The sequence below is a fragment of the Ambystoma mexicanum genome, chromosome 3p (assembly GCF_040938575.1).
Source record: "Ambystoma mexicanum isolate Mex_15411 chromosome 3p, UKY_AmexF1_1, whole genome shotgun sequence".
NCBI lineage: Eukaryota > Metazoa > Chordata > Amphibia > Caudata > Ambystomatidae > Ambystoma > Ambystoma mexicanum.
The window spans coordinates 1,235,380,514-1,236,533,946 of NC_090925.1; the positions used below are offsets into that span (position 1 = coordinate 1,235,380,514).

General features: G+C 48.7%; 2 protein-coding genes across 7 annotated transcripts; one reads left to right on the plus strand and one right to left on the minus strand.

Moving 5' to 3' along the window:
- Positions 1-63,373: 63,373 nt before the first annotated feature.
- Positions 63,374-63,733, plus strand: LOC138580048 (uncharacterized). Its single transcript, XM_069650284.1, has one exon. It carries the CDS (start codon positions 63,374-63,376, stop codon positions 63,731-63,733), a length of 360 nt encoding a protein of 119 aa, XP_069506385.1.
- Positions 63,734-158,972: 95,239 nt separating this feature from the next.
- ATF7IP (activating transcription factor 7 interacting protein) lies at positions 158,973-972,121 on the minus strand. Of its 6 annotated transcripts, XM_069652711.1 has the most exons (18): positions 971,927-972,121; positions 896,092-896,171; positions 849,463-849,512; positions 685,480-687,449; positions 581,874-581,954; positions 541,538-541,683; positions 541,165-541,299; positions 540,872-540,937; positions 514,629-514,711; positions 478,819-478,904; positions 427,327-427,476; positions 356,253-356,879; positions 356,040-356,110; positions 309,138-309,204; positions 283,246-283,401; positions 231,819-232,010; positions 189,767-189,876; positions 158,973-163,216 (listed from the first exon to the last, which is right to left on the minus strand). In XM_069652711.1, the coding sequence occupies exons 4-18, from the start codon at positions 687,440-687,442 to the stop codon at positions 162,800-162,802; spliced, it is 4,350 nt and encodes a 1,449-aa protein (XP_069508812.1). In that variant the 5' UTR covers positions 687,443-687,449; positions 849,463-849,512; positions 896,092-896,171; positions 971,927-972,121; the 3' UTR covers positions 158,973-162,799. The 6 variants fall into 6 exon arrangements, with proteins under 6 accessions (XP_069508812.1, XP_069508811.1, XP_069508809.1 ...); XM_069652710.1 differs by lacking the exon at positions 896,092-896,171; XM_069652708.1 differs by lacking the exons at positions 849,463-849,512; positions 896,092-896,171; positions 971,927-972,121 and adding an exon at positions 730,180-730,495.
- Between the last annotated feature and the right edge of the window lie 181,312 nt (positions 972,122-1,153,433).

Genomic DNA, 1,153,433 nt, shown 5'->3' on the forward strand with positions numbered 1-1,153,433 from the left:
GGACGTGGCAGCGGTGGGCGATGTGGGCAGGGTGGCCTACGTGGGCAGTGTGTCCAGGACCATTCAGGGACAGCTATGCCCCCCACAGTGGGTCAGGGAGATGCAGCTGACACCACTCCAGCTCAGGGCCTGCTAGACCGGCCCAGATTGGTTACGGTACAGGCACGGGATGACTCACAGGCCGACTTCCGTGTCACGAAGTCCAAGCCATGTGTGGCGGTGAAAGTTGCTGTCACCAGGCCATGTGGATTTGGGGCAGCAATGTCATCTGCTGCCCCGAGCAGCCAGGTTGTGGATGCTGCAGGGGCAGCTGCAGCTGACACCACCCCGGCTGTGAGTCACCCAGCCAGGATAGTGTTGGTCCCAGCCACTCACACAGAGGCAGTTGTGGCGCTTGGTCCTGGCAACAGCACCCAGCAGCCAATGCCTGCAGTGAGACCTTTGGTCATCATGCCATTGCCTGCTTCCAGTGGCAAGTCCACCTGCACTTCAGCCCCTACTGACTGGAGCGGCGTAAGCCACTCAGAGTCTGCACCACCTCTCAAGAGGAAGAAGCGTGCTCTTGTGGAACAAGCTGGAACCCCAGACACAGCTCGGCCAACCGGCACATCAAGGAAGCAGAGTTTTAATAATGTGGAACTCGACGCACTTGTGGGCTACTGATCGGAACATGGCCGTGACATGCTGGTGATGGCAGGGTGCAAAACTACGCCTGCTCAGCGTAGGGCCCACTGGCAGTGCATCGCGGACCACATTAGTGCCTTGAGATTTGTGAAGCACACAGCCGATGATTGCTCGAAGTGTTGGAATGACCTCAAATGCTGAGCTAAAAACAAGTGGGCTAATTACGCCTCTACTCTGGTGACTGGCAGTGGGACACCACCAGAGGACGATGAACTCACAGAACATGAGGCGATCGCTGGAGGGTTCATCGCAGAGGATCAGATCTAAGGCGTGGGAGACCTCCCGGATCTTGAGACCATGTCCGGTGAGTGTCCATGCGCGTGTGTCCAAGCCATGTGTATGTTGCTTGGGTGATGTGATGTGTTGTGACTGACTGCCAGTTCAGGCTGCGCAGTCATAACTGCCATGTGTGACCCGTGCACTGCCTCCAAGCCATCCCCCGCTGTTGGATTTGGGGTTCACTGTGTCCCTACAACCCAAACACTTTGCACATGATGACTGCACTTGCCCTTACACTGCCATCATGACACGACATTGTAATTACGGTTGTTGTCTTTTTATTGACAGTTGAGGACCTACACATGTAACACACTGCACCTGCTTACTTCTGAGCCCTGTTTCAACCTGCCTATTCACTTGTGTCATGTCAAAGTGACCTACCATTGATGTATCGATGTGCTTCCCGTCACTGTATTTGAACACACTGGCGTTGTTGCAGCGTGTGACAGGTGTGTTTTGTCACAGTGATTTCCATGTACTATTTGATGACATGCATTTTACACGAATGGGAGACAGTAGTGTTTCACTCTCATCTGGGCCTGCTTGTCAGTTCTGCCATGACTATGCTACGTGCCATCTGTGTCCTGGTATCTGCCATGTTTGTTGAAGGTCCATGCCAGTCACAGGCTTCTGTGTGATGCAGGCGCTATGCACCATGCAGCACATTTGTTGCTTTTCCATTTTAGACTAATCAGTGTCTGCTTTCAGGGTCCCCTTCCACTTTATTGGCACTGCGTGCATGGCTGAGTTTGTGTCATGCGTAACATGTCTGATTAATGTGTTGGATGTAAACACTGTAATGTCTATGTGTGTGGCCTATGCTGTTAACATGTGTGTTCATTACTTCTTTTTTGTTTTGTGCAGGTGATGAGGCACTGGAAGCAGTGGAGGAGGAGGAGATGGCGCAGGGGGAGGAGTATTCAGAGCCCCAACCAGGCACCAGTGGAGGACGTGGGTGGTGGCGCACGAGAATCCATTGGTCCTACAGACCATCCTGTCCATGGGTGTCTCGGAGTACACCTCTGAGGATCTCTATGACTCTGGTGCTGAATCAGATATTGACCCATATGTCCCATTGCAGGTGAGTGATTCTGGCAAGGATGCTGTTTTGTCCAACACACCTGCACTGGGGGTAGACCCATCAAGGGCCCATTCATTGTTGGAATGTCCACCTGTGGCGGTTACGGATGCTGGGTCACGCTCCACACTATTTGCTCCTGTTCCTGGGGCAGCAGATTAAAGGAGGAATGCAGTCCTGCAGCCACAGGCAGCGCCAGCACAGCAAGGTCCACGTCTCCTTGGGCCCGACAGGTGTGGTGTCCAGCAACGCAGTGGCTGTGCGCCACCGGGTAAAACTGTATGGGAGAATTCTATGTATGCCATTGCACAGCAACAGGGGGCATCATGTGAGATGAAGGCTTAGGCCATGGAAAGGGTGGCCACTTCGATTCTCCCACCGAAAGGCAGATGGAGCTCCAGCAGCAGGTAACGCGGTCCACGTGCCGCTCACACAGGCAGGACATGTTGGCGGCCAACAGGGACTGGACGGACTGAACTGGGGTCCCTGCGCACAGCCATAGCTGCAAAGGCAGAGACCCACAGGGATGCCCTGTGGGAAGATAACAGCTCCCTCAGAGCTACTCTGGGTGCACTTGAGATGGCCCAGAGTAGACGTGCAGAACAGCAGATAGAGCAGCTAACACACATCATCTCGGCTGAGCTCCAGGCAATCCGTGAGGAGATCCGTGCATCACACGAGGGCTTGCAGGCGGAAGTACGTGCAACACGTGAGGCCTTGCTGGCAGAACTCCGTGCTACATGCAAGGTGCTGCATGGGGACCTCCGGACCATCATCCTGCAGAACCAAACCTTTCAGACCTGCATGCTTGCTGCCATGGAGTAGCATGCCATGTGTATGCATGGTCAGCCTCCTGTACCACGCACACCTTATTTTTGCACCAGAGGTTGACGACAGCGACGGCAGTTCTCCGACTATAGGCTAGCCGTTCAGGCCATGAGCCCATGGAGGGTTTTTTTTCTCAACATCCACGCATCTGGGTGTTGAGGTGCACCCTACACCTCCTCCTTCCTGGGTGTTCCCCCACCCCCCCTGGTCAACCATGGCCAGTTTTGATTTTTGAATTTTATTTTAAATGTTTCACTTTTTTGTCTATTGTGCATTCATTTAACAGTGCGTTGCTTTGTGTGGCATCCGAAGGCATCCACTGTGTGTTCCAGCTGGGCCCATACAGGCTTGTCTTGTGTTTGAGGCTTGGGGTCCAGAAACATTTGCCACTCCTGCTTCCCCTTTCCATGGGCTTGCAAGGAGGGCACCATGTGACAGTAACTTACATTGAGGGATTGGGCTTCCATCAGTTGTGTGACCAGTCTGAAGCCCAAACTGTGTATACACCCCTAGTGGGGATTCATGATGGTTTCTCCAGTGTATGGTTGACATGTATATTGGTTTTAATATTGTTTATTGTGCATATTTACATGTTGCATCTTCATGTATTAACTTGCCTGTCTCCATTGTTGATGCACTTCATGCTGTATGCAGTACCCTGCCACATTTAGCTACCAGCAACACACTGAAGATGGGAGGGGTCCATGTGGTGGCTTTGTCAGATTGGGACACTTGGGCTATTGTGATTCGTCACTGTCTGACGTTGGCACTGTTGGGGCCTGTGTTCATGATTTGTTATGCTGGTAAATACATGTTCATGTGTACAGTTTCCTTTTGATGTGCGAGAGGGAATTGTCTCTGGCCTGTTTCCATTTGTCACAGTGCACTTTGTGACAGTTGTGTCATGTGTTGTGCATTAATTTGGTTGCCTTCACATAGCATGGCATGGTGGGTCGGGCGGGTGACATACCAGTATTTGGATGTGCTGTTTTGCAAGGGGGTAGTGGATTATGCACCATGAATGTGTGCCTTTTGGTCACACGACATCGGGTTTGTTTAAGTAGCTAGGGATGCACACAATGTAGCACTTCCAGGGACACATTCTCAGGGTGGTAAGGTTGTGACAGTTGACTGTCCCTTTGTCATTATCGATTGTCACCTTGTATGTGCCAGGCCTGTATGCGCACCGCAGGGGTGTGATTTTAGGTGAAAAATTTAGCCACAAGATGGGTACGGGCTGCCTCGCCATGTGCCCTTTCCCCTCCCATGCGCAGTGCCCGTGCGTGTGGTTGGGGATTTGGGGGCAGCACCATGTCCATTGGTACGCCCCTCCAGGTTGCAACGTTGTGCAGGACACATGCTGCCACAATGATTCTGCACGCTACTGGGGGCGCATATAGTAGCTGCCCACCAGAGTGGTCAAGAGAGCGGAAACATGACTTTTCAGCACTCTGAATGTGCGCTCCACTATGCCCCGGGTTGCAATATGGGCTGCATTGCATCTTACCTGGGGTGGGGTGGTGGAGTTCTGTATTGGCGTCATCATGTAGGTGCTCAGAGGGAGGTGATAATGGTTGTGATTAGTTGGGTTTCTCTATTTCTGTGTGTGTGATATGCACGCATGTGCACAGATATTTGTACTCACCAATGAGTCATGTGTCACCATGCCTCCCAGCTTCCAGGACCCGGTTTAGGGGTGACAGTCTGAATATGAAACTATCATAGGTGGACCCTGGATAGTTTGCGTAGACAGAGGTGATTCCCTTGGCATCGCATACCACCTGCACGTTGATGGAATGCCAGTGCTTGCGGTTGCGATAGATGTGCTCAGTGGCCCTAGGTGGACGTAGAACCACATGGGTGCAATCAATGGCACCAAGCACTTTGGGGAAGTGTGCCACCCCGTAAAAGTCCTGGACCGCGGTCTGCCTTTCTGCGGGTGTTCTGGGCATGTATATGTGCCTGCAGACAGAGGGGCGTGCAGTCATGATTGCCAACACCTGGTGTAGGCAGAGTGACTGCGTGGGCTCTGAGACGCCCCCAACTATGGCAGTTGTCCGCTGAAATGACTCAGTGGCCAAAAAATGCAGTACATTGAGCACCTTTTCCAAGGGGCTCAGTGCTTGCGAGCACAGGGTGGGTGATGTGAGGTCATCATCCCACTCAGTGACCAGGTCTAGGATGATATGGGGTGGAAACCTGTTCCTGCCATAGAGCTGGTCATCAGGCAACCCAAAAAGGCTGGTCCTGGGTTAAAAAAAAAAAAAAAAAAAGGCTTTCCTCCTCCTCCTGCGGTGTCCCACAACCACTGCTGCGAGGAATGGTACATTCATCGTATCTGTATGAGCTTGTTTGTTGTTTATGTGCACTTTTATGCTGAGTGTTTCCAGTTTAGCGTGTCTTTTGGCGCGCATGGGTTTGCCCTGTTCGATTACATGAATATGTGTTAGCGTGCGTGTGGCCGTTGCAAGGATTTCGCAGCAGTACTTCCCCCGTAACGCCCACATTTTCGCGTGTTGTTCCCAATTCTGCGTGTTCCGCCCCCTTTTTAGGTGTGTGCGCTGGGCAGTGTGTGCCTTCACTGGGTGTCTCACGCACAGCCTTCGGGATGTCGCAGTGATGTGTGCACCACACACTGATTCAGCGCAGGTCCCAGGTAAGCCATTCGCAGTGCCTTCCATGAATCGGGAAACGGCTCTTGCGTGGGTTTCAAACACGTGCGCTGTGATTTTCACGCTTGCGCCCCAGTTTTCGGCGCACATTAATTCCATGAATTACCCTCTTAATAGCGGCAGTGATATAATCTACAAAATGGATGAGCCATAACTTCAGGAAAATGGAACCGAAAAAAGCGGAATTCAAGCATGTTAGTGAACATATCTCGTGTAAAGGAAACTGGAAAATGCCTGAGAAAATGGGAAAGGTTGACAACACTAATGGATTGAGGGAAAGGCGCCCTAGACTGGAGTCGACTGGTGAGAAAGAAAGCACAGATACACAAGTGCAAAGTGGGACTAATACTCAAGGAATTATCAGACTCCCAAAAAGCACAAAGGGTGAGGTAAGATCGAGTCAACCGGATAGAAGGGAGGATGAAACAGAAATAGAGGGTGGTATGCCCATGAGACAACAGGTAGAAGAGCATAAACTTAGGGGCCGTTTAACACAATGGCCAATACCAAAAGCGCAACAGCAAATGATACGTCTCTAACTCCAGTGGAAATGACGTACATAATCCCTTTTCAATCACCAAGGCTATTATCCCTCAAAATTTGGGCATTTTCACAAAACATAATGGAAAAGCAGTGATGAAGGAGAGCTCAGGGGAAATCAAAATCAAAAGAAAGTTAATCAAAATAAAGCAAGCAAAAGAAAGCATAAAAAAAGGGAAATCAAATGGATCTAGAAATTCATAAGAAACCTGACGACCCCACCGCAAACACCTTTATTTCGTCATGCGAATACCAAACAGAGGCCAGACAACACTATTACCTCCAAAGAATCAGCCGCATTGGATCAGTCCAAAACTGATCTGATTGCTAACGACAAGAAAAGACCAAGGATTGAGGAGGATTGTGAAAAAAGCCAAACGGATGAAAATGAGTTACTTGAAATTTTGTCAATATATTTAGATTATGTCGACGTGGCGGCCATCTCCGTACAAGATTCAATGGAGAGAAGGACATCCATGGTCTTAACAGCAGATGAACAAAAAGTCAAAAGGAAAGTTGGGAAATCCAAAAATGGGTCAGGAAAAGGCCAATGACCATGGACATGTGATGGAGATAAGACCAAACTTGCTGCAGCTCTTGCCAGCAAAGCGCAGAAGGGGGCAAACGTATCATGAAGCAAAACGAGAAAGGGAGTGCATCGTTGAAAAATCAATATCGAGTCTAAATCCAAAATGTACAATGTCACAAGAACTGAGAAGAGGAGAAAAACATGAAGTTGGAAATCCCCTAGGAAAATATGAAAGAGAAGTAAACGGAAAACTACATTTGGAAAAAGAAAATAAATCTAAACCGACAGAATGTAATGAAACTATTACACTGCGTCCCTAGTTTAAGAACATTATCATCAGATGATATTGGCATAGTTGAATATGTCTCAGAAGCATGTTCAGACAGGATAATTCTGCACGTTAGCTCATCAATCATTGAATGTACTCTATTGGATGCAAGACCAGCTCTGCTTTGTCTTGGCTATGATTTAACCAGACAAACCGAAAGTATATGAACATGGAAGAGTATAAAGGACCTGAGCGAAATGAGGAAATTGGGAGATCAAGAAACGAGCAAAGGAGAGAGAGCTTAAATGAATGGTTTGATAAAGGACATAAATCAAAAGATATTGGTCAACAAAAATATAATAGAGATGACGAAGCTCCCCATCAGTACTAGCTAAATGTCTCTGGGCGGACCACTGAAATATCCCTCATTTCTTGGAATACACAAGGATTTGTGCACTTGTTTAATAAGATGAGCGTAAACAAAGAAGCTCACAACATCATCTGCCTACAGGAAACCTTGTTGTGTGAGCCCCTGGTGAGTGATGGATTCATAACTCTACTTAAGGCGGCTGGTAAAAATCAAAATGGCTGGCCATTTTCAGGGCTCATAACAATGATAAGAAAAACATAGGTTTAGTGGCGAACAAGTGTACAAATCCAAATATATTTGTTCAAGGGACTGTACTGCAATATGAAAACAATGAGAATAACCAGCATGGCTGTATACTAATTATCAATACCTAATGGAATCCAGCAAAAATAACAACGAGATGTCTAATAGATTCAGTGACTAAGCTGATTGATGAGTGTGTCTTGGAATTTCACAATCCCTACATCATACTCTGTGGTGACTTAAATATAAAACGTATTGACGCAAAAGGTAAACGCATCGAGCAGATGATAAAGTTGAATGTTCCAAGTAAAGATAGAGGTGAGCGATGGGCCCAAGAAATGGAGGCAAGGAGTTGTATGATGTCAAACAGACAGCCCAGTGGAGACATTACCGCAAAGTTGACGTGGCACCGCAATGAGTGCCAAGCTACGATAGATTACATCTGGGCCTCGAAAAATCTCCAGCATAATATAAGAGACTTTTGAGTAATTGCAATGGCCAGTAGTGATCATGATGCGGTAAACCTGAGATGGGAGATGAAGGGGCATAAAATAGCGCAGAGATACAGTGGTGATCTCAAACTAAACCCAGGACAAAATCGCCTATGGTTGAACCAGAGAGGCATTGAAAACCGAACTAAGAGCTTTAACAACTTAAACAAGCCTCTGTCATTCCTGCTCAGGCCTACTCATCTTTCGAATGCCTCATCTGCAGGCTCGCTCTCTCTCTCCTGGCCATTCCCTTACTGTGGCTACTATCTATCGGCCACCTGGTCAGATCTCCTCCTTCCTCTCTGAGTGGGCGGACCTCTTCTCGTCCCTCCTGGTCTCGACCACTCAACTCCTTCTCCTTGGAAACTTTAACATTCACCTGGATGCTTCCTGTCCTCCTCTGGACTCTTTTGTGACCTCTGCGACTATCTCGTTCTCTATTCTCCCCTCTGGCCCGACTCACTCTTCAGGGCACACTCTGGATGCTCTGATCTCTTCAGACCTTCCCCTTTCGATCCCTCTCACCACTCATCTCTCCTGGAGTGATCACTTTCTCCTTTCCTCCCAGCTCACCCTCTCTACTCCCCAGGCCAAGCCAACTCCAGCACTGCCACCTACCTTCTCGGTTATCCTACCCATGAAATGTGTGTCAATTGAGGCTTTCACCGCCACTATCTCACCCCCTCCCCCCCTTGGCTGACTCTCACCCTGACACAGCCCTTTCCATGCTCCACTCTGCTATGTCTGATACTCTCGATGTTCTTGCCCTGGTCATGAGGATCCGCTTGAAGCCCAAAGCCAAGTGCAACTCTTGGTATGACTCAGACCTTGTCACCCTTAAACACAAGTGAAGGGTGGCTGAGAGGAAATGGTGTGCTTCCTGTACACCCTCTGACCAACTGGCCTGCCGCCTGCTCCAAAGGCAATACCGGCTCTCTGTCCGCACCAAGAAGAGAGCCCACATCCAAGCCCACGTAGCTGCGGCATCTAACAACTCGGCCGAACTCTTTAAAATCTGAAAGGAGCTGGCCAATCCTGCTGCAGTCTCTACCTCTCCTGTCCCCTTCCAGGCCCCCTGCACGGCCGTGGCTTCTCATTTCATCTCCAAAATTCAGGACATCCTGTTCTCTCTCTCTTCCTCTCCCCCTCTTCCCTCTACTCTACCGCTTTGCCACTCTCTGCCCCAACTTCCAGTGCTATGCGGATTACACTCAAATCCTTTTCAGGCTCCCTTCCACCACCTCTTCTCCTTCTCTCATCTCTGTCTGTCTGCCATCTAGGAGTGGTGTGCCGGCAATTATCTCTGCCTTAATGCCAGTAAAACAGATTCACCTCATCGGCACACCTGCTCCCTCCTTTCTTGTCACTCTCTGGCCGGCCTCTCTTGGCCCTCTACCTGCTCCCACCTGTGAGGCTAAAAACCTCAGGGTCATTTGCAACTCCACACTCTCCTTCTCTCCTCACATCTCTGACGTCTCTAAGAAGTCACACTAGCAGCTGCACCTCTTCAGAGGTATTCTTCCTTTCCTCTCCTGACGGGCCCCTGGGGGACCCTCGTGCATGGAAACAAGGCACACTCACCACACACGAACTGATACGCCAGACACGAGGTTCAATTCCCAAAATCTGGGGTTTATTGCAAAGTAAATAGTCTCAGTCGGCCGACCGGATCTCACGTCCCGCAACGTGTGTTACCCAGACCTCGTGGGACGCAAGAGAGCAAACATTTTACATCAGTTATATATATACAAAAAGACCATCATATTATCAGTAGTGACACATCCAAAACCGCCCATAATGTATCTTCTTTATCAACGGTTCGATGATTGACAATTATGATGAATATGACAAATATGACACCCTTAAAGACATTCATTCAGCAACAGTTGCAATCTGCGAAGGTGCAGACACTATTCTTTGTTACAGAGAACATAGTGCTCTTGTTCCATAAGCAAGCAGTGTTCGTAGGAGGGACACATTCCAAGCCCTGCTATCTCTTGGTTTTCTTTATTAAAAACTTTATTTATTTGGCTTGACGACATACAAAACGACAGAGATGCACATAACACAACAACAGTATACACCATTACAGAAATAGATACTTCACAATAAAGTGCTGGCTTCCGGGTGTCAAAAGGGTCAGGGAGCTGTGTGAAGGCATGGGTGTAAAGCTTAAGAACCATTATTCATGGGATGACAACCGTACGGGGGAGAGGCCAGAGATGGAGGATTCATTGTCCGAGTTAGAGGTCACAGCGGACATGTAATTGCGAAATCTCTGCCAGATGTCACTTGGTCTTGAGTGCGGATGTTGCAGTGTTCCCCAGGCCTCCTCGGTGTCATGTGCCCATGTGACCGTCCTGACCACTGTGTACACGTGGGTGCACTGGGCCGGAGCCAGTTCATCAGGATGCAGCGTACAGCCAGTAACATACAAAGTCCAGCCAGTTTTCTGGAGTCACGGCCCAGTTTAGGGAAACCATGGAAGAGGCATCACATTGGGGATGGGTCTGTGGTGTAATCTAGTATGGCAGACAATGTGGTGCATATTTCGGACCAGTATTGTTTGAGCCGCGGGCAGCTCCAGATCATATGGATGTAGGGGGCTTGATCCGCACTGCATCTAGGGCAGCTGGAAGAAAGTTCACTAAACATATGGTGTAGTCTGCCCGGAGTGTGATGATACCGGTGTAACACTTTAAATTGTATTAGTTTGAACCGGGAGTTATAGGATACATTGTGGGTGCGAGCACACATCTGGGACCAGCGCTCATCAGTGATCTCCACTGCAAGGTCCTCCTCCCACCTACATCTCAATTTACCAAAGGAGGAGGTAGCCCTAGTTTGCAGTAGGGTGTAGAGCCTTGATACCTTGCCTCCAAAGCAGTCAAAGTTGCACAACTCTTCGATTATGGGCTCGTCTGGCGGTATTGTGGGGAAGTTGGGGTATCTGGCTTTGAGATTTTTCCAGAGGGAAGAGTATTGTAACCATGCAGAAGGCTTCCGCTTGACGGGGGTTGGGAGGTCTACCCATTCAAGGAAATTGCCCTGTTTATAGATATCCCGGAGTACCAGGAAGCCTGAATCAGCCCAGCGGGACACTACAGATTGTGAGATATTGGGGACATCGGGGAAGAAGTTCCAGAGGGGGAGGTCCCCGTGGAAGGGGTGAAGTGTTGCAACCAGCTTCCAGATCTTAGTGTGAGCCAAGGATGTACTGGCGATGGGATCAGCCGAGCCTGGATCAGCTGGCACCGGTTTAAGTATAAGGGACCCAATTTCTCGGTCACTGACCGTGCTCTTCTCTAAACGGATGTGTGGAGGGGGGTCTGTGGTGGTAAACCAGTAGGAGGCAAATTGTGCTTGAGCCACTAACCAATATCTAGTGAAGTCGGGGGCGTCAAACCCACCTAGTTCCTTAGGGGTCGTCAGTGTGGTCAGCTTGAGTCGGACTGCACCTGAATGCCATAGGAAGGTGTTAGTTATACGCCGCAGCGAACGGAAGAAATCATTGCCTGGCCACAGGGGAAGATTCGTAAAGCGGTAAAGGAGTTGGGGTAGTACCACCATGTTGAGTATGCCTATCTGACCCGCTAAGGAGATAGGGAGTCTAGTCCAACTCTTTGTTTTAGTGTCCAAGTGCGTGAGGTGATTACAATAGTTGTCTTCACGTAGCCTCACCACATGCCGGGAGACCACCACCCCCAGGTAAGTTATGTTGGATTGGGACCACGTGAATCCACCCAGGTCGGAGGGGGGCAGTGTGGCGTCTGTGAGTGGGAATAGGACAGATTTAGAGCAGTTTACTCTTAGACCCGATATGTGTCCGAAGCAGACCACATCTTCCAAGATAGGGGCAAGGTTGGCTTCTGGGCAGCAAATGTAAAGGAGGGCATCATCAGCATAGAGGGAAACAATGTCGGTCTGGCCGGCAGTACGTAGGCCCCTATGAGAGTGTGATTGGCGCAGCATGTCGGCAAAGGGTTGCATGGCTATAGCAAATATCAGCGGTGAAAAAGGGCAGCCCTGCCGTGTTCCCCTAGCTATCTGAAAGGGGGAGGAGCATCTATCTTCCGTGCGAACCCTGGCCGATGGACCAGTGTAGAGCAACCTAACCCAGGTGCGGAAGTTGGGGCCAAATTTGCACCTCGAGGACTCGCCATAGATATTCCCATGACACAGAGTCAAATGCCTTTTGCATGTCTAGGGTGGCCACCACCGCCTGCACTTCCGGACCAATCCTACTGATCACATTAAAGAGCCTTCTCAGGTTCAGGGCATTGGATCTACCAGGAACAAATCCTGCCTGATCAGGATGGATGATGTGAGGCATAAATGAGGCCAGTCGAATAGCCAGTACTTTGGCATATATTTTAATGTCACTGTTGATTAGTGAAAGAGGGCGGTATGAGCCACATTGGGTGGGGTTTTTGCCAGGTTTAAGAAGAACCGTTATCATTGCCTCACGGAGAGAGGGAGGGAGTATTCCCTTCTCACATGCCTCTTCCCAAAGGGTTAATATATGTGGGACTAGGAGCGATCTGAAGCATTTATACAGATCAATAGGGAGCCCGTCTGGGCCAGGGGCCTTACCCGATGCCAATGATTCAATGGCTTTTGTGAGTTCTTCTAGTGTAAACGGCTTCTCCAGGAAAGAACTAGCATCAGTGGAGAGGACCGAGAGAGGGAGGTTTTCCAAATAGGAGTCAATTTCCAATACCTGGGGCCATCAACATTAGAGTATAATGATAGGAATTCCGGGTTGATGTGTTGTGGGGACGTAGCTAGTGTTCCGTCTGGTCGCTCTATCGCCGGTATGTTGGGGGCTCCGAATTCTCGATGAATCAACCTGGCGAGCAGTCGCCCTGGCCGTTCTCCCTCGCCATATTTCCTAAGTGCATGTGGGCTGTCTAAGAATCTGACTTCCTGTTCTGCTAGAGTGCGGAATGTGTCTAATGCCGACCCCAGCCGTGCCAACGTTTCAGGAGCTTGATCGAGGGCATATTGGGCCTCAAGGGTAGCCAGGGCCGATTCGCTACCAGCGATTTCCTCATGGATTCCCTTCAGGATACCACACCCTTTGCAGATGGCAATAACCCTAATGTATACTTTAAATTATTCCCAGAGGGTGGCCTGTGATGAGACATAGTTAGTGTTAATCTCGAAGAAGTCCTCGATGGAGGATTCAAGTTCAGATGCGAAGGCTTGGTCGAGTAGGGCGTGAGGTCTCATTCTCTACTGTCTTGTTTTATTATAGACGGGCCCCCAATTGAGCGACATAATCACCGGTGAGTGATCAGATAAAGTTCTAGGGAGGATCAGTAGGCGGGATAGGCACCTGACCAATATGTCTGATACAAGCCACCTATCTATCCTGGAGTGTGAATTGTGCACTGTGGAATAGTAGGAGTATGTATGGGAGTCAGGGTACATGAGTCGCCAGGCATCTACGACCGCCAAGCGAGGGAGCGTAGTCAAAATTGCATGGGCTGCCTTGGATAGTTGGCGGGGTCTAGAGCCTGATCAGTCTAGGGTGACGTCAAGAATAGTATTAAAATCACCGCCCCATATGATCGGGACCAGGGGGTAGCTCTCCAACACTGAAGCTAGGTGTAAGTAGAAATCGGGGTCATCGATGTTTCGGACCGTATATATTTAAGATGATTACCTCTTGATTTTGTAGTTTACCATGGATCAGCACATACCTCCCTTGCGGGTCTATTAATGAGTGAGTGCATGAGAACTTTAGGCTCTTGTGTATCAAAGTTAGGACACCTCGACTTTGGGTGGAGTAGTTGGTGAAGTATCTCTGAGGCCCCATTGTCTAGTGAACGTTTCGCATTGTTCCGAGAAGGCATGGGTCTCTTGTAAGCATAGGACTTTAATGTCATGGCGCTCCGCGTACAATTGTATCTGCCTCATTTTTTTTGTAGCTACCCAGGCCTCTTATGTTCCAGCTCATGAATGCCAAGTTACTATCAGCCATTTGTATGGAGGCGTCGGTTGATTTCAGGGGTGCGGGGTGGCAGTAGTCATAGCCAGCCCAACGGGGGCAGGCACAGTGTGCCATCTGCAAGCCCGTGACATATTACTGTGGTGTGTGTGTGTGTGTGGCATCTTCTGTGGTCGTCAAGTCCTTTTTAACATAACTCCCGATTCCCCCTCCCCCACATCCCTCCCCCAACTAGAGGAATGACAACCCAATAGAACCATAGTAACAACAAACTCGTTGGCATCGCCGCCGGGGGCCTGCTGGCTGGCCTGGCGGTGACGGCTCGGACAAGGGGGTCTATAAGGAGATTTTCAATACCGCAGTCTTGCTTGAATGATATTAGTAATATCTGCGTAAACGGAGGGTCAACAGTTCGGAGGATGAACAAGATTGAGTTGCCGATGTGTTCCCTGCAATATGGCTTCAGCTGTGTGTGAGTGCCTCTGTGGGCATGTTTCCCGGCAGGGAGTCGGCGCAAGGTGGTCGAGTTACATAGGTGCCATGATAGTGGTTAAGTATCAGCCTTGGAAATGTTCATCTATAAACTTTGAGGCCTCTTCCGGGATCGTGAAGAAGAATGTTTGATTAGAGTGTTCTATTCTCAATTTGGCAGGGAATAGCATGGAGTATTTGACTCCATGATCACAGAGTCTTCTTTTCACTGCCATGAAGGTCTTACGTTCCTGCTGCACCGTCACAGAAAAATCAGGGTAGAGATGGATCCTCGCTGCCCCTATCCACAACTCCCCTTTGAGTCTTGCCGCTCTCAGAAGAGCATCACGGTCGCGGAAATTTAAGATCCTGGCGATGATGGGGTGTGGAGGCGCACCGGGCTTAGGTTTCGCAGTCAAGGAGCGGTGGGCTCTTTCCACCGCGAACTGCGGGGAAGGTTTTGGAGAATCAAGAACCGACAGCAACATGTGCTCCACAAAGTCTTCCATGGGTTCGTTAATATTGTCCTCGGCACTCCAACAATGCGTAGGTTGTTGCGCCGTGAACGGGACTCTAATCATCATTCTTTTTTTCCACTGCCAGCATACGACTAGAGAGCGAGTAGACAGTGGCCCATAGGGAGCCAAGATCATCTTCAGCGGCACCCATTCTTGTTTCAATTTCTGCCACCCGGCCATCTGTTTTCTCAATATGCGCCTTTATGAGTGAGATGGTACCATTCATGTCATCCAGCTTGGTGTGAAGAGTGGTGAACCCCTTGCGGATATATTCTAACATTTTTTGCGAGTCATCGGGGGCTAGTGGGGCCGATGTTGAGGGGGTCTCCTCAGTTGATTCCACTGACGGTTTGGCAGGTGTCTTGTCGAACATATTCAGAGAGCTCTGTTTCTTGCCTGCACCCGCTCCGTTAGTCATGGCGTTGGAAAAGGATGGGCCCTGGGGGTGTTGGCTGGTGTAAGTGGTTGTCTACGTCCAACCACCGGTGTCCTTCTCCGAGCGCAGGGGTCCCCCGGTCCTGAGTTCAGCTCACCAGTCACCAGACCACCGGGCGCGGCCTCACCTTGCCAATTGTGAGTCTCCGGGCAAAGTGTAGTGCAGTCGGCTCCATCCAGAGCGGTTACATGGTGTTGGAGTCTTATCTTAGCTACTGCGTTCTAGTTATGCCGGGAGCACAGCAGTGGGGTTAGCGTGGTAGATACGCCTATACAGCTGTCGGTACCGTAGGCAGTGAGGGCACCGCACACAGTGTCTCAGCACCCGGACACCGTAGTACCACTCCTGTGTTTAATTGGCGGGATCACTGTTGTGGATCGCAGGGTAGCCGTGGGCCAGCTGAGAGGGGAGCCCTGCCCAGTCGGCGGGGGGTATGCCCAGGTGAGTGTCGAAATGTAGGAGTCTCCGGGCAGTATGGAGTGCAGGCCAGTGGCACATTAGGTATCAATCTTTCATTAGGTGCAGGGCGAACCGCCAGCAGTGGACTCACAAGGTCATAGGAAGCTGGGAGTAGGACAGTGTGGAAGTCAGGCTGCTGGATGAAGCACAGTGCAGCACGGGCCAGTCCAGTACTACACCGGTATGTATGCTTTATTATATAGCCTTTAGTGCTCTAAGAAGTGTTGACAGGTTCAAAGTTGGCACCATTCCCCCTGAGCGGCAGCTTGAGGATTGACTTTACATGTGGGGGCCCCCATACCTTAAGTCTTGATGGAGAGGGGGTTGTGCCTCCCCCCGCGCACAGTCCTGGTGCGGGATAGCGCCCACGGAGCTCTGGGCCCCAGCACATCATAGGAGCTGACAGCCGGGGGCTTGCCTGGTCCGTGGTGCGCCCAGGAGACATCAGGGTTCGGGCGGTGCCTCCGAGGCCGTAGCACCCGACCGGTGGAACAGGGCAGGATCTCAGCAGGAGCTGAGGGAGAGAGAAAAAAGGGTCCGTAGTGGCGACTGTTGGTGGAGGGGGCGGAAAGGGTCCAGCACTGCAGCCGTGACGAGCAGTTTGCCAAGAACGCGCCACGCTGAGTGGCAGTCTCCCCTCCCCCCGCAGGCCTCCGGATCCTCAGTGCCTGCATGCCTAGGAGTCTGCCCCTTGTGGATGCGTGTGGCGCGGTGATGGAGTGCTTCCATGCTGGGTCCCGCTGCACCACAGGGATCTCTGCATCGGTTCTTCTCCAGAAGATGCCGATCGAGCAGGGGGCTCAGTAGATCCTAGGCGAGTGATCCTCCAGTTTGCTGCATAAACCGCAGCGGTATTAAGGCAGATTTAGCAAAAAGGATTCTCCCCATCTCGGAGCATCGCACTCAGGCGGCCATCTTAGTCAAGCGCAACAGCGCCCCACTCTTGGTTTTCTATTTGTGAGCTAGATGTCGGCTCGATCTAAAGGGGCCCAGGAAAGGGGGGCCGTGAAGGAGAGTATAATTCAAGCCATTAACACTCTATTTCTACAGTTTCTGCCATTTCAGCGAGACTAGCTGGCACCTGCTTGGTGATTAAATGCCTTTCTGCTTACTTCCAAGGACTTGTGAGGGAGGAAAACAGTGTATTGCTGTCTGGGCTAGTCTCAGCATGTAACTTGTGCCTTGCTCTATGCATGAGCAGAACAAAATAGAATTCACTTTTAGCAAAGCGCTAGAACAGAAGAGCAAGAAAAAGCAAAATCGCAAAATGGTGAATTCTGTCGGTACAAAATGGCCGCTCTATGGTTATGCTGACGATTCTGTACTGGCGATGCTAGACATATGATGCGGTTGGTTTTCGGCCAACATAATATACCGTCTATGCTATGGTAGGGTATTTTCTAGACTAACAAACCCTCCTCTTGGTCTTAAGCCAAACGCATCAACCATACATCGAGTCTTCCTCTGACCATTAATATTAATAGACATGAATTCTTTCATAGTTTGCATTTCATGATTCGTATTCACTTTGGGAGTTCTTTTTTGTGTCACCATGTGTATGCATTCATCACTTATTTCAGTGCAAAATATTGGTAGACAGTGTATGCAACAACATGATGTCAGGAAGATTCCGACGACTGCTGCTAAAATTGCAACTAATTTCCATCCCCATGAGCGTAATAATTCCCAAAACCAGGAGCTTATGTTCGGTTCCCAACTACCCGCTGGGGGGTGGAGGTCAGAGCTCAGGACGTGTAACTTTTTTATTGCCTCAAAAATCGTAGGGGAGGAGTCACTTACACAGCACGATGATGCCACGATTTTGCAGACTCCTCCACGGTCAGCCAAAACTATGTCAAGAGTCATTCTATTTTGAAGTGTCATTAGCCTAATTGCCTTCTCTTCCAGAGTCATATTATAAAATATAGCCATTGTTCCATTTATTGTTTTTTCCAAATTTCTGGACAATTGTCTTATATTATATGAATTTATTGCTTGACCCCAAAATGCTATAAATGATTTAGCTATATCGTCTGCAATAAATACTGCTTCCTCATCCCGTTGTGGTCTTGATCTGGATACTTTTGCTATGTCTGGAGTTTTTGAAAGGAATACCCCTGGGAAAAGGATCGCCTAAGTAACAAGTACCTCCCCGGTTTCTAGGCAGCCAGGGATATGCTTTTTCTCCACATATGAATGAAATAGACGGGATCACCTACATAAATTGGTTCTTCCTCTCTCTTGAGTATTGCAATATTCATGCATCTATTAAATGTCCCTATTGAATAGGAGCCTTTCTTTTGCAAGCAAAACGGAACAGCGCAAGGACTGTAATTTATTGTATATGAGGGGGGCACTACATCTTTGTTCCCTACCGGATTCATGTGAAACGTGTTTACAGATGATTTATAAGGCACATATAGTCTATCTTGTGGCGTTACTATTGGTTTTATCACCCTTGCTCTGTTAAATATAAAATAACCTACAAGTTCCATTACCACTTTCTCAAATTCCTCCATGTTCGTCCCATCTAATTGACCTGTGTCTTATCCCACTTCCCATAGAAAAGTGCACTCAGTGACACATAGCATTCTGTGTTAAGTGGTAATGGCTGTACATACCACCCTATTCCCTTTCCGCCATGTTGCGGTAAATGTTTGCACATCCAACAATTGCTTCTGTTCAAGATTGAGGGTGTCATGTTCATTATCAAAAGTAATGTGTTATTTCCATAACCTTCCCTGTGTCTTTCTTCCATTGGGGAAAGAGTATAAGAGATTACATGGACTGGACTTTTGGTGCCGGAGATATTACTACTGGGCAAAAATGCACCTAATGGATGTATTTCCTCTAAATACCATAATATCAAGACTACTGATATTGGTGCAAGTATACTTATAATGCACAGAAATGTGACAATTACCATACATCTTTTTCGGCAACTCTTTCTAGGCAATTTTATAGTCTCTATATTTTCTACATCGGCATTGGTGCAGGAGGGGGCAGAAGCAGGTATAGGCATCATGCTTGATTCTGCTTCTCCAACAATGTTCATCGTGTATACTTCTCACAGCCGCACTCGTTGAAATATCAGCAAGTTCGAAAAAAGTTAACTAAGTGTTTAGGCCAGCTCTCAACAGCCTGGATGGCTAAGCGTAAGGCAAGATTATTGGCTCCTGCACATTGCTCAAAAGATTCCAGAGCAAACATCAATTGTCTTAGTACCATATGCGCCCCGGGGTGATTAACAAATGGATTTTTTATTCTCAAAGATAGCACCGGGAAGCCACGTTCCATAGCTGCCAGATTAGTACAACCCCCACGCTCCACTTCCCTAGGCCTCCGATTCCCACTTCATCCGTGATGGGAATAGAGGCACCAAAATGAAACACGAAGATCAGATCACTTTCGATTTTGAGAACATAGGTTGTACCGTATTGCTCCAGGTACTGTGATATCGATGAATAGTGCAGGTGCACTTCCAGATTCAGGCTCAGAGTCAGCCTGTGCCGCAGCAAGCGATGGTGGGCGCCAAAGTGATGATGTAGGTTTCGTGTCAGCCTGTGGCGATGCAAGTTCAGCGGGGCAAAGTTGGGGTACACTCAGCCCTTTCTCCTTTTTAGCAATCCTCTCAGGCTCAGGCAGAATTTGCGGCAGAGAACTGGCAATGATGTCCGAGTCGGATGCAGCCGTTTCTTCCTGGTCGTCTGGATCAGGCAGTTCTTTCAATGGCGACGGAATTCTCTTCGTGTGGGGGGCATGGATCCACGCCTTACCACCGTCCACACGGACGGCTGTTTGTGTTGCTAGGAGTACCTGGTAAGGGCCACGCCGTCTTGGTACAAGTGATGATTTCCGTACAAAGTTCTTTATGATGATCCAGGTACCCAGCTGCAGACAATGCCTCGGGCCGGTATATCCGATAGGAAGAGCCTCCTGCACCTGCTGATGAATCAAACAAAGCTTCTGTATTAAAAGATTACAATATGTACTAAGCACAGGGTATTCAACTTCAATGAAACGCCTGGGTTCTGGGGCACACCAAACATTTGCAGGTCTCCCCATCACAATCGCGTATGGGAAGAGTCCAGTCCTTGCTTGCACAGATGTGCGCATGCACAACAAAGCTAAAGGCAATGCATCTGTCCATTTCAGCTTGCTCCCTGAACATATCTTGCTAATCTTATTTTTTTAGTATGTCGTTCTGGCGCTCAACAAGCCCAGCACTCATCGGGTGTCTTGCACAATGGAATCGTTTATCAATCTGAAGGCCTGCACAAATCTAATATCACGGCGGCAACAAAATCGGGCCATTATCTGACCATATGACCCGTGGCAGGCCGAATCGGAAAAAGTATTCTTTTGACATTACTTTAGCAGTGCTCATGGCTGTACAGTCCTTCAGCGGATATGCTTCCAACCATTTACTGAACACACACACTACCACCAGGATATATTTTAGGTTCTGACATCTTTCCATATCTATGAAATCAAAATGAATCACCTCAAAGGGCATGGGGTGGGGGCAAAACTACCTGTTGGAGTAGCTGTTCCTCTTCCAATATTATGTTGCAGACATGTTATACAATTCTGAACTAGTCTTTCTGCATTTTTTCTTATGTGTGTGTTCTGCCATACTGTATCCAGATGCTGAACCATCTTTTTCGCACATATGTGCGTGGGTCTGTGGGCCATGGTGACCATTGCAGTTACGTAGGAGTTGGGCAGCATCCACTTTCTACTTTCCTTGTCCACCCAGCAACCTTCCAAGTCTAATTCTGCAGAGCCCTTAGCCCACCCGTTCATTTCATCAGCAGTTGCATCCGCCTGCATTTCTCTGACTGTGGCAATCCCATTCTCTATCATGAAGGGCACTTCTTCTGACTGTACTATCAACATTTTTGTGCCTAAATCAGTGGCAGTTTGTTTTGCAATTTTGTCTGCAAATGCGTTTCCTTCTCCCACCTTACATATTTTCTTATGCGCTTCGCATTTCATTATTGCCAGTCGCTTTGGACACGTAAGTGCAGACAACAATCACGCTATCAAAGGGCCATGTTGGATTCTAGTTCCATGTGATGTTAGGACACCCCTCTCAGCCCAGAGTCAGCCAAAATTGTGTACCACCCCGAATGCATACTGACTGTCAAGTATATATGTTTACATTCAGATTTTCAGAAATTTCACATGCTCTTGTTAATGCTATTATCTCTGCTGCCTGCGCTGAATTATATGGAATCCTTTTGCTCTCTACAATACTCTTTAGTGTTGTGATGGCATAGGCAGCAGTTGACGTGCCATCGGGTAATTTGAAACTGGAACCGTCACAAAACAGTTCTCCAGCTAGCTCTTTCTGTGGGATGTCTGTTAAATCAATTCTTCCTTTCGTTTCTTCTTCAGTAACCATTGAACAATCATTGGGAGGCGATTCATTCTCACCTACTTCTTTACTGGGAAGGGGCATTAATTCTGCAGGATTCAAAGCGCAACACCTCTAAATATGATTATGTGTTGCACACAGGACAATTTCATATCTAGTGAATCTAGATGATGTGAGGTGTTGCATCTGCGTTCTGTTTAAGAGAACATCTATAACGTGTGGCACCATGAAAATTAAGGTGTGCCCCAACACCATCCCTTCAGTTTGTTTCAATGACGCGGCAGCTGCAGCAACAGCACGCAAACAACGCGGCAAGGCGCATGCTACAGGGTTCAGCGCGGAAGAAAAATAACCGCATGGTCTATTTCTTCCTCCTTGTTCCTGTGGCAAAACAACAGCCAGCACGCAGCCTTCATTCTCATGCACAAATAATTTGAAACCTTTTTCATAATTTGGTTTGCCCAAAACTGGAGCTGAGCACAAAGCAACTTTGAGCAGATCAAATGCATTCTGACATTCCTCACTCCATGGCAAAGGCAAGGCAACATCCTTTTTTGTCAATGCCACCATTGGTTTCACAATCATAGCGAAATTCGCTATCCATTGCCGGCAAGATGAAGCCATGCCTATTATGGCTCTGACTCCTTTCTGTTTCTTTGGAATAGGCATACCAGAGATACTTTAAATTCTTTCTGGTGTCAGTCTTCTTCCCTCTTTCGAAAGTAGGTAGCCCAAATAGGCCACCTCCTTTCGACAATACTGGAATTTTTTTTAACAAAGCTTTATGTCTATGTTTTGCTAAATGTCTCAACAACAAAACTGTTCCCTCTTTGCAAATTTCTTCTGTGTCGGCAGCAATTAACATCTATGTACTGCAACAGTACACAACCCGCTGGTAGTTCTAGCATATCTAGTTGTTCTGTTAATGCTCTGCTATAAATGCTTGGGCACCCAGTGTAACCTTGTGGAATTCGTGTGAATGTAAAAGAACGCCCTCCTAGTGTGAAAGCAAATAGGTATCTGCTATCTTGTTGCATTGGAATGCTAAAAAACGCATTCTTAAGGTCGACTGCACTAAAATATGCAGCCGAAGCTGGAATCATTGTCAGAATGGTAGTGACATCTGGGACCAATGGAAATTGGGGATCTACTTCTTTATTCAATGCCCGTAAATCAGTTATAAAACAGAACGGTATTTCATTACCTCCTTTTTTATATGCTGGAAGAATGGGACTGTTACAAATGCTTCCAGTAATCTCTTCAATTACGCTTCTTTTAACCAAATCTGAGACAATACATTTTAATGCTTTATCGCCCTCCACCGAAATGTTATACTGGGGAATGCGTGGTAATGTTACTCCTTCTTTCAGAACAATTCTCACCGGCTCTATTTTCAAACAACCAACATTATCATTCATCGCCCATATGCAAGTCGGTACGTTACTTAACTCTGTTGGCAGCGGTTTGGACAGGAATTGGGACACTGGTATTTTTTGTGGCGATATTGTCAGAAACACTCCATCAGGAGAACAATGAATAACCGCACTTAGTTTCTTTAACAAGTTCAAACCTAATAGATTCTCGCCACAATTCTGTCTCAACAGAAATGGGCAAGACTCAGTGAATGGTCCTAATGTTATTGGTACTGACTGGGACACGGGACTAATTACTGGGGTGCCTGCGAACCCTATTGAGACATTCTTCTGCCCTGACAGTGGTATTTCTGGAACCAAGTGGTGGTCTATTGAGCACTTTTGGGCACCTGTGTCCACAAGAAAAACGTGCTCCTTAATCCCAACTTTCATTTCTACGTAGGGTCTTTTCTAATCAACGGGAATAGACACTGGTTCCGACCCCTGTCTTGGGCTGTCCAGCACAATACTACATCATGTGATGTACAGTCACCAGAATAGTATGTATTTGATTGAGTATCGAAAACATTCCCATCCCCACCTCCATTTTGCTGATTCCGATTTTGGTTCTAATTCTGATAGTTATTTCCTTGATTATTCTGATTTTGCTGCATACTATTGTCTCTATTCTGCCCCTGTACTCCCGGGCGACCTCTGTTCTGTCTTCCCTGTCCATTCCCATTTTGTAGATGTGGGCACTGTGCTCGCCAATGACCATCTTCCTTACAGTATGCACATTGGTTTAGTCCAAGTGGACCTCCATGCATGTTCTAATAATTTCCTCTTCCTTGTGCATTTCCTCTACCTTTATTATGACTCGCTACCTGCTGTAGTAACACTCTTGTTTTTAGATTCACTCTGTCTTTTACCTCTTTCTTTTTCTGTATTTACTCTATTTTCATAATACTGGGCCATGTGTAATACCTCACTCTGTGATTTTGCTTGCCATGCACTTTCAGATGTCATTATCAAATTTTGGATTTGAGGTAACAACCCTCTTACATATTTGTCAACAAATAGTCTTTTCCCAGGCTCAGTGCTTAAATCTTGTCCACTAAAATCTGTATACACTTCTTCAATTCTATAAAATAGTCCGTAGCCAACTCATCTTCGCCTTGCACACATGCAGTTAGTTTGTCCCATATAATTCTCTTTTCAGGAACTATAACTTTCAATTTCTGTACTATCCGTGTCGGTAACGCTGACATATTTAACGATGGCTTTTCGCCTGCTTTTCTGTCCGCATCCTCTTTTATTAAATTCTCCCATGTAGCACCCAAACTATCCTTATCTGTATTCCTTATTTGTTTCCATATATCCACTGGGAGAATTACAGGGAATAATAAGTTAATATCGCTCTTTGTAAAAATGGACGATTTCAAACAGGACTCAATTTCTTTATAGAATCCCACCAGATTTTTTCTCAAATCAGGGATCGTTTGTTTTAGATTATTCACCTCTTGTCTGGAGAAAGGGACGTGTACATATTGTGCTGTATAATGCGCTTTTGTTACCTGCTCTGGTTGTCCATTAATACCAGGAATTTCTACTTTCGGCACAAAAGTGGGTGGGACCTCCTGCATGGCAAATATCACATGTCGCTCTTCCTTCTTCCTCTCTCTTATGAAGCACTATAGCTAGATCAAGGAATAAGGCAGTCTCTCCCGTATCCCGTGAAAATGCTCTTTTATACACTACCATTATTTCAGGTGGGCAGCACTGCTTTTCATCTACATATTTGTCTTGTAAATATTCAACCATTACCTGCAATGCCTTTCTTTGCATTCCTAATGTATACTGATCAAATGTCTCATGCACCTCCATTGTAGGGATGCTAGCATCTGTAATCCATCTAAGCGCCTCTCGCATACATATTTTCATTTCTTCACTAACCCGTTTTGATGGCGGGAAAAATCGCCGTTGCACATATGGTGCCGTCTCTTGTCTCCCTATTCTTATCTTTGTACCGAAACCCAGGCACAGAAAACATCTCTGAATACAATTCTATCAAGTTCATTTTTAAACTCAAAAAGCCTGTCCTCGTGCTCCATCTCTGAATCACTTTCTCTTATAAGCGAAAAGGCATTCAAGTCCCGCAACTTCTGCGGCGGCACCATCCCAGTTAATCGCTTCCATCTTTCCATAAGATATTCTCCCATGCATTCCAACAATACCTGTTTTTCACTGAGCTTCTTATAATCATACATCAGCCCCAGCGTCGAGGCCTCATCATTTCCTTCGATATACATTTCTGCCTGTTCTTTCAACTCCTTCCTCCTCTCCTTGCTGAACGCACTACGGGTGATTCTAGCATACACACTTTGTGCAGGCACCGCTCCTACCATACTGTCTTCTGTGATAGCTGTGGATCCAATCTCGGTAGGAGGAGGGGGGAGTGGGATCACATGTTCAGGGGGGGCCGGTGCGGATGGAACAACTGGAAGGGGGAGTGGTAAACTGTGAGGCTGGCCAGTGGGGATGGGCTGGGGCTGAAGCTGAACAATGGGTGCTGGTGCAATTATGTCAGTCTTACTTTTGGGACGTTCTTGTCTTTTCTCATTTAGAATCTTATTGATTAGTTCATCTGATGCATGCAATTCTTGTTGAGGATAGATTTTATCTATGCCCATTTGGAGACTCCGGTCTGCCTTTCTAATTTGCTCATCCCATTCTTTTTCTTCCTGTTCTAGCGCTCTATCTTAATTAGATTTGTGCCTACGCGCATGTTTCTCTCTGCTTCTTAAGCGGAGGTTAGCCTCCTTCCTCCAGTCTCTAATGACATCAAATGTCCCAGGGCGTGCTTTCTTGTTCAGTAATACTGATTCCAAATGCTCTATTCGCGCTCTCTCAACTCACATTTTTAGGCCATTGCAAATCTTCTACGTGTCTGGTCTGCCTATGCCAAATTCACAAAACATTATTGCCCCTATTCCATACTTCACATACATCTCAAACGCTGGTGACCCTGCGGTTGGCGCAGCCTGGCTAGTTTCCAAAGATTGTCTACCGCAGTGGAAAAATCCCACTAGGCAGGAAGACAATTTCCCAGGCATGTTTGATCTTATTCGTACCTTACCCTTGGTGTTTGATTTTGCAAGAGCAACTCTCAACCAATATCGGGACTATTAAGAATCGGGGCACAACTCGCCTGATCAATCAGTTTGTCTCTCAAGACGCAATTCGTCCGTATACAGACGCAATCAAGGATTGTCGTGTCTGCGTATCTGGCTCAATCTGCGTCATTTGGGGACCCTCACCTTCTTGCTCTCTGGCCGGACGCGTCGATCAGGGACCGGTTGTGTACAGATGTGCAAAGGAGTCTCCTCACTTTCACAGGGGCGCCCCGAACACCTCTCGATCCCGGCTCGACGGCCTCGTCCTTGATTCCTTTTTTCCGCCTTCTTCAAATTTCAACGTACACGATGGAGCAAATGGGGGGAGGGTCCCTGTTTGGGTGCCATTTTTCGACGGGCCCCTGGGGGACCCTTGTGCATGGAAACAAGGCACAATCACCACACACAAACTGATACGCCAGACATGGGGTTCAATTCCCAAAATCTAGGGTTTATTGCAAAGCAAATAGTCTCAGTCGGCCGACCGGATCTCACGTCGCGCAACGTGTGTTACCCAGACCTTGTGGGACACAAGAGAGCAAACATTTTACATCAGTTACATATATACAAAAAAACCATCATATTATCAGTAGTGACATAAAAAACCACCCATAATGTATCTTCTTTAGCAAGGGTTCGATGATTGACAATTATGACGAATATGACAAATATGACACCCTTAAAGACATTTAATCAGCAACAGGTGCAATCTGCGAAGGTGCAGACACTATTCTTTGTTACAGAGAACATAGTGCTCTTGTTCCATAAGCAAGCAGTGTTCGTAGGAGGGACACATTCCAAGCCCTGTTATCTCTTGGTTTTCTATTTGTGAGCTAGAGGTCGGCTCAAGCTAAAAGGGCCCAGGAAAAGGGGGCTGTGAAGGAGAGTATAATTCAAGCCATTAACTGTCTATTTCTACAGTTTCTGCCGTTTCAGCGAGACTAGCTGGCACCTGCTTGGTGATTAAATGCTTTTCTGCTTACTTCCAAGGACTTGTGAGGGAGGAAAACAGTGTATTGCTCTCTGGGCTAGTCTCTCAGCATGTAACTTGTGGCCTTGCTCTGTGCATGAGCAGAACAAAATAGAATTCACTTTTATCAAAGCGTTAGAACTGAAGAGCAAGAAAAAGCAAAATCGCAAAATGGCGAATTCTGTCAGTACAAAATGGCCGCTCTATGGTTATGCTGACGATTCTGTACTGGGGATGCTAGACATATGATGCGGTTGGTTTTCGGCCAACATAATATACCGTCCATGCTATGGTAGGGTATTTTCTAGACTAATGGCCTCCTTACGAGGTTGGAGGTAAGGGAAAAACGATGCCGGTAAAGGATTACCGGCATCGCTTACCGCTCCGGTCTATTATGACCTGCCAACCCGCTATTAGCGGCACCCTAAACAACGGTGCCTCTAACAGCGGCATGGCCGCGTACACACGCCCCTTCGTGCAGCAAATACCGGCCTGCCGGTAATAGGAGGACATCACAACCCACACGGACATGCAAATACCGGCATCCCGAAGACGGTAATCAGGGGCAGCACGATGCCGGCCATACAGGCATCGCGGACCACCCGCAAACAGCAATCAGCAATCAAGCCAACTTCAACAGGTGCACACAATCACCACAGGTGGAGTCAATGGCGGCTGGTCCGGTATTAAAATGAGTACACCCACACACCACACCCCTTCCTACACCAAACTGCTACCACTAGCTGCTGCAATCATGGCGCTGGAGGACATGCCTACACTACTACAACTACAGCAACAACGCCAACTACAACAGCAACCACAGGCAGCACAGAGGAGACACAGGAGGAGAAGGAGGGCGAGACAGGGCCAGCAATCAACACCAGCACAGCCAGCAGTGCCTCGTAGGCAGCCACCAATCCCTCGCATCAGACCCAGTCCATTCAACCTAATCCCTGAGCAGATCCACACCCTGTACCGGTTGAACTGGACACCATCACCACCATAGTGGACATGATACACGACGACATTAGCAGCCTCATAGAAATACACACTGCCATCCCCCTGCTACTAAAGGTGGTGTCTGTGCTCCACTTCCTGACCACAGGCACCTATCAACACACAGTGGGGCAGCTGCATGGCATTTCGCAACCACTATTTTTAAGAATGCTGAACCAAGTGCTGCATGCCCTCCTGAAGCACGCAAGCACCCACATATCCCTACCACGGACTGCCCAGGAGATGGCCGACACAAAAAGTAGCTTTCCAAGCACTGGCAGGCATGCCCAATTGTGTTGGTGCCCTGGACTGCACCCATGTGGAATTGGTAGTCCCCCATGCCATTGAGGTGGTGTACCGCAATTGCAAGGAATACTATTCCATCAATGTGCAAATGGCATATGACTCCGGCAAGATCATCACACAATGCTGCGCCCGATTTCCCGGATCAACACATGATGCCATGGTGCGGTGTAACTCCACGCTACCCCGTCACATGGAGCGACATGCTGGACCACGTGCCTGGCTGCTTGGTGAGTTGCCCGAGTGGGCCATGGCAGTGCAATGGGCTACTGATGTGTAGGGATGCATACTCCACCTGGGTGGCAATTGACAGTGATTGGTGAATGCATGCAGAGCTAGGCACTCCTGACCTGAATCTCCCAAACCCAAAATGACATCACTGGCAAACATTTTACCAATTATGCATATCGATGACAACAAGTAAGAGGCACAACCATACCACCATGGGTATGTCAAGCAAGGCATGACTGAACAGGATTGCAACTGTGGCAATATGGTTGGTGTGACCATGCACAGTGTATAATACACAGCATACATGGGAGGCTAAACATTGTTGTACAACCACAGTACATCCGCCTCAGCATGCATTATTTCACCCTGCATCATCTATTGAACGCCATCCAGACTACCACACCTCATAGCAGTATAGTATGCATCTAGTTAACATTCTTGCATACGTACAGGGACATGTACATGTCCACACCAAATAGCTGCGGCCATGACTGTGCCTCCTGAAGGTGGCAGCTCAGAGTGACACACACCTATTTATATTCACTTGCAGGTGATGGAGGACATCCCTTGATGCCGTGGCTACTTACCCCTGTGTGGAACCTGCAGAAAAGCCATGAAGAAGAGTACAATCGTGTTCACACACATACCCGTGTTGTGATTGAGCAGATGTTTGGCCTGTTGAAGGCGCATTTCCACTGCCTAAGCAGGTCTGGTGGGGCACTCCTTTATAGGCCTGAGAAGGTTGCAAAGATCCCCATGGCCTGTGTCATGCTGCACAACATGTGCGTCCGGAGAAATGTACCACTGACACCTGACATTGACATGCATGCATCGGGTGAGGATGAGGAGGATGGAGACGGAGGTGAAGTAGCCCCCCTGCCAGGTCGTGATGCATGGGATGGCCATGCAGTATGCTAAGCACTGATTCACGCATACTTCTGAACCACAGGGACTATGATAGACATGTGTCAGTGACACACTTGGTCCATGTGGACATGCACACAGGGATTGTTGGGAGTCGGCCACTGAACACCGTCACACATTAAATGGATACACACAAAATGAACAATGTCCAGCCATTGAATGTTTTTTCACACAACGGGTGTATTTATTATTATTTAGTTCAAACAGCAAAAATGTGACCACTCCCCCCCAACCCCCAGTGAACTCCCAAACCCACCCAACAAACCCCAAAAACCCCCAGTGAACTCTCAAACTCACCCCACAAACCCCCCCCAAAAAACCCAATATACTCTATAAAATGCTCCCCTTCACCCCCAACCATGTGTCCCACTCCCATTGTCTGCCCATACTACTTCCGGGACTTTTTGCTGTCCGGGGGCGGCATCTCGGGTCTGGCGCACAGGGCTGGTGGGGACTGAGGATGCAGGTGTGGTGGCTGTTGAGTCGGAAGCAGGTTCCACGCCTGCTCCAAGGCGTGGTCGCTGCATGTGGAGTAGGATTGAAGTGAGTATTTGTGTTACTGCCCCCAGACAGTCCCTCATGAGCACAGCCGACGCATTCACAGCGGCTGTTTGCGCTGCAATGGCTGCTGTGGTCCCCTCAATGGCAGTGGCGATTCCCCGCCTGGTCTCCTCTCCATCGGCAATGTACTGCCGCAGGAGGTCCAACATGGCCTCCTGTCGAGCCTACACCCTCGACAGACGTGACTCGAGGGTGTTGGTGGGAGCTGGAGTGGTGGGTGGTGCAGTCACGGGGCCTGCATTCTGGGTGCTGTCCTCCTCAATGGTGCTCAGGTCCGAGTCATGGAGGCAGGGATCAGCACTGCTGTAGGTGGGTGAGGGCTCGATATGGGGGGCGGACTGGGGGCTTGGGCTAGGTGGACATGTCACTTCTGTGACTCCCTCCTGGTCCACATTGCCATCCAAATCATCCTCGGTGGTGGCCGGCACATGTAGGGACTCCGCTCCAACTGGTGTGGGTGTGGGCTGCTGGGTCTGAAGTGTGTCCGGCACACTGGCAGCAGGTGTTGTTGGCTGTGTTTCGGCTCTGTCAGGCACACTGCCTGTGGGTGTGGTGTGCTTGTCTGCCATGGAGGTGGTGGTGGCCCTTTTCTTTGGGTGGGACGTGGATGCCGACGCGGTGTTCTCTTGCCTGGCATCTTCCTCATCGGTGTCTGGGGGGTAGAAGAGATGCAGGGCATCACTGATGGAGTTACATGCTGGAGGCATACAATTGTGCTGTTCAATATTCATTAATTCATGCATTCATGTCTTAGAGGTGTGTCACACAGGGTGTTCTGAGGGGGCATTTTGGCATTCACTGCATGGCGGGTGGCATGCCGTCGATTTGGGGTTTGTGTGATGTGTTACATGGGCACGGTCCAGGTGTGTTAACCGTGTGTTGGTTATGGGATTGGCACTCAGCATGCATTTCTGTGTAGCAGGGTTTGGGCCGCAATCTGGACTTGGATATGTCAATGTGGGTGTTGGGACATGCATTGCCTTGCCTAGACTCTCTTCCACATCACTTGCGCTACGTCATGGTTTCCCCTACAGGGATGTGCAGGGTCACTCCCTCCTTCTGGAGATGATGCCGCACCCATCTCCATCTCCCTGAATCCCTCGATCGACTCTGGATCTATGAAAGTGCTTGCGGTCTCCTCCCAGGGCATCAAATTTTGCAGGAGAGTGTGGACCCACGCCTGTGGCCATGGCCGCCATCCTGTTGCTTGCCATGATGTTGCGGACCCTCAAGCGGAGGTTGTCCCACCTCTTACGGCAGTCCCTGACAGTACGTGGGGTGGTCCACACAGCCGACACCTTGCGGGCTACCTCCTACCAGATGTCCTTTTTCTTCTGCTGGACCTCACGCTTCATGTCATGGGATTTAATGAGGTCTGCATGTGCAGCAAGAGTGTCCGCTAACATTCAATTCAGCGTCGGAGAAACGCTGTTTCCGCAGCCAGGGGGTGGTCTTCCGGGTAGCCTTGGACATCCTCAAAGTATTGCCACAGAGCTCAACAGGAATCAACTGGTGGTTAGGGAGGATGGCAATGGCTTGTGTTTTTAAAGATGGCCGCCGGGCCATTTCCCGTTCCGACGCAATGACGTTATTTCCGGGTACGGTTTTACGAGCCCGGTATTAGCATGTTGGTATTACCGGGTCGGTATTTAGGGGTTCCTCCTAGGCGGTGCCGGTATCGGCGGGTCCCGTGATGGCACTATCGGGGGGTTGGAGGGCCTTTTGCGGCATGCCAGTATGGCCATTAATGGCATGGGGGTTCGCACGTGCTCGCTCACTCACTCACTCACTCAATCACCCGCTATTAGCGGGGTCATAGAAGCACGTACCCGTTCGTTTCGCCATGCCGGTAATGACCCTGTTTTTACCGCACTACTCGTAATGAGGCCCTAACAACACTCCTTCCCCCAGAAGCTCACTGTCTCCAGAGCTCTGGTTCTCTCTAGGCTGGACTACTGCAACAGCCTCTTCCTAAATCTGCCTGCCTATACACTCCGCCCTCTGCAACTCATCCAAAACAGGATTGCAAGACTTGTCCTTGGCCTCAAGCCCAGGGATCGTATCTCTCCAGGACTGAAATCTCTGCACTGGCTCCCAGTGATGGCAAGGATTAAGTTCAAAACCCTCTGCATTGTCCACAAGGCCTCCTGGGGCCTCAATACCTTCAAATCTCTCTTCCTAAATATCTTCCTTCTCGAGCTCTTCGCTCATTCACCTCCAACTCCCTCACGGTCAGTTGCTTCTCCAAGCAACAAGTTGGTGGTAGATCTCTTTCTTCTGCTGTGGCCTTCCTCTGGAACAGCCTCCTGCCTCTCTGAAACTTGAGGAGAACCAGCTCAGGTTCCGGAAGCACCTCAAGACTTTCCTCTTTGCTTATGCCTTCTCTCCTCCTCTCCCCTGCTGATCTGGCTGAAACTAACTGCACTGGTTACTTGGCTACCCTCTGATCTTGGGCCCAGGTCCCCTCCCCGCCAGCTGCACACCTACACTGCCCCCCTGGCAATCCTTGCACTTGGGGACTGTTCTGGATCCCTAAAGCCCCCCACCAGCACTTGACACCTGATGGCTGCACCTGCTACCAGCTGGCATCATTTTTATTTGTCTTTATTTATTTTTACTGTTTATCCTATCCACTGCACTGCCCCCTTCCACTTCTTCCTGCACATTTCCCCCTGCCTCCTCCGCTGCACTTGCGCAATCTCAATATCACCAGGTCTAGTAAGATCATTGTCTCAGTCTTCCCTCTGTTCCCCCTCCCTTGCCTCATCGCGCCTTAAAACACTTGTGTCTAGGCGCTTTATAAATGCCATATCATATCAAAGCTCACAAGAATCATATTATGTGCCGCTACTGGCGATGTACAATACAATAACTACTGGATTCAAGCAATGTCATCAAAAACCAAAATATATGTACAGCTAGGAAGTAGTGACACAAAAGAAGATAATGCAAAGAGACATCAGGAAGATTAACAAGGACAAGGTCCAAAATTGGATCTAACAGATAAAGAAAAGAAAGCAAAGATACTGTAATTGACACATCTCCTTCTAGACTATACGGGACAAAGAACAGGCAGAAAAAAATGCTAAAGTCCATCTACTTTTACAACGCAAGAGAAACATGAGCAATAATAAACGAAGGCACATTGACCCAAAATGCGTCACTAAGTAATAGTGTAAATGCGGAAAATTGGATCAAACACTTCACAGAGGTATTCGCAAGTCCAATCGTGTACCCGGAGGAGCCATGGAAAGCGACCACAGTTTCATGGGACTATAATTTCAAGAAATATGAAATTCAGGAAGCAATAAAAAAATGAAAGAACTCAGGAGTAACTGGGACCAATGGGGTGACTAACATTATGCTAAAGAAAAACAGGGAGGCTTGGGATCAGTTAATTGAAACTCTGTTTCATCAAATCTCGAAGGAAAGAAACATTCTGGCGTCATGGAATTTGGCGATAGTTGTTCCAACATTCAAAAAAGGAGATCGATTGAATCCAAACAACTATCGGCCAATCGCCTTGTCGGATGTAATTGGAAAGGTTTTTGCTTCCTTTTTACAAAAAAATATCAAAATGGGCAGACCAAGAAAAGATAATTGATGTAAGACAGACTGGATTCACTAAGGGAGTAGGGACAGACCTAAATCTCATGTTACTGAATCTCATAAAACTAGAAACATTGAAATCAAACAAGAACTTGTTTCTTGCATTCATCGATCTTCGTCAAACATTTGACAGTGTCAATAAATCAATATTATGGAAAAAATTGAAGACATGGCAATGTACGATGGACGTGCTTCAAGCAATAATGGCTCTCCACTCTGACACAAAAATGCATATCTGACTAAATGCCAAAGGAGACCTAACGGAAGAGATAAGAAGAGTGAAAGGTGTGAAACAGGGCTGTCCCTTAGCTTTCTTGATATTCAAGCTTTAGCTAGCTGACTTCCCGGATACATTTAAAAATGCGAACATATTTCCCCACCAAAATAAATGGTGTTCCACTCTCCTGGGTCATATACGCCGACGACCTGGTGTTACTTGATATGACCCAAGTAGGATTACAGTGGAAGACAAACCTTATTCATGAATACTTCAAGAGAAACAAGCTCGAAATAAATGCGAGCAAGTCAAAAATCATGTTGTTCTGTCACAAGGTGGGGAAAGTGAGGCGGAAGTTTCAATGGAGAGTCGGCAATTAAATAATTGAGACCACCTAGGCTATTAGATATTTGGGAATCATATTCAACAAATCTGTAAGAGAATGGGAATGGTTACAAGATCTGAAGATCAAAATGTTGACTTCTCAAGGAGCCATATTACAGGCTAAATATGGCAAATTCACAATGAAACCCATAATCATTTTCTATACACAGGTGACAGCAGCAATAACCTTCGATAGTGAATCAGGTCAGAATTTAAGTTGGTCCATATGGAACATACTGGAGGGCTATTTTTGGAGAAAAGTATTGCGACTCCCAACATGCACACCCACTAGCAATTCGATATGAAATTTGGGCTACAATCATTGCAATCTGTAGTACTATGGAAGACTGTCCTTTATGCGCAAAATGTCACTGTCATCTGCCAAACCGTATCATATATTAGGACCATCACCAACTGGAGCATACACGGGACTTAGAAGTATATGGTACAAGAAACCCTTAGAACAACTCGATCATTTGAATGTATCCATAGAAACACTAAAAGAGAATCCTTGTGCCGTCAAACGGAAGTTAATCCAAAATGACTGGATAAAGACTATTGATAGAAGGTTGAAATTTAGCTCATCATTGAATCTAATGGGTGAAGCTTGTGCAGTGAAGAGCTCTATGAAATACCTAGTTAGATTCCCAAGCCGATATTACCGGGACCAATTTCTTCAGCTGAGATTCAACTATCCAATAAAAAAAATGCTGCACATGAGACACTCAAAGTTGAGAACAATCGCTGCAGATTCTGCAAAAAAGAGGTGGATTCAGTACGACACCTAATAACAAGATGTATGAATTTGAACATAAGAAGAAAACACCTGGGGAAATATGCACCAATAGGTCTAGAGATGGACGACTGGTGGCAGCAAATTCTGCAGGGGGAAAATAATATACGAACATGTGCGATAATTGATTTCTTGGATGAAGTGTTAAATATGAAGATGAACTGCAGGAAGAAAGGATGGTGAACTATAGGAAGACCTATAACTCTGATTAAGCTGGAAGCGGTGGAGACAATAAAAAAATTGATCGGCTGAAGTCCACTTCGAACAATATATTACCCTGGCAGACAAAGGGGAACCAAAAAAAAGAAATGAAGCAAAGGATAGGGGAAGAAAAGAGAAAATGAAAAAGAAAAAAAGGAAGTTATGAAGCGAAATCTTAAATGCATTTACACAGTCCCTGGACAGACAAAAGGGAAAATGTGTGCGTTTGACTTTTTCCAGTTTTTTAGGGTGGAAGGAGTGGGATTTTTCTTTCTTTTAAGGGAGCAAAAGAAAGGGCGATAAAGTAGGATAATGGAATAATGGGAAATGTAATATAAAGTGTGTAATAAACTAATGTTACAATAAAAAAAATGTTTTTTAAAAAGTATGTGGTACTTGTGATCTTCGAGAAATCCAAGTCGACTTTGACGACCCAAAGAGTTTGGGGATACAAGGTCATTCTACCAAACGCATCGATATAAGTGCAGTGTCACCTAGTCAATCCTGCAACATTTGTAGCCGACCAGTGAAACCTGATGATGCTGTTCATGATTTTGCAACCTATGGGGGAGAAGAGGAAGAGAGGATAAATGTTAAAGAGGACACCTTGGAGGACGGTGAGGTACGCTTTGTCGATGGGTCTTCACCAATGAATTGGGACACTAGTGAGAGGCATACGGGTGCCACTGTTGTGGGCTTGTGGACGGGGAATACTAGGTCAAATTAAAAAGGGGGTTTCCTTTGCATTTCTCCAGGCAAGCAGCAGAACTAGTGGCACTTATAGAGGCGCTAGAAATGAGTATGGGGAAGGCAGTCACTATTTATTCTGACTCTGTGCATGTCACCTCCACCATGCATTCAGGGTTACCTAGGTGGCAGAGAAGATGGTTTAGGAGATCAGATGGGACCCTTACCCAGCATGATGTGCTGCTACCCAGACTAATCATAGCGTTAATCATGTCTGCAGAGGTAGGCATAGTTAAATGCGCTGCGTACACTAACCGTACTAACTCTATAGCCCTTGGGAATGATGCTGCAGACAAGGTGGCAGAGGAAGCTCTGTACTTAGCATTTACAGATTAGCCCCTAGAATAGAACAGGAGCTCTGGAAAAAGAGAGGATGCGTTCTCTTGTTTATGGATTTTCTGTGGAGACAGGCGTTGACAGGGAAGGTAGTAATGCCGCTTCTTGTGGCTCTAGAGCAACAACATTTCCTGTTGCACACTTCTCGATGACAAATTGCAGCAGAGCTCCAGGAGGAATGCTTTATACCGAACCTCCAGGAACAGCTAAGTAGGTTAATGGGAAACTGTTTAGTTTGCAAAGAATCAAATGCCGGAAACACCATGAGATCAGTAAGGCGAGTCTTATTTAGACCCTCTGGGCCATTCAGGGAGCTCAAAATAGACTTTGTGGACATGATCACAAGGTGCAACAATTATCAGTATCTGATTGTAATTATTAGTCCATTCTCCCGGCGGCTTGAGGTTGGTCCCTGCATACATCTTGGTGCTAAGTCTGCAACGGATTTCTGGTGTGGGAGGTATTTCCATGGTGGGGAATTTGTGAAGACTTAAAATCTGACAATGTAACCCACTTTTTTAATGCCTCGTTCGCAGAAATTACTTCGCTCTTGGGAATCAAGCACAGGCTGTGCTCTGTAAACAACCTGCAGGCCAACAGGATTGTGGAAACATTAAACGGGGTTCTTAAGGCCCAGTTTGTGAAAATATGCAATGATTTTAAAAAGTCATGGTATTACTGCTTACCGCTAACACTTTGAGAAATCAGCCAGGAAAAGAACACCACTTGAGCCCCCATAAGATCATGACAGAGCATACGTTATACACACACTTCTCTCACCTGCACACACTGCACCGGACGCACACAAGACCCCAGAGGTCCTAGGTGAGGAGTTTAGGGAGTACCTTAGGGGTTTAATCAAAAGTGTCAAGATGACATCTTCACAGGTTGTCAAAGAATAGTCATAGGGGCCCCTCTGCGAGAACAAAAACAGCTAAATGACCTATTCTTTGGGAAAGTACCCACTCGAGAGTCCGCAGCCACACTTTAGCTCACTGTACCTTTCACAGAAGGGAAATATCCATTTGCATATCAGTTGTCCAGCCCACATGGAGAGTCCAACACCGAAATGCTATGGCAATTCTCTTCTGAATGAGAGTACTAATAGCAACCCCAGACACGTGTTTCAGCCTTGTTGGGCCTCATCGGTGAGGTGGAGCTGTGTCTCTCTGAGCACAGTGAGCAAGGGGTCCACGTCTGGATGACCCTAGGAAACTTAGGGTGACTAAGCCTATGTCCCTTAAACAATCTTCTCAATGTGTATTCTCATTAACATTCCACAGGATAAAGCAGCAAGGAAACCGATGACAAGCACCAACTGCTCCCTGGAGACCAAATTTACGTCCCGACCTTCGTACACCATTGGAATATCGGCGTTTCCAAGGGCCGCATCAGGTTATTCATGCGGCTCCAAATGCTGTGAAGGTTGAGGGCAACAAGAGCTGGATCCACGTCAACGATACCCGAAGGGATACTGGTACCCCTCCACCGGCACAGCAGCAGGCTCAAAGTTAAGTATGCCCTAAGGATCTGCCGTTCATTACAGTTGAAAAGGGGGTGAGAAAAGAAATCTGAGACTTGAATGTTTTTTGATTATTAAAGAAAGAAAATAGTGAAATTCATAATATATGGTAGAATATTTATATTATTTGAAGCTATTTGGCCTTCAAAAAGAACCTTAAAACCCACCTTTTCAAATAGAATAATTTAAGTTCCAGGTTTTCGCCATTTGCTTTGTCCCGTTTTGGATTCACGTGTTGGATGTGATGCGCCCAAATGCCTGCAGGCTTTTGGCGCTTTATAAGCATGTAAACAAATCAAATGAGTGTTCCCTATGGTTTTTGTGGTTCTCTTGTCATCGTGTTCGAAGATGGCAACAAGTGTAAATGTAGTCAAGAGTAAGAAGAACTAATGATGTTGATTTCTTGGACAATGGGGATGATGAAACAGATCCAACCATAGATGCATATGGTTTTGCAGCAGACAATGTATGGCACAGCCATATGAGGAAGCTTGGGGGAGAGAACGAGATCAGTAGGATATTGCTACATTTGCTCTCTCATCCCCCTCATGCAGAGTGAAGTAGAGGCAGCAGATGCACTGTGTCTAGTGCACCTAGCATTGTGCAGGATCCGAGGGTAGCTTAAGGGTAATAAATTACAGCATCTATTTTGCCCATCGATGAAGAATGTTCAGCTACAGATCGTAAAGAGCAGAAGAATGTTCGGTGTACACAAAAAGCACAATTGAGTTTAAAAGGGGCTATTCTTTTTTACCAAAAATATCAATGCGAGCAAGGGTGAAGAGTTACAGAGCTGGAGGAATGAGGGGATTCTCAGAAGTAGAGGTGGCACTTATAAACCAAGAATGTGTAAATGTGTGGGAAGGTTAACTGCACCATTTGATGTGGCTGAGGGAGCCAGAAAACGCTGTTAAGATACAGCAACATACCCATTTTTCTCTGTGTTTTAAGGGCAATGGCACAGTGCCCGTTGGAACAAATGGGAACTGCAGCTGCACACTTCACATCGCTGATCTGGCTGGAGGTACAGCTGCCATTTTGGACGTTATTTGGACATGTGGATTGTCTGCCTAGAGGCATTTGCCTCCAGCCTGGCAAAGTGTGTGCAGTTTTACCACACTCCATGTGCCAATCTTCATTATCCCATTGGAACATTTGGTTCTGGCCCACCCAATGCCCTAAATCACATCTGTGCCCCCTTTGTCACTTGTGCCCCTTGCGTCCCCTTCATTATCACAAATGGATAAATCAATGACTGTCATGGCCACTGGTCCGGAAACACAGACCCTGTACCATCAGGGGACGAGGGCAAGAGGAGACACAACCTTTAATTGTCCCTTTGGAACAATACAACATAGGAAGTCCTGGCGCCTTTGGGGCCAGGCTCATGAACAGATTTAAAACGGACACACTTTATTTTGTGCAAAGTACTTTATTTTCCTGCAAGAACCTCCATGTGCGTTTATTTGGATGTGGCCACAGGGGAAGCTGGATTACACGTGCAGCATCTTTTAGGAGTGGCAGGGTGGGGCTGATGAGCCAAGGCTAATGGGCGTGGCCAGAGCTAGACTATTTAAGCCCACCCAGTCTTCATGCAAGTGCTTTGCGGTATTCTGCACTGATGGCATCGTAACGCTCACCGCTGCCTGAGCGCATTTTACCTTGTTTCCAGCTACAAGCTTCACCATCTTACCTTTGTCTCCAGCTACTAGCTTCAGCACCCGTTACCAGCCTCAGCATCTTATCTTTGTTTCCAGCTACACGCCTCAGCACTTACCTTGGAACCTGCTTTCATCGGCACGCATCATCGTTGTCTCTGGTATTTTTCATCCATCTCCAGACCTCTGGAAAGCAGCGCTCCAACCCCGACATCGTGGCACGGAGGGCAATTCATCCGAAGATGGTGCCTGCAAGGGAAAAAGACAATTCATTAAGACATAACGTTTAAGGTCGCGTTTTTGACAAATCTTCACGCTCAACCTTAAACCAACACTCACCTTCAGTCAGAGCATCGTGGACTCCATTCTTGTCCAATTTGGCCTCGCTTCGTGCACCGCAACTACCGCAGGGCCGTATTTCATCTGTTGGGAGAAAGCAGAGGATAGACATCATTAAAAGATACAATCAGGAATCACCATCACAATACTTAAAAGCCAAAAGACACTTACCATCAGAAAGGTTGTAGAAGCAGGATGGAGAGCTTATCATCATTAATCAACAGGTGAGACTATATGGGTCGGCACATGCTCACCACACTTTGGGAAGAAGGGTTTGAGAGAGACAGCAGTCACATAACAGCATTTTCACATCTCATATATCCACGCAGGAGCAGTGTCATCAACTGTCACAGCCAGCAACATAGGTACAGGAGAAGAAGCCTGACAAGGGTGATCCACTTCCAGGGAGGGCTGCAACCATGCCCCAACGTCCCCGCAGAGACCAGGTGAGCGTAACATAACGCGAAGCCACTACGAATCTCTGCCTGGGCGTTATGGAAACCTCGGAAACAGACCAGTTGGCCCAACTATTGGGGGAATTACGGGCTGAAGTCCATGCCTTCAGACAGGAAACCAATGCTTTAAGGAGGGATCTTATTGTAGCTTGAGAACAAACTGACGACTTGGCAAGACAGATGCTTCAGACCCACGCGGGTCAGGTCCCACTACCTGGACTTGCCCAACCTTCCATGCCGCAGCCATCAACACCAGTTCAAGTGGTTCTTCCAGGTGCAGTGCCACTGGCCCTGCCCGAATGCTTTACTGGCGACCCAAATAAGTATGCTATATTCATGAACCAATGTCACCTTAATTTTTTGTGCCGGCCTGGGGCTTTTCCTAATGATCAAGCTAGAGTTACATTTGTACTATCATATTCGGGAGGCAGCACAACGGACTGGTCGATAACGCTAGTAAACCACAATGATCCACTGCTTCGAGACTTTGGGGAATTTCAGCGGGAGATGGAGACATTTTTTGCAAGGCATACTCAAGGACAAGCTTTGGACAATGAATTATTGTTACTCAGACAGGGAAATCAAGACCTATTGACCTATCCCACAACCTTCAATCGTCTCGTAGCACAGACAAAATGGCCAGAAGAAAAGAGGACTACCCTCTTATCAAGGGTTGCGTGGGGAATTTAAGGATGTTCTAGCCCAAGTGGTAAATTCCCCAGAGGGATGTGCGGAATACATCAACTGGACTGTGCAGCTCGAACACAGATTGCAGAATCAAAAAATGGACCGCACGAGAGTTGAGGGGAGGTCGGTCTATATGCGACCCCGGGACAATCAAGCCAAATCCCACAAACAAGCTGAACCAATGCAGATTGGTGGATTACCGAATCCAATCACCAAAACAGAAAGGGAGAAAAGGAGGCAATAGCTCTGCTTATACTGCAGGAGAGCAGACACTTCCTCTGAGAATGCCCAGTGAAACCACTGAGATTTGTTGGAGCAACGGACAAAGACGACGAGGAAAAAGAACAAGATTCGGGAAACTTCAAAGCCCAGCAAGCGTAGGTGTCCACTTGTCGAGCGAAAAGAAGGAATCTGCACAGACCTCACATCTAGTCATCCCCGGTACTTTTGGTTAACCACAAACAACCGTCAAAGATACATGCCTTTGAGGCATACATTGATGGCGGAGCCGTGGGGAACTATATTGATCAAGATCTGGTTGCATGAATAGGCCTTCCTCTTCGACAAAAGCTGAAGTCGGAAAATGCCACAGCAGTATACCGAAAAAGTCATGCTTATGTGTCAGGACGGTCATCAAAAAGACATTACCTTCGATCTCATCAGTGCGCCTCAGTTCCAGATGATATTAGGAATGCCTTGGCTGGAAACCCACAACCCTAGGATCAACTGGCGGATACAAGTTCTGACCTTTCTTCAAGAATGTGCTAACACCTGTTACAATAAAAATGTGGGCAACCTGAAACCAAAAACGAAAACTATTCTGTGACTCACTAGTTCCTTACCACCTGAATATCTGGATTCCCAGAATGTTTTTCAGAAGGAAAAAGCGAATATCCTGCCTCCGCACAGGCCTTACGATTGCCAAATAGATCTGGAGCCCAGATCCCCTGTAGTCGGATTTACGCCCTAACGGAGCAGGAAAACCAGCATCTAAAAACTTACTTGGATCAGTATCTAGCTAACGGCTTTATCCGCCCGTCCAAGTCCCCTGCCTCCTCGGCTACCTTTTTTGTACCTAAAAAAAAAAAAAAGAGGGCGATTTAAGAACTTGTATTGACTATAGAGCGTATAACCAGATCACAGTAAAAAACAGATATCCACTGCCACTTATCCCAGAGCTTTTGGATCAGGTAAAGAATGCTCAAATTTACACAAAATTGGATATACGAGGAGCCTATCATCTTGTAAGAGTAAAAGAGGGGATGAGTGGAAGACAGCCTTCGGTACAAAGTATGGTCTTTTAGAATACCAGGTTATGCCCTTCGGGTTATGGAATGCCCAGGCGCGTTCCAATTTTTTATGAACGGTGTGCTTCGTGAATTGTTGGACGTTTACGCACTTGTCTACATTGATGACATTCTCATCTACTCAGCTTCCAAGGAGGGCCATGTCGGCCATGTACGAGCAGTATTGGAAAAGCTTAAACAGCATCGGCTGTTCACCAAGTGAGAAAAGTGTTTCTTCCACGTAACAGAAGTTGAATTTTTGGGCTTTATGCTCACACCACGAGGAGTACACATGGACACATGCAAGGTGGATGCTATCCTTCAATGGCCATCACGACATCCACTAAAGGAGTACAAAGTGTGCTCGGATTTGCCAATTTTTATCGTCGGTTTATTCCTAGGTTTTCGCAGATAATACATCCAATTACCTCCCTGCTGAGAAAAAACAAGAAATTCCTTTGGTCGCCAGAATCAGAGAAAGCCTTCCAGGAGCTGAAACTTGCTTTCACCACAGCGCCAGTTCTTCGACACCCTCGACCGGACCCGCCATACGTGGTCGAACAGATGCCTCCAACGTAGCCATGGCGGTAGTGTTGTCACAAAGGGACCCCTAAACAGGAGAATTACATTCCATAGCATTCTGGTCCCGTAAATTTTCGCCACCAGAGTTGAACAATGCAATCAGAGACAAAGAACTGCTAGCAATTAAGGCAGCCTTCAAAGCTTCGAGACACTACCTTCTTGGAGCGAGACATACAGTTACTGTCGTCACAGATCACAGCAACCTGCAATACTTGAAGACCGCCAAAGCCCAATCCTCACACCAACTTCGTGGGGCTCTTTTCTTTGCGGAATACGATTTCATCATCACCTACAGAACCGGAGTATGCAATGGAAAAGCAGAAGCTCTGTCACGCATGAATGAGGGCAAAGAAGCTTTTGCCACATCTGAGCCCGTGGCCATCATTCCTGAGGAATGAATCCAAAACAAGATCGCCGCAACCACTTGTTTGGACGACTTGAAAACCGATTTCCGATCTCAGATGAATCAAGTAACAACAGGAATGGCTATCAAGAGGAGACCAATACACCATTGAAAATGATCTACCGTAGTTTCAAGGGAGATTACACATTCAGGACAAAGCACTGCAAGATCAAATAGCAAACTATCATGATGAACTCGAGTTATTGGTGGCCAACTTGGAGAAAAGACATTGCCCAATTTATCGTGACATGTGGTGTCTGCACACAACATAAATCTCAAAAACTAAATCCAGCCAGTTTATTGCATCCATTGACGGTACCGCCAGCACCATGGCATACGTTGTCAACCGACTATCACAGATCTTCCTCCCTGCAATGGATATAACACCATTTTAGTTGTTGTGGATTTGTTCACAAAAAAATGGCTCATTTTATCCCATTAAAAGGACTCACCACTGTTTCCGCCCTCGCCACCATGTTTTTGGAACAGATTGTCAGATTACACGGGTTCCCATCAGTACTAATATCAGATCGAGGAACCCAGTTTGTCTTGGCACGCTGGAGGCGATGCTGCAAGATAGCCAAAATCGACCTCCGCTTATCCACTAGTCACCATCCTCAAACCGATGGACAAATCGAACGGACCAACCAGACGTTGGAGCAATATCTAAGATGTATGTTGCAACAAACTAAGGAATCCTGGAAAGACATACTTTGGTTGACCGAATATGCCTACAACAATTCCATTCACACTAGCACCGGACAGACTCCATTCTACATGGTCGACATCCTCGAACATCCGCTTTTGATTCACTTGACGAATTGGAAATGGCAGCAGTGACAACTTTACATAAAAACCATCACTCGGATTCTTAAAGAAGCAGCGGAACATTTGACCAGAGCTAAGGAAAAGCAGAAAAAGTTTGCAGATCGACACCGAAGGGAGGCCCCATATTATCAGGTTAGAGACAAGGTTTGGTTCGCCTCCAAAAACATTCCCCTGAAAGGACCACGAGCCTTCAGTCCCCGATATCTGGGGCCTTATCCCCATCAAAGCCGTGATAAAACCTGCTGCCCTGAAATTTGGAACTACCACCTAACATGCGAACCCATCCGGTATTCCATATTTCACTCCTGAAACCAATGTAACCAGGAACTCTGATTGAAACACCACCCAAGCCCGACATCATAGAAGGAGAACCAGAATACGAGGTCAAGGCTATTCTGGATTCCAAGATAGTGCGATCTAAATTGTACTACCTTATAGACTGGAAGGGTTATGGATCTCAAGATCGTACCTGGGAACCTAGTGAATTTGTCCATGCTCCACGACTGATTAGACAATTCCATCACAACAATCCCACCAAGCCAGGACCAGGAGAAAGAACACCCATGAGAGGGGCCTTGAGGGGGAAGTGCTGTCATGGCCACTGGTCTGGAAACACAGACCCTGTACCATCAGGGGACGAGGGCAAGGGGTGACAACTTTTAATTGTCTCTTTGGGACAATACAACATAGGAAGCCCAGCTGGACTGTGTGTTGGCGCCTTTGGCACCAGGCTCATGAACGTATTTAAAACTGACATACTTTATTTTGTGCAAAGTACTTTATTTTCCTACAAGAACCACCACGTGCGTTTATTTGGGTGTGGCCACAAGGGAAGCTGGATTACACGTGCAGCATCCTTTAGGAGTGGCAGGGTGGGCTGGTGAGCCAAGACTAATGGGCATGGCCAGAGCTAGACTATTTAAGCCCGCCCAGTCTTCATGCAAGCGCTTGGCATTATTCTGCATTGATGGCAGCGTAATGCTCACCGCCACCTGAGCGCATCTTACCTTGTTTCCAGCTACCAGCTTCAGCACCCTTTACCAGCCTCAGCATCTTACCTTTGTTTCCAGCTACCCGCCTACGCACTCACCTTGGAACCTGCTTTCATCGGCACGTATCATCGTTGTCTCTGGTAGTCTTCATCCATCTCCAGTCCTCCCGAAAACAGCGCTCCAACCCAGACATCGCGGAACGGCAGTCAATTCATCCGAAGACGGTGCCAGCAAGGGAAAAAGACAAGGTTAGAATTCGTTAAGACATAACATTTAAGGTCACACTTTTGACAAATCTTCAGGCTCAACCATAAACCAACACTCACCTTCTGTCGGAACATCATGGACTCCATTCTTGTCCAATTTGGCCTCGCTTCGTGCACCGCAACTACTGCAGGGCCACATTTTATCTGTTGGGAGACAGCAGAGGATAGACATCATTAAAAGATACGGACAATAATCAGGAATCAACATCACAATACTTAAAAGCCAAAAGACACCATCAGAAAGGTTAGCCACAGCTGGTCTGGGCTGCCATGTACAATGGGCCAGTGAAGGAACTAGGTCCATCAAGAGCGCCTCTCCAGTGAGAAGCAGGACTGAGAGCTCATCATCATTAATCAACAGGTGAGACTATATGGGTCAGTGCATGCTCACCACACTTTGGGAAGAAGGGTTCGAGAGAGACAGCAGTCACATAGCAGCATTCTCACGATCTTATATATCCACGCAAGAGCAGTGTCATCAACTGCCGCAGCCAGCAGCATATGTGCAGGGGAAGAAGCCTGACAAGGGTGATTTACTTCCAGGGAGGGCTGCAACCGTGCCCCCAACTTCCCTGCAGAGACCAGGTGAGCGTGACAATGACTTTACTAAACAACGAGAAGCAGAAACTATTGCAACAGACTAAGCGTTCTAGCTACCTTTTGACGGCATCATAAAAGGCTTTCATGCACATTCCTAAGCAGTAGACTGTTACGTCATACAGAAATATTTTCTTCCCCTCTCCTGGCCCCTGGTGTCAAAGCTGCTGTTAATACCAAGTGGTTCAGGTATGAACATTTATTGTTTATCAATACAGCCAAGTCTGCATTCAGTGCCATCAAAGTGGAGCAGCAGGCCCTGAGGCTCACAGGTTTACAGAATTGCTACATCCTCGACCTCTTAACAGCTATGAAGGGAGGGATTTGTCACACAATTGTGAGTATGGGCTGCACATTTATGCCTCCCAATGACATTGCTGCTTTGCATAAGCTCAGAGTGGTCATGGAAAATGAGGCAGGAATTGCAAATGATAGCAATTAAGGCCAAGGGGAGAGCCTCGCAGAAGGGGTGGTTTGATGAGGCCTGTAAAAGGGGCGAAGAGAACTCTACTGCTGACACTTAAGGACCCAGCATCCAGTAGAAGAGTAATAACTCAGGGTAGAGTACTTTACCAAATAGAGCTCAAGAGAAGAAAACAGGAAACTGAAGGGGTGGCCTGGGAGGGCTTTTTGGACGCTGCCAAAAGAAGGGATCAGAAGGCATTTTCGGAGTTTGTGAAGGGTGGTTCTGTCAGGTGTTGGTCTACTGTGGGTAGTGGGACCTAAGTGGAGGAAGGGGCATGGTTAAAGTATTTTGGGAGTCTGTTTGGGGCAGTGAACATTGAGGGATGCGTAGCTCAAGCTGCGTCCTGTTTAAAATTTGAAGTGGAGGAAGTTAAGAAGGCCATCAATCAACAAGCCCATAATCGGGCGCCGGGCCCGGATATGATTCCATCAGACTTGTTTCAGGACCCCTTGGATATGTGGGCACCACTTAGCGGTGGTGTTCAATGCATGTATGAAATCTGGTAACTCTCCCTCCTCGTGGAAAAGGGCAATCCTTTTTCCAATTTTTAAAAAGGGGGATAAGGCTAGCCCCAGTGCCTACAGACCAATTTCACTGTTGGACTCTTCCTTTAAAACCTTTGGGAGAGCCTTGTTAGTATGTATTGAAACGTGGTTGGCGGAACAATCATTTTTATCAGACATCCAGTTTGGTTTCCGCCCAGGGGCAAGGGCACAGTGTTTGCTGGCCTCCTTGGGTCCTCTGGTGTTGCTCCTGTCTTTGGCCATGCCCACCCAGATATATCCTTCTCACCACAGCCCGCAGCAGTGAAGCCCGCAGCGGGGCAAGGGCGCGGTGTTTGGCGCTGCGGGTGTTCGGCGCCTAAGGTGCCATGCTTGTCTAGTCCGGACCGTGGATAAGAAGATAGAAGATCATGTAAGTGCCTGCACGAGGCCTGCACAAGGGACTGCAACTGCAACTTTAACTGCTCTGCCAAGGGCTAGTAGTGAACATTGGCGTGGTCAGCCTGCCAAGACACTTCTAAAGTCTTTAAGGTCCCTAAAGACCCATGCTGTACCAAGGAAGGGCCCGCCTGTTTTGCCCCTCCCCCACCTCTTTTGTGCCCCGAGCTTGCTCCCCATGACAACGGTCTGAAACCGGAACGTAAGGTCCTGGTTGTCAAGAGGTGACGACAGCAGTGTCAACAGGGTGAACCAGCTAAAGCCCCTACTTTGGTCGTTCGGAACACTGATTTAGTACGTGGGGGGTTTCTTTCAAGTTCCCTCGCCCCCCTAGTGCCAAAAGCAGGGACCCACCAACTTGTGGAGAGCAACAAAGATGCCTGTGGAGTGCTTTGTGAAGGAACAATATCCACCAATCAGGGGGGTCTGTCTGGCCCTCACAGGGGAGGTGGTTGCATAGCAAAGACCCAGGAGGTTCTACACTACAGAGGAGTACCCAAAGGAGGAGGGCCAACTCGGGGAAGGTTTTTAGAGTCAGTTCAAGGCCCGGTTGGTCCGCTGGCCAGCCCCCCTCCCAGTGCAGTCAAGCTCCCTGCCCCTCCTGCCTATCTGATACCCAGTGCCTCAAATGGGTTCCCCCCACCCGGTCATCTCTGTCTCGACCCGGAGGGGGAAGCTGCCGGGACAGTAGTATTGGATAGCAGCCGCCCATCATACCCCTGAAATCCCCAGCATGGTTTTTATCCCAGCCTTTGGCTCCAACCGTGGCGCCTGTACGGAGGTGGCCCCGTCTAGCTCCACGCCTGACTGCTCGCTCAACGAGGGCAGTCAGGCATTTCAACGTCCCTCTGCTTAATCTCCCTTCTGGCTCCAGAAGTTTCTGGAGCGAGCACTTGTCACCGAAAAGCCCATCAGCTAGTTCGTATTTTCATCTATCTTTACTCAGGGCTCCTAAGCAACAATGTGATGACCTTATCTCTGCTGCAGGACTAGCCATCGACTCCTTAATTGGAGGTGATCATACATCCATGGGGTGAAAATATGAATGTATCCCAGTGTTGGCTGAGTTGGCAGTTATTAGAAATCTGCTCTCACTCCTCATAGGAACTCAGGGGAAAGAGCAGTGGGAGGGGGAGCCCTGCAATATTCCAACTGCTCGCAAGGGGCCCATTGACTCACTCATGGTTCATCCCCGGTACACCTCCCGGAACAGGCCCCCGTGACATCTACGTCCACAGAACCATGTCCTAGCAGGGTGCTTGGGAACATACAAGCAGTCAAGGTAAAAAAACTCAGTACATGGGGTGCCGAGTCCAGAGCGCCAAATGGGGTGCCCAAATCTAAGGCAATGTCTACATCTCTTGATGTACCAAGCAAAACGGGCTTAAATAGCCCTAATACTGGAGAGAAGAGAGCCTACGGCTCGCGGTGTAGAGAGAGGTCATCCCCACCCTTTGCCCAAGGTCAGACCAGACTTGTTATGTACCTTCATGGTGTACCCGAACTGGCAAGGGATATGAAGGATTCAAGGGACGGCCTCTTAAATAAAAGCTTACATTGGCTATGGTCCGTAAGAGGATGTTCTTTTGTGTCCAGGGAAACCTTGGCGGGATGTTGGAGTGCCAAGACTGGGCGATCAGTCGTGTGACATTGTGGATCTGGCATTTTGGGACTGAAGAGTGGCAAAGGGGGTCCTAGGAAAATGTGGGGGGGCAGTTGGTCACCCAGGAGTGGAATTCTAATTAGCACACATTTCCACAGACTCGTGCCTCACGAGGTCAATTATGGTGCTAACCTTACCCCTTTGGGACGTGATTGGTCAGGCCCCTTGGAGGACAGGCCCTTGCAGTGGGGGACATCTTGAAGATAATGGGGCCCTCAGGTTTACCTATTTTCTTCCTCAGTGACTCTTAATGGGGTGCATTTGGTTATTATATTTGGATTATTGATTGTAATTGTTTTTGTATGATTTTTTGAATCTGAATAAACTTATTGACTGACTGGCAAATGATTCATGGTTAGACGCACTTTTCTCTTGGGTGCTGTCTTGGATGACCCTCATTGTGAAGATTTTTCTACCTATTTTTGTCTTTTTTCTTATTATCTTCTATTCCTGCGAAATGTTCTCACGATGCGGTTGTGCCCAGGTACCGAAAGCAGCTGACTCTGACCCTGTCCAAATCTAGTATCAATACCCTTTTATCTCACATGGGTACCCAGATTGAAGCTGTTTTGTGTCCTCCACCAACTTGGGATGACGGTGTGGAGCAATGGGTAGATTGCGCAAATGGTGGGGAATGAATTGGGTTTGTTCAGCGGAGGAGTATGCCCATATTGGGATCAGTATGGAAGATGACTGAAGGGTTGTTCACCAAGAAGATAATTCGTTAAAGTATTAACTAAAGGGGAAATGTTGGGGTGGTCAGGAAAGGTCCCCATGATAAAGAGGGCTTCATGTTGTGTGTGCCATATTTGTGACAGGGTGCTAGGAACTGGGAGCGATGTTGCTATTTCATATGTATCCAGTATAGGCAATTGTGAATTCGATATGCCACTTAGTGTTTCTTTTTGCTTAAAGATAAAGTGCTAAAACCGCCAAATTAAATAGAAATGCGATTCACACATGGTATGAAAAGCGAGTGCCCAGAAAGAGGCAATGTGGGGCTTTAAAATGCACATATCAGGAAGGGGGGTTTGTCCTAAAGAACCCACTGTAAAGGAGACGATATATTTATTAAACATGCATGCACAATGAGGAACATCCAAAGGGAATTTATAAATCTGTATGTAGAGAGCTTTTATAAATTCATTTAGACTTTGCAGCCAGAAGTTTGTGCAGTGAATTTCAGGTGGCTGGGAAAATCTAGGTCTGCAGGATGCAGAGCTGGGGAAGGAACAATGATTAACCAATCAGATGGTCAGCCGTTAAACAGGACACAATGTTTATGGCTTGCTAGTTCTGCGGGAGGCAGATGTAATCTTGGTATCCAGTGATTGCATCGAATACAAAGCATTGAATGACAAAGCATCGAAAGAAAATGCATCGAAAAAAAAGCATTGAATGCATTTTTTTAATAGGTACAGGTTTTATTTTAATTATAATGGATTTTAAGGGATAAAAAACAGGGCTGGGGGGGACCCCCCCATTAAAAAAAAAAATGCATTTGATGCTTTTATTTCGTTGCTTTTATTAAAAAAAATTTTAGATGCTAAGGCATTCGATGCTTTGGCATTCAATGCCATCACTATAAACCCTAATCTCTATAAGTGGATTGAAGTTTTGCAGAGGGACCCAGCCTTTTGTTTTGACCAGCAATAAATATGGCGTGAAGTAACACTCAAAGATAAAGTGATCAATTGCCAGGAGTTTCATTTGCATTCTCAGATGTGCTGTGTGTGTTGAAATGGTAGTTATTGAGACTAGAATGTTTCAATGGCGCCAGTAAACTGGGTGGCGGATGAGATAGTTATCGTCAGTTTAAAGAGAACTTCTTTATTCAGCCTTCATCATGTTGCTCAAAAGTATCTATACAAACCATATGCAAATATCTTTAAGGTTAAAGGGCTCAGTCCACTTGTCACTTGCAAACGAATTATGTTTTTACACAAATGTTTTATTATGTCATGATGTTACGACCTACGAAGGACGAATTCCCAGGAGTGTGCCATGAATATGATCAGAAGATGTTAGTTAAGATAACAAGTGGCCCAAGAGAGTAGAAGACATGGAGAAAGATGGGATTTCTTTGTGTATGTTTTGTCCAATGATGTGTGAGGGTTGGATTTCAATAAAATATATGGGAGTGTTAACTGTTTCATAAATGTATATGTTAGTTTGACTCTGCAGCTTCATCTAGCTCCTCCCCGGACCATTGTACAATAAACTTGCTGTACATACAAACGTGCACTCATTCCTTAAGTGGTGGGCCTGATTGGGTGAAGGTGATTATGGGCCCATCCATACAAGTTTCAGGGCATCCCCCTAAAGAGCAATGCTGGGTTGGGGAATAGAAGTGGCAGGAGAGGTGGCAATCCCAGCAGTAGAATCTGTAAACCCCAGGGGCAAGGTCCCCATTGGAATATTACCACTATTCATCAAGAGTATCACAATTAGTCTGCTAAACTCGGTCCTAGATTTATCGTCAAAGTCTAATTCTCTCTCTTCACAAGCACTCTGTAGAAACTATAATCTCATTCTAGTCAATTTACCATTAGCGATAGGTTCCATTGTTTGTAGTATACCACAACACTTTTAAGTGTAGATATTTTGTAAGTAGCAAGCTTAACCACAGAGTCCTAAAACCAGTGATTCCCCCCACTCGGCCATCAGTGTAAAGACTGGAGGGGGAATCTGTACTTCTGCCTAATATATAGCTGGGGTGTAGAGAGAGCACCCCAGTCAAGGTTCTCTAATGGTAGCTATGGATGAGCAACCAAGGCTGAGACTCAAGGGCGGATATGCAGGCTGGTTCTTAAGTACAGTTAATTCCCAAGCTCCCCACAATGGAATGTCCACACACTGTTAGGTGATAAACTGTCCTTTTAATAAAGGATAAACGTCAGGTAGATATACACAAATAAATAAGACTCACTTTTTACTAGACATCTAAATAGGTAACTTAACTTGATATATGCAGAGGGACTCCCAGGACCCCTCCCCCCCTTGTTTTTTGCATTTCTATGTAGTACCACTGTTACCTTCAAGTTCAATTGTAATGCACCAACTGCTGACAGACAGTTATTAAAAAGCAGTTACATTATTAGGCAAGGGTTACCTCATAAAACATTTTAGTAGGAAGGCATGTAATCATTAGAACATAGGCAGAATGCTTTATTTAGGATAAAAATGCAATACTGTACGAGGATCCCCCTAACCCCCACCTGGGCAACCTTTAAGGAAACATTAAGGTGTACTTTATGTTGTATATGGCAGTCCAGTCCAAATATGTTCATCAATAGTCTGCTTCCCTTTCTACAGATTCCACTACCTGAAAATACCTGGGAAGCCAAAGGAGAACGGGATCAAAGACAAATCTGGGACCCATGGATGAACCCTGAAGTTGTAAGATGCTCTTCCAGGTCACAGTACCTTGGGTGCCTAGGCAGGCAAAGTGGTGGAGTTTCTTAGCTGTACTCTATAAGACCCCTCGAGGATGGACCCCCCCGCCCTCGCCCTTGGGAGGTGTCGTCGCTGGGATGTCAGTGTCGAGAAGAAGGGAAGCAAGCAGTGTCAGAAAGGCAGCAATGCTGGGCCTGCACGGTGGTCTCCGAGGTCTGGTTGCTACAGCGGCTGTGGACATCCCACAAAGGGGGAAACTTGCTGTGAACCTGGACAAGGCTTGGTTGAAGAAGATAAGACCTGTGTTAGCCATGTTTCACGGTTCACCGCCTTTCAGTTCTTCCGTGCTGTAGCTGCAGCACAGACCTCAGGATGGCTTCTGGTGACCTGGACAAGACCACTGGCCTGATTGTGGACCCTCAACAAGTCGGGACCCTCGGGATGCCTTCTTTGGATTTTGGTGGCAGGAAACCCACCAGCGGACACTTCTGCAGGCAGTGGCCCTGCACGATTGCTGGTGTGGAAAAGTGGGTAGATGTTGTGGCAAGGATGCACCTTAAATATTTCTTTGGATGTCGGAGCTTTTCACAGCTCCTGGTGTTAGGCAGCACTATGTCCGGTGTGAGAAACCTGAAGGTGTCTCTCTAGCTAGTCCCAGGGGATCTGTCATCCAAGTGGCCAGGATACAGCCATCGCTATTGGATCCAATTCCTGGGAGTGGACCAGTGAGGGAGGATCACCTGGATGGGGGTCCTTGGGGAGTGGGACACTGACGGGTGACACGCAGTATCCCCTTCTTTCAATAGCTTTTCCCCATCCTACCACGTAGGATATTCCAAAACACTGCCCCCCCTTTTCTGACACACACACCTGATAGCCTTTTCCCTTCCCCACAGGGATAAAAGGTGGCGCACGAGAGCACAGGACGAGCAAGGCAGACCGCACGACATGAGCTAACCCAGCAGGGCAGTCAAAGAGGAGGTGAAAGATGGCACATAACGAGACGGTGATGGGGAGAGAAGCGACCTTGACCTTTCCGATCAAGGCCCATGAAACCTTTGCAGGTGGAAGCATAAAACCACAAACAATAGCCAGCGCGTGTTGCAGCAGGTGTCAGCGGTACCAAAGACCCTCCTCTGCTGATTACCAAGCCAGGGAGAGGCGCTTGTCTCAGAGGTACAAACCTTGACTCAGAAGAGAAAGAAAGCCAAGCGGTTCCTCACAGCCGGTGAGTCGATGGGAGAGTCGATAAGAAACCGAACTGTGTTGAACAAAAAATTACAAACGGCTAATTTGAACTTTGAAAGGTTTAAAGTAACAACTGATGAAAGAGGGGGGAACAACACAGCAAGAGTGGCGTCCAGCACCACGTGGGTCCTCACGCAGGAAACTCTGGGCGATTACCCGATGGTAGAGACTACCATAACCAGAAGGCCTTGAGGAGAGGCAAAGAGAGGTCAAAGTGGTCATACAGGGGCATTGTAAAATCCTCTGTACCGTCGAAAGGCTTTGACCGACAGATGATTGTAAAAGCTAAGGGAAATGAATCCTGCATGGTGAAATTAGTAGATAAACAGTGCGTTGCAAAGGTTGGCAAGAGTGAACCCGGCGGAGGGATGCTAACAAGAAGGGACGAAGTCTGAAGTCCCATGAACAGTGTGTTGACAGGAATTAACCAGACGGGGCGATGTCCACAGGGAATTCTTTGAAAAGACATTAAGGTTCATGAGTGCGAGAAGGATTGTAAGACCAGGGAAAGTGGAGAGGGAGATCCAGGGGGTGGAAAGGCATCCCCCAAACTTTCACTTAGAGAGGAACTTTTTGTTTGTTTGTTTAATTGAATGCATCAGGCCCTCGAAAGGCAAGAGACTTTTACTGAAAAGAGAATAAACCATTGAAGAACCTGATAAGCTGTTACGGAACGGTCAACTCGTGCTGGGAAGGCTCGAGTGTGTGCTGTGCTCAGGAGATCCACCTTGCCCCGTGCTCAAAACATGGGGAAGGGAGACCCCTGGCAATCACATCCAGACTTATTATTTGCAAACACTCTTTTTCTACATTGAAAGCCCTATCCCACACTGTTTTTATAATTAGTTGTAAGGATTTGGCAATAGTTCTTTTTTTAGTATAGGCCTTTTTACTTTGACAAGACACCACAAGGACTGCCTTATTTTTCATTTGATGTTCGAAGCGTGCTCCCATCTTAGATTTAGGTTTAGATTAGGCATTTTTCTACCAGTTTTTAAAGTTTAATAAGGAACAAGTTACTTACCTGTAACTGTTGTTCTCCAGCATGGGTCTGGCATGGATTCACATGCTCATGAATATTCCCCGTGGTCAGGCTGGGAATCCTCAGTAAAGAAAAAATCAGTATCAGTTTCGTTTCTGATCTTAGTAGTAACCAATCACTGATCTCTGGGTCATACTGCCCCCAGCCAATGACTGCCCTCTCCCTAAGCCCCGCCATCGGCAGCCATACTCAGATTTGGTAGCACGCCAAGTGGCAGTATGACCAAGTGAAGAGCCGCAGAGGGGTAGGTGGGAGGGTTCGCATGTGAATCCATGCCAGACCCATGCTGAAGAACAACAGTTACAAGTAAGTAACTTGTTCCTTCTCCAGCATGGGGTCTGGCATGGATTCACATGCTCATGAATAAAAGAATACATAGCAGTATACACATGCACAACCACGGGAGGTGGCAACAGGCTCAACATTAAGCAATACAACAACTCAACATTAAGCATCTCTTGCCTCCTCACCAGGCTCACCTTAAGCGAACATGTTGCGAAGCACTGCTTGGCCGACCCTGGACACCTCCCTAGAGTATCGATCGACGCAGTAGAATCTTGTGAAGGTGTGCGTCGACCTCCACGTAGCAGCCCTGCAGATGTTCTGCAGGGGTACACCAGACAGGAACGCCGTGGTAGCAGCGATCGCTCTGGTCGAATGGGCTCTCGGATGTCCGGGGAGCGGTCGGTTTGCCAACCGGTGACAATGCATGATGCAGCCGGAGAGCCATCTGGAAATGGTAGTCTTCGAGACGGCCTTCCCTTGATTCACAGACCCAAAGTTCACGAATAGCTGTGACGTCTTCCGAAAACTCATCGTGCGGTCCACGTAGAACTTCAGCGCTCTGGCTACATCCAGCGAGTGCAAAGTCCTCTCGCCATCGTCGAAGGCGACGGAAGGAAAACTGGTAACACCAAGGGCTCGTTGAGGTGGCACCTTGGACATGAAGGAGGGGTGTGTCCTAAGCACTACCCTTGTGTCATGAAAAGTCAAGTATGAAGGCTTGCAAGATAGGGCCTAAATCTCTCCCACTCGTCGTGCAGAGGTGATGGCCACGAGGAACGCTGTCTTCCATGACAGGAACTTCAAGGGCGTCGAGTGCATAGCCTCGAATGGGGCTCCCATGAGCCTGGTCAGCACTGCATTAAGTTCCCACGCCGGGGCAGGAGCCTTCACCGGCGGGAATGAATGGAATAGTCCCTTCATAAATTCCTTTACTAGGCGATGAGACCACAAGGACGCCCGTTCCGTAGTCCTGGTATATCGGGAGATGGCAGCCAGATGTATTTTTATGGAGGCCTGAGCCAGCCCAGCTTTGGCCAGCGACAGTAAATACGGCAGCACTTGAGGGGCCGTAATCCGCAGAGGGTTAATCTTCTGTGCACGGCACCAGACAGAGAACCTCTTCCATTTATGACCGTAACACTTGAGAGTTGAGGACGCCCTGGCCTTTGCAAGAACCTCTCTGCAATCAGCCGGGATATCGTACCCCCCAAACTCTAGCGCTGCAGGAGCCAAGCCTGCAAGTTCAGCGACTGTGGGTCATGGTGTAGAATGGCGCCTCTTTCTCTGGAGAGAAGATACGCGTCCGCCGGCAGCCTGACTGGCAGGGACGTTGACAAGTCCAGAAGGTCCGGGAACCAGATCTGCCTCGGCCACGCCGGTGCGACGAGGATCATCCTGCACCTGGACATCTTGAGCTGGCTGATGAGGCGGAGCAGTAACGGCAACGGAGGGAACGCGTATAGAAACAGGCCGTCCCAAGGGAACGAGAAAGCATCGCCCATGCTCCTCTGCTGTGGGAACCTGCTGGCGAACCTCTGGCACTTGGAGTTCATCGCCGTCGCAAACAGGTCGATCTGGGGTTTGCCCCATCGTTGTTTAACCGACGCAGGTCTAGGATGGGGTGCCAACCGCCTGTCTTCTTCCTGACGAGGAAGTACCTTGAGTACACTCCGGAGCCCCAGAGCCTCCTGGGGACGAGCTCGATGGCACCTTTCTTGAGCATCGCCTTTACCTCCAACAGCAGTTGAGGGACACGATTCTCCTTCCTGGCCACGGGAGGAATGCGAGGGCACTTCTTTTGGAATTCCAGCGAGTCCCTGTTGGCCAGGGTGTCCAACACCCAACGATCGGTGGAGATGGACTCCCACACCGTGACGAACTTCGTCAGTCGGCCTCCCACTGGGGTGCTTCGGTGGGGGCCCGACCACCCGGCCGGGTCAGTCTTGCTTGGACGCGGTCTTGCCACCTTGGCCTCCTTGGCGACGACGGCGGGAACCCCCTTGCTTGCCGCGACCTCTGTAGGCCTACTGGGAAGAGGAGCGAGCCGCCTGGTGGTAGGAGGAGGAGCCACCGCTGGATCCTTTGGAGGCACCCTGTCTGCCTCCAGCGCTCCGAAAGGGCTGTCGCTGCTGAAGCACTCCAAGGGCCCGAGCCGTCTCCGAGTCGGTCTTGATGGCCTGTAGAGACTCATCCACCGCCTTACCAAAGAGGTTGTTGCCGTCGAACGGCATGTCCAACACTCTGGTCTGGACGTCCTGGCGAAAGTCTGTTGCCTTGAGCCATCCTCGTCGTTGGAGGCAAACTACGTTGCCCAGTTGGCGAAATCTGGTATCGGCAATGTCCGTTGCCACCGTAATGGCGTGATCCGACGCCACCTCGCCCTCCTGCAGAATTTTAAGGGCCTCTGCCCTTTTTTACATCAGGCAGGAAATCTAGCAGGGGAGCTATCTTGAACCAGAGCTCCCTGTCGTGTAGCGGGCCACGATCGCTAAGGCATTGGCCACCTTAATCGTCGTCGCCGCCGACGAGATGACTCGTCGTCCCATAGAGTCCAACTTCTTGCCCTCGCTGTCCGGCGGGGAAGTGGAAGTTGAAGACGCCGCGCCCGCTGCCTTCTTCTTAGCCGCTGCCGAGACGACAGAGTCCGGCGTGGGCTGGGCCCTGAGGCACAAGGGGGCGGTATCGGGGACTCGGTACTTCTTCTCGTACCTGTCCCTCTTGGCGGGTGTCATGGCAGGGTTCTTGAGGACGGCAAGCTCCTCGTCCCAGATGTCATCGAGTAAAGGCACCGCGAGGACTGTCTTCCTCTTAGCCTCTCGTCGTTGGTACAGAAACCCCTCCTTTTTCTGTTCTTCAGGGCAGAGCTGGAAGAGCTTGGATGCCCTGGTTATCATGGCGTGGAAAGAGCCAACCTCATCAGATGGGGATGCCCGCGGGGGGGGTGTGGCGACAGGATGTCTGCTGCGTCATCGCCGTCGTCGTCCGTCCCCGTCGCCGCATCCGTCGCCGTATCCTCTCCCGGCGAGGGGGATGAGGGGTACACTGGCCTCGCAGGCACGAAGGGCGGAGAGGGTTGGACTCTTCTCTGCTTGTTCGGAGGGTTTCCTGACGGGCCTGGTTCTGGATCCTCCGTCGGGGTCCGTGGTAATCTCATCCTTATCTCAGTACATAAGGATTGGATTGCCAACAAAATGACCGCCGAGCTATCCTGGGGCTCGGGCAATGGCTGCGACGGACGGGAAGGCAGTTCCACTGGGCCCTGTTCGTCGTCCTCGTCTCTATCTTCGATCACGTCAGCAGGGACCGTCCCCTGGGATCGAACCTTCTCGAACCTCTCGTTGAGGTTTATGAACCTCTCGTTGAGGCCTATGGACCTTTCGTTGAGGCCCCTCTCGGTCTCCACCGGTTCCTCCTCAGAGGCTGATTCAGAGTTTGTAGCGGCTACCGCCCCCCCCCCCCCTCTTTTTCAGCCAGGGGTTTCACGGGGGTCTTAGTGGTGGGCTGGAAAGCGGATTCCCTCTGCGGCGGCAGGGATACTCTGGGCCCAGAGGCCGTTTCCATTGGCGTAGTCTCAGCCGGCTCTGCCAGGGTCGCAGAGACCACTCCGGTAGAGGCCTTAGCCGGGTGGATCAAGGCCCTCACCACCTTAGGTGCGTCCTGGGCCTTCGCGCCTTGAGGGGAGGGTCAACGCCTCGCTCCCCCTCCGAGATCGACCGGGTCCGCTTAAGCAGCCTAGCCGGGTTCTCGGACTTCTTCCCCGAACCGGAGCGCTGGCTCGTGGTCGAACGTGCCGGGGAAGTAGCGCCCTGCTTGGCAACCGAAGAGCCCGACGTATCGGCGCTCCCGGAGCCCGCAGACTCGCGGTGCTTGGCCTTCTGTTGGGCCCCCGTCACCAGGGCGCCCTCAAAGGACTTAGAAGCCCGCTCAATCTTCTTCGTCTTCTCACTTGCTGTGCCCTTCTCCAGCCAGGAGGCGAGGCGGGAACGACGATCTTGTTTGGTCCGTTCCGAAAGGTTCTTGCAGAACGCACAGTCCTTCTCCACGTGCGTCTTGTCCCCATGGAGGCAGTAGAGACATCGCGAATGCTCGTCCTCCTTGAAAACATAACATAATCCGCATCCAGGGCAGTTCCTGAACAGCTTGGATCCGGCCGTCGAGCTTCCTTTGTCCTGGGCCATGTCCGTTGAGGTAGGGCGCAGATCTTCCGGAATCCTCCAAGAAGTGTAAACTCGACAAAAACTTCACCCTTGAGGGGCGTAGAAGAATTCCGAAACGGGTCCCCGTTATCGGAAGTAGAAACGGTGGAGCTTGATGCTCGATTAAACCTAAAAAATGAGAAAATGTCCTGAAAAAACGTGAAAACGCAGTAAAAAACTCGAGAGCTAAACACGAGGACTCCCAACACTTGAGCGTGCGGTAAAAATCTGAGGATGGCTGCCAGAGGCGGGGCTTACGGAGAGGGCAGTCATTGGCTGGGGGCAGTATGACCCAGAGATCAGTGATTGGTTACTACTAAGAAAGACAGATCAGAAACGAAACTGATACTGATTTTTCTTTACTGAGGATTCCCAGCCTGATGACGGGGAATATTCATGAGCATGTGAATCCATGCCAGACCCCATGCTGGAGAAACACTCTTGAACTGAGACCACTTGTGTCTGTCTTTACTGTTGCCACCATGAGTTCCTTACACAGGATACCCCCTCTTCTGAGCGATACCCAGCGGTCATGAACACTCCTCTGGATCCAGGGCGACACAGATTAACTTTTTGGCTTCAAGATGTTCAGGCACTTCTCTTCTGGACCCATGAAGATCCCTTTTCTAGATGGCAAGCACACATGACTGGCTTCCAGGACACTTCGGGTGAAGAGCAGCAGATGCACAATGTTCCCGCCTAGCTACGGGAGAGGTTGCCTACCCAGGTCCTCTCTGGTTCAGTCCTTGAATCAGCATGTCAGCTTTTGGATTAGATGAAGAGATGCAGCAGCAGGCTTCTTCCTCCCGCTGGACTCTAGGATGCAAGCTTAAGAAGATTTCAGCTTCAGGTTTCTTGTTTCAGCATCTGACAAGTTCAGTGTTATGTCCCCTGTTATACAAAACACTCCCCATTCACTCAGGCTGAGGCAGGCTCAGCCAGCCAATCACACACAAGTGCAATCATGCAGGGAGCGCCCAATCAGGCACACAGGAATTCAGGCCATTCACCAGAAACCCACAACACAGGATGTGGATTGGGGGCTACTCCCCAGTATTTCAGTGCACCACACTGCATTCATTCCAGTTTCAGAGTACAAGTGTTGTATAGTGGCACACCCAGTACTACTAAAATTAGTAAAAGACTAAGACAATTTAACAAAAACTTGGGTTTGGGGGAGGTAGCACTACCCTGACACAGAGTAAGATATTGACATAGAAGAATACAAAATGGTGTCCAAATAATCTCGGGCACTCCCGTCCCTTGCACACCTTTGTGCTGAAAATCAGCCAGCAAACAGTATTACGATTTGTGTATATAGATTAAAACGTATAAATGTCTATGTTATAATCTATGTACACAAATTGTGGCAATTTATAAATGCGAACCCTTTGTCAAAAGAAAGTGGAATTTTTAATAACCATACTTGCAAAGTAAGCGCAATGCTAGCTGCACAACATCTTAATTATCACTGGAAGTGTGACAATGGCAGCAATCTGATTTAAGAGACAGCGTGATTGATCAGATTGACTGCAATGCTAAGGCTTTGGGCCCTTTTTTTCACCCATATAGCCTTGACTTACATTTTCAGTGCTGCAAAAAATATACAAAGTGGATGGTACAAATGTTTAGCTCAGAGCACACCTTGGTGGACCTGGCCTCCAAGAGGAATAGTGCATTATTTATACAATATCACATCAGGAGCACCAAAGTTTCCCTTTATAGCTTATCCTTTCCCAATAAAAAAAAAAAAACGATGAAACTATTTAAAAATCAAATGCAAACAAGTGGACTCATCGGGCAATTAGTGGTGCCAGGCATAACATTACTTGATCGGCTCACACCTGTAGATTGTAACAATGCTCTAGAAACTAGCAAGCATTTGTTAGTAGAATGTGAAAGCCTTAAACTTGAGTGTAGACGGGCATTACTGGCATATGGCAATGTGAAAACGTATCCATTTGGGGGAGGTTATTTTTGGAATAGTTATATGATGGGTGATGATATCAATTTGATCTACCATATTACTAAACTCTTTCGCAAAGGTTTACTTGGTGACATCTGCCATAATTGACTGCCTGTTATTTCATATTTTGCATTTTCTGCTTTACCGCACTGTTTTAACAAATTGTGCTCCTCATTTTTTCCTTTTACATATACGTCTTTTGACTGTGGTATATGGTTAACAGTCTTCATCTACAGATTTTTCACCGAGGTGATGTTTCATCGAAAAATGCTCATTAAAAGATTTTTCCATAAAAAAGATCTATCAAAGAACATTCTTTATTCTGAAAATAGTTGTATGGATGTTTGGGTGGGGGAAAGGGTTACATTTTGAAAACCAAGGGTTATGCTTGTTATGCATGTTTTAGCTACTTTCCATAAAAAAAATGAAAAGTGTTTATATAACGAAACTCTATTCAATGAAAGCGTTTAGATCTATAAACACTTTCCACTTTATGTATGGAAATTCTTTGAAACATCTCACTAAAAATCACGGCGGAATTCGGGTGAGCACACACATGAGTAGACTCTTGTAAGTGATAACAAGCTGGGGACAGATGAATGGGGAAGTGTGAGAGGTGTGAACACATGGAGAGCAAGGTTGTTAATATGACGTGTGCGTGGTTTATGTTATTTCTTGTTGGTGTTTGTACTGTGAAGAGATTATTTAGGGAAGAAATTATTTAGGTAAGGCATTAGAAGGTAAGGCATGGAGACTCTTCTCGGAAGGCCAAGGAAGTTGGTACCACGACAACAGATTATTTAATGGAGGGATACGGAAATAAAAGTAGTGGTCTTGTATAAAATATAGGCCTGGAACAAGTAGTGGTTGTTATTTTAGCTTGTTATTTCAGTTTATTGTATTTGTGTTTCACTGAATGAACAGGCCCTAGGAGGGGCATTGTGTGTGTCCCGGCGTGCTGCGTCATTGAATGGTTGTGCGAAGTAGTGTGTGTGTGCAAGAAGGAGGGGAACACAAAAGGGTGGGGGTTGATTTTCCTTTTTTTTTGTTACAAGCAGCAGCGTGTGCATCATATTAGCGTGGCTTTGCAGGAGTAGTAAGATAATAGACAGCACTAGTATGTATGTATGTATGTACAAGGCCCTGCCACTGTATCGTGACAGGGTGGAGAATAACAAAGCTACTCACCGCAGTGACTACCTTACTCCTAGTCCATAGTCCCCTTTCCTCCATACTTGTGGGACATTCCGTCCTTCAGGACAAGACTGGAGCACGTTTGTCAAAAAAGCATCAAAAATGAAATGTTTGGTTTTTCCAAGATGGCGGCGTGATGGGGAAGACGCACTACCTGGAGCTCCCGTCCCGAACATGCTGATCAGCACAGAAAAATTACCATAATAGTGCAATTGCCCTCCCCGGGAACTGTTACGAGAGGTGCGGGAGCGCAGGAGACTGTGGAGCCCCCACGTCAGCCCTGGAGAAGCCGCTGGAGCGGGAGTGCAGGAGACTGAGGAGCCCCCACATCAGCTCTGGAGAAGCCGCTGGAGTGTGGCAAGTGGTGGAGAGCACGGAGGCCCGCCACCTGAAGTGGGGGCCCATCAGCGGACCCAAGCGGCGCTGGGGCTCGGCCCGACTGTAGGAACTGGTGTGGCCCCCGTCGCACATAGGCGGCGGGTGGAGGAGAGAAGGAGGGCACAGCTGAGGTGGCGACCTGCTCCTTCGGGTCTGGAGGACAGATTCTCGCGGCGGTTATGAACCAGTGCCGGTCCCGGGGGCTGCAGCAGAGTGGCGGAGCGCAGAGACGCGGCCTCCTGTGGGGTGAAAGGGGCCTGCCGGGACCCAGATGCAGACCCAGCCTCGAGAAGATCGAGACGGGAGGCAGATCACCGTACATTGGAAGTGCGACAGCAGACCGGAGGTGGATCTGAGGTTGGAGAGCCATTTTGTATTTCCCTGGCTGGAGGGAAGTGGTGCCTGCCTTGCACTGGAGCTCCAAGTAAGTGGGGGTTTGCGGGGGGGGGGGGGGCACAGAGTCAACAGTGGTGGTGGGGCGGGAGGAGGAACCCCCAGGAGGAGCAGTCTTGAGCCCCTGCACCCTACGCCAAATCTAGCCCCCACGGAGTGGGACAATCGCGGTACCAGTAAGGGAGCTGGAGGGCCCATAGGGAGGACCAACAGTAACCAGGGATAGCGAACTGGAGGGCCCGGAACAAGCTCAACAGGGAGCCCATTACCCACACCATAAGAAGTGCTCACCCTCCAAGGGCGACTAAGTTAGTGAAGAAGTCTTTGAGAAGCCTGCCAGCTGTCGGATATTAAAACAACTCCATCACCTCAGCCACAACACTGGGGAGTGCTGGAACACGCAGAGAAGATCACCACAACCTAGACACCGATACCCCACAGCGGGAGAGTCTGCATCAGTAATATGTCTAGAAATAAGAATAAGGACACTCCAAGCACCTCCAAGATGGTGAAAAAATTCAGGAGGGGTCACTTGCCCAGATCTGGGCCAGGGATCCAGACGAGCGGAGGCCCCGGGACCCTAAGGAGGGGGCCATGGTAGCAGAGCTGGATCTCAACCAGGAGCCACAGGAGCTGCCCGTCACCCGCTCAATGCTCAAGACCCTTCTTGGAGAGATAGTAGAGAAAATCACAGAAGCAGGGCAGAAGCAAATGGATGCGTTAAGGGAAGACCTGGCCGAGATCAAAAGAGACGTCAATATAATTGTAGAGAGGGTGGATACGAATGAGAGGGCCATACAGGAGATGACGGACGATGCGCGGAAAGTGGACGTACTTCTGGAAACCTTGGCCACAGCCACGCATAATCTAGAGTTGAGGGCTGAAGATCTGGAGAACAGATCCAGAAGGTCCAATGTACGTGTTAAATCCTTGCCAGAAGCTGTTCATGATTAGAGTTGGCTGAAACAATGAGGGCAATGTTTGGAGACCTATTAGACGAAGACCAGAACAGCGATCTCAGATTCGACAGGATCCACAGAGTAGGGCTGAAACGCCAGGAACCGGGAGCGAGGCCACGAGACGTCCTAGTGACATTTCATAGTTACTCACAGAAAGAGAGGGTCCTGCAAGCAGCCAGAAAGGTGGGCCAAATCTCCCACAATGGAGTAGAAATCCAGTTGTTTCAGGACCTGTCCCAAACCACACTGAATAGGAGAAGGCGCATGGCCCAAATTCTGGTTCACCTAAGGGAAAAACAAGTCAGATTTAGATGGCTCCATCCATTTGCCCTCTGCTTCATATGGCAGGGGAAAATTCATAAAATCATGACATGCAAGCTGGGAATAGCTCTACTTGGCCTGGAAGACAATAAGACGCAGTCGCGTGCGTCCCCGATTGGGCGAGTAGCCCCCCGGAAGCCTTGGGAATGGACAGGTGCGGGTTCGAAGAAATCAAGAAAGGAACGAAAACAGCTATCCGGCAGATTTCATATCCAATTCCCGGTGCCAGACCAGGGAGATCAATCTGAAAGGAAGGCCAATTAAACTGTTTAAGGAGCATGACCCAAGCCTTTTTTGATATCCCTGGGGAGGGCGTACACTTGCAGAAAATGAAGTGCTTAAAAGAATAGAAGAGGCGGAAGCCGTTACAAGGGCGGGAAACAATGTGGAGGAGATGGCAACCCAGCTTCTTGGAATGGGAGTTCCTGCGTGGAGACAAACCGGGCTGTTATTAGGATCTGGCTCTCGGACTCTCCGAGAGGGGCTAGGTGCCAGCTGGATCCACCCGGTGGAATGGGAAGTGGTGAGGGTATAGCATATCCAGAAGCTAGGAACTAATGAAAGGCTTTCAGAACCAAATGTCAAGTCCCACCTATCAGACATGCGGAGTCTCATTCTTGTTAGTGTTAAGGGTACACCTAAAATGATCCACCAAATGGTTTAATACGGATCAACTCAATGTTTTGACCTTAAATGTCAACGGCTTAAACTCCCCGCTCAAGAGGAAAAAAGTCAAGAGATACCTCAGCGGGGAAAGCCTGCATATAGCCACACTCCAGGAGACCCATATTCAAACTAGGGATATACACAGAATCAAAATCTGGGGATATAAAAGGTTGGTCCAGGCCATCCAACCTAGCAAGAAAGGGAGAGTAATAATAGCACTGAGGGACGGGCTAGATATGGAAATCAAATCAACACAAAAAGATGAACAAGGAAGGTAGCTGGCGGTTCAGTTAGAGGGCAGGGGCGAGCATATCACAATTGCAACAATATATGAACCCAATAATGGCCAAGACTCCTTTATTCGGAAGTCCCTAACCCGAATAGGTAATTTTGCTTGGGGTAGCATCATATTAACGGGGGATTTCAACATGGCATGGAATCCCACGACAGGAGTACGGTCACATGGGGGCAGCAGGGGGCCCCATCAGGAGGAAAATGGGAGAAGTAGCCCTAATAGATGCTTGGAGGGAAACCAAAGGGAGTACACCAGGGTACACATTTTACTCATATGCGCACAAAACCCACTCCTGCATAGATTACATATGGATGTCATCCCTTTATTGGGCTCCTTAACAGATATTGATCTAGGGTCAATCTCGGACCACACATCAATAACCTTGACTATTGCTAGACCACGCGGACCAATAGGCCTGTGGAAATGGCGATACCCAACACCAGTGTTCCGAGATGTAGTACTGGTCAAGGAAATAGAACAAGAGCTGGAGCATTTTGTCACCTATAATAGCTGGGAAGACACATCGCCCCAGGTATGGTGGGATGCCCGTAAGGCCACGATACGGGGTAAGATTATCGTGATCAAGGCTAGGCGGGAACGAGAGATGAGGCTTGAGGAAAAGAACCTGGGGCGGAAGCTCAAAGAAGCAATGACGCAGATGGCTGTGAAACATACGAGAGCAGCTGAGAGGGAGGTCCGTACCCTGAGGGGACAAATCAATCTCATTCAGATGAGGGCAGCGGAACGTAATCTCCTATGCTTGCGTCAAAAATACTATGTTAAGGCCAACAGATCCGATCACCTTCTAGCGAAAATGCTAAGAAAGGAAGAAAATGAAAACAATTTTAAGAATCAGGGGAGAGGGAGGCCGGGCCTACACACAAACCCACGAGATACAAAGGGAGTTTTGCAGATTTTACACCAAACTGTACCCTTCTGGTAACCCAGACCCGGCAATGCAAAAGGACTACCTGGACCAAATAACACTCGTGGCGATATCAAGCTAGGACAGGGAAAGTCTAGAGGAAGATATAACAGACGAGGTCAGGAAAGCTATTGCCTCATTAGCAAGGAATAAGGCTCCCGGGCCTGACGGCTACGTGGCCGAATTCTATAAATTGCACAAAGTTTCTAATCCCGCACCTGACAAGGCTGTTTAACCAGATAGGGCCCACCAAGGTCCTACCTAGATCTATGGAAGAAGCAAAGGTCATCCTTATTCACAAGAAGGGGAAAGATCCAGAGACGTGTGGCTCCTATCGCCCGATCTCGTTAATAAACGTGAATGCTAAGATACACACTAAGGTTCTCGCGGCTAGGCTAGACTCGATCATGCCCAAAATAGTAAGATCCGATCAGGTGGGATTCATTAAGGGCAGGCAAACAGCAGATCATGTGCGGAGGATATCCCACCTAATTGAAAAAACACAGCGGAAGCAGGTCCCTGCCCTCCTACTTGCGATAGACGCCGAAAAGGCCTTTGATCGGGTGCAGTGGAGCTTCCTCTTCACCACAATGGAAAGGATGGGATTTGGGCCTAAATATTTGGACAGGATTAAGGCCAATTACCAAGTCCCGATCCTTCGATTGACAGTTAACGGTCAGTTATCCGAACCGGTTATTGTAGAACAAGGCACTAAACAGAGATGCCCTCTTTCCCCGCTGCTATACGCCTTGCATCTTGAAGCATTCCTGATGGCGGTGGGAGGAGCAGCCTCGATATCTGGCATTCCATTCGGGGGACAGGAGCATAAAGTGGCCGCTTTTGCAGACAACCTTCTTTTCACACTGACATGCCCCAACCAGGCCCTGCGGGGGGTTAGCGAGGAACTTGCCTAGTTCAGACAAGTAGCCGGATTGATTGTGAATAGAATGCCAATAAGTCAGAAATACTTAGCCTTAACCTCCCCACATGCACTGAACAACAAATCAGAGAGACATACGAGTTTTGATGATATGATATGATATGGCATTTGTAACGCGCCTATACACAAGTGTTTCAAGGCGCGACGAGGCAGGGAGGGGGGGAACAAGGGGAAGACAGACAACGATCCTAATAGGCCAGGTGTCATTCAGATTGCGCAAGTGCAGGGGTAGGGGGAAGGGAGAAAGTGCAAGGGGGGGGGGGGAAGTGCAGTACAAGGTAAGAAGAATAAAATCAATAAATAAAGAGGGCCAGCTGGTGGCAAGTGCAAGGTAAGTGCAGACAAGTGCTGGGAAGGGGGGGCTGTAGGGATACAGAGACAGTCCCGCAGTGCAGAGGTTGCCAGGGAGGCAGTGCAAGTGGAGAGTGGCTGGGCCCAGGACCGGGGTCGGTGAGTGGCCCAGTTGCAGATTCAGGGCAGTTTCAGCGAAGAATTAGCAGGGGAGAGGGAGAGAGAAAGCAGAAGCAAAGAGGAAGGTTTTGAGGTACTTCCGGAACCGGAGATGGTTCTCCTCAAGTTTCAGGGAGGCAGGAAGGCTGTTCCAGAGGGAGGCCCCTGCCGCGGAGAGAGATCTACCCCCAGCTCGTAGCTTCGAGAAGCAGCTGACCCTGAGGGAGTTGGAGACAGATGAGCGAAGGACTCGGGAAGGAAGATATTTAGGAAGAGAGAGTTGAAGGTATTTAGGCCCCAGGCTCCAGAAGGCCTTGTGGACAATGCAGAGGGTTATGAACTTTATCCTCGCAGCCACTGGGAACCAGTGTAGAGATTTCAGTCCTGGAGAGATACGGTCCCTGGGCTTGAGGCCAAGGACAAGTCTCGCAGTTCTGTTCTGGATGAGTTGCAGAGGGCAGAGAGTGGAGGCAGGCAGATTAAGATAGAGGCTGTTACAGTAGTCCAGCTTTGAGAGAACCAGGGCTCGGGAGACAGTGAGCTTCTGGGGGAAAGAGAGGAAGGGAAGAATACCTCTGAGGAGGTGCAGTTGGTAGTGTGATTTTTTAGTGCCGTCAGATATATGAGGAGAGAAGGAGAGTGTGGAGTCGAAGATAATCCCGAGGTTTTTTTGTCTTGCACGTAGGAGCAGGAAGAGGGCCAAGAGAGGCCAGCCAGAGAGCTGCAGGGAAGGAGGCGGTGGGAGTGCCGATGAGTAGAATCTCAGTCTTACTGGCATTAAGGTAGAGGTCATTGGCGGCACACCATTCCAGGATAGCAGACAGACAGTCAGAGATGAGGTAAGGAGAGGAGGAGGCCGAGGGTAGCCTGAAAATGAGCTGGGTATCGTCCGCATAGCACTGAAAGTTGGGCCAGAGAGCGGCGATGCGCTGGGCAAGGAGTGCCAGATACTGGTTGAACAGCCAGGGGGAAAGATTAGATCCCTGGGGGACACCACAGGTGGAGAAAAAGATGTCAGAGAGGAAGGACCCCAGTTGGACCTGGGTGGGTCGATTGGAGAGGAAAGAGGTCAGCCACGCCAGAGCATGACCAGTGATACCCAGGTTATCACGGAGACGGTTGAGCAGGATGGCATGGTTGACAGTGTCAAAGGCAGAAGAGAGATCGAGCAAGATGAGAACACACGGAGTGTTGGAGTCGAGATTCAAGAGCAGGTCCTCACGGATGTTCAGGAGAGCAGTTTCTGTGCTTCTGGCGGCTCTGAAGCCAGATTGATGGTCATGAAGACTTCCAACAGATTCAGCATGGAGGTTAAGCTGGGAGATGGCCAGTTTCTCCAGGAGCTTTCCCAGGAAGGGAGTGATGGAGATTGGGCGATAGTTAGCCGGGCAGGAGGGGTCAGAAGAGGGTTTCTTAAGAAGAGGGTGCACAAGGGAGTGCTTAAGGGGGGATGGGAAGACTCCAGAGTTGAAGGAGTGGTTGCAAAAGTCAGCCAGGGCTGGAGCCAGGGAGTCGATGTGGTCCTTGATAGTTTTGGAGGAACAGGGGTGAACCTGTTTAGATGAGACTTTCATAGATCGGACTTGTCTGGAAACCTCGTCGGCAGAAAAAAGGGGAAAGGCAGAGAAGGAGGGAGGAGGGGTGGCTGTAGAAGGGCCAGAGGAAGAGCCGGGAAGAGAGGGAGGGAGGTGATAGGATGGGAGTGAGGACAGGATGTCCTGTGTTTTAGAGATGAAGTGAGAGGCCAGTGCAGTGCAGAGGGCCTGGGAGGGGACAGGAAAGGTAGAGGCAGCAGCAGGGTTGGCAAGCTCCTTGCAGATTTTAAAGAGTTCGGCCGAGTTGTTAGATGCCGCAGAGATGCAGGCTTGGATAAGGGCTCTCTTCTTGGTGTGAATGGAGAGACGGTATTGCCTTTGGAGCAGGCGGCAGGCCAGTTTGTCAGAGGATGAACATGAAGCACGCCATTTCCTCTCTGCCACCCTGCACTTGCGTTTAAGGGTGACGAGATCCGAGTCATACCAGGAGTTACATTTGGCTTTGGGCTTCAGGCGGATTCTCATGACAGGGGCAAGGATATCAAGAGTATCAGATATAGCAGAGTGGAGCATGGAGAGGGCTGTGTCAGGGTGGGAGTCAGCCGAAGGGGGAGGTGGGGGCGAGAAGGTGGCAGCAAAAGCCTCAACTGACACGCGCTTCATGGGTCGGATGACCGAGAAGGTGGGTGGCAGTGATGAGGGTGGCTTTGCTTGTAGGGTAGGGAGGGTGAGGTGGGAGGATAGGAGAAAGTGATCACTCCAGGAGAGAGGAGTGGAGAGGGACGTAGAGGGGAAGGTCGGAAGAGATCAGAGCATCAAGAGTGTGCCCTGCAGAGTGAGTAGGTCCAGACGGGAGAATAGAGAGAGAGAGAGTCGCAGAGGTCACGAAAGAGTCCCGTGGGGGGACAGGAAGCATCCAAGTGGATGTTGAAGTCACCAAGAAAGAGGATTTGAGTGGTTGAGGACAGGAGTGAGGAGGAGAGGTCAGCCCACTCAGAGAGGAAGGAGGAGATTTGACCAGGTGGCCGATAGATAGTAAGGGAATGGCTAGGAGAGAGAGAGAGACGGCAGACAAGGCATTCAAAAGAGGAGTAGGTCTGCGTAGGAGTGACAGTGGCAGGAATCCACTCAGGGAAGATAAGGGCTACACCCCCCCCCCTGCACGGTTGGGTCTGGGCACGGAGAGGATCTTGTAACCGTCAGGTAGGAGTGTGTCAAAGCTGGTGACAGAGCTGGCCGTGAACCATGTCTCAGTGAGACCGAGGACGTCAAGGTCCAGTTCCTCAAGAAGGTGACAGATATCAGAAGAATGCTTGATGGCAGAGCGAGAGTTAAGAGTGGCAATGTGGAGAAGGTTGCCATCCTTGAAGGACTTCCGGGGAGGGGTACAGATCAGAGGTACGCCCTGTGGAGGTGTAGAAGAGGGAGGTGAAGAAGGAGCACGAGAGGGGGCAGGGAGGGAGGGTAGAGGCAAGGTAGCCGAGGACAGAGGAGGGGGGACAGCAGGAGTGGAAAGGAAGTTGATGAGGCGAGGGAAGCGTCTATCAAAGAGGTGAAGGTTGGCCTGTGGACCTTGGACCAAGACGGTCCCATTAGCGTAGACATTAATGATGGCCTTAGAGGAGTGGAAGGAGGCCAAGAGGACATCCCAACGGGTGCCACCATTAATGGGAGAAGAGGAGAAAGGAGAGAGCACAGAGACCATATGAAGGGTCCATAGGTCAGGCGAAGGCACGAAAAAGAGGATGTCAGTAAGAGTTTCCTTGGAGCAGGAACTAGTGTAGGTGTCAGCGATAGGGAGGCCTGGGTTGGAGACCAGGATGTCCTTTTTAAACTTTTTTCTACCAGATTTAGTGAGGAGAGCAGGATAGTCAATAGAGAAGCAGTTAGAGAAGATAGGCGAGATAGAGAGCACCATGGAGTAGGAGGGAGTGGGAGGGGAAGACAGACGAAACGAGAGCACGCAGGCAGGAAGTTAGCGGCAAGCCCAAGCTTACCACATTTCATAACAGTGAGTGCGTATTAGGTACAGAGGCCACCTAAGTTTGAGAATCCTGCGAGGGGGGAAAACCCTAGTTTACCACAACTGTGGTACACAGTGAGGTGAAGACACCATGCAAACGAAGTGACCAGGAAAAAAGATGGGGTGGGCTGGGAGAAGGTGGAGATAGAAGTACAGGCGCCTGGCATCCCCTGCGGACACCTGCAGACACACAGGGAGCCGCAACCGTAGGAGCCACCCTTTGCCTAAGGGGCCCTTAGCCGAGAGGGCTGCCGGGCAGGGGGGCTGCCCAGGAAGGGGATGGATATAGGCAGAGGGAGGAGGGGAAGGGGAGGGGGGAAGGGAGAGGAGGACCAGGAAGTGGGAGGGGGTATGCAGGCACAACAACGCGCTCAGAGCGCGAATGCAAAATTACAATATTTGCTCAGCAAATATACTCACGGAGGCCCGCAAGGGCCAGGCAGGGCTTCACTTAGCCCGCAGATCCCTCAGGCGACTGCTCTCCCATGCTCGGATGAACAGATGGGCAAGTGATAACATAAAATATTTGGGAGTACACTTAACTAAAACTATAGAGAGAATATATCACGCAAATTATCCGCCTCTACTGGAAAAGATTAAATCAAAGCTAATAGACTGGGGACCACTCAATCTCGTGGCTGGGACGGGTGAACGTCTTCAAAATGGTGGTACTGCCACAGTTGCTCTATTTGTTTGCAGCTCTGCCGGTAGACATCCCATTCTTCAGGTCCCTGGAGAAGGCGACTAGTCACTTCATTTGGAGCCATAAACAGCCAAGAATCTCCGCAACCCTCATGAGAACACTTACCTCTCGTGGGGGTATGGGAGTGCCAGATTTTAGGAGTATTATATAGCGGCGCAAATTAGGATACTGGCAGAGGGATGACAGGAATAAACACTGGAGATGGATGGATACAGCGGTGGTGGCGGGACACTTAGAAGGAACCCTATGGAAACCGAGGGAAGATAACCTCCCCAAATGTATGCCAGTAAAATTACCTCGACATTGGGGCAAGCCTGGGACACTGCAGTGAAGGAGGCTCAGATTACCACATTCCCGTCCCCATATACACCACTATGGGGAAACCCTCAATTTACCCTGGGCACTGACACACTAACATTTGGGAAATGGTACCAAGGCGGGTGCAGGATGGTGGGGGATATGTTTGTGGACGGAAAGGTTAAAGACTTCGAGTGATGCAAACTAGATTTTGGCTTAGACGAGAGACAAAGATATGGATATATGGAACTGCGCCACTGGTTGTCACATCAGACTCTGAAAGCCGCAGGAACGCATCCCCTGACCCCTTTCGAAAAATACTTAGATACCCACTCCGGTGACAAGGGGCTGATGACCAATATCTATAAGTATATCAAGGAGGGGGAAACTATCCCCATCAGGCCCTACATGAGAAAGTGGGAATTGGACAGGGGTAAGGACATAGGGGAACAAGAGTCTGAGACTGTGGAGCCAGATTCCTAAACTTACTAGATCTATACAGGTCTGTGAGACCCGGCTAATGTTCATGTTTCAGTGGCATTTGACCCCGGTCAAACTGCATAGGAAGTTCCCAAATTATTCCCAACTGTGCTGGAGAGGCTGTGGTGGGGTGGGAACCTGGGCTCCCATTTGGTGGGAATGTCCAAAGCTGGATGCATATTGGGGCTATATACACCAAGCCACATTGCAGGTACTGGGGGAAGTGGGAGGAGAAAATAAGGGTCTGGATATCCTCTGTATGTATGAGGCTCTAGTGGCTATTCCTATGACTTCTCTTTGTAAAATATATGTATTAATGATGATGCCGGCAGTAATGGTGGTGGCTCGTAGGTGGAAAATGAAAACGCCCCCTCAAGAGCACGAGTGGATTGCCAAAATATGGTCTGTAGTATCTATGGAATGGCTCACGCACTCAATACAGGGAGCCCAGATGAAGTTCTTAACAGACTGGTTGTAACGCTCACCTGATTCCCGTAGAGGCGCCGGTCTTGACTGGGCGTATACCGTATCTGCAAAGGTGATGTGTAACACACGGCTGGCTCTTTGGGCTGGACCTCTGTGCACTGTATGTCTGACTTGAAGGGTAAGATGTCTGCAGATAGAAAATATGGGATTAAGGAACTGGGTTATTGAATGTCTCTCTCTTCTTCCCTTTCTCTTCTCCTGTAGAACCCCAAAGGTTAACGCTCTCACCTTAGGTAAGTGAACGCCGTCCTCTCCATCTGCCTCGGGGCAGGGTGCTGTAACCAGTTTCTTCACTGGATAAGGGGAGCAGGCCTCTTGACTTCAGAGGACTGCTGTCCGTCGTTTACTGCACGAACGGTAAGTTTCGAGTAATCCTAATGTCTTTAAAGTCTTTAGTAATGATGTTTCTTGTTTTGCAGGGTTCCGGCGATGGCGGATGACGGGCTGAAGTGAGTTGAAGATGGAGCCCGTGTGATGAATAGAAGCGCCTGGAAGCACGTAAGTAAGCGCTTGTTGCCTGCTTCACGATGCGCTCTAACTGTCTTTTTATTTTGCAGGTACAAGTTCGGAGCGGCTGCAGGGTGCCGGAATACCCACTGGGTTAGATGTGGAAAGGAGTAATGGCACGTGAGTATTAAAGTTCCCCAATGTCTTTAAACGCACCTTGTTTTGACTTTCAGATGCGGTATGCAGCACCGAAGGCCTCCGGAGCGTGCGAAGAGTTGGTAAGCTTTTGTCTTTCAGATGCCGGAATGCAGCGCGAGGCGTTGGTGACAGCCGATGGACCAGGTAAGTGAAGAGCTGTCACTGAAGACCGTAATGCTAACCTGTTCTTTCTTGTCTTTATAGGTGTTGCTGAAGACTGGATTCAGGATGGTAAGCCTTTTTCCTTAGGCCCAGGATCAGATGCAGAAGACACGATGAGCGTTCTGCTGCAGAGGATGCAGAATAATGCAAAGCAAGATTCATCCATCGGGTGTGGTTTAAATAGCCTCCTGTAGTGCTTAGGTCTCTCCTTCCACAGACACGCCTAGGTAAGAAAAGAGTTCCTGCTTTCCAGAAGAGTTCCAGTGTTCTGAATCTAGGGAGTGGCTCCTGCCCCACCCAACAGGAAAAGTAGTTCCAAACAGAAGAGGATCAGAGGCTCAACTGGCAGGCAAGTAAGCAGCATGGTCTGCTGAAGGTAAGTCCACCCAAGCATTATGAGCCCGGCGCTTCCAGCGCTGGGACTGGGCATATTTATGAGCCTGATGCCACTTGCGCCAGGACTGGGTCCAAAAGGTCCCAATCGGGACTTGTTGGCACTCGGAACCTGGGTTATGGATCTGCTTCCAAGGGAGTTGGGAAAACCCTGACCTTTTGGAAGCAGGGATCATGACACTGGTCCACCCTGCTTGCATTTCTTGGGGGTGGCGAAAATAGGAGATGGTATCCCAAAGCAATGACCCTGTTGGGCATGATCGACTCACAAGAGGACTCTGACCCATGAAAGGGAATACACAGGGGGGGTTCCGGAAGCCCAATGGTTAACGCAATGAACGCAGCAAGGATACGTGAGCTCACATTTGGCGTCGTGCAAAGGGAGGAAAGCTAAGTGTCCGGCTACTGGATCAGGGGGGTTGGGGGGGGGAGGCGGGGGAGAGGGAGACGGAGGGGGAGGGAGGGAGGATTGGGGGTTTCCCTATTTCTTCCATGTTGACTGTTTGGCTTATAATAAAAAATGCTAATAAACAAATGTAAAAAAATTAAAATGTTTGTCCTTTTATTTTTTTACTCAGTGTATCGCACATGGCCGTAACCCCGCCCTCCTGGGGACTATGGACTAGGAGTAAGGTAGTCACTACGGTGAGTAACTTTGCTATACTCCTACGTCCCGTCCACTTTCCTCCATACTTGTGGGAGATTCCCAAGCACACACCATAGGTAGTACGGGTGGATGGAAAACCCCTTTACAGGAGTAAGTTCTCAAGAACAGCCTGGCCAAATTGGGCATCAGCCTTGGAGCTCAGGTAAAGCCTATGGGGAGGCCCACAAAGCCACCTTGGCGATGGTCTACTTTTTGGAAGGCAACAGCAGTCGCTTTGCCATAGACTAGATGTGCATGGATGCTCTTCGGTGGATGAAGCCCTTAAATGCTTTAGGCTTCTGAAAATTATGCAGCAATCCAGCGGGGAATAGGTGCTTTGCAAGCTGGTTTCGCCTTCAGGTCTCAATGTGAGAAAGAGGTATGAGGAGCTTCTGAGTTTACTCGTTCTATCGAGGTAAAACTTCAGGGCTCGCCTGACGTCCCAGTTGTGTAAAACTTTCTCGACATGAGATGCCAGGTTAGGAAAGAAGAGGGTAAGGAGAAAGTTTGGTTCAAATGAAAATCGGCAACCACCTTAGGCAGGAAGGAAGGGTGAGAGCGGAGCACAGCCATATCCCTCTGGAAAGTGAGGAACCGATGTTCCATGGAAAGAGCTTGGAACTCTTTAACTCGCCTTGCATGTTATTGCGAACAGAAGGCAACCTTCCAAGAAAGGTACTTAAGATCGATAGCGGCCATGGGTTCAAATGGCTTATGGCATAACGACCCGGCCGGAAGAGATGAAGAGACCTGCAAAATGCCTTTTGATGACTGTATTAGTCAATGAAAAGGAACAGCTGTCCATGGACAAATAGACCGCAATAGTGGATAAGTAAGTTCTGCTTAACAGAACATGGATGCTAAACACCAATGGAAAGACGAGAGCCATTTACTCCTTTACTGAGCCCTCATAGAAGGCTTCCTGGCCTCTTGGATAATGTGCACATTGTCCTTTGACAGATCGAACTGTGTTAACGATTTGAACTCGGGCACCAGGCTGCCAAACTGAACGAAAGTGGGGAGGGGTGCCACATCTGGTGAATGCTCTGGTGAAGCAGGTCGAGAATATGCGGCAATCTGATTGGAGGAAGTACCCACAGATGCTGTAGTACCGAAAACCAGAATCTGGCTAGCCACAAGGAGCCTTAAAGAGCAGAGTGCAATTCGATGAGCTCCTGAGCGAACGATGGATAAGAGGCAATGATAGGCAGCATAAGCTTTCATGTTGTTCCACGAGACCTCGAGGACGTCCCCCACGGAGGATGCTCCGAGCCTGTCTCTGGACGCATAAAGAGGCAGCTTCTTGTTTGAAGAGATTGCAAAGAGGTCCACCTCTGAAGTGTCCCATTGATGGACAATGTTGGAGAGGACGTTGCTGTTCATCTCCCACTCGTAACTGTTGCAGACTGGCGACTGAGTGAATCTATGGCCACATTGATGTGACCCGGGATGTGTACAGCCTGGAGCCAAACATTGTGCTGGATGGCCCAGTGCCAAATTTTTATGGCAAGATCCACAAGAAGGAGACTTTGTGCAGCACTGCTTGTTGATGTAAAACATCGCCACCAAATTGTCCATGCGAACACGAACTACACTGTTGCTGTAAGGGAGGTATTCAAAATGGCCACCATGGTCCACAGAGGCTGGGCCGCCATTTTGTGAACACCTGGGGCGAACTGCGTCACAGGAGCAAGTGAGGCAATAGTCTCCTCAGGGGAGTCAGGGTCCTTGCGTGCCATCTTAGCCTTTAAACAAGGAACCTCGGCAGAGCCGGTACTGGCATCTAGGGTGTTTACTCGACACGTTAGGGACTGCCCCAGAATTAGCCTCTAGTGGAGGATCCTCGGCAGAGCAGGTAATGGAAAGTCTGTGGTGTGTGACCGCCTTCTTTTGCCCCTCACCAGAACTGTTATCACCACGGTCGTGTGTGTGGGAAGGCTGAGGGATATACCTTACAGCCATGACCCTCGACGAGGGACCCTAAATTCTGTTGGTGTCCAATTTAGCCCCAAGAAGGGGGACCTCAGGTTTAACCCCGGTCCATATAGCCACCTCGAGAGGGGCCTCACGCCAAGTCTCGGTAGAGTTAGCTCCAGATGTAAAAGCCTCAGGGCGAACCCTGGCATCCAGAGCCACAGAAGAACTGGGCTCAACCTTAGCCCCAAACAGGGAACCTCAGAAGATGATCTGGTTTTGGCAGACCTGCTGCGGGGCCGAGGATTCTCCGGTGCGCCGAGCTGAGACCAAAGGGGAGCACACAGAACTGGAAATGTTCCCTTCCCAAGGAGAACAGCAGAAATTTCTGATGCGGCCTCCATTTCAGGATGTGCATGTATGCGTCCTGAAGGTCCACTACACTGAGCCAGTCGCCCTTCCGAAGAGAGGACTTTATCTGGCAATGCGTGACCATCTTGAATTTCTCTTGGGGAAGAGAGGTTGAACTGGGAAAGATCGAGGTAGTGCGCAGACAAGCCTGGTTGGGTTTGGGCACTTTGAACAGATAAGAGTAAAAGCCCTCCCCTTGCTACCTGAGGGGAACAGGCTCTGCTGCTCTGAGGTATAGAAGTTTCTGTACCTCGGCTCTGAGGGAGGGTGACCCCATCTGCTGGGAGGGTTGAAGGGTGGGGTAGGAGCAGAGGGGCAAGCGAAAGCCTGCCTGAGCGATGGACAAAACCCACCGGTCTTCGTTGATGTTCTGCCACGCTCCAGATGAGATTCGTCCTCCCGCCGGAGTCTTGTGCGACCGACCAGATACATTATTTGGATGACTTGTCGGTAGGGAGACTACCTGTCCCTGGAGAGGAGGCTGATGGGCGAAAGAAAAACCGACCACCTTGCCGTTGTTGCTTTCGATGGGGCCCGCCAACAGAGTGGGGCTGCTCATCGCCATCCTGATCCACTTGAGGCTCCTCCAGCGAAGTGGAAGCAGAAGACTGGTCCACCACGCAAACTGCCCAGGTTTTGAGGTGGTGTCTCTCTCTGCCGGTGTCTTCTCAATAGGCGACAGCGGAGGGAGTGCTGGCCGGGGCCCACTAGGAAGCGGTGGAGGGAGTGGAACCACCGGGACCTGCATAGGAACTGCCAGGTGGGGCAGGAGGATCAGGGTACATTTCCCTGAAAAGACATTTAAAGTACGCCTTCATGGGGTCAGAATGCATGAGCTTCTGAAACTTCCCGGAAAACTCATCTTCTGAAGATTTTGGCTCTGGAACAGGCAGAGGCCGCTTATGAGGGGCATACCACCATGAGCGCAAGGAGGCTGGTTGCCAGGGGGGCCCACCACCGGCTGGATCCACATATATGAGAGGAGAGGAAGCAGGAAGGAGTGAGACTGTATGAGGCAGCAGTGTCCAAGCATGCCAGTCACAGGGAGGGCGGAACAGATTTTTGTTGTCCACATAGCGTGGAAAAGGCTGCTCAGCTCATTCTGACCCTGAGAGTGGTACAGTTGAGAAACAATCCTCACAGACAAGACCTTCAAAGAGGATCTCTTGATTCTGTCGGTACTGGCCTTCGCCTCAAGAAGCAGAACCTCAGGTTATAACCCAGAACGGATAAGTCCCTCAAGGGGAGCCTCGAGTCGTGACTCAGTGTGGAAAGCTCCAGAAATGGAGACCTCAGGGCGTACCCCGGTATCTGTGTGGAAAGCTCTAGAAGTAGAGACCTCAGGGCGAACCCTGGTAACCACAGGCCCAGAAGAACTGGGCTTAACTTTAGCACCCAAACAGTGAACCTCGGACCAATGTCCGGTTTAGGCAGGTCCACTAAGAGAAACCTCAGAGAAAACTCTGGTCCGCCTATTAGGCCCTTTCGGCACCCCAGGGGTACCCCTGGTAACAGAGCTACTGGATCACCTCCCGGTCCTGGAAGACCCCGGAAAGGAGTCCCGTGACCAGGGTGCCCTAAAATGTAAGGAATTTACCAGGTGTTTCTTTTTGTCGATGAAAAGCTGTAAATGAGGTGGAGGATCACGCTGAAAAACTTCCTCCCACCGAAGAAGACGACGTTGGAGTGCCCGGACAGAGAGGGAGTCGCAATAAAAGCACGAATCCCAGCAATGTTCCGGCCTAGACACTCCAAGCAGAGAGAATGAAGATCTGCCCTAATGAAACAGCATTTGCATGAAGAACAGGACACAAATCCCAGATGCTCCGGCATAGACGGAGGACTAGCTGACCGTGGAACTGGAGCAAGAGGAAGGACAAAGGGAATAAAAATATTCCCGGTGATGCTAGTGTGTCCAGCCCCGACCATGCAGAGAAAAAGAACTGAAGGGCGATGCACGGGGCGGAGCTCATGGGGGGCGGGGTTATGGCCACGGACAGTACCCCGCCTAAAAATAAAAGGACCAACATTTTATTTTTGATGCTTTTTGACAAAAGTGCTCCAGTCCTGTCCCGAAGGACGGAATGTCCCACAAATATGGAGGAAAGGGGATGGGCCGTAGGAGTAATACCATAAACAGTGGATTGCGGAAACGGGAGGAGGGGAGGATGCTCTGCCTGTGGCCAGAGCAGGGCTCCCATAATAGGAATATCTAGGAAAATATGTCTACATGGTTAGTAGCTAAGTATAAGGGTAAACTGCTACAGAAGAGAATAGAAATGTTGGACCTCTGGCGCATGTTCGAGGACACAGAGGATCAAGGGGACAGAAGAGGGGCACAAAGAGAGATGGAAAGTTCAGGAAGTGAGGTGGAGAGGGCATGGTGCTAGTGCAGCAGGTGGGGGGGGATTATATTCCTTGACAGCATGTCCCGCAGAGGGGTACACAAATCCAATCTCTGTACCCACCAGGATAGGGACCCCATCAACAACAACAACACTGCAGACTACCGCTCTCCCACCCCCATATGAAAACCCACCTAAAACGTCATCTGCGTGTGATAGGTCAAGAGAGTTCAAAGACAGGTTGTCAGAGTTGTTAGCAGAACTGAACTGGATGCAAGCATCCTAAAGAGAGGTGGGGAATGTAGGGGCACCGGAAAACATATCAGGGGAATGGAAATCAGGAGTTTTTTGCACAGAATGGATAAGGGAGGAATAAGAAATTAATGTGTTGAAAAGGAAGGAGGCAGGGGTAAGTGGATGCTCTTTAGACAAGAGGATACAGTGGTGAGAAATGTTGAGTGGGAGGATGATAGTGACTCATTTGCTGAGGAACAGGGTGAAGAAGGAAGGGGTGAATAGACAGCAGAGAATACCCCCCCAAGCAGCAGGCACGTGGCGAGGGGACATTTTGAGGAGTAGGGCTGGCCAGATGGCGTTAGCCAAAAAAAAGGGGAATTGTGAAGAAGGGTGTGGGAAGTGGGGCAAAGATGCAGATGCCCCTGATACGTAAGGGAGCGGGGAGAACACAGTATGTGCTCTGGCCCCAGATGGATACAAATAATTTGCTTAAGGCTCTCCCAAAGCTCACAGCAGGGGCGAGCAAGTAGATGAACAAGTTACTTCTTACCTTGTAACGTTCTTTCGATGGGATGTTCCTCCGACGTATTCCTTATCTTTGATAGATCATCTCCCAGCTTGCTGGCCTCAATTTTTTTTTCAGTCGAGGGCGCTGCGCGTAGACGTCCCTCGAGCCGATGTCCCTCGACGGCCTCCGTATCTGCGCCGACATCACCACGCGTATAAATAGACTCCCGCACCGTCCGTTGCTCAGTTCCGTTTTGACGTTAACAGTTGTTTTATATGAATTGGTTATTGACCTTGAAGGAGAGTAAGCTGCAACCACAAGGGAAGTATTACTGCGGGGATGGATGGGAGGGGCGATAAGGAATACGTCGGAGGAACATCCCATCGAAAGAACGTTACAAGGTAAGAAGTAACTTGTTCTTCGAAGGGATTGTGTCCTCCGACGTATTCCTTATCTTTGATAGACTCCCATAGCAGTGGTGTGCAATTGGAGGTGGGAGTAAAACGCTATGTTTCCTTTTAGGAATGAACCAAATGTAATACGGCTTTGCCAAACCTAGTCTCTTGACTGGAGGAGGAATCCAGGTTGTAAAATCTTGTGAAGGTATGTGCGGACGACCATGTGACAGCCGCACATATGTCTCGAACCGGAAACCCTCTTTGGAGGGCCGAGGAGGCTGCGATACCCCTGGTTGAATGAGCCCTAAGATTTTGAGGAGGCTCTTTCCCTGCCAGTTTGTAACATTCCAGGATGGCCAAAATAATCCATCTGGAAATGGTTTGTTTTGTTATCGGTAGTCCCAACTTGTGCCCCGAGTAACCCACGAACAGTTGGTCTGCTTGCCTAATCCTAGCAAGTCTGCTGATGTAGAAGCTTAAAGCCCACCTTCGGTCCAGCCTATGTAGCCTTTCTTCCTCTTTCCCAAGATGGGGAGGCGGATAGAATGAAGGTAAAGTAATTTTCTGAGTGATGTGGGATTCAGAAACCACCTTTGGGAGGAAATTAGGCTTCACCTGTAGGACAACCTTGTCTTTATGAAAAATTATATGAGGGGTTTACAAGATAGAGCTTGTAATTCGCTCACCCTTCTAGCAGATGTTAAAACCACTAATAAGACAGTTTTAAGGATGAGAAATCTTAGCGAACAAGAGTGGAGTGGTTCGAAAAGAGTACCCATCAGGAAATTTAAGACTAAATTTAAGTCCCATAAAGGAACCTGGAAAGGTTTTGGAGGGTAGACATTAGTTAATCCCTTTATAAATTGTATTACTAAGGGTAAATTGAAATACGAAGGTTCTTCCGCAGTGCGCTTGAAGATCGATAGCGCTGTGAGATAGCCCTTGATAGTGCCAACTTGAAGGCCTGAATTTGCCAAGTAGAGTAGAAAGGATAACATCGTTGGTGTACCACATGAAGAGGCCGATATTCTCTTCTCTACACCAGCTGCAAAACTTGTTCCAACGGCAGCGGTATAAAGACTTTGTTGCTGGCCTTCTGGCCGAAAACAACACTTCCATGACATCATCAGAGAGATCCCAATCATCAGGGAGGTCCCAATCCTTTTATCTCAACCTTTCAGAAGCCAGGCGTGAAGGTTGAGGGTTCTGATGTCTGGATGGAGAATCTGACCTCCCTTCTGTGAGAGAAGATTCTCCTTGAGTGGAAGACGAATTGGAGGGCAGATGGACATGTCCAGAAGGTCCAGGTACCACGTTCTCCTGGCCCAGTCTGGGGCAATTAGGACCATGGTTCTCCGGAATCTTCTCAACCTCCTGATCATTTGAGGAATGACAGGGACTGGTGGACACACATATGGGAGTGGAAACTCCCAGTCCACTACGAATGCGTCCCCTAGAGCTCCTCTCGGGGGAAATTCCCTTTAACAAAACAGATTGCACTGTCTGTTGGTACTGGTGGCAAACAGATCCACTTGAGGGGTTCCCCAAAGGGCGAAGATCTCCTGAAGGACTTCCTGAGCTAGTTCCCACTCGTGGGAGACTGTGCCCTGCCTGCTCAGAGAGTCCGCCGTCAAGTTCTTCTCTCCAGCTAGATGGACTGCCGATAGAGAGATTCCTTCTTGGATGGCCCAAAACCAGAGCTTCATTGCCTCTCTGCACAGCGGTAGTGATCCTACGCCTCCTCTTTTGTTGAGGTAGTGCATGGCCACTGTGTTGTCCGTCATTATCAGGACATTTTTCCCCTGTACAGATGGCAGGAAAGCTTTCAGCGCTAGTCTGATTGCTCTCAGCTCTAACAGGTTGCTATGTAGTCTGGACTCCGATGGAGACCAACGACCGCTGATGGTCAAGTCGTTGGTATGGGCTCCCCATCCCGTGAGTGAGGCATCTGTGACTACTGTTATCTCCGGCCATGGTTGCCAAAACAGTTCCCCCTTCAAGATGTTTTTCTGGCAGGCCCACCACTGAAGGTCTCGAGCCACCTTGTCCGGAATCTGAAGGAGGTCTGTCATTCTCCCTGAGAATTGCGACCATTGAGTCCTCAGTGCCCACTGAAGAGATCTCATTCTCAGGCGAGCCTCTGGCATAAGGAAGATGCAGGATGCCATGAGGCCTAGCAACCTCAAAAAGTCGAAGGCTGGGAGACGTTGGGCATTTTGAAACTTGGTGACCATCTGCAGAATATCTTGAGCCTTCACCTCTGGTGGCAAGGCTTTTCCCAGGGAAGTGTCCAGGACCGCTCCAATGAACTGGAGTCTCTGTGATGGTATCATCTGTGACTTCTTTAAATTGAGGGAAAGCCCAGTTTGTGAAGGAAGAGGCAGACATAATCTAGCTGGATCTGAGCTTGTTTCGAAGATACAGCTCTGATCAGCCAATCGTCCAGGTAGGGGTAGACGTGGATCCCTTCCCTCCTTATACTTGCAGCCACTACCAACATTAGCTTGGTGAAGACCCTCGGGCGGAGGTCAGCCCAAATGGCAAAACTCGAAATTGATAATGAGAGCCACCAATTGCGATCATCAGGTATTTCCTGTGTTTGAGATGGATTGTCACATGGAAATAAGCATCCTGTAGGTCCAGAGATACCAGAGAGTCCTGAAGCTGGAGGGCCTGAAGGATCTGAGAGAGAGTTACCATCTTGAACTTGTCCTTCCTGAGGAACTTGTTAAATTCTCGTAAGTCCAAGATAGGTCTCAGTCCTCCGTCTTTCTTCAGTATGAGAAAGTAGGGGGGGGGGGGGGTTAGGTGGTGGGGGGGGGGGGGTACCAGCCCTTGTTCCTCTCCGCTACAGGTACCGGTTCTATGGCACTTTTCTCTAGCAGGTCTACAATTTCCTGCAAGAGGAGCGGATCTGGAACTCTCAGAGCTGTTCCCCGGTGTGGATGACTGAGGGATGCTTAGAAAAGGCAGGCAGTAACCTTGGGCAACTGTTTCCAATGCCCAAGCATCTGACGTAATAGCCTGCCATTCCGTCAGATGTTGAGTTAACCTGCCCCCTAATGGTGTATTGTGAAGAGAGTCCTCAGAGCGGTTTGGAGGCGGCTGATGCAGATGCCGAGGGTAAAGAGGCACCTGCTGCTGCTGCAGCTTTTGTGTTTTTACCCCATCCACCTCGGGTGAATTTCTTCTGACCCCTTTGAACCGGCTGTCCTCTGCCCTTTCCGAATGCGGAATAGAAGCAAAAGGACTTACCTCTACAAGAGGTTCCTGAGGGGCGATATGGTGTCTGACGGATTGCAGCTCCTAAGGATTTTGCTGCTGCCTTTGATGTTTGTAGTTTTTCTAAACTGTCGTCCGCCTTCTTACCAAACAAAGAAGAGCCGTCAAAGGGCATATTCAAGAGTCTGCTTTGCACATCTGGAGCAAAACCAGACTTTCACAACCAAGCAAATCTCCTGGTTGTTGTACTTGCCGCCATGGCCCTGCTGATACTGTCAGCAGAATCGATGCCAGTCTGAAGGGATTCGCACATTGCGTCCTTACCATCCTTAATGATGTTGAGAAATGCTTCCCTTTCTTCTCCCTCTGGGAGGCAGTCAGCCGCTGAAGAAGCACACTCACAAAGTGTGTGGCTGAACCTTGCGAGCGTACAAGTAGCATTGATGGATTTCAAAGTCATGCTACATGCGGAAAATACTTTTTTGGCCATAGAGTCACATCTCTTATCATGCCTGTCCTGTGGAACAGTAGGGTAAGCCGATTTACTACCTGCTGAAGTAGCTGCCTGAACAACCAGACTCTCCGGAGTTGGGTGTTTGGATAAATATTCAGGGTCAGCAGAAGACACCCGATATTTAGCTGATAGTTTCTTGTTAACTGCCGGGATAACCACAGGTGTTTCCCAGTTTGCCAATATTCTCCTTTGTAATGCCGCATGAAATGGCACTACAGTATCCTCCTGTGGACCTTTGACCAAGATGTCTGTGAGGTCGTCTTGCTGAAAAGCAGATGAGGTTGTGGACCATCCCATAAACTCTATTATCCTTGCCATCAAGGGTCTATAAGGGGTTTCAGCATGTTCCCCTAGGTCTGGTGTGGCAAATTCCAATTCTGGGGAAGTGTCCAACCCACTTGCTTCCTGTAGGGGTTCATGGAGGTCTTTCAACCTACCTTCCTCAGAGGTAAATTCCTCTAGTGCAGGAGTTGCAGATCCCTGCAACGCAAAAGGCCTTTCCTGATCTGAATCCTCCCCTTCTTCATAAATAGAAGATAAGACCCTGGAGTGGTCAGGTCTTGAAAATGGTATAAATCCCATTTCCAGAGCAGAAGGAGCCAGATTTGTCATGATTGACTGAGAAAACGTCGACGACGCAGACGTTAAATGCTTCAAAGCCATCGAAAAAGGCGTCGAGAAAGGTGGTAGAGGCCTCGAACTCCAGAGTATCGGGATTCTACTCGAGGTTGTCGAAAACATTCTCGTGCTCGAGGCTCTGGGTATGGCCACTGGCTGTGAGGTGGCCGTGGGTTTGTCCTTTCTCGGCGTCGGCTTCAACTGACCTGTGCGTCAAAGAACCCTTCGATAACGGCGTCTATGACGCCGATCTATGTGTTGAAGGGATCCTCGACGACAGCGTCGAAGACGCAACTTTGCCTTTACTCGAAGGTTTGTGATGCTCTTGAGTGGCTTCTTTCGCCGGGTACTGCGACTCGCGGCTTTTTGATTTTTCGGGTCTTTCACCCAGGGTATCACCATCAGCAGTCTTCGAGGGGGTCGAGGCCACTTTCTCGAAGACGCTTAACATCTTTTTCCTGAATTCCTCCCACTCAGCCTGAGAGCTATGTTTTGTGGGACAGGAGACCCTCTTTGGGGAAACGGAAGACGAAGACGAGGAAGGGGATCTTTGACGTCTCTTTTTTGAATGCTTAGATCTCGAAGAGTGATGGGAACTGCTTCGAGATCTAGAACGAGAATGTCTTATGATGGCGAGGAGACGAATGTCTCGACTCCGCCAAGGAAACTTTCAAAAAAGTTTTAACTGCCTTAACTCTCTCGAGCTTCCCCTTACGCTCCTTCAAGGCTTTCGCCGTCATGGACATGCAGTCCTCGCACTCCGAAAAATGGTGCTCGATTCCCAGGCACCACAAACAGATCCTGTGAGGATCCGGCAATGACATTTTCTTTCCACAGTCTCGACATTTTTTGAAGCCGGACCGGGGAGTCGTCGGTTCGGGTGAGGAAGCCATCGAGTACGAGTCGGTATTCACGAGGAATATATCGATATATTTGACTGAAGAACTGAGCAACGATATTCCGCGGGCCCCACGAAGCGCGGAAAAACGGAACTGAGCAACGGACGCTGCATAAAGTCTATTTATACGTGTGGTGACGTCAGCACCGATACGGAGGCCGTCGAGGGACATCGGCTCGAGGGACATCGGCTCGAGGGACATCGACGCACAGCGCCCTCTACTGGAAAAAAAATTCTGAGGCCAGCAAGCTGGGAGATGATCTATCAAAGATAAGGAATACGTCGGAGGACACAATCCCTTCGAAATGTGAGTTTGAGTAGCAAACAGCGGGGGTGCCCCTGGAAGTGGATGACATTAAGAGCTTGATGGTTGCTATAATTGGGGACCAGGCTGGAGATGTGTGGGTCAAAGCTGGGTATTCGGGTATAACCCTGGAGGACGAACAGGATGGAGCATTGTTTAACAGAATTGGAGCACAGGTGTGGGATGCGTTACGAAGGGCCTTCCCGGTTTTGCAGTCCCTGATGCAGTGTACAATGGATGATGAGGATCAAGCTAAATTCATTCTTAAATAACAAGGGATTTGGAAAGCTGAAACAGAAGGACAGTGGGATTGTGCAATATCGTTTTTCTATTTTATTGTAAAGAGAGGATTGCCAAAGGAAGTGCAGAAGGCATTAGATAAGACTGTTTTCAGGCAAAGGGGTGGCCGGAGATACAGAGAATGATAGTTCATCACTGTAAAAGGATTAAGAAACGGGAGAGGGAAACAGCTCAAAGGCATTGGACGGAGGAAGCAAAATTGGTAGAAGAGAAATTGGCATAGGTTTTTGTTTAGGTACCTGTGTCAAACGCCTGTACAGGTGGAGGGTACAGAGACTACCCAACAAGTTGTGTGCATCACCATCGCTGTGTTCTGAACAGAAGGGGGACAAGGACAGGAGTGGAGGCTTCAGAGGAACAAGAGGAAGAGGATTTGGACCCAGAGGAGGTGGGTTTGGACCATCACACTGTTGGAATTGTTTAAGGTGGGGGAATTTTGCAAGGGGGGGCAGGAGTAGCACTGCAATGGGGTACAATTATGGGTTACAGCTGCAGGGCCGGGCCCCAAGGGCTGGGGTGTCCGTAACAGGATCAACAGTATCCACAGGGGCAACACCAAACATATAATCAACAGCCTCAAACATCATATATACAGGTGCAGCACCCGCCACAGCAGCAGTAGAGCGGTGCTGCCCTGGTCAATAGGGTACCAAGTGGGACCATCGCTTCCTTCGGAAGAGCAGCAGTAATGAGGGGCAACCCCTTCTCGTTCCATGGAACAAAAACATATCCTGATTAGGACAGCCCACAGAGAGCACTTGCATGTCCGGTCTCGTCAACGACCATCCACCCTGAAGAGGAACCCTAGGTTGGGGCGAAGATAGGAAATAGCAGTTCATATTTATGTTGGACTTCGGTTCAACGAAATAATGCATCATGGAGGGGAATTTTCCATTATCAGGCAAATATCTTGACACACAGGGATTTTCTGGGGCTATTTCCGAGGTTCCATACACTGAGGAGCTGGACGTGAGGGAGGGCGGTGCGGGCTCCCTTGCTATGTTCGGAAAGTTCCCCTGTCAATTTTCTAGGCAGGGACCAGCTCAGCAGATTAACCATGACAATATAATTTACAGATCGCAGTATAGTTTGCTCCACACCTGGGATAGACGTGATAAGGGCAATGCTGATAATACACACAATGACAAGGGAGGAGGTGGTTCTCAGGATTTCCATGGACCCAGTCCTGTTCATTTAAGATATTACTGTGCTTATGGAGGCGGTGCCTCAGATTGCCAAGCAGTGTTGGCGTGTGCCCACAGATTTTATTTTTCATCCAGTAGCATCACCCGATGTGGTGGCGGGAACAATATTGTTGCTGGATTTCCAGGGATTGTTGATCTGACAAAGGGGTTGGCCTGATAGGAATTGACAGGGAAGGGCATGAGAAGACACAGTGCTTTGTATGGATCCAACAGTACAATTAAAGGAGGTGACGGATGACAATTTGTTTGAGAACAATGACATAGATGGGGAAATATTAGAGATTTGTATTCCCTTTGAAATAATGGTACAATACATCTGATGGCAGTACTAACCCCACCTCCATTTCTTGATGAAGACTCGCAACACGTGCCTTTGCATTTGTGGACTACAAATCCACATGATGTGGGACCACTAAAAGAAGTGCCCCCTGTACGTATATCATTGGCCAGGTGCGGTGCTACCCAGGATAAATCAAGGAACAAGTTACTTACCTGTAACTGTTGTTCTCCAGCATGGGTCTGGCATGGATTCACATGCTCATGAATATACCCCGTCGCCAGGCTGGGAATCCTCAGTAAAGAAAAAATCAGTATCAGTTTCGTTTCTGATCTGTCTTTCTTAGTAGTAACCAATCACTGATCTCTGGGTCATACTGCCCTCTCTCTAAGCCCCGCCCCTGGCAACCATCCTCAGATTTGGTAGCACGCCAAGAGGCAGTATGACCAAGTGAAGAGCAGCAGAGGGGTAGGTGGGAGGGTTTGCATGTGAATCCATGCCAGACCCATGCTGGAGAACAACAGTTAAGGGTAAGTAACTTGTTCCTACTCCAGCATGGGGTCTGGCATGGATTCACATGCTCATGAATAAAAGAATACATAGCAGTATACACATGCACAACCACGGGAGGTGGCAACAGGCTCAACATTAAGCAATACAACAACTCAACATTAAGCATCTCTTACCTCCTCACCAGGCTCACCTTAAGCGAACAGGTTGCGCAGCACTGCTTGGCCGACCCTGGACTCCTCCCTGGAGTCCCGATCGACGCAGTAGAATCTTGTGAAGGTGTGCGTCGACCTCCACGTTGCAGCCCTGCAGATGTCTAGCAGGGGTACACCAGACAGGAACGCCGTGGTAGCAGCGATCGCTCTGGTCGAATGGGCTCTCGGACGGCCGGGCAGCGGTCGGTTTGCCAACCGGTGACAATGCATGATGCAGCCAGAGAGCCATCAGGAAATTGAAGTCTTCGAGAGAGCCTTCCCTTGATTCACAGACCCAAAGTTCACGAATAGCTGTGACGTCTTCCGAAAAAACTTTGTGCGGTCCACGTAGAACTTCAGCACTCTGGCTACATCCAGCGAGTGCAAAGTCCTCTCGGCCAGCGTCGAAGGCGACGGGAAGAAAACTGGTAACACCAAGGGCTCGTTGAGGTGGAAGTCCGACGGCACCTTGGGCATGAAGGAGGGGTGCGTCCTCAGCACCACCCTCGTGTTATGAAAAGTCAAGTATGGAGGCTTGCAAGATAGGGCCTGAATCTCTCCCACTCGTCGTGCAGAGGTGATAGCCACGAGGACCGCTGTCTTCCATGACACGAACTTCAAAGGTGCCGAATGCATAGGGTCGAATGGGGCCCCCCATGAGCCTGGTCAGCACCACATTAAGTTCCCACGCCGGGGCAGGGGCCTTCACCGGTGGGAATGATCGGAATAGTCCCTTCATAAATTCCTTTACAAGGCGATGAGACCACAAGGATGCCCGTCCCGTAGTCCTGGTATATCGGGAGATGGCAGCCAAATGTATTTTTATGGAGGCGTGAGCCAGTCCAGCTTTGGCCAGCGACAGTAAGTACGGCAGCACTTGAGGGGCCCTAATCCACAGAGGGTTAATCTTCTGTGCACGGCACCAGACAAAGAACCTCTTCCATTTACAACTCTTCTGTGCACGGCACCAGACAAAGAACCTCTTCCATTTACGACCGTAACACTGGAGAGTTGAGGACGCCCTGGCCTTTGCAAGAACCTCTCTGCAATCAGCCGGGATATCGTACCCTCCAAACTCTAGTGCTGCAGGAGCCAGGCCTGCAAGTTCAGTGACTGTGGGTCGTGGTGTAGAATGGCGCCTGCTTCTCTGGAGAAAAGATCTGCGCCGACTTGCGGGGACGTTGACAAGTCCAGAAGGTCCATGAACCAGATCTGCCTCGGCCACGCCAGTGCGACGAGGATCATCCTGCACCTGGACTTCTTGAGCTGGTTGATGAGGCGGAGCAGCAACGGCAATGGAGGGAACGCGTATAGAAACAGGCCGTCCCAAGGGAACGAGAAAGCATCGCCCATGCTCCTCGGCTGGGGGAACCTGCTGGCGAACCTCTGGCACTTGGAGTTCGTCGCCGTCGCGAACAAGTCGATCTGGGGTTTGCCCCATCGTCGGAAGAGTCGATCCACTTGATCCTGGCGCAGTTCCCACTCGTGGCACGAGCGTAGCTCCCTGCTGAGTGAGTCGGCGATGGTGTTTTTTTATTCCTGCCAGGTGGAAGGGAACCAGAAACATCCCCTGGGCGACGGCCCAGTGCCACAGGTCCTGGGCCTCCTTGGATAGGGCTGGGGATATGGTGCCCCCCTGCTTCCGTATGTAGAACATTGTGGTGGTGTTGTCGGTGAAGATCCTCACCACTTTGTCCTTGAGGGACGGGAGGAACGACTTGAGCGCCCAGAACACTGCACGGAGCTCCAAGATGTTGATGTGAAGAGACCTCTGCTCTGGGAGCCAAAGGCCTCTTGCATGGAGATCTCCGGTGTGGGCCCCCCAACCCTCCAGAGGGGCGTCCGTAGTCACCGTCTCCTGAAACGCCGGGGTTTGAAAGTCTGTGCCCGTCGTGAGATGAGACCGGGTGCCCCAGCATAGGATCGCCCAATGGAACTCCTCATCGAGGGTTATCCTGTCCTCGAAGCAGCCCCCCGCCTGAGACCAGCGGGCGTCGAGGAACTCCTGCAGTGGACGCATCCGAAGTCTGCAGAGGGGTACAAGGTAGATGCATGAGGACATCAACCCGAGAAGGGACTTGATGGACCTCACCCTGGCCATATCCGTGGCTAACAGTCGCCGTACCTTGCCCAGGATGGTATTGGTCCTCTCCTCTGAAGGGGAGGCCAATTGCTCCACTGTATCTAGCTTCGCCCCCAAAAACAGTGCTACTTGCGACGGAACCAGGTGGGATTTGGGGTAGTTCATGGAGAACCCCAGCTCCGTGAGCAACCGGACGGTCCTTGCCGTATGATCGACGGCAAGTTCCCTTGACCCTGCCCGGATTAGCCAGTCTTCCAGGTAGGGGTAGACGTGGATCCCCTGCAGGCGCAGCCGCGCCGCCACTGGTGCCAGGCACTTGGTGAAAACCCTGGGTGCCGACTTTAATCCGAACGGTAGGGCTCTGAATTGGTAGTGGCGTCCTTGAACCACGAACCTGAGGAACTTCCTGTGCCTTCTTAGAATGGGGATGTGGAAGTAAGCATCCTCCAGGTCCAGCGACGATAGGAAGTCGCCTTCCTCCAGCTGTCCCAGCACGTGCTGGAGGGTGACCATCCTGAATTTCTGTGCCTTGATGTACTTGTTTAAGCGGCGCAGGTCCAGGATGGGGTGCCAACCGCCTGTCTTCTTCCTGACGAGGAAGTACCTCGAGTACGCCCCGGAGCCTTCTCGGGACAAGCTTGATGGCACCTTTCTTGAGCATCGCCCTTACCTCCAACAGCAGTTGAGGGACGTGATTTTCCTTCCTGGCCACGGGAGGAATGCGAGGGCACTTCTTTTGGAATTCCAACGAGTGCCCGTTGGCCAGGGTGTCCAACACCCAACGGTCGGTGGAGATGGACTCCCACACGCCGACGAAGTTCGTCAGACGGCTTCCCACCGGGGTACTTCGGTGGGGGCCCGACAACACGGCCAGGTCATTCTTGCTTGGAGGCGGCCTTGCCGCCTTGGTCTCCTTGGCGACGACGGCGGGAACCCCATTGTTTGCCACAACCTCTGTAGGCCTCCTGGGAAGAGGAGCGGGCCGCCTGGCGGTAGGTGGAGGAGCCACCGCTGGATCCTTTGGAGGCACCCTGTCTGCCTCCAGAGCTCCGAAAGGGCCGTCGCTGCTGAAGCACCCCAAGGGCCCAGGCCGTCTGAGTCGGTCTTGATGGCCTGTAGAGACTCATCCACTGCCTTACCAAAGAGGTTGTTGCCGTCGAACGTCATGTCCAACAATCTGGTCTGGACGTCCTGGCGAAATTCTGTCGCTTTGAGCCATCCTCGTCATCGGAGGCAAACTCCGTTGCCCAGTTGGCGAAATCCGGCATCGGCAATGTCCGTTGCCACCGTAATGGTGTGATCCAACGCCACCTCGCCCTCCTGCAGAATCTCTAGGGCCTCCGCCCTTTTGTCATCCAGCAGGAAATCTAGCAGGGGAGCTATCTTGAACCAGAGCTCCCTGTCGTAGCGGGCCACGATCGCTAAGGCATTGGCCGCCTTAATCGTCGTCGTCGCCGCCGATGAGATGACTCGTCGTCCCATAGAGTCCAACTTCTTACCCTCGCTGTCCGGCGGGGAGGTGGAAGTTGAAGCCGTCGCACCCGCTGTCTTCTTCTTAGCTGCTGTCGAGACGACCGAGTCTGGCATGGGCTGGGCCCTGAGGCACAAGGGGGTGGCATCGGGGACTCAGTACTTCTTCTCGTACCTGTCCCTCTGGGCAGGTGTCGTGGCAGGGTTCTTGAGGACAGCAAGCCCCTCGTCCCAGATGTCGTCGAGTAAAGGCACCGCAAGGACCGTCTTCCTCTTAGCCTCTCGTCGCTGGTACAGAAACCCTTCCTTTTTCTGTTCTTCAGGGCAGAGCTGGAAGAGCTTGGATGCCCTGGTTATCATGACGTGGAAAGAGCCAACCTCGTCGGCTGGGGACGCCCGCGGGGGAGGCGACGACGGGATGTCCGCTGTGTCATTGCTGCCGTCGTCGTCCGTCGCCGTATCCTCTCCCGGCGAGGTGAATGAGGGGTCTGCCAGTCTCGCAGGCACGAAGGGCGGAGCAGGGTGGACTCTCCTCCGCTTGTTCGGAGGGCTTCCCGACGGGCCTGGTTCTGGCTCCTCCGTCGGGGTGCGTGTTAATCTCGTCCTTATCTCGGTACATAAGGATTGGATTGCCAACAAAATGGCCGCCGAGCTATCCTGGGGCTCGGGCAATGGCTGCGACGGACGGGATGGCCGTTCCCGTGGGCCCTGTTCGTCGTCCTCGACGCTCTCATCAATCACGTCAGTAGGGACCGTCCCCTGGGATTGAACCGCTCGTTGAGGTTTATGAACCTCTCGGTGAGGCCTATGGACCTTTCGTTGAGGCCCCTCTCGGTCACCACCAGTTCCTCCTCAGAGGCGGATTCCTAGTCTGTAACAACCACCCCCCCCCTCTTTTTCATCCGGGGGCTTCACGGGGGTCTTAGCGATGGGCTGGAAAGAGGATTCCCTCCACGGCGGCAGGGATACTCTGGGCCCAGAGGCCATTTCCATTGGCATAGTCTCAGCCGGCTCCGCCGGGGTCGCAGAGACCACTTCGGTAGAGGCCTTAGCCAGGTGGATCAAGGCCCTCACCACCTTAGGTGTGTCCTGGGCCTTCGCCTTAGGGGGAGAGTCAACGCCTCGCTCCCCCTTCGAGATCGACCGGGTCCGCTCCAGCGGCCTACCCGGGTTCTCGGACTTCCTCTTCCCCGACCCAGAGCGCTGGGTCGTGGTCGAACGTGCCGGGGAAGTAGCACCCTGCTTGGCAACCGAAGAGCCCGACCTTTCGGCGCTCCCAGAGCCCGCAGACTTGCGGTGCTTGGCCTTCTGTTGGGCCCCCGTCGCTAGGGCGCCCTCAAAGGACTTAGAAGCCCGCTCAGACTTCTTCGCCTTCTCACTTGCTGTGCCCTTCTCCAGCCAGGTTGCGAGGCGGGAACGACGATCTTGTTTGGTCCGTTCCGAAAGGTTCTTGCAGAACGCACAGTCCTTCTCCACGTGCGTCTTGTCCCCATGGAGGCAGTAGAGACATCGCAAATGCTCGTCCTCCTTGAAAACGTTATATAATCCGCATCCAGGGCAGTTCCTGAACAGCTTGGATCTGGGCGTCGAGCTCCCATTGTCCTGGGCCATGTCTTGAGGTAGGCCGCAGATCTTCCGGAATCATCCAAGAAGTGTAAACTCAACGAAAACTTCACCCTTGAGGGGCGTAGAAGAATTACGAAACGTGTCCCCGTTATCGGAAGTAGAAACGGTGGAGCTTGAGGCCCGATTAAACCGAAAAAATGTGAAAACGCAGTAAAAAACTCGAGAGCTAAACACGAGGACTCCCAACACTTGAGCGTGCAGTAAAAATCTGAGGATGGCTGCCAGGGGCGGGGCTTAGGGAGAGGGCAGTCATTGGCTGGGGGCAGTATGACCCAGAGATCAGTGATTGGTTACTACTAAGAAAGACAGATCAGAAACGAAACGGATACTGATTTTTTCTGTACCGAGGATTCCCAGCCAGACGACAGGGAATATTCATGAGCATGTGAATCCATGCCAGACCCCATGCTGGAGAATATCCATTATCAAGCGAGGCAGAGGAGGGTATTTGAAAGACAATACAGGCCTGTAGACAGGTCACTATTTTAACTTTATAATAAATACACTGAGACAGGAAGTAGGTGTTATTTTGTTACAGAAACAACTTTTATTTAACATAACTTGCTTTTATTTCTCTTTTATAGTAAAGGATACGTTTCTTCTTTGCAGCAGGCTCGAAACTCAAGATCTTCTAAGAGAGAGAAAACTCTTGGACTGTTCTCAGGTAAGTCTTTAAATGTCTTTTCAATGTCTTTTACTCTCTTTCGTTTGTCTCTGTTCTCCTTTTCTTTACAACTCAACTTCTTGTTATGTCTCTTTAGACGTTATTCTCTCTTCTATTGTCTTTCCAACATACTTTGTTTCTTAAGTGATGTGGTTTCACGTTCTCAGATAGTAGGTTTATCCTTTATTTGCAGACGTTTAACCCGGCTCTATGGGCTGATGTGTTGAACTTTTCTCATCAATCTTTCTTCCTTTCTATACTTTCTATACCAACTGCCTTATAAGGTTCTCCCTTTCAATTGTCCATTTTACAGTCTATTTATCCATCCTACACTAGCAGACTTCTACTTTCTCAAGCCTTCACACATTCCGTTACTCTTTCAGCTCGCTCTCTTTCTGTCGTTACACGGCTTACCCGTGATCTTCCTCCGAACAGCTGGTAAAGGCAACGGCCTTTGAAGAGGTGGCGACTCCACCCCCTTCATACGGAAGCGATCGGCAATGTTGTCAGTTTTCTGACTCCACCCACTCAGCTGTGTGAATAGACGAGCCGCGTCTCTTGCCTCGACGTTGCTCGCTCGTTTCACACATTTATATAGAGGATTGTAGGGATCAAGGGTCTGACCGCTTCCCGCCGCTTCGCATAACTCACCAGCAGCGGATCATTCTCTCTCAACGGCTCCGACGCTGCGTAATACAGTTACATCTGTGAAACTGTGCCTCCGTACCTTCTGTAAAGTAACGAATCAGCCGATCGCTGTAACTGCTTATTAAACAAACTCTGAATTCAGCGCAACGGTGCCACTTGCTTTCTTTAACTTTTATAACTATGTTTCTTTCTCTTCATGTCGCTCAGTAAGTCCACTCATAACCGTCAAGCTAACTCTCGTCCTCCTCTGTTTCCTAGCAACCACAGAAAACAATCATTGTCAGATGAAGTACACGTAGTGATTGGCCAATATTCCTGTCAATCACCTCCCTCTGTATGAAGGTTAGAATTAACCCTTCAGGTGACTGATCAGCCGGGTATTGACAGAGCCAGAGGGAACATTAGATGAGTGGAAAGTAGAGATGCACACCTATTGAAATTAATAATTGTCAACCTTTTGATCAATTCACAATATAGTTAGTCTACTCATAAACCGACTTTAGGTGCTCCCAGAGAGTAAAGTGCTACCTCTACTGAAAAATACTGATGCTGGGAAGATTCCCTGCAATCACACAGTGAATGAACTGGGGCACAGCAATTAGCAACTCAGTTGCACTAATTAGATTCAATATCAGAAAACATGTATTATATATATTCCAGCTGGGATCATTAAAGTAATTAAAACAATGTACAGTAAATTTACCTTGAGATCTTTGAAGATCCAACGGAAAGAGTGAGAACTGTAGTTAACAGAATTCTGGATGAAGCTATGAATTCAGACATTACTGAAAAAAATGAAGATTCTTGAATAATCTATATCCGATCATGCCAGTGATTTATATATTACCAAAGATTCACAAGAACCTTTTAAACCCACCGGGACGGCCTATCATTGCAGCAAACAATAGTCTTCTAGAACCGATTGCACAGTACATAGTCAAGGTTATTCAGCCACTGACCTGTATTTGTAGCACTTATATTCAAGACACCAATCATTTTCTAAGAAAATTGGAAACTGTTAGCTTTAATCCAGAAACAGATTTTTTGTTCACAATGGATGTCACTAGTTTATATACCAACATCACACATCAAGGAGGACTGGAAGCAATGGAATGGATGTTATTGAAAAGTGGAGAACTGGTGAAGATTGATCCCCTATTAATTCTTAAATTACTAAGCATAGTATTGGAGAATAACTCTTTTTGCTTTGAAAAGAGGCACTTTATTCAAATTTCTGGGACTTCAATGGGTGCAGCGATGGCACCAAGTTATGCCAACAAATATATGGCATATTTGGAAGAAACTAAGGTTATCAATAATCCAAGATGGAACAAGCAGCTGAAATGCCTTACTAGGTTTAGTGACTACCTATTTGGAATTTGGCAAGGGACTGAAGATGAAATCTAGGAATTTTTTGTTTACATGAATGCATTGGCACCAAGAATCAAGTTTACACATAAGATCAGCAAGACTGACATTGACTTTTTGGATGTTAAGATATATTGGAAAATTGGCCACAACAATCTATACTAAAGAAACAGACAGGAACAGTTTACTTTTGGCTACAAGTTTTCATCCAAGGAAAACTATTACCAGTATACCCTTGGGTCAATTCTTACGAAGAAGATTTTGAGACTAAATCAATGGAGCTAAAAGGTAAATTTATAAAAAGAGGATACAGTGAGCAAGTTCTGTCTGAGCATTACTCGACGGTGAAGGAGACGCCAAGAACAGTGGCTCTTAAGCCCAAAGTAAAATCAAAGGAAGATGAGACGGTGTATGTTACCACTTATTCGCAACAAAGCATCAAAATTAAAAATATCAAACAAAAATTGGGAGGTGCTGGCGTTGGATCCAACACTTGAAAAATTATTCTCAACCCCTCCTTTATTCGCTTATAGCAAGAGTAGGTCGTTGAAGGACCACCTAATTAAATCTGATTTCACACAAAAAACAAAAGCGAAAAAGACTAACGTGCAATAATTGTAATTGCTGCAATAATGTATTGAAAGGTGATTCCATCTGCCATCCGCACAGTGGCAAAAAAATTCCACTACTGCACACATCAACGTGTGACAAGAAATGTAATATATGGAATAAAATGCCCCTGTGGCATATACTAGGTGGAACTTACCAGTAGAAAAGCCAAAGTTAGATGGGTGGAAAATAAGTCAAATGTAAGGAATTGTTCTACCAAATCACCTGTGGCACAACATTTCACCACAAAAGGACATGGCATTGCACAAATGAAATTTGTTATTCTTGAATCGGTGAAACTCCCGAGAAGAGGGGGGAATTTGATGAAACTGTTATAACAGAGGGAGGTCTTTTGGATCAAGAAACTTTATACTATGCATCCTCGTGGAATGAATATTGATTGGGATTTGAGTTTTCTGTGAGATTTTAAATAATGTGGGAATTGATGTGACAGTAACATTTTACTTTAATTGGGTGAATGTGGTTCTAACAACCCGTGATGTAATTGTATATGTAATCTACATTACTGTGCCCTTTGTATGAATTCATCAACATCAAGAATGTGGGTCCTACACCCTTTAGATTCTGAGCTTAACTACTGTGCTTAAGAGTATGATTCCTGAAATAAGTTACCTGAGATTTAACACACAGTGTTAATATGTATTTCTTTGTTATATTGATTTACCATATACAATTTCAAATGTAGAAGTTTGAGCTTTAAGGTGTCAACATGTCAAATTTACCTTTAATTTGAGTACCTTCAGAAGTACCAATATAACAAATATGATAGCGGCACTCAGGATGAATAGCGCTTTAGACCATTCTAAGATGGCGCCCGAATTCGAGCGGCCATTGAAACAATAGAAGGACATTTAGAAGGGAGCAGTCTCGTGGAATCTGCGTTTCCTTTACCGAGACGGCAGTGGAAAGCTGGCGGAGGAGGCATTCATTGAGGAGATTGGAAGAGCAATACTGAGGTACATAGATATTAAGGGTTCCATACGTACAATTTATGTTGAAGGTGACACTTAGAGTGTGTATGAACCTGATACTTCACTTTGCTATTGTTAACAGAGAATTGCATATAACACACGCTCTCGTGTGATTTAAGTGAGTGAGCAGAAAAACACACCGGGTTAGAACGGGGGCACGCTGAATACAAGACAGGTAGGCTGCATCTCTTACAAACTACTTCTTTCTGATGAATTTAATATGAACAACCCCTGAATTATACATATAATATATGTTACAGGAAGGGAATGGCATAACTACCCAGTACATCGCAAATGTATTGAGCCTTCACTACTGATCTAATCAGATTGGTTACTGTCACGTAATTTTAGGTAAGCAACAGATTATATTCTTTGAGTTACTTACTATATTCAATTGAATCCTGTGTGGCGACAGGGGGACCCAGCGCTAGGTTTTGGCGCTTTCTCCCCCTGAGCCACACGACCTTTGATTCTTGTCTGACACTGATGTACACATATTTTTCAGTGACTTTGTAATCCACCTCCTGAATGGAAACATTCGGACTACACTCCAGGTCCATCACTAAGGTTAGTGCCACTATATACCTTTAAGTCATCCAGTACTTATATCCAAGTAATTACAATTACCACACTGATTACATTTTTCTTTATAATTAATTGCAGGAGAGATAGAAAGAACGATTACCCAATATTTATAACCTGAAGAAGGGCGTTTATCGCCCGAAACGCATAGTTAAGAAGAGGGGACAATTGTCATATTAACACCGAACAATTTATGTCAACTCCAATATTGGGACTCATTTCATGAATTTTGTTACGAATTGTTTTTTCGTTGAGAAAGACGTGTTGAATACAAATGTATATTTGTCAGGTGAAGGAGAAACTTGTATCTTTTATCTTTGGCAGAGTTTTGTTGAATCAATTGAATTTGTGTATGGTGTAAAATACACATATATGTTTTTCACATGAATTGAGAAAATGAAAATTTACTGTACATTGTTTGAATTACTTGAATGATCCCAGCGGGAATATATATAATACATGTTTTCTGATATTGAATCTAATTAGTGCAACTGAGTTGCTAATTGCTGTGCCCCAGTTCATTCACCGTGTGATTGCAGTGAATCTTCCCAGCACCGGATGGAACATTAACCTGGGTCAAAAGAATAGATTTCTCACAAGGCCTTACTTGACCAGGGGATCATTTTACCATCTATGTATACATGTTAAAAAATCAACAGGGGGCAATTGGAGAATGCATTTTTCAGGTCCACTACAGTGAAGTATGTAGCTTTTTTAGGGATACTGCATAAAATTGTCGCAGGATTAAGAACTGGAAAAAACATTTTGTACCACGTCATTTAGGGGGCACAAGTCCTGGATCATTCTTCTCGATTCCACTCCATCCTGAATCAAGGTACCTCACAGCATTTACACAGGGCCAGATGCAGTTGTAACATACTAGTTTACCTCAGGGGTACTGTGAGAACCTGAGCATCGTTAAAGGGATACTGCACACTGATTTAGGGAATATTCAGGTGCCCAGTAAGATCATCCAGTACGTGTAGGATCTGTTAGTGTGCAGTGACAGTGAGCAACACTTCCGAAAAGATTCCATTACGCCTCGACAATTGCTGGCCTATAATGGGTACAAGGTTGATCATGCGAAGTTGCAATATTGCCAACAGGAGGTGCTCTATCTAGGGAAGTTCATATCAGCGAATGGTAAAAGGATACTACCAGATAGGGCAGCATCAGTACGCGCCACCCCCAGTTAAAGCGATGCAGAAGTTGTTGGGACTGTGCAATTATTGTAGGGCATGATTTTAGAGAACATGGCATACACAAGACCACTTTTGCAAGCCGTTAGGGAAGCACAAGAAACAAAGGATCATAAGTTACAGTGGACTGCCGACATGACCAAAAAGTTCAACGATTTAAAAGAAGTAATTGTTTGGCACCCGTACTGGCCAGCCTAGACTACATGCAGGAATTTTACTTATTCTCACATTCAGAGGGCCAGCTCATGATAGCGGTATTGATACAGAAGAGCACTATGAGACATAAGACATTGGCCTATTACAGCAGCAGTCTGAATTCAGTGATGCAGGGGTAGTTCCCGTTTGAACAAGCTTTAGCAGCTGCTGCTTCTGCAATAGAGAAAAGTTCTACAATTGTAATGGGGCTCTCAGTTACATTGCATGTGGAACACTCTTTGTTTGCTATTCTGGAGAGGTCAAAATCTACCCTGACTACACAAAGGTCTTCTGCGTATGAGATTATAATTTCTAAAACAGCAAAGCAGTTGATCATGTCACTTTCTTAACAGGCATGCCTACTACGGAGGATTTAACGGTGCACAACTGTGCCACATATGAGGGGGAAGCAGATGACATCCCCAAAGCGAAAGACTGTGCATTGACGAAGGGTGAGATACTCTTAGTTGACGGGAGAGTGGACAAAGACATACTGGGGCAGTGGTGGTACGACTTGAGGAAGGGGAGTACAAGACGTTGGTCATGAAAAGTTTGCCCATGCATAATTCTGCACAGATGGCCGAACTCATAGCACACATTGAAGCCTTGAGGGTGTCCCAAGGGTGCCATGTCACAATATATTCAGACTCGACGTACATCACAACAATGGTGCACGCCGTTTCTAGCCCGCTGGAAGAGGAGGGAGGTTTTGGAGGACGGATGGATCCCTGGTGCAGCATGCAGCACTGCTAGAAATACTGATCGAAGCATTATCCCAGCCATCTGTTGTGGCAGTCATCAAGTGCGCGCCCACAGTCGTGGGACAGAGACGAAATATCAATGGTGAGCACAGCCGACGATGCGGCAGCCAAAATAGCGGCGTATCTGCTAAATGAAATGCCTGCTGAGTACATTGTGACCACCCCACCAGCAAGCAGACATCCGATACCTTATACAGCATTGTCCATATCGAGATTAACGAGTTACAAGGAAGGGCACCAAGAAGGGAGAAAGAATTATGGCTATGAACGGGTTGCAAGCAACCTCCAACAAATCTGTTATGGAGACAAGAGGGCCCTGTGAAAACAGTAAGGCCCCAGGAGCTGCTAGCAGTAGCATTTCAACATTTACACTACCCATCTCATAGTTCAAAGCAGCACATTGCAGCAGATATACAGGACGACGGGGTTTATACCAAACATCCAGGAAAGCATTACAGAAATGATCGTACATTGCACCATATGTCAAAGTTTCAGTACAGTGATGACACTACGGGGAACATTGCCTTGCCCTACTGGGCTGTTATGTGAATTACACAGACTATTCTGATATGGTAAGTGTTGCAATGGCTCCCGGTACCTCATAGAAGTGGTTTGCCCTTTGGCAGGGTGGGTGGAGGCAGGGCCGTGTGCTACTGTGTTGCTAGATTTCTGGTACGTGAGGTTTTCCCTTGATGGGGTTTTCCCTCGATGGGGTGTGTGTGAGGTTTTAAGGTCAGACAACAGCACACCCTTTTCCAATGCACTGTTTCAGCACATCACAGCACTACTTGGCATTAGCACCAGATGTGTTCAATTTACCACCCACAGGCCAACAGCATTGTGGAGCGGATCAATGGGCTCCAAACTATGTACCACGTTGAAGAATAAATAGGTGCACTATTTGCCCCTGGCCCTCTTCAGTTTACGTACACAGCCAAGCAAAGACCACTAGTTGTTACCTCATGAAGTGTCACTGGTCGGCGTATGCACAACCCCATACCCCCTGTCAGAAGAACTTCAGGCACACACAAGGCAGCAGAAGTGTTAGGCGATGAGTTCAAAGATTATTTGACCACACTAACTAGGACAATTAAATGCGTCTGACAGATTGCACCTCCCAGGATTGAGACAGGAACACCGGACAAAGTAACCACAACGGCGACAGATACCGAGCGCATGACGCTGCTGCCTGGTGATTTTGTGTACATTCACAATTTTGTGTGCAGGTGGAACAACCCTCGGTTCCATGGGCCCTACGCGGTGGTGTTTTGCACTCTCATTACAGTAAAAGTAAAGGGCTTGCGATATTGGGTCCACCTCTCCAACGTCCGCAGGGCATCTCCAGAAAGCTCGTTGGCACATCAGTTATCTTAAAAGGAGGGGCAGCAATACCTGCACCCCATCTACCTTACCGGCCTGTCCAGGCGCAATCCGTGTGCAGTGTCACACACCATTGGCGGGCCGAAACCCAGCCTTTTTTCAGGAGCTCTTTCTTTCTGCTCTCTCCCCTTCTCCTTTTGTTTCTTTCTCTCTCCCATCTCTCTCTCTTTCTCTGTAGTATGTCTTGTACGTCTCTCCTTTTTGTTGTTTTGTGTGTCTGTGCTTTCATTTCAGGAGACAAGAAGATGGCCGTGACTAATGTAAATCATTGTTTAACTAGGGATCTGAGGTGTAGATGCACAAATGACAAAATATGGACCTATGCTTACTATTGTGGGTTGACCATTATTGCAGGTCTCTGCGTGATATTGATGGTACTACTGCAACTGTATTTTGGGGAGGCTGTTATAGGGGAAGGTCCTATAAAAGGGGCAATGGGATTGTATATCATCCAAATGGACAGTACATATAAATGTTAATATTAGTGGAGTTACATATATTAGCAACAATGTGAATGCTAACAATAATAATGGAAATGAATATAGGAGTAGCAATAGTGCTGATAGAAGTGTTAGTGATGATTAGGACAGGTACAGCACGACAGCGTGCACAGTTGGCAATGGGGGAAACAATTAAAAGGTTTTCAGCAAGTAGAAGATTGTCTTAACAATTCGAAACAATGTTATTTTCAATGGCACTGTTAAAAGCTGGCACCCCTGAGAGCGTTTGTAGAATGAAGAGAAGTACGAAAAAAGTATGATACATATGAAGGGCTGGGTTTGGATGCGATTGAAGATATTCATCATCCCGAGTTTACCAACCCATTGTATACTGACATGAGTGGTGTGGGAAGAAAGAGTGTGAATGGAAGCTGTTGTTCACTCATTCTGCACGCGTCAGGGGCTCCCAAGGTTGTATTACTGCAAGCAGTCAAAATTATAGAGGCACAATGCCCAGTTCATCTTGCGCTATGCAGAATAAATGGAATGTTCCAGGCACATAGTGTGCCACTCCATATGGTAGGTCCAGATCTTGTGAAGTGCAACGATGATCCAAAAAACATCAAGTGTGTGGAGCTTCCCTATCTAATAGTAAAAGGGCATACACATGTCAATAACAACTAGCAGGACACCACATCACCTTGCTTGGCAGAAGGACTGGTAACATACAGAAAGGAAAGGATAACATGTGCACAAATCTGGACAGAGCATATCACAAAGCTGATGTGTATTGCAACAACGGAAAAGCTGGTGTGAGTGCACAATGAAGAAGAATATAGACCATTTCCAAAGCAAGGGCACAGTTTTTGTTGGTTTGAACAAACGTTGTAATAAGATTCTCCTGATCACAGACAGGATGGTGGTAGCAGCAGTGATGGATTACTACTCGGTCTGTGGCCGACAAGCTTACTTGCACCTTCCACCATCATGGATGGGCTGTTCGCTGGCCACATTGCACTCAGCGCTATTAGTAATCCCAGAAAAACACCTGAAGGGGGGGGGGAGCACTGCCTGTCGAGGAGCCAACTAGGCCTCCTGCATTTGAAAATGAAGAAAAGGGTCCGTTGCCCACATAAGAGCTCCACATCTTGCCAGGAAAAGGACAGTTCCAACAACTAAAAAGAGAACGAAAAGATGGAATTACATATACAAAGACTCTTCCGCATTGCTTGCTGAAATACCAGAAGAATACTGGCTCTTCTGCTCAGCAGAATCCTTTTTGCATCTTTACTTTTCCCGGGAGTGCAGACTTCAGGAAATGCCAAATGGTTGCACAATGTGAGTTGGGAGCTGGTCCAGCTCGCGAACGATACAGAGAACTGTTTCAATGTTGTCAAGGTTGAGTTACGTGCATTAAGACTTATGACGATGCAAAACCGATATGTGTTGGACATGTTAACAGCAATGGAAGAAGGGGTTTGCAAAACATTTGGCGATTCCTGCTGCAAATGTGTGCCTCCACAGGATGCAGAGAACGCATCGTTATTCCACATTATTGCAGCTGTCCATTGCCTCGGTGTTCGCATGAAGGAGGAGGGAGGAGTACAGGACAGTGATTGGTTTACCTTGGAATTCAATTGGGCCCCGTCTTGGCTCAGAGCAATATTGAAGATGTTGATGCCCATTATTGTGTTCACCCTAGTTATCTTTTGCACCTGCCAACTAGGTCTTTGATGTTGTGCTAGTGTGGCACCCCATAGCGCAAGAATGATGAGTGGGGTTCCAAAAGCACCTTGCGAGGCAAAAGATAGCAAAGCACAGACTGATATCCCACAGAGTGGCTCAAAGTATGAAATGTTCCCACTCTTGTATGGAGATGAAGCTGACCATCTATACCCCACCATCATTATTCCACCCCCTGATCTAGAGAATTACACAGAGGTTTGGGTGGACCTGGCGGGGGAAGCATCTATATGACTTGCTCACCTGGGGAAGAGTCTGCGGTCAGTATGTAGGGCCTGGGTGCCAATAAAGAGAACGCAGTCATATGTGGAAGCAGAGAGGAGGGAACGAGAGTGCAGAGGTATTATGGAGTTTGTTACTGTAGAAGTAAAAAAAGGGGGAATGTTGAAGGGGCAAACCAGTCCCACCCACCTAAGCACTAAGAGTGAGGAGGGATGCATTTGAAGCACTATGATGGGCCAAGAGGGAGGAGCGATATGAAGGACCACCCCCAATATAAAGGACCCTACCTCAATATAAAATATAATCAACCCCCATAGAGTAGCGCAGGGCATGAGCAACATTGCTATTTTGCATAGATGTTAGTAACCAGAGTTAAGAGACAAGGCCTGCGTAGTAAATGTGGCATTAGGCCCAAATCGTGAGACGAGGGAAATCTCCAGCCATGCCCGAGCTCCCATGAGGACAGCCCATACCCCAACCACCACAACGCCTATTAATTGTTCCAACAGTGTTGAAAAGATGTGTTTTTTACTCGAGAGGAATATGCCCTACAAGGCAGCAATCAGAGACCAGCGCCTGGTGTGCACGTTATCTCACACTGGCCAAAGCATGACCCGGCCCATTCCCAGGCGACCACGAGTTATAGTCCATATAACTGACTGAGTCCTGAGACCACAGAATTCCATGGCACCAGGTGTCCTGTGACCACCAACCCTAAAAGTAACAAGTCTTGAATGTTCAAAGAGTATGGACATTGCATGTCTTTGAAATACAATCATGTGATTTGAATTGCGAGGTGCTGGGAGGGATACATTATGGTTCAAAACGAGGGTGGAGACCTTGGAGCCGGATGGCACGGAAAGGAGTGAGTGAAATGTGTGTCTGTGGATGTCAGAGTGCCCCAGAACCTCCTTTAAGCCAGCCCTAAAATCTGTTAGGTGCACAGTATAATGACAAAGTAGGAGTGTAGTTAATTTGTTCTTTAACCTTCGATGGGAGAAGAAGAGGATCTCTTATGGAGCAGGCGGATCATGTATAGCTGCACACTAACCAGCCGTGCGGGTTTCTACTGTATATATTGCATCAATAGGGACAACGTTTTTCTTTATCTTTATAAGATTCTGCTTGTACTACTTTTCGGTAGAACGTTCTTGTTTCGTTCATCTGTGTATGAGATTAAAACTGGTTATCCTTGCAAGGTCGTCTTGGGCCGGTCTTCCATAGCGGGTGTGAGTGTTCAGGTACTTGCCTGCATGGTCCAAGAGCCAGAAATGTGATATAGGATTTGCAGGGCATTGGTTCCATTTTGCTTAGGTTCAAGATTCACTGATGGAACGGGGTCATGGACAAAAGAGCTCTTCAATATGGTGTAGGTTAGATTCCTATTAGAAATGATAGAGCAGTCACACGCCACCATTCATTTATGATAATCATTATCATAATTTGTGTTCTTATCCAGTGCCCAATGCCGTATGGCCCATATACACGTCCTTAAGTGATGTGTCATTTACGAGGTAATGCTCTTTAGGGGTGTGGAGGCAATTCCCATTGAGAATGAAAATTGGAACATGTGGGACACATAGGCTGGAATGAGCAGAACCTTTTGTATGTTGTACACTGTCCGTGAAAAAAATAAACCCCATGCAGAATTCGCCTGATCCTGTCTTGCATGTATCCCTTGGAAGGAAACCAATCCCAACTGGGAGAAGTTACCTTGACATTACTGTGCTCTATACGAATACCGAACTTGACACAAACTCATAATTCATCTTTAGTAATGGAGCAAAAAGTATTGCCTCATTTAATCACATGTAGCCAATTCTCTGCCCTGCCCCATCCAGGCCATTTTGGATTTAGGCATTGCTTTCTAAAGGGCAGTTGTTATTGATGCCTTAGGGATGGAATAACAGGGTATCCGCCCTAATGTCTCAAGCAAGACTTCCCTCTCCAATAGCGGTCATGGAATACATCACTGCCCACTCATCCATTGCCCATCTTTGGGAGAACACTGGCAAGGTGCTTTGACACTGGAAAGAGGCAGATGCTCCAAAGTGGATTCCAAATGGCAAAATGAGATAGGGAGGTGTGCGATTACATGGTAAGAGGCTTAAGGATGATTGGAGACGAAGCATAGGGTTACAAATACCAGTGGATGAGGATGGAGAAGGGTAACATGGTCCCATCAAGAGAAACATACCATAGGAATAATTGTTTCTATGTGCATACACCCTACCCGAGAGTCCTGCTCCCCACCGTTTCCTTCCCTGGTTGCTTGTAGATCCCTTACTACCAGTTGCTGCCCTTCCCCAATTAGCTCCCTGCTCCTTTATTCTCTGCTTCCCTTACTATGTTCTTTCCCCTATGATTGTAAAGCGCTCTGTTTCCCAAAGCTATGTCTGTGCTCAATAAATACCCTAATAATAATACACCTGTCCATTGTTCGAACACACAACACAGACCCTAGTTTGTTTTTCCTATGCATTCTGAGACTTGCAGTCTTGCATTTATAATGTCAAAAAGCAAAATCACAATTATCAATATGCAAATAAAAGCAGAACTGGATGGGATTCATATTTATAATATATGAGAAAAAAGGGGTTTTACCCTGGATACCTCACATTTGTTTTTGGAAGAAGAAATAGATTTTCCATGCAGTTTCCTCACGGTTTGTGCTTGGTGAAAACAGGTTTTTGTTTTATTTTGTCATGTTGTTTTGACTTTTTTATAAAAGAAAACTTCTCATAAATATAGTGTGGACTCTTATGTCCCAATTGAGGTCAGTCGACATGTCTTTCGACCCATAGGTCCTTTTTAAGGCTGATGCATGTTTAAAATTACATACATATAGTGACATTTTGTGTGTTTGTGTGACGTTAGTGACAAGACGTATGTGCAATTGTGCAAGATGCATGGTGTTTGGTGATAAAAACAAGGTCATAGCATATAACTTAACATATATGTTGATGTTTAGTTGAAGCATCGTTTTGGGTCATAGTTTGAAGAAAAAAGGGGGGGAGAGTGAAAGAGAGAAGGGAGAGTGGCAAGGTCAGCAACTGGTCTAGAAATTGGTCAAGCTTGTTATTATAGTGGTACTGGCATCCTCCTACCTATTTAATGCGGTCCTGAGCCCACTATGGTGTCCTTGGTGGGATGTAACGATTGTTTCTGTGAATACAGCTGTGCTCTTGTTGGGGCCCTGTAATGTGATGATTTGGTGGTTTAGACACATCCCTGTGAATGTCTGGTGTCCTTCGTGAGGGGTCTCAGGAGTGGGGGCAGTTAAGCCTGGTGGCGTCTAGGGAAGGGTTTCAGTGGCCAATTTTCCCCATGGTGTCTACCTTGCAGTAGGTGGTCCTATGGCCGATAGAGAGCACGGAATTGTGAAAGCTGTATTCCTGTCATGGGGAGAACTGTGTGGCCCGTTCTCTATACGCATGCAGGCTAGGTATAAACCCAGTCGGTGTCTATTAGCTTGGCTGGTGGCTCTTTTGTTCTAAGTGCCAATGCTGCCGAGCCATCTATAAAAAGCCCTGTGGCGGTGATCAGGTGCAATTGCAGTATGAGGATGGATTATGTTGGGATCTAAGTTAGCCCGTCAGGTGTGCCTGTTATGTTATCTATATCGGGGGTCGGTTTGCTCACCTGGTAACCGTTGTGCTCTGCGTAGTTGTGTCCTGCTCCATTGTCTACCACGTCTGAGCGCCATGTCTGTATATTATAGCGAATTGCTGGTGGAGAGCACGCGCGAAAGGCAACCAACTAGTCGCGTTCCATATGCGCATTGGTGCTTGCAGCCAAGGAGTCGCGTTACCATCGCGCAAGTGCATTGGGGCTTGTCGCAGTGATATGTCCTGTGTAGACACGTATGCGCATCCTGATGTAAACAGTGTACTAAGGGTATGTGGCCTTAACCAGAGCCTAATCATGGTCCCTTTGGTCCATGGGCAATGTGAGGTTGATTAATTAAGGCCAATGGGTTGAGAATTGGATTATCTGCTAGTGTTAGCTGAAAGGGGAGGGAACCCAGGTTCCAAGCTTCCTGGTAGTGGAGAATTATAGGAGGTGGAGACCCATTAATGGGCAGGAGTTCCTGGCTCTGTATTTGCCAAGTGTGTTTGGTCATGGGTCATGCTCAGGTTGTAACACAATCTGTGGTTCCGTCTGGACCAAAGTGGTGGGGGATACCTTGGCTATGTTGCCAAGTGTGTTTAGTCCTGGGTCATGTGTAGTTGTGACAAGTGCCTGTGGTTTTGTCTGGCGGGGGTGGTTACATGTCGCATTGTGCTGGTTAGCTACACCTTACTAAGTCTTTAGTCATGGTACTGAATTATTGCGAGAATGGGGAGCTGGTGGGGGCAAAAAAGTAGCTGTTAAATGTGGAAAAGTGAGCATTACAGAAATACATTGTAATCATGATCACTATTTAGGCTATTTTTTACACATCTGTAGCGGCAGATGATTCTTGCTTCTTCCTGTCGTAGTTTAAGTATTCTACTGCCTCCTCTTGTTCCCATCTTCACTGTTCGGAGTCCGATAAACCGTATCTGACTCCTAGATCAAAGATTTAAGAACAGGGATACTCCAACAAAAACCTTATGGAGGCCAAATTGAAAACATCTGCCATACCAAGAGAAACATTGCTAATGCCAAAAGAGAAAACAACAACTGCAGATACAGTTATAAGATTTGTGACCAGAAGCAATATGAACAGCTACCAAATACAAAAGATCCAAGCAAAACATTGGGATCTCCTACTAATGGGCGAGCACATTAGATCCTGCCTCAAACCTTATCCTAGCCTATCTTTCAGTAGAGCTCCCACATTGCGTAAAATACTGAGCCCGTCATTCCTATCCCAAAAAAACATAACGGCAAAAGATTGGCTCAGTAGCCAAGCACCAATTGGCTTTATAAAATGTGGCTCATGCTCCATGTGCAGATATGCCACACAGACACAGACCGCAACATTCAAAGGCTGTTCGCCATTTAAAATCCCTGAACATTTGAAATGCAGAACGAAATATGTAATTTACACCCTAATACGTGTATGTGACAAAATACACATAGGGAGCACCATTGGAGAGGTCTGATCAGAATAAGGGAACACCTGAACATTATCCATTCACAGGACCCCAAACTGCCCCTGGCCAACCATTGGCAGAAACACCACCAAATGGAGGACAAGAATCAGATCCGGTTTAACAGACTCCGAACAGTGAAGATGGGAACAAGAGGAGGCAATAGAATGCTTAAACTACGACAAGAAGAAGCAAGAATCATCTGCCGCTATAGAGGTGTACAAAATGGCCTAAACAGTGATGATGATTACAATGTATTTATTTAATGCTCACTTTTCCACATGCTACTTTTTTGCCTCCACCAGCTCCCCATCCTCACAATAATTCAGTACCATGGCTTAAGACTTAGGATGTACCAACCAGCACCATGCAACATGTGACATGTGACCACACCCGCCAGACAAAATCACAGACCATTATGTCACAACTAGATATGACTCAGGACTAAACACACTTGGTAAATACAGAGCCAGGAACTCCTGCCCAATAATGGGTCACCACCACCTATAATTCTCCACTACCAGGAAGCTTGGAACCTGGGTTCCCTCCCCTTCCAGCTAACACTATCCAGTTCCTGGACCTCTAACAAATATTCCAATTCTCCAACCCATTGGCCTTAATTAATCAACCTCACATTGCCCATGGACCCAAGGGACCATGATTAGTCCCTGGTCAAGGCCACATACTCTTAGCACACGGTTTAAATCAGGATACGCATGCGTGTCTACACAGGAAACATCACCACAACAAGCCCCAATGCACTTTCGCGATGGTAACGCGACTCCTCGGCTCCAAACACCAATGCGCACGCGCATAGATAACGCTACTCCTCCGTTGCCTTTTGCGCGGGCAAACCACCACCAGCAATTCGCTATAATAAACAGACAGGGCGCTCAGACGCGGTATACAACGGAGGACGACGTAACTACTCATAGCACAATGGTTACCAGGTGAACAAACCGACCCCCGATATAAATAACATAACAGGGTCTCGGGACTGGCTAACTTAGATCACAATATAATCCATCCCCATACTGCAATTGCACCTTATCAACACCATAGAGCTTTTTATAGATGGTTCGGCAGCATTGGCACTTAGAATAAAGAAGAGCCACCAGCCAAGCGAATAAACACAGTCTGGGTATATCCGTAGCCTGCAAGCGTATAGAGAACAGGCCACACAGTTTTCCCCATCAACACGGGGCACTCATGACAGGAATACGGCTTTCATAATTCTGTGATATCTATCGGCCATAGAACCACTTACTGCAAGGTAGACACCATGGGGCAAATTGCCCACTGAAACCCTTCCCAAGGCGCCGCCAGGCTTAACAGCCCCCACTCCCGAGACCCCTCACGAAGGACACCAGACATTCACAGGGATGGGCACAACCCTTGCCGATCTGCTACAATTTTCACAGCAGGTCAACTGTCTAAACCACCAAATCACCACATGACAGGGCGCAACAAGAGCCGAGCTGTATTCACAGGAACAATCTTTACATCCCACTAAGGACCCCATAGAGGGCTCAGGACCGCATTACATAGGTAAGAGGACGCCAGTATCACTATAATAACAAGCTTGACCAATTTCTAGACCAATTGCTGACCTTGCCACTCTCCCTTCTCTCCCCCTTTTTTATTCAAAATATGACCCAAAACGAAGCTCCAACTAAATATCAACATATTTGTACAATTATGGTTCATGCTATGACCTTGTTTTTGTCACCAAACACCATGCACCTTGCACAATCGCACATAATTCTTGTCACTAACGTCACACAAGCACACAAAATGTCACTATATGTACGTAATTTTAAACATGCATCAGCCTTGAAAAGGACCTACGGGTCGAAACGCGTGTCGGCTGATCTCAATTGGAACATAAGAGCCCACACTGTATTTATGAGAAATGTTTTCTTTTATAAAAAAAAAGTCAAAACATGACAAACAAAAAAATGTGTTTTCACCAAGCACAAAACGGGAGGAGACCGCGTGGAAAATCTATTTCTTCTTCCAAAAACAAATGAGGTATCCAGGTTAAACCCCCTTTTATCTCTCTACTAAAAAAGTAAGGTATGGGCTTCACCTCAACACAAACCTGTGACCTTGCCCCCACCCCCATTTTTTTTTAGATATAAGCTTATTTAAATATAGGTCAGCAAGGTTGGCTCCACTTCTAGGGCCCCTGTACTTTCTTGCAAATACTAGGGAACCACCACTGCTCCAGCTCTAGGAAGAAATTCCAGCAACTATACAAAAGATGGCCGAATATCTGATGTCGAGAAATGAGGACATCAAGGCACTATTTGCCCCAAGAGGATCCACAGACAATGCCTTCAGAAATACCAATACACAAGAGGATTTGAAACAGACATTCATGAGATTAGAAAAATTATCCAGAAAAGAAATAAAAACATTTTGGGAAAAAACAATGATGCAAGAATATGCTGAACAGAAGAAAATCCTGAGAGGCCCAAGAATCCTTCTCTTTCCAGATTTCAATGACCCCCAAGACTCAGATCTTGCTTATGATTGGGAGACAAGGCTAAGATTACGATGCACCCAAAACCATGAAAGAGAAAAATTACAAAACGATGTACACAATCCTTAAATCTCACCAAGATGAGGTGAAAATGAGAAAACTACACAAATTCTTCTGAGATGACAAGGACTACAGGGAAGTTAGGGTCTTTACCTACCAAGCAAAATACGACCAAGACAAACCAAAATCAAAGTAAAGCACGCCAAACAGCTCACCAGGAAGCTCTGAAATAGACCACGACCCAGAAGAAGGAGCTGAGCAAAGTGAAAGAGCAACAGATGAACAACCAACTAAACTCTTTTTTAGAGCAAATAAAAAGGCACAAGAAAGCAAACCATACCAAACCCCAAACAAGGAAAACTGTGCGTTTCGTAGTACAACTAACGGAAACAAGAACCCAACTAGAAGAGAGAGGAGGAAGAACTGGCAAACAACGCAAGAGAACTAGAAGAAGAAATCGACCAAAGACGAACAAGATCACAATCTCTGAAGCCAACGGGACAGGGGAGCAACAAAGTCTAGTTATGAATCTATCTAGTAAAGAACTGACACCAACCAAAATTAGAGTGCTCAACAAGTGACTATCTTTCTCACCCTCAAGCAACAATGACTTTGTAGACATTCAGGTTGACCTTTTCAAATTCACTCGTCAACTAAAACTGACCAGATTCTTTGCAACAAAACAGACGATATATAGACCACAAGAAGAGAAACGAGAACCAAGCTCCTTCACACTACGTGATCTTGAAGATATACGTACTGAGCACACTGGAAGAAAACACTGCCAGTAAAAAAAGACTGCGTGAGAGAACTTAGAATTGAAAATGTGGCAATGAATATCCCAGACCTTAAGAGCAAATCCAAATTTACGCTCCAGTTGTTTGCAGAGAACTATATTGACACGTTCCAGCAGGCAGTCATTAATGATCTACATAAACTAGAAGACCAAGGATACCACAAACAAGCCAATGAGGACAACCTCTCCAGAACAGAACTCACCACTCTAAAACAACTGCTCAATGAAGACAGCATTATAATAAATGAGGTAGACAAAGGTGGAAACATTGTTGTAATGAACAAAGTTGACTATATCAGAATGGCAGAAAACCACCTGAAGACACCAGGCAGCTATGAGAATCTTGGCAACAACCCCTAAAAAAGGATGCTGGCAGAACACAAGGAACTACTGAAGCAATACCAAACACAAGGACTCATCACGTATGAGGAATATGATCTCAAGACAGACTACCCCACATCATGCCCACTCTCTACTTCTTGCCAAAAATTCATAAAGCTTTTGACCAAATCCCAGAAGGAAGACCTATTATGAGTGGAATAGGTGGGCTCACAGAAACTCTTGCAAGACACAATAACGTCAAACCCCTAGTCACCAGGATACCAACATACCTGAGGGACTCTATGCATACTTGCGATACTCTCAAAAAAAGAATGGGAGCCCAATTTCCTTCTAGCTACCCTCAACGTAAAAACGCTATACAAGTCAATAGACCATGAACTGGCTATCACAAACCTGGGATTTTTACTTACCCATGAATCTGCTTCACATTACGAACAAGCAGAAATGACCAAGGAATTATTTGTAATTTTCACTAACCAACATATTCATCTTCAATGGCGAATACTATAAGCAGATGAGGGGAATCGCAATGGGAGCCATCCTTGGCCATCTGCTTTATGTACTCATAAGAATGGAAACATGCCATGCGAGAGACAAGATTCACAGAACTAATCGTCCAGTGGTCCCGCTATATAGATGACGTTATCCTAATATGGAAAGGGACACCAGAAGAACTAAGCCAATATGTCAACTACCTAAACCACAACACCTATGGAATGGAATAGAACTAACAAGTCATGTGAGTACAGACCAGATTGATTTCCTGGACTTGACAATAATGATTGAGGAGAACAAAGTAATTACAAAAACATTCCAGAAGCCCACAGGGTGAACTCTGGGCTTCATGCAAACAGCTGCCACAGAAAAAGTGTGATCCATAACATCCCACAAAGCGAATATATTAGAGCCAAACGAAACTGCAACACCAAGGAACACTTTGAAAAAGAATGTAATCTCCTAGATCAAACATTTAAGAACAGGGGATACTTCAACAAAAACCTTACGGAGGCCAAATTGAAACCATCTGCTAAACCAAGAGAAACCTTGCTAATGCCAAAAAAGAAAACAACTGCAGATACAGTTATAAGATTTGTGACCAGATACAACGTGGACAGCTACAAAATACAAAAGATCCTAGCAAAACATTGGCATCTCCTACTAAAGGACGAGCACATTAGATCCTGCCTCAAAACTTATCCTAGCCTATCTTTCAGTAGAGCTCCCACATTGCGTAACATACTGAGCCCGCCATTCCTATCCCAAAAACACAATGGCAAAAGATTGGCTCAGTAGACCGGCACCAATTGGCTTTACAAAATGTGGCTCATGCTCCATGTGCAGATATGCCACACAGACACAGAGCGCAACATTCAAAGCCTGTTCGCCATTTAAAATCACTAAACATTTGAACTGCAGAACGAAATCTGTAGTTTACCCCCTAATGTGTGTATGACACAAAATATACATAGGGAGCACCATTCAAGAGGTCCGGATCAGAATAAGGGAACACCTGAACAGTATCCATTCACAGGAACTCAAACTGCCCCCGGCCAACCATTGGCAGAAAAACCACGAAATGGAGGACAAGAGTCAGATACGGTTTATCGGACTACGAACAGTGAAGATGGGAACAAGAGGCGGCAACAGAATGCTTAAACTACGACAGGAAGAAGCAAGAATCATATGCTGCTACAGATGTGTAAAAAATTGCCTAAACAGTGATCAGGATTACAATGCATTTCTGTTAATGCTCACTTATCCACATGTAACAGCTACTTTTTTGCCCCCCACCAGCTCCCCATCCTCGCAATAATTCAGTACCATGACTTAAGAATTAGTAGCATGTACCTAACCAGCACCATGTGATATGTGACTACCCCTGCCAGACAAAACCACAGACAATTATGTCACAACTAGACATGACCCAGGACTAAACACACTTTGCAACATTGCAAAGGTATCCCCCACCACGTTGGGCCAGACGGAACCACAGACTACTATGTCACAACCTGAACATGACCCAGGACCAAACGCACTTGGCAAATACAGAGCCAGGAATTCCTGCCCATTAATGGGTCACCACCCCCTATAATTCTCCACTACCAAGAAGCTTGGAACCTGGGTTGCCTCCCCTTCCAGCTAACACTATCCAGTTCCTGGACTTCTAACAAATAATCCAATTCTCCAACCCATTGGCCTTAATTAATCAACCTCACATTGCCATTGATTTTAGGCTTTCCCCTTGGCGCCCACGTAGATGCACTCACGTGTGAGGTACCGCTGTCATCGGGACACATGTGGGAACGCGGGAAGGTAGACCATGTGTTGTTGGCGGCATGTTTCGGTGGGTGAACTGAGTTAAATATGTGGAAATTGTATTTTTTTTAACCACATTTTGGACTTTGCCAGGGTTTCTGGGTAATACATTGTGGGCCGATTTACGCTAACACTATCCAGTTCCTGGACTTCTAACCAATAATCCAATTCTCCAACCCATTGGCCTTAATTAATCAACCTCACATTGCCATTGATTTTAGGCTTTCCCCTTGGCGCCCACGTAGGTGCACCCACACGTGAGGTACTGTTTTCATCGGGACACGTGTGGCAACGCGGGAAGGTAGGCCATGTGTTGTTGGCGGCGTGTTTCGTGGGTGAGCCGAGTGACATGTGTGGAAATTGGGAGTTTTTTGCCACATTTTGGACTTTGCTGGGGTTTCTGGGTAATAAATTCTGGGCAGATTTGCGCAAGTCAGACCTCTGCGGATTTCCACGGGTATCCTCTTTTCGGAAATGCATGGGGTTCCCCGTTTCCCTTGGTGGATGGGTGTGTACAGAAGGAACAAGTTACTTACCTGTAACTGTTGTTCTCCAGCATGGGTCTGGCATGGATTCACATGCTCATGAATATTCCCCGTCGTCAGGCTGGGAATCCTCGGTAAAGAAAAAATCAGTATCAGTTTCGTTTCTGATCTGTCTTTCTTCGTAGTAACCAATTACTGATCTCTGGGTCATACTGCCCTCAGCCAATGACTGCCCTCTCCCTAAGCCCCGCCTCCGGCAGCCATCCTCAGATTTGGTAGCATGCCAAGTGGCAGTATGACCAAGTGAAGAGCTGCAGAGGGGTAGGTGGGAGGGTTCGCATGTGAATCCATGCCAGACCCATGCTGGAGAACAACAGTTACAGGTAAGTAACTTGTTCCTTCTCCAGCATGGGGTCTGGCATGGATTCACATGCTCATGAATACATAGCAGAATACACATGCACAACCACGGGAGGTGGCAACAGGCTCAACATTAAGCAATACAACAACTCAACATTAAGCATCTCTTACCTCCTCACCATGCTCAACTTAAGCGAACAGGTTGCACAGCACTGTTTGGCCGACCCTGGACTCCTCCCTGGAGTCCCGATCGACGCAGTAGAATCTTGTGAAGGTGTGCGTCGACCTCCATGTAGCAGCCCTGCAGATGTCCAGCAGGGGTACACCAGACAGGAACGCCGTGGTAGCAGCGATTGCTCTGGTCGAATGGGCTCTCGGACGGCCGGGCAGCAGTCGGTTTGCCAACCGGTGACAATGCATGATGCAGCCGGAGAGCCATCTGGAAATGGAAGTCTTCGAGAGAGCCTTCCCTTGATTCACAGACCCAAAGTTCACGAATAGCTGTGACGTCTTCCGAAAACTCTTCGTGCGGTCCACGTAGAACTTCAGCGCTCTAGCTACATCGAGCGAGTGCAAAGTCCTCTCGGCCGGCGTCGAAGGCGACAGGAAGAAAACTGGTAACACCAAGGGCTCGTTGAGGTGGAAGTCCGACGGCACCTTGAGCATGAAGGAGGGGTGCTTCCTAAGCACTACCCTTGTGTCATGAAAAGTCAAGTATGGAGGCTTGCAAGATAGGGCCTGAATCTCTCCCACTCGTCGTGCAGAGGTGATGGCCACGAGGAACGCTGTCTTCCATGACAGAAACTTCAAGGGCGCCGAGTGCATAGCCTCGAATGGGACTCCCATGAGCCTGGTCAGCACCACATTAAGTTCCCACACTGGGGCAGGAGCCTTCACCGGCGGGAATGAACGGAATAAACCCTTCATAAATTCCATTACCAGGCGATGAGACCACAAGGACGCCCGTCCCGTAGACCTGGTATATCGGGAGATGGCAGCCAGATGTATTTTTATGGAGGCGTGAGCCAGTCCAGCTTTGGCCAGCGACAGTAAGTACGGCAGCACTTGAGGGGCCGTAATCCGCAGAGGGTTAACCTTCTGTGCACGGCACCAGACAGAGAACCTCTTCCATTTATGACCGTAACACTTGAGAGTTGAGGACGCCCTGGCCTTAGAAATAACCTCTCTGCAATTAGCCGGGATATCGTACCCTCCAAACTCTAGTGCTGCAGGAGCCAGGCCTGCAAGTTCAGCGACTGTGGGTCGTGGTGTAGAATGGCGCCTCCTTCTCTGATCCGCATCCGCAGGCAGCCTGACAAGTCCAGAAGGTCCGGGAACCAGATCTGCCTCGGCCACGCCGGTGCGACGAGGATCATCCTGCACCTGGACTTCTTGAGCTGGCTGATGAGGTGGAGCAGCAACGGCAACGGAGGGAACACGTATAGAAACAGGCCGTCCCAAGGGAACGAGAAAGCATCGCCCATGCTCCTCGGCTGTGGGAACCTGCTGGCGAACCTCTGGCACTTGGAGTTCGTCGCCGTCGCGAACAGGTCGATCTGGGGTTTGCCCCATCGTTGGAAGAGTCGATCCACTTGATCCTGGCGCAGTTCCCACTCGTGGCACGAGCGCAGCTCCCTGCTGAGTGAGTCGGCAATGGTGTTTTTTTATTCCTGCCAGGTGGAAGGGAACCAGAAACATCCCCTGAGCGACAGCCCAGTGCCACAGATCCTGGGCCTCCTTGGATAGGGCTGGGGATCTGGTGCCTCCCTGCTTCCGTATGTAGAACATTGTGGTGGTGTTGTCGGTGAAGATCCTCACCACTTTGTCCTTGAGGGACGGGAGGAACGACTTGAGCGCCCAGAACACTGCACGGAGCTCCAAGATGTTGATGTGAAGAGACCTCTGCTCTGGGAGCCAAAGGCCTCTTGCATGGAGATCTCCGGTGTGGGTCCCCCAACCCTCCAGAGGGACGTCCGTAGTCACCGTCTCCTGAAACGCCGGGGTTTGAAAGTCTGTGCCCGTCGTGAGGTGAGCCCGGGTGCCCCACCATAGGATCACCCGAAAGAAATCCTCGTCGAGGGGGATCCTGTCCTCGAAGTAACCCCCTGCCTGAAACCAGCGGGCGTCGAGGAACTCCTGTAGCGGACGCATCCGAAGTCTGCAAAGGGGTACAAGGTAGATGCATTAGGACATCATCCCGAGAAGAGACTTGATGGTCCTCACCCTGGCCACGTCCGTGGCTAACAGTCGCCGTACCTTGCGCCCAGGATGGTTTTGGTCCTCTCCTCTGAAGGGGAGGCTAATTGCTCCACTGTATCGAGCTTCGCCCCCAAAAACAGTGCTACTTGTGACGAAACAAGGTGGGATTTGGGGTAGTTGATGGAGAACCCCAGCTCTGTGAGCAACTGGACGGTCCTCGCCGTATGATCGACGGCGAGTTCCCTTGACCTTGCCCGGATTAGCCAGTCATCCAGGTAGGGGTAGACGTGGATCCCCTGCAGGCGCAGCTGCGCCGCCACTGGTGCCAGGCACTTGGTGAAAACCCTGGGTGCCGACTTTAATCCGAACGGTAGGGCTCTGAATTGGTAGTGGCATCCCTGAACCACGAACCTGAGGAACGTCCTGTGCCTTTCTAGAATGGGGATGTGGAAGTAGGCATTCTCCAGGTCCAGCGACGATAGGAAGTCGCCTTCCTCCAGCTGTCCCAGTACATGCTGGAGGGTGACCATCCTGAATTTCTGCGCTTTGATGTACTTGTTTAACCGACGCAGGTCTAGGATGGGGCGCCAACCACCCGTCTTCTTCCTGACGAGGAAGTACCTTGAGTACACTCTGGAGCCCCGGAGACTCCTGGGGACGAGCTTGATGGCACCATTCTTGAGCATTTCCTTTACCTCCAACTGCAGTTGAGGGACGTGATTCTCCTTCCTGGCCACGGGAGGAATGCAAGGGCACTTCTTTAGGAATTCCAGCGAGTGCCCGTTGGCCAGGGTGTCCAACACCCAACGATCGGTGGAGGGGACTCCCACACCCTGACGAACTTAGTCAGTCGGCCTCCCACTGGGGTGCTTCGGTGGGGGCCCGACCACCCGGCCGGGTCAGTCTTGCTTGGAAGCGGCCTTGCCACCTTGGCGACGACAGCGGGAACCCCCTTGCCGCGACATCTGTAGGCCTCCTGGGAAGAGGAGCGGGCCGCCTGGTGGTAGGTGGAGGAGCCACCGCTGGATCCTTTGGAGGCACCCTGTCTGCCTCCAGAGCTCCGAAAGGGCCGTCGCTGCTGAAGCACTCCAAGGGCCCGGGCCGTCTCGGAGTCGGTCTTGATGGCCTGTAGAGACTTATCCACCGCCTTACCAAAGAGGTTGTTGCCGTCGAACGGCATGTCCAACACACTGGTCTGGACGTCCTGGCGAAAGTCTGGCTCCTTGAGCCATCGTCGTCGGAGGCAAACTCCGCTGCCCAGTTGGCGAAATCCGGTATCGGCAATGTCCGTTGCCACCGTAATGGCGTGATCCGACACCACCTCGGCCTCCTGCAGAATTTCTAGGGCCTCCGCCCTTTTGTCATCAGGCAGGAAATCTAGCAGGGGAGCTATCTTGAACCAGAGCTCCCTGTCGTAGCGGGCCACGATCGCTAAGGCATTGGCCGCCTTAAACGTCGTCGCCGCCGATGAGATGACCCGTCGTCCCATAGAGTCCAACTTCTTGCCCTCGCTGTCCGGCAGGGAAGTGGAAGCCGCCGCGCCCGCTGCCTTCTTAGCCGCTGCCGAGACGACTGAGTCCGGCGTGGGCTGGGCCCTGAGGCACAAGGGGGCGGCATGGTGGACTCAGTACTTCTTCTCGTACCTGTCCCTCTTGGCGGGTGTCGTGGCAGGGTTCTTGAGGACAGCAAGCCCCTCGTCCCAGATGTCGTCGAGTAAAGGCACGGCGAGGACCGTCTTCCTCTTAGCCTCTCGTCGTTGGTACAGAAACCCCTCCTTTTTCTGTCCTTCAGGGCAGAGCTGGAAGAGCTCGGATGCCCTGGTTATCATGGCTTGGAAAGAGCCAACCTCGTCGGCTGGGGACGCCCGTGGGGGTGGGGGGGGGAAGAGGAGGTTGACGACAGGATGTCTGCTGTGTCATTGCCACCGTCGTCGTCCGTCCCCGTATCCTCTCCCGGCGAGGGGGATGAGGGGTCCACCGGCCTCGCGGGCACACGAAGGGCAGAGAGGAGTGGACTCTCCTCCGCTTGTTCGGAGGGTTTCCTGACGGGCCTGGTTCTGGATCCTCCGTCGGGGTCCGTGGTAATCTCGTCCTCATCTCGGTACATAAGGATTGGATTGCCAAGAAAATGGCCGCCGAGCTATCCTGGGGCTTGGGCAATGGCTACAACGGACGGGATGGCCGTTCCACTGGGCCCTGTTCGTCCTCCTCGTCGCTATCTTCGATCACGTCAGCAGGGACTGTCCCCTGGGATCGAACCTTCTCTTACCTCTCGTTGAGGCCTATGGACCTTTCGTTGAGGCCCCTCTCGGTCTCCACCAGTTCCTCCTCAGAGGCGGATTCCGAGTCTGTAACGGCCACCCCTCCCCCCCCAGCCGGGAGTTTCACGGGGGTCTTAGCGGTGGGCTGGAAAGAGGATTCCCTCCGCGGCGGCAGGGATACTCTGGGCCCAGAGGCCGTTTCCATTGGCGTAGTCTCAGCCGGCTCCACCAGGGTCGCAGAGACTACTTCGGTAGAGGCCTTAGCCGGGTGGATCAAGGCCCTCACCACCTTAGGTGCGTCCTGGGCCTTCGCCTTGTGGGGAGGGTTAACGCCTCGCTCCCCCTTCGAGATAGACCGGGTCCACTCCAGCAGCCTACCCGGGTTCTCGGACTTCCTCTTCCCCGAACCAGAGCGCTAGCTCGTGGTCGAACGTGCCGGGGAAGTAGCGCCCTGCTTGGCAACCGAAGAGCCCGACCTTTCGACGTTCCCGGAGCCCGCGGACTCGCGGTGCTTGGCCTTCTGTTGGGCCCCCGTCGCCGGGGCGCCCTTAAAGGACTTAGAAGCCCGCTCAACCTTCTTTGCCTTCTCACTTGCTGTGCCCTTCTCCAGCCAGGAGGCGAGGCGGGAACGACGATCTTGTTTGGTCCGTTCCGAAAGGTTCTTGCAGAACGCACAGTCCTTCTCTACATGCGTCTTGTCCCCATGGAGGCAGTAGAGACATCGCGAATGCTCGTCCTCCTTGTAAACGTTATATAATCCGCATCCAGGGCAGTTCCTGAACAGATTAGATCCGGCCGTCAAGCTTCCTTTGTCCTGGGCCATGTCCGTTGAGGTAGGCCGCAGATCTTCCGGAATCCTCCAAGAAGTGTAAACTCGACGAAAACTTCACCCTTGAGGGGCGTAGAAGAATTCCAAAACGGGTCCCCGTTATCGGAAGTAAAAACGGTGGAGCTTGAGGCTCGATTAAACCAAACAAAATTAGAAAATCTCCTGAAACAGCATGAAAACGCAGTAAAAAAAAAGAGGCGGGGCTTATGGAGAAGGCAGTCATTGGCTGGGGGCAGTATGACCCAGAGATCAGTGATTGGTTACTACTAAGACAGACAGATCAGAAACAAAACTGATACTGATTTTTTCTTTACCGAGGATTCCCAGCCTGACGACGGGAAATATTCATGAGCATGTGAATCCATGCCAGACCCCATGCTGGAGAACTCCAGGTTGCCGCTTTGCTAATGGACTCGACAGGAAAATTTGCAATGAATGCTATGGAAGCCCCAGTGCCTTGCATAGAGTGTGATCTAGGTTTGAAGGGCAGTTCTCTCTTGGCAAGAGTGTAGCAGAGTGTGATGCAATTGACAATCCATTTAGAGATAGCTGATTTGGAGATAGGATCCCCTTCTCTACCAGCTGCCACTGAAACGAAAAACTGGTCTGTCTTCCTTAGTGGTTTAGTTCTTTCCAGGTAGTACATGACTGCCCTGCACACATCCAGTGTGTGTAAGCTTCTTTCCGCCACGTTAGTGGGGTTCTGGAAGAAAGTTGGTAGTTCTCTTGACTCATTCACATGGAACTTAGAATTAAATTTAGGCGTAAACCGAGGGTGAGTGCGCAGAACCACCTTATCTCTGAATTGTGACAAAAGGGTCTAGAATTGAAAGGTCCTGTAGTTCACTGACTCTCCTTATCAAAGTGATTGCCACTAGGAAGGCAGTCTTGTAAGAGCTTTGAGACTCGCCTTATGCATAGGTTCAAAGGGAGACCCCATATGTCTGGTTAATACCACATTTAGGTAACATCCGGGAGCTGGGTTAGAAATGGGGGGGAATGAATTCTCTTAACCCCTTCCATGAAAGCTTTAATAACTGGGATCTTCCACCACAACACTTTACGTTGGGACGTGGCATAAAGTGCAGTAAGTGAACCTTCAGGGAATTAAAAACCAGAGCCGAGTGTAGTGATTGAGTCAGGTATAACACAATATGAGTAGGAGAGCAGTCAATGAGATTGATGCTCTTGGAATTGCACCAGATGACAAAGCGTTTCCATTTATTTGAGTAGCAATGTCTGGTGTTAGGCTTTCTTGCTTCCCTAGGTCTAGCCACGCATATCTGAGCAAGTTGGATATGCCTGAATTCTATGATGTCAGGAGCCAGGCTGCTAAATTGAGAGCCCGCGGGCATGGATGAAGTGTTTAACCCTTGTCCTGAGATAGTATGTTGTTGTTACGCTCACCTGGACCCCACAGGGGTGTCGATCGGACCGGACAGCTGCGGTCTCCTTCAACGTGATGCGTAGTGCAGAGATGACTGTCTGGACTGGCCCGCCTAGTCTTGTCTGCTGGACCCGAAGAAGTATTTTCCTGCAAGTGGAGACAGGGATTAACCACTTGTGGGTTTTAGTGATGGCCTCCCAACTGTTCTCGCTCTCCCCCACTAATCACCTCTGATATCCCCTTAGTAACCTCACCTTATGTTCGTAAAAGATGAGCTCTCCATCCTGCGTGTCTTGCAGGGGCGCGTAGATACCAGTTACTTCACTGGAGTCCCTGGCGGGATTGGTAAGTATCAAGTTCAAAGAGTTCAATGTGCCTGATGTTCACTCTTGTCCCCTTCCTTCCTTAAGTTGCAACTGAGTTTGTGAGAAGAAGTTCTCGTAGCTGCTGCTGGCGTTCAGGTAAGAGTCCGCGTTACCCAACGCTGTCCGGTAACTATTGCATGTGTTAACGTGTTGTTTTTCTCCTCCTTTACAGATGTGGCATATGAAAATGTGGAGAGTTATGGAATAATACCGCCGGTGGTAAATCAGGTAAGTCTATGGTGGTAAGAGGTTGTATTTGTTGATTCCCTTGGCTCACCTTTTTTTTTCGTGTCGCCTAGGTGCCGGATTACGGTGAAGAAATGATGGAGACAGTGCCGGATCGAAAGATGCTGTGAGAACTGGCGAGTATGGCACTGTGCTGGAGCTGGCGAAGCGACGCGTGCAGGACTGATGTACTTTCCAGGTCCGGAGATGAAATGGTTCTGGAATTAGGTGAGGAATTTGAAATAAGTTCGTTTTGTAACCTCGTCCTTTTCTTCTTTATTCTAGGAGCTCTGGATTTTAGGCGGGCGTGGCAGAAGACTGGATGCTGGCTGCAGGCACGCGGGCGTGGCAGAAGACTGGATGCTGGCTGCAGGCACGGTGAGCGTCACGCTGCTGGATGCAGAATAACGCGAAGCATGTGCTGCTGTTCGGGTGTGGTTTAAATAGCCTCCAAAGTAGTTCCAGGTAAGAAGTTCCCTAGAGCCACGCCCGGGTAAAAAAATAGTCCCTGTAACAAAATAGTCCCATCCAGGCCTCATGTAGGCTTGGACTCTTTTGCAGCATGGTCTGCATCAGGTAAGTAAAGTCTATGAGCCTGGCGCCTATAGCGCCAGGACAGATTTCTATGATGAGCCTGGCGCCTAAGGTGCCAGGACTGAACCCAGACAGCTCCTAGCCGGGGCTGCTGAGGTTTAAAAAAATGTCTGGATGCCTGCTCCCGGAGCTGAGGGCCTTGGTCCTGATGCCCGGGGGTAGGCATCATGACAGCTGTATGGGCAAGGTAGTTTCATCGGAGGAGAGCAACATATCTCGATCAGATGGGAGTACCAGATTTGGCGTGCCCACATCGGGGCCACCACTATCATGGTGACTGGTTGCTGGTGCAATTTGTGCACAATCTTGTTGAGTAGGGCAGTCGGGGGGGGGGGGGGCGTAAACAAATTTCCCTGACCATGTTATCCAGAGACTGTTCCCCTTGGATCGTTTCTGAGGCGTAATCTGGGCATTGTGAGTTCTCCAGAGTTGCGAACAAGTCGATCCCTGGAAAGCCCCATTCTGCAAAAACATTGGAGACTATGTCTTTGTGTAGTCACCGTTCGTAGCACATCTGTCAGAAGATTGAGTTCCCCTGGAACATGTTGAGACAATAGAAATACCTTGTGTTTGAGAGACCATTTACAAATGTTCTGCGACAGCCTGGACAGCCCTGGAGAGTGTGCGTCCCCTTGCTTGTTCAGGTAGTACATGGCCGTGGTGCTGTCTGTGAGGATCAGTACTGTCTTTCCCGGCAACTGTCTGAAAGGCCTTCAGTGCTTTCAATACCGCCAACAGCTCCAGCAGGTTAATGTGGTTGGATCGTACTGCTGGGGATCAAACGCAGTGCGCCGTCTGTTGAAGGAGGTGAGCCCCCACCTCCAACCCGTGAGAGATGCAGTCATGAGAGTGGTTTCTACTGCGGGGGTGGTGAAGGTCTTCCCCTTCAAGAGGTTTTCCCTCGACCACCACTGCAGAGAGAGAACGAGGGCTGCCGAGACAACCACTTGATCATCCCATTGTCTGCTGGCCTGACACCACTGGCTGTTGAGCCACTCTAGCATGGGGCACATGCGCAAACATCCATGAGGAACCAAGTAAATGCAGGATGCCATCATCCCCAACAGTCACATGGCCTTGCGTACTGTCACCTCGCGACTGGCTACAAACTGAGGGATCTGAAACAGCATGTTTTGAACTCTCTCGGAGGGGAAGATGAGGCTGTCTTCTGTCCGAATTAGAGCCCCCAGAAACCGCTCGACTTGGCTGGGGTCTAGGATGGATTTCTTCTAATTTATGGAGAATCCCAGAATGAATAAGGGGTCTATCGTCTTTTTAGTGTTCGACAGGCATGTTCCTAAGGAGTCCCCTTTTATGAGCCAGTCGTCGTGGTAAGGATATACTGGGATGGATTGCCTGCACAGGTGTGCTGCTGCAACTGCCAGTACCTTTGTAAATACCCTTGGGGCTAAAGCAATGCCGAAAGGGAAGGACCTTGAACTGATAGTGTTTGTCCTCTATCATGAACCTTAGGTATTTCCTGTGTGCCGGCAACATTGAAATATGAAAGTATGCATCTTTCATGTCCAATGTTGCCATGTAATACCATGCGTCAGAGGAATTACCTCTTGCAGCATTACCAATCGAAACTTTTGTCGTTTGACAAATGTGTTCGCTGGGTGCAAGTCTAGCACAGGGCGCATGATGAGATCCTTTTTGGGTACAAGGAAGTACACAGAATAAATACCCTTGTTTACCTGTAGAACGGGGACAACTTTGATTGTGCCTTTTTCCTGCAGTATCAACCTCTTGCAGCAAGATCTTCAGGTGTTCTCGCGTTAGGCGCCTGGAGGTCTGAATCGAGGTGGCCAGCTGAACTTAATGCAATAACTGTGTGACGGTCTTGAGCACCCACTGGTCTGTGGTAATCCCCTTACATGTGGGCAGGAATGATGTTATATGTCCCCCGACCAGGAAGGCATGGGAGGGGACCTGGATTTGAGAGCCATTTCTGGCCAGGGAGCCTCTGGGGGTGGCATTGCGACCCCTTCCTTTCCCAGAGTTGTCCTCTAGTGGATGTGGGTTTGAGGAGGCAGACCCCTGTCCTGAGGACCAATTGTTACTCGAGCCATTTCATTAAAGGTTTTCAAAGTCCTGTGTTCCTTCTTGGCCGTCTTCAGCACCTCATCAATGGCCCTGCCAAAGAGGTTAGAGTCTTTCACCGGTTTGTTGATTAATGACGCTTGTGTATCTGGTTTGAACCCTGAGATCTTCAACCAGGCGTGGCATTTCAAAAGAGTACCCTGGGCTAAGGTCCTCCCTGCTGTCTCAGCAGCATCTTAAGTGTTTTTGAGGATGTTGTGGTTTACTTGCTTACCCTCTGATGCAATTGTAAGCAGGCAAGAATGCACGGGTTGAGGGACCTACTGTAGGCCCTCCTGCAGCAGGTTCCATTGATCATCAGAATAGCTGGCCAACAGCATGGTGTTCGCTATCCGGGTAGAATATGCTGCTGCAGTAATGATTCTCTTCCCAAGAGCATACCATTCTTTACATTCTTTGTCCAGCGGTTCCTCGCCTGTGGACAAGGGGACCCCTGCCCTTTTCCTTGTTGTGACTACAAGAGAATCTGGGGTGACATGACCCCTAATATAGAGGGTCAGAAGGGGCGGGGAGAAAGTTTTTCCACCCATGGGTTTACAGCCCTGGTTTGTGAAGGAGTTAATAAGGAATGGGAGATGTGCCTTTTGTGAATTAAGTTAAGGGATAGCCTGGCTGGCAGGAGGTTTCTCCTTTAAAATGTCCTCCACGAAATCTGAATCTGACACCGCCTCTTGCGTGGCTATCTGAAAGTGTTCGGCTGCCTTTTTCAGAATGGTGTTAAACGCCATCTGGTCATCTACAGGTGATGCCTAACGCAGATAGGAGGGGGGTCTGTACATATGCTACCAGGGTCCGGGGTATGGGTAGGGGACAGCCAAAGCATGTTATCTACCTACTTGTCATCCCCCCAATCCTGGGTCTGATCAGCAGGATCCTCAAAGGGACCATCCTAGTGTAAATAAGGGTCAAGAGGCTCTTCTTGATCAGTAAGGTCAAAGACCTCATGAAGTGGGCAAGATGTTTTCTGGAATTTTGCCACTGCAGGATAAAGGTCGTCTTCACTAGCCCTTTTAGGAGTGAATCTCTCGGAGAAGTCCACAAATTTAGCCAATCTGTCCATACACCCTTCACATTTTTCGTTGGTCCATGGAGATGAGCCAGAGGTGTCCAGAGGGGGAAAGGGCTCCTCCTGGTGATTTTCCAGCCTAGGACGCAGAGGTCTGTCAAGGAGGGTCCTAGATAAGGACTGGAGACTTTCAGAATAACCCTCCCCTTTTCTGGTCATTTAGACGTGTCTTTCGACGTATCTTTAGACCTGTCCCTTTGCTTACTGTCCGCCAAAACGATCTTAGCGAGACTCTCGCTGATGTTCGGCGTCACTGGGAGGGGTTTAGGCAGTTGCGCTGTAGATCTTGACGCAACCGGAGCTTTATGCGCTGGGTGCTCTTAGGAGTCTCGACAGCCTTGTGAGTTTTGGTGCTGGCGCCCTTACTCAGTATGCCCGGACGCATGCAGCTGACGTGGTTGCAGGGAGGGCTGCAGAGCACACAATTTGGTGGGTGCAGTCGAGGAACTAGACGTACCCATTGGCACCTTGGCCCGCTTCGACTGATCCACCAAAGCGGTACCGGGGGTTGTGTGCTTGTGTCTGTGGGTATCGTGTGCATCCCTGTCGCTGGGGTGTACATTCCCCATAGCAGCACTATCATCGTGCCTGGTGGGGCTGGGAACGGGCGCAAGAGCTCAGATATGAGGTCAATGGCAGCCGGATCGGAGCCATGGATGTCGCTTAGATCCTCACTCGGCAGCTGCAGCGGCGGGGGAGCTACCCTCGGCCTGCGACATGGCATAGGCCGCCCACCGCTTCACTCAACGCTCCTTGATCGTCTTAGGACGTAGGAGCTGGAAGTACCGACAGGATGCCACATCATGATTCGGGGGGTGGGGGGGGGGGAAACCCTTATTGCACCACCGGTGCTAGTCTTTCCAGGGTTATTTTCCCTTACAGGAAGGGCAAAATTTAAATGGTGGCCTGTCCGTAGCTCAGGTGTGTGAAAGCAACGGCAACACCAAAAGGGCAAAGAGAGGGGAGAAGGAAAGGCATTCTTGAAAAGAATAGAAACCCCCAGACCCAACTCTCCCTACTATATAGGCTGGCCAGAAGGCCCGGCCACGCTGTCGGCAGCATCGACCATAACACCAGCCGTCCAAGTCTGTTCTTTCGTTGTCTTCGGCAGTGGTTAGGAAGTAATCGTTGAAGAGGGGATGAATAATATAAACGACCAGAGGTCGGGAAGGATAACAATTTTCCAATAAGAGCTCTGCATAAAGCAACCAGCTAGCCGGGCGGGAAAAAAAACCAATCTGAGGAACCTCGACACGTGAGGGATTTGGGTACACTACACGTTTCGTTAGGGGTAGTGTTACAGGCACGCCAGTGTTGACGTCCCCTTTCGATATTCGAAAGACAAGATGCAATATTCCGCGGTTACCACTAGATGTCAGACTAGAAGCACAGCATGTGATTCTAAGGAGATTGACACGCATCAGAAGAACAAGTTACTTTCTTACCTGGTAACGTTCTTTCGACGGGATGGTTCCTCCAACGTATTCCTTATCTTTGATATACGTCTCCAGCTTGCTGGCCTCGGAAATTTTTTCTGTAGAGGGCGCTGCGCGTCGACGTCCGCCGAGTCGATGTCCTTCGACGGCCACCGTATCGGCACCGACATCACCATGCCCATAAATAGACACGCGCTGCGTCCGTTGCTCAGTTCCGTTTTGTAGTATTAGAAAAGACATGCCTGAATTGGTTAGTAACCTTGAAGGAGCGAAAGCTGCAACCACAAGTGAAGTTATCACTGCAGGGATGGATGGGTGGGGCGAGAAGGAATACGTCGGAGGAACATCCCGTCGAAAGAACGTTACCAGGTAAGAAAGTAACTTGTTCTTCGAAGGGATTGTGTCCTCCGACGTATTCCTCATCTTTGATAGACTCCCATAGCAGTGGTATGTAATTGGAGGAGGGAGTGATAGTGTTATGTATCCCTTTAGGTATGGACCGAGTGTAATACGGCTTTGCCAAATCTGGTCTCTTGAGCAGTGGAGGAATCCAGATTGTAAAATTTTGTGAATGTATGTGCGGACGACCAGGTGGCAGCCGCACATATGTCCCGGACCGGTACCCCTCTCTGGAGAGCCAAAGAAGCTGCGATACCCCTGGTTGAATGAGCCCTGAGGTTTTGGGGTGGCTCTTTCCCTGCTAGTCTATAACATTCCAGGATGGCCAAGATAATCCACCTGGAGATGGTTTGTTTTGTTATGGGTAGTCGCAACTTGTTATCCCAGTATCCTACAAACAGCTGGTCTGCTTGCCTGATTCTAGCCATTCTGCTGATGTAAAAGCTGAGAGCTCGCCTAGGGTCCAGCCTGTGTAGCCTTTCCTCCTCTTTCCCCGGATGGGGAGGAGGGTAGAATGAAGGCAAGGTAATTTTCTGAGTAATATGGAATTCAGAAACTACCTTTGGGAGAAAATTAGGCTTCACCTGGAGGACAACCTTGTCCTTGTGGAAGATTGTATGTGGGGGTTTACAGGAGAGAGCTTGTAGCTCACTCACCCTGCTAGCAGATGTTAGTGCTACAAGTAGGACAGTTTTAAGTGTGAGAAATCTCAATGCGCAAGAATGAAGTGGCTCGAATGGAGTGCCCATTAAGAAGTTTAAGAATAAATTTAAATCCCATAATGGAACCTGGAATGGTTTTGGAGGGTAAACATTAGTCAGACCCTTGAGAAATTGTACCACTAGAGGAATTTTGAAATACGATGGTTCCTCCGCAGTGCGCTTGAAGATATAAAGCGCTGCGAGATAGCCATTTACAGTGCCAACTTGAAGGCCTGAGTTTAACGGGTAGAGTAGAAACGATAGCACCGTTGGTGTATCACATGAAAAAAGAGTCGATATTCTCTTAACTACACCAGCTGCAAAACTTGTTTCAACGGCAGCGGTATAAAGACTTTGTTGCTGGTCTTCTGGCCGAAAGCAACACCTCCATGACGTCATCAGGGAGATCCCAATCCTTGTACCACAACCTTTCAGAACCCAAGCGTGAAGGGTGAGGGTTCTGGTGTCTGGATGGAGAACCTGACCTCCCTTCTGCGAGAGAAGATTCTCTTTGAGTGGAAGACGGATTGGAGGGCAGATGGACATATCTAGAAGGTCCGGGTATCACGTTCTCCTGGCCCAGTCCGGGGCAATTAGGATCATGGTTTTCCGGAATCTTCTCAACCTCCTGATCATTTGAGGAATAACAGGGACTGGTGGAAACGCGTAGAGGAGTGGAAACTCCCAGTCCACTACGAACGCGTCTCCCAGAGCGCCTCTCGGGGGAAATTCCCTTGAACAGAACAGATCGCACTTCCGGTTGGTGCTTGTGGCGAACAGATCCACCTGAGGGGTTCCCCAAAGGGCGAAGATCTCTTGAAGGACTTCCTGAGCTAGCTTCCATTCGTGGGAGACTGTGCTCTGCCTGCTTAGAGCGTCCGCTGTCAAATTCTTCTCTCCGGCTAGGTGGTCTGCCGATAGAGAGATTCCTTCCCGAATTGCCCAAAACCAGAGCTACATTGCCTCTCTGCACAGTGGCAGTGATCCTACGCCTCATCTTTTGTTGAGGTAGTGCATGGCCACTGTGTTGTCCGTCATTATCAGGACATTTCTCCCCTGTACTGATGGCAGGAAAGCTTTCAGCGCTAGTCTGATCGCTCTCAGCTCTAATAGGTTGATATGTAGTCTGGACTCCGATGGAGACCAACGACCGCTGATGGTCAAATCGTTGACATGGGCTCCCCACCCTGTGAGCGAGGCGTCTGTGACTACTGTTATCTCCGGCCATGGTTGCCAAAACAGTTCTCCTTTCAAGATGTTCTCTGAATAGGCCCACCATTGAAGGTCGTGGGCTACCTTGTCCGGAATCCGGAGGAGGTCTGACATTCTCCCTGAGGATTGTGACCACTGACTTCTCAGTGCCCACTGAAGAGATCTCATTCTCAGGCGAGCCTCTGGCACAAGGAAGATGCAGGATGCCATGAGGCCTAGCAACCTCAAAAAGTCGAAGGCTGGGAGACGTTGGGCATTCTGAAACTTGGTGATCATCTGTAGAATATCTTGAGCCCTCACCTCTGGTGGTGAGGCTTTTCCCAGGGAAGTGTCCAGGACCGCTCCGATGAACTGGAGTCCCTGAGATGGTATCATCTGTGACTTCTTTAAATTGAGGGAGAAGCCCAGTCTGTGAAGGAAGAGGCAGACATAATCTAGCTGGGTCCGGGCCTGTTCCGAAGATACGGCCCTGATCAGCCAATCGTCCAGGTAGGGATAGACGTGGATCCCTTCCCTCCTTAGACTCGCCGCCACTACCGACATCAGCTTGGTGAAGACCCTCGGGGCGGAGGTCAGCCCAAATGGCAGAACTCGAAATTGATAATGAGAGTTGCCAATTGCGAACCTCAGGTATTTCCTGTGCTTGAGATGGATTGGCACATGGAAATAAGCATCCTGAAGGTCCAGAGATACCAGCCAGTCCTGGAGCTGGAGGGCCTGAAGGATCTGAGAGAGAGTTACCATCTTGAACTTGTCCTTCCTGAGGAACTTGTTCAATTCTCGTAAGTCCAGGATGGGTCTCAGTCCTCCGTCCTTCTTTGGTATGAGAAAGTAGGAGTACCAGCCCTTGTTCCTGTCCGCTACAGGTACCGGTTCTATGGCACCTTTCGCTAGCAGGTCCATAATTTCCGGCAAGAGGAGCGGATCTAGAAATTTTAGGGAGCTTTTCCCCGGTGGATGACTCTGAGGGATGTGTAGAAAGGGTAGGCAGTAACCTTGGGCAACTGTCTCCAACGCCCAAGCATCGGACGTTATAGCCTGCCATTCCGTCAGATGGCGAGTTAACCTGCCCCCTACAGGTGTCTTGTGTGCGAAGGCCTCAGAGTGGTTTGGGGGCGGCTGATGCAGATGCCGAGGGTAAAGAGGCACCTGCTGCTGCGGTCTTAGTACCTTTGACCCGTCCACCTCGGGTGGATCTTCTTTGGCCTCTGTGAGCCGGCTGTCCTCTGCCTTTTCCGAATGCGGAATAATAGCGAAAGGACTTTCCTCTCCCAGAGGTTCCTGAGGGGCGAAAAGGAGTTTGGCGGATAGCAGCTCCTCAAGATTTTGCTGCTGCTATAGAAGTCTAACTTTTCCAGACTGTCATCAGCCTTTTTTCCAAATAACAAAGCCTTCAAAGGGCATATTCGAAAGTCTTTCCTGTACTTCTGGAGCAAAGCCAGACTTTTGCAACCACGCATGCCTGCGGATTGTTGTACTAGCTGTCATGGCCCTGCTGATACTGTCAGCGGAATCAATGCCAGTTTGAAGAGACTCGCACATGGTATCTTTGCCATCTTGAATGATGTTAAGGAAGGCTTCCTTCTCCTCTCCATCAGGTATGCAGTCAGCCGCTGATGAAGCACACTCCCATAATGTGTGACTGAACCTGGCGAGCGTACAGGTGGCGTTGATGGACTTCAACGCCATACTACAGGCAGAGAAGACTTTCTTTGCCATAGAGTCGTACCTCTCGTCATCCCTGTCCTGTGGGACAGTAGGGTAAGCAGTCCTACTGCTGGATGAAGTTGCCGCTTGAACCACCAGGCTCTCTGGGGTCGGGTGTTTTGACAGGTATTCAGGTATTCAGTCGACAGTCTTTTATTGACTGCTGGGTTGACTTCGGGAGTCTCCCAATTGGATGCAATTTTTCTTTGTAGGCTGCATGGAAGGGGACCACCGGGTCCTCCTGTGGGCCTTTGTCCAATATATCTGTTAAATCATCCTGTTGAAAAACAGGTAAAGGCGTAGACCAACCCATAAACTCAATTATTCTTGCCATCGGGGTTCTATATGGTGTTTCGGCATGTTCCTCTGGGTCTGGCTTTACAAATTCCACTTCTGGGGAAGTGTCAAGTCCACTGGCCTCATGAAGTGAGTCCTGTAGTTCCTTCAGCCTCCTTTCTTCAGAGGTGAAATCCTCTGCAGCAGGCAGTGAGGATCTCTGTAAACCAAAAGTTTCTTGGTCAGAGTCTTCTCTTTCTTCATAAATTGAAGAAAGACCAGGGTATTCTGATCTCTGAAATGGAGTAAAGCCCATCTCTAGGGCCGAAGGAGCCAAACTCGTTAATGGACGTGAAAATGTCGAAGTCGTCGACGCCGATGTAACCGGCCTCGAAGGCGCCGAAAATGGCATCGAAAAAAGTGGAAGGGGCCTTGAAGAATTCGAGAGGATCGGGATCCTATTCGAGGGCATCGACGACGGTCTCGGCGTCGTGTCGGAGGCCCTTGAAAACACAGTTGGCTGTGGAGCCTTGGTCCTCTCTTTCATCAGCGTCGAGTCGATCGACCGATGCGTCGAGGAACCCTTCGACAACGGCGTCGATGGCGCCGACCCGTGCGTCGATGGAATCTTCGACGACGGCGAAGGCAGTGCCTTCTTACCCGATGGCTCATGGCGCTCTCGGGTGGAATGTTTTGCCGGGTGCTGCGACTCGCAGCGTTTTGATTTTTTGGGTTTTCACCCGGGGTATCACCCTCCGCTGTCTTCGAGGGGGTCGAGGCCGCGTTCTGGAAGACACTTAAGAATTCCTCCCACTCAGCTTGAGAACTGTGTTTGGTGGGACAGGAAACTCTTTCTGGGGACACCGAAGACGAGGAATGGGACCTTCTACGTCTCTTTTTTGAGTGTCTAGATCTCGACGAATGGTGGGAGCTGCTTCGAGATCTAGAATGGGAGTGTTTTCGATGGCGAGGAGACGAATGCCTCGACCGACGAAAGCTTCGAGGAGGATTTGGCTGACTTACTTCTCTCGAGCTTCCCCTTTCACTCCTTCAGGGCTTTCGCCGTCATGGACATGCAGTCCTCACACTCCGAACAATGGTGCTCGGACCCCAAGCACCATAAACAGACCCTGTGTGGATCCGTTATTGACATTTTTTTACCGCAGTCTCGACATTTCTTGAAGCCGGATCGCGGCGGCATCGGTTCTGATGAAGAAGCCATCGAGAACGATAAGGAATATTAGTCGAAATAGATTTAGATAAACCTGACTGAACTGAGCAACGACGTTCCGAGGCCCCACAAAGCGCGGAAAAACGGAAATGAGCAACGGACGCAGCGCGTGTTTATTTATGGGCATGGTGACGTCGGCGCCGATACGGTGGCCATTGAAGGAGATCGACTCGGCGGACGTCGACGCGCAGCGCCCTCTACAGAAAAAATCTCTGAGGCCAGCAAGCTGGAAACGTATATCAAAGATAAGGAATACGTCGGAGGACATAATCCCTTTGAAATAATTATATCAAGAAACCTTGAGTATAAGTGTTATTTGAATACATGTTACTGTGAATCTCTAGGTTACAACCCTACAGCTTACATTGATCCCCTCTGGAGATAAGCCTGGCTTCTCAGTCACTCTACCAACTGGTGCAGTACAGACTTATACCAAAGGTTGGGTTACCTATTGCCAAGAGGACAAGGGTGGTGTAGTCTCCCACAGGGTTACTACATACAATCTTGTTAACAGTGGAGCCTCAGGCTTTGACTAGTGTTCAGATCTGTATGATCCATACCACTCTGGGGTCTTCCCTGGAAAGGAATCGCCCGTTGTGGGATGCTTTTTTGAATAAGGTACTTACCTAAGGACTTGACATTCTGCGTATGCACTCTTCAACTTCTCCAGCGGTGATCTTGAGAAAAGCTCCTGCCACCTGGCAAGACGGTTCTTTAACAATCGTGGGGTGAACGCGTCGCAAGCGGAACAACCTTCCCAGATGGCAGAGCGTGTGTGGATCAGACACAGGACACGACCAGTCACAGGAAGGGCACCGGTGGAAGCCTGCCTGGACTGACATGCGCCGGACCAGATTACGAAGGAAAAGGCCTCAACCACTAGCGCAGCAAAAGTAAGTCTGCTCCGGTCGTCGCGGAAAAGAGGACTGGGGCGAGGCGCTAGAGAGCATAGTCTGCGGAGCGCACGTTCCTGGAACCACACCTCTGCGCGCATCTAAAATTAAAGGGAACAGGCTTTGTGAAAAGGGGTTCCATTCCTGTCCCTGACTAGGGAGGCCCAAGCAGTATGGAGGAAAGGGGATAGGACATAGGAGTACTACTTACACTTCGTGTTGGCCTTTGTGGCAAACAGATCCACCGCCGGTATTCCCCACAGGACAAACGTTTCTGCAAGAACCTCCAGGTATGCCTCCAACTCGCGGGAGACTATGCGTTGCCTGATCAGGAATTTGGAAGCCTTCCCTGGCCGGATGTCAGGACTACTCCTATGAATTGGAACTTCATGGTTGATGTGACCGGACTTTGGGACTTTCAGGGAGAAGCCCACACTGTGAAGCAGGAAACTGGAGTCCTCGAGCTGCTTCAATATCTGTTACGTAGAGTTTTCTCGGATCAGCCAGTCGTCCAGGTAAGGGAACACATGGATGACGGATCTCCTTAGATAAGCCGCCACCTAGTTGTGGAAGGTAGGCCTAAAGGGAGCACCCTGAACTGATAGTGTCCCCAACGCCGGATCAGCACATGGAAATAGGAATCCTGAAGGTCCAGCAACACCAACTAGTCCTTGAGTTGTAGAGCATGGAGAATTTCTCTTAACGTCACCAGCCTGAATTTTACCTTCCTCAGGAATATGTTCAAGGGCCCGAGGTCCAGGACGAGATGGAGTCCGCCCACTTTCTTAAGATACCAAGAAATACAGAGAATACCAGACGTACCCTCTCTTTGGGTGGTACTTCCTCTATTCCACTTTTTTAAAAAGCAGGCCTCGGAGTTCCGTGTGGAGCGATTGATACAGTTGCTCGGGAGGGAGTGGTCTGACTGGTGGTCTCTTCAAGAAGGGGTGGCAATATCCATGTCTGCAGTTATCTCCTTCCACCTGTCCCACTGCTTGTAGACCCTCCCTCCAACTGGGGAAACATGGAGGAAAAACACATAGCAGCTTAGCAGGGGAAGCCTGCCCCGGATGCGGATTAACTTGATGGAACATATTGCCTGTAGCCTCTGCCTGCAGCACAAGTCCCAAGGGCTTCACAGCTAGCTTAGATTCCTTAAACCGTTTCAGGGTTTCATCGGCCTTCAGGCCCGAAGCGGTGCTCGCCATCAAAGGCCATATCAGCAACTTGGCTTGTAGATCCGGGGAGAACCCCGAATCGTAGAGGAATGCCGCCTCCCTGAGCACCGAAGATGTCCCCATGAAGCAGCCAACACAGTCAGCAGTGTCGAAACCCGCCTAGAGGGCTTGACGAGCCACTTCCTTTCCATCATTGATAATTTTGATTAGTGCCACTCTCGGACGCAAATATCTTTTTGGCAACAGCGTCAGTCTTTATAGATTCGATGTGGACAATGCAGGCTATGAGGTGACCATGGTAGCTTGGACCTCAAGCAGCACCGGGGTAGGATGGGCTGATAAAAGAGGGCAAGTCATCCCTTGCCAGTTTGCATTCCTTTGTTAGCAAACCATCAATAGCGGGTAGTTGAAAGTCGTTGCCATAAAGCCCAAATGGGATCAGATATGGCTGTGTTGAAAGGCAATGCTATTTCAGACTACAGACCCTTATCGAGGATATCAGTAAGGTCATAGACCGGCAGGGGCCCTAAATCCCAGAGCCAGGACCCTTCTCAGCTCCACCTGCTGCATATCAAGGTCTGGTGAAGTGTGGCCCACTTGCCTCGTGCAGCCACTCAGCCAAGGCTATGTGGACAGCCTGGTCTGTGAAAAATCAGCAGCTCAGTCCCCAGTGGCTCTATTCCAAAGAGTACTGGGTCCCCTCTCCCTGTCAAACAAGGTCATCATTGACTCCAAGAATTCTGCTCTCGATTCCCAAAGGGGCTTCTCGATGCAGACGCCCCTTATGCCGTAGTCGGTTTCGAGCCGGAGGGCGTGAGAAACTACACAGCTACCTTGGCGCCGGAACCTCAGGGGCAACTGGTGCCAAAGTAGACTGGGCATTGAGACTGGAGCCATACACGCCACGGCTTTTAAAGACAACTGGGGCATTTGCATCTTAAATGCCACCAACTCCTCTCTCTCTAGGCACCCTCACTCAGGTACGACTTCCCCCTTTCCTCCAAAATGGTGTTACTCCTGTGCCGACTTTTCTTTTTCTTGTGGGACGACGAATGGTGGGACCCACACCGTGAACGCGAACTGCTTCTTTGCCTTCTTACGATGTCTGTCCTTCTTGGGCGTAGGTCCTTTGGCCTCGGGCATGAGGATATGGTGACTGATTGAGCCAGCAACTTTGAAAGTGGGGGGTGCCCGAGCACTAACTTTGCCGATTGTTCCCTGACAGAGTTTGGGATTCATTGGCGACAAGAATCGTACTGCTAGACGTGTTCGACACTGAGACACCACACACAAAAGTTGTGTGGGTTCACGATGGACATCAAGCTGCAATCCTTGCAGTGGTTTAACCCAAAAGGTTTAGGGACCAACAAATCGGTCACAAGTGCAGATGTTTTTCCCAGTCATGAAGACTGCGTTCCGAACAGGATGCATAGAAAAAAAGGAAATGAGCTGTGGAGCGTTGTGACGGGATATATACTACAGACATGTCCAGTGTTGAGGAATGGCACAGTCAAGACATGACTGAGTCGAGGGATGATGCTGAGCCACACTATGCCCGCTATAAAAATAATTTCAAAGTAGCTGGCCCTGGATGGGATATTGATCAGATGAGTACTGCAGGAGAATGCAATCCATAGAAGCTCAAGTCTCCCCTATGTATCACGGGTGGATGAGGCTGTAGCATGGCCCATCTCGGCAAGAGTGGACAAAGAAGGAATGGCAGGACAATCAGGTGAAGGGTTCTCCTCATGCCATGCCTGGCATGTTAAACCGAGGAGCTGCATTATCATTCACACTTGATCAGGTCCAGACTCTGCGATTACTGATGACTCTGTGCCCCCACTGTGAAAATTAACATTTCGGCACAGACTGATCCATTTCTCTTACCAGTTTAATACATAGTAATTAAACAAAGGAGGTAAGATCCCAATCCGCCTTTGGGTCCCAGCCACATGGTCGCTAATGCAAAGGGCTGTTGAATTTAAGACCTCCTCACTGGGCTCACAGCATCCCGTAAAAAGTCCCAGCCCCTGTTAGGCAAGATTGTATGTATTAACCCTGTGGGAGACTACACCAGCCTTGTCCTCTTGGTAATAGGTAACTCAACCTTTGGTATAAGTCTGTACTACACAAGTTGATAAGAGTGACTGAGCAGCCAGGCTCATCTCAAGAGGGGTCACAGTGACATGTATTTAAATAACACTTATACTCAAGGTTTCTTGATTAAATAATGATTTATTAATTTAACAGTCAGTCTTCTTTAGAGAGGAGCAATATGCAACACTTAAAATATACTTCAAAATACACCCCTTCAGTTCAATAAATAAGTAGATACCCATTTGGGATGGCACACAGATATTCCTACACCCCGAGGTGACTTCAATTGCTAGGACACTGGACATTAATATGACATGCATTACTTACCGTAAAAGCATTTCTGATGGTTGTATCTGCTTAGATTCACATGCTGTGCATATGGTCTGGCATCCAGTGGTAACTGCAGAGTATTGCATCTTGTCTTTCGAGAATCGAAAGGTGACATTGAGATGGCCATGCCTGTAACACTATCCCTACGTGACGTGTAGTGTAGTGCAGTGTACCCAAGATCCCTCACGTGTCGAGGTCCCTTCGATTGCATTTCTTCTGCCGTGAGGGAGCCTTATGACTATCATGAGTGAGTACAGAAAAGCGAAATTATTAAGACGACTATGTTCCTTCCATCCGAACAGGGAGGAAGGGTGGGCGCATGTGAATCTAAGCAGATATAACCATCAGAAATGCTTTTACGGTAAGTACTGCATGTCTTCTGATATTTGTTAATCTGCTTAGAATCACATGCTGTGCATAGACTAGCAAGCAGTACCCAGAGTTGGAGGTGGGTTGTGAGAAGGAACAGTAGTGAAAAGATGTCTTAGTACTGCCTGTCCCATCTGAGAATGGGACCTACAATGAGTTTCTAGGCAATAGGGTTTTGAAAAGGTGTGTACAGAACTCCAGGTTGCCGCTTTGCAAATAGATTCAAGGGGAACATTTGCAATGAATGCTATGGACGCCCCAGTGCCTCGAGTGGAATGTGCTCTATGCTTGAAGGGCAGCTCTCTCTTAGCAAGGGTGTAGCAGGGTGTGAGGCCTTTAACAATCCACCTAGAGATGGTGGATTTGGAGAACGCGTCTCTTCCTGTTGCCATCGATACGAAAAACTGATTAGTCTTTCTAAGTGGTCGAGTTCTTTCCATGTAGAACATGACAGCTCTGCGTACATCTAGTGTGTGCATGGTTCTTTCTCCCAGGCTTGAAGGATTCTGAAAGAACGTCAGTAGTTCTATTGACTGGTTCACATGGAACTTGGAAATGAATTTAGGCGCAAATCTAGGGTGAGTGCGCAGAACCACCTTATCTTTGCGAACTGTTACAAAGGGATCTACGATTGAGAGTGCCTGTAGTTCACGGACCCTCCTGATGGAGGTAATCGCTATCAAAAAAGCAGTCTTAAGGGCGAAGTCTTTAAGACTTGCCTTGTGCATAGACTTGAAAGGAGCCCCCATAAGCCTTGTCAACACCACGTTTAGGTCCCATCCAGGAGCCGGGTTACAAATTGGATGGTGAATTCTCTTCACTCCCTCCATGAAAGCCTTAATAAGTGGCATCTTCCACCATGAAACTTTGTTGTGATGTCATCTAGGTGCTGTAAGTGCAGCTAGGTTGACCTTTATGGAGTTGAAGACCAGGCCTGAGTCAAGTAAATGAGTTAGGTATAAAACAATGTGTGGGAGAGCAGTTAATCGGGTTAATGCTCTTTGAGTTGCACCAGATGACAAACCGTTTCCATTTACTGGAATAGCAGTATCTGGTGCTCTGTTTTCTTGCTTCCCTGAGAATGTCCATACATATGAGGGAGTTGCAGGTGTCCAAACTCTATGACCTCAGGATACAGGCCGCTAAGTTCAATGTCTGCGGGCATGGATGAAGCGCCTCCCCTCTGTCTTGCGACATGTTGTGCGGGCAAGGCAGTTTGACCAGAGGAGATAGGGGCATCTCCTTCAGATGAGCAAACCAGGGTTGGCGGGCCCACATGGTGGCCACCAGTTTCTTCGTGACTGGTTCCTGGTGCATCTTGTTGAGAAGGGGAGTCTGAGGTTATCCAGAGTCTGTTCCCCTTGGAATGGTTCTGGGGGTACCTGGAGGCATAATCTTGGCATTGAGCGTTCTCCAGAGTTGCAAACAAATCGATCTCTGGGAAGCCCCATTCTGTGAAAACGATGGAGACGATGTCTCCGTGTAATCGCCATTCGTACTCCTTGGGCAACAGAAAGTCTCTGCTGAGTATGTCTGCCAGAAGATTGAGTTACCCTTGAACATGTTGTGATAACAGGAACATGTTGCATTTGAGAGCCCACTTCCAAATGTTCTGGGACAGTTTGGACAGCCCTGGAGAACGCGTGCCCCCTTGTTTGTTCAGATAGTACATGGCCGTGGTGTTGTCTGTGAGGATGAGGATCGTCTTCCCCTGCAGTCGTGTCTGGAAAGCCTTCAGTGCTTTGAACACTGCCAATAGTTCCAACAGGTTTATGTGGTTGGATGCTACGTCTGACAACCAAACTCTGTGCGCGGTTTGTTGAAGCAGGTGAGCGTCCCACCCTGTAAGAGACGCATCTGTGGTTCGAGTGGCTTCCACTGCGGGGGTGGTAAAGGATTTCCCTTTCAAGTGGTTGTCCCTCGGCCACCACTGCAGCGAGAGGAGGAGGGCCGGCGAGGCGACCACTAGATCGTCCCACTGTCCGCTGGCATGACATCACTGGCTGTTGAGCCACTCTTGCATTGGGCGCAGGTGCGCGTGAGCGACCAAGTAGATACATGACGCCATCATTCTTAGCAGTCGCATAGCCTTGCATACAGTCACCTCTTGACTGGCTACATACTGAGGAATCTGAAACATGTTTTAGACCCTCTCGTTGGAGGGGAAGACAAGGCCGTTCTTTGTTCGACTTCGAGCCCCTAGGAATTGTTTGACCAGACTGGGGTCTAGGGTGGATTTTTTCTCATTGATAGAGAATCCAAAACTGAATAAAAGATCTAGCGTCTTCTGGGTATTTGACAGACACGTTTGGTAAGAGTCCCCTGTTATGAGCTAGTCGTCTAGGTAAGGGTAGACCAGGATGGATTGCCTGCGCAGATGTGCTGCTGCCACCGCTAGTACTTTTTGTAAATACCCCTGGTGCAGATGCTAGGCCGAAGGGTAGTACTTTGAACTGATGTTTGTCTTTTATCATAAATCTGAGGTATTGTCTGTGTGCTGGCAACATTGAAATATGAAAGTATGCATCTTTCATGTCCAGTGTTGCCATGTAATCTCCCTGCGATAGCAGTGGGATTACTTCCTGCAGTGTGACCATGCAGAACTTTTGTGGCTTTACAAATGTATTCGAATGGTGCAGTTCTAAAACAGGGCGCATGGTTCGATCCTTTTTGGGCACAAGGAAGTACACTGAATAAGTACCTTCTTTTACCTGTGACAGAGGTACGATTTCTATGGCTCCTTTCTCATGTAGTGTCTCAACTTCCTGCAGAAGAATGCGAAGATGGTCTTGTGTTAGTCGTCTTGCTCATGGACGTCTGAATGTTGGGGACTGGTTGAACTCGATACACTACCCGTGGGCCACGGTCTTTAGCACCCACTGGTCTGTAGTTATTCCCTCCCATGCCTGAAGAAACAATGTTAGCCGGCCCCCGACCGGGGAGGCATGGGAGGTAACCTGAACCTTCGGGTCATGTCGAACCACAGGCCGGGGAGCCTCTGGGTGTAGAGTTCCAGCCTCTTCCTTTGCCAGGTCGCTGACCCCTTTGGGGATACGGGGTGGTGTATCCGCTATTTCCCTGGGTAGAATTCCAATGGTTTCCCGATTAATTTTGTTGAGGGAAGTGCTGGCCACGAACAAGCGGTTTTGACCCAGATCCTCTTCTTGTAGAGGGTCTTGTGTAATCTGGTCCAGTGTTTTTAAGGTTTCATGCTCCTTTTTTGCAGTCTCAATGGCCTCATCGACCGCCTTCCCAAACAGATTGGATTCTTCCACTGGTTTATCAGTGACACATGTGTCTCTGCCTTGAATCCAGAGTTCCGTAGTCACGCATGTCTCTTCAAGAGTGTGCCCTGAGCAAGGTATCGACCAGCCGTTTCTGCAGAATCCAAAGTATTCTTAAGAATGCTTTGGTTTACCTGTCTACCCACAGTGACAGTGGTGAGGAGATGAGAACGTAGGGGTCCGGGAACCTCCTGTATGCCTTCCTGCAGTAAGGCCCACTGGGCATCGGCATAGCTGGGCAACAAGGTATTATTGGCAATGCGCAATGAGAACGCTGCTGCAACCGTGATCCTTTTCCGAAGGGCGTAAAGTCGCTTACCCTCCTTATCAGGGGGTCCCTATTGACAAAGGGACCCCTGCCCTCTTTCGTGTCGTAGTCACCACCAGGGAGGCTGGGGTGGAATGACCTCTGATATACAGAGGGTCTGATGGAGAAGGGAGAAAGAGTTTTTCTATTCGTGGGTGGGCAACTCTTGTGAGAGCAGGTGTTTATAAGGAGGCTGCTAGAGGTTTGATAGAATTGAGAGGAATAGTCTGGCTGGCCGGCGGTTTCTCCTTAAGGATGTCCTCCATGAAGTCAGCTTCGGGGACCGCTTAATCTGTAGCAATTTTAAAGCAACATTACGTTAAAAGTCAAGTGGTTATCCACTGGCGAGGGTTGTTGCCTAGTGGGAGTGGACTGCGGAAGAGTCCTGAGACAGGGCATCAGGGTCTTGATGATCCAGTGACTGCCATGGCTGAGGGACACCCACATCTGGGTTTTCTTCCCAGGCCTCTATGGGATCATGCATGTCCGCAGGGTTGATGAATTCCTCATCCTGAGTGTCAGCAGGAATGTCATCCTCAGTTAGGTCGTAATTGTATATATCCCCTTCTAGGTAGAGGTCAAAAAGTCTTGGAAATTTTAGCTTTGGGGTCCATAAGGCTCTCATCACTTGGCTTCCTTGATGTAGGTTGTTCTGAACGGGAAACAAACCTGTCCAGCCTTTCCATACAGTTCTCAAACTTTTCTCGAGTCCAAATTGAGGACCTAAAATGGTCTAGGAGGTGGAAAAAGGTCTTGATCGTGTTCATCCGTCGAAAAGCGTCGAGATTTTTTCTCATCATCGAAAATAGACCTTCACCCTCAGAGAACTCCTCTTGAGGTACCGACAGAGGCGAGACGTCTGTGCTTCTCTTTCGTCTTATGGGTGGGTTCCAGTACCCCCCCCAGGCCGGCCTTGGACCTCAGCGGATCCTTGGGCGTTTCCGTGGGCCTCGGCACATCCCCGGGTTGCCACTTCTGAGAATTGGCGGTAACAATCCTAGCTAAGCGGTCGGCGACGTCCTCCGCGGTCGGGGGGCACGTAGCTTCAGCCTGCGATTACAGGGGGGTCCTCTTTGTCTGTGCCTTGTCCTCAGCGGCTGCCTTTTTCGGCGGAAGATTGACTTGGGGTTGTTGTGTGCGTTGTGCTGTGTACATGTTCGTCTTTGTCACCGGGGTGTGACTTCCTCATAGCAGTGCCTAGCGGGGCCGGGGACAGACTATGCGGAACGCGAGCATTCCGTCGAAAGGTCAACAACCTCCGGTTCGGCAGTATGATCATCACCCTCGCTGTCGTCACATTCGGTGGCTGCGGCAGAAAATTCTGCCTTCGGCATACCGTAGGCCGCCTACCGCTTGACTCTACGATCCTTAAATGTCTTAAACGGAGGAGTTTACAAGCCGCGCATCCTTCCTTGTGATCGAAGGGCAAGCACTGGTTGCACCGTCTGTGCCCGTCTTTCAAAGGGAATTTGCTCCTACAATTAGGGCAAAACCTAAATGAGTACTCTCCATAGCTGAGGATGTGTAGATGTGATGCTGGAAATGCATTGGAGGGACAGGGCCTCCCTGTCCTTGTACTGTAGTCCTTTTTCATTTGTGTTCTGCATTGTTTTCTGCTCAGGAGTCCATGTGGGACTCCTGGCAGTGCAGCTCTTCCTGTTTTTAGTTTGGTGTACAGACCCATGGGATACCCCTATGGCACCCATGGGAGGGGGTACAACCCTGTGCCCCTAGTGTATGTTTTTGGGCACCTGTGTGTGGCCCACAGAGCAGGGTATGGGCTGGTGGCAGCTCCATGCTGAATTTGACAGGTGCTCTGAGTATCCTCCATTTTGGGATACCCAGGCCCTGCCATTGGAATCCGTTGATTACTGATGGGAATCAAGATGGCCCCTGTGGCCTCTTGCTTTCTATTGCCTGTTACCTTGTTTTCCCAAAGTCCTGGGAAGCCCCGACTCTGTCCTTTCCCCCTGACTGGCTGTTGGGTGGAAGTTCCATATATGGTGGTGTTGTGAAGTCCAGGCCAGACTGGCTGGAGCCTTCCCAGTGACTGTATATTATGGGTACACCCTGTGGGTGGGACCCGGGTGACTGGAGTGTGTGACCAATATGCACTTCTTGTTGTGACCGTCTGGTTTCTGGTATGAGTGACAAAGACTGAACAGCCCTGCCCAAAACTGGCCTGAATGCAGTTTGTAGTGTTGAATGGCTGGGTAATTGTCCCAATACACATTCCTTGTTGCGAGTGTCTGAGAGGGAGGAGTATGGCCTGCATGCACTGTATGCCCGATTGGCTGACTGACTGCATGAATGACCTTCTGTATGATTGGCTGCTGAGTGTGACTCAGTGTGGATGAGAGACAATAGTATATCTGGGGTCCTCTGACCACTGGAAATTGTTCAGAAGCTGTGTCTACACTTGAAGAGTAACTGGAATTGCTGATCCTTGACGCCCAGCTGGAAGAAGAAATGCTGCTGTATTTGCTTCGACCTGATCCGAAAGCTGTCAAGTTTGTCGAGGACTGATCCGAGAGGACCTGGTAAGGCGCCCTCTTCCCGTGCTCCGAGGGACCATTGAGCACCGCTAACCTTCGCCGAAGCTCCCTGGAAGTCAGACCCTCGAAAGGCTGCCGATCGGAGACTGGGACCACTGAGGAGAACAAAATGGAGCACCCGGACATCGCCGCCGCCGAAGTCCATTGCCGTTGCCCAGGGTTCGGAGCATCGCCTTAACCGCTGGAGGCCCGTCGAAGCAGTGTTGCCCCAGAAGAGGGGACCGCTTGACGCTGCGCCGATGACGACCGGAGCTGCCTGCTCCTTTGCCCAAGACTGTTGAATCGAAGGACTCCCTTGTCCGCACCGACAACCGCTTTATCCTGCCGGAGAAAGTCGAGGACGCTGATGCGCCGAGGAGAATCTGCCGGTGGGTTTCCCGCCACCTGAAGACCAAAGACTTCGACGACTCGACGCCCTTGCCGGGCTACAGTTCTTCAGAAACTCTTTGCAGTCCAGAACTATCAAACGCCGAGGTGCCCCTCACACCTCATCCTGAAGGGTGTCGCCGACGAGAACCACCTGGATTGACGCCGTGGCTCAGCACCCTCGAACTTCTCATCGATGCCGTCGACGCCCAGTTCGCCTTCTTCAACGATCCGTGACTCCTGCTTTAAAGGGAGTCTCTCAAGAAGGATCCCTAGACGCTTCTCCGAAGAACTCTGCTCCACCAGGAAAATTGGGAAGGGGGGGATAAAAACATTATAGGAGAGAATAAGACTATTGATCAATATATGGACTGGGCTTGTGCTATATCTTTATTTTACAGGTTGCCCAGGTTGGGGGGGGGGGGGGCGCTCCACACAGAACTGTGTCTAGTGGTAGGGGCCAGTAATGTTATGTTAACGGTACTTATATAGCGCACCGTCACCAACGGAATTGGTCCCCAGGCGCTCTGGAGGATCTGTAAATGAGAAGGTGGGATGGGTTAGTAAGGTGAAGAGGGAGTAGGATAGTGAGAGGAGTGGTGTACTGTTGGCAGCTTCAACTCGGTAGACACCGGGTGCTGAGCTTTGGTGCGAGTATTGGATCGGTGTCAGTCCGCATGTGCTGTTGGTGCGACTTGCGTTGTTGCAGTGTGGTGAAGTGCGTGCAGCTTGTTGTGCGAGAGATGGTTGTGAGAGTTTAAATGTGCAGAGAGTTTGAGTTTATATTGGTTAGTGGGTTATGTGACATTTAACATGCAAGCATTCACAGTTCTGTCTAAGTGTAGCACCCGCTGACCTACTCAATTCAGTCAGTGTGGCACTCAATTATCTTCACAATATTATCCAAATACGGCACATGCCAATGTTCACAGTTCTATCTAAGTGTCAGACATGTTAACATTCTCATTTCCTTCTAAGTGTTGTGCTTGATAATCTTCATGGTCCCATACAAGTGTGGCACTCGCTAACCTTCACAATATTATCTAGATGCGACGCAGGGCGAAGTTAGGAAATCCGTCTAAGTGTGGCACACACTAGCATTCACAATCCTGTCTAGATACGGTGCAGGCTAATGTTCTCAATTCTAAGTGTGGCACATGCTAACATTCAAGTTCCATCCAGGTGTGGCATATGCTAACATTCACGATTCTGTCTAGATGCGACGCAAGCCCAAGTTAGGAATTACGTCTAAGTGTGGCACATGCTAACAATCTACCAATTGTTCAACCATCTTGCTTTCCTTCCTCTCTCTACTGTTGGTTTCCTCTTTATTGATCTGTGTGACATTTTGACAGTATAGTTGATGCACTTTAATGAGATCTAATAATATTTGTGGTACCACTGTAGAACTGTATATATTTACCATTGTTGATTTTCTGAGTACAAGGTGAGTTATTGTGATAGTGTACATAACATTGAATATTATATAAAGACTGATTTCAGTAATACAGTGTATGGACATTCCTTTGTGGGGGCTTGGGGACTACACTGTACTTAAGAACCAGCCTGCATCACCACCTGAAAAGCTAAGCCTTGATTGCTCGAATATAGCTACCGAATAGAGAATCTTGGCTGGGGTCCTCTGTGCCTCTCCCTCTGCCATATAGAGAGCAGAAGTACAGACACCCCCCCCTCCAGCCTTTACAGTAGTGTGACGAAGGCCAAAAGGGAAAGAGGAAGGAAAGGGATTTGTATAGAAATGTCCATCCCGACCCCACTCTCCCTACTGTATAGGCCGGTCGAAGGCCCGCCCACGTCGTCGGCAGCGCCGACTGGAGCACTGTCCGTCGAGTTCTTGAAGGTCTTTGGCAGAAGTCTGTAACAGCTGTCGAAATAAGGGACGGATAGGCTGATATGGATATTTTATATAATTATTTGACCAAAGGTCAATGGGACAATAAGCAAGTTTTACGAGCTCCGCATCAAGGCGACCAGTATGCTGGGCGGGAAAAAAACAATCTGAGGGACTTAGACGGATGAGGGATCTTGGGTACACTACAATTCACGTAGGGATAGTGCTACATGCACGCCCATGTCAACGTCCCCTTTCGATTCTCGAAAGACAAGATGCAATACTCTGCGGTTACCACTGGATGTCAGACCATATGCACAGCATGTGATTCTAAGCAGATTAACAAACATAAGCAATCATTTTTCATACTTAAATGGTAATAATGAAGTTGTGGCAAAAAGGAAAAGGTTAGGGAAGGAAACAATGGTTAACACGTTTCTCAAACAGGTAAGCACATCTGAATCCCCCAATGCAATGTAGGTTAACCCTTTCCCATCTATACAAGGTACGAATGGCTTTTTGGAGGGACAATTAAACACAAAGTCCGATGGTAAGAAGAGTCTGCAGGGAGCCAGGACAGCTAATGTCACTTGAGCAAATTCTAGGGGAGATGAGGCACTTCTTGAAGATCGGCAAGTCATGTACAATGTTAGAGTTTTGTTGTAAAAAGAAATCACTGTTGGGCCACAAGCTGGGAGGCTTGTGAAGGGCAAAGCTGCAAGCAACTCTGCAAGGGGCAGCCAATGCAAATCTCCAGTGAGAGCAAGCAAGCAAGCTACACACAACAAGTACTCCTCAGTTTACAGTACCTTAGGTCTGAAGAAATGATCCCAGCTGGTATCTGTTCCTGTTGTAGTTCCTGCAGATCCTGTTGTTCCTGGGCCTCAGTCGTGGGGACAAGAGGGAAGACATCTGGTGACTCCTACACTGCGATTCGAAGGTTGGCGGCAGCAATGGGCACAATTCAGATCAGCCACACTTTGCGGTTTCAGCTACTCACAAATAGCACCACTGCGGTTCTTGGATACCTTGTGGACTTTCCTTGCTTCTGGGGTCCAGCACTCTGAGATGGCTCAGGCTTGGTCAGTCCTGCTTCGAGGGAGACCGGAGGATCTTCCTGGAGCTCGGGTCCGGTTTTAAAAAACGATGCCCTCGATTCAGGTGTTCCTGTCCCCTTTCACTCTGTTCCTGCAGCAGCAATGGATGTACAGCCAGCAGAGAGGGGTTTGAGTCGAGTTAGTCTTGGGGTCCATTGGTCCCACCAACCCAAGTGGAGTAGTCATCCTTTCCGGGCTTCTCTAGTCTATGTCGAAATTGGAGCTTCAGCACTGCAGCAGGGCTTCACCAGGCAAACCAACGGTCCAGGAGGTGCAGCAAGCTTCTTTTCCAGTTTCTTTCTTCGGTTCCTTCGTCCAGTGGTCGACTCTCCCTTCCGTGCAAAAGACCTGACCTTTTATGCAACTCGTTCCCATTCATTCGCAGCCTAGCTGTCACTCACACAGAAGGGTGGCTGTCCTCCAAGGACAGCGAGCCGGCAATCACCTTTGGGTGCATTCCTGTAACCAAGGAGACTAAGCACAGGGAGTTTCTGTCAACTCCCCTGCTTCCTGCCCAGCCGGACACGTGCTTCAGCACTGAAGCCCGCCAAAGACAAAACTAACGAAGAGACCAAGCCTGATTTGGCACGCAGAGTAAATCTCAAGAAGAATCTTTCCAACAAGAAATGGCAAAAAAAAAAAAGACCGGGGCCATTTTTGATAAAATGTGCACCCACGGGTACTATACTGCAGCTGCGAACGCAGCATGCGGTAAAAACAAAAGTAAAAGTAAACCACTGCCACCAGCCATTAATTGTAGAAATGGTAAAAATGTTACATGAGGAGATAGACAAAAGGGAATACTAACACCTCTAGCACCCTATTGTAAGAAATTGTGTGCTGGGTCTAAAAAGAGAAAAACTTGAAGTAATGTCAATTTCACTTCACTACTCTTGGAAACAGTAGTTTATCCAAGAGAAGAACAAGTTACTCTCTTACCTGGTAACGTTCTTTTCGATGGGATGGTCCGACGACGTATTCCATATCTATGACAGGTAATGTCCACAGTTGTGCTGCTTCGGAAAATTTTCGGCGTCTGCGTCCTGCGTCGATGACGTCGATGCGCCGTCCCAGAGGACCTCCTCCGACGGCCGATGTCACCCGATGTGATAAGTAGGACGCACGACGCCCGTAGCCTCAGTTGTAGTTTTTTTCCCCCCAGAACGTGTGACACCAGTTTTCTGCCAGTCAGACACACAAGGCCTTGCGGAACGCAAGCTGCAATCGCATAAGAAATTCTGCAGCGGGGAAGGTAGGGAGGGAGCGATATGGAATACGTCGTCGGACCATCCCATCGAAAGAATGTTACCAGGTAAGAGAGTAACTTGTTCTTCTAGGGGATTGGGTCCTCCGACGTATTCCAAATCTATGACAGACTCCCAAAGCAGTACCAAGCAAGGAGATGGGAAAAGAATTTAGAACACAAATTTAGCATGCCCAATCAAATTGCGGAATAAAGGACTGCCTTGCCAAAGGCCAGATCCTGCCCTCGGATAGAATCGAGGGAGAAGTGACGTACAAAAGTATGTACCGAAGCCCAGGTGGCTGCATCACAGATGTGACAAATAGGAACACCCCTCTGCAGGGCAGTAGAGGCAGCCACTCCCCTGGTAGAATGGGCCTGCAAGCCAGCCGGAGGGTCCTTACCCGCCAAGCGGTAACACTCGAAGATAGCTAAAATAATCCAACGAGACAAAGTATTTCGTCACAGCATGTCCCAAACGCTTTCCACCGTAACCAATGAAAAGTTGATCGTCCACTCTGACCCGGCACATGCGCGAAATATAAAAGCTCAACGGTCTCCTAGGATCAAGCCTATGGAGCCTCTCCTCTTCCTTACCAGGATGTGGAGGATAGAAAGCCGGAAGAACAACCTTCTGGCCCAAATGAAATTCCGAAACCACCTTTGGAAGAAAGGAAGGACGAACTCGAAGGACAACCCTGTCCTTATGAAACACAGTGAAGGGTGGCTTAACTCAAAGTGCCTGTAACTCACTCACTCACTCTGCGAGCGGAAGTAACTGCAACCAAAAACAGTTTGAGTTAACAGTCTCAAAGGGCAAGAATGCAAAGGCTCAAACGGAGCACCCATAAGAAACTTAAGAACAAGGTTCAAATCCCAACCAGGCACCAGAAAAGGTGGCGGAGGGAACACATTAGTGAGCCCTTTCAAAAACTGAGAAATTAAAGGAATCTTAAAAGAGGAACATTCTTCAGACGAGCGTTTAAATATGGACAGCGCCGCCAGGTAACCTTTAATGGTCCCCACTTGCAAGCCCCTGTGGGCCAAGGAAAGCAAAAAAGACAGAACCATGGGAATGTCACACTCAAAAGGATCCACATTCTTAACTCTGCACCAGTCGCAGAACTTACGCCAATGGTACAGAGACTTTGTTGCCGGCTGCCTGGCCGAGAGCAACACCTCCAACACGTCTTCAGGGAGGTCCCAATCCTTATACCTCAACCTTTCAGAAGCCAAGCGTGAAGGTTGAGGGATCTGACCTCTGGATGGAGAACCTGACCCCCCCCCCCCGTGAGAGCAGATCGTCTCCGTAGGGAAGAGGACGCGGAGGGCAGATGGACACGTCGAGAAGGTCCGGGTACCATGTCCTCCGGGCCGACGCCGGAGCAATGGCGATCCGGGAACCGAACCTCCGTAACCTCCGCAGTACTTGCAGGATGACGGGGACTGGAGGAAACGCTTACAGCAGTGGGTATAACCACTCCACCACGAACGCGTCTCCTAAGGCTCCTTTTGGAGGAAATTCCTGCGAGCAGAACCTTTCGCACTTCCGGTTGACACTGGAGGCGAAGAGATCCACTTGAGGGGTCCCCCAAAGGGCGAAGATCCCCAGGAGAATCTCCTGAGCCAGCTCCCACTCGTGACAGATCGTGCTCTGCCCGCTTAGAGCGTCCGCCATCTCGTTGTCGCCTCTGGCCAGATGAACAGCCGAGATCGAAACTTCCTGCTGGATGGCCCAGAACTCGAGCTGCATCGCCTCCCTGCACAGAGGAAGTGACCCTGCCTCCCCCTTTTTGTTGAGGTAGTGCATGGCCACCGTGTTGTCCATTAGAATCAGGACACTCTTTCCTCGCACAGTCGGCAGAAAAGCCTTCAGGGCTAGCCTGACGGCCCTCAGCTCCAACAGATTGATATGGAGTCTGGACTTCGACGGAGACCAGCGACCGCTGACTGTCAACTCGTTGGCATGAGCTCCCCATCCCGTGAGGGATGCGTCCGTCACGTTCGTCACCTCCGGCCAGGGCAGCCAAAATGGGGGCCCCCTTCATCAGATTGCCTTTGATGGCCCACCACAGAAGGTCCTGGGCGACCAAGGGCGGCACCTGAACAGGGTCCGACATCCTGCCGGAGAACTGAGACCACTGGAGCTTGAGTGCCCATTGCAAAGATCTCATCCGCAACCTGGCCTCTGGCACCAGAAGAATGCAGGATGCCATGAGGCCGAGCAGTCTCAAGAACTCAGACGCTGGGAGAGTCTGGGCAAGTTGAAACTTGTGCACCATCTGCTGAATGTGAAGAGCCCTCACCTGGGGAGGAAAACACAGCCCCAGGGATGTGTCGAGCACTGCTCCGATGTACTGGAGCCGCCGTGTTGGCGTCAAATGGGACTTCTTTAAATTGAGGGAGAAGCCCAGCCTGTGAAGGAAGTGGCAGGTGACGGACATATGATCCAGGACTTGCACGGGAGAGCTCCCCCTGACCAACCAATCGTCCAGGTAGGGGTAGACGTGAATCCCCCCTTTCCTGAGACGCGTTGCCACCACCACCATGAGCTTGGTGAAAACCCTTGGGCGGAGGTCAATCCGAACGGCAGGACCCGAAACTGAAAGTGCGAGTCGCCAACCGCGAACCTCAGGTACTTGTGCTTGGGATGGATCGGCACATGGAAGTAAGCGTCCTTGAGGTCGAGAGACACCAACTAGTCCTGAAGTTCAAGGGCCTGGAGGACTTGAGAGAGTGTAACCATCTTGAACTTGTCCTTCCTGAGGAGTTTGTTCAAACCGCGCAAGTCCATGGTGGGTCTCAATCTCCAGTCTTTCTTCGAAATCAAAAAATAAGGGGAATACCATCCCTTGTTCCTCTCCGCAACAGGCACCAGTTCTATGGCGCCTTTCTCCAGCAGGGCTTGAATTTCCTGCACCAGGAGCGGATCCGGACTTTCAAAGAGGTTACCAGGTGGATTGTCGCGAGGCCTCTGCCGAAAGGGAAGACAGTAGCCGTGGGTTATGATCTCCAGAACCCACACATCTGAAGTAATGGCACGCCACTCTACAAGATGCTGCGCCAGCCTTCCCCCAACCGGCGAACCATGGGACCTGGCCTCATGACTGAGTGGTAGCGGCTGCGGCGTTGCCTGAGGGCAAAGAGGCTACTGCCCGAGCGGCCTTGGCACCTCGAGTACCCTATTTTCCACCTCTGGCACTCTTACGGTGGCCTCTTTGACAGACAGCTCCTCTTGCTTTACTGAAGGACGAGTAATAGCGAAAGGAACCTCCCCTCCATTGTTGTCCCCTAGGACGAAAAGGCGGAGGTTGTCGAACTGCAGCGCCCAACCACTTCGCTGCAGCTTTGGAGGTCTGCAACCTCTCAAGGCTCTCGTCAGCCTTGCTGCCAAAAAGATGTTCACCGTCAAAGGGCATGTTGAGGAGCCGGAACTGCACATCAGGAGCGAACCCCGACTTCTGCAACCATGCAAACCTGCGTATTACGGTGCTCCCCGCCATGGACCGGCTGACACAATCTGCCATGTCCAAACCCGACTGAACGGCCTCATACATGGCATCCTTGCCATCCTGAACCATAGCAAGGAAACCATCCCCTTCGGGAATATGTTCAGCCGCTAATGCAACACAGTTCCACAGAGTGTGTGTGAAACGAGACAAGGCACATACGAGTTGGCCGCCTGAAGCGCCATACCCCCTGAAGAAAACACTTTCTTCGCCCAGCCATCAAAATGTTTGTCGTCCCTATCCGGAGGGATGGTAGGCTACGACGCCTCCTTTTTTACCAGGGCCATAGCCGCCTGCACCACCAAACTCTCTGGAGTGGGGTGCCTGGACAAGTAGCAGGGGTCGCTACTGGCTGGACGGTATTTTCGTGACAAAGACTTGCCCACTGCCGGGAGACTCTCCGAAGCAGTCCAAGCTGCCACCACCCTTCACTGCAGAGCCATATGAAACGGCAGTACCGGGTCAGTGGGGGGACCAAGATCGAGGATGTCTGTGAGATCATCCTGAACAAACTCCCCTGGGGGAGCCGACCATCCCAAGTACTCGGTGACCCGAGACATCAGGCGCCGGTACGAAGAATCGGCATGAGTGCCAGGCTCAGGCCTACTAAACTCCACCTCAGGAGAGGTGTCCAGTCCACTGGCATCATGCAGTGACTGCCTCAGGTCATCAAATTGGCTATGGCCAGAGAGAAGCTCATCTGGCATCGTAACCGGAACCAAGCCCTCATCAGAGCCCTCGTCACCCTCTGAAATGTACTCCAGGCGGTGAGAGGAAGACACATGGGGACCAAAGCTATGCCTGACCTTAGCCACAGCCTTTCTAGGGGCTAAACCCGTGCCACGGGGCCCCTCCGACACCCCCGCCTCGAAAGGCGTTGAGGGCGCCGAACGAGTCGGTGCCGGCGTCGAGTAAATCGGCGTCGTCAGCCGCAGCGCCTCCAGCATCGGCGGTGTCGACACAGGCATCAAAGCCAGAGCTCCGAGCGTGTCCTTCGACGACCTAGGCGCTGTCAGCGTCGACGACCCCCTCGGAGGCGGAGCCTTGAGAGAGGTCGTTGATGACCTCGGCGCCAAAGGCATCGACGTCTTCCTCAAAGACGACACAGGATCACGCGGTCTCGAGCGCGTCGAGGACCGGGACCTGGAACGGGCATGGCGAGAACTGTTACGCTTGTCCGAGCGGGACCTCTCCTGCGAACCGTGCCGACCACCCGAGCCCGAAGGCTTGCGAGCGGTGTCTCTCGACCGATCACGACCGACCCCACTCGGAGGCGTGGACGGACCGGTGCCCTGCGATTCAAGAATCGCCAACATCTTCTTCCCGAAGGAAGCCCATTCCTCCCGTGTCGCTTGCATGGTGGGATAAGCGACCCGCCGACGGGCGGAGTCCTCGGAAGAGGACTGGGAAGGCGACCGATGCCGGCGCTCCCGGGAATTCCATCAAGAGGCAGAGGAGTGGCGAGAGACTCCTGGAAGGAGGCCCACTGGACCTCCGACGATGACGCCGAGAGTCGCCTCTCGAATCATCCGTCGAAAGCCCCACAGACCTCGACTTCCTGGGCTTCGACACCCTACCTACTGACAACTTCTTCTTGCGCTCCTGCAAAGCCTTGGCCGTGAGCGACTGGCAGTCGACACAGTTGTCTGTGTCGTGGGCCTCCCCGAAGCACCAGAGGCAGGCGTCGTGCGAGTCCGTTACCGACATCTTGGACCCACAGTCCCCGCATTTGTTGAAGCCCGGATGCGGGGTTGAAGACGAGATAGACATCGTCACGAACAGGTTTTCGCAAAAACCGAACAGGTTCAAAGAACCGAGAAGAATACAACAAACTCCAAAGAGTCAAGGCGTACCGTGATTCAGGAAGCGAACACGTTCGCGGAAAAAACAGAACTGAGGCTACGGGCGTCGTGCATCCTACTTATCACATCGGGCGACGTCGGAGGAGGTCCTCGGGGACGGCGCATCGACGCAGAAAATTTTCCGAAGCAGCACAGTTGTGGACATTACCTGTCATAGATATGGAATACGTCGGAGGACCCAATACCCTCAAAAGTATTTTAACCTTAGCAGAAATCCAAAGGATTTCTATGCGACACTGCCCTGAAGGTGCTGTGTGTCAATGTAAAAAGATGCCGCCTATGGAGTTTGTCAGATTCCAAAACCAAAAGAAACGGGGTTCAAATTAAAGAAAAATACCTGAGTGAGAAAAAGGTCTCATTCTCTCCAGGATGAAAATTAAAAGTCCTAAAGTCCAGCAAAAAGAGCTGGAGGTCTCCAAGGTAGATAGAAGAGAATTGGTACATTTCTGAGAATTTTCCCCCAAGCGATCAGCTCCACTCGGCACATAGGTCCACTATATATTTGTTCCTCTCCAGGGGGACATGAGAGATCAGGGCTCAGCCACTCCATGATGGTACCCCCCCCCGCCGCATGATGGCCAAGGCCATGGGCAGAAACACAGATGTGCGCACTGTGTGGAAGAGCCATCTTGGGGACGGGTGGATTCACCAAGCGGGATGGGGCGTGCTTTCTAGGCCAGTGTCAGGCACAATCCACCACTCACTCAAACGTCAGCGTGTCACTACACAAGCATGCCTTTGTGTGCCATGTTCCTGCCGGCTCAGGAAACGGGCCCCATTACTGTCTAGCCCAAAGGAGAATCCATAAAGCACGTTGTCCACGTTAGCCACGCCCCCTAACTTTTCTATGTACATTTATTGTTAGGGAGAATTCTAAGAAATGTGCTAATTCCTCTCTACCTTAAGAGACCCGTCCCCAGCAACTTTGTTGGATATTGAGGACTTGAATTTTTAACCTGGAGAAAGCGAGACCCTTCACCCCCCTCCACCACTCTCTCATGTATTTTAATGATTTTGAACACTTTCTTTTGGTTAAGGAGTCTGAAACCCCATAGGCATCTTTTTTCTTATTGTCACACAGCACCTTCAGCGCAGTGACACAGGAAAGTATTTTTGGATTTCCCAAGGTTTAAATACCTTCTTTTGGATTAACTACTGTTTCCAAGAGCAGTGAAGTGAAATTGACTTTGCTTACACGTTCCCGTTTGTCTAGCTTCACATGTAACAATTTTATGTTGCCCTTCCCTCGAATGGCTAGTGGCAGTGGTTTACTTTTAACTACCGTGGTGTGCATTTACAGCGGGCTGCGGTCGCAGCTGCAGTCAAAATGACCCAAGTCGTCTTTTTTCACCATTTCTTTGTGGAAAGGTCCTTCTTGAGATCTACTCAGTGTGATAAACCAGTTTTGGTCCTTTTGTTAATTTTGTTTTTGCCGGTATTCACGAGTGAAGCCCGCCTCTGGCTCCAGGGTGTCTGGTGGTGGCAGGAAGCGAGGGAGGTGCCCGAAACTCCCTGTGCTTAGTCTCCTAGGAGACCAGAATGCACTCTTAGGTGATTGGCCGGCTGGCTGTGCTGAGTGACTGACAGCTATGCTGGAATGAATGGGAGAAACCTGCATAAAAGGCAATGCTTTTTGGTTTAGAAGGCAGAGTCAACCACTGGACGAAGGAATCCGAAAAAGAACTTGAAGAGGACGCCTGCTGCAACTCCTGGACCGTTGGTTTGCCCGCTGAAGCCTTGCTGCTGTGCTGAAACTCCAAATTTGTATCGACAGACCCCCCTGCAAGGACGACTTCTCCCCTCGAGTTGGTGGGACCAATCAACTCCAAAGTAAGCCACCTGGGCATCCTCTCGGAGCTGGTTGAAGTTCCACTGCAGTTGCTGCTGGAACCGAATAGCCAGGGAGAGGACCACCAGATTGCGTGCGTTGCTTTTAAGCTGGTCATGAGCTCCAGGAAGATCCTCCGAACTGCCAGGAAGGAGGACTGACAGAGCCTGAGCCACCTGAACAGTGCTGGACCCTAGATGCAAGGAAAGTCCATCTCGACAGCCAGGAACCGCAGTGTTGCTATTTGCGGTAGACGCGAGGAGCTGAAACACTGAAGTGCCACTTGTTTGAAGATTGCCGGTTGCAAGCGGTGACCATCCCATTGCAGTGCACGAGTCCCCGGTAGTCCTCCCTCTGGTACCCACGATTGAGGCCCAGGAACAGCAGGATCTGCAGAGCTGCACAGGAACAAAAGTCATCTGCTGCACTTTTTCTTCAATCTAAAGGTACTGTAAAGTCTGAGAGAAGTTATCTCTTGTTGAGTCACCTTGCTTGTTCTCGTTGGAGACTTGTCTCAGTTGCCTCTGTAGAGTTGCCAAAAGCTTCTTTAGCTCACAAGCCTAATCAGCTTGTGGCCCTACTTTGAATTTCTTCTCATTCTACAAAGACTTCTAAAACATTGTGCAAGACTTACTTACCTACAAGAAGTGCTTCAGTTCACCTAGACTTTTGCTAACTTAACCGTGGCTGGCCTAGGCTCCCTGAATGACTCTTCTCTCCTCTGCTTAGGTGTTGTGCCCTCCTTCCAGGAAGGGGTTAACTCATTTTGCACCGCGGATTACCAAAAGTACTTATCTGCTTCAGAATACTTGTGCGATCTCTTGTTTTGTTCCAATAACCTTTTTCCTTCGACATATTCCCAAATCAGATCCTAAATGCAACGGTGATATATTAATGTCCCCAGCACCCCAACTATTGAAGTCATCGGAGGGTGTAGGAAGTGTCTTTGGGTCATCCCAAATGGGTACTTGCGGATTTAGAATTATTAAGAGTATTTTTGAAGTGCATTTGTGTTACTATTATATTGCCCCTTCTGGAGAAGGCTTACTCTGACAAATTAATAATTGTTTCATCAAGAAACCTTGTGTAAGAGTTTATTTGAATACTTGTCACTGTGAATCTATGTGCAACTCCCCTACAGCTCACATTGACCCCTCTTGAGATAAGCCTGGCTGCTCAACACGCTACTAACCTGTGTAGTACAGATTTATACCAAAGGTTGGGTTCCTATTGCCAGGTCAGGGTTGTTGTAGTGCACCCAATAGGGTAATGCATACAGTCTTGCCTAACAACTATTTCCCCCTTGGGGTATGTGTAATGTGAATTTATCATAAAGTGTATACTTTATTATATATGTGCTGGGAATTCTCTAGGAATATTATTGGACCTTACTGTACTTCACCCCCAGCCAACCTCGATCCTTGAGTTAAGCTCAACTGTGCTGCCATAGCCACCACTTTAGAAAGTTTGGCCTTCCTTTTGGTTGAAACCCTGTCTTGCCTTTAGATGCTTTACACCCTTCACCAGAGGGCTGTGAAAAAATCACCCCCACAAGGACAAACACCAAGATGGGAGAACACAGAAGGTAATGCCACCATTCTGGCTTCAAAGCTCCATCACTACGCTGAAGACATTTTCTGGTCTCATGAGAGGATGCCCAATTATCAGACTGAAAGGGATTGGAGGTTTCCCTCCTCCAGCTGGAAAAAAAATTCCAATAAGGAGTTTAAACAAAAGTGGACACAAAATATATTAAAAACCCAGTAGTTTATTTCAAAGTATAAATGTCAGGCTTGTTTGACAAAATCCCATTACAGTTACACTCCTACAGATACTAATCTACATAACATACAAAAGAACAAGGAAAACTCACTCACCCAGTTCAAATTGGACACTCTGGCCACATCACACATTTACTATTTACAAGTTCAGCTTTAAAATTGTTTCAGATTGTACATTTCCCAACAATGGATGAAGATATCCATTTATGCTAAACGTTGTGGCCCATATATTACACAATTGAGTGAACAAGGAGAAGACAGAGGCAGGGAAACTAATATACAGACAGAAGAAAAGAATGGGGTGTGGAGGGGGAACTCAGTTCCAACTATTTACACATTTTAAAAGGCTGACAGCACTTACATGTAAAAACAAATGCTTTGCAAAACACCAAACAAAATTACCAACCAATCTGTGTTTTAACGACTTTGAAAAACACATGGAAATCAAGTTTCTCGAGAAAAGAAATGATAATTTACTTTCAGATCTCCTGTGTTCATCAGGGGTGTAGAAATAAAAAATAAAGCTCTCTAGACATGTATCTTTTGTATAAAACGGGACTCCACCTTTAAAAGTTTTAGTTTTTAATTCCTTGTGTAGCCATTATGCCACTAAGCAATGTGCAGTAATTATTATCAAAGATCAGTAGCTGGAACACTGTTGCAATCATTCTGAAGAAAGTTTGCACTCCGCATGAAACTCAAATTCTTGAAACTTTTTAATCAAAGGAAATTGTCCTGGGTCTTGCAAAAAGAACAAGACATAGACAGCTAAAAAGCAGCTATGAGTTGAAACAGCCAGATGCACATATGCCCATTCTGTTAACAGAGATTTAACTGGTTCTTCCGTCTTAATTAATGGGCAATGGATCACGCAGAATAAACCTAGGAATCGCTGGAACACATGTATTCATCTCATAACTGATTTTGAAACTGCCCACACACTGAAAAAGTTAAGAATTATTTTTAATCAATTACGTAATCTAAACAGATGCATCGCAATAAGGTGCCTATGAAAGCAACTGTGCAAAATGTTTTCAGAAGCTGGGGGAACCTATCTTGGGCACACAGATCAGCACGAATTCTAGGCATGAGGAACTGTTCCAAGACCAACACAGTACAGCTGTTGATAGTTTTAAATAATGTAAGTTTCAATTTCATGTAAAAATGCAAACTGTACAACAGATACGGAATTGGTTACAGAAACCAAAAGGTTTTACTTGCCTAATCGGCACAACTCGCTGCTTCTAATTCGAACATATTTAAACAATACCACCTTTGCTAACATCACACAATGCATTAGCCACCTTACCAGTTTGCAACACAATTTTAAGTCGAAAAAGATATTTGTCCAAGTAACAGTTTGCTGTATTGGAGAGTGATAGATAGCTTTGATGGGAATAACAGGTTTACATCTCACTCCCAAAACCCTTGTTCTCCATTCCACAAATGTATTCTGCAAAAAGTGTGCCGCTTCTACTGAGGGGAGAGGCTGTAAACTGTTTTGAAGGTCAAACCGAAACAGTCATTGGGATCCACAATGAGACATCTAAGAGAATGACTTGTAACAAGCTCCTCTATGCACTTTGGAAAAGCAGAGTATAAGGAATACTGACTTATGCGCAACGTGTTCGACAGTTCCTCATGATACGTAACCTTCAGGGAAGGTTAAAGAGAACTCTCGGCAGTAACCTACTTAACTTTCACAAATGCCTTACTGCTTTGCCTGAGGCCACTTGACGAATATCGACTTGGTTGGATAAGTGGCCAAAGATTTCCATCCACTTGCCTGATGTGACCAAATAATCCTAAACAAGGATGCAATGGCAGCACTATCAGAATTCCCTTTGCCATGCAAGAGGCCGTCCAGTCCAGTTTTTACTTGGTATTCTGGGACTTGTTTTCCTAAATTTAAAATGGGAAAGAAAAACGTTCTAGAATTCAAAAGGAGAAAAACTGGAATGCCTTCTCATGCATGGCAAAGGGAAACAACAAAGCTCAGCAATGAGTGCTGAGAGAAGAGACTGTAATAGCACACCACAGCAAGGCACTCTTTAGTCATTTCCAGAGCATACCACTTTGGTCACTCAACAATGCTCAACGGTCTGGAATGGGTTTGGAAGGGTAGGAATTAGGGCAGTACCGTAACATTACATCACAACACGTTCAAATTCTGTATTCCAAGGGTGCCGATATTTCGGGAAGGTAAATAAAATGTGAAATTATTGGCAAGCTCAAGTGTCAAACTGTTGTTGCCCTTAATATTTTCTTTTGAAAGTCCACTTTGGGGAAGCTGGGGCAGAGGAAGGGGAAGGAGCCTTACCTTTGTAAAAAGACCCAAAAAATGACATTTCATTGGCACAATTTATAATAATATTCACTCCCATGGGTGGGGAGAAATCTCACCACAGTAACCTGAAAGGTGGTATTCCTCGCTTTAAACAAAATAAGCCCCCCCGGTCCATGCATACTCAAAGGACATACTATTGCAAACTGCACAAAGCAGACTGCTTTCAACATAAATGGTACAACAGTGACTAATCTGAAAAATATGGAGCTGCTCCTCAACAACACTAATCCTAGGGTGCCAACGGAACAGGAGACACTACCAAGTGCAAGCGTGCTGTGGGAATAGGAATAGTCGTATAATTGTCAGAAATCTAGAACAGTCTTGTCCAAAATACTGATATAATTTTACAAAATATACAAATATTCGTACATTTTGCCCCTTTCTAGACCTATATTTGTAAGAACAGATCGCTAGTGCAGATCCGCACAGCGGGCCTATTGAGAACAATTGAGAGTCCCCAAATTGTCAGACACAAATGGAACTGTCATTGCCATGTTTCGTGTTGCCACAGTTCAAAACCAGCAGCCGCCAACCAGCCAAAGGGGATTGGAGCCAGCCATGTTTTCTGCTCGACAGACAGAAAGCCAGTTAGCACAACTTGAATGTTTGCATTTCCTCCTTTCTCATTAACCGTTTGGCGGGAGGCAAGTGGTGTCAAGTGTTAAAACTGTATTGAAGGAACGGGCTGTTGCATATCACAACTTGTTCAAGGAGAAGGAAGAGGAAAACAAATGTCACATGTAGTGAAATTGAAATAACGTGTTCTGGATGTATTAAGGCACAAACAAATTTTAAACAAATATTTGTTGGAAGGTTTGAGGTCCTCTACCAAGAAGTTCTCCCACCCGAATGAAAGTAATATGAAAATCCTACAACCCAGGCAGCCAACTGTAAACTTGGAAATAAACAGCATTAGTTGGTTCTGTGTCAGGTGAGAGGACAGGAAGATAAGGGCAGGAATAGTACTATAAATTCACCACAAAATTCACACAGACCAGCAGTGCTCACGGTGCAAACTGGCCAATATAACAAAACTGTCAACCGTGTACACATCCATTGTCCAAGAGCTTGTGGGGCTGGACTCGCGTGTGCAGACACCTTCCAGTTCAAGTGTTACTTTTCCTTCATGGGAGGTCCAGTACTGCCCAAATAGCAGCAGGTATAAATCCTGATTAGGTGGCAAGGTGCTTTGCAAGCCCATGTCCACACCCAGCTCTGCAATGACATCCATGTCTGTGCAAAGACCTATCCTGGTGATAGGTCGAAGTGGTTTTACAACTAAGAGCCAAGCTTGAACTGGTCCAAGAAAATGTCTTCTCTATGTTGATACTTTACGTACTTTTGGTTTTAGATGGTGTACTTTACACCCACCTATCATGCACAAGGATTTAAAAAAAAAACAGGAGGGTTTAAAGCTGGGTCAGAAAAGGCTTCAGAATCTCATTCTTTAACTGTTCTGTGTAGCAATCACATCTGTAGACTGTGGGTCGCAAAAAACTCCAAATCGTCCATAAACATCCTTGGCTCGCACAGCAAAATAGTACTTGCTTCCAGAGACAAACTGGGTTAGAGTGCAGGCCATTGGGAGGGGAAGTGCCTTGACCTCGCCAATTTTCTTCCACTGGGAGGGAGTGGAGGCTGTGGGGTCTTCATGGTATGCATACAGGTGGTAACTGTCTACGCTGGCACAGCTTCGATCAACCTCCAAGACACTCCAGGATAGAACAATGCCATTCTGGCTCTGAACCCTGGCCAGTTTCAAATGTGGTTTCTGTGGCGGGGAGGTGCTGGCTGCTTCTGGGGGAAGGCGCTGTGGTTGCGGTGCTTCAGGCAGTGGTGCTGGATGGATAGTCCGGAGTGGCTCCTGCAAGATAAATAGACAACTGTCATCACAGGAGTATGGTCGAGCTGGGTTAGGGCTACAGTGGGATTATAGCTTTGAAAATGATGGGCTCACTTCCTTGCTGCACCCAAACTCTGCTGAAATTAAAGTCTATTACTAAAAATTAAATTATCTTACTAAAATAAAATCCTGATATGTTCTCCTAGATGCACTATTTCGTATTAGCCACAACAAGGCTGTTTTTGTAACTCAGTTAACTATGTGAGGTCACAAATAATGAAATCACAAGAGCAGAGCTGCCAGATTTAGCCAATACCTAAAATTATTCTATCTGCACACAACAAACCAAACTGTAGCAGACTGAACAAATGGGGGTTGGAATTTCTGTCTAAGTGGATTGGAGCGGAAAAGGTTCTTGCAATCCTAGTTCAACATAGATATCCTAAATTCATAAACACCAAATCACCAGCTTAACAGGGAAAAGGAAAAAAACAAGTATGTTTTTATTGTGACCTTTTTGGGCATTTTAAAAGGTAGCCAAGCTACCCCAGAGTTGCATAATGCATCGAAGTTGGATTCAGTTTAGGCTCCAAGTACTACAGAGGTGTGTTAACCTTGGAGAGCCCCAGCTCTTTTGCTGGACTCAGGGCTTTTTTAATTTTAACTCCTGAGTGAGTGGGACTTTCTCACCCTCATGTGTTTTTTTCTGACTAGGATTTTTGTGTTTTACTGTTTAATGGAAACGCATGTTTTGCATTGTGACACAGCCCCTTTTGTGCAATGCCTCTGTGTAACTACATTTTCTTGTGTAAACTACTTATTTTCCCAAGATTAGTAAGATGACTCCTGTCTTACCTTTTCTTTTGTGGTTCCAGCACACGCCACCCTATGTGGAGTGCTGGGGGGTTACATACTAACTCCTTAATCCCACTTCTCATGTAACATTCTGTTACAGCAACTAACGGGAATGGCTGGTGGCAGTGGTTTGTTACTTAATACCTTGTGCCATGTGTTCGGCAAGAATTGATGTAGTAACCCCATGGAAGACTAACCAACACTTGTCCTCTTGGTATTAGGTAACCCACCTTTTGGTATAGGCCTGTACTACACAAGCTAGTGTGACTGAGAAGCCAGGCTCATATCAAGATGGGTGAATGTTAGCTGTCGACTTGTAGCAATTAAATCCACAAATACAAGTAGCCAATTAACACTTACACTCAAATAAATAACTAAAACCTTACCATCAATTTTTAAGTAAGCATTCTTTAAAAAGGGCAATATATGTAACAATCAAATATACTTTAAAATACTTTTCCCGAATCAGCACAATGCTAGTAGATACTCTTGAGATGCTTTTTACACACTTCCTACACCTGGGAGGTGACTTAATTCACTAGGACAGTAATGGCATTTATATACCACTAATACAATTTGTAGATTCTGCGGTTTGCAGAAAGGAAAAAGTCACAGGTTCTTAAGGCATGTGAGTATATTTAAATCTTCCAATGAAGTTTAGACAAAATCATTCCCAGCAATAATAGTTAAAGAAAACGAAGAAATGACCTCTGAGGGACAGAAAATTTCAAAGTCAATTGGAGCACAGTCCATGGAGCTGAGGCACTTCTTAGATAACAAAGTATTGCACAAAGTTAGAGAGTTTAAGAAAAATCACTGTAGGGTCACAAGCTGTTAGACCTGTGGAACAACTCCAACAAAAACAGCCACTGCAAATCTCAGAGAAGAGCAAAGCTAAAGTCACGGCAGTTAAGTACCCCAAGTCTGAACAGCACCTCTGGTTTGAAGAATCGTCCCGCTGGCTTCTGCCTGGTTGCAGCGATGCAGATCCTGGGTGCCTGAGCCTCAGTCGTGGGGAAAAGAGGACGTCTGGAGGACTCCGGCAGCAGCAATTTGGAGGTCGGCTGCAGCTACGGGCTCTTTTCGGATCAGTAGCACTTTGCAGTTTCAGCCCGCGGTAAACAGCACCAATGCAGATCTTTGATACCGGTTGGGCTTCCTTTACTCCTCGAGTAAAGAACTTGAGCTGTGGTCGTCCTCCTTCTGGAGGGTCCTTTGAAAACGCCTGGCGCTTCTCGCCAGATTGCAGACATTGCACTACTATGGATTTCTTGACCCCTGGCACTCAGTTCCTGCAGCAGCAAAGAAATACAGACAGTCGTGGGAAGATGGTCCAGTGGAGTTCGTATCGTGGTTAGTTGGTCCCACTAACCCAAGGGAAGATGTCGCCCCTTCTAGAGCTTCTCTCGATCAGAAAAAGCTGTTTCAGCACAGCAGTAGGGCTTCACAGGCCAATTCAAAAGGTCCAGGAAGATGCAGCAAGCTTTGTTCACGGTTTCTTCATTGGTGTTCTTCCCAGTGGTCGACTCTGTCTCTAGTCCCAAATACCTCGCCTTTTAAGCAGGTTTCTCCGATTCATGCACAGCCTAGGCTGTCGCTCAAACAGCAGGGTGGCTGTCCTTAGAGGACAGCCAGCCAACCAATCAGGACTGGGGGCATTCCTAAAGACAAAGGACAGGAGTTTTTGGGAACCTCCCTCACTTCCTGCCCTTCCAGGCACACTTGAGCTAGAGTCGGGTTTCAGTACTTAAGCCCACCACATGCAAAATGAACAAAGGGCTCAAACCTGGCTTAACACCCAGAGTAAAACCCAAGAAAGACCCCACAAACAGGAAATGGCAAAAAAAAGAAGACTGGGACCATTTTGACAAAACGGTCACCCATGGGTGCTATACTGCAGCTGAGGATTCAGCCTGCGGTAGAAAAGCACAATGGTAGGAAAACTAAACCACTGCCACCAGCCATTTAAAGTAGTGAGGGCAACATAAAAAAGGTTGCACAAGTAGGTTGGAAGAGGTGCTACTAAGTACCCCCACACACCTGCCCCCCAGCACTCCAGTGTGTGCTGGACCTACAAAGAGAAAAGGTAAGTAAAGTCAATTTCACTTTACTATTCTTGGGAACAGTAGTTCACACAAGAAAAGGTATTTAAACCATATGAGAACTCTAAAGGATTTCTCCGACACTGCACTAAAGGTGCTGTGTGTCACCATACAAAAAGTAGAAGCCTATGGAGTTTGTCAGACTCCACAAACAAAGGAAACCTAATCCAAATCAGGTCAAACACATGAGTGAGAAAAGGGTCTCACTCACTCCAGGGTTCAAATTAAAAAGTCCTAAAGCCCAGCAAAAGAGCTGGCGGTCTCTAAGGTTGAAGGGAATTAGCACAGAAATTAGAATTCTCCCTAACATCATGTATCTGCAGGTTACCATTTACCCAAAATGGTCTGTCTTCTTTTGTCGCCATTTCTTGTCAGTTTGTTTCTTCTGGGCTTTTACTCAGTTATTTGAATCGGGCTGGAATCCTTTGTGCATTTTGCCTTTGGCAGGCTTCAGTCCTGAAGCCCACCCAGGATCCAGTGGGTCTGGAAAGGCAGGAAGTGTGGGAGGGCCACAAAACGTCCCTGTCCTCTCTCTCTAGGTGCGCCTGAGTGTTAGGGAGAATTCTCATAAATGTGCCAATTCCTCTCTACCTTAGAGACCCAACAACTTTGCTGGATTTTGAGGACTTGAATTTTTTACCTGGAGAGCGCGAGCCCCTTTTTCCCCCACTCTCTCATGTATTTTTAAACGTGATTTGAACTCCGATTCTTTTGGTTATGGAGACAAACTCCATAGGCATCTTTTACATTGTGTCACACAGCACCTTCAGTGCAATGACACAGGGAAGACTTTCAGATTTACCCAAGGCTTAAAGGCATGGTCTAGTAAAACATTGTATTTAAAAAATAGATAGGAAACATAAAAAAAAATACTAGCATTCTCTTTTTTAAAACTTCCTATGTAAAATTTTGAGCTATTCAAGCTCAAAATTCGCAAAAGCAAGCACATGGGCGCATCCATTTTGTGAAATGGATGCCCTCCTGTGCTGGCTTTTGCGGCACTAATGAAGGCAAAGCCAGCCAGCTGTAGTAAACAAAATGGTACCGCTGGGTGGCTTTCCCTTCATTAGTGCTGTACGCGGAGGACGGGGACCGGAGACCAGAGCAGGAAAGCTGCAGCTGAATCTCGGTAAGTGCTATTTATTTTGGTAAAAAAATAAGCACTAGCTGGGGTTTTTTTTCTAAGTTTTCCAGGCTGGAGGAGCCCGGAAAACTTAGAAATAAAACCGCAGCTTTAAAAACGCGGGCTGCGTTCGCAGCTGCAGTAAAGCACCCAAGGGTGCCATTTTTGTAAAAATGGCCCTGGTCTTTTTTTGCCACTTCTTTGTGGAAAGGTCCTTCTGGAGTTTACTCTGCGCGCCAAAACAGGTTTGGTCCCTTGGTTTGCTTTTATCTCGGCAGGATTCATGAGTGAAGCCCGCCTCTGGCTCCAGGGTGTCTGGCGGGGCGAGAAGCAAGGGGGGTATGGGGGGGGGGGGTGCCCGAAACTCCCTGTACTTAGTCTCCTAGGAGACAGAAATGCACTCTTAGGTGATTGGCCAGATGGCTGTCCGGCAAGGACAGCCAACCTGGGGGCGGCTGACAGCTAGGCTGGAATGAATGGGAGAAATCTGCATAAAAAGGCGAGGCTTTTGGGCTTGGAAGGCACAGTCGACCACTGGACGAAGGAATCCGAAGAAGAAGTTGGAAGAGACGCCTGCTGCAACTCCTGGACTGTTGGTTTGCCCGGTGAAGTCCTGCTGCTGAGCTAAAACATTTGTTTCGACTAGAGAAGCCCTGTAAGGATGACTTCTCCCCTTGAGTTGGTGGGACCAATCAACTCCAAAGTAAGCCACATGTACATCCTTTCAGAGCTGGTTGAAATTCCACTGCAGTTGCTGCTGGAACCGAATAGGCAGGGAGAGGAACACCAGATTGTGTGCGATGCTTTAAAGTTGGCCAAGAGCTCCAGGAAGATCCTCCAGACTCCCAGGAAGCAGGGCTGACCAAGCCTGAGACACCTCAACAGAGTGCTGGACCCAGATGCAAGGAAAGCCCATATCAACAGCCAAGTGTCCGCAGTGGTGCTATTTGCTTAGACGCGAGGAGCTGAAATCAGAAGTGCCACCGAATAGAAGTTGGTGTTACGCTCACCTGATATCCCTGGGGGCGTCTGGAAGGCTCCGAGATCTGAAACCCTGGATCTGTAGTTGCCCAGTGCTGAATAATGTATCTTAAGTTATTTGTAGGGTGAGCTATCCGTCCTGCGTTTCTTGTGCAGGGGCGCTTGACGTTTGTTGGCAAGCTGCCCGAGTTGCTTCACTGGTGCAGTACGCCTTCCTTGGGCCCAGGCCTGCTGTGACCCCGAATCTGCTGGTAGGCAAGTAGGTTTGTTAATTGTAAGTCTTTGTTCCGTTTATGGTGGGAATTCGTTAATGTCTTTATTTCCTTCTTTTCAGGTGCGAAGGTCTTGATGCTGGCGTGCCGGATGGAGAGGCACGTTTTCTAGGTAAGAGAAAGCACGAAGCGTAGCGCCTTTATTGTCTTTTAAAGCTAACCTTTGTTATCTTTTTCTCCTCACAGCCGCTGTGGTGCTGCGAGTGGATGAGAGCGTGATGAAAAACAGGCCCACGGAATCCGTTAAGGCAAGTACAGCGCTGTGCGGTTGTTTAATATTGAAAGCGAACCTGAATATGTCTTTTCCTTTGCAGATGTTGCTGTGGTGCTCCGGATGGAAGCGTGGCGTAGCACGATCGAATTCAGGTAAGACTAATGGAATTCGATGTTTTGCAAGCGCGCCTTCCAATAGTTTTTCCCTTTCTCGTTATTGCAGGTCGCAATATTCGAACAGCAGCTGTGGTAGCGGTTCGCCGAAGTCCTTAAGCTAGTACTCACAGGTGAGTGATGTTTCTTCTTCTCTTGGTTTCCACAGATTGCAGCCCAGTTGAGATGCTGAGTGCTGGAGGGTGTTTTCTCAGGTAACACAGAATAATCTTGTTCTTGCAGGATTACAGGAAGATGCTGAAGACCAGGAGCTGGACACAGTGAGCGTCACGCTGCTGGTTGCAGAATAACACAAAGCTTGTCCCGCAGTCTGGGTGTGGTTTATATAGCCCAGGTAAAGTAGTACCAGGTAAAGTAGTTCCAGGCCTGCCACACCCAAAACACTAGACCGCATGGCTTGGTTCTTAGAACCAGACTGTGTGGGATTTAGAGGCCCATGTACATATATGGGACCTACTTTGAACAGCCCTTCCTTCCTACATATGAGCCCGGTGCCAAAGGCACCAGGACTGGCTCCAGGAGCCCTTTTGCAGTGGTTTTAAGGCCCTCAGAGTTCTGGTGGGAACCTGCTTGTGGCACAACTTGTGCCCCCCTCACAGTGGTCATGACAGTTGGTCCTTGTCGGTCACCGACCATCCCGTTGCAGTGCAGGAGTCCTCCAGACTTCCTCCCCCTTGTCCCCACGACTGAGGCCCAAGAACACAGGATCTGCAGAGCTGCACAGGAACAGAAGCCAGCCAAAACCCTTTTCTTCTAACCAAAGGTACTGTACAGTCTGAGAGAACTTGCCTCTTGTCGTGTAACCTCACTTGTTCTCTGCTGAGACCTGTCTTGGTTGCTTTGTAGAGTCGCCAAGTTGCTTCTTTACTTCACAAACCTAAACAGCTTGTGTTATTGATAGATTATTTATAATGCGCTTAATACTCAGAAGTAGCCAAGCGTGGACCCCGGGATCGAACCTGTGCTGCTCCGTGTCATCTTGCTTCCAAGGCGAGCACGTAGCTGCTGAGCTATCCTCCCGACACCTTGTGGCCCTACTTTGATTTATTCTCTTCTACAAAGACTTCTAAAACACGGTGCAAGACTTTGACTACCTCTAAGAAGTGCTTCAGCTCACCTAGACTTTTGCCCAATGGACTTCGGCTTAGACTGGCTCCCTGAATGATCCTTCTTACCTCTGACATTGTGCTTGGTCTTCCTCCCAGGAAGGGGTTAACTAACTTTGCATTGGAGCAGGGGTGGGGGGAATGTAGTTCAAAAGTACGTACCTGCTTTCAGAATATTTGTGAGATCTCTTGTTTTATCCGAATAACCTCTCCCTTTGACAAACTCTTAAGTCTGATTCTAAATGCTAACAATGATATATTAATGTCCACAGTGTCCTAGTTACTAAAGTCACCTGAGTGTGTAGGAAGTGTGCGTGCCATCCCTACAGGGTACTGATTTAGGAATATTAAGTGTATGTATTTTGGAGTGTATTTGTGTTCCTATTATATTGCCCCTTCTGAAGAAGGCTTATGCAAACTGACTGTTAAATAAATTAGTAATTGTTTAATCAAGAAACCTTGTGTGTAAGAGTTTATTTGAATACTTGCCACTGAATCTCTGTGCAACTCCCCTGCAGCTCACATTGATCCTCTTGAGATAAGCCTGGCTGCTCAATCACGCTACCAACCTGTGTAGTACAGACATATACCAAAGGTTGGGTTCCTATTGCCAGGAAATCAGGGTTGTTGTAGTGCACATCAAGGGTAGTGCATACAATCTTGCCCAACACTGAGTGAAACCAGTTCCGATTGGCTGGCTGCTGCAGGAGTCAGACGTCCTCCCTCTTGTCCCCACGACAGACTCAGGAAACCAGGATCTGCATCGCTGCAAACAGACAGAAGCCAGCTGGACCACTCTTCTTCTAAACAGGGGAACTGTTCAGATTTGGGGTACTTACCTCAGTCTTTGGCTTTGCTCTTCTCTGTTGAGACTTCCAGGTGCTTTTTTGTTGGAGAAGATTTCAACTCTACTTTCCACAAGTGTAACAGCTTGTGACCCTACAGTGATTTTTCTTCAGAAACTCTCTAACTTTGTGCAAGACTTATCTAAGAAGTGCCTCAGATCCATAGACCGTGCTTTAATTGATTTTGGCTGTCCTGGCTCCCTGCAGACTCTTCTGGTCCATTTGACTGACATTTTCTGTCCCAGAGGCGATATCTTAGTTTTTAACTATTATTGATGGGAAAGGTTTTGTCTAGACTTAATTGGAAGATTCAAGTATACTTGCATGCCCCGAGAACCCGTTTAACCTTTTTCCTTCTTCTAACCTTTTCTTTCGGCAAACCACAGAATCTACAAAGTGTATTAGTGATATATAAATGCCTTTACTGTCCTTGTGAATAAAGTCACCTCAATGGGTAGGAAGTGTGTAAAAAGTATGAGTATCTACTAGCATTGTGATGATTCTGGAAAAATATTTTAAAGTATATTTGATGTTACATATATTGCCCTTTTTAAAGAAAGCCAATTTAAAAACTGATGTTAAATGAACAAAATAACTATTTATAACTGGAAACTTGAGTATAAGTGTTACTTGGCTACTTGTATTTGCAAAATGTATTGCTACAGCTCTACAGCTCACATTTACCCCTCTTAAGATATGCCTGGCTGCTCAGTCACATTACCAGCTTGTGCAGTGCAGGCCTATACCAAGAGGACAAGTGTTGTGTAGTCTCCAACAGGGTTACTACATCAATTCTTGCCGAACACCATAGGCCCCCGTGAGGGAAGGTGTACCTTGCGTCGCCGACTGAACCAGTCGTCATGCCGAGGGACAGCACAAATAAAGACATCCCTACCTGGGGTACGGAGGTCCACTCTGTCAGATGAACGGATGCCATTGTAACAGCAACAGGATCCGGACTAGGGCCCGCACAAACGGGGCTTGCAATTTTACAGGGATGTCAACGGCGGCTCAGGCAGGGCATACCATACTAACCAGTTTAAGGGACAGTCCAACATGGAGGTGGTTGATTGGCAAGTCTGTGCCGAAACGGATAAAAGGAGACCAGACTTGCACACAAGTGGTCGTTTCTTCTCCATTGTAGACCGCAGACTGCAAGACTCAAAGGCAGAAGACTGGTGGGCCTACCCATGGGCGAATGCATGGAAGAACTCAGACGAGGCGAGACATTAAGAGACTAAAACCCCACAAGGGTGAAGAAACCATGAACTGCAACATTTATGTTGAAGTCTCTAAATAAAATGTATCTTACTACAGCAAGAACATGGTGGTAGTCTGATTTATACAGGACCTTTTGCCTAGTAAATGTACCGAGTGTTTAAAAATTACTTACTTGTAATAGAGTTGATTTGGTAACTGAACCTCTGAAATACGAGCACTTACAAAAGTTCTTAATATCCTTTGAATGTGTTTTCCCATTCTGAAAAGTTTATATAAAAGCTTACATTACTCACCTGTGAATTGGTTCCCGCACTTCCTGTTAAGGAAGAATTTCCAAATGTGCCAATTCCTCTACCTTGGAGACCCCCAGCTCTTTTGCTGACCTTTGGGATTTTGAACTTTTTAATTCTGTGTATTTTACTCTTGTGTTCTTTGATTATGGAATTTTAGATAACTCCCATCTATTCATGTGTGTTACATAGCACCCTCAGTGCAGTGACAAAGGGATGTCTTTTTAGACTTCCAAAAGGTCTAAATACCTTCACTGGGATAAACTGCTGTTTCCCAGAGAATGTAAAGTTAGGAACAAGTTACTTACCTGTAACTGTTGTTCTCCAGCATGGGTCTGGCATGGATTCACATGCTCATGAATATTCCCCGTCAGGCCGGGAATCCTCAGTATAGAAAAAAAATCAGTATCAGTTTCGTTTCTGATCTGTCTTTCTTAGTAGTAACCAATCACTGGTCTCTGGGTCATACTGCCCCCAGCCAATGACTGCCCTCTCCCTAAGCCCCACCTCTGGCACCCATCCTCAGATTTGGTAGCACGTAAAGTGGCAGTATGACCAAGTGAAGAGCCGCAGAGGGGTAGGTGGGAGGGTTCGCATGTGAATCCATGCCAGACTCATGCTGGAGAACAACAGTTACAGGTAAGTAACTTGTTCCTTCTCCAGCATGGGGTCTGGCATGGATTCACATGCTCATGAATACAAGAATACATAGCAGTACACACATGCACAACCAAGGGAGGTGGCAAGGCTCAACATTAAGCGTTACATAAACTCAACATTAAGCATCTCTTACCTCCTCACCAGGCTCACCTCAAGCAAACAGGTTGCGCAGCACTGCATGGCCGACCCTGGACTACTCCCTGGAGTCCCGATCGACGCAGTAGAATCTTGTGAAGGTGTGCGTCGACCTCCACGTTGCAGCCCTGCAGATGTCCAGCAGGGGCACACCAGACTGGAACGCCGTGGTAGCAGCGATTGCTCTGGTCGAATGGGCTCTTGGACGGCCAGGCAGCGGTCGGTTTGCCAACTGGTGACAGTGCATGATGCAGCCGGAGAGCCTTCTGGAAATGGAAGTCTTCGAGAGAGCCTTCCCTTGATTCACAGTCCCAAAGTTCACAAACAGCTGTGATGTCTTCCGAAAACTCTTCATGCGGTCCACGTAGAACTTCAGCGCTCTAGCTACGTCCAGTGAGTGCAAAGTCCTTTCAGCCGGCGACGAAGGAGACGGGAAAAAACTGGCAACACCAAGGGTTCGTTGAGGTGGAAGTCCGACGGCACCTTGGGCATGAAGGAGGGGTGCGTCCACAGCACCACCCTCGTGTCGTGAAACGTCAAGTATGGCGGCTTGCAAGATAGGGCCTGGATCTCTCCCACTCGTCGTGCGGATGTGATGGCCAAGAGAAACGCTGTCTTCCACGACAAACTTCAACGGTGCCGAATGTATAGGCTCAAATGGGCCCCCCATGAGCCTGGTCAGCACCACGTTGAGCTCCCACGCCGGGGCAGGGGCCTTCACCGGCGGGAATGATCGGCACAATCCTTTCATAAATTCCTTCACCAGTCGATGAGACCACTAGGACGTCCGTCCCGTAGTTCTGGTGTATCGTGAGATGGCGGCCATATGTATCTTGATGGAAGCGTGAGCTAGTCCAGCCTTGGCCAATGACAGTAGGTACGGCAATACTTGAGGGGCCGTAATCCTCAGAGGGCTAATCTTCTGTGCACGGCACCAGACAGAACCTCTTCCATTTATGTCCGTAGCACTTCAGAGTTGAGGACGCCCTGGCCTTTGCAAGAACCTCTCTGCAGTCGGCCGGGATGTCGTACCCTCCAAACTCTAGTGCTGCAGGAGCCAGGCCTGCAAGTTCAGCGACTCTGGGTTGTGGTGAAGAATGGCGCCTCCTTCTCTGGAGAGAAGATCTGCGTCCGTCGGCAGCTTGACTGGTGTGGACGTTGACAAGTCCAGAAGGTCCGGGAACCAGATCTGTCTCGGCCACACCGGTGCGACGAGGATCATCCTGCACCGGGACCTGTTGAGCTGGTTGATGAGCCGGAGCAGCAACGGCAGCGGAGGGAACGCATAAAGAAATAGGCCGTCCCAGGGGAACGAGAAAGCATCACCCATGCTCCTCGGCTGGGGGAACCTGCTGGCGAACCTCCGGCACTTGGAATTCGTCGCGGTCGCGAAGAGATCGATTTGGGGTTCGCCCCATCGTCGGAAGAGTTGATCCACTTGATCCTGGCGTAGTTCCCACGCGTGGCACGAGCGCAGCTCTCTGCTGAGTGAGTCGGCGATCGTGTTTTTTTATTCCTGCCAGATGAAAAGGCACCAGAAACATCCCTTGGGCGACGGCCCAATGCCACAGATCCTGGGCTTCCTTGGATAGGGCAGGGGATCTGGTTCCGCCCTGCTTCCGGATGTAGAACATCGTGGTGGTGTTGTCGGTGAAGATCCTCACCACCTTGCCCTTGAGGGACGGAAGGAAAGACCTGAGGGCCCAGAACACTGCGCGGAGCTCCAAGATGTTGATGTGGAGTGACTTCTCCTCCGGGAGCCAAAGGCCTCTCGCGTGAAGATCTCCGGAGTGCGCTCCCCAACCTTCCAGGGAGGCATCCGTCATCACCGTCACCTGGTGAGCTGGGGTCTGAAAGTCCATGCCCGCTGACAGATGGTACCCCACCACCGGATCGCCTGACGGAACGTCTCGTTGAGAGGGATCCTGTCCTCGAAGTTGCCCGTCGACTGGACCCAGCGGGCATCGAGGAACTCTTGTAAGGGGCGCATCCGAAGCCTGCGAAGGCGCACCAAATAAATGCAGGACGTCATCCCGAGGAGGGACTTGATAGATCTTACCCTGGCTATGTCCGTGGCCAGCAGACGCTGCACCTTGCCCAGAATGGTCCTGGTCTTTTCCTCCGACGGCAAGGCCAGCCGCACCACTGTGTCGAGCTTGGCTCCCAGAAACAGGGCTACTTGCGACGGAACCAGGTGGGATTTTGGAAAGTTGATGGAGAATCCCAGGTCCGTGAGCAGCTGGACGGTCTTCGCAGTGTGCTCCACGGCGAGCTCCCTTGTCCTTGCCAGGATGAGCCAGTCGTCCAGGTAGGGGCAGTATGAACCAGAGACCAGTGATTGGTTACTCCTAAGAAAGAGATCAGAAACGAAACTGATACTGATTTTTTTCTATACCGAGGATTCCCGGCCTGACGACGGGGAATATTCATGAGCATGTGAATCCATGCCAGACCCCATGCTGGAGAAAATTGACTTTACTAGTCTTTTTAAATTCCTAGATCCAGCATACACTCTCTTCCTATAGAGTGCTGGAGGGATTACCTAGTATGCCATGTGTCTAAAATACTCCTGTAACAGTCAAATGCTACCCTTTTCTAACGAAATGGCTGGTGGCAGTGGTTTTACAACGAACTATCATGATTTTTCCCGACCGCAAACATTGGTATCTGTTTAAACAGGTCCCGGTCTTTTTTTTGCCATTTCTTTTTGGAAAGGTCCTTCTAATGTTTGTCTCTGCGCGCCAAACCAGGTTTGGTGCGCTTTGTTTCTATGCCTTTGGCGGGCTTCAGGACTGAAGACTGCCTCTGGCGTCCGAGTGTCTGGGATGGTTAGGAAGTGAGGGAGGTGCCCGAAACTCTCTGTGCTTAGTCTCCTAGGAGACCCAAATGCACTCTGGAGTTATTGGCTGGCTGAGTGTCCAGCAAGGACAGCCACCCTGCTGGGTGAGTGGCAGCTAGGCTGGAATGAATAGGAGAAAACTGTTTAAAAGGAGAGTCTTGTGCTCTGGAAAGCAGAGTCGACCACTGGAACGAAAGAACCAAAGACGAGCTGGAAGAGGACGGCTGTTGCAACTCGTGGACCATTGGTTTGCCCAGTGAAGCCCTGCTGCAGGTCCGGATTGCCAAGTTTACCTCAACAGAGAAGCGCCTTCAAGGTCTTCCTTTGAGTTGGTGGGACCAATCAACGCTTAAGCCACCTGGATACCATTCTCGGAGCTGGTTAGGATTAACCAGGGGGGAAGGACACCAGCTTGTGTGCTTGATGAACAGCTAATCTAAATGAAGTGACTCCATTTTGTCAGTGTTTTCCGACGATCCCGTGCAGTGCAATAGTTCCCTGACGTCCTCCCTCTTGTCCCCACAACGGAGGCTCAGGAACAGTGAGATCGACAGGAACTGCCAGGAACCAACATCTTCAGCTGCATCTTTTGCTTCATACTAAGGTACTGTGCCAACCCGATTGAGAGAACACTTCTCTCGCGGTGAAATTTCGTAAAACTTTCCCAACTTGCAGGCCTAATCAGCTTGTGACCCCAACATATGATTCTTTTTCGTACAAACAACTTCAGAGAACTTTGGCAAAGACTTTCCTGTTTACTTCAAGAACTGCTCTTTCCTATCCAAGACACAAGTCCAGTGAATTTGGCCTAGGCCTATTCGACTGAATCTGGACCTCTAGTGAACTGTAACTATTTGCACTGCCCAAGACAGTATTTGTGATCTATTCTGCTAACTTGTGCCTTTTTACTCCCATCGAAAGTAACTGAAATGCCATTTTGCTCCTATTTCAGGGGAGCCTAATTTGTTCAGAAACATGTTGGTTTGCTATTGAAGTGTTTGTGTATAATATTAAGTTGCCTCTTTCTAGTGAATGTTTTCTAAATGATTGTGTAATAAGTGTTTTACCAAGAAACCTGGAAAGTAAGTGTCTACTTGAACCACTGTGATTGTAAGACCTCTGTGTAATCACTTGTAATGCTCACATTCCCTCTTGAGATAAGCCTGGCTGCGCAGCTCGCTACCGCAAAACTATGTAGTACAGACTTATACCAAAGGTTTGTTTTGCTTACACCTGTAGTCGTAATTGTATGTGGTGGTCCCAGAGGGTACTGCATGCAATTCTGCCTAACACTTCCCTAAAGTAATAGTAATGCTGTTGGCTTCACCCAACTATTTCTTTCAGAAGAGTCTAGTATAAGTCTGCCTTGGACTTTACTTACCTTGAATAGCTGTGTGCAATTCTTAATAAGTATATTGTGGGTTTTTCTAACATTGGTCTGCTTTGTGCCATCCTAAATTAAGTTAGAGTTATTGCTTGACTCCATCTGTGTTCCACTGATCTGAAAAGCAACTAATACTTACTTACAACATTTGGTCTTACTCACCTAGCATAACTGAGGGTTATCCTGAATATAATTATAAGTTTATACTGTTCAAGAATTTGTGTTCCACTACTCCGAAAAGTATCCTTGTAAGAGGGTTGGTTTACTAAGTGATTTATTAGCTGAGTGTCACTGCAGGACTGACCGGGTCTAATACCCTTGAATTACTTTAAGTAATTTAAAAGTAACTTGTGGTTTTACTCCCCCTGAATAAGTGTGTTCTATTGCAAATGTGTATGATTATGTCCGACTTGCTTAGGAATCCTGTTAGTTATTCTGAACAAGGTCTATGCTTTGGTCTGTGTACCTTAAGCATTGTGTTTTTATATTGAGTTTATGATTCTAGGACATAGAATTTACCAACCAAGATTTACCTTGGCCGACTTGTATTAATAATAAATCTATTTTTTTAAAAAAATTACTTCTGGGTGTTAGTGTTTCTTTGGAACCATTTGTATGCTACAGGCTCATTGTACCTTAGTACAGCCCCCCTCTCTCTCTCCTAAGATGAATCTGACTGATCCGTCTACGATACCAAATACTCGGGTGGTACAGCCTTATACTAAGAGTGGAGTTTTTTACTGCCTCAGTTGTATGGTTTTACTAAGCAAATATTTCTGGGGTTGACACATGTCAGGGATATTTATCATGAATATGAAAATCTTACCAACACTGGCCTCTTCAAGATTCTTCCTTCGGTCTTACACAGGATACTTGGCTCCTCTTCAGATTTGCTGGAATGGCTGCAGCAATCATCCTTATACCAAATGTAGGTGAGTGATCATACTCATCCCTCCAAATGGAAAGATCTGCCCCACACATGCACATCAGCACTGGTCCAATAAGGGACCACAGCGTGTCTTGCTCAAGCATGCCCATACTTACTAGCACCAGTATGTGGATTGGGACCAGTCTGTCCAGACCGTCCCCACTTCCTGGGACCCAACACACATGGCATGCACTAGCCCGCAAAAAGCATTGCTTTCCCGGGCAAATACATGACCATAAAAATAAATTCCTGACCTGAGAAGGCAAGAAGAAGGCCAAAGAACAATCAAAAAGTCTCACAGCACGGCCATCTTTGGACACTAGCCACAGTTAGTAGCCAGACGCAGTAAATGCAAGAGCGCCAACTAAAAATATATCTTGGTGAGTGGGAATCTTTTTCCCCCTCTTACCTAGTCTTTTACTCTTTTATGGGTGACCTTTTTATGCCTTTCGATAGTGTGTGATTGGAGTTATAGTTTCCTATAATATTTGGTCTTAAAATGGGCTGCCGCTTTGGGCTCCCCTGTTAATTTCTCTTTCATGTACTTCATGAATTATTGTTCCCAAGTAGTTAAGAGGGATTTTCATCCCCTTTACATTTTGTATGAGTGAGCAAGCACACCCCAACTTATGTGGAGTTCTGGGGGATACAATGTATCCCATTTCTTACTTATCTGGTAACATTTCTGTTACAATGGCGAGTTTACATGAATGGCTGGTGGCAGTGGCTTTACCTTTGTGACTTAGTCTTTATTACAGGCAGGCTGTTAATTCAGCATCGGTAATGCACAGAAGGGCTACCATTTTGCTAAAATGGTGGGCTCCTTTTTTCATCATTTCTCGTGTGCTTGTTGTTTGACGTCTTTCCTGACCATTCTGGACGGGAACGACCTCAGTGGAAGTTTTGTCGTCAGCAGGAATACTTTGGATTCCCCACCCAGGCTCCAGAGTGAGAAGGCAGGAAGCGAGGTAGGAGTGCAAAGCTCTGCAGCCTGTTGTCTTTCACCTTGCCTAAAAGGAACCAACTCCCAGTGGGTGGGGGTGGTGGTTCCTGTCCTGATTGGACAGCAGAACGCCACTTGCTGTAAAACACATGGAGATTTCAGAAGTTCTGCTGTAGTTCCTGATACTCTGAACCTGGAAGCTGCTGACAAGACCACTGAAGCTGAACCCAAATAGGACGATGAAGAAACGGTGGTTGTCGCGATTTCCAGCAACCGGAGAGTCTGCTGTGTCACCGTGGTCTGATATAACCCTTCCTTCCAACTGACCTGGGGGCCCGAACGCAATGACTCCTACCCAGAGGCTGGGTAGTCTCAAGATCACCTGCTTTTTGAGCCATCCCATGACGTGCTGCGACATTGCTGGGCTGCAATACCCCAAATACCCTGTGACCTCGAGCCATTTGAATCCATCCAAAACTTTGGTTGCCTCCTCCTGGCTTCCCAGAGACACAATTCGAATCCCTGAAGCCGCCTCACCAGAGTGCGGGACCGAGAGTGTGAAGAGAATCCGACCAGCAATATTCATTCTTCCTCTGGCTGCTGTAAAAAGGCGCCAAATCCACAGAGTCACGAGAATCCGTGAAGTATCTTTTGCTGGGAGCCACCTCTGACTGCTGCTGCAAGTTCTCATCCAGTTTTTTCGTCTCCAGACTAAGAATCTAGGGACCGGATCCAGTGCTGTTGCATCCTGAAGACATTCACTTTGAAGCTTCTCCTTTCTCCTAAGGTACTGTGTGGGCTTGGGTATTACTTGCCTTAAGTCTGGTGTGCACCCTGTGAGCCTGAGTGGGTGATTCGTGTGGTTGGCAGTTTGCCCATACCACTTGCCCAGGCCCATTTCTGGAACACATATAGGGAGCCTTCTCAGAAGTCCCTGAACACTTAACTCTAAAAGAGAATGACCTGGTAAAGAAGCTCTCCTCTGGAACCCATTTGAAACCCATCTCACTCTCCCTACAGCTGGCACATAGACCACTAGGATACCTCTTCTGCCTCAGAGTACTCATGCAATAAACTAGAGAAGTACTGGATAAGAAAAGGTTTCCATCTTGAAAAATATAACAAGTTTAAAAGTACTTACTTGCTTAAAGAATAGTGTGGTAACTATCTCTGTGAAAGAAGTTACAAAGTGTCCTTAAGTTTATGATTACCTTTGAGTTGCATTGTGGCAAGTGACAGTTTGCTTTACTTTGAGTGGTGCTCCCCCACCCCCACTATCTTGAAAAGTAATACGTGTTGGTACTGTCTTATTGCCCAACTGCATGAGTGTACAAGCTAACCAATAGGGTTTACCTACCTTGAATAACATTGTGTTCTTCTCGACGTGTACCATAAGGTGTTGCTTTCCCTGATCTGCTTTATACAGACCTAAAACAGTCCTTGAGGTAATACTTGCCTCTGAGTTGCTTGAAGCCCCTCTTAAAAGTAAATGGTTACTTACCCTGAACAGCTGCTGCTTTCTAACACTGGGTTGTGCCTCCCTTGAAACTGCTTAAAGCAGTTCTAAAATAGTCCAAGGGTCCATTACTTATCTTGAATGACCATGGGACTCAAAGTGTGATTGGGTTTTTACTTAACTTGAATAGCGGAGTGCATTCAAAAAATGTGGCGGTGCTGAGTGTCAACATTAAAAAAGCAGATACCTATGGAGTTTACCAGACTCCATTAAACAGTAAGAAACACAAAACCATGAACAACTTGAAAATTAGTAAATAACCATTTTTGTTTTACTACAGGTCTCCTTCATTTGCTCCTTACGGACATCAGCTGTTCAGTGGGCAATTAAGTGTTTTCGCTGCATGCTGGCTGCATGTCTGGTGCTTTTCTGGAGACTTTTTAATGCACCCCAAGGAAGCCGGTTTGTCACACTTTAGGCAAGAGGGTCCCCACAAGCCATACTTTCCCCTTTTTAGGGCCCCACCCAATGTAGAAACGGCACTGATGGGAGAGGGACAAGCCTGCCAGCTGCCATCTCCCACCCTCCCAAACTGCCACTCTGCACAGTCAACCTTGTGAACAGTCCCAAGGCTCCCCAGCCCACAGTCTCTCACACCTCTACACCCACAAACAGCTCCCCACAAAGCCAGAAACGCACAGGAGCAAGGCACCTGCCCAACACAGGAATCCGAAACAGCTTACTTGGCCTGCTTCTCTGCCTGATGAACACACCTGTAAGCGCACTCTGGAAATGGACAGAGCATGCTTCCAGGGTATTTGATAGGTCAGACACCCACTGACCATTAGCATGACCGTGAGCATGTGCTTCCGGGGCTACATTCGGATGGGATATGCACAGGTTTGCATCGTATCCCACAAATATCCCCCATCCACAGAGCCCCCACTCCCGGCATCCGTTAGCGCAACCCCCCCCACACCTCAACAGGGCATACTCTCTAGTTTGAAGACTGCGGGTGTAGTGTGCGCTTTTGGGGCATGTGTGTTAGGATAGTTTTTCTAAAGTCCACACAAGGGACTTTATAAAACTATGCCTTTAGGCAATACAGTAAACTTCAACTCTTAGTATAGACCTGTACTACACAATTTGGTAGCGTGAACAGATCAGTCAGGCTTTTCTTAGAAGGGAGAGCTGTACGAAGGTACAAAGAACTTGGAGCATACATATGTGTTATGTAAGATTTTCAATATTTGTGATAAATCTTCCTCTCCTATGTCAACCCCAGAACATTTTACTTTTTTCCTGGGTGAGTGGGAATTTTGTTACTGTTTTTTTATGGGCAACCTTTTTATGTCTCTCCATAGTGTATGTATGGACTTGTAGTTCCCTATAACCTTTAGGCTATATGCATTTAACTATGGCAAGCACAAGGCATCTTATGTGAAGTGTTGCTGGGTTGCCTTCGGGCTTCCTTTTTTTAATTTCTCTTAACTATACCTTGCGGGGGGAACTACTATTCCCATGGGTAAAGTGGGATTTCCACCCCCTTTACTTTTTATATACGAGACCAGCACATACCACCTTATGTGGAGTGCTGGGGAGATAAATGGTATCTTCTTTCTCACTGACCGGTTAACATGTTTGTTACAATGGCAAGCTTACTCTGGTACCCGATGAAGAACGAATGCCGCCGGTCGGATCCTCTTCACACTCTCGGTCTAGCACTCTGGTGAGGGGACATCTGGGATTTGAATTGTCTCTCTGGAGGTCCACCAGCGTTTCGGCGTGAATCTGACTGTAAAAGGGTGCCAAATCCACAGAGCCACGAGAAACCTGGAAGAATCCTTTGCTGGAAGCCAACTCTCCAACTGCTAATGCAAGTTGCCAGCCAGTGTCTATTTTTTCAGTCGCCAGACCAAGAATCCAGGGACCGGGTCTGTGCTGCTGCATCCTGAAGGCTGCCACCCAGAAGCTCTCCTTCTCTCCTATGTTCCTGTGTGGGCTTGGGTAATACTTAACTTAAGCTTTGTGTGAATCCTGTGAGGCTGAGTGGGTGATTTGTGTGGTTGGGAGTTTGCCCATACCGTTCGCCCAGGCTTAATGCTGGGACGGATTTAGAGAGCCTTCTGTGAAGTCGCTGAACACTTCTGAACCCTATCCTGACCACACTACAGCTGGCTCCAAGAAAAGGGAAGGACTATAAAAGATAAGGCTTCTGTTGTGAAAACTATAGCAAGTGTGAAAGTACTTACTTGTAAAGGAGTTAGTGTGGTAACGGTATCTCTGAAACAGAATAAGTTACTAAGTGTTACAAAAGTTATTACTCATCTTGAAGTTCCTGGTTGCGCCTTTAGAAAGTATATACATTGCTTTACTTACTTTGACAAGTGTTCTACTCTTCTTAAAAGTAAGTGTGTTGGTACTGTTTTATTATTCTTAACTGAATGAGTGTAAAAGCTTACCAATAGGGTTTGCCTACCTTGAATTATTGGGTGTTCTTAAGTGTACTATTGGGTTTTGCTTTCCATGATCTGCTTAGTGCATTTCTAAAACAGTCTTGTAGTAATACTTAACTATGAATTGCTCTTAAAAATATACTAGGTTACTTGCTTACCTTGAAATACCTTGCGTATTTCTAAAAGTGTATAACTGGGTTATGCTTTCCATGAACTGCAATAGGGCACTTCTAAAATAGACGAACAAGTTACTTTCTTACCTGGTAACGTTCTTTCGATGGGATGGTCCGACGATGTATTCCATATCTATGACATGTAATCAGCACAGCTGTGGTGATTACATGTCATAGATATGGAATACGTCGGAGGACCCAATCCCCTCGAAATAAGAGTTCTTGCTTCCCTCAGAAAAGTATCATTGGTGAAACTGTCTATTCCTATGATTAGAAATAGTGTACTAGGTTAAACCTCAATAGGTTATACTGACCTTGAAGTACTGCTGCTCTTCTAAAACTAATACTGGTCTGTGCTTTCCCCAAACTGTTCTAGGGCACTCCTAATAGTTTACTGTATTCATACCTAGCTTTAGGCCTCTAGGTAGTATACAGGTTAAGTTACTGCCTTTGAACTGTGTTCTTAAAAGTGATATTGGTCAGGTAACTGTATCCATTCTTGAAAGAAGAAAAGTTACACAGGTTGCAAGAGATACTTGTAACCAATGTTGGTATAACAGACTCTGAAAATGAAGAACACTGTTATAACACATAGGGCCTAATAGCCTTAATTAAATTAATGTAATCTAAAAGAAACCTACTGTACTTCCCCCTCCCCCCCTAAGAATAGCTTCATGCCATTCCGAATGTGTTATAGGTTTGACTCACCTTGACTGCTTATGATAATCTAAATAAGGTTATACTTTGGATTGTATACCATAAGTATCAAGGTGTTTTTTTAAATAAAACTTTTTTTACGGTATGTGATGGTAATTAACTTTCCCAAGATTGATCTGGGCATACTTGCGGGCCAGCTGATAACGCACAACACCATTGGGTTGCAATATGGGACACAAGCTATTCCAGAGGCTCTGGTATCAGAAGAGTCAAGGATGAAAGATCCATACGAGACGCTGCAAACTGCAAGTGGGATAGACACTTCTCCCGAAATTGAATTTGGAAGACCAGACCCCCTCAGTCCATGCTGATGGGTAGTACAGACAATTAATGTCTGCAGTAATTCAATATCTAGGATGGAGTAGACCTGCACCACATTTTGAGCAGGATGATCTAACAGATATTTTAGATAAGGGACCCGAGGACCACCATATTCTTCCTTTCCATATAGCCTTACAAAGGCGGGTCAGTGCCAATTGTCAAGCAAATGCAGGACTTCAAAGCAATGACCCCCTTTTATATAAGCAAGCATCTCACTCCAGAAAGTATAGTGGTACAGGCCGCCACATCTACATCAAAATAAACTGCATACCAGACGATTTGTGAGAGGACACAATCCATTAAGTTACTTACCTCGTGGTAACTTTCGTTTGGATGTTCCTCACACTTATTCCTCAGCCCAAACCTATCCCGCAGTACAATTTTCTTTTTATTGCAGTTTACATACTTTCAGGGTGAAACACTGCCTTACGTAAGGTACACCCAAAAAGAATACTGAAAGTATGCATAAAAACTGAACTGAAGCCAACGGTTGCAGCACGTGCTATATGTACAGTGATGACGTCAACATCGAGTCGACAGGCATCGACACAGCACCTCGGTGGAATCCTTTGCATTCATTCACCTGTACCATGGAGTCTGTCCCCTCCATAGCTCTTAAAAACATTGGTGTTTTATACTGCAGCACACAGATCCTTATGGGCAGTGTTGCTGGGAACCCTTAGGGTCCTCCTTTAAGATTCTTTTTCTAAATTCTCAAGTAACTACAGTTACTAATGAGAGATACTCAGTGTCACTCCCAAAACTCTATGGCCCGAGAAATTAGCACACACCACCTTCAGTGGAATACATTATAAGTTACTCACCGTAATGACTAAGGCACTCTTAGTCCATAGTCTTCTTTCCTCCATACTGCATGGGCGATTACAACTGAATGTAGCCCCAGGGTGAAGTGGAGACCCCCCTTAAGCAAATAGGATCCTGAGAACCGCCTGTCCGAAAGCTGCATCAAATATAGAGCCGGCATCCAAACAGTAATGCTTGCAGAAAGCTGAGAGAGTGGCCCAAGTGGCCGCCCTGCTTATGACTTGCTAAAGGGACATGGCGCTGGAATGCGATGGCTGTTGCCTTGGCCCTGACTGCGTGGGCGTGTATGGTGGCCGGAAGTGGCTTGTGCTGGCCCTCGTACGCCTCTTTGATGGCAGAGACCATCCAGTGGGATATGGAAGACCTAGAGGCCCGATAGCCTGGTCTTGAGCCTCCGAAAGTGAGGAACAGGGCGTCCGATTTGCGGAAGCTTTTGTCCTGTCCAAGTAAAATTTCAGGGCACGTCTGACATCCAGGCACTGCAGCACTCTCTGTGCTTCGTCCTAGGGATCAGCAAAAAACGTAGGAAGGACTATTTCCTCATTCAGTGGAAAGCAGACGGACCTTGGGCAGGAGTGCTGGTGTGTCCGCAGGACTACTTTGTCCTTGTGAAAGGTAGTATATGGTTCAGAGGCGACCAGCGTCTGGATTTCGCCAATTCTACGAGCCGAGGTGAGTCCGACTAGCAAGGCCATCTTGATGGTGACCAGCCTGATGTCAGCGGACACCATTGGCCCGAACGGTTTGTGCGCCGGGGCACCCAAGACTATGTTGAGGTCCCACACCGGGTGCAGCCTCTTGACGGGCGGGTAGGGCCTCATTAGCCCCGTCAAATGTTTGATGATGGGATTGGAGGAGAGGATCCCCCTCCTCAGAGTTCCTGTAAGCTCCGATGGCTGTGAGGTATGTACGGTAAGTGTCAACCTGCATGCCAGAGTGGGCGAGGTGCGCCGAGAAAGAGCACGTCGCTCAAAGTACATGCCAGTGGATCAATGCCTTTGGAGTCTGCCCAGTGGCAGAATCTGGTCCATTTGCTTTTATACTGGGCCCTGGTAGCCTTGCTCATTGCGCCCTGAACGATTTCCAGATTAGCCTGCGAGAGGCTGAGGTGCAGCAGCGTTACTTGCTCAGAAACCACGCTGTGAGGGCTAGTTTCTTTGACATTGGGTGGATTACCTTGCCCCCCCTGCTGCGCAAGAAGATGTGCGGGGCCTGTCGGGAGATGAATCAGGGGCTTCTCCGAGAGGCTGAAGAGCTCCAAAAACCATAGCCTGGCCGGCCACCATGGAGCCATCAGAATGCTGAGTTGGTGAGACTCCTTGATCTTGCAAATTACTCTGTGAATCAGTGGAGTGGGCGGAAAGACGTAAGCCCTCATGCCGTTCAACTGAAACCAAAATGCATCGCCCAGGGAGCCGGGACCCTGTCCCTGCCAGGAGGCGAACTGAGAGTACATCTTGTGCCAGGTGGCAAAAAGACCCACTTGGGGATGACCCCACTTGTTGAAGATCTCCTGAATAACAAGGTTGTTTAGCTGCCACTCGCAATTGTCCGCTCCCAGCCTGGTGAGCCTGTCCGCCACCAGGTTGGATTCCCCCGGGAGATGGACTGCCGTGAGGTAGATGTTTTCCAGGGCCCATTCCCACATGCTGATTGCCAGTCTGCACAGAGGAGGGGATCTGGTGCCTCCCTGCTTGTTGACATAGTACATGCTGGTCGAGTTGTCTGTCTGGATGAGGACAACCTTGCCCCTGAGAAGTGGTAGGAATGCCCCGAGTGCTAGCCAGATGGCGTTCAGCTCTAGCCAACTGATGTGGCATTCCTGTTACTGTCGAGTCCAGGGGCAGTGGACAGAGAGATCGTCCAAGGTGGCTCCTCAGCCCTCGAGTGAGGAATCTGTGGGGACGGTGCCCTCTGGGGTGGGCGTCCAGAAGGGCTTGCCTGTCCGTAGGTTGCAGTCCCTGGATTACCATGTTAGGTACGGGTGGAGGAATGGAGGATCGTTGATCATCTCAGATTGAGAGGAGCTGCTGGTTCCATGAGGCCACGAAGTGCAGCTGAATCCTCCTCCTCTTCAGTCTCGTGTTCGGGTTGGCTAATAGGACCACCTCCAAAAGATCCAGGAGATGTGGGTACCACCATGCCAGGGTCGCTTTATCTGCTGAGGAAGCGGTTGGCGGCCCTCTTGATGGCACAGATCTTGTCCTCCGACGGAAACACTTTCTCGGAGCACGTGTCTACAAATCACTGGGATAGCTTACTCAAGTCTTACTGCCAGTAGGACTTTAGTAAAAAACTCTCCTAACAGTTACAAAAGAAAGTACAAGGGACAAAGTATCCGTGCAACACGTCACGGTAAGGTGATGTGTGCAGTTTAAAAATAACAGGAACTGGCTGGCTATGGTGGCCTAATGAAGAATGGGGGTGAAAGAAGTGCCGATTGGAGTCTGCTCCTTGTTGCTAGAGCTTTGCTGTTATTTGGCCTTGGATTTTTATTGGCTTTTTTTGTGGCTCTTAACGCCATCTACGCTTTGCCAAACAAAAGTTCACGATTGGTTTGTTTGACAATTATGCTTACGTTTCAGGCTTGAAATCTGCCCAACTGAGACAACCAGGTTTCATAAGGATAGCCGTCCCAAACTCCCCACTGCATCCTCTTCTGCTGAATACTCCTGCTGATCGTATGCCTAATCACCCCGTTTATATAAATAACCACGACCGTCTGTCCACGCTTATGAAAGTGCATCTGAATGTGTTCTCACTTTGGGCTGACGCATCTCAGTGCTTGCGTCTTGGCATCTTTATCGGCTCATTGTCTCCTATAAATGACAACAGTAGCCATTGCCGTTAGTCCCTTGCGTCGTGTCCTGGCAGTACACAGTGGTGGTCCAGTAGTCGGTGGGTCTGGGTGTCCAGATGTCAGGAAACCCGATCCGGGCCACCGTAGGACTGAGGTCACCTCTACACACTGCAGCCCCTGGACTTCCTCCAATGGAACCAAGACATAAATCCAGAAGGTCCAGCGATTTCAGTAATTCCTAGGGTGTTCCGAGAGAATCAGAGTACAGGGGTGACTAAACATAACCGTTTTGGTGCCAAGTCTCCTTAGGGGTGAATGGGCTACAAGTCAGAGCCCCTTTTTTCTCTTCCTGGCATAGCCATGAACAGTGGTTCTGGACTGGTTTCTGCCCCTCGGTCTCTCTAAGGTGGATGTAATTAGAGAGGGTTGTTAAATACTTTCCTCGTGTTTGTAGAAAGATTTGGAACAATTACAACTTATGTGACGTCTTCGGTACCGAGGAGCTTGATGTTGTACTTCAGTACCAGAGGTTTCACATGCAGTAGCCGACATAGCTGTGGCACATACAGGGGGTCCTGAGTGTACTGAGAGCACCCCGGAGGAGTGCGCCTCTTTGAAAGAACCCATGCCTGGTCGGTTTACCGAGTCATTAGAGCGTTTCCCTGGTACCGTAGTAATTTTGTCTGGAGTAAATAATTATTCTGCTACCAGGTGGATCTTCTCAGACCCATTCCCACCTGGAGGAACCAACACTTTCCCACCTGGTACTAGTGTTTTCCCACCCATAGGTACTCTGGTGAAGACGCTCAGTGTTTCCCTCTGAACGGTCCCGTGAAGACCTCCGAATTGAGGAGGCAGTCTTCCCTTGAAAACACATACCTCACCCGAAGGTACGACCCCCCCCTTAACAATGTCGGCCTCCCTTCTGTTCCGTACTAAGTCTTCGGTACTGGTCCCAGCTGTGACATGGAGAGAAGACGAGTCCGCAGAGACCGCAGGTGAATCCCACAGCAAAAGACAATTACTCACCGGGTGATGTATACCCAAACACCGGACGGAAGCCTTATGGGATCGGCCGAGAAATGCTTCCGGCAATGGATACTACAATGCTTGAATCCAGTCGCATACGGCATAAGCAGAGGGAGGCACCATAAATTGAAATAAAAACGAAAAGCCAATTGCTAAGGAAAAAAGGGATGGACAGCAAAAAGTAACATCCCAAAAAAAGGGAGTCACAGCGAAGTAAAATTCTGACCCGCCCAGTAGGCGGAAAACAGGATCTGGGTGTGGAATGGCGGTGACGTAGGGGTAAGGTGTGGGCACGACGCGCAGAGGGAAGCACGCGTGACGTAGGCCCCACGCCTTCAAAGTGATAGCTATCTTTTGCGGCCAGCTTTTCCGGCACGCCTGTGGATGCAGGCGTTCCCAACCAGTTGGCAAGTAAGGAGGGCCAGGACCAAAGAGAAATATGTCTCTTAGTAAACCATGTTCTGTTACCCCACTTACAACATTCAGAGATAAAAATCATGCCACAATTTTCATAAGAATATGATTATAATGAAGATGGTATGATGTAGAACTTTCTGGATGGGTCTTGGAAACAGACCATATTGGAGTTTAAGTAGAAATCGTTCAAGGAGAATCTTCTATTAAGGATGTATAAGGTCACTCAAACCTCTGTATACAGGATGATTACTGAAGACTTTCCACAGTATTAGTAGAAGTGTGTTTGTTCAGGAACACTCAACTTACAAAGCATACCTGTGGAGGTCGATGGTGTACAGTGAGTTGTGGCCCTCCAGATCCCAGGTTCATTCCATTATTCACCACATATGCAGTCTGAGGCATTCGGACAGTCACTCCTAAAGTCCCAAAAAAAACAGATACACCATATCAAAACAGAACTATGATAGAACTGGCAGGCCCTATGTAATGTTAAGCTTTGTAGTCAAATGGCCCAAATTTCAGTAGCCCTAGGGTTTAAATTCTCTGCAATTCACAAGTAAAGCAATAGTGCTGAGGTTTCCATCTCATCAAAACCCAGCCACAGGCATATATAACTTCTCTAGATTGAGCCTATTTTTTTAAAGCTATCTACTTTTATGAACAAGCTGGTAACTTCATAAAAACTATACTTTAAAAAAGAGATTGGAAAATAGTATGTAGGGACTAATATTCATAGTCTTTCCACCAAACTTGTAGGATATTGTTCCTGGGAAGGGCACTGGAAAAACTAAGCAAAGCAGCTTTATAAATTAAAATGGAAAGTATGCCCGACTCCCATCCCCAGCACCACTCCTACCTCTCGCATGCAACAAGATGTAAAAGAGAGTAGGTTTGTTCTCAGTACAATTTTGGAGACTTAATGGTGGCGTGATGGCTATATGAAGGAAAGCAGACTTGACTAGGAGTACAGTAGTTAGTTACTTTGTTTCTTCAGAGCTAGGTTTGCGCTATAAAAAAAAAATATGACTGCACTAGTCCTCGGGATAGCCCTGCTTTTCAGATGGGCATCTTTTTTGCACAACGTTAAGACAATAAAAATGCACTTGTTTTCCCGGTGGACTTTCTGAATAGAAAGGAACAGGATCCAGTACAACACACAATAGCAGTTTCAATGCATTTATTGCAGGGTTTTCTTTTTAGGGGGAAGATCCCCCCATGCCCCTCATGACCTCTGTTAAGATGGATTTTCAGAACCAGCCCTCCGGGAGGGTTCCGAGAGGTCACCCTAGTTGATGAACATGATAATTGACAGTTAAGTCCATTTTCTTTTTGCTGCTTTCCTCCCATAGACTTCTATAGGAAATCCCATATTTTTGCTATCGTTTGCTTCATGACCTGACATTTGGTGGGGGTTAAATAAACCCCTCAACGTTACTTCCCTTGCCTTATGCTTGCTCTTATGGTTGCAATGATAAGTCCCGACGATTACCAGTAATGCAAGACCATGTCTCCCTTAGTGGATTTCTTGTTTGATTAATGATGCACCCATAACTTTAAAAGTTAAGTGTGGTTAGGATACCTTGTACCCACTAACCATTTCCTTTAACTTTTTGGTTACAATAAGAATGCGCCCAGCATCGGTTGGTGGCAGCTGACATTTTTCAACTGTGAACTTTTTATTTGGGCACTTAAGCAATTTACTGCATGTTATGTAAGAGTTTTATAAATGTTAATAATCTTGCTGATCTGTGTCAACCCCAGAACATTTTGCTTGGACTTGGTAATTATTTGTCCTTGTCCCTTCCCCTCACCTAGTTTTTTGCACATGAGTTATTAAATAGACACTTATTATATACGCACAAGGGAAGGTAGGTAAATACTCTTGTAAACTAACCAATACACACAGGAATTATTAACAATACTTTTCATAGGTGACTGCTTCAATACTAGTTGGTTGCGCTTAAAATTGTTACAGAAAAAGACAGTAATGACAGTTTCACTGTTTCTGCAGAAAGGTAATGGGTTATTTAGCAGCAGTAATTCACTTCTAAGCAACACTTTTCAGGGCTTCTAATGCTCTAGCAGTCCAATTCCTAACTAGTCAAGAAATCAAAGTCAGTGTAGGATGGGAACAAAGTCTTATGCAGCAGCAGAAAAGGCAAAGTTTCTACTTTGGTTACTTTATGTAAAATAGTATAACAGTTAATACAGTGTTAAGACAGTCTTTCAGAAGTCCAACTAAGGGCTTAGTAAAACCATTCAACTGAGGCAGTACAGTACTCGACTCTTAGTAGAAGGCTGTGTTAGGTAAGAATTGGTGCAGTTCAACTGGTGTTAGGTAACCCACCTTTTAATATAGGCCTGTAACTACACAAGTTGGTAGTGTGACTGAACAGCCAGGCTCATCTTAAGAGGGGTAATGTGAGCTGTACAATGCAAACAGTAAATACAAGCGTCCAAGTAAACACACAGTTATAGTATAAATGACATTCATTACTCACCTTAATAGCATTTCTGAGGATTGTATCAGCTTAGATTCATTTGCTGTGCATATGGTCCGACATCCAGTGGTAACCGCGGAGTATTGCATCTGGTCTTTCGGGGACCGAAAAGGGACGTTGGCATAGCGTGTCTGTAACACAATCCCCATCGTGACGTGTAGTGTACCCAAAATCCCTCACGCGCCGAGGTCCCTCCAATTGTATTTTTTCTGCCATGAGGGAGCCCAAGGCTTTTGTGAGCGAGTACATGAAGAGAGAAAGTAGTAAGAAGTCTATGTTCCTTCCACCCAGAGCGGGGAGGCAGGGAGGACGCGTGTGATTCGAAGCAGATACAATCATCAGAAAGGTATTACGGTGAGTAATGCAGGTCTTCTGATACTTGTTAATCTGCCTAGAATCACATGCTGTGCACAGACTAGTGAGCAGTACCCGGGGTTGGAGGTGGGTTGTTAGAAGGAACAGTGGAGAACAGAATGAGTGTCTGAGCAATAGTGTTTTCTAAAAGGTGTGTACAGAACTCCAGATTGCCGCTTTGCAAATGGACTCTAGGGGAACATTTGCAATGAATGCTATGGAAGCCCCAGTGCCCCGAGTAGAGTGCGCTCTAGGCTTGAAGGGCAGTTCTCTCTTAGCAAGAGCGTAACAGTGTGATGCATTTGACAATCCACCTTGAGATAGCAGATTTAGAGACAGGATCCCCCTTCTCTACCAGCTGCCACTGAAACCAAAACAGTGGTTTAGTTTCCAGGACTGCCCTGCGCACATCTAGTGTGTGTAGGCTTCTTTCGGCCATGCTAGTGGGATTCTGGAAAAAGGTAGGTAGTTCGATCGATTGGTTCACATGGAACTTCGAGATGAATTTAAGTGCAAATCTGGGTTGAGTGCGCAGAACTACCTTATCCCTGTGGACTGTCACAAAAGGGTCTAGAACAGAAAGGGCCTGTAGTTCACTAACCCTTCAAATAGAAGCGATAGCCACTAGGAAGGCCATCTTGCAAGTGAGGTCTTAGACTTGCTTTATGCATTGGCTCAAAGGGAGATCCCATGAGTGGTTAAAACCACATTTAGATCCCATCCAGGAGCTGGGTGAGAAATGGGAGCATAAATCCCCTTAACCCATTCTATAAAAGCTTTAATCACCAGTATTTTCCACCACAACACCTTCTGTTGTGACGTGGTGTATGCTGAAAGAGCAGCCAGATGAATTTTTAGGGAATTGAAGACCAACCCTGTATCTAACAAATGGGTTAGGTACAGCACAATGTGTGTGTGTGAGCAATCGATAGGATTGACGCCCTTGGTATTACACCAGATGACAAACGGTTTCCATTTGCTGGAATAGCAATAGCGGGTGTTCAGTTTTCTGGCCTCCCTGAGTATGTCCATGCATCTCTGAGGGAGCTGAATGTGTCCAAACTATGACCTCAGGAGCCAGGCCGCCAAGTTCAGAGTTTGTGGGCATGGGTGTAGGGTCTGTGCCCCCCCCCCCCGTCCTGAGACATGTTGTAGGGGCAGGGTAGTTCTACTGGTGGGGAGAGGGACAATTCCATTAGATGAGCGAACCAGGGTTTGTGGGCCCACATGGGGCTACCAATATCCTTATGGTTCTTGGTGCATCTTGTGCACTATCTTGTTGAGTAGGGGAGTCAGGGGGTGGGGGGGGAGCGTAAACACATTTCCCTGACCATGTTATCCAGAGACCTTTCCCCTTGGAGCGGTTCTGGGGGTACCTGGAGGCATAGTCTTGGCATTGGGCGTTCTCCAGAGTTGTGAACAGGTCTATCTCTGGGAAGCCCCATTCTGCGAAAATGTTGGATACGAGGTCTTCGCGCAGACGCCCTTCAGATTCTACGGGCAGTGGGAAATCTCTGCTGAGCACGTCCGCTAGAAGATTGAGTTCTCCTGAAACGTGGTTCTGACAGTAGGAACATCTTGTGTCTGAGAGCCCACATCCAAATGTTCTGGGACATCTTGGATAGCCCTGGAGAGTGTGTGCCCCCTCGTTTGTTCAATACATGGCTGTGGTGCTGTCTGTCAGAACCAGCACCGTCTTCCCTTGTAGTTGCGTTTGAAAGGCTTTCAATGCCTTGAACACTGCTAATAGGTCCAGTAGATTTATATGGTTGGATGCTACTTGTGGGGACCACACTCCATGCGCTGTCTGCTGAAGCAGGTGAGGCCCCCCCTCCCCCACAACCCTGTGAGAGGCGTCTGACGTGAGTGGCTTCCATTGCAGGGGTGGTGAAGGTTTTCCCTCAACCACCACTGCAGAGAGAGAATGAGGGCTGGCGAGACAACTACCAGATCTTCCCATTGTCCACTGGGCTGACACCACTGGCTGTTGAGCCACTCTTGCATGGGACGCATGCGCAGCCGTGTGTGGCGAACCAAGTATATGCATGACGCCATCATACCTAGCAAGCGCATGGCTTTGCGTACTGTCACCTCCGACTGGCTACATATTGAGGGATCTGAAAAAGCATGTTCTGAACCCTCTCGTTTGAGGGGAAGACTAGGCCGACCTTCGTCCGGATTAGAGCCCCCAGAAATTGTTTTACTTGACTGGGGACTAGACTGCATTTTTTCTTTATGGAGAATCCCAGACTGAACAGAAGGTCGACGATCTTTTGGGTGTTCAAAAAGCATGCGTCGTAAGAGTCCCCTGATATGAGCTAGTAGTTGAGGTAAGGGTAAACCGGGACGTACAGTCTGCGCAGGTGTGCTGCCGCTACTTCCAGGACCTTTGTAAATAGCCAAGGTGATGCCAAAGGGGAACACTTTGAATTGGTAATGCCTGTCCTCTATCATGAACCTTAGATATTTCCTATGCGCTGCCAACATTGAAATATGAAAGTATGCATATTTCATGTCCAATGTTGCAATGTGGTCCCCCTGTTTCAACAGTGGGATCACCTCCTGTAGCGTTACCATACAAAACGTTTGCGGTTTTATAAACTTGTTTGCTGGGCGCAGGTCTAGAACAGGGCGCATGGTGAGGTCCTTTTTGAGTACAAGCAAGTACACTGAAAAAATATCCTTGTTTACATGAAGAATAGGGACGGCTTCTATGGCGTCCTTTCCGAACAACGCTTCCACCTCTTGATTCAGGATCTGCAGATGGTCCGGTGAGAGGTGCCGTGAGCCTGGTGGTCTGAACTGCGATGGTCGGGCGAATTCCACGCAGTACATGTGGGTGACTGTCTTTATAACCCACTGGTCTGAAGTTATCCCCTACTATGCCGTGAGGAAAGATGTTAAACGCCCCCCCGACCGGGGTGACATGGGAGGGGACCTGGATCTGAAGGTCAATTCTGACCAGAGGCTGCAGCTCCTCTGGGATTGGGGCCTCTACCTCTGCCATGTCGCTGACCCCTTGGTGGGTAGTAGGCAGGGCATCCTGATGTTTGTCCAGTTCCCGTGCTGTAGTTATTCTTATTTGCACAGGACTGCCGAGAACCACCTCCCCTTTGGGGTGAAGGTTTCTGAGTTATCTGTTGCAAGGACTTAAAGAGTCATGCTCTTTCTTGGCCGTCTCCAGGGCATCGTCGACTGCTTTCCCGAAGAGATTGGTCTCTAAGAGCGGCCTGTGTTTCAGGCTTGAACCCCAAGTTTCAAAGCCAGGCCTGCTGCTTGAGTAAAGTGCCCTAGGCCAGAAACCTGCCTGCTGTCTCAGCAGTGTCCAGAGTGTTCTTGATATTCTGGTTAACCTGCCTGCCTTCGGCCACAATAGTGAGAAGCCTGGATCTAACAGGTTCAGGAACCTCCTGGAGACCTTCCTGTACCAAGTTCTATTGAGCGTCTGCATAACTCACCAGCAGCGTGGTGTTATTCGCTATGCGTGTGGTGTATGCAGCTGCTGAGGTAACACGCTTTCCTAGGGCATACAACCTCTTGGGATTCCTTGTCCGGCAGTGCCTCCCCTGTAGCAAGGGGTACTCCTGCCCGTTTCCGGGTGGTAGTCACTACCAAGGAGTCGGGGGTGGCGTAGCCCTTAATATATTGAGGGTTCGAAGGGGCTGGCCGAAATGGCTTTTCCACTCTTGGGTTCACTGCCCTGGTTTGAGCTGGCGACACCAGGGAGGGGGCCAATCTTCTTTTAACAGAACTTAGGAGGGGAATGGCTTGGCTTGAGGGGGTTTCTCCTTGAGAATGTCCTCCACAAAGTCTTGTTCGGGTACTGCCTCTTCAGTAGTGATCTGGCAGTGATCTGCTGCCTTCCTTAAGATGGCATTGAAGGCCATTTGGTCATCTACAGGCGAGGCCTGGCGAGCCGGGGTGGATGGAGGAGAATCCAGGCATAGAACAGCAGTGTCCTGATCTTGCGTGGGGCGCGTACATGGCTCCGTTACCACTTGCTGGGTTTCCTCCCAGTTGTCCATGGCATCCGCCTGGTCCTCAGTGTAGTCCTGCAAGAAGGAAGGGTCGTCTTCTTTGCTGAAGATGTCTTGATAGGTGTCCATCTGGACCACCGCTTCCTGATGGACAGAAACCGAGAGTGGAGAGTAAGATTTTCTTGAAAACGGGAAGCCGATCTTACAACAGGTTCCCCATGAGATCTTAGGGGAAGGCTGTTCAGAAAAATAATTTTTTCAAGAAGATCCATGCACCCTTCAAATTTCACCCTTGTCCACTTAGAGGAACCAGAAGGGCCTAAAGGTGGAAAAACGTTTTCCGCCCTTTGGCATCTCCTAAGGTGCTGGACAGAGGCTCCAGACTGCCCGCATAGCTTTATCGGGGCACCATAGTGTGTCTTTAAACTTGTCTGTGGCCTCCCCCATGTGTTTCGACGGTGTAGGTATCAGCCCAACCGCCGAATAATTCTTGCAATGCTGTCTTCAATCTCTGCCGAATCGGCATGAGGTAACGGGTTCGAAGGCTTATCAGAAGATTTACTGCCTACTGCAGCGTCAGAGGGCCTAGCGGGGAAGGCTGCTGATCTACCCGATCAATGGAATCCGCCAAAATTTTCGCTGGCCCTGTTGGTGCCTTCACCTTTTGACAGAACTGTCGAAATTGATGGTGGGGTTGTGTGTTTAGTGTGTTGTGGTTTTTGTACACCCCTGTCGCCAGTGTTGTCCGTGAAGCGTGACTTGTGTCAGGCCTTGAAGGGTCGGGGACGGGCGTGGCGGACCTAGAAGTATCCACCTCAAGGTCCATAACATCCGATACGGATGTTTGTCATTGGAGGTGCCCCCGTCCCTTTCGGTGGGTGTGGCGGTGGGGGAGGAGGGTTCAGCCTGCAACATACAGTACGTGGCCCACCGCTTTACACAGTGCTCCTTAAGGGTCTTAGGCCGAAGGAGCTTACAAGCCACACACCACTTCTCGTCATGATCTAAGGGGAGACCAGAATTATAAGTTCTGTGCTCGTCTTTCCACGGGTATCTGACCCTACACTTACGGCAGAACCTAAATGGAGTCCTTTCCGTAGCGAAAGGTACAAATAAGGATGACCAGACCTAGAGGGTAAAGAGGGGGGAGGAGGAAAGACAACAAAATACATGGCCACTCGGCCCCACTCTCCCTGCTGTGTAGGCCGGCCAGAGGGCCCGGCCACGTGGATGCCTCAGCTGCTGGGTCTTAGGCGCCGAAATCCACCACCGTAGACACTTCCTGCAGTCTTTGCCGAAGTTCTTAATCGCAGTCGAAGTGACTTATAAGGGAATAACCGACAAAGTCGGTATAAAGATAAACAATGTCTCTTATGTAAGAACTCTGCTATAGGGCGAACAGTTATCTGGGCGGAAAAACAATCTGAGGGACCTCAGCTTGTGAGGCATTTTGGGTACACTACACATCACGATATGGATAGTGATACAGACACGCCTATGCCGACGTCCCCCTTCGGTCCCCGAAAGACAAGATGCAATACTCCATGGTTACCACTGGATGATGGATCATATGCAGAGCATGTGATTCTAAGCAGATTAACAAGCATCAGAAGTATATATACAAAGATATTTAAAGCATACTTTAAATAGCAGCAACTAAAAGCAACATTAATCCTAAATAAGGATTCAATTCACAAAGTGAACAATAAAGCAGGTAAGTAATTTTTCAAGTGGTATACATTTTCCAGCACCAAGTGTGACGTCATTTGAGGTCAGTAATAATACTTATTTTGTATCACGCAGTATTGAGTTATAAAGAAGGGAAAGGTTAGGGTTAGATCAGAACATACTGGTATTCTACAAAGACAGTTAGATTTGCCCAAGGGTCTTTTATCCTAGCAATAATAGTGTTCAATAATAAAAAACCTGTAAGGGAACAAACAATGCCAAAGCCTATAGGTTCAGAAGAAGAAGTTACTTCTTACCTTGTAACGTTCTTTCGACGGGATGTTCCTCCAACGTATTCCTCATCTTAGATATTTCCTTCCAGCTCTGCTGGCCTCGGAAAATGTTTTCTCTCTAGAGGGCGCTGCGCGTCGATGTCCCTCGACAGCCGCCGTATCGACGTCGACCTGCCTATAAAGGCCGCGCGCAGCGTCCGTTGCTCAGTTCCGTTTTGTAGCCCACAATAATACTTTCTGGACTAACTAATCACCCTGAAGGAGCGTAAGCTGCAACAACAAGGGAAGTAGAACTGCGGGGATGGATGGGAGGGTCGATGAGGAATACGTCGGAGGAACATCCCGTCGAAAGAACGTTACAAGGTAAGAAGTAACTTGTTCTTCGAAGGGATTGTGTCCTCCGACATATTCCTCATCTTAGATATGCTCCCATAGCAGTATTCTATTATCGGAGGAGGGAGTACTGACTTCACGCTGTCTTCTATTGATGAATAGAATGCAGTACAGCCCTTCCAAACCAGGTCTCGACTGGAGGAGGAATCCAAATTGTAAAAACGTGTAAAGGTATGGACAGACGACCATGTAGCGGCCGCACAGATGTCTTTAACCGGCACGCCTCTTTTGAGGGCCGATGAAGCTGCAATACCTCTGGTCGAATGAGCCCTAAGGTTTTGAGGGGGCTCTTTCCCTGCCAGTTTATAACATTCCAGAATGGCTAGAATGATCCATCTGGAAATGGTCTGCTTAGTTATTGGTAACCCCAGCTTGTGACCTGCGTAACCTACAACCAGCTGGTCTGCCTGTCTTATCCTGGCTAGTCTACTGATGTAAAAACTTAAAGCCCTCCTAGGGTCTAGCCTGTGTAACCTCTCTTCCTCTTTCCCCGGGTGAGGAGGAGGATAGAAAGATGGTAGAGTAATCTTCTGAGTGATATGGAATTCAGAAACCACCTTTGGGAGGAAATTAGGCTTCACTTGCAGGACAACTTTGTCTTTGTGAAATATTGTGTGAGGGGGTTTACAAGAAAGAGCTTGTAATTTGCTCACCCTTCTAGCAGATGTAAGTGCTATTAATAAAACAGTTTTAAGGGTAAGGAATCTTAACGAACAAGAATGGAGAGGTTCGAAAGGTGTGCCCATCAGGAAAGTTAGTACTAAGTTTAAATCCCATAGGGGAACTTGGAATGGTCTTGGGGGATAAACATTGGTTAACCCCTTTAGAAACTGTATTACCAAGGGTAATTTGAAATAGGATGGTTCTTCCGCAGTACGCTTAAAGATGGATAGCGCTGCGAGATAGCCCTTAATGGTGCCAACTTGAAGGCCTGAATTTGCCAAATATAGTAGGAAGGACAAAACCATTGGTGTACCACATGAAAAAGGGTCGATATTCTGTTCTCTACACCAGCTGCAGAATCTGTTCCAACGGCAGCGGTATAAAGACTTTGTTGCTGGCCTCCTTGCCGAAAGCAACACCTCCATAACATCATCAGGGAGGTCCCAATCCTTGTACCTCAGCCTTTCAGAAGGCAAGCGTGAAGGTTGAGGGTTTTGATGTCTGGATGGAGAACCGGACCTCCCTTCTGTGAGAGTAGGTTCTCTCTGAGTGGAAGTCGAATTGGAGGGCAGATGGACAAGTCTAGAAGGTCCGGGTACCACGTTCTCCTGGCCCAATCCGGGGCAATTAGGATCATGGTTCTCCGGAATCTTCTCAACCTCCTGATCATTTGAGGAATGACAGGGACCGGTGGGAACGCGTACAGAAGCGGAAACTCCCAGTCCACTATGAACGCGTCTCCCAGAGCTCCTCTCGGGGGAAATTCCCTTGAGCAGAACAGGTCGCATTTCCTGTTTAGGCTGGTGGCGAACAGATCTACCTGAGGGGTTCCCCAAAGGGCGAAGATCTCTTGAAGGACTTCCTGAGCTAGCTCCCACTCGTGGGAGACTGTGTTCTGCCTGCTCAGAGCGTCCGCTGTCAAGTTCTTCTCTCCGGCAAGGTGAACTGCCGATAGAGAGATTCCTTCTTGAATTGCCCAAAACCAGAGCTGCATCGCCTCTCTGCACAGGGGTAGTGATCCTACGCCTCCTCTTTTGTTGAGGTAATGTATGGCACCGTGTTGTCCGTCATTATTAGGACGTTCTTCCCTTGTACAGCTGGCAGGAACGCCTTCAGCGCAAGTCTGATGGCTCTCAGCTCTAACAGGTTGATATGTAGTCTGGACTCCGATGGAGACCAACGACCGCTGATGGTCAAGTCGTTGGCGTGGGCTCCCCACCCCGTGAGTGAGGCATCCGTGACTACTGTTATCTCCGGCCAGGGTTGCCAAAACTGTTCTCCTTTCAGAATTTTCTCCTGACAGGCCCACCACTGAAGGTCTCGAGCCACCCTGCCGGGAACCTGAGGAAGATCTGTCATTCTCCCTGAGAATTGTGACCACTGAGTCCTCAGTGCCCACTGGAGGGATCTCATTCTCAGGCGAGCCTCTGGCACTAGGAAAATGCAGGATGCCATGAGGCCTAGCAACCTCAAAAAGTCGAAGGCTGGGAGACGTTGGGCATGTTGGAACTTGGTAACCATCTGTAGAATATCTTGAGCCCTCACCTCTGGTGGCGAGGCTTTTCCCAGGGAAGTGTCCAGGATCGCTCTTATGAACTGGAGTCTCTGCGATGGTATCATTTGTGACTTCTTTAAATTGAGGGAGAAGTCCAGTCTGTGAAGGGAGTGGCACACGTGATTTAGCTGGATCTGAGCTTGTTCCGAAGAAACAGCCCTGATCAACCAATCGTCCAGGTAGGGGTAGATGTGAATCCCTTCCCTCCTTAGACTTGCAGCCACTACCGACATTAACTTGGTGAAAACCCTCGGGGCGGAGGTCAGCCCAAATGGCAGCACTCGAAATTGATAGTGAGAGTTGCCAATTGCGAACCTCAGGTATTTCCTGTGTTTGAGATGGATAGGCACATGGAAATAAGCGTCCTGAAGGTCCAGAGATACCAACCAGTCCTGGAACTGAAGGGCCTGGAGGATCTGAGAAAGAGTGACCATCTTGAATTTGTATTTTCTGAGGAATTTGTTCAATTCTCGCAAGTCCAAGATGGGTCTCAGTCCTCCGTCTTTCTTTGGAATGAGAAAGTAAGGGGAGTACCAGCCCTTGTTCCTCTCCGCTACAGGTACCGGTTCTATGGCACCTTTCTCTAGCAGGTCCAAAATTTCCTGCAAGAGGAGCGGATCTGGAGCTTTCTGAGAGCTGATCCCCGGTGGATGACTGAGGTATACGTAGGAAAGGCAGGCAGTAACCTTGGGCAACTGTTTCCAATGCCCAAGCATCTGACGTGATAGCCTGCCATACCGCCAGATGTTGAGTCAACCTGCCTCCTACAGGTGTCCTGTGAGGGAAGTCCTCAGAGTGGTTTTGGGGCGGCTGATGCAGATGCCGATGGTAAAGAGGCACCTGCTGTTGCTGCAGCTTTTGAATATCTACCCCGTCCACCTCGGGTAGATCTTCTTTGTCCCCTTTAAGCCGGTCGTCCTCTACCTCTTCCGAATGCGGAGTAGAAGCAAAAGGACTTGCCCCTCGCAGAGGTTCCTGTGGGACGAAAGGGAGTCTGACGGATTGCAGCTCCTAGGGATTTTGCTGCTGCTTTTGAAGTTTGCAGTTTCTCTAAACTGTCATCCGCCTTTTTCCCGAACAAACAAGAGCCATCGAATGGCATGTTCAAGAGCCTGGCTTGCACATGTGGGGCAAAACCAGACTTTCTCAACCAAGCGAATCTCCTGGTTGATGTACTTGCCGCCATTGCTCTGCTGATACTGTCAGCCGAATCAATGCCCGTCTGGAGGGATTCGCACATAGCTTCTTTACCGTCCTGTATAATATTCAGGAACGCATCCCTTTCTTCTCCCTCCGGGATGCAGTCAGCCGCTGTAGAAGCACACTCCCAAAGTGTATGGCTGAACCTAGCAAGGGTGCAAGTAGCATTAACAGATTTTAACGCCATGCTACATGCTGAAAAGACTTTCTTTGCCATAGCATCATATTTTTTATCGTCCCTGTCCTGTGGGACGGTAGGATAAGCCGTCTTGACATCGGTAGAGGATGCTGCCTGTACCACCAGACTTTCTGGGGATGGGTGTTTAGACAAAAACTCCGGGTCTGTAGAAGATACCCTGTACTTTGTAGACCGTTTTTTATTTACTGCTGGTACTACATCTGGGGTTTCGCAGTTTGTCATGATCTTCCTCTGAAGAGCTTTATGAAAAGGCACCACAGGATCCTCCTGTGGGCCTTTGTCAAGAATATCCGTGAGGTCATCTTGTTGGAAAGATTGTGAAGGTGCAGACCACCCCATGAACTCTGTGATCCTGGCCATTAAGGCTCTATAGGGGGTTTCAGCATGCTCCCCCGGGTCTGGCCTAGCAAACTCCACCTCAGGGGAAGTGTCTAACCCACTTGCCTCATGTAAGGAATCATGAAGATCCTTTAACCTGCGTTCTTCAGAGGAAAATTCCTCTCTAATTGGGGTTACAGGTCCCTGCAACTCAAATGTGTCTTCCTGTTCAGACAATTCACCCTCTTCCAAAATTGAGGACATAGTTCTCAATTGTTCTGAACTCATAAAGGGAGTAAATCCCATTTCCAAGGCAGAGGGTGCCGAACTTGTCATTATCGGCCTCGAAAACGTCGATGTCGTCGACGCCGAAGGCTTCGAAAGTGGCGTTGAAAACAAAGGCGGAGGCCTCGAAGACCTTGACAGAATTGGAATTCTACTCGACAATCTCGAAGCCATCGACGTCGAGGACCTGGGGATAGTCACTGGGTGTGTCGTAACCGTGACTTTTCTTGGCGTCGACGCCGGTGTCGAAGCCGGCGTCGAGTCGACAGACCCGTGTGTCGAAGGTCCCTTCGACAACGGCGTCGAAGACACCGACCTCGGCGTCGATGGAACCTTTGTCGACGGCGTCAACGGAACCCTCGTCGACGGCACCTTCGAGGAAGGTTTGGAGGTCATAGTCCTACTCGAGGGTTCGAGACGCGCTCGAAAGGTTTCCTTCACCGGGTACTGCGACACGCAGCGTTTTTGACCTTCGGGTCTTTCGACCAGAGCATCGCTCTCGGCAGTCTTCGAGGGGGTCAAGGCCGCTTTCTCGAAGACGCTCATATTTTTGCGGAATTCCTCCCATTCAGCCCGGGAACTATGTTTCGTGGGGCAAGGGATTCTTTTTGGCGAAACAGAGGAAGAGGAAGATCTTCGATGTCTCCTCTTCGAGTGCTTCGATCTCGAGTGATGGGACCCACTCCGAGACCTGGAGCGCGAATGGTGACGAGGAGACGAGTGTCTCGACTTCGTCGACGAAGAAGAAGCTTACCTTTCTCCAGCTTCCCCCTACGCTCCTTCAGGGCCTTAGCTGTCATGGACATACAGTCCTCGCATTCCGAACAATGGTGTTCAGCTCCCAAACACCACAGACAAACTCTGTGAGGGTCAGTCAACGACATCTTTTTCCCACAATCTCGGCATTTTTTGAAGCTGGATCGAGGAGTTGTCGGTTCCGACGAGGAAGCCATCGAGTACGGATCGAATGACTCGAGGTAAATAGGATTAATCTGACTAAAAACTGAGCAACGGTATTCCGAGGCACTGAGTAAGCGCGGAAAAACGGAACTGAGCAACAGACGCGGCGCGCGGCCTTTATAGGGAGGATGACGTCGACGTCGATACGGCAGCTGTCGAGGGACATCGACTCGGAGGACGTCGACGCGCAGCGCCCTCTAGAGAGAAAACATTTTCCGAGGCCAGCAGAGCTGGAAGGAGATATCCAAGATGAGGAATACGTCGGAGGACACAATCCCTTCGAAGGGGGCCTTTAGGGAGCCAGGACAGCCAAAGTCAATGGACCAGTTCAAAGTTCTGATGCTATCCTCTTAGAAAATGTTAATCGAACAGAAAATCACAGCAACTCAAGAGGAGTCACCTTGAAGAAGCACAAGCTGAAAGGCCAGCACAAGTGAGTTGAAGTCAAACTCAGAATAGGGTAAAATAGCACTCTCCATGGTGGGAAGCACCCCAAAATGGCAAAAGATGATGTACCCCAGGCCCCAAAGTACTTGTGAACTGAAGAATTTGTTCCAGCTGGATGCATTCTGGTTGCAGTGCAGCAGACCCTTATTCCTGGTCCTTGGTCGCGGTGACTAAAGGGAGGACATCTGGCAGGGTCCTGTGGCAGCACTTGTAGAGGGACTAAGCAGCAATGGATTCTCCTTGATTCAACAGCTCTTTGTGGTTTTGGTGCCTTTTTCTCAGCGCCAAAGAAGAACGAACAGCTCAGGTCAGAAGTTCCTTGATCCATCTGTCATGGACTCTGGTGAGGGGAATCTGCACACAGATTTCCTGCTTCTGTCGGGTCCTGTGGATGCCCATTTAGTTTTGGCCGGATTTGGACTTTCGGAAGACAATGCCCTCACAGATGGTCAAGGGACCCCAGGTATTGAGATTCTGCAGACATGGAAAAAGGCAGCAAGTAGGGGGCTTTGCCAAAATAGAGTTTGTCCTGAGGCTAGCTGGCCCCACCAGCCTAAGCGAGGAAGTCGTCCATACAGGTCTTCACAGTCGAAAAGAAAACTGGGTCAGCACAGCTGCAGGGCTTCAATGGGCACTTCACAGTCCAGGAGGGTGCTGCTGGAGTCTCTCCACGTCTCCTAAGAATGTTGTCCTTGAGTGGTCGACTCTGCCTCTAGTCTCATAAAACTCAACTTTTAAGCATTCACAGCCCTAGGCTGTCAATCTCCTAGCAGGGTCTATGTCCTCCTGGACAACCAGCCAATAACAACTGGTTTCACTCAGGCACACCTAGAGTTCTGGGACCGCTCCGTCACTTCCTGCCTTTCCAGACACACTGGAGCCTGGGCAAGCTTCAGCACTGAAGCATGCCAAAGGCAAAACGCACAAAGGATTCAAACAGAGTAAAAGCCCAGAAGAAACGGACAAGAAATGGTGAAAAAAGAAGACCGGGGCCATTTTGGGAATATGGTCACCCTTGGGGCTGTACTGCAGCTGAAGTATCAGCCTGCAGATACAAAGAACAAGATAGTAAAAAGAAACCACTGCCACCAGCCATTTACGTGTGTTAGTGTAACAGTGTGTTACATGAGGAATGGGGTAAATGAGTTACTATGTAACCCCCTCAGGACTCAACATAGGGTGGTGTGAGCTGTACCCACAAGGGAAAAGGTAAGTAAGACGGGGGTCATCTTACTATTCTTGGGAACAGTAGTGAGTTAGGCAAAGTTTGTATGCAGTACCCTTTGGGACCACTACACACAACTAGGACTACAGATGTAAACAAAACCAACCTTTGGTATAATTCTGTACTACACAGTTTTGGTAGCGGAGCCAGGCTTATCTCAAGAGGGAATGCGAGCTGTAATGACATTACACAGAGGTCTACAATCACCACAAGTGTTCAAATAAACTTACACTCAAGGTTTCTTTGATAAATACGTATTCATTTATTTATCTGTCAGTTATAAAACATAATGAGAACGAGGCAATTATATATCACACACAAATACACTTCAACACTATTTCAGAAATACTTTTCAAGAGGAGTAAAAGGCAAAGATTATTAGAACATGAAAGGTTACAGTTATTCTTAGACCGTGTAAATATTTAGAGTTCACCAGAAGAGTCAAGTCAATAGGCTAGGCTAAAGTCTTGGATAGGATAAATCAGTTCTGGTAGATAAACGGAAAAGTCTCTTCAAAAGTTCTCAGGAATGGTTTGTAGCAAGAAGAATCATATATGTTGGGTTACAAGCTGATTAGGCCTGTGAGTTGGAAAAGTTTCAAACACTTTCACCGCGAGAGTGAAGAACTCTCAGTCTGATTATACAGTACCTTTACAAATGAAGAGAAAGATGCAGCTGATGACCCCTGTTCCTGGTAGTTCGTGCAGATCTCGCTGTTCCTGGGCCTCTGTCATGGGGTCAAGAAGGACGACGTCGGGGGGACTCCTGCACTACATTGGGACTGATCAAAAAGCTGGCAACTGACAAATCTTCAATTCCGGTAGCTGTAGTCAAGCACACAAGCTGGTGTTCCTCTCCCTGGTTATTTTGTTTCCCTGTAGCACTCTGAGGAAACAACAACCAGCTCCGAGATTGGTATCCAGGTGGCTTAGTGTTGAGTTGATTGGTCCGACCAACTCAAAGGGAGAAGTCGTCCTTGCAGGGCTTCTCCGTCGAGATCAACTTGGCTAGTCGGACCTGCAGCAGGGCTTCAGCGGGCAAACCAACGGTCCAGGAGTTGCAGCAGCCGTCTTCTTCCAGCTCGTCTTTGTTTCTTTCGTTCCAGTGGTCGACTCTGCCAAGCCAAGAGACTCGCCTTTTATTCAGTTCTCTCCCATTCATTCCAGCCTAGCTGTCACTCACCCAGCAGGGTGGCTGTCCTTGCCGGACAGTCAGCCAATCACCACGGAGTGCATTTGGGTCTCCTAGGAGACTAAGCACAGGGAGTTTCGGGCACCTCCCTCACTTCCTGCCCACCCCAGACACTCAGGCGCCAGATGCGGTCTTCACTCCTGAAGCCTGCCAAAGGCGAAGGAACAAAGGGACCAAATCTAGTTTTGCGCGCAGAGAAACTCTAGAAGGTCCTTTCCACAAAGAAATGGCAAAAAAAAGACCGGGACCGGTTTAAACAAAGGGGGCTTAGACGCCATCTTGAAAAACATGGCTCCCTCTATTTAAAGCTACCGGTGTTCGTGGTCGGGAAAAATCATGGTAGTTAGTTGTAAAACCAGTGCCACCAGCCATTCTGAGAGGAAAGGTAGCATTTAACTTCTACATGAGTATCTAGACACAGGGCATACTAAGTAACCCCTCCAGCACTCTATTGTAAGGGTGTTCTGGGTCTAGGAATTTAAAAAGACTAGTAAGGTGAATTTTGCTTCACTTACTCTGGGAAACAGTAGTTTATCCCAGAGAAGGTATTTAAACCTTGGGAAAGCCTGAATGGCTTCCCTGTGTCCCTGCACTGAGGGTGATGTGTGACACAAATAAAAAGATTATGCCTATGGAGTTGGTCAGACTCCATAATTCAAAACGAAAAACACAGAAAACACATTGATTTGAAAAGTTCAAAGACCCAAAGTCTAGCAAAAGAGCTGGATGGCTCTAAGGTGAGAGGAAATGGCACATTTTGAGAATTCTCCCCAAAATAGATCACCCAAGAAAATAGCTAAAATGTAGTTAAACATCAGTGGCACTGCGCAAAAGGTGCTATGTGTCACAATGCAAAAAGCAGATGTATATGGAGCTTACCAGACTCCATAAAACAGTAATAAACACAGAAAGGGTGGGGAGGGGGAGGGTGGCAAAGCAGCAATGGATATGACCGCATAGTCGCGGAGCTCCGAGAGCGGAGGTTTTATCTTTTATAGAGGAACATGCAGTTCGAACTACATTTCATTTTTACTTGCTGCTTATGAGTGTTGCGCGGCAGCGGATTTTGATTCCTGAAGCATTTCTGAAACTGGGCTTCAAACATCATTCTTACCTAGTTGCTGCTGACTCAGTCGCGCCTCTGCATGGCGCCTGCCTTCCTCTCCGAGGTTTCACTTCGACAGTCTCCCTCAGCCGGCTGCATTCCTTGAATGGATGTGTTCTTGATACTCTCCGACAAAGAAATATCCTTTTTGTGGCCTTTCACATTGGCCACTGTTTCACTGACTCCGGCTGTGGACTATTAGACTGCTCGGCTGGGATAGTGGGCGTGGCCCACAGCAGCGGCGCTGCATCAGAAAAACAGCAGACGCGTTCTGTCAGCTGATGCAGCCTACACGAGTGAGATGATCCGCTCGCTTTAAGGAAGCAGATTTCCTTCACCACAAAAGCTGGTGTGCAATATCAAGCACTTCCATAAGGATGCAGCCTTTATTAAACACAAGTGCAGCAAACATGGTAATATTCACATATTCAACACTTTGAGCTTTAGATTCATAACCTTCCTGTGTTCCTAGACTGGACAGTGCCCCCTGCACTTTCTGCTGATTTACTGCTGCATTGTTCGGAAAACTGCTTTCCATACATAGTTGCTTGGCACTATTCAATAACTTTCTGCTCTGTCCTGATGCTTTCCTTGCCATAAATGTTTGAGTATTATGATATGGGGCAATTTGGTATTTTGAAACCCTTGCTCACTCGAAGCTTTGCCGGTTAAAGACTGCTTGGCTAAACAAAAAGAAATAAAATAATTTTTGGGACGCATAACTGCCCGGATTCCATAATAAACTATTACTATGTCATGGCAAGGTATTAAGGCATTTTAATGTGGCTGCCTGAATGATAATTAACATTACATCCTTCAAACAACTGGCTCATTCTTTTATAGTTTTCGGAAGGTACACCATATTTTAAACTTTTGATACCTTTAATCAACATTTGTCAGAACCATCTCCTTGCTTCCTCCGACGTGGAAGCTCTCTGTACATTGCTCGACCCATCATTATACATTACTCCGGGCCTCGTCAACTCAACACTACACGGCCTACTCGCTATTTACCTCCGCTGACATCTTTTACCTTTAAACATGGCTGATATCACCAAAACTGCGGCATCACCTGACAATGCACCATTTAATGCATGCATGGAAAAAAATTCTAGAGGCACTTGCCAATATTTGTTCCACTATTTCTATGCTAGACTCCCACCCCTCCTCCATACAAGAAGAGCTTAAATGTTTCAAAAATGTTATTAGAGTGGAGGGCCTTGAGAAAATGCAATTGAAACTTGCACAGCTGGAAGGTGCGGTTACAGAACTAGAAGACAAATCGTAGGGACAACCTTCGCTTCTACGGGATCCCTGAAAAAAATGGAAGGAGATGACACTATCAATTTCCATATCAATTGGATCCCCTCAGCCCCAGGGATCACTTTCACCCCGATTGGGATTATAGCATGCTCACAGGATCAGACCCCGCTGCTCCAGCAACAACTCCTCAACAAGACCCTTCATCGCTTGCGTCTTGCAAGATCAGCAAGCGCGCCAAATCCTACCAACTGCCAGGAATAATTCCCCCATCCTCTTTCAGGGTAACATCTTTATTCCCCCAGACTTTCCCAGGATTGCCCAAACCAAGAGGAAAACATTCCGAGATATGGGACCTCTTTTGAAATCCCTTGGCATCAGCTATGGCCTTCTTGATCCCCGCAAGGATGATGATTACCTTTCCAGGCGGACCTACCAAAGAATTCACTGACCCAAATAATCTTCATAATATTCAAACTTCACTGATGGATACAACTTACCTGAACCCTTCGTTCAACACTTCAAGTCTGACCCTCCAACTCATTTGCCTACTTTCAGGAAACCCAAGAATCAACACATTAAATATACATAAACGCAGAAGATCAACCTCTTCAATCCCATTTGGTGCTCCGTCCACTTCAACCCATCTGAGAGACAAATCACGATCTATAAAATCCATAGATCCTGCTCTCTCAATTTGCAAACTTGACTGACTCAACACGTAGGCAGCACTTCACCATTACCTTATCTGACTTGTAGTATATCGCTTATTTAACCATTTGGTTCACTGCTTAGTAGTTCCATTGGTTGTTCATATAACTTTAGACGTTATTCTCACCTCTAGCTCTCCGCTTCTCTTTGTCTGTGCTTATTCCGTCTCCATACTTTGGTATCCCCCAGGATAGTCTGGTCTGTTTACTTTCTAACCATTCTCACCTTTACACTTTTCCCATTACTTATTCTTATATCGCCCTTTTTATTCAACATGTCAATTCATGTGTTTTTTCCCTCTACAGTTGTGTCCCTTTCCTTATGCTTTTCTCCCCTTGTACTCCTATGCTACCACAATATTTAGTGATGTTTACTCCTCTGAAGTATTGCATTTCTTAACATTTTACTTGTGGCAGTATGAGAATGCATTACTTACCGTAAAAGCATTTCTGATGGTTGTATCTGCTTAGATTCACATGCTGTGCATAGGTCCGACATCCAGTGGTCACTGCGGAGTATTGCATCTTGTTTTTCGTAGTCGAAAAGGGGACGTCGACCAGGCGTGTCTGAAACACTATCCCTATAGTGACGTGCGTTGTACCCACAATCCCTCACGCGTCGAGGTCCCTCTGTTTGTATTTTTTCTGCCCTGAGGGAGCCTTCTAGACGTGAGTGAGTACAGAAAGAGAGAGAGATATATAAAGGAAGTCTATGTTCCTTCCATCCGAGCGGGGAGGAAGGGTGGGCGCATGTGAATCTAAGCAGATACAACCATCAGAAATGCTTTTACGGTAAGTAATGCATTCTCTTCTGATGTTTGTTAATCTGCTTAGAATCACATGCTGTGCATAGACTAGCGAGCAGTACCCGGAGTTGGCGGTGGGTTATGAGAAGGAACAGTAGAGAAAAGGTGTCGTAATACTGCCTGTCCCACCTGGGAGTCAGATCTAGAGTGTGTATCTAGACAGTAGTGTTTTGTAAAGGTGTGCACAGAACTCCAGGTAGCCGCTTTGCAGATGGACTCAAGGGGAACATTTGCAATGAATGCTATGGATGCCCCCGTGCCTCGAGTAGAGTGTGCTCTTGGCTTAAAGGGTAGTTCTCTCTTAGCAAGAGTATAGCAGAGAGTGATGCATTGAACAATCCATCTAGAAATAGTGGATTTTGAAACCGCATCTCCTTCTCTTCCTGCTGCCACCGAGACAAAGAACTGATTAGTCTTCCTCAATGGTCTGGTTCTTTCCATGTAGAACATGACCGCCCTGCGTACATCAAGTGTGTGCAGAGTCCTTTCTCCCAAATTGGAAGGATTTTGAAAGAACGTTGGTAGTTCTATAGACTGGTTTACGTGGAATTTAGAAATAAATTTCGGAGCAAACCTAGGGTGAGTGCGTAGAACCACTTTATCTTTGTGAACTGTAACAAAGGGGTCTAGAATAGAAAGAGCCTGAAGTTCACTTACTCTCCTGATGGAGGTGATAGCTATTAAAAAAGCAGTCTTAAGAGTAAGATGTTTAAGGGATGCTTTGTGCATGGGTTCGAATGGAGAGCCCATGAGTCTGGTAAGTACCACATTAAGGTCCCATCCGGGAGCAGGGTCAGCTATCGGTGGGTGTATTCTTTTTACTCCCTCCATGAATGCCTTTATAACTGGGATCCTCCACCACGACACTTTGAGTTGGGAGGTGGTGTATGCAGAAAGTGCCGCTAGGTGGACTTTAATGGAGTTAAACACTAGGCTTGAATCCAAGAGATTAGTCAGGTATAGTACCACATGTGTGGGAGAGCAGTCAATAGGGTTGATGCTTTTACTCCTGCACCAGATGACAAATCTCTTCCACTTGCTAGAATAGCAGTGGCGAGTGTTCGGTTTTCTGGCTTCCCTGAGGATGTCCATGCATCTTTGCGGGAGTTGTAGGTGTCCGAACTCTATGACCTCAGGAGCCAAGCTGCTAAATTCATGTTCTGGGGGCATGGGTGCAGAGTCCTGCCCTTGTTCTGAGATAGCATGTTGTACGGGCAGGGGAGTTTTATTTATTTTTTTTTTTTTTTATATTTTACATTTATAAAGCGCTCACACAGCCCGCAGGCATCGAGGCGCTGTTACAGGAATTGTTTGTTTTCTTAATTGTGTGTGTTTTTTTTTTTGTCTTAGTTACGTATTTATAACGCGCTTAAACACCCAGAGGTTTCTAAGCGCGGACCCGGGGATCGAACCTGTTGTTGCTTCGTGTCGTCTTGCTTCCAAGACACGCACGCTGCCGCTGAGCTATCCTCCCGGGATACTGGGGGAGATAGAGACATCTCCATCAAGTGAGCGAACCATGGCTGTCGGGCCCACATTGGGGCCACCAGTATCATGGTCACTTGTTCCTGGTGCATCTTGTGCACCACCTTGTTGAGAAGGGGAGTCGGGGGGAAAAGCGTAAACAAATTTCCCTGACCATTGCATCGATAGACCGTTCCCCTTGGATTGGTTCTGGGGGTACCTGGAGGCGTAACTTAGGCATTGAGAGTTCTCCAGGGTTGCGAACAGGTCTATTTCTGGGAATCCCCATTGTGTGAAGACGTCGAAGACGATGTCTTCGTGCAGACGCCATTCGTACTCTTCGGGCAGGGGGAAATCTCTGCTGAGTCTGTCTGCCAGCAGATTGAGTTCCCCGGGTACATGTAGTGATAGTAGGAACATGTCCTGTTTGAGAGCCCACTTCCATATATTCTGGGCCAGTTTGGACAAGCCTGGAGAGTGGGTGCCCCCCTGCTTGTTGATGTAGTACATGGCTGTAGTGCTGTCCGTAAGGACCATTACTGTCTTGCCTTGTAGGTGTTCTTGGAAGGCTTTTAGCGCCTTGAATACCGCTAGTAGCTCCAGTAGATTGATGTGTTTGGATGCTACGTTCGGAGTCCACACTCCGTGAGCAGTCTGATGGTAAAGGTGAGCACCCCATCCTGTGAGGGATGCGTCTGTGGTTAGAGTGGCTTCCGCCGCGGGTGTGGCAAAGGGTTTTCCTTTTTCCATGTTCCCCTTTGTCCACCACTGTAGCGAGAGAACCAAGGCCTGCGAGACCACCACTAGATCGTCCCATTGTCCGCTGGCCTGACACCACTGGCTGTTGAGCCACTCTTGCATTGGGCGCATGCGCAGGCGCGCGTGAGGTACCAAATAAATACACGACGCCATCATTCCTAGCAAGCGCATTGCTTTGCGTACCGTCACCTCTCGGCCGGTCACATATTGGGGGATCTGAAACAGCATGTTTTGGACCCTCTCTTTGGAGGGGAAGACGAGGCCGTCCCTTGTTTGAATTAGAGCCCCTAGAAATTGTTTGATTTGACTGGGGTCTAGACTGGACTTCTTTTCGTTGATGGAGAAGCCCAGTTGGAACAAAAGGTCTACCGTCTTTTGGGTATTGGAGAAACATGTTTCGTAGGAGTCCCCCGTTATGAGCCAGTCGTCGAGGTAAGGGTAAACTGGGATGGACAACCTGCGCAGGTGGGCCGCAGCCACTGCCAGTACCTTTGTGAATACCCTTGGTGCTGAAGCTATACCGAAGGGTAGCACCTTGAACTGGTAGTGTTTGCCCTCTATCATGAACCTTAGGTATTTTCTGTGCGCTGGCAACATTGAAATATGAAAGTATGCATCTTTCATGTCCAATGTTGTCATGTAATCTCCCTGTGAAAGCAGCGGGATCACGTCCTGTAAGGTCACCATACGAAACTTTTGGGGTTTGATAAACTTGTTCGCTGGGCGCAGATCTAATACAGGGCGCATGGTTAGATCCTTTTTGGGTACAAGGAAGTACACTGAATAAATACCTTCCGTTACCTGAGATAGAGGCACGACCTCTATGGCTCCTTTTTCCAGCAGTTGTTGTACTTCTTGAAGAAGGATGGCAAGATGTTCCGGCGTCAACCGCTGTCCCCTCGGGGGTCTGTAGGATGGGGAACTGTTGAATTCGATACAGTATCCGTGGGCTACGGTGGAAAGTACCCAACGGTCTGACGTTATCTCCTCCCATGCAGGAAGAAAGGATGTTATCCGGCCCCCGACCGGTGTTGCATGGGAGGGGACGCGAATCTTCGCGTCACTTGGAGTTGTTGGGGGCTTGGGAGCCTCTGGGGGTGGATCCCCGACCTCTCCCTTTGCCCCGGCGTTGGCCTCTTTGGCTGTACTGGCCACTATTGGCTTGGTAATTGGTGGCAGGGTATTGCTGATGGTGACCTTGTTGTTGTTGCCGTTGGCCACGAAAAAAGCGCTTGTTGCCATAGCCGCGTCTGGTAGTGGGCTTAGAGATCTGGTCAAGAGTCTTGATAGTGTCGAACTCTTTTTTGGCCATCTCTAGGGCTTCATCTACCGCTTTTCCGAAGAGGTTGGCGTCCTCGACAGGTTTATTTATTAAAGACGCCTGTGTCTCCGGTTTAAAGCCTGAGTTGCGCAGCCATACATGGCGCTTTAGGAGTATTCCTTGTACCAGGGAACGTCCTGCTGTTTCTGCCGCGTCCAGAGAGTTTTTTACAATGCTCTGGTTCACTTGTGTTCCTTCGCCAATAGTCGACAGTAGGCGTGTACGTAAAGGCTCCGGTGCTTCCTCTGCGCCTTTGCGCAGTTTGGCCCACTGCGCGTCTGCGTAGCTCGCAAGCAAGGAATTGTTGTTGGCAATTCTTGCTGAGAAGGCAGCCGAGGAAGTAACTCTTTTTGCAAGGGCATATAGCCTCTTGCCCTCCTTGTCAGGGGGTGCCTCACTGGTGAAAAGTGGTACCCCTGCCCTCTTTCTAGTATTAGATACAACTAGGGAGTCCGGTATGGAATGTCCCCTAATGTAGAGCGGGTCTGAGGGTGAAGGAGCGAAAAGTTTCTCAATCCGTGGATTGACCCCTCTGATCAATGCGGGAGTGGACAGCGACGGGGTGATCCTCCTTTTAACTGAGGCGAGGAGTGGAATGGTCTGGCTGACCGGGGGTTTTTCTTTAATGACTCTTTCTACAAAGTCTAATTCTGGAGAGAGTTCTCCCGTGTCCAGTTCGAAATGCGCTGCTGCTCTGCGCAACAGTGCATTGAAAGTAGGCTGATCGTCAATTGGAGACGTGTTCCTAACTGGAGAATTATCCGGAGGAGTTAGATTTAGGGCATCAGTGTCGGAACACACTGATGGTGATTGCCAGGGGTGCGAAGGTCCTTCTCCTGGGCTAATCCCGAAGCCTTCTTCTATAATGTCTGTTCTGTCTTCTAGACATTCCTCCTGGTTCTGTCCTTCGTTGTCCATGAAATCATCTTCTTCCTCGAAGTATTGTTCCTCCCCAGTGAGGTCATATACATCTTGGAAGTCTGAGGCTGTGTCCAGCAGGGGATCGACCAGCCTCGGTTTTTTGGCTCTGGGGTCGTCTTGAGGCCCTTCTCTAGTTCTTCTGAGAGTTAGAGGGGCTTGGGTACTCATAAACTTTTCCATCCTCTCCATACAGAGGTGGAGTCTCTCCATAGTTTCATGGGGTACCCCAGAGCGGTCTAGCGGGGGAAAACTCGAGTTGTCTACCTCGAAATGGCTCGACCTCTCCCAAAGCGTCGAGGAAAGTGTCCCGTCGCCCTCCTCAAAACCCTCAGGTGTGTCGGGAGACTCCCTGACTGAAGGGGGTAGTCCCTGCTTTCCTTCGGGTGTTTTCGGCGTATCCTTTGCTCTATGCGTAACGCTCGACGAAATCTTCGGCGTACGCTTTTGGGCGTCGGCTACAACGATCCTGGCTAAGCTATCGGCGACATTCTTGTCGGCGGAAGCTTGAGTTTTCGACGCTATGGGTATCGAGCGCTGTACGGCGGTCTGCGCCTTCTGTTGATGCGCACCGGCCGATGGTTTGGTGGTGGCGCCCTTGTTTGCCGAAAGCCCAGTCGCAGGTCGCGGCTGCGAGAGGGGCTTCGAACCCGAACGGTCCGAGGAGGCCGCCGGTGGAACCTGCGTCTCCTTGGGCGCCGAAGCTCTCTTCGACTTAGACGAAGAAGAGCCATGGGTTGTGTGCTTATCTTTATGTGAATCTTTGTGTGCGTCAGTGTCGCCGGGGTGTTCATCCCCATAAGCAGGGCGTGAGCCGAGCCCGTCGGGGCCGGGGACAGACGACGAAGCGCGTAAGCGCTCCTTAGAGGGGGTTACGACTTCCGTGGCGGAGGTCGTGTCATCGCGTTCCTCGTCACTGTCGGTGGTAGCAGCGGTGGGTGAACCTTCGGCCTTCGACATCGCGTAGGCCGCCCACCTTTTAACCCTACGGTCTTTTAGAGTTTTAGGCTTCAGAAGCCGACAAGCCGCGCACCCTTCCTCTTTGTGATCGAGGGGCAAGCAGCGGTTACACCGTGAGTGCTTGTCCTTCCAAGTGAATTTGCCTTTACAAAGTGGGCAAAACCTAAATGGTGTCCTCTCCATAGCAGAGGCAATAAATCGCGATAAACACCCCCAGGGAAAGGAAAGGGAAAGGCATTCTCAGAAAGACCCAGAGATGTCCCACGACCCCACTCTCCCTACTGTATGTGGCCAGCGAGGCCAGGCCACGTGTTCGGCAGCGCCGAAGATTTCCTCCGCTCGACCCTCCGTCGACGATTTTGCTCGGCGGAGAACAGCTACACTGCGTCGAGGGAGTGCTGTATTAATCTTCGTAGAAGAAACGACCAAAGGTCGAGGGTTGCAATGTCTCTCGAGGAGCTCCGCGTGAAGGCGACCAGAAGCTGGGCGGAAAAAAACAATCTGAGGGACCTCGACGCGTGAGGGATTGTGGGTACAACGCACGTCACTATAGGGATAGTGTTTCAGACACGCCTGGTCGACGTCCCCTTTTCGACTACGAAAAACAAGATGCAATACTCCGCAGTGACCACTGGATGTCGGACCTATGCACAGCATGTGATTCTAAGCAGATTAACAAACATCAGAAATAACTATTATTTCTCACTATATTATTCACTGCTTCGGCCATTATCGTTTTTATCATTACAAATGTCTATTAAGTTTGTTACATGGAATGTGAAAGGGCTGGGCCATCATATCAAACGTAGCAAGATTCTCTCCCAACTTGCTAAGCAAAAACCCGACATTGTGCGTCTCCAAGAGACTCATAAGTTTGGATAGCGAAAACCTCAAGATTAGAGCCTCATGTGTCAGTCGCACACTATTTTCCAATGCATTAGATACAAAAGATGGAGTTTCTATATTGATTAATAAGCATTTCAACTATTAATTAAAGAAAAAGACCCTGAAGGCCGATGGATTATTGTAGAACCAATCATTAACTTACGCGTTACTATAATTCATGTTTATAGCTCCAACGCCCCCAATCCCCCTTTTTTGGTCCAATTTCATTTCAAAACTTTTACAGAAAAGTCCTGACAAACTCTATTTGTGGAGATATGAACCAGATCCTTGACTTTGGCCTTGACCGAAATTCTTCCTCCAATTTTATGAACTCGAAATCCCGAAATAGCTTCCTAAACTTATTACAAAACCTCAACCTAATTAACTCTTGGTGCTTCTGCAATCCAGAGACCAAGGATTATAAATTCTATTCCCCTCCCCATCAATACTTTTCCAGACTAGACTATATTTTTGTTAATGCTTCACTAACATCTACGATTTTGAACTCTGAAATTGGTCCCATAAATATTTCTGATCATGCAACGGTTTCCACCACTCTAGAATGGATTCCCATTTCTAAACTTTCTCCAAGATGGAGATTTAATTAATTTCTTCTTAAAGACAAATCCTTCATTGACAAAACTAAATCCTTCATTGAAGAATTCTTCTACAATAACCGCCCTGAAAAACAACTGAAATGCTTTTAAAGCCACTCTTTGCAGATTCATAATCCAATTTGTAGCCATTAAAAAACGGCAATCTAAACTCACTCTTAACTTCAATAAAAAACCTTGACCAATCCTACTATGCAAACTCAGACCCTAATACTATGAAAGCTCTCAAGCTTAAACAAATTGAATTTAACAAAATTTGCACTGATAAGAGCTGCTAACTCCATACTTGGCTATAGGACTAAACTTCACAGTGGATCCAATAAAGCTGGCAAAATGCTAAAAAAGAAAAATGAAAAATCCCCTATTATCCATATTCTCTCTTCTGATGGTAGCAGACTATCCAACCCAAAAGACAAATGATGCCTTTCTTGAATTTAACTCCAACCTATAGTTGCCCGACGACTTAACGCTTCTGAAATCCATTCTTTCTTTGAAAAAAACAAAAAGAATAATCACTCCAACCCGATCGACCTCTCTTCCCTTGACAGACCTATCTCACGAGCTGAAATCAAACAAGCCATACACTCAACCTAAAACCCAATAAAGCCCCTGGCTCCAATGGGTTCACCACAGATTTACACAAAACGTTCATTGAATCTATTGCACCAAAACTTCTAGAATTGTATTCCTACTTCGTTGAAATTGGTCAAAGCTCAGGTTCTTTTGGTGAGGCCTTTCTTGTACTCTTCCCAAACCAGACAAAGACCCCTTTCTCTTATTAATTCTGACAATATTTCCAGAAGTCCTCATAAAACGCCTGCAACTATATGCAAATGTATACACTATGACCAATCTGGTTTTATCAAAGATTGCCACACTTCATCTAATACGAGACTCATATTTAACACGCGACCTCATTCTCAAAATTCTCAAGACCCTTTAGCCTTCCTAGCCCTCGATGCTGAGAAAGCATTTGATCGTGTCTCTTGGTTTTTCATGTTCCATTCTTTAACTTTGCATGGCTTCCCTCTGTACTTTATCAATCTGATAAAAGTTCTTTACTCTTCCCCTACAACTCGTATTCTAATTAATAACTCTCTCTCAACCTCTTTTCAAATACAAAGAGGAACCCACCAAGGTTGCTCCCTTTCTCCCTTGTTATTTAATATTGCTTTAGAACCCCTTCTTCAAAGCATCAGAGCAAACACCAACATCAAAAAGGTATCTTTATAAATAATACAGAAATAAAATGATCTGCTTATGCCGACAATACCCTACTTTAGCTTTCTAATACAGCTTCCTCCATCCAACATTTAATAGTTACCATCAACTTTTCTACTGTCTCTGGGTACAAATAAAATGTTGATAAATCTGATGTCATGCCACTGAATAATGCATGTAACCCTACCAATACCCCTTTTTATGGCATGTCATGGCAAACATCACATTAAATATCTGGGTCTTCAAATTGCTAAAGATATTCACACTACTGGTAATCTTAATACAATCTTCTAATTAAGAAAGTAACAAATGACTTCAAGATGGTCACCTTTCTTTCTTGGTGGGGACACCTTGATACTATTAAAATGAACATCAGCCCCATTATCCTCTATTCATTATCCATGTTCTCCACTGTAATTCATGGCTTTCTTCAAAAAACTTAATTCCCTTCTTAAATTCCCATGGAATCAAAGTGCTGCGCATTGCCATCAATAAATTAAGAATTCCAAAATCTTCACTGGGTCAAATTCCCTAATTTCCAATTGTATCCTAACACTTGTCCTAAAACAATTATCTTTAAATATTATGAATCCCACCTTGATAATGCTTCCCTTTCGGTTAATATTGAAGTGAGTTTTATTTTCCTGCTCTCCTTTTTCCACTTCTTAATGACCTCTTCCTGGTCCAATACAACTTCATTGCCTTCGCTTCACCACTTTAAAACTTTATGAAATAAACTCCACACCATTTCTTTCTCTAATACAAGTTCAAATTATATCTTTCTCTGGTTCAATAAACACATTTCCACCAAATCCAATCTCATCACCATTCACAGATGGTACGCATAAGGCATCACATTTATCAAACAACTCTTTCACAATCCCGATGAAATTCCCTTTACACAGATTTGTTTACAATGCAATATCCCCGATTTGACCCCCCCTTTCACACATCCCTCATCTAAATCAATAACTAAATCCCTGTCTACATTGACCCAAAAATCCCCTTCACCTTTTCTAACTTTAACTAACAACCCCTCTATAAGTGCTGCCAATCTATATGCGTTCCTAAATGATTCCCCTTCTCCAAACCCGTTCAATCTTAGTATTATCAGACAATGGGAAATTGACTGGGACCTTCAAACCTACCCCGGATTCTTGGACCAAAATTTGGAAAATGTGTCATTCTACATCCAATGATGCCAATCTCACCCAAACCGATTTTATCATTTTTGACTGTGCTCATCTCACTCCTCTGTGTATTGCTAAAGCTGTAGGAAACTCAACGAACAACTGTTGGTCATGTCATGAACCAAATGCAGATTTTATTCATTTAATTTTCAAATGTAAACATGTGTATGCATTTTGGACTAAGATTTGGTTACGCATGTAATTAACCTTTCATTTAGCGGAACTGCCAACTCTCTCTAACCTTATGATTGGTTCTATTGTTAACCCTGTTATAAGTCAGATTGAATCCCCTACTGTGTTTAATTTGTTCATAAGCATTGCATTTAATAACATAACGTATAACTGGAAAAATGCAACTAACCTTTCTTATTATACCTGGTGGAATTCTATTTGCTCCACCCATGGGATAGAATATAGCCATGCTTCTTTTGACGATATGCACAGATTTAACAAGAAATGGAATGCGTTTATTCAATACCTTAACACTCGTGCCTAAATATTACCAACGTTTTATCACAGTTATCCCCACCCTATCCTTTCCTGTCTTCTGTCCTGTATTCTTGTCCGTGTCTCCCCCTCGTTTGTCTTCATTACTACTCAACATAAAAAGTTCATTGATCCTATCTTGCTCAACTTGTTTTTGACCAATTGTATTAGTTTGATACTTGAGAATTTTTTAAATTGTTTTTTAAAATGGTTTACCTGTTCTTGTACCATTTGCTTATATATTAATCTAATAATAATCTCTAAACAGGAAAAGCTGAAGCCAAGCAAACAGCTATAGGAATAAAGGTAGACTACTATTTGATCAAAAAAAATGTAAAATTCAAAAAAATTGGAAATCAGTCAGGAAAACACATGTGGGAGTGAGAAAAAAGTCCCACTCATGAGTTAACATTAAAAAGCCAGAGTCCAGCAAAAGAGCTGGGGGTCTCTAAGGTCAAAGGGAAATTAAAATTCTTTCCAACAGGCTGTCCCACCTGAGTTCAGGCTAGCGTAGACAGAGCAGCCAGGCGTATCCAAGGAGGGAGAGCAGCCTGCATAATCAGTACAAAGAAATTGTAATATAAATGGTCCAAAGAAACACTGAAACACTATGTATAGTAAAAATAAATGATTTCTTTAAATACAAGTAGGCTCAGATAAATCTTGGGCAAATAAGTATCTCAGATCATATAAACACATTATAGAAAAACAACACTATGCCTGAAGGTATACAGACCAAAGCATATAACCTTATTTGGAACACCTAACAGAAGCTCTAGGGAAGTGAAACCAATAGTTACTTTTAAAATTACTTTCAGTAATAGGAGGATAGTAGAGCCTGGCAGTTGTACGGTGACGGCCAGCAATAAATCACTTAGTAAACCAACTGGACAACATACTTTCTGTGAAGAGTGGAAAACTTAGTCTAGGTACAGTAAAAACCTATAACTTCTTTGGTGAAAACCCACAGTTATACTAGGTGTGTAAAACGGAAGGATGTAATATTCTGGGCTCCTGTGGTGGTACTTCAGAGGTCATCGGCAGCTATGGGCGCTTTTTGGTTCAGCAGCACTTTGCGGTTTGAGCGATTGGTAAACAGCACTGTCATGGATCTCGGATACTGGTTGGGCTTCCTTCAGTCCTTATGTCCCACACTCTGGTGAGGGGACTCTAGCTCTGGCCATCCTGCTTCTGGAGGGTCCTTAGGAGACTACTGGGAGCTTCGAGCCGGATTTCAGACATTCCACTTGACTACAGATTTCTCGACCCCTGGCACTCAGTTCTTGCAGCAATGAAGTAGTACAGCCAGTCAGGGAAGATGGTACAGTGGAGATGGTCTTGGGGTTAGTTGGTCCCACTAACCCAACGGAAGAAGTCGTCCCTTCTGGAGTTTCTCTGTCGAATTGAAAATGAAGTTTCAGCACAGCGGCAGGGCTTCACCGGGCAATTTAAAGGTCCAGGAGGGTGCAGCAAGCTTTTCGTTCACGTTTTCTTCATTGGGCATTTCTCCCAGTGTTCGACTCTGCCTCCAGTCCCAAAACCCTCACCTTTTAAGCAGGTTTCTCCCATTCATGCACAGCCTAGGCTGTCAATCACACAGCAGGGTGGCTGTCCTAAAAGGACAACCAGCCAGCTAATCAGGACTGGTTACATTCATGCACTCCTAAAGATAAAGGACAGTGGATTTTCGGGAACCTCCCTCACATCCTGCCTTTCCAGACACACTGGAGCCAGAGGCGGGCTTCAGGGCTGAAGCCCGCCAAAGGCAAAATGAACAAAGGGCTGAAACCTGGCTCAGCGTGCAGAGTAAAACCCAAGAAAGACCTCACAAACAGAAAATGGCGAAAAAGGATGACTGGGGACATTTTGACAAAATGGCCACCGATGGGTGCTATTACTGATTGATTTGAATTCTTTTAAAGCGCACGGCCGTCCGAAGGCATCATGGCGCTGAAGAGAGGGGACGAGAACATAGTAGGAGACCCAAAGCCATCAACAACTAAAATAAGTAGGTTTTAAGAACTTTTCTGAAGGCCAGATTTTTTTTTTTATTCTCATAGGAAGTTTATTCCACAACGGGACTGAGGCGATGGAGAAAGCGTGTCCCCCAATCCGGACGTGGCGGAAGGAAGGAAGGAAGGAATGCATGGCAAATCAGCCGTCGCTGATCGCGAGTGCGCTTTGGGAATGAATTTAACACACAAATACTCAGCCCCCTGATCATGCAGGGCCCGGTGCACAATGCACAGTGCCTTAAATTCAATGTGCTCAGCGACCGGGAGCCAATGTAACCAGCGCAGCACAGGGGAACTATGGGGCACATAAGGAGGGCAAGTGGCTACACGTGCTGCAAAATCCTGCAAACGTTGAAGCCGGCGAATCAGGCCCTTAGGCTGCGGCAAAACAGAATAGTGTCTTACCTGTAACTCCATTTCTCCAGCGTTGGTATCTTTCATGGATTCACATGCTGTGAATATTTCCCAGTCGTCAGGCTGGGAAACTTCAGTAACTTTAACTTAGCGTTTTCCTATGGAAAACTTCTGGCACTTTAGTGTCCCATCGACATTCTTTTTGGATGCTTTAGGCCACACCAATAGGACGTCTGCTATAAACAGCCTGTCCACGGCTTCCCTTCAGATTTTAACCTCCAAAGTAGACGGAACACAAACCCAGGTTTGCCTGCAGGGGTGGCCGGCGGGCGCATGTGAATCCATGAAAGATACCAACGCTGGAGGAATGGAGTTACAGGTAAGAAACGACTCCCTTCTCCAGCATTGAATCTTTCATGGATTCACATGCTGTGAATAGATTACATAGCAGTACAACCAATGTGTGGCGGTGAGTCATAGGCAAACCAACAACAACCCAAGCAAGTGATAGAGCAAAATAGAAGAAACCCCCGAAGCGGCAGGGCCTACCGTACTGAAACTGGCGTTGGGAGGACCGCACGCCCCACCTGCACATCTTCCACATGTTGCTGCCCCAGACAGTGATGCATGGTGAAGGTATGCGGCACCGCCCAGGAGGCTGCCTGGCAAATGTCCACCAGCGGTATCCCAGACCAAAGCACAGACGACGCCGCGGACCGCGTAGAATGAGCCTTCGGAGCACCCCTCAAAGGCTTGCCAGCTTTTGTGTGACAAAACAAAATTGTAGAGGAAACCCAACGGGAAAGTCCTTGTTTGGAAATAGACTGCCCCTTGTTGGAGGGCCCAAATGCCACAAACAGCTGCCTCTACTTTCGAAAGCGCTGTGTACGATTCAGATAAAACTTAAGTGCCCTCTTAACGTCCAGAGAATGCAGGGCCTTTTCTGCAGGCGTGGATGCAAAGAACGAGGGTAAGGTAATAGAGGCAAGTTTGTGAAACGCTGATCGCACTTTCAGGATGAAGTGTGGCTTAGTAGCCAGGAGAACCTTGTCCTTCATAAACCTTAGATAAGGAGGGTCAATGACCAGTGCCTGCAACACCGACACCCGCCTGGCCGAGATAATCGCCACTAGAAAAGCCACATTCCACCAGAGGAACTTCAAAGAAGCCGTTGATCTGGGTTCAAAAGGAGGTTTCATCAAAGCCGAAAGAAGTACATTGAGGCTCCACACCGGTGCAAACCTCTTCACCGGGGGAAATGTCAGAAATAGCCCTGTCAGAAAATGCTTCACCAAGCCATCACTAAACAGAGGTGCAGCAGGACGCCTTCTTGCGAATCTAGTAATTGCAGCCAAATGTACCTTCTTAATGGATGATAACGCAAGGCCCCCTTGTGCAAGCTCTAACAAGTATGGGAGAACCGGAGCCGGGGAGATGTCCAAAGGCTGTATCTCAGGATGACTCTCACACCAGGTACAGAATCTTGCCCATTTACGACCATACGGGACATTGGTAGAAGGGGCCCTTGCTGCTTCCAAGATCCGTCGACACTCCCTGGAAATCCCTAGATGACTGAACTCAAGAGTGATCATGAGCCACGCCGCTAGGCTGAGACGCTGGATCGTGATGCCACACTCTGCTGTCGTCCTGAGACAGGAGATCCGGATCCGCTCCCAACCAAAACTGCTCTTCCACCGCCAGATGAAGACGATCAGATAACCACATCTGTCTGGGCCAGAACGGAGCAACCAAAATCACCCTACACTGGTACTTCCGAATCCACTGAATGGTCCTCCGAATGAGTGGGAATGGGGGAAACATATGCTAAGAGGCCCGTCCACTGGAACGAGAACGCACCCCCCCCCAATGACTCCGGATGAGCCCCTCTGCTGGCAAACTCCGGACATTGCTCATTTTCCCTCGTAGCAAACTAATCCATCGAAGGAGACCCCCATCGCCGGAGGATTCTTGCTCCCTGCTGCTCCTTCAGCCTCCACTCGTGCAGCTGACTGGTGTCCCTGCTGAGCGCCTCCTTTGACAGGCGTGCCCCCCCGTTTCCTTAAATAGAACACTGTGGTGGTATTGTCCGTCAACACCCGCACTACTGATCCGCGGAAGAAACGACTTCAGGGCCCAATGCACCGCCCTCAACTTGAGCACATTGATATGCAATGCAGTCTCCACCCGAGATCATAGGCCCCGTACCTGTTACTCGTCGAGGTGTGCCCCCCACCCTATCTGGGAAGCATCTGCCACGATTGTGAATTGGAACTCTGGCTCCAGCAAGGGCATGCCCCTCACAAGATTGGTCGTGCATGTCCACCACCGTAGGGCGTCCAACCAAGCCCTCGTCGACCACCAGCTTGTCCGAACATAATCCTCGACTTTGCGACCACCTGTCTGCAAGGAACTTCTGCACGGGCCTCATGAACCGGCAGCAATTGGGAAGGAGAGGGATACACAACACCATGGCCCCCCCAACAGTGACATTTAACCTCGGACCGAGACCACTGTGCCACCTTTCCACTCATCTGCCTTGGACCGCAACTTTTCCACTCGTTCGCTGGAAAGTTTTACCGGATTGTCCAGGGTAAGACAATGCGCCCTGAGAAACACCAATTCTCTGGACGGCGTTTAATACGAATTGTCGAATTTGATGGCGAATCCCAGCCGTTGCAAATGTTCCATGGTCGCCATGAGAGACTCTTGCCCGTTCCCGGAACAAACCCCTTACCAACCAATCGTCCAGGTAGGGGTACAAATGATGACCGTCCCTCCGGAGGAAGGCAGCCGCCGAGGCCAGACACTTCATGAACGCCCTGGGGGGGGGGGGGGGGGGGGGGGTCGAGCGGGGGGGATACTTCAGGCAAACGGGAGGACCCGAAACTGATAGTGATCTTCTCAGACGACAAAACGCAGGAAATTGAGGTGCATTAGCCTCATAGGGATGTGAAAATAGGCATCTAATGACGCCAGGAACTCGCCCGGTTGCAACGTCTTGAAGGGTGAGCTGCTTTAACTTCAGACGTTGCAGTGTCTTGTTTAACGCCCGAAGATCTAGAATAGGCCTCCACTTGCCATTGGGTTTTTTCAGGACGAAGTACCGGGAATACACCCCCTGGCTCCGCTCTGTGACCGGAACTGGTTCTATCGCCCCTTTCTCTAGCATGAGTACCACCTCCTGCCGCAAGATCGAAGATACGGCAGCACCACATGCACTGTTGAAGACGCCGAAACTGCGAGTAGTTGAGAGGTACCGTATCCAGTACCCAGCGATCTGAAGTTATCCGTTGCCACTCGTCAACATGGATCGCCACCCTGCTCCCCTGGCAGTCATTGTTGAACTTTTGATAGCCTTCCCTAAGCCGCCGAGGACTGTGAACCTTTCTTTCGTTGAGCTTGAAAGTCCCTGCTCTTCTGAGCATACTGGACTGATCGTCGATATCCTTGAGACGAGTAGCTGGAGCCCCGTAATTGCGATCTCTGGAGGAGGCAAACCGGGCATTTCCCCGAGGCACCACGAAAAACTGGAAAGGGGCCACCACTTTGCAAGGAACCCAAGGATTTTGCTGTCTCCGTATCCTCTTTCATACCTTTCAGGGCCTCATCAATTTTTTCGCTGAACAAGTTTTCACCCTCACAGGGCATATCTATGACCTTATATTGGACCTCAAAGGCCGCAGGTAGCACAAGGCCGAAAGATACTTCTTCTGGGCTACCAATGACATCCTAGCCCACAAACCAAAACGCATGTGCAAAACATGAAGAAACACGAGGTGATCACAACAGTTTGGAGACGGTTGAAATCTGAATGGAAGCCACAGGGGTGGGGCCAGTGCCTTAAGTGGCACTACAAATCGAGCCGGGGCTCATCGAGGGGGCGTGGCCTAACAGTGGGGGTCCTGCTGGCAAATTAGGCCACGCCCCCTTGACGAGCCTCGGCTCAATGGGCAACTGGCACCCCTGCCAGGCAGCCTTTTGTAGAGATCAGCACCCTCTCCCTGTTAGGGAGAGGGTGCTGATCTCTGCATTTATTGTTTATAGGCTTGCCGGGCAGGGGAAAGCGCCTCGCCTATTCAGCCTTAATGGTGCCGCTGTCCCTCGCCAGCTGGGGAGGGGCAGCGTCACCATTAAGGCTGAAAGGGTGAGGCCGCTGGAAGCTGAGGCCTTTTTCCTGAAGACTGAAACTCCCGCGAATCCGCGGGAGCTTCACTATTTAGAAATCAAGGCCTCCGCTTCCAGCGGCCTCACGTTATCTCCTTAATGGTGGCGCCGGCCCACGGGCATCACTTGATTAAAGGGATGCCTGGCAGGTGCGGCGCCACCATTATGGCTGAAAGGCATTTTCTTCTGAAGCCTGAAGCTCTTGCACACGAGCGAGAGCTTCAGGCTGTAGGAAAAAAGCCTTTTCGTGTAGTGGCCGGGGCTGCCAGGGGAGATTAGTGGGCCCCGGCAGGGCCCCGCCTCAAAACGAAATTTTGAAGCCTGCTGGGGCCCAGCCCCGGCAGGCCCCGGCCCACTTAAAGCCCTGGGTGGGGCTATTTATAGCAGATGTCCTATTGGTGTGGCCTAAAGCACCCAAAAAGAAGGTCGATAGGACACTAAAGTGTTCAAGTGTTCCATAGGAAAACACAAAGCTAACGTTACCAAGGTTTCCCAGCCTGACGGGGAAATATTCACAGCATTTGAATCCATGAAAGATCCAATGCTGGAGAAAAAGAGTTTCAGTAATCTACCCGGCTAAGAACCATTGTGGCCACAACCGCTTGGCGCAAGGCCGATGGTATTAAATGAAGCACCTTTTTTAGGATTTTAAGATGGAACTGGAAGAGAACGCAAGGAGGCGGGCCAACAAGAAGCATTCCAAAGTGAGGGATCGGGTGGGGAACCCACCACCAAGACCTCTGTTTTGTCCCCATTCAACTTCCGTCAGTTGAGGCCCACCCCTCCTCCCCCACGGACGTCAGGCACCGATGAAGACACAACACCACCTCAGCCCGGTCAAGATCTAGATGGATCACGATCTGGGTGTCGTCGGGATAAGAATAGCACCTGACGCCGAGGGAGCAGATGAGACAAGGCCCAGATGTAAAAGTTGAAGAGGCTAGGGGACAGAGCGGAACCCTGAGGGACACCACAGCTAAGGTGACAGGGGGGGAAGAGGAAAAAGGAGACAACAGAAGGGATTGAGATCTGTTAGCCAGGAAGCATGAAAACCAGGCAAGTACCTGACCAGATATACTGACGTAGACCAGGCGGGTGAGCAGGATAGGATGGTCCACCATGTTGAAAGCCGTTGAAAGATCTAATAATATCAGGGCTCCGACTCCCTCAGTATCCACCAGCCTGGCCAGGTTGTCCTGGACAGAAACAAGGACACTCCGTGCCCATGCAAGGCCAAGAGCCTGACTGATCTAGGTCAAGACGATCAAAAGACTCAAGAAAGGAAGAGACGAGGAGACACCAGTGATTCCAAGAGCTTCATAAGAGCAGGAAGGAGAGAAATGGGATGGAAATTAGATGGAGACGAGGGGTCCAACAAAGGTTTTTTTAAAAGGGGAATGACCGTAGCAGCCTTAAGCTCAGGTGGAATACAGCCTGATTGACGGGAGGCATTAACGGCTTCTGTAATTATCCCCAACTGATCAGGCGAGATTTCCTTCAAAACTCAGGGTCAGCACATCAGAAAGCGCGTTAGATTTAATTTGCTGAATAGCATTCAAAATTGACTCCTCAGAAAAAAAGAGGAAAAGACCAACAACCTGATTGAGCGGTGTCTGTAGCCAGATCAGAAGGAACATTACCAAAATTAGGGACAGCAGTAGTTGACGCCGAGCTGACTGATATATCAGCACGAATAATCTCAATCTTCCTGATGAAAAACTTAGAAAGAGTCACATAACATTTGAGTTGGTTCAACAGGGTGTGCAATTTTTCAACGAGGATATTGATATGATATTTTGAGATTTAACCGCTGAAAACAGTGTCTTAGGTTGACATATTGCAGTTCCAATTTTTTTTCACGAAAAATAATTTTTTTGCAACTGAAATGGCAGTTGCATAGGCCACAGAACAGACTTTATACTGGATTTTTTGAACCGGGTCATAGTTTAGGCGCCACTTCTGTTCCGCCTGCCTGAGTTTCAGGCAGGCTAAACTCAGATTCTCCGAAAACCAGGGCTCTGAGGGAAGCCTACGGGGCTGAGTGAGCCGGAGTGAAGCTACTTCATCAGCTGCTGCGTGAAGCGCAGCAGAGAAAAGCGACAGGGAAGGAACTATAGCTGCATCACATTTTGTTTTAACGAGAGATGTAAGGTCTGCTAAGTTCACCAAGCGCCAAGTACGTTGCCAGACTTTAGTCGGCCCAATCTTTCCATGTCCACGTACCCGTAGAAGCAAACTGGTCACCAAATGGTGATATGTCCATAAAACGGGCTCAGTAGACACACATTTAAGTAGACTTCTATTGGCCAGTACAAGATCGAGAGAGTTGCCCATTTTGTGGGTAGGCCCCATAACAGGTTGATAGAGTTTGAGATCTTGGCCTGGGGAAACAAAGACTTCCTGAGGAGAAAACATCAAGGAAATTATTCTCTCAGCCCAATTGCACCACCCTGAACCAGGCTAGATAGACCTCCCCTTCTACACCTCCATAAGGAATGCATGAGATGCAACCTGTAGCATGGACCCCTGACACTATGGTGAGAAAAGTGAGGAACGCTGACAGATCAGACAAGCTGTCAAAAAATATTTCAGAAGCAGAAGCCCTAGGCAGATAAAATTTCAGATTCAAGTCGCCTAGTACAATCAAATGTGTATTTAACATGAAGCTCTGTTATCAGATCTGTTAAGGGTTCAAGTAGAGTAGAGCTAGTCCCTGGGGGATACATAATCAAAAATTGACAGAAGTAGGGGAAATCCCACACCTCACCAACAGAGTCTCCACAGACAGGGAGTGAGGGCAGCAAACCTGAGTCACCACCAATTCAGGTTTAAAAATGGCATCTACCACCCCCCTCTCTTCCCATGTTAAGGGGCTGGCCGATCCAGATGAACTTTATAACCATCAGAAATAGCCTGAGCAAGGGCCGGGCCGAGCTTTCCTGAAGCCAAATTTCAGTAAGAAAGAAGCCAGGCAGTGTTCGGATAACAAAAAATTGCACTGGTAGAGATCGAGTGTTCAACAGTAGCATAGAGAGTCTCATATTAACAACATCCACCATAGGCATTTGATGCTCGCATGATAGTATAGATTTAACAACATCATCAGGCCAACCATAAGGCTACAGCGTGCCCGGCGGGGCCAAGGATAAAAGCTACTCTCTAGTATAGGGAGTACAGCCTCCATCCGCGTCCGTTGCACGGACGGGCATACGGGTTTGCCTTAAGCACGCCTGTGGCGCATAGACCTGCTGCAACCGTCCGCTGAGCGGGCAAGCAATACGGCACATAAATGCCAAAGTAATAAGGGAGGAAAGGCAAAGCCCACCCCCTCGCAACAAAGAAAGAGGACTGCCCGCGAATGTGGGGTCCAAAAAGATCATAACCACACGTTTGCAGAAAGCAGCAATAGATTTCACAATCACTCAATACTGCCGCTGAGGATTCAGCCTGCAGTAGAAAAGCATAATGGTACGAACATTAAACCACTGCCACCAGCCATTTAAAGTAGCAAGGGTAACATAAATTTTTTTATATGAGAATGTAGGATAAGAGGCTACTAGGTAAACCCCACAGCACTCCACATAAGATGGTGTGTGCTGGACCTACAAAGAGAAAAGGTAGGTAAAGTAAAGTCAATTTCACTTTACTATTCTTGGGAACAGTAGTTCACACAAGAAAAGGTATTTAAACCGTATTAGAAATCTAAAGGATTTCTCTGTGACACTGCACTGAAGGTGCTATGTTTCACCATACAAAAAGTAGATGCCTATGGAGTTTGTCAGACTCCAAAAACAGTGGGAACACAATCCAAATCAGGTCAAAACACATGAGGGAGCAACAAGTCTCACTCATTCCAGGGTTAAAATTAAAAGTCCAGCAAAAGAGCTGGAGTTATTAGGTTGAAGGGAATCGGCACAGAAATTAAAATTCTCCCTAAAAATATGGGTTTATGAAGACCTTATTTGGACTTTAGAAAAACTGTCCCAACAGAAAAGTAGGTTAATTGCATCATGGGTATTCTGTAGACCAGCTTGGACAGCGTCTCCTGTAATTAGACAGTCATCTAGATAAGGATACACTGTAATGGACGTTCAGCGAAGGTGGGCCGCCACCACTCCAGGAACTTTGGTAAATACTCCTAGCGCTGAGGCTATGCTGAATGGAAGTACTTTGACTTGATAATGAGTGTTTCCCACTTTCAACCTTAGGAACTTCCTGTGCACTGACAACATTGAAATGTTAAAGTATGCATCTTTCAGGTCCAAAGTTGCCATGGAATCCCCCTGTTTTAAAAGAGGATTACCTCCTGCAATTTAGTTATCCTAAACATTTGTGGCTTGGCATACTGTTTGCAGGACGCAGATCTAATACAGGGCACATGGTTAGGTCCTTTATGGGCACAAGGAAGTACACTGAATCAATACCCTCGTTTACCTCTAGAAAAGGGACAAGTACTGTGACTCCTTTCTGAAGTATTGTCTCCACTGGGATGAACTGATGTTCTTGAGACAGCCTTTTGTTTTTCGGTAGATGGAAACAAGTTTTTAAAAGAAATTTGATTAAGTATCCGTCTGCGACGGTAGTCAACACCCACTGATCTGAGGTTTTCGCCTCCCATGTGTGGGTGAATGATGAAATTCAACCTCCAACTGGAGCTGCATGGGGGTGTGGGGTACTTTGATGGGAAAGGCAGGGAAGCCTCTAGAGGCTACACTCCTACCTATACCATTACCTCGTCTGAAAGCTCAGTGTTATCAAGTTGGGAAACTAGAGTGTTACATCTCTACGCTGTCTTCTCAGAACCACTCACCGGAACAGCTTCGGAAAAAAGATCCTAAAACAGCTCCTCATAGGTCTCATGACTAAAAAAGGAACACATTTGAGTTAGGGGCCTTACCGCCAGTCTGTGGGCTAATCTGTCGCAAGCCTTGGGCCGGACCCTGCATGACTGCACTCCGCACTGGCGACTGAATTGGCGTGCTGGGTAGAGTTGTGTAGACCACCTGGTGGTTAGTAGGCATCCTGGGACCAGAGAGTCGCGGCATAGTCTGTGACATGGGCCGGTGGTTTACATTCACAGTTGTCTGCGCTGAAAATAGTACAAAAGTAAATGCAATGAACAAAAATCTGCACATCAAAAGTGGTATTCTTTAACAGGTTATCTGAATTTACGTACTAGTGTGCAAGGGCACAAAAAAAAGAAAAAAGAAATCCCTGTACAAGCAGTGGTTTCATTTCTACAATTTGATGCAGGTCTAAACACTGTAGCTAATCATATATAACCCTGAAAAAGACAGCCAAATACAATCACCCATTCCATCAATAAAAGAAATTGGTTGTGCTTCACAGCCATAGAGCCATCTGGTTTCTGTTTTGTGCTGGGGCACACTGAACTTGAAAACAAAATATTCTGATAACCAACTTATCAAGCAGCTCATTGAGAAAGCAATAAAGGTTGCTTTCTTGAAATTTTAGTTTATGAGAATCTTCATTAAATTCATAAGCACTGAAAACCTAATGGCTATGTGCCACACCTCAAAACATTTTGAAAAAGGAAATTTTCTTTTCAACATTGATAAATCTGCCTCTTTAAACAAACTTTTTAATTTGCCACAATTTCTTAAAAAGTAGAAAGAAAACAAGGAAAGAGAAATGTCAGTAGTTAGGGAGATTCACTTAAGCTCTGTGGTAAGGCTCTATAGGCGAGACTTCCTTACTTCGGTACCAGGGGTTACCTCAAGTTTCACCTTGCGCTCCAAGAAGCAGCGTGGCAGAGCAGCTAACTCTTTGGACGGGAGTGGGGGGGAGGTGGTGTTGGGGAGAGTTACATTATAACACTTGATAAATACTACATTAGAGAAAGTCCACACTATAATAATGCTATAAGAATCTATTCTTTACATAAGAAAAGGAAAGAGTTAAAACACTTCACTTGCAGGTAAGTAAACTTCACAAAAGAACAAGTTACTTACCAACTGTAACGTTCTTTCAATTGGATGTTCCTCCCACATATTCCTCATTTTAGATATTCATATCGTTAAAAAAAAAATCCACACCAGAGGGCGCTGTGCTAGATATCATGGCGTCGACTTTCCTCGAGGGCTGCCGTAGAGTGTTGACGTCATCCGTAGTATAAAAGGCTTGAGCCGCACCATTTGGCTTCAGTTCTGTTTTTTGATATTTCCAACTGATGAGTTGACAAAGCGTCCCCTTAGACCGTAAGCTCTCAAGGAACATTGAGTGTAAAATACGTAACCTTTACGGAGGGGTAGGCTGGGAGGGTCGATGAGGAATACGTGGGAGGAACATCCAATCGAAAGAACGTTACAGTTGGTAAGTAACTTGTTCTTCGAATGGATTGTGTCCCCCCACATATTCCTCATGTTAGATACCCAAGCAGTGAAAATTTGGCGGAGGGAGTACTCATTAATTTTACTCATGGACCGTATGTAGAATGGCTTTAGCAAAAAGGACCCCTGGGATGAGGTGGAATCTAAACAATAGTGTTTCACAAAAGTGTGCATTGATGACCAGGTGGCCGCTGCACAAATATCTTGTACCGGGACACCCCTCTGAAGAGCTGTTGATGTCGCCATGCCCCTAGTAGAATGAGATCTTAGCCTATCTGGAGGTTCTTAACCTGCCATTCTGTAACTCTCCAATTGCTAGAATTATCCATCTGGATGAGGTCGGTTTTGTTACTGCCAGACCCAATTTGTGGCCGGTGTATCCAATGAAAAGTTGGTCACTTTGCCTAAATTTTGCCAGTCTGCAAATGTAAAAGCTGAGAGCCCTCTTTGGGTCCAGCCTGTGAAGCCTTTCTTCCTCCTTACTTGCATGAGGGTGAGGATAGAAAGATGGCAAAGTGATCTTCTGTGAAAGTCAGGCTATTTTCGGTAGAAATGAAGGTTTGACTAAGTATAACTTTGTCTTTATGAAAGATGGTGTGAGGAGGATTACAAGAGAGGGCCTGTAACTCACTCACCCTGCGGGCTGATCTAATAGCCACTAGTAGGATTGTCTTCAAAGTGAGACCTTAGCGGACAAGAATGCAAAGGCTCGAAAGGAATGCACGTAAGAAATGTTAGTACTAAATTTAGATCCCAAACAGGACTTGAAAAGTACTTTAAGGATTGAACCATCAGTGGAATTTTAAAGTAAGATACCTCTTCCGAGGAGCGCTTAAAATAGAAAGCGCAGCCTAGTATACTTTTATTGTACCAATCTGGAGGCCTTGATTGGCCAAATGTAATAGGAAAGAGTACCATAGGTGTACCACATAGAAAATAATCCACATTCTTATCTTTGCACCAGTTACTGAACTTGTTCCAACAACGCTGAATGCCGAGTGTTGAAGTCTGGATGGAGACCCCGACCTTCCTCTTGCGAGAGAAGATTCTCTTAAGTGGATGCCGTATTGGAGGGCAGATGGACCTGTCCAGAAGGTCTGGGTACCACGTCCTCCTTGCCCAGTCCAGGGCAATTACGACCATGGTTTTCCTGAACTTTCTCAACCTCCTGATTACGTGAGGAATCACGGGGACTGGAAGAAACACGTATAGGAGTGGCAATTCCCAGTCCACTATGAACGCGTCCCCTAGAGGAAATTTCCTTGAGCAGTACAGTTCCTGTTGACGCTGGTCGCAAACAGATCCACTTGTGGTGTTCCCCAAAAGGTGAAGGTCTCTTGAAGCACTTCCTGAGCTAGTTCCCACTCGAGGGATAATGCTCTGCCTGCTCAGAGCATCCGCCGCCGTGTTCTGCTCTCCGGCTAAGTGAACTGCAGGCAGAGATTCCTTCTTCTATTGCCAGAACCAGAGCTGCATTGCCTCTCTGCACAGTGGTAGTGACCCTACGCCTAATCTCTTGTTTGGGTAGTACATTGCCACTGTGTTGTCAGGCATTATCAGGCCATTCTTTCCCCATACAGAGGGCAGAAAGGCCTGCAGCGCTAGTCTGATTGCCATCAGTTCCAAAAACGTTGATGTGTAGTTTGGACTCCGATTGAGACCAACAACCGCTGATTGTCAGATTGTTGGTGCGGGCTCCCCACCCCGTGAGCGAGGCGTCCGACACTACTGTTATCTCCGGCCATGGTGGCCAAAAAGATTCTCCCTTGAGAACATTGTCCTTGCAAGCCCACCATACCAGATATTGAGCCACTTTGGCCGGAACTTGCAAAAGATCCGATATACTCCCCGAAAATTGGGGCTGTTGAGTTCTGAGGGCCCACTGAAGGAATCTCAATCTGGCCTCTGGCACCAGAAAAATGCAGGATGCCATGAGGCCGAGCAACCTCAGAAAATCGAAGGCCGGCAGAGGGCATTCTGGAAGTTTGCTACCATCTGTATAATGTGATGAGCTCTCACCTCAGGAGGCGAGGCTTTGCCCAAGGAAGTATCCAGGTCTGCTCCGATGAATTGGAGTCATTGGAATGGCATCAGTCTACTTCTTGTAATTGAGGGAGAAGCCCAGTCTGTGTAAGAAGTGGCAAGTCATGCTCAGATGTTCCTGGGCCTGTTCGGGTGAATGTGCCCTGATTAACCAATCGTCCAGGTAAGGGTAGACATGAATTCCACCTTTCCTGAGACTCGTTACCACTACCGCCATCAGCTTGGTGAAAACCCTCAGGGCGTAGGTCAACCCGAATGGCAGAACTCAAAACAGATAGTGAGAACTACCAATCGCAATCCTCAGGTACTCGGTGCTTGGGATGGATCCCGGTGGATGGTCTTGAGGCCTTTTTTAAATTTTTTTAATGGAAGGCAGTAACCTTGAGCCACTGTTTCCAGTGACCAAGCGTCTGACGTAATGCCCCGCAATTCGTTGAGATGCCGAGAGATCCTGCCTCCCACTGGGGTCTTGTGGGTCAAGGCCTCAGAGTGGCTTTGCAGCGGCTGAAGCGACAGATGCCGCTGCTGGGGCTGATCTAGCACCCTTTCCTTGTCCACCCGAGGACATTTTCTTTGTCCTCTTTGACTGGCCTGTCCTTTTCCTCTTCCAAATGAGGAATAAAAACGAAAAGGAAGACCCCTCCAGGAAGATGAGCCTGAGTAGGAGTGTTACTGAGGTTGTCGTATGGAGGCGCTAAGTGACTTAGCTGCCGCCTTGGAGGTCTGCAGTTTCTCCAAGCTTTCATCCGCCTTGCTGCCGACCAACCTCAAGTCGTCAAATGGCATAGCCTGTATATCCGGTGCAAAGCCTGACTTTCTCAGCCACGTAAAGATGCGTAGCACTGTGCTAGATGCCATGGACCTGCTGATGCGGTCAGCAGTGTCCAGTCCTGACTGAAGGCATTCCCCCATAGCCTCCTTTCCATCTTTCACAATCGCAAGGAAGCCGTCTCGCGCCTTGCCCTCAGGAATGTGTTCAGCCGCTGCACTAATACAATCCCACACGGTGTATGCGAATCTGGCAACTGTGCAGGTCACATTTGTTGACTTTACAGCCATACTGCTCAAAGAAAAAATCTTTTGAAACCAGGCATCAATTCTTTTATCATCCCTATCTGGGAGAACAGAAGGGTAGATTGTCTAGTGTATGTAGCCGCCTGGACTACTAACCTCTAGGGTGTAGGATGCTTAGTTAAATAGTCAGGGTCCGAAGAAGGTGGTCTGCATTTCCTAGCAAAATTATTGTTCACTGCTGGTCCAGATGACATGCATTACTTACCGTAAGGGCATTTCTGATGGTTGTATCTGCTTATATTCACATGCTGTGCATATGGTCCGACATCCAGTGGTAACCGCGGAGTATTGCATCTTGTCTTTCGGGGGACCGAAAGGGGCCGTCGGCATAGTCGTGTCTGAAATACTATCCCTATCGTGACGTGTGTAGTACCCTAAATCCCTCACGCGCCGATGTCCCTCCGATTGTATTTTTTCTGCCATGAGGGAGCCCAAGGCTATAGTGAGTGAGTGAGTACATGAAGAGAGAAAGTAGTAAGAAGTCTATGTTTCTTCCACCCCGAGCGGGGAGGCAGGGAGGGCGCATGTGAATCTAAGCAGATACAATCATCAGAAATGCTCTTACGGTAAGTAATGCAGGTCTTCTGATGCTTGCTAATCTGCTTAGAATCACATGCTGTGCATAGACTAGCGAGCAGTACCCGGAGTTGGCGGTGGGTTGTGAGAAGGAACAGTAGAAAAAAGATGTCTTACTACTGCTTGTCCCACCTGAGAATCAGACCTAGAATGAGTGTCTAGGCAATAGTGTTTTGTAAAGGTGTGTACAGAACTCCAGGTTGCCGCTTTGCAAATGGACTCTGGGGGAACATTTGCAATGAATGCTATGGATGCCCCAGTGCCTAGAGTAGAATGTGCTCTAGGCTTGAAGGGCAGTTCTCTCTTTGCAAGAGTGTAACATAGTGTGATGCATTTGACAATCCACCTTGATATTGCTGATTTAGAGACAGGGTCCTCTTCTCTACCAGCTGCCACTGAAACAAAGAATTGTTTAGTTTTCCTCAGTGGTTTAGTTCTATCCATGTAGAACATGACTGCCCTGCGCACATCTAGTGTGTGAAGGCTTCTTTCGGCCATGTTAGTAGGTCTCTGGAAGAACGTGGGTAGTTCGATTGACTGGTTCACATGGAACTTCGAAATAAATTGCGGCGCAAATCTGGGATGAGTGCGCAGAACTACTTTATCTTTGTGGACTGTAACAAAGGGGTCCAAGACCGAGAGGGCCTGTAGTTCGCTAACTCTTCTGATGGAACTGATAGCTACTAGAAAGGCTGTCTTGTAAGTCAGGTCTTTCAGACTAGCTTTATGCATAGGCTCAAAAGGGGGTCCCATAAGCCTAGTTAAAACCACATTTAGATCCCACCCAGGGGCTGGGTGAGTGATAGGGGGATACATTCTTTTAACCCTTTCCATAAAGGCTTTAATCACAGGTATTTTCCCCCACGACACCTTCTGCTGTGACGTGGTGTAGGCTGACAACGCCGCTAGGTGAACCTTTAAGGAATTGAAGACTAACCCAGAGTCCAACAGATGGGTTAGATATAACACAATGTGTGAAGGCGAGCAATCGGCGGGATTGACGCCTTTGGAACTGCACCAAATGACAAAACGTTTCCATTTGCTGGCATAGCAATAACGTGTTAGGCTTTCTTGCCTCCCTCAGTATGTCCATGCATCTTTGAGGGAGTTGCAGATGTCCAAACTCTATGACTTCAGGAGCCAGGCTGCTAAATTCAGAGTTTGTGGGCATGGGTGCAGAGTCTCCCCCCGTCCTGAGACAACATGTTGTACGGGCAGGGCAGCTTGACTGGTGGCGAGAGGTGTGCGCGAACCAGGGTTGGCGGGCCCACATGGGAGCCACCAGAATCATGGTGACTGGTTCCTGGTGCATCTTGTGCACTATCTTGTTCAGATGGGGGAGGGAGGGGGGGGGGCGGCGTAAACAAATTGCCCCGACCAAGTTATCCAGAGACCGTTCCCCTTGGATCAGTTCTGGGGGTACCTGGAGGCGTAATCTGGGCATTGGACGTTCTGAGTAGCGAACAGGTCGATCTCTGGAAACCCCCATTCTGCAAAGACGTTGGATGCAATGTCTTCGTGCAGACGCCATTCGTATTCTTCTGGCAGAAGAAAATCTCTCTTGTGTACGTCTGCCAGAAGATTGAGTTCCCCTAGAACATGTTGGGATATCAGGAACATCTTGTGTTTGAGAGCCCATATCCAGATGTTTTGGGACAGCTTGGATAGCCCTGGAGAGTGAGTGCCCCCCTGCTTGTTCAGATAATACATTGCTGTTGTGCTGTCGGTTAGGACCAGCACTGTCTTCCCTTGCAGGTGCTCCTGAAAGGCTTTCAATGCTTTGAACACTGCTAGTAGCTCTAGTAGGTTTATATGGTTGGAAGCTACCTGAGGGGACCACACTCCGTGCGCTGTCTGTTGAAGCAGGTGAGCCCCCCCCCCCACCCTGTGAAAGATGCGTCTGTCGTGAGAGTGGCTTCCACTGCAGGGGTGGTGAAGGTTTTCCCCTTCAAGAGGTTCTCCCTTGACCACCACTGCAGAAAGAGAACAAGGGCTGGCGAGACAACTAACAGATCTTCCTATTGTACGCTGGCTTGACACCACTGGCTGATGAGCCACTCCTGCATGGGACGCATGCGCAGCCGCGCGTGGGGGACCAAGTATATGCATGACGCCATCATCCCTAGCAAACGCATAGCTTTGCGTACCGTCACCTCCCGACTGGCTACATACTGAGGAACTTGAGAGAGCATGTTCTGAACCCTCTCGCTGGAAGGGAAGACTAGACCGTCTTCAGTGCGAATTAGAGCCCCCAGGAACTGTTTTACTTGGCTGGGGACTAAGCTGGATTTCTTTTCGATGATAGAAAATCCCAGGCTGAACAGTCGGTCTACTGTCTTTTGGGTGTTCGAAAAACAAACGAACAAGTCCCCTGTGATGAGCCAATCGTTGAGGTAAGGGTAAACTGGAACTGAAAGTCTGTGCAGGTGTGCCGCTGCCACTGCCAGGACCTTGGTGAACACCTGTGGCGCCGAGGCTATGCAAAGTATGCATCTTTCATATCCAATGTTGTCATGAAGTCCTTGTTTTAGCAATGGGATCACCTCTTGAAGTGTTACCATGCGTAACTTCTGGGGCTTTATGAACTTGTTCGCTGGCGCAGGTCTAGAACAGGACGCATGGCGAGATCCTTTTTGGGTACAAGGAAGTATATTGAATAAATACCCTCGTTTACCTGAAGAATCGGGAAAGCTTCTATGGCGTCCTTTCCCAGCAGCGCCTCCACCTCTTGGACCAGGATCTGCAGATGTTCCGGTGAAAGGCGTTGATGTTTCGGCGGTCTGAACTGTGGGGTTCGGGCGAATTCCACGCAGTAACCGTGGGCGACCGTCTTTAATACCCACTGGTCTGAAGTTATCCCCTCCCATGCCTTGAAGAAAGATGTTAATCGCCCCCCGACCGGGGAGACATGGGAGGGGACCTGAACTTGTTGGTCATTTCTGACCCGAGGTTGACACACCTCTGGAATTGGAGCCTCTGCCTCTATCCTTTCCGCGCTTCTGACCCCTCTGGGGGTAGTAAGTGGGGCTTGCAGCCGGTTGAGTTGAAGTTGCCTGTGCCGAAATTATTTTGCGTGGCAATTTTAAATAATTCTGCTGCTTTTTTCACTGTGTTGTTGAAAGCCATTTGATCATCCACCGGGGGAGCCTGCCGAACCAGTGAGGATGGGCGAGAGTCGAGGCAAACAATATCAGAATTGTGATCGTCCTGCTGGATGTCTTCCCAGTTGTCCGTTGCGCCTTGATGTTCCCTATAATTGTCCAGAAAAGAAGTCTCCTCTTCTTCTGTATAGATGTCTCTATACGTGTCCTTCTAGAGATCATCTTGATAATCAACATAGTGTTGAACATCTAAGTGTTGGGCAACTTGTGTATGAGGGTTAGGGTCTACCCGAGCTTTTTTCGGCGAAGGTTGATCAGAAGCCCTGAAAACCTGCTGCAGCCGATCCATATACCCCTCAAATTGCTCCGTGGTACACTTGGATGACCCAAATGGGCCCAGCTGAGCAGGAACCAGGTCTTCCGCCCTAAGGCGTTCAGAGGATCTCCTCAGGGTGCTTGAGAAGGGTACCTGGCTCTTTTCGTAAGTGTCCTCAGGATCGTCTCCCAAAACCGTGGAAAACCTTTCGGCGGATTGGCCCATAACTGTGGGCGAAACCGGTACTAGGTCCACCGCCGTAGCAATCCTGTTGATGCTCTTACTGATAGTTAACGAATCATCGGGGGACAACGCCTCCGATGATGGCTTCCCGGGTAGAGGCCTGCTCGTAGTTTTCGGGCCTGCACGGGCCTTGGAAACATTGAAACTCGTCGAAGTTTCTTGTTCAGAAACTTTGGCGTGTGTAGTTGAGTAGCGCCTTTGTTATGTTTATTAAGCCCAGTCGTCGTGCGCTGCTGCGGATGCGGGGAAGGCTTCAGATCAGATCGATCCGATGGCGCTTGCGCCTTCTTCGACGATGTCGTCGAGGAGGGCGCTTGGGTTGTGTGTTTTGTGTGGTGCTATTGTACGCCCCCGTCACTGGGTGTGGTCCCTGTAGCAAGACCGGAGTCGAGCCTGGAAGGGTCGGGGACGGGCGTGGCGGCTCTAGAATCGTCCGCCTCAAGGTCTACAACGTACGTGTTGGACGTTTGGTCATCCAATGTACCCCCGTCACTCTTGGCTGGTGTCGCGGCAGGGGAGGGGAGGCTCCACGCGTGACAAAGCGTACACGGCCACTGCTTCAACCGGCGCTCCTTAAGGGATTAGGTTTAGGAGTTTAACGCCAAACACCGCTTTAGTGCTCTAGGGGGAGACAAGTGTACACGAAGTGTGCTCGTCTTTCCACGGATATCGGACCCTTCACAGAGGGCAGAATCTAAATGGAGTCCTTTCCATAGCAGAAGGGAAGGGTGACCAGACCACAAGGGAAAGAAGTGGAAGAGAGGAAAGACATCATAGCAGTATGGCAAACCCCGAGCCCACTCTCTCTACTGTGTAGGCCGGCCAGAAGGCCCGACCACGTGGAGGTCCGAACGCCGGATCTTAGGTGCCGGAATCCACAGCCGTAGACAGTTCCCCCGTAGTCTTCGTCGAAGATTTTCTTGATAGGCGAAGTGACTTAACAGGGATTAAACCGACAATTCGGTAAGATAAACAATGTCTCATGAAGAGCTCCGCTATAGGGCGACCAGTTATCTGGGCGGAAAAAAACAATCTGAGGGACCTCGGCGCGTGAGGGATTTTGGGTACTACACACGTCACGATAGGGATAGTGCTTCAGACACGCCTATGCCAACGTCCCCTTTTGGTCCCCCGAAAGACAAGATGCAATACTCCGCGGTTACCACTGGATGTCGGACCAGATGCACAGCATGTGATTCTAAGCAGATTATCAAGCATCAGAATCTGGGGTTTCAACGTAGCCATAAACTTCCTTTGAAGTGCTGTGTGAAAATGAAGAACAGGATCCTTTTGAGGACCTTAACTGAGGATGTCCGTCGTGTCATCCTGTACATAAGTGGGTGAATTTCTGTTCCACTGCATGAACTCCACCACCCTGTTCATAATATTTTTATATGCAGAGTCTGCATGATCAGCAGGGTCAGGCTTATCGAATTCCAACTCAGGTGACGTGTCTATACCACTAGCTGTTTGTAGACAGTCGGAGGTCAGAAATTTTGGACTTAGGATCAATTAATTCTTCTGGGACATCTCTTGTACCATATTGAACCCCCAAAAGGCGAAATCTCTTTGGAGGATTGTTCCTCATAAATAGCGGCCATAGACCTGAAAAAGTCCTTTCGTGGCACAGGGTGAAAATGTTACCTCTGGCTTGTGAAGGCACGGACCTTGGTTTCGCCAAAGGCGTCGATATTGGTGCCAGAATCAATGTTGCCCTCGACAAATGCGTCAACAGCGTAGATATTGTCGACGCTGGCTTTGATAAAGTCGAAGGAGCCTTAGATGTAAGCGCCGTCGAGGAAGGTGTTGACGGTACCTTCAACACTGGTGTCTAGTAAGTCTTCAACAGATGCATCGAGGAGACCTTCGATGACTGTCATCAGATGCCATTTTGTCTGGCGTCACCTTAGGTTTATGCACCGAAAGGCCTGTCTTGGTCTTCTTATGAGGTATCAGAGGTTTCTCTCGACTATCCCCCCGCCCCCCCCCCAACGATTTCTTCCCGGAATTAGAGCGTCTAGTCTCTGACCTTCCTGTCATGTTTAGAATGAGCTGGGGCAAGGTCTCCACGCGATTTCTTTGAGGGGATCTGGGCCGCGTTCTCGAAGATTTGCATCATTGCGGCTCTAAAAGCCTACCATTTGTTAGGGGAATCATGTTTTGATGGACAGATGATAACCCCTGTATCAAAGGACGATGAAAATTATGAAGAGTGAGATCGGTGACGCCTCTTGGCCTTCTTCAAAGTTTTTCTTGACCAACTCCACGAGCTACATTTCTTCAATTTACTTCGGGACTTTCCCCTGGACTCTGCGGAGTCCTTATTTTTCTTCAAAGAGACCTTCGAAGATTCTTCCCCAACCATCAATTTACCTCTTCTTTCCTTGAGAGCTTTGTTAGTTATAGCCTGACAGGAACCGCACTCTTCAACTCGATGGTCCGGACCGAGGCACCAGAGACAAACTCGATGGGGGTCACTTAGACATTTTCTTTCCACACTTCTGCCACTTTTTAAAACCAGTTTTAGTGTTAGAAGGATTAGATGATGAAAAAGACATCTCCGAAAGACTGAAGCGCCGTTTTCGTACACACAAAGCGAAAGCTTTTGGAAAATCGGAACTGAAGCCAACCGGCGCATTTCGAGCCTTTTATACTACGGAGGACGTTGACACTCTACGGTAGCCCTCGAGGGACGTCAACTCCACGATATCGTGCACAGCGCCCTCTGGTGTGAAATTGTTTTTTCCGAAGCAGCAAAGCCGACGATAGGAATCTCCGATGAGGTAAACGTGGGAGGACACAATCCATTCAAAAGAACATTACTGAGGCAAGCAATATATTTTTGTAATGAATTCCTTCCTCCTACAGATTCCTCATCTAGGTTAGAGTCTCATAGTTAAGTGGATTTAAAGGAGAGCAAGGCCAGCGCTGGAGAACTGACCTACCAAAACCACATCCTGCCCCGACTGGGAATCCAGGCAGTAATGTTTGGCAACCCTATGCAGCCCACCTACGTAGTCGCCTGGCTAATTTCTAGAACAGGAACCCCTCTCTGCAAAGGAGAGATTGCAGGAAGTCTGGTAGAATGAGCTCCGAGACCCTCCAGCACATCCTATCCAGCGAGATCATAGCATTCTGAGATACAGAGAATGATCCACCTTTTGTTAGGGTCGGTTTGGTCACAGTCCTGCCTGATGGTGATGTCATCTATCTGGACGTCCCCCTTCCGAAAGACAGAGTTGAAATCTGCACAAAGGAAAGCAGATTGATTCTCTCCTCAGCCTTGGAAGGATGGGGTCAAAGGAAACAAAATTAAAAAACACAGGAAAATTGAGCTTCCGATAGAAATGAAATTCTGAGACCACCTTCGGGAGGAACGACAGTCTCAATCTCAACGTCACCTTGTTGGAGAAAACCAAATGCATAGGTTTACAGGCAATGACTGGAGTTAGGTGATGGCCACCAGGAAGCTTGCCTTATGGGTGAGCAGTCTAATACAACAAGAATGCAGAGGCTCAAATGGAGCACCCATACAAAACTAACACCAAATTCAAATCCCACAATGGAACCAAAAGCTGGCATGGGGGAAAAGGATGACACAATCCCCATAACTGCACAACTATGCGCTAGTGAAGCAGTCCGGCACATAGAGCCGCCTCCGCTCGTCCCCTCCGTCGAAGATCTTGCTCGGCGGAGACAGCTTCACAACTGCGTCGAGGGAGGGATCGATGTGTTATATATTAAGTAGGAAAACGACCAAAGGTCGAGGAGAAGAAATATGCAATGTCTCTCGAGGAGCTCCGCGTAAAGGCGACCAGTAGCTGGGCGGAAAAAAACAATCTGAGGGACCTCGACGCGTGAGGGATTGTGGGTACAACGCACGTCACTATAGGGATAGTATTTCAGACACGCCTTGTCGACGTCCCTTTTCGACTACGAAAAACAAAATGCAATACTCCGCAGTGACCACTGGATGTCGGACCTATGCACAGCATGTGATTCTAAGCAGATTAACAAACATCAGAAATCATGGTTATCGCGGTATAGCAGGTGGAGTTAACCAATCTTAAATATTTTCTAAAAGGTCAAATTGTCAGATTTATCATCACAAACAAAACCAGGCACCCAGGGCCAGAATTGGGCTTTTCAACATACTTTCCACTGAAATGCCACCCCTTGCTTCCACCAAACACAAACACTCGTGTGGAGAGGAGGATGGGGGAGGGGGGGGGGGGGGGGTGGGGAGCCCTGCTGCGACTGGCAAAGCAAACTGAATAGCTTTTCTTAAGTGGTAATTTAGGCTTTTAGCTCCCTCACTGGCTACTGTGAAGATGAACATGTCATCTTTATAACCTGCATGCCACAGATCAATGGAGGCGGATGGTAGTATACACATGTGCGCATACATATACACACACGCACGCTCTCTTTACGTTACAGCCTTTAGTTTACTTGTGGGCCAAAAGGTGTTCAGTAATCACGGACATATTACCCTTTGGTATGGCAGCAGGGAATACCCACAGAGATGAGTAAATTTCGCAGTGTGACTTATTATATGTAAATTCAATGATAGAACCAGGGAAATAACCCATTGTCATAGGTTTAGCAAACATTATCCATTATAAATATATAAACCCCAAAGCCGCTAACCCAAAGTAAACCCTTTTCCTTCTTGGCACTGTATTTAATCTTCCTATTGCTAACAAATTGTTTTTGTGTCAGGCACGTGTGGTTTATGGAATGGCATTAAAAACTGCTCCAACTGAAACTACTTGGCAGATGGCACATCCAACAGTGCAAGACCAAGACTGCGCAGCACTTGCTTACTGCAGCCTTTCCAAATCAGATTGAAAAGCACACTTAACGGTATAAACAATGTGACGGTTATTATTGTTCAATTGAGTGGTTCACGGTATCTTTAACAGTATACCGTTGTATCCCTATTGTCAAGTACCCCCTTTTAGGCACAATTCTCATAAATGTGCTTATTCCCTTCACCTTAGAGACTCCCAGCAACTTTGCTGGATTTTGAGGACTTGATTTTTTTTACCTGGAGAGAGGGTCAGCCTTTTTTCCCCACTCTCTCATGTATTTTGATGTGTTTTTTACTCTTGTGTTCTTTGATTATGGAGTTTTAGACAACTCCATAGGCATCATCTTTTCATGCGTGTCACACAGCACCCTCAGTGCAGTGACACAGGGAAGCCGTTTAGGCTGTCCCAAGGTTTAAACACCTTCTCTAGGATAAGACATACATTACTCACCGTAATAAAATTTCTGATGATTGTATCTGCTTAGATTCACATGCTGTGCATATGGTCCGACATCCAGTGGTAACCGCAGAGTATTGCATCTCGTCTTTCGGGGACCGAAAGGGGACGTCGGCATAGGCATGCCTGTAACACTATCCCTATCGTGACGTGTAGTGTACGAGGTCCCTCCGATTGTATTTTTTCTGCCATGAGGGAGCCCAAGGCTATTGTGAGTGAATACATGGAGAGAAAGTAGTAAGACGTCTATGTTCCTTCCACCCAGAGCGGGGAGGCAGGGAGGGCGCATGTGAATCTAAGCAGATAGAATCATCAGAAATGCTATTACGGTGAGTAATGCATGTCTTCTGATGCTTGTTAATCTACTTAGAATCACATGCTGTGCATGGACTAGCGAGCCGGAGTTGGAGGTGGGTTATGAGTAGAACAGTAGAGAAAACATGTCTTAATACTGCTTGTCCCACCTGAGAGTCAGCTCTAGAATGAGTGTCGAGGCAATATTTTCTAAAGGTGTGTACATAACTCCAGGTTGCTGCTTTGCAAATGGACTCTAGGGAAACATTTGCAATGAATGCGTTGGAAGCCCCAGTGCCCCCGAGTAGTGTGTGCTGTAGGCTCGAAACGCAGTTCTCTCTTAGCAAGAGAGAAACAGTGTGATGCATTTGGCAATCCACCTTGAGGTTACTGATTTAGAGACGGGATACCCTTCTCTGCCAGCAGCCACTGAAACAAAAAATTGCTTTTCCTCAGTGGTTTCATTCCTTCCAGGTAGAACATGACTGCCCTGTGCACATCTAGTGTGTGCAGGCTTCTTTCGGCCATGCTAGTGGGATTCTGGAAGAAAGTGGGTAGTTCGATCGATTGGTTAACATGGAACTTCGTGATGAATTTAGGCGCAAATCAAGAGTGCGCAGAACTACCTTATCCCTGTGGACAAAAGGGTCTATAACAGAAAGGGCCTGTAGTTGGCTAACCCTTCTAATAGAAGTGATAGCCACTAAGAAGGCCGTCCTATAAGTAAGGTCTTTTAGACTTGCTTTATGCATTGGCTCAAAGGGAGATCCCATGAGTCTGGTTAAAACCACATTTAGATCCCATCCAGGAGCTGGGTGTGAAATGGGGAGATGGATTCTCTTAACCCCTTCTTTCATAAAGGCCTTAATAACCAGTATTTTCCACCATGACACTCTGTTGTGACATGGTCTAGGCTGAGAGAGCAGCAAGATGAATTGGGGTATTTAAGACCAGTCCTGGTCTAACAAATGGTTTAGGAGCAGCACAATGTGTGTGGGTGAGCAATCGATGGGATGGCGAGTGTTAGGTATCCTAGCTTCCCCCAGAATGTCCATGCATCTCTGAGGGAGCTGAAGGTGTCCAAACTCTAGGACCTCAGGAGCCAGGCTGCTAAGCTCAGAGTTTGTGGGCATGGGTGTTGGGTCTCCCCCCTGTCCTGAGACAACATGTTGTAGGGGCAGGGTAGTTTTACTGGTGGGGAGAGGGACATTTCTAGTAGGGGAGTCGGGGAGGGAAGCGTAAACATTTCCCTGACCATGTTATCCATAGTCCGTTACCCTTGGAGTGGTTCTGTGGGTACCTGGAGGCGTAGTCTTGGCATTGGGCGTTCTCCTGAGTTGGGAACAAGTCGATCTCTGGGAGGCCCCACTCTGCAAAGACGTTGTAGACGATGTCTTCGGGCAGATGCCATTTGTATTCTACAGGCAGTGGGAAATCTCTGCTGAGCACATCTCCCAAAAGATTGAGTTTCCCTGGGACGTGTTGGGACAACAGAAACATCTTGTGTTTGAGAGCCCACATCCAAATGTTTTGGGACAGCTTGGGTAGCCCTGGAGTGTGTGTGCCCCCTTGTTTGTTTAGGTAATACATGGCTTGGTGCCGTCTGTCAGAACCAGAACTGTCTTCCCTTGTAGTCAAGTCTGAAAGGCTTTCAGTGCCTTGAACACTGCCAATAGCTCTAACAGATTTATATGGTTGGACGCTACTTGTGGGGACCACATTCCATGCACTGTCTGCTGAAGTAGGTGAGGGCCCCCCCCCCCGCCAACCCCATGAGAGATGAGTCTGTCGTGAGAGTGGCTTTCACTGCAGGGGTGGGGAGAAGGACCCCCCCCCCCACCTCAGAGGTTTTTCCTCGACCACCACTGCAAAGAGAAGGAGTGCTGGCGAGACAAATACCAGATCTTCCCATTGTCTGCTGGCCTGACACCACTGGCTGTTGAGCCACTCTTGCACAGGCGCGCGTGGGGAACCAAGTATATGCATGACTCCATCATACCTAGCAGCCGCATGGCCTTGCGTACTGTCACCTCCTGACTGGCTACATATTGAGGGATTTGAAAACGCATGTTCTGAACCCTCTCGTTGGAGGGGAAGATGAGGCCGTCCTTCATCCGGATTAGAGCCCACAGAAATTGTTTTAATTGACTGGGGACTAAACTGGACTTCTTCTCGTTGATAGAGAATCCCAGACTGAACAGAAGGTCTATGGTCTTTTGGGTGCTCAAAAAGCATGTGTCGTAAGAGTCCCCTGTTATGAGCCAGTCGTTGAGGTAAGCATAAACCGGAACGGACAGTCTACGCAGGTGTGCTGCCACTAATGCCAGGACCTTTGTGAACACCCTCGGCACCGAGGCAATGCCGAAGGAGAGCACCATGAATTGGTAATGTCTGTCCTCTATCATGAACCTTCGATATTTCCTGTGCGCTGGCAACATTGAAATATGAAAGCATCTTTCATGTCCAATGTTGCCATGTGGTCCCCCTGTTTCAACAGTGGGATCACTTCCTGTAGTGTTACCATAAGAAACTTTTGAGGTTTTATAAATTTGTTCGCTGGGTGCAGGTCGAGAACAGGGTACATGGTGAGGTCCTTTAAGAATAGGGACGGCTTCTATGGCGTCCTTTCCCAGAAGCGCTTCCACCTCTTGATTCAGGATCTGCAGATTGTCCGGCGAGAGACGGCCTGAACGTGGCAGTCTGAACTGTGGGTGGTCGGGCAAATTCCACGCAGTACCCATGGGCGACCATCTTTATGACCCACTGGTCTGAAGTTATCCCCTCCCATGCCGCGAGAAGAGATGTTAAATGCCCCCTGACGGGGGTGACATGGGAGGGGACCTGGATCCGCTGGTAATTTCTGACCAGAGGCTGCGGCTCCTCTGTGGTTGGGGCCTTTGCCTCGTTGTTCAACCCTATGTGGGTAGTTGGCGTGGCTTCCGGATGTTTGTCCAGAGTTCCAGTTTCCCATAATGTAGTTGTTTGGACCTGCACAGGATTTCCCTCGAAAGGACCGTCACGAACCGCCTCTCCTTTGGTTCCGAGTTATTTGTTGTAATGGCTTAAGAGTCTCATGCTCTTTCTTGGCCGTCTCCAAAGCATTGTCGACCACTTTCCCAAAGAGATTGGTCTCGTCTATGGGTTTGGTAATAACAGCGCCCTGTGTTTCAGGTTTGAACCCCGAGTTGCGGAGCCAAGCGTGTCGCTTGAGTAGTATGCCCTGGGCCAGGGACCTGCCTGCCGTCTCAGCTGTGTCCAGGGTGTTTTTGATTATATTCCGATTTACCTGCCTGTCCTCGGCCACAATGGTGAGAAGACTGGACCTAGCGGGTTCAGGAACCTCCTGGAGACCACCTTGTACAAGGTTCCATTGAGCGTCTGGATAGCTGGCAAGCAGCGTAGTGTTATTTGCTATGTAGCGGCCGAGGTAACACGCTTACCTAAGGCGTACAACCTTTTAGATTCCTTATCCGGAGGTGCCTCCCCCAGGGCAAGGGGTACCCCTGCCTGTTTCTGGGTGGTAGTGACTACCAAGGAGTTGGGGGTGGCGTGGCCTTATATATTGAGGGTCCGTAGGAGCTGGCCGAAATAGTTTTTCCACTCTTGGATTCACTGCCCGGGTCTGAGCTGATGCATTTAAACTACTTTGAAGGAGGATCAAAATGGCATTCAGAGCATTTGATGTAGGAGCCAAAAGGCATAAGTTAATAAACCACCTCCATGCCGTCTTCCCTACAGAGAGGATCTGGGGTGGGCAGAAAGTGAGGGAGGTGCCAGAAACTCTCTGTGGTTAGTCTCCTAGGAGACCCAAATGCACTCTGGTGTGATCGGCTGGCTGACTGTCCGGCAAGGACAGCAACCTTGCTAGGTGAGTGGCAGCTAGGCTGGAATGAATGTGAGAAAACTGTTTAAAAGGAGAGGCTCTTGGCTTGGAAGGCAGAGCCGACCACTGGAACGAAAGAACCGAAGACGAGCTGGAAGAGGACGGCTGCTGCAACTCCTGGACCGTTAGTTTGCGCGGTGAAGCCCTGCTGCAGGTCCGAATCACCAAGTTTATCTCGACAAAGAAGGCCTTCAAGGACGACTTTTCCCTTTGAGTTAGTGGGACCAATCAACTCGTAAGCCACCTGGACACCATTCCCAGAGCTGGTTGAATTTTCCACAGAGTGTTTCAACAGCCAGGGAGAAGGGTGTCCTTTGTGTGCTTGAAGACAGCTACCGGAATCGAAGATTTGCCAGTTTGTAAGCTTTTTGACCAGTCCCTGTGCAGTGCAGGAGTCCCCCAACATCCTCCCTCTTGTCCCCACGGCTGAGGCTCAGGAACAAGTCTCCAGCTGCGTCTTTTTCTTCAATACAAGGTACTGTGAAAACCCGACCGAGAGAACTTACCTCTCACTGCGAAAGTGCGTACAACTTTGGCAATTTGCAGGCCTAGTCAGCTTGTGACCCGACATACAAACCTTTCTTCTTTGAACTACTTCTGAGAACCATGGCAAAGACTTTTCCGTTTAAACTACCAGAACCGTTTTTCTGATACAAGACAAGCAGGAATTCACATGCTCATGAATTTTCCCCGTCAGGCTGGGAATCCTCGGTAAAGAAAAAATCAGTATCAGTTTTGTTTCTGATCTGTCTTTCTTAGTAGTAACCAATCACTGATCTCTGGGTCATACTGCCCCCAGCCAATGATTGCCCTCTCCCTAAGCCCCGCCTCTGGCAGCCATCCTCAGATTTGGTAGCACGCCAAGTGGCAGTATGACCAAGTGAAGAGCCGCAGAGGGGTAGGTGGGAGGTTTCGCATGTGAATCCATGCCAGACCCATGCTGGAGAACAACAGTTACAGGTAAGTAACTTGTTCCTTCTCCAGCATGGGGTCTGGCATGGATTCACATGCTCATGAATAAAAGAATACATAGCAGTATCCACATGCACAACCACGGGAGGTGGCAACAGGCTCAACATTAAGCAATACAACAACTCAACATTAAGCATCTCTTGCCTCCTCACCAGGCTCACCTTAAGCGAACAGGTTGCGCAGCACTGCTTGGCCGACCCTGGACTCCTCCCTGGAGTCCCGATCGACGCAGTAGAATCTTGTGAAGGTGTGCGTCGACCTCCACGTAGCATTCCTGCAGATGTCCAGTAGGGGCACACCAGACAGGAACGCCGTGGTAGCAGCGATCGCTCTGGTCGAATGGGCTCTCAGACGGCCAGGCAGCGGTTTGCCAACAGGTGACAATGCATAATGCAGCCGGAGAGCCATCTGGAAATGGAAGTCTTCGAGAGAGCCTTCTCTTGATTCACAGACCCAAAGTTCACCAACAGTTGTGACGTCTTCGGAAAACTCTTCGTGCGGTCCACGTAGAGCTTCAGCGCTCTAGCTACATCCAGCGAGTGCAAAGTCCTCTCGGCCGGCGTCGAAGGCAACGGAAAGAAAACTGGTAACACCAAGGGCTCGTTAAGGTGGAAGTCCGACGGCACCTTGGGCATGAAGGAGGGGTGCATCCTCAGCACCACCCTCGTGTCATGAAAAGCCAAGTATGGAGGCTTGCAAGATAGGGCCTGAATCTCTCCCACTCGTCGTGCAGAGGTGATGGCCACGAGGAACGCTGTTTTCCATGACAGGAACTTCAAAGGCGCCGAATGCATAGGCTCGAATGGGGCCCCCATGAGCCTGGTCAGCACCACATTAAGTTCCAACGGCGGGGCAGGGGCCTTCACGGGTGGAATGATCGGAATAGTCCCTACATAAATTCCTTTATCAGGCGATGAGACCACAAGGACGCCCGTCCCGTAGTCCTGGTATATCGGGAGATGGCAGCCAGATGTATTTTTATGGAGGCGTGAGCCAGTCCAGCTTTGGCCAGCGACAGCAAGTACGGCAGCACTTGAGGGGCCGTAATCCGCAGAGGATTAATCTTCTGTGCACGGCACCAGACAGAGAACCTCTTCCATTTATGAACGTAACACTGGAGAGTTGAGGACGCCCTGGCCTTTGCAAGAACCTCTCTGCAATCAGCCGGGATATCGTACCCTCCAAACTCTAGTGCTGCAGGAGCCAGGCCTGCAAGTTCAGCGACTGTGGGTCGTGGTGTAGAATGGCGCCTCCTTCCCTGGAAGAAGATCCGCGTCTGCTGGCAGCCTGACTGGTGGGGACGTTGACAAGTCCAGAAGGTCCGGGAACCAGATCTGCCTCGGCCACGCCGGTGCGACGAGGATCATCCTGCACCTGGACTTCTTGAGCTGGTTGATGAGGCGGACCAGCAACGGCAATGGAGGGAACACGCATAGAAACAGGCCGTCCCAAGGGAACGAGAAAGCATCGCCCATGCTCCTCGGCTGGGGCAACCTGCTGGCGAACCTCTGGCACTTGGAGTTAGTCGCCTTCGCGAACAAGTCGATCTGTGGTTTGCCCCATCGTTGGAAGAGTCGATCCACTTGATCCTGGCGCAGTTCCCACTCGTGGCACGAGCGTAGCTCCCTGCTGAGTGAGTCGGCGATGGTGTTTTTTATTCCTGCCAGGTGGAAGGGAACCAGAAACATCCCCTGGGCGACGGCCCAGTGCCACAGATCCTGGGCCTCCTTGGATAGGGCTGGGGATCTGGTGCCCCCCCTGCTTCTGTATGTAGAACATCGTGGTGGTGTTGTCGGTGAAGATCCTCACCACTTTGTCCTTGAGGGACGGGAGGAACGACTTGAGCGCCCAAAACACTGCACGGAGCTCCAAGATGTTGATGTCAAGAGACCTCTCCTCCGGGAGCCAAAGGCCTCTTGCATGGAGATCTCCGGTGTGGGCCCCCCCCCCCAACCCTCCAGAGAGGTGTCCGTAGTCACCGTCTCCTGAAACGCCGGGGTTTGAAAGTCCGTGCCCGTCGTAGGTGAGCCTGGGTGCCCCACCATAGGATCGCCCAACGGAACTACTCGTCGAGGAGGATCCTGTCCTCGAAGCAGCCCCCCGCCTGAAACCAGCGGGAGTCGAGGAACTCCTGCAGCGGACGCATGCGAAGTCTGCAAAGGGGTACAAGGTAGATGCATGAGGACATCATCACGAGAAGGGACTTGATGGACCTCACCCTGGCCACGTTGGTGGCTAACAGTCGCTGTACCTTGCCCAGGATGGTATTGGTCCTCTTCTCTGAAGGGGAGGCCAATTGCTCCACTGTATCGAGCTTCGCCCCCAAAAACAGTGCTACCTGCGACGGAACCAGGTGGGATTTGGGGTAGTTGATGGAGAACCCCCAGCTCCGTGAGCAACCGGATGGTCCTCGCCGTGTGATTGACGGCGAGTTCCCTTGACCTTGCCCGGATTAGCCAGTCGTCCAGGTAGGGGTAGACGTGTATCCCCTGCAGGCGCAAGCCGCGCCGCCACTGGTGCCAGGCACTTGGTGAAAACCCTGGGTGCCGACTTTAATACGAACGGTAGGGCTCTGAATTGGTAGTGGCGTCCTTGAACCACGAACCTGAGGAACTTCCTGTGCCTTCTTAGAATGGGGATGTGGAATTAAGCATCCTCCAGGTCCAGCGACGATAGGAAGTCGCCTTCCTCCAGCTGTCCCAGCACGTGCTGGAGGGTGACCATCCTGAATTTCTGTGCCTTGATGTACTTGTTTAAGCGGCGCAGGTCCAGGATGGGGCGCCAACCGCCTGTCTTTTTCCTGACGAGGAAGTACCTTGAGTACACTCCGGAGCCCCGGAGCCTTCTGGGGACAAGCTCGATGGGACTTTTCTTGAGCATTGCCCTTACCTCCAAAGCAGTTGAGGGACGTGATTTTCCTTCCCGGCCACGGGAGGAATGCGGGGGCACTTCTTTTGGAATTCCAGCGAGTGCCCGTTGGCCAGGGTGTCCAACACCCAACGGTTGGTGGAGATGGACTCCCACACGCCGACTAACTTCGTCAGCCGGCCTCCCACCGGGGTGCTTCGGTGGGGGCCCGACAACACGGCCGGGTCAGTCTTGCTTGGAGGCGGCCTTGGCGGCGACGGCGGGAACCCCCTCGTTTGCTGTGACCTCTGTAGGCCTCCTGGGAAGAGGAGCGGGCCGCCTGGCGGTAGGTGGAGGAGCCACCACTTGATCCTTTGGAGGCACCCTGTCTGCCTCCAGAACTCCAAAAGGGCCGTCGCTGCTGAAGCAACCCAAGGGCCTGGGCCGTCTGAGTTGGTCTTGATGGCCTGTAGAGACTCATCCACTGCCTTACCAAAGAGGTTGTTGCCGTCGAACGGCACGTCCAAACACTCTGGTCTGGAAGTCCTGGCGAAAGTCTGTCGCCTTGAGCCATCCTCGTCATCAGAGGCAAACTCCGCTGCCCAGTTGGCGAAATCGGGTATCGGCAATGTCTGTTGCCACCGTAATGGCGTGATCCGACCCCACCTCGCCTTCCTGCAGAATCTCTAGGGCCTCCGCCCTTTTGTCATCAGGCAGGAAATCTAGCAGGGGAGCTATCTTGAACCAGAGCTTCCTGTCGTAGGGGGCCACGATCGCTAAGGCATTGGCCGCCTTAATCGTCGTCGCCGCCGACGAGATGACTCGTCGTCCCATAGAGTCCAACTTCTTACCCTCGCTGTCCGGCGGGGAGGTGGAAGTTGAAGCCGCCGCGCCCGCTGCCTTCTTCTTAGCCGCTGCCGAGACGACCGAGTCCCACGTGGGCTGGGCCCTGAGGCACAAGGGGGCGGCATCGGGGACTCGGTACTTCTTCTCGTACATGTCCCTCTTGGCGGGTGTCGTGGCAGGGTTCTTGAGGACAGCAAGCCCCTCGTCCCAGATGTTGAGTAAAGGCACCGCGAGGACCGTCTTCCTCTTAGCCTCTCGTCACTGGTACAGAAACCCCCCTTTTTCTGTTCTTCAGGGCAGAGCTGGAAGACTTCGGATGCCCTGGTTATCGTGGCGTGGAAAGAGCCAACCTCATCAGCTGAGGACGCCCGCGGGGGAGGTGACACCAGGATGTCCTCTGTTATCGCCGCCGTTGTCGTCGTCCGTCCCCGTATCCGTATCCACTCCCGGCGAGGGGGATGAGGGGTCCGCCGGTCTCGCAGGCACAAAGGGCGGAGCGGGGTGGACTCTCCTCCGCTTGTTCGGAGGGCTTCCCGACGGGCCTGGTTCTGGCTCCTCCGTCGGGGTGCGTGGTAATCTCGGCCTTATCTCGGTACATAAGGATTGGATTGCCAACAAAACGGCCGCCGAGCTATCCTGGGGCAATGGGGCAATGGCTGAGACGGACGGGATGGCTGCTCCAGTGGGCCCTGTTCGTCGTCCTCGTCGCTATCATCGATCACGTCAGCAGGGACCGTCCCCTGGGATCGAACCTTCTCAAACCCCTCCTTGAGGTTTATGGACCTCTCGTTGAGGCCTATGGACCTTTCGTTGAGGCCCCTCTCCGTCTCCCCCAGTTCCTCCTCATTCCGAGTCTGTAATGGCCACCCCACCCCCCCTCTCTCTTGTTCAGCCGGGAGGCTTCACGGGGGTCTTAGCGATGGGCTGGAAAGAGGATTCCCTCCGTGGCGGCAGGGATACTCTGGGCCCAGAGGCCGTTTCCATTGGCGTAGTCTCAGCCGGCTCAGCCGGGGTAGCAGAGACCACTTCGGTAGAGGCCTTAGCCGGGTGGATCAAGGCCCTCACCACCTTAGTGCGTCCTGGGCCTTCGCCTCGGGGGGAGGGTCAATGCCCCGCTCCCCATTCGAGATCGACCGTGTCCGCTCCAGCGGCCTACCCGGGTTCTCGGACTTCCTCTTCCCCCACCCAGAGCGCTGGCTCGTGGTCGAAAATGCCGGGGAAGTAGCGCCCTGCTTGGCAACCGAAGAGCCCGACCTTTCGCCGCTCCCAGAGCCCGCAGACTTGCGATGCTTGGCCTTCTGTTGGGCCCCCGTCAAAGGACTTAGAAGCCTGCTCAGACTTCTTCGCCTTGTCACTTGCTGTGCCCTTCTCCAGCCAGGTGGCGAGGCTGAACGACGATCTTGTTTGGTCCGTTCCGAAAGATTCTTGCAGAACGCACAGTCCTTCTCCACGTGCGTCTTGTCCCCATGGAGGCAGTAGAGACATTGCGAATGCTCGTCCTCCTTGAAAACGTTATATAATCCGCATCCAGGGCAGTTCCTGAACAGCTTGGATCCGGGCGTCGAGCTCCCTTTGTCCTGGGCCATGCCTTGAGGTAGGCCGCAGATCTTCCGGAATCCTCCAAGAAGTGTAAACTCGACGAAAACTTCACCCTTGAGGGGCGTAGAAGAATTCCGAAACGGGTCCCAGTTATCGGAAGTAGAAACTGTGGAGCTTGAGGCTCGATTAAACCGAAAAAATGAGAAATTCTCCTGAAAAAACGTGAAAACGCAGTAAAAAACTCCCAACACTTCAGCGTGCAAACAAAATCTGAGGATGGCTGCCAGGGGCGGGACTTAGGGAGAGGGCAGTCATTGGCTGGGGGCAGTATGACCCAGAGATCAGTGATTGGTTACTACTAAGAAAGACAGATCAGAAACAAAACCGATACTGATTTTTTCTTTACCGAGGATTCCCAGCCTGACGACGGGGAATATTCATGAGCATGTGAATCCATGCCAGACCCCATGCTGGAGAAATGCATCAGAACCTGATAGTGTGAAGTACTGTAGTATATTTTTGTGCGATATTGATTGCCACCTTTTAGTGAATGTTTTCTGACTGTGTAATAAATTAATGAGTACAAGTGTCTGTCTGAATATTTGTAATTATAGACCTCTGTACAACACCCTTACAAGCTCACATTCCCTCTTGAGATGAGCCTGGCTGCTCAGCTTGCTACCAAAAACTGTTTGGTACAGATTTATACCAAAGGTTGGTTTTGCTTACAACTGTAGTCCTAGTGGTGTGTAGTGGTCCCAGAGGGTATTTCATACAAACTTTGCCCAACACCCCCCCTGCCAATCTGCAAATCTGATCAGACATCAGGACAGAAGATATGAAATAGAGTCAAAACACCTTTCCTGACACCAAGCAGGGTACTTGTGCCATCTAAAAGTATAAAAGCAGAATGAAAAGAGCACATCCAGGACATTGTCCGACAAGTCCCACTCCTTGTATCTCAGCCTCTCAGTAGCCAGGCATGAAGGTACAGGCCTGACTAGGTTTGGGTAGAGGACCCCCGCCCCTCCGACGAGAAGAGTAGATCAAGTCACCATGAAAGGCACCAAGGAGGGCAGATTGACAGGTCCAAAAACTGTGGGTACAACTTTCTCCGGGCACAGTCTGAAGTAACCAAGATCAAGAATGACAGGGATTGGTTGGAACCATATAGGAGGTTGTACGTCTACTCTACTATCAATGTGTCCTCCAGAGCTCCCAGATGAGGAAATTCCCAGGAGCAGATTAACTTGCTCTTCCTGTTCACACTGGAAGCGAAGAGACTCACTTGAGGAGTTCCCAAGGGGAAGAAAATCTCCAGAGCTTTCTGGCAGAGCTCCCACTCATGGGAGGCTGTCTTCTGCTCAAGGCAGATGCTGTGACAGTCTCTATCCCTTCCAGATGGACGGCCTTCAGAGAAACATTCTCTGAAGCCCACTGTTTCTCTGCAAAGTGGTAAAGACACCACACCACCTTGTTTGTTTAGGTAGTGCATGCCACAGTGTTGCCTGTAAGAAACAGCATGCATTTCCCTTTCACAGAGGGGAGGAAGGCGAACAGGGCCAGCCTGATTGCCCTCAGGTTCAGCAAACCGATGTGCTCCCAAGACTGAGGGAGACCACAATTGGGTCAGAAATGTGAGCGCCCCCAAACTGTCAGCAATCCCGACAAGTTGGGGCCAAGGTTGCTGGAACACCACACATTTTAGCAGTTTGTTCCTCTGGGACCACCAGGCAAGGTCACAAGCCACTCGACCAAATACCTGCAGAAAGTCGGAAAATAGTCCCTGAAACAGACCATTGGCAAAGAGTAGCCACTGAAGCAACCTCATTTGTAGATGAACCTCTGGGATTACCAGAATGCAGGAGAACATGAGACCCAGCAGACGCAGCAAGGTTGAGGCATGAACTTTTCCCTGGGATTAAAGGACATGTACCATCTGAGAGATGGTCGCCAGGCAGGTGCCCAAAACCCCCCAATAAATCGGAGGGACTGGATGGCGAAATATGGGACTTTTTGAAGTTCATGGAAAGCCCAAGCTGTGAAACAGGCTCTATGTATGTTAAGGAGACTTTTTTTTCTGTGCTAGTTCCCTTTAACCTTAGAGACCCCCAGATCTTTTGCTGGACTCGGGGCTTTTTAATTATTACACCCGAGTGGGACCTTTTTCCCCCCACTCACTGATGTGTTTCCTGACTATGATATTCTATTTTCCTTACTGTTTTATGGAGTCTGGTAAACTCCATAGGCATCTGCTTTTGCAATGTGACAGTGCCACTGAGGTCCCTTGGACTTCTCTTAACCCCTTAGGTGCCAAGAGCGAACTATCTCGGTCTTGACATTATGTACGCAATGCCAAGGACGAGATAGCTCGTCCTTTTTGGCATTCCGTTTTGAGCGATCCCTGCAAAGCAGGGATCGCTCAAAACTGTAATCCAACCCCCTGGCTATGTGAGGGGAAGGTCCCCCCTCACTGCCAGGGGGCTGGATTACCTTCAGTTTCACGTTGGTATGCGTAAAGCATTTTCACTGCAGAAGCCATTTCGGGCTGCTGCGGTGAAAATAGAAGGAGAGTCTTCACCTTTCTCCCCCTCGATCTCCGGCTGTATTTCAAGAGATCGAGGGAGGTGTCGTTCTCCCCTTTCCAATGACACCATTTGTGACAGCATTGCTGCTCACCGTTTGGGCGCAGGGACGCTCAATCCACGAGCAGCAATAGCCACTAGACCACCAGGGATGTGTTTAAAGTGGGGGTGGGGGCTGCTTACTAGGTAAGCGCCCCCCCCCCCCGTGCCCCTAAAGAATGGGCCACATGTATGGAAACCTCCACTGGACCACCAGGGAATTTTTTTTTATGGAAAGGGATTGTCCACCCCACCCAAAAAGGACTTGGGGTCATGTCATGCAGCCCACCGTGGGAGCAGTTATCTGCTCTTAGGAAGGGGCATGTAACCCCAGAGAGGGCTGCATGAGAAACCCCCTTCTTATCTGCCCCCAGGGAGGGCTGACTGAGATGCCCCCCTCCTGCATTTGGTGTGGGGGTCGAGGGTCAACCCCCAGTACATTCGAAAATTATATTACCTGGAGGTGTAGGGTGCCCCTCAGCCGCTGCTAAAGGGCAGCCTGCCATTTTGTATTATTTTCTTTTTTTACCAAACTTGTCTTGGAGCAGAGGGGCACATTGGTGTGCCAATCTGGCCCTGGGGTGCCCAAACCTTTCTGCCCCACCCACTGGGAGGCCTCTCCTACAATTTTTGGGAGCCCTCTCCCCTCCACCCCAAATGGTGTACCTCACGCAGCCGTTTGTAGGATGCCAACGGAGACCTGCATGATGTGCCCCCACCACCCATTTGGGATGAGGGGAAAGAGGGGCCCCCCACAAATTGTGGAACAGCCCCCCCCAGTGGGTGGGGCACCCGAGGCTCATCTGTATGGTGTGACCATCTGGAAAAAGTGTGAAATTCAGCTGTCAGAACAGACTTGTGGTTACCTGTGTTTTAGGCTTTCCCCTTGGAGCCCAGGTAGGAGCACCCACACATGTGAGGTACCTTTTTCATCGGGACACCTGTGGGAACGCGGGACAGTAGGCCATGTGTTGTTGGCAGCGTGTTTCGATGGGTGAGACGAGCGAAATGTGTGGAAAATGCCCCCTTCCCACATTTCGGACTTTGCCAGGGTGTCTGGGTAATAAATTCTGGGCTGATTTGCGCAAATTTGACCTCTATGAATTCCCACGGGTGTCCTCTTTTCAGAAATGCATGGGATTCCCGGTTTTCCTTGGTGGCTTGGACACCCGAGGCCCATATCTGTATGGCGTGCCCGTCTGGAAAAATCATGAAATTCAGATGTCTGAAAAGACTTGGGGTTAGGGGTGTGTTCAGCTTTCCCCTTGGCGCTCAGGTAGGTGCACCCCCACATGTGAGGTACCGTTTTCATCGGTGCAAGTGTGGGAACGTGGGAAGGTATAACATTTGTTGCGTTTGTGTGGTTTTCATAACGTTTTGACCCATTTGCTGGTGCCCTTTGTCACACAACCCTTTAATTTCCCAAAATGTGCCCTACATTTAGTCGCTGCTTTAAGCACCATACACATTTGTAACCTGCACAAGTCACCTACCCTTGAAAAGGTCTGCCTGTGCTCTTTCACAAAATGTATGCTTGCCGTTCCTCACACATTGGTTTTCCTGATTTACACATGCTAAGTACGTCTGTTCAGGCCGTAAGCATAAAACTCCTGTGTACCATGGCTCAGTGTTTGGGCCTGTGGTATTGCTCGTTTTGTAAAACACGACAAAAAAATGTGTGCTTTCCTAACTGCAAGAGTCTGGGGGAATGTAGCGGAGCATTGCTTTTCTCAAAATTCATAGAAGCCATTGCCGTACCAAGCCAACCATGTCCAACACACCTTTTTTTCAGTCATTTTCCCGCTCCCCCCCTCCTCCCCCCAACATATGGCATTTTCCCCTACCTAGTTGTTGCCTGACCTATGCAAATCACCCCTTCCTAAACTTGGAATTTTGTCTACTTTTCAGAAATGTATGCCTTTCTGTCATCCAATTCGACTTCCTACCCTTTTCTTCCATTCCATTCCGTCCATGCATGTCCAATTGGCAAAAATTGCCAAAATCACCTACCTCTCACTAAACTGTTGATAACCACATCAAAATAGGTTTTTTTCGTTTCCACTCAACCTGTTCTTGAAAGCCAGGTAATTGGGGAATTCAGCACAGCAAACCATTTGTTCCTAGCTTACAAGGCAAAAACCACAGGCTTCTTTGTACATCATTTCATTGGCATTTTTTGAAAAAACACAATTTTCGCCCATTTTTTCTTATTTCCCCTCACCCCCCCTACAGCAACCTAGGATTCCTGGGTGACGATACGACCGCCTACATGTGGGGGAAAAAAAGGGGCTCAATTTGGCCGAGATATCTCATGTAACAAAAAAGTTACAAGGTATTGAATGGCCACATACCGAAATCACCAAAAGGCGGCCTTGGCACAGGGGGGAAATACCCATGGCACTTAAAGGGTTAATGTTGAACTACATTTTCTTGGGTGAACTACTTTTCCCAATAATAGTAGGAGGACCCCTGTCTTACTTACTTTATGGGTCCAGAGCACACCACCCTATGTGGAGTGCTAGGGGGTGCGGGGGGTTTACCTAGCAATTCATTTAACCCATTCCTCATGAAACATTAATAATAATGTATGTATCGTTAGGTTTATAACTCAAGGAGCTTTATCATAACACTCATAAAATGACTAATTTCAGACACATTAAGTTCACATAAATAAATAAGTAAAAGAAATAAGTACAACTATCAAATCACAAGTACATGTTGAATATCATCATGACAATACATTCATTCTGTCTCATCAAATTACATAATTACGCAATTTCATTTGAATCTCAAAGTATGGATTCAAATCAAACTCAACTGCCCACTTTATCACATTTTTTGGCAAGGATGGACTCCATTATGCAGTTGGGTAGTTTGTGCAATTAGAAAGCCAACTGACAACTACAAAGCTGATTATGCAATCAAAGCATTATTCCCCACTTTGCCCAGCCTTAAGAAGGCCTTCCAGATGTTAAACAGAGCTATGTGCATGGTTTTGTGCCCAGAATTCAAAGAGTAAAGCCAAAAAGGAACACTCAATGTTATTACAGTTTGACACAAATGGGCTCTGATGATTTATATATAAAGGGTCCATGCTCCCTGCATTCTGTCAGGACATGCTATGCGGTCTCCAGTTTTCCCGTAACACCACATTATCAGCAGATTCTCCATTCTTTCGGGACACTGGATTTCTTGATCAATTCATGCCAATGATCTTCCCAACACTGGCTCCATTCTATATTAACAAAACTGGCAAGGATCAGGGATACCATAGAATCTTAAGTCTTACCAGGGAGCAATTGTCCCAGCAAGGACAGGAGGGGGCAGATAGGGGACTTACCAGCTTTTAGTAGTAGTGCATTTTTTATTTTCCGTGCCATTGAAGCCAGAGACATAAGACCAAACTCTAGAAGGATGATTGCAACCGGTACCCCAGGACCCAATACAGGCATTTCCCTCCAAAATCTACCCTCTAAAACATTAAGCCAAGGAAAGTCCTTTATACTGATAGCATCCCGACCGTATAACACTGCTGTGCAAAAGCATTGTTTATACAGTGAGTATCCCATGGAAGCTAAAGCCCAATGCCGCCTTCACACATGTATATATCATGTTCATCTTAAGATATTGCTTTCCTTTTCCCAACCTCCACCAGTTAAATGTAGTTGGTCTTGGTAGTGAATTCAACACTGAAGAATTTAAAACTACAGACTTGCTCTACAATATTCCCATCAATGAGCATGCTGGGGGCCATAATACGATTGTGGGGAAAGTAGATCATCTTGATTTTCTCCTAGTTCAATATTAGGCCATGTTCGTTAGCAAAGCCTAGTATGATACCAGCAATGGTATGATCAAACAAGATCAAATCACCTGCATATGATAGCCAGTGTACCTTGTTCCCCAATATCCTTTGGCGGAATGTCGTGTACTCTCTCAAGTACACGTGGTAATTCAGCTAAATCTATATTTAATAGTGGGGGTGGGGGGCAGTCAACACCCCCGTTTTACACCAGGATTCGGGTTAATTGGTGCCGTTACCGTACCTCTACTATCCAGTCTTTTCATGCAGGCACACAGTTGCAGCAATAGATGCAGTGGGCAGCCTAAACGATTCATTTAACCCCATAGCTTAATTTTACTGCCTCGAGGGCTGCACAGATGTCTATCATGACAACATAATCCTGTTTTCCCCTTTGTTTTAGCCCTTCTAGTAAGATGGTCAAAAAGTCACAGGCAGTGAGATGTTCCCGATCCGGCTCTAAAACCCATTTGGAATTTTCTCAATAGGCCTATAGACTCTACCCAATTGTTTAGTTTATTTAATATTAGGAAATCAAACATTTTCCCAGTGGAGTCGAACATGCCTAAGAGTCGCTAATTTGTGGGGCATGTTGTAGGCCCCTTCCTGTATATGGGAACAAGTATGGAACACCACCAACACTCGGGAATCACACCCTCCTCGGATAGTCTCTTAAATAGGAGATATACAAGGTTGCCCCAATATGCTGTTTTCTTTTTTTATTATAGCATTCTGGAGCCCATTGGGGCCAGGGGCTCTAGAGTCTTAATGCAGTGATTTTTGTCATGATCTCAGTGTGCGTGAAGTTCAGACAGAACTTCTCCACAGGCCAGAGTGGGTTTCCTACAGGAGAGCGTGGGTCATAAAAAGCCTCACAAACGTATCTGGTCCATTCCTGCTCGCCAATAGCACATATCTCACAAGTGGTAGCGCGTGAATTAAAAGGAAGTCAACAGTTTCCACAAATTTCGTGATTCCTTTGTCTTAGCTACACTTACCAGGTATTGCCATATGGCGGTTTTTGCCACGATGGACCCAATCCCGCACCCTCCTACAGTATCGATTTTTTGCTATTTGCTTTGCAGCTACGGCCTCATCTAAGGTAATACTGCTCTTACCGATCCTGTTATGATACCCTTTTTGGTCTGCAAATTTTGCATTTTGAGGTGTAACATTTTGTCACACTAACTCACTTGAATGGCTGATGGCAGTGGTTTCTTTTTTTTTTTTTTTACTACCTAGTGACATGTATCGGCAGGCCGATACCCTAGCTGCAGTGCTGCACCCAAGGGTGACCATTTTCCCAAAATGGTCCCCCTCTTTTTTCGCCATTTCTTGTTAGTTTCTTTTGGACTTTTACCCGTTTGCATCAGGTTTGAGTCCTTTGTGTCTTGCCTTTGGCGAGCTTCAGCCCTGAAGCCCGCCCAGGCTCCAGTGTGTCTGGAAAGGCAGTGATGGAGGGTCCCAAAACGTCCCTGTCCTTTGTCTCTAGGTGTGCCAGAGTGAAACCAGTTCCAAGTAGCCGACTGGCTGTCCTGAAGGACAGCCACCCTGTGTTTCGAATGACAGCCTGTGAATCAATGGGAATTTGCATAAAAAGCTAGGTTTTTGGGACCAAGAACAGTCTCGACCACTGGAGGACATCATCTGAAGCAGAAGACGAGCGAAGACGACAGCAGCACCCTCCTGTACCGGAAAGTGCCCGGTGAAGCCCTGCAGCTGTACTGACCCAGTTTTCAAATCGACAGGGAAGACCCGTTGTTAGGGAAAAATTGATGTAGTAAAAGACTACACAACATGTATCTGCTTGGTATTAGGTAACCCACCTTTTGGTATAGGTCTGTACTAAACAAGTTGGTAGTGTGACTGAGCAACCAGGCCTATCTCAAGAGGGGTAAATGTGAGCTGTAGCAATGAAATTCATAAATACAAGTGACCAAGCAACACTTGCACTCAAGGTTTCTGTTAGGGAGAATTCTCAGAAATGTGCCAATTCCCTCTACCGTAGAGACGCCCAGCAACTTTGCTGGATTTTGAGGACTTGATTTTTTTTTTTTACCTGGAGAGAGCGAGACCCTTTTCCCCCACTCGCTCATGTATTTTAATGTGATTTGTGAACACAGTGTTTTTTTTTGGTTATGGAGACAAACTCCATAGGCATCATCTTTTACATTGTGTCACACAGCACCTTCAGTGCAGTGGCACAGGGAAGTCTTTTGGATTTCCCAAAGGTTCGAATACCTTCTTTTGGCTAAACTACTGTTTCCAAGAGCAGTAAAGTGAAACTGACTTTACTTACATTTGTAATTTTATAGACCCAGCACACTATCTTACACTAGGGTGCTGGAGGGATTACTTAGTATCCACTTTGTCTTGCTTCTCATGTAACATTTTTGTTAACCTTTCCTCGACGAATGGCTGGTGGCAGTGGTTTCCTTTTAACTACTGTGGTGTGCATTTACCGCGGGTTGCGTTCGCAACTACAGTACAGCACCCAAGGGTGCCATTTTTGTAAAAATGGCCCCAGTCTTTTATCGCCATTTCTTCTTGGAGATTTACTCTGCGCGCCAAACCAGGTTTGGGCCTTTTATTCGCTTTGCCTTTCGTGGGATTCAGGCGTGAATCCCGCCTCTGGCTCCACGGTGTCTGGTGGCGTAGGAAGTGAGGGAGATGCCTGAAACTCCCTGTTAGTCTCCTAGGAGACCCACATGCACTCTGTAGTGATTGGCCGGCTAACTGTCTGGCAAGGACAGCCACCCTGCTGGGTGACTGACAGGTAGGCTGGAATGAATGGGAGAAACCTGAATAAAAGGCAAGTCTTGGCTTGGAAGGCAGAGTTGACCACTGGATGAAGGAACCGAAGAAGAACTTTAAGAGGACGCCTGCTGCAACTCCTGGACCTTTGGTTTGCCCTTTGAAGCCCTGCTGGTGTGCTGAAACTCCAAATTCGTGTGACAATGAGTGCGGGATCCCAGAAGCAAGCCAAGAACCTCAGTGTTGCCATTTGCGGTAGATGCGAGGAGATGAAACACTGAACAGCGATCGAAAGTGAAGTTCGTCGGTTGCAAGTTTTGACTGTCCCAGTGCAGTGCAGGAGTCTGCCGAAGTCCTCCCTCTTGTTCCCATGACTGAAGCCCAGGAACAGTGAGATCTGCAGAGCTGTACAGGAACAGGAGTCATCTGCTGCATCTTTTCTTCATTTTTACAGGCACTGTACAAAGTCTAAAAGAACTTACCTCTTGCTGTAGAGTTGTTTGCATCTTCTACTACTCACAAGTCTAATCAGCTTGTGGCCCTACATTTGATTCTTCTTTTCTTCAAAGACTTCTAAAACATTGTGCAAAGACTTTTCCATGTACCTACCAGAAGTGCTTCATCTTATATAAAAAAAGACTTTTGTCCATTGACTTTGGCTTAGCCTACTGAACTGAATGACTCTTCTTGGGGGATACAAAAGTATTTGCTTGCTTAAGAATATTTGTGGTCTCTTGTATGTTCTAAATAACCTTTTCCTTTGACTTATTTCTATTTGATCCTAAATGCAAGAGTGAAATATTCATGTCCCCAGCACCCTAGCAATGGAAGTCACCTGAGGGTGTAGGTAGCGTCTGTGGGCCATCCCAAAAGGGTATCTACTGATTTAGAGATGTTAAGAGTGTATATTTTATGAAGTGTATTTGAGTGTTACTATTATATTGCTCCCTTCTGAAGAAGGCCTATTCTAACTGATAAATTAATAATTGTTTATTCAAGAAACCTTGAGTGTAAGAGTTTATTTGAATACTTGCAACTGTAAATCTCTAACTCCACTACAGCTCACAGTGACCCCTCTTGAGATAAGCCTGGCTGCTCAACACGCTACCCAAAACTGTGTAGTACAGGCTTATACCAAAGGTTGAGTTTCCTATACCTGTAGTCTGTGTTTGTAGTGTTCCCAGAGAGTACTGCATACAAACTTTGCCCAACAGACCTCACAAACAAGAAATGGTGAAAAAAAAGACGACCAGGGCCTTTTTGTCAAAATGGGCACCCATGGTTGCTATACTGCAGCTGAGAATTCAGCCTGTGGTAGAAACGCAGAAAAGCACAAAAGGGGAAAAAATAAAACACTGCCACCAGCCATTTAAAGTAGTGAAGGTAACAAAATGTTTACACGAGTAAGTAGGAAAATGGGCCACTAAGTAACCCCCAGCACGCCACATAAGATTGAATGTGCTGGACCCACAGAGCGAAAAAGTAAGTAAAGTCAATTTCACTTTACTATTCTTGGGAACTGCTGTAGGTCACACAAGAAAAGGTATTTAAACCCTGAGAAAAATCAAGAGGATTTCTCTGTGACACTGCACTGAAGATGCTGTGTGTCACCATACAAAAAGTAGATGCCTATGGAATTTGACAGACTCCAAAAATAAAAGGAAATATAAAATCCAAATCCGATCAAAGCACATGAGTGAGAAAAGATGCCCACTCATTCCAGGGTTAAAATTAAAAAGTCCTAAAGTCCAGCAAAAGAGCTGGGTGTCTAAGGTTGAAGGGAATCAAAACATATTATAATGCTCCTTAAAACACTGCCAATAAGGAGCTGTGTCCTGCAATTGTAAAATACAGTTGCCTTTTAGAGCTGTGGAGAAAATAGACTCCTTAGTACACGTAAAATACAAAGAATAGAGTTCCAAAAGAAAGAGCCTATACGAATGAATGAGAGGAAAAAGGCTCCACTCATTCAGGATTTAAGGAAAAAGGCCCAGAAGTCCAGCAAAAAGAGTGGGGGGTCTCACAAGGAGAGGGGATGAAGCATAAAAATTATAAAATCACCTGAACACCCACAGTAACTTGAGAGTAAGAATTCTTCTTACTCACGCGTGGGGCATGATTTTGATGCCTTTTTCTTAGCACCAATATCGAATGATCACAGCCAGATGGAATCTTCTACTTTTCTCAGTCCTGCAATCTGGTGCGGGGACTCTAAGGAGAGCATTCGTGAGTCTGGAGGTCCACAAGGATGCCACCGAATTGCCAGCAAGATTTGTCAATGGCAAAACAATGCAATCCAAGGTGGTCGAGGTACACCGGGTATTGGGATTCTGAAACTCGGGAAGGTCGCAGAATGGCACAAATTGAAGTGTGTCTTGAGGCTGGTTATGCCCACCAGCCTAGGAGGAGGTTGTCCAAGGTGGAGCTTCCCTGCTGATTCAAAAACAGTGTCATCTTCAGAGCTTCAGTTACAGTGGTCGACTTAACCGGTCCCAAAAGCCTTGCCTTTTATGCAGGAACCCATTAATTTAGTCCTATGGACCTGTCAATCACCTGGGGGGTTGGGGGGGGGGAGAGTTGTCCTTGCAAGACAGCCAGCTGCCTAGATCAAACTGGTTCCAGCCAGGCACACCTTCAGTCAAAGGCCAGACACATTTCAGCACCCCCCTGCCCCCACTTCCTGCCTAAGCAGACAAACTGGAACCTTGACGGGCTTCAAAGAGATGCCCGTAAAAGCAAAACCCAAGAGGACTGACCCCACCTGGAATGGTAGAAGGGCCAAGGAGGAACACAAATGAAAAAATGAGGATAAAGACTGGGACCATTTTGGGAAAATGCTCACCCATGGCTCGCCGTACTGCAGCTGTGAAAACAGCCTGCAAGTAACCAACACAACAAATGGTTAAAAGGATCCACAGCCATTTAGGTTTGTCTGTTACTATAACGTTTACAGGAGCAGTGTAACAGGAGTTAGTGTAGCCCCCTCAGCCCTCCACATAAGGTGGGGTGTGCTGATCCCACAAAAAGAAAGGTAAGATAAAAAGTACTATCCTTGAGAACAGTAGTTCTCAAGAAAGAGTAATATAAATAGGAAGGGCAGTCCAAGGGACTCCCCTGCAACAATGGACTAAGGGTGCTGTGTGCTGCAACAATTTATTACAGATGTCTGTAGAGAAATACATGGAGGAAAGCAGGACTCCATTAAAGGTCAAAATAATACAGTAGCAGAAAAATAGGGTTCCCATATCAGAACAAAAACAATGAGTGAGTGGAGTCCCGCTCACTCAGGAGAATAAAGCAAATAATCCCATAAGTCAAAGTGCTGGGGGTCTCTCAGGATGAGGGGGAATTGGCACGAGAAATGAAAATTCTCCCCAACACTTATACATATACGCATCTATGAAAACCATTAAACTTCAGAGGTCCAATCCCTATCCAGTTGGGGTCAGTCTTTAAGAGTAGCAGTACGAGAAGCCACGCAGCAAGTCGTTCAATTCAAAGAAGCCACCAAATGCAGTAGGTAGAAAAGGACTCGAGTCAAGTTGAGGTGTTTTGGAGACCAGTTTCCACACATAGGGTCCAAGAGGACTTCCTCTAGAAGTACTGGCCTGGACACCATCAAACCTGGGTTAGCCCCAGATAGCGCTAAAGTAAGCAGGACTTTGTGCCCAAAGCAAACCCAATGAGGAGGAAGCAGTTGACGGTTTACCTTAGCCCATGCAGGTCCCTAGGCCCCTTGAGGTTCATAAAGGCAGAACAACCCTAGTAGATCATGATTCAGTGGGGAACACTTGCCTCACTGTTGTGGTAGTTGTGTAGGGTCATCCAGGTTGTATCACATGGGGCATGCATCAACGGTGCTCCTCTGATATGACCTAGCCGAGACCCTCAAGGACGATGTCAAGGAATCTTGCATTGACCCCAGTCAAGGGCAGCAAAGCGGGTAACAGGTGTTGCAGATGAATTGCAGAGATGGAAGCTCCATTGACCCAGAGATGATGATGCAGGTCTAGCAGGATAGTAAATTAGTTGGTCTCACCAGTCAAAGGGAACGAGATACCTTGAAAATGTCTCCATCTCCCCTGTTCAGCAGAACGTCTAGTTTTGAAATGTGGTAGAGTTAACTGAGCCAATGCGGTTTTCTGCAGCAGCATTCCTGCAACCCTCAAAAGCCAAGTTTTTAGGATATTTTTGGATTCAAGTGGTTGAAGGGGTTCCTTGGTCCAGCTCCCATCCTTGCATTCAGAAATCGGGCTAAGGGTTACTCCAGCCCTACAATAAGGGACTTTGAAACATTTAAACCTGGAGGTGGTTGTCCAACAGTGTGTAGCCAACCTCTCAGAAACAACACAGCAACAGATCTATTCATGGAGGCATGTTGATTAGGCGCAGGCAGCCCCACTTCATGCCAGCGGTGTTACAGCAGTCGCCCTGCCCAGACTTTCTAGTACAAAGCCTGCCAAGATGTGTGAAGAAAGGAAAGCCTGGAAAGGAAGGCTAGGCAGCCAGGGCCACGCCATCTTGACCAGTACCTCGAACATGCATAGGTGTCGTTTTGAGTATACTGTTCTTGCAATGCATAATCACGACTAAAAAGACGCTGCATGATGTTGCATTTACAAAAATGGTAAGTAACCACTGCCACCTGTTCAGGAAAAGCATAGAAAATAACAATGTTACTTGGAACAAAAAAGGGGCCACTGTCCTCCCAGCACTGCAAAGAAGAGGACTTTCATACACTGGTAGGCACATGGACTACTTGGTGCACCCACAACTACATCAAACAGGGCCGTCTGGCAGCACTTCAATTAAGGTAAGGTGTCCATAAGAACACAAATGCCAGAGTATTTAATGGGAAAGGCCTTGCAGTACTGGTAACCCAAAAAGAAAGTGACAAAGTCCCTGAACAAAAATGCAGCAAGGGTGTGAAGTTTTAATTTCCCCACCATTGTGCATTTCTACCGCAGGCCGAATCCTCAGCTGCAGTATTGCATCCATGGGTGCTCATTTTGTCAAAATGGCCCGGCCTCCTTTTTTTGCCATTTCTTGCTTGTGAGGTCTTTCTTGGGTTTTACTCAGAGCGCCATACGAGGTTTGAACCCTTTGTTCATTTTGTCGGGTGGGCTTCAGTGCTGAAAATCGCCTCTGGCTCCAGAGTGTCTGGAAGGGCAGGAAGTGAGGGAGGTGCCCGAAACTCCCTGTCCATAGTCTCCTTGGTAACCTGAATGCACCCAGTCATGAATGGGAGAAACCTGCATAAAAGGCGAGGCTGCTTGAACTGAAGAGAGTCTACCACGGGAAGCAACACATGAAGGATTCATGACGAAAAGCTTACTGCATCCTCCTGGACATTAAAACTGCCCGGTGAAGCCCTGCTGCTGTGCTGAATTTTCTTTTCCGAATAGACTAGAGAAGCTCCGGACAGGACAACTTCTTCCCTTGGATTAGTGGGACCAACTAACCCCGACATGAACTTTGCTGGAAGACATTCCCCAACTGGCTGTACTTTTTTGCTGCTGCTGGTACAGAGTGCCGAGAAATCCGTAGTCTAGTGCATCGTCTTTAAGCCAGACCAAAGCTCCAGGAAGATCCTGAGGACCCCACCGAAGCAGGACGACCCAAGCTCGAGTCACCTCACCAGAGTGCTGGATTCAAGAAAGTCCATTGAGTGTCCAAGATCTGCAATGGTGCTATTTGCCGGCAGCTGAAACCACGAAGTGCTGCTGAATTGCAAAGAGCCTGTAGCTGCTGCCGACCTCCCAACTACTGTGCAGGAGGCCTGCAGATCCCTCTTTGTCCCCACGACTGAGGCCCAGGAACACAGGTTCTGCAACACTGCAACCAGTATAGAAGCCAGCTGGATCCTCTTCTTCTAACCTAAGGTACTGTACTTAGCTCTTTGTCTGTAGCTTGCTCGTCTTAGTTGAGATTTGCAGTAGCTGCTTTCTAGAGTTATTTCTAGCTCTAACTTTTCACAAGTATAACAGCTTGTGGCTAAACAGGGATTTTCTACAACAAACACTCCAATTTTGTGCCAGACTTTTGTGCTATCTAAGAAGTGCCTCAGCTCCATAGAAGTTGTTCAAATGGACTTTGGCTGTCCTGGCTCCCTGCAGACTCTTCTGACCCATTGACTTTGATTCCAACTGTCCCTCACAGGTGGTACATTGGTTTTTAACTAGCATTGCGGAAAAGGCTTAATCTAGACTTAATTGGGAGATTTAAAAAGTGCTCACCCTGTTGACTTTTTTCCTTCCGTTAACCTTTCCTCTTTACCAACCTCAGAATTCTACGAAGTACAAAAAGTGGTATATAAAGGCCATTACTGTCCTAGTTAAGGAAGTCACCTCAGGGTGTAGTAAGTGTGTAGGAAACATCTGTAAGGGGTATCTACTTGCTTGACTTGATTCTGAGAAAGTATTTTGAAGTGTATTTTATTGTTGCACATTCCTTATTTAAAAGTGACCAGTAAATAAATAATTATTTTACTAGAAAACCTTGAGTGTAAGTGTTACGTGGATACTTGTATTTGTGGACTTCGATGCTACAGCTCACATTTACCCTTCTTGAAATAGGTCTGGCTGCTCAGTCCAACTACCAAATTGTGTAGTACAGCCCTATGCCAAAAGGTGGTTACCTAATACAAGAGGACAAGACTGCTGTAGTCTCCCACATGGTTACTGGATACAATCATGCCCAACACAGGCCCACCCCACAGATGAACAAGTTACTTACCAACTGTAACGTTCTTTCAACTGGATGTTCCTCCCAAGTATTCCTCATCTTTGATAAATCCAGTTCCAGCTTGCTGGCCTTGGAATTATTTTCCAAAGTAGAGGGCGCTGCGCGTCGACGTCCATCGAGTCGGTGTCCCTCGAAGGCCTCTGTATCATCGCAGATGTCACCATAGATATAAATAGTCTCACGCAGCATCCTTTGCTCAATTCCCTTTTGAGGTGCTGTGTTTGCCCAATATGAGATGGTTAGTAACCTTGAAGGAGCGTAGGCTGCAATTACAAGGGAAGTTTTACTGCGGGGAAGGATGGGAGGGGTGATAAGGAATATGTGGGAAGAACATCCAGTCGAGAGAACTTTACAGTTGGTAAGTAACTTGTTCTTCGAATGGATTGTGTCCTCCCACGTATTCCTCATCTTTGATAGACTCCCAAAGCAGTAATGTGTATAGAAGGCGGGAGTAAAACATAATGATTTCTTTAAAGATGCAAAGAGTGCAACACCGCTTTCCCAAATTTAGTCTCCTGGCTAGTGGAGGAATCTAGACTGTAAAATTTGGTGAAAGTATGTGCAGACGACTATGTGGCAGCCGCACAGATGTCTAATTGAAACTCCTCTTTGGAGACCTGACAAGGCTGCGATACCCCTGGTTGAATGAGCCCTGAGGTGTTGAGGAGGATCTTTTCCTGCCAATTTATAGCACTCTATGATAGTCCGTATTATCCATCTTGAGATGGTCGGTTTCGTGATAGGTAAACCTAGCTTGTCCTGCATACCCCACAAACAAATGATCTGCGTGTCAAATCTGCTAATGTAAAAACTAAAGGCACACCTTGAATCCAGCCTGTGTAACCTCTCTTCCTCTTTCCCTGGGTGAGGAATAGGGTAAAATGAAGGAAAGGTTATTTTTTGTGTGATATGGAATTCTGAGAACCTTTGGGAGGAAATTTGGATTCACTTGAAGAACTATCTTATCTTTGTGAAAGATGGAATGTGGAGGTTTGCAAGATAAAGCTTGTAGTTCGCTCACTCTTGTGGCAGAAGTTAAGGCCACTAGGAAGACTGTTTTTAGAGCGAGAAACCTTAATGGACGGGAATGAAGAGGTTCAAATGGAGTAACCATTAGAAATTGTAAGACTAGATTTAAATCCCACAGGGGAACTTGAAAAGGAGTTGGGGGGAAAAACATTAGCCAACCCTTTCAGAAACTGAATGACTAGAGGCAACTTGAACTAAGATGGCCCCTCAGCTGTGCGTTTAAAGATTGATAGCGCAGCGAGGTAACCTTTGATTGTGCCAACTTGAAGGCCTGAATTTGCCAAATATAGTAGGGAAGAGAACACTATCAGTGTACTACATGAAAAAGGGTCAATATCCTTATCTCTACACTAGCTGCAGAATTTAACGGCAGCAATATAAAGATTTAGTTGCTGGCCTTCTCGCTGAAAGTAACACCTCCATTACATCATTCGGGAGGTCCCAATATTTGTATCTCACTTTCAGAAACCAAGCGTGAAGGTTAAGATTCCTGATATCCGGATGGAGAAACTGACCTTCCTTTTGCGAGAGAAGATCCTCTCTTTGTGGAAGACGAAATCGGGGGACAGATGGATGACACCACGTTCTACTGGCCCAATCCGGGGTAATTAGAATCATGGGTTTCCGGAATCTCCTCAACCTCCTGATGACTTGAAGAAATGACAGGGACTGGAGGAAAGCAGTACAGAAGTGGAAACTCTCAGTCCACCACAAATGCATCTCCTAGAGCTACTTTCAGGCGAAATTCCCTTGAGCAATATCGTTCGCATTTCCAGTTGACACTTGTTGCAAACAGATCTACCTGAGGGGTTCCCCAAAGGGCGAAGATCTCTTGAAGGACTTCCTGAGCTAGTTACCACTCGTGGGAGACTGGTCTGCCTGCTCAGAGCGTCTGCCGCCGTGTTCTTCTCTCCAGCTAGGTGAACTGCTGATAGAGAGATTCCTTCTTGAATTGCCCAGAACCAGAGATGCATTGCCTCTGCACAGAGGCAGTGACCCTACGCCACCTCTTTTTGTACTGATGGCAGGAAAGCAGGAAAGCTTTCAGTGCTAGCCTGATTGCTCTCAGCTCTAATAGGTTGATGTGTAGTCTGGACTCAGATGGAGACCAACGACCGTTGATGGTTAAGTCGTTGGCATGGGCTCCCCCCACCTTGTGAGTGAGGCGTCCGTGACTACCGTTATCTCCGGCCATGGTTGCCAAAATGGTTCTGCTTTCAAGATGATCTCCCGACAGGCCCACCACTGAAGGTCTTGTGCTACTCTATTCAGGATTTGTAGGAGATCTAACATTCTCCCTGAGAATTGCGACCACTGGATCCTTAGCGCCCACTGGAGAGATCTCATTCTCAGGTGACCCTCTGGCAGTAGAAAAATGCAGGATGCCATGAGGCCGAGCAACCTCAAAAAGTCGAAGGCTGGTAGACGCTGGGCATTTTGAAATCTGGTCACCATCTGAAGACTATCTTGAGCACTCACCTCTGGTGGCGAGGCTTTTCCCAGGATGTGTCCAGGACTGCTCCAATGAACTGGAGTCTCTGTGATGGTATCATCTGTGACTTCTTTTTGAAGTTGAGGGAAAAGCCCACCCTGTGGAGAAAATGGTGAAACTTAATCTAGATGGACCCGAGCTTGTTCATGGGACACTGCTCTGATCAGTCGTCCAGGTAGGGGTAGACATGAATCCCTCCCATCCTTAGACTTGCTGCCATGACTGCCATTAACTTGGTGAACCTCTGGTACTTCCTGTGCTTGTGATGGATTGGCACATGAAAGTAAGCATCCTGACGGTCCAGCGATACCAACCAATCCTGAAGCTGGAAGGCCTGAAGGATCTGAGAAAGGGTTACCATCTTGAACTTGTCCTTCCTGGGGAATGTGTTCAACTCTCGCAAGTCCAAGATGGGTCTCAATCCTCTGTCCTTTTTGGGCTTTACGAAGTAAGTTGAGTACCAACCCTTGTTCTCCTCCGCTACAGGTACCGGTTATATGGCACCTTTCTCTAGCAAGTCTAAAATCTCCTGCATAAGGAGCGGGTCTGGAAACTTCAAAGAGTTGCTCCCCGGTGGAGGACTCTGATGAGTGTGTAGGAAGGGCAGGCAGTAACCCTGGGAAATTTTCTCCAATGCCCAAGCATCCAACATAATAGCCTGCCATTCTGCCAGATGTTGAGTTAACCTGCCTCCTACTGGTGTTGTGTGGAGAGACCTTGGAGGGGTTTAGGAGCGGCTGACGCAGATGCTGAGGGCAAAGCAGCACTTGATGAAGCGGACTTGGTTCCGTTGACCCGTCCACCATGGGTGAATCGTCTCTGGCCCCTTTGAGCTGGCTGCCCTTTGCCTTTTCCGAATGCGGAGTAAAAATGAAAGGGCTTCCCCCTCCAGGACGTACATGTGGGATGGTTTGGAGTTTCACGAATTGCAGCCCCAAGGGATTTGGCTGCCGCCTTAGAGGTTTGCAATTTCTCCAAACTCATCAGCTTTCTTGCCAAATAGAGAGGTCCCATCACAGGGCATATCCAGAAGTCTGGCTGTACATCAGGAGTAAAACCAGATTTCCGCAACCATGCAAATCTACGGATTGTGGTACTAGCCGCCATGGCTCTGCTGATGCTGTCAGCAGAGTCGAGATCAGTTTGGAGGGACTCGCACATCGCATCCTTGATATTCAAGAATGCGTCTCGTTCCTCCCCTTCTGGGAGACGGTCAGCCGCGGCGAGCAGACTTAAATGCCATGCTGCATGCCGAGGTCTTTTTGGACATGGCGGCAAATTTGTTGTCTCTATCTTGTGGTATAGTGGGGTACTCCGATTTACTGCTTGACGAAGTTGGAACCTGCACTATCAAGCTCTCTGGGGTCAGATGCTAACTCAAGTACAGAGGATCTGAGGCCGATGTTCTGCACTTCGCAGAGAGCTTTTTGTTTACTGCAGGGACAACCTGTGGTGTTTCCCAATTTGCAGCTATCTTCCTCTGTAATGCTGCATGAAAAGGAACTATAGGGTCTTCTTGAGGCCCTTCATCTAAGATGTCATCTTGTTCCAAAGAGGGTATAGGTGCCGACCACCCCATAAATTCCATAATTCTCGCCATAAGAGATCTGTAAGACATTTCTGTATGCTCTCCAGGTTCTGATCTGCCGAAGTCAACCCCTGGAGAAGTATCTTTGTCACTGGCACCTTGTAGAGACTCCTGAAGATATCTTAATCTGACTTCATCTGTTATTAGCTCCTCTGGAATAGGAACTCTTGTAGTTTGTAAGCCAAACAGCCTTTTATTATCAGAGTCCTCTCCTTCATAGATAGTGGACAAAGCTCTGAAGTAGTCCGAGCATGGGTAAGAGGTAAAACCCATTTCAAGCGATGAGGTAGCCAGATTTAGGCCTCGACAAAACTACAAAAGGCGTCAATATCCTAGAGTATGACCTCTATGTCGACGAGATCATCGGAATTCTACTCAATGTCGTTGATGGGGCCGAGGCCTCTTTCAACGCCTTCGAAGAATCCTTCGACGCCCCGGGGCCGATGGTGCAGTTGGGGTATGAGGCTTCGATGACCTCTCCTTCATTGCGGTCGACGGCGGCGATGACATTGTCTTATGTGTTGAAGGTGCCTTCGACGATGGTGTCTATGACGCAGCCTTGTGCAACGGGCCTTTGTCGCTACTCGACGGTTCATGACGCTCAAGGGTTTTTATTTGCCGAGGTCGACTACTCAATCATTTTCCTTTTTCGGGTCTTTCACCCGGGGTATACCTCTAGGCATCTCCGAGGGGGACAAGGCCGCGTTGTCGAAGACCCTTAGCATTTTTTTTTGCGAAATTCCTCCCACTTAGTTGGAGAGCTGTGTTTAGTGGGGCAGGTAACCCTTTCTGGTGAATTAGAAGATTAAGAGGAAGGTGATCTATGACGCCTCTTCTTAGTATGTCTCGATCTGGATGAGTGGTGAGAACCACTTTGAGATCTTGAGCGGTAATGTTTCCTCCAATGACGAGGAGATGAATGTTTCGGCCGAGGACAATTTCGAAGGGGTAGAAGATTTAATGGTCTTACCTTTCCCCGGCTTTCCCCTGCGCTCCCTCGAGGCTTTCGCCGTCATGGACATACACTCCTCACATTCCGAACACTGGTGCTCTGCGGCCAGGCACCACAGGCAGATCCTGGGAGGATCGATTAACGACAGCTTTTTTCCACAATCCCAGCATTTTTAAAAACCGGATTGTGGCGTTGAAGCGGACGAAGATGCCACCATAGATTCGAAGATTACTTCAAGGAAATAGAAGTTTATGAAGAATTTACTGAGGAACAGTGTTGCCTGGGAGCATTAGGTGGCAATATAAGGAGTGAAAATAGGGTTTCATTTATTGGGGACTTCTGCCGAAGTCCCTCTGACCACCAAAATAAAGGAGAAAATGCTAAATTATTTGGGGCCCCTCGCAAAATATGAGGGCACAAACCCCAAAATTGAATTCTGCCCCAACACTGGTCTGCAATGTTAGGGTGTTTTACAAAAGTGAACCAATAGTAGAACTTGTGAAGACCGCACTTAGGGCATAGGGCTCAAACTCTTAGTATAGGCCTGAAACACAAGTTTTGTTGGTAGCAAAGGCTGAGCAGCCAGGCTCATCTTGGGACGGAGAAGGGGCTGTAGCCGGTACAATGAACTTGGATTATATACATAGGCCAAAGAAACAGACATTAACTTATGTAAAAATAATTATGTGGTTAAAGTTGAGTACTGTAACACAAGTAACTTTAGAAAAAACAATGCATTATTCACAGCAAGTAATCCTTAACAGGTTACTCCGGACCCGCTGCCCATATCAAGTGCATCATTGTGGAAAGGCTGAATCTGCCCAAATCTTTGCTGAGCCCTCAAGGACACTCCAGAGATCTGATTCAACTCATACAGACCCCCTCAGCAGAGTGCGGGACTGCAGGAAGCGAAGAAGATTGCCCAGGCGAATCGTGTCCTTTGTTGGTGCTGCAGAAAAGGTGCCAAAACCGTAGTGACCAAAGAAGTTGATGAAAGCCGTGTCGGAAGTCCTCCCTCAAGACTGCAGCTGAGAGATCCCGTCCATTGTCCTGCCTTCTGTCATCAGCCCAAGGAATCCAGAGCTGCAACATCGTGGAGCATCGCCCACAAACGCTTTCTTCTAGTCTAAAGTACAGTGGGGAAAAAAGGTATTGCTTACCTTATTCCAGAAAGTTGCTCCAGGCATTGGAGTGCACGTAGAGCGGTCCAGGGCAGCCCCATTTTACCTCCAACCCAAGCCGCTGCTTGTGCCCCTTAAGTACGTCTTTCTCAGGGTTTCCAACATTGGTTAAGCCTTCTTGTATCTTCTTTCCTAGAGACTAGAAAGTATCCACAGGAACATTTGCCTTTTGCTGATTTTCAAGACTTTAAGCCTCTCTGAATTGCCTTTTAGCTAGGGATGCTTTTTTGAACTTTAAACAGTAACCGTTTACCGTCTCAAAAATCATGATCCTATAATGTGTATGATGACTGAATGCAATTACTGTGTTGCTTTGTGGGTGCGTATTACCAATAGAACTTTCAAACTCCTCGAACAATTGTATGCGTTCAGCAGCTACTAACTAAGAAGGGACTGTTAGGGAGAATTCTCAGAAATGTGCCAATTCCCTCCCCCTTAGATACCCCCAGCAACTTTTCTGCATTATGAGGACTTGATGTTTTTAACCTGGAGCGAGTGAAACCCTTTTTTCCCCACACTCATCTATTTTATTGTGATTTTATACACTGTTTCTTTTGGTTGTGGAGTCTGACAAATTTCATAGGCATCATCTTTTACATTGCGTCACACAGCACCTTCAGTGCAGTGGCACAGGGAAGTCTTTCAGATTTCCCAAAAGTTTAAATACCTTCTCTTGGATAAACTACCGTTTCCAAGAGCAGTAAAGTGAAATTGACTTTACTTGCCATTGTAACTTTCTAGACCCAGCACACCCTATCTTACAATAGAGTGCTGGAGGGGTTACCTAGTATTCCCTTTGTCTAGTTTCTCATGTAACATTTATTTATGTTACCCTTTTCGCACTGAATGGCTGGTGGCAGTGGTTTCATTTGAACTACCATGGTGTGCATTTACCGCGGGCTACGTTCGCAGTTACAGTAAAGCACACAAGGGAGCCATCTTAGTCAAAATGGCCCCCGGTCTTTTTTTGACATTTCTTTGTGGAAAGGTCTGTGATGCTGGAAATGCATCGGAGGGAAAGGGCCTCTGTGTCCTTGTCCTTTACTGCCTTTTATCGTGTGTTCTTTTGTGTTTTCCGCACAGGAGTTCATGTGGGACTCCAGACAATGCAGCTCTCTTTTGGTTTTGGTGAACAGACCCAGGGGATACCCTTATGGCATCCATGGGTGGGGGGTACAACCCTGTGCCCATAGTGTATGTTTTTGGGCACCTGTGTGTGGCCCACAGAGCAAGGTACAGGCTTGGTGGCAGCTCTGTGCTGAATTGACTGGTGCCCTGAGCGTCCTCCATTTTGGGATGGCCAGGCCCTGTGATTGGAATCGGTAGATTCCTGATGGAGACAAGATGCTCCCCGTGGCCTCTTGCCTTCCATCGCCTGTTACCTTGATCTTTCCGAAGTCCCGGGAAGCCCTGACTCTGTCCCTTCCCCCCCGACTGTCTGCTGGGTGGAAGTTCCATATATGGTAGCGTGTGGAAGATCTGACCAGACTGGCTGGAGCCTTCCCAACGACCGTATGTTGTGGGTACGTCTGTGGGTGGGACCTGGGTGAATGGAGTGTGTGACGAATACGCATTCTGTGTTGTGGGCATCTAGTATCTGGTGTTTGACACAATGACAGACAGCCCTGCTCGAAATTGGTATGAATACAGTGTGGAGTGTTGAATGGCTGGGTACTTGTCCCAATACACATAACTTGTTGCGAGTGTCTGGTGAGAAGTGAATGGCCTGAATGCACCGTGTGCCTGATTGGCTGCCTGCTTGCATGAATGCCCTTCGCCGTGATTGGATGCTGGAGTATGACCCAGCGGAATGAATGGGAGATAAACAGTAAATCTGGGGACCTCTCACGGCTAGGAATCGTGTTCAGAAGCTGAAGTCCACTACAACAAGTAACTGGAGTAACAGAAGCTTGACCTTGAAGCCATGCTGGACGAGAAATTTTGCTGTTGCTCTCCTTCACAATCTGAAAGCTGCTGTGTCTACAAGGACTGACCCAGAGAGGACCTGGTAAGGCGCCCTCTTCCCGAGCTACGAGGGACCATCGTGCACTAGCTGATCTTCGCCAAACCTCCCTGGTAGACAGACCTTAGACAGGCTGCGGACCCGAGACGGGGACCGCTGCGGAATCCCAAAGAGAAGCGCCCGGACTGTTGTCCGCCACTGTCGATGACCGCCGTCGCCGACCGGAGGCACCGTGCTCCCGTTTGCCTAAGAACTTTCAAATCCAAGGACGCTCTCGTCCGCACCGTAGCCGCTATATCCTGCTGGAGAAGGCCTGACCGGCGACGCGCCGAGGAGCCTCCACCGGTGGGTTTCCTGACAACCAAGGAGCACAGACGGCAACAACTCGATGCCCTTGCTGGGCCACAGTTCTTCAAACTCTTTGCAGTCCAGAACTATCGACACCGAGGTGCCCCGCACGCCTCTTCCTTGCAGGACGTTTACGCTTCCCCATCAACGAGCACCACTAGGAACGAATCTGCCACTTCACTGTCGTAGCTAACCCTGTTCTTGGTTGGACGTTCGACAACCCGTGACTCCTGCCTTAAAGGGAGGACACTCAAGAAGGGCCGTCGATTCCCCGACGAGGAACACTACAACGCCAGGTACTTTGGGGTTGCAGAACTATTGGGAAGTCTCTTGTGAACAATATATGGACTGGGCTTGTATCTTTATTCTACAGGTTGCCCAGGTGGGGGGGGGGGGGGTCTCCACACAGAACTGTGTTTAACGGTAGTGACCAGTATTTCTGGCAATTGTTCATATCAATTGCTTCCCTCTTTTCTCTATTGTTGGCTTCCTTTACGACTTGATTTGTGTGCCATTTAACCGGAACAGTTGATGCACTTTAAAGAGATCTAATAGTAATGGTGGTACCACGTAGAACTGGTGGGACCAATCAACTCCAAAGTAAGCCACCTGGACATCCATCTCTGAGCTGGTTGAATTTCAACAGAGTTGCTGCTGGAATCTGGATATCCAGGGAGAGGAACACCAGATTGTGTGCGTTGCTTTTAAGCTGGCCTAGAGCTTTTGGAAGATCCTCCGGACTCCCAAGAAGCAGGACTAACCGAGCCTGAGCCCCCCTCAGAGTGCGGGACCCCAGAAGCAAATAAAGTCCATCTCGACAGCCAGGAACTGCAGTGTTGCTTTTTGCAGTAGACGTAAGGAGCTGAAACACTGAACAGCCACTGAAAGTGAAGTTTGCCGGTTGTGAGTTTTGACCATCCCAGTGCATTGCAGGAGTCCACCGATGTCCTCCCTCTTGTTACCACAACTGAGGCCCAGGAACAGCGAGATCTGCAGAGCTGCTCAGGAACAGAGGTAATCAGCTGCATCTTTTCTTCATTTCTAAGGTACTGTAAAAAGTTTGAGGGAACTTACCTCTTACTGTAGCGTGCTTGCAACTTCTACAACTCACAAGCCTAATCAGCTTGTGTCTCTACATTTGATTCTTCTTTTCATCAATGACTCCAAAGAACTTGTGCAAAGACTTTTCCATCTACTTACCACAAGTGATTCATCCTATATAACACTTTTGCCCATTGACTTTGCCTTAGCCTATTGAATTGTCTGACTTCTTGGAGGATCTAAAGGTATTTCCCTGATTAAGAATATTTGTGGTCTCTTGTTGCCCTAATAACCTTTGCCTTTTACCAACTCCTAAAAGTATTCTAAATGTCAACAGTAAGATATTAATGTCCCCGGCACCCTAGTTATTGAAGTCACCTGTGGGTGTAGGTTGTGTCTGTGGGCCATCCTAAATGGGTCTTTACTGATTTAGAAAATAAGAGTGTACAGTATTGAAGTGTTTTGTGTGTTACTATTATATTGCTCCCTTCTGAAGAAGGCTTATTGTAACTGACTGATAGATAATTGTTTATGCAAGAAACCTTGAGTGTAAGAGTTTATTTGAATACCTGTAAATGTAAATCTCTAACTCCACCACAGCTCACATTGACCCCTTTTGAGAGAAGCCTGGCTGCTCAACAAGCTACCAAAATTGTGTAGTACAAGCTTACACCAAAGGTTGGGTTTCCTATGCCTGTAATCAGAGTTGTGTGTAGTGGTCCCAAAGGGTACTGCATATTAACTTTGCCTAACACGGACCCTTTTGCAAGTATTGAAAAGTATATCTGTGTGTTGGTTCATCGTATTTAAAAGTGACTTGTATTAAAATATAGATTTATTATATTTACACAAGTTTATGTGTTTCTTTGATGTGCATTACTAACTGGGTTCAGTGAACTTACCTACAGCTCACATCTTAATTATAAGATAAGCCTGACTGCTCCGTCACTCTACCAAGATCTCCGAGTAGTACAGACTGATACCAAGAGTTGGGGGGGGGGGGATCTACAAACCACTGGGATAGCTTATCTAAGTCTTACTTCCAAGTGGGCCCTTAGGAAAACACCCTAACATTATCATGCCAGGTGACCTCAGCTCTCCATTGTAGAATTCTTTGTTTATTTTACACTGCACTATTCAACCTGCAGTGAGGTGTGGGAGGAATACTGTGTGTCCTATAACTTTTTTTGGTAACTTTGTGGTTGCTTAGATGTGGCCAAGACAGTCTGATGGCAGCGGATATTTTTCTACAGTGTTAATTATATTCTCATGTGCGCTTTTGCATTTTACCACACAATGTGTTTTGAAGTACCAATCAACATCGGTGTGCAAAAACATTGTCTACATGCTGTAAGAAAAACAAGCTGCCCTTATAAGCTATACATGAATGGATCCTGCAGCAGAATTTGTGGGTGCACAAATGTTTGCAACTCAACGTGGACACAACCTTACCTGTAGGTAGTACATGAATGGTGGTTTGAGCAGGCAAACCTGCCGGCATAGTGTTCTGCTGCACAAGGGTAGTCTGGGGAGGTTGGGAGGTGCGAGGAAGCATTTGAGGTGGTTGGCTAATCCCTGAAATGTTGATCTGATTTCCTTTCCGGGAATCTGGAAGATAAACCATAAACAGGTAATTGATGGGTGCATACATTGACTGGGGAGATTCAGCTTCTCCCCTCGACTTTTTCTGACCTCTAATCTGTGCATAGGGTTTCTGGACTGGCCTGCTTTAAGTTCTATGGTTTCCATTATTCCTAGGCATGCTATACCAACTATGAGGCGTTCCACCTTGTCACTCCTAAATTGCGCCCTCCCTCTGTCCCCCCCCTTTTTTTTAATCAATGCTGGAATAACTGAAGCTCAGTCCTCCACCATGCCCCGGTTTTATAGCCCTCCACTGTCTTTCTCAATTGGTGTTGGACTACCAGCAGCTTTGTTATTTCATGTGTCACTGTCAAATACAATACTTTGTCACAGCTCTTGAAACAACAAGACTGAAAAAAACAAATTACTTACCTTCAACAATGCTCTTTGTAATGTTCATGCCAACGTTTCTTTTGAAATAGTAACAGGCAGACACTGAATCTGGAAATCTTTAGTCCATAGCCGCCTTTTCTCCATACTATTAAGATGTCTGTACTGGGAAAGGGATTGGAGCATGTTGTGCAAAAGCAAATAGATTTAAAAAGCATCCCGGGTGCAAGCACTGCAAGGCCTACACACAGCCACCCCCATACAACAGACACTGCTTCCAGTCAGAACGGTCAGTCTTATCCACTAAACTGACATTTGACTCTTTCGGGGGGATGGAGGGAGGGCTGTATGGAGGAATGAGGACACTGCACTACAAGAATAGTAGTCACATCGGAGACTAAACAAAAGTTACAAACCAGCAGGTATGTTTCTCAATCATTGGTATCTTTTATAGATTCACATACTTCTTTACTATTCCCAGACATCAAAGTGAGAACCCCAATGGTTAAAAATGAATAATGTTCCCAATAGCAACACATTTATGACTCCGGTATCCAGTCTTTACAGCAGAAATGTCAACGTGGAATTTGTTTTTACCACACACATTTTCACACAGGGAAGGTTTTGTTGAGGCAATATGGGATGGGTAGAGGGTGTAGGTGGGTGGGACATCACCCTGCATTTTCTGGGCTAAAATCTAAGGAACGCGCACTGGATAAAATAGTGAGAAATGTGCAACAAAGCCACATGGAACCATCAATACTACTTTAAGGCTCTTTGCCAAGATCAGTAGTGCAGATTTGATCCCAAATGCCACCAGCTCTACGGACCTCATACCCTACCTCTATTCTCATGCCCAGTGTTAGGAAAGATGACCTTTTTGCAATTTTCCCTCCATAGTTTCCTATGGGACCCCATTCTTCCTTCATCTGTTTTTATCCTGTTTTGATTTTTTGAAGTGAAGCCTGTTGGGGAGACGTATCATTTGTAAGCTTCATCCCCTCTCTTAGTGAGACCACCAGCACTTTTCGCTGGACTTCTGGACCTTTTTCTTTCTATCCTGAAAGTGTGGAGCCTTTTTCCACTCGTTCATTCTTATTTGCTCTGACATTTGGAAATCTGTCTCTGCGTTTTACCTCTATGGAGTCTACTTTCCTCCATATCTCTTTTAAGCCATCCGTGTTGAACTTTTGAAGAACACAGCTCTTTATTGGCAGTGTTGCTGGGAACCCTTTGCGATTCTTTCTTTATCCTTACCAACTACAGTTCTACCAATTATTGTGCTATTTTTTGTTGTTACCACAGACTGTTTTCACACACACACACGGTTGTGCACAATAAGGTCACCAATGTGCCAACATGGTGGATCCTTTCTTTTTTCACCATTTCTATCGTGGTTGTTCTTGGTTAGATCTTCCACCATTCTGGGAGGTCTGTGTGTCTATTGCTTTTGGCAGGAACCACTGGGTATCTCTGCCTAAGCTCCAGTGTGTCTTGGCAGGCAGGAAGCGGGGGAAGAGTTTTTCACTCCACTTTGTCTGCTTGAGTGTCTGAATGCAAACAGTGCCCACTGGAGGGCTGGCTATCCCAATTGGACAGCCACTCACCATTTTCTGTAAACTGCTGAGAGATTGAAGAGGAGTGTGCTGAAACTGAATAAAATGTGAGGTCCCTGAGATGAAAGGCAAGTCTACCACTAGAAACTCAGACACGAATGGACTCATCCAAGTCTCCTCAACAGAATGCAGGAATAGAAGAAGATTGTTCGGGCGAAGACCGCCCTTTGTTGGTGCTGCAGAAAAGGCACCAAAACCACAAACTGACCTGAGAAGCTGAAGAAATTCCTGCCAAGGGTCCTCTTGATGGCTGCGGAGACATCCTGTTTAGAGTGCTGCTTTTCGTCATCAGACCAAAGAATCCGGAGACCGGGTCCATTGCTGCTGCACAGAGGAGTATCCAGCCACGCCACAAACATTTCTTCTAACCGGAGGTACTGTGGGGTGAAAAGGTATTGCTTACCTTAAACCAAGAAGGCACACCAGAGTGTGGAGTGCACAAAGAGGTGTCCACTCTTGCCTCTGACCCAAGCTGCCGGCTTGTGTTCCTTTTGCGAGTCCTTTAACAGGGTCTCCAATGTTGTGTTAACTCTTCTAGCATCTTATCCTATAGTCTGAAAGTATCCACAGGAACATTTGCTGTTTTGCTGCTTCGTAAGACTTTGAGTGGTCATACTTTTAAAGCTTTAGCATGCTGATAAAACACCTCGAGAAGCTAATCTCTGATACTGTATGAATAACCAACCTTTTTCCTTCCTGAAAGACTTTTATCTTATGTGATTTTGCTAACTAAATACAATTAGCGTACATATTTGTCTGTGCGCGATTGTACCGATAATATGGTAGAACTGTCTTTGTCAAACTTGGTACCGCAAGAAACTTTCAGCTAAGCAGTGGCTAAGTATTTATACATATTCCTATGTATTTTGGTAAATGATCTGTATTTGAAGACATTCCTTGTGTAAATATAATAAATATATTTTAACATAATTGTATTGGTGAAAGTGCTTCCTTGGACTACTGTACTAACTGGGTTCAGTGTACTTACCTGCAAGCTCACACCTTCCTCCTATGATAAGCCTGCCTGCTCTGCCACTCTACCATGGTTCCTTGAGTATTACAGCTGCTTTGGAAAAAGATTTCGGCAGAGGGCGCTGATGCGGTCGACTCAATGTCCCTCGAGGGCCTACATCTGAAGGATGTCGTCACAGGAGGGTATATCTAGCATGCGCAGCACCCGTTGGCTTCAGTTCTGTTTTTCCGTATCAATCTTACAGTAGAACTATCAGCATTACACTGGTATAGACTATACTAGACTCTGAAGGAGTGTAAAACTGCAATAACATGGAAATTCGACTGTAGGCTGGGAGGGGAGATGAGGAATACGTGGGAGGAACATCCAGTTGACAGACTGTTACCAGGGGTAAGCAACTTTTTCTTTGAATGGATTGTGTCCTCGCATGTATTCGTAATCTTTGATAGACTCCCAAAGCAGTATTAGTTTTGGCGGAGGGAGTAAGATTTTTGTCATCAATGGTTGTTGTGAACCAAACTAAGGACTGTTTCCCAAAGCTTCCATCCTGACTTTAGGTGGAATCAAGGCAGTAATGCTTTGTAAAGGTGTGAATGGTAGATCAAGTGGCTGCCTCACAACTATTTATATTGGAACATCTCTTTGCAGAGCAGAAGTAGCCATGCCCCTAGTGGAATGGGCTCTCAAGCCTTCTGGGGGAATCTTTCCAGGCCAGCCTATAGCATTCAGTAATACCCAAAATAATCCCATCTCGACAAGGTTTGCTTAGTCACAGCCTGTCCCAGTCCATGACCCGCGCACCCTATAAACAGTTGGTCATCTAAACGAAACTTTGACATCCTTTCAATGTATGGGCTTATGCCTACTATTGTGCAATAGCCATTATTGCCGGTCTATGTATGCTTTTGATGGTATTGTACTGTATTGGGGTGAGTATGTGTTAGGGAGAATTCTCAGGAATGTGCCAATTCCGCTCTACCTTAAGAGACCCCCCCAGATCTTTTGTTGGACTTTAGGACTTTATTTTTTTGCCTGGCGAGAGCGAGCCTTTTTTCCCACTCTCTTATCTAATTTTAATGTGATTGGAAAGCTGTTACTTTTGGTTGTGGAATTTGAAAAACTCCATAGGCATCATCTTTTGCATTGTGTCACAGCACCTTCAGCGCAGTGACACAAGGAAGTCTTTCAGATATCCCAAAGTTTTAAATACCTTCTCTTGGATAAACTACAGTTTCCAAGAGCAGTGAAGTGAAATTGACTTTGCTTACACTTGTAACTTTCTAGACCCAGCACACACTATCTTACAATAGAGTGCTGGAGGGGTTACTTTGTATCCCCTCTCTCTAGTTGCTCATGTAACATTTTTATGTTACCCTTTCCTCGATGAATGGCTGGTGGCAGTGGTTTACTTTAACTACCGTGGTGTGCATTTACCGCGGGCTGCGTTCGCAGCTGCAGTAAAGCACCCAAGGGTGCCATTTTTGTGGAAAGGTCCTTCAGAAGATTTACTCTGCGCGCCAAACCAGGTTTGGTCCCTTGGTTCGTTTCGTCTTTGGCGGGATTCACAAGTGAAGCCCGCCTCTGGCTCCAGGGTGTCTGGTGGGGGCAGGAAGCGAGGGAGGTGCCGTGCTTAGTCTCCTAGGAGACCGTAATGCACTTTTAGGTGATAGGCCGGCTGGCTGTCCGGCAAGGACAGCCACCCTGCTGGGTGACTGACAGCTATGCTGGAATGAATGGGAGAAACCCGCATAAAAGGCAAGTTTTGGCTTGGAAGGCAGAGTCGACCAATGGACGATGGAATCCGAAAAAGATCTTGAAGAGGACGCCTGCTGCAATTCGTGGATCGTTGGTTTGCTCGTTGAAACCCTGCTGCTGTGCTGAAACTCCAAATTTGTATCGACAGAGAAGCCCCTGCAAGGACGACTTCTCCCCTCGAGTAGGTGGAACCAATCAACTCCAAAGTAAGTCACCTGGACATCCTCTCGGATCTGGTTGAAATTCCATTACAGTTGCTGCTGGAACTGAATAGCCAGGGAGAGGAACACCAGATTGTGTGCATTGCTTTTAAGCTGGCCAAGAGCTCCAGCAAGATCCTCCAGACTCCCACGAAGCAGGACTGACCTAGCCCGAGCCACCTCATCAGACTGCTGGACCCCAGATGCCAGGAAAGCCCATCTCAACAGCCAGGAACTGCAGTGTTGCTATTTGCGGTAGACACAATGAGCTGAAACACCGAAGTGCCACTTGTTTGAAGATTGCTGGTTGCGGTCGGTGACTGTCCCACAGCAGGAATCACCAGACGTCCTCCCTCTTGTCCCCACGACTGAGGCCCAGGAACACTGGGATTTGCAGAGCTGCACAGAAACTGAAGTCATGTGCTCCCCTTTTTTCTTCAACCTAAAGGTACTGTAGTCAAAGAGAACTTACCTCTTGTTGTGTAACTACAATAGCTCTATGTTGGCGAGACGTGTTGTGGTTGCTCTGTAGAGTTGCTGATAGCTTCTTTACTTCACAAGCCTAAACAGCTTGTGGCCCTGCTTTGAACTCTTTTCTACAAAGACTTCTAAAGCATTGTGCAAGACTTTTACTTACCTGCAAGAAGAGCTTCAGCTCACCTGGACTTTTGCCCAATTGACTGTCCTAGCCTGGCTCCCTGGAGGACTCTTCTTCCGTCTGACATTGTGTTTTGTCTTCCTCCCAGGATGGGATTAACTAACTTTGCACTGGGGGTTTCCAAAAGTACTTAACTGCTTCAGAATATTTGTGTGATCTCTTGTAATAACCTTTTTTCTTTGCCAAACTCTAAAGTCTGATTCTAAATTCAAACAGTAGTATATCAATGTCCTAGTTACTAAAGTCACCCGAGGGTGTAGGAAGTGTCTGTGTGCCATCCCAAAATGGTACTTACTGGTTTAGAAATATTAAGAGTGTGGATTTTGGAGTGTATTTGTGTGTTAGTATTATATTGCACCCTTCTGAAGAAGGCTTACTCTGACTGTTAAATAAATAAAAAAATCTTTAATCAAGAAATCTTGTGTGTAAGAGTTTATTTGAGTACTTGTCACTGTGAATCTCTGTGCAACTGCTCTACAGCAGGGGAGGGCCGGAAGAGATTTTTGACCCTTGCGTTCACAGCCCTCGTCTGAGCGGGTGTGAGTAAAGAAGGGGCCAGCCGTCTCTTTACAGAGCTCAAGAGAGGGATAGACTGGCTAGCCGGAGGCTTGTCAATAATGTTTTCAGCGAAATCCTGTTCAGGCAATGCCTCAAGCGTGGCATTTTTAAAGAATTCCACTGCTTTATTCGACGTGTTGTTGAAAGCCATTTGATCATCCACCAGGGAAACCTGCCGAACCAGTGTGGATGGGGGAGAGTCGAGGTAAACAATATCAGAATTGTGATCGTCCTGCTGGGTGTCCTCCCAGTTGTCCGTTGCGCCTTGATCTTCCCCATAATTGTCCAGAAAAGAAGTCTCCTCTTCTTCTGTATAGATGTCTCTATACGTGACCTTCTGGACATCTTCTTGATAATCAACATAGTGTTGAACATCTAGGTGCTGGGCAACTTGTGCATGAGGGTTAGGATCTACCTGAGCTTTTTTCGGCAGAGGTTGATCAGAAGCCCCGAAAACCAGCTGCAGCCGATCCATATACCCCTCAAATTGCTCCGTGGCACACTTGGATGACCCAAATGGACCCAGCTGAGCAGGAACCGGGTCCTCCGCCCTAAGGCGTTCAGAGGATCTCCTCATGGTGCTTGAGAGGGGTACCTGGCTCTCTTCGTAAGAGTCCTCAGGATCGTCTTCCAAAACCGTGGAAAACCTTTTGGCGATTTGGCCCATAACTGTGGGCGAAACCGGTACTAGGCCCACCGCCGTAGCAATCCTGTTGATGCTCTTACTGATAGTTACCGAATCTTCGGGGGACAACGCCTCCGCTGATGGCTTCCCGGGTAGAGGCCTAGTTGGAGGCCTACTCGTAGTTTTCGGGCCTGCACGGGCCTTGGAAACCTTGAAACTTGTCGAAGTTTCTTGTTCAGAAACTTCGGCGTGTGTAGTTTGGGGAGTAGCGCCTTTGTTATGTTTATTAAGCCCAGTCGTCATGCGCTGCTGCAGATGCTGGGAAGGCTTCGGATCAGATCGATCCGATCGCGTTAGCGCCTTCTTCGACGTTGTCGAGGAGGGCGCTTGGGTTGTGCGTTTTGTGTAGTGCGATTGTACGCCCCTGTCACCGGGTGTGGTCCCTGTAGCAAGACCGGAGTTGAGCCTGGAAGGGTCGGGGACGGGCGTGGCGGCTCTAGAATCGTCCGCCTCAAGGTCTACAACATCCGCGTTGGACGTTTGGTAATCCGATGTACCCCCCCGTCACTCTCGGCTGGTGTCGCAGCAAGGGAGGGAGGCTCCGCGCGTGACATACTGTACGTGGCCCACCGCTTCAACCGGCGCTCCTTAAAGGGTAAGGTTTTGGAGTTTATACGCCGAACACCGCTTTAGTGCTCTAGGGGTAGACAAGCGTACACAAAGTGTGCTCGTCTTTCCACGGATATCTGACCCTTCAAAGGGGGCAGAATCTAAATGGAGTCCTTTCCATAGCAGAAGGGAAGGGTGACCAGACCAAAAAGGAAAGAAGTGGAAAAGAGGAAAGACATCATAGCAGTATGGCAAACCCCGAGCCCACTCTCCCTACTGTGTAGGCCGGCCAGAAGGCCCGACCACGTGGAGGTCCGAACGCCGGATCTTAGGTGACGGAATCCACAGCCGTAGGCTGTTCCCCCGTAGTCTTCGTCGAAGATGTTCTTGATAGACGAAGTGACTTAACGGGGATTAAACCGACAATTCGGTAAGATAAACAATGTCTCATGAAGAGCTCCGCTATAGGGCGACCAGTTATCTGGGCCGAAAAAAACAATCTGAGGGACCTCGGCGCGTGAGGGATTTTGGGTACTACACACGTCACGATAGGGATAGTGTTTCAGACACGCCTATGCCGACGTCCCCCTTCGGTCCCCCGAAAGACAAGATGCAATACTCTGCGGTTACCACTGGATGTCGGACCATATGCACAGCATGTGATTCTAAGCAGATTAACAAGCATCAGAATGTATATTATCCAAATGGGACAATACATATAAATGGTAATATTAGTGGATTTACATATATTAGTAGCAATATGAAAGCCAACGTAAGGGAAAATTCTCAAAAATGTGCTAATACCCTTCTACCTTAGAGACCACCAGCTCTTTTGCTGGACTTCAGGACTTTCATTTCTAATCAGGAGAGAGGCCTTTTCCACACTCATGTATTTTTATTGTGATTTGGACTCTTTCTTTTTTTTAATTTGATTTGATTAAGTTTTGACATGGCATACAAGAACAGTCTAACAGTGTCATGTATCGGAACACTATTAGAAAGACATGCTAATCAACATTCTTAATTATTCCCGAAGTACAGAACCGTATCCCAAAACGAACTTGACCCTCTAACCCCCTCTCCCCCTGCCCCCGCACTTTAGATCTTCATTCCCAGATTACAATATGTATTCAGCTTTGTGGCCACACTCCAGATTAATGTATGGCGACTAAATGAAGCTCAAGGACGCTCTCGAGAATACCATCCTGCATTTGACAGTCATGCTCAATGTCCTGCCCCATAGTGCCCATACATCTCCCTTTAGATCTGCCTCGACGGTTTGCTATCAAGTTCTGCATCAATTTTGGTCTAGGGGCCTGGAACATACTTATCAGTGAAGTCTTTCCATAATGTTTCATATTGTCAGGATCTCCCATGTAAACCCGCGGTGATCCTTTCCATCACACAAATGCTAGTAGCCACATTCTCCCACTCCTCCTTTTTCGGGGTCACAGATGTCTTCCATTAAATAACTATACATTCTTGCGCGGCAAGTAGCAAGGGAGCGATCAACCCCCGTCGTCCTCATATACATATCCTCAATCTTCTCTATCCCAAATAATACTAGCAGAAGCGTTCGCTCCCGTTGAATCCCTTCTATATCCTTGATCCATCATCCAAGGACTTCAACCCAAAAGACTCTCACTCTGGGGGCATCCCCACCACATGTGGCAATAAGTAGCGCTATGACCACACTGACGCCAACATAGGGGACTCATCGTTTGGAACATCTTGGACAGTCTATGGGGGGTCACATTGCCACCTATGGAGAAGTTTGGTAGCATGCAACGAATACTGGGAAGCTATCGATACCCTTGAGGTCCTAATACATATCTTAGACCATAGTTCAGGTCTAATTTCCATATTCAAATCAGTTTCCCACCTCTCTCTGAGTTTGGCTGTGGACCCCTTTCCTGCATCTATCAGAGTTCTATAGATGGCCGAAATTAAACCTTTGGTATCAGTGAGTGTGTCAAGGAGTTTTTCGAAGGGGGTGAGCTCCCTTTGTATCTGGTATTTCCATGGTTCCCTCATCAGCATACCCTTGAGTTGGAGAAAGTGGAAAACCGGCAGTTTCCCTACTCCAAGCGCAATTTCGGGGTCAGTGATTATGATGAAGCTCCCTCCCTTCCGGAGTTGATCCACCCTCTCCAAGCCTGCTTCGAACCATGTTTGGAACCTCACGTGGTCTGGGATTTCTTCCCCGGTGCCCAGATGTGGCTCAAGGGGGATGGCCATGTCGTAATGCCTCACATATCTGGGCTTTCCCTCCAAATTTCCCAGATTGTGCTCATAATCGGATGCTGCCGTATCCTATGTGTCAATGTATCCTTCGGGACCCAGAGCCACTCCGCAAGGGTGGCGAGGCGAAATAGAAGTTATCAAGGTAAAGCCTTTGTAAGTGTGTTTGATTCCTCAGGTGTGGCATCAATATTCTGAGTTCAATATTCAGAGTTGTGCCGCCTTATAATACCTCGAGATCCGGTAGACCCCACTCCCCCCTTTTATTTGGGCAGTGTCAATACATCATATGCAACTCAATTTTTTCCCTTGCCACAGGAATTGTAATACAGCTTTTCTTCACCTCTCTAAAACATGATTTTGGCATCTTGATCGGGAGCATAAGGCTAATTACCCCCCGGATAGATGTTAGCGGGTTCGTGGTATGCAACAGTAAGTCATCAGCATATAATGCAGCCTTAAACTCGTACCCCTGCACGAGATTCCTTCAACCAACTGATCAGCTCTAATTTCCTGTGCTAGAGGTTCAAGCGACAAGGCAAACAATATGGCTGGCGGGGGGCAACCCTGTCTAGTACCCCTACCAAGAGTGAACCATCTTGAATAGTCAGAGTTGACGGACATGGAGGTTTTGGAGGGGAAGTGTAGATCGCTTTAACTCCTCTCCTAAATCTTTCCCCAAGTCGTAATTTGGGTCTATATTGAGCAAGGATATTGGGCAATACGATCCGCAGTGTTTGGGGTCCCTTCCTTCCTTTGGGTTAACAGATCAGGGTCTCCAAAAAGGAGTCAGGTGCTACACATCTGCCTCCAGAATATCATTAAACAACTGCACTAAGAAGAGGAGGAGTGGAGATAGGAAGGTTTTATAAAAGCAGGCAGTGTAGCCATAATTTCCGGGTGCTTTTCCCAGTGGTAACCTTTTCACTGCAGCCTCAACCTCCTCTACCGTGATTGGGCGTCCATCTCTATGCCCGTTAATCCCAGCCTCTCTATTTCAGCCAAGTATTTATCTATTTCTAGCTTATCTTGTTTTATTTCATATTCATACAAGTGTTGGTAGAACTGCGCAAACGCTTCTGGGATGTTCCTGTCTTGTAGACCCTGGGGATCACCCTCTCCTGTGTCTATGGATGCCACCCATCTTTCCTCCCATTGCCCATGTAGCCTGGCTGCTAATAAAGCATCTGCCTTATCTCCTTTCTCATAATGTTTGTGTTTGAGGAGTTGAAGTTTCCTAAACACACGAGTCTCCTCAAGAAGGCGCAGTGCGTCTCTTTTCAGCCTGGCCAAAGCAATTTTCTCCACCCTCCCCTCAGTGGCAGTCCGGGCAATCTGTGTTATTTTCGCCCTCAGTTTGTTTTCTCTCAGGGTCCTCTCCTTTTTCTTATTGGCACCCTCTCTAATCAATATCCCACTCCAGGTCGCTTTCCCTGCATCCCATACCATTTATTTTGACACCTCGCCTGTGTCATTCACCTTGAGGTATTCTATTTCAGTCACCATTTCTGCCCGGAAGACGGGATCCTTCCATAAAGACTTATTGCATCGCCATTTGTTCCTTCTGCGTTGAAGTGCTCCCAAATCTAAGCCTAAGGAGACCATATCATGATCAGACCAGGTGATCTGCTCAATTTCTGAACCAGCCGTCACCTCAGTCAATTCTCGTGTATGTGCCATGAGGTGAAGAGTAGAATGTATAACCCGTGGTATCTGGATATAGGGCCCGCCATATGTCACGTAGTCTGTATGTTTCCATCATCTCTGCTACCGCTGTCCTACAGGCATCTGCCGGTTCCGACCGATCAAGGGTCGCCGATTGTCTTTGCTAGTGCCCGCCAGAGATTGAAATCGCCTCCAATTAACACATGACCTTCTGCCTCGAGCATTATATCCGATATTGTATCATGTATGAACTCAGCCTGCCTCACATTTGGAGCATACAGCATTGCCAAGGTCATCTTTAGACCCCCTCATAGTACCCACCAGCATTAGGGCTCTCCCTTCCACATCCATCCACTCCTTTGAAATCTTGAATTCCATCCCTTTCTTAACCAAAATCCCTACACCCACTTTCTTCAGTGGACCAGATCCCCAATATTGCAACCACAGCCCTATTGCCAGGTCAGGGTTATTGTAGTGCACCCAAAGACTACTGCATACAATCTTGCCTAACAGCTAACAATAACAATTAAAATGACTATAGGAGTAACGATAGTGTTGCTATAAGTGTTCGTGATGATTATAATAGATATAATACGACGAGAGTACGGGCAGAATTGGTAATGGGGGTAACGGAGAAAAGGGTGTTTTCAGCAACGCGAAGATTGTTTAACAAGTCGAAACAATATGATGTTCTTTTCGATAGCACTGTTCAAGGGCTGGGTTTGAATGTGAGAGGATATCCGTCATCCCGAGTTTACCAACTCACAGTATACGGGCATGAGTGGTGTGGGAAGAAACACCGTGAATGGAAGGTGTGTGCTCACTCATTCTGCACGCGTCAGGGGCTCCCAAGGTGTTAATACCGCAAGCAGTCTCAATTATAGAGGCACAATGCCTGTTTCATCTAGAACTATGCTGGATGTAAGGGAGAATTCTCATAACTGTGCTAATTCCATTCACCTTAGAGACCCTCCAGAACTTTGCTGGATTTTGAGTACTTGATTTTTTTACCTGGAGAGAGAGTGGGCCTTTTTTCCCACTCATGTATTTTGATGTGCGTTTTACACCTTGGTTCTTCGATTATGAGTTTTTAGATAACTCCATAGGCATCATCTTTTCATGTGTGTCACACAGCACCCTCAGTGCAGTGACACAGGGACGCCTGCTAGGCTGTCCCCAGGTTTAAATACCTTCTCTGGGATAAACTACTGTTTCCCAGAGAATGAAAAGTTAAATTGACTTTACTAGTCTTTTCAAATTCCTGGACCAAGCACACACTATCTTACAATACGAGTGCTGGAGGGGTTACCTAGTATCCCCTATGTATAGAAACTCACGTAGCAGTCACATGCTACCCTTTCCCATCAAAATGGCTGGCAGCAGTGGTTTTACAACGAACTACCATAATTTTTCCATCCAGACCGCAAACACTGATAGCTAAAAATCACGGGAGCCATGTTTTTCAAGATGGCATCTGAGCCCCCTTTGTTTAAACAGGTCCCGGTCTTCTTTTTTTCGTCATTGCTTTTTGGAAAGTTCCTTCTAGAGTTTGTCTCTGCGTGCCAAACTAGGTTTGGTCCCTTTGTTCCTATGCCTTTGGCAGGCTTCAGGACTGAAGACCGCTTCTGGTGCCCGAGTATCTGGGGTGGGCAGGAAGTGAGGTAGGTGCCCGAAACTCCCAATGCTTAGTCTCCTAGGAGACCAAAATGCACTCTGACGTGATTGGCTGGCTTACTCTCCGGCAAGGACAGCCACCCTGTTGGGTGAGTGGCAGCTAGGCTGGAATGAATGGGAGAAAACTGTTTAAAAGGAGAGTCTCTTGGACTGCAAAGAAGAGTCGACCACTGAAATGAAAGAACCGAAGACGAGCTGGAAGAGGACGGCTGCTGCAACTACTGGACCGTTGGTTTGCCCGGTGGAGCCCTGCTGCAGGTCCGAATCGCCAAGTTAACCTCGACAGAGAACCCCTTCAAGGACGACTTCTTCCTTTGAGTTGGTAGGACCAATCAACTTGTGAGCCACCTGGATACCATTCTCAGAGCTGGTTAGTATTAACCAGAGGGAAGGAGACCAGCTTGTGTGCTTGAAGAACAGCAACCGGAATTGAAGATTTGTCCATTTGCCAGCTTTGTGACCAGCCCCTGAGCAGTGGATGAGTCCCCCCCGTCACCCCTGACGCCCTCCCTTTTGTCCCCACCACTGAGACTCAGGAACAGCGAGATCTGCAGGAACTGCCAGGAACAGAAGTCTTCAGCTGTATCTTTTTCTTCAATATCAGTGCGTACAACTTTGGCAACTTGCAGGCCTGGTCAGCTTGTGACCAGACATATAAACCTTTCTTCCGTGAACTACTTCTAAGAACTGCGTCAAAGACCCTTCCGTTTTAAAGCAGAACCGTTATTACTTATACAAGACACTAGCCCATTGACTTTGGCCTACCTATTGCATTGAATCAACTCCTCTGGTGAACTCAAACTATTTGCACTGTTTTAGAGTAACAAATATTCATTTTCTTAACTTATGCCTTTTTTCTCCTACTTCCATGCTATTTTGCTCCTACTTCAAGGGAGCTCAACTGCTTAGTAATCGGTACTGTAGTGTCATGTTTGTGTGATATTGGTTGCCTCATTTAGTGAATGCTTTATAAATGATTGTGTAATAAAATAAGTGACTTACCAAGAAACCTTGAGTATAAGGGTCTATCTGAATACTTGTCATTTTAGACCTTTGTATAACACCCTTACAAGCTTGCATTCCCTCTTGAGATAAGCCTGGCTGCTCAGCTCGGTACCAAAAACGGTGGTAAAGACTTATCCCAACGGTTGGTTTTGCTTACAGCTGTAGTCCTAGTTGTGTGTTGTGTCCCAGAGGGTACTGCATACAAACTTTACCTAACACTGGATAAAAGGAATGTCCCAGGCACACAGTGTGCAACTGCAATTGGTGGGCCCAGATTGTGTACACTGCGATGATCCAAAAAACATCAAGTGTGTGGAGCTACCCTATCTGCTGGTGAAAGGGCGCACAAGGGTGTAGACCGTTCAACAACAACTGGCAGGACATCACACTACCTTGCTTGGCAGAAGGACTGGTAACATATAGCAAAGAAATGATCGCACAGGTGGACAATTTCTGTGCACGAATATAGACAGAGCATATCACAAGGTGTTACGCTCACCTGGTCTCTGCGGGGGCGTTGGGCCATGGTTGGAGCCCTCCCAGGATCGCTTCTCTTCCCCAACTGCAGCGGTATCGAGGGGCCGGGGTGCTGGTACTGTTCCTGAGCGGAGATGAGAGGAGATGAGAATAACGTGGTTGTGCTGTGATTCCCCTCAACCCTTTCACGCCAAAAGGTAGCACGCAAGTTTCCCCAAACAAGCTCACCTGTATTGATGTAAAGATGGGCTCTCCGTCCTGTTTCCTTCAGCAGGGGCACTGTGGATGGACCTAGTTGCGTCACTGGTCCTGAGCGTGGAGGTCCAAACCAGCTGCGACTATTACGGCTTGAAGGTAGGTTTATTGCTATTATTGTCCATATCCTTTGTGATCATTTTCCCCCAATGATTATTGTCCGTAACCACATATTGTCCTTTCCCTCCTAGGTATGAAGATGGCCCACAAGCACGTGAGGATGAAAAAGTCTTTCCCGGAGAACCTACTGGTGGTAAGTAGACTGTTCCAGAAAATGCACCAAGTTCGTGAGTTGCGCCTCTTAACGTGTTATAATCTATGCGATTGCTCACCTAGTGTTTCTTGTTCCCTCTGCAGGTGTAGCTGGTCAGTGTTAGCTGACGAACGGTTTCCGGACTCCTGCAGGCGGCCGGAGATGAAGATCTGCGTGGATGCTTTGCCGGGTGATGGCCCTGTGTAGATGGGAGTTCGGGACAGTTAAGGATGCTAGGCGGCACCCGCGGAGTACTCAAGAAGACTGGTAAGTTGGATGCAGCTGCTGCAGAGTCGGAAGCGAGAGCAGAGCAAGCGATGGCGACTCAGGTAAGATGCGCACGGAGACTCAATAGTCGGAAGCAGGTAACAGGCGTTCCAGCGGTGGCGTGGTCTCAAAGTAAGATGCGCAGCGGCTGCAGAGGGAAGCTGATGGCAGTGCGTCTAGCGATGTGGCTGATTCCAGGTAAGATGCTGGAGGGTTCCGGAGACTGAAGATGCACGTGCTAAACCAGGTAAGAGTCTTCTGTACGGCAGTAAGTGTTACGCTGCACTAGCAGACTAACGCGAAGTGCTAGCATGCGGGTGGGACTGGTTTATATAGCCTGACCCCTGCCATTCCCTTTAAGCCCCACTTTGTGTCCCCCATCTTGCCACTCCTGCCTTCTGCACGTGCCTTCCCTGTATTGGTAGGGCCACGCCCGGCCTAGATGCACATGCTCTCTGTATTCTGTGTGCGAGCACACTTTGTAATGAGCTTGGTGCCATAGGTGCCAAGACTGGGTCTTTTGGGACTCTGCAGGTGGTGAAATGCAGTGGCCATGAGAGCACTCCCCCTCAAGACCCCTCTAACGGTTGTCCTTCCCTCCGGTCCCTGTTTGGTGGGGTTGTTCCGGTGAAATTGACGAGTCGTGGAGCACGGACAAATTCAGCTGGCTCCCAATTACGATCCTGGGGCCCGTAGCTCTCCCAATCAATGAGATAATAGAGTTTTGAGTGTACTTTTAGGAGTCCAGGATGTTCTTTACTTCATACTCAAGTTCACCTGCGATGATCTCTGGTTCTGGTGGTGTTGAAATTTGAGTGTCCTGTTTCACTGGTTTCAGAAGAGACATGAAAAACTGGGTGGATTGGCATGTTGGGTGGTAAATCTAATTTCATGGTCGCAGGGGTTATGATGGCTTTAATTGGGTATGGTCTCAGGTATCGTGGCCGAAAGGCACAAGGTCCTTTTAATTAAATGTTTTTGGATGCCAAACACACTTTATCCCCGACGTGATATTGTGGAGCCTCCCTCCTATGTTGGTCTGCACATTTCTTTTGTTGCTCCTTAGCTCGGATTTAAGTTTTCGCGAGCTTCTTTAAGAGATTGGGTGATTTTATGCAATGATGTAACAGCTGGTATCTCCAATTGGTCAAGGGGATCATAGGAAGATGTTCTTGGGTGTCGACCGTTGATTGTGTAGAACAGGGTCTGTCCAGTGCTGTTATGAATAGTGTTATGTGCAAATTCACTTAACCAGGGGATGTTTTTCCAGGAGTCTGTTTGTTGTAACATACATCTCAAACATTGTTCGAGCGTCTTGTTCGTCCTTTCTGTTTGACCATCGGTTTGGGGATGGTGACTCGTGGAAAGACAAGGGCAATTTGGGCTAATTTACAACACCTTCTCCAGAAGGCTGAAACAAACTGGGATCCCATCAGAGACCAATACGGATGGGAAACCATGCAGTCGGACGATCCGTTCCAGAAATACTGTGGCCAGAGTAGCAGCGGTGGGAAGTCCCTTCAGTGGGATGAAATGTGCCATTTTGGAGAATAGGTCTACCACGACCAGTATTGTATTAAACCCATCGCAGGGTAGCAGATCAGTGATGAAATCCATTGACAACGTGTGACATGGTGTTGGTGGTACTTCTAATGGCCCCAATAGTCCTGCAGAATTTAATTTTTGGGATTTGTTTTGTGCGCAGACACTGCACATGTTAAACTGGGCAACGTCCTTCCTCCAAGACGTCCACCAATAATTCTTATGGATTTTGGCTCTAGTCTTGGCGATTTTCCGGGTGTCCTTCCAGCAATGACTCATGATAATTTGCTATTATTTTAGTACGCATATCCTTGAAAATATGGCAGGTATTTCTGATGGAGTATTGATGTCCCTTACTCAACCATTCCTTATGAGCTGTCGGATCCATCTGAGCTTGGAGATCAGTCTTTAACTCTTCCCAGAAGGTAGTTACGGCTATTTGATGTTTAATCCGGTCTTTGGGAATAATGGCTATGGGGTCGGATGGATTGAAGGCGTCTTTGTCCTCTCCCATTCTTGATAGGGCATCTGCCTTTCCATTACACACCCCAGGTCGGTAGGTTAACACGAAATCGTACTCGGTAAAGAATAAAGCACTACAGAGTTGACGAGAGGATTGAGCTTTGGCTGTCTTTATATATTGCAGATTACAGTGATCTGTAATAATAGTAACCGTGTGTTTTGCCTGTTCAGCTGCAGTAAAGCACCCATGGGTGCCCATTTTGTCAAAATGGCCCGATCTTTTTTCGTCATTTCTTGTTGGCAAGGTCCTCCTTGAGAATTAATTGTAAGTTTGGGTCCAGTCTGAACAACTGTGGCAAGTTTCCTGTTATGGTTGTTGATATTCTGATGGCGTTGTATGCAGCACCTGTCTCTGAACCACTGCGACAGACCAGTGTGTATAATAAGTTTAAACAAGCAACAGAGATGACGATGCGCTCCAAATTTCAGTTTTTAGTTTATTGGTTTATATCCGATCTCTATGGGCACTGTATTGCATTCATGCAGAGATGCCAGTTGTGGCAATGAGTCCCATCTTTATATTTGGTCTGTGTGTGCTCTGTATTACATTCATACAGAAATACCAGTTGTAGCAATTCAAGTTGTCATTACATGATAATGAAAATTCTAAGTCCCCTCAACACGTGTTTCTCCATCCTGTTTGGATGGTGCATCTGGAGGGTCAGAGTACACAATAAGTTCTTTCCAAAGTATATTTTTCAAAGACAAACCCAGTATTTACCTATAATTGAAAGGGAACAAGAATGATTGAGTTTTGTATTCTTTTGCCTTTTGGGTCCTGGTTACAGGAATGATTAATTTTCACAAAGTGACTTATTTTGCATTTGTTCTTATAAATATATATGATTCTGTAGATTACTTACTTTTGGCAAGCGATATTTGTTACTCTAAGCTCCAAATTCCATAGTTTAGATTCGATCCTTTATAAAATGCAGTTAGGCTGGTCTCGCATTTTATATAGCTGCTCTTAGCAAACAATGGCCCGCTTTTAGAAAAAAAGAGGAGAGGACTCTTAGGCCTCAGTGGTTATAGTGGTTCTTATTTGAAAGGATATTATATCGTAATCCCCTTCTTACCTGTGATGGGTGCTTTCACAGATTCTGATCCTAGGTCTTGGAGCCACACGAGAGATCCGATCGATGTACTCGATTCGGATCTCTCAAAATGGCCGCTATTTATATATGTCATCCCACACATGTGCGTGATGACGTCGCGTGCCTTGTTGCGTTTGCGGCATCAGCGCGATTAGATCACGGCTTGGTGCACGCAAACACCATTTCTATTGGCTGCTTGGTGGAAGTTTGTAACAGGGCCCAGAGGCACAAGTAAAAAGAAAGAGAAAAGCAAAAAGGTGAAATACAGCTTTGTAGCGCTGTATGTAATACATCTTAGTTTAAATTATTTGGCCCGTACTCGGAGAGTTGAAATATTAATATTTTTTTTAAGGCAAGTCAAATTTGAAATGGAACCAGATTCCACCCATCATGAAAAGTTAAATTACAAAAAAGTTGAATTAGAAATATGTTGGCCTGAATGTAATTGAAAATGTGGCTGCCTAATGTTTCGTTTGTATTTACATGGATCAGCTTGGTAATCATCTAGTTCAAAGTGGAAGTTGTTGGCCGTTTACATACGGGTTGGTTAGGGTCTGTATACTATTCATTAGAGATATTCATTTGAAATATACAATTGAGTGTTTTGATTTAGAACGTAGCATATGGCATCACATTTTTGGCTGAGTCATAATGAGCATATATGCATGGATCATAAAAAATGTCCTAATTCAGTATTAGAATTTAGTCCGTTGTTACAGCAGTCCAAGTTCCAAATCCAGATGGCTTCTCTCTGTCGTAGAATTATTTCTCTGTTTACACCCCTAGCTGGTAGTCTTACAAGTTCTAGTCCAAAAAATCATATGTCTTCCATGCTTTCCTGATTATGTTCCATTTCAAAATGTTTGCCTAAAGAGCATCTTGTATGATAATTCTTGATTGTTCTTAGGTGTTTGTTCTTAGGTGTTCAGACATCCTCATTTTGAGTGCTCTGATTGTGCTACCCACGTACAGTTTTTTTTTTACACATGCACTCAATGGCGTAAATCACATATTTCGAGTTGCAATTTATAAAATCTTTCATTTCATGTTCCTTCCCATTTGGTAGAGTTATGCTCTTTTTTCCATTCTCCGAGAATTTGCAGAGATTGCATGTGCTGCACTTGTAATTGCCCTTGAGTCTTTTCTGTCTCCCTGTCTGTGCTGATTCTCATACAAAGTGTGAAGGGCAAATTATCTGTTTTAGGTTTTTTGATTTTCTGTAGGTGTTACTAGGTTGATCTTCTATATGATTCCTCAGATCATTGTCTAATTTCAATAAATGCCTATGTTTTTTCAAAATTCTTTTGAATATCATATAGCCTGAGCTGTATGATGTGATGAATCTCATGTTTTGTGATGGTTTCTTTATAGCATTTGATTTATTTTGTAGCAATTCGTTTGAGAGTCTTGGTTTTAGAATAAGCTTTTGTCAATTGTATTTTGTCATAGCCTCTTGCTTTAAAATTTGTTGATGGCTGTCTCCACACGCTTTATCATTTCACTCTCCCGAGTGCAGTTTCTTTTGATTCTCGTAAATTCTCCTAGTGGTATATTACGGATGATGTGTTGCGGATGGTTACTTTTTGTATGTAATATACTGTTTCCGGCCGTAGGTTTGGTATAAAGTGTTGATTGTATTTTGTTGTTGTCTATGTACAGTTACAGATCCTTAAAAATGATTTTATGTTGGCTGTCTTCCATCGTTAATTGGAGGTTGTATTCATTTCTATTTAGGTACTGGTGATATTCTTTCAAAGATTTGGCATCCCCTTTACATATGACCAAAATATCATCTATGTAGCATCCCCAAAAGATTATGTTGTTTTCAGTAAATGCATTGTGAGTCCAGGCGTGTTTCAGTTCGTAATAGCCCATGTATAAGTTTGCATAGGTGGGGCAAACTTTGCCCCCATGGCAGTTCCTTGCCGTTGTTTGTATATGACATTGTCAAATAGAAAGAAGTTATTGTTCAATACAAAATTGAGCATTTCCAGTATCATTTTGTTCTGGTCCAAATAGGAAATTGATCTGGCTTTGAGGAAGTAGTCTGTTGATTCCATTCCTTTCAGGTGCAGAATGCTTGTATAAAGTGAGGTAACGTCAAGGTAACTAGTCTGAAATCTTCTTCCCAATGGATATGTTCCAGCTGTTGTATAATATGTTTTGTATCTTGTACATATGATGCTAGACTGGCCGCTAGGGGTTGCAGATGTTGGTCAATGTATGCTGATAGAAACTATTCCATTAATAATTGGTCTGCTAGATGGAATTGTGTTATAATTCTTATGGATTTTCGGGAGAAAGTATATTGTAGCAAGTGTTGGTTGTTTGTTTTTCGTATAAAATCAAATTCATCATCCGTTAGGAGTCCATTTTTATGCCAAGCTGTGCTCATGATATTCCATTCATCCAAAATACGGGGCAGTCCGGTTTTCTAATATTTTTTCATAACAGGTTGTATTGTTAAGATGGGCTTTCGCCATTAGGATGTAGTCTGATGTCTTCAAAAGGACTATTTTGCCTCCCTGTACGCTTCTTTGATTGCTATTTCATAATTAGTTCTTAGTTCTCTAATTGCATTTCTTTCTTTGATGCTCAAGTTATGCAGATTATATTCTGTTTTTTTGTTGGATAAGTAGTTTTTCCGTAAGTCTTGTTGGACAGCTAGTACAAATATGTCAATCAATTTTTCAGTGGCTAGTTGGGGTGTGAATTTAGTTTTGACTTTCAATTTAGAACTTTCGATTTGTCCGGTGTTAATCTCTAGATCTGATGCAACTGTTTCCAATGTATGGCTATCTTGTGTTTCTCTAATGTTTAGAAAACTGGCTATTTGTTCAGTATCGGACACCGTTAGCTCTGATGGTTGTATTTTTTCTCGGCTTGGTTTTTTTGTGGTCTCAATGAGGGTTGCATAACATTTTTTGAGCTTCAATAGTCTGCTAAATTTGAAAAGGTCTAAATTCATCTGAAAATAGTCACTATGATTTGTGGGGCAAAAAGATACTCCTTTGTTTAAGGCTGTAATCAATTCTGGTGATGTTTCTGTGCCCGTTAGGTTCAGAACTACATTTTCTGATATGTCTGGATCCGGTAAGGTTTGAGTTAGAGTCTCTTCCGTTGTGAATTCTGAGATCTTGTTTGGACTTCTGTATTCATGTTTGTTCCTGTTTTTCTTCTCCCCCTTCTGCCCTTTTGGTTGGCCACCATTTGTGTTTCCAAACTGTAGTTGTTGATTTCTTAGTTGTTGGGTGCTTTGGTATAATGGATAGGATCTGGCCTGACTGTTTTTGGTATTCTTCTAAAATCGGCTGATGCCGCGAACACAACAAGGCACGCGATGACTTATATAAATAGTGGCCATTTTAAGAGTTCCGAATCGAGTACATCGATCGGATCTCTCGTGTGGCTCCAAAAGCTAGGATCAGAATCTGCGAAAGCACCCATTACAGGTAGGGAGGGGGATTGAGATATAATATCCTTTCAAATAAGAACCACTATAACCACTGAGGCCTAAGATTCCTCTCCTCTCTTTTTTTCTAAAAGTGGGCCATTGTTTGCTAAGAGCAGCTATATAAAATGGGAGACCAGCCTAACTGCATTTTATAAAGGATCAAATCTAAACTATGGAATTTGGAGCTTAGAGTAACGAGTATCGCTTGCCAAAAATAAGTAATCTACACAATCATATATATTTATAAGAACAAATGCAAAATAAGTCACTTTGTGAAAATTAATCATTCCTGTAACCAGGACCCAAAAGGCAAAAGAATACAATACTCAATCATTCTTGTTCCCTTTCGATTATAGGAAAATACTGGATTTGTCTTTGAAAAATATACTTTGGAAAAAACGTATTGTGTACTCTGACCCTCCTGATGAACCATCCAAACAGGATGGAGAAACACGTGTTGAGGGCACTTTGAATTTTCATTATCATGTAATGACAACTTGAATTGCTACAACTGGTATCTCTGTATGAATGTAATACATAGCACACACAGACCAAATAAAGAGGGGACTCATTGCCACAACTGGCATCTCTGTATGAATGCAATACAGAGCACAGAGATCAAATATAAACCAATAAAAACTACTAAAAACTGAAATTTGGAGTGCATCGTCATCTCTGTTGCTTGTTTAAACTTCCTGAGATTTACTCTGTATGTCAAACCAGGTTTGGTCCCTTTGTTAGTTTTGTCCTATGGCTCCAGCATGTCTGGCAGGGCAGGAAGTGAGGGAGGTGCCCGAAACTCCCTGTGCTTAGTCTCCTCGGTTATAGGAATGCACCGAAAGATGATTGGCCGGCTGGCTGTTCTCGGAGGACAGCCACCCTACTGTTTGATTGACAGTAAGGCTGCAAATGAATGGGCGAAAACAGCAAAAAAGGCGAGATCTTTTGCTTGGAAGGCAGAGAGTCGACCACTGGTCGAAGGAATCCGAAGAACTTGGAAGAGACGCTTGCTGCAACTCCTGGACCGTTGGTTTGCCCGGTGAAGCCCTGCTGCATTTGCTGCAACTCCTGGACCATTGGTTTGCCCGGTGAAGCCCTGCTGCATTGCTGAAGCTCCGAATTCGCCTCAACTAGAGAAGCCCTGAAAAGGACGACTCCTCCCCTCGGGTTGGTGGGACCAATCGACCCCAAGATGAACTCATCTGGAAATCCTCTCGAAGCTGGCTATACTTCCATTGCTGCTGCAGGAACCGATTGCCAGGGTGATGAACACCAGAATCTAGTTTTTTAAGTTGGACCCACGCTCGAGGAAGATTCCATGAAGCAGGACTGACCAAGCCTGAGCCACCTCAGTGTGCTGGACCCCAGATGCAAAGAAAGTCCATAAGGTATCCGAGAACCGCAGTGGTGCTACTCGCGAGAGCCGCGAGAATCTGAAACCGCCAAGTGCCGCTGATCTGAAGTTTGTCCATTGCTGCTGCCAACCTTCAATTTGTGGTGCAGGAGTCCCCAGACTTCCTCCCTCTTGTCCCCACGACTGGCACAGGAACAACAGGATCTGCCATACTAGATCTAGAACAGAAGTAAGCTGGAGCCAATTTCTTCAAAGCAAAGGTACTGTAAAACTAAGGGGTTGCTTACCTCTTGTTGTGTAGCCTTGCTAGCTCTCAGTTGAGACTTGCCTTGGTTGCTCTTGCAGAGTTGCTTGCAGCTTTGCCCATCACAAGCCTTCCAGCTTGTGGCCCAACAGAGATTTCCTTTTTCTATAAAGGTTTTTAAAACACTGTGCAAGACTTTTTAACTTACCTTCAAGAAGTGCTTAAGCTCACTTAGACGTTTGCTCAATTGACATTGGCTGCTCTAGCTCGCTGAAAGACTATCCTCTGACTTTGTGCTTTAACTATCTCTCAACAAATGTCACGCATCTTGTGTAGCTGGGAAAGGGTTAATTTACTTTGTTTTGAGGGGGTTCAAAAGTACTTACCTGCTTAAGAATATTTGTTAACCATTGTTGTATTCCCCCATCTTTTCCTTTTGACACTAACCTCAGTATTGCTCTAAATGTGCCAGTGATATATCAATGTCCACAGTGTCCTAGTTATTGAAGTCACCCGTGGGTGTAGGATGTGTCTGCATCATCCATTTAAAGAAATTGAGTGTGTATTTTGAAGTATATTTTTGTGTCACATATATTTGCTCCCTTTTAAAGAAGGCTTATTCAACTGACTGAAATTAATAAATAATTGTTTAATCAAGAAACCTTGAGAGGAAATGTTTATTTGGATACTTGTCACTGAATTTATATGTTGTAACCCTAGAGCTCACATTGACCCCTCTTGAGATAAGCCTGGCTGCTCAGTCACTCTACCAACTTGTGTAGTACATGTGTATACCAAAAGTTGGGTTAACTACTGCCAAGAGTAAAAGACTGGTGCAGTCTGCCACAGGGTACTGCATACAATCTTGCCTAACACATGTAATGCATAAACTAATCTATGCTTCCTTTACAGGGGTTTGATCTGTATTATGCCCTATTCTAGTGACTATATTTATGTATTCTATTAGTGTTGTGTGACACTTCTACCTGTTAGTAGTCATTTTTCATATTGTTGTTTGGCCATAAAGTGATTATTTTTTGTTGTGATTTTGGAATTATATGGCTATTCTTTTTTAGGCATTATGGTTTTAGAATTATGATTTTCGTGTATTGCAATTACTAAATTGTGTACTGCGTCCAAACGGACGCCAAATGCCTCCTGTATGCACCTAATATTTTTTGAAACTTTAATTTTATACTTACTGTCCAAGTGTAATTTGTTACTTCCATTGTGTGTATTCATTGTGGACTCTTTACAAGCTCACCACCTCTTGAGATTTAGCCTAGACCACTTGTAAATGCTACCTTGAACTGGTTCGGCTACAGCTCCCAGAGTTGTCGCCGTCACAATATAGGTTGGCCTTCTATACAGCTGTACCTCAGGTCAGAGTATAGAAAATCAGACCCAACACTAATCACAAACATCTGGGACAAGAAGGGAAGGAGTAGTGTGCAATTCCAGAAGCAAACAAGATGGGATCAGCAATCTGAGCATTTATTGTTTTATCCCAATCCCCTTTTCCCCTCTGAGGTGTCATACCTTTAGTGTCGCAATTCACTTGGGATTTGACAGCTCTGGAGGGAAATGTGGGGCTTTCAACTTCCACAGGACAGGTAATCTGGGACCTCACAGTGCAGGATTATGCACAGAATGCAATAACAAGTGTTTGTTTCAAAACGACTTCTAGAGGTTAAAGTCTGACCAAGGGCAACATGTCTTAATTGCTTTGCATTTTTCGAAAACAGAGGAGCAGACACCTTACTACTTTCAATGATGGTTTATGGAAAGGAGGACTCCAGACAAGGCTAGTATTGCAAGGATTCCCCTTTAAGTGCATCATCATTCCCAAAGGTATACCATGAAAGCACCAAATACAAATGTGTTGACAGCAATTAATAGGCTAAGTATCAGTCAACATTTTTACTCAAAGGAATAGATTATTGCAAAGCTGTATTAGATGGAGAATGCAAAACAAAAAGAGGTGATGGCTGGAAGGTTTTGAATTCATCTTAACCTCTGGCATTGCTCTGTGCAACTATCCAGACCACAGTTCTTCATCTACCAAGCCATTACAAAAGGGGGAAGACCATATACAAATCAGGCGTGGCCCCACCCCAGAAGGGGCCATCCAGCCCAAACTGCTTGGTCCCATCCCTCTGCACGAGACCACAAGCATCCCCCGACATACTGAGCCTCATTGGGCGCCATCAGTGAGGAGCAACTTGGTTCTCTAGGTCCAGCCGGCACATGACCCACGTCTTTGCTATGCTAAGATGGGGAATGACCAACCCTTCCCTTGAGTCCCTTCTCAACTTGCCCCAGGACGTACCATGAGAGGAGCTTCCTTCATCTTCATCCAAGGTGAGGTCGATGACTCCACCCCCAGGCTTTGCACCCTGAAATACAAAACTCCAGCATTGGCCAAGGGATCTCCAGGTGCACAGAAGTCAATGAACAGACAGAATACAGAACAGTAGATCATGTTTTTTTTACATCAGGCTGGGTGGATAGATTGGCAAGTTACAATTTTAATTGAATCAAAAACAAAGGAAATGTTTTAGTGCCTACCAGGCTTCTTGCATACGTCACACATTAGCTAGCACACATCGACATGTAAAAGTGATAATTTGGTTACTTACTATTTCAAATATTACAAGCACAGCAGGTGGGATAGCAACATTTAGGAGTTGCTCAAGTAATAATTGACATTTAAATATGGCCGACTAGGTTCATCAGAAATGGCAAAAACAAAAGGGTGATAAGGGAGGCTCAAAATGGCAATAAAAGGGCATAGGGAAAGGAAAGCAATATCAAGTATTGGCAAAGCAAGGTTTTGGCTTTTTCTGTAAGCATGAGATGGACATTTGTCTCTCACTGACAGAAATAAGGACTAGGAAATTGTCCGAGCACCAGGGCCACCTGATAGCAGTGCTTGGGAAACGCCTATGCCAAAGTCTAAACGGTTGTATTTGTTAACGCTGGTTTTTAAACCAATATTCAGAAGCAAGTACACACATGCAGCTTATACATCAAGAGCTTGAACGGTACAGCTGGTTAAGACTTTTTTTTATTAAACCAGTAGCGTGTTGGGTAAAATTTTCATATTCATCATAAATCTTCCTGCCCTATGTTAACCCCGGAACTTTTTGGTTTGAATAGGCAACTATTTTACCTTGTCCGTGGGTGAATGGGAATCTTATTCCCATCTCACCTAGTCTTTTACTCTTTTTATGGGTACCCTTTCTATGTCTCTCCATAGTGCATGGTTGGAGTTATAGTTTCCTATAACTTTTGGGCTTATGCTGCGTTGCCCCTATGGGCCTTCCCTGTTGATTTCTCTTTAATGTACTTGGGTGAACTACAGTTCCCAAGTAGTAAAGAGGGATTTTCATCCCCCTTTACCTTTTATATAGTGAACAAGCACACCCCACCTTATGTGGAGTGCTGGGGTGATACAAGGTATCCCCTTTCCTAATTACCTTTAACATTTTTGTTACAATGTTTGCTTGAATGGCTGGTGGCAGTGGTTTTACCTTCAGAACTGAAGTCAATTTAACTTGCCGAATGCCAATTTAGCCTCGGTAATGCACAGAAGGGCCACAATTTATCTAAAATGGTGGGCTCCCTTTTTTGCCTCGTTTGCTTGTAGTAGAAGACAGTCTTCCACTACGCCTCTAGGCGGGAACGACCTCAGTGGGAGTTTTGTCTTCGGTGGAAATCCTCTGTATTCCTCACCAACGCTCCAGAGAGTCCTAAGGCAGGAAGTGAGGGTGGAGCTCAAAACTCTGCAGCCCTTTGTCTTTTACCTTGCCTGAAAGGAGCCCAGTCTCCATGGGGGGCTTGCTGTCCCCATTGGACAGCCAGACCTCCCTTTTCTGTAAAACGCAGGCAGAGATTGCAGATGTTGTACTGTAGTTCCTGTTAAATACTCTGAACCTGAAAGCTGCCGACAAGTCGACACTGGGGCTGAAACCAAAGAGCAAGATGAAGAAAAGACAACTATATCAATTTCCAGCGACCAGAGAGCCTGCTGTAACCCCTTTCCAATTGACCTGGGGATCCCGAAAAAGACGACCCAGAGCCGGGTGAGATCCAGTAGACTCCAGACCACCTGCATTTTGAGCCATCCCACATCGTGGTGAGACCTTAAGGGGCTGCAATAACCCAATAGCCTGGGACCTCAAGCCATCGTGCGGTGCATGGTAATCCGAATTCCAAAACAATTCCAAAACAATTCCGACCAGCAATATTGAGTCTTGTTCTGGCTCCTGAAAAGGCTGCCAAAACCACAGCGCCGCATCCAGCAGCGTAGAAACTCTTGCCTGGAGCCTTCCCCAATGATCCGTGCTGCAAAATCTCTTCCAGTGTCCTGTCTTCAGGACAAGAGATTCATCGACCAGTTCTTTGGCTGCAGATCCGTAAGGCTCCCCCGCTGCAAACCCTTCTTCTGTGCCGAGGTACTGTGTGGACTGGGGCATTTACTCACCTTAAGCCTTTTGTGATTTCTGTGTCGCTTGGAGGTGTTTCTTGTGATTGGGAGGGTTCTCATCCAATTCACCCAGGTCCACTGCTGGAATCCTCGTAGGGTGTCTTCACAGAAGTCCCTGGACCCTAACTCTAAAGTGAAATACTTGCTTGTTTGAAGAGACTTCTTCAGGAACCCTGACTTTTCCTGCAACTGAACCCTAGCTCACCTTGCCTAGAGCTGGCACCTAGACCACTAGTGAAAGCATGCCATAGTCTAGGGAAGGACAAGATAAGAAAATGATTCTGCCTTGAAAAGTATAACAAGTGTTTAAAGGTTACTTGTGACAGAGTTGGTTGTTAACTGCCCCTCTTAGAGTTGTCAGCTACCAAAGTTATTAACTTGAATGTGTTCTGCCATTCTGAAAAGTATATGTAAGGTTATTGTACTCGCCTGTGAATTGGTTATGCCTCTTTCCCAAGGTAATGCTGTTGGCTTCACCATTTCTTTCAGAATATTAGTGTATAGGTTTACCTACTGGATCTTGCTTCCCCTGACCTGCTGTACAGCCTGTGTAGAATAAGTCTACCTTGGATTTTACTTACCTTGAATAGCTGTGGGCAATTCCTAATAAGTATTTTGTAGGTTTTACTTACCTTGGTCTGCCTTGTGTCATACTAAACTAAAGAGTTATTGCTGACCTTATTCTGTGTTACACTGATCTGAAAAGCAGTATATTACAACCTTAGGTTTTACCTGCATAGAATAGCTGTGTGCCATTTTCAAAAAGTGTCTTGTAGGTGTAGCTGGCCTTGGTCTGCCTGGTGCAATCCTAAATTAATTAGTGTAGAAAGTCTTAGTCACTTACCTGTAACTGTATTTCTCCAGCGTTGGTATCTTTCATAGATTCACATGCTTGAATATTCCCCGTCGACAGACTGGGAATCCGCTGTGATAAAAATAATAACTTTTTTTTTAATATACACATATTGCTAATAGAAATGCATGTACATAGCTCATTATGGCGTATGAGCCATTCTATTGTGTAGTCACTCCACCTCACTTTGGTCCTTTATGACCCAAACCAATGAGGTGGCAGGACTTAAGCTCCGTCCCAGACAGCCATCTTCAGATTTTGAACCATAGGAATTACAGTATGATGGGTGCTGAGTTTAGGAGCACCCTCTAGGGGGAGGCAGGTGGGCACATGTGAATATATGAAAGATACCAATGCTGGAGAAAGTTAGGGTAAGTAACTAAGACTTCTCCAGCATTGGATCTTTCATAACTTCAGATGCTTGAATAGTATACCACGCAGTTAAAAACATGCCACCATCAATATACATTAAATGCATAAATACAAAAAAATATATTTCTGATCAAACCTTTACCATGCAGCAACACAAAGATTACATACTCTGGGAAAGGTGGGAAAAGGAGGCTGAGCCTACCTTATGCAAAGAGGTGGCGGAGCATTGCCCGTCCAACTGCAGTTTCTTTGTTGGCATCTTCAGCCAGGCAGTAGTGTTTAGCGAACGTATGCAGAGTGCTCTACGTGGCGGCTGTGCATATGTCCTTTAAGACCACCCCTGCGTGGAACGCTGTTGACGCCGCTCTTCCTCTGGTGGAGTGTGAGGAGGGTGGTTTGGGAAGGGGTGGGTCGCCCTTCGTTAGGTGGCTGTGGGTGATGCAATAAAAGACCCACCTCGCCAGACCCGGTTTGGAAATATGCTGGCCCTTTGTATGGCCAGAGATGGCGATGAACAGTTTATTTGAAGAACGGAACGCTCTAGTCCTTTGCAAATAAAACTTTAAAACTCTTGCTATGTCCAGGGAATGCAATGTTCGTTCTGCTTCCGAAGAACGATTCTGGAAGAAAGTTGGTAAGACAATGCGTTCTTTGAGCGTCATTTCCGATACTACTATCGGGAGGAACTTAGGGTGTGGTCTCAAAATGACACGGTCCTTATGGAACAAGGTGAAGGGAGGTTCAGATGATAAGGCTTGTAACTCACTAATCCTCCTGGCCGAAGTAATGGCTATCAAGAAAGCCGTTTTCCATGATAAGAATTTTATGTCGCACCTTTGAATGGGCTCTTAAGGAGGCTCCATGAGGGCTGTTGGCAGAGTGTTAAAGCTCCAGGTTGGAACCGGCGTAGGCAGGTATGTACGCAAAAGTCCTTTCAGGAAGACCTTAAAGGCCGGAAGAGAGAGTAAGGACTGTGTCTCCAGGGCCATTGTGTATGCCACAATGGCTGATAGGTAGACCTTCGAAGACCGTGAAAGACCTGCTTTGGCTAAGTGCAATAAGTAGGGAAGTACTCGCTCAACCGAGGCGATGAAAGGATCAATTGCATATGGCTCACACCACTTGGAAAAACGGTTCCATTTCCTAGTGTAAGTGATGCGTGTAGAATGAGCCCATAAGGCTCCGATTATGTCCCAGCACTCCGTAGGCAGATTGAGATTCATCAGTTTACGCTGCTCAGGAACCAGGCCTTGAGAGATGGGCTCGCTGGATCGTGATGGAGGACAATGCGGTTCTGTTGCGTTAATAGATACTGAAGCGATTTGAGGCGAATCGGGGGCCATCAGGACAGGTTTTGTAGGCTTGAGTACCAGACTTGCCGTGCCCAGTCCGGTGCAATAAGGATCAGAGCACACCTGTTCTTTCAGTCTGCGTAGTATCCTGTAAATGAGGGGAAGGCATATAGGAATTTCCCCGTCCAATCCACTGAGAACGCGTCTCCTACTGACTGGCTCTCTGGGTATCTGGAGGTGAACATTTTGCATTTCTTGTTGGCCCTGTTGGCAAAAGGATCGAGCTGTGGATGGCCCCATAAGGCGAAGATCCGAGAGCTTCCTTCTCGTCCAGCTCCCACTCGGGAGGACGTGTAGTCTCTGCTTAGTTTGTCTGCTAGGACATTGTCCACCCCCGGAAGGTGTACCGCCTTGATTTGGACTCCGTGGTGCAATGCCCATGCCCACAGTAGCTGAGCTTCTTGAGATAAGATCTCTGACCTCATGCCTCCTTGCTGGTTTGTGTAGTGCATGGAGGTCATGTTGTCTGTCAGTACAGTGAGTACCTGTCCTGCCACTACCAGAAGGAAGGCTTTCAGTGACCACCGTATGGCCCCGAGTTCCAACACAATGATGTGGAGTTGGGACTCCTGGGTTGACCAGGAGCCCTTGGTTTGTAGGTCGACAAGATGAGCGGCCCAGCCCGAAAGAGACCTGTCCGTCCTCAAAAGAAGGGTTGATTTTGGTGCCTGAAACGGCATCCCTTGTAAAAGGTTCTGCGGAGCATTCCACTATCGAAGAGCTTTGTGCAGGGTCGTTGGAATCTGCATGATGTCCTGCCAAGAGCCGAGAGCTTGTTTTCATTGGTGGTCTAGTGCCTTCTGGACAGGCCTCATGCAAAGCCTGCAATTTGGTATGAGGAATATACATAAGGACATCATGCCCAGGAGGGATTTGTAAGAGCACACCAATGTCTAGTCTCTCTCTAAGAACCACAAGGTCATGCGGAGGATTGCGGTTGCTCTTTGTGGCGACGGTCTCAACCTGGGAATGTTGGCGTCGAGCTCGGCTCCCAGGAAAGAGACTGTCTTGCTGGGAACTGGACCGGATTTCGCATGGTTTATGGCAAAACCTAACCCTCTTATAAGATTTGTCGTCTTTGAGACTGCCAAGCGTGCGCTTGAGGCATAACTTGCTCTTCTCAACCAGTCGTCCAGATATGGAAAGACTTCTGTTCCTGTCCTCCAGAGTTTTGCATCCACTGGTGCCAGGCATGTTGTAAAAAACTCTTGGTGCCACCCTCAGACCGAACGTGAGCACTCGAATTTGAAAATGAAGATCGCCCACAGTGAACCTGAGGAATTTTCTGTCTGCTGGGTGGATTGGTACGTGGAAGTATGCGTCCTCCAAATCTAGAGTAGCCAAGAAATCGTGCCTGTTTAACCAAGGGAGCACTCCTTGCAAAGTTATCATCTTGAATTTGATGAGCTGGATATATTTGTTTAGCGCTCTCAGGTCCAAGATGGGTCGCCATTGACCATTCTTTTTGAGGAAGAATCTGCCATAGAAACCCTTTCCCCTTAAAGAGTAAGGTACTGGCTCTATTGCTGCTTTATGCAGCAACTTCTGGATTTGGGCCATGACTCGTTTTAACATTTGCACCTTGCGCGGAGTCAGGGAAGGAAGGAGGCTGGTCTAGAAATTCCAAGCTGTGTCCTTCACGGACCACCTGCAACACCAATTTGTCTGATGTTATTGACTGCCAGCATTGGTTGAACTGGCTCACCCTTCCTCCCACCGGGGTGTGACGTTGAGGGGGGAGGAGCTGGACTGTTTGCTCTGCGGCTTCCCTTGAGCGGAGCCGCACCTCCCTCTCTGGCTGTATTTATTGGAAGACTGGTACTTCGTGTCCTGGTATGCGCTACCTTGCGACTTCTGACCGTAGGAAAGACAGTTAAAACCTCTGTACTTTGAGGAAGAACCTTGAAAAGGACGAAAAGACAGGCAACCTTTGTCTTTATCTTTCAAAGAGCTGATGGCACGTGAAGTGTCCGTTTTGATTCCTTTGAGGTGGTCATCGATCTTTTTCCCGAAGAGTTCTTGACCATCGAAGGGCGTGTTCAATATCTGAGCTTGGACCTCCGGTCTGAAATTGGTAGCCTTCATCCAGGCCTGCCTTCTCAGCACTGTGCCATGGGCAATCTGCCGGAAACCTGACTCCGCCACATCGACTGCTGCGTCAATCATGTGATCCAAAGCTGCTTTCCCATCGGCGATAATCGACCTGGCTTCCTCCTGGAGTTCTACAGGTAGCCGTTTGGTCAGCTTGGACATGCAGCGCCAAAGCTCGCGGTCAAACCTCACCGTCATGGCCAGCGCGTTGCCCGCTCTGATGGTAAGCAATGCTGATGCGGATACTTTCCTGCCCATCGCCTCTAGTTTGACCGTCCTTGTCCGGTGGGGCTGATAGAGGTGATGCTGGTTTGGCCAAATTCTTCCTAGCTGCTACTGTAATGACCGAGTCCAGTTTTGTATGACCTCGTAGACAAAGAAGTGCAGATTCCGGGGCCTTGTATTTTTTCTCAGGCCTGGAAACTAGAGCCAGAGTGGCTAGGGGTGTGGCCAGTATCTTGGATCTGGACTCCCAAATGATGTCGAGGAGAGGAATGGTAGTAACAGTTCTCCTACGTTAGCACCTGTGCTCATAAAGCACCGACGACTTCTCCTCTGATGTGACCTGTAACAAAGAATTCTGTGGCTTTGCCGATGATAGTATGAAAGGAGACTAGATCGTCCGGTGGTAAAGAGCCACCCGGAGAATCTTTCTTCCTGGGCTTTTCGACAATGTAATCGTCCCATTCGCTAATATCAGGCTCGTGCATGATCTCGCCTTCTTCCGGTTCAGAAATTCTCTTAAAGGATCTGCCTGCCAGTCTGAGACCGAAACAGAGGATGGTACAATCGTTGGATCTCTAACTCGAGATCTTGTTCTATGTGACAATGCTGGAGAAGGGACCCTTGTTGGTGAAGCAGTGTCCTGCTCCTAGATCTGCGCTGTGGTTTTAATGAACACACCCTATTCTGTGGCTTACTCCTGGAAGGCGAATGTCTTGGTGTGCTTCGTCGAGGTGAAAAATACCTCTGCGGGGGGTTTGGCTCCCTCGGTACAGCTGACTTGCTTTTTTCATTTTGACGTCTGTTGAACTCCTCAATGATCCGTTGCATTGATAACATGAGCATGGGATCATAAGAATCAGCAGGCACCTCTGTAGTAGGTTGCCAAGGAGCACTGTGTTCCTTAGGTGTAGAACAATACTCTTCAACAAACTCTGTGTCTGAAAACTCCTCCTGCAGGATAACATCAGGTAGCTCTGGCATTTCTCCTAAGGGAGATAATTGTGTTCACTGAGGTTCAAGAGCTTCCACAAACTGAGGCGGCGCTTCTATAGACACAGGAAGACTGTCTTCATTGGATGGTGTAACAGTGGCGTCAGCGAGGGGCGTTTTGGGCCCCAAATCCTCTGTCGGTAAATGAGCTTGCGGTGCCGTCGACGGAGCTGTGGTCGAAGATTTCATCGATGGCGGGTCTGTGGACGAAGGATGAAGATTTCGTGGACGGTAGCCTGACCTTATCCATCGTTAGAGTGCGTGGACGAAGATTTCGTGAACAGTACTTTATCCGTTGACGATTGCTTCGTGGATGATAAACTCGCCGACGAGGACTTAGTCGTGGATGAAGCGGTTTGCAGAGTGGTGGTCGTCGATGAGGGTCACGTTGACGGCTTGGGGGACGAGGGGCCTCTATCTTTACCACCGCTCGTTGACTGCTTCTCCGCGGACTGCTGCTCCCCCCCACCCCCCCTTTTTATGCAAACTCCTCCTTACCTCTGGAGGTAGTTTTTGCTGTAGGATGCTTCATTTTATGGCTTGTAGAGTCCAGGGGAGGTAGGAAAGGTATAATTTCCAGCTTCCTTTTACTCTTGGGAGTGGGAGAGGAACCCCTTGCAACTGAAGAAGTCCTTCTTTTAGAAGTTTGCTTCCAAGATGATTTGCTGGAGCGAACAAGAGTTGTTTTTGCAGATTCCTCATCTGAAGAAAGTTCCTTGGCTTCCAGATGCAGAAGAAGTCTCCTATGTCTGTCTTGTAGGGTCTTAGTTGAAAGAGACTTGCAAATGTGACATTTCTGGAAGTCATGAGGGTACAGACAGTATATACAGTGATCATGGGGTCTTTCATGTAAACCACCTTTCTCCTGCACCTCGTGCAATCCCTGAAGAGGGAAGGTTTCTTAGTTGGCTGAAGTTCAGCCATCTGAAGAGAAAGTACACTTAACGAATTCTGGGTCAAAATAACGTTTTTTGAAATTCCAAAAACCAGTAGAGATAGCCCCTAGCCAGGGGAATGTGGTATAGAATGACAATGCATTACTTACCGTAAAAGCATTTCTAATGGTTGTATCTACTTGGATTCACATGCTGTGCATAGTCCGACATCCAGTAGTCACTGCAGAGTATTGCATTTTGTTTTTCGTAGTCGAAAAGGGGACGTCGACAAGGCGTGTCTGTAACACTATCCCTATAGTGACGTGCAGTGTACCCACAATCCCTCACGCGTCGAGGTCCCTCTGTATTTTTTCTGCCCTGAGGGAGACTATTAGACGTGAGTGAGTACAGAAAAGAGATATCGAAGAAAGTCTATGTTCCTTCCATCCGAGCGGGGCGGAAGGGTGGGCGCATGTGAATCTAAGCAGATACAGGTAAGAAACTATTCCCTTCTGATGGTTGTAACTCCATTTCTCCAGCATTGGTATCGTTCATGGATTCACATGCTTAGAATATTCCCCGTCATCAGACTGGGACCCCTCGGTACACATATATAGCCTTTTCCTATAGGAAAACTTCCGACACTTTTGTGTCCTATCTACGTCCTTTTAGGACCAGCCTACGCATGCTCCGTAGGATGTCCCAGTATAAGAGGCCCGCCCCCGCGGATCCCCTTCAGATTTCGGCCCCTCCAAAGTAGGAAGGGTTAAACCTATCAAGCAAATACATTGCATTCCGGGGAGGCTGGCGGGCGCATGTGAATCCATGAAAGATACCAATGCTGGAGAAATGGAGTTACAGGTAAGAAACTATTCCCTTCTCCAGCATTGGATCTTTCATGGATTCACATGCTTAGAATAGATTGTATAGCAGTAACACCTGAAAACGGCGGTGAGAATGTAATGTAATATACCCTCACCACAATACACAATGCATAGGTACACCAGAAATAAGTTTACTCATATAACTGTACCCCCATAAAGCATACGGTTACCAAAAGGTAGAAAAGCAAACCTCTCCACAGTGTGGAGCTTACCTTATTGAAACAGATGGTGCAGGACTGCTCTTCCCATCTGCACCTCGTCCGCATGCTGCCTGGCAAGGCAGTAGTGGCGGGTAAACGTGTGGGGCACGGACCATGCCGCAGCCTGGCATATGTCCGTTAGTGGAATTCCTACCCATAATGCTGCTGAGGAGGACGTTGATCTTGTAGAATGGGCTCCAGGATGCCCTTGCAGCGGCCTTCCGGCTTAAAGAGTGGCAAAACGCAATCGTCGATGAGACCAATCGAGCCAATCCTTGCTTAGAGATTGCTTTTCCTCTCGTCGACGGACCATATGCGATGAACAGTTGTCGAGTAGACCCGAGTTCCTGTGTACGATGTAGGTAAAATTTCAGGGCCCTCTTAACGTCCAAGGTATGAAGAGCTTTTTCTGCTGCCGATGATGGAGACGCGAAGAAAGTAGGGAGAACAATGGACGAGTGTTTGTGATACACTGTAGGAACTTTTGGGACGAACGTAGGATTAGTTGCCAGGACCACCTTGTCTTTAAAGAATCTTAGGTATGGCGGGTCTAAGACCAACGCTTGCAGTTCCGAGATTCTCCTAGCTGATGTGATAGCAATTAAGAATGCCAACTTCCACGATATGAATTTCATGTCCGACGTGGCCATAGGTTCAAAGGGTGGTTTCATTAAGCCTGCCAACACTATGTTGAGACTCCATGTTGGTGGGAAACGTTTTACCGTGGGAAAAGTTCGAAATAAAGCTCTCATGAAGTGTTTTACAAGTCTGTCGCTGAATAGAGGAGACGACTGTCTCTTCCTCGTGAACCTAGAGATGGCCGCCAGGTACACCTTTATCGATGTGAAAGATAAACCCCCCTCCGCCAAGAGAAGCAGGTAAGGTAGAACTTGCTCCGGAGTCACCTTCAACGGATGTAGGCCTTGTTGTCCTCGACACCATTCACAGAACCTCCGCCACTTATAGGTGAAAGATTTGTTGGTAGAAGGGGCCCGAGCCGCCTGCAGAATTTTCTGACAATCACCCGAAACGTCTAAGGTACCGAACTCCGAAAAGTCAGGAGCCAGGCTGTAAGGTTGAGACTGTCCGGGTCGTGATGCCACACCGTGCCTTTGTCCCGGGACAGTAGGTTCGGGACTCTCGGAAACGCTATTGGATGTTCCAGCGACAGGTGAAGCAGGTCGGAAAACCACGGTTGCCGCGGCCAGTACGGTGCCACTAGAATTACCCGGCAACTGTATCTGCGTATCCACTGTACTGTCCTCCGTATGAGGGGAAACGGAGGAAAAGCATAAAGGAACATGTCCGTCCATGTGAAGGAGATGCCTCCCCCATGGAACCCTCCTGAGGCCACCTGCTTGCGAATTGCTCGCATTTCTTGTTTTCCTTGGTTGCGAAAACGTCCAGTGGGGGGTGACCCCATTTCTCGAAAACTTTCATCAGCTGAACTGTGTCCATTTCCCATTCGTGTATCTGGGCCATCCTTCTGCTGAGGGAATCTGCTTGCGAATTTCTCACTCCCGGGAGATGGTGAGCCACGATGGAATTCCCAATGCCATGTTTTCTGGGCCTCTATGGAAAGAGTCCTTGATCGCGTCCCTCCTTGTCCTTTTTCTCAAATAAAACATGGCCGTTGTATGGTCCGTCAGCACTCGTACTCTCGATCCCTTGATGTGTGGTAGGAATGCCTTCAAGGCCCATCGTACTGCTCTGAGCTCTAACACGTTTATGTGTAGGAGTGACTCCATTTGAGACCAACGACATTGCGTTTGAAGAGTACCCATGTGAGCTCCCCATCCGGTTAGGGAAACATCCGTGACTATGGTTCGCTGGAACTCCGGTTCCTGTAGGGGTACCCCGTTGTTCAGATTGTGGAAACTCTGCCACCACTGAAGGGTCCGAAGCAGCTGGTCGTCGTTAATGGTTATCTTGAATGACCACGATCCTTGGGCCTGTGTCCATCGGTCCGCAAGGAATTCCTGGACTGGCCTCATGAATAGGCGACAGTTTGCCACCAGATGGATGCAGGATGCCATGGCTCCTAGGACCGAAACGTATTTCCTCACTGAGAGCCTGGTGGTTTGTCGTCTCGCCAGCTGATTTGAGTTTTGAGGTTCTGTCGAGGGAAGGTTTCACTAGCCCCGACTGGGTCTCGAACTGTGCCCCCAGGAACACCAACGTTCTCGATGGCCGCAGAGAGGATTTTTCGAAGTTTATGGCAAATCCCAGCTGTTGTAGAAGCTGCATGGTGGCTTGCAAACTTGTGTTGGTCGACGCTGGGGAGGATCCCTTTACCAGCCAGTCGTCGAGGTATGGGTATACGTGGTGGCTTGCTTCCTTAGCCAGGCCGCTACTGGGGCCAGGCATTTCGTGAACGTTCTGGGGAAGGTCTTGAGCCCAAAGGGAATAACCGTGAACTGGTAGTGAGTCCGCCCTATTACAAACCTCAGGAACTTCCAGTGTTTCCGACACATTGGAATATGGAAGTACACGTCCTGTAAATCCAGGGACGCTAGAAAATCCCCTTCTTGAACGGCTCGGATCACTTCTTGCAGCGTGAGCATTTTGAATTTCAGGCTCTTTAAAGACTTGTTGAGATCGCGCAAGTCTAAAATGGGACGCTATTTGCCGTTCGGCTTTTTTACGACAAAGTATCTTGAGTAGACTCCTTGACCTTTCTGTGATGTTGGAACTAAGTTTATCACGCCCTTTGCTAACATGAGTGTTACCTCTTGTTGCAGTACCCTCAGATGGGAATGAGCAGTGAACGCAGGTGGAATGTGCGGAGGGCTGTGCTTGAATTTTAGATAGTGCCCGTTCCTTATAGTGTCCAGCACCCATTGATCCGTCGTTATTCGTTCCCATTCGTCGACATAGGCTGATACTCTTCCCCCCCCAGAACGGTGTGGTGTTCGTCATTGCTGATCTTTATTTTGCTTGTCTCTCGACGACGACGGATAGGATGGTCTCTTCCTGGACGTCTGGAAGTTCCGGCGTCGGTTTGCAGTTTGGGAAGCACGCCTGTATCCCTGGGAGGGGTAAGCTGACCTACCAAAGGATCTGTCTCCCGACGCAGAGAATCTGGAATTACCTGAAGCCCTCTAAAGGGACGAAAAGACTTGTAGCTTCGGCCACTCTGGAGGGCACCCAATGAACGTGCCGTGTCCGAGTCCTCTTTCATTCCCTTTAGGGCCTCGTCTACCTTCTCTCCAAATAGAAGGTCTCCCTCAAAGGGCATATCTAATACTTTGTATTGTACCTCTGGCCTGAAGTAGGTACACTTAAGCCATGACTGTCGTCGTAATACGACCCCATTATTGACTTGCTTGAAGCCCGACTCAGCGAGGTCAACCGCGATGTTTATTGCGTGATTGGAGGCTTCCTCACCTTCTCCGACAAGTAACATTGCTGCCTTCCTATGCTCCTCCGGAAGATGATCCAGCAACGGCGCCAGCCTGTGCCACATTTCTCTGTCGTATCTGGCTACAATAGCCAGAGAGTTTGCGGGCTTTACTGTAGTTGCTCCCACGGATAGCACTTTGTTGCCAAAGGCATCCTGACGTCTTGCCTCGTTTTCAAGCGGAGTCGTGCACTTGTGCTGGGCCTTCGCTTTCCTCGCCGCTGCCGCCGACACCACCGAATCAGGCGTTGGTTGGGAGGATAAACACTTGGAGGTAGACTCTGGAGCCTTAAACTTTTTATCAAGGCGTCCTTTCACTGCCAGCTCCGAAAAGGGGTGACTCATTGTCTGCAAACCCTCCTTCCACACATGGTCTAGTATGGGTATTGAGAACACTGATCTCCTTCTCTTACCCATGTGGTCGAACAAAAAACAGTCCTTTTTCTGTTCTTCCTGGGACAAACCAAATTCCTTACACGCCTTCTCCATCATAGAATGGAATTATGCAATGTCGTCCGGGGGGGGGGGGGGGGGGGACGGGTGAGTTGGGCTTCTTGGGGTTTCTAACTCCACCTCTGACTCCCAGGTTGGATCCCTGGAGGGGGATGATGAGACATCCGACATGGCTCCCCTGTCAGACTCCGAATCTGGCAGCTCACCTTCCTCTTGGGGTGCCAGTGGTGCTGAGATTGGCGTGCGTAAGTGCGTCGGTGGACGGGACAGGCCCGGCTCGTCGACGGGTGACTGTGGCAGGTTTACCTGAGGTAGTCTCTGGTCCAACGACTGTACTAAAGAATGAAGCGTGGACAGAATCTCCAACGACAAAACAGATTGAGGATTGAGAAAAGGGGCAGACACCGGAATTTCGGATCCCCTCGTCGACGACTTGTCAACCACTCGTAGCCCGAGGTCTGCCGGGCCAGCTATTCTCCCGCTCTCGTCCTCCCCCGAGGACAGCGACACATCCTGTTCCTGCAGTAAAGTATCCGGGGGGATTGGATCAAAAACTTCAGGCCTCCAGGCTTCCTGTGGAGCCTCTGTTGACGAGGCCACCGTCGCAGTCGTTGTCGGTGGGACAGTGGATACCACATGCGTCAGTGGCAGGGTGGAGGCCGATGACTGGACCGTCGTCGACGACGACGGTGGCTTAGGCGGTCCCGCCTTTTCCACACTTGGCCTGTCTTTACTCGACTCTCGACTCGTGGTCGATCTATGGTGATCGCCCGAGAAGGATTTCGGCCTTTCCTCGTCATACTTTTTTGATGAAGATGACGATTTTTTCGACGAAGATTCTCTAGCTGAATGACTCCGAGATGACTCTTTTTCCGTCGGTCGAGATTTATTCGCCGGTGGTTCCGACGAGGCAGCGCGGTGTGATGTTTTCGCCGATTGTGTGGAGCCTACCTCCGAAGGGGGGTATGCCCCCGCTCCATCATTCAACCATGCCACCAGCTGTCGATTTCGGTCTTTGAGGGTCTTTTGAGAAAACCCTTTGCATATGTCGCAGTTGACAGTGGAATGATGAGGGTTGAGACAGTATATACAATCCATATGTCCGTCCCCCTCAAACTTTTTTCAAGCCGCACGTCGCGCACCGACAGAACAGTGCTTTTCCTGACATGGAGGAAAATTTCACCTAACTCCAACTCCAGTTACACAACCTTGTTGTACACAACCTTGTACAAAATAGTAAGACGACACGAGGAGATCCCACTACTTTGGAGACGGTTGAAATCTGAAGGGGAGCCGCAGGGGCGGGCCTCTTATACTGGGACGTCCTACGGAGCATGCGTAGGCGGGTCCTAAAAGGACGTAGATAGGAAGTTTTCCTATAGGAAAAGGCTATATATGTGTACCGAGGGGTCCCAGTCTGACGACGGGGACTATTCTAAGCATGTGAATCCATGAAAGATCCAATGCTGGAGAAATGCTTTTACGGTAAGTAATGCATTGTCTTTTGATGTTTGTTAATCTGCTTAGAATCACATGCTGTGCATAGACTAGCGAGCAGTACCCAGAGTTGGAGGTGGGTTGTGAGAAGGAACAGTAGAAAACAATATGTCTTAATACTGCTTGTCCCACCTGGGAATCAGATCTAGCGTGGGCATCTAGACAGTAGTGTTTTGTAAAGGTGTGAACAGAACTCCAGGTTGCCGCTTTGCAAATGGACTCAAGAGGGACATTTGCAATGAAAGCTATGGAAGCCCGGTGCCACGAGTGGAGTGTGCTCTTGGTTTGAAGGGTAGTTCTCTCTTAGCAAGTGAGAAACGGAGAGTGATGCATTGTACAATACATCTAGAAATAGTGGATTTTGAAACTGCATCTCCTTCTCTTCCTGCTGCCACTGAGACAAAGAACTGATTAGTCTTTCTCAATGGTCTAGTTCTTTCAATATAAAACATCACGGCTCTGCGAAACTCCAGTGTATGCAGGCTCTTCTCACCTAAGTTTGAAGGATTTTGAAAGAACATTGGTAGTTCTATTGACTGGTTGACATGGAATTTAGAGATACATTTTGGTGCAAACCTAGGATGTGTGCGTAGAACCACCTTATCCTGGTGAACTGTTACAAAGGGGTCTAGTACAGAGAGCGCTTGTAGTTCACTTACTCTCCTAATGGAGGTGATGGCTATTAGAAAAGCAGTCTTAAGAGTGAGGTCTTTAAGTGTCGCTTTGTGCATGGGTTCAAAGGGTGACCCCCTGAGCCTGGTTAGTACCACATTTAGGTCTCATCCGGGAGTGGGGTTAGCTATGGGAGGGTGGATCCTCTTCACTCCTTCCACGAAGGCTTTAATAACTGGGACTTTCCACCATGACACTAAGTTGGGAAGTGGTGTATGCGGAAAGTGCAGCTAAATGGACTTTAATAGAGTTAAACGCCAAGCCTGAGTCTAGTAGGTGAGTCCGGTACAGAACAATTTGTAAGGGAGAGCAGTCAACTGGGTTGATGCTCCTTCCCCTACACCAGATGACAAACCTTTTCCATTTGCTAGAATAACAGTGACGAGTGTTAGGCTTTCTAGCCTCCCTGATAATGTCCATGCATCTCTGCGGGAGTTGTAAATGTCCACATTCTATGATCTCAGGAGCCAGGCTGCTAAGTTCATGGTCTGAGGGCATGGATGTATTGTCCTGCCCTTGTCCTGTGACAGCATGTTGTATGGGCAGGGAAGTTTCACTGGAGGAGATCGGGACATCTCCATCAAGTGAGCGAACCATGGCTGTCTGGCCCACATAGGGGGGAACGTAAACAAATTTCCCTGACCATGGTATCGATAGACCGTTCCCCTTGGATTGGTTCTGGGGGTACCTGGAGGCATAATCTTGTCATTGGGAGTTCTCCAGAGTTGCGAACAGATCTATTTCTGGGAATCCCGTTGCAGGTGTGCCTGGAAGGCTTTCAGTGCCTTGAACACAGCTAGTAGCTCCAGTAAGTTTATGTGCTTGGATGCTGTGCTCGGAGTACAAACTCCGTGAGCAGTCTGATGGGATAGGTGAGCCCCCCCCCCCCATCCTGTGAGGGATGCGTCTGTGGTTAGAGTGGCTTCCACTGCGGGGGTGGTGAATGGTTTCCCTATTACCAGGTTTTCCTTCGACCACCACCGTAGCGTGAGAACCAAGGCCTGCAAAACCACCACTAGATCGTCCCATTATCCGCTGGCCTGACACCACTGGCTGTTGAGCCACTCTTGCATTGGGCGCGCGTGAGGTACCAAATAAATACATGACGCCATCATTCCTAGTAAGCGCATTGCTTTGCGTACTGTCCCTTCTCGACCAGCCACATATTGAGGTATCTGAAACAGCATGTTTTGGACCCTCTCGGTGGAGGGGAAGACGAGGCCGTCCTTTGTTCGAATTAGAGCCCCTAGGAATTGTTTGATCTGGCTGGGGTCTAAATTGGACTTCTTCTCGTTGATGGAGAAGCTCAGTTGAAACAAAAGGTCTACAGTCTTTTGGGTATTTGAGAAGCATGTTTCGTAAGAATCCCCTGTTATGAGGCAATCGTCGAGGTAAGGGTATACTAGGATGGACAACCTGCGCAGGTGGGCCGCTGCCACTACCATCGTAAATACTCTCGGCGCTGATGCTATGCCGAAGGATAGCACTCTAAACTGGTAGTGTTTGCCCTCGATCATGAACCTGAGGTATTTCCTGTTCGCTGGCAACATTAAAATATGAAAGTATGCATCTTTCATGTCCAGTGTTGTCATGTAATCTCCCTGTGAAAGCAGGGGGATTACCTCCTGTAGAGTCATCATACGAAACTTTTGAGGTTTGACAAATTTGTTCGCTGGGCGGAGATCTAGTACAGGGCGCATGGTTAAGTCCTTTTTGGGTACAAGGAAGTACATTGAATAAATACCTTCCGTTACCTGAGATAGAGGCACGACATCTATAGCTCCTTTTTCTAGTAGTTGGTCCACTTCTTGAAGAAGGATGGCGAGGTGTTCTGGTGACATGCGTCGTCCCCTTGGGGGTCTGTATGTAGGGGAACTATTGAATTCATTACAGTAACCGCGGGCTATGGTTGATAGTACCCAGCGGTCTGATGTTATACCCTCCCATGCTGGAAGAAAGGATGTTAACCGGCCCCCGACCGGCGATGAATGGGAGGGGACCCGCATCTTTGAGTCATTTGGTGTTGGTGGCTTGGGAACCTCTAGGGGTGGGACCCCGACCTCTTCCCTTGCCACGACGTTGTCCTCTTTGGTTCCATTGTCCACTGGTGCCTTGGTTAGAAGACCAGTTACCTGCAGAGTATTGCTGCTGTTGTTGCTGCTGGCGTTGGCCTAGTAAAAAGCGTTTGTTGCCATAACCACGTTTGTTGGGAGGCCTTGAAATTTGGTCTAGGGTTTTGATGGCGTCAAATTCCTTCTTTGCGGTCTCTAGTGCCTCATCCACCGCCTTACCAAAGAGGTTGGCATCTTCTATAGGTTTGTTAATTAGAGATGCTTGTGTTTCAGGTTTAAAGCATGAATTACGTAGCCATACATGGCGTTTGAGGAGGATTCCTTGGACTAGGGAACGGCCAGCCGTTTCTGCAGCATCCAGAGTATTTTTAATGATGCTTTGGTTGACTAAGGTCCATTCAGTAACCGTGGCTAGAAGCAGAGTACGTATGGGTTCCGGTACCTCCTCGATGTCCTTACGTAGTTTGCTCCATTGTGCATCTGCGTAACTTGCCAGCAAAGAGTTGTTGTTGGCAATTCTTGCGGAAAAGGCATCCGAGGCTGTAATCCTCTTTCCTAGGGCATAACATTTTTTACCCTCTTTATCTGGTGGTGCCTCGCTAGTTGACAGCGGGACCTCTGCTCTTTTCCTTGTATTTGTCACCACTAAGGAGTCTGGTACAGAGTGGCCCCTGATGTATAACGGGTCCGATGAGGAAGGACTACATTTTTCTATACTCGGGTTGACCCCTCTGATCAACGCGGGTGTAGATAGTGAAGGAATAATTGGTCTCTGTACTGAGGCGAGAAGGGGAATGGTTTGGCTGACAGGGGGTTTCTCCTTGATGATCTTTTTGTCAGGAGAAATTTCCCCTGTTTCCATTTCGAAATGCGCTGCTGCCTTACGTAGTAGTGCATTAAAGGTAGGTTGATCGTCTATAGGGGACGTATTCCTAATAGGTGAGTCCTTGGGGGGTGGGAGGGACGGACAGATTTAGGGCATCATGGTCTGAAAACGCTTATGGGGACAGCCAGGGCTGTGAAGCGCCCTCTTCTGGGTCTTCTCCGAAGCCCCACCATCACCCATACCTGGGTTATCTTCAAAACCTTCCTCCTCTAGGTTTTGTTCCCCTTCATTGCCTAAGAATATGTCATCCTCCTGAAAGTGGGGGTCCTCCCCAGTGAGGTCATAGAAATCTACATCCTCTTGGGGGGATTGTGGGGGGGATAAATCAAACAGCCTAGGGTACTTGGCCCCGGGATCCTCCTGAGGTCCCTCTCTTAATCTCTTGGTTGTTGGAAGGTCTGAGTCTCCATAAACCTCTCCATTTTGGCCATACAAAACTGGAGTCTCTCTAGGGTTTCTTAAGGTACCCCAGAGCGGTCAGGGCGGGAAAAGGGAGGGCCTTCAGTTTGAAAACGCTTTGACCTATCCCATAACGTCGAAGAAAGGTTCCCCTCACCTTCTGAAAAGACTTCTGGTAGTCTAGGAGTCCATCTCGACGGAGGGGGCAGTTCCTGCCTTCCTTCTGACCTTTTCGGTGTCTCCCGGTTCTTGTGAGCGGTGATCGACGTTTCTTTCGCCGTCCATCTCTGGCTATCGGTGGAAATAATCTGCGCAAGGCTCTCGACAACTAAACTGTCTGTCGAGGGTACCTCCGGCGTCGTCGTTACAGGCGTTGCTTGCTCTACACCGACGGGCGCTCTCCGAGAGTGCACGTCGTCTGGCAGTTTAGTGATAGCGCCCTTATCTGGGGGTAGCCCAGTCGCTAGTCGCGTTTGCGAGGGGGGCTTAAGACACTTACGGTCTGAGGAGGCCGCCGGTAGGACCTGTGTCTCCGTTGGCGCGAATGCTCTCTTCGTCTTCGACGAGGAAGAGCCATGGGTCGTGTGTTTATGGGAGTGTTTTTTGTGTGCGTCAGTGTCGCCGGGGTGTTCATCCCCATAAGCAGGGCGTGAGCCGAGCTTGTCGGGGCCGGGGACAGACAAGGAGGAGAGTGAACGCCCCTTAGAGAGATCTACGACTTCCGAAACGGATGTCGGGTTATCACATTCCTCGTCACTTTCGGTGGCGGCTGAGGAATCAGACCTAGACATGGCGTAGGCTGGCCACCTTTTGACCCTGCAGTCTTTTAAAGTCTTCAGCTTAAGAAGCTGACAGGCCACACAGCCGTCTTCTTTGTGGTCGAGGGGAAAGCAACGGTTACACCGTTTATGCTCGTCTTTCCAGGTAAACTTGCCCTTGCAACGCAGGCAAAACCTAAAGGGTGTCCTCTCTATAGCTGAGGAACCGATTGCATGTGACAACAACCCCGAAGGAAAGGGAGGGGAAAGGGAAAGACATTCTCAAAGAGCAACAATAAATGTCCCACGACCCCACTCTCCCTACTGTATTTGGCCGGCGAGGCCACGTGTTCGGCGAACGCCCAACAACCTCCTCCATCGAAGGCACCGCAGTCTGAGATCTTGATCGGCGGTGAACAGCTTTGCAGCTACGACGCCGAAGGAGGGATGTAAAGTAATAATATAGTTAAGTTAATAACGACCAAAGGTCGAATAAATGTTTTTGCAATGTCTCTCGAGGAGCTCCGCGTAAAGGCGACCAATATCTGGGCGGAAAAAACATTGAGGGACCTCGACGCGAGAGGGATTGTGGGTACACTGCACGTCATTATAGGGATAGTGTTAGACACGCCTTGTCGACGTCCCCTTTTCGACTACGAAAAACAAAATGCAATACTCCGCAGTGACCACTGGATGTCGGACTATGCACAGCATGTGATTCTAAGCAGATTAACAAACATCAGAAATATAAACTACTGTGAAAATAGGATATTAGAAAAAAGCTCAGAGAGCTTGAGGATTCCCTGTGTCAACTAGACTGCGGTAAACGATCTGAAGATGGCTGCCTGGGGCAGAGCTTAAGCCCTGCCACCTCATTGGTTGGGGTCATAAAGGACCGAAGTGAGGTGGAAGGACTACACAATAGAATGGCTCATAGGCCATAATGGGCTATGTACATGCATTTCTATTAGCAATGTGTGTATATGAAAAAAAAATAATTTTTATCATCGAGGATTCCCAGTCTGACAACAGGGAATATTCAAGCATCTGAATCTATGAAAGATCCAATGCTGGAGAAGTTATTGCTTACCTTAGTCTGTGTTCCACGAATCTGAAAAGCAACTGTAACTATGACACCAAAAGTGTTTAATAAGATCTGAATTCCCTAGAAATACTATCAGTTTTCTGTAAAGGTGTTGGGGAGGATTCAAAGATGTGCCAATTCCTCTCTACCTTAGAGACCCCAGCAACTTTGCTGGATTTTGAGGGCTTGAATTTTTAACCTGGAGAGAGAGAGACCCTTTTTCCCCACTCATGTATTTTTAACGTGATTTGAACTCTGTGGTTCTTTTGTTTGTGGAGTCTGACAAACTCCATAGGCATCATCTTATACATTGTGTCACACAGCATTTTCAGTGCAGTGGCACAGGGAAGTCTTTCTGATTTCCCAAACGTTTAAATATCTTCTCTTGGATAAACTACTGTTTCCAAGAACATTAAAGTGAAATTGACTTGACTTACCTTGGGAACTTTCTAGACCCAGCACACACCATCTTACAATAGAGTGCTGTAGGGGTTGCCTAGAATTCCCTTTGTCTAGTTTCTCATCTAACATTTATGTTACCCTTTCCTCGATAAATGGCTGGTGGCAGTGATTTACTTTTAACTACCGTGGTGTGCTTTTACAGCAGGCTGTGTTCGCAGCTGCAGTAAAGCACCCAAGGGTGCAATTTTTGTCAAAATGGCCCTGGTCTTTTTTTTTTTGCCTTTTTTTGTGGAAAGGTCCTTCCTGAGATTTACTCTGCGCGCCAAACCAGGTTTGGTCCCTTTGTTAATAAAAAATAATAATTTAGCATTTATATAGCGCTACAAACCCTCAGTTATCTGAGCGCTGCTTATTATTACCCACGGTGTGTGGTGCTCATTTATAGACCTCGGAAGGATGAAAGGCTGAGTTTGGCCCTGCCGGGAATCGAACCTGCGTTAGCAAGCTGTGCACGGGTGTCTGAGTGAGCGCTCTACTCGCTGTGCCACTTGACTGCCATTTTGTCTCTGGGGGGATTGACGAATGAAGTTCGTCTCTGGCTCCATGGTGTCTGGCGGGGGCAGGAAGCGAGGGAGGTGCCCGAAGCTTCCTGTGCTTAGTTTCCTAGGAGACCAGAATGCACTCTTAAACGATTGGCCAGCTGGCTGTCCGGCAAGGACAGCCACCCTACTCGGTGACTGACAGCTACGCTGGAATGAATGGGAGAAACCTGCATAAAAGGTGAGACATTTTGGCTTGGAAGGTAGAGACGACCACTGAACGATGAAGAACTTGAAGAAGACGCCTGCTGCAACTCGTGGACCCATGGTTTGCCCGGTGAAGCCCTGCTGCTGTCCTGAAACTCGAAATTAGTTTCGACTAGAGAAGCCCTGTAAAGCCGACTTCTCCCTTGAGTTGGTGGGACCAATCAACTCCAAAGTAAGCCACCTGGACATCCTCTCGGAGCCGGTTGAAATGCCCCTGCAGTTGCTGCTGGAACCGAATAGCCAGGCAGTGGAACACCTGATCGTGTGCGTTGCTTTAAAGTTGGCCATGAGCTCCAGGAAACAGGACAGACCGAGCCTGGGGCACCTCAACTGAGTGCTGGACACTAGATGCAAGGAAAGCCAATCTCAACAGCCAAGAGTATGCAGCGGTGCTATATGCTTAGACACGAGGAGCAGAAACCTCAAAGGGCCACTGAATAGAAGTTGGTCCTTTTCTGTCGCCGACTGTCCCTTTGCAGTGCAGGATTCCTCTAGACGTCCTCCCTCTTGTCCCCATGACTGAGGCCCAGGAACACAGGATCTGCAAAGCTGCACAGGAACAGAAGCCAGCCAAAACCCTTTTCTGGGCAACACAGCTTCGACAGGCCTCCAGCAGTTACAGAAGACTTGCAAACGCTGGTCGACGACTGTGGACGGAAAGTCTGGTGCTCATCTTCGTTCTCCTTGGCGGTCCCAGTTTCAGGTCGGCAGCCTGTCGAGGGTCCGACTTCCAGGGAGCTTCGGCGAAGGTTAGCAGTGCTCGATGGTCCCTCGAGCACGGGAAGACGGCGCCTAACGAGGTCCTCTCTCGGATCAGTCCTCTATGAACTCGACAGCTTTCTGATCGGGTCGAAGCAAATGCAACAGCAAATCTTCCACCTGGGCTTCAAGGATAAGCTTCAAGTATCAACTTCACCTTCTGAATGAATTCTAGCAGTGAGAGGCCCCCAGATATACTAGTTGATCTCCCATTCATTCTGCCGGGTCACAACCAGGCAACCAATCACTCAGAAGTCAATCAGCCAATCAAGCATACAGTGCATTCAGGCCATTCTCCTCCCTCTTAGACACTCACAACAAGGAATGTGTATTGGGACAAGTACCCAGCCATTTAAAACCACAAACTGCATTCATACCAGTTTCGGACAAGGCTGTCTCAGTCATTGTGTCAAACACCAGATTCCAGACATCCACAACCAAAAGTGCATATTGGTCAGACTCCATTCACCCAGGTCCCTCCCACAGGGTGTACCCACAACATACAGTTTGTTTATTGCATTTATAAGGCGCACCAGACCCAGGTGTAGCAGGGCGCAGACGGATATGCGAAGCTTACATAGGTTACAAATATACAGGAAAAATACGGAATGTCAGTGGGAAGGCTACAGCCAGTCTGGCCTGGACTTCACAACACCACCATATATGGAACTTCCACCCAACAGCCAGTCAGGGGGAAGGGACAGAGTCAGGGCTTCCCAGGACTTTGGGAAAACAAAGCAACAAGGCAATAGAAAGCAAGAGGCCACAGGGGCCATCTGGTTTCCTATCAGGAATCAACTGATTCCAAGGGCAGGGTCTGGGTATCCCAAAATGGAGGATACTCCGAGCACCTGTCAAATTCAGCATGGAGCTGCCACCAGCCCATACCCTGCTCCGTGGGCCAAAAACATACACTAGGGGCGCAGGGTTGCACACCCACCCATGGGTGCCATAGGGGTATCCCATGGGTCTGCACACCAAACCAAAAACCGGAAGAGCTGCACTGCCAGGAGTGCCACGTGGACTCCTGGGCAGAAAACAATACAGACCACAAATGAAAAAGGACTACAGGACAAGGACAGGGAGGCCCTGAACCTCCAATGCATTGCCAGCATCACACGAGCTGAGCAGCCAGGCTCATCTCAAGAGAGAATGTGAGCAGGATAAGGATGTTACACAGAGGTCTTACAATCACAATGGTTCAAGTAGACACTTACACTCAAGGTTTCTTGGTAAAACACTTATTAATTTATTACACTCATTTGGAAAACATTCACTAGAAGGAGGCAACTTAATATTCTACACAAATGTACTTCAATACCAAACAAATATGCTTAAGTAAATTAAGTTCCCCTGAAATGGAAGCAAAATGGCATTTCAGTTACTTTGAATGGGAGTAAAAAGGCACAGGTTAATAGAATAGATCACAAATACTTTCTTAGGCAGTGCAAATAGTTTCAGTTCACTTGAGGACTCGATTCAGTTCAATAGGCCTAGGCCAAAGTCAATGGGCTAGTGTCTTGGATAGGAAAGTGCAGTTCTGTAGTAAATAGTAAAGTCTTTGCCAATGTTCTCAGAAGTAGTCTGTACGAAAAAGAATCATGTTGGGTCACAAGCTGATTAGGCCTGTAAATTGGGAAAGTTTCACAAACTTTCACCGCAAGAGGTCAGTTCTCTCAATGAGGTTGGCACATTACCTTAGTATGAAGAAAAAGATTCAGCTCAAGACGTTGGTTCCTGGCAGCTCCTGCAGATCTCACTGTTCCTGAGTCTCAGTCGTGGGGATAGGAGGGAGGACTCCGGGGGGCTCCTGCACTGCACGGGAATGGGTCAAACAAAGCTGGCAAAATGGAATATCTTCGGTTCGAGTAGCTGTCATAAAGCACACACGCTGTGTCCTTCCCCCTGGTTAATCCTAACCAGCTCCCAGAATGGAATCCAGGTGGCTTACGAGTTGATTGGTCCCACCAACTCAAAGGAAGAAGCCGTCCTTGAAGGGGCTTCTCTGTCGAGATGAACTTGGCGATTCGGACCTGCAGCAGGGCTTCACAGGGCAAACAAAGGGTCCATGAGCTGCAGCAGCCATCCTCTTCCAGCGAGTCTTCGGTTCTTTCGTTCCAGTGGTTGACTCTGCTTTCCAGTCCAAGAGACTCGCCTTTTAAACAGTTTTCTCCCATTCATTCCAGCCTAGCTGCCACTCACCCAGCAGGGTGGCTGTCCTTGCCGGACACTCAGCCAGCCAATCACGTCAGAGTGCATTTGGGTCTCCTAGGAGACTAAGCACAGGGTGTTTTGGGTACCTCCCTCACTTCCTGCCCACCCCAGACACTCAGACGCCAGAGGCGGTCTTCAGTCCTGAAGCCCGCCAAAAGGCATAGAAACAAAGGAACCAAACCTAGTTTGGCACGCAAAGAAACTCTAGAACGACCTTTCCAAAAAGAAATGTCGAAAAAAAAGAAGACCAGGACCATTTTAAACAAAGGGGCTTAAGGCGCCATCTTGAAAAACATGGCTCCCGTGATTTTTAGCTACCGGTGTTCCCGGTAGGGAAAAATCATGGTAGTTTGTTGTACAACCACTGCCATCAGCCATTTCGATAGGAAAGGCTAGCATTTGACTGCTACATGAGTTTCTAGACAACTAGGTAACCTCTCCAGCACTCTATAGGAAGATAATGTGTGCTGGGTCTAGGAATTTAAAGACTAGTAAAGTCAATGTAACCTTAAATTCTCTGGGAAACAGTAGTTTATCCCAGAGAAAGTATTTAAACCTTTGAGAAGTCTAAAAGACATCCTTGTGTCACTGGAATGGGGGTGCTGTGTAACACAAATAAAAAAGATTATGCCTATAGAGTTGTTTAAAACTCCATAACCAAAGAAAATAACACAGGAAACAAACAGAATTAAAAAGTTCAAAGCCCCAAAGTCCAGCAAAAGAGCTGGGGGATTCAAGGTAGAGAGGAATTGCCTAATTTTGAGAATTGTCCCTAACACATGCCTAAACAGCTTGTGGCACTACTTTGATTTCTTCTTTTCTACAAAGTCTTCTAAACCATTGAGCAAGACTTTTACCTACCTCTGAGTGCTTCAGCTCACCTAGACTTTTGCCCAAATGACTTTGGCCTACCCTAGTTCCCTGAATGACTCTTCTTCCCTCTTACATTGTGTTTGGTCTTCCTCCCAGGAAGGGGTTTACTATCTTTGCAGTGGTATTTTTTTTTTCAAAAGTACTTACCTGCTTTCAAAATATTTGAGATCTCTTGTTTTATCCTAATAACTTTCTCTTTGACACACTCTTAAGTCTGATTCTAATTGCCAACAGTGATATATTAATGTCCTAGTTATTAAAGTCACCTGAGGGTGTAGGGTGTCTGACATCCCAAAAGGGTACTTACTGATTTAGGAATATTAAGAGTGTGTATTTGTGCGTTACTACTATATTGCCCCTTCTGAAGAAACCTTATTCAAACTGACTGTTAAATTAATAATTGTTTAATCAAGAAACCTTGTGTGTAAGGGTTTATTTGAATACTTGTCACTGTGAATCTCTGTGCACCTCCTCTACAGCTCACATTGACCCCTCTTGAGATAAGCCTGGCTGCTCAATCACGCTATCAACCTGTGTAGTACAGACTTATACCAAAGGTTGGGTTCCTATTGCCAGGTCGTCAGGGTTGTTGTAGTGCACCCAAAGGGTACTGCATACAATCTTGCCTAGGGGCAAACAGTGGGGTGTGGGGACCCTACAAAATTAAAAATATTCAAAATGTCTGTTATTTAGGAGTCACTAAAAATGTATGTTATTTTTGGTGTCGTTTAAAACACATGGAACCCATTTCTAATTGTTTTAATGTATTTTCTTCGGAAATTGTATGTACAATAACATGCCGTGCCAAATAAATAACCCATGTCATGCGTGTAGCCCGTTGACTACATGTAATACGACAGAGTCCCATGTTGAAATGATGGTTGTATATTAATTTGAAAGTATAGGTGTTCGTCTTTTGAGAAGACATGTGTTGATTATTGGACTAGAACTAGGGTGCCTTCCTGTATTCTGTCCACCAGGCCAGATTTGAGTAATCCATCTTAACAAGGACTATATACTAATATCTAATATTAGTGGTGCAATTGGAGTAGAAGAATGGTGAGTGAACACAACTAGACTCAAGGATTGTGCATTGATACAAATGAACCAAGATAACAGCACTTTAGCAATTTCATCAAGAATACAAACTGCCTTAAGACAATATGGTTGAAACGTCTTGGCAGAACACAGGCACGTATCTGTTAGATTTTGGATAGTAATGAGATTCATCTGTTATTTATGGGACCTTGTAAATGAATAAAAGCCTTCATAGATAAGTATTTGACAATTAATGCCTTTCGATATTACAAAGTCATTTATCGTACCATCCAACAGATATCACAAACAAGTAACTTACCCCGGGTAACCTTCTTTCGATTGGATGTTCCGCCAATGTATTCCTCATCTTTTGATCTAGTCTCCAGCTGCTTCTGAATTATTTGTTTTGGCACAGGGGCTGTGCTTCGATGCAGTCGACTCGATGTCCCTAGACCGTCTGTCTCAATGTCGACATCATCCCTGGTACATATAGCACACGCAGCGCCCATTAGCTTCAGTTAAATTTTTACACCCCTTTTCTTCTTTAAGAATTGCCAGCATTAGTATATTTCATATCAGCGTCAGACCTCGAAAGAGCATAAAGTGTAATGAACAGGAATTCTACTGCAGGCTAGGTTGGGCAATTCGGAATACGTGGGAGGACCATCCAATCGAAAGAACGTTACCAGGGTAAGTAACTTGTTCTTCAAATGGATTGTGTCCTCCCACGTATTACTCATCTTTTGAGGACTCCCAAAGCAGTGTCAGATTTGGAGGAGTAAGAATTTTAGAAGTTTCCTTAGGATTTGTCATGGACAGAGTATAAAACCTAAATCCTCCTTTCAGGCCCGAGGAAGAATCCAGGCAATGTTTAGAGAAAGTGTGAATGGATGACCATGTGGCTGTCGCACAAATGTCATGCATCAGCTCCCCCCCCCTGGTAAAGCAGAACACGTTGCCATACCCCTTGTGGAATGGGCTCCAATACCATCTGGGGGATCTTTCTCAGCCAATCTGTAGCATTCTGTAATGCCCAATATAATCAATCTAAACAAATTTTGTTTAGTGACAGCAAGTCCCAACTTGTGACCTGTATACCCAACAAAATAAAACAACCATCCTAGAGACGTAAAAGCTAAGAGCTTTTCTTGGATCAGGTCTATGCAGCCTTTCCTCATCCTTGTCAGGATGTGGCGGCAGATAAGATGTTAACAATTTTCAGGGATGCATGAAAATCTGATATCATTTTTGGCAGAAAAGTTGGTTTCACTTTAAGAACTACCCTGTCCTTAAAAGAAGGTAGTATATGGAAGCTTACAAGAAAAGGCCTGAAGTTCGCTCACCCTGCGGGCTGATGTTAACGAAACTAAAAGGATGGTCTTAAAAGTCAGCGATCTTAATGGACAGGAATGGAGTGGCACCAAAGGAGCGCACATAAGAAGGAATTTTAGAACAAGATTAAAGTCTCAAATCGAAACCTGAAACGGAGATGGAGGGAACACGTTAGTAAGTCTCTTTCAAAATTGTATGACTACCAGTATCTTACTCCGACCTAAGCTTGAAGAATGAAAGTGCCACCAAGTATCCATTAAGGTTCCCAATCTAATGCCCCACATTTGCCAAATGTAACAAAAAGGACACAACCATATGTGTACTGCACATTAAAGGGTCGACAACCTCAGAAAACATGCATGAAGACATGCGTGAAGACATATGGATGGTGGCGGTGGGGTGGGAGCCGGGGGGGCGCATGGGAAGAGACCTCTTTGCAGAAGACGCATTGGAAGGCCGATGGACATTTCCAAAAGGCCCGGGTACCACGTCCGCCTGGCCCAATCCGGGGCAATTAGGATCATGGATTTCCCAACCTTTCTCAACCTCCTGAAACGTGAGGAATGACGGGACTGGAGTAAACGCGTACAGGAGTGGAAACTCCCAGTGTACTTACTACAAATGCATCTCCTAGAGCCACTCTAAGGGGAAATTCCCTGGAGCAGAACAGTTTGCATTTCCGGTTGACACTGCCCACGAACAGATCCACTTGAAGGGTTCCTCAAAGGGTGAAGATCTCTCGAAGAACTTCCTGAGCTAGTTCGGCCTGCTTAGAGCATCTGCGGTAGTAACGACCGCTGAATGGAAGATCGTTTGCGTGGCTCCCCATCCCTTGAGCGAGGCATCTGTCACTACAGTTATCTCTGGCCACGGTTGCCAAAAATGTTTTCCCTTCAGAATGTTGCCCTTGCAGACCCACCTCAGAAGATCCTGCGTGACTTTGCTCGGAAACTGAAGGTCTGACATCTTGCCCGAAGATTGAGACTACCGAGTCCCAATAGCACATTGGAGGGATCTAATTCCCTGTGGCACCAGGAAGATGCAGGATCACATACCTTAAAAAGTCGAAGACCGGAAGATGCAGGGACTCAATGTGCAGAGCTCTCACATCGAGTGGCGAGGCTTTGCCCAAGGAGCATCCATGACCGCTCCGGTGAACTGGAGCCTTTGCGATGGTTATCATGTGGGACTTCTTGTAAGTGAAGTCCAGTCAGTGGAGAGAATGGCAGAGGGTAAAGTAGCCGGTGCCTGGGCATGCTTTGCACCTTTCTCTCGTCCACCACAAGGTAATCTTCTTTAGCCCTTTTGACTTCCCAGTCTTCTCGCTTTTCCAACTGAGTAGAAACAAAAAGGACCTACTCCTCCAAGATGATCTGCTGGGGTGAGATGGTTGCGGCTATCAAATAGCGGCACCAAGGGATTTGGCTGCCGCCTTTGAGGTCTGCAGCTTCTCTAGGCTTTCATTAGTGTTGCTACCCAACAGCTGGCTGCCGTCAAAGGGCATGTTGGAGGAGCCTGGCCTGTACGTCCAGTGCAAATCCCGACTTCAACCACGCAACCTGCGGATTACTGTGCTTGCCACCATGGCTCTGCTGACAGTCAGCAGAGTCCAGTCCTGACTGGAGACTCACATAGCATGCTTTCCGGCGCTTACAATATTCAGGAAGCCATCTCTCTTACCCTTCGGGAATATGCTCAGCCGCCATGGCTATACAGTCCCAAAGGGTGAAGGTAAATTTAGCGAAGGCACAAGTAGCATTTGCAGATTTGAGAGCCATGCTCTCAGCAGAAAGGGCTTTCCTTGCCCAAGCATCGAAACGCTCATCCTTGTCTGGGGGAATTGTTGGATAAGCTGCTTGTTTAGAGGCAGAAGTTGCAGCCTGAAACTACCAGGCTTTCTGGCGTAGAATGTTTAGACAAATAGTCAGGATTGCTATTGGGTGGCCTGTACTTTCTGGTGAGGTTTTTATTCACCGCAGGATTTGCCTTGGGTGCCTCCCAGCTGGCCTTTACCCTTTATTGGAGAGCAATATGAAAAGGGAGTACCAGATCCTTCCGAGGACCCTTATCAAGGATATCGGTAAGGTCATCTTGCTCAAATAGGTAGCAGACCTGCCCCATCCTAGAAACTCTATTAACCTTGACATAAGATGCATGTATGGGGCATCAGCGTGTTCTTCCAGGTCTGGTTGACCAAATTCAAGTTCTGGTGAAGTGTCAATCCAACTGGCTGACTGAAGGATTTCATATAAGTCTTTTAGCCTGGACTCTTCCGATATCAGGGCTTCTGGGACGTTTGGCGTACCATGCTCCCAAAAGGAGGGGCATCCGTGTCTGAAGGTTCATGTTCTTTATAAATTGGAGACAAAGACTTGAAGAAATCCTTCCTTGGTAAAGGCTTAAACATTTTTTCAACCTCCTTATTGACAGAGGCAGGTTTATAGGGCAAAAGCGTTGATGGTGTCGACCCTGATGGCGTCAACACACATGGCATTGATGGTTTCCACCCCGATGGTGTTGACCGTCTTGACGCTAATGGGGATTTCTTGGCGAGTCCAGACCTCGAAGGTTCAATGGGGTTTCTGGCCTGTGTCCCGGGCTCGAAGGTGCGCAGGATTTTGGCTTAGTCCTTTCCTTGTCGCCCTTCAATGGTGCGACAGGAGCAGGACTCGTGGTCTTCTGTTTCAAGGGGGTCGGGCCTCTTTGTCGAAAATGTTTAACATTTCCTGTCTGAATGCCTCCCATGCAGCAGGATTCAAGTAGGTATCGGATTAAGAGTTGGAAGGGGATCTATGCGGCTCTTCATCTTCTTGAAAGAAGAATGGTGTGATCCACTCCTGGATGGAGGGCGAATTTTGGACTTTTTCCTTCGACGAGAGTCGCCTCTCGACTCGTCAAACCAGCGCTTCTACGACTGAGTCGTCGAAGGTAGTTTGAGGCCCACCGGCCGCTAATTTCCCTTTTTGCTCTTTCAAAGCCTTACCGGTCATTGCTTGACAGGATCGACAGTCTGCCGTCTCATGCTCTACGCCAAGACACCACAAACACTTCTAAGGGTCTGTGAGAGACATCTTGGCGCTGCAATTGTCATTTTGTAACCCGGTCTTCGGGGTTGATGGTGTCGATGACAAGGCCATAGTTTGAATATGTTGCAGTTTATAACTGGAAACAAAGAACGCTGTAATTCTCGAAGCGCTAGCTATCGCAGAGAAATTATGCATGCTATATGCACCAGTGATGACCGACATCGAGACTGAGAACCTAAAGGGACATTGAGTCGACTGCATCGACGCACAGTGTTCTCTACCGAATGTATTTTCCAAAGCAGCTGAAGCTGTAGACAAATATATCAAAAGATGAGGCATACGTGGGCGGACACAATCCATTCAAATAAATCTATTTATGGGTAGCACAAGGGATGCACAGGAGTACACAGTTATGGATGAGGACGTACTTTATATAACGGCATTTACAGTGTGCCATATCTTTGTTGTACTTGTGCAGTAACCAACATTCTTTTTGGAGGGTCTGTAATGTGTTCATGGGTGCATAACACCAATAGGGCACTGCATGTTTTTTTTTTATTGGGTCTGCTTTTATGCACTCAGAAGGCAGGGAGTGTTCACAGCAGCCAATACCACCAAGCATCATTCAAATAGAGGGATGGTTAGTCAGTGGCAGGCCACCCCTTCAAGCACACCCATGCATTCTGGAAGTCTCTCACTCTCACCCAAAGCAATGATTCCACGCTATCCCAAATAGACATCTGCCAGCCAGAACTGGCTTTAGGCTGACAACAGCACCCAGTCCTTAGATACAAGCATCCAGTGGGAAAAAGTAAGTTGTAAACGACTAGCCTACCAATTCTATACATACACTGCACAATCGTACTTGCCAAGAGTCCAATATCTCTAGCCAATGGCCTGTGCACATTTTGAACCCTGCAGTGAACGAAGACGGCCACTTCTTCTCACGCTGAGAGGAAGGGATATTCATGAATCCCCTCAGATCTTCAAGGCAAACAAAGAGAACAGAAGAAATAGTACCATACCAAAGAAACCATGCATATTCTAGCCATGGGAAGGACAAATAAGAAACTATACTGACTACTAACAAGTTGGGTATGTATGCATATAGTGGACGAAGGACAAACTCCATATTTTTAGTTACTGAAGTAAATCTCTGCTCCCTCTTCAGAACACAAGGTGCTCCTAGGATGCCGAGTTAAACTAGTAGAGACTAAAGTTAAAAAAAAAAAAAAAAAACAGATGGCAACATCCAGTACAGACGGTAAGAACTAACAGCACATAAGCAAGACAGTGAAACTCGGGAGCATTTGATTAAGTTGTAAAGGCCATCACTTTCTATACTTGTAATCACTGACTTTAATGTTTCCGTAAGTACATAATTAAATGCAGAAAATCGATTTGATCACTATTGCTCTTTGGAGCAAAATAGAAATTAAGATGAGCGTCAACAGTACGATAATTCACTCCCATGTGATATATGTTTTTAATGGTGAACATTTAAAGAAACATTGAAAAGTGTGAAATCTAATATTCTTTATACCAGTGTGTAATACATTTGAATAATTTGTGCATCTATTGTTCTCAAGATAGGATATGGTTATGAATCAATCCATAAAGGAGTAATGATCATTAATACATTTTGATATGTTTTGGCATTCAATGTTTAAGGTAGTGCATGAAAAAAGGGTCGACACAGATTTTTACTTCACATTGTGATCCTGACTGCCTTTATTAGAATGTAATAGGTGTTTTTTTTTTCCAGTGATGGCTTGGAAGTGGTAGAACTTGATACCCTACACATGGAAATAAAAACAAAGAACCAGCATTTTGTGAAATGGCAGAGAGGGTCAAAAAAGGACCCAATCATGTAGAATAGATTCTAGGACACAAGCAGAAGCTAAATACTCCCACTAATTGTGAACCCCGTCTATCTTCAGAATGTGGTTTCGTGGATTGTGGCATGCAAATGCAGGGCATTAAGGCCACTATGTTAGTGTGACAAACGCAACTGGCAAAAGCTTTAATTGCATACAGGCTCCTGGACTGGTAAGTTTTGGAATGGTGTAGTGAACTGCACTTCAGGCCAAATACTCTCCAACATATCACACTATTCTTTGCTCCTCCAGCCTCACCAGTTTATCGATTCCACGCTTCAAATGAGGACCTCAAAGTAGTTCTTTGGGAGCTGTTATGAATAACGTTTAGTGAGTAGTTAATGTATGTAGACAAGCTATATAGAACTAAGTTTGGTCACTATGCCAACCATGCCTCACACAAAGTATCAGTTAACTCTCGTACCTGCTGCTTCACGCAATTTAACTAGTGCAGTTTGGCTGGGTACCATTTTAACGAAAATCATCCCATTGGTACCCCCACAGTTTATAAATGTTACCCACTATGAGTACAGCCTGAATGGTATTCCCCTACAACAGATCAAAGGTGCTGCCATTCTAACAAAATAAGTTTTAGGGGCAGATTCTGATAGGATTTAATTCCCTTGTTTGGCAAAATGCAAGTGTAAAATTAAACCACACCTTTTTTGCCACAGCTAGCAGGCTCTTCAAGCACAGCACTCCCGACAACTTCATCTTCTGCAGGTCTTCTGCAGTGATCAAATGGTGGACACCGTCATCCTGATCTTCCATGCGCAATATTCTAAGTACATTCACAAAAACCAGATTTGCACTGGCAAACTCCTTGTCGCCGAGAAGGCAGAGATGGCGGCTGTAGGGTGGCCCCTTGAGGTGCCTGTTCAAGCCAGCCCGTATGGAACGGTAGCTAGCCACACTGTACGTGTTCCCCTCTTGGTTGCGTATTGTATAATAGAACTCTCTCAAGATGTCATTAAGCTTGTTCACTGGCAGCAGTTCAAAGTTAGGACTCTTGTCATGTTTGGATAGCCAATGTCTTAGCAGGTTGGCGGACCAGACAGTCTGTTTGTACGTGTTCTTGACGCTTTTCGGATCTGCCTCTTCCTCCAACCCAAAGAGGCCATCATGCTGGAAGTTAAAGTGTGGCTGTGCTGCCTCAACCAGCTCTTCATCCTCTGACATTGGATGCTCCTGTTTCAGCTGGTTTTCTAAACAGCTGACCAAAGCTGCGGTGCCAATTTTATCGCAGGGATACGATGCAGTGTGGTCTACTTTGCACCCCGAAAGCTGTGAAGTGTGGAGCAATACATGATATTATGGTTTTATGAACATTTAAAAAAGCAAGTGCCTCTATTTCTGAACGGCATGCTTTGTAATCTGCCTCAAAAGTCAACCCTGCTGCACCTCAACATGCTCCATTTTGATTTATGGAGGGTAGCCTATAAACGGACAGGATAAAATGCTGAAAACTGGCAAGACATTCATCACAGATCATTCTGAAATCCCTGTGAACATAATTTGGTCTAAATAGGAGTCGATTATCTCCAGTGAATTCATTTGCAAGGTTTCAGCATTTGCACAATGGTAGAATACTACAACAGGCAATGGCAGGAATTCAGTTACTCTGACATTCCTATAATCCTAAAGCAATACATGAACACAGGCTGCAAAGTTATTTAGTTCGGCACTAGTTCTTTCTAACAATACAGAGAAAAACATACAATACAAATATAGAAGAAATACAGCAAAAACAAATACTGTGCTGGTGATTTGCACAAATAATCCCAGAGTTCTTATGACATCATAGCAGTAGCATCCTCCCAAAGCTCACACTTTATTTCAACCCTGGTGACCCAGCAGGGGATACTTCCAGGTGGACATGTTGCCTACACAAACATTACTGCTCAATGTATTTGATCACAGGCTCCAGTTTAGTCCTTACCGCCTGCTAGAGTACCCTGCTTCATCTATCACGAAAGGCGCAGGAAGAGGAAGCAATAATGAGATTATATAGCCTTAGGGAGCCTGGTCATATTATTGGGATGGTTTAAATACAGTAGCTTAAAAAAATAAAAAATAAAAAAATCCATCATTGCATGTATAGACATGGCAAGATCAGCTCTTTCAGGGTCTTTAACATAGCTAGCAGTACTAGCAAATGACAACTGTGCACTCACTCAGGCTGGCTCCTGGAACACACCACTCAATAAGCACAGTCATATTTCAAAACGTAGAATTAGATGTCAGCATCTCTCTCTTCTGTATGGAAACATCAAGGTTTACCCAGACTCTCAAAAATGGCGTACAACTGTTACTTTATCACTGTTTTACACCCTGATAAACTGAGTGAAGTGTACAATATCCAAAACTATAAGGAACTTCTCCCTGTTCAATTGGGCAGCCTCAAACAACCCTTTTGGGAAGGCTTCACAGATTTGCCCTCCTAAAAAATATCTGTATTCCACATAGCCCTTTGGATGCATGTGGGAAGGTAGTCTAGGGTGAGCAATGGACAAAGCAGAAATAACCGTAACCCTGCCCTCCTTAGCTCTGCCCCGCACATCGCCCTTCAGTCCTTTTCTATCGCCAGGTCTGAGACCATTTAAGCAATAATAGAGGTTACTTATTAGACGGGACGGCGGGTGGGTTTATGGAGGAAAGGGGACTATGGACTAGGAGTAAGGTAGTCACTACGGTGAGTAACTTTGTTATACTCCTACGTCATGTCCCCTTTCCTCCATACTTTTGGGAGATTACCAAGAACTCCTTACAGGATAACGGGTGCATGGAACTCCTTTACTCGAAGAGGTTTTTGAGAACAGCTTGCCCGAACTGGGCATCAGCCCTGGAGCTCAGGTCTAAGCAGTAATGTTTTACTAAATCTGATGGCGAAGCCCACCTAGCTGCTTTAGCAATGGTTTCCCGGGGAAAATATCTTTGGAAGGCAATGGCAGCTGCCTTGCCCCGCACCAGATGGGCATGAATTCCCTACTTTGGCTGAAGGCCCTGAATGGTATACGCCTCAGATACAGGAAGCAATCCATCGGGAGATCGTTGCTTTCGAGGCCGGCTTTCCTTTTGGTCACCGAAGGTCACCAAGAGCTGAGAAGAGCTCCTAAAATTAGATGTCCTGTCAAAATAAAACTTCAAGAGCTCGCCTTACAGCCAAGTTATGCAGAACCCTCTCGGCCGGTTCTGGGAAGAAAATGGGTAAGGAAATAGACTAGTTCAGATGAAAATCGGATACCAACTTTGGAAGGAAAGAAGGATTGGTCCGAAGGACAACCTTATCCTGAGAAAGGTGAGGAATGGATGTTCTACCGACAAGGCCTGAAGCTCACTTATACGCCTTGCCGAAGTCACCGCAATCAGAAAAGCTATTTTCCATGTAAGGAATTTCAAATCCAACGTAGCCATGGGCTCAAAGGGTTTATAGCATAAAGCAGTAAGAACCACATTCAGATCCCACTTAGGCTGCGGGTTACGCACCGGTGGATACAGATGCACTAGACCTGCACAGTGCCTTTTAATGACAGGGTTTGTCAAAGAAAAGCAGCAAGAGCCTGAAAACAGGTAGGCGGCAATAGCCGACAAATCCTGCAAGACAAAACATGCATGTCTGAAGCTGTCAGATGAGACATGAAGGACAGCACTGTGTCGATGGTAGCTTCTCTGGGGTCCAGTTGTTTTGCTAAACACCAGTAACAGAAACAGCCATTTGCTCCTATACCAAGACCTGGTCGAAGGTTTTCTAGCCGCCTGGATGATACGCATATTATCCGTGGACAAATTGAAACTTTCTACAGATTTGAACTCTGGCACCAGGCCGCCAAGCTGAATGATTGTGGGGAGGGGTGCCACATCTCCTGATCGCTCTGGTGAAGCAGGCTGGGAATCGGTGGAAGCCTGATCGGTTAGCAGACTGACAGATGCTGAAGTTCCGAAAACCACAACCTGGCTGGCCACCACAGGGCTATGAACAGGAGAGTGCAATTCAAAATGTTCCTGAGCTTCCATAGCGCCCGGAGAATCAGAGGAAGAGGCAGGAAGGCGTAGGCCCTCATTGTGACACTGAATCTTGAGAGCTTCCGTGCCTGTTCCTGGAAGCATAAAGAGGAAGTTTCCTGTTCGATGACGTTGCAAATAGGATCTCTGTTCAGCTCCCACTCGTAGCGGACCACAGCTCGCCGGCTGAGAGAGAGTGCCGTTACATTCAGCTGATCCAGAATGTGTACCGCCAACAGCCAAACACTGCTGAATGGCCCATTCCCAAATCTGAATGGCTAGATCTACAGGGGGAGGTGACCTGGTACCCCCCTGCTTGACGACGTAAAACATGGATACCGCACTGTCCGTGCTGATGCGGACCACCTTGTTCACAAACCCTGGCTTGAAAGCTTTGAGTGCCAGGAAAATCGCCAGGAGCTCCAGATAATTTATGTGAAATTGTCTGTCCTGCGGCGACCACAGGTCAAAAACCTGAAGATGATCCATCGTCGCGCCCCATCGAGAAGGGAGGAGTCTGTTGTAATGGTCACCTGAGGGGAGGGCTCCTGAAACGGCGCACCCACCGACAGATTGCTGGAAGAAGACCAACATAGGAGATCGGTCATGCAGGGTGGAACTGGAACCCTTTTGGTGTCAGGGTCCACTGCCTGAAGCCAGGAGCTCCGAAGAGCCAACTGCGCAAGTCGCATCTTGAGACGTGCAAGTGGAAGAGCAAGCATGCACATTGCCATGAGGCCCAGAAGCCTCTGGAACCACCAGCCGGACATGTTTCCGACTGAATGAAGACTTGACATGTGGTTAATAGGTCGCCATCCTGTCCACCGTCAAGTACACTCTGCAGTCAATCGTGTTCCAATGGAAACCCAGGAATCATGTCCCGAGAGATCATCATGGAGGATTTCTGCCAGTTCACCGACAGCCCAAGACTGAACAGGAGCTGAAGGAGAGACTGAAGATTGCTCGAGGCTTTCACCGGACAAGGACTGCGCAGAAGCCAGTCGTCCAAGTATGGATACACATGAATACCCTGTAGCCTTAAAAAGGCAGCGATGAGCGACATCTTTGTGAAGACACACGGCGCCGAGCTGAGACCAACAGGGAGCAAACGAGACTGGTAGTGCTCCTTTCCCAGGGAGAACGGCATATATTTCTGATGCGGGCTCCAAATCAGGATATGCATATAAGCATCCTGAAGGTCCACAACACTGAGTCAGTCGCCATTCTGAAGAGAGGACTTCATTTGGCAGGGCGTAATCATCTTGAATTTCTCTTGGGGGAAGCAAAAGGTTGAACTGGGAAAGGTCTAGAATGGTGCACAGGCCAGCCTGGTTGGGTTTTGCCACTGTAAACAGATGAGAGTAGAAGCCCTCCCCTCGTTCTACTAGGGAACGGGTTCTACAGCCCTGAGATCTAGAAGCTTCTGGGCCTTGGCTCCGAGGGAGGGCGTCCCCCGACTGCTGAATGCGGGGATTGAAGTGTGGGGTAGAGGGGAGGGGCAAGCGAAGCCCGTCCGAGCGATGGACAAAACCCACTGGTCGTCGGTGATGGTTTGCCACTCTTCCAGATGAGACGAGATTCGTCCTCCCACCCGAGCCTCGTGCGAGCGGCAAAAAATATTTTGCAGACTTTTCGGCAGAGAGACTACCTGTCCCTGAAGAAGAGGCTGATGACCGAGAGAAAAACCGGCCACGTTGCTGCCTCTGGCGTGTGTTACCCGGTGGAGGATCAGTCCTGCGCAACCTGCGGTCTTGGCACCCTCTCAAGCTGAAGAGGATCGAGATAAGGTCCCAGATCTCTGAGCTTTGACTGGGGCCTTCACGAGCAGCGACAGAGACTTGGCAGTTTGCGTACTTGCCTTAGTCTTAGTGATCTCGTCATCTGTTGAAGTATGAAACAACTCTTTGCCATCAAAAGGCAGGTCCAGAACTTTATCTTGGATCTCCTTCAAAAACTTTGTTGCATGAAGCCAAGCCTGACGAGAGGTGTCCATCTCAACATGAGGCCAAGGGCCGAGGTGTCAACATGATGCGCAGAAGCCTCCAGCATATCCAACACTCTGGCCGCCTTTAAAGTCTTCCAACCTGTCAACAGGAATGAACTCCTGGAAGTCAGCCAAATCTCTCCACAGTTTCATATTCACCGCCACCAGGATGAGCTCTGCGTTGGCCTGACGCAATTGCAGAGCCAATTTGGCAAAAATCTTCTTGCCCAAGGTATCAAGCAATTTGTCCTCCTTGGACAGAACTTGAGCTGCGGAAGTCGCAGAGGCCGGCTTGGATTGCAGATTGGCAGCCACTATCACCGTCGAGGATGGGAACGGGCATGATGCCAACGCTACTTCCTCTGAGGTGTGAAGCCTGTAACGGCCGTCAATCCTTTTATTTATGTGCATCCCAGTCTGGGGTTTATTCCAAACCTTGCGGGCCTCGGCCAGGAGGTCCCTCTGAAGTAACAGGCCGGTGCAGTCCTGTGGAGACCTGGTTAGCGCCCCCGAAAGCACACCTTCCTGCGGAGCGGGTGCCTCAGGCACCGGTATGTCAAGGAGTGACATATCCAATACCCAGTCGTGAAAAGCTCGGACAGAGCGTGGCTGGTCCTCACTGTCCTAATCTGCCAAAGGGTCGTCTAGAACATCCGGATCTCCCGGCTGCTACGCGACGGGCATCAGATTGACATCACGCTCTGCAGGAGTCTTGTCCACCGGTGCCAAGGTGGGCAGAGGCGGAAGAGCCGGAAGAGGACCGAGAGGCAGAGGTGCTGTCGCCGGGGCAACAGGCGCTGTGACAGGAACTGTTGGGGCAGGCAACAGAGTCTGAGGGCAGATTTTCCTAAAAGGCCCTTAAAGTACTCCCTCATGGGATCAGAATTCATTGGGCTAGAATTCATTTCCCAAAAAAGGCATCCTCTGGCGAGACCTTAGGCGCCAGAGTGGGCAGAGGCCTCTCATGAGGAGCATAACCCCACGAACACAGTGAGGAGGACTGCCAAGAGGGTCAGTCACCAACCGGGTCTACATAGACCAATGGGGCAGATGTAGGAGGAAAGCGAGACCGAATGTTGTAGTGGCATCCGAGCACGCCAGTCATAGGAAGGGCGGAACGGATTCACACTGTCAAGTGGAAAAGGTTGTGCACCGAAAAGAAGGTTCCCAGCACCCGGCGTTGATAGCGTGGGTGTGAGGGAAGAATCCAAAATGGCCTCCATAGTCCACGCAGGAAGGCCCGCCATTTTGTGAAGATCTGAGGAGAACTGCGTCACATGTGTAGATAAGGCAATTGACTCTACAGATTGGTCAGGGGACTTGACTGAAATTTTAGCCTTGACACAAGGATCCTCGGCAGAGCCAGTACTATGGGGCCTTGGATGTTTACTGGACATTCTGTCCCTTGAATTAGCCTCCAAAGGAAGAACCTCTGCAATGCCATTAACAGATGAGTTACGGTCGACGACCCCCCCCCCCCAATCAACAGAACTGCTAACTCTGTGAGCGCAGGAAAGTTGAGGAATCCACCTCACAGACAAGACCTTAACAGGCATCTTGGTTCTGCTGGTACGCACCTTAGCCTCGTTAAGAGGAACCTCGAAACAGAGTCTGGTCTTAATAGCTCTCCCGAGAAGGGCCTCGAACTGTGGTTCGGTACAGAAAGCCTCAACCGAGGCCTCAGGGTGCACCGCAGTGTCTGTGTGGGAAGCTCCTGACAAGGAGACCTCGGAGCGAACTCCGGTACCCAACGCCTCAGTACTATGCTGGCTATTAGCACCAGATCGGTGAATCTCAGATCGTGATCCGGTATAGGCATGCCCCTCGCGTAAACCCTCTGAGAAAACCCTGGTACGCCTATTAGGCCTGTGTGGCACCTCAGGAAGAACCCTGGTAGCAGAGCTTTTGAAGCCCCCTCCCAAACCTGGAGGACCCCGGAAAGGAGTCCACCGGCCGGGGTGCCCTGAAAAGTAAGGAACTGACCGGGCGTCTCTTTCCGTCGCTGAAGAGTTGGAAATGTAACGGAGGAACTTTCTGGAAGATCTCCTCCCATTGACGAAGACGACGTGGAAGTGCCTGGACCGGAAGGGAGTCGCAGAAGAAACATGAGTCCCAACGGTGATCCGGTCCCAGACACTCCAAGCAGAGAATGAGATTCGCCCTAGCGAAGCGACTTTCGCAAGAACAACAAGTGGCAAATCCCAGACGCTCCGGCATAGACTGAGGACTACGCGACCACAGAACTGGAGCAGGAGAAATGGCAATGGGAAGAAAGGTCTTCCCATTGATGCTAGTCCGTCCAGCCCAGACTGCGAGGAGAAAAGGACTTAAGGGTGATGCGCGGGGCAGAGCTAAGGAGGGCGGGGTTACGGCCGCGTGCTGTACCCCGCGTAAAAAGAGAAGGACACATTTTTCAATATGATGCTTTTTTTTACAAAAAGCGCTCCGGCCCCGTCCCACAGGACAGAATGTCCCAAAAGTATGGAGGAAAGGGGACGGAACGTAGAAGTATTTAGAATAAGCTAATGTATGCCATTTTAGGTGAAAAGAAGAGCGTTGAACATCAACATTTATTCATCAAAGATCCAACTGCCCCACCCCTGAAGGCCTTGTGCATAAATGGTTCCATGGAACAAACAATAGAAAAAAAAAAAATCTCTGGGATTTAAACTCCTAACTGACATTCCAAAATGCTTCAGTGCGGAATAGGACCAATTCGAAGACGGAAAGAAAACCCAGTAGTCCGTTCGTGCCCACAGTTTACCCAGTGGTAAAGCACAGGACAACATTTTAATTCCAAATGCGTGCAGATGGATTTTAATATCAAGCTGGGAACCATGCCTACACAGCACATGTTAACATCTAGTCTTAAGGGAATCTTTACACCCCCACCATAACCCCCTGCACCCTTCCCCAAGGAAGATTCTATTGTCAGTCAGTCCCTAGCAACGTTAAAAAGCAAGCCAACAGACTGACTGGACCAATAGTCTGTCACACATAGGTTAGATGTAGCCTCCACCTTCACAGAACTTCTAACATAACATCTACAATAGTAAAGGACATGGTGTAATCTAGGTCTATAAAGAAAGCATCTTTCCATCAACACCATTTTACATCTATTCCAAATGAGACAGATTAAGAAGGTCAAAGTTAAATCCAACCAGCAAACACATTTCCCTCTCCAACGTGGGGTTGTCTACAGTCACATGACTTCAAGAACATGCAATGAGGAACCCAGGTGAACCAATTATCCTCAGCCAACCAATCCCAGTCCCTTATCATATTGCCAAATACACAGACTATGAAAGTCTAACCGAGAGTGAGGGGGCTATAGGGCAATTTAAGGAAAGTGGGGGTTTGCAGAGGGGTGTGGCATGTGGTTTGCAAGAGTCAGTGATATTAGAAGCAAGTGGCGACAGGAGTTTAGGCAAGAGGAGAAGGAGCTGGGTGAACATCAGTAGCGTGGGTTAGAGAGATGTACAGTGATGCTTGGAAAAGATCAGGAGCAAGCATATAAGACGGCACAGGAGGTTTTGAGTAGGCCATCTGCGACCAAGGCATGCAGTAGGTGAAATACACAGATCTGAAGAGGTTGGATACACAGTGGAAGGGGAAACAAGCATGTGGTAGAACGTTGATGAGGGACAGAACAGAAAAGGTGCAGAGAAGGCTAAAGATCATGGACTCGAGAGAGAAGTGATGAGGACACAATTCAAGCAACAAATGGGTGGTGCAAGAACATGACCCCTATGGTTCTCCCTGAGCCTTGCAGAAAAGTTCACCTGTTAGAAGAAACCCAGAGAGATCTTCTGGAGCAGTTTAAGACAGAGAATAATCACCACAGCAAAGTGTTTCGTGAACCGCTTAATCCTGATTCTGAGAGAAGAGATGTGAATGGCACGACAAAATAAGGTGCTAAAAATCTTCAAGCTCAAGACTGACAAGACTAACAAGTCAAGGGAAGTCTGCTTGGGGATAGTTTGAAGAAGTTTGTTGTAAATAACATTCTGCTGAGAAACCATTCTGGTGCTTTTTGCCACCAACCCAGCTCTAGGACACCTCATAGCCCAGGACAAAGGGTGATTGTGTTAGGGAAAGAGGCGCTGCACGATTTGGTTTTGCGTTTTATTTTTTATTCTCTCGATTGTACCAGCTTGCACAGACAGATCTTGACATCCAACACTAGTCCTCCTAATGGGAATAGTGCAGTGAAGTTATTTTGTTTTCTAAAACAACCCGTTTTTAGTTAACACTTGTGGGTGGGAAAAGTACCTACGGGATGGATAGAAAGACTGGGGAAAGCATGGTTTACAGCTGTTAACAGTATGTTATTAAGCACTCACCCAATGTGTCCTGGAGCAATGATTATTTAGGCTACGCAGGAGCATAAAAAGTCACACAACATTAGTGTCAAACTTCCCTGGTCTCTAACCAGACATTAAAGTCAAATAATTACATTACCTGCCCAGGTAGTAAAGAGTGTAATAAAGATAAAAGGAGTAAAAGTATGGCAAAATGGGTTTGCCCATAGAGGACAGGGTGCTCAGCTATGTAAACCTGTGCGGTCTCATTTGGAATCAACACTACCTGCTTTGATGGAAATCCCTGGATATTAGAAAATAATCTTCTAAAGTACACGTTTTGTTTTTTATGTATTGATATTATATTTGTATCGCGCTCGTACACATGTGTTTCAGAGCGTGGCCAGGCAAGGGGTGGGGGGGGGGGGGAACAAGGGAGAACAAAAACAACGATCTTACTAGGCCCAGTGACATTGAGAATGCGAAAGTGCATGGGAGAGGGAAAGGGGAAAGTGCATGGGAGGGGGGAGAAGTGAAAAGTGTTGAGCAAAGGAATACACATAAATAATGAATAATAAAAAAACAACAAACCATGGTAGTGCAGCCAGCAAGTGTTCGGTTTAAGGCAACAGACAGGGTGTGTCTGATAAGTACAGAAAAAGAGGGTGTGGGGGATTTACAGATCTAGACCCCAGTGCAAGGGATTGTCAGGAGGCAGTGCAGGTGGGTGGCAGGGTGAGCAGGTACATGGGCCCGAATGTCAGAGGGTAAAAGGAGGGTGGTGTGCCAATGAGGAGGATCTCAGTCTTGCTGGTATTCAGGCAGAGATCGTTGGCGGCACACCAATCCTGAATGGCAGATAGGCAATCAGAGATGAGATAAGGAGAGGAGGTGGCCGACGAAAGCCTGAAAATGAGTTGTTTATCATCCACATAGCACTGAAACTTGGAGCAGAAAATGGCAATGCAGTGGACAAGAGTTGCCAGGTATTTGATGAAAAGCCAGGGTGAGAGGTTAGACCACTGGGGAACACCACAGGTAGAAACAGAGATAGATGAAAGGAAGGACCCAAGTTGAACCTGGGAGGGTCGATCAGAGAGGAAAGAAGTCAGTCAGACGAGAGCCTGATCGGTGATACCCAGGTTGTCATGGAGACTGTTGAGCAGGATGGTATGGTGGACTGTGTCGAAGGCAGAAGAGGGATCAAGTAGGATAAGGACAGAGGGGATGTTAGAGTCAAGGTTGGAGAACAGATCTTCACATATGTTCAGGAGAGCAGTTTATGTGCTTCTGGCAGCTCTAAAGCCAGACTGATGGCCGTGGAGACAACCAACAGAGTCAGAGTGAAGGTTAAGCTGCGAGATGGCCAGCTTTTTCAGAAGTTTGCCCAGAAAGGGAGTGATGGAGATTGGGCGACAGTTAGGCGGGCAATAAAGGCCAGCAGTGGGTTTCTTGAGAAGAGGGTGCACAAGATAGTGCTTCAGGAAGGGAGAGGAAGGCTCCTGAGGTGAAGGAGAGATTGCAGAAATCAGCCAGGGCAGGAGCGAGGGCATCAATGTGGTCCTCAATCATTTTGAAAGAACAGGGAGGGACCTGTTTTGACGAGACTTTCAAAGATCGGGCTTGTCTAGAGACCTTGTCAGGGGAGAAAAAAGGAAAGGATGAGAAAGGGGGTTGGGGATGGCCATAGGAGGGTCAGAGTTCACAGAAGGTGAGGGGAGAAGAGGGGACAAGATGGTGATCAGGATATCCTGGGTTTTTGAGATGAAGTGAGAAGCAAGGGCCGTGCAAAGAGCCTGGGAGGAGACAGGAGCGGTAGAGACTGCAGCAGGGTTAGCTAGCTTCTTGCAGATTTTAAAGTTTTTGGCCGAGTTGTTAGATGCCGCAGAGAGAGAGGCTTGGATGTGGGCTCTCTTAGTGCAGACAGAAAGTCGGTATTGCCTTTGGAGCAGGCGACAGGCCAGTTTGTCAGAAGATGAACAAGAAGTCCTCCATTTCCTCTCAGCCACCCTACACATAAGTTTAAGTGTAGCTAGGTCAGAGTCATACCAAGAATTGCACTTGGCTTTGGGCTTCAAACGGATCCTCATGACAGGGGGAAAGAGCATCAAGAGTATCGGAAATAGAAGAGTAGAGCATAGACCGGGCTGTGTCAGAATGTGCGTTAGCCAGAGGTAGGAGTGTGGGGGGAAGAAAGTAGTGGCGAAAGCCACAAATGACATGCTTCATAGGCCGGATATCCGAGAAGGTAGGTGGTATTGTTGGGTAGGCTTGGCCTTGGAGGGAGGGAGGGAGGGAGTGAGTGAGTGGAAGGAAGACTGCAGACAAGGCATTCAAAAGGGGAGTATGCCTGCATGGTAATGATAGAGGCAGGAATCCACTCAGGAAGGAGCAGGGCTACCCACTCCGGACTGGGAGGATCTGGGTGCGAAGAGGATCTTGTAGCCATCAGGAAGGAATGTGTCAAATCTTGTGACAGAGCAGGCCGTGAACCATGTCTCAGTATGACAGAGGACATCAAGGTCAAGTTCTTCCAGGCGGTGGCAGATGTCAGAGGAGTGTGACGGCAAAGCGAGAGTGGAGTGGCAAGATGAAAAAGGTTGCCTGACAAAGGCCTTTCGGTAAAGGTACAAAATCAGAGTTATGCCCTGCGGAGGTGAAGGAGCCCAATGTGGGGCAGAAGAGGAGGGAAGAGAGGGCAAAGTAGGGAAGATGGGGAAAGGTAGACAGGGGGGAGGGCAGCAGGAGATGAAAGGAAATTGATGAGGCGAGGGAAGCGCCTATCAAAGAGGAGGAGATTGGCCAGAGGGCCTCAGACCATGACAGTGCCATTATGGTGGACATTAATGATGACTTTAGAGGAGTCAAAGGGAGCCATGAGAACTTCCCACCGCGTGCCACCATTAATGGGAGGAGGAGGAGACAGGACAAGGCACAGATCAAATGAAGAGTCCATAGATCTGGCGAAGGAAACCGATACTAACAAAAGTTAAATGCCTTTGAGTTCAATTATACATTAATTCTGTGGATTAGATAATTTCCAAATAAGGTTCAAAACAGCCTACCTGTGTGGTGCTCTCAGCTGCCCTCTTAGCCACTGCAGGGTCAGAAGACAGCGTTCGATTGAGTTGGATATCTGGATGAAACAAAAAAACCTTTTACCATTTCCAAGAAGTTGCAAAAAGTGCAAGATATTAAATACATACAAAACACCTTCCAGCTGAAGGGAAGGCATTGCAAGCCGTGAAAGATTGCATTAGCAACAATAGTTTGTTTACCAGCTCTTGGTGCTGCAGTTGGTTCTGAAGACATAGGACTTGTAAATGAGGAAACTGGAACTTTCATCTGTACTGTGGTCCGGCTGTTGGAAGCAGTATATTGTCCTGATGTGCTTACTGTGGGCAGGGAAGTCCTTGCTGCTTGAATAACAGAATGCGCAGTTGTAACAGCATGAACAGAGAGCACAGGGCCAGAGGAGGAAGCACTGGCCGGAGAGTTGCGCTGCATTGTAGGACTGGGCAAAGACTGGCTGATATTTGGTTTGGTTGTGATGGTGGGTGTTAAAGACACAGGTGTTTTGTTCAGATTCCCAGCATTTGCCTGGGTTTGAGAAGGTATGAACTCCATGTTACCAGACTGCTGGTTGGTGACCAGTGTCCCCGTTGTACTTTGCATGACAGTGGCATTTTGCATGGTACTTTGCATGACCGGAACATGTAATATCACAGGTAGTGATTGTAGTGACTGTAGGGAGACTGACATGGGAGCACCACTGCCCCCGGTTACTTGGTTTGAGCCCACAACAGTAGCAGTGGTTGGCGAGGAAAGTACAGGTGTCATCACTTGTGTAGAAGTCACCGGAGTTTGAGACTTCGACTGTGGCGATGCAAGATGAGTAGCATTTACTGAAACAGACCAAATAGACATCATTAATAAGAAGCAAAAATAAAAAATACATTAAGATGAGGCCTTATCTACATATTTCACTAATGTCCCCTCTTTGAGAGTGATAAACCACAGAATCCCGCCAGGGGAGGGAGAAGGTGGTGGAAGGGGCTTGGGAGAGAAGACTGATGGTAGGAGAGGGTATGGAATCAAGGTGACAGGAACAAACAATGACAAAGTCATTCATTTTGGCATTTGCATAGTGAAGGTTTTCTGTGTTGCCTTGTATTGAACAAGTACTTCCCCGATCACATTGCTCTTGCCATCCGATGCTTAGATAGTCATTAAAGAGATTCATCAGTTTTATACCTAATCCCCTCTTCTAGCGAGACCCCCCCCCCCCTCAGTAGTTTTTGCTGGACTTCTGGGCCTTTTTCTTGTTCTGAACGAGGGGAGACTGTTAGGTAAGAAATGGTGTATTAACACAGATTACACAAAACCTGTCTGCTTGGTATCTCAATACAGTTAATCAAGTAACACTTACACACTCAGGGTTTTTGTGATAAATCATTATTTACTTAATATCAATTTTTAAGTAAGCATTCTTTAAAAAGGCAATTCTTTATGTAACAAGGTAATTTACTTTAAAATACTTTTCAGGATCAGCACACGTTTAGTGGATAGTCTTTAGATATGCTTTTTACACACTCCTACACCCTGAGGTGATCTCATTCACAAGGACAGTAATCACATTCATATAGGACACTGAATACACTTTGCAGATTCTGAGGTTGCAGAAAGGAAAGGTTTAAGGAAGGAAAAATGTTAAAAGGTTCTCCGTATTGGTGAGGACACTTAAATCTTTCAATGAGATTTAGATAAGCCTTTCCCAGCAATAACAGTCTAAAACAAGTTACCACTTTGGGGAACAGAAATATCAAAGTCAATTGACTAAAAGAGTCTGCAAGGAGCCAGGACAGCCAAAGTCAAGTGGAGCACAGTCTATGGAGTTGAGGCACTTATTAGATAAAAAGTCTTGCACAAGTTAGAGTTTATAGAAATTACTTGTAGGGGTCATAAGCAGTGTAACCTGTGAAAAGCAGAGTTGAAATCAACTCTAAGGTAAGCCAATGCAATTCTCAACTGAGAAGATGTTGGGGAGAAGGAACAAGTTACTTACCTGTAACTGTTGTTCTCCAGCATGGGTCTGGCATGGATTCACATGCTCATGAATATTCCCCGTCGTCAGGCTGGGAATCCTCGGTAAAGAAAAAAACAGTATCAGTTTCGTTTCTGATCTGTCTTTCTTAGTAGTAACCAATCACTGATCTCTGCGTCATACTGACCACAGCCAATGACTGCCCTCTACCTAAGCACCGCCTCTGGCAGCCATCTTCAGATTTGGAAGCACGTGAAGTGGCAGTATGACCAAGTGAAGAGCCGCAGAGGGGTAGGCGGGAGGGTTCGCATGTGAATCCATGCCAGACCCATGCTGGAGAACAACAGTTACAGGTAAGTAACTTGTTCCTTCTCCAGCATGGGGTCTGGCATGGATTCACATGCTCATGAATAAAGAATACATAGCAGTACACACATGCACAACCACGGGAGGTGGCAAAGGCTCAACATTAAGCATCACATCAACTCAACATTAAGCATCTTACCTCCTCACCAGGCTCACCTCAGGCGAACAGGTTGCGCAGCACTGCTTGGCCGACCCTGGACTCCTCCCTGGAATCCCGGTCGACGCAGTAGAATTTCGTGAAGGTGTGCGTCGACCTCCACGTAGCAGCCCTGCATATGTCCAGCAGGGGCACACCAGATAGGAACGCCGTGGTAGCTGCGATCGCTCTGGTGGAATGGGCTCTCGGACGGCCAGGCAGCGGTCGGTTTGCCAACCGGTGACAGCACATGATACAGCCGGAGAGCCATCTGGAGATGGAAGCCTTCGAGAGAGCCTTCCCCTGATTGACAGGTCCAAAGTTCACAAAGAGTTGTGACGTCTTCCGAAAACCCTTCGTGCGGTCCACGTAGAACTTCAGCGCTCTAGCTACATCCAGCGAGTGCAAAGTCCTCTCAGCCGGCGACGAAGGCGACGGGAAGAACACAGGTAACACCAAGGGTTCGTTGAGATGGAAGTCCGACGGTACCTTGGGCATGAAGGAGGGGTGCGTCCTGAGCACTACCCTCGTGTCGTGGAAAGTCAAGTACGGGGCCTTGCAGGAAAGGGCCTGGATCTCTCCCACTCGTCGTGCGGAGGTGATGGCCACAAGAAAAGCTGTTTTCCACGATAGAAACTTCAACGGGGCCGAGTGCAGAGGCTCGAACGGAGGTCCCATGAGCTTGGTCAGCACCACGTTGAGCTCCCACGCCGGGGCCGGAGCCTTCACCGGCGGGAACGATCTGAACAGTCCCTTCATGAACTCTTTCACCAGACGATGAGACCACAAGGACGTCCGGCCCGTGGTTCTGGTGTATCGGGAGATCGCAGCAAGATGAATCTTGATGGACGCATGTGCCAGACCAGCTTTGGCCAGCGTCAGCAGGTACGGCAGTACTTGGGGAGCCGTAATCCGTAGAGGGTTAATCTTCTGTGCGTGGCACCAGACAGAGAACCTCTTCCATTTGTGTCCGTAGCATTTAAGAGTCGAGGACGCCCTGGCCTTTGCAAGAACCTCTCTGCAATCGGCCGGTATGTCGTATCCTCCAAACTCTAGTGCTGCAGGAGCCAGGCCTGCAAGTTCAGCGACTTCGGGTCGTGGTGGAGGATGGCGCCTCCTTCCCTGGAGAGTAGATCCGCGTCCGCCGGCAGCTTGATCGGCGGGGACGCTGACAAGTCCAGAAGGTCCGGGAACCATATCTGCCTCGGCCACGCAGGTGCGGCGAGGATCATCCTGCACCGTGACCTCTTGAGCTGGTTGACGAGCCGGATTAGCAGAGGCAAGGGAGGGAACGCGTAGAGGAACAGGCCCTCCCAGGGGAACGAGAAAGCATCGCCCATGCTCCTCGTCTGGGGAAACCTGCTGGCGATCCTCCGGCACTTGGTGTTCGTCGCCGTCGCGAACAGGTCGATCTGGGGTGTGCCCCACCGTCGGAAGAGGCGATCCACCAGATCCTGCCGTAGTTCCCACTCGTGGCACGAGCGCAGCTCCCTGCTGAGTGAGTCGGCGATGGTGTTTTTTATCCCTGCCAGATGAAACGGCACCAGAAAAATCCCTTGGGCGACGGCCCAATGCCACAGGTCCTGCGCCTCCTTGGACAGCGCTGGGGACCTGGTTCCGCCCTGTTTCCTGATGTAAAACATGGTGGTGGTGTTGTCGGTGAAGATCCTCACCACCTTGCCCTTGAGGGACGGAAGGAAGGACCTGAGGGCCCAAAACACTGCACGGAGCTCCAGGACGTTGATATGTAGGGACTTCTCCGTCGGGAGCCAGAGTCCCCTTGCGTGCAGATTTTCGGTGTGCGCTCCCCACCCTTCCAGGGAGGCATCCGTGGTCACAGTCTCCTGGTGGGCTGGGGTCTGGAAGTCCATGCCCGCCGTCAGATGCGCGCGGGTGCCCCACCACCGTATCGCTCGTCGGAAACTCTCGTCGAGCTTGATCCTTTCCTCGAAGCTGCCCGTCGTCTGGATCCAGCGCGCATCCAGGAATTCTTGCAACGGGCGCATCCGGAGCCTGCACATGGGAATGAGGTAGATGCAGGAAGACATCATCCCGAGGAGGGACTTGATGGACCTCACTTTGGCCGCGTCGGCCACCAACATCCGTTGCACCTTGCCCAAGATGGTCCTGGTCCTCTCCTCCGACGGGGAGGCCAGAAGGGACACTGTGTCGAGCCTCGCTCCCAGAAACAGTGCGACTTGCGCGGGCACCAGGTGGGATTTGGCGTAGTTCACGGAGAATCCCAGGTCCGTGAGGAGTTGGACGGTCCTTGCCGTGTGGACCACGGCGAGCTCCCTCGTCTTGGCGCGGATGAGCCAGTCGTCCAGGTAGGGGTAGACGTGGATCCCCTCGCGGCGCAGCTGCGCCGCCACCGGTGCAAGGCACTTGGTGAATACCCTGGGTGCCGACCGTAGTCCGAAGGGAAGGGCTTTGAACTGGTAATGATGCCCTTGGACCACGAATCTGAGGAATTTGCGGTGCCCCTTTAGGATGGGAATGTGGAAGTAGGCATCCTCCAAATCCAACGACGATAGGAAGTCTCCTTCCTCCAGCTGACCCAGGACGTGCTGGAGGGTGACCATCCGGAACTTCTGCGCCTTGATGAACTTGTTCAGACGTCGCAGGTCCAGGATGGGGCGCCATCCTCCCGTCTTCTTCTTCACGAGGAAGTATCTCGAGTAGACTCCGGAGCCCCGAAGCCTCTTTGGGACGAGTTTGATGGCGCCCTTTCTGAGCATCGCCTTTACCTCCAGGAGAAGTTGAGGGACGTGAAGTTCTTTCCTGGCCACGGGGGGGACGCGCGGGCACCTTCTTTGAAACTCGAGCGCGTGGCCCCGGGCCAGGGCGTCCAGCACCCAACGGTCGGTGGAGATGGACTCCCACACGCTGACGAAGCCCGCCAGCCGGCCTCCCACCGGGGTGCTTCGGTGGGGGCCCGACCCCAAGGCCGGTTCAATCCTGCTTGGACGCGGCCTTGCCGCCTTGACCTCCTTGGCGACGACGGCGGGGTCCCCTAGACTTGCCTCGTCCTCTGTAGGCCTCTTGCGACGACGAGCGGGCCGCTTGACGGTAGGAAGTGAAACCGCCGCCGGAACCTTTGGAGGCGCCCTTGCCTCCGCCGCTCCGAAAGGGCGTCCGTCGTTGCAGGACTCCAAGGGCCCGGGCCGTCTCAGTATCCGCCTTGATGGCCTGAAGGGAATCGTCCACTGTCTTCCCAAACAGGTTGTTCCCGTCGAAGGGCATGTCCAGGACTCTGGTCTGGACGTCCTGCCGGAAGTCCGTAGCTTTGAGCCATCCACGACGTCGAAGGCAAACACCGTTGCCCAGCTGGCGGAATCCAGTGTCGGCGATGTCCGTCGCCACGGTGATGGCGTGGTCCGAGGCCACCTCACCTTCCTGCAGGATCTCAAGGGCCTCCGCCCTCTTGTCGTCCGGCAGAAAATCCAGCAGGGGAGCCATCTTGTACCAGAGCTCCCTGTCGTAGCGGGCCACGATAGCCAAGGCGTTGGCCGCTTTAATCGTCGTCGCTGCCGACGAGATGACTCTACGCCCCATAGTATCCAATTTCTTTCCCTCGCCGTCCGGCGGGGAAGTCGATGTGGAGGCCGCACCCCCCCCCCGCTTTCTTCCTGGCTGCCGCGGAGACGACGGAGTCCGGGGTAGGCTGCGCCCGGAGGCATAGGGGGGCCGTGTCCGGGACCCGGTACTTTTTCTCGTACCGGTCTCTTCTAGCTGGCGTCGTGGAAGGGTTCTTGAGGAGGGAAAGGCCCTCATCCCAAATGTCGTCCAACAGAGGCACTGCGAGGACCGTCTTCCTCTTGGCCTCGCGCCGCTGATAAAGGAAGCCTTCCTTTTTCTTCTCCTCAGGGCAGAGTTGGAAAAGCTCGGAAGCCCTGGAGATCATGGAGTGGAAAGATCCGATCTCGTCGGGCGGAGAGGCCCTGGTGGGAGGCGACGACGGAAAATCCTCGTCGTATGCCTCGTCGTCCGTACCCGTCGCTGCCGTGTCAGTCCCCGTATCATCCCCTCGGGTGGACGGGGAGGAGGGCTGGAAGGGGCGCGACGGTTGAAAAGGAGGTGGTGGATGGATCCTTCTTTTCTTGGTAGGGGGAACACCAGAAGGTCCCGGTTCTGGATCCCCCGACGGGAGAGGTTCCTCCGTCGGTAACGGTAGCCTCGTCCTTATCTCGGAGCATAAGGACTGTAAGGCCAACAAAATGGCCGCCGAGTTGTCTTGCGGCGCTGGCAGAGGGGAATCCGACGGGCGAGCAGGGGCCCCGTCGGTATCCTCGACGATGTCGTCGTCGTCACCTGCGTCGGGGTCCATTCCGACGGGCTGGCCTTCTTCCACGCCTAGGCCGTGGCTTAAGACCTCGATCAGCTCCTCTTCTGAGGTTGAGGCCGACTCTACGACGACGCCCTGCCCCCCCTTCTTCTTCCCCACGGAGGGTTTCACGGGGGTCCTATCAATGGGCACAAAGGAAGACTCCCTCCGAGGAGGCAGGGAGATTCTGGGCCCTGAGGTCGCCACCACTGGTGCAGCCACCACAGGCTGAGCCAGGGCCGCCGCGACCGTTTCGATAGAGGGCTTGGTCGGATGGATCAAGGCCTTCACCACCTTAGGTGCGCTCACCGCATTATCCTTGAGGGAGGGGGCACTGCCACGCTCCTCCTCTGCCTTAGAGCTCGACCGGGGCCTCTCCAGGAGCTTCGCCGGGTGCTCGGCCTTCCTCTTACCCGACCCAGAGCGTTGGCTCGTGGTTGATGGTGCCGGGGAGGGTGCGCCCTGCCTGGCGCCCGTAGAGCCCGACCGTTCGGCGCTCCCGGTGCCAGCGGACTCGCGGTGCTTGGCCTTATGTTGGGCCCCCGTCGCCGGGGCGCCCTCAAAGGTCTTAGAAGACCGCTCGGATTTCTTCTTCTTCTCGCCAGATGGGCTCTTACCCTCCAGCCAGTTGGCGAGACGTTGATGGCGGTCCTTCATGGTCCGTTCCGACATGTTGCCGCAAAACGCACAGTCCTTCTCCACGTGCGTCTTGTCCTCATGAAGGCAGTAAAGGCAGAAAGAGTGTTCGTCCTCCTAGAAGACGTTCTGCAGCTGGAATCCAGGGCATACCCTGAACAGCTTTCCGGGCGTCGAGCTTCCCTTCTCCTGGGCCATCTCCGAGACAGGGCCTGAGAAGCTTCTGGAGTCCTCCGAAGTGTAGCTCGACGAAATCTTCACCCTTGAGGGGCACAGATGAATCCGACACGGGTCCCCGTTGATCGGATGTAGGATCGGTGGAGCTTGAGGCTCTTTTGACCGAAAGAATCGAAGTTTTTTGTAAAAAGCGCGAAAAAATAGCACTAACGCTCGAGAGCAATAGCACGAGGATCCCAACACATGAACGTGCGGTAAAAATCTGAAGATGGCTGCCAGAGGCGGTGCTTAGGTAGAGGGCAGTCATTGGCTGTGGTCAGTATGACGCAGAGACCAGTGATTGGTTATTACTACGAAAGACAGATCAGAAACGAAACTGATACTGGTTTTTTCTTTACCGAGGATTCCCAGCCTGACGACGGGGAATATTCATGAGCATGTGAATCCATGCCAGACCCCATGCTGGAGAAGGAACAAGTTACTTACCTGTAAGTTGTTCTCTAGCATGGGTCTGGCATGGAACACATGCTCATGAATATTCCCCATCCCTGTTGTCAGACTGGGACTCCTAGGTAAAAGAAAACTGTTTCAGTTCTGTTTATAAACTATCTTTCTCCTATAAACCAATCACTGAGCTCTGGGTCATACTGCCCCCAGCCAATGACTGCCCTCTACCTAAGCCCCTGCTCTGGTAGCCATATTCAGATTTGGTAGCACGTAAAGTGGCAGTAGGACAAAGAGAAGAGCCGCAGAGGGGCAGGCCGGAGGGCTCGCATGTGAATCCATGCCAGACCCATGCTGGAAAACAATAGTTACAGGTCAGTAACTTGTTCCTTCTCCAGCAAGGGGTGTGGCATGGATTCACATGGACATGAATAAATAATACATAGCAGTACATACATGCACAACAACAGGAGGTGGCAAGGCTCAACAGAAGCAATCTCTTAACTCCTCACCAGGCTCACCTCCAAGTGAAAAGGTTGTGCAGCACCGCTTGGCTGACTCTGGACTACTCCCTGGAATCTCTGTCGACGCAGTAGAAACTTTTGAATGTGTGCGTCGACCGCCACATACCAGCCCGGGAAATGTCCAGCAGGGGCTCACCAGACAGGAACGCTGTTGTAGCTGCAATCGCTCTGGTAGAATGGGCTCTCGGACGGCCAGGTAGTGGTCGGTTTGCCGACCGGTGACGGTGAGTGATACAGCTGTAGAGCCACCTGTAAATTGAAGCCTTGGACAGGGCCTTCCCATGGTTTACAGGACCAAAGTTCACAAAAGGCTGAGAAGTTTTCTGGAAACTCTTTGTGCGGGCCACATAAAACTTCAGCGCTCTAGCCACATCCAGAGAGTGCAAAGTCCTTTGAGCCGGCAACAAAGGCATTGGAAAACACAGGTAACACCGAAGGCTCGTTGAAGTGAAATTCCAACTGAATCTTAGGCATGAAGGAGGGGTGCGTCCCAGCAACAACCCCGTCTAGTGGAAAGTCAAGTAAGGCCGCTTGCAGGACATGGCCTGGATCTCATCTACTTGTCTTGCAGAGGTGATGACCACGAGGAACGCGGTCTTGCACGACAAACTTGAGCAGGGCTGAATGCAGAGGTTGGAATGGGCCCCCCCTCCCCCATGAGCCTAGTCAGCACCACATTTAGTTCCCACGCCGAGGCCGGAGCTTTCACAGACGAACAAGCGGAACAGTCCCTTGATGAACTCCTTAACTAGATGGTGTGAAGACAGTCCCGAGACTTGGTGTAGCAGGACATAGCCACCAGGTGTACCTTGATGGAAGCGTGAGCCAGCCCCAATTTAGCCAATGACAGCAAATACGGAACTACTTGAGGGGCCGTGACTTTGAGGGTTGATCTTCTGTGACCGGCACCAAGACGCAAAACGCGTCCATTTGTGTTCGTAGCACTTCAAAGTAGATGATGCCCTGGCCTTGGCGAGTACCTCCCTGCAGTCCGCCGGAAGATCGTAGTCACCATACTCTAATGCTGCAGGAGCCAGACCTTCAGGTTCAGAGATCCAGAGTTGTGGTGCAGAATTGCACTTCCTTCCCTGGCGAGCAGATCCACGACCACTGGCAGCTTGACTGGATGGGACGCTGACATGCTGAGAAGGTCTAGGTACCAGATCTGCCTCGGCCACGCTGGCACGACGAGGTTCATCCTGCACCGGTACCGTCTGAGTTGGCTGCTGACTCGAAGAAGTTGCGGCACAGAGGGAACAGATACAGAAGGAACAAGTTACTTACCTGTAACTGTTGTTCTCCAGCATGGGTCTGGCATGGATTCACATGCTCATGAATATTCCCCGTCGTCAGGCTGGGAATCCTCGGTAAAGAAAAAACCAGTATCAGTTTCGTTTCTGATCTGTCTTTCGTAGTAATAACCAATCACTGGTCTCTGCGTCATACTGACCACAGCCAATGACTGCCCTCTACCTAAGCACCGCCTCTGGCAGCCATCTTCAGATTTGGAAGCACGTGAAGTGGCAGTATGACCAAGTGAAGAGCCGCAGAGGGGTAGGCGGGAGGGTTCGCATGTGAATCCATGCCAGACCCATGCTGGAGAACAACAGTTACAGGTAAGTAACTTGTTCCTTCTCCAGCATGGGGTCTGGCATGGATTCACATGCTCATGAATAAAGAATACATAGCAGTACACACATGCACAACCACGGGAGGTGGCAAAGGCTCAACATTAAGCATCACATCAACTCAACATTAAGCATCTTACCTCCTCACCAGGCTCACCTCAGGCGAACAGGTTGCGCAGCACTGCTTGGCCGACCCTGGACTCCTCCCTGGAATCCCGGTCGACGCAGTAGAATTTCGTGAAGGTGTGCGTCGACCTCCACGTAGCAGCCCTGCATATGTCCAGCAGGGGCACACCAGATAGGAACGCCGTGGTAGCTGCGATCGCTCTGGTGGAATGGGCTCTCGGACGGCCAGGCAGCGGTCGGTTTGCCAACCGGTGACAGTACATGATACAGCCGGAGAGCCATCTGGAGATGGAAGCCTTCGAGAGAGCCTTCCCCTGATTGACAGGTCCAAAGTTCACAAAGAGTTGTGACGTCTTCCGAAAACCTTTCGTGCGGTCCACGTAGAACTTCAGCGCTCTAGCTACATCCAGCGAGTGCAAAGTCCTCTCAGCCGGCGACGAAGGCGACGGGAAGAACACAGGTAACACCAAGGGTTCGTTGAGATGAAAGTCCGACGGTACCTTGGGCATGAAGGAGGGGTGCGTCCTGAGCACTACCCTCGTGTCGTGGAAAGTCAAGTACGGGGCCTTGCAGGAAAGGGCCTGGATCTCTCCCACTCGTCGTGCGGAGGTGATGGCCACGAGAAAAGCTGTTTTCCACGATAGAAACTTCAACGGGGCCGAGTGCAGAGGCTCGAACGGAGGTCCCATGAGTTTGGTCAGCACCACGTTGAGCTCCCACGCCGGGGCCGGAGCCTTCACCGGCGGGAACGATCTGAACAGTCCCTTCATGAACTCTTTCACCAGACGATGAGACCACAAGGACGTCCGGCCCGTGGTTCTGGTGTATCGGGAGATCGCAGCAAGATGAATCTTGATGGACGCGTGTGCCAGACCAGCTTTGGCCAGCGTCAGCAGGTACGGCAGCACTTGGGGAGCCGTAATCCGTAGAGGGTTAATCTTCTGTGCGTGGCACCAGACAGAGAACCTCTTCCATTTGTGTCCGTAGCATTTAAGAGTCGAGGACGCCCTGGCCTTTGCAAGAACCTCTCTGCAATCGGCCGGTATGTCGTATCCTCCAAACTCTAGCGCTGCAGGAGCCAGGCCTGCAAGTTCAGCGACTTCGGGTCGTGGTGGAGGATGGCGCCTCCTTCCCTGGAGAGTAGATCCGCGTCCGCCGGCAGCTTGATTGGCGGGGACGCCGACAAGTCCAGAAGGTCCGGGAACCATATCTGCCTCGGCCACGCAGGTGCGACGAGGATCATCCTGCACCGTGACCTCTTGAGCTGGTTGACGAGCCGGATTAGCAGAGGCAAGGGAGGGAACGCGTAGAGGAACAGGCCCTCCCAGGGGAACGAGAAAGCATCGCCCATGCTCCTCGTCTGGGGAAACCTGCTGGCGAACCTCCGGCACTTGGTGTTCGTCGCCGTCGCGAACAGGTCGATCTGGGGTGTGCCCCACCGTCGGAAGAGGCGATCCACCAGATCCTGCCGTAGTTCCCACTCGTGGCACGAGCGCAGCTCCCTGCTGAGTGAGTCGGCGATGGTGTTCTTTATCCCTGCCAGATGAAACGGCACCAGAAGAATCCCTTGGGCGACGGCCCAATGCCACAGGTCCTGCGCCTCCTTGGACAGCGCTGGGGACCTGGTTCCGCCCTGTTTCCTGATGTAAAACATGGTGGTGGTGTTGTCGGTGAAGATCCTCACCACCTTGCCCTTGAGGGACGGAAGGAAGGACCTGAGGGCCCAAAACACTGCACGGAGCTCCAGGACGTTGATATGCAGGGACTTCTCCGTCGGGAGCCAGAGTCCCCTTGCGTGCAGATTTTCGGTGTGCGCTCCCCACCCTTCTAGGGAGGCATCCGTGGTCACAGTCACCTGGTGGGCTGGGGTCTGGAAGTCCATGCCCGCCGTCAGATGCGCGCGGGTGCCCCACCACCGTATCGCTCGTCGGAAACTCTCGTCGAGCTTGATCCTTTCCTCGAAGCTGCCCGTCGTCTGGATCCAGCGCGCATCCAGGAACTCTTGCAACGGGCGCATCCGGAGCCTGCACATGGGAATGAGGTAGATGCAAGAAGACATCATCCCGAGGAGGGACTTGATGGACCTCACCTTGGCCGCGTCGGCCACCAACATCCGTTGCACCTTGCCCAAGATGGTCCTGGTCCTCTCCTCCGACGGGGAGGCCAGAAGGGACACTGTGTCGAGCCTCGCTCCCAGAAACAGTGCGACTTGCGCGGGCACCAGGTGGGATTTGGCGTAGTTCACGGAGAATCCCAGGTCCGTGAGGAGTTGGACGGTCCTTGCCGTGTGGACCACGGCGAGCTCCCTCGTCTTGGCGCGGATGAGCCAGTGACGTGCTGGAGGGTGACCATCCGGAACTTCTGCGCCTTGATGAACTTGTTCAGGCGTCGCAGGTCCAGGATGGGGCGCCATCCTCCCGTCTTCTTCTTCACGAGGAAGTAACGCGAGTAGACTCCGGAGCCCCGAAGCCTCTTTGGGACGAGTTCGATGGCGCCCTTTCTGAGCATCGCCTTTACCTCCAGGAGAAGTTGAGGGACGTGAAGTTCTTTCCTGGCCACGGGGGGGGACGCGCGGGCACCTTCTTTGAAACTCGAGCGCGTGGCCCCGGGCCAGGGCGTCCAGCACCCAACGGTCGGTGGAGATGGACTCCCACACGCTGACGAAGCCCGCCAGCCGGCCTCCCACCGGGGTGCTTCGGTGGGGGCCCGACCCCCCGGCCGGTTCAATCCTGCTTGGACGCGGCCTTGCCGCCTTGGCCTCCTTGGCGACGACGGCGGGGTCCGCCAGACTTGCCTCGTCCTCTGTAGGCCTCTTGCGACGACGAGCGGGCCGCTTGACGGTAGGAAGCGAAACCGCCGCCGGAACCTTTGGAGGCGCCCTTGCCTCCGCCGCTCCGAAAGGGCGTCCGCCGTTGCTGCAGTACTCCAAGGGCCCGGGCCGTCTCAGTATCCGCCTTGATGGCCTGAAGGGAATCGTCCACTGTCTTCCCAAACAGGTTGTTCCCGTCGAAGGGCATGTCCAGGACCCTGGTCTGGACGTCCTGCCGAAAGTCCGTAGCCTTGAGCCATCCGCGACGTCGAAGGCAAACGCCGTTGCCCATCTGGCGGAACCCAGTGTCGGCGATGTCCGTCGCCACGGTGATGGCGTGGTCCGAGGCCACCTCACCTTCCTGCAGGATCTCAAGGGCCTCCGCCCTCTTGTCGTCCGGCAGAAAATCCAGCAGGGGAGCTATCTTGTACCAGAGTTCCCTGTCGTAGCGGGCCACGATAGCCAAGGCGTTGGCCGCTTTAATCGTCGTCGCCGCCGACGAGATGACTCTGCATCCCATGGCATCCAATTTCTTTCCCTCGCCGTCCGGCGGGGAAGTCGACGTGGAGGCCGCACCCCCCCCCCGCTTTCTTCCTGGCTGCCGCGGAGACGACGGAGTCCGGGGTAGGCTGCGCCCGGAGGCATAGGGGGGCCGAGTCCGGGACCCGGTACTTTTTCTCGTACCGGTCTCTTTTCGCTGGCGTCGTGGAAGGGTTCTTGAGGAGGGAAAGGCCCTCATCCCAAATGTCGTCCAACAGAGGCACTGCGAGGACCGTCTTCCTCTTGGTCTCGCGCCGTTGGTAAAGGAAGCCTTCCTTTTTCTTCTCCTCAGGGCAGAGTTGGAAAAGCTCGGATGCCCTGGCGATCATTGAGTGGAACGATCCAATCTCGTCGGGCGGAGAAGCCCTGGTGGGAGGCGACGACGGAAAATCCTCGTCGTATGCCTCGTCGTCCGTACCCGTCGCTGCCGTGTCAGTCCCCGTATCATCCCCTCGGGTGGACGGGGAGGAGGGCTGGACGGGGCGCGACGGTTGAAAAGGAGGCGGTGGATGGATCCTTCTTTTCTTGGTAGGGGGAACACCAGAAGGTCCCGGTTCTGGATCCCCCGACGGGAGAGGTTCCTCCGTCGGTAACGGTAGTCTCGTCCTTATCTCGGAGCATAAGGACTGTATAGCCAACAAAATGGCCTCTGAGTTGTCTTGCGGCGCTGGCAGAGGGGAATCCGACGGGCGAGCAGGGGCCCCGTCGGTATCCTCGACGATGTCGTCGTCGTCACCTGCGTCGGGGCCCATTCCGACGGGCTGGTCTTGTTCCACGCCTAGGCCGTGGCTTAAGACCTCGATCAGTTCCTCTTCTGAGGTTGAGGCCGAATCTACGACGACGCCCTGCCCCCCCTTCTTCCCCACGGAGGGTTTCACGGGGGTCCTATCGATGGGCACGAAAGAAGACTCCCTCCGAGGAGGCAGGGAGATTCTGGGCCCCGAGGCCGCCACCACTGGTGCAGCCTCCACAGGCTGGGCCAGGGCCACCGCGACCGTTTCGATAGAGGGCTTGGTCGAATGGATCAAGGCCTTCACCACCTTAGGTGCGCTCACCGCCTTATCCTTGAGGGAGGGGGCACTGCCACGCTCCTCCTCTGCCTTAGAGCTCGACCGGGGTCTCTCCAGGAGCTTCGCCGGGTGCTCGGCCTTCCTCTTACCCGACCCAGAGCGTTGGCTCGTGGTTGATGGTGCCGGGGAGGGTGCGCCCTGCCTGGCGCCCGTAGAGCCCGACCGTTCGGCGCTCCCGGTGCCAGCGGACTCGCGGTGCTTGGCCTTATGTTGGGCCCCCGTCGCCGGGGCGCCCTCAAAGGTCTTAGAAGACCGCTCAGATTTCTTCTTCTTCTCGCCAGACGGGCTCTTACCCTCCAGCCAGCTGGCGAGACGTTGATGGCGGTCCTTCATGGTCCGTTCCGACATGTTGCCGCAAAACGCACAGTCCTTCTCCACGTGCGTCTTGTCCCCATGAAGGCAGTAAAGGCAGAAAGAGTGTTCGTCCTCCTTGAAGACGTTCTCCTCCGAAGTGTAGCTCGACGAAATCTTCACCCTTGAGGGGCACAGATGAATCCGACACGGGTCCCCGTTGATCGGATGTAGGATCGGTGGAGCTGGAGGCTCTTTTGACCGAAAGAATCGAAGTTTTTGTGAAAAAGCGCGAAAAAATAGCACTAACGCTCGAGAGCAATAGCACGAGGATCCCAACACATGAACGTGCGGTAAAAATCTGAAGATGGCTGCCAGAGGCGGTGCTTAGGTAGAGGGCAGTCATTGGCTGTGGTCAGTATGACGCAGAGACCAGTGATTGGTTATTACTACGAAAGACAGATCAGAAACGAAACTGATACTGGTTTTTTCTTTACCGAGGATTCCCAGCCTGACGACGGGGAATATTCATGAGCATGTGAATCCATGCCAGACCCCATGCTGGAGAAACAGGCCTTCCCAAGGGAATGAGAATGCGTCCCCCATGCTCCCCGGCTGGTGTTCGTCGCAGTCGCAAACAGACCGATCTGGGGCCTGCCCCATTTGAGGAAAAGGTTGCCCACTTGATCCTGCCGAAGTTCCCACTCGTGGCAAGAGCACAGCTCCCTGCTGAGAGAGTCGGCGACAGTGTTCTGTACTCCTGCCATGTGAAACGGAATGAGGACCATCCCCTGGGCGACGCCCCAGTGCCACAAGTCCTATGCCTTTTTGGAGAGCACTGGGGATCTGGTCCCTCCAACCCCCCTGCTTCCTGATATAGAACAGGGACGAAAGAAACGACTTGAGGGCCCAGAAAACTGCTCGCAGTTCCAGGACATTATTGTGGAGAACCCCTGTCTCCTCCAGGGCAGCGTCCTTGGTGCCGTCTCCTGGTATGGAGGGCTCTGAAAATCTGTGCCCCCGGCGATGTTGGAGTGCACACCCCATCACCTTATCGCTCAACAGAACAATCCTGTCTGCAAGGCTTCCGGATACCTGGACCCACCGAGCGTCCAAGAATTCCTGAAGGGGTCGCATCCGCAACCTGCAGAGTCTGTTCAAGTAAATACACGACATGCTGAGCAGCGACTTGATGGTCCGTACCGTGGCGATCTTCAATGCCAACAGCCGTTGTACTTTGCCCAAAATGGCCACGATTCTCTCTTCCTTGGGGGCCACCAGGCAGGAGACTGTTGAGCCTGGACCCCCAAGAACAGAGCGTTCTGCGATGGAATCAAGCAGGACTTTGGATAGTTCACGGAGAATCCCAGATCCATTAGTAGCCGGACGGTCATGTCCGTGTGTTAGGCTGCGATTTCCCTTGACTTGGCCCGGATGAGACAGTCGTCGAGGTACAGGTACACATGTATGCCCTGCAGATGCAGATGGGTTGCCACTGGTGCCAGGCACTTCGTAAACACCATGGGCGCCGTCTTCAGTCCGAAGGGAAGGGCCTTGTATTGGTAGTTCTTTCCCTGTACGAAAAAGCACAGGAATTTCCAATGCTTCTCGTGAATGGGGAAATAAGTGTGCTCTAAATCCAGCGACATTAGGAAGTCCCTTTCCTCCATTTAGCCGAGCACGTGCTGCAACTTGACCATCCTGAATTTTTGGGACTTGAACGTGTTTAGACGCTGCAGGTCGAGAATGGGCCTCCAGCCCCCGTTGTCTTCTTTACTAAGAAGTATCTGGAGTAGACTCCAGTGCCCCGAAGTCATTTTGGAACCAGCTCCATCGCCCCTTTTCTCAGCATGGCCCGTACTTCCTGCAGGAGTTGAGGAATGTGCTGCTCCTGCTGGGCCACCAGTGGTATCCGCAGACACTTCTGCTGGAGTGTCCGTGGGCGAGAGCGTCCAGCACCCATCGGTCGGTGGAGATCTTCCAACTGCTGGCGAAGCCCGCCAGCCGGCCTCCCGCTGGGGTGCATGGGTGGGAGGCATGCTGCCTTGGTAGTGACCACGACGGCGGCCACCTCTGAAAGCCTTGGAACAACTCCTGTAGGCCTCCTGTGTCGTGGAACAGGAGGGCCGACAGTACGCAGACGATTTCCTTCCCAAACCTGCCAAAACCCTTCGCCGATCTTCTGGATTCCCTCCTGAGGCACGACAGGAAGGGCGATGTTGCTGAAGCGTGCTAAGGGGTCGGGCCGCTCTGTGTCGGTCTTGATGGCTTGCAACAGTTTATCAACAGCCTTCCCAAAGACATTGTCCCCATCGAACGGCATGTCAGGACCCTCTCGTCCGAACTTCCTGCCGAAAGTTGGTGGCTTTCAAACAGCAACGACGACAGAGGCAGACACTGTTCCCCATCTGGCGGAACCCTGTGTCCACGATGTCCAGGGCCACAGTGATGGCATGATCCGATGCCACCCCGCCCTCCTGGAGGATCTCCAGTGCCTCAACCCGCTTGTCGTCGGGGCAAAATCCCAGCAACGGGCCCATCTTACACCACAGCTTCCTGTCGTATCAGGACAGGGTCGCAAGAGCATTTGCTGCCTTAACCGTCACTGCAGCGGAGCATATCCCCTTTCTATCCATGGCGTCCAACTCCTTCCCCTCGCCGTCCAGGGGACCGGAGGTTGAAGACTATGGATTTGAGGACTTCTTCCTCGTAGCCGCCGAGACAACCGAGTCTGTGTAAGGATCAGACGGCAGGCACTTGGGTGCAGACTCCGGCAACGCCACCATCAATCATTGTCCTTGTCTGTCGTCGCTGTATCCGTCCCCGTATCCGCGCGGGGGCCATGTGAGGCAGTTGATGAGGCGAGGTGGTGTGTCGCTTCCTCTTTGCTGGCAGGGGGCCTGGTGCCACCAGTGCCGGGGTTGCTGTCAGCATCCTCTTCTGGATCTCCGGCACCAACGTGTGGAGTGCCGACAGGATGTCCAGCGACACATCCCTGGGAGGTGTCAGACGAGGTAGGCTTGCTGGGCCCAGCGCACACGTCAGTGACAATCCGGTCCTCAGCATTTCCGTCTTTGTGCCCCACCTCCTCCTGGACCGTGCGAACGGACACCATGTCCTCTTCGTCTGAAGAAGAAATATCCATGCCCTGGAGCATGGTAGAGGGCTCCACTGCCCCGCCTTCTTTGTGTCCTGAGGAGTTGGTAGGGATAGCATCCCTTTCTCCTGTGTTTTCTCCACCAGCTTGGCTGAAGCCTCCCGCCTGGGAGGAAGGGCCACTCTGGGAGCTGACGGGGACCCTTGGATCGGGTCAGCCTCTTTAGCCTTCAAGAGGGCAGCTGCCACCAGCTCAATCGTAGAGGAAGACTTAGTCTGGACAACCTGGGCCTTCAACGGTAGGTCTGACACCATACCCTGCGCCTTGGTTTTCTCACGCAGCTACCCCGGGTTAGCCGATTTCCTCTTCAAGGAGAAGCTGGAGCGATGGCTTGAGATGAAGGCCGATGGAGATGAGCGTGCCCTGCTCGTTGCAGGACCCGCTTGTGCGACGACGGAAACGGACTTGCGGTGCTTGGCCTCGTCTTGGGCCCCCACGGATGGGGCGCCCTCAAAGGACTTAGAAGCCTGCTCCTCGGACTGGCCAGTCGTGGGTGATGCATGCCCTTGCTTGAAGCACGGGGTAGAGGTCTTTGCGTTGAGCAACGCCGCCAGTGGACTGTGGCGATCCATGATGGTGCGTTTGGTGAATCCAAAGCAAATCTCACAATCCACTTCCTTGTGGTCCGGATGGAGACAGACACTGGCAGTGTTTGTCTTCCGCAAACAAGTTCCTCAATCCGCAGCTGGAGCAGAGCTTTTAGAGAACCTCTGTCCCTCTCCTCTGACATAGCCCAGCGTGCGGTGTAAGCCCGATCGCCTTCTGGAATCTTACAAGAACTCTCAACGATTCTTGCCCTTGAGGGGCGATGAGACACTGACAAACTGATCCTCACTTGCCGGTCAAAGCAACGAAAGAGCACACTGGCTCTATTTGACAAAATTGGAACTTTGATGAAAAAAAAAAATAAAACCGCAAAAACGTGGAAAAAATCTCGGAGGAAACCACAAGGACTCCCAACACTTGAACGTGCAGTAAAAATCTGAAGATCGCTGCGTGAGGAGGGGCTTAGGGAGAGGGTAGTCATTGGCTGGGGCAGTATATGACCCAGAGCTCAGCGATTGGTCTATAGGAGAAAGACAGTTTGAAAGTGAAAGTTTTTCTTTTTAACAAGGATTCCTGGCTTGACAAGGAATATTCATGAGCATGTGAATCTATGCCAGACCCCACGCTGGAGAACATTCAATGCAAGATGGAATTAAATTAATATAAAAATCAATAGTGCAGGTGAGTCATTTCTTTCTACGCTACACAGTTCCAGCACACAGACAAACGTCAGTAATAGCACATATATAGATCACCTTTAAACATTGAGTTTGGGAGGGAAAGCATCAGAGTTAGATAGAACGCACTTTAGCAACTTTTACAATAGTCTTTTCTCCCACAGGGTTGTAGCTAGCCTGTTTCCTAGCAGAAAAATGTGTTGGACAATTTAAAACCTATGGAGGAGAAAAGTAGCATTTAGGGAACCAGGATAACCAAAGTCAAGTGGACAGTTCTAGATCGGATGCAGTTCTTCAGAGAAAAAGTGAATCACAATCACAATCCGTAGTTTTTGAAGAATCCCAGGAGCTCAAGATGAGCCTGCCTGATGGTGCACACTCTAATGCCTGTAAGAGAGTTGAGCTGAACTCTAGATGGGTGAAAACAGTACTTCACAAGCCAGGAAGCACAGAAAATGGCACAAGATAGTTACACCCCAATCCCCACAGTACCTAAAAGATGAAGATTTTCCAGCTGGCTGATGCAGACCCTGATTTCTGCTCCTTGGTCGTGGTGACGAAAGGGGGGGGGGGGGCAATGGGGGACTTTTGACGGGCTTCTGTGGCAGCACTCTGGAGAGGGACTCGGCAGCAATGGCTTCCACTCACCGAGAGCCTCTTTGTGGTTTTGGTGCCTTTTACTCAGTGCCAAGGAGGAACGAATAGCCCTGGTTGGATTCACTTAGTCCTGAACGCTGGTGGGGGTACTTTTGATGAATAATTCCTTCTTCTGTAGGACCCCACGGATGCCTGCAAAGTTTCAGCCGGATTCGTTTTTCGGAAGACAATGCACTCAATGGTCCAGGTACCCAGGGTATTGAGATAGTGCAGCCTAGGAAGATCGCAGCAATTTGGGGGTTGAGTCAAAATGAAGCAGGCCGAGGCTAGTTGGTCCCCCGAGCCTAAGGGAGGAAGTCGTCCTTGGCGGATCTTCCTGGTCGATGTGAAAAAAGGGTCAACACAGCTGCCAGGCCTCTTACCAGTGCTTTTACAGCCCTGGAAGGTGCTGCTGGCGCCTCTGCTCATCCTCTTTGTCGGATGTCTTGTTCCAGTGGTCAACTGTCTGTAGTCCCAAAATCCTCACCTTTTATGCAGAATTTCATTCATTCATTCACAGCCATGCAGCTGTCAATCACCTGGGAGGTGGCTGCCCTGAAAATAAACCCAGTTGCAATTGGTTTCAGCCAGGCATTCCTACAGACAAAGGACAGTGAAGTTTCGGGCTCCTCCCTCACTTCCTGCCTTCCCAGAAACACTGGAGCTGGGCGGGCTTCAGGGCTGAAGCCCGTCCAAGGCAAAATACACAAAGGACTCAAACGAGTCTAAATGATAAAGTAAAAGCCCAGAAGAAACTGACAAGAGCAAAATAGCGAAAAAAGACAAGGGCCATTTTGGAAAAATGATCACCGATGGGTGCTGTACTGCAGCTGAAAAATCACCTGCTAGTACCCTGCACAAAAGGTAGTACAAAGCAGCCACTGCCACCAGCCATTTAAGTCAGTCGGTGTAACAAAATGTTACATGAGTAGTGTGATAAGGAGTTACAATGTAACCCCCCCAGCACCCCACAGTGTGGTGTGTGCTGGACCCACAAAAGAAAGGCTAAGACAAAAGTCACCCTACTATTCATGGGCACTGTAGTTCTCACAAGAAAGAGTATTTAATCCTTCATAGAAGTACAAAGGACTCCTCAGTGGCACTGCACAGAGGGTGTGATGTGTCACTATCCAAAAAGAAGATGCCCTGGAAGTTTACCAGACTCCTTAAAACAGTACAATCAGAATAATACTAGTCAGGGAAAATACATGAGTGAGTGGTAAAAAGTCCCACTCACTCAGGAGTTGAAAAATTAAAAAGTCCAGAGTCCAGCAAAAGAGCTGTGGGTCTCTAAGGTTAAAGGGAATTAGCACAGAACTGATCATTCTTCCCAATAAAGGGTTACAAAGTGGACAAAGAAAAATTGCAGTACTGCCAGACAGAGGTATTGTATTTGGGGCAAGTATCGCCTGCCGGAAGGTAGGTAATGCCAGAGAGCCACTGCAATTCAGAATACGACTCAGCCTGTCACAATGAAACAAATGCAACCGTTTGGGGCCTAACTATTGTAGATCTTTGATCACTCTAGTTACGCAAGGCCCTTACTGCAGGGGCTTGAGGAAGTGCAGAAGTTCATAGGTCCGATAGAGTAGTCTTAAGAAATGGCAACTTACTTTCAGGAACTCTGATCTGTAATGCTCTGGGCTTGGCAACCCAAACTCCAAGAAACCATTTCATTTGTTTTTGCATTCTAATGGGCAGGCGAGGACAGCGGTCCTGGCCCAGCAAACATTGCTAGGCCACAAACCTTTAGTGTACTACAGCGGACTCCTAGACCCAGCGATGCAGGGACAGTTCCCTTGTGAGCAACCTTTAGCAGCAGTTTTTGCGATTCAAAAGTCTTCGACCATTACCATGGGCTGCGCGGTGACATTGTACGTGGAGAGCATGCAGTCTTTGCAATTTTAGACAAATCCAAGTCAACGTTAACTATTCAGTTTCAGGGTGTGAGGTCACCATTAAACTTATCAATACATCCCGTGCAGCATCACCTAGTCAATCCTGTGACATTTGCAGCTGAACCGGTGAAACCCGAGGACATTGTTCATGATTGTGCCACTTACGAGGGAGAAGAGGAAGAGAGGACGGACGCTAAAGAGGATGCCCTGGAGGGGGATGAGGTACTTTTTGTTGATGGGTCTTCAGCCATCAACCAGGACACGCGTGAGGCACACGGGTGCAGCTGTTGTGGGCCTTGTGGACAGGGAATACCGGGTCAGACTGAAGAGACAGTTGCCTTCGCATTACACCGCGCAAGCGGCAGAACTAGTGGCACTTGGAGGCACTAGAAATTAGTAAGGGGAAGGCAGTCACTATTTATTCTGACTGCATGTATGTCACCCCCCCTCTACATTCAGGGTTATCAAGATGACAGAGTAGAGGGTTCAGGAGTTCTGATGGGTCCCCAGTCCAGTATGCTGCGTTGCTTTCCTGACTAATTGAAGTGTTAACTTTGCCCACTGAGATAGGTTTAGTTAAATGTGCTGCGCATACTAACCGTACTAATCCAATAGCTCTTGGGCATGATGCTGCAGAAAAGCCGGCAGCATGCTTGGCGTTTACAGATTCACAGAAAATGGAAACCGGGTCCCAGGAGGTACAGTTGCCAGACCCAAACGACGCAGTCCTGGTGCTTCATTTCAGAGATGCAAGGGAGAGCCCCTAAAGAGGAACAAGCTCTAAAAGAAGAAAGGATGCGTTCTCTAACCAACGGATTTGCTGTGGGGACACGAGTTGACGGGAAGGTAATGCCCATAGAGTTGCTATATTTGGCTCTAGAACAACTACATGGTTTAAACAGATAAGTAGACATGTAGGGAATTGTGTAGTGTGCATAGAGTTCAATCCTGGAAACACCTTGAGGTCAGTAAGGAGAATCTTGCCTAGGACCTCTGGGCAATTCAGGGAGCTCCATATAGACTTTATGCCGGAGAAAGTCATGGACGCTGATGACTGAGGAAAATCCGTTGGTGAGGTTCCCGCCACCCGAAGACCGCTGACGAACCGATGCCCTTGCTGGGCCAAAGTTCTTTATTAACTCTTTGTGGCAACAAACACTCACCGTCGAGGTGCACAGCACCCCTCAGCTTGCAGGACTTTTTCGACCGATTGTCAACGAGCACTGCAAGAACCGAAGCTGCTGCCGCAACAGTGTTCACCCTTTTTCTTCACCGGCTCTCGACAACCCATGGCTCCTGCCTTAAAGTGAACGCACTCAAGAAGGGCCAGTCGACGACTCATCGAAGACCTCTACGAAACCAGGTACTTTGGGGTCGTGTAAGCTTTTAGAAGGAGTCAAGACTATATTGAACATAATTTAACTGGGCTTGTCAAATACGCTGTATTTACATGTTGCCCGGGGAGGCGGGGGGAGCAGGATCCTCGCACAGAACTGTCTCTAGGTAGATGGGGGACTGTTCTGCCATTGCTTGATTTAACTTTCTTTCTGTGTCTATCGTTGATTCATCTCATGATCTGATTCGTATTCCATTTTGAACTGTTAGCTATCGATTCCTTTGAAATGCATCAACTGCTAAGAGTGGTACCACGTAGACCTGTATATATTTGCCATTATAGTATTGCCAGAGTACAAAGTGGGTTATTGTGATTGTGTACATAATGTAAACCTTATTTATATAAAGACTGTTTTCACTGTGTGTGGAAATTCCTTTGTGGGGGTTGGGGACTACACTGTACTTAAGAACCAGCATGAATCGCCTCCTGAGAGCCAAGCCTTGATTGCTCGTCCATTGCTACCAACAATAGGGAATCTTGGCTGGGGTGCTCTGTGCTTCGACTCTGCCATATAGAGAGCAGGAGTAAAGATAACCCCCCTCCAGTCTTTACAATCAGTTACGGCATCAACCCAATCCATCAATGAAGTCTGTTCAGTTGCCGATCGTAAAGAGCAGAAAAACATTCTGTATCCAGCGAGACCAATTGAGTCTAGAAGGGGCTATATTTTCTAATAATCGATGGGAGCAAGGGCTGAAGGAACGAGAGGATTCTTAGAAGAAGGGGTGGCACGAATAAACCAAGAATGTGGGACTGTGTGGCCAAGTTACTTGCACCATCTGATGTGGCTCAAAGATCCAGAAAAACCTGTTAAAATACAGACAAATACCCATTTTTCTGTGTTTTAAGGGCGATGGCACGGTGCCTGTTGGCACAAATGGGAACTGCAGTCAAACTTTTTGCATCGCTGATCTGGCTGGAGGTACACCTGCCCTTCTGGACAATGTTTTGACCTGTGGCTCAAATGCATATAGACAGTTGCCCCCAGCTTGGTGAGGTGTGTGCAGCTTCTCTACACTTCACGTGCCAGTAAACATCCATGTACCTGGGCCTTGCCAGACCAATGGCCAAGGTTACATCTATTCCACGCCTTTGTCCCCTGTGCCCCGAGTCCCCTTCATTTTATATGGACACACCAATGACTGTTTGACGAGAATCGGGAACTATTGCAATGCACCAGATGCTTTAATTACTTGTCAGCGGCCTCATCGAAAGCTTTAATGACCATTCCTGATAATTCCTGGGTGTTTAGCCATACTTCAACCTTCTTCACTTCTCTTCTGGCACATGGCATCCAAACCGCAGCGAATGACAAGTGGCTCCAGGTGACCAGATGAGAATGCATTACTTACCGTAAAAGCATTTCTGATGGTTGTATCTGCTTAGATTCACATGCTGTGCATAGGTCCGACATCCAGTGGTCACTGCGGAGTATTGCATTTTGTTTTTCGTAGTCGAAAAAGGGGACGTCGACAAGGCGTGTCTGAAACACTATCCCTATAGTGACGTGCGTTGTACCCACAATCCCTCACGCGTCGAGGTCCCTCTGTTTGTATTTTTCTGCCCTGAGGGAGCCTTCTAGACGTGAGTGAGTACAGAAAAGAGAGAGATATATAAAGGAAGTCTATGTTCCTTCCATCCGAGCGGGGAGGAAGGGTGGGCGCATGTGAATCTAAGCAGATACAACCATCAGAAATGCTTTTACGGTAAGTAATGCATTCTCTTCTGATGTTTGTTAATCTTCTTAGAATCACATGCTGTGCATAGACTAGCGAGCAGTACCCGGAGTTGGCGGTGGGTTATGAGAAGGAACAGTAGAGAAAAGGTGTCGTAATACTGCCTGTCCCACCTGGGAGTCAGATCTAGAGTGTGTATCTAGACAGTAGTGTTTTGTAAAGGTGTGCACAGAACTCCAGGTAGCCGCTTTGCAGAAGGACTCAAGGGGAACATTTGCAATGAATGCTATGGATGCCCCCGTGCCTCGAGTAGTGTGCTCTTGGCCTAAAGGGCAGTTCTCTCTTAGCAAGAGTATAGCAGAGAGTGATGCATTGAACAATCCATCTAGAAATAGTGGATTTTGAAACCGCATCTCTTTCTCTTCCTGCTGCCACCGAGACGAAGAACTGATTAGTCTTCCTCAGTGGTCTGGTTCTTTCCATGTAGAACATGACCGCTCTGCGTACATCTAGTGTGTGCAGAGTCCTTTCTCCGAAATTGGAAGGATTTTGAAAGAACGTTGGTAGTTCTATAGATTGGTTTAAGTGGAATTTAGAAATAAATTTCGGAGCAAACCTAGGGTGAGTGCGTAGAACCACTTTATCTTTGTGAACTGTAACGAAGGGGTCTAGAACAGAAAGAGCCTGAAGTTCACTTACTCTCCTGATGGAGGTGATAGCTATTAAAAAAGCAGTCTTAAGCGTGAGGTGTTTAAAAGATGCTTTGTGCATGGGCTCGAATGGAGAGCCCATGAGTCTGGTAAGTACCACATTAAGGTCCCATCCGGGAGCTGGGTCAGCTATCGGGGGGGTGTATTCTCTTTACTCCCTCCATGAAGGCCTTTATAACAGGGATCCTCCACCACGACACTTTGAGTTGGGAAGTGGTGTATGCAGAAAGTGCCGCTAGGTGGACTTTAATGGAGTTAAACACTAGAACTGAATCCAATAGGTGGGTCAGGTATAGGACTACATGTGTGGGAGAGCAGTCAATAGGGTTGATGCTTTTACTCCTGCACCAGATGACAAATCTTTTCCACTTGCTAGAATAGCAGTGGCGAGTGTTCGGTTTTCTGGCTTCCCTGAGGATGTCCATGCATCTTTGCGGGAGTTGTAGATGTCCGAACTCTATGATCTCAGGAGCCAAGCTGCTAAATTCATGTTCTGGGGGCATGGATGCAGAGTCCTGCCCTTGTCCTGAGACAGCATGTTGTACGGGCAGGGGAGTTTTACTGGGGGGGATAGAGACATCTCCATCAAGTGAGCGAACCATGGTTGTCGTGCCCACATTGGGGCCACTAGTATCATGGTCACTTGTTCCTGGTGCATCTTGTGCACCACTCTGTTGAGAAGGGGAGTCGGGGGAAAAGCGTAAACAAATTTCCCTGACCATTGCATCGACAGACCGTTCCCCTTGGATTGGTTCTGGGGGTACCTGGAGGCGTAACTTAGGCATTGTGAGTTTTCCAGGGTTGCGAACAGGTCTATTTCTGGGAATCCCCATTGTGTGAAGACGTCGAAGACGATGTCTTCGTGCAGGCGCCATTCGTACTCTTCGGGCAGGGGGAAATCTCTGCTGAGACTGTCTGCCAGCAGATTGAGTTCCCCGGGTACATGTAGTGATAGTAGGAACATGTCCTGTTTGAGAGCCCACTTCCATATATTCTGGGCCAGCTTGGACAGGCCTGGAGAGTGGGTGCCCCTTGCTTGTTGATGTAGTACATGGCTGTGGTGCTGTCTGTAAGGACCATTACTGTTTTGCCTTGTAGGTGTTTCTGGAAGGCTTTTAGCGCCTTGAACACAGCTAGTAGCTCCAGAAGATTTATGTGTTTGGATGCTACGTTCGGAGTCCACACTCCGTGAGCAGTCTGATGGGATAGGTGCGCCCCCCATCCTGTGAGGGATGCGTCTGTGGTTAGAGTGGCTTCCGCCGCGGGTGTGGCAAAGGGTTTCCCTTTTTCCATGTTTTCCTTTGTCCACCACCGTAGCGAGAGAACCAAGGCTTGCGAGACCACAACTAGATCCTCCCATAGTCCGCTGGCCTGACACCACTGGCTGTTGAGCCACTCTTGCATTGGGCGCATGCGCAGGCGCGCGTGAGGTACCAAATAAATACACGACGCCATCATTCGTAGCAGGCGCATTGCTTTGCGTACCGTCACCTCTCGACCGGTCACATATTGAGGGATTTGAAACAGCATGTTTTGGACCCTCTCTTTGGAGGGGAAGACGAGGCCGTCCTTTGTTTGAATTAGAGCCCCTAGGAATTGCTTGATTTGACTGGGGTCTAAACTGGACTTCTTTTCGTTGATGGAGAAGCCCAACTTGAACAAAAGGTCTACCGTCTTTTGGGTATTGGAGAAGCATGTTTCGTAAGAATCCTCTGTTATGAGCCAGTCGTCGAGGTAAGGGTAAACTGGGATGGACAACCTGCGCAGGTGGGCCGCTGCCACTGCCAGCACCTTCGTGAATACCCTTGGTGCTGATGCTATGCCGAAGGGTAGCACTTTGAACTGGTAGTGTTTGCCCTCTATCATGAACCTGAGGTATTTTCTGTGCGCTGGCAACATTAAAATATGAAAGTATGCATCTTTCATGTCCAATGTTGTCATGTAATCTCCCTGAGAAAGCAGTGGGATCACTTCCTGTAAGGTTACCATACAAAACTTTTGGGGTTTGAAAAACTTGTTCGCTGGGCGCAGATCTAATACAGGGCGCATGGTTAGATCCTTTTTGGGTACAAGGAAGTACACTGAATAAATACCTTCCGTTACCTGAGATAGAGGCACGACCTCTATGGCTCCTTTTTCCAGCAGTTGTTGTACTTCTTGGAGAAGGATGGCAAGATGTTCCGGTGTCATGCGACGTCCCCTCGGGGGTCTGTAGGATGGGGAACTGTTGAATTCGATACAGTATCCGTGGGCTACGGTGGAAAGTACCCAACGGTCTGACGTTATCTCCTCCCATGCAGGAAGAAAGGATGTTATCCGGCCCCCGACCGGTGTTGCATGGGAGGGGACGCGAATCTTCGCGTCACTTGGAGTTGTTGGGGGCTTGGGAGCCTCTGGGGGTGGATCCCCGACCTCTCCCTTTACCCCGGCGTTGGCCTCTTTGGCTGTACTGCCCACTATTGGTCTGGTAATTGGTGGCAGGGTATAGTTATTGCTGACTTTGTTGTTGTTGTTGGCGTTGGCCACGAAAAAAGCGTTTGTTGCCATAGCCGCGTCTGGTAGTGGGCTTAGAGATTTGGTCAAGAGTCTTGATAGTATCGAACTCTTTTTTAGCCATCTCTAGAGCTTCATCCACCGCTTTTCCGAAGAGGTTAGAGTCTTCCACAGGTTTATTTATTAAAGACGCCTGTGTCTCCGGTTTAAACCCTGAGTTGCGCAGCCATACATGGCGTTTTAGGAGTATTCCCTGTACCATGGAACGTCCCGCTGTTTCTGCCGCGTCTAGAGAGTTTTTTACAATGCTCTGGTTCACCTGGGTTCCTTCGCCAATAGTTCAAAGTAGGTGTGTATGTAAAGGGTCCGGTGCTTCCTCGGCGTCCTTGCGCAGTTTGGCCCACTGCGCATCTGCATAGCTAGCAAGCAAAGAATTGTTGTTCGCAATTCTTGCTGAGAAGGCAGCCGAGGAAGTTACTCTTTTTGCAAGGGCTTATAGCCTTTTGCCCTCCTTGTCATGGGGTGCCTCACTGGTGGAAAGTGGTACCCCTGCCCTCTTTCTAGTATTAGATACTACTAGGGAATCCGGAATGGAATGTCCCCTAATGTAGAGCGGGTCTGAGGGAGAAGGAGTGAAAAGTTTTTCAATTCTCGGATTGACCCCTCTGATCAATGCGGGAGTGGCCAGCGAAGGGATGATTCTTCTCTTCACTGAAGCTAGGAGGGGAATGGTCTGGCTGACCGGGGGTTTCTCTTTAATTACTTTTTCCACAAAGTCTAATTCTGGAGAGAGCTCCCCAGTGTCCAGTTCGAAATGTGCTGCAGCTCTGCGCAACAGTGCATTGAAAGTGGGCTGATCGTCAATTGGAGACGTGTTCCTAACCGGTGAATTGTCAGGAGGATTTAGGTTTAGGACATCAGTGTCGGAATATACTGATGGGGATTGCCAGGGGTGCGAAGGTCCTTCTTCAGTGTCTTCTCTGAAGCCTTCTTCTATAATGTCCGGCCTGTCTTCCAGACATTCCTCCTGGTTCTGTCGTCCTTCATCGTCCATGAAATCATCCTCCTCCTCTAAGTATTGTTCCTCCCCAGTGAGGTCGTATATGTTATGGAAGTCTGAGGCTGTGTCCACCTGGGGATCGACTAGCCTCGGATTTTTGGCCCTGGGGTCCTCCTGAGGCCCTTCTCTAGTCCTCTTGGGAGTTTGAGAGGTCTGGGTATTCATAAACCTTTCCATCCTCTCCATACAGAGGTGGAGTCTTTCCATGGTTTCATGGGGTACCCCAGAGCAGTCTGGCGGGGGAAAAATAGAGTCATCTAGCTGGAAACGGCTCGACCTCTCCCAAAGCGTCGAGGAAAGTGTCCCGTCGCCCTCCGAAAAACCTTCAGGTGTGCTGGGTGACCCCCCGACTGAAGGGGGTAGTCCCTGCCTTTCTTCGGGCTTTTTCGGCGTGTCTTTCGACTTATGCGTAGCGCTCGACGTGTTCTTCGGCGTACGCTTCTGGGCGTCGGCTACAGCGATCCTTGCCAAGCTTTCGGCGACTCGTTTGTCGGCGACTAGTTTGTCGGCGGAAGCTTCCGTTTTCGACGCTATGGGTGTCGAACGCTCTACGGCGGTATGCGCCTTCTGTTGATGCGCGCCGGCCGATGGTTTGGGGGCGGCGCCCTTATTTGCCGAAAGCCCAGTCGCTGGTCGCGGCTGCGGTTGCGAGAGGGGCTTCGAACCCGAACGGTCCGAGGAGGCCGCCGGTGGAACCTGCGTCTCCTTGGGCGCCGAAGCTCTTTTCGTCTTAGACGAAGAAGAGCCGTGGGTTGTGTGCTTATGTGTGTCTTTGTGTGCGTCCGTGTCGCCGGGGTGTTCATCCCCATAAGCAGGGCGTGAGCCGAGCCCGTCGGGGCCGGGGACAGACGACGAAGCGCGCAAGCGCTCCTTGGAGGGGGTTTCGACTTCCGTAGCGGAGGTCGCGTTATCGCGTTCCTCGTCACTGTCGGTGGTAGCAGCGGCGGGTGAACCTTCGGCCTTCGACATCGCGTAGGCCGCCCACCTTTTAACCCTACGGTCTTTTAGAGTTTTAGGCTTAAGAAGCCGACAAGCCGCGCAACCTTCCTCCTTGTGATCGAGGGGCAAGCAGCGGTTACACCGTGAATGCTTGTCCTTCCAAGTAAATTTGCCTTTGCAAAGCTGGCAAAACCTAAAGGGTGTCCTCTCCATAGCCGAGGCAATAAATCGCAATAAGCACCCCAAGGGAAAGGAAGGGGAAAGGCATTCTCAGAAAAGACCCAGAGATGTCCCACGACCCCACTCTCCCTACTGTATATGGCCTGCGAGGCCAGGCCACGTGTTCGGCAGCGCCGAAGGATTTCCTCCACTCGACCCTCCGTCGAAGATCTTGCTCGGCGGAGAACAGCTTACAACTGCGTCGAGGGAGGGATTATTAATATTATGAGAAAAAACGACCAAAGGTCGAGGAGTTGCAATGTCTCTCGAGGAGCTCCGCGTGAAGGCGACCAGAAGCTGGGCGGAAAAAAACAATCTGAGGGACCTCGACGCGTGAGGGATTGTGGGTACAACGCACGTCACTATAGGGATAGTGTTTCAGACACGCCTTGTCGACGTCCCCTTTTTCGACTACGAAAAACAAAATGCAATACTCCGCAGTGACCACTGGATGTCGGACCTATGCACAGCATGTGATTCTAAGCAGATTAACAAACTTCAGAAATGAACTTATTTAGTGCCATCAAGGAAGAGTTACAGGCACAGAGGATAATGACTTTCCAGAACAGTTACATACTCGACCTCCTGACAGTAATGGAGGGAGGAGTGTGTGAAAAAACTGGGAGTACTTGCTGCACATGTGTGTCTCTCAAAGACGCAGATAATGGAACCCCAACACAAAGTATTGCTGTTCTGCATAAACCCATAGTAATCACTGAAAATAAAGCAGAAGTTACCAATGTTTTGTTGGTTGGGTCTCTTCTCTTGGGTAACATCATGGATGAGTCTCGCTGTGAAGATCTCTTTACATATTTGTATTTTTTCTTATTCTTTTTTGTTCCTGTAAAATGCTCTTACAATGTTCTATCCAGGTACGGAAAAGGGTTAGTTTGGCTCCTCAGTGTCATTCAACTGCTCCTTGGACGGGACCACACCCAAAAGAGCTTGTAGACTGATACCTTGACGATGCAGCAGCAGAGGACCCAGTCTTTGGATTCTTGGTAATGGTGACGAAAGAACCGACAGTCTTAGGGAGATTTATCATCGTTATGCTTCATCCCCTCTCCTAGTGAGAACCCCCACCACAATACTTTTTGCTCCATAACTCTTAAAGGCATATGCATTTTACTATTGCAGCACACCGCTCTTTATGGGCAGTGTGTCTGGGGACCTCTTTTGAGATCATTTTCCTGTATCCTAGACAAAGTACAGTTCTTAAGGATAGAAAGATACTTCGTATCTCTCCTAAAACTTTATAGTCCGAGAGGTTGGCATACACCATCTTATGTGGAGTGCCAAAGGGATACCTAGTATCCCCCCCTTCTCTCTGCACCTGTGACTTTTTAGTCAAATAGACAACCTCCTGGTTATGGCTGGTGGCAGTGGACATGTTCTACCAACTATTCTGTGAATTTTCTACCGCAGGCTGTGTTCCTAGCCTCGGTAGTGAACATTAGGGGCACACGTACCAGCTTGGGGCCTCCTTTCTTTTTATCACAATTTCTAGCATGGTTGTCCTTTGTCAGCCAAAGGCCTACTCATTGTCCTACCATTGTGGGAGGGAGATGCCTGTGTGTGCGTTTTGCCTTTGGTGGGAACCCTTGGGTGTCCCCACCTAGGCTCCAGAGTGTCTGGGAAGGCAGGAAGTGGGGAAGGAGTGTTCCACCCCCTCCGGCCTTTGTCTGCCAGAGTGCCTGAATAGAACCAGCTCCCACTGGGGTCTGGCTTTCCTGATTGGACAGCCAAACGCCCCTTTCTGTAAATTACAGAGAGATGCAGAGGAGTGTGTGCTGGAACTGTATAAAAGTTGAGGCTCCTGGAATGAAAAGCAAGTCGACCACTGGAAGGTGAAGTAACAGAACAAGACGACCAGAAACACTTGCAGACCCTTTGCAACACCGTGAAGTGACCAATGATGTTCTGACCCCATTTTCTGTGTAGAAAAAAGGTACATAACAGACTGACTACCACTCTCTAGAGGTCCTGTGAGGACGCAGGTGTAGGTACAGAGAGACTGCTTACTTATTGTGCAGAGTGAACACTTTGTGGGAAAGAATTATTTCAATTGAATGCAATGTAGCAGAAACATAAATCTCTTTAATGTTAATTCATAAAAGCATCTTAAAACACATTATTGACTTCTACTTGAACCAGTCATACCTTTCATTCCACTCATACTGTTTACAAAAATGGGGTTCTACAATTTGAAATTTCTTCCAGCATATTTATTATTTTTGATATGCATGACATAGGAAAAAACATTTAGTTTCCCCTTTCTGACGACATATGTTTCGGCCCTTGATGGAGTACCACCGTTGTCTGCGGAGGTCAATAGAACACATGTTGGGCAATCATCAGGACATTAATTTCATGGTGAAACGGACGTGATGTTCACCATACACTCAGGTGAGTGTATGGTAGACATCACGTCTGTTTCACTGTTTGCAGCGAACAATTCCAAAACGAGAAAAGCTTCAGAAACAGGCAGTGTCCGAGCTACCAGCAGTGCATCGACCCTCAAATTAGGGAAGCTGTCCACCATTCTTCATCACTACACTAAGAGTGGCTTTGAAGATACATCTGTAATAGAGGTGCCCTCCGGTCCTGGACACTGGATAATAAACTACACATCCAGCAGTCCCAGCTCAGAGGTCCTAACTAGATGGTGCGGATCACAGATCTGGCACATTATGTGAATGAGGAACGAAATTAACCTAAGAAAAAATGAATGTCCTGATGATGGCCCAACATGTGTTCCATTGACCTCCGCAGACAACGGTGGTACTCCATCAAGGGCCGAAACATGTCGACAGAAAAGAGAAACTAAATGTTTTTTCCTATGTCAAGCATATCAAAATAATCAATATGCTGGAAGAAATTTCAAATTGTAGAACCCTGTTTTTGTAAACAGTATGAGTGGAATGAAAGGTATGACTGGTTCAAGTAGAAGTCAATGTGTTTTAAGATGCTTTTATGAATTAAAAATTAAATAGATTTATGTTTTTGCTACATTGCATTCAATTTAAATAATTCTTTCCCCACAAGGTGTTCAGTCTGCACAATAAGTAAGCAGTCTCTCTGTACCTACACCTGCGTCCTCACAGGACCTCTAGAGCAGCGTAGTCAGTCTGTTATGTACCTTTTTTCTTCGTAGACTCTCCCTTCCAAAAGACCTGACCCCCTGTCAACAAAAACAAGGGAGTACCCACGCATATAGCTAGCCCATTTTCTGTGTGACAGAGGAACTCCTAAGAGGATGACTCTGTCCCTTGGACTGGTGGTGGGAACAACCAGTACCAAGACGAACTATGATTTGAGCCATCTCCCAAGGGCCTGCGAGTTTCCAGAGCTGCGCAACCCAAATACCAAGAGATCTGCTTCCCATTTCGAGTGCATCATCGGGGAAAGGCCAAATCCGTCTAAGACTCTGCTGAGCCCTCAAGGACACTCCAGAGATCCAATCCAAGTCATCTAGACCCCCTCATCAGAGTGAAGGACTACAGGAAGCAAAGGTGATTGACTGGGCAAATCGCGTCCTTTGTTGGTGCTGCAGAAAAGGTGCCAAAACCATAGAGTGACGAAAGAAGTTAATGAAAGCTGTGCCAGAGATCATCCCTCGAGACTGCTCCTGAGATCCAGTCCATTGCCCTGACTTTTCGTCATTCGACTAAGGAATCCGGATGCCTGGTCCAGAGCTGCAACATCGCAAAACATCCACCACAAACATTTTCTTAAAACCTAAGGTAATGTGGGGAAAAGGTATTGCTTACCTTATTCTAGAAAGTAGCTGCACAGCATTGGAGTGCATGTAGAGAAGTCCAGGGCAACCCCCTTTTACCTAGGACTCAAGCTGCTGCTTGTGTCCCTTTAGTGAGTCCTTTAACAGGGTCTCCAACGTTGGTTAAGCCTTCTTGTATCTTCTTTCCTAGAGACTAGAAAGTATCCACAGGCACCTTTAAATTCTTCTGCTTTTCAAAACTTTAAGTTCTACCAACTGCCTTTTAGCCAGGGTTACGTGTTGGACTTTAAAGACTTGCTGTGCAGGGAAACCGTCTCTACAACCTGAAGCTCTGCAAGGATAACACTAACCAACTGTTTGATATTATAAGTATATGCTGACTAAATGCAATTACCATATTACTTTGTGGGTGCGCGTTATTACCGAAACTACCAACTTTGAAAGTATTGAAATGTATACCTATATCTGTTGGTTCATTGCAGTAAGTATTTAAAATTGACTTGTGTAAATATAATAAATCTGTATTTTTATATAAAAGCATGTGCGTTTCTTTGAGGTGCATTACTAACTGGATTCGGCGTACTTACCTACAGCTCACAGCTTCCTCTTAAAATAAGCCCGATTGCTCTGCCACTCTCCCAAGGTCTCAGAGTAGTATATACTGATACCAAGTGTTGGGGATCTACAAACCACTGGGATAGTTTACTAACGTCTGAACTGCAAGTGGGACTTTTGGAAACTCCCCTAACACACTGGATGGGAACTTGCAGCAGCAGTCAACGGAAAACGGCTCCCAACAAAGGAATCTTTGGTGCTTCTTGTGGCACTGTGGATTTGGCACCCTTTTACAGGTACCAGATAAAGGATGGTGTTCGCCGATTGGATTCTGCTCGCTCATCTGGTCCTGCACTCTGGAGAGGGGACTTCAAGTATTCAAATTGTGCCTCTGGAGTTCCAGCAGGAGTCCAAGGTTTCAGCAAGGGATGGCTCTAAATGCAGGACCTCAAGGCTAATGCGTCTCACCAGCCTCCTGGTAGGGGTGGTCTTCGGGACCCCCAGGTCGTATAGCAGGAAGGATCAGAACAGGCTCTGGTTACACAGCAGGCATGTCCGGCTGCTGGAATCAGTTACCGCAGTCTTTTCTTCATCTTACTCTTCGGATTCGGCTCCAGTGGTCGACCTGTTCTTCAGCTCCAGAATACAGAAACCCTCACTTCTGCAAACTCTGCAGTTTACAGAAAGTAGCAGGTGCTGTCCAATCGGGATAGTCAGCTCCACAGTGCGAACTGGTTTCGCTCAGGCACACCAGAAAACAAATGGCTACAGAGTTTCGAACTCCTCCTCACTTCCTTTCTTCACAGACACTATGGAGCCTCAGCAGTAAAACCTGAAGGGTTCTCGCCGAAGGCAAAACTTCAACCAGGACCTCCCCCCACCTAGGACAGCAGAAGACCACTCAAGAAAAGACCAGCACACTACACATGGCTAAAAAAAGTAATTAAAGTATATCCACTGCCACCAGCCATAAGAGTTCGCTTGCCACAGAATAATAAATAACACTACGTTAGTGAGAAAGGGGACACCATGCATCTCCCTAGCACTCCACATAAGGTGGGGTGTGCTGGTCTCAAAATGTAAAGGGGAAGAAAATCACTCTACTGGTGGGAACAGTACTGCACACAAGGTACATTAAGAGGAATTATAAAGAAACGCAAGGGTCAACCCAGCAACACTGTACATAAAGCGCTAGGAAAATGCATTCAGCCCAAACGTTATAGGGAACTATCAATCCAAACACACTATGGAGAGACATAAAAAGGTCACCATTAAAAAAAAGTTAAAAAGTGAGGGGAAAAGATTCCCTCGTGTGACATCTACTGTACCCATGACCCCTCACGCGTGGAGGTCCCTCAGATTGTTTTATTTCTGACATGAGGGAGTATAAAGTGGATGCGAAAATTCTAGTAAATTGTGAAATATTTATGATTTGTTCCAGAACCTTCAACTCCAAAGGGGGACGAAGGGTGGGCGCATGTGAAACTAAGCAGGTACAAGCATCAGAAATACAATAAGTAATGTATGCCTCCTGAGGCTTCTGAATCTGCTTAGAATCATGGTTATCTGGACTTTCCATCGAAAATGTATTAATTGAATTGCTTTTCCATCGAAAAGGTTATTCATTGAATACATTCCGATGAATAATTTATGGCTGGAGTTAGGGTTAAGGGGGTGTGCATGGGGGTTCGAGGGGCTGGGGGAGGCACCCCCCTCCCCAATATAAAATAAACATTAAACTGTTACAAGGAGCTGGCCAGTGGCAGTTGTTTGAAGATAGAGCGCAAAAAGATGTTTTAACACTGCTTGTCCCACGTGTGCGTCACCTTTTGAATGTGTGCCTAAACAGTAGTAAAGGTATGAATGGAAAGTGGCAGCTTTGCAAATGGCATCCAAGGGCACATTTGCAATGAAAGCTACAGTAGCTTTTGTGCCCCGAGTGGAGTGTGCTCTGGGCTTGAAAGGTAAAGTTTTCTTGGCATGAAACTAACGAAGTTGGATGCATCTGACAATATATTCAGAGATGGCCAATTTAGAGATCGGGTTTCCTTCTGTCCCTGTGTTTAGAGAGACAAAACAATTGTCTAGTTTTTTGAGAGATTTAGTCTTTTGAAGATAATACTTGATAGCCCACCTGACACACAAGGTATGTAGGCGTTTCTCTGCATTTTGGAAGAAAGCAGGAAGTTCTATGGATTGGTTAATATGGAATTTATAGATGAATTTTGGAGAAAAAAAGATGTGTGCGAAGTACCACTTCTTTACAAGCTGACGCAATCCCTAAGGGGAGCACTTTGAATCTTAGGTACTTTCGATGTGCTGGCAACACTGAAACATCAAAGTATGCATCTTTCATAGCCAGTGTTACCATGTAGTCTCCCCTTTGAGCAAAGCAATGACTTCCAGCAATGTTGTCATTCTGAACTTCTGAGGTTTGACATACGCGTTTGCCGGTCACAAATCGAGTACTGGACATTTGGGTCTGTTCTTTCTTGGGAACAAGGAAGTACACCAAGTAAATACCCTTGTTTATCTCAGACTGAGTGACAAGCTCTATGCCTCCTTTTTGAAGCGGAGCTCCTGTTCTGCCTGGAGAATGCGTCCGTGTTGAAGAGACATCTTCCTGTATTTTGGTGAATGATAGCGCGATAGATGTACAAATTCCACACAGTATCCGTCTTCCACAGTTGACAAATGACCCGCTTTGCTGGAAGGGTTTATTTGCAATCTGCCCTACGGTATAAACTTTCTTGTGTTCTTTTTTGGCTGTTTCAAGGGCATCAGCTACTCCCCTGATTAGGCGTTAGTGAGGCCTGAGTCTCTGGTTTAAATCCCAAATTTGAATGCCCTGCACGGCTTCTATAAGCGTCTCCTCTGCCACTACTCTACAACGGCGGGTGTGCTCAATAGAAGGTCTCTGGGGTATCCAGCCAAGAAGCAGCATAAGCAAAAGTAAAGTTTAAAGGTGAAACCTATGAATAAAGTGATTTGAAGTGGTACAGCGACAGTTTAAGTAAACTATCAGACAGTCGAAAATCTTCGATTTCTGGTAAAGAGTGGAAAGCAAGGAAAGTGAGATTACAAGTTCCGAGCCCAGCTGAGGGAGACCTACTGTGAACTTGTTTAAAGGGGTCCAAGCTCATTCTGGGAGGTGACCTTTATAGAGTTGAATACTAACCCTGAGTCTAACAAGTGGAGCATATAATTTAGAATGTTATATGGAGTACATTCTATGGGCTTTAATGTTTAGACTGGCACTAAATTACAAATCTCCTCCACTTGTCGAAATAACAGTTTCTGGTGTTTGGTTTTCATGCCTCCTTGAGGATATCTATACACTGTTGTGGTAGATTAAGATGTCTGAACTCGATGACCCCAGGAGCAATTTGAGTGCGGTTGAGGGTTCACGGTTATTCCCCTGTGTTAGGTCAACAGATTGGTTTGGCACGGGAGTTTGATGGGATTTCACATCGCCAGTTTGCGCAAATGTGGATACCATGGCTGCCTTGCCCACATGGTAGCAACTAGGATGAACGTCATCTGTTCTCTGTGAATCTTGCTCACTACCCTGCTCATTAAAGGAGTCGGAAAGGGGAGGGAGGGGGGCATAAGCAAATTTCGCTGACAAGCTCATCCATAGGGCGTTCCCCTTGGAGTCTGGTTGGGGAACCTGGATGCAAAGTCTGGGTATTGCTTGTTTTCTCTTGTAGCGAACAAGTCTAGTGTGGGGTAGCCCCACTGTGAGAAGATGTGGTTTACTACACTAGAGTTTAGTTGCCATTCGTGTTCCTCTGGAAGGGGATCTCTGCTCAGAGAGTCTGCTAGAGTGTTGAGTACCCCTGGAACTTATTGGGAGGATAGGAACATCCCCCCCGTCTGAGTGCCCATCTCCATATTTTATGTGCCAGCTTGGACAGATTTGGAAAGTGTGTGCCCCCATTTGTTCACATAGAACATTGCAGTGGTGCTGTCCGTTAGGATTTGAACCGACTGGTTTGTCAGCTTTGCTTCGAATGCTTGAAGCGCCTTGAATACTGCTAGGAGTTCCAGCAGGTTGATGTGTGGTGAAGGTAGTGTGCCCCCCACACGGAGAGTGATGCGTCTGTTGTAACGATCAATTGCGCTTCCGGGGTGTGGAAGTGTTTGCCCTTTAACTGGTTCTCCTTTGTCCACCAGCATATATTTTGTACTAGTGTTGGCGAAACAACCACAAGATTGTCGACTGACCACTTCGCCGAGACCATTGTTTCGCCAACCATTCCTGCATGGGGCGCATGTGCAGACGTGCGTGTGGGACCAGGTAAATGCACGACACCATCATGCCTAGTAATCGCATTGCTTTGCGTACGCTTATCTGGCGACCGGCTTGATACAGGAGGTATCTGTCGTAGCAGGTTTTGAAGCCTTTCTATAGATGGAAAGACTAACCCTGCTTTTGTGTTTAAGACCGCTCCTAGGAACGGTCTTTTGTGTTTGGCAAAAGGCTTAACTTTCTCGTTTATTGAGAAACCCAACTGGAAGAGAAGGTTTATAGTTTTGTGTGTTTTGCTTGCAAAGATGGGGTGACTTCCTTTTGATCAGCCAGTCGTCCACGTAGGTGTACACAGGGATTGCCTCCCTGCGCAGGTGCACTGCCACTACCACCACAACCTTGGTGAATACCCTTGGAGCAGACGGTATTCCGATGGGCAGCACCTTGAATTGGTAGTGCTGGTTTGCTATCTTGAAACAAGAGTTTTCTGTGCGCTGGGAACATTGAAATATGAAAATAGGCACCTTTCATATCCAGTGTTGCCATGTAGTCTTCCCGCTTTAACAGGAGGATTACCTCTTGTAGCGTCGTCATGCAGAATTTTGGGGCTTTACATAAGTGTTTGCAGGGTGTTCAGTCTAACACTGGGCGCAAAGATGAACTAGTTACTCTTACCTTGTAACGTTCTTTCGATGGGATGTTCCTCCGACGTATTCCTTATCTTAGATATAAATCCTTCAGCTTTGCTGGCCTCGGAAAATTTTTTCGCCAGAGGGCGCTGCGCGTCGATGATCGCCGAGTCGATGACCCTCGACGGCCTCCGTGCCGACGTCGACGTCATCCTGCCTATAAAGGCCGCGCGCAGCGTCCGTTGCTCAGTTCCGTTTTGTAGTCCCCAGTAATGTTTTTGGATTAGACTAATCACCTTGAAGGAGCATAGGCTGCAAACCCACAGGAAGTCATACTGCGGGGATGGATGGGAGGGTCGATAAGGAATACGTCGGAGGAACATCCCATCGAAAGAACGTTACAAGGTAAGAGTAACTAGTTCTTCGAAGGGATTGTGTCCTCCGACGTATTCCTTATCTTAGATAGACTCCCATAGCAGTGGTATTGTGACTGGAGGCGGGAGTAATAAAAGTTATGTTACCCTTCCAGAATGGACAGAGTGTAACACAGCCTTGCCGAATCTAGTTTCTTGACTAGAGGAGGAATCCAGGCTATAGAATTTGGTAAATGTATGTGCGGACGACCATGTGGCAGCCGCACATATATCTCGAATTGGCACCCCTCTTTGAAGGGCTGAGGATGTTGCGATACCCCTGGTAGAATGAGCCCTTAGATTTTGAGGAGGCTCCTTTCCTGCCAATTTGTAGCACTCCAGAATGGCTAAAATAATCCATCTGGAGATGGTTTGTTTTGTTATTGGAAGGCCCAACTTATGTCCTGCATAACCTACAAAGAGTTGGTCTGCTTGTCTGATCTTAGCCAATCTGCTGATATAGAAGCTCAAGGCTCGCTTAGGGTCCAGCCTGTGCAGTCTCTCTTCCTCCTTCCCCGGATGAGGAGGAGGGTAGAAAGAAGGTAATATAATCTTCTGAGTGATGTGAAACTCCGAGACTACCTTCGGGAGGAAGTTAGGCTTCACCTGAAGAACAACTTTGTCCTTGTAAAAGATTGTATGTGGAGGTTTACACGATAAGGCTTGCAACTCGCTAACCCTTCTAGCAGATGTCAATGCTATTAGCAAAACAGTTTTGAGGGTGAGAAGCTTCAATGAACAAGAGTGTAGTGGTTCAAAAGGGGCACCCTTTAGGAAGTTTAAAATTAGGTTTAAATCCCATAAGGGAACTTGAAAAGGTTTCGGGGGATAAACATTAGTTAATCCTTTTAGGTATTGTATTACCAATGGAATTTTGAAGTATGAAGGCTCCTCTGCAGTGCGCTTAAAGATTGATAGCGCTGCGAGATAGCCCTTAATTGTGCCAACCTGTAGGCCTGAATTAGCCAGGTAAAGTAAGAATGACAACACCATAGGTGTACCACAAGAAAAGGGTTCAATATTCTTTTCTCTGCACCAGCTGCAAAATTTGTTCCAACGGCAGCGGTATAGAGTTTTAGTTGCCGGCCTTCTGGCCGAAAGCAACACCTCCATAACATCATCCGGAAGGTCCCAATCCTTGTACCTCAACCTTTCAGACACCAAGCGTGAAGGTTGAGGGTCTTGATGGCTGGATGGAGAACCTGACCTTCCTTCTGCGAGAGAAGATCCTCTCTGTATGGCAGTCGAATTGGAGGGCAGATGGACATGTCTAGAAGGTCCGGGTACCACGTTCTCCTGGCCCAATCCGGGGCAATTAGGATCATGGTCTTCCGAAACCTTCTCAACCTCCTGATCATTTGAGGAATGACAGGGACCGGAGGGAACGCGTACAGAAGTGGGAACTCCCAGTCCACTACGAACGCATCTCCTAGAGCTCCTCTCGGGGGAAATTCCCTTGAGCAAAATCTGTCGCACTTCCTGTTGATACTGGTGGCGAACAGATCCACTTGAGGGGTTCCCCAAAGGGCGAAGATCTCTTGAAGGACTTCCTGAGCTATCTCCCACTCGTGAGAGACTGTGCTCTGCCTGCTCAGAGCGTCCGCTGTCAAGTTCTTCTCTCCGGCTAGGTGAATTGCCGATAGAGAGATTCCTTCCTGAATTGCCCAAAACCAGAGCTGCATCGCCTCTCTGCACAGTGGTAGTGAGCCTACGCCTCCTCTTTTGATGAGGTAGTGCATGGCCACTGTATTGTCCGTCATTATTAGGACGTTTCTTCCCCGTACAGACGGCAGAAAAGCCTTCAGCGCTAGTCTGATGGCTCTCAGCTCCAACAGGTTGATATGTAGTCTGGACTCCGATGGAGACCAACGACCGCTGATGGTCAAGTCGTTGGCGTGAGCTCCCCACCCCGTGAGTGAGGCATCCGTGACTACTGTTATCTCCGGCCATGGTTGCCAAAACATTTCTCCTTTCAGGATGTTCTCCCGACAGGCCCACCACTGAAGGTCTCGGGCTACTTTGACCGGGATCCGAAGGAGATCTGTCATCCTTCCTGAGAACTGTGACCACTGAGTTCTCAGTGCCCACTGGAGGGATCTCATTCTCAGGCGAGCCTCCGGCACGAGGAATATGCAGGATGCCATGAGGCCTAGCAACCTCAGAAAGTCGTAGGCTGGGAGATATTGGGCATTCTGAAATCTGATGACCATCTGCAGAATATCTCGAGCCCTCACCTCTGGTGGCAAGGCTTTTCCCAGGGAAGTGTCCAGGACTGCTCCAATGAATTGGAGTCTCTGTGATGGTATCATCTGTGACTTCTTTAAATTGAGGGAGAAGCCCAGCTTGTGAAGGAAGTGGCAAACATAATCCAGTTGTCTCTGAGCCTGTTCCGAAGATACAGCTCTGATCAACCAATCGTCTAGGTAAGGGTAGACATGAATCCCTTCCCTCCTTAGACTTGCAGCCACAACCGACATTAGCTTGGTAAAGACCCTCGGGGCGGAGGTTAGCCCAAATGGCAGAACTCGAAATTGATAATGAGAGCTGCCAATTGCGAACCTCAGGTATCTCCTGTGCCTGGGATGGATCGGCACATGGAAATAAGCGTCCTGGAGGTCTAGAGATACCAACCAGTCCTGAAGCTGGAGGGCCTGAAGGATCTGAGAGAGAGTCACCATCTTGAACTTGTCCTTTCGGAGGAATTTGTTCAATTCCCGTAAGTCTAAGATGGGTCTCAGTCCTCCGTCCTTCTTCGGTATTATGAAGTAGGGGGAGTACCAACCCTTGTTCCTTTCCGCTACAGGTACCAGTTCTATGGCACCTTTCTCTAGCAGGTCTAAAACCTCCTGCAAGAGGAGCGGATCTGGAAGCTTCAAAGGGTTGTTCCCCGGTGGATGACTCTGAGGGATATGTAGGAAGGGCAGGCAGTAACCTTGGGCCACTGTCTCCAGAGCCCAAGCATCTGACGTAATAGCCTGCCATTCCGTCAGATGGTGAGTTAACCTGCCCCCTACTGGTGTTCTGTGAGGGGAGACCTCAGAGTGGTTTTGAAGCGGCTGATGCAGTTGCCGAAGGTAAAGTGGCTCCTGCTCCTGCGGGTGCGGCTTTCTTTCCCCTACCCCGTCCACCACGGGTAAATCTTCCTTGGCCTCTTTGAGCCGGTCGTCCCCTGCCCCTTCCATATGAGGAATAGTAACGAAAGGACCGTCCTCTCCACGATGATCCCGAAGGACGAAAGGTATTCTGACGGATAGCAGCTCCCAATGACTTGGCTGCTGCCTTGGACGTTTGCAGTTTCTCCAAACTGTCATCCGCCTTCTTTCCAAAGAGGGTAGAACCGTCAAAGGGCATATTCAAAAGCCTGGTCTGCACGTCAGAGGCAAAACCAGACTTCCTCAACCACGCATGCCTGCGGATTGTGGTACTTGCCGCCATGGCCCTGCTGATACTGTCAGCAGAATCTAGGCCAGTTTGTAGGGTCTCGCACATCGCATCTTTACCATCCCTGATGATGTTTAAAAATGCGTCCCTTTCCTCTCCTTCTTGGAGGCAGTCAGCCGCTGATGAAGCGCACTCCCAAAGGGTGTGGCTGAACCTAGCGAGCGTACAGGTCGCGTTAATAGACTTTAACGCCATGCTACAGGCAGAAAAAACCTTCTTAGCCATGGCATCATACTTTTTGTCATCCCTATCCTGCGGAGCAGTGGGGTATGCAGATGTGCTGCCTGATGAGGTTGCAGCCTGTACAACCAAGCTCTCAGGAGTAGGGTGTTTTGACAAATATTCAGGGTCAGAACTAGCCACCCTGTATTTTGTTGACAGTTTTTTATTTACTGCCGGGATAATTTCTGGCGTTTCCCAGTTTGTCAAAATCCTTCTCTGTAGAGCAGAGTGAAATGGAACCACAGGATCCTCCTGTGGGCCCTTGTCCAGTATGTCAGTGAGGTCATCCTGCTGAAAGGCAGGAGAAGGTGCAGACCAACCCATAAATTCTATGATTCTAGACATCAGAGCTCTATATGGAGTCTCCGCATGTTCTCCTGGGTCTGGTTTGATAAATTCTGCTTCAGGAGAAGTGTCCAAGCCACTAGCTTCCTGAAGTGCATCCTGAAGATTTTTTAATCTTCCTTCCTCAGAGGCGAAAGTCTCTGGCTCTGGTGATGTGGTCCTCTGTAAATCAATATCTTGGTCTGAATCCTCCCTTTCCTCAAAAATCGAGGTTAAAGGGGGATACATTGGTTTTTGGAATGGTATAAACCCCATTTCCAATGCAGAAGGAGCCATCATCACAGGCCTTGAAAACGTCGATGTCGTCGACACCGACGTGAAAGTACTCGAAGGCGCCGTGAAAAGCGTCGAGAAATGTGTACTAGGCCTCGAAGAACTCGAAAGGATCGGAGTCCTGCTCGAGAACGACGTCGACGTTCTCGGCGTCGAGTCGGAGGTCTTTTGTCTAACCGTTGGCTGTGGAGTAGCCGTGGTTCTTTCCTTCACCGGCGTCGATATCGGCGTCGACGTCGGCGTCGACTCGATCGACTGATGCGCCGATGGATCCTTCGACAACGGCGTCGATGGCGCCGACCTCTGTTTCGAAGGAGTTTTCGACGATGGCGTCGATGATGCTTTATCTCCCGATGGCTCGAGGCGCTTTCGGGTTGACTTTTCCGCCGGGTACTGCGACTCGCGGCGTTTAGATTTTTTGGGTTTTTTACCCGGGGTATCACCCTCAGCTGTCTTCGAGGGGGACGAGGCCGCTTTCTCGAAGACGCTTAGCATCTTTTTCCTGAATTCCTCCCACTCAGCTTGCGAGCTGCGTTTTGTGGGGCAATGAACTCTCTCAGGAGAACTCGACGAAGATGACGAAGGGGATCTCCTACGTCTCTTCTTCGAGTGTCTCGATGTCGACGAGTGGTGGGAGCCACTTCGTGATCTAGATCGAGAGTGTTTTTTATGGTGAGGAGACGAACGTCTCGACTCTACCGAAGAAGCTTTCGAGGAAGTTAAAGTTGACCTACCTCTCTCGAGCTTCCCCCTACGCTCCTTCAAGGCTTTCGCCGTCATGGAAAGGCATTCCTCACACTCCGAACTCTGGTGCGTGATTCCCAGACACCACAAACAGACCCTGTGAGGGTCCGTCAACGACATTTTCTTCCCGCAGTCTCGGCACTTTTTGAAACCGGACCGAGGGGTCGTCGGGTCGGAGGAGGATGCCATCGATATCGAGGTAAATAGTAGTTATTATATACGTTATCTTGACGAGAACTGAGCAACGGTGTTCCGAGGCACAACGAAGCGCGGAAAAACGGAACTGAGCAACGGACGCTGCGCGCGGCCTTTATAGGCAGGATGACGTCGACGTCGGCACGGAGGCCGTCGAGGGTCATCGACTCGGCGATCATCGACGCGCAGCGCCCTCTGGCGAAAAAATTTTCCGAGGCCAGCAAAGCTGAAGGATTTATATCTAAGATAAGGAATACGTCGGAGGACACAATCCCTTCGAAAGATCGAAATTAGCACAAGGAAGTAGGTTGAATAGATACCCTTGATTACCTCATTTGCTGGTACGATCTCTATGGCGTCCTTGAGTAACAGCGCGCTGACCTCTTTGAGAAGGAGTTGTTCCTCCTTCGTTGACCTTTGACACGGGGGATGGTGTGATGGTTATTGGATGAGCTACACATAATAACCTTCCGCTACTATTCCTTCCCATGCGTGGGTGAAGTGTGAAATGCGCCCTCCTACTGGAGAGGCATGTGAGGGGACCTGTAGCAGGCTATCATGGTTTAGGAGGTGTACCTCCACCTCTAGATGTGGAGAATCTCCCCCAGCCACGAGATCGGCGCTGGCCACTTTGGTATCCCTGTGAGGCTTGGCCCTGGTTGTTATTCCAGGAAGAGCTTTGACCCTGTCCGTAACCAAAGCCTCTCAGAGTTTTGGCCATGAAACCGACGAAAATTACTTCTGCCTCTCTGGCCTGGCGACTTGTTCGTCAGCTGACCTAGAGATTTTAGGGTGTCATATTCCTCTTTGGTGTACTTTGAGTCTTCAACAGCTTTGCCAAATAAGACGGTAGGTTCCACCGGCATATTAAGTAGTGTAGCTTGGGTCTCAAGCCAGACTGGCGCAGCCAAACGTGACGCTTGATTATGGTCCCCTCGGCAATAATCCTGCCGGCATTGTCTGCGGCATCTAGGTTGTTTTTAAGAATGCAGCTGGATGGAGGGTGGGGGGGCCGGAGGTTGTGGCTTGAAGCCATGACAGTCGGTTCGGCTCCGTAAGAGCTCCCGGCTAAAGCCACGCATCCAGCCTTAATGCACCAGTGAAAGAGGGTCCCCGAGTGATCCAATCGGGGCATCTGATGCCCAAAGCGATGGGGCAGAAAGAGGTCTAACCCCCCCAGCACTCAACGACGCCTAGAACACGGGATAGACTGAGCTGGTAGCAGAGCCGGGGGCAGAATTAACCCACTTCCAAAATGGCGGGCGTCATCTTCAGACTCAACTCAAAGTAGCGGGAGGCACCGAGGTGAAAGCAGCCCCTGAGCAGGGGAACCACTGACCTGCTTCGAGGGGGGCCACCACCACCGCCGCAGCACTTGGAGCAAGTCGAGCACAGGCTACTCCATAAGAGGTGCCCCAGTCGGACCAGCGGAGGGTGCGGTCATCGCCCAGCGGGCGTCGGAGCTGGTTCCGAGGTTGCGCACCATCGTGGAGCCAACGCTCTGACCGGGTGCAGACACCCTGGAAGAACCCCAGGAGGGCTGCCAAACCAGCGGCAGCAAACCGGAGTGCGGAGGAGCTTCCACAGCCACGAGAGGAGCGGAGTGGTAAGCGGCACCCAGCTTAACTGCAGCGTTCCATGGGAGCCGACAGCAACCCAGGCAGCACCATGCTGAAGAGGTGAGGAGCTGCAGCGACCCACTACCCTTACAGAGGAGTAACAAACTCCAGACACTTGAGCGCCACAGGTGTAAGCGGGGAACAGGTAGTCCCCAACGCGGAGCGGGCTGAAGCCTGCACCACACAGGGCACACTGGCCCGGTGAAGAGGGCCACTGCCCCAGCCCACGCACCCGCTCCCACCACGAAAGCAGTGCCAGACCACCCACTCTCTACCCAGGCCCCCACCTCAATGCCACCTCCCACCCAGGAGGGTAGTGAACTCCGGCCCACAGGACACAAACACTGGGCAAGCGAGGACTTGGGGGTCCGGAGGCCTCCAACAACACGACAGGGGAGACAACTCTATAAGAGGTACCCCAGCCGGTCCAGCGAAACGACGCCGTCAATCCCGCAGCAGGAGGCTGAGCTAAACCTGACGCTGCACATCACCGTGGAGCCCTCCGACGGTCGGGGCACAGGCACTCCAGAAGAACCCCAGGAGGGCTGCCAAATCAGCGGCAGCAAACCGGAGCACAGAAGGGCCTCCACCGACACCCAGTTCGGCCGCAGTGCTCCTTGGGAGCCGACAGCAGCCCACGTAGCACTCCGTGCTGAAGAGGTGAGGAACGGGAGAGACCTGCAGCGACCCATCTCCCCTACAGAGAACCAACAAACCCTGGGCACTTGAGCACCACAGGAATAGTGGAAGCTCGGGGAACAAGTAGCCCCCAACGTGGAGGGAGCCGCAGCAGTCTCAGGCCTGCACCAGAAAGTGCACTCCAGCCCGGCGAAGCGGGCCGCCTCCCCAGCCCATGCACCCACTCCCACCACCGAAGCAGAGCCAAACCCACTCACTGCCTGGGCTCCCACCACAACGCCACCTCCCCCACCTAGGGGGGGGCAGAGAACCCTTGCCTACAGGACATGGACACTGGAGAGCGGGTTTCTGGAGGCCTCCAACAACGAGACAGGGGAAAGGAGGCCCCGGGGCGCCCGGCCACCATCAACACCCTAGCCCTGACAAAGCAACATGCCGGTCAGCAGAGAGAGAGCAGAGGGACTGCTCAACAGCACAAGCAGCCGGGGCACCCACGCACCAACCCCAGACTGGAAACACTGGACCTAAACAGCACTTCATGAGGGGACAGAAAGCCCCCCAAAGCAACACCTACCAGTAAGCCCCAAGCCACACTACAAATCCAACCTGAGGAACCAGGACGCATCGTCACCCTCGCTGCAAGGACCCCGGAGGAGACCCCACCCCAACAACACTCAGACAGGGTCAAACCACCCGCCAGCAGCCATACCCAAGCCCACCGGGCAATAACGCAATCAGCGGCCAGAAGAAGATGATCCAGGCCATCCCTCTGGGAATCCTGCCCACTGGGCTGGTCCTGTTCGACGCCAACGTGGAAGATCTAACCGAACATTCCCCGATGGGGTCCGGTGCCAGCAACACGCAAACTCACAGGGGAACCACGGATCCCCCTGCACACCGGAGTGACCCACAACCCGGGAAGCACGCCATCTGAGGCCGATCGCGCCCCCCCCCCCCCCTGTCCAGGTCATCTGCACTAGCACCACAGGGAAGAGCAGCACCCAGGGAGTCCCAAAGGGCAAGCAACCTTCTCACACTTGCAAGCCCCCCAATTGAGGAGCGCCCAACCAAAGGCAGCCAGGCATACCCGGACAAAACCCCCCACCCTAAAGCCTGAAAGCGAACACCCAACCCATTGCTCTCACCTGCAACCCCAGCTCGCGGCATTCCAACAAGTGCGACAGACCGGAACTCACCCGGGCTCAAAAGACAACCAAACAAGCGGACACAGAAACCCTGCTATCCACCCCAGCAGCAGACAGACCAGAAGAGGGGACCACCCAGAGCCAGGGGAAACTAGCACCGCGGGCTCGCAAACGGAACCAACCCGGGAAGCCCCGGCCCAGTCAGTCACGAAATCAGACCTCCAGGACCTTCTGGCAGCACTAACCAAGGAATTCCAAAGGGGCACTGAAGAGGTTAAGAGCACCATCACTGACCTGGAAGCGAGAGTGGGAACTGGAGACAGGGACAACAGAGCTGGAAACAACCATATGCGAGCACAGCAATGAGATCGAGAAGGGAACGACAGGTTAGCAGCATTAGAGGCCAGGTGCGAAGCACTTGAACTCAAACAGGAGGACTCAGAACCGCTCCTGCCGCAATCATATACGTCTGAGAGGAATCCCCACATCTATCCCAGAAGTAGAGTCTGAACATTACGTGAGAGGCCTCTTTCACTTTATCGTAACTCTACCAGACGACTCCCCCCTGGTGCTCGACAGGGTCTACAGAACCAGAGTGAGATCCAACTCCTCAGCCCCGCCAGATGTCCTTGCTAGACTACACTATTTCAAAGTCAAGGAAGAAATTATGTTGGAAGCGAGAAACTCCCCGCGAATACTATTCAGAGACGCCTCCATCTCCCTATACCAAGATCTGGCATCATCCACACTGCTGAAAAGGAAAGCAATGAAACCAGTCACGGAATCGCTGAGTGAGAAAGGCATACCGTAGCACTGGGCCTTCCCCACTGCCCTAATCTTCACCTGGAACGGGAGCGTCCGCCACATACGAAAAGTTCACGAAGCAGAGAGATTGCTAAACCCAGATGCGGGATCAGGAGCCAACGACGAAGAGGCCCCCTCAGAACAAGAAGAACCACAGAACCCCAACCGCTTGTGGTGGAGAGTTGAAAGGCAGCACCGGAGAATCAGGGGTCCCTCACTCAGAGGGAAACGCCCAAGTAAAGATGGCTAAAGCGGGGTGATACCGACGGCCCAAACCCTCGGATCCAACGAGCACCACCAAGCTCCAAACGTCAGCCACGGCCGCTGGCCACATTCTGCAACCCGAAGCAAGACAACACTCTAATCTCACATTTAACGTTCACCGCCATACAGCAGAGGCCTAAACGCCCCACCTTCAGCAGGATGCGTTGGCCCAGCTGGAGTCCCCGTTGGTCGAAGGCTGACCCAAACGACCAAGTTTTGTTCTATTAGGGGTGGACACTATAAGGGGCACTAATCACCATGACAGAACCAAACTCAATCGAAGGACACCCACACGGGCCAGTGCAACAGAGCACAGCAGCACACCATCCGCATCCTTAATTAACATATTATGGAGAGGCTGATGGTCTACTGGCGAATCGGCCACTGGCGAGTCCTGCTGAATTGGTGAGACCAGGTTATACAACTGCTCGTCATAATTAGGATCAGTCTCATGATAGGTTTCATTATCATCCGTGTCTGTATGAACTTCATACAGATCACCTGGGACTGGACTCAGAAATAGGGAGTCTATCAGGTCGAGCATTCTTAGCTGGGAGGTGGAAGCCTCAGCTGTAGGTGGTGTGCTCTGGAAGTTTTGGTATGCCTGTGGGTTTTTTCTGAAGAAATTGGTCAAAAAGCTCATCCTACTCATGACCCCGCCTGTCTTCAGCAGTCCATGTTGCTGAACTTGGAATGACACCAGGGTATTGAGGGGCAAGGTCCTGTCCTAGGGGCGTTTGATGGGCTGGGGTCTGCGGCTGGCCTTTGTTCTTTAAGGCTTCCTTCAAGGAACCTTCCCCTCCTGGGGGACAGAGTGTTTCTCCCTAGGAGTAGGGGTAGATGTGTCCTTATTAGGCTCATTATGATTGGGGCTCTTGGCATGCCCCTGTAGACCACAAAGAGTAGATGCCCTGGTTTTGAGCCACGTCGCCAGTCGGACGTGCCAATCCATCATGCGCTTGGAGAAGCCAAAGCAGATCTCGCAAACTTCTTCCTTGTGCGTCGGGTGAAGACAATACAGGCACTGGGGAATGCTTGTCCGTGAAAACATTACGCAGACAACAGCTGGTCTAGAGCTTGAAGAGGGAAGCCACGTCTTTCTCCGACATGACCTGGCGCGGTGTAGGCCTGATGGCCTTCTGGAAACTTCCAAGAAGAAAACACACAACGATTTTGCCCTTGAGGGGCAATGAAAGATGCTGGAAAACAGGTCCCCGTGAATCGGACTGTTAGGCAAAGTTTGTATGCAGTACCCTTTGGGAACACTACAAACTATGACTACAGGTATAGGCAACCCAACTGTCATGATTCCTGCCCCTCATGTCCCCAGCCCTCCAAGATGTCAGGCTGGAGCCAGGGCACGATCACCTACATGGCCCTCAAGGGCCTCTCCATCCCTCCAAAGACCCACTTGGAGTCAGACTTGGCGCTTGTGGCACCAGACTCACTCACTCCCATAGGATAACACTGGGGATTGGACTTGTAGTGCATTGATGGGGACAAGATGGATGCCCCCACATACTTCGGTTCCCAGAACTGCATGTACAGTCTAGTCTTTTGGGTGTGGTTCAGCCCAGAGACACCTGGGATACCCAGAGACTATTTAAGCCACACCCAGGCTGAGAAACATGCTTTGTTTTCTGCACCTGCAGCGTGACACTCACTGTGTTCAGATTGGTCTCCAGTAGGCCTGCATCTTTCTTCTGCGCTCCAGCAAGAACAAGAACACCGTTAGGAACAGCCTTACTTTGTGGCGCTTCTGCCCATCATTCATCGCTCCTTCTGTTCTGCGGGCATCTTCGGTGGTGTCATTCCCATCCTGGCACGCCGCTTCCTAAGGAAAAGGGAAAAGAACAGAAAAAAGGCATTAGTAAGCATTCAGCAAATCTTCGCTTATTTTTAAAGACTGTACGAGCTTCAAACGCTTGCCTGAATCCCAGCCGCTCTGGGGGAACTCTGTCTCCGGAACTTCTCATCCATCTGCAAGAGGGAAAAGACACTCCAGGTTAGCGTGGAAACATCTAGAGGCGCCGCATACCGCGCCTACTCACCGCATTTCTTCTTCATAACCAGCATCCACGTTGAAAATGTCGCGGCACCTAAAAGACACAGAAAAAGAACTCCGTTCAATACAAATACGAAAGGGTCGCATCGCGCTTCACGCTCTCGCTCGCCTTCAGCACTACTAATCTCAGCAGCACGTTGCCATCCCCGGACGCCGGCCATCATCTAAGGAAGGAAAGGAACGAAGTTAGAGAACTGTTCAAAAGACTCATTATACTTACCTGTCGAACTCTTGCCAGTGAAGTAACTAGGCAGCAACGAGCCCGCATCAATCAACGCACCCCTGCGCTGAAAGCAGGATGGAGAGCACATTTTCCAAGAAAACAAGGTGAGCTGTGGATCAAAGGGAAGGGTTGGACCCCGGGGAAGAAGGGGTTCAAGCACACAGACAATAGGGAGTTAAACTCTACCAATCCTGTGTTTCAGGCCCAGTCTCCAGTCGAGTAGACTCCAGGGAAGGGTTTGAGGTCGTAAGAGGTCAGAACAGGCTGAGTGACGTCCCCGTGGATACCAGGTGAGCGTTACACCAACCTTTGGTACAATCTTGTACTACACAGTTTTTGGTAGCGTGTTCAGCAGCCAGGCTTATCTCAAGAGGGGAAATAGTGGAGTTACAAAGATTCAAAGTTACAGGTATTCAAATAAACTCTAGTATTCTGAAGGGTACCTGGTTACTGCCTTGCTCTGCCCAGGTTGGTACAATAGTATCAAAAAACGAATGAGCAAGGTCGGGTCAATCTCTGCTGAAGAGTAACCACTGCTACACCCTGAGTGGATGACCCGGGTGAAACTGTTCATCTGCACAAAAGGGTTTTATTTTGAAGTGCAGTGGTGGAGTAATACACTGGTATTTTTTTAAACAACATAGGGCATTCACATTTGAGGACATACAACGTGTAGTACCTAAGTAGGAATGATCAAGTAGTCAATATTTGAGACATCTACTTGTACAGTTTGTTCATTCTCTATAGGTTCCTTGGGAAGGAAGCTTAGAGAATTCAGTGAATCATAAATAGAGTGTGGGCACAATCGAGAGTTGAACAACATAATACATGTCAACACAACAGTGTTTCGGCCATTTTGCGTGGAGCTAGGTGAGCTCTAATGGTGTAGGCCTTCATCAGGACAGGAGTGTCTTTACGAGTGGAGGGTCCTATGTGGTCTGTAGGAGTGAAACAAAGAACGTGTCAGGATGTACGTGGTTAGCAAAGATCTAGCAGAGAAAAGTTATGAATACTATGTAGGGCAGATGCCAGTGCTTACCGAATCCGAGGATCTTAGTGGCTCAGATTAAGAGGTCGAAGGATCCACTTCTTTAGGATACAGTCATCTTGTCAACAGGCGCGGTCACATCTGTAAGGGGATGAGGAAGTAGGATTACTAAATGGCGCCCCAGGGGTGTGGTTCCTCTCTAGCCCATAGTTAGTGTGTGACTAGGGAGGTGGTGGTGTAGGTCTTAGCAGATTTGGTGAGAGTAGACCTAGTGGTGGTCCCACTAAACGTGGAGTGCGCTTAAATGGGATAAAAAGGGCTTCTGTGGAATAACAAAATGCCATTTATCAAGTGCATAGAAAACTTAGTGCAAATCTGTATTTAATACAATTTGATTAAAAAGACTGCCCCTTCTCATCGGTCCTGGGGGAAGGGTGGACCGTGATCTATGTCGGCTGTGCAAGTTCTGGATTACGGTGCCACAACACGGGTCATGCAGCCTATGGTGTAGGTGGCATGAAGGGCTATGGGTATTTAAATGTGCAGAGTCATGCTGTTTTAGAGATTCCTTACAGTGAGGGTAGGCATACCAGTTTCTGTGCATGAAGCCACGGGCAGTAAAGCTTACCTATTGTCAGTGCATTCAGCTGCCAAAGTCTAGTCACCTTGCATGACTTGCATTTTGGCCCATCTGACTGCCTGCATCAACTCCAAACAGGCATTTAGGTAGTCACCCCACCACAGGGCCCCTGTTCTTTAACATGGCCCTGGCCTGCACTTAACACACTTGCATCCTCGACATCCGAGACGTCACACTGCTGCTTCAACGATCTTGCCAGCTGAATGCACTGACAATAGGTAAGCTTTACTGCCCGTGGCTTCATGCACAGAAACTGGTAGGCCTACCCTCACTGTAAGGAATCTCTAAAACAGCATGACTCTGCACATTTAAATACCCATAGCCCTTCATGCCACCTACACCATAGGCTGCATGACACGTGTTGTGGCACCGTAATCCAGAACTTGCACAGCCCACATAGATCACGGTCCACCCTTCCCCCAGGACCGATGAGAAGGGGCACTCTTTTTAATCACATTGTATTAAATACAGATTTGCACTAAGTTTTCTGTGCACTTGATAAATGGCATTTTGTTATTCCACAGAAGCCCTTTTTATCCCATTTAAGCGCACTCCCCCTTTAGTGCGAACACCACTAGGTCTACTCTCACCAAATCTGCTAAAACCTACACCACCAACTCCCTAGTCATACACTAACTATGGGCTAGAGAGGAACCGCACCCCTGGGGCGCCATTTAGTAATCCTACTTCCTCATCCCCTTACAGACGTGACCGCGCCTGTTGACAAGAGGACGACTGCATCCTAAAGAAGTGGATCCTTCCACCTCTTAATCAGAGCTCCACCTCTTAATCTGAGCCACTAAGCTCCTCGGATTCGGTAAGCACCGGCATCTGCCCTACATAGTATTCATAACTTCTCTCCTAGATCTTTGCTGACCACGTACATCCAGACACGTTCTTTTTCTGTTTCACTCCTACAGACCACATAAGACCCTTCACTCATAAAGACACTCCTGTCCTGATGAAGGCCTACACCATTAGAGCTCACCTAGCTCCACGCAAAATGGCCGAAACACTGTCGTGTTGACATGTATTATATGTTGTTCAACTCTTGATTGTGCCCACACTCTATGGGCCCCCCACCTGTTTATGATTCCACTGAATTCTCCAAGCTTCCTTCCCAAGGAACCTATAGAGAATGAACAAACTGTACAAGTAGATGTCTCAAATATTGACTACTTGATCATTCGTACTTGGGTACTACACTTTGTATGTCCTCAAATGTGAATGTCCTATGTTTTTTGAAAAATACCAGTGTATTACTACCCCACTGCACTTCAACATAAAACCCTTTTGTGCAGAAGAACAGTTTCATGAGAATTCTGTGACCACCCACACAAGGGGTCACCCACTCAGGGTGTAGCAGTGGTTACTTTTCAGCAGTGATTTACCTGACCTTGCTCATTCGTTTTTTCAAATAAACTCTTACACTCAAAGTGTCTTGCATAAACAATTGATTTCTCAGCCAGTTATAAATCCTTCTTCAGAAGGGAGAAATAGAATAGTAACAAATATACTTCAATACTGTACACTCTGAGTTTCTGGATCAGACAAGGCCATTTTGGGATGGCCCACACCCACAAGTGACTTCAGTAACAAGGGTGCCGGGGACATTAATACCTTACCGTTACCATACAGAATACTCAATAGTTTGTAAAAGGCAAAGGTTATTAGAACACAAGAAATACAAATATTCTTAAGCAGGGCAAATACTTTCAGATAGCGAGAGCAGAGTCATTCAATTCAATAGGCTAAGCCAAAGTAAATGGGCAAAAGTCTTTGTATAGGATGCAGCACTTCAGGTAAGTAAATGGAAAAGTCTTTGCACAAGTTCTAGGAGTCTTTGATAAAAAGAAGACCCAAATGTATGGCCACCAGCCGATTAGACTTGTAAATTGCAGAAGTACATGCACTTACACAGTAAGGAGCAAGTTACTTACCTGTAACTGTTCTCCAGCATGGGTCTGGCATGGATTCACATGCTTATGAGTATTCCCCGTCAGGCTGGGAATCCTCGGTAAAAAGAAAAAATCAGTTTTGTTTCTGAACTGTCTTTCTACTAATAACCAATCACTGGTCTCTGGGTCATACTGCCCCCAGTCAATGACTGCCCTCTACCTAAGCCCCTCCTCTTCAGTTTTGGTAGCTCGTAAAGTGGCAGTAAGACCAAGCGAAGAGCCGCAGAGGGGTAGGCGGGAGGGTTTGCATTTGAATCCATGCCCATGAATAAAGAATACATCGCAGTACACACATTCACAAACACGGGAGGTGGCAAGGCCATTAAGCATTTCAACATCAAGCATCTCTTACCTCCTCTCCTTCACCTTCAAGCGAACAGGTTGTGCAGCACTGCTTGGTAGACTCTGGACTCCTCCCTGGAATCCCAGTCGACGCAGTAGAATCTTGTGAAGGTGTATGTCAACCTCCACGTAGCAGCCCTGCAGATTTCCAGCAGGGGCACACCAGACAAGAACACCAAAGTTGCAGCGATCGCTCTGGTCGAATTGGCTCTCGGACGGCCAGGCAATGGTCGGTTTGCTAACAGATGACAATGGGTGATGCAGCCGGAGAGCCACCTGGAAATGGAAGCTTTGGAGAGGGCCTTCCCTTGGTTCACAGGGCCAAAGTTCACAAACAGCTGTGATGCCTTCCGGAATCTCTTTGTGCGGTCCATGTAGAACTTCAGCGCTCTAGCCACATCTGCGAGTGCAAAGTCCACTCAGCCGGCGACGAAGGCGACGGGAAGAAAACCGGTAACACCAAGAGCTTGTTGAGATGGAAGTCCAACGGCACCTTGGGCATGAAGGAGGGGTGCGTCCTCAGCACGACCCTCGTTTCGTGGAATGTCAAGTACGGAGGCTTACAGGAGAGGGCCTGGATCTCTCCCACTCATCGTGCAGAGGTGATGGCCACAAGAAACGCCATCTTCCACAATAGGAATTTCAGAGGTGTTGAATCCAGAGGCTCGAGTGGCTGACCCATGAGCCTAGTCAGCAGCACATTGAGCTCCTACGCCGGGGCCGGAGCCTTCACCGGCGGGAACGAGCGGAAGTTCTTTCATGAACTCCTTATCCAGGTGGTGCAACCACAGCGATGACCTCCCCGGAGTTCTGGTGTAGCAGGAGATAGCTGCCAGATTAATATTGATAGAAGCGTGCGCCAGCCCGCCTTGGCCAGCGACAGCAAGTACGGCAGGACTTCTTGAGGGTCCGTAATCCGTACAGGGTTTATCTTCTGTGCATGGCACCAGGCGGTGAATCTCTTCCATTTATGTCTGTAGCACTTAAGAGTCGAAGAAGCCCTGGCCTTGGCAAGTACCTCCTTGCAGTCCGCCGGGATCTCTTATCTTCCGAACTCTAACGCTGCAGGAGCCAGGCCTGTAGGTTCAGCGACCCCGGGTCGTGGTGCAGAATTGTGCCTCCTTCCCTGGCGAGAAGATCTGTGTCCGCCGGAAGCTTGACTGGAGAGGACGCTGACATGTCCAGGAACCATATCGGCCTTGGACACGCCGTTGTGACGAGAATCATCCTGCACCAGGACCGTCTTTGTTGACTGAGGAGTCACAGAAGTAACGGCAACAGGGGGTAACGCATAGAGGAACAAACCGTCCCAGGGGAAGGAGAATGCATCCCCCATGCTCCCCGGCTGGGGATACCTGCTGGCGAATCTCAAGCACTTGGTGTTCGTCACTGTCGCAAACAGATCGATCTGGGGATAGCCCCATCGTCGAAACAGCAGGTCCACCTGATCCTGCCAAAGCTCCCACTCGTGGCAAGAGCGCAGCTATCGGCTGAGTGAGTCGGCGATAGTGTTCTTCACTCCTGCCAGATGAAAGGGTACCACAAACATCCCTTGGGCGACGGCCCAGTGCCATAGGTCCTGCGCTTCCTTGGAGAGTTGGGGATCTGGTGCCCCCCTGCTTCTGGATGTAGAACATCGTGGTGGTGTTGTCGGTGAAGACACGCACCACCTTGCCCTTGAGGGATGGAAGGAAGGACCCTGGGGCCCAAAACACGACCCGGAGCTCCAGGACGTTGATGTGCAACGACTTCTCCTCCGGGAGCCAAAGGCCTCTTCCGTGGAGATTACCGGTGTGTGCGCCCCATCCTTCCAGGGAGGCGTCCGTTGTCACAGTCTCCTGATGTGCTGGGGTCTGAAAGTCCATGCCCGCTGCCAAATGCGCGCGGGCGCCCCACCAACCAATCGCTCGACGGAATGTCTGAGGGCGATCTTGTCCTCGAAGCTTCCCGACACTTGTATCCAACGGGCGTCAAGGAACTCCTACAGCGGCCGCATCCGCAACCTGCACAGCCGAACGAGGCAGATGCATGACATCATGCCGAGTAGTGACTTGATGAACCTCACCCTGGCGACTTCCATGGTCAACAGACATTGTACCTTTCCCCGGATGGCTTTTATCCCGTCCTCCGACGGTGAAGCCAGGCGCGCCACCGTATCGAGCCTGGCTCCCAGGAACCAAGCGTCCTGCAATTGCACCAAGCAGGATAAAGCATAGTTTATCGAGGACCCCAGTTCTGTGAGCAGGTGGACGGTCCTCGCTGTGTGTTCGACAGCGAGTTCCCTCGACTTCACTCGGATGAGCCAATATTCCGGATAGGGGTAGACGTGGACCCCCTGCAGGTGCAGCTGCGCCACCACCTGTGCCAGGCACTTGGTGAAAACCCTTAGATCCGACTTCAAGCCGAAGGAAAGGGGCTTGCATTGATAGTGCTGTCCTTGGACCACAAAGCGCAGAAACATTCCATGCCCCTTGTGTATGGGGATGTGGAAGTAAGCATTCTCCAAGTCCAGCAACAACAGGAAGTCTCCTTCCTCCAGCTGTCCCAGTACGCGCTTAAGAGTGACCATCCGGAACTTCTGGGACTTTATGCATCTGTTGAGGCGGTGGAGATCTAGAATGGGTCGCCAACCGACGTCTTCTTTCTGACAAGGAAATACCGCGTGTATAATCCGGAGCCTCTTCGGGACGAGTTCTATGGCGCCATTTTTCAGCATCGCTCATACTTCTAGAAGCAGTTGTGGAACGTGGTTTTCTTTCCTGGCCACAGGTGGAAAACAGGGACACTTCCTTTCGAACTCCAGGGTGTGTCCGTGGACCAGGGCATTCAGCACCCAACGGTCGATGGAGATGGACTTCCATACGCCAACGAAGTTCGCCAGCCGGCCTCTTACTGAGGTGCCCGTGTGGGGGCCCGACATCAAGGCCGGTGCAGTGCTGCTTTGCCGAGGCCGTACCGCCTTGGGCCCTTGGAGATGACGACCATTTCCTTCAGCTTTGCTGCGGCCTCTGTAGGCCTCCTGGGACGAAGAATGGGGCGCTGGACGGTACAACGAAAAACTGCCACCTAACCCTTTAGAGGCACCCTGTGACTTGCCTCCAGGAGGTCCGAAAGGACGGCCGTCGCTGCTGGAGTGTGACCAAGGCACGGGCCATCTTGGTGTCTGCCTTGATGGCCTGCAGTGACTCGTCCACCGTCTGGCTGTACAAGTTGTCCCCGAAGGGCATGTCCAATACCCTCGTCTGGACATCCTGGCAGAAGTTGGTGGCCTTGAGCCAACCACGCCAGCGAAAGCAAATGCTGTTGCCCATCTGGCGGAACCCACTGTCGGCGATGTGCGTGGCCACCGGGATGGCATGGTCCACAGCCCCCTCGCCTTCTTGTAGGATTTCAAGGGCCTCCAGCCCTCTTGTCTGGGAGGAAATCCGGGAGAGGGGTGATTTTAAACCACAGCTCCCCGTCGTAGCGGGCCACAATGGCGAGAGCATTGGCCGTCTTAATGGTCGTCGCTGCTGACGAGATGACTCGTCGTCCCATGGCATCTAGCCTCTTTCCCTTGCCGTCTGGTGGGGAAGTGGAAGTAGATGCCGCCAACCCTGCAGATTTCTTCCTGGCCGCCGCCGAGACGTCCGGGGAAGGTTGCGCTCCGAGGCACTTCGGTGCAGAGTCTGCAACACGGTATTTCTTCTCATACCGGTCTCTCTTCGCTGGGTTCGAGGATGGGTTCTTCAGGAGCTTACAAAATACTGGCCCCCTGCATCACACGTTACCGCTATTGAATGAAGGGGTCCCTCTCTTGGTGGGAACTGAGATTCCCATTATTACGCAATCTCCCACCCGGCAAGGGAGGGTTACGCTTATCTTAGCTCAAGTTGAGCCTTTGGGTTCGTTCCCCCACTGATCCTTCCCAGTGGTCAGAGTCTATGGCTAACATTGCAAAAGAGTTACTCGCATGTAAAGATCCTTTTGGACATTGGCGGAGGCCTTGAATAATTGGTCATCGAGTTTTGGATCTTCTAAGTCGAATACTGCCTTCCAGACATATGGATCTATCTGGTCAAGCACTTTTCCACAGATTCCTAGAGTGAATGTTGCAGGTCAAGCACACATACAAAGGGAAATAGACTATGGTACTCAAACTGATTGTGGTAGTAATGTCACACTAGCACCTAGTGGGGCAGTTTTTGATTCCAAGGAAAAGAAAAAAGGATAAGAATATTTCCCACAACACAGTTGGCCCACATGAAACCTCACCGTTGGTAGTGCGAGATAATTTGAACCCCGTACACAATAAGGGCAATAAACCTACATCTCTGAATACTAAACTGAAGAGAGCACTCTCCCTGAACTTACAACAAAACAAGTCACAAATGCCAAAAATAAAGGATGTGAACACACAGGACTTTATAATGGACCAAAGAAATGTTATTACAACCAATATCCGAAAAAGTGAAGGAAGAGAGTCCAAAGAAGCCCTGCGCAACACGGTTCTAGCCTGGATGCGTCAGAGAACAGGTCCAGGGGTGGTTAGACGCGTGGACCTAATCATCATTTGCAGGATACATCTGCATGACTGGTGTTCGCAACCCAACAGTGATAGTATTCTAGTGGGCTGTGGGGCTAGCACTCTACCCTCTTCTTAAATGCTGTAAATATTTGCCCAAAGGGGCTTCAAACTGTAATTTGATTCTCTAAATGTTACAGTCCTTCGTCAGATATTTTATTTGTGCATTTTCTCAATATAAATACGGTGTTAATGACCAATGTCAGATAGGCTGAGTGATGGAGACTGTTGCTACTGTCACATCACTATCTGTTCTCCCTATGGGATTTTCTTTTAACCATAATATGTATAGTCTATGTATTTATGTTTGTTTTTGTCCACGCCATCACACTTATGGGTCTATTGTGCGCATTACAAATGTAAGTAAAAGTAAAGTAAAGGAGGGACAGTCCTTCAACCCAAATGTCGAAAAGCGGGAGCGAGAGCACGGTCTTCCTCTTGGCCTCTCGTCGCTGATAAAGGAAACCCTCCTCCTTTTCCTTGGGGGTGAGCTGAAACAGCTTTGAGGCCCTAAAGATCATGGCGTGGAAGGATCCAATCTCGGTGGGGGAGGGGGGTGGTGGGGTGCGGGGGGGGGGAATAGCCCTGGGTACCAGCGACAGGAGATCTGTTCAGTCGTCATCCGTACCCGTCGTCGCCGGCTCTGTCTCGTCCCTCGGACGAGGTGATAGAGGGGAGGGATGGTACGGTGGAGGAGGATTTACTCGTCTCCTCTTAGTTGGTGGATCCTCCGACGGTTTAGGCGCCGGGTGGCCCGTCAGCGTGGGCAGCCTTGTCCATATCTCCGTGCACAGGATGTGCAGAGCTTGTAGGATGTTCTCCGATCTGTCCGTCGGTGGTGGAGGCGGTTGCGACACGAGTGTTGGCGGTTCCTCCCCGCCCTGTCTTACCTCGTCGGTTCCCTGGTCGCTCTCCTCATCTGCCTTGTCAGGGTCCTTCCAGTAGAGCACGGTCTCGACGCCCTTCTCAGGCACTGTCAGGTTTGAAAGCTCCTACTCGTAAGAGACCTCCGGTTCTAGCTGGACCACTGCACCCCCCCACCCCCCTCACAGCCAGGGGCGACGGTCTCGGGCCGATGATCGGCATCTTCATGGGAGTCTTGTCAATGAGCACGAATGACTATTCTCTCTGGGCAGGCAGGCAGGGAAACTCATCTTGGTGGGTGTCTCCTGGGAACCCCCATCAGCGGCCTTCACCAGGGACGCCACCACTCCCTCAATAGACGCCTTCGCCTGGTGAAACTTGGCCTTCATGATCTTGGGCGCATCTGAGGCCGTCACCGTGGGGTGGGGGCGATCAGCACCTCGCTCCCCCTTGGCTTTCTCTGCCAGAGTTGATCGGGCCTTATCCCAAATCTTACCCGGTTGCTACGACTTCCTTTTCTTCGCTGAGCCGGAGCGATGGCTCGTGGCAGCCACAGAGCCTGTACCAACGGCGCTCCCGGTGCCTGCAGACTCACAGTGCTTTGCCTTCTGTTGAGCCCCCGTCGCCGGAGCGCCCTCAAATGTCTTAGAAGATAGCTCAGATTACCTCTTGGGAGAGAAGTATGTTGCCGTGGCTCACCTGCCGCCGGGTTCTTGTCTCCAGCCACTCAGGGAGCCACTTGCGACGGTCCTTCATGGCGCAGGAAGGCATGTCCTTTCAGAACACACAGGCCTCCTCCACGTGCGACTTGTCCGAGTGTAGGCAGTAAATGCACCAGGAGTGCCCACCCTCCAGGAAAACATTCCGTAGTCCACATCCCGGGCAGATCCTGAACAGAGGCGTCGAGTCTCCCCCATCTTCGACCATCTCCACGAGGGGTAGGCCTCAAGAATCTTCTGGAATCCTCCAAGAAGTGAAGTTCAACGAAAAATCACCCTTGGGGGGGGCGTAGAAGCTTCCGAAAACGGGTCCCCCTTAATCGGATGATAAATCGGTGGAGCTTTAGGCTCAATTGACCGAAAAAACAATATGCAGTAAAAGCTGGAGAGCTATAGCACGAGGACTCCCAACACTTGAACGTGCAGTAAAAATCTGAAGATGGCTGTCAGAGGAGGGGCTTAGGCAGAGGGCAGTCATTGGTTGGGGGCAGTATGACCCAGAGACCAGTGATTGGTTATTATTAGAAAGGCAGTTCAGAATGAAACAAACTTATTTTTTTCTTTAATGAAGATTCCCAGCCTGACAGGGAATATTCATGAGCATGTGAATCCATGCCAGACCCCATGCTGGAGAGGAGGTAAGTTCTCTTAGGCTAGTTTTACAGTACCTTAGTAAAGAAGTAAGAGATGCAGCTGACTACTTCTGTTCCTGTACAGTTCTGCAGATCACACTGTTCCTGGGCCTCAGTCGTGGGGACAAGAGTGAGGACGTTGGGGGACTCCTGCACTGTAGTGGCACAGTCAAAGCGGACAAGCGGCATACTTTACTTTCAGTGGCTTTTTCGCGTTTCAGCTCCTTGCGGTACAGCAAATGGCAATAGGCGCAGTTCCTGGCTGTCAAGGTGGACTTTCCTCACATCTGAGGTCCTGCACTCAACTGAGGGGGGTCAGGCTTGGTCAGTCCTGTTTCATGGGAGGCCGGCTTACAAACGCACACAATCTGGTGACCCTCTCCTTGGCTCTACGATTTCCTGCAGCAACTTTGAGGAAATTCAACCAGCTCTGAGATGGGTGTCCAGGTGGCTTACTTGGGAGATGATTGGTCCCACCAACTCAAAGGGAGACGTTGTCCTTGCAGGGCTTCTCCGTCGATGCAAGCTTGACGATTCAGACCTGCAGCAGGGCTTCACCGGGCAAACCAACGGTCCAGGAGTTGCAGCAGCTGTCCTCTTCAAGCTGCTCTTCGGTTCCTTTGTCCAGTGGCTGCCTTCCAAGCCAAAAGACTCACCTTTTATTCAGTTCTCTCCCATTCATTCCAGCCTAGCTGTCACACACCCAGCAGGGTGGCTGTCCTTGCCGGATAGTCAGCCAGCCAAACACCAGAGTGTGCATTTGGGTCTCCTAGGAGACTACGCACTGGGAGTTCTGGGCACCTCCATCACTTCCTGCCTGCCCCAGACACTCTGGAGCCAGAGGCGGGTTTCACTCCTGAAGGCGAATGAACAAAGACCAAACCTGGTTTGGAGCGCAGATGAAAAAAACTCTAGAAGGATCTTTCCACAAAGACCTGGCGAAAAAAGAAGACCGGGCATCATTTTAACAAGAATAGCTGGACGCCATTTTGAAAAAGATGGCTCCTGTGGTTAACGTTACCGGCTCTGCAAACCGTTGTGGTAAATGCAAACCTTGGTAGTTCAAAACGAAACCACTGCCACCAGCCAGTCAATTGAGGAAAGGGTAACATAAAAGAGGTTACATGAGCATTTAGACACAGGGGATACCAAGTAACCCCTCCAGCACTCTCTTGTGAGATAGGGTGTGCTGGTCTAGCAAGTACAATGCTAAGTAGAGTCAATTTCACTTGACCGTTCTGGGAAGCAGTAGTTTATCCCAGAGAAGGTACTTAAACCTTGGGAAATCTAAAAGACTTCCCTGTGTCACTACACTGAAGGTGCTGTGTGACAATTGAAAAAGATGATGCCTATGGAGTTTGTTAGACTCCATAACCGAAAAGACAGAGGTAAAATTCACACAAAAAAACACGAGAGAGTGGGAAAAAGGCTCACACTCTTTCCAGGTTAAAAAAATCAAGTCCTCAAAATCTAGCAAAGTTGCTGGCGGTCTTTAAGGTAGAGGGAATTAGCACATTTTTGAGAATGCTCGCTAACAAAGTAAAACATGCATTACTTACCGTAAAAGCATTTCTGATGATTGTATCTGCTTAGATTCACATGCTGTGCATATGGTCCGACATCCAGTGGTAACCGCGGAGTATTGCATCTTGTCTTTCGGGGGACCGAAAGGGGACGTCGGCATATGCGTGTCTGACGTGTGTAGTACCCAAAATCCCTCACGCGCCAAGGTCCCTCCGATTGTATTTTTTCTGCCATGAGGGAGCCCACGGCTATAGTGAGTGAGTACATGGAGAGAAAGTAGTAAGAAGTCTATGTTCCTTCCACCCCGAGCGGGGGAGGCAGGGAGGGCGCATGTGAATCAAAGCAGATACAATCATCAGAAATGCTTTTACGGTAAGTAATGCATGTCTTCTGATGCTTGTTAATGTGCTTAGAATCACATGCTGTGCATAGACTAGCGAGCAGTACCCGGAGTTGGAGGTGGGTTGTGAGAAGGAACAGTAGAAAAAAGATGTCTTAGTACTGCTTGTCCCACCTGAGAATCAGACCTAGAATGGAGTGTCTAGGCAATAGTGTTTTGTAAAGGTGTGTACAGAACTCCAGGTTGCCACTTTGCAAATGGACTTTAGGGGAACATTTGCAATGAATGCTATGGATGCCCCAGTGCCTCGAGTAGAATGTGCTCTAGGCTTGAAGGGCAGTTCTCTCTTTGCAAGAGCGTTACATAGTGTGATGCATCTGACAATCCACCTTGATATTGCTGATTTAGAGACAGGGTCCCCATCTCTACCAGCTGCCACTGAAACAAAGAATTGTTTAGTTTTCCTCAGTGGTTTAGTTCTATCCATGTAGAACATGACTGCCCTGCGCACATCTAGTGTGTGAAGGCTTCTTTCAGCCATGTTAGTAGGTCTCTGGAAGAACGTGGGTAGTTCGATTGACTGGTTCACATGGAACTTCGAAATACATTTCGCCGCAAATCAGGGATGTGTGCGCAGAACTACCTTATCTTTGTGGACTGTAACAAAGGGGTCCAAAACCGAGAGGGCCTTTAGTTCGCTAACTCTTCTGATAGAAGTGATAGCTACTAGAAAGGCTGTCTTGTGGGTCAGGTCTTTCAGACTAGCTTTATGCATAGGCTCAAAAGGGGGTCCCATGAGCATAGTTAAAACCACATTTAGATCCCATTCAGGGGCTAGGTGAGTGATGGGGGCTACATTATTTTAACCCCTTCCATAAAGGCTTTAATCACAGGTATTTTCCACCACGACACCTTCTGCTGTGACGTGGTGTAGGCTGACGAGGGTGCTAGGTGAACCTTTAAGGAATTGAAGAATAACCCAACAGATGGGTTAGATATAACACAATGTGTGAAGGCGAGCAATTGGTGGGATTGACGCCTTTGGAACTGCACCAGATGACAAAATGTTTCCATTTGCTGGCATAGCAATAACGTGTGTTAGGCTTTCTTGCCTCCCTCAGTATGTCCATGCATCTTTGAGGGAGTTGCAGATGTGCAAACTCTATGACCTCAGGAGCCAGGCTGCTAAATTCAGAGTTTGTGGGCATGGGTGCGGAGTCTTCCCCCTGTCCTGAGACATGTTGTACGGGCAGGGCAGCTTGACTGGTGGGGAGAGGGACGTTTCCATCAGGTGTGCGAACCAAGGTTGGCGGGCCCACATGGGAGTCACCAGAATCATGGTGACTGGTTCCTGGTGCATCTTGTGTACTATCTTGTTCAGAAGTGGAGTTGGGGGGTGGGGGGGTTTGGGGCGTAGACAAATTTCCCCGACCAAGTTATCCAGAGACCGTTCCCCTTGGATCGGTTATGGGGGTACCTGGAGGCGTAATCTTGGCATTGGGCATTCTCCTGAGTAGCGAACAGGTCAATCTCTGGAAACCCCCATTCTGCGAAGACGTTGGATACAATGTCTTCCTGCAGTCGCCATTCGTACTCTTCTGGCAGAGGAAAATCCTGCAGAGTACGTCTGCCAGAAGATCGAGTTCCCCTGGAACATGTTGGGATATCAGGAATATCTTGTGTTTGAGAGCCCATATCCAGATGTTCTGGGACAGCTTGGATAGCCCTGGAGAGTGAGTGCCCCCCTGTTTGTTCAGGTAATACATTGCTGTTGTGCTGTCGGTTAAGACCAGCACTGTCTTCCCTTGCAGTTGCTCCTGAAAGGCTTTCAATACTGCTAGTAGCTCCAGTAGGTTTATATGGTTGGACGCTCCCTGAGGGGACCACACTCTGTGTGCTGTCTGTTGAAGCAGGTGAGCCCCCCACCCCATGAGAGATGCATCTGTCGTGAGAGTGGCTTCCACTGCAGGGATGGTGAACGTTTTCCCCTTCAAGAGGCTCTCCCTCGACCACCACTGCAGAGAGAGCACGAGGGCTGGCGAGACAACTAACAGATCTTCCCATTGTCCGCTGGCCTGACACCACTGGCTGTTGAGCCACTCTTGCATGGGACGCATGCGCAGCCGCGCGTGTGGAACCAAGTATATGCATGACGCCATCATTCCTAGCAAACTCATAGCTTTGCGTACCGTTACCTCTCGACTATCTACATACTGAGGAACCTGAGAGAGCATGTTCTGAACCCTCTCGCTGGAAGGGAAGACTAGACCGTCTTCCGTAGGAATTAGAGCCCCCGGAACTGTTTTACTTGGCTGGGGACTAAGCTGGATTTCTTTTCGTTGATAGAAAATCCCAGGCTGAACAGTAGGTCTGTTTTTTGGTTGTTCAAAAAACAAACGTCGAACGAGTCCCCCGTGATGAGCCAATCGTCGAGGTAAGGGTAAACTGGAACTGAAAGTCTGCGCAGGTGTGCCGCTGCCACTGCCAGGACCTTGGTAAACACCCTTGGCGCTGAGGCTATGCCGAAGGGGAGTACCTTGAACTGGTAGTGTTTTTCCTGAATCACAAACCCTAGGAATTTTCTGTGCGCTGGCAGCATTGAAATATGAAGTATGCATCTTTCATATCCAATGTTGTCATGAAGTCCCCCTGTTTTAGCAATGGGATCATCTCTTGCAGTGTTACCATGCAAAACCTCTGGGGCTTTATGAACTTGTTCGCTGGGCGCAGGTCTATAACAGGACGCAATACGAGATCCTTTTTGGGTACAAGGAAGTACACTGAATAGATACCCTTGTTTACCTGAAGAATCGGGACAGCTTCTATGGCATCCTTTCCCAGCAGCACTTCCACCTCTTGGATCAGGATCTGCAGATGTTCCGGTGAAAGGCGTTGATGTTTTGGCGGCCTGAACTGTGGAGGTCGGGCGAATTCCACACAGAAACCGTGGGCGACCGTCTTTTAGACCCACTGGTCTGAAGTTACCCCCTCCCATGCCTTGAGGAAGGATGTTAATCGCCCCCCGACCGGGGAGACATGGGAGGGGACCTGGACTTGGTGGTCCTTTCTGACCAGAAGTTGACGCTCCTCTGGAGTTGGGAGCCTCTGCCTCTATTCTTTCCGTGCTTCTGACCCCTCTGGGGGCAGTAAGTGGGGCTTGCAGCAGGTTGACTTGAGTTGAAGTTGCCCGTGCCGAAGTTGTTTTGAGCGGCGCGGGCTTGTCCTCGAAAGGACCGCCGAGAATTACTGCCCCTCTGTGAGGGGGGTTTCTGGGAAATCTGGTGCAGCGACTTAATAGTCTTGTGCTCCTTCTTGGCTGTCTCCAACGCATCGTCTACCGCCTTCCCGAAGAGGTTGGCCTCTTCTATGGGTTTGTTGATAATGGATGCCTGGGTCTCAGGCCTGAAGCCCGACATGTACAGCCACGCGTGCCTCTTTAGGAGAGTACCCTGTGCGAGAGCCCTGCCTGCTGTCTCTGCGGTGTCCAGGGTATTCTGTAACACATTCTGATTGGCAAGTTTGCCCTCCGAGACAATGGCGAGAAGCTTGGCTCTGGTTGGTTCCGGAACCTCTTGAAGTAGGTTCCATTGCGCGTCGACAGCTTGCTAGTAACGTCGTGTTATTGGCAATCCGGACGGTATAGGCCGCCGCCGACGTAACCCGTTTGCTTAAGGCATACAACCTTTTGGACTCCTTGTCCGGGGGTGACTCTCCCGTGGCAAGGGGAACCCCTGCCCTCTTGCGAGTGTTGGTCACCACCAGCGAGTCTGGGATTGTGTGTCCTTTGATATAAAGCGGGTCGGTGGGGGAGGGTCGGAAAAGTTTTGACCCTTGGGTTCACAGCCCTAGTCTGAGCGGGTGTGAGTAAGGAAGGGGCCAGTTGTCTCTTTACAGAGCTCAAGAGAGGGATAGACTGGCTTGCCGGAGGCTTTTAATTAATAATGTCCTCTGTGAAATCTTGTTCGGGCAAGGCTTCAAGCGTGGCAATTTTAAAGAATTCCGCTGCTTTTTTCAACATGTTGTTGAAAGCCATTTGATCATCCACCGGGGAAGCTTGTCGAATCGGGGTGGATGGGGGAGAGTCGAGGCAAACAATATCAGAGTTGTGATCGTCCTGCTGGGTGTCCTCCCAGTTGTCCATTGCTCCTTGATCTTCCCCATTGTTGTCCAGAAAAGAAGACTCCTTTTCTTCTGTATAGATGTCTCTATAAGTGTCCATCTGGACATCTTCTTGATAGTCAACTTGGTGTTGGACATCTAGGTGTTGGACACCTAGTGTTTGAGGGTTAGGGTCTACCCGAGCTTTTTTCGACGGAGGTTGATCAGAAGCCGTGAAAAACTGCTCCAGCCGATCCATAAACCCCTCAAATTGCTCCGTGGTCCACTTGGATGACCCAAATGGACCTAGCTGAGTAGGAACCGTGTTCCCCGTCCTAAGGCGTTGAGAGGATCTCCTCAGGGTGCTTGAGAGGGGTACCTGGCTTTCTTCGTAAGAGTCTTCAGATCATCTTCCCAATCCGTGGAAAACTTTTCGGCGGATTGGCCCATAACTGGGCGGAACAGGTACTAGGCCCACCGCCGTAGCAATCCTATTGATGCTCTTACGGATAGTCACGGAATCTTCGGGAGACAATGCCTCCCATTATGTGTATGCAGTGAAATTGTCTTCCGCGGCTCAAGCAGCGTCAGCGGATGGCTTCTCGGGTATAGGCCTACTCTTAGTTTTCGGGCCTGTACGGGCTTTGGAAACCTTGGAATCCGTCAAAGTTTCTTGTTCTGAAACTTCGGCGTGTGCAGTTTGGGGAGTAGCGCCCTTGTTATGTTTGTTATGCCCAGTCATCATGCGCTGCTGTGGATGCGGGGAAGACTTCGGGTCAGACCGATCCATGGGCGCCGCCGAAGTTTCCGGCAGACCCGTTGGCGCTTTCGCCTTCTTCAATGAAGTCATCGAGGAGGGCGCTTGGGTTGTGTACTTTGTGCGATGCGATTGTACGCCCCCGTCACTGGGTGTGGTCCCTGTAGCAAGACCGGAGTCGAGCCTGGAAGGGTCAGGGACGGGCATGGCGGCCCTAGAATAGTCCGCCTCATGGTCTATAACGTCTGCGTTGGACATTTGGTCATCCGATGTACCCCCGTCACTTTCGGCTGGTGTCAGGGGAGGGAGGCTCCACGCGTGACATTCCGTACGCGGCCCACCGCTTCAACTGGCGCTCCTTAAGGGTTTAAGGAGTTTACACGCCGAACACCGCTTTTCGTCGTGCTCTAGGGGGAAGACAAGCGTTAGACGTGTGCTCGTCTTTCCACGGATATCTGACCCTACACACAGGGCAGAATCTAAATGGAGTCCTTTCCATAGCAGAAGGGACGGGTGACCAGACCAAAAAGGAAAGCAGTGGAAAAGAGGAAAGACATAACAGTATGGAAAACCCCAAGCCCACTCTCCCTACTGTGTAGGACGGCCAGAAGGCGCGACCACGTGGAAGTCCGAACGCCGGATCTTAGGCGCCGGAACCCACAGCCGTAGACGATTCCCCCCGTAGTCTTCGTCGAAGATGTTCTTGATGGGCAAAGTGACTTAACGGGGAATAAACCGACAATTCGGTAAGATAAACAATGTCTCATTTAGAGTTTCGCTATAGGGCGACAAGTTATCTGGGCGGAAAAAAACAATGAGGGACCCCGGCACGTGAGGGATTTTGGGTACTACACATGTCACGATAGGGATAGTGTTTCAGACACACCTATGCCGACGTCCCCTTTCGGTCCCCCGAAAGACAAGATGCAATACTCCACGGTTACCACTGGATGTCGGACCATATGCACAGCATGTGATTCTAAGCAGATTAACAAGCATCAGAAAATAGGGGTTTCAAAGCCTAAAAAGCACGAAAAACGCAGAAAGCTCTAAGCTCCAAGACCGAAACACAAGGACTCCCGACACTTGAATGTGCAGTAAAAAACTAAAAATGGCTGCTAGAGGAGGGGCTTAGGAAGAGGGCAGACATTGGCTGGGGCAGTATGACCCAGAGCTCAGTCATTGGTTTATAGGAGAAAGACAGTTTATAAACTAAAGTGAAACTTTTTTTCTTTTATTGAGTATTCCCAGCCTGATGGGGAATATTCATGAGCATGTGAATCAATGTCAGACCCCATGCTGGAGAAAGGCAATTTATTGGGAGAAAAACCATGTGTCCCTGCTAGTTACGTCCATCCTGCCATATACCCGACAGGTATATGGAAACTCATCTCGCACACGGTAAAGGTGAGATTTATGAACATTATTCAGTTCTCTTGACAATTATTCAGTCAAATATTCAAAAATGCAGTATTTGCAAGCATGGTGAAGGCAAGCTGCAGAAATGCATCAAATGCGACAATACGATGATTAAGCATGATTAAGTAAATGGCATTTGTTTCTATGGTTAGGACAAAAAAAAAAAATATGTCAAAGACAACACAAAACCAAATATGGAAAAAATATGCTATTCTCGAACATAAAAACAAAAGATCTGGGTGTCATAATCTGCGACACAAACAAGGCAGCCAATACACAGTGCCTCAAATTAGTCCTTAAAAGTAACTAGCATCATTGAGAGTGCCATTTATTTTCAGACTTCACAGCAGCTGCATATCCATAAAATGCCTCCAAAAATACCTAATGTACAACATTCTTTTACCCCACATATGCTTACTTCTCTGCTGGATCAGTTTCCAGTCCGGCATAGGCCTTGCTGGCGTGGCAACAGTGAGAGCCTGGGAGGAAGGAGTTGGTGCAATACGCTGAAGCGCTTGGTTAGGAGCAGCTTGCAGTGGTGGTGGTTGTGTTAGCAGTTGCTGTGGTACTGCAACAGAAAAAGAAACAAATACCAACAATTACACCAGTGTAAAAGAATAATTAAGTCAGACTGGCATGAAAGAATAGATTGAAAATAGAACCTTAGACAACAGTAACATGCATTTACAAGTGCTAAGGAGATTTATCAGTTTATGTTGTAAAGGTTCTTATACCGCACACTGTCACCACCTGTGTGGTCCCTTGGCACGCTAGCGAATCTCTAAGGCAAGAGTGTAAGGGGGGGTTAACAGGCCTGAGCAGGAGAGAGCAAGGGAGCAGTGTTGTGCTCTGGGAAGCTTCATTTCGGTTTACACTGTTTGCTGAGCACAGGCGTGTTTTTCAGTTGGTAGCCGTCATGTGCTGCTGTGTGAAGCTATGCGTGGTTTGTTTCGTTGTTGTGTTATGCTTAATGCCCTCTCCCTAGTGAGACCCCCAGCATATTTTTCTGGATGTTTTTCTTGTTCTCCTGAATGAGGGGAGCCTTAATCCCCCCTTATTCATTATTTCTAGCTCTGATCATGGAACCCCTGTTCTGCATGTTTTATTTTATGGAGTAATGCTTTCCTCCATACCTTTTTAAAAGGCATCTGTGTTTCACTTTTGCAGCACATAGCACCCTATGTGCAGTGTTGATGGGCGCCCCTTTTTATGTTCTTATACCTTCCTTTAGAACTACTGTTCAAGGTTAGAAAAATACTTTTTCTCCTTCTTAGCTTTTCCTTGAGAGATCAGCACACCCCATCCTAGGTGGAGTGCTGAATTGTTACCTAGTATGCCCTTTCTCACAGCACCTGCACCAATATTGTTTGCAGTAACAACCCTATAGTTATTGTTGGTAACAGTGGACATGTTCTACTGACTTTTGTGCTATTTTCCACCGCAGGCTGGACTCGCAGCTATGCACAGTAGGGTCACCTTTGTTCCAACATGGTTGCTCCTTTCTTTTTTCGCCATTTCTCGTGTGGTTGTTCTTTATTGGTCATTCTACCATCCTGGGAGGGGGAGGTCTGATTTGGATTTCGTCTTTGGCGGGAACCCTTTGTGTAGCTGGCTGAGGTTACAGTGCGTCTGTGAAGACAGGAAGCATGGGAGGATCCCGGAATTCTGCTATCCTTTTGTTAGGGAGAATTCTCATTTTTGTGCTAATTTCCTTCAACTATAGGAGACAGCCAGCTCTTCTGGACTTTAGGACTTTAAGTTTAACCATGGAGTGAGTGAGACCTTTTTCCTCACTCGCTCGAGTTTTGACCTGATTTGGATTATGTGCTTCCACTGTTTTTGGAATCTGACAAACTCCATAGGGATCTACTTTTTGTATGGTGACGCACAGCACCTTCAGTGCAGTGTCACAGACAAATCCTTTAGATTACTCATAAGGTTTAAATACCTTCTCTTGTGTTAACTGCTGTTTCCAAGAATAGTAAAGGGAAATTGACTCTTTGTAGGTCCAGCACACACCATCTTATGTGGAGTGCTGGGGGGTTACCTAGTATCTCCTTATCCTACATTCTCATGTAATATTTTTATGTTACCGCTCCCTACTTTAATGGCTGGTGGCAGTGGGTTAACTTTCCTACCATTGTGCTTGCCTACCGCAGGCTGAACCCTCAGCTGCAGTACAGCACCCATGGGTGACCATTTTGCCACAATGGCCCAGTCTTCTTTTTTTTTGCCATTTTCTGTTTGTAAGGTCTTTGCGTTTTACTCTGTGCGTCGAAACAGATTTGAGCCCTTTGTCTCGCCTTTGGCGGGCTTCAGCCCTGAAGCCCAACTCTGGCTCGAGTGTGTCTGGAAGAACAGGATGTGAGGTAGGTTCCTGAAACTCCCCTGTCCTTGCTCTCTAGGAATACCTGAATGCAACTAGTCCCGATTGGCGGGCTGGCTGTAGCCACCCTGCTGTGTGATTGACAGTCTGGGATGTGCATGAATGGAGGGAATCTGCTTAAAAGGCAAGGGTTTTGGGACTAGAGGCAGAGTCCACCACTGGGAGAAACGCTCGACGAAGAAACCGTGAACAAAGTTTGCTGCATTCTCTCCTGGACCTTTGAATTGCCCGGTGAAGCTAATTCGACAGAGAAGCTCTGGAAGGGATGACTTCTCCCCTTTGGTTAGTGGGACCAACTAACCCAGAGATGAACTCCACTCGACCACCTTCCTAGACTGTTCCTGTAGCAGCGAAGAAGTACAGCCAGAGTGCCAGAGGTCGAGAAATCCATAGTCGAGTAAAACGTCTGAAATCCATCCAGAAGCTCCAGGAGTTTAAGGACCCATTAGAAGCAGGACGACCAGAGCTCGAGTCCCCTCACCAGAGTGCAGGACTCAAGGAGTGAAGGAGGCCCAACCGGTATTTGAGATCTGAGGTGGTGCGGTTTACCGCACACTGAAACCGCAAAGTGCAGATGATCCTTAAAGAGCCCGTAGCTGCAGACTGCCTCCAAATTGCTGCCGCGGGAGTCCTCCAGATGTCCTCCCTCTTGTCACCACGACTGAGGCTCAGGAACGCAGGATCTGCATTGCTGCAACAGGACAGAACCCAGCGGGACCACTCTTTAGACTAGAGGTACTGTTTAGACCTGGGGTACTTACCTCAGTGTCTTTAGCTCTGCTTTACTCAGTTGAGACTTGCATTGGCTACTTATGTTGGAGTTGATTCCAACTCTGCTTTTCACAAATGTAACAGCTTGTGACCCTCCAAGTGATTTCTACAAAACTATCTAGCTTTATTAACTAAGAAGTGCCTCAGCTCCACAGACTGTGCTCCAATTGACTGACTGTCCTGGCTTCCTGCAGTCTTTAAGTCCATTGACTTTGATATTTCTGTCCCTTATAGGAGGTAACTTGTTTTAGATTTATTGCTGGGAAAGGCTTGTCTAGACTTCATTTAAAGATTTAAGTATACTCGGTTAGGGAGAAGTCTCAAAAAAGTGCTAATTCCCATCACCTTAGAGACCACCAGCAACTTGGCTGGATTTTGAGGACTTGATTTTTTTTACCTGGAAAGAGTGTGACCCTTTCTCCCCCACTCATGTATTTTGATGTGTATTTTACTCTTGTGTTCGTTGATTATGGAGTTTTAAGATAACTCCATAGGCATCTTTTCATGTGTTACACAGCACCATCAGTGCAGTGACACAGGGATGTCTCTTTAGATTTCCCAAAGGTTTAAATACCTTCTCTGGGATAAACTACTGTTTCTCAGAGAATGTAAGGTTAAATTGACTTTACTAGTCTTTTTTAATTCCAGGACCCAGCACACACTATCTTCCTATAGAGTGCTGCAGGGGCTACCTAGTATCCCGTGTCTAGAAACTAAAGTAGCAGTCAAATGCTACCCTTTTCTATCGAAATGGCTGTTGACAGTGGTTTTACAATAAACTACCATGATTTTTCCAGGCCGCGAACACCGGTAGCTAAAAACCGTGTGAGCCATGTTTTTCAAGATGGCGCCTTAAGCCCCTTTGTTTAAACAGGTCCCGGTCTTTTTTCGCCATTTCTTTTTGGAAAGGTCATTGTAGTGTTTGTCTCTGCGCGCCAAACCACGTTTGGTACCTTTGTTTCTATGCCTTTGGCGGGCTTCAGGACTGAAGACCACCTCTGGTGTCTGAGTGTCTGGGGTGGGTAGGAAGTGAGGGAGGTGCCTGAAACTCCCTGTACTTAGTCTTCTAGGAGACCCAAATGCACTCTGGCATGACTGGCTGGCTGACTGTCCGGCAAGGACAGCCATCCTCCTGGGTGAGCGGCAGCTAGGCTGGAATGAAAAGGGAGAAAACTGTTTAAAAGGCGAGCCTCGTGGACTGGAAAGCACAGTCGACCACTGGAACGAAAGAAACTAAGACGAGCTGGAATTGGACGGCTGCTGAAACTCCTGGCCCGTAATTTGCCCGGTGAAGCCCTGCTGCAGGTCCGAATTGTCAAGTTCATCTCGACAGAGAAGCCCCTTCAAGGATGACTTCATCCTTTGAGTTGGTGGGACCAATCAACTCATAAGCCACCTGGATACCATTCTCGGAGCTGGTTAGGATTAACCAGGGGGAAGGACACCAGCTTGTGTGCTTGAATTGCAGCTACTCGAACTCAAGTGACTCCATTTTGTCAGAGTTTTCCGACAATCCCGTGCAGTGCACAAGTCCCCAGACGTCCTCCCTCTTGTCCCCACGACCGAGGCTCAGGAACATGAGATCTGCAGGAACTGTCAGGAACCAACATCTTCAGCTGCATCTTTTGCTTCATATTAAGGTACTGCGTCAACCCGATTGAGAGAACGCCTCTCTCGAAGTGAAAGTTTGTGGAACTTTCCCAACTTGCAGGCCTAATCTGCTTGTGACCCAACATATGATTCTTTTTCGTACAAACTACTTCTGAGAACTTTGGCAAATATTTTACTGTTTACTTCAAGAACTGCTCTTTCCCATCCCAGTCACTAGTCCATTGAATTTGGCCAAGGCCTATTGAACTGAATGAATAGAGTCCTGTAATGAACTAGAACTATTTGCACTGCCTAAGAAAGTATTTGTGATCTATTCTGCTAACTTGTGCCTTTTTACTCCCAATGAAAGTGACTGAAATGCCATTTTGCTCCTATTTCAGGGGAGCCGAATTTTTCAGAAACGTATTAATGGTTTGCTATTGAAGTGTGTTTGTGTATAATATTAAGTTGCCTCCTTCTAGTGAATGTTTTCTAAATGATGGTGTAATAAATAAAGTGTTTTACCACAAAACCTTGAGTGTGTCTACTTGAACCACTGATTATAAGACCTCTGTGTAACCTCCTGTACTGCTCACATTCCCTCTTGAGATAAGCCTGGCTGCTCAGCTTGCTACCACAATCTGTAGTACAGACTTCTAACAAAGGTTGGTTTTGCTTTCACCTGTAGTCCTAATTGTATGTGGTTGTCCCAGAGGATACTGCATGCAATTCTGCCTAACATATTCGCAAGCCTTGAGAACCTGTTTAACCTGTTTCCTTCCTTTAACCTTTCCTTTCTGCAACCTCAGAATCTGCAAAGTATAACTAGCTATATATAAATGCCATTACTGTCCTTGTGAATGAAGTTACCTCCGGGTGTAGGAAGTGTTTAAGAGCACATCAAAGAGTATCCACTAACTTGTGCTGATTCTGGAAAAGTATTTTAAAGTATATATTTGATTGTTACATATCTTGCCCTTTTTAAAGAACGCTTATTTAAAAATGTATGTTAAATAAATAACTATTTATAACTGAAACCTTGAGTGGAAGTGTTACTTGGCTACGTGTATTCACGAATTTCATTGCTACGGCTCTACAGCTCACATTTACCCCTCTTGAGATAGGCCTGTCTGCTCAGTCACACTACAAACTTGTGTAGTACAGACCTAAACCAAAATGTGGGCTACCTAATACCAAGCAGAAAAGTGTTGTGTAGTCTCACACAGTGTTAAAACATCAATTCTTACCCAACACTGGTGGCAAACGATGGGATTGCTGTAGAGTGCTTACACTGACTATTTGCTGTACTTGTTCCTAACTAAATCAGCCACAAGGCTAAGCTCCACCAAAATGTTAAGCAATTTTAACATGCCAAATATGGATAACTTTAATGAGGCAGCCCTGATTGTCCTAACAGTAGAACACCTGAAAGATGTGTAAAACCAGGGGGTCTGGCTCAAAGGAAAAAAAAATGAGAATTGATGACAAGGTTGTTTAAGGAATTTTTTAATGGATTACAAGGTTGTTAAATCACCAAAGCTTGGGTAGCAGGCCTGTAACACCTACTCACCCAAATAATGTGGAAGATAAATATTTAGAGTCAAACTTCAATCTGCAAGAGGAGCCAGAGGAGTCTCAAGAAGAGAGATCCCTTCTTCCACAGCCTACGCCTGTACCTCAGTCGCTTCCAATTGGGACCCCAAAAGGTCCAAATCTAAACTCAGAATATATTTCTCTTGAGAGACTAAGATTAGAGTTGGAATTCAAGAAACTAAATGTCCAAGACGAAGCCAAACATCAAGAGGTGTAACTAAGAGAAAGAGATGCAACATGAAATGGATATGAGAAAGAAGTCCCTTGATTCTGCTTACCTTTCAGGGTCTGCTAGTCCCAAGAGGCCTCACCTGCCTAAAGAAGCAGTGAGTATTTATTAACCTAAACTTGATGCATTGGATTGGCTGGATACGTTTGAATACACCTATGGTCTTCAAGGAATAAGTGGGAATGATTTAATTCCATGGCTCGTGTCTAGGCTCTCTGAATGACTGTGATGCTGTGATGGAATTGGGTACCAGTGACAGAAAGGATTATGAATCAGTAAAGCTGGCTTTAATAGTCAAATTTGGGAACACTCCTTCCCAGTACCTTAAATGGGTTAGGACCTTCAAAAAGACGGATGGTACCGCTTAGACTACTTGGGTATATGAATGTTTGTACCCCTTAACCCAACCATCTAAGTTTTTCAGAGTACACACCTTTGAAGGAATTAAATCTTTTTTGCTAGAATCTTTTTTTGATGCCTGCTTTCCCCTGAGCAGAGACAGCACTTAGCGGTCTCAAAAGAAATTCATCCTAAGAAGCTAGCACAGCCTGCTGACTTATGGGTAGCCAACAGGGCCACTCACAAGGACTCTGAGGCAACTCTCGGCGGATGAGGGGAAGCAGCACAAGAAAGAGGGTAAATAGAATTCTAATTCCAACCAGCCAAAAGATGGACCGAAACATAGCAAGGGTATACATTCCATGGGAAATCTGGTAGGTCTAGTGAATCCTCTGGTGCAAAACCAGAGGGAGGTCAACAGACACTCCCATTCCAGAGAGCACTTGGAAAATGTTTTGTATGTGGGTCTGTAGACCATGTGAAAGGTGATCCCAGGTGTAAGGGTAAAACATCAGGGGTACACACTGCCCCCTAAGCCTTAATTCCTGAGAGAGAAGAACACATGGAAAGTGCACACTTTCAACAACTGGCTGTAAACCCCCTTGGAGTTCAAGCCAGAGATTCTTTAGTGTCCCTGGGTTTGTGGAAATAACAGAATGTTGATGTTGATTTGTAGAACTCCATTCCAGATAACAAAAGAAAATCAGGACTGTGTTCTTGCAAAGGGTCAGGAAACCCGTGCCATCAGAAACACTGGGGCAAGCATTACAGCGGTAGAGGTGTTTTGTCAAACCTGAGGATGTAGATAAGGCACCCAAACGCCCCACTAAACTTGCCCTATCCAAATGGTTCCTATTCTGCCAGCTCTCATCCAGTGCAGTAATATGACTGTTAGAAGTCCTGTTACTGTACAGAATGAAGTGGCAGGGAGAGTCTTGTTGGGAAAGGAACAAGTTACTTACATGTAACTGTTGTTCTCCAGCATGCGTCTGGCATGGATTCACATGCTCATGAATAATTTGTGTCGTCGAGCCAGGAATTCTCAGTAAAAGAAAAAACAGTTTCACTTACATACAGTCTTTCTCCTCTAAAACAATCACTGAGTTCTGGGTCATATAGCCCCCAGCCAATGTCTGCCCTCTCCCCAAGCCCCTCTGGCAGCCATCTTCAGATGATTTGGTAGCACATAAAGTGGCAGTATGACCAAGAAGAGCCGCAGAGGAGCAGGTGGGAGGGTTTGCATGTGAATCCATGCCAGACCCATGCTGGAGAACAGTTAGAGGCAAATAACTTTTCCAGCATGGGGTCTGGCTTGGATTCACATGCTCATTAATAAAGAAAACATAGCAGTACCTACATACACAACCACGGGAGGTGGCAAGGCTCAACAGAAGCAATTACTATTACCTCCGGACCAGGCTCAACTTCAAGCGAACAGGTTGCATAGCACTGCTTGGCCGAACCTGGGATCTGTCGATGCAGTAGAAACTTGTGAAGGTGTGCGTGGACCTCTATGTACCAGCCCGGCAGATGTCCAGCAGGGACACACCAGTCAGAAACACTGTTGTTGCAGCGATCGCTCTGGTGGAATTGGCACTCGGACGGCCAGGCAGCCGTCAGTTTGCCGACTGGTGACAGTGCGTGATACAGCCGGAGAGCCACCTGGAAATGGAAGCCTTGGACAAAGATTTCCCATGGTTCACAGGACCAAAGTTCACAAAAAGTTGAGATGTCTTCCGGAAACACTTTGTGCGTGCTACATAGAACTTCAGAGCATGCGTTACATCCAGCGAGAGCAAAATCCTTTCAGCCGGCGACAAAGACGTCAGAAAAAACACAAGCAACACCAAAGGCTTGTTGAGGTGGAATTCTGAATGAATCTTTGTCATGAAGGAGGGGTGCGTCCGCAACACCACCCTCGTCTTGTGGAAAGTCAGAGAAGGCTGCTTGCAGCATGGGCCGGAATCTCACCTACCTTCCGGGCAGAGATCCGCGACCACTGGCAGCTTGACTGGAGGAGACAGCAACAGGCTGAGAAGGTCCGGGTACCAAATTTGTTTCAGGCACACCGGGGCGACGAGGATCATCCTGCAACGGCACACTTTTAGTCGATTGAGGATTCGCAGCAGTAGAGGCAATAGCGGGAACGCATACATGAACAGGCCTTCCACAGGAAGGAGAACACCCCCCCCCCTCATGCTCCCTGGCTGGTGGAACCTGGTGGCGAATCTCTGGCATTCTGAGTTAGTCGTTGTCGCAAACAGATTGATCTGGGGTCTGTCCTACCTGAGGAAGAGGTTGTCCACTTGATCCTGCCGAAACTCCCTTGTGGCAAGAGCGCAGCTCCCTGCTCAGGGAGTCGGCAAAGGTGTTCTTGACTCCCGCCAGGTGAAAAGGAATGAGAAACATCCCCTGGGCGATGGCCCAGTGCCACAAGTCCTGCGCCTCTACCCCCTGCTTCCTGATGTAGAACATTGTGGTGGTATTGTCCATGAAGACAGTCACCACCTTGCCCCTGAGGGACAGAAGGAATGACTTGAGGGCCCAGAACACCGCTCGCAGTTCCAGGACATTGATGTGAAGATCACTCTCCTCCGGCAGCCACAGACCTCTGGCATGGAGACGTCCGGTGCGACAGTCGGTATGGGGGACTTTGGAAATCCGTGCCCCCGGCGATGGTGGAGCGCACCCCCACCACCTTATCGCTCGATAGAACTCAACGTCGAGAACAATCCTGTCTATGAAGCTTCCGGACACCTGGACCAACTGAGCATCCAGTAATTCCTTGAGGGGTCGCATCCGCAACCTGCAGAGTCTGATCGGGTAGATATATAACCTCATGCGAGCAGCGACTTGATGGTCCGCACTGTGGCGATCTTCACTGACAACAGCCGTGCATTTTGCCCAAAATTGCTGCGATCCTCTCCTCTGAGGGGGCCGCCAGGCAGGAGACCGTGAAGAGCCTGGACCCCAGGAACAGAGCGTCCCGCTGTGAAATCAAGCAGGACTTCGGATAGTTCACCGAGAACGCCAAATCCGTCAGCATCCAGAACGGTACTGCCCGTGTGGTTGAGAACGTTTTGGCCTGGATGAGCCAGTCGTCTAGGTACGGGTACACATGTATCCCTTGCAGACGTAGATGGGCAGAATGTGGTGCCAGGCACTTCTTAAACACCCTGGGCGCAGACTTCAGTCCGAAGGGAAGGGCCTTGAATTGGTAATGTTTTCCCTGTACAACGAAGCTCAGGAACTGCCGATGCTTCTCGTAAATGGGGATGTGGAAGTCATCGTCCTCTAGATCCAGCGAAGTTAGGAAGTCCTCTTCCTCCAGTTGGCAGAGCACATGCTGCAGCATGACCATCCTGAATTTCTGGGATTTGAGGAACTTGTTTAGTCGCCGCAGGTCGATAATGGGCCTCCAGCCCCTGGTCTTTTTTTACTAATAATTATCTGGAGTAAACTGCGGCGCCCCGGAGTCGCTTTGGAACCCACTCTATTGCCCCATTTCATAGCATGGCCTGTACTTCCTGCAGGAGCTGAGGGATGTGCTGCTCGCGTCGGGCCACCTGTGGTATCCGCAGACACTTCTGCTGGGATTCGAGTGTGTCTGTGGGCGAGAGCGTCCAGCACCCATCTGTCAATGGAGATCATCCACTCGCTGACGAAGCCTGCCAGTCAGCCACCGACGGGGTGCATGGGTGAGGGCCCGACGTCCTGGCCTGGTTCAGTCCTGCTTCTGGGCCTGCGTGACGCTTTGGGAGCAACGACGGACATCTGCAAACCACTGTAGGCCTCTTGGGTCATGGAACAGGAGGGTTGACGGTAAGGATGAGGCGCCACCAAAACCCTTTGACTATCTTCCGGATTTCCCTCCCGAGGCATGAATGGAAGGGCGATGTTGCTCAAGCGTGCCTAAGGCCCGGCCCATCTCGGTCGGTCTTGATGGCTTGTAACGATTCATCAACAGCCTTCCCAAAGAGATTGTCCCTGTCGAATGGCATGTCCAGGACCCTCGTCTGAACTTCCTGCCGAAATTTGGAGGCTTTCAACCAGCCACACGTTCCCGTCTGGCAGAACCCTGTATCCATGATAGCCAGGGCCACGATGATGGCATGGTCCGATGCCACCTCGCCCTGCTGGAGGATCTCCAGCGCCTCAACCCGCATGTCGCTGCGGAGGAATTCCAGCAATGGAGCCATCTTGTACCACAGCTCCCTGTTGTATCTGGCCGTATCGCAAGAGCATTTGCTGCCTTGACCGTCGTTGGGACTGAGCATATCACCTTTCTGCCCATGGCGTCCAACTTCTTCCCCTCACTGTCAGGGGGAACGGAGTCTAGAGATGATGGGTTTGAGGACTTCTTCCTCACAGTCACCGAGACGACTGAGTCTGGGGAAAGCTTTGATCGCAAGCACTTGGGTGTGGACTCGGCACCCAGTACTTCAGCCGGGCTGAGGCGGGATTTTTCATCAGCGCCAGGCCCTCATCCCAAACGTCGTCCAGGAGAGGCACTGCCAGAATGGTCGGTCTTTTAGCCTCTCAGAGCTGGTACAGGAACCCTTCCTTTTTGGTCTCTTGTGGCGTCAGCTGAAAGAGCTCAGAAGCGCTGTGACCATGGAGTGAAATGATTCCACTTCGTCTGATGGAAACGCTGCCATCCATTTCAGTCGTCGCCTTGTCTGTCCCAGTGTCCCTAGGAGGGGGAGGGCATGTGCAGCATTGATGAGGCGGCATGGGGTGCTGCTTTCTCTTCGCTGGCAGTGGGCCGGATGCCACCAAAGGCGCTTCCATCTCCAACACCAGCGTGTGGAGAGTGGACAGGATGTCCAGCGACACATCCCTGGGAGGTATAGGGGGTATGTTTGCTGGACCCAGCGCCCACATCGTCATAGTCAGCTCTGCCGTCGTGGTCCCCCTCGACACTCAGTCTTCCTCTGTGTTTCTGCCATCGTTCCCCACGTTCTCCTGGACCGTGTGAACGGACACCGTGTCCCCTTCCTCTGAAGAAGAAATATCCATGCCCTGGAGCTCTGTAGAGGCCGCCACTGCCCCCCGCTCTCTGCGTCCAGAGTGTTCGGAGCCAGGGTCATGGATGGCATCCTCTTCTCCGGTGTCTGCTCCACCGGCTTGGCCTCCTGGGCCGGATCAGCTCAGTTAGCCTTCATGAGGGCGGCCGCCACCAGCTCGATCGTCGAGGATGTAGTCTGGGCCACGTGGGCCTTCAGGGGTAGATCGGACACCTTACCCTGAGCATTGGCCTTCTCCTGCAGTTTTCCTGGGTTAGACAACTTCCTCTTCGAGGAGGAGCTGGACTGATTGCTTGAGATGGAGGCCGATGAGCCCTGCTCGTCGCAGGACCCGCTTGCGCGGCGACCCCAACAGAAACCAACTTGCGGTACTTGGCCTTGTCTTGGACCCCCCACGGATGGGGCTACCTCAAATGACTTAGAAGCCCGCTCCTTGGACCAGTCGGTCATGGGCGAGGTATACTGTTTGCTGCACAGAGGTAGAGGCCTTGGCCTTGAGCCACGTCGCCAGTCTACTGTGTCGATCCTTGATAATGGGTTTGGTGATTCCAAGGCAAATCTCGCTATCCGCATCCTTGTGATCCAGTAAGCTTCAAGAGCGAACCTCCGTCCTTCTCGACATATCCGGCGTGCTGTGTAGGCCTGATGGCCTTCCGGAATCTTCGATGAAAATTCAAAGATTCTTGCCATTGAGAGGCGACGAAAGACGACAAACTGATCCCTGCTTGCCGGTCAAAAGAACGAAAGAGCACACTGGATCCATTTGACAAAAATGTGGACATTTTTTACGAAAAAGCTCGAAAACGCAGAAAAGCTCTCTGAGCAAAACACTTGAACGTGCAGTAAAAATGTGAAGCTGGCTGCCAGAGGAGGGATTTAGGGGGAGGGCAGTCATTGGCTAGGGGCAGACCCAGAGCTCAGGAATTGGTTTATAGAAGAAAGTCTAAGTGAAAGGTTTTTTTCTCCTTTTACCGAGGATTCCCGGCCTGAAGACGGGGAATATTCATGAGCATGTGAATCCATGCCAGACCCCATGCTGGAGAATGGTTTGAAAACTGAGTTGTATCTGGTACCCCCAGGCCTCCAATAAAAAGAAGCAGGAGCAAACAAGATTGACCAGAGAGGCAACCTGAGAGTCTCAGTTAGAGGATGAGGAAATGTCCAATACCTCCAGTCCACAGGAAGGCCACCCTTCTATTTGCAAGAAAAAGAAAGAAAGGTAAAATCCAAAGTCTCTGGGAGAAAGAAAGGTCTCAAACCTGAACCTGTTCATAGGACAAGGACATCCCCGAAAAGACTGTCCCAGGTCACTCCAGTGACCCCCCTTCCCCCAGCTGAGGCTGAGTGGGAGGACACACCAAACTGTGGCGACAGCTACTGGTGCCACAGAGCTGGAAGAAAACCTTTCCTGCGTTGGAGATCTGGATCCTAGAGACCATCGTGAACTGCAGACTATACTTGCAGAAGGTGGACCCTCTAGGGCAGACTTCAGCAGAGGACAAAGAGCATGTCCCTTTCTAGAAGGTCTACGCCAGCAGGCAGCTTCCAAGCTGGAAGGGCAAGAGCCAGGGAAGCATAGGCTTTACCTTTATTGGAAGGATAACCTCCTCTACAGTGAACCTACTGAATCTACCCCAGGGCACTAATGGAGACTGGTAGTGCCCCAGGAGGTGAGAAAAGTTCCTACATTTAGCACAGGACATTCCTTTGGCTGGCCACTTGAGTTCCAAGAGGTCCAAAGAGTTTATCTCTGTACTTTTACTGGCCCAAGATGGGGGCTGATGTAGATGCATTTGGTAGCAGCTGCTACACTTATCGGACTTCTGGCAAGAGTGGGTCCAAGAATGTGTCACCTTTAGTGCCCCTCCCTGTGGTGGGAGTCCCTTTTGAGAGGGTGGGGATTGACATTGTTAGTCCCCTAGACCCTCCAACTTCCTCAGGCAACCAGTTTTTATTGGTTGTGGTACACCATGCTACCAGGTATCCTGAGGCCATACCTTTGACAACCGTTACTGCTCAGGCAGTGGCTAAGGCCCTCCTTGGTATCTTTACCATGGTAGGTTTTCCTAAGGAAGTCGTCTCAGAAAGGGATGACATGAATTACTTACCGTAAAAGCATTTCTGATGATTGTATCTGCTTAGATTCACATGCTGTGCATATGGTCCGACATCCAGTGGTAACCGCGGAGTATTGCATCTCGTCTTTCGGGGGACCGAAAGGGACGTCGGCATAGGCGTGTCTGAAACACTATCCCTATCGTGACGTGTGTAGTACCCAAAATCCCTCACGCGCCGAGGTCCCTCCGATTGTATTTTTTCTGCCATGAGGGAGCCCAAGGTTATAGTGAGTGAGTACATGAAGACAGAAAGTAGTAAGAAGTCTATGTTCCTTCCACCCCGAGCGGGGAGGCAGGGAGGGCGCATGTGAATCTAAGCAGATACAATCATCAGAAATGCTTTTACGGTAAGTAATGCATGTCTTCTGATGCTTGTTAATCTGCTTAGAATCACATGCTGTGCATAGACTAGCGAGCAGTACCCTGAGTTGGCGGTGGGTTGTGAGAAGGAACAGTAGAAAAAAGATGTCTTAGTACTGCTTGTCCCACCTGAGAATCAGACCTAGAATGAGTGTCTAGGCAATAGTGTTTTGTAAAGGTGTGTACAGAACTCCAGGTTGCCGCTTTGCAAATGGACTCTAGGGTAACATTTGCAATGAATGCTATGGATGCCCCAGTGCCTCGAGTAGAATGTGCTCTAGGCTTGAAGGGCAGTTCTCTCTTTGCAAGAGTGTAACATAGTGTGATGCATTTGACAATCCACCTTGATATTGCTGATTTAGAGACAGGGTCCCCTTCTCTACCAGCTGCCGCTGAAACAAAGAATTGTTTAGTTTTCCTCAGTGGTTTAGTTCTATACATGTAGAACATGACTGCCCTGCGCACATCTAGAGTGTGAAGGCTTCTTTTGGCCATGTTAGTAGGTCTCTGGAAGAACGTGGGTAGTTCGATTGACTGGTTCACATGAAACTTCTAAATAAATTTCGGCACAAATCTGGGATGAGTGTGCAGAACTACTTTATCTTTGTGGACTGTAACAAAGGGGTCCAAGACCGAGAGGGCCTGTAGTTCGCCAACTCTTCTGATAGAAGTGATAGCTACTAGAAAGGCTGTCTTGTAAGTCCGGTCTTTCAGACTAGCTTTATGCATAGGCTCAAAAGGGAGTCCCAGGAGCCTAGTTAAAACCACATTTAGATCCCACCGAGGGGCTGGGTGAGTGATGGGGGGGATACATTCTTTTAACCCCTTCCATAAAGGCTTTACATCACAGGTATTTTCCACCACGACACCTTCTGCTGTGACGTGGTGTAGGCTGACAACGCCGCTAGGTGAACCTTTAAGGAATTGAAGACTAACCCAGAGTCCAACAGATGGGTTAGATAGGCGAGCAATCGGTGGGATTGACGCCTTTGGAACTGCACGAGATGACAAAACGTTTCCATTTGCTGGCATAGCAATAACGTGCATTAGTCTTTCTTGCCTCCCTCAGTATGTCCATGCATCTTTGAGGGAGTTGCAGATGTCCAAACTCTATGACTTCAGGAGCCAGGCTGCTAAGTTCAGAGTTTGTGGCCATGGGTGCAGAGTCTCCCCCCCTGTCCTGAGACAACATGTTGTACGGGCAGCACAGCTTGACTGGTGGAGAGAGGGACATTTCCATCAGGTGCGCGAATCAGGGTTGGCGGGCCCACATGGGAGCCACCAGAAACATGGCGACTGGTTCCTGGTGCATCTTGTGCACTATCTTGTTCAGAACAGGGAGTCGGGGGGGGGGGGGGGGGAGGGGGGGGGGAGCGTACACAAATTTCCCCGACCAAGTTATCCAGAAACCGTTCCCCTTGGATCGCTTCTGGGGGTACCTGGAGGCGTAATCTGGGCACTGGGCATTCTCCTGAGTAGTGAACAGGTCGATCTCTGGAAAGCCCCATTCTGCGAATACCTTGGATGCAATGTCTTCGTGCAGATGCCATTCGTATTCTTCTGGCAGAGGAAAATCTCTGCGGAGTACGTCTGCCAGAAGATTGAGTTCCCCTGGAACATGTTGGGATATCAGGAACATCTTGTGTTTGAGAGCCATATCCACATGTTTTGGGACAGCTTGGATAGCCCTGGAGAGTGAGTGCCCCCCCTGCTTGTTCAGATAATACATTGCTGTTGTGCTGTCGGTTAGGACCAGCACTGTCTTCCCTTGCAGGTGCTCCTGAAAGGCTTTCAATACTTTGAACACTGCTAGTAGCTCTAGTAGGTATATCTGTTGAAGCAGGTGAGCCCCCTACCCTGTGAGATGCGTCTGTCGTGAGAGTGGCTTCCACTGCAGGGGTGGTGAAGGTTTTCCCCTTCAAGAGGTTCTCCCTCGACCACCACTGCAGAAAGAGAACAAGGGCTGGCGAGACAACTAACAGATCTTCCCATTGTCCGCTGGCCTGACATCACTGGCTGTTGAGCCCCTCCTGCATGGGACGCATGTGCAGCCGCGCGTGGGGGACCAAGTATATGCATGACGCCATCATCCCTAGCAAACGCATAGCTTTGCGTACCGTCACCTTCCGACTGGCTACATACTGAGGAACTTGAGATAGCATGTTCTGAACCCTCTCGCTGGAAGGGAAGACTAGATAGTCTTCTGTGCGAATTAGAGCCCCCAGGAACTGTTTTACTTGGCTGAGGACTAAGCTGGATTTCTTTTCGTTGATAGAAAATCCCAGGCTGAACAGTAGGTCTACTGTCTTTTGGGTGTTCGAAAAACAAACGTCGAATGAGTCCCCCGTGATGAGCCAATCGTCGAAGTAAGGGTAAACTGGAACTGAAAGTCTGCGCAGGTGTGCCGCTGCCACTGCCAGGACCTTGGTAAACACCTGTGGCGCCGAGGCTATGCCGAAGGGGAGTACCTTGAACTGGTAGTGTTTGTCCTAAATCACGAACCTTAGGAATTTTCTGTGCGCTGGCAGCATTGAAATATGAAAGTATGCATCTTTCATATCCAATGTTGTCATGAAGTCCCCTTGCTTTAGCAATGGGATCACCTCTTGAAGTGTTACCATGCAAAACTTCTGGGGCTTTATGAACTTGTTCGCTGGGCACAGGTCTAGAACAGGACACATGGTGAGATCCTTTTTGGGTACAAGGAAGTATATTGAATAAATACCCTTGTTTACCTGAAGAATCGGGACGGCTTCTATGGCGTCCTTTCCCAGCAGCGCCTCCACCTCTTGGAGCAGGATCTGCAGATGTTCCGGTGAAAGGCGTCGATGTTTCTGCGGTCTGAACTGTGGGGGTCGGGCGAATTCCACGCAGTAACCGTGGGCAACCGTCTTTAATACCCACTGGTCTGAAGTTATCCCCTCCCATGCCTTGAGGAAAGATGTTAATCGCCAGTCCAGGGTATTCTTTACAACATTTTGATTGGCAAGTTTGCCCTCCGAGACAATGGCGAGAAGCTTGGCTCTGGTTGGTTCCGGAAACTTCTGAAGTCCTTCCTGGTGTAGATTCAATTGGGCGTCGACATAGCTTGCCATTAACGTCGTGTTATTGGCAATCCGGACGGTATAAGCAGCCGCCGACGTGACCCGTTTGCCTAAGGCATACAACCTTTTGGACTCCTTGTCCGGGGGTGACTCTCCCGTGGCAAGGGGAACCCCTGCTCTTTTGCGAGTGTTGGTCACCACCAGTGAGTCTGGGATTTCGTGCCCTTTGATGTAAAGCGGGTCGGTGGGGGAGGGCCGGAAGAGTTTTTCGACCCTTGAGTTCACAGCCCTCGTCTGAGCGGGTGTGAGTAAAGAAGGGGCCAGCCGTCTCTTTACAGCGCAAGAGAGGGATAGACTGGCTAGCCGGAGGCTTGTCAATGTTTTCCGCGAAATCCTGTTCAGGCAATGCCTCAAGCATGGCAATCTTAAAGAATTGTGCTGCTTTTTTCAACGTGTTGTTGAAAGCCATTTGATCATCCACTGGGGGAGCCTGCCGAACCAGTGAGGTAAACGATATCAGAATTGTGATCATCCTGCTGGGTGTCTTTTCAGTTGTCCGTTGCGCCTTGATCTTCCCCATAATTGTCCAGAAAAGAAGTCTCCTCTTCTTCTGTATAGATGTCTCTATACGTGTCCTTCTGGAGATCATCTTGATAATCAACATAGTGTTGAACATCTAAGTGTTGGGCAACTTGTGTATGAGGGTTAGGGTCTACCCGAGCTTTTTTCGGCAGAGGTTGATCAGAAGCCCCGAAAACCTGCTGCAGCTGATCCATATACCCCTCAAATTGCTCCGTGGTACACTTGGATGACCCAAATGGACCCAGCTGAGCAGGAACCGGGTCCTCCGCCCTAAGGCGTTCAGAGGATCTCCTCAGGGTGCTTGAGAGGGGTACCTGGCTCTCTTCGTAAGAGTCCTCAGGATCGTCTTCCAAAACCGGGGAAAACCTTTCAGCGGATTGGCCCATAACTGTGGGCGAAACCGGTACTAGGCCCACCGCCGTAGCAATCCTCATGATGCTCTTACTGATAGTTACCGAATCTTCGGGGGACAACGCCTCCGCTGATGGCTTCCCGGGTAGAGGCCTAGTTAGAGGCCTACTCGTAGTTTTCGGGCCTGCACGGGCCTTGGAAACCTTGAAACTCGTCGAAGTTTCTTGTTCAGAAACTTCGGCGTGTGTAGTTTGGGGAGTAGCGCCTTTGTTATGTTTATTAAGCCCAGTCATGCGCTGCTGCGGATGCGGGGAAGGCTTCGGATCAGATCGATCCGATGGCGCTTGAGCCTTCTTCGACATCGTCGAGGAGGGCGCTTGGGTTGTGTGTTTTGTGTGGTGCGATTGTACGCCCCTGTCACTGGGGGCGGACCCTGTAGCAAGACCGGAGTCGAGCCTGGAAGGGTCGGGGACGGGCGTGGCGGCTCTAGAATCGTCCGCCTCAAGGTCTACAACGTCCGCGTTGGACGTTTGGTCATCCGATGTACCCCCGTCACTCTCGGCTGGTGTCGCGGCAGGGGAGGGAGGCTCCGCGCGTGACATACTGTACGCGGCCCACCGCTTCAACCGCCACTCCTTAAAGGGTAAGGTTTAGGAGTTTATACGCCGAACACCGCTTTAGTGCTCTAGGGGGAGACAAGCGTACACGAAGTGTGCTAGTCTTTCCATGGACATCTGACCCTTCACAGAGGGCAGAATCTAAATGGAGTCCTTTCCATAGCAGAAGGGAAGGGTGACCAGACCAAAAAGGAAAGTGGAAAAGAGGACCGACATAGCAGTATGGCAAACCCCGAGCCCACTTTGCCTACTGTGTAGGCCGGCCAGAAGGCCCGACCACGTGGCGGTCCGAACGCCGGATCTTAGGTGCTGGAATCCACAGCCGTAGACGGTTCCCCCGTAGTCTTCGTCGAAGATGTTCTTGATAGACGAAGTGACTTAATGGGGATTAAACCGACAATTCGGTAAGATAAACAATGTCTCATGAAGAGCTCCGCTATAGGGCGACCAGTTATCTAGGCGGAAAAAAAACAATCTGAGGGACCTCGGCGCATGAGGGATTTTGGGTGCTACACACGTCACGATAGGGATAGTGTTTCAGACACGCCTATGACGACGCCCCCTTTCGGTCCCCCGAAACACAAGATGCAATACTCCGCGGTTACCACTGGATGTCGGACCGTATGCACAGCATGTGATTCTAAGCAGATTAACAAGCATCAGAAAATATTTTATGTCCCATTACAAGTAGATCATGTGGAAGAACTGTGCAGTGACTTACAAGTTCTCAACTGCCCACCATCCACAAAACGATGGGTTGGTGGAGGTTTAACAGAGGTGATTTAGAGGAACCAATTAGAAGAAAGTAGGACCCTATACTGTTTATAGAGAAGTCCCTCAAGCAGGGGTTGGGTTCAGCCCCTTTGAACTTCTTTATGGTCATCCAGTCAGAGGCCATCTTACCCTGATCAAGGAAGGGTTGGAGAGTGTTCCTTCCCTACAGCCAGTGAGTCACCGACTATAAGCTAGGCCTCAGAAAGAGGATGGCACGGATGATGACAGAAGCTTCAGAAAATCCTGAAAGCAGGTAGGCTCTGGTCAAACATTGGCATGGTGGAGTTTACTCCAGACCAGCTTGTCTTGGGACAAATGGATTGAACCCTTCAGGATTGTGGGTAAACTATTACTATGTGGAATTGGCCAACCCCAAGGCGGACCCTAGGGTGCATCACACTAACCGCCTGAAGGCTTGTTTCCAGACCAGAACTAGGATCTTTGCTTCTAGCCTCTGATCAAGAGGGGGAGCATGATCTCCTCAGGGGACAACCTTCAGAAGACAATTGAAGGAGTAAAAGGAGTAAAACTCTTCAGATTTGACGCTGCAACAGGAGGAGTGCAAGGCTCTATTGAATCAGTTCGCCTCCCTGTTTTCAATGACACAAGGATTGACCCCTTGGGGCCAGCTTGAATCACTGGTGACGGTCTCCTAGTCAAAAGCAGGGGTTACAGAATGACAGATCATGTCAGAACCCACATCAAGGAAGAGGTCAAGAAGATGATTGATCTTGGGGTCATTGAGCCATCTACAAGTTCCTGGGCTAGTCCAGTTGTACTAGTACTAAAAGCAGGAACCAAATAGTTGAGATGCTGTGTGGACTATAGAGCGCTTAATGCAGTCACCATAACTATTGCCCATCCTTTACCCAAAATTTGGTTCTGCCAAGTTCCACAGTACATTTGACCTGACCTCAAGCTATTGGCAAATAGCTCTGACAGCCTATGCCAAGGAGAAAACTGAATGTTTCACCCCAGGAGGACTGTACCCGTTTAAGGTTATGCCTTTTGGACTCAAAATTGCACCCGATGCTTTTCAGAGGATGGCGATTGAAATTCTGAATGGGTTAGAGAACTTCTGCATGGCATACTTGGATGTCATTGCCGTGTTCAGCCCCACTTGGGAAGAGCATCTTTACCACCTAGGACATGTTTTGCAGGCTCTGGAACAGGCCTATCTGACCATAAAGGGTAGTAAATGTAAAGTGGTTTACCTTGGACATGAGGTAGATGGGGCAGTTGTCTCGCAAAGTAAAAGTTGTACAAGACTTGGCTACCCTTACTATTCAGACCCAAGTGAGAGCCTTCCTAGGTCTCACTGGGTACTACAAGAAATTCACAAAGAACTATGGGACCATAGCTTTTCCCTTGAATGTGATCTCCTCACCCAAATTCCCCAAGAAGGTCAAGTGGAAAGAGGAGTGCACGAAGGCTTTTGAATGACTGAAGAAAGCCCTTTTTCAAGCTCCAGTCTTGAGAGCTCCTGACTACAACCAATCCTTCATTGTACAAACAGATGCTTCTAACACAGGGATAGGTGCAGTTTTGAGCCAACTGGATGAGAAAGGCAGGGAACACCCCATCTGCTTCATCAGTAGGAAACTGAAGGACAGAGACAAGGTGGGCAACTATAGAACGTGAATGTTTTGCCATTGTGTGGTCTCTGAAGAAGTTTAGGCCATACTTCTATGGTTCTACCTTCATTATTCAGACAAACCACCAACCCTTGAGATGGTTAATGCAGATGAAGGGGGATAATCCAAAATTGTTGAGTCAATCGGCCTCCAAGGGTTTGATTTTACCATAGAACACGAGTCAGGGTGTAATCACCAAAATGCTGATGGCCTCTCCAGAAAGTATGACGACTGGATTAGGAGATTCATCCAGGAGTCACTTAGTCTGGGAAGGAACAAGTGTTGGGGAGAATTCTCATTTCTATGCTAATTCCCTTTCAACCTTCGAGACCCCCAGCTGTTTTGCTGGACTTTTTAATTTTAACCTTGGAGTGAGCGAGACCTTTTGCTCACTCATGTGTCATGAAAAGTTTTTGGATTGTAGGTTTACTGTTTTTGGAGCCTGACAAACTCCATAGCAATCTACTTTCTGAATGGTGACACACATCCCCCTCAGTGCAGTGTCACTGAGAAGTCCTTCATATTTCTCATAAGGTTTAAATACCTTTTCGTGTGTGAACTACTGTTCCCAAGACTAGTAAAGTGAAATTGACTTTACTTGCCTTTTCTCTTTGTAGGTCCAGCACACCCCATCTTATGTGTAGTGCTGGGGGGTTACCTAGTAGTCCCTTATCCTACATTCTCATAACATTTTTTATGTTCACCTCACTACTATAAATGGCTCGTGGCAGTGGTTTAATGTTCCTACCATTGTACTATTCTACCAGAGGCTGAATTCTCAGCTGCAGTATAGCACCCATGGGAGACCATTTTTGTCAAAATGGTCCCGGTTGTCTTTTGCCATTTTCTGTTTGAGGTCTTTCGTGGGTTTTACTCAGCACGCTAAGACAGGGTTGAGCCCTTTGTTTTGCCTTTGGCAGGCTTCAGTCCTGAAACCTGCCTCTGGCTCCAGTTTGCCTGGAAGAACTGGAAGTGAGGGATGTTCCCAAAACTCCCCGGTCCTTTGTCTCTAGGAATGCCTGAATGCACCCTGTCCTGATTGGCTGGCTGGCTGTCCTTTCAGCACAGCCACCCTGCTGTTTGACAGCCTAGACTGTGCATGAATGGGAGACACCTGCTTAAAAGGCGAGGGTTTTGGGACTGGAGGCAGAGTCGACCACTGGGAGAAACACCCGATGAAGAAACCTGTGAACGAAGCTTGCTGCATTCTCCTGGACCTTTGAATTGCCCGGTGAAGCCCTGCTGCTCTGCTGAAACTCCTTTTTCTGATCGACAAGAGATGCTCCGGAAGGGACAACTTCTTCCCTTGAGTTAGTGGGACCAACTAACCCCGAGACGAACGCCATTGGACCATCTTCCCCAACTAGCTGTACTTCTTTGCTGCTGCAGGAACTAAGTGCCAGGGGTCGAGAAATCCATAGTCGAGTGCAACGTCTGAAATCAGGCCAGAGGCTCCAGGAGGCGCCCAAGTACCCTCCAGAAGCAGGACGACCAGAGCTCGAGTCCCCCTCACCAGAGTGCAGGCCTCAAGGCGTGACAGAAGCCCAGCCGGTATCCCAGATCTGCAGTGGTGTCTTTTACCGCACGCTGAAACCGAGAAGTGCTGCTGATCCGAAAAGAGCCTGTAGCTGCCGACGACCTCCGAATTGCTGCTGCAGGAGTCCGCCAGACGTACTCCCCTTGTCCCCACGACCGAGGCTCAGGAACCCAGGATCTGCAAAAGGACAGAATCCAGTTGGACCACTTCTTCAAACAAGAGGTACTGTTCAGACTTGAGCTTTGCTCTTCTCAGTTGAGACTTGCAGTGGCTACTTTTGTTAGAGTTGATTTCAACTCTGCTTTTCACAAGTGTAACAGCTTGTGGCCATACAACTGATTTCTACCAAACTAACTTTGTACAATACTTTTATTAACTATGAAGTGCCTTGGCCACTTAGACTGTGCTCCAATTGACTTTGGCTGTCCTTGCTCCCTGCAGATTCTTCTAGTCCATTGACTGATATTTTCTGTTCCTCAGAGGTGATAACTTGTTTTAGACTGTTATTACCGGGAAAGGTTTTGTCTAGTCTTCATTGGCAGATTTAAGCATACTCGCATGCCCGAGAACCTGTTTAACCTTTTTCCTTCCTTTAACCTTTCCTTTCTGCAACCTCAGAATCTGCAGTGTACTAGTGCTATATTAATGGCATTAATGTCATTACTGTCCTAATGAATGAAGTCACATCTGGGTGTAGGAAGTCTAATCAGCATCTCAAAAGAGTATCTACCAAACTTGTGCTGATTCAGCATATTTGATTGTTACATATATTGCCCTTTTTAATGAATGCTTATTTAAAAATTGATGTTAAATAAACCACTATTTAGAATTGAAACCTTGAGTATAAGTGTTACTTTGCTACTTGTATTTGCGAATTTCATTGCTGCAGCTCTAGAGCTCACCTTTACCCCTCTTGTGATAGGCCTGGCTGCTCAGTCACACTACCACTTGTGTAGTACAGGCCTATACTAAAAGGTGGGTTACCCAATACCGAGAGAACAAGTGTTGTGTAGTCTCACACAGTGTTACTACATCAATTCTTGCTTAACAAAGACAAAACCCATTTGAAATATATATTTACACCAGAGTCACTTTAAAATACTTCAGACGTTTTCGGTATAACACTTAGGAACACTAGATAATACACTTCAAAGGGCACTTTCGCAATGGTTTACGGTTACATTTGTAGCAAAGTTAGAAAGGAGAAAGACATGGTTATCGTATTATCGGTAATTGCGCACTCATGTGGTTTTAAACAGGTCATACAGTAATGCATTTACTCTGCAAACACATAGGAAAGTCATTTAAAGGGAACAAAATAAGTGGTTAGTGCAACATGAGTTTAGTTCAAGCTTCTAGAGACTGTTTCTTCGCCTAGCAAGTCTTTTAAGAACAAAAACGCAACCATAGCTTAGGAGAGGGCTTGAAGTCTTGACAAACAGGGAATAATGAAGTGACTGTAGATTTCTTCCACTGTCTAAAGTTATTGAAGCAGCAAGTTAGCAACTAACAAAGGAGACCTAAAAACATACTTGAGAAGGTGTCACACAGCAGCTTGGGTCAGAGGTAAGAGGGAGTCCCCCTGGACACCTACGTGCACTCCAACGCTCTGGAGCGACTTCTTGGAATCAGGTAAGCACTAGCATTTTCCCCACAAGACCTTTGGTTTGAAGAATGTGTGTGTTGGCTCCTGGACCAGACCCTTTGATTCCTTGGTTTGGCGACGAAAGGCAGGACAGTCTCAAGGGAAGCCCTGTAACAAGACTTTCAGCAACTTCTTGGTTCAATCTGCGGTTTTGGCACCTTTTCAGCAGCACCAATAAATGACACTGATCGCCCGGTCAATCTTCTTTGCTTCCTGTAGTCCCACACACTGGTGAGGGGGTGTGGGTGAGTTGGATCAGATCTCTGGAGTGTCCTTACAGACTCAGAACACATTTGGACGGAATTGGCCTTTCCACAACAATGCACTCTAAATGGAGCACCAGGACTCCTGGTATTGGGTTCCACAGCTCTGAGGCGCCTAGGACCTCAGGAGATGGCTTATTTCAAAGTTAGTCTTGGGACTGGTTGTTCCAGCCAGCCAAAGGGAAGGAGGAGTCCTCTTCGTAGCTTCTCTGTCGCATAGAAAACGGGGTCAGGACAGCAGTGGTCGCTTCACGGTCTTACAAAGGGTCTGCAGGCGTCTCCGGTCGCCTTCTTCGGTTACTTCGGTTTCCTGTGGCCTACTTTCTTTACACTCCAGAAGCCTCACCTTTTATAAAGGTGCAGCACACAGTCCTCTGCAATGTCTCTCAGCATTTTACAGAAAGGGGCATTAGGCTGGGGAGCTGGACCTATTCAGGCAATGGCAGTCAATGGACCCGGGTGGGATGGGCGGGGGGGGGGGGGGCAGGGGGTCAGTCGCCCACTTCCTGCCTGTCTATACACTCTGGAGCCCAGCAGAGATACCTACTGGTTCCCACCAAAAGCAAAACACAAAGCCCTCCTCCTACCGGAATGGTGGAAGAAGGGCAAACAAAGAACAACCACGCTAGTAATATTGGTCATTTTGTAATCTCATTTATTTTTTAATGCTTTACTTTGAACGTTTTTGTTGTTTAGTGAGAGGTTTTGCCTTAGATCTTTGACTAGATAGGAAATCCCCTGGTAGAGTAGGTTTAGAGTTCGTTTGCTCTTCGCGTTGAAAATAAAATGTCAAACCTTGAGAAAACAAAACTCAGTTGTGAGCCTCACATTATTGACCCCTCACACAAGGCCCCAACTTCTAATATAGGCCTGTACTACCCAAAGGTGGGAGAGCAGCAAGGCTCATATTAGGAGGAATGTGAGCTGTAAATCAGTACAAGGAAATCAGAACATATATATACCCAAGGAAACATTTACACACTTGCAGTTATATGAAAAATTATATATATATATATATATATATATATATATATATATATATATATATATATATATATATATATATATATATATATATATATATATATATATATATATAATTACTCACCGTAATCGTATTTCTGATGCTTGTATCTGCTTAGATTCACATGCTGTGCATAGGCCGACATCTAGTGGAAGCTGCAGAGTATTAGCTTGTTTTTCGAAACTCGAAAATGGGCGTCGACACAGGGCGTGCCAGTAATACTATCCCTAGTGTGACGTCCACTGTACCCAAGATCCCTCATGCGTCTAGGATCCTCAGATCTTCTCTCAGAGGGGAGGAAGGGTGGGTTGCATGTGAATCTAAGCAGATACAAGCATCAGAAATACGATTACGGTGAGTAATGTATCCCTTCTGAGGCTTGTGGAATCTGCTTAGATCACATGCTGTGCATAGATTAGTGAGCAGTACCTGAAGGAGGTGGGATGTGAGAAGGGTTATGAGCAAATAAGTGTCTTAGAACCGCTTGTCCCACTTGTGTATCTGCCTTGGGTGTCAATGCAGTAATGCTGAGTAAAAGTGTGAATAGAGCTCCAAGTAGCTGCTTTGCAAATGGTGTCAAGGGGTACATTTGCAATGAAAGCCAGAGTGGCCCCAATGCCTCGAGTAGAGTGGGCTCTTGGCGTAAAAGGCAGAGTTCTTTCAGAGAGTGAGTAACAGCTGGATACAGTTAATAATCCACTTCGAGATGGCACCTTTAGTGACGCGATCCCCCTCTCTGCCTGTAGCTACGAAGACAAACAGTTGATATGTTTTCCTTAGCGGTCTGGTTTTATTTACATAGTAGAGGACCGCCCTACGCACATCTAGGGTGTGTAGTTTCACCTCAGCCGAGCTTTGAGGGTCCTGGAAGAAAGCCGGAAGCTCGATGGACTAGTTTATGTGGAATTTAGATATAAATTTAGGTGAGAAACTAGGGTGTGTGCGTAAAACCAGTGTCTTTATGGACCGTAAAGAAGGGATCCTGCACTGACAGAGCCTGAATTTCACTGACCCTTCTTATAGAAGTAATAGCTACTAAGAAGGCCGTTTTATAAGTCAGGTGTTTGAGACTGCTTTTATGCATGGGCTTGAAAGGGGGTCCCATGAGTTTAGATAGCACCACATTAAGGTCCCACCCTGGTGGTGGGTTAGAAATAGGAGGGTGAAGTCTCTTTACTCCTTCCATGAAGGCTTTAACTACTGGTACTTTCCACCACGAGACCTTGTTATGGGAAGTGGTGTATGCCGACAGGGCTGCCAGGTGTACTTTCAGTGAGTTAAAAACCAATCCTGTGTCTAGCAGGTGGAGCATGTATGTAACAATAGTGGAAGGAGTGCAATCAACTGGGTTGATTTGTCTACTCTGGCACCAGATAACGAATCTCTTCCACTTGTCAAAATAACAGTGCCTTGTGTTTGGTTTCCTAGATTCCTTTAGGATGGCCATACACCTCTGTGGTAAATTGAGATGTCCAAACTCGATGACCTCAGGAGCCATGCTGCCAGGTTCATTGAGTTGGGTTGTTGGTGCACTGTTTGACCTTAGTGCTGGGACAGTAGGTTGTACCAGGCTGGAAGTTTGATGGGCTTGCACACCGCCATCCTGCGGAGGTGTGGGAACCACGGTTGTCTTGCCCACATGGGAGCAACTAGGACGAGCGTCATTGACTCTCTGTTCATCTTGTTCACCACCTTCCTGATGAGGAGTTGGTGGAAAAGCATACGCAAACATCCCTGACCAGTTCATCCACAGGGCGTTCCCCTGGGAATCTGGTTGGGGGAACCTGGATGCAAATCCTGGGCATTGTGTTTTCGCTTGTGGCGAATAAGGCTATAGTGGGGAAACCCCACTGAGAGGAGATATCTTCTATGACCTCTCTGTGTAGAACCCATTCGTGTTCCTCTGGGAGGGAGTCTCTGCTTAGAGCATCCGCTAGGGAATTGAGCTCCCCTGGAACATGTTGTGATGACAGGAAGATGTTCCGTCTGAGTGCCCATATCCAGATTTTCTGGGCAAGCTTGGACAGATTTTGCGAACGAGTCCCTTCTTGCTTGTTCAGGTAGAACATGGCTGTTGTGCTGTCCGTCCGGATTTGCACTGACAGGTTTAGTAGGTGGGGCTCGAACGCTTGAAGCGCTCTGAATACTGCCAGAAGGTCTAGCAGGTTGATGTGGTTCTTGGCCACTGAGGGAGACCAGAGACCCTGAGCTGTGTGGTGGAGAAGGTGAGCTCCCCACCCCGTCAGACATGCATCGGTAGTGACTACTGCCTGTACTTCAGGATCGTAAAAGGGTTTTCCCTGTGCAAGATTCTCTCTTGTCCACCAGTGAAGGCTTTGTACTAGTATTGGCGAAACGACCACTAGATTGTCCCACTGACCACTTGCCTGAGACCACTGTTTCGCCAACCATTCCTGCATTGGACGCATGCGCAGGCGCGCATGGGGGACCAGGTAAATACATGACACCATCATGCCCAGTAAACGCATTGCTTTGCGTACCGTTATCTGGCGACCGGACTGATATTGCGGAATCTGCAGTAGTATATTCCGAATTCTTTCCTCTGAAGGAAAGGTCAACCCCTCTTGAGTATCTAGGATTGCTCCTAGGAACTGTTTGGAGGTGCTTGGCACCAGGCTTGACTTTTTCTCGTTGAGAAGCCTAATTCGTGGAGGAGGTCGATAGTCCTTTGAATGTTTGTCCTGCAAATTACTGGGGTTTCCCCCGTTATGAGCCAGTCGTCCAGATAAGGGTACACCAGGATTGCCTCCCTGCGTAGGTGTGCAGCCGCCACCGCCAGTACCTTGGTGAATACCCTTGGTGCCGAAGCTATCCCGAAGGGCAGTACCTTGAATTGGTAGTGCCGACTGTCCACCTTGAAGCGCAAGTACCTTCTGTGCGCTGGGAACATGGAAATATGAAAATAAGCATCTTTTATATCCAAGGTTGCCATGTAATCCCCCTTTTTTAGGAGGGGGATTACCTCTTGTAGCGTAGTCATACGAAACTTTTGGAGCTTGACATACTTGTTGGCAGGCCGTAAGTCCAATACTGGGCGCATTGTCAAATCTTTCTTTGGCACAAGGAAGTAAGTTGAATAAATACCCTTGTTTACCTGGTGTCCCGGGACAAATTCTATCGCGTCCTTTTCTAGCAGAATGGCAATCTCCTCGAGGAGAATCTTCTGATGTTCTAAAGAGTGTACTCTTTGTCGTGGAGGATGGTTCCGGGGACGCTGCAGTAGTTCTATACAGTACCCTGAGGATTACTGTTGACAGCGCCCATCTGTTTGATGTGATCCCTTCCCAAGCCTGGGTGAAGTTGGAAATGCGTCCCCCTACTAGGGTTGCGTGAGAAGGGACCCTGAACTGAGCGTCACTGCTTAGGTGGAGGCGTGCCGCCTCCTTTGCTGGGGCTGCCTCCGCCTTACCACATCCTCTCCCATTACCCCTGCCGTAACCCTGGGTAGACTGTTGGCTGTTGTTCCACTGTGTAACCTGCCCCTGGGAATAGTTAGATCCTCTCTGGGAATTTTGGCCGCGTGGGCGACGAAAATTACCATTCCCTCTCTGGTTAGGGGGTTTATTGGTTAACTGGCCAAGGGACTTGAGTGTCTCGTATTCGTCCTTGGCATTCTTTAGTGCGTCCTCGACCGTCTTACCAAACAACAGATCGGCTTCCACCGGTTTGTCCAATAATGATGCCTGGGTTTCTGCCTTAAAACCAGACTGCCGTAACCACGCATGTCTCTTGATAACAGTACCTTCTGCTATCAATCTGCCTGCGTTGTCCGCAGCGTCAAAGGTTGCTTTTAAAATGCAACCACACACGGCTCTACCCTCTGCGGAAATCCTAGCTAACTGGCCCATTAAGGGTTCTGGGGCAGAGGCTATGAGAGCCGCGACTTCTTCCCACTGATGGCAGTTGTAGCTGGCCAACAGGGTGGTGGAGTTTGCAATCCTTGCCTGATAGGCGGACGTTGAGGCTACTTTCCTGCCGAAACCATATAGTTTTTTGCTCTCCTTGTCTGGAGGAGCTTCGGACGACAAGGGAGTTCCAGCCCTCTTACGAGTGTTAGTGACAACTAGGGAGTCTGCTTTCAGATGTCCTCTTATAAAGAGAGGGTCAGACTGTGCTGCCCTGAAAAGTTTTTCAACTCTTGGATTGACTGCTCTGGTGAGGTTTGGGTTCACCAGGGACAGGTCTATTCTCCGCTGAATAGACTTGAGGATAGGGATGGTCTGGGCAACAGGCCTCCTTTCTCCCACTAACTCTTCTGCGAAGTCCCTCTCCTCCTGGGCACCGTGGGTGTCAATATGGGAACCTCGTTCAGGAGGGGTTGGTTATCGACAGGGGAGTCGGTAACCAGGGCTTCCTTCTCTACCGGGGAATCTACTCTGTAGGTTTCAGGGTCTTCCTCTTCTTGGTCCTCATCGTCCCCATAGTAGCCCGTCCCGGTTTGCTCTTCTACCATGCCAAAATCTTGGTCCTCACCAAAGGAAGTCTCTCCTTGATATAGTGAGTATGGTTGTACCTCGAAGGGGTCTGTAGACCTAATCGGTGTCTCAAACCGGGGCATTTTACTCAGGGGGGGTGGGGGGGGGATAGGATCATTAGACATTAGAGCATCAGGGTGTAGCCCCTTGTGGATCATATGAAAGGAAATGTTCTGGATTTAAGACATCCTTGACATGATCCTACTTATGTCATCACTGGACCATTTTTTGGATCTGGGAATGACTCTCAGAAAGTATTGGAGATTTCTATTGAGTAGATTTGCTCTTTGAAATATCAGCAGACCTGGTCTTGTCTGCCTGTCTAGGAGGAGTGGAGTGTTTCACAGGTGTGGAAGAGTGCAGAGGCTGCTTCTTCTGCTGTTTTCCCCCCCTCCCTGTGAGTGGAAAAGTGTTTTCCCTGTCCCTTAGTGGCTCCGGAGGTTTTCGACGCCTGGCGTCGAGGATCGAGGGTAGAGTCCCTGTCCTTTGAACGTGGGGCCGTGTTGATCCTGTCTGCAGGCTCTGACTCCTGGAGTGCGGCCTGGGGGTGAAAGTCGTCTTCGTCTTCTGACGATCGAACTTCCGTTAGCCTAGGGAGCGAGGCACTCTTGGCAAGAGCGGATGATTGACTGGAGTCATGCAGCAAACTCGATCTCGAACGCCCAGAGGACACCGATTCGGACCGTTCTGTTTGTGCCTCTTTCCGAGCACTCGACGTCATCGAGTCTCGGTTGGACTTCGTGTGTTTAGTGTGTGAAGCGCCTGCGTCGCCGAGGGTCTTCCCCTTACCGCCCTGCCGGATGACCTTCCGAGGAGGGGACCTGCGCTCGGCTGTCTTTCGACGCCGTAATGCCCTCGCCGTCTGAAAGCACGGCGTCGCTGCCATCGCTGAAGGCGCCCTCCCCTGCCATGGCGGCCTGCCTGGCGTGGTGGGCCCAACGCTTCGTCGAACGGTCCTTAAGTGTCTTAGGTTTAAACCTACTACACGCTCTGCAGTTCGCTTCGGGGTGGTCCCTCGGCAAGCAGAGATTGCACGTGGCGTGCCTGTCGACCCAAGGGTATTTACGATTGCACTTGGGGCAGAATTGAAAAGGGGTACCCTCCATATGCACCTTGAGGCAGCGGGCTGTTAAGTGTAGGAAATGTATAAGGTGTACCTATATACAAAGAGTGTACAGTATGTCCAACCCCCCACTCTCCCTACTTGCAGGGCCGAGGCCAGAGGCCTTCCAAGGCCCGGGCCGAGGCCAGAGGCCTTCCGAGGCCCAAATCCGTCGTGCAGCAGCCGGCGGTCGATTTCTTCTCCAGCCGGCGTCGAGTGTCGAAGTTGGGATGGGGAAGGATGTCAATTAATATTTTAGCAAAAGTATGGCTAAGGCCAGGGGACTCCGCAAAATGCTTCCGACCAGTATGGCGGAAAAAAACAATCTGAGGATCCTAGATGCGTGAGGGATCTTGGGTACAGTGGACGTCACACTAGGGATAGTATTACTGGCACGCCCTGTGTCGACGCCCATTTTCGAGTTTCGAAAAACAAACTGTAATACTCTGCAGCTTCCACTAGATGTCGGCCTATGCACAGATTCCACAAGCCTCAGAAATATATATACAAAGCAGTTATAAACTCAGACATATTGCATCAACTAGCAACATCAAACTCTAATTTAGAATATTAAGGAAAATACAGCTGTGAGTAAATGGGTTATATACTCTTCTTATCCACACACCAAGTGACTTCAGTTGAGATCAGTAAGTATTCAAGTTTAGTTAAGTTCAAGAATACAAAGAGCAACTATCACAGGTAAGCAATACTAGTAGCAACTTATCAGGTTTAGGCAGTCTTTTCCTTAAGAAAGGAGGTATTCAGTTCAGGTTTCAGAGGGAAAGAAGCAATGCCCAAGCCATGAGGTTCACATGATGTACTGTTAGGAAACCAGCAATGCAGTCAATAGGAATGTGACAGTTCTGATGCAAATCTTAGCACAAGTAAGTAACATGTTAGTTGGTCTTGAAATACGGTCAGGTGCATGGCAGAGGTCTTGCTGGAGGGGCACAAGTCGTTAGGCCTGGGCGACTAAATATGGGTGAAGACCCAAACAGTAGAAACAGTGCTTCAAAAGCAAAGGAGTGACACAAACAGCCTCAGGCAAGATTCCCTTAAGCCCCACAGTACCTTGAGAGTGAAGAAGCTGATGCAGCTGGACGGCTTCTGGATGCACGGCTGCAAACCCAGTCTCCTAGTTCTTGGTCATGGTGATGAAAGGGGGGGCCTGGAGGGGCTCCTGCAGCAGTAATCGAGAGAGGGACTTGCCAGCAAACAAATCTACATACTCCTGCATCAGTTTGTGGTTTTGGCACCTTTTTCTCAGCACCAGTACTGAAGAATCATTGCCAGTTGGAATCTTCTTGCTTTCTCAGTCCTGCAGTCTGGTGAGGGGACTGAGGTGAGGATGTGTGCTTCTGGAGATCCACAAGGATGAGACTGTAGTTCCAGCGATATAGGTCAACGGCAAGGCAATGCACTTCAAGGTAGTCTAGGGACCCCAGGTATTGGGATTTAGCCCAGGAATCTCGCAGGATATCAGGGAAAGCTCAAATTGAAGTGTCTTGAGGCTGGTTACGCCCACCATCCCAGAGGAGGCAGTCGTCTTTGCCGGACCGTCACAGTCGATTCAGAAATGGGATCAGGACATCAGCGGTATTTCAGCTGTGCTTCTGCGGTTATTTGAGTTGCTACAGGCGCCTCCGGTAGTCTTCAGAGCTTCCGTTCCACTTGTTGACTTAGCCTTCTGTCCCAAAAGCTTCTCTTTTTATGCAAGAACCCATTCATTCAGTCCTCTTGACCCATCAATCACCTGGGGGTGGCTATCCTTACAGAACAGTCGTCCAGTTCAAACTGGTTCCAGACAGGCATATCCGAATACAAATGTCAGGGAAGTTTGGGGCTGCTCCTGCACTTCCTGCCTCAGCAGACACAATGGAGCCTAGGCGGTCTTCACAAAGGGATCCCCGCCAAAGGCAAAACTCAAAGAGGACCCACACCCACCTGGAATGATAGAATGGCCAAAAAGGAACACAATCGAAAAATGGAGATAAGACGACAGGGGGCATTTTGGGAAAACAGTCACCCATGGGCGCTGTACTGCAGCTGTGGAAACAGCCTGCTAGTAACAGACACAAAAATGGTTTTAAAAAAAAAAAAGGTATCCACTGCCACCAGCCCTTTAGGTTTGTCTATCACCAACTCTAAAAGTTACAGGAGCAGTGGGAAAGGAGTTACAATGTAGCCCCTCAGCACTCCACATAAATTTAGGTCAAATTTCCCTGACCATGGTATCGATAGACTGTTCCCCATGGATTTGTTCTGGGGGTACCTGGAAGCGTAATCTTGCCATTGGGAGTTCTCCAGAGTTGCGAACAGATCTATTTCTGGGACTCCCCATTGTGTGAAGACGTCGAAGATGAGGTCTTCTTGTAACCGCCATTCGTATTCTGCGGGTAGAGGGAAGTCTCTGCTGAGTTCGTCTGCTAGCAGATTGAGTTCCCCTGGTACATGTTGTGACAACAGGAACATGTGTTTGAGAGACCACTTCCAGATGTTCTAGGACAGCTTGGACAGTCCTGGAGAGTGAGTGCACCCTTGCTTGTTCAGATAGTACATAGCTGTCGTGCTGTCTGTGAGGACCATCACTGTCTTCCATTGCAGGTGTGTCTGAAAAGCCTTCAGGGCTTTGAAGACCGCTAACAGTTCCAGCAAGTTTATGTGTTTGGATGCTACGCTCGGAGTCCAAACTCTGTGTGCAGTCTGATGGGATAGGTGCGCCCCCCCATCCTGTGATGGATGCATCTGTGGTTAGAGTGGCCTCCACTGCGGGGGTGGCAAATGGTTTCCCTATGACAAGGTTTTCCTTCGACCACCACCGTAGCGAGAGAACCAAGGCCTGCAAGACCACCACTAGATCGTCCCATTGTCTGCTGGCCTGACACCACTGGCTGTTGAGCCACTCTTGCAATGGACGCATGCGAAGTCTCGCGTGAGGTACCAAATATATACATGACGCCATCATTCCCAGCAAACGCATTACTTTGCGCACCGTCACCTCTCGACCGGCCACATATTGAGGGATCTGAAACAGCATATTTTGGACCCTCTCGTTGGAGGGGAAGACGAGGCCGTCCTTTTTTCGAATTAGAGCCCCTAGGAATTGTTTGATTTGGCTGGGCTCTAGGCTGGACTTCTTCTCGTTGATGGAGAAGCCCAGTTGGAACAAAAGATCTATAGTCTTTTGGGTGTTTGAGAAGCATGTCTCGTAAGAATCCCCTGTTATGAGCCAATCGTCGAGGTAAGGGTATACTGGGATGGACAACCTGCACAGGTGGGCTGCTGCCACTGCCAGTACTTTCGTGAATACCCTCGGCGCGGACGCTATGCCGAAAGGTAGTACTCTGAACTGGTAGTGTTTGCCGTCTATAATGAACCTGAGGTATTTTCTGTGCGCTGGCAACATTAAAATATGAAAGTATGCATCTTTCATGTCCAGTGTTGTCATGTAATCCCCTTGCGATAACAGGGGGATTACTTCCTGTAATGTCACCATATGAAATTTTTGAGGTTTTACAAATGTGTTCGCTGGAGTCAGATCTAGTACAGGGCGCATGGTTAAATCCTTTTTGGGTACAAGGAAGTACACTGAATAAATACCTTCAGTTACCGGTGATCGAGGCACAACCTCTATAGCTCCTTTTTCTAGTAGCTGGTCCACTTCTTGAAGGATGGCGAGGTGTTCTGGTGACAGGCGTCGTCCCCTTGGGGGCCTGTACGTCGGGGAGCGGTTGAATTCTATACAGTAGCCGCAGGCTATGGTTGATAGTACCCAGCGGTCTGATGTTATTCCCTCCCATGCTGGAAGAAAGGATGTTAGCCGGCCCCCGACCGGTGATGCATGGGAGGGGACCCGAATCTTCGGGTCATTTGGTGTTGGTGGCTTGGGAACCTCTAGGGGTGGAACCCCGACCTCTTCCCTTGCCACAACGCTGCCCTCTCTGGGTGTATTGTCCACTGGTTCCTTGATTCGAGGACCAGTTGCCTATAGAGTACTGCTGCTGTTGCTGATGTTGCGTTGGCCTCGAAAAAAGCGTCTGTTTCCATAACCTCGCTTGTTGGGAGGCCTTGAAATCTGATCTAGGGTCTTAATTAATGGTGTCAAATTACTTTTTTCAGTCTCTAGCGCGTCATCCACCGCCTTCCCAAAGAGGTTGGCATCCTCTATTGGTTTGTTAATGAGAGATGCTTGTGTTTCGGGTTTAAACCCCAAATTACGTAGCCAGACATGACGTTTGAGGAGGATTCCTTGTACTAGGGAACGGCCAGCCCTTTCTGCAGCATCTAGAGTATTCTTAATGATGCTCTGGTTGACTAAGATTCCCTCTGAAACCGTGGCCAGAAGCCGAGTTTTTAGGGGTTCAGGTACCTCCTCAATGTCTTTGTGTAGTTTGCTCCATTGGGCATATGCATAACTAGCCAGTAAGAAGGAGTTGTTGTTAGCAATCCTAGTGGAAAAGGCTGCCGAGGCTGTAATCCTTTTACCTAGGGCATACAGCTTTTTACCTTCTTTATCTGGAGGTGCCTCGCAGGTTGATAGCGGGACCCCTGCCCTTTTTCTTGTATTAGTTACTACTAGGGAGTCCGGTACTGAGTGGCCCCTGATGTATAACGGGTCCGATGGAGAAGGACGAAATTTTTCTATCCTTGGGTTGACCCCTCTGACCAATACGGGTGTAGATAGCGAAGGAATGATTTGTCTCTTTACTGAGGCAAGGAGGGGAATGGTTTGACTGACAGGGGGTTTCTCCTTGATAATCTTTTCAATGAAGTCTATGTCAGGAGAAATTTCCCCAGTCTCGATTTCGAAATTCACTGCTGCTTTACGTAGTAGTGCATTAAAAGGTAGGTTGATCGTCTATAGGTGACGTATTCCTGATTGGTGAGTCTTTGGGGGGGGGGGGGGGGTGACAGGTTTAGGGCGTTGGGGTCTGTAGATGCCTATGGGGACTGCCAGGGCTGTGAAGCACCTTCTTCTGGGTCTTCTTCAAAACCCCCATCACCCATGTCTGGGTCATCCTCGAAACCTTCCTAGTCTATGTTTTGTTCTTGTTCGTTAGATAAGAACTCCTCATCTTCATGAAAGTGGGAGTCTTCTTCAGTGAGGTCATACAACTCTACATCCCCCTGTGGGCGGGTTAAACAGCCTAGGGTATTTAGTCCTAGGATCCTCCCGAGGCCCCTCTCTTGGTCTTTTGGGTGTGGGCAGGTATTGGGTAGACATAAAATTCTCCATTTTGTCCATGCAAAATTGGAGTCTCTCCAAGGTCCCTTGTGGTAGCCCAGAGCGGTTTGGGTGGGTGGGGGGGGTTGGGTTGACGGGTGACAGAAGGCGTTCGGCCTGTAAACACTTTGACCTATCCCATAACATTGAGGATAAGCTCCCATCGCCTTCTGAAAAGCCTTCTAGTAGGCTAGGAGTCCCTTTCGACGGAGGGGTGGGGGAGCTGGTTCCTGCCTTCCTTCCGTCCCTTTTGGCGTTTCCCTGGCCTTGCGAGCGGTATTCGGCGTCTTTCGCCGTCCGTCTCTGGCTATCGTTGGAAACAATACGCGCCAGGCTCTCGACGACTAAAGGGTCTTGTCGAGGGTTCCTCTGGCCTCGACGTTACAGGTGTCGCGTCCTCTACGCCGACGGGCACTCGCTCGCGGGGCACGTCGTTTGGCGGTTTGGTGATTGCGCCCTTATCTGGGGGTAGCCCAGTTGCTGGTCGCATCTGCGGTTGCGAGGGGGGCTTTGGGCCCTTACGGTCTGTGAAGGCCGCCGGTAGGACCTGCGTCTCCGTTGGCGCTAATGCTTTCTTCGCCTCGGACGAGGAAGAGCCGTGGGCCGTGTGCTTATGTGAGTGCTTGTGTGCGTCTATGTCGCTGGGGTGTTCATCCCCATAAAGCAGGGCGTGAGCCGAACTTGTCGGGGCCGGGGACAGACGACGAGGAGCGTGGCCGCTCCCTAGAAGGGTGTACAACCTCCAATGTGGAGGTCGGGTTATCACTTTCCTCTCCATTTTCGTAGGCGGCAGGTGAGGAATCGGACCTAGACATGGCATAGGCTGCCCACCTCTTGACCCTGCGGTCCTTTAAAGTCTTGGGCTTAAGAAGCTTACAGGCCGCACAACCGTCTTCTTTGTGGTCGAGGGGCAAGCAACGGTTGCACCGTTTGTGCTGGTCTTTCCAGGTGAATTTGCCCTTGCAGCGCGGGCAAAACCTAGAGGGTATCCTCTCCACAGCCGAGGGAACGGACAGATGTGATAACAACCCCAAAGGAAAAGGTGGGGAAAGAGAAAGGCATTCTTAAAGCGATAGCAAGAAATGTCCCACGACCCCACTCTCCCTACTGTTTGAGGCCGGCGAGGCCAGGCCACGTGTTCGGGCAACGCCGAAGGGTCTCCTCCGTCGAAGGCACAGCCGTCGAAGATCTTGTCGGCGGAGAACAGCTTCGTCAAAGGAGGAACGGAACGTTAAATAACGACCAAAGGTCGAGTGAGTATTTCTAAATAACAACCAAATGGTCGAGTGAATATTTGCAATGTCTCTCGAGGAGCTCCGCGTAAAGGCGACCAATATCTGGGTGGAAAAAAACAATCTGAGGGACCTCGACGCGTGAGGGATTGTGGGTACACTGCATGTCACTATAGGGATAGTGTTACAGACACGCCTTGTCGACGTCCCCTTTTCGACTACGAAAAACAAAATGCAATACTCCGCAGTGACCACTGGATGTCGGACTATGCACAGCATGTGATTCTAAGCAGATTAACAAACATCAGAAACATAATTTACAGAGCAAATATTTTACATGAGACAGACAAAAAATGTACAGCAGGCAGATGGGTGCTAGTAAGGCTGTGGTGTGCAGATCATGTTTCAGAGCTGATTGAAGAGCCATGATTTTGTTTTGGACTTGAATGCGTTAAAAGAATCTTCAGATGTAATGGAGATAGGGAGGGCATTCCATAGCTTGGAGGCAAGGACAGGGAAGCTAGTGCCCTCCGCTTTTTGCAGTTTGAACCTAGGGATCGATAAACAGTAGGTCTGGGCGGTTCTTTGAGGCCGGATAGGCGCATGGCGGGAGAGCAGATTACAGAGGTACGGGGGGGGGGGGGGGGGCTTGTTGGTCAAGCATTTGTGCGTGAGGGCAAGTGATTTCAGTGTAATTCTCCGTTTGACGGGTAGCCACTGTAGATTGGTTCTGGATTCAGAGATGTGGTGGTTTCGAGGGATGTTTAAGGCAGCTCTGATAGCGTTGTTCTGGGCGATTTATAGTTTATTCAGGTTCTCTTGGCTAGTTCCTAGGTAGAGGGCGCTATGATAGTCAATTTTAGACATAATCAGGGTTCTGGCTAGTGTGACACTATTCGGAGTAGTTAGAAATGGCCTGCAGGCTGCAATGAGTTTGCAGGTGTATGCAGAGGCTGATCTGACTGCATTTGTTTGTCGAGATAGGGATAGAGTGGCGTCAAGGTAAAAGCCTAAGGTTTTTGTGTCTTTCGAAACCTTTGTCTAGCTTCTCATGTAACAATGTTATGTTACTCTTTCCTCAATGAATGGCTGATGGCAGTGGTTTACTTTCAACTACCATGGTGTACATTTACCGTGGGCTGCGTTTGCAGCTGCAGTAAAGCACCCAAGGGTGCCATTTTTGTCAAACGGCCCCAGTCTTCTTTTTTGCAATTTCGTTGTGGAAAAGTCCCTCGAGATTTACTCTGTGCGCCAACCCAGGTTTGGTCCTATTGTTCGTTTTGCCTTTGGCGGCATTCACAAGTGAAGCCTGTATCTGGCTCCAGGGTGTCTGGCGGGGGCAGGAAGCGAGGGAGGCGCCCGAAACTCCCTGTGCTTAGTCTCCTAACAGACAGGAATGCACTCTTAGGTGATGGGCCGGCTTACTGTCCGGCAGGACATCCATCCTGCTAGGTGACTGACAGCTAGGCTGGAATGAATGGGAGAAACCCGCATAAAAGGCGAGGCTTTTTGGCTTAGAAGGCAGAGTCGACCACTGGACGAAGGAATCCAAAGATTAACTTGAAGAGGGCGCCTGCTGCAACTCCTGGACCGTTGGTTTGCACGATGAAGCCCTTCTGCTGTGCTGAAACTCCAATTTCGTATTGACTAGAGAAGCACTGCAAGGACGTCTTCTCCCCTCCAGTTGGTGGGACTAATCAACTCCAAAGTAAGCCACCTGGACATCCGCTTGGAGCTGGTTGAAATTCCACTGCAGTTGCTGCTGGAACCGAATAGCCATGGAGAAGAACACCAGATTGTGTGCATTGCTTTTAAGGTGGCAAAGAGCTCCAGGAAGATCCTCCGGAATCCCAGGAAGCAGGACTGACCAAGCCTGAGCCACCACAACAGAGTGCTGAACCATAGATGCAAGGAAAGCCCGTCTCGACAGCCAGGAACCACGGTGTGCCAATTGCGGTAGATGCGAGGAGCTGAAACACCGAAGTGCCACTTGTTTGAATATTGGCGGTTGTGGTCAGTGACCGTCCCATTGTAGTGCAGGAGTACCCAGACGTCCTCCCTCTTGTACCCATGACTGAGGCCCAGGAAAAACAGGATCTGCAGAGCTGCACAGGAACTGAAGTCATCTGCTACACTTTTTCTTCAACCTAAAGGTACTGTACAGTCTAAGAAAACTTCCCTTTTTCCCCACTTGTTCTGTTGGTGAGACCTGTTGTGGTTGCTCTGCAGAGTGGCAGATAGCTTCTATACTTCACAAGCCTGAACAACTTGTGGCCCTGCTTTGAATCTTCTTTTCTACAAAGACTTCTAAAAGATTGTGCGAGACGTTTACTTGCCTACAACAAGTGCTTCACCTCACCTAGACTTTTGCCCAATTGAATTTGGTCTAGCCTGGCTCCCTGAATGACTCTTCTGCCCTCTTGACATTGTGTTTTGTCCTCCTTCCAGGAAGGTGTTAACTAACTTTGCATTGGGGGTTACCAAAAGTACTTACCTGCTTCAGAATATTTGTGTGATCTCTTGTTCTGTTCCAATATCCTTTTTCATTGCCAAACTCCGATTCTAAATGCAACCAGTGGTATATTAATGTCCAGTTTCCTAGTTACTAAAGTCACCTGAGGGTGTAGAAAGTGTCATCCCAAAAGGGTACTTAATGATTTAGAAATATTAAGAGTGTGGATTTTGGAGTGTATTTGTGTGTTACTATACATTGCCTCCTTCTGACGAAGGCTTACTCTGACTGTTAAATTAAGAATTGTTTAATCAAGAAATCTTGTGTGTATGAGTTTGTTTGAATACTCGTCACTGTGAATCTCTGTGTACCTCCCCTATAGCTCACATTGACCAGTCTTGAGATAAGACTGGATGCTCAACATTCTACCAACCTGTGTAGTGCAGACTTATACTAAAGGTTGTCTTCCTATTGCCAGGAGGTCAGGATTGTTTTAGTGCACCCAAAGGGTACTGCATACAATCTTGTCTAACAACTAGCAAAAACATTGTTTCTGTCCCATCGACCTCTTCAGCGACCCCCAAATCTTCGTCATGGCCAAACAGAAAATGTCAAAACAAGACAGGGGCCATTTTGACAAAATGGCCACCCATGGGTGCTGTACTTCAGCTGAGGGTTCAGCCCGTCCAAGGACATCACCCCGACCGTCCTCAAGTTCTTGCTGGCCTGTGTTCCCTCACTGAAGGGAAAAGCAGTAATACAGCCCAGCCAGAAATTCAGGACGGTCGGAGGTGATGTCCCCGGCCTTGGACATCCATCTCCCATGTGGGTCAACCACCCCCAAGCAGAGCGGCAGTCCCAGGAAGCCTCGGCAGGGTTCCTGTCCTTTCCAAGAGGGAGAAGCTGTAATGGAGGCCAGCCAGAGCTCCATGAAGGTGGGGGGTGATTTCCCTGGCCTTGGGCGGCTGTCTCCCATGTGGGTCAACCATCCCCAAGTCCAGCGGCAGTTCCGGGGAGCCCCGGCAGGATCCCCATTCCTCCATGGAGGGGACATCTGTAACGCAGCACAGCAAGAGGTGCAGCCTGGGCTTGCTGACAGTCAACCCACATCGGAGACAGCGGCTCCCAGGGAAACACCAATGTTATGCTGGCATGGGGGGCAATTTGTGGCCCAACCCTGCAATTGTGTCCCAGCCCACCAAAATACCTCCCCTGACAGCCCACTCCCGCCCACACCAACAATCCAGCCCCAGTCCCACCCACCCCACTAACAATGGACCCTAACCGTAGATTAATGAAAACAGTACTCTCGTAACGTTGCAGCTCCTCGCATAGAGAAAGCTGCAAACAAAGAAAAAAAAAAAAAAAAAAAAAAAAACACATTTGTTACCTATAGTCACCCCAGCTGATCAGGCCCCCCCCCAACCCCCCCTTTCAAGCCATCCCTGGAGGTCTACTGACCCCAGATTTCAAGATTGCACTAGCAATCTGTACCCAGGGAGGGCTACACGAGAAGTCCCCCAAAACCATTTGGGGGGTGGGGGGAAGCAACCCCCTTTTCATTACTTAAGTCTCTGGTGGTTTAGGGTGCCCCCTCCCACCAGCATTTGTTTTTTTGTTGTGGTTTTGCCCCTACTCCAGGGGCAGATGGCCACATTAATGTGCCAATCTTCCCCGCAGTGTGGGCACAACGTACTGCCCCATGCTTGGGTGCGGGATGGGTGGGCTGTGCCAAGATTTCTGGTGGCGCTCTCCCCCACCCCAAATAGGTGGGGGGGCATCTCAGGTAGCCTTCCCTGGGAGCAGATGGGGGCAAAAATCTGCCCCCAGGGAGGGCTACATGAGGTGCCCCCCCCATCCACATGGGGTGGGGGAGAGTGCCACCCCCCCCTTTTAATCCCATATATTCACTGGTGGTTTAGTGTCCCCCCCACCACTCTTATTTCTTTTGCATTTTTGTTTTTCCCCTTTCATAGGGGCAGATGGGCACATTACTGTGCCCATCCGCCCGCCCCCAGGGGGATGTGGGGGAGGGAGGTGTAAGACGTGGTGCCCATGCTTTGGGGGCAGGGGGAGAGGGCCGCTTACATCGTAAGCAGCCCACTCTCCCCCCGACTTAACAAACAGATCCGTGGTGGTCTCTTAGCATTGCTGGGCACGGATCGAGAGACCCACGCCAAGCAATGCTTCAAATAAGGCGTCATTGGAAAGGAAAGAGCCTCCCTCTTTCCAACAACACCTCCCTCGATCTGAACTGCACAATAATGCCACAGATCGAAGGAGAGGAAGGTGGACACTCACTTTCTCTTTTCACTGCGGCAGCTGAAAATGGCTGCCGTAGTGGAAATTACTTTGTTTCCCATCAGTGTGCATTACGCACGCTGACTTGAAACAGAAGGAAATGTAACCCCCGGCCGGCGAGGAACCTCCTCCTCACATAGACCAGGGGTTGGATTTTAGTTTTATGCGATCCCTGCAAAGCAGGGATAGTACAAAGTGCAGTGCCAAAAAGGACGAGGTAACTTGGGTCCTTCCTATCCTCTATCTCCCGCTCTACCTGTGGTGTTCCTAAGGGGTCTAACCTCTAGCCCTGTCTTTTCAAACAATACCTGGCAACTCTTGACTACTGCATTTCCATTTTCTGCTCAAACTTCCAGTGCTATGCTGATGATACACAACTCAGCTTCAGGCTTCCCTCAGACACTTGTCCTTCTTCCCTCATCTCCGATTGCCTAATCGCCATTCAAAATTGGTGTGCCGCCAACGATCTTTGCCTAAATACCAACAAGACTGAGAACCTCCTCATTGGCACACCTTCACCATCTTTTCACCTCACTCTCTGGCCGGCCTCCCTTGGCCCTCGTCTTACCCCTACCTGTGAGACTAAGCATCTCAGGGTCATCTTTGACTCCACACTTTACTTCTCTGCACACATCTCTGATGTCTCTAAAAAGTCAAACTTCTTACTGCAACTCCTCAGGAGGTACCCTGCCTTCTCTCCTTCCCTCAGAATCTCACCGTCATCCCAAGCTCTGGGTCTCTCTAGGTTGGACTACTGCAACAGCCTCTTTCTAAATCTACCTGCCTCTACTCTCCGCCCTTTAAAACTTATCCAGAACAAGACTGCAAGACTTGTCCTTGGCCTCAAGCCCTGGGATCGTATCTCTCCAGCTCCGAAATACCTTCATTGGCTCCCGGCGGATGCAAGGATTACATTTAAAACCCTCTGCATTGTCCATAAAGCTTTCTGGGGCCTGGGTCCATTATTCCTTCAACTATCCCTCCGCAAATACCTTCCCTCTCGAGCCCTTTACTCCTCTACTTTTAACTCCCTCAGGGTTGGTTGTTTTTCTAAGAAACGAGCTGGGGGCAGATCGGTCTTCGGCTGGGGCCTCCCTTTGGAACAGCCTCCCGGCCACCTTGAAACTTGAGGAGAACCATCTCCGGTTCCGGAAGCACCTCAAGACCTTCCTCGTCGCTTCTGCCTTTGTCCCTCTTCTCCCCTGCTGATCACTCTGCACCGTGCACCTGGCCACCTTCTGTCCTTTCGGGCCCAGGTACCTGCTCACCATGCCTCCCTCCTGCACTGCCCCCAGGCAACCCCTTGCACTGGGATCTGTACCCATACAGTCCCCCATTTTTCTCTGCAGTCATCAGATATACCCTATCCGACTAATCGTGCACTTGCCACTTGCTGGCTGCACTACCTTTTTTCGCTGCCTTTATTTATTGCACTTATTTATTTATTCTGTTTCTCTCCTTTGTTCCGCACTTTCCACTTTTTCCATGTACTTGCGCATACTTAATGTCCCTGGGCCTAGTAAGATCGTTTGTTTGCGTTTCTCCCTTGTTCCCCTCCCTTTGCTTGGTCGCTCTCTGAAAAACGTGTGTATGAGCACGATATGAATAAAATATATCATATCACTGCAATGGTAATGTCAATGACGAGATACCTCGTCCTTGGCCCTTAAGGGGTTTAAGAATATTTAAAAAATGTATGTTAAATAAATAACTGAAACCTTGAGTATAAGTGCTACTTGTATTTACGGAATTCATTTGTACAGCTCAACAGCTCACATACACCCCTCTTAAGATAGGCCTGGCTGCTGAGTCATACTACTAACTTGTGTAGTACAGACCTATACCAAAAGGGTGGGTTACCTATTACCAAGTAGATAAGTGTTGTGTAGTCTCACACAGTGACTGCACCAATTCCTACCCAACAACGTAGTTGCCTTGGTCTTCGACGGGTTGGCCATCCAAGAGGATTTCATCAGCGACAAAGATTTAGGCGGACTGTCATCAATGTTGGAACTGTAGTTGTGGACGAGCAACGCTTATCTGAAAAGTGCATGGATGGCAAAGTGGTTGACGAAGGCGCTCAATGTTTATGTGGTCACTGTGACCATAGGCGTAAACTGAGACCTCAACAATATAGTTGACAGAGCAGCTCAAGCTTGTGAACCATGTCCCTCTTTCCCGAGGAAGGTTCGTCATGGGACCTCAACCTCTTTATAGAGGGTGTATGCTCTAGGAGGGTCTGCTGTGCCTGGCAGAGGCATAACTGTGTACAGAGGCCGAGTCATAGGTCCCGGAACCAACCAGGCCACTAACTTGCCACTGCACATACAAAACCTGCGAGGACTGGCAGATGAAACAATTGTTCAATTCGTGGTCCAGATACAGACTGTTCATGAAGATCCTCGCCACACATTCAGGTTACATGCCGAGCAGGCCTCAAAAAAGCTTTTCTTCCTTGTGTCGGTCATCTAAACAGACTCCTGAAAACCTCAGACAGAAGATTTCAACTGCAGAGGCAATGGAATGGGCCGAGACTTTACTGCCATATGAGAGAAATTATGCAGCAACAAATCAGAAGATTTGATGGAAACTACTATCAAACATAGTTCCCTCAATTGTACTGCTGACACTGTGTCCCTATAACCTTGTTTGTGAAAACTTTGTGGTAACTGGCATGTGCCCAGGATGGGCTAGTGGCAGCGCAGGCTTTTTAAACTGTTTTCGGTTTTATAGTGTCACACATTTTTTGTATTTTACTACATAATACCTGCCTGATGAGCAGCTGCAGTGGCTGTCTAGGATTGCAGAGCTCCTGCCACGCTTCAATGGGGCAGATTCTTAACATTGATGTGCAATTGAAGCCCAGATAATGGATTAAAAGGAGACTCCTGCAGCCATTTAACAGATATCGTTGGAGACAACACCCCTATGAAGGAGAGCAGCCCACTGAAGACCCCGGACCGCATAGTTGCAAGCTAGCCAGCAGAATTTTCTCCACTAGTCCGGCAAAGCCATGTCTCTCTGCAGATCTCTGAAGATCTTAAAATCAGTGCTTCAACCCCTGATCAGTGAGAACAACTAGTCACAACCTCTGCTCGAAGATCCAGACACTTTAGTCCCAGAGTCATTCTGTGGGCTAGCCGGGCGCCGTCCTCGCCTACTTTGCTGCAACAGTCACCACCCTGAGTTGAGCATTGGGACTACGCAGATCCTCGGTTTATGGAACAAGAAGCATTCTCCTGGATGTGCAGCTCCCCACTACGAAGAGGGGTTTGCTGGAGCAGTTTCGTTGTTGGTCACATTCTGTCATTTTTTTTAGGTGGCCATCGTTGTTTGCCACTTGAACCACACCCTGAGAGTCCTCCAGCGTCATCCCAGAGTGGTGGTCCAGTAGTCTGTGTGACCTTGATGTCCAGAACTGATCCACCGGAGCATGGAACTGCAATCTAGCGAGTGCCAATAACCTGATGCCTAAAGTGACCTTTGCACCAGAGACCCTTTGACATCCTTCAAATGGAACCAAGACGCAAATCTGGAATTTGCTAGGGCTTCTGGGTCTCTTAGGGCAGTCCCTGAGTTAATCAGAGTATAGGGGGTGAGCAAACATACCTGTTTTAGCCCACCGCCTCCATAGGGTTGTGTGTTCGCCAAGTCCTGGACCTACCTCTCTTTCCTAGCCTTGAACGGTTGTGTTCTGGGGTCGATTATCCTCCCCTGGTCTCCCCTAAGGTGGATGTATTGGTAGAGTGCCTGTTAAGAAATGTCCTCCTGTTGTCACTGAACCTTTCTTGCAAACTATCTGTTTGCTCCAGCTAACACTTGTTTGTTAGGCAAAGTTTGAATGCAGTATCCTTTGGGACCACTACACACAACTCTTACTGCAGGTACAGGCAACCCAACCTTTGGTATAAGCTTGTACTACACAGTTTTGGTAGCGTGTTGAGCAGCAAGGCTCATCTCAAGAGGGGAAATGTGAGCAGTTGTGGAGTCACACAAATATTCACAGTTACAGGTATTCAAATAAACTCTTACACTCAAGGTTTCTTGCATAAACATTTATTAATTCATCCATCAGTTATAAAGCCTTCTACAAAAGGGAGCAATATAATAGTAAAACATAAATACACTTCCATACTGTACACTCTTAGTTTCTGAATCAGTAAAGATCCTTTTGGGATGGCTCACAGACAACCTACACCCACAGGTGACTTCAATAACGAGGGTGCTGGGGACCTTAATATCTTACTGTTGGCATTCAGAACACTCTTAAAAGTTGGTAAAAGGCATAGGCAATTAGAACACAAGAGCCCACAAATATTCTTAAGCAGGCAAATACTTTTAGATCCTCTTAGAAGAGTCATACAATTCAATAGGCTAAGCCAAAGTCAATAGGCAAGAGTCTTGTATAGGATGAAGCACTTCTGTTAAGTAAATGGAAAAGTCTTTGCACAAGTACTTAGGAGTCTTTGATAAAAATAAGAATCAAATGTAGGGCCACAAGGTAATTAGACTTGTGAGTTGTGGATGTTTCAAGCACTTCTACAGCAAGAGTTAAGTTCTTAGTCTTGTTTTACAGTACCTTAGAAATGAATATGCAGCTGATGACTTCTGTTCCTGTGCAGCTCTGCAGATCTCACTGTTCCTGGGCCTCAATCGTGGGGACAAGAGGGAAGACATCGGGGGACTCCTGCAATGCACTGGGACGGTCGAAACTAGCAAGAGGCAAACGTCACTTTCAGTGGCTGTTTTGTGTTTCAGCTCCTCGAGTCTAATGCAAATAGCAACACTGCGGTTCCTGGCTGTTGAGGTGGGCTTTTCTTGCTTCTGGGGTCCCACACTCTGTTGAGGGGGCTCGGGCTTGGTCAGTCCTGCTTCTTGGGAGTCCGAAGGATCTTGCAAAAGCTCTAGGCCAGCTTAAAAGCAACGCACACAATCTGGTTTTCCTCTCCCTGGCTATAAGGTTTCCAGCAGCAAATCTGTGGAAATTCAACCAGCTCTGAGATGGATGTCCAGGTGGCTTACTTTGGAGTTGATTGGTCCCACCAACTCAAAAGGGAGAAGTCATCCTTGCAGGGGCTTCTCGGTTGATGCACACTTGGCGTTTCGGCATTGCAGCAGGGCACCACCAGGCAAACCAACGGTCCAGGAGTTGCAGCAGGCGTCTTCAAGTTCTTCTTCTGTTCCTTCATTCAATGGTCGACTGCCTTCCAAGCAAAAACACTCCTTTTATTCAGTTCTCTCCCATTCATTCCAGTTTAGCTGTCAGTTACCCAGCAGGATGGCTGTCCTTGCCGGATAGTCAGGAAGCCAATAACCACGGAATGCATTTGGGTCTCTTAGGAGACTAAGCACAGGTAGTTTCAGGCACCTCCCTCACTTCCTGCCTACCCCAGAGACGAGCTTCACTCCTGAGCCTCGCCAAAGGTGAAATGAACAAAGACCAAACCTGGTTTGGCGCGCAGAGAAAATCTCCAGAAGGACCTTTCCACAAAGAAATGGCGAAAAAAGAAGACCGGGGGCCATTTTATCAAAGGTGGCTCCTGTACCAGTTTGAAAAAGATGGCTCCCGCGGTTGCTTCACCGGAGCTGCGAATGCAGCCCGCGGTAAGCAAACCACGGTAGTTCAAAGGAAAGGGTAACATAAAATGTTACATGAGAAACTAGACAAAGGGGATACTAGGTAATGCCTCCAGCACTCTATTGTAAGATAGGGTGTGCTGGGTCTAGAAAGTTACAATGGCAAGTAAAGTCAATTTCACTTTACTGCTCTGCGAAACAGTAGTTTATCCCAGAGAAAGGTATTTAAACCTTGGGGAAATCTGAAAGACTTCCTGGTGCCACTGCACTGAAGGTGCTTGTGACACAATGTAAAAGATTATGCCTATGGAGTTTGTCAGACTCCACAACCGAAAGAAACAGACAAAATTCACATCAAAATACATGAGTGGGAAAAGGGTCACACTCTCCAGGTTAAAAAAAATAAAGTCCTCAAAATACAGCAAAGTTGCTGGGGGTCTCTAAGGTGGAGGGAATTAGCACATTTCTGAGTATTCTCCCTAACAATGTTCAACTTTAAAAGACTCTTAACCTCCTGAAAAGACTTGCTTGTGACTCTAAGTGCACAAAGCCCCTGCTTTTCTATCTGGTGCGGGACGTTTCAAGAATAGGACCTCATTTAAAGTTTTGTATGGTGCTCCCTTATTTACAGCATATCAATTGTCTACCTATTGGTTACTTACCTCATTCTATTATTAATTCACTTATAACAGGTATGAAAACTGCTTCTAACTGAACTTAATAGCAGAGCACACCAAAGTGAACATGCATTAGTAGTAGTGAATGTTTTGTTACTCACCTGCAGTTTATTGCTAGAGGTTTGTCCATGGCCTAAATAACTTTTACATTCTAACTCTCCACCAGTCTCACGTCCGAAGTCTAAGGTTTGCTGTACATTTACACTAACCATTGTCCCTGTTCATCAAGATAGGGTGGCCTCTCAGAATCAGTGCAGAGGCAGATTCTGAAAATCTGTCTTAAAAAATAAAAAAAATCACCCAACACCAGGAGCTCAATAAGTCCAGTGCTTCTTTCCTCAGGTGTGGGTTCTAGGTTTCTGTACCCAGGGTGCTCACAGCCCAAGCCAGCAATGATCTAGACAAAGAAAAGATGTTCCTACAATGCCTACCTTGAAGCATGAAATTAAAAACCCACAGAGGAAGACTCTGGATACACAAAGACGGTTCCCGGCAGCTTGGTCGACAAAAGATGAAGGCAGGACAGCAACAAATGGTCGCAGGATGGGATTAACACCTACAGGCACCTTCAGATGTACCACGCTGGAGGTCTGGCAGGGTGTTAAAGCCTCAACCCACTTCTGGATGGCGACAGCAACCAATGGGCAAGAGGAAGTTCATGGCAACATATGGCAGGTGGTGGTGGTAAACTGCCCATGCAACGGTTCCAGTGTGAAGGGCTCGATCCAGCAGATGTAGTGAGATTGCAGTAGAATTTGGTAGGCCCGGTCTGGACCTCCAGGAGCGAACAAAACCCAAATGCCAAAGACACTGCACTCAGCCTGTTTTGCCAAGTGAGTGCTTTATAATCGGCAACAATGGCAGGAAGAGCGGAAATACTTCAGCAGGTTTGCAGACTGGTCACCTCCAAGTTCCAGAAACAAAGCCGCATTGGAGGGACGTAAAGACCAGGCAGAGGACAAATCCAAAAGCCAGAATCGGTTGTACAGCCTACCAAATACTATAGAAGGCTGGGGAAAAGGGTTAGCTTGCCAAACACTCAGAATGGTCAGTGGGGCTGCGACTAAGCCACACCCGTTCAACAGGAAGCGAGGGGGAGAGTCCTGGGATTTAGAGTAGCCCAGTGGTGCACATCAGCTTTCACTGGAAGGCTGAAAGTACCACACAAGCTGCATACAGTGGGGCAAACTATCCTTGGGATTGAGCAGGTGGGTGGGGCATTGGTGCAAAAATGTGAGTAAAAAAGTAACATGGGTTTTGAGGTGTATTTTATATTACTGTGTTACTGTAACACGTTAATGGCATTAACAATGACTGGCTGACTGACAGCCAAGCAACACCATCATTAAACGTATTTGACTGCGAGGGCCATATATAATGTCCTGAAGGGAGACATGATGTGCAATACTGGACTAGCCAAAGTAATTTAAACTAATACGAGGGCTGCCATTGCGGGCTCACAACACCCCCGCCTCTCCCCCCTGGTCAGAATGGCCATTTTAAGGCCACCTCGTGGTTGCCCTGAACAAAAAGGAGCCTTAAAATATTAAATAGCCTAGAGCAGGATTTATTTTAAAATTCACTGGTGCCCCAAAGCCAACAAAAAGGTAAAGCAGGCCACCAATGCAGTAACAAAATGTTGCACCTCTGTTGAAGCTAAAAGTGATAGAACAGCTCCCACACCAACCTACCCCCTAAAGCCTATGTAGGGTGATGGCAACTCTTAAGGGCAAACATGGGGTGCAATTACTGGCGTCATAGACAATTTGGAAGAACCTCTGCAACAGTGTGGGAATAGTCAGCTTTCACATTTTTCTTTTTATTTAAAATGATTTAGTTTGCATTTAAACTTTTCATTTAATATTTAACATACATTTCTTCAATTCCTTTCTTAGGTACTAAAATGTGCTTTTCGAATTAACAAATTACCATCTTATCTCAGTATCTATTTCCAAGTTCCTGGTTCAGGCTATAGCAGTGTTCGTAATCTTCCCCCAGAATTTTATGATGATGTATATCAACTTTGTCTTGACCCCACAGTATGTGTGCGCATCTCGCTTCAGGGCTAAAGGTTTTGATGGAGATGCTAAAGTTTGTCCTGCATAAAGCTCTTTCTTCTTGCAATTCTGGACATATAATAATCACAGCATTTTTGATTGATAGAGTCATTTTTTGATAAAAAAAATCCACTTTTTATCTGATTAGGTAACCACCTGTACCTTTTGCTGTCGTCTTTTAAATTCAAGCCTCAGGGTTTTTTTTGTACTTTCTCTGTCATTTTATGTTTCATAGATTCACATGCTGTTGAATATATCCCGTCAGGCTGGTGGGATAATACTTTGTACACTTAGCCTACAGAAAGTCCTCAACCTAGGGCAACAACTTTTGACCCAGTAACACCAAAAACTCAATCAACTCACCAAGGTGGGAACAGATTCCCCCATTATGTAGGTCTGAGTATAAAGTGCACCCGTTTCCCGAACTGGCCCTTTTTCTTTAGCCTGCATAGGTTGTCCGTTTTAGAGGGATTACAAGACTTCGGTGGATAGAGATTATCAAAACATGTGATGCAGTTTCTGGGCAGATTAAACAGAGGAGGACGTATACAAATTGTAAATGCGTCTAAGGGATAAAATGAAAATCTTAATCCAATGCAAATTTTGTTTTCTGCTAAAGGACACTGACCTTTACAAAACCGTTCCAGCCAACATCTGAAAACTAAGACCTCTATCATGCTTGGAGCAGCACATTGATGATACCCAAGGCAATTACACATTACAGAAAAAAAAAAATATGAATGATAGAAAATTAAAACTATGTCTGTGTCAGCAGCATTGTGTGACCTTTTTGCTCCATTTATCTTGTGCCACAGCTCGCAGCAAACCTTCAGACAACAGTTGTGTGAACAGCTTTCTGTGGTGCAAGAGTGAACGCATATGTACAAAAATTTGAAATTAAGATCCTACCTGAGCTTGCAGGGGCCTGAAAAGTAGGTGCATTTGTATCCCCAGTTCGCTTTGTGTCCAGCATCTGCCTTACAGTTCCGACATTTCTAAGGAATAAATATTCCAGATAAGCATCCGGCAGGGAACATAATAACAAGTATGCCCAACACTCAAAGGATTTGATACGCTAAAAATCATCATCATCTATTAGCTATGAAACAGCAACAATCCCCTTTGGAAATCTATAGCACATAGCCAGGGCAACATTTATTATCGTGAACTGGTTTACTCTGCAAACAAAATGCTTTATTTTGTACGAGTCCCACTGAAGGAGCGCTGATACATTTTGTAACCCGGGAACATCAAAGTTGATTACCTGCAACTTTGGTTCTCCAGCTTTGGTATTTAATAGCGAACAATCGGGCAAAGTTTTGTTTTTGCAGAAAAAAATTATATACGACTCAAAGAAGGGGGCTGTCGGTTTAGTCTCCACCTGCTTCCCCCGCTCCCCTTCCAGCACCTGCCCGTCCATCCCTCCCTCCCGGAGCGTTACATAGGAGTAACATATCTGTGAGGCGGGCACACGTGACTGAAAAATGTAAGCTGGAGAACGAAAGTAACAGGAGAGCAACTTTACTTCCCCAGAACGGGATCTTTTACAGAATTACATGCTTTGAAAACATTTAAAACCAGTTGAGAACAGGTAGGTCCATACTTTCAAAGATGGTGGCAAACGTAAACTCATTTTTTAAATTGTAACATTTAGTTTTAACAAACTTATTACATACACATCTTTAGCTTCAGATCATATGCAGTGGTCAATACTAATTACTTCATTATGTTTCAGGTAGAGGGCCAAATCCCACCATCTTTGATTTTTTAACATTTATCACTAAATCGTTTTGTTGAAAATCGGTCTGAAGGTATGATAAGAGTCTTTATAGCCCAATCTGGGTTGTGTCCAACGCCAGGTCGTCCGCATAGATGGCCCAACTAATTGGGTGGCTGTTTATTCGAGGCAGAAATGATTTTGTCTCTTTCAAGGCAATCAGTAAGTCGGCAATGAATAATTTGAAAAGCAGTGCTCCTAGAGGGCAGGCATGTTTCACTCACTTTTTTGTTGGAATTTCATGTTTGATCTCCCTTTGCGTTGAGCCTAACTCTAATCAAGGTGATACAATGCAAGGTGATGAGTGGATGAAGGAGATCGGCAGGGCAGGACCAGTTTTCTAGCTTCTGCCATAGCAGGCCTCTGTTTATACTGTCAAAAGCTTGCCTTAGATCTATAAAAGCAAGGAATAGCTTTTTAGCCCCTTTCAGCACTTCTAATTTCAGCCGTGTTCAATAAAATTCAATGCCGCCACCCTTTGTAAATCATGTCTGGCAGAGATCCACAATTCCGGCACCAGTTGCAGTTTTCTCTGAAGAAAAGAAGCAAAGCTCTTGCCGATGGCATCAAGAAGGGCAATCTGGCGATAATTGGAGGGATTCTCCCAACACCATTCTTGAAGATTGGTACAACCACGGCCGAAGTCCAGGACACAGGTAGTGCTTTTCTTATTGAAAACTTTTGAGAAAGTGCTTCTATGAAGGATGACCAATGGAATCTATCGAGTTTTATCATGATGTTTGTGAGACCATCTGGCCCAGCACCGTTTGAATTTTTCAATTTATGAATTGCAGAGAGAATATCTGCTGAAGTCTCACATACATCCCATCTTATCAGACTCTATGACACTCGATGTTCCCACTGTAGGTAGCCTCTGAAAGACTTGTCTAAAGTGCGTTATCCAGTGGTCGGAATTTACTCCATTTGCCATCATAGCATTTTGAGTCAACAAACCCTTTATTTATTATCTCTGAGATGTGTCTTGTAAACGCAAACTCCTGTCTAGCAGAAAGACTGTTGTAACACTGCTTGTCCAAATGTCCTTTTTCGCTCCGGCCACTGCTTCCGGCAGTAGTGCATTGTAAATGCGTGAGGCGTTCACCATGTCGTAGTTTGACAATTGGCAAGGATTAGTATGTCAATGTGAAATGTCACTGTTGCTGCCTGAAAGTGAGAAGTCCAGCCACAGACAAAAGCTGCTGTCTTTTCCACTATTAAGGTATGTGCGAGCTGGGTTGATTTACTTCTTTTAACAGTTAAGTGCTTGGCTAATGTGTTGTACTGAAGGAAGCATGAAATAACCCAGATCTTCTAAATTCAAGCCTCAGATGTCACATTTAAACGATTCTCAGCTTATGTTTCAAACATCAATGCCACGTGTTGGGGCATAGTTTTCCTAGTTAGCTAGGATCTGCTTGAGCGAATGAGCAAGAAAATATTTGCTAATGCCTTTTTGCCCCATCTCAATTAGGAATTGCTTGTGTAGTCCTGTTTTTTCTTTGCATTCTGGGACTTGTAATCCTCGATTTACAATGGTGAACAAACTACAGAACCGAAAATTCAAAAGGCAGAGAAATAGCATTTCCCTAATTAAATGTGTAAAGAAAATTCCACATTTTGGAGTCGGCGTGTAATCCACTATGGCAGCTCCACAATGAACAATCACATACTACCTTTAACTCTGGGTAATAGGATAGCAGCGCACCACCAGAACATATATACAACTTCCAAAGTATTTGATTGTAGCCTTATACCTTAGAGCGGTATATCTAAGCTTAACATGTTGTACTTCAAGTTTGACCAGTACTCCACAATATTGTAACAGGTGCCAAAATGACCCACGTATGTCCTCACCAAGGAATGTGGGGTTCTATTTAGCATATAGTGATTAGATCATGTGCACAATGCTATAACCAGCATAAGGTGGCACAAAAAGGCCAAATAAGGTAGAAGAGGGTAAAGGCAGGACCCATGTCTAAGCTGCTGCTTCTTTGTGTATCTCTGGCCTATAAAGTCCCACACTGTCAGTAAAACCGTGTGTTCGTAATTTATCAATCTCAACTGTATTAGTTTGTTAATGCAATGCTACTTTCTATGTCGTCAGTAAAAGGTTGTGTGAGGTCACATTGCACGATATCGAATGAGGACACCCCATCAGATGTTTTTTTAAAATTTCTGGACCTGGAAGATAGTCAACGTGGCATCCTTTTTCACAGAGGTAAGTCAGCTGTACCCCAGAAATGCAGAATATGTGGCAAACACCCAAGGGAGGGTCAGAAGAGACCTCAAATAAGAGATCCAAGAGTCTATGGACGGACTAGAGAACCAAGAGTAAGATCCAGCATATGAGGACCCCACCAATATAAAAGTCTATAGGTACTACGGTAGAGTTCACCTCCAAAAAATTACGACCCTAGACCAGAAGGACCAACTCCCCCCCCCCCCCCCGAGGATAAATAGCACAAACTAACGCCCACCCCAGGAACCAAAAAGGCATGTACTCGCGACAGCAGTTTAGTTTTAAACTGCTCCAGCAAGACAAAACAACCCATTAAGTTCGAGGCTTGTCAGGTGAGGTTTTCAAGATCCGGTGTCCAGGAACTTACACCCTGAGCTAGCAACAGCATGACGAAAGAAAAGAAAGGATCTTCCCAAGGCATGGACCGTCAAGCCTGAAGTAAAGATTTCAGAGAGGAAGATTCAGGGAAGACTATAGAAACCGCGAAGATAGCTGCCTGCAGCTCAGCAAAGTATGAAGGCAGTACAGCAGCACACGATCCCAGGACAGGAACAATTGCTTGAGGTACCCTCAGAGGTCCCAAGCAGAAGATATGGCAGGGTGATGATGTCTCAGTACCAGTCTGAACCACAGCAGAAATCCACATGAAAGCGGAAGATCAAGGTGGAAACCGGTTCCAGAATGCAAGGCTTGACACAGCAGATGTAAAATCCTAGCGATGCTTAGATTGTACCTCTATAGGTAAAAAAACAGTACATGCCCAAGCCACTGTACACAGCTAGTATATCCAAGTAAGAGATGGCAAGACCTGAGGGAATAGGGAGGAACAGCCCCTTAAGTGGGTCAGCAGTCCTGCTCCCAAGCAGCAGAACAGGAAACCAAGAGAGGGAAGGAAGCAGGGACCAGGCAGGGCCTCAAATACACTGCAAAACAAGGTTGGCAAAAGACCAGCGCACCAGTCAATAGAGAGGGCTCTACCAAAGATTGGCAGCCACTTCTGTTGGCCAGTAGGACTGCCCATTTGCTAAAACCACAACCACAAGCAGCTAGAGGGAGAGCTGGGGAAGTTACTTTAAACCAATATAGCCGAGGTGGTCCAAACGACCATTTTAAGGTCACTGTGGTTTTACCTGAACTAAGGGTGTGAAACTACAAAATGGCCAAGAGCAGCATTTTAAAAAACACACTGATGCCCCAATGGCTACAAAAGGAACATTGTGCTACAAATGTGGTAAAATAACCAGGTTACTCACCGTAGTGACCACCTTACTTCTAGTCCATAGTCCCCTTTCCTCCATACTTATGGGACATTCCTCCGTCCTGTGTTTGCAAAAATGTTTGTCCTTCCTCTCTTTCTACACGCGGCCGTAGCCCCGCCCATCTCGGCTCCGCCCAGTGCATCACCCATCAGTCCTTTTCTATCGCCAGGTCAGAGACCTTTAAGAAATAATAGAGGAACCTTATTAGAGGGGACAGAGAGCGTATGGCGGAAAGGGGACTATGGACTAGGAGTAAGGTGGTAACTACGGTGAGTAACCTGGTTATACACCTACGTCCCGTCCCCTTTCCTCCATACTTATGGGAGGTTCCCAAGCACTCCTTACAGGAACTACGGGTGGATGGAAAAAAAACCCTTACTGAAAAAGGTTCTTCAGCACAGCCTGACCAAACTGAGCATCAGACCTGGAGCTCAGGTCTAGACAATAATGCTTACAAAAAGCCGATGGGGAGGCCCAAGTAGCCGCCTTTGCGATGGTCTCCCAGGGGACATTGCTGAAAGGCGACCGTACCAGGTGTGCATGAATACCTTTAGGAGGCTGCAGACCTTGGACAGTGTAAGACTCCGTAATACAGGCAGCGATCCATCTGGAGATGGTCGCCTTAGAGGCCTGCTTACCTTATGGATTACCAAAGGTCACCAACAGTTGAGAAGAGCTCCTAAATTCGGAAGACCTGTCCAGATAGAACTTAAGAGCCCTTCTAACATCCAAGCAGCGCAGAACCCTTTCCGCTTCTGAAGCAGGGTTCGGGAAGAAGACCAGCATGGAGACTGATTGATTTAGATGGAAATCAGAGACCACCTTCGGCAGGAAGGAAGGGTTTGTCCGTATGACCACCTTATCCTTGTAAAAAACCAAGAAGGAATTCTCCACCGACAAAGCCTGGAGCTCACTCACACGCCTTGCTGAGGTAACAGCAACCAAAAAGGACACCGTCCACGACAGGTGCTTGAGGTCCACCGTGGCCATTGGTTCCAAGGGTTTATGGCACAACGCTGTAAGGACCACATTTAGATCCCACGACGGGTGCGGATTACGTACCGGGGGATAAAGGCGTGTCAAACCTGCGAAATGTCTCTTAACCACTGGATTAGACAGAGTAAGAGCATTGGTCCGTAGACAAGTAGGCAGATACCGCCAAAAGATAAGTGCTGCATGACAGAACATGAATTCCCGACTCTGCTAGGTGGGATACAAACGACAGCACAGTGTCAATCGTAGCCACCCTTGGGTCCAGTTGTTTGTGTAAACACCAATGACAGAACTTGAGCCATTTGCTTCTGTACTGGGACCTAGTGGAGGGTTTCCTGGCTGCCTGAATAATATGCATGTTATCCGCAGACAGGTCAAGATGTTCTAAAGACCTGAACTCAGGCACCATGCCGCCAAGCTGAACGATTGTGGGGAGGGGTGCCACAACTGTTGATCCCCCTGGTGAAGAAGATCGGGGCTCACCAGTAACCTGATCGGTGGATACACCGACAGGTGTTGAAGTTCTGAGAACCAAACCCTGGCCGGCCGCCCAGGTGATGTGAGTAGAAAGGAACAGTTCACCGTGTTCTTCAGCTTGCAAATCGTCCAATGAACCAGGGGCAGAGGCGGGAAAGCATAAGCCCTCATGTTGTGCCATGGAATCTCGAGAGCATCCCCCAGAGAGGAGGCTTCCAGCCCGTTTCTGGAGGCATACAGAGGAAGTTTGTTTGCCGCTGTCGCAAAGAGGTCCACTTCCAGAGTACCCCAACGCAGGAAAATCCATGAGAGGAACTCTGCCTTCAATTCCCACTCGTAGCTGACCATCGTCCGCCGACTGAGGGCATCTGCCGTGACATTCAGCTTGCCTGGAATGTGTACTGCAACTAGCCATGACCATGACAAACCGCCCAATCCCAAATCTGGATGGACAGGTCCACGAGAGGCGGAGACTTGTTGCCCCCTTGCTTGTTGATGCAATACATTGACACCACATTGTCCGTGCGGACACGGACCACTGTTGGCAATGATAGGGCTGAACGCCTTGAGCGCTAAGAAGATCGCCAGAAGCTCCAGATTTATGTGGAGGAGCTTGTCTTAAGGCGACCAAAGATTCGAGACCTGAAGAAGATCCAACGTCTCACCCCACCCTAGAAGGGAGGAGTGCGTCGTGACCATCACCATAGGGTCTGGGTCCTGAAAACCCGCCCCCACCGACAGGTTGCTGAGAGACGACCACTCCAGGTCCGCTCTCATGGAAGCCGGAATCATTTTCAACATGAAGTTCGGATCCACAGCCTGACGCCAAGAACCCCGAAGAGCCATCTGAGTCCGCCTCATCTTGAGACGAGCAAGAGGAAGAGCCAATACACACGAGGCCATGAGGCCCAGAAGCCCCTGGAACCACCAGGCCGACATGCTCTCCGACAGCATAAACATCTGACACGTGGCCAACAGATCTGTCATTCTGTTCCCGGGTCAGGTACACTCTGCAGTCGCCCGTGTTCCAGCGAAAAAACAAGAAAATCAAGTCCTGCAAGACCGTCATGGAAGATTTCCACCAGATCACTGACAGCCCAAGGTGGAACTGGAGCTGGAGGAGAGACTGAAGATTTCACGCGGCTTTCAACAGGCAAGGGCTGCATAAGAGCCAGTCGTCCAAATATGGATACACATGGATACCCTGCAGACGAAGAGAGGTTGCGATCACCGACATCTTCGTGAAGACACGCGGCGCTGAGCTAAGGCCAAAAGGAAGCACTCGAAACTGTAAGTGCTCCTTCCCCACAGAGAAGCAGATCTCCTGTGTGGATTCCAGATCAGAATATGCATGTACGCATCCTGAATCCTGAAGGTCCACCATGCTGAGCCAATCGCCCATCTGCAAGGAGAACCATATCTGGCCGGGGGTGATCATCTTGAATTTCTCTTGGGGTAGGAAAAGATTGAACTGGGAAAGGTCTAGGATGGTGCGCAGGCCAGCCTGGTTGGGTTTGGGCACCGAAAACAGCCGGGAGTAAAAAACCTCCCTTCTTTCCCCAAGGGGAATGGGTTCCACAGCTCTGAGGTCCAGCAGTTTCTGAACCTCGGCTTTTAGGGAGGACGACCCAGACTGCAGGAAAGGAGGGTTGAAGGGTGGGGTAGGGGGGTAGGGGGGTAAGGGTAAGCGGAAGACCGCCCGAGCGACTGACGAGACCCACCTGTCCTCAGTGATGGTCTGCCACGCCTCCCAATGAGACGCAATGCGTCGTCCCACCGGGGTCTCGTGCGAGCGCGGAGAACCCTCATTTGGCAGGCTTTTCAGTGGTGTTACCACCTGAACCTGAGGAGCAGGAGAAAAACCGAGTTTGTTGCTGCCTCCAGCGGGAATTACCCTAAGGGGTATCCACTCTGTGGGATTTCCGGTCTAGAAAACCCCTGAAACCAGAGGAAGGCCGGCTTTGCGACAACGGTGTCTGGGTTCTAAAAGGGGTTTTAACCAGGACTGACAAGGACTTAGCTGTCTAGGTGCTGTCCTTCGTTTTGGTCAGCTCCACATCCGTCGTGGAATGAAAAAGCAACTTACCGTCAAACGGCAGGTTCAACACCTTGTCCTGCACCTCCTTTGAGAACTTGGTGGCATGCAACCACACCTGTCGGGAGGTATCAACTCTGAGCATAAGTCCCCGAGCCGAAGGGTCGACGTGATGAGCCGCGGCTTCCAACAGATCCTGGGCCAAGACCCTGGCATCAGACAATCCTGCCTTAAAGTCTTCCAGCTTCTCGACCGGAATGAACTCCTCGAACTCCGACAGACCTTTCCACATCTTCATATTCGCCCTCCGCTAATATGAGTTACGCATTGGCCTGCCGGAGCTGCAGGGCTGAGTTAGCAAAAATCTTCCTCCCAAGGGAGTCGAGGAGCTTGCCCTCTTTCCCCAGGACCTGAGTAGCCGTCGTAGAAGAGAATGCTGCAAGCCTGGACTGTAAAGTGGCCGCAGCCACCACCGTGGAGGAGGGGGGCTGGCAAGACGATAGGGCCACCTCTACCGAAGAATGCAGCCTATATCTCGCGTCAATTATCTGTGTGGCTTTTCGCAGACCCTACGGACCACGGCCAAAACGTCCTTCTGCAAGAACTGGCCGGTACGCTCCGAAGGAGACAGGGTGAACGTCCCCAAAGCACACCCAGCAGGCACATCATGTCCAGTACCCGGTCATGAAAAGCTGGAATAGAGCGGGGCTGGTCTTTGTTGTCCTGATCGCCCTGCGCATCATCCAACAGGTCAGGATCTTGCTGAACCGTGTCAGGGACTGCTTTGTCCATGTGGGACGATGGAGGCAAGGGCGGAAGGGTCGGGGGAGGCACCGTAGGCAAAGGCGGCGCCGGCGGAACCACCGGGGGAACGGGTGGAGCCGGAGGCGCAGGTGGGCTTATCTCCCTAAGAAGACCCTTGAAATACTCTCTCATGGGGTTGGTACGCATCAGCGTCTGAAATTTGCCGAAAAAGGCGTCCTCCGGAGACGGTTTTGGAGCTGCCGGAGGAGGCCTCTCATGAGGAGGATAATTCCAGGGACGCAGAAGGGAAGGTTGCCAAACAGGCCCATCCCCCGAAGTGTCCACAAAAATCAAGGGTGTCGAACCCACAGGCAAGGAGATATTGTACAGAAGGGGCCTCCGAGCGTTCCAGTCGTAAACTGTACGAAACGGATGTGCACAAGGAACCTTATGTTTACCCGCAGAACCAACTCCTACAACTGAGACCGATAGCGTAGTTGTAGGGGAAGCGTCTAAAATGGCCGCTGTGGTCGTGGTGGGAACGGCCGCCATTTTGCCAGCACCTGACGGGAACTGCGGCACGTGTAAAAGTGAGGCAGGGGTCCCAGTCGGTGGATCAGGGGTCATCATTTTAGCCTTTACATAAGGAACCTCGGCCTAGCCGGTACTATGTGGCCTGGAATGTTTCTGCAACATACCAATAGCCGAACTAGCCTTCACAGGAAGGACCTCGGCACTGCCGGTAAAGGAGGAACTTTCACTCCTTGCCCCCTCAACAGTTGTGGTGTCGCCACAAGAGCGGGAAGGGTGAGAAACAGCTTTAACCGATAAGGCCTTGTCAGGCCTCTCAGAAATGTTGGTTGCCTTAGCCTCTGTACAAGGGACCTCGGACCCAGGTCCGGTCACAGCCTTACTAGCGCGGGCCTCCAACATGCATTCGGTAACACCAAGCCCAACCAAGGCCTCGGGGCGCACCCCGGTACTTTTGAGGGAAGCCGATAAAGAGGCCTCAGAGCGAGCTGCGGTACCCGAAGACTCAGTAGAACTAGGTCTACAAGCAGGCCCCACAGGAGGGGCCTCAGAGCATACTCAGGTATCCACAGGCCCCTTACGGAGACCCTCGGAGCAAACTCCGGTAGAATTAAGGCCCAGAAGGCACCTCGGGGCAATCCCCGGTGATGGAGCGGTCTAGAAAGGTGTCTCCCGGCCAGGGTGCTCTGAAAAGTAAAGAGCTTACCGGGCATTTCTTCTTCTCGATGAAAGATTGAAAATGCGAAGGAGGGGTACGTCGAAACACCCCCTCCCACCGCTCCAATCGACGTTGAAGTGCCTGGACCGAAAGGGAATCGCAATAAACACATGAGTCCCAACGGTGGTCCGGACCCAAACACTCTAAACAAAGAGGATGGGGATCCACCCTTGCGAAGCGTCGATGAGACAAACAATCTGGAAAGTCTAGTTTGAACTAGAGACAGACTAGTACACGATCGCTAGCGAGAGCCAGAGAGGAGGAAAAAAGGAAGAAAATCTTCCGCGATGCAATTGCGTCCAGTCCCGAACGAGCGGAGAAAAGGACTAATGGGCGATGCAGAGCCGAGATGGGCAGGGCTATGGCCGAGTGCCGTGCCCCGTGTAGAAAGAGAGGAAGGACAAAAATGTTTGCAAAATTTTGGATGCTTTTACAAAGTGCTCCGGTCCCGTCCCACAGGACGGAGGAATGTCCCATAAATATGGAGGAAAGGGGACGGGGCGTAGTAGTATAGCTTGCACTGCCGGTGAAGCCAGAACTAGGTTAGAAAAAGGGGGTGCCCCAGAGTAATCCCTGGAACTAGACATCTTGGGGGCTGTTACGTAAGATTTTCAAAGTAATGTGTCAACCTCAGAACTTTTTGCTTTTACTGGTTGATTATTTTTCCTTTTTCCACACTCACAGAATCTTATATACTCTTTTTATGGGTGTCATTTTTAAGACTCTCCATACTGTCTTTTAAAAGTTATCCTCTTTGACAACTGTTTGGCAATAAGTGCCTATTGTTGCTGGGTTGCCCTAGGGGCTCCCCTTTTTAACTTTCTCTGCCTAACCTTGTGAGAACTACAGTACCCAAGGATAGAAAGGATCTTTGGATTCCTTTTACATTTTATTAGGTGAGACCAGCACGCCCACCTTATGTGGAGTGCTGGGGAGATACAGAGCACCCCCCCTTACTCATTTTAATTGTAACATTTATGCTACAAGGACCTACTTGCCTTTAATGGCTGGTTGCAGTGAACCTTTTTATTAATTTGATGCACCTTTACCGCAGGCCGTTTCCACAGCCTGCAGAGTTGTGTACTGCTCCCTCACTTTCTGCCTCCACAGACACTGGGCGGGGAGTCCAAAGGTCTCCTGCCGAAGATGAAAATAAATAAATAAAACACAAAGGAAATTCCCGCCCTGGAGGTCAGGGGAAGGAAAAAAAGACAAGGAACCCTGATGACAAAAAATACTTTTTTTTGCCATTTTAGTGTTCCTTGCCCTTTCTTGTTCCTTCCCCTGACCTCAAGGGCGGGTATTTCCTTTGTGGGATTTTTTTTCATGTTCGGCAGGAGTCCTGTGAACTCCCCGCCCAGCTCCAAAGTGTCTGTGAAGGCAAGAAGTGAGGGAGGAGTCCAAAATTCTGCAGCCCTTTGTCTTCCAGCCTGAGTGTGAGAATCCAGTTGGAAGGATGGCTTTCCTGAAAGGATTGCCTCCCCCCACACACCCCAGGTTTTAATGACACCCATAGACTATGTAAGACCTTGCACAAAAATTGATGGTCTTTGTGAAAAGTCCTTGCTAGGCTGCTTTTTTTAAGATCCCTGTTAATATGATGTCTCTACAGAGTGTGGGGGGGGAGGAAGGGGGTTGGACCTTCAGAGGTCCAGTGGAAGATAATGCTGACAGCAGTGACGTTTTTGATTTGATTATAAGCATGATTTTTACTTTGTTTTTTATGGTTCTCATAGGTCAGTGATGTAAAAGACGCAGAGTGTTTATTCAGCATTATGCTAGTCCGAACTAAAACTTTAATAGAAATTGAATTTGCAACAAAAAATGTTCCCCCATTCTTCTTGCTGTACGCATCGATGCTGAGGCTTCTAATCGAGGTCTACCGCTCGGCACCGAAAATTGCTTTCTCAAGTTAAAGTTTTTCTCCGTCACAAAGTTGCTGCCAACCAATTGCAGAAAACAAAACATCCGAGGGCGTCGATGCGTGAAGGACTGTGGGTCCATGTATGCGTCAGATAGGTCCCAATTGACTCAGTTTTTGAAAAACTATGCAATACACTGAGCCAACTACTAGAATAGCATGCAAATCTAAGCAGGTTCACAAGACCCCAAAACAATATAGTCACACCGGTTTCACTTTTACACTTGTTACAGTTTCTTCTAAGGGTCTCAGACAAATCTAAGTGTGCATAAGAGAAGCATTAATCCGATTTCCATGAGGAACTAAAAATAAAAATCCAGATAGTATTTTTCTAAAAAGTCAAAACCAATATAAAAGCCCAAGGGGATTAGTAGTGGTGGTAGGGTAGTGTCCAATCTACATTTTTGCAGTCCATAGGACTCCATGGGGATGCCGGTAGAATTCTGCTGTGGTAATTCTGCCAATTGTTTACCTTTAAGTGGCGGATTTACCTACAAGCATGATGCTGGAGGATAATCTTCCCCTTTAAGGTCAAAGCTGCATTTTGGCAGTGCAGGAACAAGTTTGGTTATTTCACTGAAGCCTAGGTATTTTTCTCCCCTTATCTAGCTATCTCAAATCTAGGTGTATTCTATCATTGCCTGCCGTCATTGAATTCTAGGCCCTCCCGTTACCCAGGAACACCCAGCAATCACTGAAAGCTAGTAACTATAGCGAGGTCACTGGCAAAGTTAACCACAAACCCAGAATCAACTTCCCATACCTATCTGTGCTACCCCTTCCAACGCGTGTTAGGGAGAATTCTCAGAAATGTGCTAATTCCCTCCACCTTAGAGACAGACCCCCAGCAACTTTGCTGGATTTTAAGGACTTGATTTTTTTTTTTTTGTTTTACCTGGAGAGTGAGAACCTTTTCACCACTCTCTCATGTATTTTAATGTGATTGTGAACGGTTTCTTTTGGTTGTGGAGTCTGACATACTCCATAGGCATCATCTTTTATATTGTGTCACACAGCACCTTCAGTGCAGTGGCACAGGGAAGTCTTTCAGATTCCCCAAAGGTTTAAATACCATCTCTTGGATAGACTACCGTTTCCAAGAGCAGTGAAGTGAAATTGACTACTTACATTTGTAACTTTCTAGACCCAGTACACACTATCTTACAATAGGGGGCTGGAGGGGTTACCTAGTTTCTCATGTAACATTTTTATGTTAACCTTCCTCACTGAATGGCTGGTGGCAGTGGTATCATTTTAACTACCGTGGTGTGCATTTATCACGGGCTGCGTTCGCAACTGCAGTAAAGCACCCAAGGGTGCCATTTCTGTCAAAATGCCCTGGTCTTTTTTCGCCATTTCTTTGTGGAAAGGTCCTTCTTGAGATTTACTCTGCGCGCCAAACCAGGTTTGGTCCCATTGTTTGCTTTGCCTTTGGTGGGATTCACGAGTGAAGCCCGCGTATGGCTCCAGGGTGTCTGGGGTAGGCAGGAAGTAAGGGAGGTGCCGAAACTCCCTGTGCTTAGTCTCCTAGGAGACCCAAATGCACGCTCAATTGATTGGCCAACTGATTGTACGGCAAGGACAGCCACCCTGCTGGGTGACTGACAGCTGGGCTGGAATTAATGGGAGGGAACTGAATAAAAGGCGAGGCTTTTGGCTTGGAAGGCAGTCGACCAAAAAGAATCCGAACAAGGATAAATCTGAACGTATCCACCATACCCTCACCCTCCTCCAGTAGAAGCCCCCACGAATACAGAATGCACCGCAACAAACACTACAACCAATAGAACAAACATCATAGGAGAAAAATCCCTATACCTTACCCGTACCTCCCAACAACTGCAGAACCACGACACTTAAACGCCACCAACATGTCTAAACATGCTTACAACCTATTGGACTCCAAGAAGAGAAAAAGGTACCATACCAACGCCCTTAATCCGTATATAACACAAAAACACAAGGGCACCGCCAACAACCTCATCAAAACACAAAAGTTGATGAAGCTGTAGAATTGATCAACCCAACTATCAAACAGACCGCCTCAACGACAAAGCAGTCTCCACGGAACCCCAATCAATCTGCAAACACAGAAGCACTCCAACTAAACATCCGCAAAACAAAATGAGGATTTAAAAAAAACAAAACTAACCACATCAAAAAGATACATTGCAATCCAATCAACGCTAGGTAAATTTCCAAACATGCCACAGAGATCTACAGCCTCCTGTACGACAGAGGTATTGACATCTTATTCATAACTGAAACATGGCTAGATGACAATTACAAAATCACACGCTATAACTGCTCCCTGACAACTTCAAGTGCTCACAAGCAAACAGGAAAAACTAAAGAGGAGGAGGACTGGCAATAGCATACAAGGAACACTGAAGGACCCATTAAGCATCAAAAACTGAATCCCTAATCCTTCACCCATCAACAAACCCCAAAACAAACTTTAAATTCATTCTGGTATACAGACGGACATACAATCCAACCTTCTTGGATGCGTTCACGGAAGCAATCACCAACTTTGCCGTTGTTCGGGAGAATTTTCATTTCTGTGCCAATTCCCTATTACCTTAGAGATGCCCAGCTCTTTTGCTTGACTCCAGACTTTTAAATTTCAACTCCATAGTGAGTGGGACTTTTTTTATCACTCACGTGTGTTTTTTCCTAAGATTTTCTGTGTTTTACTGTTTTATGGAGGCTGTTAACTCCATAGGCAACTGTTTTTTGCATTGCGTCAGACAGCACCTTTTTGTGCAGTGCCACTGAGAAGTCCCTTGGACTTCACTTAATGTTTAACTACATTTTCTTGGGTGAACTATTGTTCCCAAGAATAGTAAAATGACCCTAGTCTTACTTACCTTTACTTTATGCTTCCAGCACACACCACCCTATGGAGCGTGCTGGGTGTTGCATATTAACTCCTTTAACATTTTGTCACACTAACGCAATGAAATGGCTTGTGGCAGTTTTTTTTTTTTTTACTACTTACTGACATGTATGTGCAGGGTGATAACTCGGCTGCAGTGCTGCACCCAAGGGTGACCATTTTCGCAAAATGGCCCGGTCTTCATTTTTTGCCATTTCTTGTCAGTTTCTTCTGGGCTTTTACTCTGTTTGAATCAGGTTTGAGGCCTTTGTGTGTTTTGCCTTTGGCGGGTTTCAGCCATAAAGCCCACCTAGGCTCCAGTGTGTCTGGAAAGGCAGGAAGTGAGGGAGGGTCTCAAAAGTTCCCTGTCCTTTGTCTCTAGGTGTGCCCGAGTGAAACCACTTCCTGTTGTCGGCTGGCTGTCCTGAGGGACAGCCATCCTGCTTTGTGATGGACAGCCTAGGGCTGTGAATGAATGGGAACTTGCATAAAAAGTGAGGTTTTTGGGACTAGAAGCAGAGTCGACCACTGGAGGACAACATCCGAAGCAGAAGACGAGAGAAGACGCCAGCAGCATCCTCCTGGACCACAAAAGGACTGGTGAAGCCCTGCCGCTGTGCTGACACAGTTTTCAAATCAACAAGGAAGACCCATACGGGAGGGCTTCCTACTTTAGCTGGTGGGACCAACTAGACTCAAGAGACACTATTGCTGCGACTTACCAAGGCTGCAGAATCCTAATACCCGGGGGACCTCGACCCTCTGTGAGTGCATTGTCTTAGTGGGCATCCAGAGGACCCTACAGAAGCAGGAAATATGCGTCCAGAGTCTAGGACCGAGGGATCAACAAACTTCTACCCGGAGCAGTTCGTTCTTTGGCGCTGAGAAAAAGGCACCAACAACACAGTCGCTGAATCGAGGGAAATCAATTGCAACAGAGTACCTCTTTCGATTGCTGGCGCAGGAGCCTGCTAGACTCCCTCCCTTTCATCACCATGAACAAGGGTCTGCTGCATTGCATCCAGAAGGCATCCACCTGGAGCAACTTCAGTTCAAAGTTACTGTGGGGCTTGGGGAAGAATATCTTTTTACCATTTGGAGTGCTTCCTACCTTTGGGAGTGCTATTTAACTCTACTCTGAGTTGACCTCAACTCACTTGCACTGGCCTTTCAGCTTGTGCTTCTTGAAGGGGACTCGAGCTTGAGTTGCTGTGATTTCCATTTGAACACCGACTATGTAATAATATTTTTCTAATAAGAAGAGCATCAGAATTTTGACTTTGCCCATTGACTTTGGCTGTTTTGGCTCCCTAAAGGCCCCTTTCTGAACCCATTGGTTTTGGCAGTGCTTGTTCCCTTACAGGTTTTAATTGTGTGACACTGAATACTGGTATACAAGACTGCCTGCATCCCTTTGGGAGAATCTACTCATCTAACCCTAACTCCAACCCCAACCTTTCCCTCCTTAATAACTCAATATTGCAAAGGTGATACAAAATAACCGTTCTACAGACCTCAAATGATGTCACCCTTGATGCTGGAAATTGTGTAACTTGAACAATTACTCACCTTTTCAATTGAATCCCAACTTGGGATTAATGTTACTGCTTTTTAAAGAATGCTTTAAATATATTTGTATATAATTAAATAAATATTTACACTTAACTAAGTGTGTAAGTGTTTAATTGGATACCTGTATTTTGCGATTTAATTTTAGAGCTCTACAGCTCACATTACCCCTCTTAAGATAAGCCTGGCTGCTCAGTCACACTACCAACTTGTGTAGTACAGGCCTATATTAAAAGGTGGGTTACATAATACCAAGAGATAAGTGTTGTGTAGTCCCACACGAGTTGGACTGCGATAATGCTTACCCAAAAGCCATTGAACAGTAACACCTGATAATCCTTGGTGACTTTCAACATCTGGTTTGACGAAGAAACCACAAACACATAAATCACTAGCCAAACAACTTAACACAATGAAACTACATCAGCGGAGCAAACAATCACTATATCCCATGGCTAACAGAACTTGGTACAGTGCCAGCTCCATCAACAATAGTAAAGAACCTGGGAGTTTTGATGGACAACGAACTAACACTTAAACCATGAGTAAACACTATAATCAAGAAGAACAAGTTACTTTCTTACCTGGTAACGTTCTTTCGACGGTATGTTCCTCCGACGTATTCCCCATCTTTGATATACGTTTCCAGCTTGCTGGCCTCGGAAATTTGTTCTCTGTAGAGGGCGCTGCGCGTCAACGTCAGCCGAGTCGATGTCCCTCGACGGCCACCGTATCGGCGCCGACGTCACCATGCCCATAAATAGACACGCACTGCGTCCGTTGCTCAGTTACGTTTTGTAGTATAAGAAAGACATGCCTGAATTGGTTAGTAACCTTGAAGGAGCGAAAGCTGCAACCACAAGGGAAGTTATCAATGCGGGGATGGATGGGAGGGGCGATAAGGAATACGTCGGAGGAACATCACGTCGAAAGAACGTTACCAGGTAAGAAAGTAACTTGTTCTTCGAAGGGATTGTGTCCTCCGACGTATTCCCTATCTTTGATAGACTCCCATAGCAGTGGTATGTAATTGGAGGAGGGAGTGATAGTGTTATATATCCCTTTAGGGATGGACCGAGTGTAATACGGCTTTGCCAAATCTGGTCTCTTGAGCAGTGGAGGAATCCAGATTGTAAAATTTTGTGAATGTATGTGTGGACGACCATGTGGCAGCCGCACATATGTCCCGGACCTGTACCCCTCTCTGGAGAGCCGAAGAAGCTGCGATACCCCTGGTTGAATGAGCCCTGAGGTTTTGGGGTGGCTCTTTCCCTGCTAGTCTATAACATTCCAGGATGGCCAAGATAATCCACCTGGAGATGGTTTGTTTTGTTATGGGTAGTCCCAACTTGTGACCTGAGTATCCTACAAACAGCTGGTCTGCACGCCTGATTCTAGCCATTCTGCTGTTGTAAAAGCTGAGAGCTTGCCTAGGGTCCAGCCTGTATAGCCTTTCCTCCTCTTTCCCCGGATGGGGAGGAGGGTAGAATGAAGGCAAGGTAATTTTCTGAGTAATATGGAATTCAGAAACCACGTTTGGGAGAAAATTAGGCTTCACCTGGAGGACAACCTTGTCCTTGTGGAAGATTGTACGTGGGGGTTTACAGGAGAAAGCTTGTAGCTCACTCACCCTTCTAGCCGATGTTAGTGCTACAAGTAGGACAGTTTTAAGTGCGAGAAATCTTAATGCGCAAGAGTGAAGTGGCTCGAATGGAGTGCCCATTAAGAAGTTTAAGACTAAATTTAAGTCCCATAATGGAACCTGGAATGGTTTTGGAGGGTAAACATTAGTCAGACCCTTGAGAAATTGTACCACTAGAGGAATTTTGAAATACGATGGTTCCTCCGCAGTGCGCTTGAAGATAGAAAGCGCTGCGAGATAGCCTTTTACAGTGCCAACTTGAAGGCCTGAGTTTGCCAAGTAGAGTAGAAACGATAGCACCGTTGGTGTATCGCATGAAAAAGGGTTGATATTCTCTTCCCTTCACAGATGCAAAACTTGTTCCAACGGCAGCAGTATAAAGACTTTGTTGCTGGTCTTCTGGCCGAAAGCAACACCTCCATGACGTCATCAGGGAGATCCCAATCCTTGTACCTCAACCTTTCAGAAGCCAAGTGTGAAGGTTGAGGGTTCTGATATCTGGATGGAGAACCTGACCTCCCTTCTGCGAGAGAAGATTCTTTTTGAGTGGAAGACGGATTGGAGGACAGATGGACATATCTAGAAGGTCCGGGTACCACGTTCTCCTGGCCCAGTCCGGGGCAATTAGGATCATGGTTTTCCGGAATCTTCTCAACCTCCTGATCATTTGAGGAATAACAGGGATTGGTGGAAACGCGTAGGAGTGGAAACTCCCAGTCCACTACGAACGCGTCTTCCAGAGCTCCTCTCGGGGGAAATTCCCTCGAACAGAACAGATCGCACTTCTTGTTGGTGCTTGTGGCGAACAGATCCACCTGAGGGGTTCCCCAAAGGGCGAAGATCTCTTGAAGGACTTCCTGAGCTAGCTCCCATTCGTGGGAGACTGTGCTCTGCCTGCTCAGAGCGTCCGCGGTCAAATTCTTCTCTCTGGCTAGATGGACTGTCGATAGAGAGATTCCTTCCCGAATTGCCCAAAACCAGAGCTGCATTGCCTCTCTGCACAGTGGTAGTGATCCTACGCCTCCTCTTTTGTTGAGGTAGTGCATGGCCACTGTGTTGTCCGTCATTATCAGGACATTTCGCCCCTGTACTGATGGCAGGAAAGCTTTCAGCGCTAGTCTGATCGCTCTCAGCTCTAATAGGTTGATATGTAGTCTGGACTCCGATGGAGACCAACGACCGCTGACGGTCAGGTCGTTGGCATGGGCTCCCCACCCTGTGAGCGACGCATCTGTGACTACTGTTATCTCCGGCCATGGTTGCCAAAACAGTTCTCCTTTCAAGATGTTCTCTGAATAGGCCCACCACTGAAGGTCGTGGGCTACCTTGTCCGGAATCCGGAGGAGATCTGTCATTCTCCCTGAGAATTGTGACCACTGACTTCTCAGTACCCACTGAAGAGATCTCATTCTCAGGCGAGCCTCTGGCACAAGGAAGATGCAGGATGCCATGAGGCCTAGCAACCTCAAAAAGCTGAAGGGTGGGAGGCGTGGGCATTTTGAAACTTGGTGACCATCTGTAGAATATCTTGAGCCCTCACCTCTGGTGGCGAGGCTTTTCCCAGGGAAGTGTCCAGGACCGCTCCGATGAACTGGAGTCTCTGAGATGGTATCATCTGTGACTTCTTTAAATTGAGGGAGAAGCCCAGTCTGTGAAGGAAGAGGCAGACATAATCTAGCTGGGTCCGGGCCTGTTCCGAAGATACGGCCCTGATCAGCCAATCGTCCAGGTAGGGATAGACGTGGATCCCTTCCCTCCTTAGACTCGCCGCCACTACCGACATCAGCTTGGCGAAGACCCTCGGGGCGGAGGTCAGCCCAAATGGCAGAACTCGAAATTGATAATGAGAGTTGCCAATTGCGAACCTCAGGTATTTCCTGTGCTTGAGATGGATTGGCACATGGAAATAAACATCCTGAAGGTCCAGAGATACCAGCCAGTCCTGGAGCACGAGGGCCTGAAGGATCTGAGAGAGAGTTACCATTTTGAACTTGTCCTTCCTGAGGGACTTGTTCAATTCTCTTAAGTCCAGGATGGGTCTCAGTCCTCCGTCCTTCTTTGGTATGAGAAAGTAGGGGGGAGTACCAGCCCTTGTTCCTGTCCGCTACAGGTACCGGTTCTATGGCACCTTTCTCTAGCAGGTCCATAATTTCCTGCAAGAGGAGCGGATCTGGAACTTTTTGGGAGATGTTCCCCGGTGGATGACTGAGGGATGTGTAGAAAGGGTAGGCAGTAACCTTGGGCAACTGTCTCCAACGCCCAAGCATCTGACGTTATAGCCTGCCATTCCGTCAGATGGTGAGTTAACCAGCCCCCTACAGGTGTCTTGTGTGCAAAGGCCTCAGAGTGGTTTGGGGGTGGCTGATGCAGATGCCGAGGGTAAAGAGGCACCTGCTGCTGCTGCGGTCTTAGTACCTTTGACCAGTCCACCTCGGGTGGATCTTTTTTGGCCTCTTTGAGCCGGCTGTCCTCTGCCTTTTCCGAATGCGGAATAATAGCGAAAGGACTTTCCTCTCCCAGAGGTTCCTGAGGGGCGAAAAGGAGTTTGGCGGATAGCAGCTCCTAAGGATTTTGCTGCTGCTTTAGAAGTCTAACTTTTCCAGACTGTCATCAGCCTTTTTTCCAAATAACGAAGAGCCGTCAAAGGGCATATTCAAAAGTCTGGCCTTTACATCTGGAGCAAAGCCAGACTTTCGCAACCACGCATGCCTGCGGATTGTTGTACTAGCCGCCATGGCCCTGCTGATACTGTCAGCGGAATCGATGCCAGTTTGACGAGACTCGCACATGGCATCTTTGCCATCTTGAATGATGTTAAGGAAGGCTTCATTCTCCTCTCCATCGGGTATGCAGTCAGCCGCTGATGAAGCACACTCCCATAATGTGTGACTGAACCTGGCGAGCGTACAGGTGGCGTTGATGTACTTCAACGCCATACTACGGGCAGAGAAGACTTTCTTTGCCATAGAGTCATACCTCTTGTCATCCCTGTCCTGTGGGACAGTAGGGTAAGCAGTCCTACTGCTGGATGAAGTTGCCGCTTGAACCACCAGGCTCTCTGGGGTCGGGTGTTTTGACAGGTATTCAGGGTCAGCAGCCGCTACCCTATACTTTATCGACAGTCTTTTATTGACTGCTGGGATGACTTCGGGAGTCTCCCAATTGGATGCAATTTTTCTTTGTAGGGCTGCATGGAAGGGGACCACCGGGTCCTCCTGTGGGCCTTTGTCCAATATATCCGTTAGATCATCCTGTTGGAAAACAGGTGAAGGCGCAGACCAACCCATAAACTCAATTATTCTTGCCATCAGGGTTCTATATGGTGTTCGGCATGTTCCCCTGGGTCTGGCTTTACAAATTCCACTTCTTGGGAAGTGTCAAGTCCACTGGCCTCATGAAGTGAGTCCTGTAGTTCCTTCAGCCTCCTTTCTTCAGAGGTGAAATCCTCTGCAGCAGGCAGTGAGGATCTCTGTAAACCAAAAGTTTCTTGGTCAGAGTCTGCTCTTTCTTCATAAATTGAAGACAAACCAGGGTATTCTGATTTCTGAAATGGAGTAAGGCCCATCTCTAGGGCTGAAGGAGCCAAACTCATTATTGGACGAGAAAATCTCGAAGTCGTCGACGCCGATGTAACCGGCCTCGAAGGCGCGGAAAATGGCGTCGAAAAAACTGGAAGGGGCCTCGAAGAATTCGAGAGGATCGGGATCCTACTCGAGGGCATCGACGACGGTCTCGGTGTCGTGCCGGAGGCCCTTGAAAACACCGTTGGCTGTGGAGCCTTGGTCCTCTCTTTCATCGGCGTCGAGTGACCGATGCGTCGAGGAACCCTTCGACAACGGCGCCGACCCGTGCGACGAGGGAATCTTCGACGACGGCGAAGGAACCCTCGACGACGGCGTCGAAGATGGTGCCTTCTTACCCGATGGCTCATGGCGCTCTCGGGTGGAATGTTTCGCCGGGTGCTGCGACTCACTGCGTTTTGATTTTTTGGGTTTTTCAACCGGGGTTTCACCCTCCGCTGTCTTCCAGGGGGTCGAGGTCGCGTTCTCGAAGACGCTTAACATTTTCTTTCTGAATTCCTCCCACTCAGTTTGAGAACTGTTTTTGGTGGGACAGGAAACTCTTTCTGGGGACACAGAAGACTACGAGGAATGGGACCTTCGACGTCTCTTTTTTGAGTGTCTAGATCTCGACGAATGGTGGGAGCTGCTTCGAGATCTAGAATGGGAGTGTTTGACGGCGAGGAGACGAATGACTCGGCCGACAAAACCTTCGAGGAGGTTTTGGCTGACTTAACTCTCTCGAGCTCCCCTTTCGCTCCTTCAAGGCTTTCGCCGTCATGGACATGCAGTCCCCACACTCCGAACAATGGTGCTCGGACCCCAAGCACCATAAACAGACCCTGTGTGGATCCGTTATTGACATTTTTTTACCGCAGTCTCGACATTTCTTGAAGCCGGATTGCGGCGTCGTTGGTTCTGATGAAGAAGCCATCGAGAACGATAAGGAATATTCGTCAAAATAGATTTAGATAAACCTGAATGAACTGAGCAACGATGTTCCGAGGCCCCACGAAGCGCGGAAAAACGGAACTGAGCAACGGACGCAGCGCGTGTCTTATGGGCATGGTGACGTCGGCGCCGATACGGTGGCCGTCGAGGGACATCGACTCGGCAGACGTCGACGCGCAGCGCCCTCCACAGAGAAAAAATTTCCGAGGCCAGCAAGCTGGAAACGTATATCAAAGATAGGGACTACGTCGGAGGACACAATCCCTTCGACATGTTTCTTACTCCTACACGCAGAAGAAAGGATCCTACCATTACTCTTTCACCCACAAAACAATCACCATCATCGCACCCATTTCCAGAGTAGAGTACGCCAACAGCCTATACCTAGGAATGTCAGAACAAGTGTCAAACTCCAGTGCATCCAAAATGTTGGGGCCCGACTCCAGTTCAAACTACCATGAAGAGAACACATTACTGCAGCACTAAAACTGCTACACTGGCTACCAATGAAACCTGGAATAAAGCTCTCAATATGCTTAAAGCACAGAGCAATCCACGGCAAAGGAGCAGAGTTCCCAAAAGAGAAAATAAACATCTACCACCCAACAAAACCACTCCGATCAAGCAACGACATACGCCTAGAACCAAACCCAAACAACAAAAAAAATTTTGGAGGATCACCTTTCTCTCACCTGGCACCAATAACCTGGAATTGGCTACGAAAAAACATATGCAACACAAGGGATCATTCATCTTCAATTCAGAAAACTACTCAAAATGTGACTCTTTGTGACACACGCCATGTCCACATACCGCTATGCCACAGAGGACACATAGGTAGGTTAGGACCCCAGAGGGAATAGGCACAGAGGGACCAGAAGCCTCTAACCTAAACATCGCCAACTCCAAGGAGGGGGAACACACCTGCTCAAGCGAGGTACACAAAGCACTAAAGTAATAGAGAGGAAAATGCCACCCTCATCATACCTGCCAACTAGGCAGACAAACTACAATACCAAACACACATGATAATCATAGATGTGGAGCAAGGAAACGCAGAGACAAAGAGCTAAGAAAAAACTTGCTACCCAACTCTAAAACGTCAACTTTCCCCAAACACTTCTCGTACAGAAACGCACACAACCACTTCCCTGCACAGCAATCCGGACGTACTTCACCACACTGCAACAACAAACAAAACCCATAACCCGGATCAACAGCACAAGGGAACTCGCACTGAGCCGATAACCGCACTCCAGCTCAGCGGATGGCGAAAACCGAATGAAGCTCCTCCTCCTACCCCCACCTGCGAGGCTAAGAACCTCAGGGTCATCTTTGACTCCACCCTTTCCTTCTCCGCCCAAATCTCTGAGGTCTCTAAAAAGTCAAATTTCCGACTGCACCTCCTCAGAGGTACTCTGCCTTTCCTCTCCTTCCCTCAGAAGCTCATGGTATCTCAAGCTCTGGTTCTCTCTAGCTTGGACTATTTTAACAGCCTCTTTCTAAATCTACCTGCCTCTACTCTCCGCCCTCTGCAACTAATCCAGAACAGGACTGCGAGACTTGTTCTTGGCCTCAAGCCCTGGGATCGTATCTCTCCAGCTCTGAAATCTCTTTACTGGCTCCCAGTGGATGCAAGGATTAAATTCAAAACCCTCTGCATTGTCCACAAGGCTTTCTGGGACCTGGGTCCAAAATACCTTCAGCTATCCCTCCGCAAATACCTCCCCTCTCGAGCTCCTTGCTCCTCTACCTCCAACTCACTCAGGGTCAGTCGTTGATCTAAGAAACGAGCTGGGGGTAGATCTCCGTCTTCGGCTGGGGCCTAGTAAGATTGCTGTGTTGTTCTCCCCTGTTCCCCTCCCTTGCGGCGCTCTGAAACACTTGTGTACGAGCGCGATAGAAATAAAATATCAATCAATCAAAAAAGCTGCCAACAGGACATCACAGCTCTCACTCTCCTATTCCCATTACACACTACTAACACCCCCACCCATCCTTTTCAAATGCGCCAGAGCGCCTGGGGACCACTACGGTGGTGATGGTGCACGGCACAAATACCTTTAACGCTAGAATAAGTGGCAGTATCGCAATTACTGGCCATCTTTTCTGATCCCACACAACTTGTAATAAGATTCCATGCATAGCCAGGGCGATTCAGTATTTATGGGTAAATAAGATCAATGAAGAAAATGACACCCTTTATCAGATACACCAGGACATTCAAAGCGATCACAACACAGGATGCAGAGCTCTGCAATGTCAATCAGCACTATACCGGACAGACCACGAGAGCAGGGATGGCAATGATGAGTGTACTTAATAGGATATTGGGCTGGTTAACATGTGTTACTGATGTAAGATTAAAAAAAGTTAGGGGTAACATTTTCAATTAGAAAAAAGTCAAACTTGCTCAGTTCTCCACATGACAATGCATTACTTACCGTAAAAGCATTTCTGATGGTTGTATCTGCTTAGATTCACATGCTGTGCATAGGTCTGACATCCAGTGGTCACTGCGGAGTACTGCATTTTGTTTTTCGTAGTCGAAAAGGGACGTCGACAAGGTGTGTCTGAAATACTATCCCTATAGTGAGGTGCGTTGTACCCACAATCCCTCACGCGTCGAGGTCCCTCTGTTTGTATTTTTCTGCCCTGAAGGAGCCTTCTAGACGTGAGTGAGTACAGAAAAGAGATATAAAAGGAAGTCTATGTTCCTTCCATCCGAGCGGGGAGGAAGGGTGGGTGCATGTGAATCTAAGCAGATACAACCATCAGAAATGCTTTTACGGTAAGTAATGCATTGTCTTCTGATGTTTGTTAATCTGCTTAGAATCACATGCTGTGCATAGACTAGCGAGCAGTACCCGGAGTTGGCGGTGGGTTATGAGAAGGAACAGTAGAGAAAAGATGTCTTAATACTGCCTGTCCCACCTGGGAGTCAGATCTCCAGTGTGCATCTAGACAGTAGTGTTTTGTAAAGTTGTGCACAGAACTCCAGGTAGCCGCTTTGCAGATGGACTCAAGGGGAACATTTGCAATGAATGCTATGGGTGCCCCCGTGCCTCGAGTAGTGTGTGCTCTTGGCTTAAAGGGCAGTTCTCTCTTAGCAAGAGTATAGCAGAGAGTGATGCATTGAACAATCCATCTAGAAATAGTGGACTTTGAAACTGCATCCCCTTCTCTTCCTGCTGCCACCGAGACGAAGAACTGATTAGTCTTCCTCAGTGGTCAGGTTCTTTCCATGTAGAACATGACCGCTCTGCGCACATCTAGTGTGTGCAGAGTTTTTTCTCCCAAGTTGGAAGGATTTTGAAAGAACGTTGGCATTTCTATAGACTGGTTTACGTGGAATTTCGAGATGAATTTCGGAGCAAACCTTGGGTGCGTGCGTAGAACCACCTTATCTCTGTGAACTGTAACGAAGGGGTCTAGAACAGAAAGAGCCTGTAGTTCACTTACTCTCCTGATGGAGGTGATAGCTATTAGAAAAGCAGTCTTAAGAGTGAGGTGTTTAAGAGATGCTTTGTGCATGGGTTCGAATGGTGAGCCCATGAGTCTGGTAAGTACCACATTAAGGTCCCATCCGGGAGTTGGGTCAGCTATCGGTGGGTGTATTCTCTTTACTCCCTCCATGAAGGCCTTTATAACAGGGATCTTCCACCACGACACTGAGTTGGGAAGTGGTTTATGCAGAAAGTGCCGCTAGGTGGACTTTAATGGAATTGAACACTAGACCTGAATCCAATAAGTGGGTCAGGTATAGAACAATATGTGTGGGAGAGCAGTCAATCGGATTGAATCTTTTTCTTCTGCTCCAGATGACAAATCTCTTCCACTTGCTAGAATAGCAGTGGCGAGCGTTAGGTTTTCTGGCTTCCCTGAGGATGTCCATGCATCTCTGCGGGAGCTGTAGATGTCCGAATTCTATGATCACAGGAGCCAAGCTGCTAAGTTCATGTTCTGGGGGCATGGATGCAGAGTTCTGCCCTTGTCTTGTGACAGCATGTTATAAGGGCAGGGGAGTTTCACTGGGGGAGATAGAGACATCTCCATCAAGTGAGCGAACCATGGCTGTCGGGCCCACATTGGGGCCACCAGTATCATGGTCACTTGTTCCTGGTGCATCTTGTGCACCACCTTGTTGAGAAGGGGAGTCGGGGGGAAAAGCGTAAACAAATTTCCCTGACCATTGCATCGACAGACCGTTCCCCTTGGATTGGTTCTGGGGGTACCTGGAGGCGTAACTTTGGCATTGTGAGTTCTCCAGGGTTGCGAACAGGTCTATTTCTGGGAATCCCCATTGTGTGAAGACGTCGAAGACGATGTCTTCGTGCAGTCGCCATTCGTACTCTTCGGGCAGGGGGAAATCTCTGCTGAGTTTGTCTGCCAGCAGATTGAGTTCCCCTGGTACATGTTGTGACAGTAGGAACATGTTTTGTTTGAGAGCCCACTTCCATATATTTTGGGCCAGTTTGGACAGTACTGGAGAGTGGGTGCCCCCCTGCTTGTTGATGTAGTACATGGCTGTGGTGCTGTCTGTAAGGACCAACACAGTCTTGCCTTGTAGGTGTTCCTGGAAGGCTTTAGCGCCTTGAACACAGCTAGTAGCTCCAGTAGATTTATGTGTTTGGATGCTACGTTTGGAGTCCACACTCCGTGAGCAGTTTGATGGGATAGGTGAGCCCCCCATCCTGTGAGGGATGCGTCTGTGGTTAGAGTGGCTTCCGCCGCGGGTGTGGCAAAGGGTTTCCCTCTTTCCAGGTTTTCCTTTGTCCACCACCGTAGCGAGAGAACCAAGGCCTGCGAGACCACCACTAGATCGTCCCATAGTCCGCTGGCCTGACACCACTGGCTGTTGAGCCACTCTTGCATAGGGCGCATGCGCGCGTGAGGTACCAAATAAATACACGACGCCATCATGCCTAGCAAGCGCATTGCTTTGCGTACCGTCACCTCTCGACCAGTCACATATTGAGGGATCTGAAACAGCATGTTTTGGACCCTCTCGTTGGAGGGGAAGACGAGGCCGTCCTTTGTTTGAATTAGAGCCCCAAAGAATGGTTTGATTTGGCTGGGGTCTAGGCTGGACTTCTTTTCGTTGATGGAGAAGCCCAACTGGAACAAAAGGTCTACAGTCTTTTGGGTATTGGAGAAGCATGTTTCGTAAGAATCCCCTGTTATGAGCCAGTCGTCGAGGTAAGGGTAAACTGGGATGGACAACCTGCGCAGGTGGGCCGCTGCCACTGCCAGTACCTTCGTGAATACCCTTGGTGCCGATGCTATGCCGAAGGGTAGCACTCTGAACTGGTAGTGTTTGCCCTCTATCATGAACCTGAGGTATCTTCTGTGCGCTGGCAACATTAAAATATGAAAGTATGCATCTTTCATGTCCAATGTTGTCATGTAATCTCCCTGTGATAGCAGTGGGATCACTTCCTGTAAGATCACCATACGAAACTTCTGGGGTTTGATAAACTTGTTCGCTGGGCGCAGATCTAATACAGGGCGCATGGTTAGATCCTTTTTGGGTACAAGGCAGTACACTGAATAAATACCTTCAGTTACCTGAGATAGAGGCAGGACCTCTATGGCTCCTTTTTCCAGCAGTTGTTGTTCTTCTTGGAGAAGGATGGCAAGGTGTTCCGGTGTCATGCGTCGTCCCCTCGGGGGTCTGTATGTTGGGGAACCGTTGAATTCGATGCAGTATCCTTGGGCTACGGTGGAAAGTACCCAGCGGTCTGACGTTATTCCCTCCCATGCTGGAAGAAAGGATGTTATCCGGCCCCCGACCGGTGTTGCATGGGAGGGGACGCGAATCTTCGCGTCACTTGGTGTTATTGGGGGCTTGGAAGCCTCTGGGGGTGGACCCCCGACCTCTCCCTTTGCCACGGCGCTGGCCTCTTTGGCTGTACTGCCCACTATTGGTCTGATAATTGGTGGCAGGGTAGTGTTGCTGCTGATTCTGCTGTTGGCGTTGGCCACGAAAAAAGCGTTTGTTGCCATAGCCGCGTCTGGTAGTGGGCTTAGAGATCTGGTCAAGAGTTTTGATAGTATCAAACTCTTTTTTAGCCATCTCCAGAGCCTCATCCACCGCTTTCCCGAAGAGGTTTGAGTCTTCAACAGGTTTATTTATTAAAGACGCCTGTGTCTCTGGTTTGAACCCTGAGTTGCGCAGCCATACATGGCGTTTTAGGAGTATTCCCTGAACCAGGGAACGTCCCGCTGTCTCTGCAGCATCCAGAGAGTTCTTTACAATACTCTGGTTGACCTGGGTTCCTTCGCCAATAGTTGATAGCAGGCGTGTACGTAGAGGTTCCGGCGCTTCTTCGGCGTCTTTGCGCAGTTTGGCCCACTGCGCGTCTGCGTAGCTAGCTAGCAAAGAATTGTTGTTCGCAATTCTTGCCGAAAAGGCAGCCGAGGATGTGACTCTTTGCAAGGGCATATAACCTCTTGCCCTCCTTGTCAGGTGGTGCCTCGCTGGTGGACAGCGACACCCCTGCCCTCTTCCTTGTATTAGTTACTACAAGGGAATCCGGAATGGAATGGCCCCTGATGTACAGCGGGTCTGAGGGTGAAGGAGTGAAAAGTTTTTCAATTCTTGGATTAACTCCTCTGATTAGTGCGGGTGTGGATAGCGAAGGGATGCTTCTTCTCTTCACTGAAGCGAGGAGGGGAATGGTCTGGCTGACCGGGGGTTTCTCCTTAATTACTCTTTCCACAAAGTCTATTTCAGGAGAGATCTCCCGAGTGTCCAGTTCGAAATGTGCTGCTGCTCTGCGCAACAGGGCATTGAATGTGGGCTGATCGTCAATGGGAGACGTGTTTCTAACAGGTGAATTGTCAGGAGGATTAAGGTTCAGGACATCAATGTCCGAATATGCTGATGGGGATTGCCAGGGATGAGAAGGTCCTTCTTCTGGATTTTCTCCGAAGCCTTCTCCTACCATGTCTGGGCTGTCTTCCAGACCTTCCTCCTGGTTCTGTCCCTCTTCATCATCCACAAATTCATCCTCCACCTCCAAGTATTGTTCCTCACCAGTGAGGTCATACACATTATGGAAATCTGAGGCAGTGTCCTGCTGGGGATTGAATAGTCTCGGGAATTTGGCCCTGGGGTCCTCCTGAGGCCCTTCTCTTGTTCTCTTGGGAGTAGGAGGGTTCTGGGTCTTCCTAAACCTCTCCATTCTCTCCATGCAGAGATGGAGCCTTTCTATGGTTTCATGGGGTACCCCTGAGCGGTCTAGCGGGGGAAAATTAGTGTCATCTAGCTGAAAACGGCTCGACCTCTCCCATAACGTCGAGGAAAGTGTCCCGTCGCCTTCCGAAAAGCCTTCCGGTGTGCTGGGGGTCCCCCTGACTGAAGGGGGTAGTCCCTGTCTTTCTTCGGGCTTTTTCGGCGTGTCTTTCGACCTTTGCGTAGCGCTCGACGTGTCTTTCGGCGTACGCTTCTGGGCGTCGGCTAGAACGATCCTCGCCAAGCTCTCTGCGACTCGTTTGTCAGCTTTGGGCTGTGGTTTCGACGTTACGGGTGTCGATCGTTCTACGGCGGCGTGCGCTCTCTGCTGGTGCGCTCCGGCCGATGGTTTGGGGGCGGCGCCCTTATTTGCCGAAAGCCCATGTCGCTGGTCGCGGCTGCAGTTGCGAGAGGGGCTTCGAACCTGAACGGTCCGAGGAGGCCGCCGGTGGAACCTGCGTCTCCTTGGGCGATGATGCTTTCTTCGTCTTCGACGAAGAAGAGCCATGGGTTGTGTGCTTATGTGTGGTATCGTGTGCGTCAGTGTCGCCGGGGTGTTCATCCCCATAAGCAGGGCATGAGCCGAGCCCGTCGAGGCCGAGGACAGACGACGAAGAGCGCGAGCGCTCTTTAGAGGGGTCTACGACCTCCGTAGCGGAGGTCGTGTTATCACGTTCCTAGTCACTGTCGGTGGTAGCAGCGGCGGGTGAAGAATCGGCCTTCGACATAGCGTAGGCCGCCCATCTCTTGACCCTACGGTCTTTTAGAGTCTTTGGCTTAAGAAGCCGACAAGCCGTGCAACCCTCCTCTTTGTGATCGAGGGGCAAGCAGCTGTTACACCGTGAATGCTTGTCCTTCCAAGTAAACTTGCCCTTGCAAAGCGGGCAAAACCTAAAGGGTGTCCTCTCCATAGCCGAGGCAATAAATCGTGATAACGACCCCAAGGGAAAGGAAGGGGAAAAGGAAAGGCATTCTCAGAAAAGAACCAGAGATGTCCCACGACCCCACTCTCCCTACTGTATTTGGCCTGCGAGGCCAGGCCACGTGTTCGGCAACGCCGAAGGATCTCCTCCGCTCGTCCCCTCCGTCGAAGATCTTGCTCGGCGGAGACAGCTTCACAACTGCGTCGAGGGAGGGATCGATGTGTTATATATTAAGTAGGAAAACGACGAAAGGTCGAGGAGAAGAAATCTGCAATGTCTCTCGAGGAGCTCCGCGTAAAGGAGACCAGTAGCTGGGCGGAAAAAAACAATCTGAGGGACCTCGACGCGTGAGGGATTGTGGGTACAACGCACGTCACTATAGGGATAGTATTTCAGACACGCCTTGTCGACGTCCCTTTTCGACTACGAAAAACAAAATGCAATACTCTGCAGTGACCACTGGATGTCGGACCTATGCACAGCATGTGATTCTAAGCGGATTAACAAACATCAGAAACATATATCTCACCAACAACTAGCCAATGGCTAGTAGTGAGTCCAAATGTGTGGCCTGAAAACATTACTGGCAAGAGATGACCAATGGAGAGATTAAAGTTACTCACCATGCTCTTAGTCTGTAGCCCTCATTACTCCTTGTGGGACATTTCGTCCTTCAGGACGGGCCCGGAGCACTTTTGTTAAAAAGCATTAAACATTGAAAATGTGCCCTCTTTTTATGCGGGGTACCACACACGGCCCCAACACCGCCCTCTTGAGCTCTGCCCCGCGCATCGCCTTTCAGTCCTTTCCTATAGCCAGGTCTGCAACCATTTAAGCAATAATAGAGGTTACTTAGAGGGGATGGCGGGCGTATGGAGGAAAGGGGACTATGGATTAGGCGCAAGTTATTCACTATGGTAACTTTGCACACTCCTATGTCCGGTCCCCCTTTCCTCCATACTTGTTGGAGATTCCAAAGCACTCCTCACAGGTAATACAGGTGGATGGAACTTCCTTACTGAAAAAAGGTTAAGGACAGCCTGGCTAAATTGAGCATCGGCCCTGGAGCTCAATTCCAAACAGTAATGCTTACAGAAAGCTGAAGGGGAATCCTAAGTAGCTGCCTTGGCAATGTTTTCCCAGGGAACATATTTTTGGAAGGCAACAGCAGCCGCTTTGCCACATACAAGATGTGCGTTAATGCCCTTCGGAGTTTGAATGCCCTGAATGGCATACGCTTCTGAAATACAGGAGGTAATCCATCGGGCGATCGTAGCCTTTGAAACAGGTTTCCCTTTCGGGTCTACGAATGTAACAGAGTTGAGAGGAGCACCAGAGTTCAGATGTTCTGTTCAGATAGAACCTCAGAGCTCGTCTGACATCTAAATTGTGTAACACTCTCTCAGCATCCGAGGCCGGGTTCGGAAAAAAAGACAGGCAATGATATAGATTGATTCAAATGACAATCAGTCACTACTCTAGGAAGGAAAGAACAATGAGTGCGGAGCACAAATTATCCTTATGGAAGGTAAGGAACAGATGTTCCACGGACAGAGCTTGAAGCTCTCTTACACGCCTTGCCAAAATTACTGCAATCAAAAAGGCAACCTTCCAAGAAAGCTACTTCAGATCCTTCATAGCCATGGGTTCAAATGGTTTATGGCATAAGGCGGTCAGGACCACATTTAAATCCCACTTTGGACGAGGATTGTATACAGATGGAAAAAGATGTAATAAACCTGCAAAGAGCCTTTTGATGACTGGATTCGTCACAGAAAAGGAACAGGTGTCAGTGGACAGGTAAGCGGCAATAGCCGACAAGTCCTACAAGACAGAACATGAATGCCCGAAGCGGCCAGATGAGAAATGAACGAAAGGACAGTGTCCATCGTAGCATGTCTGGGGTATAGCTGCTTAGCCAAACACCAGTGACAAAAACAGAGCCACTTGCTCCTTTACTGAGACCTTATAGAAGGCTTCCTGGCCGCCCGGATAATGCAAATATTGTCCTCAGACAGGGTAAACTATGCTAAATACTTGAATTCAGGCACCAGGCAGCTAAACGGAACGATTGTGGGGAGGGGTGCCACATCTGCTGACTGCACTGGTGAAGCAGGTTGGGAATCAACGGCAGTCTGATCAGAAGACAAAAATCGACAGATGCTGAAGTTTCGAAAAACCAGAATCTGGCTGGCCACCAAGGAGCTATGAAAAGACGAGTGCAATTTGATGCATTCTGAGCTTGCAGAGTGACCGATGAATCAGAGGAAGAAGAGGCGGGAAGGCATATGCCCTCATGTTGTGCCACAGAATCTCGATAGCATCCCCCAGAGAGAAGGCCCGAGACCGTTCCTGGATGCATAAAGAGGAAGTTTCCTATTTGTGGCAGTCGCAAAAAGGTCCACATCTGGAGTGCCCTATTGGCCAAAGATTGGAGAACCTCCATGTTCAGTTCCCACTCATAGCTGGCCGCAGTCTGTCAGCTCAGTGCGTCTGCAGTCACATTGAATTGCCCCGGAATGTGTACCACCAGCAGCCAAATGCCGTGCTGGATGGCCCATTCCCAAATCTGAATAGCAAAGTCTGCAAGAGGTGGTGACTTGGTACCACCATGCTTGCTGATATAAAACCTCGACACCGAGTTGTCCGTGTGGAGGCGGACCACCTGGTTCATGATGGAAGGCTGGAAAGCTTTCAGCGCCAGAAAATCAGCCAGGAGTTCCAAATAATGTATATGAAACTGCATGTCCTGCAGTGCCCATAGATTGAAATGATCCAGCGGCATGCCCCAGCCCAGAAGGAAGTAGTCTGTGGTAATCGGCACTTGTGGGCAGGGCTGCTGAAGGGAGGCTCCCACTGTAAGAATGTTGGTCGAGGACTACCATGGAAGGTCCGCCATCATGCAGGATGGGACTGGAATCATCTTGGAATCCAAGTCCGAATCCTGACACCAAGAGCTCCGAAGAGCTAGCTGTGTACGCCTCATTCTGAGACGTGCCAGAGAGAGAGCAAGCATGCCTGAGGCCCAGAAGGCTTTGGAACCACTAAACCGTCATGTACTCTGACTGAAGAGATGATACGTGGCGAATAGATCTGCAATCCTGTCCGTCGTCAAATACACCCTGGAGTCGATCGTGTTCCAACGGAAACCCAGGAAGATCAGGTCTTGGGAGACCATCATGGAAGATTTCTGCCAATTCACTGACAGCCCAATTTGGAACAAGAGCTGGAGGAGAGACTGGAGATTGCTCAAAGCCGTCGGAAGACAAGGGCTGCGTATGAGCCAATCGCCCAAGTACAGCTATAAATGAACACCCTGTAGCCAAAGAAAAGCTGTGATGACCGACATCTTCCTAAAAAGGCGCACGGCGCTGAGCTGAGACCAAACGGGAGCACGCAGAACTGAAAGTACTCCCCTCATCCCCACGCCCCCAGGGAGAACCGCAGATATTTTCGATGCGGCCTCCATATCAGGATGTGCATATACGCGTCCTGAAGGTCCACTACACTGAGCACGTCGCCCTTCCGAAGAGAGGGCTTCATTTGGCACGGTGTGATCATCTTGCATTTCTCTTGGGGAAGAGAAAGGTTCATCTGGGAAAGGTCTGAGGATGGTGCGAAGGCCAGCCTGGTTGGTTTGGGCACTGAACAGTCGAGAGTAGAAGCCCCCCCCCCCTTGCTCCCCGAGGGGAACAGGTTCCACCGCCCTGAAGTCTAGAAGCTTCTGAACCTCGGCTCAGAGAGGGTGTCCCAGTCTGTTGGAAAAGTGGATTGAAGGGTGGGCTAGGTGGGAGGGGCAACCGAAAGCCCGCCCGAACGATGGACAAAACACACTGATCTTTGGCGATTGTCTACCACGCCTCAAGATGAGACGAGATTCGTCCTCCCACAGGAGTCTTGTGCGACCGACAAAAAATATTTTTCAGACTTGTCGGCAGGGAGACAACCTGCTTCCGGAAAGGAGGCTGATGGCCAAGAGAAAAAACGACTATGTGGCAATTTTCGATGGGTGCCGCCAACCGGGGGTTCAGTCCTGCATGCCCGGGAGTCCTGAAACCCCTTGAAACCAGAGAAGGACCAAGACCTTGACCTCTGCATGTAAGGGGCCTTAGCTGGGACCTTTGCTAGGACCAACAAAGATTTGGCGGTTTGGGTGCTCGCCTTGGTCTTTGTAAGCTTGTCATCCGTAGATGAATGGAACAATTCCTTGCCATCAAGGTCCAGAAGTTTCTCTTGCACATCCTTCGAAAACTTCGTCGCATAGAGCCACGCTTGGCGGGATGTGTCAATTCCCACCACCAGGCCTCGAGCTGAGATATCCACATGATGTGCCGCGGCTTCCAGGAGATCTTGTGCCAACACCCTGGCGTCTGATAAACCGGCCTTTAAGTCGTCTAGCCTATCCCCAGGAATGCACTCCTGGAAATCAGCCAACTCCTTCCACAGCTTCATATTAGCTGCCGCCAGGATCGGTATTTGGTTGGCGAAGTTGCAGTGCCGAGTTGGCAAAGATTTTCTTGCCCAAAGAGTGTAAAATGTTGTCCTCCTTGGAGAGAATCTGAGCCGCAGCCGTAGAGGTCACAGAGGCCGGCTTGGATTGAAGTGTGGCTGCAGCTACCACCATTGAGGAAGGGAGCGGACAAGACGCTAAGGCAATCTCCTCAGAGGTGTGAAGCCTGTAACGGGCGTCGACTGAAGATGAGGTAGAGGAACATGCTGAAAGATGTCCTCCCACCGAAGAAGACTGCGTTGGAGTGCCCGGACATAAAGGGAATCGCAGTAGAAGCACAAATCCCAGCGATGATCTGGCCCGAGACACTCCAAGTAGATGGAATGAGGATCTGCCCTAGCGAAGCGACGTTTGCATGAAGAACAGGACAAGTCCCAAACGCTCCGGCATAGACGGAGCACTACGCGACCGCAGAACCAGAGGAGATAAGGACTACGGGAACAAGAAAACAATTTTTCCAGGTGATGCAAGTGCGTCCAGCCCAGACCGCACCGAGAAAAGGACTGAAGGGCGATGTGCGGGGCAGAGCCCCATTTAACAAAAGTGCTCCAGACCCGTCCCGAAGGACGGAATGTCACACAAGTATGGAGGAAAGGGGACGGGACATAGGAGTATCATTATTTACTATAAAATGATACACTAAAAAGTGAGCTATTACCAGTATTCTATGTAAGTATGTGTACATTTCAAAATCACTGATGAACCTAGAAACAATTGCTCTCTCGGATATTCTATGCCTACTGCAAAGTCCTCACCGTTGTGCCAGGATACTGACTCCATCACCAGCAGCTTTGCCGGGAGGTTCAAGCTGTGCTTGGACAGGCTGTGTCACTTGCGTCTGAAAGACAAATTAGTATTAAAGCTGCATTTAATGTCACCTGATCTGTTGTGCATTTGCTTTCATGCAACTTCTAGGTTGATGCAAGTATACAAGGACATACGTGCACTTTGATCTCATTTCCATAAGAGTACTTCATATAGGATGGAGAGTATCGCAATGTTCAAGATTGTCAGTTTCTGTTAGGACAGTTCATACGCTCCACTCTTAGTATAAGGCTGTACCACCTGAGAATGTGGTAGCATGGACAGAGCAGCCAGGCTTATCTTAGGAGGGAGATAGGGCTATAGCTTGGTGGCAAAGAAATTGCAGTATTCATCTGGTCCAAAGAAACACTGAAACACTATTGTAAAAATAAAGGGTTTATTTAAATACAAGTAGGCTTAGATAAGTAGTATAACATCATATAAACAATCATAAAAACCCAACTCAATGGTATGCAAACCAAGGTATAACCTTATTTAGCGGAGTCAGAAGCAAGTCAAGTTTAGTCAAACATAAGGTTATAAATTCAGGATAGTAATCTACTATTCTTAGTGAATAAGGGAATAGTTTCTTACCTGTAACTCCATTTCTCCAGCATTGGTATCTTTCATGGATTCACATGCTTAGAATATTCCCCGTCGTCAGACTGGGACCCTCGGTACACATATATAGCCTTTTCCTATAGGAAAACTTCCGACACTTTTGTGTCCTATCTACATCCTTTTAGGACCCGTCTACGCATGCCCCGTAGGCCGTCCCAGTATAAGAGGCCCGCCCCTGCGGCTCCCCTTCAGATTCCGGCTCCTCCAAAGTAGGAAGGGTTAAACTTATCACGCAAATACATTGCATCCGGGGAGGTTGGCAGGCGCATGTGAATCCATGAAAGATACCAATGCTGGAGAAATGGAGTTACAGGTAAGAAGCTATTCCCTTCTGCAGCATTGGATCTTTCATGGATTCACATGCTTAGAATAGATTGTATAGCAGTAACACCTGAAACGGCGGTGAGAATGTAATGTAATGTAATATACCCTCACCATAATACACAATGCATATGTACAGCAGGAATAAGTTTACTCATATAACCTTTCCCACATAAAGTATACTGTCATCAAAAGGTAGAAAACAGACTCTCCACAGCGTGGAGTTTACCTTACTGAAACAGATGGCGCAGGACAGCTCTTCCCATCTGCACCTCGTCCGCATGCGGCCTGGCAAGGCAGTAGTGGCGGGTAAACTTGTGGGGCACTGTCCATGCCGCAGCCTGGCATATATCCGTTAGCGGAATTCCTGCCCATAATGCTGCTGAGGAGGACGTTGATCTTGTAGAATGGGCTCTAGGATGCCCTTGCAGCGGCCTTCCGGCCTTGGAGTGGCAAAACGCAATCGTCGATGAGACCCATCGAGCCAATCCTTGTTTAGAGATCGCTTTTCCCCTCGTCGACGGACCATATGCGATGAACAGTTGTCGAGTAGACCTGAGTTCCTGTGTACGATGTAGGTAAAATTTCAGAGCCCTCTTAACGTCCAAGGTATGAAGAGCTTTTTCTGATGCCGATGATGGGGTCGCGAAGAAAGTAGGTAGAACAATGGACGAGTGTTTGTGATACACTCAGAACTTTTGGGACGAACGTAGGATTAGTTGCCAGGACCACCTTGTCCTTAAAGAATCTTAAGTATGGCGGGTCTACGACCAGCGCTTGCAGTTCCGAGATTCTCCTAGCTGATGTGATAGCAATTAAGAATGCCAACTTCCACGATATGAATTTCATGTCCGACGTGGCCATAGGCTCAAAGGGCGGTTTCATTAAGCCTGCCAACACTGTGTTGAGACTCCAAGTTGGAGGGAAACGTTTTACCGGGGGAAAAGTTCGAAATAAACCCCTCATGAAGTGTTTCACAAGTCTGTCGCTGAATAGAGGAGACGACTGTCTCTTCCTCGTGAACCTCGAGATGGCCGCCAGGTGCACCTTTATCGATGTGAAGGATAAACCCCTCTCCGCCAAGAGAAGCAGGTAAGGTAGAACTTGTTCCGGCGTCACCGTCAACGGTTGTAGGTCTTGCTGTCCTCGACAACATTCACAGAAATTCCGCCACTTATAGGTGTAAGATTTGTTGGTAGAAGGGGCTCGAGCCGCCTGCAGAATTTTTTGACAATCCTCCGAAACGTCTAACGCACCGAACTCCGAAAAGTCAGGAGCCAGGCTGCAAGGTTGAGACTGTCCGGGTCGTGATGCCACACCGTGCCTTTGTCCCGGGATAGTAGGTTCGGGACTCTCGGAAACGCTATTGGATGTTCCAGCGACAGGTGAAGCAGGTCGGAGAACCACGGTTGCCGCGGCCAGCACGGTGCCACTAGAATTACCCGGCAACTGTATCTGCGTATCCACTGTACTGTCCTCCGTATGAGGGGGAACGGAGGAAAAGCATAAAGGAACATGTCCGTCCATGGGAAGGAGAATGCCTCCCCCATAGAACCCTCCTGAGGCCATCTGCTTGCAAATTGCTTGCATTTCTTGTTGTCCTTGGTTGAGAATGCGTCCAGAGGAGGGTGACCCCATTTCTCGAACACTTTCATCAGCTGAACTGTGTCCATTTCCCATTCGTGTATCTGGGCCATGCTTCTGCTGAGGGAATCTGCTTGCGAATTCCTCACTCCCGGGAGATGGTGAGCCACGATGGAAATCTCGTGCTTTAATGCCCAATGCCATGTTTTCTTGGCCTCTATGGAAAGAGTTCTTGATCGCGTCCCTCCTTGTTTTCTCAAATAAAACATGGCCGTCGTATTGTCGGTCAGTACTCGTACTCGCGATCCCTTGATGTGTGGTAGGAATACCTTCAAGGCCCATCGTACTGCTCTGAGCTCTAACACGTTTATGTGTAGGAGTGACTCCGTTGGAGACCAGCTACCTTGCGTTTGAAGAGTACCCATGTGAGCTCCCCATCCGGTTAGGGACACATCCGTGACTATGGTTCGCTGAAACTCCGGTTCCTGTAGGGGTACCCCGTTGTTCAGATTGTGGAAACTCTGCCACCACTGAAGGGTCCGAAGCAGCTGGTCGTCGTCGATGGTTATCTTGTCTGACCACGATCCTTGGGCCTGCGTCCATCGGTCTGCAAATAATTCCTGGACTGGCCTCATGAATAGGCGACAGTTTGCCACTAGATGGATGCAGGATGCCATGGCCCCTAGGACCGAAAAGGTATTTCCTCACTGAGAGCCTGTTGGTTTGTCGTAATCGGCTCGCCAGCTGGTTGAGTTTTGAGGTTCTGTCGAGAGAAGGCTTCACTAGCCCTAACTGGGTCTCGAACTGTGCCCCCAGGAACACCAACGTTCTTGATGGCCGCAGAGAGGATTTTTCGAAGTTTATGGCAAATCCCAGCTGTTGTAGAAGCTGCATGGTGGCTTGCAAACTTGTGTTGGTCGACGCTGGGGAGGATCCCCTTACCATCCAGTTGTCGAGGTATGGGTATACGTGGTGGCCTTGCTTCCTTAGCCAGGCCGCTACTGGGGCCAGGCATTTTGTGAACGTTCTGGGGGAGGTCTTGAGCCCAAAGGGAAGAACCGTGAACTGGTAGTGAGTCCGCCCTATTACAAATCTCAGGAATTTCCTGTGTTTCCGACACATTGGAATATGGAAGTACGCGTCCTGTAAATCAGGGGACGCTAGAAAATCCCCTTCTTGAACGGCGCGGATCACTTCCTGCAGCGTGAACATTTTGAATTTTAGGCTCTTTAAAAGACTTGAGATCGCGTAAGTCTAAAATGGGACGCCATTTGCCGTACGGCTTTTTTACGACAAAGTATCTTGAGTAGACTCCTTGACCTCTCTGTGATGTTGGAACTAATTCTATCATGCCCTTTGCTAACATGAGAGTTACCTCTTGTTGCAGTATCCTCAGATGGAAATGAGCGGTGAACGCAGGTGGAATGTGCGGAGGGCTGTGCTTGAATTGTAGAGAGTGCCCGTTCCTTATAGTGTCCAGCACCCATTGATCCGTCGTTATTCGTTCCCATTCGTCGACATATGCTGACACTCTTCCCCCCAGAACGGTGTGTTGTCTGTCACTGCTGATCTTTATTTTGCTCGTCTCTCGATGACGACGGATAGGGTGGTCTCTTCCTGGACGTCTGGAAGTTCCAGTGTCGGTTTGCCATTTGGGAAGCACGCCTGTATCCCTGGGAGGGGTAAGCCGACCTGCCAAAGGATCTGTCTTCAGACGCAGAGAATCTGGAATTACCTGAAGCCCCTCTAAAGGAACAAAAAGACTTGTAGCTTCGGCCACTCTGGAGGGCACCCAATGAACGTGCCGTGTCCGAGTCCTCTTTCATTCCCTTTAGGGCCTCGTCTACCTTCTCTCTGAATAGAAGGTCTCCCTCAAAAGGCATATATAATACTTTGTATTGTACCTCTGGTCTGAAGTAGGTACACTTAAGCCATGACTGTCGTCGTAATACGACCCCATTATTGACTTGCTTGAAGCCTGACTCAGCGAGGTCCACCGCAATGTTTATTGCGTGATTGGAGGCTTCCTCACCCTCTCGGACAAGTAACATCGCTGCCTTCCTATGCTCTTTCGGAAGATGATCCAGCAACGGCGCTAGCCTGTGCCACATATCTGTCGTACCTGGCTACAATAGCCAGAGAGTTTGCGGCCTTTACTGTGGTTGCTCCCACGGAGAGCACTTTTTTGCCAAAGGCATCCTGGCGTCTTGCTTCGTTTTCAGGCGGAGTCGTGCACTTGTGCTGGGCCTTCGCCTTCCTCGCCGCTGCCGCCGACACCACCGATTCCGGCGTTGGTTGGGAGGATAAACACTTGGGGGGTAGACTCTGGAGCCTTAAACTTTTTCACGAGGCGTCCTTTCACTGCCGGCTCCGAAAAGGGGCGACGCATTGTCTGCAACCCCTCCTTCCACACGTGGTCTAGTATTGGTATTGAGAACACAGACCTTCTCTTACCCATGTGGTCGAACAAAAAACAGTCCTTTTTCTGTTCTTCCTGGGACAAACCAAATTCCTTACACGCCTTCTCCATCATAGAATGGAATGATGCAATGTCGTCCGGGGGGGGGGGGGGGGGGGGGGACGGGTGGGCTGGGCTTCTTGGGGTTTCTAACTCCACCTCTGACTCCCAGGTTCGATCCCTGGAGGGGGATGATGAGATATCCGACATGGCTCGCCTGTCAGACTCCGAATCTGGCAGCTCACCTTCCTCTTGGGGTGCCAGTGCTGAGATTGGCGTGCGTAAGTGCGTCCGTGGACGGGAAGGGCCCGGCTTGTCGACGGGTGACTGTGGCAGGTTTGCCTGAGGTAGTCTCCGGTCCAACGACTGTACCAAAGACTGAAGCGTGGACATAATTTCCAACAACAAAACAGATTGAGGATTGAGAAGAGGGGCAGATACCGGTATACCGGATCCCCTCGTCGACGACTTGTCAACCACTCGTAGCCCTAGGTCTGCCGGGCCAGCTATTCTCCCGTTCTCGTCCTCCCCCGAGGACAGCGACACAGCCTGTTCTTGCAGTAAAGTATCCGGGGGAATCGGATCAAAAACTTCAGGCCTCCAGGCTTCCTGTAGAACCCCCGCTGACGAGGCCACCGTCGCAGTCGTTGACGGTGGTACGGCGGATACCACATGCGTAAGTGGCAGGGTGGCCGATGACTGGGCCGCCGTCGACAACTGTGACTTAGCAGGTGGTTTAGGCGGTCCCGCCTTTTCCACACTTGGCCTGCCTTTACTGGACTCTCGACTCGAAGTCGATCTATGGTGATCGCCCGAGGAGGATTTCGGCCTTTCCTTGTCATACTTTTTTGATGAAGAGGACGATTTTTTCAACGAGGACTCTCTAGCTGAATGACTCCGAGATGACTCTTTTTCCGTCGGTCGAGATTTCTTCGCCGGTGGTTCCGACGAGGCAGCGCGGTGTGATATTTTCACAGATTGTGTGGAGCCTACATCCGAAGGGGGGTATGCCCCCGCTCCATCATTCAGCCATGCCACCAGCCGATGATTTCGGTCTTTGAGGGTCTTTTGAGAAAACCCTTTGCATATGTCGCAGTTATCAGCCGAATGATGAGGGTGGAGGCAGTATATACAATCCATATGTCCGTCCCCCTCGTAAACTTTTTTCAAGCCGCACGTCGCGCATGGACGGAAGAGCACTTTTCCTGCCATGGAGGAAAAATGTCCTCGAACTCCAACTCCAGGCACACAACCTTGTACAAAATAGTAAGACGACGCGAGGAGATCCCACTACTTTGGAGACGGTTGAAATCTGAGGGGGAGCCGCGGGGGCGGGCCTCTTATACTGGGACAGCCTACGGAGCATGCGTAGGCGGGTCCTAAAAGGACGTAGATAGGACACAAAAGTGTCGGAAGTTTTCCTATAGGAAAAGGCTATATATGTGTACCGAGGGTCCCAGTCTGACGACGGGGAATATTTTAAGCATGTGAATCCATGAAAGATCCAATGCTGGAGAAGATCAGGTTAGATATACTTTTAGATACAATCAGTATTTGAAGGCTAGTTCACCCTGTCAGTCATGCAGTGACACTTATGAAATCGCATAATAAACCAACCCTGTTAAAAGTATACTCCTTGCAACATTACTTTTTAGAACTCAGTTCAGTGCTAGTAAATCAACTCATACTTTCTGGAGGTGCCTCACGCTACTCAGTGGTTAAGTATGAACACTCAACTATTTTAGAATGCCCTAAGCAAATTGGGGAAAGCAAAACCCTATTACAATTTAAGACGCAATGTATTTCAAGATAAGTAATTGACCTATTGGTACACAACTATTCGCTACTTAACAGCTAAAGTGTATAATACAGTTTCTAAGTAAGTAAGAACTTTATGAAACATTTAGAACAGCACCAAAGCAATTCAGAGAAGCACAATACAGGGTTATACGTTTAGAAGGGCAGCAGCTAATCAAGGTGAGTAATACATGTATACTTTTTAAAGGAGCATCCAGCTACATAAAGATAGGTATAAACTTCAAGACCGGTTTAGATCTATATGAAGCAGACCAGGGAAAGCAAAACACAATGTTACACCTTAACAATGACAAAGTAAAAAAAAACACTCATGCGCACAGATTGGATAAAAACTAGAGCAGCATTTTGGGATCTAAAAAAATATGAAACATTTCCCCTTGAGTGAGAAACATAGCTCCTATCTGTTGCCTTATACTAGAAGGCTTCCCAGTTCCTTGTGGCGAAAAGAGTTCATGCGTTTCCGATTGGGGCCGACTAAGACCAATGAGACTGACAGACTTTGGAACAAACTAGACGCTTCGAGGGGGGAAATGTAATCTTTGTGGAGAAGGTTTTACTGAAGACATGTGACGTGCACTGACTGTCTTCACAGCCACCCTCGCACTTAGAAATAAATACTTTGTAAACTTTGTTATTCATTCTTCTTGGATCTCATCCTAGGATTTTTGGCTAAGATTAACGGCCGGGAAATGCATTTCATCATCAACTGCTTTGTTGAAACTATTGAATAAATGGAACTTTATAACATTACCACCACTCCCCTTCAACAATCCACATCAGAAAGATTCCCGTTAGATTCCTCGTCTTTTCTCCCCGGATGAGGTTGCTAGAGAAGTCCAATCTATGAAAGCCTCATCAAACCAGGTCCATCCCCGTTCCACTAAAACCATTAAGGACCACATTGCTACCCTCGCTCCGGCCCTTGCAGATTTCTCCAACCGCTCTTGCCTCTGGATCTTCCCCTCCCCTCTGAAGCACTCCCTTGTGCAACCTCTCCTCAAGAAACCCACAGCTGATCCCTCTTCTCCGCCTAACTATCGCCAATTTCCATTACTCCCTGTTTGGGGAAGCTCCTGGAAAAGCTTGCAATCTCCCAGCTTAACCTTCACTGTTGGCTCTCTCGACCACCAATATAGATTCAGAACTGCCAGAACCACAGAAACTGCTCTCCTGAACATCTGTGAAGACCTGCTCTCCAACCTTGACTCCAACATTCCCTCCGTAATCATCCTACTCGTTATCTCCTCTGCTTTCAACAAGGTCAACCATACCATCCTGCTCAATCGTCTCCATGAGAACCTGGCCATCACAGATCAGGCTCTGGCCGGGCTGACCTCTTTCCTTTCTGATCGACCCTCTGAGGTACAACTTGGGTCCTTCCTATCCCCCATCTCCCTCTCTACCTGTGGTGTTCCTCAGGGGCTTAACCTCTCGCCTTAGCTTTTCAACCACTACCTGGCAACTCTCGCCTACTGCATTTCCATTTTCTGCTCAAACTTCCAGTGCTATTCTGATGACGCCCAAATCATTTTCAGGCTTCCCTCAGACACCTCCTCTCCTACCCTCATCTCAGATTGCCTAATCGCCATTCAAAATTGGTGTGCCGCCAACGATCTTTGTCTAAATGCCAACAAGACTGAGATCCTCCTCATTGGTACACCTTCACCATCCTTTCCCCTCACCTCTGTGGGGCCTCTCTTGGCCCGCCTCCTACCCCTACCTGCGAGGCTAAGAATCACGGGGTCATCAGAAGCTCACAGTCTACCAAGCTCTGGTTCTGTGAGATTAGACTACTGTAACAGCCTGCTTCTCAATCTACCTGTCTCCACTCTCCACCCTTTACAACTAATCCAGAACAGGACTGCAAGACTTGTCCTTGGCCTCAAGCCCGGGGTTCGTATCTCCCCAGCTCCAAAATCCTTTCATTGGCTCCCAGTGGATACAAGGATTAAATTTAAAACCCTGTGCATTGTCTGCAAGGCTTTCTGGGGACTGGGTCCAAAATACATTCAACTATCCCTCTGTAAATACCTCCCCTCTCGAGCCCTTTGCTCCTCTACTTCCAACTCCCTCAGTGTCAGTCGTTTCTCTAAGAAACGAGCTGGGGGCAAATCTCCCTTCGGCTGGGGCCTCCCTTTGGAACAGCCTCCTGGCCACCCTGAAACTTGAGGCGAACCATCTCCGGTTCCAGAAGCACCTCAAGACCTCTCTGCCTTTGCCACTCTGATCTGCTTTTCTCTCTCGGCACCATGCACCTGGCCACCCTCTGTCCTTCGGGCTCAGGTACCTGCTAATCCTGCCTCCCTCCTGGCCACCCCTTGCAATGGGATCTGTATCTGTACCCATACAGTGCCCCATTCCTTCTCCTGCACTTATCAGATACACTCTGACTAATCATGAACGTGCCACTTGCTGGCTGCACTACCACTTTTCACTGCCTTTAGTTATTTATTATTTATTCTGGTCTCTTCTCTGTTCTGCACTTTCCACTTCTCCCCCCTTCCATGCACTTTGCCCCTTTTCCATGGACTCGCGTGTTCTTGTCACTGGGCCTAGTGAGATCGTTGTTTTTGTTTCTCCCTTGTTCCCCTCCCTCTGCTTGGTCGCGCTCTGAAACACCTGTGTATGATATATCAATGCCAAGATGTACGAACAAGTTACTTGCCTGTAACCGTCTACAGTATGGGTCTGGCATGGACTCATGAATATTCCCCGTCGAATCCTTGGTAGAGAAAATAAATCAGTTTCAGTTTGATTTCTTAACTGTCTTTCTCCTAGCAACCAATCACTGAGCTCCGAGTCATACTGCCTCCAGCCAATGACTGCCCTCCACCTAAGCCCCTGCTCTGGCAGCCATCTTGGTAGCACGTTAAGTGGCAGTCGGCCCAAGAGAAGAGCCGCAGAGGGGGTAGGCGGGAGGGTTCGCATGTGAATCCATGTCAGACCCATGCTGGAGAAGAACAATTTACTTACCAACTGTAACTCTTTCGATTTAATGTTCCTCCCACGTATTCCTCATCTTAGATATTCCCATCTTCTGGCTTTGCTGCTTCGGAAAAAAATGGCCCCACCTGAGGTTGCAACGTTGATGCCCCTCATAGGCTGCCGTCGAGCGTCGACATCATCAATAGTATAAAGGGCTTGAGCCGTGCCCGTTGGCTTCAGTCCTGTTTTTAACTATATGTTCAAGTGCATCAGGTGACCAGGCATTCATCGACCTCCATCTCTTAAGGAATTTAGAGAGCAACTAGCGTAAACTGTACAGCGGGATAGGCTGGGAGGGTCAATAAGGAATACGTGGGAGGAACATCCAATCGAAAGAATGTTACAGTTGGGAAGCAACTTGTTCTTCAAATGGATTGTGTCTTCCCACATATTCCTCATCTTAGATAGTCTCGCAAAGCAGTATGAATCCGGAGGAGGGAGTACCATAAATATTATTAATGAACCTTGTGAAGGACGGATTTTGCAAAAGGACCACCTTGAGATGATGCTGAGTCCAAGCAAAAGTGCTTCACAAAGGTGTGCATTGACGACCAGGTGGCCGCTGCACAAATATCTTGCACCGGGATACCCCTCTGAAGAGCCGTTAAAGTCGCCATGCCCCTAGTTAAACCTTAGCCCATCTGGAGGCTCTTTACCAGCCAATTTATAGCATTCAGTAATTGCAAAAATTATCCATCTGGAAAGCGTCTGTTTTGATACTGCTAGATCAAATTGGTGTCCAGTATGCCCGACAAAGAGTTGGTCACTTTGTCGAAATTTAGGCAATCTGGAGAGCTAGAAACAGAGCCCTTTTTGAGTCCAGTCTGTGTAGCCTTTCTTCCTCATTACGTGCATGCAGAGGAGGATAGAAAGAAGGTAAGGTAATTTTCTGTGACAGGTGGAAGTGAGACTATTTTAAGTAAAAAAAAAAATTAAAAAAAAAAAAAAGAAGAGGGTTTGACCTTAAGAGTAACTTAGTCCCTATGGAAAATGGTGCGAGGAGGCTTACAGGAAAGCGCCTGCAACTAACTCACCCTGCCGGCTGATGTAATTGCCACTAGCAGAATTGTCTTCAAAGTAAGGAGCCTTAATGGGCAAGAACGTTAACTCTTCGCGCAGTCCACGTAGAACTTCAGCGCTCTAGCTACATCCAGCGAGTGCAGAGTCCTCTCAGCCGGCGACAAAGGCGACGGGAAGAAAACTGGCAACACCAAGGGCTTGTTGAGGTGGAAGTCCGACGGCACCTTGCGCATGAAAGAGGTGTGCGTCCTCAGCACCACCCTCGTGTCGTGAAAAGTCAAGTATGGAGGCTTGCAAGACAGGGCCTGGATCTCTCCCACTCGTCGTGCAGAGGTGATGGCCACGAGGAATGCTGTCTTCCACGACAGAAACTTCAACGTCACTGAATGCATAGGGTCGAATGGGGCCCCCATGAGCCCAGTCAGCACCACGTTGAGCTCCCACGCCGGGGCAGGGGCCTTCACCGGCAGGAATGATCAGAACAGTCCTTTCATAAATTCCTTCACCAGTCGATCAGACCACAAGGACACCCGTCCTGTAGTTCTGCTGTAACGTGAGACGGCAGCCAGATGTACCTTGATGGAAGCGTGAGATAGGCCAGCCTTGGCCAAGAACAATAGGTACAGCAATACTTGAGGGGCCGTAATCCGCAGAGGGTTAATCTTCTGTGCACGGCACCAGACAGAGAACCTCTTCCATTTGTGTCCGTAGCACTTCAGAGTTGAGGATGCCCTGGCCTTCGCGAGACCCTCTCTGCAGTCGGCCGGGATGTCGCATCCTCCAAACTCTAGTGCTGCAGGAGCCAGGCCTGCAAGTTCAGCGACTCTGGTTCATGATGAAGAATGGCGCCTCCTTCTCTGGAGAGAAGATCCGCGTCCGTCGGCAGCTTGACTGGTGTGGACGCTGACAAGTCCAGGAGGTCCGGGAACCAGATCTGCCTCGGCCACGCCGGTGCGACGAGGATCATCCTGCACCGGGACCTCTTGAGCTGGTTGACAAGCCGGAGTAGCAATGGCAACGGCGGGAATGCATAAAGGAACAGGCCGTCCCAGGGGAACGAGAAAGCATCGCCCATGCTCCTCGCTTGGGGAAACCTGCTGGCGAACCTCCGGCACTTGGTATTCGCCGCCGTCGCGAAGAGATCGATCTGGGGTATGCCCCATCGTCGGAAGAGTCGGTCCACTTGATCCTGGCGCAGCTCCCACTCGTGGCACTAGCGCAGCTCCCTGCTGAGCGAGTCGGCAATGGTGTTTTTTATCCCTGCCAGATGAAAGGGTACCAGAAACATCCCCTGGGCGACGGCCCAATGCCACAGATCCTGGGCTTACTTGGATAGGGCAGGGGATCTGGTTCCGCCCAGTTTCCGAATGTAAAACATTGTGGTGATGTTGTCAGTGAAGATCCTCACCACCTTGCCCTTGAGGGACGGAAGGAAGGACCTGAGGGCCCAGAACACTGCACGGAGCTCCAAGATGTTGATGGAGTCTTCTCCTCCGGGAGCCAAAGGCCTCTCGCGTGGAGACCCCCGGTGTGCGCTCCCAAACCTTACAGGGAGGCATCGGTCGTCACCGTCACCTGGTGGGCCGGGGCTAGGAAACCTGTTCCCGCCGTCAGATGAGAGCGGACACCCCACCATCGTATCGCCTGACGGAACACTTTGTCGAGCGGGATCCTGTCCTCGAAGCTGCCCGTCGTCTGGATCCAGTGGGCGTCGAGGAATTCTTGCAAGGGCCGCATCCGAAGTCTGCAGTGGCGCACCAGATAAATGCAAGACCACCATCATTCTGAGGAGGGACTTGATAGACCTCTCTCTGGCCACCTCCGTGTCCAGCAGACGTTGCACCTTTCCTAGGATGGTCCTCATCCTTTCCTCCGACGGTGAGGCCCGCCGCGCCACTGTGTCGAGCTGTGCTCCCAGAAACAGGGCGACTTGCAATGGGACCAGGTGGGATTTTGGAAAGTTGATGGAGAACCCCAGGTCCGTGAGCAGCTGGACGGTCTTTGCAGTGTGTTCCACGGCGAGCTCCCTTGTCCTTGCCTGTATGAGCCAGTTGTCCAGGTAGGGGTAGACGTGGATCCCCTGCAGGCGCAGCCGCGCCGCCACCGGTGCTAGGCACTTGGTGTACACCCTGGGCGGCGATTTTAATCCGAACGGGAGGGCCTTGAACTGGTAGTCCCGCCCTTTGACCACGAACCTGAGGACCTTTCGGTGTCTCTTTAGAATAGGGATGTGGAAGTATGCATCCTCCAAGTCCAACGACGAAAGGAAATCGCCCTCCTCCAGCTGTCCCAGCACGTGCTTGAGGGTGACCATCCGGAACTTCTGTGCCTCGATGTATTTGTTTAGTCGTCGCAGGTCCAGGATGGGACGCCATCCTCCTGTCTTCTTTACGAGGAAGAATCTTGAGTAAACTCTGGAGCCCCGAAGCCTCTTCGGGACGAGCTCGATGGCACCTTTCCTGAGCATCGCCCTTACTTCCAACAGCAGTTGAGGGACGCGATTTTCCTTCCTGGCCACGGGAGTAATGCGGGGGCACCTCTTCTGGAACTCGAGGGCGTGCCCCAGGGCCAGGGCGTCCAGTACCCAACGGTCGGTGGAGATTGACTCCCACACGCCGACGAACTTCGTCAGCCGGCCTCACACCGGGGTGCTTCAGCGGGGGCCCGACCCAACGGTCGGTTCAATCTTGCTTGGAGGCCGCTTTGCCTCCTTGACCAACTTGGCGACGACGGCGGGATCCACCTGACTTGCCGCGTCCTCTGTAGGCCTCCTGCGACGAAGATCTTGCCGCTTGACGGTACGTAGAGGAGCTGCTGCGGGCTCCCTTGGAGGCACCCTGTCTGCCTCCGGAGCTCCGAAAGGACAGCCGTCGCTGTTGGAGCACACCCAGCACACGGGCCGTCTCCGTGTCCGTCTTGATCGCCTGAAGGGACTCATCAACCGCCTTGCCAAAAAGGTTGTTCCCATCGAAAGGCATGTCCAAAACCTTGGTCTGTACGTCCTGGCGGAAATCCGTCGCCTTGAGCCATCCTCGTTGTCTCAGGCAAACGCTGTTGCCCAACTGACGGAAACCGGTTTCGGCGATGTCCGTAGCCACCGTAATGGCGTGGTCCGAGGCAATCTCAGATTTCCAGGGCCTCAGCCCTCTTGGCGTCCGGAAGGAAGTCCAACAGAGGGGCGATCTTGAACCACAACTCCCTGTCGTAGCGGGCTACGATGGCCAGGGCGTTGGCCGCCTTGACGGTTGTCGCTGCAGATGAGATGACCCGTCGTCCCATCGCATCCAGCTTCCTACCCTCGCCGTCCGGCGGGGCGGTTGAAGTCGAGGCCGATGCCCCGCCCCCCCACTTTCTTCTTGGCTCGCCGCCCAAACGACCGAATCCGGGGTAGGTTGCGCCCTAAGGCACAAGGGGGCAGCGTCGGGGACCCGGTAATTCTTCTCGTACCGGTCCCTCTTCGCAGGAGCCGTGGCAGGGTTCTTGAGGAGGGCAAGCCCCTCATCCCAGATGTCATCAAGAAGCGGTACGGCGAGGACCGTCTTCCTTTTAGCCTCGCGCCGTTGGTAAAGGAACCCTTCCTTTTCTTCGGGGCAGAGCTGAAGAGCTCGGATGCCCTGGAAATCATAGCATGGAAGGATCCAATCTCGTCGGGCGGGGACGACGGGGGACACGTCCCGTCGTCGCCTCCGTCGTCATCCGTACCCGTCGTAGTCGTGTCCATGCCTGTATCATCCCCGTGGGTAGTGGACTGGGGGGAAAGCAGAGAAGGCCGCAGAGGCGGGAGAGGAGGTTTAGGATGCGTTCTCCTCCTCCTCCTATTAAGTGGTGGGCTCTCCGAAGGTCCTGGCTCCGGTTCCCCCGTCGGGTCTGGCTCAGGTACCTCCGTCGGGGGAAGGGGCAACCTAGTCCTCATCTCCGAGCATAAGGACTGGATGGCTGACAAAATGGCCACCGAGGTGTCCTGCGGCGCCGGAAACGACGGGAGCGAGGGCTCTTGAGGAGCCTCGTCTGCGATACCGTCGCCCTCGTCGGGATCCCTCCCGATGGGCTGGGCCTCCTCCACGACTTGGATGAGCTCCTCTTCAGAGGTCGTTTCCGTATCCACGAGGGCCACCAGCCCCTCCCCCATCCTTTCCAACGAGGACTTCATGGGGGTCTTCTCGATGGGCCTGAAAGACGACTCCCTCCGTGGTGGCAGGGAGACTCTGGTACCTGAGGGCGCCTCCACTGGTGTAGCCTCCACAGGCTGAGCCAGGGCCGTGGTGACATCCTCAATCGAGGACCTAGCAGGGTGAATTAAGGCCAACGTCACCTTCTGTACGCCTGGGGCCTTCACCTTGAGAGGGGGGGGGGTCCGAGCCTCGCTCCCCCTCTGCCGGAATCTTCGAGATCGACCGGGGCCTCTCCAGAAGCTTCGCCGGGTTCTTTGACTTCCTCTTACCCGAGCCAGTGCATTGGCTCGTGGTTGATGGCGCCGGGGAGGATGCGCCCTGCCTTGCAGCCAAGGAGCCCGACCGTTCGGCGCTCCCGGTGCCCGCGGACCCGCAGTGCTTAGCCTTTTGTTGGACCCTCGTCGCCGGGGCACCCTCACAGGACTTAGAAGACCGCTCAGACTTTTCTTCTTCTCACCTGGCGGGCCCTTACCTTCCAGCCAGTTGGCGAGACGGAGGTGGCGATCCTTCATGGTCCGCTCCGACATGTTCCCACAAAACGCGTAGTCCTTTTCCTTGTGCGTCTTGTCCTCATGGAGACAGTAGAGGCATAACGAATGCTTGTCCTCCTTGAAAACGTTCTGAAGCTGGCATCCAGGGCAGGTCCTGAACAGCTTTCCGGGCGTCGAGCTCCCTTTCTCCTGGGCCATGTCCGGGTAGGCCTCGGAACTTCTGGAATCCTCCAAAAGCGTAACTCGATGAAATCTTCACCCTTGAGGGGCGTAGAAACTCTGAAATGGATCCCCATTGATCGGATGTAGAAACGGTGGAGCTTGAGGCTCTATTTAACCGAAAAAATGAGAAAATCTCCTGAAAAAAGCGCAAAAACGCAGCAAAAGCGCAAGAGCTATGGCACGAGGACTCCCAACACTTGAACGTACAGTAAAAATCTGAGGATGGCTGCCAGGGGCGGGGCTTAGGGAGAGGGCAGTCATTGGCTGGGGGCAGTATGACCCAGAGACCAGTGATTGGTTACTACGGAGAGACAGATCCGAAACGAAACTGATTTTTTCTATACCGAGGATTCCCGGCCTGACGATGGGGAATATTCATGAGCATGTGAATCCATGCCAGACCCCATGCTGGAGAATCAGGATTGCACATCCGGTGCAAAAACGACTTCCTCAGCCATGCAAATCTACGTAGGACTGTGCTAGACGCCATGGACCTGCTTATGCTGTCAGCAGTGTCCAATCCCGATTGGAGGCATTCCCCCATAGCCTCGTTTCCATCTTTGACGACTGCAAGAAAACCTTCCAGTTCCTCGCCTTCAGGAATGTGTTCAGCCGCTGCTGTCATACAATCCCCCAGGGTGTAAGTGAATCTTGCAAGGGTGCAAGTCACATTCGTCGATTTTAAGGCCATGGTGCCCGAAGAAAAAAAAACTTCCGGGCCCAGGCATCAATCCTTTTGTCGTCCCTATCTGGGGGGATTGAAGGGTAGGCCGACTGCCTGTAAGATGTTGCCACCTGCACCACTAAGCTCTCAGGCGAGGGATGTTTTGCTAGGTATTCTGCATCAGAAGAGGAAGGCCTGTACTTACCTACACATTTTTTATTTATAGCTGAGCCAGAATCTGGCGTTTCCCATGTGGCCATGACCCTTTCCTATAATGCTTTATGAAAGGGGAGGACAGGATCCTTTTGAAGGCCTTCAATTAAGGATGTCTGTCATGTCGTCTTGATCACAATTAGGGGAACTAGTGTTCCATCCCATAAACTCAATCATCTATTCATAAAATGTCTGTACCCAGAGTCTGCATGGTCTGCAGGGTCGGGTCTATCAAAATCTACTCCAGGAGAAGTATCCAGGGTAATTGCTGTTTGCAGGCATTCATACAGGTCAGCCATCTTAGATCTAGGGTCTATCAACTCTTCAGGGACATCTCCAGTCCCAAATTTCACACCAGCCAGAGTAATATCCTCTTCAGAGAAATGCTCCTCATAAATGGACGATATAGAACTGAAAAAGTCTTGTCTAGGTTGTGGTTGGTATATCTTTTTGGGTGACTCAATAGGCATCGACCTAGTCTTCAACAAAGGTGTCAATTTTAGCGACGCAATTAAAGTTGGCCTCGACAATGGCGTTGAAGGCATCAATGTCATTGCCACTGGCTTTGACAACGTCGAAGGAGCCTTCGATAGTCGAGTAAGGTGGCGACGCCATCTTCAAAGTCGGCTTGGAGTGCGCTTTCGAAAGATGTGTCAAAGTATCCTTCGACTTAGATGGCGGTAGGATTCCCGGCGCCATCTTGTTAGTCATTACCTCTGATCTTTCTTTACGAGGGGTCAGGGAAATTTCTTCCAACAACACCCTCGACTGCTTGTCATCGGATTTCGCGCATCTGGACTTTGACCTCCCCTTGTCACTTTTGGAGTGAGATTGAGCATGGTCTCCATGCGGCTTTTCGAGGGGGTCTGGTACGCATTCTCAAAAATGATTGAGGCCCTAAAGGTCTCCCCTTTTTTGGGGGAATCATGTTTTGAAGGATATGGGAGGACCCTTGCGTCAGCCGACGAGGAAGAGGACGAAGGAGATCAGTGTCGTCTTTTCTTTGATTTTTTTAGATGAAGAGGAAGATTTCCTCGAGCGACTTCTCGATCTCCATTTCCTCAACCTATGCCGAGATTCTTTTTTCTTTCTCAAAGAAGACTGAGGATTCCTTCCCCACCGCTAGTTTACCTCTACGTTCCTTAATAGTGTTCTTGGTCATAGCTCGACAGGAACCGCACTCGTCGACCCGATGGCCAGTGTCCAAACACCAGAGGCAATTTCGATGGGGGTCGGTGATCGACCTCTTGTTCCCGCACTTCTGACATTTCTTAAAGCCAGTTTTGGGCGTGGAAGGATTCTACGAGGAAAACATTTGGCAGAAAAATAAAGCGCCGTTTTCGTGACACAAAGCAGAGCTATCGGAAAAACTGAACTGAAGCCAACGGGCGCGGCTCAAGCCCTTTATACTACAGATGACGTCGACACTAGACGGCAGCCCTCGAGGGACATCGATGCTGCGACCTCGAGCACAGTACCCTCTGGTGGGGAATTTTCTTTTCCCGATGCAGCAAAGCTGGAAGATAAAACATAACTAAGATGAGGAATGCGTGGGAGTATACAATCCATTCGAACAACAGTTACAAGCAAGTAACTTTTTCCGACTCTAGCATGGGGTCTGGCATGGATTCACATGCTCATGAATAAAGAATACATAGCAGTACACACATGCACAACCACAGGAGATGGCAAGGCTCAACATAAGCATCTCTTACCTCCTCACCAGGCTCACCTTCAGGCGTTGCGCAGCACTGTTTGGCCGACTCTGGACTCCTACCTGGAATCCCTGTTGACGCAGTTGAATCTCGTGAAGGTGTGCGTTGGCCTTCACGTAGCAGCCCTGCAGATGTCCAGCAGGGGCACACCAGAGAGGAAAGCCATAGTTGCAGCGATCGCTCTGGTCGAATGTGCACTCAGACGGCCAGGCAATGGTCGGTTCGCCAACTGGTGAAAATGGGTGATGAAGCCAGAGAGTCACCTGGAAATGAAAGCCTTGGAGAGGGCCTTCACAGGACCAAAGTTCACAAAAAGTTGCAACGTCTTCTAGAAACTGTTCGGTGCACGTAAAACCTAAGCGTTCTAGCCACATCCAGCAAGTGCAAAGCCCTTTTAGCCGGCAACAAAGACGTTTGAAAAAAATACAGCCAACACCAAGGGCTCGTTTGGTTGAAAGTCTGACGGTACCTTGGGCATGAAGGAGGGGTACATACTGGGCACCACCCTCGTGTGCTGAAAAGTCAAATAAGGTGGCTTACAGGACAGGGCCTGAATCTCACCCACTCGTTGTGCAGAGGGGATGGCCACGAACGCAGTCTTCCATGACAAGAACTTCAATGAAACTGTCTGCATAGGTTCAAATGGAGGCCCCATGAGCCTAATCAGTACCACATTGAGTTTCCATGCCGGGCTGGAGCCTTCACCGGCGGGAACAAACAAAACAGTCCTTTGACAAACTCCTTAACCAGACGGTGTAACCATAACAACCACCGTCCCAGAGATCTGTTGTAACGGGAGATAGCTGCCAGATGAACTTTGGTGGAGGCATGGGCCAGTCCTGCTTTGGCCAACGATATCAAATATGGTAGCACCTGTGGAGCAGTTTTGTAGATGGTTGATCTTCTGTGTACGGCACCGAAACTGCGAACCTCTTCCATTTATGTCCGTAGCATTTAATAGTAGACGATGCCCTTGCCTTGGCAAGTACCTCCTTGCAGTCCGCTGGGAGATCATAACTCCCGAACTCTAATGCTGCAGGAGCCAGGCCTTCAGGCTCTGTGATCCTGGGTCGTGGTGAAGAATTACGCCTCCTTTCCTGGCGAGATCTGCAACCACCGGAAGCTTGACTGGAGAGGACACTGACAAGTCAACAAGGTCTGGGTACCAGATCTGCCTCGGCCACGCGGGTGCGATGAGGATCATCCTGCACCTGGACCATCGGAGTTGATGGACTAGTCTAAGAAGCAACGGAGGGAACGCATACAGAAACAGGCCACCCCAGGGCAATGAGAATGCGTCCCCCATGCTTCCCGGTTGGGGAAACCTGCTGGCGAACCTCTGGCACTTGGTTTTCGTTGCAGTTGGAAATTGATCGATCGGCAGATTTCCCCATCTGCGGAACAGGTGATACACTGGGTCCTGCCTAAATTCCCATTCGTGGCAAGAGCGCAGCTCCCTTGCCAGATTAAACGGGAGAGGAACATTCCCTAGGTGACAGCCCAGTGTTATAGATTATGTGCTTCTTTGTAGAGCACCAGGGATCTGGTGCCCCCCGCTTCCCAATGTAAAACATTGTGGTGGTGTTGTCGGTGAAGACCCGCACCACCTTGCCCTGGAGGGACAGAAGGAACGACTCGAGGGCCCAAAACACAGCCCGCAGCTCCAACACGTTGAGGTGCAATGATTTCTCCTACGGTAGCCACAGGCCTCTTGCGTAGAGACTTCCGGTGGGAGCTCCCCGTCCGTCATGACCGTCTCCTGGTGCGGTGGGGTCTGGAAATCCACGCCTCCACACAGATGTGTGCAAACGCCCCACCACTGTTTTGCTCGACGGAAGCCCTAGAGTGTGATCTTGTCCTGGAAGCTTCCCGACACTTGTATCCAACGGGCGTCAAGGAACTCCTGTAAAAAACGCATCTGTAGTCTGCATAGTCGGATGAGATAGATGCATGACGACATTATGCAGAGCAGACACTTGATGGACCTCAATGTAGCCGCCTTCAGGGCCAACAGCCGTTGTACCATGCCCAAAATGGCTGCTATCCTCTCCACTGACAGCCGCCAGGCATGACGCTGTGTTGAGTCGGGACCCCAGAAACAGTGCATCCTGCGATGGAGTCAAGCAGGACTTTGCATAGTTCACAGAGAAACCCAGATCCGTCAGTTGGCAAACAGTCCTTGCTGTGTTATCGACGGCAATGTCCCTTGAACTGGCCTGGATGAGCCAGTCGTCGAAGTAGGGGTAAACGTGAATCCCCCGCAGTCGCAGCTGCGCCGCCACTGGCACTAGGCACTTTGTGAAAACCCTTGGTGCCGACTTCAATCCGAAAGAAAGGGCTTGGAATTAGTAGCGCTTCCCTTGAAGCACAAAGCACAGAAACTTGTGGTGCCCCTTGTGAATGGGAATGTGGAAGTACGCATCCTCCAAGTCCAGTGACAACAGGAAATCCCCTTCTTCCAGCTATCCTAAGACGTGCTGAAGAGTGAACATCCAGAATTTCTAGGACTTGATGTATTTGTTTAGTCGACAGAGGTCGAAGATGGGCCTCAAGCCTCCGGTCTTCTTTTTAACGAGGAAGTACCTTAAGTACACTTGGAGCCCCGGAGCCTCTTTGGGGCGAGCTCCATCGTGCCTTTCCTTAACATGGCTCGCACCTCCAGCAATCGCTGGGGGACATGGTTTTCCTGCCGGGCCACCGGTGGTATTCGGGGACACTTCCATTGAAATTCCAGGGTGTGTCCGTGGGCGAGAGCGTCCAGCACCCAACGGTCAGTAGAGATGGTCTTCCACACGCTGATTAAGTCCGCTAGCCGGCCTCCCACCGGGGTGCACCGGTGAGGGTGCGACTCCACGGTCGGTTCAATCCTGCTAGGACGTCAATGGGCCGCCTTGGGGACCTTGACGACAACGTCCTCCTGCGAAGGACTTGGAGCGTCCCCTGATGGTTTTCTGGGCTGAAGAGCAGGAGAGTTGACAGTAGGAAGATGAACCCCCCCGAACCCCTTGGAGGATCATTGGGACTTGCTGCCTGAGGGCCGAAAGGACGGCCTCAGTTGTTGAAGAGTGCTCAAGGCACGCGCCGTCTCCGTGTCCGTCTTTATGCTTGTAGAGACTCATCCACAGCCTTTCCGAACAAATCGTCTCCATCGAAGGGCATGTCCAGCACCTTCGACTGAACGTCATGACGAAAGTTGGTGGCCTTGAGCCAGCCATGACTAAAGCAAACGCTGTTGCCCTTCTGGCAGAACCCAGCGTCGGCGATGTCCATGGCCACCGTGATGGTATGGTCCGACGTCACTTGCCTTCCTGCAGAATCTCCAGCGATTGACTGTCATCGGGAAGAAAATCCAGGATGGGAGCGATCTTGAATCACAGCTCCCAATCATAGCGTGCGACTATGGCGAGGCCGTTGGTGGCCTTGATGGTCGTCGCTGCAGAATACATGACCCGTCAACCCACGGCATCCAACTTCTTGCACTCGCTGTCCGGCGGGGTGGATGCTGCCGAGGAAGAGGCACCAGAAGACTTCCTCTTGGCCGCAAGGGACACCAGAGTCCGGAGAAGGTTGGGCCAAAAAGCACTTGGGCGCGGAGTTCGGCACCTTGTACTACTTCTCAAGGCGATCGCTCTTCGCCGGGGCCGTAGAAGGGTTCTTCGTCTCAAATGTCATCCAGGAGCGGGACAGAGGATGGTCTTTCTCTTTGCCTCGCGGCACTGATACGAGAAGCCCTCCTCCTCTGGAGCTAGTTGGAAAAGTTCGGACGCTCTAGAGATAGAGTGGAACAAGCCCATCTCGCCCAGCAGGGAAGATATGGGAGGCGGAGACGGGAGGTCCCCTAACCTGCCATTGTCGTCAGTGCCCGTCATCGCCCAGTCCGTCTCATCCCCCAGGGGGAGGGGTGGAGAGGGGCAACAGGGGTGAAGGGTGGCAAGGAGGTGGAGGTTGAACGAACTCTTCTTGGCCAGAGGCTCCCCCATTGCCAGGGGGTCGGCCGGCGCCATGGGTGGGGCTTCCAGCACAATAGGCAGCCTGGTCTATCTCAGAGACCAGCGTATGCAGTGCCGAGAGATCTCTAGGAGGTAGGTGGGTTGGCAGCTGAGGTGTAGGCGGAATAGGCCGCTGGGGCACCGGCTGGGAGCCCAAGCCCTTGTCGCCTTGCTACTCAGCGGGGTCCTCACCATTGTCGCCTTCATTGGCGAACTCGTCGTACATCCTGCTCCCTATGTTTTCCTCCTGGATGGTTTGCAGACTGGTGACCTCTCCTCAGATGAGATATCCGTACACTGGAGGGCCACCGCACCCCCTCTTCGCTTCCAGAGGGGAAGGTCTCGGGGAGATGACGGGCATCTTCTACAGGGTCTTCTCTATGGGCCGGAATGCAGCCTCCCTCCTGGGAGGAAGGGACACCCTCGTTTTTGGGGTTGGGCCCTGGGGAGCCATCTAGGCAACCTTCGCATGAGACACCGCCACCCCTTTGCCAGGTGTACCTGGGCCTTCACGGTCAGGGCCAAATCCTTGTCCTGCATGGCCTTCTCCTTAAGGGGAGGGTCCGCACCCCGATCCCCCATGGCCTTCTCTGGCAGGACAGCCTTGGACTTCTCCTTGAGTTTGCCCAGATGATCCGGAGCGTTGACTGGTGACGAAGGGTGGAGACGTCGATCGTGCCCTGGCTGCCGAGGAGCCCGTCGCAACAGCGCTCCCGGTGGTAGTGGACTCACTGTGCTTAGCCTTTTTTTGGGCACGCACAGGAGGGGCGCCCTCAAAGGTCTTAGAAGCCTGCTCAGACTTCTTGGAGCTGGGAGAGGCATGCTGCTGGGATGCACCCAGAGCAGGGGCCTTGGCCTGTAGCCACTCGTTCCGCCGCCTTTGCCAATCATTCATCGCGCGAGGAGCCATCTCCTGGCGAAATGCACAATCTTCCTCCTAGTGCATCGGGTACAGGCAGTGTGGGAATGCTTGTCGTCCGAAAAGACATTCCACAAGCAGCAGTCAGAGCAAATCTTGAACAGGGGAGCCGAGTCCTTCTCCTCTCACATGGTCCACGCAGTGTAGGCCCGAAGAATCTTCTGGAAGCCTTCACAAAGAAACTCTACAAAATACACCCTTGAGGGGTGCTGAAGAATCTGAAAAAAGGGTCCCCGTTAATATGAAGGTTGATCGATGGAGCACAAGGCTCAATTGAATGAAAAACAAACTCTTCCTAAAAGCGAAAAAACGCAGTAAAAGCTCGAGAGCTAAACACAAGGACTCCCAACACTTAAAATGTGCAGTAAAAATCTGAAGATAGCTTCCAGAGCAGGGGTTTAGGTGGAGGGCAGTCATTGGGTGGGGGCAGTAGGACCCAGAGCTCAGTGATTGGTTGTTTGGAGATACAGTTCAAAAATTAAACTGATTTTTTCTTTACCGAGGATTCACAGCCTGACGGGGAATATTCATGGGCATGTGAATCCATGCCAGACCCCATGCTGGAGAATATTGCTTGATTGAAGTAGCATAATATTGTTATTTTAAATGATTATTTAACTTGATTCTGTTTTTTACCTTATCATTCTGCTTTTCATGTTTTGAATCATTTAAATTTACAAGCTGGAAGTGCATTTTTCTTTATTTTTCGTTTCATTGTGTACAATGTGTAAAAAGTCCTTTTGTGTGACTAAATGCACAATAAAAAATGTTTTTCAAAAATAATTTTATTCAAAGAAGGTAAACACTATTGGTAAGCTTTTACACTCATTCAGTTAAGCAATGATAAATCAGTACCATTAGAAAGGGAGAAAATACCACTCAATATACTTTTTAGAGGGGCACAATCGATCTCAAAGGTAAGCATACACTTAGTAAATTCTTTCACAGAGTCAGTTACCACACTAACCTCTTTAGCAAGCAAGTACTTTTACATGTGTTATACTTTCAAGGCAGAATCCTTTTCTTATCCAGTCCTTCCCTAGTCTATTGCATGAGTTCTCTGAGGCAGAAGAGGGGCAGGCTGAGCTAGGGTTCAGTTGCAGGAAAATCAAAGTTCCATAGGAGATCTTCATAAACAAGTATTTATTCACTATCAGAGTTTGTTAAAGTGTTCAGGGACTTAACAGAAGGCTCCCTATATGTGTTTCAGCATTAGGCCTGGGCAAATTGTATGGGCAAGCTCCCAACCGCACAAATCACCCACTCAGCCTCACAGGATGCACACTAGACTTAAGGTATTACCCAAGCCCACACAGTACCTTAGTAGAAGAGAAGATCTTCGGAGTGGATGCCATCAGGCTACAGTAGCACAGGGCCCGGTCCCTGGATTCTTGTACTGGAGAAGACAGAACTGGCCACTGGATGGGAACTTGCAGCAGTCGTCGGAGGAGGCTTCCAGCAAAGGTTTCTTCATGGATTCTCAGGGCTGTGAGGATTTGGCTCCTATCTACAGCAGCCAGATGAAGAAACATTATCGCAGGTCGGATTCTCTTCACTCTCGTTGCCCTGCACTCTGGTGAGGGGACATCAGTGATTCAAATTGTGTCTCTGGAGATCCAGCAAGAGTCTACCAAAGTTTCAAACGGATTCGGACTTCAGAAAACCATACACTGCACTCAGGCTCTAGGTACTAGGTTATTGGCGGTGTGCAGCCCAGCAAGGTCACAGCACGTTGTGGCGTGGCACAAAATACAGTTCTTGAGACTAGTGGATCTCACCAGCCTCTGGGTAGGGTTCATTGCATTCGGGGCCCCCAGGTCGATTCGAAGGAAGGGTTGCACAGGCTCGGTTACACAGCAGGCTCATTTTCTTCATCTTTCTCTTTGGTTTCAGCTCCAGTGTTCGACTTGTCAGCAGCTTCCAATTCTGAGTATTTATCAGGAAGAGCACCACTTCTGCAATCTCTACCTGCAGTTCACAGAAAGGGGTGGTCTGGCTGTCCAATCAGGACAGCCAGCCCCCCAAGCCTCTACTGGGAGTCGGTTCCTTTCAGGCAAGGTGAATGACAAAAGGCTGCAGAGCTTTGACTTCTCCCTTACGTCCTGCCTCCTCAGACACTCTGGACCCAAGGCAGGGAATACAAAGTATTCCCGCCAAAGACAAAACTACCACTGAGGTTGTTCCTGCCTAGAATGGCAGGGTAATACCACAGAAGAAACAACCATATTTAAAAATGGTGAAAAAGAAGGAACCCCACCATTCTAGCAGAATGGTGCCCTTCTGTGAATTACGGATGCAGATTTACCAGCCTGCGAGTAATAAGACACCAAGGTAAAACCACTGCCACCAGCCATTCACGTAAACTTGCAATTGTAACAAAAATGATACCAGTAAGCAAGGGGATAAGCAAGGGGATATTTTGGATCCCCCCCCCCAGCACTCCACATAAGGTGGCGTGTGGTGGCTCACTATAAACAATCTAAAATGGATGAGAATCCCTCTTTACCACTTGGGAACAGTAGTTCACCCAAGTACATTAAAAGAAATTAACAGGGACGCCCAAAAGGGGCAACACAGCCTAAACCCAAATGTTATAGGAAACTATAACTCCAACATACACTATACTATGGAGAGACATAAAAAGGTCACACCATAGAAAGAGTAAAAGACTAGGTGAGCGGGGAAAAAGATTCCCACTCACCTAGGGACAATGAGAAATCATCCCCAATTCCAAGCAAAAAGTTCTGGGGTTGGCACAGGTCAGATAGATTTATCACAAATATGAAAATCTAACCTAACAATTTCCCTTCGAATCAACACAGACCTAAGATCGTTTCAGATACTTCGAAACCAAAAACTGATTTTATAGCTACCAGAGACTAAATTGTGTTGGCTGCATGACTGTCAAAATGGAGGGGCTCAAATGACATCTAAAAACCAACCAATCACAAGGTCTACATTTTTAAGACTACCAAAAACTATGAGCTTCTCATTTCCATTACCTCCTGCCTCTTTTTCAAGTCTTCCTTTGCGGCTCCAAAACGCTTGGACAATCGGGCAATTTTCGCCTGTAACAAAAAAGGAAACATTCAAATAATAACTACAAAATCAAGAGATGAAAAGCATCTGCCAATTGCTAGTCTTTGCAACCTACTGGTATCATCTTCAAAGCAGTAGTTGATAGGACATCAGGTGACTGCAGCATGTGACAGAATAGTCAGGTCTAAACGTACTAATTGGGTATAGGACTAATTGGTTCACAAGCAGTCGGAATCCTTGTATTGCCCTGCCTTACCTGGATACCGTTTAAAACACTTTCATGCTTTTTGCACTCAAGCTTTTCCACTCTGGTTTTCAGATCTGCCAGTGTCTTGTCGAAGACGGCACATTGCAGTGCACATAGCTTCTCCTCCAACAGTCTCTGAACGACCTGCAAAAAATGTTTAAATGTTATGAGCCATGGAAAGGACCAGTGAGGAACCACTGAAAGATTACCAACAAAATGGGGAAGTGCAGTGGCAAAGGAACCCACAAAAAGTAGTTATTTCAATAACTGATATTGTCTTTATCCAAAGTCCCTATTAAATGTTGCAGACCGAGTACACCCAAAATCCAAATTCCAACAAATTGATACTCCATATTAACACAAGTACAGGGCTCATAATTACCTTCTGCAACTTCTGGTCCACATCAGCACGAGCCGTGAACTTCACCTGCAGTTCCGCTTCATAGTCTTCACCCTCGTGCCGACGTCGTTTGGACTGTGCGCCGTCCAGGTCTTCAGACTTTGAGCGCTTCCGCCGAGCAACTTCACCTGGAAGCACAAGGCACAGTGGAATTTATGAGGTTGCTCAGGACTTTTCAGCAATAGATTGAAGGTCATCCCCACTTCCCTTTTAAGGTTCTGCTTTGCAGACATCTACCTTGACCATGTGCGTTCTGAGTAAGATACAAACGTTGGGTCAGTAGCTAGAATTTCACTGCCTAACAGGATTTTAATACCGGTGTGCATTTAAACATAAGTTGCTATTACTAACCAGGTTACTCACCGTAGTGACCACCTTACTCCTAGTCCATAGTGCCCTTTCCTCCATACTTATGGGACATTCCGCCGTCCTGTGGGACAGGACCGGAGCACTTTCTAAAAGCATCCAAAACATTTTGCAAAAATGTCTAGTCCTTCCTCTCTTTCTACGCGGGGTACGGCACGAGTCTGTAACCCCGCCTGTGATTTTTATCTAAGAGTACAACACGAGTATAACACGGAAACTCCTCCCTACAACATGGCGGAGGCTCATTCTGACCTGAGCAGTCCAGTGTTCCTGACGCACAGTGACGTGCCGGGAGTCCCGCCCCCCCCGTCACGCACAACGCTTTTCTGGATACACGGAACGTCCCTCAATGCATTGCTAGTCTCCAGCCACGCTCCGTGAGTTTGTCTCTATTCTTCCTTAATTACTTTTCAGAACACTTGGGGAATAAATAGGCAGGGATTCTGAATTTCTAGCCCTCATCTATTGTGGATTCTATTCTATTCTCTCCTTTGTCCAATCCTGGGAGAACTCCAGATCTATCCCGGCTGTTTTCCCTTTCACTTGCTCCGTGTCATGGAGATGCCGCCTCGGACACTCAGTACACAGTAATCGGGTAGGTGCCTCTGGGATTTCTCTCTCTCTTAGTATTGAGGGCCGTTGGGATATTTCGTTCTGATTCTCCTTTTCGTTATGCTTCCAGCAGTCAGACGTCCCGGCTAGGAGAATAGTGTCCTCTTCATTTCCAGTCCCGGCAGGCTTCTGGACCTACAATATCTTACCTCCTTCTCTCTCTAAGGGTAACGAGTGATTCTTACTGATCCTGATAGAGTTTCATTTCTGTGCCTTGTCTTTATTTTGTTCTTGAAGCTATCGGTTCCTTATTTCTTAGTTGCAGTCTGGTGCCATATTTCTGTTTGCATCCCTTTCCCTGACCACTTCCTCCGTCGTTTCAGGCATTTTGAGTAGCATATCAGGGTAAGCTACGAGTCCTAGTTTAACCACTCCTATTCCTTTAACATCGGGGACTGTCCTCTTGAGTGCATTCTATTACTCACTTTTTCATCTTGTTCTTTGACTCTTACGTATCACTTACCAACCGGTCCTCCTGGAGATTAGAGCACTTCGGATCAGAGGAAGAAGGAGTTTGACTGGAATCATCAAACTCTAGCAGCTCTTCCCTGCACAGGGTTTTTCCCCTTTCGGGGGGTTTTCCCAGGAGGTCTCACCGCGGGCCGAAGCCTTTTTGTTCAGGCCAGCGGAGGGATTTTCTGGTATTTCCCCCATTTTCCTCTGGCTTCGAAGAGATCTGCGCAGGAGAAGAATCCAGGTGGGTGAATCTAGATTGTGTTTGAACCTTGGCAAGACAAAGATATTACTAGTTATTACACCGCCCATCTTAGCTCCGCCCTACGCATCGCCCATCAGTCCTTTTCTATCGCCAGGTCACAGACCTTTAAGCAATAATAGAGGAACCTTATTAGAGGGGACGATGGGCGGGCGTATGGAGGAAAGGGGACTATGGACTAGGAGTAAGGTGGTCACTACGGGGAGTAACCTGGTTATACTCCTACATCCCATCCCCTTTCCCCATACTTATTGGAGATTCCCAAGCACTCCTTACAGGAACTACCGGTGGATGGAAAACCCCTATTGAAAAAGGTTCTTTAGCACAGCCTGGACAAACTGAACATCAGATCTGGAGTTCAAGTCTAGACAATGTTTACAAAAGGCTGATGGGGAGGCCCAAGTAGCTGCTTTTGCGATGCTCTCCCAAGGGACATATTTTTGAAAGGCAACTACGGCTGCCTTGCCCCACACCAGGTGTGCATGAAAACCTTTAGGAGGCTGCAGCCCTTGGACAGTGTAAGACTCCGTAATACAGGCAGCAATCCATCTGGAGATGGTCGCCTTAGAGGCCTGCTTTCCTTGTGGATTACCAAAGGTCACCAACAGTTGAGAAGAGTTCCTAAATTCGGAAGTCCTCTCCAGACAGAATTTAAGAGCCCTTCTAACATCCAAGCAGTGCAGAACCCTTTCCGCTTCTGAAGCAGGGTTCGGGAAGACGACCAGGAGGCAGATGAACAAGTTACTGCTTACCTTGCAACGTTCTGTTGATGGGATGTTCCTCCCACGTATTCCTCATCTTGATTTTAACAGATCACTTCCAGCTTGCTGGCCTCGGAATTTTTTTTCAGTAGAGGGCGCTGCGCGTCGGCGCCCCTCAAGTTGGTGTCCCTCGACAGCCTCCGTATCGGCGCCGACATCATCGTGCGTATAAATAGACTTGCGCAGCGTGTGTTGCTCAGTTCGGTTTTGAAGCTTAAGAGTAGCTGTGCATGAATTGGTTATTGACCTTGAAGGAGCGTAAACTGCAACTACAAGGGAAGTTTTACTTAGGGGATGGATGGGAGGGGCGATAAGGAATAAGTCGGAGAAACATCCATCGAAAGAACGTTACCAGGTAAGAAGCAACTTGTTCTTCGAAGGGATTGTGTCCTCCGACGTATTCCTCATCTTGATAGACTCCCATAGCAGTGGTGTGTAAACGGAGGTTGGAGTAAAATTGGAATATTTCCCTTAAAGAATGAACAGAGTGTAACAAAGCTTTGCCAAATCTCGTCTCCTGGCTAGAGGAGGACTCCAGATTGTAGAATTTTGTAAATGTATGCGCGGAGGACCATGTGGCAGCCGCACATATGTCAAATCGGTACACCTCTTTGGAGGGCCGAAGAGGCTGCGATACCCCTGGTTGAATGAGCTCTAAGGTGTTGAGGGGGCACTTTCCCTGCCAATTTGTAGCATTCTAGAATGGCTAAAATAATCCATCTGGAAATGGTCTGTTTTGTGATTGGCAATCCTAATTTGTGTCCTGCATAACCTATAAACAGTTGGTCTGCTTGCCTAATCTTAGCAAGTCTGCTAATATAAAAAAAAAACTCAAGGCTCGCCTTGGATCCAGCCTATGAAGCCTCTCTTCCTCTTTCCCAGGATGGGGAGGAGGATAGAATGAAGGTAAGGTTATCTTCTGAGTGATGTGGAATTCAGAGACTACCTTTGGGAGGAAATTAGGCTTCACTTGAAGGACAACTTTGTCTTTGTGAAAAATTGTATGAGGAGGTTTGCAAGATAGAGCTTGTAAATCGCTCTCTTCTGGCAGATGTCAAAGCCACTAGTAAGACTGTTTTAAGGGTGAGAAATTTTAATGAACAAGAAAGGAGTGGTTCAAAGGGAGTACCCCTCAGGAAATGTAAGACTAGAATTAAGTCCCACAAGGGAACTTGGAACGGCTTTGGGGCATAGACATTAGTCAACCCCTTCAGAAATTGGATTACTAGTGGTAATTTGAAATATGATGGCTCCTCCGCAGTGCGCTTGAAGAACGACAGCGCTGCGAGGTAGCCCTTGATCGTACCAACTTGATGACCTGAATTCCCCAAATAGAGTAAAAAAGATAACACCATTGGTGTACCACATGAAAAGGCGTCGATATTCTCTTCTCTACACCAGCTGCAAAACGTGTTCCAACGGCAGCGTTATAAAGTCTTTGTTGCTGGCCTTCTAGCCGTAAGCAACACCTCCATGACGTCATCTGGGAGGTCCCAATCCTTGTATCTCAACCTTTCAGAAACCAAGCGTGAAGGTTGAGGGTTCTGATGTCTGGATGGGGAACCTGACCTCCCTTCTGCGAGAGAAGATCCTTCCTGTGTGGAAGACGAATCGGAGGGCAGATGGACATGTCCAGAAGGTCTGGGTACCACGTTCTCCAGGACCAGTCTGGGGCAAATAGGATCATAGTCTTCCGGAATCTTCTCAACCTCCTGATCATTTGAGGAATGACAGGGACTGGAGGAAACGCGTACAGAAGTGGGAACTCCCAGTCCACTACAAACGCGTCCCCTAGATCTCCTCTCGGGGGAAATTCCCTTGAACAAAACTGATCGCACTTCCTGTTGATACTGGTGGCGAACAGAACCACTTGAGGGGTTCCCCAAAGGGTGAAGATCTCTTGAAGAAATTCCTGAGCCATCTACCACTCGTGGGAGATTGTGCTCTGCCTGCTCAGAGCGTCCGCTGTCAAGTTCTTCTCTCCAACTAAGTGAACTGCCGATAGAGAGATTCCTTCTTGAATTGCCCAAAACCAGAGCTGCATCGCCTCTCTGAACAGTGGCAGTGATCCTACACCTCCTCTTTTGTTGAGGTAGTGTGTTGTCTGTCATTATTAGGAAATTATTCCCTTGTACAGATGGCAGAAAATCCTTCAGCGCTAGTCTGATAGCTCTCAGCTCCAACAGGTTGATATGTAGTCTGGACTCCGATGGAGACCAACGAGCGCTGATGGTCAAGTCGTTGGCATCGGTTCCCCACCCTGTGAGTGAGGCATCTGGGACTACTGCCATCTCCGGCCATGGTTGCCAAAACTGTTCTCCTTTCAAAATGTTCTGACAGGCCCACCACTGAAGGTCTCGAGCCACTTTGTCCGGGACCTGAAGGAGATCTGTCATTCTTCCTGAGAATTGCGACCACTGGGTTCTTAGTGCCCACTGGAGAGATCTCATTCTCAGGCGAGCCTCTGGCACAAGGAAGATGCAGGATGCCATGAGGCCTAGCAACCTCAAAAAGGCGAAGGCTGGGAGACGCTGGGCATTTTGAAACTTGGTGACCATCTGCAGAATATCTTGAGCCCTCACCTCTGGTGGCGAGGCTTTCCCCAGGGAAGTGTCCAGGGCCGCTCCGATAAATTTGAATCTCTGTGATGGTATCATCTGTGACTTCTTTAAATTGAGGGCGAAGCCCAGTTTGTGAAGGAAGTGGCAGACATAATCTAGTTGCATCTTAGCTTGTTCCGAAGATACTGCTCTGATCAACCAATCGTCTAGGTAGGGGTAGACGTGGATCCCTTGCCTCCTTAGACTTGCAACCACTACCGACATTAGCTTGGTGAAGACCATCGGGGTGGAGGTCAGCCCAAATGGCAGATCTCAAAATTGATAGTGAGAGTTGCCAGTTGCAAACCTCAGGTATTTCCTGTGTTTGAGAGGGATCGGCACATGGAAATAAGCATCCTGAAGGTCTAGAGATACCAGCCAGTCCTGATGCTGGAGGGCCTGAAGGATCTGAGAGAGGGTCACCATCTTGAACTTGTCTTTCCTGAGGAATTTGTTCAATTCTCGTAAGTCCAAGATGGGTCTCAGTCCTCCGTCCTTTTTCGGTACTAGAAAATAGGGGGAATACCAACCCTTGTTCCTCTCTGCTACAGGTACCCGTTCTATGGCACCTTTCTCTAGCAGGTCTAGAATCTCCTGCCAAAGGAACGGATCTGGAAACTTCAAAGAGTTGTTCCCCGGTGGACGACTGAGGGGTGCGTAGAAAACACAGGCAGTAACCTTGGGCAACTGTCACCAATGCCCAAGCATCTGACGTAATAGCCTGCCATTCCGTCAGATGTTGAGTTAACCTGCCCCCTACTGCTGTCTTTGTGAGGCGAGGCCTCAAGAGTGGTTTAGAGGCGGCTGACGCAAATGCTGAGGGCAAAGAGGCACCTGCTGCTGTAGCGGCTTTTGTATTTTTAACCCGTCCACCGCGGGTGAATAGTTTTTGGCCCCTTTGAGCAAACTGTCCTCTGCCTTTTCCAAATGCGGAATAAAAGCGAAAGGATCCACCCCTCCAAGAGGTTCCTGGGGGGCGATATTGAGTTTGACGGATTGCAGCTCCAAGAGATTTCGCTGCAGCCTTGGATGTTTTAATTTCTCTAGGCTGTCATCAGCCTTCTTACCAAACAAAGAAGTGCCGTCAAAGGGCATATTCAAAAGTCTGGCCTGTACATCTGGAGCAAAACCAGACTTTCGCAACCACGCAAATCTGCGGATTGTAGTACTTGCCGCCATGGCCCTGCTGATACTGTCAGCAGAATCAATGCCAGTTTGAAGGGACTCACACATTGCGTCTTTACCATCTTTAATGATGTTCAGAAATGCTTCCCTTTCCTCTCCTTCCGGGAGACAGTCAGCCGCAGATAAAGCACACTCCCAAAGTGTATGACTGAATCTTGCGAGCATGCAAGTAGCATTAATGGATTTAAGCGCCATGCTACATGCCGAGAAGACCTTTTTTGACATAGCGTCAAACCTTTTATCATCCCCGTCTTATGGAATAGTAGGGTATGCAGATTTACTGTTCGATGAAGTTGCTGCTTGTACAACCAAACTCTCTGGGGTTGGATGTTTGCTCAAATATTCAGGGTCAGAAGCAGATAACAAAAAACTATCTGCCAAATATAGGGTAACTGCCGGGATAACCTCAGCGGTTTCACAGTTGACATGATATTTTTCTCTGCAATGCAGTATGAAAGGGAACCACAGGATCTTCCTGTGGGCCTTGAAGTAAAATGTCCGTAAGATCATCCTGTTGAAAAGAAGGTGAAGGTGTAGACCAACCCATGATGAACTCCATTATTCTGGCCATTAAGACCCTATAAGGGCTCTCAGCATGTTCCCCTGGGTCTGGTTTAGCGAATTCTACTTCTGGAGAAGTATCTAAACCACTTGCCTCATGCAAAGAGTCTTGCAGGTCCTTCAATCTATTCTCTTCAGAGATACATTCCTCTGGAATAGGTGTAGTGGTCCTCTGTAATCCCAAAGGGTCTTTCATGGTCAGAATCCTCCCCTTCCTCATATATAGAGGAAGGGGACCCTACAGGTCTGAAATAATCTGACCTTGGGTATGGTTTAAAACCCATTTCTAAAGCAGAAGGGGCCAAGCTTGTAGTCATTGGTTGAGAAAACGTCAAAATTGTCGACGCGGAAGTCAAAGGCTTCGATGAAAACGAAAAAGGCGTCGAAAAAGTATGAAGAGGACTCGAAGAACTCGAGAGGATCGGAATCCTACTTGGAGTCGTTGAGGTTATCGACGACATCCTCGAGGTCATGGTCGTAGCCCTCGGTACGTCTACTGACGTAGATGTAGTAGATGTAGTAACAGCAGTAGGTCTGTCCTTTATCGGTGTCGAAGACTGCGTTGATTCGACAGATTTGTGTGTCGATGGACCCTTCGATAAAGGCGTTGACGCAGATTTGTGAGTCGAAGGAACCTTAGACGACGGCGCGGTTTTACTGCCTTTGCTCGAGGGTTCATGACGCTCTCGGGCAGTTTCTTTCGCCGGGTGCAACGACTCGCAGCGTTTCGATTTTTCGGGTCTTTCACCCAGGGTATCACCTTTAGCCATCTCTGAGGGGGTCGATGCCGTTTTCTCGAAGACAACAAGCATTTTTTTACGGAATCCCTCCCACTTAGCTGGAGAGCTGTGTTTCGTGGGGCAGTTGACCCTTAATGGGGAAGTAGAAGACGACGAAGAAGAAGATCTATGACGCCTCTTTTTTTTTCGAGTGTTTAGATCTCGAAGACTGATAGGAAACGCTTCGAGACCTTGAGCGAGAAGGTTTCCTGTGATGGCAAGGAGACGAATGTCTCGACTCTGCCGAGGAAACTTTCGAAGAAGTTGAAGTTTTAAGAGCCTTACCTCTTTCTAGCTTCCCCTTACGCTCCTTCAAGGCTTTCACCATCATGGGCATACAGTCCTCGCATTCCGCACAGTGATGCTCTGATCCCAGGCACCACAAACAGATCATGTGAGGATCCGTCAACGACATTTTCTTCCCACAATCTCGACACTTTTTGAAGCCGGACCGTGGGGTCGACGGTTTGGAAGAGGAAGCCATCGAATGAAGAAGATATCTTCGGGGAATAATAAGAAATACTTGAAGAAAGAACTGAGCAACACGATTCCGATGTCCACGAAGCGCGGAAAAACGGAACTAAGCAACGGATGCTGCGCAAGTCCATTTATACGCACGATGACGTCGGTGCCAATACGGAAGCTGTCAAGGGACGTCGACCCGCAGCGCCCTCTACTGAAAAGAATTTCCGAAGCCAGCAAGCTGGAAGTGATCTATTAAAATCAAGATAAGGAATGTCGGAGGACACAATCCCTTCGAAATATTGATTTAGATGGAAATCAGAGACCACCTTCGGTCGGAAGGAAGGGTTTGTCCGTATGACCACCTTATCCTTGTAAAAAAACCAAGAAGGGATGCTCCACCGACAAAGCCTGGAGCTCACTCACACGCCTTGCTGAGGTAACGGCAACCGTAAAAGGACACCTTCCAAGACAGGTGTTTGAGGTCCACCGTGACCATTGGTTCGAAAGGTTTATGGCACAACGCCTTAAGGACCACATTTAGATCCCACAACGGTTGCGGATTACGAACCGGGGGATAAAGGCGTGTCAAACCTGCGAAATGTCTCTTAACCACTGAATTAGACAAAGTAATAGCATTGGTCCGTAGACAGGAAGGCAGATACCGCCGAAAGATAAGTTCTGCATGACAGAACATGAATTCCCGACTCTGCTAGGTGGGATACAAAGGACAACACAGTGTCAATTGTAGCCGCCCTTGGGTCCAGCTGTTTGTCTAAGCACCAATGACAGAACCTAAGCCATTTGCTTCTATACTGGGACCTAGTGGAGGGTTTCCTGGCTGCCTGAATAATACGCATGTTATCCGCAGACAGGCTAAGATGTTCGAAAGACCTGAACTCATGCACCATGCCGCCAAGCTGAACGATTGTGGGGAGGGATGCCACCGCTGTTGATCCTGATTAAGCAGGTCGAGACTCTAATCTGATCGGTGGATACACCGACAGGTGTTGAAGTTCCGAGAACCAAAACCTGGCCAGCCACCACGGGCTATGAGCAGAAGAGAACAGTTCACCGTGTTCTTCAGCTTGCAAATTGTCCGATGAATCAGAGGCAGAGGCGGGAAAGCGTAGGCCCTCATGTTGTCGTATAGCATCCTATGTCAGATTTTCATGTGCATGGTTTTAGGATTGTGAGGTGTTGCAGTGCTAACACACTACTGGACTGCCCTATTTGGGATCAAATTACTGTTCCTTCTTTTCTTTTGCCTATGTGATAGGTTGATTTAATCAACTTATTAATTGAATCAAATTGCTATATCTACCATTGTCCAGTTGACCTGGGTCCATCAGCTTGAGAGATTTTTTCTTTCCCCGATGGAGAATATTGTCCTGCCAACTGAATATCTATTTGAGGGACTATTGCCACTCTTCCCCTGTATTGTTAACTGGCATTGAATTGTGTGAATTTCAAACTATTTAATATTTTCTTAATGAAATTTGACTAAAATAATAAACAAATGTATCCTTTTAAAGTTCTTATTGTGGTCTGTATGGGGTGATCTGCGGTGTTGACTGTGGGTTACTGTTTCCATATTACTGATGGAACTATGTTTGTCCAAGTGAACTTAGTTTCAAATCCGCTGGCTTGACCATTGTTTACTATTGCGAGTTTCTTCCCCTTGTTATCAGCGAAGTACGGGATACCCATCTATTTAGTACTAGGCCCTCATGTTGTGCCATGGAATCTCGAGAGCATACCCCAAAGAGGAGGCTCCCAGTCTGTTTCTGGAGGTATACAGAGGAAGCTTGTTTGCCGCTGTCGCAAAGAGGTTCACTTCCGGAGTGCCCCAACGCAGGAAAATCAATGAGAGGATCTCCGCCTTCAATTCCCACTCGTAGCTGACCATCGTCCGTCGACTGAGGGCATCTGCCGTGACATTTTGCTGGCCCGGAATGTGTACAGCAACTAGCCAGACACCCTGACGAACCGCCCACTCCCAAATCTGGATGGACGGGTCCACAAGAGGAGGCGACTTGGTGCCCCCTTGCTTGTTCATGTAATACATTGACACCACATTGTCCATGCGAATATGGACCACTTTGTTGGCAATGATCGGTCTGAACATCTTGAGCGCTAGGAAGATCGCCAGAAGCTTCAGATGATTTATGTGGAGGAACTTGTCCTGAGGCGACCAAAGACCCGAGACCTGAAGAAGATCCAACGTCGCACCCCCCCGGCCTTCAAGAAGGGAGGAGTCCGTTGTGACCGTTACCATAGGGGCTGGGTCCTGAAAACCCACAACCACCTACAGGTTGCTGAGAGACGACCACCACTCCAGGTCCGCTCTCATGGAAGCCGGAATCAATACCAACTTGGAGTCCGGATCCACAACCTGACGCCAAGAACTCCGAAGAGCCATCTGTGTCCGCCTCATCTTGAGGCGAGCAAGAGGCAGAGCCAATACGCACGAGGCCCAGCAGCCTCTGGAACCACCAGGCCAACATGCTCTCTGACTGCGCAAACATCTGACATGTGGCCAACAGATCCGCCATTCTGTCCCCGGTCAGGTACACTCTGCCGTCGATCAGGTTCCAGCGAAAACCCAGGAAAATCAAGTCCTGCGAGACCGTTATGGAAGATTTCTGCCAGTTCACTGACAGCCCAAGATGGAACAGGAGCTGAAGGAGAGAACAAAGATTGCACGCGGCTTTCAACAGGCAAGGGCTGCGTAAGAGCCAGTCGTCCAAATGCGGATACACATGGATACCCTGCAGACCAAGATATGCCGCAATCACCAACATATTCATGAAGACACGCGGCGTCGAGCTGAGGCCAAAAGGAAGCACTGAAAACTGGAAATGCTCATCTCCCACAGAGAAACAGAGCTATCTCCTGTGCGGATTCCAGATCAAAATATGCATGTACGCATCCTGAAGGTCCACCACGCTGAGCCAATCGCCCATCTGCAAAGAGGACCGTATCTGGCCAGGCGTAATCATCTTTAATTTCTCTTGGGGGTAGGAAAAGATTGAACTGGGAAAGGTCTAGGATGGTGCGCAGGCCAGCCTGGTTGGGTTTGGACACCGTAAACAGCCGGGAGTACAAGCCCTCCCCTCGTTCCCCAAGAGGAACGGGTTCCACAGCTCTGTTGTCCAGCAGTTTCTGAACTTCGGCTTTTAGGGAGCACAACCCCGACTGCTGGAAAGGAGGGTTGAAGGGTGGGGCAGGGGGTAAGGGTAAGCCCAAGCCCACCCGAGTGACTGACAAGACCCACCGGTCCTCGGTGATGGTCTGCCACCCCTCCCAATGAGACGCAATGCGTCCTCCCACCGGGGTCTCGTGCAAGCGTGGAGAACCCTCATTTGGCAGGCTTTTCAGTGGTGTTACCACCGGAACCTGACGAGGCGGCTGAGGAGCGGGAGAAAAACCGAGTCCTTTGCTGCCTCTGGCGGTTATTACCCAAAGGGGTATCCGCTCTGCGGGATTTCCGATCTAGAAACCCTCTAAAGCCAGAGGAGGGCTGGCTTTGCGACAACCATCTCTGGGTTCTAAAAGGAGTTTTAACCAGGATGGACAAGGACTTTGCTGTCTGGGTGCTGTCCTTCGTTTTGGTCTGCTCCACATCCTTTGTGGAATAGAAAAGCTCCTTACCATCAAACGGCAGGTCCAACAACTTGTCCTGCACCTCCTTTAAGAACTTGGTGGCATGCTACCACGCCCGTCGAGAGGTATCAACTCCCAGAATAAGGCCCCCGAGCTGAAGTGTCGACGTGGTGAGCGGCGGCCTCCAACAGATCCTGAGCCAAAACCCTGGCATCCGACAATCCCGCCTTAAAGTTCCCCATCTTCTCGACCGGAATTAATTCCTCGAACTCCGACAGACCTCTCCACATTTTCAGATTCGCCCCCGCTAACAAGTTCTGCATTGGCCGGCCAGAGCTGCAGGGCCGAGTTAGCAAAAATCTTCCTCCCAAAGGAGTCGAGGAGCTTGTCCTCTTTCCCCAGGACCTGAGTAGCCGCCGTAGAAGAGGATGCTGCAGGCCTGAACTGCAAAGTGGCCGCAGCCACCACCGTGGAGGAGGGGGGCGGACAAGACACTACGGCCACCTCTTCCGAAGAATGCAGCCTGTATCGCGCATCAATTTTCTTATTGACGAAAAGTCCAGAGTGTGACTTCTCCCAGACCCTATGGACCTCAGCCAAAACGTCCTTCTGCAAGAACAGGCCGGTACGCTCCGAAGGAGATGAGGTGAACGCCCCCGAAAGCACACCCTCCTGCGGAGCGGGTGCCTCGGGAACTAGAACATCCAATAGACATGTCCAGTACCCGGTCGTGGAAAGCTCGAATAGAGCGGGGCTGGTCTTCGCTGTCCTGATCGCCCTGCGCATCATCCGACAGGTCATGGTCTTGTTGAACTACGTCTGGTACCGCCTTGTTCAACGGGGACAATGGGGGCAAGGGCGGAAGGGGAGGCACCGCAGGCAAAGGCGGTGCCGGTGGAACCACCAGAGGCGCGGGAGGAGCCAGAGGCACAGGCGGGCATATCTCCCTATAAAGACCCTTGAAATACTCCCTCATGGGGTCGGTACGCACGAGCGTCTGAAATTTGCCGAAAAAAGCGTCCTGCGGAGAAGGCTTTGGAGCTGCCGGAGAAGGCCTCTCATAAGGAGGATAGTTCCAGGGACGCAGAGGGGAGGGTTGCCAAACGGGCCCATCCCCAGAGGTATCCACATAAATCAAAGGGTGCCGAACCCACAGGCAGCAAGATGTTGTGCGGAATAGGCATCCGAGCATTCCAGTCGAAATCTAGACGAAAAGGACGCGCACAAGGAACCTTATGTTCACCTACAGAACCGCTCCTCACACCTGAGGCTGATGGCGTAGTTGTAGGGGAAGCGCCCAAAATGGCCGCCATTTCGCCATCACCTGAGGGGAACTGCGGCACTTGAGGAAGTGAAGCAGGGGTCCCCGCCGATGGATCAGGGTTCTTCATTTTAGCCTTTACACAAGGAACCTCGGCCGAGTCGGTACTATGCGGCCTGGAATGTTTCTGCGACATACCAACAGCCAAACTAGCCTTCACAGGACCTTGGCACTGCCGATAAAGGAGGCACTTCGATTCAAAAGCTCACCCCTTGCCCCCTCAATGGTTCTGGTGTCGCCACAAGAGCGGGACCGGTGAGAAAAACCTTTCACCGATAAGGCCTTCTCAGGCCTCTCAGAACTGTTGTTAACCTTAGCCTCTGTATGAGGGACCTCAGACCAGAGTCCGGTAGAAGCCTCTTCACAGCGGGCCTCGAACATACGTTCGGTTTTACCAGGCTCAGCAGAGGCTTCAGGGCGCACCCCAGTACTTTTGAGAAAATCCGATAAGGAGACCTCGGAGGGAGCTCCGGTACCCCACGATTCAGTAGAAATAGGTCTACACGAAGCCCCCACAGGACAGGCCTCGGATTGTATTCCGGTGCCCACAGGCCCCTTACGGAGACCCTCTGAGAAAACTCTGGTACACTTTTTAAGCCCAGAAAGCACCTCAGGGCATGCCCTGGTGACAGAGCGGTCGACGCTCCTCCCGGCCCGGAAAGACCCTGGGAAGGAGTCCACCTGCCGAGGTGCTCTAAATAGTGAATTACTCACCGGGCGTTTCTTCTTTTCATCGATGAAGGATTGAAAATGCGTAGGAAGAGTGCGTTGAAACACCTCCTCCAGGCCCAGAGCGAAAGGGAATCACAATAGAAACAGGAGTCCCAAAGGTGATCGGGACCCAAGCATTCTAAACAAAGAGGCTGGGGTCCGCCCTCGCGAAGGTCCGCTGACACGAATTACAATTTGGAAAGTCTAGTTTAAACAACCTAGACAGACTACTACGCGATCACTAGCGAAAGCCAGAGAGGAGGAAAAAAAGGAAGAAATTCTTCTGCAGATGCAAGTGCCTCCAGTCAAGAAACAAGCGGGGAAAAGGACTGATGGGCGATGCGGAGCCAAGATGGGCGGGGTTACGGCCTCGTGCTGTACCCCACGTAGAAAGAGAGGAAGGACTAAACATTTTTGCAACTTTTTTTGATGCTTTTACAAAGTGCTTCGGTCCCGTCCCACAGGACGGAGGAATGTCCCATAAGTATGGAAGAAAGGGGACGGAACGTAGGAGTAAGGGCTTTTCACTCTTCACTAGGAACTGATTTGATTGTAATTTTAGGTTTCTTTGTTTTTCCAGGGATAGTGACTTTAAATGGAGCTTCAATAATGTTAGTATCTTTTTTCCATTAAGGTTGGCCTTTTCTCCGACTCTGTCTACTTTATTTCTTAATTTAATGCTCAAACCGAGTATGCAATTGACGCACCATCTGTGCAGTGTGTGCCCAGGACAGGACTTTGGTGGAATGGACTCAACAAAAGAACCCCTTTTCACGTGTTCAGTGCAGATTAAACCTTCCAATGTTTGGTCCAACTCCTGAATCTATTCTGGCATTGTTCTATTCAATGTATTTACTTTTAAGCGATTACAAAGGACTTCCTGCATAGGAGTTAGGAAAGATTTTTCTCTTTTTACTGCGTTCGCTCCATAGACCTGAATCAGTCACCCTACATTTTGCTATTGTGTTGAACCTTTTCTGACATTCAGAGGCTAGTTAAACCTTTTCCCTCCACTTACCTTGCTAACCATCTATTTCGGGGGGGGGGGGGGGCACCGATCAGTCCTTATGCCGTCACTGCAGGATAACTGTTGTCCATATTAGGGAAGATGTTCTTATTTATGATAAATCTTCCTTACCTGTGTCAATCCCAGAAATATTCTCAGGAATTGGTGATCATTTTTCCCTGGTTTCTGGGTGAGTGAGAATCACCCCTAGCCTACCCCTCACCCTTTTTTACTAATTTTAGGAGTGATCGTTTTATGTCTCTCCATAGTGTAAGTATGGATTTATAGTTTCCTTTAACTTTTGGGATGTATGCATTTTACTATGACAGCACACAGCATCTTATATGCAGTGTTGCCCTTGGGATTCGTTTTTATAATTTCCCTTGATATATTGGGTGAACTACTGTTCCCTAGAGTAAAAAAGGATTTCCATCCCATTTACATTTAATGTGTCAGACAGGCACACCCCCACCTTATGTGGAGTGCTGAGGAGCTTTATTGGATTCCCTTTCTCACTGCTCTGGTAACGTTGTTTCAATAGCAAGCTAACTTGACTGGCTGGTGGCAGTGGTTATACCTCAACGACTTTAGTCATATTACTCGCAGGCTGTGAAATCAGCCGCGCTAATGCACAGAAGGATGGACTCCCTTTTTCACAGTCGTTTAGGTATGTGTGGGTCTTCCTCTGCCGTCCTAGGAGGTGGAGGTCCTGGTTGAAGTTTTGTCTTAGGCAGGAACCCTTTATTTCTTGCAAAGGCTCCAGAGTGTCTGTGAAGGCAGGAAGCGAGGGAGGAGTCTGAAACTCAGCAGCCAATCATCTTCCAGTTTGCTTGAAAAGAACCCCTTACTACCGGGGAGCTGGCTGTCCTGATTGGACAGCGAACCGCCACCTTCAGTAAACTGAAGGAGGAGTTGGCAGAATTTATGGTTGGGTTCCTGATAAATAATCCGATTCTGGAAGCTGCTGACAGGTCGACCACTGGAACGAAATCCGAAGAGGAAGATGAAAAGATGGCTGTATCGGATTCCAGCGACCAGAGAGCCAGCTGTTTAAACAGAGCCTGTTTTAACCCTTCCTTCCAATCGACGTGGGGGTCCTGAAGACTACCACTTCCCAGAGAGTGGCAAGACTCACTAGTCTTAAGACCTGCATTTATAGAGCCATCCCTAAACATGCTGCAATCTTGCTGAGCTGCAAACCGCCAATACCACGGGAACTTTTGCCAAGTCTTCCGAAGTCTGATTCTCTGAATGTTTGGTGGAGTCCTCAGAGACATCAATCGAATACCTCTCACCAGAGTGCTGGACCGAGAGAGTGAAGAGAATCCGACCAGCAATATTTGTTGTTCATCAGGTACTTGTAAAAGGGTGCCAAATCTGCAGAGTAGTTAGAAGCCTTGAAGAATCCTTTGTTGGAAGTCTGTCCTTACACACTACAGTGCAAATTTTTCCGGCACACATCACATTACGTAAAGTATGGCTGGGACACAATGCCTCCCTTTAACTTTGTTTTGGTACCTTTTGGGATACTTCAATAATGGCCTCAGAATGGGCTGATGACCCCAGAAACCTTTGTAGGGGTTCTCTCTTTTTATAGTCTTGTGCACTTTGAATGTTACTGCTTAATGCCATACTATAAAATGGGAGTGCCTTGAGATTTTCCCGTCCTTTGGCCATCTTTTAGTTTGACGCTCTTCCTCTCGGAGTGGCTGGATTTTCCATGTAAGGTAAGCCCTTTCCCAGGGAAAGTTCCAGCTTTCGCAGCCAAAGTGGCAGTCTGTGTGTGTGACTGGAAGTTGGCGTCTGGGTCTGTCTGGACCCAACCCACACCAAGCATGCCTGCTGCTGGGCAGATGCAGTGGCCAGAGGCTGTCCCGCATTGAACAGACCATGCCACTTTGAATAGTGCATGCACTTGGTAGGCGGGGGCAATTCTAGCCCAAATCATCGATTAACTGGGACTCCTGAAGCCATTTCACATTTCACTGATGGCACCGGGACCTTGGAAGATTGCCAGCAATCCTTTCTTCTCCTGGCCAGAAGCCCTGCCTATCTGCAGACCTCCTGGAGATATTGAACGGTCCTAACTCTGCTGAATTAGAAAATTGGAAGCCTAGTGGCCAAAGACTAAGGTTAGAATGGAACAAGTTACTTACCTGTAACTGTTCTCCAGCATGGGTCTAGCATGGATTCACATGTTCATGAATATTTATCAGGCTGGGAATCCTCAGTAAAAGAAAAAACAGTTTTACTTTGGTTTATAAACAATCTTTCTTCTATAAACCAATCACTGAGCTCTGGGTTATACTGCCCCCAGCCAATGACTGCCCTCTCCCTAAACCTCTCCCCTGGCAGCCATCTTCAGATTTGGAAGCACGTAAAGTGGCAGTATGACCAAGAATAGACGCAGAGGGGCAGGAGGGAGGGTTTGCATGCAAATCCATGCTTGATAAGAAGTTAATTACGCATGGTAACGTTCTTTCAATCTGATGTTCTTCCCACGTATTCCTCATCTTTGATATTTCCTAATATCCAGCTTGCTGCTCTGGAAAATAGTTTTCCCAGTACAGGGTGCTGTGCGTCGATGCCTGGTCTAGTTGATGTCCCTCGGAGGTCTCCGTCCTGATGTAGACGTAATCACTGGTATAAGTAGCGCGTGCAGCACCCGTTGCTCAGTTCCGTTTTGAAGAGCGAAGCACTGTCTTGAATTAGACAGTTACTCCACCAGAGAGCGCAGACTAACCACAAAGGAAGTTTTATTACGATAAGGAATACGTGGGTTGAACATCCAGTCGAAACAACGTTACCATGAGTAAGTAACTTGTTCTTTGAATGGATTGTGTCCTCCCATGTATTCCTCATCTTTGATACACTCCCAAAGCAGTTACTTTATTCGGAGGAGGGAGTAAAATTGAAGTGATCAAGACTGCACAAGAGTGCAGTACTGCCTTTCCAAAAACAGACTCTTCACTAGTGGAAGAATCCAGTCCAGGCTGTAGCATTTCGTAAAAGTGTGTGCTGACAACCATGTGGCAGCAGCACAAATATCCTTTATTGAAACTCCCCTCTGCAAAGTTGCGATACCCTCTGTGGAGTGAGCCCTTCGATGTTCTGAAGGGTCTTTTCCGGCCAGTCTAACACTCTGAAATTGTTAAAATAATCCACCTAGAGATGGTTTGTTTAGTGATGGCTAGAACCGGTTTATGATCTGTACAGCCCGCAAACAACTGATCATTCTGTCTCAGTCTTGCCAATCTGGTAATGTAGAAACTCAGTGCACACTTAGTGTTTGAGTCTGAAGCCTTTCTTCCTCATTTCCTGGGTGTGGCAGAGGATAAAAGGACGGTAAGGTTATTTTCTGAGTGATGTGAAATTCAGAAACAACCTTAGGGAGAAATTTAGGCTTCACTTTCACTATCACTCTGTCATTCTGAAAATCAGTACGAGCAGTCTTGCATGATAATGCCTGTAGCTCACTCACCCTTCAGGCAGATGTTATAGCCACTAAGAAAACTGTTTAAGGTGAGAAGTCTTAATGGGCAAGAATGAAGAGGTTCAAAAGGAGCACCCATTAGATAGTGTAAAACCAAATTGAGATCCCACCGTGCAACTTGGAAAGGAGTCGAGGATAAACATTAGTTAATCCTTTTAAGAATTGCATTACCAGAGGAATCTTCAAATAGGAGACTTCCTCTGCAGTGCACTTGAAGATGGATAACGCTGCTAGTTATCCTTTGATTGTTCCAATCTGGAGCCCCAGATTTGCCAAGTCTAAAAGAAAAGATAACACCATCTGTGTATTGCATGAGAAAGGGTCAACATTCTTCTCTCTACACCAGCTGCAGAACTTATTCCAATGGCAGCGGTATAAAGATTTGGTCTTCTGGCCGCAAGGAACACCTTCATTACATCGTCCGGTAGGTCCCAATCCTTGTATCTCGGCTTTTCAGGAACCATGCGTGATGGCCAAGAGTCCTGATATCCGGATGGAAGGTCATCTTAGTGGAAGATGAATGGGAGGGCAGATGGACATGTCCAGAAGGTCCGGGTACCATGTCCTCCTGGCCCAATCCAGGGCAATTAGGATCATGGATTTCTTGAACCTTCACAACCTCCTTATTACGTTAAGAATGATGGGGACTGGAGGACATGCGTAAAGAAGTGGAAATTCCCAGTCCACCATGAACGCATCGCCTAGAGAGAAATTCCCTTGAGCAGTACAGTTCGCACTTACGGTTGGCACTGGTCGCGAACAGATCAACTTGGGAGGGGGGGGTGAGTAGTTCCTCAAAGGGTGAAGATCTCTTGAAGGTCTTCCTGAGCTAGTCTTGAAGGTCTGCCTGCTCAGAGCATCCGCTGTCGTGTTCTTCTCTCCGGCTAGGTGAACCGCTGATAGAGAGATTCTTTCTTGTAATGCCCAGAACCATAGCTTCATTGCCTCTCTGCACAGTGGTAGTGACCTTACACCACCTCTTTTGTTGAGACAGTACATGGCCACTGTATTGTCCGTCATTATCGGGACATATTTCCCCAAAACAGATGGCATAAAGGCCTTCAGCGCTAGTTTGATTGCCCCAAGCTCTAAAAGGTTGCTATGTAGTTTGGACTTCGATAGAGACCAACGACCGCTGATGGTCAAATCGTCGGTATAGGCTGCCCACTCCGTGAGTGAGACGTCCGTCACTACGGTTACATCCAGCCATGGTTGCCAAAAAGGTTCTCCTTTCAAGCTGTTTTCCCCGACAGGCCCACCACTAAAGATCCAGTGAGACTCGGATTTGGAGGAGATCTGACATCCTTTCTGAGAATTGTGACCACTGAGAGCCCACTGGAGACACCTCATTCCCAGGCGAGCCTCTGGCACCAGAAAAATGCAGGATGCCATGAGATTGAAGGCCAGAAGATATTGGGCATTCTGGAATGTTGTCACCATCTGCAGAATGTCTTGAGCCCTCACCTCTGGTGGGGAGGCTTTTCCCAGGGAAATGTCCAGGATTGCTCCTATGTATTGGAGTCTTTGTGAAGGTATCATTTGGGGCTTCTGGAAGTTTAGGGCGAAGCCCAGCCTGTGGAGGGAGTGGTAAGTATAGATAAGGTGATACAGGGCTTGTTCAGGCTAACTGGCCCTGATCAGCCAGTCGTCCAGGTAGGGATAGACGTGACCCCTGCTCCCCCTACCCCTCCCGAGACTCGCGGCCAATAACGTCATTAGCTTGGTGAAAACCCTCATGCAGAGGTTAGCCCAAATGGCAGAACCCGAACCTTATAGTGAGAGTTGTCAATGGCGAGCCTCAGGTACTGTCTGTGCTTATGATGGATCGGCACATTAAAGTAGGCATCCTGGAGGTCCAATGATACCAACCAATCCTGAAGCTGGAGGGCCTGAAGGATCTGAGAAAGGGTTACCGGTGTCCAGTCAAATGGTCGAAAATAAAAGATCGAATGACCATGACAGTCAAATGGTCGGAATAAAAAAGGTCGGATTTTTTATTTATTTATATATATTTTTTTAAGTTTTGGTTGGTTAAAAAATATTTTTAATAAAGAACACAAGGGATTAGGGGGGGAACCCCCCTCATAAAAAAAAATAAAAAAATAAAATAAAATATATATATATAAAATCGACCATTTATTGACCATTTGACTGTCGATCAAATGGCATTCGATCCTTTGGTTTTCGACCAAATGACTGGTAACCAGGGTTATCATCTTGAACTGGTCCTTCCTGAGGAGCTTGTTCAAGTCTCGCAAGTCCAAGATGGGTCTCACTCCTCCGTCCCCTTAAGCAAGGTTTGCATGCAGTACTCTTTGGGAACACTACAAACAACTATGACTACAGGTATAGGCAACCCAACCTTTGGTATAAGCTTGAACTACACAGTTTTGGTAGCATGTTGAGCAGCCAGGCTCATCTCAAGAGGGGAAATGTGAGCTGTAGTGGAGTTACACAAAGATTCACAGTTACAGCACGGGCAACTTCAACTCAAGTCAACCGACTGCAAGCCCCACTTACTACCCCCAGAGGGGTCAAGCGCGGAAAGGATAGAGGCAGAGGCTCCAATTCCAGAGGAGCGTCAACTTCGGGTCAGAAATGACCACCAAGTCCAGGTCCCCTCAAATGTCTCCCCGGTCGGGGGGCGATTAACATTTTTCCTCAAGGCATGGGAGGGGATAACTTCAGACCAGTGGGTCTTAAAGACGGTCGCCCACGGTTACTGCGTGGAATTCGCCCGACCTCCACAGTTCAGACCGCCGAAACATCAACGCCTTTCACCGGAACATCTGCAGATCCTGATCCAAGAGGTGGAAGCGCTGCTGGGAAAGGCCGCCATAGAAGCCGTCCCTATTCTTCAGGTAAAATAGGGTATCTATTCAGTGTACTTCCTTGTACCCAAAAAGGATCTCACCATGCGTCATGTTCTAGATCTGTGCCCAGCGAACAAGTTCATAAAGCCCCAGAGGTTTTTGCATGGTAACACTGCAAGAGGTGATCCCATTGCTAAAACAGGGGGACTTCATGACAACATTGGATATGAAAGATGCATACTTTCATATTTCAATGCTGCCAGCACACAGAAAATTCCTAAGGTTCGTGATTCAGGACAAACACTACCAGTTCAAGGTACTCCCTTTCGGCATAGCCTCAGCGCCAAGGGTGTTTACCAAGGTCCTGGCAGTGGCAGCGGCACACCTGCGCAGACTTTCAGTTCCAGTTTACCCTTACCTTGACGATTGGCTCATCACGGGGGACTTGTTCGTCGTTTGTTTTTCAAACACCCAAAAAACAGTGGACCTACTGTTCAGCCTGGGATTTTCTATCAACGAAAAGAAATCCAGCTTAGTCCCCAAGTAACAGTTCCTGGGGGCTCTAATTCGTATGGAAGACGGTCTAGTCTTCCCTTCCAGCGAGAGGGTTCAGAACATGCTCTCTCACGTTCCTCAGTATGTAGATAGTCGAGAGGTAACGGTACGCAAAGCTATGAGTTTGCTAGGAATGATGGCGTCATGCATATACTTGGTTCCACACGCGCGGCTGCGCATGCGTCCCATGCAAGAGTGGCTCAACAGCCAGTGGTGTCAGGCCAGCGGACAATGGGAAGATCTGTTAGTTGTCTCGCCAGCCCTCGTTCTCTCTCTGCAGTGGTGGTCGAGGGAGAACCTCTTGAAGGGGAAAACCTTCACCACCCCTGCAGTGGAAGCCACTCTCACGACAGACACATCTCTCACGGGGTGGGGGTGGATGGGGCTCACCTGCTTCAGTAGACGGCGCACGGAGTGTGGTCCCCTCAGGTAGCGTCCAACCATATAAACCTACTGGAGCTACTAGCAGCGTTCAAAGCATTGAAAGCCTTTCAGGAGCAACTGCAAGGGAAGACAGTGCTGGTCCTGACCGACGGCACAACAGCAATGTATTACCTGAACAAACAGGGGGGCACTCACTCTCCAGGGCTATCCAAGCTGTCCCAAAACATCTGGATATGGGCTCTCAAACACAAGATGTTCCTGATATTCCAACATGTTCCAGGGGAACTCAATCGTCCGGCAGACGTACTCAGCAGAGATTTTCCTCTGCCAGAAGAGTACGAATGGCGACTGCACGAAGACATTGTATCCAACATCTTCGCAGAATGGGGGTTTCCAGAGATCGACCTTTTCGTTACTCAGGAGAACGCCCAATGCCAAGAATACGCCTCCAGGTACCCCCAGAACCGATCCAAGGGGAACGGTCGCTGGATAACTTGATCGGGGAAATTTGTCTGCGCTCTATACCCCTCCCCCCCCCCCCCCCCCCCCCCGACTCCCCTTCTGAATAAGATAGAGTACACAAGATGCACCAGGAACCAGTCACCATGATTCTGGTGGCTCCCATGTGGGCTCGCCAACCTTGGTTCGCGCACCTGATGGAAATGTCCCTCTCTCCACCAGTCAAGCTGCCCTGCCCGTACAACATGTTGTCTCAGGACAGGGGGGAGACTCTGCACCCATGTCCAAAAACTCTGAAATTGGCAGCCTGGCTCCTGAGGTCTTAGAGTTTGGACATCTGCAACTCCCTCAAAGATGCATGGACATACTGAGGGAGGCAAGAAAGCCTAACACACGTTTTTGCTATGTCAGCAAATGGAAACGTTTTGTCATCTGGTGCATTTCCAAAGGCGTCCATCCCACTGATTGCTCGCCTTCACACATTGTGTTATATCTAACCCATCTATTGGATTCTGGGTTAGTCTTCAATTCCTTAAAGGTTCACCTAGCGGCATTGTCAGCCTACACCACGTCACAGCAGAAGGTGTCGTAGTGGAAAATACCTGTGATTAAAGCCTTCATGGAAGGGGTTAAAAGAATGTATCCCCCTATCACTCACCCAGCCGCTGGGTGGGATCTAAATGTGGTTTTAACTAGGCTCATGGGACCCCCTTTTAAGCCTATGCATAAAGCTAGTCTGAAAGACCTGACTTACAAGACAGACTTTCTAGTAGCTATCACTTCTATCAGAAGAGTTAGCGAACTACAGGCCCTCTCGGTTTTGGACCCCTTTGTTACAGTCCACAAAGATAAAGTAGTTCGGCGCACACATCCCAGATTTGCGCCAAAATTAATTTCGAAATTCCATGTGAACGAGTCAATCGAACTACCCACATTCTTCCAGAGACCTACTAACATGGCCGAAAGAAGCCTTCACACACTGGATGTGCCAAGGGCAGTCATGTTCTACATGGATAGAACTAAACCACTAAGGAAAACTAAACAATTCTTTGTTTCAGTGGCAGCTGGTAGAGAAGGGGACCCTGTCTCTATATCGGCAATATCAAGTTGGATTGTCAAATGCATCACACTCTTGCAAAGAGAGAACTGCCTTTCAAGCCTAGAGCACATTCTACTCGAGGCACTGGGGCATCCATAGCATTCATTGCAAATGTTCCCCTAGAGTCCATTTGCAAAGCGGCAACCTGGAGTTCTGTACACACCTTTACAAAACACTATTGCCTAGACACTCCATTCTAGGTCTGATTCTCAGGTGGGACAAGCAGTACTAAGACATCTTTTTTCTACTGTTCCTTCTCACAACCCACCGCCAACTCCGGGTACTGCTCGCTAGTCTATGCACCAGCAGGTGATTCTAAGCAGATTAACAAGCATCAGAAGACATGCATTACTTACCGTAAAAGCATTTCTGATGATTGTATCTGCTTAGATTCACATGCGCCCTCCCTGCCTCCCCGCTCGGGGTAGAAGGAACAGACTTCTTACTACTTTCTCTCTTCATGTACTCACTCACTATAGCCTTGGGCTCCCTCATGGCAGAAAAAATACAATCGGAGGGACCTCGGCGCGTGAGGGATTTTGGGTACTACACACGTCATGATAGGGGTAGTGTTCAGACACGCCTATGCCGAGGTCCCCTTTCGGTCCCCCGAAAGACAAGATGCAATACTCTGCGGTTACCACTGGATGTCGGACCATATGCACAGCATGTGATTCTAAGTAGATTAACAAGCATCAGAAATACAAATATTCTTAAGCAGGGCAAATACTTTCAGATAGCAAAAGAAGAGTCATTCAATTCAATAGGCTAAGCCAAAGTCAATGGGCAAAAGTCTTTGTATGGGATGCAGCACTTCAGGCAAGTAAATGGAAAGTCTTTGCACAAGTTCTTAGGAGTCTTTGATAAAAAGAACCAAATGTAGGGCCACAAGCGGATTAGACGAGAGTTGCATAAGTAATAAGCACTTCCACAGTAAGAGGTAAGTTCTCTTAGGCTAGTTTTAGAGTACCTTAGTAAAGAAAAAGATTCAGCTGAAGACTTTTGTTCCTGTACAGTTCTGCATATCTCACTGTTCCTGGGCCTCAGTCGTAGGGACAAGAGGGAGGACGGAGGATTCCTGCACTCTATTGGCAGCGTCAAAGCTGGCAACCAGCACACTTTACTTTCAGTGGCTGTTTCAGCTCCTTGTGGTACAGCAAATAGCAATAAGCGCGGTTCCTGGCTGTCAAGTTGGACTTTCCTCACATCTGAGGTCCCGCACTCAACTGAGGGGGGTCAGTCTTGGTCAGTCCTGCTTCATTCGGGTCCGGAAGATCTTCCAAAAGCTTTAGGCCAGCTTACAAGTAACGCACACAATCGGGTATCCCTCTCTCTGGCTCTACTGTTTCTTGCAGCAACTCTGAGGAAATTGAACCAGCTCCGAGATGGGTGTCCAGGTGGCTTACTTGGGAGTTGATTGGTCCCACCAACTAAAAAAGGAGAAGTCGTCCTTGCAGGGCTTCTCTGTCGAGGCAAACTTGCCATTTGGACCTGCAGCAGGGTTTCACCGGGCAAACCAACGGTACAGGTGTTGCAGCAGCCGTCCTCTTCAAGCTCTTCGGTTCTTTCGTCCAGTGGTCAACTCTGCCTTCCAAGCCAAGACATTCGCCTTTTATTCAATTCTCTCCCATTCATTTCAGCCTAGCTGCCTCTCACCCAGCAGGGTGGCTGTCCTTGCCAGACCGTCAGCCAGCCAATCACCACAGAGTGCATTTGGGTCTCATAGGAGACTAATAAGCACAGGGAGTTTCGGGCACCTGCCTCACTTCCTGCCTGCCCCAGACACTCTGGAGCCAGAGGTGGGTTTCACTCCTGAAGCTCGCCAAAGGCAAATGAACAAAGAGACCAAACTTGGATTGCCGCGCAGAGAAAAACTCTAGAAGGACCTATCCACAAAGACCTTGCGAAAAAAAGACCAGACACATTTTTAACAAGGATGGCTGGACGTAATTTTGAAAAAGATGGCTCCTGCAATTAACGTTAAGGGGTCTGTGAACCTTGGTAGTTCAAAACGAAAAGCACTGCCACCAGCCAGTCAATTGAGGAAAGGGTAACAAAAGATGTTACATGAGCATTTAGACACAGGGGATACTAAGTAACCCCCCCAGCACTCTATTGTAAGATAGGGCGTGCTGGGTCTAGCAAGTACAATGCTAAGTAGAGTCAATTTCACTCTACCACTCTGGGAAACAGTAGTTGATTCCAGAGAAGATGTTTAAGCCTTGGGAAATCTAAATGACTTCGCTGTGTCACTGCACTGAAGGTGCTGTGTGACAAATGAAAAAGATGCCTATGGAGTTTGTTAGACTCCATAACCAAAAAGAGACAAACACAGAATAAAATTGCATTGAAAAGTTCAAAGTCCCAAAGTTTAGCAAAAGAGCTGGAAGGCTCCAAGGTGGGACCAATTGGCACATTTTTGAGAATTCTCCCTAACACGTCATTCTTTGGAATTAGAAAATAAGGCGAGTACCAACCCTTGTTCCTCTCCGCTACAGGAACTGGTTCTATAACACCTTTCTCCAGCAGGATTAAAATCTCCTGCATAAGGAGCAGATCCAGAATTTTCAAAGAGTTGACTCTCGGTGGATGACTGGGGTTTTACCAGGAAAGGAAGGCAGTAACCCTGGGCAACTGTTTCCAATGCCAAAACATCTGAAGCAATAGCCTGCCATTCTATCAGATGCTGTGATAACCTGCCTCCTACTGCCACCTTGTGATGCAAGACCTCAGGGAGGTTTTGGAATGGCTGACGCAGAGGCTGAGGGTAAAGCAGCCCCTGCTGTTGCCGTCTTAGTACCTCTACCCAGTCCACCACAGGGGAATCGTCTGACCTCTTTGAGCTGGCTGTCCTGCCTTTTCCGAATGTGAAATAATAGCAAAAGGACCTAGCCCTTCAGAACGCACCTGTGGGGCAGTTTGGAGTTTGTCTTATTGCAGCTCCAAGGGATTTGGCCGCCGCCTTGGAAGTTTGCAGCTTTCCCAAACTTTCATCAGCTTTGTTCCCAAAGAGATGTGTGCTGTCAAGGCATGTGGAGTAGTCTGGACTGAACGTCTGGGGCAAATTGTGACTTCTGCAACCAAGCAAATCTGTAGATTACCGTACTAGCCGCCATGGCTCTGCTGATGCTGTCAATAGAGTCGAGACCGGTCGGGAGGGATTCGCACATAGCGTCCTTCACATCCTTGACAATGTTCAAGAAACCGTCTCATCCCCCCTGTTGCCCCCCCTTTCAGGGATGTGGTCAGCTGCCAATGAAATACAATCCGAAAGGGTGTGGGTAAACCTTGCCAGCGTGCACGTCACATAGCAGACTTTAACGCCATACTACCGGCCGAGAAAACCTTCTTGGCCATGGCATCGTACTTTTTCATCCTTGTCTTGTGGTATTGTGGGATAGGCATGTTTGCAAGAAGAGGTAGCTGCCTGTACTAGCAGGCTTTCTGGTGTTAGATGTTTCAAAAGGTACAGGGGTCATATGATGAAGCTCTGTATTTGGCTGTTAGCCTCTTATTGACTGCCAGGTCAACCTCAGGTGTTTCCCAGTTGGAAGCTACTCTCCTCTGCACAGCCCTATGAAATGGGACAATAGGGTCCTCCTGTGGTCCTCTATCAAGTATGTCCGTTAAGTCACCCTGTTCAAAAACAGGTGTGGGCCTGGACCATCCCATGTGTTCCATAACTAGTCATGAGTAGTCCATAATTCCCTTCAGTACGATCCCCTGGATCTGCCTTCCCAAATTCAACTTCAGGGGAAGTGCAATGCGGCTCATGTAGGGAGTCCTGTAGGTTCTTTATCCAAGACTCTTCTGATAAGAGTTCCTCTGGAACAGTAGTTGTACCGTACTCTAGACCAAATGGTCTTTCCTCATGAGATGAGTTCATCATCCCTATAAATTGAGGAAAGTCTTAATACTCTGATAGAGGTTGAGGAGTGTAAATCCTCTCAAAAGAAAAAGGCGCTATGGAGGTCTTAATGGGAGAGGACAATGTCTAAAACGTAGATATTGATGTTGACTGCTTCGACAAAACTGTCGACGGCTTCCCCGAAGTAGTCGATGGCTTCGACACAAACGTCAAGGTTTTCGACAACAGGTAATTGTCGTATACAGCATCGAGGAGGGCGACACTTGAGGCGTCGATAGTCTTTCCGACGCCCTCTTCAGGTTTGCCGTATGGCCTTTCTTGGCCTCAATGATGATTTGTGTGTCACAGAGGCTCTCGACTCGAGGGAATAGATCGCTCTCAAGGAGTTTCCACAGCAGGGGGGTGGGGTGGGTCGAGGAATCCCGGCTTCTGTGCTTCCAAGGTTTGTCTGTGGTATCGCCTCTAGGTGTTTTAAGGTGGGCAAGGCCACGTTCTCAAACACCATCATATTCATTCTGAATTCCTCCCATTGTGCTGGGGTACTAGGTTTTGAGGGACAAACTACCCTTTCGGGTGAACTGGATGAGTAAGTGGACGGCGATCTATGGCGCCTCTTTTTGCCATCCATCGAAGACTAGGAAGGATGTCACCCACTTTGCGACCGGGAGCATTTATGTTTCTTATGACGCAGAGACAAAGGCCTCGACTCGTCACAAGATTTACATTTGGACGGGGTAATAGATTTTAGAGGCCTACCTCTCTCCAACTTCCCTCTGAGCTCACTCAAGGCTTTGGCCGTCATCGAAATGTATTCGTTGCACTCCGAACATGGGTGTTCTGCACCTAGACACCACAGCAGATCCTGTGTGGGTCCGTCATGGACATTTTAGAACCACAGACGCAGCATTTTTTTTAAACTGGACCGAGGAGTCGACGGGCCGATGAGGAAGCCATCTCGTTGAAAAACTGACCAATTTTCTCAAGAAACTCGAAGAATCACAGAACCAAGCATTACGTTACTGAAGCTGTGAAGTGCAGAAAAAAACTGAACTGAGCAACGGGTGCTGCACGCACTACTTATACTAGTGAGGACGTCGACGTTATGACGCAGACCCTCGAGGGACACAGACACGACCAGGAATCGACGCATAGCACCCTCTTACTGGGAAACATTTTTCCGAAGCAGCAACCTGGTTATGAGGAAATAAAGATTATGAATACGTGGGAGGACACAACCCATTCAACCAAAAGTTAGAGGCAAATAACTTGTTCCTTCTACAGCATGGGGTCTGGCATGGATTCACATGCTCATACATAGCAGTACATACAAACCACCACGGGAGGTGGCAAGGCTCAACAGAAGCATTTACTCTTACCTCCTAACCAGGCACACCTTCAAGCAAAGAAGTTGCGTAGCACTTCGTGGCCGACTCAGGACTCCTCCCTGAAAGCCCTGTCGATGCAGTAGAATTTTGTGAAGGTGTGCATAGACCTCCACTTAACAGCCCTGCAGCTGTCCAGAGGGGCACACCAGACAGGAACGTCATTGTTGCTGTGATCGCTCTGGTAGAATGGGCTCTCTGATGGCCAAGCAGCGGTCTGTTTGCCAACCGGTGATGAGTGATGCAGCCGGAGAGCCACCTGGAGATGGAAGTCTTGGACAAGACCTTCCCATGGTTCACAGTACCAAAGTTCACAAAAAGCAAAGAAGTTTTCCAGAAAACTCTTTGTGCGGGCCACATAAAACTTCAGTGCTCTAGCCACATCCAGCAAGTGCAAACTCCTTTCAGCCGGTGACAAAGGCGTCGGAAAAAAACACAGGTAACACCAAGGGCTCGTTGAGATTAAATTCCGATGGAACCTTGTGCATGAAGGAGGGGTGCGTCCACAGCACCACCCTTGTCTCGTGCAAAGTCAAGTAAGGCTGGTTGGATCTCACCTACTCTTGTGGAAGAGGCGATTGCCATGATGAAAGTGGTCTTCCAGACAGGAACTTGAGCGGAGCCTGATGCATCAGCTCGAATGGGAGACCCATGAGCCTAGTCAGCATCAGGTTGAGTTCCCAAGCCAGGGCAGGCGGCTTCACCGGCGGGTACGAATGGAAGTCCTTTAATGAGCTCCTTCACTAGACTGTGCGACCAAATGGAAGACCGTCCCGGAGACCTGGTGTAGCGGGAGATCGCTGCCAGATGCACCTTGATGGAGGTATGCACCAGCCCTGACTTAGCAAAAGATAACAAGTACGTAAGTACTTGGGGAGCCGACACCGACCATAAAAAGGGTTTATGTTCTGGGACCTACACCAAGCCACGAAACGCTTCCATTTGTGTCCGTAACACTTCCAAGTCGACGACGCCCTGGCTTTGGCGAGGACCTTCCTGCAGTCCACAGGCAGCTCGTAACCACCAAACTATAATGCTGCAGGAGCAAGGCCTTCAGGTTCAGCAATCCTGGGTCGTGGTGCAGAATTGGGCCTCCTTCCATAGCGAGAATATTCACGAACACTGATAGCTTGACTGGAGGAGATGCTGACATGCTGAGAAGGTCCAGGTACCCGATTTGCTTCAGCCACACTGGTGCGACGAGGATCATCCTGCACCGGCACCATCTGAGTTGACTGGTGACTCGTCGTAGGGTGACAATTGAGGAAACGCGTACAGGAACAGGCCTTCCAAAAAGGGAAAGAATGCGTCCCCATGTTCCCCGGCTGGGGAAACCTGCTGGTGAACCTCTGGCACTTGGTATTTGTCGCCGTCGCAAACAGATCGATCTGGGGACTGCCGCACCTGAGGAAGAGGTTGTCCACTTGATCCTGCCAAAGCTCCCACTCGTGGCGAGAGCACAGCTCCTTGCAGAGGGCGTCAGTGACAGTGTTTTTGAATCCCGCCAGGTGGAAAGGAATGAGGAACATCCCCGGGGCGACGTCCTAGTGCCACAACTCCTGCGCCTCTCTGGAGAGCGGCGGGGATCTTGTGCCCTCCTGCTTCCGAATGTAAAACATCATGGTGGTATTGTCCGTGAAGACCTTCACCACTTTTCCCTTGAGGGACGGAAGAAATTACTTGAGGGCCCAAAACACAGCCCGTAGTTCCAGGACGTTGATGTGTAGCGCTTTCTCCTCTGGTAGCCACAGGCCTCTGGCGTGGAGACGTCTGTGTGTTCTCCCCACCCACCACCACCACAGTGGGAATCTTCAGTGCTAACAGCCGTTGCACCTTCCCTAAAATAGCTGCTATCCTCTCCTCCGACGGAGCCGCCAGGCAAGATACTGTGTTGAGCCTGGACTCCGGATGAGCCAGTTGTCGAGGTATGGACTTGCGCGGCATGCCCGTGTGGGGCCTGGTCTTGGGCCCCCACGGATGGAGCGCCCTCAAAAGGACTTAAAAGTCTGGTCTGGCTGGCTGGATCCGAATGAGGCATGCCCCTGTGAACCACATGGGGTAGAGGCCCTGGTTTTGAGCCACGTCACCAGTCGGACGTGCTGATCCTTCAGCGTGCACTTGGAGAAGCCAGATCTCGCAATATTCTTCCTTGTGCGTCGGGTGATGAGAATACAGGCACTGGGAATGCTTGTCCATGAGAACATTCCGCAGACCGCAGCGAGTGCAGAGCTTGAAGAGGGAAGCCACGTCATTCTCCTCCGACATGATCTGGCACGGTATAGGCCTTCTGGAAACGTCCAAGAACAGAACACAATGATTTTTGCCCTTGAGGCAAACCAATTCAAATCAAACCATTTATATTCAATGAGATGATGCTTAGCTTTCCTTGTTTATCCATTATCTTGGGGGTAGTCTCGGATGTTATGGCTCATCATAGGGCTAGATCACCCCCCCACGCCGGCCTCCCCCTCTTTCCCACCCTATCTCTGCCCTTGCTGGGTGAGCTCAACTGGCCTCTAGCCCCCCCCCCCCCACCTCAGAACATCTTCGAAAGGAGAGCCCCAACCTGCCTCCAGCTTGTGGTCAGGCAGGTTCTCCCAAACCCATTCCTGATTCCAACCCTACCCCCTCCCCCACCCCTAGGACCATCGGTGACATTCTTATTGTTGTTCACCCTCCGCAGACTTACTCTCGATTTCAGGCCCCTTTTACTTTCGGTCCATTACAGTGTGCTGTGACCCTTGTGGATAGATTCTCCCTCATGCAGCGTTCAGTTAGCCGGACCCTTCAGCTGGGGCTGGTATCACCCCTTCCTGCTTCTTTTGGGTCTCGCCTCGGACCACTCCCATGATTTCATTTTGCTCTGGCCCTTCGCTGGAGGGTCCCTTGAGGCTTGGTCCTCATCCTCGATTCCCAGAATTATTGCCCCTTCTTTATAGGACTCTGACAGTGGTTCGCCTTGCTACTCCAAGGCCAGCCCAAAGGGGAAAGCCCAGCGAAATCGGACATCTTTGTCTCGAAGCACGGTCAGGACTGGGGCCATTTTCCTTCTTTTGGTCAGCGTCATCTGGGAAAAGTCCTGGAAAAGGAGTATGTTTGCGCAGTTGTAGACAATCGGTTTCGCCTTTCTTGAGGTGAGCAGAATCTTTTCTTTCGTTGGGTAATCGTGGAGGGCTGCTAGGACATCTCTTGGCCTTACCCATGGTTTAGTCCTTCTGTGCCCCACTATATGGATGATCAAATCTTACATCCGTTTGGTCGTCTGTTCCCAAGAGGTCTACGAAGATGCTCTTTATCACTTCCTCCAGCTATTGGCCAAAGACCTCCCCAGGCAAGCACTTGATTCGGATATTTGACCTCCTCAACCTATGTTTCAGATCTTCTGCCGGTAATTCCAAATTTTGGGTCACATTCGCCAGTTTCCATTAGATTTTCTGTCTTCCTTGAATTATGGGAGTTCTTGGAATTCCCACTAGATGTCCACCCTTTCCTCATCTTATTCACGTCCCTCTAATGTCCTGCAGTGCTTCCGCCAAATCCCCTCTCATTTTGTCCATTTGCTTTTGGACCGCATCTGTGATCGTGTCGCCAAAGTCATTAAATTATTGCATAAGTAGTGACTGTCACTGGTTGATCTTGGCTAGCATGCGTTTGGGGTCCCCTTCCTCGGTTTGTTCCTGGTTCTGTTGCAACGCCTGGGGCGAGTTGGCGTCCCTGCACACATCCTCTGGAGGCTGCTCCCTTCGGGTTTCCTTGCCCCCTTTGACTGTATTGGGGGCTTCTTCCCCTTGCTGTTACAACATACTTGTTCTGCCTCCTGCTCACTCAGTCGGGGCCTTCTCCCCCATCAGTCGCTTCCCCACCCCATGACAGTCCACCACAGCCAACCCTTATCTACTTGTGCGTATGGATGTCTTCTCAGGGTCAGCCCCCTTATGCATCTTAGGGGGCAGCAAATGGGTCAGGTGCACACTTGCTCAGCGGTAGCCTAGTTGGCGGAGAACTTGGTTCACCCTCCTGTATTGAGGGTTGATTCCCCCAGCTGCTCCTTTAGGGTGGGGCCGACTTCACTTGGTGAGGCTGGTGCTAGGGCTTTCTCTCAACCATGGCCTAGTGCTTACTTCTTTGCGTCCCAGCCCTGTGAGGCTATATGTGCCTTTGGTGGGATGACAGTCCCAGTGCGGGTCCTCTAAATTCCAGGGGGCTTGGGGGGGCTGCCAAAATTGGGTGGTCGCTGCTTGGAGCCTTCCCTTATCTAGGCTCTCTCCCCACTTGCCCACTCTGCTGCCGCTCTGGTTCTCCTGACTCCCCCGGGTGTGCCCCGCTCCGAGGTCCCAGGGATAGTCGTGCCACTGTTCACCCGCTTAGTCTCCTCTCTTCCACCCCCCACCCCCGTGGATGCCCAGGATTAGATCCCCCCCCTCCCTCTCCCGATTACCATCTATTCTTCTCCAATGTCGGAGGCGGCTGGGCTGATGCTGGAAATGCATTGGAGGGACAGGGCCTCCACATACTTGTCCTTTATTGCTTTATCATGTATGTTCTGACTTATTTTCTGTGCAGGAGTTCATGTGGGACTCCTGGCGTTGCGGCTCTTTTTTGGTTTGGTGAACAGACCCTTGGGATACCCTTATGGCCCCCCATGTGTGGGAGTACAACCCTGTACTCCTAGTGTATTGATTGATATTTGATTTCTATCGCGCTCATACACAAGTGTTTCAGAGCGCGACAAGGAAGGGAAAGGGAACAGGGGAGAACAAAAACAACGATCTTACTAGGCCCAGTGACATTGAGAACGTGCAAGTGCAGGGTAGAGGGAGAAGGGGGAGAAGTGCATGGAAGGGGGAACAAAAGGAGAGTGCGGAGCGAGAAGGAAAAAACAAAAATATTAATAAAATAATAAATAAAAAGGCAATAAACAATGGGAGTGCAGCCAGCAAGTGGCAAGTGCTGGGTTTATGGCAGCAGGCCGTGTAGGTCTGAAAGTGCAAGAAGAAAAGGGGAGGGCTGTATGGGTACAGATACAGACCCCAGTGCAGGAAGTGGCCCAGAGACAGTGCGTGAGGGTGGCAAGATGAGCAGGTACCTGGGCCCAGAGGACAGAGGGTGGCCAGGTGCATGGTGCAGAGGGAGAGTAGAATCAACAGGGTAGAGGGGAGGAGAAGGCAGAAGCAAAGAGGAAGGTTTTGAGGTGCTTCCGGAATCGGAGATGGTTCTCCTCAAGTTTTAGAGTGGCAGGGAGTCTGTTCCAGAGGGAGGCCCCAGCCGAAGATAGATCTACCCCCAGCTCGTTTCTTTGAGAAACGACTGACCCTGAGGGAGTTAGAGGTAGAGGAGCGGAGTGCTCGAGATGGGAGGTATTTGCGGAGGGATAGCTGAAGGTATGTTGGACCCAGGCCCCAGAAAGCCTTGTGGAGAATGCAGAGGGTTTTGAATTTAATCCTTGCATCCACTGGGAGCCAATGGAGAGATTTCAGAGCTGGAAAGATACGATCCCAGGGCTTGAAGCCAAGGACAAGTCTCGCAGTCCCGTTCTGGATAAGTTGTAAAGGGCGGAGAGTAGAGGCAGGTAGATTAAGAAAGAGGCTGTTGCAATAGTCCAGCTTAGAGAGAACCAGAGCTTGGGAGACAGTGAGCTTCTGGGGGAATGAGAGGAAAGTAAGAATACCTCTGAGGAGGTGCAGTAGTAGGAGGTTTGACTTTTTTGATACATCAGCGATGTGGGCAGAGAAGGAGAGTGTGGAATCCAAGGTGACACCAAGGTTCTTGGCCTCGCAGGTGGGGATAGGAGGAGGGCCAAGGGAGGCCGGCCAGAGAGTGAGGGGAAAGGAAGGTGATGGTGTGCCAATGGGGAGGATCTCTGTCTTGCTGGCATTAAGACAAAGATCGTTGGCAGCACACCAATGGAGTTTGCCTAAGAAGGGGGTAATGGAAATTGGGCGATAGTTGGCCGGACAAGAGGGATCCGCTGTGGGTTTCTTGAGGAGAGGATGCACAAGGGAGTGCTTAGTGTATGTTTTTGGGAAGCTGTGTGTGGCCCACAGAGCAGGGTACGGGCTGGTGGCAGCTCCGTGCTGAATTGACAGGTGCCCTGCTCATCCTCCATTTTGGGATGCTCAGGCCCAGTCATTGGAATCCGTGGATTCCCGATAGGAAACAAGATGGCCCCTGTTGCCTCTTGCTTTCTATCATCCATTACCTTACTTTTCCCGAAGTCCCAGGAAGCCCTGAATCTGTCCCTTCTCCCTGGCTGGCTGTTGGGTGGAAGTTCAATATATGGTGTTGAGGGGAAGTCCAGCCTTCCCAATGACTGTATGTTGAGTACGCCCATGGGGTGGGACCAGGGTGACTGGAGTGGGTCACGATTAAGCATTCTGTGTTATGGGTGGCTAGTATCTGGTGTTTGACACAATGACTGAGTCAGCCCTGCCCGAAACTGGTATGACTGCAGTGTGTAGTGCTGAATGGCAGAGTGCTTGCCCGAATACACATTCTGTGTTAGTGTCTAGATGGAGAAAAATGGCTTGAATGCACTGTGCGCCTGATTGGCTGCCTGACTCCCTGAATGCCCTTCTGAGTGATTGGTGGCCTGAGTGTGACCCAACAGAATGAATGGGAGATCAACAGTATATCTGGGGGGACTCTCACTGCTAGAAATCCTTCAGAAACTGAAGTTGAAACTGGTGCTCAACTATGAAGCCCACTGGAAGAAGAACTTTTGCTGCTGTCTTTCGCTAATCTGAAAGCTGCTGTGCCTTCAAGGAACTGGTCCAAGAGAGCACCTGGCTAAGAGACCTCTTCCCGAGCTACGAAGGACCATCTTGCACCAGCTGATCTTTGCCAAAACTCCCTGGTAGACAGACCTACGAAAGGCTGCCGACCGGAGAAGGGGACCGCTGAGGAGAACTAAGAGAAACACCGGACAGCCGTCCGTCATCGACTACCGACTGGAGCCACTGTGCTCCCTTTGCCCAAGAACATTTTTATCCAAGGACTCCCTTGTTCATCACCGTCAACCGCGTTCATTCTGCCGAAGAAAGTCAAGGCCGCCGACGGCCGAGGAGAATCCACCAGTGAGTTTCCCGCCACCCGAAGACCTCAGATGCCGACAAAGCTACTGAAGCCGTCACGTCCCGTTCGCCGACCCCAGACGCTGACCGCAAAGATCGAAGCGGCTCCATCAACGACCACCGTTCGCATCTTTCTTCACCAAATCTAGAGGGCACGCGGCTCCTGCCTTAAAGGGAGTGCGCTCAAGAAGGGCCCGTCGACGACTCACCGAAGAACTCTACGAAACCAGGTACTTTGGGGCAGTAGAACTTTTATAGAAGGAGATAAGACTGATAGACAATATATGGATTGAGCTTGTAGTGCATCTTCATTTACAGGTTGCCCAAGTGGGGGGCTCCTCATACAGAACTGTGTCTAGGCATCCGGGCCAGTTTTCTGCCAATTGTCTAACCAACTTGTCTTCCTCCTAAATCTATGGTTGATATTTTGCTGTGTTGATTCGTATGCTATTTAAACGGAGTACAGTTGATGCATTTTAATGGAATCAGAGTAACAGTGGCATCACCTGGAACTGTATATGTGTACCATTTTAGAATTGGAGCACAAAGTGTGTTATTGTGATTGTGTATATAACGCGAACCTCATTTATATAAAGAGCTGTGTTTTAGAGAATCTTGGCTGGAGTCCTCTGTGCCTCTGCCCTATAGAGAGCTGGAGTACAAATAACCCCCTCCTGTTTTTTTTTTTTTTTAACAGGGAGGGCGGGGCTGCGGAGTCCGTTAGCACAGCGGCCCTTCCTCTATGGGGTGGGGGGGGGCTAATGCTATGCTTCGGCTGGACTTTCCCTCGTTGCTGCTGAACAAAAATGCCTGGGGAGGATGTTTTCAAAGTTCCCGCTTTTCTGGTTTCGAGGTTCGGGAGAGGATTGATTACAGTGCTCTGTCAGCAGCCATCTTGGAATCCCCATGGCATATTTTTTAAACTACGATCCATGCAATGTAATAGTGTAATTTTATGTATTTCCCCATTTATGAAAGTCCCATATACCACCTATGTTGATGATACGCAGATACTCATCACGCTTTCAGGCTCCTACAAGAATGACGACTCCCGCCTTAACAAAATCTACAGCAAAATTCAAGAATGGATGGCCAAGCACAGGCTTTGTCTCAATGACGACAAAACCGAGCTCCTACTCATTGGCTCCAGACAACACCTTAACAAACTCAACCCACAATACAATTAATTCAATATAGACGGAAATGTCATCAAGGTCTCCAAAAACGCCAAAACATTAGGGGTCTACCTCGACTCCACCCTGTCACTCTTAAAACAGGTTAATGCCACAGCCTGTTCCTCAGCAAACACCACAAACGACTACCTGTAGACCTTTCTTATCCACACAAAGCTGTATCATACTAGCCAGAGCTTTAATGCTATCAAAGCTGGACTACTGCAACTCCCTCCATCTTGGCACCGGTAAGCAAAACATCCACAAACTCCAAATCTTGCAAAATAACGCTCTCAGAGCAGCCCTCAACATTCCACGCTCCGACAACATATCCCAAGCTAGACGGACGGCCAAAAGGCTCCCTATAAAAGACACTTTCAGAACTCTCATGATCACCCACAAATGCATCAACACTGCCCCCAAATACCTGGCCAATATATTCTGCACTAAGACCACATCGAAGCCCACCAGAGCCAACTATGCCCACTGCTTTAGCATTCCCAAATACAGACTCCAAAAATCAGGCAGAACCAGTTTCCCAGTCCTAGCTGCAAAAACATGGAACTCCTTGCACCAGCGCTGAGAGACAAACACTCCTTCTGCTTCAAAATCAAAACCTGGCTCTTCTCCATGACCCCTCTTACCTAAGTAACATCTATGAAACCACACATTGCCTGTATATTTTGTAAAAATGTCTACTGCAGCTTTTCGCTGTAAACATGTAAATTCTTCCATTTTATTGTAACTTCCTCCCCTATGTACACTGTAATTTCCTACATTCTTGTATATTATCTCTACTCTCTCCTACTATCTGTATTTATACCATGTATGGAACAAGCTAAACAAGTCAAGCGCCTAGCTACCTCAGGGTTTAGCGCGCTATATAAGCAAATAAAACAAACAAAACAAATTTCAATGGCAATCATGAATGATAGTATTGTATATGAAAAGGCATGCAAAATATTGATCAAATTGGAGTCTTGCCTTGAATGCTTAAGAACACAACAGTTTTAATATTTAGAATGGTCAGGGTTTGATATTCTCATAAAAACTGGAAAGTATTAGCAGATTATTCTATTTAGTCTTTTAAATGGGCTGTAATGCCGGTCTTATAGATCAGTCACTTTGGGACTTTTATTTCTCTGAATTATTTAGGTTGGTTTAATTTTAGAAAACATTAATGCCATTTATTGCAATTAAAAATCTCATTTACATGTTGTTGGCTTAAATCAGTCAGTGGGGAACATTTAGCTTACTCAATCGGACAATGACGGTCCCACAGTGAAGGGAACAGGGACTTGTTTAGGCAACAGGTTCTTGAGAGCCACATTAGAGGCCCTTTTGACCACTTCGACAGCGCTCCACCAAAAGAGCGTCAAGGCGCGCTGAAAATTATTTTCTCTCCATGTTGCCTTTGTTTGAAACAATAGTTTCAGTAGGCAGCCGATCTTAGTATCTGCAGCAGGCACTGCAAAGTGCAAGGGTTGGTCTTTCCTCAGACACGTTTCAAATCCTCATTTGTTAATTGGGGAATTAGCCCTCAAATTGGCGATCTTTTAAAGTCACCATTTGCTGCTCAATCAGAGCTTACTCTAAAGTGAGCAGAACGACAAAGTTATTGCTCATTTTAAAACTTTGTAAAGCCAATTGGCACAGGATGTCTACCTTATGGGCAAACTCTTAGGAACTGAAAAGGTTACACACAGCGGTCAGAACAACCAGATTCATTCAGATGCAAGCCTGTGACATTCATACAGGCCCATCTGGGGAATTATCTCTTGACAAAGTCCAAACCATTTGACTTTTGGCATAGATTACAAGTTGGCCAATGTTGGTTATGAAAGCCAGTCCTGGCCTTTTTACCCCTGCTTATGTGTACATGAATGAAAAATGCCATTTGCTAACAACTGCATCTTTTTGAGAGGCAAGAGTGCATTCAGCAGTTACATTTCAGTGGGTTCATTCAATGGGATCAGATACACATGTAAATCTCCAAGGATTTTAGCACACCCTTCATGCATATTTTTTAATTCTAGAAACGCTGTGATTTGTGCAAATAGTGGGGTGATGCTGATGCAGGAACACCTGTGTTAAAAGCATGTGGCATGCTGTTTGGGGAAACCATGGTAATTGCACTGCAGTAAAGCCGCGCAGCCATTGAGTGCTAGAACATGGCTCCCTCATAATATCCTTCTGTTTGACCTCAACTGAAGACCTGCATCTGAAGATCCATGTTGGGTTTACCCTTGATCTACCGCAAAGATCGATCAATACATTCTTAAGGCATTAATAAAATGAGTGCCAGCAAGTCTGGGGAATAGAACCATCTGTAATTTGCAATTCTGTACAACTGCAGACAACCTAGTGATTTTTACTCTAGGAACCTGGAGTAGGAGCCAATGAGATGGCTTAAGTCAGGTCTCCACTCCTTTGACCACCAGTTCCCCCATCTGTGGCCTGCGTCCCAACTGCCGTTCTGGATAGGCCCTCCAATTGTACCAATGTAGCTCTGTCCATCTAAGGGCCGTCATATAGCTCTTTCATTTGTTGGATCAAAAAGGGCAAATGAATGCAAGGAGTTTGTTAAAACCCTTCTTCATCCAAGCAGAGGCACAAACAGCAGAACCGAGAACAAACTGGTATCGGAGAAGTGGCCACAGCAGAAAGAAGTAATTGCAGTGAGGAGATTGCAACATGTAGCGATATAGCAACTGATGTAGTAATAGACAGCTAGGGAATAACTGAGTGAGAAGCAGCAAAAGGGAGGAGAATTGCCAAAGGCCGGAAGTAATAGGGAAAGCAACAGAGGGACCCAATAGATATTGTCAGCAGCAGAGCGAAGGACAGAACAACATAGCAACAGAAAGTGCGTATAGTGTATTAATTCGACTGCAACCAAAAGCAATCTCCACCATTTTTCAGGTTTAGGACAGGTGCAGCTCTCAATTTTATATTTCTGCATGCATGTTACTCAAATCACTGAATTAACACTGAAGACCAATCTCCAAGTGCAAGATCGGGATTCAAACATGTTGGTCTGCGTTGGCTTGCTTCCAAGACAAATGCATTGCCCCTGAGCTATCCTCCCAGCCTTTACTTACATTCTTATTTTGCCGAGCGCTTTTCCGTTCAACTTATTCTAGGCTAATGACATATTTATAACATTTCACTTTAAGAGCTCCTGTCTTGTGCACAAATCCTAGTCAGAAGAAAATCCCCGACAATCAGGAGCTATCAGATGCGGCTTCATGAATTCCAATTCAGACCCTTATAATAGAGTAACAATATACACAAACAATTCCATCAGGATAACCATTCTGTCAGCATGGGATACTCACTTCTCTCTGGTACATTTCTTACGTCATTTGGTGCTCTCTTTGGGAGCAGTTCTTCTGCCGCCATGATGGGTTCTTCTTTCTCTGAAGGCAGAAATGGAAAGAAGTTTAGAAAGAATTACATTCATAGCAATTCAGGTCCTTCACCCATCTTCACAAGCGGTTGGGACAGTCTCTCCACTTGCTAACAAGACGGGACCAGCAGATTAAAAAGGATCTGCCGCTACCTTAAAAACTTGATAACAGTCGGGCATGCCCACCCCTATGTGTACCACCCCTGCATTCTAGCCATTGTTACTTTTTGTCAAATCCCAGATCCGTGTTTTTTCTACCCACTTCTGCAGGAGGTTGTAGCACAGTATACACTGAGGTGTTAAATTGGTTGTTGAGGTGAAGGCGAGACACTACCAAGAAGCTGAATCACCATGAAGGCAATCTTCATTTCTCCGTTCTGCTCTCCCTCCTTTCCAACTCATTGGGACAAGACTAAAAAGTGTTAATATAGTTTGTGGAGAAGACAGCATTGTTTGGACAGTTTTAAGGGCTTAGTAAAACCATACAACAAACAGTACAAACCTCCACACTTTAAATACGGTTGTACCACCAGAGTATTTGGCAGTGTAGACAGAGCAGCCAGGTTCATCTTAGGAAAGAGGGCTGTTGCTTGGTACAAAGAAATTGTAGCATACATATGGCCAAAGAAACACTGAATCATGTATTGTAAAAATAAACAGTTTATTTAAATACAAGTAGGCCAAGATGAATCTAGGATAAATAAGCACAATCGCATTATATATAAACAATTATAAAAACCAACTCAATATTTAAAGGATACAACCCAAAGTATGACCTTATTAAGAATAGCAGTCAGCAGAGGTTAGGTAAACCTATATCATATTCAGAATGCAATCAGCTATTCTTGTGGAGTAAAACCAGTTTACATATACTTTTTGAATACAGTCAGTAATTCAAGGATAGTAGACCCTGTCAGTCATGCAGTGACGCTCAGTTAAGAAATCACTTAGTAGACCAACCCGGTTACCAGGATACTTTTTTTTTAATAGTGGAACACAAATTCATGCACAGTATGACCCCATCACTACTTTTAGGATAACCCTCAGGTATACCAGGTGAGTAAAACCAATGTTGTAATTAACTATTACAGTTGCATTTCAGATCAGTGGGAACACAGATTAAGGTAAGCAATAACTCGCCACTTAATTTAGGAGGGCACAAGGCAGACCAAGGTTCGTAAAACCCACAGTACACTTATTCAGAATGGCACACAGCTATTCAAGCTAGGTAAAACCCAAGGCAGACTTATTGAATACAGGCTGTACAGCACATCAGGGGAAGCCAGAACCAGTTGGTAAACCTATACACTTCTATTCTGAAAGAAATAGTTAGGTGAAGCCAAAACCATTACTTTTCGGACGTGAGGGAACCAATTCACAGGCGAGTATAATCACCTTGTATACACACACTTTTCAGAATGGCAAAAGCCATTCAAAGGCTAGTAAGAACGTTTGTAACCGCTCATATTTCAGAGGGACAGTTACAAACCAACTCTTCCACAAGTATGTAACCTTTTAACACTTTATTTATAAAGACAGAATCCTTTTCTTATACAATCCTTGCCTAGTCTATTGCATGAGTTCTCTAAGAGGCAGAAGAGGGACCCTAGTGGTCTAGGTGCCAGCTGTAGGTAGGTTGAGTAAAGGTGCAGTTGCAAGAAAAGTCAGAGTTCCTGAGGAAGTCTCTTCAAAACAAGTAAGTAGTTCACTTTAGAGTTAGTTAGAGTCCAGGAAATTCAGAGAAGATACCCTAGAGGGATTCCAGCAGTGGGCCTGAGCGACCTGGATGAGAGGACTCCTAATCACATGAATCGCCAGCAAAGCTTCACAGGAATCACACAAGGCTGAAGGTCAGTAATACCCCCAGCCATCACAAAACCCGGTTGATTAATTCCTTGTTGTGAAAACTGAAGGCAGGACACCGGAAGGGAATTTGCAGCAGGGATCAATGGGGAAGACTCCAGGCAAGGGTTTCTTCACAGCTGGATGTGGTTCTGACACCCGTTTCAGGAACCAAGAAAAGACTGAACATCGCTGGTTGGATTCTCGTCACTAATCTGGTCCAGCACTCCGGTGTAGGGACTTCAAGTATTCAAATCAAGTCTCTGGAGGTCCAGAAGGAAGCCACCAAAGTTTCAGCGCATTTCGGAACACTGTGCACCGCAAACGACTAGAGGTACCAGGGGTATTGCAGCCCAGCAAGGTCGCAGCACGCCATTGGATGACTCAAAATGCAGGTCTTCTTGAGACTAGGGGATGTCACCAGCCACTTGGTACGAGTCGTATTTTGGACCCCAGGTCGATGGAAGGAAGAGTTACAGCAGGCACTTGGGTCGCTTGAAATCGCTACAGCTCTCCTTTCTTCATCTTTCTCTTCGGTTTCAGCTCCAGTGGTCGACTTGTCAGCAACTTCCAGGTTTGGAGTATTCATCAGGAACCACAGCACAACTTCTGCAATCTCCCCTTGAATTTTCTACAAAGGGGCGGTTTGGCTGTCCAATCAGGACAGCCAGCCAGTCACCCATTAGGAGTTAGTTCCTTTCAGGCAAGGAAAAAGACAAAGGGCTGCAGAGATTTGTACTCCTGCCTCACTTTCTGCCTTCACTAACACTCTGGAGTCTGGGCAGGGAATCCAAAGGATTCCCGCCGACCTTACAGTGAGGTCTTTCCCACCTAGAATGGCAGGGGAAGGCCTCTGAAACCACAAGAAATGGGGAAAAAAGAAGGCGCCTACCATTTTAGAAAAATGGTGGCCCTTCTGTGCTTTACCGAGGCCGACTTAACCCCTTCACTGCCAGGACTACACCCCCTCCCCCAACCCCGTGCCAATGCCTTTTTGGGTGATTTTGGTAGGTCGCCATTCACTGGCTTGTAACTTTTGTTACATGAGATATCTCAGCCACATGTAGGCGGTTTTGCTGTAGGGGGGGGGGGGGAATCGGGTGAGAGAAAATAACCAAAAAGGGTGAGATTGTTGGGTTATTTCAAAAAATGCCAATAAATTGATGTACAAACAAGCATGTGGGTTTTTCCTTGTAAGAGCTGGGAACAAATGGTTTGCTATGCTGAATTCCCCATTTTCCTGGCTTTCAGGAACAGGTTGAGTGGAAACGAATTTATATATATATATATATATATATATATATATATATATATATATATGGTTAACAACCGTTTTGTGAAAGGTAGGCGATTTTGGCCTTTTTTTATGCATGAAGAACAGAAAAGGCATACATTTCTGAAAAGTAGACAAAATTCCAAGTTTAGGAAGGGGTGATTTGCGCAGGTCGGGCAACAACTATGTAGGGAAAAATTCCATAGTTTGGGGAAAAAGCAGGAAAAAGACTAAGAAGAAAAAAAGAAATAAAAAAAAGTATGTGGTGGACATGGTTGGCCTGGTACGGCAATGACTTGTATGAATTTTGAGAAATACAATGCTCCGCTACATTCCCCCGACTCTTGTAGTTAGGAAATCACAAATTTTTTGCAATGTTTCACAAAACAAGCAATACCACAGGCCAAAAGCAGTTTTATGCTTACAGCCTGAACAAACGTACTTCACATGTGTAAATTAGGAAAACAAATGCGTTGAGGAAGGGCAAGCATACATTTTTTGAAAGAGCACAGGCAGACCTTTTAAAGGGTAGGTGACCTGTGCAGGTTACAAAAGTGTATAGGGCCTAAAGCAGCGACAAAATGTAGGTCACATTTGATAAATGAAAGGGTTGTGTGACAAAGAGCAGCAGCAAATGGGTCGAAACGGTGGTCGGTCATTTTTTCGAAAAAATAATGTCGAATGAAAATTTTTTCGGGAAAAAAAATGTCGGAAAAAAAGTCGAATTCCGTTTTTTTTAATTATATATTTATTTTGGGGTTCGGGATAAAAAAATGGGTAAAACAAAAAAAAAATTTAAAAAAGGGGGTAGGGGGAACCCCCATTTCGAAAAAAAAATGCATTAAAACAAAAATTCGACATTTTTTTCCGACTTTTTTTCGAAAAAATGACTTTCGACATTATTGGTTTCGACATTACGACTATAAACCGGTCGAAACATTATGAAAACCATGCAAACACAACAAATGTCGTACCTTCCCACAAGTGTTCCGACGGTACCTCACACGGGTAACTTTTGGCACAGCATAATTTCAGGAATTCTGCTCATGTGCACACCCTACAGATTTGGGCCTAGGGTGGCCAAGCAACCAAGAAAAACAGGGAACCCCATGCATTTCCGAACGGAGGACACCCGTGGAAATCCGCAGAGGTCCGACTTGAGCAAATCGCCCCAGAATGTATTACCCAGAACCCCGGCAAAGTTTGATATTTGGTGGGGGGGTAACACAATTTTCACTTTGTCGTGGGTGCGGAGTAATAAATTCTGGGCCGATTTGCGCAAGGCAGACCTTCGTGGATTCCCACAGGTGTGGGAAATGCATGGGGTTCCCCGTTTTCTTGCTGGCTTCGACACCCTAGGCCCAAATCTGTAGGTTGCCCAAATGAACAAAATGTGCTGTGCCGAAAGGCTTGGGGTTACCAGTGGGTTAGCATTTTCCCTTTGCGCCCAGATGGGTGCACCCCCATTTTCATCGCGACACCTGTGGGAACGCGGGAAGGTATGATATCTGTTGGCAACGTGTTTCGGTGGGTGGGCAGAGGGAAATTGGCTGGAAATAAACCATTCTCAGACATTTCCCTCTGGCCACCCACCAAAACACGCCGCCAACACCACATGGCCTACCTCTCTGCGTCCGCACACGTGTCCCAATGAAAACGGTACCTCACATGTGTGGATGCATCTTCCTGGGCGCAAAGAGAAAAGGCTAAACCACTGGTAACACACAACAGGTGTGGGAGACAACCTACAGAATTGGGCCTAGGGTGTCGAAGCCACCAAGGAAAACAGGGAACCCCATGCATTTCTGAAAAGAAGACACCCGTGGGAACCCAAAGATGTCTGACTTGCGCAAATCTCCCCAGAATGTATTACCCATAAGCCCCACCGAAGACCCACATGGGAGAAGGGTGCCTAAGGCCAGGGACATTACCGCCGACTTTGCTGGAGCTATGCCTGGCCTGAGTTACAGCTTCTCCCTCTGGGAAAGGGCAAGGAAATGTCCCAGCCCTCCTTGGAACCAACTTTGGGCATGGAGACGTTCAACCCAAAATGGTAGTCACCCGTCCAAGGCCAGTAATATCACCCCCTAAGACCCTGGAGCTCTGGCTGGCCTGCGTTACAGCTTCTCCCTCTGGGAAAGGTCGGGGACCCTGCCAGAGCTCCCTGAAACCGTTGCTGAGCTTCGGCCCGGTGAAACCACATGGGAGACAGCCGCCCAAGGCCAGGGACATCAGCCCCAGCCATCGTGTAGCACGGGCTGGGATGCGATACGGAACTTCCCTTGGGCAAGGGAAGTGGCCCTGCCGGGGCTCCCTGGAGCTTCCGCTGTGCTTGGGGACGGTACACCCACATGGTAAATGGATGTCCAAGGCCAGGGACATCACCTGCAACTGTCCTGGAGTTCTTGCTGGCCTGTGTTACAGCTTTTCCCCACCAGGGAGTCCCAGCAGTGTGCCAATACCTCCCCGAAGGGAAAAGCTGTAATGCAGCCCAGCCACAACTCCAGGATGGATGAAGGTGATGTCCCCGGCCTTGGACATCCATTTACCATGTAGGTGTACCGTCCCCTAAGCAAAGCGGCAGCTCCAGGGAGCCCCGGCAGGATCCTCATTCCTCCCCAGAGGTGACATCTGTAACGTAGCACAGTCAGAGGTCAGCCTGGGCCTGCAGATAGTCAACCCACATGGGAGACATCCGCTCCCAGGGAAAAAACTATTTTCTGCTGGCATGGGGGGCAATTTGTGGCAAGTCCCTACAATTGTGTCCCAGCCCACCAAAATCTCCCCCCAGACGGCACATTCCCACCCACAGCACCAACAATCCAGCCCCGGTCCTACCCACCCCACTGACAGTGGGCCCTAACCGTAAATTAAAAAAAAATTAAAAAAAAAAAAAACAGTACTCACATAACGTTGCAGCTGCTCGCATAGAAAAAAAGCTTTAAACCTAACAAAAATCATTTGTTACCTACGGTCACCCAGCAAACACAAATCTACACTAATACTTTCCAATCACGGCCTCCCTTGCAAGCCATCCCTGGTGGTCTATTGAACCTCACACCCCTCGCCCCCCAGTGAAAACACATTTGCCCCTTCCTAGGGGCAGAAACTTGCCCCCAGGGAGAGCCGCATGAGGTTCCCCCCCCACGCTTCATTTGGGGTGGGGGAGAGGGCCACCTCAAAAAGTAGGACAGGCCCCCCAATGGATGGGGCAGTAGCGTTTGGGCACCCTGGAGGCAGATTGGCACACTCATGTTCCCATCTGCGCCAAGGGAAGTTTGGGAAACAAAGAAAAAAATTGAAAATGGTAGGCTGCACTTTAGAGAGGGGGGGCTGAGGGACACCCTAAACCACCGGGGGTGCATCTCTCCCCCCATCCACCCCAAATGGATGGGGGCGTCTCATGTAGCCCTGCTGGGGCAGATAAGGGGGGGGGGGTGTCATTCACTCCTTCCTGGGGTCAGGTGTACCCTCCTAGGAGCAGATATCTGCCCCCAGGGAGGGCTGCATGAGATAGCCCCCACTCCATTTTGGGTGGGGGAGAGGGCCACCCCACTTTGCATTACACAATTCCCAGCCGGTTTAGGGTGCCCCTCAACTGCCCCTAAAGTGCAGTCTACAATTTTCAATTTGTTTATTTACCAAACGTAACTTGGCGCAGATGGGCAGATTAGTGTGACAATCTATCCCCAGGGTTCCCAAACCCTACTGCCCCACCCACTGAGGGGCCTGTCCCACGTATTCTGGTGGTCCATTTGGGGTGGGGGGAGAGGACATGAAAAAAAATTCAAAGGGGCAACCCAGCCTAAGCCCAAAAGTTATAGGAAAGTAACTCCAACCATACACTATGGAGAGACAAAGGTCACCCATAAAAAGAGTAAAAGACTAGGTGAGAGGGGAAAAAGATTGCCACTCAGCTAGGGACAAGGCAAGATAATTACCCAGTCCAAACAAAGTTCTCGGGTTGACACAGGTCAGGAAGATATAAATATGAAAATCCTACTCAACAAGCATATACAACAAGCTTCACGCAAACATGTCAAGCAATTCTAGAAAAGTTGTCTTTTGGCCAAGGAGATGCAGCCAAAGCGCAATGTAAAGTTTCAGAGATGCTTAAAACTATTCTTCTGGCCATAGCTGCCTTAGTGGCTTTATTGCCAGGAGACAGTCACAGTGGGTTACAAAAAGATCGTATGAGCCGATAAACCATTACGTACTCACTATACAGAATTTTTGTTCCCTGGAAACATCCAAGTTTTTGTGTATTTCTTCACTAGACAAATCATGGGGTTTGGTATGAAAATATTGAAGAAAGTCAATTTTTGGGAGCAGGAAGTTCCAAATGGTTCTAGCTAAAACAATCGCCACTCGAAAGAATGTTACAAGTTATAAGAACTAGATCACAAGAGGCAATTTGTTCAAAGGGCGTATGCATTAACAGAACTGGAACCAGGTTTAAATACCACTTTGGAGAACATTTTGTAACGGGATGAATAAAAAAATTTAAAAAATAAAATAAAATAAAAAAATGGCCCCATTTGAAGGTTTAAGATTTTTCAGACAAAATGTCGGTATGGTTACCCATCAACACTAAATGTGTGAAAGACCAGACACTCTCGAAGTCTCAAAGGATTGACAATTTGCACACCAAACTGCGCAAAAGCAAATAATTGTTCTGGTATTGGGCTTCAGATTTTTTCAGAGCCACAAACCCAATTTGAATATTTTCCTTTGAGATGTGAAGATGAGCAAAGGTTAGCTTTTCAGGTAGCCAGCCTTCAAAACTATGCGAGGGGTGCGCAGAATCAAATCTCTCCTCCTGAACTTGAAAACCTGTTTGCAAATGTCCAAGAACCACCAGATCAGACATCGCTAGAACAGAGCAGTCAGCTCCACTATTGAGTAATGGCTGAGCTTGCATTCCATCACTACTGAATAAGTGGGAAAAGGCGGAAAGGCATAAAATGTTTAAAAAAGTGTTTTTCCAATTCCCAACATAGAAGCATACTAGTGGCAAACAGCACAATGGTCTGTGGCAAATAAATCCACTTGATGTCGGCCTTATTTTTGAAAGACCTAGTGCAACTAATTGGTTTAGCGCCTGTTCAGGAAGAGCTTGAAGAAAAGCCCCATCAACATAGCCATTTTAGGATGCAATCAAGAAAAGGTGACGTTTGATACTCCTGAATATTTATGGGCTGAATGTGGCGAAAGCAGATTAAAATGTGGATACTGTATTGGATGCATACTAGGCAATGTGGAGATTGTGACTGAGGGAGATTTTAACACCACTCTGAATATGAAGATGGACATATCTTATCAGATCTTATCAGAATGGCTCCTATGCCATTGCCAAAGCCAGAAAGGGACACTTGGAATTAATGAAGTGGGATTTACAGGATGTGCGAGATTGTAATCTAGACTACAGAAATTACACTTTTCAGATTTACTTTTTTCTGGTTAGCAGGATTCGTTGTGGGGATATTTACAGTACTGCTATTGGGGATGTGGTGATCTCAGACCATGCTTTTGTTGAGTTGGCTTTAGACAGTTCGGTAGGTAAACAAAGCTAAAAAGGAATGGAGGTTGAATATCCAGTGTTAGGGAGACTTTTCATTTCTGTGCCAATTCACTTCAGCCTTGGAGACCCCCAGCTCCCTTGCTGGATTCAGGGCATTTAAATGTTTTACTCCTGAGTGATTGGAACTCTAAACCCCCACTCTCCCTCATGTGTTCAACGGAGTCTGGTAAACTCCATAGGCATCTGTTTTTGGCCTGGTAAGACAGCAGCTTGTGTGCAGTGCCATGGAGAAGTCCCTTGGAATTCTCTAAATGTGTAAGTAAATTTCCTTGGGTGAACTACTGTTCCCAAGAATAGTAAGAGGACTTGCTTACCTTTTCTTTTGTGGGTCCAGTGCACACCACCCTATTTGGATTGCTTGAGGGTTACATAGTAACTCCTTATCTCACACTTCTCATGTAACATTCGGTTACATTTACTAACTTGAACGGCTGGTGGTAGCGGTTTCTTTTTTTTTTTAACTACTTTTGTGCCATGTATTTGCAGACCGATTCCTCAGCTGCAGTAAAGCACCCAAGGGTGAAATTTCTTCCAAAATTGCCCCGGTCTTCGTTTTTCACTGTTTCTTGTGGGCTTTTGCTTGGTTTGAATCGGGGGCAAGTCCCTTGTGCATTTTGCATTTGGCAGGCTTCAGCCCTGAACCACGCCCAGACTCCACTGTTTCTGGAAAGGCAGAGAGAGGGTCCCGAAACTTCCCTGTCCTGCGTCTCTAGGTGAGCCTGAATGAAGCCAGTTAAGATTGGCCGGCTAGCTGTCCAGGAGGGCAGCCACCCTGCTGGGTGATTGACAGCCTATGGCTGTGAATGAATGAGAACTTGCTTTAAAAGGCGATGTTTTGGGAACTAGAGGCAGAGTCGACCACTGGAGCACAACATCAGACGAAGAAGACATGAAGAGACGCCAGCAACACACTCCTGGACCGTAAAGTGCCCAGTGAAGCCCTGCAGCTGTGCTGACCCCTTTTTCGTTTTGACTGGGAAGACCCACAAGGGAGGACTTCCTCCCTTGGGCTGGTGGGACCAACTAGCCTCAAGACAAACTTCATTTTGGCGCAACCACAACTTGCTGTGACTTTCCAAGGCGGCAGAATCCAAACGCCCGGGGACCACGGACCATAATATGATATGGCATTTATAAGATGCCTATCCACAAGTGTTTCGAGGCGCGAAGAAGCAAGGGAGGGGGAACAGAGGGAGGACAAAGACAACAATTTTACTAGGTCTAGTGACATTGTGATGGCGCAAGTGCAGGTGAGGGGGCAGTGGGGGCGTTGATGCTGGAAATGGATTGGAGGGAAAGGTCCTCCATGTCCTCGTCCTATGTCCTCGTCCTGTACTCCTTTTATCATGTGTGTTCTGTGTTATTTTCTGCACAGGAGTCCATGTGGGACTCCTGGCAGTGCAACTCTTCCTGCATTTTGTTTGGTGAACAGACCCTTGGGATACCCTTATGGCACCCATGGGTGGAGGTACAACCCTATAGCCATTGTGAATGTTTTGGGAACCTATGTGTGGCCCACAGAGCAGGGTATGGGCTAGTGGCAGCTCCATGCTGAACTTTAAGGGTGCTCAGAGTATCCTCCATTTTGGGATACCCAGGCCCTGAAATTGAAATCAGTTGATTCCTGATAGGAGACAAGATGGCCCCCGTAGCCTCTTGCTTTCTATTGCCTGCTACCTTGTTTTTCCAAAGTCCTGGGAAGCCCCGAATCTGTCCCTTCCCCTGACTGGCTATTGGGTGGAAGTTCAATATATGGTATTGTGGGAAAGTCCAGGCCAGTCTGGCTAGAACCTTCCCAGTGACTGTGTGATGTGGGTACAACACTGGGGTGGGACCTGGGTGAATGGAGTGTGTGACCAATATGCATTTCATGTTATGGGTGTCTGGTTTCTAGTGTGTGACACAATGAATGAGACTGCCCTGCCAGAAACTGGTATGAATGCAGTGTGGAGTGCTGAAGGGCTGGGTGCGTGTCCCAATCCACATTCCTTACTGTGAGTGTCTGGATGGAGAGGAATGGACTGAATGCACTGTGAGCCTGATTGGCTGCCTGCCTGCTGAATGCCCTTCTGAATGACTGGCTGCCTTAGCCTGGCTCAGCAGTGTGAATGAGAGACTGAACAGTATATCTGAGGACCTCCCATTTACTAGAATTGTTCAGACGCTGAAGTTGAAACTTGATGGCTTAACCTTGAAGCCCAGCTAGAAGACAGCTTTGCTGCTGCTTTCCTTCGACGCAATCCAAAAGCTGTTGTGTCTCAAAGAACTGATCCAAGAGAGGACCTGGCGAGGAGACCTCTTCCTGAGCTACGAGGGAACATTGTGCACCTGCTAAACTTCGCCAAGGCTCCCTGGAAGTCAGTCATCGAAAGGCTGCCGACCAAAGACTGGGATCGCAGAAGAATGATCCAATATATTTTATTCATATCGCGCTCATACACAAGTGTTTCAGAGCGCGACCAGGCAAAGTGAGGGGAACAGGGGAGAACAAAACATTAAGAATGTGCAAGTGCATGGGAAAGGGAAAAGGGGGGGGGGGGGAGGAGAGTGCATGCAGGGGGGGGCAAAGAGGTGGAAAGTGCGGAACAGAGGAGAGAACAGAATAAATCAAATAAATAATAGGTGGTAGCGCAGCCAGCAAGTGACAAGTGCTGGGTTAAGCAGATGGGGTATATCGGATAAGTGTAAAAGAGAAGTGGGTGGGGCTATATGGGTACAGATACAGAACCCAATGCAAGGGTAGGCCCGGAGGCAGCGCAGGAGGATGGCAGGGTGAGCAGGTACCTGGGCCCGAAGGACAGTGTGGCCAGGTGTACAGTTTCGAAAGAGAAAACAGATCAGCAGGGGAGAAGAGGGACAAAGGCAGAAGCAAAGAGGAAGGTCTTGAGGTGCTTCTGGAACCGGAGATGGTTTTCCTCAAGTTTCAATGTTGCCGGTAGGCTGTTCCAAAGGGAGGCCTCAGCAGAAGACAGATCTACCCCCAGCTCGTTTCTTTGAAAAACGACTGACCCTGAGGGAGTTAGAAGTAGAGGAGCGAAGGGCTCGAGAGGGGAGGTATTCACAGAGGGATAGTTGAAGGTATTTTGGACCCAGGCCCCAGAAAGCCTTGTGGACAATGTAGAGGGTTTTAAATGTAATCTTACATCCACTGGGAGCCAATGGATGGATTTCAGAGCTGGAGAGATACGATCCCAGGGCTTGAGGCCAAGGACAAGACTTGCAGTCCTGTTCTGGAATAGTTGTAAAGGGCAGAGAGTGGAGGCAGGTAGATTTAGAAGAACAAGTTATTCTTACCTGGTAACGTTCTTTCGACGGGATGTTCCTCAGACGTATTCCTTATCTTTGATAATACGTTTCCAGCTTGCTGGCCTCGGACATTTTTTCTGTAGAGGGCGCTGCGCGTCGACGTCCGCCGAGTCGATGTCCCTCGACGGCCACCGTATCGGCGCAGACGTCACCATGCCCATAAATAGACACGCGCTGCGTCCGTTGCTCAGTTCCGTTTTGTAGTATAAGAAAAGACATGCCTGAATCGGTTAGTAACCTTGAAGGAGCGAAAGCTGCAACCACAAGGGAAGTTATCACTGCGGGGATGGATGGGAGGGGCAATAAGGAATACGTCGGAGGAACATCCCGTCGAAAGAACGTTACCAGGTAAGAAGTAACTTGTTCTTCGATGGGATTGTGTCCTCCGACGTATTCCTTATCTTTGATAGACTCCTATAGCAGTGGTATGTAACTGGAGGGGGGAGTGATAGTGTTATGTATCCCTTTAGGGATGGACCGAATGTAATACGGCCTTGCCAAATCTGGTCTCTTGAGCAGTGGAGGAATCCAGATTGTAAAATTTTGTGAATGTATGTGCGGACGACCATGTGGCAGCCGCACATATGTCCCGGACCGGTACCCCTCTCTGGAGAGCCGAAGAGGCTGTGACACGCCTGGTTGAATGAGCCCTGAGTTATTGGGGTGGCTCTTTCCCTGCTAGTCTATAACATTCCAGGATGGCCAAGATAATCCACCTGGAGATGGTTTGTTTTGTTATGGGTAGTCCCAACTTGTGACCCGAGTATCCTACAAACAGTTGGTCTGCTTGCCTGATCCTAGCCATTCTGCTGATGTAAAAGCTGAGAGCTCGCCTAGGGTCCAGCCTGTGTAGCCTTTCCTCCTCTTTCCCCGGATGGGGAGGAGGGTAGAATGAAGGCAAGGTAATTTTCTGAGTAATATGGAATTCAGAAACCACCTTTGGGAGAAAATTAGGCTTCACCTGAAGGACAACCTTGTCCTTGTGGAAGATTGTATGTGGGGGTTTACAGGAGAGAGCTTGTAGCTCACTCACCCTGCTAGCAGATTTTAGTGCTACCAGGAGGACAGTTTTAAGTGTGAGAAATCTCAAAGCGCAAGAGTGAAGTGGTTCGAATGGAGTGGTCATTAAGAAGTTTAAGACTAAATTAAAGTCCCATAATGGAACCTGGAATGGTTTGAGGGTAAACATTAGTTAGACCCTTGAGAAATTGTACCACTAGAGGAATTTTGAAATACGATGGTTCCTCCGCAGTGCGCTTGAAGATAGAAAGCGCTGCGAGATAGCCTTTTACAGTGCCAACTTGAAGGCCTGAGTTTGCCAAGTAGAGTAGAAACGATAACACTGTTGGTGTACCGCATGAAAAAGGGTCGATATTCTCTTCCCTACACCAGCTGCAAAACTTGTTCCAACGACAGCAGTATAAACACTTTGTTGCTGGTGTTCAGGCCGAAAGCAACACCTCCATGACGTCATCAGGGAGATCCCAATCCTTGTACCTCAACCTTTCAGAAGCCAAGCGTGAAGGTTGAGGATTCTGGTGTCTGGATGGAGAACCTGACCTCCCTTCTGCGAGAGAAGATTCTTTTTGAGTGGAAGACGGATTGGAGGGCAGATGGACATATCTAGAAGGTCCGGGTACCACGTTCTCCTGGCCCAGTCCGGGGCAATTAGGATCATGGTTTTCCGGAATCTTCTCAACCTCCTGATCATTTGAGGAATAAGAGGGACTGGTGGGAATGTGTAAAGGAGTGGGAACTCCTAGTCCACTACGAACGCATCTCCTAGGGCTCCTCTCGGGGGAAATTCCCTTGAACAGAACAGATCGCACTTCCTGTTGGTGCTTGTGGCGAACAGATCCACCTGAGGGGTTCCCCAAAGGGCGAAGATCTCTTGAAGGACTTCCTGAGCTAGCTCCCACTCGTGGGAGACTGCTCTGCCTGCTCAGAGCGTCCGCTGTCAAATTCTTCTCTCCGGCTAGGTGGACTGCCGATAGAGAGATTCCTTCCCAAATTGCCCAAAACCAGAGCTGCATTGCCTCTCTGCACAGTGGCAGTGATCCTACGCCTCCTCTTTTGTTGAGGTAGTGCATGGCCACCGCGTTGTCCGTCATTATCAGGACATTTCTCCCCTGTACTGATGGCAGGAAAGCTTTCAGCGCTAGTCTGATCGCTCTCAGCTCTAATAGGTTGATATGTAGTCTGGACTCCGATGGAGACTAACGACCGCTGATGGTCAAGTCGTTGGCATGGGCTCCCCACCCTGTGAGCGAGGCATCTGTGACTACTGTTATCTCCGGCCATGGTTGCCAAAACAGTTCTCCTTTCAAGATGTTCTCTGAATAGGCCCACCATTGAAGGTCGTGGGCTACCTTGTCCGGAATCCGGAGGAGGTCTGATATTCTCCCTGAGAATTGTGACCACCGACTTCTCAGTGCCCACTGAAGAGATCTCATTCTCAGGCGAGCCTCTGGCACAAGGAAGATGCAGGATGCCATGAGGCCTAGCAACCTCAAATAGTCGTAGGCTGGGAGACGCTGGGTATTTTGAAACTTGGTGACCATCTGTAGAATATCTTGAGCCCTCACACCTCTGGTGGCGAGGCTTTTCCCAGGGAAGTGTCCAGGACCGCTCCAATGAACTGGAGTCTCTGAGATGGTGTCATCTGCGACTTCTTTAAATTGAGGGAGAAGCCCAGTCTTTGAAGGAAGAGGCAGACATAATCTAGCTGGGTCTGGGCCTGTTCTGAAGATATGGCCCTGATCAGCCAATCGTCCAGGTAGGGATAGACGTGGATCCCTTCCCTCCTTAGACTCGCCGCCACTACCGACATCAGCTTGGTGAAGACCCTCGGGCGGAGGTCAGCCCAAATGGCAGAACTCGAAATTGATAATGAGAGTTGCCAATTGCGAACCTCAGGTATTTCCTGTGCTTGAGATGGATTGGCACATGGAAATAAGCATCCTGAAGGTCCAGAGATACCAGCCAGTCCTGGAGCTGGAGGGCCTGAAGGATCTGAGAGAGAGTTACCATCTTGAACGTGTCCTTCCTGAGGAACTTGTTCAATTCTCGCAAGTCCAGGATGGGTCTCAGTCCTCCGCCCTTTTTTGGTATGAGAAAGTAGGGGGAGTACCAGCCCTTGTTCCTGTCCGCTACAGGTACCGGTTCTATGGCACCTTTCTCTAGCAGGTCCATAATTTCCTGCAAGAGGAGCGTATCTGGAACTTTTAGGGAGCTGTTCTCCGGTGGATGACTCTGAGGGATGTGTAGAAAGGGTAGGCAGTAACCTTGGTCAACTGTCTCCAACGCCCAAGCATCTGACGTTATAGCCTGCCATTCCGTCAGATGGCGAGTTAACCTGCCCCCTACAGGTGTCTTGTGTGCGAAGGCCTCAGAGTGGTTTGGGGGCGGCTGATGCAGATGCCGAGGGTAAAGAGGCACCTGCTGCTGCTGCGGTCTTAGTACCTTTGACCCGTCCACCTCGGGTGGATCTTTGGCCTCTTTGAGCCGGCTGTCCTCTGCCTTTTCCAAATGCGGAATAATAGCGAAAGGACTTTCCTCTCCCAGAGGCTCCTGAGGGGCGAAAAGGAGTTTGACGGATAGCAGCTCCTAAGAATTTTGCTGCTGCTTTAGAAGTCTAACTTTTCCAGACTGTCATCCGCCTTTTTCCCGAATAATGAAGAGCCGTCAAAGGGCATATTCAAAAGTCTGGCCTGTACATCAGGGGCAAAGCCAGACTTTCGCAACCACGCATGCCTGCGGATTGTTGTACTTGCCGCCATGGCCCTGCTGATACTGTCAGTGGAATCGATGCCCGTTTGAAGTGATTCGCACATGGCATCTTTGCCATCTTGAATGATGTTAAGGAAGGCTTCCTTCTCCTCTCCATCGGGTATGCAGTCAGCCGCTGATGAAGCACACTCCCATAAAGTGTGACTGAACCTGGCGAGCGTACAGGTGGCGTTGATGGACTTCAACACCATACTACAGGCAGAGAAGACTTTCTTTGCCATAGAGTCGTACCTCTTGTCATTCCTATCCTGTGGGACAGTAGGGTAAGCAGTTTTACTGCTGGATGAAGTTGCCGCTTGAACCACCAGGCTCTCTGGGGTCGGGTGTTTTGACAGGTATTCAGGGTCAGCAGCCGCTACCCTATACTTTGTTGACAGTCTTTTATTGACTGCTGGGATGACTTCGGGAGTCTCCCAATTGGATGCAATTTTTCTTTATAGGGCTGCATGGAAGGGGACCACCGGGTCCTCCTGTGGGCCTTTGTCCAATATATCCATTAGATCATCCTGTTGGAAAACAGGTGAAGGCGCAGACCAACCCATAAACTCAATTATTCTTGCCATCAGGGTTCTATATGGTGTTTCGGCATGTTCCCCTGGGTCTGGCTTTACAAATTCCACTTCTGGGGAAGTGTCAAGTCCACTGGCCTCATGAAGTGACTCCTGTAGTTCCTTCAGCCTTCTTTCTTCAGAGGTGAAATCCTCTGCAGCAGGCAGTGTGGATCTCTGTAAACCAAAAGTTTCTTGGTCAGAGTCTTCCCTTTATTCATAAATTTAAGAAAGACCAGGGTATTCTGATCTCTGAAATGGAGTAAAGCCCATCTCTAGGGCCGAAGGAGCCAAACTCGTCGTTATTGGACGAGAAAATGTCGAAGTTGTCGACGCCGATGTAACCGGCTTCGAAGGCGCCGAAAATGGCGAAGAAACTGGAAGGGGTCTCGAAGAACTCGAGAGGATCGGGATCCTACTCGAGGGCATCATCGTCGGTCTTGGCGTGGTGCCAGAGGCCCTTGAAAACACCGTTGGCTGTGGAGCCTTGGTCCTCTCTTCCATCGGCGTCGAGTCGATCGACGCGTCGAGGAACCCTTCGACAACGGCGTCGATGGCGCCGACCCGTGCATCGAAGGAACCTTCGACGACGGCGAAGACAGTGCCTTCTTACCCGATGGCTCATGGCGCTCTCGGGTGGAATGTTTCGCCGGGTGCTGCGACTCGCGGCGTTTTGATTTTTTGGGTTTTTCACCCGGGGTATCACCCTCAGCTGTCTTCGAGGGGGTCGAGGCCGCGTTCTCGAAGACGCTTAACATTTTCTTCCTGAATTCCTCCCACTCAGCTTGAGAACTGTGTTTGGTGGGACAGGAAACTCTTTCTGGGGACACCGAAGATGAGGAATGGGACCTTCGACGTCTATTTTTGAGTGTCTAGATCTCGACGAATGGTGGGAGCTGCTTCGAGATCTAGAATGGGAGTGTTTGACGGCGAGGAGACGAATGCCTCGACTCAGCCGACGAAACCTTTGAGGAGGATTTGGCTGACTTACCTCTCTCTAGTTCCCCTATCGCTCCTTCAGGGCTTTCGCCGTCATGGACATGCAGTCCTCACACTCCAAACAATGGTGCTCGGACCCCAAGCACCATAAACGGACCCTGTGTGGATCCGTTATTGACATTTTTTTACCGCAGTCTCGACATTTCTTGAAGCCGGATCGCGGCGGCGTCTGTTCTGATGAAGAAGCCATCGAGAACGATGAGGAATATTCGTCGAAATAGATTTAGACAAACCTGACTGAACTGAGCAACAACGTTCCGAGGCCCCATGAAGCGCGGAAAAAAATGGAACTGAGCAACGGACGCAGCGCGTTTCTATTTATGGGCATGGTGATGTCGGCGCCGATACGGTGGGTGTCGAGGGACATCGACTCGGCGGACGTCGACGCGCAGCGCCCTCTACAGAAAAAATTTCCGAGGCCAGCAAGCTGGAAACTTATTATCAAAGATAAGGAATACGTCGGAGGACAATCCCTTCGAAAGAGGCTGTTACAGTAGTCCAACCTAGAGGGAACCAGAGCTTGGGAGACAGTAGGCTTCTGAGGGAAGGAGAGGAAAGGCAGAGTACCTCTGAGGAGGTACATTAAGAAGTTTGTCTTTAATTGTCAGATGTTTGCAGAGAAGGAAAGTGTGGAGTCAAAGATGACACTAAGGTTTTTGGCCTTGCAGGTAGGGGTAGGAGAAGGGCCTAAGGAGGCCGGCCAGAGAGTAAGGGGAAAGGAAGGTGAAGGTGTGCCTATGGAGGAGGATCTCAGTCTTGTTGGCATTTAGACAAAGATCGTTGGCGGCACACCAATTTTTAATGGTAGTTAGGCAATCAGATGAGGGAAGGAGAGGAGGTGGCCGAGAAAAGCCTGAAAATTAGTTGAGTGTCATCAGCATAGCACTAGAAGTTTGAGCAGAAAAAGGAAATGCAGTAGGCGAGAGTTGCCAGGTATTAGTTGAAAAGCCAGGGTGAGAGGTTAGACCACTGGGGAACACCACAGTTAGAAAGGGGTATAGAAGATAGGAAAGACCCAAATTGTATCTGGGAGGGTCGATCAGAGAGGAAAGAGGTCAGCCAGGCCAGAGCCCGATCGGTCATACCCAGGTTGTCACAGAGATGGTTGAGCAGGGTGATATGGTTGACAGTGTCAAAAGCAGAGGAGAGATCAAGTAGGATGAGGACAGAGGGAGTGCTGGAGTCAAGGTTGGAGAGCAGATCTTCACGGATGTTCAGGAGAGCAGTTTCCGTGCTTCTGGCAGCTCTGAAGCCAGATTGGCGATCATGGAGAGAACCAACAGAATTGGAATGGAGATTAAGGAGAGAGATGGCCAGCTTTTCCAGGAGTTTGCCCAAAAAGGGAGCATTGGAAATTGGCCAATAGTTAGCGGGACAAGGAGGATCGGCTGGCTATGGAGAGGATGCACAAGGGAGTGCTTCAGAGGGGAGGGGAAAGATCCAGAGGCAAATGAGAGGTTGCAGAAATCTGCAATGGCCAGAGCAAGGGTATCAACGTGGTCCTTAATGGTTTTAGAGGAACATGGATGAACCTGTTTTGATGAGGCTTTCATAGATCGGACTTGTCTAGCGACCTCATCAGGAGAGAAAAGAGGAAAGGAGGAGAAAGAGGGCGGGGGAGTAGGTGAAGGAGGATATGCAGGCAAATAAGAAGGGGGAAGAGGAGGAGGAGAGGGTGGACAAGGTGCACTGGGTTTTACAGATAAAGTGAGAGGCAAGGGCAATGCAAAGTGCTTGGGAGGTGAGAGGAGGAGTGGAGACTGCAGCAGGGATGGCCAGCTCCTTAAAGATTTTAAGAGTTCGGCCGAGTTGTTAGATGTCGCAGATACACAGGCTTGAATGTGGTCTCTTCCTGGTACGGACAGAGTCAGTATTGCCTTTGGAGCAGGCGGAAGGCCTGTTTGTCAGAGGAAGAACAAGAAGCACTATTTCCTTTCAGCCGCCCTACACTTAGGTTTAAGTGTAGCTAGGTCAGAGTCATACCAAGAATTGCACTTAGCTTTGGACTGCAAACAGATCGTCATGACAGGGGCAAGAGCATCAAGTGTAGCAGAAATAGAGGAAGAGAGCAGGGACAGCGCTGTGTCAGGGTGCGAGTCTGCCCGGGGTGGAGGGAGAGGCGGGGGGGATGAGGTGAAAGAAGGGTCAAGGTGGCTGCGAAAGGCTCGACTGACACACCCTTCATGGGCTGGATATCAGAGAAAGTGGGTGGCAGTCTTGGGGTAGGCTTGGCTTGAGGGGAGGAGATGGATAGATGAGAAGAGGACGCAAATGATCACTCCAGGAGAGAGGAGTGGTGAGGGGAATTGAAAGGGGGCAGAGGAGATCAAGACATCAAGTGTGTGACCAACTGAGTGAATGGGGCCAGAGGAGAGGATAGGAGAGGGAGAGTGAATCGCACAGGTCGCGTAAGAACACAGATGAGGAACAGTGAGAATCAAGATGAATGGGGAGGTCACCAAGGAGGAGTTGAGTTGTTGCGGCCAAGAGGGAGGAGGAGAGGTAGGCCCACTCCAAGAAAAGAACAAGTTACTGACCAACTAACGTTCTTTCGATTGGATGTTCCTCCCACGTATTCCTCATCTTAGCTTTGCCACTTCGGGAAAATATTTTCTCCACCAGAGGGCGCTATGCTCGAGGTTGTGTCGCTGATGTCCCTCGGAGGCTGCCGTTGACGTCATCTGCAGTATAAAGGGCTTGAGCCGCGCCTGTTGGCCTCAGTTCTGTTTTTTCGTATATTTTCAATTGATGAGTTCATAAAGGCGTACCCCTTAGACTGTAAGCTTTCAAGGAACATTGAGTGTAAAATGCCTAAACTGTGCGGCAGAGTAGAATGGGAGGGTCAATGAGGAATATGTGGGAGGAACATCCAATCGAAAGAACGTTACAGTTGGTAAGTAACTTGTTCTTCAAATGCATTGTGTCCTCCCACGTATTCCTCATCTTAAATAGGCTCCCAAAGCAGTATGAATTTTGAGAAGGGAGTACCAGAAAGTATCAATCATGGACTGTATGAAGGACAGCATTGGGAAAGAATCCCCCTTGTGAGGTTGTTGAATCTAGAGAATAATGCTTCAAAAGGTGTGCACAGAGGACCAGGTGGCCGCTGCACAAATGTCTTGCATCGGGACACCCCTCTGAAGAGCTGTTGAGGTTGCCATGCCCATGGTTGAATGAGCCATCAGCCCATCTGGAGGATCTTTTTCAACCAACCTATAACATTCAGTAATTGCCAAAATTATCCATCTGGACAATGTTTGTTTGGTTACTCCTAGACCCAATTTGTGTCCAGTATATCCGACAAAAAGTTGATCACATTGCTGAAATGTAGCCAATCTGGAATATAGAAACTGAGAGCCCTTTTAGGGACCAATCTGTGTAACCTTTCTTCCTCCTTACTTGCATGAAGGAGGATAAAAGGAAGGTAAAGTGATTTTTTGTGACAGGTGAAAGTCAAACTGTTTTTGGCAAAAAAGAGGGTTTCACTCGAAGAGTAACCTTGTTCTTATGAAAAACAGTGTGAGGAGGCTTACACGAGAGCGCCTGCAACTCACTCACCCTGCGGGCTGATGTAATTGCCACTAGTAAGGAGCCTTAACTGGCAAGAATGTAATGGCTCAAACGGAATACAAGTGAGAAATTTTAAAACTAAATTTAAATCCTAGACGGGAACCTGAAAAGGGTTTGGAGGGTACACATGTGTGAGCCCTTTCAGGAACTGAATCATTAAGGGCGTTTTGAAGTAAGATACTTCTTCTGAGGAGCGCTTAAAAATAGATAGCGCTGCCAAGTATCCTTTTATTGTACCAACTTGGAGCCCCAAATTGGCAAAGTGTAAAAGGAAAGAAAGTACCATAGGAGTATTACATAAGAATGGATCCACATTGTTATCCCGGCACCAGTTACTGAACTTGTTCCAATGACACCGGTACAAGGATTTTGTCGCTTGCCTTCTAGCCGAAAGCAAAATCTCCATTACGTCATCTGAGAAGTGTAACGCTCACCTGATTCCCGCAGAGGCGCCGGTCTTGACTGGGTGAATGCCGTATCTTCAAAGGTGATGTGTAATACACGGTTTGCTCTTTGGGCTGGACCTCTGTGCACTGTATGTCTGACTCGAAGAGTAAGATGTCTGCAGATAGAAAATATGGGATTAATGAACTGGGGTTATTGGGTGCCTCTCTCCTCTTCCCTTTCTCTTCCCCTGTAGAACCCCAAAGGTTAACGCCCTCACCTTAGGTAAGTGAACGCCGAGCTCTCCATCTGCCTCGGGGCAGGGTGCCGTAACCAGTTTCTTCACTGGATAAGGGTGCAGGCCTCTTGACCTCAGAGGACTGCTGTCCGTCGTTAACTGCACGAACGGTAAGTTCTGGGCACTTCAAATGTCTTAAAAGTCTTTTGTAATGATATCTCTTGTTTTGCAGGGTTCCGGCGATGGCAGATGGCGGGCTGATGAGAGTTGAGGATCGAACCCGCGTGAGGAATAGAAGCGCCTGGAAGCACGTAAGTAAGCGCTTGTAGCCTGCTTCACGATGCGCACTAACTGTCCCTTTTATCTTGCAGGTACAAGTTCGGAGCTTTAGAGAAGCTGAAGGGTGCTGGAATACCCACTGGATTCGGCGTGGGAAGGAGTAATGGCACGTGAGTAATAAAGTTGCCCAATGTCTTTAAACGCACCTTCTTTTGTCTTTCAGATGCGGGATGCAGCGCCGAAGGCCTCCGGAGCGTGCGAAGAGCTGGTAAGCTTTTGTCTTTCAGATGCCGGAATGCAGTGCGAAGACCTCCGGAGCATGCGAAGAGTAGGTAAGCCTTTGTCTTTCAGATGCCGGAATGCAGCGCGAGGCGTTGGTGACAGCCGATGGACCAGGTAAGAGATGCGCTGCCACTGAAGACCGTAGTGCTAACCTGTTCTTTCTTTGTCTTTACAGGTGCTGCTGAAGACTGGATTCCAGGATGGTAAGCCTTTGTTCCCTTAGGCCCAGGATCAGAAGCAGAAGACACGATGAGCGTTCTGCTGCAGAGAATGCAGAATAACACAAAGCAAGATTCATCCATCGGGTGTGGTTTAAATAGCCTCCTGTAGTGCTTAGGTGTCTCCTTCCACAGCCACGCCTAGGTAAGAAAAGAGTTCCTGCTTTCCAGAAGAGTTCCAGTGTTCTGAACCTAGGGAGTGGCTCCTGCCCCACCCAACAGGAAAAGTAGTCCCAAACAGAAGAGGATCAGGGGTTCAACTGGCAGGTAAGTAAGCAGCATGGTCTGCTGCAGGTAAGTCCACCCAAGCATTATGAGCCCGGCGCTTCCAGCGCTGGGACTGGGCATCTTTATGAGCCTGGTGCCACTGGCGCCAGGACAGGGTCCAAAAGGTCCCAATTGGGACTGGCTGGCACTCGGAACCGGGGTTATGGGTCTGCTTCCAAGGGAGTCGGGCAAGTCCTGATCTTTTGGAAGCAGAGATCATGACAAGAAGTCCCAATCTTTATATCTCAGCCTCTCAGAAACCATGCATGAAGGCAGGGTGTCATGACCTCTGGATGGAGAACCAGACCTTCCTCTTGCGAGACGATATCCTCTCTTTGTGGAAGACCTATTGGAGGGCAGATGGATATGTCCAGAAGATCTGGGTACCACGTTCTCCTGGCCCAATCCGGGGCAATTAGGATCATGGTTTTCCTGAACTTTGTAAACCTCCTGATTACGTGAGGAATAACGGGGATTAGGGGAAACGTGTACAGAAGTAGAAATTCCCAATCTACCACGAACGTTTCTGCAAGAGCTCCTCTTGGGGGAAATTCCCTTGAGCAGTACTATCGCACTTCCGGTTGACTCTGGTCGCGAACAGATCCACATGAGGGCTTCCCCAAAGGGTGAAGATCTCTTGAAGGAATTCCTGAGCTAGTTCCCACTTGTGGGCGACTGCTCTGCCTGCTCAGAGCGTCTGCCGTCGTGTTCTGCTCTCTGGCTAGGTGAACTGCCGACAGATTCCTTCTTCTATTGCCCAAAACCAGAGATGCATTGCCTCTCTGCACAGTGGTAGTGATTCTACGCCTCCTCTCTTGTTCAGGTAGTACATGGCCGCTGTGTTGTCTGTCATTATCAGGACATTCTTTCCCTGTACAGAGGGCAGAAATGCTTTCAGCGCTAATCTGATTGCCCTCAGCTCCAAAAGGTTGATTTGTAGTTTGGACCCCGATGGGAGACCAAGGACTGCTGATTGTCAGATCGTTGGTGTGGGCTCACCAACCGGTGAGTGAGGCGTCCGTCACTAGGGCCATCTCCGGCCATGGTTGCCAAAAAGATTCCCCTTTAAGGATATTTGCCCCTGCAAGCCCACCAGAGAAGATCTTGCGCCACTCTGGCCAGAACTTGCAAAAGATCTGACATATTCCGTGAAATTTGGGACCATTTAGTCCTAAGGGCCCATTGTAGGGATCTCATTCTCAATCTGGCCTCAGGCACCAGAAAAATGCAGACTGCCATGAGACCAAGCAACCTTAGAAAATCGAAGGCTGGCAGATGCTGCTCATTGTGGAACTTTGTTACCATCTGCAAAATGTGGTGAGCTCTTTCCTCAGGAGGCTAGGCTTTGCCCAAGGAAGTATCCAGGACTGCTCCGATAAATTGCATCATATTTGACTTCTTGTAATTGAAGGAGATGCTCAGTCGGTGTAAGAAGTGGAAGGTCCTGTTCAGATGTTCCTGGGCTTGTTCGGGTGAACGTGCCCTGATGAACCAATCATCCAGTTAAGGATAGCCATGAATTCCCCTTCTCCTGAGACTCGCTGCCACTACCGCCATCAGCTTGGTGAAAACCCGTGGGGCGGAGGTCAACACCCCCACTCTTGAAACTGATAGTAAGAATTGACAATCGCAAACCTCAGGTACTTCCTGTGCTTGAGACAGATTGGCACATGAAAGTAAGCATCCTGAAGGTCCAATGATACCAACCAGTCTTGGAGTTGAAGAGCCTGAGGATCTGAGAACCATCTTGAACTTGTCCTTCCTGAGGAACTTGTTCAAGTTTCTAAAGTCCAAGATGGGCCTCAATCCTCCGTCCTTTTTTGGTATGAGAAAGCATGGGGAATACCAACCCTTGTTCCTTTCTGCTACAGGTACATGTTCTATTGTTCCTTTCTCTAGCAGGGTTAACATTTCCTGCAACAGGAGCGGATCTGCAATTTTGGCAGAGTTGTATCCCGGTGTTTGATCCTGTGGTCTTTTCTGAAAGGGAAGGCAGTAACCTTGGGCTACTGTTTCCAGTGCCCAAGCATCTGAAGTAATGCCTCGCCATTCGTTCAGATGCTGAGAGATCCTGTCTCCCACTGGGGTCTTGTGGGTCAAGACGTCAGAGTGGCTTTGAGGCAGCTGCAGAAGCGGCTGAGGGGACAGTTGTCTCTGCTGGGGCTGATCTAGCGCTCTTCCACCATAAGGACATTTTCTTTGCTATCCTCTTTGACTAGCCTGTCCCTTCCCTCTCCCAAATGAGGAGTAGATTCGAAATGGACGACCCCTCCAGGAAGATGAGCCCGAGTATGAGTGGTGTTGAGGTTGTCTTATAGAGGCGCTAAGAGACTTAGCTGCTGCTTCTGAGGTCTGCAGCTTTTCTAAACTTGTGTCCGCCTTGCTTCCGAACAACCTCAAGCCGTCAAATGGCATATTAAGTAGCATGGCCTGCACGTCCGGTGCGAAGCCCGACTTTCTCAGCCACACAAATCTGCGTAGCACTGTGCTAGATGCCTTGGACCGAATGATGCTGTCAGCAGTGTCCAGTCCTGATTGAAGGCATACCCCCTTAGTCTCCATTCCATCTTTCACAATCGCAAAAAAATCAGGAATGTGTTCAGCCGCTGCTTTCATACAATCCCACAGGGTGTTTGTGAATCTTGCAAGGGTGCAAGTCACATTTGTCAATTTTAATACCATGCTTCCCAAAGAGAAAATCTTGTGAGACCATGTATCAATCTTCTTGTCATCCCTATCTGGGGAAATTGTAGGGTGTGCCGAATGTCTAGTGGATGTGGCTGCCTGGACCACTAAACTTTCAGGTGACAGATGTTTTTTTTAAGTATTCAGGATCAGAAGAGGGCCTGTATTTTCTTTTGAATTTTCCATTTACCGCCTATGCAGTATTGACGTGAAGCAGGCATTTGAAAGGGTGAGTTTGGAATACCTTCGATATGCGTTTGTCATGTTTCTTACAACTTACTAGGGATCTGTAGAGGGGGCAAGAGCTGCTGTGACAGTTAACAGCTGTATGTCAGAGTATTCCAATGTCCAGAATGGGACTCGTCAGTGCTGCCCTTTCATAGAACTGCTTGTAATTGTGCTCAGGGCTCACCCGGGCATAGAGCATGCCCATTTGGAAAACAAAGGTCTAAGGTGTTCCTGTATGCAGATGACCTTCTGGTGTTGATCTCAGATCCAGAGTGTTGCTTTAAGGGACTGCTGTTGTCGTTGCAGGTATTTGGGAATGTCTGAAAGACATTCCCAAATACCAAATTCCCAAATTCCAAAAAAGGTACATGTCTCCAAGACCTTGATTTTCCCCATCTCCATTTCGGGTCAGAGCTGTTTAATTGGGAGTGTAACGTTTGGGCAGATGTAGGTATTTGGGTATTCATGTTACTAGGAATACTGTCTCACTTCTTGAAGAATAAATCCGGCTTAAAACTTGGGAGATGGATAGACTATGTTGTACATGGGAGCCCCTGAAATGGACTCCTTGGGGTAAGGTTAGTGTGATAAAAAAAATGACTCAATTTCCAAAGTTATTATATGTTTTTAGCATGCTTCCTCTGCTGCTCTTAAATAAGTTGCTTTTAGATATAAATAATTGTTTTAATAAGTTCTTATGGGGAGAAGGATGTTCTTCAGAGACCTGTGCATCTGGGTGGTTTTGGCTATGCTGAGGCAGGAATAATGAGCTGGTGTAAACTCACCAAATGGCAGGGAGGTTATAGGTGTAGAAGGGGAGTGCTCTAGGAACCAGTATGCTAGACTGCATAGGTGATCATCCATTTGGGCCTTACCCAAGCACGCTCATCTACTCCTGGGGAGACAGAGCCTTGCAGAGAAGATCCACCTTTGTGTTGAATTAAATGGAATTGCCAAAGCAAAAACCAAGTTGTGTTAGCAACAAATCCTGCAACAGAAAAAGTCAGGTTCTTAGTCTTCAGTCCAATCTCGATACTCTGACAACTTCAATGCTCTTTCTTTAGAGGAGGCTCTGAAGAACCATTTCCAAGAGGGCCATCTGGAACAGGCACATTTGTTTCTAACAAAAATGAACCAAAAGGCAGAGTAGACAAGAACTGCCTGGCCAAACTGGGAATCGGCCCGGGAGCTCAGGTCAAGACAACAGGGTCTACAAAAATCCAAGGGAGAAGCCCACATAGCAGCCTTGGCTATGGACTTCTAAGGGACATATTTCTGGAAGCAACCGCTTTGCCTCAGACCAAATGTGCATGAAAGCCCTTTGGGGCCTGAAGGCCTTGAACTGTACAAGTGTCTGAGATACACAAAACGATCCATCGTGAAATGGAAGCTTGTGAGGCCAGTTTTCCTTTTGGGTCCCCAAAAGTAATAGTTGTGGGGAGCTTCTGAAATCGCTGGTCTTCGAGGATAAAACTTCAGATCTTTTCTGATCATCAGGATATGGAGCACCCTCTCTGCATCCGAGACCAGGTCCGAAAAGAAAACCAGGAGGGAGATTGACTGGCTTATGTGGCCCTCTCAGACAATTTTTGGGAGGAAAGAAGGATTAGTGCAGAGCACAACTTTATCCTTAAGAACGTGTGTTCGACATAGCTTGAAGGTCGCTTACTCTTCAAGCGGATGTTACTGCAATCAAGAAGGCCACCTTCGAGAAGAGAAACTTGAGCTCCGTAGTGGCCAGTGGTTCAAATGGCTTGTGACAGCACAGTAAGAACCACGTTTAGATCCCATTTCAAGTGAAAGAGGTGACGGAGACCTGCAAAATGCCTCTTGATTACAGGATTTCTTATAGAAAAAGAGCAATAATCTATTGAAAGATGAGCTGCAATGGCTGACAGATAGGTTCTGCACGATAAGACATGGATGCCAGAGGCTGCAAGGTTCGATATGACTGACGGGACAAACTCAATAGAAGCATTTCGAGGATCAAGCAAAACGAAGCCATTTACATTTGTACTGCGCTCTTGTAGAAGGCTTACGTGCCGCCTGAATGATGCGCATATTATTCTCCCATGGGTTAAACTGAGCTAGGGACTTGAACTCAGGCACTAGTTCACCAAGTTGAAGGATTGTGGGGAGGGATAACACAGCAGTCGATTGCTCTGGTGCAGGAGATTAAGGATCTGCAGTAACTTGATTGGGTCACATATTGATAAGTGATGAAGCTCCGAGAACCAGAACCTGGCTGGCCATCAAGGAGCTATGAACACAGAGTGCAGTTGGTGGCACTCCTGACCTTCCAGCGCGATCGGTGAATCAACAGCAGAGAGAAGGCATAAGCCTTCATGTTGTCCCACAGAATCTCAAGCACATCACCCAGTGAAGATTTTCCGAGGTCATCCCTGGAGGCATAGACTGGCAGTTTCTTGTTGGTTGCAGTCGCAAAGAGGTCCGCCAATGGCGTGCCCCACAGCTGGAAAAGTTTGGCAAGAACGTCGTTAATTTCCCATTCGTAGTTTGCCATAGACTGGCAGCTCAGGGAATGTGCCGCAACATTGTTCCGTCGCGGAATGTGCACAGCTTGTAGCCAAACATTGTGTTGGACTGCACAATTTCAAATTTGGATGGCTAGATTCAAACGTAGAGCATAGCTACAGAATAGTCTGTGCAAATTTGCACTACCTTGTTGATGATGAAAGGCCAGAAACTTTCAATGCCAGGAAAATTGCCTAATGTTCCAGGCAGTTTATCGGAGACATCCTGTCTTGGGGTGTCCACAAATCGTATGCTCTGAGATGACCAACCCTAGCCCCCCCAACCCAGGAGGGAGGGGCCAGTTGTGAACTTGACCTGCGTTGAAGGCTCCTGGAAGCAGGTTCCCACTGAGAGGTTTGTTAGAGGTTGCCCACCAACCTCATGAAAGATGGGATCGTATAATTTTGGAGTCCGGGTCTAATGCTCAAGACCAATGGTTGCAGGGGATAGCTGTATGCGCCTCATCTTGAGTCGCACGAAAGGCAGAGCTAGAACACATGAGGCCACGAGGCCTAGGAGTCTTTGGAACCACTATGCTGACCTGTGATAGGAGCTTAGAAAAAGATGGCACGCGGTTCACAAATCCGCAATTCTGTCCTCTGCTAGGAAAACCCTGTCACCTATAGTATCCCAATGGAAAACTAGGAATATCAGTTCCTGAGCCGCCATCAGACTATTTCCGCCAGTTTACCGACAGCTCCAGTTGAAACAGGAGCTGTAGAAGAGACTCAAGATTGACTGCTGCATTTTGGGGGCAAGGACTCAGCAGAAGCCAGTCATCTAAATATCGATAAGACATGAACTCCCTGCAGCCCAAGGACCGCATCGACGACCGCCATCATCTTTGTAAAGACTTGCAGTGCTGAGCTGAGACCAAAAGTTAGCACCCGAAAAATTAAGGTATTTCGGATGTGTGGCCCAAATTAGGATGTGCATAAGCATCCTGGAGATCTACCACACTGAGCCAATTGTCCTTCAGAACCTTAGCTGGCAGGGCTTGATCATCCTGAATTTCTCTAGGGAAAGGAAAATGTTGAAGCTGCAGAGGTCTAGGATAGTGTGCAGGCCAGTTTGGTTGGGTTTGGGCACTGTAAACAGACAGGAGTGATAGTCCTCCGCTTGCTCCCTCAAGGGAACAGGCTCCACTACCCTGAGGTTCAAGAGTTTATGTACCTCTGTTGTCAGGGAGGACACCAAGTCTGCTTTAGAGAAGGGTGAGAAGGTGGGCTTTGAGGAAGGGGGAGCCGAAAACCCACTCGAGTGGGTTATGGCCTTCCAAGCCTCCAGATGAGACGATCAATGTCCTCCCACCAGAATCTCGTGTGACCAATGGAAAGCATCATTTTGATGGTTTATCGGGGGGCCAGAGTTCCCACCCCAGAGGAGGAGGCTGAGGACCGAGAGGAAAAAAACTGCTTCTTCCGTCTCTGCTGCTTGCGTCTAGGCCCAACAGAGGAGCCTTCTGCTTGGCGAGCCTCACACTCCTGGAACCTCTAAAACCCGAAAAGGATCTTGTTTGGGTCCATACTTTTGTGTATGGGCCGCTTTAGCTGGAGGCTTCTTTGCTAGGACTGAAAGATTTAGCCATCAATGTGCTTGCTCATTGGAGGAGTGGAAAAGCGCTTTCCCTTCAAAAAGGGAAGGTTGAGTACTTTGTCTTGGACCTCCTTTGAGAAGTTTGTAGCATGAAGCCACGCTTGACGGGAGATATCAATCCCGATCAGAAGGCCATGAGCGGGCGTGTCCACATGATGGGCCGCAGCCTCAAGCAGGTCTTGAGCCAGAAACCTGGCGTCAGATAGGGCCTCTTTAAAATCTGTCTTGTTTGATGCAATCTTATAACTCCAACAGCTCTCTCCACAGCTGGAGGTTGGCTGCCGCCCAAATTACTTCAGTATTCGCCTGGCGCAGCTGAAGACCAGCATTGGAAAAAACCTTTTTCACAATGCCATCCAGAATATTGTCATCCATGGATACTATAGCTGTGTAGGAGGTTGAAGAAGGCGTAGACTGAAGTGTAACTGCTGCTAATATACTTGATGAAGGAAGCAGACAGGTAGCCAAGGGTAGAACGTCCGATGCCTGGAGCTTGTAGCGAGTGTCCATCTTTATTTATATGCTGGCATGAGGTCCCCCCCCCAGACCTCACAGGCTTCAGCAAGCACGTCTTTTTGAAGAAAAAGACCTGTGCGCTCCTGTGACGTAAGTGTTAGCGCTGCCGAGAGAACTCCCTTTTGCGGAGCCGGTGGTTCGGAATTTCTAGCAACACCATCATATCAAAAACCCGGTCATGAAAAGCTCTGAGAGTGGGGCAAGTCTTCATTATCCTGGTCCGTGTGCTCATCGTCTGTTTTGGCGGGAACAGAAGGCTGATCTGTGACACGCAGTACCTCATTTGCACCCAGTATCCAGGTTAGATCCCTTTTGGGATACATCAGGGAGAACCCTGGTACAAGAGCCACTTGGAACCCTCGCGGACCCATAAGACCCCGGAAAGGAGGGCCCTGGCCGAGGGCCCTACAAAGGAAGGAACTTACCAGACACTTTCTTTTTCCATCGATTAATTGCTGTAAATGAGGAGGAGGTAGCCGTTGGAACACTTCCTTCCACCTGACTGGCATACCCTTTAGTGCCCGGGTGGAGAGAGTCGCAGTAGAGACAAGAGTCCCACTAAAGTTCCGGACCCAAACACTCCAGGGGATGGGGATCCACCCTAGCGAAGCAACGCTCGCACGATGAACAGGACACAAATCCTCGACACTCCAGCATAGACTGTTGGAAGACTGTGGAACTGGAGCAGGAAGATGAAGGACAAGAGAAAAAAAGAAAAGAAATTCCCCACAATGCAAGTGCGTCTGGCCCCACAGATCAAAGGACTGAAGGGCGATGTGCAGGGCAGAGCTTAGGACGGCAGGGTTACGGCCACGTGCAGTGGCCTGGTGTAAAAATAATAGGACAAAAATTGTTTGATGCTTCAAGTGCTCTGGACCCGTCCCGAAGGAAGAAATGTCCCAAAAGCATGCAGGAAAGGCGACGGGACGTAGGAGTATCTGGTATTAATCATATCACATCCACACTAATGACAAGTAATCCTGTATCTCCTCCCAAGGTCAGGCTGGTAACAACGAGCAAGTCAGATTTTAATCCGAACAGGTAATGACTCCCACTTGACAGACCACACAACATCCAGCACTGAAGACCACCTGAACAAACATGACAATGCCAACCAAGTGAGTAATATGGGATACCCTCTACTAGGACCAGCACCACGCACCCTTATGTTAACTAATATGCATTTCTCTCCGATTCATACGGGTTTGAATGAAATGCATACAACGCATACAAGCCCCCGCATTTTGGAATCACCTGTAATTACCAGTGACCTCCAGTCTAAGTATACAATGCGCAACATATCACGGACCACCACATGCGATAGCCCAACCAAGCACTGTAACTAATAGACACACATAAAAGAAAATATCAAAAGCAGAAATCTCCATCAAGCCACTGTTAACCCAATTACCTAAATCACACTGCTCAGCCTAAACTGGGTCACAGCGACCGAAAGACACCAAAACATTACTGCAGAGTAGGCACTTACCCAGAAAAATTGACTCACCGGGCAACTGCCAATACACACATGGTGCTCCATCACCTACACCAAACTAATAAATAACCTTTCTGCATTCACGTTGTGCTCCTGCATGCTTGCTTTTGCACCTATCCGCTCTTGCTAAACAAAATTTGCATTAATCAAACTTACCAAATGCTACCCTTGCTACAAATTATTTTTCTTTACCTACTGTATTGTTGGGTCCAGTCTCAGAGAATGAACAGCTACCGAGGTTGTATAAATTGAGGGAGCCATCGCATCTTTTCTGAAGATAGAAAAGTTATGTAGTACATGGCCTAAAAAAAAACAGTGTTAACGCACGAAGAATAATTGCATTTTGTACTATGCAAATCTATATGTTCGTATCTTTGTTACAAGTGTTTATCAATAGAAGAAAGACATTTAGAAACAGTAGAAGGATTTGTTTGGTGATGCAAGAGTCAATCATTGTTCCGTATGAACAGAGGTGTGCATGTTTGACAACAAAGAGACATTTGTCAGTTGGGAATTAGCTCTTCCTTTATCCCATCAAGAAAGAATTATTGAGGTTGGAAATTATATTCTCTGAATCTTGTTTTATACAAAAGCACCAGGGCTCGAGTACTTTCACATGTTCAGGTATCCTATATTATTGGTGTTTTTATCACGGATACCTAGAAAAAGGACTGAACACTACAAAGGTTTTCAGTGACTGGCACAACTAAAGAATTCTAAAGATAGTCAGAGCACTGGCAACTGAAATTGCTTCTCTATGTGCACAACATAGAACGGCCATCAGACTTGCTCAGAAGACAGTTTCAGGAATAAAATACCGGTCCAAACACCTATTTTGCAAAAGAGAAATAGAATTTGTGAATCCCTTCTTGGAGGGAAAGTATCTTTGTACCAATTTTTAAAAAAAGAGAACAATTGGGCCAGCACCGTCTACTTCTTGCCTTGCCTGATGGTGCCTAGAAGCTTTTTACCCAGATATTGATGAAAGTGCAAACTCTTTTGGGAACAACTTCCCCAACACAAATAGGATTAAGGGTAGGAAGTTAATACCCTAGTAATTGGTCTCCTGGCAGCAGAGAAGATTATTGTATTTGTTGATTTAGCAATAGTAACGGATAAAAGATAAAAGGTGGTTTGCTCGAGTCAAAACTATGAGCGGCAGGCAATGCCCAGACTGCTGCCCAGACCGATCCTTCGGGACAGGTAAGTAAGGTTGTAAAGCAAGTACACATTATCAAGAGACAGGTCTTCTTGATGCTGTATTTCGACATTGCCTAAAGAAAATGAAATGTATATTATTTATACAATTACAAAACGAACGGCCTTGGTAGATCTATACCAGAACATTGGAAAATTGTGGATTTTATTTTATTTAATATTGTACAGTTAACATACAAGTCAACTTTTAATACACGTTTCCATTTACAAAATAAAGAAAAATATCAACTTCATTAAATCAAAAGTTTAATCCTAAGCATTGCCTCCATCGTTTAAGAGCTTCATCAAGTGGAAAATGCATGCTTCGTTTTGTGGTGCACATTTACCCTAAGCCAGAAGATTCCTTCTCCCAATATCTCTTACAGCGGAGCAACTGTTTTGCTGTTTCAACAGAGTTTTCGCAACACGTTTTCATTCCTTGGGATCCCAACATATGCCCCAGAGCACTCAAGTGTCTGAACTCCATTGAATTTAACTTGCGATTACCAAGGAAATGCCCGCCCAAGGAAGTACGTTCTGTATAGTTCTGCCGTCGATTTGCATGCAAGGTCAACTACATTTTGCTTTCTGATGTGTGCAGAAAGTACTTCCCTCATTCTGTTTTTGAACCCTAAATAGAGTAACTTCAAGACATGAGGGACACTCGCAGTCCAGTGCAGTCAGCGATCTTATGTACACACAACACTGTTTTTCATAAATGCTTCCTTATACATTAGGACTTTCCTCAGCGAGCACTGGAGAGTGCCAGGACACTCATTCATTATTCTCCAGAACATTCGTGCACAGCAGTGCTGGATGTTGGCTGTGATGCACATGTTAAATTCTACCGAAACAGTCCTGACCAGACGTTTCTGCAAGATGCATCTTTCAAGCAACGCAAGTTTTGGAATCCTCTTTCGCCCAAAAGTTCGACCCCATAAAGGATAGTCTGCAGTTTCTTGGATTGATACAACTTCATAGTTCCTACCGTATATATCCTCCTCTATGTGTCAGACTTAGCAGCACCACCTGGGCAGTTTTAATTTGGACTTGTTGCAGATGTAATTTACCGTCCAGTTTTGGGTCGATCGTCACTCCCAAAGAGCTCACTGTTTCTATAGGGACTCCATTCAGTATTCAGTTACATACTCTACGCCCATTGGAGTTACAGTTTTGGGGGGAGAACACCACGATCTTAGTCTTACTATTGTTAAGACTAAGTGAATTATTCACAGCGCAATCATGAACAGTCCAACAAAGCCTGCAGCCGCTTGATTGTTAAGTCCAACAGGGCCACAGCGTCGGCATAAGCAAGTCACTGTACACCGCCCGTACCCAACTTAGGTGGAACAGAGACCAAGTTCTTAATTCCATCACCCAAGTCAGCCAGGTATAGGTTAAACAGGGTAGGGGCAAGTATACAGCCCTGCTTTAGGACAGAGCATTTTAGCAATTGTGTCACTGCCCCCAAATTATTCATCCGCACTGGTGTGTTCATGCAATGCAATAATCATGTTGAGCAGGCCCCCCCTGGTATTTTCAGTTGCCTCAACTTCAGCCACAACCTACTCCTGTTGACAGTATCTAAGGCTGCACTATAGTCCACAAAGGCTACGTAAACTGGCTGCTTCCGTATGAGCCATGCTTGTTCAATTATGGCAATGAGACACTACATTGTCTGTAGTGCTAGTTCCCCTCATAAAACCAGCTTGTTTAAAGTGTATGTTATTCTGCTCAATCCAATTGTTCAGTACCTTTAGTAGGACCGTAGCAAACATTTTGGCTGTGGTGTCTAGCATTGTTAGTAATCAGTAGTTACATAGATCTTGTTTTGGCCCATTTTTGTATATTGGACTCTAGTGTTAGCAGTCCATGTCGACGGGAGAAGTTGGGTGTTGCTTCTCAGTTTGAAAAGCCAATGTAGAGCACCTGCCCAGACATGTAGATCCCACTAATCCATTGCATGTGCCATCTGAGCCAGGGGCTCTGGAGTGGTTACATGACTCAATTATTTTGATTAGTTCGCGCTCTGAAACACTTGTGTACGAGCGCGATACAAATAAAATATATCAGACTGCCCCCAAACAGTATTCCTATTGTGCTGCAATTTTATCAAAGTTAGGAGCCATGCTGTGGGAAATTACATCCAGGGTAGCTTTAATATGCCAGACCCATTCTGCCTCCAATACTCTGGATACTATTATTTGTAGAATCGATGATTCCCCCAGAACATTTTGGTGCCATTAGTGATACAACAGGTGTACCATTTTTCACATTCCATAGAATATTTGTGCATCTTCAGCCATGTGCTTATTTTATTTTTTAAACAGATAATGCATGTTGCTTCAGGGCTAATTGTGCGTGAGCAATCTACCTCAGGTCACTTCTGAGCTGCCTCTTTCCATTTCTCAGGGCAATATCAAAGTTATGTTGAGGTACTATCCTAACCTATTTGGCTCCCTGATTAGGAAGCCGCTGCTTCCCTGTAGTGATGCTGGAGGTGATCATTTTCACACAATTTACATATCTTGCAATTTCACCATTTGCCACTGCTAAAGTTAGCCGATTTCTGGGCATCAGCTCACATTAGGTAATAAAGCTCTTAATAGGTCTGTAGCTACCTCTCCAGCCAATGTGATTATTCTGAGGGTTTACAGTGCACACACCTTGCTCACCAAGATTGTTAATAGGAACAGTCAAACCCGGGACGCTAATTAGTGATAGGTGATCACTCTGCATAATACAAGTCTACCACTGTAAAGAACTGTGGGTAGAAGACCTGGTGAAATGAGGTGGAAAGTCAGACAGGCAATTCACCATGGTGAGCCTTCACAAGTACAAAAAACTGGTCCATCTCATCCCCCTTTTTAGAACCATGTTCTAATCTTCCAATAGGACAGGGGTTGAACGTCTGCAAAATCTCAACGTTATTACAACAGTCTTTAGGAATCCTAGCATTTAGGTCAACACATACGATTACCGATATGTGGCCTTCACTGGTTAAGAAAAGTGCCAGGTCTCTCGCTCTCGCAGTGTTCTCTTGCAGTTGGAGGGTCATATACCATGATAACCGAGAGCTCAGGCCTATGTTGCCCAGGAACCTCTTTAGTAGCCAATGTTATTTTACCCGCCAATAAGTAATTAGAGTTAGTCTTAACTTCAGTCAGTTGAAGAGGTTTAGCGCCCTCCCCCCATGCCGAGCCCGTCTTCTTAGGTTTTCTTCTACAGTCCCGTGTAGCCCGTTTAGAAATAAATGTACACCCATGTACAACTAGCAGTGTTCCGTCTCCTGTAGAGCAATGATAGTATAGTTATATATGGCCCCGATCAAGCCTCCTTGTTTGAACAGATGTTTATGTCACTGGGTGTTCTAAGATAACAAAAAAGATGCTAGATAGGAGTGAGGGAAGAGTTTGTCACAGTGCATCAAGCATTTCCAACCTTCAACACATCTACTTCAGCTGTGATTACTGGCATGCCGACCTTTATTTTGTATGTGGTGTCAGCAATGCAGCACTGGTTATGTGTTTATTACCCAATTTTCTTTCACATGTTTCTTCAACGGTGCAGTAGTCCTTCCCAATCTGCATGTACTGTAACACTATAGATTTGTCCCACTGTTCCGTTACACCCTATGCAGGGAGAATCCACCCCCTCTATGGGCATGCATTCATACCCCAGCTATAGTAAAGACGCTCGGTACAGCATAATATAATCAATTATATCATCTGTTCTAAAGTGGATATAGGAGGTTGCATGATCCCAGATGTCCACAATATGTAGATCGTCATTACTTACGAGTGGAATTACCCAGTGAATCAATGTGAGGAACCTTGTTCGGTTAATGTAGTATTCCACATTGGTATCAAATAAACTAAAGACTTTAAGCACTCTACATTTCCTTTCTGTTAACTGATCAGATTTTTCAGTCTTCAGTTCATTGGAAAGCGAATAGGGGACATTTTGAGAAGAAGCATCTATTCATTTAGTAACATCTGTGAAGTCTACACTCTGAAACAGCCCTTCCAGATCAGGTAATATTTAATCTTCACATTCTTTATTTTTAGATCACTTTATTTGTTCCAACTGCTTTATTACTGTTTTTAGGATCAATAGCGTGGACTACCAACCTCTGAGGAGAACCTTTTGTCTGGTCCCCCGGTGTTACGATAGCCATACTGCTGGTTGTTTGTACAGTTAAGTCTTGTGTGGATGTTTCCCCCAGTTCTTTCCCACAAGCGTCATTCATATTCACCAAGCTATGTTTGTTACAGTTAGGTAGACAGTAGCCGCTGGGGCAAAGGGACCCCTCCAAGTCAACCTCAATGTTACAGTTGTTTCCCAACCTGCTCCGGGTGAATCGATGCTACTATATGTTCAATTGTCTTGGTTCCGAGGCACGGCTAAGATGCCTCGAGCTCAGCCATTAGCTCTGCATGTGCAGCCTCTAATTGTAAAAAATGTGGTAATCTTATTGCAGATTTTACCAGCCTTATCCTTGTTAACAGTTTTGTAGGTCTTCATTGAACACGATCTCGTGATCCTTCCATGGGGGATTCTTGCTGGGTCACCATCACCATTTCCACGGCACGTAGGAGTGCTCATCTCCAGGTTTAGTGTACATCGTGCAGGTTCAAGTGTCCATCGTAGCTTCCACCGCCTCACAAGTGTTTGTGTTTTTGTCCTTCACCGGTCCACCATACAAACCTAACGGTGCCACAGTAACGCGCTTCGCTGGCGCGTTACTTCAGCATCTCGTCCTGCTTTTTATAGCAAGAAAGGAAGCGGTTCAAAGGGCTTCAATGGCCACGCAGTCACCACTGGTCACAGTAGTCCCAATACAGCAGCAGTTCACAAAATAGCCAAGTAAGAGGTACCTGATCTGGCATTTAGAAATTCAAAATAGTTTTGTCAACAATGGTGATTTTAGAAAATGTTACTCACTGTAGTGACTAAAATACTCCTAGTCCAAAGACCACTTTCCTCCATACTTCCAGGACATTCCTTTCTTTGGGACGGGACCAGAGCTCTTTTTTTTTGTAGAAGTCCAGGGTTCAAAATTGCCAGGCGCTCAGTGCCAAATAGCTCCTCGGGACACTTATTCAGCACCTGGCTTTCATTCTACAGTGCTCCCAGGCACGGTTATCATCACCTGCTGAGTAATGTTTGTGTCTATTTAGTTAACTACCACTAGATGGCAGCACAATGACCAGAAGATCAGAACGTATGAGCCTACCACCGACAGCTCTAAATGGGAATGCAATTCAGCACATTTATTCCCTGAACATGCCCCCAGGTAAACATCACCACACTACTTGGTGGTTGTGCCCAGTGAATGGGCTTGGAGGAAGCTGTGGCCCTCATATGCAATTTTGATGAAAAGTAGAGAGAACTTAATTGTTCTGCATACACACCACACATGTCCCGTCAAGGACTGCCACTGCACTGTGCTCAGAGGACCGAGACTCAACAGTAGGAATCGGCTGCTGCACAAGACAGGGTCGATATCTACGATATGATAGGACAATGCATTACTTACCGTAAAAGCATTTCTGATGGTTGTATCTGCTTAGATTCACATGCTGTGCATAGGTCCGACATCCAGTGGTCACTGCGGAGTATTGCATTTTGTTTTTCGTAGTCGAAAAGGGGACGTCGACAAGGCGTGTCTGTAACACTATACCTATAGTGACGTGCGTTATACCCACAATCCCTCACGTGTCGAGGTCTCTCTGTTTGTATTTTTTGTGCCCCGAGGGAGCCTTCTATACGTGAGCGAGTACAGAAAAGAGAGAGATGTAGAAAGATGTCTATGTTCCTTCCATCCGAGCGGGGAGGAAGGGTGGGCGCATGTGAATCCAAGCAGATACAACCATCAGAAATGCTTTTACGGTAAGTAATGCATTGTCTTCTGATGTTTGTTAACCTGCTTAGAATCACATGCTGTGCATAGACTAGCGAGCAGTACCCGGAGATGGCGGTGGGTTATGAGCAGGAACAGTAGAGAAAAGATGTCTTAATGCTGCCTGTCCCACCTGGGAGTCAGATCTAGAGTGTGCATCTAGACAGTAGTATTTTGTAAAGGTGTGCACAGAACTCCAGGTAGCCGCTTTGCAGATGGACTCAAGGGGAACATTTGCAATGAATGCTATGGATGCCCCAGTGCCCCCGAGTAGAATGTGCTCTTGGCTTGAAGGGTAGTTCTCTCTTAGCAAGAGTGAAACAGAGAGTGATGCATTGAACAATCCATCTAGATATAGTGGACTTTGAGACTGCATCTCCTTCTCGTTCTGCTGCCACCGAGACAAAGAACTGATTAGTCTTTCTCAGTGGCCTGTTTCTTTCCATGTAGAACATGACCGCTCTGCGTACATCCAGTGTATGCAGACTTTTTTCTCCCAAGTTGGAAGGGTTTTGAAAGAACGTTGGTAGTTCTATTGACTGGTTTATGTGGAATTTCGAGATGAATTTCGGTGCAAACCTTGGGTGTGTGCGTAGAACCACCTTATCTTTGTGAACTGTTACGAAGGGGTCTAGAACAGAAAGAGCCTGTAGTTCACTTACTCTCCTAATGGAGGTGGGTTAGCTATCGGAGGGTGTATTCTCTTTACCCCCTCCATGAAGACCTTGATAACTGGGATCTTCCACCACAACACTTTAAATTGGGAAGTGGTGTATGCAGAAAGTGCCGCCAGGTGGAGTTTAATGGAATTAAACACTAGACCTGAATCCAATTAATGGGTCAGGTACAGGACAATGTGCGTGGGGGAGCAGTCAACTGGGTTGATGCTCTTTCCTCTACACCAGATGACAAATCTTCTCCACTTGCTAGAATAGCAGTGGCGAGTATTAGGTTTTCTGGCTTCCCTGAGGATGTCCATACATCTCTGAGGGAGATGTAAATGTCCAAATTCTATGATCTCAGGAGCCAGGCTGCTAAGTTCATGGTCTGAGGGCATCTGTCCTGCCCTTGTCCTGTGACAGCATGTTGTACGGGCAGGGAAGTTTCACTGGAGGGGATAGGGACATCTCCATCAAGTGAGCGAACCATGGCTGCCGGGCCCACATCGGGCCCACTAGTATCATGGTAACTTGTTCCTGGTGCATCTTGTGCACAACTTTGTTGAGAAGGGGAGTCGGGGGGGAAAAAGCGTAAACAAATTTCCCTGACCATTGAATCGACAGACCGTTCCCCTTGGACTGGTTCTGGGGTTACCTGGAGGCGCAACTTTGGCATTGTGAGTTCTCCAGAGTTGAACAGGTTTATTTCGGGGAATACCCATAGCGTGAAGATGTCTAAGACTATGTCTTCGTGCAATCGCCATTCGTACTCTTCGGGCAGGGGGGAAGTCTCTGCTGAGTTTGTCTGCTAGCAGATTGAGTTCCCCTGGTACATGTTGCGACAGTAGGAACATGTGTCTGAGAGCCCACTTCCATATATTCTGGGACAGCTTGGACAGTCCTGGAGAGTGGGTGCCCCCCTGCTTGTTGATGTAGTACATGGCTGTGGTGCTGTCTGTAAGGATCATCACTGTCTTCCCTTGTAGGTGTTCTTGGAAGGCTTTTAGTGCTTTGAACACCGCCAGTAGCTCCAGTAGGTTTATGTGCTTGGATGCTACGCTCGGAGTCCACACTCCGTGAGCAGTCTGATGGGATAGGTGAGCCCCCCATCCTGTGAGGGATGCGTCCGTGGTTAGAGTGGCCTCCACCGCGGGTTTGGCAAAAGGTTTCCCTATTATCAGGTTTTCCTTTGTCCACCACCGTAGCGAGAGAACCAAGGCCTGCGAGACGATTACTAGATCTTCCCATTGTCCGCTGGCCTGACACCACTGGCTGTTGAGCCACTCTTGCATTGGGCGCATGCGCAGGTGCGCGTGAGTTACCAAGTAAATACACGACGCCATCATTCCTAGCGTCACCTCTCGACCTGCCACATATTGGGGGGGGGGGATCTGAAACAGCATGTTTTGGACCCTCTCGTTGGAGGGGAAGACGAGGCCGTCCTTTGTTCGAATTAGAGCCCCTAGGAATTGTTTGACTTGGGTGGGGTCTAAGCTGGACTTCTTCTCGTTGATGGAGAGGCCCAGCTGGAACAAAAGGTCTACAGTCTTTTGGGTGTTTGAGAAGCATGTCTCGTAAGAGTCCCCTGTTATGAGCCAGTCGTCGAGGTAAGGGTATAGTGGGATGGATAACCTGCGCAGGTGGGCCGCTGCCACTGCCAGTACCTTCGTGAATACCCTTGGAGCAGATGCTATGCCGAAGGGTAGCACTCTGAACTGGTAGTGTTTGCCCTCTAACATGAACCTGAGGTATTTTCTGTGCGCTGGCAACATTAAAATATGAAAGTATGCATCTTTCATGTCCAGTGTCGCCATGTAATCTCCCTGCGATAGCAGTGGGATCACCTCCTGTAAGGTCACCATACGAAACTTTTGGGGTTTGACAAACTGGTTCGCTGGGCGCAGATCTAATACAGGGCGCATGGTTAGATCCCTTTTGGGTACAAGGAAGTACACTGAATAAATACCTTCCGTTACCTGAGATAGAGGCATGACCTCCATGGCTCCTTTTTCCAGCAGTTGGTCCACTTCTTGGAAAAGGATGGCGAGGTGTTCTGGTGTCATGCGGCGTCCCCTCGGGGGTCTGTATGTTGGGGAACTGTTGAACTCTATACAGTACCCGCGGGCTACGGTGGAAAGCACCCAGCGGTCTGATGTTGTTTCCTCCCATGCTGGAGCAAAGGATGTTAACCGGCCCCCACTGGCGTTGCATGGGAGGGGACGCAAATCTTCGCGTCACTTGGTGGTGTTGGTGGCTTGGGAGCCTCTGGGGGTGGAACCCCGGCCTCTCCCTTTGCCACGGCGTTGACTCCTCTGATTGTACTGGCCACTATTTCCTTGGTAGTTGCTGGCAGAATACTGCTGGTTTTGTTGCTGGCGTTGGCCACGAAAAAAGCGCTTATTACCAAATCCCCGCCTGTTAGGGGGTTTTGAAATTTGGTCTAAGGTCTTTATTGTTTCAAATTCTTTCTTCGCGTTCTCCAGCGCGTCATCAACTGCTTTCCCAAAGAGGTTGGACTCCTCTATGGGCTTATTAATAAGGGACGCTTGTGTTTCTGCCTTAAACCCGGAATTGCAAAGCCAGACGTGACGCTTCAGCAAAATTCCTTGTACCAAAGTGCGGCCAGCCGTTTCTGCTGCATCGAGGGTATTCTTGACGATGCTTTGGTTGACCAGAGAGCCCTCGTTAACTGTAGCCAGCAAACGTGTTCTTAGGGGTTCGGGAGCTTCAATGTCCTGTTGAAGCTTTTCCCATTGAGCATCAGCGTAGCTTGCCAATAGTGTGTTATTATTGGCAATTCTGGTAGAGAATGCTGCAGAGGTGGTGATTCTCTTGGCTAGGGCATAAAGCTTCTTCCCCTCTTTATCTGGGGGTGCCACGCTGGTAGATAGTGGGACTCCGGCCCTTTTCCTGGTGTTGGTCACGACCAGGGAGTCCGGGATTGAGTGACCCTTAATATATAATGGGTCTGATTGAGAGGGAGCGAACAGTTTCTCAATCCTCGGATTGACCCCACTCACCAGTGCAGGAGTGGACAGAGAAGGGGTAATACGTCTCTTAATTGAGGCGAGGATGGGGATAGTCTGGCTAGTGGGGGGTTTTTCTTTGATCATCCTCTCCACAAAATCGGTGTCTGGGGTGACCTCCCCAGTTTCAAGTTCAAAATGTGCTGCTGCCTTCTTCAGCAGTGCATTGAAGGTGGGTTGATCATCAACAGGCGAAGGGTTCCTGACTGGTGTAGTTTCAGTAGACCTGATGACTATACTGCTACTGCCTGTGTCTGTAGACCTAGCTAGTGACTGCCAGGGATTTGGGTCGCCCTCGCCTGTGTCCTCATGGAATCCCTCCTCACCTAGGTTAGTGTCCTCGTGAAAACCTTCCTCTTCTTGTTGGTCTTCAACATAGGTGAACTCATCTTCCTCCTGGAAGAGGGTGTCTTCCTCAGTGAGGTCGTAAGAGTATATGGCCTCCTGTATGGGGTTATAAAACTTCTGGTATTTAGCCCTTGGACTCTCCAGGGGTGCCTCCCTTGGTCTCTTGGGTGCCCTGTCTTCTGGGATGGACATGAACCTGTCTAGTTTATCCATACAGGTCTGGAACCTTTCAAAGGTCCACTGAGGTCGGCCAGGACGGTCTGGGAATGAAAAAGGAGTTTCTTCCTCCTCTAGTTGTCTGGTTCTGCCCCATAACTTCGAAGAAAGTGAGCCTTCGTCTTCTGAGTAGCCTTCTCGCTGGCTAGGGCCTTCCGTCGGCGTTGGGAACTGGCCTGATCTGTTTTTCGGCGCTTTCGGCGTATCTTTGGCCTTGTGCGCGGTTTTCGGCGTCTCACTCGCCGTACGTCTCTGGCCGTCCTTAGATGGTATGCGCGCAAGGCTTTCAGCGATCATTCTCTCTTCCGAGGGATCGGTCGCCGTCGCGCTATGTAGCGTTGAGTCCTTGCTGGCAACGTGAGCGCTCTTACGATGCGCGTCGCGAGGTTTTGGTGTTCGCGCCCTTATTTTTAGAATGCCCAGTCGCCTGTCGCGGAGGCGGTGGCGGGGAGGGCCGACGACCCTTACGGTCGGCGGAAGACACCGCTGGGCCCGGCGCCCCCGTTGGCGCTATGGCTGCCTTAGCCTTCGACGAATGCGTGCCGGGGTTATGTGCTTTGGTGTTTTTCCGTGTGCGTCCTCATCGCCGGGGTGTTCATCCCCATAAACTGGGCTTGAGCCGGGCTGGTCGGGGACGGACGACGAGGAGCGTGAACGCTCCTTTGAGAGGTCCGTTACGGGGGCCGTGTAGTCACTGTCCTCGTCACATTCGGCGGCAGCGGGCGAGGAGTCAGGCCTAGACATGGCGTAGGCCGCCCACCTTTTGACCCTGCGATCTTTTAGAGTTTTGGGCTTTAGTAATTTACAGGCCGCACAGCCATCCTCCTGGTGATCGAGGGGTAAGCAACGGTTGCACAGTTTGTGCTTATCCTTCCAAGTATATTTACCCTTGCAAAGCGGGCAAAACCTAAATGGCGTCCTCTCCATAGCTGAGGGCAAGAAGTGTGACTACGACCTCGAAAGAGAGGGAGGGGAAAGAGAAAGGCATTCTTAAAGAGAAAGAAAGACCACACACCCCCACTCTCCCTACTGTGTATGGCCGGCAAGGCCAGGCCACGTGTTCGGCAGCGCTGAAGGATCCCCTCCGCTCGTCCTTCCGTCGAAGATCTTGCTCGCCGGAGAAACAGCTCTGCGTCGAGGGAGGGATCTAGGTTATTGATATTCATAACAAACGACCAAAGGTCGAAGAAACTATTTGGCAATGTCTCTCGAGGAGCTCCGCATAAAGGCGACCAGTAGCTGGGCAGAAAAAAACAATCTGAGGGACCTCGATGCGTGAGGGATTGTGGGTAAAACGCACATCACTATAGGGATAGTGTTACAGACACGCCTTGTCGACGTCCCCTTTTCGACTACGAAAAACAAAATGCTATACTCCGCAGTGACCACTGGATGTCGGACCTATGCACAGCATGTGATTCTAAGCAGATTAACAAACATCAGAAATTTTATTTATATCGCGCCCATACACAAGTTATAACCAGAGGTCTTACAGAAAGGAACCAGGGCTGCATGTTAATGGCCATGTGGGTCTCTAATTGAGTGCCATTAGGTAATTGCTGGCAACGGTACACCACCCTGCAATTCCTCATCACGGACCAATCTAAAATGCCTCACCCCATGATGCTGTAAGTAGCGGACTACAGCCACTGCCAGGCGGACACAACAAGCTTTCTGGATGTTTTTTTCTTAACAATATACTTTTATAGGTTATTTAACTTTTATTTGTAATGCAATTCAAAAACGATACATGTAGTAGTAAAAATGACAAAACAAAATTGCAAATGACGATTACAGAAATTAGTAGCGCTAGGCGTTCAGAAGCTGTTTGTAGTAACGCATACCTCCCAGACAGAATTTGCAGTGTGTGGAGCAGCCCTCGGGGCTCTTGGTTTATTACAAACATTTGTCAAATCGGAACACACATCCAACGAGACACCGAAGAGACACAAGTCATCAGTCATATGCGTTAGCAAATCCAATGACGACAACTTCCAGTGGTTATGTCCGAGGACCTTATCCGTTCTTATTCCCTTCGAAAACATTTAGATATTGTATTAGACCAAAAGTGATGGTATAGTTTTGGCCTTGGAGGATAAGACCCCACATAACTTCTGCGTCTATGCTGCGAGTCTGCAAACCATTCCCACCCCCCCTCCCAAAGTACTTAGTTCTTATATCTGTCAGACCTGTACAGAACAGTGTGATGTGCTTCAGGGTTTCCCATAACCCCGGCTTCTTGCAAAAACAGCATTCTGAGGAGTCAACTGATTTGTAGATTTGCCTGATCTGGTTAGTTGGAAAGAGATTTAGCCTAGAGCGTATGAATTGATTCTGATTCCAGTTGTTGGGGAATGTTTCCAGATATTTTGACAGAGAACCCCGAGACGACCTTCATTGCCGTGGCCAGCTTATATGAATTGTTTGTCTTGGGTCTTGATCCAATCATCCTGCCAGAGCTTCCATTTCACCCCGGCCTGATTGTTAATCAATTCTTCTACATCAGTTCTCAGGTGTATGAACTGGCTCCGATATCCATTCCTCCATAGGGCAAGGAGGGTGTTACTGTCATTCCCCAGATCTTCTCCCAAAACTCGATATTGTTTAGGCAACATACATTTCCTGTAAAGTGCCAATGATTAATATCGACCACGCAAATAGCAAGATCAGACCCAGCACATATTTGATGCAGGAATTAAGTTAGGAAGCCTTAGTATTTTCCTCCAAAAGCTTCTTTCCAATGAAGGCCAGATTTCCCAAGGGGTGCATAGAAACCCTTCAGCACCATACATTAAAACCGGGGTGACCTTGGATTTGTAGAATGTCACTATCAGAAGCAGCGAGAATTTTCTGAATTTCTTGTGGAGTAGTTGACCCTGACCCATTAAAGTTCTAAGCTTTGCCTTCAAAGCCAACTGGCAGGATGTTCCACCTTGCTGTTACTGATCCGTGCTCCTAGGTAAACTCCTCCTTAACCTGAACCAAGTTCCACGCCTCCATTTTGGACCACAACAAATGTTGGTCGATACTGTCAAAGGCCTTTCTTAGATCTATAAAGGCCAGCTAAATCTTGGTGTTGTCCTTAAAACTTTATCTTTAACGATATTTAGCAGAAAAAGATTCACATCCATTCCAATACATTTCACAAAGCCCGTTTGTCGAGGGTCGCCTCTTTCCACGCAATCATTTCTGCAACTGGTGCAGAAGGAATGCTTCAAAGAATTTTCCCAATGTATCAAGCAGGACAATCAGACAAAAATGTGTCTGGGGAAATCCTATTCCTTTTTTTGTAAATGGGAACGATTAAAGGTGATCTCCAAGAGCTTGGAATCTCTCCCTTCTTCAGGACTTAATTAAAAAGCTCCAGAATAAAGGGTGCCCATGCTTGCGGGGATTCCTTAATCATGGAGTTGGCGATGCCATCTGGTCGCGGAGCCCGAGAATGGTTAGCCTTTTTATTTAAGAGCTCACGTCAAGGATATCCAGTGGGAAACGCCACCCAGGCATTTAAGTAACTGGAGATAAACGACTTGATGTTTCCTTCGGTTCAAATAACTTCCAGACAGAAAGACGTCCAGGAGTCTTCAGAGATCACATTGACCAGGGCCGCCGAGAGTAAAGACCCGGCTCAGTCAATCAATTGCCAAAGCGCTCTCTTTTTTAGCAAGCGCCATACCAATTCTTGCATTTTTCCCCCCCTTTCTTTTTTTTTTTTTTTACTTATAAGCATTTGTTGGTTGCACATCGTGCAACCGGTTATCTGTTTAAGGTCTTTTTGGAGAAGCTTTTCTTGGGTAATTCTTTCGTCAGAGATTCTTATGAGATTGGACCCTTAACAGAGATTTTTGAGATCGAAGTTTGAATTCAAGGAGTAAAGGTAGATAGTTGGGGACACCAGAGGGAGCAGAGGAAATGGCCCCCTAAGCAGTCTTCTCCCTCACCCCCCAGAAGAATAATGGTGATATAACGTGTGAAAATTCAAAGAATCCAAGCTTAAACAGCGGGAGCATGCAGCAGACTGTGTTGGGCAGCAGAGTTCCAAAAAGAGCAAAGCTTGCGCTCACTCGAGGGCGGAGAACAGCGATCCGAAAGAAGGCAGAGGGATAACAGCTGAGCTGGACTGCCAATATCTTGAACTGCAGCGGAACGACATAACCCTGATGCTCATCACCAGGTGAACACCAGTGCAGAAAGAAGGGAACTGGAACGCAAGGCGAGGAGCCAGAGAGACCCCCAGGCCCAGCTTTACAATAAACTACGGGGTGAAGTGGCAGAAGGGCAGCGCATACAGGATGCGTTCCCAGCAGCAGCCACAGAACTGACCTGAAAGACACTACTCACCACACCGTCCTGGTTGGGAGGCCCGAGGAGGGAATAAAAACCAAAGGATCGAACCTGCACCTCTTTCACAGTGAGGAGGGGGGTCAGTGAAGTGCAGGACCAGCTGTCATCCGCAACCGCTACCGCGGATGGCGGCTCCTTCCACGTTGGAGGCTCTCCGGCAGGTAGAGCCATTTAGTCCTTTCTTTGTATCTAGTACCTACCACCACCAATCACAGCACTGCCGGCAGTTTATCTGTCATCCAAGCCCGACAGTCGCTGCGTTTCAACCGTTGCTGGCGCTCTCTCCAGCGGCTCGTGTTTTTGCGCTCTCCAGCGTTGCCCTCTGCTAGCCTCGTCTTGCAGCGGGTCTCCTTTGCTTGCTCACTCCTCATTTTTGGTATAGGAGTTCTTTTCCTCTTACCTATTTCGCTGTTTGATTACAGCGGCAGTTTTTTGCTTTTTGCAGCATTTTGTACTTGCCGATCCTTCGGCTCTTCTTCGTTTTTTCTCTTACTAGACTCGCCGCTCCGGCGGCGGGCGTGCTATTTTTATCCTTTCGCTTTGCCGCTCTTTTCTCTCGCGGCTCTCCAGTTTTCCTTTTTTCTCTGTCCATCAGTTTTCTTTTCTCTTTCTCTCACCGCTCCCAACTTATCCGTGGCCTGGTTCCTTCCACCATTCTTTGGAGCATTGGATATCCCTCCTGAGTTCTAACCAGTGGATCACGCATCAGCTTCCAGTTCGATTCGTCCCACTCCTCTTTACCAGAACTTCCTAAGGGTTTTTTCCCACTTGTGGGTTTTTCCCTTTCTTGTCCGGCCTGTTCCCGGTCAAGGGGTCCCAGGACGGCTGTCCAGTCAGCGGTCACTGTGGCTTCTCACCGAGACAGGCAAGTGCTACCTAAAAAACAACGGGATTATCTGAGCCGGCGAAACCTACAGAACACCGGTGACTCTGAGGACTCAGGTGAGGAGAGTGTGGAGGGAAGAAAAGAGAAAGGGGAGACACAGCTTTCACAGCCACGTAAATCACAGATTGAAACGCCATCTAGGACCAAGATGTCTGCCGAAGAACAAGTCCAAGAATTATGGAAGGCTTTTCAGGCCATGTCACTGGAATTACAGGGGGTAAAGTCGGAGAATGCCCTTCTAAAGCAAATGGTAGCGGTCCGGGAACCCTCACATCCTCCGGAATTGCCTCCTATGACTCTTTCGTCAGGAAGATTTGATGGCTCACCTAAAAGGGTGAAGGAATTCCTGGAAGCCTGCAATGTATATTTTACCTTCAGACCACACACCTTCTCTACAGATCAAGCCAGAGTAGGTTTCATGATCTCCAATATGACAGGGAATGCTTTAGCCTGGGCTACTCCGCTAGTTACGAGCAGCAATGCTATTCTACAGGATTGCTCAGGTTTCCAGAACCTATTGAAACAGACTTTCGAGCGACCTGAACTATCTTTTACTGCAGGTGAGGACCTGCTGGATGCACGACAGGGTGCACTGGATGTGCTGTCATATATTTCCTCTTTTAAGACACTGGCGGCAGGAGCAGGATGGTCCGAACAAGCACAATACGCTGTATTCCGAAGAGGGTTGAGAGAGGAGATCAAAGATGAGTTAGCCAGATCTCCACGCTCTCCCACATTTCCAGACTTACTTGCTGCCGCGCTCCACATTGAATACCGTCTCCAAGAGAGAAGGACAGAACGCAGGAAACAAAGAGGACCAGGAAATCTCATGAACCCTCCTTCACACTCTCCTTCTGGACGATTCACCTCTACTCCAAGCGAAGAACCGATGCAGATCGGAGCTACCAGAGCACCTCTATCGTCAGCGGAGAGAAGGCGAAGAAGAGAAAATGGGTTGTGCGCCTATTGTGGTTCCGATCAACATGTACTGAAGGACTGCTCTGAAGTACCGGAGAAGAAGGTGGGAAACGATTACCCTCGGCGCCAATAGGGACGGGCAGCCGGGGGTATTCAGATCTTTTTCAGCGTCCCTATGTCACACTTTCGGTATCAGCGTCAGAATCCCAAGAGGATTCCAGACTGATGGTACTATCTGTTACCTTGAATTTGAATGGAAGACTGGTAGAAACATTAGCCTTATTGGATTGTGGAGCGGCCGGAAACTTCGTGGACACTCTGTGGGCAGACAAGATGGGGCTCACACGGATAGTACGGAAGGTGGGTCAGAAGGTAGAAGGAGTGGACGGTACACCTTTGTCATCCGGATTAATCACTCATACCACTGAACAACTCTCCATGGTCATCAACCAACACACAGAAAACCTGCAGTTCGACATCATTAGAGCCGCACATTTCCCCATAATCTTAGGCATTCCCTGGCTGCGCAGGCATAATCCGTATATCGACTGGACGGAAAATCGACTAAGCTTTTGCTCTACTTACTGTTCGGTACACTGTTTTCCTCCCGATACCAGGGCGGATCAACAGTCTATCAGAGTTCTCTCCAAGGATCATATAGGTATTCACGCGCTTCCTAGTTTCTGTGCAAGATATTTCGGGGTATTTCAAGAGAACCTTCACGCTCAGCTACCTCCCCATAGACCAGAAGACTGTGCAATCGATCTCGAACCTAATGCACTGGTACCATTTGGGCGCATGTTCTCTCTCTCTCAGGCCGAGAAGAAGGCATTAAGAGTCTATCTAGATACCAACTTGGAGAACGGTCTTATTAGACCTTCGAAGTCGCCTGCTGGCGCCTCCCTGTTCTTCATTAAGAAAAAAGACTCGACTGATCTTCGACCCTGTATCGATTACCGGGGCCTCAATAAGGTTACAATCCGTGACCGGTATCCCATGCCACTCATAACCGACATTATTGAGGCAGTACAAGGGGCTCGAATATTTACAAAATTGGATCTCCGAAATGCGTATCATTTGCTTCGCATCACCGAGGGGGACGAATGGAAGACGGCTTTTCGAACTCCATTCGGTTTGTTTGAGTACAGAGTAATGCCGTTCGGCCTAGTGAATGCACCGGCTATATTCCAAAGGTTCATGGACAGGCTATTCTCTGATCTGCTGTCAGTCTCAGTCATCATCTACCTCGATGACATTCTGGTTTTCTCCCCTACCCAGGAGGAACACGTTCAACATGTCACACAAGTACTGTCTCGCCTTCAGAAAAATCAGTTGCTAGTCAAGAGCGGGAAGTGTAAATTTGCAGTATCCTCAGTTCACTATCTCGGATTCATTCTTTCAGAGGAAGGGGTGGCCATGGACCAAACCAAGGTGGATGCGATTCTGGATTGGCCAGCTCCTACTTCAGTCCGAGAAGTCCAGAGATTCCTAGGACTAGCCAACTACTACCGCAGATTCATTTCAGACTTTTCAGAGGTAGTATACCCGATTACGCGCTTACTCAAGAAGGAGGCTATTCCTTTTTTTTGGTCTGAGGAAGCAGAGAAAAGCTTCAACTTTCTCAAAAGATTGTTCTGTACTGCTCCCATTCTCCAGCATCCGGATCAATCAAAACCTTTTGTTCTGGAAACGGACGCGTCTGCGGTAGCTGTAGGAGCGGTGCTTCTCCAGTTTATCCAAGGAGCGGAACACCCCGTAGCCTACATGTCAAAGACCCTTTCTCCCAGCCAGCTCAACTATTCGGTACTGGAGAAAGAACTTCTGGCCATGAAACTAGCCTGCGAAGAGTGGCGCCATCTCCTGCTAGGAGCCAGACATCCTTTTCTGATTAGGACCGATCACAAGAACCTCAAGGTATTACAAGAATTGGAATGTTCAAATTCCAGACAGGCCAGGTGGGCACATCACTTCGCACAGTTTGAATTCCAAGTCTCGTATATCCCGGGATCCCAGAACAGTCTGGCGGATGCCTTATCCCGCAAAGACTCTACCAAGGAACACTTGGAAGTAAAGAGGGAATCCATGTTCAAACGCAACCAAATTCTGGCCTTGGTTGGTTCTTTCCTCAAAGAAGTGAAGACTGCCCTCACTCAGGAAAGACTTCAAATACCCCTACGTAACACCTCTCCTTTTCAACAAAGAGGTGACTGGTTATTCTACAAACAGAAATTTTACATCCCCACGGGTCCTCTTCGTTCGAGAATTCTAAAGTGGAGTCACGACTCTCGCTCGGCCGGCCATAGAGGACCTGAGAGTACTTTGGAACTTCTCTCTAGAACATTTCTTTGGCCAAATGCTAGAAAGGAGACATACGAGTATGTCAACACTTGTCCAATTTGTGCCAGAGCCAAGTACCGCCTAGGAAAACCATTGGGTCTGCTCACTCAGGTCAAACTTCCAACGCGCCCTTGGGGTCTTATATCGACCGATTTCATAGTTGATTTGCCTGTTTCGGAATCCTGTACCTGCATCATGGTCACAGTAGACGCTTTTTCAAAGTTGGCTCATTTTTCTCCCCTTCCTGGTCTGCCCACTGCTGCTAAGATGGCGGAGGTTTTCTCTCGAGATATATTCAAGCTACATGGTCTTCCCGATAAGATAATCTCGGATCGGGGAAGTCAGTATATCTCAAAGTTTTGGACCGCCTTCTGCCACCGTTTGGGCATTGAAAGAGCTCTGTCTTCAGGTTTTCACCCAGAGACCAATGGTCAGACGGAACGCCTTAATGCAACACTGGAACAATACTTAAGGTGTTATATTTCTCAACATCAGGACAACTGGGTATCGCTGCTTCCCACAGCGGAATTCTCATACAACAATACTAGACATTCCTCGACAGAACTCTCTCCTTTCTACTGCACTTACGGGGTTCACCCTCGTGCAGTATTTCCGGAGGTTCCCAGTTATACTAACTCCCCTACAGTGGAAGAGGTATTAGGAAATATCAAGGAGGCCCAAACCTCTGCTATGCGGAGTTTAGAGATTAGCAGAAGACGGACGAAATCCAGTGCCGATCAACATCGGAAAGAATGTCCTGTTTGGAAGCCAGGGGATCAGGTGTGGTTATCCACCAAGTTTCTACCTAGATGGACAAGGCCTTCTAAACTGTCTCCTCGTTTTCTGGGACCTTTCACTATTCTCTCTAAAGTGAATCCTGTAGCTTTCCGCCTTCGGCTTCCTTCCTCTCTTCACCGCATTCACCCGGTCTTTCATTCCTCTCTTCTCAAACCTTACCATCCCGATCTTCACCAGAGAACTATCCCCAGATCTATACTAGCAAAGTCCTCGGAGCCTGAGGAATATGAGGTATCTAAGATCCGTGATTCCAGGTATTATCGTGGACGTCTTGAGTACCTTCTGTCCTGGAAGGGATACCCGGAGTCGGAGGACTCATGGGAACCGGCTTCTCAGGTTCATGCACCAAGGTTATTGGCTACTTTTCACCGCCGCTATCCGGGGAAGCCTGGGGCGGTTAGGTGGGGAGGGGGTCATACTGTCATCCGCAACCGCTACCGCGGATGGCGGCTCCTTCCACGTTGGAGGCTCTCCGGCAGGTAGAGCCATTTAGTCCTTTCTTTGTATCTAGTACCTACCACCACCAATCACAGCACTGCCGGCAGTTTATCTGTCATCCAAGCCCGACAGTCGCTGCGTTTCAACCGTTGCTGGCGCTCTCTCCAGCGGCTCGTGTTTTTGCGCTCTCCAGCGTTGCCCTCTGCTAGCCTCGTCTTGCAGCGGGTCTCCTTTGCTTGCTCACTCCTCATTTTTGGTATAGGAGTTCTTTTCCTCTTACCTATTTCGCTGTTTGATTACAGCGGCAGTTTTTTGCTTTTTGCAGCATTTTGTACTTGCCGATCCTTCGGCTCTTCTTCGTTTTTTCTCTTACTAGACTCGCCGCTCCGGCGGCGGGCGTGCTATTTTTATCCTTTCGCTTTGCCGCTCTTTTCTCTCGCGGCTCTCCAGTTTTCCTTTTTTCTCTGTCCATCAGTTTTCTTTTCTCTTTCTCTCACCGCTCCCAACTTATCCGTGGCCTGGTTCCTTCCACCATTCTTTGGAGCATTGGATATCCCTCCTGAGTTCTAACCAGTGGATCACGCATCAGCTTCCAGTTCGATTCGTCCCACTCCTCTTTACCAGAACTTCCTAAGGGTTTTTTCCCACTTGTGGGTTTTTCCCTTTCTTGTCCGGCCTGTTCCCGGTCAAGGGGTCCCAGGACGGCTGTCCAGTCAGCGGTCACTGTGGCTTCTCACCGAGACAGGCAAGTGCTACCTAAAAAACAACGGGATTATCTGAGCCGGCGAAACCTACAGAACACCGGTGACTCTGAGGACTCAGGTGAGGAGAGTGTGGAGGGAAGAAAAGAGAAAGGGGAGACACAGCTTTCACAGCCACGTAAATCACACCAGCCTGAACGGAAAGCATTAGAGCAGCAACATAACCCTACCGGCAGACAAGGCGTGCAAGCCACAGGCCTTGACAGATCAATAAGGCACAGCAACACTGCAGCAACAGAAGTCAGCTGATAGACAACAGAAAGGGACGCTGAAGCAGGACTTTGCAGGCTATTAATCCGGAGAGGCTATCCAACTGAAGTAGGAGGGAAAGCTAAAGGGGATAGGCAAACAAGAAAGCCTAGGAAGAAAAGATGTCGAAAGGAAGATCATCTTGGGAGACCGTCATGGAAGATTTCTGCCAATTCACTAACTGCCCAAAATAGAACAGGAGCTGGAGGAGAGGCTGGAGATTGCTCAAAGCCGTCAGAGGACAAGGGCTGCGTAGGAGCCAGTCGTCCAGATTCGGATATACATGAACACCTTGTAGCCGAAGGAAAGCTGCGATGACCGACATCTTCGTAAAAACGTGCGGCGCCGAGCTGAGACCAAATGGGAGCACACGGAATTGGAAGTGTTCCCCTCCAAGGGAGAACCGCAGATATTGTCGATGCTGCCTCCATGTCAGGATGTGCATATACACGTCCTGAAGGTCCACTACACTGAGGCAGTCACCCTTCCAAAGCAGATTTTATTTGGCATGGCGTGATCATCTTGAATTTCTCTTGAGGACGAGAAAGGTTGAACTGGGAAAGGTAGAGGATGGTGCACAAGCCACCCTGGTTGGGTTTGGGCAACTTGAACAGTCGAGAGTAGAAGCCTTCCCCTTGTTCCCTGAGGGGAACAGGTTCCACCGCCTGAGGTCTAGAAGCTTGTGAACCTCGGCTCCGACGGCAGGTGTCCCGATCTGTTGGAAGGGAGGTTTGAAGGGTGGGGGTGAGGGGCAAGCAAAAGCCCGCTCGAGCGATGGACAAAACCCACCGATCTTCAGTGATGGTCTGCCATGCCTCCAGATGAGACGAGATTGGTCCTCCCACCGAGTCTTGTGGGACCGCCAAAAAATATAATTTTGCAGACCTATCGACAGGGAGACCACCTGCCCCTGGAGAGGAGGCGGATGGGCAAGAGAAAAACCGACCACGTTGCTGTTGACGGGTGCTACCAACCCGAGGTTCAGTACTGCGTGCCCGGCAGTCCTCAAACCCTTTGAAGCCAGAGAAGGATCGAGACTCAGACCATGACCTCTGTGTATAGGGGGGGGGGGGGCTTAGCTGGGACCTTTGCCAGGACCGACAAAGATTTTGCAGTTTGGGTGCTCGCCTTGGTAAGCTTGTCTTCCATAGAGGAATGGAAAAATTACTTGGCATCTAAGGGAAGGTCCAGAACTTTATCTTGCACCTCCTTCAAAAACTGATACATGGAGCCGCGCTTCGCGGGAAGTGTTAATTCCCACCATCAGGCCTCGAGCTAAGTATCCACCTGGTGTGTCGCAGCTTCCAGGAGATCTTGTGCCAACACCCTGGCGTCCGACAAACCGGCATTGAAGTCGTCTAGCCTATCCGCAGGAATGCACTCCTGGAAATCAGCAAACTCCTTCCACAGCTTCATAATAGCTGATGCCAGGATCAGCTCGGTATTTGCATGGCGAAGTTGCAGTGCTGAGTTGGCAAAGATTTTCTTGCCCAAAGAGTCCAAAATCTTGTCTTCGTTCGAGAGAATCTGAGTCGCAGCCGTAGAGGCCGGCTTGGATTGAAGCGTGGCCGAAGCTACCACAGTCGAGGAAGGGAGCGGATAAGACGCCAAGGCCATCTCCTCGGAGGTGTGAAGCCTGTAATGGGCATCGATTCTCTTATGGATATGCAGCCCGGTGTGGGGCTTATGCCAGACCTTATGGGCCTCAGCCAAAACGTCCTTTTAGAGGAGCAGGCCGGTACACTATTTTGGTGACAAGGTGAATGCTCCCATTCCTACAGAGCAAGGGTTTCAGGTACTGGAATGCCGAGGAGGGCCATCATATCCAGAACCCAGTCATGGAATGCTTCGACAGAGCAGCGCTGCTCATGGCTATCCCGATCTGCTTGAGGGTCATCCAGCGAATCGAAGGCAGACAGCTGGGCCGCCAAGTGCTATCCCGCTCTACCAGTGTCTGCTCTATGGGAGGCAGGGGAGGAAGAACTGGAGGCAGACCGACAGGAAGAGGTGGTACCACCGCAGGAGCCACCGGGGTGGAAGGTGGAGCCGGAGGTTCAGGGTAGATTTCCTTGAAAAGAACCTTAAAGTGCTCTTTCATAGGGTCAGAATGCATGAGCCTCTAAAATTTCCCTAAAAAAATACATCCTCTGATAAGGGTTTAGGTGCTGGGGTGGGCAGAGGCCTCTCATATGGGGCATACCCCCACGACCGGAATGAGGATGGTTGCCTGGAAGGCCCACCACCAATCGGGTTCGCATAGGCCAGCAGAGCAGAAATAGGCGGAAGCGAGACAGTATGTGGCAGCGGCATTCGAGCACGCCAGTCATAAGGGTGAAACAGATTTTTACATTCCACCTGAGGTGAAAAAGGCTCCTCAGCCCAAGAATTTTGATTCCCAGCACCCGCCGTCGAGAACGTAGGTGTAAGGGAAGAATCCAAAATGGCCGCTGTGGACCGCCATTATGTCGATGCCTGAAGAGAACTGCGTCACATGTGTAGATAAGGCAATTGTCTCCTCAGGCTGGTCAGGGGACTTCAATAACACCTTAGCCTTGACACAAGGATCCTTGGCAGAACCGGTACTGGGAGGTCTCGGATGTTTGCTTGACAGCTTGGAAGTGGCCCCAAAATTAGCCTCCAAAGGAGGAACTTCGACCGAACCGGTAACAGATGAGTTACGGGGCATGACCGCCCTCTTTGCCCCCCTAGACAGAACCGGTATCATTGCGACTCTCAGCGCGGGACAGCTGAGGAATCACCCTTACAGACAAGACCTTAGGGACAGGTCTCTCGGTTTAGTCGGTACAGACCCTAGCCTCAAGAAGAGGAACCTCGGGTTTTGTTGTGTAGCTCCCTTGTGAGTGGCCTCAAGCCGTGGCTTGGTACAGAAAGATCCAGAAACAGACCTCGGAGCGAAACAGTGTGTCCAAACCGACAGATGAACTGGGCTGACGTTTAGCACCCGACAGGTGGCCCTCGGAAGGTGATCCGGTTTTGGCAGGTCCATTGTGGGAACCCTCGGAGAAAACTCTGGTGCACCTAATAGGCCTGCGAGGCACCTCAGGAGAAACCCTGGTGGTAGAGCTGCTCAAGCCCCTCCCGGACTGAGAAGACCCCAGGAAGGAGTCCCCCCCAGCCACGGCGCCCTAAAAAGTAAGGAACTTACCAGACGTCTCTTTTCATCAATAAAAAGCTGAAGATGTGGTGGAGGAACACGCTGAAAGACGTCCACCCACCGAAGAGGATGACGTTGAAGTGCCCGGACGGAAAGGGAATCGCAGTAGAAGCACGAACCCCAGCAGAAGTCCGGCCCGAGACACTCCAAGCAGAGAGAATGGGTATCCGCCCTAGCGAAGTGACGTTCGCATGACAAATACAAGATGCTCTGGCATAGACAGAGGACTATGCGACCGCAGAACCGGAGCAGGAGAGAAGGACAACGGGAAAAAGAAAACATTTTCCTGGTGATGCAAGTGCGTCCATCCCCGACCGCGCAGAGAAAAGGACTGAAGGGCGATGAGTGGGGCGAAGATCAGGAGGGCATGGTTAAGGCTGCGTGCAATACCCCGCGTAATAAGAGGACAACATTTTTTCAATTTTGATGCTTTTTAACAAAAGTGCTTTAGTCCCGTTTGACGGCATGTCCCACAAGCATGGAGGAAAGGGGACGGGGTGTAGGAGTATAGAGGATACTTAGAGGGGACGGCAGACGAGTAAGGTAGTCACTACAGTGAGTAACTTGATCATACTCCTAAGTTCCGTCCCCTTTCCTCCATACTTGTAGGAGATTTGCAAGTACTGACCATAGGTATTACAGGTAGATTGGAAATTTCCCTATTTGGAATACATTCTTGAGAACTGTCTGGCCAAATTGGGCATCAGTCCAGGAGCTCCGGTCTAGACAGTAATGCTTGCAAAAAGCCCATTGGTAGGCCCACGTAGCTGCTTTGGCAATGGACTCCCAAGGGACATAGTTTTGGAAGGCAACAGCAGCCACTTTGCCCCAGACCAGATGTGCATGAATGCCTTTAGGTGGTTGAAGCCTTGAAACTTGTAGGCCTCAGAAACGCAATAAGCAACCCAGTGGAAGATGGATGCTTTTGAGGCAGGCTTTCCCTTTAGATCACCAAATGTAACAGTTGAGAAGAGCTTCTGAGTTTGCTTGTCCTGTCGAGGTAGAACTCCAGAACTAGTCTGCCATCTAGGTGGTGCAGAACCCTTTCAGCATCGGAGACCGGGTTCGGGAAGAAGACTGGTAGTGATATAGACTGGTTTAAATGGAATTCCGAAACATCTTTAGGAAGGAAAGAAGGGTGGGTGCGAAGCACCACCTTATCCTTATGGAAAGTTAGGAACTGATGTTCCACAGAAAGAGCCTGAAGCTCACTTATCCGTTTTGCAGATGTTACCGCAATCAAAAAAGCCACCTTCCAGGATAGGTACTTAAGTTCAATAGTAGCCATGGGTTCAAAGGGCTTATGACAATGCAGTGAGGACCACATTCAGATCCCATTTGGGGCGAGGGTCCGAACCGGTGGAAAAAGATGAAGACCAGCAAAGTGTCTCCTGATGACTGGATTAGCCAGTGAAACGGAACAGCTGTCTGTAAACAGGTAGGCCGCAATGGCGGACAAATAAGTCCTGCAAGACAGGACACGTATGCCAGAGGCTGCCAGAGCAGATACAAAGGACAGAACAGTGTCGATAGAAGCATGCCCGAGATCAAGCTCTTTGGCTAAACACCAACAGCAAAAGCGGAGCCATTTGCTCCTGTATCGAGCCCTTGTAGAATGCTTCCAGGCCGCTTGGATTGCATGTTGCCCTCCGACAGATTGAATTGCGCTAAAGATCGGAACTCTGACACCAGGCCGCCAAGCTCGACGATTGTGGGTAAGGGTGCCACAGCTGGCGATTGCTCTGGTGAAGATGGTCAGGAATCTGCAGCAACCTGATCGCGGGGAGCACATACAGGTGCTGCAGTTCTGAAAACCACAACCTGGCTCGCCACCAAGGAGCCATGAAGAGGAGAGTGCAGTTCGATACGCTCCTGAGTTTGCAGAGTGACTGATAAATCAGTGGTAATGGAGGGAAGGCATAAGCTTTCATGTTGTCCTACAGGATTTCAAGTCCGTCCCTGGACGCATTTTTCAACAATGGGGCACTCCAGAGGGTGGACCTTTTTGATGTCGCAAAAAGGTCCACCTCTGGAGTGCCCCATTGTTGAAAAATGTCGGTGAGGACATCGCTCAACTCCCACTCGTGACTCGCTGCCGATTGGAGGCTGAGGGAGTCAGCAGCCACATTGATGTGACCCGGGATGTGTACAGCTTAAAAGGCAGACATTCTGCTGGATGGCCCAATCCCAAATCTGTATAGCAAGGTCCACCAGGACAGGAGACTTGGTGCCCTCCTGTTTGTGGATGTAAAACATTGCTACAGAATGGTCTGTTCAAATAAAGACCACACGGTTGGTGATAGTTGGTTGAAAAGCCTTGAGCATCCAAAAACTGGCAGTAGCTCCAGGTAATTGATTTGAAACCGCCTGTCTTGAGACTTCCACAAATCGTACACTTTGAGGTGGCGCAGTGTCTCTCCCCACCCCAGAAGGGAGCAGTCTGTGTTAACTGTTATTTGTTTGCAGGGCTCCTGGAAGGAGGTCCCCACTGAAAGGTTGCTGGCATACGACCACCAATGAAGATCCGCCGTCATGCAAGTTGGGACTGGAATCATCTTGGTATCTGGTTCCATAGTCTGGGATCAGCAAGCTAAGCGCACCTCATCTTCAGGCGCGCAAGAGAGACCGCCATGGACGATTTCTGCCAATTCACTGACAGGAACAGGAGCTGAAGGAGTGACTGAAGGTTGGTCGTAGACGTCTGTGGGCAAGGACTGCGCAGGAGCCAATCTTCCAAGTATGGCTATACATGTACCCCCTGTAGTCTGAGGAATGCTGCAATGACCGACATCTTCGGAAAGACATGCAGTGTCGAGCTGAGCGGGAGCACAAGTGTTCCGCTCCTCGGAGAGCCACAGATATTTTCGATGCAGGCTCCAAATCAAAATGTGCATGTATGCGTCTTGAAGGTCTACCATGCTCAGCCAATCGCCCTTCCATAGAGGACTATCTGGGCGGGCGTAATCATCTTTAATTTCTCTTGGCGGAGATTGAACTTGGAAAGGTTGAGGATAGTGCACAGGCCAGCCTGGTTGGGCACTGTAAATAGACAGGAGAAGTAGCCCTCCCTTGCTCCCCAAGGGGAGCAGGTTTGACTGCACAGAGGTCTAGAAGTTTCTGTACCTCGGCTCTGAGGGAGGGTGACCCAGTCTGCTGGAAGGAAGGATTAAAGGGCGGGGGAGGGGCAAGGGGAAGCCCGCCCAAACCCATTGGTTTTGGGTGATGGTCTGCCACGCCTCCAGATGAGATGTAATTCGTCCTCCCACTAGAGTCTCATGCGACTGATGGAAAATATTTAGAGTTTTTATGGGCGAGGAGGCTGTTGGTCGAGAGCAAAACAGGCCACCTTGCCTTTGCGGTTTACGGCTGGGCCCAACAGCTGGAACATCTGTTCGGTGCGCACTGCAGTCCTGAAAGTCTCGGAACCCAGAGAAGAACCTTGCTTGGGACTCGGACCTATGTGTGTAAAATGCCTTTGCTGGGGTTTACGCCAGGACAGAGTATGACATGGCAGTTTGAGTGCTTGCCTTGATCTTCATTAGTTCCTCATCCGTGGAGGATTAGAACAGTTCTTTACCCTCAAAGGTGAGATCAAGCACCTTGTCCTGAACTTCCTTCGAGAACTTTGTAGCATGCAGCCACGCTTGGTGGTAGACTTCTACCCAGACCATACCGTCACAAGCGGAAGAGTCTATGTGATGGGCCGCAGCCTCAAGTAGTTCATGTGTCAGAATTCTGTCATCTGACAGGCCGCCTTTGAAGTCCTCGATCCTATCAGCAGGAATACATTCCTGGAACTCGGCTAGCTCCTTCCACAGTTTAATAAGGTCAAGGTTAGCCTGACGCAGCTGAAGAGCAAATTTGGAAAAAACGTTTTCCCAATGGTAACGAGAACCTTGTCCTCCTTGGAAAGGATCTGGGACGCTGCAGTGGAGGGTGCAGAGGCCGGCATGTACTGGAGCATAGCTGCTGCCACCACCGTTGATGAGGGGAGCGGGCAAGCAGACAAAGATATGTCCTAAGAAGCATGAAGCTTATAGCGAGCGTCAATCTTGTTCAGATGCTGCCCGGAATTAGGTTTTTCCCCAGACCTTACGGGCCTCAGCCAAGATGTCCTTCTGGAGGAACAGGCCGGCGCGCTCCTGTGTCGACAAGTGAGGCCTACAGAAAGCACCACCTCATGTGGAGCAGGGGCCTTGGGTACTGGGATGTCTAGCAGCACCATCATATCCAGCACACGGCTGTGAAAGGCTCTAATAGAGCAGGCGGTGCATCGCTGTCCTGGTCCGCCTAGTCCTCATGCAGTGAAGCGGGAGCAGAAGACTGATCTGCTGCACGTGGCGCCTCAGGGCCTGAAGTGTTTGGCAGACCACCCGAAGACTTGCCTATCGCGGAAAGCAGAGGCAGAGGAGGCAGTGTGATAGGAGGTCCCACAGGAAGAGGTGTAGCTGGTGGTACTATCGGAACCTGTATGGGAATTGCCGGAGCAGGAGACGGCATAGGATACATTTCCTTAAACAAATCCTCAAAGTACGCCTTCATGGGATCAGAATACAAAAGCGTCTGAAATTCATCCCCCTCCCCCCCCAAAAAAAACATCCTCAGACGAAGGTCTAGGCGCTGGAGTGGGCAGAGGCTGCTCTGAAAGGGCATACCCCCATGACCGCAAGGAGGATGGTTGCCAAGATGGACCCCAACCAATTGCATCCACACAGATCAAAAGGTGCGGACGCAGGAGCGAGCGAGACTGTATGCGGCAGTGGTGTCCGAGTACGCCAATCCATTGGAGGGTGGAACGGGTTCTTACTCTCCACAAAGCGCAGGAAAGGCTGCTCTGCCCCAAAAGTAGGCCCCTCAGCACCAGCTGTAGTGAACGTTGGTGTAAGAGGTAGTCAAAATGGCTGCCATTGGTCCACAGCGGTTGGGCCGCCCTGTTGTCAATGCCCGAGGCAAACTGCAGCACAGGAGTAAGTGAGGCCATAGTCACCAAAGGGGAGTCAGGGGTCTTATGTGAGATCTTAGCCTTGGAACAAGGAACCTCTGCAGATCCGGTACTCGCATATCTAGGGTGTTTACCAGACACCTTAGTGACTGCAGAATAATTATCCCCAAGTGGGGGACCCTCATTGGAGCCGGTACTGGAAGGCTAATTGTGCAGGACCGCCTTCTTTGCCACCTCAGCAGGACTGGTGTCACCACAAGTCTGAGTGTGGGAAGGTTGAGAATTGCCCCCTACAGCCAGGATCTCCAAGGAGGGTCCCTCAATCCTGCAGGTGTTAGATATAGCCCCAAGAAGGGGAACCTCTGGACTAACCCCAGTACATTTAGCCCACTTGAGAGGAGCCTCAAGCCGAGACTCGGAGCAGCTAGTTCCACGTGTGGAACCTTCGGGGTGGTCCCAGTACCAAGAGCCACAGAAGAAGTGGGCCTAACTTTAGCCCCTAAACTGGCTGACTTTGGTGGGACTACTATTAACAGGGATGCATTTATGTTGTGGCACGTGTGGGACATTATTGACCTTATTTACTTTGGACACCATCTGCACGTTATAGGTTGATGACATCGGCTGTATTTGTGTTGGGCAGATTCAAACCTGTACGAGTGGATTTGGCTGGGCTCCAGGTCCCGGTTTGCTTCTCTGGAGTCGCTGAGTACCCTCTGACCCTACCTCTGTCCACGTTGCAGTGGCGATTTGACTCCCCGTATGGGGTGAGTATATTGTCGATATCGGACACTGGTCATGCTTTGTTGCCTGATACTCTATGATTTGTTCTGCCCCAGGTGGTCATTGAATTCCCCGAGTTACATGACTTATGTTGGTGTGGAACAGTTATTATAGACCATGGGCTTAAGTTGGGGATCTGGTGAGTTTTGGATTACCAGTTGTGGTTGATACACGCTATTCTCTTTCTTTGGAACAGGGCTTTTCCTGTTATTTGAATTCCTTGTTTCAAGTTTGAAGGTTAGCGCCCGTTGACTTTGGAACATTGTCTTTTACTTCGGGAATGAGAGACTGTTTTCTGATGTATGATTATTTACATTTTTCTAGGTGAACTTATAAATTGTGAACGCCAATTTGAACGAATAGGCTTTTTTCTTTGCACTGAAGATGGATTAGGTTTTAATCCGAAACGCGTTGGCTACATATTATCACTTAAGGAGCCTTTTCGGATATATCTGAAGAAAAGAATTAATTGCTAAGTATAATAAGGTTACTCAAGTTAGTGACCACCTTACTCCTAGTCCATAGTCCCCTTTCCTCCATACTTATGGGACATTCCTCCATCCTGTGGGACAGGACCAGAGCACTTTGTAAAAAGTATAACATTTTTCAAAAATGGGTCCTTCCTCGCTTTTTACGCGGGGTACCACACGCGGCCGTAAACCCACCCTCCTTAGCTCCGCCCAGCGCATCGCCCATCTGTCCTTTTCTATCGCCTTTAAGCAATAACAGGAACCTTATTCGAGGGGACGGCGGGCGTATAGAGGAAAGGGGACGGCGGGCGGGCGTATGGAGGAAAGGGGACTATAGACTAGGAGTAAGGTGGTCACTACGGTGAATAACCTGGTTATACTCCTACGTCCCGTCCCCTTTCCTCCATACTTATGGGAGAATCTCATGAACCCCTCTTTTCTCACAGAAACTACGGGTGGATGGAAACTCTTACTGAAAAAAGTTTTCAAGCACAGCTTGGCCAAACTGAGCATCAGCTCTGGAGCTCAGATCCAAACAGTAGGGTTTACAAAATGCTGATGGAGAGGCCCATGTAGCCGCTTTCGCGATGGTCTCCCTGGGGATATATTTTTGAAAGGCAACAGCAGCTGCCTTGCCACGTACCAGGTGTGCGCAAATCCCTTTAGGAGGTTGGAGGCCCTGAACAGTGTAAGACTCCATAATACAAGCAGCAACCCATCTGGAGATAGTCGCTTTGGCGGCCTGTTTACCCTGCGGATTACCAAAGGTCACCAATAGTTGAGAAGAACTCCTAAATTCAGATGTTCTGTCCAGATAGAAGAGCTCTTAAGTTCTAACATCCAGGCAATGCAAACCCCTTTTGGCTTCCGAAGCCAGGTTTGGGAAGAAGACAGGCAAGGAGATGGACCTATTTAGATGAAAATCAGAGACCACTTTTGGCAGGAAAGAAGGATTCATCCTCAGGACAACCGTATCCTTGTGGAAGACCAAGAAGGGATGCTCCACCGACAAAGCCTGGAGCTCACTCGCATCTTGCCGAAGTCACGGCGGCCAAGGAGGACACTTTCCACGAAAGGTGCTTAAGATCTACCGTAGCCATTGGTTCGAAGGGCTTATGGCACAATGCCGTAAGGACCACGTTCAGATCCCACGTCGGATGCGGTTTGCGACAGGAGGATAAAGATGCATTAGACCCGCAAAGTGCCCTTTAACCACTGGATTTGATAGTGAAAAAGAGCACTGGTCCGTGGATAAGTAGACGGCAACAGCGAAAAGATATGTCCTGCATGAGAGGACATGAATGCCTGACTCTGCTAGGTGAGAGACGAAGGACAGCACCGTGTCTATCATAGCCACCATGGGGTCCAATTGTTTGGCTAAGCGCCAGTAGCAGAACCAAGACCATTTGCTCCTGTATGGAGATCTCGTCGAGGGCTTCCTGGCTGCCTGAATAATGCGCATGTTATCAGCAGACAGGTTGAGATGTTCTAAAGATCTGAACTCTGGCACCATGCCGCCAAGCTGAACGATTTTGGGGAGGAATGCCACAGCTGCCGATCTCTCTGGTGAAGCAGGTCGGGAACCAACGGAAGCCGGATCGGTGCACACACCGACAGATGCTGAAGCTCTGAAAACGAGAACCTGGCAGGCCACCACGGAGCTATGAGCAACTGTGTTCCTCAGTTTGCAAACTGTCCGATGAGGCAGAGGTGGAAAAGCATAGGCCGTCATTGTGCCAGGGAATCTCGAGAGCATCCACCAGAGAGGAGGCTCCCAGTCGGTTTCTGAAGGCATACAGAGGAAGTTTCCTGTTGGCCGACGTTGCGAAGAGGTCCACTTCTGGAGTGCCCCAACACTGGAAGATTTGTAAGAGGACCTCCACTTTCAACTCCCACTCGTAGCTGACCATCGTTCGTTGGCTGAGGGCATCCGCAGTAACATTCAGCTGGCCCGGGATGTGTACAGCCACCAGCCATGCTGCACCGCCCAATCCCAAATCTGAATGGCAAGATCCACAAGAGGAGGGGAATTGGTATCCCCCCTGCTTGTTGATGTAAAACATGGACACCACATTGTCCGTGCGGACATGGACCACTTGGTTGACAATGACCAGACTGAACGCCAGGAAGATTGCCAGAAGCTGCAGGTTTTTTATATAAAGGAGCTTGTCTTGAGGCGACCAGAGATCAGAAACTTGAAGTTCCAAAGTCGCACCCCATCCCAGAAGGGAAGAGTCCATTGTGACGGTCACCAGCAGAGCGGGGTCCAGAAAAACTGCACCCACCGGCACTCTGCCGAGAGACAACCACCACAAAAGGTCCACTCTCATGAAAGCTGGAATCGATATCATTTTGGAGTCTGGATCCACAGCTTGACGCCAAGAACTCCGAAGAGCCACCTGCGTCCACTTCATCTTGAGCAGAGGAAGAGCCAAAACACATGAGGCCATGAGGCCCAGAAGCCTCTGGAACCACCAGGCCGACATGCTCCCAGACTACGCAAAGACCTGACACGTGGCCACCAGATCCACCATTCTGTCCCCGGTCAGGTATACTCTGCAGTCGATCGTGTTCCAACGAAAACCCAGGAAAATCAGGTCCTGAGGGACAGTCATGGAGGATTTCCGCCAGTTCACCGACAGCCCAAGGTGGAACAGGAGCTGGAGGAGAGACTGAAGGTTGCTCGAGGCTTTCAAAGGACAAGGACTGCGCAGCAGCCAATCGTCCAAATACGAATACTCGTAAAGACACGCTGTGCCGAGCTGAGGCCATAAGGGAGCACTCGGAACTGGAAGTGCTCCTCTCCCACAGAAAACCGTAGGTATCTCCGATGTGGATTCCAGATCAGGATATGCAAATACGCATCCTGCAGGTCCACCATGCTGAACCAATCGCCCTTCTGCAAAGAGGACTTTATCTGACAGGGCGTGATCATCTTGAATTTCTCTTGGGGTAGAGTGAGATTGAACTCGGACAGGCCTAGGATGGTGCGCAGGCCAGCCTGGTTGGATTTGGGCACCGTAAACAGCCGGGAGGAGAGGCCCACCCCTTGCTCCCCTAGAGGAACAGGTTCCACTGCCCTGAGGTCCAGCAACTTCTGAATCCCGGCTCGGAGGAAGGGCGAGCCCGACTGCTGGAAGCGAGAATTGATGGGTGGGGTAGGGGGAAAGAGGTAAGCGGAAGCCCGCCCGAGCAACTGACAAGACCCACCGGTTCTCTGTGATCGTCTGCCACGCCTCCCAATGAGACGCACCGCGTCCTCCCAACAGGGTCTCGTGCGAGTGCAGAGAACCTTTTTAGCTGGTTTTTTGGTGGCGGTGCCACCTGAACCTGAAGAGGAGGCTGAGGAACGGGAGAAAAAACTGGCTTCGTTACTGCCTTCGCCAGGTATTTCCCGATGGAGTATCAACCCTATTGGACTTTCTGTCCAGAAAACCCCTGAAACCAGAGGAAGGCCGAGGTTGCGAGGACGTTCTCTGTGCCCTGGAAGGCGGTTTCACCAGGACCGACAAAGACTTGGCGGTCTGAGTGCTATCCGTAGTTTGTCAGTTAAACGTCCGTTGTGGAATGAAAAAGCTCCTTGCCATCAAAGGGCAGGTCCAAAACCTTATCCTGCACCTCCTTAGAGAACTTGGTGGCGTGCAGACAAGCCTGGCGAGAGGTGTCCACGACAAGCATTAGGCAGCGGGCCGAGGTGTTGACATGATGCGCCGCGGCCTCCAGCATGTCCTGCGCCAGGAACCTAGCATCTGACAAAACCACTCTGAAATCCTCTAGCTTTTCGACGGGAATAAATTCCCCTAATTCCGACAGACCTTTCTAAATTTTCATATTCGCCCCTGCTAACACCAGTTCTGCGTTCGCTTGACGTAATTGCAGAGCTGAATTAGAGAAAATCCTCCTTCCCAAAGAGTCAAGAAGCTTGTCCTCTTTAACCAGAACCTGGGTAGCCGTTGCGGAAGACTATGCAGCAGGTCTGGATTGTAAAGTGGCAGCAGCCACTACTGTGGGGGGGGGGGCGGGGGGGGGAATAGACAACGCTAAAGCCACCTCTTCCGAAGAATGGAGCATATAATGCATGTCTATCTTCTTGTTGATAAACAGTACAGAGTGTGGTTTTTCCCAAACTTTACGGACCTCGGCCAAAACGTCCTTCTGCAAGAACAAACCGGTACGCTCTGAAGGAGACAAGGTGAATGCCCCCGAAAGCACACCCTCCTGCGGAGCGGGTGCTCGGGTACTGGAACATCCAATAGGCACATCATGTTCAGCACCCGGTCATGAAAGGATCTGACAGAGCGGGGCTGGTCATCGCTGTACTGATCCTCTTGTGCGTCGTCCAACAGATCCGGCTCAGGCTGAGTTGCATCAGGCACCACTATAGACTTATCCATTGGGGACAACGGAGGCAAAGGAGGAAGAGTCTGGGGAGGTCCAGCCGGTAAAGGTGGCGCCGGCGGAACCACAGGTTCCGCAGCTGGGACCATCGGCGCAGGCGGGCATATCTCCCTAAACAAGCCTCGAAAATACTCCTTCATGGGGTCAGAATGCATGTGTCTTTGAAACTTGCTGAAAAAGACGTCCTCCGCCGATGATTTAGGTGCAACTGGAGGAGGCCTCTAATGAGCAGAGTAATTCCAGGGGCGCAAGGGAGAGGGTTGCCAAGAGAGCCCTTCTCCACTGGAGTCCACATAAATCAAAGGCGCCGATGCCGCAGGAAGCAAGACGTTATGTGGAAGGGGCATCTGAGCGTTCCAGTCAAACTGGACGAAAAGGATGTGCAGAAGGAAATCAATGTTCACCTGAAAACCCACTCCCCACACCTAGGGCCAATGGCGTAGTTGTAAGGGAGGTATCCAAAATGGCTACAGTAGTCTTGGTGGGAGCGGCTACCATTTTGTCAGCACCTGAGGAGAACTGCGACACGTGTTTAAGTGAGACAGGGGTCTCCACAGGTGGGTCAGGGGTCTTCATCTTAGCCTTGATACAAGGAACCTCAGACAAACCGGTACTGCAAGGCCTAGAATGTTTTGGAGACATGCTATCAGCCAGAGAAGCCTTCAACGGAAGGACCTCGGCACCGCCATTAACTGAGGAATTACGGTCCAAGACCTCACTCCGTGCCCCCTCAACAGGTCTGCTGTCACCACTTGAACGGGAGCGATGAGGAACACACCTCACCGACAAGACCTTAACAGGCCTCTCAGAACAGTTGGTCACGCTAGCCACCAAATGAGGGGCCACGGACCCAAGCCCGGTATCTAAAGCCCCTTCACCACAGGCCTCGAACTTTTGTTCGGTACCAGCAGCCTCAACTGAGGCCTTAGGACATACCCCAGTGTTTTTACGGGAAGCCCCAGCCAAGGAGACCACGAAGCAGGCTCCGGTACCCGCTGCCACAGTGGGCTCACAAATAGCCTCCACAGGAGGGGCCTCGGATAGTAATCCGGTGTCAATAGGCCCCTTATGGAGATCCTTGGAGAAAACTCGGTACACTTTTTAGGCCTAGAAGACCCTGGGAAGTCCCCCGGCCCGGGATGCTCTAAAAAGTAAAGAACTCACCGGGTGTTTCTTCTTTTCCTCGATGAAAGTAAGAAAATGCAATGGGGGAGCGCGCTGGAACGCCTCCTCCCACCGCTCCAAACGACGTTGAAGCGCATGGACCGAAAGGGAGTCGAAGTAAAAGCACGAGTCCCACCGGTGGTCCGGACCGAAGCACTCTAAACAAAGGAAGGGGATCCACCCTAGCGACGCGTCGCTGACAAGAAGTGCAAGTGCGTCCAGTCCCGATGGAGCCGAGAAAAAGACTGATGGGCGATGCGCTGGGTGGAGCTAAGGAGGGCGGGGTTACGGCCGCGTGCTGTACCCTGCGTAAAAAGAGGGACACATTTTTGAAAAATGTCATGCTTTTTACAAAGTGCTCCGGTCCCGTCCCACAGGAAAGGGGACGGGACATAGGAGTAAGAAAGAGGAGTGCAGAGCACAACCTTATCCTTATGAAAAGTGAGGACAAAGCTTGAAGCTAAGGTGAGGACAAAGCTTGAAGCTCGCTTACGCGCCTTGCTGATGTCACTGCAATCAAAAATGTGACTTTCCAGGAAAGGTATTTGAGATCAGTAGTAGCCATCAGTAGTAGCCATTGGTTCAAATAGTTTATACACAATAAGTACGGAACGACGAATAAAGAAAGAATGTCCTTCATAGTACAGCACACAACGGCTACCGACCGGAAAGCACCCCAAACCCAGCAAACTGTGTTAACCGGGCTGAGGCTTCCAACGGCACATCACTGCTCTCTTGCACTTTTCCCGCTTGTCCCCATTAACTCACCGCCCCTTCCCTTTTCAGAGCCGCCAGGGACCACTCCGGTAGTGATAGTGCGCAGTATAAATATCCTTTAACATGAATCTTTTTATATCGAAGCAAATGAGGAATTACAGGAAGAAATGGCGACATTGATCAAAATGTGTGTAATCCAAGGAACCCAGAAAAAGCAAGACACGGGCATACAAAAATACACAAATCAGTTAATGATACAAATTCGACCAAAGGAAGCTGTAAAAAATTATTGCTAGAAAACATCTTCAAGGGCGGGAACGAGACCACTTAAATCGAGCGAATGTAATAAAGTTACGCTCAATAGAAGGTCTGCAACAAATCGACTCAGATGACATAGCCATAGTAGAGTATATAGACGAAGACTGGGTTGACCAGGTTGTTTTGCACATAAGATCAGAAAGAATAGCAGACAAGTTAGGACAAGGAACGAAAGACCTGCAGCGAAAAGGCTATGATCTCAGAACATGAGAAAAAAAGAATCATGGGAAAACAGGATAAAAAGAAAACAAACAAGAAAAACCTTCTGACAATGGAAATAAAGAAAAAAAGAATGAGGCTGTAACAACGATTAAAGTGACAATTCACAATCAAAAGGAAACTTTCAATAAATCAGGAACCCGAAATCAAAAAAAAAAAAAAGAAAATTGGAATGTGTCGATAACCTGGAACACAAGAGGATTCAAACACCTGTTCAATCAGACCTTGGACTTCGCAAAGGAGGTAGAAATAATTTGCTTCCAAGAAACCTGGTTACAGGCGTCTCCAGTATGTGAAGGCTTCGACATTAGGATAAATCCAGCAGGCAAAGGTGAAAATTTTGCAGGTCGGTTAACGATGGTCAAAAACAGTGACTTGCCAATAATCAACAGCGGGAACCCGAATCAGTATGCCAATTGTCGCTCATAAAAGCAGTGTCACAGACAAATGACTCACAGGATCTATTGCCTGATACGCTTACTATGTTCTGAATTTGTGGTAAACTAACGCCTGCCGCTCTCTTCCTGTCCGCTTGCGCTTGTCCTGTCTTCCCCCACCCACTCCCTCCCTCCCTCCCTCCTATTCTATGGTGCTCTCTATCTCACCGATCTTTTCTAACTGCTTCTCCATTGACTATCCTGCTCTGATCACTAAATCTGGTAGGAAAAAGTTTAAAAAGGACATCCTGGTCTCCAACCCAGGCCTCCCTATCGCTGACACCTACACTAGTGCCTCCTCCAAGGAAACTCTCACTGACATCCTCTTTTGTGCCTTCTCCTGACCTATGGACCCTTCATATGGTCTCTGTGCTCTCTCCTTTCTCCTCTTCTCCCATTAATGGTGGCACCCGTTGGGATGTCCTCTTGGCTTCCTTCCACTCCTCTAAGGCCATCATTAATGTCTATGCTAATGGGACCGTCTTGGTCCAAGGCCCTCAGGCCAACCTTCACCTCTTCGATAGACGCTTCCCACGCCTCATCAACTTCCTTTCCTCTCCTGCTGTGCCCCCCTCCTCTGTCCTCGACTAACTTGCCTCTTCCCTCCCTCCCCACCCCCTCTCGTGCTCCTTCTTCACCTCCACAGGGCGTACCTCTGATCTGTACCCCTCCCCGGAAGTCCTTCAAAGATGGCAAACTTCTCCACATTGCCACTCTTAACTCTCGCTCTGCCGTCAAACATTCCTCTGATATCTGCCGCCTTCTTGAGGAACTTGACCTTGACGTACTCGGTCTCACTGAGACATGGTTCACGGCCAGCTCTGTCACCAGCTTTGACACACTCCTACCCGACGGTTACAAGATCCTCTCGGTGCCCAGGCCCAACCGTGCGGGGGGAGGTGTGGCCCTTATCTTCCGAGTGGATTCCTGCCACTGTTACTCCCACGCAGACCTACTCCTCTTTTGAATGTCTTGTCTGCCGACTCTCTCTCTCTCCTAGCCATTCCCTTACCGTGGCTACTATCTATCGGCCACCTGGTCAAATTTCCTCCTTCCTCTCCGAGTGGGCGGACCTCTCCTCCTCACTCCTGTCCTCAACCACTCAACTCCTCTTTCCTGGAGACTTCAACATCCACCTGGATGCCTCCTGTCCCCACTCTGGACTCTTTCGCAACCTCTGCGACTCTCTCTCACTCTCTATTCTCCCGTCTGGGCCGACTCATTCTGCAGGGCACACTCTTGATGCCCTGATCTCCTCTGACCTTCCCCTCTCTCCACTCCTCTCTCCTGGAGTGATCACTTTCTCCTCCCACCCCACCCCCATCACTGCCACCTTCCTTCTCGGTCATCCGACCCATGAAGCGCGTGTCAGTTGAGGCTTTCGCTGCCACCTTCTTGCCCACTCCTCCCCCTTCGGCTGACTCCCACCCTGACACAGCCCTCTCCGCTCTGCTATATCTGATACTCTTGATATCCTTGCCCCTGTCATGAGAATCCGCCTGAAGCCCAAAGCCAAATGTAACTCCTGGTATGACTCGGATCTCGTCACCCTTAAACGCAAGTGCAGGGTGGCAGAGAGGAAATGGCGTGCTTCATGTTCATCCTCTGACAAACTGGCCTGCCGCCTGCTCCAAAGGCAATACCGGCTCTCCGTTCTCACCAAGAAGAGAGCCCTTATCCAAGCCCGCACCTCTGCGGCACCTAACAATTCGGCCGAACTCTAAAATCTGCAAGGATCTGGCCAACCCTGCTGCAGTCTCTACCTCTCCTGTCCCCTCCCAGGCCCTCTGCACGGCACTGGCCTCTCACTTCATTTCAAAAACTCAGGACATCCTGTCCTCACTCTCCTCCTATAACCTCCCCCCCTCTATTCCCTGCCCTTCCTCTGGCTCTTCTGCAGCCACCCCTCCTCTCTCCTCTTCCTTTCCCCTTTTTTCTGCTGACGAGCTTTCAAGACAAGTCCGATCTATGAAAGTCTCGTCAAAACAGGTCCACCCCTGTTCCTCCAAAACTATCAAGGACCACATGACTCCTTGGCTCCTGCCCTTGCTGACTTCTGCAATCACTCCTTCGCCTCTGGAGTCTTCCCATCCCCTCTCAAGCACTCCCTTGTGCACCCCCATCTTATGAAACCCTCTTCCGACCCTTCCTGCCCAGCTAACTATCGCCCAATCTCCATCACTCCCTTCCTTGGCAAGCTCCTGGAGAAACTGGCCATCTCCCAGCTTAATCTCCATGCTGAATGTGTTGGTAGTCTTCATGACCATCAGTCTGGCTTCAGAGCTGCCAGAAGCAAAGAAACTGCTCTCCTGAACATCCGTGAGGACCTGCTCTCGAACCTTGACTCTAACATTCCATGTGTTCTCATTTTGCTTGATCTCTCTTCTGCCTTTGATACGGTCAACCATACCATCCTGCTCAACCGTCTCCGTGATAACCTCGGTATCACTGGTCAGGCTCTGGCGTGGCTGACCGCTTTCCTCTCAAATCGACCCTCCCAGGTCCAACTGGGGTCTTTCCTCTCTGACTTCTTCTCTACCTGTGGTGTCCCCCAGGGATCCAACCTCTCTCCCTGGCTGTTCAACCAGTATCTGGCACTTCTCGCCCACCACATCGCCGCTCTCTGCCCCTACTTTCAGTGCTATGCGGATGATACCCAGCTCATTTTCAGGCTACCCTCGGCCTCCTCTTCTCCTTCCCTCATCTCTGACTGTCTTTCTGCTATCCAGGAATGGTGTGCCGCCAACGACCTCTGCCTTAATGCCAGTAAGACTGAGATTCTACTCATCGGCACTCCCACTCCCTCCTTCCCTGCTGCTCTCTGGCCGGCCTCTCTGGGCCCTCTTCCTGCTCCTACCTGCAAGGCAAAAAACCTTGGGGTCAGCTTCGACTCCACACTCTCCTTCTCTCCTCACATATCCGACGTATCTAAGAAGTCACACTACCAGCTACCCCTCCTCAGAGGTATCCTTCCTTTCCTCTCCTTCCCCCAGAAGCTCACTGTCTCTAGAGCCCTGGTTCTCTCTAAGCTGGACTACTGTAACAGCCTCTATCTAAATCTGCCCGCCTCTACTCTCCGCCCTTTGCAACTCATCCAGAACAGGACTGCAAGACTTGTCCTTGGCCTCAAGCCCAGGGACCGTATCTCTCCAGGACTGAAATCACTACACTGGCTCCCAGTGACTGCGAGGATCAAGTTCAAAACCATCTGCATTGTCCACAAGGCCGTCTGGGGCCTTGGGCCAAAATACCTTCAAATCTCTCTTCCTAAATATCTTTCTTCTCGAGCTCTTCGCTCATCCGCCTCCAACTCCCTCAGGGTCAGCCGCTTCTCCAAACAACGTGTTGGGGGCAGATCTCTTTCCACTGCAGGGGCCTCCCTCTGGAACAGCCTTCCTGCCTCCCTGAAACTTGAGCAGAACCACCTCCGGTTCCGGAAGCACCTCAAAACCTTCCTCTTTGCCTCTGCTTTCTCTCCCCCTCTCCCCTGCTAATACTACTGAAACTGCACTGAATCTGCAACTGGGCCATTCACCGTTCTCGGCCCAGCCACTCTCCCCTGCACTGCCTCCACGGCAACCCTTGCACTACGGGACTGTCTGTATCCATACAGCCCCCCTTCCCAGCACTTGTCTGCACTTACCTCGCACTTGCCACCAGCTGGCCCATGTTATTTATCCTGTATGCTAATAACCCTGTACTGCACTTTCCCCTCTCCCTTTCCCCCATGCACTTTTCCCTTCCCCTCTACCCTTGCGCGATCTGAATGACACCTGGCCTAGTAAGATCGTTGTCCGTCTCCCCTTGTTCCCCCCCCCCCTGCCTCGTCGCGCCTTGAAACACTTGTGTATAGGCGCATTACAAATGCCTTATCATATCATATCATATTAGTTATAAACATCTATTGGAATCCCAAAAAAAAAGAAATCAAAACAGCGTCCCTCCTAGAATGTATAGGGTCTTTAATTGACAACGCGCAACACCGTTTGCCCATTCCACTAATCCTGATTTGTGGAGATCTCAATATTAAATGCCTGTCTCAGTCTTGTCTGCACAAATCGAACTCAGAGGGAATAACATCAGGATGTTGAACAAGGCACAATGGTCAAAATTAATGCGTTCACAGAACCTTCATCTCTTGAATGGCCAGACCCCGGGAGACACCCCAGGGAAAATGACGTGGTCAAATGGTATCCTTGCATTTACACTTGACTACATATACGTGTCACAGAACCATCTGTATAAAGCCCAACGGATAGAGGTATTGGAAAGCCAAAATAGTGACCATAAACTAACATGGGAAGCAAAGGCAATGACCTCGCAAATAACATCAGTTCCTGGACTAGAAATTAACCAAGGATGCAATCGTCTAAAATTAAGACAGCAAAACTGAAAAGGAACTACATAAATCAAGTAGAGAAATCTACGAATAGCTACGATTACGAGCCATTGTTGGCAGAGTATAGAGTAATTAGTACTGGACTGAAACAAAACTGCTTTTACTACCTAAACACCTTTATAGTAAAGCGGTTGTAGAAAAAAGGAAAAAGTTAAGAGACCTAAAAAATAAAAAAAGAGGGGGGGTGAGGGGGAACATTCTCAGGACCCATCGGACATTGAAAGAATTAAAAAGGTATAAGATCATTGAAACAACACTATAAGAACTGGTTGACAAGTTTCAAAAAGAAAAGAGACCAAGTGCAGGGGGAATGTATGCTAAGAGCAATGAAAGATGAGGCAAGAAAAGAATCATGGGCCATAATTAATGGTATAACTATCTCAACAGAGCTGACTGAGCAACGTAGTCCCTGAGGAAAGTTGGATTCAACATCTCAAATCTATTTGGAATAAACAAATGACAATGGAGTTGGAAACAAAACGTAAAGACAGATAAAGGTGGAAGCATGCATTGACGGTAGACTTGATAAAAATTTAAATAAAAAAAAATAAAGAAACTCAGCAGCCGGGCCAGACGGTATTTTTAACAATGTTAAAACTAACTCTGTAGAATGGGCCGAATTCCTGGAAAAAGTATACGATCAAATTTGTATTTCCAGAAAACTATCACCATCATGGACATCGGGAACAAAAGTTCCAATTTACAAAAAGGGGCCTCCAGAATAACCAGCAAACTATAGGCCAATATCTTTATTAGATGTCCCCGGGAAAATTCTAGAGTCAAGTCTACAAGAAAGACAATCCAACTGGGCGGACAAAATGAAGATCGTAGATCCCAGACAGACAGGGTTCACTAAACGTACTGGAACCGAACTGAAGCTATTCACACTATCGCTATTAAAACTGGGAGTGATAAAATCCAACTTGTACATTGAATTCATGGATTTAAAAGAGGCCTTTGATAGTGTGAAGAGAAACTGTAGGAGAAACTGCAAAAATGTGGAAAAACAAGAATCCTAGCAATTAGGAATACAAGACTGAAAAAGCAGAAAGAAATGCAAATGGAATTTGGATAGAAAAGACTTAGAAATTGTGGAATCCAAATGGTGGAATCCATAAGATATTTAAGAATCCTGTACAGCACGGCTGAAAAAGACGACATCTGGAAAATTGAATTGGAAAATAAAGCAACAGCGTTAGCAATCCAAGGTGCGATTATGCACGCAGGCTATGGGGAATTCACAATGGTTCCTTTAAGGGTATTCTTTTTACAAAACGTGGTACCATACTTCACTTATGGTGGAGAAGGAATCATCAACGTAGACTGAAAGTTCTGGTCTAAACTAGAGAGTAAGTTCTGGAAAAGAGAATTGAAGCTACCAAAAAGTTTGCCTATAGTAGCAATAAGATCAGAACTGGGGTTACAATCTCTACACTCAGTGATTGTATGGAAATCACTATACCTACTGCAGAAAATAATGGAAGAAAGGTCGGCATTACCCTACTCTAAAATCAAAAGGGAAGGGAAAAGGAACCACATTGCTAAGTGAATGGAAAAATAAATGCATGGAGCATCTGGAGTGGCTAATATCACTAGGCTCTCGTGGCTAATCCAGGCGGAGTGAAAGACAAACTGAAATTTACAGACTGGATTACCACAAGAGGGGGGGGGGGGAATCAATATACAAATGTTTGGCTAACGCAACTAACAAGCAAAGAAAATTGAATCAAATACCAAAATACTTACAACAGTTCCCCAGTAGGTTCCACAGAGACCAACTACCTCGAATCAGACTAAGCATCTACAAAACTAACGAATATCTGGAGAACGGGAAGAAGCGGAACAGACGGAAAATGTAGGATGTGCTGCGTCAAAGACCAAATTTAGACAGTAAAACAGCTAATGACAGACTGTAAGGCCCTGGCAGAGATGAGAACTTTGTTTCTGGGAATAGTGACAGTACGGAAATGTCAGAAGACTGATGGTTAAAGTTCCTATCAGGGGAAAAAAAATTGGACTTACCTGTGTTGCAATCAGCTTCTTGGAAGAAGTGATGAAAAAATGGGGAGACGACAGAATCAATGATTAACCTCTTGAATTGAAGATTGAAAATATTTTAAAAGAAGATCTCTCCAACCCAGAGGAAAGGATGGAAAGATTGGTTTAAGGATGTGGTGCTCACAAATGTGTTAGAAATAAAACAAACAAAACAAAATATTTTTTTAGTTTTGACTTCACCAGGTGGGCAAGCAGATTTACTGCTTAGTAGCCCAATGTACACAATTGGTAGCCATTGGGTACCAATGCATTTCTTTTGAAGCCCTGCTCTCAGCCTCTGTTTTTGGGCCATTCCTTTGTTTGGGGAACCACAAGGCAGGCATAAAATGGCAGTTGTGGTATTATGTATGGGTTCACTTTGAACCCTGGCCTGCATACTTTATTGTGGTTTGGGCTATTTCATACTGGTCCCTAGCCACGCCAATACACATACTGTGTGTGGGTGGATTTTTATGTTCAGCAGTTCTAAGGACAACCCATTAGCTTGCTGCCAAAACCTTTGTCGAAGTGTGCCTTTATTTGATTCAAGGGCTGGCTTAGGCCAGCACACAACATGTTTGGTTAGATCTAGCAGAGACCTGAACCTTAAATCAATTCTGAAGGTTTACATAACTGCTGGAGTATTTTGCCACAATGCTGCTGCAGCATTTTAGGACCAGGTCTGGCCATACGGGGCCAGCTCTGTGGTCTTACTCTTGGCTCTGGTTTTTTGACTGCTAGACGTCGTTCCTGGGGTGTCCTCAGTGGCTGGTACAGTTTGAGCCATTTCACCACTGTCTTCCCAAATTATCGCTATGGTCGTGCAATTTAGGGTGGGAAGCTGCAGGTATCCAAAATGACGGTGAAACTTGCCTCTCCTGTTCATCTGGCCGTTCAGGGCCACTTCCACAGTTTCCTTCAAGCAACCATTTTCTGCTAGCCGGAGGTGGACCAATTTTCTTCTCTTCAGCCCTGCCATAAAAACCTTAACAATGGTACTTCACACATTTTATGTTGAGATGTGGTATAAGTGGCCAAAGCTGAAAGGTGGACATTTAGTAAATATTAAGCCACTGGGGTTAAGTAACCCATTAATATTGGCACTCGGTGGGAGGCTTCTTGGCTTTCTTCCACGCTTCCAAGACAATCATTAATGACAATCTGAATGGCAGTCTTGGTCCAGGACCCTCAGTCCAATCTTCTCCTTTTCGATAGTGGTGTCCCACTTATTGTGAATTTACCTACTTCTCCTGCTACTCCTATGGCACCTCAGGGTCCTCTGCCACCTACTTCTGCTACATCTCTGGCACCTTCCTCCTCTCTGGCTACTATGCTACCCCCTGCTACCACCCATGCCCACTCTTGGGCCAATCCGCTGGGTGTACCTCAAGCCTGTACCCCAGCCCGGAAGTCTTTCAAATGTGGCAAATTGCTACACTAACTGTCCCTCTGCTGTCAAACACTGAATCTGCCACCTCCTCGAAGAACTTGACCAGGATGTCCTCACTCTCACTGAGACATGGTTCTCGGCCAGCTCTGTCACACGTTTTGACACTCTCCTCCCTGAAGGCTACATGATCCTCTCCGAGCCAAGAACCAACCAACATGGAGGTGGAGTAGCTGGGATCTTTCCAGAGTGGATCCCTGCTGCTGTCATTCCTACACAGCCCTGGTCCTCCTTTGAAAGCCTGGTCTGCAGGTTCTCCATCTTTCCAGGCCTCTCTGACTGTGGCCACCATCTACAGGCCACCTGGCCAGGTTGCCCTCTTCCTATCAGAACGGGCTGACCTCTCCTCGCCTCTACCTCTCAATATCTCCAACGAGACCTAAACATCCACCTGGATGCTTCACATCTCTCCTCTGAGCTCTTGCGCAGCCTCTGCAACACTGTCTCCATTCTACCCACTGGACCGACACATTCCTCCAGTCACACCTTGGATGTCCTCATCTCCTCAGACATCCCCCTTTCTAACCCCCTCACCACTCCTCTCTCTTAGACTGACCACTTTCTGCTTTCCTCTCACCTGAAACTGTCCCTCAGGCAAAGCTCACCCCAGCACTGCCACCTACCTTCTCGGTCATTCGGCCCATGAAGCTTGTTAGTGGATGCCTTTGGAGCTCCTTTCTCTGCTCCTCGTACTTCTGCGGCTGACTCACTCAACACAGCCCTCTCTAATCATCATCTTTCCATCTCCAACACTCTGGACATCCTTGCCCCAGTCATGACAATCTATCTGAAGCCTAACCTCCAAGTGCACCTCTTGGTATGACTGACCATACCGCCCTGAAATGCAGGTTCAGGGTGGTGGAGAGGAAGTGGAGGACTTGGGGTGCATTCTCTGACAAACTGGCCTGCCACCTGCTCCAAAGGCAATGAAGATCCCACATCCAAACCCGCGTCTCAGCAGCCACTGACAACACAGCCGAACTCTAAAATCTGCAAGGACCCGGCCAGTCCTTCTGCAGTCTTCACCGTCCCTTTTGCCTCCCAGGCCCTCTGTACAACTCTGGCTTCTCACTTCACCACCAAATAAACTCAGGGCATCCTGTCCTCGCTCTCCTCTTCCTCTACCAGCCCACTCTGGCCACCTCAACCTCTCTGCCTCCTTTCTCCTCTGTCTAACAACTGACAATGTTGGTCCGATCTATCAAAGTGTCGTCCAAACAGGTACTCCCCTGCTCCTCCAGAACCATCAAGGACTACATTAACACCCTCGCTGCAACCTTGGCCGATTTCTGCAAATCACGCTTTCGCCACTGGATCTTTCCCCTCTACCTTCCTTGTGCACCCCCTCCTTAAAAAGCCTTTGGCCGATCCGACCTGTCAGGCAAACTATCGCCCAATCTGTATCAATCCTTTCCTGGGCAAAATCCTGGAAAAGCTGGCCATCTCCCAGCTTACTCTCCACACTGAATCTGTTAGCTGTCTCCATGACCATCTGTCTGGCTTCAGAGCAGCCAGAGGCACTGGAACTGCCACACCAGTGAAGATCTGCTCTCTAATCTCGACTCCTGTCTTCCCTCTGTCCTCATCCTCCTTGACCTTTCCTCTGCCTTTGACACTGTCAAACACGCCATCCTGAAAAGGCCCTCGAGTGGTTGACCCCCTTCCTACTGGACCGACCCGCCCAGGTACAACTTCGGTCCTCTCTCCACATGTGGTGATCCCCAGGACTCCATCCTCTCACCCTGCCTCTTCAACGTCGACTTGGCCTACCTGATCTCTACCTTCCCTAACTTTCAATGTTATGTACATGACACTCTGTTCTCTTTCAGGCTCCCCTCAGCCTCCTATACTCTCTCGCTAATTTCTATCGGAGATTCAGGATTGGTGCGCCTCCAACCATCTCTGCCTTAATGCCAATAAGACAGATCCTTCTCATTGGGACTCCTGCTCCAGCTTTCTCCCTCTCACTCTGGCTGCCCTCCTCGGGCACTCTTCCTTCACCTTCCCGTGAAGTAAAAAATCTTAATGTCATCTTGGACTCCACTCTCTCCTTCTCCCCCCACAGCACAGACCTTAACAAGAAGGCTCACTACCAGCTGCACCTCCTCAGAGGTATTCTTCCTTTCTCACTTTCCCCCAGAAGCTCGCTGTCTCCAAAGCCCTGGTTCCCTCAATGCTGCACTACTGCATTCCTCTACTCTCTGCCATCTAATCCAGAACAGAACTTCAATACTTCTCCATGGCCTCAAGCCAAGCGACTGTCTCTCCAGCCCTGAAATCTCTCTACTGGCTCCCGGTGGCTTCAAGGATCAAGTTCAAGACCCTCTGCATAGTCAACAAGAATTTCTGGGACTGGGGTCCGCACTACATCCAACTCTTCCAAAATATCTTCCCCTCGAGAACTTCGCTCAGCTACCCCCAACACTGAGGGTCAGACGCTTCTCCAAGCAAAGAGCAGGGAGTCGATCTCTCGCCTCTGCAGGTGCTTCCCTCTGGAATGGCCTCCCTGCCTCTCTCAAACTTGAGCCGGACCATCTGAAGTTCCAGAAGCAGCTCAAGACCTTCCTTTTCTCCTCTGCTTTCTGTCTCCCCTTCCCTTGCTGACCTACCCATCTGCTGCACCGACTGGTGCCCTCAGTCCCACTGGGCACTCTAGGCTCCTCCACGATCAGTCTCCCATGCACTGCCTCCGGGCCTACTGCGCACTTAGGGGCTGTAACTGTAAGCTCTACAGTTCTCTGCCTCTTTGCACTTACCCAGAGCCACGCTACCCTGGCTACACTTCTCAGAACAATGTTCCCCTGATTGCACTCCCCCCCCCTTCTCCCTGCAGTCGTCACACTTACATGATCTGAATGATACAAGGTCTAGTAAGATCGTTTGTATTGTCACTCCTAGAAACACTTGTGTACAGGCGCATTTTAAATGACATGACACCAATCAAAACAGAGGTTTGCATCAATTCAATGCACTGCATCAATCACCCTGTGCATATGGCCCAGAAGCAAATCTAATCTCTTCAGCTTAATGTAACAGGCACCGTTAATTAGGTTTGTGTGTCTTCTTTAAAATGCCCATGCATCTTTGCGTTTCTGGGCCACAATCTGTAATTGTGAACACCAGATAATTACAAAACAATTAGTCACTTCTCTGCTGCTGTTTCAGCAACGTCATGGCCGTCGATCAAGATACTGGAAGCAAATGCATCCACCTGTAGTATTGCTTGTACTCCTACTTCGGCTAGTAACATTATAACTTAAGGTTGCATCTCATTCCATTCAGATCATCACAGAGGCATTGTAAAACTGGGGCATTTGGAAAGCATATATTGTACACTGAAGTAGTGACCATTTTCTTATGGCATATTTTTGCTAAGAGGCTGCCTTGTCTGTTTTAACAACCAACAAGTCTGCTATGGGCTGTGCTTGATGTACAAGTGCTGGCCTTATTTCTTTTTGATTTAAAGTTAGTGACCCGGACAGCAGCCAAGGCATGCATGGTTTACACAGATGCCATAGAAATAATTGCAGTGAATGACCAACCTGGGCTCATCCAGTGACCTATGAAAATGTTTCCCTCACCCTCTAATCCAGATACTAAACTATGAAAGCTGCCCTTCTCATAACTGATGGAATTAGTCTGATCTTCTGACATACAATAGGCCTGCCCATATGCTTTCTCCCTGATTTAGGGTGTTGTTGCTCTTCATCAACTACATGTGCCTCTGCTCCAAACTGTACTCTAGCAACCTTGTATGTCGTAGAGTCTTGCTGGCCGCACATCTTATGTTTTCCTTTCTTCTCCATTCTTAGCTCTAAATTTGCGAACAGCCACTTGAATCTCAATGTTCTGAAGCCAGACATACTTGGGAATGGTAGTGATGGGTCTGGTTAGCTGGCACTGGATTAATTCTCTTCCAATTTGGCAGTTAACATGCATACTTTAGCAACAAAAGGCAAGGTGGCATTTTCAGAGTCCTGCACACATGGCTCATTGCTTTCGTAACACTGGTCTGATTGCAGGTATTTGACTCTTGTGTTTTCTATGTGCTCTGGGCAATCAACTCCATGCACTTTTGTTGAAAGCTTGCTGTCCAGGTCTTTATTCGCAGTTTATGCCAGATTTCAGTGTGGAACTTGCCATTACCACTTTTCAACTCCCCGTGTGTCTTCCGAATCAAATATTCCAACTCCTGCCTTTCAGAGCTTGACTTGGGCCTTTCAGCACCATGCTTCTCCATGTGATCCATGGCAATGCTTCAGGGCCTTTGGCATGGAAACGTTGCTTGACGCGGCCGTCTACTCAGAGGCCGCATGTGGCATGCAACTTTTTTCTTTTTTGTTTGTGCCGTTGAGATGGGGTACAACTTGGAAACTGTCCTACCAAGCCATGCTCCTGGTGTGGTACAGCAGCATTGGAGACTCAGAAAAGGACATAGACAGTACAGGTATAACATTAGAGAAACACCCTGTTGCCAGAGAACTGAGGACCGACAACTAGGTAGTCAAACACGCATAACGACTCAAACAGATTCACAAGCTGTATAATTAGTGTTTCCCATTTTCAGTATTTGTTTTATTTAATTCCAGCTGTGTTTTTCTAGTGTTTTGGAAATACATGGAGAAAATATTTGTGTATACACTTATGCCTGTTGAAATGGAGAGTAGCTGCCCTAGCAAAGAAAAGTAGATTGTAAAAGTACTATCAGACAAGGCAAAGTCGGTACCTATGCATAGTGGCACTTCAGCCTTTCATAAACAATGCGCATGTCTGGCCCCTATTTCTGCATTCTCCCATCACACCTATCTATTGGTGATTTGGAGACAATCAGCAGCCCGTGCAACTCCAGACTGTTGGGGAGAATTCTCAAAACGTGCCAATTCCTCCCACCTTAGAGCCCTCCAGCTCTTTCGCTAAACTTTGAGACTTTAAAACTTTTTAATTGTGCGTTTTACTCGCTTTTTTTCTGGTTATGGAGTTTTAGACAAATCCATAGGCATCATCTTTTCAAATGTGTCACACAGCACCCTCAGTGCAGTGGCACAGTGAAACCTTTTCAGGCTTTCCCAAGCTTTAAATATCTTCTCTGGGATAAACTATTGTTTCCCAGAGTAAGTAAAGTGAAATTGACTTTACTAGTCTTTTTAAATTCCTAGATCCAGCACACCTGAGTGCTGGAGGGGTTACCTAGTATCCCCTGTGTCTAGAAACTCATGTAGCAGTCAAATGCTAACTTTCCTCTCGGAAATGGCTGGTGGAAGTGGTTTTACAACGAACTACCATAATTTTTCCCGACCGCAAACACCGGTATCGTTACATTACGGTAGCCATGTTTTTCAAGATGGCATCCGAGCCCCCTTTGTTTAAACAGGGCCCGGTCTTTTTTTGCCGCCATTTCTTTTTGGAAAGGTCCTCCTAGAGTTTGTCTCTGCGCGCCAAACCAGGTTTGGTTCCTTAGCCTTTGGCGGGCTTCAGGACTGAAGACCACCTCTGGCGCCTGAGTGTCTGGGGAAGGCAGGAAGTGAGGGGAGGTGCCCGAAACTCCCTGTGCTTCGTCTCCTAGGAGACCCAAATGCACTCTGGCGTGATTGGCTGGCTGACTGTCTGGCAAGGACAGCTACCCTGCTGGGTGAGTGGCAGCTAGGCTGGAACAAAGGGGAGAGAACTGTATAACAGGCAAGTGTCTTGGCTTGGAAGCCAGAGTCGACCACTGGAACGAAAGAACTGAAGAAGAGCTGGAAGAGCACAGCTGCTGCTACTCCTGGACCATCGGTTTGCCAGCTGAAGCCCTTCTGCAAGTCTGAATCACTAAGTTCATCTCGACAGAGAAACCCTGCAAGGACAACTTCTCCCTTTGAGTTGGTAGAACCAATCAACTCGACCCGTAAGCCACCTGGATACCATTCTCAGAGCTGGTTGTATTTTCCTCAGAGTGCTGCAGGAAACCGAATAACCAGAGAGAGGGACACCAGTGTGTGCTTCACTACAGCTACCGTAATTGAAGATTTGCCTTCGCCTGCTTTGTGACCAGTCCCAGTGCAGTGCAGGAGTTCCTAGACGTCCTCCCTCTTGTCCCCACGACTGAGGCTCAGGAACAGCGAAATCTGCAGGAACTGCCAGGAACAGAAGTCTTCAGTTGCATCTTTTTCTTCATTGTAAGGTACTTTGAAAACCCGACCGAGAGAAATTACCTCTCACTGCGAAAGTGCTTGGAACTTTTGCAACTTGCAGGCCTAGTCAGCTTGAGACCCAACCTATGAATCTTTCTTTTACGAACTAGAACTTTGGCAAAGACTTTTTCCGTTGAACTACCAGAACTGCTTCATCCTATACAAGACTTTTGCCGATTGACTTTGGCCTAACCTATTGCACTGAATTTACTCCTCTGGTGAATTCAAAGCATTAAAGTGTTTGCACCGTCTAAGAGTAACTAATATTCTTTTTATTAACTTATGCCTTTTTGCTCCAACTTCAAAGTACTTTGAATGCCATTTTGCTCCTCCAAAGTAGTTTAAATGCCTCAGAAACTTACTGTGTAAAGTACTGAAGTATATTTTTGTGCGATATAGATTGCCTCCTTCTAGTGAATGTTTTATAACTGACTGTGAAATAAATGAATACATGTTTTACCAAGAAACCACGAGTGTAAGAGTTTATTTCAATACTTGTGATTGTAGACCTCTGTCTAACATCCTTACAGCTGACATTCCCCTCTTGAGATAAGCCTGGCTGCTCAGTAACGCTACCAAAACTGTGTAGTACAGACTATACTTATACCAAAGGTTGGTTTGCTTACACCTGTAGTCCTAGTTGTGTGTAGTGGTCCCAAAGGGTACTACATACAAACTCTGCCTAACACAGACCAGTTCAAAAATGTATATTTTAATGCAGAACACTGAAATACGCTGCGCTCAACTACATGACACAAAATAGACTTAATGGATTAATGTTCTATTTCATACACTTTACTCTGCATGAGAGTGTACAAAGGCAGAGTGAACAGGCCATGGTAAAAACTATACATTATAGCAGTAGGTTTTATGTACATCTGATCCTTACCTGCTTCACAGAATTGGTGTGGATAGTGATTTTAATGGTACACATTTAAATCAACTCCAAGAAGAAGAAAAAAAAATGATTTGAACATGTGAGCACAGATCTCAGCACTATTTGCCTTGCACAATGAGAATCCTGTCCTGTTATGAAAGCAAACAAAAGCAGTGTAGCTGTAGATGAATTAGTAAGAAGGCATCTGTTTACATCGTGATTTTAATAATTTTGTCTCGGTTAAGGCAGCTCTTGGCTTGTGAAGGAAGTTAGGGGGCACAGGGAGAGTCAGGGTGTTGTGTAAAGGAAGTTAGGGAGCACCGGGAGGGTCAGGGTGTCGATCACATTCAGGGAGGAAATCTTCAACTAGCAATACAGCGACCCTGGAGTCTTCGATGCTGCTGGCCTACTGGGCAAACGCCAAGTTTAGTGGCCGTGTGCCCATCATTCTGCCCGTGGGTCCATCCATAAGCCCCTTAAAAGCATACAGAAATGTACTTCTTAGTGAGGGAAGATATAAGAAATAAGCTGCAAAACAGTACAATTGCCACAAAGAAACCTGTGGACACTGGCTGAAGATAAGCAAATCCATGGCCAGAAGAAGTTCTATTTCAAAAAGATAGGACATCGATTACCCACTACTCCCTACACCCCCACCTACTGCTCTACTCCACATCAAACCAAATGTGCAATGGAGGGTCAATACCCGAATGCAAATGTGAACCTTTTACAACAATTAAAATCTTTGTGTCAGCTCTTTGATCAATTTGGAAAACATGCAAAGGGCTGGGAGGGTATCATCTCAAAGACCTGGGACTGCCAAGAACCCGGCAGGGACTTGTAGATTAAGGGTAGCGAGTATAGCACTGCAAGGAGAGGCATCAGGACTGATTGTGGGCCAGAGCTTGCAGTCAATCAGCAGTTCGCTCATATCAAATAGATGAACAAATTACTTGCCCCTGGGAGTGTTTTTTCGACTGGATGTTCCTCCCACGTATTCCTCATCTTTTAGTTCAGCTCATTGATGGCACATTCAATATCTTGAAGTGACCAGGGAATTAGAGGCAATTTTGGAGTAGGAGGAGTAATAGCATTTATGTTGGAAAAACATGTGGGTACTGCATATTTTTCCTTATAATATTTCTCCCAAATTGCAGCAGAAATCGTTGAGGCTTGGCTCTTGTCAAGTTTGGAAGCATCCGATCGCAAGATTGCCCACGTTGATCTCCGATCGTTACGACATAATGATTGGATTATCTGTTGATTAATCAAATTATGTTTGTGGCTTTTGATATTTTTGCATTTGTTACGATAAGTGGTACAGATTGAAGACTTAGGACTTTTTTTTATGTGTTTCCCTATACCATAACCCAAACAGTGTTAACATTAATGACGCATTTGACCACTTGGCCAAGCTCTTAGACAAAGTACTGATCAAATACATGGCGTGTAGGATAATTATTGGTGGTGACTTTAACGCTGAATGTCAGATGAAATTGGGTCACAGTTCAGCTAACGAACCATCCCAAACAGCATATGGAAGGGGAGAAAAGTGGAATCTGTACTTGGAATCTTGGGATATAACATTTGTTTCTTTCCAAAACACACGGCTTGATTATACTTGGAAGAGAGGCAAACTCAGATCCAGGATAGACTATTATGCTATTTCTGCAAATCTGTTAAACTGTTGTTCAGACACTCTTATAACTGACCCTGGACTCGGAGATCATATGTTAATTTCACTCACTTTATTTATAAATATGACCAAACTGGCTCAGGATCCGAAACAGGGACTATAGGAATGCGATAGACCACAACTCTCTATAAGATGGAATAATCGCTTATGCGATAGGGTCAATGCCCATATGGATAAATGGCTTGACGACTCGCTGGACAGTCATGGAATGTTGCAATTAAACTACAAAGATCTAGTAAACTATGTGCAGACGCTAATGCAACTACTGGCTCGAACACATAGTGCAAACAGTAATGCGAATACAACAATCTCATCTAAGAATCTAAGAGATGCTCAGATATTATAGTAGCAAAACGGAAAAAAAATGCTGATTTACGTAGCTTAATAAAAAAAAAAACACATTTGCACGGTGGACGAATACACTCAGATGAAAACTTCAATCTGTACCACTTATCGTAACAAATGCAAAAAAATATCATTCCTCATCTTTGATATGGGAGTAGTTTCTTACCTGTAACTCAATTTCTCCAGCGTTGGTATCTTTCATGGATTCATATGCTGTCAATATCCTTCGTCAGGCTGGGAAAACCCAGGTAACTTTAATATAGTAGTTTTCCTATGGAAAAACGTTGACACCTTGAGTGCCCCACCGACGATCTGGGTGCTTTAGGAAGCACCAATGGGACATCGAGTGTATAGCTCTGACTCTGCAGGTTCCCCACAGATTTAACCCTCTACAAAAGAAGGAAGTACAAGAAGGATGTTCGCATGAGGGGGAAGGCTGGATGGCGAATGTGAATCCATGAAAGATACCAACGCTGGAAAAATGGAGTTCGAGGTAAGAAACTATTCCCTTCTCTATCATTGGACCTTTCATGAATTCACATGCTGTGAATAGACTTTGTAACAGTAGAAACGCTTAGAGGTGCATATCAGGCAAAGGATGCAAGCCTTCAGTAATAGGACCATATTAAAAAATATACCTTTAAAAAGGTGACAAACAGGAACAGAAATAACCCCCGGAAGCTGCAGGGGCTTACCTTACTGAACAGCCATCCCATTTTTGCATCTCCGGTATGTTGTTGATGTAGACAGTTGTGCCTGGTGATCGTGTGCGGCACTGCCCACGTTGCTGCCTGGCAAATGTCTGATTGCTATGACCGCCCATAGAGCTGCTGAGGCCGCTTTGGACCTTCTAGAAGGAGCTCTGGGAGAGGATTGTAGTGGTCTGTTGGCTTTTGCGTGGCTGAAAGATATAGAAGAAGCCACCCAGTGTGAGATGCCTTGCTTTGAAAATCGGCCTACCTTTATTGGAAGGGCCAAAAGCCACAAAGAGCTGATTGGAGGATCTGAACGATTTTGTGCGGTCCAAGTAGTACTTTAAAGCTCTCTTAACATCCAGAGAATGAAGAGCTTTTGCAGCCGGAGTGAAGCATTAGGAAAAGAGGTTGGTAGAGTTATTGTAGCGTTTTTATGAAAAGCCGATGGAATCTTTGGAATGAAATGTGGATTCGTAGAGAGAAGCACCTTGTCCCTCATGAAGTGGAGATACGGTGGGTGGATCCATGACAAGAGCATGCAGTTCTGATACTCGTCTGGAGAATGTAATCACCACCAGGAAGATTACTTTCCAAGTGAGAAATTTGATGTCAGCTGTTGACATAGGCTTGAAAGGCGTTTTCATGAGGGCTGTTAAAACTAGGTCCAGACTCCAAATATCTGAAAACCTTTTCCTTGGGGGAAAATTCTGAAAAGGCCCTTCAGGAAATGCTTTATTAATCTGTCGCTGTAAAATGGGGTAGAAGTTCTTTTTCGTGTGAATCTTCCATCGCTAATAGGTGAACCTTGATAGAAGATACTACGAGACCCTTTTTCGCTAACAAAAAGCTAAGGAAGGTGTTTGAGGAGTCGCACTTAGCGGCTTTAGGTTAGGTTGCTGCGCACAGAAAGCGCAAAACCACTTCCACTCACGGCTATATGATGGGTTGGTCTATGGAGCTCTTGCCGCAGCCAAAATGCGGCAACAGTCCGAAGGTATATTTAGGTTTCCAAACTCTGATTGGTCAGGAGCCATGCGGCCAATTTGAGGGAGCCTGGGTTGTGATGCCACACCATTCCCTTGTTCCGAAATAGACGATCCGGCAGGGATCCGAGATGAAACAGATCGTCCACTGCCAGGCGAAACAGGTCAGAGAAAGGTCTGCCTGGGCCAGAACGGGGCCACTAAGATGATTTTGCAGAGAACTTTGCGAATCATTTGTACAGTTTTCCTTATGAGAGGAAAATGGGGAATCCCATAGGCAAACATCCCGGTCCAAGGAAAAGAGAATGCGTCCCACCGGCAGTCTGGATGAGGGTTCCTGCTGGCATGGTTTGTTTTCGGGGCTAGCGAAGAGATCTAGATGGGGAAGACCCCCACATCACGAAGATCTTTGCCACCTGGCAGCTGTTCAGTTGCCACTCGTGTGTCTGGGAGGAGTCCCTGCTGAGGGTATCTGCCAGTTTGTTCTGAATCCCTGCCAGGTGGAAAGGCAGGATGAGAATTTTGTGCTGAATGGCCCAGTGCAAGATGGTTTGAGCTTCCTGGGATAGGATTCGTGAGTGTTGTCGAGAGCCCAAGGAATCTTGTGAACAAAGCTTCTAAGCTACTCTACTGAACAGTCTGCTATGGAACACAGAAGGGCTATGGAGGACAGGGAGGTACCAACTACTTTTACCAGGCGTACCTGTCCCCCTTAATGCTTTTTGGTAATCGGGACCCAAAGGTTCATGGCTTGTCCACAGAACAGTAGGGAATAGTTTCTTACCTGTAACTCCATTTCTCCAGCATTGGTATCTTTCATGGATTCACATGCTTAGAATATTCCCCCCGTCGACAGACTGGGAACCCTCGGTACGCTTATAAAGCCGTTTCCCATAAGAAAACTTTCGACACTTGTGTCCTATCTACGTCGTTTTGGGGCCGCGCACGCATGCCCCACTAGGACGTAGCGGTATAAATGCCCCGCCCCTGCGGCTCCCTTCAGATTTCGACCCCTCCAAAGCCGAATGGGGTGAAACCTAGATATACAAGACGTTTGCATTCCGGGGAGGCCGGCGGGCGCATGTGAATCCATGAAAGATACCAATGCAGGAGAAATGGAGTTACAGGTAAGAAACTATTCCCTTCTCCAGCATTGGATCTTTCATGGATTCACATGCTTAGAATATAATGCACAGCAGTGATCCTGAAAAAGAGGAGGTGTGAATGCAATCCGGCACCCTCCTAAGAATATGTATAGCGAACCACGCTTACGTAGGATGCCAATGTAAAATACCCAACATTACATGCACAGATCAATACACATTACTCACCGTAATCATATTTCTGATGCTTGTATCTGCTTAGATTCACATGCTGTGCATAGGCCGACATCTAGTGGAAGCTGCGGAGTATTACAGCTTGTTTTTCGAAACTCGAAAATGGGCGTCGACACAGGGCATGCCAGTAATACTATCCCTAGTGTGACATCCACTGTACCCATGATCCCTCACGCGTGTAGGACCCTCAGATTGTATTTTTTCTGACATGAGGTAGCATGAGGAGAAGCGCGAGTACAGATAATCCAAGCAGATAGAAAGAAAGGTAAAACTATAAGCATCCATGCGCCTTCTCTCAGAGGGGAGGAAGGGTGGGTCGCATGTGAATCTAAGCAGATACAAGCATCAGAAATACGATTACGGTAAGTAATGTATCCCTTCTGAGGCTTGTGGAATCTGCTTAGATCACATGCTGTGCATAGATTAGCGAGCAGTACCTGAAGAAGGAGGTGGGATGTGAGAAGGGTCATGAGCAAATAAATGTCTTAGAACCGCTTGTCCCACTTGGGTATCTGTCTTGGAATGGGTGTCAATGCAGTAGTGCTGAGTAAAAGTGTGAATAGAGCTCCAAGTAGCTGCTTTGCAAATGGTGTCAAGGGGTACATTTGCAATGAAAGCCAGAGTGGCCCCAATGCCTCTTGTAGAGTGGGCTCTTGGCGTGAAAGGCAGAGTTTTTTCAGAAAGGGAGTAACACAGCTGGATACAGTTAATAATCCACTTAGAGATGGCACCTTTAGAGACGCGATCCCCCTCTCTGCCTGTAGCTACAGAGACAAACAGTTGGTCTGTTTTCCTTAGCGGTCTGGTCTTGCTTACATAGTAGAGGACCGCCCTACGCACATCTAGGGTGTGTAGTTTCACCTCAGCCGAGCTCTGTGGATCTTGGAAGAAAGCCGGAAGCTCGATGGACTGGTTCACGTGGAATTTAGAAATAAACTTAGGTGAGAACCTAGGGTGTGTGCGTAAAACCAGTTTATCTTTATGAACTGTAAAGAAAGGACCTTGCACTGACAGAGCCTGAATTTCACGGACCCTTCTTATAGATGTAATAGCTACTAAGAAGGCCGTTTTATAAGTCAGGTGTTTGAGACTGCTTTTATGCATGGGCTCGCAAGGGGGGGGCCCATGAGCTTAGATAGCACCACATTAAGGTCCCATCCTGGTGGTGGGTTTGAAATAGGAGGGTGAAGTCTCTTTACTCCTTCCATGAAGGCTTTAACTACTGGTACTTTCCACCACGACACCTTGTTATGGGAGGTGGTGTATGCTGACAGAGCTGCCAGGTGTACCTTTAGTGAGTAAAAAGCCAGTCCTGCATCCAGCAGGTGGAGCATGTATGTGACAATAGTTGAAGGAGTGCAATCAACCGGGTTGATTTGCTTATTTAGGCACCAGATCACAAATCTTTTCCATTTGTCAAAGTAGCAGTGCCTCGTGTTAGGCTTCCTAGATTCTTTTAGGATGTCCATACATCTCTGTGGTAAATTGAGATGTCCAAACTCTATGACCTCAGGAGCCATGCTGCCAGGTTCAATGAGTTGAATTGAGGATGCACCTTGTGCCCTTGGTACTGGGACAGTAGGTTGTACCAGCCTGGGAGCCTGATGGGTTCGCAGCTTGGACAGATTTGGCGAATGAGTCCCCCCCTTGCTTGTTCAGGTAGAACATGGCTGTAGTGCTGTCCGTCCGGATCTGCACTGACAGATTCTGCAGGAAAGGCTCGAACGCTTGAAGCGCTCTGAATACCGCCAGAAGCTCTAGTAGGTGGTTATGATTCCTGGCCACTACTGAGTGAGACCAGAGACCCTGAGCTGTGTGGTGGAGATAGTGAGCTCCCCACCCTGTCAGGCATGCATCGGTTGTGACTACCGCCTGTATGTCGGGATCGTAAAAGGGTTTCCCCTTGGACAGATTGTCTCTTGTCCACCAGTGAAGGCTTTGTACAAGTGTTGGCGAAACGACCACTAGATCGTCCCACTGACCACTTGCCTGAGACCACTGTTTCGCCAACCATTCCTGCATGGGACGCATGCGCAGGCGCGTGTGGGGGACCAGGTAAATACATGACGCCATCATGCCCAGCAAACGCATTGCTTTGCGTACCGTTATCTGGCGACCGGCCTGATAATGTGGAATTTGCAGTAGTATATTCCGAATTCTTTCCTCGGATGGAAAAGGTCAACCCCTCTTGGGTGTCTAGGATAGCTCCTAGGTATTGTTTGGAGGTGCTTGGCACCAGACTTGACTTCTTCTCATTTATTGAGAAACCCAATTCGAAAAGGAGTTCGATCATCCTTTAAATGTTTGTTCTGCAAATTACTGGGGTCTCCCCCGTGATGAGCCAGTCGTCCAGGTAAGGGTACACCAGGATTGCCTGCCTGCGTAGGTGCGCTGCCGCCACCACCAGTACCTTGGTGAATAGCCTTGGAGCTGAAGCTATCCCAAAGGGCAGTACCTTGAACTGGTAGTGCCGACTGTCCACCTTGAAGCGCAAGTACTTTCTGTGCGCTGGGAACATGGAAATATGAAAATAGGCATCTTTCATGTCCAATGTTGCCATGTAATCCCCTTTTTTTAGGAGGGGGATTACCTCTTGGAGAGTAGTCATGCGAAATTTTTGGGGCTTGACATACTTGTTTGCAGGTTGTAAGTCCAATACTGGGCGCATTGTCAAATCTTTTTTTGGCAGAAGGAAGTAAGTTGAATAAATACCCTTGTTTACCTGGTGTCCCGGGACGAGTTCTATCGCGTCCTTTGCTAGCAGATTAACAATCTCCTCAAGGAGGATCTTCTGGTGGTTCAAAGAATGTATTTTTTGTCGTGGAGGATGGTCCCGGGGACGCTCTAACAGTTCTATGCAGTACCCTGCGGATACTGTGGACAGCACCCATCTGTCTGATGTGATCCCTTCCCAAGCTTGGGTGAAGTTGGAAATGCATCCCCCTACTGGGATTGCGTGAGAAGGGACCCTGAACGGAGCGTCACTGTTTCGGTGGAGGCGTGCTGCCGCCTCTACTGGGGCTGCCTCTACCTTTACCACGTCCTCTTTTATTACCCCTGCCATAACCCTGGGTAGACTGCTAGTTGTTATTGTTCCATGGTGTACCCTGCCCCTGGGAATAGTTAGATCCTCTCTGGGAATTTTGTCCGCGTGGGCGACGAAAATTGCCATTCCCTCTTTGATTAGGGGGTTTATTGGTTAGTTGGCCTAGGGATTTGAGTGTCTCATACTCATCCTTGGCATTTTTCAGCGCGTCCTCGACCGCCTTACCAAACAGATCCGACTTCCACCGGTTTGTCCAATAATGATGCCTGGGTTTCAGCCTTGAATCCAGACTGCCGTAACCAAGCGTGTCTCTTGATAACAGTCCCTCTGCTATCAATCTGCCGGCGTTATCCGCGGCATCAAAGGTTGCTTTTAAAATGCAACCGGACACAGCTCTTCCCTCCGCGGAAACTCGTGCCAATTGGCTCTTTAAGGGTTCTGGGGCGGAGTCTACGAGTGCCGCGACATCTTCCCACTGGTGGCAGTTGTAACTGGCCAACAAGGTGCTGGAGTTGGCAATCCTTGCCTGGTAGGCGGAAGTGGAGGCTACCTTCCTGCCCAACCCATATAGTTTCTTGTTCTCCTTGTCGGGAGGAGCTTCAGACGATGACAAGGGTGTTCCCGCCCTCTTACGGGTGTTTGTAACTACCAGGGAGTCCAGCTTCAGATGCCCGCTTATGTATAGTGGGTCTGATTGGGCTGCCCTGAAAAGTTTCTCAATCCTTGGGTTCACTGCCCTGGTGAGGTTGGGATTTACGAGTGAAGGGTCTATTCTTCTCTGAATACACTTAAGGATAGGGATGGCCTGCGCAACAGGTCTCCTTTCTCCTACTAACTCCTCAGTGACGTCTCTCTCTTCCTGAGCACCCTGGGTGTCAATGTGGAAGTGTTCTGCCGCTCGGGACAGAACTTCATTCAGGAGAGGTTGATTGTTGACAGGGGAGACGGTAATCGGGGGTTCTTTCTCTACCGGGGAAATCTACTCTGTAGGTCTCAGGGTCTTCCTCTTCTTGTTCCTCATCATCCCCATAGTAGACCGTACCAGTTTGCTCTTCCAACATGCCCAAATCTGGATCCTCACAAAAGGATGTATCCCCTTGATATTGAGAGTAGGGCTGTATATAGAAGGGGTCTGAAGACAGTGTTGGGGCTTCAAACCGGGACTTCTTACTTGGAGGTATTGGATCCTTAGAGCCTGAGGGTCCTGACCCGTCGGGAGTATAGGAGAGAAAGTGTTCAGGGTTTTTGCGTAAAAAAATCTGCCAATGATGACATCCTTGACATAACCCTGTCTATGTCATCACTAGACCATTCTCTCGAACTGGGGATGACCCTTTCTGGGACTTTCTCCGCCTTATCCTGACTAGACTTACTGGTTTTAGCAGGGGTCCTTGGGATAACAGAAGACTGGGACTTGTCTGTCTGTTTATGTAGAGTGGAAAGTTTTAGAGGTGTGTAAGGAGGTGGAGACTGCTTCCTTTGTTGTTTTCCCCCCTCCCCGAGGGCGGAAGAGTGTTTTCCCTGCCTTTTCGCCCCTTCGGAGCCTTCCGACGCCTGCCGTCGATGTTCGGGGGTAGTGTCCCTATCTTTAGAACGTGGAGGTAGGGACTCGGGAGCCGCCGTTACGCGGTCTGCGGGCGCAGACTCCTGGAGTGCGGTCTGGGGATGGAAGTCGGCTTCGTCTTCCGACGATCAAACTTCCGTTACCTTGGGGAGCGAGGCACTCTTGGCAACAGTGGATGATTGCCTGGAGTCATGCGGCGATCTAGATCGAGAACGCCCAGAGGACACTGATTCGGACCGTTCTCTATGTGCCTCTTTCCGAGAACTCGACATGCGCGTTGAGTCTCGGTTGGACTTCATGTGCTTTGTGGAAGTGCTGTGGGTAGCGCTTGTGTCGCCGGGGGTCTTCCCCATAGCCGTCCTGCCGGACGACCTTCCGAGGTCGGGGACTTGCGCTCGGCTGTCCCTTGACGCCATGTTGCCCTCGCCGTCTGAAAGCACGGCGTCGCTGCCATCGCTGAAGGCGCCCTCCGCTGCCATGGCCTCCTGACGCCTGGCGTGGTGGGCCCAACGCTTGATCGAGCGGTCCTTAAGTGTTTTCGGTTTAAACCTACTACACGCTCTGCAGTTCGCCTCAGGGTGGTCCCTCGGCAAGCAGAGATTGCACGTGGTGTGTCTGTCAACCCAAGGGTACTTGCGGTTGCACTTGGGGCAGAATTGGAAAGGGGTACCCTCCATACGCACCTTGTGGCAGCGGGCTGTTAAGTGTAGGAATATATAAGAATGTACCTATATACCAAATGAGTGTAGAGTATGTCCACCCCCCACTCTCCCTACTTGCAGGGCCAAGGCCAGAGGCCTTCCGAGGCCCAAATCTGTCGTGCAGCTGTCGAAGGTCGATTTGTTCTCCGGGCCGGCGTCGAGTGTGGAAGTTCGGTGACTCGACTTGAGTGGAGAATGGGGAAAATATAACGATATTTTGCAAAAGTATGGCTAAGGCCAGGGAACTCCGCGAAATGCTTCCGACCAGTATGGCGGAAAATAACAATCTGAGGGTCCTACACGCGTGAGGGATCATGGGTACAGTGGACATCACATTAGGGATAGTATTACTGGCGCGCCCTGTGTCGACGCCCATTTTCGAGTTTCAAAAAACAAACTAATACTCCGCAGCTTCCACTAGATGTCGGCTTATGCACAGCATGTGATCTAAGCAGATTCCACAAGCCTCAGAAATTATATATATCAAAATAAGCACAGACCCTTCTTGAAAAGGGCTTACCTTATTGAAACAGATGGCGCAAAACTGCTCTTCCCATTTGTATCTCGTCCGCATGCTGCCGTTCGAGGCAGTAATGGCGGGTAAATGTGTTAGCCACGGACCATGCCGCCACCTGGCAAATGTCTGTCAGCGGGATTCCTGCCCACAACGCCGTCGACGACGAAGTTGCCCTTGTAGAATGACCTTTCGGACGCCCTTGTAGCGGTTTTCCCGCTTTGGAATAACAGAAGGCAATCGTCGACGAAAGCCATCGGGCCAGTCCCTGCTTTGAAATTGCTTTTCCTTTCGCCGAAGGACCATATGCAACGAAGAGTTGTTGCGTAGATCTAAATTGCCGAGTCCGATGAAGGTAAAATTTTAAAGCTCTCTTTACGTCCAAGGTATGTAGGACTTTTTCCGCAGCCGATGAGGGGGTCGTGAAAAAAGTGGGCAGGACGATGTAGGAGTGCTTATGATAAGCCGTAGGAACTTTTGGAATGAAACGAGGATTCGTTGACAGAACCACTTTGTCCTTAAAAAACCTTAGGGACGGAGGGTCTATGACCAACGCTTGCAACTCCGAGATCCGCCTAGCTGATGTTATAGCTATTAGAAAGGCCACTTTCCATGACAATAACTTCAGCGACGATGTGGCCATTGGTTCAAAGGGTGGTTTCATTAACCCTGCTAGCACCATATTAAGGCTCCACGTTGGTGAAAAACGTTTAACCGGAGGGAACGTCCAGAACAAACCCCTCATGAAGTGTTTCACCAACCTGTCACTAAACAAGGGAGACGACTTCCTCCTCCTCGTGAATCTAGAGATGGCCGCCAGGTGTACCTTTATTGATGAAAAAGATAATCCGTTCTTCGCTAGGTGTAGCAGATACGGCAGAAGCTGTTCTGGAGTGACAGTTAGAGGTTGCACTCCCGTCTGTCCTTGACACCACGTACAGAACCTTCTCCACTTCCACTTTTACGACTTGTTGGTGGAAGGGGCTTGCGCCGCTTGCAGGATCCTCCGACTGTCCGACGAAATGCTCAAGGCACCAAATTCCGAAAAGTCAGGAGCAAAGCTGCGAGATTGAGACTGTCTGGATTGTGAGGCTACACTGTTCCCTCGTCCCGGGACAGGAGATTGGGAACCTTTGGGAACATTATTGGTTGATCCACTGACAGGTGAAGGAGGTCGGAAAACCACGGCTGCCTCGGCCAACACGGTGCCACTAGGATGACCCGGCACCTGTACCTGCGTATCCACTGCAGAGTTCTCCGTATTAGAGGGAACGCGTAGAGGAACTTGTCCGTCCACGGGAAGGAGAAAGCTTCCCCCAGAGAGTCTTCCTGTGGCCACCTGTTGGCATACATTCCGCACTTCTTGTTCCTCTGCGTAGCGAAGAGATCCAGCGGAGGCCGTCACCATTTCTCGAAGACCTTCGACAACTGAACGCTGTCTATCTCCCATTCGTGAATTTGGTCCATATTTATGCTGAGCGAGTCCGCTTGCTCGTTCCGTACACCCGGAAGATGATGAGCTACGATGGATAGATTGTGTTTCAGAGCCCAATGCCACATCTTCTGAGCCTCGGTGGAAAGGGTTCTGGATCGCGTGCCCCCTTGCTTCCTCAAGTAAAACATTGCCGTCGTGTTGTCTGTCAATATTCTCACTGTGGAAACTCTGATGTGCGGCAGGAACGACTTCAGGGCCCAGCGCACTGCTCTTAGTTCCAGAACGTTGATGTGCAGGAGAGATTCCCTCCGAGACCAACGACCTTGCGTTTATAGAGTGCCCATGTGTGCTCCCCAGCCTGTCAGGGACGCGTCCGTCACTATGGTTAGCCGAAACTCCGGCTCCTGTAGGGGTACCCCTCTAGATAGATTCTGGAAGCTCTGCCACCACTGAAGAGCTAGTAGGAGCTTGTCATCGTCGACGGTCAGTTTGTCGGGCCTGCAAACTTGTGCGAGTCGACATAGGGGGGAGGACCCCCTTACCAACCAGTGGTCGAGATACGGGTATACATGATGGCCTTGCCTTCTCAGCCAGGCCGCCACCGGGGCCAAACATTTCGTGAACGTTCTGGGAGAGGATTTCAGCCCAAAAGGAAGTACTGTGAACTGGTAGTGAGTCCGCCTTACCACCAACCTTAGGAACTTTTTGTGCCACTGACACATCGGTATGTGGAAGTACGCGTCCTGCAGGTCCAGAGACGCCAGAAAGTCCCCTTCTTGAACTGACCGGATCACTTCTTGGAGCGTGAGTATCTTGAATTTTAGGCTTTTCAACGTTTTGTTTAGATCGCGCTGGTCTAGAATGGGACGCCACTTTCCGTTTGGTTTTTTCACCACAAAGTATCGGGAATAAACCCCTTGACCATTCTGTGACGACGGAACCAATTCTATAGCACCTTTTTGTAGCATAAGTGCTACTTCCTGCTACAACACACTCAGATGGGGTTGAGCTACAAAACGCCGGTGGAATGTGCAGAGGGTTGCTTTTGAATTGCAGGGAATGTCCGTATCTTACAGTGTCCAACACCCATTGATCTGTTATTTGCTCCCATTGGTTGATGTAGCACGATACCCTGCCTCCCATAACGTTCTGATGCCCGTCATTGCTGGTCCTTGGTCTGTTTATCCCTCGTCGACGAGTAACCTGTTCTCTTCTTGGGGGCCTGGTAGTCCAGGCGTCGTTTTGCCACTTGAGAAGCCCGTCTGTATCCCTGGGAGGGGTATGCTGGCCTACTGAAGGATCTGTCTCTCGATGCCGAGAATCTGGAATTTCCCAATGCTCCCCTGAAGGGACGAAAAGACCGGAAACTTTGACCACTTTGGAGGGCCCCCAAGGAACGTGCCGTGTCCGAGTCCTCTTTCATGCCCTTCAGGGCCTCGTCCACCTTCTCGCCGAACAGAAGGTCTCCCTCAAAAGGCATATCCAGCACCTTGTATTGCACCTCCGGTCGGAAGTTGGTGCATTTCAGCCATGCTTGCCTTCGGAGAACCACACCGTTATTCACCTGTTTAAACCCCGATTCCGCGAGGTCCACCGCGATGTTTATGGCATGATTGGAGGGCTCTTCACCTTCCCTGACCAGTAACATCGGCGCCTTACGATGTTCTTCCGGAAGATGCTCCAGCATAGGAGCCAGTCGATGCCACATCTCCCTGTCGTATCTGGCTACTATGGCCAGAGAATTGGCCGCTTTCACTGTGGTAGCACCTACCAACAGCACTTTTTTGCCGAAACCATCCCGTCTTCTGGCATCACTTTCCAGGGGGGGGGTGCACTTGTGCTGGGTCCTCGCCTCTTTCTCGCTGCCGACACCACTGAATCAGGAGTTGGTTGGGAGGAGAGACACTTGGGGGTAGCCTCTGGGGCCTCACATTTTTTCTCCAGACAACCTTTTATCGCCGGTTCCGAGAAAGGGTGGCGCATGGTCTGTAACCCCTCCTGCCACACATGATCCAGGATGGGTACTGAAAACACCGACCTTCTCCTCTTTCCCATGTGGTCAAAAAGAAAACAGTCCTTTTTTTCTCCTCTTCCTGGGCCAGTCCGAATTCTGTAAAAGCCTTGGCCATCATGGTGTGAAATGACCCAATGTCGTCTGGGGGAAGACGGCTGAGCCGGGCTTTTCGGGGTTTCGAATTCCGCTTCAGACTCCCAGGTTGGATCCCTGGAGGGGGAAAGCGAGACATCCGATAAGGCTCTACTGTCCAAATCTATCAGCTCTCCTGCCTCGTGGCGTGGAGCCAAGAGGTCTCCCCCCGCAGGCACTGCCGTGGGGGTTGACGGAGGTGGCCGACGAGACGGGCCCAGGTCGTCGATGGCCGACCTAGCTGGAGTTGTTTGAGGTAGTCTCTTGTCCAGTGTCTTCAGCAACGTTTGCAACGTGGATAAGACCTCCAGCGACAAGAGTGACTGCGGATTGAGAAGAGGGGTAGACCCCGGAATGCTCCCGGAGAGAGGCCTGGTAATCCCTCGTAACCAGAGGTCTGCAGGGCCAGCTACTCTCACATCCTCATCTCTCGGGGACACCGACAAGGCCTCTTGCTGCAGTAGTGTCTCCGGCAAAACTGGGTAGTATACCTCAGGTCGCCAGGCCTCTTGCGGGATCTCCGTCAACGAAGCTAAAGCTGGCCCTGTCGTCGACGTTACCGTCTGCGGTCCAAGAACGGTTGAGACCACTTGTGTCAGTGGCAGAGAAGTGGTCGATGACTGCCCTGCCGTCGACAACGGTGGCGGTCGTGCAGGTCCTTGAGGCGTTCCCGCCTTTTCCGAACTCGACCTATGATGAAATTCCGAAAATCGATCAATGATGATCGCCCGAGGAGGATTTTGAATTTCCTTTTCTGTCTTTCATCGTCGAAGAGGAGGATGACCAGGCTTTCATCGACGAAGACTCCTTAGAATGGCTTCTCGATGATTCCCTTTCCGCCGGTCGTAATTTCTTCACCGGGGGTTCCGGCGATGTTGAGCGGCGCGGGGCCCCTGAAGATTTTGACACTGAGGCCACGCTGCGCGTGGAGCCCACCTCCGAAGGCGGGTATGCCCCCGCTCCATCGTTTAACCATGCCACAAGTCTTCGATCTTTAAGAGTCTTCTGGGAGAAGCCCTTACATATGTCGCATTTGTCTGCCGAATGATGAGGGTGTAGACAATATATGCAATACATATGTCTGTCCCCCTCGTACACCTTCAACCCGCACTTAGCGCAAGGGCGGAACAGTGCTTTCCCGGACATCGGGAGAAAACGCCAAAAGTACAACCTAGACAAAATAGACTACACGAGGTGCTCCCACTACTTTGGAGACGGTTGAAATCTGAAGGGAGCCGCAGGGGCGGGGCATTTATACCGCTACGTCCTAGTGGGGCATGCGTGCGTGGCCCCAAAACGACAGATAGGAAAACTTTCGACACTTTTTTGTCCTATGGGAAACGGCTTTATAAGCGTACCGAGGGTTCAAAGTCTGTCGACGGGGAATATTCTAAGCATGTGAATCCATGAAAGATCCAATGATGGCGAATTTAAGTTAAGAATCAATTGCTGCAATGAGCACAGTAATATACAAGTACAAATAAAAACGTTTACAAAGTGGTTGTGTTCTGCACTTTAAACACCTGGCTTCTTGAGAATCTTTATGCAACTAGCATTTGAAGTACAGGCTTCAACATCAGTCCTCGAAAGGGTACTCTGCAGCAGCATGAACAGAATAAAACTAAATCTAGTTTAGTTTGCAGGATTTACCTGTTCTGGAGGGCCAGACTAGGTAAAATACAGCACTAGCACGAGCATGTGATAAACTAGGTCACCTCAACTACTTCCAATGACCAACATGCTATAATTCTGCGGTTGGAGAATTTATAATGTGAACAAGCACCAAATATCATTGGCTGGTACAGGAAATTTTCAAGAGCAGTGGCTGAAAGAAAATTAGGGATTGGGATGGTATTGTGGAAAGTTTTATTAATGAATGAATACATAAATGCTTGAATAAAGAAGCTGTGAGATTTTCTTACAGGTCGATTATGAATGAGAATAAGGTCGGCCACCCATATTACATCATATTGCCCATTTATCTTTCCTAGTAGACATTCTAGGTTTCCCCCATTCCTTTTGGCTTTGCCATAGCTTGTTCTCAATGATCCTTTATGAACATGTGCTTCTTGATGGACTAATAATCGGTGCCAAAGATGCCAACACCCATGTGATCGAGTGGGCTGGTTAAAAAAGGTAAGGACAACGGAACTGCTTACTCTTGTCTGTAAATGGGCATGGGTACTGAGGTGCAACGCCCCTCGGGAATGATGAACAGGCTGGCAGTCCGATGGCACAAGCTGGAATCAACACAGAGAAAGGACTATTCCTTAATGAACAAGTGTACTGTTTTAACACAATGTGTGAGAAATGTGTTTGGGGGGGCGGCAGCAGCAGTTTCCTCGATTCATCAGATAAGGCAACAACCACTCCACAAAATCAAGGGGTCTGGAGGGCTGGTCAGGTCAGTAAGGTGTGATCTCAAGATTCAGGAAGTGATTTTCCTTGCAAACCAATGAATAAACGTCTGTCATCCAAAATTGATGCACAGGCCTGGTTTCTCGGACAGTCAGTGAAGAAACTACTAGAAATAGTGGGCCACTATTCCGGTGAACTGCAGGACCAATATAGTCACAAATGTAATTTGAGGAACATATAGCAATGCACCCAGACTGAAGAAAACACAAAGATACACCACAACAAAAAAGCTATGCAATCATTAAATGCAGGAATTAAAATGTGTGTAAAAATAAAAAAGGATGGGGATATGGACGTGCTGTAAGAAGCTAAGGAGTGTGGGACCTGAATAGAGCCATGCATGCAAAAGAGCTACAAAACGGTTCTGTTCATGCTCTTGTCACTTCAATGTGCTGTTGCTATTCATCAAGACTGATGGGATGGTCGGATTGCCAGTTGGGAGACCATGAATGCCTGTATGGCCAAAGTATGGCCTTTATGCACGCCCAAATGCCTCCCTTCTGAAGCACAAAAACAAACATGTGATTAATGCAACATGTGAATAGCTCTAGAGAACGCTGCAATTCAATTTACTCTGCAAGAAAACGTAACCAGGTCGATGTAACCATGGATATAGCAACCTACCCCATAGCTTCTTCAGCAGAAAATCCTTCAAGGTAAACATGTTGGGCAGCCTTCAAACTGAAAGGAATAGCTACAATAAAGGAAGTATATGTATTCTCCACACAAATATTTCATACATTTCTCTGGCATGCATGGAGTATTGGTTAGAAATCCAGGGGACATTTATAGCATGTGTTTGACTAACAGAGTAGGAATACGAGGAAGGGGCGATTTTGGATTTTACTTGACTGGCAGGCTACCTCTAGGTTGGAGAGAGTTTATTTTAAGAGGGTTGGAAGTTAGTAGTTGTGATCTGCCACTATAAACAGTACATGAACCGTTAGACCTATGTACACACAACCACTAGCTTGCATAAATTATAACAATCTTAAAGCAGTAGAGTGCTGGGGCCCTCCGAATGACCCCAATTAAATGTTATCTGCAACACTGAACCTTCTCCATAATATTGGTCTCAATAGGCTAAGACAATGGGGGTATTTGGGTCATCAGATGTTTTAACCTAGTGTTCATCTTTCATTATATATGTAGGTTGAGGTTTGGTGTGAATAACAGCATGTTAGTCAATACCAAGATTTCAGTTTGGTTTTACCAATCCGTGTGATGTTTTTTGGCCTTCAGAGCAAAATGACTTTGTGGCCTAAGACGCCAATACAAAATGTAATTCAATATAACATGCACTCCAAATATTTCAGGGCATGGAAACTTTTCACAATGCCTCAATAACAAGTGTTCAAAAACCAATCAAAATAAAATTGAAAAATCTCAAACCTGTAGCATTTGCGTGCTTCAGTGGTACATGTCCAGATGCAATCTCTTCGATGCCTGCATCTTCCTCATCAGATAGCACCAAGAAAGCTTCTGAAGGAAGGTTCTCAATTTGCTGCTGCTTGGACGAAGAACTTTCGCTCAGCTCAACCTTGTCATCCTGCTCTAAACCAGTACCAACCTCTGAAAGTGCAAGGGGCTTGGAAAAAGAATTTAATCCATCTTCTACAGGGGCCAACTTTTCTAAAATGGGAATAATATCATCCGTTTCCATGGCGTCCGAGTTCTCCAAGTCACACCCATTCTGCAGCTCTGCAAGTGGCTTGATAGAAGTCTGCGGAAAATCAATTTTTTCTACCCTGGACTCTTGGTCAATTTGCATACTGCTAGATATTGCAGTTTCTCCTGCATCCTCAACCAAATCATTTTCCTGCAAGACTTTGCCTTCCTCAATCTCCTCCACCTTGTCTCCTACATCACAGCTGGACTCCATGTCTTCTGTTTTCTCCATTAACCCATGCTTTTCCTCTGTTATTTGCTCAAAGTTTTCTTTTGTCTCTTGCATTTCCACTACTTTTTCGGTTTCTTTATTTTCCACCATCACTGGACAATTTGCTGTCAAGTCCCACTGCCCCTCCATTACTTGTGGCTTTTCCACACCAGCCATTTCTTTTTCTCGATTATTTTCCAGGAATTCAAGTTTTTCCTCATTCAACTCTGTTGTCACTGTAGTCTTATTCCCCTTGCTCACCACTTGTTCATCGGACAGCAATAGCGTTTGCTCCTTACATGTGTCCTGTACATTCCCCAGCGACTTGTCTTCTGCCAGCTCATCCAGCAGATGGTCTTCTGCTAGTTCCTCTCCAAACTGTTTCTCTTCAGCCAACTCTTCCAGCAGCTGGTCCTCCGTCAGCTCCTCTTCAGATCTCTGCTGTACAAATTTGCTCTCCAACTGTGACCCTTGGGAAAGCTCATCCTGCAACAGAGACATCTCTACATGCCCTTTTTCAGGCTGTACCTGTTCATCAAGCTCGTTAGGTTTTGGATATTCCTTTAATGGAGGCTCTTTAATCTCTACTTCATCCAGCATATCTTCAACCACAGCCATTCCAGTCTCTTCAGATACAAATTCCAATCCTGGGTTTACCGATATGCCTTGACTTTGCTGTGTCTCTTCAACCAACATTTCCTCTGGCAGCTCTTCCAAAAGCTCAAGCTGAGCAGGTTCTACCACATTCTCCCTCAATTGAGACTCCACAACCTGCCCTTCCTTATTCTTTGGAGGCTCTTCCAAAGGTTGCTGGTCCAATATCTGTGCATCTGTCATGCAACCAACTAACTGGGCTCCCACCATCTGCTCATCTTCAGTAGTTAGGTCCTCTCCCAGATGCAGTTCTGTGTTTTCTGGTTGCTTGTCCAGTAAAAGGTGTTCTACAGACTGGTCCGAAAGCAGAGCAGTAGCCTTAACAGATCGAACATCGTTTATCTGTTCCTGTCCACACAACAAATCTTTGGTTCCCCCCCTTTGGTCCATTTCAAGAATTTGTGTACCATTACTTGCAGTAGAATTTTGCTCAAGGATCTGATCAGTCTTTGCGCAGTCTAAGCTGGGATTCACATCACAAATATTTTCGTCAATGGGCAAAGGTTCAGATTGAGTATTCAAGTGTGTGACTTGGTTGCCTTGTCCGCTCTCCATAGTTTCTGATGTAGCTTCCTTGAAATCTAAGTTCCTAATGCTAGCGTCAACACAGACATCTAGCATACCAGTCAATTCTTTGTTGCCCTCCATGCACGGTGTGTCATTTAAAGACAAGATGTCAGAATCTCCATTTTCATGTCTACCATTTAGTAATCTAAAATCCTCCTTGACTTTATAAACAACTTCCAATTGTTGCCGGTCACTCACTTTCATGGTCTTGCGTGCCTTGAAGATTTTCTTCTGAGGTTCGTCTGTACTATCCATGCTGAACCTTTAAAATGTTAGAAAAGAAGCATATAAACATTTAGGAACAGAATAATATGTTCAACTTAACGAGAATTTATTTTTACAGAAGCCCACATTAAGCCATAATGTGACAGAAAAGGCCAACGGATTTAACGCAGGATTCAACGAACAATCTGCAGTGTAGCCAGAATGTACAAACACCGATTTAGGTTTCTATGCTTTTGGGTAAAAAGGAGTTGCACCCCACAACCTCAAATACTTTCTTCTCAAAACAAAGAGCATCCCCCAAACCTGGAACATTGGACCGAAATGGCTACTATATTTGGTGTTGGCTTTATACAAAAAAGTGAATATTTGTCCGGTCAGACGGATCACTGAAGAAACCAGTTTGTTTATTTCTTTAAGGGTGTTCACATGCACTATAATTATATAAGCTATAGAAGGGAATAGTTTCTTACCTGTAACTCCATTTCTCCAGCATTGGTATCTTTCATGGATTCACATGCTTAGAATATTCCCCGTCGTCAGGCTGGGAATCCTCGGTAAGTTATATAGACATTTTCCATAGGAAAAATTCCGACACTTTTGTGTCCTATCTATGTCGTTTTGGGCAGCGCACGCCGGCGCCACTAGGAAGTAGGGGTATATATAGCTCCGCCCCGCGGCTCCCTCAGATTTCAGCCCCCAAAGTAGTATGGGAGGATCTCTCGTTTGCATGCTCAGGGGAGGCCGGCGGGCGCATGTGAATCCATGAAAGATACCAATGCTGGAGAAATGAAGTTACAGGTAAGAAACTATTCCCTTCTCCAGCATTGGATCTTTCATGGATTCACATGCTTAGAATAGATTGTATAGCAGTATCCCCCAACATTGGAGGCGTGTATGCAAACCAACATCACAATAATCACAGTGCCCACTTACTATGGCAACACTTTATAGCATGTTAACCGTAAAAGACAACTCTTTAAAGCATAGTTGCCGAAGGATGCAACCCCACTTGGGGCTTACCTTATTAGAACAGGTGACGTAGTACTGCCCGCCCCATCTGTGTATCCTCAGCATGTTGCTGTGCGAGACAGTAATGTCGGGTAAACGTGTGTGGTACCGACAAGGAAGCCGCCTGGCAGATATCCCCCAGCGGAATTCCGGACCACAAAGGAGTCGACGACGATGTAGATCTCGTCGAATGGGCCCTTGGACGCTTTGAATGCGGCTTTCCGGCCTTGGAATGACAATAAGAAATGGCCGAAGACACCCATCTGGATAGTCCTTGTTTTGAAATCGCTTTACCCCTAGCCGCAGGACCATAAGCTACGAAGAGTTGTCTCGTGTCTCTGAAGCTTTGAGTTCGATGGAGATAAACTTTTAAAGCTCTTTTCACGTCCAATGTATGGAGAGTCTTCTCTGCCACTGAAGACTGTTGGAACGAATGTAGGCAACACTATAGAAGCGTGTTTATGGAACATGGAAGGTACTTTAGGTATGAAATGCGGGTTAGTGGCCAGCACAACTTTATTACTGAAAAACTTCAAATACGGAGGGTCGACCACTAGAGCTTGCATTTCCGACAAGCGACGAGCAGAAGTAATGGCCACCAGGAAAGCCAATTTCCAAGACAAAAATTTTAATGATGTCGACGACATTGGTTGAAAAGGGGGTTTCATCAGGGCTGCCAGGACCAGGTTCAGACTCCAGATCGGAGGAAACTTCTTCTTGGGAGGAAAGGTTCGAAACAACTAGGCGGTCACTGAACAATGGAGTGGAATGTCTCTTCCGAGTAAATCTCGAGATGGCCGCTAGATGCACCTTTATGGATGAAACAGATAAACCGTTATTTGCCAGGAGCAACAAGTATGGTAGGAGTGGTTCCGGTGTGATCACAAGCGGGACCAGACCTGGTTGACCTGCTCACCATATGCAGAACCTTTTCCATTTGTATGTGTATGACGTGTTCGTGGAAGGTGCCCTTGCAGCTTGCAAAATACGACGACAATCCGCTGGAATCGCTAACGTGCCAAACTCGGCAAAATCAGGAGCCAGGCCGTCAGACTGAGGTTGTCCGGGTCGTAATGCCAAACGGTCCCTTTCTCCTGAGACAGAAGGTTGGGGATCTTCTAGAACCTCATTGGTTCTGCCGCTGAGAGGTGAAGTAGATTGGAGAACCACACTTGTCTGGCCCAATACGGGGCCACCAGGATCACCCGACAAGGATATCTGTGGATCCATTGCAGAGTCCGACGGATGAGAGGAAATGGGGAGAAGGCATACAGAAACTTGCCCGTCCACGGGAAGGAGAACGCGTCCCCTAACGAATCTTGTTGTGGCCATCTGCTCGCGTATTGGGAGCATTTCTTGTTGTCTCTCGTCGCAAAGAGATCGAGGGCCGGATGACCCCATTCCACAAAGACACGGTGCAGTTGTTGATCGTTCAGTTTCCATTCGTGTAGACAATTCATCTCCCTGCTGAGAGCGTCTGCTTGCACATTTTTTACTCCTGGTAAGTGGAACGCCCACAGATGTATGTCGTGTTGCAGGGCCCAATGCCAGATCTCCTGGGCTTCCGTCGACAGGCTCCTGGAGCGAGTTCCTCCCTGCTTTCGTAGATAAAACATTGTTGTTGTGTTGTCTGTCACGATTCTCACCACTGAGCCCTTTATCTGTGGCAGAAAGGATTTTAGGGCCCAACGCACCGCCCTCAACTCTAGCAGGTTGATGTGGAGGGAGGACTCTTCTGATGACCAACGACCCTGAACCTGTAAGGAGTCCAGATGAGCTCCCCACCCAGTTAGTGGTTACGGATGCTTCTCCGTCTTCAGGAACGCAGGTTCCAGTAATGGCATTCCCTTTGTTAGGTGTATGGCGATTCTCCACCATAGAAGCGCCTGCACGAGCTGGCCGTTGATGGTCAACTTGTCTGACCAGCGTCCGACTTTGTGCCCATCGATCTGCCAAGAATTCCTGAAGAGGCCTCATGAAGATGCGACAATTTTCTATCAAGGGTATGCCTTCGTACTGACACTCTGGTTTCGACCTCCCATTCCGATGCCTTTTGTTGCAGTCTGTGAATCCTTTCGAGGGATGGCTTCACCAGCCCCGACTGTGTGTGGAACTCTGCCACCAAAAAGACCAAGGTCCTTTAAGGCTTTAACGAGGACTTGCCGTAGTTCACTGCGAAGCCCAAACGTTGCAGGAGGGACAGGGTGGCATCTAGGCTTTCTTGTGCCCTTTCCGGAGACAGTCCCCTCACTAGCCAATCGTCCAAGTAAGGGTACACATGTTGACTTTCCTTTCTTAACCAGGCTGTTACTGGAGCCAGACATTTGGTGAACGTCCTGGGGGACGATTTTAGACCGAACGGGAGGACCTTGAATTGATAGTGGGTTCGTCCGACGACGAACCGCAGAAATCTTTTGTGCCGTCGACGCATCGGGATATGGAAGTATGCGTCCTGAAGGTCTAGCGACGACAAATAATCTCCGGATTGTATCGATCGGATCACCTCCTGAAGTGTCAGCATTTTAAATTCTTGAGCAGTTTGTTGAGCGTTCGTAGATCCAGAATGGGACGCCATTTTCCATTTGGTTTCTTGACGACAAAGTACCAGGAGTACATTCCCTGTCCTTTCTGCCACCGGGACCAGTTCTATAGCCCCTTTCTGCATCATAAGCGCCACCTCCTGTAGTAGTATTTGAAGGTGGGGCTGGGCCGAGAACACCGGTGGAATGTGTGGTGGCTTGCCCTTGAACTGTAGAGTGTGGCCCACATGAATCGTGTCCAAAACCCATCGGTCTGTTATGCGCTCCCACTCGTCGATGCGACGAGACACTCAGCTCCCCAGGGCGTCCTGAAACATGTCATTGTTGGTTCTTGGTTTGTTTATCTTTCGTCGACGAAGAGTAGGCACCCCGCCGTCTGGAGGTTTGGTAATCTCTGGCTCTACGAGAAGATTAGGCTGCACGCCTGTAGCCTTGGGACGAGTAGGAGGGTCTGCTGAAACCTCAATCTCTAGATGACCCAAACCGGGAGTTACCAGAAGCCCCTCTGAAAGGACAAAAGGAACGAAAATTCCTACCACTCTGGAGGGCTCTGAGTGACCGCGCCGTGTCAGTATCCTCTTTCATGCCCTTCAAGGCCTCATCAACTTTTTCACCGAACAGTTGTTCCCCTTCACACGGCATATCCAAGACTTTATATTGCACCTCCGGTCTGAACGTAGTGCACTTGAGCCAGGCTTGTCTACGTAGAACTACGCCATTATTCATTTGCTTAAAACCGGACTCGGCTAGTTCGACAGCAATGTTTATAGCTTGGTTGGAGGCCTCCTCTCCTTCCCGTACTAGCAACATGACAGACTTTCTATGTTCCTCGAGCAAATGCTCCAAGATAGGAGCCAGTCGGTGCCACATTTCCCGGTCATACCTAGACATAATCGCCAAGGAGTTGGCTGCTTTAGCTGTAGTCGCGCCGACTGACAGCACCTTCTTGCCGAAAACGTCCTGTCTCCTGGCCTCGTTGTCTGGAGGGGTCGTGCATTTATGTTGAGACCTGGCCTATCTAGCCGCCGCCGCCGCCGCAGATACAGACTCCGGCGAAGGTTGACACGTCAGGCACTTGGGAGTCGATTCCGGAGCCTTGAACTTCTTCTCCAAACGACCTTTCACTGCCGGCTCAGAGAATGAGTGCCGCATGGTCTTCAGGCCCTCTTGCCAGACATGATCCAAAATCGGGATGGCGTATATGGATTTCCTTCTCTTGCCCATATGATCAAAAAGAAAACAATCCTTTTTATCCTCTTCAGGGACTAGGCCAAACTCCGAACACGCCTTACTCATCATGGCATGGAATGCACCCACGTCGTCAGGTGGCGATGGCTGTGCCGGGCTTCTCGGAGCTTCCATCTCTGCTTCAGAGTCCCAAGTTGGGTCCCTTGAGGGGGATAGTGAGATGTCTGAACCTGATCCTTCACGGTCAGAGTCCTGTAGTTCTCCTTCTTGCAGGATAGGGCAATCTTCCGGCGCGTGGGAAGCGGCCGTCATCCTGGTCGCCGAGCGAGGAGCCGGCCCGTCGACGAATGGCGTAGAATGTATCCGTGTCGGGGCCTTAGGCTGGGGTGTGTGTGTGTCCAAAAACTGTAATAGCTTCTGTAGCGTATTTAGCACCTCCAATGACAGAACCCCCTGGGGTTCAGTAATGACAAGGTTGTAGGGATGGTACCCACACCGAAGACCGACATCGTGCTGGTCGGCTGCAGCCCCAGATCGGTTGGGCGCGCGACCGTGTCACGTTCCTCGTCAGCCGACGAGATGGAGAAAGTCGCCTCTGGTTGAAGCAGGGCCTCCGGCGGAACAGGTTCGATAACCTCCAGTTGCCATCCCATCGACGTGACCACCGTCGACGATATGTTTCCTACCGCCGCAGTCTGACATGTGGGAGGAGCCGCCGATGACGCAGGCGTCGACGAGCGGGTCGTCGACGAAGCCAGTGTCGCAGGGCCTTGAGGTGTTCCCGCCGCTTTTGGCGCCGACTTGCTGGCCGTGGCCTCTCGACTCAAGGTAGACTTATGACGGTCTCCTGAGGAGGATTTAGATGGTTCTTTTCTCTCCTTTTTAGATGAGGAGGAAGAAGACGGCGTCTTGTGTGAAGACGAGGAGGCCTTCGAATGTTTCTCCGAATGTTTCTCCGAGGGTCGTTTTTCGGCAGACTCCGAGGTTCGTTTTTCGGCAGCATGTGCCTTCTTTGTCGGGGGTTCCGACTTACTTTTTGAGGCCGTGGACCGATGCCGGGTACGCACCCGCTCCGTCATTGAGCCAATCGACCAGGCGTCTTTTTCGATCTTTGAGGGTTTTCTGGGAGAAACCCTGACAGATTTCACAAGTGTCCGCCGTGTGGTGAGGATGAAGGCAGTAAATGCAGTCCATATGACCATCCCCTTCGTACACCTTCTTAAGACCGCACGTAGCACACAGACGAAACAACGCCTTTCCAGACATTCTCTTGAGAAGAACAAACAGTCGCAGAAGTAGAAAGTACAACCTTACCAAATAGCAGATACGCGAGGTAATCCCACCACTTTGGAAGATGGTTGAAATCTGAGGGAGCCGCGGGGGCGGAGCTATATATACCCCCACGTCCTAGTGGCGTCGGCGTGTGTGGCCCAAAACGACGTAGATAGGACACAAAAAAGTGTCAGAATTTTGCCTATGGAAAATGTCTATATAATTTACCGAGGATTCCCAGCCTGACGACGGGGAATATTCTAAGCATGTGAATCCATGAAAGATCCAATGCTGGAGAATTTGAAACGCAGCAAGACAATGTCCGCAATACAGTAAAAAATCAGAACGACGCATGCATGGGTGAAAGGGGTTTCATCATCATAAATAATGATTTGTTCCAATATATTCAAGGCCGTCGTTACATTCATGTTAATATTTACAAAACTCAACCATTGAACAAAAACTGGAGTAAGTGCAGAACGGTCTATAGAAGTTGGCACGGTTACAGAATGTCTAACAAGTCAATGAGAAACATTCTACATTAGATTACAAATTGCTGCCCCCTTCAAGATCCCAAGGTCTACTTACTCAGTGCACTTATTTTTTGTAATTAGGATTGGTTTTCGAAAGAGAATATAAAAAACAGGATAGCACCTCCAATACAGAAATGGAAAGGGATCTGTAAATGGTAAGACTAAAAAGAAACTAAATGGGAAATCATTGGACCAAGCTACCCACTTAGCAAGGAATTGGCTACCTGTAACTGTTTCTCAAGGAGTTGGGATCTTGGGTAGATCCACATGCTTTGAGGCTTTTATGTCGACACTTCAGCTACCAATCTTTCCTGCAATTATTATCAATACTTATAAACATTTTCAAAAAAGGAAAAAGTATCACATACAAACTCAGTAACACAATGGGAGCACTTACTAAAAAACACTGGGAATTGTTTGACCACTTGTGATGATGCTGGGACTGGTGAAAGTAGCAAGAAGTAGCCCACATTTTAAATGAACACTTGAACAAGGAAGCAGTGAGGAGAATATTACTTTTCCACATGGACTGTCTACAAGGCATATTAACAGACTGCTATTGCTTGGTACTCTACACAAAGTGAGAGTTAATTAGAATAGTGCCGGGGGATTCACTCACTGCTTCTTGAAGGTTATGTTGAACCTGCATAGATTGAGACCATGTTTAACTTTTAGGCGTAGGACTTAGTTAAGAAGGGAGAAGGTTGGAGGTGGGACAGGGTGGACAACAGGGTAATGTTCGAGTGAGGAAGAGCTGGATCTCAAGGATGTCTGAGGTAGCCAGGTCTTCAGACGGAGACCTTGGATAGATTGGTTGAGGAGTTTGAAGCAAGGCTCAAATTGTATTGATAAGCTTCAGCATGGAGACTGGAGGTAGCAATTTTGACTATTTTGCTCTCGTATGGTTGGTATTCAAGTTTGTTCAGGCCAATGTTGGCGAAAAATGGGGCAGAGAAACGCAGAACAAAGCTAATGGTTGTTCACAGTGAATAATCTAGGTGTTATGGCCTTATTTTGAAAAACTTCAGGCTGTGAATTCCATGTGCAATACATTACAATAGTAGTGATTAAATAACTAATTTAGCAGCCTATCCAACACACTTTGTCCTTTTCTTTGACCAACAAGAGGGCAGGCTGCAAGCTCTGCCTCCAAGATCAATCTTCACATTATTGGAACTCGAATGAAGCTTAAAGCCCATCGGGCAGAACATTTGCCTGCACAGCAGTCTTCGCCACTCTGCCACTTATGAATTTTGCTCTTGGCATTCCTCAAATGTGTTGGTATTTAAATGACAAAAATGCAGGCCATAAAAAAAAAATAAAAAAAAAAAATAGTCCTGCTTGGATGGAACAAGTTACTTACCTGTAACTGTTGTTCTCCAGCATGGGTCTGGCATGGATTCACATGCTCATGAATATTCCCCGTCGTCAGGCCAGGAATCCTCGGTATAGATAAAATCAGTATCAGTTTCGTTTCTGATCGGTCTTTCTCAGTAGTAACCAATCACTGGTCTCTGGGTCATACTGACCACAGCCAATGACTGCCCTCTCCCCAAGCCCCTCCCCTGGCAGCCATCCTCAGATTTGGTAGCACGTGAAGTGGCAGTATGACCAAGTGAAGAGCCGCAGAGGGGTAGGCGGAAGGGTTCGCATGTGAATCCATGCCAGACCCATGCTGGAGAACAAGAGTTACAGGTAAGTAACTTGTTCCTTCTCCAGCATGGGGTCTGGCATGGATTCACATGCTCATGAATATAAGAATACATAGCAGTATACACATGCACAACCACGGGAGTTGGCACAAGGCTCAATATCAATCAATACAACAACTCAACATTAAGCAACTCTTACCTCCTCACCAGGCTCACCTTAGGCGAACAGGTTGCGCAGCACTGCCTGGCTGACTCTGGACTCCTCCCTGGAAACCCGGTCGACGCAGTAGAATCTCGTGAAGGTGTGCGTCGAACTCCACGTAGCAGCCCTGCAGATGTCGAGCAGGGGCACAACAGACAGGAACGCCGTAGTAGCAGCGATCGCTCTGGTCGAATGGGCTCTCGGACGGCCGGGCAGCGGTCGGTTTGCCAACAGGTGACAGTGCATGATGCAGCCGGAGAGCCATCTGGAAATGGAAGTCTTCGAGAGAGTCTTCCCTTGATTCCCAGGTCCAAAGTTCACGAACAGCTGTGATGTCTTCCGGAAACTCTTCGTGCGGTCCACGTAGAACTTCAGCGCTCTAGCCACATCTAGCGAGTGCAGAGTCCTCTCAGCCGGCGACGAAGGCGACGGGAAGAAAACTGGCAACACCAAGGGCTCGTTGAGGTGGAAGTCTGACGGCACTTTGGGCATGAAGGAGGGGTGCGTCCTCAGCACCACCCTCGTGTCGTGAAAAGTCAAGTATGGAGGCTTGCAAGACAGGGCCTGGATCTCTCCCACTCGTCGTGCAGAGGTGATGGCCATGAGGAATGCCGTCTTCCACGGGAGAAACTTCAACGGCACTGAATGCATAGGCTCGAATTCGTCCCAACCCCCCGCCCCCCGAGCCTAGTTAGTACCACGTTGAGCTCCCACGCCGGGGCAGGGGCCTTCACCGGCGGGAATGATCGGGAACAGTCCTTTCATAAATTCCTTCACCAGACGATGAGACCACAAGGACGCCCGTCCTGTAGTTCTGGTGTAACGTGAGACGGCAGCCAGATGTACCTTGATGGATGCGTGAGATAGGCCAGCCTTGGCCAAAGACAGTAGGTACGGCAATACTTGAGGGGCCTTAATCCGGCGAGGGTTAATCTTCTGTGCTCGGCACCAGACAGAGAATCTCTTCCATTTGTGTCCGTAGCACTTGAGAGTTGAGGATGCCCTGGCCTTTGCAAGAACCTCTCTGCAGTCGGCCAGGATGTCGTATCCTCCGAACTCTAGTGCTACAGGAGCCAGGCCTGCAAGTTCAGCGACTCTGGTTCGTGATGAAGAATGGCGCCTCCTTCTCTGGAGAGAAGATCTGCGTCCGTCGGTAGCTTGACTGGTGTGGACGCTGACAAGTCCAGAAGGTCCGGGAACCAGATCTGCCTCGGCCACGCCGGTGCGACGAGGATCATCCTGCACCGGGACCTCTTGAGCTGATTGACGAGCCGGAGTAGCAATGGCGGGAATGCATAAAGGAACAGGCCGTCCCAGGGGAACGAGAAAGCATCGCCCATGCTCCTCGGTTGGGGAAACCTGCTGGCGAACCTCCGGCACTGGAGTTCGCCGCCGTCGCGAAGAGATCGATCTGGGGTTCGCCCCATCGTCGGAAGAGTCGGTCCACTTGATCCTGGCGCAGTTCCCACTCGTGGCACAAGCGCAGCTCCCTGCTGAGTGAGTCGGCAATGGTGTTTTCTATCCCTGCCAGATGAAAGGGTACAGAAACATCCCTTGTGCGATGGCCCAATGCCACAGATCCTGGGCTTCGTTGGACAGGGCAGGGGATCTGGTTCCGCCCTGCTTCCGAATGTAAAACATTGTGGTGGTGTTGTCCGTGAAGATCCTCACCACCTTGCCCTTGAGGGACGGAAGGAAGGACCGGAGGGCCCAGAACACTGCGCGGAGCTCCAAGATGTTGATGTGGAGAGTCTTCTCCTCCGAGCACCAAAGGCCTCTCGCGTGGAGGCCCCCAGTGTGCGCTCCCCAACCTTCCAGGGAGGCATCCATCATCACCGTCACCTGGTGGGCCGGGGCTAGGAAGCCTGTTCCCGCTATCAGATGAGCGCGGACACCCCACCATCGTATCGCCTGACGGAACGTTTCGTCGAGCGAGATCCTGTCCTCGAAGCTGCCCGTCGTCTGGATCCAGTGGGCGTCGAGGAATTCTTGCAAGGGCCGCATCCTAAGTCTGCAATGGTGCACCAGATAAATGCAGGAGGACATCATTCCGAGGAGGGACTTGATAGACCTCACTTTGGCCACGTCCATGGCCAGTAGACGTTGCACCTTTCCTAGGATGGTCCTTATGCTTTCCTCCGACGTTGAGGCCCGCTGCGCCACTGTGTCGAGCTGTGCTCCCAGAAACAGGGCGACTTGCGACAGGACCAGGTGGGATTTTGGAAAGTTGATGGAGAACCCCAGGTCTGTGAGCAGCTGGACGGACTTCGCAGTGTGTTCCACGGCGAGCTCCCTTGTCCTTGCCCGTATGAGCCAGTCGTCCAGGTAGGGGTAGACGTGGATCCCCTGCAGGCGCAGCCGCGCTGCCACCGGTGCTAGGCACTTGGTGAACACCCTGGGCGCCGTTTTTAATCCGAACGGGAGTGCCTTGAACTGGTAGTGCCGCCCTTTGACCACGAACCTGAGGAACTTTCGGTGCCTCTTTAGAATAGGGATGTGGAAGTAAGCATCCTCCAAATCCAACGACGACAGGAAATCGCCCTCCTCCAGCTGTCCCATCACGTGCTGGAGGGTGACCATCCGGAACTTCTGTGCCTTGATGTATTTGTTTAGTCGTCGCAGGTCCAGGATGGGACGCCATCCTCCTGTCTTCTTTACGAGGAAGTATCTTGAGTAAACTCCGGAGCCCCGAAGCCTCTTCGGGACGAGCTCGATGGCACCTTTCCTGAGCATTGCCGTACTTCCAACAGCAGTTGAGGGATGTGATTTTCCTTCCTGGCCACGGGAGGAATGCGGGGGCACCTCTTCTGGAACTCGAGGGCGTGTCCCAGGGCCAGGGCGTCCAGCACCCAGCGGTCGGTGGAGATGGACTCCCACACGCCGACGAACTTCGTCAGCTGGCCTCCCACCGGGGTGCTTCGGCGGGGGCCCGACCCGACGGACGGTTCAATCCTGCTTGGAGGCCGCTTTGCCTCCTTGACCACCTTGGCGACAACGGCGGGATCCACCTGACTTGCCGCGTCCCCTGTAGGCCTCCTGCGACGAAGACCTTGCCGCTTGACGGTAAGTAGAGGAGCTGCTGCCGGCTCCCTTGGAGGCACCCTGTCTGCCTCCGGAGCTCCGAAAGGACGGCCGTCGCTGTTGGAGCACCCCCAGTGCACGGGCCGTCTCCGTGTCCGTCTTGATCGCCTGAAGGGATTCATCAACCGCCTTGCCAAAAAGGTTGTTCCCATCGAAGGGCATGTCCAAAACCTTGGTCTGAACATCCTGGCAGAAATCCGTCGCCCTGAGCCATCCTCGTCGTCTCAGGCAAACGCTGTTGCCCAACTGATGGAAACCGGTGTCTGCGATGACCGTAATGGCGTGGTCCGAGGCAATCTCACCTTCCTGAAAGATTTCCAGGGCCTCAGCCCTCTTGGCATCCGGAAGGAAGTCCAACAGAGGGGCGATCTTAAACCACAACTCCGTCGTAGCGGGCTACGATGGCCAGGGCGTTGGCCGCCTTGATGGTCGTCGCTGCAGATGAGATGACCCGTCGCATCCAGTTTCCTACCCTCGCCGTCCGGAGGGGAGGTTGAAGTCGAGGCCGATGCCCCCCCCCCCCCCGCTTTCTTCTTGGCCGCCGCCTAGACGACCGAGTCTGGGGTAGGTTGCGCTCTAAGGCACAAGGGGGCAGCGTCGGGGACCCGGTACTTCTTCTCGTACCGGTCCCTCTTCGCAGGAGCCGTGGCAGGGTCCTTGAGGAGGGCGAGCCCCTCATCCCAGATGTCATCGAGAATCAGTACGGCGAGGACGTCTTCCTTTTAGCCTCGCGCCGCTGGTAAAGGAACCCCTCCTTTTCCTCAGGGCAGAGCTGGAAGAGCTCGGATGCCCTGGAGATCATTGCATGGAAGGATCCAATCTCGTCGGGTGGGGACACCCAGGCAGGGGGCGACGGCGGACACGTCCTGTCGTCGCCTCCGTCGTCATCCGTACCCGTCGTAGTCGTGTCCATGCCTGTATCATCCCCGTGGGTAGTGGACCGGGGGGTGGAAGGAAGAGAAGGCCGCAGAGGCGGGAGAGGAGGCCTAGGATGAGGATGCGTCGTCCTCTTAGGCGGTGGGCTCCCCGAAGGTCCTGGCTCCGGATCCTCCGTCGGGTCTGACTCATGCTCCTCCGTCGGGGGAAGGGGCAACCTAGTCCTCATCTCCGAGCATAAGGACTGGATGTCTGACAAAATGGCCGCCGAGGTGTCCTGCGGCGCCGGAAACTATGGGCGCGAGGGCTCTTGAGGAGCCTCATCTGCGTCACTGTCGCCCTCGTCGGGATCCCTCCCGATGGGCTGTGTCTCCTCCACGACTTGGATGAGCTCCTTTTCAGAGGTCGTGGCCTTATCCACGACGGCCACCACCACCTCCCCCCCTTTTTCCAAAAGGACTTCATGGGGTCTTCTCGATGGGCCTGAAAGACGACTCCCTCCGCGGTGGCAGGGAGACTCTGGTACCTGAGGGCGCCTCCACTGGTGTAGCCTCCACAGGCTGAGCCAGGGCCGCGGCGACATCCTCAATCGAGGTCCTAGCAGGGTGAATCAAGGCCAACTCACCTTCTGTACGCCCCGGGCCTTCACCTTCGGGGGGAGGGTCCGAGCCTCGCTCCCCCCTCTGCCGGAGTCTTCGAGATCGACCGAGGCCTCTCCAGAAGCTTCGCCGGGTTCTCGGACTTCCTCTTACCCGAGCCAGAGCGTTGGCTCGTGGTCGATGGCGCCGGGGAGGGTGCGCCCTGCCTGGCAGCCAAGGAGCCCGACCGTTCGGCGCTCGACGTGCCCGCCGACTTGCAGTGCTTAGCATTTTGTTGGGCCCCCCCGTCGCCGGAGCACCCTCACAGGACTTAAAAGATCGCTCGGACTTCTTCTCGCCTGGTGGGCTCTTACCTTCCAGCCAGTTGGCAAGACGGAGGTGGCGATCCTTCATGGTCCGCTCCGACATGTTTCCACAAAACGCGCAGTCCTTTTCCTTGTGCGTCTTGTCCTCATGGAGACAGTAGAGGCATAACGAATGCTTGTCCTCCTTGAAAACGTTCTGAAGCTGGCATCCAGGGCAGGTCCTGAATAGCTTCCCGGGCGTCAAGCTCCCTTTCTCCTGGGCCATGTCCGGGGTAGGCCTCAGAACTTCTGGAATCCTCCAAAAGCGTAACTCGACGAAATCTTCACCCTTGAGGGGCGTAGAAAACTCCGAAACGAATCCCCGTTCATCGGAAGTAGAAACGGTGGAGCTTGAGGCTCTTTTAACCGAAAAAAATGAGAAAACCTCCTGAAAAAAGCGTGAAAACGCAGCAAAAGCTCGAGAGCTAAGCACGAGGACTCCCAACACTTGAACGTGCGGTAAAATTCTGAGGATGGCTGCCAGGGGAGGGGCTTAGGGAGAGGGCAGTCATTGGCTGGGGGCAGTATGACCCAGAGACCAGTGATTGGTTACTACTGAGAAAGACAGATCAGAAACAAAACTGATACTGATTTTTTCTATACCGAGGATTCCCGGCCTGACGACAGGGAATATTCATGAGCATGTGAATCCATGCCAGACCCCATGCTGGAGAAATGCATTTCCCTTTTTATCATGTGGCTAAATGAACAAGAGTTCATTTTTCTCACTCTATATAGTACAAGTTCATCACAACATTGACCACTATACCTCTAGTCAATTTGAGCTCTATTTGATGGGGACAGTAACCTTTTTAGCAAGCACAGGAATATATTCCCATAGAATGTAGTGCATACCAATGTGCAAGCCTAAATACGGCCATACCGCTCCAGGATCCACCCTGGTCCTCTCCCACCAGTCCCGTTATCCAAACGGACAATTCAAAACAGATATTTACATTTTAGCAGAGATGTTGGCAGGGGATAAAATATTAAATATGAACTATGTACTGGAGTACAGTAGTCGCTATGGAGAGCAACTTACACTTCCCTCCAACACTTCTCATTCCTTTTCCTCCATATTTGTGGGAGATCACGAGTGTACCAGAACCAAGGCTAGCTAAATAACAAAGTTACTCACCGTAGTGACTACCTTACTCTTAATCCATAGTCCCCTTTCCTCCATACTTGTGGGACATTCCGTCCTTCGGGACGGGACCGGAGCACTTTTGTTAAAAAAAAAAAATAAACACAAATGAACATGTTTGTCCCTTTATTTTTATGCAGGCCACTGCACGTGGCCTTAACCCTTTCTTCCTCAGCTCCGCCTGTGCATGGCCCTTCAGTCCTTTTCTATCGCCAGATATGAGACCATTTAAACAATAATAGAGGATACTTTTTAGAGGGGACAGCGGGCGGGCGTATGGAGAAAAGGGGACTATGGACTGTGAGTAAGGTAGTCACTACGGTGAGTAACTTTGTTATACTCCTACGTCCCGTCCCATTTCCTCCATACTTGTGGGAGATTCCCAAGCACACACCACAGGTAGTACGGGTGGATGGAAAACCCTTTTACTGGAATAGGTTCTTAAGAACAGCCTGGCCAAATTGGGCATCAGCCCTGGAGCTCAGGTCTACGCAGTATTGCTTACAAAAAGCTGTGGTGGAAGCCCACATAGCTGCCTTGGCAATGGACTCCCAAAGGGCATACTTTTGTAAAGTAATAGCAGCTGTGTTGCCACGTACAAGATGAGCATGATGCCTTTCGGAGACTGAAGGACTTGAATCCTATAGGCTTCTGAAATACATGAGGCAATCTATCAGGAGATGGTCACATTCGGAGATCCGAAGGCATCCAAAGCGACCAAGAGTTGCGAGGAGCTTCTGAGTTCACTCGTTCGATCAAGGTAAAACTTCAGGGCTCGCATGACGTCAAAGTTGTGTAAAACTCTCTCGGCATCCGATGCCGGGTTAGGGGAAAAAAAAAAGAAAAAAAAAAAAAAGACAGGCAAGGAGAGGTTCCACGGAAAGAGCTTTCAGCTCACTTACTCGCCTATGTTACTGCGATCAGAAAAGCAACTTTCCAAGAAAGGTATTTAAAATCGGTAGTGGCCAGGGGTTCAAATCGCTTATGGCATTACGCGGGGAGGACCACATTCAAATCCCATTTGGGATGAGGGGTGCTCACTGGTGGGAAGAGATGAAGACCCGCAAAATGACCCGCAAAATGTCTTAATGACCAGATTAGTCATTGAAATTAACAGCTGTCCGTGTCCAGTAGGCTGCAATGGAAGATAAAACAGTTCTGCAAGACAGAACATGAATGCCCGAGGTTGCGAGGCTAGACACAAAGGATAGAACAGTGTCAACCAGCCTGGGGTCAAGTTTTTTTAGATACCAGTTGCAAAAACTGAGCCATTTGCTCCTATATTAATTTGATAGGTTATTTATTACACGCAGAGGGTTCCAAGCGCAGACCTAGGGAATCAAACCTGTGTTGCTCTGTGTCGTCTTGCTTCAAAGATGAGCATGTTGGCGCTGAGCTATCCTCCCGAGATCCTCTTGTAGAAGGTTTTCCGGCCTCTTGGATAATGTGCATATTGTCCAAGGACAGAATAAACTGTGCTTAAGATCTGAATTCAGGCACCAGGCCAGCAAGCTGAATGATTGTGGGGAGGGGTGCCAAAGCTGGTGGTCGCTCTGGTGAAGAAAGTTGGGAATCAGTGGCAATCTGATCGGAGGAAGAATCGACAGATGCTGAAGTTCCGAAAACTAGAATCTGGCTGGCCACCAAGAAGCTATGAAGAGAAGAGTGCAATTCTATGTGCTCCTGAGTTTGCAGAGTGACTGATGAATCAGAGGCTATGGAGGAAAAACATAAGCCTTCATGTTGTGCCACAGGATCTCAAGGGCGTCTCCTAAGGATGACGTTCCGAGCCGTCCCTCGATGCATAAAAAGGAAGTTGCCTGTTTGTCGAAGTCGCAACGAGGTCCACTTCTGGAGTGCCCCATTGGCAAAAAAGTGTAGGACAGTACATCCCTGTTCATTTCCCACCCGTAACTGGCCGCCGACTGACGGCTCAGTGAGTCTGCAGTTACATTGATGTGACCCGGGATGTGTACAGCCTGGAGCCAGACCTTGTGCTGGATGGCCCAGTCGCAAATTTGTATGGCTCGGTCCACAAGGAAAGGTGACCCGATGCCAGCCTGCTTGTTGATGTAAAACATTGCCAAAGAATTGTCTGTGCGAACACGGACTACCTTGTAGGTGATGGACGGTCGAAAGGCTTCAAGTGGCAAAAGGATAATCGATATAGACCAGTCCTGAGGCGTCCATAGGTCAAATACCTTGAGGTGACAGTGTCACTCCCCACCCCAAAAGGAAGGAGTCCGTGGTCACCGTCACTCGTGGGCAGGGCTCCTGGAAGGAGGCCCTCCACTGAAAGGTTGTTGGTCGAAGACCACCATTGCAGGTCCACTGTCATGCAGAATGGAACTGGGATTAGCGGACACATGGTTGCTAAGTCTGCAATCCTGTCTGCCGTTAGGAACACCTTTGTACTGACCGTATTCCAATGGAAACCGAGAAAAATCAGGTCTTGAGAGACCGTCAGATGATTTCCGCCAAGATGGAACAGGAGCTGAAAGAGACTGAAGATTCGTCAAGGCCGTCTGTGGGCAAGGACTGCACAGGAGCCAATCGTCCAAATATGGATATACATCAATCCCCTGCAGTCTGAGGAAAGCTGTCATCTCCGTAAAGACACGCCACGCCAAGCTGAGACCAAAAGGGAGTACACAAAACTGGAAGTGTTCCTCTCCTAAGAACCGCAGATATTTCCAATGCAGGCTCCAGATCAGAATGTGCATGTATGCGTCCTGGAGGTCTACTGCGCTGAGCCAATCGCCCTTCCGAAGAGAGGACTTTATTTGGCAAGGCATGATCATCTTTACTCTCTTGGGGAAGAGACAGATTGAACTGGGAAAGATCGAGGATAGTGCAGCCTGGATCGGTATGGGCACTGCGAACAGACGGGAGTAGAAGCCCTCCCCTTGCTCCCTGAGGGGAACAGGCTCCACCGCTCTGAGGTCTAGAGGTTTCTGTACCTCGGCTCTGAGGGAGGGCGACCCGGTCTGCTGAAAGGGAGGGTTTTAGGGTGGGGTAGGGTGGGTGGGGGAGGGGGGGCCAAGCAGAAGCCTGCCCGAACAATAAACAAAACTCATTGGTCTTCAGTGATTGTCTGCCACACCTCCAGATGAGACAACATTTATCCTCCCACCAGAGTCTTGTGCGACCGACAAAAGATAACATTTGGATGATTTGACGGCAGGGAGACTACCTGTCACTGGAGGAGGCGGCTGCCGGCCGAGAGAAAAACCAGCTACCTTGCCGTTGTTGCTTACGGCAGGGTCCACCAACTGGAGCTTCAGATCAGCGTGCACGTCGATCCTGAAACCCCCTGAACCCAGAGAAGGACAGGGTTTGGGACCCTGACCTCTGTGTATAAGGGGCTTTAGCTGGAGCTTTCACCAGGAGCGATAAAGTCTTAGCAGTTTGAGTACTTGCCTTAGTTTTCATGTGTTCCTCATCTGTGGAGGAATGGAACAACTCCTTACCATCAAAAGGGAAGGTCCAGCACTTTGTCCTGAACTTCCTTTGAGAACTTCGTCGCATTGAGTCATGCTTGGCGGGAAACGTCAACCCCGACCACAAGTCCCCGAGCAGCGGTATCTACGTGGTGAGCCGCAGCCTCCGGTAGATCCTGTGCCAACACTTTGGCGTTGGACAAACATTCCTGGAAATCAGCTAGCTCCCTCTACAGTCCGACATTGGCCGCTGCCAGGATGAGCTTGGCGTTAGCCTGACGAAGTTGGAGCGCTAAATTGGAAAATACCTTCTTGCCAATGGCCTCGAGACATTTGTCCTCCTTGGAGAGGATTTGGGCTGCTGCAGTGGATGTAGAGGCTGGTTTGGACTGGAGGATGGCTGCTGCCATCACCGTTGACAATGGGAGCGGACAAGCCGACAAGGCTAGGCGTGAAGCTTTTATCGAGCTACAATCCTCTTGTTGAGATGCAGCCCAGTATGGGACTTTGCGGGCCTCAGCCAAGACGTCCTTCAGGAGAAAACAGGCCGGTGAACTCCTGCGGTGAGAGTGAAGGCTCCAGAAAGCACCCTTTCCTGTGGAGCGGGGACCTCCGACACTGTAATATCGAGCAAAGCCATCATATCCAGCACCCGGTCATGAAATGCTCTGATAGAGAGGGGCTGTCCTGGTCAGTGAAGCAGGAGGCTGATCCGCAACACGGTGCACCTCAGATCCTTTAAAGTGCTGTCTAGCGGTATACCTGATTTTTTTCTATCAGTGAGAGCAGAGGCAGAGGAGGAAGTGATGGAGGAGGTCAGCAGGTAGAGGTGGAGGAGGTGGCACCAATGGGGCATGTGAAGGAACAGCCGGGGAAGAAGGCAGTTCAGCAGGTTCAGGCTACATTTCCCTGAGAAGACCCTTAAAGTACGCCCTCATGGGATCAGAGTGCATGAGCGTCTGAAATTTCCCAAAACATGCATCCTCAGACGAAAGTCTAGGCGCTGGAGTGGGCAGAGGCCGCTCTAAAGGGGCATACCCCCATGAACGCAAGGAGGATGGTTGCCAGGAAGGTCCTGCACCGGCTGGGTCCACATAGATCAGGGGTGCGGAGGCAGGAGGGAGCGAGACTGTATGAGGCAGCGGTGCCCGAACACGCCAATCCACAGAAGGTCAGAACGGGATTTTGTTATCCACATGGTGTGGATAAAACTGCTCCGCCCCAAAAGGAACTCCACCCCCCCCAACCTCCCACCCCACAGCACCAGTTGTCGTGAATATTGGGGTAAGAGGAGTAGACAAAATGGCCATTGTGGAGGTTGAGCCGCCATAATGTCGACACCTGGGGGAACTGCGTCACGAGCAAAGGTGAGCCAACGGTCTCCTAAGGGGATTCAGGGGTCTTATGCGACATTTTAACCTTGAAACAAGGATCCTCGGCCGAGCCGGTACTGGCATGTCTAGGGCCCCAAAATTTGAGCCTATACTTGAAGGACTGAGGGGCGTGACTGCCTTCTTTGCCCACTCGACAGAGATGGTACACCACGACCCTGAGCGTGGGAAGGTTGAGGAATGTACCTCACCGACAGGACTCTCAAAGAGGATCCCTCAATTCTACCAGTACTGGATTTAGCCCCAAGAAGAGGAACCTCTGGATGGGACCCGGGATGTATAGCTCCCTCAAGAGGGGCCTCGAGACGTAACTCGTGTGGAAAGCTCCAGAAATGGAGACCTCAGGGCAGACCCCAGTATCCAGAGCCATAGAAGAATTGGGCTGAACTTTAGCCCCCAAACAAGGAACCTCGGAACAATGTCCGGTTTTGGCAGTCCCACTGCAGGAACCCTCGGAGGAACCTCCGGTGTGCCTATTAGGCTCCTTATGGGACACCTCAGGGATGCCCCTGGTAACAGAGCTACTCTAGCCCCTCCCTGTCCTGGAAGACCTCTGGAAGGAGTCCCCTGGCTGGGACGCCCTAAAAAGTAAAGTTACCGGCTGTTTCTTCTTCTCATCAATAAAGAGCTGAAAATGCAGCGGGGGAACATGTTGAAACACCTCCTCCCACCGAAGAAAACGCAGGAGTGCCCGGACGGAGAGGGAATCACAATAAAAACACGAGTCCCAACGATGTTCCGGGCCTAGACACTAGGCAAAGAGTGGTGATCCGCCCTCATGAAAAGACATTTGCATTAAGAATACGACACGAATCCCAGATGCTCCGGCATAGACGGAGAACTAGATGACCGTGGAACCGGAGCAGGAAGGCAGGACAAAGGGAATAAAATGAAAAAAAAAAAATTCTCGCTGATGCTAGTGCGTCCAGCCCGGACTGTGCAGAGAGAAGGACTGAAGGGTGATGCAGAGCTCAGGAAGGCAGGGTTATGGTCATGTGCGGTGGCCCCTGTAAAAAAACAAACTTGTTGGATGCTTTTTTACAAAAGTGCTCCGGTCCTGTCCGGACGGAATGCCCCACAAGTATGGAGGAAAGGGGACGGGACGTAGGAGTAAATGTATTACAACACAGAATAAAGTGGTCATCAGCCCATGAGCGGATGTCCATGCAGACGTGTTCACAGAATGCTGAAAGAAAAGCCCAAGATGCAGCCCTTTGAGACAAGACAAGCCAAGCCTTTGGGAGGACGCTGGCGGGGTCATTTCTGCAGACCAGTGTTACCCTATGTATGTTAAAATCCAGAAGGCAATGATGCCTTGGGAAGGACTGCATAAGGCATAAAAAAGTCCTCGGTCTCATTTCGGTAAAACTGAAGCGCCCCAACATACAGATTGTGGAGCCTCAAGTTAGCTTCTGAAGATGATTCAGAAGACGAAAAGAGGAAAGTCCTAATTGAGGAGGCAATCCAAGAAAAATTCAGAATAAATGATAAGTGGGTACCACCTAGCCATTGTCTCTTGAACCATTTATGGTATTCCACAAAGGGCATGGAGGTCACATGAACATGAGTCAATCTGAAGGCCAGTTCTCGCCAAAACAAAGGAAAGGAAAAAAAAAAAAAGAACAAGTTACTTCTTACCTTGTAACATTCTTTCGACGGGATGTTCCTCCGACGTATTCCTCATCTTAGATATCTCCTTCCAGCTCTGCTGGCCTCGGAAAAATTTTTCTCTCTAGAGGGCGCTGCGCGTCGACGTCCTTCGAGTCGATATCCCTCGACAGCCGCCGTATCGACGCCGACGTCATCCTGGCTATAAAGGCCGCGCGCAGCTCCAGTTGCTCAGTTCTGTTTTGTAGCCCACAATAATGCTTTCTGGACTAAACTAATCACCCTGAAGGAGCGTAAGCTGCAACAACAAGGGAAGTAGAACTGCGGTGATGGATGGGAGGGTCGATGAGGAATAGGTCGGAGGAACATCCCGTCGAAAGAACGTTACAAGGTAAGAAGTAACTTGTTCTTCGAAGGGATTGTGTCCTCCGACATATTCCTCATCTTAGATATGCTCCCATAGCAGTATTCTATTATTGGAGGAGGGAGTACTGACTTCATGCTGTCTTCTATTGATGAATAGAATGCAGTACAGCCCTTCCAAACCTAGTCTCTTGACTGGAGGAGGAATCCAAATTGTAAAATCGTGTACAGGTATGGACAGACGACCATGTAGCGGCCGCACAGATGTCTTTAACCGGCACACCTCTTTTGAGGGCCGATGAAGCTGCAATACCTCTGGTCGAATGAGCCCTAAGGTTTTGAGGGGGCTCTTTTCCTGCCAATTTATAACATTCCAGAATGGCTAGAATGATCCATCTGGAAATGGTCTGCTTAGTTATTGGTAACCCCAGCATGTGACCTGTGTATCCTACAAACAGCTGGTCTGCCTGTCTTATCCTGGCTAGTCTACTGATGTAAAAACTTAAAGCCCGTCTAGGGTCTAGCCTGTGTAACCTCTCTTCCTCTTTCCCCGGGTGAGGAGGAGGATAGAAAGATGGTAGGGTAATCTTCTGAGTGATATGGAATTCAGAAACCACCTTTGGGAGGAAATTAGGCTTCACTTGCAGGACAACTTTGTCTTTGTGAAAGATAGTGTGAGGGGGTTTACAAGAAAGAGCTTGTAATTCGCTCACCCTTCTAGCAGATGTAAGTGCTATTAATAAAACAGTTTTAAGGGTAAGGAATCTTAACGAACAAGAATGGAGTGGTTCGCAAGATGTGCCCATCAGGAAAGTTAGGACTAAGTTTAAATCCCATAGGGGAACTTGGAATGGTCTTGGGGGATAAACATTGGTTAACCCCTTAAGAAATTGTATTACCAAGGGTAACTTGAAATAGGATGGTTCTTCCGCAGTGCGCTTAAAGATGGATAGCGCTGCGAGATAGCCCTTAATGGTGCCAACTTGAAGGCCTGAATTTGCCAAATATAGTAGGAAGGACAAAACCATTGGTGTACCACATGAAAAAGGGTTGATATTCTGTTCTCTACACCAGCTGCAAAATCTGTTCCAACGGCAGCGGTAAAAAAGACTTTGTTGCTGGCCTCCTTGCCGAAAGCAACACCTCCATAACATCATCAGGGAGGTCCCAATCCTTGTACCTCAGCCTTTCAGAAGCCAAGCGTGAAGGTTGAGGGTTTTGATGTCTGGATGGAGAACCTGACCTCCCTTCTGTGAGAGTAGGTTCTTTCTGAGTGGAAGTCGAATTGGAGGGCAGATGGACAAGTCTAGAAGATCCGGGTACCACGTTCTCCTGGCCCAATCCGGGGCAATTAGGATCATGGTTCTCCGGAATCTTCTCAACCTCCTGATCATTTGAGGAATGACAGGGACCGGTGGGAACGCGTACAGAAGCGGAAACTCCCAGTCCACTATGAACGCGTCTCCCAGAGCTCCTCTCGGGGGAAATTCCCTTGAGCAGAACAGATTGCATTTCCTGTTGAGGCTGGTGGCGAACAGATCTACCTGAGGGGTTCCCCAAAGGGCGAAGATCTCTTGAAGGACTTCCTGAGCTAGCTCCCACTCGTGGGAGACTGTGCTCTGCCTGCTCAGAGCGTCCGCTGTCAAGTTCTTCTCTCTGGCTAGGTGAACTGCCGATAGAGAGATTCCTTCGTGGATTGCCCAAAACCAGAGCTGCATCGCCTCTCTGCACAGGGGTAGTGATCCTACGCCTCCTCTTTTGTTGAGGTAATGCATGGCCACCGTGTTGTCGTCATTATCAGGACGTTTTTCCCCTTGTACAGCTGGCAGGAACGCCTTCAGCGCAAGTCTGATGGCTCTCAGCTCTAACAGGTTGATATGTAGTCTGGACTCCGATGGAGACCAACGACCGCTGATGGTCAAGTCGTTGGCGTGGGCTCCCCACCCCGTGAGTGAGGCATCCGTGACTACTGTTATCTCCGGCCAGGGTTGCCAAAACTGTTCTCCTTTCAGAATGTTCTCCTGACAGGCCCACCACTGAAGGTCTCGAGCTACTCTGTCGGGAACCTGAAGAAGATCCGTCTTTCTCCCTGAGAATTGTGACCACTGAATCCTCAGTGCCCACTGGAGGGATCTCTTTCTCAGGCGAGCCTCTGGCACTAGGAAAATGCAGGATGCCATGAGGCCTAGCAACCTCAAAAAGTCGAAGGCTGGGAGATGTTGGAACTTGGTAACCATCTGTAGAATATCTTGAGCCCTCACCTCTGGTGGCAAGGCTTTTCCCAGGGAAGTGTCCAGGATCGCTCCTATGAACTGGAGTCTCTGCAATGGTATCATTTGTGACTTCTTTAAATTGAGGGAGAAGCCCAGTCTGTGAAGGGAGTGGCACACGTGATTTAGCTGGATCTGAGCTTGTTCCGATGAAACAGCCCTGATCAACCAATCGTCCAGGTAGGGGTAGACGTGAATCCCTTCCCTCCTTAGACTTGCCGCCACTACCGACATTAACTTGGTGAAGACCCTCGGGGCGGAGGTCAGCCCAAATGGCAGCACTCGAAATTGATAGTGAGAGTTGCCAATTGCGAACCTCAGGTATTTCCTGTGTTTGAGATGGATAGGCACATGGAAATAAGCGTCCTGAAGGTCCAGAGATACCAACCAGTCCTGGAACTGAAGGGCCTGGAGGATCTGAGAAAGAGTGACCATCTTGAATTTGTCTTTCCTGAGGAATTTGTTCAATTCTCGCAAGTCCAAGATGGGTCTCAGTCCTCCGTCTTTCTTCGGAATGAGAAAGTAAGGGGAGTACAGCCCTTGTTCCTCTCCGCTACCGGTTCTAAGGCACCTTTCTCTAGCAGGTCTAAAATTTCCTGCAAGAGGAGCGGATCTGGAGCTTTCTGAGAGCTGATCCCCGGTGGATGACTGAGGTATATGTAGGAAAGGTAGGCAGTAACCTTGGGCAACTGTTTCCAATGCCCAAGCATCTGACGTGATAGCCTGCCATACCGCCAGATGTTGAGTCAACCTGCCTCCTACAGGTGTCCTGTGAGGGAAGTCCTCAGAGTGGTTTTGGGGCGGCTGATGCAGATGCCGATGGTAAAGAGGCACCTGCTGTTGCTGCGGCTTTTGAATATCTACCTCGTCCACCTCGGGTAGTTCTTCTTTGTCCCCTTTGACCCGGTCGACCTCTACCTCTTTCGAATGCGGAGTAGAAGCGAAAGGACTTGCCCCTCGCAGAGGTTCCTGTGGGATGAAAAGGTGTCTGACGGATTGCAGCTCCTAGGGATTTTGCTGCTGCTTTTGAAGTTTGCAGTTTCTCTAAACTGTCATCTGCCTTTTTCCCGAACAAAGAAGAGCCATCGAATGGCATGTTCAAGAGCCTGGCTTGCACATCTGGGGCAAAACCAGACTTTCTCCTGGTTGTTGTACTTGCCGCCATTGCTCTGCTGATACTGTCAGCCGAATCAATGCCCGTCTGGAGGGATTCGCACATAGCGTCTTTACCGTCCTGTATGATATTCAGGAACGCCTCCCTTTCTTCTCCCTCCGGGATGCAGTCAGCCGCTGTAGAAGCACACTCCCAAAGTGTATGGCTGAATCTAGCAAGGGTGCAAGTAGCATTAACAGATTTTAACGCCATACTACATGCCGAAAAGACTTTCTTTGCGATAGCATCATATTTTTTTATCGTCCCTGTCCTGTGGGACGGTGGGATAAGCCGTCTTGACATCGGTAGAGGATGCTGCCTGTACCACCAGACTTTCTGGGGATGGGTGTTTAGACAAAAACTCTGGGTCTGTAGAGGATATCCTGTACTTTGTAGACAGTTTTTTATTTACTGCTGGTACGACATCTGGGGGTTTCCCAGTTTGTCATGATCTTCCTCTGAAGAGCTTTATGAAAAGGCACCACAGGATCCTCCTGTGGGCCTTTGTCAAGAATATCCGCGAGGTCATCTTGTTGGAAAGATTGTGAAGGTGCAGACCACCCCATAAACTCTGTGATCCTGGCCATTAAGGCTCTATAGGGGGTTTCAGCATGCTCCCCCGGGTCTGGCCTAGCAAACTCCACCCCAGGGGAGGTGTCTAACCCACTTGCCTCCTGTAAGGAATCATGAAGATCCTTTAACCTGCGTTCTTCAGAGGAAAATTCCTCTCTAATTGGGGTTACAGGTCCCTGCAACTCAAATGTGTCTTCCTGTTCAGACAATTCACCCTCTTCCAAAATTGAGGACATAGTTCTCAATTGTTCTGAACTCAAAGGGTGTAAACCCCATTTCCAAGGCAGAAGGTGCCGAACTTGTCATAATCGGCCTCGAAAACGTCGATGTCGTCGACGCCGAAGGCTTCGAGCGTGGCGTCGAAAACAAAGGCGGAGGCCTCGAAGACCTCGACAGAATTGGGATTCTACTCGACAATCTCGAAGCCATCGACGTCGAGGACCTGGGGATAGACACTGGGTATGTCGTAACCGTGACTTTTCTTGGCGTCGACACCGGTGTCGAAGCTGGCGTCGAGTCGACAGACTCGCGTGTCGAAGGTCCCTTCGACAACGGCGTCGAAGACATCGACCTCGACGGCGACGACGGAACCTTCGAGGAAGGTTTGGAGGTCATAGTCCTGCTCGAGGGTTTGTGACGCGCTCGAGAGGTTTCCTTCGCCTTGGTACTGCGACTCGCAGCGTTTTTGACCTTCGGGTCTTTCGACCAGAGCATCGCTCTGAGCGGTCTTCGAGGGGGTCGAGGCCGCTTTCTCGAAGACGCTCATCATATTTTTGTGGAGTTCCTCCCATTCAGCCCGGGAACTATGTTTCGTGGGGCACGGGATTCTCTTTGGCGAAACAGAGGAAGAGGAAGACGGAGAAGGGGGATCTTCGACATCTCCTCTTCGAGTGCTTCGATCTCGAGGAGTGATGAGACCCACTCCGAGCTCTGGAGCGCGAATGGTGACGAGGAGACGAATGTCTCGACTTCGTCAACGAAGAAGAAGCTTTTAAAGTCTTACCTTTCTCCAGCTTCCCCCTACGCTCCTTCAGGGCCTTAGCTGTCATGGACATACAGTCCTCGCACTCCGAACAATGGTGTTCAGCTCCCAAACACCACAGACAAACTCTGTGAGGGTCAGTCAGCGACATCTTTTTCCCAAGCCTGATCGAGGAGTTGTCGGTTCCGACGAAGAAGCCATCGAGTACGGATCGAATAACTAGAGGTAAATAGGTTTAACCTGACAAAACTGAGCAACGGTATTCCGAGGCACTGAGTACGCGCGGAAAAACGGAACTGAGCAACGGGCGCTGCACGCGGCCTTTATAGCCAGGATGACGTCGGCGTCGATACGGCGGCTGTCGAGGGACATCGACTCGAAGGATGTCGACACGCAGCGCCCTCTAGAGAGAAAAAATTTTCGGAGACCAGCAGAGCTGGAAGGAGATATCTAAGATGAGGAATACGTCGGAGGACACAATCCCTTCGAAATATACATTTCAAGTTAGTGGGTTTATATGCTGCTGCCGGCACCAACGACAAATCTTGGTCCATTGGGTCCTTTAGTCTGCTCTGGCAGAATCTTTCCACACACTCGCTCTCACCTCAAGATTAGGTGCTTAGCGCGCCACGTGATTCAAGATGAGCTGTTCAGGAACCAGGCCGTCAAGCTCATGAATCAAGTAGAAGCTCCAACCTCTCCTTTCCCTAGAATGCCGATCGGCTCACACGGCCAAGTGGACAAGATGAATGGGGGTCAGAGTCAGAATTTGAAAAGCAGAACCAGGTTGGCCATTAGAATCATGGACCATGCACCCCTTGGTGTCCAGTCATAATGTCGAATTACAAAAAAGTCGAATCCAAAAAGTCGAAAACAAAAATGTCTCATTTTTTATTTATATATTTTTTTGGGTTCCGGTGGTAAAAAAAGGGGTAAAAAAAAATTTCAAAAAGGGGGGTTGGGGAGGAACCCCCCCATTTCGAAAAAAAAGCAACCAAAAAAAATAATTCAACATTTTTGTTTTCGACTTTTTGAATTCGACTTTTTGAATTCGAAATTATGACTATGAACCGCACCCCTTGTACGGAATTGGGTACGGTTATGTGGAAGGAAGAACGCAGTGTAAATATCATACTGAAATAGCCTTTCCCCCAAGAGACCAAGACTTTTCCTGGGTAGGAAGCAAAGAAGAGGCCTTTGCCGTTGTGGTGGTGGGTTGCAAGTACGCCTACTGCGAAGAAACACCCTATCGGGTTAGCATGTCCACACGTGGTTCAAACAGTTCCAATGGAAGATTAAGAGCTTAAAAATGTGTATGTTGTGCAAAATCACTTCCTCAGATGTCCATCGTGAGGAGCGACAACTGAGAAGATGGACTGGGGAGACGGAACAAGGCAGTGGCATTTTCTTTGAGCACAAAGCTCACCTTGTCTGCTGTGCTACAGGGGACAGCTCTCAAGGCCCGAGGGTGGCCATCAACTCTAGTACTTGTGTGCAGTTGGCCTCTAAAAGAGACCGATTGTGGACCTGAAGGTCAGCCATCGTGTCCCTAATCCACCCATCCCAACAAGGATTATTTTGGAATGATTATACAGGTAGAGGACTGGCCAGGGAAGGAGGCTCCCACTAGAAGGATGAGGCACATATCCATCAGAGTCCATGCTCATTACCATTTCAAAAGAACCAAGACCAGATAGGCTTAATCCCAAAAACACCCCAGCAATAGTTGAACATGACGCAAGCTTCCTGAGTGCGCGTGCAATCTGGGCAGAACAGCAATGTGGTTTGGGAAGAATTTGTACGTCTCTGCAGGATGGCAAAAACCCAGGCAATGGAACTTTTTACTAGCTGTCAGAAGAGACGCTCCAGACAAATACCGAGAATGGGAGCTCAACACGAACGGTGAACTACATCTGGAAACCATATCTACTATGCCCAGACTGAGGCAACAAAGAATATTGTGGGAGAATGAATTTCGAATTTGGCAATGACTGGGTATAGGAGGAAAACCGTAAAGGCCAGTCTTCCCAACTTATAGATAATTTGTGTTCTTATAAAATTAATGCCAGATTCTAGTGCTTTTAAGTTTTTTTTTTATTGAAGTGCACTTGGTTAATCATGACCTTGGGCACAAATAAAACAATTCATACAATTTAAACAATTATACAGTAACTTTAAAAATATAAAAACCTTCAATAAGAATTGGCAATGTGAGTCCAATGAAGATAAGGATGGACAAATTATAGGTATAGTTTGTAACGCAGGACAAGCTGTTGGAATGTGGCAAGCAGTTTCTAGTGCGCTATTATAGAATCTATAACTTGTCTCTTCTGTAGGAATTTTTAACCAACTACCTAAGATGTTAAATCGAAGGACCTTCTCAACATACCATTGCGAATTTTGGTGAGGTAGGAGAAAGGGGATCCGGGTTGTAAACCCTGTAGTCTATATTCACTATACCGCTTTTTCCCCTGAAGATTGGATGAGTTAACAACGGCATCCCAATGTAACAATGTTTTCTTCACAACAAGGCAGGAGTTAGGAAGGGACAACATTTGATCCACAGAAAAAGCAATGTTATCGAAGTGAGTCATGGCAGATTCCATTCATACAAGGCTCCCTGGTACACCTGGCCAGAAGTCCCATTGAAGTTCGATCCCAGGAGAGGCAGGCAGCAAATTGTCTGAAGAGCTTACAACGCTGCCTAAGCCACTGAGATCTAATCAACATGACTCCCAGCTCACATTTAGCTGGCCCTACCAGGACTGTTAAAAGTGCTCCAAGAATGGAGAGCTAAATGTTGCCCTCTGCCAATTCCATCCATTGAGCTGTGTCTCTTCGACAGTATCTCAAAGCTGTATAAAAGCCCAGGCACAATGCTGCTGTCGTGAATAGACAGCCAGCCCTGTATGTTACCACCTTTTTGCACAGCATTTTTTGATTACCGACCACCTCTTCCGAATTTTTATTACAATATGATCACCATAAAAGGATTTAGCTGTATTAGATTTTATAGGAAAACCAAGGTAAATTAATTTTCAACCCCCTCCAGTGAATACTGGTCAATTTTCCACACAAACTTACTTCTCAGATTCTGTTTATTACCAATCACTAATACTTTAGTTTTGGCTTTGTTAATAGTTAGATGATTCAACAAAGAATAAGAGAAAGCAGTGACAAAACACAATAGACCAATAGGGCTACAATCAATAAGTACTGTGCCGTCCGCATAGCATGGAGCTGCTTCATTACCTATATGGGAGAGGAGTTGTATTTTGCACTGAGCTGAGGGCACTATCCATATCAGATATATAGAGATTAAAAAGCAAGGATGGTCTTGGCAGCCCTGCTTCAATCCTCGATTTGTACTGATCTGCTTAGAGAAAACGCCCTCTTGGCTCAGGTGGACAGACAACTTGGTATCGTTATACAAGAGCATTGGATCCAGGCTCCAGTTTTTAAGTTTGTGCCGCAATAGTGGGCGGCACACTGAGTCGAATGCTTTTGAATAACCTATGAAACAGATACAATTTCTCATCAGTCCGCTGTAGGTTTCGTTAAACAAATAGTGAAGGGCACATAGGTTGTTAAGTCGTGCTATGGCCTTTCATGAAACCTGTCTGAAACTTACTGGAGGAGATGTGATAGTTGCTCTAATAGCAACGATACAAAAAGCTTAGAACTGGAATCAAGCATGGCGAGGAGTATGTAGTTGGAGGGATCCTCCCCATCTCCTTTCTTATGGACCGGGACAAGGATGGATTCCCTACACTATCCGGAATGGAACCACTCACCGTAACTGAGCTAATTGACAAGCCCAAAATTCAGGGTTTGCCTTCAAAACCACATTAGAGATGGTGTCGGGGAACGGGCCCATGGAGGATTTCAATTTATGAACCATGTTGAGAGGTTGTGCACAGCCCAACTTGGGGAGGGCTCTACAAAAAAAAAAAATCTTATGGCATTTTAACTTAAGGTAATGTCATCCCAATAAAGAGGATAAATGCTCCAGCCACGCCTCTTCTGAAACCAACGTTAATTTCCGGGGCGTTGACATTAGATATGCATGGTCTGTAATATGCCCATATTTCTTGTTGTTACAGGTTTTCAAAAGAGAACAAATGTCCAGTTGCTATGCCATTTAAGACAATTTCTATATTTAGTGGCTAGTACAGTAAGTAATTTACTTTTCACAATCCTATCTGTGCTGTTATCTTTCTTAATCTTTGTGCATTCTTTACGATATAGGCTTTTCCGGGAATTCAGATTGAGACATCGGGCCAGACAGGTGATAAATGCTAACAAATCCCAGTTGTTGGTTTCAAACCAAAGTTCTAAGGCATGGGAATGTAGGTGGATTAAAGCACACATTTGATGGTGCCGTCCGACCAACTGCTGCTGTTCTCCTGCAGGGAAATCCCACAATTGAGATTGGCCAACCAGAAAGTGTGTGTAGCGCAAACTGAGTCCATGAGATAGGGAAGTGATCACGCATGTCTAGTTCTGCGATGAGAATATAGTGCAAGTATTAGATCCAAGAAAACCTAATCAATCAACCACCGAAGAAGGTTTACCGCTGGACCACGTGCGATCCAGCGGCTCACCTTCCAGTAGTTTCTTATTCAGACACAGTCAAAAGAGTTGCAAAACGTCCCCCATCCATGGCCCACCTCATTTTCCCGTTGCGTCATGTAAAACAAAGAATCAACAGTGGCTTCAAAATCGCTTACGTTCTGAGTTTCAAAAGAAAGATGCGTATTAAAATCACCAGCTATAACAGCATTACCACCTGGGAACTGAACATAGCATGCTGCATCAATGTTTCTACTTTTCTTGGATGGTTTTAGAATACAGTCCATCAGTGGGGGGGGGAGGGAAGGTCGTATACACTAAGAAGCAACAAGCCACTATTGGAGAGGTTCCCACTTGTATACACAGGGAGAACATAATGTGACAGTGAGTCAAATTAAAACAGTTTAATGTTGAAGTGGGTTTTAGCTCCAACAGCAAGGCCACCCGATGAGCGACCTCTGCAACTGGGAGCGGCAGAAAAAGTACCACTTTGTATCAATCAATGAAAAAGGAATCAATCAGCTACGTCTCCTGAAGAAGAAAAATGCCACTTCACAAGATCGTTGAGGTGCCCAATGGGTTGGTTAAGAAAAAAATGAAAGCCACAAGTATTCCAAGTTAGCCATTTACAATTAGACAAAGTGGAACACCTTCAGTATTGTTCACACTATTGTGAAGGGGATCCAATTGGCTACTTCTTTAGCGTCCCTCTTGGAATAATGTTTGGTAGCGACAGATGCCATCAAAATGCTTTTTGGCTTGGTCAACAGGTTTTCGTTTAAATGAACCTAAAGGCTCCTCAGCCCTGCACTCGTTGCTGGCAACTAATGTTGTATATTAGTATCAGACAGACAGACGGTAGAAAGTCTGAATTGAAAAATGTCAGAAACGAGGTACTCGACGCTACCACCGCGTCGGATGTAAATTCGATTAGTACAGCTGTCCATCTTGGGCAACTCTAGGTGTTTTATATGTTATCTCTAGCGATGTTCAAGTTCAAGGCCTCAATTTTGTCAAATAGAACAAGTATAAAACTTCAGGAAAGGGCTGCTATTAGTGGGATACAGTCCTAATTTAACCCACTTTCCCAAGGTCCCAATCTTCACACCTGTAGTGGGATTCGAAACAACTTTTGTTCCATCATTTTGAAAGTTTTGCAGAGTAACCGTTGCGTCTTGCGAATTGCTGTGCCCCATTGACAAAGCTGCAGGAAACACCACATGAGGAACGATATTCGCTTCTATGACATTATGTTGTAGTTCATACTGGAAAACTTGTGGGGCAGACTGCACCCACTTGTCCATTGGGCCCTTTAGGGGTCTAGTGGTGCACTCTTCGGTTGTTCCTACAAAAGTACACTCTCGGTTATCACTTGGCGGATGCTGGAGGGACAAGCTATAGCTACTGCTGGCTCAAAGCAGTCAGCACTAACTGACAAAGAACCTGTTGGTGCTATTCAATTTACAGAGCCTCCCGTGTTTTTTTTTTCCTATGGGTGGTGCACTTGCCCGAGGTTGCCGTCGGGGCGCAGGGCAGAATGAGATCCGCCTCTGCTGTCAAAGATGCTGCAGTCTTCATTTTACCCAAGATGGAAGTCCCAACTTGTGCCATGTTCTGCGATACCCTTGCAACTGTGGGTGCTTCCTGTTGCAGTACAATTTGGGGAGGCTTATTTATACCAAACATATCAATGAGAGATGGTTCGATGTTAGTTATCACTTGGGAGGCTGATTTTGCAAGAATGATGTCAACAACTTGGGATGGAACCAATTTCAGGTCACGCTTTTCATCTGCAATTTTAGAGCATAAACAAAATAGCACATCAACAGAAGCGGCCACCACATTCAGAGTGGCAGATGCACCCAAGACATCCTTAGAGATAGTCAGGGGTGTAGAGTCAGGAGTGTCGAAGCTGGACTGAGTGCAAAGAGTCAATCACTTTCATTTGTGGAAAAACAAGAGGAACTTGAAAGCAAACATTCCAAATCTGGCGTGGCCGAAAGGTGAGAACCAATTACGTTGCTATACTGTGCTTGAAGATTAGTTATTTGCCCAGTCACACAGGCTGACTCCTGATGACCCATTTGTCGGAACCCATACAGCGGACATCAGTTTTGCCTCCAATGTCGTGCAGGGCTTACTGGCGACTCCAAATCAAGTGCCGTTTCATTTTAATTATTGTCAAGTAAACAGCCAGGAAGAGTCATTTTATAGAAGTCAGTGATCTTGGTATTTTCACCTGACGTGTCACTCACTGCCACCTTTTCATTTGCCGAAATGCTTCCCACGGATTCAGCTACATTATTGGCTGAATTAATTTTCCCGGTTGGCAAATTAGTATTAGGTGGCAGCCGAGTCGCTGGGGTATTCGCTTGTTTTGCTGCCTGGGCCGTGGCACAACGCAGGCCATATACATTCACACTTTTGGTCTTTTCATTGTAAAAAGCCACTGTTTAACAAACCCGTGAAGGTCAATTTAGTAAACTAGACAGTTTCTACTTACTATGCTCACTGATGTGCCTCTCTAGCGTTTATGAGTGTCGTTCTGTACTAACAACTTCAACACAACAGTACTAAGGAATGTCAACATGAGATAGGTCCGGTCCAATTGAACACAAACACAGCGAACACTGCGCACTTGTGTGGGTTCTTGAGCTTCGCCTCCAAGCACAGTGAATGGAGAGCAAAGAAATACAGCCCAACCTCAGTAGTCTTGCACGTACAACATAGCCCCCAGCAGCACGGCAATCACTAAAACACAGTTGCGATAAAAACAGGCGTTCCTTCCCAATTTAACTTTATCAATACATCAATACTGTAAGGGGGGGGAGGGTTAGGGGGAGTGCCAGGCTGACCCTTTCACTGGTTGCACTTGCTAAACGCACCTGGTTTTTTACGCTTTCTTTGAGGCATCTGGAATTATCAGTGGTTGGGCAGTCATTGTCAACTTTCAGGCAGGAAGATTAAAATACAGATTAACAGTATTCATTTAAATTAATTTCCACCAATGTATTATGGTAAAAATTGATCTTTTGTAAAAGGCAAAAGATGTTGGCATAGGTTACAAGTAAATAGTGCAGGTTCAGAAAGTCATTTGGCATGTTACGATTCACTGTCCTTGATATTAGTGTTCTTGGCAGGACCAACAAAATGTTCCAGGTAACTCAAGAAATAGCCACATAGGGAATCCAAACTTCTCAGTACCGGCACAAAGTGTGCTACACATTGCGTTGCAGTGGAGAGAAGCTCCCCGATTCTGGCACCCTCAATGGTTCAACCTTCAGTGAAACTGCAGTTTGCAAGCCATCAGTTACCAGGTGACTTGGTGCATGTGCCATTGCCAATCCAGTCAGAAGCTTTCAGAATGCACTTTGAGGTACTGTATCATCGTTCTCGGTCTTGGATATCAACCACAGACCTCAGGCTTTGGCAGCAACTCCTTTTCTGTTGTATCCGCACAAGGACTGAGCATTTAGGCCTTTCCTAGGAGTAAAATATTCAAGTGAGCTGCAATCTTAGCTGGTCCCTACCTTGCGTCTTTTTCTGTGCTTCAAAGCTCGTCCTATGGGTTAATCATGTAAGGAAGCAGAGCATCTGGTTGGACAATCATTTGCTGACTGAGGCTCTCTCCTATCAACACTGTCAGTGAGGGGATACCATATTTTATTTTTGCTGGCTTCTTTCCAGGATTTCCGTGTGATGTGGTTTAGATAACTACAGAGATTTCTCAAACAAGTCAATCTGGTCTGCTAACTGTAGATCTCACTCTCTAAAACATGCGGTTTTGCAAATACCCAAAAAATAATTCAGTGAATTTGACAAGTCAGTCTAAGGTCTATCACCCTGACGTAAGAAACATCCAGCTTTTAAGACTGACAAATTGTCACATGGGTTCCCTATAGGGACAAACAACCACAGGGTACAGCAGGCTGCTCCAACACATTTCACAAAAGCTGCCACCAGACAAGACCAATGATTGAGCTGTGTGAGGAGATGTAAACAAGAGAGTGCATTTAAGGAACCCAAATCCGACAGACTGTCTACACAGGTAAAGTAAAACTTGAATGTGCCATGATGAGGCCTCATCAAGAAAGGTCATTAAACCGGGTCAAGAGCAAGCAAAAAAAAATATATACTTCTTTTTGCTGTTTTTTAAGTGTAACTACTAAAATAAACTAAATTAAAAAACCCACAAAACAAGAAAAATACTACAAAAGAATTCAGAGGGCCCTCACGACACGAGAGGCGCAGCCGAGAACACAGTCCACAGCACTGTCACTTTTTGAATCGCTAAATTAGGAGGAAGGCATCTTGCCAGTCATCTGGATCCATGTGTCCTTAATTGTCACATGCAGAGTATGCGGCTTGGCATGAAGGCATTACTAAGAAACCATTCCTTTTTCCTTGAGGTCCTTGAGGAAATGCCCAACAAGAATGCACACTGAAGAAGGTTAGACTAACTTCTGAAGTGACCCTTTCCCTCTAATGAATGTTCCCGAGAACACAGAAAGCCTAATATTGGATCCCTAATTGAGAAGACCATTGACGATGCTGCAGGAGACTTGGCTCACAGGTTTTAGGCCAGTGGGGGATCGGGGGAGCTTTAAATTAACAGGGATAGTAGTGGACCCTGAATTTGAAAATTGACCGAGATACATGGTAGCATCAAGTAGCCCAACTTCTAAATAAACTATGGCAATGAAGACTCACTTCATGCGTTTCTTAATGCATGTGCTCAGAGTCCTTAGGTCCAGGGTGTTGTCCGTTTAAATCCTCTGGGGTGGATATCTCAAAAGTTTTTATTACAAGTACAGAGAGGGAATTAGGTATGTGATCATTAAAAGAAACATTTAATAATGTTACGATATAACTTTTAAACATAACTGCTTTTGCTTTGCTTAAATTGTTTAACTATCAATCTACTACTCAGTGTCATTGTAAATAAGTTTAGCTTCATCGCTCAGAGCCAGGATAGGTCCAAAGCGCAGATGGACTGAAAAGGGCAGAACATTTAATAGTAGGATAAAACCTCAGCCTTTACAGCAATGGTCATGGGAACTTGCAATAAGTATTTAGTCTGCTACTGAACTGTGCCACAGAAATGAGGATTCTAACAACTGTTGCATCCAGCAAAGCACATACACATTCTACACGCCAAGAACTTTGGAAAAAAACATTGTGGAGTAGATGTGACTATGACGTACAGATAGCCACTTGTTTTGCTCATGCATTTAGAATCAAGTCCTTCCATTTGCCCCTACACGACTGGAAAGAACCACCTTGTGCGTTAACCTTTGTATTAGAAAATAACTATTTGGGGTGATTTGATGCACCTTTGCCGAGTCGGTCTTTCCTCATTTTAACAACTTTACAGGGCTTGCAAAATCTACTAGCCCACTCGCATTGGCGAGCAGATTTTATGAAAGGGGAGTATACTCTACCTTGTTAGTGAGCATGAGACTTTCGAAACCTTTGACAGTTACTACAAAACAAACTTTGTTTAAAGTAAATGGTAAGCAAAAGATTTACTGTGCACGACTGGCCTTGGTTGGCAAAATTGCACCAAACATGAAGTGTGCTTATGTGGACCTGCTCCACTTTACAGAAAGCACTGGTCAATATTTTGTCACCCATTACCATGGGGCAAGAGCATTTCTGTTAACCAAGGAACTCGCCTGCAGGTCTAGTGGGATTTTTAAGAATTACCTCCATCTCGCTCATGTGTTGCTGGAAGGGCAGGGTGCACCGTTAGGTCTGATACAAGGCAGAGTACCCCCTAAATCTCAGAATCGCTAAAAATTTAAGGAGGTTGCAGATGACACTGACCCCTCTAGTTTAGCATTTCACACTGGTCAAGTACCACAAATAGAAACGGCTATTTATTGTGACACGGTAAATGACTCATTTAAATAGTTTAACCAGCAGCAACAGATGCCCGATTTCCTCCCTATTGCGTAGGTGGTGAGCTCAAGTCTGTTTTTTTGCATGGCTTCATCTCATTGCTCAAAAGCAACCGATTTATAGGTCTACTGGATTTCTTCAGTTTTGTAAGAAATAAAATAAAAATGTAAAAAGATTCTTCCATCCAATAGATTCCCCAAATCGTCAGTCACTAGCTTGGTTTCTTCTAGAGTTATAGCTACCTCTTCTTAAAGGTGACAACTGGCATGACATTCACTTATGTCAGACTGATGAGTTGTCTAGAGCTACCAAGTCAGTCGAATGGTGGAAGCCTGCATGTTCTATTGATTGCAGTATCACAGCCATAAAAAGGCAACATTCTGTCATGGAGTATCAGTTGTGCCTTTTGCCCTACTGTAGATATGGGATTGAACTATTATCTGGAGATATTGGGTTAATATTTGCAGGTTGCAAGGTCCCAGTAATCTTAAATCTGACCTGCCTCAAGATAGTTTTGTCTCCCAACACAATTGGTGACAATGAATAAGCATGTAAAACTACACATGTTGGCCGTTGAAACGTCCATAAATATGCATCTTAATCGGACTTCAATTTTTCATATACTCTAATACTGAGCAGCTTCAATCGCTTCATTTTTATGGAGCATAATCAAAAACCCAAATGAGTTTACTTTAGTTTTCCAGTACCGCATTTGGAATCTTCAAGAACTTACTCAGACATTTTGTGAACTATTCTACTTGATGGCAAAAGCAATGTTGCTTTAAACTGATGGAGCTAGATCTGTTGCCCGCAATTTAAGCTACTTTCTTGTCCTCAAGTAGCAGCTCCTGCTTACTGGGAGAGATCAGAACATAGGCGCTACTTCTAGTACCTACTTACTAGTACCAGTTTATTTCAATTCCTGCAAGCTATCCATGTTGTGCTACATCTCAGATGCGGTATTGTAGTGACTGCCAAGCACCAACTGCTCTTCTAGTATTGGAAACAGTGGATGAGACCAGTTTGTCCACTGTCTGTGCCGCAGGTGGGTTGACTGAAGGACACTGTATGGCTATCGGGACTTTAGTCATACTATACTGGCGCATAATCAATGCCTCCTACTGCTCATCTCGTCAACCTCAGAAGCATGGTGCCAAAATGCGTGCATGTTAGTTTTCAGAAAATCAGTCTCACAAAAATGTCCTACATGCTAAATTTCAGGATCCAGGCAAATGTAAATGGGATTTGGAGTGTGTACAATGAACTTCACGTTTAAGCAAGACAATTCATCCTGTTGACCCCCACCTCTTCCCACACCCCATTGGGCAGGAGGTGTTGATAAGATTTGTTCAGGCGCAGACATCCTGCAAGAGAGCCACAGGGCCATGCCTTGTATGAGAATCAACCCATTTGTTATAGTCTTCATTTATTCATTCATTCATTCATTCATTCTGGGACATTATTTTTGGTTGCCCTTGTGAATTACTTTAGTGCATTACTCTGTGTTCACCTAAATATTGTGCGGCGGTCTCCTTCGGGAGTTGGTGACTTAATTCTAGAACAGGCAGTATTTCACAGAGTTTCCTAGATTGCAAATGTTCTTCAGAATTTTCTGTAAGGCGTATGGCCTTTGTTTGTTGAGTGTAGGGTGACTCTGCTCACAGTTCCTCGGCATTAGGAGTCATTGCACCTGTGGCTCATACCATCAAGGTGACAGACCTTAGACTTCCTGTTGTCAAATTCACTGAATGATTTTTTTGGGGGTTGGGGATTTGCAAAACTTAGCGAGGGGTAAATGTGTCTGTTCCTTCTGTTGCAAGTCAGGTGGAGGAAACGTTGAATATATTTCACATGACTCAAAGGTCTTGGGTCTGCCTGCGTTAAAAAAAAGGAAAAAGAAATCATGTTAATAGAGGAACTCGCAGCTACTTGGTGAGTGCAGCTGAAGTTCAATGCACTCCAGAAAACAATCCAGAACCCAAATGGTGACAGGGGTTTGAGCAGTGTCAACGGGGAGAGAACCACAAATCGTAATCAGATATTTCTTATTGCTCAACCAAGTAGTTCAATCTGAAGAGCATGGCTTCCTTTTTGAGTTATCATTAATATGCCCAAAGGCGATGTCCGAGGCATATTTGGGAATTTTACATCCCAGAAGATTTAGATGGGGCACGCAGACCCTTTTGCTGTTCAGCTCCAATGTAGATTGTAGTCTCAGCCTGCAGCCCTTTTACCATTAAACAGAGTGTGCTTGTTCCTGTGGATCAAGATCTTCTCTTAGTGTTGGCCCTTTTGTGAGTGTAGGTTCTATTAACAATGAGTATAGATCGTTTTTAGGGAAACCAATTGTCTTACAAGCTGAGGTGTAGGAGTGATCGAAAATTCGTAGTTGGCCACTGCGTATTGTGGTGTTCAGGAGGAAATAATCGCGCAAGGTTAATGTAAAACCAATCGTACTGCGCTGTGCCCAATGTTCTTTTTTAGAATGAAATAGTCAAGTGTCATTACAGTTTTCCAGTGCTCCCAAAACCATGGAGTAACATGACTAAGCCAACACGTGTTCATAAGGTATTTTGCAAGGCTAATTGGTATCTTGTTTATGTGTTGGGTATGTTGGAGGTGTCCTAAATGAACTCAGTTTGGACGTTAATTGGTGGCATGTTGTGTTTAGTGCCAAGTAAGCTTTTTGCAGAGTAAAATTGAAATTAGTATTCAGGATGCATTCGTTTTTCAATGATCACAAATGCATCCTGAATGCTACCTTCAATTTTACTCTGCAAAATAAGCACTAAACACATGCCACCAACTAATATCCAAACTGAGCTAATTTAGGACAAACTCCAACATACAGGACGCTATTAACAATGAGTCTTCCCTGAAAAGGGTTTTCCCGCTACAGTACTCCAATGTCATTTAAAGTCTTAAAACACCCATCAAATATCACAGGCATCATTGCAATCATGCAGGCACTGTCCCTGAGTTGCTCATGAGGATGAACATATTTAAGACGGCACTTTACATCTTTTTGGCTAGTGCATGCTTTTCCTACTACTGCATCTAGCCTGTCTTGTTACATCTTGCCCATAGTCTTGACCTGTGCCTCACTAGAAACCCACACTTCTGCGCCATGAATTAAGAGCAGACGCTGGACCGGCAATCTCTGCGTTCCCAACAGAAAACCAACGAAAGAGATGAATACGATAAGCTATATTAGTTATTTAAACACTGCCAGTGTAATGAATCGTACTAATAAATCCAATGCTGTCAGTTTGCAAGTATTCTTAGCGTGCAAACCCATGAAGGAAAGATCCAATGCCGAATAAGTGCAATTTATTTTACCTCTCTTCACAGTCATGTTTTGATGCTGTGCACGATATCTCAACTCCTAAGAAAAATGTTCTACTGAACATTACAAGATAGATGCAAGAAGTATTGTTCTCAATAGAATACAACAATGTAAAAGGTTTCCACTTAAATGTATTTGGAACACGTAGGAAAAAATGATCTTGCTATGATGATGCAACAAGAACCAAAATCAATGTAAGAAACGATTTACTGCACAACACCAATCTCAGTGGCATTAAGCAAGACCAAGCAATGTCATCAAATATCAATAATCCTATTCACATGAACTGTCCAAAATACATTAAACCTTAATGCCAGAGCATGTGCAACTCTAGAAAAATGTGGCCGTGAGTACAGAGAGCCTCTGCTGGATTCACCGGGTAAACAAGAGACATATATGCCTTCCAAACGGACAGAAATGGTAATAATTTGTTCACATCACTTTCTTACTGCCAACTAGGTGTATAATTTTAAGTACACTTTGTATCACGAGCAAAATCAGCTACTGAAGTACAATGAAACAGAAGGGTGGATTGAGGACAGGTGCTAGGATAGGCGATAGCTTCACTAAAGATTCCATTGGGTCATGATAATTAATAGTGTGCAACAGCGCCAATGCACCATTTGGATTTTGAGTTATTTTTGCCCTTGGAAAGAAAATACCAATTCGAAGGAAAAGGCTCAGCCTGTGCTTACCAGAATCCTCGCAGAGCAGCAAATACGTTTAGAGCTGAGCTTTGAATGGTTCGAACCTGTTCTATATCATTAAAACTGAAGTTAATCACTACATTGATAGAGCAACATCGGTTTTTGCTAGAAATGAGAAACTGTAAAAGATAAACGTGTGAATTCTTGGAAAGGCAATACCTAAAGACATTGCACATACTAGAAATGAAAACCATAACTTGGTGGTTTGTTTTAGAGTAGCTATGTGAAACCTCTACCACAGACGGAGCCAAACCAACTAGGATTTGAGTCTTCTGAAGTCAATCTTGAGTCAGAAAATAAGGAAGCAAAAATACAGTGCAACCGAGCACAATGCTTTCTACTTTTGGAATGTTTTTTTTTTATTAAGAAACGTATATAATCTGATGACACATTTATTAAGAAGGCTAGCCAAATACCTCCATTTTTTTTTCTCCAAAAATAAAAGTATTCTATTAAAATATGTTGGTAATATAGAGGCGAAACACGTTTATGCATTCATCTGTTGTACTGGCAAGGCATTTTTTCCGACGGATTTGGACAGAAAACCAATCAATACAGATAATGGATAGCTAATATGTTCTGGGCTAACAATAAGAAGTTCCAACTACAGACTACCAGATGTTTGAAAGTGCTTTGCACGATAGTGCAAACAGTCTCTCAATACAGAATACAGGTGCAGACTAACATCTTAGTCTATTTTCACAACTTGAAATTTCACTCTGGTTTATGATTTGCAATAAAAAAAATAACGGCGACAGGCCACATTATGGTTACCCAATAACTCAAAAAAAATACTGGAGAAAACAGGCCCGACTAAATGGTGAACGTTAGGGCGTTATAATTTTGAACGCACCAAACACCACGATCTTTTCACCTGTGAACGTCACTGACAACCCTGTTCCTGGGAGCCTGTATCGGGACAAGTTTGTGAAAAGTTCACGTTGTCCACCAAACTGTACTGTCATCACGCGTGAATGAATAGGATTGCACGTTTGCACTGAGCTTTGAAGTGCAAGTCACATTTAATCAAAAGCATGCACGTTAACTTTGCACAATAAAATGTAAATATAACACCAATTCAGAGCTTTTGGGTTGTGACTAGAGAAGGGCAAAACGACAAAAATCCTCAAATGTACACATTCTGACACGGACTTCTCAGGAACATGCATCATCCACACTGCTATGAGTTTTCAATTGATCCAGATTAACTGTCAGAACTTAAGTTAAAAAGTGGACTAGAATCGTGTATAGTGGACCATTCCTTTACATTGTACACGGTTGTAAATCCGTTTATTTAGGTGGGCATAGTTAACTACGATACTTCCAACAGGCCCAGCGGATACATACAAAAGACACGCAAATAAAGCATTTTAGACTAAAAATGCTTATAGCCCGTCGTTTGCCAGAAAACAATGGACAAACTAAGTCACATTTTCTTTGTACTAGTCGCTATTAAATCCACCAGAGTGGTCTGGCAGAAAACCGTCCTTTTCCCAGCCCAATCACAGTCAATCCGAAGTAACACTGCCTGGAGTGCAGAGCCTTTATTCGCCAGAAGAGGTCTCTCTTGGGACTAAAACACAGAAAGAAAAACATAGTAAATTAAATCCCATTAAAGAGATAATTGACATTTCAAAATCTTTTTGGGGGAGCCTATGGGGTGCTTTGTGTCCAGTCACATTGCAAAAAAACATTTCTACAGTCGGAGTTCATAAAACGGTTAAAATACTCAAAATTAAAAAAACAGCACACAAGCCATGCAGAACTTCACATGGTGCATGCAATGCATGACTCGGCGCCTCCCTTTCAATCAATTGCTAAAGACTTTTGCAGTGCATGCGTTCTCTGCTCTGTGCAGCATGACACTCAGACCATGCGATCCCAGATCTACTATTTGTGCTTATACTACCCCCTATCGATTCGGAAAATCCCTGCACCTACCACAGTTCCCGCGAAATTAACAAAAGAAAAAAAAATGGCATTTTAAACAGATACACAAAGGATCAAAGGCGAATAACCAACCTGGGAGAGCGCAAGAGTCGCTCGCAGATCAGAGAAGAGCTACTCATTGTAGGGACTCAGTCCGGTAGCCACTACCAAGCAGGCATCCCATCCGCACGTAAATACAGCGAGCTCAGCGACAGGCAACTGCAGAGTGAGACGAGACACGGAAGGTAGAGGGAGGCAACCCAGGGAACCGGTCACAACCAGTTCCGAACATCGGTGCAAACCAATAAGCAGACAGCGCTCACGCGGAGGGCGTGGAAACAGTGCAGCTGTGATTGTTAGAGTTCAAATAGAAAGGGGGGCAGACTGGAGTGGCAATTGTTCACCCACAGCTGAGCTCACTTTAAGGAAAAGATCGGGAAGCGGCCAACACTAGTGCAGCTCACAAACTCACATCTGTTCAGTTACTATCGGCAAGAGGCCATTTGGCAAACACATTGCTGAAACATGCAATGGACCATTTATGTGTAGCGTGTCTCTCTGTGGGTTCCCGCCGCACTTTTCCAATCGCCCTTCTAGCCGCAAGGGGTCACCAACACTCACTAACAAGGCTCACAAATTGGCTCCGATCTCCTCTCGAGTCTCTGATTGGTTTACGATATGAAGCGCCAGGCGGGTGTTCGAGCATAGTTTTATGTCAACTTCCTTTATTGATAGATATGCCTAATTGGGCTATTCCGGGGACAACCTACTTAAAAAAAAAATAATAATAAAAAAAAATAAACGAGCTAATACTTACACCTAACATTTTGTCAATGGTTGGGAACTGTGTGCGTGTTCATTTCTTTTAGTGTTGATGCATTAGGCCTAATGTAAAGTATGCGAAAAACCGCGGTTATAATTACATGTTTACCTTTTAAAGCTGTATACTCGCCCACAAACAGTGGCATATCGACCTTAGATGAAGCCGGCCATGTTAGGGTTCTCTCCTGACCTCAAAGTTTCACCTGAGCAATAAGTAAGCGCAGTTCTCAAGTCACCGAACCATTCCAGCTAAAATGTTAAAAGGTATTTGTACCGCGCACCGTCACCAACGGAATTGGTCCCCAGGCGCTCTGGCGGATCTGTAAATAAGGTGGGGTGGGTTAGTAAGGTGAAGAGGGAGTAGGATAGTGAGAGGAGTGGTGTTCTGTTGGCAGCTTCAACTCGGTATACACCAGATGCTGAGCTTTGGTGCAGGTATTGGATCGGTGACAGGCCGCGTGTGCTGTTGAACCGGGTTATGTGTTGTTGCAGTGTTGTGAAGTGCGTGTGGTTTGTTGTGCAAGAGATGGTTGTGCGAGTTTTTTTTGAGTGAGATAAGTATGCAGAGTTTGAGCTTATATTGGTTAGTGGGTTACCCGACCTTTGGCATGCTAGCATTTGCAGTTCTGTCTCAGTGTGGCACCAGTTGACCCCCACAACTCTATCTGGATGCAGCGCTGACCAATGTTTAGAATTCTATCTGGGTGTGGGCCATTGGTCGAAGTGTACGAAAAGTAGTGGAACTATGTTCCCTGCTGGCCTGCACAACTCCCCACAGACCTCATCGCCGTGCCCCCTCCCATGCACAATAAAAACACCAAAACACATGTGCCTGCTCTTTAAGGAAACATCCTGTGCAGTGAACTGAAAGTGCAAGTTTCAACCTCTTCCTACACTTTTATTTTAAAACGAAACCGTTCCGGAACGGTTTCTTTTCAAAATAAAAGTATAGGAATGGTAAAACATAAAAGAAGTAAAGGAGTACCGCTCCCGCCCACTTCGACCACTGGTGTGGGAAAGTCAACATTCACAGTCCCATCCAGATGCGGCGCCAGCTAGTGTCTAGAAATCTGTCCAGGTGTGGGCATGCTATCAATCGCAACCCTATCTGGATGCTACGCAGGCTGGTGTTCACAATTCCAAATGTGGCACACGCCAACATTCAAGTTTCATCAAGTTTCATCTTGCTATCCTTCAATCAATCCCATCTAGATGCGATGCAGGCCAATGTCCACAATTCAAGGTGTGGCCTGCGCTAGTCTTCAGGTTTCGCATAGGTGCAGGCATGCTAACGTTCGAAGTCCTATCTAGATGCGACGCAAGCTAATATTTCACAAATCTATCTTGGTGTGGGTATGTTGGCATTCAGCTTTCACCTAGGTGCGGGCATGCCAACATTCATGGTCCTATCTAGATGCGATGCAGGCTGATATTCTCAATTCTGTCTAAATGTGGACATGCTAATATTCACAATTCTATCTAAGGGCGGGCATGCTAGCATTCAAAGTACCCTCTAGATGCAACGCAGGCCAATGTCCACAATTCCATCCAAGTGTGGCCATGCTAATATTCTCAATTCTATCTAAATGCGTCTGCCGGTCTGGATATGGTGCGTCCGGTAAGTGCAAGTGGGTGAGTCACTTGAGGGCTTTCGTCTGGGTCTAACTATGTGTTCAGTCTCTGGAGCCTTCCTTTTGTGGCCATTTTCCATGATATCTGATGCTCTGTCGAGTGGTTAGTTCTTTGGTTTGAGTGTTTGTCCAGTTTGAAAGTGGCCGGGATTGGAGTTATTTTCATCGTTGTTTTAATGTCTGCGCATTCTGGTGCGTCTCTGTTGTGGTTACCCTGTGAAGAGCCATGATTTGAGGAGTTTCCTGAATGCTAGATGGTTTGTTGTGTTCCATATATTCTTAGGTAGGTCATTCCAGGTTTTGGGTGCCTGGTGGGAGAAAGAGGATCCTCCGATTTATTTCTATTGTAGAGTTTTGGTTCCAGGCGTATGTCGGTGCTATATCTTAGTTTTCTTGTCGGTTGATGTAGGCCTAGTTTGTCGCTTAGGAATTCTGCGCCTTGTTTGTGTATTGCTCTGGGCATGATGCAAATGGACTTGAACTTTATTTGTTGTTTAAGTGGTAGCCAGTGTAGTATTTTTAGCGTGAGTGGGATGTGTTCTCTTCGGGGTAGCTTGAGGAGGAGTCTGGCTGCTACATTTTGTATGTGTGGCAGTTTTTTTTAGAAGTCGTTCGGTCATGTCCAGGTATAGGCTGTTGGCATAGTCTACTCTGGACATGATCAGAGCGATGATGGTAAGTGTTTTGTTGGCGAATGACAGGAACGGTAGGATCCTTTTTGCTGCTCACAGGAGGAAGAAACATTTCTTGATTACCAAGTTTACTTGTGGCTCTAGAGTGAGATTGTTATCCATCAGGACCCCTAGGTTTTTTACAGTTGATGATGGTTCTGGTGTGGTGCCGAGCTCTCTTGGCCAGGGGATGTAGTTTATGTCTCCTCCCTTTTTTGAGACGATCATCATCTCTGTTTTGCCTGGGTTGATTTTGAGATGGTTGAGGTTCATCCAGTTGAATATGTCACAAAGGCAATTCTCTAATGTGGCGTTTGCTTCTCAGGTATCTTGTATGTTGAAGATTATTTGAGTATTGTCGGCGTAGTTGTAGCATGTGAGGCCGTGTTTTTTGATGAGTTTGATTAGTAGGTACATGTAGATGTTGAATAGCAGCGGGGAGAAGGATGAACCTTGTGGTACTCCGCACGTGGAGTCTCTGGGTTTGGATTTAAAAGGTTTCATCCATACTGTTTCTGTTCGGTTTGTTAGGAAGGATTTGATCCATAGTAGGGCAGTGTCTGTTATCCCTAGTCCTTCTAATCTCTTTATGAGGATGGTGTGGTTGACCGTGTCGAAAGCTGCAGACAGATCAAGGAGAATCAGGGCGGTACTGTTGTCCGAGCCTGCGTTTGTTTTTAGGTCGTCCCATATTGAGAAGAGCGCCGATTCTGTTCCTCTCATAGGTCTGAAACCAACTTGTGCCTGGTCTAGTAGGCAATGCTCTTCTATGAATTCTTGGGTTATTTGGTAGACATACGTTTCTAGCAGTTTGGCTATGTACGGTATGTTGGAGATGGGTCTGTAGTTAGATAAGTCCTCTACGTTTCCTGTTGTGTCTTTGAGTAGCGGCTTGATGTAGGCCGATTTGAAGACCTGTGGTACTTTACCTGTTGAGATTGAGAGGTTGAGGAGGTTCCTGTGGTATTCCATGGGGGTTCCTTGTTTGAGAATTGTTTTGTATATGTCCGGGGGGCAGGGGTCTTCAGGAGAGCCCGATTTGTTGTTTTGGTTTACCAGTTTGACGAAAGCCTCAAGTGAAGTTCCGTAGCTTGTTTGCGTGTTCCTCGTCGGTGTCGGTGGGGTTTGCGCTGTGATCGGTTGGTCTGTTTTGAATGGTGTGTTGGATGGAGGTTATTTTGTTCTTGAAGTGGTCTCTGAGGTCCTTGCAGAGTTTCATCGATGGAATTGGCGTGTTGTTGCAGCCCGGTGGGTTTTTGATTTTGAATAGTTCTTTCTGAGCGTTTCGTGCTCTGAAGATTCGGTTGTCGTAATGTTTCCTCTTCGCTTTTTGTATTTCCTTTTTATATGAGCGGATCTGTTGTAGGAATTTCAATTTGTTTGCGGAGGTGTTGTTGGTCCTCCATTCAGATTCTAGTTTTCGTTTTTTTTTCTTTTCATGGCGTTGAGTAGTGGGGTGAACCACTTTGCTGTGGTTTTCTTACGTGATAGGGTGAAAGGCTTTTCTTTGGCGATGTCGTCTAGGGTTGTTGCGATCCAGGTATGAAGTAGGGCAACTTTTTTGTCTAGATCTGCTTCTTCCATGGTTGATGCTTGTGGTTTGCTGAGTTCTAGGAGTTCGGTTAGGTTGGAGTTTTTTAGGGTTCTCCAATTTCTTTTCATCATGATGAGTCGTTTTTCTTGTTGCTTTTTTGTTGGAGCGGCCGTTGTGATTATGAATGGAATGATGAGGTGGTCGCTCCAAAGTATTTGAATTGGGGGTGCCGTGGTGATGAGATCCTTGTTGGCGAAGATTGCGTCAAGTGTGTGCCCTGCTGAGTGGGTTGCTCCTTTGACTAGTTGTTGTAGGTTCATGGCTGCTAGTTGGGCGGTTAGGGATTTTTGTGTGGTTGTGGTTTCTTTGTCGAACCAGATGTTGAAATCTCCAAGGATGATCAGATGATTGTACTTGATGGCTAGGGTGGTGATTGCTTCCGTGAAAGCGTCTATGAAAGTCGCATCGTAGGTTGGTGGTCTGTATATCAGTATGAATTTCAGGTTAGTTTTGGGGTTTACTGAAAGTCGTAGTATTAAGGATTCGCATTTCTCGACGTTTAGAGGATCTTCCATTTTGATGGCCAGTTGTTCCTTGTGGATGATCGCTAGTCCCCCCCCACCCCCTCTTTTGGATTTTCTGTTTGTTTGGATGCATTTGAAGTCTTCAGGCAAGCAGTTGTTGAAGGTGATCTTGTAGTTGTCGTCTAGCCATGTTACGGTTATAAATAGGATGTCTATGCCTCCTTCTGAAAGGAGGTCGTATATTTCAGTTGAGTGTTTGGACATTGACCTTGCGTTTATTAGGTTACAATGGATTCTCTGGGTGAGATTTTGTTTTGAGGTTATTTGTTGTTCAAGTTTGTAGTTGTCTGTTTGTGGTGTTTCCGCGTTGATGTCGGTAGGATGAAGAACGGCGACGGCTGCTTCTGCATTAAAGCGGTCCAGTAAGTTGGTAACAGGGCTGATTATTCTTGGTGTTTCTGCTGTGATGCTGTTCGGATGAAGATCAGCAGTGGTTTCTTCATGGAGTCCGATTGTTGGGTGGGAGGTAGCATTGCTGGTTGTCTGTGCTTCGCCGTATTGTGCGGGATGTAGAGGAAATCGATGTTGTCCCTCTGTTCTTGTAATGTAAGGTGTGATGTAAAGCAAAAGGTGTTCTCAATTGGTTCAGGTAGGATCATTTAAATCGTTTACTTTATTGTAAAAATCAAACCACATGGCTTTTGCCACATGATTATAATGTATAAGGCTGCAGATTTCTGAAAATGGCAATGGCCCATGATAGAACATTATCTTTGCTTCCATTTGTTCCCTTTGGGCTATGCCAGAACTTGGACATTTCAATTAAAACAAATAACTCGCAGGAAGCAATTTCTACGAGGGCGGAAAACAATGTAGCGATGTAAATATAATCGGAAACCTGCGGCTTGCATTTTTGCAGGCATGGACACAAAGGCTTGTCGTTGTCTCGTAAACCTAGAAATAACTGCCAAATGCACCTTGACTGAGGACAACGCCAGGCCTTCTTGCGCCAGCTGTAAGTACAGGATATCTGGGCCGGCGAGACGTCCAATGGCTGTATTCCTGGATGCCCCTCACACCAGGCACAGAACCTTGCCCATTTACAACACTATGAAACATTGTTAGAACGTGACCTTGCCGCCTCCTTGCCGCGGACACTCCTGCGAGATACCTAGATGGCCGAACTCTGTGTGGTCAGGAGCCACGCAGCCAGGCCGAGAGATGCCGGATCGTGATGCCACAGTCGGCCTTTGTCCTCCGACAGGACATCCCAGTCTGCTCCTAGACGAAATGGCTCTTCCACAGCCAGATGAAGGAGGTCTGAGAACCACATCAGCCTGGGCCAGAACGGGGCTACCAATATCACTCTGCACTGGTACTTGCGCACCCACTGAATCGTTCTCTTAATCAGTGGAAACAGGGGAAACGCATACGCGAAGAGGCCCGACCACGGAACAAGAATGCGTCCCCCATAGAATCCGGATGAGCCAGTCTGCTGGCAAACCCCGGACACTGCTTGTTTTCTTGCGTGGCAAACAAATCCAGTGGGGGAGACCCCCATTTTCGGAAGAGTTTTGCAACCTGCTGGTCCTTCACCCGCCACTCGTGTTGCTGGCTGGTGTCCCTGCTGAGCACGTCGGCCTGAACATTCTGTACCCTCGGCAGATGGAAAGCCACAATATGGACCCCTGAGCCAGGGACCAATGCCAGACCTCCTTCGACATGATCCGGGAATGCGTGCCGCCCTGCTTTCTCAAATAGAACACTGTGGTGGTATTGTCCGTCAACACCCGCACCACCTTTCCATGAATGCGAGGTAGAAATGACATCAGAGCCCAGTGCACCGCTCTACTCTAGCACGTTCATATGCAACCCTGTCTCCTCCCGAGACCATAGGCCCAGTACCTGTGACACGTCGAGATGCGCCCCCCACCCCACCTGTGAGGCGTCTGCCACGATGGTGAACTGAAACTGTGGTTCCAGCAGGGACATGCCCTGCACGAGATTGTCTGTGCAAGTCAACCACTGAAGAGCAGAGCTTCCACCAGCCCCTGGACACAACCTCTTTGTAAGACCACAACCCTTGACTCTGCGACCACCTGTCTGCAAGGAATTCCTGTACTGGTCTTATGAACAGGCGCCAATTTGGAATGAGCGGAATGCATGACGCCATGGCTCCCAACAGCGACATGTAACTTCAAACCGAGACCACCGTACTCTGGCCCTACTCGCCCGCCTTGGACCGAAACTTCACCACTCTTTCGCTGGAAGTTTTGACCAGATTGTTCTGGGTAAGAAACGGAGCACCCAGAAACACCAACTCCCTGGACGGCGTCAGATATGATTTTTCGAAGTTGATAAGGAATCCAAGCCGTTGCAACAGGTCCATGTTCACCATGAGAGAGACTCAGACGTCCGTTCCTGCGACAGACCCCTCACCAACCAATCGTCTAGATAGAGGTACACATGATGGCCTTCCCTGCGGAGGACGGCAGCCACCAGAGCCAGGCACTTTGTGAATGTCCCAGGAGACAACTTCAGGACAAAAGGGGAGGACCCGGAACTGGTAGTTATCTTCCCTGACCACAAAACACAGGAACTTGCAGTGATTTTGCCTCATCAGGATGTGAAAGTAGGCGTCTTGCAGATCTAACACCAGAAACTCCCCCGGTTGTACCGAGCGGAAGACATCCTGGAGTGTGAGCATCTTCAACTTCAGGTGTTGCAGATATCTGTTTAATTGCTTAAAGGATAGTTCCGGGACTTTTTTTTATTGTCCAGACGGTTCGGCCATGTGTTTTTAGGCATAACTCGGTAGATCGTAGAAAACTTTCCTATGGACCTTACCCGACTTTTCGTCCATTAACGCACTCGAAATCAGCCGCCATTTTCTGATAATCCTATCATTTCCCCCCATCGACCTGGCTCACCTGCTTTTGCGGCACTAAATCAAATCCCCCGCCCCTGAGCCTGACATCAGCAGACGCGTACCGCCCATTTCCCAACGCCAAAGCATGTTTCGTGTCAACAATCGCTGCGCCTCAGCTAATGAAGTGTCGCCATGGAAATGGCAGGACGCCTCTTTCCTCAATAAGTATAAACACACCGTTTCACAACACACAGCAGCAGATTTTCGATTCCATTACTCACTCTGTGGTACTTTGAGTATTCTGTGACTCGTTTCTGTGCTCTGGTCAGCTACCTTCGCCGCTTCTAGGCCTTGTGAACACCTGTACCATCTCTGTAAATTATTTTACTTTCTTTACCACACAATGGCTACAATAATGCCGTATATGTACGAGCCCGAGTACAGCGAGGAAGAACTACTGGAAAGGCAAGCACGCGAAAACGATGGGGATTCGGACGGCAGTTGGGAGGACCAGTCAACGGATGAAGAGCCTGGACCATGTCGCATGGACGGCGTCTCCACCTGGTGCACGTGCAATCGGTCCGAGCTAATGCCAACTGAGGAGGAGAACTGCTGCTGCCGTGAAAATTCCGGGTGCTTGGCCTACATTTCGGAAGGCGAGCCAAGTCCGCAATGCATCACCGAGCTGCCAGAGTTCAGGGAAGCCTGCCTCTCACGGACCGTGTTGAGGATGATGATGGTGCTTATGCACGAACTTCGCGGCACTGTTCGTCCGCGTAATCCGAGTAACGAGTAAGTATACTCTGGTTGTGATGTCAGTGATGCCACTACTATTTCATGGTCGTCTCCCACATATAAAATTACATCTACATATCATTCGAATGCATGTAAATTGGTTCCATATTGTGCATTTTCTAGATAGAATTTTTTTCAAAGCAGAATGACATTTTTTACCTGAATCGACAGTGATAAGAAAGTTTTGTCATTTTAATACAGTTTGCATCTTTCATTTTCACAGGTGGTACAGGCTGGTGGCCTATCGTTGCTTCACTTGGTGGCTTCACGGGAGGCTCGGACACCGCGTTCGGAGAGTAATACCTGCCTGTGCGGTACTTGCCATTAGACAACATTTCCCCAGCGACAGTGGACAATACCCCGGATTTTCCCTGGATGTGCTGCAACCGGAACTTTACAATATGTAATGTTTATTATTTATGTTCAATTGAAATTAAGATCTAAAATAAAACCCAACATATATTTTAACAATGGTTGTTTTGATTTTTTAAATGAATCTAGTGTGTCTCCATTGAATAGTCTTCCTGTGCCTTGTCTTGTCACACCACATGTCTCCGGCCAGCATCCTCCCTCACGCTGGCCGCCCACCTTCAATCCACATAACCGTTGAACCCATATGCAGCAGACATACATATGTTATTTTGCGGGTTGGCATCAAGCCTCCCGGCCTTGCCTCCTCCCCCAAAAATACTTACCACACCACTTTGTTCAAGCGTTGGCAATAAAAGGCCGTTGGATTTTATTGATACAAAACATGGTTATAGGTAAATAATCAATATGGTTGATCATAATAAATCATCCTTTTGGGCACCGGGTACAGAGATGACCCCCTCTGGCCCGTGCCGCCTTGCCACCACAGGCCAGCCTGCTGCTGACTAACTGCCTAGGCATCCAGGGTCTCCAGGGTGAACTGCACCCATATATTCTCCTGGGAGGGTGAGTGTAACGCTCACCTGATTCCCGTAGAGGCGCCGGTCTTGACTGGGCGTATACCGTATCTTCAAAGGTGATGTGTAATACGCGGCTGGCTCTTTGGGCTGGACCTCTGTGCACTGTATGTCTAACTCGAAGGGTAAGATGTCTGCAGATAGAAAATATGGGATTAAGGAACTGGGTTATTGAATGTCTCTCTCTTCTTCCCTTTCTCTTCTCCTGTAGAACCCCAAAGGTTAACGCTCTCACCTTAGGTAAGTGAACGCTGTGCTCTCCATCTGCCTCGGGGCAGGGTGCTGTAACCAGTTTCTTCACTGGATAAGGGGAGCAGGCCTCTTGACTTCAGAGGACTGCTGTCCGTCGTTTACTGCACGAACGGTAAGTTTCGAGTAATTCTAATGTCTTTAAAGTCTTTAGTAATGATGTCTCTTGTTTTGCAGGGTTCCGGCGATGGCGGATGACGGGCTGAAGTGAGTTGAAGATGGAGCCCGTGTGATGAATAGAAGCGCCTGGAAGCACGTAAGTAAGCGCTTGTTGCCTGCTTCACGATGCGCTCTGTCTTTTTATTTTGCAGGTACAAGTTCGAAGCGGCTGCAGGGTGCCGGAATACCCACTGGGTTAGATGTGGAAAGGAGTAATGGCACGTGAGTATTAAAGTTCCCCAATGTCTTTAAACGCACCTTGTTTTGTCTTTCAGATGCGGGATGCAGCTCCGAAGGCCTCCGGAGCGTGCGAAGAGTTGGTAAGCTTTTGTCTTTCAGATGCCGGAATGCAGTGTGAAGACCTCCGGAGCACACGAAGAGTAGGTAAGCCTTTGTCTTTCAGATGCCGGAATGCAGCGCGAGGCGTTGGTGACAGCCGATGGACCAGGTAAGTGAAGAGCTGTCACTGAAGACCGTAATGCTAACCTGTTCTTTCTTGTCTTTATAGGTGTTGCTGAAGACTGGATTCAGGATGGTAAGCCTTTTTCCTTAGGCCCAGGATCAGATGCAGAAGACACGATGAGCGTTCTGCTGCAGAGGATGCAGAATAACGCAAAGCAAGATTCATCCATCGGGTGTGGTTTAAATAGCCTCCTGTAGTGCTTAGGTGTCTCCTTCCACAGACACGCCTAGGTAAGAAAAGAGTTCCTGCTTTCCAGAAGAGTTCCAGTGTTCTGAATCTAGGGAGTGGCTCCTGCCCCACCCAACAGGAAAAGTAGTTCCAAACAGAAGAGGATCAGAGGCTCAACTGGCAGGCAAGTAAGCAGCATGGTCTGCTGCAGGTAAGTCCACCCAAGCATTATGAGCCCGGCGCTTCCAGCGCTGGGACTGGGCATATTTATGAGCCTGGTGCCACTGGCGCCAGGACTGGGTCCAAAAGGTCCCAATTGGGACTGGTTGGCACTCGGAACCTGGGTTATGGATCTGCTTCCAAGGGAGTTGGGAAAACCCTGACCTTTTGAAAGCAGAGATCATGACAGTGAGGTATTTATAAACTCACCCCCCTGCCTTCCATGTACTAGATCCTGCAGCCTGCCTCTTACATGCAGTTAGATGGCCTCTCCTTGGCGAGGCCCTGCGGCAAACGAGTCTTGTCTGCACGACCACTGCCCCAATCCACCCCCCCCGCCCTATCAAAGGCAGTTCGCACCGGGGTACTTGCGCTGGCAAGTGGAGCTGTCAGGGAGCGATAAAGGCCAAGAGGTGCCAAAGACCATGTACACTTCAAAGTGGTCTATAGAGCATGGGTTGTTGTTCCCATGTCTACCTCCAGACCCCGTGTCTCCTGCCAAGCATCCCCCCTCACGCTGGACGGCCCCCTGCAATCCACATAAGTGTGTCTCCATTCACGAGTCTTCCTGTGTCTTGTCTGCACGACCACCGCCCCAATCCACCCCCCGCCCTATCAAAGGCAGTTCGCACCGGGGTACTTGTGCTGGCAAGTGGAGCTGTCAGGGAGCGATAAAGGCCAAGAGGTGCCAAAGACCATGTACACTTCAAAGTGGTCTATAGAGCATGGGTTGTTGTTCCCATGTCTACCTCCAGACCCCGTGTCTCCTGCCAAGCATCCCCCCTCACGCTGGACGGCCCCCTGCAAACCGCATAATGCCACGACATATACACGTCATTCATTCACAAACACACCCCTGTTTCGAATTCTTTATAACCCACTTCATATTTCTAATGAGAACTTCTTTGCGCTTTGCTAGTCAACCCGTGAAGGTGCTGGTTATCTGCTCTTCGTCTCTGTGAACTTCCGTGACCACTTCGAGGAAACTCGTCAGTTTGCAACCTGTGAACTGCTCCCTGTTCTACGACAAGAAACTACTCTGATCCCTGCTTCTATTTGTTTGTTCGTCAAGGTAAGGCCATGTACCATAATCATTTTGCGTCCAATTTCTTTTCGTTCAAGACAGTACATGCAAGTAACTAGTCACATGTTCTGAGTTTAGTCAAATTATTTTTCTATTTTTTTAAAGTTATTCAAATACTTATCCGCATGTGAATAACGTGTATAGTTCCAAGAACCAAAACGAACCTTGCATTGAACCTTTTATGTGTCATTTAATTTTTTAACACATTGGTATTCATAGAGAATTGTTGATCTTTACTTTTCAGAACTTTCCACAATGCCTGCCTGTTCCATTGGCGGTTGCCCTTCGAAGACCCATAATAAATCTGAAGGTACTATAATGCATGTTTTCCCTAAGACAATAGATCAGATAAGAGAATGGGTCCGATATTGCGGATATCCACCGTCTGAGCTTGAAAGTAGAGTCCTAGAAGTCTTTGCGGACAAGAGGGGTGATCGATACCGCATCTGCAGCAGGCACTTTACCTCTGACATGTACTCCACATCATTGCTAATAAAGAAGAACACACCGCAAGCGAGGCGAAAATTGCTCTCAACCGCTATTCCCACTCTATTCGTCCACATCCCTCCACTGGTGAGTCAAGTTTACGTATTTATCTCTCGGCCTTGCGGTAGTGTGTAGCATTAGCTAACAATAATTTCCCCATTTATGTATCCACTCAATATGAAGGCGGAAGATTCTCCATCCGTGTCGTTATTGCAGTCATCAGCCACTTCAAGCGCCTATCGGGTAATCTTACTTGGCTATTCTGCCACTGACTTGTTTTAGGCATGTAAATCAATAGTTTTAATTTATCGTGTAATTATTTTACCTAATGGTACACCCTTGTACTCGTCCTCTAGTCTTTGTTTTCAGTTATAATTATTGTTATCCAAAATAATGCAAGTACTGTCTTTCAGGGAGATGCTGAGGAGTCCAACGTATTGACGACAACCGTTGATGTCACTCAGATGCTCGAGGTACGTTTCCGGACAGTTCCATCGATGGAGATCATCAGATCTTGCATTCTTGTAGCGTGATTGTTACACACAATGTTTCTTTCGTTTTTAGCCATTGATATGTCCTTCTGTCGTCGCCCTCCTATGTGTCTTCTTTTTTCAATATTGTGTTCATTACTAATGAAAGTCCTATGTTTCAGGGAGTCGATGGAGCATTAGTCCAAGAAGAAGGGGGAGCATGCAGTTACGGGTCGGCGCAACAGCTTGCAGAAGTGTGCACCGCAGTTACATCGTCCCTTGATGTTCTTATGCATTTCGAGGTATGGATACTGACAGTTCGATCAAGCGAAATCATATGACGTGATTACATCCGCTATACTTCCTTCTTTATTAAACGCAAGTACTATGTTTCAGGGAGATGATGGAGCTTCTTCTACAAGAACATCACCCCTAGTAGTTGATGCAGATCTCTGGGTGGTGAAACTTCATACGATCAAGCAAATCGAATCATATTTAGATATCCATTATTTATTTTAGACAACTGATCATTTGTGCAGGTCTATTTAGATGAGCCGTTGACGCCTGCACAAAGTTTATGTTCTTTTTAACAAAATAGAAAACCATACTAATGCAATTACTGTGTTTCAGGGAGTTACCGAAGCATCATCTTCAATAATATCATCAATGGAAGTCTATGAGGAGCCCGAGGTATGGATCTTGACAGTTCCATCTAACTAGATCAACTATGCGTGAATAGTTATGATGAAATACCAGGAGTACACCCCGTGGCCCCGCTCCGAGACCGGAACTGGTTCTATTGCCCCTTTCTCTAGCATGAGGACCACCTCCTGCCACAAGACAGGAAGATGCGGTTGCACCACAAACACGGGTGGAATGGGGACAGGAGGACGCCGAAACTCCACGAGCGGCCGAGATGTACTGTGTCCAGCACCCAGCAGTCTAACATGATAAACTGCCACTCGGCGACGTGGTAGGCCACCCTGCCCCCCAGTCGATTGGCCACAAGGCAGTCATTGTTGAGATTTCGACTGCCTCCCTTTAGCAACCAGGGCTTGTGTACCCTTCTTGCGCTGTGCTTGAAAGTCTGCACTTTTGAGCCGACTGAAACGAGCACGTGTAGCCTTGAGACACATAGCCTGAACGTCCATAAGGAACAAGTTACTTACCTGTAACTGTTGTTCTCCAGCATGGGTCTGGCATGGATTCACATGCTCATGAATATTCCCCGTCGTCAGGCTGGGAATCCTCGGTAAAGAAAAAATCAGTATCAGTTTCGTTTCGGATCTGTCTTTCGTAGTAGTAACCAATCACTGATCTCTGCGTCATACTGACCACAGCCAATGACTGCCCTCTACCTAAGCCCCGCCTCTGGCAACCATCTTCAGATTTGGTAGCACGTGAAGTGGCAGTATGACCAAGTGAAGAGCCGCAGAGGGGTAGGCGGGAGGGTTCGCATGTGAATCCATGCCAGACCCATGCTGGAGAACAACAGTTACAGTTAAGTAACTTGTTCCTTCTCCAGCATGGGGTCTGGCATGGATTCACATGCTCATGAATAAAGAATACATAGCAGTACACACATGCACAACCACGGGAGGTGGCAAAGGCTCAACATTAAGCATTACATCAAACTCAACATTAAGCAATTCTTACCTCCACACCAGGCTCACCTTAGGCGAACAGGTTGCGCAGCACTGCTTGGCCGACCCTGGACTCCTCCCTGGAATCCCGATCGACGCAGTAGAATTTCGTGAAGGTGTGCGTCGACCTCCACGTAGCAGCCCTGCAGATGCCCAGCAAGGCACACCAGATAGGCACGCCGTGGTAGCTGTGATCGCTCTGGTGGAATGGGCTCTCGGACGGCCAAGCAGCGGTCGGTCTGCCAACCGATGACAGTACATGATACAGCCGGAGAGCCATCTGGAAATGGAGGCCTTTGAGAGAGCCTTACCCTGATTGACAGGTCCAAAGTTCACAAAAAGTTGTGACGTCTTCCGAAAACCCTTCGTGCGGTCCACTTAGAACTTCAGCGCTCTAGCCACATCCAGCGAGTGCAAAGTCCTTTCAGCCGGCGACGAAGGCGACGGGAAGAAAACAGGCAACACCAAGGGTTCGTTGAGGTGGAAGTCCGACGGCACTTTGGGCATGAAGGAGGGGTGCGTCCTGAGCACCACCCTCGTGTCGTGAAAAGTCAAGTACGGCGGCTTGCAGGAAAGGGCCTGGATCTCTCCCACTCGTCGTGCGGAGGTGATGGCCACAAGGAACGCTGTTTTCCACGACAAGAACTTCAACGGAGCCGAGTGCAAAGGCTCGAACGGAGGTCCCATGAGCTTGGTCAGCACCACGTTGCGCTCCCACGCCGGGGTCGGAGCCTTCAGCGGCGGGAACGATCTGAACAGTCCCTTCATGAATTCCTTCACCAGACGATGAGACCACAAAGACGTCCGCCCCGTGGTTCTGGTGTATCGGGAGATCGCAGCAAGATGAATCTTGATGGACGCATGAGCCAGTCCAGCCTTGGCCAGCGTCAGAAGGTACGGCAGTACTTGGGGAGCCATAATCCGTAGAGGGTTAATCTTCTGTGCGTAGCACCAGACAGAGAACCTCTTCCATTTGTGTCCATAGCATTTAAGAGTTGAGGACGCCCTGGCCTTTGCAAGAACCTCTCTGCAGTCGGCCGGGATGTCGTATCCTCCAAACTCTAACGCTGCAGGAGCCAGGCCTGCAAGTTCAGTGACTTCGGGTCGTGATGGAGGATGGCACCTCCTTCCCTGGAGAGAAGATCCGCGTCCACTGGCAGCTTGATTGACGGGGACGCTGACAAGTCCAGAAGGTCCGGGAACCATATCTGCCTCGGCCACGCAGGTGCGACGAGGATCATCCTGCACCGTGACCTTTTGAGCTGGTTGATGAGCCGGATCAGCAATGGCAATGGAGGGAACGCGTATAGAAACAGGCCCTCCCAGGGGAACGAGAAAGCATCGCCCATGCTCCTCGGCTGGGGAAACCTGCTGGCGAACCTCCGGCACTTGGAGTTCGTCGCTGTCGCGAACAGATCGATCTGGGGAGTGCCCCACCGTCGGAAGAGGCGGTCCACTAGATCCTGTTGTAGTTCCCACTCGTGGCACGAGCGCAGCTCTCTGCTGAGCGAGTCGGCGATGGTGTTTTTTATTCCTGCCAGATGAAACGGCACCAGAAGCATCCCTTGGGCGACGGCCCAATGCCACAGATCCTGCGCCTCCTTGGACAGGGCTGGGGATCTGGTACCGCCCTGCTTCCTGATGTAGAACATGGTGGTAGTGTTGTCGGTGAAGATCCTCACCACCTTGCCCTTGAGGGACGGAAGGAAGGACCCGAGGGCCCAAAACACTGCACGGAGCTCCAGGACGTTGATATGGAGGGACTTCTCTGTTGGGAGCCAAAGGCCTCTCGCGTGCAGATTTTCGGTGTGCGCTCCCCACCCTTCCAGGGAGGCATCCGTGGTCACTGTCTCCTGGTGGCCGGGGGTCTGGAAGTCCATGCCCGCCGTCAGATGCGCGCGGGTGCCCCACCACCGGATCGCTCGTCGGAAACTTTCGTCGAGTGTGATCCTCTCCTCGAAGCTGCCCGTCGTCTGGATCCAACGCGCGTCCATGAACTCCTGTAACGGGCGCATCCGAAGCCTGCACAGGCGGATGAGATAAATGTAAGACGACATCATTCCGAGGAGGGATTTGATGGACCTCACCCTGGCCGCGTCCGCAACCAGCATCCGCTGCACCTTGCCCAAGATGGCCCTCGTCCTCTCCTCCGACGGAGAGGCCAGAAGCGACACTGTGTCGAGCTTCGCTCCCAGAAACAGTGCGTCTTGCGAGGGCACCAGGTGGGACTTGGCGTAGTTTATGGAGAATCCCAGGTCCGTGAGTAGTTGAACGGTCCTTGCCGTGTGCTCCACGGCGAGCTCCTTTGTCTTTGCACGGATGAGCCAGTCGTCCAGGTAGGGGTAGATGGATCCCCTCTCGGCGCAGCTGCGCCGCCACCGGTGCGAGGCACTTGGTGAACACCCTGGGTGCCGACCTCAAACCGAAGGGAAGGGCTTTGAACTGGTAGTGACGCCCTTGGACCACGAACCTGAGAAACATTCGGTGTCCCTTTAGGATGGGGATATGGAAGTAGGCATCCTCCAAATCCAACGACGACAGAAAATCGCCCTCCTCCAGCTGACCCAGGACGTGTTGGAGGGTGACCATCCGGAACTTCTGTGCCTTGATGAATTTGTTCAGTCGTCGTAGGTCCAGGATGGGACGACATCCTCACGTCTTCTTCACGTGGAAGTATCTTGAGTAAACTCGGGAGCCCCGAAGCCTCTTTGGGACGAGCTCGATGGCGCCCTTCTTGAGCATCGCCTTTACCTCCAAGAGAAGTTGAGGGACGTGATGTTCTTTCCTGGCCACAGGGGGAACGCGCGGGCACCTCTTTAGAAACTCGAGCGCGTGACCCTGAGCTAGGGCGTCCAGCACCCAACGGTCGGTGGAGATGGACTCCCACACGCTGATGAAGCTCGCCAGCCGGCCTCCCACCGGGGTGCTTCGGTGGGGGCCCGACCCCGCGGCCGGTTCAGTCCTGCTTCGACGAGGCTTTGCCGCCTTGTCTTCCCTGGCGACGACGGCGGGGTCCGCCTGACCTGCCTCGTCCCCTGTAAGCTTCCTGTGACGACGAACGGGCCGCTTGACGGTAGGTGGAAAATCCGCCGCTGGAACCTTTGGAGGCACCCTGTTTGCCTCCGCCGCTCCGAAAGGGCGGCCGCCGTTGCTGGAGAACCCCAAGAGCCCAGGCCGTCTCCGTGTCCGCCTTGATGGCTTGAAGGGAATCGTCCACTGTTTTCCCAAACAGGTGGTTTCCGTCGAACGGCATGTCCAAGACTCTGGTCTGCACGTCCTGACTGAAGTCAGTAGCCTTGAGCCATCCACGCCGCCTAAGGCACACGCCGTTGCCCAACTGGCGGAATCCAGTGTCAGCGATGTCCGTCGCAATTGTAATGTCGTGGTCAGACGCCACCTCTCCTTCCTGCAAGATCTCTAGGGCTTCCGCCCTCTTGTCGTCTGGTAGGAAGTCCAGCAGGGGGGCCAGTTTGTACCACAACTCCCTGTCGTAGCGGGCTACGATAGCCAAGGAGTTGGCCGCCTTAATCGTCGTCGCTGCCGACGAGATGTCTCTGCGTCCCATCGTGTCCAATTTCTTACCCTCGCCGTCCGGCGGGGTGGTCGACGTAGAGGCCGCCCCCCCCCCCCGCTTTCTTCCTGGCCGCCGCGGAGACGACCGAGTCCGGGGTCGGCTGTGCCCGAAGGCACAAGGGGGCCGCGTCCGGGAGCCGGTACTTCTTCTCGTACCAATCCCTTCTAGCCGGTGTCGCGGATGGGTTCTTGAGGAGGGCGAGGCCCTCATCCCAAATATCGTCCAGTAGAGGTATAGCGAGGACCGTCCTCCTCTTGGCCTCGCGACGTTGATAAAGGAAACCTTCCTTCTTCTCTTCCGGGCAGAGCTGGAAAAGCTTGGATGCCTGGCGATCATGGAGTGAAACGATCCAATCTCGTCGGGCAGGGAAGCCCGGGTAGGAGGTGACGACAGGAGATCCTCGTCGTAAACCTCGTCGTCCGTACCCGTCGCGGCCGTGTCAGTCCCCGTATCATCCCCACGTGTCGTGGACGGGGAGGAGGGCTGAACAGGGCGCGATGGCTGAAAAGGAGGTGGAGGATGAATCCTTCTCTTAGGGGGAGGGCTCCCAGAAGGGCCTGGTTCCGGGTCCCCCGTCGGGAGCGGTTCCTCCGTCGGTGGTAACGGCAGTCTCGTCCTTATCTCCGAGCATAAGGACTGTATAGCCAACAAAATGGCTGCCGAATTGTCTTGCCGCACTGGTTGAGGGGAGTCCGACGGGCGGTCAGGAGCCCCGTCGGCACCCTCGACGTTCTCATCGTCTCCTACGTCGGGGTCCCTCCCGACGGGCTGGTCTTCTTCCACGCCAACGCTGTGGCTTAAGACTTCGATCAGCTCCTCCTCAGAGGTTGAGGCCGAATCCACGACGACCTCCTGCCCCCCCTTTTTCTTCTCCGTCGGAGGTTTCACGGGGGTCCTGTCAATGGGCAAGAAAGAGGACTCCCTCCGCGGTGGCAGGGAGACTCTGGGCCCCGAGGTCGCCACCACTGGTGTAGCCTCCACAGGCTGAGCCAGGGCCGCCGCGACTGTCTCGATAGAGGCCTTGGCCGGGTGGATTAAGGCTTTCACCACCTTAGGTGCGCTCACCGCCTTCTCCTTGGGGGGAGGGTCACCGCCTCGCTCCCCCTCCGATGGGGCCTTCAAGCTCGACCGGGGTCTCTCCAGGAGCTTCGCCGGGTGCTCGGCCTTCCTCTTACCCGAGCCAGAGCGTTGGCTCGTGGTTGATGGCGCCGGGGAGGATGCGCCCTGCCTGGCGCCCGTAGAGCCCGACCGTTCGGCGCTCCCGGTGCCAGCGGACTCGCGGTGGTTGGCCTTCTGTTGGACCCCCGTCGCCGGGGCGCCCTCAAAGGTCTTAGAAGACCGCTCGGATTTCTTCTTCTCACCGGACGGGCTCTTTCCTTCCAGCCAGTTGGCGAGACGTTGATGGCGGTCCTTCATGGTCCGCTCCGACATATTGCCGCAAAACGCACAGTCCTTCTCCACGTGCGTCTTGTCCTCATGTAGGCAGTAAAGGTAAAGGGAGTGTTCGTCCTCCTTAAAGACATTCTGAAGCTGGCATCCAGGGCAGACCCTGAACAGCTTTCCGGGCGTCGATCTTCCCTTCTCCTGGGCCATGTCCGAGATGGGCCTGAGAAACTTCTGGAATCCTCCAAAAGCGTGGCTCGATGAAATCTTCACCCTTGAGGGGCGTAGACGAAACCGACACGGGTCCCAGTTAAATCGGATGAAGAGTCGGTGGAGCTTGAGCTTCTTTGACCGAAAAAAGAGAAATTTTTCTGAGAAAAAACGCCTCCCATCTTGAAAAAAAAGCACTAACGCTCGAAAGCAATAGCACGAGGATCCCAACACTTGAAAGTGCGGTAAAAATCTGAAGATGGCTGCCAGAGGCGGGGCTTAGGTAGAGGGCAGTCATTGGCTGTGGTCAGTATGACGCAGAGATCAGTGATTGATTACTACTACGAAAGACAGATCAGAAACGAAACTGATACTGATTTTTTCTTTACCGAGGATTCCGAGCCTGACAACGGGGAATATTCATGAGCATGTGAATCCATGCCAGACCCCATGCTGGAGAACTTCTATCTCGGGAGGCTGCAAACCGGGCATTACCAGAGGCTCCACAAAAGGCCCAAAACAAACGAAAAGGACGGCCACCCTGCAGGGAACCTAAAGACTTTGCCGTCTCAGGGTCCTCTTTCATGCCCTTCAGGGCCTCATCGATCCTTTCGCCGAACAAGTGTTCACCCTCTCAGGGCATATCCACAACTTTGTGTTGGGACTTCCGGGCGAAAATCCGTGCATTTCAGCCAAGCCTGCCGCCCTAGCACCACACCATTATTGATTTGCTTAAAACCAGACTCCACCAGGTCCATTGCAATGTTGATGCTGTGGTTGGAGGCCTCCTGCGCCTCCCGAACCAGCAGCATTGCCTCCTTGCAGTGTTGCTCCAGAAGATGACCAAGTATCAGGGCCAGTTTATGCCACATCTCCCCATCATACCTGGCCATAATAGGCAAAGAATTTGCAGCTTTAACCGTGGTAGCCTCCACCATCAGGACCTTCTTCCCAAACGCGTCCTGCTTCCTGGCTTCACTGTCGGGGGCGTAACACATTTGTGTAGGCTCCTGGCCTTACGGCTAGCCACCGCCGACACCACCGACGTTGGCATGGGCTGTCACTCGAGACATTTGGAGGGGTGGGGTCGATTCGGGAGCCTTGTATTTCTTTTCTAGCCGCCCCTTCACCGGAGGTTCAAAAATCGGGTGGCGCATCGTGCGCAGACCCTCCCGTCACACGCGGTCTAGAATCGGCAGCGAAAAGACCGCCTTCCGATACTTCCCCATATGGTCGGAGAGAAAGCAGTCGATTTGTTCTTCTTCAGGAGCCAGGCCAAACTCTAGGCACGCCTTCGCCATCATGGTGTGGAAAGCTCAAACATCATCAGGTGGAGACGGCTGCGCCGGGTTACAAGGCTGCTCCACCTCAGGATCCGTACCCCATGCACCGTCCATCATTGGCGATTAAGACACCGTCAACAGGGTATCACGCGCAGCACTTTCCTGATCAGATTCCGGCAATTCCCCCTCTTCAGGATGACTTCTGGGACGGTCAAACCCCACAGGCAATGGCAACCACACTGGAGGCAACCTCCTAGAGGTCTCAGCAGGCACACTCTCAACCACCGGAGTCACCAGGCTCAGCAGAGGCGGAAGCCTCGCATCCAGTTGCCCCAACAATGACTGGAGCATATTCAACACCTGCAAGGATAGCAGGGACTGTTGATTACCAAAACGGGTAAAGGGGAAACCCAGCCCCCTACCCTACTTGACGTAGACGGGCATGCACTCTGCAGACCCAGAGCCGACGGATCGAAAATCGGCACCTGTTCCTCCTCCATTCCTGAGGAAACAGAGTACACAGCCGGTTCCTGTTGCAGAATGTCCACAGGAAGCATGGGCCCAAAGCCGGCCGATTGCCACAGTCCACCCGTCGACATCAACCCCTCCAAATCCATCTGCGCCGACAACAACAGTGGGGCACTGTCAGTAACAGCCATGGACGGGGCCCAACGACACCACCCGCGATGACGGAAGAGCAGATGGTACAGCCACCGTTGACAAGGGAACATCAGCTGACGACACCCACGTCGGCACTGCAGCCTCCACGGGTTTAGATTTAGTCAGAGAAGCAGACTTCTCAGAAGAACCGGAACGGTGCTTCGACGAGTCCCAGGTGGATGAAGATCTATGATGGTCTTTAGACGAGGAGTGCTTTCAAGAGGAAGACCCTTTCGCCGGTCCTCTTTCCGACTTCTCGGGCCTACCAATGGCCTCCTTCGACTTATCCGGCCAATCCGACTTGGGAAGCGAGGAGCCACTCGCCCCTTTCGAGTGATGAGACGCGACCGTTGCTTTTTAGCAGGGGGTTCCGCCGACACTACCCACCGGTGCACAGAGGCCTTCCCCGCGTCAGCGTAGACTGGCTTCCCTGGGCCGAACCCACCTCCGAAGCCGGGTGGGTTCCCTCGTTCGGCCAACAGATGAGCTGGTGGTTGCGGTCCTTCAAAGTTTTCTGTGAGAACCCTTGGCATATCTCGCAGGCATCCACCAAATGACGGGGGTATAGACAGAGACAATCCATATGACTATCCCCTTAGAACACCTTCTTCAGGCCACAGGTAGAACACGGCCTAAAAAGCAATTTTTCTGGGCCACAGATGACATACTGGCCGGATATGAAAAAGCACTTGCAAACCATGAAGAGAAACACTAGGTGATCCCAACAGTTTGGAGATGGTTGAAATCTGAAGGGAAGCCGTGGGGGTAGGGCTATTTATATCAGACGTCCTATTGGTGTAGCCTACAGCACCCAGAAATGACGCTGATAGGACACAGAAATGTTGTAGTTTTCCATGGGAAAACGCCAAGTTAAACTTACTGAAGTTTCCCAGCCGGACGATGGGAAATATTCACAGCATGTGAATCCATGAAAGATCCAATGCTGGAGAAACGTGTGTGTATAGTAGACCACGTTGCAGCGTCACAGATATTGTTCACTGGCACACCCCTCTGTAGGGCTGTCGAAGTAGCAATGCCCCTGGTGGAATGAGCCCACAAACCCTCAGGAGGGTCCTTACCAGCCAACCAGTAGCATTCCGAAATAGTGAGGATAATCCACCTACACAAGGTCTGCTTAGAAACAACCTATCCTAGTGTCCAGTATACCCCCACAAAGAGCTGGTCATCCACTCTGATTTTGGCCATTCTAGAGAGATAAAAGCTCAAGGCTCTACTAGGATCCAACCTATGGAGCTGTTCCTCTTACTTACTAGAATGAGGAGGAGGATAGAAAGCAGGAAGTACCACCTTCTGACTCAAATGAAATTCTGGCAATACCTTAGGTAGAAAGGACAGACGTACTCTCAATACAACCCAGTCCTTGTGGAACAAAGTAAAGGGTGGCTTAGAAGAAAGTGTCTGCACCTCGCTGACTCTTCGAGCAGATGTAACTGCAAATAAGAAAACAGTTTTAATGTCAACAATCTTAACGGGCAAGAGTGCAAAAGGTTCAAACGGAGCACCCATCAGAAATTTCAGAACCAAATTAAGGTCCCAGACTGGGACCTGAAACAGCGATGGCGGGAACACATTCGTAAGCCCTTTCAAAAATTGAGTGATCAGTGGAATCTTAAAATAAGAGCATTCCTCTAAAGCAAGCTTAAAGATAGACAGCACTGCCAGATAACCTTTAATGGTGCCCACCTGAAGAACCCCTGAGGGCCAAAGAAAGCAAGAAGGAGAGAACCTCCAGAATTGAGCACTGAAAAGGTTCAACATTCTTTCTTCTGCACCAGTCGCAAGACTTACGCCAACAGTACAGGGACTTTGTTGCCGTCCGCCTAGCCGAAAGCAACACCTCCATCACGTTATCCGGGAGGTCCTAATCCTTATATCTCAACCTCTCAGAAACCATGCATGAAAGTTGAGTCTCTTGACCCCTGGATGGAGAACCCGACCTTGCTCTCGTGAGAGTAGATCCACTCTTGTGGGGCAGACGCATTGGAGGACAGATGGACATGTCTAGAAGGGCTGTGTACCACGCTCTCCTAGCCCAATCCGTAGCGATGAGGATCATGCGGGTCCCGAACCGTCGCACCCTTGGAGAACTTGAGGGATGATGGGAATCTGAGGAAACGCGTACAGTAGTGGGAAGAACCACTCCACGACGAACGCGTCTCCTCTCGGAGGAAATTCCCTCGAGAGGTAACCTTCGAACTTCTGGTTGGCGCCAGTCCCGAACAGGTCCACCTGCGGGGTTTCCCAAAGGGCGAAGATCTCTTGAAGGACTTCCTGAGCTAGTTCCCACTCTTGGGAGACCACGCTCTGCCTGCTCAGAGCATCCGCCGCCATTTTCTCCTTTTCGACTAGATGAACCACCGATGGGGAGATTCCCTGATGAATTGCCCAGAACCAGAGCTGCATTGCCTCCCTGCAGAGGTAGTGACCCCTACACCTCCTCCCTGGTTGAGGTATTGCATCACCATTGTGTGGTCTGTCATTATCAGAATATTCTTCCCCCATACAGACGGCAGGAAAGCCTTCAACACCAGTCTGGTGGCTTCCAGCTCCAAAAGATTGATGCAAATTCTGGACTCCGATGGAGACCAATGACCGGTGATGGACGGATGGTTGGTATGGGCTCCCAACCCTGTAAGGGAAGCGGCCGTCACTACTATGACATCCAGCAGTGGCTGCCAAAAAGGCTCTCCTTTAATGAGATTTTTCTCGTCGGCCCACCACAGAAGCTCCTGCGTGACCAGAGAGCGGAACATGAAGGAGATCCAACATCCTGCCCGAGAACTGGGACCATTGAGTCCGTAGAGCCCACTGAAGGGATCTCATTCTCAATCGGGCCTCTGGAACCAGAAAAATGCAGGATGCCATGAGGCCGAGCAACCAAAAGAATTCGAAAGCCGGGAGACTCTGGGCTTGTTCAAATTTTGTGACCATCTGAAAAATGTGACGAGCCCTCACCTTGGGTGGTGAGCACATCCTCAATGACGTGCCCAAAACTGACCCTATGTAGTGGAGCTGTTGGGAAGGTGTCACATGTGACTTCTTGAAGTTGAGGGAGAAGCCCAGCTTGTGAATGGAATGGCAGGTGATGCTGAGATGATCCAAGGCTTATTCGGGAGAACGCGCCCTGATCAGCCAATCGTCCAGGTAGGGGGTAGACCTGAATCCACCCTCTCCTGAGATGAGCTACCACCACGAGCTTGGTGAAGACCCTTGGGCGGAGGTGAGCCTGAAGGGCAGGACCAGAAACTGATAGTGCGAGCCACCAACTGCAAACCTGAGGTATTTCCTGTGCTTGAGATGGATCGGCACATGAAAATAAGCATCCTGCAGGTCCAATGACACCAACCAATCCTGAAGTTCGAGGGCCTGAAGGATCTGAGAAAGTGACCATCTTAAACTTCTCCTTCCCGAGGAACTTGTTCAAGTATTGTGAATCCAAGATGGGTCTCAGTCCTCCGTCTTTCTTGGGAATAAAAAATAAGGGGAATACCAACCCTTGTTCCTCTCCGCCACAGGCACTGGTTCTATAGCGCATTTCACCAGCAGGGCTAACGTCTCCTGCACAAGGAGCGGACCCGGAACCTTCAAAGATTGTTTCCCCAGTGAAGAAAAGGGAGGCAGTAACCGTAGGCTATTGTTTCCAGAGCCCACGCATCTGAAGTAATGGCTCGCCACTCTTCTAGATGTTGGGACAGCCTGCCCCCCACCGGAGAACAGTGACTCAAGGCCTCAGAGCAGTTTAGAAGCAGCAGTGCATGATGGCAAAGAGGCAACTGCCTGAGCGGCTTTGGCAACCCTACCTCTTCCACCACAAGGGAACTTAAGTTGGACCCTTTGACTGAAAGGAACCACCCCTCCATTGCTGTCCCCTAGGACGAAAAGGCTGAGGTTGTCGAACAGCTGCGCCCAAAGATTTGGCAGCTGCTTTGGGGGTCTGCAATTTCAAGGCTTTTGGTCATCCTTGCTGCCAAAAAGATAAGACCCGTCAAAGGGCATGTTAAGAAGACAGGCCTGCACATCGGGTGCAAAACCGGACTTCTGCAACGACGCAAATTTGTGCATCATGGTGCTCGTAGCCATGGACCCAGCAACACTATCCGCAGTATCTGCAGTGTCCAACTGAGACTGAAGGGATTCACACATGGCATCCTTGCCAGCCTACACAATAGCTAGAAAGCCATCCCTTTCTTCCCCTTCGGGAATATGCTCAGCCGCCAGTGAAATGCAATTCCACATGGTGTGCGAAAACTTTGCTAAGGCACAGGTGAAGTTGGCCGATTTCAGTACCATACTCCCAGCAGAAAATACCTTGCACGCCCATCCATCCATCCATCCATCCATCCATGTGTTTATCATCCCTATCAGGAGGGATGGTAGGGTACGCTGCCTGCTTCGAGGTGGCCGTAGACACTTGAACCACCAAACTCTCAGGAGTGGGGCGTGTGGACAGGTAGCCGGGGTCGCTACTGGATGGGCAGTATTTCTTTGATAACGACTTGTTAACCACCAGAATAGTCTCCGGAGCATTCCAAGTAGCAGCCACCCACTTTCGCAATGCCACATGAAATGGCAACACCGGGTCAGTAGACGGACCCTGATCCAAGATGTCGGTAAGATCATCCTGATCAAATTGTACCGGAGGCCTGGACCAACCCAGGTATTCTCCAACCCTCAACATCAATCTCTGATAAGAAGAGTCAGCATGATCTCCAGGATCCGGCCTACCAAACTCCATCTCAGGGGAATTGTCAAGTCCACTGGCATCATGCAAAGATCCTCAATCCGACTTTCCTCAGAAATTACAGTATGGAACATTAGGAGTCCCATATGGAAGACCAAAAGGACCAACCTCCTCCTCTGACCTTTCTTCATCCTCAGATATTTTGGAGGGACTGAAAAAAAAACCTTCTTTCTGGGGAGAAGAGTACACCTCTTATCAGGATAAATTGGACCAACGGAATAAGGACACATTTATCTATTTATAAATACCAATAAATGCTCAATTGTCAAAACTTTTATATTCATATCAAAATTCATATAAAATACTAATAAAACATTTAAACACACATATCTACAAATATATGCCATTGTCTTTATGGCCTCCTATGGCTGCACATAGACAGAACCATCAGACGATTGGATGGAGGACTTTTTCCATTGTGTCAATAGAATCTGAGGCTGACCAATAGGAGGCCATAAAGACATATATGCCATTGATTTGGTAGATAAAGAAGCAAAAAGTGGTATGAATGGTAGGAGTGAATCAGTATGAGTGGAATTTGTAGATAGCTGTGCGTTTAAATGTTTTATTAGTATTTTATATGAATTTGGATATGAAAATAAACGTTTTTTTACAATTGACAATTGAGCATTTATAAATAGATAAATGTGTTGAGCGGCTATTCCCTGTTCCGTTGGTCCAATTTATGTTGATTATCATATGACGCCTGAAGGACTAGGGACCTTAATCAGGCACCACTTTTGTTTATAACACCTCTTATCAGGAACAGGCTTAACAGACTTCGAGGAAGCCATCCTTAGAGGATCCATAGCCAGAAGGGCTTCCACTGGTAAAATCTGCCCAGAAGACACCAATGACGTCGACAACTCCGACGGCGTCGAGAAAGTCTGACGGCTTTGAGGGCCTGACCGAGGGTAAAGACCCGACAGACGCACTCGACGGACACGGCGCTGATACCTTCTTCGACTACTAAACAAGCTTCGACGGTGGCGCTGGAGAAGAAGACTGCGACCTGAAACTTCTTTGACGATCCCCCTCGATGGCTTGTCTGAACGGGACCTCGACGGCTCCCGATGCTCATCGCGCCGGCTACCCGGGCCCAAGGGCGTACGAGTATCCGGTCGAGACAGTCCCATGTCGGCTTCTACCGAAGGCGCAGACAGAACTGTGCCCAGAGTTTGGAAAATCTGCAATATTTGCACCCCAAAAAGACTTCCATTCCTCGGGGGTTGTGGATTTAGTGGGGCAGACCACTTTTGGGTAGGCGTCATCCGACGAGGACGAGGATGGCGAACTGTGATGTTGCTTCCTTGGCCGCCTCAACGAAGAAGAAGAGTGGCGCAAACCCCTCTGGCAGCTAGATCTCTTGGACTTCTTCCGACAAGGAGAGTACTCTTTCGACTCGTCGGTTGACAGACCGGTAGACTTAGATTCACAGGGTTTGGAAACACGGCCTACCTTCAATTTCCTCTTGCGCTCGAGCAGTCGTCCGTAGCGTGGTCCTTGCCCAGGCACCACAAGCAAATACGATGCAGGTCTGTGATGGACATCTTGTACCCACAGTCCCGACACTTCTTGAAGCCAGACCGCGGGTTCGTCGGGGTAGAAGACATAATACCAAATACAATAGGAAACGCGAGGCGCGGCGAGTTCTCGAAGCAAACACGTTTTCAGAAAAAACGGAACTGAGGCAACGGGCGCCGTGCGTTCTACTTATAACATCCAATGATGTAACCCTCGACGGAGGCCTTCGAGGGACATCGACCCAACGCCAACGATGCGAGGGCGCCCTCTGCGGAAAAAAATTCCAAAGCATCATAGCTGTGGACATTACATGTCATAGATGAGGAATACATTTGAGGACACAATCCATTCGAAACCTACGGCAGCAAAGCAATGATCTTCTGTCCGCCATGTTGGAATGTGGCTTCTGCATGCTCCTCCTTTCCGTGGTAGAAATCAAAGAAGAAGGCAGCGCCTGTCTACAGGGTTATCGGACCTTCTCTCTTTCTTTGTGCTGTTGCCAGTCATGTAGGTAGTGACCAGGCTGGGAAGATTTCACTACAGGTTACTGGTTTAAAAAGATATGAATCTCATACTTTGCCAGCAAACTTACAGGAACATCTCAGGTTATTTTGCGGATGTTAAGGATTCATATATATTTTTTTTTAGAAAAGGCAAATGCTCAGTTGTCCTGTGCACTTTGTTATTAGGAAAGGCCAAATTGGATTATCTGTGCTTACTGTACTTACAGATATGTACACTTTCAGTGGAGTCCCATCCTATTGCATTTTGTTACAGTCTGCTGCACTTTTTTTGGACCCTTGCCCATCCAAATCCCCACAGGCCTAACCCAATTCTACAGCACATGAGAAATAAGCGTATGTGGAAGCAGAAGTCTTGGATCAGATTTCAATATTATACTTAGTCTAGTTGTTAAGATACAAATCCTTTTGTTTAAACTACTACTTCATGAGCAGCCAGCCCTGTGCTATGACAACCGTCATCCATTTCGTAGCTGGATAGATTTGCAACTATGGATCATGCTTTCCACCAGTAGATGGTATTGCACACTTTAGGGGAAATGATATCATTATGGTAAGAGAGACAGTGCCTATGACAGAAGATGGAAAAATACAGAGTGTGAAGTCAGTATAGCTGCAGCCGTACCAAACAGTGCACCTCTGTTCCTCCCCTTGAGGAAAAGAGAATGTCAATATTTACCTGTACACATAATCTATCAACTCCCCTGCCTTAGTCATTCAATTCACTCCCCAACCCATCCACCTAGCCAACCATCCACCCATCCTCTCCCCCCTCTTCTACTACTGTCCCCCTGGAACCAGGAGGTGTGATGGCAAGTTATCCAGTCCCAAACCGCTTAGGGATTACATTTGTTAAGGACACTTAGCTGTAAAGAGATTAAATAATTCCATTGATATTTAGGGCACAGACAGTATCTAATGTGGATGCCTTCTTGTCAGAAAAACCCATGTGGCCTTTGAGGGTCTGTTTTTGATCTGCAGGAAAAGTGCATGTAAGGAGATGGATATTAACATGGCCATTTGGAGCACCTAAAGAATGGTGCAAGTCACTTTACTAAACACCAATAAATAGTGAGAGCACACTTCAGTGGTAAGAACAAGCTATTAAGGTTAAACTATCACGACGATGCCCGAGGCTCAAAGGATACCATCCAAAGCAGTCCTCAAATGAGAAGAAAGGTGCGTACCGAACTGATTATCATAGACAGCCTTTGTAACTTGAGCATGCATAGCTTAAGATAATTTACAGGCCACACAATGATTTTGTGTTATCCGAGCTGTGCCATATTAAAGCAAATAATTTCTTGCAAAAGAAATTCACAGCACAAGGATCTAATCCGCTATTACCAACAAATGTTTGTGTAAATGAAGACTGCCTCCAATTTAATGTTGCAAACAAATATACATGTTCACTTTAGAATACAATGCAATTCTATTCTGCAAATTTGAAAAAACATACCCAAAAAGTAGCCCCTGAAGCCATGGTGTCAACTGCCTAGTTCTTCCTGCGATAAGCTATTCTAGTCTGATGTTAAGTACGGAAGGGAATTTGAACAGCTTTACCTCTTGGAGGCGAGAGAACTGCATTTACAAACCAATGGGAGGCTGCAAGCATAACATCCAGTTTAAGGAAGGGGAATATCTGCCCGGCAACAGACGATATAAATAGAAAAAGAACAGTGTGTGGGTGTGAGAGGAGACTGCATGCACAGTCAGGGATCTTACATGAATAAAACACCTGGCAGTCACAGACTCAACCCCAGTTTTTTACAATTATTCAAACCATTTTAGGGCTCTAGCAGTTGCAGTAATTGCGCTGGAAGAGGTGTGCAGTCTCCTGTATGACTCCCAGCCTCAAGGCCACCAGCCAAACTTAGTCCCTAGATTAGGGCTTTAAGTAACTTCCACATCTGCAGGTTAGCTTAGAGAAGCTGCCTCCATCTCACACAGTCAAAGTCAGATATTAAGTGCCACTTCCGCATTCTGCTTTACATTCAGGAAACTAGTCATCTGCGGTCAGGCAGGTGTCAAAACAGTCAAGTGCTTTCTCCATTACACTCAACCTATTCACTTAGATCAATTTTCATACACCTGCAAGCAAGATCAAAAATGGCAAATGTGGGAGATCAGCTAGTGACAAAGAATAACAAAGTTACTCACCGTAGTGACGACCTTACTCCTAGTCCATAGTCCCCTTTCCCCCATACTTGTGGGACATTCCGTCCTTCGGGAAGGGACCGGAACCCTTTTGTTAATAAGCATCAACACTGAAAAATGTTTGGCCTTCTCTTTTTACGAGGGGTACCGCATGCGGCCATAACACCGCCATCCTGAGCTCCGCCCCGCGCATCGACCTTCAGTACTTTTCTATCGCCAAGTATGCAACCATTTATGCAATAATAGAGGATACTTATTAGAGGGGACGGCGGGCATATGGAGGAAAGGGGACTATGGACTAGGAGTACCGTAGTCACTACGGTGAGTAACTTGGTTATACTTGTATGTCCCGTCCCCTTTCCTGCATACTCGTGGGAGATTCCAAAGCACTCTTCACAGGTAATACGGGTGGATGGAACTTCCCTACTGAAAAAGATTTTTAAGGACAGACTGGCCAAATTGAGCATTGGCCCTGGAGCTCAAATCCAAACAGTAATGCTTACAGAAAGGTGATGGGGAAGCCCACGTAGCTGCTTGGCAATGGTTTCACAGGGAACATATTTTTGGAAGGTAACAGCAGCCGCTTCGCCACGTACAAGATGGCCATGGATGCCCCTTGGAGGTTTAATGCCCTGAATGGTATACGCTTCTGAAATACAGGAGGCAATCCATCGGGAGATAGTATCCTTTGAAGCAGGTTTTTTTTTCAAGTCACCGAACGTAACAAAGAGTAGAGGAGCCCCAGAGTTCAGTTGTTCTGTCCAGATAGAACTTCAGAGCTCGTCTGACATCTAAATTAAGTAATACTCTCTCGGCATCTGAGGCCGGGTTTGGAAAAAAAAGGACAGGTAATGAGATGACAATGCATTACTTACCGTAAAAGCATTTCTGATGGTTGTATCTGCTTAGATTCACATGCTGTGCATAGTCCGACATCCAGTTGTCACTGCGGAGTATTGCATTTTGTTTTCGTAGTTGAAAAGGGGACGTCGACAAGGCGCCTCTGTAACACTATCCCTATAGTGACGTGCATTGTACCCGCAATCCCTCACGCATCGAGGTCCCTCTGTTTGTATTTTTTCTGCCCTGAGGGAGCCTATTAGACGTGAGTGAGTACAGAAAAGAGAGAGATAGATAAAGGATGTCTATGTTCCTTCCATCCGAGCGGGGAGGAAGGGTGGGCGCATGTGAATCTAAGCAGATACAACCATCAGAAATGCTTTTACGGTAAGTAATGCATTGTCTTCTGATGTTTGTTAATCTGCTTAGAATCACATGCTGTGCATAGACTAGCGAGCAGTACCCGGAGTTGGAGGTGGGTTGTGAGAAGGAACAGTAGAAAAAATATGTCTTAATACTGCTTGTCCCACCTGGGAATCAGATCTAGAGTGGGCGTCTAGACAGTAGTGTTTTGTAAAGGTGTGTACAGAACTCCAGGTTGCCGCTTTGCAAATGGACTCAAGAGGGACATTTGCAATGAATGCTATGGAAGCCCCAGTGCCACGAGTAGAATGTGCTCTCGGCTTGAAGGGTAGTTCTCGCTTAGCAAGAGTGTAAGAGTGATGCATTGGACAATCCATCTAGATATAGTGGATTTTGAAAATGCATCTCCTTCTCTTCCTGATGCCACTGAGACAAAGAACTGATTAGTCTTACTCAGAGGTCTAGTTCTTTCCATATAAAACATGACGGCTCTGCGTACATCTAGTGTATGCAGGCTCCTTTCTCCTTAATTTGAAGGGTTTTGAAAGAACGTTGGTAGTTCTATTGACTGGTTGACATGGAATTTTGAAATAAATTTTGGTGCAAACCTAGGATGTGTGCGTAGAACCACCTTATCTTTGTGAACTGTTAAAAAGGGGTCTAGTATAGAGAGCGCCTGTAGTTCACTCACTCTCCGAATGGAGGTGATAGCTATTAAGAAAGCAGTCTTAAGCGTGAGATCCTTAAGGGATGCCTTGTGCATGGGTTCAAAGGGTGAGCCCATAAGCCTGGTAAGTACCACGTTTAGGTCCCATCCGGGAGCTGGGTTGGCTATACGAGGGTGTATTCTCTTTACTCCCTCCATGAAGGCTTTTATAACTGGGACTTTCCACCATGACACTGAGTTGAGAAGTGGTGTATGCGGAAAGTGCAGCTAGATGAAATTGTTGATGCTCTTATTTCTACACCAGATGACGAATCTCTTCCAATTGCTAGAATAGCAGTAACAAGTGTTAAGTTTTCTAGCCTCCTTAAGAATGTCCATGCATCTTTGTAGGAGCTGTAAGTGTCCAAATTCTATGACCTCAGGAGCCAGGCTGCTAAGTTTATGGTCTGTGGGCATGGGTGTATCGTCTTGCTCCTGTCCTGTGAAAGCGTGTTGTACGGGCAGGGTAGTTTCACTGGTGGAGACAGAGACATCATCAGGTGAGCAAACCATGGCTGTCGGGCCCACATAGTGGCCACTACTATCATGGTGACTGGTTCCTGGTGCATCTTGTGCACCATTTTGTTGAGAAGGGGAGTCGGGGGGGGGGGGGGGGGCGTAAACAAATTTCCCTGACCATGTTATTCAGAGACCATTCCCCTTGGATCGGTTCTGGGGGTACCTGGATGCGTAATCTTGGCATTGGGAGTTCTTCAGAGTTGCGAACAGATCTGTTTCTGGGAAGCCCCATTGTGTGAAAATGTCGAGACAATGTCTTCTCTTAACCGCCATTCGTACTCTGTGGGCAGAGGGAAGTCTCTGCTGAGTTCGTCTGCTAGCAGATTGAGTTCCCCTGGTACATGTTGTGACAACAGGAACATGTGTTTGAGAGCCCACTTCCAGATGTTCTGGGACAGCTTGGACAGTCCTGGAGGGTGCGTGCCCCCTTGCTTGTTGAGGTAGTACATGGCTGTGGTGCTGTCTGTGAGGACCATCACTGTCTTCCCTTGCAGGTGTGCCTGGAAAGCCTTCAGTGCCTTGAAGACCGCTAGTGCTTCCAGCAAGTTTATATGTTTGGATGCTACACCCGGAGTCCAAACTCCATGTGCAGTTTGATGGGATAGGTGAGCCCCCCCATCCTGTAAGGGATGCGTCTGTGGTGAGAGTGGCTTGCACTGGGGGGTGGCGAATGGTTTCCCTATTGCCAGGTTTTCCTTCGACCACCACCGTAGCGAGAGAACTAAGGCCTGCGAGACCACACTAGATCGTCCCATTGTCCGCTGGCCTGACACCACTGGCTGTTGAGCCACTTGCATTGGGCGCATGCGCAGGCGCGCGTGGGGTACCAAATATATACATGACGCCATCATTCCTAGCAATCGCATTGCTTTGCGTACCATCACCTCTCGACCGGCCACATATTGAGGGATCTGAAGCAGCATATTTTGGACCCTCTCGTTGGAGGGGAAGACGAGGCCGTCCTTTATTCGAATTAGAGCCACTAGGAATTGTTTGATCTGGCTGGGGTCTAGGCTGGACTTCTCATTGATGGAGAAGCCCAGTTGGAACAAAAGGTCTACCGTCTCTTGGGTATTTGAGAAGCATGTATTGTAAGAATCCCCCGTTATGAGCCAATCGTCGAGGTAAGGGTATACTGGGATGGACAACCTGCGTAGGTGGGCCGCTGCCACTACTTTTGTGAATACCCTCGGCGCTGACGTTATGCCGAAGGGTAGCACTCTGAACTGGTAGTGTTTGCCCTCTATTATGAACCTGAGGTATTTTCTGTGCGCTGGCAACATTAAAATATGAAAGTATGCATCTTTCATGTCCAGTGTTGTCATGTAATCTCCCTGTGAAAGTAGGGAGATTACTTCCTGTAGGGTCACCATACGAAATTTTTGAGGTTTGACAAATTTGTTCGAAGTACACTGAATAAATACCTTCCGTTACCTGTGATAGAGGCACGACCTCTTTTGCTCCTTTTATCAGCAGCTGTTCCACTTCTTGAAGAAGGATAGCGAGGTGCTCCGGTGTTAAGCGTCGTCCCCTTGGGGGACCGACTGAATTCTATGCAGTAACCGCGGGCTATGGTTGACAATACCCAGCGGTCTGATGTTATTCTTTCCCATGCTGGTAGGAAAGATGTTAACGGGCCCCGACCGACGATGCATGGGAGGAGACCCGAACCTTCGGGTCCTTTGGTGTTGGTAGCCGGGGATCCTCTGGGAGTGGGGCCCCGACCTCTACCCTTGCCACGGCGTTGTTCTCTTTGAGTGTATTGGCCATTGGTTCCCAGAGTAGAGGACCAGTTGCCTACAGTGTACTGCTGATGTTGTTGCTGCTGTTGGCGTTGGCCTCGAAAAAAGCGTTTGTTGCCAAATCCTCGCTTATTGGGAGGCCTTGCGATTTGGTCTAAAGTCTTTAGGGTGTCGAAATCCTTCTTCGCAGTCTCCAGTGCGTCATCCACTGCTTTCCCAAAGAGGTTAGAATCCTCTATTGGTTTATTAATGAGTTACGCCTGGGTTTCTGGCTTAAAACTGGAATTGCAGAGCCAGACATGACGCGTCAGAAGTATTCCCTGGACTAAAGAACAGCCAGCCGTTTCTGCAGCATCAATAGTGTTTTTAATGATGCTCTGGTTAACCAGAGTTCCTTCTGTTACTGTGGTTAATAAGAGAGTTCTTAAGGGCTCAGGGACTTACTCAAGGTCCTGCCATAATTTTCCCCATTGAGCATCAGCATAACTTGCCAGTAGGGTATTGGCAATTCTGGTTGAAAAAGCTGCCATGGCTGTAATTCTTTTACCCAGGGCATAGAGTTTCTTTCCTTCTTTCTCTTGGGGTGCTTCGCTGGTTGATAGCGGAACCCCTCCTCTTTTCGTTGTGGTAGTTACCACCAAGGAGTCTGGAATTGAATGACCCATAATGTATAATGGGTCTGAAGGAGAGGGAGTAAACAGTTTTTCAATTCTTGGATTGACCCCTCTGACCAGTGCAGGTGTAGACAGCGATGGGGTGATTCGTCTCTTAACTGAGGCAAGGAGGGGAATGGTTTGACTAGTGGCAGGTTTTTCTTTAATGATTCTTCCTACAAAATCAGTATCAGGAGTAATTTCACCAGTTTCAATCTCAAAGTGCGCTGCTGCCTTCCATAGTAGCGCGTTGAAAGTGCGTTGTCATCTATTGGTGACAGATTCCTGACCGGTGTGGTCTGAGGAGAGGGAAAGTTTAGGATCTCAGGGTCTATAGACTCCGTTGGTGACTGCCAAGGCTGGGAGCCACCTTCATCTGGGTCTTCCTCGAAGCCCCCCCACTTATGTCAAGGTTTCCCTCAAAACCTTCTTCAAGGTTCTGTTAGTCTTCACTATCCAAGAATTCCTCGTCCTCTTGGAAGTGAGGGTCGTCTTCAATGAGGTCATAAGTATTAGATTCCTCTTGAAGGGGGTTAAATCGTCTAGGATATTTAGCCCTGGGGTCCTCATGAAGTACCTCTCTTGGCCATTTGGAGTTTTATGTTCAGGAGTGGACATAAATCTATCCAGTTTCTCCATACACGATTGGAATCTCTCAAGAGTCCAATGTGGTAACCCAAAACGGTCTGGAGGCGAAAAAGGAGGCTGTTCTGCCTGTAGCCGTCTTGATCTGTCCCATAACGTCGAGGATAAAGTCCCTTCGCCTTCTGAGAAACCTTCTCGTAGGCTAGGGCCTTCTTTCAACGGTGGGAGCGGTCCCTGCCTCCCTTCCGGCATTCTCAGCATTTCCCTGGCCTTGTGAGCGGTTTTCGGCGTATCACTCGCCGTCCGTTTCTCGCCGTCCGTGAAAACTATACGCGCCAAGCTCTCGACAATTAGTTTCTCCGTCGAGGGTTCGTCTGGCGTCGTGCTGGGCGGTGACGAGTCTTTTTCGGCGACGATAGCACTCTTACAAAGTGTGTCGCCTGGTGTTTTGGAGGTAGCGCCCTTGTCTGCAGGAAGCCCAGTCGCTAGTCGCGGCGGCGGGGAGGGCTTGCGACCCTTACGTCGGTGGAGTACGCCGGTGGGTCCGGAGTCTCCGTTGGCGCTATAGCTTTCTTAGTCTTCGACGAAGAAGTGCTGTGGGTTGTGTGTTTATGCCTTCTGTGTTCGTCAGTGTCGCCGGGGTGTTCATCCCCATAAGTAGGGCGTGAGCCATACTTGTCGGGGCCGGGGACAGACGCCAAGGAGCGGGTACGCTCCCTAGAAAGATCTACAACTTCCGAAACGGAGGACGGGTTATCACTATCCTCGTCACACTCGGCGGCGGGTGAAGAATCAGCTCTAGACATAGCGTACGCTGCCCACCTCTTGACCCTGCGGTCCTTTAAAGTTTTCAGGCGAAGCAGTTTACAGGCCGCACAGCCTTCCTCGTTGTGGTCGAGGGGTAAGCAACGGTTACACCGCTTGTGCTTGTCCTTCCATGTGAATTTGCCCTTACAGTGTGGGCAAAATCTAAACAGTCCTCTCCATAGCTGAGGATATAGATACAAGTGATAACAACCCCGAAGGAAAGGGGGGCTGGGGGGAAGAGAAGAACAAGTTACTTATATTTTCTCTGGAGGAGGGGTCAGATTTTTTTCTTTTTTTTTTATATTTGCCTTTATATGGCAGAATAAAGCACTGCTTTTCCAAAAGTTTGCTCCCTAGACTGGGAAGCATCCAGGTTATAGAATTTTGAGAAGGTGTGTAGCGAAGACCAAGTTGCTGCTTCGCAAATGGACCTTATTGGAACACCTCTTTGAAGGGCCGTGGAGGAGGCGATGCCTCTGGTGGAATGAGCCCTTAACCCTTCCGGAGGGTCTTTCCGAGCTAGTCTGTAGCATTCTGAAATGCAAAGTACAATCCAGCGTGAAATTGTCCGTTTTGTTACCGATTGACCCAGTTTCCTTCCTGTGTAACCTATAAACAGCTGGTTGTCCACTCTAAGTCTGGAAAGTCTAGAGATGTAAAAGCTTAAAGCTCTTTTTGGATCCAACCTGTGTAATCTTTCCTCCTCCTTCGAAGGATGGGGTGGAGGATAGAATGCGGGTAAAATAATCTTCTGACTTAAATGAAAATCAGATATTATTTTTGGTAAAAATGATGGTTTAACCCTCAATACAACTTTGTCCTTATGGAACACAGTATAGGGTGGCCCAGAAGACAGTGCCTGCAATTCGCTCACTCTTCTTGCTGATGTTAGAGCAACCAAGAAGGCCGTTTTCCACCTTAGTAATCTTAATGGACACGTGTGCATAGGCTCAAAAGGAGCACACATTAAGAATTTTAGGACGAAATTTAGAGCCCAGATCGGTACTTGAAATGTTGAGGAGGAAACACATTAGTGAGTCCTTTTAAGAATTGTATTATCAAAGGAATTTTGAAGTAGGAGCATTCTTCCGATGAGCGCTTGAAAATGGAAAGCGCTGCAAGGTAACCTTTTATTGTTCCGATATTCAGACCTCTATGTGCTAGGGTCGGAAGGAAAGAATACTTCGGAATAGAACATAGAAAAGGATCGACATTCTTTTCTCTGCACCAGTTGCAAAACTTTTTCCAACGGCAACGGTATAGAGACTTTGTTGCTGGCCTTCTTGCTGAAAGCAACACCTCCATAACGTCATCTGGAAGGCTCCAATCCCTGTATGTCAGCCTTTCAGATACCAAGCATGAAGGTTGAGCGTTTTGACATCTGGATGGAGAACCTGACCCTCCATTTGAAAGAGAAGGTTCTCTCTCTGAGGAAGACGTACTGGAGGACAGATGGACATGTCTAGAAGGTCCGGGTACCACGTTCTCCTGGCCCAATCCGGGGCAATTAGGATCATGCGGCTCCGAAACCTTCTCAGCCTCCTGATGACCTGAGGAATGACGGGAATCGGAGGGAACGTGTACAATAGTGGGAAATTCCACTCCACCACGAACGCGTCCCTCAGGGCTCCTCTCGGAGGAAATTCCCTTGAGCAATACCTTTCGCATTTTCGGTTGATTCCGGTTGCAAACAGGTATACTTGAGGGGTTCCCCAAAGGGCGAAGATCTCTTGAATGTCTTCTTGAGCCAGTTCCCATTCGTGGGATACCGTGCTCTGCCTGCTCAGAGCATCTTCCGTCATATTCTCTTCCCCGGCTAGATGAATTGCTGTTAAAGAGATTCCCTCCTGAATTGCCCAATACCAGAGCTGCATTGCCTCTCCGCACAGAGGTAGTGACCCCACACTTCCTCTTTTGTTTAGGTAATGTATGGCCACCGTATTGTCCGTCATTATCAGGACATTCTTTCCCCTGACAGATGGCAGGAAGGCCTTCAGCGCTAGTCTGATCGCCCTCAGCTCTAAAAGGTTGATATGTAGTTTGGACTCCGATGGAGACCAACGACCGTTGATTGTCAAATCTTTGGCATGAGCTCCCCACCCCACGAGTGAGGCGTCCGTCACTACTGTGATCTGCGGCCATGGTTGCCAAAAAGGTTCTCCTTTTAGGATGTTCTCTGTACAGGTCCACCATAAAAGATCTTGTCGGACCCTGTTCGGAATCTGAAGAAGATCCGTCATTTGACCCAAAAATTGAGACCACTGAGTCTTTAGAGCCCATTGGAGGGATCTCATCCTCAAGCGTGCCTCTGGCACCAGGAAGATGTAGGATGCCATGAGGCCGAGCAACCTTAAAAAGTCGTAAGCCTGGAGATTTTGGGCATTTTGAAATTTGTAAACCATCTGAAGAATGTCTTGAGCCCTCGACTTGGGAGGCGAGCTCTTTCCCAAGGACGTGTCTAATACAGCTCCTATGTACTGAAGCTGTTGGGAAGGAGTCATCTGTGACTTCCTGAAATTGAGGGAGAAGCCCAGTTTGTGGAGGAAGTAGCAGGTGACTTTGATGATCCATTGCTTGCTCGGCAGAACGCGCTCTGATCAACCAATTGTCCAGGTAGGGGTAGACATGAATCCCACCTCTCCTGAGGTGCACTGCCACCACTACCATTAACTTGGTGAAGACCCTCGGGGGCGGAGGTCAACCCGAATGGCAGGACTCGAAACTGATAATATGAGTCGCCAACTGCGAACCTCAGGTATTTTCTGTGTTTCAGATGAATCGGCACATGAAAATAAGCATCCTGGATGTCCAATGACACTGACCAGTCCTGAAGTTGAAGGGCCGGAAGGATCTGAAAAGGGTAACCATCTTGAACTTGTCCTTTCTGAGGAACTTGTTCAAGTTTCTTAAATCCAAGATGGGTCTCAGTCCTCCGTCCTTTTTGGGGATGAAAAAATACGGGGAGTTCCATCCCTTGTTCCTCTTCGCTGCAGATACTGGTTCTATAGCACCTTTCTCCAGTAGCGTTAAAACCTCCTGCTGTAGGAGCGGGTTTGAAGACTTCAACGGGTGTCTCCCTGGTGGATTGCTTTGAAGTTGCATTAGAAAAGGAAGGCAGTAACCTTGAGCTATTATTTCTAGAGCCCAAACATCTGAAGTAATGGCTCGCCATTCTTGCAGATGCTGCAACAGCCTGCCCCCTACAGGTGTTTTGTGATGCAAGTCTTCAAAGCGGTTTTGTGGCGGATGTTGCAGCCGCTGATGGCAGAGAAGCTGCAGCTGGCGCTGGTTTGGCACGTTTTCCTCGTCCACCACGAGTGGCCTTTTTCTGGCCCCTTTGACTGGCCATTCCTCTCGCCTTTCCATACAAGGTGTAGTAACGATAGGATTGTCCCCTCAATGTCTGCACGAAAAAGCTGAGGTTGCCTAATAGCAGCTCCTAAAGATGTGGCAGCTGCTTTTGAGGTCTGCAACCTCTCAAGGCTCTCGTCAGCCTTGCCAAAAAGGTGTGCCCCGTCAAAGGCATGTTCAGAAGGCGGTTCTGCACATCCGGTGCGAAACCAGACTTCCGTAACCACGCAAATCTGCGCATTACCGTGCTGGTGCCCATGGACCTGCTTACACTATCCGCAGTGTCCAATCCAGATTGAAGGGATTCCTGCATGGCTTCCTTTCCATCTCTAACGATGGCTAGGAACCCTTCCCTTTCTTCCCCTTCTGGTATGTGTTCCGCCGCCATTGCAATGCACTCCCAAAGAGTGCACAAAACTTTTGCCAAGGCACATGTGGAGTTGGCAGATTTTAATGCCATGCTCCCGGCTGAAAATACCTTCCGTGCCCAACCATCCACACGCTTATCGTCCCCGTCTGGAAGGATAGACGGGTATGCAAGTTTGTTGGAAGCTGTGGCTCCCTGTATGACCAAACTCTCGGGAGTTGGATGTTTTGACAGATAGCCGAGGTCGCTACTGGCTGGGCGGTATTTTGATGCGAGGGACTTATTTACCGGAGGAATAGAATCCGGAGTTTCCCAATTCTTGGCCACCCTGTTTTATAAGGCTACATGAAAGGGAAGTACTGGGTCTTCAGTAGGACCATGGTCCAATATGTCTGTTAAATCATCTTGGACGAATTGGGCTGGTGGTTTTGCCCATCCCAATTAATCTACCACTTTGGTCATTAACTGACGGTAAAATGGACTGGCATGCTCTCCTGGATCTGGTCTACCAAAGTCATTCTCAGGAGAAGTGTCAATGCCACTTGCATTGTGTAAAGATATCGCCAAATCTCTCATTCTGCTTTCCTCTAAGATCAAGCATTCTGGGACATTTGGGGTACCATATTCTAGCCAAAAGGTACATCTTCCTCATCAGATCTCTCCTGTTGCTCAAAAATTGATGTCAGAGATTTGAAAAACGCCTTTCTGGGGAGAGGCTTGAAAACCTTCTCTGGGAGAGGAGGAGGAAGAGGTCTAGTACCTGGCGCTGAGGACAATACAGGTTTTGTAACCTTATCCTTCTCTTGTTCTGGCGTCCCTGGCTTGGCTGGAGCCTTTGGCGCAGAGGGTTTCGGCGTCGACAACGACGACACTGTGGTCGTCGACAGGGTCTGCTTCAAGGCGACCTTCGAAAATTTTCCCTTCGAGGTATGATGGGTCTCGGACAGCGTCTATGACCTCGAGCTGTCGACTCGACTGGAGCGTTTTACACTCGGCGTCCTGGAAAGTTCCCTATCCTTCCTTTTTCGATCACCTGGGCTCGAGGGCGCGCGCGAGTGTCGGAGCGATGACGCTCCCGGCTGGCTTCCGAAGAAGGCGCGGACCGAAGCTTCGCTTTTTCAAACACCTCCATCATTTTGACCTTTAATGCTTCCCACTCTTCGGCAGACAAATGTTTCGTGGGGCATTTCATCTTTTTGGGAGATTCGTCCGACGACGAGGTGGAGGGAGACCTGTGGCGTCATTTCTTCGATCTTTTTTCCAAAGACGACGAGCGATGGGAATCGCTACGGGACCTAGATCGATGCCTTTTGTGTGGAGGAGAATTCTCCTCACGGGATCTCGACTCGACGCTAGAGGTTTTTCGACCTAACTGTAGCTTTCCTCTCCTCTCTCGCAAGGCCTTCCCCATCATCGCCTGACACTTCGTACAGGCCTCCATGTCGTGGCCTTCTCCGAGGCACCACAAACACTCTCGATGCGGGTCCGTGATCGACATTTTTGACCCGCACGATTTGCACTTTTTGAATCCCGATTTCGAGGTCGTGGTCGGCGTCGATGACAAGGACATATTTTGTTATTATATATTCTCACAGAACTTGAGGCGCGCCGAATGTCCGAAGCAACGTATACTGCGGAAAAACGGAACTGAGGCCAACGGGCGCCACTCGTGCTACTTATACACCCAATGACGTCACCCTCGACGGAGGCCTTCGAGGGACCATAGACTCAACAACATCGACACACGCCGCCCTCTGCCGAAAAAATTTCCGAAGACAGCAAAGCTGGATGGAATACATCTAAGATGAGGAATACGTTGGAGGACACAATCCACTCGAAAGGCATTCTTAGAAATAGAAGAAATGTCCCACAACCCCACTCTCCCTACTGTATTAGGCCGGCAAGGCCAGGCCACGTGTTCGGCAGTGCCGAAGGATCCCCTCCGTCTAAGTCACCGCCGTTAAAGTTCTTACTCAACGGTGAAACAGCTTCGCAGCTTCGACATCGAAGGAGGGATCTAGTGTAATGTATAATATTAAATAACGAGCAAAGGGTCGAGTAAATATTTTTGCAATTTCTCTCGAGGAGCTCTGCGTTAAGACGACCAATATCTGGGCGGAAAAAAACAAACTGAGAGACCTCGACGCGAGAGGGATTGTGGGTACAATGCACGTCACTATATGGATAGTGTTACAGACACGCCTTGTGGACGTCCCCTTTTCGACTACGAAAACAAAATGCAATACTCTGCAGTGACCACTGGATGTCAGACTATGCACAGCATGTGATTCTAAGAAGATTAACAAACATCAGAAAGATTGATTCAAATGAAAATCGGTCACTACTTTAGGAAGGAAAGGAGGATGAGTGCAGACACAACCTTATCCTTATGGAAGGTAATGATGTTCCACGGACAGAGCTTGAAGCTCACTTACACGCCTTGCCGAAGTCACTGCGATCAAAAAGGCAACCTTCCAAGAAAGGTACTTTAGATACGTCGCAGCCATGGGTTCAAATGGTTTATGGCATAAGGCAGTAGTCAGGACCACATTTAATCCTACTTTGGATGAGGATTGCATACAGGTGGAATATAACCAGGTAATCACCGTAGTGACCACCTTACTCCTAGTCCATAGTGCCCTTTCCCTCCATACTTATGGGACATTCCTCCGTCCTGTGGGACAGGGCCAGAGCACTTTGTAAAAGCAGCCAAAATTTTGCAAACATGTTAGCCCTTCCTCTCTTTATACCGGGACACGGCCATAGCCCCGCCCATCTCAGCTCCGCCCCGCGCATCGCCCTTCAGTCCTTTTCTATCGCCAGGTCAGAGACCTTTAAGCAATAATAGAGGAACCTTATTAGAGGGGACGGAGGGCGGGCGTATGGAGGAAAGGGGACTATGGACTAGGAGTAAAGATGGTCACTACGGTGAGTAACCTGGTTATACACCTACATCCCACCCACTTTCCTCCATACTTATGGGAGATTCCCAAGCACTCCTTACACGAACTACGGGTGGATGGAAAAAACCCTTACTGAAAAAAGGCTCTTCAGCACAACCTGACCAAACTGAGCATCAGACCTGGGGCTCAGGTCTAGAAAATAATGCTTACAAAAAGCCGATGGGGAGACCCAAGTAGCAGCCTTCGCAATGGTATCCAAGGGGACATATTTCTGGAAGGCAACCGTGGCTGCCTTGCCCCGCACCAGGTGTGCAAGAATACCTTTAGCGGGCTTCAGTCCTGGGACATTGTAAGACTCTGTATTACAAGAAGCAATCCATCTGGAGATGGTCGCCTTAGAGGCCTGCTTACCTTGTTAATTACCAAAGGTCACCAACAGTTGATAAGAACTCCTAAATTCGGAAGTCCTGTCCAGATAGAATTTAAGAGCCCTTCTAACATCCAAGCAGTGCAGAACCCTTTCCGCTTCTGAAGCAGGGTTCGGGAAGAAGACCAGCAGGGAGATTGATTGATTTAGATGGAAATCAGAGACCACCTTCGGCAGGAAGGAAGACTTTGTCCGTAGGACCACCTTTTCCTTGTGAAAAACCAAGAAGGGATGCTCCAGCGACAAAGCCTGGAGCTCACTCACACGCCTTGCTGAAGTAACGGCCACCAAAAAGGACACCTTCCACGACAGGCGCTTGAGGTCCACCGTGGCCATTGGTTCGAAGGGTTTATGGCACAACGCTGTAAGGACCACATTTAGATCCCACAACGGGTGCGGATTACGAACCGGGGGAGAAAGGGGTGTCAAACCTGCGAAATGTCTCTTAACCACTGGATTAGACAGAGTAAGAGCATTGGTCCGTAGACAGGTAGGCAGATGCCGTCGAAAGATATGTTCTGCATGACAATGTGAATTCCTGACTCTGCTAGGTGGGATACAAATGACAGCACAGTGTCAATCGTAGCCACCCTTGGGTCCAGTTGTTTGTGTAAACACCAATGACAGAACCTGAGCCATTTGCTTCTGTACTGGGACCTAGTCGAGGGTTCCCTGGCTGCCTGATTAATACTCTTATTATCCACAGACAAGTTAAGATGTTCTAAAGACCTGAACTCAGACACCTTGCCGCCAAGCTGAACGATTGTGGGGAGGGGTGCCACAGCTGTTGATCCCCCTGGTGAAGAAGATTGGGGCTCACTGGTAACTTGATCGGTGGATACACCGACAGGTGTTGAAGTTCTGAGAACCAAACCCTGGCCAGCCACCACAGGGCTATGAGTAGAAGGGAACAGTTCACTGTGTTCTTCAGCTTGCAAATCATCCGAGGAATCAGGAGTAGAGGCCTTTATGTTGTGCCATGGAATCTTGAGAGCATCCCCCAGAGAGGAGGCTCCCAGCCCGTTACTGGAGGCATACAGAGGAAGTTTCTTGTTTTCCACTGTCGCAAAGAGGTCCACAGTTCCGGAGTACCCCAATGCAGGAAAATCCATGAGAGGATCTCCGCCTTCAATTCCCACTCGTAGCTGACCATCATCTGCCGACTGAGGGCATCTGCCGTTACGTTCAGCTGGCCCGGGATGTGTACTGCAACTTGCCAGAATCCATGACGAACCACCCACTCCCAAAACTGGATGGACAGGTCCACGAGAGGGGGAGACTTGGTGCCCCCTTGCTTGTTGATGTAATACATTGACACCACATTGTTCGTGCGGACACGGACCACTTTGTTGGCAATGATCGGTCTGAACGCCTTGAGTGCTAGGAAGATCGCCAGAAGCTCCAGATGATTTATGTGGAGGAGCTTATCCTGAGGCGACCAAAGATCAGAGACCTGAAGAAGATCCAACGTCGCACCCCACCCCAGAAGGGAGGAGTCCGTCGTGACCGTCACCATAGGGGCTGGGTCCTGCAAACCCACCCCCACCGACAGGTTGCTGAGAGACGACCACCACTCCAGGTCCGCTCTCATGGAAGCCGGAATCATTATCAACTTGGAGTCCAGATCCACAGCCTGATGCCAAGAACCCAGAAGATCCATCTGAGTCCGCCTCATCTTGAGACGAGCAAGAGGAAGAGCCAATACACACAAGGACATGAGGCCCAGAAGCCTCTGGAACCACCAGGCCGACATGCTCTCCGACTGCATAAATATCTGACACGTGGCCAACAGATCTGCCATTCTGTCCCCGGTCAGGTACACTCTGCAGTCGATCGTGTTCCAGCGAAAACCCAGGAAAATCAAGTCCGGCGAGACCGTCATGGAAGATTTCTGCCAGTTCACTGACAGCCCAGGGTGGAAAAGGAGCTGAAGGAGAGACTGAAGATTGCACGCGGCTTTCAACTGGCAAGGGCTGCGTAAGAGCTAGTCGTCCAAATACGGATGCACAAGGATACCCTGCAGACGAAGATAGGCCGCGATCACCGACATCATCTTCGTGAAGACAAGCAGCGCCGAGCTGAGGCCAAAAGGAAGCACTCGAAACTGGAAGTGCTCCTCTCCCACAGAGAAACAGAGATATCTCCAGTGTGGATTCCAGATCAGAATATGCATGTACGCATCCTGAAGGTCCACCACGCTGAGCGAATCGCCCATCTGCAAGGAGGACCATTTTTGGCCAGGAGTGATCTTGAATTTCTCTTGGGGTAGGGAAAGATTGAACTGGGAAAGGTCTAGGGTGGTGCGCAGGCCAGCCTGGTTGGGTTTGAGTACCTTAAACAGCCGGGAGTAAAAGCCCTCCCCTCGTTCCCAAAGGGGAACGGGATCCACAGCTCTGAAGTCCAGCAGTTTGTGAACCTCGTCTTTTAGGGAGGGCGACACCGACTGCTGGAAAGGAGGGTTGAAGGGTGGGGTAGGGGGTAAGGGTAAGCGGAAGCCCGCCCGAGCGACTGACAAGACCCACCTGTCCTCGGTGATGGTCTGCCACTCCTCCCAATGAGATGCAATGCGTCCTCCCACCGGGGTCTCGTGCGAGCGCGGAAAACCTTCATTTGGCAGGCTTTTCAGTGGTGTTACCACCTGAACCTGAGGAGGCTGAGGAGCGGGAGAAAAACATAGTCCGTTGCTGCCTCCGGCGGGAATTACCCAAAGGGGTATCCACTAGAAAACCCCTGAGACCAGAGGAAAGCCGGCTATGCGACAACGGTCTGTGGGTTCTAAAAGGGGTTTTAACCAGGACTGACGACTTAGCTGTCTGGGTGCTGTCCTTCGTTTTGGTCAGCTCCACATCCGTCGTGGAATGGAAAAGCTCCTTACCGTCAAACGGCAGGTCCAACACCTTGTCCTGCACCTCCTTTGAGAACTTGGTGGCATGCAACCACGCCTGTCGAGAGGTATCACCTCCCAGCATAAGGCCCAGAGCCAAAGTGTCGACGTGATGAGCCGCGGCCTCTAACAGATCCTGGGCCAAGACCCTGGCATCGGACAATCCCGCCTTAAAGTCTTCCAGCTTCTCGACCGGAATGAACTCCTCAAACTCCGACAGACCTTTCCACATCTTCATATTCGCCCCAGCTAACACAAGTTCCACATTGGCCTGCCGGAGCTGCAGGGACAAGTTAGCAAAAATCTTCCTCCCAAGGGAGTCGAGGCGCTTATCCTCTTTCCCCAGGACCTGAGTAGCCGTTGTAGAAGAGGATGCTGCAGGCCTGGACTGTAAAGTGGCCGCAGCCACCACCGTGGAGGAGGGGGCGACAAAACAATAGGGCCACCTCTTCCGAAGAATGCAGCCTATATCTCGCGTCCATTTTCTTATTGACGAAAAGTCCAGAGTGTGGCTTTTCCCAGACCCTACGGACCTCGGCCAAAACGTCCTTCTGCAAGAACAGGCGGTACACTCCGAAGGAGACAAGGTGAAAGCCCCCGAAAGCACCCTCCTGCGGAGCGGGTGCCTCGGGGACTGGAACATCCAGCAGGCATGTAATGTCCAGTACCCGGTCATGAAAAGCTCTAATAGAGCGGGGCTGGTCTTCATTGTCCTGATCGCCCTGCGCATCACCCGACAGGTCAGGATCTTGCTGAACCGTGTCAGGCACTGCTTTGTCCACGGGGGACAATGGAGACAATAGCGGAAGGGTCGGGGAGGCACTGTAGGCAAAGGCGGCGCCAGCAGAACCACCGGGGGAGTGGGTGGAGCCGGAGGGCATATCTCCTTAAAAAGACCTGTAAAATACTCTTTTATGGGGTCGGTACGCATGATCGTCTGAAATTTGCCAAAAAAGGCGTCCTCCGGAGACGGTTTTGGAGCTGCCGGAGGAAGCCTCTCATGAGGAGGATAATTTCAGGGACGCAGAGGAGAGGGTTGCCAAACAGGCCCATCCCCGAAGTGTCCACAAAAATCAAGGGTGCCGAACCCACAGGCAACGAGATATTGTGCGGAAGGGGCATCCGAGCGTTCCAGTCGTAAACTGGACGAAACGGATGTGCACAGGGAACCTTATGTTCACCCACAGAACCAACTCCTACACCTGAAGCCGATGGCGTAGTTGTAGGGGAAGCGTCCAAAATGGCCACCGTGGTCGTGGCGGGAAGGGTCGCCATTTTGCCAGCACCTGAGGGGAACTGCGGCACATGTGGAAGTGAGGCAGGGGTCACAGTCGGTGGATCAGGGGTCTAAATTTTAGCCTTTACACAAGGAACCTCGGCCGAGCCGGTACTATGTGGCCTGGAATGTTTCTGCGACATACCAATAGCCGAGATAGCCTTCACGGGAAGGACCTCGGCACTGCCGGTAAAGGAGGAACTTTCACTCCTTGCCCCCTCAACAGTTCTGGTGTCGCCACAAGAGCGGGACCCGTGAGAAACAGCTTTCACTGATAAGGCCTTATCAGGTCTCTCAGAAATGTTGGTTGCCTTAGCCTCTGTACGAGGGACCTCGGACCCAGGTCCGGTCACTGCCTTACTAGCACGGACCTCGAACATGCGTTCGGTAACACCAAGCCCAACCAAGGCATCGCGCGCACCCCAGTACTTTTGAGGGAAGCCGATAAAAAGGCCTCAGAGCGAGCTCCGGTACCCCACGACTCAGTTGAACTAGGTCTACAAGCAGCCCCCACAGGTGGGCCTCCAAGTGTACTCCAGTATCCACAGGCCCCTCGAAGAAAACTCCGATAGAATTATTAGGCCCAGAAGGCACCTCAGGGAAATCCCTGGTGATAGAGCAGTTGTAGCTCCTCCCGGCCCGGGAAGAGCCCGGAAGGTTGTCTCCCGGCCGGGGTGCTCTGAAAAGTAAAGAACTTACCGGGCGTTTCTTCTTCTCATCGATGAAACATTGAAAATGCGAAGGAGGGGTATGTCAAAACAACTCCTCGCACCGCTCCAATCGACATTGAGTGCCCGGACCGAAAGGGAATCGCAATAAAAACAGGAATCCCCATGGTGATCCAGACCCAAACACTCTAAACAAAGAGGATGGGGATCCACCCTCGCGAAACGTCGATGACACGAACAATCTGGAAAGTCTAGTGTGAACGACATAGACAGACTAGTACACGATCGCTAGCGAGAGCCAGAGATGAGGAAAAAAAGGAAGAAAATCTTCTGCGGATGCAAGTGCGTCCAGTCCCGAACGAGCGGAGAAAAGGACTGATGGGCGATGCGCGGGGCGGAGCCGAGATGGGCAGGGCTACGGCCGCGTGCCGTGCCCCGCGTAGAACGAGAGGAAGGACTAAATCTTTTGCAAAATTTTGGATGCTTTTACAAAGTGCTCCGGTCCCGTCCCACAGGACGGAGGAATGTCCCATAAGTATGGAGGAAAGGGGACGGGACGTAGGAGTAAGATCTAATAAACCTGGGAAATGCCTTTTAATGACTGTTCGTCAAAGAAAAGGAACAGGTGTCAGTGGACAAGTAGGCGGCAATAGCCGACAATTAAGTCCTACAAGACATGAATGCCCGAAGCAGCCAGATAAGTAATGAACGAAAGGACAGTGTCAATCGTAGCATGTTCGGGGTCTAGTTGCTTAGCTAAACACCAGTGACAAAACCAGACCCACTTGCTACTATACTGAGACCTCATACAAGGCTTCCTGGCCGCTTGGATAATGCGCATATTGTCCTCAGACAGGTTAAACTGCGCTAGGGACTTGAATTCAGGCACCAGGCTGCCAAGCTGAATGATTATGGGGAGGGGTGCCACATCTGCAGATCGCACTCGTGAAGCAGGTTGGGAATCAACAACAGTTTGATCAGAGGACAAATCGATAGATGTTGAAGTCCTGAAAACCAGAATCTGGCTGGCCACCAAGGAGCAATGAACAGGAGAGTGCAATTCGATGCATTCCTGAGCTTGCAGAGTGACCGATCAATCAGAGGAAGAGGTGGGAAGGCATATGCCCTCATGTTGTGCCACAGAATCTCGAGAGCATCCCTAGAGAGGAGGCCCTGAGACCGTGGCTGGATGCATAAAGAGGACGTCTCCTGTTTGTGGCAGTCGCAAAAAGGTCCACTTCTGGAGTACCCCATTGGCGAAAGATGTTGGAGAGGACCTCCATGTTCAGTTCCCACTCGTTGCTGGCTGCTGTCTGTCGGCTGAGTGAGTCTGCAGTCACATTGAATTTCCCCAGAATGTGTACCGCCAGTAGCCAAATGCTGTGCTGGATGGCCCATTCCCAAACCTGCTTGTTGATATAAAACATCGACACTGAGTTGGCCGTGCGGATGCGGACCACCCGGTTCGAGATGGATGGTTGAAAAGCTTTCAGCGCCAGAAAAAGTCAGGAGTTCCAAATAATTTATATGAAACTGCCTGTCCTGGGGCGTCCATAAATCGAAAACCTGGAGATGATCCAGCGTCGCGCCCCACCCAAGAATGGAGGAGTCAGTGGTGATCGTCACTTGTGGGCAGGGCTCCTGAAAGGAGGCCCCCACTGTAAGATTGGTGGTGGAGGACCACCACAGAAGGCCCACCATCATGCAGGATGGAACTGGGATCATCTTGGAATCTGCGTTAGAAGCCTGACACTAATAGCTCCGAAGAGCTAGCTGCATGTGCCTCATTTTGAGACGTGGAAGAGCAAGCACACACGAGGCCATGAGGCCCAGAAGTCTCTGGAACCACCAAGCCATCATGTGCTCTGACTGGATGAAGGGTTGACACGTGGCGAATAGATCTGCAATCATGTCCGCCGTCAAATACACCCTGTAGTCGATCGTGTTCCAACGGAACACCAGGAAGATCAGGTCTTGGGAGACCGTCATGGAAGATTTCCGCCAATTCACTGACAGCCCAAGATAGAACAGGAGCTAGAGGAGAGACTGGAGATTGCTCAAAGCCGTTAGAGGACAAGGGCTGCGTAGGAGCCAATCGTCCAAGTATGGATATACATGAACACCCTGTAGCCGAAGGAAAGCTGCAATGACCAACATCATCTTCGTAAAGACACGCAGCGCCAAGCTGAGACCAAACGGGAGCACACATAACTGGAAGTTCTCCCCTCCCAGGGAGAACCGCAGATATTTTCAATGCGGCCTCCATATCAGGATGTGCATATACGTGTCCTGAAGGTCCACTACACTGAGCCAGTCACCCTTCCAAAATGAGGACTTTATTTGGCAGGGTGTGATCATCTTGAATTTCTATTGGGGAAGAGAAAGGTCGAGGTTGGTGCGCAGGGCAGCCTTGTTCCGTTTGGGCACCGTTAACAGTCGAGAGTTGAAGCCCTCCCTTTGCTCCCCGAGTGGTAACAGGTTCCACCGCCATGATGTCTAGAAGCTTCTGAACCTTGGCTCTAAGAGAGGGTGTCCCGATCTGTTGTAAGGGTGGATTGAAGGGTAGGGTAGCGGGGAGGGGAAAGCGAAAGCACACCCAAGCGATGAACAAAACCCACCGATCTTCGGTGATGGTCTGCCACGCCTGGAGACGAGACGAGATTCGTTCTCCCACCGAAGTCTCGCGCGACCGACAAAAAATATAATTTTGCAGACTTGTCGGCAGGGAGACAACCTGCTTCCGTAGAGAAGGCTGATGGCTGAGAGTAAAATCGACCACTTTGCTGAAGCCAGACAATGATCGAGACTGAGACCCTGACCCCTGTGTATAAGGGGCCTTAGCTGGGACCTTTGCCAGGGCCGACAAAGATTTGGCAGTTTGGGTGCTCCCCTTGGTCTTTGTAAGTTCGTCACCCGTAAAGGAATGGAACAATTCCTTGCCATTGAAGGGAACGTCCAGAACGTTATCTTGCACCTCCTTCGATAACTGTTGCATGGAGCCACGCTTGTCAGGAGGTGTCCATTCCCACCATCAGGCCTCAAGCTGAGGTATCAACATGGTGTGCCGCAGCTTCCAGGAGATCTTGTGCCAACACCCTGGCATCCGACAAACCGGCCTTGAAGTCATCTAGCCTATCCGCAGGAATGCACTCCTGGAAATCAGCAAACTCCTTCCACAGCTTCCTATTAGCTGCCGCCAGGATCAGCTCGGTATTTGCTTGGCGAAGTTGCAGTGCTGAGTTGGCAAAGACTTTCTTGCCCAAGGAGTCCAGAATATTGTCTTCCTTGGAGAGAATCTGAGCCGCAGCCGTAGAAGCCGGCTTGAATTGAAGCGTGGCCGCAGCTACCGACGTCGAGGAAGGGAGCAGACAAGACGCCACGGAGGTGTGAAGCCTGTAACGGGTGTTGATTCTCTTATTGATATGCAGCGCGGTGTAGGGGATTATCCCAGACCTTTCAAGACATCCTTCTGGAGGAACAAGCCGGTAAGCTCTTGTGGTGACAAGGTGAACACTCCCGAAAGCACCCCTTCCTGCGGAGTGGGGGGCCTCAGGTACTGGAATGTCTAGTAGGGCCATCATATCCAGAACCCGCACATGGAATGCTCCGACAGAGCGGGGCTGCTCATCGCTATCCTGATCCGCTTGAGGATCATCCAGCGAACCGGAGGCAGACGGCTGGGTCGCCACAGGTTTTAAAGTGCTATCCTGCTCTACAAGTGTCTTCTCTATGGCAAACAGCGGGGGTAGGGGAGGAAGCACTCGAGGCGGACCGATAGGAAGAGGTGGTACCATCGCAGGAGCCGCCAGGGTGCCATAAAAAAGAAGCACCATAACGGTAGCAATTAAGACACTGGTCCCCAGACTTCCGAATGGAATGGGATAAGGGCCATGAAAGAAAGTAAGGTTGCAAATTCTGAAGATTTTATGGACGTGTGAAGGATTCGACCAATATTCTGGACTCACTGACCCAGTTTGCACTACCTGCCAATTTAGCCACCCAGTTCTTCAAAGGGTTACATCCAAAGCAGCATAAATTGTGTTGGAGTGGACTTCCTTGAGTATCCCGCCATTATAGCACAGACCAGACAGTATTTCAGCCTCTATGACAAACATGCACAGCCTTCTAACTGGCCGATGAAAAAGTGTTGCAGAGCAGAGCGTAAATGGTGCATGGCTTATGAGGCAGCTGCTAAAGCGGAGTCTGCTGCTGAGTCTGCAGTCTAGTGCAGTCCCCAGTCTTTCTACACTGCCTATTGGTATCCTGTTTCCTACTTCAGCTAAGGGAGGATTCAAAACCTGCGCCGATGGCTAGACGGCGTAACAACGAGGACAAGGTTTGCTGTTGTAGGATCCCTTGCTAATGCCGAGGAGAGCGAGCTCAAGAGCCTTTGTGTTTCAGTTTTCAACCTGCAGATCTCCAGGACGATAAATCCACAGAGCTGCCTTTCATCATTGAAGTGGGAAAATTGGGAGAGTCAGAAAATCCAAAAACAAAGTAATTATACCTTGTTAGGAATGGCGCTTCTCAGTTTGCCCCATAAGGTTGCCGCCAATTAAGGAAAAGAAAGCTTCGCAAAAAGGTGTGTTCGGGGTATAATAAATCAATTCAAAAGTGTATATTTTCTAACTGGATAAACATCAGAATGGAAAAGGAGCATACATTTTTGGAAAGGATTATCCTCATTTACTTAGCCTATTTAGCTAAAGGTAAAAAAGGCCATGAAAATATCTTTTCTGACTCAGCCTGTGCCACTCCATGTCACATTAAACGCTGAGTCCCTTAGGGTTCTTGCATTGCGTCTACTCTTTATAACCTGTTCACAAGGCCCCTGCTCAACATACTGGACGCACTGGGCATCTCAACTATGCGGATGACACCCAGGTGCTTATCCCCCTCACTGGTGATTACGAGGCTGACATGAACACCCTCAACTCCATCTACTCCACGATCCAATCCTGGATGGTAGTAAACTGGTTATGCCTCAATAGCGAGTAAACCAAACTTTTGTTAATTGGATCACTGACCACTTTGGGTAATTTGGACAAACAATACAGATCCTTCACCACTGATAATATACCCATCACAGTGTCCCAAACAGTCAAGACCCTGGGTGTCTATTTGGATTCCAATCTGACTATGAATAGGCAGGTTAATGCCACTGCCTCCTCCTCGGCCTACTACTCTACTGCTTAAAGCAGTTAGACCCTTCCTATCTTTACAGAACTGCCCTACCATTGCTAGGGCAATACTCAGATCAAGACTGGATTACTGTAATGCCCTCCTTGTTGGGACCTCTGGCAAAAACATTGCCAAACTCCAACTGGTACAAAACAATGCCCTGAGGGCCGCCACAGGGATCTCCCAGAAGGACCACATCTCGGAGGTGAGGAGGCAGGTACATTGGCTCTTTGTTACAGAGAATTGTTTTTAAAACCCTCTCATGCATAAATGCCTCCATGATTTGGCACCCGTCTACCTGGTCCAAAGAATAGCTAAGCCAACTTCATCTAGGCCTATGAGGATGGCCTACACTAACAAGATCTCCATTCCCAAGACACAGAGTGCGTGCAGGCGGCACCAGCTTCCCCACTATGGCCGCATCATATGTTCTACCCACGCAATTTAGGATGATTGACTCTCTTTTAGCCTTCCACAAAGCTATTAAGACAAGGTTATTTGTGTGACTGTATGATTCTGTTTCGGCTCCCATTCCCCACATCTTGCCGTATTGTGGCGGATGTCAGCACCTTTGACTTTGAAACCCTCCCAATAATGTATTATAGCTAATATTGGAACTAAGACTCCTACTGTTTTGCTATTGTTGGAACTACTACTGTGTTGACCAACTGGATCTGTAACCAAGAAACCCTACTTTGGGCTGCCTCCAATGTAACCCTGAATCATGCCTATGTATAATTTCATGTAACGGCGCCTCAATGCCTTTGGGCTGTAGTGCGCTTTACAAATACCAAAAATAAAAGATCCAAAGATTTTGCGCAAACCAGGGGAAATGAGACACTGAATAAGAAACCCGATATGTTTGTGATAATGTCTGCAATGACGATCGCACTCGCCCCTTTTTCAAAACTTTATGAGGCACTATACGCATAGTTGCCAACATTCTGTAACCAAAAAGATGTAGGATTTTTCAAGTTTAACAAATAATTTGCATAACAATGACATCCAAGGAAACTACAAACATACATTGTTGGCACCATTGAAGCATTTTAAAATACAAAACCCATCAAACAGCACAACACGGAAAGTTGTTCAAATGTTAAAAATGTACAATTCTGAATGGTAAGTGAACATTCACAGAAGGTAATCACACAGAGCTGGTAGGTAACGTTTGCCTCTGCTCTGTAGCAACAGCCCGGCCAGTACATATTTATGGCAAGTTGAACACTGAATGACATGGAAACGGATACCCCCCTCAGTCTGATAGGCAGTTGCTGAGTGATGGTATTATACTGCTACTTGCCTTCATTGGTGGTTCACCTAAGGCCTGTCCCGGCCAGAGTGCAGGGCAGAGTCATATAGCTGTCAGATCACTGGATTGGTCTGAGCCCAATCAAAGTAATCATCTACCAGCCCACTGTACAGACAGACTAATGTGTTGCATGCTTTGTCCTGCAGCCTGCCTTAGAGTCACATAAATTACCTACCACTGTAAAAAGCAGTAGGATTGGTCACCCAAATCTGTAGGCGTTAGGACTGCTTAAAAAGCAGTAGCCCACTGCCTTAATATGTAGGGATAGCAAGTATGCTAACCGAAACATTAAAAAATCATACTACAATGTTAGCCATGATGCACACAAAGCTAATTCATCTAGAAAGATACATCATGGTATTAGAGTGTCACGAAAAAGATTGTGCACTCCTAGGGGAAACATTGTTACCACTTCAAACAACGGATGAAAGATTGTCATCTTCAGGTGCAAAGATCTCAACAAGTACTCAAGTATCCTTTGCCTATGGTGCCAGAGTTGGACTGAGGAGAACGGGACCAAACCTTGATCATCGATCAAACTACAAGTGACAGAAAGAAACTACGACCACTACCACAGCCACCAAAAGAACGTAAAAAACCAGCACTTCTAGTGACAACTAGATCAAAAGTGGAAAAGGAGCAGATCAATGCTTGAACTACAAAACATTAAAAACGGGATGGATGCATAGTATTGGAACTTAACGACCAACCACGGATTAGGCAAAACCAGCAATATCGTATGGTCATAGAAGAACGAATGATGGCAAATGAAATGCCATCTCAAGATTACGGCATCTTCTAACAAAAAAGGAACAAGATCGATGGACAAAATATGACCGCGACGACCTGACAAGGAAAAGTGGAATCTTTGCTCAAGAAAGCAACCGAGGGCAATAAAGGCATGAGCAAGGCACCCCGACTGGCGCCTAGAAGGATTTTTTCGCAGAACCAGGGAGCAAGAAAAAACAAGAGAATCGATGGGAAGCATTAAAGTTGTCCAAATACTCAAACACCAGTAATGGATGCGTCCCAAATCAGCATCGATCTGATGAACTTAAGCCAATACTCCATCGAAGACTCTTAATTGGAAATTGGTAACGAGTTACCTAGAAACAGGTTTCCATTAACACTAAACATGAAACACCAATAGAAAAAGTAAAACTTTCTAGGGAGACAATGGACATTGGCCGACAAACGCAAAATGCTAACTAGTGCCAAGGATAAGAAAGAGTCACTGAATACTGCCGGATCAAGAAGCATAAGTCGAAGCTAAGATAAACTACCAAGCCGTAGATAGCAAAAGTCATCACAAGGACAATCCAGACGCTCAAAGTCAAGGCCTTCCCTACGTACATCGTCGAAAGATCTGCACAGAGGGGTAAGGTCATAATGACAGGAATGAAAGAAGACAATCAAGTGGGCACACAAGATAGATAACTTACTCATGCATGCTGATAAGTGAAAGAAGACCTTATAAGGTAACAGGAGATCACACACACACACACGAAAGGACACTACTATGAGGACTCTAAAATTAGAACAAATCACAGACAACGACAATAGGAAATAAGTTTTAGCCCTGCTACACTGTGTCCCGAATCTTAGACAAATCTACTCCGACGATCTAATAGTAGTGGAATTTGGCAATGATAACCGACTTGACAATGTGTTCCTACACATAACCTCGCCCGTAGTGAAGAACATGTTACTGGCTGAAACAGGAAGCCTTTTGATGCTGGGTTTCAACATAACAGAGATGAAGAGTGATGAAATTCCCATACAGAAACAGCTAGAACTTGAAAACTCCCCGCAAACCTCATCCTCACACAATCGATTAAAAACATCAATAAAAATAAAAGAAGCAACAGTTAGTGGAAACAACAAAAGGAATGAAATCTTCAAAGATCTCAACTGGGAATGTAGAATTCAAAGTGGCCCCATACCAAAACAGAAAGTCACTTTTATACCGAACCACACATCACTTAGTACAGACAACCAAATTCAAGAACAAGATCTCAGTCCCAGCACCAAAAAACAAGATCAGAAAAACTGGGACTGGATCCCAAATGTTTAGGCAACTCAAAAACAAAGATAGCCATTGAGATCACCGGAAACCCATCTAGGAATGTATTGCATTAGAAGGGCCCAACACCCAACTAGTACAAAGTTGAAGATGGGCTCATGGAACATATGCGGTTTTATCCATCTGACCGTCCCCAGTGATAGCAACCTGGGCGAATTTGATATCATGTGCCTGCAGGAAACATGGCTATTGGATAAGCCAAACCTAGACGGATATGAAATAGCTTTTACGAGTGCATTAAAGGGACCTAAAGTGTGTCCCATGTCAGGACTGATAACAGCAATACGATCAGGTTCTGGAATCAACCTTGAGAAACTATTAGTAACAAGTCCATGTCTTCAAGTATCACTTATAAGCTGGAAACACCCAGCGAGCTGTGAGGAAGAAAGCCAATCAAAAACTATCGTAATAATCAATTTGTATTACAACCCCCAAGCAATGAGTAATGCTGAATTCTTACATATGGTCGAGACACAAATCGACGGGATTTACATTACTTACCAAACTAAATATGTGATTATTTGTGGTGACCTAAATGCCACATGCCCGAAAGCCTGTAAGGCAGAAACAAACTCAAATATAAGTTCAGCTGCATGAAAGAGGGAAGCAATGGCTCTCACTAATGAACTCTCCAGATTTCCACAACCTTCACTCAATTTTAAATAGACAGTCCATATCAATTCCGACATGGGAGAGAGAAAACCAAAGCGCAACATTGGACTATATTTTCGTTTCAAAGGAATTTCTTTTGGTCCTTAGAAATTTTGAAATAATAAGAATAAAAAAATAGAGACCATAATTTGCTTACAACGTCATGGACCCAATTGCGAAATACCAGAGAGTTTATGGTAGATCAAGTCGAGGCATGCAGTGGAGGAACCAGGCTTCGACTCTCCGGTAACGTAATTAGGAAACTAACGTCGGACTATACATCCAACCAGCTTACAAAACAAGAACAATTAGAATAAGGGGTGCAGTGGACTTCCATCCCTTATTATTCGCCTAGCGTTGCAACAAAAGAGCTGCCCATCCTCAGAACTTACAACACACATTCGACAAATTGTTAGTCGAAAAAAAGCAAAAGATGAGACAGGTTTTATGACGGATGAAAAAGTTCAATGCGCAATATCATAATGAAAAAGCAACCGCTGCAAAATAAGAGAATGCATTACTTACCGTAAAAGCATTTCTGATGGTTGTATCTGCTTAGATTCACATGCTGTGCATAGGTCCGACATCCAGTGGTCACTGCGGAGTATTGCATTTTGTTTTTCGTAGTCGAAAAAGGGGACGTCGACAAGGCGTGTCTGAAACACTATCCCTATAGTGACGTGCGTTGTACCCACAATCCCTCACGCGTCGAGGTTCCTCTGTTTGTATTTTTCGGCCCTGAGAGAGCCTTCTAGACGTGAGCGAGTACAGAAAAGAGAGAGATATATAAAGGAAGTCTATGTTCCTTCCATCCGAGCGGGGAGGAAGGGTGGGCGCATGTGAATCTAAGCAGATACAACCATCAGAAATGCTTTTACGGTAAGTAATGCATTCTCTTCTGATGTTTGTTAATCTGCTTAGAATCACATGATGTGCATAGACTAGCGAGCAGTACCCGGAGTTGGCGGTGGTTTATGAGAAGGAACAGTAGAGAAAAGGTGTCGTAATACTGCCTGTCCCACCTGGGAGTCAGATCTAGAGTGTGTATCTAGACAGTAGTGTTTTGTAAAGGTGTGCACAGAACTCCAGGTAGCCGCTTTGCAGATGGACTCAAGGGGAACATTTGCAATGAATGCTATGGATGCCCCCGTGCCTCGAGTAGAGTGTGCTCTTGGCCTAAAGGGCAGTTCTCTCTTAGCAAGAGTATAGCAGAGAGTGATGCATTGAACAATCCATCTAGAAATAGTGGATTTTGAAACCGCATCTCCTTCTCTTCCTGCTGCCACCGAGACGAAGAACTGATTAGTCTTCCTCAGTGGTCTGGTTCTTTCCATGTAGAACATGACCGCTCTGCGTACATCTAGTGTGTGCAGAGTCCTTTCTCCCAAATTGGAAGGATTTTGAAAGAACGTTGGTAGTTCTATAGATTGGTTTACGTGGAATTTAGAAATATATTTCGGAGCAAACCTAGGGTGAGTGCGTAGAACCACTTTATCTTTGTGAACTGTAACGAAGGGGTCTAGAATAGAAAGAGCCTGAAGTTCACTTACTCTCCTGATGGAGGTGATAGCTATTAAAAAAGCAGTCTTAAGCGTGAGGTGTTTAAAAGATGCTTTGTGCATGGGTTCGAATGGAGAGCCCATGAGTCTGGTAAGTACCACATTAAGGTCCCATCCGGGAGCTGGGTCAGCTATCGGGGGGTGTACTCTCTTTACTCCCTCCATGAAGGCCTTTATAACAGGGATCCTCCACCACGACACTTTGAGTTGGGAAGTGGTGTATGCAGAAAGTGCCGCTAGGTGGACTTTAATGGAGTTAAACACTAGACCTGAATCCAATAGGTGGGTCAGGTATAGGACTACATGTGTGGGAGAGCAGTCAATAGGGTTGATGCTTTTACTCCTGCACCAGATGACAAATCTTTTCCACTTGCTAGAATAGCAGTGGTGAGTGTTCGGTTTTCTGGCTTCCCTGAGGATGTCCATGCATCTTTGCGGGAGTTTTAGATGTCCGAACTCTATGATCTCAGGAGCCAAGCTGCTAAGTTCATGTTCTGGGGGCATGGATGTAGAGTCCTGCCCTTGTCCTGAGACAGCATGTTGTACGGGCAGGGGAGTTTTACTGGGGGGGATAGAGACATCTCCATCAAGTGAGCGAACCATGGTTGTCGTGCCCACATTGGGGCCACTAGTATCATGGTCACTTGTTCCTGGTGCATCTTGTGCACCACTCTGTTGAGAAGGGGAGTCGGGGGAAAAGCGAAAACAAATTTCCCTGACCATTGCATCGACAGACCGTTCCCCTTGGATTGGTTCTGGGGGTACCTGGAGGCGTAACTTAGGCATTGTGAGTTTTCCAGGGTTGTGAACAGGTCTATTTCTGGGAATCCCCATTGTGTGAAGACGTCGAAGACGATGTCTTCGTGCAGGCGCCATTCGTACTCTTCGGGCAGGGGGAAATCTCTGCTGAGACTGTCTGCCAGCAGATTGAGTTCCCCGGGTACATGTAGTGATAGTAGGAACATGTCCTGTTTGAGAGCCCACTTCCATATATTCTGGGCCAGCTTGGACAGGCCTGGAGAGTGGGTGCCCCCTTGCTTGTTGATGTAGTACATGGCTGTGGTGCTGTCTGTAAGGACCATTACTGTTTTGCCTTGTAGGTGTTTCTGGAAGGCTTTTAGCGCCTTGAACACAGCTAGTAGCTCCAGAAGATTTATGTGTTTGGATGCTACGTTCGGAGTCCACACTCCGTGAGCAGTCTGATGGGATAGGTGCGCCCCCCATCCTGTGAGGGATGCGTCTGTGGTTAGAGTGGCTTCCGCCGCGGGTGTGGCAAAGGGTTTCCCTTTTTCCATGTTTTCCTTTGTCCACCACCGTAGCGAGAGAACCAAGACTTGCGAGACCACAACTAGATCCTCCCATAGTCCGCTGGCCTGACACCACTGGCTGTTGAGCCACTCTTGCATTGGGCGCATGCGCAGGCGCGCGTGAGGTACCAAATAAATACACGACGCCATCATTCCTAGCAGGCGCATTGCTTTGCGTACCGTCACCTCTCGACCGGTCACATATTGAGGGATTTGAAACAGCATGTTTTGGACCCTCACTTTGGAGGGGAAGACGAGGCCGTCCTTTGTTTGAATTAGAGCCCCTAGGAATTGCTTGATTTGACTGGGGTCTAAACTGGACTTCTTTTCGTTGATGGAGAAGCCCAACTTGAACAAAAGGTCTACCGTCTTTTGGGTATTGGAGAAGCATGTTTCGTAAGAATCCCCTGTTATGAGCCAGTCGTCGAGGTAAGGGTAAACTGGGATGGACAACCTGCGCAGGTGGGCCGCTGCCACTGCCAGCACCTTCGTGAATACCCTTGGTGCTGATGCTATGCCGAAGGGTAGCACTTTGAACGGGTAGTGTTTGCCTCCATCATGAACCTGAGGTATTTTCTGTGCGCTGGCAACATTAAAATATGAAAGTATGCATCTTTCATGTCCAATGTTGTCATGTAATCTCCCTGAGAAAGCAGTGGGATCACTTCCTGTAAGGTTACCATACGAAGCTTTTGGGGTTTGATAAACTTGTTCGCTGGGCGCAGATCTAATACAGGGCGCATGGTTAGATCCTTTTTGGGTACAAGGAAGTACACTGAATAAATACCTTCCGTTACCTGAGATAGAGGCACGACCTCTATGGCTCCTTTTTCCAGCAGTTGTTGTACTTCTTGGAGAAGGATGGCAAGATGTTCCGGTGTCATGCGACGTCCCCTCGGGGGTCTGTAGGATGGGGAACTGTTGAATTCGATACAGTATCCGTGGGCTACGGTGGAAAGTACCCAACGGTCTGACGTTATCTCCTCCCATGCAGGAAGAAAGGATGTTATCCGGCCCCCGACCGGTGTTGCATGGGAGGGGACGCGAATCATCGCGTCACTTGGAGTTGTTGGGGGCTTGGGAGCCTCTGGGGGTGGATCCCCGACCTCTCCCTTTACCCCGGCGTTGGCCTCTTTGGCTGTACTGCCCACTATTGGTCTGGTAATTGGTGGCAGGGTATAGTTGATGCTGACTTTGTTGTTGTTGTTGGCGTTGGCCACGAAAAAAGCGTTTGTTGCCATAGCCGCGTCTGGTAGTGGGCTTAGAGATTTGGTCAAGAGTCTTGATAGTATCGAACTCTTTTTTAGCCATCTCTAGAGCTTCATCCACCGCTTTTCCGAAGAGGTTAGAGTCTTCCACAGGTTTATTTATTAAAGACGCCTGTGTCTCCGGTTTAAACCCTGAGTTGCGCAGCCATACATGGCGTTTTAGGAGTATTCCCTGTACCAGGGAACGTCCCGCTGTTTCTGCCGCGTCTAGAGAGTTTTTTACAATGCTCTGGTTCACCTGGGTTCCTTCGCCAATAGTTGAAAGTAGGCGTGTACGTAAAGGCTCCGGTGCTTCCTCGGCGTCCTTGCGCAGTTTGGCCCACTGCGCGTCTGCATAGCTAGCAAGCAAAGAATTGTTGTTCGCAATTCTTGCTGAGAAGGCAGCCGAGGAAGTTACTCTTTTTGCAAGGGCATATAGCCTTTTACCCTCCTTGTCAGGGGGTGCCTCACTGGTGGAAAGTGGTACCCCTGCCCTCTTTCTAGTATTAGATACTACTAGGGAATCCGGAATGGAATGTCCCCTAATGTAGAGCGGGTCTGAGGGAGAAGGAGTGAAAAGTTTTTCAATTCTCGGATTGACCCCTCTGATCAATGCGGGAGTGGCCAGCGAAGGGATGATTCTTCTCTTCACTGAAGCTAGGAGGGGAATGGTCTGGCTGACCGGGGGTTTCTCTTTAATTACTTTTTCCACAAAGTCTAATTCTGGAGAGAGCTCCCCAGTGTCCAGTTCGAAATGTGCTGCAGCTCTGCGCAACAGTGCATTGAAAGTGGGCTGATCGTCAATTGGAGACGTGTTCCTAACCGGTGAATTGTCAGGAGGATTTAGGTTTAGGACATCAGTGTCGGAATATACTGATGGGGATTGCCAGGGGTGCGAAGGTCCTTCTTCAGTGTCTTCTCTGAAGCCTTCTTCTATAATGTCTGGCCTGTCTTCCAGACATTCCTCCTGGTTCTGTCCTTCTTCATCGTCCATGAAATCATCCTCCTCCTCTAAGTATTGTTCCTCCCCAGTGAGGTCGTATGTGTTATGGAAGTCTGAGGCTGTGTCCACCTGGGGATCGACTAGCCTCGGATTTTTGGCCCTGGGGTCCTCCTGAGGCCCTTCTCTAGTCCTCTTGGGAGTTTGAGAGGTCTGGGTATTCATAAACCTTTCCATCCTCTCCATACAGAGGTGGAGTCTTTCCATGGTTTCATGGGGTACCCCAGAGCGGTCTGGCGGGGGAAAAATAGAGTCATCTAGCTGGAAACGGCTCGACCTCTCCCAAAGCGTCGAGGAAAGTGTCCCGTCGCCCTCCAAAAAACCTTCAGGTGTGCTGGGTGACCCCCCGACTGAAGGGGGTAGTCCCTGCCTTTCTTCGGGCTTTTTCGGCGTGTCTTTCGACTTATGCATAGCGCTCGACGTGTTCTTCGGCGTACGCTTCTGGGCATCGGCTACAGCGATCCTTGCCAAGCTTTCGGCGACTCGTTTGTCGGCGACTAGTTTGTCGGCGGAAGCTTGCGTTTTCGACGCTATGGGTGTCGAACGCTCTACGGCGGTATGCGCCTTCTGTTGATGCGCGCCGGCCGATGGTTTGGGGGCGGCGCCCTTATTTGCCGAAAGCCCAGTCGCTGGTCGCGGCTGCGGTTGCGAGAGGGGCTTCAAACCCGAATGGTCCGAGGAGGCCGCCGGTGGAACCTGCGTCTCCTTGGGCGCCGAAGCTCTTTTCGTCTTAGACGAAGAAGAGCCGTGGGTTGTGTGCTTATGTGTGTCTTTGTGTGCGTCAGTGTCGCCGGGGTGTTCATCCCCATAAGCAGGGCGTGAGCCGAGCCCGTCGGGGCCGGGGACAGACGACGAAGCGCGCAAGCGCTCCTTAGAGGGGGTTTCGACTTCCGTAGCGGAGGTCATGTTATCGCGTTCCTCGTCACTGTCGGTGGTAGCAGCGGCGGGTGAACCTTCGGCCTTCGACATCGCGTAGGCCGCCCACCTTTTAACCCTACGGTCTTTTAGAGTTTTAGGCTTAAGAAGCCGACAAGCCGCGCAACCTTCCTCCTTGTGATCGAGGGGCAAGCAGCGGTTACACCGTGAATGCTTGTCCTTCCAAGTAAATTTGCCTTTGCAAAGCGGGCAAAACCTAAAGGGTGTCCTCTCCATAGCCGAGGCAATAAATCGCGATAAGCACCCCAAGGGAAAGGAAGGGGAAAGGGAAAGGCATTCTCAGAAAAGACCCAGAGATGTCCCACGACCCCACTCTCCCTACTGTATATGGCCTGCGAGGCCAGGCCACGTGTTCGGCAGCGCCGAAGGATTTCCTCCGCTCGACCCTCCGTCGAAGATCTTGCTCGGCGGAGAACAGCTTACAACTGCGTCGAGGGAGGGATTATTAATATTATGAGAAAAAACGACCAAAGGTCGAGGAGTTGCAATGTATCTCGAGGAGCTCCGCGTGAAGGCGACCAGAAGCTGGGCGGAAAAAAACAATCTGAGGGACCTCGACGCGTGAGGGATTTTGGGTACAACGCACGTCACTATAGGGATAGTGTTTCAGACACGCCTTGTCGACGTCCCCTTTTTCGACTACGAAAAACAAAATGCAATACTCCGCAGTGACCACTGGATGTCGGACCTATGCACAGCATGTGATTCTAAGCAGATTAACAAACATCAGAAATAAATATTTTGAAAACAAAACACACAAAAAAAGTTCTAAACTTCGCCACTAAATGTACCAAGCTGATGTGGAGCGGATGCTTCGAGTGGTATGTGCCAGGAGAGCAAGAGAATTCTGGGCACTTGTGAGAACATTCAATACAACAAAGAACTTGCTGCAAAACAACGTAAGCGAGAAAAAAAATGGATAGACCACTTAAATTCTTTTTCAACAACCAACAGAAGTGAAAACAAGTATCAAAGACATTCTCTTAAATCTTTGGTCAATCCACCACAATAAAGAACTAATATTAAATAAAATCATGAAACTGAACACTTCAAGGGCGCCGGGACCCGATGGCATTACCAACGCCGACCTGAAACACCCAAAAGAATGGTCAGAGTTTATTCACAAGATTTTGAAGAAATGCACACGCACAAGATCAATTCTGGACTTGTGGAAGTAATCAACAGTCGTCCCAATATTCAAAAAGGGAATCAAAGATAATTCGAAGAATTACCGGCCAATCGCCTTATTAGACGTTACTGGTAAAGTCTTCGGATCGCTTGTATTGGACCTTTTCCAGGCTTGGGCAAAACGAACAGGAAGTGCCAATCCCTTTCAAATGGGCTTCGTGAAAGATGTAGGGACCACAGCAAACATCTCTCCTAAGTGCCCTAAAAGGGGAAGGTTCTGGAAGGAAAACATTATGGCACAAATTGACAACTTTAAGGTGACCCCCTGAAATTCTGGAACCAATCCAAGCTTTATGTATGGGAACGACATTGAGAGTTTGCCTAAATGATGTAGGCCTACTATCTACCGAGATTAAAACATTCAAACGAGTGAAGCAAGGTTGCCCCTTTGCTCCTGTCCTCTACAACACCTACTTGGCGGATTTTCAACATCACGAGAAGATCCATCAGTCGTTTCCACCAACTATAGGAGGGGTAAAAATAACGGGACTCCTACATGCAGACGACCTGATCTTGGTAGACCAGACCGCCATCGGCTTGCAACGTCAACTGAACAGCTTGAAAGTAAATCAAAAGCAATGGCTTAGAAATCAACAAAGACAAAACCAAAATCATGTCCATTGAAAAATCCAGAAATAAATCGGACAATGCACACTGGAAACTGGAAGGGGTCCCTATCCAACACGTGAAACACTTTAAATATCTTGGAGTCACACTGAATAATAGCGTAGTGGAAGTGCCCATGCAATCGGTTCTTTGGCAAAAGATAAAAAAATTGGCTACGCAAATGAGGGCAATACATAGAAAATGTGGCTTTTTTTCCATCATTCCAGCAGCAAACAATTACAAAGCCAAAGTAATCCCCACGCTAATCTTTGGTATGGAAACTTTGTCACTTATGTCTGATAAAATTTAGCCAAAACTAGAGGGGTATTTTTGGCGACGAGTTTTGGCCCTTCCCCCATGAACTCCACCAGTGCGGATTAGAAGAGAACTGAGCCTACGCTCATTGCTAGCCACGATTCAACGCAATTAACTGATGCTTCACAGAATGATTTTTCAATCACGTAGAGCAGAGATTTTCAACATCAACGCAGAGTTTGTGGGCGGAAACAACTCACTGTTGACGATGTGGTCAAACAAAAACTGATCCAAAGAAGGTGGTAAAAAAGTTAGAAGAGTGGGATTGGATTGCTACTAATGATAAAACATCTGCAAACAAATTGATAAGCGGTTGGCCAATAAATAAAAAAACTAAACCAATTGCCTGGGTATATGCATCGATTCCTAAACAGACCTCAGACTCACTTTCTTAATAAGAGCATGTCTCAACCTACTTCCTACCAATTAATTGATGGCAAAAAGAAGTAAATCGACCACAAACAGATGTCGATATTGTGAAAACTCAGAACAAGTGGCAACACTATGGCATCTTTTACTATCAAGCCAAAAAAGGAGGGGGGCGGGGGGTTTCCAACAAACTACCTTATCATATCCTCACCGGAGGTCACACACCTGGTCTCACACCAAATTCATGTATTCACAGACCATCAGTCTTTTAACAACTATAAAGAGATGGCAGGCTCAATTTTAGCAAAAATTAGCCAGGTCTTATTTTGCTAAACAGTCCCCATTCTGTACTTGTGAATATTGTGTCCTGAAGAAAGCCTTACATACACGACTAATCAACAAAAATCAAGGATAAGTCGGTTTGGGATCAAAACATTAAGGCTGGAAACGGATTTGTGCACGTTGACACAAAGATTTTGGGGACTGTTTAGCAAAATAAGACCTGGCTAATTTAAAGTCACACATGTGTTACTAACACCACTACTGTTCAATTATCAAGCATTGTGTGACGCAACACAAGATTCAAATTATAGATCAATTGTCTCTTTTATTTGTGTTTTTTATGTATAATGAGCTTTGCAAATGTGACCAAACGGTCGGTTTTTATTAGAAAATATAATAAATTGAGGAGTTATTTTTGCTAAAATTGAGCCTGCCATCTCTTTATATTTGTTAAAAGACTGATGGTCTGTGAATACATGAATTTGGTGCAAGACCAGGTGTGTGACCTACGGTGAGGATATGATAAGGTAGTTTGTTGGAAACCCCCCCTTTTTTGGCTCTTTCTGTACTTAGTCCTTTTCCAACAAGCCCCAAAAAAAAAAAAAAAAAAAAAAAAAAGGAGGACTCATGCTGTCTCAGACCTACGAGTTTATGACGAAGAGATCTGGTGGAACTGTCTGATGTGTGGAGAAAAAGACCTCACCAACAATAGCGGTGGCAAACGTCTTTCAGAATAACCACCTTGTACAACAGTAAAGGAAACTATACCCAAAGATAAGAATTGAATTTGAGGAACGCAACAGGAGGTATCCAACATGGGGAACATAATAAAAAAAAGGACAATCAACCCAGAAAAAGCCATGAAACCTATTGACACCTTCTTGTGGGCTTATTATTCCAGTGTTATCTTTTCTTGTCTTTTTTCTCATTATATTTCGAAATTGGAGGATCGAGAAGACATTTCATTTGATGTGTTTTATTTTGTAAAAATTGTAAACCAATTTAAAGAAAAATAAAAGTGAAAATATTAAAATAATATATAAAAAGATTTTCAATCCATATGAACTGGCAGTTAAATCTGCTAATATTATGCTGACCACATTACTACCTCATCCTGCACTTTACGTGAACTGTTCAGAGTGACTAAAGAGCTACTGGTCACAGCCCCGGCTCGGTCGGCTCCTTTACACGCAAGTAACTTGTGATGCGATCTGTCTTTTCTTTGCAGAACATTAACAAAGTTACTCACCGTAGTGACTACCTCATTCCTAGTCCATAGTCCCCTTTACTCCTTACTTGTGGGACATTCCATCCTTCAGGACAGGATTGGAGCACTTGTCAAAAAGCAGCAAAAATTACATTTTTTGTCCTTTTATTTTTAAGTGGGCCACAGCAAGTGGATGTAACCAGGAAGGAAGGAAGGAAGGAAGGAAGGAAGGAAGGACCGCAATGGTGGATAATTACATTCTGCAAGACAGAACATGAATGCCAGAAGCTGCCAGGTGGGACACAAAGGATACAACGGTGTCGACCGTAGTCTGTCTGGGGTCGAGCTGCTTAGCTAAGCACCAGTGACAAAAACAGAGCCATTTGCTCATATATTGGGCACTTGTAGAAGGCTCTTGGATAAGGTGCATATTGTACTCAGTCTGATTAAACTCCGCTAAAGATCTGAACTCAGGCACCAGCCCACCAAGCTGAACGATTGTGGGGAGGGGTGCCATAGCTGCTGATCCCTCTGGTGAAGAAGGTCGGGTAGCAGCGGCAATCTGATTGTGGGAAGAATCAACAGATGCTGAAGTTCCGAAAACCAGAATCTGGCTGGCCACCAAGGAGCCATGTACAAAAAAGTGCATTTCGATGCTGTCTTGAGCTTGCAGAATGACCGTGGCAATGGAGGGAAGGCCTAAGTCTTCATGCTGTCCCACGGAATCTAGAGGGCGTCTCCCAGGGAGGACGTTCCAAGCCTTTCACTGGATGCACAAAGAGGAAGTTTCCCGTTTGCAGAAGTTGCAAAGAGGTCGACCTCTGGGAGTGCTCAATTGGTGGAAAATGTTGGAGGACTTCGCTGTTAATTTCCCACTCATAACTGGCTGAGGGCTGAGCGAGTCTGAAGTTAGACTGATATGACCTGGAATGTGTACAGCCTGGAGCCACCCTTGTGCTGAATGGCCCAGTACCAAATTTCTATGGCCAGGTCCACAAGGAGAAGCGACATGGTGCAGCCCTGCTTGTTGGTGCAAAACATTGCCACAGAATTGTCTGTGCGAATACAGACTACCCTGCTGGTGATAGACGGTTGAAAAGCTTTGAGCGCCAGGAACACAGTCAGGAGTTCCAGATAACTGATATGAAACTGACTGTCCTGCGGCGTCCACAGGTCGAATACTTCGAGGTGATGCAGCGTCGCTCCCCACCCCAGAAGGGAGGAGTCAGTGGTCACCGTCGGTGGTAACCGTCACTTGTGCGCAGGGCTCCTGGAAGGAGGCCCCCACTGAAAGGTTGTTAGTCGAGGACCACCATTGCAGATCCGCTGTCATGCAGGATGGAACTGGAATTATCTTGGAATCCGGGTCCGATGCCGGAGAGCAGCAGCTCTGAAGAGATAGCTGAGTGCGCCTCATCTTCACACGTGCAAGAGGCAGAGCTAGCACGCAAGAGGCCATGAGACCCAGAAGTCTTTGGAATCACCAGGCCGTCATGTGCGAGGACTGGAGGAAGAGCCGACACATGGTCGATAGGTCCGCAATGCTGTCTGCCGTTACGCCCACACAGCGCCGAGCTGAGACCAAAAGGGAGCACACGGAACTGAAAATGTTCCCCTCCCAGAGAGAACCGCAGATATTTCTGATGCCGCCTCCTTATGAGCATGTAAGCATCCTTAAAGTCCACTACACTGAGCCAGGTCGCCCTTCCGAAGAGAGGACTTTATTTGGCAAGGTGTGATCATCTTGAATTTCTCTTGGGGAAGGGAAAATTGAACTGGGAAAGATCGAGGATTTTGCACAGGCCAGCTTGGTTGGGTTTGGCACTGAACAGACAAGAGTAGAAGCCCTCCCCGTGCTCCCCAAGGGGGAACAGGTTCCACCACTCTGAGGTCTAGAGGTTTCTGTACCACGGCTCTGAGGGAGGGCGTCCCGATCTGATGGAAGGGAGGGTTGAAGGGTGGTGTGGGGGAAGGGAGGGGCAAGCGAAAGCCTGCCCGAACGATGGACAAAACCCACTGGTCTTCGGTAATGGTCTGCCACGCCTCCAGATGAGACGAGATTCGTCCTCCCACAGGAATCTCGTGCGATCGACAAGAAATATAATTTTGCTGATTTGTCGGCAGAGAGAACTCCTGTCCCTGGAGAAGAGGCTGATGGCCGAGAGGAAAAACTGACCACCTTGTCGTTGTTGCTTTCAGCGGGTCCCGCCAACCAGAGCTTCAGTTTGGCGCGCACGACGATCCTGAAAGCCCTCGAGCCCTAAGAAGAATAGAGTATATGACCCTGACCTCTGCGTATAAGGGACCTTAGCTGGAGCTTTCGCCAAGATCGATAAAGATTTGGCGGTTTGGGTACTCACTTTGGTCTTTGTGAGCTCCTCGTCGGCAGAAGAATGAAACTATCCCTTGCCATCAAAAGGAAGGTCCAGCACTTTGGCTTGCACTTCCTTTGAGGGTGGTGTCAACCCCTACCATAAGGCATCAGGCTTATGGTATCTACGTGGTGTGCCGCAGCTTCCAGTAGATCCTGTGCCAACACTCTGGCGTCAGCCAAACCGGCTTTAAAGTCATCTAGCCTATCCGCAGGGATGCACTCCTGGAAGTCAGCTAACTCTTTCCACAGCCTCAAATTGGCTGCTGCCAGGATGAGCTTGGTATTCGCTTGACCAAGTTGGAGCACTGAATTGGCAAAGACCTTCTTGCCCAAAGAGTCCCGAATTTTATTCTCCTTGGATAGGATTTGGGCCGCTGCCATTGAAGATGCAGAGGTCGCCTTGGACTGAAGAGTGGCCGCTGCCACCACTGTGGAGGATGGCAGCGGACAAACCAATAACGCTATCTCAAAGGTGTGAAGCTTGTATCGAGCGTCAATTCTCTGGTTGATGTATAGCCCAGTGTGGGGTTTATCACAGACTTTGCGGGCCTCAACCAAGATGTCCTTCCGGAGGAACAGGCCAGTGCGCTATTGAGGCGACAGGGTAAAGGTTCCCGAAAGCATTCCCTCTTCAGGAGTGGGGAACTCAGGTACTGGAATGTCAAGGACGGCCATCATATCCAAGACCCGGTCATGGAATGCTCTCACCAAGCAGGGCTGCTCATCGCTGTCCTGATCCGCTTGAGAATCCTCCAACAAGGTGGAAACAGAAGAATGGTCCACCACGCAAACCGCCTCCGGTTTTACAGTGCTGTCCCAGTCTGCCGTTGTCTTCTCTATAGGAGACAACAGGAGCAGAGGTAGAGCTGGAGGAGGTCCAGAGGGAAGCGGTGGAGGGAGTGGCACCACCGGAACCTGCAATAGAACAGCCGGGGCAGGAGGCTCAGGATACATTTCCCTGAAAAGACACTTGAAATACACCTTCATAGGGTCAGAGTGCACGAGCATCTGAAACTTCCTAAAAAAAACTCTTCAGCCGAAGGCTTTGGGGCTGGTACAGGAAGAGACCACTCATGAGGGGCCTACCCTCATGAACGCAAGGAGGATGGTTGCCAGGAAGGCCTACCACCGGCCGGATCCACGTAAATCAGTGGAGCAGAAGCAGGAGGTAGCGAGACTGTATGAGGAAGCGGTGTCCGGGCGCGCCAGTCAAATGAAGGGCGGAACGGATTTCCGTTGTCCACATAGCGTGGAAAAAGCTGCTCAGCTCCAAAAGGAATGGTCCCAGCAACAGACGGCGTGAACGTCGGTGTAAGAGGTATCCAAAATGGCCACCGTGGACCATGGAGGTTGGGCCGCCATTTTGTCGACACCTGAGGAGACCTGCGTCACATGTGGAGATGAGGCAACTGTCTCCTCAGGGGAATCAGGGGACTTAAGTAACACCATAGCCTTGACACAAGGATACTCGGCAGAGTACAGGGTGGTCTCGGATTTTTACTAGACATGTTAGAATCAGCCCCAAAATTAGCCTCCAGTGGAGGAACCTCAGCAGAGCCGGTAGTGGAGAGGTAATGGTCCGTGACTGCCTTCTTTGCCCCCTCGACAGAACCGGTACCACCACGACCCGGAGCGTGGGACAGTTGAGGGATGTACCTCACCGACAAGACCTTCAAAGTGGATCTCTCGGATCTGTCAGTGCTGACTTTAGCCTCAAGAAGAGGAACCTCTGGTTTTAACCCGGGACGTATAGCTCCCTCAAGAGGGGCCTCGAGCGGTCACTCGGTATGAAAAGCTCCAGAAACGGAGACCTCAGGGCGATCCCCAGTATCCAGAGCCACAGACGAACTGGGCTGAACCTTAGCACCCAAATGGTGAACCTCGGAACGGTGTCTAGTACTGGCAGGTCCGCTGCAAGAACCCTCGCAGAACACTCCGGTGCGCCCATTAGGCCCTTGGGGCACCTCAGGGGAACCCTTGGTGACAGAGCTACATGAGCCCCTAACGGACCTGGAAGACCTCGGGAAGGAGTCCCCTGGCTGGGGCGCCGTAAAAAGTAAAGAACTTACCAGGCGTTATTTCTTTTTGTCACTGAAAAGCTGTAAATGAAGTGAAGGAATGTGCTGAAACACTTCCTTCCACCGAAGAAGACGGCGTTTGAGTGCAGGGACGGATAAGGAGTCGCAGTAGAAGCACGAATCTCAACGATGTTCTGGGCCTAGACACTCCAAGCAAAGAGTGGGGATCTGCCCTAGTGAAGCGTTGTTCACATGAAGAACAGGACACGAATCCCAGTGCTCCGGCATAGATGGAGGACTAGATGACCGAGGAACCGGAGCAGGAAGGAAGGACATAGGGAATAAAAATAAAAATTCCAAGTGATGCTAGTGCATACAGCCCTGACCGCGTGGAGAAAAGGACAGAAGGGCGAAATGTGGGGCAGAACTCAGGAGGGCGCGGTTACAGCCACATACGGTACCCCGCGTAAAAATAACGAGGAATAAAAATCTACAATCTTTGATGCTTTTTACAAAAGTGCTCCGGTCGCATCCCGAAGGATGGAATGTCCTGCAAGTATGGAGGAAAGGGGACGGGACGTAAGAGTAAGATTGACCTGGGAAAGAGGATAATGCGCACGCCAGCCTGGTTGGGTTTGGGCACTGAACTGACGGGACTAGTAGCCCTCCCCATGCTCCCTGAGGGGAACAGGCTCCACCGCTTTGAGGTCTAGAAGTTTCTGTACCTCGGCTCTGAGGGGGGGCGACCCAGTCTGCTGGAAGAGAGGGTTGAAGGGTGGGCTAGCAGGGAGGGGCAAGCAGAAGCCTGCCAGAGCGATAAACAAAACCCATCAGTATTCGGTGATGGTCTGCCATGCCTCCAGATGTGACGAGATTTGTTCTCCCACCGGAGTCTCGTGCGGCTGACAAAATATATAATTTGGATGATTTGTCGGCAGGGAGACTATCTGTCCCTGGAGAGGAGGCGGATGGACAAAAGAAAAAACAACCACCTTGCCATTGTTGCTTGCGGCGGGGCCCGGCAACCAGAGCTTCAGATCGGCATGCACAGCAATCTTGAAAACCCCTGAACCCAGAGAAGGACCAATTTTGGGACACTGACCTCCGAGTACAAGGGGGCTTAGCTGGAGCTTTCGCCAGGACCGATAAAGACTTGGCTGTTTGAGAACTCGCCTTAGTCTTCATGAGTTCCTCATCTGTGGAGGAATGGAACAACTCCTTACCATCAAAAGGAAAGTCTAGCACCTTGCACTGCACTTCCTTTGAGAACTTTGTAGCATGGAGCCACGTTTGGTGGGAGAGGTCAACCCCGACCATAAAGCCTCGAGCGGAGGTATCAACATGGTGTTCAGCAGCCTCCAATAGATCTTGTGCCAACACTCTTGCGTCCGACAAACCGGCTTTGAAGTCTTCTAGCCTATCCGCAGGAATACATTAATGGAAATCGACTAGTTCCCTTCACAGCTTGGCATTGGCCACCGCCAGGATCAGCTTGGCGTTAGCCTGATGAAGTTGGGGCGCCGAATTGGAAAAGAGTTTCTTGCCAATGGCAGCAACAAGTTTGTCCTCCTTGGAGAGGATTTGGGCCGCTGCAGAGGAGGATATAGACGACGGCTTGGACTGGAGGGTGGCTGCTGCCACTACAGTTGACTATGGAAGTGGGCAAGCAGTATATCTTCCGAGGCATGAAGCTTCCATCGAGCGTCAATCCTCTTGTTGAGATGCTGCCCAGAATGGGGTTTTTCCCCAGACCTTACGAGCCTCAACCAAGACGTCCTTCTGAAGGAACAGGCCGGTGCGCTCCTGAGGAGATGGAGAAAAGGCTCCAGAAAGCACCCCCTCATGTGGAGCGGGACCTCGCGCACTGGAATATAAAGCAGGGCCATCATATACAGCAACCGGTCTTGAAATGCTCTAATAGAGCGGGGCTGCTCATCGCTGTACTGGTACGCCTGGCCCTCATCCAGTGTAGCGGGGCAGAAGACTAATCCGCTGCACATGGCGACTCAGGCCTTAAAGTGTTGTCTAGTGGAGCACCCGACTTTTTTTCTATCAGGGAAAGTGAAGGCAGAGGAGGAAGTGGTGAAGGAGGTCCAGCAGGAAGAGTGGCCCCACCGGGGCCTGCAGAGAATCAGCCGGAGGCGGTATAGGAGCCCCAGGGTACATTTACCTAAAAAGACCCTTAAAGTACGCCCTCATGGGATCAGAATGCATGAGCAACTGAAATTTCCCAGAAAATGCAGTCTCAGACGAAGGTTTAGGCACCGGAGTGGGCAGAGGCAGCTTTGGAGGGACATACACCCATGAACGCAAGGAGGATGGTTACCAGAAGGGTCCTCCACCGATTGGGTCCACATCGATCAGGGGTGCAGAACCAGGAGGGAGCGAGACTATGAGGCAGCAGTGCCTAAGCACGCCAATCAAAGCTGCTCAGCCCCAAAAGGAATCCCTCCCCAGCCATATTGAATGTTGGTTGAACAAAGGTAGTCAAAATGGCCGCAGTGGACTGTGGAGGTTGAGCCGCCATTTTGTCGACACCAGAGGTGAACTGTGTCACAGGAGAAAGAGGGTAGTCAGGGGTCTTATACACTTTAGGCTTAACAAGGATCCTCGGCCGAGCCGGTACTGGCAGATCTAGGGTGTTTACTTGACACCTTAGGAATTGCCCCAGAATTAGCCTCCAGTGGAGGAACCTCGGCATAGCAGGTACTCGAAGGCTGACCTCCTTCTTTGCCCCCTCGACCGAACTGGTACCGCCACGGCCCCAAACATGGTTGAGGGATAGACTCCTACGTCCCGTCCCCTTTCCTCCATACTTATGGGACATTCCTCCGTCCTTTGGGACGGGACCGGAGCACTTTGTAACAGCATAAAAATGTTGCCAATATGTTGTCCTTCCTCTTTTTACGCAGGGTACCGCACATGGCCGTAACCCCACCCATCTTAGCTCTGCCCAGCGCATCGCTCATCAGTCCTTTTCTCCGCTTGTTCGAGACTGGATGCACTGGCATCTGCGGAAGACGTTTTTTTCCAGTTTCCTCCTCTCTGGCTCTTGCTAGCAATCGCGTGGTAGTCCGTCTGCCATTTCAGCTAGACTTTCTGAATGGTTCTTCCTGTCAGCGACGCTTCCTTAGGGCGGTTCCCCATCCTCTTTGTTTAGAGTGTTTGGGTCCTGACCATCAGTGGGACTCATGTTTTTATTGCGATTCCCCTTCGGTCCGGGAGCTTCAACGTCGTTTAGAGCAGTGGGAGGAGGTGTTTCAGTGCACTCCCCCTATGCATTTTTAATCTTACATCGACAAGAAGAAGAAAGGCCTGGTGAGTTCTTTACTTTGTAGGGCACCCCAGCCAAGGGGACTCCTTCCCGGAGTCTTCCCGGTCTGGGAGGAGCATCAAAGCGGGGCTTGCCCTGAGGTGCCATCTAGGCCTAAAAAGTGTACCAGAGTTTTCTCCGAGGGTTTCCGTAAGGAGCCTATTGACACCGGATTACATTCCGAGGCCCCTCCTGTGGGGGCTGTCTGCGGGCCCAGTTTTACTGAGGCGTTGGTTACCGGAGATTGCTCCGAGGCCTCCTTGATTGGAGCTTCCCGTAAAAACACTGGGGTACGCCCCGAGGCCTCGGTTGAGGTTGTTGATACCGAAGTTCGAGGCCCGACGTGAAGAGGCTTTTGCCGGACTTGGGTCCGAGGTCCCTCGTTTAGAGCCTAAGGTGACCAACAATTCTGAGAGACCTGTTAAGGTCTTGTCGGTGAGGTGTGTTCCTCATCTTTCCCGCTCTTGCGGGGACTCCCGATCTGTTGAAGGGGCAGGGAGTGAGGTTTTGAACCATAATTCCTCCTTTACCGGCAGTGCCGAGGTCCTTCCTGTGAAGGCTAGTTTGGCTATTGGCATGTCACAGAAACATCCTAGGCCACACAGTACCGGCTCGGCCGAGGTTCCTTGTGTTAAGGCTAAAATGAAGATGCCTGACCCACCTGTGGGGACTTCTTCCTCACTTCTTGGCAACCCTCTCTCTTGAGTCCCTGGAATTACTCCCCTTATAAGAGGCCTCCTCCGGTCGTACCTAAATCATCGGCGGAGGACGCCTTTTTCAGCAAGTTTCAAAAACGTGTGCGTTCCAACCCCATGAAGGAGTACTTTCAAGGCTTGTTTAGGGAGATCTGCCCGCCTGCACCGTCTGTTCCAGCTGCGGTTCCTGTGGTTCCGCCGACGCCGCTTTTGCCTACTGGGCCTCCCCCGACTTACACCCCTGCCTCCGTTGTCCCCAGTCGACAAGGCCATTGTGGTGCCCGATGCGACTCAGCCTGATCCGGACCTGTCGGACGACGCACAGTGCGATCAGGACATCGAAGACCAGCCCCGATCTATCAGAGCCTTTCACGACCGGGTGCTGGACATGATGTGTCTGTTGGATGTTCCAGTACCCGAGACATCCGCTCCGCGTGAGAGTGTGCTTTCGGGGGCATTCACCTTGTCTCCTTTGGAGCGTACCGCCTTGTTCTTGCAGAAGGACGTTTTCGCCGAGGTCCGTAGAGTCTGGGAGAAACCACACTCTGGACTGTTTGTCAACAAGAAAATTGACACGCGCTACAGGCTCCATTCTTCGGAAGAGGTGGCCTTAGCATCTGTCCGCCCCCCCCCCCCCCTCCTCCACTGTAGTGGCTGCGGCCACTTTGCAATCCAGCTACACAGGTTCTGGGCAAAGAGGATAAGCTTCTTGACTCCCTTGGGAGGAAGATTTACGCTAATTCAGCCCTGCAACTGCGTCAAGCAAATGCAGAACTGGTGTTAGCGGGGGCGAACATGAAAATGTGGAAAGGTCTGTTGGAGTTTTAGGAGTTTATTCCCACTGGAAAGCTTGAGGATTTCAGGGCGGGATTGTCGGATGGCAGGGTCCTGGCACAGGATCTTCTGGAGGCTGCTGCGAATCATGTCGACACTTCGGCCCGGGGCCTTGTGCTCGGCGTGGATACCTCTTGTCAGGCTTGGCTGCATGCCACTAAGTTCTCCAAGGAGATGCAAGATAAGGTATTGGACCTGCCCTTTGATGGCAAGGAGCTCTTTCATTCTACAACAGACTTGGAGCTTACCAAGACGAAGGACAGCACTCAGACCGCCAAGTCCTTGTCTGTCCTGGTAAAACAACCTTTTAGGACACAGATCGTTGTCGCAGCCTCAGCCTTCCTCTGGTTTCAGGTGGTTTCTAGATCAAAAATCCCACAGGGTTGACACCCCTTTGGGAAATTCCCGCCAAAGGCAGCAACAGAGTCGGTTTTTCTCCCGCTCCTCAGCCTCCTCCCCAGGTTCAGGTGGTGTTGCCACCGAGAAACCAGCTAAATGAGGGTTTTCTGCGCTCGCACGAGACCCCAGTGGGAGGACGCACTGCATCTCATTGGGAGGCGTGCCAGACCATCACCGAGGACCGGTGGGTCTCGTCAGTCGCTCGGGCGGGCTTCCGCTTCCCCCTGCCCCAACCATCAATCCTCCCTTCCAGCAGTCTGGATCACCCTCCCTCATAGCAGAGATTCAGAAATTTCTGGATCTCAGAGCGATGGAACCCGTTCCCCTTGGGGAGAGAGGGCTTCTCCTCCCGGCTGTTTACGGTACCCAAATCCAACCAGGCTGGCCTGCGCACCATCCTAGAACTTTCCCAGTTCAATCTTTTTCTACTCCAAGAGAAATTCAAGATGATCACGCCTGGTCAGATAAAGTCCTCTTTACAGAGGGCGATTGGCTCAGCGTGGTGGACCTTCAGGATGCGTATATCCATATCCTGATCTGGAATCCACACTGGAGATACCTACGGTTTTCTGTGGGAGAGGAGCACTTCCAGTTCCGAGTGCTCCCTTTTGGCCTCATCTCGGCACCTCGTGTCTTTACGAAGATGATGTCGGTTATCGCAGCTTATCTTCGCCTTCAGTGTATCCATATTTGGACGATTGGCTGTTGCGCAGTCACTGCACGCTGAAAGCCTCGAACAATCTTCAGTCTCTCCTTCAGCTCCTGTTCCACCTTGGGCTGTAGGTGAACTGGCGGAAATCTTCCATGAAGGTCTCGCAGGTCTTGACTTTCCTGGGTTTTTGTTGGAACACGATCAACTGCAGAGTTTACCTGACCGGGGACAGAATGGCAGATCTGTTGGCCACGTGTCATATTTTGCACAGCCGGAGAGCATGTCGGCCTGGAGGTTCCAGAGGCTTCTGGGTCTCATGGCCTTGTGTGTATTGGCTCTTCCTCGGCTCAAGATGAGGCGGACGCAAATGGCTCTTAGAAATTCTTGGCGCCAAGCTGTGGATCCGGACTCCAAGAGGATATCGATTCCGGCTTTCGTGAGAGTGGACCTGGTGTGGTGGTCGTCTCTCAGCAACCTGTCGGTGGGTGTGGGTTTTCAAGACCCCCGCTCGGATGATGACGATCACGACGGACTCCTCCCTTCTGGGGTGGGGTGCGACGTTGGATCTTCTTCAGGTCTCCAACCTCTGGTCGCCCCAAGACAAGTTCCTTCAGATAAATCATCTGGAGCTTTTGGCGATTTTCCTGGCGCTCAAGGCGTTCAGGCCGGTCATTGCCAACAAAGTGGTTTGTGTCCCCTGGCACAATGTGGCGTCAATGTTTTACATCAACAAGCACGGGGTCACCAAGTCTCCTCTTGTGGATCTGGCCATTCAGATTTGGGAATGGGCGGTTCAGCAAGGTGCCTGGCTGGTAGCAGTACACATCCCGGGCCAGCTGAACATCACGGCAGATGCCCTCAGTCAACGGACAATGGTCAGTTACGAGTGGGAATTGAAAGCGGAGGTCCTCTCACAGATATTCCTGTGCTGGGGCACTCCAGAAGTGGACCTCTTGGCAAAATCGGCAAACAAGAAACTTCCTCTGTATGCCTCCAGAAATGGGCTGGGAGCCTCCTCTCTGGGGGATGCTCTTGAGATTCCTTGGCACAACATGAGGGCCTATGATTTCCCGCCTCTGCCTCTAATTCATCGGACGATTTGCAAGCTGAGGAACACAGTGAACTGTTCTCTTCTGCTCATAGCTCCGTGGTGGCCGGCCAGGTTCTGGTTTTCAGAGCTTCAACATCCGTTGGTGTGTGCACCGATCAGGCTCCTGTTGGTTCCCAATCTGCTTCACCAGAGGGATCGGCAGCAGTGGCACCCCTCCCCACAATCGTTCAGATTGGCGGCATGGTACCGGAGTTCAGATCTTAAGAGCATCTCAATCTGTCTGCTGACAACATGCGCATTATCCAGGCAGCCAGGAAGCCCTCGACAAGGTCTCAGTACAGAAGCAAATGGCTTCGGTTCTGTCACTGGTGCTTAGCTGACCAGCTGGACCCCAAGGTGGCTAGGATTTGCACTGTGCTGTCTTTCGTTTCTCACCTAGCAGAGTCAGGCATCCATGTTCTCTCATGCAGAACTTATCTTTCGGCTGTGGCCGCCTATCTATCCACGGACCAGTGCTCTTATTCACCGTCAAATCCAGTGGTTAGGAGACACTTTGCAGGTCTAACGCATCTTTACCCTCTGGTTCGCAAGCCGCACCTGACGTGGGATCTGAATGTGGTCCTTATGGCGTTGTGCCATAAGCCGTTCAAACCAATGGCCACAGTAGATCTTAAGCACCTTTCGTGAAAGATGTCTTTTTGGTCGCTGTTACTTCAGCAAGGCGTGCGAGTGAGCTCCAAGCTCTGTCGGTGGAGCATCCCTTCTTGGTTTTCCACAAGCATAAGGGGGTCCTACGGACAAATTCTCCTTTCCTACCAAAGGTGGTTTCTGATTTCCATCTGAATCAGTCTATCTCCCTGCCTGTCTTCTTTCCAAACCCAGCTTCAGAAGCGGAGAGGATTTTGCATTGCTTGGATGTTAGAAGAGCTCTTAAGTTCTATCTGGACAGAACATCTGAATTTAACAGTTCTTCTCAACTATTGGTGACCTCAGGTAATCCACCAGGTAAACAGGCCTCTATAGCGACTATCTCCAGATTGATCGCTGACTGTATTACGGAGTCTTACACTGTTCAGGGTCTCCATCCTCCTAAAGGGATTCATGCACACCTCGTACGGGGCAAGGCAGCTGCGGATGCCTTTCAAAAATATGTCCCCTGGGAGGCCATCGCGAAAGCGGCTACTTGGGCCTCCCCATTGGCTTTTTGTAAACACTACTGTTTGGACCTGAGCTCAAGATCCGATGCTCAGTTTGGCCAGGCTGTGCTGAAGAACCTTTTTCAGTAGGGGGTTTCCATCCACCAGTAGTTCCTGTGAGGAGTGCTTGGGAATCTCCCATAAGTATTGAGGAAAGGGGACGGGACATGAGTATAACCAGGTTACTCAACGTAGTGACCACCTTACTCCTAGTCCATATTCCCCTTTCCTCCATACGCCCGCCCGCCGTCCCCTCTAATAAGGTTCCTCTATTATTGCTTAAAGGTCTCTGACCTGGCGATAGAAAAGGACTGATGGGCGATGCACTGGGTGGAGCTAGGATGGGCGGGACTACGGCCGCGTGAGGTACACCGCGTAAAAAGAGAGGAAGGACAACATTTTTGCAAAATTTTGATGCTTTTACAAAGTGCTCCGGTCCCGACCCACACGACGGAGGAATGTCCCATAAGTATGGAGGAAAGGGGACTATAGACTAGGAGTAAGGTGGTCACTACGGTGAGTAACCTGGTTATATCTCACCGCCAGGACCCTCGAAGAGGACCCCTCAATTCTGCCGATATTAGATTCAGCCCCAAGAAGGGGAACCTCGGGATGGAACCTGGTACGTGCTCCCTCAAGCGGAGCCTCGAGTCGTGACTCAGTATGTCAAGCTCCAGAAATGGAAACCTCAGGGCGAACCCCAGTATCCAGAGCCACAGAAGAACTGGGCTGAACTTTAGCCCCCAAACGGTGAACCTGAGAAGAGTGTCTGGTTTTGGCAGGCCCACTGTGGGAACCCTCGGAGGAAACTCCAGTGTGCCTATTGCAGGACACCACCGGCATGGCCCTGGTAGAAGAGCTAATTGAGCCTCTCCCGGTCCTGGAAGGCCCCGGGAAGGAGTCCCCTGGCTGGGGTGCCCTAAAAAGTAAAGAACTTACCGGGCGTTTCTTTTTCTCGTCGATGAAGAGCTGAAAATGTGGTGGAGGAACGCGTTGAAATACCTCCTCCCACCGAAGACGACGATGGAGTGCGCAGACAGAGTGGGAGTCGCAGTGGAAGCACAAATCCCAACGATGTTCCGGGCCTAGACACTCCAGGCAGAGAGAGAGTGGGGATCCGCCAATTCGAAACGGCGTTCGCAGGGTGAACAAGACAAATCCCAGATGCTCCGGCATAGGCAGAGGATTAGATGACAGTGGAACGGAGCAGGAGGAAGGACAAAGGGAAAAAAGACAAATTCACAGTGATGCTAGTGTGCCCAGCCCCAACCACGCGGAGTAAAGGACTGAAGGGCAATGCGCAGAGCTCAGGAGGGCGGGTTTACGGGCACGTGCTGTGGCCCCGCGTAAAAATAAAAGGACAACAAATTTAATTTTTATGCTTTTTGACAAAAGTGCTGCGGTCCCGTACCGAAAGACGGAATGTCCCACAAGTATGGAGGAAAGGTGACGGGCGTTGATTATGTCATCTGGGCTGGGGTCCGCCCAGCTCCGTACCCAATCCTTTCTCAGTGACGTAAGCTTCTCCTGCTTTGACTCAGTTTCTGATGAGGTTATACCGTCGGCTTTGTGCAAACTAAAATCGTCCTCGCCTGTCGAGTCTATCCCACTTGAGTCTGCTGCAATTATTGCCTGTAGACGCCATTTCACTTTTTACTGTGGCCCTACAACGCTCCTTTGAGAGTGGGGTTATAAAAGCTCCTTTGAAACATGCCATTGTTGTCCCACTCTTGAAGGAGCCCTCTTTGGATCCTCTGGCCCCTGCGATCTATCACCCAATTTCTTTGCTTTTGGCAGTGATGAAGATGATGGAAGCTACTGCGACCCCCAGCTATCTAGGTTCTTAGAGACCGAGAGGCTGCACCTTTTTCATTTCAGTCTGGCTTCAGGCCTCTTATCGGTACAGAATCGGTCATGGTCTTGATCCTGGATGATTTGGCTCTGGGCCAGGACCGCGGGGAGGTGGACGTTTTGATTCTCCTTGACTTTTCTGCAGCATTCAACACCATTGACCATTCCATCCACCTCCAGCGCCTGGAACAGGTGGCAATTGTCGGGCTCAGTCCTGGCCTGGTTCGCCTCTTTTCGGAATGATTCTATGTAGACTGTGTGCCTGTCACATTTCTCTGCACAGCCAACTCAAATTTGGTGTGCGTTTGTGTGTCTCAGGGCTCCTCCTTGTTGCATCTGCTTTTTAATCTTCATCTCCGTCTGCTGCCTAATTTGATTGAGTCTTTCGGCATACATTTCTATACCTATGTCGATGATACTCCATTTTCAAACGGAATGCTTTGGCCTCATATCCACCTACTAAGCTTACATTTTTTAGATCTGCTGCTGTACGTCTCAGAATTGGCTGAGACTCAACGGCGACAAAACAGAGATCATGGTAGTCTGGCCACCCTGAGTCGCACACTTTGTGACACTGATTTTTGGCCGGACTATTTGGGTTCCTGTCCCACTCCCAGTCTCTCGGTGAAAAGCGCAGGGTTGAAGTTGCTGCCCTCAGGCTTTAGAGAATGTGGAAGTCTGCCAGTTGGGTTTTTATAAACTTTGACTGCTTAGAAAAGTTCTCCCTTTTGTGCCTCTGCAGCTTCGGCCATCGGTAGTCACTGCCTCTACAACAGGCACTTTAGACTACTGCAATGGGATCCATCTAGGTCAACCTAACTTCTTGACCCATTGTCTTCAAGTCCTCCAAAACACTGCTGCACGCCTATCGCTTAAATGCACCTTTTCTGTCCTTGGCCTCGGACTTGCTGGCCAAGCTTCATTGGCTTCCAGTGAGGAGCCAGATTAAATTAAAGACACTTTGTACTGTTCATCAGGCTTGTTTCCTTGTAGGACCATCCTTCTTCCAAGATAAACTGACTCCCTACTGTCCAGGGCGTCCTTGATCCTCCTATGCAAATTTGCTGGTAGTTCCCTGGTTCCGTAAGGCTCGAGCTGGAGGACGCTCTTCTCAGTGCTCGCTCCTTCGCTATGGAACTCACTGCTAGGCCCTCAAAGGGAGATTCCAGAACATCTCCAATTCCGCAGAGCACTCAAGACTCTTGTTCGGAACTCCGTAGGGTCTGTTCTGAGAGGTTTTCACCTGTCCCTGCCCCTTCCTGGTTTGAGCGCCAAGATGCCTTTGGGCCATGATTGCACTTTATAAAAATTGTATTACATTACAAGCCTAGAGGGAGGGTGCCATTTTGCTTATACTCTGCCATTTTATGTTAACCCCTTGAATCTAAGCTGATAAATATACTTGCATTAGGGGATAAAGTGTTCATGCTGAAGACATGCGTGGACATTGCATTTGATAAACAAGTCATACACAATGACAAAGTTACTCACCGTAGTGACTACCTTACTCCTAGTCCATAGTCCCATTTTCTCCATACTTGTGGGACATTCTGTCCTTCGGGACGGGAACGCAGCACTTTCTAATAGCATCAAAAAATGTACCTTTTGTCCTCCTTTTATTTTTACATGGGGACACCACACGGGACCGTAGCCTCGCCTTTCTGAGCTCCGCCCTCAAGTCCTTTTCTATCGCCGGGTCTAGGACCATTTAGCAACAATAGAGGGTACTTATTAGAGGGGACGGCGGGCGTATGGAGGAAAAGGGACTATGGACTAAGAGTAAGGTAGTCACTATGGTGAGTAACTTGGTAATACTCCTACTTCCCGTCCCCTTTCCTTGTGGGAGATTCCCAAGCACAGACCATAGGTATTACGGGTGGATGGAAATGTTCCTTATTGGAACACATTCTTAATAACTGCCTGACCAAATTGGACATCAGCCCGGGAGATCAGGTCGAGACAGTAAAGTTTGTAAAAAGCGGATGGGGAGGCCCACGTAACCGCCTTGACAATGGACTCCCAAGGGACGTACTTTTGGAAGACAACAGCAGCAGCTTTGCCACAGACCAGATGTGCATGAAAGCCCTTTGGTGGTTGAAGGCCTTAAATCTTGTAGGCCTCAGAAATACATGAAACTATCCAGCGGGAGATTGATGCTTTCGAGGCAGGTTTCCCTTTTGGGTCTCCAAACGTAACGAAGAGTTGTGAGGAGCTTCTGAGTTTGCTTGTTCTATTGAGGTAGAACGTCACAGCTCGTCTGACGTCTAGGTTGTGCAGAACCTTCTCAGCATCAGAAACCGGGTGCGGAAAGAAGACTGGCAAAGATATTGACTGGTTCAAATGGAATTCAGAAACCACTTTAGGAAGCAGAACCTTATCCTTAAGAAAAATTAGGAACGGATGTTCCACAGAAAGAGCCTAAAGTTCACGTATTCGTCTTGCAGATGTTGCCGCAATCAAAAAGGCCAACTTCAAAGACAGGTACTTGATTTTGGTAGTGACCCTGGGTTTAAAAGGCTTCTGACAAAGCGGTTGAGTACCACATTCAAATCCCATTTGAGATGAGGGGCCCGAACCGGTGCAAAAAGATGACCTGCAAAGTGTGTCATGATCCACAGAACGCGCCCCTTTTGGACTTCCTGGTCCTTGTCCCAACGGGGCTTGCACTCTTTGGTACTCCCAACATGGCCGTCTAACGTGGTACGCCTTGCACCAGCTTCCACGTCGGACGTAGCTCATTCTACAAATAGACCACGCCCCTGCAGCCCCGCGCGTCTCAACGCTATCGCTGGTAGTGACTAGACGTGTGCTACGTAGTTCGCTGAACTATTCTCCTGTTCCTGGACCCTCTAAATTCCCTTTCCCTTCCTCCCTATTCCCTCTACCTTGCTCCCCGGATTTCGTGTACCATCTTCGTGTACTCTTCCTCGCTTCCTGGACTTCCTGAGCATCCGAGTATCCTGGAACACTGAACGCACGCTGGAGTCGGAGGAGGCTCGCGCTGGGCTTATACAAAACCGATCCGTGCGCAAGAAGATTCCTTCCAAGAAATCCTACAGGGATCGATCTCAAGTGAGAAAGGGGGAATTCCGTGACAGTTTGAGACGCCAAACGACCGAGGTTGAAAGTAACATGTAAACGGCCGTTCAGGATCTCATGCGTGGCATGCAAGAATTAACGAGCGAGGTGCAGAATTTAAAGGCGGAAAACGCTGCATTGAAACAACTAGTTCTGTCCCACGATTCTGTCACAAAGGAAAGCGTGCTACTGGGTGGCATTGTAGACAAATACGATGGGTCTGCAAAAACACTTTGTGGATTCCTTGACTCTTGATTAGTCCACTTTACCTTTAAGCCCTACTATTTTTCAACTCCCAGGGCTAAGGTGGGCTTTATAATCTCGCACCTCTCCGGAAATGCACTGACTTGGGCAAGACATTTAGTTAATTCTGGAGATGCCCTCCTGGATGATTACGACGGATTCATACAGGCCCTTAAGACCATGTTTGATCGCCCAGAACAGATCTATAGCGCCCAGGAATGTCTACTTGATTTCCGGCAAGGATCCCAGGACATGCTTATGTATGTCACACGATTCAAACAATTGGCTAAGGAAGTGGATTGGTCTTCAGAAGCAAGTTTTACTCTTTTCCGAAGGGGACTAAATGAAGAGATAAAAGACGAATTAGCCAGAGTGGCTTGCCCAAGTTCATTCCAGGCCCTTATGGATCTTGCCATGCAGATAGACTTTCGTATCCAGGAAAGGAAGGCAGAGAGGAAAAAGACCAAGATGCCCTTCCAGAAGGTTTCCTTTGAGACCTCATCGAAACCTGACCCTACTCCAGTCTCGGTTTGCGATCCAGAACCCATGCAAATAGGGGCCTTCCGTGGACCCATAACCCCGCAAGGAAGGATGAGAAGGATCCACACGGTGTTGTGCATGTATTGTGCCTCGGATAAACACCTAGTTAGAGAATGCCCTCTAGCAGAGAGATGTTTGCTCCACATCTATTCCATCCTTGAACTCTCCTGGACAGAACAACCTAGTGATTCTACAGGCCTTCCTATCGTCATCCAAGAACGAGACCTACCCCATTTTGGCCGTGGTGGATTGTGGGGCTATGGGAATATTCATTGATCAAGATTGGGTCTTTAAGCACCACATTCCATATGAAACACGAAGCATCATGCAATCTGTGGAGGCGATCGACGGAAGACCTCTCACTTCAGGACCTATATCCTTGCAGACCAAAGAGATCCGACTCTCGATAAACCATCACCAAGAGTTGATCAAATTTAACATCAAGTCAGCCCATTACCCCATGGTACTCGGTATGCCCTGGTTACAGAAACACAATCCTTACATCAATTGGGCAGAAGATTCCGCCTTGACATCTTCCGAAAGCATGCCAACAGACCAGCAAGGCCCACTCATGGTTTCTAACGTCATACAGGTTTCTTAAGGCCTATCAGGAATATGTTTCTGTGTTTTCAACTGCCATAGTCCAGGCCCTACCCCCTCACAGACCTGAAGACTGCGCTATAGAAACTGAACCTTCAGCAGTGATTCCCTTGAACCGGAAAAAAAGGCCCTTAGAGAATACTTGGATACCAACCTTGAAAATGGCACCATAAGACCATCCAAATCTCCAGCTGGAGCTTCGTTGTTTTTTGTTCCCAAGAAAGCCACTGAAGAGCTTAGACCTTGTCTTGATTATCGTGGATTGAATCAGTGCACCCTCAAGGAACGCTACACCTTGCCCGTAATCTCTGATATTCTGGAAGCGGTGAGAGGAGCTGTAATCTTCACGAAGTTGGATCTCAGGGGTGCCTACCATCTGATCCGTATCAGGGAAGGAGACGAATGGAAAACAGCCTTTAGAACAACCTTTGGTCACTTTTCCAGTACTTGGTCATGCCCTTCGGACTTGCTAATGCCCCCTCAGTCTTCCAACGCTTCATGGATAGAGTGTTTTCTGACATGTTGTTCCTCTTCGTCATCGTTTACCTGGATGATATCGTGATTTACTCCAAGGATCCTCAAAAGCATGAAGAGCATGTAAAGGCAGTTTTGCAACGGCTACGTGAACACAAACTCCTAGCTAAACCCGAGAAATGCCGTTTTCATGTCACTTCTGTTCATGATCTAGGATTTGTCCTTAGTCCAGAAGGAATAGGAATGGACCATTCAAAGGTGAAAGCCATACTATCTTGGCCTGTTCCCACTTCTGTGAAACAGATTCAATCCTTCCTTGCCAATTTCTACTGGAAATTCATACCATCCTTTCCCGAAATAGTTCAACCGATCATTACTCTGTTGAAGAAAGATACTCCCTTCCTCTGGGCCCCAGCCCAAGACAAGACATTCCAACGATTAAAAACTCAAGCTCCTATCCTTGCTCAACCCTATATTAATCGACCATTCCTAGTGGAGAAGGATGCCTCTAACTATGCCATAGGAGCAGTGTTGAAGCGGGAATTTGAGCACAAATTAGAGCACCCCATTGCTTACCTATCACGAATCCTGATGTCCAGCGAGACTCATTACTCCGTCTTGGAAAAGGAACTGTTAGCCATACGTCAAGCCTTCATAGAATGGCGGCATCTACTTCTAGGAGCTAAACATCCTGTGCAAGTCCGTACGGACCATAAAAATCTTCAAGTTCTACAATCTATGGAATGAAGGAATCGCCGTCAAGCTCGTTAGGCCTTCTTCTTTGCCCAGTACCAGTTCCACATCCATCATGTCCCCGGATCACAGAACATAATTGCTGACGCTTTATCTCAACGTCCTGCTTATGAAACTCTTGAAGATTGGGCCTACCCAAAGATGTTTCCTCACACAATTTTTGTAGCTCAACCAGTCAGTCTCCTGGAAGACATTCAAATGCAAACCCAGTCCTCTGGGATCTGGAAAGAATTCACAGGAAAGAATCGATGGAGTCTTAAAACTAGAGACGGATACTTGTTCAAGTACAATGCCCTGGTCATTCCCACTCAGAGACTGCAACTACGGATTATTAACCTCTGTCATGACACTCTTCACTCCAGGCATCGTGGTGTCACCAACACCCTTCGTCTCATACAAAGACAATTTTGGTGGCCCAAAATGAAATCTGATATTCAACGGTACATTCAAGCCTGCGCAGTCTGCAATCAAAACAAACATGATAACAAGAAACCGGCGGGTCTCCTACTTCAACCTACACTACCTTCTAGGCCCTGGGAGTTCATCGCTACAGACTATCGTGGAATTACCACCATCTAGGGGCTATACGACAATCATGGTCACCATTGATTTATTCACCCACGTGGCCCATTTTACACCTTTGTACAAACTGCCATCTTCCTCAGAACTCGCTGGCATTTTCCTGGAACATATATTTCGCCTTCATGGACTCCCTTCCAAGATCATATCAGACCGAGGACCTCAATACATCTCTCAATTCTGGAAACATCTATGTCGTATTCTAGGAATTCAACGCGCTTTTTCATCAGGTCATCACCCACAGACTAACGGAGCTACGGAACGTGTGAACCAGACTCTGGAACAATACCTTTGTTGTTTTGCCACCAAGGGACAGCACGACTGGTCGCTACTTATACCCGTGGCTGAATTCGCTAACAACTCTGATCACTCGGCAGTCAAGACCAGCCCTTTTTATTGCAGCCAAGGATTCCACCCCTCAGTTCTACCTTCCATTCTCCCACATCCCACACCTGTACCAACAGTCAACTCCTGGATTGAAACTCTCATCAACGTTCACAAGGAAGCCAAAGAACATTTAGAAAAGGCCCGAACTCACGCAAAGTATTATGCTGATACCAAAAGAAGACTAGGGCCTTCTGATGCCGTCAGTGATCAGGTCTGGCTGTCCTTGAAACTACTGCCTCGACATTTACGACCAAACAAACTAGCCCCCTGATACTATGGTCCTTTTTCCATAAAGGAAATCATAAACCCAGTCTCATTCCGGCTCAAGTTGACAGACTCCTGGAAGAAGATTCATCCAGTTTTTCACACTTCTTTATTAAAACCTTATATCCGATCCTCCCAGAAATCCTGCAGACCGAACTCCGTGGTTGTGGACGACCAACTGGAATATGAAGTATCCAGAATATGCGACGCCAGGTATAAACGGGGTCAACTTCAATACCTGGCCGAGTGGAAAGGATATCCTCAGAGTGAAAGAACCTGGGAACCACTTTCTAATCTCAATACTCCTCGATTGCTCAGAAGGTATCATCTCATACACCCGGGCAAACCTGGTGGAACAGGTTTTCGTAGGAGGCATGCTGTCATGATCCACAGAACGCGTCCCTTTTGGACTTCCTGGTCCTTGTCACAACGGGGCTTGCACTCTTTGGTACTCCCAACATGGCCGTCTAACGTGGTACGCCATGCACCAGCTTCCACGTCGGACGTAGCTCATTCTACAAATAGACCATGCTCCCGCGGCCCCACGCGTCTCAACGCTATCGCTGGTAGTGACGAGACGTGTGCTCCGTAGTTCGCTTAACTATTCTCCTGTTCCTGGACCCTCTAAATTCCCTTTCCCTTCCACCCTATTCTCTCTACCTTGCTCCCCGGATTTCGTGTACCATCTTCGTGGACTTCCTGAGCATCCGAGTATCCTGGAACGCTGAACGCACGCTGGAGTCGGAGGAGGCTCACGCGGGCTTGTACAAAACCCGATCCGTGCAGTTGCGGCTCCCTGTGTTTCCGCAGGGGACGCTTGGCGCCAGTACTTGCTTTCTCCATCCTCGCCCGGCCACCCCACCTACACCTGGCCACTGCATTCGCATGTTGTCCTCACCTCATTGTGTCACAGTTGTGGTAAACTAGGGTTGTCTGTTCTGAAATGTGGTAAACTAGGGTTTTTCTCCCCTCGCAGGACTCTCAAACTTAAGTGGCCTCACCACTATGTACCTAATTCGCATACCGTTGTTTGTTCTGAAATGTGGTAACCTGTGCTTGCCGCTCTCTTCCTGTCTGCGTGCTCTCACATCGTCTGTCTTCCCCCCCACCCCCTCCTACTCCATGGTGCTCTCTATCTCGCCTATCTTCTCTAACTGCTTCTCTATTGACTATCCTGCTCTCCTTACTAAATCCGGTAGGAAAAAGTTTAAAAAAGGACATCCTGGTCTCCAACCCAGGCCTCCCCAACGCTGACACCTACACTAGTGCCTGCTCTAAGGAAACTCTCACTGACATCCTCTTTTTCGTGCCTTCGCCTGACCTATGGACCCTTCATATGGTCTCTGTGCTCTCTCCTTTTTCCTCTTCTCCCATTAATGGTGGCACCCGTTGGGATGTCCTCTTGGCCTCCTTCCACTACTTTAAGGCCATCATTAATGTCTACGCTAATGGGACCGTCTTGGTCCAAGGCCCTCAGGCCAACATTCACCTCTTTGACCGACACTTCCCACGCCTCATCAACTTCCTTTCCTCTCCTGCTGTCCCCCCTCCTCTGTCCTCGTCTACCTTGCCTCTACCCTCCCTCCCTGCCCCCTCTCGTGGTCCTTCTTCACCTCCTTCTACACCTCCGCAGGGCGTACCTCTGATCTGTACCCCTCCCCGGAAGTCCTTCAAGGATGGCAACCATCTCCACATTGCCACTCTCAACTCTCGCTCTGCCATCAAGCATTCCTCTGATATCTGTCGCCTTCTCGAGGAACTGGACCTTGACGTCCTCGGTCTCACTGAGACATGGTTCACAGCCAGCTCTGTCACTAGCTTTGACACACTCCTACCTGACTGTTACATGATCCTCTCCGTGCCCAGGCCTAACCGTGCAGGGGGGGGGGGGGGGTGTTGCCCTTATCTTCCCCGAGTGGATTCCTGCCACTGTCACTCCTACGCAGAATGTCTTGTCTGCCGACTCTCTCTCTCTCCTAGCCATTCCCATACCGTGGCTACTATCTATCGGCCACCTGGTCAAATGTCCTCCTTCCTCTCTGAGTGGGCTGACTTCTCCTCCTCACTCCTGTCCGCTACCACTCAACTCCTCTTTCTTGGTGGCTTCAACATCCACCTGGATGCCTCCTGTCCCCCCACTGGACTCTTTCGTGACCTCTGCGACTCTCTCACTCTATTCTCCCGTCTGGACCTACTCATTCTGCAGGTCACACTCTTGATGCTCTGATCTCTTCTGACCTTCCCCTCTCCGTCCCTCTCTCCACTCCTCTCTCCTGGAGTGATCACTTTCTCCTATCCTCCCACCTCACCCTCCCTACCCCTCAGGCAAAGCCACCCTCATCATCGCCACCCACCTTCTCTGCCAATCCGACCCATGAAGCGTGTGTCAGTTGAGGCTTTCGCTGCCACCTTGTCGCCCCCACCTCCCCCTTCGGCTGACTCCCACCCTGACACAGCCCTCTCCATGCTCCACTCTGCTATATCTGATACTCTTGATATCCTTGCCCCCGTCATGAGAATCCGCCTGAAGCCCAAAGCCAAATGTAACTCCTGGTATGACTCGGATCTCGTCACCCTAATGTAACGCTCACCTGGTTCCCACGGGGGCGCTGGTCTAGTCTGGATTGCTGTGGCCTCTTCTAGCGTGATGCGCAGGACCCGGAATGTGGAAGAAAAGCCGGTAAGTATTATGGCTGTTAATCAGGCTTTCCTTCTGTGTTCCTTCTGCTCACCTTTTGTTTCTTCCTCTCTCCCCTAGGTGCAGAGATGTGGCGCCCGATGCTGACAGCCGCGATGGAGACGGGAGATGTCTCGAGGACAGGTGAGAGAAGCGTGGCGCTGCAGCGAGCAACGCAATGCTTTTAAATGGAAGTCTTTCTTCAGGGATGCTGGCGAGAAGATTCCGGATGCAGGTAAGAAGTTTGAAATAGTCCTTGGTTTTCACCTTTCTCTTCTCTTCCTTCCTTGCAGGTCTTCCAGGTTCGAGGCGGGTGTGGCTGGAGTCCAGGAGCAGGAGCAGACACGGTGAGCGTTAAGCTGCAGGAAGCAGAACAACGCGAAGCATGAGCTGCTGTCTGGGCGTGGCTTAAATAGCCTCCAAAGAAGTCCCAGTATGTATCCTTCCCCAACTAGGTATGTATCCTTCCCTGGCCACGCCCGAGTGAAAAAAATAGTCCCTATGAAAAAATAGTCCCTTTCAGGTCTCAGGGAGGCCTGAAGCGTGCAGCATTGTCTGCATCAGGTAAGTGCACAAAACACCTCCCTTTATGAGCCTGGCGCCTATGGCGCCAGGACTGATGTCCAATATGAGCCTGGCGCCATAAGGGGCCGCTGGGCTTTTACCCGAGGGCATGATGCCTGCTTCCGGGGGTGCTGGGCCTGGCCTGGTGCTCCGGGGGTAGGCATCATGACACCTAAAACCCAAGTGCAGGGTGGCAGAGAGGAAATGGCGTGCTTCATGTTCATCCTCTGACAAACTGGCCTGCCGCCTGCTCCAAAGGCAATACCGCCTCTCCGTTCTCACCAAGAAGAGAGCCCTTATTCAAGCCCGCATCTCTGCGGCATCTAACAACTCGGCTGAACTCTTTAAAATCTGCAAGGAGCTTGCCAACCCTGCTGCAGTCTCTACCTCTCCTGTCCCCTCCCAGGCCCTCTGCACGGCATTGGCCTCTCACTTCATCTCTAAAACTCAGGACATCCTGTCCTCACTCTCCTCCTATCACCTCCCTCCCTCCCTCTTTTCCCGGCTCTTCTTCTGGCCCTTCTGCAGCCACCCCTCCTCCCTCCTTCTCTGCCTTTCCCCTTTTTTCTGCTGACGAGGTTTCCAGACAAGTCCGATCTATGAAAGTCTCGTCTAAACAGGTTCACCCATGTTCCTCCAAAACTATCAAGGACCACATCGACTCCCTGGCTCCTGCCCTGGCTGACTTTTGCAACCACTCCTTCGCCTCTGGAGTCTTCCCATCCCCCTCAAGCACTCCCTTGTGCACCCTCTTCTTAAGAAACCCTCTTCCGACCCCTCCTGCCCGGCTAACTATCGCCCAATCTCCATCACTCCCTTCCTGGGCAAGCTCCTGGAGAAACTGGCCATCTCCCAGCTTAACCTCCATGCTGAATCTGTTGGTAGTCTTCATGACCATCAATCTGGCTTCAGACCGGCCAGAAGCACGGAAACTGCTCTCCTGAACATCCGTGAGGACCTGCTCTTGAACCTCGACTCCAACACCCCTTGTGTTCTCATTCTGCTCGATCTCTCGTCTGCCTTTGACACCGTCAACCATGCCATCCTGCTCAAACGTCTCCGTGAGAACCTGGGTATCACTGGTCAGGCTCTGGCGTGGCTGACTTCTTTCCTTTCAAATCGACCCTCCCAGGTCCAACTTGGGTCCTTCCTCTCTGACGTCTTCTTCTCCACCTGTGGTGTTCCCCAGGGATCTAATCTCTCTCCCTGGCTTTTCAACCAGTATCTGGCACTCCTTGCCCACTGCATCGCCGCCCTCTGCCCCAACTTTCAGTGCTATGCGGACGATACCCAGCTCATTTTCAGGCTACCCTCGGCCTCCTCCTCTCCTTCCCTCATCTCTGACTGTCTGTGCTATCCAGGAATGGTGTGCCGCCAATGACCTCTGCCTGAATGCCAGTAAGACTGAGATTCTACTCATCGGCACACCCACTCCCTCCTTCCCTGCAGCTCTCTGGCCGGCCTCTCTTGGCCCTCTTCCTGCTCCTACCTGCAAGGCAAAAAACCTCGGGGTCATCTTCGACTCCACACTCTCCTTCTCTCCTCACATATCTGACGTCTCTAAGAAGTCACACTACCAGCTGCACCTCCTTAGAGGTATTCTTCCCTTCCTCTCCTTCCCCCAGAAGCTCAGTGTCTCCCGAGCCCTGGTTCTCTCGAAGCTGGACTACTGTAACAGCCTCTATCTTAATCTGCCTGCCTCCACTCTCCGCCCTCTGCAACTCATCCAGAACAGAACTGCGATACTTGTCCTTGGCCTCAAGCCCAGGGACCGTATCTCTCCAGGACTGAAATCTCTACATTGGCTCCCAGTGGCTGCGAGGATTAAGTCCAAAACCCTCTGCATTGTCCACAAGGCCTTCTGGGGCCTGGAGCCTAAATACCTTCAACTCTCTCTTCCTAAATATCTTCCTTCCCGAGCCCTTAGCTCATCCGTCTCCAACTCCCTCAGGGTCAGCCGCTTCTCAAAGCAACGAGCTGGGGGTAGATCTCTCTCCGCGGCAGGGGCCTCCCTCTGGAACAGACTTCCTGCCTCCCTGAAATTTGAGGAGAACCATCTCCGGTTCCGGAAGCACCTCAAAACCTTCCTCTTTGCTTCTGCTTTCTCTGTCCCTCTCCCCTGCTAAATTCTTCATTGAAATTGCACTGAATCTGCAACTGGCCCACTCTCACCGACCTCGGTCCTGGGCCCAGCCACTCTCCACTTGCACTGCCTCCCTGGCAACCCCTGCACTGCGGGACTGTCTCTGTATCCCTACAGCCCCCCCCTTCCCAGCACTTGTCTGCACTTACCTTCACTTGCCACCAGCTGGCCCTATTTATTTATTTTATATTTTTTATTTTTTTATTCTACTTGCTTGTACTGCACTTCCCCCCCCCCTCCCCTTCCACTTTTCCCTTCACCTACCCCTGCACTTGCGCGGTCTGAATGATACCTGGCCTAGTAGGATCGTTGTCTATCTTCCCCTTGTTCCCCCCCTCCCTGCCTCGTTGCGCCTTGAAACACCTGTGTATAGGCGCGTTACAAATGCCATATCATATCACAAGAAGACTCCTTCCAAGAAATCCTGCAAGGATCGATCTCAGGTGAGAAAGGGGAAATTCCGTGACAAAGTGTCTTTTTACAACTTTATTAGCCAGTGAAATGGAGCAGCTGTCAGTATGTCCTGCATGATAAGACATGTATGACAGAGGCTGCAAGGTCAGATACAAAAGACAAAACAATGAAGCATGCCTGGGATCAAGCTCTTTGTCCAGACACCAATGACAAAAACTGAGCCACTTGCTCTTGTATTGAGCTCTTGTAGAGGGCTTCCGTGTTGCTTGAATTATACGCATGTTTTCCTCAGAGAGGTTGAACTGCGCTAATGATCGGAAATCCAGCACCAGGCCACCAAACTGAACGATTGTGGGGAGGGATGCCACCACTGGCGATTTCTCTGGTGAAAGAGGTCGGGAATCTGCAGCAACCTGATCGGAGAGGACACCGACAGGTGCTGCAGCTCCGAAAACCAGAACCTGGCTGGCCCCCAAGGAGCTATGAAGAGGAGAGTGCAGTTCGATGCACTCCTGAGTTTTCAAAGTGACAGGTGAATCAGTGGTAAAGGAGGGAAGGCATAAGCTTTTATGTGGTCCCACGAGATCTCAAGGGCGGCCCCCAAGGAAGACTGAGCCCTGTCTGTAAGCATAAAGAGGAAGTTTCCTGTTCAATGATGCCGCAGAGAGGTCCAACTCTGGAGTACACACATTGCTGAAAGATCTTGCTGAGAACATCATTGTTCATCTCCCACTCGTAACTCGCAGCAGACAGGCAGCTGAGAGAGTCGGCTGCCACATTGATGTGACCCAGAACGTGCATAGCTTGGAGCCAAACATCGAGTTGTATGGCCCAATTCCAAATTTGGATAGCAAGGTCCACCAGGAGGGGAGACTTGGTGCTCCCCTGTTTATTGATGTAAAACATTGCTACAGAATTGTCTGTGCGAATTCGAACCACACTGTTGGTGATGGGAGCTGCCTGTCTTGAGGCGTCCACAAATCGTACACCTCGAGGTGACAGTGTCTCTCCCCACCCAAGAAGGGAGGTGTCTGTAGTAACCGTTACTTGTGGGCAGGGCTCCTAGAAGGAGGTCCCCACTGAAAGGTTGCTGGCGGATGACCACTAATGAAGATCCACCATCATGCAGGATGGGACTGGAATCATCTTGGAATCTGGGTCCGTAGTCTGGGACCAGCAGCTCCGAAGAGCAAGCTGAGTGCGCCTCATTTTCAGGCATGTCAGAGGAAGAGCTAACACGCAAGTGGCCATGAGGCCCAGGAGTCTCTGGAACCACCAAGCCGACATGCGAGAGGACTGCAGGAAGAGCTGGCATGTGCTGAAAGGTCTGCAATCCTGTCTTCTGTCAGGAACACTCTGGTACTGACGGTATCTCAACGGAAACCCAGAAAGATTAGGTCTTGAGAGACCGTCTGGACGATTTCCGCCAGTTCACCGACAGTCCAAGATGGAACAGCAGCTGAAGGAGTGACGGAAGGTTGGCCGTAGCGGCCTGTGGGCAAGGACGGCGCAGGAACCAATAGTCCAAGTACGGATATACATGAACCCCCTGCAGTCTGAGGAATGCTGCGATGAAAGATCTAGTATTCGGAAAGACACGCACTGGAAGTGTTCCGTTCCCACGGAGAACAGCAGCTATTTTCAATGCGGGCTCCAGATCAGAATATGCATGTATGCATCCTGAAGGTCTACCATGCTGAGCCAATTGCCCTTCCGGAGAGAGGACTTTATCTGGCAGCGTGTAATCATCTTGAATTCCTCTTGGGGTAGAAAGAGATTGAACTTGGATAGGTCGAGGATAGCGCGCAGGCCTGCCTGGTTGGGTTTGGGCACTAAACAGGCGGGAGTAATAGACCTGCCCTTGCTTACTCAAGGGTACAGGTTCCACTGCTCTGAGGTCTAGAAGTTTCTATACTTTGGTTCTGTGGGAGGGCGACGCAGTCTAATGGAGAGGTGGGTGAGAGGGTGGGGGGAGGGGCAAGCGGAAGCCCACCCGAGCAATGGACAAAACCCATCAGTCTGTGATGGTCTGCCACGGTTCCAGATCAGATGAAATTCATCCTGGGACCGGGGTCTCATGCGACTGATGGAAAATATCATTTAGATGTTTTATTGGCAGAGAGACCACCCGTTGCTGAAGAGGAGGCTGTTGAATAAAACCGGCCACCATGCCGTTGCTGCTTATGGCGGGGTCCGCCAGCTGGAGCCTCTGCTTGGCGCACACAGCGGTCCTGAAAGCCTCTGAAACCAGAGATGGACCATGTTTGAGACCCCGACCCTCTGAGATAAGGTGCCATTGCTGGGGTTTTCGCAATGACAGACTATGACTTAGCAGTTTGAGTGCTTGCCTTGGGCTTCGTGAGTTCCTCGTCCGTGGAGGAGTGGAACAGTTCCTTACCCTCAAAGGGGAGATCAAGCACCTTGTCCTGAACTTCCTTCGAAAACTTTGTAGCATACTTGGCGGGAGACATCTACTCTGACCGTAAGGGTCTACGTGATGGGCCGCAGTCTCAAGTAGATCCTGCGCCAGAACCCTGGCATCAGATAATCTGCCCTTGAAGTCTTCAAGCCCATCAGCAGTAATAAAATCCTGAAACTCTGCTAGCTCCTTCCACAGTTTGACATTGGCAGCCGCCAGTTTAAGTTCAGTATTGGCCTGACGCAGCTGAAGAGCCGAATTGGAATAAACCTTTCCTCCCACCCCCAATGGCGTCAAGAAGCTTGTCCTCGTTGGAAAGGATCTGAGACGCTCCAGTGGAGGATGTAGAGGCCGCCTTCGACTGGAGCGTAGCGGCTGCCACCACTGCAGAGGAGGGGAGTGGGCATGCCCACAAGGGTAGGTCTTCTGACAAGTGTAGCTTGCACCGATCGTCGATTTTCCTGTTCAGGTGCTGCCTGGAATGAGGTTTTTCCCAGACCTTACTGGCTTCAGCTAGCACATCCCTTTGAAGGAAAAGGCCCATGCGCTCCTATGTCGAAAGAGTAAAGGCTCCTGAAAGAACACCTTCTTGCGGAGCCAGAGGCTCGGGTATCGGAATACCTAGCAACGCCATCATATCCACAACCCGGTCATGAAAGGCTCTGACAGAGTGGGGCGGGTCTTCGCTGTCCTGGTCCGCTTGATCTTCAGCCAACACGGCAGGAACAGAAACCTGATCTGCAGCACGTGGCAACTCGGATCCCGTAGGCAGACCTAACTGCGCAAAAGGAGTCTTAAGTACAGGTGAAAGTGGAGGCAGTGGTGGTAGTGGATGAGGGGGTGGCACTACTGGAACCTGCTGAGGAGTAGCCAGAGCAGGTTGGGGACCGAGAGGCTTAGGATACATTTCTTCAAATAGTTCCTTAGAGCATGCCTTCATCGGGTCAGAGTGCATAATGGCCTGGAACTTGCCAAAAAATGTGTCCTCAGGAGGAAGGTTTAGTCACAGGAGTGGGTCGAGGCTGCTCTGAAGGGGCATTGCCCCAGGATTGCAAAGAGGCTGGTTGCCAGGATGGTCCTCCGCCAGCTGGATACACATAAACCAAGGGTGGTGCGTACGTAGGAGGGAGCAAGTGTGTGGCAGCGGAAAATGAGCATGCCAATCCATTGGAGGGCAGAACTGATTCCTATAGTCCACATTACGTGCAAAAGGCTCTTCAGCCCCAAAACCCCCTCCCCCTCCCAGTACCAGCCATTGAGAATGTTTGCGTGAGATAGACAAAATGGCCACCTCAGACCGTGGGGGTTGGGCCGCCATTTTGTTACTGCCTGAGGTAAACTGCGTCACAGGTGTCAGTGAGGCCATTGTCACCTCAGGGATATCAGGGGACTTTTCCCATTTTAGCCTTGTGGCAAGGAACCTCGCCAGTTGCTAGAGCGTGTTTGCGACCCCTTAAATTCTGCTGAAGAATTAGCCCTCGGCAGGGCCGGTACTTGAAGACTTAAGGCTTTTGCCTTCCTTCTTTGCCCTCTCAGCAGGATAGGTTCGACAACAGGATTTTGTGTGGGAAGGCTTAGGGGTCCCCCCCCCCTGTAGCCAGAGCCCTCAGAGAGGGGACCCCTCAATCTTGCCAGTATTCAGTATAGCCCTAGTCGGAGATTCTCAGGGGGTAACCCCAGTGCTTTTTGGTCGCTTTACTGGAAACCTCAAGACTAGTATCGGTATGTTTAGTTCCAGACTTGGAAACTTCAGGTACTACCCCAGTGAAAACAGCCCCAGAAATGCTGGGCTTAACTTTAGCTTCACTTGACTTCAGAGCAAAATCCGGAGTTACAGGTTAGATCCCTTTCAGGAAAGCCCTCAGAGAGAGCCATGGTACCAGCGCCACTTGGGCCCCTCCCGGAAGCAGAAGACCCCGGAAAGGAATCCCTTGGCCAGGGTGCCCTAAAAAGGAAGGAACTTACCAGAGATTTCCTTTTTTCTTCGATGAACTGCTGTAAATGAGGAGGAGGAATCCGCTGGGACACCTCCTCCCACCTGACAAGTCCACGCTGGAGTGCACGGACGGAGAGAGAGTCGCAGTAGAAGCAGGAGACCCACCGGTGCTCCCGGCCCAGGCACTCCAGACAGAGAGAATGGGGAACCGCCCCAGCAAAATGACGTTGTCACGAAGAACAGAACACGAATCCCAGACACTGCGGCATAGACAGAAGAAAGAAGACACTGGAACTGGAGCAGGAATATGAAGGACAAGGGAACAAAAAGAAAACATTCCCTAAAATGCAAGTGTGTCTGACCCCGACCGTGTGGAGAAAAGGACTGAAGGACGTTGCGCTGGCGGGGCTCAGGAAGACAGCGCTACGGTCACATTTGGTGGCCCCGCGTAACAATAAAAAGTTATTTTTTTACGCTTAAATAGTGCTCTGGTCCAGTCCCGATGGACAGAATGTCTCAAAAGTATGAAGGAAAGGGGACGGGACATAAGCGTATCACTTATCTCCAACTTTGAAGCTGCTTTTAGGCATACAAATGTTGAAAGGGAGATGTACCTTTGTCTGTACTTGCATTTTTAAAAAGGGACACTGATGCAATGTAAATGTGGTTTGCCTGCCCCCTACACATTTTTGTTTGCCATGTGCACTGATAAAAGCAGATGGGACAATAAAGTTGAATATGCAGCAGACACCTGCGGGCAAGATTAAGGCGGTCTATGGTGCAGAATCAGTGAAATGTGTGGTTAAGTGGCATAAAATACTGCCGACAGGCAGTGGATTAAGGAATTCCACAATCAGGGAGCTTTGAGCAAGGGGAATTGAATTTGGTGTGTGTCCTACTGGACTCCAAAGGATATGAAGCTCACCCAAATGAATGGTCAGCTTTTGCACTTTGGGCTAAATAATCAGTGATTTAAAAAAAAAAAAGCCAAAATGAGAAAGTATAGGTGGTGGGGGATTGAGTGGGAATGCTTGGGGGGAGAAAAGCAGGAGGGGAGGTGGGGGCTGAGGCAAGGGGAGGTTGTGGGGTGAAACAAAGAATCAAAGAATCATCACATAAGACAGACGCACCTTTACAAAAACACAGGGAAGAAAAGGTAAAGTTAGAAAAGAATAATGATAAAAAATAAACCTACTCTTTACCTGGTTCTCAAACCCATTAGCGTACCCCCTACCAATGATGATGATCCTCCACCTAGCTATTAAACAGGCATTTCTGCCCAGCGCAACTAGCCCTAGAGATCTTTTGGGTATGGACTGCCTCAGCGCCATGGGCGAACAATTTACTTCAGACCACATGGCTTTCATTCATCTACCTCAAGATCTCCCCTTGGTGGTAGATCTCCCCACAGCTGTAGAAGCATACGCTTTAGCCACACACACAGAAGAGCTCGCAACTTCACAAGACACTTTTGTCCGACTGGCTTCAGGATGTTCCAAAACAATTATGGGACACCGGTTCAAATGATGCGCAACTCTTCTTGTGAACCAGTAGCGATCACTTGCAAAGAGTATCACCTTCCCTGAAGTGAAACAATACCCTCCCCTTTACGCCTCAGGCAATACAACGGGTTGAACTTATTATCTACGACCTATTGACACAAGGTATCAGGGTTCAAAATGGAGGGGAGCTGGGAGCTCTTTAGCACCTGCTTGTAGCCTAGAATAGCCTAGTTAGCTTAACAGCACCAGCTACCAGAAGCTACTTTAGGTCCCCATAGGCCAAATGCTTCCGAGCAAACCACCCTATCTGAATTTAACTCTGTGCATTTAGGACAACCCATAAACAAACATTGGTTTACATTTAGAAGACATTTAAAACGTATGGTGTCCTAAATAATTGACAAAAGGATAGGTTTGTATTTTATGTGGAAGTTAGAATTACAGAATGCTATTTTCTAGCTCCTCATTCCAAAGAGGTAGCTCCTACTCACTGGTTAATGCTAGATACCCGGGAGCTGCTTTTTTAATATTTATTTTTTATTAATGTGTTAATCTGGTTACATTAAAAACATAACACCAAGCAAAACATTTGATCAAATGACATCTTAAATGTAATTCATAATGAACTTTAAAAAAAAGTATAGAAAATGCACATCTTTAAAAATAAAAACACAAGAAAAACACGTTCTTAAAAAAGAGCATTCTAGAGAAGACAAAGCTAATTGCCATTCTTCTACTTATTACAATTCAAAATTATTGACTGTCAAGAGGGAAGTATTACATAATTTTCCAAACCAGTCTAATAGTTCATGCTTTCTGTAGAATTTGCATCAAAAGCAGCCAGACATAATATACGCTAAAGTTCAGGACCACATTTTCACCAGAGTATGTTTAAGCCCATGTCTGGTCCCCATCCATGAAGTCAATATTCAGATAGTCCACATCACTTTTCCTATATATCTGTCAATAAATAGCATCCCGTTAACAAATGACAAGATGTCTCCACCTCCCTCTTGCAGATGCTACATATTCTCTGACAAAGAGGGGTTTTAATCCATGTGCCACGTTGGACTATGGGGGGAAGTTGTTCCAGACAGAGTTGTAGTAGTAGGAACCCTGCGGTATTAATTTTAAATAAGTACATGGTTTCAGCATAAGAAGATTCACTGTACTGGTACACTGAGCGCTTGCTGGAAGGGAGGTAATCTTGCTCAATGTCTATGGTCCCAACGTGGATGATCCTGCGCTTTATACTGAGCTCTCCTACATGCTGGCCCTCTATCCATTGGTGCCCATATTGTGGGGGCAGGGCTTTAACATTTTAGACTAGAACCTTTGCAGGTCTGGCTGGTCCCACAGGTCACTTTCTGGGGGCGGCGCTGAGGATACGTGATGGAATGATTGATTTGAGTTTGATGGAGCTTGGCGGGCTCTCCATTTTAGGGACAAGGCCTACTCATTTTACTCTTCTGTACACGACTCTCTCAGATAGACCCCTGGCTGGTCTCTGATACTCTTCTGGGTGGAATCTCTGCCATGACCATATTGCTTATTATATACTTATTCGGATCATTCTCCAGTTTTGATCCTTTTACATTTGGATGAGCATCCGAAAGCCTGTACTAACTGGCAGTTCAAGCCTCAGGAGCTGCTTGACGTTGCATTTGTGGCTAATCTTACTGAGCATGTTTATTTCTATTTTGAGACAAATGGGTGGAGGGAGGGAGGCGGTCTCCTCAGTGGGTACCCTGTGGGAGGCCTTAAAAACGGATATTGGGGGATTGCATTGGCCAGAGAGTTTCAGGTTCTCTGGACCATTAGGCGAGACATTAGAATTAGTGAGGAAAATCTCTGCTGTCTGGAGCGGTGACACTCGACTCACCCCCACCCTCCTCCAATGCTACGCTTTTGCAGGTACAAGAAGTCCTGGATAATTTTAGGAATAATGCATGTAGGGAACTGCGTTTTTCGGATACTTGGCGGCAGCGAGGAGATACGGAGAGGGGAAGAGACCAGGTCAGCTACTTGCTCGAGTGGTCCGCCAGGTGGGTGGAGGCCGTTGTATACAGATCATTAAGAACAAGGAGGGCTTCATGGTACATACACTGGCTGAAATAAAGAAAGTGTTTGAAGACTTTCATGCTGAACTATAAACAAACAACACTTGTCCTGTGACTGACATTCATATATTTCTCGAGAGCCTCCCGCTTACGCAGCTGTCCCTTGAGGCCAGTGCCTTAGTGGATGTTCCCATTTCCCAGGAGGAAATCTACAAGCACAACTCTCTACCTACAGGGAAGGCACCTGGCCCAGATGGCCTGGTTGCCGAATTTTATAAAGATTTTAAAGCTTCTCTTGCACCCTATCCGTACAAGGTATGGGTTGAGGCCTTGGAGTCCCACGGCTCCCCAACACCATGCGAGAAGCGGTTATCACAGCGCTACTGAAGCCCAATAAACCGCTGGAACAGAGTGGATCATATCGCCCGCTTTCGTAATCAACTCAGATATTAACATTTTTGCCAAGATATTGGCCACCTACTTGACGCCTCTCATACAACACATATCATACACCCCAACCAGTCAGGGGTCATTCCTGGGTGCTCCACAGCACTCAATTTGCCCCGACTGCAATATACTGGCTCAAATTGACCCAGAAGTGCAGGCAGTGGCAGCCACATTAGATATACAGAAGGCTTTAGATTCAGTCTTGTGGAGTTTCATGTATGCGGTACTAGAGAAAAGCCAATTCGACCCTAATATTGTTTCATATGTACAATTGCTTTACATTTCCCAGACTGCTAGGGTCTGTACAAATGGGATGCTGTCGGCTCCAATATACATTACCAGTGGTACGCTTCTAGGGTGCCCACTATCGCCATTATTGTTTGCCATAGTGATAGAGCCGCTGCCTGACCTTATCAGGCACAAACACAGAGAGGTATTCGGCTCTCTAGTGAGCCCAAGATCATTTCTATGTATGCCAACGACGCCATACTATATGTGCGCGATCCGCTGACACACCTAGGGATCATCATGCAAGATGTCGCTATTTTTGGGGCTATGCCTGGTCTTCGGGTGAATTTGTGGCAAGTCTGAGCTATTCCCTCCCCCCCACTCACGGATGCTGTGGGCAGACCTCCTGACCTACTTGGCGTCTCTTGGGCTCCAACTGAAATACAGTACTTAGGGATCACGATAGCTAGACACCACACAGCACTACTAGAAAGCAACTACACTACATATCTGGCGCGTCTTGCATCTCAACTTGGGTCATGGGGGAGGTTGCTGCCGACAATAGCACCGATTAAAATGACAGTCTAACCTAAGCTTCTTTACTTTTTTCAGACTATACTGCTACGACCGGGGGTGACATTTTTTGAATATTTACAAGCTGCCGTAAATTCTTTCTTGTGGCATTCGGGTGTGGTGTACCTCAAATGGGACACCCTGACGCTGCCTTATACACACAAAGGGGTTGCAGCCCCGGATTTAAAGATATACTGGTTGGCGGCACAGATGCAATATGCAGGCTACTTTTTAAAAATGTTTATTTTTATTGATTTCATTTAATTAATCAACCTTTCAATACATTTCATACAAAAGTATCACAATTATAATTATATAATAAAATGCATGATTACAATCAAGAGTTATATAAAAAATTCTTTAAAGGAGAAAGAATCCGAAATTATAAGCATTCATAAATGCTTTTGAGGTACTGGACTTCATAATGATCCGTAAATACAGCATCAATCTATAAATGTCATAATTTATAATAAATTCATGATATGAGGCTATTCTTCCAGCACAGGATTACTTGAACTTGTTATTTCTTCGTGAATTAATCAAAAAGAACTTGCTTGCATTCATTTTAACTGACGATCTTAATTGCAACAATGTATCGGATTCTTCATGTTTTAAGTTAAGTTCAGGAATGATACAAAATTCACCACCGCAAATCTTATTGAAGTTCTTTGAGCATTGTATAGTGCATTCCACAAGAAATCTGGCGTTACATTTCGATATTCATCAAAAAAGTGTTTGAAGTATCTTTTCCTAGCTTCCAATAAAGCACAGCAAGCAATCATCAAGTGTTTGAGTTTCTGGCTGGGCAGAGTTTAGGCAAAATCAACAAATATTAGGATCTTTAGGAATTATTTTGTATACCATAGATTTAGCCTAAATCTAACTAAACTATCTCTGAACTTGGAGGCCAGAATTTTATTAAATAAAATTTCGTGTTGCTGTTTTAATTAATGTTTTGCACCAGGGAAGCCGCTCACACTTGTGAAGCTTTCAAGACACTCAGTTGGTAGGCAGGAGGTTAGGTCCCTGGTGGTGCCCCTCTCCCCCCGGTTTGCGGCCCAGTGCTTGGTTGATCCGGCGAGCACCACTGCTTGGCCCTGATGTATGGCGTGGGAGATTGTTGGGGTTTCACATCCTTATGAGAATTATCTGTTGTGGAATTGTACACCGTCTTTTCCCCATTGTGGATGTGGTATCGGAGCGTTGTTGGGCTCAAGAGGGATTTGGCACATTGTGGAGCATGCATCGTGAAGGGAATTTAGTTCTGGTGGGGGAATGTCTCTTCACTAACGCAATCCAAATCTTCTCAGTGGCTGCAGTTCTTAGGGGTTCACAGAGCCTCAGGAGGCGATGAGCATGCTTCCCTCGACTAAGCTGGAGAATGATTCCATGTTGGGGTACATTATAGACGCCTGTGGCTCACAGGGCATGGTTTCTTCGCTATAAAGCCTAATCCAGAACCGAGCACCGTCGACCTTAACCAAACCCTGTTCAAAATGGGCACTGGATTTGGGTCTGGACATTATAGACGAAATGTGGGGTGATGTGTGCGCAGATCAGGGAGGTCTTTTACAACTCCCGGTTTCGCTTCATTGAACTAAGGCTTGCCCAACTGTGGCTCTTCGCCCCTACAAACACTGGCTGTTGCCCGGGATGTGGTGAAGATGATGCAGGATATTACCATATGGTGTGAGGCTGCCCTAAACTTGATGGGTATTGGAGGGATGTATGCACCCACACTTACAGGTATGACTGGATGCATGTAGGATGCCACTACCATGCAATGCCTTTTCCAGGCATTTGATGGGCGAGTGCATAAACTGGTGAATTTAAGTTTAGTGCTTGCAGTGCAATGTCTGTTAGAACATTGGTCATGGTCCTCTTTACCCAGTTCTGACCGGTGGTTGCGTGCTATGGCCTGGCCAGTGATACAGAAGAACAATGGGCCGCTAGCCACCCGGTGGAGACCCATTCAAGAGACATATGGCAGCCCTTCAAGGACTATCTTACATGCACACTAGATGCCCCCACATAGACTAAAGGTGGATTAAACTATGAACCCCTTCACTGTATTCGGCTCTCAGTGGGTGGGAGTTTCATCTACAATTACATGTTTTCCTTATTCTGTATGTTTTTTATCTTTCAGCTTTTTATTTTTCTTCCTACACTTCTTTCCACTTATCGGTTCACACGTGTGACATAACCAATACTGGTAGGTCTTTGTGTGAATGTGTAATGCTCATTTTTTGTCTTAACCAAGTGCTTTAATAATGAAAGATAAAAAAAAATTAAAAGAAAATGCATGGTTCATTTATCCTGAAGCTCGGTCTAACATTACTGCTCATATTAACCTTTTGTCCCAATAAGAATGTTAATATCCAGATCCCAAACCTGGGCCTTATCTTTAAGTTCTTTAATGTCAACCGCTAAATTACAGGGGCAGCTTATTTCAAAGTTAACGTCAGTAAAGAACTTCCGGACTCACTTGTCCATAGTTTTATTGCACTAGGAGGGTACTCTTCCAACAGTATTTTACTAAATGTTGAATACAGGAAGAGTTCTTTATTCTGAGCAGACAAAATTTTCAGCATTAAGATGCCAGCCACAATTTTCCTTAGGGTAGACAGAGGTCAATCCCAGTTCACACCGAATTGCCTCAATCTGTGTGTCCTTAGATCGGCCCAATGTGGGACGCCAAAGCCTGCCTTCTAATTTAGACAGCCATTTGGTCTCATCGTTTGTAAACATGTCGAGACCATAGAGGGCGCTGGGTACAATACTCCACATACACCGTTAAAGGTGCCTCTACAGAGTGACCACCCTGATGTGAAATAAAATTTTAAAAAGGCAGAGGATTATTTCGGAATCTTTCCCATTACTGTTGCGGATAGTGCATCTCTGCTTAATGTGTCAGTAATGAGGACACCCAAGTAGATATAATTCTTAACCGGTTCAATGGGTTACCCATTCCGCTTCCATGTATATTCAGAGCTCTTTTTCCTGCTGGCAGACTGATGATCATGATTTTTATCTTAGAGCGATTGCTTCTTTGTTATGCAAGCTTAACTTCGATCCCTGAGGCTGTATCTCCTGCAATACCCCGATTTTCCAAGGGTGGGGCATCTACAGAGGTAAGATGGAGAGGTTCAGGGGAATTATTGCGATTGTGGCCCTGTATGGCCCTGGTGGTGCCCAACCAACATACGGTTCGCTCAGCAAGTCCTTTAAGCACCACTGTAGTTGGCTTATATTCAGCATTCTTCTCAGTGCGCATTGTGCACCAGTCACAGTTCCTATTTGCCTTCTCCTTCCAGGGCGGGGGCAAATGCCAGAATTGTCAAATGACTTGGACTAGATCCGCCAAGGATGCATAAACTCCCATATATCTTTTCCAAGATATATTGCATGCTGATCCATCATCCCTTTGCTTCCCGGATGATTCCACACTCATTCAGTATGATCAGGCAGCAGCACAAAAAGGATGTCCATTATATATTGACTAGTTTGGCCAACTCAGGCTTAGGATGGTTCTAAGATGCAGTTGTGTTAGTCGGAAGTAAAATTCCTGGAACACATTTTAACGCCTGGTCATCGGGCCTTACATCCATCCAGAGTAGTGTCCACCGCACACAAAAGCTGAATTAAGATCGTTTTTAGGTCTAGTAGGGTAATGTTGGGCTTGGATAATGGATCGCGCAATTCTGGCGCACAATGTGCAAAGTGCATGCAAGGTCGACACCCCAAATGAGATTGTCTGGACCACAGTATTAAAAGAAGATTTTCAAGCATTTAAAACTGCATTACGTACTGCTCTGGCATTGGTCTTACATCATATGAACAGAAGAATAAGTTACTCTCTTAACGTTCATTCGATGGGATGGTCCGACGACGTATTCCATATCTATGACAGTAATCACCACAGCTGTGCTGCTTCGGAAAATCTTTCGGCGTCTGCGCTCTGCGTCGATGACGTTGATACGCCGTCCTCGAGGGCCTCCGTCGAGCCGACGTCACCGGATGATATAAGTAGGACGCACGACGCCCGTAGCCTCAGTTGTAGTTTTTTTCCCAGAAGGTGTGGCACCCATCAACTGCCAGTATGACCACAGAAAGCCTTGCGGAAACGTAAGCTGCAATCGCATAAGAAATTCTGTAGCGGGGAAGGCAGGGAGAGAGCGATATGGAACACGTCGTCGGACCATCCCATCGAAAGATCGTTACCAGGTAAGAGAGTAACTTGTTCTTCGAAGGGATTGGGTCCTCCGACGTATTCCATATCTATGACAGCCTCCCAAAGCAATACCAACGTAAGGAGATGGGAAAAGAATTTAGAATACACAAATTTAGAGTGCCCAATCAAATTGCAGAGTAAAGGACCACCTTGCCAAAGGCCAGATCCTGCCCACGGATAGAATCTAGGGAGTAGTGACGTACAAAAGTATGGACCGAAGCCCAAATGGCTGCATCACAGATGTTAGGAATAGGAAAACCCCTCTGCAGGGCAGTAGAGGCAGCCATACCCCTAGTCGAATGGGCCCGTAAGCCTACCGGAGGGTCCTTACCCGCGAGGCGGTAACATTCAGAAATTGCCAAGATAATCCATCTGGACAAAGTCCGCTTAGTCACAGCTTGGCCCCAACGCCTTCCAGCGTATCAATAAAGAGCTGATCGTCCATTCTGACCCGGGACATGCGAGAAATGTAGAAGCTTAAAGCTCTCCTAGGATCCAACCTATGGAGCCTCTCCTCCTCCTTACCGGGATGTGAGGGGGGGGGGGGAAGAGGAAAAAACGCCGGAAGATTAACCTTCTGGCCTAAATGAAATTTCCGACACCACCTTCGGAAGAAAGGAAGGACGAACACTAAGGACAACCCTGTCCTTATGAAACACAGTGAAGGGTGGCTTAACTGAAAGTGCCTGTAACTCACTCACTCTGCGAGCGGAAGTGACCGCAACTAAAAATACAGTTTTAAGAGTTAACAGTCTCAAAGGGCAAGAATGTAAACGCTCAAACGGAGCACCCATTAAAAATTTGAGAACCAGGTTCAAATCCCAACTGGGCACCTGGAAAGGTGATGGGGGGAACACATTAGTGAGCCCTTTTAGAAACTGAGAAATTAAAGGAATTTTAAAATAAGAACACTACTCAGACGAGCGCTTAATATATGGACAGCGCCGCCAAGTAACCTTTAATGGTACCCACTTGCAAACCCGTGGGCTAAAGAAAGCAAAAAAGACAGAACCACAGGAATGTCACATGAAAAAGGATCCACATTCTTAACCCTGCACCAGTCGCAGAACTTTCTCCAACGGCAACGGTACAGGGACTTCGTTGCCGGCCGTCTGGCCGAAAGCAACACCTCCATCACGTCTTCAGATAGGTTCAAATCCTTATACCTCAACCTTTCAGAAGCCAAGCGTGAAGGCTGAGGGATCTGACTCTGACCTCTGGATGGAGAACCTGACCCCCCCCCTCCTGTGAGAGCAGATCATCTCGGTAGGGAAGACGACGTGGAGGGCAGATGGACAAGTCGAGAAGGTCCGGGTACCACGTCCTCCTGGCCCATGCTGGAGCAATGAGGATCATCCAGGAACTGAACCTCCGTAACCTCTGCAGCACTTGCGGGATGACAGGGACTGGAGGAAACGCATACAGCAGTGGGAATGACCACTCCACCACGAAAGCGTCTCCTAAGGCTCCTCTTGGAGGAAATTCCCAAGTGCAGAACCTTTTGCACTTCCGGTTGACACCGGAGGCAAAGAGATCCACTTAAGGGGGTCCCGCAAAGGGCAAAGATCTCCGGGAGAATCTCCTGAGCCAACTCCCACTCGTGAGAGATCGAGCTCTGCCTGCTCAGAGCGTCCGCCATCTCGTTTTCGTCTCTGGACAGATGAACTGCCGAGATTGAAATTTCCTGCTGGATTGCCCAGAACCAGAGCTGCATTGCCTCCCTGCACAGAGGAAGTGACCCTGCCCCCCCCCTTTTGTTGAGGTAGTGCTTGGCCACTGTGTTGTCCGTCAGAATCAGGACATTCTTTCCTCGCACAGTCAGCAGAAAAGCCTTCAGGGCAAGCCCGACGACCCTCAGCTCCAACAGATTGATATTGAGTCTGGACTCTAACGGAGACCAACGACTGCTGACTGTCAGCTCGTTGGCATGAGCTCCCCATCCCGTGAGGGACGCGTCCGTCACGATTGTCACCTCCGGCCACGGCAGCCAAAACAGAGCCCCCCCCTTCATCAGATTGCTTTCGACGGCCCACCACAGAAGGTCCTGGGCGACCGAGGGCGGCACCTGAACCATCTGGACTTGCTTGAGAGAGCGCGCCCTAATCAGCCAATCGTCCAAGTAGGGGTAGACGTGAATCCCCCCCCCTTTCCTGAGATACGCTGCCAAAACCACCATGAGCTTGGTGAAGACACTCGGGGCAGAGGTCAATCCGAACGGCAGGACCCAAAACTGAAAGTGAGAGTCGCCAACCGCGAACCTCAGGTACTTCTTGTGCTTGAGATGGATCGGCACATGAAAATAAGCGTCCTTGAGGTCTACAGACACCAACCAGTCCTGAAGTTGAAGGGCCTGGAGGACTTGAGAAAGAGTAACCATCTTGAACTTGTCCTTCCGAAGGAGCTTGTTCAAACCGCGCAAGTCCATGATGGGTCTCAATCCCCGTCTTTCTTCGAAATCAAAAAATAAGGGGAATACCACCCCTTGTTCCTCTCCGCTACAGGCACCAGTTCTATGGCGCCTTTCTCCAGCAGCGATTGAATTTCCTGAGCAAGGAGCGTATCTGGACTCTTCAAAGAGCTTCCCCGGTGGACTGTCGTGAGGCCTCTGCCGGAAAGGAAGACAGTAGCCGTGTGTTATGATCTCCAGAACCCAATGGCACGCCACTCTACAAGATGCTGCGCCAGCCTTCCCCCAACCGGCGAAGCATGGGCCTCATGACTGAGCTGAAGCGGCTGCAGCAGTGCCTGAGGGCAAAAAGGCAACTGCTTGCGCGGCCTTGGCACCTCGAGTACCTTGTTTTCCACCTCTGGCACTCCTACGGTTGCCCCTTTGACTTGCAGCTCCTCTCGCTCTACTAAAGGATGAGTAATAACGAAAAGGAACCTCGCCTCCATTGCTGTCCCCTAGGACGAAAAGGCAGAGGTTGACGGACTGCAGCGCCCAACGACTTCGCTGCTGCTTTCGAGGTCTGCAACCTCTCAAGACTCTCGTCAGCCTTGCTGCCAAAAAGATGTTCACCATCAAAGGGCATGTTGAGGAGCCGGCTTTGCACATTCGGAGCAAAACCTGACTTCTGCAACCACGCAAACCTGCGCATTACAGTGCTCGCCGCCATGGACCGGCTGACGCAATCAACCATGTCCAGACCCGACTGAACGGATTCACACACAGCGTCCTTGCCATCCTGCACGATAGCAAGGAAACCATCCCGTTCCTCCCCTTCAGGGATATGATCAGCCGCTAAGGAAATGCAGTTCCACAGAGTGTGCGTGAAACGAGACAAGGCACAAACGGAGTTGGCAGCCTGAAGCGCCATACCCCAAGAAGAAAATACCTTCTTTGCCCAGCCGTCAAAACGTTTGTCGTCCCTATCAGGAGGGATGGTAGGATACGACGCCTGCTTTGCAGGGGCCGTAGCCGTCTGCACCACCAAACTCTCCGGAGTAGGGTGCGTTGTCAAGTAGCAGGGGTCGCCACTGTCTGGGCGATATTTCTTCGGCAAGGACTTGCTGACTGCCGGGAGACACTCTGGAGAAGTCCAAGCCGCAGCCACCCTTCTCTGCAAGGCCATATGGAATGGCAGCACCGGGTCAGTTGGAGGAACTTGGTCCAAAGTATCAGTCAGGTCATCCTGCTGAAAATTGCCAGGTGGGGGCGACCAACCCAGGTATTCAGTGACCCTCGACATGAGGCGCCGATATTAAGATTCGGCATGCGCGCCAGGCTCCGGCCTACCAAACTCCACCTCCGGAGAGGTGTCAAGACCACTGGCTTCGTGCAGTGACTGATGCAGGGCCTCAAGTTGACTGTGACCAGAAACAATGTCATCAGGAAACAATGCAGGAACCTCACCTTCCTCAGACCCCTCATCTACCTCAGAAATATAATCCAGAGGCTGGAAAGAGGGTACAGAAAAAGGCAAAAAGACATGTTTAGCCTTAGCCTTTCTGGGGGGCGCCACCATGCCACCGGGTACCTCCGACAAAGCTGCCTCGAAAGGCATCGAGGGCGTCGACGGAATGGGCATCGACGTCGTGCGTGGCGCCGACAGCTTCGACAGGCCAGGCCTCGGGGGCGGAGCCCCGATGACTTCCTCGGAGGCGGGACCTCGAGAGAGTCCGTCGACGACCTCGGCGCCGATGTATTCTTCGAAGAAGGTCTCGATGGCGTTGAGGACCGGGACCTGGACCTGGAATGGGCACGCCTAGAGCGACCATCCTTGTCCGACCGGGACCTCGGAGGCGCCCAGTGGTCGCGACGACTGCTCGAGCCCGACGGCGGACGAGCAGTGTCTCTAGCGCGGCCTCGACCGGCGTCCTCAGACGGCGCGGCCGGACCGGAGCCCTGCGATTGAAAAATCGCCAACATCTCCTTTCGGAACAAATCCCATTCCTCAGGAGTGGAATGCTTGTTGGGACAAGCTACCCACCGATGGGTGGAGTCCTCGGAAGAGGACGGGAAAGGCGACCTGTGACGGCGCTTCCTGGAGTGCCTCGAAGAGGCAGAGGAATGGTGGGACCGACTCCCAGACCGAGAACCCCCGGACTCACGACGACGATGCGGAGAGTCGCCTGTCGAATCGTCCGTCGAAAGACCAGTGGAACGGGAATTCCGGGGCTTGGCCACCTTACCGACTGACAGCTTCTTTTTACGCTCCCGCAAGGCCTTCGAAGTGAGCGATTGGCAGTCGACACAGTCGTCTGTATCATGGTCCATCCTGAGGCACCAGAGGCAAGCTTCGTGCGTATCCGTCAGGGACATCTTGGACCTGCATACCCAACACTTCTTAAACCCGGACCGTGGGGTGGAAGAAGCCAAAGACATCATATTCGATAGCAATGAAGCAACAGTTTCGAAGAACCGAAGGAACAGGATTCAGTAGAATCGAGGCGCGCCGAGATCTCCGAAGCGAACATGTGCGCGGAAAAAACAGAACAACAACTGAGGCTACGGGCGTTGTGCGTCCTACTTATAGCATCCGGTGACGTTGGCTCGACGGAGACCCTCGAGGACGCCGTATCGACGCAGGACACAAAGATTTTCCGAAGCAGCACAGCTGTGGTGATTACTGTCATAGATATGGAATACATCGGAGGACCCAATCCCCCCCGAATTTAGCTTTGAGCGCTCAGGAGTAGCACGCCCCATTGCTTATTTATCCACACCCCTCGATACAGTGGCTCACGCGTTTCCAGCTTGTTTGAGAGTAGTGAATACCAGAAAAGCGACTCCAATTGTTTTAGTGTCACCTCGAACTGTTAGGGTCCCAAACACTGTGCGTTCCTTGCTGTTGCAACAGAACAGCATTGTCGGCGCTATGAAAAAGCACTCTTTAATTATCCATTTAATCAGAATAGCACGTGTGGGCCCTCTTAATATTGCCTCATTGCTACCAGTGCCTGCGCTGCCTGAAGATTTCCATGACTATTACTGTGGCTTCTTGATGTACAGTCAGGCCCGACATATGGGAGTTTCCCTTGGAAGGTGGGCACTCTATCTTTTGTGGTTGGATACTCCCTGTGCCTTCCCCTTCTCCGCTGCACGCCCGTCGACATATGCTGCTAGTGAACTATTGAATGATTAATTTGTTGTTTTAATGGCTAATATGACTAGTTCAGCCCAAGATATATAGCTTATTGCATTGACATCTGCATGTCATCTTCCATCCACTGACTGTCACCATATACACAGACTGTACATATGCATGGGGCGTAGCGCTCAATGGTTCCATATGAAAAAACAGTTCTGTATGAAGGGGAATTAGAACTGAAAAAGTTATTCTTGGAGCTTTTACTTTTTAGACCAGCGATGGGAGTGGAGCTTAAAGGGTGTTGGGAAAAGGTTCCTCTAATTATCCTAAAGGGGGCAAAAGGTGTATGGAAATAGGCCATTAGGGTGTTGGGTATCAGGGGGGTATTTTCCATGGGCAGGTGAGGGATACCATGGCTCATCCAATGAAGCCATGACATCTCCCCAGTGGTTGTCTCCTCTCCATGTGATACTCCCTACATATAACTGCCCCCAGGGTCAGGAGCAGCTGTCGTTCCGTGGCCACATGGGAGGAGGTCAACGCCGGGGAATCTGTGATGACGCTATTGGATTCCACCTGTAGAGAAATGCAATTCCTGTAGTGTCAAAGTATTTTGAAGAATACGAACTTTGAATCAAATTTATTTCTAGGGTCAGACATGGCACATTTATGAAGATCTAGCCCTATTACTCTCCAAAAGACAATGGCCTTTCGGTGTGCAACAGGAAAACTCAGAGCTGAAGAAGTTAGACATCATTGGACTTTTCCATTTGGGCTTGTCATTTGGACTAGTCATTTCCTTCTTTTTCCAGGATGAGGGAGAACTTGCTATCTTTGAGTCTACAGAAAAGACTTCTCATAGTAGTGACTAATGTACACCTATTCCTGTGTCCACTTTCCTCCATACTTCTAGGACATTAAGTCCCTTGGGAAGGGACGGGACAGAGGAGGATTCACTTTTCCCCAAACTGGAATACCTCAGCAGAGTTTGAAGTGAGGAGACCAAAACTAAGTATCCAATGGGATATGGCGTTAACAGTATTAAATGCAAAATGCTGTTAATGAGCGAGATCATTAAAGGACATAGTTTAGTTCAGTTTGGTACAGGTAGCAAAGGAGCATCACATTTGTTGTTGGTTTGCTTAGTATATTTCTACAGACCCCATCAACCAATCACAAGATCTCCCTCTGTGAACGCACCACTCGATTGCAAAATTTCTTGCAGGGGTTCACCATGCCAGCATTAGGTCACCAATGCTTGTCTGGGGGCCTCAATGGCTCGAATGTATAACTGGTACACAGCATCTTGTACAGGGAACTACAGCATCAGCCAACCCACAAACAATCCGATACACCAAACTCTAGGTAAATCCAACTTGAATACCTGCACTCAGGCTGTCATCAACTAAAGTAATGGTTATCACCTGATGAACATGGGGGAAATCTACTGCCAGATCCCAAGCATCAGTATCCATCCAGACATCAGTCTCTGGTAAGATACCAGAGCTCTAGCATCAAATGAAGCTTCGGGCAAGGATAATGCACTGTAAAGACAGAACAATACTAGCTGTGTGTTATACAAAACACCTTTCATATTGTCATAACTAAAGTATATTGGGGTCGCGTATCAAATCGACCAACCAGCTTGAATCACAACAACTTGTCCGCAAAGAGGACCCGCAAACAATCCTGGTCACGCACCCATCTTTTGGAACTCGATCCCGGTGTCACTTTGGAATGCTCCCACAATTCCCCAATTTTGCAAATCTCCCAAAACATGGCTCCTTCAACAACACCTGACCAAGGACTTATTCCAGTGGACACGCATACCGACGCACAGACCTCACAGTGCTGCGCGGTTAAAAGACGCCAGCCCAAATGCTGGCTACCCACACTCTGTACAGCGATCAGCTGCTCTCTAGCTAGGGACTCACTTTAAACATTAAATTAAAATAAATAGCTTGCATACATTTTGATCAGATATTACTGATCTTACTTAATATCTACAACAGCAGCTCACCTCCTACAGAAACCTGAGATCAGGCACAGTTCTTCTCTTGGGCATCCCCTCTGCCAAATCGATCAGATTTGTTAGGAAAACACTTCCATTCCTCCCTGTGGAACCCACCCCCTCGTGTACTTACCGCTCACACCAGAAAGACCTGCGCAGGAAGCAAGCAGCTTCGCGGGGACGATACTGCACACATCTAAACTGGAGTCTGGCAGGGCGCCTGCCCTAAAGATGGCGTCTTGCAAGGTGCACCCGGCAAACCCGGGTTGATATTACAGCTTCCGGTTCGCCTCTCCAAAAGAGGAAGGATGCGCATCTCTGCGTCCTTGCAACGGCAAGGGCACCGGGAGGTGCGTTTCAGATCCAGGACACTAATGATACCAGTAAAGTAAATTACTCTAGTTCTAGGGCACATTAGGTAGACTTTAGGTCTTCATAGTTTGGGTTTCTTTATCAGCTCCATTCATTGTAAAAAGAAGACTAAACATGATGGTTTGACTTGGCTACTAATGAGAAGTGCTCTTTCAACTGCTAAGTAAACATGATGGGGTAGTATTTTCTAGCATCCACCCTGCCATTCTACTTTTGTTACTGCAATCCTCCCTGCATCGGTCTGCCTCAACCAAGATAAGACCACTGCCTTATCTGGATCCCGATATTCATATCACCCTATGTATCCTAACTCTTGCCATACATTTGCATTTATTCTATCCCCAGCCTGACATCCTTCCTTGGCTTCATCACCTCACCTCTAAAGAAGAGTGTCCAGAACACCTCCGAACCATCCACTTCACGACACAGTGGGCCTCATTACAGTGGGCCTCATTACGAGTCCGGCGGTAACCGAGGCGGTAAAACCGCCTGGTTACCGCCGGACTCGCATTACCATTCCGCCTCCGTGATTCCCAGAATTACTGGGGCATTACAACCCCGGTTTTCCGGGAATCACGGAGGCAGAATGGTGTTAATGGGACTCAATGGGAATGGGGGATCATAGAAACACCGGCAGCCTCTCGTAATGCTGCTGGTGTTTCCTCGTCCGCCTGCAGGCGGGCGGTTTTAAACCCGCCAGGTCAAACCTGGCGGGAAGATCACCTCCCGCCTGCAGGTTTCGGGATCAGGCGGTCCGGAAACAACGGTGGCGGCGGGTTTACCTCCACCGTTATTTCCGGACCGCCTGATTTGTAATGAGGCCCAGTACTTCAAGACACATCTGTCCAACCCACAGTTACATTAGGCAGGTAAACCGGGGTTCATCAGTGATCCCTGCTTTAGCGGGAATCAGTGGCAACCTCGGTGGCTTTTCCCTCCTCATCCATGCCGACCGTCAGCACAAGGTCCACATGATTCAGGTACTAGCAAGAATAGGCCTCCGTCCAAGTACCCACAATATGGAACCCTCTCCCTTTTAGCATCTGCTGCATAGAGGATCACCTTGCCTTCCGGAAGACACTCCGACCTGGCTCTTCACACCTGTGTCTTGACTCACCTAATCTGCCTCTCGGGGGAACTTCATCCCCTGACCGGTAGGCGGGGCCATCAATGAATCACATGAGGAGACTCCAAGAAAGTACCAAGCACGCACAGAAAGGATCCCCGTAGACCCGCACAACAGGACCTGCACCCAGTCACGGGTACGTATCACATCCATCTCGCCGGAAGGCAAGCTCAGGGGCAACACGTTTGTCGAGAACACATAGCTACAAAGGTTTGAATCCGGATCAGCGCTTAGAAACCGTTTTCAGGTATTAAGTGCATTATAAAAGAACAATTGGAATTACATCCCTCCTAAGGTACGACCACCTACCCGCACACATCTGCAATTACCTACTACCTGATCTAATTTCGCACATCTGCCACTAGAATGCAGCCAAGTCTCACGACACAAATTTGGGCTAGCAGGACACATAATCAGTCTCCTTGACTCGCATACTCTCAGACAGTCTTCACAGCACCCAACCACAACCCTGTTCTACTTGGGCCACTAGCAGGGACTTCGCCACCCCTACCTACCTTCATACAGGCTACAATGCACATACGCATTTTATATCCGTCTGACCAATCCCTCAGTTTTGGGTCCGCCAAATGCGTTCACCTACAGCGCTTGGAGGCCATACCAATGGCACGAAGGTACTATACAAATGCCACAGAATTGTGACAGATTACAAAATATACCTATTGCAAAAGTCACTAAAAACTAAAAGAGCTTACATTGAGGCAATCATTCAACACTGCAGGGTGTGTATAAAGACCTTTAAAAAAGCACTTTTTGTGCGAGATTTAAACCCCCCCCCACCCCAATCCACAAGACAAAAAGGTCAGTGGGGATCAGAGGGGGGAATCATTGGGTTTTAGAAGCAGAGTGATTACCTTTTGTATTTATGTTAGTGACAGCAGAGAAAATATGCATTGTTGGTACCGATATGCTGCCATTTGTTAATTAGTTGCACAACCCAGCCAGACTCCTGCCACGTGTACATATGAAAATAATTACTCAATGTTTAGAAATAGTTAAGCTGTCCCATAGAAATGGAGCTTTAGTAGCTGTTGCAAACACAGTTTGGGACCATAGCAGGATGTGAAAAACACACATAAGTATGACAGTCTGAGAGTTGGGGAAATAAAGCATTTAATAACAAATCAATTAGAAAAGGATCACAGGCAATAGTGATCAGTAGAAGAGAACATTAACTCCCACAATGATTAAAGTCAAGTTGAAAATCTAGCAATTTTTGGACAGGACCGGCTACTTAGTCTGGGCAGAGAAGCAAATCCAGCTTTAGCGTGTGGCCTTAAATTGAGGCGGAAAATAACAGAAATGTGATTTTCCAGTATCCAAAACAACCTGTGAACGTTATACTGTCTAGCTGCTGCTTTGGCCATGAGAGACGAGCAGCACTTCAGAGTAATCAGGTGCGATTGAACTAGAAGGTAGCCAAGGGTGAGGTGACAGCGATTTACCAACCAAAGAAATGTGAAGAGGTAGTCATGAAATGAGAACTAGCTATGTGATCAGACTAGCATCCATTTTGCTTGAGATACTGAAATGGTGGGGAATTGTCCCACAAACATGCAATTCAGCAGGTCCAGAGAAGCAGGAACAAAGTCTAATGTTAGCCCTTCCATTTAACACAAAAACAGACCATTGAAACACAGGGAGTTAGTCATTCAGAAAAGGAGATCATAAGTTTTCATACCCTCATGGAGCGAGGCTTCAATCCAACTAGAGGAATAGACATCATGGGACCTGAAACAGAAAGGGATGCTCAATGAAAGATGACATCAGCTTCATTGAACAGCCACTAAAAAATATACAACCACAATTTCAGAAGCAGTATCTGAAGCATTTGAAAAATCGACTGATCTGTTGGCACGAGTACCTGCTTACCAAGAAGTTAATAAAAATGTAAATAATGTCCAGCTTCAACAGTGGTTGTATTTAGCAAGAAGTAGTATGCAAGTCATATTAAAAGGTTCACATTCATGCACTGCTAACGGCGGTCTATGAAACATTATTTGGTTGCAACTGCGAAGATAAAATGTGAAAATACATTATGTTCAACCTTAACGAGGGAAAACCTCAATAGACTGAAATGTAAGGCCAAAATGACATCTCAATAAAAACAAAAAAAGACACTTTGTCTAATCTGGTCATAGTTCGCATTTGAGAAAGGTTCATGAAAATGTATACGGCTTCTCAGAGTAATAATACAATATCCAATTGTTTAAGAAAAGTGAAAAAACTGGTGTTACTATGTGGAAGCAAGTAGTCCTGGTTAGTGATTTTGGGCCAATCAAAGCCGCCAATAAACAATTAACCTTCCTAGTGCCAAAGACCTGGAAATGGCAATGAAGTACTCCTGAACAAAGTTTTGAACCTCCACCTCCAATGATATTTCAGAAAAGTAAGTGACAACTCGTGTAGCTCAAACCTGATCATGAGATGATGGCCTAGTGTAAGGGGGAGGGGAATGCAAGGGAAGTAAATGGGAGAAGAGGGATGTGGCTCATTATCAGTTAAGTGTAGGGGTGGACTTCCAATCACCTTAACCCAGAGTAGGCTCCCCTCTCAAGAAGTGTGTGCATGTTTATTCGTAAAGCCAGTTTATTGTACAAATGGCCAGGAGGAGCTAGATGACACCGTAGAGTCGAACTAACCCAAGTCTCCCTGAACCACACAAACATTTAACATCATATACATTTTGCAACAGTTAAAATAGACACATATTTTATTACAAATCACCCCCATCCCCCACACGATTTGTGAAACCTATACAAAAGAAATCCAATCTTCTCCAATTCCCATTGGTCACATTTATTTAACCACCATCCCCTTTCAACATATCTTCGCATCAGCTCATATTTACAGCAGACCCTTTTTTGGATTTGTCCGTGGTAGGTTAGGACATCAGCACATAGGTAAACATTTAACCAGAACATAATTCATTACAAGTTCCAGCTGGCCTGTGACCTTCAAACCCCAGACATAATGCACATGGTTTGCAAGAACACTTCAAGCAATAGGAGGAGGAAAACAAACAAGTACCCTTTGAACTGGCGATAACTATCTCACCCACCCAGACATGCTGGTGTCCTGTTTTCACTCTAATCTAAACTACTACCAGTTCAACACGCATAGCCTCCGGACACAACCTGAGAAAATAATGGAAACCCACAGAGTATTGGTCAACTTTGCCCTTAGATGTCCCTTCACCCCAAGTTTATTACTCAGCCAAGAACAGATGGCCGGTCACACAGAGTTCATCTCGCCAACCCAGGTTTCAGAGCCCACCAAAACTATGAGAGAGTTTGCAGCATACCAATTTTACATATTCACCATGTACCACAAACATGCATCCCTCAAGACCCCCCCCACCATGTATGTATGTCTGTTTATGTATCTTCAAGACTATCTCGTCCTCTTCACAGTGGTTTCTTCATGACAAATGTCCCTTCTCCTATGCACATTACAAAGCTCTTTGTTGCCCAGTTTCTAGGCACTACGTAGCACAACATACCTATGCTGTTTATATGGGCATCAGCAGTTTTTAAATTCATCGTGCAGATCTAAAATGTATCAACTTAAACACAAAGTGACATCTCCCATATTTATTAACTATACTAAATACATGCGAAGTTGCAACATCGCGTCAACATTGCTGTTCCCCAATCACCAATCTAGCGTGTGCAACATGAACCCCCTCCTTCTCATGGGGACCCTTTATCGACCATCCCACCAGAAGTGTAGATGGAAGCTGAAGGTGCTCTAGCCCTACCAAGGACAGCTGTAACTACACATGATTGTATTGTGCTTCAATCCAAAGAACACCAAAGAAGTCAGGCTCAGGATAATCGCAAGTAAATGCCTGAATTTTCAATATAAAGAAAAGGTGAGGAGGACATAAAGAGCCGGTGGTAGGTAAATGTGGAGAGCAAAACAAGTGAAGCTGCAGCTCATCAAGGACTTCCCCCATAGAGGTGTCCCGAAGTCGCAAAGAGTATGAGATTTATGCGCGGCGAGATCCAATATGGGCTACTACTTCCACCTTTCATCTCTCCCACCAGGAATAATGGCACACTATAATACATGTAAAAAAGTAGTCATACCTATCATTGCATGAAGTCATCCCGCCTGATAAGATTTTGCAATGAACAGCATTGTGAACCAGACAGTTAACAGCCACCACCCTGCAGAAACAGCAGTCAACCAAAGTTCTCCTGAAGAAGACACTGAAACGCCAAAAGGAGTGTGTCAAGGAAATTGTATCCATAGGGAGCTGGCAGCTTCAGCAGTCTCAAAGCTCAGGCTGTGGGCAATGACATAACACCACAAGTACCACCCATGTGGCTGCCCTGCTCCTGTCCAGTAAACCGCTTACATTACTGGTCCTCATGCCCATGGCCTTCTCAGGCTGCCCAATCGGCATGCCTGGATTCTGTACCAGGGCTCGGCAAGAGCTTGCTTGACTCATTTGCACACTCTAGATCCACCAGCAGATTCTGTTCTATTGGGCCTAACACAAGATGTGTACCGGCCCTGAGAGTACCTTCTGTTTGATCCATCTAGCATTTTTGGTAGACCTGGCACAAAAGTTACTATATCCACTTCATACAGATTGCAGTGTCAATTCTTTTCTATGCTTTAATTTATAATCCGGAAATTGTTAGATTGAAGTGGTTGGTCAGAAGGCTGGAGGGAGGTTGTTGTATGAATCCATTTCTATATTACATGTGCCACTAGATAAACACTTGCTGTAGTGTTTGCTGTATGAAGTAGTGGCAATTAACAAAGTTACTGTAGTGACTACCTTACTCCTAGTCCATAGTCCCCTTTCCTCCATACTTGTGGGACATTCTGTCCTTCAGGACGGGACCAGAGCACCTTTGTTAAAAAGCATCAAAATTGAAAACATTTTGTCCTCCTCTTTTTACACGGGGTACCGCACGCGGCCGTAACCCCACCCTCCTGAGCACCGCTCCGTGCATCGCCCTTCAGTTTGTTTGTTTGTTTGTTCATTCATTCATTTCTAATGCGCACCAGACCCAAGCGTATCAGGGCGCAACAGTTACAGCATATGCAAAGCTTAGGTTCAACAATTACACAATAAAGTATATTACAGGATATAGACAAATCAAATATATAAGCAGTTATACAGTTGAAATATTTACATATCTACAGAGCAGAGAAGTAAAATGTATACAATTTAAGAAATCCTTATAACCATGCAGGGTACTCGCAAGGAGGGGCTAAAGATCAGCTGACTTAAGCCAGTTTATGTAGTTGAGTCAGAATTTCGTGTAAGGTTGATCTTCTCTGATGGTATGTGGCAGGGAATTCCATAGTTGGGCAGCTTTTACAGGGAAGCTGCAACCACCATCCTTAGAAAGCTTGAATCTTGGGATAGTGAGACAAACAAGTTATTTACCAACTGTGACGTTCTTTCGACTGGATGTTCCTCCCACGTAGTCCTCATCTTAGATATATTCGGCAGCTTGCTGCTTCTTTCGGAAAATGTTTCACCAGAGGGCGCTGTGCTCGAGGCCACGTAGCTTGGTTCCCTCGAAGGCCGCCGTCGACGTCATCCGTCGTATAAAGCGCTCGAGCCGCGCCAGTTGGTTCAGTTTTATTTTTTTTTATGTTAATGGTTGCATCAGTTTTTTGTGCCGGCAGATGTCAGGCACTTAAGGAAGTACAAGTGCAAAAAGCGCAAGAACTGTACGGAGGAGTAGGTTGGGAGGGTCGATGAGGAATACGTGGGAGGAACATCCAGACGAAAGAACGTTACAGTTGGTAAGCAACTTGTTCTTCGAATGGATTGTGTCCTCCCACGTATTCCTCATCTTAGATAGACTCCCACAGCAGTTGTAATTTGAAGGAGTACCATAGTTTTTTAATTATGCACTGAATGAAGGACGGCTTTTGCAAAATGGCCTCCGTGGTAAGAAGTGGTGTCTAAACAATGTTTTGCAAAAGTGTGCATTGATGACCAAGTGGTCGCAGCACAAATGTCCTGCACTGGGACACCCCTCTGAAGAGCCGTGGAAGTTGCTATGCCCCTGGTTGAATGAGCCCTTAAACCATCTGGAGGTTCCTTCCCAGCCAATTTGTAACATTCAGATATTGCTAGGATAATCCATCTGGATAAGGTTTGTTTTGACACACCAAGAAACTGAGAGCCCTTTTTGTGTCTAGTCTGTGGAAACGTTCCTCCTCTTTCCTAGCGTGCAAAGGAGAATAAAAAGGACGGTAACGAAAATCGTGTGATGAGGCTTACAAGAGAGCGCCTGCAACTCACTCACCCTGCGGGCTGAAGTTAGAGCCACTAGTAAAACAGTTTTTAAAGTTAGGAGCCTTAAAGGACAAGAATGTAAAGGCTTAAAAGGGGCACACATAAGAAACTTTAAAACTAAATTTAAATCCCAAATGGGAACTTGGAAGGGTGTAGGAAGAAACACATTAGTTAACCCTTTAAGAAATTGGATAACTAAAAGGCATTTTGAAATATGAAACTTCTGAGGAGCGCTTGAAGATAGATGGTGTTGCCAAATATCCTTTAGTTCCAACTTGGAGCCCCGAGTTGGCTAAATGTAATAGAAAGGAAAGCACCATGGGAGTGGTACATTGAAAAGGATCCACATTCTTATCCCTGCACCAGTTACTGAATTTCTTCCAACGACACCGGTATAAGGATTTTGTTGCTGTCCTTCTGGCCGAAAGCAAAATCTCCATAACGTTATGTTAAGTTATTTTGCATTTATATAGCGCCTTATATACCATTGGTATGGTCTGAAGGCGCTGGTAGGTTGAACGCCCTTGGGAACCGAAGTTCAGATCAGTAGAGGGCGTAGAGAGAGACAAAAGGTGCATGTGAGCACCAGCTTGTGCGATATCCGTGTAGTAGCTGCTTCTTAGCGGTAGGTGTGGTGGTTGAGAGATCAGGAGAATGTGTTCGTTCAGGCAGGTTTTATCCAGAACGGCTGCGGCAGGCCTGAGGAGAACGCTCTGCTGGGGGGTGTGAGACCAGCTGTGTGAACTTAGAATGATGTGGAGTGAGCGGCGGATGTTGGTATGAGAACAGTTATACCTAATGGTGTCATAGTATCTCTGTGTTCTAGTTGAGTGGTGATGTAAGGAGAGAGTAGGCGTGGCAGTGTGATACGATGAGTTATATGCTCTTTCAAACGTTCTTTGCATCCTAAACCATACTATATACGTCGCGCAATTCAATGCGTTCCAGTCCGTACCGTGGACACCTATTCATTCTCAACGTAGCTCAACGTACTCATCCATTCTAGAATCTGGGCACTCAATCGCTCCAGGCACTCAATCGCTCCAAGAACTCATCCGCTTTATGCCCTCACGCATGCTATGCGTTTGCCTGTTTTACGCACTTACCCACTCTACGCACTCACCCCCTCTATGCATTCATCCGCTTCACGCATTTAACCGTTCCACGCACTCATCCTCTCTGGCCTCATCCATTTCAATCACTCGTGATTTTCACGCATCCAGCAGAAATATGTTGTTCTATATATTCAACTCTACAGTCACTTGTCCTATACCTTCATTTACTCTGAATATACATCCACTTCATATATTCATCCGTTCCATACGCCTATCCGCTCCATACTCCCATCAGCTTCATACACTCAATCTCTCCATACACCCATCTGATGCATACGCCCATCCTCTCCATGCACCCGTCCGCCCCATGCACCTATGCGTTCCATTCCACTGTCCGTTCCAAACACTCGTCTGCTCATACACTCATCCGCTCTATACCGTCGTAAATCTCCCCCCGTCTCACCTGTGATCGGGATCTCCCTTGTTCGGCCGCAGGACTCTTCCTGTGGGTGGTTCGGGTCTTGAATAGGCTCGCCCGAGCCTCATCAGGTTGCAGAGCGCGTTCAGAGTTCCGGGATGTTCGTGGTTCCAGGGTATCCAGGATTAGCGATAAACAAAGTAGGGGGGGGGAGATCCAGGAACAGGAAAAAAGGCAAGGAAGGAAGTAAGAGGATCAAGGAAACCAATGTAGAGAGCAAACACACGTCGGGTCACTACCGAAGATAGCGTTGAGACGCGCGGACCCGCGTGGGCGTGACCAATTTATAGTACGTGCCACGACGTGAAAGCTAGTGCGTAGCACAGAGCTTGGTACGGCCATGTTGGGAGGAACAAGGAGTACAAGCCCTTCGTGACAATGACCATGAGGTCCAGAAGGGGCAATTTCGCCGGGTCATGACATATACACTGATCCATTTCCTACACTCATCCACTCCCTACACACATCCACTCCCTACACACATCCACTCCCTACACACATCCGGTCCATACCCTCACCCGCCTCCTACACTCATTCCTTACATACATTCGCCAGGTCTGTACAATCGTCCGCTCAGGCGATAGACACTCTCCGCACTTCTGCATTCATCAGCTATCCAGACTCGTTCGCTCTACTTACTCATCTGCTCCACATACTCATCTGTTCTACACAATCATCCTGTTTATGCTCATCCATTCTGCGCATTGGTTTGCGCATTCTTGCGTTCTACTCGCTTCTCTGAAATTTACGCACTCACCCGCGTTACGCACACACCCCCTCTAAGCACACACCCCCTCTATGCACACACCCCCTCTATGCACACACCCCATTTGCGCGCGCACACACACCCCCGTCCAGCGCACTCATCAGCTCCAGGAACTCATCTGATCCATGGACACATCCACTCTCCGCACTCATCCGCTTTTAGCACTCGTGCTTTTCACGCATCCAACAGCGATGTCCTATTCTATATATTCAATCTCACACACTCGTCTGTTCTATACGTTCATCGGCTCTGCGCACTCATCCTCTCCATGCACTCCATATACTTGTGCGCTCCATACACTCGTGCGCTCCATACACTCGTGCGCTCCATACACCCCTCCGCTCCATACACCCCTCCGCTCCATACAATCTACCCCTCCGCTCCATACAGTCAACCGCTCTGCACTTCCAAGTTCATCCGCTATCCACTCAATCATGCGCTTTACTTGCCTCTCCTGTGGAAACCTGCAGAATATGACCTGGAGCTGTCACATGATCTACAAACTCATCCGTTCCACATACTCATCTGTTCTACACACTCATTTGGTTTACACTCATCTATTCTTCACATTCATCTATATTACGCACTCATCCATTACACGCTCATCCGTTTTACATACCCGTCCGCTCTACACACTCATCTGTTCAACATGTTCATCCATTGTATACACTCACCCGTTTTACTTATTCTTTTGATTTCCACACTCATTCGCTATATAGCTGTCTGTTCTTCCACTCATGCATTCTTCGACTACCATCGGTTCTACCTATATCATTCATGCCATTCACTTCGTTTACACCTCATGCAATTTGTCCATTTCAGCAGTTTAACTTTCTGTACTGTTTCCATATGATTTACTCTTATTAGCCCTTATACTGCTTTGATCTACTTTATTCGTTTAATTCTTTTTGTCCTTCTAGTTTAAAGTAGGAGTTATTAGCGGTCAGTTTCTCACATCAGTAGTTTGTTGGATTGGTGTCATTGAGTTGTTAGTCTGTTTTGGGATAGTATGGTGCGGGTTGGTTTTATGGGAAAAGCCAGGTTTTCAGTAGTTTGCGGAAAGACGTTAAATCCTCAGTTAGGCGGATGTGGGGTGGGAGTGAATTCCATTGCATGGGGGCCAAGGCTGAGAATGATGCTCTGCCTAGCCTGACTTGAGTTTGTCTTCGGTATGACTAGGAGGCCGGCTGAACTCGATCTTATGGTGCGTGGGGGGTGATATGGTTTTAGTTTGTCTTGAAGATATTCAGGTCCGGTTTTATGCAGTGCTTGATGGGAGATGCATAAGGTTTTGAAAGTCACCCTTTGGGCTACTGGAAGCCAGTGCAGCATCTTAAGGGCTGGGAAGACGTGGTCTCTTGGGCCAAGCGCAAGTAGTAATTTGGCTGCCGCGTTTTGTGCCCTTTGGAGCTTATTCAGTTGGTACGCGTGGATTCCGAGGTATAGGGGGTTTGCGTAGTCCAGTCTTGATCCAACGACACCGGTATAAGGATTTTGTTGCTGGCCTTCTAGCCGAAAGCAAAATCTCCATAACGTCATCTGGGAGGTCCCAATCCTTATATCTCAACCTCTCAGAAGCTAAGCGTGAAGGTCGAGTGTCTTGACCTCTGAATGGAGAACCTGACCTTATTCTTGCGAGAGAAGATCCTCTCTTTGTGGAAGACGTATTGGAGGGCAGATGGCCATGTCCAGAAGGTCCGGGTACCATGCCCTCCTGGCCCAATCCGGGGAAATTAGGATCTTGGTTCTCCTGAACTTTCTCAACCTCCTAATTACTTGAGGAATCACGGTGACTGGAGGAAACGCGTAAAGGAGTGGAAACACCCAGTCCACTATGAACGCGTCCCCTAGAGCTCCTCTCGGGGGAAATTCCCTTGAGCAATATACAGTTCGCACTTCCGGTTGGCACCGGTCGCGAACAGATCCACTTGAGGGGTTCCCCAAAGGGCGAAGATCTCTTGAAGGACTTCCTGAGCTAGCTCCCACTCGTGGGAGACTGCTCTGCCTGCCCGGAGCGTCCGCCACCGTGTTCAGCTCTCCAGCTAGTTGAAGTGCTGATAGAGAGATTCCTTCTTGCATTGCCCAGAACCATAGCTGCATTGTCTCTCTGCACAGTGGTAGTGACCCTACGCCTAATCTCTTGTTTGGGTAGTACATTGCCACTGTGTTGTCCTTCATTATCAGGACATTCTTTCCCCATACAGAGGGCAGAAAGGCCTTCAGCGCTAGTCTGATTACCCTCAGCTCTAAAAGGCTGATGTGTAGTTTGGACTCCAATGGAGACCAACGACCGCTGATTGTCAGATCGTTGGTGTGGGCTCCCACCCTGTGAGTGAGGCATCCATCACTACAGTTATCTCCGGCCATGGTTGCCAAAAAGGTTCCCCTCTGAGAATATTTTCCTTGTGAGGCCACCATAGGAGATTTTGAGTCACCTTGGACGGGACTTGTAGATGATCTGACATCTCCCCCGAAAACTGGGACCATTGAATCCTGAGTGCCCATTGCAGGGATCTCATACTCAGTCGAGCCTCTGGCACCAGAAAAATGCAGGATGCCATGAGGCCTAGCAACCTTAGGAAGTCGAATGCCGGTAGAAGTTGGGCATTCTGAAATTTTGTTACTATCTGCAGAATGTGGGGAGCTCTTCCTCGGGAGGCGATGCGTTCCCTGAGGCGGTGTCCAGGACCGCTCCGATGAATTGGAGTCTTTGGCTCAGAATCATTTGTGACTTCTTGTAATTGAGGGAGAAGCCCAGTTTGTGGTCATGGCTAGATGTTCCGGAGTCCGTTCAGGTGAACTTGCCCTGATTAGCCAATCGTCCATATTAGGGTAGATGTGAATCCCATCCCTCCTGAGACTCGCTGCCACCACCGCCATAAGTATGGTGAAGACCTTCGGGCAGAGGTCAGCTCAAATGGCAGAACCCGAAACTGATAGTGAAATCCACCAATTTCAAACCTCAGGTACTTTCATGTGCCAATCCATCTCAAACACAGAAAGTAAGCATCCTGAAGGTCCAATGAAACCAGCCAGTCCTGAAGCTGAAGAGCCTGAAAGATCTGAGAAAGCGTCACCATCTTGAACTTGTCATTCCTGAGGAATTTGTTAAAATTTCTCAAGTCCAAGATGGGTCTCAATCCTCCGTCCTTTCTGGGAATGAGAAAATAAGGGGAGTGCCAACCCTTGTTCCTCTCCGCTACAGGTACATGTTCGATTGCACCTTTCTCTAGCAGGGTTAAAATCTCCTGCACAAGGAGCGGGTCTGGAATTCTGACAGAGTTGGCTCCCGGTGGATGATCTTGAGGCCTTTGATGAAAAGGAAGATAGTAACCATTGGTCACCATCTCTAGTGCCCAGCCATCTGACACAATGCCCCACCATTCTTCCAGATACTGATTGATTCTGCATCCCACCGGAGTCTTGTGGGTTAAGGAGTCAAAGTGGCTTTGCAGCGGCTGCAGCAGTGGCTGAGGAGGTAGTAGCCACTGTTGTGGCTGATCTAGCGACTCTCCCTTTTCCCCCACAAAAGGGTTTTCTTTGTTGTCCTCTCCGACTGGCCTGCCCTCTCCCAAAAAATGAATAGAAGCGAAAAGGGACTCTTCCAGGAAGATGAGAAGAGTGTTGCTGAGGTTGCTGAGGCTGCTGTGTGATTTTACTGCAGCTATCGAGGTCTGCAGCTTCTCCAAACTCTCGTCCGCCTTGCTGCCAAACAACCTCGAGTCGTCAAAGGGCATATTAAATAATCTGGACTGTACATCAGATGCAAAGCCAGATTTCCTTAGCGATGCAAATCTATGCAAGACTGCACTAGATGCCATGGATCTGCTTATACTCTCTGCAGTATCCAATCCTGACTTGAGGCACTCCTCCATAGCCTCCTTCCCATCCTTTACTATCGCCAGGAAACCATCCCACTCCTCACCCTCCGGGATGTGATCCGCCGCTGCATCTAAACAGCTCCACATGGTGCAAGTAAACCTAGCTAATGTACAAGTCACATTAGTAGATTTAAGGGCCATACTACCAGAAGTAAATCTTCCTCGCCCAGGCGTCAATTTTTTTGTCGTCCCTGTCAGGGGGCATGGAGGGATAAACCGATTGTATATTTGCAGTCGCAGCTTGAATCACCAAGATTTCAGGTTAAGGGTGCTTTGACAAATACTCTGGATCCGAGGGAGCAGGTCTATACTTTACCATCTATAAACAAGAAATGTGTAGGAAAGACTCAGGGGTCTCCCAATTTGTCATAACTCTTTTGAAGAGCTTTGTGGAAAGGAAGGACTGGGTCTTTCTGAGGTCCTTCATCAATAATAGAAGTTAAGTCGTCCTGGTCATATCTTGGAGACACTGACTTGGACCCCATAAAATATCACTCTTCCCATGAGGTTCCTATACCCCGGTTCAGCATGGTCAGTGGTGTCAGGTCTTTCAAATTCTACCTCAGGTGAGGTATCTAGGCCACTGACCGATTGTAGGCAGTCCTAAAGGTCTGTCATTTTTGAATTAGGATCTACTAGTTCCTCAAGGACTTCTCTTGTCTCAAATCGAACACCAGCTGATGCAATTTCCTCAGAAGTTTGTTCCTCAAAAATAGCAGATATAGATTAACAAAAATTCCTGCCTGGGCTGAGGGTGGACATTTTTTTCTGGTAAAGGTGGAATAGACCTAGCTTTAGCCATAGCTGTCATTATGGGAACCGGTATAAAAGATTTCCCCGACAAAGGCGCCGACGGAATCGATATGTTCGAAGGAATCCCCAAGGTCATCGAGAAGGGCTTCGATGTCGAGTAAGGCTTCGAGGTCGAAAGTATCAAGGCCATTTTTGGCTTCGACAACGTCATCTAAGGACGCGTTGAAACGATAGCTGACTTTGACGATGAGGACGCCATTTTGTCCTCAGGCAACCTCGATTTATGCAAAGGTTTCAGTATAGTCTCATGAGGCGCTGGAAAATCATCGTCCGAGGACGCCCTAGACTTTTTGTCGGATTTAGCGTGAGACTTTTTAGATTTCCCTCTGTCACTTCTAGAGTGGACAGGGGCATGCTCTTCACGCAACTTTTTTGAGGGGGTAGGGGGCCGCCTTCTCAACATTTTTTAGCATTCAAGCCCTAAACGCCTCCCATTTTTTTGGGGAATCATGTTTAGAAGGACAAGAAATTAACCTTCTGTCGGGCAAGGAAGAAGAAGAGGAGGACAAAGATCTGACGTCGCTTTATTGATTTTTTCGATGAAGAGGACTTCCTCGAGTGACTTTTCGACCTCTATCGCCTCATGACGAGATTTTTTTCTCGATTCTCGAGTCTTTTTGCAGACTTTAAAGACTCTTCCCCCCCCACCGCTTGCTTACCTTGGCATTCCTTAAGAGCCTTGTTCGACATCGCCTGACACGACCCGCACTTGTCGACACAGTGATCAGGACTAAGGCACCAAAGACAGTTGCGGTGAGGATCCGTAATGGACATCCTTCTTCCGCATTTGATTTAAAACACGTCTTGGGTGTTGTCGGGGTTGAGGAAGAAGACATTTCTCGATGAGAAAACTGACGCGCCATTTCGATACACGAAGAAGAAGCTCGGAAAAACGGAATTCCACCAACGGGCGCGGCTCGAGCCCTTTATGCGACCGATGACGTTGACTCTCGACAGCGGCCTTCGAGGGATCAAGCTACGCGGCCTCAAGCACAAAGCCATCTGCCGAAATTTTTTCGGAAAGAAGCAGCAAGATGCCGAATATATCGAAGATGAGGAATACGTGAGAGGACACAATCCATTGGAAAGTTACAATTAGTCTTGTGGGTGTAGTAGAGGTTCTCCTATGGAATCTGTCCATGAGATAGGTGGGGGCTGCTTTATTCAATGCTTTGTGGGTAAGGGATGCCGTTTTAAGCTGAATTTTGTTAAGGGTCGAAAGCAAGTTATTTTGACGTCTATTATAGTTAGGTGTGATTTCCTGGTCACACCGAGAGTCGCTCTTAAGGTGTTGTTTTGGAGGATTTGTATAATCATTTGTTAGCCCTGATATATAGGGCATTACAATAATCAAGTCTCGAAAGTAAAAGGGCTCTGGCCAGGATAATGCAGTTTTCATTAGAGAGAAAGGGTTTGCCAGTTCTATGAGCTTGTAAGTGTAGGCTGTAGCGGATGCCATAGTGTTCACTTGTTTGGAGAAGGAGAGGGTAGAATCAATGTAGAAGCCAAGGGTCTTGATCTCCTTTGCAACCTTGATGAGGTTGCCATCAATTAAGAAGAAGGAATAGACCTGGTTTAATTTTTTTAGATTAACGTGGGTGGCCAGATGGACAGAACGATAGGTTCTGTTTTAACATCATTCAGTCCTTTTCTGGAGGCTCCAAGCCCGTTCCTGGTGGCATACAGGGGAAGCTTCTTGTTCATAGATGTTGCAAAGAGGTCCACTTCTGGAGTGCCCCAACAGCGAAATAGGTCCGAGAGGATCTATGTGTTCAGTTCCCACTCGTAGCTGACAATTACTCGTCAGTTTAGGGCATCCGCAGTGACATTCAGCTGGCCCGGGACGTGAACTGCTACCAGCCAGACGCCATGCTGAATGGCCCATTCCCAGATCTGAATGGCAAGATCCACAAGACGGGGAGACCTGGTACCCCCCTGCTTGTTGATATAAAACGTGGACACCGCATTGTCTGTGCGGACACGGACCACCTTGTTGACAATACCTGGTTAGAACGCTTCAAGCGCCAGGAATATAGCCAGAAGCTGCAGATAATATATATGAAGCTGTCTGTCCTGTGGCGACCAGAGATCTGAAACTTGATGATCCAGCGTCGCACCCCAACCCAGAAGGGAGGAGTCCGTTGTGACAGTCCATAGCGGGCAAGGGTCCTGGAAGGGAGCGCCCACCGACAGATTGCCGAGAGACGACCACCTCAAGAGTTCCGGCCTCATGAACGATGAAACCAGTATCATTTTGGAATCTGGATCCACTGCTTGAAGCCACATCTTGAGACGAGCAAGAGGAAGAGCAAGCACTCACAAAGCCATGAGGCCCAGAAGCCTCTGGAAGCACCAGGCCAACATGCTCTCTGACTGCACAAACACCTGACACGTGGCCAACAGATCCGCCATTCTGTCCCCGGTCAGGTGTATCTTGCAATCGATCATGTTCCAACAGAAACCCAGGAAAATCAAGTCCCGAGAGACCGTCATGGAAGATTTCCGCCAGTTCACCGACAGCCCAAGGTGGAACAGGAGGAGCTGGAGGAGAGACTGAAGGTTGCTCGAGGCTTTCAGTGAACAGGGACTGCGCAGCAGCCAGTCGTCCAAATACGGATACACATGGATACCCCGAAGCCGAAGATAAGCTGTGATGACCGACATCTTCGTGAAGACACACAGCGCTGAGCTGAGACCAAAAGGGAACACACAAAACTGGAATTGCTCCTCTCCCACAGAGAAACAGAGGTATCTCCTGTGCGGATTCCAGATCAGTATATGCATATATGCATCCTGAAGGTCCACCATGCTGAGCCAGTCGCCCATCTGCAAACAGGACCGAATCTGGCCGGGCGTGATCATCTTGAATTTCTCTTGGGGTAGGAAAAGATTGAACTGGGAAAGGTCCAAGATGGTGCGCAGGCCAGCCTGATTGGGTTTGGGCACTGTAAACAGTCGTGAGTAGAAGCCCTCCCCTCGCTCCCCTAGGGGAACGGGTTACACTGCTCTGAGGTCCAGCAATTTCTGAATCTCGGCTCCGAGGGAGGGCAACCCAAACTGCTGGAAAGGAAGGTTGAAGAGAGGGGTACGGGGTAGAGGTAAGTGGAAGCCCCCCCCAAGCGACTGACAAGACCCACCGTTCCTCGGTGATGGTCTGCCACGCCTCCCAAGGAGACGCAATGCGTCGTCCCACTGGGGTCTCGTGCGAGCGCGGAGAACCCTCATTTGGCAGGTTTTTCGGTGATGTTACCACCTGAACCTGAGGAGGAGGCTGATGAGCGGGAGAAAAACCGAGTCTGTTGCTGCCTTCGGCGGGAATTCCCTGAAGGGGTATCTACTCTGCGGGAATTCTGATCTAGAAACCCCCTGAAACCAGAGGAGGGCCGGCTTTGTGACAACGGTCCGAGTCCTAAAAGGGGGTGGTTTTTACAAGAACGGACAAGGACTTGGCAGTCTGGGTGCTGTCCTTCTTTTTGGTCAGCTCCACATCCGTTGAGGAATGAAAAAGCTCCTTGCTGTCAAACGGCAGGTCTAACACTTTGTCCTGCACCTCCTTTGTGAACTTTTTGGCGTGCAGCCAAGCCTACCGAGAGGTATCAACTCCAAGCATAAGGCCTGGCCGAAGTATCAACGTGATGAGCCGCGGCCTCCAGCAGATCCTGGGCCAAGACCCTGGCATCCGACAATCCTGCTTTAAAGTCCTCCAGTTTCTCAACCGGAATGAACTCCTCGAACTCCGACAGACCTTTCCACATCTTCTTATTCGCCCCCGCTAACACCAGTTCTGCATTGGCCTGCCGTAGCTGCAGGGCTGAGTTAGCGAAAATCTTCGTCCAAAGGGAGTCAAGGAGCTTGTCCTCTTTCGCCAGGACCGAGTAGCCATCATAGAAGAGGATGCTGCAGGCCTGGACTGCAAAGTGGCCGCAGCCACCACCATGGAGGAGGGGGTGGACAAGATGCTAGGGCCACCTCTTCCGAAGAATGCAGCCTATAGCGCGCGTCAATTTTCTCATTGACGAAAAGTTCAGAGTGCGGCTTCTCCCAGACTCTACGGACCTCGGCCAAAACGTCCTTCTGCAAGAACAGACCGGTACGCTCCAAAGGAGACAAGGTGAACACCCCCGAAAGCACGCCCTTCTGCGGAGCAGGTACGCCGGGCACTGGGACATCCAATAGACACATGTCCAGCACCCGGTCGTGAAAGGCTCTGCTAGAGCGGGGCTGGTCTTCGCTGTCCTGATCGCCCTGCGCATCATCCGACAGGTTAGGATCCTGCTGAGCCGCATCGGGCACCACCTTGTCCACTGGGGACAACGGAGGTAAGGGCGGAAGGGTAGGGGGAGGCCCCGCAGGCAAAGGCGGCGCAGGTGGAACCGGTGGCGTAGGCGGGCATATCTCACTAAAGAGACCCTTAAAATACTCTCTCATGGGGTCGGTACGCAAGAGTACCTGAAATTTGCCAAAAAAAAGCATCCTCCGGAGAAAGCTTTGGCGCTGCCGGAGAAGGCCTCTCATGAGGGGGATAATTCCAGGGACACAGAGGGGAAGGTTGCCAAGTAGGCCGATTACTAGAAGTGTCCACATAAATCAAGGGTGCCGAACCCGCAGGCAGCAAGATGTTGTGCAGAAGGGGCATCCGGCGTTCCAGTCGTAAACTGGACGAAATGGATGCGCACAAGGAACCCTATGTTCACCAACAGAACCAATCCCTACACCTGAGGCTGATGACGTAGTTGTAGGGGAAGCGCCCAAAATGACCGCCGTGGTCTTGGTGGAAACGGCCGCCATTTTGTCGACACCTGAGAACTGCGACACGTGTGGAAGTGAGGCAGGGGTCCCCACCGGTGGGTCAGGGGTCTTCATTTTAGCCTTTACACAAGGAACCTCGGCCAAGCCGGTACTGTGCGACCTGGGATGTTTCTGCGACATACCAATAGCCAAACTAGCCTTCACAGGAAGGACCTCGGCACTGCCAGTAAAGGAGGAATTACGATTCGCAACCTCACTCCTTGCCCCCTCAACAGTTCTGGCGTCACTGCAAGAGCGGGAACGGTGAGAAACACCCTTCACCGATCAGGCCTTCTCAGGCCTCTCAGAACGGTTGGTTACCTTAGCCTCTGTACGAGGGACCTCAGACCAGAGCCCGGTAGAAGCCTTTTCACGGCGGGCCTCAAACATACGTTCGGTATCACCAAGCCCAGCCGAGGACTCGGGCGCACCCCAGTACTTTTGAGGGAAGCTCCAAAAAAGGAGGCCTCGGAGCAAGCTCCAGTAACCCACGATTCAGTAGAACTAGGTATACAAGCAGCCCCTACTGGAGGGTCCTCGGATTGCACAGTGTGCACAGGCCCCTTACGGAGACCCTCGGAGAAAACTCTGGTACACTTTTTAGGCCCAAAAGGCACCTCAGGGCACCTCGGTGACAGAGCCATTGGCGCTCCTCCCAGACTGGGACGACCCCAGGAAGGAGTCCCCCGGCTGAGGTGCCCTAAAAAGTAAAGAACTCACCAGGCTTTTCTTCTTTTCCTCGATGAACGTAAGAAAATGCAATCGGGGAGCTTGTTGGAACACCTCCTCCCACTGCTCCAATCGACGTTGAAGTGCCCAGACCGAAAGGGAATTGCAATAGAAACGGTCATCGGGGCCCAAACACTCTAAACAAAGAGGATGGGGATCCGCCCTCGCGAAGCGCCGCTGACACGAAGAACAATTTGGGAAGTCTAGTTTAAAAGGCATAGACAGCCTACTACGCGATCGCCAGCGAGAGCCAGAGAGGAGGAGAAAATGAAGAAAACCTTCCACAGATGCAAATGCATCCAGTCTCGAACGAGCGGAGAAAAGGACTAAAGGGCGATGTACGGGCGGAGCTAAGATGGGCGGGGTTACGGCCGCGTGTAGTACCCCGCGTAGTGAGAGAGGAAGGACAAACATTTTTGCATATTTTTGATGCTTTTACAAAGTGCTCCGGTCCCGTCCCACAGGATGGAGGAAAGAGGATAGGACATAGGAGTATGCCCTTCGGAGGTTGAAGGCCCTGAATGGTATACGCCTCTGAGATACAGGAGGCAATTCATCTGGAGATAGTAGCTTTTGAAGCGGGTTCCCCTTTGGGGTCTCCGAATATAACGAGTTGGGAGGAGCCCCGGAGTTCAGTTCTTCTGTCCAGATAGAACTTCAGAGCTCTTCAGAGCTCGTCTGACATCTAAATTGTGTAATACTCTAGGTATCTGAGGCCAGGTTCAGAAAAAAAGACAGGTAATGATATAGATTGATTCAAATGAAAATCAGTCACTACTTTTGGAAGGAAAGAATATTGAGTGAGAAGCGCAACCTTATCCTTATGGAAGGTAAGAAACGGATGTTCCACAGACAGAGCTTGAAGCTCAAATACATGCCTTGCTGAAGTCACTGCGATCAAAAAGGCAACCTTCCAAGAAAGGTACTTCAGATCCGTTACAGCCATGGGTTCAAATGGTTTATGGCATAAGGCGGTCAGGACCACGTTTAAATGCCACTTTGGAAGAGGATTGCACAGGTGGAAAAAGATGTAATAAACATGCGAAATGCCTTTTAATGACTGGGTTTGTCTAAGAAAAGGAACAGGTGTCAGTGGACAAGTAGGTGGCAGTAGCCGACAAGCAAGTCCTACAAGACAAGTCATGAATGCCTGAAGCAGCCAGATGAGAAAAGAACGAAAGGACAGTGTCAATCGTAGCATGTCGGGGGTCTAGTTGCTTAGCTAAACACCAGTGACAAAACCAGACCCACTTGCTCCTATACTGAGACCTCGTAGAAGGCTGTCATGATCTCTGCTTCCAAAAGGTCAGGGTTTTCCCAACTCCCTTGGAAGCAGATCCATAACCCAGGTTCCGAGTGCCAACCAGTCCCAATTGGGACCTTTTGGACCCAGTCCTGGCGCCAGGCTCATAAATATGCCCAGTCCCAGCGCTGGAAGCGCCGGGCTCATAATGCTTGGGTGGACTTACCTGCAGCAGACCATGCTGCTTACTTGCCTGCCAGTTGAGCCTCTGATCCTCTTCTGTTTGGAACTACTTTTCCTGTTGGGTGGGGCAGGAGCCACTCCCTAGATTCAGAACACTGGAACTCTTCTGGAAAGCAGGAACTCTTTTCTTACCTAGGCGTGGCTGTGGAAGGAGACACCTAAGCACTACTGGAGGCTATTTAAACCACACCCGATGGATGAATCTTGCTTTGCGTTATTCTGCATCCTCTGCAGCAGAACGCTCATCGTGTCTTCTGCATCTGATCCTGGGCCTAAGGAAAAAGGCTTACCATCCTGAATCCAGTCTTCAGCAACACCTATAAAGACAAGAAAGAACAGGTTAGCATTACGGTCTTCAGTGACAGCTCTTCACTTACCTGGTCCATCGGCTGTCACCAACGCCTCGCGCTGCATTCCGGCATCTGAAAGACAAAAGCTTACCAACTCTTTGCACGCTCCGGAGGCCTTCGGCGCTGCATCCCGCATCTGAAAGACAAAACAAGGTGCGTTTAAAGACATTGGGGAACTTTAATACTCACGTGCCATTACTCCTTTCCACATCTAACCCAGTGGGTATTCCGGCACCCTGCAGCCGCTCCGAACTTGTACCTGCAAAATAAAAAGACAGTTAGAGCGCATAGTGAAGCAGGCAACAAGCGCTTACTTACGTGCTTCCAGGCGCTTCTATTCATCACACGGGCTCCATCTTCAACTCACTTCAGCCCGTCATCCGCCATCGCCGGAACCCTGCAAAACAAGAAACATCATTACTAAAGACTTTAAAGACATGAGAATTACTCGAAACTTACAGTTCGTGCAGTAAACGACGGACAGCAGTCCTCTGAAGTCAAGAGGCCTGCTCCCCTTATCCAGTGAAGAAACTGGTTACAGCACCCTGCTCCGAGGCAGATGGAGAGCACGGCGTTCACTTACCTAAGGTGAGAGCGTTAACCTTTGGGGTTCTACAGGAGAAGAGAAAGGGAAGAAGAGAGAGACATTCAATAACCCAGTTCCTTAATCCCATATTTTCTATCTGCAGACATCTTACCCTTCAAGTCAGACATACAGTGCACAGAGGTCCAGCCCAAAGAGCCAGCCGTGTGTTACACATCACCTTTGCAGATACGGTATACGCCCAGTCAAGACCAGCGCCTCTACGGGAATCAGGTGAGCGTTACAGAACGCAAAGCCTACCACAAAACTCCCGTCCAGGCGCTATGGAAACCTCGGATACCGACCAGCTAGCCCAGTTACTTGGGGAACTAAGGGCAGAAGTGCATGCAGCCCGTCAGGAAACGAACGCTCTAAGAAGGGAACTGATTATTTCCAAGGAGCGAACAGATGATCTCGCTAGACAATTGCTACAGTCACAAGCCGGACAGACCCCGTTACCCGCATCTGGGGGAAATCTTCCTTCTACATCTTCTATGAATCCAGTGCAGATCAACCTACCTGGGAATGTACCTCTGGCTCCGCCCGAACGATTTTCTGGTGACCCAAAGAGGTTTGCAGTATTTATCAATCAGTGCCGGTTGCATTTCTTATGCCGGCCAGCAGCCTTTCCAACTGATCAAGCTAAAGTAGCTTTCGTGCTTTCGTACCTTAGTGGCAATGCGGCAGACTGGTCGATCCCTCTAGTAAATCAAGATGATCCGGTCCTCCATGATTTTCAAGCTTTTCAGCTCAGTATGGAAAAACTGTTCGCAAGACATTCACAGGGGCAGGCCTTGGACAATGAGCTTCTTTCGTTGCGACAAGGTAATCAAGACCTTTTGGCTTATATTGCATCTTTCAACAGACTGATAGTGGAAACTCAATGGCCTGAGGACAAAAGGATTACGCTGTTTTATAGAGGTCTATGTGGGGAGCTCAAAGATGTGTTAGCCCAAGTAGTGAATCCCCCACAAGATTGTTCGGACTATATAGACTTAGTCGTTCAAATAGATCACAGACTGCAGAACAGGAAGGCCGATCGTTCCAAGTTTGATGCTCGAGTATTTTCCAAACCGCCAACTCCTTCCAAAGGAGTAGACTCCGGGGAACCCATGCAAATAGGGGGTCTGAAAGGTCCTCTAACACAAAAGGAGCGGGAAAGGAGAAAACAGTTGCAATTATGCCTCTATTCCGGAAACTCAGGGCACTTTCTTCGAGACTGTCCGGTGAAACCTGCCAAGAAGGCAGTAGGAGCTGCAGTTACCAAAGTTACAAACTCTGAGCAGGGAAACGACCTCGCCCAACAAGAATAGAGGTCCTCTTGCCGAGCGTGAAAACCAGTTCCGTGACCTCGCATTTCGTGATACCTATGGTCCTCATTAGCCCTGATAATCCGGATCGATTACATGCAATTGAAGCTTACGTCGACAGCGGTGCCATCGGCAATTATGTGGATCATGAAATGGTTTTGAGGATGAATCTAACTCTTTGTCCCAAGGCTGTAAAGGACGTCATTACTACGGTGGATGGTACGGAGATAGCCTCCGGGCAAGTAACGCATACCACTCAAGAGGTGACGCTAGTAAGTCAAGATCGACACCATGAGAAGATCGTGTTCGATGTGATCAAGGCCCCTCAGTTTCAGATTATTCTAGGAATACCTTGGTTAGAGAAACACAATCCTCTGATCGATTGGCGAGCAAGAACGGTCCAGTTTCCAGAATGTGTCTCTACTTGTCACCCTCCACCTGGTGTTGCACTGGCAGCAACTTCTTCAGAGACTCCCCAGTTACCTCCCGAATACCTAGAATACCAAGATGTTTTCCGGAAGGATCAGGCTAACTCTCTACCTCCTCATAGGTCTTATGACTGCCAGATAGACCTGATACCTGGATCTACTCCTCCTTGTAGTAGAATTTATGCCCTCACCGAGCCTGAGAACCTTCACCTTCGACAATACCTGGATCAATACCTGGCAAATGGGTTTATTCGTCCTTCCAAGTCCCCTGCTTCTTCAGCTTTGTTCTTCGTTCCAAAAAAGGAAGGAGACCTTAGAACTTGTATACATTATCGCTCCCTGAACCAGATCACCGTTAAGAATAGATATCCGTTACCTTTGATCCCTGAACTCCTGGACCAAGTCAGAAAAGCATGCATATATACAAAGCTGGATCTTAGAGGAGTTTACCACTTGGTACGAGTAAAAGAGGGCGATGAATGGAAGACGGCCTTCCGCACCAAGTATGGGCTATTTGAATATCAGGTCATGCCCTTCGGACTTTGCAATGCCCCGGCCGCCTTTCAATATTTTATGAACGATGTCCTCAGAGAGCTCATAGATGTGTGTGTTGTTGTTTACATTGACGACATCCTCGTTTATTCTTCATCGGAATCTGAACATCGGAAACACGTGAAAATGGTCCTCGAAAGATTGCGTCAACACAAACTTTTCGCTAAGTTGGAAAAATGTGTTTTCAACGTGACTGAAGTTGAATTCTTGGGATTCATATTATCACCTGGCGGAGTGCGTATGGATTCAAAGAAGGTCGATGCAGTTCTCAAATGGCCATCACCATCCTCCGTAAAAGGTGTGCAAAGCATGTTAGGCTTCGCTAACTTTTACCGCAGGTTTATCCCCGAATTCTCTCGAATAGTCCAGCCCATCACTGCCTTGTTAAAGAAAAACAAACGTTTTGAATGGTCTACCGAGGCGGAACAAGCTTTCCAGGATTTGAAGACTAAATTTATCTCTGCACCAATCTTAAAACACCCTCGCCCTGAACTCCCCTACATCGTGGAAACTGATGCTTCAAGCCTTGCCATGGGGGCAGTTCTATCACAAAAAGACCCGGTAACCAATCAGTTGCATCCCGTGGCATTTTGGTCCCGCAAATTCTCGCCTCCTGAAATCAATTACACGATTACTGACAAGGAACTTCTGGCTATCAAGTCTGCCTTTAAGGCTTGGCGGCATTATCTGCTGGGGGCCCGACACACCGTTACTGTGATTACGGATCACCGAAACCTGCAATATTTGAAAACCGCAAAAGCCCAATCCTCTAGACAACTCCGTTGGGCATTATTCTTTGCCGAGTTTGACTTCATAGTTACCTATCGACCTGGTACAAAGAACGGTAAAGCTGATGCCCTTTCTCGGATGGGAGTGGAAGAACACTTGATCAACCCTAAACCTGTACCAATCATTCCCGAACAAAGAATTCTGGGTGTAATCGCCACAGAATCCATAGAGGAAGTTAAGGATAAGGCCAGGCAACTTGTAACTCCAGCAGACATACAGAATTGGCATCTGCAGGGAAAGGACTTTGCAGTAAAGGACAACTTATTGTATTTCCAAGAACGATTATACCTACCCAGCACAGATTTACAGAAAAAAGTAATCTCTTGTTATCACGATTCTTTAATGGAAGGACATCCCGGTATGGCCAAGACCTCAGAAAAGATCAAGCGCTACTTCTGGTGGCCGTCTTGGAAAAAAGATATCAGAGACTTTATAATGTCCTGTGGAGTATGCGCCCAAAACAAGAGTCAAAAGGAAAGACCAGCAGGCCTCTTACGCCCTATTGACATCCCACCTCGCCCTTGGCATACGCTTTCTATGGACTTCATCACCGATCTACCTCCATGCTCCGGATACAATACGATTCTAGTAATTGTGGAATTATTCTCCAAGATGGCGCATTTCATTCCGCATAACTCTGTCCATTCTGGAACTGGGAAAACCCCGTTTTTTCTTTTGTACGGCAGTCACCCTCGAACCTCGGAGTTGGATCCCCTCCAAGATCTTGAAACACCAGCAGTAGACTACCTGCATTCTACAATCACCCAAGCCTTTAAGGAAGCGGTTTCTCACCTTCAAAGGGCTAAAGAACAATACAAGAAAGGAGCAGATCAACATCGGAAGGAAGCCCCTCAATATCAAGTAGGGGATCAAGTCTGGTTATCCACCAAATATCTACCTCTAAAAGGGCCACGCACATTCAACCCAAGATACCTTGGTCCCTATTCCATCACTACCATAGCAAACCCAGTAGCGGTCAAGTTGGACTTGCCCCCGCACATGAAGATACATCCGGTCTTCCACGTCTCTATTAAAACCCGTGCAACCTCAAACCCGACTAACTAAATCTCCAAAACCTATCCTAGTTGATGGAGAACTCGAGTTTGAAGTCAAAAGCATTCTGGACTCCAAGATCTCCAAATCTAAACTATTTTACCTAATTGACTGGAAAGGCTACGGCCCCCAAGAGAGATCCTGGGAACCTGCTGAATATGTCCACGCTCCTCGCCTAATCAAAAGATTTCACCGAACATTTCCTGACAAGCCAAAACCCCCGGAGAAGCCCGGTTTGGGAGGGGCCTTGAGGGGGGGTACTGTCATGATCTCTGCTTCCAAAAGGTCAGGGTTTTCCCAACTCCCTTGGAAGCAGATCCATAACCCAGGTTCCGAGTGCCAACCAGTCCCAATTGGGACCTTTTGGACCCAGTCCTGGCGCCAGTGGCACCAGGCTCATAAATATGCCCAGTCCCAGCGCTGGAAGCGCCGGGCTCATAATGCTTGGGTGGACTTACCTGCAGCAGACCATGCTGCTTACTTGCCTGCCAGTTGAGCCTCTGATCCTCTTCTGTTTGGAACTACTTTTCCTGTTGGGTGGGGCAGGAGCCACTCCCTAGATTCAGAACACTGGAACTCTTCTGGAAAGCAGGAACTCTTTTCTTACCTAGGCGTGGCTGTGGAAGGAGACACCTAAGCACTACTGGAGGCTATTTAAACCACACCCGATGGATGAATCTTGCTTTGCGTTATTCTGCATCCTCTGCAGCAGAACGCTCATCGTGTCTTCTGCATCTGATCCTGGGCCTAAGGAAAAAGGCTTACCATCCTGAATCCAGTCTTCAGCAACACCTATAAAGACAAGAAAGAACAGGTTAGCATTACGGTCTTCAGTGACAGCTCTTCACTTACCTGGTCCATCGGCTGTCACCAACGCCTCGCGCTGCATTCCGGCATCTGAAAGACAAAAGCTTACCAACTCTTCGCACGCTCCGGAGGCCTTCGGCGCTGCATCCCGCATCTGAAAGACAAAACAAGGTGCGTTTAAAGACATTGGGGAACTTTAATACTCACGTGCCATTACTCCTTTCCACATCTAACCCAGTGGGTATTCCGGCACCCTGCAGCCGCTCCGAACTTGTACCTGCAAAATAAAAAGACAGTTAGAGCGCATCGTGAAGCAGGCAACAAGCGCTTACTTACGTGCTTCCAGGCGCTTCTATTCATCACACGGGCTCCATCTTCAACTCACTTCAGCCCGTCATCCGCCATCGCCGGAACCCTGCAAAACAAGAAACATCATTACTAAAGACTTTAAAGACATTAGAATTACTCGAAACTTACCGTTCGTGCAGTAAACGACGGACAGCAGTCCTCTGAAGTCAAGAGGCCTGCTCCCCTTATCCAGTGAAGAAACTGGTTACAGCACCCTGCCCCAAGGCAGATGGAGAGCACGGCGTTCACTTACCTAAGGTGAGAGCGTTAACCTTTGGGGTTCTACAGGAGAAGAGAAAGGGAAGAAGAGAGAGACATTCAATAACCCAGTTCCTTAATCCCATATTTTCTATCTGCAGACATCTTACCCTTCAAGTCAGACATACAGTGCACAGAGGTCCAGCCCAAAGAGCCAGCCGTGTGTTACACATCACCTTTGCAGATACGGTTTACGCCCAGTCAAGACCGGCGCCTCTACGGGAATCAGGTGAGCGTTACAAAGGCTTCCTGGCCGCTTGGATAATGCGCATATTGTCCTGAGACAGGTTAAACTGTGCTGGTGAAGCAAGTTGGAAATCAATGGCAGTCTGATCGGAGGACAAATTGACAGATGCTGAAGTTCCGAAAACCAGAATCTGGCTAGCTACCAAGGAGCTATGAACAGGAGAGTGCAACTCAATGCATTCCTGAGCTTTCAGAGTGAACGATGAATCAGAGGAAGAGGCAGGAAGGCATATGCCCTCACGTTGTGCCACAGAATCTCGAGAGCATCCCCTAGGGAGGAGGCCGCAAGACCGTTCCTGGATGCATAAAGAGGAAATTTCCTGTTTGTGGCAGTCGCAAAAAGGTCCACTTCTGGTGTGCTCCACTGGCGAAAGATGTTGGAGGACCTCCATGTTCAGTTCCCACTCATAGCTGGCCGCCGTCTGTCGGCTGATTGAGTCTGCAGTCACATCGAATTGCCCCGAAATGTGTACCGCCAGTAGCCAAATGCTGTGCTGGATGGCCCATTCCGAAACCTCAATGGCAAGGTCCACAAGAAGTGGTGATTTGGTACCACCCTGGTTGTTAATAAAAAACATTGACGCTGAGTTGTCCGTGAGGACGCAGACCACCCTGTTCTTGATAGATGGTTGAAAAGCTTTCAGCGCCAGAAAAACAGCCAGGAGTTCCAAATAATTGATATGAAACTGCCTGTCCTGCGGATTCATATATCGAAAACCTGGAGACGATCCAGCCTCGCGCACCACCCCAGAAGGGAGGAGTCCATGGTAATCGTCACTCCTGAAAGGAGGCCCCCACTGTAAGATTGTTGGCCCAGGACCACCATAGAAGGTCCGCCATCATGCAGGATGGGACTGGGATCATCTTGGAATCAGAGTCTGAAGCCTGACTCCAAGAGCCCTGAAGAGATGTGCAAGAGGAAGAGCAAGCACAGACGAGGCCCAGAATCTCTCGAACCACCAAGCCGTCAAGTGCTCTGACTGGATGAAGAGTTGACACATGGCGAATAGATCCGTAATCCTGTCGCCGTCAAATATACCCTGGAGTCGATCGTGTTCCAATGGAAACCCAGGAAGATCAGGTCTTGGGAGACCATCATGGAAGAGTTCTGCCAATTCAATGACAGCCCGAGATGGAACAGGAGCTGGAAGTGACAGAGATTGCTCAAAGCCATCAGAGGACAAGCTGCAATGACCACATCATCTTCGTAAAGACGCGCAGCGCCGAGCTGACACCTAACGGGAGCACACAACACTGGAAGTGCTCCCAGGGAGAACCGTAGAGATTTTCGATACGGCCTCCATACAAGGATGTGCATATACTAATCCAGAAGGTCCACTACACTGAGCCAGTCGCCCTTCCGAAGAGAGGACTTTATTTGGCAGGGTGAGATATTGAATTTCTCTTGGGGAAGAGAAAGGTTGAGCTGGGAAAGGTAGAGGACGGTGTGCAGGCCAGCATGGTTGGGTTTGGGCACCGTGAACAGTCGAGAGTAGAAGCCCTCCCCTTGCTCCCCAAGGTGAATAGGTTCCACCACCCTGAGGTCTAGAAGCTTCTGAACCTCGGCTCTGAGGGAGGGTGTCCCGATCTGTTGGAAGGGAAGATTGAAGGTTGGGGTAGGAGGGAGGGGCAAGCGAAAGCCCGCCTGAGCGATGGACAAAACCCACCGATCTTCAGTGATGTCGGCCATGCCTCCAGATGAGACTAGATTCGTCCTCTCACCGGCGTCTCGTGCGACCAACAAAAAATATCTTTTTGCAGACTTGTCGGCAGGGAGAGTACCTGTCCCTGAAGAAGAGGCTGATGGGCGAGAGAAAAACCAACCACGTTGCTGTTTGATGGGTGCCATCAACCGGAGGTTTAGTCTTGCGCGTCCGGCAGTCCTGGAACCCCTTGAAGCCAGAGAAGGATCGAGACCGAGACCCTGACCTCTGTGTATAAGGGGCCTTAGCTGGGACCTTTGCCAGAACCGACAGATTTGGCGGTTTGGGTGCTCGCCTTGGTCTTTTTAAGTACGTCATCCGTAGAGGAATGGAACAATTCCTTGCCATCGAAGGGAAGGTCTAGAACTTTATCTTGCAGCTCCTTCAAAAACTTTGTTGCATGGATCCACGCTTGGCGGGAGGTGTCAATTCCCACCATCAGGCCTTGAGCTGAGCTATCTACATGGTGTGCCACAGCTTCCAGAAGATCTTGTGCCAACACCCTGGCGTCCGACAAACCGGCCTTGAAGTCGTCCAGCCTATCCACAGGAATGCACTCCTGGAAATCAGCCAAGACTTTCTTGCCAAAAGAGTCCAGAATCTGGTCTTCCTTGGAGAGAATCTGAGCCGCCGCCGTAGAGGTCTCCGAGGCCGGCTTGGATTGAAGCGTGGCCACAGCTACCGCCGTCAAGGAAGGGAGTGGACCAGACGCCAAGACCACCTCCTCAGAGGTGCGAGGCCTGTAACGGGTGTCTATTCTCTTATTGAAATGCAGCCCGGTGTGGGGCTTATCCCAGACCTTACAGGCCTCAGCCAAAACATCCTGCTGGAGGAACAGGCCAGTATACTCTTGTGGTGACAAGATGAATGCTCCCGAAAGCACCCCTTCCTGCAGAGCGTGGGCCTCAGGTACTGGAATGTCGAGGAGTGCCATAATATCCAGAACCCGATCATGGAATTCTCTGACAGAGTGGAGCTGCTCATCGCTATCCTGATCTGCTTGAGGGTCATCCAGCAAATCGGAGGCAGACAGCTGGGCAGCCACAGGTTTTAAAGTGCTATCCTACTCTACAAGTTTCTCTATGGGAGACAGTGGGGGTAGGGCAGGAAGCGCTGGAGGCAGACCAATGGGAAGAGGTGATACCGCTGCTGGAGCCACCGGGGTGGAAGGTGGCGACGGAGGTTCAGGGTAGATTTCCTTGAAAGGACCCTTAAAGTACTCATTCATTGGGTAAGAATGCATGAGCCTCTGAAATTTCCTGAAAAAGACATCCTCCGATGAAGATTTAGGCGCTGGGGTAGGCAGAGGCCTCTTATATGGGGCATACCCCCACGAACGCAATGAGGATGGTTGCCAGGAAGGTCCATCACCAATCGGGTCCGAATGGACCAGAGGAAGCGAGACAGTATGTGGCAGCCGCATCCGAGCACGCCAGTCATAAGAAGGGTGGAACAGATTTTTACATTCCACCTGAGGTGAAAAAGGCTGTTCAGCTCCAAAATTAAGATTCCCAGCACCCGCCGTCGAGAACATAGGTGTAAGGGAAGAATCCAAAATGGCCATTGTGGACCATTAAGGGGTGGGCACCATTTTGTCAATGCCTGAAGAGAACTGCGTCACATGTGTAGATGAGGCAATCGTCTTCTCATGCTGGTCAGGGGACTCAAGTAACACCTTAGCCTTGACACAAAGATCCTCGGCAGAGTCGGTTCTGGGGGAGAGGGTCTTGGATGTTTACTTGACAGCTTGGTGGTGGCCTCAAAAATAGCATCCACAGGAGGAACCTCAGCAGAGCCGGTAACAGGAGTTATGGTGCATGACTACCCTCTTTGCCCACTCGACAGAACCGGTATCACCGCAACCATGAGCGTGGAAAAGCTGAGGAATCACCCTTACAGACAAGACCTTTGGGACAGGTCTCTCGGTTTTGTCTGTACAGACCGTAGCCTCAAAAAGAGGAACCTCGTATTTTGTCCCGTTATGTGTAGCTCCCTCGTGGGGGGCCTCAAGCAGTGGCTTGGTACAGAAAGCTCTAGGGCATGCCCCGGTGTCTGAATGGAAAGCTCCAGAAATAGACCTCAGAGCAAACCCTGGTGTCCAAAGCCACAGATGAACTGGGCTGACGTTTAGCACCTGACAGTTGAACCTCGGAACGTGTTCCGGTCTTGGCAGGTCCGTCGTGGGAACCCTCTGAGAAAACTCTGGTATGCCTTTTTCTCCTGAGGTGCCTTGCACGCCTTACTCTGGTGGTAGAGCTGCTCAAGCCCCTCCCGGACCTAGAGAAGGAGTCCCCCGGCCAGGGCACCCTAAAAAGTAAGGAATTTACCGGGCGTCTCTTTTTTCGTTGATGAAAAGCTGAAGCTTAGGTGGAGGAACACGCTGAAAGATGTCCTCCCACCGAAGAAGATGGCGTTGGAGTGCCCGTACGGAAAGGGAATCGCAGTAGAAGCAAGAATTCCAGCGATGGTCCAGCCCGAGACACTTCAAGCAGAGAGAATGGGGATCTGCCCTAGCGAAGCAACGTTCGCATGAAGAGCAGGACAAATCCCAGGCGCTCTGGCATAGACGGAGGACTAAGCAACCGCAGAACCGGATGCTTTTTAACAAAAGTGCTCTGGTCCCGTCCCGAAGGACCGAATGTCCAACAAGTATGGAGGAAAGGGGACGGGACGTAGAAGTGATGATCAATACGGTCACTGAAACTAGTCAATCTTTTACGTTAGATGAAAACGTTAACTTTTTGTCCATTGGCGACAATTCATTATGCTATATATATCTATGTCACGTGATCAAGCGCTCAGTGTTGCGTGAAACATGTTGTGTCGTTGGATGTGCCCTATGGCGTCCTGCCTCTGTTTTGTTTGTTGCTATCCCTAGCTGTGTTAGATGTGTGTTGGCTCGCAGAGAGTGCGAATATATATATATATATGGGATACATTACTCACCGTAATCGTATTTCTGATGCTTGTATCTGCTTAGATTCACATGCTGTGCATAGGCCGACATCTAGTGGAAGCTGCGGAGTATTACAGTTTGTTTTTCGAAAATCGAAAATGGGCGTCGACACAGGCGTGCCAGTAATACTATCCCTAGTGTGACGTCCACTGTACCCAAGATCCCTCACGCGTCTAGGATCCTCAGATTGTATTTTTTTCTGACATGAGGAAGCATGAGGAGTAGCGTGAGTACAGATAATCCAAGCAGATAGACAGAAAGGTAAGACTACAAGCAATCATGCGCCTTCTCTCGGAGGGGAGGAAGGGTGGGTCGCATGTGAATCTAAGCAGATACAAGCATCAGAAATACGATTACGGTGAGTAATGTATCCCTTCTGAGGCTTGTGGAATCTGCTTAGATCACATGCTGTGCATAGATTAGCGAGCAGTACCAGAAGAAGGAGGTGGGATGTGAGAAGGGTCATGAGCAAACAGGTGTCTTAGAACCGCTTGTCCCACTTGTGTATCTGTCTTGGAATGAGTGTCAATGCAGTAATGCTGAGTAAAAGTGTGAATAGAGCTCCAAGTAGCTGCTTTGCAAATGGTGTCGAGGGGAACATTTGCAATGAAAGCCAGAGTGGCACCAATGCCTCTAGTAGAGTGGGCCCTTGGCGTAAAAGGCAGAGTCTTTTCAGAAAGAGAGTAACACAGCTGTATACAGTTGATAATCCACTTCGAGATAGCGCCCTTAGAGACGCGATCCCCCTCTCTGCCTGTAGCTACGGAGACAAACAGTTGATCTGTTTTCCTTAGCGGTCTGGTTTTATTTACATAGTATAGGACCGCCCTACGCACATCTAGGGTGTGTAGTTTCACCTCAGCCGAGCTTTGCGGGTTTTGGAAGAAAGCCGGAAGCTCGATGGACTGGTTTACATGGAACTTGGATATGAATTTAGGTGAGAACCTAGGGTGTGTGCGTAAAACCAGTTTGTCCTTGTGGATAGTAAAGAAAGGATCCTGCACTGACAGAGCCTGAATTTCACTGACCCTTCTTATGGAGGTAATGGCTACTAAGAAGGCCGTCTTATAAGTCAGGTGTTTGAGACTACTTTTATGCATGGGTTCGAATGGGGGTCCCATGAGCTTAGCTAGCACCACGTTTAGGTCCCATCCTGGCGGTGGGTTCGAAATAGGAGGGTGAAGTCTCTTTACTCCTTCCATGAAGGCTTTAACCACTGGTACTTTCCACCACGAGACCTTGTTCTGGGATGTGGTGTAAGCCGAGAGGGCTGCCAGGTGTACTTTCAGCGAGTTAAAAACCAACCCTGCATCCAGCAGGTGGAGCATGTATGTCACAACGTTGGAAGGAGTGCAATCAACCGGGTTGATTTGTTTATTCTGGCACCAGATAACGAATCTTTTCCACTATCAAAGTAACAGTGCCTTGTATTTGGTTTCCTGGACTCTTTTAGAATGTCCATACACCTCTGTGGTAATTTGAGATGTCCAAACTCTATGACCTCAGGAGCCATGCTGCTAGGTTCATAGAGTTGGGTTCCTGATGCACTGTTTGACCCTGTTGCTGGGACAGTAGGTTGTACCAGGCTGGGAGTCTGATGGGCTCGCACACCGCCATCCTGCGTAGGTGTGGAAACCATGGTTGTCTCGCCCACATGGGAGCAACTAGGATGAGCGTCATCGATTCCTTGTTCATTTTGTACACCACTTTCCTGATAGGAGGAGTTGGTGGAAAAGCGTACGCAAACATCCCTGACCAGTTCATCCACAGGGCATTCCCTTGGGAGTCTGGCTGGGGGAACCTGGATGCAAATCCTGGGCATTGTTTGTTTTCGCTTGTGGCGAATAGGTCTATAGTGGGGAAACCCCACCGAGAGAAGAGATCTTCTACTACGTTTCTGTGAAGGACCAATTCGTGTTCTTCTGGGAGGGAGTCTCTGCTTAGAGCATCCGCTAGGGAATTGAGCTCCCCTGGAACATGTTGTGATGACAGGGAGATGTTCCGTCTGAGTGCCCATATCCATATTTTCTGGGCAAGCTTGGACAGATTTGGCGAACGAGTCCCCCCCCTTGCTTGTTCAGATAGAACATGGCTGTCGTGCTGTCCGTCCTGATCTGCACCGACAAGTTCAGTAGATGGGGCTCGAACGCCTTTAGCGCTCGGAATACTGCCAGAAGCTCTAGCAGATTGATGTGGTTCTTGGCTACTGAGTGAGACCAGAGACCCTGAGCTGTGTGGTGGAGATGGTGAGCTCCCCACCCAGTCAGGCATGCATCTGTAGTCACCACGGCTTGTACTTCGGGATCGTAAAAGGGTTTCCCCTTTGCGAGATTCTCTCTTGTCCACCAGTGTAGGCTCTGTACGAGTGTTGGCGAAACGACCACTAGATCGTCCCACTGACCACTTGCCTGAGACCACTGTTTCGCCAACCATTCTTGCATGGGACGCATGCGCAGACGCGCGTGGGGGACCAGGTAAATGCATGACGCCATCATGCCCAGTAACCGCATAGCTTTGCGTACTGTTATCTGTTGACCTGACTGATAATGCGGAATTTGCCGAAGTATATTCCGAATTCTCTCTTCCGAAGGGAAGGTCAATCCTTTCTGAGTATCTAGGATAGCTCCTAGAAACTGTTTTGAGGTGCTTGGCACCAGACTTGACTTTTTCTCGTTGATAGAGAAGCCTAATTCGTGGAGGAGGTCGATAGTCCTCTGAATGTTTGACCTGCAAATTCCTGGGGTTTCCCCCGTTATGAGCCAGTCGTCCAGATAAGGGTACACCGGGATTGCCTCCCTGCGTAGGTGTGCAGCTGCCACCGCCAGTACCTTGGTGAATACCCTTGGTGCTGAAGCTATCCCGAAGGGCAGTACCTTGAATTGGTAGTGGCGACTGTCCACCTTGAAGCGCAAGTACTTTCTGTGCGCTGGGAGCATGGAAATATGAAAATAAGCATCTTTCATATCCAAGGTTGCCATGTAATCCCCCTTTTTTAGGAGGGGGATTACCTCTTGTAGCGTGGTCATACGGAATTTTTGGGGCTTGACATACTTGTTGGCAGGCCGTAAGTCCAATACTGGGCGCATTGTCAAATCTTTCTTTGGCACAAGGAAGTAAGTTGAATAGATACCCTTGTTTACCTGGTGTCCTGGGACGAGTTCTATCGCGTCCTTTTCTAGCAGAATGGCGATCTCCTCGAGAAGGATCCTTTGATGCTCTAGGGAGTGCACTCTTTGTCGTGGAGGATGGTTCCGGGGACGCTGCAGTAGTTCTATACAATATCCTGCGGATACTGTTGACAGCACCCATCTGTCTGAGGTGATCCCTTCCCAAGCTTGGGTGAAGGTGGAAATGCGTCCCCCTACTGGGGTTGCGTGAGAAGGGACCCTGAACTGAGCGTCACTGTTTTGGTGGAGGCGTGCCACCTCCCTTGTTGGGGCTGCCTCTGCCTCTTCCACGACCTCTCTTGTTACCCCTGCCGTAACTCTGGGTAGACTGCTGGTTGTTATTCCATTGTGTACCCTGTCCCTGGGCATAATTGCCTCTTTGTGAATTTTGGCCGCGTGGGCGACGAAAATTACTGTTCCCCCTCTGGTTAGGGGGTTTGTTGGTAAGCTGGCCAAGGGATTTGAGAGTCTCATATTCATCTTTGGCATTTTTAAGTGCGTCTTCGACCGCTTTCCCAAACAATAGGTCGGGTTCCACTGGCTTGTCTATTAAAGAAGCCTGGGTTTCTGTCTTGAATCCCGACTGCCGTAACCACGCATGTCTCTTGATAACAGTACCTTCTGCTATCAATCTCCCTGCGTTGTCAGCGGCGTCGAAAGTTGCTTTTAAAATGCAACCAGACACGGCTCTCCCCTCTGCCGAGATCCGAGCCAGCTGGCCCTTTAACGGTTCTGGAGCAGAGGCAATGAGCGCCGCGACTTCTTCCCATTGATGGCAATTGTAACTAGCTAACAGGGTGGTGGAATTCGCAATCCTTGCTTGGTAGGCGGACGTTGAGGCTACCTTCCTGCCAAACCCGTAAAGTTTTTTGCTCTCCTTGTCGGGAGGAGCTTCTGATGAAGATAAGGGCGTGCCCGCCCTTTTTCTAGTGTTGGTAACCACTAGGGAATCTGGTTTAAGATGTCCCCTTATATACAGAGGGTCAGACTGGGCTGCCCGGAAAATCTTTTCAATTCTGGGGTTGACAGCTCTGGTGAGGTTAGGATTCACCAGGGAAGGATCTATTCTTCGTTGGATGGACTTGAGGATAGGGATGGTCTGAGCGACCGGTCTCCTTTCTCCTACAAACTCCTCCGCGAAGTCCCTTTCCTCCTGTACACCGTGGGTGTCGATGTGGAAATGTTCCGCTGCTCGAGCGAGAACCTCGTTGAGGAGGGGCTGGTTATCAACTGGAGAGTCGGTAACTGGGGCTTCGCTTTGTACTGGGGAATCTACTCTGTAAATTTCCTGCTCATTTTCTCCCTCCTCCAGGTCCTCATCCTCTGCAAGGTAATCTGTCCCGGTTTGTTCTTCCATAAATTCAAACTCCTGGTCCTCTTCAGGGAAAACTTGTCCCTGGTAACTGGGGAGTGGAGTAGAATATGGAATGGAGTAAGGCTGAACCTCGAAGGGTTCAGGTCTTTCGAACCGGAGCTTTTTACTTAGCGGGATAGGATCGGAGGAGCCTGAGGGTGTGGCCCCTTGAGGGTTATATGAAAGAAAATGTTCTGGGTTCTTATCATAAAAATCAGCCAAGGAAGACATCCTAGACATAACCCTGTCTATGTCTTCACTGGACCATTCCCTGGAACAGGGTATTACTTTAGTAGGTGATGATTTATGGGACTTTTCAAGGGTAGACTTGTGTTTGCTTGTCTGCCTAGGGTGAGAGGATGGCTTTACAGGAGTGGAAGGCTGTGCTTTCCTCTGTTTCCCCCCCTCCCCGTGCGTGGAAAAATGTTTTCCCTGTCCCTTGGAGGCCCCAGAGACTTTCGACGCCTGGCGCCGAGGGTCTGGAGAGGTATCTGTGTGCTTTCGTGGGGCCTCACTGGTGTTAACCGCGGTCTCGGTATCTTGGAGCGCGGCCTGGGGGTGGAAGTCGTCTTCGTCTCCCGACGATCGAACTTCCGTTAATGTGTGTAGCGAGGCACTCTTGGCAAGAGTGGATGATTGCCTTGCGTCGTGAGGTGATCTCGATCGAGAGCGCCCAGAGGACACCGAGTCGGACCGTTCTTTTTGTGCCTCTTTCCGGGAAGTCGACGTCGTCGAGGTCCGGTTGGTCTTAGTGTGTTTAGTGTGTGTTAGGTGTGTAGCGCTTGCGTCGCCGGGGGTCTTCCCCATAGCCGCCCTGCCGGACGACCTTCCGAGGTCGGGGACCTGCGCTCGCCGGCTGTCTTTCGACGCCGTAATGCCCTCGCCGTCCGAAAGTACGGCGTCGCTGCCATCGCTGAAGGCGCCCTCCGCTGCCATGGCCTCCTGCCTGGCGTGGTGGGCCCAACGCTTTGTCGAACGGTCCTTAAGTGTCTTAGGTTTAAACCTACTACACGCTCTGCAGTTCGCTTCGGGGTGATCCCTCGGCAAGCAGAGATTGCACGTGGCGTGCCTGTCGACCCAAGGGTATTTGCGATTGCACTTGGGGCAGAATTGAAAAGGGGTACCCTCCATACGCACCTTAAGGCAGCGGGCTGCTAAGTGTAGGAATATATAAAATGTAACTATATATCAAGAGTGAAGAGTATGTACCACCCCCCACTCTCCCTACTTGTAAGGGCCGAGGCCAGCGGCCTACTAGGCCCGGGCCGAGGCCAGCGGCCTTCCGAGGCCCAGATCCGTCGTGCAGCAGTCGACGGTCGATGACTTCTCCAGCCGTCGTGGAGGTCGAGGGTCGACGTTGGGGTGGGGAAGGGAATGTATAAGAATTATAATTATAATAACAGCAAAAGTATGGCTAAGGCCAGGGAACTCCGCAAGATGCTTCCGACCAGTATGGCGGAAAAAAACAATCTGAGGATCCTAGACGCGTGAGGGATCTTGGGTACAGTGGACGTCACACTAGGGATAGTATTACTGGCACGCCTGTGTCGACGCCCATTTTCGATTTTCGAAAAACAAACTGTAATACTCCGCAGCTTCCACTAGATGTCGGCCTATGCACAGCATGTGATCTAAGCAGATTCCACAAGCCTCAGAATATATATATATATATATATATATATATATATATATATATATATATATATATATATACACACACACAAACACAAACAAACTTAATGCCACATATATTGTATGGTGTGACTATTTTCCAGCTTTTGTCACTTCTCCCCATGGGGGGGAGCCCTTCTTATGAAGCAAGAGAGGTGCGGCCACTACCCAATAGTCCCCTTAGGGATGGTTTCATGCAGGAGGACCTCATGGGCAGGGACTCCCCCTTCAGTGAGAAGGACGATCACGTAGGGCTCAGCCCGTTGGCCAACATCACAAACCTTCCCTAACCCCCCCCCCCCCCCTCCATTCCAAACTACTTCCTTGAGAGCAGATCCGGGATTTCTGTAGTGCATGAAAAAAGCCAAAACAGAAAGTACCAGGACAAAGAAGAGCAGAGAGGACGTGAAGATTACAGACCCAAAAGGGAGAGGCAGCAAGTGTGGAACCCAATCAGAGCAGTAGTTTAAAATCTAGTCGGCTGACCGGTGACACCGAAGAGCAGAGGACATTGGCGAATTGCTGAGGGAGAACTCTGTGGGTCCAGCTGGAGTGGACCCGAACACGAAGCATGAAGAGAGCCGAGGAATTCAGTAGAGTACGAAGCTGCTGCAGTGCTGCTGAAGCAGTGGAGAGAAGCTCAAAATGTGGGAGAGACTCATCACAGTCCCAGAAGCCCTGATGGTGTATCGAAGTCCAAAAGAAGGTAACGGGAAGAAAGAGAGACCCGCAGGGGGCACACGGGTGGAAGAGAGGCAGACTCAGGCAGCTCTCCGCTAGCCCAGTAGCAACAATCAAACTATTGGGAAGGGTGGATCGAGCATCCGAGGAGAACTTCCTCATCACAGTGGCAGCAATAAGCCCACCGACCACCAGAGAAGGGTCCGGGACCCAGTCATAAGTGTATTAAGCATTCTCATCACAGTGGTAGGTAAATGTTCACTCAAGCACCGAGATGGATTGGAGACTTCTAAGTCCATGAGAAAGGAGCAAAAGAAACTGTTGGGAAATAAGGAAAATCAGACGCTGGAGAAAGGGAGTAATTCCCCCTGGCTTTGTTGTGTACTTATAGTGCAGAGTGAAACAATACCAGGAGAAGGGAGTCATTGTCCTGGTTCGGGAAGTGGAACCACAAGCCAGGGCAAGGGAGTCATTCCCCTTGGAATTGTTCTTTTGCCAAAGAACATTTCTGTTAATAACACCAAAATACCAGGAGAAGGGAGTCATTCTCCTGGAGAAGGAACCTTCTGTTGGCTTATTCTTTAGTTATAGTGCAAGAGTAGGTTGTGATAAAGGACAGTGGAGTTTGATTTCAACAAACATTCTGAAAGATCTGTTATTAGTTTAAGGCAATGAAACCCCTCTTGGAAGATAGGAATAGGGAGGGGTTTCTTTCTGATAAACATATGTTTTTGCCAACCAAAATGCCATCCTTGCGTCAGTATCCTTCTTTGACACCCTTACAATGGCACCAGTTTGCCTCTGAAGCCAAAAGTAGCTCCTGGTAGCCGTTGGTGTCAAGCTAACCAGGATCTCCTGGGCTGGGAGCAGGAAGTCAATAGCTCCCAGCAATTTCGAACCCTGCGCTTAATGTGAAGAGAATAAGGAGATCGGTCAGGGGTGCCTGCTCATTTATTTCAGAAACTTCCAAAATGGCATATGTTTGGATGCAGGAGACACTGCTAATATGCTCAAATAGGTGGGTGGGACTGGTATTACAACAAATTAGGTTTCAATTCCAGTAACTAAAAATGTTCCTTTGTACCTCGAAAATGATTGTGGTTAACCCAGATGGGAAATACATAATTTAAAGATTCCCTTTGCGATCTGGCAGATGGTCATTTTGATCAATGAAAAACAAGCCAGGCCTACATGTTATGTAGGCATGTTTGCTATGTGTGTTCTAGGCTATTTTTGTGTTTAATGTCTATGGGGTTTCTCTCACCTCCATAGGAACCATCTTTATTCACATGTGTTACACAGCACCCTCCGTACAGTGACACAGGGGTGTTGTAGCGACCCCCAAACAGACTCCATACCCTGGGACTGACTACTGTCTCCCAGGTATTGTAAAGTCCCCATTGACTTTACTGGTCGATTTTTGTGAACTAAAGCAGTACAACCCATCTTACTATGGAGGTGCTGGGAAGGGTTAATAGTTTTTCCCTTACGTTAATTTTCGAGAGGGTACCGTACAGTCCCACTCTCAAAAGTTTCTGGCTGGTGGCAGTGGTTACTACGGTAAATATTCGACCGCAAATATTTTCCTATGGGATTTTCCCATTGTTCGAGGCTACCACATTTTCTGACAGCCTCTAACATACCGCCGGTGTATTTCAATATTAACTTTACCCCGGTAGGTTTTATTTGCCAGAACTTTAATATAACTTCTTTCTCGTGTCTTTCTCTAAACTCCTAACCCAGGTCGGGGATCCTTTGTTCGTCCTTTTGGCAGGCTTCGGCCGAGAAGCCCTCCTTTCGGCGCCACCGAGTCTGGGGTAGGTCCATTGTGTGGGAGGGGGGGGGGGGAAGTAGGACCCCTGGGCAGGGTTGCATCAGCAACCCATGTCGCACTCTATCCTGATAGGCTGGAGGGTCTCCCGCCAAGATGACCACTCCACTGTGTGAGTGACAGCTAGGCTGTATGAATGGGGATCTTTTTGCATAAAAGCAGGGTCCTGAGGACTGGAAGAGCAAGACGTTGCCACTGGAACAAAGAAGCCGAAGAGGAGAGAAGCAAAAGACATCTACGACTGAACCACCGGTGAAGCCCTGCTGCAGCGTCTCACCACTTTTTGCCACACAACGAGAGAAGATCTTCATCTGCAAGAGCCTTCTTCCCTTGAGCTGGTGGGGCCAACCAGTTTGCCAATCGCCTTCCTGGACCTACCTTGGTCGAATCGCCAGTACCCTGTACTCCGAGACCGGATAGCCAGGCACCAGTCCAACCGGACCGCGATTTCAAGGAGCTTACCTTTTATTCGTCGGGCAGCACCGCGGCTGGTTTCATCCTTGGGTAGTGCAGTAACTCGAACCTTCCTCCACGACGAGAGCCTCTCTTCCTCTGCTGGATCCCCCGAACTGCAGGAACCACCACCACCGCAGGAGCCACTTCTTCATTTATAAAGGTACATTGTTCCGCCAGGCCGCCCCTTTCGCCTGATAGTGTTAAAGGTGTTTTAAATCCTTTACCTACCTGTTGGGTTTGGGGGAATACATTCTCCCCAACCTCAGCTGTTCCCTGAAATGGCGCTGGTGCACCGTTTGCAGTTGTGGTGAAAGGATTATTGTGCGTGTTCCCCATTTTGGTTTTGGCGTGCACATCCCCTGTGGTGGCGCTCTGTGCCCTCGTGTAAACCGGGTGTCAGGCTATTCCTCTTGTTTCTTAACCTCCCATTGGTAGCCCATAGGGACTGCCTGGGTGGGGATGCCATACTGCTGTTGATTATTTGTGTGTTCTGATAATATGCCAAGGGACGCATACAACATTCCCTTGTAAAATGCCCCTACCTCCTACACAAAAAACATGCTCCCTGTCCCCTTCCTTTGGGCCATTGTCCTCCGTGCCCCCCTCTGTCCCCTGTACCCACCTCTTCCTCTTCCAGGCCTTCCTTGCCACTGGGGCCCTCCATACTGCTCTTCTCCAGCCCATTGTTCCTGACCGTTACTGCCCATGTGGCTGCCATCCTAGCTTGCAGTGCTGTCGTCCCCTCCTCCTAGTTTCCCTGCCTTTCTGGGGGTAGTGCGGTTGTGACCTTCACCAACTTACTTTGTACAGGCTTAGCTTTGCCTGCTAATCGTTTCTGTGCAATTTCCTTCTCCCTTTCTTTGATCCTCCTACAATGATGTGCTATAATGGTTTGTATTTCTGGCCATCCCTTGGCTTCCCAAAAATTTTATCAAGGGTCTTCTGTACCTCCTCCGGGAGGCCTCTCTTGATAATGAAGTAAAAGAGGGAGGTTGACTGGTTGCAGGCCGTGCCCGTCTCCGCCCTCCACATCTCCTGCACCTGAAGAATGGACTGCGCAGCATCTTCCTCGTCCCCCATTGTGCATTGCATCACCAAGTGTAAATCGGTGGTGTCAGGGAAGGTTTTCTGCAGTGCAACCCACACCTGTGCTCTCACGTTATTAAATGACGCCCCATTATGCTGGTCAGTCCATTGTTACTCCCGGGAACCCCGCCTTCACCCACACCCAGTTTGCTTGATCAACCACTGCAGATTTTAGCAAGCTCTTGATATCACCTTTGGCTAATGGGACCCGTGCAGTGTTTTTCTCAAAGGCATACATCAATTTTCCCCCACCCCCAGAAAGTGGGGGTAGTGCTTTCAACAAATTGGTTTTATCCATCAGTGCCCAAGGCACATAGTGGGGCCGTCCTGCCCCTTTATGAATAAGGGGCATTTGTAGATTTGTCCTCCCCCTGCCTTTACTTACCCTCATTCCTTTTTCCTGTGCCAGTGCCATTCTTCCCATCCAGTCTCTGAGCCTTCCTTGCCACCCTTCCTCTTCCTCTCCCACCTGCTGTGTTTGCTGTTGCACTTGTTGACCCCCTCCTGTTTCTCATTCCTCATACTCATCAATATCACTCCAACATACTTCTCATTCCCTATCAGATATCACGCTACCATGCCCTACGCTTGCCAGGTCACTTTCCTGCTCTATTCACACAATCTTAACTGGGGCACTATCGATACGGAAAAGGAAGTCCCCGGACTACCATTCATCTTCTGCTATAACAGAGTTTTTCAATGGTGGTCGCGGCGGTGTCTGCCCTTCCCCTGGAATCGGTTGTGTACTCTCTCAGAGTGTCTTAGTCGGGACAATTCTGCTTGAGTATTGGTCATTTGGGCTTCTAAATCTCAGGTGAGACGTCCTATGTGTACTGGAGGTGTGCTTGTTGGACCATACAAACCCTTAGGGTCATAAGGGGGAAGGGGGCTACTGCAAGCGTAGTTGGTGCACTTGGTTGGGGTAAATACAGCGGGTCACAATCTCCTTCAGCAGGTTTTGTCAGCAATGGCTACAGCTTTTTTGGCTCCACTCCTTCCTCCCGTTTTGTGGCCACTACAGGTTGTGGCTACTTTTCCTTATTTGCAGGAGGCGTTTCTTCAAACATCCTCCAGAGATCCAATACTTCCCCTTCTATATTGGAGCCGCTTCCCTTTATATTTGGCCATTAAATATGTAGCCACAAGGTCCAACACCCTCTTATCGAAAGACCCTCCTTCTGGCCATATTTCAGATTAAATTCATATTTTATTTCTATCGCGCTCATACACAAGTGTTTCAGAGCGTGACAAGACCAGGGAGGAGAACAAGGGAGAACAAAGCAACGATCTTACGAGGCCCAGTGACACTGAAAAGGCACAAGTGCATGGGAGAGGGGGAGGGGAAAAGTGCAAGGAAGGGGGAGAAGTGGAAAGTGCAGAGCAAAAGGAGAACAGAATAAATAATAATAAAAGCAACAAAAGTGGTAGTGCAGCCAGCAAGTGGCAAGTGCTGAGTTTAAGGCAGCAGACAGGTTAAGTCAGCTAAGTGCAGGAAGGAAAAGAGGGGGGGGGATGTATGGGTACAAATACAGACCCCAGTGCAAGGGGTTGCCCGGAGACAGTGCAGGAGTGTGGCAAAGTGAGCAGGAACCTGGGCCCGGAGGACAGAGGGTGGCCAGGTGGACTGTGCCAAGAGCGATCAGATCAGCAGGGAAGATGGGAGGGGGGGGCGAAGGCAGACGCAAAGAGAAAGGTTTTGAGGTGCTCCAACACTTCAATAATTTTATATCTCTTGCATCAACCTTACAAATTGCATTTCAAAACTTTTTGCCTGTGCCTAATATTGCTTTCATAACTTCATAGTAAGAACAAAAAACATAGAAACAAACCAATTAACAGGTTGACCTGACAAATTGACGCACCTTACTGACAACAAAAAACATGAAACATGTATTTATGATAATCCTTTATACCCTCTACTCTCTTTCAAGAATGCTAAATTTTCCCCTTCATTCACACCTCGCAATCACCTCACCCTAGCTGCTTCTGAGCCTATGTTTAAACAACGTTTATCACTACCAAAAGAAATAATTGCTATTTTCTGAGTCGGCTCAAATACAAGACTCCTACTTATTCCTTTTTACTCACTTATATTCCTGCACCGGTTGAGACAGTACTATGTGGTGCTGCCTTCCACCCCCTTTCTGAGCTAGGTTCCTGTACCTCCTTATTTTATCATTTTATATAAAAACCTAATGGTCATTTGAAGAAGAAAAACACCTTAATCAACAATCACTCAATCTCACTCACACCCAATCCAACCCAAAGCATGTTCCCCTACTATTTAATCTGACCCTCCTCCTATGAATTGTCCCTTCTTCAATTCTTCTTGCAATCAATACTTACGTGCCGGGTTGTTCTGAGAACGGCCGCTCGCAGTCTATCCACAATTGGGGTGCCTCCACCAACTAAGCTGTCGCCCGCTCCAGCGAGCAGTTGGGTATTCGCAAAGCTGGGACCCGCAGAACCTGCTCAGGAGTGTACACATTTTAAATAGCGGTCGGCCGTAGGTGGCAGTGGTCTTGAAGATGGTGCCCCGGATCTCGCTGCAGAGTACGGGGGTCGTCCCGGATCAATCACGTCTAACGGGTCACCAAATGAAGGTGGTCATTCCCCAAACGCATAATAAATACACACCCCAACAGGCAATGAGACCAGGAGATAGATAGCAAGTTGAACAAAGTCTATATCAGGTAAAAGATGCACGCAGAGGACTCTGCTGCTCCGAGAGCGCTCTGCCAGCAATATAGAAACACATTTATGAACAACTTTCATCATTAGTGACTAACAGTAGAGGTGATGAATGCTACATGCTCATTGGTTCACTACAATGTTACAGTATGGGCCATAAGTGTTCGATGCAGCTTGATTGGCATGTGCTGGGCTGTTGCTTCTTGCAGCACGTGGGTCAGCTGGGATGGGTGAAGGTCAGAGGCGCCGGTCTCATCTGGGATGGTTGAAGGTCAGAGGTGCTGGGCACAGATCAGCTAAATCTATTTATTCTGACAACAGAGAAAAGGCTAGAAACAGCTAATCACCTTTAGGCTCTGACATTTAGTGGAGGTGCTATAAAGTTCAGCTAACAACTATATATCCAGCTTATACTTTGCCCTCAAGGAACAGTAAAACACAGTGCCTTAATCCCATATGGTGCAGGTGAGAGGGTGCTCGCTCTGGTCTTTGCAGGGGGTTAGATGTGTATCAGAATCCAAGAGACAGAGTTGTCTGGATTTGGTGACTCGTGGGTGCAAAGGTGGGGGTTGAGAGGGCACATACGGGTTTGTGGAGATGGACAAATACACAAGTCAAGATTCACCCTGGTCACACACAGGGCAATGAGCTCAGAGGAAGAAAAAGAATACTGTATCCGATTGCAACAATTCGCGCCTGAGCTTCCGTGAGAAAAGGGCCAGTGCGGCGCAGACAGGGGAGGAGGTGGTGGGGGTGTCCGAGGATGGGAGAGAAGGCTTTTTAGAATTCAATGCACAGCCTAGTAAAAAGATGGAGACCCGGGTAGCACAAAATGGAGTCTATATGTGTCATCCAATGGCTTCTTTCCGCTGTCGTCAGAGAAAAGACAAGGGGACGTCTCCCCGTGACGGGATGAGCAACAGATTCCCTTCATGCAGAATGTACAAGGGGGGCAAAAATACCCTTCCTCCCTTAAACCTCTCAAAATAAATCAAATTGTATTTCAACAGTGCAAAATAGCAATACAAATGAAACTAGTTCTAGCACTGCATTAATAATTCAAAGTGTCGTTACACCACAGAAAACAAAGCATACCACACCTAATTAGAAACAGACTACAATTCCAACAGTTGAAACTCCACAAAGAAAACGATAATACAAATACACTCCCAATTACTAGTACTATTTCAACATTGCAAACTATTTTTATTGAACCCAAACCAATGCATCTGAGTACATCTTCTACTTCCAAGACCAAGTAATATCCCAATAACAAACCCTAGAACATCAGCAAAAAAATATACGTCACTCAAGTAGTAGCATTTTTTTTAAAAAAAAATGTATTTGTGACATCTAGTTTTTACAAACTTTTATTACAACTCATCCTCAATTCATTAGTAACACTTTCCTTGTACATTTAAGTTCTTGACATTCAAATTAAGTTCTAGACATTCAGATTAAGACTTTATCGAGGAAATTTATCACTGAACAGATTAGATGTTCCGAGCTACCACTCAGTATTCGGAACCACAAATCTTCCATCATATCGTTTGCAGGCTTGAATTTACTCAGGTGGATGAGTCTCAACTCATTTATTGCCACACATTCGATTGTCAGATGTTTTAATGACTCTACGTGGAGTTTGCAGTGCCGACAAGCTTCATCAGTAACCGGTTTCATTTTTCTCATCACCATCATTTGGTTTGTTTTATGAAGGTTCAATCTAAGTCTGAGAAATGTGTCTCTGTGATATCGCGAGAGAAATTGGCACAGATATTTTGGCATATTGTCCACTTTATTCTTTGTTGGCCCAAGATCTAACACTGTCGGCATCCTTGCAAGATTGTCCAAGTTGTCGATCCATAACCATTCTTTCAACTTAGTTCTTGCAATCTGTGGCCGATTTGTCAATGTGTCCATTGAGATATTTGCATTATGCATGATGGCTTTCAGTTTCTCTGACCATCTTAAAAGCAAACCTTTGTGATGATGTGATCCTCCTGATCTTAGTATTTTGTAAGCTGGTTCAGGATTCGATATTTCCATCTTTCGTAGTAGTGACAAGGATTTCCAAAGAACTGTTCCATATAAGCTTTCTAGTGCCAGTTCATGACAAATTGTGGTCATTGAGAGATACTTAGGTAATCTAAGTACTTGGCGCCAGAATAACCCTTCCAAAGTAGACCAGATCTTTAGGTCAATATTCCAGCCCGCCTCTGCCCCAAAGGTTATTGTAGGGACCACTTTTTGGAGGTAAAACGTGCGCAGCGGTATTACTGAAAATTTTCCGTATAGGGTGTATAATCTTGCTCCTTGTAAGGCAAGCATTCGGGTCCGCTGGATTAGATCTTGAACCCAGCTCCACTCACGAATCGAGGTATTCATCAGAATTCCTAAATAACGAATTTCTGTAACTTCAAGAAATTTGTTATCAATTTGCCATTTAAATTTCTTGTTTTTAGCGACCCGATCGCTGCCAAACTTCATGATTTTTGTTTTTATCACACTGATTGACAAATCATTGACAATCATGTAAGATTTGAGCGCTGACAAGAGTCGCTGTAATCCTATCCGGGTCTTATCGAACAGTACTAAGTCATCAGCATAGATCACATAGCTTATTGGATGTCCATTGATTTTTGGAGGGAAACATTTGACACTTGCCAATGCGATTGAGATGTCAGCGATATAAAGTTTGAACAAGAGGGCAGTGAGTGGACATCCCTGTTTCACCCCTCTGGTGGTAATAATGGGTTTGGACAGGTCTCCACTTGCATTTAGTCTTACTCTGTTGTATTGGAATGTAATGCCTTTATTGGTTGCAGCAGGGCGTTTGGGCAATTTCTATTTAACAGCTTCTCCCATAATTTGTTTCGATTAATTGAATCGAACGCTTGCTGTAAGTCGATGAATACCATGAATAATTGCTCTTTCTTGTTTAGGGCGTCGAGTTTTAACAGATTTACTAGGGCAAGGTTGTTCTCTGTTCCCACGCCCTTTGTAAATCCAGTTTGTCTGACGTCAGGTAGATCGACTTCTTTTGCCCATGCAGATAGTTTTTTTTGTAGAAATGTCGCCAACACTTTGCCAATAGTATCCAGGAGGGCAATCGGGCGATAGTTGGCAGGGTCGTCCCGACTGCCCTTCTTGTATACTGGTACAATTATTGCCTCAGTCCATGAACTCGGGACCTGTTTTCTGTCAGCTATTACCGCAAATAGCTTTTCAATGAATCTTGACCACGCTAAGCTGTGCTCTTTTAACAGCGAATTACTAATACCGTCTGGCCCAGCAGATCTCGATGTCTTTAGCTTTGATATGGCCATAAGAATGTCTTCACTGGACTCAATTATGTCCCAGGCTGTATCATCATTTCTGCTTTCTACAAGGTCTGGCAATTCCTTTCCGGTAAAGACCATTTGAAAGTGCTTTACCCAGTCATTTTCGGAGTAGTAGCATTTTAAAAAGCAAAACTAGCATCACACAAGTCAAAAAAAGATCATTTACCTATTACTACTGCTCCTTTCAACTTCTACATCACAAACGTCAACAACTGAGCAAACATTACAAATAAATAATTGTAGAACAATTACAATTACTGATGCAAAACATACCTGTGCTCTTTGCCCAACAAACACGCTGCTCATGTTGTCTTTTCATTCATTCATTGAAGGAGCAATATTACTAAATGAAGAATGTCAGAAAAATTTTATTTTATACCTTCTGTAAAGATTTTTATTGTTGCAATTTCTGTGTAGAACTATTCATCTGTATTGTATTCTTTTATGATAGCTTTCAACCTTTGAAATAAAAATGTGAAGAAAAAAATAAAATATTACTGACAGTAGTCAAAGCATTTGAAGCACAACTAATAGTAAAAACAAAAAGCAACATCCCAAAAAAATAACCTCTGAAACAACTCAATTTGGCAAATTAAGATCTTGGATTTGGGAACACTTTGAAACTCCTCCCTTAGATGATGTGCAAAATGCAATTTAAGTAAGGAAATTTGCACAATCTACAAATTAAAATTAAATAAAAATGGGGTATCCCTCAAAAACATAATTTAGGAAATCTAGTCATGTTAGCAAATATGCGAAATATATTTTTTAAATGGTCTATTGAAGGGGAAAAAAAACAAAAAAATAAAAAACAGTTCCACTGCATTGTATAGCAGTATTTGTATCGCGCACCTAAACGAACTGAATCGTGCCTGGGCGCAGATGTTTCCTTTAATCATGTGTCTATGAGAGATCCACTGGATCATATGAGGGTTGCACAGCATATGAAGCAGGAATAGTTCTGTCAAGGTTCTTAGCAGAACAAATAAGTCTTTACGGCCCTCTGGAAAGCCGACAGGCTATTGATGTCACAAATTTCTCTAGGTAATTTATTCCAGGCTCTGGGCCCATAGACCGAGAATCCACGATCTCCCTTCTTCACACATTTGGTGCTTGGAATACAAAGCAGAACTGTAGTTGGTGTTTCATAAATAATCGAATATATTTTACATTTACAAATCTATAACTCAATACCATACAAATCATAGTACACAAACTAAAAGAGAAAACTCATAAATCACATATACTATATAATAAAAGGCCAGATGTACGATTGTCCAAAACGGTCCTGCCCGCTTCGCTGGTTATCACCACTAGAGGGAGCTTACGTATACCACAATAAGACTTCATCTTCCAGGCAAACAAAATGTGTATTTCAACAATGATAGAAACAAAAAAGGTTGAAGGAGGGCACTACGTCATGTAGCTTATATACTGATTAAATTAAGTTGGCTTGTGTTCATTAATAGAGTTTTGGCCTGGGGCTACCATTCAGTAAAGGTCCTCTGGCATGAGGATCAGATAATCATAAGCGAAGAAAAATAGGGTGAAATTACTCTATTATGACTGGTGCTCTCAGTTGGCCCTACGGTGAGGGCTGTACGCTTTAGCACCAGTCATAATAGAGTATTTTCACCCTATTTTTCTTCGCTTATTTCAACAATGATAACATACAATTAGCTGCAGAAAAGGCCAAAGACAGGGAAACCACTTTAACAGCATACTTCAAGTTGCAGAAAATATATACATGGTTTTAAAAAACAAATGGGAGTGGCCGATAACCTTAAAGCAGGATATTTGTATATATATTTTGACTCCGGAATGCTGCTTTGAATTACAGGAACATATGGGCAAGGAACGCAGGTTGGCCTAAATCTGTTTCGAGACCTTTATGTAACTGTCGGAGCACAGGCCTTCAGCGCACCTCGCTCACAAGGAGCCGGGTCTAGGACGTTTGGGTGCCTTAATCTTTCCTCATAAATGCTGGGGTCCCAGTTGGACATCTGATCCTTTTGCATCGCCGGGAGGTGGTGTAACGAGAATCATTGGCAGGCGGGGACACTGACTCATTCCAGGCCCCACAAGACAACGCTGTTGCCTGCAGCTGCAGTCTCGGAGTGGGCCTCAACAAGGAGCTTATTGTCGGCTGTGTAAGAGAGGCTTGGGCTCTTAAGTGGACACGGACACCAAGTGTATTGAATCAGCCGGCGAGCCATCCATTACGCGGACCGGTTTAATTGCAGCGCAGCGGGAGGACAAATGTAATGCAAGACACTGGGGAACACATGGACCAGGGACAGCCCGGGAGCAGCAACACGGCGGGGGACCATATTGCCACGTTACACCATCCGGGCGCCCCACCCCCCTTGCATCTAAACCTCGATTCACTCCGATCAGGGCAGATGAGCCTCAAACGGATTGATTGGTGGACGAAGTATGCCCTAAACACACTTGAAAAGCGAATGAGACAGGCTGCACCCCTTATATCTGCAGTAGTAGGAGATTCCGGTAAGCCTGTAGTTTTGACTTGCATCCTCAACGTTGACCGGCTTGTAAGCTAAGAGCCATTGGGCTCTTTTGCAACCTATATAACTCTAGGCAAGCAAGGCCAACTGGGATAGATAGGCTGGTGACAGGCAATCTACAGCGCTGGGCTTGATGCACGCCTGGGCGTTACACACCCTCCCCCCCAAATATCATAGCCTGGTGGGGATATACGTGACACGAAGGATTGCGCTGTTCTTACACCTCAGAGCCATTTTTCATATCTACCACCATCCTACAGTGGCAAAGCGCTCTGTAGGATAATAGAGGTACCACCACATTGGGGTCTGTGATACTCGCTACCATACACGCCTCCAGCCTAAAAAAATTTTAAAAAACCACAGACGCACTGTAGTACTGCATGAACTTTGAAGGTGGAAATGACAGCACTGCATTTCTGAACATAGATGGAGTAGCACACCAATCCCAATAGGTGAACCTGGGTTGGTATACCTTGTCATAAACCGAGGGGAAGGAAAGAAAAAAATCATTCACAGCTCCCCCCACAGCCCCTCCCCAAAGAACCCGAAAGGAAAACAATCTGTTGCAAAGGTTCTGGGGAGCACCGGGCTCAGGGACCTCCGCTATAGACCCAGGGAGGTGACCCACCCTACTTCAAAACTCTGACTATCCAGAAGAGGTAATGGCGGCGGCTAAAGAGGATTTCGCTGCAAGTTTCCAAGCGTTCCAAGAAAAATTCTCAGCCACCTTTCAAACACAGCTCCCGTCTTTTTCAACAGAAATTAAGCAATCGCTGTCGTAAATACATGGCTACCCTCAGCACGTGGGTAGAGGCCAACGAACAGGCAATAAAAACTCTGTCACAAGGCAGCAAAACAGCCAGACAATGCAGTAGAGGAACCCGCCAGGGCAACACAGAACCTCGAACTGCAATATAATAAAGTTACTTAACGTAGTGACTACCTTACTCCTAGTCCACAGTCCACTTTCCTCCATACTTGTGGGACATTCCGTCCTTTGGGACGGGACTAGAGCACTTTTGTATCACAATTGAAAATGTTGCCCTTCTATTTTTACAGAGCTCAGGTCCAAACAATAATGTTTACAAAAAGCTGATGGGGAAGCCCACGTAGCCGCATTGACAATGGTTTCCAAAAGAACATACTTTTGGAAGGCAACAGCAGCCGCTTTGCCGCATACAAGAAGAGCATGAATGCCTTTCGGGGATTGAAGAACCTGGATGGTATAGGCTTCTTAAATGCAGAATGCAATCCATCTGAATATAGTTGCCTTGGTAGCCTGTTTCTCTTTGGGGTCTCCGAAAGTGACAAAGAGTTGTGAGGAGCCCCCAAGTTCACTCGTTCTGTCGAGATAATATTTCAGAGGATTTCTGACATCCAAATTGTGTAATACTCTCTCGGCATCCGATGCCAGGTTCGGAAAGAAGACAGGTAAGGAAATCAATTGGGTCAGATCAGTAACCACCTTAGGCAGCAAGGAAGGATAAGTGTGGAGAACAACCTTGTCCTTGTGGAAGGTTAGGAACAGATGTTCAACTGAAAGAGCTTGAAGCTCGCTTACTCGCCTTGCCGATGTAACCGCGATCAAAAAGGGGACCTTCCAAAAGATATTTAGGATCAGTGGTGGCCATAGGTTCAAATGGTTTATGGCATAACGCCGTGAGGACCACATTCAAATCCCATTTGAAATGAGTGCGTATAGGCGGGAACAGATGAAGAAATGCCTTTTAATGACTGGATTGGTCAAAGAAAAGGAACAGCTGTCAGTGGACAGATAGGCCGCAATGTCAGATAGATAGGTTCTGCAAGACACAACATGAATGCCTGAGGCAGCAAGGTGAGACACAAAAGACAAGTCAACCGTGGCGTGTCTGGGGTCAAGCTGTTTAGCTAAGCACCCGTGACAAAAACTGAGCCTTTTGCTCCTATATTGAGCCCTCGTAGTAGGTTTCCTAGCTGCTTGAATGATGCGCATATTGTCCTCTGCTGAATTGTACTGCGCTAAGGATTTAAATTCAGGTACTATGCCGCCAAGCTGAAAGATTGTGGGGAGGGGTGCCACATCTGGCGATCACATTGGTGAAGCAGGTCAGGAATCAACAGCAACCAGATTGGAGGAACAATCAACAGATGCTGAAGTTCCGAAAATCAGAATCTGGCTGGCCACCATGGAGCTATGACAAGGAGTTTGCAGAGTGATCGATGGATCAAGGGCAGTGGAGGAAAGGCATAAACCTTCATGTTGTGCCACAGAATCTTGAGAGCGTCTTCCAGAGAGGGCACTCCGAGACCTTGTATGGATGCCCACAGAGGAAGTTTCTGGTTTGTAAAAGTCGCAAAGATATCTACATCTGGGGTGTCCCATTGGCCAAAAATGGTTGAAAGAACACCCATGTTCAGTTCCCACTCGTAACTGGCTGACTGGCAGCTGGGTGAGTCTGCCGTCACATTGATGTGACCCGGAATGTGAACAGCTAGGAGCCAAATCTTGTGCTGGATGACCCATTCCCAAACCTGTATGGCTAGATCCACAAGGAGTGGTGACTTGGTGCCAACCCTGCTGGTTGATGTAGAACATTGTCACAGAGTTGTCCGTACGAACCCGGACTACCTTTTTTCCGATGGACAGCTGAAAAGACTTGAGCGCCACAAAAAGCAAGAAGTTCCAGATAATTTATATGAAACTGCTCGTCTTGAAGTGGCCAAAGAACGAACACTTGGAGCTGGTCCAGTGTCGCGCCCCACCCCAAAAGGGAGGAGTCCGTTGTAACCGTCACTTCCGGGCAGGGCTCCTGGAAAGAGGCTCCCACCGAGGGGTTGTTGGTCGAGGACCTCCAATGTAGATCTGCTGTCTTGTAGGAAGGAACTGGGATGATCTTGGAATCTGGGTCCGATGCCCGAGACCAAGACCAAGCACTCTGAGGTGCTAGCTGTGTACGCTTCATCTTCAGACGTGCAAGAGGGAGGGCTAACATGCAAGAAGCCATGAGGCCTAGAAGTCTCTGGAACCACCAAACCGTCATATGCGAAGACTGGAGGAAGAGCTGGGACATGGCTGATAAGTCCGTAATCCTGTCTGCCGTTAAGAACACCTTGGTACTGACCGTATTCCAACAGAAACCCAGGCAGATCAGGTCTTGAGAGACCGTCATGGAAGATATCCGCCAGTTTACAGACAGCCCAAGACGAAGAAGGAGCTGGAGGAGAGACTGGAGATTGAACAAAGCGGTATGTAGACAGGGACTGCGCAGGAGCAAATCGTCCAAATATCTATATACATGAACTCCCTGCAACCTGAGGAAAGCTGCGATGACCGACTTCTTTGTAAAGACACGCAGCGCCGAGCTGAGACCAACAGGGAGAACACAGAACTGGAAGTGTTCCTCCCCCAAGGAAAACCGCAGATATTTTCGATGTAGTCTCCATATCAGGATGTGCATGTATGCGTCCTGAAGGTCCACAATGCTGAGTCAGTCACTATTCTGACGAGATGACTTAATTTGGCAGAACGCGATCATCTTGAATTTCTCTTGGGGAAGAGAAAGTTTGCACTGGGAAAGATTGAGGATAGTGCGCAGGCCAGCCTGGTCAGGTTTGAGCCCTGTGAACAGACGGGAGTAGAAGCCCTCCCCTTGCTCCCCGTGGGGAACAGGCTCCACGGCTCTGAGGTCTACAGGTTTCTGTACCTCGGCTCTGAGGGAGGACGACCCAATCTGCTGAAAGGGAAGATTGAAAGGTGGGGTAGGGGGAGGGGCAAACGAAAGCCCACCCGAGCGATGGACAAAACCCACCTGTCTTCGGTGATGGTCCGTCACGCCTCCAGATGAGACGAGATTCATCCTCCCACCGGAGTCTTGTGCGACCGACCCGACATATCATTTCGATGGCTTGTCGGCAAAGAGATTACCTGTGTCTGGAGAGGAGGCTGATGGCTGAGAGAAAATTCAATCACCTTGCCGTTGCTGCTTTCGACGAGGCCCGCCAACCGAGGGTTCAGTACGGCATGCGCAGCGATCCTGAAACCCCCTGAATCCAGAGTAGGACCTAGTTTGGGATACTGACCTCTGTGTATAAGGGGCCTTAGCTGGAGCTTTCGCCAGGACCAAGAACGATTTAGCAGTTTGGGTACTCACCTTCGTGAATTCCTCATCAGTAGAAGAATGGAACAATTCCTTGCCATCAAAAGGAAGTTCCAATACCTTGTCTTGTACTTCCTTTGAGAACTTAGTCGCATGGAGCCACGCCCGACCGGAGAGGCCAACCCCGACCATCATGCCTCGAACTAAGGTATCTACATGGTGTGCTGCAGCTTCCAGCAGATCCTGACCCAAAACTTTGGCGTCCGACAAACCGTTTTGATATCGTCTAGCCTCTCCGTAGGAATACACTCCTGGAAATCGGCCAACTCTGCATAGCCTCAGATTGGCTGCTGCCAAGATGAGCTCTGTGTTGGCTTGGCGAAGCTGGAGCGCCGAATTGGCGAAGACTTTCTTGCCCAAGGCATCCAGAAGCTTATCCTCTTTAGAAAGGATTTGAGACGCAGCCGTAGAGGATGCAGAAGCCGGTTTTGACTGGAGGGTGGCTGCTGCCAATGCAGTTGAGGAATGAGGACTGCCAATGCAGTCCTGAGGTGACAGGCTAAAGGCTCCAGAAAGCACCGCTTCATGTGTAGGGGTGGGGGGGTATCGGATACTGGAATATCAAGGAGAGCCATCATATCCAGCACCCGGTCATGGAATGCTCCAAGAGAGCGGGGCTGCTCATCGCCGGTCCAATAGCACAGTGAGTAGAGCGCTCGCTTTGATATCTGTGCAGAACTTGCTGACGCAGATTCGAATCCCAGTAGGGCCAAACTCAGCCTTTCATCCATCCAAGGTCGATAAATGAGCAGCATTCCGATACCTGAGGGTTCGTAGCGCTATATAAATGCTAAATTATCATCATCATCATCGCCATCCTGATCCGTTTGAGGTTCGGCCAACAAAGCAGAGGAAGAAGAATGGTCCCCCATGCATACCGCCTCAGGTTTTAAAGGTGGTGTCTTTCTCTGCCGGCGTCTTCTCAATAGTTGACAGCGGAGGTAGAGGCGGGATCCACATAGGGATGCAGGAGGAAGCGAGACTGTATTAAGCAGCGGTGTCCGAGCACGCCAGTCAAGAGAAGGGCGGAACTGGTTTTCGTTATCCACAAAGCTTGGAAAAGGCTGCTCAGCTCTAAGAGACATGTGCCCAGCACTAGACATAGTGAATGTCGGTGTGAGGGACGTATCCAAAATGGCCGCCGTGGACCATCGAGGGTGTGCTGCCATTTTGTTGGCACCCGAGGAGAACTGCGTCACATGCGAAGGAGGCGGCAAATGTCTCATCGGGGAAGTCAGGGGACTGGAGTAAAACTTTAGCCTGGACACAAGGATCCTCGGCCGAGCCGGTGCTGGGGGGTCTCGTATATTTATTGGACATCCTAGAACCTGTACCCAAATTAGCCTCCAATGGAGGAACCTTGGCAAAGCTGGTACTGTAAGGCTTGTGGTCCGTGAACACCCTCTTTGCCCCCTCAACAGAACCGGTACCACCAAACCCCTGAGCGTGGGATGGTTCAGGAACAATCCTCACCGATAAGACCATAGAAGAGGATCTCTCGGTTGTGTCGGTACAAACCTTAGCCTCACGGAGGGGAACCTCTGGTTGGAACCCAGGACGGATAGCTCCCTTAAGAGGAGCCTTGACCTGAGACTTAGTGTGTACTCAGGGCGTACTCCGTTATCCGTGTGGAAAGCTCTGGAAACAGAGACCTCAGGGTGAACCCCGGTAACCACAGACCCAGAAGAACTGGGTTGAACCTTAGCACCCGATCAGTGCACCTCGGAACAATGTCTGGTTTTGGCAGGTCCGCTAAGGGAACCCTCGGAGCTCACTCTAGTACGTCTATTAGGCCCTGTCAGCACCTCAGGAGAAATCCTGGTGACAGAGCTACTAGAGCCCCTCCCGGTCCTGGACAACCCCGGAAAGGAGTCCCCTGGCCAGAGTGCCCTAAAAAGTAAGGAACTTACCGGGCGTTTCTTCTTTTCGGTGATGAAAAGCTGTAAGTGGGGTGGAGGAACATGTTGGAACACTTCCTCCCACCGAAAGAAGACTATGTTGGAGTGCCCGGACTGAGAGGGAGTCGCAATAGAAGCAAGAATCCCAGCGATGTTCCGGGCCTAGACACTGCAAGCAGAGAGAATGAGGATCCGCCCTAGTGAAACGGCGTTCGCATGAAGAACAGGACACAAATCCCAGACGGTACGGCATAGACTGAGGACTAGCTGACCATGGAACCGGAGCAGGAGGAAGGACAAAGGGAATAAAAATAAAAATATTCCTGGTGATGCTAGTGCTTCCAGCCCCAACTGTGCGGCGAAAGGTAATGAAGGGCGATGCGGACCTCAGGAGTGCAGAGTTACAGCCACATGCGGTATCCCACGTAAAAATAGAAGGACAACATTTTCAATTTTGATGCTTTTTTACAAAAGTGCTCCAGTCCCGCCCCAAAGGACGGAATGTCCCACAAGTATGGAGGAAAGGGGACGGGACGTAGGTGTATGAAGATTTGAAGAATAGGTCCCGTCGCTCAAATATCAGGGTGAGAAATCTACCGGAAACGATGTTAGACTCTCAGCTAAAGGATGCAATAACCCAGATTTGTGCGGATTTGCTCCCGGGTGAAGAGAATCTGCAAGTATCTATTGATCGACTGCATATGACGGGCCCAAAAAGTAGAGACCTGGAGACCCGCCCACGTTATGTCTTGCAGCATGTACTTCATATCAACAAAAAGAACAGATTTTGAGAACGTGAACGGCGGGAGAACAAAATACAATCACGTACAACAGGATGGAAATTCAGCTTTTTCAAAATTTGTCCCAGACCACTCTCCAGAAAAGGCATGAAATGCAACCGGTTGTCAGAGCACTACAGGAGCGCGGGATCAAGTATAGATGGACATTCCCATTCAGAATCCTTTTCTCGTTAATAGGGAGAACAACATAGGGTCACATCTCGCAAAGTAGTTATGGCTCTGCTGCAAATTGATGACGATGAAGGGGAAGGTGCTACAGCTTCGGATCCTGGTCATACATCAGAGCAATCAAAATCATGGGAATGGGCGTTAGAGCTGCGTCATGCAAGGAGACAAACAGCAGCAAAAGGAAGATTGGAAGGCCCGCTTGAGAGGTCCAACGCCAAAAGAAACGGATTAAGGGAAACCATCTGCACGAGTGGAAAGCTATATGGATCAGATGTAGCCTTAATATCACCAGAACATGGAGGGTGAGATGCAGTAGGTCATGCTGTAGTTGGAATTATCTGTACAGATGGGTATTTAAGGATACCCCGCACGTTGTCCTGGAGGTTTAGTGGGTACATGGCTGTAGCCGAGTGCTCCGGAGTTGGTTAGGAACTGTGGCTCACACCAGGAGACTATGGGAAGGGTTGGGTTGTGACAAGTTGGTGTTAGGGGGGGTGTAACGGGCGTGCCTGCATGGTATCTATGGATCAGATGTGAGAATATGTGGTACATAAGCCAACTAAAACTAAAAACTATGGCAGTCCATTGGTCCGTTTAAATGTTTTACATTGAACATTAGGGGTTTGTACACGCCAGCGAAGCGCTGGAAGCTCGATGCTCTTTTGGGGCATCACCAACCGGATTTGGTGGCGCTCCAAGAGACGTATATTTGTTTTTTGGATAAGCACAAACTGTCTTCGTCGGTACCCACTGGTGATACAGGCAAACGCAAAAGGCAAAAGAAGCAGGCGCGTTATTGACAGTGAAACCTGGCCCGCAGTTTAAAAACGCACATCCATAAGGAGGGAAGCTTTGCATTTGCTATTTTGGAAATAGGCTTCAAAAGAGAAACGGTGGCGTCGATTTATGCTCCAAATACAGGCCATGAGAGCTTTTTGAAATAGGTTATGGCTCAGGTTGAAATGTTTTGTGAGGGGGACATTATACAATTAGGGGATCTCAATACAGCTTGGGACCCCTTCGGGGTTCAGAGCACAGTTATCTCCTCGGCAGACTGTGCACCTTCGAATCTCACTAAAGTTTGTGCATCTGGCCTTGCTTGGTAGATGCGTGGCCCGCCCTAAAAGGAGAAATTAAAGGATATACATTCTATTTGCATGTCCATCGTTCATTTTCCCGTATTGACTATGAGTGGGTCTCTAAAACACTTATGGGTGGGGTTACGACTATGACCTGTCATCTTACTGCGCTTTCTAATCATGCTCCACTAACAATACAGATACAAATAGAAGGGATGACCACCCAGTAGTTCAGGATATAGTGGTTAGGGGGAATATAGAGTCAAAGATAGTGGAATTTTCTTATATCAATGCGACACCTGATGTTCCAGCTATTGTGGTGTGGGATGCATTTAAGGCCTCGATCTGTGGCTCTCTCATCGCAGAGGCAGCTACTAAATGGCGACACAGAATAGTTCTGGTAGAAACAATGGATGCCAAATTGCAACATGTAATGAGGGAAATGGAAACTCGCAAAGATCCGGCAATTTTAAAAGCATATAGAATTGCAATTGCCAAATTAAATATTTTTTTTTTAACTAAAAAAGGCAGAGAAGTCTCTGCTGTATCTTCGCCAGTCATATTATGCCAAGGCCAATAAAGCGGATAGGTTGTTGGCGAGACAAATACGTCAGAAGATTGCCTCACAGACCATCATCTTATCGATAATACTACTAGACGGGGTAGCGTCGCTGAATCTTCTCAAATAATATCAGTTCCACTCGTTCTATTCACATCTACACCGCACTGAGGAACCAGACGAGAGATCACAGATATCTTATTTGCAGACAGTAAAGCTTCCTCAGATTTCGCAGTTGGAGCGGGACGTTCTGGAAAAAGAAATTGCTATTGAAGAAGTAACGAGTTATTAAATCACTTCCTCTTAACAAATCCCAAGGACTGGATGGGTTTTCTGCTCCTGTCTATAAGACATTCTGTGAAGTGTTAGCTCCAAGGTTAACGTATCTCTAGAATTCATTCTTGTACTCAGGGAGCATTTCCTCTTCTATGCAGGAAGCGAAGATCATACTATTTCCAAAAACCTGGTAAGGATCCTGGGAGATGTGGGTCGTATCAACCGATCGCTTTAATCAACCTTGGCACAAAAATATATTAAAAGGTTCTTGCAAATAGGATAGGGGGCTTGCTTCCATCTATCATCTGCCCGGACCAGTCGGGGTTTATCAAATAAAATCGACAATGCATGGCGTTTATGCCATGTGCTTGATAAAGGGGCAATTAAACAGATAGCTGCGCTTCTCCTTTCATTGGACGCCGAAAAGGCTTTTGACCGGGTGGAGTGGTCGTTTCCTTTTCAGGTTATGGCTAAGATTGGTTTTGGGCCTACGTTTTAGCAAGAACCAAAGTCAACTTTAATTTCCCAGTGGCCCGATTACTAATAAATGGACAACTCTCTCCCCTTATCTCTGAGCAGCGAGACACAAAACAGGGTTGCCCCATGTCACCATTGGTGTATGCCATAGCTCTCGAGGCTTTTCTAGCACAAATCAGACAAACGCAAGATATCAATGGCATTTTTGGTTGGGTTTGGGCACCATGGTCTGGAAGCTTCCTCTCTGGGGGATGCTCTCGAGATTCCTTGGTACAACATGAGGGCCTGTGCTTTCTCGCCTCTGCCTCTAATTCATCGGACAATTTGCAAGCTGAAGAACACGATGAACTGTTCGCTTCTGCTCATAGCCCCTTGGTGGCCGGCCAGGTTCTGGTTCTCAGAACTTCAACACCTGTCAGTGTGTGCACCGATCAGGCAACCAGTGAGTCCCGATCTGCTTCACCGGGGGGGGGGGAGGGGGGAATCAACAACTGTGGCGCCCTTCCCCACAATCGTTCAGCTTGGTGGCATGGTGCCCGAGTTCAGGTCCTTAGAACATCTCAACCTGTCTGCTGATAACATGCGCATTATCCAGGCAGCCAGGAAGCCCTCGACAAGGTCTCAGTATAGAAGCAAATGGCTTAGGTTCTGTCATTGGTGCTTAGACATGCAGCTGTACCCAAGGGAGGCTACGATTGACACTGTGTCCTTCGTATCCCACCTAGCAGAGTCGGGCATTCACGTTCTGTCATGCAGAACTTTTTGGCAGTAGCTGCCTACCTATCCACGGACCAATGCTCTTATTCTCTATCTAATCCAGTGATTAGGAGACATTTCGCAGGTTTGATGCGTCTTTATCCCCCGGTTCGCAAACCGTACCCAACATGGGATCTGAATGTGGTCCTTACGGCGTTGTGCCATAAACCGTTCGAACCAATGGCCACGGTGGACCTTAAGCACCTTTCATGAAAGGTGTCTTTTTTGGTTGCCGTTACCTCAGCAAAGCGTGCGAGTGAGCTCCAAGCTTTGTCGGTGGAGCATCCCTTCTTGGTTTTCCACAAGGATAAGGTGGTCCTACGGACAAATCCGTCTCTGATTTCCATCTGAAGCAGTCAATCTCCCTGCCGGTCTTCTTTCCGAACCCTGCTTCAGAAGCTGAAAGGGTTCTGCATTGTTTGAATGTTAGAAGGGCTCTTAAGTTCTATCTAGACAGAACATCGGAGTTTAGGAGCTCGTCTCAACTATTGGTGACCTTTGGTAATCCACAAGGTAGACAGGCCTCTAAGGCGACTATCTCCAGATGGATCGCTGCTTGCATTACAGAGTCTTACACTGTCCAAGGGTTGCAGCCTCCTAAAGGTATTCATGCACACCTGGTGCAGGGCAAGGCAGCTGCAGTTGCCTTTCAGAAGTATGTCCCCTGGGAGGCTATCGCGAAAGCGGCTACATGGGCCTCCCCATTGGCATTTTGTAAACATTATTGTCTTGATCTGAGCTCCAGATCTGATGCTCAGTTTGGCCAGGCTGTGCTGAAGAACCCGTTTCAGTAAGGGGTTTTCCATCCACCCGTAGTTCCTGTAAGGAGTGCTTGGGAATCTCCCATAAGTATGGAAGGACGGGACGTAGGATTATAACCAGCTTACTCACTGTAGTGACCACCTTACTCCTAGTCCATAGTCCCCTTTCCTCCATACGCCCACCCGCCGTCCCCTCGAATAAGATTCCTCTGTTATTGCTTAAAAGTCTCTGACCTGGCAATAGAAAAGGACTGATGGGCGATACGGAGCAAAGATGGGCGGGGTTACGGCCGCGTGCAGTACCCCGCGTAGATAGAGAGGATGGACTACAAAACTTGCACAATTTTGATGCTTTTACAAGTGCTCCGTTCCCGTCCCACAGGACAGAGGAATGTCCCTTAAGTATGGAGGAAAGGGGACTATGGACTAGAAGTAAGGTGGTCACTACGGTGAGTAACCTGGTTAATAATATTTATGTACGTTTTAAACTTTGACTTCAGTTTACTTTATTTTATGATCTCATGTCTACTTCGATGCATGCTGCACATGAATTATATTACATCCCTCAAAATTATATATTTCAGTCCAAAACCCATAAGTGGAATCCAAGACAATGAGGAGCAGATACAACAATTAGCTGAATGTACTATGTTGAACTTCCAACGGATTCTGTGAGATTTTGTTTGAGGTTACTACTCCTCCACACAAAAGGAGCAAGATCCTTTACAATTTTCTTTACTATTAACATAAATTACGTTAATATATTTACACTCTGAAAAGGTCCTTCATTCATATTAGCCTGTGTACACCGGCTTCCCCACTAGTAATTAAATATTAGCAATATGCAATTTAACAAATTGCATACACAACTTAAAAAATTACAAACTTATCCACATTTAAATTACAATAGTTCTACTTTAAATAAACTAAAACAATAATGTATGCTAACACTGCTCAATAATGCACAATTTAAATAGTATACATTGCTTTCATCACCTTCAATGCAAAACATTTTATAACCCATCCTAAATATTACAAGACAAAGCTTACCAGGATATTTGATTTTACTTTAATCGTCTAAATGTGTTGCTAGTATTTAAATTATGTTGTTGCCTTAACAATATTATTCGGATGTTTGTTAAGAAATAATAATAATTTAGCATTTATATAGCGCTACGAACCCTCAGGTATCTGAGCGCTGCTTATTACTACCCACAGTGTGTGGTGCTCATTTAACAACCTCAGAAGGATGAAAGGCTGAGTTTGGCCCTGCCGGGATTCAAACCTGCGTCAGCAGGCTCTGCAGAGATGTCAAAGCGAGTGCTCTACTCGCTGTGCTATCAGGCCGGCTTACAAGGTTAAGGCATGACCGTAGTTTATTCCAGATGCCCTTACAATATAATCCACAATATTGGAGTCTATGATCACAGCAATCTCTGCACAACAACCTGCTTCAAGGCCCAATTTGGTGATACAGGAGTACCTAGACAATGGAATCAAGGCTGTAGATAAATACTAGGACAGAGCTGTGAGCAAGAAGTTCACATCAAAATTTGCCTGACACACTCAATATGCTCAGGAAAAGTTCATGTTGCTATGGTCCCCCACGTGAAAATTACTTTGAGTATGTGAGACCTCTTACTGGAGAAGCTAAAATACAGGAAGCTGAGATACCCAAGGGCACTATTAGTAAAATTCAGCGATCAACTAAAAGAGGCACAACCACCAGAGCAATTAAGTACTTTTTAAAAATTATTTATTTATTTCTTTGGCATTTGGTTTATTACAAACCTTTGCCAGTTCTTAAAAACACAGATGATTTTAAAAGAAAAAAAAAAAAAGGATTATACAACATTTCATACGAGTATTCAAAACAAAATCTAAATTCATACTTATGTTAGAAGTGTTTTAAATAGTTTGCTAATAAAAGACACTAGAGCAATAGACATTCTAACATTATCACTTTTACACAGCAACTTCCACCAGGTTTCAGCTTCCAGGTTTCTGAATTCTGACATCAAAGCACCCAGGAACTTAGTTCGCAATACTATCAACTCGGGACATATCAAAACTAGGGCGCATTAGAGTTTTCACTCTGAGCTTTGCACAATCTACAAGTAGCTCACTCTCCTAGGCCCATTTTTCTTGTTGTCAGCACCTGGTTCGTAGAGATATGGTTCAGTCTATAGGTAGGAGCAAATTGCGGTGATAGGGGCTGGGAAATCTGGTCAGGTACTTCAGTACCTCACTTCTTGATTTGGTGTCAGTAGTTATAGAACCATGACAGTTGTGCTGTGTTAATTCAACTGTTTTTATCCAGTCCCAATTCCACACATTTCTTTTCGCCGTCTCTGGATTGTTAATGAGGAGATCTAGATTTATATCTGCTTCTGTTATTACTTCCAAACACTGGTTAGCCCAAAGGGCAAGCATCCAATCTTGTGTCACGATGGTATTTAGATGAAGGAGGTCATGTTGCTTTGGACGGCTTTGGATGGACAAAGTTCTATACAGGGGGATAGATTTCCACACGACCGCTGGATACATAGAGGTAAAGCCCAGTTCTTGGCGGATGATTGGTATAGGAACACATCTTGGTAATTTTGGGTTTTTTCCAGAACAAAGCCTCCAGAATACTGTGAGCTATAGGTGGGAATAGGTGTTACTTTTCGTCTGTGAAACTTTCTGTGAAACTTGATTATAGGGGTCAATCAGAATTTTCAACATTTTGCGGATGATGGAGACTTGAATTGCCAGGTTTCTAGTTTTAGACTTCACCTCATTTAACCGCGGTATGTCATTTATACTCAAGTTCATATCTAGACCAAGATATTGCATATGGGTCACCTCGGCTATTGTTTGGTTACCAATTTGACATTGAAATCTTTCGGGCTTCTTCCTCCCTGCCAATGGTTGCAAGATCAGGACACCTGACTTTGAAGCACTGATTTTCAACCAGTTTATTGTAATATTGGTGCATAATTTATCCAGTTTCCTTTGTAGGCTGATCAGAGTTAGATCTAGAATGATTGTCGGCGTACAACATCCATCCAACTGAAGACCCTTGTAATTTCGGAGGGAAGGATCCATCAGATAGCATTTGATGTTGCATATCTGAAATAAAAAGGGTAAATAGTTATGCAGCAAGAGGGCAGCCCTGTTTTAACCTTCAGGTGGTCGATATTTGTTTAGTCAGGAGGCTGATTGGTTTAACCTTATTTGAATTGAGGCTGCAGTATAAAGGACCTTAATGGGCACCAAGATATCAGGTGGGCAACCCCAAGTCTTCATCTTGGGGTCCACAATAATGCTCTGTCCATGCTATTGAAGGCTTGAGCTGGATCCACTGTGGCTACATAAGTCTTTGTTTTGTCCCTTAGAGTTTGAAGATGTTTAAAATAAACGGGTTTAAAGAGCAACCAACCCCCTGGACAAATCCGGTTTGCCTCTGATCAAATTGACCAGCGCTCTTGATCCTTTCTTTCAGTCGAGTAAGGACCAGGGCGTCAAAGAGTTAGTCTAGGATGGTGTGAGGATGTGAGGCTGGAGCGGGTCACACGGACAAGGGAGCCCGCTATGCCGCGGGCGGGCGCGACGCTGGGGGCGGACGCCGAGAAGGTCTCCCTGTTGACGGGAGAGCCTTGTCGGCGTCCCGCGACAGTGCCGGCATTACAGCCGCGGCGCCGCGGGTGCTCACAGCCGCAGCGCCGCGTGTGCCCGCGAGGACCGGGTTCACTGGCGCTGCGGCTGGGAGACCCGCGAACGGAGTGCACTTCGGCGGCCTCCGGCGGCGAGCGGCGGCGAGGCTCGGGAACTAGAGGGCCCGACCCGTGCCGACCGCTCGACGTCGGAGGTGCGCCGGACAGATGGGTAGGAACCCATAAGGGGGAACCAACCAGAACCCCCTCCTTACCTGATGCAGGGCAGACGCCAACCGGCAGCATGGGGCCTCAGTCAGTGCGGGCCTCCGGGAGGCAGTCCTCGAGGGAGACACCATATTGGGTGGGCGGGGCCAATGAAGGGGGAGTGGCTGACAACAGGGAGGGGAAGCCAGAACCAGGCAGCCAGACTAAAGGAGGAGGTGGGGAGGAGGCAACGCTTTTTATAGAGGGTGGGTGTCTAGAGTCCCCACCAATCGAACAGGGGGGGAGGGAAGTTAGTCCCGATTGGTCCTTTTACCCTTCAAACACCAGGTATAAAAGGGACTGGCCTAATGGCGTTTTTGTTGCTTTTTGCAGGGAGAAGGAGAGGAGAGTGAGAGCAACTGGTGGGCCTATCCGGGTCCGTGAGAGTAGGAGAAACTTAAAGAGAAGAGGAATTCCTGGTGCCTTTCCCTCACAGTGAAGTAACTGTGGGGTCAACCTGGAGTCCAACTACCGTGGTTAAGACACTGTGCAATAAAGGTCTACAAAGCTCCACTTTGGCTACTGTCCTGATTTCCACAGATGGCGATCGGACGATCGCTCTTTGGATCCACTCTGCTGCCTCTTTTAAAGATTGGAATAATGACAGCAGTTTTCCATGAATCCTGGATTTGTTCATTTATTAGAAATATATTGAATGAAGTTGAACAAAACGTATCCCATTCTGCAGGTGCCTTCTTAAAGGAATAGTGTGCTCAAAAATATTATTGTCCCGAGCGTTCGGGCATGTGTTTTTAGGCATACGTTAATCAGTCGTACAAACATTTCCTATGTACCTCACCGTAGTTTTCCTCACTTTTACACGTGCAAAATCAGGCAGCAGGGCGCGGCCATCTTGTGCTAATCTTTTCCGTTGCTGCATCGCCCTAAGGTGAACTGCCCTAGCGGCACTTAATTCTTGAAGCTGACATCAGTAGACGCATACGGCCCATTTCACAACGCCAATGCACGTCTCGTGTCAACGTTCTCTGTGCTCCAGCTAATGACATGCCTCCATGGAAATGGCAGGACGCCTCTTTCCTCAAAGTATAAACGGACCGCTTCTCATGAGACATCAGATTTGCTTTTCCAATCGTTACACTGTCTTTTTTTGTGTATCCTGTAGCTCGTTTCTGCTCTGTTCAGCCATCTTCGTTGCTCGTAGACCATAAAAACAGATACTAGTACTATCATTACTATCCATTTTAATTTTGTCGCATAATGGCAACAATACAGCCCTACCAGTACGAGCCGGAGTATTCCGAGGCGGAATTACTCGAAAGAGAAAGATGCAGAAACGAGGGGGCTTCGGTTGACAATTGGAAGGACGAATCACCAGATCAAGAGCCTGAGCCTAGTCACATGTACGACGTCTCCACCTGGTGTAACTACAATCGGTGCAAGGTAAAGTCAACCAAGGAGGAGCACTGCTGCTGCCGAGAAAACTCTGGATCCTTGTTCTACATATCAGAAGACGAGACACGGCCGCAATGAGTTACCGAGCTGCATGACTTCAGGGCAGCCTGCCTCACACGGTCCGTGTTGAGGATTATGATGGTGCTTATGCACGAACTTCGCGCAACAGTTCGCCTTCGCAATACAAGTAATGAGTAAGTGTACTCTAGATGTGATGTCACTTAGGCAACTAACATTTCATGTTTGTCTCCTATAGTGTTGCAACTCTGATCGATCACTGCCAAATGAATGTAGTCTTGCAATTCTATACATCACTTGCGATTTGTGGAAATCATATTGGTCATCTTATGTGCCTTTCGCGTACAACCAACAAACAATATTTCTCTGTGTCCCAAATGTAATGGAATGCATAGTTGTTCACTTTTGTAATGTGTCTACACTTTAAAGCCCAAGTTGATTGATCCGTGAAGTAACATTTGTACTGGCACCAATGCCATAGGATACAAGATTGCATTTTCAACTAAGGTTTGATACACTTATCTTGTTCATTTAAATACAGTTTGTACCTTTCTCTTCCACAGGTGGTGCAGGCTGGTAGAATATTGTGTGTTTACATGGTGGCTTCATGGGAGGCTTGGACACCACGTTCTAAGAGTAATAACCGCATTTGTCGTTGGTGCCATTAGAGAGACATTCCCCAGTGACAGTGGTCAGTACAGGGGATTTTCCCACACTGTGCTGCAACCCGGAGTATACAATGTGTAGTACATTTGTGCCATCAACATCAGCAACAAAATAAAATACAAATGAACTTTTATGAATGGTTGTTTCAATTTTTCAGTGAATCAAGGAAACACTCACTTGTCTTGGCAAGGCTGACTGAGTGGGAAACGGCTGATGTGCCAAACACCATGTAACCTTCAAAAGGTATCTTCCGTGCAGGAGCCATTGTACACATGGCCTAGCCAGACCCAGTGTCTCCATGCAGGCTCCCCCGAAGAAGGCCATGCCCCTGCAATCCACATAAGTGTGTCTCTCCATTCAGCAGTGTTCCGGCCCTTTCCTGCATGCCTCTTGGCTGTCCATCGCCCCCTACCCTATCAATGGCAGTTTGCACCTGTGTCTGTGCCCTCGCAAGGGGGCTCTTAAGGTGGGAACGGTCGAGGTGCCAAACACCATGTACACTTCAAGGTATCTTCCGTGCAGGGGCCATTGTACACATGGCCTAGCCAGACCCAGTCTCCATGCAGGCTCCCCTGAAGCAGGCCGTGCCACTGCAATCCACATAAGTGTGTCTCTCCGTTCAGCAGTGTTCCGGGCCTGGTCTACACGCGTCATGCCCATCCATCCGCCCTCCATTTTCAATGGCTGTTCACACCAGTCGATGTGCGCTGCCAAGGATGGGAACAGGCAAGGTGCCAAACACCATGTACACTTCAAAGCTATATTCCACGCAGAGGCCATTGTTCACATGGCCTCCCCGGATCCCATGTCTCCAGGCAGGCTTCCCTGAAGAAGGCAGCGCCCCTGCTATCCACATAAGACCATGCCATACACACGTCACTCATTCACATACACACCACTTTTCCAATTCTTTATAAACCCCCTATCATGAGAACATCTGTGAGCACTGGAAGTCAACTTGTGATCGCGCTACCTGTTCTCCTGCTACTAACTACCCCGATTGCTGAAGCTAACTGTTTGTTGGTCAAGGTAAGGGCAGGTCACCTAAATCATCTCTTCTTGATCTCAAAATTTCTATCTATTTTCAACGAATGTACCTAGTGGCGTAATGTTCATTCATCTCATTGCCATTACCATTGACTTCTGTTTGATTTGTTCTGTTCTAGATATATAGCAATTGTCATCAATGTCAATTGGCATAGAATTGCATCCTTCGCAGACCATGTCTATAAGCATGTTTCCTTTTGATGCATGATAGTACATTCAAGGGACAAGTAACATGTTACGATTGGCGTCAAATCATCAATTGTGTATGAAAGTTATCCTAGAATACAGTCGACTACGCTACACAGGCTTTGCTTCTGTGAGCAAAACAAACATTGCATAGAAAAATGTGTGACATAATTCCATCTTTCTCACGCATTCATGCAAAATACTTTAATGATGTGGACTTTTTTTTTTTAACAGATTTTTCAACAATGCCTGCTTGTATGGTTTACGGTTGCCATTCTAAGACCTATACTAAACCTAAAAGGCACAATAATGCATATCTTCCAGAGGAATATAGATCTAAGAAGAATGGGTCAGATATTGCAGATTTACGCCGGACGAGCTTGAAAGTAGAGCCCCGGATGTCTTCTGGGACTTGAGGGGTGATCGATTCCGCATCTGCAGCCTGCACTTTACCACGAATATGTACGACCGATCGCAGTACACAAAGAAGCATCGACTAAGAATGTCTTGAAAATTGCTTCCAAATGCAATTCCAACTCTATTCTTGCACACGCTGCCTAAGTTCAGTCAGGTTCATGATTTAGCTGTAGGCCGTGGGGTAACTACGTGGACGGATTGGTGCTTTTGGTGTAAATGTTTCTTACTAAACTTTGCATATTTACCAGATTGTATCGCTTTATAACTATACCCCTTTTTGCTAGACATCTGTCCCCGGTTTTAGGAGCATCATAGAAAATTATTTATGAACACAGAAAACTATGCCATGGTGCCCTTCGAAATAAGCACAATCTTTTCGTAATCGGTTGCTTCACAGGTCAATTTTTTTAGGGTGAGCATATTCGGGTAGTTTTATTTCGACATTCGATTACGGAAATGTAATATGCATAGAATTTTATATAATATGAAATAGTTTATGTATCCGGTAGTTTGTTCACATAATTTTTCATTGATGGGTTTTTATTGATATGTACCATTGACTATATCCGATTGTGTCTGTTCAATTTCACCGTTTTCATCCATACTAAAACAAGTACTGTGTTACAGGGGGATGCGGGGACTTCGACTACAATTACATCATCCTTTGGAGCTGGTCCAGAGCACGAGGTATGCGCACTGACAGTTCCGTTGAATGAAAAAAAGTATATCCTACATCTGATACTAGTAGACAGTGACATTATTATAAACAGGCATCTTTTCAAACCTTTACCATTTCAGTTCTAACGTTACAATGTCTACCCTAATGCCGAATACAATGCAAAATGCTCGAGTGCAACATTACAAACAGCGGGATTTGCACAGTGATCTCTGATAGAGTACACTAGCCATCAATCAGGTGAAATTCAAAATGTATATTTTGACTAAATGACGTACACAGTTTACAAGGGTATGTATGTAAGTGAAGTGTGCGAGAAGAGAATTTGATAAAAAAAAAAATTGACTTTTTTTTAATGAATGTTCTATTCAAGGGATGTATACAAGGTCGGGAATTAGAAGAGGAGGCACATGGATGAGAGGTGGCGGACCAGCTTGCTGGTGCGGTCGTTACAGTGAAGAACACGGTTTCACAGAAAATCAAGAAGACAAGGGTAAGAAACAAACAATTTTGTTTACAAAAAGTGGTTTGGGCTGGTGTCTTCATAGCATGTTTTTTTTTTTTAAGTGCTATATAATGTATGTTAGATTTACATTGAACATGTTTTTAAAAACGAAAAAGGTTGTTGCACTCTCTCTTTCATGCGCAAACTTAAACAAAGAAAACTCCACTCAATTGGAATATAGAAATACATTTCTGTATTGGTGCGGGTAAGTGCCCTTTGTGATGACACGTGTTTCAACGGACCACGCCGTCTTTTTCAAATCAGGGCTAATTGGTTAGAAATAATACAATACAAATAAAAATATGTTAGTATTTGAAACTGAATAGACAATTGCATATATGGACAGGAAGGTATATTCCTTAACATTGGTTCACCCTCTCTTTATTCTGTAATACATAATTACCTTACATTCTTTTATTTTTCTATTTAGTCTATCTGTATCTTAATCTGATTTAATAACACTTCCAAAAAATATACCTTGTATGTATGTATGTATGTATTTAGTTTTTATATAGCGCCGAGATTTAATTTAACATGTTTAAAATGAGTGCTCTTTTTTTCATTCTTTTTTTCAATCTTATTTTATCCATCCAGAACATTAACGTCCGGGATAATCGTTCTTCAATCTGAATCATATTTGCTTTGTATGTTGGTGACATTTCTTATCTTCACTTCACAAATACCTTGAATACATGTTATGTAATCTGTATTATTCTAAAAGCAAGATCACACGTAACCCTGGATAATAGGCGGTACGTTTATACACAACACTAAAAGATGGCGCTCATATTAGTAACTAACAAAGGACCATTGCAGTTGCTGTGACAACCACACCAACAACTTTTTAAAGCCGCCATTTTGGATTCTTCCGCGAACGCGGACAGAATCGTACAGAGGTGTTAATGCGGTACTGCAGAGGTAAGACATGCTTAAGGGATTATCTTGCTGCCACAGCCCGCACGGCATGGGAGAAGACCGATCTAATGAGCACACGTAGCCCAAGGAGATATAGAAGCGCACTCTCTAAGGAGCTTGTTGTTAGATTGAATGGTACAACTACTGAATCAGACACCTGGAATGTTTTACTCTCTCATTTGTTAGGAGCACGAAAGATGTGCTTTGTTTCTGTATTTACAAGAAGACATAATCGAACGGAGATACTTGATCATAATAAAAGATAAACATGATTTATTTAACCGGTCAATTACACTCTATATGAACGTAACCATACCTCTTAGAACATTAACTAGACAGCCATAAGCTAACAGATGTGTCAATACAGAATCTAATAACCCGAATATTGGTTGGCAGGCTGGGATTGATCCCGTGAATCTTTTTGTTAAGCTGAAAAGCAATGTTTCAAATTAAGCAACTTATAATATTGGGTAAGATTCATTTATTCCAAAAACGATTTTATATTCAATTTGCATATTCATGTTTTCAGAGACAAATGAACTCATGGCCTCTTATTTGGTTTTTTTCTCTCCAACCAAACCCTTTTCCATTCCTATCCCGCTTTTGTCTCCAATTTGTTTATTGAATGGCATTACACAATGAATTAATTTCTGTTTTGATGCTTAATGTCACTCTGTTCATCCCAATCAATCCTTCCCATTTCCCACCCTCTCTGTCTGTGCTACACTTGACACATTGAATGGTTTTTTTGGACTTTTTTTATTTGTATTGTATTGTATTATTTCTAACCAATTAGCCCTGATTTGAAAAAGACGGCGTGGTCCGTTGAAACATGTGTCATCACAAAGGGCACTTACCCCGCACCAATACAGAAATGTATTTCTATATTCCAATTGAGTGGAGTTTTCTTTGTTTAAGTTGGCGCATGAAAGAGAGAGTGCAACAACCTTTTTCTTTTTTGATTTATAAAGCGGAGTGGAGGAACCACATTTTCTCCGTTGCTGCGCAACTCATGCGACACAAAATATCTCTGCAATAGATCATAGGGAGCTGAGGTCCATTTTGATAAGTGTCCCTTGGAGAAAGGTTCCTCATCAGGATTTACTTTATGTTTTTAAAAACCATCTCCCAGAGGTCAAGGAAAAAAACGAAGTATGAAGACACAGACAACAAATGAAACCAAAGATGCTGCTTGCCAAACAGATTTCACCATGGAGCAACTACTATTTGAGGTGCGGCGTAGTGCAGTCAATAAGCAGACTCGTATGCTTATGCCCAATGGCCAGAAAATGAATTTAATGTAACCGGCGAAGCAAGTAAAGTGTTTTTTGGACAATTGCTACAATGTGAGAACTCGACAAGATGAAGAAACTGAATATAAGGAAGAGGCTTTTCAATTACTCCGTGAACACTTCACACAATCGACACCCGCAAAAAAAGGGCCACCCAATAAACAATCGACATTGATGGTTTCTCCAATTCCTGTGCAAATAACACAAGCTGAAATAACAAACGCTGAAGCCTCAACGCAATTGACCGAGGAACTAGCCAAAGATCTTGACTTCAGTGTGTCCTGTTGAGCCGATATGTCCACCACAGTTGAGTCACAAACCACATTCATGCAGGATGATAGTCTAATAAAGGAGCACAAATACATTGTATTCGACAGCTGCCTGGTATAAATTATTCTGATGCTGAAATGTGTCCATCCAGTGAGGGGATTATGCGGGGGTGGGGAAGTGTCTGGGGGCAGTATGTGGCCTGCTCCATGGTACATTGTCATGGTCCGCTTAACCGATGCTGGGCAAAGTGCCAACTGGAAATCTACTCTGTGCAGCAGCTTTACTTTTCAGTGGCTCTACTTTTAGTAAGTTGTCCAGTTTCTGTCAATTTGTGGGACTCCAGTTCCTCTCTAAAACGCAGTACTACAAATTTCGACAATAATATTCATTCCCTCCTATTAAGGACGCTTGGAAAATTTAACAAATGTCAATTGAAAGGACATTCTCTGACAAACGGTTCAGGCTAGCTGGCGATGGACAGTGTGACAGCCCCGGATTTTCAGAAAAGTACTGCACATAACACTTTCAGGACATGGAAATAAAAATTGTGAGTTCGGTGGTCGTGCGGGTGTCCCAATGTAAATCCTCAGTGGCCATGGAGAAACATGGTTTTATAAAATCCCTGGAAGATCTCCAATCGAGGGGAATGCAAATAGACCTCATAGCCACCAACAGACATGTTTCAATAGCCAAGGCCATGCGAGAGCAGGTTCCAAACATTTGCCATCAATTTGATGTAAGGCACGTTGCCAAATCAAAACCAAAAAAAAAAGTTCGGAAAATATTTTACAGTGGGCCCAGTCTTTGAGCAACCATCTTTGGTGGAGCTCCAAAACTTGTGGTGGGTCTGTGGAAATTCTACTTGAAAAATGGTGCTCGTTGATGCACCACTGTTCCAACGTTCACCCATGGACAGGGAACCAACATTTTCACCAATGTGCACATGGACCTCTATCGGAGGAGCAGGAACGCAAGAAGAAGTCTTCACCTCCACCCGGAGCTCTTGAAAAGATCGTTTTTGATGAAAATCTATCAAGAGATCTGAAGGGACTCACAGAATTCTGCCATATGGGAGATTTGGAGGTGTTCCACAATATGTGGGATGCAATATCGGACATTACTGGCGTTCTTAGTGCATAACGAGAACGTAGGGCGAGAACAATCGAGTTGGAATGCTTCGTTACACAATGGCCTTTACGAAAAGAAGAAAAAAATGGGTGGTCAAGCCAATATACCAGGAAATGGAATTCGATTTTGTGAAAGATCTCACTTTGACTGTGTTGGCCATACATACTCATGGAATCGCTCAGGATTGCGTTCCTAAGAAACAAACATTGCCACAAAACATTGCAAAACTGCCCTTTCCACCGAAAGCAGACCTCGTGGAACAGTTCACTTCCCAGTTCAAATGATTAGCAACTATTTATTTGTTCAACAATGTTTTATATAAAGTGTCCAAATAAAGCATCCAAATTGTCTTTTGAAATGTATCCTCTCTGTCAATTTCTTTTGCAAGAAGTGCCTTTTGGAGGATGCCATACAGTGTAACGCTGTGCTTTCACACGTCCCGCTTTCGTCGCGCTCTTGTGGGTCCTTCACTGATCGGGGGAGGGTCAGATGGATATCAGCATGAAAGCAACTTTGGGGTTCTGCAGTTGCCTTACCAAGCACGTGTCCAAATAGCTGAATAAATACTTGTCCCACAAAAGAACGAGACCTAGGCTACATAAGAAACTTGGCACGCAAGAACTACTGACTGTAAGCAAAACAACGCATCAAAGGGGGTTGTTGGCGAGAAATAGGTGCATTCTGACCTGTATTTTTATGGGGGCATGTGTTAAGGAGTCGCTGCTATCGGATGCCTTATCAAAGGGGCCGATCTATGATTTGCGGCCCTCAAAGTCTTACGATTTCAAACGCAGTGTGGAGAGGTGTCAGTGTTAGCAAAATATATGACCACTCCTGATTAGGTATATGGGAGGTGAAGTTGAGGTGGTGCGGGGGTAGGGTCTGGGGAACAGGGGTCATGGGTTCAGGGGGGATCACGGTCTGGCAGGAGGGGGTTGGAGATGGCATGAGTCAGTGAGCAGAGATGGATTGTGCACTAAGGATGGAGCAGGGCTTGCTCTGACATTCTCGTACAAGCATATTTTGTCAGGGCTCGAGACTCACTACTTGCAAAAATGATTAGCTGATTTGCTTTGATAACAAGAGACGGGCTGAGCCGACAGGTGGTGGGTGCTTGCTGTGCAAGGTGCTGGGAGAGTGGGAAGTTCACCAGAGGGACAATAAAAATAAGTCATTTGGAAGTAAACTAACCGTTTTAATTAAAAAAAGTAAATCACTAGAAACGTTGTGCGGCATTGGTGCATGCCAGCAAACCATTGGTTTGTTTTTCAAAAATATTTCAGATGCCACTGTGGTCTGCAAGGCTATTCGCTCACATTGTAAGTGAAGCACCGCGTTTGAATTTTGCTTGTGAGCTGTGCACACCCACGCATCATACACGGTATAAGGTTCAATTTCTTTTCGTCCTTGGATGAACGGGAGGATCCCGAATGGAATGAATGAAGGGAGGTGTGGAATACCATCAAATATGATAAGGTGCACCATTCCAAAACTGGACAAAGGAACATGTAATTTCATTTTATGAAAATGTGTTGATCTGAACAGAGTCTCTGCGTTACGCCGAGAGAATGGAAATATTATGTACGTTTTACTGTAGACGATTTTATAGACGAACGAGTCAAGGTTTCATTATCTGACCATTATTGCTAGCTTACATTGTACTGGGTTGTTGTGTGTGGCATATTCAACGACACGCAAAAACAACCTGTGTGTACTTGTCTTTGTCCAGGGCAAATGGGCAGTCCAGCACCGAAATGCACGTAGTCCATCTGGGTTCCCCATATTTCGCTAAAATGCTGTCTGTGTTCTTCGAATTCTTCCATCAACTTCCGCATCCCATTGCGAGCTAAACATACGCCATAGCACTAACCTCTCAAGCACATCGTAGACTCCAACTTTCCACAATGTTTTCTCTGTGTTTCCATTGTTTCACGTTTGTGTTCATCATTAGTATTCACAAGGTGCAGAATGAATGGGTAAATTGATAAATTAGAATAAAGAACAGCCACTGAGACAGATTTCTGTTATGTTTTCTACACAGCTACATCCTGCCTTTCTGCGAATGTCATCGATTCCACATACCAATTGATGGCTTCTTTAGCCGGCAGCTGCAGATACACTTAAATGACGCTGTTTTGGGACGATCGCCCTGGGCGGATTCATCATTTCGCAGTACTCGCGATAAGGACAAACATGGCATTGATTATGGTGGCCTAGCGCCAAGCTGATGCCGAAGCCTTGCAATTCACAGTGCGTCCAATGCGCTTCTTATACCCAAAAGGAACACTGACTCACGATAAACTTTTGTGGATCGAGAACAAAGAAAAAAATCACCAATGTGGTGTAATATGGCAATCGCCGGATGTTCTCGGAGCGTTTATTGTGAAATAAAAGCACATTATAAATTGCAGAGTATTGCGGTTTCCTTTAAAAATAATGTTTTGTATTCAAAATTGTGTTGTGAGAGGATGAGTGTTGATATTCTGGATTCTGCGTCAACTGACGTCAACACGTAGGTGATGACGAGGCGCGTTCGGCTACGCTGCCCAGTATCATCATGGAGACAGGCAGAGAATATCGCTAGGAATGGTGATGTCAGCCTCAGGAGCGGGGGATATGATTTAGTGCCGCGATGGCAGTTCACTTTAGGGCGATACGGCAACAGATAAGATTAGCACAAGATGGCCGTGCCCTGCTGCCCGATTTTCGCATGTGTAAAAGTGAGGAAAACTACGGTAAGGTACATAGGAAATATTTGTACGATCGATCAAAGTATGCTTAAAAACACATGCCCGAACCCTCGGGGCAATAATATTTTTGAGTGCCCTATTCCTTTAAGCATAGCGTTAGAAAGGCCGCCTGGGGCTCTTGAGTTACTTGCTTTGTGAATAAGGTCTTTGATTTCATCTTTATTAAATGCTTGCACCCATGAGCAAGTACGGTCTTGCGTCTCCACCAACGTGCTATTTGTAGGGGGGCTCTATAAAACGTATTGAAGAAGCATACCCATACATCCTCATGAATAGGGGAACTTTGAAGCAGAGTTTTGTTTTGCTTTTTCAGTCACGCACAGGAGTCTTAAGACTTTGCACTTTCCTGCACAGACGCCAAAAAGTTTGGAGGGAGGCAATAAATCACACTCAGACTATTGGTTAGAAGAAAAAGAAAGTTATAGGCCCTTTATTCACACACAGATAATACACATAAACCTAACTAAACCATAACATATAATCGATGATACATGAACATATAAAGAGAGCTTCACCGTTACTATGGTTGCAGAAGACACCTTCATCTCAGCCACTTCAACACTGCTCAGTCCCAGAGGAGGTAGGCAGCCAGATCACTCGTGCTAACGGGTCTGGAGCAAAGGGTCCTCCCTCTCATCAAAACTGCATCACCACGGTTCCAATTCTCTCAGTCTCTTCCCTGAGGAATACCTCTACTCTTTATTGGGGAAATCCCTACCCCGTCATGGTTGCCAGACTATCCTCGGCCAAAGGGCAGACAACAAGCATTGGGAGCAAAGAGCGGAAAAAACCCAGCTTCTCCCCCTCACCCCTGTTCCCAGCACCTCTTATCACTGCTCCTGCAAAGCTCTGACTCCCTTCTTGGCTCATCCTTCAGCAGACAATAGAACAAGTATCCTCCACAGTTAGCTCATCTGACATCATTATGTGACCTTGCTACCGTTGCAGAATTCACGTTTGCTTACTGAGCCCTCGAAAACATAGGTTTTCATTGCAGTAATGGAAGTGAATGTCCAAAATGGCCACGCACTGGCACCATTTTATTTAGCTCATTTTCGCACACGTACTACCCTCCACCCGTTGGACAATCAACTACCATAACGCAATGGCCGAAAACAAGGTTCCCGGAATTTACTAAACATCTCCAATAAATTCGGAACATACAAAATACAAAAACAAACCAAATCAACAAAAATCCAAATAAAAATAGAATGCAATGCCTCTGGAATCCATGCAAACACTTCATCTAACCAGTCCCCCTCCTGATCTTGAGTGACTTGAACAATTAGGCCCCTCAACCCACCAATAGGTTCCTCAATGGAATAGGAACATTCATCGAAGCTAAAACACCACATCCCTTTCACAGCATTGCAATCCAAATTATGCTTCAAAAAACAAATAAACAACAACAGCAGCTCTATTCTGCAAAATAGCCTTTCTAAAATGTCTACTAACAACTGCTCTGTTAAAGTCTGAGCAGTTTCATTAAGCTCTTTCACTACTAAACAGACTAACTTAATCATAGTTTTATACCCACCGGCTGCTAACCCCCAAATCCCCATCAACGAAATATCCAGTGCTAGTACTTACTTTCAGATAATAGATGCACATTAGAATGACAAACGGGTGACAAGGCGGTATAATGACTAGACATGGTAGACCGCCAAACAGACGGCTGTAAAGGAAACATCATTAAGCTAAGACGTCTTAAAGCACAGGGACAACCCACAATGTTAGCAGGAATATATGAATATGTAGTATTCCCATAGGAGAACCACCAACCCGTAGTATAGGTTTCACATGATTAGGTGACTGGCAGTTAAAATAGTAAAATTACAAAACATGTTATTGGAGACACACACACACACACACACACACACACTTCAAAATCAGTTCCTCCTTGTCCATTGCTCAAATCCAGTTGTTGACATTTACAGATATAGTTCGGATCACAAGTCATTTGATAACGCACATCAACAGGAGCAACATTGTAAGTGATAATATGTGTCATGTTTCTCCACTTGCGGTCTGTGTCCGCACAAAACTTAGAATACTCATACACAGAAAAAGAACTCTGTACATCAGAATCCTCCACCAGGGCATCCTCATGCAACACCCCAAATAGATGTCGCAGCACAGGGACGGGTGTTGGAATAGACACTAGGCATGTAGAAATCAGATTTTGCGACGTTGTGAAGTGGAGGAATTACTGTAACCTTACTAAAGAGGCATCACTAAACACGCGTCTACATCTAATACAATGCAAAGTGTTGAACAGGCTCCACTATACACCGGCAAGGACCCCACACTTTAACCCAGAAACTATTCTAAAATGCCCCAAATGTGGAAGTGAAGACGCAGATACCATACATATGTTTTGGAGCTGCTCCCCGATTATGATCTTTTGGCAACAAGTGGCAGAGACGCTGCATGATATGACTGGGGTACCCCCAACACTTCTCCCTCTAAAGTATTTAATTGGTGATATTGGGAAGGCAACAATAACAATACAAAGCCTTTTAAATATGGGTTGTAGAATAGCCAAAACATTTATTTTACTCAAATGGAAGACGAAAGGAGCGCCTACGATCCAACATGGCTAAAGGAAATGACATTTGTTCACGAAAATGAAGCGGGATATGCATGTACAGTTGCACCATCCTGTAGACCTAAGGACATCTGGGGCCTGTTCCGAACATATTTGAACAGGTATCAAGAACAGATAGTGATATGTATATAGAAACTGTAATGGGAATTGATTGAGACCGTTAACAACACTATAATACTTGTATGAGATAATGATGTACATTCAGAAGATGTTATGTAGAAGGGAATAGTTTCTTACCTGTAACTCCATTTCTCCAGCATTGGTATCTTTCATGGATTCACATGCTTTGAATATTCCCCGTCGTCAGGCTGGGAATCCCCGGTACATTATATAGACCCTTTCCCGTAGGAAAACTTTTTCGACGCTTATGCGTCCTATCCACCTCGTTTTGTATCATGCGTGCCCGTGCCGTCAGGACGTCATGATATAAATACAGGCCCCGCCCCCGCGCTCCCTCAGATTTCGGCCCCCAAAGTAGTGGGGGAACCGGTTTGCATGATCAGGGGAGGCAGGTGGGCGCATGTGAATCCATGAAAGATACCAATGCTGGAGAAATGGAGTTACAGGTAAGAAACTATTCCCTTCTCCAGCATTGGATCTTTCATGGATTCACATGCTTTGAATAGATTACATAGCAGTACTACCCCCAAGAGGAGGTGTGCATGCAAACCCCTATACATTCTTCGCAAAAGGCCGTTCCCTAAGATTATGTATACATCAGTAATAGTTTACATAGGGAAAAAACGGACCACATACAGTCATAAATTCCACAGGATGCCACCCCGCAGCCGGGGCTTACCTTACTGGAATAGGTGTCGAAGCACCGCCTGTCCCATCCGGGTGTCTTCGGCATGTTGCTGCGACAGGCAGTAATGGCGGGTAAAGGTGTGTGTAGTCGCCCAGGTAGCCGCCATGCAGATGTCCCCTAGAGGGACTCCGGCCCACAGTGCCGTCGACGATGCCGCTGCTCTAGTTGAATGAGCTCTTGGCCGTCGTAGAAGAGGCTTCCCTGCCTTGGAATGGCAGTACGAGATGGTAGATGACACCCATCTTGAAAGTCCTTGCTTTGAAATGGCTTTTCCTCTAGCACCCAACCCATAGGCCACAAACAGCTGTCTCGTTTCTCTGAACGGTTGCGTACGATGAAGATAAAACTTGAGAGCCCTTTTTACATCCAATGTGTGTAGCATGCGCTCCGCTCCCGAGCATGGCTCCGGAAAAAACGTAGGCAACACGATAGAAGAGTGTTTATGAAACACCGAAGGAGCTTTTGGTATGAACTGTGGGTTAGTGGCTAGGACTACCTTGGTCTTGAAAAATCGTAAGTATGGTGGGTCCACCATTAGAGCCTGAACTTCTGAGATACGTCGGGCTGAAGTGATGGCCACCAGGAAGGCCAATTTCCACGACAGAAACTTCAGAGACGATGATGACATTGGCTCAAACGGAGGTTTCATAAGAGACGTTAAGATCAGATTGAGGCTCCACTCCGGTGGAAATTTCTTCTCTGGAGGGAAACTCCGAAAGAGGCCTTTAAGGAAGTGCTTAATCAGGCGGTCGCTGAACAATGGTGCCGAGTGCCGTCGACGAGTAAACCTGGAAATGGCTGCTAGGTGTACTTTTATTGACGACACCGACAGGCCCATTTGAGCTAATAACAGCAAGTATGGAAAGAGCTGTTCCGGCCTAATCGATTGCGGGGCCAAACCTGGTTGATCCTCACACCATTGACAGAACCTTTTCCATTTGTACGCGTATGAGGCGTTTGTGGAAGGTGCTCTTGCCGCTTGCAGGATACGTCGACAGTCCTCCGGAATCGTTAGCCGACCAAATTCGGCGAAGTCAGGAGCCAGGCCGTCAACTTGAGGCTGTCCGGGTCGTGATGCCAAACGACACCCTCCTGTCGAGACAGAAGGTCGGGGGTCTTCTGGAATCTCATCGGTTCCGCCGCCGCTAAGTGTAGTAGGTCTGAAAACCACACTTGTCTGGCCCAGTATGGGGCCACCAGAATTACCCGACATGGGTACCTGAGGATCCATTGCAACGTCCTCCTGACAAGGGGAAAAGGAGGAAATGCGTACAGGAATTTGTTCGTCCATGGGAATGAGAACGCATCCCCCAGTGAGCCCTGCTGAGGCCATCTGCTTGCGTACTGATGGCATTTCTTGTTGTTCTTCGTTGCAAACAGGTCTATGGAAGGGTGTCCCCATTCCTTGAATACTTGTTGAAGTTGTTGGTCGTTCAGCACCCATTCGTGAACTTCGTTCATTTCTCTGCTGAGGGCATCGGCTTCCACGTTTTTCACTCCTGGTAGGTGAAATGCTAAGATTTGTATGTTGTGTTGAAGGGCCCAATGCCAGATTTTCTGTGCCTCTGTCGATAGGGACCTGGAACGTGTCCCTCCTTGTTTCCTCAAGTAGAACATCGTAGTGGTGTTGTCCGTCATGACACGCACCACCGAGTCCCTCAGTTGCGGAAGAAAAGACTTCAGAGCCCATCGCACTGCTCTCAGTTCTAGCAGGTTGATATGCAGGGAGGACTCCTGCAAAGACCACTGGCCTTGTACCTGTAACATATCCAGATGAGCTCCCCATCCGCTCAGCGATGCATCCGTCACCACCGTCTTTTGGAACTCTGGTTCCAGTAGAGGCATCCCTCTCGTTAGGTGAGTAGACACTTTCCACCAGCCGAGTGCTTGAACTAGTTGTTCGTCGACGACCAGTCTGTCGGACCAGCGACCTCTGCTCTGTGCCCAACGGTCCGCTAGAAATTCCTGGCAAGGCCTCATAAACAGACGGCAGTTGTTTATTAACGGAATGCAGGACGACATGGTCCCTAGCAGGGACATGTACTTGCGCACAGAGACTCTGGTACCGCCGCTCCATTCCGACGCCTTGTTTTGAAGTTTCTGAATTCTTTCGCTGGATGGTTTCACCAGGCTTGTGTGCGTATGAAACTCCGCTCCTAGAAAGACCAAGGTCCTCGAAGGCTCTACTGAGGACTTGTTGAAGTTTATTGCGAAGCCCAGTTCCTGTAAGATGGACATTGTGGCTCGTAGACTGTCTCGTGTTTGTTCCTTGGATGACCCTCTGATTAGCCAGTCGTCTAGATATGGATAGACATGATGACCATCCTTCCTTAAATGGGCCGCTATAGGGGCCAAGCACTTGGTGAACGTCCTGGGGGAGGACTTGAGCCCGAACGGGAGGACCTTGAACTGAAAATGCTTTCTCCCGACGACGAATCTTAAATATCTCCTGTGTCGTGGGCGTATTGGGATGTGAAAATAAGCATCCTGAAGGTCTAGTGAAGAGAGATAGTCCATGGGTTGCACCGATCTGATAACCTCTTGGAGTTTTAGCATTTTGAATTTTTGGCTCTTTAGCCACTTGTTGAGTACCCTCAGGTCGAGAATGGGCCTCCATTTGCCGTTTGGCTTTTTGACAACAAAGAACCTGGAATAAACTCCTTGGCCTTCCTGTGCCACAGGAACTCTCTCTACCGCCCCTTTTCGCAACATAAGCTCCGCCTCTTGTCGTAGGATTTGGAGGTGGGGCTGTGTCGAGAATAAAGGAGGAAGACGCGGAGGCTTGTCTTTGAATTGCAGCGCATGACCCATGCGAATCGTGTCTAGGACCCATCGATCTTTGGTGATGCATTTCCATCGGTCGAAGTGATGAGAGACTCGACCCCCCAGGACGTTCCGAAGGCCGTCATTGGTTGCTGGTTTGCTTGTTCTTCGTTGACGACGGACCTGAGCCTCGCCGCCTGGAGGCTTGATAGTCCCTGCTTCCACGTGCCGACTGGGACGCTCGTCTGAACCCTTGTGAAGAGTACGAGGGCCTGTTAAATCCACGGTCCCTCGAGGCTCCAAAGCGGGAGTTTCCAGAAGCACCTCTGAAAGGGCGAAAAGAGCGAAAATTTCTACCCGTTTGAAGGGCGCCGAGGGACCTAGCAGTATCCGTGTCTTCTTTCATCCCTTTCAGCGCTTCATCAACTTTTTCGCCAAACAGGTGCTCCCCTTCGCATGGCATGTCCAGGACTTTGTACTGTACTTCAGGACGGAAAGTAGTACATTTGAGCCACGCTTGTCGACGAAGCACTACTCCATGGTTGATTTGTTTGAAACCAGACTCTGCTAGGTCCACTGCGATATTAATAGCGTGGTTCGAGGCCTCCTCGCCGTCCCGCACCAGTAACATAGCTGCTTTTCGGTGTTCGTCTGGCAGGTGTTCTAGGATAGGGGCTAATTTGTGCCACATTTCCCTATCATATCGTGACACGATCGCTAAGGAATTGGCTGCTCTTACTGTCGTCGCTCCGACCGAGAGCACCTTCTTTCCAAATGCGTCCTGCCTCCTAGCCTCGCTTTCCGGTGGCGTTGAACATTTCTGCTGGACCCTGGCCTTCCTAGCTGCTGCCGCCGACACCACCGAGTCAGACAAAGGCTGTGATGTTAGACATTTTGGAGTGGACTCAGGAGCTTTAAACTTTTTCTCGATCCGTCCCTTTATGGCTGGTTCCGAGAACGGATGGCGCATCGTTTTGAGACCTTCTTGCCACACGTGGTCAAGGATTGGGATGGCAAATACCGATTTTCTCCTTTGACCCATATGGTCAAAAAGGAAACAGTCTTTCCTCTGCTCCTCAGGAATCAAGCCGAATTCGGAACACGCTTTCCCCATCATTGCATGGAAGGCTCCCACATCATCAGGGGGAGATGGCTGTGTCTGGCTCCTCGTAGACTCCAATTCTACATCCGAATTCCATGTCGGGTCCCTCGACGGTGACAGGGAGATGTCTGACCCAGAGTCATCATGTATAGAGTCGGACTCCGACAACTCACCCTCCTCCTGAGCTCGAGGACGATCTTTTACCGCCTGGGGAGCCGATGGGTGATTCGTCGACGAGCGAGCCGTACAAGTTTGCTCGTCGACGGAAGGTACAGACAGAAGTGACGATGACGTCCCAGGTTGAGGGAACTGGGTATCCAGCCGCTGTAGTAGCTTCTGAAGAGTATTAAGCACATCCAGAGACAAAACTGTCTGGGGGTTCAGCAACGTGGATGATATAGGTACCATACCCCCGCTCGCACTCGTCGCCGTCGTCGTCGACGTGGAAGGCCGTAAGCCTAAATCCAATGGCTGCAGAACCATGTCACCTTCCCCTTCCGCCGAGCAGGCCGTGTCTGGCTGCAGTAAGACCTCAGGGGGGATCGGGTCATAGACCTCAGGCAGCCAAGCCATAGACTGAGTTTCCGTCGACGAAGGAATCCCAACCGCTGCTGCTTGAACGGTAATAGGCATCGTCAACGACACCGAGGTCGACGAGGAAGTCGTCGTCGTCGAGCCTTTAGACTTCGTTGTCGATTTTGATGCCGACTTCCCGGCTGAAGCTTCTCGACTCACGGAAGACCTGGGACGGTCCCCTGAGGAGGATTTAGACAGCGCCAGCCTCTCCGTCTTAGATGATGAGGAGGAGGAGGGCTTTTTATGAGATGAGGAGGATCCAGCATGTTTCCCCTTATGCTTGTCCTCAGGGCGAATTTCTGCTGGCCGCACCTTCTTCGATGGAGGCTCCGACTTGCTCCTGGAGGCCGTGGAGCCAACTTCCGAAGCCGGGTAGGCACCCGCTCCGTCATTAAGCCAGTCGACCAGCCTTCTTTTACGGTCCTTAAGGGTTTTTTGGGAGAAACCCTGGCATATCTCACATGTATCCGCCGCGTGGTGCGGGTGGAGACAGTAGATACAGTCCATGTGGCCGTCTCCTTCATAAACCTTTTTGAGGCCACAGGTTGCACATGGGCGAAATAACGCCTTTCCAGACATAATTCTCCAGATTTGAACTTCGCTTACGCGAAACAGACAAAAAAACAATCTAGTTATCACTAGTAGTAACACGAAGATCCCACTGCTTTGAAAGACGGTTGAAATCTGAGGGAGCGCGGGGGCGGGGCCTGTATTTATATCATGACGTCCTGACGGCACGGGCACGCATGATACAAAACGAGGTGGATAGGACGCATAAGCGTCGAAAAAGTTTTCCTACGGGAAAGGGTCTATATAATGTACCGGGGATTCCCAGCCTGACGACGGGGAATATTCAAAGCATGTGAATCCATGAAAGATCCAATGCTGGAGAATGTGAGTACCCTGTAACCCACTGAAAAGTGTGAAATAAATCTTTTTTTTATTAAAGAAAGAATAAAGAAATGCGAGATCTACCAGTCAGATAAACCCATATATTCTTGGTTTGCTCGACAATGGCAAAATAGCCATGCTTTACAAAAGGCACCCCATTCTTTTAGTAGCACCAAAAACATATCCTTTCTGGAAACGCGAGTCTCAACTGTCGACACTTTCCAGGGGTTGGTTTTTCACTTCGCCCCTCTCTCTCCCGTTCTCGGGAGACATTCCTCAGCCTTTTCCCATTCCCATTGGTCAGCCACCATTGTATCCACCACCTCATCTCTCATCCTACCGGTCATTCCTACCAACAGGGACATGACGACAATCTTATATGCGGGTGGAGCAGTTCGAATGACTGCATGTCTAGCGGAAACTGATAATGCTACCACTCATATGTTGGGGGGGTCTCCAAATGGATGGCTTCTTTCATAGCATGCTCCTTTACTCTTTGTATGGCCTCTCTCAAGGTGTACCCACTTCTCCTCGTTAGGCCGGTCTGATGCGGTCGGGTACTTGCGGTTACACGCTTGGGCCGCTAGTTGTAATAAAAGGCATTTGCACCTCTCCCCCATCGTCCTCACGGGAAGGACCTACTCGTAACATCTCCTGGATATGCATTTCCTGCGACAATGGCAGAAACCTGGTGGCGTCCGTGGCCTCTGCCCGGAGACCCGCCACCCTGCCATCAAATAATCCAACCATCCAAGTTAACAAAGATTCACCAGCCCTTTGTTTAAAATCTGCTAATGATTTCCCCAACCTCCTGCTAGGAATAATCCTTGAGCGTGGTCAAGTTCACTAACCCTCCCCCCCCCCCCCTCCGGGATTATTGGGATTGGGACCAGCTCACCTGCACACAGGTTTAGCTGTTACCCTCGTCCAACCAGACACTGGCCAGGACGCTACCTCCTGCTCTGAACAACTCTCGGTTCTGGTACTGTCAAATACATTCCCATCCCATTGGTCAGGGTCCCAGACCACCTCTGCGGGAGCAGTCACAGTCACTACTTTACGGGAATTCACCCTCCCTCTTCTCTTTCGATATTTATATTGAGCAACCCTTACAGCAGCTGGCTCGGCTACTGTTTGATATTTGTCTGCCTTATCAGGATACAACTTCATTTGAAGCTGCTGCATTAACGCAATCTGCTTCTCAGCCACCAGCTCCTTTTCCAATCTCAACACACTTGCCTGCAGTTCCACATTCTGTTGATGCACCTTCCACAAAGCATGCAACAGAACCCAGCCTCTTCTGCCTAAAGCCGAACACACTGCCTTTTTCCACAGGCACCCGTTGCAGGCAGCAGCCCATCACTTCGGCCGGCCTTGCCTCTCCTATGTTATTATCCCAGGTCTTATTCAAACCTGCACCACATGCCCAGGTTTGTGCCACTTATACAGACTTTGATCCACCCAGGGATGGTCACATATATGCCTTTTCCAATATCATAAGCCCGAATACAGTCTGCCTTTTTGGCCCTTGGTTGCTGGATTCAAGAACAACGAATAATCATCTATCACGGGTTGAGTTAAGATTCAAATTTCTTGAAGACATAGAATAATATCGAATCGAGTTAGCTGAGATTTAATGTTGTTATAAAGAGGTTTATAACCATGAGTATTCCAACTTCCCACAGTGATGATGGTGTCTTCAGAACTGTCAGTTGACTGTTATTGGGGGGTATTTCCATGCACTGTCCCTGCAAGCCATCCCCAATTTAACTCCTCATGATAAATGTTTGTATTTGAGCCCAAGAGTTTGAATTCACGTTTTGTATCCTGCTCGCTTGTAACCATGACATTGAACTTGATATGTCCGCTTACTCTCTTCCAGAGAAACAGGGGGCGGGGGGGGGGGGGGGGGGGGTTTGTTAAGTTAGTTGTATCATTAACCCACCATCTTCAAATGTTTTGTTGATCTAGAATAGGAGCTCCAGAATTCACTGATGGAATAATTTTAAACAGGTTTGCCTCTTTAGAACTACAATCTTGAACATCAAACCCCACAGGCCAAAATAGTTCAACGTAATCCAAAATCAGCAAGTGAATGATTTTTTAATTAAGGTGAAGGCATGCGCTATCAAATTGATTTAAAACTGGGAAATTAATGCAGCAATGTCGCTGGACTCGTAATCGCGCAATTTCGGAACGGGTTGAAACAGTCTGAACACAGACCGATTAATCTTAAATCCATCGTCCACGGACAGTATTCTTTCTAGCAGTAGGCGGGGCTTTAAAGTGCATTTATCAGAATGTGTAGATCTTAAATTGACAGATAAGTGTTGACTACAAGACGTGGATCTACGCCTTGCTGTCTGGATGATATTGTTGGCGATCGATTTGAATTGTTCGCTTCAATGCAATGCAATGAAATTGCAGGTCATGGCTGTTTAATTTAGTATTGAAACATTTGTCAATCTGAGTATTAGGGCTTTGAGGGGGGGCGTAAAAGCTAACATGGGCAACATCACAGAGCCGATTGTTGGTAATTCATTAGTTGCAGCTGCTATAATCGCCTTGGTCATAAGAGTTTGTTGACGCCTGCCTTCCAATGTTAGAAAGAGAATCTAATTTCCGGCTTCAGATGGTAAAGGGTTTGGTGCAGAGGCTCCAATACCAGTGTGGGTTTGTGGAGGTACCAGAGGTCTTATTCTTTTGGGGCATAACAGGGGAACTAACATACAAACATGTTCTCCTGCATCTTCTTCCTCATAGATTGAAATTACTTCAAGTTTGCTTGAGGCTTGAGTTTCCACATTCATTGGTTGTATAAAAGACTGCTCTAATGTCGGCACAATGGCTTTATTGTTTCCCGATGTTGGTAAATGAGCAATTAGGTTTCGTATGAACGGACCAGAACCATTTATCTTTGGTATGGTTTTCATGTTGATGTATGATTTTTTTTTAAATGATTTGGTCGTTTATTATTTTCAGGTCCCTGCTATCTTTTTTTTTCTTGAGTAGAATATTTCATAATTCACATTGGATTGGTCCTCAAAAACTTGAGGGCATGTGGTTAGTTCAGGAGAGGCTACTTCAACATGATAGATCAGAGTGCAGCAGCCGCAGAGATGTCTAATGAAGCAGCAGAGCAGTCTGTCTTCGCATCCTAAAGACATTTTGTTTTGCTCAGTAGGTTGGGATTTGCAGTCACATCCCCAGAGGTGTTTGTCTCAGTTGGCCCATTTCCTGGGCCCAACTGGGATGTGCATTTCGTTAGCACCGGCTGTTTCAGTAGAGTGATTTCCTGTCATTTTTGCTACACCTTCAACATCACCAAGATATACATTGGGGTTTCATGAAGATGTTAAGGAGGTTGTTGAAAGGCAAGCATCCTTAATTACCACCATGGGGTTCAGAGGAGTTCTTTTTGCAGCATCTTTGCCCCATTTCAACATTTCTTTTGCTGCTTCCAATTGTACCTTTTTGCTTGCTCCTGTCAGTCAAATAATCTATTAGCACCCAGCGAGAGTCAAACAGAATGAAACAAACATTCCGATTGGACCTCGCCAGGTCCATACCTCGCCGGGAATCCCTCATCTGGGATTCCATTCCTTTGTCCCCGGCGGGGGGCGTGGCAGCCCCTCAGTAAATAAGAAGGCTCGAAATGGGGCCATCCCCGCTCTGAGCCTCCTCACGGCTGTAGGCTGCCATTCTCCTCGCTGGTGATTCAGGTATGTTTTTTGGGGGGTTTTCCCCCCCCCCTTCCCTGCACCTCCCGCAACCAATCCCCTCCCTCCCAACCTCACTTACCGTCTTATCTGTCCTTTTTCAGGAGGGAACGCGCCGAGAACACTTCTGTTCCCAGCGTGTCCTCTCCCGATGGCCACGATGGAAAGGGAAAGCCGACTCAGTTTTCCCTTCCCCAGAGGCCATTTTCTTTTTTTTTTCTGTTACAAAATGCTGCATTTCGGGATAGAAAAAGATTTTAGTACCCCGGTCTTGTGGGTCGGGGTACAAATAGCAATATGCCCCTCGCCGCTGGGCCATTACCGAGTTAGGTAATGCCCAGGGGCCTTTGTTAAGGCAATCGCTTCGCTCAGGCCTTAACTATGGGCCCCGGGACATTACCTGACTCGGTAATGGCCCCGCGGCGAGGGGCACATTGCTTAATTAACAACTTCTGAAGTAGCCCTTCTGACGTTGACTCTCCATCCAGTTTGTTCTGGAGGTCCGTTATGAACAAATCAATATGGATTAGTTTAGAATGAGTCATCGCTAGTAAAGTCGCCTGATCACTATAGCTTTCATTATTGGACTTTTAGCTTTCATTAATGGACTCAGAATTTAAGTAACAGTGCTAAAGAAATTGTTAGGGCTGACATAAGGCTAGAATTAAGTTGGTAGGAATTTGCCGGCGCTCTTTCAAGATTTGCTCTTTTTGTCATTTTATTTCCCCGAATTTCATGGGTGACCCGCTCAGAAACAGCCTCAGATGAATCGTCCGACGACTCACTATTTGAGTTGGAATCTAGATTATTGCGTTCAGGTCGTTTGGTCGCTTGACCTGAGAGATTTTGGTAACTGGAATTAATTCTTAATAGATTAATGCCGTTGGAAATTGGCTTTTGAGAATGTGTTAGGTGAGTCTGAAAAAAGAGCAACTGTTGGTGTAATCAACTTGAGTTTGCGAGTCAACAATTTTAGCAGATGTAAGGCTTAAACAGCTTTCTGACATTTGTGACGTAATAATGTGCAAATTGTCTTCATGATGCTGTTCCAAGACGTTTGTCATATAATCTTTGTGAACTTGTTACTTCAATCCATCCAACTGCTCGGGATCTTGAAGGGAATTAGGGCAGGAAGAGAATGGAGTAAAACTTAACATTGTACTCTGCTGCTTTTGATTTTCTGGAATTTCAGATAATTCAGTCTTTATGTTTGAGAGCCTGGCTTCTAGAGAAGAATATTCCAGTGGCGATACCCCTGACTTGTATATGACCACAATGAGGCATATTTGATGGTGAATCTTGTTCCTCTGTAGCTCGTGTATGGTACATGACAGAACTAGCCTTCCGACATGGGGAGGGATAACAAAAGAAGTCATTAAAGCGCCGGTCATCCCAAGATTTATTACGAGCCGACCTTCTCACAATAATTTCTCGATCGTAATGCCGAATTCGAGCTGACATCGCTTTTGTTAGCTGGCGAATTCACGCTATGTATGGCAGCCATCAGGATCGTGGAATATTCTTGTTTTTGAGTTGTTGTAGGCAAGAAATCATGGGAAGGTGATATGGGCTCATGAATGACATTGGGAGGAGGGGCGGGGGCCCTCCGCAGACCAGAAGGTTGATCATTCAAAATATATGGTACGTTAATTCCCATCCCAGCACCGGCAAGAGGGTTTGCAGGCTGTCGGTGTTGCATGTCTAAAAACACGTTGTCCAAACATGATGAAGTAGAAGAGTGAACATGAATTTTCAAATCAGAGTGGTCGGCGCAGTTGAACGCTGTACTGAATTGTGGGAGTCGCAATCTAGGTGCGATAGCGATATAGCTGAAGGGACACTCTTGTGAATAAGAGAAATATCAGGGGTGGTAACAGTGGTAGGGTTGTAGAGAACACCACAGGGTCATAAAAAGGGTGTTTCATATAGGAAATCAGGCACCATGCAATCAGTCACAGATTCAGACACAGAAGAAAGTCTTACTTGGGGTTCGATGTTAGACGACACATGCAGCTTGCCGGTCCTAGAGGGCAGGCAAGCTTTGCTCGTTGTACGCTGGGTGGGCAGAGTCGGCTCCGTGCTTTACAGGAATCTATGTGATCACTGTGCTGCCTGTAATTCCGCTGACGAAAATGTCAACTATTATGGCGCAGCGCAGTGATCAGATAGAGCATCGCAGCCCGCATCCGACCACCACACACCCCGGCCACTTACCTTAACGGCGGTACACATAGAAGTGTGCCGGCCACTTCCCTCGATCCCTGCGGCGTCAGTTCCCACCCACTTACGTGGGTCGGTGCTGGCAATGTAGGGTCCTTTTAAACAAATTTGTTCTACTCTTTCGTGTTCCCAGCTCTCCATTTAATGGAAGCGTGGGGGGGGGGGGAGACACCCCCGCAACTCCAGACCCCCCCTTGCCACAACTAAGAGGAGTGCGGGACACCCACGCAACCCCCGCTTCTCTTAGTCGCAGTAATTGGGGGGGGGGGGGGGTTCGGCATATTTGTAATGTGCAAAGGTGCAATTTAAGTACCAGGCGACCTTATGAGGTTGCAGTAATAGTACGATTCCCTTTACAGGGTTACTAGACTGCAGAGTGACAAAACAGTACCAACTTTGGGGGGGTTGATTTCCAAAGGTGTACACGTAGCGGCAGCAGCGGGCTGCAAGGACTGCTACGCTCTGCTACTCCGTGCCACTCCACGGTGTGGGGAGGGTTTTGTAGGAATGTAGAAGTCCTCAGCCTCCAACAGCAACCACAGCAAACAGACTAATCAGGCTGTAAACACACCAGAAACAAAAGAATCAAAGAGCAGCCTCCACTGCAGGACTGCTACTCTGCAATGAAGTTCTTTACTAGGTGTCAAGAGGCCATGCAACAATGCCTACCCTGTGGGAATTACATTACTCCAGAAATGCAGAAAACAGGCTCCGATGTGGCAGGCGTTTACTGAAATAGTATAGATAATTTGTCTCATTTTATCCAACACACGCCACCATCACTGGATCAGCACAAATAGACAAATAATTTGGCCGCATAGCTCCCCCTCAGATTAAGCACACAGACAAACTGCTCGCATTAATAAAGATGCAAAGTTTTTTCCCAAATGCAAGTCTATGCAACTTGTTGTGAAGCAAAGGTTTGGGGAAGATACCACAGGCTGGTTTAAAAGAGAAAGGCATTTGATAATGAGGCGATTTCTCAATGTGGTGACCAGCTCATGACTAGATTACTGTGGCTGGCGTCCATCTCTGCGATGAGTTAAGACCATGCTGTAAAGGGGGACAACTGAGTAAGGAACCCCTCCATATAAAGTGTGCAATACTGGTTGTATTATCACCCAGCAACCTTGCTGACCAAATCCATTCTGAAGAGCAACATTTCTGCACATGGAGTGTGGATAGATCAAAGACCAGACTGCCAGGGTTGTACCTGCATGTACCAAGCAACAAAATTCGATAATTCAGGGGCATCCAAGCAACGGACAGACCGCGTGGCTGGCAGAGTTATTCTCGAAGTAGCAGTTCCGCCGGGTGAGTGCGCAGCGCCTGGAGGGTTCCATCAGCTGTGCTGCATTCACCATCTTTCCTCGAATGACAACAAATGTGGTGTAGTCGCATGCTCGGTGTAAGCAAAGCATCAATGTGTCAGCAAAGCATCCTCGCGTTCGATGGAAGGTCAAAGGGAGACGAACGTGCTGGTCCCTGCTGGAAGAACAAAACTCATTCACACCAGCCCACAGCCAGAGGTTCCAGGGAATGCAGTAAAAAAATTAAAAAAATAAAATACAAAAAAACCCATGCAAGTACAGTTAGGAACACCACAAGAATGTCGAGTAAAGCGTGGTTTCAACTGTGAAGTCTCAAGGCAAGCTCGGTTACCCATACAGAGGAAGAAACAGGGCACAGTAACCTAAGCTTATATGGATGAATATTGTACTGTCTGGAGCTTTATGGAGAAGAAGGTGCTGTGTTCATGACAGGGAAATACTGCCTGGTTATGAGTCAATGAGGGAGGGAATTTCTGATGTTGTGGTGTCTGCCCTATAAGAGTTTAATTTGAATCTCCTGTCTTGACTTTCGGAAATACTCTTGCCCCTGGCAAGAGAGAACCAACTCATTTTCTTTCAACATTTGTTTCGGAGTTAATTGATTTGGTGCGCTGGTGTTGTTTAACTGATGTACCTGGGGAGGGTCGGGGGTTTGGATGGGTAGTTGGATAGGTTTGGTACCCCTTGTTTTATGCTTCACAGGTCGTTGTCAGTTAGGGGAATGTTTAATAAACTTTAGTTTGAAGTCCGACATAATTGTTGGCACTTCATGTTGCTCTTACTTTACTGATGCGCATGTTTTGAAAGCATTCTCCCGATTTCCATTGATGTGTGATGGGAGACTACTGTGTTGTATCTCTGATCAGAGTGGGGCAATAAAATAACCACTTTAATTATGTACATGCAGAGACCGGTCCACGTCATTGTACTGACCGTTCTGTAGGAGTGTCCAAGTTTATAAATTCAACCCAAAGCCAAATAAATTATATTTCAGGAAATGTTAGTGTGTGAACCCCCCCATTATATATTGGCATGCTTGTGTGCATGTCAGTAAGTCATGCCATAAGAGCACCGACTTGTTAGTGGTGGGTGTGTTAAAAATTGTCCAAGCGTAATATTGTGTAATGTCCCACATTCATTTCTGCAAGCTGTTTGCATGAGAAGGATGGTTAATGTCAATTGGTATGGACCTGCTAGTGGGTGCATAAACGCATAACTCGTTGTGTTTGGATTTTCAGGAGAGGAGCTAGGGTTGACCTACATTTTGTTGGGGAGGGGTGGCATTCCCCCCCCCCTGCACCATTCTCGTAGCAGGTAAATGAGGTGTGAACCAGGAGGGGGTGGGGGGCATCTCCACCCTTTCCGTATATATTTGCATCATCTATCTTAGACATGTTTGTAGAAGTGTAACTAAGGTTGGTAGATTGGACTCCATTTTGTGTCCTTCCAAATGCCATCTTTTCAAGGCCCTGCGCCTCTCTATCGAAATGTCAGCTCTCCCACTTCCAGCACTGCACACAGCCAGCCCTCGCCACCCCCACCCCTTGCAAGCTCTGCGCGAGTCCTGTTCCCATGGAAACTCAGCCCTTCATTGTTGCAATTAACAAGTATCAAGCACTGACAACATGTGACCAAGGCCTGCTCCAGCGCGCCATCCATCTCGGTTGACCGACTCATACCCTGTCTCCCCCCCCCTCCATGCCAGCCCATGGTCCACTGGCCCCATGCCCCATAATCCCTTTGAATGCATCTGCTTACCAGGCCCTCCCCATGGACCACCCTAAATTGCCCACAATATACTAAATCCTGAGTGGTCATATATCCTCCTAAAAAAAAAAAACTCACACATATCCCGTGTGTTTGAAATCTTGAAGCCCCAGGGATAACAAATCACAGATCAAACCTCCCGATAAGGCACCTGGAAGAAAGACCCCTGCCCCATGCCCCCATAAAAGCATGGGTTAGAATGTACATATATTTACTTCCTCTCTATAAATGATCCCTTTTGATGCAATGGTGTATGCAAGGCATTAGTCCTTGCCTACCAATCTCTGCTGTTGGTTTATTCGGATACAAAGTATATCAGCTGTGTGAACCTCAATTGAGCTAACCATATGTACCTGTGACTGATGTGCAACCAATGGAAGCCATGCCTCCCCTATGGAACTGGGATTAGTATATGTGCTTAGCCAACCATGCTTGTTAGACTGAACTATATGTATGACATCATCTATGACGCTTAGTGCCTTTTTTTATGTGCTGCCCGTGTATCTGTTGGCAGAGCGCTCTCGGACAGCAGAGTTCTTTGCTTGCACGTATTTACCTACATAAATTTCAGTTCCCTTGCAATTACTCTCCTCGTTTCATTCCCTAGTGGAATGTATAATGTATTCTGTCTATTGGGACACGTGTATGATAAGGTGCCAGCCTTCAATGTGCCTACCTTTTTCGTCCATTATATTGTCCAGAGTGAATGACCTACAGGTTCCATTTCTTTTCCATCATGTAGTTCATTTATAAAATGAGGTGCTACGGGTAAATCATATTGTGGTTGCTCTGTTAAGTAGTGGGTTTGGGGCAAGGGGAATTACCTATGGGTCCCTCATTCGCCTTCTCCCAAATTAAGTGTCAGGCAGGTTCTTCCTTCTTTTTGTTTTTTTATTCATCTTCATATTGAAACACTTATTTTCCCCCTTGTTGATTAGTTTGGGTTGGATCGTTGATCCGTTGATCTATTGAGGTGCCATCATTACATCTATTTTATGGTCCCTTGCAAGTGGATCCCTCCTCTAGGTTTTGTTTTTTGCATTAAGCAGTTTGCGAGGCCACTGCGTATTTTGAGTCCAATTGGGCGCCATCTCTTTTGACACGTGTAACTACGGTATCTTCACATACAGATTGAATTAATGAGTTATGGCCCTGCTACTGAGTCTGTAATGAAAGTGTAGCTGTGCGAGTGGTGGGATGCAAGAGAATGAGTGATCGAGTGTTGTGCAAGCCTGTGGGTCATATGTTAAGGGGTCTGGTTGTTCACCTTCTGTTGCAGCAATGTACTTTCAGCATTCTTGCTTCCCAGACTTTTAGTTGGTGTTAATGGGGATTGCGCCCCATCAGGGGGTGAAGGAGTGTGGTGACCAGCTCAGGTTTAGATTACTGTGGGTGGTATCAGAGATTAAATTCAGGGTGTGTGATGCTTGTTCTGTGTGAGCCTTCTGCTGGTGGCTGTTGGAGACACCCCATTTTTCTCTCCTTTATTATTATTGAATAAAATAATTTTTTTTAACCTTTAACATAATTACAAATGCAAAAAAGAACATATACATAGAATAAGAATAGGACATTCATAAACAGATCAGTCCATTAAAACAAGTAGATACAATCATGATACTACCATAAAGTATACACAATTTCATAAGCAGTAGATTCAAATACTAAAAATAGATATATTCAATTTTCATATGAAACCCGTATTATTTGTACGTCCCGCCAAACAAGCTACCCTTATCACATCAGCCTGCCCAAGGGGTATCTTTCAATCACCTTGCTCAAATATTTCCCCTCAGAGGTACAGAATAGAGGGACAAAAAGTATCAAAATGTTATAAGTTTCCATCTCACCCCCGTCATACAAAAGCGACAAGTTGTGTGTTCTTCAGTGATCATCTTATACCTAACCAACGATTATTTGGTTAAAATTAAACCCCAACGAAATTGCAGAAAAAATAATTTGAGTACTCTTATCAGGATAGAGCGAGAGAAATGGTGAAAGAGAGTTCCTGGTGTTCAGTCTTCAAGTGCTTCAAAGAAGAATGGGCATGCATATTTTCAATATCCAATCATAAACATTAAGATACTGGGAACTGCACTTATTCTTAAAGTGAGCTGCCAACTTCAACAATAAGATTCCTCCAAAACTTAAACATGCCATTGTCCAGGAGCAGCCCCTCTCCTCCAATAAAGATCTAAAAAAGGAAAAGTGTGAATCCTCAGCAGGGCATAAGATTTTACGAAAAGAGGACAATCTCCCAACATGCTCTAGATTTAAGCAAGACAATCCTAGTTTATAATGGGTCACATCCACTGGAACAGAAGAGGGCAATCTCAAACGCCTCCAAATCATAGCTTCAATAGTGGGAAGAAATTCTCAAGTCGCCACAGAATGGCACTCCATTCCGTATAATCATTTGGGGGCTATTTTCCTCAAATAATGACGTACAACAGGCCACTGGGAATTTCCCAAACTTGTAATCTCCCCTACAGGAGCTTATTCCAAACCAATTCACCAGTGAAAACTACTGTATTTCTTGCCCTTAGAACATTGCATCACTTTTGTTTCATTTGGATTCAACTTTAAAGTATGTTTTACTGCAAATAAAGAAAATGCATTCATCAGATGCTGAAGTCCCACAGGTGTACAATCAAGTAGGAGAAAGTCATTGTGATGCTGGAAATGCATCGGAGGGACAGGGCCTCCGTATCCTTGTCCTTTACTGCTTTTTAATCGTGTGTTCTGACGTGTTTTCCGCGCAGGATTTCATGTGGGACTCCTGGCGGTGCAGCTCTCTCCTTTGGTTTTGGTGAACGGACCCATGGGATACCCTTATGGCACCCATGGGTAGGGGTACAACCCTGTGCCCCTAGTGTATGTTTTGGGGAACCTGTGTGTGGCCCACAGAACAAGGTACGGGCTGGTGGCAGCTCTGTGCTGAATTGACTGGTGCCCTGAGCGTCCTCCATTTTGGGACACCTGTTACCTTGATCTTCCCGAAGTCCCGTGACTGGCTGTTGGGTGGAAGTTCCATATATGGTAGTGTGGGGGAAGTGCTGACCAGACTGGCTGGAGCCCTCCCAACGACCGTATGTTGTGGGTACGCCCGTGGGTGGGACCTGGGTGACGAATACGCATTCTGTGTTGTGATTGTCTAGTATCTGGTGTTTGACACAATGACTGAGGCAGCCCTGCCCGAAACTGGTATGAATGCAGTGTGGAGTGTTGAATGGCTGGGTACTTGTCCCAATACACATAACTTGTTGCGAGTGTCTGGAGAGAAGTGAATGGCCTGAATGCACTATGCACCTGATTGGCTGCCTGCATGAATGCCCTTCTGACCGATTGGTTGCCTAGGTGTGACCCAGCAGAATGAATGGGAGACCAACTAGTATATCTGGGGGCCTCTCACTGCTAGAATTCGTGTTCAGAAGCTGAAGTCCACTACAATGAGTAACTGGAGTAATTCTGAAGCTTAAACTTGAAGCCCTGCTGGAAGAGAAGAATTGCTGTTGCTCTCCTTCACAATCTGAAAGCTGCTGTGTCTCCAAGGACTGACCCAGAGAGGACCTGGTAAGGCACCCTCTTCCCGAGCTATGAGGGACCATCGTGCACCAGCTGATCTTTGCCAAAGCTCCCTGGTAGACACTTCGACAGGCTGCTGACACGAGACGGGGACTGCCGCGGAATCCCAAGGAGAAGCGCCCGGACTGTTGTCCGCCACTGTCGACGACCACCGTCGCCGACCAGAGTCGCCGTGCTCCCGTTTGCCTAAAAACTTCATTTGATCCAAGGACGCTCTCGTCTGCATCGTTAGTCCGTCTTATCCCGGTGGAGAAGGCCTGACCGTTGACGCGCCGATGAGCATCCGCCGGTGGGTTTCCCCCCACCCGAAGACCACAGAGACGCTGACGACTCGACGCCCTTGCTGGGCAACAGTTCTTCGAACTCTTTGCGGTCTAGGACTATCGACATTGAGGTGCCCTGCATGCCTCTTCCTTGCAGGACGTTTACGCTTCCCCCATCAAAGAGCACCGCTAAGAACGAAGATGCCACTTCACCGTCGTAGCTCACCCTGTTCTCCGTTGGACATTGACGACCTGTGACTCCTGCCTTAAAGGGAGGACACTCAAGAAGGGCCGTCGATTCCCCGACGAGGAACGCTACAACGCCAGGTACTTTGGCTTTGCAGAACTATTGGAAAGTCTCTTGAGAACAATATATATGGGCTGGGCTTGCGATATCTTTATTCTACAGGTTGCCCAGGTTTTGGGGGGGGGGGGGCGGGAAGAGAACTGTGTTTAACGGTAGTGACCAGTATTCTGCCAATTGCTCTCACCAACCTCTTATATCATTTGTTGGTTTCCTTTACAAACTGATTTGTGTGACATTTAATCGTACAGTTGATGCACTTTAAAGAGATCTAATAGTAATTGTGGTACCACGTAGAACTGTATATTTGCCATTATAGATAAACGAGTACAAAGTGAGTTATTGTGATATTGTACATAACCTTGATTATTAATTATATAAAGACTGTTTTAACTAATACAGTGTGCAGACATTCCTTTGTGGGTGCCTGGGGACTACACTGTACTTAAGAACCAGCCCGTATCACCTCCTGAGAAGCTAGGCCTTGATTGCTCGTCCATTGCTACCGGAATAGAGAATCTTGGCTGGGGTCCTCTGTGCCTCTCCTCTACCATAAATACAGACACCCCCCCTCCGGTCTTTACAGTCATCAGATAACCAAAATGGATATATCCTCTCAGGCATTGAGGAGGTTCGGAACAGAGGCATTACCAGCGGCAAGTGTGGCCCTCCACCTCTCCCCTTCCTCCTCCCCCACCCCACTTAGCTTCATTTCAATCCATTTCAGGAGCAGATGTGCTGGGAACACTGCTTTCGCCAGGGAGTCTGCAGCCAAACTGTGACAGGCCGTCATGGAAAGGAAGATGGGACTACAAGCATTTTTTTTTCCTCACTTTTTTTAAGGGGCACCATGGAAAGGAAAGAAAAGACTATGTGTAGTCCCTTCTGTTTCTAGGGTGGCCATTTTTTTTGTTTACTTTTTTCGATGCCCACCATGAAAAGGGAAAACGGATTTAGTTTTCCCTTTCCCAGCGGCCATTTCTTTTACATTGAGCGTTTTGGAACAGAAACAAAAATGCTTTTAGTACCCCGGTCTTACGGGCCGGGGTACTAATAGCAATAAGCCCCTCGCAGAGGCGAGTATTACCACTGTGGTAATGCCCCCCCCCTGCTTGGGGCTTATTTCTGCATCGAATGCAGCGGACAAATCCACAGATGCAGCATATATGGACTCATTTACTGCTCCATGCCAAATTCTGCAAGCATTTGAAGAGGCAAACACCTTGCGGTCAGCGTCTATCACAGTAATAGGTTTGTAGTTCAAGGGATTTGTTATATCGCCTTTTTTTTAAATCAGCACAATGTAAGCTGTAGGCCAGGTCTTCGGGAAAGAGTTTTTGAGTATTGTACTATTAAACAGATGGGAAAGAGTTTCACAGACAATAGGATCCCCTTTAAACAAGCGAGAGCCCATTAGCCCCAGCAGCACAATAAGTAGAAATCTTGTTAATGGCCTCCAGTACCGTATCATAGTCAAAGGTAATTCCTACCAGATCCGTCATTTTACTCATACCAAACGGCTCAGACACCAAATCCGTGGGCTGGGAATACAGAGATTCAAAATTCCAAGCTGCTTCATGGGCGGCATTAATTTGTAAATTAGAGCAAGATGAATCCAATCCATTCATTCATCAAGTAAGGTCTTAGAATTGTTATTCTTCAAGGCGTTCAACTTGACCTCAGCATCCTCCTGTAATCTTTCACATGGGATTGGATGATCCAATTTCTATAATTCTGCTGTGTATGCTTGGACAAAGTCAACTTCTGAGCAAATGATAAACGCTATTCCTCGCGGCACCGATGGACCATTACATGTAACTTCTACGTAAAACCAGCTCTTCGTTATACGTGTGTTTTTTTTCTTGAGTAACATTACTTCTATGACCCATCGCTTTATTTACCAAAAACAAAGAGCCCACAAAGTTAGTGAAGTTATTAACACAAAAAGTAACCTTCCAGGTATACGTAGTATTTTGTAAACATTTTAAAAGAGACTGGTTTACTCTAGAAACATTGGTGTTATTCCACTTCACTCTATTGCCACCCACATTGGTAATCAAACCAGACAATGCTTCCCCTTGGCTCCCCAAAACGACATCAAAACAAGCCTCCAACACGGAGTGGTCACTATACGTTGATAGAAGAATATCAAAGCTAAGAAATTTGCATCGCAAGCAGTTATCGACAAATATATAATCAATTCTAGATTGGTCATTTGCATTTGTCCAAGTCAGTAAATTAATAACCTTGTTGCATGGAATGCCAGCAGGGGACTCAAACCCAGTCCACCCAACCAAGTTCGACCGTTTGTGACACTTTGAAGAACATCACCCTAATGTTCTGAGGTGATACAATATGAATTCAAATCACCCGCTACCAAGAGATCTCCAGGATAACAGTCAAACCATATGTTCACACCATATGTTCACAAAATTGGTAAGCCATGTGTCATTTAGATCGCCCACCTCTTCTGCCACTAGACATGGAGTAATAGCAGATCCAAGCAGAGGTTACCCACAGATCCAATATGGGTCACTAAAATACCAAAGTGAGAAATGTACAAGGCCTAACAAGATTTGACCGACGTTAAAAGGCCACCATAAGGGCGACCCAGAGAACCTCGCTTAGCCGGTTGTAAGGAAACTTCAAAGCCAAACACAAGGGGATGAGACACCCACGTCTCCTGTAACTAACAATAAAAGGAGATTTGCCATCCCCGTGCAGGATTAGTAAACAATTGTGCATATCTTTAGTCACCTCAGAGAACTTTATTTTTTCTTTAAGCTGTTGCACCTCAATAGGGTAATAACATTCCTTTAGCGGTCTGCTAACAGAGTTACCGTTTGCAGATATTCCTTTAAAGCGCGAGTGATCAAAACCAAAAACCCTCATGTTATCTCGCTCACTCACAGCAGCGTTAAATTCCAAACGAGAGCCAAAATGTACAGTAGAGCAATATGTCGATCAGGGAAAGCCACCCTCTGCAGATCACCTGAAGCAATACCATTTAAACTAGAATCTCCAAAAGAAGACTAATAATATTCAAGCGTCTCAGCAACATTGATCTATCATCCAAGAGTGCAGTCTGAAACAAAATGGCATATGGATGTTCAAAATTATTTGCATCCAACTCAACCGATTGACTCTGAAGTTAGGGGTCAAATGTTACAGTCTTCTCACGATCAGATCGCAGGGCCAAAGGACTGAGTGGTGCAGACTCTCCCCGTATTCCCCCACTTCATTCAGAAACTCAATTTCGAGGAGCATGAGTTTCGGACCCACCCTGACCCTTAGAACAAAAAGATAATCCCTGTAATCCTGGGGGATTTAAAGGGCACATCTGCTGAAAGTCCTGGGGTTGTTCACCCAAGGTACAAACGGTATCTCCTTTGACAAGGTTCAAGACATGGGGAACACCAATTGGGGACCCCGTTTCTGAATAGGAACCTGCATAATAAGGTTTAATTAACAGCAGTACAGCTCTGCCCTTGTTGAGCACCCACGGAAACACACTGAGGGCGACTGCCCTCCTCAATTAACTCAATCAAGATAACACCCGCACAAGAATTAGCAAAACAGATTAATGTGTGAGCAACAGTTCTTATGTCACCAGAGGACGATTTAGTCATTAAGGCTTTCACAGTAAGTAGATTGGGTAAATAAGTTCTGCAAAACATTTTTGCCAATCTGATTATTCCTCTTATTAGTTGATTTTTAAATGTCTTCTCTTGAAGTCCAATATTTCTCCCATGTTTCATTGGTTCCATTCTAGGTGCTGGAGCAACAGGATTCAAGAGGAAGAATCGATTGCAAAGTTTAACGAAGTTACTCACCGTAGTGACTACCTTACTCCTAGTCCCCTTTCCTCCATACTTGTGCGACATTCCGTCCTTCGGGACGGGACACTTGTCAAAAAGCATCAAAACTGAACATTTGTCCTCTTTTTACACAGGGTACCGCGCGTGCCCATTACCCTGCCCTTCTGATCTCTGCCCTCGCATCAGCCTTCAGTCCTTTTCTATCATCAGGACTGCAACCATTTAAGCAATAATAGAGGATACTTATTAGAGGGGACAGCGGGCAGATGTATGGAGGAAAGAAGACTATGGACTAGGAGTAAGGTAGTCACTACGGTGAGTAACTTTGGTATACTTCTACATCCCGTACCCTTTCCTCCATACTTGTGGGAGATGGAAACTCCTTACTGAAATAGGTTTTTAAGAATAGGCTGAATTGAGCATCGGCCGCTGGAGCTCGGGTCCAAGCAGTAATGTTTAAAAAAAAAGCTGATGGGGAAACCCACATAGCCACCTTGGCAATGGTTTCCCAAGGAACATACTTTTGGAAGGCAACAACAGCCGCTTTGCCACGTACAAGATGGGCATGAATACCCTTTGGAGGTTGAAGGCACTGAATGGTATACACTTCTGAAATACAGGAGGCAATCCATCGGGACATAGTAGCCTTTGAAGTAGGTTTCCCTTTTGGGTCTCCGAACGTAACAAAGAGTTGAGAGGAGCTCCGAGTTCAGTCGTTCTGTCGAACTTCAGGGCTCGCCTGACATCTAAATTGTGTAAAACTCTCTCTGCATCCGAGGCCGGATTCGGAAAAAAGACATGCAATGAGATAGATTGATTCAAATGAAAATCAGTCACTACTTTCGGTAGGAAAGAAGGATGAGTGCAGAGCACAACATTATCCATATGGAAAGTGAGGAACGGATGTTCCACAGACAAAGCTTGAAGCTTGCTTACTCGCCTTGCCAAAGTCACTGCAATCAAAAATGCGACCTTCCATGAATGGTATTTGAGATCAACTGTAGCCATAGTTTCAAATGGTTTATGGCATAAGGCGGTGAGGACCACATTCAAACCCCATTTTGGATGAGGATTACATACCAGTGGCAAAAGATGTAATAGACTTGCATGCAATGCTTCTCTGGCTTCAGGGGGTTTCAGGACCGCCGGGCGCATAACTAAAGCTCCGGTTGGCGGCACCCGTCGAAAACAACAACGGCAGGGTGGACGGTTTTTCGCTCGCCCATCAGCCTCCTCTCCAGGGACAGGTAGTCTACCTACCTCCTGCCCAGCCGTCAGTGGACAAGGGCTGGGCAGGAGCCAGTCGTCCAAATACAGATATACATGAACACCCTTTAGCCGAAGGAAAGCTGCGATGACCAACATCATCTTCATAAAGACACGCGGCGCCGAGCTGAGACCACACGGGAGTACACGGCACTGGAAATGTTCTCCTCCCAGGGAGAACCGCAGATATTTCCGATGCGGCCTCCATATCAGGATGTGCATATACGCGTCCTGAAGGTCCACTACACTGAGTCAGTCGCCTTTCTGAAGCAAGGACTTATCTGGCAGGGCTTGATCATCTTGAATCTCTCTTCGGGAAGAGAAAGATTGAACTGGGAAAGATCGAGGATAGGGCGCAGGCCAGCCTGGTTGTGTTTGGGCACTGTGAACAGACTAGAGTAGAAGCCCTCCCGTTGCTCCCCAAGGGGAACAGGTTCAACCGCCCTGAGCTCTAGAAGTTTCTGTACCTCAACTCGGAGGGAGGGTGTCCCAATCTGTTGGAAGGGAGGGTTGAAAGGTGGGGTAAAGGGGAAGGGCAAGCGAAAGCCCACCCGAGCGATGGACAAAACTCACCGGTCTTCGTTGATGGTATGCGAGGCCTGCAGATGAGACGAGATTCGTCCTCTCACCGGAGTCTCGTGTGACCAACAAAAAAAATATCATTTTGCAGATTTGTCGGCAGGTAGACTACCTGTCCCTGGAGAGAAGGCTGATGGGCGAGAGAAAAACCGTCCACCCTGCCGTTGTTTTCGACGGGTGCCGCCAACCGGAGCTTTAGTTATGCGCCCGGCGGTCCTGAAACCCCCTGAAGCCAGAGAAGCATTGCGACGGAGACCCTGACCTCTGTGTGTATAAAAGGTCCTTAGCTGGGACATTCGCCAGGACTGACCAAGATTTGGCAGTTTGGGTGCTTGTAAGTTCCTCATCCGTATAAGAATGAAACAAATCCTTGCCCTTGAAGGGAAGGTCTAGAACTTTGTCTTGCACCTCCTTTGAAAGCTTTGTCGCATGGAGCCATGCCTGGCGGGAGGTGTCAATTCCCACCATAAGGCCTCGAGCCATAAGTCCAAAATCTTGTCTTCCTTGGACAGAATCTGAGCCGCAGCCATCGAGGTCGCAGAGGCCGGAAGCGTGGCCGCAGCTACCACAGTGTGTCTGAAATTTCCCGAAAAATGCATCCTCTGATGAAGGTTTAGGCGCTGGGAGGGCAAAGGCCTCTCATATGGGGCATACCCCCACGAACGTTGCAAGGAAGGCCCACCACCGACGGGTCCACATAGACCAGTGGAGTAAAAGCAGGAGGAAGCGAGACAGTATGAGGCAGCGGCATCCGATCGCACCAGTCATCAGAAGGGCGGAACAGATTTTTACTGTCCACCTGATGTGGGAACGGCTGCTCAGCCCCAAAAAGAATGTTACCAGCATCCGACGTCGAGAGCGTAGGTGTAAGGGAAGAATCCAAAACCGCTGACGTGGACCATGAGGCTTGGGCCACCATTTTGTCAATGCCGAAGAGAGCTGCGTCACATATGTAGCTGAGGCAACCGCCTCCTCAGGCTGGTCAGGGGGCTTAAAGGAATGGTTCGGTCAAAAAAATGTTATTGTCTCTACGGGTCGGCCATGTGTTTTTAAGCCTAAGTCGCTCGATTTTAGAAAAATTTCCTATGGACCTTACCCGAGTTTTCGTCCATTAAACGCACGCGAAAAACAGGCACCAGGGTGCTGCCATTTTGTGATAATCCTATCACTTGCCCCATCACCCTGGCTGACCTGCTTTTGCAGCACTAAATCATATCTCCCGCCTCTGAGCCTGTCATCAGCAGACACGTACCGCCCATTTCACAACGCCAAAGCACGTCTCGTGTCAACAATCGCTGCGCTTCAGCTAATGACGTGTCGCCATGGAAATGGCAAGACGCCTCTTTCCTCAATAAGTATAAACAGACCGTTTCACAACACACAGCAGCAGCTTTTCGATTCCATTCCTCTCTCTGTGTTACTTTGAGTATTATGTGACCCGTTTCTGTGCTCTGGTCAGCTACCTTTGCCGCTTGTAACCCTTGTGAACACCTGTACCATCGCTATAAATTATTTTAGTTTGTTTAACACACAATGTTTAACACACAATGGCTACAATAATGCCCTACATGTACGAGCCTGAGTATACCGAGGAGGAACTACTGGAAAGGGAAACACGCGAAAACAATGGGGCTTTGGACGGCAGTTGGCAGGACGAATCAACGGATGAAGACACTGGACCAAGTTGCATGGACGGCGTTTCCACCTGGTGCACATGCAATCGGTGCGAGCTAATGCCAACCGAGGAGGAGAACTGCTGCTGCTGTGAAAACTCGGGATGCGTGGCCTACATTTCGGAAGGCGAGCCACGACCGCAATGCATCACCGAGCTGCCAGACTTCAGGGCAGCCTGCCTCACACGGTCCGTGGTGAGGATAATGATGGTGCTTATGCATGAACTTCGCGCAACTGCTCGTCCTCGTAATCCGAGTAACGAGTAAGTATAATCTGCTTATGATGCCACTACTATTTCATGGTCGTCTCCTATATCCAAAATGACATCTACATATCATTGTAACGCATGAAAAGTCGTTCAATAGTGTGCAGTGTCTAGACAGCATTTGTCAGAGCAGAATGGCATTAGTTACAAGAATTGTCATTGACATCAAACGTTTAATCAACTTATCTTGGTCATTTAAAAACAGTTTGTATAATTATTTTTCACAGGTAGTACCGGCTGGTGGCCTATCGTTCCTTTACATGGTGGCTTCAGGGGAGGCTTGGACACCGCGTTCGAAGAGTAATACCCGCCTCTGCCGTTCCTGCCATAAGAGAAACTTTCCCAAGTGACAGCGGTCAGTACAGGGGATTTTCCCTCGCTGTGCTGCAACCTGACCTGTACAATGTGTAAAGTTTTGTATTTTTGTGCCATCAAAAAAGAAAACAAATAAAACACCACACATATTTTAACAACGATTGTTTCGATTTTTTAAATGAATCAAGTGTGTCTCCATTCAGCAGTCTTCCTGTGCCTTATCTGCACGCCCCAGGCCCATCCATCCCACCCCCTCTATCAAAGGCGGTTCGCGCCAGTGGATGCGCGCTGCCATGGGGGGCTGTCGGGGTCGCGAACGGCCAAACAGCATGTACACTTCAAAAAGGTATACCACGCCAAGGGCCCCATCGCTCACATGGCCTCCTCAGACTGTGTGTCTGGCCAGGATCCCCCCCCCCCCTCACGCTGGCCGGCCCCCGGCAAACCACATAATACCACGGCATACACACATCATTCATTCACAAACACACCCGTTTGTAATACTTTATAAACCACTTGATATGTCTCATGAGAACATCTTTGTGCTTTGCAAGTCAACTCCTGAACGTGCTACCTGAGAACCACTGAGATCTATGCTAATCTGCTAGTCGTCGCGCTATCGTTAACTTCTTTGACCGCTTCGAGCAAACTCGTCAGTGTGCTTGCTACCTGTGGCCATCTACCTGTTCTCCTGCAACATACTGCTCTGCTTGCTGAATCCAACTGTTTGTTGGTCAAGGTAAGGCCATGTATCCTAGTCATATTTCGATGATTTTTAAATTTCTATCTATTTGCAAGTAGAGTACTCAATAGTGCTATGTTCATTGGTCTCATTGATATTGACTTGAGTTTCCATTGTTATGCCATCAATAGATCTATTTATTTTCATCTGTGTCAATTGTCATCGAATTGCATCCTTCGGGGGTCCAGTCTATAATGTAAGCATGTTTCCTTCTCGTGCAAGACAGAACATCCAAGGGACGAGTCACATGTTCAGAGTTAAGTCATATAATGTATAAATTTCTGCAAATGCTAAGCCGCACATGATGAACTGGTATAGTTCCTGCGACCAAAATAAACCTTGCATTGAACATTGTATGGGTCATTTACTTTTGTATCACATTTTTATTCATCAAGATTGTATAATAATGTCGATATTTACCTTTCAGAATTTTCGGCAATGCCTGCCCGTTCGATTAGCGGTTGCCCTTCGAAGACCCATGCTAAATCTGAAGGCACTACAATGCAATGTATTCCCGAAAACTGTTGATCGAATAAGAGAATGGGTCAGACATTGCAGATATCTACTGGATGAGCTGGAAAGTAGAGTCCAACAAGTCTTAGAGGACAAGAGGGGTGATCGATACCGCATCTGCAGCCGGCACTTTCCCTCGAACATGTACACAACATCTTGGGTAACAAAGAATAATAAACGCCAAACAACTCGAAAATTGCTCGCAAACGCTATTCCCACTCTATTCGTCCACATTCCGCCACTGGTGAGTCAAGTGTCCGGATTTAGCTTTAGGCCTTTAGGAAGTGTGTAGGTAGCCGAATGGATTCATTGAGATTTTAGGTGTTGTGCCCCTTGTAATACTTTCGACATTGATAGCAGTGTATAGCTTTTTGAATAATGACATTTATCAATATATTCTTTTTCGATTTCATAACCCACAAACGAAATCTATATATGGGCACAGGGAACTGTGCTATATTGCACATTTTCAATAGCATTACTCTCAAGTATTCTGTCTCCTTACATGTCAATTTTTAATATTGGCATTTCATTATCAATCAATAATTTACCTTTACAACTGCTTGACTATCCCTTGAATCTGAAGCAAGAACATTCTACATCCGTGACGTGCTCGCAGTTATCAACCACTTCTAGCGCGTATCAGGTAATCTTACTTGGCTATTCCGCTACAGACTTGTTTTATGCATGTCAAGTAATATTTTTATTGTATCGTGTAAATATTTTACCGAATGTTTGGTTAGTGGTTTCCAATTGATATACACCTTAGTTATCGTCCACTGGTGTTTGTTTTCAGTTATGATTAGTGTTATCCATAGTAATGAAAGTACTGTCTTTCAGGGAGATGCTGAAGCATCCACCACACTGACAACATCCCTAGATGTTCTTCAGCAGCAAGAGATATGGATAGTGACAGCTCCATCGAACTAGATCATCAGAGCTGGAATAATTGTCGTTTGATTGTTCTACACAATGTTTCATTCGTGGTTAGCCGTTGATATGTACCTGTGCGGTCGACCCCATGTGTGTGTTATGTTTTCAATATTGTAATCCTTACTAATGCAAGTACTATCTTTCAAGCAGTTGATGGAGTGTCAACCCCTGCACTTGATGCGGAGCCTGACATTCAAGTAGTTCCAGGGGAAGTGGAAGCGGGACCTTGCGTATACGAATCGGCGCAACAGCTTTCGGAAGTGCGCACTACATGTACAACATCCCTACATATTCTTCCGCAGCATGAGGTATGGATACTGACAGCTCCATCGAGCGTCATCATATAACGTGATTCCATTTGCTATACTTTATTCCGTATTAACGCAAGTACTGTGTTTCAAGGAGACGACGGAGCTTCCACTACAATAACAACCTCCCATTTAGATGATGCAGATGTAAATAAATCGGAGAAATAAGTCGATGAAATCTGATCATATTTAGATATTCCTTGATTCTTTTAGACAATGCATCATTTGTGGTTATCTCTTTATATGTACCTGTGCCGTCGACCCCAAGTGTGTGTTATGTTTCCAATATTGAAAACCATACTAATGCAAGTACTGTGTTTCAGGTAGTTGCTGATGCCTCCTCTCCAATACAACCATTCATGGCAGTCCATGCGGAGCCAGAGGTATGGATACTGACAGTTCCAACTAGATCATCAGAGCTCGAATACTTGTCGTTTGATTGTTCTACAGAATGTTTAATTCGTGTTTAGCTATTGAGATGTACCTGTGTGTTCGTCCACACGTGCGTTTTATGTTTTCAATATTGTGATACATAGTAATGAAAGTACTATGTTTCAGGGAATCAACGGGTCCTCATTCCATGCGGTCTATGCGGATCCAGAATATATAGTGGTTGCGGCGCAAGAGGAAGGGAAGACATGCGGAAACGAATCGGAGCAACAGCGTGCAGATGTTGAAGTTCGAGTCAAGAAAGTTGCAAAGAAAAGAAACAAAAATAAGGTTAGTTACAAACAGTTAATAATTTTAGGAATTGTTTTGTGTTGGGGACTATATTATGTTTTTTTCCTGTCAATTGTACTATACTTTATATTGTGTTTAAAATGAACATCCCTTTTCGAATCGGTCCTCAAGTTACCCGTGGGTGTACGAACTATACATACACAGACAGTGAAGCAAATGAGAGATGTTGCTTGCCAGACCATTTACACTATGGAGGAACTATTAATTCAGACGCAGCGTGTTGAGACTCGGGATGCTCATGTCCAATGGCCAGAACATGAATTGAATGTGTCCGGAGAATCCAGTAAAGTTGTATTGGACCATTGCTACAGTTCGGCTGCACCACCAAAAGAAGAGGATACTGAATGGATTGAAGGTAGCTCTGAAGTAGTCACAGATCAATTCACACAATCTACACCCGCCAAAAAAATGCCACCCAAAAAGCTATCGATAATATTGTGTTCTCCCATCAATGCTGAAGTAACAGATGTTGAAATGACAGAGAATGAACCAGCAGCAGCACCCAACGACGCATCAGAACTTGATATCAGCGATATTTCTTTCGAATTTGTTGATATGTCCTCAACAGCACAGTCCGAAACAACTTTCACGCCGGATGACGGTCTAATGAAAGAGGGCAAATACATAGTATTCGACAGTTGTTTGATGGATATTATAAGTATGCTGAAATGTGGGCATTCAGTTGGAGGGGAAGTATGTGGGGAGCCATTGATTCATGTGACTCGTCAAAAACAAGGCAGTAACGTCAAAATACATGCCACCTGTAGATTAAATCATGCGTTCTCATGGTCTGCACAACCGATGCTGGGGAAGCTGCCAGCAGGCAATCTACTGTGTGCAGTTGCCTCACTTTTTAGTGGGTCCAGTTTTAGAAAGTTAGAGTCTTTCTTTCAGTTTGTGGGACTCCATTTCATTTCTAAAACGCAGTACTACAAATACCAACATGATCATCTGTTTCCGGCCATTAGTGATGCTTGGAAAATTGAACAATTGTCTCTAGCAAGTACATTCGAAGGGAAACGATTCAGGCTAGCCGGCGATGGACAGTGCGACAGCCCTGGATTTTCTGCCAAGTACTGCACCTACCACTTTCAGGACATGGATAGTAAGAACATTTTGAGTTCGGTGGTCGTGCAGGTGTCCCAATGTAAATCCGCAGTGACCATGGAGAAACTAGGATTTATAAAAATCATTGCAATATCTACAATCAAGGGGAATGCACATCGACCTCATAGCCACGGACAGACACGTTTCAATTGCCAAGACAATGAGAGAGCAGTTCCCACATATTAAACATCAATTTGACGTATGGCATCTTACTAAATCAATCAATAAGAAAATCTCAGCTGCATGGAAAAAAAAAAAAAAAAAGGTTTTGAAAGTATTTCACAGTGGTCCCAGTCTATCAGCAACCATCTTTGGTGGAGCTCCAAAACTTGTGAAGGGTCAGTTGAAATCCTACTTGAAAAATGGCGGTCACTGATGCACCACTGTACCAACTTTCACCGCTGGACAGAAAACCAACATTTCCACCAATGTGAACATGGCCCTTGTCCCCCAGAGGAGGCACGGAAGAAGAAGTGGTTGATTGCATCTTCACCTACACACAAAGCTATTGAGAAGATTTTTATCAGAGATCTGATGGGACTAACAGAATTCTGTCACACAGGAGAATTGGAGGTGTTCCACAATATGTGCCTAAAGTACAGGCCAAAGCGATTGCATTTCAGCTTACACGGCATGAAACATAGGACTCTACTAGCGGTCTTGGCCCATAACGGGAATGTGGGCCGTGAACAGTCGAGGACTACGGGAAATGTAGGGATGCCTCGCTACACTATGACCTTTGGAAAAAGAACTAAGAAATTGGGGGTAAAACCAGTATATGAGGAAATGGAGTTCGACTTTGTTAAAGGCGTTATCGTTAGTGTACTAGAGAAGCAGAGATATGGAATTTTGAGCGTTTCTGTGCAGAGCACTGATGCATTGCTACCAAACATTGCCACTGTGCCATGTCCACCCAAAGCAGAGCTCGCTGAGAAGTTCAAACCCCGGTTTAAATAAATCATTGTAATCTGATTGTCTTTTAGAAAAAATTGTTATTGTACAGTGTGCATACAAAGTATGCTAACCCTAAACCCTCCATTCACCATCCTGGGTGGTGAACAACATGGGCGTCATCTTTGACTTCTCTCTCTATTCACCTCATATCGCTGACCTTGCGAATATGTGTATGTATATATTTTTGTTGCTGTAACTAAGTTTTGCAATCTCATGTAAATGCTGCGCACTGTTAACCGAGGGTAGGCTTTCGTATTGCAAATAATAAAACAAATAAACAATAAATCTCTCTTTCAACTCAACTCCTACGGTACTTTATACTTTCCCTGACCTTCCCCCAAAAAGTCAATGTCTCCATAGTTATGGTTCTCTAGGGCTGCAAAGCTCGCGGACAACGAGGACAAAATTGGGGGCCTTAGAACGCGCCAAGCGAGGCGTTGCAGATGGGAGAGAAGCCAGTTCGCATTTGCACATTGAGGCCTAGTACAAACATGGAGTCGAAAATTCAAATTCTCACAGATGGCTTTACACGGGATGTTGAAAAGTAAGAATGTACGCCCATGCAGAGTGAAGGTCAGCGGCTTTGATTTTATGCTCGCGGGCTGAAGAGGCCCACGGATCGCACTGGCAGTATAAGGTTCTATTGTTTTTTGACCTTGAGAGACAGGGACCATGCCGAAAGGACTTCATTTGAATGAGGTGGGCAATAATGTAAGAGACGATAAGGCTGAAAATTCTGAAACTAGACAGAGTTTCATGTTAGTTCAGTATATGAAAAATGATTGGCACGAATACAGTGGGATTTACGGACTGCATTACGCAGATACAATGGAAATGGCAAATATAATGTAAGTAACTCTTTAGACGCTTTCATACCGGAATGAATGAAGAGCAAGAACAACATTTGTGGGATTGTCTACCGGGCAGATGGGCATGCATGTGCCCATTTGACACGTATGTAGACAAACAATCGTTTCTCAGTGAGTCAATGGTAAAAACAAACATTAGTTTGTGTGTTTCCCTCGATTTATTTTGTTAGTTTTCGCATTGCTTTTAGAGCCGAACATACTCCATTGCACTATCCTCGCAAGCAAATAGTTTCAGCTCGCCCGTAATAAATAAAATGAATAATAGTAATAAAGATCGTCTGGTGAGACTACTTTCAATTTTTATGTTTTCTAAACCGGTATATCCTACCATATTGCCACTGCCACCTATTCCAGACCTCGGCAGACGGCTTCTTCAACCGCCAGCTGCAGCTTCTTGTAAACAACTGCACTACATTGACCATCTTATGGGACGATCGCCAAGGAGCCAAAAGCCCTTGCGCGGTACTAGCGGCTAGAAGCAACATATCGACCTTTAGGGTGGCCTAGTGCCTAGTTGATGGAACAGCCTGGCGGTTCACTGTGCGTCCAAAGTGCTTCTTTTAACGAAAACCAACACCCCGTGTACCATAAAGGAACAGCGCGTGACTCACGATAAACTTTTACGGATTTGCTGATCGAGAGAAAAGAAAAAAAGATTCCATTCCGATTTAATATGCCAATTGCTGAATATTCTCTAAAACATTTAATGTCAAATAAATGTACTTTACCAAATGTACCGTATTGCTGTTTGATTTTAAAGTACAGTTTCATATTCCGAATTGTGGCGCGCTGTGTTCTAAGTTGATCTGTGTTGGTTTCCGGGTTGTGTGTGAAGTTGCGTAGAAGACGACTGGGCGCGTTTGCCTACGCAGCACAGTAACGTCATGGAGAGAGGCGGGGAATAAGAATGTTTTGATAATGTCAGGCTCAGGGGCGGGGATAGGATTTAGTGCCGCAAAAGCAGGTCAGCCAGGGCGATGCGGCAAGTGATAGGATTATCACAAAATGGCAGCGCCCTGGTGCCTTTTTTCGCGTGCGTTTAATGGACGAAAACTCGGGTAAGGTCCATAGGAAATTTTTCTAAAAATCGAGCGATTTAGGATTAAAAACACATGGCCGACCCGTAGGGACAATAACATTTTTTGACCGAACCATTCCTTTAAGCAACACCTTAGCCTTGACACAAGGATCCTCGGCAGAGCCTGTACTGGTACATCTCTGATGTTTACTGGACATCTTGGAGGTGGCCCCAAAATTAGCCTCCAGAGGAGGAGGAACCTCGGTAGAGCCGGTAATAGAGGAGTTACGATTTATGACCACCATCTTTGCCCCCTCGACAGAACCAGTATCACTGCGCCCCTGAGCGCAGGAAATGCTGAAGGAATCGCCTCACAAAAAAGAGCTTCAGAGCAGGTCCCTCGGTTTTGTCAGTACAGGCCTTTGCCTCAAAAAGAGGAACCTCGGATTTCTGCCCGGTACGTATAGCTCCCTCGAGAGGGGCCTTAAGCCGTGGCTCGGTACAGAAAGTCCTCAGAGCAAACCCCAGTATCCAAAGCCACAGATGAACTGGGCTGATGTTTAGCACCCAACAGGTGAACCTCAGAGCGTGGTCCAGTTTAGGCAGGTCCGTCGTGGGAACCCTTGGAGAAAACTCTGGTACGCCCGTTAGGCCTGCAAGGCACCTCAGAGGGAACCCCTGGTAGCAGAGCTGCTCAAGCCCCTCCCAGACCTGGAAGACCCCGGGAATGAGTCCCCAGGCCAGAGCACCCTGAAAAGTAAGGAGCTTACCGGGCATCTCTTCTTTTCGTCAATGAAAAGACGACAATGAGGTGGGGGAGCACGCTTAAAGACCTCCTCCCACCAAAGAAGATGACGCTGGAGTGCCTGGACTGAGAGGGAGTAGCAGTAGAAACATGAATCCCAACGATGATCCGGGACCAACCAGAGAGAATGGGGATCCGCCCCAGCGAAGAGATGTTCGCATGAAGAACAGGACACAAATCCCAGATGCTCCGGCATAGACAGAGGAATAAGCGACCGCAGAACCAGAGCAGAAAAGAAGGACAAGGGGAGCAAAGAAAAATTTCCCAGTGATGCAAGTGCGTCCAGCCCCGACCGCACGGAGAAAAGGACTGAAGGGTGATGCGTGGGGTAGAGCTCAGGAGGGCAGGGTTACAGCCGCATGCGGTACCCCGCATAATAAGACAAGAAGGACAAACATTTTCCGTTTTTATGCTTTTTGACAAAAGTGCTACGGTCCCGCCCCAAAGGACGGAATGTCCCACAAGTATGGAGGAAAGGGGAACGGGACGTAGGAATAAAGAGGTTTACTTACACCACGTGAGCATCAGAGGCGTTATTTAATACCAATGTGTCACCAACCTCCTCAATCAATATAGGGTCCCCTGCAAAGGTAGAGACAGCAGACATAACACATACATCCGAAGCATGAACGTCAGAGGCGGAACACACCTCATTGCCCCCTGATGCTAAGTCAATTATTGGACGACAAGTTCCCACATCAGTGTTAGTTCCAGTATCCTCATTTGAACGTCAAATATTATCCGAATACAGCCGACTCCGACCCACAGGAGAGCCCTTACTTTGATTAAAGAGAAACTCTTTGGCGGCAACAAGCAGCTTAATGTTGTTAAACTTGAAGAGCAGAGATTCAAGAAGAACTGAATTAGTCTTAACCTCTGCTCTTAAGATTCACGTAAAAGGGAGACAAGAATACAAAGAAACCCAATTTATATCAGCTAGCTTCGAAAGAGGATTATTTCCACTACAGCAGGAAGACAGTCCCCTAGGGGGAACAAATTCCAGAGAAGAGTCAATAGAAGATAATCAGGTATCAAAATCTGGACCATATCTTCATTCAACCACCAGAGGAGCATCATCCATACTCTCCTCAAATGGCTTACCTGCTCAGTAGCAGAACACATACCACAATGGCAGGACTCCTCCATTTCATCATGTTAAGGATCAGCTGCCTCCATAGGTAGAATGCTCCAAATGTTTGGCTTTGTTAAGCAAGAGCATGTAACACCCAAAGACTTAGAACCAGCTTCTCGATCCACTTTAAAGGTTCCCTTTAATGGGAAATTAGACAGAATTGTTTTGAGCCGTTTCCCCCCCTTGTCCAACCAAGGGAGGAGGAACATGCCCAGGTTCAGACTAAGGCAAAATGTTCTCTAAACTATTGCACATGGATGGTACGACCTCATTAATACTAGGAGACGGAAATGATAGCATAGAAGTAACAGGATCCGGGGAAGAGGTAAACTCATTGTCACCAGCATCTCTGCATTGGAGATGCAATGGGTGTTCCCACGAGACGTGTTTATTTTCCCACTCCTCAAGTCATACATCAGCAAGACAGCCGGACAACTAAGTAACAGTGGAATGGGCAGCATGCGCCATCAATACCTTATGCAGCAGTCAGATGAAGGTAGTGGTTTCTCGGGGCACTCGGGCCACATGGACTGCACAGACTGCCACTCCTAATGAATGGATGCAGCAATGAGTTTCTTGTACTGATGATTACTTACCTGACCCCCTTTCACTTAAAGGTTATACAACTTAATAAAGAGTGGTCCTCCTTGCATCTACGGGCACCAGTGTACTTCGTACTATGCCTATTTGCCACTTTATAACACTCAAAGCATAGCATTCCCCTTCTGGGATGATAATCTATTCCTAAATGCTGAAAAACTCTGAATGCCCTTGGTGGCACCCATGTGCTTAATACTTGGCATGGGAAGGCAAACTTGGTGAATCTGATTTGTTTACTATATTCTTGATAGATGGAATTTGGAGATTAATGGGTTTCTCTCTCTCAGTTCTCCCATCACTCAAGTGCAAGAGAAGGTTGCGCCTAAGGGCCTTTTTGCGAGCATCAGCCAAGATGAAGTATAGGATGGGGGCAACGCGTTTGATTTGGAAGCAAAACAACGCAGCGCAACACAGGTCTGAACTCGCAATCCCGAGCCTAGAAACCACACGCTGTCTTAATTATAACAAAGCCATGTAATTTAGTCTTTGATGACAGGACACATTTCAAGGCATTGCAGCAGGCATCCAATAAGCAGGCACTACCACTGTGAAAGGACAGTTAGTATATATATCATGCTACAAATCTACTTCCATTACATAGGACCCACTATAATTTTAAATGCTTTATAAATGTCCCTAAAACATTTTAATAAACAGTCTAAAAATGCAGAGTTAATGTCACATAGATAGGTTTTGTATGGCACCAGTTGGCCTGGGGATTCGAAAGTAGCTCCTTGCAGCTGTTCAGATCAAGATACCCAAGTTCTTCTAGGCTACTAGCAGAAGCTAAAAAGCTCATTTTGTTTTCCAACCTGTGTGGCAGGAATAGTGATATTAAAATTACTCTGACACCCAGTGCATATCTCTGCCCATGTTATTAGAGATCATGATTTGCGGCCCACTAAGGTTATGTTAAATACTATATAAATGTTTTAAATTGCTAGAGAACAATCACTCAACTGGTACAACCTTTATTAAATGCAACGCCTACCGATTCTCAAGACCAGTGCTGGGAGCTTGACATTTTCTTTGGTGGCTGTTTGGACCTTCTATTGCACGCTCCTCTATTCTATGCGCAGTAGATTCTGAATGCCTATGCACGAAGGCCATGGTCCCTGGGAGGACCCTTTAACAGTGCACGGATAAACTAAGCCATAGATAAACTGCATGGGCAGCATAGTACAAGTGCAAGATGTATTGTACTTAATTGTCCACCAAAGCAACAAATGCATTTATTATACAATTATTCTGCTTCGTTTCTCCCACACATTCGAAAAACAGATAAACTGCGCCGTCTATAGAGCAAACAGATGTTATAAAATTAAACTACTACAGCAATGTGTCCAAAGTTTACATCACAATCAAATTCACTGTGCAGGAATCTATAATAAAACTGCCATCTGTGAAAAATATTTTTTTTAATGTAGTGATATATTCTTTTCAGAATTTGTGTCTTTGCCGCTTCCTGCATCCATGAAAAAAAGTTTACTCTCAACTTAAACCAAGAGTAAACATACCTCAACTGGAGTACATGATACCATGGGCATCCAAAAAGTTATATTTTTATTGTAAAATAGTCAACCTTTCAACAAATAACAAAAGTACATTTTTCATAATTCATTCATATTATAAACTCCAGCATTAAAACGTTAGTTAAAAAAATTGCATTTACATTTTATGAGACAGACAGTAAATAGTTTCGAATATCAAACAGAAAGACAAAAAAATATATAAATTACATTAGTTTAGGTTAAGAAATATGAAACTGAGGTGAAGCGTAGTGTGAGGTCGAGTGTTTGGCGGTGCGGCAGAGACCCTTGGTTGATTTGTTCCTGACGCCCTTAGTCTTTGTACGCTGTTTGTGCTGAGAAGCGGTCACGTGGAGCGTGAAGCCGAGTGTGCTTGGCAGCGTTCAGCGGAGGACGGCGGCCTAGATAACTCATGAACTATACGACTTTACAGCGGAAAGAACGATAACAGTGCTTCCCCTCTGCTGCTTGGTTGCCGCATGTTGCCCCTTGTACCATCTGCTTAGTTGGCCAGAGGTAAGCCCTTTTGAAGGAGTGATATCGTAATTCCGGGAAAGACGGTGAGCAAATCAAAACATAACCTATGGAAAACTAAACCGTATGGCAAAAAATAAAAAATGTGTTAAACTTCCCGGTCATATCACAGATTTTTTTTTTAAAACCGGACAGCGCTGCTCCGGATACGTTGCCTCCTGTCATCCTATTAAAAGGGACTGCTGCTATTCACTCCCTTAAAGTTAATGGGAATTTTAGCATGCCATCTAATGCTTCAATGGGAGCAATTGATGACAACTCCCTACTAGACATCTATTATCGCCTTTGTGGTTGTAATAGGGCGGCCATGGAAGCCGTGCAAGACGAGTATTCGGAAAACAAAACCGTTTCTCCCGAGTCTGCACCTTCACATTCGAACAAACGCTAGTCCATTTCTTCGCTTATAAGTACATCAGCCCGTCTACCCTTTGCTGTTCCATCTGCCCATCAGACGTCTAATCCGTCGGCAAAACATGACGTGATTAATATAAGCGAACATAGTGCTACGTCATGCGTTCAACCTAACATTTGTACGAAAGAAGGTGCCGTAATGGATAATAATGTCTTGCCCTCTATTAGTTTGTTACATTTTGCTCTTAAAATCTTTGATCAAATATACATGCAATCTCAGAAGCACAGAATTAAGTGGAATGTTCCAAAGGCCAAGCAAATGACGAGATGTGTTGGTCAGTTGCTGGAGCCAACCACTGACGAAATGACTTGCGATGAAATTGAAAGTCTAAGGAAACAACTAAAAAAGTTCGCTCTGTTGGGGGTCATCCTATAATAGCCACTGGCAAAAAAAATGTAATAATACTTATGATGGGGAGGTGATTGCGATGAGACGTACTCATCGACAGGAACTTCGTCGCATGAAAAAGCGGCATCTTCCCATGGGTGTGTATTAAATAACAAAATGATTACTGTCTATAGAGGGTGGTGTAAACGAAGACAATTAGAGAAGGTAAATAAGAAATTGCAAAAGATGTTTTGTTTACTGAATGGGGGAGACACTAAAAAGATATTAAATGGAATACTCTTCCTCAACCGCTAAATGCCGTTGGCGAAGATAGATGGGTACATTATCTCACTAACATCATGTATGATAACTCCACTAAATCTTCCTTTTGCACTGCCCTCGATGAATGGCTGCTGTCCTTCTAGAAATGACATTGCTAAAATTATTGGGCCTCTGGCCCAAACCGTTTTCATATAATTTAGTTAGGGAAAAAATGGCTGTATTCATTGCCTGTAGGGTCAGTTCTGTGAAAGGAAGTGTAGATGCTCTCAGAGATGTGGGTAAGGATGGTCGTGAGGCAGTCTCTTTTCTTGGTGTGGGGTTTGCAAAGGAGAGTGACAGCACAGAAGAGTCATGTGTAGAGTTTGCAAACATGACTGGGGACTGTGAAAGGTTAGTTGAGATTGAAGCAGAGGGCATGGTTAATGGTGATAGAGAAATCGCATTGCCATGAAAAACGGGAAACTTGCGAGGCTGTTGGTCAATGGATTCAGAATTCTCATCATTCCCAAGGCTTCCCTCCAAATCGCGAATGCCCATTGCTCCAATTGAACACAGGTGATTTGTAAACGTCAAGAGGGGTTAGAGGGCAATCGTGTATTTGAGCCATAACGACTATCTCACTAAGACTGATCAAAGCGGCAGAAAGGATTGCAGGGGGGTCAGGAGGTAAAACAGAGCCCGCTGCTAAAAGGGAATCTCGAGGAGTGCATAGATCAACTGTCGGGGTATTAGTATCGCAGCATTCCGTAGGTAAGAGGCATCTTCAAGAGCGATGTTTGTACAAGCAAGAGTAGATATCGGCTTTAAAGGTGAACAATATCCACGAATGTCTGTAGTGATTGAGACTGCAAACGAATCGAAGAGCTGCCATTCCGGATCAGGTTCAGAGAGTGGGTTACCAGTTTTGGAGTGCGTTTGGACTTCTATAGCAGCTTTGAAATTTCCTTGGCTGGCGGCATCGCTGTAGTCAGCGAGTAAACACCGGGCATGGAAGTTGAAATCAATGCTGTGCCCAAAAGTAATGTTAATTTGTTAGAAGCTTTGGACAGGAAGGCGATAGAAACCAACCAGAGTTACACACCAGTGAGACCTCACCAGCACAACACCAAAGCAGCCAAACAGCACTTTGCAAATGCACGCGCAGGATTCTGGGAAAAGTGGGAGGAGCCAAGGTTTCCACAGTTGCACTGTTTCAAAGAGCCAATACATCTACAGTAGAAATGGAAAACAATGCCCGGTTAGGTTTGTATAAAAGGTAAGTGTCACAAAGAATGGTCCAATAGCATTGTTTGATATTTTGAAGAAGCGTTCAAAGTCGTACTACAATTCTTCTTGTAGAGGATATAGAGCTCAGGAACAGCGAAACAGCACTTTGCAAACACACTCACAAATGCGCCCAGTTAATATTGGGATACTGGGAAAAGTGGGAGGAGCCAAGGTTTCCACAGTTACACTGTTTGAAAGAGCAAATTATCACAATTATTCTTGTAGAGGAAATTGAGGTCGGGAACAGAGAAACAGCTCTTTGCAAATGCACTCAGAAATGTTATTTTGACAAGATGTCATGTGATCGATCATTCAACTGGAGGGAAAAAAAGCATTTTTGCACAGGTGAACTGATCACTCAGCATAGACTAAATCAAACAAACAGCAAGATATATCCACATCTTAGGTCGGTTATACATTGTGCTTCCCCCAGCCATGTTACACGAAAGGAAAATAAATCCATTATCATTACACTACTTTCAAATATCTCCCTCTCCTGTAAAGAAATGTTACAGTTAATTAGGTCATTGAGAAGATACAAAATGATATTCAGTCAGCTCCAATTTTCTGTGAAAATCAGATCTGTTCTTAGACTGCAAAACTCCACTTCTGAATGTATACTTTTCAGCAGAACACAGAAAGCAGCAGCTATGACATCACAAAGCTTCTTAGCCATAAACGATGGCACGTCGCCTAGCAACAGCGTTCATTTTAAAAAACACAAGTATGGAGAAAAACGCATCAAGCTAGCACTTTCATTTATAAAAAAGTAAATGGGAAGTCAAGTCGGTTAACTTGATGGCAACACAGAAATCAATTCCTTTTACATATCAAAAAAAAAAAAAAAACATTTCAGGCAACATTCTTCAGAAAAATTAGAAAATGAGGAAATGAGATGCCTGTGCCGATAGATTTACAGTCATGGGTGATATTTCAGGGTACAAGCCGCCAGCTATCAAAAGTCACTTGCCAGCTCAATTCTACACACACACACACAGCATACAATGTCTTACTTGCCAGGAGTCAATTACCACAAGCTATTGACGAATGAAAATGTTGCATTGTAATATAGAACATTCAATAAGGTAAAAAAAGCAATACAAAGCGTTTTCCGTTCTGCCTTCTCCAATATCATACAGCATACACATATTCAGGTCTCGTGATTTATGGTTAAACGACAACTAAACTGAGACATCCCAGAAAAGATTGACATTACGAAAATGCTTTAGTTATCAATTTAGAAATGCTGTGCCAATGAGATGGTCCTTTAGTTCAATACGTGTAAAAATGTACAACAAAACACATGCCAAAGAAAATGTGTACATACATGCAACAGATAAGTGAATGAAGAATGAGATAATGCCCATGCTGATATACTAGATTTTTCATTAAATAAAATGGGAACTTTTTCCGTTATACCCTTTACCAAGAGTCATTATTATGTACTTTTCCTGATAGCATTTTACTGGTGTGCAGTTAAAATGTCGAATGAATAATTTCGAACAATAAATTTGAATATTTATTTTATATGTTTTTTGGGGGTTTGGCTAGTAAAAAAGGGTTATTAAAAAAAAGAGGGTTGGCGGAACCCCCCATTAAAAAAAGAATAATAATAAATTTGACATTTTTTTGACATTATTGATTCGAAATTAATGCATTCAAAATTATTGAATTCGAAAATATCACTATAAACCCATTTTACTTTATTGAAGTTCTAAAAAGGAGCTACAGTGACAACAAAGCTTTAAAGAGCAAATGGGGGTAGGGGCGCAGGAGGTGTGCACTAGATGGATCGGGACTCATTCAAAAGGTGGTATTCAGATCCGCCCACTCTCAGCTCCTCAGTTCCAAGGTTGAACCTAAAAACTGCAGGAGGCGCCAGTTTCCCAGTCCAAGCTGCCAAATATTGGAATTCTCTACCTCCCATCATCAGAATGGAACCCTCCTTCTGGATGTTCATAACCAGAGTAAAGAGTTGGCTCTCAGAGAAATCTAACATCTAAAGCTTAACAGGTATTACTACCAAAATGTGCCCCGTGGCCTCCTAATCAGGCCCTCATTATCTGTGATTTTATGTTATTACTGTCATGTCTCTACCTAACTATTTATTGTACCAGACTTACCTGTAACCTTGGTCGACCCAATTGTGATATCCTATGTATGCATTTCTGTAACATGCTAAGTCTGCCCAGCGCCTAGTTACCTCAGGGTTAGGTGCGCAATATAAATAATAAACAAATACAAATTCAGGAAGAATGCGCATAAACATACCAACATTGGCATAGTTGGTAGAATGCAGACCAGTGTTTAAGGGAGTACGCCAGAGTTTGAGAGTACACCAGGTGGGATCTTTCACCCTGAAACTAACTGTAATGTGTCAGGGGCTGAAGTTCAAGAGATGCCTTTATTGAGGCAGTGGTACAGTACCACTGGACATGCTCCGGATACATGCATACACACACCATTCCATTCACCCACACACATGCATTCAATGTTCCCAAATTTCCCATCCCCATGTGTGAAAAAGCCATGCAGCCCCCTCACCCAAAAAAAGTTCTGGGACTTGACCCACAAGCGCATACACAACTGGACTGCATAGTTTCTCATGTATAGAATTGAGAAACACCAAGAGTTGCTTCACTGTATACCACACCACACCTCCCCCAATCTGAGCAGAAATTGGTCTCTTAATAGCATACATGCCAACCCTCCAGATTTAGGTGGGAGACTCCCAACTTTTCAGTGCAATATTGCTTTTTTTTCTCCACGTTCTCCCTTCTAAGATGATTCCAGCACCAATACATTTCTATGGGGAAAACTACATCTCTTGATTTTCTCTCTCAAAACTCCCTCCTAGGTGCGTCAGAATATTGGCATGTATGTAATATTGTATGATTCTGTTGTAATCACAGGCCTACTCTGAGGTTATTGCAGACCTTTGGGACTTTGCTGGTTACTTAATATATTATATGGTTTGTTTTCTTTGGCTGTAGGTGTGGCAAAATGGTGTATTTTATATAACAATTAACATTAGTTAAAAAAAAAAAAAAACACCAAAAAACTAGCCCACACTGACAAGTCAAATTCGCTCACACCTCCTTACTTAGACATAATATGGAAATCACACACTTCCCTTTTTCATAGTTTCCATTGCTTTTACTTTAAGCTACACTCTCCCATCAATTGCACAAGCCACTAATAAAATGAAATACACAAAATCGTATACTGTCAGAGAAAGTAAATACATAAGTTCTCATGCCTGTATTAATCTTAACAGCTAGAATTAATACACACATATTTTCAGTCTGACATATTTTCTGGTTAACTGCTCAAATATAGTCAAAGCTGTCAACGTAGCAGCGAACATCAGAACAAGGCGTGGAAAAAAACAACGGTAATAAACAACCCTTAGCTATACAAACGGTCATACACCCTCAGTATGACAGTCTCCACAAAAATGGCGCCCCTGGCGGCTAAAGAACACGTGTATGGTAGATCCACCCCTTGCTATCAGCAGGTCACGTGTTTTAAGGGTATGCTGAACTCTAGCGTTAGCACCACGCATGTGCGCAAAAAAAGCGGCGGCCATTTTCTATGAGGGGCCGGTATTAGAAAAGGGGGGGTGGCAGTGGAGCATAGACAAGCGTTTAGGGGTGAATTACCTGTTGTAGGACACCTCCCGATGTGGCTAGTTTCCTCCACTGTTCTCTCTTCTCTTGTCCTGTTTCCGGTCTGGATTTCACAGGTGCCTCCGCCCCCTTGTTCTCGCGTCACCGAAAACGAGCGGAGGGCGCGCGCTGCTCTCCGCCTGTCTCACGAGCTGCGTCTACCTAGTCCGCGCGCGCTTAGGCCGTTATGCAAATGAAGGGGAGGAGACGAAGGGCTGTAAACTGGAAGTAGGAGAGGCAACAACGCACATCGCCTCCTCTTCCACCAATCGCGGTGGTGTTCGAAATTCGTTATGCAAATGAAGGGGCGGGCTCTCATTAGAGGTGTAGGGAGAGGTTCACCACTGTTGGGAGTGGGGGGGGCGCCAAGGGGCGACATAGAATGTATTGGACTGCTTAAAAAATAACGGTGTCCGGGAGCCAGATCCATGCACCCTGCGTGAGGTATATATTAACCTACCATACCAGCCAAACAGGACTCATCAACACAAACACATTTTCATTCACATTTTAAAGTTTGGAAGAACAAATGTGTTTCAACAAGAAAGATGAAGGAAGTCATTTTGTTTTAATGTAGCATTTGAATACATTTGGGCGATTTGCTTGCTTTCAAAATACACACTATGGAAACTGGGTCTTACGTTTTTGTCACTTGTAACTTTTTTGTCCATTTTCTCCCCGATTATTAAAATGTTTGTTATATAACATACACCGATTTTCTCCCCAACTTTGGGGTAATGCAACACTACAATTAATATTTTAAGAATGAACATATTAAGTTTGTTGCTTACCTCACTCAGAGTGGCATCTAAGTGTCAATTATTCTTTAAAATATTGACCAAAATATTAGTTTATGCCCAATCTGATCCCTACTTATTGGTCTCCATTGTGGCAGTTACTGGATAAGGTGAGCCCAGACCTGCCAAGTGTCACAAATATGGTGTGACACTCCCACATTTGTATGCACTCTTATCACATTCCAGCAAGGCAAGGAAAATGTCACACATAGCATACATGCCAACCCTCCCGATTTAGGCGGGAGACTCCTGATTTTTCGATTAAGAATGTTGATATTTTTTTACTTACTCCCGCCTAAATTAATTAAATCTCCAATGCAATCCTATGGGGAAATTCCTATCTCCCGCTTTCTGTTGCAAAATCTCCCTCCCAGGTGCTCAAGAATGTTGGCATGTATGCACATAGGAGACACACTGGAGCAGAGGCAATAAAATACCTGTAAGTATAGCTCATGCCAACTGCTGCTTATCAGCAATTGTCAACCACACTAGCTGAAAACCTGGCAGCTCTGCCACACCTTTGTAATATTGGCAGTTACGCCCCCCCCCCTCGACTCAGTCTTCATATTGTTTTTACAATTACCTACTTGAGAGCATGCCCAGGAGAGTGCTTTTCAATTTAAGGTGATTATGCCCAAATATTGGTCGGAGCAAGATTCATAAGAGGCAGGTCTTGTCACCTGACCGAGGTTGGGCCCTTACTGGGTGGTCCTTCTCAGCATGTGTCGCTCATTGGCTGAGGTCCAAAGAATGGCTTCTTTCTGCCACTATAGAGTAGTTTTGAGTTGATTAAGGGGCAAAGGTAAGAGGGTAAGGTACTCATCACACAAGCCCCAGAACCGCCAATTTCCAGACATCTAGTAAGTGTGTGAAACTCAAGTATTTCAATGCACTCTACCACATCCCAAAGCCAACGGAAATGCCACACAAAGAGAAGGTGTTAGAGGAGGGGTAAAAAATGCCTTGATGTAATGCTCAAGACACCCGCTGTTCATCAGTAACTTTTCCTTCTCCAAGATGTCTTTTCATATTTATTTATATTTATAAAGCGCACAGCAGCCCGAAGGCATTGTGGCGCTGTTATAAGCCAACATGCTTAGTTACATAATACATTCTTAGATACATGCAGAGTACAGGAAAGAAGGAGAGGGAGCGGAAGGGGCAAGTGAGGGGGAAGGAAGGCAGTGCTAGGTGAACAGTGTGGTATTTAGCACTTTCCTGAAGGCTGGGAGGGAAGTCTAAGCTCTGAGTGTGTTGGGTAGGGAATTCCAAAGTTTGGGTGCTACATGTGGGAAGCCAATCCCACCCGCTTTGGACCTTTTGATGGGATGGATGCTCAGGTGGCTGGCGTGGCAAGTTCTTTTCTTTTTTAGGTAGGGCGCGGCTATAAGTGTTAAGCACTTGTGTGTTAGGGTTAGGGTCTTGAAGGTGATCCATTCTTTCACAGGGAGCCAGTGAGCAGCTCGCCTGGCTTGCGTAATGTGGTCTCTTTTTGGAATGTTTAGTGCTGCTCTGAGGGCATTTTTTTGTATGACTTGGAGTCTATTTAGATTTTTGCAGAAGTGCCTGCTAAAAGGACATTGCAATACTCTAGTTTAGCCCCAATCGTAGCTCTAGCTATTGAAGGTGGGTTCTGTTTGGAGAGGAAGGGTTTTACTGCATTTATGAGCTTGGTGGTGTGGGCAGAAGTGGAAGCAATGGCGCTTACCTGTTGCGTCATGGACAGAGTGGAGTCCAAATAGACCCCTAGTGTCTTTACTAAGGGGGAGACAGGGATAATGGAGTTATCAATGGTAAAATGACAGTATTTATGACCCAATTCTGCTAGTTTTCTTTGGAGTCAATAATGATAATCTCGGTTTTGTCTCCATTGAGATATAGCCTATTTGCCGCCATCCAGGCTTGGTTAGTGGTGTAAATCAGATGGAGGGCTGCAGCGTCTTGGTCATAGGTGCCCGGGAGTGGCAGGAGTACCTGACTGAGTAGGACTGTAAATACTTGTACCATTATTTTTGCCTTTGTATATATTTTTGTCTCCGTATTTGCCCTTGTGTTACTGTAACTAAGCTGTAAGTTGTCATATGCAATACGCCCGGTTACCCCTGGGTCTGGTTGTCATGAAACACCCATGGAGCCTGTGGAAGAGATAGAAACAATGGAAGATGGACTGAGCTCCTCCTTTACCTGGACGTTACGTTCTAGCCTCGCTGGAACAGAGGCTATAATTAACTGTCCGGTGTGGCAACCGGTGCGTTGCAACTGATTTCTTTCCCAACGCTAGTTGACAGTGCTCCTGTCTCGTGCTACTCCTTGTTTTTCTACCCATTTGCCTTTCCATTGTTTGTCTGCCTGCCTTTTATCGTACATTTTGCCACCACGCTTCCTGTGGGGAATATTCCTTCTTTATTTTGGACCTTTCCCTGCTCGCATTTTCTTGTTAATTTCCCAGCGTGTGGGTTTGTTATTTTGCTGGAATCTGCAGACACCTGCGTTCGCTCTGGGCTTTTTTTACTCAGCAAGCGGGGACTTGCTATCTGCAATTCTTTTCAACACACACTTTTCCAAGCAGCTGTCACTTCAATTCGTGCCCCCTGAGTTGTGTGCTTCCTCTGACCTGTGTAACCTCTCCTTCTGTCTATTTTACTTAACCTTGCTCACGGAGTTCTTGGAATCTGTTCCAAAGCTTAGAAATTGCACCCAAGTGCATTCTGGTAAATGTAGTACTCTAAAGAAGTGGGATTCCAAGAAGGATTGCGAATTACCCATTCGCTGAGCAGTATTCCAAGAAGGATTGCGAATACTTATTTGAACAGACCAACGCACCTGAAACTACCCAGGGTTTTTCTGCTGCGGCTTTTCCCTGATTTGGGGTGGGCTCCCCGGAGTCCCCGCTGCCGGGCGTATAGCCTTACTGGCAAAGTGGCCTCCGGGGGAGCTCGGCCCTATCTCTTCAAACAAAAGGGCAAGACGGTGAAAAAGAAGAACCCAAGAGCCTGGAGAGAGAAACCTGTGGAGACTTCTTCAGACGAGCCTTCGGAAGCCAACTCAGAAACCGCAGGTGAGGAGTGGGAAAGCGATACGGGTACAATTGTAGACACTAAACAGCACGAACCTGAGACTGGTGCGCAATACAAGTAATAACACAAGCAAACAAACAAACCTGCGTATCATCGGCATAATTAGTGTATGCTATGCCATGGGAGTCCAGTTTGTCGAAGAGCGGCTTTGGGAACAGGGTGTAGAGAGTAGGAGCTCTGCATGAACCCTGAGGGACTCCGCAGTGGATGGCGGTAGGAGCTGCACTCGCCTGGTTAGAGAAAACCTTCATGGCTCTTCCTTTTAGGAAGGATGTGATCCACGAGGTGGAGGCAGCCGAGAGGTCCAGAAGTAGGAGGCGAGCTTGCTTACCTCTGTCCATAATTTCTGTTATTTGGTTTTAATGTCTAAAAGGGCAGTTTCTATCAATGGCCTTTGCAGAATCCTGATTGTCTTTTTCCGAGGATGGAGTAAGATTCGAGGAAGTGTTGAATTTGGTTGTGAGCCGCTTTGTCCAAGATTTTTAGAAGGAACGGGACAATGGTGATTGGTCGGTAGTTATTCGGGGAGGTGGGGGTCTAAGGATTTTTTTTAGTAGAGGGCGTACCCAAGCTTCTTTGAGGCTGGACGGGATGGTACACCATGTAAATGAGGCATTAATGAACGCCGTTAGGAGAGGTGCAAGGGAGTCAGCGCATTCCTTAACAATGTTAGGAGGACACATGTCTCCTTTGCACATAGATGGTTTAAGATTTTGGAGGAGGTAGAGGACTTCCGGTTCAGTGATATTGAAAGTGAGCGTGCCCCAAAAAGGCATTTAAAACTCCACAATGAGTGTCAATGGACACACCCCAGCAGGGAATGAGACCAGGACCAAGTGCGGGTGAAGTTAAAAGTTTTACCCAAACCAATATAGGGCAAGCAGAGAACTCTGCAAACTCCAAGAGCGCTCTGCCAAACATCACAAAACATCTACATTTTGTTACAAATCCACATCATCTATGACGTGGGAACTAGGGATTACATGAATCAATGAGATTGGGCAAAGGAGAATGACCTTTATGGAATCTGTAGGGTCGGCGCTCCTGATTGGTGAGACTCTGCATGGTGACGTGATGATGCTTGTGGGTCAGCTGGGCTCAACGGGGTGGAGTACCAGGTCAGGAGCTGTCCGAGTTGATACATCTTGGCTGCACTAACATTTGCCCTTGTGGCCACACATATCGATTCAGTAGACATTATAGTTTATGTTGCCCTGTAAAAAATGTGGGTTGTTAATCTAACATCACACAAGAAAAAGCACATAACTCTAATTGCACTCAAGTCACCATTATAAAGACGTTATTCTAAAAGGGCAGCTTTATGAGTCCAAGTGCCTTATCAGGGGGCATGTGTCAGGATACGTTTATCCTTCTGCTATGTTAGAGTTAGTAAGAGACTTCATTATAGTATGTTAGTACAAGAGTGAATAAACCACCACCATGGCCAGTTAAGGTTGGGGTGAACTAGAATACCATTGGGTCAGGGGGGCACATAGCTGGTACATCAAAAGGCGGCCGTATGTGGGGCCTTGCTGCCCATAATTCTTTTTAACCAGAGCATAGAGATACACAGTGGTTTTATGGTGGCATCGTGTGTCAGGGGGCATGAGTGGGGGGGCACATACCTTGTGTGGGTTCAGCAGGGAGATGAGGAGGTGTATCTGTGTTATTCTAACATTAATGAACCAAGGGCCTTCAATCATTAGCTCAGCCTTGGAGGGAGGAAGGTGGGGGCTGAGTACGCAGCTCTGCAGGGGAAGGGAGAGATCGCCTTTTGGCTTCTCGCGTGTTTGCATTACAGGGTTGCATGCACATCATCATGAAGGAAAAAACGGAATTATGCCAGTATAATTGCATGTATATTACATGGCCACAGTAGTGGCCATGTAGTTATGGTTAAGTTGCTGTTTCCATAGGAAGAGCACTTTTTGGACGGCTTATAACTCCACTCCCTCTGTACGAATCCTCACCAAACTTTGCAAAACAAGTATAGGGGCCACTCTGAATCTTTTTGCAAAGTTTGGTGATGTGCGGTGCAGGGGGGGAAAAGTTATAGGGGGGGTCCCAAAACGTCTTTTTTCCCCATAGACTAAATGGGGGAAAGACTTTGCGCACGCCTACAGCTCAAACCGCTGGATGGATTTTCACCAAATTTGCGCTAGGAGGAGGACCTTGGTACCGAAAGCGTGCTTTTGTAAATTTGGTGCCAATCCATGCAGTAGTTGTCTTTAAAACAACAAAAAAGTTGGTCTAAAAAAATTAGTGATATCTATGTCCGCTCCGCGGTCACACTTCCCTGTTCGCTCCGCAGACAAGATACCGATTGGCTAAGGGGCTTGCGTCATGACCGCAGACTCGCGACGTGTCCTCCGATTGGCTGGAGTGAGGCGTGATGTGCGCCAGATTGTTTGGATGCGGCCGACATCTTGGATCCGCCGACAGCGCAGCGCCGACCAGAGGCGAAATGCTGTTTTGGGGAGTGTTTTGGTGTGTCACAGTGCTTGGACAGGTTCACAGAGTAGGAGATGGGTGAAATACTGTATTTGTTTAGGCGGCAGGTGCTAATGATGTATTTGCCATGCGCGCGCTGTCCGGGATGTTTGTAATTACTGAAAATGAGGGGTGTCATAAGGATAGTACTTCCGTCCGTGTGATGTTAGCGAACGTTAAAATTGAGTAAATGCCGTAGTTAAAATGTTTGTTTCTATGGGAGTGCTCTTGAGTTATACGCCGCCATGGGTGTGATATGCTGCGGTGGTTGTGGCCAGGGCCTAGAGTCTTGGGTGCATGGCCGTGGTCTAGGCCCTGGCCACAACCACCGCAGCATATCACAGCAATAGATACACCCGTAGTATTGCATGCACCCAAGACCAAATTTATACGTACAGAAGTTATAAGCCACAATGGGTGTGATATGCTGTGGTGGTTGTGGCCAGGACCTAGAGTCTTGGGTGCATGGCTGAAGGCCATTCACTGAAGAACAAAGTTATAAGAACCGAAGTTATAAGCCAACATGGGTTTCATATACTGCATGCCTATAGATTCAATTATCTATGGCTATACACCCAAGACTCTAGGCCCTTGCTACAGCCACCGCAGCATATCAAAGCTATAGATACACCCGTAGTATATAACATGGATCAGGTGGTTGTGGGGAGGGCCTAGAGTCTTGGGTGCATGGCCAAAGGCCATGCACCCAACACCAAATTTATACGTAGTCCAGTTATAAGCCACAATGGGTGTGATATGCTTTGGTGGTTGTGGCCAGGACCTAGAGTCTTGGGTGCATGGCCAAAGGCCATGCACCCAAGAACAAAGTTATGAACACTGCAGTTATAAGCCACAATGGTTGTGATATGCTGCAGTGGTTGTGGCCAGGACCTTACGTCTTGGGTGCATGGCCAGAGGCCATGCGCCCAAGACTGAAGTTATAAGCACTGAAGTTATAAGTCAGCACGGGTGTGATGTGGTGCGGTGGTTATGTGCACGACCTAGAGTCTCAGGTGCATGGCCGCAGGCCATGCACCCAAGACCAAAGTTATAAGCAGTGAAGTTATAAGCCACCATGGTTTTGATATGCTGCAATGATTGTGGGTAGGACCTACAGTCTTGGTTGCATGGCCGTAGGGTGTAGGTCGTAGGTTATACATCCAAGACTCTAGGCCCTGCCTACAGCCACTGCACCATATTACTGCCATAGATCAGACGTATAGATTTGAATATGTATGAAATGTGTGAAATTATACCTACTGTTTAATTTGTAATTTGTTGAGATCCGAGATATTTCTTACATGACTTTAGTACTTGGAGGAAATATGCTTTTCCAATTTCTTTGATAAAAGAAAAGAGCATGTTAGTGTTTGGATTTTATAAAGACTTATTACATTGTATAATAGACATTTTAGATTTTTTTTAACCCTCATATTTAGTTTACAAACCAGTGTACTGTGCATTTTGCTCATTTTCTGTGTTTGTTTTTGAAATCATTGGGTCTGGGGGAAAAAATCCTTGCCGGATTCAAAAAAACCCTTCCTTTGCTATGCTACAAACTATTTCTTTGTTTCCTTTGAGTGTTCACTTGTTTCTGATTAATGTTCTGTATGTTGGCATGTTGCAGATTTTTTTAGCAGTTAGATACCTGTTGGCGTATTCTAACTGTGTATTTTTTTTAAGGAATCTGTGGTATTCATTTATCTGTGTGGTTGTTATATAATCTTGGGCAGTTAGATACCTGTTGGCGTATTCTAACTGTTTATAGTCTTTTACTTGAATTTTTGTTAATGTTGAAGTACACATTAGTTATTTAATTTTGGCTTTAAGAAGATTAAGTATGCGTTTGCAAGATTTGCTGGTAATCTCTGCTTTAGAGTAATGCTACTATTATTACATTAGAATCATCCACATTTCTTTTTACTATATTCACTGTAGTGACCTGCATTGGTTGTGGCTTCTGCGTGGTAGATTATACCTATCGTTGTGAAGGTTTTCTTACCAAGTGACACTTGACCGTGTGTGAATCCAGTAAGCTTGCAGTTGTTTTTGGTACCATCTGCATTGTAACGTAGAAGCATTCGTATTATGTAGTTACTATGTGTTTGTATTAGTAAGGTGGAGCGATTATCCGAATTGCAGATAGTACATAATCTGCCATGGTTTGCATTTTGTAGAAGTTGCTGAAATTGAATGGATTCACAATTAGGTATGAATACATACACACCTTGCTCATTAGGGATTTGTTCCTGTGTCACATTGTTACACAGAGTGCATGTATGTTTCCACATGTATGAAATCTGGAAGATTTCATTTATAGGTATGTTTTTGTTTTCAAGTACTTGTAGCAAGTACATTAGAAATTCTTGTGGATCTTCTTGTGAGTTTATAGTGAATCTCACCATTCTCGCACAGTAGTCCAATTCTTGTCTTATTCCATGAACACTATACGTGTTGTCAGGATTGTTTGTTGCGTTTCTATGAAGGACTAACATTTGCAAACACAATTGGTCTGTACTGTGTAAGTAAATGTTGTTAACAATTGGTGGCAATTGAATTAGAATATACATTGCTACATTTGCGTAGCAACTTACACCAGTTTCATTTGAAAATTTGAATGGACCAGATAGTTCTGTCTCCGAGTGATTTGTTTTCAGAGTTCCTGTTCCTTCTTTGAAGAAGTACCTGATTTACTTTCCCTAATAGGTTCTTCTTTGCTTGTGGTAATTGATGAAGTATTAGCTTCTTTTGTTTTCTTTGAAGGATTTGCAGTCAGATCCTGTTGCATTTCTATTAGACTTAGTTTTCTTTTACAACGTTTTCCTTTTTCTGGAACAGCATATGATTTCAGATGGGGGGTGTACAGTGAACGCAGTCGATTGTATTCTAAAATGCAAGGAATATCAGCGTTCACTTTACGTGCATCAAAGTTGATTAGAAATAGACTGTCAAGTGTACGTAAGCGTGATAGTGCTACGTAGCTCATGCCTTCTTTAAAGACTGTGTTTCCTATATCTATCAATGCTTTGTCTAGGGTAAGACCTTGGGATTTATGAATGGTGACTGCATATGCAAGAGTTAGAGAAAGTTGTTCTCTACGTACATACATGTGTTTAAAGAGAAGGACTCGAGCTGTTGAGCGCCCTATCCTTTTTACTTCTGAAAGTTTGTCAAAGAGAATATTGACAAACTGAATTATGTTGTCATGTGGGTATGTTTGAAGCCAACAACTGTACCCAGTGCCCCATTAACTAGTCCTTGCTCCACATCAAGGTTACGTTTAAGCATTACTCTACAATTTGAGGATAATTTTAATATTTTTTCCAACCCATCTGTGTTGGAGATTGAATTTTCTAAGGTATTTAGTCTTGTTGTGGCTTGCTGACACATGGGTAGTGTCATACCATGTACGTCTAGTTTGTCTGTGGAGCAAATTTCAATTATTGGTTGCATTTCTTTTTTTAACTTTGTTTCATTGAATTTGAAACAGCTTGCAAGAGTTGGCATTAAGGCCATACAAGTGACATTTTTCTGTGCTAATTGTTCCATAACATCAGTAGCACATGCGTTATCACCATAAAGTGCATGGATGTGCCGTTTTTCAATATTGCTTGTGCTTCTTGAGATAGTATACCAATTCTAATACTTTTAAAAATGTTGGAGTAAGTGAGGTCTGCAGATTGACGCATGTTTTCTGTTAATTCTCTGTATTGGAAATGTTGCCACAGGTTGACATTTCCTATGCTGCCAACAGTTTTACGGCAGAGTTTGTGTCCTAAGGTTTTAAAAATAGGTTCACCTTTCACTGGTGTCAATTGTAGAAGATCTCCGAAAACTATAATGTATTTTCCTGCAAAGAGTTCTTCGTAGTTTGTTTTAAGTACTTCTTGCAATCTGAGGTGAATCAAAGCCAACATTAGGTTGGAGACCATGCTCACTTCATCTATTAGTAGCATTTTCATTTGTTTTAATACTCTGTGTAGTTCCATTGCAGCTTTTACAGAAAGTTTGTAATAGTCTAATTTGTTTTGGTGTTCTACTGGAAAGAGTAGTAATCGGTGTAAAGTGACACCGCCTATGTTGTAAGCAGCTAAACCTGTGGGGTCAGTTACAACAGCTGACAGATTGTTGTTTGTCAGTTGTTGAAGGAACTTGCTGATGATTTTGATTAAGAATGATTTCCTGAACCAGCTTCACCACTGATGTACAGCAGTATAGGTTTGTAATTTTGGCAGGTACATTCTTTATTTTCATGTTGTACACCATGTGCAATTTCTTTTGTTACTTCTTCAAAAATGGTGCGCTGATCTTTGTTAAGTTTTGATTGTAGTATAGTTAAGTCTTCTATATCTTGTTCATAGTGACACATGGTGTTTTCCACTTCTGTCATAGCTAATTCTGCTTCATTTGCTATTAGTGGCTGTCCTAGTGGTTATTGACTTCCTGTTGCAGAAGGTTGACTACTGTCGGAAGTGTCCATATTTAGTTGGGCCTGGAGTTCTTCTTCATGTTGCTGTTCATTGTGCAACATTGCTTTGTACTGCGTAAAGTTCACATCAGCGATAGCGCTTTCTTTCATTTGCTTTGAAAGCTTCTTCATAGCAGTCATAGTTATCTAGTATCTCTTCTTCTTTTCTCCATGGTTTAAAAAGTTGTAGCAGGGACATGTAATATAGTTCTTTCTGTTGAGGAGTTTTTAATGACAATTTGACATGATTAATTAAGCTTCGCTTGGTAAATTTCACTAAGCTGCCTTCACAATCTGTCACTCTATATCAGTGGTCTTCAAACTTTTTTGGCCTGGGCCCCCCTGAAGAAAGTTTGGGCAGGCTGGACCCCCCCCAAAAGTGCCAGATGGACAGTATGAGAAATCGCTATGAACATTTGCGTGCCGTTACTGCACCCTACTCCCAGAACAGACCCTGGGCTCTCCCCAACCTACTCCCACCACTAAACCAGTGCTGCCGCCCATCCTGCTCCCACCACAGTCCCATAACACAAGCATACACCCATCCATACACATTTAAATAAAAAATAAATCGCCATAAACGTACATTCTGCAGGGGCCTGCGCCTGGTTGCTAAAATGCCCCGCTCTGCCCGTATGTGCGAGGAGGCGCAGGAGCACCCCCTCACACATACATACATGCAGTGCCCCAGCCAGCATTTCCAATCACTATGCAAGGCTGGCGAAGCAAAACACCCCTTGCGTTGCATGGCTCAGTGATCATGTGCGGCTGGGGAAATGAACTGTCAAAGGCAAACAGTGTTTCCCTTTGACAGTTCAGCCAGTCCATGAGCACTCCCTCAGCTGGAAAAAGCAGTTGAGGGAGTGCTCAGTGTTTCACTGGGCTGGCTCCTCGGCTCTTCCATAATGGGTGAGGTGGCCAGTGGGTGGACACCCACTCACCCATTATGGATGAGCCGGCAGGCTTGGACTGGCCTATGGGGCAATAGGGCGATGACCGTACCAAAAATGCAAAATGCTAGTGTAGGCCATTCAAAATGGGCCACTTTTTTGGCCAATGTGGGCCAGTTTGAGGAGTTACTTCACTATGCAGCTAATAGTTTTGACAATTGTTGCTGCATAAATATTCTTTAACCCTTTAAGTGCCATGGGTATTTCTCCCCAGTGCCAGGGCCTTTTTTGGTGATTTCGGTATGTGGCCATTCAATGGCTTGTAACTTTTTTGTTACATAAGATATCTCTGCCAAATTTGGCTCCTTTTATTCCCCACATGTAGGCGGCCGTAACGCCACCTAGGAATCCTAGGTTGCTGTAGGGGGGTGAGAGAAAATAAGCAAAAAGGGCGAACATTTTGGGTTTTTTCAAAAAATGCCAACAAAATGATGTACAAAGAAGCCTGTGGTTTTTTTCCTTGTAAGAGCTAGGAACAAATGGTTTGCTGTGCTGAGTTCCCCAATTTCCTGGCTTTCAAGGACAGGTTGAGTGGAAACAAAAAAAAATATTTTGATGTGGTTATCAACCGTTTTGTTAGAAATAGGCGATTTTGGCCATTTTTGCCAATTGGACATGCATGGACGGAATGGAAGAAAAGGGTAGGAAAGGCATGTATTTCTGAAAAGTAGACAAAATTCCAAGTTTAGGAAGGGGTGATTTGCGTAGGTCAGGCAACAACTAGGTAGGGGAAACTGCCATAGATTGGGGGAAAAGCGGGAAAATGACCGAAAAAAGGTATGTGTTGGACATGGTTGGCAAGTATACATTTTTTGAAAGAACACAGGCAGAACTTTTCAAGGGTAGGTGACCTGTGCAGGTTACAAAAGTGTATGGTGGCTAAAGCAGCGAATAAATGTAGGCCACATTTGGGAAATGAAAGGGTTGTGTGACAAAGGGCACCAGCAAATGGGTCAAAACGTTATGAAAAGCACACAAACACAACAAATGTTATACCTTCCCACGTTCCCACAGGTGTCCCGATGAAAACGGTACCTCACATGTGTGGGTGCACCTACCTGGGAGCCAAGGGGAAAGCCTAAAACACAAATAACCCCAAGTCTGTTTTCAGACCGGAATTTCAGACTCTCTGCCGACTGGCACACCATACAGATATGGGCCTCGGGTGTTCAAGCCACCAAGGAAAACAGGGAACCCCATGCATTTCCGAAAAGAGGACACCCGTGGGAATCCGCAGAGGTATGAGTTGCGCAAATCGCCCCAGAATTTATTACCCAGACACCCCCGCAAAGTCCGAAATGTGGGGAAAAAAACGCATTTCCCGCACATTTCGCTCGGCTCACCCATCGAAACACGCCCCCAACAACACATGGCCTACCGTCCTGCATTCCCACAGGTGTCCCGATGAAAACGGTACCTCACATGTGTGGGTGCACTTACCTGGGCGCCAAGGGGAAAGCCTAAAACACAAGTAACCCCAAGTCTGTTTTCAGACCGAAATTTCAGACTCTCTGCCGACCGGCACACCATACAGATATGGGCCTCGGGTGTCCAAGCCACCAACGAAAAAAGGGAACCCCATGCATTTCCGAAAAGAGGACACCCGTGGGAATCCGCAGAGGTATGATTTGTGCAAATCGCCCCAGAATTTATTACCCAGACACCCCAGCAAAGTCTGAAATGTCACTAAAAGAAACTTTGTTAAGGGGCCGTTATGGTTAAGTTGTGCTACTAAAAACCTGTTAAATTCACTAAAAAAACTTTATAAACGTGACATTATGGTTCAAAGTAAAACCAAAAAACCCCTGAAATTCTCTAGTTATGGTAGGCTAAGCAACCATAACTGCCCGCACCACTGTGCACTGCTAACACTACCACCCAGGACATGAAAGATGGCATCACAAATGTCATTGATGACATCACTGATGACATCACATGTCCATTTACTTTTCAGACGAGGGGTTGTGAATGTAATTTTAGCAAAAAAATATCAGGGATTATCGGGACATGTGTAATAAAGTACATACTTCATCACGGAATGTAGTGTTTTAAAGAAAATTCCATTGCAGTGTTCTTTCCAGTACAGGAACCTACTCATACAGAAATGTAGGTATTGGCTGCAGCAGACACCACAGAGGTGCTAAGTTTGTACTTTTCAAAGTTCTATAATAAAAAGGTGAATGTTTCTGTATTACACTTTTCTAGTCTGTGAAACATGTACTAAGTTGCTAATAATGCATCACTTACTACATATGTCTAGTAATACACACAAAACATAAATAGACTACAATTGTCAAGATACACAATCAAATAGGGAAGAGCGGTCGACACTCTCCCCCGAACCACAGAAGCCGAATGAAGTCGACCCTCCCACCGTGGTTGGCACAGGTGCCTGGTATAGTGAACAGGACACCACGTGGCAGCCAGTGGGGGGAAGAGGGCTAGGAAGAGGTTGTGGACAGGGTGGGGGATATAGGAAAACCGGGAAAAGGTTGAAGGAAACCCTAGTGTGGATAGGTCGAGGGAAGCAACAGGAAAAAACCCTACACTACTAACCCTGCATAGTTCCTGAACATGACATACTTGTAACTTCCTTGAGAACACCACAGCACATCTTAATAGATGTACCACATCGCACATTGACATAAAACACTACATAAAGCAAGCTGATGGAACATACACTGGAGAAACTTACTCCCCTCATGAAGGACATAACACATGGCCCATTTTGGGCTAGCACATAGCAATAGTGATCAACAAGACATGAAAACACATGTACACAGTAGTACTGACTTCGAGTACTCAGTTCCTTATACCAGACATAATTTGTACGGTAATTCCTTTATCAGAAAAGTAACCCTATATGCCTGTTGACTGAAGATTGGTGTCTGAATGTCCTGGAGTAGGCCTTGCATACCAGGGCGTAGTCCCTAACAATCTTCGTATACAATGCAGCTGTAATTCAGACTCCCTCCTCACCCCAACCTTTCAATAACCAAATGTTCGTGGTACAAAGAACTCAAAAACGTGGAAAAATACTCATGAGGCACTTATCTGAAGTCCGGGAGGCTCGGAAGCTGTCCCAGATGCTGGATGAAACAGCACTTCACAGCGGCAGCCTTGCTTGCAACTCGAACCGCCTGGTCACCGCCCGCCGCCATCCCTGTGGAAATTCACTCCGACATGAAGCTCCACACACACCCACAATAAGCCAAACCTGCCGTACGCAGTTGGCCTTAATAAACCGTTTCTAATCAAACTCAGCTGGCCACACGCGCGCACGGTGGGGAACTACCAGTTTCCACAAGTTCTCATGGGATTTGTAGTATTTGCCCTATTTGTTCAGTTTCTGGCGTCTCTTCAGTCCCGGACAGCCCCTAATCCTGACATTACCTCCTCTCTCAGGGCCCTTCCCAAGCCGTGGTTTACCTGGATAACGCTGATGAAATTGTTCACTTAACCTTGGGGCATGTATCGCCTTCACTGGTTCCCAAGAACAATCCTCGGGCCCTTATCCTTCCACTGAATCAGGTACCATAGTCTTTTACTTCTTCTCTTGACATCCAAAATCTTGTTTACTTCATACTCCGTCTGCCCATCCTTTATAATCGCCGGAGGTCTTTTGGTGGTCATTCCCGGAGCTACCGGTTTAAGTAAAGACACATGGAACACCGGGTGGATGGGTAATGATTTAGGTAAACGCAATTTCATAGCAGTGGTAGATACACATTTAATAATTTCGTATGGCCCAATGAAACGAGGTAAACATTTTCTTGATCCAATCAAAGCTAAGTTTCGTGTGGATAACCACACTCTATCCCCCACTTTAAATTTGGGACCTTCTTGTCTGTGTTTATCTGACTGAAACTTGTATTGTCTTTTTGCTCTTTCCAAATTTTCCCGTGCCTTCTGCCTGACCTTCAGAAGCAACTGTTTATGCTCTTGTAATACTGGCATATGTGTTACTTCAGGCAAGTGTTCTGGTATCATATTTTGTACTTGACCATATAAGCATTCATGGGGTGCCATTCCCAAAGATGTATGGTATGTATTATTATAAGTGAACTCAGCCAACCACAAAGCCTGTACCCAGGATTCTCTGCCATCTCCCAAGTACCCTCTTAGATATTGCTCCAATGTCTGGTTCACTCGTTCTGTCTGACCATCTGTTTGGGGGTGTGTAGTATCTTCACATGTGAAATAGCGTGCATCCGCACGAGAGTATGCTCGTGCAGGAGAATGGTAGTGACGAGATGGAACGTGGAGAAAGGACAGTTGGAGGAGAAGCGAAGCAGTGAAGACGCACATTCCGTGTCCCCTGTTTATTTATAATATTAGCATAAAAATAGCCTTTTGGAAGTAAATAATAAAATATATAAACCTTTCTAATTTGCCCCTCCTTACTTCAATGGCGACGAGGATGAAAGGAAGAAACAATAGTGGCTGTTGAGAAGGATCTCCGGCCGCACTGCAGGTAGGAACGCGGTTCGCATCCCAGCCGCGATCGCCTGCAGCGCACACTTCCAGACTGACGGTCGAGATAATTTATTCACTGCTTTTGGCCCCATCCACCGCCGGGTCCTACGCACGCCGCGTTACGTGCTCTCAGAGGGGGCGGGCCCAGCTGTTGACTTTTGATCTCATTCACCGCCGCATCCTACGCACACCGCGTTACGTGCTCTCTGAGGAGGCGAGCCCAACTGTTGACCCAGTTAATTTATTCACCGCTCCCTGCCGTGTGCCCACCCTTTGTCTGCCTTAATCTACGCACACTACGTCGTGTGTTCCCGGTGAAACCAGACCCTGGCTGCTAATATCAGACTCCATCGTCATTACGCATTATTCCACGTCGAGTAATCTGTAATCCTCATCACTCCTCGTGATCTTCCTTTTCACAGTGGAAATTTAAAGTGAAGCAAAAATAACCTCACAAAGTTTTCCACGCTACATTCTTCAGCAATCCTCATTACTCCTCACACTCTTCCTCTTCACAGAAAAAAATAAAGAGTTTGATATTGTACAAGATACAGACTTTAGACTTAATCCTTGAACCAATTAAATACAATCAAAAATGGCCATTCAAGGAGTGCAGCCACCACACATGTTTTTACCGGAAATTGGTGAACCTATACTTCCCTGGAAACGATGGCTTAAAGCTTTTGAACATTACGCACATGTAGTCTGTGGAGTGAACTACAGTATAGAAAGGAAGAAGTCTCTACTATTACATTGTTTAGGACCAGCGGGCCAAGAGAAATTTGAAGATTTGCCTGATCTCACAGAGGATGAAACAGGGGACATGAATATGTATGAAATTGCCATTGCCAAACTCAATAAACATTACGACAAGAAAATGAGCACCATTCTAGAAAGATACAAATTCGGAAAGCGAGTTCAAGAGAAAGAAGAATCTGTAGAACAATATGTTACTGCCCTGAGGAAAATGGCCCGGAATTGCAACTTCAACCAACAACTCGATGAAAGGATCAGAGACCAATTTATGCTTGAGTGCAGGAGCAGTAAGGTCAGGGAGAGACTTTGGTCTGAAGATGATCCCACACTCGATGTTGTACTTAGATTAGCCAAGGAAGTGGAGCACACGGAAACGTGTGTTTCTACTTTAGAAAATAGAATGAAGGACATATCAATCAAATCATCGATCAGTCTTGTACAATCAGACCAAGATGAAGAAATTGGAATAATTAGAGGCAACAAGAAAATGAAAATGAGATCGCAAAGAGACGGAACAATACCCAACACCAGCAATTTACGGCAAAGATCCTTTGAGAGTAGAGATACGTACAACAATTTAGCCAATACTAGAAGGCCTGGCAGAGTCGAATCTAGGAGAGGGAATAGACCCGACATGATAAGGACGTCTACGTCAGGAGGAGAACGTCAAAACAGGAGCATGTTTCCCCAGGATGGTAGAGGGAGGACCAGACAAAGAGGATGCTACCGATGTGGTAGCCCAAGTCACTGGGCTGACAATAAGGAATGCCCTGCTCTTAAGATGATTTGCAGAAGGTGTGGGAGAAAAGGTCACATAGCAAAGTGCTGTAGGACCAACCCAAATGGTGAACAAGAACAATCCTCTAACTGGATTGGAGATGATGACGATGAAGAGGAATGTGTATTCATGGTTACTGACTAAGACACACACATAGAGAGCCCCAGAACTGAAATTGTTGTGAATGGATTTCCAGTCAATATGATGGTTGACTCTGGAGCGAAGTATACGCTGATACCAGAAGAGATGTGGAGGAAATGTGGCCCAGAGTATTTACATGAAGTTGATGTAAAACCCAAAGCATACGGTGGAGTCAGGATAGAATTGCTTGGGTGGTTTGTTGCAAACTTAGATTTCAAAGGGAGGAAAGCAAGTGGTCGCATTTATGTATCTAAAAGTGGAGAGTCTGCACTACTCAGTTGGACACACCAGAAATTACTCAAGGTCCGTTTAGACCCTAATGCTGATGAAATGGTTTACCAAATCGATGGATCATACAATGGTAACATTCAGAAGATAAAGAATGAAATATTTAGAGATGATGTAATAGGATGTTTAAAAGGGTTCTCGCATCGCATATTGCTAAAAAGGGATTCAAGACCTGTAGCCCAGAAGCTCAGAAATATTCCGTTGGCTCTCAAGAGGGAAGTCAAAGAGGAACTAACCAAATTGGAAATGCAAGGAGTTATTGAGAAAATTGATGCAGTGGAATGGGTTTCACCATTGGTCATTGTTAGGAAAACTACAGGAAAAATAAGAATATGTGTCGACATGAGAGAGTTGAATACATGTGTGATCCCCGACCCCCATTACCCAACATACAAGAACTAATATCCACTTTGGGCCCTGCAAGGGTTTTTTCAACACTAGACCTCACAGCAGCATACCACCAAATTAAACTACATGAAGATTCTAAACCTTTGACAGCTTTTATCACCCCAGAGCGGCTCTATCAATTTCGCAGGATGCCATTTGGGTTAATATCAGCAGCTTCAGTTTTTCAAAGAATAATGCAGAATATACTTGGTGATATGGAAGGTGTAGTTTTTGTTCAAGACGATGTATTGGTTTTTGCAGATGATCAAGACAAACATGATATGAGGTTGAACAGAGTTTTGCACAAACTACACCAGGCTGGAATGGTGTTGAGTGAAGCCAAATCGAAAATCAATAGAAAAGAGATTGAATATTTAGGACACGTAATATCTGGTGATGGTATTAGACCCAAGAAAGACTTGGCAGAATCTATCAGATCCATGAATACTCCAGACAACAAAGATCAACTAAGAACCTTTCTCGGAATGGCAGAATATTACGCCAAGTTTATAGAGAATTTTTCAGACCACACAGTTGAAATGAGGAGTCTAATGAAAATGAATAAGAAATTCGTCTGGAATAAGAAGAGTGAGAAAGAATTCCAGTTCATAAAAAAGGCTTTAGCCCAAGCCCCGGCACTGCAAAGTTATGTTAGAGGCAGGAAGACTGTAATAACCACTGATGCAAGCGATGTGGGTTTAGGCGCATCCCTATCGCAATATTATAATGGACAAGAATTAATTGCTTTTGCACCAAGGTTACTTAAAGGATCAGAAAAGAATTACGCCACAATTGAGAAAGAGGCTTTGGCAATCAAGTGGGCCATTGAGAAATTCCGATCTTTTGTTTGGGGGGTACAATTCACCATACACACAGATCATAAACCTTTAGTGGAAATATTCAGTACCAAAGGCCTGGACAGAGTATCCAGCAGGATTAGGAGATGGGTTACAAGACTTCAAGAGTTCAATTTCAAAGTTATATACATTCCAGGTTCAAAGAACATTACAGCGGATTGTTTGTCTCGTTTGACCAATCTTAAGGATGTTGAAGAGGATCTTGGAGATCAAGAAGCTGTGTGTGAAATATCGAGTCAAGCTGTATCCGAGGAAGATTGGAGCGATGGCATGGTGAAGGATGACACTCTGTTAGAAGTTGTGAAGATGGTCAAAGAGGGAAGATGGAAGAAGAATGAAGTACTTTCTCCAGAAGTAAAGACTTTTTGGGACGTACGAGAAGAATTATATCTTCAAAGTGATTATCTCATGAAAGGAGACAAAATAATACCCCCTACCAACCTAAGAGAAAAGATTATAACAATGGCTCATGAAGGACATCAGGGCATTGTAAAGACTAAAAGAAGAATCAGAAGCACATATTGGTGGCCCGGTTGTGATAGGCTGATCGAAGACCAAGTTAGAAAATGTATCCTTTGCTCCAAGAGTGATAAAGTGTGCAAGGGTGCAGACTATCCAATGGTTTTGAGAGAAGTACCTGAGAGTCCGTGGAGTGAATTAGCTATGGATGTGATTGGTCCCGTTTGGAGTGATGGGTGTGCTACGTATTGTTTAGTGATAATTGACATGTTAACCAGGTGGGTTGAAATTAAATTCTTACCTCAAGTTACCACACGCGATGTTATAAAGTTCATGGAAGAAGTGTGTGAAAGAGAGGGTTATCCCAAAATAGTTCTCACAGATAATGGCTCACAATTTAAATCTGAGGAAATGGAAACATATTTGAAAGGCAAAGCCATCAACCATAAATTGTGCGCCATTTACCATCCACAAACCAATGCTATTGTGGAGAGGTTCAACAGAGTAATAAAAGATTCTATTAAACTGGCATGGGCCAATGGGAAGGAATGGAAGGTAGCAGTCAAAGAGACCCTGTTAGCCCACAGGTTCACCCCTCACAGTTCCACTGGAGTCACGCCATTTGAACTTAATAGAGGCAGGAAAGCCAATACAAACATGTCTCCAGGGCGGATGAATGACCTTGTGAGAAGTGAGAATAAAATAGAGGTAGCAAAGGAGAATATTAGACACAGGCAAATTGACAACAAAAAAATGCATGATAAAAAACGTTTTAGGAAATTACCTGAATTTCAAGTGGGTGGTTGGGTGAGGATAAAACTACCTGTGAATTTGAGAAGAGATGGTTGCAAATGGTCCAAGCCCGTGAGAGTGGTAGAGATATATTCCCATGCTATTAGGACCCAGGATGGCAGAGTATGGAACAATGAAAGGGTAATGGATATAAGTGATCAATGTTGGGGGAGTAAGTCTGATGGCTTTCAGTGAAATGGATAGTGAGAGAAGCAGAGTAAGTACATCTGTTGACATTGATGATAAGAATGTGCGAGGTGAGAGTGAAGTGTCGAGCAGAATCTTTAAGAGAGTTCCTTCCTTGGCAACAGATTCAGATGAGTATCAAGAACGAAGTAACAGGATAAGATCCAGGACGGGAAGAGAATGCAGACCACCAAGATATCTTTGTGACTATGTAGGATAATGAGAACTATTATGCCGAAGAGTCTCCTATATAAAGAAGGGAGATGTGTAGTATCTTCACATGTGAAATAGCGTGCATCCGCACGAGAGTATGCTCGTGCAGGAGAATGGTAGTGACGAGATGGAACGTGGAGAAAGGACAGTTGGAGGAGAAGCGAAGCAGTGAAGACGCACATTCCGTGTCCCCTGTTTATTTATAATATTAGCATAAAAATAGCCTTTTGGAAGTAAATAATAAAATATATAAACCTTTCTAATTTGCCCCTCCTTACTTCAGGGTGATAGCTCGTGGAAAGCGCACACTTGATTCCCAGCATCTGGCAGAAGGCATGCCAAAACCTGGAGGTAAATTGCGAGCCTCTATCTGAAACAATGCTCTTTGGTAATCCATGCAATCGTACCACATGCTGCAGAAATAATTCTGCCAATCTCCCAGCTCCCGGAATACCCCTACAAGGAACAAAATGATATTTTTTGGAAAAGAAGTCTACCACTACCCAAATGGTGTCAAATTAATTATCAGGGGGCAAGTCTGTAATGAAATCCATAGAAATGTTGGTCCATGGTTGTGCAGGAGTTGATAACGGTTGTAACAACCCTCTTTTCTTCATATGTTCCGCCTTATTACGTGCACAATTCTCACACAACCCCAAATACCTTTCCATGTCTTGTCTTAAGGTCAGCCACCAGAAGTATTTTTCTAACATAGCTTGCATTTTTCTCAACCCAGCGTGTCCTGCTAATGGAGACTTGTGGCACCAATCTAATGCTTTATTCTGTAAGTCCTTAGTAGGTAATACAGCCTACCCTTATGATAGGGTAACCCATCACGAATGGTTCGTGCCACATGACTCTCTTTCCACTCTTGCATCTTCCTGAAAGGCAACGCCTTCTTGACTTCCTCAATGACCTGTTTTGTGATCGCACCAATTATTCTTTCAGGTGAAATGATGGTCTTAGTTTCCCCTACAATATTATCCAAATTCTGTTGTCTAGATAAAGCATCTGCCTTTCCATTCTTACTGCTTGGTCTGAAAGTAACCACAAAATCAAACTCATTGAAGTACTGAGACCATCGTAACTGTCTAGGACTAAGGGAATGGGCTGTTTTAAAATACTGTAGATTCTTGTGATCTGTAACTACAACCACTTGATGTTTAGCCCCCAGTAAATAATGTCTCCACTCCAAAAATGCTAACCAGATAGCTAACAACTCTTTATCAGTGATGGAGTAATTTTGTTCGCATTCTGCCAACTTCTTAGAAAAAAATGCCACAGGGTGCAATATACCCTTCTCATCCTTCTGAGATAGAACCGCTCCTACAGCCACATTACTAGCATCCGTTTCCACCTGAAATGCTCTATCTGTATTGGGATGTCTTAATACGGGAGCCGTGGTAAAAGCAGTTTTTAAGTGCTGAAAAGCTCCCTCAGCCTCCTCTGTCCATTTAAACTGCACTGCTTTTTTCAATAGTTGTGTAATAGGAGTGACAATATTAGAGAAATTGCTAATAAAGCGCCTATAAAAATTGGCAAACCCTAAAAAGGATTGTATGTCTTTTATGCACTGTGGTGAGGGCCAATCAGCAACCGCCTGAACTTTTTTAGGATCCATTACTATTCCGGTGTTGGTCAGTATGAACCCCAAAAACTCCTCTTGTCGCACATGAAAAGCACATTTCTCAATTTTCACACACAATTGGTATTCCTGTAACCTCTTCAAAACTGCCCTTACATGAGTTACATGCTGCTCTGGAGATTCTGAATAAATTAAAATGTCATCAATGTACACAATAACAAAAATATCAAAAAACTCATGCAATACCTCTTGCATGAAACACTGAAAAGCTGCGGGAGCATTACATAACCCAAACGGCATCACAAGATATTCAAATAGTCCAAACTTAGTTCTGAATGCCGTCTTCCATTCATCACCCTCTTTTACTCGTATTAGGTGATAAGCTCCCCTCAAATCCAATTTGGTATACATTTTTGCATTTTTTACCTGATCTAAGAACACAGAAATTAGAGTCAAAGGAAATCTGTTCTTAATGGTTACTTTGTTTAACGCCCGATAATCAATACAAGTGCGTAAAGTACCTTCCTTTTTGGGAACAAAAAATAACGGGGAAGACACAGGCGAAGTAGAATATCTAATGAATCCCTTAGCCAACATCTCGTCTAGATATTCTCGTAGATGCTCATTTTCCTTTTCTGTGAGGGCATAAATCCTACTGCAGGGTAATTTTGCTCCTTCCTCCAGATCGATAATACAGTCATATGTCCTATGAGGGGGTAACTGTTGCGCTATTCTTTTGTCGAACACCTTCTCAAACTCCCGGTAAGGTGCAGGAACACCTCCCCCCACAGTTCCCACTACCTGAGTTCCTATGTTCTTCTCAATTAACAATGCTGCGGGACCCGCATCCGATAGTATATGTTCCTGACATCTTGATCCATCAAAATCCACTGTCTGTTGTTCCCAATCAATTTGGGGATTGTGTAATCTCAACCATGGTATTCCCAAAATCAATCCAAACTGGGGTGCAGCTATTAAGTCAAAAGTAATTTCCTCCTGATGACCCCCCGCACAGATCATTTCCAATGTCTCTGTTTCCGTACGGGCCCCGATATTAGCGGAGAGCCATCTACTGACTGGACACCTTCAGCTTGTTTCTTGTCCATCAATGGTAAACCTAACTGCTTGGCCAATGAAATGTCTACAAAATTACCTGTAGCCCCCGAATCCACCATAGCCATGACTTCCTGTATAGTTAGGGCAAAACAAAGTGTCACCAAAATATATAAGTTGGAAGTTATACCCCCCACCGTATTAGCAATCCAATTGCGGAATCTCACATCAAAAGGGCCTGACACCTGTGTTCCCCCTACGGCCGGCCCGCCTCTTTTCCTGCCTCCTTGGGATTCTTCTCACCACTCTTCTGAGGAGTATTGGGGCAAGTACGTATAAAATGCCCAGCCTGTCCACAATACAAACATAACTTGTTGGCCTTGCGCAATTCTCTCTCTCCCGCTGACAAAGGACCTCTTACACTCCCAATTTGCATTGGTTCCACCTCACTTGTCCTTCCTCCTCTACTCCTGTCCAAGCGCACAAAAGGTGCTGCTTCTGGTCTATTCTTATCACATTTTCGCTCACTCATACGATGGTCTAATCTTAATGCTAAATCTATCATGGCCATACATGTTCTGGGTTGCGGTTCCACTTGAGCAATTGCATCTTTAAGTTCCTCCCGCAGTCCCTGATAGAATAACACTGTCCGTTTAGCCACCGGCCATTCCGTCTCTATTATCAATCTATTAAATTGGGTTACATATGTTACCAAATCCCTTGTTCCTTGTTTTAGACCCAGCAATTCCTTATCCTGTGCTAAAGACACTTCTCGCCGATCAAATAGCCTCCCAAACTCTGCTAAAAACCCATCCCAGTTATATAACAGAGGATCTTCTTTCTGCACCAATGGCATTGCCCATGCCGCTGCGTCTCCTGTCAAATATGAAATTACAAAAGCTGTCCTAGCTTGAATTGTCTCAAATGCAGCAGGCTTGCATAAAAAATGTAACCTGCATTGTGTAATGAACATCATGTATTTTCGAGGATCCCCTGAAAACCTTTCTGCCGCAGCCAGTGGTACATTGCTAGGGGGTTGTACTATGACTGTAGGGTTTTGACTAGAAGAGGCACCCATACTGCTAGGGCTAGCCCCTTCTAACGGCGTCTTCTGCGCTACCAAACTTTGTACTTGTTGTTTTAGATTATCAGATTCTGGTCTGGCCTGAACTAATTACATCTGAATATCCTGCAATGCATTTAGCACATCGGCCAAAGGCGGAGGAGTCGCTTCCATTTGGCTTTGGTGGTTGTATGTATCCCAATTTGGGGGTGGCTTATTATGTCAAGATACACAATCAAATAGGGAAGAGCGGTCCACACTCTCCCCCGAACCACAGAAGCCGAATGAAGTCGACCCACCCACCGGTGCCTGGTATAGTGAACAGGACACCACGTGGCAGCCAGTGGGGGGAAGAGGGTTAGGAAGAGGTTGTGGACAGGGTGGGGGATATAGGAAAACCGGGAAAAGGTTGAAGGAAACCCTAGTGTGGATAGGTCGAGGGAAGCAACAGGAAAAAACCCTACACTACTAACCCTGCATAGTTCCTGCACATGACAGCCTTGAGAACACCACAGCACATCTTAATACATGTACCACAATGCACATTGACATAAAACACTACATAAAGCAAGCAGGATGGAACATACACTGGAGAAACTTACTCTCCTCATGAAGGACATAACACATGGCCCATTTTGGGCTAGCACATAGCAATAGTGATCAACAAGACATGAAAACACATGTACACAGTAGTACTGACTTCGAGTACTCAGTTCCTTATACCAGACATAATTTGTACGGTAATTCCTTTATCAGAAAAGTAACCCTATATGCCTGTTGACTGAAGATTGGTGTCTGAATGTCCTGGAGAAGGCCTTGCATACCAGGGTGTAGTCCCTAACAATGTTCGTATACAATGCAGCTGTAATTCAGACTCAGTACCGGACCAGTGGAGTACATGGCCCCCTCCGCACCCCAACCTTTCAATAACCAAATGTTCGTGGTACAAAGAACTCAAAAACGTGGAAAAATACTCATGAGGCACTTATCTGAAGTCCGGGAGGCTCGGAAGCCGTCCCAGACGCTGGATGAAACAGCACTTCACAGCGGCAGCCTTGCTTGCAACTCGAACCGCCTGGTCACCGCCCGCCGCCGTCCCCGTGGAAATTCACTCCGACATGAAGCTCTACACACACCCACAATAAGCCAAACCTGCCGTACGCAGTTGGCCTTAATAATCCGTTTCTAATCAAACTCAGCTGGCCACACGCGCGCACGGTGGGGAACTACCAGTTTCCACAAGTTCTCATGGGATTTGTAGTATTTGCCCTATTTGTTCAGTTTCTGGCGTCTCTTCAGTTCCGAACAGCCCCTAATCCTGACAACAATGCATACAAAGATGGGGCTTATATGTGGAGAGTAAAGTAAGCTTACAAGACGCAGTATCATTACCAACTGCGTATAATCTACATAATTATAGTCACGCACAAAAATGTTTGCTGTGTTCAGGCCTGCTTCTTCCCCTATATACGTACATCATAAGATGCAATTAAATTCTAAGGAAAATAGTGTAAGAACATGTGAGAATAGCAATATTTATAAACGTAATACCTTTTGAAAGTTAAGTTTCTGACTGTCAGTAAATAAACCCACCTGGCCTAGATATGGCAGTGAACAAAAAAACGAAGGGGCTACACATGTGATGTCATCAGTGATGTCATCAATGACATTTGTGATGCCATCTTTCATGTCCTGGGTGGTAGTGTTAGCAGTGCACAGTGGTGTGGGCAGTTATGGTTGCTTAGCCTACCATAACTGGCCAATTTCAGAGGTTTTTCAGTTTTACTTTGAACCATAATGTCACGTTTATAACGTTTTTTAGTGAATTTCACAGGCTTTTAGTAGCGCAACTTAACCATAACATCCCCTTAACAAAGTTTTTTTTAGTGAATTTCACAGGTTTTTAGAAGGGGAACGTAATCATAACATCTCTTTAACAAATTTTTTACTGAATATACACTTTCATCGGGTGATTTTAGGAGATATGTACTATAATTTCCTTACTTTATATAGATGTAACATAGAACATACTGAACCACCTCGTTAATGATATTTGAAAGAAATGGACTGAGCGCCTGTCTGCGGACGGGCGCGGACGAGGTCAACAGTACCCAAACAGTCAGGGCATATCTGGAATTGTACTATTATGTTATATGGAAACTGAAAAAGGACACATAAGGACATTATAAGTACTAATAAAAAAATAAGTGAACCTAAACGTCTGAAACAATAACCCTGCATTTAATGACCATGTAGAATGAAATAGATTATACCATCACAAAAAATGGTAGGCCTTCAACATAATTACCTCACAAAACTGTGCAACCAGGAGCGACAGTAGAAGCACACAGTACAACAAAGAGAAATTACAACACATAGTAAATGAACTTCATTTTTCTTATATGTGTGTATATTTTTTTTGTATGAGACGCAGAAAAAGTAATGTATTTCTGTTGTTTTGACACAGAAATGTGCAGTACTTTGGAGTGGCTGGAGGAGAATTTTCTGCATGGGGAAATGTCGGAACATAGCGATAATAATGGTACACACTACTCTGCATAAGCAAATTAATGATCAGTATTTTATGGTCATTTAACATATATATATTTATTTGTAACAGACAAGGTAAAAAAAGAAGAAAGGCCAACAAACGACACAGAGGAAGATAGGCTGAAAAGGATGGAATTGAAAATGGACATACTAAATGACAATTTTAACAATTTAAGGCAATTTGTGGAGGAATTTGTTAGAGGGAAAATACGATATCACTGTCCCACCTGTACCTGCCCCCCTTCTCCATTTCCTAGTGAACCATCCCCAAAACTTGAAGAAAAGAAACGTTTTGATGAAACATCCATCCCTTCATCCCCTCACAAATCATCCCCCCAGAACCAGCCTGTATTAAACCCTAATTCCCCTATATTTGTTTCAGTAGCTGCTTCCCCCAGTATTTCTTTTGATTGATGTGTGTGTGTGTATATTGGACATTTTCATATGTTAGTTGTAGTGGAAGGGTGTGAGGCAATTTTTTTTAAAAAAAAGAGTTAAAATGTTTGCGGACAGCGCGCCTGTTCGAGCTGGCCGTAAACAATAGAATATGGATGTTCTAACGGCAATACACCTACCCCCACCAATGGCATCCAAGATGGAACGGATCTTAGAACGCACCATCTGGTCAAGTTGTGCGTAAATTAACAGAATGGGGCGTCCTAAGGAGATTATACCTCTCTGTACTGCTGACAAACAAGATACAAAAATGTTCTTAGAACACACCAGGTGTCCGGGATGTCTGTAAATGAACAAAATGGGAGTGTCCTAAGGACACTATACTTGTCCGTACCGTCCGCAGCCAAGATGGAACTGTCCGTAGAACAGGCGCAGTGGGCGGCATGTCCGTAGGCAAACAAAATGTAGGTGTCCTAAGGACTCTGTATCTGGCCGTACAGTCAGCAGATCATGTACGCCCATGTGCACTACACCCATAAGTACTGCAAACAGCGCGCCTGTCTGTAACTGTCCATGTCACTTGTGACACACTTTTAATTACTTTCAGGACCCGAACACTGTCCGTAGATCACCCGCGCGCATGCGCACGTCCGTTACTCTGCATTTGCTGTCCAGTGGGCACGCATGTTTAGGATGTCATCATGTGACTGCACCCACGCTGAGCGTGTGGACTAATTTGCGCAGTTTGTCTGCTTCCGCAATATTTCAAAAGAACTTATGTAAATATGGTAAATTATTTTACAGTATAAAATCACCATTTCACATGTCCCATACAATGGCCCTACCTTTGAATGTAGTGTTTGGAATGTTTGCAAAGCTTTTGAGTGATCAATAAGGTCACGAGCCCCACCCCTATAAATGGCCACACCCCCGAGCTCATCTTCATTGTGCTTCTGGCTATAGCAGATTCACTTGTGCTGCCGTTACAGCTGTAGCGAACTTTAGCCGACTAATCCTTATGGCATCCATGGCTACTATTGCTTCATTAGCCTCAGCACCACCCCCAAACCCTCCACCGCCACCACCTCCCCAAGGGCTTGCAGAGGGAAATACGGGTGAGGATGTAGAGAGCGAGGAAGAAGAGGAAGAAGAGAATGAGGTGGATTAACTCTGCACTACAAGCACTTGCCGGGAGTCCTGGGTGTGACAGTTGATTTCCGTTTTTGGGAACGTACCAAAAGCATGTGCGAACCTGATCAGGTGTAACCAGTGCCAGTTGGTGCTGAGTCGCGGGAGACCTGGTGCGTACAGCTTTGGTACGACAACCATGAAGCGACACCTAACTTCGTTCCACAGTGCGGACATTCACAAGGTGGTACCATGTGAAGAATGTTGTAGTAGATTGAGTTCCTCCACAGCATCCTCCGTGTTTGATCCTCTCACCACAAGAGACACTCCTGTGGGGGGGGGGGGCACATCCCTCCAACTGCCTCCCAAGCCATTCGCGATGCTGTTGACCCTTACCTTTCGAGGGTCACAATATTGTGTATGTACTGTGACCAGTACTCTGCAGGAGGGAGAGTTTCCGAAGTGCTTTTGAGGCTACGGTCACGGAGCACCAGAAGAACTGTGCCCTACCTAAGTAAAGGCTACCCTACATCTTTCTCTCTCCACCTGCCCTTTCTTATCCCCGTGGTTGGTGTCCCTTCCTTACCCTCCTTTGCCCTCCTCTCCTAGTGTGTCGTGTGCTGAAAAGCAATAAACTGGAAAAGAACAAAAATTACAAAAAAGGCTCTTTTCAGAGCCGCCTTTCTCAGTTTAACAGTAGAACTATCAAGTGACGGTTGTAGGCCCCCGTGCATTTCTCACACAGTCGGCAGACAGTCGTAGGATGCACAAAAATGGAGGGTGCAAGCGGAGCAAAACCAAAGCACTTTTCGCTGGAAGTAAGTGGTGGCTCTGAAAAGAGCCTTTCGGTGGTGTTTTGTGTGTTTTGAGAACTATGGATTGGAAAAAACGGATTGCCAAATAGGTGACTATGAATCCAAAAAAGGTTGCAATGCATTTTGTACATTTCAAAGAAAAATCTGATTGCCAGCATATGTGAGATGGACTCCATCTCTGTGAAAAATGAAAGTGCTGCAAAACAAAATGTATTCATTGTGGAATGAGGACATGCCAACATCTCTTAGAAAGGCACAAACAGCCTTATTAACATTGCGCCTCGCTTTCTCCATTTGTGGACCAAATGCAGAAGACCGCAGCCATCTTTGTCGTTGTGCAATACAGGAAAAAAGTATTTGGCAATTTGGAAACATGTCCATGACCTTTGCAAGTCCTTCCATCATTGCAAATTGCTAAGAAATCCCAGAGACAATGCCTAAACTGTTTCCTCCGCAATGAATGATAATTATATCAGGATGAAGCTCTGTCTGTAAAGTAGCACAGAGAGGTACCAAGTCCAGCCACCTCATTCCATGCATGCCATTCCAGTGCACTTCCACATGAGGAAATCCAAGATCTGCAGATAGACCCCAACTTTCTGCATGCACCATCAACCAATGTATCCATGAGTCTCCCAAAATCCAGATAACCTGTTTTCAAGCACACAGAGCCATGGCTGTCTGGTGTCCTGTCAGGGAGAAGACGTTCGCAGTACATTTCTCCGTTCAGAACACACCCACTGTACTTTACAGACCAATCCCTACATTTGCACATTCTCATTTGCATGCGTCTCCACCCCAGAATCCCCGTTGGTAATGCGTGCTGTCTGCAGACTACCGCCATGTCCGCGGACATGTAGAGGATCAGAGCGTGACGACAGTACATTTAAATATTATTCCCCTTTTCCACTTTAAGGTGGGCTCTGAAAAGAGCTTTTTTTTTGTTTTTTGGGCAGATGCCTTACAGATGCCTGTTATTTTGTATTTTTTTTAAAATATTTCTTCTTCTTACTTTACTCCTACAATCATTACAGAACCTTCTCCAAAGCAAGCCTTACATTCCAAAAGAAGATGGCATTTCCCAAAGAAGATAACGCAACACCATCTGCTTCAAAATAAGCCGTATTACTGGGAACAATGTTCTCGTGGCTGCAGAAAAACATACCAGCTCGTAACATGAAAACACGCATGCCGCGATTGTTGTTACACCTCCCAATAGTTTGATCAGGACAGAAAACAGAACTGTTGTCCCATTTTCCTCTAGAGAGTAACCCAGAAACAATTACTTTCGCAGTTGGAAAGATGTTAATGACTGCTTGCACCAACTGTTCCAAATCTTCCAACAAAGTACGTGAACTCACGTAGCCCAAATGGCAAGCACTGTAGTGCAAAAGTACCACATGGGGAGTGATCATCCTACGCATGTCTCTGCAAACTTGGAGAATTGCAGCAACATTGCGATCACTCTCAGTGCGCCACACCACCTCCACTCCTCTCACATCGAAATTGTGTGCCACATGCCTACTTTCGGAATAGTGCTGTAAACCATGCACAAAAATATCTCCAAGGACCAAAACCCTGACTCTCTCCACCTCTGCCATCTTCACTATACGCACCGTCTTTTGACACAAAAGAACAATGTGAACATCTGATTGGCTGATGCCTACAGTCCCCTTTCCATGCTGGATTTGCTGTAGAACCCCGTGTGTGACACGCCCTACCCGCGGACTAGCGCTGTCTACGTGCGGCACGTAACTATTAGCCAGTCCTTCTACACTTTCAACATCACTCGCAAATCCATTCCCTCATTGGACACAGCTAAGCAGTCACACAACCATCCGCCAATCACATGCAACATCTCTACATCTAACTCCGTCATCAAAATTTCGCACTTCAAAATCACTCTGAATGCAAGTCGCATATCATTACAAAGCACCTACTTCAAAAACTACTGTGCAAGTGTTGCGGATTTCTACGTACAGCTCCATGCATATGCACATGCATGAGTATAAAGTACAGGTATGTATATTTTAATCAGAGAACATGTGCAACCCTTATGATTTAATGTAAACAAATTAATGCCACTAAATCTGCATAGCCAATACTTACCAACGCTCCCCCTTTAATTGCAAGACTTCTCATTTTTCATTCACAAACCGCACTACTTCTTACTGTCTCCCGCATAACCTATACATACATAACAACACTCCCTATTTAGCGTGAAACTCGATTTTCAATTAGAAAATGTCACAATTATTTACTGTGTACCACCTACATTAATGCTACTTCCAATCCGATCGTATGAGAAAAATAAACGCTCCCGATTGCTGTGGTGACATCTCCCTCTGAGGGTCTCCCGATTTTTCGGATTCGTACTTATAATATGAAAGTAGTGAATTTTTTCCCATCTACTACAATGACCTATCACTTACAAACCTCTCTGTTATGGACAACACAGTTTAAAAAAACAAGGCATTTTCATAAACAAAAAATTTTACTCATTTGCTAACCACGTTCAACTAACATACTGCAAATAACATACAAAGGCAGTACATAGTGTAGTGAAATGCACACATACACTCTCTGGTCGATTCATGGAATTAATGTGCGCTGAAAATTCCCGCGCAGAGGTGCCAAAACGTGCGATTCGCAGTAAAAGTGCGAAAATCGCAGTGCAACTGCGATAATCACAGGTAAACCAGCGCACATCGATTCATGGAAGTCTGTGTGCGAGAAAAACATTGGATGTGCGCTGAAAAAGTGCGCGGCGCACGCCGGCGCACAGGTCATCCAACGGCGTGCGCAACAGCCACTGCGAAATCGCACATAGCGCGGCGCACATCACAAAAGTAGGCGGAACATGGGGCGTAACACTCGGAATGGGGAACAACGCGTGAAAATATGGGCGTCATGGGGGAAGTACAGCAGGCAAGTGCACGGAACGGCCACACGCTCGCCTACAACCCGTATTCATGGAATCGAATAGCGCAAACCAGCGCACGGTGAAAGACGCGCACAGGGCCAAACAAGTACGCCACAAGAAAGCAGGCGGTAGCGTCCCTGCGCCTGAAATAAATGTGCGCCAAAATGTGCGCTAACAAAAAGCACCCATATACAGCTATGATGAATGGTCCATACAGTGGCCCTCTAGGACAAATGAGGTGCAAAGGGGTACCGACAAACACGGACACCTGCTGTGTGAAAAATAGCGTGTGCGTGTATTACGGGGTTCGCGGGAAGTTCCACACGCGATTCGCCTGGGCACCTGTATTCCGGGGTGCACGGGAAGTTTCACACGCGAATTTGCAGGGTACGTGTATTACGGGGTTCGCTGGAAGTTCCACACACGATTGCCCTGGGTCCGTGTATTTCGGTGTGCGCGGGAAGTTTCACACGCAAATTAGCAGGGTACGTGTATTTCGGTGTGCGGGGGAAGTTTCACACGCGAATTAGCAGGGTACGTGTATTTCGGTGTGCGCGTGAAGTTCCACACGCAATTTCAGCAGGGTACGTGTACTCCGGGTGCGCGGCAAATTCCACACGCGAATCCGCAGCCTACGTGTATTTCTGGGGTGCCAGGGAGTCCCACACGTGAATTGGCCGTGTGGGTCCTCCCAGCTGTTCCCTCTACACCCTCCACGGCCCCTGCAGGTGGCCCACACCACAGGGGACTACCCTGCACCCCTGCACATGTCCCGCAGGCTCCTTCCACCATGGCCATGCCCCCCAGCCAACCCACATGTCACCTTGCACTACTGCCCACCAACGCATGTCTCCCAGCACCCCCACCCCCCTGCATCCAGGGGCACCCTCCACCAGGCCCCCACTCATGTCTCCCTGCACCCCCACCCCCCTGCATCCAGGGGCATCCTCCACCAGGCCCCCACTCATGTCTCCCTGCACCCCCAGCCCCCAGCACTGTGGGGCACCCTCCACCAGGCCCCCACTCATGTCTCCCAGCACCCCACCCCCCTGCATCCAGGGGCACCCTCCACCAGGCCCCCACTCATGTCCCCCTGCACCCCACCCCCCAGCACTGTGGGGCACCCTCCACCAGGCCCCCACTCATGTCCAACTCATGTCTCCTTGCACCCCCACCCCCCTGCATCCAGGGGCACCCTCCACCAGGCCCCCACTCATGTCCAACTCATGTCTCCGTGCACCCCCACCCCCCAGCATCCAGGGGCACCCTCCACCAGGCCCCCACTCATGTCTCCCTGCACCCCCACCCCCCTGCATCCAGGGGCACCCTCCACCAGACCCCCACTCATGTCTCCCAGCACCCCCACCCCCCCACCAGTCAGGGGCACCCTCCACCAGGCCCCCACTTATGTCTCCCAGCACCCCCACCCCCCTGCATCCAGGGGCACCCTCCACCAGGCCCCCACTCATGTCTCCCAGCACCCCTACCCCCTGCATCCAGGGGCACCCTCCACCAGGCCCCCACTCATGTCTCCCAGCACCCCCACCCCCCTGCATCCAGGGGCACCCTCCACCAGGCCCCCACTCATGTCTCCCAGCACCCCCACCCCCCTGCATCCAGGGGCACCCTCCACCAGGACCCCACTCATGTCTCCCTGCACCCCCACCCCCCAGCACTGTGGGGCACCCTCCACCAGGCCCCCACTCATGTCTCCCTGCACCCCCACCCCCCAGCACTGTGGGGCACCCTCCACCAGGCCCCCACTCATATCCAACTCATGTCTCCTTGCACCCCCACCCCCCAGCATCCAGGGGCACCCTCTACCAGGCCCCCACTCATGTCCCCCTGCACCCCCACCCCCCAGCCCTGTGGGGCACCCTCCACCAGGCCCCCACTCATGTCTCCCTGCACCCCCACCCCCCACCAGTCAGGGGCACCCTCCACCAGGCCCCCACTCATGTCTCCCAGCACCCCCACCTCCCTGCATCCAGGGGCACCCTCCACCAGGCCCCCACTCATGTCTGCCTGCACCCCCACCCCCCACCAGTCAGGGGCATCCTCCACCAGGCCCCCACTCATGTCTCCCAGCACCCCCACCCCCCAGCATCCAGGGGCACCCTCCACCAGGCCCCCACTCATGTCCAACTCATTGTCTCCGTGCACCCCCACCCCCCAGCATCCAGGGGCACCCTCCACCAGGCCCCCACTCATGTCTCCCTGCACCCCCACCCCCCTGCATCCAGGGGCACCCTCCACCAGACCCCCACTCATGTCTCCCAGCACCCCCACCCCCCACCAGTCAGGGGCACCCTCCACCAGGCCCCCACTCATGTCTCCCAGCACCCCCACCCCCCTGCATCCAGGGGCACCCTCCACCAGGCCCCCACTCATGTCTCCCAGCACCCCTACCCCCTGCATCCAGGGGCACCCTCCACCAGGCCCCCACTCATGTCTCCCAGCACCCCCACCCCCCTGCATCCAGGGGCACCCTCCACCAGGCCCCCACTCATGTCTCCCAGCACCCCCACCCCCTGCATCCAGGGGCACCCTCCACCAGGCCCCCACTCATGTCTCCCTACACCCCCACCCCCCAGCACTGTGGGGCACCCTCCACCAGGCCCCCACTCATGTCCAACTCATGTCTCCTTGCACCCCCACCCCCCAGCATCCAGGGGCACCCTCCACCAGGGCCCCATTCATGTCCCCCTGCACCCCCACCCCCCAGCCCTGTGGGGCACCCTCCACCAGGCCCCACTCATGTCTCCCAGCACCTCCACCCCCCTGCATCCAGGGGCACCCTCCACCAGGCCCCCACTCATGTCTGCCTGCACCCCCACCCCCCACCAGTCAGGGGCACCCTCCACCAGGCCCCCACTCATGTCCAACTCATGTCTCCCTGCACCCCCACCCCCCTGCATCCAGGGGCACCCTCCACCAGGGCCCCACTCATGTCTCCCTGCACCCCCACCCCCCTGCATCCAGGGGCACCATCCACCAGGCCCCCACTCATGTCTCCCTGCACCCCCACCCCCACCAGTCAGGGGCACCCTCCAGCAGGCCCCCACTCATGTCCAACTCATGTCTCCTTGCACCCCCACCCCCCACCAGTCAGGGGCACCCTCCACCAGGCCCCCACTCATGTCTCCCTGCACCCCCTCCCCTCACCAGTCAGGGGCACCCTCCACCAGGCCCCCAATCATGTCTCCCAGCACCCCCACCCCCCTGCATCCAGGGGGACCCTCCACCAGGCCCCCACTCATGTCTCCCTGAACCCCCACCCCCCGGCACTGTGGGGCACCCTCCACCAGGCCCCCACCCATGTCTCCCAGCACCCCCACCCTGCTGCATCCAGGGGCACCCTCCACCAGGACCCCACTCAAGTCTCCCTGCACCCCACCCCCCAGCACTGTGGGGCACCCTCCACCAGGCCCCCACTCATGTCTCCCTGCACCCCCACCCCCCACCAGTCAGGGGCACCCTCCACCAGGCCCCCACTCATGTCACCCAGCACCCCCACCCCCCTGCATCCAGCGGCACCCTCCACCAGGCCCCCACTCATGTCTCCCTGCACCTCCACCCCCCACCAGTCAGGGCACCCTCCACCAGGCCCCCACACATGTCTCCCAGCACCCTCACCCCCCCTGCATCCAGGGGCACCCTCCACCAGGCCCCCACTCATGTCTCCCTGCACGCCCACCCCCCACCAGTCAGGGGCACCCTCCACCAGGCTCCCACTCATGTCCAACTCATGTCTCCTTGCACCCCTAGCATCCAGGGGCACCCTCCACCAGGCCCCCACTCATGTCTCCCTGCACCCCCACCCCCCTGCATCCAGGGGAACCCTCCACCAGGCCCCCACTCATGTCTCCCAGCACCCCACCCCCACCAGTCAGGGGCACCCTCCACCAGGCCCCCACTTATGTCTCCCAGCAGCCCCACCCCCCTGCATCCAGGGGCACCCTCCACCAGGCCCCCACTCATGTCCAACTCATGTCTCGTTGCACCCCCACCCCCACCAGTCAGGGGCACCCTCCACCAGGTCCCCACTCATGTCCCCCTGCACCCCCACCCCCCAGAGCTGTGGGGCACCCTCCACCAGGCCCCCACTCATGTCTCCCTGTACCCCCACCAGTCGGAGGCACCCTCCACCAGGCCCCCACTCATGTCTCCCTGCACCCCCACCAGTCAGGGGCACCCTCCACCAGGCCTCCACTCATGTCCCCCTGCACCCCCACCCCACTGCATCCAGGGGCACCCTCCACCAGGCCCCCACTCATGTCTCCCAGCACCCCCACCCCCTGCATCCAGGGGCACCCTCCACCAGGCCCCCACTCATGTCCAACTCATGTCTCCTTGCACCCCCACCACCCAGCATCCAGGGGCACCCTCCACCAGGCCCCCACTCATGTCCCCCTGCACCCCCACCCCCCAGCCCTGTGGGGCACCCTCCACCAGGCCCCCACTCATGTCTCCCTGCACCCCCACCCCCCCACCAGTCAGGGGCACCCTCCACCAGGCCCCCACTCATGTCTCCCAGCACCCCCACCCCCCTGCATCCAGGGGCAGCCTCCACCAGGGCCCCACTCATGTCCCCCTGCACCCCCACCCCCCAGCCCTGTGGGGCACCCTCCACCAGGCCCCCACTCATGTCTCCCAGCACCCCCACCCCCCTGCATCCAGGGGCACCCTCCACCAGGCCCCCACTCATGTCCAACTCATGTCTCCTTGCACCCCCACCCCCCAGCATCCAGGGGCTCCCTCCACCAGGGCCCCACTCATGTCCCCCTGCACCCCCACCCCCCAGCCCTGTGGGGCACCCTCCACCAGGCCCCCACTCATGTCTCCCAGCACCCCCACCCCCTGCATCCAGGGGCACCCTCCACCAGGCCCCCACTCATGTCTGCCTGCACCCCCACCCCCACCAGTCAGGGGCACCCTCCACCAGGCCCCCACTCATGTCCAACTCATGTCTCCCTGCACCCCCACCCCCCTGCATCCAGGGGCACCCTCCACCAGGGCCCCACTCATGTCTCCCTGCACCCCCACCCCCCTGCATCCAGGGGCACCATCCACCAGGCCCCCACTCATCTCTCCCTGCACCCCCACTCCCACCAGTCAGGGGCACCCTCCACCAGGCCCCCACTCATGTCCAACTCATGTCTCCTTGCACCCCCACCCCCCACCAGTCAGGGGCACCCTCCACCAGGCCCCCACTCATGTCTCCCTGCACCCCCTCCCCTCACCAGTCAGGGGCACCCTCCACCAGGCCCCCAATCATGTCTCCCAGCACCCCCACCCCCCTGCATCCAGGGGGACCCTCCACCAGGCCCCCACTCATGTCTCCCTGAACCCCCACCCCCCAGCACTGTGGGGCACCCTCCACCAGGCCCCCACCCATGTCTCCCAGCACCCCCACCCCGCTGCATCCAGGGGCACCCTCCACCAGGACCCCACTCAAGTCTCCCTGCACCCCCACCCCCCAGCACTGTGGGGCACCCTCCACCAGGCCCCCACTCATGTCTCCCTGCACCCCCACCCCCCACCAGTCAGGGGCACCCTCCACCAGGCCCCCACTCATGTCACCCAGCACCCCCACCCCCCTGCATCCAGCGGCACCCTCCACCAGGCCCCCACTCATGTCTCCCTGCACCTCCACCCCCCACCAGTCAGGGCACCCTCCACCAGGCCCCCACTCATGTCTCCCAGCACCCTCACCCCCCTGCATCCAGGGGCACCCTCCACCAGGCCCCCACTCATGTCCCCCTGCACCCCCACCCCCCTGCATCCAAGGGCACCCTCCACCAGGCCCCCACTCATGTCTCCCTGCACGCCCACCCCCCACCAGTCAGGGGCACCCTCCACCAGGCTCCCACTCATGTCCAACTCATGTCTCCTTGCACCCCCAGCATCCAGGGGCACCCTCCACCAGGCCCCCACTCATGTCTCCCTGCACCCCCACCCCCCTGCATCCAAGGGAACCCTCCACCAGGCCCCCACTCATGTCTCCCAGCACCCCACCCCCACCAGTCAGGGGCACCCTCCACCAGGCCCCCACTTATGTCTCCCAGCAGCCCCACCCCCCTGCATCCAGGGGCACCCTCCACCAGGCCCCCACTCATGTCCAACTCATGTCTCGTTGCACCCCCACCCCCACCAGTCAGGGGCACCCTCCACCAGGTCCCCACTCATGTCCCCCTGCACCCCCACCCCCCAGAGCTGTGGGGCACCCTCCACCAGGCCCCCACTCATGTCTCCCTGCACCCCCACCAGTCAGAGGCACCCTCCACCAGGCCCCCACTCATGTCTCCCTGCACCCCCACCAGTCAGGGGCACCCTACACCAGGCCTCCACTCATGTCCCCCTGCACCCCCACCCCACTGCATCCAGGGGCACCCTCCACCAGGCCCCCACTCATGTCTCCCAGCACCCCCACCCCCCTGCATCCAGGGGCACCCTCCACCAGGCCCCCACTCATGTCCAACTCATGTCTCCTTGCACCCCCACCCCCCAGCATCCAGGGGCACCCTCCACCAGGCCCCCACTCATGTCCCCCTGCACCCCCACCCCCCAGCCCTGTGGGGCACCCTCCACCAGGCCCCCACTCATGTCTCCCTGCACCCCCACCCCCCACCAGTCAGGGGCACCCTCCACCAGGCCCCCACTCATGTCTCCCAGCACCCCCACCCCCCTGCATCCAGGGGCAGCCTCCACCAGGCCCCCACTCATGTCTGCCTGCACCCCCACCCCCCACCAGTCAGGGGCACCCTCCACCAGGCCCCCACTCATGTCCAACTCATGTCTCCCTGCACCCCCACCCCCCTGCATCCAGGGGCACCCTCCACCAGGGCCCCACTCATGTCTCCCTGCACCCCCACCCCCCTGCATCCAGGGGCACCATCCACCAGGCCCCCACTCATGTCTCCCTGCACCCCCACCCCCACCAGTCAGGGGCACCCTCCACCAGGCCCCCACTCATGTCCAACTCATGTCTCCTTGCACCCCCACCCCCCACCAGTCAGGGGCACCCTCCACCAGGCCCCCACTCATGTCTCCCTGCACCCGCTCCCCTCACCAGTCAGGGGCACCCTCCACCAGGCCCCCAATCATGTCTCCCAGCACCCCCACCCCCCTGCATCCAGGGGCACCCTCCACCAGGCCCCCACTCATGTCTCCCTGAACCCCCACCCCCCAGCACTGTGGGGCACCCTCCACCAGGCCCCCACCCATGTCTCCCAGCACCCCCACCCCGCTGCATCCAGGGGCACCCTCCACCAGGACCCCACTCAAGTCTCCCTGCACCCCCACCCCCCAGCACTGTGGGGCACCCTCCACCAGGCCCCCACTCATGTCTCCCTGCACCCCCACCCCCCACCAGTCAGGGGCACCCTCCACCAGGCCCCCACTCATGTCACCCAGCACCCCCACCCCCCTGCATCCAGCGGCACCCTCCACCAGGCCCCCACTCATGTCTCCCTGCACCTCCACCCCCCACCAGTCAGAGCACCCTCCACCAGGCCCCCACTCATGTCTCCCAGCACCCCCACCCCCCTGCATCCAGGGGCACCCTCCACCAGGCCCCCACTCATGTCCCCCTGCACCCCCACCCCCCTGCATCCAGGGGCACCCTCCACCAGGCCCCCACTCATGTCTCCCTGCACCCCCACCCCCCACCAGTCAGGGGCACCCTCCACCAGGCCCCCACTCATGTCACCCAGCACCCCCACCCCCCTGCATCCAGCGGCACCCTCCACCAGGCCCCCACTCATGTCTCCCTGCACCTCCAGCCCCCACCAGTCAGGGCACCCTCCACCAGGCCCCCACTCATGTCTCCCAGCACCCCCACCCCCCTGCATCCAGGGGCACCCTCCACCAGGCCCCCACTCATGCCCCCCTGCACCCCCACCCCCCTGCATCCAGGGGCACCCTCCACCAGGCCCCCACTCATGTCTCCCTGCACCCCCACCCCTCACCAGTCAGGGGCACCCTCCAACAGGCTCCCACTCATGTCCAACTCATGTCTCCTTGCACCCCCAGCATCCAGGGGCACCCTCCACCAGGCCCCCACTCATGTCTCCCTGCACCCCCACCCCCCTGCATCCAGGGGAACCCTCCACCAGGCCCCCACTCATGTCTCCCAGCACCCCACCCCCCACCAGTCAGGGGCACCCTGCACCAGGCCCCCACTTATGTCTCCCAGCACCCCCACCCCCCTGCATCCAGGGGACCCCTCCACCAGGCCCCCACTCATGTCCAACTCATGTCTCGTTGCACCCCCACCCCCACCAGTCAGGGGCACCCTCCACCAGGTCCCCACTCATGTCCCCCTGCACCCCCACCCCCCAGCACTGTGGGGCACCCTCCACCAGGCCCCCACTCATGTCTCCCTGCACCCCCACCCCCCACCAGTCAGAGGCACCCTCCACCAGGCCCCCACTCATGTCTCCCTGCACCCCCACCAGTCAGGGGCACCCTCCACCAGGCCTCCACTCATGTCCCCCTGCACCCCCACCCCACTGCATCCAGGGGCACCCTCCACCAGGCCCCCACTCATGTCTCCCTGCACCCCCACCCCCCACCAGTCAGGGGCACCTTCCACCAGGCCCCCACTCATGTCTCCCTGCACCCCCACCCCCCTGCATCCAGGGGCACCCTCCACCAGGCCCCCACTCATGTCTCCCAGCACCCCCACCCCCCTGCATCCAGGGGCACCCTCCACCAGGCCACCACTCATATCTCCCAGCACCCCCACCCCCCTGCATCCAGGGGCACCCTCCACCAGGCCCCCACTCATGTCTCCCAGCACCCCCACCCCCTGCATCCAGGGGCACCCTCCACCAGGCCCCCACTCATGTCTCCCTGCACCCCCACCCCCCAGCACTGTGGGGCACCCTCCACCATGCCCCCACTCATGTCCAACACATGTCTCCTTGCACCCCCAGCATCCAGGGGCACCCTCCACCAGGCCCCCACTCATGTCCCCCTGCACCCCCACCCCCCAGAACTGTGGGGCACCCTCCACCAGGCCCCCACTCATGTCTCCCTGCACCCCCACCCCCACCAGTCAGGGGCACCCTCCACCAGGCCCCCACTCATGTCTCCCAGCACCCCCACCCCCCACCAGTCAGGGGCACCCTCCACCAGGCCCCCACTCATGTCTCCCAGCACCCCCACACCCCTGCATCCAGGGGCACCCTCCACCAGGCCCCCACTCATGTCTCCCTGCACCCCCACCCCCCAGCACTGTGGGGCACCCTCCACCAGGCCCCCACCCATGTCTCCCAGCACCCCCACCCCCCTGCATCCAGGGGCACCCTCCACCAGACCCCCACCCATGTCTCCCTGCACCCCCACCCCCCAGCACTGTGGGGCACCCTCCACCAGGCCCCCACTCATGTCTCCCTGCACCCCCACCCCTACCAGTCAGGGGCACCCTCCACCAGGACCCCACTCATGTCACCCAGCACCCCCACCCCCCTGCATCCAGCGACCCCCTTCACCAGGCCCCCACTCATGTCTCCCTGCACCCCCACCCCCCACCAGTCAGGGCACCCTCCACCAGGCCTCCACTCATGTCCCCCTGCACCCCCACCCCCCACCAGTCAGGGGCACCCTCCACCAGGCTCCCACTCATGTCCAACTCATGTCTCCTTGCACCCCCTCCCCCCCAGCATTCAGGGGCACCCTCCACCAGGCCCCCACTCATGTCTCCCTGCACCCCCACCCCCCTGCATCCAGGGGAACCCTCCACCAGGCCCCCACTCATGTCTCCCAGCACCCCCACCCCCCACCAGTCAGGGGCACCCTCCACCAGGCCCCCACTAATGTCTCCCAGCACCCCCACCCCCTGCATCCAGGGGCACCCTCCACCAGGCCCCCACTCATGTCCAACTCATGTCTCGTTGCACCCCCACCCCCCACCAGTCAGGGGCACCCTCCACCAGGTCCCCACTCATGTCCCCCTGCACCCCCACCCCCCAGCACTGTGGGGCACCCTCCACCAGGCCCCCACTCATGTCTCCCTGCACCCCCACCCCCCACCAGTCAGGGGCACCCTCCACCAGGTCCCCACTCATGTCTCCCTGCACCCCCACCAGTCAGGGGCACCCTCCACCAGGCCTCCACTCATGTCCCCCTGCACCCCCACCCCACTGCATCCAGGGGCACCCTCCACCAGGCCCCGACTCATGTCTCCCAGCACCCCCACCCCCCTGCATCCAGGGGCACCCTCCACCAGGCCCCCACTTATGTCTCCCTGCACCCCCACCCCCCACCAGTCAGGGGCACCCTCCACCAGGCCCCCACTCATGTCTCCCTGCACCCCCACCCCCCTGCATCCAGGGGCACCCTCCACCAGGCCCCCACTCATGTCTCCCAGCACCCCCACCCCCCTGCATCCAGGGGCACCCTCCACCAGGCCCCCACTCATGTCTCCCAGCACCCCCACCCCCCTGCATCCAGGGGCACCCTCCACCAGGCCCCCACTCATGTCTCCCTGCACCCCCACCCCCCACCAGTCAGCGGCACCCTCCACCAGGCCCCCACTCATGTCTCCCAGCACCCCCACCCCCCTGCATCCAGGGGCACCCTCCACCAGGCCCACACTCATGTCTCCCTGCACCCCCACCCCCCACCAGTCAGGGGCACCCTCCACCAGGCCCCCACTCATGTCCAACTCATGTCCAACTCATGTCTCCCTGCACCCCCACCCCCCTGCATCCAGGGGCACCCTCCACCAGGCCCCCACTCATGTCTCCCTGCACCCCCACCCCCTTGCATCCAGGGGCACCCTCCACCAGGCCCCCACTCATGTCTCCCTGCACCCCCACCCCCACCAGTCAGGCGCACCCTCCACCAGGCCCCCACTCATGTCCAACTCATGTCTCCTTGCACCCCCACCCCCCACCAGTCAGGGGCACCCTCCACCAGGCCCCCACTCATGTCTCCCTGCACCCCCACCAGTCAGGGGCACCCTCCACCAGGCCCCTACTCATGTCTCCCAGCACCCCCACCCCCCACCAGTCAGGGGCACCCTCCACCAGGCCCCCACTCATGTCTCCCAGCACCCCCACCCCCTGCATCCAGGGGCACCCTCCACCAGGCCCCCACTCATGTCTCCCTGCACCCCCACCCCCCAGCACTGTGGGGCACCCTCCACCAGGCCCCCACTCATGTCTCCCTGCACCCCCACCCCACACCAGTCGGGGGCACCCTCCACCAGGCCCCCACTCATGTCCAAATCATGTCCAACTCATGTCTCCCTGCACCCCCACCCCCCTGCATCCAGGGGCACCCTCCACCAGGCCCCCACTCATGTCTCCCTGCACCCCCACCCCCTTGCATCCAGGGGCACCCTCCACCAGGCCCCCACTCATGTCTCCCTGCACCCCCACCCCCACCAGTCAGGCGCACCCTCCACCAGGCCCCCACTCATGTCCAACTCATGTCTCCTTGCACCCCCACCCCCCACCAGTCAGGGGCACCCTCCACCAGGCCCCCACTCATGTCTCCCTGCACCCCCACCCCCACCAGTCAGGGGCACCCTCCACCAGGCCCCCACTCATGTCTCCCAGCACCCCCACCCCCCACCAGTCAGGGGCACCCTCCACCAGGCCCCCACTCATGTCTCCCATTACCCCCACCCCCTGCATCCAGGGGCACCCTCCACCAGGCCCCCACTCATGTCTCCCTGCACCCCCAGCACTGTGGGGCACCCTCCACCAGGCCCCCACTCATGTCTCCCTGAACCCCCACCAGTCAGGAGCACCCTCCACCAGGCCCCCACTCATGTCTCCCAGCACCCCCACCCCCCTGCATCCAGGGGCACCCTCCACCAGGCCCCCACTCATGTCTCCCTGCACCCCCACCAGTCAGGGGCACCCTCCACCAGGCCCCCACTCATGTCTCCCTGCACCCCCATCCCCCTGCATCCAGGGGCACCCTCCACCAGGCCCCCACTCATGTCTCCCTGCACCCCCACCCCCCTGCATCCAGGGGCACCCTCCACCAGGCCCCCACTCATGTCTCCCTGCACCCCCACCCCCTGCATCCAGGGGCACCCTCCACCAGGCCCCCACTCATGTCTCCCAGCACCCCCACCCCCCTGCATCCAGGGGCACCCTCCACCAGGCCCCCACTCATGTCTCCCTGCACCCCCACCCCCCAGCACTGTGGGGCACCCTCCACCAGGCCCCCACTCATGTCCAATTCATGTCTCCTTGCACCCCCACCCCCACCAGTCAGGGGCACCCTCCACCAGGCCCCCACTCATGTCCCCCTGCACCCTCACCCGTCAGGGGCACCCTCCACCAGGCCCCCACTCATGTCTCCCTGCACCCCCACCCCCCACCAGTCAGGGGCACCCTCCACCAATCCCCCACTCATGTCTCCCAGCACCCCCACCCCCCTGCATCCAGGGGCACCCTCCACCAGGCCCCCACTCATGTCACCCAGCACCCCCACCCCCCCGCATCCAGGGGCACCCTCCACCAGGCCCCCACTCATGTCCCCCTGCCCCCCACCCCCCAGCACTGTGGGGCACCCTCCACCAGGCCCCCACTCATGTCTCCCTGCACCCCCACCCCCCACCAGTCAGGGGCACCCTCCACCAGGCCCCCACTCATGTCTCCCAGCACCCCCACCCTCCTGCATCCAGGGGCACCCTCCACCAGGCCCCCACTCCTTCCTACCACCCCCCAGCAGTGCGATTCGCCTGTGTACGTGTATATCAGGTTGCGCGTGTAGTCTGACACGCGATATCAGCAGGGTACTTGTATTACGGGGTTCGCGGGAAGTTCCACGCGCGATTTCAGCAGGGTACGTGTATTTCGGGGTGCGCGGGAAGTTTCACACGCGAATTTGCAGGGTACGTGTATTTCGGTGTGTGCGCGTGAAGTTACACACGCGACTGTGCCTGTGAGAGTGGGTGTCATGAAAGGAGGTTCATGGAAGATGTGGTCCCGGTGGAAACTCCGCTAGTCCTGTTTCTATCTCTCTGCAACTATGTATCTCTTCCCCTTTAAATGCAGGGAAACCACGCCCCCTCAGTGCGTTGCAACTGTGTTGCGGTTTCCTCGCTCTCTGGTTCTCTCGTAGTTCCAGCCCTCCTTCGTTTCTTCCTGAAAGCCCTTCCGAAGCGTTCCTTCCAGAGCTCATTTCTTCCTGCCTATCTGTCTACTGTTATTACCTTTATCTGCATGCAGTATTTCGAGGGTTTCTGACATTGTTTACTTTCACTTTCAGTCGCGGCGCTCGCCGCTTTTCTTACTCCGCCTCTTTCAGTCCCTTTGATTACCTTACTTTCCTTACAGGAGTTCCCAGGTATCCTGACCACTTTGCTCCCGTTTCGGTGCCTTCATTCTGGGGGTAATAAGTTTCCCTCTTGTAGGGGCTTCTTTTTTACACGTTAGTACGGTGACCTTATGTGCTTGTACCATTCTCTCTTTCTTAAACCAACTTAACCTCCTTCTATCTTTTCCCCCTGATATTTTCCTTGGTTTCCTTTCTCCTTCTATTTTTCCACCGAAGTTTCATCTTCCTGCTTCTGGTACTCTTCCGCCTTCCATTTTTTCTTCAGAACCACAATTCCCAGTTTGCATCTTGCCTTCAGAGTTTCGTATCTTCTTCGTCCACTGGACCTCCATCACATCAGCCTTCAGGATCAGAATTGCAGAAAGAAAAGTTACTTTTCAACTCACCTGATTTATTCAAGTCATTCTACTGGATCGGACAAGCCATCACCTCCACACCTTCTTGCCATTCCATCTATAGGGGTTTTTTGTGCCACAGGCTTTTTCCCCTCTGTGGTCTGCACAGGGGGATTGTCATTTCTGTCTGTGACTGTTACTCAGCACGACAATTGTGGCGAGCTCCCGGAACAGACCTTACCTCTTCACAAAAAAGGAACGCCTGATCTCTCGGCAACGACTCTTTCCGGATCCGACCTCTCCTCCGGCGAATCGGATCTCGAAGCACAGGTGAGCCCCACTTTTGATGACAGTTTGCAACGCCAAAAGATGGCTACGGCAGAACAGGTCCAGGAGTTGCTGAACCTAGTTCAGACCCTGTCTATGGAAGTACAGGGGGTTAAGGCTGAAAATGCAACTCTTCGCCAGATAGTCGCTGCCAGAGACGCCCACCATACTGATCTTCCACCCTTGTCTTTAGCAGTTGGGAAGTTTGATGGAGCACCCAAAAGAGTCAAGGAGTTCCTGGATGCCTGTATGGTATATTTCACATTTAGACCGGCTACCTACGCTTCGGATCGCATCAGAGTGGGGTTTCTCGTCTCTAACTTGACTGGAAATGCCCTGGCCTGGGCCACCCCATTGGTTACATCCAATAATCCGATTCTACAAGACTACAACGCCTTCACTACGCTTTTTCTACAGACTTTTGAGAGACAAGAGATCGGAATCGCAGCCAGCGAAGCCTTGTTTGATATTAAACAGGGTACAATGGATCTTTTGTCATATATTTCGAGTTTCAAACGACTGGCTGCAGAAATAGATTGGCCTGAACCAGTCCAATATACAGCCTTCAGAAGGGGCTTGCATGAGGATCTGAAAGACGAGTTGGCGCGAGTACCCAGACCTACTACTTTGGCTGATCTTTTTACGCTGGTACTCCAAATCGAATACAGGATATCGGAGCGTAGATCTGAGAAAAAGAGGAGTCGAAACCCAATGTTACCTGTATCCGGATCTCCTTCATCCCTACCACTATCTTCACACCGTACTGGTGACGAACCGATGCAAATCGGCACGGCCAGGGGACCTTTGTCATCTACAGAACGAAGCCGACGACGGGACAAGGGTTTATGTCTTTACTGCGCCTCTGATTCTCACCTGTTGAGGGATTGTCCTGAGGTTCCTCCACGACGTCGGGGAAACGACGGACCCCGGTCTTAGAAGGAGCCGCTTACCGGGGTTCAGTCAAAGGCTCACCTTGTGCACAAACATCAGGAGAGGACTCTCGCCTCATGGTTCTTCAAGCAACCATATCCAAGAAGAACCAACAAAAAAAAATGTCTTAGCCCTTATTGACAGTGGAGCTGCAGGAAACTTCATTGATATTCATTGGGCCAAACAAGAAGGCATCCATCTTGTGGATAAACCGGAAGAACAGAAGGTAGAAGGTGTGGATGGCCGTCCGTTAAGTTCTGGACCCATTGTTCAGGCTACAGTGGACCTTCGGCTTTGTATCTCCCATCATCATGAAACCCTCACTTTTGATGTTATAAGAGCAGCTCACTTCCCAATCATTCTGGGAATTCCGTGGCTTCGCAGACACAACCCGACGATCAACTGGTCTCTTAACACCCTGAAATTTGAATCCGAGTACTGTGATCAACGATGCAGAGTTTTCCGAAGCGAGGTTTCCAACAAGATGAAAGAAGCTGTGGTGACTTTTCCGTCCTTCTCATCAGATTCACTTTCAGTCCATAATATCCATTCTATCTTCCAAGAGTTTGTCGACGTATTCGAAGACAAGTTACCTAAAACTTTGCCTCCACACAGACCCGAGGACTGTGCAATTGACATTCTGCCTGGCTCTTCGGTCCCATTTGGACGCATGTTTTCTTTAACCATTCCTGAAAAACAAGCACTAAGAGAGTATTTAGACCAAAACCTTCAAAACGGTCTCATCCGACCATCTAAGTCTCCAGCTGGGGCGTCTCTATTTTTCATTTCCAAGAAAGATTCGAAAGAATTACGTCCTTGTATTGACTATAGGGGCCTGAATAAGATCACAGTGAAGGATCGCTACCCAATGCCTCTAATAAGGGATATATTGGAAGCCGTAGAAGGATCACGCTTGTTCAGCAAACTTGACCTCAGAGGTGCCTACCACCTTCTCAGGATTAAAGAAGGGGACGAATGGAAGACGGCGTTCCGTACTCCCTTTGGACTGTACGAATACCGGGTGATGCCCTTCGGCCTAGTCAACGCCCCGGCAGCCTTTCAGAGGTTTATGGACCACCTTTTTGCTGACCTTCTATTTGTCTCAGTTATTATATACTTAGATGACATCCTGGTTTTTTCGCGAAACCCTCACCAACATCAGGCTCATCTCACGGAGGTCATGCAGCGATTAAGACGTCATCAGCTGTTTGCAAAACCGGAGAAATGTCTCATTGCAGTATCTTCAGAACCCTATCTAGGTTTTATACTATCCAAACAAGGAGTTGAGATGGATCCCAAGAAGGTTTCCGCAATTCTTGCTTGGCCCTCTCCTTGCAATGTGAAAGAGGTACAAGCCTTTTTAGGTCTTTCCAATTTTTACAGGAGATTTATCGCCAACTTCTCGGAGCAGGTACTACCTATTACAGCCTTATTAAAGAAAGATGTTCGGTTCGAATGGAATTCTTTAGCTGAACAGGCATTCTGCGGGCTTAAGCAAGCCTTTTGTTCTGCACCCATCCTGAAACAACCCGATCAGAGTCGACCTTTTATTGTTGAGACTGATGCCTCTGCTGGAGCCCTAGGAGCCGTGATTAAGCAAGAACATAATGGAGTGGAACATCCGATCGCATATCTCTCTCGCACTCTATGTCCCAGCGAGATCAATTACTCCGTAATTGAAAAGGAATTGTTGGCCATTAAACAAGCCTGCGCTGAATGGAGACATCTCCTCCAAGGATCAAGACATCAGTTTGAGATACGCACCGATCACAGTAATCTCAAGGTGCTTCAAAACATGGAGTGCAGGAATCCCCGCCAAGCCCGATGGGCATACTTCTTTGCTCAATATGGTTTTTACATAACATACCTTCCAGGAAGTAAGAATATCCTAGCCAACAGTTTATCTCGCAGTCCCAACACCTTCAATAATCCACCTTTTGAAGGCGAGGTGTTGTTTCCCAGAGTCCGTTTTATACAGGTCATTTCAAAATTTTTGATAGACGTCAAGAAGGCCTCTCCAGAAGCCCTACTTCCGCTTCCCAGAAGCCTATCAAGCCGATTAACTACCAAAGAAGATCTATGGTTTTACCAGGGGAGACTTTTCATTCCAGACGCTAGGTTACGAGCACGAATCCTGTATTGGGGTCACGATTCTAAGATAGCGGGACACAGGGGTGTCACCGCCACATCCGAACTCATAAATCGGATGTTCTGGTGGCCGAAAATGCTTACTGACATCAAACTTTATGTACATTCCTGCCCTATCTGTGCCAGAAGTAAGGGATCCACATCTAAACCGGCGGGTTTGTTACATCAACCAAGACTACCTTTGACTCCATGGTCTCATGTCTCTACTGATTTTGTGGTGGATCTTCCCAGGTCAAAGGGATTCACAGCGATCATGGTCACAATCGACAGTTTCAGCAAGATGTGCCATTTTTCTCCCTTAAAGGGGATTCCCTCTGCTCCCGAGATGGCACAAGTGTTTTTGAGAGATGTGGTACGTCTCCATGGTCTACCAGAAACGATCTTGTCAGACAGAGGTTCACAATTTACCTCAGCATTTTGGAAGACTTTATGTGCTCTTTTAGGAGTAGAACGAGCTCTTACTTTCGGATACCATCCTCAGTCCAATGGCCAAACGGAGCGACTCAACGCAACCATGGAACAATATCTGCGTTGCTTCGCCAATTAACAACAGGACAATTGGGCATCTCTCCTCCCCATGGCAGAATTTTCGTACAATAACACTGTTCATTCTGCTATCAAGATGTCGCAGTTTTTCTGTGTTTTTGGTCGTCATCCTCGTTCTTTCCCTTTGAGTAACATCCCCAGTTCTTCTCTACCTTCGGTGGACTCTCTTCTGGATGATATTGCTAGGATACAAAAGAATTCCATCACTAATTTACAGGAAAGTCGTCTCCGATATAAGCTCCAAGCAGATGCTCACCGCACTCAGACTCCAGGATGGCAAGTGGGAGATAAGGTATGGCTATCAACAAGATACTTACCTAGATGGACTCATCCCTCCAAGTTGAGCCCCAAATTTTTGGGTCCCTTCCCCATCACGGCCCGCATCAATCCGGTGGCTTTTCGACTGAGACTGCCTTCTCAGCTAGGCAGAGTTCACCCAGTCTTTCATTCCTCCTTGTTAAAGACCTATCTCCCGGATCCCCACCATCGGAAGGTCTTAAAGTTGTAAAATAAGAAACCGGAGCCAGAAGTCTATGAGGTGGAACGTATTCTGGACTCTCGTTACCATAGAGGTAGACTACAGTACTTGGTTCATTGGAAAGGATACTCTCACGCGGAAGACTCTTGGGAACCCGTAACCAACATCTCCGCCCCCAGATGTCTACGACAGTTCCATGCCCTTCACCCAGGCAAACCCGGGCCCGTCGCCCCAAGAAGGGGACATACTGTCATGAAAGGAGGTTCATGGAAGATGTGGTCCCGGTGGAAACTCCGCTAGTCCTGTTTCTATCTCTCCCCTTTAAATTCAGGGAAACCACGCCCCCTCAGTGCGTTGCAACTGTGTTGCGGTTTCCTCGCTCTCTGGTTCTCTCGTAGTTCCAGCCCTCCTTCGTTTCTTCCTGAAAGCCCTCCGAAGCGTTCCTTCCAGAGCTCATTTCTTCCTGCCTATCTGTCTACTGTTATTACCTTTATCTGCATGCAGTATTTCAAGGGTTTCTGACATTGTTTACTTTCACTTTCAGTCGCGGTGCTCGCCGCTTTTCTTACTCCGCCTCTTTCAGTCCCTTTGATTACCTTACTTTCCTTACAGGAGTTCCTGGGTATCCTGACCACTTTGCTCCCGTTTCGGTGCCTTCATTCTGGGGGTAATAAGTTTCCCACTTGTAGGGGCTTCTTTTTTACACGTTAGTACGGTGACCTTATGTGCTTGTACCATTCTCTCTTTCTTAAACCAACTTAACCTCCTTCTATCTTTTCCCCCTGATATTTTCCTTGGTTTCCTTTCTCCTTCTATTTTTCCACCGAAGTTTCATCTTCCTGCTTCTGGTACTCTTCCGCCTTCCATTTTTTCTTCAGAACCACAATTCCCAGTTTGCATCTTGCCTTCAGAGTTTCGTATCTTCTTCGTCCACTGGACCTCCATCACATCAGCCTTCAGGATCAGAATTGCAGAAAGAAAAGTTACTTTTCAACTCACCTGATTTATTCAAGTCATTCTACTGGATCGGACAAGCCATCACCTCCACACCTTCTTGCCATTCCATCTATAGGGGTTTTTTGTGCCACAGGCTTTTTCCCCTCTGTGGTCTGCAGAGGGGGATTGTCATTTCTGTCTGTGACTGTTACCCAGCACGACAATTGTGGCGAGCTCCCGGAACAGACCTTACCTCTTCACAAAAAAAGGAACGCCTGATCTCTCGGCAACGACTCTTTCCGGATCCGGCCTCTCCTCCGGCGAATCGGATCTCGAAGCACAGGTGAGCCCCACTTTTGATGACAGTGGGGTACGTGTATTCCAGGGGTGGGCAGGATTATTTACTCGCGACTGGGCCTGGGAGAGCGTGTTACGTGCATTCCTGGGGTGGGCGGGAAGATTTACACACTCGCCTACAACGCGCCAAAAAATAAAAGGACCAATCCTGAAACAAGTACGCCAGAATGAAGCAGGCGCACGTCCCGCGCAGCATAAAAGAGTGTGCAAACAACAAACAAGCTCAGACGCCAGGATGAATATACCGTTCCTAGCAGCAGTGGCCGTGGGATACCGCAGGAGGAGGAGAAGGATAGTCAGGGCCAGAATCTTCACACCCAGAATCAGCCTATTTGGTATGCCAGATGACCAAGTGTATGGGAGGTACAGGTTTCCACCACACATAATACTCGACCTGGGTGGCTTGATGGCTACCTGAGAGGACGTTCCTTGGAGGAGCTCCCGATGATCCGATCCTGATCCTGGGAAAAAAGTGATGGTTTTTGGCGGACTTTCGAGCCCATGGTGCATCTAAAGGCACATGAAAGTGGGGGGCATATGGTGCGTGCCCTCCCCAACGGCGGGACTGCATATTCACGGAACTAGACCCCGAAGAAGTTGGCGGTCGTGCAAAGGAAGGGGATCACCCAAGATGGCCGCCTGTGGAAAAAGGGCCATAAAAGGTCCGACGAGCTGAGGAAGACAAGGTTGGTCGGAACGTGGGCGAGCCCAACCAGATAGACGGGTCGTATGCGTCTCGGGCTGAAAGCAAGCACATAAGGGTGAGCCCCTACTGCAGCGGCCATGGATTGTGGCGGACTAGCAGATTGAACCTGCTAGGATATAGCTGGGCGTGTGGGCCGAATCGACGCAACAGGATGTCTTCCAAGGTGGTGCGACCCCGGATCAAGCAGCCTACGATGGAGACCTATGCTAGGTCGCCCTCGGGCGCGGAAGGGGGCAAGAGCAAAGAAACCCCAGCGGCGGCGACGGACCCACCGGGTACCATCCAGGAGGTGCTGGCAGCAATTGCTGACCCGAAGGTGGCCTGGGAGACGAAGCTGGGCCTGGCCATGAAAGAGTTGCAAGAGGGCCTAAACCTCAAGATAGGAGCGGTCCAAGAAGAAGTGAACCTGTTTCGCCAGGATGTGCGAACGATCGCGGAGCGTACTGGGGAACTGGAGCAGGAGTTGGCCCCGACTGTGGAGGCGTGCAATACACACGCCAAGGAACTTCATGCCCTCGTGCAGCGAGTGGGAAATTTGGAGGACAGAGCAGAGCAGGCGGAGGGGCGCGCCAGGCGCAACAACATTCGCATAGTGGGGGTACCGGAGGGAATGGAAGGATCGAACCCCACGGATTTTGTTGAAACCATGCTTTTGCAGGAGATCACAGGCAGAGAGCTGACCCAGGGGTTCGCGGTCGAAAGGGCGCACAGGGCCCTGACCAGGAGACCGGCCCCAGGAGCCCCCCGCGGCCGTTGATTGCTAAGATCTTGAACTATCGTGACCGCGAGAAGATTCTTGAATTTTTCCGGAAAGAGGGCACGATAGAAAGGGGATCAGCGAATATAACAGCGTATCCGGATTACACGCTGTTTGTACATCGGAGTCGAATGAACATTTGGAACGGTGAAGAGGAGGCTCAGAGAGGCAGGCCACTGCTACATGTTGCTTTACCCCGCCAGGTTAATGGTGATCCATAAGAACAGATCCCTCTTCTTTGAGACGCTGAGCGATGCGATGGAATGGCTCGATATGCAAGGTCGACCACAGGAATCGGATGCCCAGACAGAAGCGGATGGAGATAAGTAGCACGCTGCAAAGGCACCAGTGAGGCCATAGCTATGACATTGGGACTAGAATATAGTTTGATATTGTGCTTGTGAGGGGGAAGTCACGGCATCTGCCGGCGGGTCCCGTTGAATTCACTTCTCCTAAACAGATGACTGGGAGCTCCTGGGGAGCAACCTCTGTACCCGATAGTAGTATACTTAGTTAGGTCACTGTTAGATTGGTGACACCCCGCGGGGTCCTTGTTCTTGGTTACGAGACGGGTCCAGACGTGGCTAGGCCTGAGATCCAGGGATGGAGCTGGGCTATTGTTGGGGGTTGGTGGGGAGGGGGGGAGTTGTGTGCAGTGGTGTGAGGTTGGAGAAGGGGGGAGGGGGGCAGGGTTTGTTAATAGTAGGGAAGGAGCCAGGAAACGACCCTACATGGGAAACATTATAGGGAGGGATGGGACGGAGATAGACCGACTAGATGGCATCGGGTAGTCTCAAAATTGTGACCTGGAATGTACAGGGCCTCAAAAGCTACCTTAAACACAACAAAGTGATGATGTATTTAAAGAGGATGCGTGTAGACATAGCCCTGCTGCAAGAGACCCACCTCACTAGGGAAAGGCTGGAGGTGGTCGGGAGGAAATGGAAGGGCACCGTTGTGGGGGCAGCGTACTCAGCGTATGCCAGAGGGGTCGTCACTTGGGTGGCGCCCCACGTGCCGTTTCGAGTGCTTGATTCTTCGGTGAATCCGGAGGGTAGAAAGGTGGTGGTAACGGGTCTCTTGGAAAACAGAGAAATACACATCATAAATTTGTACGCCCCCAATAACGATACAGCGGCTTACTTTAGGACCCTCTACGGTAAACTCGGCCCCCTGGCGGGGGGTACGGTAGTGTGGGGGGGGGGCTTTAACTGTACCGTAGACCCCAGTATGGATAGGTCCAAGGATAGGGCAGGGAAAATGGCACCAGCGGCTAAAGCGCTGAATACCCTACTGAAAGACCTAGGCCTGGAGGATGCCTGGAGGAGGCTGCATCCTACGGATAGACAGTACTCACACTACCCAGCGCCACATGATTTGTACACAAGGTTAGACTACATGTTTGTAACAGCCGGGATAGTGAGAGAAATAGAAGGAGCAGAATACAAGGCCCGAGTGCTGTCGGACCACTCGCCCTTGGTGGTAGACTGGAGACACCATCCCCCACGCCCGCAGATCCCTACGTGGAGACTTAGGACCGACGCTCTGCAGGATGAGGGGTTTCGGGAGGGCCTGAGAGACGCCATTGAAGAATATTTTGATAAAAACACGGGAAGCGTAAGCTTCGTGGGCACACTGTGGGAAGCGTTTAAGGTGGTGGTGCGTGGGGTAGCTATTTCCCAAGTCAAAGGGCTACAGGGGGGGGGGTTGAAAGGGAGCTCCGGGAGGCGGAAAGAAAGCTAGAGGAGCTCACGCATTGCATGAGCACCGCTCATGATAACAGAACTAAAGTAGAGGAGCTACAGTCGTCCTGTGGTGCACTCTGGGATAGACTGTGCAGACTCAGCTACAGGAAATATACGGAGCGGATACACGCAGGGGGCAATAAGCCGGGCAGATTGCTGGCTTGGTTGTACAAGAGTGAGAACCCCCGCTCGGTGATTAGTGAGATTCAGGGCGAAGGAGGTACCATATGCAACACCCAGAAAGAGGTAAATAGGGAATTCCTTAAGTTCTACAGACACTTGTATGAGGACACGGGGGAGGATATGGGTCAAGACATACTAGACACATTGGGGGACATTGAGCTGCCCACCTTAGATGATCTAGAACGCTCGGAGTTGGACGCACCCGTCACCTCGGATGAGCTGGAGGTAGTGATTCGGAACTTGCCCACTTGCAAGGCGCCGGGTTCGGATGGGCTGCCCAGCGAGTTCTCCAAAACATACCAGCAAGAGTTGCTCCAGCCACTGCTTGCCACTTTCAACGAGGCCTATGAGAAGGGAGAACTCCCGTTGTCTCTCCGTGAGGCCGTAATCATCCCACTCTTGAAACCAGGCAAGCCGGCCGTGGAGTGCGGGTCTTACAGACCGTTGTCCATGCTCAACCAGGACAGCAAAATACTCACGGTGGTGCTGGCTAATAGACTGAAAAGGGTGATTAAGAAACGGATACACCCAGATAAGACGGGATATGTTCCGGGCAGGAACATCACCGACAAACACCGGAGGCTACACCATGTCATGGACCAAACTGAGGAGGACACGGGCGAGCTGGCCATAGTGTCGTTAGACGCGGTCAAGGCCTTCGACTCGGTACGATGGCCCTGGCTGAAAGCGGTCCTGAAGGGGTATGGATTGGGACCCGGATACCTCAGATGGGTACAGTTGTTTTACAGCACCCCGATGGCGAGGGTCAAGACTGGGTCCACGGTCTCAGATTCTTGGCAACTGGGCAGGGGGACCAGACAGGGATGTCCCTGGTCACCAATGCTATATATACTGGCGTTAGAGCCGCTGGCAATATGCCTGCGTCAACAATATGGGGAGGTGGGCGTAAACACGGCCAGTGGAAAGCATTTGATATCATTATATGTGGATGATATGCTCCTTTATTTACGCTATCCAGAAGAAAACCTACAGTATGTCCTAGAGGTCATAGAACGGTACGCCATCCTCTCCGGTATATCGGTGAACCCTGGAAAGTCCAGCCTGTTCCCTTTGGGTAGATATAGGAACGTCCCGGTGCAGAGGCTGCCTATTCTGCCAACACCATGGCAGCCCGTAACATTTAGGTATCTGGGAATAAACATTTACCACAAGATCGAGACAGAACACAAGCACAACACGGAAAAGGCGATAGAGGGGATTAGGAACAGTATGGTATTTTGGTCCAGATTGCCCCTGACCATGATGGGGAGGGCGGCCTTGCTCAAGATGGTGGTCCTGCCTAGACTCTTGTACTTTTTTACAAACGTCCCGTTTCTGATACCCCGAAGCCTATTCGCGAAACTTCACAGCATGTGTAGAGGTTTTGTGTGGGGCAGCTCTAGGAATAGGGTGGCTCTGTGGAAGCTCCAGAACCCGTGCGACAGGGGGGGGATAGGCCTGCCTAACTTCGAACTCTATTACCTGGCGGGGCAGCTGCAGTACGTGGCCAGGTGGCTCACGACTGAAGATTCGGCGGAAGCCAGGCTCCTGCACGAAGATACAGCCCCATACTTTCTGATGGAAGTGGTGTGGTTGAGTAGAGATAAACTGGTGGGCAAGGGGCGGTTACTGAGGTTGGGCTGGGAGATCTGGCACAGGACATGGAAGATGGGGGGGATTCGGAACCATACTCCCAGCAAGCCCCTTAGGCGGCTCTGTGTGGGAGCGACTCCCAACTACTTGAATCGGTCCGCAGATATTGGGAACAGGTAGGCCTAGCCACCCTCGGGGACATGGAAGATGGGGGGGGATTCAGAACCATACTCCCAGCAAGCCCCTTAGGCGGCTCTGTGTGGGAGCGACTCCCAACTACTTGAATCGGTCCGCAGATATTGGGAACAGGTAGGCCTAGCCACCCTCGGGGACATATGGCAGGAAGGGGGCGGTGGACTTTCAGCAGCTGCAGGAAGAGACGGGAGTACATGGTGGCCAATATATAACCTACATTAGGCTGGTGAAAAAGACTAGAGAAAGATGGCCGGAGACAGTGCTCGCGGAAGATCCAGATGCCTCCCTGGAAACCATGTACGATGTATCGGAGGGGGGGCACGAAATATCGAGGATATATGAGCTCCTGCGGGCAAGGGCAGGGAAGGAGTTGCTCCAATTGAGACAAGATTGGGAGGAGGAGGTGGGAGGACCCATGACGGATGGGCAGTGGGAACGGGCCCAGAGGTACCATATAAAGGTGTCCCGCAATGCGAGATTCGGACAGCTTGAGTTGTATGTTACCCACAGGGCTTATTTAACCCCCGGGAAGATTGCAAAGTTTGGGGGATCAGCTATACAGCAATGCCAAAGGTGTGGGGAGGTGAACGCGGGACTGCTACACATGTTTTGGGCTTGCCCGGAGGTGCATAGATTTTGGAATGAGGTCAAGACGAAACTGGCTGGCAGGGGGGTAGTGCTGGATGTGGAATCGGCCTGGTCATGCTTGCTTGGACTATTCCCTAGACCCCGGCATTTGAAACACATAAGCAAGATGAAGGACCTGGCCTATGTCTTGGCCAAACGTAGGATTGCCATGGGCTGGAAGGCGGCCCATAGACCCAGGGTGGAGTTGTGGTGGACAGACCTCTTGAGATGGGCGGAAGCTGAATCTGTAGTCTGGTTTGAAGCGGTCACCAGGGGGGGCGAAGAAGAAGTAGGGCCCTTGTTGGCCTGGCGGCAATTGGTGGCCTCGTTGGCAAACCCTCACCAGGGTGACAACGAAACAGAGGACCCGGTTGATGGCAGTCTAGTTAGTGTGCCACCCAGTGATGTTCCTGTAAATAATATGTGAGAATTTAAAGGGGGAGGGGGGAGTTGGGGAGTTTGAAAATGTGTTGAAATATGATGCTTTCTATGTTTTGAAACGGTTGTAGTGTGTTTGTTTGACCTTAAAAAATAAAATAAAAATATATTAAAAAAAATAAAATAAATAAAAATAAAAAAAATAATCGACCTGGTCAGTGAGTTGGAGGATGACCTCACATCACCCACCCTGTGCTCCCAAGCACTCAGCCCCCTGGAGAAGGTCCTCAATGTACTGCACTTCTTGGCTACCGGATCATTTCAGCGGACAAGTGCCATAGAGGGGGGGGGGTGTCACAGGCCACGCAGTCACGGTGCCTACATCAGGTGTTGTCCATCATCGCTGCACGCCCATCAGTCCGCAGGCACATATACCTGCCCAGAACACCTGCAGAAAGGCAGGCTGTCAGCCAGGATTTCTCCAGGGTGGCGCAATTCCCCAAAGTGCTAGGTGCCATTGATTGCACCCATGTGGCTCTACGTCCCCCCAGGGCATCTGAGCACATCTATAGAAACCGCAAGCACTGGCATTCCATCAACGTCCAGGTAGTATGTGATGCCAAGGGAATCATCACCTCAGTATATGCCAATTATCCAGGGCCCACCCACGACAGCTTCATTTACAGGCTGTCAACCCTAAACCGGGACATGGAAGCATGGCGATGCATGGCTGCTTGGTGAGTAGAAATGCCACAGCACATGCATGCATGACAGATACAGAGTAATGCCAATACCCCACTAATGATCCCCATCACCACGTCCCCAGGGGACAGTGCCTACCCTCTGAGCACACACATGATGACGCCAATTCGGAACCCCATCACACCTCCCGAGGTAAGATACAACACAGCCCATATTGCAACACGGGGCATAGTGGAGCGCACATTCGGAGTGCTCAAGTCACGCTTTCGCTCCCTTGACCATTCTGGCAGGCAGCTGTTATACGCTCCCCCAGTAGTGTGCAGGATCATAGTGGCAGCATGTGTCCTGCACAATGTTGCAACACGCCGGGGCCTGGCTGTGGACATGGTGGTGCCCCCACATCCCCAACCACATGAACGCCCGCTGCGCATGGGAGGGGAAAGGGCACGGGGTGAGGCAGCCCGTACGCAGCTGGTGGCTAATTACTTCACATAGAAAGCACACCCCTGTGGAGTGCACACAGCCCTGGCACATACCATCTGACAATCAATGATGACTCAATCTGACAATTATGATGAACAAAGGGACAGTCAACTGTCAGAACCATAGCAGCCTGAGATTGTTCATCTGGAAGTGCCACAATGTGTGCATCCCTGCCTACACAAACACCACCAATGCAGTGTCATCAAAAGACACACTTCCATGCAGCAAAAATGACCCACTTGCAAAATACAACATGAGAACAGTGGCATGTCACCCAACTCCTCCCCGGCACGGCCACACAACACACCATGGCATGGCATGCAATGTGAGAGCAAACAAATGAATCCCCACAACATGCCCCAAGTGTCACCAACTACAGTGTCCCTAATGGAAACTGGTCACACATGAAATGCTCACAGTAATGCAGGACCAACAACACACATTACCAAATACTTACCAAGAATACCAATCACCTACACAACCTCCAACCTACCATAAACATGACAGTACGGACTTAAAAGATTGGTAGCCTCACTACCTGATAATGGCAACACTTCGAACACTTCCAAGTATACAGTGTTAGCGCCACGCAAGAGTTTAGGTGCACTGCTTACAACATGGACCCCAGTCCCAAAGTAGACCGCCTTGTGAAGACATGAGAAATGGACCTGTAAATTAGGATGAGATGGATGCAGAGGCACATATCAATAAACCATGTAGTGTACAATACAACAACAATATGCACTAGGAATGTATACACAGTATTGACTACAGACTGCCCACACATCAAATGGGAGTCCAACGTCACCGTGTAAGGTCAATGTCACTTGGGCACACCCTTTGCAAGCCCATGGAAACGGGAAGCAGGAGGGGTGTGTGTCACACAAACCCAAGCATCTGACCCAAATTCAGGACAAGCCTGCATGTGCCCAGCCACAATACAGCGTATGCCCACGGGAGCCACACAAGGCAACACACTGTCCAAAAAATCAAAAATAAAAAAACAAAAAAACAATCAGAAATGGCCATTAATGGGCCCGGGGGGGTGGGGGAGGCCACCCAGGAGGTCCGAGGACAGGGTGCACACCAAAACCCACCTGTGTGGATCTTGTGAAAAAAAAACACCTCCATGGGCTCATAGCCTGCACGGCTACCCTATTGTGGGAGAATCGCTGCTGTCGCTCTCCTCACCCTCTGCAGCTGCATCAGGAGGTGGTGGCACTATGGGAGGCAGCCCACGCAAAGCCCTAGTCTGGTCCTCCATGGCAGCAAGCATGCGGGTGTGGAAGGTCTGGTTCTGGAGGATAATTGTGCGGAGGTCCCCATGCAACAACTCACGGGATGCCCGGACCTCCGCCCTAGTTGCCTGCATCTCAGCTGAGAGCGTACGTGTGAGCCGCTCCAGCTGCTGTTCTGTCCTCATGTTAGCTGAAGCCTCAAGCTCAACCAGAGTTGCCCTGAGCTGACGGAGTTCCACCCTCAGGGCTTCCCTGTGGCCCTGGGACTCAATGGAAATGGCTTCCCGCAGAGTCTCCAGTGCCGCCCGCCTGTCCCTGTTGGACGCCAACATGTCCTCCCTGTGTGACTGGCTAATGGAGTCTGTTGCCTGCTGTAGTTGTTCAATTAGCCTTTCTTGGGGGAAAATGGAAGTGGCCACCCTATCCATGGCCTGAGCCATCATCTCAGTTGATGCTGCCTGTTGGTTTGCCATACCGTATATGGATTGCTCCCATGCGGTATTGCCAGGTGGCGTACGGCCACCGCGTCGGCGGGCACCACACCTGTCTGGGGCAAGGTGAACTGCGCCTTGCTGTGCCGGCACTGCCTGAGGCTGCAGGACTGCATTCCCCTTCTGATCTGCTGGCCCAGGAACAGGATCAGATGTAGCGGAGTGTGACCCTGCATCCGTAACCACCAAAGGCTGACCTACCAACACTGACATCCCCATTGAGGGTTCTACCCCTGGTGCAGGTGGGTTGGACAGTACAGAATCCCTCCCAGAGACACTTACCTGCGACGGCACATAGGTCTCATCATCCGAATCGACACCTGAATAGAGCTTGGGGGAGGTGCACCCAGAGACAACCCTTGAGATGACGGCCTGCAGCAAGTGTGGGTTCTCACCCACCACCACACCACGTCCCTCACTGGTGCCTGGTCGGGCCTGAGACCCCTCCTTGGTCTGCAACATCTCCTCAACCCCAGCAGCATCAAGTGCGTCATCCCCTGCAAAGACATGAAAGAAAAGAAATGGGAACAGGCATTAGCAACATGGAACACAATTAGGGCTGAGAAGCAACAGAAACAGTACTTCATTGACACATGTCCCACATGACTATAACCCTCCCATGCATGCACTGTCACTGCGTATGAAGGGGAGGCAAATGGCACACATTGATGACACCAAGATGGAAGACCAACACATTTGCTGCATGCTGCCTAGCAGTGCCATCACACATTGGCCTGTGATTGGCATGTCCAATACACATACATGACACATGCCATCACACAGATGGCATGTACCCTAGCCATGTCACACATGTGACAATAGGACTGAGAAATGCCTAGTGAAAGTGGTGGAATGCAGACAATCAGCCTGAATGAACACAGAATAACATGCAACTATGTTGTGGCAAGATGACAATTCAAGGGCAACTGGCGTGAGGTTGGGCTGAATGTCTACTGTTGCCAGAAGGGATACTGCAACACCCAAATCCTGGTGTGCAGAATGTTTTGGATGAAGCACATGGGTGACCCAAACCACTCAGGCACACACCCCCTCCCCTGGCACTCAATCAGAAGCACTCACACACATGCCATGCACATGGATGACACACACATGCATGTGCACTCACCGGACAATGCCTCGTAATCTGGCAGGTCTCCCACGCCTCTTGGATCTGTTCCTCCGTGACGTAGGTCCCAGCAACATACTCATGTGGAGTGAGTTCTATGTCCTCTGCCGGAGACCCACCTCCAGTCACTAGAGTTGCGGCATGACTTGAGGCCAGCTTTTTCTTTGCCCTGCGCTTAAGGTCATTCCAGCGCTTGTAGCAATCATTAGCTGTGCGCCTCACGAATCCAAGGGCACTTATGAGTTCCACAAGGGTCTGCCAGTGTGCCTGACGCTGTGCAGGTGTGGTCTTGCATCCTGCAGTAATCACCATTTCGCTGTCATGTGCGGACACATACTCCACAAGTGCATCAAGTTCGGCCCGATTGAAGCAGGGCTTCCTTGGTGGGCCGGACTGTGTAGCCGTGTCTGGGGCATCAGCCTGTGCTGGACGAGCACTCTTCCTCTTCCACTTGGAAGGTGGTGGTGATACTGAGTGTCCTACGCCGCTCTGGACACTAGGGGCAGGAGCCCCGGTGGACTGTGGACTAGGAGTGTGGAAATGAACACTCACCATGGGAGTTGGTGCAGGCATTAGCTGAAGTGTGATGTGGTCAGGGTGAACGTCAGCAGGATGGACTAGGACCGACACTGTCCTGGCTGGGACACTCAGAGCGGGGGGGTGGAGTCGCAGCTGCCCCTGCAGCCTCCTCACCCTGCCTACTCGGGGCAGCAGATGACATAGCTGCCCCTGATCCACGTGGGCTGGTGACACCAACGTGCACCGCCACACGTGGCCTAGGCCTGCTGACCTGGAAGTCAGCCATGGAGTCACCCAGTGCCAGGTCTGGTGCTACAGTGGGCTGGTCCAACAAGGGATGAGCAGGGATGGTGTCAGCCACGTTACCCTCAGCCAGGGGGGGGGAATGGGTGTCCCTGACTGGTCACCCACACATGGGGGGCTAGGGGCACCCTGCAAGTCCTGGCCACGTCCCCTACCGTATCCACCATGGCCACCTCTTGTGGCTCGCCCACCTTTGCCACCCTTACCGCGTGCTCGCCTCCCAACCATGGCACTGATGTTGTTGCGCGTATGGGAGTTGCAGTAAACTATTGTCCTGGGCAATTGGGGGTCAAAGGGGTAGGGTACTAGATGGAATTCGTACCCTAGTGCTCTAGCAAGGCTGTATGTGACCCCTGGGGGAAGATGACAGGTCACGCAACGCACAGGCCCCCCCGAAAAAGGGAGATAATGTGCACGCAAACCCTCCTAGACCACGTGCGTGGAAAAAAAAACCTGCACTACACTGTGGCACCCAGAAACACAAAAATGAACGTATGCGTGTCACACGCAGCCTAGACTGACCTCTGAACGGGTAGGCAACACACGGGGCAAGCACAGATGTCAAATACGTGCGCAATTCACCGTCTGCCAGGAAAAATCGCGTGTAAAATACGCGCATGTGCGCGTTGGCAACACCCCCGCCAAAAGAAGAATTGTATGCTGTCTGAGGAGACAGGACAACAGGAGAAGTGAACGCTGTTTGAGGAAACAGGCCCAGGAAAAAGACAAGAAGAGAAAAAGCTGTCAGAGGTAACGGGGAGTACGAACTTGGAACGCCGTGAAGTAAATCGCGTGTGAACCGACAAGAAGTACAGATTTCACTCACTCGCTCTCCACGAAAACCACGTACAAGGAAATGGTGTTCTACACGTACCTTTTAAACATGCCCACACGTCCAGCGTCACTTCCGCGTGTACGCGCTAAGGCCCCATCCTCCAATTACACGCACTGACACTCTGACGTGCAGTCATTGGACGTGTAACATGCACCCGTGTACAGGGAAACGCCTGCGCACGCACGTCACAGATGCGCATACGCGCTGTTGGCCTTTGGGCCAATGAATTCGCGTACGTGTGCTGACACGCTTACGCGCTAAGGCCCTTTCCTCGAATTACACGCAGACGTGCTGGATTTTCACGTGCCAAATCACTCCGTATCAAGCTGGCCATGCGTAAGCACACGGAAGACCACACTCCTGCCCAGAAGGCTGAATTACTGCCCCCCCAGAGCCCCGAGCACGCTCCCACCTGCCATCTGCTGCTGCCTGATTGCCTGCTGCCCACGTGCCCTGCCATTTGCTGCCTGCACATCAGCCAGGGGTGCTGTTGTTGTGACCACCCCTGCTGGAACCGAGGACTCTCGACTGGGATTCCATCGCTCCACAGCCCAGCCCCTGGACCCAGTTGCCCACCCACTCCTGCCTCTGGGGTTGTCATGTCGGGCACTGCAACATCTGGCTCCACTGACAACCCCCGGCCAGAGAGGCAGAGGGGCACCAGCTTCACTGCCACCGAAGTTGGTGTCCTGGTGGAGCAAGTCCTGGGGCAGTATGATGCCCTCTTCGGAAGTTTGCGCGCCGACAAGGAAGGACGGACTCGGATCTGGACGGACATCGTGACTGCCATCAACGCGGAGGGTGTGGCAGTCCGCGACTTCCAACATGTCAAGAAGCGCTGGGAGGACTTCAGGTCCAGGACGCTCAACAAGGCCCGGCGCCTCTTGAAGGCAGCGGATGCTAAGGGGCGCCGGGGCCACTTGTCGGAAGATCAGATGAGGGTCCTGGAACGCATATCCCCAGCGCTCCACGTCCAGGTCCTTGAGAGGCAGACCCGTCTGGAGTCGAGCGGTAAGTGTACATGCATCATGATTGTAAGCTGTGCATGTGGTGATGTGCCAGTAGTGTGCAGGTTGCACATCTGTTTGTATGGGGCCGAGTATGGGTGGGGGTGTACAGGGCCGTGAGGCTAACACATGCAAGGGCTGTCATGTGTGAGACATGGATGGTGCTTGTGTGTGTAGGCTTGCATGCCAAATGCAGTTGTGTGGGCACACATGTTTGGATGAATGTGTATGTAAGTAGGCATGTTCGTGATGTCACACACGGATGTTGTTTTCAGCTGCATGTATCAGCACTGTGTACATGTGCATGTGTGTGTATTTGACAAGGGTGCAACAGTGATGCAACATGGATGCATGTGACAGCGGGATGTGGAAGCCTGATTGGCAGATGTGACATGGATGCCCATCTGAACACTGCGACAGTTGGCAGAGGTGTACACATGCATGCAAGCGTGGTAGTGTGTGTGCATGTGTAGTGCACTCCCTGTGTTGCATGTGATGTCTGGCTCACCTTTGCCTGCTCATGCTGTTGTATGTGTATGGATAGTGCTGGCAGTTGCGATATGGCTGTGGTATGGCTCATGTGTGCAAGTTGAAATGACATGTGTGTTGGCGATTGTGATGCCATGTCTGAGGTTTGCCAATGCCACTCATGTACAACTGTCATGTGTGTATGTGTCCATTGTACAGTGCCCTGATGCCTGTGTTTTATTTCTCCCTGTCTGCAGCGTCAACTGATGAAGAGGGCGGAGAAGGTGTTGTGGAGCACAGCGACGGGGATCGCACCGCCAGCCGGAGACGCAAGGCCCGGCTCCCCTCCCAGGTTGTGATCCCGTCAAGGAGTGAGGAGTCCGGTGCCGCGTCCTAGGCCGCAGCTGCCAGGGGGAGGTCCAAGAGGGGGAGGTCGGAGTTGGACTCCTCGGCAGCAGAAGGCGCAGCTAGGACCCCACAGGGCCCAACGGGGGAAGATGGCACGGAGTCATCCAGGTTGGTGGGGGGTTTGGTGGAGGAGGAGGCCGTGCAAGCAACAGAGACGGGGTCTGGAGGTGGGGATTCCACTGGTGCTAGTGATGCAGTGCAGGACCAGGGACAGGAGCAGCACAGGCCGCCGCGGAGGTGCCTGTGTGCAATCCTGTCCCTGATCCTGTCACTGCATCATCTTGCACCAGCAGGGATGCCTACGTCCAGACCCGTTTTCAGGCAGGGGATGAGCTCACAACAACTGGCCTTCCTCTGCCTGCAGACGTGGCTATCCGGGTCCAGGTTGAGCCTGTCCTGACTGGTGTGGCGTTGCATCAACGGGCCATGTGAGGTGACCTGCAGTCTTTTCATGAGGAGACTGCACGTCATCTCGAATGGCTCGTTGATCGCGTCGGCCTACTGGGACAGGTCACCCAGGCCGGATTCCTCCGTTTGATGGGGCTTGCTCAGACCCCCTCCTCAACTGAACCCCCTATACGCCAGTCGTCCTCCGTGCCATCTTCCCACCCATTAGTCACTTGGGTGCCCTGTGGAGCTGCCTCTGACGGTGCGGCCAGGCTGGTGGAGGAGGCATCCCTGCCACAGTTGGGAGTCGGACGTCCAGCAGGGGTGGCCACATCAACGACTGCACCCGAGCCAGTGGAGGATGTGCAGGCAGCAGGAGGCAGGGCACGGGCAGAGGCACAGCAGCAGCAGCAACGAGGTGGGAGCCATGATGGCTCGGGGCCTTCGACATCGGAGGGGCAGGCATCGGCCGGAGGGCAGGAGGACCCAGGACGGGAAGTGTCTTCCGTGTGGCAGTGGTTGGGCCATGCCATAGATGCGGAGCGACAGCGGGCGGAAGAGGCACGGCTCACGATGGTCAGGGCGGAGAACTCCATGCAGAGGGCCCTGAGGCGGGCCGAGTGCCTCGAGGCAATCCGCAGGGAGTTGGAGGTCAACATGTCAACGGCCCTGCGGACCCTCGGGACCATTGAGGAGGACCGCCTCCGGGACATTGAGCAGGAGTTCGATGATGCCCTGGCCCGGAACATCCCAAAGTGAGCCGTCGGACTAGCCCGCTGCCCTTGTAAATAGTTCTGTAGTTAGTGTTAGGTTTCCTTTGGTTTTGTATTTTTTTTGGACCTTTTGGACAATGGGCCACATTTTTGTATATAGTTTTTTTTATTAGGTAGTGTTATTAGATAGGTTTCATTTCTTCTGTTGGGATCATGGACCCTGGATTGTTTATCTGTATATAGTTGACTGTTGGATTTTCATTTTTTTAATGATTTACCCATGGAGCAATGGTTTTCAATTTTAATTTTCCATTGGATTTACTTTTGTGGACTGTGACTTTGCACACCTTTACTTTGGATTATGATTTGTGGTTTTGCATTATTTCACGGACATGCTGTTTTTTTTTATTAATTCCCATTTTTGTTTGTTTATTTTTGATTCAATTTATGTTGCTTTTAATACATATTCTTTCTTCAAACTTCAATGTGTAGTATCATCTCATTGGTTTCATGCATATCATGATATGGGTTTTGACATTCACTGACACCCATTGTGTGTATGTGAGGGACATGTGTTCATTTCCAAACTTGCAATTGGGGTTCTATCATGTTATTTCCATTTCTAAGTGGGTGGATGCAATACTCGGGTGGGTGTTTGGCATTTGGAGGCTGCCCATAAGGGCCAGGGATCTAGATTGTGATGACATGTTTGCTGGGGGACATGTGTGGGGGCCTGGTGGAGGGTGCCCCTGGATGCAGGGGGGTGGGGGTGCTGGGAGACATGAGTGGGGGCCTGGTGGAGGGTGCCCCTGGATGCTGGGAGGTGGGGATGCAGGGAGACATGAGTGGGGGCCTGGTGGGGGGTGCCCCTTGATGCTGGGGGGTTGGGGTGCTGGGAGACATGAGTGTGGGCCTGGTGGAGGGTGCCCCACAGTGCAGGGGGGTGGGGGTGCAGGGGGACATGAGTTGGACATGAATGGGGGCCTGGTGGAGGGTGCCCCACAGTGCTGTGGGGTGGGGGTGCAGCGGGACATGAGTGGGGGCCTGGTGGAGGGTGCCCCTGGATGCTGGGGGTGCAAGGAGACATGAGTTGGACATGAGTGGGGGCCTGGTGGAGGGTGCCCCTGGATGCAGGGGGGTGGGGGTGTAGGGAGACATGAGTGGGGGCCTGGTGGAGGGTGCCCCTGGATGCAGGGGTTTGGGGGTGCAGGGGGACATGAGTGCGGGCCTGGTGGTGAGTGCCCCTGGATGCTGGGGGGTGGGGGTGCAAGGAGACATGAGTGTCATGATCTCTGCTTCCAAAAGATCAGGACTTGCCCGACTCCCTTGGAAGCAGACCCATAACCCCGGTTCCGAGTGCCAGCCAGTCCCAATTGGGACCTTTTGGACCCTGTCCTGGCACCAGTGGCACCAGGCTCATAAAGATGCCCAGTCCCAGCGCTGGAAGCGCCGAGCTCATAATGCTTGGGTGGACTTACCTGCAGCAGACCATGCTGCTTACTTACCTGCCAGTTGAACCCCTGATCCTCTTCTGTTTGGGACTACTTTTCCTGTTGGGTGGGGCAGGAGCCACTCCCTAGGTTCAGAACACTGGAACTTTTCTGGAAAGCAGGAACTCTTTTCTTACCTAGGCGTGGCTGTGGAAGGAGACACCTAAGCACTACAGGAGGCTATTTAAACCACACCCGATGGATGAATCTTGCTTTGTGTTATTCTGCATTCTCTGCAGCAGAACGCTCATCGTGTCTTCTGCTTCTGGTCCTGGGCCTAAGGGAACAAAGGCTTACCATCCTGGAATCCAGTCTTCAGCAGCACCTGTAAAGACAAAGAAAGAACAGGTTAGCACTACGGTCTTCAGTGGCAGCGCATCTCTTACCTGGTCCATCGGCTGTCACCAACGCCTCGCGCTGCATTCCGGCATCTGAAAGACAAAGGCTTACCTACTCTTCGCATGCTCCGGAGGTCTTCGCACTGCATTCCGGCATATGAAAGACAAAAGCTTACCAGCTCTTCGCACACTCCGGAGGCCTTCGGCGCTGCATCCCGCATCTGAAAGACAAAAGAAGGTGCGTTTAAAGACATTGGGCAACTTTATTACTCACGTGCCATTACTCCTTCCCACGCCGAATCCAGTGGGTATTCCAGCACCCTTCAGCTTCTCTAAAGCTCCGAACTTGTACCTGCAAGATAAAAGGGACAGTTAGTGCGCATCGTGAAGCAGGCTACAAGCGCTTACTTACGTGCTTCCAGGCGCTTCTATTCCTCACGCGGGTTCGATCCTCAACTCTCATCAGCCCGCCATCCGCCATCGCCAGAACCCTGCAAAACAAGAGATATCATTACAAAAGACTTTTAAGACATTTGAAGTGCCCAGAACTTACCGTTCGTGCAGTTAACGACGGACAGCAGTCCTCTGAGGTCAAGAGGCCTGCACCCTTATCCAGTGAAGAAACTGGTTACGGCACCCTGCCCCGAGGCAGATGGAGAGCTCGGCGTTCACTTACCTAAGGTGAGGGCGTTAACCTTTGGGGTTCTACAGGAGAAGAGAAAGGGAAGAGGAGAGAGGCACCCAATAACCCCAGTTCATTAATCCCATATTTTCTATCTGCAGACATCTTACTCTTCGAGTCAGACATACAGTGCACAGAGGTCCAGCCCAAAGAGCCAACCGTGTGTTACACATCACCTTTGAAGATACGGCATTCACCCAGTCAAGACCGGCGCCTCTGCGGGAATCAGGTGAGCGTTACAATGAGTTGGACATGAGTGGGGGCCTGGTGGAGGGTGCCCCTGACTGGTGGGGGGTGGGGGTGCAGGGAGACATGAGTGGGGGCTTGGTGGAGGGTGCCCCTGGATGCAGGGGGGTGGGGGTGCAGGGAGACATGAGTGGGGGCCTGGTGGTGGGTGCCCCTGGATGCAGGGGGGTGGGGGTGAAGGGGGACATGAGTGGGGGCCTGGTGGAGGGTGCCCCACAGTGCTGGGGGGTGGGGGTGCAGGGAGACATGAGTGGGGGCCTGGTGGAGGGTGCCCCAGGATGCAGGGGGGTGGGGGTGCTGGGATACATGAGTGGGGGCCTGGTGGAGGGTGCCCCTGGATGCAGGGGGGTGGGGGTGCAGGGAGGCATGAGTGGGGGCCTGGTTGAGGGTGCCCCTGGATGCTGGGGAGTGGGGGTGCTGGGAGACATGAGTGGGGGCCTGGTGGAGGGTGCCCCTGGATGCAGGGGGGTAGGGGTGCAGGGGGACATAAGTGGGGGCCTGGTGGAGGGTGCCCCTGGATGCAGGGGGGTGGGGGTGCTGGGAGACATGAGTGGGGGCCTGATGGAGGGTGCCCCTGGATGCTGGGGGGTGGGGTGCAGGGAGACATGAGTGGGGGCCTGGTGGAGGGTGCCTCTGGATGCAGGGGGTGGGGGTGCTGGAAGACATGAGTTGGACATGAGTGGGGGCCTGGTGGAGGGTGCCCCTGACTGGTGGGGGGTGGGGGTGCAGGGAGACATGCGTGGGGGCCTGGTGGAGGGTGCCCCTGGATGCTGGGAGGTGGGGGTGTTGGGAGACATGAGTGGGGGCCTGGTGGAGGGTGCCCCTGGATGCTGGGGGGTGGGGGTGCAAGGAGACATGAGTTGGACATGAGTGGGGGCCTGGTGGAGGGTACCCCTGACTGGTGGGGGGTGGGGGTGCAGGGAGACATGAGTGGGGGCCTGGTGGAGGGTGCCCCTGGATGCTGGGGGGTGGGGGTGCTGGGAGACATGAGTGGGGGCCTATTGGAGGATGCCCCTGGATGCAGGGGGGTGGGGGTGTAGGGAGACATGAGTGGGGGCCTGGTGAAGGGTGCCCCTGGATGCAGGGGGGTGGGGGTGCAGGGGGGCATGAGTGGGGGCCTGGTGGAGGGTGCCCCACAGTACTGGGGGTGGGGGTGAAGGGAGACATGAGTGGGGGCCTGGTGGAAGGTGCCCCTGGATGCAGGGGGGTGGGGGTGCAGGGGGACATGAGTGGGGGCCTGGTGGAGGGTGCCCCACACTGCTGGGGAGTGGGGGTGCAGGGAGACATAAGTGGGGGCCTGGTGGAGGGTGCCCCTGGATGCTGGGGATGGGGGTGCTGGGAGACATGAGTGTGGGCCTGGTGGAGGGTGCCCCACAGTGCTGGGGGGTAGGGGTGCAGGGGGACATGAGTTGGACATGTGTGGGGGCCTGCTGGCAGGTGCCCCACAGTGCTGGGGGGTGGGGGTGCTGGGAGACATGCGTTGGTGGGCAGTAGTGCAAGGTGAAATGTGGGTTGGCTGGGGGCATGGGCATGGTGGATGGGCTGCCTGTGGGACATGTGCAGGGTAGTCCCCTGTGGTGTGGGCCGCCTGCAGGGGCCATGGAGGGTGTCGGTTGAACAGCTGGGAGGACCCACACGGCGGATTCACGTGTAGGACTGGCCGGCACCCCCGGAATCCACGTAGGCTGCTGGATTCGCGTGTGGAATTTCACTTGCACCTTGGAATACACGTACCCTGCTGAAATCACGTGTGGAACTTCCCACGCACCTTGGAATACACGTACCCTGCTGAAATCGCGTGTGGAACTTCCCGCGCACCTTGGAATACACGTACCCTGCTGAAATCGCATGTGGAACTTCCTGCGCACCCCGAAATACTCGTACCCAGGGCAATCGCGTGTGGAACTTCCCGCGAACCCCGTAATACACGTACCCTGCTGATATCGCGTGTCAGACTACACGTGCAACCCTGATATACACGCACACAGGCGAATTGCACTGCTGGGGGGTGGGGGGGCGGTAGGAAGGAGTGGGGGCCTGGTGGAGGGTGCCCCTGGATGCTGGGGGTGGGGGTGCTGGGAGACATGAGTGGGGGCCTGGTGGAGGGTGCCCCTGACTGGTGGGGGTGCAGGGAGGCATGAGTGGGGGCCTGGTGGAGGGTGCCCCTGGATGCTGGGGTGGCTGGGAGACATGAATGGGGGCCTGGTGGAGGGTGCCCCTGGATGCAGGGGGGTGGGGGTGCTGGGAGACACGAGTGGGGGCCTGGTGGAGGGTGCCCACAGTGCTGGGGGGTGGGGGTGCAGGGAGACATGAGTGGGGGCCTGGTGGAGGGTGCCCCTGGATGCAGGGGGGTGGGGGTGCTGGGAGACATGAGTGGGGGCCTGGTGGAGGGTGCACTGGATGCACAGGGGTGGGGGTGCTAGGAGACATGAGTGGGGGCCTGGTGGAGGGTGCCCCTGGATGCAGGGGGTGGGGGTGCAGGGGGACATGAGTGGGGGCCTGGTGGAGGGTGCCCCACAGTGCTGGGGGGTGGGGGTGCAGGGAGACATGAGTGGGGGCCTGGTGGAGGGTGCCCCTGGATGCAGGGGGGGTGGGGGTGCTGGGAGACATGAGTGGGGGCCTGGTGGAGGGTGCCCCTGACTGGTAGGGGGTGGGGGTGCAGGGAGACATTAGTGTGGGCCTGGTGGAGGGTGCCCCACAGTGCTGGGGAGTGCAGGGGGACATTAGTTGGACATGTGTGGGGGCCTGCTGGCAGGTGCCCCACAGTGCTGGGGGTGAGGGAGCTGGGAGACATGCATTGTTGATCAGTAGTGCAAGGTGACATGTGGCTTGGCTGGGGGGCATGGCCATGGTGGATGGGCGGCCTGCGGGACATGGGCAGGGGTGCAGGGTGGTCCCTTGTGGTGTGGGCTGGCTGCAGGGTCCGTGGAGGGTGTAGAGGGAACACCTGGGATGACCCACACGGCCAATTTACATGTAGTGCTCCCCGCGCACCCCTGAAATACACATGCCCTGATGGAATCGCGTGTGATACTTCCCGCGCACCCCTGGAATACACGTACCCTGATGGAATCACGTGTGATAGTTCCCGTGCACCCCTGGAATACACGCACCCTGATGGAATCGCGTGTGATACTTCCCGCGCACCCCTGCGATACACGTACCCTGCTGATTTTGCGTGTTATACTTCTCGCGCACCCCTGCAATACACGTACCCTGATGGAATCGCGTGTGATACTTCCCGCGCACCCCTGAGATACACGTACCCTGCTGATTTTGCGTGTGATTCTTCCCGCGTACCATCAAACTCATGCACTCATCCACACAGCACACATACATTGTACAACAGACCAAACCATGCCTTCTTTTTTTCAACAGACCCCAAAGAATGCCTACCAAAGTCCGCAGAAAGGAATGCAGAAATAGAGCAAATGAAAATAAAAGTGTCCTAAGTAAGCATCCATCTGTAGCAGAGTTTGTAGAGAAGGTTGGAACAAAACACCTAATACAGTCATTTAGTGTAACAAAGGAAGCTTCAACTACCAAAACTGTACCTCCTCTATCAAAATGTGGCACGAACCACAAAACGCTTCACAGAAAATTGGCTACCAGTACTGCTAACAATGCTCCTATTAATCCTGATATAGTAACAAGAACCCATAGTAAAAAAAGTATTTTAGCAAAAATGTTTCACCAGAGAGTCCTTCAGAATCTAATAAAAAGAGGACCAAAATCATCCTCAACCCTTAAAACTTACCGTAGAAAATTAATCCTACAAGCTCTCGTAGACAGTGCAATCCTTCTCAAAAGGAAGTTGTTTATATTAGTGTTAAATAGGATGAAACCACTAACATAACTAAGTACTAAACTAAAAAAGAAACTTGTCAATAAACGGAATGTGGACAAAAATAACTTCTTAAATATTTGTGGAGGTGAATGGAGTCACACACCAACCACAGAACCATATTTTAATGAAGAAGCATACAAACATAATCAGACAAACACAATTGCCATCCATAGCCGTGGACAAGGGTATGAAAAAATCAATAATACCATCATGGAACAAGAAACACTGCTTACAAAAGTATCCCCTGAAAACTCAGAATTACCTCTCGATTCGACTGAACCAGACCGTCCAGTATACAAATGGCCATGCAAGTCAATGTGTGACATTCCTAACAAATCTTTCAAATCTTTATGTCAGTTCCTCAATCAGTATGTGAAAGGTAAAGACAAAATTAAAATGAAAGTGCTGCAAAATATGGATATCTGTCCAGTGCGCAAATACACAGGACTACAAGGACATTCATTAGCCTGCATTTCAGAATCTATTTGCAAAAGCACCTTGCATGATATCAAAAGGATATCAATACATCATTCAAATGTAAGAAATCTAGTGTATAAGTACTATGCTAAAAGTCAGCTTTAGAATTGGCCAATTTAAATAACACTCTTCTGCATGGTACACCCAAATACCTACAACAAGAAATCGACCATATCCAGAGAAAATATTTTGGAAGTGAAAGCCACTTACAAAATGCAATAGTTTTAGAACAGACTAGAAACAATTCTGCACATAGCAACCTTCTATTATACACATACAAAAAAGAAATACTAAAATTTAAAAGTGCATGAAGTACCAAACCATGTGTGTGTGTGTGTTGCCGCAGAACGTTTTACAAAAGAAACACAGAAAATATAGACATATCATACAAAATAGAAGACAATGAAGATTCCAAATGGTTTGAATTAGCTCTCTACCTTGCAGCAGAAAACAAATACCAAATAAGTGAACCCCTAATATGTTGCAGTTACTGCACTACAAAACTGGACAACAACCAAACTCCTTCACGTGCTATCACAAATAATTTGGAATTGTTCCCACTACCAAAACCCCTGCAGCAACTCAATTTATATGAGAGCATCATAATTCAAACAGTTCACCCATTTCAAGCAATTCTACGCCTTCAACCAAAAACAGCAAAATTACCTCCCTCTGAATTGGTGAAAGGCATTTGTGGCAAAGTAGTTTAATTGCCATTAGATCTAACAGAAAATGTACATACTCTAGGAGTGCAACGTCCAATACAGCATTCTTTAATTGTCTTGGTAAATGGTGTACCAACAAAAGACAAAATAAATTGGCAACAACTGGTGGACTTACATAAAGTTAGACAAGCCTTGCAATATCTGAAAGACAATAACGAATACTACAAAGAAATAAATATTGAAGAAAGCTTAAGGGAAACAACTGAAATAGTCATCAGAAACTGGTCAATTTGAACTTCTTGATCCTGCTGCAGTATCCACTCTTTTGGACCATTACACAATTCATCCATTGCATTCCAATGAAAGCATAGATGATGCACTAGAAACTTACCAAAAGCGACAAACCAAAGGATCACCAATGAGCATATGGGAAAAAAGTATAGAAGCACGTGCTTTTCCACTGCTATTTCCTACTGGAAAAGGCGGAAGATATAATGATAGACCCACTCAGATTATGGCATCGGAATACCGCTCATTACGAATGTATTTGCAAGATCCCAGATTTAGACAAAATGTGGAATACATATTCCACCTACTCTTTGGAAGTGAACTAGCAACCCTATGTTACGGAGTTGCACACATTTTGAAATCTGGAACCCACTTTCAAAATATGTCAGCTACGCAATTAATACAAAAAGTACAAGAAAAAGATGAGGTATTACAATCAAGTATAACAAATCTGTTTGCAAACATGCGTGGTACAAAAGAATACTGGTTCCGACAGCACGGAGACGTACGGTGTATGATCAGAAACCTTGGACCACCGACTTGGTTTGTTACACTAAGTTGCGCAGAATATGCATGGGAAGATTCACATGAGTTCCTACGCATATAAAACAACAACAAAACCAACATAGATATATTAACACCTGGAGAACTTTGCTCTCTAGATCCAGTTAATGTGTCAAGATATTTCCATCATTGTTTCATTGCTATGCTACACTTTATTTGTAATAAAACTGTGCCTCCCCTCAGAGAAGTGGAACACTTCTTTTGGAGAAAAGAATACCAAGCGAGAGGAGCACCACATATTCACATGCTTTTATGGATCAAAGGTGCACCTAAATTTGGTCACGACAGTGATGCCACTGTTTTACAGTTCATCCAAAAATATGTCACTTGTGAAATCCCTTCACAACGGACACATAGTGACCTGCATGGACAGATTTTACAATTTCAAAGACACAAATGTGGCAAATATTGTCGTCGGAAATACAAAAGCAAAGGGAAATACTACACCAAATGCCGCTTTGGCTTCCCTAGACCAGTAACAGAAACAGGTGAAGTGAACAACTTCATGTCTTCAGTTCGACATAGTGTTAAAGGTAAATCACCTAAGAACACGTATTACATAAAAGAACAGAAGAATCAAAATATACCAATGATTACAATACAATCATTGCCCTCTTATGGAATGCAAACATAGATGTGCAATACATTGCAGACAATTCCACTGCAGTTGCACGATATGTTACAGCCTACTTAACGAAAGCAGAAAAAACAGAGCTTCAAGACCTCTGGAATGACCTATCATCAGACAAAACACTATCTCAGAAATTGTACAGCCTAGGCATAAAAATGCTCTCTCATAGAGAATGTGGCGCCTATAAAGGCGCAGATCGTTTAACCGGTACTGCTTTGTATGGAAAATCAGACAACATAGTATGGCTAAGTCTTGGTCCTGCTAAATCTAGAAAAAGAGTTCTAAAATCATATGAGGACATAGAAACAATTGCCAGAAATGTTCCCAACAGCCAAGACATTTTAAAAAACAATTTACTGGATACATACTATCCGAACAGGAGTAGCACTTTGGAAAGCATGTGTCTATACCACATAGGTCAAAACTTTGCGTACAAAAATAATATAAAACCTGATGAAAGCAAAGGTAGATATAGAGTGACAGATTGTGAAGGCAGCTTAGTGAAACTTACCAAACGAAGCTTAATTAATCATGTCAAATTGTCATTAAAAACTCCTCAACAGAAAGAACCATATTACATGTCTCTGCTACAACATTTTGAACCATGGAGAAAGAGGAAGAAATACTAGATAACTATGATTGCTATGAAGATGCTTTCAAAGCAAATGAAAGTGCTATCACCGATGTTAACTTTACGCAGTACAAAACAATGTTGCACAATGAACAGCAACACGAAGAAGAACTTCAGGTCCAACTAGATAAGGACACTTCCGACAGTAGTGAACCTTCCGTAACAGGAAGCCAAGAACCACTAGGACAGCCACTAATAGCAAATGAGGCAGAATTAGCTATGACAGAAGTGGAAAACACCATGTGTCACTATGAACAAGATATAGAAGACTTAACTGTACTACAAGCAAAAGTTAACAAAGATCAGCGCACCATTTTTGAAGAAGAAACATAACAAATTGCACATGGTGTACAACACGAAAATAAAGAATGCACCTGCCAAAATTACAAACCTATACTGCTGTATGTCAGTGGTGAAGCTGGGTCAGGAAAAACATTCAGCTGTTGTAACTGCCCCCACAGGTTTAGCTGCCTACAACATAGGCGGTGTCACTTTACACCGATTACTACTCCTTCCAGTAGAACACCAAAACAAATTAGACTGTTACAAACTTTCTGCAGAAGCTACAATGGAACTACGCAGAATATTAAAACAAATGAAAATGCTACTAATAGATGAAGTGAGCATGGTCTCCAACCTAATGTTGGCTTTGATTCACCTCAGATTGCAAGAGGTACTGAAAACAAAGTACGAAGAATTCTTTGCAGGGAAACACATTATCGCTTTCGGAGATCTTCTATAATTGACACCAGTAAAAGGTAAACCTATTTTTAAAACCTTAGGACACCAACTCTGCCGTAAAACTTTTGGCAGCATAGGAAATGTCAACCTTTGGGAACATTTCCAATACAGAGAATTAACAGAAAACATGTGGCAATCTGCAGATCACACTTATGCCAACATTTTAAAAAGTATTAGAGTTGGTGTACTATCTCAAGAAGCACAAGCAATATTGAAAAACAGGCACATTCATGCACTTTATGGCGATAATGCATGTGCTACTGATGTTCTGGAACAATTAAGGCACACAAATGTCAATTGTATGGCCTTAATGCCAACTCTTGCAAGCTGTTTCAAATTCAATGAAACAATGTTAAAAAAAGAAATGCAACCAATAATGGAAATTTGCGCCACAGACAAACTAGACGTACATGTTATGACACTACCCATGTGTGAGCAAGCCACAACAAGACTAAATACCTTAGAAAATTCAATCGCCAGCACAGCTGGATTGGAAAGAATATTAAAATTATCCTTAAATTGTAGAGAATGCTTAAACGTAACCTTGACGTGGAGCAATGGCTAGTTAATGGGGCACTGGGTACAGTTGATGGCTTTCAAACATACCCACGTGACAACAACATTCAGTTTGTCAATATTCGCTTTGACAAACTTTCAGAAGTGAAAAGGATAGGGCGCGCTCAACTGCTCGATTCCTTCTCTTCAAAGACATGTATGTACGTAGAGAACAATTTTCTCTGATGCTTGCATATGCAGTCACCATTCATAAATCCCAAGGTTTTACCCTAGACAAAGCATTGATAGATATAGGAAACACAGACTTTAAAGAAGGCATGAGCTACGTAGCACTATCACGCTTACGTACACTTGACGGCCTATTTCTAATCAACTTTGATGCAAGTAAACTAAACGCTGATATTCCTTGCATTTTAGAATACAATCGACTGCGTTCACTGTACACCCCCCATCTGAAACAATATCCTGTTCCAGAAAAAGTTAAACGTGGTAAAAGAAAACTAATTCAAACAGAAATGCAACAAAATCTGACGGTAAATTCTTCAAAGAAAACAAAAGAAGCTAAAACGTCATCAATTACCACAAGCAAAGAAGAACCTATTAGGGAAAGTAAATCTGATACTTCTTCAAAGAAGGAACAAAAACTCTGAAAAAAGCACTTAGAGACAGAACTAGGTGGTCCATTCAAAATTTCAAATGAAACTGATGTAAGTTGCTATGCAAATGTAGCAATGAATATTCTATTTCAATTGCCACCAATTGTTAACAATATCTACTTACGCAGTACAGACCAATTGTGTTTGCAAATGTTAGTCGTTCATAGAAACGCAACAAACAATCCTGACAACACGTACAGTGTTCACGGAATAAGACAAGAATTGGACTACTGTGCTGGAATGGTGAGATTCACTATACGCACCTAAAGTAAACCACCATATTCACATCTCCACGCGTACCCTCTTCTCTTCATCACCACTCAAATAGAACACAGCGATACTATGACACCATTCGGTATAGCTGTTCTCATACCAACATCTGTCTCATACTCCCCATAACCCTAACTAAACACTGCTGGTTACACCCCACCCCCAGCCAGGCGTTCTCCTCAGGCCTAACGCAGCCACAATCGGTCTGGACAAATCCTGCCAGAACGAACACATACTCCTGACCTCTCAACCACCACACCTACCGCTAAGAAGCAGCTATTACACGAATGCCACACCAGCTGCACACATATCCGGTGCTCACACGCACCTTTGACTCTCTACTCTCTCTACTGACTTGAACTTCAGTTCCCAAGGGCGTTCAACCTACCAGCGCTTTCAGACCATACCAAGGGTACATAAGGCGTTATATAAATGCAAAGTAACATAACATAACATAAACTCACAAGAAGATACACAAGAATTTCTAATGTACTTACTGCAAATACTAGAAAACAAAAACTTACCTATAAATGAAATCTTCCAGATTTCATACATATGGAAACATACATGCACTCTCTCTAACAATGTGATACAGGAACAAATCCCAAATGAGCGATTTGTGTGTGTATCCATACCTAATTGTGAATCCATTCCATTTCAGCAACTTGTACAGAATGCAAACCATAGCAGATTATGTGCTATGTGCAATTCAGATAATCGCTCCACCTTACTGATACAAACACATAGGGCCTCATCACGACTTTGGCGGTAACCCTTAAATCCGGCGGTAGCGCTATTACCGCCGGATTTAAGGGTCCGCCAAATCAGGACTTTTGCCCCAGCTCTGAGCTGGGCGGAAATCCGCTGAAAATTTGCGCTCATACCGCCGGCGGGAAATCCACCGGCGGTATTAGCGCAACATTTCCCCATTGAGCCCAATAGGGAATGGGGCATTCCCAAATGGGCTCAATGGGGAATGGGGATTAACATTACTGCCGAACTCGTGATCCGGTGATATTAGCGCCGGGGAGTTCGGCAGTAGGGCATATATGGGCCTCATCACAACTTGGGCGGTACCGCCGGCGCTACTAGCGCCGGCGGTACCGCCCAAGTCGTGATGAAGCCCATAGTATCTATATAATACTTATGCTTCTATGTTACAATTCAGATGGTACCAAAAACAACTGCAAGCTGACTGGATTCACACACGGTCAAGTGTCACTTCGAAAGAAAACCTTTACAACAATAGGTATAATCTACCACGCAGGAGCTACAACCAATGCAGGTCACTACACTGCATACATTAAAAAGAAAAGTGGATGGTTCGAATGTAATGATCTTACAAATGCATATTTAATCTTCTTAAAGGCAAAATTTAATAACTACAACAGTAAAAAAAATTCAAGTAAACGACTATAAACAGTTAGAATACGCCTACAGGTATCTAACTGCCCAAGAGTGTATAACAACCACACAGATAAATGAATACCACAGATCGGTAAGAAAAAATGCAGTTAGAATACACCAACAGGTATCGAACTGTTTTTAAAAATCTGCAACAAGCCAACAGACATAACATTAATCAGAAACAACAAGGAAACACTCAAAGAAAACAAAGAAATAGTTTGTAGCATAGCAAAGAAAGTTTTTTTTTTAATCCAACAAGGCTTCTAACTTCACTATGTATAAATTTGGGTTTGGGTGCCTACGGCCTACGGCCATGCACCCAAGACTTTTGGCCCTGGCCACAACCACCACAGCATATTACACCCATGGTCACTTATAAATCATTAACACACCCATAGAATGAAACATTATAACTGTAGCAAATGCTATCCATAGAAAAAAAACATTTAACTATTCCATGTACGCAATTTCAATGTTCGCTAACACCACGCGTGTCCTTAGAACAGTTTCAAGTTCCCTGCGCACAGCATGGACTGAAGTACTATCCTTATGAGACCCCTCATTTCTGTACTTACAAATATCCCGAACAAGGCGGCCATAGGGAATACATCATTAACACCTACCAACTGAACAAATATAGTATTTCACCCATCTCTTATTGTCTGAACCTCCACAAGCACTCTGACACAGCATAACAGTTTCCAAAATAGCACTTTGCCGCTGGTCGCCGCCGCGCTGTCGCCAGATCCAAGATGTCGGGCGCATCCAAACAATCTGACGCAAAACACGCTTCACTGCAACCAATCGGCGGAGACGTCACGTGTCCGCGGTCATGACGCCAGCCCCTTAGCCAATCGGTATCTTGTCCACGGAGCGAACAGGGAAGTGTGACCGCGGAGCCGACATAGATAGCACTAATTTTTTAGACCTACTTTTTGGTTGTTTTAAAGAAAACTACTGCACGGATTGTCACCAAATTTACAAAAGCACGCTGTCGGGACCAAGCCCCTGCCGCAAATTTGGTGAAAATCCGTCCAGCGGTTGGGCCTGTAGGCGTGTGCAAAGTTTTTCCCCCATTCAGTCTATGGGAAAAAAGATGTTTTGGACCCCCCCCCTATAACATTTCCCCCCTTGGACCAAACATCACCAAACTTTGCAAACAATTCAGAGTAGCCCATATACTTTTTTTGCCAAATTTGGTGAGGATTTGTCAAGGGGGAGCAGAGTTATAGGCCGCCCAAAAAGTGCTCTTCCTATGGAAACAGCAACTTAACCATAACTACACAGCCACTACTGTGGCTGTGTAATATATATATATCGAGGATCATGCAAGCTTATGAACACTATGTGTATTACACCTTTTTGCATTTCATGGGTACCATATTTACAGAATCAATAAAGGTTTTGTTAGCATCACATCATTCACTGGGCTGAGGTTTTACATCTGAGTGCGGGGACACATGGGAAAAGGCCAGCATTAAAACGTGAGGTAGAACCAGGCCGTCGTATACATTAGCATGGGCAATAGTCTGCAACATTCTACTTATAATCAGACTTGTGTACATGCTTAAAGGTTAAACAATTACTTCAAACGAGATTTCATTGATAGGGCGGTACTTATTACCTTAAAAGACCCGTACATATTGCAACACTTAATTAATTGTCTACTTGTCTACTTATGGACTTATGTATTTATGGGAAGTCATATTGTACATAGGGATATCACACATTGCTTTTAAATATTGTGCAGCAACAATAACCCTTGAGTAGTAACCGCAAGTTTGAATATACATATATTTGATAACTTCACATGTGGGTGTTCTGAGGTGGGCCACGGTCGTCCCATTTTAATATGAACAATCAACCTTTTGGACTTGTGGCTATTTCATCGCTCTTACAGATGGCTTAGCAGCATGGATAAGACTGGGTGGCACACAGGCTTAACATACATGTCTGGAACTTCAAACGGGGAACAGGGTTGGGGGTTATTCACAACATATATTATAGATGCAGGGGTCTGCAAGAAGACAGGACATGTTTTATGTAGACAGTTTTGTTTCTCTCAGACCCCAACTTTTGATCCGGTCAACATCAGGTCAATGATGTACTGCGGAAGGTGAAAGATACAGTGTTTGTAATGTAGCTTGTTCGCACCTAGTCTCCCGTGAGAACAGGCCTTCAGCTGAGCCGCCATGTGGAGGAGGGTGCGGGAAGTGCTGGGCCGCTTTGCGCGGTCGGGTGGGGAGAGCTGCAGCCCTGCAGGCCGCTTGTGCTACTGAGGCCTAAATTTTTATATTCAAAATGGAGTCTAGGTGTATCATAAAATGGAGTCTGTATCACGCTACAGGGTGAGCCGTGCAGTCCCATGCGTCGGCCCACAGCCATTCCACATCCCGGGCCCAGGTGCATAGATGGCTGCCGGCGAGTCATAGGCCCCACGTAGGTGAGAAATGTAGGGGGAGGGGGGTCCTATAGACCTTTCCTCCCATACATTCCCCCCTTTCATTACTTAAGTAACGAATGTTGTAACTCACCCAACCGCCTTCGTTCCTTTTCATCAGCTGCTGCTTCATCCCAGGCCGGCGTTCCCTTTATTGGAATCCAGGCCCTGCATACTCCCCAGAGGCTCTGTCCTGCTCTAGCATATTCATCAGGGGTGCAGGTCATATATATATACCCCCCATCTCCTTCCAGGTCTACCCATACCTCCTTATACCATTCTAGTGTACGGGGCTATTTTATAGTGGTGTGGTATAATCTGTCCACTATGTCTCCATCATAGTATAATGCTACCATTCTATATTTGGGCCCAGGGTCCTCACCTATTTGTACTTGTGCTTCGTGTGTCATCTGTGCCACTCCTCTAGCGTTGCCCATTGTCACCATCATCATTGCACCATTAGGAACTGCGTTTGCACAGCACTGAAGACCCAGCTGGCACACACAAAAAATCAGGAGCAAACAGATGATGACGGATACCAATAACGCAACAGTCATTCCGAGCCAGGAAGGTACCCATGAAAAATGTCGTCGAACCATGAGCTCGGTTCCACTCCTTCTTCTTTCGTCATCCGCTCGCCCAGGTTGTGTACGGCTGTGATAACGTGGGACAGTGTTACACTGTCCGCGTCTGCAGAAGGAACGAAAGTGCAGCATGCGCTCCCGATTTTTTGGCAAACGCCTCCATCCATGACCGTCAAGGGGTCTAGGACATACCTGTTCTGCATTGTCATTAGCCGCAGGGCCCTCAGCTCCACCTTGATCACGTTGAATCCCTCTTCTGTGTCGTTGGCCAGTTGGATCAGCTCCCAGCATGTGATTTGAAGCGATTTTGCATTGGCTCACACTTGGATACTTGGAATAAGGGAGGCAAAGAATGTTTCAGCAGAATTGAACAGCCGGAACCTATCTGGAATTTGCGCCAAAAGTTTTGTGGATGCTTTGGATCTGTAATTGGATGACCTACTTTTTCTGGATACCGGGCTTTGAATGTTGTCCGCTGATAGGGCATACACTGGCGTCTCATCCGTTGGTTGTGTGTCCTCTGGACCTCGGACAACTTGCAGCCCCTTCCCCCTTTCGATATGACTCTCCAGAACCACCATCAGGGTGGAGTGCAGTGTTGCCAGAGAACACGTGCCCCTCTAGGACTGTGGGAGGTGCAAGTATGCCTGTTTACCGCAAACCCAGTAAGTGTCCATCAGGGCAGCTGTCCCTTTCTTCATATCTGGGATGATGAGCGTCTTGTTGCAGTTCTTATTTACGTCCATGTTAGTTTTACCTTCGCCGAGGAAGCACAGTTCATATGTAACTTCATTTTGCAGTTTGAAGGGTTTTTCCAGGGCTATGACCCAAGTAAGCTCTGTGATGTGTTCGGCCCATACTGGAGCGCACGTTTTCTAGACCCATTGCAATTTCTCTGCTGCCAACCCTCGTAGTGCTTCTGCTTTGCATGTAACTTGTTCCTCTTTCCATTTGTTATCCGGGTACAATGTCCCTTTAATCACTAGAAATGGTTCCTTCAGGCATACAACCCCTTGAGGTCTCGAGTAGCAAGTTTTTTCATTCTGCAGCATTTCAAAGGAAACAGTGTGTGCCTGGAAGGTGTTCTTTATTCTACATGAGGTGAGATGAAGGAGACACTGGGCATCTGTAAGAGGTAGTTCTTGTGGCAGGAGCACCTTGGGGGTACTTGAGATGTGGGGTATTAGAGAGCACATGTAACAGCTCTCGTTGGTGGTTTGTTTGGCAGTGAAACACATGCCTGCATACCACTTGTTGGACTGGTGCGGGTGTCTGGGATCTTCTATTGTGTCTAACCCTAACCCAGAGTATTCATCGTACTTCCTCCTCCCAACCTCCCTCCTTCTCCTATTGCTTCTGTGGTTCACTGTCCCTTTTTCTACATCATGCTGCATTAAAGGTGTTCCACCCACTCCTCTCTTTTGCCATTCGTTATACAAGGCAATAAACCTCTCGGCCTGTTCCGCATTTTCTCCCTTTACACTTGTGGGTAGTTCATAACCTATGGATGTTTCAAATGTTGGTGTTACAGCGGTGGTGGTATCATCATATAACCATGGTAACGCAGAAGGATTCGGATCGTTAAGTTCATAAACATTGTTTTCAGAGGCATTGTACGGGGCAATAGGACGTGGGGCTACCTGTTCATCGATTGTGTTATTTGGGTGCTGTGTGCCATCATGATGGGTACCATGTCCCCATATGAGCTTAAAGCCATCCCATATGAGGTGGGTCCTTGTTTTATCATACTTGTTCCATTTCCTCCCTATAAATGCTACCACCCAGTATATCACTAGGCCAAACATCATTGTAAAAAATATCACAGCACACACAAACAAATTACACTCATAAGAATATCTGCGCAAGTCAAAATTTGTGTTTCCATTTCTATCTATTCTACCGTTGTTCGCAGTGGGGACCCCTCCAGTTGCCATGGTTTCTCCTACATAATGAGACATAAAAGTGCATTACGCAACCCTTTACATTCATTTTATATACTTCTTTTCTTCTGTTATACTGTTCATAATTATTTCATTGTTAGCAAAAGAGAGAGAGAGATAATAAAGAAATAACATCTATTCATTTCATTACCATTATTATGTACATCAGGATATTTATTTATTAAATTTCCTTTCAGTTGTCACATAGGTACCATTAAATGTACGCCTTTTCCGTATCAAGTCTGTGTTTCTTCTTCATTCATTCTCTCCCCTGTTTCCTGTGTTACACTTTCATAAGCTTTTTGTACGTCTGTCAAATGTATCCAATATCTGAGGCCCTTCACTTTAACAGCAGTAGGCGTGCAATACACTACTTTGTACGGGCCATGAAATCTTAGAGAGTTCCACCGACGAACAAAACTCCTCATGTACACCCTCTCCTCTGGCATTAACTGACCTGTTGGACTATCTGCTGCAGGTGTTATAGTGTCACTTGATTCTTCGCGTGTAAATGGGGGTGCTAGCTGCCTTGCTATCATACGAGCCGCTCTTGTGAGCTTGGTCATGTATTCATTGAATTCTCCCCCTAGTACTGTAGCATTTCTGTGAGCATCTGAATGCCTGCGGAGTGGAGAATGTGCAGTATGCATGCGCCTCCCTGTTACAATTTCATGTGGGGACAAATGGTGGTCTTGGCTGGGTTGATTTCTCAGTTCAAACAAGGCCAGGGGTAAACAGTACACCCAGTTTTTCTTTAGTTTAAAGCATAATTTCGACAACCTTCCCTTCAGGAGGCCGTTTATCTTCTCAACCACGCCGTTTGATTGCGGGTGGTAAATAGTGCACAGTTCATGTGTTATCCCTAGCAGTGCTTTTACTTTTTAAATAGATCATTAACAAAATGTGTGCCGTTGTCAGAGAGAATTAGATCGCAAATTCCCCAGCGTGGAAACACTTCCTGCACTAAGAACTTTGCAGCGCACTTCGCATCCGGGTGGGCGCACAGTCCTGCCTCCACCCATCTTGAAAAGGGCAGACCACCACTATCATGTAGCGGGACCCATTGCATCTTTCTCCCATATCGGCATAATCAATATGAAGCTCTCTGAAGGGGCCTGTTGGTCTGGGCAGTGTCCCTCGCAATGTTCTTAATGTCATTCCTGAATTATATAGCTGACATGTTGTACACTCCATTGTTAATTTTGAAAGTTGTTCCTGCAGCCCTGGTATGAACCAATTCTCTTGTCTCTCTGTGGCAATGTGTTGTTTGGCATTGTGAGCTGGTAAGTGAAGCTGATGGAACGCTATATTTAGTAATTTGCAGGGCCTGACTACTTTACCTGTGTTGTTCTGGTGCCAAAGGAGATCAGTGGACGACTGGCTGCACCCTCTTTTTTGCCACAACTCCTTTTTCTCACCTGACACCCCATCTTGCAACTCTAATATTTGGGATATGGGCATTGAATTATACCCATCGGGGCAATCCTCTTCCACATGTTTCTGCACTAAGTACTCACCTGTTTTCCCTTTTGTTAAATACGAAGCTTCTTCCGCGGCAGCGTCCGCTGTGTGTTTCCTAAAGAGATTACGTCATTGTTGTTTGTGTGGGCCTGGCATTTCACTATGGCCACAACTGTAGGTTTGTTTAGTGCCTCTATCAACTCTTTTAGTAGCTCAGCGTGCTGCACTGGGGATCCGTCTGCTCTATGGAATCCTTTCTCCCCCACCTTGCCAATCCCCCATGTACTGTTGTGGTCAGGTATGCTGAGTCTATATAGATTGTTACTGCGCAACCCATAGCTGCATGTAATGCTTCAATGAGTGCTACTAACTCTGCTGCTTGTGCCGAGTAATGGGCTGGTAGTCTCTGTTGGATGAGTACTTCATATTCACCTTCCTCCAGTCTCACAACTGCCACCCCCATGTGTTTTTCTCCTGTTTCTGAATTTATTGATGCTGACCTGTCTATAAAATAAATTTCTCCTTCCGACAAGGCATTTTCACTCACTGTGGGTGTGTCTCCATCTTCTCCTCTGTATGTGGCAGAATCGTGTGTTTGCATGTCGTCCACTGTGCATGCTTCTGTGATGTTGCAGGGTTAACTGTTTTACACCTCACTATGTGTATGTTAGCACTGGATAGAATAACTTTATAAGCTGTGGCTCTTTGCGTTGTCAATGTGCTCTTTATTCTTTCTAATATTGCGAATAGTGAATGTTCCACAAACAGTGTCACAGAACACCCCATCACAATTGTTGCACTCTTCTCTATTGCGAACGCTGCGGCTGCGAAAGACTGCTCGCAAGCAAAGTGCCCTTTCATCACTGCATCTAGTGTGCCACTATAGTAGGCCAGGGGCTTCCGTCCTAGAGATGTTTTTTGTGTTAATACTGCTGCCATGAGTGTCCCATTGCAATGTGAAAATAAGTAAAACTCACATTTGTAATCTGGGTTCGCGAGTACTGGTGCCATTGAAAACAACCCTTTAAGTGTCCTAAAGGCGTCACGCATTTCTTCTGTCCAACATATTTCTGTGCTCTCTCTTTGTGCTTCTTTTAGTCCCTGAAGTAATGGCTTTGTATACCCTGCATATTCTGATATCCAGGCAAGGCAGTAGTTGCAGATGCCGAGAAATTTCTGCATTTCTTTCACTGTTTTTGGTTCACTTACTGCCTTGATTGCAGCCGCCCTGTCTGGTATGATTCTTTTACCATCTTTTGATATCAATTGTCCCAAATACAATACTTCTTTCTGACAATATTGTAACTTCTCCTTGTCTACTTTGTAACCTTTGTGGGCCAACAATGTCAAAAGTATAATAGAATCCTTCCTGCACTCGTCTTCATTTTTTCCACAAATCAGGAGATCATCCACATATTGAATGATCATGCTCTCTGTGACAATATTTCCTAGATCTTCATGTAAAATTCTGTTGAATATGCTTGGGCTTTCACAGTATCCCTGGGGTAGGCTGCAATGCTCATATCTCTTCCCTCCCAAGGTGAATGCTGTCAAGTATCGAGGTTCTGGATCTAGTGACACTGAGAAGAATGCGTTTTTCAAATCCACTACTGTAAAACATGATGCATCTTCTGGTATACTACACAGAATTGATGCAGGATTAGGAACTAATGGAAATTCCTTTTGTATGACGTCATTAGGGGGGCGTAGCTCCTGGATCATCCTCCACGCCCCATCCTTTGCGTTCTTTAGGGGGTAAATACAAGTATTGCATAGTGAGTTTGAGGGCACTATTATTCCCTGCACCAATAGTGCGTAGAATGTCTTTTTTATCCCTTCTTCTGCTTCTCGGGACAGGGGGTACTGTTTTACTCTCGGCAGTAATGCTCCAGGTTTGAGTTTTATTTTTACTGGTGTCACCTCATGCAACAGCCCTACATCATGTGGGCCTGTGGTCCATAGGTCATTTGGCACTAGTTGCATGTCATTGTCGAAAAAGGAAGGTGGCGCTCCTACCACTGCCGTTAGCTGCCCTGGCACCTGCCTTGTTTGTATCATTATATCGCACGGAATCGCTATCTCCATTATTATTTCCCCATCACTGTCTGAATCTGTGATGAGGTCCTCATCTGACAAATCTCGCAGTGCGATGTAAGCATTAATGCATAACACTTTGCGCTAGTGACACCCATGTATGTCCATTCCAATAACTGCTATTCTTTGCGGTGATACCTGCACTGCATGCAAGTATAAGGACATCACTGTTCCTGGCATTATTTCTGGGCGTGCTACAGGGCGAAAAACAAACTCTGCGGGTACCCTCCACTCTTGGCGTTTTAACTCTGGGACCACTCGCGCTAGTGTTTTTAACCCCTGAATGAACATGTCTGGGTCTACTGGTATGCCCCATACCTCCGATGCTGTGGCTCGTGTGTACACTACCAACATCACTCGCAATGGGCAGATCCCCAGGTTCGAGCAAACTATCCCTCTTTCAGTGAACGAGATGGTCATATTGAGCTTGCTGAGGAGGTCCCTCCCAGCAAGTTAATCAGAGATTCTTCATAGTACAGTAAAGGTGCTCGTACTGTTTTTCCGCCTACTGTTGCATCCAATTCTTCTGTGTAAGGAACTTCGACCACCGCCCGAGAGAACCTCTGCGTTTCCAATTTACGATTAGATAGCGGAAACCTGCCTTCTCGTAGGCATGATTTTTCAGCTCCCGAATCTACCATAAAAATGAATTGTGTGTTCCCTATCTCCACCCCCACCAATGTTTCCTCTGCTGCATCGAGGGTTGTTGATAGTACTGGACACGCAAGCGCTCTCTGTCGGCTGTCCTATGCTTAATGCCTTGTTGTTCCCCCCATTGTCAAAAGCATTTCCTGATACCACAGCCACTCCACCAAAGGGTGCAGGTGCACCATTTGCCGTCGTGACAAATGGGTTGCTCTGTACGTGCGCCATGTGCTCACGGCATTGCGGGTGCTGCTGAACATTACGCGGCTGTATCCTGTGCTCGTCTGTGAATCTCTGATCTTGCTGTCCTCCTCCCCCTCTATCGCCCATTGCAGGCTATGTGGGCTTCCTGGGTGGGGGTGGCCATACTGCTGTCCATTTTAAGAAGTATTCATGGGTCTGCTTCTACATTCCCTTGAGAAATGTCCCCACCTGCCGCAATGCCAACAATTCCCTTGTCCTTCCCGTGGACCTGGACCTCCGTACCTGCCATATCCTCCATACCCTGGACCACCCCCTCTTTGCCCTTTATACCCACCTCTTCCTCCACGGGCGCTCCACGCTTGCCACTGTGGCCCTCCGTACTGGTCCTCACCATTCCACTGCTCCTGTCCGTTTCCTGCCCAATTAGCTGCCATTCTAGCTTGTATTGCTACTGACCCCTCCCCCTCCTCTCCTCTATCTGTGGGGAGTGCAGCTACAGCTGCTGTGACCTTCACCAGTTTTGTCTGTATTAATTTTGCCTCATCTGCCAACCGTCTCTGTGCTATCTCCTTCTCTCTCTCTTTGATCCTTTTGCAGCAGTGTACTGTAATGCTTTGTATCTCGGGCCAGCCTTTCGCTTCAATCCCAACTATTTTATCGAGTGCTTTCTGAACTTCTTTTGGGAATTCTTATTATAAAGTAAAACAAGGAGGTTGACTGATCCCAGGCCGTGCCCGTTTCCGCTCTCCACATCTCCTGCACCCGTAAAACGAAAGCCATCGCATCCTCCCCATCATTCATCGTGCACTGCATCACTGACTGTAAATTTGGGGTGTCTGGAAAGGTGTCTCTTAATGCATCCCAAATTCTTGCTCTTAATGTGTTGAAAGAAGCATTTCATGTCTGTCACAATCTAAAGTTATTCTTGGGAAGCCGGCTTTTGCCCAAACTCGATCAGCTTGATCACCCCCTGCGGATACTAGAAAACTTTTAACATTGCCTATCGCCAAGGGAACCCCTGAAGTGTGCTTCTCAAATGCATATATCCATTTACTTGCACCTCCTGACAGCGGGGACAATAATCTCAACAAGTTGGCCTTATCCATCTGTGCCCAGGGTATATAATTTGGCCTCCCTCCTCCTCGGTGTATCAAGGGCAGGTGTTTCATCTAACCTCACTGCCACCCCTTCTGCTGCGAACCATATTCTTCTTCCTTCCTGCTCATCTTTGTCTATATCACACCATAACTCCTACGCCCCACCTGAGGTCAGGCCTTCCTCCACTGTGTCTCCACCAGTTGTGTGTTGTTCTAGCTCTATTATTCTGGTTGGCTCATCCTGGATTCGGAATAGTATTTCCCCCTTTTTCCACCCTTCTTCTATGGACCTGCCCGGTGTCTGTGCCCTCTGTGTTTGCTCAATCCTAGAAGTACTTGATCCACTTTGTTCACATATGTCTCTTAACCTAGACAGTTCGTTTTTGGCCATTGATAGCCTGGAATCTAAATCTTCGGTGAATTTTTCAATATCTATTGCCGGGGTACTCACCTGGCCACTTGTTCTTGGGCATTCATATGGTGGGGGTACGGTGGGTCATGGTGCAATTGGGGGATGGGTTTTTACACATACACTGGGTCACTATATCCTTCAGCGGGCACTGGTTTATTCAAAAGGGGATATAGTCGTGTTACTTCTTCTGGCCCTTCCTTCCCTTCGCCCTTTTTTTCACTATCTTCTGTTGTCAGGAGAGATGCAATCTGTTCCATTGTTTGTTCCTTTCTTTTAATTGGAGGCACTTCTTCAAACAACCTCCATAAGTCTAATATCCCTCTTCTATTCTGCAATTGTTTTCCTCTGTATTTCACAAATAAGCATGTGGCCACCATGTCTAACACGCTTTTATCAAAAGATCCTCCTTGGAGCCATACCTGGGGTTGCCCTTCCGCTTTTAGTTCCGTGACCCATTGGTCATGGTACTTGGTTATACGTTCCACATAACCTGCCAAATTTTGGTAAATATGGGCCAAAGGTGTTTCCGCCCCCATGTTACTCTTCCGTCCCTCACCCCCCCTTTTGATACCCTCTTTTAATGGGTGGGCGTTATGTACACACTGCTGGCAATGGCGATATTCTACTACTAATATACCACTTTTGTATACCCTGCCTACCAAATCTTGAAGGGTCACACTTAGAATGACCAATTTTCATTGAAACATTACACAGTCATTTTATCAATTCACCAAAACATTGTGATCACAAAATAAACATAACATGTTCAATACATGACATTGATTTGACGAATGCTTTACATACAACAAGTAACATATACCTCCCTTTCTCTTCTACACTATTCTTCATCCAATGAATCTCGTTTTCTTCAACCCGTTGTACCCTTTAACCCTTAAATTGTCGGAATATCTTCCCATAGAGTTTTAGAAAAGAGGAAAAAGAATGAAAGCGTTTCTAAATTGTACTGCGAGTCTTCTCATATGAGACTCCTACCAATTTCTTCACTTTTTCACTTATTCCCAGTACTGGTCAAGATAGCTCTATGCGGCGCTGCCTTCCACCCCCTTTTGGACCTAGGTTCCCGTATTCCCTTTTCACCTTGCAATCGCCTTAACTCATCCTAATGGCCATATGCAACAGAAAAAAAAGAACAAATTGAAGTACCACCACTTTTATCCTCAAGAACCCCTTTAACTTAACTCGACCTCATATACTATTATCTATATCTGACTCCTTTTAATATCGCTCGCATTTGATACTCATGTGCCCGTCTTCATTCGAGACCCTCCGGACCCGGTCCGTCCAGGCGGCCCTGCCCCACGCTCATTGGCTGCCCCCTGCCCTCCGGCAAGCGGTACTATGGGTTTTGTGAAGTGGGACCCGTACCCTCTCGTCCTACTGCTTGCGCACGTCTAAGTGTACCGGTTGCTGTAGGCGGGCAGCTCTCTTGAGGGGGCGCGCCATGCCTCTCCACTGTGGCAGGGGACGTCTCGTGTCAAAAGGAACAAAAAGAACGCAATCGCGTCGGGGTCACCACTTGAAAGTGAGCGCCCCCCAAAAAGGCATTTAAAACTCCACAATGAGAGTCAATAATGGACACACCCCAGCAGGGAATGGGACCAGGACCAAGTGAAGTTAAATGTTTTATCCAAACCAATAAAGGGCAAGCAGAGAACTCTGAAAACTCTGATAGTGCTCTGCCAAACATCAGAAAACATCTACATTTTGTTACAAATCCACGTCATCTGTGACGTGGGAACTAGGGATTACATGAATCAATGAGATTGGGCAAAGGAGAATGACCATTATGGAATCTGTAGGGTCGGCGCTCCTGATTGGTGAGACTCCGCATGGTGTCGTGATGAGGCCTGTGGGTCAGCTCGGCTCATCGGGGTGGAGTTCCAGGTCAGGAGCTGTCCGAGTTGATACATCTTGGCTGCACTAACATTTGCCCTTGTGGCCACACATACCCATTCAGTAGACATTATAGTTTATGCTACCCTGTAAAAAATATGGGTTGTTAATCTAACATCACACAAGAAATAGCACATAACTTAAGTGCACTCAAGTCACCATTATAAAGATGTTATTCTAAAAGGGCAGCTTTATGAGTTCAGGTGCCTTATCAGGGGGCATATATCAGGATACGTTTATCCTTCTGCTGTGTTAGAGTTAGTAGGAGACTTCATTATAGTATGTAGTACGAGAGTGAATAAACTGCCACCATGGCCAGTTAAGGTTGTGGTGAACTAGAATACCATTGGGTCAGGGGGGCACATAGCTGGTACATCAAAAGGCGGCGGGATGTGGGGCCTTGCTGCCCATAATTCTTTTAACCAGAGCATGGAGGTACACAGTGGTTTTATGGTGGCATTGTGTGTCAGGGGGCATACGTGGGGGGGCAAACACCTTGTGTGGGTTCAGCAGGGAGGCGAGGAGGTATATCTGTGTTATTCTAACATCAATTAACCTAGGGCCTTCAATCACTAGCCCAGCCTTGGAGGGAGGAAAGTGGGGCCGAGTACGTGGCTCTGTAGGGGACGGGAGAGATGGCCTTGTGGCTTCTCGTGCGTTTGCATTACAGGGTTGCATCCACATCATCATGAATGAAAAAACTGAATTATGCCAGTTTAATTGCATGTGTATATATATATATATATATATATATATCGATGATCATGCGAGCTTATGAACACTGTGGGCCTCATTACGAGTCCGCTTTGCTGGAATGCGGTGATCCCGTGTCGACGGTGACTCAGCTTCCGCGACCGCAAGGTTGCGGAAAGAAGGGGCGATTACGGCAGGCGTGTCACGCGCAACACACAGAGGCGGAAACGGAGTCACCGCCGTCACGTAAACACCTACGCGCGTGGACTTAGCGCCACAGAAAATGGCGCTAGAACCGTGTCCGCCCCCGCCGACACGGAAACACCGGAAGTCAAAATACCATGACCGCGGGGGAAAAAACCGGAAACAGAGAGGCGGACATTATATAAAGCACAATCCACTGCCATCCTCAGACACCACAGGTCAGATCACCTCCCTGAGACCGACAAACCATCCAACACCATCATGGCATCCAGGATACCAGCACGCAGACAGAGAAAGCAGCGCTTCAGTGAGGCTGAGCTCACAATACTGGTGGAGCACATTGTTGAGCATGCTGAAATGCTCTTTAGTGCAGATCAGTGGCGCGCTACTCAGCAACGCCGCAAGGAGGTGTGGGCAGAGGCAGCACGCAAGTGCACAGCGGTTGGCGTGACCACACGCTCAGTGAAGGAGTGCCACAAGAGGTGGGATGACCTCAGGCTCCGGGTGCGCAACCTCATCACAGCACACCGCCAACACAGCACTGGTATTGGTGGAGGCCCTGCATCCCCTCTGAAGCTGCAATCGTGGGAGGAGCGCTGCAGCAGTGTCATGCACCTTGAAGGCATCCACGGCATAGGAGAGGCAGAGGTAGGAGTGAGCCCACCTGCAGATGCTGGTACAAAGCCATACGTGTGATTGGGAGTGACCCAATGGATCCACTCCCAATGCCCCCCCCCCAAACAGGGCAGGAGTGACCCAATGGACCCACTCCCAATGCTGCCCCTCCCCAAACAGGGCAGGAGTGGCCCAATGGACCCACTCCCGATGCTGCCCCCCCCCCAAACAGGGCCGGAGTGACCCAATGGACCCACTTCCAATGCTGCCCCCCCAAACATGGCAGGAGCGACCCAATGGACCCACTCCCAATGCTGCCCCCCCCCAAACAGGGCAGAGTGTCCCAATGGACCCACTGACTGGCCAAACGACAAGTATCACATCCCCAAAGCACAATCCCTCGAAATTCACACAGTGCGTGCCTGACTGGAAGCAGAGACACACACCTGTGTGTATCAATAGTCAAAAGTGTTGAATTGCAAGTGGACATGGATTGTGATGTTTGATGCATGTGATGGACACATTACGTAACACTACACAACTAACCGCATGCCCTCTGTATCCCCACAGTCGTGACAAGTGACAGCAACGACGGACAAGAGGCTACGCAGCGGCCACCTGCAGGCGCACAACGCAGCACTCATGTCCAGGAGGATGATGCGAGCTGCTCTGGCACACAGGCACCGGCTGCAGCATGCACACCGGCTGCAGCAGGCACACCAGCAGAAGACACCATCCCCATGCAGCCACCCACCCTGGCCCCGGTTGATGATTCGCAACCCATCTGCACAGCTGAGGAGGCTGCATCAAGTGATGGGAGTGCCTCGGCCATGCAAGCCGAAGCAGTACAACAGGGTGAGGGGGACAACATGGATGGCCTGTCACCCATCCATGGTCTACAGTTCAGCCCCCCAGAACTGCACAGCCCCCTGCGCTCCCCAACTCCATCCATAGGCGAGCTCTGTACACGATTGCAGCACATCGAGCAACAACAGGCCACCCTGACCCAGCTGGTGGAAAGACAGCTGGAGGAGGCCAGGCTGCAGCGTGAGGAGGCCAGGCTGCAGCGGGAGGAGGCCAGGCTGCAGCGGGAGGAGGCCAGGCTGCAGCGGGAGAGCAATGCCATGTCGGTGCGTCGGCTCACCAGGTCGATTGGACGATTTGCGGCCACAATTCTCACCCTGGCATGCCATGTGAGGGAAGGGAACAGTGTGCAGTCCAGCATTGCTGAGTCAATGTTGGTAGCCCAGCAGGCGTTTCAAGGACGCTTGCCTATAGTTACACCGACAGTCACCTCAGCCTGCACCACCCCATCCAGCTCTGCCACTGGCAGCCCACGGAGGCGTTCAAGTCAGTTGACTGGATCAACCAGCAAGGACACACCTGCGCACAAGCACCCCCGCAAATAGTGGCATGTGGGGATGCCAGTCAACATGACATTTGGGGACACCGTGGGAATGTTTGGGTGGTGGGGGTGGTGGGTGTTGCCCATTAGGTGGTTAGTTGTTAGAGGCCTGGTTGGGGGTGGGAATGTTTGGGTGGTTTGGGTGGTGGGTGGGCATCGGTGTACAGCTTCCCTACCCAATGCACTTTCTTCCCTGTTTAATTGATAATACAAAACCTTTGAAAACTACCATAATGAGTGGACATCTGTAATTTCATCAGCAGACAAAAATCATTTATTCACTGGCATCGTCATATCCATGCTTTCCTGTCAATGTGCAGTCTCTCAAAAGTAAATTCGAATGAGTGCATCCCGTGCTTGTTGGCCATCTTGCACACCCCTGGGAGGTTGTGCTGCCACCCCATCCCGATCTCCATCGCCATCCTCATATTCATCTTCTGCGTCTGGGAGCAGCGGAATGTTCCTGCGCAAGCACAGATTGTGCAGCATGGCACACACAAGCACAATTTTACCCGTCTTCACTGGGTTGTAGAGCAGTGATCCTCCAGATCTGCTCAAGCAGCGGAACCTGGCCTTCAGTAGGCCAAATGTCCTCTCAATCATGCCACGTGTGCAGACGTGTGCCCTGTTGTACGCCTCCTCATGCCTGTTCCTTGGCCTCCGTACAGGTGTCATCAGCCATGGCGTGAGTGCATATCCAGCATCACCTACATGGGATGTAAATGTATGGGACATGTCAGTGTTTGTGGTTCATCTCACGATCTGATGCAATGCAATATTGTGTCATCATACATTCATCCATATGGGCCTAGCCATGGTCGGAAGGGAGGGTGATTGCCATCCATGGGTAATTGTTGTAGATGGTGGCATTTGGACATTGCACTATTACTTGCTGTGCATATGAAGTGGACCTTATACATGATAGTGGTTGGTAAGTAAGGCACTGTGCAATGACAAGCACACATGGGGGAGTCATTCCATGGCCTGTGATGATTTGGCTGTTGCAGGATGTCTCATGTGCAGCCGTCATGTGCTTTGGGGGGGGGAAGTGGTCCTAAGTGTGGGTGGCTGGAGTGAGTGGATCAACTTGTATGGCCTGTTGGTAGCTTTGGTCGTATGTATCCTTAGGCAGGGTGTGTACTGTGGCAACCGGTCATGTGTAGATATGTGATGTGTGGGTTATGCTGACCGTCCATTACATGGGCCGGGGGGTGATGCATGTGCAGTTGTAGCAGCCCACTTACACAGGTCATTGGCCTGGGCACTCAACACACTTCAACAGGGCCTATGCATTGGCAGTTGTACTCACCCAATAGCCATGTGCTTTGTCCAGCGTAGCGTTCCATGTAGCGTGGCAATGTGGAATTCCGCAGGACCATTGAGTCATGTGTTGACCCCGGAAAACGTGTGCAGCAATGTGTAATCAGCAGTCCGGCATCACATACCATCTGTACATTCAGTGAGTGGTACTGTTTCCTATTGCGGTACACCATCTCCATTGCACGTGGTACTGTCAGCTCTATGTGGGTGCAGTCTAATGCACCTATGCAATTTGGTATGGCTGCAATGGCATTGAATGCCAACTTGGTTGCAATGACCTCTGCAAGTGTACGGGGTAGGGCGATGTGTTCCGACACATGGCGCAGCAGAGCGTCCAGTACCTGTCCCAATATTTTTGAAAAAGAGGGTTGTAAGAGCCCGTGCAGCTCACCAACTGTGTGCTGATAAGTTCTGGTGCCTAGGAAATGCAGTACTGATACCACCTTCAGGAGAGGGAGGATTGCGGTCGAGATGGCAATGTGGCTGCTGATGTCGTCCTCAATCATGGCGGTGAGGAACATGATTGTTGGACGGTCCAGCCGGTATTATGTGTGGATCTCTCCTGGGGTCAGGTTCCAGGGTGAGGCCCTGATGCGGGGTATTGCAGGCTGCGTGTGGGGTCGTGCCAGCTGCGCAATTGGGTTTGGCATGGGTGCAGGGTTTGCTAACTGACGCCTGCACCTCCTCCGCCTCCGCTTCATCCTCCTCTGCATCATTGCTGCCACCATGTGCACTGCTGCCTGTAGGTTCAATAGTCCCAGTCCCAATACTGCTGCTGCCTGCATTGTTGTGTTTAGAGTTGGCCTGGGTCTGGCCCTTTTGTAGCCTCCCAGTGACCTGCTGGGTCCAGCTGGCCTCATTTGGGGCACCTGTGGCCTGATTCACCTCACTTGGTACTGTTTAACGTCATGTTCGCGGTGGCGTCAATACCGCGTCGTGGCCACGGTTTTTCCACCATTTTTGTGGCGGTGTTTCCATGTCTGTGGTACTTGTGATGCCCATGGTGTTTCGTGTTGCCGGTAACTGGGTGGTTTCGCCGCCGTCGCATTCTACGGATTCCTTAACTCCGCGGCGGAGGTTTGTGGTGGTGGTTTTTCCGGGTCCGTGGGGCGTGATTGCACGGTCATGGAAACGACGGCGGTATGGTTTTACCGGTGGCGTTAAGTCCGGGTCGCCAGACTTGTAATGAGGCCCTATGTGTATTACACCTTTTCGCATTTCATGGATACCATATTTACAGAATAAATAAAGGTTTTGTTAGCACCACATCATTCACTGGGCTAAGGTTTTACATCTGGGTGCGGGGACACATGGGAAAAGGCTAGCATTAAAATGTGAGGTAGAACCAGGTTGGCATATACATTAGCATGGGCAAGAGTCTGCAACATTCCACTTATAATCAGACTTGTGTACATGCTTAAAGGTTAAACAATTACGTCAAACGAGATTTCATTGATAGGGCGGTACTTATTACCATAAAAGACCCGTACATATTGCAACACCTAATTGTCTACTTATGGACTTATGTATTTATGGGAAGTCATATTGTACATATGTCGTAAATCTCCCCCGTCTCACCTGGGATCGCTTCTTGCTCTGTTCCGCGGGAGGATTCCTCTTGTGGACGGACCGGGTCTTATATAGGCTCGCTCGAGTCTCGTCCGGCTGCAGAGCGCGTTCAGAGTTCCGGGAAGGTCGCTGTTCCAGGATGTCCAGGAAAATAGGTAGCGGTTGCTAAGAAAGGGGATTCCAGGAGCAGATTAGAGGGAAGGGTGAAGGAAGGAAGAAGGAACCAGGATCTAGGAATAGTGGATTCGCCGAACAGCACACACACGTCAAGTCACTACCTAATGATAGCGTTGAGACGCGCGGGGCCGCGGGGGCGTGGCCAATTTATAGAACGTGCCGTGTGCGACGTGGAAGCTGGTGCGAGGCAAGTCGCTTGTTGCGGCCATGTTGGGAGTAACAAAGAATACAAGCCCCGGCGCGATAAGGACCAGGAAGTCCAGAAGGGGCAAGTTCTATGGGTCATGAAACATAGGGATATCACACATTAATTTTAAATATTGTGCAGCAACAATAATCCTTGAGTAGTAATGGCAAGTTCAAATATACATATATTTGATAACTTCACATGTGGGTGTTCTGAGGGGGGCGAGGGTCGTCCCATTTTAATATGAACAATCAACCTTTTGGACTTGTGGCTATTTCATTGCTCTTACAGATGGCTTAGCAGCATGGATAAGACTGGGTGGCACACAGGCTTAACATACATGTCTGGAACTTCAAACGGGGAACATGGTTAGGGGTTATTCACAACATATATTATAGATGCAGGTGTCTGCGAGAAGACAAGACATGTTTTAAAGAGGCAGTTTTGTTTCTCTCAGATCCCAGCTTTTGGTCCGGTCAACATCAGTTCAATGATGTACTGCGGAAGGTGAAAGATACAGTGTTTGTAATGTAGCTTGTTCGCGCCTAGTCTCCCGTGAGAACAGGCCTTCAGCTGAGCCGCCATGTGGAGGAGGGTGCGGGAAGTGCTGGCCCACTGTGCGTGGTTGGGTGGGGGAGCTGCAGCCCTACAGGCCACTTGTGCTACTGAGGCCTAAATTGTTATGTTCAAAATAGAGTTTAGGTGTATCATAAAATGGAGTGTGTATCACGCTACAGGGTGAGCCGTGCAGCCCCATGCATCGGCCCGCAGCCATCCCACATCCCCGGCCCAGGTGCATAGATGGCTGCCGGCGAGTCATAGGCCCCACGTAGGTGAGAAATGTAGGGGGAGCGGGTTTCTATAGACCTTTCCTCCCATAAACGTCACGGAAGGAGAAGAGCAGGTCGGTGGTGTTGTGGGATGGGTGGCTTGGCCAGGGAGGCTGGTTGTGGTTGTGAAAGGCTTTGAATTGCACCAGAATTTTTTCTTGGAGTAGTTCTATTTTGCTGAGTAGGGCTGCTTGTATGCTGGAGCACCACGCTTCATCTTTAATGATCTTGTCGGGGCTGGTGGAGGGGTTGATAAGGTCTCTGAAAATGGTGAACATTTTCTTGGGTTGAGAATTGGCTTTAGAGATCCGTGAGTTGAAGGAGATAGACTTAGCTTTAATAATCGCTTCTTTATACTGTGCGGATAGCCTTTTGAAGTCTTCCTTGGTGGAATCACTCGGCTTGAATTGCCAATTGGTTAGCGCATCACGTTTACTGGTACATAGGGCTTGCAGTTCATCTGTGACCCATGTGTTAACATGCATAGATTATTTCTCTTTTTTGCATTCGATCGGGGCTAGGCCGTTAGTTGCTTTGGTGAGGTTGTCGGCGTAGATATCTGCAAGTGTGCCAGGGTCACTAGAGAATGGAGGCTTGAGTTCAGGTAGTCCTTAACTGCCACATAGGGATACCCCTACTCACATTTAATGCCGAACACCAGCTGCTCTCTGCCACATTAGTCATACATGCCAACGTTTTGGAGACTCTAAGAGGGAGATTTTGTAACAGAAAGCGGGAGAACTGAATTTTCCGACTGGTATGCATCGGGGTTAGAATTATTTTGGGAGGGAGAAAGTAAAACATAGCATTGTTTTTTGTGAGAAAAATCGTGAATCTCCCACCTAAATCAGGAGGGTTGGTACGCATGATTCTATTTGGATCTTGGCATCGGGTGCTACTGCCCAATCCCTGTGATGTGTCCCGCAAAATGTCTCACACAAAATATGGAAATGTCACACCTGAGTGCATTGTAAACATGTAAATGTCAGCAAAGGTCAATATGGCTGGTGTAAGGCTTCTGTTTCTTCTTTCGTCTTTCCTTCTTTTAAACAGAAAATGTTACCCTCATTGGGTGGAATGTTCTAATATCAATATTTTTTTTTAATGTATGTTTTTACTACTAATCATACCATATACACAGTTTAATAAAATCTCACGAAAATCATAGTACTGCTAGTATGTAATACATTGAACAAATGTCATTAATTAATTAAGTCTACAAGTTCTTAACTCACGTGGAATATTCCATCTTGGCCCAATCACCTCCAAAGTTGGAAGACAATTTAATCGAAATGCATGTACCAAGTTCTAAATGTATGAGATGGCATAATTTGGTGTCAGGCAAGGTAATATTCCAAAGAGACTTAATTTTATATAGCGTCAGTCGTAGTAAATCTTCATTCCAACCACGATTTTTTTGCACCTTATAATTTAATTTTTCTCCACCCACTGTCATTTAGGTCCATAGCCTGCATACATTTCCCTCAATGTTTACTAAAATTTCGAAGGTAGGAGTTGCTTCACCAAAAATAAAGCTTAAGCTAGGATTTTCCATTTTCATCACTTTCCTATGTACTCTGATGCATTTTTTAACATATTGAGACCACCACGATTGTAACCCAAACCTAAGCCTTATTGCACTAATTGGCACTGATTTAGGCAGTCCAAGGACTACTCTCCATACAAAGCCCTCTATAATGTCAAAACGTGATCTTTTATTTTAAGGAGCCAACTCAGACCTTACAAAGTGCCATCATAGAAACTTTCCCTCGACAGAATTCGATTAACGGGAGCAAAGAGAAAGCACTCAGCTTAAATTGATTTCATCAGGGAAATACAGGCCCTTGTCTTCTCCTTCATTCTGCAGTTTTGTTTATCACGTGCATTTTTCTCTGAAAAAAATGAACCCCAAATAGCACAGAGAATCCACCTCCTTAATTTGTTCATTGTTGACCGACCAGAAATAATGTTTTCTACGTCTCTTCCCACTTATGATCATTGTTAGTGATTTTGATAGATTGATGACTAAACTATTAGAACTTATTTATTTTATTTATTTATTTATTCAAGGTCATTTGGTTTACACTTTGAAAACCTTTAACCCTTCCACCCGATTATCACAGTCTCGTGTCAGCTTCTAAGGAAACGGTCATCCCATACTCTGTTACTTCTTCCTCAATCCTTCTTCACCCCGGGGCTCTAATTTCCTTAGCATTGTAATTACCAGTTTTACAAGCGCTATGTTAATTTTGGTGTTTCCTCCTTCAATCAGCGTTCTCCACCAGTCGTTCGTGCTTCTGGTCGGATAAGTTCTAAACATCTCACCTAAGCAGTTCTCACGTTCTTCCCTAAGGCCCTGACAGCAAAGGGTTAGATGTTTGAGGGATTCTTTCTCTCCAGGAAGTTCACACAGCCTTCATCCTGTGTTTCTACTCAAGATGTTTCTTCTTTGCAGTATTTCTCCGGTCGGCAGAACATTGAATCTATATCTCATTAGAAGTGACCTGAAGTACCAGTTTGGAAACAGTGACAGATACCCTGGTAACAAGTTCAATTTTCTAGGCTGAGCCCAGAATTCTTCGTAGTTCTTATATTTCCCGTTGTGCTCTTGGGTTTCTATCCAGTCCATTGTATACAATTTTCTTTTTGTTTTGTCTGGATTATTTAACAACTTTGCCACTGTTTCGTTAAGGGTTGTTAACCTTACTTGACAGGATTCTTGTCATTCTGATAACACAGGGTCCGTTTGTTCTCTCAAGGCTTTTTTCAGCACATTAAAGCTTCCGTGAGAATTATCCTCGTTAGGCAGAAACCTGTGCAGTTCCCTCTGGGACCACTGCAAAAGATTTAGGACTACAGGTGTTTGGCAGTAAACCCACTTGGTAGCAGTCTGTACCAAACAGATTCACTTGGTAGCTGTGGCTGAGCAGTCAGACTTCCCTCAAGAAGAGTTAGGCAGTATACAGAGTATTCACAATAGGTCAAGAGAACACAATAGATCAAGTAAACACTGACCAGGGCTTGGTGTAAAAGAGATATAATTATTTATTTAAAACCACATCTAGAAAAACACACAGGCACTAATAGTAAGCAATTCAAAAACACGGTCACTAAAAGATATACACTCCCTTAAAAGAATATTAGACAAGTCTTAAGTAAAGCCACACTTATTTTCAGACAGCGGTGAGCGCTTAACGTAGATGGCATTCTAATAATTTGTTTTAAAATGGGAGAGAAAAGCGGAGAATAAATTGAAACAGATCCCAACACTTTTTCACGAACACAACAAGAGAGGAAGGCAAAGTAACACCGTGAATTCAGAGTCAGTAGGCCGGATCCGCTTTAAGAGGATCAAAACGCAATGTGTCCAAGGTCACACGGTTGCAGTGCACAAAAGTCTTGTAACGGTTCAAAAAGGAGTTGGACCAAAGAAAGGGACCAGTTAGAGGGTCAAGGCGGCCAGCCCAGTCCAGAAGGTTATGGGGTTAATATTACCTTGTAGCAATCTTTAGAAAGGGAGGCCTGGCGGACACGGTACCTTAAAGTGGTGAGAACACTCCAGCGGGGGCAGTTGTTCCTGGCAGCGGATGAAAGTCGGTGCTTCGTCTGGGGGAAGAGAGGATCTCGTCGGGGAGGAAGACAGGAGTCCGTTGCACTGCCAGGGAAGAAACCAGCCACGGAGTTTCTCAGGTACAAGGAGCGGTCCGTTGATTCGCGGTTCAGTGGTAAGTGGCTATCCGGCCGCCGGGGTGCTGGGTACGGACAGTTCGACCACAAACTGGTCTGGGGTGCGAAGAAAATAAGGTAAACTGGTTGTGCCCACCAGTCAGGGGAGGAAGCCTCTCCAGCCGGGAGATCTTCTCTGTCGTCGGGAAGTGGTGAGTCGGTTCTGCAGGGCTCCACCGGTGGTGTTGTCGTGGTAGGTCAGCTCAGCTTCTCCCTCGTCGGATTCCCAGGTCCTCTGGCGACTTCTGAAGTTCCAGTCCCCAAAGCCCTGCTTTTATGTAGCATACCCCCCATTCACTCAGCCTAGCTGCCAATCAGACATGCTAAGTGGTGAGCCGGCCGGCTCACCACTTGGGCCAATTACACAAGAGTGCGACTTGAGTTACCAAGGTAACTCAGTCCAGGGTGTATAAACCCCCTCCCACACCACCTGTGGTACCCAGACAGAGTGGCACCACTTTTGGAGACTTCTGTGGAGAAGCCCGCCAAAAAGTGGAACAAAGGGCTTGACTTGGGTTGGAGTCACAGAAGAGAACACAAACGCCATTTTAGAATCGAGTCCTGGCAAAAAATACCAACCGGAGAATTAATATTAATTAAATAAACCGGCGGTATGTTCGAGGCTATGAGAATTAAATAATTAAAGTTGGTAGCCTCGAACAATGGGAAAATCCCATAGGGAAATATTCGCGGTCGAATATAAAAAGTAGTATCCACTGCCACCAGCTAAAACTCGATCAGGGGAGACGGCGACGTTCCCTCTCCACTAACACACCCCGGGGCAATCGAATTGCCCCGACCAGTACGTCCACAATATGATGGTTTGTACTGGTTTCTGTTAATAATTTGGGACTAGTAAAGCCAATGGTGACTTTACATGCCCTGGGAGACAGTAGTCAGTCCTAGGGTATGGAGTCTATGGTGGGGTGTCACTATGACACCCCTGTGTTACTGCACGGAGGGTGCTGGGTAACACACATAGTAAAAACACATGAGACCCAATGGAGTAAAGGACCCCATAGCTCAGAAAACACATTAACAGTCAAAGGAACACCATAAATCATGTCCAAGAGTGGGAGAAAAAAGATTCTCACTCTTGGCAGGAGAAAAAAAAACAAACTCCATAAATCCAGCAAAGCTGCTGGGGGACTCACTAGGTTAGGAAATTCAGCCTAAAGAGAGAATTCTCCCTAACACTCGCCACCCCCCCCCCCCCCCCCAGACTAAGGGACAGGAGGATTTAATCCACTCCTGGATGAATCTCATACCTCTAGTCGATGACATACATCCTAGAGAGATCATCAGCATTTTGGTGGTGACACCCTGACCTGTGCTCAATGGTGAAATCAAACCCTTGCAGGCAGATTGAGCATCTCAATAGTTTTGGGTTTTCCCCTTTCATTTGCATTAACCATCTCAAGGGTTGGTGGTCAGTCTGAATGACAAAAGTAGAACCATAGAAGTATGGCCTAAACTTCTTCAGAGCCCACACAATAGCAAAACACACTTGTTCAATTAGTTGCCCACCTTGTTTCAGGATCCTTCAGTTTTCTACTGATGAAGCAAATGGGGTGCTCCCTACCTTTCCCATCCAGTTGATTTAGGACTGCACCTATTCCTACATTTGAAGCATCTGTTTGCACAATGAAAGTTTGGTGGTAGTCAGGAGCTTTGAGTACTGGGGCTTGGCAAAGAGCCGTTTTCAGGGTTTCAAAGGTCTGATTGCAATCCTCATTCCACCTAACCTTTTTAGGGAATTTAGGAGAGGAGATGACATTCAGTGGAGAAGCTATGGACCCATAGTTCTCAATGAAATTCCTGTAATACCCAGTGAGACCTAAGAAGGCTCTCACCTGTGGCTGAGTAGTAGGTGTTGTCCAATTTTGCACAGCTTCAATCTTACTGGGCAAAGGCCTTATTTCTCCACCTCCTACCTCATGTCCAAGGTAGACCACTTTACTCTTTCCAATCTGGCATTTACTTTGCCTTTATGGTCAGATTGGCCTTTCCAAAAGCCTGCACAACATATCTCAGGTGGTCCACATGTTCTTCCCAGGAATTGCTGAACACTGCTATGTCATCCAAGTATGCCATGCAGAAGTCCTACATCCCATTCAGAACCTGGTTTACCATCCTTTGAAATGTAGCAGATGCATTTTTCAATCCAAAAGGCATAACCTTAAACTGGTATAAGCCAACTGGGGTAGAAAATGCAGTTTTCTCCTTGGCATGGTCTGTCAGGGCTATTTGCCAATAGCCTGACGTCAAGTCAAATGTGCTGAGGAACTTGGCTGCACCAAGTCTATCCACCAACTCATCTGTCCTTGGCAAAGGGTGGGCATCAGTCTTAGTGACTGCATTAAGAGCTCTGTAATCCACACAGAATCTAAGTTCTTTAGATCCTGCCTTTGGTACTAACACAACTGGGCTAGACCATGGACTAGTAGAGGGCTCTATTACCCCGAGATCAAGCATCTTGTTGACCTCACCTTTGATGTGGGTTTTTACATTTTCTGACATTCGATATCCTCTGCTTTTGACTGGCAGACAGTCACCAGTGAGTATGTCATGCTGTCCCCAAGGGGTCAAGCCTGGTGAAAGTGAGAACAGGGAGGCAAACTGATTTAACATAGACTTGCACTCTTCCTGTTGCTCAGGTGTCAGATTTGAAGAGAGATTTACTCCTTCAATCTTTTCGTCTAAAGGTAAGCCTCTGAGGAGACCAAGAAGAGCTTCACTCTCTTCTTCTTCCTCTGATGATGCTAGAAGCAAAGCTCCTACATCAGGTCTGGAGACATACGTTTTTAGTCTGTTGATGTGGAAGACTGTTGGAGCCTCCTTGGGGTTGCCCAAGTCCACCAGATAGTTGGCCTCTCCAAGTTTACCCACAACTTTGAAGTGTCCCATCCATTTGTCTTGCAAGGCCCTCTGCCTTGTTGGAATCATAACGAGAACTAGCTGGTCCTGAGTAAACTCAACCATGTTAGCCTTTTGGTCATGCCAGTGCTTGACCAATGCTTGTCCAGCTTTCAAGTTATCACTTGCTTCGGCCATCATTTGTGACATTCCCCTTTGGAGACCTATCACATAGTCAGTCACTCTGACTGGCTTGGGGGAAGGAGCACTCTCCAACCCCTCCTTGATCAGGGCCAATGGACCTCGGACCGGATGACCATAAAGAAGTTCGAAGGGAGAATAACCTACTCCCTCCTGAGGGACTTCTCTATAAGCAAAGAGAAGGCATGGCAGTAGAAGGTCCCACTTTATTTTAAGGGGGTCCTCTAAAGCACCTATCATGCTCTTCATGGTTCTGTTGAACCTTTCAACCAGTCCATTTGTTTGAGGGTGGTATGCGGTTGAGAACTTGTAAGTAACTCCGCAGGTTTTCCACATGGCTTTCATGTAGTGGGACATAAAATGTGACCCCCTGTCAGAGATTACTTCCTTAGGAAAACCAACCCTGGTAAAAAATACCAAGGAGGGCCTTAGCCACAGCCGGAGCTGTAACAGTCCTCATAGGAATTGCCTCAGGGTACCTAGTAGCATGGTCTACTACAACCAGTATAAACCTGTTGCCTGAGGATGTTGGAGGACCAAGGGGACCAACAATGTCAATCCCTACTCTCTCAAATGGGACTCCCACAACTGGGAGAGGCACTAAAGGTGCCACATTCTTGGATCCAAACTTACCAGAAGTCTGGCAGGTATGGCAGCTCCTGCAGTATTTATCTACTTCAGCCCCCATCTTTGGCCAATAAAAGTAGAGTGAGAGCCTTTCCTTAGTCTTTGTGAAACTCAAGTGACCAGCCAAAGGAATCTCATGGGCTCACTGCAAGAACTGTGGTCTGTTCTCTTGGGGTACTACCAGTCGTTTGTTGTCCCCAGGTGCAGACTCTGTTGGTTCACTGTAGAAGAGGCCATCTTCCCAGTGTAACCTATATTTCCCAGGCTCTTGCCCTTCAGCCTGAGCATCTGCCTGGTGGCGAAGACCTTCCAGAGTTGGACATTCTCTCTGTCCCTTACTGAAGTCTGCCCTGTTGGGTCCACCTTCTGCCAGTAAACACTGCAGCTCAGGATGGTCAACAGGATCCAGATCTCCAATGAGTTCCTGGCCTTCCACTAGCTCTTCTTCAGAGTCTTGTTCAACCACACAGAGTTGTACCTCCCTCTCAGCCTCAGCTGGAGGGGGAGTTACTGGTGTAACTTTGGACAACCTAGGGGAAGTCCTGGTTGGCTGCACTGGAGTGCTGACTGCTGGTTTTTGTTAGAAGTCTTAGGTTTCCCCTTTGCTTCTTGTTGCTTAGAGACAGCAGCTGACATCTCCAGTGGAGCAGGAGTGATCTCTTTCTTCATCATCTCCTTGGGAGTACCTCTCATGGTTCTCTCCCTTGCAGGTCTGGTGAGCTCCTGTAACCTTTTACTAGGAGGTCTGGGGGTATGTGACACTACTCCAAGAGTTTTCAAGTCATTACCCAGCAGAACCCTTCCTGGCACCTCACTTTGTATGCTGACAGGTATCTTCACAGTCATGTCATTACACTGGATGAGAACTGGTAATTGGGGAAGCATCTGCACAGGCCCTCCAGCTAACTTGGTGAGGCGTTTGGGTGCCTTAGCAACATCCTCAGCCTGAAAAAACGATTTGTCCACCACAGTTATGCTGGCCCCAGTGTCCCTAATGGCAGGAGTCTCCTGACCATTCACCTGGACACTGTCCTTATAATACTCTTTAGTATTATCTGGGATAGAATTATAGACGTCTAAGTTCTGTTGTTCCCACAAACCCAGAGACACTAAAGAAACACTGGCTGAGACTCCAATGGGTTCATCAGCCAGTAATAGAAAGTTTCCACTTGCCATTTGTACTTCCTCCTCTGGAGCGAAGGCTAAGGAGACAAGCTGGACCCCTGAAGGTTTACCCTTACATCTGGGATCTCCTTTCACATGGTCAGTAGAGCCACAAACAAAGCATTTACCAAATGCTTTCTGGAATGGTGGCTTGTTCTGACCTCCTTCTGGTTTGGCACCAGGAGGTACACTAGCCTGATTTGGTTTCCCTGGTGGCTTACCCTTTTGGTTCTGTTTGGGGCCCTCTTTGGAATTCGAATTATTAGAATTCTCTTTGGAGTCCTTCTTTGACTGTTTTCCCTCATCCTTTTTCTGAGTAGCCCCAGAATCCTTGTGAGTGGCCCTGTTGGCAACCCACAAGTCAGCAGCCTTAGCTAATTTCCTGGAATCTAATTCCTTTGAATCAGCCAAGTGCTGTCTGAGCTCAGGAGAGCAGGCATCATAAATTGACTCCAACATTACAAGATTCTTCATTCCCTCATAAGTGTTAACTCTGTAACCCTTAATCCACCCCTCTAAGTTTTTCAGACTTTCCCTCACCCAGGTAGCCCAAGGGGTACCATCATGCTTTTTGAGGGTCCTAAACCTCTTAAGGTACTGGGAAGGGGTCTTCCCAAATCTAGCTACCAAAGCTAGTTTCACACATTCATAATCCTTCTTATCCACCTCCCCCAACTCCATTACCACATCAGTTGCAACAGGGGAAAGCCTAGAGAACAACCAGGGAAGTAACTCATTCCCTGTGATGTCCTGGAGCCCATGTTTATACTCAAACATTTTTAACCAATCCAACACATCCAACTTAGGTTCATACATATCCACTAATTCCTTAGGCATCCGGGGTCTTTTGGGACTGGAACTCCTAGAAGAACCAGAGGAGAGAGAAGCATTTTCCACAGATAACTTTTTCATTTCTAGTTCATGATTAAGCTCTATTTCTCTGAGTCTTAACTCAGCTTGCTTCTGCTCAGCCTGGGCATTCATTCTTCTGAACTCTAGCTCTTGGTTTCTTTCAGATTGAGCAATAAAACGTTTGTACTCTAATTCAAGCTTCATTTTTTCAAGTTCAAAATAAGCAGGGTTACATGTAGGACCTGGTATAGGCCCAGTAGGTACAGTAGGTAAGGCAGACAGAGGCTCAGAGTGGCTAACTTCATTAGGTTCACTTTCCTCTTCTGACTCATTATCAATGCTTTGATTCAGATCAATACCATCACTGTTTTCTACATTTGCTGGGGGGGGGGTAGATTCCTCTGTACCACCCAGACTTTGGTTTTCTAACAATCTTTCTATAAGTTCCATTTTCTTGCCCTTCTCAGAGAGATTCTTATGTCAACACAATACTTTTGAGCACTCAGCAGTTTTGGCAGACAATGATTCTAGGGTATAGCAGACATGGGGCCTCATTACGACCCAGGCGATAAGTTACCGGTGGATGGCGGATTTACCCCCCATTCCAAGGTGAGTGGGGCGGTAAATCCCCATTTCCCATTTTACCCTTCCCCATTCCCATTTTTGCCCCATAGGGCATAATGGGAGTGGGGAAGGCGCTAATTACGCCACCATAAATTACGGTGGCGTAATTAGCACCATGGTCCCTTAGCGCCATGGATTTTAACGCCTGCAAAAAGCAGGCGTTAAAATCACCATGGCGCTAAGGGACCTTGTAATCAGGCGTTAAGGGTCGGCGCCATTTACGGCGCCGTTAACCCCTTAACGCCTGACTCGTAATGAGGCCCATAGTTAGAAAATCAGCTTCTTAGTGCAAAGCTCTGTGGTTAGTTGTCCTAAAGTGTTCAACAAGCACTCTAAAGTGTATACTCAATACAAATCCCACCGCTGTATACCAGTGTTAGGCAGAAACCTGTGCAGTTCCCTCTGGGACCACTGGAAAAGATTTAGGACTACAGGTGTTTGGCAGTAAACCCACTTGGTAGCAGTCTGTACCACACAGATTCATTTGGTAGCTGTTGCTGAGCAGTCAGACTTCCCTCAAGAAGAGTTAAGCAGTATACAGAGTATTCACAATAGGTCAAGAGAACACAATAGAACAAGTAAACACTGACCAGGGCTTGGTGTAAAAGAGATATAATTATTTATTTAAAACCACATCTAGAAAAACACACAGGCACTAATAGTAAGCAATTCAAAAACACGGTCACTAAAAGATATACACTCCCTTAAAAGAATATTAGACAAGTCTTAAGTAAAGCCCCACTTATTTTCAGACAGCAGTGAGCGCTTAACGTAGATGGCACTCTAATAATTTGTTTTAAAAAGGGAGAGAAAAGCAGAGAATAAACTGAAACAGATCCCAACACTTTTTCACGAACACAACAAGAGAGGAAGGCAAAGTAACACCGTGAATTCAGAGTCAGTAGGCCGGATCTGCTTTAAGAGGATCAAAACGCAATGTGTCCAAGGTCACACAGTTGCAGTGCACAAAAGTCTTGTAACAGTTCAAAAAGGAGTTGCACCAAAGAAAGGGACCAGTTAGAGGGTCAAGGCGGCCAGCCCAGTCCAGAAGGTTAAGGGGTTATTATTACCTTGTAGCAATCTTTAGAAAGGGAGGCCTGGTGGACACGGTACCTTAAAGTGGTGAGAACACTCCAGCGGGGGCAGTCGTTCCTGGCAGCAGATGAAAGTCGGTGCTTCGTCTGGGGGAAGAGAGGATCTCGTCGGCGAGGAAGACAGGAGTCCGTTGCACTGCCAGGGAAGAAACCAGCCGCAGAGTTTCTCAGATACAATTAGCGGTCCGTTGATTCGCGGTTCAGTGGTAAGTGGCTATCCGGCCGCCGGGGTGCTGGGCACGGGCAGTTAGACCACAAACCGGTCTGGGGTGCAAAGAAAAGAAGGTAAACTGGTTGTGCCCACCAGTCAGGGGAAGAAGCCTCTCCAGCCGGGAGATCTTCTCTGTCGTCGGGAAGTGGTGAGTCGGTTCTGCAGGGCTCCACCGGTGGTGTCGTTGTGGTAGGTTGGCTCAACTTCTCCCTCGTCGGATTCTCAGGTCCTGTGGTGACTTCTGAAGTTCCAGTCCCCAAAGCCCTGCTTTTATGCAGCATACCCCCATTCACTCAGCCTAGCTGTCAATCAAACATGCTAAGTGGTGAGCTGGCTGGCTCACCACTTGGGCCAATCACACAAGAGTGTGACTTGAGTTACCAAGCTAACTCAGTCCAGGGTGCCTAAACCCCCTCCCATACACCCTGTGGTACCCAGACAGAGTGGCACCACTTTTGGAGGCTTCTGTGGAGAAGCCCGCCAAAAAGTGGAACAAAGGGCTCGACTTGGGTTGGAGTCACAGAAGAGAACACAAACGCCATTTTAGAATCGAGTCCTGGCAAAAAATACCAACCGGCGAATTAATATTAATTAAATAAACCAGCGGTATGTTCGAGGCTATGAGAATTAAATAATTAAAGTTGGTAGCCTCGAACAATGGGAAAATCCCATAGGGAAATATTTGCGGTCGAATATAAAAAGTAGTATCCACTGCCACCAGCCAAAACTCGATCGGGGAGACGGAGATGTGCCCCCTCGACTAACATACCCCGGGGCAATCGAATTGCCCCGACCAGTACGTCCACAATATGATGGTTTGTACTGGTTTCTGTTAATAATTTGGGACTAGTAAAGCCAATGGTGACTTTACATGCCCTGGGAGACAGTAGTCAGTCCCAGGGTATGGAGTCTATGGTGGGGTGTCACTATGACACCCCTGTGTTATTGCACGGAAGGTGCTGGGTAACACACATGGTAAAAACACATGAGACCCTATGGAGTAAAGGACCCCATAGCCCAGAAAACACATTAACAGTCAAAGGAACACCATAAATCATGTCCAAGAGTGGGAGAAAAAGAGTCTCACTCTTGGCAGGAGAAAAAAACAAACTCCAGAAATCCAGCAAAGCTGCTGGGGGACTCACTAGGTTAGGAAATTCAGCCTAAAGAGAGAATTCTCCCTAACACTCCTCCAAGCATTTCCGATAAAAGGACAGTTGTTTCCAGTGAGCTATAGGTTTCAGTGATGTCAAGGCCAACTGTCTCCTTATTACTTGAATCGGAACAGAGTTGGGGAGTACGAGCACGTTCCGCCAGAACAAGCTCTCCAGGGTTGACCATGTTTTTACTGGAAATAATGTTGATGTTTTGGCTCCATAAGTCAGTATGGGTACTACTTTCATTCTGTAGAATTTTATCAAAGGTATTAAGGTAAACCTACAATACCTTTTCATAATTATTTTCCCCTGTGAGGCTAAATTGGTGGCTTTCCTTCTTAATCCCTCAATTCTCGGTACTTCACTGTTGGTATTGTTGATGCAAACACCCAAGTATGTATACGAGTTTACTTCCAAGATTTTTTTCCCTTTTAGTGTCCAATCCATATTCCTGGCTTTACCGTTTTTTCCTCCCTGGGGTAATCTCATTATTCTTGATTTCTCTGGGTTAATAGTCAAATCATTTGCGACCACATATGACTGTAAGGTGGCTAACTGTCTTTGCAGGCCTATCTGAGTCTGATCTATCAAAACAATGTTGTATGCATATAGCAGTCTCCCTATTGATGACCCCGCAAGTTTAGGTGGAAAACTGCAAATTAGATCAAATTCTTCTCCCATGTCTAATGTAAACAGATTACAGAGCTCCGGCGCTAAGGGGCAACCTTGTTTCAGCCCCGTTTTGATGGCTATTCGGTCTGACAGAGTCCCTGTCTTATCCAGCCTTATTCTAATGTTTGTTTCCAAATAAAGGTCGTTAATATTCTCCACAATGACTTGGGGACATTCCCAGGTCTCCAATTTGTACCAGAGCTTCTTTTTTCTGATTGTATCAAAGGCCTTAGTCAGATCAATAAAGGCGATATAGATTTTCTGTTCTTTAGTCCTGGCTGTTCTGGCTTTTAACAAATTGATCAAAAAGATGTTTAGTGCAGTGCCCCTTCCCTTCACAAAGCCAGATTGCCAAGGGTCTCTTCGACCTTTCCGGAGACTCCATTCTGTTAGGGCCTTCAATAATGTGGACGCAAATACTTTCCCAGCCGCATCCAGGAGGGCAATCGGTCTATAATTATCGGGAGATGTTTTCAACCCTTTTTTGTAAATTGGAACTACCACTGCTGCCTTCCAAGAGTCCGGAATTTTTTCAGTACTAATCACATATTTGAACACTTGATGCAGGAACTGTGCCCACTCTGGTATGTTATTTTTGAGTATGGCGTTTGTCAACACGTCTGGTCCCGGGGCTCTGGAGTTTTTTTAATTCTTTAGTATAATTTCAATTGACTCTATGCCAATATCTAATCCGTCTTTTTTAGTGTTAACCAAAGGTCTTCCCTGTGAAGACCAGTTAACCTCTTGCTGCTGAGTATAAAACTCAAACCACGCTGTTACGCTAATTGTGTTTGATAGTGACACATCTTGGCTATTGTCTGTTTGATTGGTGATTGGCCATATCTCTGCTGTGTTTTTGGATCTTATTTTATTTAACATTCTCTCTGCATCTTGATTGAGCATGGTTTTCTTATGAGGGTGTAGCCAATTCCGATATCTCTGTTTCAACTTGTGTATTTCCTTAGTACTATCCGGGCATTGAGTCTTCTTCAGGTGGGTGATGTTTTTCCTCAAATCTTTTTTCTGCGTGGGCATGGATCTTAGTTAGTTGATTCGGGTTCATTTTCCCTTCCGCTCTATATCCTGCAAAGAGCGGGATATAATCGATTCTTTTTTTGTTTTGTTTTTGATTATGTTCCAAATCCGAAATCAGATCTTTTAATTTACGGTTTAGCCCTTCAATATTCTCTGGGCGTATCTTAAGTTTAATTCCTCTTCTTGAAGGCAGAATGTCTTGCTTATAAATACTGATCTTATTTTTACTGATGTTCCTACAGGTGAGTTTCATCAGATTGGGATCACTTGCGCTGGTTGAGATCACCTCTAATGTTAGGATATTTGTCGACAGATTACTTGATGTGCATATGTAATCTAATATTTCATTTGTTTGAACACCCTGCCATGTTGATTGGGCAGGCATGTCCCCTTGGACCATTCCATTTAGTATCAAACAGTCTCTCGATTGTACCATTTCTCTCCATCTTATTCCTCTTTTTTCTTTTGGTGTAACCACGGGAGGGTCGTGAACCAACGCCTCGTTATCTTTATCCAGGTAGGTGCAGTTTAAGTCACCTACCAGTATGCAGAGCGGATCCCTCCACGTCTCTCGTTGCTCATCTAATAGAATTGCAATTTGTTCTGGAAAATTCTCATTGATTTCACTTGTGGGATTCCAGTACAAATTTAGCAGGAACAGGACTCTTGGTTTAACAGCTTCCACTTGGTCCAGTTTTATGACCACCATTTGAATGAAATGGGGGGGGGGGGTTTGATCTCCACCACCCTCCAATTAAGTTCATTTTTGATTGCAACCAGAAGCCCTGACATAGGCCGGCCTCTCTTGCCCTTAGTTGCTGGATTTAATAACACAAAATAGCCTTCCAACATCGGTGGATGTTGCAACCAGGTTTCCTGTAAGCAGAGAACTTTCAAGTTCTCATTTTGCAGTACTCCTGGGGTGAAAATATAGTTGAAGACTCTTGTGTGCCAGCTCCCAATGGACCAAGACTCGTCCTTCTCATTCTCTGGTTGTTATTGATTATCCATTTTGTCTGCTAATGAGTTCTTTAGCCATTTCCATCTAGCTGCTTCATTTTCATCGCAGGCTCTTGTTTTATCCAGACTTAGGTTCCTACTGCCATTGTTATAGCTTTCTCTTGATGGTAACCTACAGCTCTTCTGATATTTTGGTTCTTTATTTTGCTTGTTGTTCGGCCTGGGTGAATAATTTTTGGTTCTTTCATTATCTCAGCACTTTCTTGCAGGTCGAAGCTCATTGGTCTTAGGTGGCGAGCTTTCTCTAAGAGCAGTTGCCTGACCAAGTTTGAAACTGTGTGTAAGATGACTTTATCTGTACAGGCTTTGTTGACGAATTCCACTATGGCAAAGTCATTAGTAGTAATTAGCCTTAATGCTGGAATATGATGTAACAGGCGTATTACATTTGCCCTGTTTAGAATCAATCCATCCTCAAAGTGTAATATTTGCTCCAGTATGAGTCCAGGTTGCTTAAAAGTTCGATTGTTATCATGGTTACTCCCCTGTCACTGCTGGTTTATGGTTTCCCTCGTATTACCGTCCATTACTCTCCCTTTCTCTTGGGCCACTGATTTATCGGGAGTCATTATGGAACGGTCCAGCCTCTTTTTCAGGGTTCTAACCTTCACAGGTCGGCTTATCCATCTCTTACCCCGCTTCTCTGTTTCGAGGGACTTCTTTGGGGATTGATTCCTCGTTTTTCCAAAGGGCTCTTTTAGGGCCATTTGGGCCATGGATTGAGAGCGACTGTGGGCTCTTGATTACAATTGGGGGTGTCTTCGTTCGATATGAGCCCTTCGCTCTCGATGTTTTCTATGCTCTCCATCATATCACCATACTCAGTAATTATGGTCTCGTTGTTCTAGTCTTTCTCCCGTTGCCTCTCCTCGTCATCTGATATTGAGTAAGACGAGAGGTCCATTAGATCTGGTTCCGAGTACTCGTCGTCCCCAAACTCAGGGATAGCATTTCTATGAGGGACTGTTCTGTCCTGACTTTTTTCTTAGGATTAATTAGCTGCTCCATTATACTCGGTTGATCTTTCGGTATCGTTAATTTTTTTTATAAATGTGCGGCTTTTATTAGAGTTAGTTTTTTTTGGTAGTGTTTGATTTTTCTGTTTTTTTTCCAGGGCAGTAATATTCCCTTTGTCATTTTTTTAACTCTTTGTACTACCCACTTTTTTCTGTTTTGGGGCTTCTTCTTGTTTGTTATTCCCCCTGTTTAGGGTTTTTTCTTAAATAACTCACATACATCCAAGTTACTAATTTCTTTCGAAACACTGGTGTTGATGTTTTGAGTCCTTATTTTTGGAGCCACAACGTCCGAATTTTAAGTGTTTGCTCCTTCTTTTTGTTAACCACTTGTGGTTGCTTACTTGGTTGCCCTATGCAAGCAGGCACATTTTGAGGGCGGTCCTCCCCTAAATCAGTTCTTGTACTTTCAGGTTTCATTGAAATAATTGAATCCTCATATTGGATCCTATTTTCTGAGTTTGAGCCTTTTTCGCCCTCCCCCCTACCCTACTTATTTACTCCATAGTTGTAGAGTTTTGGGAGAGGGGTGATTGTCTTATACTAACGTTTTTTTGTGGGATCAATTCTTGGGCTCTCAACCCTTCATCCCTGGTACTTTCTGAGATTGTTACTTTGAGACCATCCACATCTGCTCTGGGCATCTCTAGAACCGCTGTTCTATTCCAATTGTTAGCAGCACATGATACATCTTTTCCTAGTTGGCTTTTTCTTATTGCTTCTTTTTCTTTCATTATAGGTTCAATTATGTCATGTAAGAGCTGCGAAACACTTGCGGTACTATTATCACAAAGGATACAACAACTTCAAGAGACCTGGGGGGGGCGGAAAGCTGGGGGCAAGTAATTTGCCACTTACCGAGCGGCCGACGCCCCTCGCAAAATGTCATTTGATATTTCATCCTCATTGCCTTCCAGGCTTGTAAGTGAGCATGTAAGTGAGGATGTCACCCTCATACTCTTCAATCGTTCAGAACCAAAAGGGAATCTGGTAATAGTCTGCTCATTCATCATTGTTGACGGTTTCCAGAGATTAGAAGTATTGGTGCTAACGGCATCCTGATGGCCAGCATGTTTCGCTGCCCCACCCACTGTGTGGCTGTGACCATCCAGGCCATCCCTATGGGTGACGTATTTTCTTCTTTTAACCGTATATCTTGAAGGGGGGCTGACCGTTTCTCTCTCTGTCACTTTAGGTGAGTTATTTAAAGGTACCTCATCTGGTTCGGGATCCGTTAAGTTTTTCCTTTTCAAGATGACTTTCGGTGGTCCATTCCCCTGTGTGGGGGTGATTTTATGTCCACTTACAAATTCTTGACTAAGTTTCTCCTTTGTTACGACCTGGCCGTTAACAATAGTTTCTGGCCGTCCCTGCGGCAATGTCCCCGCGCCTATAGAATCCTCAGGGTTTGCTGATTTCTCGAGGTTCTCCGTGGGCCTCAGATCTTTTATACATGCGGCTGGATGTTGATCCAAGAGGGGCGTCGGCCGCTCGGTAAGTGGCAAATTACTTGCCCCCAGCTTTCCGCCCCCCCCAGGTCTCTTGAAGTTGTTGTATCCTTTGTGATCCATGTTGTGGACAGATTGTCGATATAAAGGGCTGTACTTGCGCCATTTGCCACATTGATGTTAAAAGGGCAGTTACTTTGGGGGTTTGGTACAATCCGATTACCCTCCGCTGGTTCCCCTTCTGCTTCTGCTTCCCAGGACGGTGTTGAGAGGGCGACTTCTTGGCCCCCCCTCTACCCACCGATTTGGGGCACATCTGGCCTTAAGTCTGCCACTTTAATCACAGTTTTAACCCCCCTAGATGAGGGCAGGTTCTCAAACTGAGCCTCCTGCCGCAGCACATCCTCTTGCGAAGGTAGTGACAAAGTTAACATTTCTATGCCAAACTCCTCTTACCTTATGATTTCACTGATGCGGGTCCTTAGGCACACTGCTCACTGTCACCGGACACTCAGTCACACTCCGCTACGCTCTGCTTCACTTCCGGTTTTTGTATGGAAGTGGACGTTGGGAGGAGGAGTGTTTGGCTGTCAGTGGTCCCCACTGTGTCCAGGAAAGAAAGACTCCACAAATTCCGGGAAAAGAAAGACTCCAAAGCAAATGCGCGCTGCTTCACAGTGTTTTCCTTGCAGTCCTCACAATTTCTGCAGTAATAAAATTCCGGCAATAAAACACAGCATCTGCGGCACACCCGACACTCAGTCACACTCGCTCCGCTCCGCTTCACTTCCGGTTTTTGTATGGAAGCGGATTTAGGGAGGAGGAGTGTTTGGGTGCCAGTGGTCCCCACCGTGTTCAGGAAAGAAAGACTCAACAAATTCCGGGAAAAGAAAGACTCCAAAGCAAATGCGCGCTGCTTCACAGTGTTTTCCTTGCAGTCCTCACAGTTTCTGTAGTAATAAAATTTCGGCAATAAAACACAGCGTCTGCGGCACACCGGACATTCAGTCACACTCCGCTGTTAGAACTTAAGTAAGAAGCTATTCAATGAGCACTGTAATCCTGCGGGTGTTAAATCAAATAAAAGAAGGTCCTTGGCATATCAATAATGCCCCCTCCCTGTGTCACTAGCATGTGGTAATATCACTTTGCCCTTGTTAAAGGTCCTTGCTTCCCTTTGGCCTACTAACTTGAGCTGAGGACCATCACCACGTAGTAATATCCTCTGCATGCAGCGTTAGTTATATTTTTCACTATTACTGCTTCATCCCAACATTGTAATCATCTGGCAGTTACACCATATATGTACCACATTGCTCTTCTCCACATATGCACCCATGAGGTGAGAGGTTGAAGTGGAAAACGTAGTGGTACTGTTGACCAAAGCAATTGGGATATGAGGAGAAGCTGAGAGGGAAACCAGAGCTCTCAAATTTCTCGTGGCCATACATATGAAGGTTACCCATTACTGCCTTTCCCCTTTGAATTATGGGACATTTTTTTATTTTCCACTAGAAATTTAGGAATACTACAAATCCCAGAATTCCAAGCAACAAAACAGGACTGGATGGATTACTCGTGCATGGCCAAAGGAAACGTGAGAGCACAGGAGAAACCTGTATATTGGGGATTAGGAAGGCGATAGGCCACACCAAGGGCCTCGCCAAAGGATGGATAACAGTGTGCCGCCTGAATTATTTTTCAGTTGATTCTCATTGACCAAAACAATGGCTGTAACAACTACAAGGGCCTTGGGGGATTTCCTGCTGTACATGTTTGGAAAAGGGAGTGAAAGGTGCGTGGCTATTCAGATTGTTCATTAAGTTTGTCAAATCTGCACCTCTTCTACACAGGATGCTGAAGATGCTGAAACTGACCCTAAATTACTATTCCTGATGTACAGCATATTTCCTCAAACGTGAGTGTTTATGATAAAAAAAAATGTGGCTACACTTTAATACAAAATCATATTTCAATATGTTCTGGGCGGGCTCCTATTTAAAGAATGCATCTGAAAGAAAAATGTACCACACGCTTTGTATGGGCTATGGAAGATGCTTTTAAATGCTTCTTGCGCACCTCTTGTCGAATAATGCATCACCTGTACTGAAATCACATCGGGTTTTGAATATTTTCTTATGTGAAGGAGGTAACTAATGTTTGATTTACAAATACTTGATTCAATCAAGGCGAGAGTGCCAATTTTGAGATCATCAAGTGTTTACCTTTTTATAGTTTCTGTTTTAACTCTGAAAAAGCCATGCAGCCCACCACCCAAAAAAGTTCTGCGACTTGTAATTTTTTATTTTCCATTTCAAATGTTGGACTAAGAACCCCACAAGCGCATACACATCTGGACTGCATAGTTTCTCATGTATGGAATTGAGAAACACGGGAGCTGCTTCACTGTATACCACACCACACCTCCCCCAATCTGAGCAGAACTTGGTCTCTTAATATCATACATGCCAACCCTCCCGATTTAGGCGGGAGACTCCCGACTTTTCAGTGAGAAATTTGCTTTTTTTCACGTTCTTCCGCCAAAAATAATTCCAGCGCCAATACATTCCTATGGGAAAAACTACATCTCTTGATTTTCTCTCTCAAAACTCCCTCCTAGGTGCGTTGGAATGTTGGCATGTATGTAATATTGTATGGTTCTGTTGTAACCCTAGGCCTACTCTGAGGTTATTGCAGACCTCTGGGACTTTGCTGGTTACTTAATACATAATACGGTGAGTTTTCTCTGGCTGTAGGTGTGGCAAAATGGTGCATTTTATAGTACAACAAACATTAGTTTAAAAAAAAACCAAGAAAAATAAACAGCCACGAACCACAAAACTAGCCCACACTGACCAGTCTGTCAATTCCCTGTGCACACGCCCTTACTTTGGCACCATTCACATTTTGTGCGTTTGCGATTAAGGCATGTCAATCTTGTAAACATTGCCACAATCTACTTTTATATTTGGTGAAAATATGTGCTTGGTGGTCCCTTTGATGGTATCGGCACCTCTATTGGCTGACCCATACCAATTGTGAATAAACCTGACAACCCCAGAGTTATTTGCCCCACTGTTTATTCCCAAATAACACACTCTCACATGTCTTCCACAGATAAGGGTAACTAGACAGTTCTGCCTTCCTCAGGAAGTAAAATGGGTAACTAGGAACAGGAAAACTGTGCTAAGTGGCCCAGAGGAGGGAAGGAAACAAGCAACACAAAACTCTCCCCCATCGCTCACTATGTACTTACCTAATCTCTGATTGCCTAAATTCATGCCTTTTCCTGACTGTGTTAGTGTTGTATAATATACTTCAACTACCAGGCAAGTTTGCGCTTACACAATTCTGACCAGGCAAAACCCCTTAAAGATATTCATTTACAGACCCCTCTGCATCTGAACTTGCCACTTTTAAAAAACGGTCTCCATGCGTTTTACAGAAATGCCACTTAAGGTCAGCTGCCTCTTAAGCTGCTATGGAAGCGTCATGTGATTGCTTACCTTTCAGTTGTTGTGGTGCTAAGGGGTTTGAGAGAAGGTGGTCCACAAGCTTCCAGTGTCCTATCTGAGTGTCATCAGGTCCGGGTCACAACGTTAGATTGTTGGTGAAACTAGGCTCACATGATATGTTAGTAAGCTTCTACTTGCAGAGACACTTTATTGCTTTTCAAAGCAATAGAAACCATACAGCATAACACCTGAACTTTAAAGGAGCAATCTAAACTCCATGCCTGAGTCCCCTACTTTTGTAGGAAACCCAGGCCTTGTCACCCTAACCCAGTCCTCCTTTGATGTCCACAGCGATCCATCACTGGTGTAGATGAATTCATCACACTATCACCTGACCCAGAATATTCTAGGAAGTCCATTCTGTTTAAAGATTTTTATTAGTTTGACGTAAAATAAAATGGTGCACAAAAAAACGGTATATACAGTAAACCAAATAAAACAGTTGTTTAGGAACATGTTATTCAATTTAAGAATAAAATCATATTTGTATAATAAATGAGACAAAAACAGGGAAAGACAAAGACACAGGGACATAACGGGAGACAAAAGGAAAGGAGAGGGTAAGGATAAAGCAACAGCATGCTAATAAAATGTAATCATGAGAGTTAAGGTACAGAACAAAAATATTCAATTCTTTGTTAAACCTCTGCATAATATCAAAAGAAAAAGTATGGCATTGTTCTATACAATGGATGGAGTAAATAGAGTTCCACCAAATACTATATAATAGGTTGGCTGTATTTTTCCAATTGTAAGCAATGTTTTGAAATGCAATATTTATAAACAAATTAAACAGAGAAGGGGAATCAATCTGACTAATAGCTGGATTAACAATAGATTCAATCATTAGATTGGCAAGAGTTAAGGATTCTGATAAATGAAAAATTGTTTGCAATCGAGACCAAATCGAGGACCAAAAAGCATGCACATGTTTACACTTGAAGATTCAGTGAATAAAATATGCATTAGTTTCACCACAAGACCAGCAATTGTTAGGTACATTGTGTACAGTTTTGGCAATGCGCAGAGGAGTGAGAAAAGCACAATGAAAAATGAAAAAACTGGCTTGGGTAACATTAGCAGCATTTGAGGTTGAGAGACACATTTTCCATATCTTTGTCCATTGGTCCTGGAAGGGTTGTAGATCCCAATCAATGTCCCATTGTCTGGCCGTACTAATATTTAGTGAGTTAGTAGAAAGAGGATCATTTAGAAAAGCATATAGTTTAGAAGCATTAGTTGAAGGGCTGCTAATCAAGAGGTTCAAGAATGGGGAGGGACATTTTTGATTAAATGTGGGTAAGAATTTTGTGAGAGATTTACAGGGTAATTCATAGAATTTCGCAGAAAAGTGTCGCAAGCGGCTGGCGCAGAGTGTCCGCGTGCGATTGTCTGCGCCAGGCGCGTGCGCCAAAACCGATATCCGCGCACAGCGTATTCATGGATTTTAGGCTCCCAAACCAGCCGTGGCGCAGAGTATCGCAGCGACCCTGCAGCAGCGCCAGTAACGCCCCCAAGAACGCCCTCGCGCAAGGAAAAGCCATCAAAATCGCTAAATCATCGCAAAGGGCTGCGCTAACCCTGGACCAGTTGATAGGGCTGCCAAACAAGGAACGCAAAGCGGGTAACGTTCATATCAGGGGTACGCGGGAAGTTTTACATGCGATTAGCCAGGCTTCGTGTATGACAGGGGTACGCGTGAAGTTTTACACACGATTAGCCAGGGTACGTGTATTACAGAGGTGCGCGGGAATAATCACACGCGATTTGGCTGGGTACGTGTATTACAGGGGTGCGCGGGAATTATCACACGCAATCTGGCTGGGTACGTGTATTACAGGGGTGCGCGGGAATAATCACACGTGATTAGGCTGGGTGGGTCCTCACAGGTGTACCCTGTACACCCTCCACGGCCCCTGCAGGCAGCCCACAAAACAGGGGACTACCCTGCACACCTGCTCATGTCTCCCACCCCCCACCCCCCTCAGCAGTGTGGGGCACCCTCCACCAGGCCCCCACTCATGTCTCCCACCCACCCCCACCCCCCAGCCACCATGGGCAGCCCCCACCAGGCCCCCACTCATGTCTCCCACCCACCCCCCATGGGCAGCATCCACCAGGCCCCCACTCATGTCTCCCACTGTCACATCGTGGGGTAGATGGCGAGTCTGGGATCGGTATCGACACTGTCCGCCATAGAACCTGCCGTCACGTTCCTTTCTCCCCTACGTGCTTGCAGGTCTAGTCTTTCTCCCGTGTACTGACCTTGCCTGCTATTTTGGACTGCCTCAGCCTCCCGTTTTTTGTGAATTGTTCCTCTTCCTGGGTACCGACCTTGCCTGCTATTTTGGACTGCCTCAGCCTCCCGTTTTTTGTGAATTGTTCCTCTTCCTGTGTACCGACCTTGCCTGCTATTTTGGACTGTCTTCGCCTTCCGTTTCTGTGGACATTGGTCCTTCATGTGAAGCTTACCCAACCTGCTTACGGATCACAACCTGAAATCTTCCACTAGGGGTTTTTTGTGCCTTTGGCTTTTTCCCCTTATCCGACGGTCACGGAGGATCTTTCACCGCCTTACCTATACGGTGTCGCGGTGGCGTCCTTTCGTGGCCGTCCATATCTTCATAAAAAAAAGGAGAAACCAGGAAACAAGGAAGGAAAGAAAATCAGGAAAAAAGACAGAGGTGAGGAGGAGGGGGAGGATTTTGAAACTGAAACTTCATTTGAAGAAGAGGACATTGCTGACCTTTGTGATAGTTTGCAACGCCACAATATCAAAATGGCAACCCCTCAACAGATTCAAGAACTGATAGCCGCTGTACAGAACCTGAACTTAGAGGTTCAGAACCTAAAAGGTGCCAACGCTGCTTTACAACAGCGGGTGACAGAAAGAGAGCGCCTTTCAACAGATCTACCTCCTCTTCCTTTAGTCTCCGGCAAATTCGATGGGGCCCCCAAAAGGGTCAAAGAATTTTTGGACGCTTGTAATCTTCACTTTTCTTTTCGTACGCAGACTTTTGACTCTGATCACGCCAAAATTGGCTTTATGATTGCACATATGACTGGCAATGCCCTTGCTTGGGCCACCCCTCTAGTGAACCGAACCGACCCTGTGCTGCAAGATTATAATGCCTTCAAAACTTTGTTACAACATACCTTCTTACGGACCGAGAGTACTTATTTGGCGTCTGAAGATTTACTGGATATACGCCAGGGCAATTCGGATTTGCTTACTTACATCACGAACTTCAAGCAGGTTGCTTCTGAAGCAGGATGGCAGGAACAAGCTCAGTATGCAATCTTTCGACGTGGGTTGAGAGAGGACCTCAAAGATGAACTGGCCCGGATCGCTCGTCCAACAACGTTTGATGATCTCGTGACTGCTACACTTCGTATTGATTTTCGTATGACTGAGCGACGTGCTGAGAAAAGGAAATCCAAACCCTATGTGTCTCTTCCTTTGGATCCCCTTCCTCCCATCCCTACATCCTCTGCAAGATCCAATAGAGAAGAACCTATGCAGATAGGGACTACTCGTGCTCCACTTACACCTGAGGAGCGAAAGAGGCGCAGAGAAGGTAACCTGTGCATGTATTGCGGGGCTTCTACTCATCTACTTAGGGACTGCCCAGACGTCCCTCCAAGACGGTCGGGAAACGGTCGCCCTCGGTGAGTGTCTGGACTAACTTCCGAGGGGCTTCTACTAGTCCTTATGTTACTCTTTCGATCTCTACGCCTGCGATCCAAGAAGATGCTCGCCTCATGATTCTATCAGTAACTCTATTACTGGGCGACTCGGAGATTCAGGCTCAGGCTCTATTGGATTGTGGCGCCGCCGGCAATTTCATGGATACCTATTGGGCCACTCAGAAGTGTGTGCCTCGCATTGCCAAGAAGGAGGACCAGAAGGTGGAGGGGGTCGACGGCGAACCTTTAAGCTCTGGCCTAATAACTCACACCACGGAAGAACTAATGATGTCCGTCCAACAACATACTGAAAAGATCTCATTCGACCTTATCCGTGCAGCCCACTTCCCTATCATCCTTGGGATAGGCTGGTAACGGAAACACAATCCCAAAATAGATTGGACAAAAAATCTCCTTAGTTTTCACTCTGCGATCTGTAAGTCTGAATGCCTACCGGAACCTAGATTCGAGGTAGTCAAGACATCAAGTTGTTGTGAGTCCAGAACCGTACATTGTCTACCCACCTATCTTCAAGAGTACACCGAGGTAGTCACAGAAAAGATACCTCTGGAATTTCCTCCACACCGTCCTGAAGACTGTGGGATTGATCTCATGCCAGGGGCCCTGGTCCCCTTTTGTCGGATGTTTCCCCTGTCTCTAGAAGAAAAACACTATCTCAGGGAATATCTGGATAAAAATCTAGCCAACGAACTTATTAGACCGTCAAAGTCTCCGGCAGGGGCCTCATTATTCTTCATACCCAAGAAGGAGTCACAAGAGCTACGTACCTGCATAGATTACCGGGGACTAAATAAAGTAACCATCAAAGACCGATATCCCATGCCTCTCATAACAGAGATAATTCAAGCGGTACATGGCTCCACCATCTTTACAAAACTTGACCTAAGGAACGCCTATCACTTACTTCGAGTCCAAGCAGGAGATGAGTGGAAGACTGCCTTTCGGACTCCATTCGGGCTATTTGAATATCAAGTAATGCCCTTTGGCTTAGTCAATGCTCCTTCCATATTTCAACGCTTCATGGATCGCCTATTCTCAGATCTACTATGCCATACTACCATCGTCTATCTGGATGACATTTTAGTGTTTTCTCGGACACCAGAAGATCACAAAGAACATGTCAGAGAAGTCTTTCAACGTCTCAAAGACAATCATCTTTCCGTCAAACTGAACAAATGTGTTTTTTCTGCATCCTCTATCTCCTATTTGGGTTTATCCTTTCCAGCAGGGGTATCTCGATGGACCCACAGAAGGTCACATCTATTCTAAATTGGCCTTCGCCGAAATCAGTAAAGGAAGTACAGAAGTTTCTAGGTCTTGCTAACTTCTATCGGAAGTTCATTCCAAACTTCTCCCATATAGTGTTACCCATCACATCTTTACTTAAGAAGTCTTCTATGCCGTTCACTTGGTCTGCTGCAGCCGAGGAGAGTTTCCATCTTCTCAAAGAAGACTTTTGCTCCGCTCCAGTTTTACGACAACCGGATCAGGGTCTTCCTTTCATCCTGGAGACTGATGCTTCGGCAGCGGCAGTTGGGGCAGTCCTACTTCAAGCACATAACAATCTCGAATATCCTGTCTCTTATTTTTCGAAAACACTCAACTCTAGTCAAAAGAATTACTCAGTCATCGAACGAGAACTACTTGCCATGAAACTGACGTGTGTCGAGTGGAGACATCTGTTGCAAAGAGGCACTTTTCCATTTACCATGGAGAGCGGTCGCCGGTGTCCTGAGGGGATCAGCAGGCCTGGAAAGCCCTGCCTGGGCCTCCGTGAGTTCTGTGCTTTGTGTGTGTTTTTTGAACAGGAAGAAAAAGAAAGTAGAATTGTTTGTTCGCGCTCCTAGCGCGGTGTTTTTGGCCTCCTCCTGCTCCCCCCTCCCACTTCCTGGTCTTCCTCTCCCTCCCCGCCTCCCTGCCCGCCCACCCCCCCCTCTGATTGGGTGTGTGCCTGCCTCCCCTCTGGCCTACTCGACGGCCGTTCCCCACGCTCGCTTCTTTTCTCCAGCTGAGCGTGGTGAGCGGTCGCCGGTGGCCTGAGGGGATCAGCAGGCCTGGAAAGCCCTGCCTGGGCCTCCGTGAGTTCTGTGCTTTGTGTTTTTTGAACAGGAAGAAAAAGAAAGTAGAATTGTTTGTTCGCGCTCCTAGCGCGGTGTTTTTGGCCTCCTCCTGCTCCCCCCTCCCACTTCCTGGTCTTCCTCTCCCTCCCCGCCTCCCTGCCCGCCCACCCCCCCCTCTGATTGGGTGTGTGCCTGCCTCCCCTCTGGCCTACTCGACGGCCGTTCCCCACGCTCGCTTCTTTTCTCCAGCTGAGCGTGGAGAGCGGTCGCCGGTGGCCTGAGGGGATCAGCAGGCCTGGAAAGCCCTGCCTGGGCCTCCGTGAGTTCTGTGCTTTGTGTTTTTTGAACAGGAAGAAAAAGAAAGTAGAATTGTTTGTTCGCGCTCCTAGCGCGGTGTTTTTGGCCTCCTCCTGCTCCCCCCTCCCACTTCCTGGTCTTCCTCTCCCTCCCCGCCTCCCTGCCCGCCCACCCCCCCCCTCTGATTGGGTGTGTGCCTGCCTCCCCTCTGGCCTACTCGACGGCCGTTCCCCACGCTCGCTTCTTTTCTCCAGCTGAGCGTGGAGAGCGGTCGCCGGTGGCCTGAGGGGATCAGCAGGCCTGGAAAGCCCTGCCTGGGCCTCCGTGAGTTCTGTGCTTTGTGTTTTTTGAACAGGAAGAAAAAGAAAGTAGAATTGTTTGTTCGCGCTCCTAGCGCGGTGTTTTTGGCCTCCTCCTGCTCCCCCCTCCCACTTCCTGGTCTTCCTCTCCCTCCCCGCCTCCCTGCCCGCCCACACCCCCCCCCCTCCTCTCCCTCTGCCTATAACCTCCCCCCTTCTGGGCAGCCCTCTGCCCGGCAGCCCCTGCGGCTAAGGGCCCCAGGCCAAGGGCGACTGTGTGTCTGCAGGTGTCCGCAGGGGACGCCAGGCGCCAGTTCCACCTGTTCTCCGGCCCACCCCTCCTCACCTTGCTCACCTCATCCGCATGATGCCTCGCCCCCCTATTCCATTTTATTGTTAAACTAGGGTGCTTTTCTCCCCTCGCAGGATTCTCAAACTTAGGTGGCCTTGACCTACTACGCATTACTGTTTGCTCTGCATTGTGGTAAACTAGTGCCCTCCACTCACTTCCTGTCTGCATACTCGTGTCATCCGCCTCCCCTCCTTCTCCATGGTGCTCTCTATCTCGCCTATCTACTCTAACTGCTTCTCTATTGACTATCCTGCTCTCCTCACTAAATCTGGTAGGAAAAAGTTTAAAAAGGACATCCTGGTCTCCAACCCAGGCCTCCCTATCGCTGACACCTACACGAGCGCCTGCTCCAGGGAAACTCTTACTGACATTCTCTTTTTCGTGCCTTCACCTGACCTATGGACCCCTCACATGGTCGCTGTGCTCTCTCCTTTCTCCTCCTCTCCCATTAATGGTGGCACCCGTTGGGATGTCCTCTTGGCCCCTTTCCACTCCTCTAAGGCCATCATTAATGTCTATGCTAACGGGACCGTCTTGGTCCAAGGCCCGCAGGCCAACCTTCACCTCTTTGATAGACGCTTCCCACGCCTCATCAACTTCCTCTCCGCTCCCGCTGTCCCCCCTCCTCTGTCCTCGGCTACCTTGCCTCTCCCCTCCCTCCCTGCCCCTTCTCTTGCTCCCTCTTCAACTCCTTCTCTAACACCTCCGCAGGGCGTACCTCTGATCTGTACCCCTCCCCGGAAGTTTTTCAAGGGTGGCAACCTTCTCCACATTGCCACTCTAAATTCTCGCTCTGCCATCAAGCACTCCTCTGATATCTGTCGCCTTCTTGAGGAACTGGACCTCGACGTCCTCGGTCTCACTGAGACATGGTTCACTGCCAGCTCTGCCACCAGCTTCGACACACTCCTACCTGACGGCTACAAGATCCTCTCCATGCCTAGGCCAAACCGCTCAGGGGGTGGTGTTGCCCTTATCTTCCCTGAGTGGATTCCTGCCACTGTCACTCCTACGCAGACCTACTCCTCTTTTGAATGTCTTGTCTGCCGACTCTCTCTCTCTCCTAGCCATTCCCTTACCGTGGCTACTATCTATCGGCCACCTGGTCAAATTTCATCCTTCCTCTCTGAGTGGGCTGACCTCTCCTCCTCACTCCTGTCCTCAACCACCCAACTCCTCTTTCTCGGTGACTTCAACATCCACCTCGATGCCTCCTGTCCCCCCACTGGTCTCTTTCGCGAACTCTGCAACTCTCTCTCACTCTCTATCCTCCCCTCTGGGCCTACTCACTCTGCAGGGCACACTCTGGATGCTCTGATCTCTTCTGACCTTCCCCTCTCCCTCCCTCTCTCCACTCCTCTCTCCTGGAGTGATCACTTTCTCCTATCCTCCCACCTCTCCCTCCCTACCCCACAGGCAAAGCCACCCTCGTCATTGCCACCCACCTTCTCGGTCATCCGACCCATGAAGCGCGTGTCAGTTGAGGCTTTCGCTGCTACCTTCTCGCCCCCTCCTCCCCCCTCGGCTGACTCCCACCCTGACACAGCCCTCTCCATCCTCTATTCCTCTATATCTGATACTCTCGATATCCTTGCCCCCGTCATGAGAATCCGCCTGAAGCCCAAAGCCAAATGTAACTCCTGGTATGACTCGGATCTCGTCACCCTAAAACGCAAGTGCAGGGTGGCAGAGAGGAAATGGCGTGCTTCATGCTCATCCTCTGACAAACTGGCCTGCCGCCTGCTCCAAAGGCAATACCGGCTCTCCGTTCTCACCAAGAAGAGAGCCCTTATCCAAGCCCGCATCTCTGAGGCATCTAACAACTCGGCCGAACTCTTTAAAATCTGCAAGGAGCTGGCCAACCCTGCTGCAGTCTCTACCTCTCCTGTCCCCTCCCAGGCCCTCTGCACCGCACTGGCCTCGCACTTCATCTCAAAAACTCAGGACATCCTGTCCTCGCTCTCCTCCTCTCTCCTCCCTCCCTCTCTTCCCGGCCCTTCCTCTTGCTCTCTTGCAGCCTCCCCTCCGCCCTCCTTCTCTGCTTTTCCACCTTTTTCTGCTGATGAGGTTTCCAGACAAGTCCGATCTATGAAAGCCTCGTCTAAACAGGTTCACCCCTGTTCCTCCAAAACCATCAAGGACCACATCGACTCCCTGGCTCCTGCCTTGGCTGCCTTTTGCAACCACTCATTCGCCTCTGGAGTCTTCCCATCCCCCCTCAAGCACTCCCTTGTGCACCCCCTCCTCAAGAAACCCTCCTCCGACCCCTCCTGCCCGGCCAACTATCGCCCAATCTCCATCACTCCCTTCCTGGGCAAGCTCCTGGAGAAACTGGCCATCTCCCAGCTTAACCTCCATGCTGAATCTGTTGGTAATCTTCATGACCATCAATCCGGCTTCAGAGCGGCCCGAAGCACGGAAACTGCTCTCCTGAACATCCGTGAGGACCTGCTCCTGAACCTCGATTCCAACACTCCCTGTGTTCTCATTCTGCTCGATCTCTCCTCTGCCTTTGACACTGTCAACCATGCCATCCTGCTCAACCGTCTCCGTGATAACCTGGGTATCACTGGTCAGGCTCTGGCATGGCTGACCTCTTTCCTTTCCGGTCGACCCTCCCAGGTCCAAATGGGCTCCTTCCTCTCTGACATCTTTTTCTCCACCTGTGGTGTCCCCCAGGGATCCAACCTCTCTCCCTGGCTTTTCAACCAGTATCTGGCACTCCTTGCCCACCGCATCGCCGCTCTCTGCCCCTACTTCCAGTGCTATGCGGACGATACCCAGCTCATTTTCAGGCTACCCTCGGCCTCCTCCTCTCCTTCCCTCATCTCCGACTGTCTGTCTGCTATCCAGGAATGGTGTGCCGCCAATGACCTCTGCCTTAACGCCAGTAAGACTGAGATTCTACTCATCGGCACACCCACTCCCTCCTTCCCTGCAGCTCTCTGGCCGGCCTCCCTTGGCCCCCTTCCTGCCCCTACCTGCAAGGCTAAAAACCTTGGGGTCATCTTCGACTCCACACTCTCCTTCTCTCCTCATATATCTGACGTCTCTAAGAAGTCACACTACCAGCTGCACCTCCTCAGAGGTATTCTTCCCTTCCTCTCCTTCCCCCAGAAGCTCACTGTCTCCCGAGCCCTGGTTCTCTCAAGGCTGGACTACTGTAACAGCCTCTATCTTAATCTGCCTGCCTCCACTCTCCGCCCTCTGCAACTTATCCAGAACAGAACTGCGAGACTTGTCCTTGGCCTCAAGCCCAGGGACCGTATCTCTCCAGGACTGAAATCTCTTCACTGGCTCCCAGTGGCTGCGAGGATTAAGTTCAAAACCCTCTGCATTGTCCACAAGGCCTTCTGGGGCCTGGGGCCTAAATACCTTCAACTCTCTCTTCCTAAATATCTTCCTTCACGAGCCCTTCGCTCATCCTTCTCCAACTCCCTCATGGTCAGCCGCTTCTCGAAGCAACGAGCTGGGGGTAGATCTCTCTCCGCAGCAGGGGCCTCCCTCTGGAACAGCCTTCCTGCATCCCTGAAACTTGAGGAGAACCATCTCCGGTTCCGGAAGCACCTCAAAACCTTCCTCTTCGCTTCTGCCTTCTCTCTCCCTCTCCCCTGCTAAACCTGCTTAACTCCCCACTGAATTCTGCACTAAACCTGCATCTGAGCCACTCTCAGCGACCTCGGTCCAGGTCCCAGCCACTCTCCACTTGCACTGCCTCCCTGGCTCCCCCTGCACTGTGGGACTGTCACTGCATCCCTACAGCCCCCTTCCCAGCACTTGCTCTGCACTTACCTCGCACTTTGCCACCAGCTGGCCCTTTTATTTATTATTTATTATTTATTTATTTTTACGCTACTTACCTTGTACCGCACTTCCCCCCCACCTCCTCCCCCTGCACTTTCTCCTTTTCCCCTTACCTCTGCACTTGCGCGATCTGAATGACACCTGGCCTAGTAGGATCGTTTGTCTGTCTTCCCCTTGTTTCCCTCCCTCCCTGCCTCGTCGCGCCTTGAAACACTTGTGTATAGGCGCGTTACAAATATCATATCATATCATATCATATCATCATATCAGAACTGACCACAAGAATCTGCAAGTGTTGAAGCAGTTTGAGTGTTACAACACCCGACAAGCAAGATGGGCACAGTTTTTTGCACAGTTCGACTTCAACATCACATACATTCCTGGAGAACAGAACTTGGTGGCGGACGCACTGTCGCGTCGCAGTGATTACCTTGCAGAGACAGAAGGCACCAGAGAATTGATGTTTCCCAAGACCAAACAGATCGGAGAACTATCTACGTTCCTTAAGCAAGTCAGAGATACTTCTAAAGGAAATTTCGAAGGGGATCTTCACCCCGTCGATACCAAGTACGACATCAAGGATGGGTTCTATCTGGTAAAGGATAGATTGTATCTACCCACATCGGACCAGAGGAAGACGGCGCTGTTATGGTTTCACGATTCTAGGATTGCAGGACATAGAGGCATCAAAGGAACCCAGGAATACCTCCTAAGGCACTTTTATTGGCCTAACCTGAAGGAGGACGCCAAGGAGTATGTACGGTCCTGTCTTATTTGTCTCCGCAACAAAGTGTCACACCAAAGACCCATAGGATTATTGGAGTCCGATGACGTTCCTGCAGGTCCTTGGTACACTATTTCTACAGATTTCATCGTCGAGTTACCCAGGTCTCAGGGTTGCACTTGTATCATGGTGGTGGTAGACTCCTTTTCCAAACTGGCTCACTTTTCCCCCCTATCTGGCATTCCCTCCGCTGCTGAAATGGCAGAGGTTTTTCTGAAAGATGTATTTCGCCTACACGGAATACCCACTAAGATCATTTCCGATCGGGGAAGCCAATACACCTCACTGTCACGTCCTCGATCTTACCTTCCTCCCGACACTTACCCGGCACCATCCGTTCCCGTACCCACCACCCACACCAGCGGGGAAGACACGGCAGGCGGGATGTCCGAGGGGGCAGAACCACCTCTTTCCGCCCAGTTCCGTGCTGGCGCTTGCCCTGGCGTCTCATCCATGCCCGACGGCTCAGGTGTCGCCGGCTCCAGCTCCCGCGCACGGGGGAACCCGATCGCGTCTCGCTCAGACGATCCCGTGACTAGTCACGGGATCGTCTGTAGCCGACGCCGGCGTTCCACATTGGACAAACACCAATCACTGATGGCGTCCGAACTCACGTGACGCTCCTGTGCGGTCATGTGCCCTGTCACGTGATCTGCCTTTCCTTCAAAAGGAGCTGAGAGGAAACACTCAGTGCTTCACAGCTGTTTCGACCAGAGACCTGTTCGGCATTACCCTCTTTCTTGTTGCTACAGTTTTGGAACTCGACCACGGAACGCTACTTGGACTTGTCTTGGATTTCCCTTTGGATTCGACGTATTATCTGGACCCTTGGAACTCTTGACTCCCCTTTCTGGCCCTGGAATTGTTCTGGATTACCCTTTTGTCTTGGCGAACTTCTAACCACGCAATTCCTGTATATCACGTTTTGCCTCCTGAGTCATTTGGGGTTCACCACCTGGACCTTGGATGGACTTGCTATCTGGTCACGCTCTGGCTACAGGTGTGAGTTTGGAGGAACTGCAGTACATCCCAGCCTGCTGTTGGTCTTCCCTCGTTGTCTATTCAGGTTTCCCACCTGCCCTATCATCCCCAGGGTAAGCTTTGTCGTTTTTCCTTGTTTGCTTGCACTGCCATTATTGTTCGAAGTATACCTGATCCTAACCTTTGCCTTACAGAACTCAGGGGTCCTTCCGGTGTTCCCGGTATCTGACTGACGACGCCACTCATCACCTGTGGCCTCAAAGATTGCTAGGGCAGTATACTTTACCTGCTCGAGCGGTACTTGGGGACGGAGGTAGTTTATAGCTGCACGACCATCAAGGCGGATCATCAAGATCAGAACAGACTGTGAAGCCTATTGGTCGTCCAGCTATGGACACCTCAGCCGGGGACCCCGTGACGGCTTTAATGCAGGCAGTGACAGCACTCAGGGTCGACATGGCAACTGCTACTGCAACCCTACGCGCTGATATGACCACTGCCACCACCGCATTACACCACCGCCTCGACACAGTACTAAGTGCACGCCATCCCTTACCTGCAGAAGCTGAATTTGATGAAGCCATTCCTCCCCAAAACCCTCCTCCTGTCATACCCCCTTCCTTCCCGGCCGCTCCTGTGGTGATCCAAAACCCTTTTCCCTTGGCTGCTCCCGAAAGATACCAGGGCGACCCAAAGAAATACCGTACTTTCATCAATCACTGTAAACTACATTTCATGTGTCGTCCTCAGGCTTTCCCCGATTCCGTGTCAAAAGCAGCCTTTCTTCTCTCCCATCTATCTGGGGTAGCCGCCACATGGGCCAATCCATTGCTGGAAAACAACCACCCTGCGTTGTACGATTTTGAGTTACTGACCCAAGAGATGGCAAAAGTATTCGACACCAGGCACAAAGCACAGTCTAGAGACATGGAATTCTTAGATCTCACGCAGGGTCGGTCAACCCTCATAGAGTACATCACCAGGTTCAATCAATTGTCTGCTGAGACCTCCTGGCCAGAAAATAAAAAGGCTTTGGTGTATTACCGGGGTTTGTCTGGGGTCATGAAAGATGCCTTATCTGTAGTGCCTACGCTTCCCACAGTATATGCTGATTTGGTGGACTTAACATTACAAGTCGATGCCAGACGATCAGAGCGACGTGGAGAAGGTACATCCTCCTTCCCACTTCCATCCACGGCCGTTGCTACTCCCGAACCCATGCAGATAGGTGGGATCCGCAGCCCTATCACACACGTCGAACGAGAGCGCAGGAGAACGGACAATGCCTGTTTTTACTGCGGTCTCAACGGGCATTTCGTAAAAGAGTGTCCTCGCCGCCCAAAAAACAGAAACCCGGGTTTTCAGAAGGCTCGCCCCTAAGATCAGAGGTGGGAGCGAGTACTATCCGGAATACCTCTGAACTCACCTTCGGTCCTGTGCGACCCATTATAGTTCAGGCCTTTCTGAACCACGCTACAGGTTCTCACGCCGTGTCAATAGTGATAGACTCAGGTGCTACAGGCTGCTTCATCGACATAGCCTTGGCCGGTTCACTGGACCTGCCTTTGGTCACGAAGACATGTCCCGAACCGGTCCAGGCGGTGGATGGTACTTCTCTTGCCTCTGGTCCGATCCGGCAACAAACAGCTCCCTTAGAGCTGATTGTCCAGGAAAACCACAAAGAGACGATATCGTTTGATCTCATTGCCACCCCTCAGTTTGGAGTAATTTTAGGCATTCCTTGGCTAAGGCTGCACAATCCCCTCATCAATTGGGGGACGGGTCAGGTAACATTTGAATCCGAAACATGTCAACACTACTGCCTACTGGCAACACCTCAGTTCTCCAGTCCCGCGGGAATCCTGGGAAGCGTCACATCCATGGCTATAGGGGACAGCACTGACCACCATGATACGCACACAGTAGGGGCTGTCACGGGTGGGATACCCGCTGTTTACCACGATTTCCAGGCGGTATTCGACAAAAGGTCTGCAGAAGACCTACCCCCGCATCGACCTTACGACTGTCCTATCGACCTGATTCCTGGCGCATCTATCCCGAAGGGTCGTATCTACTCCCTGACTCAGGTGGAAGAGCGGACCTTGCAGGAGTATATCCAACAGGCTTTACGACTAGGTCATATTCGTCCATCGACTTCTCCGGCTGCAAGCCCTATATTCTTCGTTCCGAAGAAGGAAGGGGACCTTCGTCCCTGTGTCGATTATAGGCGCTTGAATGCCGTCACAGTGAAGAACTGCTACCCCATACCTCTGATCACTCCCTTGCTGGACAAACTCACCCATGCCACAATATACACCAAACTCGATCTCCGCGGGGCATACAATCTTATTCGCATGCGTGACGGTGATGAATGGAAAACGGCCTTCTGCTCACGACAAGGCCTATTCGAGTACACTGTCATGCCTTTTGGTCTTTGTAACGCCCCGGCTACCTTCCAACTCTTTATGGACGACGTTTTCAACGATATCTTGAACACTTATGTACTTGTCTATCTAGACGACATTCTGGTGTTCTCCACTTCCCTTGATGAACACATAACACATGTCAGGGAAGTATTGTCGCGACTACAAAGCCACGCCCTTTACGCCAAGCCCGAGAAATGTACGTTCCATACCAATCAAGTTGAATTCCTGGGGTTCCATATCACGCCCAAGGGGCTCTCTATGAATCAAACCAAGGTTCGGGCAATCGAAGAATGGCCGACTCCGACCAGTCTCAAGCAGCTACAGTCATTCCTAGGATTCGCGAACTTCTATCGGAGGTTCATATCAGGGTTTTCTTTGGTTGTGGCTCCACTCACGGCACTCACTAGCCCTTCTGTCCCCTATGTATGGTCCACGGCTCAGCAATCTGCTTTCGATATACTGAAAACCCTGTTCACCACCGCTCCGATATTACAGCACCCTGACCCCGACCTTCTGTATATTCTCGAAGCAGATGCCTCTTCCTATGCATTAGGTGCGGTGTTATCCCAGACCTGTCCTACCACCAACCGTTTGCATCCAGTAGCATTCCACTCCCGCAAGTTCACGACTACCGAACTACACTACACGGTTACAGAAAAGGAACTGCTGGCTATTAAGGATGCACTACAGGTCTGGAGACACCACCTTCTAGGTGCCAAACATCAAACCACAGTGTTTTCGGATCATAAAAAATCTCCAGGACCTTGCTTCCTTGAAATGCACAAACAGTCGCCAGGTTAGGTGGCATCTTTTCTTTGCCGCGTATGATTTCGTGGTCAAACACAGGCCCGGTGTTGGACACGGTAAAGCCGATGCCCTGTCTCGTTCACCTGGGGGGGAGACCCTTCCCATTTTTCCGGACACCCTGTTGGGAAAGAATCATGTAATCTGTCTATGTACACCGACTCCCTCCTTGTTGTCAACTATCCGCCAATGGGCCTCTCAGTACCCGCAATCACTGGCGGAATGGGACCCGGTCATGCAAGATGGGCTGCCTTTCGTTCATGGGGGTAAACTCCTTCTACCCACAAGTGAAACCCGGAACCAAGCGCTGACCTGGTCCCACGACGCTGCCATCAACGGTCACCCCGGACAACTTCGTACCTTAGACCTCCTTAAGCGTTGGTGCTGGTGGCCTACGATGAAGCGTGACGTACGGGACTACGTCAATACCTGTGCGGTGTGTGCCCAGGGCAAATCGCGCAGGGGTCGGCCCTTGGGTCTTCTCCTTCCTCTCCCGATCCCTCCACGACCTTGGCATACGATTTCCATGGATTTGGTCACTGATCTCCCCCGCACTCATGGGTTTGACACTATTTGGGTCATAGTAGACTCGTATACCAAGTTTGCACGTTTTATACCCTGTAAGGGAATACCTTCAGCCCCTGTCTTGGCCAAATATTTCTTCAAGCATGTATCTGTCCACGCTCACACCTTGGTCCACTTACGTGAGGCACAGGCTTCCATGAAGGCGGCTGCTGACAAGAAAAGGGCCGTTCCGCCCGTTTACGGGGTGGGGGATAGGGTTTGGCTCTCCACTCGTCATCTACATATCCCTGGCTGCCGCAAGCTGTTGCCTCGTTTTGTGGGTCCTTACAGAGTGGTCAAGGTTCTGAACCCGGTGGCGTTGCGTCTGGCGGTACCCTCCGCTTGGCGGATCCACCCGGTTTTCCATGTTTCTCTCCTTAAGACTTGCCTTGGCCCTACCCGCTTGGTTTCTCCTCCTGCTCCCGTCTCTGTCTCTTCTCCCGATGTATTTGAGGTCCGGGCTATTTTGGGTTCTCGTGTCCATAGGGGTGTCCTGCAGTACTTGGTGGACTGGTTGGGTTATGGCCCTGAGGATCGATCGTGGGTTGCTTCCCAGGATGTTCATGCCCCCCGTTTATTGGCCCGTTTTCATCGTGACAATCCTTCGAGCCCACGCGGTCGTGGGCCTTTGGGGGGGGGCTCTGTCACGTCCTCGATCTTACCTTCCTCCCGACACTTACCCGGCACCATCCGTTCCCGTACCCACCACCCACACCAACGGGGAAGACACGGCAGGCGGGATGTCCGAGGGGGCAGAACCACCTCTTTCCTCCCAGTTCCGTGCTGGCGCTTGCCCTGGCGTCTCATCCATGCCCGACGGCTCAGGTGTCGCCGGCTCCAGCTCCCGCGCACGGGGGAACCCGATCGCGTCTCGCTCAGACGATCCCGTGACTAGTCACGGGATCGTCTGTAGCCGACGCCGGCGTTCCACATTGGACAAACACCAATCACTGATGGCGTCCGAACTCACGTGACGCTCCTGTGCGGTCATGTGCCCTGTCACGTGATCTGCCTTTCCTTCAAAAGGAGCTGAGAGGAAACACTCAGTGCTTCACAGCTGTTTCGACCAGAGACCTGTTCGGCATTACCCTCTTTCTTGTTGCTACAGTTTTGGAACTCGACCACGGAACGCTACTTGGACTTGTCTTGGATTTCCCTTTGGATTCGACGTATTATCTGGACCCTTGGAACTCTTGACCCCCCTTTCTGGCCCTGGAATTGTTCTGGATTACCCTTTTGTCTTGGCGAACTTCTAACCACGCAATTCCTGTATATCACGTTTTGCCTCCTGAGTCATTTGGGGTTCACCACCTGGACCTTGGATGGACTTGCTATCTGGTCACGCTCTGGCTACAGGTGTGAGTTTGGAGGAACTGCAGTACATCCCAGCCTGCTGTTGGTCTTCCCTCGTTGTCTATTCAGGTTTCCCACCTGCCCTATCATCCCCAGGGTAAGCTTTGTCGTTTTTCCTTGTTTGCTTGCACTGCCATTATTGTTCGAAGTATACCTGATCCTAACCTTTGCCTTACAGCACTCAGGGGTCCTTCCGGTGTTCCCGGTATCTGACTGACGACGCCACTCATCACCTGTGGCCTCAAAGATTGCTAGGGCAGTATACTTTACCTGCTGGAGCGGTACTTGGGGACGGAGGTAGTTTATAGCTGCACGACCATCAAGGCGGATCATCAAGATCAGAACACTCACGCTTTTGGAAGACCTTTTGTGAGAAATTGGGCATAGAAAGAGCCTTATCTTCGGGTTTCCACCCTCAGACCAATGGTCAGACGGAGCGGCTTAATGGAACCCTCGAACAATATCTAAGATGTTTCATCAACCTACAACAGGACAATTGGGTTCCCCTCTTACCCTTGGCCGAGTTCTCTTATAACAATTCCGTCCATTCTGCACTTGGTATAAGTCCACCCATCTCTTTAACCTCCTCGCACATACCCTCGGTGGATTCTTCCCTTACTCACATTCAGAAGGTTCATGTTGAGGCTGTCAGAATGTACCAAAGTATTAACTGAAAAGGATACAATACTCAAAAGGATACAGGAGGTAGGGTCTTCCGGATCCCTGTTCACACGATTTGATAGTTGTGAAGTCAATAGAAGACCTTCCAAATGATACAACCCTCTGGCTGATAAAACAGGCAGAGCGATGGATCACTGGAAAGGGCGTGGGTAAGGTATAGAAAGCCAGCCTAGAACAAATTAAAGTATCATGAATAACTGCTCCAACCTGAGTATGATGAAATAGATAATGACAGGAATGTTCACACTGACCTTTAGTTTAGAGTAGAAGAATCCAGAAGTCTCTTGAGGAAATTGAATGTAGAAACAAACGACAAGGAAGGGAAAAATTAGTAAGGGAGACTTATCCCGAACGGAACGAGGCTCACGCTAGATACGGGTTGAATTCACCACAGGATAGCGTCCAAAGTTCAGTTCAATGTCACCTTCCAATAAATCCTTGAAAAGCTTCCTTCCCACGTAAAGTAATGTCTATATCAATCCTTCTGTTAATCTCACAGATGCAGGAGTTGGAAATAGCGCTCTTTTTTAAGGAAAAACAATGTACACGCGGTTATAAACAGCCGCGAAGAAAATAACGTGTGCGTGTGGATTTACACGCGGGCAGGATTCATGCAGTCTGGGCCAGCCGCGTTTGAAGACAACGTGCGCGTGTGGAGTTTACACGCGGGCAGGATTTACGCAGTCTTGGCCAGCCGCGCTTGAAGACAGAGTGCGCGTGTGGATTTTACACGCGGGCAGGATTCACGCAGTCTGGGCCAGCCGAGTTTGAAGACAACGTGCGTGTGTGGATTTTACACGCGGGCAGGATTTACGCAGTCTTGGCCAGCCGCACTTGAAGACAGAGTGCACGTGTGGATTTTACACGCGGGCAGGATTCACGCAGTCTGGGCCAGCCGCGTTTGAAGACAACGTGCGCGTGTGGATTTTACACGCGGGCAGGATTTACGCAGTCTTGGCCAGCCGCACTTGAAGACAGAGTGCGCGTGTGGATTATACACGCGGGCAGGATTTACGCAGTCTGGGCCAGGCGCGCTTGAAGACAGAGTGCGCGTGTGGAATTACACGCGGGCGGTGTTCCCGCAGTCCGGAACAGCCGCGTTTAAAGACAACGTGCGCGTGTGGGATTACACGCGGGCAGGATTCACGCAGTCTGGGCCAGCCACGCTTGAAAACAGAGAACGCGTGTGAATTATCACGCGAAGGAATAGCTCCAGGAATCAGCGTGTGGCGGAACACACGCTATAGAAGGCCCAAAAGTAGCTGTAGAAATTTGCCAGGATGCAGATCAGAGGTTCAGCTACACAACGCCAATAGATTCGATCAGAAGCAGCGAGTGAAGTTTCTACGCTGCTTAAATACGTAATACCGTAGTTCACGTGACGAAGCAAAGTCACGTGAAGTTAGCGACGTGAAAAGTGCAAACGTCGTTTTCCCGGTAACGTATCGAATAACCTCCATTTGGAATAGAACGGTCTAGCTGTTCTACGAGCGTAGCGTCCAGCATGCATGACAGAGGCTAAGTTGAGCCTCCAGGAGGCACAAGATCGTTATAAAACCCAGGCTAACAAACATCGCAGACAAGTCCCAGGGTGGGAAGTAGGATCCCGAGTCATGCTGTCTACGAAATATTTACCCCGGTGGGTACACCCCTCTAAATTCTCTCCCAAGTTCTTAGGTCCTTACAAGATTACACACAAAATAAATCCTGTTGCATTTCGCCTTCAACTTCCTGTTAGTCTCCGAAGGGTTCATCCCGTATTTCATACGTCTCAGTTAAAACCCTTTGTAGAAGATATCTGGTCCCGGAAGTCTAAACCCAATCATCTGCCTACTGACCCTACACAAGAAGAGTATGAAGTCGCTCAGATATGCGATTCACGATGATATAGGGGCAGATTAGAATATTTGGTAAGATGGAAGGGATACCCCTGTTCAGAAAATACTTGGGAGCCAAAATCCCACATTACTGCCCCTCGATTGTTACGTCAATTCCACCGTTTTCATCAAGGGAAACCGGGGGGAGTGTGCTTTCGGAGGGGGCATACTGTCACATCGTGGGGTAGATGGCGAGTCTGGGATCGGTATCGACACTGTCCGCCATAGAACCTGCCGTCACGTTCCTTTCTCCCCTACGTGCTTGCAGGTCTAGTCTTTCTCCGCTCGCGTACGCGACCGGGAGCTTTTAGCCTTCTGCTTCCGGGTCGCGTACGCGTTGCAACGCTCCCTGGTTGTCGCTTGCTTTTGCCTCTCTAGGAAGCCTTCTGTGTTACCGCCGCCCGTTTCCGGCAGTTCTTCCTCCCCTTACTTTCGTTCCTTTTCCCCTTTCTTCCCGTCTCTCTCTCTCTCCTTCTCTCTTTCCTTCGTCCCGTCTTCCCTCCTCTTTTTTTTTCTACTTTCGCTATTCTACTCCCACTCTGCTCTACCTTCCTTCCTCTCGCCTGCTATTAGGTCTGCCTCTGCCTTCCGCTGTTGTGGAACATATATTCATCCCGTGTACCGACCTTGCCTGCTATTTTGGACTGCCTCAGCCTCCCGTTTTTTGTGAATTGTTCCTCTTCCTGGGTACCGACCTTGCCTGCTATTTTGGACTGCCTCAGCCTCCCGTTTTTTGTGAATTGTTCCGCTTCCTGTGTACCAACCTTGCCTGCTATTTTGGACTGTCTTCGCCTTCCGTTTCTGTGGACATTGGTCCTTCATGTGAAGCTTACCCAACCTGCTTACGGATCACAACCTGAAATCTTCCACTAGGGGTTTTTTGTGCCTTTGGCTTTTTCCCCTTATCCGACGGTCACGGAGGATCTTTCACCGCCTTACCTATACGGTGTCGCGGTGGCGTCCTTTCGTGGCCGTCCATATCTTCATAAAAAAAAGGAGAAACCAGGAAACAAGGAAGGAAAGAAAATCAGGAAAAAAGACAGAGGTGAGGAGGAGGGGGAGGATTTTGAAACTGAAACTTCATTTGAAGAAGAGGACATTGCTGACCTTTGTGATACCCACCACCCCCAACCCCCAGCCACCATGGGCAGCCCCCACCAGGCCCCCACTCATGTCTCCCACCCACCCCCACCCCCCCAGCAGTGCAGGGGCAGCCTCCACCAGGCCCCCACTCATGTCTCCCACCAGCCCCACCCCCCAGCCACCATGGGCAGCCCCCACCAGGCCCCCACCCATGTCTCCCACCACCCCCACCCCCCAGCCACCATGGGCAGCCCCCACCAGGCTCCCACCCATGTCTCCCACCACCCCCACCCGCCAGCCACCATGGGCAGCCCCCACCAGGTCCCCACTCATGTCTCCTACCACCCCCACCCCCCAGCAGTGTAGGGCACCCTCCACCAGGCCACCACCCATGTCTCCCACCCACCCCTCCAGCAGTGCAGGGGCAGCCTCCACCAGGCCCCCACTCATGTCTCCCACCAGCCCCACGCCCCAGCCACCATGGGCAGCCCCCACCAGGCCCCCACCCATGTCTCCCACCACCCCCACCCCCCAGCCACCATGGGCAGCCCCCACCAGGCTCCCACCCATGTCTCCCACCACCCCCACCCGCCAGCCACCATGGGCATCCCCCACCAGGCCCCCACTCATGTCTCCCACCACCCCACCCCCCCAGCAGTGTGGGGCACCCTCCACCAGGCCACCACCCATGTCTCCCACCACCCCCACCCCCCAGCCACCATGGGCAGCCCCCACCAGGCCCCCACCCATGTCCCCCACCACCCCCATCCCCCAGCCACCATGGGCAGCCCCCACGAGGCTCCGACCCATGTCTACCACCCCCCCACCCCCCAGCCACCATGGGCAGCCCCCACCAGGCCCCCACTCATGTCTCCCACCCACCCCCACCCCCCAGCCACCATGGGCATCCCCCACCAGGCCCCCACTCATGTCTCCCACCACCCCACCCCCCCAGCAGTGTGGGGCACCCTCCACCAGGCCACCACCCATGTCTCCCACCACCCCCACCCCCCAGCCACCATGGGCAGCCCCCACCAGGCTCCCACCCATGTCTACCACCCCCCCACCCCCCAGCAGTGTGGGGCACCCTCCACCAGGCTCCCACCCATGTCTCCCACCCACCCCCACCCCCCCAGCAGTGCAGGGGCAGCCTCCACCAGGCCCCCACTCATGTCTCCCACCACCCCCACCCCCCAGCCACCATGGGCAGCCCCCACCAGGCCCCCACCCATGTCTCCCACCACCCCCACCCCCCAGCCACCATGGGCAGCCCCCACCAGGCTCCCACCCATGTCTAACACCCCCCCACCCCCCAGCCACCATGGGCAGCCCCCACCAGGCCCCCACTCATGTCTCCCACCCACCCCCACCCCCCCAGCAGTGCAGGGGCAGCCTCCACCAGGCCCCCACTCATGTCTCCCACCACCCCCACCCCCCAGCCACCATGGGCAGCCCCCACCAGGCCCCCACCCATGTCTCCCACCACCCCCACCCCCCAGCCACCATGGGCAGCCCCCACCAGGCCCCCACTCATGTCTCCCACCACCCCCACCCCCCCAGCAGTGTGGGGCACCCTCCACCAGGCCACCACCCATGTCTCCCAGCCACCCCCACCCCCCAGCAGTGCAGGGGCAGCCTCCACCAGGCCCCCACTCATGTCTCCCACCACCCCCACCCCCCAGCCACCATGGGCAGCCCCCACCAGGCCCCCACCCATGTCTCCCACTACCCCCACCCCCCAGCCACCATGGGCATCCCCCACCAGGCTCCCACTCATGTCTCCCACCACCCCCACCCCCCCAGCAGTGTGGGGCACCCTCCACCAGGCCACCACCCATGTCTCCCACCCACCCCCACCCCCCCAGCAGTGCAGGGGCAGCCTCCACCAGGCCCCCACTCATGTCTGACACCATCCCCCACCCCCCAGCCACCATGGGCAGCCCCCACCAGGCCCCCATCCATGTCTCCCACCACCCCCACCCCCCAGCCACCATGGGCAGCCCCCACCAGGCTCCCACCCATGTCTTCCCCCCGCCCACCCCCAGCCACCATGGGCAGCCTCCACCAGGCCCCCACTCATGTCTCCCACCACCTCCACCCCCCAGCAGTGTGGGGCACCCTCGACCAGGCCCCCACCCATGTCTCCCACCACCCCCACCCCCCAGCCACCATGGGCAGCCCCCAACAGGCCCCCACTCATGTCTCCCACCACCCCCACCCCCCCAGCAGTGTGGGGCACCCTCCACCAGGCCACCACCCATGTCTCCCACCACCCCCACCCCCCAGCCACCATGGGCAGCCCCCACCAGGCTCCCACCCATGTCTACCACCCCCCCCACCCCCCAGCCAACATGGGCAGCCCCCACCAGGCTCCCACCCATGTCGCCCACCACACCCACCCCCCAGCCACCATGGGCAGCCCCCACCAGGCCCCCACTCATGTCTCCCACCACCCCCACCCCCCCAGCAGTGTGGGGCACCCTCCACCAGGCCACCACCCATGTCTCCCACCCACCCCCACCCCCCAGCCACCATGGGCAGCCCCCACCAGGCTCCCACCCATGTCTACCACCCCCCACCCCCCAGCCACCATGGGCAGCCTCCACCAGGCCCCCACTCATGTCTCCCACCACCCCCACCCCCCAGCAGTGCAGGGGCAGCCTCCACCAGGCCACCACCCATGTCTCCCACCACCCCCACCCCCCAGCCACCATGGGCAGCCCCCACCAGGCTCCCACCCATGTCTACCACCCCCCTCCCCCCAGCCACCATGGGCAGCCCCCACCAGGCCCCCACTCATGTCTCCCACCCACCCCCACCCCCCCAGCAGTGCAGGGGCAGCCTCCACCAGGCCCCCACTCATGTCTCCCACTACCCCCACCCCCCAGCCACCATGGGCAGCCCCCACCAGGCTCCCACCCATGTCTCCCACCACTCCCACCCCCCAGCCACCATGGGCAGCCCCCACCAGGCCCCCACTCATGTCTCCCACCACCCCCACCCCCCAGCAGTGTGGGGCACCCTCCACCAGGCCACCACCCATGTCTCCCACCCACCCCCCCCAGCAGTGCAGGGGCAGCCTCCACCAGGCCCCCACTCATGTCTCCCACCACCCCCACCCCCCAGCCACCATGGGCAGCCCCCACCAGGCCCCCACCCATGTCTCCCACCACCCCCCAGCCACCATGGGCAGCCCCCACCAGGCTCCCACCCATGTCTCCCACCACCCCCACCCCCCAGCCACCATGGGCAGCCCCCACCAGGCCCCCACTCATGTCTCCCACCACCCCCACCCCCCAGCAGTGTGGGGCACCCTCCACCAGGCCATCACCCATGTCTCCCACCCACCCCCACCCCCCAGCAGTGCAGGGGCAGCCTCCACCAGGCCCCCACTCATGTCTCCCAACACCCCCACCCCCCAGCCACCATGGGCAGCCCCCACCAGGCTCCCACCCATGTCTCCCACCACCCCCACCCCCCCAGCAGTGTGGGGCACCATCCACCAGGCCACCACCCATGTCTCCCACCACCCCCACCCCCCAGCCACCATGGGCAGCCCCCCAACAGGCTCCCACCCATGTCTACCACCCCCCCACCCCCCAGCCACCATGGGCAGCCTCCACCAGGCCCCCACTCATGTCTCCCACCACCCCCACCCCCCCAGCAGTGCAGGGGCAGCCTCCACCAGGCCACCACCCATGTCTCCCACCACCCCCACCCCCCAGCCACCATGGGCAGCCCCCACCAGGCTCCCACCCATGTCTACCACCCCCCCACCCCCCAGCCACCATGGGCAGCCCCCACCAGGCCCCCACTCATGTCTCCCACCACCCCCACCCCCCAGCCACCATGGGCAGCCCCCACCAGGCCCCCACCCATGTCTCCCACCACCCCCACCCCCCAGCCACCATGGGCAGCCCCCACCAGGCTCCCACCCATGTCTACCACCCCCCCAACCCCCAGCCACCATGGGCAGCCCCCACCAGGCCCCCACTCATGTCTCCCACCCACCCCCACCCCCCCAGCAGTGCAGGGGCAGCCTCCACCAGGCCCCCACTCATGTCTCCCACCACCCCCACCCACCAGCCACCATGGGCAGCCCCCACCAGGCCCCCACCCATGTCTCCCACCACCCCCAACCCCCAGCCACCATGGGCAGCCCCCACCAGGCCCCCACTCATGTCTCCCACCCACCCCCACCCCCCCAGCAGTGCAGGGGCAGCCTCCACCAGGCCCCCACTCATGTCTCCCACCACCCCCACCCCCCAGCCACCATGGGCAGCCCCCACCAGGCCCCCACCCATGTCTCCCACCACCCCCATCCCCCAGCCACCATGGGCAGCCTCCACCAGGCCCCCTGCCCACAGGCCCTGACAATCCTCAAGCATGGGCCTCATGGCCAGCCACCACAGCCCAAAGACACAACCAAGTATTACATGCACCCATTATACTACTCCAATGGAAACAATGTAAATCAACACATGTGTCTCACACACACACAATGGTTGCAAGTGAACCTGAAAACCCATATCATGACATGCATGAAAACAATGAGATGAAACCACACATTGAAGAATTAAAAAATCCAAATAATGTATTAATAACAACAGTAATGGCAATCAAAATTAAACAAAATACATAAGTAAAAAAAAAACAAAATTAAGCTGGCTGTCCCTTTTCAAATTAAAATCAATAAATGATAATCCAAAAAAATTTCTTCCAAAGTTCAAGTCCATAAAAAGGAAATGAAGTGAAAAAAGAAATTGAAAAACATTGCTCCATGGGAAAAAATAGTCATAGTAAAAAAAATGTCCAAATCCAAAGTCCAACTATGTATGGAACTATATACAAAAGGTGGAGCAGTGTCCGTCGACTCCAAATAAAAATAAACTATAAAGGAAACCTATTACTAAATAACTATATACAATGGCGGCGGGCCAGTCCAGCGGCTCACTTAGTGGTTTTCCGGGCTAGGGCATCATCGAACTCCTCGTCTATGTCCCGGAGGCGGTCCTGTTCCATGGCCCAGAGGGTCCGCAGGGACGCCGACATGTTCACCTCCAACTCCCTGCGGATTGCCTCGAGGCACTCGGCCCGCCTCAGGGCCCTCCGCATGGAGTTCTCCGCCCTGACCATCGTGAGCCGCGCCTCTTCTGCCCGCTGCTGCTCCGCATCTATGGCGTGGCCCAACCGCTGCCACACGGAAGACACTTCCCGTCCAGGGTCCTCCTGCCCTCCGGCCGATGCCTGCCCCTCCGATGTTGAAGGCCCCGAGCTATCGTGGCTCCCACCTACAGCCTCCTGCTGCTGCAGCTGCTGCTGTCCATGTGCCCTGTCCGATGGTGCCTGCACATCCTCCTCCAGCTGGGGTGCAGTCGTTGATGTGGCCACCCCTGCTGGACGTCCGACTCCCGACTGTGGCAGGGATCTGTTGTCCACCAGCCTGGCCGCACGGTCGGAGGCAGCTCCACAGGGCACCCAGGTGACACATGGGTGGGAAGATGGCATGGAGGACGACTGGGGCATAGGGGGTTCCGTGGAGGAGGGGGTCGGAACAAGGTCCAGGAAACGGAGGAATACAGCCCTGCTGAGCTGTCCCAGTGGGTCAACGCAGTCAACGAGCCATGCAAGAAGACGTGCAGACTCATCATGAAAAGACTGCAGGTCAGCTCGCATGGCCCGTTGACGCAACGCCACCCCACCCTGGACAGGCTCAACCTGGTGCAGGATAGCCACATCCGCAGGGAGAGGAAGGCCAGGTGTTGTAAGCCAATCCCCGGTCTGGAGGTAGGCATCCCCGCTGGTGCAAGATGATGCAGTGACAGGAGCAGGGACAGGATTGCACACAGGCACCTCCGCGGCGGCCTGTGCTGCCTCCTGTCTCAGATCCTGCACTGCACCACTAGCACCAGTGGAATCCCCACCTCCAGACCCCGCCTCTGTCGCTTGCACGGCCTCCTCCTCCTCCAAACCCCCCACCAACCTGGATGACTCCGTGCCATCTTCCTCTGTTGGGCCCTGTGGGGTCCCAGCTGCCCCTTCTGCTGCTGAGGAGTCCAACTCCAACCTCCACCTCTTGGACCTCCCCTCGGTAGCTGCGGCCTGGGACACAGCACCGGACTCCTCACTCCCCGACGAGATCAGAACCTGGGAGGGTATCCGGGCCTTGTGTCTCCGGCTGGTGGTGCGACCCTTGCCGCTGTGCTCAACAGCACCTTCTCCGCCCTCTTCATCAGTTGACGCTGCAGACAGGGAGAAAGAAAACACAGGCATCAGGGCACTGTCCAATGGACTCATACACACATGACAGTCATACATGAGTGGCATTGGTAAACCTCAGACATGGCATCACAATCCCCAACACACATGTCATTTCAACTTGCACACATGAGCACATGAGCCATACCACAGGCATATTGCAACAGCCAGCACCATCCATTCACATACAACAGCATGAGCAGCCAAAGGTCATCCACACATCACATGCAACATAGGGAGTACACTACACATGCACACACACCACCAAACTTGCATGCATGTGTACATGTAACGCTCACCTGATTCTCGCAGAGGCGCCGGTCTTGACTGGGCGACTACCGTATCTTCAAAGGTGATGTGTAGCACCGGGTTGGCTCTTTGGGCTGGACCTCTGTGCACTGTATGCCTGACGTGTAGAGTAAGATGTCTTAGGTAAGTGAATGCCGAGCTCTCCATCTGCCTCGGGGCAGGATGCTGTAACCAGTTTCTTCACTGGATAGGTAGCGCAGGCCTCTTGACTTCAGAGGACTGCTGTCCGTCGTTTACTGCACGAACGGTAAGTTTCGAGTCATTCAAATGTCTTTAAAGTCTTTAGTAATGATGTCTCTTGTTTTGCAGGGTTCCGGCGATGGCGGATGACGGGCTGAAGTGAGTTGAAGATGGAGCCCGTGTGATGAATAGAAGCGCCTGGAAGCACGTAAGTAAGCGCTTGTTGCCTGCTTCACTATGCGCTCTAACTGTCTTTTTATTTTGCAGGTACGAGTTCGGAGCGGCTGCAGGGTGCCGGAATACCCACTGGATTAGATGTGGAAAGGAGTAATGGCACGTGAGTATTAAAGTTCCCCAATGTCTTTAAACGCACCTTGTTTTGTCTTTCAGATGCGGGATGCAGCGCCGAAGGCCTCCGGAGCGTGCGAAGAGTTGGTAAACTTTTGTCTTTCAGATGCCGGAATGCTAACCTGTTCTTTCTTGTCTTTATAGGTGTTGCTGAAGACTGGATTCAGGATGGTAAGCCTTTGCCTTTCAGATGCCGGAATGCTAACCTGTTCTTTCTTGTCTTTATAGGTGTTGCTGAAGACTGGATTCAGGATGGTAAGCCTTTTTCCTTAGGCCCAGGACCGGATGCAGAAGACACGATGAGCGTTCTGCTGCAGAGGTTGCAGAATAACGCAAAGCAAGATTCATCCACCGGGTGTGGTTTAAATAGCCTCCTGTAGTGCTTAGGTGTCTCCTTCCACAGCCACGCCTAAGTAAGAAAAGAGTTCCTGGTAAGAAAAGAGTTCCTGCCTTCCAGAAGAGTTCCAGTGTTCTGAATCTAGGGAGTGGCTCCAGCCCCACCCAACAGGAAAAGTAGTTCCAAACAGAAGAGGATCAGAGGCTCAACTGGCAGGCAAGTAAGCAGCATGGTCTGCTGAAGGTAAGTCCACCCAAGCATTATGAGCCCGGCGCTTCCAGCGCTGGGACTGGGCATATTTATGAGCCTGGTGCCACTGGCGCCAGGACTGGGTCCAAAAGGTCCCAATTGGGACTGGTTGGCACTCGGAACCTGGGTTATGGATCTGCTTCCAAGGGAGTTGGGAAAACCCTGACCTTTTGGAAGCAGAGATCATGACAGTACACCTCCGCCAACTGTCGCAGTGTTCCAATCGACATCCATGTCACACCTGACAATCATTCCTCCACATCCTGTGCCATGCAAGCACACACACACAAGTACCATCCATGTGTCACACATGAGACCCCTCGCATGTGTCACCCTCACGGCCCTGTACACCCCCCCCTACTTGCCCACATAAAAATACATGTTCAACCTGCACACTCCTGGCACACCACACGCACAGCTTACAATCAGTATGCATGTACAATTACCGCTCGACTCCAGACGGGTCTGCCTCTCAAGGACCTGGACGTGGAGCGCTGGGGATATGCGTTCCAGGACCCTCATCTGATCTTCCGACAAGTGGCCCCGGCGCCCCTTAGCATCCGCTGCCTTCAGGAGGCGCCGGGCCTTGTTGAGGGTCCTGGACCTGAAGTCCTCCCAGCGCTTCCTGACACGTTCGTAGTCGCGGACTGCCACCTCCTCTGCGTTGATGGCAGTCATGATGTCCATCCAGATCCGAGTCCGTCCTTCCTTGTCGGCGCACAACCTTCCGAAGAGGGCATCATACTGCCCCAGGACATGCTCCACCAGGACACCAACTTCGGTGGCAGTGAAGCTGGTGCCCCTCTGCCTCCTTGGCCGGGGGTTGCCACTGGTGCCAGATGTTGCAGTGCCCGACATGGCAACCCCAGAGGCAGGAGTGGGTGGGCAACTGGGTCCTGGGGCTGGGCTGTGGGGCGATGGAAAAGCAGTCGGGAGTCTTCGGTTCCAGCAGGGGTGGTCACAGCAACAGCACCCCTGGCTGATGTGCAGGCAGCAAATGGCAGGGCACGTGGGCAGCAGGCAGTCAGGCAGCAGCAGATGGCAGGTGGGTGCGTGCTCAGGGCTCTGGGGGGCAGTAATTCGGCCTTCTGGGCAGGAGCGTGGTCTTCCGTGTGTGAACGCGTGGCCAGCTTGATACGGAGTGATTTTGCACGTGAAAATCCAGCACGTCTGCGTGTAATTCGAGGAAAGGCCCTTAGCGCGTAAGCGCGTCAGCACACGTCTGTACATTCATTGGCCCAAAGGCCACCAGCGTATGCGGGTCTATGAAGTCACGTGCATGTTGAATATGGCACACGTTTGAAATGTTGCGTGTTAAAAAAATGAAAGACACGTCCGAGTGTCAAAGCGTGTAATTGGTGGAAATGGCCTTAGCGCGTACATGCGGAAGTGACAAAGCGTGTAATTGGTGCAAATGGCCCTACACGCGGAAGTGACAAACCGTGTAATTGGTGGAAATGGCCCTACACGCAGAAGTGACAAAGCGTTTAATTGGTACAAATAGCGCGTACACGCGGAAGTGACAAAGCGTGTAATTGGTGGAAATGGCCCTACACGCGGAAGTGACAAAGCGTGTAATTGGTGCAAATAGCGCATACACGGGGAAGTGACAAAGCGTGTAATTGGTGGAAATGGCCCTACACGCGGAAGTGACAAAGCGTGTAATTGGTGCAAATAGCGCGTACACGCGGAAGTGACAAAGCGTGTAATTGGTGGAAATGGCCCTAGCGCGTACACGCGGAAGTGACGCTGGACGTGTGGGCCTGCATAAAAGGTACGTGTAGAACACCATTTCCTTGTACGTGCTTTTTGTGGAGAGCGAGTGGGTGAAATCTGTACTTCTTGTCGTTTCACACGCGATTTACTTCACGGCGTTTCAAGTTCGTACTCCCTGTTACCTCTGACAGCTTTGTCTCTTTTTTCTCTTTTTCTGGTTTTCCTGGGCCTGTTCCCTCAAACAGCGTTCCCTTCTACTGTTGTCGTGTCTCCTCAGACAGCGTACAATTCTTCTTTTGGCTGGGGTGTTGCCAACCAAATGTGCTTCTTTTTCACGCTCTTTTCCTGGCAGACGGTGAGTCACGCACGTATCTAACATCTGTGCTTGCCCCGTGTGTAGCCTACCCCTTCAGAGGTCATTCTAGGCTGCGTGTGACACGCATACGTTCATTCTTGTGTTACTGGGTGCCACAGCGTAGTGCAGGTTTTTTTTTTCCGCACACGTGGTCTAGGAGGGGTTGCGTGCACGTCATCTCCCTTTTTTGGGCTTCCTGTGCGTTGCGTGACCCGTCATCTTTCCCCAGGGGTCACATTCAGCCTTGCTAGAGCACTAGGGTACAATTACCATCTGGTACCCAACCCCTTTGACCCCCAATTGCCCAGGACAATAGTTTACATCCACTCCCATACGCACATTAATATCAGTGCCATGGTTGGGAGGCGAGGAATCCGTAAGGGTGGCAAAGGTGGACGAGCCACAAGTAGTGGCCGTGGTGGATCCGGTAGGGGACGTGGTCGTTACTTGCAGGGTGACCCTGTCCCCCCATGTGTGGAGGACCAGTCAAGGGCACCCATAATCCCCCCCCCCCTGGTTGAGGCTGATGTGGCTGACACCATCCATGCTCAGCCCTTGTTGGACCAGCCCATTGTGGCACCAGACCTGGCTGACTCCATGGCTGACTTCCAGGTCAGCAGGCCTATGACACGTGCACTGGTGCACGTTGATGTCATCAGGCCACGTGGATCAGGGGCAGCAAGGTCATCTGCTGCCCCAAGTAGGCAGGGTGGAGAGGCTGCAGGGGCAGCTGCGGCTCCATCCACCCCAGCTCTCACACACCCAGCCAGGACAGTGTCGGTCCTAGTCCATCCTGCTGACATTCCCCCTGACACCATTACACTTGAGCCAATGCCTGCACCAACTCCCATGCTGAGTGTGCAATCCCACACTCCTGATACAGAGTCCACCAGGGCTCCTGCCCCTAGTGTCCAGAGCGGCCTAGGACACTCAGGATCACCACCACCTTCCAAGCGGAAGAGGAAGAGTGCTCGTCCGGCACAGGCTGATGCCCCAGACACGGCTACACAGTCCGGCCCGTCGAGGAAGCCCAGCTTCACGGATGCCGAACTGAATGCACTTGTCGAGTATGTGTCCGCACATGATAACGAGATGGTCATTGTTGCAGGATCCAAGACCACACCTGCACAACGCCAGGCACACTGGCAGACCGTTGCGGACATCGTAAGTGCCCTTGGAATCGTGAGGCGCACAGCCAATGATTGCTATAAGCGCTGGAATGACCTAAAGCGCAGGGCAAAGAATAAGCTGGCCTCAAGTCATGCCGCAACTCTAGTGACTGGAGGTGGGTCTCCAGTAGAAGACATGGAACTCACTCCACATGAGTCAGTCGCTGGGACCTGCGTCATGGAGGAACAGATCCAAGGCGTGGGAGATCTGCCTGATTATGAGGCATTGTCCGGTGAGTGCACATGCATGTGTGTGTCATCCATGTGCATGGTGTGTGTGTGAGGGCTTCTGTTTGTGTGCCAGGTGAGGGTGTGTGCACCTGAGTCGTTTGGGTCACCCATGTGCTTCATGCAATACATTCTGCGCAGCAGCATTTGGCCATAGCAGTATCCCTTCTGCCAACAGTAGACATCTAGCCCAACAGCACGCCAGTTGCCCTTGAAGTGTCACCTTGCCACAACATTGTTGCTTATTTTTCTCTGTTCATTCAGGCAGATTGTTTGCATTCCACCACTTTTACTAGGCATTTCTCAGTCCTCTAGTCACATGTCTGACATGGCTATGGTAAAGTGGAGTGACTTTGTTGCCTGGATATCATTTGTTTAGACATGTCCCTGTGCAATCGGACCATTTTGGACTGGCAGCTCCAGGTGAAAAATCAGACCTGTTTGAATTAGAAAAGCTATTACATGAGGGAACTGGACTGATTGAATAAGTGCTGCCCTCCTCTCCATCTTCACTCAATAGCAATGGTACATGCCATCTGTGTGATGGCATGTGTATTTCACCTGGCAATCACAGGCCAATGTGTGATGCCACTGCCAGGCAGCATGCAGAAAATGTGTTCATCTTCCATCTTGGTGTCATCAGTGTGTGCCATTTGCCTGCCCTTCATACGCAGTGAGGGTGCATGCATGGGAGGGTTTTAGTCATGTGGGACATGTGTCAATCAAGTACTGGTTCTGTTGCTTCTCAGCCCTCATTGTGTGCCATGGTGCTAATGCCTGTTTCCATTTGTTTGCTTTTATGTCTTTGCAGGGGAAGACGCACCTGATACTGCTGGGGTTGTGGAGATGGTGCAGGCCCAGGAGGGGTCTGAGGGCCGACCGACCACCAGTGAGGGATGTGGTGTGGTGGTGGGTGAGAACCCACAACTGCTGCAGGTCGTGCTCTCAAGGGGTGTCTGTGGCTGCACCTCCCCCGAGCTGTACTCAGGTGTTGATTCGGATGATGAGACCTACGTGCCGTCGCAGGTGAGTGTTCCTGGGAGGGATTCTGTTCTGTCCCACCCACCTGCACCAGGGTCAGAACCCTCAATGGGGATGTCAGTGTTGGCAGCTACGCCTTTGGTGGTTACGGATGCAGGGTCACACTCCGCAACATCTGATCCTGTTCCTGGGCCAGCAGATCAGAGGGGGAATGCAGTCCTGCAGCCTCAGGCAGTGCCGGCACAGCAAGGCGCAGTTCTCCTTGCCCCAGACAGGTGTGGTGCCCGCCGACGTGGTGGCCGTACGCCACCTGGCAATACCGCATGGGAGCAATCCATTTACGGTATGGCAACCCAACAGGCAGCATCAACAGAGATGATGGCTCAGGCCATGGATAGGGTGGCCGCTTCCATTGTCCCCCCCGAAAGGCTGATGGAGCGACTACAGCAGGCAACCGACTCCATCTGCCAGTCACACAGGGAGGACATGTTGGCGTCCAACAGGGACAGGCGGGCGGCACTGGCGACCCTGCAGGAAGCCATCTCCATAGAGTCCCAGGGCCACAGGGAAGCCATGAGGCTGGAACTCCTTCACCTCAGGACGACTCTTGTTGAGCTTGAGGCTTCAACAAACCGAAGGACAGAACAGCAGCTGGAGCGTCTCACCCGTACGCTCTCAGCTGAGATGCAGGCAACTAGGGCGGAGGTCCGGGCATCCTGTGAGTTGTTGCATGGGGACCTCTGCACACTCATCCTCCAGAACGAGACCTACCACACCCGCATGCTTGCAGCCATGGAGGAACAGACTAGGGCCTGGCGTGGGCTGCCTCCCATAGTGCAACCACCTCCGGATGCAGCTGCACAGGGTGATAATAGCGACAGCATTGATACTCCCACAATAGGGTAGCCGTGTGGGCCATGAGCCCATGGAGGTGTTTTTTTTTTCGCAAGATCCACACAGGTGGGTTTTGGTGTGCACCCTGTCCTCGGACCTCCTGGGTGGCCTCCCCAACGCCCCCGGGCCCATTAATGGCCATTTTTGATTTTTTTTTTGTTTTTTTTGGGACAATGTGTTGCCTTCTGTGGCTCCCGTGGGCATACGCTGCATTGTGGCTGGGCACATGCAGGCTTGTCATGTATTCGGTTCAGATGCTTGGGTTTTTGTCACACACACCCCTCCTGCTTCCCGTTTCCATGGGCTTGCAAAGGGTGTGCCCAAGTGACATTGAAGTACATGGTGACATTGGACTCCCACTACATGTGTGGGTAGTCTAGTCAATACTGTGTATACATTCCTAGTGCATATTGCTGTTGTGTTGTACACTGCATGTTGCATTGATGTGTAACTCATCATCCGTGTCTACCTCCTAATTTGCAGGTCCTTTCCTCATGTCTACACAAGGCCCTCTACTTTGGAGATGGGGTCCATGTTGGCAGCAGTGCACCTACAACTCTACATGGCGGCAACACTGTACAGTTGGAAGTGGTGGGAGTGCAGGCATTTCCAGGTGGTGAGACTACTAATTCCTTACATTCGTAATGTCATGTTAATGGTAGTTTTGAGGGTCAGTAGCTGATAAGTGTTATTGCTAAATACCTGCTCAAGTGTGTTGTTGGTCCTGCATTACTGTGAGCATTTCAGGTGTCGCGAGTTTCAATTAGGGACACTGTACATTGTGACACTTGTGTCATGTTGTGGGGATTACTTTGTTTACCTGCACATAGCATGACATGGCACGGTGTGTCGTGTGGCGGTGCTGGGGATGGGTTGGGTGACATGGCACTGTCCTCATGTTGCATTTTGCAAGTGGGTATTCATTTTAGCTGCATGAATGTGTTTTTTCACGAAACTGCATTGGTGGTGTCTGTGTAGGTAGGGATGCACACATTGTAACACTTCCAGGTGAACAATCCAGACATTCAGGATCAGTGTCAGGTTGAGTCATCATTGATTGTCAGATGGTATGTGCCAGGGCACTGTGCACTCCACAGGGGTGTGATTTCTATGTGAAGTAATTAGCCACTAGCTGTGTACGGGCTGCCTCCCCCGTGCCCTTTCCCCTCCCATGCGCAGCGGGCGTGCATGTGGTTGGGGATGTGGGGGCACCACCATGTTCACGGCCAGGCCCCGGCGTGTTGCAACGTTGTGCAGGACACATGCTGCCACTATGATCCTGCACACTACTGGGGGAGCGTATAACAGCTGCCCGCCAGAACGGTCAAGGGAGCGAAAGCGTGACTTAAGCACTCCGAATGTGCGCTCCACTATGCCCCGGGTTGCAATGTGGGCTGTGTTATATCTTACCTCGGGTGGCGTGGTGGGGTTCCGAATTGGCGTCATCATGTGGGGGCTGAGAGGGTAGGCACTGTCCCCTGTGGAGGTGGTGATTGGTATCATTGGTGGGGTTGTGACCTTGCTCAGTATCTGACATGCATGCATGTGCAGTGGCATTCATACTCAACAAGCAGCCATGTATCGCCATGCCGCCCAGCTTCTAGGTCCCGGCTTAGGGTGGACATTCGGTAAATGAAGCTGTCGTGGGTGGACCCGGGATAGTTGGCATATACTGAGGTGATGATTCCCTTGGCATTACATACTACCTGCACGTTGATGCAATGCCAGTGCTTGAGATTCCTATAGATGTGCTCAGATGCCCTGGGGGGACGTAGAGCCACATGGGTGCAGTCGATGGCACCTAGCACTTTGGGGAATCGTGCCACACCGTAAAAATCCAGGGCGGCAGCATGCCTTTCTGCAGGTGTTCTGGGCAGGTATATGTGCCTGCGGACTGATGGGCGTGCAGTGATGATGTTCAAGACCTGGTGTAGGCAGCGTGACTGCGTGGCCTGTGACACCCCACCCACTATGGCACTTGTCCGCTGAAATGATCCAGTGGCTAAGAAGTGCAGTACATTGAGGACCTTCTCCAGGGGGCTGAGTGCTTAGGAGCACAGGGTGGGTGATGTGAGGTCATCCTCCCACTCACTCACCAGGTCCAGTATTATGTACGGTGGAAACCTGTACCTCCCATACACCTGGTCATCAGGCATCCCGAAAAGGCTGGTTCTGGGTGTGAATATTCTGGCCCTGACTATCCTCCTCCTCCTCCTTTGGTAGCCCACGGCCACTGCTGCTAGGAACGGTATATTCATCCTGGCCTCTGAGCTTGTTATTTTTTTGTGCGCAAATTTATGCGTTGCGGGTCAACATATGCCTGCTTCCTACTGGTGTACGTGTTTCTTTGCGCGTGTTGTAGGCGAGCGTGTGGAAATTCCCGCGCACCCCGGAATACACGTGCGCTGATGTACTCGCGTGTGAAACTTCCCGCGCACCCCTGAAATCCAGTACCCAGGCCAATAGCGTGTGGAAATTCCCGCGCACCCCGGAATACACGTGCGCTGATGTACTCGCGTGTGTAAGTGCCCGCGCACCCCTGAAATACACGTACATAGGCCAATCGCGTGTACGCGCAATTTTGTCCAATTACACGCGATGACACTCTGACGTGCAGTCTTTCCACGTGTGCTCCGTCATCACGTGCTATGAGGGAAACACCCGTGCGGGTCACGTCACAGACGCGCTTACGCCCTGAGGGCCTTTGGTCCAATAGAATTGCGTATGCATGCTGACGCGCTTACGCGCTAAGGGCCTTTCCTCGAATTTCACGCTGACGTGCAGGATTTTCACGTGCCAAATCACTCCGTATCAAGCTGGCCACGCGAAAACACACGGAAGACCAAGCTCCTGCCCAGAAGGCCGAATTACTGCCCCCCAGTGCCCCGAGCAGCCTCCCACGTGCCATCTGCTGCTGCTGCCTGCCTGCCTGCCTGATGCCACCGTGCCCTGCCATTTGGTGCCTGCACATCAGCCATCTGCAGGGGTCCAGTTGCTGTGTCCACCCCTGCTGGAACAGAAGACTCCCGACTGGGAAAACATCGCTCCACAGCCCAGCCCCAGGACCCAGTTGCCCACCCACTCCTGCCTCTGGGGTTGCCATGTCGGGCACTTCCACATCTGGCACCAGTGGCAACCCCAGGCCAGAGGGGCAGAGGGGCACCAGCTTCACTGCCACCGAAGTTGGTGTCCTGGTGGAGCATGTCCTGGGGCAGTATGATGCCCTCTTTGGATCATCCCGCGCCAGCAAGGAAGGACGGAAGAGGATCTGGGCCGACTGTGTGGTTGCCATCAACGCGGAGTGGGTGGCAACCCGCGACGTCCAGAAGATCAAGAAGCGCTGGGAGGACTTGAGGTCCAGGACCCTCGTGAAGGCCCGGCGCCTCGTGGAGGGGGGCTGGGGCCGCATTAGTTCCATCCAGATGAGGGTCCTGGAACGCGTACGCCCAGCGCTCCACGCCCGGATCCTTGAGAGGGAGACCCGTCTGGAGTTGAGCGGTAAGTGGCCAAGCATTGCTGTGTGAGACAGGGCATGTTGCGGTGTGCTGGTTGTCTGATACTTGCCTGTATGTGTGACATAGGCCATGTATGCATGTATGTGTGCAGGGACATCATGGTAATGCATGTGCGACCAGTGATGTGTGAACCACATGCTTGTTGCATGTGTTTAAATGTGACATGGGGAGCCCTATGCAGATTTTACACATGAGAGCATGCCAGTCTCTGTTCCTGGACATGGGTGGGGGTGAGGGATGGGTGCTGATGCCAGGTACATATATGGTAGCCATGTCTTTGTGCCTGACCTGCGTGTCTGTGACTTGTGAATGCCATGGATGCATGACACATGTGTGTGACAATGCACAGATTCAATGATGCAGCCTAGTTATCCTTGTATCCGCTGTGTTTGGGGTGTATGAGGCCAGATGGATGTGACTGAGGTGAAGTGTGTGCATGTGATAGGCATGACCCATGATGCATGTGAGTTCCATATCATTGTATGTTTCAAGAGTCCATTGGACATGTATGCAAATGTCCATGGCATGCACCATGCCTGTTACTGTGTGTGTTGCCTGGACTGACCCATGTGTTGTGGAGGGACATGATGGAAGTGTACTTTGACAGTGGTACTCATCTGCTATTGCTTCCTGTCTAGGGGACCATTGAACAGTACCCTGATGCTTGTGTTCTATGTCTCCCTCTACGCAGCGGCTAGTGAAGAAGAGGGCGGAGACGGCGCTGTGGAGCAAGGCGGCGGGGATGCCCCCATGGCTGCAGCGGAAGGGGTGGGTGAGCCCCCACAGGGGCCTGCTACAGCGGAAGACGGTGAGGAGCCATCCAGGTTGGTGGTTTCCACAGAGGAGGAGGAGGCCGCCACTGAGGCACACATGGGGCCTGGTGGGGGCATCCCTGCTGGTGCAAGTGGTGCAGTCCAGGGGCAGGAGGCAGCACAGGTCACCGTGGAGGGGCCTGTGCATGTCGCTGTCCCTGACCCTGTGAGTGCACCACCATGCACCAGCAGGGATGCCCCGTCCCAGGCCCGTCCGCAGGTAGAGGGGATGTCCATGTCACCTGACTCCCCTCCACCTGCGGACGAGGGGACCCGTGTCCGTATGGAGAAGGTCCTGATTGGGGTCGCGATGCGCGCGGGTGCTATTCGTGATGACGTGCGTGCTTCCCGGGAGGAGCACGCACATCATCACGTAGAGCACCGTGCCGACGTGGCCCAATTGGGATCTTCCATGTTCGGGGGTTTCCTGCATGTGTCGGCCAATCTGGCGGCCCTCTCCTCCTCTGTGGAGGCTATACGCCGGTCATTCTCCTTGCCGTCTTCCGGCCCAGATGCCACCAGGGCCCCCTGTGGACCTGCCCTGACCAATGCAGCCAGCTCGGTGGGGATCCCATCCCTGCCACAGTCGGGAGTCGGAGGTCAAGCAGGGGTGGACACCACAGCAACTGTACCCCAGCAGATGGAGGATGTGCCGGCATCATCAGGCAGGGCATGTGCACGACGGCGTCGGTGGATTCCATCAGCCTGGATGCCGTCATGCTGGCAGAGGCAGTTGCGTCGGAGGCAGCAGCAGAGTCAACGTGGTAGGCATCATGGCTCGGGCCATCAACATCGGAGGGGCAGGCATCGGCCGGAGGGCAGGAGGACCCAGGACAGGAAGTGTCTTCCGTGTGGCTGCGGTTGGGCCAGCAGATAGGTGCGGAGCGGCGGCGGGCGGAAGAGGCGCGGCTCACAATGGTCAGGGCGGAGAACTCCATGCGGAGGGCCCTGAGGCGGGCCGAGTGCCTCGAGGCAATCCGCAGGGGGTTGGAGGAGCAGATGGTGTCGTCCCTGCGGACCCTCGGGGCCATGGAACAGGACCGCCTCCGGGACATAGACGAGGAGTTTGATGATGCCCTGGCCCGGAACACCACGGAGTGAGCCGCTGGACTTGCCCGCCACATTTGAATATAGTTCTTTAGTTTTAGGTTTCCTTTGTTTCTTCTTATGATTTGGAGTCGACGGACACTGCTCCACTTTTTGTATATAGTTGCATTTTAGTTAGGGTTTTTTGTAGGTTTCCTTTGTTCAGTTGGGCTCATGGACCCTTGGATGTTTTGTACATAGTTCTTCATTGGATTGTTTTATTTTTTTATTTTTTATATATTCTCCATGGAGCAATGGTCTTTGCATTTATTTTTCTCTCTCGGATTGATTTTATTTTTAATGTGACTTTGGACAACATTTTTTTGGATTTGGATTTGTAGTTTTGATTTTGTGGGACGGACATGCAGCTTATCTTTTTTTCATTGCCATTGTAGTTTGTTTCATTTCATTTGCATTCAATTTTTTTTAATACAATTTTGTTTTCATACTTCACTGTGTGGTATCATCTCATTGGTTTCATGCATGTCATGTTGGGTGTTTTCCCATTCAATTGCAACCATTGTGTGTGATGGACATGGGTTCATTTGCTTTATGAACATTGGGGGTGTAACATGTAATTTCCATTTCCATGTGGGTGAATGGGTTACTTGGTAGGGCCTTTTGGCTGTGGAGGCTGACCATAACGCTCATGATTGGGGATTGTGAGGACCTGGGTGCAGGGGGACATGAGTGGGGGCCTGGTGGGGGCTGCCCATGGTGGCTGGGGTGTGGGTGGGAGACATGGGTGGGGGCCTGGTGGAGGGTGCCCATGGTGGCTGGGGGGTGGGGGGGTGGGAGACATGGGTGGGGGCCTGGTGGAGGGTGCCCCTGCACTGCTGGGGGGTGGGGGTGATGGGGGCCATGAGTGGGGGCCTGGTGGAGGGTGCCCCTGGATGCTGGGGGGTGGGGGTGGTAGGAGACATGAGTGGGGGCCTGGTGGAGGGTGCCCCTGCACTGCTGGGGGGTGGGGGTGGTCGGAGACATGGGTGGTGGCCTGGTGGAGGGTGCCCCACACTGCTGGGGGGGTGGGGGGGTGGGAGACATGAGTGGGGGCCTGGTGGGGGCTGCCCATGGTGGCTGGGGGGTGGGGGTGGTGGGAGGCACGGGTGGGAGCCTGGTGGGGGCTGCCCATGGTGGCTGGGGGATGGGGGTGGTGGGATACATGGGTGGGGGCCTGGTGGAGGGTGCCCCTGCACTGCTGGGGGGTGGGGGTGGTGGGAGACATGAGTGGGGGCCTGGTGGAGGGTGCCCATGGTGGCTGGGGGGTGGGGGTGGTGGGAGACATGAGTGGGGGCCTGGTGGGGGATGCCCATGGTGGCTGGGGGTGGGGGTGGTGGGAGACATGGGTGGGGGCCTGGCGGAGGGTGCCCCTGCACTGGTGGGGGTGGTGGGAGACATGAGTGGGGGCCTGGTGGTGCTGCCCCTGTACTGCTGTGGGTGGGGGAGTGGGAGACATGAGTTGGACATGAGTGGGGGCCTGGTGGAGGGTGCCCCTGCACTGCTGGGGGGTGGGGGTGATAGGGGCCATGAGTGGGGGCCTGGTGGAGGGTGCCCCTGGATGCTGGGGGGTGGGGGTGGTGGGAGACATGAGTGGGGGCCTGGTGGAGGGTGCCCCACACTGCTGGGGGGGTGGGGGTGGTGGGAGACATGAGTGGGGGCCTGTTGGGGACTGCCCTGGGTGGCTGGGGGGTGGGGGTGGTGGGAGACATGGGTGGGAGCCTGGTGGGGGCTGCCCATGGTGGCTGGGGGGTGGGGGGGATGGGAGACATGGGTGGGGGCCTGGTGGAGGGTGCCCCTGCACTGCTGGGGGGTGGGGGTGGTGGGAGACATGAGTGGGGGCCTGGTGGAGGGTGCCCATGGTGGCTGGGGGGTGGGGGTGGTGGGAGACATGAGTGGGGGCCTGGTGGAGGGTGCCCCTGCACTGCTGGGGGGTGGGGGTGGTGGGAGACATGAGTGGGGGCCTGGTGGGGATGCCCATGGTGGCTGGGGGGTGGGGGTGGTGGGAGACATGGGTGTGGGCCTGGTGGAGGGTGCCCCTGCACTGCTGGGGGGTGGGGGTGGTGGGAGACATGAGTGGGGGCCTGGTGGTGCTGCCCCTGCACTGCTGGGCGGGGGGGGGTGGGAGACATGAGTTGGACATGAGTGGGGGCCTGGTGGAGGGTGCCCCTGCACTGCTGGGGGGTGGGGGTGATAGGGGCCATGAGTGGGGGCCTGGTGGAGGGTGCCCCTGGATGCTGGGGGGTGGGGGTGGTGGAAGACATGAGTGGGGGCCTGGTGGAGGGTGCCCCTGCACTGCTGGGGGGTGGGGGTGGTGGGAGACATGAGTGGGGGCCTGGTGGAGGGTGCCCATGGTGGCTGGGGGGTGGGGGTGGTGGGAGACATGAGTGGGGGCCTGGTGGAGGGTGCCCCTGCACTGCTGGGGGGTGGGGGTGGTGGGAGACATGAGTGGGGGCCTGGTGGTGCTGCCCCTGCACTGCTGGGGGGTGGGGTGGTGGGAGACATGAGTGGGGGCCTGGTGGAGGCTGCCCCTGCACTGCTGGGGGGGTGGGGGTGGGTGGGTGACATAGGTGGTGGCCTGGTGGAAGGTGCCCCACACTGCTGAGGGGTGGTGGGAGACATGAGTGGGGGCCTGGTGGGGGCTGCCCATGGTGGCTGGGGGGTGGGGGTGGTGGGAGACATGGGTGGGAGCCTGGTGGGGGCTGCCCATGGTGGCTGGGGGGTGGGGGGGTGGTAGACATGGGTGGGGGCCTGGTGGAGGGTGCCCCTGCACTGCTGGGGGGTGGGGGTGGTGGGAGACATGAGTGGGGGCCTGGTGGGGGATGCCCATGTTGGCTGGGGGGTGGGGGTGGTGGGAGACATGGGTGGGGGCCTGGTGGAGGGTGCCCCTGCACTGCTGGGGGGTGGGGGTGATAGGGGCCATGAGTGGGGGCCTGGTGGAGGGTGCCCCTGGATGCTGGGGGGTGGGGGTGGTGGGAGACATGAGTGGGGGCCTGGTGGAGGGTGCCCCTGCACTCTGGGGGGTGGGGGTGGTGGGAGACATGAGTGGGGGCCTGGTGGAGGGTGCCCATGGTGTCTGGGGGGTGGGGGTGGTGGGAGACATGAGTGGGGGCCTGGTGAAGGGTGCCCCTGCACTGCTGGGGGGGTGGGGGTGGTGGGAGACATGAGTGGGGGCCTGGTGGTGCTGCCCCTGCACTGCTGGGGGGTGGGGGTGGTGGGAGACATGAGTGGGGGCCTGGTGGAGGGTGCCCCTGCACTGCTGGGGGGTGGGTGGGAGACATGGGTGGTGGCCTGGTGGAGGGTGCCCCACACTGCTGGGGGGGTGAGGGGGGTGGGAGACATGAGTGGGGGCCTGGTGGGGGGTGCCCCTGCACTGCTGGGGGGTGGGGGTGGGGGGAGACATGAGTGGGGGCCTGGTGGCGGGTGCCCATGGTGGCTGGGGGGTGGGGGTGGTGGGAGACATGAGTGGGGGCCTGGTGGAGGGTGCCCCTGCACTGCTGGGGGGTGGGGGTGGTGGGAGACATGAGTGGGGGCCTGGTGGGGGATGCCCATGGTGGCTGGGGGGTGGGGGTGGTGGGAGACATGGGTGGGGGCCTGGTGGAGGGTGCCCCTGCACTGCTGGGGGGGGTGGGAGACATGAGTTGGACATGAGTGGGGGCCTGGTGGAGGGTGCCCATGCACTGCTGGGGGGTGGGGGTGATAGGGGCCATGAGTGGGGGCCTGGTGGAGGGTGCCCCTGGATGCTGGGGGGTGGGGTGGTGGTAGACATAAGTGGGGGCCTGGTGGAGGGTGCCCCCACACTGCTGGGGGGGTGGGGGGGGTGGGAGACATGAGTGGGGGCCTGGTGGGGGGTGCCCCTGCACTGCTGGGGGGTGGGGGTGGGGGGAGACATGAGTGGGGGCCTGGTGGAGGGTGCCCATGGTGGCTGGGGGGTGGGGGTGGTGGGAGACATGAGTGGGGGCCTGGTGGAGGGTGCCCCTGCACTGCTGGGGGTGGGGGTGGTGGGAGACATGAGTGGGGGCCTGGTGGGGGATGCCCATGGTGGCTGGGGGGTGGGGGTGGTGGGAGACATGGGTGGGGGCCTGGTGGAGGGTGCCCCTGCACTGCTGGGGGGGGTGGGAGACATGAGTTGGACATGAGTGGGGGCCTGGTGGAGGGTGCCCCTGCACTGCTGGGGGGTGGGGGTGATAGGGGCCATGAGTGGGGGCCTGGTGGAGGGTGCCCCTGGATGCTGGGGGGTGGGGGTGGTGGGAGACATAAGTGGGGGCCTGGTGGAGGGTGCCCCTGCACTGCTGGGGGTGGGGGTGGTGGGAGGCATGAGTGGGGGCATGGTGGAGGGTGCCCATGGTGGCTGGGGGGTGGGGGTGGTGGGAGACATGAGTGGGGGCCTGGTGGAGGGTGGCCCTGCACTGCTGGGGGGTGGGGGTGGTGGGAGACATGAGTGGGGGCCTGGTGGGGATGCCCATGGTGGCTGGGGGGTGGGGGTGGTGGGAGACATGGGTGTGGGCCTGGTGGAGGGTGCCCCTGCACTGCTGGGGGGTGGGGGTGGTGGGAGACATGAGTGGGGGCCTGGTGGTGCTGCCCCTGCACTGCTGGGCGGGGGGGGTGGGAGACATGAGTTGGACATGAGTGGGGGCCTGGTGGAGGGTGCCCCTGCACTGCTGGGGGGTGGGGGTGATAGGGGCCATGAGTGGGGGCCTGGTGGAGGGTGCCCCTGGATGCTGGGGGGTGGGGGTGGTGGAAGACATGAGTGGGGGCCTGGTGGAGGGTGCCCCTGCACTGCTGGGGGGTGGGGGTGGTGGGAGACATGAGTGGGGGCCTGGTGGAGGGTGCCCATGGTGGCTGGGGGGTGGGGGTGGTGGGAGACATGAGTGGGGGCCTGGTGGAGGGTGCCCCTGCACTGCTGGGGGGTGGGGGTGGTGGGAGACATGAGTGGGGGCCTGGTGGAGGCTGCCCCTGCACTGCTGGGGGGGTGGGGGTGGGTGGGTGACATAGGTGGTGGCCTGGTGGAAGGTGCCCCACACTGCTGAGGGGTGGTGGGAGACATGAGTGGGGGCCTGGTGGGGGCTGCCCATGGTGGCTGGGGGGTGGGGGTGGTGGGAGCCATGGGTGGGAGCCTGGTGGGGGCTGCCCATGGTGGCTGGGGGGTGGGGGGGGTGGTAGACATGGGTGGGGGCCTGGTGGAGGGTGCCCCTGCACTGCTGGGGGGTGGGGGTGGTGGGAGACATGAGTGGGGGCCTGGTGGGGGATGCCCATGGTGGCTGGGGGGTGGGGGTGGTGGGAGACATGGGTGGGGGCCTGGTGGAGGGTGCCCCTGCACTGCTGGGGGGTGGGGGTGATAGGGGCCATGAGTGGGGGCCTGGTGGAGGGTGCCCCTGGATGCTGGGGGGTGGGGGTGGTGGGAGACATGAGTGGGGGCCTGGTGGAGGGTGCCCCTGCACTCTGGGGGGTGGGGGTGGTGGGAGACATGAGTGGGGGCCTGGTGGAGGGTGCCCATGGTGGCTGGGGGGTGGGGGTGGTGGGAGACATGAGTGGGGGCCTGGTGAAGGGTGCCCCTGCACTGCTGGGGGGGTGGGGGTGGTGGGAGACATGAGTGGGGGCCTGGTGGTGCTGCCCCTGCACTGCTGGGGGGTGGGGGTGGTGGGAGACATGAGTGGGGGCCTGGTGGAGGGTGCCCCTGCACTGCTGGGGGGTGGGTGGGAGACATGGGTGGTGGCCTGGTGGAGGGTGCCCCACACTGCTGGGGGGGTGGGGGGTGTGGGAGACATGAGTGGGGGCCTGGTGGGGGGTGCCCCTGCACTGCTGGGGGGTGGGGGTGGGGGGAGACATGAGTGGGGGCCTGGTGAAGGGTGCCCATGGTGGCTGGGGGGTGGGGGTGGTGGGAGACATGAGTGGGGGCCTGGTGGAGGGTGCCCCTGCACTGCTGGGGGGTGGGGGTGGTGGGAGACATGAGTGGGGGCCTGGTGGGGGATGCCCATGGTGGCTGGGGGGTGGGGGTGGTGGGAGACATGGGTGGGGGCCTGGTGGAGGGTGCCCATGCACTGCTGGGGGGGGTGGGAGACATGAGTTGGACATGAGTGGGGGCCTGGTGGAGGGTGCCCCTGCACTGCTGGGGGGTGGGGGTGATAGGGGCCATGAGTGGGGGCCTGGTGGAGGGTGCCCCTGGATGCTGGGGGGTGGGGGTGGTGGGAGACATAAGTGGGGGCCTGGTGGAGGGTGCCCCTGCACTGCTGGGGGTGGGGTTGGTGGGAGACATGAGTGGGGGCATGGTGGAGGGTGCCCATGGTGGCTGGGGGGTGGGGGTGGTGGGAGACATGAGTGGGGGCCTGGTGGAGGGTGCCCCTGCACTGCTGGGGGGTGGGGGTGGTGGGAGACATGAGTGGGGGCCTGGTGGAGGCTGCCCCTGCACTGCTGGGGGGGTGGGGGTGGGTGGGAGACATCGGTGGTGGCCTGGTGGAGGGTGCCCCACACTGCTGGGGGGTGGGGGTGGTGGGAGACATGAGTGGGGGCTGCCCATGGTGGCTGGGGGGTGGGGGTGGTGGGAGACATGGGTGGGAGCCTGGTGGGGGCTGCCCATGGTGGCTGGGGGGTGGGGGGGTGGGAGACATGGGTGGGGGCCTGGTGGAGGGTGCCCCTGCACTGCTGGGGGGTGGGGTGGTGGGAGACATGAGTGGGGGCCTGGTGGGGGATGCCCATGGTGGCTGGGGGGTGGGGGTGGTGGGAGACATGGGTGGGGGCCTGGTGGAGGGTGCCTCTGCATTGCTGGGGGGTGGGGGTGGTGGGAGACATGAGTGGGGGCCTGGTGGTGCTGCCCCTGCACTGCAGGGGGGTGGGTGGGGTGGGAGACATGAGTTGGACATGAGTGGGGGCCTGGTGGAGGGTGCCCCTGCACTGCTGGGGGGTGGGGGTGATAGGGGCCATGAGTGGGGGCCTGGTGGAGGGTGCCCCTGCACTGCTGGGGGGTGGGGGTGGTGGGAGACATGAGTGGGGGCCTGGTGGGGGATGCCCATGGTGGCTGGGGGGTGGGGGTGGTGGGAGACATGAGTTGGACATGAGTGGGGGCCTGGTGGAGGGTGCCCCTGCACTGCTGGGGGTTGGGGGGTGGGAGACATGAGTTGGACATGAGTGGGGGCCTGGTGGTGCTGCCCCTGCACTGCTGGGGGGTGGGGGTGATAGGGGCCATGAGTGGGGGCCTGGTGGAGGGTGCCCCTGGATGCTGGGGGGTGGGGTTGCAGGGGAACATGAGTGGGGGCCTGGTGGAGGGTGCCCCTGGATGCTGGGGGGTGGGGGTGCAGGGGGACATGAGTGGGGGCCTGGTGGAGGGTGCCCCTGGATGCTGGGGGGTGGGGGTGCAGGGGGACATGAGTGGGGGCCTGGTGGAGGGTGCCCCTGGATGCTGGGGGGTGGGGGTGCTGGGTGACATGAGCAGGTGTGCAGGGTAGTCCCCTGTGGTGTCGGCTGCCTGCAGGGGCCGTGGAGGGTGTACAGGGAATACCTGGGAGCACACAGCCAAATCGCGTGTAGAATTTCCCGCGTACCCCTGAGATCCACGTATCCAGCCAAGTCGCGTGTGGAAATTCCTGCGCACGTACCCGGCCAAATCGTGTGTGGAACTTCCCGCGCACCCCTGAAATCCACGTACCCTGCCAAATCGCGTGTGGGGCTTCCCGCGCACCCCTGAGATCCACGTACCCAGCCAAGTCGCGTGTGTAAATTCCCGCGCACGTACCCGGCCAAATCGCATGTGGAACTTCCCGCGCACCCCTGAAATCCACGTACCCTGCCAAATCGCGTGTGAGACTTCCTGCGCACCCCTGAGATCCACGTACCCAGCCAAATCGCGTGTGTAAATTACCGCGCACGTATCCGGCCAAATCGCGTGTGGAACTTCCCGCGCACCCCTGAAATCCACCTACCCTGCCAAATCGTGTGTGAGACTTCCCGCGCACCCCTGAGATCCACGTACCCAGCCAAGTCGCGTGTGTAAATTCCCGCGCACGTACCCGGCCAAATCGCGTGTGGAACTTCCCGCGCACCCCTGAAATCCACGTACCCTGACAAATCGCGTGTGAGACTTCCCGCGCACCCCTGAGATCCACGTACCCAGCCAAGTCGCGTGTGTAAATTCCCGGGCACGTACCCGGCCCAATCGCGTGTGGAACTTCCCGCGCACCCCTGAAATCCACGTACCCTGCCAAATCGCGTGTGAGACTTCCCGCGCACCCCTGAGATCCACGTACCCAGCCAAATCGCATGTGAAAGTTCCCGCGCACCCCGGAATACACGCACACATTATTTTTCAGTCAGCGGGTGTCCGTGTTTGTGGGTACCCCTTTGCACGTCATTTGTCCTGGAGGGCCACAGTATAGGAAATTCATCATGGCTGTATATAGGTGCTATTTGTTGGCGCACCTTTTGGCGCCATTTATTACAGGCGCTGAGACGCTACCGCCTGCTTTCTTGTGGCGGTCGTGTTTGTGCCTGTGCGCTGGTTTGACCGTGCGCTTTTTTGCCCTATTCGATTCCATGAATACGTGTTGTAGGCGAGCGTGTGGGCGTTCCGCGTACTTGCACCCTGTACTTCCCTCGTGACGCCCACATTTTGGCAAGTTGTTCCCCATTCCGAGTGTTACGCCCCGTGTTCCGCCTACTTTTGTTGTGTGCGCCGCGCTATGTGCGATTTTCGCTGTGGCCTGTGCGATTTTCGCTGTGACCTGGCGCACGCCGTTAGATGGCCTGTGCGCCAACGTGCACCGCGCACTTTTTTAGCGCACATCCGATGGTTTTCTCGCGCACGGCCTTCCATGAATCGATGTGCGCTGCTTTTCGTGCGATTTTCGCACTTGCACTGCGATTTTCGCTATTCCACTGCGAATCGCACGTTTTTGGCCACTTGCGCCGCGCTAATTATTCCATGAATCGGCCTGTTAATGAGGGAGGTGTGAAAGGGAAGATCTGAAGAAGGGATTTTGAATTGTAAGCATATCTGTGAGAATGGAATTAATTTGGATTTATGATATAATAGTTTAAAAAATTTGATGCCAGCGGAGTACCATCTAAATATAGTGGTGAGGTTGGACTTTTGATGATTGAACCAAAGAAATAGGTCATCAGGATTGATCCTAGTGAAGTAATTAGATGGTAGGTTATTCCAAATAGTTTTAAGAGAATGTAATGATGGAAAGGAGGTAATCTTAGGCCATGACGAGGTTATTAAAAAGTGAGAGAGGGAAAGTGGAGAAATAAGACTAGCTTCAATATTAACCCAGGGAGGCGCGCTATCTAAGTGATATTCGTACAATTTGAAAACAGTTGTTTTAGAGCAAAAGCTTTGTGATATAATTGAAAATTAGGGAATTTGACTCCTCCGGAGGTTTTGGGGAGTCGTAATTTGTTAATCGCAATACGTGGTACTTTGTGGTTCCATACAAATTTTAGGAGAAGGGAATCAAGTTTCTTAAAAAAGGAAGTATGAATAGGAGTAGGAATCATGGATAATGTATATAGAACTATGAGACTGATCATCATTTTAATAGTGTCTAGGTGTCCCCACCCGGATAGGAAGAGGGAGGACCATTTTGAAGTCATTTCTGTAACTTTATTGGTTAGAAGATTAGTATTTTGGTTAACAGTGGAGTAATTATATTTAGTAATTAAAAGCCCTTAATAGGTAATATGAGAAGGTTGCCATGATAATCCAGAAAGAGGGGTATTGAGGAGTTTACATGAATTAGTTAGAGGCATAATTTCAGATTTATCAAAATTAATTTTGGAACCGGAGACTGATGAATACATTTTTAAAGTAGTTATTAAATGTTGGATAGAGGATGCAGGATAGGAGAGATAAAGTAAAATGTCATTTGTATATGCAGAAAGCTTATTTTCAATATTATTTATACAGATGCCTTTAATGTTAATATTTGTTCTAATATTCTGAAGAAGGGGTTCTAAAGCCAAATTGAATAAAAGAGGAGATAAGGGGCAACCTTGACGTGTTCCTCTTTCAATTTGAAAAGAAGACGAGCGGGAATTATTGATAAGGATGCGAGTAATGGGAGAAGAGTAAAGAATTTTGATAAGATTTGTGAAGTAAGGAGGGAGGCCATGCCACGATAAGGATTGGAACATGAAGGGCCAGGATATGCGGTCAAGGGCTTTCTCAGCATCCACAGCAAGTAGGGCTAAAGGCTCCTGAGAATGTTTTGAGTGAGAAAGTATATTAAAAAGAAGTCTGGAGTTAGAAGAGGTGTAGCAATGTTTTATCAATCTAGATTGATCAGGGTGTATGAGTTTGGGAAGGTGTGATTCTAGACGTTTTGCAAGGATTTTAGCAAACATTTTTGAATCGTAGTTAATGAGAGAAATTGGGCTATAGTTTTTAATTAAAGAGAAGTCTTTGTCTTTTTTTGGAAATAAAACTAAAAGAGCCTCACCAAAAGAATCAGGGCTTTGTCCTATTTCCACAAACTAGGAATAGAGATCAAAAAGTTTTGGAGCAATAGAGTGAATGAACATTTTGTAAAAGTCTGAGGTAAGACCATCAGGACCTGGAGCATTGTTAGGTTTGAGCTCTAGAATGGCCTGTTTAATTTCAGTTAGAGAAATCAGAGTTTCAAGAGAAAATAGATCAAACGGGTTGGAGGGACTAACTTTTTTATTAGTTTCAAGGAAAGAGTGAATGTCTGAATTGTTAAAAGAAGAGTCAGAAGTATAGTGATTGGAGTAGAAATCTAGAAAGGCGTCGCTAATATCTTTTGGTTTGGTTAGTCTGGAACCGTCAGGGGAGATGATGTGGGTAATGAGGGACTTTTCTTTTTTCTTTTTTAAATAAGATGCCAACATTTTACCTGCTTTGTTGACCCACTATGGATTCTAGTTTTTGATTTCAGTAGTGAGTTAGCAGCTCTATCAGTGCTTATTTAGTTGAATTCAATGCATTTGGCCATGAGACCTTTCATAGTGATAGGATTTGGGTTGGCGTAATAAGATTGTTTAAGTTGTTTAATAGAGGCTATGAGATTGTTATGAACGCGTTCAGATTGTCATTTTTTGATGGCTGTATATTGTATTATAAAACCCTGTTGTGGGAGGTAGGTTCTGCCGATTGTTGAGAAAGAAATCTTTAATAAAGGCATTCGTTTTTTCAATAAATATTTTGTATTTAAGTAAGAACAAATTAAATTTCCAACTAGGAGAAAGTTTTTTAGTAGGTGTCCAATCAAGAGTGATGCATACTGGTGCATGGTCAGAAATGGTAGTGGGGCCAATGTTTGAATGTAGAATATTGAGAGTTAATGAAGAATTAACAAAGCTATAGTCTAATCTGGAAAAAGATTGATGTGGTGGGGAGTAAAACGTATAATCTTTGGTACTAGAGTGGCAGAAGTTTTGTAGTTGTGTGGTTTGAATAAGAAATAATCACTTAATTCATAGTTTTAAAATCTCTTCAGCCCCAGAGCTCCCGAACTACGCGGCCATTTCCGTTGCCGCTTGGCCGCGCCCCAGGAAGTCCATTCTAATGGCGACCATCAGTGGTCAGCCATCCCCTTTCTTGCATGTGCTAGTAATTTTCCATTATCTCATACAAACCCCTAATCCTTCATTTTCCCAGTCACATTCCAAATAGGCACCTCCCACAGCGTGCGCATTGTGTATGCCCTGTTTTGGAGTGTGTCAGAGGTCCCTATGGTACAGCCGGTGAGTTCCTTTCTGGCGGTTGTGGTACAGTGAAGGCAATAGTGTATCTCGTGTTTAGTTGGTAAGTCCCTGTGATGACTCCTGAGGAGTCATCACTGATTTCCACAGTGATGATCTCCTCCCACATGGCCAGGGAATGACAGCTGCTTCCTGACCCTGGGGGTGGTACTATGAGAGAGGATCATGTGGGGGGAGACGACTGCCGGAAGGAGGTGGTGACTCCATTGGGAAAGACACAGTATTCCCCATCTCCATCCCCATAAGAAAACCCTTTAACACTTAAAATTATGATGGCATACTGCCATTTCAGTTAAGTCACACATACCATTCCATAACCATCTCCTGTCTCTAATGGTTCTTTGGCCAGATATCTTGAACACTATCACATTGAAAGTCTTAGACATTTTACAAACTCAAACTCCCAGAAAGCCTCAAGTACTGAGACAAGGAAGAGGAAGAAGGAGTTAATGATGATCAAGAGAAACACAAACATGCAGACTAGTTGTTTTGAGGAGGTCCGGGTGAGCAGGACATTTAAAAATGGTAGCCGCTTTCACAACAAGAGAGCTGGGGAAGAAGGAAGCAGACCCGGAGAAGAGAGAAGCAGAGCTGAAGCAAGACGCAGTGCAGAGAAGAACTGAGCTGGAGGAAGCAGGTGTTACATAACAATGTGGCTCAAGGCTGGCATAGACGCTGCAAGCACCAGGAAAGAACTGTCAGAAGACCGGTAGCAATAACGAAGTTACCGGGAACACAGTTGTGCAGCTGGACAGCAGCAATGCAGGTGAGTCAGCGCGCAGCTGCCCACAGAGCTGCATGGAGGCCTACTGTGCAGGGGAGACCGTCTTGGAGCTGGAGCTTCACAGAAGCGGCGTACCACAGGTCCGGAGTGTTTCTGTACACTGTTGAGTCTACCCAGAGCCATTGGGGACCCCAGGGCGAACCAACAGGCATGGGAGCAATTAAGAAACTCTTTTGAATACCGACCAAGTGAAGTAAAAAGACAGAATTTGAACAATTCCCCATACATGAAATATGAAGGTGGGGAAAGTAGGAGCAAGCAGTACCCCAAGCAAATGAATAATAATGAAGATATAAAAAGGCAGAACTTTCCCATACATCAGATGTCAGTGTACGGAAAGTTGGAAAAAGGAGTACCTCAAGCCAATGAAGTAGAAACACAGTGAAATAGTACAACTTTGTTGAATTAAAGGACAGTAAACTCAAGAAGAAGTCCTGGTGAAAGGAGTACACCAGACAGTGAACATTGGGAGGCAAGATACCTGGCAGGAGAGTATACCAGGGAATCTGTAAGACCCAGTGAAGGATTCCTAGTAGGGGAGTATACCAGGAATTCCAGTAAAAGTGCATAATGAGTGGAAAGTCCTAGCAGGTGAGTAATGCAGGAGGTTCTTTCATGTTGTATAAAGAAACATATTTGTTTTACAAAGTATTTAGTATAGAAGTACGCCAGAGAAACTTTTGCCATCTTAAAGGGACTTTTGTTTGAAAGCGACACTTTGCATCCTTAAGAAGCTTTTGTGTGAGACACTTTTCCTATCATACTTTAATCCAGGGGATGGGAAATCACCATCTGGATCCAAGGACTCCTCCTAGGAAAAGACTGTGTCTGTCGGATTTGTCTACTTGCCTTAGTTGTGAACACTTTTTGCCAAATATAAGCCAGATACATGGCCTTATACGTTTAGCATTTATGTTTAGTGTGAGGGTCAGAGCAGTATATTTTTGGACACAAGGACAGTTTATATGTTAGACGACTAGACACAGACTGATCTTATGTTTTGTCTTTCTAGGTAGGGAAACTCTCTTTAGGATAGGGACAGAAAGGACTTTTTCCAACCCTTTTTGTTTAATAAAGATGTCTGATGTTGAAAACATTACAACTTTGTGTCTGCCTCTCCTTTCTGACCCCTTACAGTGTCCCTCCGGCAGTTGTGGTACCATGAAGGCATTGTTGCTGCACGCGACTAACCATTAAGAATACAGTGTGTCCTCCCCTGTTGTAATTCTTGTTTGTTTAATTTTAGCCAACCTAGTTACGGAATTGAGGGTTGTTTGAGTGACGTGCATTTGTGCAGCAGTTCTCCCATCAGTTCAGATTGGAAAACTCTGACGTTGGCAACTTGGCAAGTTATTCATACACCCTTGAGCATGTGATTGAACCCATTGCATTACTCTGGTGATGGCTCTCTCCCACCAATTATTGGCTTGCTACTAACTAGTTGGGTGTTCTATTTGTTTGAGGGGCACAAACAAACAAAAACAAAGATGGTGATGGGGGATCTTCCCACATAGTGTGGCTGTTTGTTTTGGGGTTGCAGCAGTGCTCCCTGCTTCTCTCTCATTTACTTTTTAATGCTTGACTTTTTTTGGCATTGCAATATTAAGGTTGCCGCTATTTTCATTTTTATAGATGGGTGTTTTTGTGAGACTACATTGGATCCTGTGTAATTGACACCTTGAAGGTGTCTCCGCATTTGATGTGTATGGACCATTCTGTAGTATAATTGAGCACAGGTATGGTTATGTATGAAGGTGTTTTTCTTCACTTTGCCACCTTGATTTGATTATGCAATACATCATTATTGTTCCGTATTGAGCGTTCTGCAGTGATTGTGTTCATTTGGCTTTTTGATTTTCAGTTATGCAATGATTTACAAGCACTCCCACAGTTTAGGACACTGCATTTTACGTGTTTATTTCGAATACATATAACGACCATCATTGAAGATCGTATTTAGGTTCACATGGTGAAACAGTACCCGCACGCTTTTAGGAGTTTAAGTCCCCTTTAACACAATGTCAGCAGTTCTAATGCCATGCTGGCCCATCGGATAATGTACTGCTGTTTCTAAACAGCGGTATCAGAAGCCATATAGCAATCCCAAATAAAACAGCGTTCTCAAACATGACAACACATTTATAATCGATTGTTAAAGGTTCCAGCTGCAATAGGAAAGGACAGAAAGAGAAATTTCGGGACACAGGACAATGCATGACATTACATAACTAAATAAAGTTTTGGAACTATGTCACTGGACGAGTAACCCTGGGTAATGGGCAAAAGCGTTGATCTGACTGAGATGAAAGGAAAGTGAGACGAATGGAGTGAGGACACCTTCCCTCAAGGTAAAAACTCGAACATATTGCATATCAGTGGCTGTGGTGAACCAGCCAGATTGATGGCCTGAAACAGGTTCAGTGATTAGTTGGGAACTTTTCTCTGTAGATCCTGGTCCCCTTGATCATCGACATGCGAGGCGGTCCGCCCTGTACCGCATTGAGTGACGCCACTTGTAGATCACTAACAACAGTGTCTGGCAGAATTAGGACAGTCTTGGGGCAACAATCAGTCGAACTATGACTAAGGACAGAAATCTATGCAAGCTAGCAAAATAAACACACCACAACAACAAAGGGGCAGGCTATACTCATCCAGGGCAGAGTGTCAGGTGATGGGGCAGATTTCTTGCCTCAGAGCAGGACACAGTTGACAAACCAACGCTGGCTCAAGACATAATGGAGTTTAAACATTAGAGGCAGTCTCTAGAGGGGAAGATGAAGTGGATTTCTCCCTACTTCAGACAGAACCTTGGCAACAAAAGACATAACTTCGACTCTGGTGGACACATTGCAAGTGCTGGAAGAATGGGTGGCTGAGTTAGAGAAGGCAGCAAAGTGGCTAGAGGAGGGCTTGTAGTATGCAGAAGGGCTCTCTCAATGGAACAACATTCGAATTGTTGAACTACCGGGGTGGATAGAAGGTGACTCCATAGAGCTAATTTTAGGGACATGGTTGCTCAATCTCTTAGGAAAGAAGGAACTAGCGACAATGTGTATGGTTGCAAGAAGCAGAGGGCTCCTCAGACACCTTTCAGAAATCTGTAAACATTTCTTCAGAAAACAAGGCATCATGGAGCACCAACAACGGATGGATCTGGGGTGCGCTTGTTCGCAGACTATACAAGAGTGGTGCAAAGGCATTGGCAATTCTATGAATCAGTAAAGAAGTTACAAAGTAAAGGGGGTATTATGTACATGTTACGCTTGCCAGCTAAACCTAAAATAAAATACGAAATGCTGGTAGGGCCTGCTTCTTGGTAACTCTGAGGGAGTTGGGGGTGGTTGGAGAGGATGAGTGGGCACTGGCAATGGGCATACCAGAGCATCCAGAACTCTGGCCAAAGGACGATTGCAAGAAAATTAGAGTTTGCAAATAGATGTTGCAGAGTGGGAGTGGGGAGGGGTAGGTGGGAAAAAGAGGAAGAAATGGAAGCAACTGAGGGTTGAATGGTAATCAGCTGAAGTTAATAATTGTAGGCCAGGAAAGTTTCACATTTTGGTACATCCGCGAGGGGTCGGAAGTGAAATGGAAAGTTGTCATTTGATGTCGATAACAGGTTAAAAGTGACAACAGACAACAACGGCTGCTCCTGCAAATAGGTTGTAGAACCAAGGAAGCATTTTGAGGGCTCCACTGTGGGAAATCTAGAGGTCAAAGTTTATCAAGCAGGGAACCACCCAACAGGCGATAAATGTTCCTTTTAGGTAGAGCCTACCCAAAATGGTGTTTTGCACTAGCTGGTACATGTGTTGTAGCAATTCTGATCAAGAAACACTTTGCGTGAGTAAGAGCAACTGCCAGAAAAGATGCTGGCGGTAGATACTTACTGAGAATAGCTGAACCTGTTGCTGAGATTATCACTTTGGTTAATTTGTATTTTTATAATATTATTATTATGGTATTGAGTGCAGACCTCGCTTCGGAAGTAACAACGCTTTACAGAGATATACAACAATACAGATAAATAACGGAGCGCTTTACAAAAGTATATACAGCAGTACAGATGCATAACGGCGGGCGGCATCTAGCGAGTCCCCTTCTCTTATGGTCATACCTGAGGTGGTTCAATGACTCATAGCCATGGAATTTCTCCATGAACTGAATCCAGTCCTGATCAGACAGAACATTCTTCACCCTCAATGGATTTTGAATAAGATCAGTCACCTTAAGCCCTAAGGAACTCACTAAGGCAGTGCAAAAGGACACAGTCGTTTAGGAATTTCACCTTGGTTGACTGACTTGCAAAATACTAATTTGCTTCGTTGCTGGAAAAGGATAGTGAAACTAATATTTGAAAGTGGAAGTTTTCTGGGAAATACTGCGGTGCCTGCCACCTTAAGGGCTTGGAACACGCCCAAACAGGAAGCCACGCCATAAATTGCAAACGGCGTCACCCTTGTGGCATTTGCTTTGTTGCTGGAAAAGGATTGTGAAACTGATATTTAAATAGTGCAGGTTTTCCGGGAAATACTGCAGCGCCTGCCACCTTAAGGGCTTGGAACACGCCCTAGCAGGAAGCTGTGCAATAAATTGGGAACACTGTCCCCCTTGTGGCGTTAAGCCCGTGTGGAGACAAGGGCGCAATCTTACTGTTAGGCTGTTGGGCGAGTGGCGGAGTTCAATTTAAACTTTATTCACCTTTATATGGGATTTGAGGTTTTGGACACGCCAGACAAGGATACCCGGAAGTAAGTTTGCATTACCATCCCTTTGGAACAGACCAGCATGGTGGGGGGGGGGGGTCGGACTTTGCCAGCTCCTCGAGCTGTCGGGCGTGCCCAGCCCTGCCGTCCAAACCACACTTCTTCGATCTTATCCTGAGGTCGGGGGACTGATATTAACGACGTCTAGCTTAATAGCGAATAATACTTCTATCCTTTTAACGAGGCAACTGGATCTTTTAAAAAAATAAAATAGTTTCATTGTTAGCAGATTGCTGCAGATTGTTTGAATGCATTGTTGTTTTAACATATGCACATTACTTCTGGTTAAAGTTGTCTTACTACTAAGAATAATGTCTCATATATAGGAGGCTGCGAGATATTCTCTCCTCCTTTCTTGTTGGGACTAATAAGGGCCTTGAGCAATATGGATGAACACATAAACAGCACTTTTTATTTTTGTGTTTAAACTGTTTATAGGTGATCAGTTGTTTTATTGTCAGCACGGGGGCTGCGAAAGTCATTTCTCCCCCGTGGCTATAGAATTGTCCCATTATTTCCTTTTCCCCTTTCTTTAAATATTGAATTTGGTTGTTTATTATAATGTCGCTTTGAACTGCTCCACTTTTACATTTCTGTGATATTTTATATATATGGTTTCCTTCTTAAATTGTTGATTAGTATATTGTAGTTTTTATTACCACTATCTTCTCGATAAAGGGGGCTTTTTTCTGAGAGTGCGAAGGCACATTGATTTTATACATATGTGGGGTTTCTTGAAATTGTTGCCTGAAAGCAGTTGTATTTATAATCCCTACATTGATTCGACAAGGGCGGTTATGTGTTTGAGAATTTTTTAAAACAAATTTGAGAGGCTTTATTTTTTCAGGAAACTTAATTATTGACATTACTCTATTAGTGCCATAAATCGTGGTGGGATGTACCCACTTTATATTAGTCTCGGGTTATTGAAGGTCCTTTTCAAGTCGAGATGGCTCCCAAATTAAGATCAAATAATAAAGGTAAGAAGAAGGGAACAACGAGAAATTCCCTTGTTATCACACACAAGCCCAAAACTATGGATTTGAAAGAAAGAAAGAGTAAAAAGGATAACACTTTATTGGAACAGCCAAAAATCTCGGAAGTTTTGACCAAAATAGATATGGTCAAGGATTTTACAAGGGGTGATGTTATTTCCATCCCCGGCAATAGCTCCATGATTGATAATAATTCACTTCTTAACCTTTGCCATGACTTCCGGTGACACTCTATGGGTTTGGCAATAGGGTGTGCTCCTTTACAATTAGAGAAAAGTGTTGAAGCTATTATCAGTATGGATAATGTTATTGGGACTAATCTCTCAATCACACCTGATCTAGAGAAGTTGGCGCAGGACAATATCTCTGTGGTTGATGAAAATGATATAAATAGTTCTTGGAATGAGTCAGACTTAGCAGATGAACACACACTAGATATGCAGGGAAAGATGGATTCACTGACTGTCACAGTGGATATATTATTGGGTATATGCACTAAACTTATAAATGAACAACAAACAGTTAAGGATCTGGTAACGTTGGTGAATGAGAAGTTGAAAGAATTGTTTTATGTGATCCCAACGGAGTGGGGAACATTTAAGGTTCCAGCTGTAGGAAATTACTCTTTTGGAGAGCAAAGCAGGGAGCTTAGTGAATTATGTATTTTAATAAATGAAGAAAATCAAAAGCGAAGAGGTCCTGAAGTAGAAATATAAATTGTTGAACATGAGATAGAGGAAGTAAGTAATCATATGGCCTGTGGCAGATAATGAGGAAGTTTCAGAACAATCTCAAGGGCATAGACGTAGATTAAACCGTAAATGAAATTATAAAAAAGGACCTAGAAATAAAGGTAAAGTGAGAAAATCTAAAAAGACAGATAGTACTAAAAAGAAGAGTCTGGCCCTAGCAGAAATCTCATTAAACGACATTGAATGTATTGAAATTGCTAATAAATTTGAATTAAATTTAAACCATCTAGAAAAAACTTGTGGCTTAAACAAAACCAGGCCAAAAGAAACAGGTATTGGGAATTGGCTGCAAGGAAATAGAAGACTAGCCATTATTGAGCAAGTAAAGGCACCTCTAGAAAAGGAGGATAAGAAATAAGTGAGTTACCTGACAAAGTTAACTCTGTGGGGAAAAGTGAACTAGTGGTTAGACTCCTGGACTAACTTGCAAATTTGGAAAGAAGATATCTTAATGCCAGAGAAAGGGAAATTTATAATGTGGAAATGGAAAGATTGGCAATGAGTAAAGACATTAGGGAAAATGATTGTGGTAGCGTTGATGAGACCAGGGACCCACAATTACTAGTAAGAAACAGAGGCAAGAGTATAAAAATCATAGAGAAAACACCTAGGGTAGATAGTCCAGTCCTAAATAGAAATGGATTTTGGAATGCCTAGACAAAGTACCTCAGCTCCAATGTATAAAGTCCTCTGACATTGAAAGAATTATTTTACCAGAGGTAGGGAGTTGGAAAAATTGGGCAATTGTACAATTTGGTACCGCTGTAATTGTTGAACTACTTAGAGAATACTCTGGGGAGGTTTGGAACAATGACTTTGAGATCATTGTGTGTAACACAATGGAAATTTGAGTGAGAAAAGAAATAGACTAACAAGTTTAGGAACAGAATTGTCATCAAGATTTGAAATTAAAAAGAAGCCTGAGATATGGACACCAGATGATAATTACCAGATTGAAAGCTGAGACAAGGAATCGAATATGACAATTTACATATTCTCATGGAATAGTAGAGGTTTTTGGTCTATTTTTACAGAAATAAGGCATGCAATTATTTAAAAGTAGTGATATATTATCTCTACAACAGACGTGGGCCTTGGGGACTATTGTTATAGATGGATATAGCATCCTTATGAAACAGGCTATTGCTGGGGACAAGGGCCTTTGTATTTGGGTGAAATACCCTTTTATTATTAGAGATTATGGACAATTTGGCCTGTCGAATTTTATAATGTGTGTCATCATAGAAACCATAGACTCCCTAAAAGATCTGCTATTGATTAATGTCTACTCTCGACCGGGTGGAAGTGATCTTGAGGAAATAGTTAAAGCCATCAGGGATACAACAGATGGTTGGTTAATGGACTCCCCAAATGCACGCATTATGTTGGTGGGAGATTTAAATTGTTACTGCAATGAGGCTTTGGAAAAAATGGAGGAATGGAACGAAAGATGTGGGGATTATTGTAACGCTCACCTGGTTCCCACGGGGGCGCTGGTCTAGTCTGGATTGCTGTGGCCTCTTCTAGCGTGATGCGCAGGACCCGGAACACCGATTGGACAGGACCTCCAAATCGTGCTTGCCTGGCCCGTAGGAATATCCTTCTGCAGATGAGAAAGGGGATTAACAGTCTGCAGAATAGTGTGCTAGCTCCCCCCTTTCCCCCTT

Bases quoted from the DNA above. Each gene is read 5' to 3' on its own strand.
- LOC138580048 (XM_069650284.1), top strand. From the start codon at position 63,374: ATGGTAGCAGAGCTGGATCTCAACCAGGAGCCACAGGAGCTGCCCGTC.
- ATF7IP (XM_069652708.1), bottom strand. From the start codon at position 730,226: ATGAGTAGCTCTTCTCTGATCTGCGAGCGACTCTTGCGCTCTCCCAG. The intron at 283,402-309,137 runs GTACGTCCTGGG...TTTATCTTCCAG, and splicing joins TGAAGGAAGCTCCTCTCATG to ATTCCCGGAAAGGAAATCAG. The intron at 163,217-189,766 runs GTAAGTTGAGTG...TTTATCTTGCAG, and splicing joins GACCTCCACAGGTATGCTTT to GAGCCACTCCGGACTATCCA.